This window comes from Colias eurytheme, chromosome 11, assembly GCF_061535395.1.
Source record: "Colias eurytheme isolate Ceu_HAF_F1 chromosome 11, ilColEury1 Martin Lab GWU primary, whole genome shotgun sequence".
NCBI classification, from domain to species: Eukaryota; Metazoa; Arthropoda; class Insecta; order Lepidoptera; family Pieridae; genus Colias; species Colias eurytheme.
This window is the reverse complement of record NC_142990.1, coordinates 1,236,852-2,333,386: the sequence shown is the minus strand read 5'-3', so window position 1 is coordinate 2,333,386 and position 1,096,535 is coordinate 1,236,852. Positions and strand designations below refer to the sequence as shown.

The following is a 1,096,535-nucleotide window of genomic DNA, read 5'->3' as shown; positions in this document are numbered from 1 at the left end:
AAAGTACTTATAATTAATACAAGAAAATTTCTTATATAATATTTAATATTCAAATGGAATAAACAAACTTTATTCCGATGGTAAACAAATTTAAAATTACATATTTATACTTTATTCATATATTTTTCCTTTAATAACTTATTGAACATAAAATTTACTTATGATATACTAGCGGTCCGCCCCGGCTTCGCCCGTGGTACATATATACGTTTTCTCTACGTAAAAACCATCCTCGTACTTCAAGGAATATAATAAAAAAAGAATTATCGAAATCGGTTCAGCCGTTCTTGAGTTATGCGCTTACCAACACATTTTGCGATTCATTTTTATATATAAGAAGAAGACTAGCGGTCCGCCCCGGCTTCGCCCGTGGTACATATTTACGTTTTCTCTACATAAAAACCATCCTCGTACTTCAAGAAATATAATAAAAAAAGAACTATCGAAATCGGTTCAGCCGTTCTCGAGTTATGCGCTTACCAACACATTTTGCGATTCATTTTTATATACAGGGTGTCCCAAAACTCAACGTCAAGCCAAAACGGGGCGACAGGATTGATTGTAACCATCATGAGAAAAATCTAAAAAAAAATCTATCCCATGCATTTTGAAAATTATGGGCATTTAAGAAAAACCTAAAAATTTGGTCAACCTGTAACTATTTTTCGGTTATTGTGGTTAATTTTTATTATTTTTGTTCATTTAAACCTTGGAACCGTAACCCTAAATAACATTTCTAGAATTACAGTAAAAAATAATGACACAATTGCCCCAAGTTTCCTTGAATTGAAGACTATTTGTTAAACTATGAATTTAAAATTTTCTAAATTTGTCGACTTTGACGGCCCCTCCTTTAAAAAAAATGTACTAGAGTGCCTTGGCAAGTGCCATTAAAAGTTGGCGCATTTAATCAGGATTGTAAAATAGTACAATATTTGTTAGTTTCATACAAAAAAAAATGAATAAAAAAATAAAAACCTCAAGTAACCCGATTTTTGCTAACCCATTTTACTCAATTAAAATGTTTTTTATTCGCAAAAACTCTAGGTAGGTTCTTAATTTTACGGCAAAATGATGAGAGAGATAGACAGTGGACATGTTTGCCATGAGTGAGCGAGACAGATAGTGACGCCACGCAGTGAGACGAAGATGCGTCGTTTAAACGAGTGCGAATGAAATAGATACAGACGCCATACCAAGCAAATGGCTACGCTACCAGTTTGACATCAGTTAGTACGTTTCGCTCATTCGTCTACTGCGCACCTTTCCGTATTCGCTTGTGTTGATTTAGTACTGACAACTTTGGCTTCTCTTTTTGGACTTGGATTATTGTGAATTGGACTTGTTGATTACATACCGGCAACTTTGGCTTCTTTCTTTTGGAATTGGACTTTGGTATTAGCATAATACCCTTGTTATCTACGATGCCTACTCGCTATACTTCACAAGAATATGCAAACATGCACCTCATTTATGGGGAATGCAGATGCAACGCAAGTGCCGCCGCTAGACTTTATCGTGAAAGATATCCAAATTTAGAGCGCTATCCGGATCACCGCGTGTTTGTTAATGTGCACCGTTCACTCACGGAGAGCGGCCATTTCCCGAATCAAATGCGGGCTGGAGGTAGACCTCGCATTCCTTACGAGGAAGAAGTGTTGCAAGAGGTCGCAGATGACCGAAGTATTTCAGTTCGTGGAATTGAAGAAAGAACGGGAATACCCAAAAGCACAGCACATCGTGTTTTACAAAGAGCCGAAATGCATCCGTTTCACGTACAACGAGTTCAAAGTCTTCTCCCTCGAGATTATCCTGAAAGGATTTCATTTTGTAGAACAATGCTACAGAGGCATAATGAAAATCCCCAATTCATCCAAAAAATTCTCTGGTCAGATGAATGTACATTTAAAAAAGATGGCTACATAAACTTACACAATTTTCACGAGTGGCATGTGGAGAATCCACATTTAATGCGAGAAGACAGATCCCAGTATCGCTTTAAAGTAAACCTGTGGACCGGAATTTTAAACGGCAAAATTGTTGGGCCTTTTGAGCTGCCTGAGAACTTGAATGGCACGAATTACCTACATTTTTTACGAGAAAATTTACCAACTTTGTTAGAGGACGTACCACTAGCAGATCTTCGCCACATGTGGTATCAACAAGATGGCTGCCCAGCGCATTACGCAGTGCAAGTAAAAAATTTCCTTGACCAGAAATATCCGGGAAGGTGGATTGGACGTTCAGGCACTATCTCGTGGCCAGCCCGTTCCCCAGATTTAAATCCCCTGGATTTTTTTTATTGGGGCGTTCTCAAAGAAAAAATTTATTCAAAGCCCATTGAGAGTGTAGCCGATCTGCGAGAACGAATTTCTCAAGCTGCTGAGGACATCAACACTCGAGGATATGCCCGGCAAATAAGTAGATCTTTTTTAAGAAGATGTAGGGCGTGTATTGAGGCTGATGGCAAACAATTTGAACATTTGTTGTAATAAATAATGTTATTTCCCTATCTGACTTTTATTTCAATAAACCTAAAGTAAACTAGGTCAAGATTTTTAATTATTTTTTTAATTTTACTTACTTTTGTTGACTTTGGTAAAAGTGGCGTCACTATCTGTCTCGCTCACTCATGGCAAACATGTCCACTATCCATCTCTCTCATCATTTTACCGTAAAACTAAGAACCTACCAAGAGTTTGTGCGAATAAAAAACATTTTAACTGAATAAAAAGGGTTAGCAAAAATCGGGTTACTTGAGGTTTTTATTTTTCATTCATTTTTTTTAGTATGAAACTAACAAGTATTGTACTATTTTACAATCCTGATTAAATGCGCCAACTTTTAATGGCACTTGCCAAGGCACTCTAGTACATTTTTTTTAAAGGAGGGGCCGTCAAAGTCGACAAATTTAGAAAATTTTAAATTCATAGTTTAACAAATAGTCTTCAATTCAAGGAAACTTGGGGCAATTGTGTCATTATTTTTGACTGTGATTCTAGAAATGATATTTAGGGTTACGGTTCCAAAGTTTAAATGAACAAAAATAATAAAAATTAACCACAATAACCGAAAAATAGTTACAGGTTGACCAAATTTTTAGGTTTTTCTTAAATGCCCATAATTTTCAAAATGCATGGGATAGATTTTTTTTTAGATTTTTCTCATGATGGTTACAATCAATCCTGTCGCCCCGTTTTGGCTTGACGTTGAGTTTTGGGACACCCTGTATAATAGCGGCAGTACACATGGGCCCAAGGCGTTGGGCCAACGTGTTGGGAAAAAATGAAGGATATCAAGATTCCTGTTCACACATTGGCGTACTGATCATTGTGCATTGGCGCTTCAAAGATGGACGTAGTCCGTAGAAGTTCTTGCAGCTGCGGCAATTTATTTATGTACAGTGCGTTTAATTATTACGTACATGTGCATCAATAACAATGAGTGTACTCTGCCGTCTGCGATGATACCATTTTTGAAGTAAAACTTCTTTAGGCGCGACTAGGGAGTAACTCAGATTTTTTTCTGACGGAAGTAACGCTTACTATAGTCTGTGTAGTTTCCGCCATTTAAAAATAATAATTCTGATTGGTTGTAAGTATATGTCATATACTACACGCTTCTTGACTTATACGCCAGCTAGTGGCAAATATCATAATCAATTAGGATTATTTATTTTCAAATTTTCAAACGGATCAATTGTGAATAGCAAAGTGAATGAAAAATTCAACAGTTTTAAAAACATTATTTTAAATTGCAAAATTTTTTGAAATCTCTAAAAATAAACATGTTGCGGATTATAATCAATCTATTTTAAATATTGCTGAAGACAAAGTAGTATCCATAGCAACAGATATGTATATAGGTTGTCATTCAGTTGAACAAGAAGCATATGTACGCCAACAATTTCATAAAATGTCAGTTATTGATACAGGAGGATCGCCTTATGAAATCATATTAGTTCTTAACAAATTTTACATTATTACAACCAATATTGATGTATCTGATGGCTTAGCCAACGGTTGTGTTGGAAAGTTAGTGTATATTGAACGTGATGACAGTGATAACATCATACGCTTATGGCTTGAGTTTCCTGGTAAGATAGGAGAGAAAATTAGGAAAAAAGCTGCCCATCATATTCAAACTCTAAACATTAGTAGAACAGCAGTCCCAATTTTACGAAGATCGTCATCTGTACCAATGAATAGAAATAAGACAATATTTGCAAAGAGAAATCACTTTCCATTAGTATCTGCTTGTGCGCTTACAATACATAAGTCTCAAGGTGGTACTTTTGATCAAATCGTTTATGAATACAATAAAAGTCACAGTCAGCAGCTGTTATATGTAGCATTATCACGAGTAACTGATATAAATGGATTGTTCATTGTCTCAAACACCGATGACAACAAATTTTATCATGGAAGAAAGCGTCCAGGGGGAATAGTTGATTTACAGTGTGAATTTGAAAGACTTTCAAATTCTCGCCTAATAACACAACAGGAAGAATTATATAACCTTGTAAATGAGAGTAATATTACACTATTTTCCTTCAACTGCCAAAGTTTACGTGCTCATGTTTCTGATCTGAATGATAAAGTATTAAAAAGGTCCACATTGCTGTTATTTTCCGAAACTTGGATGAAAAATGACGAACAAATTCTTATTGAAAATTTTTATTGCGTTACCCAATACAAACGACCCAACTCAACTGCTGGTGGAGTAGCTGTATATCATTCATCTACAGATACACTGAACAATGTAACACCAATTCAAAATATTTCACCAACTATATTATCACAAATTTCCGATGAGGTTTCACAAATTGGTGACATCGCCTTGGTTCGATGTGTTAATACGAATGACCAACCTGTGATTATCGTTGTTATTTATATTTCTACAAATACTAGCCTGACAAATATCATAAAATTTATTCATCAGCAATTACTTCACTTCACAATTGAAGGTTCTCGACTTTTAAATAGTAGGTAATTATCATGAATTACCGATGATTCTAACTGGAGATTTTAATGTTAATTTTCGCTCTCAGGAATCTCAGCCGTTAATTGATTTTTTAGAAGAAAAATTTGATTTATCTATGAATACTTCTCGACTTCATTCAACAACGCGTTTCGGTACAACGATAGATGCTGTATTTTCAAGAAAAGTAGCAAGAGAGTAAAATTTATGTTTCACATTATAGTTACCACAAACCTATAATTTCGTACGTAAGAAATTATGATGACATTCAATTACCTGTTTCGAATGAATAATATTAATATAACATTTAAATAATCTTTGTAAAGCACATGAATAATAAATATAATTAAATTATAATATAATATTTATTTATTTAAGTTAATATTTAATCATTTCAGTGATATATGTCGTCAACGCCAAAGAAGTTTTACTTCAATCGCGCGTAAAGGTTACACGCACACACTTTTTTTTATATCTGTATAAGTAAAACATTATTTAGATTTTTTGAAATGTTGAAAATGTGTGCATTTTACATTAATTTAATTTTAACTACCTATAAAACGAAACTTTAAAGATTAGATTTTAGATATTATTATATCAAATGATAATATTATTATGTATGTAATAAAGCACAATTTGATCAAAATCATGCTCATTGTATATTGTTATTTAATTTTTAAGAACAAGTAACTTTTTAATACTATTTTACTCATTTTATAAATATACTAGCTGTTGCCCGCGACTTCGTCCGCGATTAGGTCGTTTTTCGTCATTCGTCGTTTAAAAAAAATACGTGACACTTTATTTTTGAATGTTCTTAACTTGTTCTTAATTATTGTCTCTTATAAAATTTAACTACTTACATTAAAATTGAACACTCTGAAATCTGAAGAAAACATGAATGAATGTGATTTAAATTCTACATTACTTAGTATCAAAATATAATAATCTAAATTAAATGTAGATTAACAGTTTGAGCACACCATTATAGAATATGTACTTAAGTATTAAATTACGTTAGTTAACATAGTAACTTTACTAAAAACACGATGACTTTCTTTCGCGCTTGGTACCACAAACTAAGCATGTTTGTGGTAAGTGGCCCGCGTCACTTGACCCCCCGCAAGTTCCCCTTCGTTGCTATGCGAAAATACATTCGTTGCTCTATTTTAGGAAAAATTTGTAATACTGTGGTCTGGGCGTTATAACACGTCCAGGGAGTTCCTGAGTGCCGATATCACCATCTTGAGGAAAAGCTTCTAATGTCGATTTAAAACTGCATACATACGAATTAACCTGTTCTAAAATTGTGAAATGAGTTCAGTTTTAAATTTGAGAAATATTGATTTCTTGTATTCCACTATTCGTTGTAGTCGAATACAAAATATATTTAAACAAACTTAGGTTGGCCTACAGGCAAAAGGGATCCTATCAAATGGTAAACTTGACCTTGTATCTTAAAAGTAAGCATGAACGGACCTTCTGATAATTATTGAGCACCAAAGGATCATTTGAAACGCGCTATTATAAGAGCGAATATTGTCTAATAACAGTTTACATTGCACAGTATGTTCCTCTAAAAGTAGTGATTTCAAAGGTTCCGGTGTATCTTCAAATGAAAGCCGACTCCTTACTACACTTTAAAGCATTACAAAAAGAACATACTACGTTAATATCGCCTTTACAGAAGATGATCTGTAATCAATTGTGAGGTTATAAGCAAACCCACTTTTATATTTGTCAGACCTCACCACCGAATTCGTAGATTGTTTACCTCAAGTCATTAAGACTATGACGAAATCTGTCTGCAGTAAGATGGGCCTCTCGCTATTCGTCTGTTTCCAGAGACCGAATAGTTTCAATTCTTAATCTTTCATTAAACAAACTTATTAATCGTTCTTGTCTCATATAATTGTAATATTCGCGTCCCTACTCTAGTCATTGCTTATGCTCATGTTCATCTTCAAGAGATCGAATAATATTATGATGCACCCTATCATTTGTCAAACGGTCTTCATATTGAGTAAAGTTTCAGATTATCGAGATAAAATATGACTGTCGTGATCAGTAGTGAGGCGTAATTCCCTCTCAGTGAGGGTTTCGGTCTCACGGGATAGTACAATATGCCGTTTGCGATCAGCTGTGAGACGTCATACCCTCTCAGTGAAGGTTTCGGTCTCACGGGATAGTAGGGGAGACCGGGTTTGGTTGTCTCACGGGTTGGTTGTCACAGCGGTCTTAACACAAAACTGAACTTTCGAATAAGGGTGCACTCACACACATCAGTCACCGTCACGGCACGTCACCGGACAGGATTAAAAAAAAATATGTATCAATAGTTCTAGTATGACTCTGTTCCCACACGACAGTCGCCGGCACGAAATCTATCAGTGACGTCCCCGGTCAGGCACGTCAAATAATCTTTCCATACATGTATCATACTTTTATCCCCACTCACCCGGTGCCGTCACGTCTCAGTTCAGTCAGCGTCGTGCTACCGTCAATTGCTACATGTTCTCTAGCGTGACACACGTCTAATCACTCACTAACCTGATGTATGTGTTCAATGATTCAGTCAAACCGGCGACGTGACTGACGGACAACATGACGGTGACTGGTGTTTGTGGATACGTACACAAACCGTCACCGATCAGTCATCGGTGACTTGACGGTGACTGATGTGTGTGAGTGCACCCTAAACACACATCAGTCACCGTCAAGTCACCGATGACTGATCGGTGACGGTTTGTGTACGTATCCACAAACACCAGTCACCGTCATGTTGTCCGTCAGTCACGTCGCCGGTTTGACTGAATCATTGAACACATACATCAGGTTAGTGAGTGATTAGACGTGTGTCACGCTAGAGAACATGTAGCAATTGACGGTAGCACGACGCTGACTGAACTGAGACGTGACGGCACCGGGTGAGTGGGGATAAAAGTATGATACATGTATGGAAAGATTATTTGACGTGCCTGACCGGGGACGTCACTGATAGATTTCGTGCCGGCGACTGTCGTGTGGGAACAGAGTCATACTAGAACTATTGATACATATTTTTTTTTAATCCTGTCCGGTGACGTGCCGTGACGGTGACTGATGTGTGTGAGTGCACCCTTAGTCTGTTGAACGGCGTGGCAAGAGCGATACAGTGACAACGCTGTCCCCACTTCGCGTCAGACCGCCCCGATCTGCCGTGCGGGCCTCACACGTGTTTATTGTTTTCGCACTGATTTTTTATGATATGAGGACCGAATACGCTCCTCATAACATCACTTTTTGTGAACGAAACGACAGCGCGGTTTAATTTAATGCCAACACCATTAGAAAAAAGGATTATTATTAATTGTGAAAAAATATCATGATTTACACTATTAACACTCTTTTAACATAAAATATAAGTCTGTGAGTGTGTAAAAATAAATCCAGCTAATTACACATCAAACTTATGTTTATAATTAGGTATACGACATGAAAATATATTAATTACCAAGCAATAATAATACAGATAAATACTGAACATAAGTAGGTATAATAGATATTAAGTAGTACCTGTAAATGAAGAAGAAATAATAATTACCAACGAACTAACCTTTTCTATAATACTTAACACGGCACATTTTTCAAATTATCTTGCTCAATCCTGCTCAAAAATTTTAGGGTTTTGTTGGAACTTTAATATGTCAAAACTATGATATATCTAAACTACGATACAACTTGCTTGTGGAAATGCTCATTACAATTGTGAATCTAAAGAATAACTAACAACATACTATTCAATTTTATTGAGCTGATGAATATCTTTTGCCTGGAAGAAATCACCGTCGCCTAATAAATATACCTACTGTGTTTTCTTATAAAACCGTTACATAATTTATTTTATCTACTTAAATAATGAAAATGATATTATATTTATAAAATATAAAACATATTATGTAAAATGATTAAAAATAAATAAATGAAGCAACTACGATTCAAAGAAAACATCTTTTTCAGTGTTAAAATGCTCTTAGCAATCCTGGATGATGAACTGTATCATGTTCTCTGATCCCAGTACGGTCGGTACCTCGATAGCCATAACGATAAATATTATAATCAGATGACCGCAAAGTCAAAATAAAAACATTACTTGTACAGTTGTGAGTGCAAAATTTACGTATCATTTGGAATAACATTTTTTTCGGTACTAAAACGTAGTCGTTTGATATGTGGTTGGCTGCCCCTCCTCTCCTTCCTGAAAAATATCCTCCAAAATTTCCCGAGATACTTCCAATGATTGAACCATTGGACGTTGGACATTAACTTCAGTCAAAAATTGACGAAGCGGATGATTACTAATTTCCACTTAATCCTCGCTGCTACTATCTTTATCATCAAATCATCAATTTTCAAGTGGTGTTGTAAAAATATCAGCAGAAATCGTCTTCCAAAGGCGATATAATTTTATGAGCATTGAATCTGTAAATAAAAAAATCAAAAGTTAACTGTAAATCTATAAAAAAGCTACTTACAAATAAAATTTTATCAAAAACTACTGTTCCCAATGCACCTCAAAATAATATTAAAAGAATTCATCATTTTATTATTTCATTCTAAAAGTGTAATATAATACCTACCAACAAAAAACATGAATTATCATTATAAATAAAAATAATAGTTTAAAAAAACTAAAAAACACGCTTTTTATAGAAACCGAACTAAAAAATGGAATAATTTTATCAAATTATTGTATTGTCATTGGTCCTCAATAAATCTACAAAGTTTGAACGAAATCTGGCCGTTTAAAGTGGGTCAAAATCACGCCCAAAGAAGTCGGTTACAAACATACAAACATACAGGTGAAGCTAATATAAAGCGTGTAAAAAATAAATACTTACCTATAAGTAACAACTTACTTTTTGTGGGAACGCATGATGGTGAAAATTCACAAAACACGAAGATTGCATTAATTGATATTTTTGGTTTTATGGCATTCAATTGCTTTATAAATATCACTACATAGTATAAAAAAGTCGCTTTCTCTGTCCCTATGTCCCTTTGTATGCTTAAATCTTTAAAACTTCGCAACGGATTTTGATGCGGTTTTTTTAATAGATAGACTGATTCAAGAGGAAGGTTTTAGTATTTATAATTTATTAGGTTTTAGACAAAGCGGACGAACCCGCGGGCGGTAAGCTAGTAAATTTATAAAATACGAAGATTTTTAAAATTGTAACTAATGATCGCAATCAATATTAGATTAACTATAGATAATGGTATCTAGTTTTACTTAAAATAATAAACATCTACCCTCACTTTAAAAAAATGTAGTATATTTATTATTTACACGAAATATACCTTATAGGGAAGGGAAGATATGGGCTAAAGAGTTAAATAAATAACATAATATTAAATTATAAATTATTAATTTCCAACTGTGTATTCAGTAGCGTTAACATTTAAATTGATTTGATTTTTACGAAATCTCATAGATGGCGCTGTTACAAAATTAACATTATACAACTTACATTCTTTAAACTATGTTTCTCTTCCCAAGTTACTTAAATGGCATAATTTTTATAGTGTCAATCTAGATGTTGTCAAACAACATTTATATATGCGTCATTTAATTATTAATTTCCAATAGTTAACGTGTGTTTGATTTTTCTAACACTTCATAGATGGCGCTGTTTCAAATTTGTCTTTATACTGCTAAGATTTATTTAACTGTTTCTCTGCCCAAATTACGTAAATGACATAGTTTTTATTTTGTAAAGCTAGATAATAGCGTGGCTTACTCGAAACTAACATTTAAACATGAGTCTTTAGATTGTACGCTGTCGTAGTACACGGAATATGTAAGAAAAATAAAGGTTCACAGCTCCTCCCCCGAAGGTGATATCATGATAATATGTTTAAAGTATCCTCACCCGACCTCTTAGGAATATTCATGCAAAATTTGAAGTAAATCTATGCAGTACTTTTCGAGATTAGCTCGGTCAAACATACAGACAAACAGACAAACAGACAAACAGACAAACAGACAAAAATTCTAAAAACTATATTTTTGGCTTCTATATCGATTATAGATCATGGATTATGTATTCTTTTAAAAAAATATTCAATGTACAGTTTTGACTTTCCTACGATTTTATTATATGTATAGATTCATTTTTTCATCGCATTGTATGAAAGTGAGATAAGAAAAACATCTAGAATAATATAATAAATAGAAAATAGAACATCTAATTTATTGAGTCATATGGTTTTATTTTTGTGTAGTTCATGCCGTGGATTCCAAATTATTCCTTCATGTCGATACAATTCTACGAATTGTAAAACCTCGGCGCCGCCATCGCTATCGGAACATGGTTAAACGTAAATTTCATTGACGCGCAACGATACTGTCTCCGCTGACGAGTAACAACAAACTGAACAAGACACCAACGTGTGAACACTGTTTGCGGAGCGCGCCAAGATCCTTTGATGTGTGCACAAAAAACCGACAACATTCGGTTGGCCTGCCAATATTGGCGCCAACTAGGCTAATGAAGCCAACATACCGCCAAGTAGCTCTCTACACGTTGGCCCAACCCGTTGGCCCAACACGTTGGCCCAATGTGTACTGCCACCATAAGATTTACATAACTTATCGATAGTTCAACACGCAATTGATACCTACCCATCCCTATTTGTCACACACACATCTATATTATAGTATCTATAGCTCATCTGCCTACGATGCGCAGTATGCAATTTGTGCAATACACTCGCTCTTTACTTATTGTAATATAAACTCTAAGATTTTTACATATTAATTGTTTTAAAGAATCTATAAAGACATGAACGAATAATTTTACAACACATTCATAATTTATTATACTATTTCTTGTGGTACTGGAAAAGTCTTAGAAAAGTTATCTTCAAAGAAAGAGACATTTTAAAACATTTTAAGCCTTGAAAATATAGAAAGTATGTTCATCAATCGCCATATTATGGGGTTTGGTATTAAGGCCAACCGATATAAACAGATTTTGAACATTTTTTTACATCTATTGTCTTATTCACAGAACGTCAAGTACTCTTTTTTTGTATATTAGCAACTCGACAATTTAACTATCAAAATATGATGAACATTTTGTCTGCTGTCAAGTGTCATACTCAATTCAACTGACATATTTTGAGTGTTTATCAAATTATCAAATCGGTATTTGGTCATGCTGCCATATGAATTCGATAGTGTATATATTTAATTAGTACTATTTTTCAATTAAATTTGCTATAATAAAGCAAAATGCAGCAAGCTCATCGTCCAGGAAATTTGAAACAGAGCAATAAAGCTCATAAATCGAAACATAGATCGAAGCGTGGTATAGCTGCCGCAGTTAAAGGTTAGGTGTTTTTATGTTATTAACTTATTTAAAAAGAAGACTTTGTTTTAAAGCTAGGATTTATATCGTTGTTATTACAGGTAAAGTGAACGTGAAAGAGTTTGTACGTCGCAATCGCCACGTTCTGAAGAAAGATGAACGTCGTCACCAAGCTTTGCAAATTCGTAAGAATAAGAGAGAAGAAGTGTTAACAAAGAAACGTGCGCTTGGTGGAAACCGTAACCCGCCTTTCCTCGTCTGTGTGGTGCCACTCAATAGTCAGCTGGATGTGCAGTCAGCTCTTGTCATCTTAAAAACCTGTTCGGAAGGTGCTATTGTTACCCATGCTGATAATGGAATTGTCCATATAGGGTATGTTTTTAAATATTAAGTATTGCTTCTCTATTGTAGAAATTTTATGTTAGTTTTAAGTTAATTCCATCACATAGTGTATTATTTAATATTTTTATACATAAAAAATCCCTGGATTAGCCGTAGCTGTAGCTTGTCTTTACTTTTGTAAGTGTGTTTTCATCAGGCGTACAAAAAAAAAAATCATTATAATATATTAGTACAGGAAACTTAATTTTATGTATTTTGTGTAAATAAACTTTTAACTATTGTTTTAATTTCAGTTTACCAAACTTCAAACAGCGTTTCTCCTTTATCTGCCCTGAAATTGAAAATGATTTTAGTCTGCTTGATGCACTGAAAATAGCAGACACAGTTCTATTTGTGTGTTCTGCACTAGAGCCAATAGATGAATGGGGTGAAAAGGCTTTAGCTTTAGCAATGGCCCAAGGAATGCCAACACCAGTAGTAGTTGCTATGGATATAGAGGGTGTTCACCCTAAGAAAAGAACAACTGAAAAGCAAAATGTTCAAAAACTCATATCTAAATGGCTGCCCGATGAAAAAATAATGCAATTAGACAAAAACTCTGATGGACTCAATGTGCTTCGTAGAATTGGCAATCAAAAGCGTAACATTATACATCACAGAGAAAAGAGACCATATATGTTAGCAGAGGAGATAGAATATGTTAAGGATGCAGAAGGAGAAAGTGGGACTTTAAAACTGACTGGCTATCTTAGAGGAATGCCCCTAAATGTGAATGGCCTTATACATATAACAGGTTTAGGAGACTTCCAAATGTCTAGAATTGATGGCTTAGATGATCCACATCCCTTGAATACAGTAAAGGACAATGTTAAATCAGATGCAATGGACGCAGAAGTCACAAAAGTTACAATTTTACAAACAGCAGATCCAGCGAAACAAGAGAGCTTAGTTGCTGAAAATGTTCCAGATCCCATGGATGCAGAACAGACATGGCCAACAGAGGAAGAAATTGATGAAGCAAATAAAGATACCATGAAGAAAGTAAAAAAAGTCCCTAAAGGTTGGTCAGATTATCAGGCAGCTTGGATTGTTGAATCTGATGCTGAGGGAGATGAAGGTTCTGATGACGAAAGTGCTGATGAAGATGGCAATGAGGAGTTTATGTCCTGTGAAGAAACGGATTCTGAGCAAGAAAACGGGGAAGATAATGATTTCGAATCAGTAGCAGATTCGGAAGTTGTGCCTACAGATGAAAAATACGATGCTACAATAGACGCAGAGGAAGAACATGAAATGTTAAGAAAGTTGGCTGCAGCCAAGGAAGATAGGCAGTTCCCAGATGAAGTGGATACTCCACAAGATATACCAGCTAGAGAAAGGTTTAGTAGGTACAGAGGTTTAGAGTCATTCAGGACGTCATCATGGGATCCTAAGGAGAATTTGCCTGCGGATTTCGCGCGCATTTTCCAGTTTGAAAATTACGATCGCACAAGGAAGAGGGTTTTCAAGGAACTGGAGGAGAGTCTTGTAAATATGGTAAGAATGGAAATTTATGGATTATTTACATCAACAATTGATTAATGGATTATTATTATCAAATAGGAAAGATGATCAATAGAATGTTGTTGCATGTGCAATGTTAAATTCAGTGATAAAATGCATATAATTTCAACCTTTACAACTTGTTGATCACTTATAACATACTAGTGGTCGGCCCCGGCTTCGCTCGTGGTACATATTTCGCAATAAAAGGTAGCCTATGTCCATTCTCGGGTATCAAAATATCTCCATACCAAATTTCATGCAAATTGGTTCAGTAGTTTAGGCGTGATTGAGTAACAGACAGACAGACAGAGTTACTTTCGCATTTATAATATTAGTATGGATTACTATTTCAGTATGGTTACTACATAACAATCCATGTGAAGGATGTTCGGCAAGATCTTTGGAATATATATCGCACGGCGAATCCAACTGCACCTCTATCTGTATTTGGTCTCCTACCACATGAACACAAGATGTCTGTCATGAATGTGGTGTTGAAACGAACGGGAGCGAGTGACGAACCAATACAGAGCAAGGAGAGGCTTATATTCCAAGTGGGATATAGACGGTTTATTGTTAACCCTATATTTAGTCAGCATACAAATGGGAGTAAACACAAGGTACGTTTTTGAAATAATTTTTTCGTGAAATTTTGTTATTGTGCAATGGTTAATCTGAAAGTAATGCCTTTTTCTTAAGAATAAATATATATTTTTGCCATTATAATGTAAAATGATTGATTTTAATTTGTAACATTGATATGTTTATAATATTATGTGAATGACATGTTTTTGTTAATTTTAGTATTGTTATGTATTTTTATATTATTTTCAGTACGAAAGATTCTTCCAGCCCGCATCTACGTGCGTCGCGTCATTTTATGCTCCAATCCAATTTAGTCCATCTTCTGTTCTCTGCTTTAAGGTATACATTATACATACATATAACATTTTATAATGATTTTAATTTAAAATTAATTATATGCATTTGCATCTAATTAATGAAACATTAGTATGTCCGTTCATTACGAGACTCAAATATATTTTTATAAAAAACAAGCGGTCCGCCCCGGCTTCGCCCGTCGTACATATTTCGCAATAAAAGGTAGCCTATGTCCTTTCTCGGGTATCAAAATATCTCCATACCAAATTTCATGCAAATTGGCTCAGTAGTTTAGGCGTGATTGAGTAACAGACAGACAGACAGAGTTACTTTCGCATTTATAATATTAGTAAGGATGTCATGTCTTCAAATAATGTTATTTCATGAACATTTTATTTATCAAATTTTCAACATTTCCAGGAGAAAAGGAACACAAAGTTGCAACTTGTAGCATCTGGAGTACTTCTTTCATGCAATCCTGATAGATTGAACATTAAAAGGATTATACTGTCTGGTCATCCATACAAAGTAAGATGTCTTCTTTACCTTTATTGATTTAATAATTATATGAAAAGCTAAAAAATATAATATTATGTTTGTTTTCAGGTCAACAAAAAGTCAGCAGTTATTCGTTTTATGTTCTTTAACAGAGATGATGTGCTATACTTCAAGCCTTGTAAACTAAGGACTAAGTATGGACGAACGGGTCATATTAAGGAGCCATTAGGTATGTTAGGGGAAAAAATAATTTAAGTAAATGTTGTCACATTTGAACCATTTGGTAGCACCTATGCCGTTGTTTTAAGTTTTACAGTAAAATATGCACTCAACAAAAAAAATTTAAATACTTGGGCCATAGTTTAGAATAAATAGTAATACGAAAGTATCGAAATACGCAGTGAATGTCTAAAGCTTTTCACCTGATTGCAAAGCTGTCAAAATCACTAGTAGTATCAATCTATATCAATAATCTTTTCATACAATAATATTATATAGTTAAATATTATTTAAGTATTAATAATATTTTTTTTGTCACCAGGTACCCACGGCCATATGAAATGCGTATTTGACGGTCAACTAAAATCTCAAGACACAATATTGTTGAATCTGTATAAACGAATGTTCCCCAAATGGAATTATGAAGATTGTATCGTCACGGATAGAGACTATAAGAGTAGCGAAGCTATGACAGAATAAATGTATAAAACTAATATTGTTTTTTTATTTGTTAATCAAAAAATCACGTGCACACATACATCAACAACTTCTCTAGCAATTTGGTGAAATCTCTGTTATCCTCATTTCCCTACAATACCATATATATTTTGTCATCACTGACATTGCCGATTTTTATGAACGAAAAATCACACTGCATTATTTTGTCAATGCCTCAGAATATTGAATACTATCATTCAACATTGGACCGCGTCACTTGAAATTTTCCAGACGGCTTCGCCTTTGTTTCAACCATTATCTTTTCTAAGCTATCTTTGTATTTCATCTACCTAAGAAAAACCTTCTTGATAAACCACTATTCGTGTAATAATAAATAAATTAATAAATAAATCCATTCGGCAGTTTTTAGTATATCGCGCTAATGGATACAAAGACGTGGCGGGAAACTTCATTTAGTATGCAAGCAAGGTAAAAAAAATAAAAATGATGGAAAATAGGAAGTACGTAAAGTTAAAGCCTTATTTATCGTAAAGGTCATAAATAAATAGCAATTAAAATAAAACAAAAAAATATGCTTTCATGTTTATTGACATATGAAGCGCAAACGCCTACGCACAATGAATTAGTACAGCGGTCTCTCTCTAACCTAATATAATCTCTTCAAGGCAGTGCGGCTCCGAATCACTCAATTTTATAATAAATCGACATTGCTTTATTTTTAATACTCTAAAAAATTTGAGACAATGCAGTATTCAATCTCAATTCGAGTATTTTATAAAACTAATGAACATTTTTTTGAAATCACAACATTCAGTGTCGACTTATAATAAAAATTATATGCTTATAATGAATACCACACAAAAATAAAGTCAACCTCTCGATCACGGTAATTTTAACATTTAAATATTATGAATGCAAACGACATTGTACTATTTGGTGTAAATATAAATTGTCATAAAGAGAAGCATGATTACGTTTCAAGAGATTTTCAACGTGTCTGTGTTTTTTTTACATATAATATTATGGTGATTTTTATGATAATAATTAATAAATTGATTATTACAAAGTGATTATTTCTAGCAATAATGCTCCTCTTTATGCTACTTACATAAACATTTGAAAATATTTTAAATGAAGAATATTATAAGCATCAAAAATATGAATGTGATCTTTATGTTAACATTGTAACGTTATTCAATACACACTAACTGTTGTTATTAGAAAGAAAAAATTATAATTACAAAGATAATTAAGGAATATAAACAAAATGATATAGATTAGCAATATTCGATTGGCTTATGATATACTAAAGAAAAAAGGCCAAAAATCAACCACTTTTGATATTAGCTCTTTTCTATAAAAATTATATACGATTACATTATTGCAACTGCAGTTGAAATAAGAACTTTTCTCTATAGTTAAACACATTTAGGGCTAATTTGTATATTTCGCTCTGAGATATAGTATTAAATAGAATACAATCTATTTTCTGCAATATATATTCTTTATCAAAGGCAACTGTTCACAGATAATTTATGGGGTATGTCAGGTCTCTTTTCAAATGTATTCTAAATTTAAATTTCGCGCGTTCAAGCCAAACATTTTTTTAATTTTTTAATGTTTTTTAAGCTTTAGGTTTTTTATTGCGTCGTTTCTTCGCTTCCGCGGTGTCGGTGGGAGGTTGTTTCGGGTTGGCAGTGTTGGGAAATACTCCGGACTTGTTGTACAGGTTGTTCAAAAATTCTTCGAGATTTGGATCGTGTCTGCAAATCATAAACATCGATATATAACATATAAAATATAGTCATATTGTTAACATATTTAATTATTTTTTTATTCAATATCATCGAACACCAAAATATTTAACGGAATATATGATCATATTTGGAAGATATAAAGTCATAAGATTAAGATTTTTTTAGTGTATGAAAGACTAAAGTAATAAAAATAAGTATCAACTTACCCAGTAGAGGGCCTCTGGTTGACATCAGCGGCCGCCGCTTTGTTCCCGAGCACGATCCGATACTGCACTATGTGACAGTCCGCTCGCAGTTGCTTCAAGTTTTTCTTCTGCAAAATTATAGTATTTTTTAATTTAATATATGGCAATAATCTTATAGCATATAAAAATTTCACGTTTTGTAAATCCGTCTTTAATTCATGGGAATAGGGTTGAATTTATTTTGTTATCTATTGATTAGCTAGCTGAAAAATATTTTTTGCTACGCACTGTGAATACATTTTAAAGTAATGGTAATAAGCTTGATTTTGCTTTGGCGTGTTTTTTTGACTAGTATTTATTTATACAAACACATTTGAGGACAGTTTATAGTTCCATTTTGTATAGAATTGTTTAGTTACTTTTAATGAACTCAAAAAGTTGAGTGAGTAAATACTAAAGCTTGTTACATACCTGACAAGTGGCCCATTCTGTTATTTGGTACACGGCGCCGTCCATACACGCGTAGTACATTACGAGCAAACCCCACATACTAGACTCGGCCCAAATGTCACCCTGAAAACCAATTAAGTATATTTTTTATGATGATACCATAGTAGCAATTTAATAAAACGACAATGAACTTTTTTGACATTATTGATATTCTCGAAATATCAGTTCAGAAAACACTTAACGATTTTTCATATCAAAAATGTAATTTAAAAGTTCATGAAAAATAGAATTTTGACTTTGAGTTACCTATTCAATAGATGACTGACCATTAAAAATCACGAATTTTACTCGTATTTTAAGTTTGATTTAGGTTAAATTCATAATCATAAAATAAAAAAATTGGTTGTCTGTAAAGTCGGTTTACTGACGATAGTTGAACGTGACAACGTCCGATTGTCCGCTCGTTCCGCGCTCTCGCTTACACTTCAAGCCTTACGGAACGCCTCAGAGCGAGGTAACGCCGCATGAGTCATGTTTTTTCGTGCGTGCAGCCGGCTCTATCGAATTATAAGACGTTGTCACGTCAAAAAATAATAGATTTACAGTAACCTCTTTAGCGGAGTGTCGTATCTTGCACTGCGCGCAGTACCGCGCCGCGTAGCACGGCCGGTCCGTCGCCACGCGCTTGTGCCGACGCCCGCAGTTTGTGCATCTATAAATAGGTAATTATTAAGCTATTGCATAGCTTCTATCGCGGGCCTTGACCGCGAGGACGGAATCGAGAAATTCCGTAACGAAAAGACCTCACACTCCCCACTCCGACGGACACGGAGATGTGGCTTGAAGGCATGTTATGCAATAGCTTTACCGCGGCAGTCCCCGAGTGCCACACGTCTTTTTTTTATTATTTTGTAAAAATGGTTCGAAAAATTAGTAAGGTATTTCTAGGCTTTATAATTGAAGCGTTTTTTGAATTTATTTATGATGAGCTGTTGGACAAAAAGAAATTGTACAAGCTAGCTACATGTGCAAGTGCAACTATAACAATAATAATATTATGTACGCAGCAAGTAATAATAATTTAATTGGTTAATAAAGCTAGCCTTGAGTGTTCTTGTCAGTTGCGCTTGTACGCATTTCACGTTATTACGGAACATAATTTCATTTCATATTAGTCCTTAATATTAAGTTTTTGCAACAAAAAATAGTCTTTTTTCGGACATTGGTAATGCATCCAAGGGTAAGAAATACAGACAGTTAGATTTTCATATTCATAATATTACTATTGATAATCACCTGATAGTATTGGCGGCAAACTCCATCTTGTCGTGTAGCTGCGCGATGAGGTCACTGAACTCGCTCCACGCCGCCTCCACGTGCCGCGACTCTTGCGCTTTGCGCTCGTATTCCTCGCGACGCTCCTGTAAAGGGTAATTAATAATAAAATTAATAGGTACGTAAGAATGGGTTGTATATTTTATTGTCAAAAAAACTTAAAATTAAATCTGTAGTAAAAAATAATGCAAGCACAGAATCATAGACCATTCATTGTTATTAGTAACGCCATGATTTTTTATACAGAAATTATATCTTCCCAGTGGCCGAAATTTAAAGAAAGAGAAACGAAATAAAAAATATATGAATTGAAAAGTTGTCTGAATTTATATAATTTTGAAATTAAAAAAAAATAAAAACAATGAAATATAGGTACTTCATATTGAGCTGATTGTAATAGAATACGTTCATTCATCATTACACAATTATAGGATAATTACTCTTACCGGCTCTCCAATAAGGTCGAAAGCGTGTTGCAGAATTTTGAAGGCCTCTTCGGCACCGGGCTGCTGGTTTTTATCCGGATGCACGAGGAAAGCTTGCCGGCGGTAGTAGCGTTTGATTTCTTCATCTGTACACGTTTCGCTCACACCTAAAATGCTGAAAAAAATGATCGAGATATGCTATAGGAGTGTAAGTACTAATGTACAACCTATAATGAAACCATACAATTAGGTATTGGAAAGATGTTCAAAAATAAATCTAATTTCGGTGTCATTTATTTAGAGGGAATATGCATTTTCTTGCTTTCTGATAGTAAACAAGATAGGGGGGAAAATTATTCATAAAACTCAATGAAAACACACAATTTAAACGCCTGTCATTTTGGCGCGCATATTGTGACGTTACATCATAATAACAAAAGAAAACAAGAACACAGACAAGTTTTACATTTTGCCTGTGCAATTAGACACGGATAATTTTGCCGTGGTTTGGTCATGGTTAAGGAAATATAGTTTCCAGGTTAAATTAATACAATATAACTATTCAATACATGTTTTAAATAATTTGTTGGTCTTATAAAGTTACGAAATTTATTCAAGAGAAGTTTTACTAAGATGTTATTAAGCTATTGCATAGCTTGTATCGCGGGCCTTGAGCGCGGGGACCGAATCGAGAAATTCCGTAACGAAAAAACCTCACGCTCCCCACTCCGACGGACACGGAGGTGTGGCTTGAAGGCATAGCATGCAATAGCTTTACCGCGGCAGTCCCCGAGTGCCACACGTCTTTTTTTATTTATTTATGCATAAATAACAAACCTATATGGGTCTTTTCCTTGGCAAGCCAGTAATCTTTTCATAGCTTCTTCCCCTGTGGCTGGTAAGGGTATGTTGGAGTTAAGCTTGCTCGATTCATTGTCACTGTCCCAGTCTTTATCTGAAAATTAAACAGGTATTTTTATTTGCAGAATTTGCTTTATTATACTAGGTTTATGAAACTAAGATTTCATGTTTCATAATGGAAAATTTCATTTTGAAGTGGTACATATCATAAATATTAATAAGCATATAGGTATCATTTTCAAGTAATTGGAATTAGTAATCTTATATATAAAATTCTCGTGTCACAATGTTAGTCTGCATACTCCTCCGAAACGGGTGGATCGATTCTCATGAAATTTTCTGTGCATATCGGGTAAGTCTGAGAATCGGCCAACATCTATTTTTCATATGTACCACGGGCAAAGCCGGGGCGGACCGCTAGTTTATTTATAAAAATATGTAAAATATAATGTTTAAATTTATGTTTTTTTTCTTTATATGGGAAAATGTATACAATGATAATGTGTAAAATGAAATATGAAAGATTTAACATAAATATTTATCATCATATAAAATCAGTGTTGAATATACACAATCAAATAATTTTACACCATAGTCTGATATAAGGAAAACTAAACTAAGTGGATTTTTATAAAACTATAGGATTATTGTTAAAATACAGTGTTGTAGATTAGATAAAGGGGATTTTATTATTTTTAATCTATACTAAAATATTATAAAGCTGAAGAGTTTGTTTGTTTGTTTTAACGCGCTAATCTCGGGTACTACTGGTCCGATTTAAAAAATTCTTTCGGTGTTAGATAGCTCATTTATAGAGGAAGGCTATAGGCTATATATCATCACGCTACGACCAACAGGAGTGGAGCCACGGCCACGGGGGTGAAACCGCGCGGAGCAGCTAGTACATTATAAGCTCTTACAAATGTGTGTCAAATTGTATGAACATTATCAATGCTTATAATAAAAATTGTTCTCACATTATAATGTAATAATTTAATATTAGTATTTAGTATTTATTATTTAAGATACAATAACGATATAGTATTTCCATTATGAAGCACTTTGAAAAACATGTTTTCTATAGATTCTGTTTTAAATTTAATATGTACTAGCGGTCCATCCCGGCTTCGCCCGTGGTACATGTTTATGTTTTGTCTCCATAAGAGATCCTCATACTTGGAATATTATAAAAAATATCAACGAAATCAGTTCAGCCATTAATCGGTTAATAAAATTTGAAATTTAATTTATCCCACCTTTTCTAAACCATTTCAGTCGTCTCCAAAATGCGAATCTTGTGTGTCCGAATTTCCTGTCAATGTACATCAAATATTTGTTGTCGCGAAGTTTTGCGAGCCATTCCTTGCTACTGCGCCATACTGTTTGGCAACTCACGTATGACTGCGTAAATACCGATGTGCATCTGTAAAAAGCAAAACAAAACATAAATAAGCAAAAATATTATTTTGCTAGAATGTAAAAAATAATAAGTTTCACTTCAAAAAGTGATAATAAGTACCTATATTCAGAAAGACAATTACCCTCTATTCAAAAAAAATAATTATAGTCTTATATAGTTTTCCTTTTCTTGTATTTTGAAGAAGCTATATCATCTATACATCTATACATACAAATATTATAAAGAGGAAAGGTTTGATTTTTTGTTTGTTTGTTTGTTTGTATGAATTGAATAGGCTCCGAAACTACTTGGCAGATTTGAAAAATTCTTTCACTGTTGGAAAGCTACATCATTTCTGAGTGACATAGGCTAGGTTTTATCCCGGAAATCCCACGGGAACGGGAACTATGCGGGTTTTTTTTTGAAAACGCGGGCGAAGCCGCAGGCGGAAAGCTAGTAATAAATATGGATAAATGTGTACAGTGCATTGGCACATTGAAAAAATGAGATAAGATAGAAGTAAACATAGTTAACAGTAATTGGCTTTAAATTGGTTTTTTCATTAACTAATTATCTAGTGATTGTAATTGAAAGGATAACTAACTATTACCTCTTGTTGTTTGTTAGTAATTGGCAATTTAAGAAATTGTTTAAGACAAAGCCACTAAATTTTTTTTCCTGTTTGAGGTAAACAATTGGATTAGAATATTAGATTATTTAAATGTAGAAAAATTAGGTTAATCCATCAGTCCCCGGAATCACAGACACAATAGATAATCTATTGTGTCGCGCCCCGATCGGGGCGCTCGGTGGTCAACGGGTTAATAATTAAAATGTTAATAATTAAAATGTAAAAACAATAAAAATAAACTGGTTGCCCAAAAATAAAAAAATAGGCTATTAGAATGCATACCAGCATGTATGTAATTAAACTTAATACATTTTAATAGTTATCACCAACTCACAAGTCAAAAGATAGATGAAGGCTCATGTGGCAGACATCAGACAGCAAGTACAGGAACCACACAAGTGCTTTCCAGGTTGCGCCTCCCCAGTGCTCCAGATAGTTTTGAGCGAGTCCTATATAACCAGGCTTGTTTCTACGCACTTTTGTTTGTGTGGTTTTCTTTTTATCCTGCACGGGCTTTGTTTTATGGTAGCTACGTATTTCTTTCTTCTTTTTAGCCTTAACGTCATTCTGACCATCTTGAAGCACAAATTGCGTATTTTCATCGTCATCTTTGTCTTCTTCTTCCACATTTTTGTCGCTCATCTTTGTCTTCTCAACTTTTTTCTCCTTTTTCTGTTTCTCTGGCTGGTTTTTGATGAACACAAATTGACTCTCGTTTTCTTGGTTCGGCGTGAGCTCCTCTTCGTTAGTGACGTCGTCCATCGATGACCATTTACGAGACATATTGTTGCGTCTATTTTTGGATTTTTTATTAGTTGGTTTTTGGCACTTCTCATTATCATCAGTATTAATATCACCCGAATCGCTACCAGAGGATATAGTGTTGCTGTGTTTCTTGTCATTCCTATTTTTGTTTTCATTATTCTGTATTTTCATATTGTTCAAGGGTTTATCATTTTTAGAATGTTGTTTGTTGCTTGGTTTTGTCTCTATATTACTCTGTGGTTTAATCTTATTCATTGTTTCTGCTTGCGTTGTTTTAGTATTCTTGGATAGAACATCCGAGTAGCTTGGACGCATAGGTTTCACCTCTGCTACTATGCGTTTCTTTGTGCTTGTATCAGCTAAGGGACTGTTCTCATTTCTCTTGGGAGAATGTTCTGGTTTAATTGGTGTATTGATGTCATTGATATGGGTGTGAGGCAAAATATTTAAGGAGGGTGCATCAGGGTGATTCAAAGGATAATTTTGTCCAAATGGTGAATAAGTGCCACTTGAGTTAGGCTCCCAATTGCCTAACACTTCCTTCAAGAAGTTAGAAGTAGGTTGATTTGAGGCTTGAGTCATTCCTTCTTGATTGTAAACAGCATTTTGTATTGTGGCTGTTGATGGTTGCAAATTATTTTGACCCATAGTGAAGTCTTGGTTCAGAGTGAACATGTGAGGGGGCTGAGCAGTCTGCAATGGTACGTCGCAAGGACCCTGGTTACTACTAAACAATTCATACTGACCAGACATAGGGAAAATCAACTGTTGATTGTTTTCATCATAAAACACTCTTACTAGTTGACCATTGCCTAAATTAAGCATTGCGTTGCCGTAATTTTGCCGCTGCATTCGATTCACATTCGGCATCGAATTAAATGGAATATTTTCCTCCTTATTGGGAGCGCAGTCTGCCGCTTGCATATTGTATTGGTTCTTGTAAACATCAGGGGTGAAACTTGGGTTTGTATATAAACTCTCGTTTATAATGTTTGCGTTAGGTGTAATTGGACCTTTTATATCATTTAAGCCACATTTTTCACCGGTTTCACATTGATAGCTCCATGCAGTGTCGCTAAATCTGGGATCATCCTTCGGCGACCTTGCCATTATTATAATATTGTCACTGAATACAATCTGTATTGAAAACTGTAGCACAATATATTTTAAAATAACTCAGGGATTTAACATCGTGTCAGTTACTGTATTTCGACATAAAATAAGTTTGGAACGCGTGAATGTGTTATTTTATTACTTGACGCTTTATTTCACATTGTTCATTAGACATTGACATTTCATTCGAGTTTTGACATATCAGCAAGACTATGTAGTATGTACGTGTTGCTAGTCTAATATAATACATGATATCACGGCATGAATGATATTATTATTATACTTACTGTGGTTGCTATAACATAGGGATGCTCGATGAACATCGATGTTCGATGATCATCGATGTTGAAAGTAAAAACATCGCTGTTTTAACATCGATATTGCTATACGAAAAATATCGTAACATCGATGTTAACGGCATCTGTCATCGATGGTAACTCACGGCCTCACGCACGACACGACCAATGCAACTTACGAAGTTACGAAACAAAATATGTCTTTTATGAACGCATCCACAACACAAATCAAGTTTATTTTGAACTTTGAACGCGTATTCATTCATTCAGGGCGCACCGGTCGTTCCTTTTATCAACAAAGAAATAGATTAAAAGGTTCTTCTTTATCAAAATTACTCTTCCTGCAGTCAATTGATAAAAAATATTGGAATATGTAATCATTTGATCTCTTTCTTAATAAATTCCGAACTTTTACACTGTGTTTTATTTTTTTGTCAGTTATTATTGCATAAATCATCGATGATATCCAACATCGATGTTCAGTTTTCGATAAATATCGAATATCGATGTCGGGCTTTCCATTATAATAATAAATAAATAAATAAATAAAATCTTTATTAACCAAAATATTCAAACATTACATTGTTAATGTGATAAAAGTAGGATTAGTTTACAAGGTTGCTAGTACAGTGATATCCAAACTAGGCTATTGCCTGTATCTTGGATATCAGAAACGGAGTACAGGTCACTTTATTACGACGAATTATACAGTACATCAATAATTATGTTTAAATAATTTATAATTAATAATAATGAGTGTATTTAATACTAGAACTTACAACATTTTCCATTTAACATAGGGTGTGTGATTGTGTGTGTGTGTGTGTGTGTGTAAGTGTGTGTTGTGGGAAGGTGAGTGTGGATGAAAGTGATAGTGTAAATATGTGTGTGTTTGTGTTCATGTGTGAATGCGTTCAGGGATCCAATAATATTAATTAAAGTAGCATTTTAGCATATGTAAATTGTTCAAGTTTTATTTCTCACCAACAGATTTCTATTAAAGTTAAAGTTTATTCTTATGTTTAGACCAGATCTTCGGTATCGCTGTATGAAAGTTCATGCAGCCAAGTTTTCATTATTTTATTGCATTTATACATATTGCAGTTTTTCAGATGTTTTGTTTTACAAACATTATTGTACGTATGAATGAGTGAGTAAGCTGGGCTACGTCTAGCTATTTTTGAGTTGAAATCAGGAAGTGGGATACGGAATGTTCTTTTCTTTAGGAGATCTTTGTAATCGGGCCGCGAAACAATTGATTTATGGGTTAGGTTTACTGCTGAAAGTATGTATAATTGACGAACGCGAAGTACGTTAAACTCACGATAAAGTTCATTCGTAGGAAATCGGAAAGGCTTTTTAAGTGTCACTTTAATCAGTGCACGTTGAGCTCTCTCCAGCTGCAGGAGGTGAGTTTTGGCAGCGCAGCCCCAGACGGAGATGCTATAATTTATAATAGATTGGCATAAGGACGTGTATACTTGTCTGAGAATTTTTAGTGGGGTGCAATTGCGCAGTTTCTTCATTATGAAGATGAGTTTCCTTACTTTTGATGAAACTTCACTAATGTGTTGATGAAAGTTTAGGTTGCTGTCTAGGGTAACACCTAAATATTTTAGTGAGGGAGTGGATTCAATGTGATGGCAATTGCATGATGAATGAGTGTTGCCGGGGTTGGTACAGGAGTGAAGTTGGAGAGACTGTTTGGGGTAAAGTTTGGGGTTTGCAGATTTTGAAAATGTTAAGTACTTGGTTTTGTTGAGATTTAAAGTTAATAGGTTTTGGTTAAGTGCTTCTGTTATTTTTAATAGACCTGATTCTGCAAGTCTGTGTGTTTGGTCCCAATCTGCGCCATGAAATACCAGAGCAGTGTCGTCGGCGTATGCAATTATGTGGGAGTTTTTCAGACTCATTTTATCATCGATGTCAACATCGATGTTTTTCGAATATCGATCATCCCTACTATAACAGTGCTTTAGACTTAGATCATTAGGCGCGGGTCAAACACAAGCGGCGCGGGCGCGGGCGTGCCATAAGCGCGCCTCTTCAATCTGTTTTGCACCACGTCCTTCTTCTACATTTTGTATGAAAGAATTTTGGAAAGGCGACGAGGCGGCACGCCACGGTTGCGCCGCGGGCGTACCGCAGGCGTACCGCAGGCGCGCTTCCCCCATCGCATCCAAATAGAGGTCAATTCACGGTCATACACAATCAAAAACAAATCGGGTGGTAGGAGACGGTAGCCTGTCAGTCAAAAATGTGTTCTCTCTGTGTGGAATTATATAGAGCTGCTATTACATACCCTTCTTCGTTTTGTTTTTAAAGGTGAATTGAATTAATCGATGAAATGATTTACACAGGTGATGGCAGTAGGGAAAGTGAAAATGAAGAAGAGCATAATGAAAGTTCCCATATGTATTTACAATGCCAGAAATAAAGATAATCCTGATTTTGATTGTGTTTTTTATTTATTTGTAATTGTAATAATATTGTGGAATGATCAGTACTGTAAATACTTTTGAACTGAGATTTTAATGATAAGATTTATATGGTTTAAATGTAAACCTGTGTTTGAAAACCATATTTTATCTATACTAATATTATAAAGAGGAAAGGTTTGTATGTATGTATGTATGTATGGTTTTCACGCATAAACTACTGGACCGATTTTGATGACATTTGGCACAGATAATCTTTAGACCCTGAGAAAGAACATAGGCTACCTTTTATTGCGAAATATGTACCACGGGCGAAGCCGGGGGGACCGCTAGTACAATATAAATTTTGTGTTATTTTAACCTTCTTTTCTTCCATCATTACACCGCTATCATTACAAAGCTAGTCCATGATAATACTTATATAATACGCTAAATTCTTTCAATTCTTAGAGTGTTTCAATTTAATATATTTCTTAGTACCCTACGTATAACCTACATAATATTCTTAGGTATATACCTACTCTTGGTTGTACCTACCTATATACTTCGTCCTGGAGTAAGGCGACGATTTTGGTATCTTTGAATCCAAAGCTTGGAATTGCTAGAGATGTTTCACTTCTGACACGTGAGCTCAGTACACACGCTCTTTTTTATTTTTAAAGCTACATTATTAAGTAGTAATTTCTACTTCAATTGAAGGTTACTCGTTACTCGTATCCCTGCAGGGGGATGGGGGAACATAATTGGGAGATGATGATGATGATCTACTTTTATGTTTATCCAACTTAATATTATTATTAAGTAGATAACTAGATAGGTACTTACTTTTATCGTACACAATATGCACATGTAGTTACTTATTTATGTGTACAGCGATGTTTCTGTAACCGCGGCTGAAACATTAAATAAATGATCTGTTGACGAAAACTGCAAGCAGCTAGTTATTCGGTACTCATTAATAAGTTAATAAATAATTTGGAAAATCCAAAAGTGCACGCCTCATAATTTTTTTTTAATAAATATTTATTAATTATTATTTTTGTTTATTTAATAACAATTAAACCACATCGAATCAGACCCTGAAAAATGAAAGGGTTCTATTCCTGAGCATACTCAAGCGTAAGAGAAAAAAAAAGACTCGATTAGTAAAGTATTTCGGTCGCTATCGTGTTAACAAGAAAAAGGATCCGCACATACAGACACACGGACGTCCAAGACAGAACTTTTTTAAACTGTTTTTTAAACCGGAAGGAAGTTAGCGCGGAAAGTTTATTTTTTTTAATTATTAATATCTCAAAAAATTGCTCCTTAAATGCTCCATCAGAATCTGTAATTGCTCCACTTCTACAATTATTAGTTTATTTATAATAAATTAAAAAAAAATCCAAATACTGAAAACTTGATTTCCCTATAGAATGAAAAATATTCACTTTTCATAGAAAATTTTTTTGCAAAAAAATTGCTCCCGATTTGCTCTATCAATTACAAAAAAAAAATTATTTAATTTTGATAATTTTTACAATAATTAACTGAAAAACTATGTTTACATAGTAAACTACTGCGCTGTGACGTCATCAATTATTGCTGTTGCGACGCATAAGGGCCATATTTACATGTATCAGCACTGCAGCGATATCTGTAGACCTTAATGTTTATGTTTTCTTATTTATATTATTTACTAGATTTCTGCCCGCCGCTTCGCCCGCGTTTTCAAAGGAAAACCCGCATAGTTCCCGCAAACGATAGCAACTTGACACCGAAAGATGAAACAAGCGACTTAAACACAAATTAATTAAAAATTACTTGAAGTTTTAATAATACGAATAAACGTAATATGCGAGTTTAGGGATGGGTAGGGAAATGTTTATAAACATACCTATGATAAGAATGATTTTAAATACATAATAATATCTGTTTCTTTCAACTTTTGCTAGATGAAACTTAATAATTAATTTATGTAATAAGTAAAATTTTTATGTAAAACCTATTGTCAAAAATAATTCTTTATATAATTATAAAGAATTATTAATTATACTCTAGTGAAAAATTTTCAGGTGATTATATAAAAGTAGGGCTCAATTTTTTTCGCGAACCCTACTTCTAAATAATTACCACTCTTCAATAATTTAAAACTCCTTGACTGAATCCCTTCACACCCTGAAATAAAAAGTGCATATTAATTTTTCTTATAGTAAACAGAAATTCAAATTCAATTATTAATACCAATTCAATACTTTGATGATGATTGACAGTAGAAATATTTATTAATTGTTCATTATTATTGAATAAAATAGTACTTACACTTGTTATTCAATTGTTGACTCAATCACTATCCATACTAATATTATAAATGCGAAAGTAACTCTGTCTGTCTGTCTGTTACTCAATCACGCCTAAACTACTGAACCAATTTTCATGAAATTTGGTATGGAGATATTTTGATACCCGAGAAAGGACATAGGCTATCTCGAGAAAATGACGCAATCCCGGAAATACCACGGGAACGGGAACTATGAGGGCTTTTCTTTGACTGCGCGGGCGAAGCCGCGGGCGGAAATCTAGTAAATAATATAAATAAGAAAACATAAACATTAAGGTCTACAGATATCGCTGCAGTGCTGATACATGTAAATATGGCCCTTATGCGTCGCAACGACAATAATTGATGACGTCACAGCGCAGTAGTTTACTATGCAAACATAGTTTTTCAGTTAATTATTGTAAAAATTATCAAAATTAAATAATTTTTTTTTTGTAATTGATAGAGCAAATCGGGAGCAATTTTTTTGCAAAAAAATTTTCTATGAAAAGTGAATATTTTTCATTCTATAGGGAAATCAAGTTTTCAGTATTTGGATTTTTTTTTTAATTTATTATAAATAAACTAATAATTATAGAAGTGGAGCAATTACAGATTCTGATGGAGCATTTAAGGAGCAATTTTTTGAGATATTAATAATTAAAAAAAATAAACTTTCCGCGCTAACTTCCTTCCGGTGTTTTTTAACTAGTTTAAATAACAAAAATGACATCAAAAATATCATGAACGTTAAAAATAGTGTTTTTTCTTAATATGTGTGTGTATGTATTATCTTACAAGTGCAAGATAGAAGAAATTTTAAGTTTGAAAAATCAGATGTTTTGCGCGAAGTGACAGTAGGGTAACGGCACCAGTGGTCAGCCAGGCACCAGTGATCAGCCTATTGCGTTGTTTATTGGCCATAAATATCGCTGTAATCAAAATAACCAAATCACGCGCACTTAAATAGAAGCTCTGTTTCGTTATTGGTTCATGCATCACGCGATAGGAGCAGCAGGGGGTCAGGGGAGAGAAGTAAACACGTTCGTACAGGTGCTGTCCGCCGACAAGAGCAGAAGTGTCATGTCTGCAATATTTTTTGTTTCACGTGGTGCTCTTTTGAAAGGTGAGAAATAACATATTTTATTATGAAATGTGATTGTGTTTTATAGATAATAACTTTATAGATTACTTAGAGCATTTAATTTTATGAAATTTGATAAAAAATATTGTTTTTTTACTTAAAAATTTGAGGGGCTGACCATTGGATACTGATTTTTTATGAAAGATCCAATGGACAGCCCCTGGGGCTGATTACTGGGATTATTCCTAATTGTTAGAAAACCCAGTGGTCAGCCGCATTTCAAAATATTTTTTTCAAGCGGCTGACCACTGGGTCTCAATCTGTGGTCTCAATGATCCAGTATTCAGCCACGATGTTATTGAAATAATATTTTAAGTATAAATGCGAATGTTTGTGTTTAAATCTATAAGTAATACTTCATGTTAGTTAAGTTTTACCTGAAATAATGGTATTATGTATATTCATATCCAAAAGTTATTATTGTTCCCTTTTTTTCTAGCTAAAAATGCCGCCAAGAGAACAGTATCCTCCAGAGAAATCCTCCGAAAGAGATCCTCCTGTGGTTGATTATATATATTGTGGATTATATACATCAATAATATTATAAACTAATATCGGTGATTTTTTTAAAAAGAATTATTGCTGTTTTTATGATAAATAATAAGAAGTTCCTAGAAAATAAGAAGACACAAAGAGATTGTAATAGTATGTTTAAAATAATATTTGTATTATGTGCGATATACATTTTTTTGTGCTAAGTGAATCGTTGCTATAAAAATGTGATTAATATAGTTGATTTTGATATAACATTGTTTATTTTGATCTCATAATTAGTTATACTTACTAAAGGCTGAACACTGGGTTCAACAAGGCTGTTTATTGGTTTTTAGAGGCTGTTCACTGGGACACTGGGCCATTTTTTGTTTAAAATTAATTATATATTTTACTAAGAGAATTATTGTTTTTGATAAACGCTGATTCGAAACTACAATAAACAATAAATCCATACATGTTGTACGTTTTTTAATTCGACGATTGTTGTAGAAATGGCAATTGTCAAAACTTCAAAAAGCTGTTATGAGGCTGACCACTGGTGCCGTTACCCTAGTACCCACCTCAACGCTTCGCTTATGAGGCGTGCAAAAGAAAATTTAGCAAGAATTAAAATAGGTTAAGTATTAATAATTTGTAGTTTTGACTGAAAATTATACTTTTTTATATTGTGTTAAATGAATGTAACATTTATGTACCTACTTATTAACATTTTTTTACAAAAAATATCTAGTCTGGTGCAATCCAAGTGCAATCACAATAAGTTATTAAATAGTGAATAGGTACTATGGTGTAGGCATGTTATGCAACTTGCAAGCAACATCACTACATAGTATAAAACAAAGTCGCTTTCCCTGTCCCTATGTCCCTATGTCCCTTTGTACGCTTAAATCTTTGAAACTACGCAACGGATTTTCATGCGGTTTATTTTAATAGATAGAGTGATTCAAGAGGAAGGTTTATATGTATAATAACATCCATTAAATAGTGGAGAAGTACTGTTATTTTTGAGGTTTCTAATGTGATGTCGTAAAAAATTACATTTTTTCCGCTTACATTGCAAACGCAGGCTGAGCCCTACGAGTTTTATCAAAATAATGTACTAAGTATTATACAAATTGAAAAGGTCTACAGAAAAGTCCGCGATGGTATATGTCTATCTCTTATGGATAACCCACAATAACGTTTTTTTGTCAATTACTTTTTACGATAAATAATAGCTAATTTTCGATGCGATTTTAACCAATACAGCATTAATCCTTAACCAATGAAATACCTTGAATACATTGTTCATTTAATATATCACTACATAGTATAAAACAAAGTCGCTTTCCCTGTCCCTATGTCCCTATGTCCCTTTGTACGCTTAAATCTTTGAAACTACGCAACGGATTTTCATGCGGTTTTTTTAATAGATAGAGTGATTCAAGAGGAAGGTTTATATGTATAATAACATCCATTAAATAGTGGAGAAGTACTGTTATTTTTGAGGTTTCTAATGTGATGTCGTAAAAAATTACATTTTTTCCGCTTACATTGCAAACGCAGGCTGAACCCTACGAGTTTTATCAAAATAATGTACTAAGTATTATACAAATTGAAAAGGTCTACAGAAAAGTACGCGATGGTATATGTCTATCTCTTATGGATAACCCACAATAACGTTTTTTTGTCAATTACTTTTTACGATAAATAATAGCTAATTTTCGATGCGATTTTAACCAATACAGCATTAATCCTTAACCAATGAAATACCTTGAATACATTGTTCATTTAATATAGATCTATATGGCCCTTTACACCGTATGATTTAAGTGAATATTTTCGAAGATATTACAGATTTAAAAATTGCGGGACGTAGCGTTTGCGGCGGTACCGGCCGGCCGCCCGGCTATCTATTTTATACCCGTGCGAAGCCGGAGCGGGCCGCTATATTTTTATATACAACGTTCACAGTTTTTCTGTAGTGTATTTAGTATCAGCATTGCACCCGTGCGAAGCCGGGGCGGGTCGCTAGTTTACCTATATAATATGATGAGATACAAGCTACGGCCTACGATTTTATAAAAGTTAGGTATACTCTGTATACTATACCTAAACGCATTATAAACGTCATGAAATGTAAACATTAACAGCGTATGCATTTCACAGAAAGTGGAAACTGGAAACATACACTTTATAGTCTTTATACTAAAGAGATAAGATCTTTATATTAGACAAGCAAACAAAAAAAATCTGATCAACAATATCTTTTACATAAGTAATCAATCAAGTTTGCATTGTCCTCACACTTGTACAACTAGAACGTAATAATTGGAGAATCACTTAATTGTAGTATAAAAAAATCGTTTATACCGCCGCTAATGAACTGTTATACTTTTGCAACAAACTTGATGCTACGGAAAAACAAAAATAGCGATATTTGAAAGATTACCAATATGACAGTTCACAAGCAGTTTACTGTGTAAGGACTCGTAGCTTTCTTTCGATTGACTTTCTACGATTATAATGTTGATTTTTGTAACCGAAAAACGTTTTTTTGAAAGTTGTACATCATATTATGTAACGTGTAATAAATATACCTACATACACAAATAGTAAATACACAGTACCTATATATTTTTTTTATAATTCAGATTGTTATTAAATAATAGCGGATCTATTCAGTTAATCAGATACAATGATATAGTTAAGCATTTTTTTATTATCGTTTTACGGAGTATTTTCCAAAGTTGACATCAGGTTCGAGGAGGAAGGTTTATCTTTTGTTTTTAAATCATGTCTGTTACATTAAAGTTTGCCTGCAGCATTTCATATAATAAATAGAGTGTAGAGGTAATTATATTTAATTATTGTAATATATGATTCGGCCAATTGCGTTCTCACTTTGCAAACGATACTAAGTCAGTTGCGAGTAGGGTGTAGAGCTTACTATAGTCTGTAGTTCTTTAATATCGGCAAATACCAATTAATAATTATATATTTATTGCATCGTGCTGTAATTCTATAGTGGTTAGAATATTTACACGCGAGAAAATATTCGCTGTCAGCTGACAGCACAGCACCTAAATCCATTACTAAGGAAGATTTGGTAGAAGGATATGTTTCGACTTTTATTTTTGTTATTTTCGATTGTTGTGATAGCTTTCGATGATGACCCTGCACAACAATTACCAGCATTTAAAGAAAGGACTAAGGTAAGAACTGATACGACGTATTTGTGACAGATTTTTATTACAAGTCAATAATACAATTATTGAGCTTAATCGTAATTAACCGGGTCATAATTTTTTTTTTACTTTTACCAATTACCTTAAAAATATTTTGAGCCATTCTTGCGGTTTAAATAGTGTAACTATAAATATACCTACATATTGTTTTCAGGGGCCTATCGGACTAATGACGACGAGTAATGGTGTGCCAGTTCCTTATAGAGAGGTATCTAGTTCTTTAAATACCAAGTTCCTGTTTAATGAATACTTATTGGATTCTATCACACACATTATACGAGAACGTATCCCGGAACGTTTTGTTCACGCAAAAGGAGCTGCCGCTTTTGGTTATTTTGAAGTGACCCACGATATAACAAATATATGTAAGGCGAAACTATTCAGTGCGGTTGGGAAAAAAACTCCAATAGTTGCTCGTTTCTCTCCGATTAATCCTGAGAGAGGAGGAAGTGACCTTTACAGAGACGCAAGAGGTTTTGCTGTAAGATTCTACACGGAAGATGGAAATTTTGACATGGTTGGGTTCAATACACCCATGTTTTCTATTAAAGATCCTATCTATTTCACAACATTCACACACTCACAGAAAAGAAACCCAGCTACAAATTTATTTGACTCTAACATGCTTTGGGATTTCGTAACCGAGCGTCCTGAATCCATGCATATATTTTTAATGGTTTTCGGCGATAGAGGTATACCTTATGCGATTCGAAATTTACCAGGTTTTAATATCCATACTTATCAAGTAGTAAATGAAGCTGGTGAATATTACTTTGTAAGATTCCATTTCCTACCAAATTCTGGAATTAAACATATGGATGCGGAACAAGCTAGAATTATAAGTGGAATAGATGGCGATTATCTTATAAGAGGTTTATACCGAGATATTGCTAAAGGTGATTTTCCTTCATGGTCGGTGTCTTTGCAAATACTTACACTAGAAGATGTGAAAAATGCGGATTTCAATGTGTTTGATGTAACAAAAGTACTCCCATTAGACAAATATCCTTTACATCCGATCGGTCAAATGGTTCTTAATAAAAATTTCGATAACTATTTCGCCGAAGTTGAACAGTTAGCTTTTAGTCCTTCAAATTTGGTTCCTGGTATACTTGGAGGCGCTGACAAAATCTTCGAAGCAAGGCGATTAGCATATCGAGAAGCGCAGTATTATCGTTTAGGCGTAAACTTCAATAAGATCCGTGTAAATTGTCCATTTATGGGTAATCCATTAACATACAATCGTGACGGAACTGCTCCCGTGAGAGACAATGAGAGAGACATTCCGAATTACTATCCGAATTCTTTCAATGGGCCAATTCCCTACATGGATTATAATACCACTAAATTAATAGATATTGTAGAGGATGAACCTAATAACTTTGACCAAGCACGAGATTTATATCAGAATCAAATGTCAGCGGATGAGAAAGAAAGGTTGATTGATAATATATTATACAGCTTGGCGACAGCGACTAAATTTCTTCAAGCAAGAGCAATTACGCTGTTATCTACCATCCATCCTGATCTCGGTAGTAGAGTAGAACAAGGCTTGATATCCAATATGACTGAAAATTATATGAATTTGAAAAAATAGTGTTATGCCTAAAGAATTTTATTATTTAAATCTCATTTCATTCTTTTTGTGCTAATAAAAGTTTTTTTTTAATATATACAAAAAAGGCAAGTGTGCAAACTACTGTTTTTTTTATTTAAAATACTTAATATTAAAATTTTCTCATGTATGCTCCTCGTTTTAGATCATGATAATGATTTGTTTTTTTTTGCTCTAGCCATTTCTAGCTCTCTTAAATTTGCTGAATTGTTCTCATGTCAAGGAATAAAACAATCAACCGATATATTATTGAATAAAACTTCATTCAAGTTACATTGAAATGACCTCAGTTCTTTAGTGCTAGACACTGAGTTCGAAATAACTAATTCAAAACGTAACCAATGTAATGAAAATAATGTTATTTACATTGTAGTATTATTACGTTCAATAGATTATGCAACTGCAACATTTTTCTTGGCTGGTTTAGCTCTTTCTCCATACTTATTAGACCGAGACTCGATGTATATCATGAATTCAAATAAATTCAATAAGATTAATATTTAATTTATAGATGAATAATATTTTTACAATAAAAGTATATTTATTGTATCTATGGATAAATAGGAAACAAATACATATAGAGAATTGATAAAAGGAAAATTTTAATGTCTTCATAATGATCTATTTATCTATAAAATTTAAAAATTTTAAAAAGTTTACTAATTTTAATCCTATTGAAAGAATAAGAAAATTTTTGCATTTCGTTTGGCCTTTCCGCCTTTGTTATATTTAATTAAGAGCGTGCCGTTGATACATTTGAACGCGTAAACATTGATCAATTTTTTGGCTATTTGCGAAATAGTTGCATTACTTGTAAGTTGGTCAGTTCAAAACAAGGCCGCAGTGTTCAAAATACTATAAAGTCGGTGACTGATCTATTCGAGAGCTGTTGAGGGTTTAACAAAAATGTGATAATTGTTTTCATACGAAAAGATGTATTGGTTGATAGGAATAATGGCGATAGCCACTGTGAGTGCAAAGAGTGACCCAGGACAACAGATTATTCTATTCAAGGAAAAAACGTCGGTAAGCTAAGATTATATAAAATGAAACTTTTTTGTGCTTCATAACATTACTAAAGTTACGAAAATTTATTAATATAAGTTATTTATTTTGTTATAGGGGCCAATTGGAATTATGACAACGAGTGCCGGAGCTCCAATCGAGTATAAAGACACGAACACCCTAAATACTCGCTTAATATTTAATGAATTTTTTATGGATTCTTTAACACATCTTGTTCGCGAACGTATACCTGAACGTATAGTGCATGCAGTGGCAGGTGGTGCTTTTGGATATTTTGAAGTCACACATGATATCACACACATTTGTAAAGCCAAATTGTTCAGTAGAGTAGGTAAAAAAACACCAATTGCAGCCAGATTCTCTCCTGTAGTTGTAGAAAGAGGTGGAAGTGATACTTCAAGAGATGCACGTGGATTTGCAGTGAAATTCTATACCGAAGATGGAAACTTTGATATCGTTGGATTTAATACACCAATGTATGTTTACAATGACCCAATATTATTCCCTACATTTGTGAGATCTCAAAAGAAAAACCCAGCTACCAATTTGTACGATGCCAATACTCTTTGGGATTTCTTAACTCTGCGACCTGAAAGTTTTCATATGTTTTTATTAGTGTTTGGAGACCGCGGTATTCCAGATGGATATCATCATATGCCAGGGTTTGGTATTCATACTTTTGAAGTCGTTAATGAGCATGGAGAAAAGCATTTTATTAGATTCCACTTCATGCCTGACGCAGGAATAAAAAATTTGCGAACGGAAGAAGCAAGAAAAATAAGTGCTGAAGATGCTGATTACAATACAAGAACTTTGTATAGATCTATTGCTAATGGCGACTTTCCAAGTTGGAGTGTAAGTATTCAAGTGCTTACATTAGACGACGTTAAAAATGCAAGAATAAATGTATTCGATGTTACAAAAGTACTACCTCTAGATGAATATCCACTAAGACCTTTAGGAAAGATGGTATTGAATAAAAACGCAGTAAATTACTTCGCTGAAATTGAACAATTAGCATTTAATCCTGCTAATTTGGTGCAAGGAATTTTAGGCGGACCTGATAAAGTGTTTGAAGCAAGGAGATTAGCTTACAGAGATGCCCAGTATTATCGTTTGGGGGCTAATTTTAATAGGATACCCGTAAATTGTCCTATACAATCTAAAAATTTAGCTTACAACAGAGATGGAAAGCCGCCTGTGAAGGACAATGGCAAGGACACCCCTAATTATTATCCTAATTCTTTTAATGGACCAGTTCCGTATGAAGATCATAAAAGAGGAGAACTATTGAGAATTTATGAAGAAGATGCTAACAATTTTGAACAGGCAACTGAATTGTACGTCAATGAAATAACAACGGAGGAACGTAGCAGATTAGTAGAAAATGTATTATATAGTTTGGGGCCTGCCGCCAAGTTTCTTCAAGAAAGAGCAGTCAAAATCTTTTATATTATTCACCCAGACCTTGGCAGCAGAATAGAACAAGGATTACTTGCTAATACATCAAAGCATTATTGGAACGATTACTGAAGAAAGTCTTTGTATTTTTTAAGTATTAAGTGGAAATAGGCTAACATGTAGGTAAATATTATAGTACAAAATTTTAACGTAAGTATATCGAGATTCGAGAATATCATTTGATCTCTTTTTTAATCCCAAAAAGAATTGTGATCCATCATCCACGTAACGAATACTAATTTAATAATAATAATTACTTAATCCGCTGCTGTTTATGCAAAATTTTTTGTCAATAGATTATTACCGGTCTTGAAAATGATGTGTAAATATTCATGTACATTGATACATACAGGTCAATCGTGCAATGAAGCGTGTAATTATATCTAATTATAATATGTACTTTACTTGGCTTAATTTATTTATTTCTTTTTAATTACCAATGTTTAATGCAATATGTCTGACAATAAGGAAATAAATTAGACTTTACTTGAAAATGACTTATGATTGACTTTGAATTAGAAATGTTCTTTTATTTTATACATATTGGTTAAGTTTTCACAGTAAAAATGTGCAATGTGAATTATTATAGCGTGCCTGTCTGAATGGCTGTGACTGTAATCTTTCGTTAGGCAGGATATATGTGCACGATTTCCGTGGTACCTACATATTAAAAAAATCAGTGCTCTTTCATAGTTATAAATTTAAGAGATCTTTTTGTTCAATTTTCGAGTTGAATTTTATCAAGATAATTAAGGTCATTTAATGATTTCCAAAGAAAATTCCTCAATTTAAATTATTTTATAATGTTATGAGAGGACACTATTATATTCATTATTAAATCTTCATTAATATGTATGCCTATTCTTTTATTTCTTTCATGATTTTTACATGGTGAGAATAATAATGCAATATACGTGTATGTTATTCTTTAAGAAATTAGTTACACATTTTGATTTTAGCCTTTGCTACTCACATTTTCACTTGAAATGCGATAATAATAATTAAAGACGAACTTTATTTTTTTTCATTCCTTCATTTATTCAAATGTTGTGTATCATTAACCGTCTGTATGTGTATATTTTGCCTGAACGAGAATATTAATTTTGAAGGACGTCTGCCCTAACAGTTAGATCCAAGTTTAAATATTAGAATAACGCACGTAGAATCAAGAAAATAACATAGATAAAACAGCGCGTTGAAAATTGCAAATAATAAAACGTTATGAAAAATAAAACCAATGAAATTGTATTTAATAACCATTGCAAGATGCAATTCCCTTAGTGCTGCGGTTTATTTACGTGAGAGCGCATTATAAAAGGGTCTGTTTACTCAAATAATAAAATAAGTACAAATTATTGTAAATAATGTTAAAGTTAATAGTTTTATTTATTCCCATAACAGCTTCACAGTATGATCCTCTGGACCAAATTTTATCATTTAAGGAAAAAACTGCAGTAAGTAGTAAATTGAAGTGAATTTCTTTTTTATTAGGCACAATGTTTTGGAGATTTATTTGGACAGTTTGGTGTATTCTACAATACATTACATTCATATAAGATATTCTTGCTACATATTAGAAAACTTCTTCTTTTAACATAAATTTTTTTAACATAACATAAATTAACTATTAAATTCCAGCATTTTACATATTTTTAAAATATTTATTCCATCACTTTATATAGTTTTATTTCTACAGGGACCTATTGGCATTATGACAACAAGCAACGGTGCACCAGTGAAGTATAGTGAAGCATCAAGTTCGTTAAACACTCGATTGTTGTTTAACGAATATTTCATGGATTCTATAACGCATCTCTCTCGCGAGCGTATTCCTGAAAGATTGGTACATGCAAAGGCTGGAGGAGCATTCGGATATTTTGAAGTAACTCACGATATAACACACATTTGTAAAGCCAAGCTCTTCAGTGCAATAGGCAAGAGAACACCGATTGCAGCAAGATTTTCACCAATTATTGTCGAGAGAGGCGGTAGTGATACTTCTAGGGACGCACGCGGGTTTGCTGTTAAATTCTACACAGAAGAAGGAAATTTCGATATAGCGGGTTTTAACACTCCAATGTTTGTTATTAAAGATCCCCTCTTCTTTACTACATTTGTTCATGCTGTAAAAAAGAATCCCGCTACAAATTTATTTGACGCAAATGTTTTATGGGATTTTTTAACCCTTCGTCCAGAGAGCTGGCATATATTCTTATTAATATTTAGTGACAGGGGAATTCCTGATGGATACCGTCATATGCCTGGTTTTGGTATACATACATTTCAAGTAGTGAATGAAAATGGTGAAAGTTATTTTGTAAGGTTTCACTTTGTGCCGAATAGTGGCATAAAAAATTTAAGTGCCGAGGAAGCTAGGAAAATTGGTGCTGAAGACGCCGATTATAACACACGCGATTTGTATAAATCTATTTTAAATGGTGAATATCCATCCTGGAATTTATCTGTACAGATTTTGTCTTTAGAAGATGTAAAAAATGCAAAATTCGATGTTTTCGATGTAACAAAAATTCTTCCTTTAGACAAATATCCTTTACATTCCGTTGGGCAAATGGTATTAAATAGGAACCCAGATAACTATTTCGCTGAAATAGAGCAATTAGCATTCAATCCTGCAAATCTTGTTCCTGGAATTCTCGGTGGAGTTGATAAGTTGTTTGAAGCACGCCGGTTATCCTACCGAGATGCACAGTATTATCGTTTAGGTGCAAATTTTAATAAAATCCCAGTAAATTGTCCATTCCAAAGTAATCCTTTAACTTACAATCGTGATGGAGTACCACCGGTGAAAGCCAATGGGAAGGATACACCTAATTACTTTCCCAATTCGTTTAATGGACCAGTGCCTTACAAAGATTTAAATAGTTCTGGATTAATTGAAATAATACAACAAGACTCCGATAATGTTGAACAAATAAGAGACCTTTACCTTAATGGTATAACAGATGAGGAAAGGGATAACCTTATTGATAATATATTGTATAGTTTGGGTTCAGCTTCAAAGATTCTTCAAGATAGAGCTGTCAATATTTTTACAATAATTCATTCGGATTTTGGTAATCGAATTGAACAAGGGTTAGTGTCAAATATAACAAGCGCATCATTTTACAAATAATTTCAAATTGCAATGAATGAAGTACCCATTGAAACAAAGGACCTTACATTTACAAATACCTTAGTGTAAATATATTTTTATTTGCAAATACATGTTGATTTATTTTGAATAGTTAATTAAAAATAAAATTGAAAGGGTATATTTAACATTTAGAATTACTGAAAACGATTTTATACTTATACTATAATTTTAACTTAGTTAATAATGTCATTTATGCTCAAAAAATAAGGAATTCTTACAAATATTGATTTTTTCCGTTTTGGCTTTTCTGAAATATAATATCTGTCTTAGTACATTTTAAAACATTATTTTTGCACGATTTTTGTAAAAACTTAAACGCCTAACGGAAGAAGAGAGGTAAATACATTGTAAGAAAATGTGTAACTAACTACTCCAATAGTTTAAATCGTATTGAAATTTACTGACCATGATCTAGATTCAAGAAGAATATAATATTTATATATAGATCACGCAATATGCTTTGCCCTATATGAAAACAATTTCCTTTCTTTCAATGCCGTAAAATAAACCTGTAGAAATAATGACTCTACTAATAGAGTTAAATCAGTTTTGAGGAATTGCGTATCATCACCATCATACTAAATTCATTTGATTTCAAACTCATTTTTAAAAACTTAAGTAAATTTCAACATTAAATTTGCAATTCTGAAACCATACATATGCAGCTTTAAAATTAACAACAGGCGCTTCTTTCTTGTGCACTATCCTAATGAGTAGCAAATACGTCGAAATATTTAAGTAAGATCCATATTGTAATACCATAAATATATTGTATACTTTACTATGCTAAATATTATGTACTTTATTATGTCCTTTTGTTTGTCTTTTTTTACGCCACAACGCAGCGATTTTTTTGTCTGGAGATACATCGTTTGAAAGCTAGAGAAACAAATGGTTAAAACTTAAAGTTATTTGTACATCGTGTGGATTTAACTTAATTCGTGAGTACCAGGCTTAAATTAAAGTTTTTAAATTGTCTAAAAACTAATCAAACGTCCATTGTTACCGATAAAAACAAGTTTGCAAATTTTATAATATTTGAACACGGACCGTTCGCGAATGTGGTCGTGCTTTTTATTAAGAAAGGTAGTAATTGATTACATTTTATATAATTTTATTATTTTATTTTTATATATTGATGAAGTTACAAGTACAGATGATATGAGCAATAATTATAATAAGAGTAAAATAATTAATCATTATGATCAAAATTAATATTAATTTGCAATTGTAACAATTTTTTTTGAATGAAATTTACAGGTTTAAAGGTGTATTTACGATTTTACTGTTTATCTTTACAGTAAAAAAACTTTACAGACATTTTATTTTAAAATTTATTTAGCATAAAATATATTAAAAACAACATTTCATTTTTTTTGATCTTTCAGGTTTCATGTTGTAAGGAAATATAAGAACTTAAACCTTCAAGTAATTTACGATGAAGAAAGTATTTGGAACACATGCATTATTGATTTTATGGACATTATTTGTTATATCAATACTTTCAACGCATGGTGAAGATGAAGCTTTAGATCCCGTACGAGATCAAATGTCCATATTTAAGAATCAAACAGCTGTGAGTTTTAATTAATAATATTCCCTACTTGTTTATCTTCATTAGGATCGTAGATTTTTATTCATTTTATTGTTATCTAAATATTATAAAAGCAAATAATATAGTGAAAGAATTTTCATTGTAGGACCCTTGGACAGACCATTCCTTCCAAAAATTAGAAACATAAAGCTACTAAATACTAATTATGTTAAAATTGAATTACCGTTGGGCATTGATAATTGTACTTATAAGTATCTCCATTTTAGGGCAGAGATATTCTTCTAACTACCAGTAACGGCGCACCGGTTGAACAAAGGGATACTACAACACTAAATAAGAGATTAATGGACAACGAGTTCTTTATGGATTCCATAACGAGGTTTGCTCGAGAGCGGATACAGGAGCGAGTTGCTCACCCTAAAGGAGCAGGAGCCTTTGGATATTTTGAAGTCACACATAATGTAACTCAATATATCAAATCGGAATTTTTGGACACAGTGGGTAAACGGACTCCCGTTGCTGTAAGATTATCTGGCACTGTCCTATCAAGAGGAGGTAGTGACAGTTTTAGACAGGGCCGTGGATTTGCCGTGAAATTCTACACGAAGGAGGGAAATTTTGATATCGTTGGGGGAAGCTTGCCTGTGTTTCCTTACCGCGATCCTATTATATTTCCTGGTTTCGCCAGGTGCAGAAGAAACAATCCAGTTACAAATACTCGTGACCCTAATATGGAATGGGATTGTCTTACTCGATACTACCAGGGCTTAGGTATTCAATTATGGTTATCAGGATACGCCGGTATTTACAGGGGATATCGTTACATGCCTGGATATGGGATTCACACATATCAAGTTCAAAATAAAGAAGGTAAAATTTATTTTGTACGGTTCTATTTCACGCCAGAAGCTGGAGTGAAGTATTTAAGTTCAGAAGAAGCGAGTCAGTTGGACTCTATTGATCCCGACTCATTCACTAGAGATTTGTATGAAGCTATTTCATGTGGTAAATTAGTAAGTTATAAATTTGAGATACAGGTCATACCATTTGTAGAAGCTATGAACTCAACATTAGATATTTTCGATACTTCGCGGCGAATTCCATTTAACATTTATCCAAAAATACCAGTGGGCCGTATAGTACTAAACAAAAACCCGGAAAACTATTTTGCTGAAATTGAACAATTGGCGTTCAGTCCTGCTAATTTAGTGCCTGGAATCGATGGTGGTGTGGACAAATTGTTTGAAGCAAGGAGGTTAGCATACAGAGAAGCTCAATATAATCGACTAGGTACCAACTTTCAAAATATAAAAGTGAATTGTCCTTACAGAAGTATAGTGAACACTTATAATAAGGATGGTGAAGCACCCATTGGTGACAATGGGCAAGGTATGCCTAATTATTTACATAATTCCTTCAATGGACCGAAGGCATATGTTGATTCGAGTAAATCAGAATTAATAGAAATTGTTGAACGTAACTATGACAATTTTGACCAAACGGCAGAAATATATGAAGAAATGTCTGCAGAGGAAAAAGAACTTGTATTAAGTAATATAGTTAATAGTTTAGGAAATGCTGTACAATTTTTACAAGAACGAGCTGTAGCAATCTTTACCCGGATTCACTCAGAACTTGGACATAGAATTTCAAAAGGTTTAAAAGAATTTAAAAAGTCACCGACTTGTAATATCAAGTTCGATTAGTATGTATTTAAAATTAGAAGAAACAGTAGTCATATTAGAGACAAAATCTCTAGATTTAAACAGTTTTACTTTTTATTAAAATCTCTCCTAAATAAATAATGTTATTTTACTTTTTCTCTAGTTTTTTAATTACTGATCAACAAGCTAATTATAGCAAAGAAATGTCAATCATATGTATTGTTTTGCTGTAACGTGGTTGTAAATTTTGAACAAAGATGTGAAAACATTGTGTACATTTCAAAATAATTTGGAAAATCCAAAAGTGCACGCCTCATAATTTTTTTTAATAAATATTTATTAATTATTATTTTTGTTTATTTAATAACAATTAAACCACATCGAATCAGACCCTGAAAAATGAAAGGGTTCTATTCCTGAGCATACTCAAGCGTAAGAGAAAAAAAAAAAACTCGATTAGTAAAGTATTTCGGTCGCTATCGTGTTAACAAGAAAAGGGATCCGCACATACAGACACACGGACGTCCAAGACAGAACTTTTTTAAACTGTTTTTTAACTAGTTTAAATAACAAAAATGACATCAAAAATATCATGAACGTTAAAAATAGTGTTTTTTCTTAATATGTGTGTGTATGTATTATCTTACAAGTGCAATGTATGATACATAAAGACATTTTAAGTTTGAAAAATCAGATGTTTTGCGCGAAGTGACAGTAGTACCCACCTCAACGCTTCGCTTATGAGGCGTGCAAAACACCTACATCGCATTCAAAAACTGTTTACATAATACATTTCGTTGTATTGTAATTAAACTTAACAATATAAATTTTCAATCGGTCAACTTAATGAACATTTAAATGGGTTATATTACTTAATACATATTAGGTTTCAGTTCGCTTCGACTCAATCTGGGTAGAGCTTTTTATCTGGCATCCTTAACGTATTTATTAAAAAATCTAACAACACTTCCTTTTATTTCAGTACTTCTTTAATTGCTAGTATTTAATTGTACGATTTCATAAAATAATACTACCATTATTTACTAAACAGTAACTATAGGTGATTACATTGTTGTAATATTGAACTTTTTATGGAATCATATTATAGCCATATATATTATGTCTGTTGCTTAACCATAAATTAAGGTTTCAATTTACGAGTGTAATGCAAGTCTCAAGTGCTTAGTGCTAACACATAAAACGTGTCTAGTATTTTACTCATAAAACTATGCGTCATAGATAAATAATAATTACCTACTGGTCTAAAAGTTTCTATGACGTTAATGATAAGACCATTGAAGCTATTGCATACGAATTACGCATAATCTGAATATATGCATGTTAATTCTTGTGTCACTCAGTGTTTGTGCTCCTCTGAATTGTATTTATTCTCTTTGTTGGAAAATATGCCCTTAACTATATGTGTATTCTTGCAGATCTAGTTAATAATAATGCTATTGTAATAACAAAATAAGAGCGAAAGTTTTCCAAAAGCTTATCCTGTGCTTACTTTTTTAATTTCAGTCATTCATAATGAACCATTTTTTTGTAAAAGGTAAAAAATAATAATAAGGAAACTTGCAAAGACGGCATAGACAGAAAAAACTTAGATAAACACGATACTTAGATTACATCATTTACAGAAATACCTAAATTAAATGTCAAACTGCGTAATTGAAAAAAATAATAAATAAATAAATATTTCAGGACAATCTTCACACACGGCACGATCTGTTCCCATAATAAGCTTTTGCTTGTTTTATGGAAACCACATGTCTGATAAACATACATATATAATTTTAAATACATACTTATATAGATAACTAGCGACCCGCCCCGGCTTCGCACGGGTGCAATGCTGATACTAAATACACTACAGAAAAATTGTGAACGTTGTATAGGTATAAAAATATAGCGGCCCGCTCCGGCCTCCGGCATCGCACGGGTATAAAATACATAGCCGGGCGGCCGCAAACGCTACGTCCTGCAATTTTTAAATCTGTAATATCTTCGAAAATATTCACTTAAATCATACGGTGTAAAGGGCCATATAGATCTATATTAAATGAACAATGTATACATGGTATTTAATTGGTTAAGGATTAATGCTGTATTGGTTAAAATCGCTTCGAAAATTAGCCATTATTTGTCGTAAAAAGTAAATGACAAAAAAAAGTTATTGTGGGTTATCCATAAGAGATAGACATATACCATCGCGGACTTTTCTGTAGACCTTTTCAATGTGTATAATACTTAGTACATTATTTTGATAAAACTCGTAGGGTTCAGCCTGCGTTTGCAATGTAAGCGGAATAAATGTAATTTTTTACGACATCACATTAGAAACCTCAAAAATAACAGTACTTCTCCACTACTTAATGGATCTTATTAAACATATAAACCTTCCTCTTGAATCACTCTATCTATTAAAAAAAACCGCATCAAAATCCGTTGCGTAGTTTCAAAGATTTAAGCGTACAAAGGGACATAGGGACATAGGGACAGGGAAAGCGACTTTGTTTTATACTATGTAGTGATTAACACCCAGACACAGAGCAAACATCTACATCACACAAATATTTCCCCCGGGTGGGAAGCGAACCCACGACCTCTGGCTTGGAAGGCAGGGCCACTACCAACCAAGCCAACTGGTCAGTCAAAATAGTGTTGGGAGTTTAATTTTTTTTCCAAATATAGCCTCTACTATCAAATAGGTTCGTAGATCTTATTGTTTTGAATGTTTATTATCCTCAATCTCACAGAGGAGATGAGTTACAAGGTATCTTTCTCATCATGTAAAAAGGAATGGAATGATTTCGATCCAATATCTAGTGTTACACATATCAAATCCAGCTTTCTAGTGAAAACAGAGCGTTTGCGGTACGTTGTGCAACGCACCGGAAGACTCTGGTACAGACAGAAAAACAGATTATCCATCTATATATCAGAAAAACAGATATACTAAGAATCATTTCAATGCAATGTCAATGATCAATAAAGCTTGAGACTTTTTGTTTGAACGGAAGTGAAATACTGCAGTCCGATGATTATCTTTCATGCAATCGGAGAACCGATTTCTATACAATAATACAATAATCATATTAATATTTATTGTAGAGAAATCTAATTAATCTAACTTAAAAAATGGTGTTAGTGGTAGAGATAAGAGAACATACGTTTGCAGGTTTTAATTACCTCATGAATAAATGAATTGTAATACTTTTTTATAAGCCATTATTTTTAACGAAGCCTATCAATTGCTATGCCTAGGTGTAGTGACAATATTGCTAATCTTTACCTATTAAAAAGGTTGACTATACACAATAGGATATAACTGACAAATATATTTTTATTAATTTTCCATTAAAATATAGCATATCGTGAACCTTCTAGTTTAATAGATTTATTTAACATGCTGACGGTACACTATTTAACTCGCAATGAAGGGATCCCCATTTGTTGCATACGTAAAACAATCTATGTGAAACTGTCACGCCTTCCCCATTACAGACTGAAGATGGGTATCTTAACTTATTGTGGCATAACCACAATGCGTTATTAATATTTTTAATGTTTTCGTTAACTCAATTGTTTTGTTATCTGTGTATCAAAAATTATTTATGTCATCTCTTTTAAGCAACATTGAATTAAATGTCTGAAAATAGGCTGATTGAAATACTAATGAACAAGAAATAAATAAAATAACAATGAAAATAGATAACAATGCCATTTAGTTTCGCAAATAGCCATGTGCAAATAATTTCGTAATTATATGTATCACAAGTTACATAAGCATAGTTACAGTTATTTTCCGATCACTAATGATAATACTTAAACCAATAATGCAAAAAATGTGAACTTTGCCTTCATTACATTAAGCCATACAATCCTTTCAGATCGTTAACCGTTACCTCATTGTAAATAGCATTCGGAGTCGTGCAAGTGAATACGTAAGAAATAACAATTGATTGGTCTTACATTCCTAATGTATTGATATGGCTATGGGCCTAGTCGTTTAAAGCAGATTATGTCGAGCGAATTGCGACAACATTGGAGTGTCAATTCCATGCGTGGGCTATTTTAAGTACTATTGGAGATTTAATAGGCACTTATTTCAGTTTTGTACATAGTTTACCTATATACAATTGTCTAGTTTTGCAATTTCGTTTAACGGCGCTGAAAATATTCTATCTTTATTACAAACATTGGGACTGCTATAAAATTTATCTATCAAAGGCTATATCATCGAAAAACGAACAGATTATTTTAATGCATTTATTGACAGGATACTAAGGAAGGAAGTTCGTGATAATACTATGCAAATACTATGTAATAAAAGCCTCAATTTACTGCTGTATTTTTCCTAAAATAAAAACAACTTACGCAGGTATGCAATGAAGGTAATGCGACTAGTAAGTAATTAATGCTAATAAGGAAACTGGCACAAAACCGAATTTAGAAATTAACAACAGTTCATAGAGCGAAGAAAGTGATACAATCACACAAAAACATAAAAGAGGTATTAGCCTTAATTTAACAATAGGATTTGAGAAAAACAAAAGGCATTTAAACCATTTCACAGATGAGAGTTATCTCGTGGAAACAGCTAGGTCAAGCTGTACAATATCTTATTATTGCATGTACACTTAAAATAAAATATGCGAAAGCTTGATAAGAATATTTGTTATCCAATTACGCGCGAATTAACTGTCTTGTAAAGTTTTTTGTAAGGTGTACTAAATATGGAATATAATAAGTTTTTAGATTATTTTTTGTAAATAGAATTAAAAATTTCACTTTTTCTGCATATTAAACAATCGCATGTCACAGACCACATAGGTAGTCAATAGGTAGTGTGTAACTACCGAAACAGCTTGACCGATTTTTAAAAACTTATTTGATAGTTAATCGTAACATATTTTTTGGTATTAGTTAGTTCTTTAAAGAAACGAATCTTCAATGGCGGCGCTTATCATTCCCTCTCGCTCACACACGGCCGTACAGTATGCAAAAAAAAAAAAATGGAAAAATAAAATCACTAAAATGTATTTGATTTTCCCTATAATAGTTTTTATCATCAATTTACAATGACAATTATGCATTTGCGAAAGTAAATAATGTTTTATTGGAATTTGACAAAATATGTTCTTTGGGAAAAGTTGTTCAGTTTTATGGGCTTATTACAAGTATTATGGGGATTTTATTACATTCTGTATACGTAAATATGATAATTCATATAAATACACAAATACAATAACAAAAAAGTTTGTCAACAAACAATTTGAAATAATTAATAAAATAATTATCAATTTACGTTATTTTTATTTTCTTTTTTGATGATCCTACCATCTGTCAAAGTCAGCTTTGGCCGCCATTGAAGATTCGTTTCTTTATTGAACTGACTAATACCAATATCTGATACTGTTTTATGCAGACTAGTATTGTATATTATTATGACTTGTAAGTTGTACTATTATGTATTTAATCACATCTAAATAAGCTAGTTAGCGCTATGTGACAGGTCGTGACTCGCTGTTACCACTTCACAGATAATAAATATCATGTCACAGACTGCAATATAAGTCCCTGTTAATAGATTCATTAATATCAATCGGATAATTATCACTCTCTAATCTCATAGTAATACTGACAATATCAATTAGAATTAGGGTAGACTGGGTACGGTTGAAACAATTTCGCTTATAACGACCATAACTTTGCTCTTTATAACCCGAGCGATGAAAAATATATGTTAAATAAAAGAGCATGTATTTGTCTACTAATAGGAGCTATGATTTTAGTTCCATGTGTATTATATTTTATAGCAGATCAAATTAAAAAAATGAATCCGATTTGTTTCAACCGTCCCCATACCAGGGGCGGTTGAAACAGTGATTGGGGTCAGTTAAAAAATATGCGAATAATACAAAATATAGCATTAAAATATGTTTTATTGATTGTTTATTTTAAATCTAACAATAATTAAGTAACTCTTTTACAATAAGGTCTGCTATCTAAATATGGTGACATACAATCAAGACAGAAGTACCTACTCCTCATCTTCTGATGATATCTCCTCTTGTATTTTTTCTTTTTTGCTTCTTCGGTGTTACTTTTACATTTTCTTCCATCAAATTTCTTCCTTTTTCCTCTATCCAATCGCTTCTTCACTTACTTAGCTCTTGTTCGTTTCAATATTAATTCTTGCTCTTTTCTTATCTCTTCCTTATCTGATGTGTCAATGTAAATAGCAGACTTCCTGAGTTTTCGCCCTCTATTATTATACCTTCTATTGTTATATCCTCTATTATATCCAATTCTTTTATTTTCTTGCTCGCCAAAGTCATCTCACATTCGAATTTACCTTAGAAGCGATTAATTGTGCTTCTTTGCCGCTTTTCGCAATGATCTCCGGTTTTCACTTCCTCATATGCGTCTTTGTACTTTGATAAGTCTATTTATCTTCCCGAAATCTCTCTTACACGTACTATCGGCATCTAAAAATACAAAAAAATAATTAAAACAATGTTTCAACCGTACCCAAAAAAAATGTTTCAACCGTCCCCAGCTCCTACTTTAGGTAAAATACAGTTCTAGTAATTGTAACAACAATGATACACAAAAACTAGTCACAATGTCATATTCCACAAGATTCACTTCAAACAAAAACGCACACTTAATACTGTCACTTAAATAGAAACGCCAATAATTGGAAAAATCTCCAAGCAAAAATACTTACTTTTGGTCATAAAAACATAATAGGGTCTTATAAAATCAGCTGAAGCGCGCGGAGATCGACGCAACATTGTGGTTCGTGTTTAGAACAGTTGTGCGCTTCATTTTCCCCTTGGACCCCTAACCCCCCCACCAGCGGTTTGCGAGATATTCGTGTTGTTTCAACCGTCCTTTGTTTCAATCGTACCCAGTCTACCCTAATCAATTAATTTGCTCATTGATCGCGATGTTAATGACGTTTCCAATGTCTGTGAACTTAGCAGAGAACCATAGTTCAATAGTACCTTATAAAGGCTGAACACTTACTTGCCCCGTAAATGGAAATCAATCAGCTAAGCAAATTTAGATTTTTAGCATTTACCACTACACGCCACAAGGATACGAGATATTTTTATTGTCCCTATAATACTATTTCCCTAGACGAGCGTTTTCACAAAGGATAACTAACTCAAAGATAAGTGGCTTCGGGGATTAGTGGTTACCTTTTTCCTCAGAAGGGTTCATAGATGTTAGTTGATCACTTTGTACTGGAGGAAGAATAATAGTTTTACTGTTTTAAAATCCTATACTAAGAAAGACGAATAAATTATAAACGTCTGTACCAACCACAATACCAACTATTTGGCCCGGGATGACGCCGATGAGTCTGAGTAAAGCTTTAACTGGGTGAAGCTGTAATAATTTTCTAAACTTAAAATAATTTTTAAAATTGATAGAGTAGTTTTTGTGTATATTATTCGTTACTGTATACAAAAATGCAAAAAAAAATGTTATATGTCTAGTTCTCTTTATAATATTATCTGAAGTGAAAATATTGAAATTATTTGAACTTTAAAAGAATAAAAGAAATGGCTTAACAAAAAGCTGTGGTGCTCTAGGAAGATGAGGTTAACGTCTTTACGTACAACCCCGACATGCTACGAAGCTATCGAATGCCGTAACAATGTTACATAAGCTATAGTCTATGCTGTATGCTGTAGATGAAAGTCAGGGTTAAAATTGGCATGTAGACAACGTATTATATGTCATAGTTTTTGCAAATAGATCAATTAGATGATAGCGTGTTATTTCTGTCACAATAGGTATTGTATAATTAAGTTTATATAGGTAGTTAGGTTTAATTTGCTATATAAATAAGGCATTATCACATTCAATTTCAATTAACTGCCTAATAGTTTTCAAATTAAAAAGCATAGTACCATTGACATACAGCTGATAATGTATCAGACTATTATTTTATGGTGATAGGTCTATTTAATGTTTATTTTAACGATTATTCTAGTTTGGTCTAGACAGAGTTCGTTCATTATGCCATTATTATAAAATTTTACTAGGAAACGTGTTTAATAAAATTGAAAATATAATTTTCTTCGTAAAAAAGTTTAAACACTAGTAAATTGGAAAAAGAGCACTACTCCTAAATGGAGTGTTATCAAACAGCTTTTAAACTATTCTTGGGGACAGGCCTAGGCGCTTATCTTAAATCACCATAATTATACCAGAGCAATTACATAAACGTTTAATTTAAAACGTTCGCAAATACAATCATAAATTGAAACAATCGTTACTGTCAAAATACATCAGTAATAAGATGTAAATCAAATGTAAATAGTAAGAACGTGTCGCTCGTTAATTAATTATCTAGTTTTAATGGTCTACTTCCAAATTCTATAGTGACATAACAAAATCCAATATCTAATATATTATATTATAAAGGCGAAAGTTTGTAAGGATGTATGGATGTATGGATGTTTGTTACTCTTTCACGTAAAAACTACTGAACCGATTACAATGAAATTTAGCACACATATAGAGGGTAACTTGGATTAACTTTTTTATATTGATTATGTGAGTTTTTATCCCGGAAATCCCACGGGAACGGGAACTATGCGGGTTTTCGTTTGCAAATGCGGGCGAAGCCGCGGGCGGAAATCTAGTCGCAAATAAAGCTTTGTACACATTTGAGATTTGAAGTCAGGTAGGCTTGGTCAATCAACAAAGAAAATTAATCCTGATAATAATCAGCACTAGGTATAAATAAATAAAAAATTAATAAAAAGTTATTTAGTCTTTATATAAGTAGGTAGGTACTTATTCTGTATTCTGTAAGTTTGTTTTTTTTTCCTAGCGTTCCTGAATTATTATAATTATTATGTTTCACTTTTCAGGTAATAAAATATAGAGTTTTAATTACTATTTTCAATTTGGCTAACTTTAGTATAGCCAGTAATAGACTGGTCTAGGAGCTTCCATTGTATTAGGCATTCCATCTTTCATATTCGAAAGCGTATTAACAGTTCAATATATTATTGTGAACGTAAAAAAATGCTTCTTAATACTTTACATTAAAATAATCAAACGTGGACACACCTTTACCAAAACGCATATCAATTCTCTATGTATTTGGACTCTTTGGGTTTGGACTTTGGAGTGGTCTTTGGATCATATTTCCTTCTCACTTCCTCTTTTTAGACATGACACTGTTTTCACACATTTATTTTTATGGTCAAGTTACGGTCATTCATCGTTTGAGAAAAAAAGTGTTACATTTCTTAACAACTAACCGTCAATACTGTCAATAGAGTTTCGTAATAATATATTATTTAATTACGACAAAACCGATTAAATTGATATTATAGTATTGTTTACGTCCTAGAGTCTGGGAACGAAACTTACTAAAAATTACAGTTAGATTTATAATATACTACTATTATAAACATGTAGATGTTCTATTGCTAGTTTAAATACTAAATTTTCCCCAAAACGTTTATCGTTCTTAATTCGTAGTATATGTATATTGTCGGTCGGTCGGTTTCATAGGTCGGTTTCCTAATGGCTATTTTTATTATATGTATTTTTATTTAATAAACTTACCCATGTGTATAGAAAGTAACTAATGGGTTATGGAATTCATTTATCACTCGCTGGCCATCAAAAAATACAACTGGTTATGCTTCCCCAACTACACGAGGTTAAAAATTGGCTCCATAACTACTTAATTAAAATTAACTCATTATTTATAAACATATGAAACAAGTTTACTTTCATTATTTAATAATACCAATTTCCTCTTTAATAGAGCTACAAGTTTTTCCTAATTGATTGATTTATTATCGAGTTAGAGAAAAAGTAATCATACAAGATCTTTCACTTTTATGATGTGATTGGCTTATTATTATAATACGATTATGTTATAAAAGGTTATAATTCTATTTTGTTTAGGCGTAATTGGATCGTTATTTGTTTATAATGTTTTTATTATATGCTTTAAGCAATTAGAAAAATGAGTCCATCTCACATAATTGTTAAGCTAGCTTTATATCTATTAAAGTATTTTAAACATTCCAAACCTCTGAATGAATGTTTTAATTGCGTAAATAAAGTGTAAAGAGGGAAAAATAAACGATTTTTTATGAGGCAACGGCTAGGCTTCATTGTGCATACAAGCGAATCTGAAAACCAGTAGTATATACCATACATACCATCCAAGCAGAATGTTTTATATCTATACTAGCGGTCCGCCCCGGCTTCGCCCGTGGTACATATGAAAAATAGATGTTGGCCGATTCTCAGACTTACCCGATATGCACAGAAAATTTCATGAGAATCGGTCCACCCGTTTCGGAGGAGTATGCAGACTAACATTGTGACACGAGAATTTTATATATAAGATAACTTTATTGTGATTTCAGATCATTAAAATAAACAACATACCGAGATATAAAAATGTCCCTTGTGTTAACATCATATACAAAATAATTACTGCACAAAGATAAGTAAGTCTTTTTGTAGAGTAAATAGTTAATCTAATTCTCCGATATGAAATGTGTTTAAACGCATTAGTTTTTTGCTAGCATTATCCACGGTCATTGAATGTACAGGCGAAGGTTTGATGCGATTTCTAGCTGATACTAAGCAATTGTTTATTGAATTATTGTAGGGAAAGTATGAAAGTAGGCAAGTTCTTACTTCGGTATGTGTGTTTATAAGCAATTTTTATATGATTACATTCGGTTCCGTTCTGAATACGAAGTGTAGCGAAGATTCGAAAAAGTATCTGACGGATCGAAAAAGTGCGCTAAATGACATTGTTTGGAAGCTTCAAATTATTGTAATTGGATATTTATATATTTTAAAGGAGACGTAGAGACAGCGAACAGCGCGAATTTTATTAGAGTGGCTTAGGAGAAGCAGGACGCACAAACAGTAACAGAAACATAAGTTATTAACATAAATAAATATATCAATCCTTTGTTTTCTCGTTGTAGGTAATGAGACTCTATCCAAATCGTAAAAAATGTAGAGCTGAATTTTTGTTTTTTAATATGAGTAATAATACGCCTTTCTAAAAAATAAATTAATTAATAGTCGGTGTTATATTTATAACCTTTTAAGAAATTATCAATTTAATCAATTCATTAGGGATATATGTAGTAGATTCTGCCTTATATTTTGGGCGTCGCAAATGTTTGCGCCATTTGTAAAATATTAGCAACTTTTATGAACAGCAAAACGTTATATTGGAATTTAATTGCAATAACGAAATGGTGTGAAATATGCGGTGTACCTATCGTATTACATTATTAACACTTTGATCTTTCATCTTGTTGAGTTGTGGCGATGTAATTGATACTGTTTGCGTTTAGCATTGTGTGTTACGATATAAACTAATATTTAAATCAGAAATCAATGGGAATAAATTCTATAAATGCTTTTTTTCAGCCAAAAATTTCAAGTTTGTCGTAAATGCATGAACTATAAAAATAAATTTGTATTGCATCTATTTGTAGATCATGATAAGTTACCTATGTGTTTAAAAAAGGTTTATTTTATTCTGATATTTCGGTTCATAATTACCAATCAGGGATTATACGATTCTCTTCTTAACAAATATACGGCTAGAGTCAATACACATATAAAGTTAATGATTTGCTTGATGTCAGTCATTTATACGAAACAGAGGTTCTCGCTAGTAAAACAGTCGTTCCTAGGTTGTTTACAGTAATAGCCAACACTCATTTCATTGCTATAAATAACTTCATGCCGGCTTAATACACCTTTTAAGTTCTGTGTAACATAAATAAAGAGACAATTATGTACAGTTAATACAAAGCGTGTTTTAATTGCCTGGCATAACCGTGTATTGTGTAAGTGACATATTATTATGTAATGAGGTGTCAAAATGGTTATAAATATTTAGAAAGGAATTATCTTGTGGCATATTTTATGCGAATCATATCTAGTACCGTAGGTATGTGCGTTTGGGTAAAGTTCAACAGGAATAATCCTTGGTGAATTTTAACAAGAACGTCTCATTTTGTTAGGACACAGAATTATATCTAATCATCTTGTCGATTGCAAAGAAGGTCGATAGTGAAGCAGATCTATGAATAGAGAGGATTCACCTTTTTCATTATCTCTGTAAGAATTTATGTCACTAGACTAGTGGATATTGACAATTCAATTGGAGACGAAAACTAGCAACGATAAGATAACAAATATAGGTACTTCACTACGCACTATTAATGTTGCGCTTTCTTCCTTAGATAATAGTTCACTTTTATTTGTTCTAATGTATATTATTAGACTCACGAGGTGTTGATGTATTTGAACTTTAAATCTAAGAAGTAAATCGCGGAAAAACAGCCAGATTACTTTTTAAGTGGATATCATGGCCCCCAGGCTGTAAACTAGTACGGTCTATAACATAATGACAACCGAACACTTGTAAAACCTATTTTTAATTTTATAACAATCAGTATTAGTAAAATGAGTTATTTTCTTTAAATGTACAAACATTAGGCACGCGATTTTCATGTAAGTATAACAATAATTTATAATGTTTGGATCTTGTAGCTGTTATTTTATAATGACTTCGATGCCCGCTAGAGGCAATATATCATAATATGTTATGCAGATTAAATAACTGAATAACTAGCCGTGACATAAGTTCAATTGTTGATTATTGCTTTGTAAACATTTGAACCCTATTCGTTCGTGAAAGTTGAATTAGACACATTTTCTACTACGCTTTATAATAGAGATTATAATTGATTAAACGCTAACAAACGTAACATTGTGAGTCATTTTATAATTTATCAAAATAAATAAATGGCTTTTCTAATTATCTAATTTAAAACCATTTTAATCTGATTAAATATAGTATGTAGGTAAGATAATTAGGTACTAACTGTAACGGTAGATTTATGCAATTGCTATAACACTGTTCTTGGAAAGTAAACTAACCTAGTTTTTAATAGATATATGTAATAATAATATGTATACATGTAGGGCACGTGTTTATTTCTATTGCATTTGTCGACTATAGTAAAATTATAAGAAGATAATTATAGGTTAAGGCGTCGCTAAGGTAAAAAGAAATTGGAAAAATATCAGATAAATGTAAAATTTATTGAAAATAAGTTGTTACACTAACATAATACACGTTAAATGTATCTTACAAATATTACGTATGTGGAAAGTCATAGTAATAATGTATCTAATAATAAACTATTATATTACATTAAATAATGGGTTACAGAGGTATAGTGTTACAGTATGAGTTATAACTTATAAGTGATTGTGAGTCGATATAAAATGAAATTTGGTGCCTGAACGATTTTGCATTAAACTTAATAGGTAACGTGGTATGGTACAGTCGAGAGGTAAAGTAAATTATATTTTTTTGTACCTAAATGATCTTTATTTTTGTACAAATAAGCATTTTTTTAAAGTAAAACTAATATTATTGTCATCAAAAGTAATAAATAATGATCCTGAAATTGGGTTGAATACCACTTAGGTATTTCTACTTATTTCCAACTTATGGCCTTGAGTACCATTAACTTTAGTTTCGTACAAGGAAAAAATATTTAATAACGTACTTTAAGTAGGTATCTATCCATTTTCTACGAATTGTTTCAACAATTTATTTAACATGATTTTGCAAAATAATAATAATTTTTATTTTAAATACTTCAATAAAAATACGACAAGTCACTTATTCATTGAATATTAATTGCCATAGCTAATACAATACAATAAAATAAAATATGAAAGACGCGGCCGCGGCAGTTTGGTGCCATTATTTCTTCTCAATACAAAGAGGAGACTAAAGAAAAGCGGAATTTCCCCACAAAAGTACAAACCCTAGCTAAATAATTAACCTTGGTGTGTAAATCATTAATTTTCTTTATAAATCCGTTGAATAAAGCTATTCTCCATAACTGTACATCAATCATGTGCGATTGTAATTCGTCAATGACCAATCATTAATAAGATCTGCTTTCTATGCTCCTTCAATAGGCAATTACGTTGTAATCACACATGTGGTTTGTTTGTAACATAAGCGATTATATCTGTACCTGCTTGAATTGAGTGAGCAATTTTTAATTCGCTTGTTTTAATAAATTTGCTCGTGATAGCGGCGCTCTTTGTTTGTTTTTATTAAGCTGGATACCGGGAAACGAAATCGATTTCTTTTATCTGAATATTGATGTGATGTTTATTTGTCTTTAAAGCTTTGCTTCAGAATTGAAAATGAAAGCAAGATAATTTATAAAATTGCGAATCTGAGGTTTGTAAATTAAGTGTAGGTATGCCATACAGTTGTATTTGAATTCCTGATCTGTCCTTTGGAAGTTAGACGCGTTGTTTTAAAGAGTGTAGATGCTACCATAAGCTTCTGTTGTTCGCTGAAATTAAGAAATAATTTTAATTTATTTTTATAAATATAAAAAATGGTATTTTTATTTCATTGTTTTATATCTACACTAAAATTAGGCATTTGTATATGACATTATGTTTAATATTAGAATGAGGACAAGCGATCACCATTTAACATTCAGGGCCGCAGATAATAAAATATGTAAGTACCAACTTTCAGGACTGAAAAAAATATATGTAAAAACTAGAAAATTCTATTACTTTATTATACGTATGTACATGACTAGATAATAAAAAAAACATAAATTTCCAATGAATCTCGGATTAGGTATATAAAAATAAATTCTGTCGATAATATTTGCATTTTGAAATTTCAGAGTATCCTTTGTTAGTTATTTCATAACAAATTCGTGCCGACATTGCAGCGTTCGACTACCAATTACACTTTATCTGTTGTTTGATTGATACATTGCTAGTCTAAACGCAACGGCTGGATGTTCGTTCCGCCTTTTTGCGGTAATGTATTAATAACTAGGACACCGGTGTTTCTAGTTTACATGTTGCCGTGTTATCGTAATCGGAAAGCAGTGTTTGCATATTCTATTAAGAAAAATAAGCGATGGTAATATTTGTTAAGACTTAAGAGCCCTGTTACTTATATGATGAAGCATTAACATTGATTCATTTTTTTTTCTCATCTTTTGCGTAATTGCGTAAATACTAAATAGTACGTATTTTTCTGTATGTTTAAATAAGTTTTCAATAATTTTAATTTAATTTTCAATAATTCAATTTCAATTTCTCGAAAAATATAAGTTACGTTGTATAGTTGAATAAAAATAACAAAACAATACACAAACAACATACAAATTTGAAATTATGCTAGACACGGTTTTTAAGATGTGGTTACCACCCTTACCTGTAGCGTAGTGTGTTTTTCATATAATCTAAATAGCTATCCCTACATAAATCGTAGTGAGGCTTTCGCAATGCCCTTATCCATTGTGTAGTCCCATAATATACATATATTGCTAATATGACCAGGTCGAATGTCATACATCTGTAGACTGTACGAGCGAAAGGCGAGTGCGCAATGTGTCAATATGCCATTTTATTATCATTGGTCAACACATGCCAATGTTTTGCCAATTAGGACATGTTTCAATAATTGCGATTAAATGTTTTGATATGAGATAAGCAATTTGTAATGCCGATTATTATTCATATAATTTGAATAAACTTTAGCTCATTTTGATACGAAATGTCTCGTTTATACATGATTGTATATCGTTATAATCTTTTAGACATCTAAAATGTTTGTTACTTATTTCAAAATAGTTAGTGTCTATAGTATAAACGTCCGCGTTAGTAGTAATCTCTACATTGTGTGTGTTGGGAAATTAATAAAAAAAAAAATTGTCATGATTTGTCATTCATAATTTCTTCTGTGCATTAAAGCATGGACCAAAAAAACTATAGTTTTTTGGTCCATGATTAGGGTAATTCCGGATAATGGGTAAATGCAATAACGTTAAATTAATACGTAACTAGTGATTAATTAAACAAATATTAATAATATTGATAGCAAACCTGTAAATTTTCATGCGATGCCTTCACGATACTCACAATAAATCGATGCTCTGAGGTGGTATTCACAACTTTCTGAATTACTCGACATCCGGTATTCCCCGTATGCACTATACAGTTTTTTCAACATACCTACCTATATTTTGATAAATAATAATAGGAATAGTACACACACAAAATACGGGCGATGATTAAATCGTTGTATTTCATCCCCTCGATAAGATTTCGACCAGAAGATTGTCAAATAAAATAAAAAAAAAAAATTGCATATTGCTTATCAATTTAGGCTGTTTCTGCAATTCGGCTGGTTCTGTTTAAAGTAAATTTATCGTTGTTACTTTTACATATTACAAAAGTCCATTAAATATTAATTTTAATCGATTTACAACATTTGATTATTAATTTCTCAATGATTAACAAAATCCGAACTTTAATAGGGTGTTAAATAAGTGAATGACGTATTAACAAACCGTAAAAGTTTTATGACGGTTGCGCAAACGCATGTGTGTACTTACAAATATATTTTACATGTTAAGAGGTTTTACTTGTACTCGTAACTAAGTAATGTTGAAAAATAATTTGGGTCTACGGTAACGGTGGTAACGGTATTAACTTTTCTTTTAAAATTGCTCACTTTTATGAGACTTTTCAATAAAAGCTCCTATAAGAATTAAGAACTACTCTGCCATAACGCCAAGGATATTCGAAGTAAAGCTTATTATATCGCTACTTCTGATGTGTAGTGTTTAGATCGCTATTATATTATACATGCCTATACCTAATTCGGGCGTAGATTGATTTTTTTTAAATGGGCACGGGATTTCACTCTTTCGTAATACATATTAACAACGATGGATAAACCTAAAACAAAATACATATATGACAAACACTAAACAAAATTATAAACAATCGCCCATTAAACACTTTTTTAAAGTCAGCTGTATTTGGCTTTTTTCTGAATTTGTATGATTTTTGCGGAATTCTGTTTCCCAATAATGAAAAGAAAAAGTTCTTAAAATCTACCAAGTTGCGCAATTACGTGCAAAAGCTCACAAATTAAAGCTTCCATAATTCTTTCAACATTCAATTATTTCGTTTTCTGTCGACCCACAAGCGCTCATCAAGATCCAAATAAGGATGTGTAAAAAAACAATCATTGAAATCTTTTAAAAATGTATTTATTTACGAGATTGCGTACTCGATCGGATAAACACTTAAATAAGACTTAAATGTGTGGTGGGCGTGTGAACATATTGTTCAATAGACGTGTTAATGACGACGAACGTGTCAATTCGAAGTGCATATAAATTGCAACATGACATATCATTATACTTAGTACTTCTAATTTCATTAATATGCTGTGGGATTATTTTGCAACTTTTAATCATTATAAAACATTCGTTTTATGACATTCAGAATTTCCCCCTTTCATTTTTCCCTATAACAAATTAAACCGATGTTCTACATTGTCGTATTAATCTATTTTTTTTAAATTACGTGATTCTAAGATTGTTATTTCTGTTCCTTTTTTTCTGTCGTAGGAGTAATTAAGTTACAGAATCACACTCTGCGAAAGTATAAATTGCGAAAAGTCAAAAGATACATAATACATTACGACCTACTAACTGTGATTGATGCTAAAGTTGACATACGTATCTTAATCTCATTAACATTTAGCTTTTGCACGCGATTTGATAATTCCATTACGTACAATATGGAAAGCTATGCAAAACCCCATATAATTATTGGTTCAGAGCATTGTGGAATTAAACGAACGTAGATTTAAGTGTCATAATCGCATGTGCGGGATTTGTTAGATTAATAGAGTTGTATGATGCAAAGTAATGTAGTTTAATAACCACTTATGAAGAACTAGAGATGGGCGGTGAAGACGCTAAACCACTAAACCAGATATTGACATGTAAATGTGTCTTCCGTGTTTTCTCATTTTACTACACGGAAAAGTGTTAGGTGATTATTATTGAAGACAACATGCAATTTAAATATTTAGAAATATAGTGTACATATGCAAAAATAAACAAAGTTAATTTATGTAAAGAAGCTATCAAGTTATGGAACTTTTTATAAGTCCATAAATGTCTATTAATTGTTAATTGTATTATATATTAAGAAACAGAAATCAATATATTAAATGTGTCTCCGTTTATTAACTTAATCTTATATATTCTAAATGATACTCTGCCTACGGCACAAAAATCGAACCTTATAAAAATATCCACTCGCTTTAGAGTTTAGGGTAACCGCAGTAAAAGGTTAAGTTAGTCGCAAACTTAACAAAATCAGCAAAAATCACACACACAAAAAAGTAAACATTTTCATACTATGTTCGCATCACTAGCATCATTGGTATAATGAAAAATGTCCCATGATTAAATGTTACATTTCCTACGCCGCAGGCCGATTGTGCTGGCAATTTGTCGATCTCTCGCGATGGTAATCTATGGTACGATGTTTAATTGTCTTAAATATATAGTGTGTTATGCAACGAGTACGGGTTGAAAAGGAAGTATGTATCAATCAATGTTCATTAAGTGTATGGAAGAAAATTATGAACGAGATGGTGTTTTTGAATCTTTATTAGCTGTGTTACTCTATATGTATATCGTTATATAATTGTTTTAATGTAAATTGGAGTAGAATGTAACTCTCATGGACATCGTAATTGACAATTTGACAATATTGGATAATGTTACAAAAGTGTAAATTAATGTTGTAATGAGTTGAACGATCATTTTAGTTAAGATGTGCAATTATATTTATTATGAAATTGAAAAGTGAAGACTCATGCCTACATGCCTTATTTAAGCTTCACAAACATAGTTGTTTCACAAAATATGTAGTAACTTTTACTTTTAATACCTCTTTAATGAGGTGCTATATTGACATATTGTTTTATTAACCGACTTCAATTGTAGACTTAATAAATATTGCATAGGAAATATGTGCCTCACACACTAGGTACTTTGTTTAAACCTTACAGTTTGCGTTCTCAAGGAAATTAATACATTAAATGGTAATTACACAATCATCCTATCATAAGACAATCTCAGATTACATTGCTTTCGTTCACATTATTCAGGCATGACATATACGCATTTTCTCGACACAAACTTATATTGCCTACTTTATTAAATCATCCTGTCTCTACTGCTTGGTAATAAAGGTTATTTTTGCTTGTGATAAGTTTGTACAATCGTAAGTATAAGATGGGAAAGGTTAAAATAAAACGTTACATTAGATTTGCGCGTGCTCATGAATCTAGTATACATTCATCATAGTAATGATGGTCATTTGTGATTTTTGTTACGTCAGTGGGACCATGCGAATAAATGCAAAACTCCAGCCTAGGGCGGATGGAGGCGGCCGCTAATATATTTTTGTTACAGTTAACTAATAGCGAAGAAATGGACATACATTTGTGTATCTTCATTAGTTCCTATTTGTTTCGTAATATTCGGTTTCTTATGTGAGAACTAGTCTAATATGTAATATGTATGTTGGTATCATCGTCTTAGCTATAAATTCAAACTCAACGCAAACATTTCCTATTATATTTTTGAAATTTGGTTTGTAATTGTAACATTCATCAAACAATTTAATAGGGAAAGCTGACAAATACGCTGTTTTTGAAAGATTTAACAACCTAATCTAATAACTGGCTAAAATATGATTATCGTGGTTTAAACTAGACCCTCTCATTCTATCGATAACCCTCTGCTGCACTCATTGTTTTGGAATATAAATTAGACAGATCTGCATTGTAAGTAACACGAAATATATTCTTTGACACGATTCATGATGAAAATTCTAAAATATATGATAGAGATTTAAAGTTTCTTTTGGTAGAGCTTTTCTTTAAATATGCTTACTTTAAGATAATATGTATTAAATAAAATGTATATACTTCAATACGGTTTTGACAAGGTTTTGATCTGTTTTCTGTATAGGTACTTTGTATGCAGAAGTTGCTAATAATTTTGTCTTCGCCAAAAATAAGGGTTATACCGGTAAAAATGTTTAACATATATGAAAACAAAATAACATAGCGTTCATAATTCATTTAACTTATTTCGAATTATCAAGTCAAATAATTAACGTGTATTGGTTAAAAAATATAATGAGCGTAAAAACCTTTTAAAAAATATACATACACATACGAATAATAATGATTGTATTGTCATATAGAAAGCCACACCTAACACGAAGCCCGTAAAAGTAATTCCACTAACACGATTCGTTATCGAGAAATCGAAATGAAACTGCGTCACTCGATTGACAGTAGTCTAATTATCGATTTCCAGTTGGACAAATGTAATTATCGACTCACATTTTTATACGCCTATATTCGATACTGAAAGTCTCCTAACGAGTTCTTACTATGGTATTATATCGGTATATAGAGTAATTATAGGCGTATTAACAGATTCGAGGAAACTAGATTAAATTTTATCTGCATTATAGCTCTTTATTACCTAAGTGTTCAACATTTATTTATAACCCTATTGAACAGTATAGAATAAATTTTGTGGTACGTTTGTGAAAATAGTGAAGTTGTAAACTTGCAATAAAATTAAAATCGCAGCTTAAAATCCTATCCTCTCTAGTATAAAGTATTAGACGCTTAATATCTACTTCAGCAATGACATTTTTTTGTTTGTTTTTCGTATTGTATTGTTTTTGAGCTAAGGACGTATCTTTCATTCCATCTTCGTAAAATTTATATACAAATTACTTATTAATATTATGGCGCTGAATAACTCATAATAATGAATTAATATTAGGACACATAATTGAGTAAAAAAAAGATTTGACTTGGCCAAAATTCGCATAGAGTTAAAAATTGGCAGATACGTTAAATACACCATCCGCTGTATAAATAAAAAAATCACGTAATCTCTCAGAATTCCGGAACATTAAAACAACGAATTATGAAACGTTTATCGTAGGGTTTTACGATAGTGGCACAGCTTCTAGTTACTGATAAGAGATAGCGGTGGAACACATGTACCTGTTTACTGTCAAGTGTCACTCGATCTACTAAACCCGTAGCGTGGTGACCAAGTTGGGAGATGTTTGTGGACTTTTGAGTACGTTAAATAATAGTATGTATTTTGAATGCCATAGAACCAAAAACTAAATAATTTCAGTAAGTATTTTGTTTAATAATTTGATCCTATTAATTATTTTAAATTCGATTTCCAAACGGTCGAAAGCAATTTTTTATTTACGTTTATATAATCATAAGAATTTTTTACCTCTATTGCTGTTGCTTTTATCAATGTGTTTTATCTATCGAATTAATGATGTTAGTTGTACAAGATCAAACTGTTCTAAATTTATTACATACATATATTGAATGTACATGCATTTGACATGAGCAATGAGCATCATATACTAAATGTAGAGTCAAAACAAACCAGAGTTAAAAACTTAAGTGTAAGTATGTTAAATTAATATTTTAAGGTTTTTTAATAAAACACGACTTATCTGAAGTAATGTTTCTAAGTTATAAATAGCACCACATAAAATATAATAACTTGGTAAACGTACAGTAAGTGGTTTACCTTGCTCTATGCGTGCGCGTGCGCAGTACCTAGAATTTTGTCTTCAAGATTATTACGAATGTGGTTCGTCTTAGAAGTTTAGTTAATATATAGCTTATAAGCAAAACTTTGTAACCTCTGGTTCATTGAACTGTATCTGATGAAAAATTTATTTTAGATTACATGTTTTTTAAGAATCTTAGCTATTTTATAATAGACTACAGGCCCATGTTGAAAAAATTATGGGTCATTTGACCCACCACCTGACCTATCTAGAATGATATAAGTGCATAAAATAAAAAGATTCAGCACTATGACGTCACTTGTAAGCTGTCCACCTGAGTGCAGATGAGAATTCGAAGGTTCAGGTAGAGATTTTCTCCCCTTGTCTCCATGATTTTTGTACGGCGTTGCGGAATAATGGCTTAAAAGCAGTATAGAAATAGTATGACACAGATGCCGTACAAAAATGGTGGTCCACAAAGTCGGAATTTATTTTTATTTTTCGACAGTTGCCGGGGTAAATTTGGTCATTTGATTTTGTACGGCATCTGTGTCAAACTATTTCTATACTACTTTTAATCAATTATTCCGCAACGCCGTACAAAAATCATGGAGACAAGGGGAGAAAATCTCTACCTGAACCTTCGAATTCTCATCTGCACTGAGGTGGACAGCTTACAAGTGACGTCATAGTGCTGAATCTTATTATTTTATGCTCTTATATCATTCTAGATAGGTCAGGTGGTGGGTCAAATGACCCATAATTTTTTCAACACGGGCCTGTAGTCAAAAATATACAGCTCTATATGTACTATTTTATAATTTTTTATGCGCTTAACTTTTTTAAGCTGACATATCATAACATATTCTTCTATTGATGTAATCTTTAGTAGTAACTGAAATTTGAAAGAATATCAGTAGGTAGTAGTACTGAAAATTTATATAATCCGACTATATTGATATACCTGTCGTGAAATATACAACATATATTGTAACAAATACAGAAGCACGAACTTTCTATGTGATACCGAGTAAAACAAAATTACTCATATCGCGCCCATCTATCCAATAATCTAAATCGTAACTTTACAATGACATGTGTACCTATTGCTAACTGTGAATATAAAGTATACGGCGGCCTGGATTCTAATCGAAAGCAGTACTGAAATAACCTTGGAAAATAGGCTCGGTATATAAGATTCGGCTTATACTCTTGTTTTCAATATCTGTAGGATTCACAGCGATTTTATTTTGATGAAAAAAAAACTCATATCATTAGAATACGATGTACATAACATATGCAAATGAAAATGAGAAAATTATAAATATTATGTTTCAAATTCTCGATAAAAGAATTATATTTTGAGGAAGTAAAATTGCGGCGTAAATTTTTTAAATAATGATACCATTCTTATGAGTAACATACCTATTTGTTAACTTAGTTTTTTGAAAATCTCGTATTATCTTAAAAATTATTATTAATTAGCGTACAACTTCACGATTAACCAAAGTGTGAAATGTGCGCCGTAATCAGCTGTCCTGCATCCATCAGGTGGTCGTTGACAAAGGTCACCTCCAGTCACGACGCCGACCTGGCCTGCTTGGGAACTATCGTGGAATACCTGTTAACATGCTGTTTTGATTAAAACAATATTATTTTAGCTGGAAAATCTAGTGTTTTATTCGAGAACAATCTAAGAATGAAATTAATGTATCATATATCTGTGGCATAAAATAGTTTATTTTGAGAGAATAGTCATGTACCTAAGCATTACTTAGATTTACTGAATAATTTTTAAAATAATGCTTTAGGCCAATTTTGTTGATTTCAGTATTGAAAAGTAAAATTTTATAAGCAAAAATACTTAGTGAGTTAACAATAGGAACAATTAATAATATCGAGTGTTACCACAGATTATGGTGTTACTAATCATACCAATATTTTACTATAAGCAACCATAATATTATGACGGTATCAACTTTTCATGTTCCATGTTCCAGCAATCGTTGCTGACATGCTCTTACACTTGTATCTGTCTGGTTTGGAAAGCTTTTTTCATGTGTACAAAAGGTAAACGCCTTTTAAACACTTGTGACTGCTAAACGGTGACGCTAGACGCACAGTTTTTGTTTCCATTCATACTGATAGTTTTAAGTATGCATTTTGTATACGTATCTACGATCAGATGTAAGCAGAATTTGGATATTTTTTGGGCTTCTTGTTATTAACATATTTATTAACACGCTTATATAAGCTCTACCTACATCTAGAGGTGTTTGTAAGCTATCATTTAGACTTTGTACAATACAACAATTTAATTTCTTATTATGAATCAACACGACAATAAAAGTTAAAAACATAAGGGTGTATTTTAGTTAGTTTAAATTTTTTATTTTATTTTTATTTAAATCTTACTTTTTAGCAAGCTATAACTTCTTTGCCTCAAACCGCGTGACTACACCTTGCAATGAATACAGCTAATTTAGCAGTTCAGCACAATTTGTCTCAGGTATTTGCCATTTGAGAAGGGTGTGACGGCGCTGACCTTACTGGTGTTAGTGGAAAATGATAACGTTCGTGAAATGCAGACACAGCGAAAGTAAAGTATTTGTATTTGTGTCACTGTATGGGCGTAGGTCAGTGTGTTTATGTTCTAGATACTGTTTTCTGATAAATGACTGGTAGGGAACAACAATTCGTTGGACACAAATAGAATTAGGGACTGGTATGCCATTCATTTATATGGTCAGGGGTGGTCTAATAAATATAATTCCTAAATCACAACGCCATTTCTGGATGTTTTAAGGGATTGAACTTTAAATATGTCTCAGATAAAATTATCTCTATTTCATTTGAAATCGGATCAACCATCCTAACGATAATCTTTTGGATAGAGCGAATAAAAATAAGAATATGCACTCGAATTTTTGATACTCTAATTTTATTGATATGCAGAATTGTTGAGAATAAAATATATGGGATACTTACTCTGATGCTCTAATCTGCCAGATGCCGGCTTCAATTTTCGATGTACATATTAAATAATATAAGAAAATTATATACTTACTTAATTAAATCAGGTTTCTTAACACTAGTATTGTGAAGAGAGAATTTTAGACTCATAGGTTCATTTTGATTGAGGAAAAAATTGAAATTCGTCAAAGTTGTTTCAAATTTCTTTAGCTAACATGAAGAAAGTAAGATTAAATTGAGCACCTGCGCGGAAATAGTAATTATTTTATAAAACCTATAAGCTAATTTATGATTAAAGTAATTTCTTACTAAATTGAAGTAAATTCCATAAATTATGATAAAAAAGTAGTAAATTGCAATAAACGACGTTATAGCAATTTCTGACTTTCTCACAGACCAGAAAAACGGTAGCATAATACTATTGCTTTACATTAGTTAAACATCTCAACCAGTTATATAATAACTAGTTTATTTTCATAGAAAAACAGGAAGTAAGTAAAACCGGGGTCGAAGATATGATCAGTGGCATCTCTAACAAGATACTATCTGTTTAAGATGATGTGAACGCTTTTCTTTTATTGTTTAAACACAATAAAGAACTGGCTCTAATTGTTGTGGATGCCTACAAATATGTAACATGTACTATTAAAAATACTCGTGAACAAGAAGATTTACGCACGCTGCTGGAAAATAAACAGCTTTGTATTTTATTTTTTTTTATTTTAATGTCCCCGAAATAAACAAAATTTTAGACTAATATTTTATTGTGAAAGTTGAACAATTAGACGGCTTTTTGATGGACAAAATAATAAAGAAATAGCCAAGAACATATAAGTATCTAGGTAGTAAAAACTACGAAATATTGATGTGTGCAATCCACCCTTTAATGAATATTTAATACTAACTCAATCAGCTCACTCATATCTAAAAAAAGCTTTACAAACAACAGAGCAGTGTGTCACAGATCTCCACAATTAGCACAAGATAGCATGGGAACTGTCCAATTGTTAAACAAATCTACTAAGTTGCGACCGTTGCCACACATCGCCCATCCAAGCTGGTCGTGTGTCGCAACCTAATTAGAGACAAGTGTTTACTGAAATTACTTGGTTAGCACTTACCACGCAATGACATGTTGCGTGCTAAAAAGAAGCGAAGGGATATTGTTGCCAAAAACTTCACAATATGCTGCAAATCGCATTATCTTGAGCTAATTTAAAAATATTTGGTTTTGTGCAATGATTTGTTTTTAGTATTGTACCTAGTTGGACAACACTGAAAGGATTTCTTTAAAAAATATACCCACTTACGTTAAAATTTTAATGTAATTTGTTTGGTGTGTGGTGGAATTCCACTTCCACTGTTTAGTTTGAATTTATTAACAAAGAAGTTTTTACTTCTAGTAGTCTTTTACTTTTTAGTAAAAGACTACACAATTTGCGATAACAAAATATTGCATAAAAGAAAAATGTGAAATGTAAAAAAAGATTTCTAATGACGACATTAAATCACGACATATTGCCTAATATTAATATGTAGTCAAGTCACGTCTAACTTAATAGACATAGACAGGCTATTAGGAAGAAAGAACTAAGTATATAATATATTATTATTAGTCCTAAATACTTTGTAGATAATGACAAAAGATTAATGATTCCAAAATGTTTTACAATTTGGCTTAGCCAAGATATCAGAGCAATTGAAATCTCATTAAATATATTTCGTAAGTAATATTTGCAAATAATAATCATTAGTGATTTTAGATTATTATTCTCATTGCCATATAACTGCAAGAATAAGGATGAACACTACATTCGTTTTTAAATTATTATTTAGCCACGAAAGACGGCTAACGATGTGCAAAAAAATTAGTTACATGTAATTTTATTTTCCTTCACATGATTAATAACGGATGTTAACATATGGTTTTCAATCAAGCTATTTATTTTCATATACATTATCGCATTATAATTATATAATCTATTTCTATTTCTGATGTTCCCAAAAGAAAGGTGGTCAAAGTACATAATATTTGTCATGCTTTACGACATTTACGACAAAGCTCAGCGATCACATCGATATTCAGTCACATAACAATGAATGGGCTTCTAAAATTAAACCAATAACTCACTTTATGACAGATTATTTATTACACTAGTTTATATTTAATCTGTGCTTACTCGCTAGTTATGAATGAGAATTATTGCTATTCTATTTTACGATAGTTTCCCAATAATGTGAGCCCTAGATCAAAATATAATCTGATATACATTCAGAAAAGCGGACAGGACATTTAACGTCATAATTTATGTCGCTATTACGTTATTTACTTAAAATATCAAAAGCTTTACTATGGACAAATGGTTCTCGATAACAACTCGAAACGTTATGCAATGTGAATGTATTATGATTTTATTATTATTAATTGTATATAATTTTTGTAGTTTAATGTAGGAGCTTCTCACATTGTAAATATTGTTCTTAAAGTCTAAATAATTATAATTCAATTATTGTCTTGTCTTATCTATAATAATAGATGTATGAGTAAGCAAGATGATTCTATCTTTATATATGTAGTAACGGTCGCGGTACATCAGTTTAGGTTATATTCGATTTATAATGATTCTGAAAACGAAATAATTTATAAAAAAATCATGTATTACAGAGGTTTATTTGTGTATATTTTTCCAACAAATCAAAACTGACGTTCCAAATTCCAATATTCCATTTTTTTTTTCATTTTTACGTAATTCGAGACGAAAGTGAAAAAGGCAAACTCACCCTTTAACGCAAACGCAATCGTGGTAATCCGGGGTCCGGGTTATCAGCGGTTAAATGTTAATCGTGCGAACTGAAGAGAAGGGAGCGTGCGAATTGTGGTACGTTTCGTCACAATTGTACCGAATCACTTCTGGATATACTTTTAAATATTTACATCTGTAAACATGTTGCAAAGAAGAAAATGTTTATCATTATGTATTAAAACAGTATTATATCCAGTGTGGAAAAGTGACAAGGCTTAAGCGCATCACACACGGTGAAGATACTATCATATTTTATGTTAAGATTCTCTAATATAAAATATTACAGTATCTTAAGGTATCCGGTATCAGCGTTCTGACCATCACAAATGACGCGAAATTTTGAGTCAGTGTTTCGGGTTATTTGTAACAGGATGGCGCGCGGCGGTTCTACAGGGGTCTTAGTACGCCGCGCAATGACAAAAATAAAAATGATGGTCAGAACGCTGATACCGGATACCTTAAGATACTGTAATATTTTTTATTAGAGAATCTTAACATAAAATATTATAGTATTTTCACGGTGTGTGATGCGCTTTAGGTCGTCTAGCGCCATCACTTTTCCACTCTGGAAATAATACTTCTTTAAGCCGTCATGTAGTCCGCCAGGAAGTGTTTGCGGTTTGAAAACTCTTTCACCAACAGAAAGCATAACAATATATTATTCCTGAGTGACATAGGATAAATTTTTTGTTTTTTTTTTACAGGTCAAATAAGGCGGAGTCGTGAGCGAAGGGCATCCATATATAAACAGTTATTTTTTTAGATATAACTCTAGAGATTTGGCGGATAATGTAAATAATTATTAAGATTTATGGATATGTGAATATATGAATTGTTTTATAATTTGAATCATTAGGTGAATGGTGTATAATGGTGATGAATTATGATACCGTTTCAGGACATATTATGTACAATTCAAAAAGAAGTAAATAAGTCATTATTGACTTGTAAATGCACCGTTTTTTGAAAATCGTTTCGGTAATAAAGTTATAAGCAAGGTTTCGGAGGTCGTGACTCTAGTTTATTATAAAACGGTACATAATCTTATTGTCCACTTCGGGTAAGGTGAAACGTCTCTATGTCTCTATTTTTGTAACGGTTAAAATGTTTAAGTCAGTATATAATAATATATACCTAGTAATTTTTGAATTATCTTCGAGAACTTGTTATGATCCAAATATAAAGGTATTTTCACGGATTTAAGCAAAATATGGCGACTCTATATTTTTTGTTAAATATTCATACATGTGTACCTAATATTATATATTACCACCCATACTTGCAGAATATTTTACGAAACTTTTTAAGTTGCAATAGATAATTTATAAATTAACAAAAATAAAATAAGCATCAAGATAACGATGGTAGAGTCACCTTAATAAAGTCTGATCATAAAGTAGAGCACCCTCGGTGATTAATGATTGTAAGTAATTTATTTACAGTAGGTGGCTTTATTTATTTGACTTAAAATTATTTTAATAATATTTTAATTCCATTAGTTCCAGTTGTTGCAGTTCCAGAAAAAAAAACATTTATACAAATACATATATTTTAAATGCACATATTCCTGTTGAAAAGCTTTTTTTTTTTTTTTTTTTTTTTTTATATAGGAATAGCCAGGCATTTGACTGCACCATTACCTGATGGTAAGTAGTGATGCAGTCTATGAAGGGGCATGCCTGCCTAGATAGAGCCTATTCACTCTTGCCTTGAATGAGTTTAAGTTATATTTATCTGGGAAGACGGAAGCGGGTAGGGCGTTCCAATCCCTTGCAGTTAAGTTGATGAACGATTTCTGATAACGTTTTGTGCGGATAAATGGTACGTCAACTACGAAGGGATGGAAGCCGGCGGCACGTCTAGATGTTCGATGGTGAAACGGTGAAGATGGAATGAGAGCGTGAAGTTCAGCTGAACATTCACCAAAGTGCAAGCGGTAGAAAACTGAAAGACACGCAATCTTACGTCTGTGATCAAGACTAAGAAGTTTACTCTTGGTCAATTTCGAGTCAGCTAACAGCCTAACAGCTCGTCTTTCCATCGAATCCAATGCTCCCAGATGCGTCTTCGCAGACCCAGCCCATAAATGGCTGCAGTACTCCACACACGTTCGAACTTGTGCTTGGTATAGTCTAAGAAGCTGTTCCGGTGTGAAATACTGCCTGACCTTAGATAAAATGCCGAGCTTTTTTGCGGCCAATCGAGCTTTGGATTCGATGAAAGTACCGAAGTTAAGATTCGATGACAGAGTTACACCTAACAGGTCGATATGGTCAGCTACTTTAATCGCTACATTCTGAAATGTAGGAGTTAACTCGAAGTTGGTCTTTTTCGCAGTAAATAGGCAGGCCTGTGTTTTGGTGGCGTTGAATTTGACAAGGTTGACATCGCCCCAATCGGAGACGTCCCTGAGTGTCTTATTCATGCGCTCAACCATAGCCTCTCTTTCTACTCTGATTTGGTCCTTGGTGGCATAAGCATCAGGTAAGTACCTTTCCACTACAGTACTATCATCGGCATACCCAAAAATGTTATGCTTAAGCATATCATTTATGTGCAGCAGAAACAGCGTCGCGGATAGGACAGATCCTTGGGGAACTCCGGCATTTATATCCAATTGATCTGATACGCAGCCATCAACGACAACACGTATTGATCGTTCCCTGAGAAAATCAGCTAACCAGATGATGAGGACGGGGGGTAAACCATAAGATGGAAGCTTGTTTAGTAGACTTTCGTGCCAGACTTTGTCGAAAGCCTTAGAGATATCAAGGGAGACAGCTAGTGCCTCCCCATGATTCTCCAAGGCTTCACCCCATAGGTGAGAGGCGTGAACTAAGAGATCGCCAGTTGATCTCTTCTTACGGAAACCATACTGGCGATCACTCAGAAGGTCGTTCGCCTCTAGATACGCGAGGAGCCTATTATTCAATATTCGCTCCATAATTTTGGAAAGTATGGAGGTTATTGAGATTGGCCTGTAATTGGTGGGGTCTGCACGAGTTCCTTTTTTTGGCACAGGTTGGACGTTTGCGAGCTTCCATGCTTTTGGAACTACCCCCAGTTTGAGAGACAGGCGAAACAGGCGAGTAAGAATGGGCGCTAACTCTGGTGCGCAGGTCTTCAAGACGATGGCTGGTATACCGTCCGGCCCACTTGCTTTGGTAGTGTCCAAGTTCCGCAGTATTTTTAAGACATCTTTTTGCTTAATAGTAATTTGAGGCATTACAGAGCCACAATGGGTTAAGCTAGGTGGTATTGCATTAGTGGGATCAAGACGCGAGTTGCTGGCAAAAAGTGACGCGAATACATTAGCTTTGTCTTTTGCACTATGAGCAAGTGATCCATCTGGTTTAAGTAGTGGCGGGAATGAAGGACGAGAGAAGTTTGATTCTACAGTCTTTGCAAGCGACCAGAAAGCTTTGCTGCCAGCTGGATAGGAGGCTAGTTTATTCCCAATATGACGAATATGTTCGGAACGCGCTTCTCTTAATACCTTTTTGCAGGATTTGGCCGCCCTGTTAAAGATTTTTTTGTATTTGCTGATGTGAGGATCTTTTCGGATTCGCGCATCGGCCCAGATACGGTATGCATCCTGCTTTTTTCGTTCGGCTGTGGTGCATTTGCTGTTGAACCAGGGTCGGGTTTTACTATTGATGGAAACATCAGAGAATGGTATATAATATTCCATTGCCTGACGAATCACATCAACAATATTGTCGGCGCAGCTCGATGGGTCATTGGAAGCAAAACATACCTGATGCCAGGGGTAAGACGCAAAAAAGTGCCGCATCTCTTCCCAATCTGCCGACTTGTATCTCCAAACCCTCCTAGTTCCCTTAACCGTAAGGTCAGGAGGAGAGTAAGTTGATACAGACTGAACCAGACAGTGGTCTGAGGTACCAAGTGGAGCGGTTACTGTTACCACGTATCGGTCTGGATCAGTGGTCAGCAGAAGGTCGAGGCAGTTTGCTGAATGACCGTCAATATCCGGAATGCGGGTTGCGCTAGTTACCAGTTGGGAGAGGTTGTGAGATGTTGAGAAATTGAATGCCTCTCTCCCAGCATGATCAGTCTTACGAAACGGGAACAGCCATTCACTGTGACAGGCATTGAAATCTCCGAGAAGTACAATTTGTGCTGATGGGAATCGAACCTGAACTATATCGATGGTCTCGCTGAGATAGTTGAAGAGATTTGTTGTTTCCGAATCGCCACTATGCGAGCGGTAGACACAAGAGTATACTATTTGATCGGACGAAGTTTCAACCATAATCCAGAGTACAGAGAAATTTTGGACTTCAAGGCAACGGAGCCGCTGTGCACAAATGTCGTCATGTACATACACACAGACACCAGCTTTTGGACGAAAATTATGCTCCAATTGGTATCCTGGATATCCAAGGTAAGATGTGTCAGCTGGACATGTGATCTGTGTCTCCGTTAGAAAAAGTAAATGCGGCTTGTCAGTCTCGAGGTGGTGGTGTACTGGAAGGAGATTTGAGTGCAGTCCTCGTATGTTTGAAAGGTGCACTTTTAACGAGAGGAAGTGCCGCCGCTGTGTATACTTATTTACTTTGTGAGCTTTTTTCATATTTATTTAATAAGGCGTGAATAGGCGGGAGCATTAAGCAGTTGAACGAGGCCCGGCATCAAGAATAGAACACCGCAACGCTAACAGCATCAACACTGATGGGTGGCTGGTCTGGAGACCGCGGGGACGCCCGAAACCCCCCAAACATTGCCAACGGGTCCTCTCCTCCGGTCGCCAACCGGCACGTTGGAGCCAGTCCGGGATTATGCGCAGGCGGTGGGGCAGCCTTTCACAAGTGGCTAGCTCATTACTTGGGCCCCCTACAACCTGCGGTCGGCCAGCGGTGAACCGTTTCTTCGGATCCCGCTGCTCTCCAAAACCAGACACCCGGCGTTAGAAATACTGCTGCATTGGAACTGCTTAAACGACGCATAGCTACTGTTCAGACCAAAATGCTCCCAGAGGGCTTCACCTGGCATCAAGCCGGAACACGACGAGTCGCTTGGCGGCTAGGCTTTGCCAGGTGGGTGGTGACTAGCCGGGACAAACTGTCTCCCACCAGAATATCAGGTTACTCATTTGGCACTACCCAGGGGGCACGTGTAGGGAATCTTAGAGTTGTCACCTACGGACGCGAGTAACATTACCCCCCAAAAATACCCCCCAAAAATAAGGCTTGTTAAATAACATTAAAATAAGGCTTGTTTAAGTTCAGTGGCCTCATAAAAGGAGTGCGGATTCTTTAGGGCCCTCACCAGACGGCGAGAACAAAAAACCAATTTCATAAAACTATGCACCGACTGCATGTAGGGCCACAACAATAAATGAGCAAACCTACAGAACCTGATGCCTGGTCAAAACAATCCACTCGTTTTTATTTTTAAACTATTTTCAATTGTCCCCTATACATATTACAGCCCGAATAGAGCGCACTTAATCCTATACGTTGAAAACGCGCAATGGAACGCGCTCTACAAGCTTTCATTCATAGCGCTTTATTCATGGTAGAGGAATCTGCAAGTTCGTCACTCACACAGAAGCATGTGTGACGTCGAGGAGGCTTCGACTGCACACTTAAAATTAACTAACATCTCGCGGCAGTCTGCACTGTGCCGCCGTTCGAATAGCACGTGTCGCCCGGCGCCGCGACGCCGATCCTCCGATCGCGAAAAAAGTTTAACACACGAAACTTTCTTAAGACTTTCCTTTCAACACGAATACTGTTGAACTGGAACTGTCTGTTTTTCATCCGGCAAACGTTGAGTGACCTTACATTAAACCGGAATTCGGTACCCCAAGAACGAGTTTGGTCTCCGGTCCCGTGGCAGGACATTCGTGAAGTGAGAACTTTATTTTCAGTGCTGTGATCAGTGTCTGTGACTGGATTATCCGTTAAACAGATAGATTTAAGGAGGACTAGTCCCCGCCTCTTTAGGTCGGCTACATAAATAATAGTGCTGCCAAAATTTACAGTAAGTTAATTCACAGCTCTATGTCTCTACATTTTATTATTTATCTTAATAAATTGGTATCGGTTGTAACTGTTTGGTCAGTGTTTGCGTAATAGTCCTTGCCCTTGTCAAAATAGAACGGACACGAATGAAATAAATAAAATAAGCCGTTTTTTAACACAGCGTTTCGCATAATGATTACAGTACAGCAAATTATTATTATTGTTCTTGTTTAAAAAGAACAAAAATATATCGATGATAAGGATTGTTTTATTAAGATCCACAGATAAGATAAATATGAAAACAATTGAATAGGAATTGAAAAGACGTAAGAATTAGATCGAGATGAAGCAAAACTCTAGACAATAGAAAATAATAACGTTACGCGACGTTAAAACGATTACGTAAATATGCATACAAAAATTCATAATCTGAATATATTACCTACTTATCACTGCGATGTGCCCGTTAGCTACATAAATGCGGGTGAGATGTAAACGTGAACCGAAATGTGGAATAAACGAGACACGAAAGACATCGATGTTTTTTTAACCAATTTGCATATTTAGATGACTTAACGCGTGGCCTCGACCGTGGAACATCAATCGAAAGTGCCATGTGCACCGACGAATCAATTCTCCGAACAGATGATAAAATAGAACAACAAAAACTCTTCGCAAACCTTTTTAAATTTCCGAACGAAATTTGATCTCCGACGTAAGTTTTTTCTTCAGAGAAATTCACTTACTCGCGAACAATTGTCGTGAACTTTGCTTGATCTACTAGACCTCGACATTTTTTGTTACGTTTTTCGTTTGGCCTCGATCGCCACCTTTGTATTTCATATCGGATTTAAGTTTTCATTTCATAACTGTATTTCGTTCTGCTTCTTGCTCTCGTTTTATTAGCCTTTGCCATATTACTATTATATTATTTATAATATACGATTATATACCTGATCCGGATATTTTATGAGTTCTCTTCGACATTAAATTGAAAATCACTTATAAAATGTTTAATTGCTTTGAAAGATAGAGTTAGTTAAACTCTTTAGAATCATTAAGAAAAAGTTATAGAACTAGTCGTGCGACCCCAAAGCGGAATTCGTTACGGATTCGATATCACTTACAATACATTGATTATAAATTATATTATTAGAGTTTTTTAAAAATTGTAACATTGTTGTTTACAATTACATTATGATTGTCAAATTATTCTTCCTTAATTCGAGAGTAAGCTTAAACTTTCTCAAATTTATTTGTATACCTATAAATGTCTCTAATTATTGTAAAGTACAAAAAGTTATATATTGTAATTAATGTTTAGAAGTTGATAGACAAAAAATAAGACAACCAGCAGGTATTTGATTGCAGTGAATTTTTATTTTACTTTAAATCCCAGCTGACTGTTTCTAATCTGAAAAAATCAGTTTTTTATTCCAACGGTAAAACAGTATAACAATTGTTTAAAAATACATGTCAATCAGCAATCTGACTTGGTTATCGCGATGGTGTAACTGAGTGTAAAAGATGTCGAGATAGCGCTCAAACATGTGAATTTTTACAGTTAACCGATTCGAATATTATTTGCGGAAGTAAGATTTTACTGCTGTTATTTAACTCTTAATGATTCATATAACTGAGGTGTAGGAATTGGAGTACGCATTGCTAGTAATAGGAAGTTCAACTGTTTTTTTATCAATAAAGTCAGTAATGATTAATCGTCACGCACCATTTTCTATGATTATATTGTTAAAAAATAAACATTGTGCACCGAATTACGATAATTCAGTTAACGCAAGAAATACTTTATAATTGAAAAATAAATATTATAAGGCACTGATATAAATTCTTCTATCGTAGTCATTATTTAAAAAATAAAACGATCTTCATTTGTCTAAGAAAACATTTTAATTACAATTTTGTAAAAATCTAAATATGACCTAACACAATTCATGCAATACATCCTACCAATGAGGCTTCTTTTAAAAACTGAATGCAATGAGTTCCTAATTGAAAAGGTCATGAGCAAGAACAATGGTCCTTACAGACGCTGATATTGCCGACGAATCTGCTGGAGCTTATATTTAGCAAAATGTTAAAAAAATCTCGACATTTAACATCTTCATTCCTTGCACAATAAGGAAAATAGCATCAGTCGTGAAGAGGTGTTTCTAATACGTTGTGTAGAGATTTGTCTAAACTATTATTTTCATTGTATAAATGCTCAAACTAACTTTGTTTAGAAAGCCGTGTTAGAATGGAAGTAACGAAACTGAATGCCTTAAATTTGGGTAATTTTTGGAAAGGGAATATCTTTCTGAAATTTCCGGATTTTTTCGAAAAACAAAGGCGAGAGAGCTTTTTTCGTACACGCATTGTCTTACGCCACAAGAACCTCGGCATATTGCAGATGTGAATGACGCTCTCATCACAGTTCGTACGAAATCATGCCACGACTTCTAAAGAACTTGCTTTGTATGAGAATTTTGAAATGTTTTCGCCTGATTATCCATCTTTGGATTCCGAATTCACTTCCAAAACTAACACACATCTCTTATGGTGTCTATCTATGTAATCAATAGGCAGTAAAGGCTTATATAGATTCTCTAAATTGTTCTTAAGTTCTAAATCCAGTTCACGATTGAGCAACTCAATAATCCTTTTGTCAATCGTTACAATACCCACTTGTTTATGTCCAAATTGCTTCAACTAAACGTGTTATATCTTAATATGCCGATTTGTCATGACGCAATTGTCAAATTGTTAAAGCTTAGCATAATATTACTGGCTATTCAGTGCGATCAAATATTGATCGACCTTGTGCTTATTATTATAGCACTTGCAAGCGTTAAGAAACATGTGTCGTTTGTGACAAGTTGTTCCATCAGAGAGCATGCCTTGACATAATATGTGATATTAATGTGATTTCGGTTTCGCATTGTTTGGCGAATGTAACAATTTCGATGATTGATACTTCTGGCTTGGATGTATTTAATTACCGACTGACATGACATTGACTGTATTTGTACAGCTTTTAAGATATTTTTGTCATTCTTCGCGGCAATCTCAGTAGACAGTAAATGCAAGTAAAATAATTTTTGCCGTTCCATTCTGCTATAAAAGAGGTTCAAATACTGTTTGCATAAAGTTGTTGAGTGTGAAAGAAATATTGCAAAGGCTTATTAAAGTAAACACATTTCAAATGAAAACACGCGTATTTCCATTGAATGTCAATTGAATATTAATATTTTCATTTACAGTTTAAACGCTGAATAGAGCTCTTAAACGCGCGTAAAAATATTAATGACTTGCAAAAGAATTTCACGGTAGAATGGCCGTAACGTAGGCTTTATGCCTCATTATTGTCAAACATGTGTGGCCTTCAAATCCTAGGTTCTATTTAAATGTCGTAAATATTGACTGACCATGTGTCAAGGGGCTCCTTACTTGAGACTCGAAAACTTGGAGGTCACAGTAATGAAATGTTTGAGTTAAATATATGCTTTTAACGTTATTAAACTCATTACACAGGTCGTAATTTCGTGAGAAACCGTAGTTTTGTAATTATTTCTCTTCTAGTACATTCAGTAAATAAATTAATATTGAATAAATGATATATTGTGATAGACGGCTTTAGTCAATGATGGTGAAATTGTTTTTAATTGGTGAAAGTGTAAAGTTTCGTCCGGTTTAGCCAAAACAATGAACACAATAAGCACATTCATTTTCATCACACGATTGTCACACTTCTTAATTGTAAATAATTTAAATTTTTCTTTTAATTAATATTCACTTAAGGCTGCAGTCTAGCAAAATTGCGTTTTCAACAAGTTATTTGACAATTTTTTCCCGGCTAATGAAATGATAAACTGAATTTTTTTTTCTTGTTTATCAATTAGTGTTATATACGCAATGCGCGTGAATTTTTTCACATTTATAAAGTTACTTTATGTTACCTTAATCAGGCCTTCAAGATAAGTCTCTTTCCCCCAAAGACATTTCGAGCTAAGTTTGTGCACTCACTACGTTGCAACCGATTACAATTTACACAATCTGATCAGCACATTATTATCCTTATATAGTCGTTATTAAAAACTGCTGAATACAATTGCTGAAAAACTTATGATTTTCTTAATTAGAACGTTGTAAATTCATTAAATTTCCCATTTTTTGCCTTACAAAATCTAATGATAAATACTGCTAAAAGTTATTTTTTCCATTAATTTATTCGAGTTGGTTGAAGACCAATGAGTATTAATCCTTTAAAAAAATTTTTTTTTGAATTTTAATAATTCTTTAAATATTAAAAAAATATTTAAAATAATTAGGAAAAATCCTAGCGAATTTCTTCAGTCGCGCTCCTTGGGCCGGAGCGTTCTGACGTGTGCTCTACGCTCGATTTTCCTTCATACCGAAGTGAAAGTTGCTCTACTTCATTAAATTTAATATTTTTGTTAATTGATTATTTTTATCTTAGTTTTGTGCAAATATTCGTATTTTTAAACATTTGATTTCGATATGGAAAATAAACGAAAAAAATACGCGTGTAACTACTAGAAAAAAAATTATCTTCGAACATAAAGTTAATGAAACCAAATAGATTGCAAAGGTGATTGGCAACAATTTCTTTATTTTACGGGGTGTCAGTAAAGGGATGTATATTTCTTTAAAACTAAAGTAAGCTCATAAATTTTCTTATAATATAATTTTTTTGAAGTTCCAAAAATGTTTATTTTTCGTTTGAGAAATACGAAATATAATATAAACTTGTATTGAGAACTTGAACTTCCCAAGTTCATCCGGGGAAATCCCCATACGGGGAAAATGATTTGTTTACTCCAAAATTGATCCGAGGTGTTTTAATTTTTTCTTCTAGTCATTTTCAACGTAGCGGCATGTTGTTTGATTATTAATTTTGTAACTTAAATACAGGATGTTGGTTTTATATTCTGATCTTACAGACGCGCTGACAACTTTAGTCCGCCATTTCTAGTTTAGTCTACCAACTCTAAGTACCAATATTAAAACGAATGGATTATCATCATATCATCAAAACTCAGATGTAATGGAAGATCACAATAACATAGAAAATTCAGTGAGTGTTGAGAACTAAACAAACAGAAGTAACAGAGACGCGAAGAATAAAAAAAGAGGACGAAAACGATAATTCGTTGATGCTTTCCCTTTTCGACGTATTGTTTGGGTACATCACCAATCTGCAAAAAACAAAACTGATGATTCCCAATTGCTGATTAAAAATGAAAAACAAATAATCGACAACAGTGGTGAAAATTTGCTGATCACAATGAAACATCCTTCAGTGGTAGCAGATTTACTCATTTCAAATGTATCGGTGAACAGCGTAAAGGAGAGGAGGACAGGAAAACAGTATGAATGTGGATGGTGGATTGTATACAGGGTGTAATCGATAAGTATGTGCAGGCGATTATGACGTTATTATTGCAGGTATCAAAAAACTTAAAACTGATATCGAAATTACTTTACCTAATGAGCAAAATGACAATAATAACTTTTTAAAAGTATAACGAGAAATATCTAAAAAATTTACTTTATACACTCCCATATCAAAAAGGGGAAATGGAACTAGTAGAAGTTAAATGACTAATTCCGGCACATGAATGCGGAAGATGCGGTTAAAAAAAATTTAATATTTGAAATACAATGCAAAAAATAACACTTTTGTCATAGATAAGAATCATGACTATTTTTTCTAAATTCAGGGACAACTAAACGTTGCAGAAGCAGAAGTCTGCTTATTTGCTGTTTGGACTGGAGTGAATAATTCGTTAAAAATAGAATATATAAAAAAGTATGTAACGTTTAGGCAAAATAAAATGATGGACCATTATCAAGATTTTACATAAATTGCCTACTGTCAGAATTGATTGATTCGAGACTTCAGCATTTGATGCCCATCAAGGACCCATCCTATATCATTCAAGCGATTGAAAAAAAAGAGATAAATCCAGTGCAACCGATAAAGCATCAGAATGCTAGCAAAAGATTTATTAGGTTTATCAATATAAATCTATATATTACACATAATATAATAAATCTGTAGGAGACGCGAAGACTGACATCCGCGCGGACGGAGTCGCGGGCGGAAGCTAGTCAGAAATAAATATTCATTTGTTTTCATTTGCGTATTTTTCTATTTTATAATTTTTTAACACAAACATTACATTTTTTTATTATATACAAAATTTGTTTATCCGTTTTATTAGTTAAACTGAACAACTTTCACTAAGAAACTTAGGTCGAAAAAAATGTATAGAGTTATGCATTTTGTATGGAAAGCTTATTTTTTTTATATTTCGTCCAAATTTCTTTGTAAAAGTTGATCAGTTATATAAACATTAAGTTGAAGATATCAATAGAAAGTATTCGCAAATTTTGTGTACTGATAAAAAAAAATCACCCGGTGTAATTTTCACGAAAATTGTTTAAAATTGTCATTTTTGGTACTTATTACGAATATTAAATTAGGCATACGAATGATTTAATTTTTAAAAATTAAGTGGAGCAACTTTCCCTTAGTACATTTGTATTATTTACATATAGGATGACAGGATGCATTTTTTTGCACTACTAGACCAAGCCCTTAAGATCGAGGGTTTTTACTTCATCGAAATTTAAATGAGTCGTAGTTAATATGACTTTAGGCCACATTCTTATGATCTTGAATTTGCATTTAATTACACTTCCTTTTAAATCTGAATGTTTCATTTGGGTTCTTATTTCCCAATTTGGAATGTAACGTTGGGTATAATCTACACGTCCTTATTCATCAGCAATTTTGAAATTGTTATAAGTATTTTTATTTCCACGGAAAAACAGAACATACTTTATTAAGTAGGTACTTATTATTTCAAAGACGTTTCTTATGTAATTTTTCTCAACTTCACCTTCAATGTCCTTAATGCACGATTAGTTTCAAAGTAACCTTTATCGTTATTAAAATTTATAATTCTGGCATTACCTCTGATGCAACGTTAATGATAAAAGCAATTTGTTTTTAATCGATTTTGCATTTGCAATCATTGAAGGTCAGCACCAAGTCGTCTATTGAAGGCTGATCCGCCACAGCCTTCTTGTTTGGGGTTGAAATTCTCACGCCTCCTCCAATTTAGATCAGGGTTCGATTTGTAACCTTAATTAATGTTTTAATTTGCCGTAGTACCGCTAATTGTGAGTGCAATGGTATTGTTTTAGTTTCCTTCGTCTGTTTAATTATGTTCTGGGTAAGTTGATTAGCGCTTTCCTGCACTGGAAAGGAGGTCGTAAGGGCCAGGTCAATTTCTTGTGCATACAAAGATTGCATCATTAGTGCATACGGTAACCTTCATGCTTTCGGTGACTCAGCTTTTATTGGTGTGATGCAGACATTTTTGTAAGTATATTTGAAAATCAAACGAACTTACCAAGTGAAGTTCGATGACAATTATGTGAGCAGCTTCATTCGAAGCGATTTATATTGACATGGTGTAGTAGCGTTCCTAGCCTGAGCCTTGCACGGGTTTTTTAAAGTTATATTATTAATTTAAATTTATATTTTTATAATTTTTAAATTATACTTTTTTTTTTTTTTTTTTTGTGGCAACACTTTTTACCCCTACCATTTACCCCCATCATTTCTCAAACGGTTCGTTACGATGTGTAGGTCATTTGTTGAGAGATATTTCACATTTTGTTTTTATATAGGGCAGGGAATATATTAAAATGTTATGTAATACGTTTGTTGTCGAATTAACTGTAATCTTAGGGTGGGTATCTATAAATCGCTTCGAATGAAGCTGCTCACATAATTGTCATCGAACTTCACTTGGTAAGTTCGTTTGATTTTCAATTATGTTTCGCAGCTTCATTCTTTGCGATTTATATTGACATGGTGTAGATGTTTAGAGTAAATAAAATGTGAAATGGTGATAAAAATTGAAAACCTTTCGGTAAGTTTCATATTTTTATTTGCAATAATCAATATACTTAAATATTATTAATCACACATTATTTTCATAATTTAACCATTATTTTTCTTGCAGGTTACAATCATTATTAGATAACAATGTTTTAGCAAAGCTGGTAGGATCAGTAATTACATGTCTATTGTAAAACTTAGCAAATACTACAGAAGAATCGAATAGACATTTGGCTGGACAGATTTCCGAGCGACTATTGAAGTAAGGAATACTTGAAAGAGGCTGTAACGAGTACGGCTTAGAAGTTTTAATTAAATCTGAAATCATTATTATTATTTCACTTGTGCCTCTTATATCAAGGTCCTTTAATTTAATAAGAGCAAGTGTTTGTACTCGATGCGCTGTTACCAAAGCCAATAGAGTTGCAGTCTTTTTGGAAAGAGTTTCCAAACTGAGTTCATTATTTGGCCACTGTTGGGCTAAATATTCGAGAAGTATGCTCGGATCCCAGGTTATATGATATTTAGGATTTGTTTTACTCTATCATCTTCTAAATTAGATAGAATTAATGATAAGGCAGACTTATAGGAGGTAATGGTACCGTATTTAGCACCTTTATTAAATAAATCGGTAAGAAAATGTAAAACTAGAGGGACAGATGCCGAGATGTATCTATAGTTGTGAGTACTGAAGTAGTTTATTCATGTCTTTATGCAGCCATCGTATTGTTTGTAGGTAGAATCAGATAACGATGATAACATTATTTGTACCGTACTTGGTGACAAGCCTTTCCTTAGTAAAGCTTGCCTGAAAGCTTCGCGGCAACCAACTTCAGAGTTCTGTGTAGGTTGTGGTTGATCCTATATCTATATTACGGATCCACCAAAACATATCCGATTTTAAATTATCTGGAATTTTAATTATCTGTTCGAAGTGTTTTGCACGCCTGTGAGACGTATGTTTAGGCTTTGTGTAACTTTTAACTAAGATTAAGTGATTTTACTTTTGATTGTTATTCGTGTATTTTATATCTTTTTTAGGAATTGTTTCAGGTATAAATATGTCACGGTCCAATATATTAAATGAAGACGACATTATCGCGATTTTGAACGGAGAAGACCTCCTTCTCACGAGGATTCAAATTCCGAAGTTGTGGATGACCAGATTATCGACGACGTTCAAAGCGAGGACGAAAATAATGAGGTGTTTGAGTTCGTTGCGTCATTACAAGAATCTGGGCCCTCTGAAGAAACTAATCCAACCATGCATGTCAAAATTAGTATGCAATAAATGTAAAAAATCTGTGTGTGGCGAGCACAAGGTTGATTTATGTGTAGACTGTTCCTAAAGTTAATCTAGTCCTTTACAAGTCTGGTTAGTTGTAATGTTTGATTTAAGAATATATAATTAGCGTTAAAAAAAAAAAATTGATACTCTATAAAAATAATTTATGTTTTAGTTTATTTTGAAGAAGTTAATTTTTTGTTCCAATTTATGCATATTTTTTTTTTTTTTTTTTTTTTTTTATGTTGTAATAAACAACTGTGATTATAGTTATAATTGATAACAGTGTGGTTTTATTTTTAATTTATTTCCCAAATTCAAATTTCCGCTTTATTAAAATAATAATAATTAAACAATATACCTAAAATAAGGGCTTTTATATGTGTACGCCTCTGAGACGTATATTAAGGCTTTGTGTACGTTCTATATAGATTAGGCTTCTAGGGTTTAGCAAACACATATTTATACTGTTCGAAAATTTAAGTATATAACCAAGCATATTGAATTGCGGAACAAGCTGAAATTAATAAACCGATAAATTGAGCAAATTCTCGTAATTTGCATTTTTTACTTTTTAAGACGGTGGAAACTTTTTCTTTAATTTTTAACTTCTTATCGTCGGGTAGTTTTAAAAACATATTATTAGAGCCGAATACTTACATTGCATCTTTGGTACTAGAACGAACTTTTCTCTAAGTTAATCAAAAAACCTAGTGTTTCAAAAAGTGTTTTGGTCAAAGTTATGTTTTCTTGGCGTTCTAATAGTGTTCTACCAATACAAAAGACATCAAGATAAACGACTGATATCACACGATGAGTTTTTCTTAAAAATTCAAATATAAGTTTTAGAAGTTTTGTAAACACGAACGGTGCGGTGCATAAACCAAATGGCAAACAATTAAATTCGTAAAGGACTCCATCATACTCAATCCGTAAGTACTTTCTGTGCATTTTATTAACTGGCACTAAAAATAAGCATCCTTTAAATCGATAGTTGCCATAAAACAGTTTGGAGTTATCAACTTTGACGCAGTACGATAATCCTCCATTTTAAAATGTTTAGTTTCAATGAACTTGTTTTAAATCTTATATATAAAAATGAATCGCAAAATGTTTTGGTAAGCGTATAACTCGAGAACGGCTGAACCGATTTCGATAATTCTTTTTTTTTTTTTTTTTTTATATGTACCTAAATTTATTTACTATGGACTTCATGTGTCTGCAAATAAATGATTATTATTATTATTATATTCCTTGAAGTACGAGGATGGTTCTTATGCAGAGAGAACGTAAACATGTACCACGAGCGAAGCCGGGGCGGACCGCTAGTTAAGAATAAATCTCTTGTCACCATTTGGTTTAGACACTAGGAAAATAGAGGATAAAAACTCGCCCGGTTCATGGTTACAATGCGATATCGCATTTATAGATAATAAGTTCGACAAACACGTATCAAAATCTTGTCGTTCTTGTTCCGTTTTAGGAAACACACTAGGCTTATCGGTTCTAAACGGATAAGACTTAAAAGGTATAGAATAACCTTTAACCCACGATAAAATGATCTTATCATTAGTGATATTACGCCAGTTATTAAAATAATGCTGAAGTCTTCCAGCATATCGCACCTGGTCGATTATTGCCTCCGCTGCGGTGCTGGTGTCTTCGAAGGCGGATACGTCCGGTCGGGGGGTCGTCGTGCACTGTTGCTCGGAGGTGGACGCGACGCCATGTTGGGCACACGAGAGAAACGGTTGTCGTGGCGTTTGTTGTCCGCCTGACGCTGCTGAGGAACATAGTTCAAACGGCCCTTGTTGACTTCATTAGTCGACACAGATACACTAGGTCTATTTTAAGGTTTTTGTATATTCTTTAAAGATTCACCCGACTGTTGGATAGACTTGGCTGCTTTAAGCTTTTCCGAGATATTCTCACCGAACAGTAACGCATCTCGTTTGGTTTCTATTAGGGCGTCTTTTAATTTGGTGTTAATCACATCACTCAATCCATTAGGATATTACAAATTTTCTTCGTGTCCTCGTTTCAGCATGATGGCTGTCACACAGTATACGACACGCATCACTTAAAGGCTTTAAAATTTTTTGTTTTGACGTTTCATTCGCTATGACCATTTGGATGACTGTTGCAAGAGCAGACAGTGCAACCCCAAGTTGTTTTTGCCTGTAGCAGAGCGACGTGTCTCTTTTAATTAAAGCTTCAGGCAATGCAGCCTTTACCTCCGGGTTGAGAGCAGGCGCCAGCAACAAATCGCAATTATTGGGAACTAGATATTCTTTGTAAAGGATATCTTTTATTTCCTTAGGAAGTCCTTTGGAAAGGATGTCCTGCCACCTACTGGCGACATCCTTATGGATCGCAGGGCCCAGCGAAGTGTCGGTTTTTGGAGCGTCTCCTAACAATTGAAGGACATCTTCACCCAGCTCCAGCTCTTCATTTCGTTTATCACTGTCCACCGACGTTCCCGGTTGCGGTTCAACAAACTCATCAGGTCGTGGCGAGTCGGGACGTGGCGCGATTTCTTGAGGTGACAAAGGACATGGTGATAACGGTCGAGGTGCCTCATCAGTTTGGTGGTCCCTCAGTGGCGAAAACATTTGCAAAAACATTTCTAGCAAATGTTTTTTAAAAACAGCGACAGTATCAGCCCAAGTATAGCAGTACGCGTCGCTTTATTTGTGATAGAAGAAACCCAGGTATGGTATCCTCGCATCACTAAGCATTGATTAATGTTGATGATAGTAACAGCCCAATTTTAGCAGTACGCATCACTAATTAATCAAAACAAAAAACCGTTGTATTTTTTTAAAAATTACCAACTTACTTATCATATTTTCTTCCGACGAATCGCTTGTAGATTGATTTGCTCTTTTGGCAAGCCGATTTTCTAGTTTTTTAATCTTTCGTCTAATTTCTTCGTCCGTCTTTTCATGTTTCCTTTTCTTCCCCATATTGAGCACTAATTATTTTAATTTTTTAAAATTCAAAAATGATTTTATCGGAGACGTGCGAAGGCTTGAGCACGGAAACGCAGAATGACCTACACATCGTAACGAACCGTTTGAGAAATGATGGGGGTAAATGGTAGGGGTAAAAAGTGTTGCCACAAAAAAAAAAAAAAAAAAAGTATAATTTAAAAATTATAAAAATATAAATTTAAATTAATAATATAACTTTAAAAAACCCGTGCAAGGCTCAGGCTAGGAACGCTACTACACCATGTCAATATAAATCGCAAAGAATGAAGCTGCGAAACATAATAAGTGGAAATATGCGTCTGATTCTAGATTTAATGATTTTTCTACAACCATCAGAAATTTAATTTTTATAGCAGCTCCAAAAGACTTAAAGTGCATTAAGTTTGACCTTAAATTTTCTTCGTGGCTTATAAATTTCATCTATTTATTCCACTTCATTTATTGTGTTGATGTTTTAGTCACGATATGTGGTCTCTATGAAGATTTAAAATTAAAACAGATGATGTTCAAACACAAACTTAATTGATTTATTTCATAAGCTGCGCTGAAAATATATGATAATATCTCAATCGATAGTTTAAGAAACATATAGCATCTATATGAAATGTCTTACAAAATCCTCGGGGCTAGAACATGAAATAGCTGTTTACGAGCTAACCCATTTTGCAAGAAACATCACTGATGGCCATATTTGGACAAAATGACACTGTTAACCGAATAAAGCGAAGCATGTATATGATGATAGGAAAATATGAGACACTAATTGATGCTTTATGCATGGAAATAACAAATATTTAGTCATAGTGATACGTGAAGCAGGAATACAAGTGAATGACGAGATAGTAGGAAAGCAGTTCGTTAATCCTTAAAAACATAGGACTTTTGGAAACAAAAGTCAGGGCACTGCTGCTAGTCCAGTCTGTGGGGAAATGTAAAAGCCTCTGCTCTACAAAAGGTGGCGTAGAAAATGTTTTGAAACAATATTGTTTAGGTATGAAAGGTTAATAAAAATCCAAGTTTTCGACCTTGACGGACCCCGGCGCTAGCCGCCATCTTGAATTAAAGGTGCTAAAATTAGGTATATTTTAAATAACTTCTCAATTGTTTACTAAATCACAAAAGTGTCTATGAGGGGTTTAAAGAAGACAAAATTACCTACATTTTTTTGATACATGATTATTCTGTAAGTCTTAAAGGTAAAAAGTTACAAGCGACGGAAATAATAATATTTACAGAAGTCATATAATTTTAATTTTGTTTAAAAATTGTGCAGCAATCTTTTTTTATTCTTTTTGATGGCCCAGGCTGGTTAATGGTGGCTTTTTCATCATCGTCGCTGAAATTTTCTGTTTCATTGTCTGTATTTTTAGTTTCCAACCATGAAATTTCGTCGATTAAATTTACTTTTTATTGATAACTTTATGAATCGTTCATATCGGATATCTTCTAAGGATTCCTTATCCATGTCCCCTACGTAAAAAGTTACTAGAAAGCGTGCTCCAGCGTCTTCGATTTCTTCTGGTCATGATGACGAAATTTCATGGTTGGAAACTAAAAATACAGACAATGAAACAGAAAATTTCAGCGACGATAATGAAGAAGCCACCGTTAACCAGCCCGGGCCATCAAAGAGAATTAAAAAATGATAGCTGTACAATTTTTAAACAAAATTAAAATTATATGATTTCTGTAAATATTATTATTTCCGTCGCTTGTAACTTTTTACCTTTAAGACTTACAGAATAATCATGTATCAAAAAAATGTAGGTAATTTTGTCTTCTTTGAACCCCTCATAGACACTTTTGTGATTTAGTAAACAATTCAGAAGTTATTTAAAATATACCTAATTTTAGCACCTTTAATTCAAGATGGCGGCTAGCGCCTGGGTCCGTCAAGGTCGAAAACTTGGATTTTGATTTACCTTTCATACCTAAACAATATCATTTCAAAACATTTTCTACGCCACCTTTTGTAGAGCATAAATACCTACAGACTGGATTATGCTAGCTGACACCAGCAGTGTTCTGAGTTCTAACTGACTTATCGGAGAGAATTTTTAGACCAATTTTTATTTAGATAGAGAGACAATTGGAAATTACGAAATTGTTGATTGAACAGGGGTTGAGTCAAATTAAAATTCATTCCTTAATTTAATTGCAGTATATTCAATATTTGATCACGATTTAATAAAAATAACTTGCGAGCGATTTCTCACTCAAATTAAAATCTGCTTAACCTGTCACAGTTGGGAAACAAGTAATTAAGCTTTCAGTACATTACATCATATTTAATTTTAAGAAATGACCTAATAATATTGTAGACGTGGGCAAGGTCAGTGCTTGTACAAAATGAGTACAATGCTCATTGTTTTCACTTAGTCTTAGATTTTAACAATGACTCTATCTATAACAATCAGCTAGCTTCGATTCGTCGATATCTGATATATTATGTGCCTATATTTATTATTAAGATTATGTATTGACATTTGTGTTAATTATCAGTCAACTTAATATTATTATGTTACGGTGCTGGAGAATTGAGTATGGTAATATTTTATCTACCATAGGTTTCTCCCTATCACAGGTTTTGTATCTACCTTACTTAAATTTTTGTCAATCGTATCAAATACAATGTGTAAGTATTTCCGCTGTATACGAAATATGTTTTAATTAAAACTGTTTATTAATTTCTTAATTGACAGAACGTTTAAATGTTCGATTTTTATAATAATTAGTTAATGTTACAATGTTGCAATATAAAAAAACCCTTTCATAATATCATTATGATGGATTTTTTATCTCACTGGATTATATCAAATGTAAAATACATGTTATGTAAATCCGGAATGTGTAATATACTTGCTAAATAGTTTGCGGAATAATGCTTAAATTATTTCACATAATACATTTATTTTAAGACAATTCTCTATTATAGAACCTCACCTCTATGATAAACATAACAAAAATTTAATTTTATAACAACTGATTACAGATGACAACTTACGAGTAGGCAAATTATAAAACTAACAGTATATTCGAATAAATATTTTATCTAAAAATTTGTTTTAAAACAAGAATAGATACAAATGAAAATGTATAATACACTGACCTTATCAATGTTAAAAATAAACATTTCGAGTTAAATCTTCAATCATAAGTAAATTGGTTTTAAGAATAAAATTTCCCAATAGTACAATACACAAGAGACAACACATAGTAAAATAGTTTTTTCAACGTCTGCATGTAATTACCATTAATTTACCTATGAAACACATAAATGGTTATATTTTAAACCGTTATGGACAACAGCAAATAAAGGTAGGTAATGATGTTTGCTCATCAGGATATATTTGTTTCGAACAAACAATCCAGACAACGGGAATATAGATATGAATTGTATGAATATTTGTACCTATGTTCATAAAGGTCTAGTACATTCTCGAAAGTTCTAGTAAATTCTATCGAAACAAATCACTAGATTTCATTAGAATTAGTTAAGTCATCCACAAACGTAACCGTTAAAAGTGAAAACAGGTCTGTTACACTTTCATTTCTGATTTGAATCGTTTTCAATATCAAGGTCGTTTAGTGTTTGATGAAGATTAATAGAGGGTTCGAAATCTGTCAAATAAATCGGCTGATTTATTCTTAGTGTTCCTATTTAATTCATAAACACTTTAATGTAGGATTAAATTATTTTTTATGTACATTCTTGCATGAATTAATTTTGTTACCTATAAAGTAACTTTGGTTTGTAGAAAACATAGTAAGTATATTTCTTATGAATAATTTATCACTCCTTGGACGCGCTATGGCATACTTAAGAGAAATATCCAATTACGCTCCGAATTTAGAACCTCCATTGTTTTGGACCCGCCGGTTAATAAAAACAAGTCGGCGAAGCTTATTTTATGTCTAGAGAAATGAAGCGAAACAAATGTTATCTCTAAAGATTTATTAGTTGATATCGAATCAGTTTGACGCATTTTTATACAGTTAATTATTTCACTATTAATTATATAACTAAATAGCAAGGATCTACATATTATACATACATACTTAAATAAGGTTATAAGGAAAAAGCTTGCTGCAGTTTTCCTTAGAACATTACATAACTGGTATTTACGTGAATGCATATCGTCTATCTAAAATAAATATTTAATATATCAACCGTGGGGAAGGAAAGTTTTCCTATCTTTGTGATAACGCTATCAAAGAGGCTCCTTTGTGAAATGCACTCAGCTAATATTTGTATTGCAAGTGAAATAAGCCGCGCTTATGCAAAGAAAAGAATAAAGAACTTTTAGTTTGAACTGCCTTGCTGTGTTGGCTTTCTTATCTAGGAACTTAGGATCTAATATGTTGTGGTTTTTTCCAAGCGGAAATTGATATATCTTGTTTAGTATTGCTTTATAAAACAAACTAATATAACCGTTACAAATCTAGTCTACAAGTGATATTAGAACTGCATGTTTATATTTTATTTAATAAATACCAAAGTAGCGGCCCAAACACTATCTCGGCTCAATTAATAAATAATCTATGCAGAATCGAATACCAATTTATCAATCGAAACAAATGAATGTAGCCTTGCTGTGATTGCAACGACCAAGACTTTACATACATACGTATTTAATCTGTTAATAAAACTAAATTGATAATAATATTTACGAAGAATCTTTCCAAATATCCTGTGATTGACATTTCAGGTTTATAAGCTATTAACGCAACTATTAATTTACTTAAAATAAAGGAAAATTGCTTTTAATTCTTAGTTTTATAGCATTCAATAAAAATCTGAATTTAATTTTTATGATCATTTTAGCAAAAGCTTTTAGATACAGACTTTAAATCACAATCAATTTTTACCGTTTATTCCATTTAAAAACAATTTAAATAGCGTTCAATTATTTTACAATTTAGTTTGTAACTAATAGATAAAGTATGATAGAAAAAATCTAAGATTACAAAAATATGTTGCAACATACCTATAGAATTCGAAGCGGTTACCTCATTCTAATTGGACAATATATTTATTTTTTAAAGCAAACACAATAAATGACTAATAGTAAAATCTAAGTGATTAAGCTTCAATATCGTTTTACTTACAGTCCTAAGCGAGTTATCAAACCCAAGGTTTTCACAGTGATTCAGACATGGATCAAAATATCGAAAGTGACTCAGGGGTTAATTTCTAAGAGTAATAAATGAGGGTGTGGGGATGATGCGTGACACATCTGTTTCTCTGATCGATTTTTATTTACGAACTAGTACGTTTAGTACCTATCCCATGAAAAAAGACTTTTCTTATTAGCCTGACTACAAAACCGTAAAGCTGTGCTCTGTTGCTAATGTAAATTCGATAAGGAGTGCGTTTTTTATTATATTCGGCTTCGCCCGCGTTTTCAAAGAAAAACCCGCATAGTTCCCGTTCCCGTGGGATTTCCTGGATAAAACCTAGCCTATGTTGCTCAGTGAAGATGCAGCTTTCTAATGGTGAAAGAATTTTTGAAATCGGTCCAGTAGTTTATGCGTGAAAAACCATACATACATACATACATAATTACATAATTATAAACCTTTCCTCTTTATAATATTAAGTATAGATTTAAATATTGATTTGCGGAACTAATATTGTTATTTTTTGCGCTCATCATAGATAAGTTTTATTCATTACACTCATTAAATAATTGAAAACTATTAGTCTATTAATCAGTGCATACAAGGACAATTGTGAAGGAACAATATAACTAATAATTTTCTCATAATAAACAATATTTAGGCAATGTTCCAATTAAGTACACAAGATACAGAATTATACAATTTAGACTTATGCTCATTAATTATCTGTGCCTATTGAATTGTGATTTGCAAGTGCAATAAATTATATATGACTGGCTTTACAGGCATTTAAAATTGCAAAAGCGATTTTGAATAAAAGCAAGTCCCGGTGCCAGGACCGGATTAATATCTTTTCGCCTAAGGGTTGAATAATTATAAACAATATTATGTACATTAAATTGAAACAATTTTGAGTTAATAAGCCTTTTAAATTATGATTAGGTATTAACACAATAAATCTATTACTTCACCCATGTAAAAAATATGGAGATGTCTGAGAATGTAGAGAATAATAAATTATTAATTTAATGATAAAATCGTAATATTTTTTATACAAGAGCTTCGAACCTGGAACTCCAAGTGCGGCCCTGTCAGGTACTGGTTACTTTCTTGGTAAAGTCCGGATTTATCTGTTTATGGAGAGAGATTGTGGTGGGTAACGTTTGGATTCATAATAGTGACTATTATCAATTCATTACGAGCGAAACGATTCGAATTCCTTATAGATAATTCAGTATTTTATGGTTGTGATGTAATATCTATGTGAGTTCGGGTGTAACATTCGATGCTTAGATATTTAAGTCATCTATGACAACACGAGATATTTTCATAAATTTCATAGGAGTGTTTGGATTTATTTATTTATAAGTACCTACCTACCGTGCGCTACCAATTGCGCAATTGGATTTGCTGATCATACGCATAAATGAAAATTAGTATTTATTGCTATTGTTCTAAATTTATAAGTTAATAACTGGAATCAACACCAAAAAAATTACAATAAGAAAGGCATCGAAAGCTCAAGATTCAAGACATCTCAGTCTTACATTTTGTACCCAATATACTCGTAAACTAGATGAGTTCCGATCAATATCATTAGTAACTTGAAGATGGGACCCCTGTCTAGCTGTCAATCTCCTAACTCAATGAGACAGGACTAAACAAAAAGTTAGGGCACGCACACACTGATCCTGTAACGAACTTTGTAAAGGCACGATCTATCGAACAGACTTTAAGAATTTGGAATTGAGTTTAAGGTGAAGATTTTTCCCTTTTAAAACGCTACGTGGTTTGAAGAGATGATATTTAAATTCCACAATTTTTCTCGATTGATGAAAAAAAATTATATTAATCCTTTTGTACCTACTATTATACCGACTAATAATTTGAAGGGATTATTTGGTTCTTTGGCAGTTTTTAAATTGTATTCGGAATAACATGTTTTCCTATGTTTAATTATAGGCAAAAATAATTTATACCAATTAATGAAAAATTACGTAATTTACCCTACAAAGCTTTGAACTCCAATTTTTGCTCTACCACCTCTTTTCAAACAAATCAACTATCTCTTTACTCAATATTCTTATAGTATCAGTTACATAATCCCTTAAGCTATTCCTTAGCGTGTGTCTTCATCCCCACGATTAGCGAGTGTGGATTGGCAGCTGTCAGACCGTGGTTGCGTTTTGTGGTAATGGAATACCCACGAGGGAATATGTTGAGGGAAAAATGTTGTGAATGTCAAGACTTATTATAGAAAAGAAGGATAGAGATTTTTATTCAATGAGCTTGTAAGTAATTAAATGGTTTGCAAAATAAAAATGTAGAGTTTGAAACTAAGTTGAACATTTTAGTGACAATGTTTATTTTATAGTAAGTTAATATTATTGGTCAAATAATAAAAAAAACACATTTTGAAATTAGGTGGCGTTTGTGATAGCAGTGAGAAAAAATGCAAGATGATGATAATTGCAAATTAAATAAAGCTTTCATTACGTATAATTTGATTTGCTAAAACTTGGAAACTTTGGAATTAAACGATTCCATTATTCCCAATAAGAGACAGATTAAAAGACAAATGTTCTCCCAACATTTATAGATATTACGGTTTCTGCAAAAATGTATGAAGCCGCCATATAATTAGTTTTTGTAAACAGTAGTAAAACAACCTTCTAGATGATATCATTTCACGTAACTCAATCTCGTATACATGATATAGTAAATCAATCTTCGCTTCTTGAGTGGCAACTGGCAGTTTCTATCCGGCCAATTCCTACTTTAACCGTGACGCTTTCATTTATTTGAATAATGACCAGCTATAGAGGAAAAGAATCGCATCACGTGTTTTTAGGTTCTATACAATTGTGAAACACGGCTACTGTGTTTATTTTGGCTTTATTTCTAATGTTTGTTAGAATGTTGCATTCAACACCGGGAAAGTCAACATTTGACAATAGCGATTTCAAATCCCGTATGTAAAAGTACAAATTTGTGTAAAAGATTTTTAAAGTGAAACTTTTATTACATCTTCTCAAACTTTTTGGTCTGTGTAGCGCATGTCGCGTGTATCGCGGCTGCCGAGTAGGTATACCTACTCGGCAGCCGACCGTCACGCGACATGCGCTACACAAAGCAGTGTTCGGAACCGTTCGAACAGTTTCACTTTTACCGTGGTTTCATAAAACCACACAACATTTTTTTTTGCAAAAGCTTCTGCTCTATTTTATAAATCTTAGAAGTCAAAAAGATATAAGCCTCGACCTTTCCTAGATATAAATTTTCTTTCCACACGAAACTATACCTAAAACTTCTTTGGAATGAATAACTACAGTGATATTTAATTCGAATTCATTATAAATGCATTTAGAGTACTCCCATTATTCTAAATAAACGACAAATTAGAGAGAGCATATTAAGCTCGCCCAGCATCCCATATCTCAAAGTTAAGTGAATATTATATAACACCTTTTTGTAACAAAATAAAGTGGGACCATCTGTTTTCTAATAACGTTCATTACCGTTATCTTATAATTGATTGTGGTGATATAATGTACAATATTCATCTGCGATTTGAGACGGTCGTTCAGAAAGATAGCCTACAAAAATATCGTCCGTTCTAAAGTGCACTAGGATTCAAAGCTTTCCAGAGGCGGTAGAGCTTTTGCTTATGAATGGATTTGATTTTATAGTTCTTTTAGTATCTATGATTGATTAATTAAATATAAAAATGATTTCTCTTCGAGTACCTACGTCTTACCTATTTTATAACTAAAATATAGGTATTACATTTTCCAAAATATGTGTATGATGTTGCGTATTGCGATTATTTTTATTATGTAGGTACCTATTATAACAAGTGTGTTTAATTTATAACAATCTACTCAATTAAGCGGCAAAAAAATCTATTTCATATAAAATGGACACCACAGAAACGAACGAAATTCAACCGTTTTCCTTCCTAAATCGAAAGTATAAGCGCTAAACGAACGAATATAAACACGTCAATAAATGTATTATAAAACGGCACTAAACCTAGATCAGGTATTCACGTAACATCCATTGTCGACAGTTGGGAAACGTGTTAATGAGATCGCCGATTTGACTGATACAATGCTAGGTGAAAGCTTAAGGACAGCTCACAGCACATCAAAATAAACTATCTGAGACTTGGTGCGAGGTGCAAGGAAATAAATAAATAAATATTTCGGGACAATTTTCACATACGGCACGATCTGATCCCATACTAAGCTTTCGCTTGTGTTATTGAAACCATAATAAACGAAAGGAAAATTGTGGAGTTGTTAAGGAAATCTAATATTCTAAAGTGACGATAAATTCTAAGAACAAGACAAAGAACGGAATGTTGAAGTTAATTTTTTGAGTAACTTTTGTTATGTTAATGTACGAGAGAAAAGATTTAACTTCTTATAAAAAAATTTACATTAAAAACAACTATCCTTTATGATTGGTAACGACATCGTAATATATTACATTATTTTATAGATTTTGCAAACTTCGCTTTTAAGTTAAAATGTTCACTTAAATATTAACATTTCCCTTCAAGTTTGCATATCATAGGAAAGCAGAACTATTCTTGTTAGAAACTACGAGTAGAAATGCAATCCATTCGTTTCTTGATGACAGTTAAATCTTATGGAATAGATTCGATTTGTTTTTCTCAGTTTAATTTTACCGATTGCTATTCGAAGATTTTACTAAGGGTCTTTAGTCTTAATCTGATTTAAAAAGAAATGAAAATTTATATCCTAGGAAGTAGAAAATAAAAAGTTGCCAAAATGAAAATCTGAAAAAGTCGAGAATAAAGATATCATAGACTATTCGATTAAATCAAGAGAAGTAATAAAGTTTACAGATGTTTGAAGAAATATAACGGTAATCAAAAAGATATCTCAGTATGGCACAAAACTGATGAACTCGCATTATAGGTTTATTATCTAGCCTGAATGGTGAGATCCTCAGACGCAGTTAACGGATATTGGTTAGCACTTAAAAGTTTCCTAGACTTGAGAGTTAGTACCGTTGTTTGGCTTCCAAGCTCTTTACTGGAGAGGGAAGTTGGTTCCGTTAATAATCTTGTGGTGATATGGTGTGTTTTCAGAACTCCGCACTTGGCTTTTAGTGTTTGTGCTCATTTTACTCTTGACTTGTTCGTCGTTTTACGGTATCTGGTTATTAATTTATCCCTAAGTAAGTTTTATACATGAATGAAATGAATGAATGAATGAAACATCTTTATGGCTTAAAAAAATACAAAAACAAATGCAACAAGCAAAAGGTTAATAAACAAAACAAAAACATGGTTTTTGATAGAAGGAAAATTTGACTTTATTTTACAGAAATTGGATAGTAACTTGGACATCTAAACGATCGGTCATGGAGTACAATTTAAAACCAAAACCTTGTTGAATTCTAAGTCCCTGTATTTAAGTAATAATATGTTTAACTGTTTCAAATACTCATGTTAGTACACGACCATGTCCTTTAGAAACAGGAAATCTAGCTTCAGTCAACATTACATCACACGAACGAACCTCTTGAAGCCATCAAATTTTTAAAGGTTATAAAGTCATACTCATGACACATTTATCTACGTCCTCGCTATCGCATTGACAATTCACAAACCGGCTGTGGATCTCGCCTTTTTTAGATATAAATCTACCAAAAGTAACATCGTTTGAATTACGTCAACCTCTGACCAGAGGCGGCTCGTGACAAAATTTTATGGGTGTTCACTTGAAATAAAACACTGAAAATACATGGTGTAAATCAGTACAATTTATTAAAAAAAAAAATTACTTATAAAGGAAATGCATAGTACGTCTTTCTTTTTGGTGTGCAAAAATATCTATAACTTTTTTGTGAAAGTTAAAGCAATTTGAAATGCACCACAAAATACGACACAATCCATTATCCTTCGTAAAATATGTCTGTTTTCATCGACACGGTCATTGAACTCGCGTATTGACTTTCGGTACGCGGAATCTAGTGCTTTACGAATGTCTTGTCGTCCGATAGACGCCAATTGCAGTTCATTCAACAAATGGTACCGAGATTGTGAATGTTTTCATGTTTTTTCATCTTGATTGAAAGATGAGCTAAGTCGTCAACGCCCGTTTCAGTCCAAGCACTCTCACCTCCGCCGGCCGCGCCCGCTTTAAATAAAAGACACGGAAAACAAAATAGTTTGTTGCTTTCATCACAACCACACAACCACGGTGTTTTCACATATTGTTCAGATTTAAACTCACGCGTATATGTTTTCGTTTTTGTCGTACATTTTTGCGTAAGATCATGTAGCGGTCCCTTAGCTTTACATTCAAGCCGAATTTGTAACGTTTTATCACACTTTTTAATGAACGCCACATTATAATTATTGTTCATTTTAACACTCACAAGTAATACTGATAACTACATGCTATTTCAACACGTATTTTATAATTTTAATTAGAAAATTGCATGAATCGCGCGCGTGCATTGAAGTTGACTCGAGTGTTTGTTTATATTAAAGAAGTGGAAACTGGCAACGTCGCGCCGCGCGCGCAATCACTGTCCTGCCGGGCGGTAAAAACGAACCGGCAACGTTTGCAGGTGCGGCGCTCCGAATTTTGATACTTTTCCATAGAAAATCTTTTGTTTCACGCGCAGGGCCAGAGCAAAACCCTCTCTTTCACTCCTATTGGATTTCGTATTAGGAAATGTACTAAATCTTTTTTCATTGGAGCGCAATCGTGAGCGCACTTCTTCGCGCGTTACATAATACAGTAGGTATTATACAGGTGTATGGGATGATGGAATGATGGATATATTCATTGGTATTAACAGTAGTTTTAAAGATTACGATTGATTTTAAATTAAGGAGTATGATTTTATTATAATTATTTATGGGAGTTCACTGCACCAGCGCTCCTTAGGGCGAGCCGCCTCTGCCTCTGACATTGTGTGGCACCTTGAGAACTATTCGTGGAAACATCACGGAACTAAGATTGGGCAATGAAATAGTTATGGCGAATTAAGTAAGTGTACTAGCAGTTATAATTAGACTTGCTTTGGATGGTTTGGTATTTCTTAAATTGCATATTCTTGAAAGTTTTCTAGTAGAAGAGCTTCATATGTTGACATTAAGGTGGACTCTTCATTGTATAATACATTGTAAAAAAGTATTTGTACTTAAAAATAAAACTACCAGAACGTACGTAAGTAACTCTACACAACGTAAGCTTTCTAAAGTGTTACAGATTTTTGTCAAAAGACCCTCTATCGTTTCATTGAATGAAAGTACACTTGTATATTTATCCAATATGTACATATAATTGAGAAAGCCTAGCACAGGAACAGTAAACACGTCTGATTGGCGCCATATAACTCGCCTGCATTATGCGTTCACCTTTACCTTAAATATAACAACTCATAAACTCTATTTCCTGCTGTTAACTCAATTCTAACGTGCACAACAAATAATTTGTATTCAAAACTGCACCATAAGATTATTAGCGCAAACAATAACGGATTTCCATAGCAATGTAACTGGATAGGGCTGACAAGGCTACGCTATTTACGGGCTAGTGCACATTACGAAGATCGCTGCGTTTTATTTTGTTAGATAGATGCAAATAATGCATCAAAATGATGAAATTTCAAATGTAACAGAGTGGAAAGTTATGTTTATTTTTATACGTATCTAATAAATTGAATACAATATGAAGTAACTTTTGAGTTTTAGCTTGTTGAAAACTCGTTGGTAATAAAATACTGAACAGTCCTGTATTTATATTATTTTCACATCTAGGGATTTATTAACACAGGTAAACCTTCCTTAAAAACGTAATTTAGTTGGACACACTACATTACCTATAGCTGATTATACAAATGCAATAATTAAGAAACATATAAAATCAATTGACGCCTATTGTATCATAATTACCAGTGTGATATCTTAATGAATTTAATCGTTGCGACGCATCCTAATGTGCGATAACCTTAAGTTCCGTACAGTACCGTCAGCTTTAAATTCTGCTCTGTCATCTGTTATGGGAGATTGAATTCTTTGAATAAATTACATAATTAGCTATAGTTACGACGATTGTGTTATATTATGCGTTTAATGAGTTATCAAAATAGTTGTTTGTGTGTATTGGCGTTTTTCAATTTAAATACATGATGAAGGAGAAAATAATGCTTCGTATGCATTGTTTGGTAGCTACCTATTATTATTCACCTACGAGTATTTATTTTTAATTTGATTTAGAATTATTGTCCATACGAGTTATATCAATTCTAATATGAATATAGTAATCTATGTAATTAATCTTAAATTATATCTAATATACACGAGCGTGCAAATCTATTCAGTCGGAATTATAAAAGGAAGAGGAATCCTTTTCAATTAAGGCCTGACCACACACTGTTAATATAATTAAAGCTAGCCTTCTATTGATTTACACGTCAGGATGACGTTTCAAAAACACTAACCCCATTGTAGAGATCAAAACAATAAAGATGAGGCAACAAAGTATTAGGCAAGTCTTGTATAGAATAGCTAATTGGCGTACGTTTGCCGGGTTCGATTCTCGGGTCAATCAAGGTATCTGACTTCACCATATATAGACAAGATACCACTTGGTAATGTGAATATGCCAATTACGAACTATTGTTCACTTAAATACTAATGTTTCTGAGATTTATTGAACGCTATGGTGGAAATGTCTTGGGATAGAAATTGGAATCTATCGGTTTCTATTGCCTTATTATGAGATGACTTTGCCTTTCTGTTTGACTCTCAAGTTAAAGGGCTTGGTGTAATGATGCGAAGTTTCTAGAATTATACTGAAATAACTGATACTTAAGTATTTACAAAATGCTATATATTGCTAGGAACGTAGCTGAGATTTAAACAAAAAATTTGAATAAGAAATAAATAACAAATTCATAATAAATGCATTAGCTAATGTGATAAATATTAGGATATTTCCCAATTATTAATGTTATCTAAAGTGCATCGAGTTTTATCTATCCGTGTCCCCATTAAGTGCTTAACATATTACGATATAACTTTAATTTGTTTACAATTTATTTCAATTTGTGCGCCTCTTGAAGTTCTGATAAATGCCGACACTACTGTGGGTGCTATATGAGATAAAATTACAATAAACTTTATATTATCTATCATATTAATGTATATTATTAATGTTGAATAATAGTTAAAATATTGGAATACAGTATTATTATTTATCCATCCTCAGTATCATTTATTATTATGTAATATAGCCTGATTGATACAATAATTAATTAATTGCAATGCTAATTTAACTTTGCTGCAACCTAGGCGTGTGTGATATAACCATATACCGCGAATATGTCGAATTTAATATTAAATCTACATGATAATAATGTATAACGATCGTAACTAAATCATAGTAATGAGTTTGTTAAAATGTTTACAAAAATAATGGGAAAGTGTATAGTCATTTGTTTTTATATCTTTAGTTTTAGTTACGGAAATGAGCTTTGCAACTAACGATTAAGGCATTAAACGTAGTTTAATCCTTACAAAAATAGCCTTAAAGTTGTTATAATACTTTAAAACTTCATTTACATTAACGGTAAAGTTTTGCTTCTGGTTAAAAAGTCTTATCTACGTCTATACACACTATCATTTTGATCAAACTTTCTTTGATTAAAGTTCATTAAAATTACTTCATCGACCCTTTTCACATCTGTTTGCAAATATTTTATGGTAAATTGTAAAATTAAAAACCAATAAAATAATCAATGCACAATAAAAACATTATATTCACACAACGAAATAAACAGTATGTACCTACGTGTAATATGTATTTTAATTCAAAATGGCATATAGGTTATGGCTGACTATCAAGACCTTTAAGAGTTAATCCGGGATCCGTAAGTAAGGTAGAGTAGAGTAAGGTTCAGTTCAAGGAGGCAATCCATTTCAGATGTTTTAACAATAACTCATTAACATGCTTTTTACGGCTACAAATTAGAGATCATAAGTTTCCAGATATAGCTTAGTAACCTTATGCCCTACGTAGGAAGACACTTATTCGGTAGATTGTCATTCTATGGTGTACTTTGTACCTTGTAGATTATAGATAACCTTGCTTGCCCTAACTCAGAGCTACGCGTCAACAATTAAGCGCTATTATATAATTTTGAGCACGTACTTATCTGAATATTTGAGTTAAGATGTAGCCGTGCAAATCGTTGATACTGCTGATTTTATCTGACTTCAAGAGGATTCATGCTAATTATCGGCGTACATGTTTATGTTTTTTGTAAATAAAAGAAGCGCTTCTTTTTCACAATACGTGTAATTAAAAGATTATTACAATCTATGACCAGAATAAATATTAATGTTTGTTTGGACACGTTAACGTTTATATGGATTCTTGAATTTCGGCCTATAAATTTTGATTCGAGTAGATATATGAACCCATTATATTCCGTACATTAGCATATAATATATGCTATTATTACCTATTATTCGCAACTACAAGATAATATGTATCTGAATATTTCGATGAAAGAAATGAGTTTTATTTCCTGCTTTGCATCTCTACGTAACATGCAAACAGAATTTCATTTTCAAAGGCATATGCATTTTAAATAAATGGAAATGTGTTGCCATAATACGGAGCCGACAAAACCTACTGCAATACATCAAAATAGTCATCTAAAACCGACCTTGACAGCAAACACCCATTTTTCATTTGTACCGTCACGCCCCTACACAGGCTTTGGGAATAAAATCCATTTATACCTCACTGTAAAGAATGCGACACGATAAATCGTCACACGTTGCATGACGAATACAAAAATACAAATTATGCATTTACGCATAGATTATGCGTAAATGACATTTAATGAAAGTAATATTACGATGTATTTACATCTTCCTATAAAAGTACGCGACATGAGAGTTTTCACTTATAAAACATAATTTTATGCGCTTCAAGTTTTTCCTGAAATAACATTTGTTTATTCATCCGAGATTTATTGCAGAATCGCTATTATTATCAACGTGTTAATTAAACGAATGATTTGTCAGACTTTAAACTTTTTACGAATGATCAGATAAATTAAAAGTTAAGAGTCGACTTTAGTTAGTTTACTTTACTAACAACTATGAAAATAATGGTTAATTTATACACTGGTCTTTTTATTTTTTTTTATAAAATCTCGTGTATTGTTTTTTACAGACGGCATTGCAATCACAGTTGCATACAATAGCCGTATTTTTTATAAATATGCTCCCGTTTAAGCTTTATAAAATTAGCATATTTTAAGTAGTTTCAATGGTAATCTAACAATTGTTATTCCGAAGTTACACCAAGAGTCATAACACGTATTACGCAATTGATCAACGCTTATAGAGGTAATGAATAAATGAATAATTTATCAGTTTTGTTCAGTGAATATCAATGTTATTTATCTAAATGGCTTGAATGTAGCGCAAAATTGTCATTCACGGTTGTGTAGGTTTGGTCGTTGCACTTGTATATTTATACCCGATAAAACGAGCAGTCAACATATTTCATTCAATGCAAACTAAAAACATTCAAACATTTTGCCAAGTTGTTTATGGTAGTGTTAATATAGCATTAACAACTTAAGGTGATATGAATAAAATGTAAACTAAAAGAAACCCAAATTTATATTTCAGAGTATTTATGTATATTTCAATTTTAAATGCCCTTAGTTTTCTTCGATCTTACTTCAGCCCTATAAATAAGTACAGATAGCATTCGAAAATTCCTGCAAAACCACATTTATATAGCACATGTAATTTCCAGGAATTTCTCTGGAGACGGCAGACGGTGCCCTAAGATAAAATTTAGGTGTCTGGTAGTTTAAATTCAATACAGATGCAGAGTGCATTCGAGACTCAGTCCCTTAATACGGGGAACTTTAACGGGGCAATATCGCAGCGTCCGTGCGGTATAAATGTACCTACCGTGTGCAATAGGGCTACCACTTAAAACCTAGTAGCGGCTCTGAAAGGTTTATTTTAGTCTGAGTTGTTCTTAAAAGATCTATGAAACGTTTTGAGAGCTTTTCCTTCGTTTATTTTTTACGAGCTTTCTGCACAGTTCGTGGCAAAAGCCTAACTAGTTTACTGCGCTAATCTTTAATTGACTTCAAATGGCATTTTGTTTCTAACTAAACTAGTCAAAAACAACAGAGATTTTTCGATGACGATGATGATGCTGAACGCTTTATTTATATTTTTCTTTAAGACCTTCAAGGGGTGAACATTCAAGAGCCTTTAAAATTTTCAGTTTAACCCCATATAAAGCTTGTTGAGTGGCCGAAAAACGGCACCTTAAAGGGGAACCTGAATTGTCCTTTAATCCCGGGGGTGTTCCACAATTGTGAACCGGCGACCCTATTCCGCGGGTGTGTGCGTGCAGACGCGTGCTAGCTCGATCGATAGCTCCGTCTGCAGGCCTGCAGTGCGGCCTGACCTTGTGTATGCTCTCATTAGTTGGAGCCTTGAAATTGGACGGAAAAAGTTTGCGCGGTTCACTTTTTTGGGCGTAATAGCAATTCGATTAGGCTCGATGGTTTGTCGTTTTGATTGGGCAATCAATTTGTTTTTGGTTTGTTTTGGATATTGTTTGTGTCAAATAAACTCTTAGAGAATACATATTGCCCAGTTTAAAAAAAAATATTTAGTTACAAAAATAATGTTAAAAATACATATTATTATATTACTTTTGGTCGGAATTACATAAACATTAAAATAAATCACGCTAATTAATAAAAATAAGAAGTAGGTACATAAAGCCTAATTAGGTTATTTAATTTTTTTCCATGTGGAAAAGAATAATAATATAATAATAATATTATGATAATTATGTATAATAAAGGTCAATGGATATTCGGCGTATGATATAAAAATAAATACTTAATGTTTTCCTTCTGTTAATATGTTGTAGCTCTGACCGTGTCTTCCATTTATAATAAACTACTTTAATACGAAAACAAATGTAAATACTTAAAGAATTCAAAATCAAATAATGAAATAAGTAATTAGTATGTGATTAAATGCCTATGTAAGTTAGTAACCAAGTATAAATTACTATAATTTTAACGCATTTCCGAATGTTATTTCGGAATAAACAGAACGATCATTATTGTCAAGTAGGCTTTCACTTTTTGTTTCAAGATACCGTTGTGTGTAATATAACCCCTATATATTTATAATATAGTCTCCAAAATTGCAAATAGTTCGCTGAGAAATCAAATCTAGAAGTTTTGTCAATAAAATAAACACGTAATAAAAACAATAAATCAATGCAAAACAATTCATACATGGAAATGATCGTATATAAACAATAATATAATTACATATTCTTCCATATGTAACATGTGTAACTGTAATAATTATACTACCGCGTGTGTTATAAGTAAAAAATTCGCGAATTGTATCGTAAAACGTGCGGAAGCTTACCAAATAATTTACTTTACCAATTAAATATTGAGTAACTATATTTGTAATAAAGTGAAAATCCTAGGCATAGCAGTGATATAACAGCCTGGCTTCTTGCCAGGGACTGATGGATGACTTGAATTACTATACTTACATATTACTATATTACTATACCTACATTGACATGATGGTTTTGCTTATGAATGGAATAGTAAGAATATAAATAGATCGACCGCCCTCGATTTGCGATGGTTACAAAAAATAGATTGACTCGTTATTATGTAAGTATATTAGGCTTTAGAAATTACTTGTATAAATATGGTTTGCTCAACTTTAACACACTGTTATAAAAATTGTAAATTTTTTGCCTTTTATTAAATTAAAAGGTAGAGAATAGACGATGGACTATTTAAAAAAATAAATTCAACGGTCGATATTATTTCTTTAAACTCTAATTGTCAAAATAAACCAGATAACACTATTATAATTAAGCCAATAATTAAAAACCTAAAAATAACATGGTAAAGTTACTTTACATAATTAAAAAAATGTAGGTGAAATAATTTTGAGACATTAATTTTGGGATTGAAATGATTCGGAAGACATAAATATGTCAACGAAATAATAAAAATTTGTGTGTGTTTGTTTCCGTATATTATTTAGGCCAATATGCAAATATGTGGACATAGGCTGGTTCCACAATGGAGGCCACGTACACGGGAAATGCCATCCTAGCAGACAGGAAGTGGCTAGAAAAAACCTTATCTTAGATAGCTGTATGGTTATTGGGTCGAAAGTAATGCAGTGTTACTGAATAATAGAGTTTATTGACGAGTTTCTGAATATCATTATATACGTCTGCTACTTGCAACTTCTTGTAATTTTTGTTATGAATTCTATTATATAAGGTTATGAATTCTTGATGTCGTTTTCAGTACATGTACGGTAGAGTTGTGGATGAAATTAAATCTTTGCAATATTTTAATGCATTCGTTTAATATGGACAAATTTAAACAGGTGTTATGATATTCCTCAGCCTTTAAGAACCCACGTATTTCCTACCACTCAAGATGATAGTAAAAAACAACATTGACAAGTGTGTTTATGTAAAACAATGGATCGGTCGCGCTTCGCTGGCTTCGATTACGCGACCTTGGCGACAGTTTCCGCCGTGACTCATGCGTCATTTGAGCGCTGATCTGCGCTTAGCTTTATGTTAATTAAACAGGTTGTTAAAAATATACCGTGCTGTTCTTAGAATTTGTTTTACTTGTAATACTGGTTGGAGTTGAGAGGTTTATCGTTTTGGGATTGAAGTCGCTACATTGGATTATAAATATCTAAGCCTTCTTTGGTACTGAGTTTTTCGCACGCACGGGCAGATTTTGGAGGCCATTTTGTCTCGGTGACATCCGTAAAAATATGTTTAATTATTCGGGTACGATACAAGAATGAAAAATACGCACAGATTATTAATTACATCATCAATTATCATTATAATATAGAAACTTATCGTCAGAGATAGTCCAAGTTCAAGATACAATATTCTTAAAACCTTTTTATATTTAATATAGGATTATATATATTTTTAGCTAAAACTAGAATAAAGTCATTGTTATTGCCATGCTCTTATTATTTCAGCAGAGTCTATTGTATTAAATTGTAATCAAGTTTGATATAATTAATAAACAATATTTCAATAAATTGAGACTTTCTCATAAATACGGCTTTTATTGTTTAATCCTGAGATAGAAAATTTATTTATAATTTGGAACTTATTCTCGAGGCATTAAAATATATTTTACTGTGCGTAGGTTTATTCGTAGAGCTATTAATATAAATTAAATAAGTTATGTATTAGAGCTTACAGATATTATCTTGAATTTGGCCCAAGGGTAATTGTGAACGCATTTGTATTGCTTTTATTTGTATCATTTATTATCGTACTACTTTCAGCAGCGTAGATACAAAGTGAAATGAAACAATTTTTGCTTGTGTACATACATATTTTTAAAAGAAATTAAATTGTGTTATAAGTACCTATGTTATAGTTTAGTATTGTAATCACAAGCAGCACTATAATGATACTAAATGTTTAGCATAAGCAATCGTTCCTATTTGATGATAAAACGGACAATATTTGAGATCTTGAAATTATTTCAAGTACAACGGGCACTTGGTGATAATGAATTGATAATCTTCCTGATGTATTGCTAAAAATTATAATTACTTACTTTAAGGTTTTCTATTGGAATATAATTTTGCAACTGATTGATACCTAGTGTTTGTGTTATCTGAAATCTCATGTGTTTCTAAATAGATGTCCTAACTAAGATAGATTATGTGCATTTAATAATTAATGATCGGCACTTTATAAGTTTTCGCAATTGATTTCAATGAATCATGTGTTATTTGAATTGAATGAGGGTGTACTCATTTCTAATTAGTTGCGTATTTTCCACTAGAAGTTGCTTATATATTACCTATGTATTCAATTATAATAATACATAAGGCGTAGATGTATTATTAATTAATTTTCTGTGATACTAGTTTATTTAGACTTTTAGTAATGTCGTTGAAGGTCATAAACAAATATACTAACAACAATTTTTTCGATAGGTTTTATTTCAACAGGCTTTTAGGTTTATTACTTACTAGAGTTTAGGTTGATAACTAAGATTACTCTGATAGTAACTTTTTTTAGGTTAAAGTCTTTTTTACTCAAAAATGCAAGCTATTGTCAAACAAAAGCCACATATTTTTGGACTCTTATGACTATAACAGCATATCCCTGTGTTAACTTGTATAATATATGCACCGACCTACTTCATTTAAACTTATCTTTTTCATATATTTTCTCCTTTGTGTAGATATCTATAGTAACGCAATTCAAGTAGTTCATTTAGGTCACCCATTTCACTCTTATTGTTTTAAAAGTGGAACTTACGCTGCATAATAACAGTATTTTCTTTAAGATTAGTTTTTAACGGTTAACGGATAATTCGAGACAATTAGCGTTGTTAAGCCATAGAATAATAATCGGAATAATCGTAACCTTTAGTATACAGTAAATTTAAAAAATTCAAACTTTACAGTAATATTAATAAATCATTAGGTAGGTAATTAAATTTTATAAGGCTAGCGGTCCACCGCGGCTTCACCCTTGGTACATTTAAACTATAAGCACTGGATTACGTACATAATATGCAACTACAAAAGAATTTTTTGAAATCGCGTTCAAACAAACAAACTCTTGAGCTCTACAGAGAAGAGCTCTACTAGAAGAAGAATACGATTTATAGTACGTATATGTAGTTTATATTACAGTATATATTTAGATATGAAACTTGACACTTTCCAGACAAACTAGCCATTTGTTTTAACCAACTCTGGCCAAATTGTGCACAAAAACTGCAATAGGCAATCCGTTGAGAATTATTGTTGCCCTGAGATAGTGCCTTGCCAATTCCTAAATTGCATTGTTCCCGGGATAATCGTTTTGGTGAACGTTTATTATTATACAGATAGGAACTTATAAAAAATGTTAGTCAAAATGCTGCCAAGAACTATGTTAATAAAAAAAAAATTTTTCTTTCTTAGACTGTGTGGAAAATAAACATGACTAAGAATGATTGTTTTATTATTTAAATGGCTAAGGAATTCAGAATAAATTAATTGGTAATTAATTCATTGTTAATGCTCATAATCACTGTTTAATTGCAATTATTTTAAGGTCAATTACGTATATAATTTGGAGGTTTTTGTAAAAGCGTATTTTGTAGATCGTCTCAAATAAAGTAGGTATGTATAGAGAAGCCTATAAAGAATTTAATAAAAAGAAATGCAACGCCAGCAATGCAATAAAACTATTTCATGCATACATGCTATATGCAAACTTAATTCGTTTAATTTAAGGCTATTTTCGTATACACCATAATATGTAATATGAAGTGAGGCTGGAATTCGCTTATTGTATTGCCGAGGGGTGAAAACTGCGACGCTGTTATCACAGTCCCATATGAATATTATTTGATGCTTTAGCTCTTTCAAATATTATATTTGTTTTGAACTTAGATTTTTTCTGGAAAGAAAAACGAAAAAAATAATTGTCAGTAACGCGCGGTAATAGACTGCGTACGAAAAACTACAAAAGAGACAAAATTATAACTCTACATCAAAATTTGTCTTCTAGATACAAAGGTCATATAGCAATAAAAATAACGAATCAATTGTGATTGCACACATTACCAAAGGCCACCAACGACGCCAATTTTCATTCTACAGTTACAATGTGACCTGCTTAACCTCATGTCAGGTTACGACTTCCGAACAATATATGATTTTGCATGCAAATATCACCGTTAGTTTTTATCCAAACTAACAAGGAACTACTGTCAATATTTTAGAGCCGCCTTTATATTATGTGATAGTTTATCTTCAGTATACATTATGAATAACAATTGAATAGTAAATATATGTATAAAAAAAAATGTGTGCGTGTACTAGAGTACACACGTAAGAAGTGAAACTTCTTTATGTCCTTATTTTTCAAAAAATAATTTACTATAAACAATATTAAAGAAATACGTTAGTCACACGCTCGTCGCTACCTACTTAAATATTTACACCGGCCGCTGCTGCAACTCGCTCGCTTCGCTCGCTCGGCTCGTGCGGTAGTTCAAAAGTTAACCTAAGATGCTCGTCGCTTCGCTCCTCGCTACCTATTTACATATTTACACCGGCTGCTGCTGCAACTCGCTCGCTTCGCTCGCTCGGCTCGTGCGGTAGTTCAAAAGTTAACCTAAGATGCTCGTCGCTTCGCTCCTCGCTACCTATTTGAATATTTACGCCGGCCACTGCCGCGACTCGCTCGCTTGGCTCGTGCGGTAGTTCAAAAGTTAACCTAAGATGCTCGTCGCTTCGCTCCTCGCTACCTATTTAAATATTTACACCGGCCGCTGCTGCAACTCGCTCGCTTCGCTCGCTCGACTCGTGCGGTAGTTCAAAAGTTAACCTAAGATGCTCGTCGCTTCGCTCCTCGCTACCTATTTAAATATTTACACCGGCCGCTGCTGCAACTCGCTCGCTTCGCTCGCTCGGCTCGTGCGGTAGTTCAAAAGTTTTAACCTAAGATGCTCGTCGCTTCGCTCCTCGCTACCTATTTAAATATTTACACCGGCCGCTGCTGCAACTCGCTCGCTTCGCTCGCTCGGCTCGTGCGGTAGTTCAAAAGTTAACTTAAGATGCTCGTCGCTTCGCTCCTCGCTACCTATTTAAATATTTACACCGGCCGCTGCTGCAACTCGCTCGCTTCGCTCGCTCGGCTCGTGCGGTAGTTCAAAAGTTAACCTAAGATGCTCGTCGCTTCGCTCCTCGCTACCTATTTAAATATTTACACCGGCCGCTGCTGCAACTCGCTCGCTTCGCTCGCTCGGCTCGTGCGGTAGTTCAAAAGTTAACCTTAGATGCTCGTCGCTTCGCTCCTCGCTACCTATTTGAATATTTACGCCGGCCACTGCCGTTTTCAGCTTATAAAGGATTTCGACTTAGGCGGATTTTGTTTGGACAGAGAGTTTGAGGTTTATTCTTATAAATTTTGAATTCATAAAATTATAATTGAACACCTGACACCAATCAAGCAAACACGTGTTTACGTGAGTCATAGATTTATTATCGTATACTCCTAAAATGTTTTCTAAGAAACAATAGTGTACTTACATTGTCGGCACGTTCTTAAAGTCGGTAACTTATTTTTGTTCGAACAATAGAGGTAATAAATTCCTAATGATCAAGTTGTAAAGGTTGTAAAATAAAAAATATTCTATATTAAAACGTATATATAATATGTGCGTCATTAATTTCTGACTGTTTCGAAATTTGGTGCAAAATAAAATAGTGTGTAAATAAAATTTGTAAAAAATCAATAAAATAAAACAATTGAGTAAAGATCTATAGGCATCTTATGTATGTATTTATACAAGATATGTATATTATATAAGTATTAATACAGGGAACTTCTCAACGTGTTATCTATGAAATTATACTTTTACTCAATTGTTTAATTTTATTTACACACTGTTTTATTTTGCACCAAATCTCGAAACAGTCAGAAATTAATGACGCACATAGTACATAATATATACATATTAAGACAGAGGTTAAGCTTAAGTAACTTGAAAAATAAATAACATGATCACGCCCACGTGTTGGTGTTTTAAAAAATTCAATCAAAAACTGAGGTTAACTTCAAATACAATTTTAGAAAAATAAATACCACAATCAACATTCAAGTATTAGAAAAAATTGATACCATAATTCCACCCACGTGTTAGTGTATTGAAAAATACAATCAAAAAGTGAGGTTAATCATAAATAACTTAGAAAAATAAATACCATTATTACACCTAAGTATTAGAAAAATAGATATAATTACTTATTTACTTTTTTTAGAAATTCACTGGAATTAGAATTAAAACAAACCCTTTGATTTTGCTGATCACTTTAATATAACATGTATATAGTCACGAGTACGGCGTAACGCAAAAATGTCACGCGCGCGGCGTAACGGCAAAAATGTCTCACAAAATTTTTGTCCACCCCCGATAAAGAAGTTTCACTTCAAAAATAATTTCAAAGGCTATATGTGGTCCAGGATTACAACATAAACAAAACTAAAAAGCCAAACTAACATTCAAGTGTGGATAGCTAGTTAAATCATTCCTATTACGTATTTTAATTTTAAGTTTATAATATCATTTCATACAGGAACGTTTACACGATGTATAGGAAATGCATTCGAATGTGTGATACACTAAAACGATTAAACTGGAAGACAAAAATTAATTTATTATGGTAACCCCAATTCAGGCCGATAAAGACAAAACGCGTAACTTCCTCTTGCGTGCCTTGAGAACGGTTATTGCGTACAATGATAGGAAGTAGATCATAATATATCACGATAATTAAAAGTTCTTGAAAATTATGTTCGTTTTTGGGTTAGTTCGAATGCATCCTTTTCGGATAAAAGTAAAGGTTAATGATTTTGGTCTCGATTTAATTAAATAATTGAGCAATGACATTGTTTCTTTTAAGGCCCAGAGAGTCGGTTTTCTTATAATATTACGGAAGCAAACGGCTACAATTTCAGTTATATAAATTATATTTTATATTATAAATAAAATTTAGAAATAAACACTCTACTGCACTGTTTCGAAACCCAGCTACTGTATTTGAATATCTCAATGTTTTTACCGGAATGTGTTTGAAATCAGTGTTTTTATAACAAATTTAGTGATGCTGAGATTTTGCAATTTTCATTGTTTAAGGAACGCAACCAATATATTTAGCAACATCTGCAAGACTATTGCGATTTTTTATTTCGATACTGATAAAATCTCTCAAATAAGTTAGCGTTGTTTTTTGTGGATCACAATAGAATAGTATCCGATATATAAATATCGTTCAATTATTTTGAAACATTCATAACTGGTATTCAGAGGTTATGCTCGAATTATTATCCTTAACTTTTTATGTTTTTATATTCTTTGTAGATGTTTGCAAGATTCTTATAATTTAGTTAGTTGTTATCAGATGGATATTGACTTGAGATTTCGATACTTAATAGTCATTTTGTTTTCTATTAAAAGAAAAAGTATTAGTATTAGTTCAAACGAATATTTGTCCTGTATATTCTATGATTTTGACCTCATAATTCGTCAATGATTCTATACAATAATAACATAGCCTTAACAAATGGAGTTTCACTATGGCCTTATCTTCAATGTAGGTTCACAGCATGGTAGACTTTCGCTGACAGCCCGTAACAGATTCGCGGAAACTTTACAATCGAGTACCGTGAACTATTGTTGACTTGTGCACTATATTTATAAAGAAATGTTGTAAACTTTAAGAACACCAAGTGCTAATCAATGAAATAGTTATGAGGGATAGGTTTAACTAAGGTTTAAATAATAAATACGCGTAATAAATAAAATTTAGAGTATAAATTACTTGACCGATAAATATTATATGTATATCACATATAGATACTTCATAAATATCCTACTAATATTATAAATTTGGCGCAGACATAGAGGGTAACTTGGATTAACACATAGGATATGTTTTTCCTGGATATCCCACATCTTCATAGAATACAGCGACAATATAATATTCCTAGATGGTGAATAAAATTGGTCTTTAGTATTGAAAGTAGGAAACGTTTTATTATACGTAAGTATAACAAAAGGACGCAGGTCACACCGGCGGAGAGAAATTATGGTTGCTTCTCGGAAGATTGACTCAGCTATACCTACTTAGTGTCCCATTTCCTATGTGTGGGAAACTGGACGCTCCTATTGTAGTATTCATAACATAATGTATTAAAAGAAGACAACGATCCTTGGTCCCATTGATATATTAGGGTTTCTTTATATAAGAATGCTTAATCCCGATTTTTAGAGCTGTTAAATTTTCGCAATAAGTAGCTGATGGACTTATGTGTTACGGAGCTTGACGGGACGCTGATTTATTTCTTCATCTCGTGCTTCGTCCTGAACAAAAAGTTTCGAAAACATTTAATTAACTACACATATCCTCAGTTGCTATTGTTTTAAGTAGCGCACCTTTTTAAATGAAACCGTACGCTCAACTATTTTGTATTGTGCAAGCATCTATTATCAAGGGAATTCCATGTTTAGTAATCCCACTTGTAGGCCACACTCGTTACCTAGTTTCTAGACAAGAACTTTCCTCAGTTTTTGCCTACAACATAAAGTTATACCTATGGTGAAAGTAACCTTGAATGAAAGTTTATGAAGATTGATGCTTATACGTAATATTAGATGTTCACTTGTTAGCTGTAAAGCAAACAAAGTATGACCAATTTATTAAGGGATTAAAGATTGTAAGCACGTCATTATTGTGGAGATTAAAAGTTACGATGGACTATGTAATTATGTTTATGGATATACACTTTTATAATCTATTGTGAAGTAAAACATCCCAATAATGACCTTCACCCACCTCATCATCAGGTCAGTATACAATATATTGCGAGTGGGTTGACTAGAAATTTAATTTGTTGTAATAGGTAAGCTTATTCGTTCAGAATAAATGCAAGGTGCGCTATGTGATTTATTTAATTATATTTTTAAGCTTTCCTTTTTTCATCTTTTACGTCCATTATAATACAATCGGGCGCAGAGCACTTATTTATATTATGTACCTATTTATTGAAATAATAAATAACGTTATATCTTAGCCTACTTTGCAGTAAAAAAATATACTGTCGTTGTACATAAACAGGGTCACGGTAAAGAGCTAAATTACATAAAATAATTAAAGTTAACAGCTATTAAGTCGACAATTTATGACGATTTGACTCGATAATATGGAATAATTGATATTTTATGAAGATAATTAAGGTTTAAGCCGATTAGAAAATATTTTAACCGCGGCTTTAAATTTACCTTATTATACCGTGAATATTACATTGAAAGCCAGATTTATTTTTAAACCTGAATCAGCAAATGCTTCTTGGCTTATGTTACAGTAAAATATCAATATATTGTCTTCTTGCGTATAGTTTGATTCTATAATCATATGTTAAAGGTGCCGCTAAAATAATTTGATCTAAGATAAAAGTGTACAATGAAAGAACATAAAGCTGAATATACAATGAGAAAATTTTGCTTCCAATTATTCGTAAATTGTAGGACCTGCCAACATTATCGCACGGGTTAGTTCTACCAACGTTGAAGAGCTAATACCAACCTTTCTATAAGAATTAAACGTGAGACAAAAACACTTTCATTTTAACAAGCGTATCGGCAAACAAACAGGCGTTTCCTGTAAAGACGTTACAGATGGTGATGTAAAAACATTACATTCGTGATGGTTATACAACACCAGTTGATGCCGTTATAATGACCGACAATAGAGCTAGTGTGGCACGGCCTTAATTCCCAAAATGGTGCTGTAATTTTTGATACCCAAAAACACGCGATGGCGTGTGTGAAATTAATATAACGGGTTGTGACCATTGCCTGGCCCACTGCGGGCTTCCACTTGAGTTTTGGCAGAGTCTATGCAAATACATGATAGTTATTAATCGATTGCTTTTAATTGATGGCCAAACGAGGTTCGAGTCGAAGCTTTTCATAATTGATTTTGGAGATTTATTTTTTGGCAACTCATGTTATGCTTTTGCGATATAATATCTGATAGAGGTCAGATTAAAGCTCTATATAAGATTATAAAAATCTGAAAAGTCATCAAAGTAACTAATGTAAAATTCTGGTATGGCAGACAACATATCTGTCTATTATTCTTTGGATTGATTGTCTGTTCAAGTCTCCTGCTTTTGAGACTCGAATTTTATGGCTTTGGGATGAAACGAGATTTCTTGCCAATTTCATTGTTAGAAAATCTGTAATATCTTCTTTGTGATTTCCGATTTATTAGAATTTCATATTCATAAAAATAATTGGATATTGTTTACGTTTCTTTTGAAATCATTGTAATCGATATCAATAAAGTTAATAAGACAACTGGTGCTATAAAAAAGTATGATTTGAATAAAATGTGGTTATTGAGCTATGTAGGTAGGTACTAGGAATAATACTACAATTGATAATCCAAAACGAGTTTACAAAGTAGTTTGTTTCGTGCTTATATGCATGCACAATAATAATAAATAATTTTATATTAATACTAAGTATCAGGAAATCTTGAAAAATACCTAACATAGGCAATTTAATACTGAATAATGCAATATTAGGTATATCTAGTTAATTTGTAAGTGTTCTTCCGCATTATTTATGTATTTTGTAATTAGTTTGAAATCCCATAAAAGTATAAAATATTTCATACGTATTTTTGTGTGTCTTTTTACATGAATTCTATATAGGTATTTACCGCTAATTGAAACAGATATCGCATGGAATCGCCATTTACGCAACAGCTATATTTACTATGTGTTTACTGTTTATCAAGGTTTACAATTGCAACATGTATTTCCTTAAGTTAAATGACAAATTCTGAATATATCTCTAATTGAAGCACATTCTCTGGGAGCCGAGTAAATCAACAAACATTACATAACATCAAACGGCATTGTGCTAAGTTGGCGCGTTCACTAGTTAACCCTCTCCACTGTCTTGCATAGCTTTTGATAAAATACTGCATGCAAATGTAGGATCTATTCCAAAAAACATTAGGTGTAAATTGGATCAAATAGAAATACACAACGAAACACTAGGTGCAGTAAAGTTTCCGATTATGGAAATGAGTATAAAAGCTGTTACCAGAGACACTTGGAATTATGTCTCTTTATATAATTATTCAAGCTTCCGCTACAATTCTTAATATAAATACAATTTTATTGCCATATTTGGCATTATTGGTATTAGACATTAGTTTACGCTAAATCGTTTCCTTGTTAGGTTGCTAATTACACACAAAATATTGCTAAATATCTTTCTATGGTTATTCTGTTAACTAGATCGATCGATGCTTTGCTACTGTTTAAACAATTAGCCTTTCCATCGGTTTATATCGTTTGTAGGGGCGTAGCGAATTAATTACTAGATTTTATGATCAGTTCTGTTAACTATAACTTTTTATATGAATTGATAGAAAACTTGTTGAAACGTAAAATAACTGTTAGACTATAAATTATCTCGTAAACCTAAAACGTTTTACCATAAAACTACAATAGTAGGTGAAGCGTGGGTTTGAAATCCACATTTCTTATCACTACATAGTATAAAACAAAGTCGCTTTCCCTGTCCCTATGTCCCTATGTCCCTTTGTACGCTTAAATCTTTGAAACTACGCAACGGATTTTGATGCGGTTTTTTTTAATAGATAGAGTGATTCAAGAGGAAGGTTTATATGTATAATAACATCCATTAAATAGTGGAGAAGTACTGTTATTTTTGAGGATTCTAATGTGATGTCGTAAAAAATTACATTTTTCCCGCTTAAATTGCAAACGCAGGCTGAACCCTACGAGTTTTATCAAAATAATGTACTAAGTATTATACACATTGAAAAGGTCTACAGAAAAGGCCGCGATGGTATATGTCTATCTCTTATGGATAACCCACAATAACTTTTTTTTGTCATTTACTTTTTACGACAAATAATGGCTAATTTTCGATGCGATTTTAACCAATACAGCATTAATCCTTAACCAATTAAATACCTTGAATACATTGTTCATTTAATATAGATCTATATGTCCCTTTACACCGTATGATTTAAGTGAATATTTTCGAAGATATTACAGATTTAAAAATTGCGGGACGTAGCGTTTGCTGCAGCGCTACAGGCCGGCCGCCCGGCTATCTATTTTATACCCGTGCGAAGCCGGAGCGGGACGCTATGTTTTTAATTTTTATATACAAGTTAATACAACGTTCACAGTTTTTCTGTAGTGTATTTAGTATCAGCATTGCACCCGTGCGAAGCCGGGGCGGGTCGCTAGTTTTAGTAATAAAAAATGAAACATATTGTTGTTTGATTATTACAATTTTCATGCAATCATAAAATACACTAAATCAATTGTTGTGTAGTAATTACGATTCTAATTAAATTAAAATAATGAATACATTCTTTAAATTGTTAAAGTTAATTAATGCTCCAAATAACCGTAGAGTAAACATATTTATTTGTCACATTTATTATAATAGCATGAATTTCCTGCGCTTACTCTTATGTTAAAATATATGATTATTATATTAAAATGAACCGATAGCTTTCAAATTTATGCTCGATTTTATACGTTAACAAGATCTTACAAATTCCACAAAGTGCCGCCAGCAATCTTTATCTTTATGCAGTCAATATTTCCATGAAATTTGACTGCTCTTTATAGCCTATTATTGAGTTAAAATGTAATTTTATGCAAATTATATGCGTGAAAGGACAAAGTAAAGTTATTGATGCTTTAGAAATTTTGCAGTTCAAGGGCTTTCGATATTTGTGTTGAAGCGACTCTACTATTAACATTATATTTAAAAAAACTTTGAAAGTTTAACACATTTAATTATTTATTAGTTGGAAATAATTCGTTTGTTATTTTGAAATAAAAATACGTGTGGCACTGGAGGACTGCCGCGGTAGAACTATTGCATAGCTGTGCCGGTTGGAGAGGTGTTAGGTTTTTTCGTTACGGAATTTTTACATTCGGTCGCCGCGCTGTCTGAGATAAGAGCTATGCAATAGCTTAAAAAAACAAACACACAAGAAGAAACAGTAATTTATTAGTAGTCTTATCATTTCTCTAAAATATTCTAAAGCAAAAAAGTGTATAACATCAAATGTTTTCAACGCTCAAGTCTAAAAACACAAGACAAATAGTCGAGTGTCACGTTTGCACCTTGCGTCTTGCACTCAGACAAGTGCCTCTAGAAGCAAGAACATTGCTTGTCTTGTGGAATCATTTGTTAGCTCTATTTTCAACGCCAAAACTAGCTACGTGCTTGGTGGAGGAAATAATTTTTCAAACTTAAATTTTTTATCTTGTAAATTTTTGTGAATTCTAATATTTATATCATAGTTATTTTGACCACCTATTTTATATTATATCTACTTAAAGACATGGCTTAGACAGCCTATAGTACCTATTTTATTCGATATAGTACAATTGAACATAATTTTTATTCACTCATTAACTTTATAGTCGTTAGATTACCAACATGTACAATATTTTAATGTTAAACTATTTACCCTTCTGTTTATTTTCAATACGAAGAACACGAAAGTTGTTTTAAATATTTTCCTCTATCGGATCTATCTATTAGGATACCTATGTATGGGTACTGTATATTTGTGACAACGCATTTGATTCCTAAAATGTTTCCCCAAGGTCTCCTTAACATGAAATACGCTAATTGTCCAGAGTTCAATAGTAAAATCGTTCTATTTACAGTACCGTATCGATAGCCATGATTACAGATACGGCCCGTTTATTGCATAATACCATTATTGAATATTGTTCACTTTATGGAGTATTGTCACAGAATACATAATAGTAGCTAAACGCTACAGAACGGACACTCTCCGCCTCCCGCCAAAATTAAACTTACCTCACCCCCGCGCGATCAGACATAAAATGGGCCATATTTTTCTGCAAGGACGATACGCAACGAAGATTGACAACATTAATCAAATTGACTTAAAGTAATTTTATTATTTTGGATTTGTGATTATCGTTTTTCGTAGAAAATGGTTAGATATTGTGCTGTTTACGGATGTATTTCATCAGAAAAACGCGAATTTTTTTTTACGCTAGTCACAAATGGTTGGCAACCATAAAGCGTTAACACACACATTTGCAGTCTCTACAGTGTGACTGTCAAAACGATCATTTTGTATGGAGTGTCCGGGGTGTGGTATTGTGACAAATGAAATAATAAATATACGCCTACATGGATGTAGGGATATCGGAGTTGGAAATCAACATTAGGGTTGGTGGTAATGTCTCCTTTTTGTTATATATAATACTCGTATTTACGTATCATTAAATTTAATACAATATACAGTTAAAAATAACAGGGATAGCAATAGCAAATCCTATATATTATTACCATTCTTTTGATAATTTAACTGTTGTTTACTATGTTGGTGATATCAATCGATGTATCAATCAAATATAAATCAAACAACACTTTATAATACGCTGCAATAATTTCATAATTAATTCTTTTATTTGTTTGGCACGTGTGCACTTAGAACAACAAACTAATAAATACGAGAAACTTCACACCTCAATATAGAAGGCTTCTTTATGAATAATTGTAACTGCCACTGAAAATTAGAAGTACAATGATTTTATATTTATTAATTATAATTCAGCTAGATAATAAGTCGATCCCCTTCGTCAACGATTGAAGAAATGTTCAAAACTACACGCTTGCCCCGGTTGTATTTCATGTAGTTAATTTTTTATTCTCAGGGTATTTTATGTCATTAAAAATAAATTTCAATCATTATTAATGAAATAATCATTGTTTCAGAGCATGCCGCCGCCCGTGTAAGGCATGAGCGGGCGCGGAGCGGGCGGGCAGCGCTGCCAGCTGATCTTGCAGCGTTGCCTTGCCATCCACCTCACCAAGCCGGGCAACGCGCCAGATGACTTCTGGATGTACGACTCTGGATATCTGCTGTTCCAGGTACAGTATTCAGTAATAAGCGGAAGCGATTTTATATTTTTAATAGCTATAATTCAAGCAGCCAACATACGGCAATATAATAAGATTAATATATATATATATATATATATATATATATATATATATATATATATATATATATACTAGCGGTCCGCCCCAGCTTCGCCCGTGGTACATATGAAAAATAGATGTTGGCCGATTCTCAGACTTACCCGATATGCACAGAAAATTTCATGAGAATCGGTCCACCCGTTTCGGAGGAGTATGCAGACTAACATTGTGACACGAGAATTTTATATATAAGACTAGCGGTCCGCTCCGGCTTCGCCCGTGGTACATATGAAAAATAGATGTTGGCCGATTCTCAGACTTACCCGATATGCACAGAAAATTTCATGAGAATCGGTCCACCTGTTTCGGAGGAGTATGCAGACTAACATTGTGACACGAGAATTTTATATATAAGATTTTATCAGTTTATTTTATTTACATAATGAATAACCTTTTTTTTTGCATTGAAGCACTATTCCGAATATTATCTCATATGATAAGCACTGAAATGACGCTGGTGGGACTAATGATAGTTTACGGAAGTAGGTATCGTGTTCATAACGTCGGATAATCTTCATCTAAGTATGTCCAAAACCGAAATGATACTCTACATATCTAACGTCGCTTTGCTAGCTAGCTTTTTGCTATGGATTATCTCGAATTTAAATGCTGAATAAAAATCATATCTTAGACAAGCATTTGCGTGGTATGATATAAATTTGTACCACAGAAAGAAGAAAAAGAATTAAGATAGGATAAAAAATATACCTATCTCGGTTAAGGTGCTCACCCATGAAACCGTGACAAAATTTTCACATAGGTATCCTATCTAATATCTAATATCTTAATACTATTATAAAGGCGAAAGTTTGTATGGATGTATGGATGTATGGATGTTTGTTACTCTTTCACGTAAAAACTACTGAACCGATTACAATGAATTTTAGCACACATGTAGAGGGTAACTTGGATTAACACATAGGATAGGTTTTATCCCGGAAATCCGACGGGAACGGGAACTATGCGGGTTTATCTTTGAAAATGCGGGCGAAGCCGCGGGCGGAAAGCTAGTATCAAATAGTTTTTTTAATAAAGTCGTACAAAATCAAATGAACAATATAACAAAAAATAGATGCAAAATAACAATAAATAATAGACTTATGAAATAGCATTTACACTGATTGATGATCGCAATACATCTGAAGTGATACTTGAACTCGATTGCACTACTATTAAAATCAATTAAAATGCATGCTAATATAAGAAATACATTGCGCTAGGCCCTTATATGGGCTAAATATATCACGAGTGGATCGGCCTAGTTAATATGGAAATATACTTAAATTTACGTTGCGTAAGAGTTTTAGGTTTTAGTAATGTACATTTAAATTTATATTTTCATAAGATCTTAAAAAAATCCTTTAATTGAAAGTTTTAATAGCTGAGAAAAGTGAATCAAACATATCCAAAAACAAACTCATTACAACAAAGTATCTGAGAAAGACCTTGTTTAAAATCTACGTGTCAGTAGTTCTCATAAGAAAGTATTTATTTATTTTTGATATATCTTGCTCAGGACAAATTTTTATATTGATTTGAAATTTTCACAAGGAAAATGAAAAGTAAATAAGAGGATGAAAGTAGCAGAAATGCTTTTCCTATATCCTATTTACGCGTATTATTCAACAATTAATTTAATTTCGACCTTATTGTACATGTATTAGTAAATTAGTACATCTGTTATAAATTACACTATTAAGGCTTATACATGCGCTAATAACCTTGACCATACTTGACGGATCTCAAACCTCTCCCGCTGCACCTTCTTTTTTCCTCGCATTTTGTATTTAAAAAGATACCAATCAGTGAAACAAAAAATCCTCGTCAGGGACTGTTGTGTAACTGATAATTTATTAAACATAAAATTTTCAGAGCTCTAAGTCAGCAGGTTACGAAGTTTATAGAGTATTTGCGGAAAAATCGATGACCACGGCACATTTTTTTTCTAGAAATCTATTAACTTTGGAAAAAAGTCCTCGCGAGCAATTAAAGATCAAAGACCATCCTATTTTATATATTTTTTTCGGTATTGTGCTTTATGTTGTACCAGACTTTATAGAGGTTGAACATAGTCGAAATTGCCGGGTAACGCCTTAAATTAAGGGCATGGACGCAATTTGAGAGCGGCGCGGCGGTCAGTCGCTACAATGTTTGCACATTTCAACACCTTCAACAATTAAATCAATTTTAACTTTAACGCATGGGAATTGGATTCAATTTCGAGTGTAATTCCTTTGAGGTTATTTGACCACTGCAGAATTGTCCATTGATCGAACATTAAAGGATACTGTTTGAGTTTAACTGAGATTTAATATCGTTTGTATTTAATACGGTATTTAAGGTCATGTCGAAAGGATTACTGGCGCCATGCACGTCATTGTAAAGACAAATATACATATATAGTTGAGAGGTCTAAATGAATCTATTTTTTCCAATAGATTTACATAAATATTTAAAAATTTTAGCCTATACACAAGCAGTTTACCACTTTCACGAAAAGTTATTTAAAATAAATTATTGAAATAGCGAACACTTATCTATCATAGAATATGGCCACTTTCATTTTGAAAATAAACAATATAGAATACACGCGATTAGAAATTACATCCAGTTTGTGTTTATGAAAACCCGTATTTATTGTATTAACAAAGTGAAATATACCATTATGCTATCATTACGCGCTTATAATAAAGCTACCGCGTAGAAAGTAAAGAATCGTTGGGTTAAAGGTTTCTCGCCTTTAGCAAATCTCTATAGTATTGTTTAATTATATGATGTATGTACTGTGATGTAAGTACATGTATTGCACGTGCCTAATGGTCCAGGAACGTTAATCTTATTAATTTTAAAGGTGAGGCGAGATTTTCTACGAATGCTTGATTTATCGTATCATTGGGTTCGGAGGAGAAAGCTTAAGGGTGTATGTAATGGATTATTTCTATACAATTATTAGAATTATATATTCAGTGGAGTCGTAAATTAACTATTGTTTATGAAATGACGTATGGTAAATACTAACAACCGGTGATACTTTAATTATAAGGAATTACAATAAGTGAATGTTGGCCACTTTAGATCTGGATTAAATCTATTTGTAGGCTTTAATGTCCATTAATTCTTCCATGTTCTGTACACTAATAAGAGTAATAGTAAAATTGACACTATTACATATAAGATAGTAAAAGATGCACGATTTTTATGTACATATTTTTATAACAACACTTATTAACACTTATTAACTTAGGTACTACTAACTTACATTTTATTATTATGTTGATTGTAACAACTTATAATAATAGTGTTGCATTGTTTCGATTTAATATTGATTTTTTGCTGATTTAATATATGTTGCTCAATTTATTTTATAATTACTAACTTATTTAATTTTAGATGAATTTATTTATGTGATGATATAATTTTCGAAATTTGTTTTGGACGTGCTTTATTTGTAATTAGATACCTAGACACATTTTGTTTTTTGTTTTGCTGTATGTACTTATTTGTTATTGATTTTTTTAATAGTTTTAATTGCATGTAAATTTTTCATTTATTTTTGATTTTATTTAATTTGTCTCTGATTTTTTTCGTGTCATGTAACTGTAAATGGAAGACACAGGCTCCTGAAAAACAGTTCTTACTATCTTAGGAGCCTGGGTCGCTCTTATTTGTAAAATGTTTTAAGTGGAATAAATGATTTATTTATTTATTTATTTATTTATTTAACATTCAAAATATTATGCCTATTTTATTGTACTGACCTGCATCCACAAAACCCTCACAAAGAGAATAATTAGCGCTCACTATCAGAACACGTCGTATAAGCGTAAATTAAAGAGCCTTTACAAAAATCGTTTAAATAAATGTGAATGGTTCGTTATATTCCAACTCGCCAAACAATGGGACGCGAGCTTTTGTTTGCTGAAAGCTATCTTTGTCAGACGCTTCGTAATTTCCCCCGCAGACTGAATGAAATATCGGACTTAACTTATTTCACACTTGCGGGGATTTAGATTGAGAATATTATATTATAAATGGTAATTTAATCTTATGATACTTACAAACGCCTGTGACTTCTCTTTCTTAGAAAACTTGTTGGGCTTTCGTTACTTATTTCACTTTTTCTAAATTCAACTTGGAAAGTGTTTTGTTAACACAATTTTTTATTAAGTCTAGTCACATTTCTTCATACTTCCTATAGTTAAAAATGATACAGGAACTAAAGCTCCTAACTACCTTTTCTGCCTATCAAAAGGTAAACAATTGATCCAAACCTAGTGTTGAAATCGAAATAACATAACAGTATATCATACTCCATCCAAGTGTTAGACAATGATTCAAGTCTGAACAAAAGTCATCATTTATAGTCATATCGAAACTACGAATGAAATAGTGAGCTTTGTCGACAAACAGTCACAGTCGGCGCCCGCTGGTGACAATGAATCAGAGCTTTTGTTTCATGCTTTGCAAATTATATGCGCATTTGATAGTATCACAACATATTCTTTTCTTATAATAAATAAGAATAGAGGCTTTGACTAATCATTTTATTTCTAAACTCTATTTCTTTATTTGTGATTACATATTGAAAACCTTGACCCTTTTTAACGAATAAGATGTTTCTTTAAGCAAATTAATAATGAATGAAATTTAATGATGTTTAAAATGTTGCTACTTATTATTTCGTATAAGGTATCTTTAGGTACTTACTTACTTATAGATTTCATTGATTTGTCAACGCGTAATATCTATCACATACACATTTTCCTGATAATATCGTATCGTATCTTTAATTTATCTGTCTACAGATGACGTTGACAGCAATTTCTGCTGATATTCCATATTTATGTTAAACGATATACATATTATCTTCGATCTCTTTCATTAGAACTTCCTGATTTTATAAAAAATGAAAATAAAATCACACATTAACATCATCTTTTAATCTTGTGACTAGCTTCAATATAAAACCAACCTGTGTTAATGTTATTAAGGCCCCACAACCCCGCCCATAAAAAGCTCTGTTTTGTAAACCAAACATCACCTACATTTAGTGGTTTGTTTTTATAGCACTCAAAGACCAGAGTGGCGCGTGTTATTTTAACATTTTGTATGTTTGTTTTGCGATTGCAAAGTCGCTTTGTTCTTTTGTGCTAAAGATCTGGCAGATTATAGAATGTCTTATGATTTCGGAACGCTTTGGAACGTTTGAAGAGCCTCTTTATCAACATTGACGTGCTGGGTCAATTGGTCTTTATTATATGTTTACGGGGCACACTTTTTTGTTGATGTTCATTTGATGCAATAGTTTGTTTACTTAAACGACTGTAATATTAATTCAACTGACCTCAAAAACGTTGCTATGAGCAAAGATTTGCATAGTGGTTTTATAGTTTTTTTTTATAGTAGGTATACCTAATGAGGAAAGAGCTTTTCATTGCCAATAATAAAACTGAAAACAAGAGATTTAGAAAAAATTTGACATTATATGATGTATCATTTCTATATATAAAATTATCAAACAAAACATTCTGATAAAATGATAAATGCTATCTGTTACCTTCCTACATCATCGATCTCCTGTTATCGATAGCTAAAACAATAGATAAAATAGAAATTGATTTGTATCAGATAGTGATAAAAGATCAACACCATTCATAACCTTCCCACGTACAATTTTCTATAATTTCTTTTATCGATATATTTATTCGATTAAATGAAACGATTGTAATCGAATGAAAGCTCGATACGTTATTGTGCAGTTTAATTTGTAATAGTTTTCAATAAGTGAGCCATGTATAATATGCTATTGTGAGCGAGTCGATATCAATCGGCGACGATCTAGAAATTTTATCGCTTTCCATTCGATTTTTATGTGAGAATTTAGTGCTTGTTTTGAATTTAAATGGCATAAGGAAATACGTTTTATAATCGTTAAGAGTTTTAGACTGCCATTAGGTGCAAACTGTTCTACCAATTATAATTAGCAATTATATTTTTGCCAATTCGTTTTATTGAATTCCATTTATCTGAAAATGGATTTTTTTCAAAATGATAACTCAATTTAGTTGTTTCAATACGTAGATGCTATTAAACTAACTGCACTGAGGAACCTGAATAAAAAATAAGCCTCTATCATTTATGAGAAAATAAATAAATAAGCTTTTCCTATTACAAGTGAGGTAGGTAGTGTAAGAAGTGAGAGGATGTAAGTACGTAGGTACTTCTATTACGTGTTTATCCCGTTGATATTATAATCTCTATTAAATCCATGTTAAACTCATAATACATACATATTAAATCATTTCTAACACGTAACTTACCCGATTATGGTCATAAATAGTATCGTTTAGAATCGATTACGTAAATCGAGATATAATCGCCAATTATCAAATCGATATGCCCTAAGGACATGATGGAGACGTTAAAGGGCTTTCGATTGGGCGGGACGTAGAATTAAATCGATTGTAAAATGTTTTTATTGCAACTCTTCCGGTCCCGATTCAAACATCACTTGACGAATCCCAAATTCTGTAATGCAAATTCGACTTTAGCATAAACAGTTAGAGTTGGTTTTTACAAAGCGCGTGTCAAGTTACTGACAAGTGGCTTGAGCTCTCACACGCACCTATTATACGGGTCGTTATCGATTTAGCTTCATTTATTTCAACAACGATAATAGAAAACGTATTAACCGGTTACGTAAATAAGCCCTTTCTATAGTAATGAGGGTGTTAAATAAAACGGTCGTGTGAATCTTTTTAGTGAAACTGTAGCGAATTTGCAATGGATGAATTAAAATAAATGGTGCGATGATTTATGAGCAGTAATTCTTCTCAATACAAACTGTATTAGATAAATGAGTGGATTTTTATTGTATATGAGTTAAGTTCTTTTTAATGGTTTGAATCCGAAAGTTTATAAAACACTATATTTACGTTATGTACCTACCTTTATTTGCGAACTTCAGGAATAAGCAAATATGTGGCAATATAGTCTTGTTTTGAACATAAAAACTTAGAAAATATCTTTATGAAAAACGTGAGTAATAAAAAGTGATTTTTCATAAATACTTAGGTACTATTATAAAAATATAGGTAACCTGTGTTTGTCAACTAAAGCGCTCACTTGAAAAACTGAAACGGACAGCGGACTTTCATAATAAAATAATAAACTTACCAGTTATATATAGAATTTATTATGCAATAAAAATGCAAATCACCTTTGCCGCCTGATGCAATTTTTATTAAGCCATAAATTTTAGTACCTACTCAACTATGGACCATCAAAATGACATTTTAATCCACATTGATCCACGGTTTCAGCTGCTATTGTGTAAAAAGTTAAAAATACAAAAAATATTTATACGTACTGACACTTTTATTTTATGTTACCTGTCTGTTGCCGCGGCTTATGCTTTAAATGTAGAGGGACCTGAATACTTTTTATATCCGGTTAGTTTTGAACAGGTAAATAATTAATGAATAATCATAATTAAATTGACTTGTAAAATAAATGTAGTTGGTATTGGTTAAAAGACTAAAGTTAACAATAGCATATCGCAGAGACATGGAGAAACACGCTGCTGAAGATCCCCTGAGTGTACTCACCATGCGCCGTTCGTGTGAACACTATTAGTCGTGCGTCTGAGCTCTACCTTGAATATAATTCAGAAATTAAAGTTTAATAGGATACATAGGTACTGCAATTTGCAAAAAATACGATAATATACTTGGCTGATATCTGAAGAGATTAACCATGTATCCAAAATCCAATTAAGACTACATTTTGTATTTATATACACTTTATACATTTCTTTCCCAAGATTATAACCGCTTAATAAAGGCTTACGGGCTGCCATATAAATGTAACATTAAAATAAATAGATTACAAGATTACTTAAACATAATACGCACGCAATCATCAAGGCCTAGTTCTTACGTATCATTTAACTAAGACATTAGACACGTAACTCAATTAGCCTATAGCTTGTCTCGATATAAATCAATCAATATAATTTCCGTCCGTATCTATTAGATAACACAATAATGATGCTTATTATAAATACAAGCACCCATTTCTCTCGATTAGATTGTACTTATAACGCGTGAATGGGATGTACGCACTGTGCGGTTGAGAATGAAAGCGTTGCGAATGTTGCCTTGAATACCATCGGCTTTTTATAAAGAACCATGGTACAGAAATAGACAATGTGATGACATATATTTCAGAAAATCAATTTTTATGGTATGCTGATCAAGTTTTTGCCAATTGTTATGGAGTTTGCGAAATTGGAAGCGCGAATGAAACTTTTTTGTGATTTATTTATTGATAAAAAAAAGACGAGTACTTCGCCAGTTTTTAAGCTATACACATCACGCGTTCGCATCCGTCGATTTTAACTTTGTGTGATGTGATAGGTACCATTATTTTTATGGAATGCAGCTTATTTACTTAAAAAGGACTGTTATATAAAAAAAAGAGACAAAACAATAATTCTAATATATTTCGCAATGCGCATTCATGGTAATAAAGCTGAAATACCCAAGTTATGGCTAAACCTATATTTATAGAAAATTTACAACTAATTTAATTATCTCAATACATTAAACTTCTACCTGCAATTCGCTATTAATTTGTTAACAACATTAAGTCTCACACTTTACTGCCTAGCTTCACCATTTATTTTCCATGAAATGTTGGTACTTACAATGGCAATTAATATCCTCAAACCAGAAGTTGCGTAGTGAGTACACACTTTATTGGCAGCGTATATAAGTAATACAGTAATAAGGAGATAATGGTTGCAGAATTCGAATTAATAGACGAGAAAATGATCTGTTAGTGGAATGTAGAGATAGCAAATGAAAGCTTGCTATTTTGCGGCAATTTCTTTATAACGACCCTCGCCTTGGTTATAAAAAGTTGATGTGGACCTGGGACCACCCTGTTGTGTATACATAATGGAGCTAGAATATCTGTACTGCATCAAAGGAATGTGATTGCTAAGGACAATTTACTGTGATACGACTCAAATTGCTTACAAGAAAATTCATATATTAATGGTTAGGAAAAGGTAAAAAACTTCTCTTAAAACGTTTTTACTATTAAAAACAAATTTTTGCTATAATATCCAAATAAATCAATTATTAAGTTTTGAAATAAAGAAATAAGGAAAAGTTACTTGCGATAAAGTAAATGAAAAGAAAATTGCCTTGGTAGGTAAAGGAGATTTTAAATAATGTATATTCCTGGAAAGCTCAACAGCCAGTTTCGAAATTGTTAGGTATTCAATAAATACACTAATTTCAGTTCAGTGATTTTCACTATCCGACTTTATACTCACATTTGAAACTTCTGACTCTAGAGAAAAACTAGTTATTGACAAAATTCAAAAGTTTAATGATAATAATATAAATTGGGGACAGGCTCGTTCAACTGCCCAATCTTTACATTTTAAATCTCCCCTTATTCAAGCTATTGTCAAAAATTCGAGAAATTTAATTTATAATTGGGGACAGGCTCGTTCAACTGCCGAATAGAAAGCCTTCAGTCACGATCGGCAAGTGTAATAAATAATAAATTACTTTTATCGCACTAATTATCTCCTGATACACGTTGATGTTATTTGCAATTGTTATTTAGTATACATGCTCCTATTTGATTGGATAAAGGAGAAATGGCTTTACTTTTTGGATTTATATAACAATGTTTCTTGGAATAATGGTTACATGTTTGCTTTAATTAGTGCATTACATTATTATTTTAGAACAACTTTAATATATAAAGCTTTCCAATAGAGATAATATGCTATATTATTCAAGTTCAAACTAAAAAAAAACTGCTAAAACATCCTTAGGTCCCTAAATAATTACTTATATTACGATGTGGTTGATCATCCATAAGTCATTGATTTACAATTTATCTAATGACAGATAATACGAGTATAAAATAAACGATGACCTAACACCGTTTTGACATCATGAAGCTAGTTCTTTTTTATTCGTATGAATTCTATTTTAATACATTTGGCCGTTAAAATTTAAATTTTATAATCACATACCTGTTTAATTCATTTGTGGCAAGTTTTTATAAGCTGTTGAAAATTTTATAGATACTACTTAATTAATCGTTATCCAATCTCACATCTCAAGGACGGATAGTCCTGTTTGGAGACAAAAAATAATAAATAACTTTTAGAATTAATTTGGCAGAAAAATTAGGATACATTTAAGGGTTCGATGGCACAAAATAGATCCATAATGTATCAATAACAGAACGTAACGAGGAAGAGATGTTGTGGTCAGTAGTCACCATATTTCCGTGTCAGTTCCCTCTATAATAATAGTGTTCTGTTTCTACGCGTATTCAATTACGTACATACAATATTCCGATCTGTGTATTGAATTATTCGATGAACGCGGATTCTTTGTTTTGGTGTTTGGAAGTAATATTGTTGTGAGTTTGTTTTATTTCTGCTTGCAATTGCAGCTAAATTTCTAAATCGACGCTTTGAACCTGTGCTTTTTACGCACTCAAAAGTTGTGTTTATTTTTGTAATATTTTGAGGCATTGGATTTAAAATATGTAGCTAAAGTTAACACGTAAGTTTGTCATTTACGTTGTGTAATTTAAAAAAGAAGTGCATGTTAATTAGACTAGTAGGTAACTAAAAAGTATTTGGCACTGATAAACCGATATCCTTATGAACATACACATTGTGTTAACTTTGATCGTTTGAAACGTAGATATACTTAGTTAAAGTTAAATCGAATGAACTAAAATATAGAACATTCCACTTTTCGAAGTTTAATGTCTAGTGAACAGCAAATTCGTGTAACTTGGAAGGTTGTTTGAAACGGTTCCAATATATTTGTTACAGAGCCCAGTTAGATGCAGACAATGTATCGCCTATTTAGTTTTATTTGTTTGGAACCGTTCAATGAAGAAGTTTGATTCTGGGAGGAAATATAGTGAGATACTATTTGTGAGAACAATACTATTTGTTCTATTGATAATTGTATCGTAGTTAGGTGTACTTTTAGTATATTATGCTTTATTAATACGGCGATTATAATTATTGACACCTCACCTAGCTTTTATTTTTATTAAGGTTATGTTTACATAATAGACAGATGGTTGCCTATTTTTTAATAAGATATCAAATTAAAACAATTTTTTTTAATATTACTTTTTATACTGAACACGAAATAATTTTTGTATGAGCCGTCTGACATAATCGTTTCTATTTAAAACGTGATTCAGGAGTCGATTCTCCAATAATTTCATACCTTATGCAATAATTACTACAGTCAAAACAGTTTTTAATCGATACTTAACCTCTTACTAGGAAATTAATTAACTGAAGCGCCAGAAAGCTATATCAAAAAGTGAATCCATGCTTCTGACTGTACATGACATACGACCTCGCACCTCTTAGCCTCGCGATACGCTGTAATTACTAACCTAGGTCTATAATTATATATGGAGTTTTAAGATTGAAATAGACGATCGTAATAGACTGTAACATATATTTGTAGTCAAGTTAACTAACAAGAGATAAAACTTGATAAAATTTGTTATAACTCAGTATTCTTTAAAATAATGTTTTAATTATAATTTGGATAACAAACATTTCGTAAGGAAAAAATGATTTTTCTATCTCTTATAAGATCTAAGCTTATCTTATAAGTTAATGTGCAACGTACTATTCTCAATCAACACAATTTTTTACGCTCGAATTTTTCAAAAGTTCACGTCAAAAACCTTTTTAAACATATCACGTTTAAAATTTCACACTATCCATTGTTTGTTTCTAATTAATAGTTTCAGATATGTAATTAAAAATTAATTTACACTCTCCAACTATCCGCGCTTGAACCAAAAGCTTTCTACCTCACTAATCATATTATTAATTTTGACCTTTAATCGTTACGTGTTTTAGCGTAACAAAGAATAGCGGTATGTGAACAATAGCGAAGTTTTTGCGTCGTTTTTTACTGATATCCCCGTTATTTATAGACATTCCGTATGTTATTGTTTAAATGTGATTGTAGAGGTATTTTAATAGGGTCGTTGACTCCTATTAAAAGTTTGTTAAATATAATTTTTTCTGTTTTATAATGCAATTAGTTTTAGTACTTATTTTTTATCTTGAAAGAGATGTAAATATTTTCGTTTCCAAAAAGTTAAGTGTACCTAAAAGCAATTTTCCGTCGCCTCAATCTATAATTTCCATAATACATATGTCCTAATGGTACATGTACCTAAACAAGGAAATAATAGAAATAATTCAAGCTATTACAGCAGGGTCTATTTGATATAGATTCTGTTGTTACAGAGTCATTTTCCGTTGAAGTTTGCACGCAAATTCTGAAAGGCTGATTGATGAGTTTATTTTGATTAAAAGCACTATTACTTGGAGAAAATAGTAAATTTACTTTTATTAGTGAAACGTAAAATGAACCTTATTTCGTACATACATAAAGGCTACAATTGCAGATTGATATTATTAATACCTTGTGCAATTTCGTAACCAAAAGCTTAACATAAATCGTCAAAATTAAACTTTTTCTACGGTTTGAAATTGCTGCAATTATATAACATTATGTTTGCACATATCTTCAACGTTGTTATAAGATCGAGACATTATGGACATTTAATAAAGTAAAATAAAATAAAGTCATGTGTTCTCAAAATAGACAAATCACATTTGCGAATAAGTATCTTGTTTGTTCGAGTTAAAACTACGCAATGCAAACATTAACGTTCAGTTAATTATTTATGTAGTTTTACAAGATCTATAAAGCAATTAGTTTGTCGTTTTTATTACTGTAGATATTGTTTAATAGATTACGACACTAAACAAACAACGCTAGGTTTTTTATATTGCGAATCAGAAGCAATTGTAAATGATTAATCGTTGATACATCTATTTCAAAATATTTGGCATCTGACCTACAATATAGATAGTCATCTAGATGAAGAAATATATTAGGTCCATTCGCAAGTATTTCTTAAGTGTATTACAACGATAGGACCGTAATCAGATCTTTAAATTATTTTTTAATGAGCTGATGAGAGTAGTCCTTGTAATCTTGTTGTGTTTCGGTATCTTTACTGTTATATCTAATGTTTGGTGCGGCAATTATAGTAATTTAACTATTCCTATCCTAATAACTATTTTCTTAACACATTTGTTACAAGTAGGTACATTCTTCGCGGTAGTGTAATAGATTTCTAAATTAACAATGATTTATCTATTTGTAAATATTTCTCTCATTTGAAAAATTTAAGCAATTCAACAAGAAATATTAAAGTGTTGTTTATTTGCAGTTACAACATATCTTCCCACGGGGTTACTCAGTCCATGGGAAGGTGTAACAATGAATACTATTTCCACCTGTTTTACAATCCACTGTTTTGCGCTTGCTTAGATTATCTGTGGTCATTTAAAATGCACAGATTATCTATTGTTGTGTTGATGATATTCTCTCGTATTGAAAATAGATAAATAACGAAATATACTTCGTTTACAATAAGTAGATAATAATTAGAATAAACAATACATGGTTGAACGAAATATGCGCAAATGTAGAGAAACGAATTGTGTAGTTTTTCCTGTGCTTGAGTTTACACAAATAATATACTATACATTTATTAGACGAGTATTATGTATAATTTTGGAATTCTTCGGTCATATTGCAAGAAAGAAAGACAGAGACAACCTGAAGAAAGTCCTTCTAACTGGCAGGGTAGAAGGAAAAAGGCCCCGAGGCCGCAGCCCAATGCGCTGGTCAGACCAAATTAAAACGACGGTAGAAACCAGCGTACCTGAAGCTATCCACATCGCAGAAGATCGAGACAAATGGCGTAAAATAACTAGGAAATCACAACTCCAAAATGATCACGACCCTCAGCAGTGAGGATTTCGACTTAAGGAGGAGGACGTATAAAATACGATATCGTAACAAAACTAAACACCTTTCCAGACCGTAAACACAAAATAACAAAAAAACATTACTCACTCATCTCAATTAATAAAAAAGACATTAATAACAAACTCTACTTTATCTAACATCTAAAATTTATAGCCGAAGCTTCCAAGATCTAAAACCCTATATTTCGATATTAACAACGAATACTACAGAATTACTTTCCCTATCGGACCAAATAAGGGATAAAGATTATATTTAACTACTCGAATGCTAAGTCGTACATCATTCGATGATTTTACATTTTAGATTAACTAACTTATTTAAGAACGTGCTACACTGGTGTTCGGGTCAAGATATAGCCTCTAGCTTTTCGTGAATTCTCTTGACGTAATGAACGTAGCTGATTAATTGGTGAGAGGAAATTAAAATCTATGACTTTATTTCGTTGTCTATTGTATAATTTTAATTCCTATTGAGCTAAATATTCTTTCAAGCTGCGTTCTTATGAAGTCTTAATTTTAAAATAAATTGTATGTACGAACACCATTATTATTGCGAATATTGTCTTGATTAATCTATTATCTCGGAATTAAACATAAGTATAAAAAGTTTCGCGATTTATGTTTATAAACAAATAAACCAATTTTACGTGATGACAAAATTTTCATAACAGTTTTTTCTTTATAAGTAGTAGTAGTAGATATTATGAAGAAAAAAAATTGTGCCACAAATATTGAGACATAGTTACTTGTTAGTACTGAATTTATTGATAATCCACTAATATTATAACTACTAACTAATATTATAAATGTGAAAGTAACTCTGTCTGTCTGTCTGTTACTCAATCACGCCTGAACTACTGAACCAATTTGCATGAAATTTGGTATAGAGATATTTTGATACCCGAGAAAGGACATAGGATAGGTTTTATCCCGGAAATCCTACGGGAACGGGATTTTCTCTGAAAACGCGGGCGAAGCCGCGGGCGGAAAGCTAGTATCCAATAAATACAAACCCAGTTGCAGACCAGTGTGGCCAGTGTATCACGGTACTGCGATATCAGTGTTGTCACATAAATCAAGCATCCAATGATTCGACAACTTTTTACAGCTACTTACCGTAGATACGAACCGACGATCGATTTATTGCCTCAGACTAAGTGCTTGGTAGCTGTTATGGCTTGGTAAATCCTGCTCTGCCTATTTTTAATTAAATGGTACAGATTTTAACTAGTCAAGAATGAAAATGCTCGAAAAACTAGTTGAGAATGTTGTGGAACTTGTATGCGACTTAAAAGTTTAAATTTAGATTTTTATGGATTAGCCTAGTTTAATTATTTAATATTCTATTTATACATTCAATGTAAATTTATAGATTTAATAATATGCTTCGATATATATATAATTTTTTTAATTAACTTTTTTTTGTTTGTTTCAGGTATATTCAATGATCCGTATCTGTGACGTAGTAAAGTTTTTACAATAGAAAATATACACATAATGGAAAGCGAAAGGTATTGTTTCTTAATTGTTTACGAACTTTGCATTGATATTGTTGTACGATTCTACAACGATCTACAGGATTTCTTTTGTCATCATATCTACCCCATAAACTTTATACTTTATGCTATAAATGTTATTTTAAAGCATTACATGGTATTATATTATCTGTGGAATTACTTTCTTCAAAATGTTAATTTTATTTTTTATTTACTGCGTTTTAAACGCTATTTTTAACTGCCATGGACGTTCCCAGAATCGACGGAAGGTTCACAATTCGAAGCTTTTTTTTTGTGATAAAGTTTAAATTCGTCAACATTAAGCAAAACTCTCAACAAAGATCATTTCTTTAAGCAACTCTTCAATGTAATAAAACCAACGGCACACCCAAATAGTTTGAATATTTACATAACGTCGTGCACTAATATTATAAATGTTGTCGATGGTCAGGGCTGGGTTTTGAGGTCAGGTCCCACCGTCATGCTCCCATGCTTCGGAATGCAGTATCGAGGTCAAATTATACCTTGCTATTCAAACATGGATGAGCTGGTGTAATTTTATTAGTGCAAAAATAAGAAGTTTGTAAAATGATACTTAATTGTCACCTTTTTGTTATTTAAATTGTGTCTATCTATAATCTTCATTACTCACCTACCCATTTTTTGGTATTACTATGAAGTTGATATCTTTTGCACGCCTCATAAGCGAAGCGTTGAGGTGGGTACTACTGTCACTTCGCGCAAAACATCTGATTTTTCAAACTTAAAATGTCTTTATGTATCATACATTGCACTTGTAAGATAATACATACACACACATATTAAGAAAAAACACTATTTTTAACGTTCATGATATTTTTGATGTCATTTTTGTTATTTAAACTAGTTAAAAAACAGTTTAAAAAAGTTCTGTCTTGGACGTCCGTGTGTCTGTATGTGCGGATCCTTTTTCTTGTTAACACGATAGCGACCGAAATACTTTACTAATCGAGTCTTTTTTTTTCTCTTACGCTTGAGTATGCTCAGGAATAGAACCCTTTCATTTTTCAGGGTCTGATTCGATGTGGTTTAATTGTTATGAAATAAACAAAAATAATAATAAATAAATATTTATTAAAAAAAAATTATGAGGCGTGCACTTTTGGATTTTCCAAATTATTTATGATATTACAAAAACTATACAATAGGTAATACCTAGAAGAAAACTTAAACTTTCAGCAACATTCTAAATTCCCCGAAAATTACCAAATATTCTGTATTATGTTGAATATTTACGAATAATTGATCACGATTCTTAATCAATATTTGTTTGTAGTTTTTTATAAACATTGATGACATTCCGTCACAGAGCTGGAACAAATCCGACAATGCGGGGTTTTTGTTCAAAAATGATGAAAACTAATTATGTTTGGGTAACGAACTTTTTTGTCGATTTACTAACTCGTGATAAGCAAAACCTTATTTTTTTTCATAAACGATTTGTATGCTGATTTTTACAATGATCATCATTGCAAGTGAATTAAGAAATATTTAATTTTACGAAACATTTTGTATTTAAATTTCAATGCATAAATAACTACCTATTGTCGGTGCTAGAAAGTAATCAAATTATTTTTTTATTTATTTACAGTAGGTAACACTTTACTATTAATAAAAGATGTTATTTTTTAAGTGATGGTTTAGAATAAAAAATGTGAAATGTGTAAAGAAAATATTTCAAAATGGAATACATATATAAATTATTATAACAGTTTCTCGTAAACAGGGAAAGTAAATTTATCAACATATGAATGCAGTCCTGATATTCATATTCAAAGAACTCATCATATAAAGTTTTATTAAAGACAGAACAATGGAATAATAATTGAAAGTATTGAAAACACTTCTTGCAATAAGATTCGAAGATTGTTATCAACGAATATTACACGTGTATTACTATAATTATCTTCTCCATTTAAGACGCTCAACTTGTATTCATAAATTGTATAGCTATGGCATTCAATATTTATGGAAAACTAGCTGTGCTCCGCAGTTTTAGCCGTATTGATCCGCTCCTGTTGGTCTTAGCTTGATAGGCCTATATAGGCCTATATACGACTACATAGCCGTCCTCGATAAATGGGCTATCAATTCAAATCGGCCCAGTAGTTCCTGAGATGAGCGTGTACAAACAATGTTTATAATATTAGTATAGATAAATTGAATTTTGACAGAATAATGTATGTTGTAGGTACAACACTTTACGCGGATACCTTTCAGGGGAACAATTAATCTTTACCAAATGGGTATCCTTTTCTATTCATTAAGTTAGCTATCCAATGATTATAATTAGGTATAAGCTTTAACAAAATTCATAGTTACCTAATAACGCTGTTCAGTTAATCAGTTAATGTCTTGTGTTTTTATGGTATTATTTTTACTGTGCTTTGTCTTGTATCAAATAATATACATATTCTCAATTTCGTTTACAGACAGTGAGGAAGTGCGTAGTCAGTATTATGCATAGATTATAAGTTTAAGTACCTATGTACTATAATATATTTTACTCAAGTAGGTCATGTAGTAAAAAACTAAATTCCTTATAAAAACCTCCAAGGTGTTTGTACTATCGGACATTACCACAATATATCTGAGTTTATTTATTTCAATAAAAAATGGTATATAATAACCTTTTTATATCGTAAAATACCAATGACTTCCGTTTATTATAAGCAGGTGATATCAGCTCATTGGCCCTCATCATAACATTCAATTATAAAATTAACATAAACAATTAAAAAATAAATTCGTATTGCTATGTTCTTTGTGCCGAAAATATATATCCATGCATTACAAGTTGCAGTAAAATAAAAGTTGCGATTTCTTAAGTGCAATGTCGATGCACGCGAATAATCGATTCAATTCGTGATAACGATCTTCCGAATGCAACCGAATTTGTTATTACTCTTTATACATTCATGTTTAAATTAATGATATAAAGCCTGGAATAAAGAGGTTCGCATGCAGAGACTCGATCAAATTGCTTGCATGTTTCGTAATATATTTGTTTATCTATGTATGAATTTAAAGGCTAAAGCTATTTTGTTTCGCGTAATCGAATAATTATTCAGAATTTATATGGTTTCACGACTTCCGCATTTTTCTGTTATGTTCTGAGATATCGTGAGTTTATTGTTATAGTAAAACCATTTCAAACAATAGTATTTTCTAGTGTTTGATTTTACGCGAGCATTTACAAATTGTGTCTTCCCGTAACCACGCTCGCTGTAAAGTGTTCGAAACGTCGGGAAAATAATGTAATAAATAAATCGCGTTTAAAATCCGTTAAAAAATCTTTAATTTCTAAACATTTCAAATAATGTTTAAGGAATTTTCTGTATTGTGGTTTGAACAACTACTACGTAAGATTCTTTAAGTAGTAATTAATACTTTAAGTGCATAATGAAGAAAAGAAGACTTGTAGCCTGTAGCAAGCTGTATTACATAAATAAATCTTCCAATGACAGATCGAGAAACTACGTTTCCCCGTCATTAAAAGAATTACAGAAGCCCTGCAATCAATCCTGCAATGATTTGATTAGATTCCTAGGCTCATGAAATTACTACTCACTTAATGATGTCACAGTTCGCGCGATTGTATGCAATTATCTTGTGGCAATTTATTTTGTTATTTTCCTAGTCGTGACTTACCGCGCTTTCTAAGTTCCAACTGCTATGACGTATCGGTGATATATATGAACATAATATATATCACTATAGGTTTCCGCCCGCGGCTTCGCCCGCGCAGTCAAAGAAAAACCACCATAGTTCCCGTTCCCGTGGGATTTCCGGGATTACGTCATTTTCCCGGGATAAAAAGAGTAACAGACAGACAGACAGAGTTACTTTCGCATTTATAATATTAGTATGGATGTATAAAAAACCGTGATGTATACTAAGATGACGTATAGAGTCTTTTTTTGGTGGAGTATTTAAAAAAAGGTTTGCTACGAACTACTTACGCGAAGAAATGCAAATTAATACCTTATTTTAAGCGGGTAATATTCAAGTAAGGACTAGTGTGTCAAATAAAACAGGAATGTTGTTTGATTTTAAAATAAAGAGAGTATTGTTTACATTAATCATAATACACATTAAAAAGGTTTGCATGCATTTCAGCATTACGCGAAGCGCCCGAAGCTTTGCTAAAAGGTTAAATGAAAGTCAGTTCCGTTTTATGAACATTACGTGAGTGTAATTTTAATGGATTTTTGTATTTGCTATCATTTTAAAGGCTTCCTTATTTGTTACGATAAACTGTTTAATACTTATTTGTTTTATTGCTTGAAAGACCGTGGGAATTAAGTGTTACTCTATATTGCAAGCGCTTTAAATCAACGTACTTTACTTTGTTATAAGATTGTTATTTAAATGACTGTAATAAATGCTTTAATGAATGTAGGGCAGATTGATTTGTATGTGTTTTTATTGACGTGACACATTTTAATGTATCTGATAATACATGTAAAATCAACACATTTTATAACTATAGAAATTTGATTCAAACCTAATTTTAATGAAGAAATTATAGTATTTCCCTTGCAATTTGTAAAGAATTAGCATGATTAGTGGTTACTAAGTATACTGTAGATAAAAAGTAAAGATAATTGAAGTCCGACCACCCCGTAGCAGGCGTAAGGGGCGTCTCACCGTGAATTTATTACCACCATTACCCGCTATAGTTTCATTATCTTGTTTTACGTGTCTGGCTGCTTCGAAATACAATGTTGAGACTTTAGTTTTTATATTGAATGTACCTTTGTGTATTGGCTTAACGGGTTTCATTGTGAGTGACTTTGTTTAATTTTAAAACATTTGTCTCGGAGTTAAATTTTAATCATGTATTTTTTTATTTATTTAAATGATTGAATAATTCTGAAAAGATTTACCTACTAAATGGTGGGCTATTTTCAATTTTATTTGGATCTGTTTTCGTGAAAGATTTAATTGATTATAACGAATAACAGTATTACTGCTGCTTATTCTTTTGTGTATATTATTTTCGTTACCTCATTAATTCAGCTTTCATTCAAGTGATATCGGACATGTCATTTTTAACTCGATAATCACGTGCCATACAAATAAATAATGGAGAAATGAATTACATAATAATATAATAACAAGCAATTAAATAAAGTTCAACACTTCGTGACGGGTTTGCGTGTTACGCCTGAATCAATCATTTGCTATTTATCCAACTACTTATACCTTCATCAAGTTTATATGTTCTTATAATTTTCTATGAAGCGAGCATTTATAACTAGCTTTAGCCCGCGTCCTCGCGTGCACTTTTCACTTAAATACACGACAGCTTTGCACGTATGGAGCTCCACCCTATTTTTCACCCCCATCTAGTTTTGTTTGCGAAACATGGATCCTATAGCCTATTTTCCTATCCAAGGTCTAATCTTTAAGCTTAAATTTGGCAAGTCAATTCTATTTTGTATGAATAAAGGAAGAACATTTAAAACTTGCTGATTTCAAATATTAGTGGGTACTTTTTAATACGATGCTTGTTCATTTTTGTCAGCAGAAAATACGTGTTTTCTTTTTTTGTAAAGAATTTCATTAATGAACGAAATTTACTCTGGTAGAGCTAGTAACAAGCCAATCGCGTTATAAAAACAAATGTTAGTTTATGGATTAATACCATTTACATAGTTCCTAAGAAAATAAATAAACTCAAGTAAGAATTACTACTAAAAAATATTAGTCTAGTCTTCATAAAACTAAAACTCTACAGAGTTAAGAAAACACAATGAAACCTAAAGTTCCCTACAATAAAATATAACGGTCCGTGCTCTCAGTTCAATTAGAACTTTTCAGACGCATAATGAAGTCACGTGTTTCGATAACTGCATGCAACAGGGGTACAAGGTGTATGCCTTTGTTTTATAATGGCTACAAAGCAAGACTAATTAGTAGCTTGAATAATTTTTAGTGTGGAACTGCGATTTATGATTTAAATGCGTAAATTAAACGGAGAGCTTTAAAAGCTTTGGTTGTTTATTATTGTGTTTATTTCACTGTTTTGGTTATAAATTTTTACAAAAGCTTGGAAATTCTTCTGTCTTTATATCTGATTTAAAAGTTATTATAATATCTTTACATTGTTTTAAACGGAATAAGTTTTTGGTATATGCATTGATAGAGATAAATAAATTAAATAAATTGTACAGTGTTAACTAAGATAATTTTATAGAACGTTGGCAGCTTCTTTAGACTAGAATACTAATAGTATGTCTAGACTTTAATTGATGCCAGTTAGCGTTAAAGTTTTCGACATTAAATAAATTAACTTTTACATGATTTTTTTTAATACAATTTCCTTGTGACATTGCAAAATATTCACAAGACAGGTTAAGGGTGTAGGACTAAGTGACGTTTAGGGAAGGTTAAATAATTAACGTCAAGGGCCTGTCGGCTTAGCACCCTTCTGATGTGTAAGGGTTTATAATGAATTGCTAGCTTTTGCATTTAATAAAAATAACAAATTAATTGTACGTATAATTGTAACTTTTTAGTTACGAATCGATATATTGACTGATAATTGATTTATGATTCCGAAAGTTGAATATGCTCGCTATTTTTTTTTGCTTTGCATGATTGTTTAAATGTATTATTATTAATTGCTTTCAATAATATTACTTTTGTGCTAAGAATATTTAAATTTCTGGTAATAAAATAAAATATATCGAGTAACAGTAATATATACCACATTTCCTAACATTTTCTAGGGTCCTGTCGCCCCTGCAAAATGCTGACTTGTCAGATTTTATAATAGCCGGGGAAGCAATTTTGGGGTAATACCTTTTATCCAGAGACTTGAATAGCTCCTGATTCTGATATATCCTTTCAATTTCACTCTACTGTAAATTATTGATAATGTCGGGACATCTTAGATGCGAACAAAATATATTATTATCTTGCCTCTCTGATTAGATGGCCTATACATTTTCACTTTTTTAAAACACAAGGAATTATAGCGTTACATACCTACTTAATCTTGGCAACATGTTCAACTGAAGAAACTTTGTAATTTGTGTTTAAATTTATGCTATGTATAACCGTAATCCTTAATAGTATCGATTTAAAAAGTTTTGAATGAGGAGATATTTAAATTTGACTTTACACCAATATAAATAAGCAAGTCGAAAAATCTTATCGTCGAATTTAAATAATAACTCGAACATTGCGATTTTAATCAACAGATTGATACCAATCTCTTTAAGCCGGATAAAAGTATTACGAATTCCGGAATCTGGTCGCAAAAAAGTGAGAGAAAAGTTCCCTTTTTAACTGGCTAAAGAAAGTAAATGCTTATTTGCATCGGAGGGTCGGTTGGAACATGATTCTTGTCAGTAAAAGTTATCCAAGGCCGCATATAAAGTGATCTTATTATGGACATTCAGGGCTTAAAGTAATTTACGTGAATTTAATGATAGATAAAGTTTATCGACATTTTAAAAAGTGTTTATGAAAGTAAATTCTTTATATAATTGCGAGGAATTTCGAAACGCGATCGGAATATTGATTTTTGTAAGCTTTTTTATCGATGTTTGTCAGAAATTTTATCTTATTTATTTTATACAGTAATGATTTATTATATTACCAAAGTTTAAATGTTACTACTGAATAAAAGTGAAAATTTTTTCGAAATAAAAGTATTTCAGTCGTAACTACTTAATGCAATAATTATTACACGTTTCAAAGTTTCTATTAGACATGTACACAATTGAATTCTTCGTGATTACAGTATTTAAATGACAATGCACATGTTCGATTATTCAATTCGTCACGCTATCGAATATTATGAGCTATGTCGAATCGTATTGATTTAAATTACCACAGTATAATAATAATTATAACCGTTATTGTATCGGTGTTGCCAAAAACACTTCGCAATGCAATTAAACCTAAGATTGACATGATCTAATTTTCGACCACCAACGTAGTGAATTGATTTATTAATAAATTACAAATTATTGATTCTGCGGGGTTGCTTAACTCCCTTTCGAATTCCTTCAACTTTCCTTTTGCTATGTGTTGTGACATCTATGTTAATTTTCATAATTACTCAATTGATATGAAAAATTGTTAAGGAATTATCTTAATACCATTTAAATACAGATAATTAATATTTTACTGTTTTTAATTAATCTTATTATACGAGTAATACGTATTGTAATTTTTCTTATTTTTTTATAGGTTATTACGCTAGAATTGAATAACTCAATCATCAATACAATTAAATCATTAATAAAAAGGAAGTCGTATTTTGTTATCATAACAGTGCACCAATTATTATTTGTCTTCAATCACAAACGAGAGCGTTTAGTGTTAATATCTGACATACGCTTGACAGCTGTCATTTAGAATTCATATGAAATCTTTTTGAAAATTTAGATGGCTGATTAATTAATTATTTGATAATAAATTACAGCGGAAATAATACAAGATTACATCGTAATTTACACTGACGCTTTTTGATAAAAAAATATAAATCGAGGAATGTATAAATCTTTTAAAATATTAGAAGAAAATGAAAATAAAAACGTGTTAGTCCAAAACATAAACATATTTTCTTACTAATACGAAAACCACATTATTTGCTTGTCAAATTCTTATAAAAACTTTTATATGACATTATTTGTTATATTCAAGAGTTTTGAAGCTACATTATTTTCTTTTACACATCGTTTTGGTCTAATAGCTCTCAATACCCTGAGGGATGAGCAATGCATTACTCTCAAAGGGCTGCGTTTGACATGGGATAATATTGTTAAAGACAGGACCAAATTACATGAGCTTTGGTGATTTATAATATGTATAAGTTTTATTTATAAAGAAGTGTACATACGAAAATGACACAGTAGTTTGTGTAACCTTAGCTTTTATAAAATGAGTTACTTTAAATAGGTATAGAAATATGAATCATATATAAAGGTGTGAAAGAAACTGCTATATGCTATGAAAAATCAGGTTACTAAATGTGAATTACGAAACCTTTAATTCAGAAAAAATTAGTAGAAGTTTTCGTTTTATAATTCCTTGCTACATATACAATCACCAAATCGGGTAAAATACATGTCACATCTATTACTTAAGAGATGGATTAGCACATAACCCACAGCTTTACAGACTAAGATTTTCGATAGAGAAATAACAAGAAAACATACACTTATCGAAGCAATCAGTAACAAGACAAGTTCAGTGAGGGCCAGATAACTTCGTTATAGTCTCTGCTCTAGTGATTTCCTAATGACCGAACATGACCAATTTGTAAACGTGAAGTTAGGGTTGTAGGTACAATTGAAACATATAAATTAAACGATTCGAAAATCTATACTTAAGGTTGATGTTCCGACCGTCCCTCCATACATTTTTGATTACCTCTAAACACTTAACACAGACACTATTTCTTTAAAACTAATCATTTTATCACTTCTCTATAATGAAATGTGTGCGCGTTCGACCTTTTTAATCAATAATTTACAATATTTACTTAGAAAAACAACAGTAAAATACCGGAAAAATTTGACACTTCTACAGTAGTGTGCGTGACTTTTGCCAAGCGAAACACGACATAAAGCACGACATCTAGCGCATAGACTATATACTTATTACAGATCTAGCGCGTCAATGTCTAAACGAAAGGCGATGTTTAGACATTGACGCGCTAGATGTCGTGCATTCGCGTTCGTTATCTTATGCATAATGAGCATAATTCTAATAAATCAAAGTTCTGTGTAAAAATTGAGTAATTTCATTTCCAATCGTTCAAAGAAAATAACAATAAAATAAAATAAAACTAATGACCTTAGAAACTATGTTTTTTTTTATTTATTACTCATTATTGTTCGTCCGTCGTAGGTCTGTAAACTGTATTGTACACTGAAGGTAAATGGTACTGTAGGTACTTTAGTTCGGCGTCGTCGCTCGTCGGCTTGATATAAAATTACATTCTTGATTTCATTGACACGCGCTATGATTTGCGCGCGGAATTTCTTGTGTTGTGAATTTATTTTTGTATGCTATGCATTTTAATTGATTCAAATTGCAATGTTTCTCTAGTATGCATTTGAGACTATATTGTAAATTGTAATAATTGATCGTGGGTATAGTAATTAATTATTCTAATAACGCAATTAGTAATATATGTATTTTCGGTGGGATTCAAAACAAAAAATTGGCCCGTGATTTTTATGAAATTTCACCACATTGCAAATCACATCAATCATAGTTCATACACATGTATGACGAAAGTGATTAGTATTGTGGCTAACATTGACTCATCAGTTCATCACTGAAACCAGTGATAAATCAGTACCTATATCATATTGTGTTTGAATATTTTTAAACAATGATATAAGTATACAATTATTATAAATCGGTAAACTATCAAAGTAATCACAAACTTGCAAACATTGGTAAAATGTCCAGTAGTTTATGAGCCTATTCATTACAATTTACAATCAAACAAACAAACAAAGTTTTCCTCTTTATAATATTAGTGTAGACAAACACTATGAATACGATCACTAATGCAAATTCGGGGATTTTCTAATTATTGCTAAATAATAATTGAATTCGTTTTGAAATACTCTATAATTTTTAGTGTATAAATAGACATTTATAATGTGGTGCTCATTTTTTTTGTACTGCTAACGCTATTGTAGGTACCTATTTTCGTTGTTTTATTTCAAGTGAACACGGCCATACAATTTTGTCACGAGCCGCCTATGATTGTAGGTACTTTTGTTAGGCTCCTTCGTCGTCCGCGTCGGCTCGAAAGTTCTTGATTTCATTGTCACGCGCTATGATTTGCGCGCGGATTTTCTTGTGTTGTGAATTTATTTTTGTATTATTATTATTTTTTATTTATTTTTTTATTTTATTGATTCAAATAAAATATTTCACTAGTATGCATTTGAGACTATATTGTATTATGTATAATTTATCGTAGGTATAGTTATTCTTATAACGCAGTTATATTTTCGGTGGGACAATTTGACCCGTGATTTTTCTGAAATATCACCACGTTGCAAATCACATCAATCATACACACGTATGACGAAAGTATAGTGGCTATAATTGACTCATCAGTTCATCACTGAAACCAGTGATAAATCAGTACATATATCATATTTTATTGTGTTTGAATATTTTTTAAACAACGATATAGGTATACAATATTATTATAAATCGGTAAACTACCAAAGTACTTCCGAATTTTCAGACAGACAAACAAGTAGTTTGAACACGCAGTTTTCTTATACTAGTAGCAAAAATCAAAACCATAATATTATGTTTCCCTACTATATTTTACTAAAAGTCGAGTGCGTCGAAATCGTAAATAATAATATGTTTTTCACCTTCCTGGTTATTTTCCCATAGTAAATAGTGTTTTAGGTTTGTTGTTGTAGGTAGGAATAATAATAATTATTCTTACATGTTGGTTATGAAATGTATATTGAAATAATTTACTTTTACAAATCATTAGTGATATAAGTTTTGAGTGAAAATGCTTGGATCAGCATAATATTATATGGTACTTCAAATACATGTTTTGATAAAAAAAACAATAGTGTAATAAAATAAAACTGCGTTTTATTGTAATCAATGTTGACAATTTTAAATTCCAAAATTATTGATCAATAAAATAGTTTACACCAACAAATATAACTTTTATTTTTATAACAATCGTTCATAATATAAACCGTAGCAGGTGGCGTTTTGAAGTTCTGTCTACTCATACAGAAAAATGGAAAACTTGTTTTTTTTGTAAACAATTTATTACTCATGTTGTTTGGCAACTCGAAGCGTGGTCGTCCGTCGTAGGTACTTTTGTTCGGCGTCGCGTCGTCGTCCGCGTCGGCTTGATATAAAACATTCTTGATTTCATTGACACGCGCTATGATTTGCGCGCGGAATTTCTTGTGTTGTGAATTTATTTTTGTATGCTATGCATTTTAATTGAATCAAATTGCAATATTTCTCTAGTATGCATTTGAGACTATATTGTAATAATTGATCGTGGGTAGGTATAGTAATTAATTATTCTAATAACGCAATTATATTTTCGGTGGGATTCAAAACAAAAAATTGGCCCGTGATTTTTATGAAATTTCACCACATTGCAAATTATATATTATACAATTACAATTACAATTATTATAAATCGGTAAACTATCAAAGTAATTACAAACTTGCAAAATATGCTTTTCCGAATTTTCAGACAGACACACAATTTTATTAGTTTGTTTTAGCAAAGTAGGTACCTATACCTATACGCTTACGTCGCGCGTCGCGTCGTCGAAAACGGTGCGCCCAGAAACAAACATACCTAATTCAGTTACAATCCTTTTTTTGTTCCGTAATTTATTGTATTTATTCTAATACGATTTTTTTTATTCGTCGGCCAGTTCTACTAGGTATAAAAAGATAAAATTGAAATATAATTATTGTAGCGACAGCCATATTATGTTACTATGTTTTCGTAAATATGTTTTTCACCTTCCTGGTTATTTTCACATAATCTTATCTTCTTATATATAAAAATGAATCGCAAAATGTGTTGGTAAGCGCATAACTCGAGAACGGCTGAACCGATTTCGATCATTCTTTTTTTATTATATTCCTTGAAGTACGAGGATGGTTTTTATGTAGAGAAAACGTAAATATTATGTACCACGGGCGAAGCCGGGGCGGACCGCTAGTCTTCTTATATATAAAAATGAATCGCAAAATGTGTTGGTAAGCGCATAACTCGAGAACGGCTGAACCGATTTCGATCATTCTTTTTTTATTATATTCCTTGAAGTACGAGGATGGTTTTTATGTAGAGAAAACGTAAATATTATGTACCACGGGCGAAGCCGGGGCGGACCGCTAGTATATATATATATAAATGAATCGCAAAATGTGTTGGTAAGCGCATAACTCGAGAACGGCTGAACCGATTTCGATAATTCTTTTTTTATTATATTCCTTGAAGTACGAGGATGGTTCTTATGTAGAGAAAACGTAAACATGTACCACGGGCGAAGCCGGGGCGGACCGCTAGTCTTCTTATATATAAAAATGAATCGCAAAATGTGTTGGTAAGCGCATAACTCGAGAACGGCTGAACCGATTTCGATAATTCTTTTTTTATTATATCCCTTGAAGTACGAGGATGGTTCTTATAGCTAGAGAGCTAGTTAGTTTAGTTTTAGTGCAGTGGCAGTGTAAATGTTGTTGTTGAGGTTATGTAAATTTAACACTTTAGTTAACTACCAAGATATAAAGAAATGAGGATAGGACACAATAACTATTGGTTGAGGTATTTATAAACTCATAATATACTTTTAAAAAAATCACGTTTTAATAAATTTCTAGAATTAAATTAGAACAGCTGATTCAAAATAGCCTAAAAAATCTTAATAATAATAATTACGCTTCACAGCAAGAAGAAATGTACCATATGTACCCGCACAAAGTCGATATTGTGTTGCCTACCGTTCGACTCAATGGCTAGGGTTGTAACTACCTTTAATAATTATTACCAAACTAATAAACCGAGTGATGCGAAATAACCATAATTCTTTTAGAGTTTGATAAAATGATCAGGCAGGTATTTTCTTTAATCCTCTGAATTCTCGGTTACTAAATTGTATCGTTGAAATTATTCTTAATCGCGTAAATTTAATAAATAATCATATGGAAAACACTTTTCATTTGTTTTTTTACTTTCACGCCCAACTACTATACAATAATTACGTTGTTTCGGTATTTTGACGAGAAAACGCAGGAAACATCCGTTGTATCATTTTAGATAGATTGTATATTTTGTATCTGTAGAATTGAAATCAAAGCTATGTATATGTTGTCTCCATTCTTTTCTTATCGGATTGTTGATCCCAATGCGAATGCGTCACTTAAATTTTATAAAAGACAATTAAGAACATCAAAAATAAAGTGATACGTAAATATTTCACAGTGCAATATATTATATAATTAATAATAATTATATATTTATGAAAAAATAATTACATCAGATTTAATAATAGCAATTGTTTTGAATGTACATAATATGAATAAATGATTACATCATAATAGTAATAATTACAATTGTTTTATTTCCCATTTGTTGCAACCCTAGCATATCTTCATGTAGCAGCAGAAGTACCTACACTGGCGGCGCGGCGGCATCGTGCGACATCAAAGGCATTGCCTTACTAGGTAAGTTTATAATGACTCATTTCTTTTATTATATAATTTACGTTTTACTTTTACAGAATCCGATTCAATGGATTATGAAGACGAGTCACACAACGCCATACGATAGTGATGATGAATGAACATTTCAATAAATGCATGCGTGTTTTTTTATGTTGTTTTGTAATTGTTAATTGTTTCTTAAATAAAGAAATAAACTAAATATTTAAATGATGATTTGTTATTTGCAACACAACTTTATATTTGAGATTCTTTACAAATGTATATTTAGTTTTGTATCATCAAATTTATAAATTTTATTCCATAGTTTTCAAAATTAAATGTAAATGACCATAAAAACATTAATAAAGTAAATCATTGATGTAAGGTCAGGGAACGTAATACATATATACATCTGACCATGTAGAAGCTAAGTCTTGTTGACTGCTGAAGTCTGTAAAGTTTTGTTGTCTGCTGAAGTCTGTACGCAATGAAAATGTCTGCCGTTTCGAAAATAAGTTTTTAAGACCCTAATAAATAAAATATATGTATATATAATGGCAGATCTGGTCAAATACTTTCAAAATTGTATTTTTTTCAGCACTTTCATAAGTGTCTGCCAGAATGTTATCCGCGTGATAATGGTCTGCCATTGTTATTTTCCGATAGTAATAATAATCTATTTTCAAATATCAAAATGGCAGACGTGGTCAAATGGTTTCAAAGTTCGCCAAAAATTTCCACCTGTCTTACCTAAGCGCGCGCCCCGTCCACCACTCTGGGCTTAGTGACTCCTCATCTCATGTATAGTAGGTATAGGGGAATCAACACACAAAAATCCAGGTCTGGTCAAATACATACAGGTAGCTTTGCGCTAGCTCTCTAGCTATTACTTCTTATGGAGAGAAAACGTAAACATGTACCACGGGCGAAGCCGGGGCGGACCGCTAGTAAATAATAAAATAATAAATAGTGTATTAGATTTGTTATTGTATCTTGTATACCTACGAATAATTATTCTTACGTCTTGTTGGGAAATGTTCAAATACCTACCTATTGAAATAATTTACTGTTACAAATCATTAGTGTTATTAGTTTTGAGTGAATAGGCATGGATCAGAAATTCAGAATATAATATGCTACTAACTACTCAAATACATACATGTTTACACAACAAACACCACTGACCTCTATAACTATAAGTTATAGAGGTCAGTGACCGTCAGTGACAAACACTATGGATACCTACGCTCGCGAATGCAAATTCGGTGATTTACTAATTATTGATACCTAGTCATTGAATTCGTTTTGAAATAGCCTGTACTTTGTAATTTTTAGTGTTATAGACATTTATAAAATGTGGTGCTCATTTTTTTGTAATAAATCATCCCGAACGCTATTGTATTTTCGTTGTTTTATTTCAAGTGAACACCTAGGTATACAATTTTGTCACGAGCCGCCTCTGGCCTCTGGGTGAAATAAACAAGTCAAATGATTTTTGTTCTAATTGTATTTTGGTAGTAGTTTGTTTAGAATTTACATTACCATTGTTTAATTTTTATTTTGTATTTGCAGTAAAATAAAAAGATGAAAAACTTCATTAGGTATATTGTACGACACCTCACTCTGAATCGCGCTAGCGAAATTTTTTCGTTACAGAGCACATATACAACTTTCGGACAATCTTCATTGAGGCCGGCCGGCAAATCGAGTATGTCGAGAAACTTCACTTATTCGATGGAGGTATTCTACCTTCCTTCCTCCACAGTTGTGGGACCCCGACGTGCATTGAACACGCAGCTTTCTGATACTAGTAGCTAAAATCAAAACCACAGATATGTCTGTGATCAAAACCATAATAATATTTTTACCTATTATTTTACTAAAAGTCGAGTGCATCGAAATCGTAAATATGTTTTTCACCTTCCTGGTTTTTTTTCCATAGTAAATAGTGTTTTTGATTTGTTGTTGTATGAATAATTATTCTTACTTGTTGGTTATGAAATGTATTTTGAAATAATTTACTTTTACAAATCATTACTGATATTAGTTTTGAGTGAAAATGCTTGGATCAGCATAATATCATATTTGCTACTTCAAATACATGTTTTGATTAAAAAAAAACAATAGTGTAATGTAGGTAATAAAATAAAACTGCGTTTTATTGTAGGTAATCAATTTTGACATTATTTATTTCCCAAAATTACAATAAAATAGTTTACGCCAACAAATATAACTTTTATTTTTATAACAATCCTACTTCCTACTAATGCGAAAGTTCATACATGTTTCAAAAGAAAAACTTTTACTTTTACTATTATTTCAATTTATCCGGTTTAATTAAGACTTAATATTGATACATATGATCATTATAAATACAAATAGGAATTAACAATATAACGAATACGTGGCACAACTAAAATTTTACCGATACCACCCGTGGTCATTCTCCTTTGTGGGTCATTTGTAACAGGATGGCGGTTCTACAGCGAAAAAAGAAAAATGATGGTCAGAACGCTGATACCGGATACCTTAAGATACTGTAATATAAAATATTACTAGATTAGATAAAATATTATAGGTAGTATCTTCACCGTGTGTGACGCGCTTTACATTCACGCCATCTAGAGTTAAATCTTTATCATTTTTGTATACGTCTGTGTGTGTAAACGACCCTGTATGCAATGACAGATGTTAAAACGCATAATTTTACCGAATTGGGTGGATTTTAAGGCAATGATATAACATATTTCAATAAAATATAATATTCAGTAACCGCCATGACTATTCCTAGGTTTGATGACTATTCCAATTACGCAAAAACTCAAATAAACTAGAAATGTAGAATTCAGCGCCATCTAGCGGGATATTGGCTGGGAACAGATCGTTGCAATCACCTTAATTGTATTATAAAGCTCAAGACCGCCTCCTCGGTACAGTGGTTGACGCGTGAGCGTAACACCGAGGGGTCCTGGGTTCGATTCCCGGCGGAGACGAAGAAAAAAAAATGTCTCGGTCTGGTAGGACACAGAAGGCTGATCACCTACTTGTTCCCTAAAGAAAATCGATCAGTGAAACAGATGTATAATGCATCTGCCCCTTACCCCACTAGGGGACATATATGGGACTTCACTTCACACTTCATAAAACTCAAGAGTTTGTTTGTTTGTTTGAACGCGCTAATCTCAGGAACTATTGGTTTGATTTAAAAAAAAAAATATCGGTGTAACATAGCCCATTTATTGAGGAAGGCTAAGCTAGACATATATCATCATGCTAAGACCAACAGGAGCGGAGCACTGCGGGTAAAACCGCGGGGCACATCTAGTATAATAATAAACGTAGATGTCGTAAGTTTTTTCAATGATTGAAGTTCATTTTTTGCACCATAGACAAAAACTTAAAATAACATTTATACTTGCAAACGGTTTCGTGGAAAATTTCTCATTTTGATCATTGCTAAAATTTTCTTAATTAAAAGGTGTTTTACCTTTAATTTTCATAACAGCTATCTCTCCATAAAGTTCCACCAAAAGCATATAGTTCAATAGCCGCAATAACTTGCCCATAGACACGTACAATGAAAATAGCAAAGAGCAATATCAAACTATCGTAAACTACAGCTCTTCCACTATTCGGAAATATTCGTTTCGAGTGCAATGGCTACAAACGGTTGATTGGAGCAATAACGTTCTAACTGTGAGACGACACCTCGTAAAAGGGTAAAGCCATAACCGTATATGTACTGCTGTTATATTATTTGTGGTATATGTTAGATGTTGAACGGGAATTTGCAATAGATTTTAGATTAACTCGATTGGCGTGTACGATGTAAATTCGATACTATTGTGTATTTGTAGATCTTGTCTCTGTGTAAGTCGACGCATTTGCTTATAAGCACGTGAAAATTTGTACATATTATGTGTATTTTCACGTTCTTAATATTAGTATAAACTAAAATTTTAGAAACTGAAAACTGAAAACTAATCTAATTGTCTGCAATATTGCATATTCTTATAATTCCTAGTTAAAATTTAAATCACAAAAATCTGAGCTTTATCTATTTCTATTTTCGCTGCAAATAGCAATCAAATCGAAAACGTCTACAAAATATTTCTTAGTTCATTTGTAACTATTTGTTGGAGTAATTTAGCCGAGTCGCTGGCTGTTACTTGTGACATATAGAGCTATTGGCAGAAATTGGACAACACTCTGAATTGCCGCGAAGAATATATTGTCTATGCTCTTTTGTGGCGGGAAAATTTATTGACATTTTGTTTTTATCTGTGCACAGGGCTATGGCCTTTTTTGCGGACCGAACTCTGCATGTGTTATTATTTGTGTTTTAGAATTTGTTATTTTGACATTAAAATCTTTAAAAAATGTTTTTTTCTTACGCTCTATTAAGACTATTACCATCAAATATAATAAAAATGTTTATAAGCAAATAAATAAATGACATGCAATTGATAACGTCGGATATAGTCGTAGCCAGACAATTTTATTATGATATATGAATGTGACTGTCTAAGAAGCTATTATCGATGATACAATGCTTCACAATGAAGCTATGTAACGCTATTTCGCGGTTAATGTCCCACTTTGTAGACTTGCCTTTATGGCATGATGCATGTAAGTGAGCAATTTGCTTTATTTTATTGCCTCATTGCATATCTTACTATTTCTTCGTAATGTTCTTTTTAGATTTTATCAGAATAATTTATATTTTTAATGTTGATATTACACATTTAATACGCTAAAATACGAATTTAAAACTTATAACCGGTGCGGCAAAGTAGTACAAACGTACCTACATGATATAATACAAAAATGGTAAAATGGCATTAGGTACTGTCTAAAGCTTTTTATAGCATAAAGTGTTTCATTCTATTATTTTATGTTTAGATAATATTCTGAGCGAAATTGGAAAAATAAACATTTTTCCTCCTTACGTTTTATAAGAAATTTGTACCTCGTAGAGTTAGTATTCTAGATTCAATAATAACATCGCCAAAAAAAAAATGTGTGCGTGTATTAGTGTACACAGTTCTTTATGACCTTATTTTTCAAAAAATAATTTACTTTATGCAACTTTACAGAAATACGTCGAATCACGCGTGGTAGAGATAAGAAAAAGATGGCGCGTAACGGAAAAATGTCACGCGTAACGAAAAAATGTTACACTCAATTTTTTTCCAACCCCGATAAAGAAGTTTCACTTCAAAAAATCAGTAAATTGTTATCATAATCTCCTTACTTAGTACTAATAAAAGATCATGCCTGTTATCATTATCAAAGTCGTATGGTTCAATCAACGTCGAATATAAATTAACATACAGCATCAAATCTGAACGCTGTTGTGTCCAACTGTCGGTATAATGACATTATTCAAGAGATATGTCGTGATTCGTGATACACCGACTTTGAAAACTGAGCACTTTATTGTATTGGAAACTATCATTAATATGTTTGAACTGCTGTATTTTGATACATTTTCGTTCTATTTACTTAATAAAATCATTATAATATTATGTTAGTAATGGATGAAGTGGAAAGTAAATAGTAATGAAATGTGTCTTTTAAATTAGCAGCAATAATTTCAGAAATATTGTGATATTTCCATCAAGATGATCTTAAAATCTCTCCTAATTTTTGATCTGAAACCCTCTACATTATATATCTAATATCATAGAAGGTAATGACAACGTTTACAATTATCCCACAATATATTCTAAATCAACATGGTATTTTAAGGAATAAAGGCAAAAACTGCAATATTAAAGTTAATAAAGTGCATTTAATTCCCCAATCAAAAATGTTTTATGAACACATCAACTTCCAAGCTAAATGTCACAAGAATTAAAGATTACGTCCAAATAGTGACAGGAGCGTGAACCGTTAAAAATGCAGTCATGCTAAGTATAGATTAGTTAGGTTGGTCAGACGTAAACTGATTGAGGCACAAGTTAATTTGAATAAAAATATTGCCTAGGTATGTGAGTGCTCTATGTGCACGCAGTAATTATTGTGGTCTAGTGCTAGTGATTGTATGGCTTTATGGACCAGTGACAATAGAGATTATTAATTATAGATTGAATTAAGATATCATATTAAATGAAGACGTAGAGTATTTTTAGACTCCTTTAAATGTATTATCGTGTAGAGTCACTTAATAGTACTTTATTTATTTATTTTTTAACTACAGATCTTGTAGACATGTCTCAAACAAAACATACCTACCTAAGTAACGCAATAAAATAATTGCGGCCCATTATATCTGTCCGTATGTCACAATAGTCATTACATCTATTGATTATACAACTGGCCTATGACCCGGTATCGTATCATTTATATCAGCAGGAAATCGTTCGAAATATCAGCGAGATAGAAACGATATTGGTATCGAGATATCGATTTAACTTACGGGTACAGAACGTGATTTAGCGATGCAAATTTGCAACTTATTAGGGATCGTACAGATTAGATATTATACATTGTTTTAAAGTGTAATATGATTATATGAATAGGTATAATTTGTTTTGTATAATTGTTGTCTGAACGTTTATTATCGAGGAATAACTGATTATACAGGCTTCTCAAAAATATACATTTAAAGCATATTTACATATATCTAAAAAGTTATACGACAGCAAAAGAAAGCTGTATTTTCTAGAGCTTTTTGCTTCCCAGCCACTTGAATTCATGGCTTTTAAATACGGTATCTATTTTTTCCCAATCCTCATATCATATGATTAAGCAGATTTAAATAACTGTTATTTTTTATTATCCTTTTATTAAATAGTCTATTCATGAGAATTAGTTTTATTTTTCTACATAAAGATGCAATTAATTATACCAATTACCGTATGATTTGAATAATGTACACCGAATGTTATGAGAAAACTGAATTCAGTCCATTTTTCGTCCAATGAAAAATAAATTCAATGACAGTTCAATAACCCCTTGCTCTCACGCAACAAAATAAGTATCAATTGAGAAATTCAACCTGTTGCGTTTCTTCTGTTTTATAATAAACAATACCAGATATGAGCATACGTGAAAACATAACATCCGTTTAATTTTATAGGAATTGTGACATTCTGTATCAATCCATTGATACGTCCATTCATGGACTTTCACTTTAATTCATGATGTAAGTTGACTTATATGTAGTTCAGTGTAAGTCGTGTGATGTGAAAATGTCGTGCAGTGTCATAATAGGTTATCGAAAGAAGCGCGGTTGTTTTTTTTTTTTATTGACAGCAGGCGAAGGCGGCATGACAAGTGACATTTGTATCTAAAGTGAATCTGTCACTACATACGTGAGTATCTACTCATACGTATGTATGCATCAAAATATTTAACCACAATTATTAGCATCTGTTTTGGATGCATAATAATTAATGTTATGTAATAAATATAATTAATGTTATATAATAAATAGTCCTGCTAGCCTGACAAAAATCATTTATAAATTTTTTTGCCTTATTAATCAAACACGCATAACGCGTTGCAAAAATCCACCACACACGGGCACTAACTTCATTTCCATAGCATGCTATTTCCCACGATTTTCTGGTTCCCATAACTCAAGGAACATTTAGTCCCTGCAATGAACGTGATTGTATGCAGATCCATACGTATTGTTCAATTATTCACATGATAGGTACGGACGTGAACAATATGTTCTTGCGTGTTTCTTGTTTCGAACCGTAGACTGCGGTATACCTATATACACTATTGAGCTATTGAGTTATGTAAAGTTAGGGTTAAAATAAATCTACAATATCCTGGTTTATTGGAATTACGGTTTTACTCAAAAATTGTAGAGATAGGACCATGCAGTGACTTTGAAAACCTGTATTAGGTGTCTCATGAAAAATATTTACTTTAGCATCGAAATAGATTTTCATATATATTTAAGTAGATGAAAAATGTCAGTATTAATTTATGCTACATTACAAAATTCATATCTAAAAAATACGACAGCTTTTTCACGAATCGAAATTTTTCAATCATTTAGATTTATGCGTCCATAACACAAGTAAACTTTATCACCTATTTTATTAATATTTTTTGGGAAGCAGTTTAAAATGGTTTCTATAATAATTCGTTTATTGGCGGGGTCAGTGGTTGGACCAATTTAATAGCACGGCGTGCAAGTGGCCGCGGATCATTTTACTCAATAGAAAACGACCATAAATATCAATAGAGTGAAATTGTGCACATGGTTCATAGGTTGTGAGACTGAACAATGATTTTATGAGCTTCACTTTAAGTGGTACTGCGAAAGTTCGCGCTTTGTAATTGTTTCGTGGTGTTGTTTACTCTTGCTGTTAGTTGTGAAAATATAATAGAAGTAAGAACAAATATTTATTTTTATAGCTATTGTTAGTACTTTAGAACTATCAGAACTTTTGCTTATACTCAACTACAAACTAATTCAACATTTTCTTAGATAGTCGATGACATTGAAGGTTCAATTCACATGAAAAGTTAGGTGAACGATATTTATAAAATTTCAGATGATAAATAATCTTTCAATTCTTACAAAAATGTTTTCAATACAAGACTATATATGAAACTTACGATACTACGAACCAATAAATAAAAAGTTCAACAGTTTAGCGCATCAGTAATATTGTAAAATGGCTTGTACATAAAATATAACATTTCAACACAGTGTCATCCACATTGGGCAAGTTGAAACCGGGAAGTTAGTCGTAAACCTATTCCCATAAAAGTTTTCATCGAAGTTCCGAGTGCTTTTAAAAATAAAATGCCTCTGACGCGACATTGTATGGGTTTTTGGCGACACGTGTGCTGCCAAACTTTGTTAGACTAGTTTTTTTTATTCTCGCGCCCTTTTCGTAGATTGGTTTCGGTTTCGGTAGTATTAATGTGTTGTTAACATTTTTTAAGCTGTAGTATTGTCTTGATATCGACAATAATATACACTAGTATTTGTATACGTAGTATATTATTATTAGTCTGTGCTAGTATCGTTGATTATTATATTAAAATTGATTGAATAGAAAAAAATGACTTATTAGCTACAATCAAACACAAAATATTTAGGTACATTTTAAAAATAATTAATAGTCCGTTTTTCATGCAGTTTCTTTAAAACATAATTCAAACAATAAGATGTGAAACAAACGAACGACACATGTATTATAATTATTTATTACAACAATGCTTCATTTACCTTCCCACGTCGATCCAGGTCCTTTCTCATTACAAGTAAAACTAATTAATTCAAGCGATCAAACAACAATACGTTTCAATAATTAATTAAAACACGGAACTAAATGTGAGAACTGATGCTTATCTCTTATCTCGAGAGGTCGTTACATTTCTCTGTTCGCATACATACATAATAGATACTAAAGATAATATATAAATTGGCTTTAGCTTACATTTTCGGTTGAAGGAAGGAAGAAAATATGTTCGCATAAATCCTCCGTTAAAATATGTAGAGGTTTAGAAATTAATTGTATTGTCATATTGGGTTTTTAAGTTGATAGAAATGATTTCTGTGATATTTTTTTCGATTAGATATACATATTTAGGGCTCATGAGAGTTAGAAATCGACATAATATACATCTAATAATTAGCTTTGCTCCCGTGGCTACTCTTTCAGATTGCATTTTAGGTTGACATTCGATAGCTGTTCCCGATTTCCTATTTTACTCCCTCAAAGCTATATTATATGACAAAAACTATCCTATTTTATTCTTTGTATCGTGCATTTATTATCTCTGTACCAATTATCTTCAAAACCGCTAACATTCGCATTTATATGAAATTTTGCAAGATAATAACCACAGATTCTTTACAAATAATATACTGTTTTAATTTCATAATAAAGCTGTTAAACCTTTCTTTTGTTATAAACATATGAATGAACAGTAAATTGATACACTTAAGTAAACGATGCACATTGATATTAACAAGTAACAACGTATTTTTTCACGGTCTCTGGTCGTTCCCGTGAGACTCTGTTCCCGAGTTTATGCATTATAGACAATTATATGCGACGATGGACGAAGAAAGAGCATGTAATAAAGTGATATTCACTGTGTTATGAATAATGTCTTTTATTCCTTTTATGTTTTCGATCGCTGCAAATTGATTAAAAAGTAGCGGTCCGCCCGTGGTACATATTTACGTTTTCCGGGATAAAATATAGCCTACACGGATTCGGAAAAATCCCTCTAAGTAATGGTAAAAGAAATTTTTAAATCGGTCCAGTAGTTTTTAAGCCTATTCAATACAAACATACAAAAAAGCAAAGGTTTCCTCATTATAATATTAGTATAGATATAGATAAAAAAGTCTATTATATGACTATAAAAAATAAAATCGAATATAAATGTTATTTAAAATAACCTTACATAGCGTTTAAGAATTCCAAGGATATCGTGTTTATGAATGTATTTTTAGTATATAAAATATAAATTTGTTTTTGTACGCAATTCTTCAAATCTATAACAAAAAACATAGGTTTATTGGAACAAATATATGAAAATAATATTCAAAGTTCTATGCTCTATTTATCTAGTATCAAAACGAAACAACAAAACTGTCTACAATTTACATAAAACACCATAACAAGTTAGTAAGGGGAAACAGTAAATTCTTAAAATAAACAAAATATATTCCACATCTAATTTCATTATTCACAGAACGAAGCTATCACATACAGTTACGTATAATTTATATTTTTACCACAACGAAATAAATGTTTTCATGGGCTATTCAAGTTCGTTAGCATTTTTTGCAATACACGTTTCGTGAATTATGTGTATGTGAATGACCTTATGATATACATACCACAGATTATCCAGTATTATAAAATGGTAAACGTTATGTCTGTGTATTGGTGTACAAAAATAACTATATAAACAACTTGGTTCTTTGAGACATACTGACTATTTATATTTCATATTGAATAGTTAAAAAAAACTTTTCCAGTGTCCTGTTGCATACGTCTTGCAGCCATTTCTTAAAAGAAAATTGATCACATTTTTGAATGAAGGAATGAATGAATGAATGAATGAATGAATGAATGAATGAATGAAAGCTTTATTGTACACACCAAAATAATGAAATAACATTATACCCGGCGCGGCCTAAGATGATCCCTATGACAGTTCGTCTTAGTGATTGCTCGTATGATGGATCGTGTACTATTTTATAGGCTAAGTCGTGGTTTGCATTCAGCCACGTCGGTAAACATGTTTTTACAAATATTATAAAATGAATTTTTAACGTCTATTATGTAAACGAAACGGTAAGTAAAACGAAAGTTTTCCAAAACATAAAAATGCACCTTATCATTTTCTCGTAATCTTTAACCCGTTTAACACAGTGTATATTATTTTATCATGAAAATGGAATCCCCCATTTAATTTTTCTAAAAAACTTATATTATCATAGGTAAGTAAATTAACGCGAACGGTAATTAATTAATTAATTATGCTGCGATCTTCTGTTCCATTCAATAGAGAATGAACTATAGCTTAAGCATGGAAAAAATGTGAACTCGTTTCCATTATCGAAATTTGTTTATCGATACTTTCCGCACTAGTCGATAAATGCCAACGATGTAAGTTTTGAAGGACGTAAACGTAAAGTCAGATTGATATAATTTCTCGTAAATGTTAAGAATTGTTATAATTCCAACGGAATATCATTGTAATGGCATAAAGCTACGTAAAAATTAATAAATGCCATTTTTAGTCGCCTCGAATACGTTTCTAATTTAATGGTGACGCCATTACAAGTTTGTCTCTTGAGAATAACTGTCAGTGTCATAGGGATCATCTTAGGCCGCGCCGGGTATAAGTTAAATATACATCAAATTGCACAATAGGCGCACAACACATTTTTCGATCCATTTAACCGCATTTTTCACGATAATTGTAATCTGTAATTATTAAGAAGATCCTAGAACCTATACTTGGTTATAAGAACAACTCTATTATCCATTGAACACTAATTACAGCATAATCTCTTTGAAAGCTTTTAATATCAGCTAGAAGCTTTTTCAGAAAAATGCTATCATGCTAAGCCACATAATATCACAATTATCTCCTTGTCATTCTTCGTAAGGAAATTCTAAAACATTTATAGTAGGTATATTTTTTATGTAGGCATTTTTTTATATCCGATACACACAGGGCATTTTCATCTCATAATTTAAAAATAAGTAGTTTTCCACGCTACAATATCAGATGATTCAATATTAATCAATCCTAAATAATAAAAAAAGACAATTAAATCGTCTCCTTGTTCAGACACTAATTTTCTCTAGAGTAGGTATTTATTAGTAAAAATAAATACAGAACACAAACATAGCCGTCGCTCAAAGTTAGTTTAGATATAACATGACATCACTGAGTATAAAATATAACCTCAGATTGCGGTTATGTCATTTGGTGTTAAAAAATTCGTTCTTGTAGTAGTATTTCCTGGAACTATTTTGATGATTTTACTAGAAATAACAAAATAAAAAACATGTACAATATTTTTATGACTATAAAATGCTCCAAAAGGAGAGATAGCTGGAAAGATTTGTATCAAATTAAAAACCTAGTTTTAACTCTTTCTACGCTATTTACAAGGATCATATTTCACTTAACTATGTAGAAACAGATTTTCGATGAAATTGGATTATTATTTGGTCTGAAGAATTGGTTTAAAATTTTAAATGAACAATTTAATGTAAATTTGGTAACATTCGTTACAATATATAAACATGTCTAACGATCCATATTAATTACAAGTACAGTTAAATCTTACAAATGTTTTAACAGTTTAACAAACGTGACTCTATATACACTTGTATAAAGTGTACGTGAACATAACATAATATGCAATAAAATTTCGCGGTAAATTCGTGATGTTTTTGGTACTTTGATAAGCACGAGCAGCGAAGACTACTCTATCATAGAGAACATTAGAAGAACATTTCCTTTATAATACGTGCATATCTGAATACGATTTAGAATACGTATTATATTGTGTCTACAAAAAAGAAACCTAATGTGAATATCATCATAGTAAAACAGAAGTAAGTAATATCGTGTGAACATAAGTGGTAGGTACATTAGCGACAAGCCTTTTGATGTGTTAAAAGTCTTTGAAGTACTGACAAGTACCTGATTGTCAGCACTTGGAGGCTAGATATTATCGCAGACCTGAAACACAAAAACAAGGTTTCTTAAAATAAGTAAGACAATTGAACAATGCGGTACCTGATGATAAATTCTGCAGTGGCCGAGATATTGAAAGTGTGGAATGGATTTTTATATGGATAATTTTTAGGTTGTGGTTATACCGAATAAAATGGCCACAAAAATCTATTAAATATTTCCATTATTTTACACAGAACCAAAAAAAGCTGCACTTCGATCTGATGAACGTATTACATTAAAAAATCACTTCGCATATAATTTTTCAAGCCTCGCTATCTGCTCTGATTAAAATTTCATTATATAAATGTGCTATCGTGCGAACATTCTGCATGTACCTGCGTATTCAATTAATGAAACGTGAAATACTTTCTTGAAAAATATTTTGCGATAGTTTGAAAGTTTCATTTCTCCAAGATCTTATTCTTGTTTCACCTTGACACGTTCTTTTGGCATTTCGTGTTTCGCAATCTGCTCCTCGCCCTGTATTTAACAGATCACAATTACAACATCCGCTTACTGATTTTGTACTGAACGAGTCAATTAATACAACTGGATCTTGGAATTCACTTATATACATTCCACTGCACACGGATGCAAGACTTTCGTATGTTCTTCTGTAATGTCGACTACAGAGAAGAGCTTTTGTGAAGCTTTAAAATAATGTGATATCTCTGATTTCATATAATTTGAATCAACTTAGTGGACCCTGATACAATGCCAGCTTCATGGCGTCCTTGCATTTCTTAAATCAGTTATAGACCATACACTTAAGATTCATTCTAACTCAAAAGTTATAACATTACATATTTAAATCTTTCCAAAGCCAAACTATAAGGAACCTAAAAATGTATGCTAATGTAAAGCCTTATATTTTGTAGGTATAATTTTAGCTTATTTAAATCCAAAATATCTTTATGTCTATTGTCTATAAATCTTGTATTGATTTAATTTACCTAGCAAACAAGTATTTTATATATGCGTAATTGTAGTCAATTTAAAGACAATTGATTCAAAATTTTAATTGATGTCAAACACACACAACATCACGCACTAGCCATAGTTTCTAAGTTTTTGTATCTAGATATAGGTACTAATACGCTACAACATAGTATTAAAACCTCTCTTTCATTCCAGAGCTTCCTCGCAGCGAACGCAAAATGCTGGTGGGCGGGCGCACTCGCAGCTGCCACCGCGGAGCTCCGCTACGCGGGCTACGTGTCCCCGGGCGTGCTGCTCGTGGCCGGCGCGCCCCGGGCGCTCGAGACCGTCCGCGGGGCCTACTCCCGCTCCGTGCTGAAGCCCCCACCCACCTATTTGATCTGTGGTCTTGGTGAGTACATCTATATGGTTAGACGTGGTAGAGTTATGTTATTTCGGATGGACATGTTTTTGATAACCATAATTGAAGGCGATGTAAAGAATTTCAGTTAATTTGCAGTGCGAATAAATACTTAAAAGTATATAATAATTGAAACATAACTAATTAGAATATAACTTTTAGGACAAACTTTTTCAATTTTACATAATTTATACTTCGTTGAATGTTTTGTATAAAATTAGTTTATGATACCATTACGATAACCAGCTCGTGTATCTAATAAGTAATAACAAACCGACAGTAGCCACAGTAGCCTACGTGAGGTTCAAACGCCACTGATACTATTGAGTTATACTGAAACATCATACTTCCGTTGTCCAGTCTCACAAAAAAACATTAAGTATTGTCTTACACATGTAACGCTTGATTGGAACCGGTATTATGCCTTGTACCACCGTAATAACAAAATAATCCACCATGTAGTGACAAAAAATCGCAGACAACTTTCTCACGAGTATCTATAATGTTACCGAGAGCAAGATCCGTACAACCTGCATACCAGTTTCCACCAACGCGCGACGGCCTTGTAAGGACGTCACAACCTGCGTTGTCGTGGGTATTGCACGACCGGTAAGGCAGTGCACATATTGCTAGTAGTAGTAATGTTACGAAATGATTGCTATTAATGTTATTGAATCGATACTAAATGGTATTCTATTAATGTTTTTTTTTTCAGAACGATTGTGATAATATCAACATTTTACCTTCCTCATTACAATTTTCCTTATGTGGAAAGTTGGGGCCAGTTTTTATGTATAATCTGTGGAGCTCCTTCTTGTTCAATTCTTGTTTATATCTGACAAGCTTTCCACCCGCGGCATCGTCCGCGCAGTCAAAGAAAAACCCGCATAGTTCCCGTTCCCGTGGGATTAAACCTATCCTATGTCCCGCGGTAAAAAGTAGCCTATGTCCTTTCTCGGGTATCAAAATATCTCTATACCAAATTTCATGCAAATTGGTTCAGTAGTTAAGGCGTGATTGAGTAACAGACAGACAGACAGAGTTACTTTCGCATTTATAATATTAGTATGGATTTATAAATAACAATTTATTTAAATGGTAAGAAATTTGAATTATTTCAAGTAAATGAAACAAAGCTCACGTTTATATAACTGTATAGAGTCTACAATAAATGGTAATAATTTCATCAAAAGATGAATCGGTGCTTAAAATAATCATATTTATATCACATTTATATAAAATGTAACCGATGGCCGTAAATAAATGTAAAGTGCAAGAATTAAGTAAACATACAAACAATTAAAACAATGGGTTCAAACAGATAGTTTTGCTTTAGATAAGCGGATGCCAAGAACATTGCGATACTCACGATTGGCGCAATAAAAACTAACTGCGATTTCATTTGAGATGTTTAAAATACAGATAAAAGTTGCATGTGAATGTTCATCTTTGGCTTAAGGCCATATTAACGCAACAGCCTACAAAGTACAAGGAATACAAATAAATAACTCAAAAGCTCATGCTTTAATGGCTTTACTTATAAAAGTTTTCGGGTAATTTATAATGTAAATTATATTATTATTATATACTACATTTTTTTAAGGGTCATGTGTGGTTTACTTGTAGAGAGTAGATAGCTTATTTCATAAAAATATATACTAAAATCGGTGTATCGGTGATTACCATAACCTTTTTGTTATTAGGTTCTTATTACACGTTTCTGTTTGTATAAATAGTTTAGTCTTAGTTTGCTCAATATTTACGATTTATTATCATTACAACGACTATTATTTAAACGAAACAAACCAGTTACCTTTCGCATTATATCCAGTATAATTCGATACGTTCCGGCCTACGCAGATGTCATTCCAGTTTCGACAATGCCCGACGGCCTTGCAAGGACATGTCAGTGTGGTTGAGGCCACTGTCTTGTGTTAAGCTTGACGGTAAACCTTGGATATGTTATTTCTAAGAAAACTCAAACTCAAACTCAAACTCAAACTCAAACATTTATTCATTCAATTAGACTTCTTAAAGAAGCACTTTTGAAACGTCATTACATATTTTAAAATTTACCACCGATTCGGAAAGCAGTATCTACGGAGAAGAACCGGCAAGAAACTCCATAGTTGCTCTTTTAAATCATGTCAGTTTTACAATTTTACAAAATACATATGTAACAACATATAAGTATTGTAATAACATGCCAAAGAACTGTCCTGTGGTTTTTACGCGACAACCCTCCATGGGTTTTTATCGTCCATATATTCCTGAATACTGTAGTACGCTCTCTGAACTAGTACATTTTTTATATAAGTTTTAAATTTAGAACTACTAAACTCTTTAATATTATGAGGAATTCTATTGTAAAAGCGTATACCTTGACCCATAAATGAATTTTTAACTTTAGCTAATCGGAAAAATGGCATTTCAATTCTATTTCTGTTCCTTGTGCCATAACAGTGTCTATCTCCTACTCTTGTGTGTAAGTCGGCGTTTTTGTGTACATGCAAAATATTATTAAATATATACTGTGATGGTACAGTAAGGATACCAGTATTCTTAAAGAGATCTCTTAGTGAGTCCCGAGCACGTAAATTATATATAGAACGAATGGCTCTTTTCTGTAAGATAAATATAGTTTCTATATCTGCTGCCCTGCCCCATAGTAGAATTCCCTAGGACATAATACTATGAAAGTAGCTGAAATAAACCAATCTAGCTGTATCTTCATCGGTGAGATGCCTTACCTTTCGGACTGCATATGCTGCTGAACTGAGCTTACCTGCAGCGGTGTTGACATGGGCTCCCCACTGTAGTTTCTCGTCCAATGTTAACCCAAGAAATACAGTCGATTCTGTAGGGTGTAATACCTCCCCGTTCAAGGTAATATTTCTGCTTAACTTTTTAACGTTTGGTAGTAAAAATTCAACACAAGTTGTTTTTTTGGCATTTAATAATAAATTATTAGCAGTAAACCAGTCGGATATGTGTAAAAGAGCACTGTTCACTTCGTCAACATTTGGGTCATGCCTATCCACATTAAATATTAATGAGGTATCATCTGCAAACAGAACTATTTCACACCTATCCTGTAAATAATAAGGTAGATCATTGATATATACCAAGAACAAGAAGGGTCCTAAAATAGATCCCTGTGGAACACCAATGTTAATTGACGCACCGCTAGAACGTTCTCCATTAACAACTACAGTTTGTATCCTATCATGCAGGTATGAGGCTATGAGGTTCTGAGCTTGTCCTTTAATCCCATAGTGATTAAGTTTACGCAATAAGGTACAATGTTCAACGCAGTCAAATGCCTTGGAGAGGTCACAAAATATCCCCAAAGCATTTTTTGAGTTTTCCCATGCCTTATATATATGTGTTAGTAGTGCAACTCCAGCATCTGTGGTTGAGCGCCCCTTTGTGAAACCAAACTGTTTGGTGTGCAGCAAATTATTAGATGCAAAGTGACTAGTCAATTGGTTTAATATTAACTTTTCGAATACCTTACTTAATGTTGGTAAAATCGAGATAGGTCTATAGTTGTTACAGTCTTCTTGATCGCCTTTCTTAAATAGAGGTATAACGTCATGTATAGTCCATTAATATTTAACATTTTAAAGGAACAAGGGGTTAGTAGTAGCTAGTAGATTAAAGTTTGTTGGACCCTTAGGGTCTCACTCTTCTAAACTTCTAAAGTATTTCTTTTCGTATTCGTATTCCTACAGAAAATTTGACTAGATTGTTATTACTATTATTTAATCTCTAGTCTAAATTAACTTAGCAGTTCAGTTTATTGTATCGAATTAACGTTCATAATATCCAGCGCCAAGTTGGGTACTATGTTCAGAGCGAAATACGTACATATCTGTTTATTTTCTCAAAGATGCAAAAGCATAGTCACGGTACACAGACCACGTAGATATGCAGAAAACAAAACACTATCTTGTTATTTCTTGTGTTTGCTTTATTGTACGCTTACTTATTTTCTGCGGCATCTCAAAAGCTGATCTTAATGTGCTCCTTTGCGGTAGAGTAATGATAACCCATCAGCTTAATAAAATAGTAAAAATAGACGCGGCTTTTTCTTGCATTCATTGGCAGGTATGATAAGCGTATGTAGTTTATAGATAATCAAATTAAAAGCTTAAGTCTATTAAAATAGGGTGTAGTTATGGTTAGCAGCGATCGCTATCTTCGAAAAGAAAATATGTGAAGTAAAGATGGTTGACCGCTTGGTGTCACGTAAGTAGATTTACATTATACAAATTCATACAAATTAAAGGAAAATCTTTACTAGTTGTAGCTTTCTTATTGCAAAGAACACTTATTATTTATTCTTTTAACTTTTCAAAGAAATTGTTTTACGTTTACAGCACTGTCTTCACTCATTAAGTCATACCATATTAAAATTAAATTCACAGTTTAACAGTGCAATAAACACTTTATTATTTAAATAATTTATTTGATGTCACTTATCACATTAATAGCTGATAAATATTGTAAAATATGTTTTGTAATATTTGGCGGAGGCGTCACATAAATTACGTTCAGGTAAGCTTATGGCAGAAAATTTATTCCTTTGAAATATGAGAAGTTACAGCGAGGACGTTCAGTGTTCATATTTTTGGATTAAAGTGACTTATTACATTAACATTGATAGGAATTTTATCGACGTCGGAATTAATAGCGACGTTCAGTAACTTTATACAAAAAAATAATTTTACCCACGTTAAAATATAAATTATGACATTATTTAATTAAAGTGTAAGAACATAAAAATTTGTTTTAAAATAAATTTAATTAAATCTAAATTTAATTAACGGCTGCACTCGCGATCAACATATAAGTAGCTAATGTACAAACAAAATCAATACAGCTTAATACAATCAGAACGAACTTTTCGTAAAATAGTGCTAAAAATACTCACATTAACCTTTTGACTCATTTAAATAAACATATTCATAAGATATGTAAGTAATAAGCGTGTGCTATGTAATTATTTTGCGGATATGAAAGAAATGACACCATTATTATCTGTGAAAAAAGTTACTATGGTTTGGAATTTTGTAATCTGAGAATGAGAAAGAAGCTATTTTAAGACTGGCGCCAATAAAACGACGTTCGAAGTTCGTATTTTTATTTTAAAATATGAACCGTTAATTTGATATGCTGCTGTTATCTGTCATTTTAAATGTAGTTTTCATTAACACTAATTGATGTTTCGTTAATCAAAGTTCTACGTTAATTGGTTTAATTACACTGAGAATAAATACATTATCCTGAATATTTAGTTATAAAAAGTTATAGTGACATAGGAACAGTTGCGATGAAGCGTAAAAGCTCGTTAATTGTTTCCTATATTCAATTATTGCAGCTTTCTGAATACATTTTCTAGTCCTCGTGTGGAGAGAGTAACAATATTTTATGGGAGTATTTTTTCTATAAACACTAAAAATCACAAGAATAAATACTTCCTTTCTTTGACTGAACATGTCAGTTCCTTATTATTTATTTTTATCATAAAATTGTATATAATTTAATAACCGTTGTACGAAATAATTATTTATCTTTAAATATCTTTATTTGCCTCGTTATTGAACACCATCTTTAAAGAAGGAGACAAAACAAGGAAGTAAATAAATAATTGTACAAACGAACGACCACTATAAAACTATGAGTAAGCCGTAAATCTTTGAAACCGAGTAAACATTTGCGCAAATAAATTATTCCCGTTAAATGCACATCGCTTCACAACGCTTAAAATCACAGATAATATAATACTAGTACTTAAAACTAACAAATGTTCGTCTGTCCACTAAAGTACAGTATTGCAAACAAGTTTTCAAATAAATCCACAATTTTAACAATGAGATGATATATGACAATCTGGAATGTATGGGAAATTCTCTATTTCCGCGATGTCGCGACGTTTTACTTCTGTTTCGTAGCATTCCAAACAAGGCGGGAATTCTCCAGAATGTTTCCTGTTTCTTGTACAAATAAAACAATAAATCGTTTTGCAAGCTCGCCTAGAGAAATTAATTGGTATGTCACTTGTTAGCTACCTGCATCGGAACAATTACATTCCAAGTATTTAGACTTGTTAGTTCTGCAAAATGGAATTGAAATTGGTTAGACGTGGGCAGAATTTACCATTCCATTTTAATTTCAAATTATTGGTGCTTGATTTAATGTGTTGCGAAAAATTTTATTTCTGTTTGTTAAGTATTTATTCTGCATGAACTCTACATTATTTTTTGAATGAACTCGTACGATATAGTATATGAACACAATTTCACTTATACATAATGTCTTATCATTGAATTCCAATAATTATTCAATTATACTTACTTTTTAAAAACGGGTTTAAAAGATTTTTTTAAACTCATATGTAAATTCCTCAACTGTGTCATAATTTACAAAAAGGCGTGTACATATTATGAGCAATTAAACGAAGTAAATTAAACGAATTAAAAATATAAAATATAGGGAAATTACTTCGCTAATATGTTTGTCAACCATATTTGGGTGATACGACTAATAAAAACCACAGTCCCTGGTAACTGGTTATAAGACTTAAATATTTACAAATTTGGAACCAATTTGCATATTTTTTACATTTTACATCAAAGGGCTTTCTTGCGGTGCTGTAAAAACATTCTCCTCATTAATTAAATAACGGATTTTTAAGTACAAAGACTTAGTTTGTATCTGATATCAGTAATATTGATTGTAAATCATTTTCAAATATAGAATTATCTTTTTTTTAATTGTATTTATGTTATTAAATAGGCGCGGAAGGCCAACATATAATCATTCAACATTCCATAAAAATGCGTTTTATTCTTATGGTCTGTATCATTAAGGTGAAAACAGATTTCCACCAACGTCAACGTATGTAATTACAATTTAAATGTGTAATTGTATAAATGTAAATTTAAACTTATATTTGTATGCGGGAGGTCTTTCATAATATTTTAAACCATGTGTTCATGTGTTAATAATTGGTTATAAGGTTGTTTTTATAGTCACGGGGATTTTAAATATTTTTCCTTTAATTTTTTAGTTTTAAATATAGCCTATTCAGTATTCATGCATGGAGATAACATGATAACTGTCGCTCTATCTAAAGTCTAAAATTTAAGATATTCTGCATATTATACGCTAAGATTTAACTGAGGAAGGTCAAGAAGAATGTCCATTTAAAATTATAAACACCCTTCATAACAATAGAATCAATTCAATAATCAAATGCATATAGCAAATTTATGAATAATAAATAGTCAGCAACTAGATTACAATCACTTCATTACTATAATGAATTTTGAAGTATAATAATTGAATAACGATATCAACACTCGCGGCACCGAGCGGTCCCATTTGTCAATATATTCCCGTTTCATTTCTATTTGTCTTTAAGATGGAGTGGGATAAAGGTGGGTCTAGATTATCGTGTGCGTTAAATCCCATATTATATTGACGATGAAAAATGTGACTGAAAAACTGCTGTCTCAAAATCTGTCTAACACACCTCGACTACCAAGACATTCGATAAAAATTTAACCACGGATTTTATTTGATGACCAACATTATTTAAAGCGTAGATTGCAGTTAAATGTTCTCAAAAAGAAGCATTTTTTAATGATATATTAATTAAGAATTTAAATAGATGTCTAACTATCTATTTGAGCATTGAACGTCAGTAATGGACACTAATCTGAAATCATCTTTCAATTAGGCCTCTATACACAATCCTGCTTATTTTCTCTCTGGGAACCATGATAGACATTCCATGTTCATATGTCTGCACACGGCCTAAACAAGCATATTTCATGCTAATACACAGCAGGAAACGTGTAGCAACCGTTCGTCCTATCGCGTGCACCTCGCCTAAATAATTTGCAATTCATAACAATATCTGTCTTCGAAAGCCTTTCTATGCGAGATTAATGGCTGGATCACACGGGTACTTGATTGAGATAAATTTACGCTATTTGTAATAGATACAGGAACGCTTGCAAAAAGTTAATTAAAGCATTAATCATGAATGAAGTTGAAGTTAGGTAATATGTTGCAATGAGGGTATATTTAACTTTGATTAAACACAATAAGTTTCTATCGAAAACTTTCCCAAACCTTATTTACATATTTTGGATACATGAAAATATTATATTTGGATAAATTAATGATACCCGAAATATTAACAAAAATAATACAACTTATATTTAAATTAATTAAATAATATGATTATCTATAGCAGAAATAATAAGTGCGTCTAAGGCTACATTATGTGATGAGCTATAACAATCAAATACATGACCAGCGTTCACCAATAAAATCGGCCAACATTTGACCACACCATGAAAGCGAAACATAACACTATTAAGATACTATCTTCATATTAATGTAGATGAAACAAATAGCTTTCCTTTTGTTCGCATATTGCGTATTTACATACCAGATGTATGTTGCGATAAATGTAATCAATCTTGAGATATACAATGATTTTAAGTGACGTATCGGAAATTGATCAAGGAAGTATACACTATAGGTACAGCCTAACTTCAATATTCCTAATAACTTTCCATGGCTACTTTGATTCTGAAATTAACAAAAATGCATGATTAAGATTAACAACATCGATTATTATATCATTACTTATTTCCTGAAGATTATAATATTTAAAGACTGTTAACTTTTTGGTTTTTAAAAAGTAAGGCACGAATTGGACACGAAGTTGAAAGAGTAGCTAAGTATATAATAACATTATTACATTTTCATACCTTATAATAAATATATGAAAGTTCTTACTACGCTCAAGACTAACCTTATTTCGTTAAACTCGGAAAAGCAAAGCAAAATAATATGATAATGAGTCGTTCGACACAATCCATTTCCACAGCCCCTTGTAATTTTGAGAAACGGGATCATAATGTAAGCCGTGTCGTTAAAATGCCTGCTTCTAACTAATGCTTCCTGTATTAGAATTAAATTAAGCATATATATTAACCACTGTTATGTAGTAAATTCATGTAATTATGTGCTGTAATCTGGAACCTTGTCTTACTCTTTTTACATAACTTTCATACAAAAGTAGGGTTTATTATTTCCCAACTATTGATTCCCGTAAACACATAGAGTTGTCTGAATTATTCGATGTGCACGTTTTTTAATTATCCACTATTGAAGCAAATTGGCGATATGTCTAGGAACTACATATTTTCAAAGCTACATACAGCATCACAATTGGATTTTCTTTATTGAGTTAGCTTTCGGAATGCTCTACCTTTGTTAAAATCGAGCGACGACAAAGTCCGTCAATTGGCATGTGACAGTTGATTGAATTGTCGCCTTTGAAAAACAGTGATGAAAAACCTCGACAAGTAATATCATTCAAACATCAACATGTGCATCCACACTATTTCAACACTTCACTATTTGCCTTCATCTGTTACCATTCGAATCAGAGCTATAATTAATTGAATTATTACAATAAATTACTATGATATATGAGATTCATTACATAATTTACTAGCAAACAATGTTTATACCTATCCTCCTCAAAGCAATACCTACTCATTATATTATAGTTATTACTAGAGGTCTGCCCCGGCTTCGCCCGTGGTACATATTTCGCAATAAAAGGTAGCCTATGTCCTTTCTCGGGTATCAAAATATCTCCATACAAAATTTCATGCAAATTGGTTCAGTAGTTTAGGCGTGATTGAGTAACAGACAGACAGACAGAGTTACTTTCGCATTTATAATATTAGTATGGATAATAAATATGCTTGATAATTACCATTAAATACAAAGGATTCAGTAACTCTGACCATATCTTTAAACTACGATGATACCCTAGGTAAGGAGACGCTCGTTATATGTGCAGCGTGTATTTATTTACTTAAATAAATAGACCCATAGTTGGCATCTAATACTCTTGTAGGAAGACAACGACATCCGCGCCGTGTAGGAAACAACATAACTGCACGTAACGCCTCGTCTAGACAAGGAAAAAAACTGAAGAAAAATAATATTAAACATAGTTTTATTATAAATGCTACCCACAGCGTCCGTGTTTTGAATAGAGTTCATTATCCAATGTCTATTTACTTACTAAAATTCAAAACGATTCAACCGTTTTATAATGAAATCGTGATAATTGAGAGACGAGGTAATTTCGAGTTTTTCATAGGTGTCTGTTTTGTCGCAGCTCGTTAAAATAACAGTAATACTTTTTTCGAAAAAATGTAATCGGTATGCTAGACGATAATTACATGAAAAAATTATTAAAATTTTGCCATTTTATTTTTATAATACAATTACATATTTATGTTTGTAAACTTTTCTACCTATTTTATTATAGATGTGTTTTTACAAAGCTTTCTTTCATTAAAATAACAAAGCGTCGTCAAATTGTAAATGAACTATACCTTCAACAATCTGTTTTGTACATAAATTAATAAGATGTGCTGAATATTGGCTTCTACCAAATCTACGAACAAGTCACACCTGAAACAGGATGCAAGATTAAAGTAAACTGAACTTTTGAAAGATAAAATAAATTATTAAACATTTGTAAAATAAGCTTAAAGAAACCGTTACGTTTGGTTTAAAATCGAAGCACGTGTGCCATAACGATATATTTTTGTTGGCACTGCACCAGAACTGTGGGAAAACGAGCAACTAAGGCTCTATTGGTATGGGAATAGCCATCTTGTCACTGCTTGATTGAAAACCGCTATTACGTCTTCTGCGCAAGCATCCATATTATATTGTGTAGCTTTATCCATCGCTTTTCAATTTATTTCAAAGCTTTACTTGACTTGAGCGAAAGTCGATCTACGTTCGCATTGAGTTAATTTTTCTTCAGTTTGTGTTGTGTTTCTTTAAAAAAATCTAAAAATTATCCTTTGTCTCTAAAGGTATATCTATATTTTTAAGGAATTTCGATTCGTTTAGAGGTTGAAGTGTGAAAAAATATCATTATTACTTTACATTTTTTTAGCCTTCTCGATACCTCGTGTAAATTGTAATCAGTAGTTCAGCAAGCTTAATTGGATTAACAAGGCAGTCAATCATCTCGTTTCCTTCTAATAATAGTTCGTTTAAAAATAGCTTATTGAATTAGTAATTATAGACTCTGATCTATGCAAATTCTAATATTATATCTGCAATGTTATTTGTCTTGTTCTCTAGTATTAGTTGTATCTGAAAAAAATGCATGAATCTAACCGATGAATTATTGTATCAATGGGTCTTTTATTGAATGAATTCCTAAGGCAATATATATGTTTTTTTCCCTCATATGCCGCGGACGAAGTCACGGGTATCGATTAGATTCTTATATTTTCACTTGCGTAAAATCAAATACTACCTTATGAAATGTATATTAACTTTGCACGACTTGTACGTATATTACAAGAAAACCAGAGCATAATTAATTAAAGCAGTGCTTGCTTCTCAATCACTGTCGTTTCCGACCTTCAACCTGCGCGTGCGCATCCACTAGAAATTAATATTACATAATGTTGTTGATTCGATGTTATTAATTGTTTTTTGCTTTGCTTCTGGTGATTAATGTGAATGTTATAAGTGGTTTGTGGTTCGTCTGTTTCTCGTTGATGCGAAATAATTTAATTTGTGATCATTATTTATGATCTCGTTATAGATTTACTAATACATAATATAAATATAGGATTTAGAATGTTATATTTTACAGTAGCTAGTAGATGTTTCAGTCAGGCTGTATCCTGTAAGAAGAAAAACAGAAAAATTCACACTCTCGTCAAAGCTTTGCTACCTACTTAATAAATCACTTAACCATCAAACAAATTGCCAGATTTTGAAGTAAATTCTGATTTTAATTTGTGTACTTATATAGAAAAAAACTATAAAAAACGTAGTTAATATCACAGTATAAACCCGTAACTAAGTAAAAGAAATAAAGCCTCCCATAAAGCTCTCTTAACAGAGATGCTTTACTTCTAAACACCTCCATTAATAACATGAAAGTACTAATGTGTGGCGATTACTTTTTTATTTGCATATCATAATGCCAATGAGTTTGATTCGCCCACACGAGCAACAAGTCAAAGGCGAAAGCGTAATTATATGAAAGTGAAAATCTTATAGAATACATTGACAGCTACGATGTAATGACATCGGGATGATGTATGCGCGAATAATTAGCAATTGCTAACGTGTTTTTTATCTGTTTTGTAATGCTTCAAGTAATAGCTTTTAATAGATTTATTAGTAACGATTACAAGTTGTCGCTTTTGACAAATTAAATACGCGAATTTATCATTGAGGTTAATTTTTGTGATAGTCTTTTAAAAATACGATGTACAATAATAGTGTTTCTTGTTTAGTTAGAAGCTCGCATGTTTTCTTTGTTCCTGCATGGTCGATATGGACTATTTTACGCTAATTTACAATTTGTTATAAAAAAACCTTCGAAAATATCATTTCAATTATGAATTTCTTCATTCTTTGTGAATTCTCCCTTTTCAAGTATGGTTTTTGGAAGAAAAATTAAAATAACGTTCACAATAAGTCAAATATTTTCCATTCTAGGCAGCTGTGATGCGTGCTGCCAAAACACACGATAATATTTTCTGCATTACTCATTACTTTTTTCTTGGTTATATATCCCACGCTCTAAAATAAAGCATATTCATAACATAACATTTAAAGAGCGGGGCCTTTTCTAAGCCCATATACGACCGGTGAAGTTTTTGTGTCTGAATACCCTACATGGATCAACGGAGAAATTATTATCTCAAAATTCAACGAGTATATTCATTTAGCCTAAAAAAATATGTGTAGTATGGTTCATACTGTATATGTACATTGTAGACATAGATGTGTGATTCCGTTGAAATATTAATACGAACAATGTGTAGGTAATAGTAGTTTTTCGAAATTGACACAAAACAGTATGTAGACTAAATGTGTGAAACGAGTTCGCTTTGATTTTAAATCGATAATTTTCCTCAAACAATTTGAACCAACAATTTTACGACTGCAATACGATAAAAAAAAGCTCTATCGAGTGTGTAAATGTTTTATATAATTTGTACGGACCAAATTCAATCTAATTGTCATCTAGACTTTGGATACTTTGATGTGACCGTCTTTAACTGCTTAGCGTGCAAGAAACTCATTAGAAATCAAATTGGTTAGTAATAAGTTCTTAAGTTAGATCTATTAACTATTCTGGCGTTAGGTTATTGGACGAACGCTAGCTTCTGCTAGAAAGCGTTCAGTGTAATTTAATAATTTGATTTTTTTTACTAATTTAAGCTTTTCAATTGCTTTGCTTTAGTGTAACAACTCAATTTGTTATAGCCAGAATTTTTTCGTAGTAGATTTTAGATGTTAGTTTAGATGGTTGATTTTTTTGTTTCATCGTTTCTTACGAGAGTTCCATATATCTTTAATACATACTACAATTTTCGATACAATTCTTCCCAGATCTATAAATATAAATGATTTGAGATCTGTTTATTTTTCACTCAATAAATTAGAACATCCCATACAACATATTTAAACTATAAAGTAAATGGATAATTTATAACATGCTAACGACACCAATCATTCGGTTGTCAGTAATTATCGAATCGCACCATCAATTTAATCAGACGCCATATTTTGCAATTTCAGAATATTAATTTACTCGACGGAAATTACGAGTGATCGATTTGATGTCGTGTGAATTTGAAATCGGACACGCCGAGACTCACTGACTTTTGGGCACTCACACTCTTGTGTTATGAAATTACTTATCCATTTCACTTACTTACTTGTTACATGGTTGTTAAATTAAGAAAAATTAAAGATTAAAATAAACACAGCAGTAAAGAATGATTTATTACAAAGTTTGTTAATTACTTTCCGGGTGTCTAATTAATTATGTGACATTTTATTATGAAAATATATCCACAATGTAAATGTTTATGCACAGTACAGTACGACCTTGTCAATTGTCTGCCATATTATGACAAAAACTGAAACACTTTCATTCACGCTGTGCCTTACAATCTGATGGATTACAAAAGAACGCATAAGTGCAGCACGTCATGAGAACAGCGAAAGTATTCATAATGAGACACCTCCGGCTATCGTCGAACAAACGGCCCCTGACATCTCCACATCATTATAAAACTTATTATCTAGCCGAGAAGGTAGAAAGTCGATTGACGCTATCAAGATAACGTTGATTATTTGTACTGACAAGCAAATTAGCCGATACCTTTGTCTACTTCAGACATATTAGCAGTCATGATAGGTGATTGAATGGCCGCTGATAAGAACGTTCAATTAAGCAGTTCATTCGATCTTATGAATGAACTCACTCAGTTACTCAATGACAAATGAAACTTTCTTTAGTGTGTTACAATTGTTTTAACTTTCTCGCATGAATTGGATGAATTGGTTTTTGGTCATACGATTCTGTATAGTAACATGTAGTGAAATTACTGAAAGAAATGATTTTATTAAAGCAAAGTACAAATTAAAAATGAAGGGTGCGGTAACTACTTCCGAAAACCCATGATCAGGGCAGGAAATGATCTAATAACTGTAAATTTGTTAAATGCAAGATTGTAACTGTTCCGGATTCTACAAAATGTATTAATTTATATTAAGCTATAAGGAAATGACTAATGAATTCATTAAGCTTATCAGCAAATGCAACAAAAAATTAACATCCGACTCTATTATCTTGTTCTTTAATTGATACCATTTAAAATTTAAATATTAATAAATTTGCTTAAATTGATATTTCTAATCACTAATGTACTAATCTCCGTAATTTTAAAAATATGATACATTATTGTCCTAAATATTGCTAAGTATGAAGTAAAATTGTTTTTTGGTCAAATCGTAAATTCGATTGGTGTACTATAAAAATTAAATATTACGATAACCGTATTAAAATTAACCGTGTCACATTATGGATACCGTTGTTCGGAAACATTATATGTAAAATTATAAATTTTTATCGAAGTTCTCATAAACTTGGATACATTAACCTAGTTACCTGCTATTGTAAACGATTTAAAATCTCCATTCACTAAATGACAAGCAGCCAATAACCGTATATTCAATATTTATTTTTGAATATCTAAGGATTTTTTGAAGATATTTATTTTGCAAAAGTGGTAGCAGATCGTTTAATAAATGCTACGAGGGATTTGTTAATAAACAATAATGCTAACTAGATTGTTGGCATACGGTGACAACAGCTGGGAAGCTTAGTTAAAATCGGGCCTAGAATAAGTGAAGCAAAAACATCAAACGTCATCAATCACTCCCAAAGCTAGTAGATTTTTGTCCCTATTCGAAGTTCACTTTCCAATAAAACGGCAAAAATAGAGATTGAATTTTAAATTTATAGGTACATGCATGGCCAAGCCATAATTGTATGGTAGGTACCTTTAAACAGATGCATGGAATCTGGTAATTGCATAGTATGTCTGCTCTGCCCTGCCATGAAGACGGTATGAAATTTTATGAATATAGCCACAATACAAGAACAACACAAAGTCTTCAAATACTTCGTACGATTGTAATCTTAATTGACTTTCTTTTTAAATATTATTGCACATCAAAATATTTTAACACTCACTGACGTTTTTATTACTGTTTAAATTTTTATTTCGTACACTTAACCTTAATTAATAATTATAAGTTGTTAATAAACTGTTTTAACTCGTCATGAAGCTTTTAGCAATAGCCAATAAAAAGATCTATAAGTGGAACTAGAACTGTAAAAGCCAGTCTATTAGGAGAAATATAAAAACAGCTATACTTACTTTACATTATAGTAAACTAGATTTCCGCCCGCGGCTTCGCCCGCGTTTTCAAAGGAAAACCCGCATAGTTCCCGTTCCCGTGGGATTTCCGGGATAAAACCTATCCTATGTGTTAATCCAAGTTACCCTCTATATGTGTGCTAAATTTCATTGTAATCGGTTCAGTAGTTTTTACGTGAAAGAGTAACAAACATCCATACATCCATACATCCATACATCCATACAAACTTTCGCCTTTATAATAGTATATTAAGAAGATTAAGATTAAGATAGTAATTACTTACTTCCGTATACAATATCTACAAGTTGTTCATTAAAAATAGCGTTATGAATTAAAATAAATGTTTTTTTTTAATTCTCTTTTCACTATCCAGAAAGTTTTCCGACGAGTTTTTATAGCTTTGGGGTGCTTTTTTCAGTATTTCCAATTTGCCGCTGGCGCCAATTAATTAAACAATGTAACTCAATTCAAGCTAATCCTTAGAATATTGAATCCCATTTGAAACTTAACATGTTTGTCAAATAAATGTAGAGAGAATGTTTTCTTACTAATTTAAAATTGGTAATATTTTCTAAAATACTTTTGAATTCCAGTTACAAATTTAAATGAATAATAGAACACATTGTTTAGAATTTATTTTATTTATCAATAATTTAAAATTTAATTTGCTTATACGCTGAAAATAACATTATAATTATAATACATAATTCATTTTTATGTAATTTATTGTAAACAGACATCAATTACAATAACAAGCTTTATCCTCTTGACACGATAGCGTATCTCAATCATTGATAATCCCAACATGAATCCGAGATTATACAAATCAAAACAAGTTTTACAGCAGCCAGCGCACATCTGAATTAAATTATAACTCATTAAACTCATGTTCCCGGATATCTATCTAACATAATGGATCCAGTGACTCGCCAACTTATCGCTTTCCCTATAATACTTTTCCGTTCAACATTTAAATGTAGATGCAAATCGAGGAAGCATGTTCTCATACATTTTCACCAGTCACCGATTGTCACGATCGTTGGACAGTGATGTGACAAATCAGACATAAACAGACACATGTGACGATGTTTGTGACACAACGCATATTTCGTCCCCAACCGAAAGAGACAAATTGAATTCTATTACGCAGGCAATAAAAGCCAATCTCGATGCCGATCAAATAGGCCATACATTTAGAACAGTAGTCGATCAAATTGCTCTCGATGATTATCGCAGTGACGTTGACGCAGTAATCGATATTCAAGAAAGTGAATGTGAAATTCTAAAAGCAAAGGTTAGCCCATTACAGCCATAAGGCGCACGAGTCGCTGAATCTGTCTATAAATTGTCTGGAACATTTGCATACATCTCCTTGAACATTTAGATATGGGAGGATGAAGATATTTCTATTAAATTATGCAGCTTTCGAAATGGTGTGCTTATTCTGTTTAAAATTATAATGTTAAATGCTTTTGTCATGTTTAAATGTGAGGTTATTAGGTTATATGAGCATGTTATCGTCTTTATGGATGCTTTTAGCAAAGAAGCATTCATAATAATGCTTAAGTGGGCGAGTATCCTTGTTTCTTGAAATAACTGTTTTGGTATTATAACTACGTTTATGAAAAGACAGTTTGAATCTTGGCCGACATTTAATTTATAAAATAAAGAGCTTAAGTTTAAGAAAGAGTTTAAGAAAGTTTAAGTTTAAGAAAGAGTTTAAGCTTAAGTTGTATTTGTTTTTAGTTTTAAATTTGATCTAATACAACTAAATCTGAAATATTATTTATTTGTTTCGCATTAACTCACATATACAATACTGTTACGATATCACCAGTAGCACTAATCAATCTATGAAAAAAGTCCTGTACCATGGACATTTGCGCTCAAACTCGTTTGCTTGAGTTGACATCCGGACACCGTTAGCTCATACGTTGACCCGAAGCTTTCTTTGTGGTCACATACACAGTACAATTAAAACGAAACAATCGTATCGCATTTTCTATCTTTGTATTAAATTGCTATATGCTGCTTTCACTCGATTGTGTATTTGTGCTTCATTTTTCTCGGCCGTCAATTAAACGAATGAGAAAAAGATGATTTTTATATCCGTTTCATAAATGAATTTATATCGTTATTGACTCTAGAAATAGACAGTTGGTTGTTTAAATAAGTTTGTGTGATTCAGTATACTTAGGAATAAAGAGATGTTTCGTCTACAATCTACATAGTTATTTTTTTACACCTACCTACTTATCCGAAATTAAATTTAGTAAACATATAATATAGGTAGTTATTTAAGTATCCTGAAGTATTTTCAATCCATTTCATTTGTGAAATAATTCATTATTAGCACTTTAAATGCTTCGTTTACAAATTATGTTTCGCCAAACGAATAAAACGTCCTTACACAATTTTCATAGCATTTCGCAATTTGTTGACTAACAAAAATCCCATAGTTAAGTCGTAAAAACAGCCATTTGGTGTCCGTTTCGTTTCACTGATCATAGTCAACCAGTGTAACCTTGTATTGTGTTACAACCACAAACGATATCTTCAGATATGTACTCGAATGTAATACTATCTGATTTTGGGTCATTGCAAAAAACGCGAAGACAATAAACCTGCGGTCGTTCGCTATGAATAGTGGTGTGAAACCGTGTCTCCTAGTAATATGATGCGAGTGAATTTAACTAGCGCATGTAGGTTGCTTTTTTGAATGTGAAATAGTATGGTTAACTGTTTAACACCTTTAAAATGCACTATTATTTGATTTTATTCGGATTTTGCTTGCGGATTCGTACCTATATGTTTTATTGTTCTCGGATAAACATGAAAAAAAAAAACGATTACTAATTAATAACCTACATATGTACTTGGTAAATTATTTGACCCTTCCAATTGTTGTTATTCCTTCTGAATATAATATATTCTTAAAACTTATGATTATTAGAAGTTCAATCAGTTGCACTTACTTATACTTTTATAAAAAAAAACATCAAAAAAAAAGAAAGAGGCGCAAATGAATGCTACAAACTCATAGGTACCTACCTAACTACAATTTTTCATATAAATTTATAAAGAATAGAAAACATTCGATCACGAGTCGGGACTCTTATAAATTTATATTTATAAAGCATTTGAATGCCATAAAACCAAAAATATCAATTACAATTTTTCATTTTAATTAATGTAATAAAAAAATACAAATTTAAGAATCTACTTACGCTGAAATCTTTCACTCAAAAATCCTTAAAAATTACGGAAACATTCATGTATCTTGACACGGTTTCTAGCGAAATTGAAAAGTTTATGAGCTTGCCTTGGCAATGAACTTATATCACCCCATTCTCATGCACACTGACACACTTGTAACAATTGCAACAATTAAACATAAAACAATAGAGTTTATAATAAAAAGTAATGAAATTTGAACAATTACTTTGTAGAGTACGATACCTATAATTATTGGTTAAATCTTTTACTGTCATGGTGTTATTAATTATGTCGGAAGTAGTGCTTTGCAAATTTTAATAACAAAGTGAAATTCATACCATTGTTACCACCAGTTTTTTTATGGAATTACTACTTAGATAGTAGGTAAATCTTTTATTACTTATAGCATATTTATGTTGATTTTTTTTGTAATTGTACGAAAATTTTAATTATATTGATCTCTGTTAAATAAAATCACTTTATAATTACAATGCCTACGAATGTAAAAGACTCATATCTAATGTCTTAGTTCCACAAGCATCGCAAATAATTATTATCCAACTCAAGAATTACAATATTTGATGAAACATTTACTGACAACATTAATTTATTGTACCAAACGTATTCGCCTACGATCGCCTAGAAAACTGTCACACTCTATATTAAGAAGTTTTGCAAAATTTGTAAACAACTGCTCCCACGCACGCCCACTTGCCTTGAGAATTAACACACATACATTAGATCAATGAAAGTGTTTAATTAGTGGAAAGTTATTATTTTCTCTTTTAAAATTAGTCAATAAACCTTTAAAATGAAGTTAATAATGAGTTTTGTTGAAAAAATGTAGCTCGTTATAGAAATGATATACGATATATTCATGCAAAAGTTTAATTAGTTTTCATTAGGTATTATGAGTAGTAAAGGTAGAAGAAATGTATTGAAAAGGTTCTATGTTTTATTGTAATTCAATAAGATACTTTTACGCATAACATGATAATTTTACTTACGTTCATTAGCATATTTTTCAGCAATAATTTTATCAGTGCAAACTTGTTCGGGTTGCAACCCGATACAAAAAGTGAATGCCCGAAAAATTAAATAAAATTATATTAAATAAATACTTAATTTAAATGGCAAAGAACCCTTTTTTCATATAAATATGATTTTTTAAAGTGTACCTGCAAGTGAAAATTATTCAGATAAACTTTAGCCTTCATAGAAAAGAGAAAGACATATCGCACTTACACACTGTCAATTTCAACCTGAAAAAGTTAATTAAAATCGTTCATAGAAAGTGATAGAGAGAAAATATACACAGTTTCTATGTGTGCGAGAGAAATGCAACAACAATCTGCGTATTGTTGGTACTCCAATTCCCAGTGTCAAGCAATTTCTAATCCTAACTAATAAAGAATATAATATTCACAGCATACGATAAAAGGTAAAAATAACTGATCACGCGACGTTAGACTTTCATTTAATTACAGTTAAATTGTTATTGCTTTAGTGCTTTTTAGCCTACCTAATGATTGAATTGGTATCGAGAGATCTTATTTAGAAAGAGCAATTATAATTACAAGTAACATATTTTGTAGGTAAACAAAAAATTAAAGAACTTAATTAGAACATAACACAGTATTTTTGTATATGTTTTACAAAGCTGACCCGGCGAATTTCGTACCGCCTTATCTATACATAATATACCTAATAAAATCGTAGGAAAGTCAAAACTGTACATTGAAAATTTTTCAAAACGAATACTTGGGGCGTGATCTGCAATGGATACCGAAGCCAAGAAGATAATTTTTTTCTGTCTGTATGTCTTCTACACTAATATTATAAAGAGGAAAACTTTGTTTGCTTGTTTGTTTGTTTGTTTGATTGTAATGAATAGGCTCATAAACTACTGGACCGATTTTAAAAATACTTTCACCATTCGAAAGCTACATTATCCACGAGTAACATAGGCTAGGTTTTATCCCGGAAATCCCACGGGAACGGGAACTATGCGGGTTTTTCTTCGAAAACGCGGGCGAAGCCGCAGGCGGAAAGCTAGTAGTTTATAATTACTTTTAACGTACTAGTAACTTATTAAAGTAATTAATTACTCTACAAATAAAAATGTAAGCTTATCAAATAGCAATTACAAGTACGTAATTAAATTTCAGCCGGTTATCATTTAAGATTTTGATCGTACAACGGCTCCGAATTTCAATTTAATTGAATATTTATCTAACTACATAACTTTCGATTTTTGAACACAACAGATCGGAAATCAACACTATGTAGTGTTATACCATAACATGTAATATATTTATCTACATAAAACTGCTATATCTATTATGATGTGAGAAAGTGCTAGACAAGTAACATGGGAGAGGTCAAATATTCTTTTAAGGGCATAGTAAATGCAAATTATTGTTTTGACTCTTTCAATCTGATTCCAAGTGATGCTTTCGCGAGATAGTCATATTCTAAGTCAATCTTAGTATAACGGTGTTAGCCTTGTTGGTAGAAACGAAAGTTGAGCTTTTGTTGTTACCGACATGGGGTCAAAAATCTGTCGCCGGCCATCTTTAAGGCTGGTTATGAGAAGAAGACATGCTTCTTGTTTTGTAAAAACAGTGTCCCAAGGGGATTGGTTAGATGTTTTAAAAGAAACATACACAATACAAGTATTTTTAATAGTAATAAAGAGACACTTGACAAAACATACACGAAAGTTACATACATACACTGATTTCATACTTCAGTAGTGTTTTGGATTGAGCTTTGATTAAATAAGGAATTGAAGTATTTAGGTTAATGTTAGTTTTGATAAGGTAAGTGAATGCAATATGGAGCATTCACAGCTTATCGCAATATATAGAGCACAGTACCTTATTGTTACAATGCTAGAGAGTAAAACGGAAGCCACGATTATAACAGCTGTTCACTATGGTTAATTCAAATATAAATATACTACTCTCTCTCCACTTTAACTTTTAAGATCATTTAGCCTTTAATTCGTGCAATTTAACATACAATTAAATCTTCAAAATCGATATCATCGGTCACTCCTTCAAACTGTCGCCTGTGAGCAAACGGCTTAACTTTTATTCACGTAAGATCACGAAGAGGCATCACGATATAATTTCACGAGTTTCGCGTCACGCCGTGATCCTGATACGATACCGTCTAATTCAAATTGCCGTGAATAAATTCAGAATTGGCGTTATAAAGGTTATCGCGATTCAAGGACTTGAACGCCTAGCCAATCAAAGCGCAATCATAGAAAAAATTCCGATCTTATCCCAATCGAACAAGGTTTGAAGTTGTCTGACGGTCTAACTATGCATCTCTGCACACGTTGGATATCTGCTGCGCTTTAACGTGCCATCAATAAATGTTCAAGATATGTTTTGAACCATAAATCATCTACCCCAAAGCTCAGAATCGTCTGCATACTGATTGTTCTTTCGCACTGTTGAATTTGTCTGCATTCTGTAAATTCTAAGATGTTGAGATCGATTAGCATATTTTGACACGTATTGGATAGCAATTTGTGATTTGTTCTGCTTTGGTTCAAAGATTTCCTTATTTCCTTATTCATAACGGGTGTTAATCACGGGAAAGGTTTGGAAATCCTTATTAGTTTTGCCTGTAAATTGAAATAGATAAAATTATTTATTGGTCCAGCTGTCCGGACCAGATGTCAACCATTTTGGTTATATAAACTTAGTAATTTATATGAGCAAAATCTTTTATTTCTCAATACATTTCCAAAACTGCAATCTGCAGTCGAAAAAGGACGTAAATTTTTTTGTATATACCTAAATATAATTATGAATAATATGTAAACCAATTATGTATGAGCATAAGCTTTATTATTATAAATACATATATTATAGGACAGGAAAATAATCTCAAGATAAATATAGAGTTTATTAGCTAAGAGTAAAAGTGATGTTCACTTCCGTAGGCAAATAGTTACTTTTTATTGATTACCTTCTAACTTCTGGTCAATATACTTTCACTTATAAGAGCAATGATAGAAATGAAATTTTAAACCGTAACGTGTTATAATTTCTCACCCCCAATGATATTTACCTATTTGCTTATTCATTGCTAACTAATTTGAATTAATACGCATTAGGACCAGTATAATTAGTGTATCTAGTAAAAAATATCCACCAGAAAGATTTTCGTTGTTGTTCGTCGTTTGATTTTCTTTCTCAATTCTATTTATTCCTCACTCTAGATACCGATTTTGTAGTGAAATAAAATCTTATAATGATAATGGAACATTTTATGAATATGTATTTCTAAATTACTCGGTAGTCGGTACCTAGTGTTATCCATACTAATATTATAAATGCGAAAGTAACTCTGTCTGTCTGTCTGTTACTCAATCACGCCTTAGGTAACTACTGAACCAAATTGCATGAAATTTGGTATAGAGATATTTTGATACCCGAGAAAGGACATAGGATAGATTTTATCCCGGAACGGGTTTTTCTTTGAAAACGCGGGCGAAGCCGCGGGCGGAAAGCTAGTAAAAAATAAAAATTAAACGATCACACCATAATGCTCGCAATGAAAGAGTTTACGCCGGACATAAACGCCCCAGTTCAAGCGATAACTTCCATCCACCCACAAAAGCTCACATCCTAAAATTCGACATCAGAGATCCGTATCTATAATCTGTTCATAACATAATGCACTCAATCAGAGTGTGAGAACATCGTATTTGTTCAACTAACAAGTCGTTGACCGCAAGATGTCCGCCTCGGGTAGAGAAATTGATTCTCGTTAAGAGTTCTCATTAGACACCTAGCTGACCTTTGATTTAATTACCTGCTATAGTATTGTTTACTGAAAGTGAAATTGTTAGGTCGCATTACATAAGTGAAGGTCGTTATGACTCGTGTGACCCAAAACAGCTAATGTTTAAGTTCAAGCCAATTATTGAACCTTTCAAATTCTTAACATGTGATTTCAATTATGGAAGATCAGTTATTGTTTCGTTTTTGAATGAGACGAATGCTTCCTGTAGAAGAGCTGTTTATTTTTCTGTTATTTCCGAAATAGAATGACGTCGTACATAATAATATGATGTAGGAATTCATAAGCCAAAGTTTTTTTATAGGTTTTTATTTCGATTCATAGTAGATATTTATCCATCTCCTATTTGCCTACAATATTTGCCAAAACAGTTATGAAATACATAAGCGCCATGTTGTTAAAGTAGACAAAACTTATTTTATGTTTTCCCTGAAAATTCTTGAAATAATTGAGTCCCTAAAAATCACTATATTTCCTATAAATACAACCTAACAAAAGATAAATATGAAGCAAATTCAAGACACACATAAAGTGTCGTGATATCATTTTATAAGCTACCTGGTACAAAATGAAGAAACAATTATAAATAGTTAGCAGCAAGAAAAATAGAGTCATTAAAATCCTCCTTTACAGGATGAAATCAATTACGATTCCATGATAAGTTCTTTCATTGTTACCCAGATGAGATTATACAACTGTACAATGTTTATAATCTTCGAAGGCTAACTAGGTAATATTAACTGATGAGTCATTCTAATTGTAGTGCCGCTGGGTCACTAACTACGTACCCTAGTGACTTAATTTGCAGGATATCTATATACTATTATAAGCATTAGATGTTCTAGATAAAATGTAACTTTTTTGACTTGATATATTGTGGTTTGTTAACGTATTATTTGTTAGGCTTTTTCGTTACGGAATTTTTACATTCGGTCGCCGCGCTCAAAGTGTGAGAATAAAGCTATGCAATCCATACTAATATTATAAATGCGAAAGTAACTCTGTCTGTCTGTCTGTTACTCAATCACGCCTTAACTACTGAACCAATTTGCATGAAATTTGGTATAGAGATATTTTGATACCCGAGAAAGGACATAGGCCACTTTTTATTGCGAAATATGTACAATAATATTATGTAGTAGTTAATAATATCAAATCTTTTTTATTTCTTACTTTTCCGTTTAAGAAGTCGGTTGTTTTTAACGCAGTTATTTTAATTTAATACTTTTTAGTGTATTTTTCAACACGAATCAAACGAGCCCAAACTCGATAAAGTTGAGTCAATATATTACTGAGTTCCTATGGCCACCTTCCGATTCCTTCATCAAATCAGCTTCATGTCATGATAATGTTACATCGCTATCAAATTTACATACGTATACAAAATTTCAGCTCAATCGGTTACCGGGAAGTGAATCAAAGTTACTTGCTACATATCAACTTAGTCATCGAGTACAGACAAAAATGCTCATAAAATAAAAACTACTGGGCCTATCCGAAAAAAAAATTTATGGGACCAATTCGACACCATCCCGCATCGAACAAAAAAAGAATCACGTAAATCGATTCAGAAACCTCGGAGAAATCGGTGTACATACATAAAAAAAAAATATACCGGCCGAATTGATAACCGCATAAAATGGCATGGAGAGCTTAATTTTCATTAAAGGCTCTAATCGCACGGAAAGCTAAATTTTCACAAAAAAAGCTCTAATGGCACGGAGAGCTTAATTTTCACAAAAAACTCTCATCGCACGGAGAGCTTAATTTTCACAAAAAGCTCTAAACGCACGGAAAGCTTAATTTTCGCAAAAAGCTCTAATCGCACGGAAAGCTTAATTTTCACAAAAAGCTCTAATCGCATGGAGAGCTTAATTTTCACAAAAAAGCTCTAACCGCATGGAGAGCTTAATTTTCATAAAAAGCTCTAATCGCATGGAAAGCTTTATATTCACAAAAAGCTCTATTCGCACGGAAAGTTTAATTTTCACAAAAAAGCTCTAATCGCATGGAGAGCTTAATTTTCACAAAAAGCTCTAATCACACGGAAAGCTTAATTTTCACAAGAAGCTCTAATCACACAGAGAGCTTAATTTTCACAAGAAGCTCTAATCGCACGGAAAGCTTAATATTCACTAAAAACTAATCGCACGGAGCTTAATTTTCACAAAAAGCTCTAATCGCACGGAGAGCTTAATATTCACTAAAAACAAGTTACAAATCGTTTGACTTTCGCTATTTTTCCGACGAGTTTGACAAACGCCCACGCGACTAAGCCACCGGTACCAGCGTTCACACCATCATTTTTCTTTTTGTCATTGCGTACTAAGACCCCTGTAGAACCGCCATCCTTGTTACAAATGACTCGAAATTTTGTGTCAGTATCTCCCGGTCTATTAATATTCACTAATAAAAATAACTGCGTTAAAAACAACCGACTTCAAAAACGGAAAAGTAAGAAATAAAAAAGATTTGACATTATTATTTACTACATATTATTTATATGTGCTATTACTGCTATTTATTAAAAAGGTTTGATGTCGGTGCACGCGGGCTTAATACTAAGTGCTTAATGTTCGGCACCAACTTCAAACCTTTTTAATAAATAGCACATCCATACTATAATATTATAAATGCGAAAGTAACTCTGTCTGTCTGTCTGTTACTCAATCACGCCTTAACTACTGAACCAATTTGCATGAAATTTGGTATAGAGATATTTTGATACCCGAGAAAGGACATAGGCCACTTTTTATTGCGAAATATGTACCACGGGCGAAGCCGGGGCGGACCGCTAGTAGCTTAATAAATATAAAAAAGCTAACAACAGCAACTGTTGCATTTATAGTTTTTACACACAGTCCAAAACTGTTATTCATCCCAGATTTAATTAATTTAACTTAACAATAATCGTGTGTATAATTAATACGTGTCAGTGATCTAGCTATAATTCATTTGACGCCTCTGAATCTTCACTTATAATTAATGGTTTGTACTTGAAGACGGCGCCTAATAATGTGTTTATGACTTATTATGTACCTACGTAGTGAACCCACTTGAATTTGAACAATGTGGAATCAGTTACATGTGCATACATATACATAATTAAAAACATATGTACATGTTTATATGGATAATTATATTGCGCTTTAATAAATTTGGTAGCTGAAACGTAGACTTAATTATGTCATTCAGTACGATAGTACGATAAATTAGTAGAGATGTTATCATATTAGTTACCTTGATACAGCTTCGGCGTTACAATTAGTGGTTGTTATTAATTTCTACACCTAGAAATAGTAGTCGTTAAAATCAAACTCGATTATGAAAACTTGAACGTGATTTATTAATAACATAATAAACATATACATGTTCCTAGAAGTAAATTATAGAATCATTTTGTACGGAACGCCCTAATTTATTACGAATTCTAACCCTCATCGTGATTTCCATATTTCCATGTGAATGCTATTATTAAGTACTATTTAACTTTAACAAGACAAGTTCTAGACTTCTTAAATTAAAATTCGAAAAGTTTGATATTCTCGCGTGCACGCCAATTACGAGCGTTTTCAATTTTCTAAATAAATTTAGTTTCGTAGAAATTCCTGGAAATTGCAAATCAGGACTGTTTGTCTATGAACTTCCCTTTACTCCCTGTTAGTTAGAAATTAATTATAAATTGTTGCAAGAAAACGTACCTCTTATGTGTTCTGTATATCTCTAAGACATTGTTTTTGTATATATGTATATTGTTTCTGTACATACACTCTAAATAAAACCTACAGAAAAAGTCAGTAAGCTATTGTAATACATTAAGGAATCATCTTCCATTCTTTTATTTTGTCAGTCTGAGGGATCGTCTGTAATTCTAAATATTACAAAAACACACATAAAATTTTCACGTTTCAAGGTAATACGAATATTCTGTTAATGTTACGTTCACCAAGTTTATCGGCGACAATCAAATAAAGACGGTGTGATTCAAAGAGTTTTTGCTAAGGTCGCACATACGAAATGTTTCGCAAATATTAAGCACCCTGGGATTTTTGTCACACTCGATGGACGTGATCCGATTATTCTTGTTTTACGAAATTCAACACGATACCTGTTAAATGTAAAAAGAAACAATTGAAATCTTGCACACTCTTCTCGAAATAAACAATAAATAATGCATTGAAATATCGACACATGTCCTAGACATACAAAGTTTCGTAAACAAAGATTATTAAATTAAACATATTATTAACCGAGTATACAATTACGTTTAACGTTCTTGTATGCCACTGTCATCAAGGGTTATTTACAGAGCTTTGCGAAAAAATTAATGATGAAATCGAATCATTAATTCATTACACGATTAACACGTGAACATATTGATCGCGGGCGTATCATTAATTGTAATTAATCATTATGTGATCAAAGTGACCGACTCGTGCCTTGACTCAAATTTGCAATCATGCACTTTTGACTTTATTTACGACGCAGCAACGATATTATAAATGATTTATGAGCAATCAAACGGATTTTAGTGTTAATGTAGAGACTATTCAGTTGTAACATATATGCAATGTTTGAGCAGTAATTTCAATACTGTGTGATTGAATTGCTGTAAACTGAATACTTACTCAAGTTTTATATAGCCTATAAAATTGATTACTGAAACACTGAAGTCACTTTTGAAATAATACGCCAATAAGTACAGACAATGTATATAGTTTTAATTGTATAAATTTTAAAGTAAATAATGATACTATACTCGCAGCAAACGTTTCCAGCGAGTGTTTTTAACATTTCTGTCACACGTACAGTGACGTCACATCAACAAAAAAGTATTTGCATGACCGTACCCAGTAGTCCCATTAAACGGATTTATTATACTAAAAACATCAATACTTAACGTACCGCAGGGAAAAGTTTTAGTACTGAATTTACCATAAACGTCGAATAGTGAAATGAGTCAGGCAGGTTATAATAAATTGTTTTTTCGCAAGGTCCATAAATTGCGGCGTTTAAGCCCCCCACGTGGTTCATTATGATTTATGAATATTGGTCAAGTACATTACGCTCATTGATGTAAGCCATCATTTGATTGAGACTTTAAGAGTGCTGGTGGTGTTCATATATAACTGTTTATAGAATAATTGGATGATACACCGTATTCGAATTAATTTCAGCTCTACTACTGACAATAAAATTATTTTATTAAAGTATAAAGCGCAGGAAAGCATTACTTTACCTTAAAAACTAACAGTGTATGTCCATTTACATTATTTATTAGTAAATTAAAAAATAATCAGTATAGTATCAATTCGAAGGTGAGTTTTAATAGCTTCTATGGATTTTAATAATTTCATACCGACTCAAGGCTCAAGTTCCGCAAAAAGGTGTCAAGATGAAAAAATATTACACACGTACCCTAGGAATTTAACGTTTGATTTCGTACTGTTATTAACACAGTACAAAATCAAACACATTATAACACTCTAATTCGCACATGGACTTTTGTGCCACACTCAAACACCAATGACTCCGCTGATAATTTGAAGTCAAAGTGCTCTCTATCACTCAATAGGAGACCTTGTTGCACTTAACCCGCATTCCTTCACCCACACACACGTGGGATAACATAATCAGATATAAGCTCTATTCGGCGCCTTTACACCCACAGCGATAGTCATCTAGGTGCAAATTATGGTCCGTTTAATACATCGCAACTGTTGTACATTAGCATGGAGTTGCTATCGTTTTTTAGGGTTAGGTGCTAAATGGTGGATTACGATATTAGTGTGTTAAAATAACTGTAAATGTATAGATTTGGAAGGTGTGTTTTATGATTATTCGATAGCTATCATGCACTATTATTCATATTATGGATACTGATTATAAAAGTTTTCGATACCAAATTTTCTCACTGTATAACATTTTGCCTGTGATCATATCAAAAATGCATGGTTTTAGCACTTTTAGCATCAAAAGTGCATCAGCTTTGCATCAGTTATTTCGATTTTATGCAGTTTTAAGTTTTTATTCCTGCAAAATGGCATTGCCCAAAACATGCATTTTTCGAGCATTGCTAAGCCAGTCTAATTGAGTAATTTTATTCAAGACATGCTGTAAAAACAGTTTTAACGGTAATATTTAGATAAACATACAAAATGCAAATTTGGCGGATGTTCTCCATGACGAGGTTTACTAACGGTATAGTTGATACGAGCTCGTAAAATAACCCATGATAGTATTTATATAAAGTATTTATTTATTTATTTATTTATTTATTTATCAATCCTTTATTGCACTTAAAGAGAATAAGAAAAAAGAAACACAAACACTTAAAGATAGCTTAAACTAAGTACAAATGGCGGTCTTATCGCTTTAGAGCGATTTCTTCCAGACAACCTTTGGTACAGTAGAGGAATAAATATAAAATAAATGGGTAGTGCAATAATATATAGTGAAAGGGGAAGAGTAATACAATATACCATACAACACAATACTTAGGTAGTAATTAATAATAAATATATAATATAAATAAATATTATGTTCGGCTAAGACTAAGGAAATGAGCTTTAACCATAGTTTTAAAACTATTTAGGGATTGAGCATTTTTGATAGAATCTGGCAGGGAATTCCACAGTTTAGTAGCATGCACAGTGAAAGATTCATCATAGAAATGTGTGCGATGTGGAGGCATTATTATCCTCAACGTTTCAGTTGAGCGAACCTCAAAGTATTGTTTCAACCGATCACGTTATGGTAGTAACAATAATCAAAACAATAAGCATTATTTTGATTATTGTTACTGTTATATTGTATGTACGTAGAAGTAGAGAAATATAGGTGAAAGAAAATACATTACGAATTTGAGTGATTAGCTAGAATCTCTAAAGTAATTGATAAAACATTAATATACATTTTCAGTTCTTTTCTATTTAGGTACATATTATAAGTTACTAGCGACCCGCCCCGGCTTCGCACGGGTGCAATGCTAATACTAAATACACTACAGAAAAACTGTGAACGTTGTATATAAAAACATAGCGGCCCGCTCCGGCTTCGCATGGGTATAAAATATATTATAGCCGGGCGGCCGGCCGGTACCGCCGCAAACGCTACGTCCCGCAATTTTTAAATCTATAATATCTTCGAAAATATTCACTTAAATCATACGGTGTAACGGGCCATATAGATCTATATTAAATGAACAATGTATTCAAGGTATTTAATTGGTTAAGGATTAATGCTATATTGGTTAAAATCGCTTCGAAAATTAGCTATTATTTGTCGTAAAAAGTAATTGACAAAAAAAAGTTATTGTGGGTTATCCATAAGAGATAGATATATACCACCGCGGACTTTTCTGTAGACCTGTTCAGTGTGCATAATACTTAGTACATTATTTTGATAAAACTCGTAGGGTTCAGCCTGCGTTTGCAACGTAAGCGGAAAAAATGTAATTATTTACGACATCACATTAGAAACTTCAAAAATAACAGTACTTCTCCACTATTTAATGGATGTTATTATACATATAAACCTTCCTCTTGAATCACTCTATTTATTAAAAAAACCGCATCAAAATCCGTTGCGTAATTTCAAAGATTTAAGCGTACAAAGGGACATAGGGATATAGGGACATAGGGGCAGAGAAAGCGACTTTGTTTTATACTATGTAGTGATAACTCTTGCATAACCTATCCGGTGGAAGAGAAACACGCTTCGTAATCACTAATGAATAATCAGTTGATTGGAATCATAGTGGTAGTAGTCAACCAGCTACACTAGCAATTCAAAAGCCATCCCTTTACAAAAAAAATATCTTTACTCATTATTTTAAATTCCTTTGTCAGTTTATATGCATGACTATGAACGATTTTTTTAAACGAGTAATTAGGTGGTTTCTACAGCACTGTGACTTTTTTATACATGTCTATTGAGAGACATTTTGCAAAATAACATAGATTACTCTTCTTTTATTGAAGCAGAATCTTGTTATCATTGCACAAAATAATCTATACAACTATACTCAACCTCAGGGGTAGATCTAGATGACCAAACTGCAAAAGCAATTAGTCACACTATGTCAAGTGTTTTGGCGTGTTCTAGCCCAACCTAAATTACAATCTACCCTTAATTATTTCACAAGATCCTGAATCATCGAATATACAATATAGGTACATAGTTTTGTACTTATTTAAGCTCGTCGTTCTCTTGAATAACATTACCTTATAAAATGTCTCATGAAATTAGATATTTTATTAGGAAATGCTATTTTTATGAACCACGAGCTTAAACAAATAATATATTGCGGCTGTTAGCTCATCCTGGTCACGGCTAATTAGGTCTAGACAAGACTGAAAGCTAACACTGCTCTCAACGTAATTGCCGTGCTCATATTTCGTTTTAGTACATCCTAATAACTATTGAGTCATTTTAAACTCGATAAAAGTGGGTTTTGGAATATTTTTTACGTTTGATGTTAACTGTGATGACGTGAAATTCTTGTTTTAATTAACTTTCTGTTATTTTCAAAATCATTAAATAATTCGATCTTATGTATCAAAAAAATATCTAATTAAATTAAAATGTGCAAGCGTCCATAATGTTAGAATTACATTTGAACGCTCAGAAGTACCATCATCAAACAATTCTTATGCTACAACAATAAATTGTGTGACATTTTATTGCACACATTTTAGTGCATAAAAATATCGGCTATAAATACAAAAAATAACAGCACACATCGCGACGCGCGACGCACTAAATAATATTTCACGTCAGCCAAAAACAATGGCGGGATGTTTTCCCGCCAAATAAATTGAACGAAAATCTGCATGCAGTTGTCGAACGGAGGATAATCTCATCACTGCATACACATCTGCTTTAATCGAGTTCAATGTCCCGTTTTATCTACTATTGAACCTAATAATATCGTTAGTTCTAAGTTATAAGATATATGCGATATTTTTATTTGCAAAATTTCATTTGTTTGAAGCAGTGTTGTATGTGTTTGTGTACAGTCTATGATGAAATTAAATGTTATAATTTAAAGTCTATGTTATTTATCTTGTTCATCCTTATTATGTAAGTACATTGTCTTTATTTATCTATTTCTTGAATTCCATAGTAGTATTTGATTCCTAAGAAGTTTGTGACAAAACGAATACCAATAAAATAGCGATTAAAGAAAATCTAACAATAAAGCAACCTCGCATCAATAAAACTACATAATATAGCATAAATCTATAGCAATTCTTAAAACTTCGTTTCTCAAAGTTGTTTACTAGTTCCCATCTTAGTCAGCATTCGCTCCGCTGAATTTGACAAAACCCGAACTTAAACCGGTCCGTATTTGGCTCGATTCCAAATCCACGGGTGCATGTGCATTGTAAACGTAATTTATGGCAACAACTAATTCCAGTGACCCTTGTATATGTGGAATGAGATTAAATTGCAAGCATAATGAAACATTCAAAGCGGTTTCATTAACATTTATTGATTTTGCGAAATCTCGCCGCTAATTCTGTGGCCTTTAAGTTTTCGAGTAATTCGTGAAATAAAATTATGATTTTATGTGACTAGCGGTGTTTGGAGATGTGCCAAAAATTATAGAGAAGCTCAATTGTAGACTGTACATTATGATCACTGAGCTACAATGATATATTATGATCCTTCTTTAATAAGCTCACAAGTATGATAATAAATATGTTATGGCATGTAACAAATGATCCTTGAAATAAATAAATTGACTATGATCTTAACTATTCAATGGGTCATTTACTTAGGTATTGTTATATTTATTCTTGTAATTTTTTACTTTCGAAGTGTGTACGAGTAGTCACATAGTCGATCTGTCATCTCGGCAAAAGCTATGAGTTGGTTAAAATAATTGTTTTCTTTTGTTTCAGGTGACATCGAGGACTGTATAGTGACGCCGGCATATCAAGGGCAGTTCACTCCCTTACCTGAAGCGCTGTGTGATTGCATTATGGACTTAACCTCTCAGGTAATAAAGCCCATGTTAGATTGGTAGTTGAAAATGTGCTTAATTCGTAAACATGATAACAGTAAATATTTAAACACTGCTAATTACAACAAACATACTGTTGAATCTGACACACTTAAAATTATGGTCATACAAACTTCGACGTACTTACCATTGCGTATACGGTACCATTAGGAAATTTAATAAATTAACCATTTTATCAGATTTAATTAATCTTATGACCAATTTATAACCCTCGATGTGTTAGATTTAGCAAGTAATTCTTGCTTTCGAACATTGATATTTGGTCCTAATGTAATTCATTTATGTACAGGTCACATAGAAGTTTAATCATTTATCATGTCATATACGTATTATTTTAAATTAGTCTTTATTCTGTATTTAAGGAGCTCAGTCGATTTAATCTTCATATTTCCAACCTTAAAATGTTTTTGTCTGACAAAAGAAGAGTTGGAAACACTAAAGTACACTACTAAATCCACAGTTTCATTACGAAAAAAGCTTTTAGTGCCATTATAACGAAGGCTAGTCCTTATTGAGTAAGCCCATTCACTTCCAAACTTCCGTTTTAAAACCAATTCGCTAGACGTCCATGAACTCCACCACTTAAAAATACATTGAACATACTGAAATGGTATTTAACCATTAGCTTGGTTATTAAGGGCGGCTTGAAACCTGAATTTTGCATATCATTTCATAAGTTCCGTTGCTCGTGCCTAATACCGGACTGATGACTATTGGCCGTGAAATGTAAAGAATAATAAAAAAAACCCGTTTGCAGAATCCGTACCTGCACGCTGCATATTTTGGCGGTGGTCTAAATTGTAACAATATCATAACACAATTTATACAAAGAAGTTTTATTACATCGTGTTTATTATGTGAGGATTGTAGTATAATTTATCTACATATACTTGGGTACACCCCTTTGCTTTGAAGTGGTCGCAGAATTTTGATTTAGGTTGAAAATTGACGTTCCTTTAGTGACCAAAAGGTGACTTCTATATACAATTATATTGAAAAAAGTAATTTGATACCGTCAAGTTGTAGCTTACGAACATATTATGTTGATTAAAAAATAATACGTCATTGTTTTAATTTTAAATCCATAAATGTGGAATAATTGATTAAGCGCAAAAATTTTATTATCAATCCGCTTTCGCTTGTACTTTGTGTCCAAAAATTCCTACCTCGGTCTTTTCGCGGTCCATCTTTAAATATCTTAGCGATGATGTAAGCAAAGCTAATTCCATTTTCATTTCTTTTACAATCAAGTCTAAATGCATTTTTAAACACTCAATCTAAAAATATCATTTTGGGTAAATTATGTTAGAATTCTTTTAATTTTGAAGTGAAACTTCTTTAGGCGCGTTGAGAGTAAAATTTCAAGGTCCCGCCATGGCAATACCGTCACGTCATGGAGTAAGGCGACGATTTTGGTATCTTTGAATCTTGCCAAACGCACGCTTACGCCACACGCTCTATTTTAAACATAATAGCTAAAATATGAACTAAAAATTGCAATAATTGTATATTGCGGATTGTCGGCATTAAATCGCATACTATAAATATTCAAAGTATCCAGTATCACATAGCACGTTACAATTTGTCAATTTTGTAACATTTCGCAACTATTGTCACAATAGAATGTCGTCTATCACACTAGTTCTTATTACAATGTGGGTTTACAAGCCATTTATAGCAAACGATTTTATTTCAATACTTAATGTCTTTTTATTTGGCTTTTTGTGTTGTAGGTCAGGTGTGGGTTTTACACAGGATGGTAATAAATGTTATATAAGGAAAAAGAAATAAAATTGCCAAGTTTAGTGTTATTAATTTCGAAATAAATAAAGATTACGGGAATTTATTTTTATAAAAATAAATGTTATCAGAATTTAAAAAGCTCAGATGCCGTCGAGTTTCAAGTGTCGTCTTCTATCTTTAATAAATTATCATTTTACTCATTATCATCGTACTAAGTAAACTTTAAGTCCGATTGTTTTTTTTTGCTCTACCCACCGACTAATCCTATCTATCCGACACGATACCGACACGACTTTCGCGTCGCGTAATCTAAATACTTCAATAAATTAACACTTGCCATGCTATAATAAGTAAATCACAACCGGTATAGCGGGACACAATTTAGTTGCTGTCTCGATATCGTTACATTAAATATGCGATCTATCTACGCACCTTTCCCTGGCATTCGACGCACTTTATCATGGTTTAAAACAACACTTGAAGGCCGTTTATAAAATATGGACTTTGAGAAATCTTGTAGTCTGGTGGTCTACCTCTCTGGTGGTAAACTGCGCGCTATTTATAGAACAAGATTATGCTGACGTATTTTCTTCGTTGATTGGACGCTTATAATATAAGCTAATAATATGTATTATTATTATACCTAATAATTTGTGGGTGTCCAATTAGAATGAATGAAAAGGTGCTAGTTTAAAATTCATAATTGGTAATCTTACAGCGCTACATGCTAGAGATGTGTTAGTAAATTGATTTTTAATCTTACTGCTCTACATTCTGAAGAGTTTTTTAAGGTGTATTTTGGGGAATATTTTTGAGTAACGTAGGTACTGTAACTCGTTAAAATTAATAGAATTCGAATGTAAATATAACTCTATGTTACTTCCAAATATAAAGATATTTCTAATTATTGCGTTCATATTTTCATATTCCCGAATGAGTGGATTAACACAAATCCTTTTCTGAATCACTATTTACGAGACCAATCACTTGAAAATGTACTGAAAGGTCGTTACGACACAGTTGATAACAAGATCTGTTTCAAGCACAGGTTTCAAGTATGCAGATATATTCCGTCCTTAGCATAGAACGATTTTATTACAACGATAAAACAATCGATCCAATCTCTATTCTTGTTTCGAAGAATTCTAGGCTTGGGAACTATTTCATGTTATTGTTTAAGGCATACTTCAATTATAATGCAATAATATCGGTTTAAATTGGCTCCTTGGCCTTGTATTTATGGAGTTATGAAATTTTCTACGAGTGGAAAAATTTACTGTTAAAAATGACGTTGTCCTAATCGAACTGTAAGAAAAGAATATTCCGAATCCCATCTCTTCATCATTCTAAGGTACATTTAGCTTTGTTTCTCAATATTATAATTTCCATCAAAGGGTACATCTTTTAACAGTGTATCTTTTCTTTTTACGTATATTTCTACTGTGCGTATGTTTCCCACTAAACTATTCATAAAGGACTGCAAAAAATTATTGAATTTCAGTTCGAAATAAAATACTCGTTTCAGTTGAACTCGAAGAATAGACTTATTCGCTTCTTAATCATGTTTTTGCATGCTTATGAAATAAATGTCACGTACCTACAAACAAATTCTAGTCGCGTAACAAAATGTCTTCCAAAACTCTTAATACGGGAGAAAAACCCATATGTTGATCGAGTACGAAATAAGCCAATTGTTTTTATATACGTTAAAGAAATGCCTACCTACCTTTGATATAAAAATATAATTTTAATGTCTACCTATATGTTAAAAAGCTTAAATTATTAACGAATTATAAGGTATGCCACTCTAAGAAATACATAGGTAAGAGCCTAAAATAATATGGACCACTGAATATGAAAGATAAGCATTAATATCTGCCTGTTTATGATCGAGAATAAGATATCTAAACTACGCGTTGTTTTATTCATGCAGAAAGAATAAAATAAAATAGACATTTAAAATCCTTATCGCTGTAATTTGATATGCAAAACAAGTCTATAATCCGGGAAATACCATGGCCTAATCTTAATATTATCTCGTTTCGATACAATGTTTTAGAACATGTCTCATAAATCTCTCGAAGGTTATTTTGTTTGAGACGATATCCTTGTTCAGTTCGAAGATAAGATTTCATTGATTGATTTAAGTTACTGCGTATTTGATAGTTCCGCGATGTGAAGCAAAAACGCAACTGTCAATATCGCAAAGAAGGTAGGTACCGCTAATGATCTCAAATTTCGTATTCTTATATATTACGATGCCATGTGAAGATGTGTGGTCTTAATGTAAAGTGTTGGATGTGGTGGATTAATATAAGACAAATCAATTTCTGGATAATTTTTTTAAGCTCATCTGTTATTTAAAAGGGCAAATAATGTATGAAAATATACCTCAAGAACTGTTAAATAAGGCTATACTTTATAAGCAAGCGTTAAACCAACTGTAATTTGTTAGTCTCCTGTTTACCTTGAATACATAAAGCATAATCAAAATTTCGTTTTTTTACACAATTACTTTTAATTCAGAACAATACATCCTTTATCCTAAAAAGTATCTAATAGTAGGTAATAACGCATAAAAAATACATGAAACTTCTATCCACCTTTATTCATAAGATTCATATTGTTCAGTTTTCAAGAGTACTATTTTCCAGGGGCAGTCAGCAACACTAGAAAGCATACGAACGTCACTATCTTCAAAATTCCCGTCCATGCAGACTCCTTCCCAAGAGGTCGTGTATGACACGCTCGCACAGCTAATGCAGGAGAGGAAAATATACCAGACGTCCAGAGGATTCTTTATTGTCACTCCGGAGTAAGTATATTTATAAGCTCTTTGTGTCTTTAAGTAAGGAATAGGGCAATAATTTTTTTAATATAGCGTGTAGGTTAGGCGGGAAGAATAAAAGTATTCAAAAATAATTATGGATTAGGACCATATCTATTATGGAAAAAATATAACCGTTAGAATATCATTATTTTAAATTTCAATAAAGATTATGTATGCAAAGAAGTAACATATATTTTGCAAAAGTAGAATGTATTCACATATTCAAGGCACAGTCTTTGAAACAATCCGAAATACCTATGAGTCACCGAAACATTCACAATTTTGTACAAAAATAAGTATCCGAATCATGTAAGTAATATATCGTTACAGAAATACGGTATGAATGGGTAGAAAATGTATGTACTATTTTTTAAATAAATAAGCTTACACTGTTCGATTTTTGGTATGACAGTGTTAATGGTTTTAACTCGCTAATTATTCTTAGCGTGTTATTTAGTCAATAAATCAGTGTCCAAAGCTTAGGCGATTAAAAATAAAACAGTCTGAAACTGATGATTCATTCTACCAAATAAAGACATCGTTCAACTGGAACACGTTACACAAATTGGAACGCACTCTGTGCGAATGACAGTATGTACATGCCAATTTTGGCGCCAAACTTGACATTGCTTATCCAATATGGCGTAGCTAAATTGGTGAAATATGGAAATACATTAGTTTATAATGCATAAGTTATTACATACTTTATGACTTCTAGATTTTATTGATTTATTCACAAATAATGTTTATTTCAAACGCCTATAGACTTAACCTTTTGGGTAATTACTACAAAGGCGTTAAATGCGTTATGATAATTTAGCAGCAAATTGTTAAAAGATCTTTATGAAGAAGTTATTATTCATGTATTTGCCATACAAATCACTTTAAAGGTCAATGTATTTAATTATGCCTCAACGATATAACAAATATTATGTAACGAAGTATTGACAAGGTTAGGATTTGATCGTTAATTTACGATGAATAAGTAAGGTCGTCACAATGTGGGTTCTAATTTAAAATATTATTGTGCTAATGAATGTTTTTTTTTCTTATTTAGTCTGCGGGCCCGGGAAGGTTATATTAAGCTATCAATATTTCTTTGACTTTTAATTTATCATTAATATCGCTACCTAGTTCTTCTACCAACTTACGCCGACTAGCTACAGTAACACATTTTTAAACATTTACTATTTTACATTTAAGTAGGTATAGGATAAATCCTAAATAGTTTCATTAAATATTATAACATATCATTTAAATCATTACTTTTTCTTTACACTTGAGCAAATGTACAATGAGCACTGGACCAACAAATATGTCACTGCTATTTTTATTCCACACCGTAAGCACAGCGTCTTCAGGCGACAAAATCTGCGTAAATAAAATTGAGTTACAAAAACTAGTCCATGTTTCCTCTTTTGACCGTTAATTGGTCAGTAATCGATATGTCCTTATTACGTGTCGCCAATAATAATGAATGATAAAAACCAGTTTTAATTGTAGTTATGCAAGCTTTCAGTTCATTGTTAATAGTATGTACTATCAATACAGGTAGGTACAACATTTTTGTTGTTGCTACTAATAATGAAAAGGTTCATTGGTAAAGTAAATATTTCTGGAGACTAATTCCAAAATAAAATACAACTGAAGAATATTCCTAAACTGCTTCGTATATAGATTTATCATTTGGATTTGGTCTCAATAATATTAGTCAAGAAAATCGAACTCTCACCCTTAATCCGTCAATTACCATTTCATCCATCAGAAGGTCAAAACAGGTTATTAAACTTAATAAATAGAGAAAAAATTAAAACGACGTATTTAACACTTGACACCACTATTAATTATTGTTATTCTTGCTTGAATCAACAAAACATTTCGATCGTGCTTTTAAAAGCACCGATTTCATCCCAAAGTAAAAACTTGTATTTTAATGAGTGACAGGTGACGCTCCGCAAAAAATTTGAAGAAACATAAGACAACAGAATCCGGTTCAAGAAGACCACACATGTTCAATTGAGAATGAGTTATATGTGTTTTGTTTACGACTTAAAATTGCGCAATCCCATCACAGGTTTTCTTTTTTTTTGCACAGGAAAAACCTGCCTCTTACCATATGATTGACCCCTAATACTGAGGGCTTGATTAAAGACAATTTGATGAACAAAAAGATTGTAATTTAAACATAAAAAGCCGACAGTCATCAATCATTAGTTGTTATTCTAAAACCAACAACGGCCTTATTTCAAGAACCCTTTAAAACCCATAAGAAAGATTTAGATACTTTTAATTTAGCTTATAATGTCTTTTCGGTGATCTGTATTCTTCCAAGAAATCCAAACTCGTCGCCAAAACATGATAATTCTTTGTTCTCAATAGCTGACTATTAAATGCACATCTTTTAAGTTTATACCTACCGTTTTTCCAGCAAATTTTCTCACTTTAATAATAATATACATTACAATCGATACCTTTATTTAATGTGTAACTCTATAACATTTGTTTAAACTGTCTCCCCATTACCAGACGCCGTCGCTCCCGCTCCCGCTCGTCTTCCCGCCACCACTCCACCGAGGACGAATGCAGCTCGCCCAGAACCATCCTCATGTCCGACCAGGAAGCCCTTCATCAGCTTTACGGAGAGATAACCACAGTCCGGGACGGTGCGGTCACGCATCAATGTGTTCAAACTAATTTGGCGGATGTTATCTGTGGAGGTAAGATTATCCAAATATGATAACTGTCAATCACAACTTGTTTTTTCCGCTTTCTTTAATACACTGTAGGTAATCATAGCCTGCTACTAGAATTAAACTACTGCACTTTTTTAGTAATATTCTATTATGAATAAAGTTTAGGTTACCTAGTACCTAATCTAATCAATCTATAACAATGAAGAAAATCTTATCGAGATTAGTGAAAATACCATTACAGCAGCATAATAATATTTATTACCAATGAAATACGATTCATCAATAACTTAAATGAAACTTTTAAGCGGATCTACATCACCTGTAAGCTGTGTACATGAAATAACACCGTGTTTGAACTCCGAAATCGCATTATCGCGTTCGAAGTTGAGTGCAGTCAATTTTGCACTAGAATAATGGCTATATTCCCTTGCATTCCATCACACGTAAAGTAGGACAGTTCTGCAGTGCCCTGATTTCAACTACCGCCCAGCAATCGACTACTTTTCAGTTGTTCAGCAAAGAACAATTTGCAGTTGATTGCCAAAGCGGCCACTGCATTTCGATTCCCTTTACTACTGCTGCAATATAAATAACAGTTTCAATCACGAGAAAATCAATTGAAAATGAGGATTAATTGAAATTATGCTAATTTCGAATGCAATCAGTTGATATGGATACCTTAACCAGCAATAAAGACATGGAATTGTAATACTCAATTATAAACATTATTACAAGTCGTGGAAAGTCAAATGGATTTTAATTAAGAGACATAATAACTAATAAATTGCGTCTCAAAACATTACGGTAACTGAGCGCCTTGCCACAAACAACGTAAAATATGCGCCAATTCCTCAATTACCAATCGATAAATATCTCTTGATCCTAGAATAGTAGGGCATGTCTTCTAGGAATGCAAGATCGATATTCTTGTTCCGAACGCAAGTCTTGTAATGAGGTACCAAATATGGTAAGTGGTTCACCATCAACCCGTTACTTGAGCCTTATAAGAGATGCGGCAGTGACATTGTATATGTTTACGCCTATCAGAAGATGGGCTTAGATTTGGTCCAAGATTTGCACTGACGTTTCGTGCTCCTTTGAGTTAAGTTTATCGGTCTTTATGAGGTTCCTACATGTTGGACGAGAAATTGCTTATGAGTAGAATGTTCTTAATTGGTGGTGAACGTACACCTAATTGAAATTATTGGTTGTTTTGATGCTTTTCTTATAAAAAATAGAGTAGTATTCTTGTGTTCATAGAAGGCATATTATAGAATATGAAATATCAACAGTTATTTATAACCTTCATTGTACGATTAATTAGGCACCTTTGCGAGTCGTGTTTGTACTACAATATTTAAATAAATCGTGCATACTTACAATCACACCTATGAATAATTGGTCTGTCATATTATACAAGTCCGAATGGTGATAACTTCGCTTTGACATTGGTCTTTCCGGAACCGAAAGGTCAGATCGGTCGCACGGGTTCGTGACTCTAAATTGTTTTAAATCCTAACGGTGTGTATTGAGAAATATGCAACGGAACCAACAATGTCTAAAATCAGTTCTGTCCGTTAGGCGATTTTGTATGAACGCTGGTGGAGGAAATTTACATTATTAATTGTGTATTTACTGAATAATTCGAGTCTATCTATTAAACAATAATAGATCGATTATTTTTTACCAGTTTTTAACATAAATTATTTTATGTACTAGTTACTCTACCGACTCTCCCAAAACGTTGTAGGTATATAATTATTTATCAAGATTTTTAGATATACTTACCTAATTTTACATTTTTCTTATTTCAAATATTAAAGTACCATATGGTACAGGTTTCTCACATACATACAACTTTCAATCTAATTAATTAGCATAGGTTTTCCTCCGAGAAACAATTTCACTTCAAAGAAAAATCCCAAGCTAATTAATCAGTACCTAACAACAAAGTTAACAGTTCATTAGAAACCAACCAATCAAATTGTATAACAGTAAACAAACAGAGATCTTAATCAGTGTAATGCTTTCATAATTCCTCTTATTTACCCCCCGATAAGAGCAGCCTTCCAAGGCCACACAAGAACTGCATACAAAATCAAAATGAATCTAATGACATTGAAATAAGACCTACATTAGATGTAAAAGAAGGTATCACAAGTAAAGAGATCATTTGAAAGCTTGTTCGGTTAGCGCAGGAAACATTAATCAGTCTTACACCATATTTGCAGTAAATCACTTGTCAAGGCAATATACACTTTAAATCCTGGTAATATAGGTTATGATTGACAGGTATTGATAAGCTCTGATAGCGTCGTTAGAAAAACCTTGATATTAAAAAGATATTGATACTACCACGTTAGTTAATGTTGATCCGTTACTCCCACTTTCCAAGGGGTGATTGAAATCACATCAATCAAATGAAAAAAAGAAGGAGTGGAATAATATACGTAATTATATTTACTGGCTTTATGAATTGCTTTTCGCAACTATCGGATATATTTGTTTTCATGGATCAACTGGATAGGTTTAAAATTATTAAGTACCTAATGATTATTACATTTACATAAAATGTTATTGATCTAAAATCACACATTGGTTTAACAGCTGTGTGTAATTCGATTATACATTGTTGATACACATTTAACTTTTACTCTATTTTCCGGCTATTGGAAAAATCATTTTACGTAGCAAATCTCTGCACAGTTAGCATATTGGGTTTTAATGTGGGTTTTAATCATCGCATACCTACTACTGAGTTTTTAACTACTTATACAATATATGTACAAGCAATTTCATCACACACAAAGTTTATTACAAGCCATTTCAATGTAAAGAGTTCTTTGACAAAAAATTGTTGTACTTTACAAGATATTACATATATTGACATTTAATCGGTTACTAATGACGTAACGTTTAAACCAGTGACAGCATGGAAAGTGAAGAGGCTTCCCTGTCACTACTTTCAAGTTTCAATACACTATATAGAAAATATTGATACATAAATTGTCACCATCACTTTTACGTAGTTATTTAATACCAATAGTAGTAAATTGTACGTGGTTAACTACTATACCAAATTACCTCTGGTAACATTAAGCCATAAAACATATAATTATAATTCAGAATCAGAATAGACCTGATCTTATTTCATATAAATATCTATTTACAATTAACTGACTTGTTATGCACTAATAATAACTTATTATTAATAAGTATCTTTGTTTACGCAAGTGTATTTACTATTTATCTATGCTATAGAAGGCCTATCAAAAGCGATACAATTTGTGAAGGATTTATATAGACTGTTATGAATAATTGTCATAGATTTCAAAATTATTACAGATTTATTATTTTTCGATACGAATTTAGACTAGTTACAACTTCTACTAGCGCTAGCTACTATTAAGTATTCTATGCTACTGCTGTGTGTGCTTTAAGTACATACCTATAAGATTTTCGTTATAAAACAAAGTAACTAATGCAATTTGCTACAAACATTCGCAATAACAATACTTAAAGATTTTTTTTTGTTTTTTTTTTATTCTTACTTGAAATGTAATACATATATGAATATTTCTATTTTCGAATGCATAAAAAAAATGTTACGCTGTGCTTTTTTAAGAACTATATTTTAGTCATATTAATATTACCGTAAATTAATGAAATTGATGTAGTATTTCCTACATACTGCTATATAATATTTTTACTTTAAAGCCATTGCAAATACAGCATACGCTACCCACTATCATACTTACATTGTTATTATTTAAATGTTGTCGTCTCAAATGCTTTGCTCGCTGAAATTGATATGCAAAGAGTCTGCATAGACAGCAATGTAAACATCACGACCACGCTCGTTCAGAAATCCCAAGAAAGTTGCAAGCTGTGTCAACAAACAGACGAACTCTCAGTATAAATACTTATTAATGGTCTAACTAGTTCTTGAGAATTGTAAGTTCAACTGATTTTGAAATGTTTTATGAGAATTAGCTGGTATTTCGAGTGCAGGTACCTACTTAAGGTGATTTCTCGACTTTTGTTACGTATTTTGTTGATTTGCTTCATGTAACTTGTAATCGTAATATGCAAATTGTAAATTTGTTATTATAATTGTTTGTTAAACTTTTAATTGTCCATAAAACGTTTATTGAATGTGGCGCACCACAGATTTGTTCTAGCGCATAAAATATACAATATTCATAAATCAGTTAACGTCTGACGTGCCGGAAAACCTGGCAGTTAAACACCAGAGAAAAACCATTACTGAGCCACCTACGTTGAAACACTATCTCTTCAAATACGATTTCTATGAAATTCGGTAAGGTTTCCTGGTTGGTTTTATACAATCATATTCAAAACATACGTCTTTGATCATATACTTATTTGTCTCCAGTTTTATGTAGAAGGATGAGTACTTATCGTGATAAAGAGTATCAAAATATCACCATAAATAATAACACAAAGAGCAAAAGACAATTTGATAAAATGTAAAGCCCGTCATATTATAATAATTGAATTTATTTTTGTATCAATGGAATTCCATGCCATGAAATTACTTGCGAAAAATAAAAAACTATAGAGCTATCAAAATGATGCCTAAATGCTCAATTAAGTATAAAGACAAACTTCCATTCCCAACAATAGTAGCATCTAGTTATCCGATTATACAATAAACTGCACAAAGACATCGACTTTATAACAAAGTTTCCATACTTGCGGACAATACAATAAGTTCTATTCGATACTAAAATAAACCGATCGTTCAATGGTCAGGAATGTCGCTCCATCACGGATTAATCCTGTCTCAATCGAATAAACTTAACAATTTATTGTTCCTAGAATCTAAAACTATTTAGAATTTAATAGTCTGTAGCTTAGAAACAACACTAGGGAGATTGAATTACTTATCAGACGTTACATTGTAAGAGTGGAATTTAATTCTGACGGATTTTATCGATAGCGCAACAATTATTATACTTAGTATGATTTTATTGCTATATTAATTTTATAAATAGTTGTATCTATTTTGGTTTACTTAACAACACAGTAACATTAATTTTGAGAGAGTTAGAAATTGATAATCAGGCAGATTATTTCATGGATTACGAATGTAACTAGTCCGGCTTCACATATTCAAAGTTCTAAATAGTTTAAATGAGACAGAACTAGTTTTAATCTGCTCTGCAGAAGACCCACAAATACAATAGTAATGCATGCCGCTATGCAGTTGTCCACTGTTAAATGAAAAGCCAGATATTTTCATAGTTCCAAAAGTAGAGAAACATAACTACAATCTTGACATTTCAAACATTATACACGCAAACTACATTAACATTTTCTCCATATTCATATACCTATACTTAACACAATTGCATTATATTGAATAACAATCCAACAAAACTATATTCATAAGACATACATTACATGAACATTTAAATAATGCAAAAGTAGGTTATTCTTCGACCTCAGAATTCAGGAAGGATCTCTCTTGATAAGATACCATGGGACGGCCCAGTGGCCATTTCTGACCTTTTCTATTTAAAACTAGGCTAATTGTATTCATTTTGTGGCGCAGTATTACATAAGGTTGCGTGTTAAAACATTTACTCTATACTTTAGTGCAATATGGCAATAAGTCACCAATGGTAGGGGTGAAAAGTTGTCCCATAAAATTATGCATCGAATAGGAATGCTGAAAAGTAGATTATTAAAATATGACACGATTGTATACGAGATCAGATATTATTTAAAGACGAGATATTTTCCAATAATATATAAACCCTTTTGAAAATTTGGTTCAATAATTAGAGAGCTGCCTATCATAAGAAAAGAAGATAAAAAAAATCTTTACAGTAGAAATTAATAACGCTACATAATTATTTTCCAGAAAATATCGAAATTAGAAAATCTTACTTCGATCGTAAAATTGCCGAAAAAATATGCACTTCACAAATATCTAAAATTTATTTAATTTCAAAACAGTCTATCACCAATAGAGCATACTCATAACTCAATGCATCTAGTAGGTACATACATTATAACAAATTGCCTATTTTGCCTAAAATCGGAACTACTTCAAATAAAATCCTGCTTCAAACTCGCATTGCATAAGCCATTCGTTGGGAAGCTGCATTGCACCATTTTAGTCGTAATGCAGTGGTCCCAGTTGTTTTATTAATACTAAATTTATTCCGTGTCACAAAGTATCGTTCAGGATATTCTTTATATCCCTTATTTATATCCTGCAGGCATAACAGCATAGTGTAAGTGCAGTTTTTTGTATTATCGGAAAAAAAGTTTGGTAAAAAAATAACCAAATAGTTTCTTTTGATAAGTAACACATGGTGCAAAATAAACTACTAACTCAGCATATCTTTTTGGCGAAGAAAACAAAAAAAATCTCACTTCGATTTAAATTAACACAACAATCTGTTTTCAAAACTCATTAATTTCGGAAAAGTGCGAAAGTCGAAAGTAATCGAATCAAAGAATGATTTGGGACGATGACTTCGTAAAATAAATGTAGAACATTTTTGAGTAGCAAACATATCAAAAAATAGACAATTTGTCGCGGTGAAAACGATAATTTTTAGATAGTTACAAGCATCACGCGATTTACGCTTGTTTGAAACACAATTGTACTTATTAGAAGAATTTTTATATACGTAAGTATAGTTTTTGCCTTAAGTGAAATGTTAAAAATAATTTATTTCGTAGATAATGATTACATAAAGGTTGAAAGCCCCAAATATTATATATTACTTATTAATAACTTCGCAAAAACAACTGAACACATATTGAATGTATTGTTATGTAGCTAGACGGCAATTTAACAGCAGATCAAACATAATAAAACCGTACAGAGTCAAGTATGAACAACAAGGTGCCAATGAGAGCCCTTGTGTTTCCACTAGCCACGAGCTGAAGAACTGTTGATTGGCTTTTAAAACTGTGTTACGGGATATAGCAAAAAATATTTGCACCTTATGTCCGAAATCTTTATAATCATTTAAACCGAAAGTTTGCGTAGGTGAACTGAAAGGTTAAGATGTCTTTTAAAAGTATATGTATTATGTGTGTCAAGTGTAGTGCATTGAAATTTGAAATTATATTGATTTTATTCCGTTTACTTTTTGATCCATCAGCGTTTAATTTTGCACACAAAAACCAGCTTACCACGAAATTCTCGTACTAAATTGCCTGCCATATAAAAGATTGTTTACACAGAAACCTCATTTACATACGAGTTCGTCCACTCATTCATGGCCTGATTTCGTAGCCCTACTAGGCTAGCGCCGTGCCATAATTGGTGGTGTCTTCTAGCCTGGAATCTGTGAACCTAGTGATCTGAACTGATGACACCGTATCAATGATGTATGGATTATTCAAAAATAGTGACACCTTGGAATAGAAACTTCGTTGAGAAGGAAGGAATAAAACACGTGTACGTCCATACGTTTATATTTGATACATTCGATTTAACAGTTTATAGGTATTTGACGTTTTTTGATTGTATATTATTTTAAGGTAGGTACCACAGTAGGTACCTAACTCAAAATTAAGTCGGGTCATATAACGCCATCTAGTATCCACAAGAAGAAATTTGTGGTACGGTACCTGACTAGTTGATTTATAATGTTTTGTTTTCATAATTATTATTAGTTTAAAATGTTGGAAATTCGTGACAAATTTTTGACATAATATAATTTATTCTTTGTAAATCTCTTGAACTTTGAATTTTGACCAATCATTAAAAGGTAAGTAACTACTACCTACCTACTAATCAAACCGTCAAAAACACAGTATTACAATATTATTTCCTAATAATTGTAATACTGTGGTCAAAATTATTCTATTCTAACGTTTAAAGACCTATATGATTAAAGTTGTCTCTGGATACAAAATATTACAAACAAAACTTTTATACAATGTGAATTGCTGAGAACTCATATGATGTATAATTAGTTTGGAACCAGCCAGTCATTAGATTCCGTAATTATAAGAAATGACGACGTTTTTGCGCTAACCACATGAACAACCTTGGCCATGAAAGATGGTTCGTTATGGGCAATTTATTTAATTTTAATTCTACCTCAAATTGTGTTCGAAATGAATTCTAATTATAGAGTTATAACATTTTGTTTTATTCAGTCCGATTAGGTATAATCAGAAACCTATTATTAACCTATTATTATTATTTGTTGTATTGCGAATTATTCATAGTAGGTAGGTAGGTATGGTAATTTTATTCGATGAGGTGCCTTTGCTTTTGAGAGATACCTACCTAGGTATCCTAATGTTGTGTTTTTATATTATGTTATAACGGCTTTTTTTATTAAGATAGATAACGTTTGGAAAAATATTTTAATAGGTACTTGGGTAGGTAAATTATGAAATTTTGTTACAAATAGCTAACATACAGGTTTGAAATACATTCATGTAACAAAAGCTTTTCCAAATATATGTTCCAGGATGCAACACTAATTTATAAATCTTGTGACTCATACCCAATACTTGAAAGGCAATTCATTTAAAGATGCCCTTAAACAAAAGGAATTAAACAAATGTGAACTCGCCTTTAACTTATACCTACAGCAAATACTGTATACCTGCCTGTGATCTTATGCAAAACTTGATCAGATTGGTAGCCGCTAGCTTTCACTAGATATGTACTAAACTTTCAAACGCAAACGTAAATCTTGGACATTATGGTTGATCATTTCTTTCATCCTACAAATATCCCAAATAACATGACTTCAAACTTCAAAGGACATATTCTTATAACTAATTGATATACCTACGGGAATTCGAGAAGGTATGAACGTAACAATGCCATATATAGCCACAAATGAACTTATGTAAACTTGTGTCCAATAACAACTTTAAATACACCAATCACATAAACATTCTCGCTGTCAAGTCCAATTTCCTCAAAGATAGTGTTATTTTTAGCGTTCATATTTTTCATCTAGTTAAGCCGACTACCATATCACGGAGTTTGGACGGATATCGTATTATGCCCTTCCTGGCCTTTGATCTAACATATTAATCTTTAGCTATCCATAAAATTTGTGGCTTCATCCAAATGGATATAATTTTAACGAGCACCAGAATCTTTACAAATGAACTTTATGGGTGTCTATTTTAAAATTAAACTTTTTCATATGGTTGGCTGTCAGATAAAAAACAAAGTGCAAATGCTTATTAATATTAACATAATATTGCATGAAGATTAATTGGGTTGAACGCTAAGCGAAGGAAATACCTAGTTACCTAGTTACTGTTTTAGAAATGAAAAAGTTTAGCTGGAAAGCTTTTTCAACATTAATAAACTGAAAAATTAAATTGAGTTTCACCTCCAAAATATTTTCTGCTTATAGCTGATCTATAATTGTTTTTCCTCTGATTTGTTTATATTTTATCAGTAGTGAGGTATCTACTGGTCAGGATTAGGACATAGGTTTGGTTGGTACATCCTAAATGCCTTATACGATTACAGTTCAGTAAAAACTCTATTGAAGTATCTACTCTACCTTCTTTTCGTAAATTGTATTCAAGTTCGCTTACATAATATTATCTATATTTATTCGTCATTATGATTAAGTCCGCTAATCGGCTGATTTAAAAATCGTTTACATTATTTGCATATTTTAGTAATAAATTTATTCACAATCATCAAATTTAAATGATATCATTCAGAGCTTTCTGTATTCTAATTAATTATTTCGAACCATTCATTCGCAAATCGATACTTTGTCCACACTTTCTTCATTATTTATTCAACCTGATCAATTAACATAGCCTTCACTTTTTGCAAGAAAATACAGATAATATAACATAAATATTTATGTTGCTTTAAATAGAAAACAGCCAATCAAGTCAGTATACATATCCGTATTCCGTATACATAAGACTGTTGAGTTAAAAGAAAAACTCTTGTTCCCGGAATCCTGCTTTTACATTTGCCAAAACACAAATGGTCGACATCAATTAGACATTCATGCCATTAATCAACGTGAGAGTGTCTCGCAAATGAATATTAAGAGTTATTTTAACAAAACGGATGCGATGGGAGAGCTCATTCGAATGTGGGTCGGCGCGTGGAATGCATGGTGCATTACATAGACTAGTTGTTTCCTGTGTCTGTGCACGCATTTAAGAGGTACCCTCTCTGAGTGTACAGCTTCACTCATCTATGCCATCAGACAAATGAGTTTGTTATACGCAGGATTCAAATCTATCCTCTGTTGCTTTCAAAATTAGATCATTTAGCAATAGGAAAGTATTCGAAGATCAAGTGCGCTCAAAAGTACAGATTCCACACTTCAAGAACAAACCAGAAAGGACACGTGTTTTATGTTAGATACTAAAATTATCTTATTTACAGGTGTTTATATTAAATTCAATTCGTCATTTAAGTAGGTACTTACTTAAATGACGAATTGAATTTAATATAAACATAACTAGGTACTGGTTTTAAGAGTCGTTTCAATGCTCAGTTTATGATGCATATTCTATTTTGATCATACGTCATCGTTACATTTGCTCGAAGTTCATTTATACCAACGTAGATCCATGTTGGGGGTAAATATTCCATAATAGAGGTAATGTTTATTTTCGATTTCAATCAGCTGCAACGAGCCGGCGCCGATTTTACGAGCCGTTTATTTTAAGTTACTTACAAGTGCATCGCTCATACATATTCGCCGGTTGTTCACCTTTTTCTCTTCCTCATTCCTGTTATCAAAGGTCGCTTTAATTGCTCATTTCCAGACCCTTTAATTAGCTATAAATCTTTGTTCCGCGTGCTTATATGGGTAAACTTCCGTAGCTAAGATTTTTTTGCTCGCAAATCTTTGGCTCTAAATGGACATATAATTTTGAAGAACAAATAAGAAGCAATTATAAAACGCCTAGAGCAGATACAAACCGTTATGGTCGGTGTCCTTTATGATAATATACTTAAGTGTATGTGAGTCATCTAAACATTTTATTTTTGCTCCATTTAGGAATGCATAATGAACGAAAATAACCTTATCTACACCAGTATCAATCATTTATTGGTAGGTATTTGATTAAATAAGAGGTAGCTTTATTATAGTTACCTTAAATCTATAGTATTATATTATCTGTGCCTAAAACAATCCTTCAAACAAAATCATGTCTTATTTATTCTTAAATTGGTTGCTAAATCGCCTAAAGCCTACTATTATATAATCCAAAGCTATAATAACTACAATAATCGCAAATGTGTTTGCCTTCTCGCTAACAACGAAACGTGACTGACTTTCTTTGCAAGGACTTCCGATTTAAATTTAATCAAGATAGCGCCAGCACTTAGTAGATAGCTTTGAAAGTGAGTCTGGTATTAAATCGGAAAGGAATTAAACATAACTAAAGTGTTGTGAAGGTGGCTGTTGAACTAAATTTGCATTTTATTATAGCTAAAGCACTTTGCAAAGCAAATTTAGGTAGATTGGTAGCTCTTACCAGGATACAGAGTTACTTATTACTTATACCTATCTAACGTAGGTGTTTAATGTCTTAATCTTTATAGATTTGCATTCATAATATGAACCAAAAAGCGATGATCTTGATTTCTTTTTAAATCAGTAAACACCTACTATTTATTCTGTGGAGTGTGGATATACTTACAAAAGGATAACAAGCTTGGCAAGAAGCTTACATCTGTTGTACACTTGGATTGTGATAAACGCTTTTAGAAATCTGTGCAACCGAATGAGTCGAACTACTAGAATACAAATCCATTCCGGATACGATATTTTATAGTATTCAAAAATTCTTCATTAATTTCGGAAAAAGTGAAATCATCTTATATAATTTAATCTAAACAAGTAGATAGGTAATTGAGCAAAAAAAAAACAAATTTAACTATTTACAAACCAAACAAATATAAATTATCAGCTACATAGCTATTATTATCTGTCTACCAACTCATAACTTCAATTCATCGAATGAACTATGCGATCCGCGAAAATAAATTATGTTCACACGCTTATAGGTGTCTAAAATAGTTCATGTCACATTCCTGTTTATTTCTGTTATGTAGAGTAGCGGCTCGCAGGACACGCCGGTTGGTATGTTAATGGTTGAGATTCCATACTCGCGATGAGTCGCGAAGATAGACTTGTTTATAGTATTCATGCGAACCGCGAACGCTTGCACGAAACTTACGACGTGCAGATTGAGTTATCTGTGCCCGTGGAGCATAGATAAACTGCCACTGTCATCGGCTTGGCGCCAAAACAAAAGCCTCGTTGAAATGGCGCCAACTTAATATTATTATTTTTGTTTATCTTACATGAGTAATAATTGTGAGCAATGAAAAGCTTTGAAATAAAATTGATCTAATATATATGTCTATATCCTTGTTTTTTTTAACAAACTAATAAAAATTAAATCGAGATATGTACAAACACGCCCCTTTTATATCATTCAAGACCAATAAATGATAATTATTTACCCCAGTATGTTTACAAAACAATTGAAAGCTGTGCTTTCAAATCGGCTGTCAAACTGAACGGAGATTTACGCGTGCATCTGCGTGCTTCTTCCCTTTGTGCGTCACGTGCATCGTGCATTTACCAACCAAGTTATTACCCTGGCGAACTAATCTTTCACGTATCAAATGTGAAACTTAAATGCTTATGTTTCAGTTATTATATGGAAAGTTTATAGTTCTTAGGAATACCTTAGGTACCTACCGTCATCTCGGAAAATAATGAAATTAAAAATAATTATATTATATACCTAGTCCTTGACAATAATCTTTGCCCTATTTTTATAAATTGTTCAATCTTTTCTATAGGTATCCAAAACATAGATAAAAATATTTCTGAACTTGACGATTAGGTACACGATATTTAACTAGATACTTATTAGTGTCTATATATATTATTTGACTAACTAACTAAATTCAATTAACATGAAATTATCAAATTTCAGGCAACCCGAACGACAAAATTCTATACGGCAGGCCGAACAAGCGCCGCAGCGCGTCATTCCCCGCACCGCGCTCGCTCGACCGTCGTAATTCCCTTCGAATATTCGGTTCGTCGAGCAAATACTTGCAGCGATGCGCATCTACCCGCAGTCTTCACCACAAACATGCGAACACAACTGACAGCTCCTCATCCACCGACTATCCACCTAGCGTAGAATCTGCGTCGCCTAGTAAGCATATTTGTTTTATTTGCGCAAGCATGCTTATCGCTTACACTGATTGTGATTAAACCGCATTTTATTTATTATGATTTCTTAGAACTATTGTTTTATTAATTTTATGTGATCCTTCAAGAACCTAACGGCATTTGCAATAAATAACTAAAACTACAAAACCATGTTTATTAAAGTGCGGTTTACCTTTTTTTCTTTTATTTTGCATATCAAAGCATCGTAGCAAGCATTGTTCCCGCGTTTTTGCTTTACAATGAAACTATAAATTTTATATTGAGGGTAGTTAGTAAAGTATATTTTTTGTATATTTTCAGAAAAAGTGTCGTTGCTCTCCCGCTTATTTAGACGAAGCGGCCGCAGCAAGCAGACCCGCGCGATGAGCACATTCTCTGCTCAGTTTCCACCGACGGAGTGGTTCAACTCGAAAGCGGTTCATCTTCATTGCGTTGCAACACAAACTGACTCTAAGGTAAATAACTCTTATTAAATGGTGCATTAATGAAATATAATCTGACGTTAGTAATATAAAAGTTAATTAAATTGCGTTTCTTTTTCAGGAGTCCTTGCAGAGTCAAACATCATACATGTCATCGTATTACGACGGTTCGGAGATAAGCAATAGATCATCGACGCTACCAAGGAGGCACAAACGACACCTTTCCACTGAATCCGGCTTGGCGGGATCCGTACACTATGATCACTCACCTATACGACAATCCAGTCCCAGTTCTGGCAGCTTACCAAGATCATCGCTCAGCAGGAGTTCCACTAACAAAACAATTTTAGACCATTTTGGCTCACCACAAAGAAGCGATCCGAAGCTAAGAGACAGTCCAAGTGGAAGTTTAAGAAGAGTTGATTATTCGGACAATGTTATGTCAACTAGCGGTCCTTCCAGTTTAGAGAGCACGACGACTCATCGGACGCCCAGAAAGGATAGCAGAAATACGCACTCCGATCAAAATTCACCAATGAAAAGGAGCTACCATACGAGCGGTAGTAGCGGTCACTCCAGTCTCGAATCACATATATCTGACCGCACATTGAAACCTTCACCTAGTCATAGTAATGGAGTGCCGGGTCTTAGTAGAGCGCAATCGCTTGTGAAAGTTCAAAGCTTGCAGAGTTCTCCAAAGAGTCTCCATAAATTTCGCACAAAACCACCGATTGTTGGTGGTGAAACTGTGAAAAATGGTAAAAACACATCGCCCAATACATCTCCAAAAAACTGCCCAAATACACCCAAAAAAACCGCTACGCCTTTGCATAACAAAAACCTAGGATCTAAAATAGAAAATCCAACAACTGCAATGCTTGCAAGCTCTAATTCAAATAACTCAATAACTCTTAAAGTCACAACGAACACTATACATCAAAACGGCGGTACAAATACGAAAGTCTACGTACAAAATTCTCCTGTCCGGTCAGTTATAACTTTCGAAAATGGTAAAGTAACTGAAACGAGTAACGGAAGCAACATTTATATTATAAACGATGATAGGCAGGTGGTATCTGTGTCTCAAAATGGGATATCGAATTCGACTTCAAAAAACCCAACTGAAACATCCTTCGATGTCTCGGTAGAAAATAATAAACAAAAGTATAAGGACACAGAAGCAATGAAAATGCAAGAAAACAAATTTAACAAAAATTCGATGAACGAAGCAAACATGAATAATAACCGAAAGCTATCATTGCAAATTGGCGGTGCTACAAATAACAATAACAGTTTCATATACAAAAATCAACTTAATAACACAAATGATGTTACATCAAATCCTTCTTCTCCAGCTATTCACAATAACATACACAATGTAGAAGCAACGCCTAATAGCAATCCTTCGACACCTACCAAAAGCTATGATAATATAATTGGGTCATTAGGCAGTTTGAGGTACCAAAAAAACTCACTCTCATCGGCCAACAGTGGTATGCAAACGAACATAAATTCGAACAGCGAACTTAAAAGCGTCGACTTGTTGAAAAAAGCAGCGGCTTTACAAATGTTAAATGGTCTTCCAAATAACCGAATGAGCTCTGAATCAATCGCCAATTTATTAACAAAAGGTATCGATCCGAAACCATCGGTTCTTGGCTCAGAGCCAAATCTTGCTTTAAAAAACCAAGAGTCAATGAAGGATAACACATCGACTGAAAAGATAAATTGCTTAGAAAACAAACAGAAGAGGTACAGTTTGAGCCAAGACGGTAAAAAAGAAAATCAAGATTTTTACAACTTCCCTAGCCTTAGTGACTTGAGCTTTAACTTCACTAGTTTAGCCGCACAAAAGATTTTAAAAGGAGTCAGTATAAACAGTGTGGATACGTTAGTTGAACTAAATATGGCCGCAAACAATACGGACAAACCAAACAATCGTGACGTCACGCCTGTGTGCACAGATTTTGGCCTTGTATAGTGTCTTAATATTATAATACTGTTAAAATGTACAATAGTAGACTTACAATATCATCTAAGTTAGATATAACGTATTCGTAACAAATTTAGATTACACCCTATATAATATTTAGTTCAAACTTTGTACTCATTTGAATTTTGTACTCCCCACTTATCCTATTATTCTTTAGATACCTATTATCATTGATAAAAAAAACTTTAAGATACATAGTTACACATTCGAAGCCTTATTGATGTTTCCTTCTAGAAAATGTAGTAGGTGCATGTTATACAATCTTATTACAAACTGTTTACAGTGTTCAAATGGAGATATTCATTAACACATAATTTTATACGAGGGAATGAATCGTCTAACTATGCATCTTCAGTTTGAGATTAATTCCTATCATGTATCCCTTCTTATCTTTTAAGGTCTTTACTAACTTATTGTCAATTTAACATTATACTTGCATCATTATTCACACTATCATTATTTTAAAAATCGTGTCCAATAAAATGCGACAATAAGACTCACTAATGTGGCCTAAGAATACCCATCCAAAAGGAATGTAGTGCCTAATATAATCGAATTATTATCCTCAGTATTTGTAGTGTAATTATATGTATCTATTCCACTAACCCCTAGCACATATCTAAAAAATATCACGTAGAATGTAAAGTACCTTTCACACATCTGCACTTCTTTTCGTGCCATCACGTTTCCAGTGAAGTCGAGTACAAACTAGGATATCTATCCCCGCGAAAACAGATTCAATTTTATTGGATAGGGAGGTGTAGGGTGATTCAGACCTGATAGTGTATTGGAGTGGTTGAAGTGCACTTTGTAAAAAAATTATATACATAAATAATTACAGTCTTAAAAAAAACTTGGGACAATTTTTCATTTGTGTTGCAACGTGTCGCAACAACTGTCCATAAGTGGTTCCCTGAAGACCTTACATAATATTATTGCCATTTAGTACACAAAAAAACTTTACTACTACTTCAAAATGCACTTCCATCGCCTCCAAAATACAAATGCAAATGAGAATCATGCATAAAGTATGTCATGTTTAAGTGCCATAAACAATAATGTAAACGTGAGATGAATCAGGCATTGGGATTGGAATATTGGTATTATTTTATTTTGGTCCGTACTTAGTGCGAGACAATGGGTAATATTTATTCATTAGAAAATATAATCAAAAGTCAATGCATATTAGTGTAAGTTAAGAGTTCAGTTACGCCATTTGTAAAAATGTATTAACAATATAAGTTGATGCTTTTATGTTTGTTTCAATTCCCCTTATTTCCTAAAACACACATTACAGATCCTTAAATGAAATAAGAAAAGTGCAATAGGTCCTAGTCCCTGAGTTAGCGTGTTGGTCTTAGCGTGATGACTGATGATACATAGCCTTCCTCAATAAATCTAACACCGAAATAATTTTTCAAATCAGACGTAGTTGCTGAGATTAGCACGTTCAAACAATTTCTTCAGCTAAATAATATTACTTAGTATAAATTTTTCTACTGAATTAGAGACATTTTCCATTTCAAAAAACATAAGATCTATCCCTTTTTAATGATAGTGAAAAAATAATAATTTCTTGATATTCATGAAATATATGTGCATTTGTAAAAATTAATACATAGTACTAGAAAAAATTATGACTAATAAATTAAAAACTACAACTTTTCCTCATAATTGGATAAACTTTGAAATGAGGCGAGGAGTTGTGATTTAACTTTATGAATCAAATTCCCACAAAAAATAGGTAAGGGGCTGATGCATTATACATCTGTTTCACTGATCGATTTTCTATAGGGACAAGTAGGTAATCAGCCTTCTATGTCCTACTAGACAGAGACTAGACATTTTTCATCACCAACGGGAATCGAACCCAGGACCTCTACGTTCACGTGTCAACCACTGTACCAAGGAGGCGGTCAAGTAATCTCAGATTAAAATAATAAACACAAATTTTGGTTTACTAAATTTATCTAAATAAAATATAAAAATTTGATTTGAAGTTTGATCTGCATGATAAAAATTAAGTAAAGTGCCGTTACCATCCTATGCTAAGAGCATGTTATAGTGCTGTGTTCCATGACATCTGTTACTTGCGAAGGTTCAGTCTCTGTTTGATTTTTAATAGTATTTAGCCAATCATCCGTAGGTTCAATTTTCTTAACTTCTTCATCAACATTTTCACTTATTTCTTCCATTGGTGGATCTTCATTTTCTACCTCATTGCTACCAACCACATGCAAATTAATTTCGTCGCTACAGTTCGATTCTTTACTCGACGTCTCAGGCTCTACATCACGAAATTTCTTTGCCACATCCTCAGATCTAATATTAACAAAACATACACAGTCTTCAGTTTCAGTGATTTCCTTTAATGCAGCCTCTTCTATTGTTTCCAATTCTTTAATATCCTCTCCGTTAGTCACATCTTCGATTGTTTTATATGAATACATATGATCATCATCAGGACTCACATAATCTTCAATTATAAAAGTACTATTATCAAAATTAAGTTTATCAAATTCTACGGCGCCGTATTTTCTTATATTATCTAGTAATGTTGTTTCGTTGTCATAATTTATTTGAATGTTTTGCACACAATTCCGTGTTATATCTTGGTTTCCTTGGCATTGTTTACGAATAACATCAATTTGTCTTAAAGTTTTCAATTCCCTTGCTTTTAAAGTTGCATATATACGGGCAAAAGATTTTCTCACTAACGCCTTTAACTGTAAAATAAAAAAAAATATTATTGATCGAATACTAGAAGATTTATGTTATTTTCAAAACATAATTTACAAGCATTATTTACATTTTCTAAATCTTCGTCGATCCCATCAAACTCGTTCGCCATGTTTGTCAATGTTTGTTTATTCTTTTATTTTTTTTACTGTCACCTGAATGTCAATTAATAACAATGTAGGATACTGAGGAATTAAGTTTTTTGCTTATGTTTATTTTGATTTTGCCTTAAAATCACAGCTTAAAATAGTTTCTGAAGATATTTATTTGGTCATCAATTTAATTCAAACTTGTAACTGACTTTTTATCATCCAAATAAGTATTAAGAATAAATAAATTATGGAGTCCGTGTGATTTTAAAAATAATTTTATCCCACTTTAGTTCTATTAAAATGAAATTTGTATAAGGATACTTATATCAAAAGTTTTATAATATTATGGCTATTTAATATTTAACTGAGTTTCATTGCAAGGTTTAATTTTAAGTGAAGAAAATGAGTTTGCGTCACATTCACGCTTAGCGTGCGCTTAGCATTCACGATTGACGTTATTTTCGAGCCAACGCCATGTATTTTTAATGCTGGCAATACATTTTCTAAGTGTTATTGATTTTTCGTTTGACAATTCACAATTTGCTTCAAAAGGAAAACATCAATGATCGAAGTCGAACATTGTTTCGGCAAATAGTGTTCTCAAATATTTATCTGAAGTGATTTCTTGAATTTGAGTGACTAGATAAGTTATATTTTACAAAATGAGTGAAGTGCGACAGCGTCGTGGGGATGGCGACGGAAACGAAAAAGTGGAGACGGCAGGAGAATCTGACCATGTATTTATTCCGTAATATTTGTGTATAACCAGCATGAGCGAGGAATGTCGAAATTCTAAACTTTTGTTATTTATTAGGTTGATTCGGAGGAAGAAAAGGTTTTAGAGGAGAAATATGTAGATGAAATGGCGAAGAATTTACCACAAGGAACCGATAAAACACCTGAAATTCTAGACTCTGCGCTCTCGGGTCTATCTACGCGGTAATCTTACTTAAATTGTTTTATTATGCCAAACAAAATCATGTTTATTTCATAAATTAATTGATAAAAATCTCGCTACCTGTAGATGTATGTTTGTGTAGTCTTGATGTAGATTTAATATATTTATTTTCTAGTTGTTATTGTGTTTGATTTAAATAATTTAATGCAGATGGAGGAACTGGGTAATTCGAGGTATTTTTACTTGGTTGATGATTGGTGGGTTTTGTCTACTCATCTATGGGGGTCCTCTGGCTTTGATGATAACTGTAAGTTCTTTTGAAAATCACTAGTTCTTAAAATAAATATAAAACCTTCTTGTATTTCAAACTAAATATTTCAACCAAAATAATGTACCCAAGCATAGAATTATGTAGAAAACAGGTTCTAGATTTATTAACATAATGTGAATTTATTATTATAATACAATATACATATATACACACATACCTGCATTAAGTATGATTTATGACGAATACATAACACTTAATGTATAATGATAATGTGTGCTGTTGAATATTATTGGCCAGTACCTGTACTAGTTTTTTTAAATATTTAAATTAAGTAGATGTTAAAGTACAAATAACAATATTTTGATTGTTGTTTTCAAATGTTGAATTCTGATGTTATTTACACTATAATAATTGATTATGGTAGAATCTTTAAGTAATATAGTGAGATTCTCTTATTGATCTATAAAAATAAATACACATGTAAACTATAACACCCTGTAATTTATATTCTATGATATGTAATTGTTACATATTTCCTGTTGGTTTCATATGGGAATCAAATAACATTGTGGTCTAGGCTGTTAAAAGAATATTTTTTTATGTGGCTAAATCAGATAAGCTTTGTTATAACAATGAAGGAGACTGCCAATAAAAAAAAAACAAATAAGTACACTGTAGCATTAAACTTTATAATGAACTTAAAATATAGTCCATCTTACTTTTTAACCAACTTTTTAGCATTGAGCTTGTATTTAAATAGGTTGTCAGAAAAAAAATTGCCAGTAAAAAAATCAATCAACCAAAAACATATTTAGAGAGACAAGTACATAATATAAGAAAAAAACAAAATATAAGAGCACAACAGGGGAAAAAATCACTGAATTCATAAGTTTATTTACTTAACCAGGTACTCTGTGTGCAAGTGAAATGCTTTGAAGAAATAATCAATATTGGTTATGCTGTGTACCGAGTGCACGGCCTGCCGTGGTTCCGTTCCCTCTCCTGGTACTTCCTGCTGACGTCTAACTACTTCTTCTATGGCGAGAACCTGATCGACTACTTTGGCGTTGTTATTAATAGAACTGTGAGTATTTTTATTGTAATCTATGCTATCCTACTAATATTATAAATTTGCGAAAGTTTGTGAGGATGTGTGTGTGTGTTTGTTACTCTTTCACGCAAATACTACTGAACCCATTACAATGAAATGTAGCACACATATAGAGGGTAACTTGGATTACCACATAGGACAGGTTTCATCTCGGAAATCCCACGGGAACGGGGGGGCTTTTCTTTCAAAATGCGGGCAAAGCCGAGGGCTGAAAGCTAGTATTAATATAAGGGGATATATTTGATTGTTCATCTGTTTGTTCGCTTTTTTTGATAAATATAAAAAATATTGTTCGAAAAAAAAGAAAAGCTACTTCATGCGGCAGGTTTTGAACCCGCGTCTTTCTGCTCTGTTCTTTAAAAATTACATTCTTTTGCTTTTAATCCCTCAGTCCCGGAATCACAGACACAATAGAAAATCTATTGTGTCGCGGCCCGATCGGGCCGCTCGGTGGTCAATGGGTTAAAGCAAGTTTAAAAATGTTTTTCAACATATTTTTAATCTTTCCTTTGTCATAATATAAACAAAGCTACGGTAAAGGAAATAAATGTACACATATCTACATACTAATCCAATTTTGTAATGTGCCTCATTAATACAATGTTATTATTGATTCCCGATATTTTATTCAACACAACACTAACCTTGTGAACTTTGTTGCACCTAATGTATTTTTCTTTTGAAATGTCTTAAAAACATTATACCTAGAAGCATAAAAAAATTATTACTATAGGTTAGTAATAAATTGCTGATAAATTTAGAATGGCACAGTGATGTGCAATAGTGAATAGAAAATAATAGTAGATAATAATAATAATTAAACATATTTATTGTAATAATACTTTTTTATTGTAAAATTATGTTAATTATATTATTCATCATAAAAAATTACTGATAATATCTATTGGATTGCGCACTTATATTTATTTTATGTAACTATGTATAATAAAATTCAATGTTAATAAAATGTAGTTTGTACCTATGTAACTAACTAGTTAGTTACTTATAAAAAATTTATTACTTTTTTCAACTTTTTTGTTAGGTAATTATATAATAGTCCTAGTAACTGATGTGGTGGTAATTATTAAGCAATTATAATATTACATTTTAAACTATAACTTAGTGGGTGCAAAGTGTTAGGTTTTTAATATCGGCAAAGCGTTTTATTTAAAGGTGTAACTTATAATGTCTGAAACATTATCTCTATCTCAAATATCGTACGAATTTTATAAAAGATAAGCTTTACTTTGACCGATATCATATTCACCTAGTATCACGAAAATTATTGATAATTGTGTGCAGTCATTTTGTCTGTATGTTATCATCACCTGTCACAAATCATATTAAAAATACTAAAATAGGAGAATCGTTGCAATTTTTGATTTAAGTAATTGTTTATTTCAAATATACAATTATACGACTCATTCTAAACCCACTATGTCAAATTCTTTTTGTGTAAACAGGCGTAGAGCATTCTTTCGTCGTACCTACATAACTAGTGCGTTCGAAAAGATTCTATGCAATGTTCTAATACTGAACAACACTGAATACTTACCAGTTTTCGTTTGCACCAAAAGATCACGAAAGAATGCTCCTGATCTAGCTCTATGTTCGTTTGGTCTAAATTCACCGTAAGAAAAACAAATCCGTAATACGTTACGTACCATTTAAATCACATAAAACAAAACAATATTCAATATTACATAATTGTATTTACCTTTAAAACACATCTAGATTAATTTATCATCACTAATTAGTATCGAACCACTTTGCAAAGGTCAACAAAATTTTTAGGTCACTCACATTTGTTTGCTTTAATACGATAAAATATAATGTCATTAGTTTTATATCGATTTAATAATGCTGAAGTACCACTTTATATTTCGCTACCTGCTCATTTACGTAATGGATTTTCGTAATTATATTAGTTCTGATATACCTACTTATATTATATAGACCGTACATAAAGCTACGTAAACTTTGTGTCTGATATTTTAATGTCACTAACTGTACTGTATGAAAGTGACTCATGCTACTTGGAAAATTATTTTTATCGGCTTATTCTTGTTAATCTGTTTTAATAACTGAATATATCGCTTCACATAAATCTAATCTAAAGAAATGGGTCAGCTGAGAACGCGTAGAGTACTTACGCGATCGATTTTGACGCCCAAGTGACAAGATTAAGCACTACAAACAAGTTATCTCATTGAACTCGATTTGGAAATTTTGCGGGATTGAGAAACGTAACTTTCAGTTTAATTATTTTTAAATACGGTAGTTACATGACTTACATGGCCCTTAGAGGCCTTAAGTATGACATCATAGCTATTTTTTTATCGATATTGGCTATCGCCGATTTATATTTTTAATATTGAATAATCGATTATAAAATCTTTATTTAACTTTGACCAAAAAGTTTCAAATGCTAAATTATATGTTCGAAAGAAACCTGATACCATTCATAAACATATAAATACTATCAAAGTACATAAACTCAACTCGTAGACATTACATAATATACCTATGTTATATTATCGCAAAATAATAAAAATTACATTTCAAGTTCTAGTTTGCTATAAATAACATGCAATAAGTCGACTTGTTACAATTTACTTAGTCATTATGCCCCTATTATTATCCCATTTACCAGCATATAGGATAACGGAATATTATCTTGTTTGTGTGACATAATTAAATTCATTACTACTGGAAAAGTGTCTTACAAAACAATTAATGTTATTTTACCGATACTGATATAAAGTTTACTTATGTAAATGTTGTGTGTAGATATTTGTCAACATATTGGGTTTGTGATAATAAATTCTTAGGTTTTTTACTCACATTTTAGTCGGACCTTATGTATCCCTTTGGATGAAATACATTGTTACGTAAAAACCCATAATAGCATCAAATTGTATCTGAAAATATTGCCTAACTTTGCATCCATAGATAAGAAATAACAAGAGCTGAGATAAAAATAGGTAGCATATAAAATAAACTTGACCTATTTGTTTTTTTACATTCCAATAGCACGATCATAATGTTTTTTTAGTTTACTTCATTCAATAAACACGGAAAGGAATGTAAGTGCAGGTATTAACCACTTGAGATACTTACGTTATCTTATCAATACTCTCGCTGTAATAACAGTGAAATGTTGGTTGGGGTGGCACAAGGTTCACATCTGCGTCCACTATTATATATTTTGTATAACAATGACATTCGAATGAAAATCCATTGTTACAGGATTACCTCCGTTTTCTGGTCACCTACCATCGCTTTATCTCCTTCAGCTTGTACTGTGTTGGCTTCGTATGGTTCGTTCTGTCTCTTGTGAAGCGATACTATATGAGACAATTCTCTCTTTTCGCCTGGACTCATGTTGCGTTGCTGATCGTCGTGACTCAAAGCTACCTCATCATACAAAATATATTCGAAGGTGAGTTTATTACTCATAGATTTGTGTATGATTATTATTTTTAGAAATTATGAGCTAATAAATAGTTACGCGTTAGTTATTATCGTCAATAATCTTGATTTAAGTGACTTGACAAAATAATTTTTAAGTATGTACCTTTTTATTTTTTGTGTTGACTCTACTTTTTCGAAGAAACTGTTTTATTAAGTTTCTCGGTAAGTATTTCCACTAGCTTACAAAGTTACAAGTATAACGTAAAAATATAAATTAACTCATAATAATTACATCTGATATAAATACGAGTTCTTTTCATGGCAAAACATTAACACAGTGTCTGAAATGTATGACAATGTTCATACAAAGTGTTTCTATCGACTTTGATAATATCTAACGAACCCAGTTACGTCGCAGCGCAAATGACATGGGCGGGAAGCCTTTGTCCTATAAACTGGGCCAATGAACATTATGTTCTATATTGGAATACAACAAAGGAAACATGAATAAAGAAAAGGTTATTGAGAATTTACTTGTTTAAGAATTTTTAGCAGTTATTTTTAATTTCGACGTAATATTGCTGTGTGTTTAATAGGTGTGCCAAACATATAAACAGAATTTATATGAGTTATTTTTAAGCATTTTGCCGTCATTATTAACATCTGTTATCTAAATACTATCCTAATTACCTATGTGAATAATAATGTAGTAGGTACTTACGAATCAAAATGCTTTTAAGTAAATTATGTACTAGATTCTAACATAAAATCCGCAATGATGATAAACTTAGTAACAGTATTCACGACGACACGCTATTTTTAGTCTAATGCGATTATAACTTATCCTATTACTGTTCGCGCCTTTGAAATCCTCTTTTGTTTACATTACACGAATAAATGAAACGAAAAATCGCACGTGACGTTGGCAATATGGGCGGAAGGTGTTCGCCTTGACCTATGAACGATATTCTATAATAAGCTCTGGAAAAATTGCTAAGACAGTTATAAATTCATCAAATTATAATCCATAGTGTATCAAAGTGAAGGATTTACGAAGATTTTCTTAACATTGGTTTGGATGATTGATGTAAGTTGATTTTGAAGTAAGTTGTATCAATCATACAGATTGAGCCAGACTGACTTTTATTTTGGTATACTCAGGAGGAGTGTAGAACCTAAATCCCTCTGTTTATGTTTTGCTATTTGTGTTACTCACACACAGATGTGAGATGACTCCGGATAATATAACAGGAAAAAAATGTGTTACACTGCTTGTCGAATCTCAAACGGGAGAATAAAATCGAAAAGGCACAAATACAGTAACAATCATCGATTTTTCTCATTTCAAATGGTCTTTTTTGACGGTATTGTAACTATTCGGGTGTAAGAGAGACCTAAATTTTTTTGAAGCTTGAACGTAAATAAATAGTCATTGCGTTATAACTGAATTTTGAATATAGGAAGTCCATTAATTCCTTAATGGTTCCTTAATGAGCTTTTTCTTCATAATAAATTTATAATAAAGGATTTGTAAATCCTTTTTTGTGTAATTAACACCTAGATAAAGGAAATATTTTCTGCTAATCACAATAGCAAGCGCTATAAATAAAAAGCGTTACTAAATGAAGCTCTATGACGAAGTTAAAAGTGTGTAGTTTTTTATTATGCATTGCAATGAACATTCCACGTCTTGATTTAATTAGCGTATAAAAAATAATGTTTCTTTACATTGTATTATCATATATATCATAACAGGTTCATTCATGGCTCGTGGTCGCCGGTCGCCTTACTCTGTAACAATAGGTTATTATTAGACATTATATTATATCGCTCCGGTATAGTATGTTCCTCTTTTTATGTATTGATCGTAACAAAAGACTTTCAACTTTATGCTATTGGAAATATGGAATAGTTTTCATTGAACTACATAATATTAAGGTCGCTCAAAATGAAGTGAACTGGAATGTACAGCTGGAGTTTTCAATATTTTATGAATAGTTTTCGCCTTTGAAGATTATTTTAGCCTTTATTTTAAGACCTTATAACCAATTTTATTTAATTTAATTTAGATTGTTAGATTAAAATTGAGTATTTAATACATAATTATATGGACGTGTGTTGCCGCTTGACGTGTAAAGTGACTAATAGATTTTGATTTAATCTAAATAAGTGATAACTTATATATATTAAAAAATTATATTGATTGAGTCATAATAATAAACAGTGATAGGCAGAAATGTTCGTTTGAACGCGCTAATCTCAGGAACTACTGGTCCAATTTGAAAAATTATTTCGGTGTTAGATAGTCCATTTATCGAGGAAGGCTATATAATATCATCACGCTCTTTTGATTAGAGTTTAATTTGCTCAGATACCTATTTATAAATAATAATGATTATAATTATAATCTGCTATTTCTATTAGGTGCTATTAGTGTTTATAAATAATAAAACCTTGACAAGAACACTATCCAAAACATAATATGTAGGTAACTATGTAAGAAATGAGTATTCGATAAAAATAAGACTGCAAATAAATGTGAGTATATATTTTTAATTCTTTATCTCAATTTATTCAAATGAAGTGCAATTACCCAATTACCCGTTCATTTTCCATTTAGGTAATTACTGTAACTCGGGACGAATTATAAGTGCGTCAGTATTCAATATACATATTAGGTATATGTCTGTCTGTCTGTTCTGTCATAGGTTAGGAATACTTACCGAAAAATTGTTAGGTATATCATAATAAAGTTTTTACTTGTCTGGTGGAATTTAGCAGACTGTATCAGAATTTAGAGTGTTGGTATGTAGGTAGGTATGAATAGCGTAAACGGTTTGATTAATTTCAGTTTTACCGGTGCAGGTGTTTTAGATTTGAGTATTTACTTACTACGGTACAATAATTGTATTACGGTACAATAATGATAGGTTCTATTCCATAACTTCATAACATCGTTTCCATAACACAATCGAAAGCTTAGTATGGGATCAGATCGTGCCGTGTGTGAAAATTGTCCTGAAATATTTATATTTATTTATTATTGGTAGCATTAAAAATGTGTATTCTTAAAAACTATATTTTTGAAATGAAATAACAAAATGAAGCATTTATTACACTAAATAGAAGATACAGAATATAAAGAATAAGAAGAGGTGTTTTACGCACAGTATTGAACTGTTCATTGGCCGGCTTTGATAATCTTATTAACCTCTTGCTTTTTATTCAAACGAAGTGTAGAAATATACACAACAGGTAACCTACATTGTTTACAATCGCGATTGTATTTAAATTATGATTTTGACAGTAAGTCGGTGACGGGAAGTGACGGGAGACTTTTGACAGTTGACACTTCTACAATTAGTCTCCGTATTTTTTTAATTTAAAAATAGAATACCTAAGTTTTGTTGAAGCACAAGTGCGAAATATAGTAAAATAGTCAGCAATTAACAAGTGTAAACGTTATCTTAACGCTACGTACAGTCTATCGATCATAAAGTGATTGGAAATAATCGTCTTTAGTGTTGAACATATGTTCCGTAAACAAGTAACATAAAGAAGATTAAAGTGATTGTTGAAGTGTTTTAAGTGAATTTGGTTTCCATTGTTATAACTAGGAACCAATATTAATAATTTTTAACGTGATGAAATAGTGTTTTGTGATTAAACTTTTGATATCGTAAAGAAAAAATTATCACGGGGGTAATACAAAAACTTTGTTTCGTTACTTCGATCGATCGTCGAATAAGACTAATAATTTCGCAGAAGTGTGTAACCGTGCTCGTAGCTATTAGAAGTAACTGTGCAGTGTATTACAATAAATCGTCCAATAGATGCTGGTTCAAACCCTAGCCGTACTCGATATATTTTTTTTTTTTGTGTTTTCATTATTATATTTTTTTTTAATTAACCTATACACTTATTAGTTAATTTTCCAGACTAAGTATTACAATTAATTTTATACAAGAAATTTAAACTTCTTTTTTTTTTTTTTCAACAATGTCTAACGTTTGTGCTGGGTGTCATAATACTGTTAAGGGTACGCATTCACTGAGATGTTCTCTATGTTCCTCGGTCTACGACTTACAATGTGCAGGGACCAGTGATAAAAGGTTTATTGCTATGCTACCCGAAAAAAAGTCCTCATGGAAATGTCCTGCGTGTCTTAATCTACGACCCAAGCTTGACAATACAAATACGCCTATCAGGAATATACTAAAAGAGCCAGTTTGCGACGATTTGAGCTCACACGTAGCTGATAGCAATATAACGCTTAGAAATAAAATGGGAGGCTCAAGCCGGTCGCGACCTAACGCTAGTGATGATTCCAACCCTGTGACTGAAGCGAGCTTGCAAAAAATACTGGATTCCTTTAAAAGCGACATGACCGAAGTGATACAAAATGCTGTCACCAAAGCAGTGTGTGACAAGTTTAGTACGTTAACAAAACAAATTTCGGACTTTCATGAATCACTTACTTTTTTAAACGACCAGTACGAAGCTCTTAAACTGCACGTAAAGGAAAATGATAACATAATGACTAATCTAACGAAAGAAAATGCTACCTTGGTGATTACTGTTAAAGATCTCACAAGTCGTCTAGCCTACACTGAGCAACATCTACGTGAAAGTAATTTGGAAATTAATGGCATTCCTGAAAACCGTAGTGAAAATCTTTCGAATTGTTTGAACCAACTGGCTAAAGTAGTGAATGCCGATATTAAGGACGATGATATAATGCAAGTAACTCGCATAGCCAAAATAAATAAAGATGATGGTCGGCCGCGTGCTGTTGTTGCCAAATTAAGAAGCCCCCGCCATCGCGACATCCTACTTGCAGCTGTGCAAAAATATAATAAATGTAATAGTGATGATAAATTAAGTACACATCATCTGGGGATTGGTGGTACTAATAAGCCAGTTTATGTTGCTGAGCATTTAACTCCTGCTAACAAAATTCTTCATGCTACTGCTAGATTAAAGGCAAAAGAAACGAACTATAAATTTGTTTGGGTCCGAAATGGAAAAATATTTGTGCGCAAAAATGAAACCAGTCAGGCATTGCAGATCCGTTGCTTAGATAGTATTAAGAAAATGGTTTAACTTTGTATTAATATTATTGTTTAATGTATGAATGTGACGGTTTTTATTATCTTCATAATGGTTAACATATACTATCAAAATGTTAGAGGACTTAGGACAAAAACTAACGAAGTATTTAAGAATATAGCATTAAATTCATATGATATAATTGTTTTTTGTGAAACGTGGCTGAAATGTAATATTTCTAGCAGTGAGATATTTGATTCCCGGTACACTGTATATCGTAGAGATCGCAATTGTAATAGAAATGCTAAGTTGGATGGAGGTGGAGTTCTAATCGCTGTTTCCCGAAAATTTCAGTCTTCTAGACTATTGAAATACGAAACCGAATACGAGGATCTTTGGGTAAATGTTAAAATCGAAATTGACGGTGTTGTAAATAATGTTCCTATCTGTACTATTTACCTCCCACCTCCAACCAATCACAAAGCTCTTCAAAGATTTATTTTAAATGCTAATAATGTTATAGAGGAAATGGGAAACGTAATAATTCTTGGTGATTTTAATTTGGGTAATATAAAATGGGTCAATATCTGTACTAATCGTAAAGTAATGGTTCCAGTTGAGTATCACGGTAATGTGGAATGTGCTCTTGTTGATTTTATAAACATTAATAATCTTGATCAAAGTAATAATGTTCTTAATCACAATGGTAAAATGTTGGACTTAGCCCTGACAAATATCTCTTGTTGTAACGTATCCTCGGCGATTGATATATTGACTAAGCCAGATCCTCATCATCCTAGTCTTTTGTTGTGTGTCGAATCTAACGTACCTTCTACTTTGCGATGTAATAACTTTGTTAGCTATAACTTTTTTAAGGCTAATTATGATGATATTGTGCGAGAGCTGGAAAATATTGATTGGTACTCTAAATTCCTACATGTTAATGATATCAATAAGAAGGTGGAGCTGTTTTATGATGTTTTGCGAGGCGTAATTGATCATCATGTACCGAAAAGTTACATTAAAAAAAGCAAATATCCTCCCTGGTTTTCTCCCGCTTTAATTCGTATCATTAAAGAGAAGGATAAAATAAGGCGTAAGTATAAACAGTTCCAAAACCCCCGCGATCTGTTTGAGTTTAATGTATTGCGAGAAAGATGCAAAAAAATAAGTTCACGTTGTCATCAAAACTACAAACAAAAAATTGAAGAAGCCATCAAAAGGGATAGTAAAGCATTTTGGAAATATGTTAATAGTAAGCGAAATAATTGTCTATCATCAATACCGTCTGTTATATGTCTCAACAATCTTACCGCAGAAAGCGGTCCTGACATTGCGAACCTCTTTGCCTCTCATTTTTCATCCATATATTCTAATCCAATAATAAAAGCGCTTCCAATTTGTTCGAGTAAAATGACTTGCTATAATGATTCTTGTTCCAAATTCAATGTTACCAAAAAAGAGGTTCTTGCAAAGTTAAAACAACTCGATGTTAACAAAGGTGCTGGTCCGGATCTTATCCCACCCATTTTTCTTAAGCGTGTAGCCGTCACGATAGCTTCTCCTCTAGCTAATATTTTCAATGAGTCTCTCGAACAAGGTATATTCCCGAGCGTTGGAAGTTTTCCAAGATTGTGCCAGTATATAAAAAGGGTGACCAAACCATTGTTAGTAATTATAGACCTATCACTATTTTATCAACCTTATCAAAGGTTTTTGAATCTCTTGTTTGTCCTATAGTTACTCGTTACTTGGATAAATTTATATCACCACATCAACATGGTTTTCGTAAAGGTCATTCTATCCAAACAAATCTTGTGAAATTCTTGTCTGACATAACGAATGTACTGGATAACGGAGGCCAAGTTGACGCGATCTACACGGACTTCAGCAGCGCTTTTGATAAGGTTGATCATGAAACACTGCTCATAAAATTAAAGAATTACGGTGTATCAGGTTCCATTTTGAAATGGTTCGCATCTTACCTTTATAATAGATCGCAGGAAGTGGTTGTGAGGGGTTTTAAGTCGAGTATGTTTACTGCAACATCTGGAGTCCCACAGGGGTCCCACTTGGGTCCACTGCTATTTCTTACTTATATTAATGATATTTCTGACTGCATCAAACATTGCCACTATGCTCTCTTTGCTGACGACTTAAAAATCTATAAATCGATCGAAAATTTATCAGACGTAAATGCTATTCAGGATGATTTAGACAACATAGCAATCTGGTGTAAAGCTATATGGTCATCAACTCCAAAAAATGTTCTTACATAAGATTTACGCGAAAAAAATCACTACTGCATTCTAAATATAATATCGAAAATGTTGCACTAACTGAAAATACTCAAATTGTGGATCTTGGCGTCACTTTAGATAGCGGACTTAGGTTAACATCTCACCTAGACAATATTATCAAAAATGCAGCACGGATGTTGGGCTTTATTAAAAGACATGACTCACATTTTAGGACATCAACTAAAATAGTTCTATATAATTCTCTGGTTCGCAGTCACCTCGAGTTTGCTTGTGTGGTATGGAATCCCTACTATGCCGTACATTCGCAGCGTATTGAATCTATTCAACGTTTCTTTACGAGACACTTGGCTTTTACCTCTCGAGGTATATCACATCGCTGCCCATATGGTGAACGCTTAGATTTTTTTAAAATGATTTCGTTACGTGACCGTCGCAAATTACACGATTTACTATTTCTCCATAAATGTGTAAACGGTGCTGTTGTCTGCGAGGACATTATTTCTAACATCGCTTTTCAGATACCGTATCGCCTTCCCAGAAAACCGATAAAACACCTTTTTTGTGTTCCAGTTTGCAAAACTAACCTAGGCAAACATGCTCCATTATCGAGAATATGTGCTACTTATAACCAACAAATAATGCTCTTACCAGATCTTGATATATTTTTCGGATCCCTCGCACAGTATAAGCATCAAATTATTCACAGTTTTTCCAGTAGCGTTTAGTATATTGATTATGTTTTTCTTTCTATTATGTTTAATTGTATAAGTGTTATTAATGTGAATGTTGTGTACACCTATAATTGATAAATACATAAGATACAATTATGTAATTAGATAATGTCATCCTATATATAATGTAATGTGTATTTATTGTTGTGTGTTCCATAAATAAATAAATAAATAAATGATTTAGTTGCTATACAGTATACAAAACTCGAACATTTATTTATTCAATTAGACTTCTTTTAGAAGCACTTTCGAATTTCAATACATATTTAACAATTACCACCGATTCGGAAAGCAGTATCTATGGAGAAGAACCGGCAAGAAACTCCATAGTTGCTCCTTTAAAATCATGTCAATATTACAATTTAATTTTACATAATATGTAACTTATATTTAACTACATAATACATATATCATAACTAGCGGTCCGCCCCGGCTTCGCCCGTGGTACCTACATGTTTAAACGATCCTATCTCTCAAGTTGGATCGAACTGCACATGGTGTGCGAATTTTATTATAATCGGTTAAGTGGTTTAGGAGTCCATTGAGGACAAACATTGTGACACGAGATTTATATATATTAAGATATGCCAAAGAACTGTCCTGTGGTTCTTACGCGACAACACTCCATGGATTTTCATCTTCCATGTACAACTATACAGTATACTATATACACATGACGACGGTTATCGTTAAAGCTATAACATTAATGACTTTCGATAGTATGGTAACACAAATTACTAAAGAGATTGTTACAGATTAAAAACGTATTAAGGTGAAAGAGATAATGTGTCAAATGCCACAAGTAATACAAAACATAAACAGTTCATTGAAAAAAGTATATTTTTTCTTTACAAGTATGAAATACGTGGCATGGCATGGCATGTCGTAGGGAAATGGGGATATCAGAGATTTCACGAAATCACCGAAATGTTGAACATTCATATTATATTAAGTAATTCCCGCGTTCCATTAATTATATGTATTATATATCTATCCTCTACCTTAGGTGGCCTGGAAGAAATCGCTTTTAAGCGATAAGGTCACCTTTTGTACTTCGCATCCAAACAGATATATATTATACTGTAATATTAAATGGTGTGGTACAATAAATGATTAAATAAATAAATAAATAATTTAACAAAAGATTTTTTGAAGAAAAATATTTTTTATTAAGTTACGCCTCACCTTGTATTTAAGAAAAACATAAAGAACCATATAATTAATGTAGCTAAAATCTAAAAAGTTTATTATCACGGAACCAGTAAAATTATTATGAACATAAAAAATATTATGTGTAGCAGTGCGTTTAAAATATGTACTACATTTTATTACCGAGTATGTAATATTTTGTCCTTGATTTCAAATGCATAAGATACTTGATGTTTGAAATAATAATTAAATGTATTTCATATAAAATATTCTAGAATAGAGGTAATATATTATGCTCTTCATAAATCATTTTACTTTTTATATCGACAGAACCTACATTATATGGTTCCTACAATTTTTGAGAGCTAATGAAATTGCATGGATTAGCTTTTACAGTGGAGCTCAATGGAGAGAGCGCCATAGAGCTTAAAATATTGTGAATGTGAATGAATGTTTATTGCTTTAAAAACATGAAAAGTAAACAATACATTAAAAATAACCGAAAGGCGGCCTTATCCCTAGGTAGCAATGTCTACCAGACAATCGTTAAAGTATAATTGTAGTTGACTAACTAAATTGTCTTTTATTACAGGTCTCATCTGGTTCATAGTGCCAGTGTCGATGATTATTTGCAATGACGTCATGGCGTACATATTCGGCTTCTTCTTCGGCAAGACGCCGTTGATCAAGCTCAGCCCTAAGAAGACCTGGGAGGGATTTATTGGTGGTGGTTTCTCAACTGTTCTTTTTGGACTTGTGGTGAGTTTTATTATTACTATTTTGGTGTATAAATAATTGCTGTTATGAGCAGTTTTGTTTTTATTTCATTATTTTAAGGATTTTATTTTGGCTACAGCAATTGGAAATCGCAAGGAAATACTTTCAAAGTTAATTAAATAAAACCTTATCTATATTATTCCAACCTATTTATTTTTATTATTTATTTTATTAAAACAGTAACTATATTAAAGTTTTGTAGTCGCATTTTTATAAATGGTTATTACTATTAAATTGTAATTCGGGTAGATAAATGTATATTTTTTTCCAATTTACTTACCAATATTTGACCTAAATGTCTTTCTTAACTCATGGTATACTCAATGGTATTAATAAAAAAATCTATTTTCCAGCTAGCCTACCTGATGTCCCAATACCCGTATTTAGTGTGTCCCATCGAATACTCTGAGTCGTTAGGCCGCATGACGATGGACTGCGAACCGTCGACGTTATTCCGGTTGCAGGAATACACGCCACCCCAGTTTCTGTTGCCGCTGGTTAAGATTGTGAGTATTTTATGGGTGTTTAAGGATTTTTTCTCGTATTTTTCTAGTAAAGGGTTTTGAAGTGAAAACTTCTTTAGCGGCGTTGAGCACTTTTTCTGTAATGGGTATAAAATCGTCAGGACACGTGACCTGATCGAAAAAGCGTAAGACGGATACCATTCCAAAATATCAAACATGCTCAACGTTAATAATCAAGTTTTCACTTCTGCCGGCACTCCCCCAGTGCAACCCGTCTTTTTTTTATTAACATACTTTGGCACAAGAAAACTTAACTCATATGGACGAAAAAAAATATTCAGAGGAATATAGCGTATGAAGGAATAATTTTCTGAATCTGTATGAAGTTAAATATAATTAAGATTTTACACGCGCAAGCTACGCTACGCTAAAAACTTGTCAAGTTTCGTGCCGGCAACAATACTATGGTAAAAATTAAGTCACGTTATATTGTCAGGAAGCTTTTTTTGCAAAAAGACAATACTTATCTCCTAAAACTTTTATTTTAATAGTCAATCTTTTATTCAATATTGTACATTTTAAACGAATTTTTCATGTAAATTAAAATTATCCATATAAATTTTAGATGGGACGTGAAAAGATAACCATGTACCCGTTCATGATCCACTCGCTGGCTCTCAGCATATTCTCATCAGTGATTGGACCTTTCGGAGGCTTCTTTGCGTCTGGCTTCAAACGGGCTTTCAAGATCAAGGTATTGTGCTGATTTATTTGTTTTCTATAGAATAAAAGCAAATATGAACTCTAGTATAAGTTCAAATAGATAAAACTGCATGGTCTAGGTTTTGTTTTTTTTTCTATTGTCTATGGCCAATTTTGACAGCTGTTTATATTCGAAGTTTTGTTTATAACCATTATTTTAATGTATACTTTTGACTACGATAAAGTGGCGGGATGCTTCTTTTTGCTCCTCTAACAAAATAATAAATTAGTTCACAACACGAATTAACAACGTTTAACAAACGTTCCATAGTATCGATCACATCCAAAACCTAAATTAATATAAAAAAGAGTAAGTCGATAAATTATTATACACCGTCGCCTTACTCCATGACGTGACGGTATTGCTATGATGCGATCTTGAAATTTTTCTCTTCAAAAATACAAATATTATCTTTTGGCAGGACTTTGGCGATGTGATTCCCGGTCACGGTGGCATCATGGACCGTTTCGACTGTCAGTTCTTAATGGCCACGTTCGTGAATGTCTACATTACTTCTTTCATTCGTACGGCTACACCGCAGAAACTGCTGCAACAGGTTAGTTTGTTTTATTAATGTTTTTGTATTTTTGAGAATTTTTTTTTTTTTGTATTTAGTATGAATATAAAAGTGAGTTTTGTTTTGGTAATCGAGAGGGTTGATAAAACTAATAGAATATTATCGAACAAATTTTTTGAATTATACTTATCAAATATAAATCATAAAAAAGTGAAGTCCCATGTCCCCTAGTGGGGTAAGGGGCAGATGCATTATACATCTGTTTCAAGATCGATTTTCTTTAGGGACAAGTAGGTGATCAGCCTTCTGTGTCCTGCCAGACTGAGACATTTTTTTTTTCTTCGTCTCCACCTGGAATCGAACCCAGGACCCCTCGGCGTTACGCTCACGCGTCAACCAAGGAGGCGGTAAATCATAATTGCCATGTATAAAAATAACTGTATATTTGTTCATTTATTATAATTGTCTATACTTAATGATAAATTAAAGAAAAAGTAATTGATGTGTCGGTCCGTACTTCAAAAAGACACATTTTCTACCTTTAAGTACAATTTACGTTAAAAAATAATTGATATACCTACTTATAAATATGATAATTTAAATTGCAGGTATACAACATGAAACCGGAACAGCAGTTGCAGTTATTCTACGCGCTGAAGGAGTCGCTCGAGAATCGGAACATTCTGAACGCGATCCCATAAGTAATAATCATTTTGTGGAATATGAGAGAGTAGTTTCACATTTGGAATGACTTTTATTTTTAACCGACTTGAAAAAAGTAGGAATTCGGCTATATTTTTTTGGGTTCATCTTGGAGATTTCGACTGGTCGAACCGATTTTGAGTCTTTTTTTAGTGTGAATATTTATGTTAGTTCAATTCGTGGGCAAGATAGAATGTGTGAAGAAAATTATGGTATACTACCAGTAGAGTAGAGTAGGGAATATGTAGGAAATCGATAAGAATTAAGGTATTGTTTATTTGCGCTATAAAGAAAAATTTGCTAAAAAAATATTTTTTTATAATGGGCATATTGTTTTCCCGTCATCTTCTATTGGAAAGGTATTTTTTACCTAACTGTTAAACTTTAGTTATAATAATTATTTTTAAAATGCTCAGTAATTAAATCGAATAAATATTAATTATACAATAGATACAAACGGTTATGTGAAACTACTCTCGAGTTGGACATATCTACTACTGTTTATAAAAACAGCAAATTTTTGATCTAGTCCCCTATTGTGCAATCGTTTACTATCTATAGGCACAATAAATACTTCATATTTAGAAAAAAGAGCGTGTGTGTCGAGCACACGTGTCAGAAGTGAAACTTCTTTGGCAAGATTCATAGATACCAAAGTCGTCGACTCCATGAAGCGACCTTGACATTTTACTCTCAACGCGCCTAAAGAAGTTTCACTTCAAAAACAAGATTTTTAATATAATAACGGTAAACGAAACACAATTTACGTGTATAGATTTTACCTCCATTTTGATCTATACGTCTTAGTATTGCTATAATAGAAAAATAAAAATACCATAGACTAAAGATGCTTGCTTGTTCGTAATTGTATTTGTTATCTGTGGAATAGTTTTAGTCTATGTTTAGTTATGGGTGTCCTAGTGGTTGTTAGGAAATTTTCTCGAACTATATTTTATTGAATGTTACATTATTATTATGTAGTAATAAATAATAAAGGTCTCGTTTCTTTTTCGCTCTTTTACGCTTATTTTATTCATTATTTCTGTTTAATATGCTATAATTCTTTATTAATTTTAACAAATTATGTATCGTATCTTGTATACGTGTATAATTTATTGACGCTTATAATAATGCAGTGGCAGTTTAAATTAAATGGAAGTTTTGGAATATTCCTTACCGCGTTATTTGGTATTTTTCCTTAAGAAAAGTTCGACTTTGTATGAAATTTTGACACATTCCAAACTCAAAATTACATAAAGAAAAATTCTTTGGTTGAAATAACGGTATAAATTTGTATACGTTTTGAAATTGGCGCCAATTTTTATCCTAATGTATTATTTTGGATTTAAACAGGGATCTTTGCATTTCTTTCAATGCTGTAGACTGATATCGACTGCTTTTGTGTGCTAAATATTTTTTAATCGGATATTTGTACTATTTTTATATAATATCCTATTATTCAAATTGGAAACATGAGTAAAAATGATTGGTTAGAGCTGTATCCCGTCAAAAATTGAAATATCGTCAAATATACAAGCGTAAAAAAATTAATACCACAAATTATTTACGTTTCATAGTAGTACCGAATTAAAAATGCTCAACATTAATTTTTGGCGAATTAAAACTAACGTCATATTTATTTTTAACTAAAAATTAAACGCAAATTAACTCGTGTTTTCAAATTATTCGCTGTATCTTCCTATTTAAGGTATATTTACGGGTTTATTATATCGTATGGTATATTAATTTAATAGTCAAAAAAATCTATACATTTTGATTACCAATTTGTAATAAATCGGAAATTCTGTAGTGAAAAGTCTTACTAACATTTTTTGACATAAGATTGGGCAGTATGAATAGTTTTCCTTCGCCCAAGAGACGTTAAAAAATTGACGTGACAAAAAACCTCTATGGATTATAATATAGTCTGTTTTTATTAAAAAGTGAACGCAATCAGAATTTAAAAGTATGTAGAAGTTATATTTTCGCAATTTTGTTAAATTATTATTATTTAACAATTTTATCTTGCGTTGCGTTACGATTTTGTTATAAATTTCAATATTTTGTAACTAATTTAATATCCTAATAATTATTTTGTTAAGTTTTGTGATTGATTTAGTGATGTTACGTTAATTACGTTGTTAAGCTTCCGTGCTTTGTTTATTTTTCACAAAATATTATGTACATATTTTATTTCAAAGTAATTGTATCTGAATAAAAACAATGAAACTGCAACAAGTACATCCTCAAAACAAATAAACATATTTTATTTGTTAATCTATAAATATAATAATCGTTTTAAAACATAGTTATGTGAAATTTCTCAAGCCTTGACCAATATTTACCTCCATATGTCTTGTACTATATATAGTACATGATTGGTATTTTGTTGTTATACATATAATATTTATTATATTTGTCACCGTCCACATAAAACTATGTGTTAATAATACTCGGTATTGTATTCTAATATTTTTTCAATGTATTTTTAGAGTTTTCACTTTTCAGCACTATTCATTGGTTTGTATGTGAAAGTCAAAATCGTGATTAAAAAAAATCATAATTGATGATTTGATTTTAAAACTGATTAAATTTGTTAAAATGAAATAAAAATAAAAAAAGTCGTTCATATTATTCATATAAAAATATCATTGTGAACTCAAAATTAAATAAAAATGCTTTAACTTATATGAAACTCTCAATTTACTTTCTTTATATGATTATAATTCTAGCCAGTTTCAAATGAAACCCATGAAAAGACCAAAAATACATTGTAATCACCCGGCTTCATTTATTCTTAACTTTTATTCTATGTTATTGTGAGTATAGTTTGTGTTTGAGTAAAATGGGTATACATAAATATTTTAACATTTAAAATTTATTTCGAAGCATATTAAAGGAAATTTTTTTTTCGTACATTTTGTCATGGAATACTTGCGTAATTTTTTGTTGAACATAACATTAATATTAAATACTACTTTATCTGATTTTCATTTTTAAATACGATAATTTTTGACCCGTTTTATTCATACAAACAAAATAATATGTTGTGGTGTTAGTATTAATAGCGAATTTTTGATGTCTATTAAGTTAGCTAAATGCAATGTGCTAAGTGTTAGGTATAGCTTAAAATATGGAACAGTTTCGGTTATAATTAAAAATATTAGAACGTGCTAAACAAAATTATTACCTATGTTATTTTATGTTGAAATTTGGGCTAGATAGAGTAAACTCGGTAGTGTAGGCGAATTTGAACCTTATTGTAATGTGGTTAAGTCGATTGTATTTCTTAGTATTGGCTTTATAAATAATTAGTTTTTTTTTATTATTAATTGAATAACAAAAATATTAGAATCCAAATATTTTTAGTGTTTTTAATATTGATAACATTGGCTAAAGATGTTAACACCTAATTGTATTGCAAATGAAAAAAAAAATAACAAAAATTGCTATTCTTCGCCACATTAGTGAAATCTAATACTAAGTACCAATTGAAAATATTATGTGCAAATAAAAATCCTACTGTCACAAATTTCGATGTATATTTAAATAGGATAAAAGATCTGATGTTATCGGGAGCACTTTTAATCGAGGAAAGCAGGGTATTTGTATAAGTATAGTTTGGTTTTTCATAGGTACCTTTTAAGTTTTCGTGCGAACATTAAAGGACAAAAAATTTTTTGTTTTTTTTTTTCTGATTGCCAAAATTTCGATATAATAAGGAAAAGGTACAATGGAAGTGAAATAACTCGATCAAAAGTGCTTGCGATTGTTTTCATATAAATCATACGTGTTTTAGCCGTATATAGATGTTTAATTATTTATTTATTATGTGACTTATTGTAATGAAGTAAATAAATAAATGATTCCTTGAAAACGGTGTTTTGTTTTAACACTTTCTTGTTGTTAGTCGTTACATTTTCTGGTTTACAAAATTAACAATTAATTGGTATCAGTTTACAATGTAACTAAGTACATTATACATTCTAGTTTACGATATACTATACACATTTACATTTATTGTGACAATTGGTTCAAAAATGAACTTTGTGAATATATAAACAGTAGCATATACCATTATGTTTTCAGTTTATTTTTATGATTTTTCATGAAATTGGCATAAACTTGCTTTTACTATACAATATGAGCCATATTTTTTTTACTTAAATGTAATAAATGACACAAATAACTAGTTACTAACTTTAAAAATAAGTATATAGTGATAATGGCCTTTAGAAATTGTCCCTGAAAAAGTAAGGAACTGCTAATTCAAAACCGTGTCTGATAGAACAAAGTGTGTCCTGGCCATTGTAAAGGTCAATTTAACTATGAAGGTTAATATTGTATAGTTCTAAAGGCCATTACCTTATTTTACCTATGCTATAGTTTGAGACAATCTTGCCAAGCTTCGCGACACGCTTAGTTTGAAGTATGGTTAAACTGATTTTGTAGTTTTCTCTTCTAAACTCTTGTACAGCATTGGATTAACTTTATACTTATATTCATAGGGATGGAATTGGTATTATTAAATTGTATACAGTAGGCACTGACACGAACGAAGCTCGGGCGTCAACAGTCAACTAGCTAGGTACTTGTAATTTGAAGAACTAGATAGTTACTCAAACTGTTACATATTATATGGCTTATCATAAACTACATTACGTTTCGTAACTTACTGGCTGGATTTCCACATTTGAAAAAAAATGAAAGATGCACAGATTATAAACCGGTATCATCGTGTTATCAACTATCTAAGCTGTAACAGCTTGCACGTAATTCGGAAACGATTCCGGCAGTCTAGTAATTCTAGCATACCAAATAACCAGCATTTTGTTCCCACGCATCGCTTGCGCAACTAAATCTTGTATGAGCGTAATGCCATTTATTGGTACGGCACGTTTTATTTAAAATACAGTAGACAAGACTGAGACATTATTGAGAATGTTAGTTTAGACTTAATGTTTATGTTAGACTTCAAGAAGCAGTAACTGGTAAGCGTATAAATTTATTGCCTTTAATGCCGTGGTGCTTGAAAATTTGTTACTCATTCGTAACCGTACCTTGATAGATGCATAAGTATTAGGTAAGTATATTAAGGCATTATTAGGGGAAAACGCCACTTAAACGTTTTTTAACACGACACTAAAAGCATAATTAGCCTAGAGACATCCTTCTATGTTAAGATTTATCTATGTACCTTTCTAGTATGTATATAAATCTGTTGACTGTTTAAAAAAACCTATGCAAACAAAACATATTTAAGGATATACAAAAATATGAAAACTGAACAATGGAAACAAACAAACAAGACAGGCTATTACAAAGATATCATTATTATTCGCGAAGCGTCGAGGGATCCGCCTGCGATCCGAATACAGGGGAAAGTATAGATATAACTCCTTTTGCAGACTGTTTAATAGAACACAAAGAAATCTTGCTAGTTCAAAGAATAATAAATAGATTTTAGAAAATACTTGGATGAGGAAAACTGTAAAGCTTAGACATTATGTAAACTGGCACTTGCTTTTAAAGTGGTATCACGAGAGGCTTCTTGATTTTACAAGATTGTTTTAATATTGACATTTTACAAAAGATAAATTAACAAAATATGAACAATTTTAGTCATTTTAATTAAAAGAGGTTTATAGCTCTACTGACTACCTATTTATCTAAGTAAATATGTAATACATAATAGATACGTAGATACTATTATATGATTTTTCAATTGCTAGGTACCTACGTAAATTATTGTTATTTATTTTAAAATACAATGAAGTTGTGGACCTGCTTCACTTATACGAAAAAAAAGAAAACGTTAGTATCGTAATATGTATTAGCAATTTGGAAAGAAGCACTTTTGTGCAACCAAACGAAAACATACGTTTTGTTTCAACAATACACAGCTATTACTTAGTATGAAATGGGTAATTACATACGTGTACACTAGACATGCCTGTTTCAAAACAATGGCCAAACCTAAGGGCTTCATTTCTAAACAATTACCTAACATTTTCACTTCAACTTTCAAATTAAAACCACAGTTTATTTGTGCGTTTTCACAATTTTCCTTGTTTTACACCTCGCAGGATGTTGCATAGAGATAACGTTAGCGCAAATATTAGGTGTTAGTTTCAACGTAGATCTTAAGATTGTTTGAGGAATATGTATTGTAAAGTTTTCTGTGTGAAACCTCACCACGATTCTAGATAATAAACAATCTAAACAGAGCCAATTTAAATGTCTACTAAAGGTTAAATAGCAGACGATTTTTAGAAGACAGTAAATTCATTGTACCGTATTTTAAAGGGTAAAAACTTATCGAATTAATTTACTAACAGACTTTAAATGCAATTATGTATTTGAATATTTATTATATTGTATAATTGTACCTAACTACGTGTGTATCTAAGTAAACGTAGCTTTTTCATTATTTCTTGCATACCTTTTGATTCTTGCATAGAGAAATGAATTATTTACTTCATGTTCTATACCTAGAGACACATATTATACAATCCTAAGGCTGCCTGTCCACCGGAGCGGAGCGAGGCAGCAGAGCGGAGAAACGGAGAAATATTAACCAATAGGACTGCACAAAATCTCCGCACCTCTGAGGTGCGGAGATTTTGTGCAGTCCTATTGGTTAATATTTCTCCGTTTCTCCGCTCCTCTGCCTCGCTCCGCTCCGGTGGACAGGCAGCCTAATCCTACACTATAATCCATAATCCATATTTTGTTTATTTTATTATCCAAATTTAATTTATTGCAATAAGAAACAATAACATAATGGTCCTCAAAAAAGCAGTTCTGCTAAAGAATATCAGAATAATTGTTATCATACTTATAAATAGATAGTTATTTAACAATTAGCTCTCATTGCCTTTCATTTCTACACACAACATATTACACGTGTCAGAAAGAGATGCAACTTAGTAAAAAGACAATGACTTGCTTTCCTCGTAAGTAGGTTGCTTAGGTTATGTCAGGTGGAAGAATGACAATAATATGTGCCTTTTGCGATTTTTACAATCATCATTACCTCCTTCACATTTAAGAATTAAAACATAACGGTTTTGAAGTCGTTTGTAAGTGTTTCTCTTAAGTGATTTTTTGGATTGAGAACATACGGTCTACACTCCGATTGGAAATGTATATGATACAGTTGTAATATATATGGCTTGGGAAATATTAAGCCGTTTCAATAAAACCATAAAAGTTCAATTTATGTATAACAAAATAGAAAGAGTTACTCTACATGTTATATAAAAACATAAAAATTTTGGAATATAATATAATGAAAAACATTAAAGTAATCAAAAGGTTCAAGTATTACAGGCCGGTATAAGCTTTTGTACTGGACTCTACATTTAGCTTGAAATTTATATAACGAAAAAATATGTAAGATCTCTACATCTCTACAACACTCAAATAACTCTACTACGTCCAAGTTATAATTCTACTAACATAAAATACTATTAGGTCAACGCTAGTAGTCACTAGTAGAGTGTTTCTAGTGTGTGATCAATAAATCAATAAAATACGTTTTCGTATTCGAGGTATGCTGATCGAAAGCCGCTGTGCTGCGACTGCCTTTGATGTATTATTACTTCCGGTGATTTGCCTCAATCAAACCGTATCCCTCGACGATATATATTATATAGTAATAATATATAAGATTAGTAGGATTATAGCTGTCCGCTGATTTTAGAGATTCGGTTTAGTGACAAGATCGCATGAATAGAGAACATTAGAGAACAAATAGACCAAATTAAACAAAGGAACTGGTAAATCCCTGAAAACACTAGTGACCTAGCCTAGTGACAAGGTAGCATGAATTTATTAAATTACTGAAATTCACGATCATTACGAATCAAGAAGTGGATCAACACGACGGATCTTTAATCATACGTCACACAAATGTTATCGCCTTGATTGTAGCAGCTCCTTATATTTCCTCTCACTTGATTATGCAGCGTGGTGCGATTAGCAAACGGCCGGCCGGCCAGCTGATCGGTGCGAACACTCAGCAGTGTCGCGCCAACTGTCAGATAGTATGCACGTGTATAACCTAATACTCCCGAAGACCGTGTACGAATGTAGCTATGTACGATCTTAAACTCGCGATAAACAAATTCGATTTTGTGCGATCAGTTGTGGACGTTTTTGATTTTTAGTTATAATAAGTTTTGTGTGTGCTGTGCGCGGACTTTGAGGGTAGGTTGTGTGTAGGTTTTATTGGCCTATTGTTTGTTATTTTTGCGCGGCGTGCACTTATATGACTTGATTTTGAGTTTTAATTATGTATGACTAATGCTGTTTCTAAATTAATTCTATTCTATTATATACTATGTTCATTGATGTTTTTATATTTATCAATCGATTATTATATTAATCATTAATGCCAAAACATGAAATAATATGATAATAATTTTACGCAATATTTTACCGATTCTGATGGTTAGTGTATGATAGAATTTTCAAAAGATAAAGTTGAACATTGTCAACTAACAATATATTATTTACTTAACAACGCGACTACTTCAAAGATAAGTTCAAGCCTTGTATTATCAAAGTTTATATTTACATGACCCAAACAACCATGTCTGAATGGGTGACATTTGTCTGACTACACGCAAAAGTCATCGAACGGTTCACAGTATTATTTTGTTAATAGGTATTTATTATTTAATATTTAACGTTGAAGAAGAATAAGCAAAAGTGACATTAGCATTATCATTTTTTTAGACGTACCTATATATAATATCAGATAGCAACGTTTTCTATATTTAAAAAATAAAAATTAAAATATTTAAGAGCACATTTAAATTATTAAACGCTAAAACCACCACAAAAGTTAAATTAAGTAATTAATACTTTATATTCGTAATGGAATAAAATATTCCATTAATTAATAATATCTTAATATTATTTCGAATATTATTCAAATTATAATTCTAAAGTAAAATTATAATTCATTGAATGAATCATCTGTAAATAAGATCCGGAATAACTACGATTAGCTTGTATTTGAAAAAAGATCGCACGGTAATTAAAACGCTCTTAATTTTAAAAACGCGGTGAAGTTAATTATTAAATGCTAATAAAGTTGTAGAATATATTTTTTGCTAAGAATAAAATAACATATTTAATTATTTCTCATGTGTGCTGTAGGTAATTTGTTATCTTATAAAAATAGCTTTAGTCGCCTACTGTATTAACAACTACATATTATAATAAATACCTTATGGATACTAAACTCAATTAAAATGAAGTAACATAGCATTTATTACCGTAACATTATTCCAAAATAATTGATTAACTTTGTCAATAGAGTGCACGTAACGCGTTGATGTCTTTTATACTGCATCATAGAGTGTTACATCACTTACATAATAACATGAGTCTTAAGTGGCATGTTGCCTCCAATAATTCTAGTTTTGTCGTATTTAGTTACTCAAAAACTGCTTATACAAATTCTTGAAAAGATTTACATAATATGATTACACTTCTCGAATTTTTTCGTATAAATTTAGAAACGGGATATTAAAAATTCACATCATCGATAAAAAAGTATATCTTTATTTTCATGTTAAATATATTGATAATTTAGCAAATTTTACATTATCTTTTTTTTGATAAGAACCTTATAAGCATTAAACTATGACTTTATTACTTTTCTATTTCCCAAGTTTGTCAACTTAAAAAAAACCATGTTTTAATTCAAGTCAGGGCACATTTTCAGATCTTATCCAGTCACCAAAAATTCCATAACATAAACTTTTTCACTTTCACGTAACAAAGAGCAAAGGCTTCACACAGACGTGGTTCAGAGGTCAACCCGTTGACGATAGTTGCTTTTAAATGAGGCTTTTCGTTAACATTGCTGAAGTAATTATATTACACTAGCTTTCCGCCCGCGGCTTCACCCGCGTTTTCAAAGAAAAACCCGCATAATTCCTGTTCCGAGGTATTTCTGGGATAAAACATATCCTATGTGTTAATCCAGGTAACCCTCTATATGTGTGCTAAATTTTATTGTAATCGGTTCTGTAGTATTTGCGTGAAAGAATAACAAACATACATACACATACAACATATAATCCATCCTCACAAACTTTCGCATTTATAATGTTAGTAGCCTAGTAGGATAGGATTTGTACACTGTATTTTAAATGGTCTAATAAACACTAAATATTCTTAAAATAACGCCAAGCCACAACCTGCGAAACCTGCTTATAGCACTTGACATTTATTTTTATATCTCTTTGCTTGATTATAATTTGTTTTCACCCCAAATATTTTCAGATTTTAAAGTCTAATGAATTTATTTAATATTGTTGTATGAAAGAAGAAAGATGAGAAGCATTTAATGAAATTGTTTCAAAATTTTCCAATTACTTAGATAAGGAAAAACTTGAAAATTAAATGTATTTATGTAACTAGAGTGTTACCGGTAACTGCCATAACGAAAACGATAAACAAAAATACTTAAAGCCAATATTGCTTATTTCAATTAAATTGAAATAATAATTATTTTATATTTCAAATTTTGATTTCATTTTTAATACTTTATTTATATGCATTGCTTGCTAGAACATTTGAAAGTCACGAAAGGTACCTAAACAGAATTTTCTTATACATTTTATTGTACATTTTAACATTGAAATTTATTATTATACGGAAAATTTAATTACGAGTAGAACAGAAATAAAAAATACGTATCCCTGAAATAATTAAAATTATAAAATAGCATTAATTGTCTAGTATAAAATAATTTCGTAACAAAAATATGTTATTATTATTCTAGCCGTAATAAAACGGGAAAATACTTCGCAAATTTTACCACTCGTAACTGATAACATTTTATCACATACCCAGCGAACCTTGCAACCGCTTCTATTGTTTTAAATTTATGGACCGAGTAATTTTAGATTTTTCCAAAAGAATAATTATAATACAAATTATAATATTTTTAGGTTAAGACGATAATTGAAGTGATGAGTGAGAAAGACAAGTTTTTATAAAAACAAAATAAAATGAAAATATGGTTGATACAACTTTACTAGACTCGTATTACTATGATCAAAGGACATACGAAAGAAGATTTTTGAATATGCAAATAAATGTTAGTACTAAAGGTTAACTGAAAGATATTAAGGTATAACCTTAAAGGTATTAAGTTCGCCGTTAAATTATGTTTAATGGACAATAAATTCATACACATAATAGGTAGATAATCATTTTTGTTCTAACTACGTTGAACACGCTAATCTCAAGAACTACTAGTTATTAATCGATAATTTACAATATTTAAATTCAATTTGCCCTCAAAAAAATCCCAGTGAAATAGCAAAATTAGATCATATTTTTAACATACAACATTGAAAGCCATTTCAATATCTTTCAAAACAAGGTGTTTATGTAAATGAATGAATGATGAATAGAACGAAGAAAGCCAACATATCAATAATAGGAAAGGTATAGATGACCAGAGTTTTATCAGCCAAATTTGTCTGTCCCTGCAGATTAGAAAACGCTCATAACTTTTCATATTACCACAGATTACTAAATAGTAACTTTATAGTCTTATTTTCCTCAATAACAAGTCAATTGATGCTTCGATAACAATCTCTCTGTCTGGCACACTACACTACACGGTAATCCCATTACGCAAGTATTGCCTTCACCATGACGTCTATGAATTTCTGCTCGGTTTCGCCGAGAGGCCATGTATTTGTTATACAGAGCGTGAAAGGCTTATTAAAATTTAATAAATTCCTAATTGTGTGAGTTTAGCGACTGATATTGTTATATTTTTAAACATATGTACACTATTTTGAAAAACAATGTCTATCTGTCTCTTCTTGACGCTTAAAACACTGAACAGATTTGGATGATATTTGGTATAGAATTATCTGAGACTGAGACCTGCGAAAAGACTAAATAGAAAAGAATAATATATTGTCGCCACATTCTTATGATATTATGACATCATTCAATTATTTATCGCGATGATACTTCCGAGTTCCGAGTCTCGTTTGTGAGTTATGACTGGTTTGGAAGTCATGGCCTGTAGTGATTTATTTTGTATCGTCTATACATGTAATGCAAAATTGGTACATGACTATTAGATAAGTAAAATGTGTAATTTGCAAGGTCAATACGTAGCCAACAGTTATAATTTTCAGTGGCAAATATATTTTTAATTGGATCTAAATATTTAGTTAGATGTAAATTTTTTATTAGTTGACATAATACTGTCGGGATAAAAAATCTTTTGTTACAATGATAATATAACAATATGATTAGTGCAATTAGTGTAGATAATATAACGTCTTCTCTATATACATATAACTCCAAATATAATAAGTAAACATGTATTTCGAACACATACTACCCAGTTTCAATGTGGACTACATGTAACAAGTTACTGACCTTACCAAACGTTTTTAATTTTTATTAGGCGCAATAATGTCTTATAAGTTGTGACATTAAATAATTTATGTTGTAAAAAAACGTGTGTCGGTTACACATGGCAGTATATGGATGGGTTGCCCTTAACAGGGACGCGCTCTTCATTTATTATGGGCCTCCAAAACAACAAGTTTCAATGAATATTCAACGCTATTGTTATAATGCCAAAATGTTTTTGTTCAACCCTATTTGCGTTTTCCAAATTTGAATATCGCAAAAACGTTCCGTCTGTATAACGAATTATATTATTAAAACCAATGTTTTCTTCTTATTACATTAAAAAAAACCTTTAACTTTTATTGATATTGTTATAGATAATAAATAACCTTTTATGAAATTATTGCTGTGAAAACGTATTTATTTTAAAATAAAAAAACACAGACTGCATAAGAAATAAGTTTTACTTTACGCTAAAATTCTCCTAAATAATTATTTATTTACAGATCACGTGTAAAAATGGCAGCAAGGATAAAACGACTCAGTTTGCATCTTCGAATAGTTTTTATGGTAAGTTTTTCATTTTTGTATTATTTTATTTACAATTAAATATGTTGGTAATAAACATTATGAAAAAAATGAGTTACTTCATACAAATAACGTAACTACTTATATATAATCTTATTAACTTTCTAATCTATACTTAGGTAAATAATACAGCAATAAACACGCAACCTAAATTCTTAAAAAGCAGAACATAATTCCAGGTTGTCTGGAAGAAATCGCTATTTAGCGATAAGACCGCCGCGCCGTTTGTTATAATGTATCCTAGGTTAAGTCTCAACTTGTAAGTTATCTGGAGCAATAAATAAATAAGACATAAAAGAAGTATTCTTATTTGGAAAATATTTAAAGAGCCAATTCGATATAACACTATATAGTATAAAATCATAACTACATCAAATTGTAAGTATGCTAACAAACACCAATATTCGGTAGTCTGGTTGCGTAACTCCGCACTTGACACGCGTCGAGTGCAATGGGTCAATAGTGACCAATATGAATATTTCTGTACATATTTATTAGATATTGTTATTTAATATTTTGTATCACGTAAATCCTTACATAGTTTCAAAATTTCTATGTTTTAGGGGGGCAATTTGGAAGTATTATTCCGATCAATATTTTTTTTAATCTAATATCTATTCCATTAGATAGATAGATAGATAGATAACACGTTTATTCATAGAACACAAGAAAATATACATAATACAAACACAAAACATAAAATCAATTAAAAGACACAAAAAACACAGTATAAAAAAGAAACGGATACATTTAATGTGCACAGTGTTCTACGAACAGGCCTTGGCTCAGCATATATGTCAGGGTTGAAAAACCCCAACGCTGATATTCTGCCAATGCCTCTAGAGGGCAGAAAAATAAAAAAAAAAAAACTTAAATAAATAAACAAGTATAAATAATGTTAGATATATGGAGAGATAAAGGAAAAATAACGAAAACAATTTTAGTATATATAAAATATCAATAAATAGCAATAGACAATATTAAAAATATAATCAGTCAGATGGTACACGATACTAATGGATCACGGCAGTAACAGAACTATGCAAAAGAGGAAAATAAATAAATAAAATAAAAACTATTGAAAATTATTATTAAATAGATTTTTGGATACCTAAAAGGTACTCCCGATAAACAGTTTTAAATCTTAATTTGCTACTAATGTTGCGCATGGGTGGAGGAATGTCGTTCCAACATTTTGTTGCAAAGTATTTGAAACTGCCGCGGAAAGCCATAGTTCTATGTTTTGGTATAGAGAAAATATTGGATCCGAGTCTTACTGGGTTAGAACCACCATCTTTTCGCCACATAAGCTTCTCAAATAAGTAAGCTGGGCGTTTGGTCTTCAAGAGGTCGAATAGAAAGCTAGCCATAAATAGTTTTTGTCTACTTTTCATATTTAGAATATTTGCTGAGTTTAGGAAAGGTGTGATGTGAGATCTAGGTGGAACATTGAAACAATATCTAATGCAAGCATTCTGAATTCTTTGAATCAAATGTTGTGATCGCTGTAGAAGACATGGCCCGTAAGTATTAATACAATAATTGAGTTTGGAAAGTACAATTGACTCACATAAAAGTAGGCGAAGGTCAGTTGTTAAGAAAGGACGCAGCTTATAAATCACTTTCAGACGATAAAAACAATTACGAACAATGTCCAGCACATGGCTTTCAAAATTAAGATTATTGTTAAAAAGAAGCCCTAGATTTTTTGCCTCATCCACTTCAACGATTGGAATATTGTCTATACAAACAGATAAACCCAAATCTTAATCATTAATAAAATGCTACGCTATCAGGAGGCATAGGAGGTTTTCTTTTTCTGATTTAACTCAGGCGATGTATGTATGTCAGGACAAGCGGCTAGTTTTAACTAAATTATTAAATGTTAGACAATTTTATGAATTCTCTCCGGTGCTCTATGTTAGTTATGAATAATTTTACTAATAGCACCATAAAAAATATAGATTATGGTGATTATGGTGAGTGATAAGTATTGCCACTAGGGTTTAATAGTGTTTGGACGATGGATATTTTTTTGGCAACTTGAAAACTAAAAAAATACAGGTTCTTAATTTTTTTTGTATTACAATAATCCACGAATCTTAGTTTTTCCGAACATTAGTTAAAAATACCATAAATTGTTTTCGTATAATCAACCTTACTTAAAATTAATACGCAAAAAGTGAAATGTTGTAATTAATAGCGGGAAAGTCGTCGAGCCATCAATTCAAACACCGTTTCAACTTCTATTGCAATCAGTTGCACTTATGTAACTATCGAATGTGTCTCTATAGAACGTACAAATGTACATTGCTTGTTGTGTAGCTCAGCTTATTATTGTTATCCTTGATATGCGTCAATGTAACATATACTAAGAAATAAGATCGTGACGTATTCGCTATATTAGCGCATGGTAGCGGTCATTTGAAAGATTTCCAATTAGTGTCTGTGGATTTAATTGATGGATTTATTTATTGCTTAAATATTCAAAACAAAAATATATTTTTGTACTTTTTAAGTTTAGTTTTTAGCGGCTTTTATTGATTTTGTATAATTAGTTATATTAAAGTGCCTTTTTATCACTTGATGTTTGAGACAAATTAGTTTGAATGTAAACTTGTTTGTCTAATTTTTAATCCTGATCAATGAAAACTTTTTTAAAACATAAATAATTATTTATTCATATACTTACACTTACTTACTAGATTATTTCATTTATATACCTAACACATAGAAGCTAATAAAGATCTAATCGAAATGTCCATCTTAAATTTTTTCTACATCTGGTACCTACCCTGTCAGTTTTTTTGGTATTCCTATACTTCATTTTTAAACTTTTCACGATTATTCAAAGGACTTTCAAAGGTTTTGCACCTTTCATCAATTTTTAACTATACGAAACACATCAGTAGGATTTTTTTTTTAATAATGATATAATATGTATTTCAATTCTACGAATAATCAAATAGATTCCAGTGTAAGAGGTTATTAGTATGTGGATATGCATGAAAATGAGAATTTACCATTTAATAATGGTATCAATGGCCTTTTCCAGTTGATTTAAATCTTTTCTATTATCCTGTCGTAGCTGTCAGAAAAATATGAAAACTTTCACATTTTTGATGCGACAAAATGCTTACTGAACTATGCACTCATAATATATTATATGAGTGTATAGTTCCACACTGATATGAGAAGCTGGAGGCATTTGACATCCCTAGTATTTTATTTATATATATGTCGTGGCCATATCGTAGATTTGCTCATTTCATGAAATGGCCAATTTAGTTTATGCAAATAATAAGAATCAGTAGGTACCTGTAAATTGTAATTTGATTTCGTTTTTTATGACTACGATATTATTTGTTACCAGAAAACAAATATGTACATAAATTAATATTTTTAAGTGCCCATTTTTCCGAATTAGTGAGGATTCAGGTATCAATTTCTTGTATTTTTAATTAATGCGACATTTTAAAGATTTAAGCGGGACTATTTATTATGTAACTGGTCAAACACGTGTGCAGGTGTAATATAACAGATATAATATAGCCTTGAACGTGATATTGATATAAAAATGAGGTTAAATAGCCTTTATTTTTAGCTATGTTTAACGTAACTTTCCATACATCACGATTTTAAAAAAGCTTCTTTTGTTTTTTGAGTCTAAAAGGCTTTAAGGTAACCATTTTTATAAGTAGGTATTAAAATTATACCCTTCACTGTATTTTTTTTGTTAACCATGTAAACAATTGATATTCATATATGTGATTTGAATACTACGCTGAATGCTCATAGAGCTATTATTTCAAGCTTTAGCTGATGATTTTAATGAAATAAAATACAAAACCTGTTGATTGGAAATTTACCACATCGATTTTATATAACATTTAAATATGGCAAAGTTTGGGCGTGTTTAAAAAACAGAGTAAAGCTACTACTTCCATAATTTACCCTTTCCCAAATAATAATAAGGATCCATTGAATATACTGAAAGTAATGCATGTTTTGAACGCATTTAAGAAATTGTAGCAAAAGTAAAAGTAAATAAAGTCGTTTTACAAGGTTCACTTTCTTCGTATTAAGTAATATTGGTTGACTTAATTAAATATTTATTGTAAGCCAATTCCATAAAATTGACGAAAGCGACAAAATTTTTAAATTTAATTATTTAGGTAAGTATCTATATTATATTTACTCGAAAGTGCAAATAATGACTTCACAATTAAGTAAAAACATACGTACTTAAGTTACTTTATAAAACTACTATATAAAAATAAGACGTGTTTTCCTTCCTGACGCTATAACTCCAGAACGCACGAACCGATTTCCACGGTTTTGCATACGTTGGAATGGTCTCGGGCTCCCTGAGGTTTATAGCAAAGAAAAGGTGTCTCTGGTGGCGAAACGGAGTTCGCCCGGTTTGCTAGTAGCAGTATAATAGTTTAAGTTGGACCTAAATATTTATCTTTGTACAACTACAGACCAAATTAAAGTCTATTATTAATCTCTATTATATGTCCCGATGAAACCAATCACTATATACACTATATTCTGCAATTCGCAAACTCGCAATTCTTGGAAGACAACCTTTAACCGAAGACACAATAGAAGGAGGTCAGATGTCTCTGTTTCCGTAACAGGTCACGACTGAGACGGTCAAGATCGAACGCCAATCATTTGAACTTAGTTATGGTATCACATTTTTTGTTATCAATACTTCTATACTCATGTTATAAAGCGAAGAGAAGTAAAGAAAAGTTTATCTTTTTTTGTTGAATGTAAGAAGAATTAAGAAGAATAAGAAGATACCGATTTGGTTGAATTTGTTCTGTGTCGAATAGTCTATTTATTGAGGAAGACTATAATATTACATGCGACTAATAAAAGCGGAGCAGCAATGACAAATGTTGCAAAAGAAGAAAAAAATATTACATACTTTTTTCTTCTTTTGCAACATTTGTCCTTGCTTTCGTGCGTGCGATTATAATATGTCATAATGTGTTATATACGTAGGAACTAATAATTAGTTTATGCAAGGATCAGCTAGTTTTTCAATATTTCTTTTTTCTGGAGCATTTTATAATAAAGACTAGCTGTGCCCTGCAGTTTTACCCGCATTGCTCCGCTCTTGTTGGTCTTAGCGTGATGATGATAATATATTTGCCTATGAAGCCTTTCTCGATGAATAAAACCGAAAGAAATTTTCAAATCGGACCAGTAGTTTTTTTTATTTTATTTATTTGGTCAACCAACATTTGTTTACAATGATTCTTAAATATAAATTTTAGATAACATATAGTTCTTGCGATAAAGTAACAAATAATTAGAGGTTAACACAGCATGCGCCAATTATACAGAGCTATTTCTGAGATTAGCGCGTTCAAACAAACAAACAAACTCTTCAGCTTTAAAATATTAGCACATAATAATATTTTACATACTTATTACCTATATAGGTGTGTATACATTTCTGTATGTATAAATTAAATTTTTGGTCATAATAGTGAACAATATAGTTACATTTGGCCAATGTATTTTGTAGCTATTTACGTGTTAAACTATTTCTTAATTATGTTTCAAATTCACATCCATTCGACCTAACATAATATTTATCGAATAAAAGTTCGGCCAACTGTGCCAAAATTAAAATAAAGATGTAAATGACTTAGACATAATTAGTGTCGTAAATCTCGAATGATATATTACACAGACCTCAATTTATCGATTTCACTAGAAATTCGGCGCCACTTTCGTTATGTCATTTTATTATGTTTCAAATAATAGGTTATTATGGTTAATAATATTATGAATTTGGATTTGATGAATTAAAGTCATTATAAAGTCTATTGGGAAAAAATATTTTTGCAATTTTTATATAACCGTATACCGTAGTGTTGAACTCAAAACCCATTCGCTGAAATAGAGTGGTATGAAAAGTGTAAATTGTTAAATGTTTACAAAAACTTCTATAGGTATGTACATAATCATCGGGTAAATTTATTTTATTTCTTTACTCTTTAATTGATCACTTTATGAATCTACTAGCTTTCCGCCCGCGGCTTCGCCCGCGTTTTCAAAGAAAAACCTGTTCCCGTAGGATTTCCGGGATAAAACCTATCCTATGTCCTTTCTCGGGTATCAAAATATCTCTATACCAAATTTCATGCAAATTGGTTCAGTAGTTAAGGCGTGATTGAGTAACAGACAGACAGACAGAGTTACTTTCGCATTTATAATATTAGTATGGATATAGGGTAATTAATCTGGATTATAGATCTCTTACATTTTATTGGAATATTAGCTATCGCTTCATGAACATTAGAGTTAAGTAATGCAAAAAGCAAATTAGCAGAACAGTTGCTTTAATCGATATTTCAAAATATCTGCGGATTACCGATTTAAACATTTAAAAGCCGATCATAAAATTTAAACTCATCAATTGAATACGGAGATTATGTCGCAAAACGCGTACTTACGTTATTTATTTTATTGCATATGTAACCTCTTTTAAATTGTCATTTTACGCGCACCTTGAAATAATGAAAGTGTTGTTAGAAAATATTGGTCAATTGCTCAAACGATGACTAACGTTCGCTGTAATTTTAATATGCTTCAAAACTATTAGTAATGCCTTTTTTCTTTTGTCTTTGTGGAATGTTATATTGTGTAACGTCGTTGGAATACTGGGCGCGCCACGATGGAAATGTTGAAGCCTAAACATGCATATTTTTAGAATATATCTATACTTATAATAAATCTGTAGAGAGGCCAATTCTGTACATGAAATATATTTAAAAAAAAACTATGAAGGGGTGATAAGGGATCGCTACTGATGCCAAAAATGCAATCGGTAAAATTTTTGTCTGTCTGTCTGTCTGTCTGTCTGTCTGTCTGTATATTCGTTATAGAAACAAAAACTACCCGACGGATTTTAACTAAATTTGGCACAATTATTCTTCATACTCCTGGGCAGGTTATAGTAAAAGAATCATGTAAATCGGTGTAGAAACACCAAAGTTATACATGAAATATTGTACGTTATAAGTCATCGCGCGAGAATACAGAATCATGCCATAAGGATTATTTTTGTGTATCATTTGCCGCGTACGTCGCGCTGCGCGGCGGGAGCTATAAAAATTAAAAAGGCGGCGGGTCTGCACCCGTTTCGGTTGTCACGGCATCACGTGTGAATGGCTGAACCGATTTCGATTATTCTTTTCTATTATATTCCTTGAAGTACGAGGATGGTTCTTATGTAGAGAAAACGTAAATATGTACCACGGGCGAAGCCGGGGCGGACCGCTAGTAGAAAATAAAACTCGCCTACTCTCGTTCTAAAATTAAAGTTGGATACAAACCTCGATACCAAAAATAGCAACACTTTTTATATCTGAGATACGAAGACTTTTTGCTTTAAAGAAAATTTAGAACAAATAGCCAATTTCACATATTATAACCTGCCATTTTTATTGCACATTATAAGAATTTGTGAACATATTATGAAAACAAAACCAATATACGAATGAGTATACACTGCTTGAAATTTTTACAGAAAACCGACAATTTTACAATGTCATGTTTTGGTAGGCAGGCTATATCTCATGAACCGTGATAGTTATACTGACTTCTTTTGCTGCCATAACTACAAATAATAAAAAATAAGGTAAAGCGACTCTTGGAATAGTCATGAATTGAATGACATATTTTCTTTGCTATTACTCTTTATTTAGATTATTTGTACGGAACCCTCCGACTCGCACTTGACCGATTATTTGTGAAATTCCAAGTGTTTTACTATAGTTTATTTGGCAGCCTTGTGAGTTGTGACTAATATAGTTTTGACTTGTGAAGTTGTGACAGATGGCATAATAGAAAACCCCGGGATCCGCCTTACCCAACGTTTCTCGTTACCATACATGCCTTACATTTTATTTACCTATACATTTAATAAAGATTATTTCATACATTCTTCTGCTTTATAATTATCTTTTGACGTCTCTCTATAAACTCTATACCGTCTTAAATCTTAATTTCAAGTATTGCCTTATTTGGCAATATCAAGAGAATCTAAAACGCATCGACATCTGACTTTGTGGGAATCGTAAAATGGAGTTTTACAAGATATTAGAACATTGACACAGTTCTGCCAATAAAAAAGATAAGATGCAAAATGGTAGGCGACGGGCAGACGCCTGCACCGTGTGACGTAATAATGCTATCGTCGAGATATATTTGATTCATTAGGTTTTGCCAACGCTATGAATCATTTATGATCTAGTAATTTAGTTGCGTTATTTCAGTTACAAAATTGATGCAGACCAGAGATGCAGATTGTTATTGCCAAATTATCAATTAATATTCTTGTTGTTGTAAAGATATTGTAGAAAGCTCGTTTGGTTTGGATTATTTTATTAGACTGAGAGTTGAGACTCAACCATCACAGAAGGCTTGCAGTGGGAGCAAAACTGGCTGATCTTAATGAGATGATATCTATTAAATTAATTATAATAAAGCAAAACTTACAAACGACAAAATCTATAGGTAATTAGCACAGCCCACTTAAATATTATACAACTAAAAATTACTAGTTATGAAGATATTTCAATGCCTGTATAAATTCAGTGCCGTAATAAAGATATTCAATACACTTTCTCAACTGTTTGCTTGTGCATAATACAAAAAGGTGGACATCTCCTAACAGACACTTAATTTATTATTTAAACTAATTTTAACTGTCAAAAATCAGTACGACTGTCTGTCATTTTGGACGTATCTATTGATGGACATTTCTCTGTTACATGCTAATAACTTTTAACATATTGCAGTCGAGGTATCGATCGTATTGTACACATAATGCACAACACAATTTTTATGTTTTACATTTAGTAATGTGTTTTGTTTATGTGACAGAGGCTGACAGTTCGATTTTCTTCATTATTGTTGTCCAAATGAATATAACGTATGACATTTAATTTAAAGAAACAAATGATATTGAGTATTTGTGTCAAACTAGTTATCCAATTATTATTAACTAAATAGCGTTGTTTGAATTGTCTTTAAATATTAGTATCCCATACAATCATTAATTATTTGCTTCGATAACGATAGCCCTTTAAGCACGCAGATAAAAACCCACATTCTGACCAATATTTAAAATTTCTAAAACTCTTCGAAATTTAGATACAAAACAGAGCAAAAAATAACACACACGTTTACCAAAAACATACAAAACTCAATCCACATCTCGCGGCCTTGTAGGATGTTCGTTTCATAAAATAATTTCACGCTATTTATCAATTTGAGTATGTTTATGCAATGTCATCGGTTTGCGTGTTACGTCACACGTTTCCTAACGCATATTTGTCTGCTTATGATGATAATACAGGAGAAAGTGGCCAAGGTCAAGTTTAGTCGTGCTTTGTTTCTGTCAATGAAAATTAAAATTTAATTGTAAGATGTGAGAGTGTATTTTTGCTGTTTTACTCATGGATATAGAATACAATGTTAGTTTACGTTTTTCTATTTAATTGGTTATGGAAACTAATCAAAAAAATATTTTTTTTCTTATTCCGATCCATCTCCGAATAGTCGCATAAAAATCTCACATTATTTGCGATAAATGAAAATATATTAAAGAATTTGTGAAATGATACTTAAAAACTTATTTTTTTGCAGCAATATGATAACCTAAAGAATCAAATAATTTATTTTATATGGCCTTAATATCTACGAATGATAGTGGCGGCGCATTCATAAAATTAAGCAAGCCTTGCAGTCATTAACATTTTAAATACTTATAATAAAGAAAAACCTACTTAGAATTAGAATAAAACAAGCACTAAAAAAGTTAAAAATATAATTTGAAGGCATAATTACAAGGATTACGAAACGGTATTTCAGCAACTAATTTAAAAATGCAAAAGCAAAACATTGTACAGTTTCGAAATATGAACATGCAGTGTTAGTGTATAAGAACTAACTCATAAGTTTTATAAAAACAACTAATTATTGTAAACAGAAAATTTTTAAGGTTTAAAATTTTACGTAGTACCTACATATTACAGATTTTTAAGTTAGATGACAAAAAAAACTATTATAAGATTCATTGGTTTCCGCACTAGGCGATGCTATTCCTGCTGGACCATAATACATACCTACGATTAACAATTTAATTTTAAGATCAGCACAGATTTTTTGCTTAATATTTAAATTCGTGTTTAACTCATTACACAAAATTAATAATATATTAAAATAAATTACACCTAATTATAGATCAAACAAGGAACTAAAGGACATGCGTGTGCAAGATTACAATCAATCAGATTTTTTGCGTGATATTTTTTATCAACCGGTAGTTCAACCAGGTGCAAATTATTACATGACAATATCTAACATGTTTTTTATGCATCAAATTTTGAACACATGATTGCTGATAAGGTTTTTTATGACATAGTCTGGAAGAATAATAAGTATTATTCTTAATTAAAGTATTACATATTATGTCATTTGTGAAGGAGGCTTGTGCCGACACATAATTTGATTAGATTTTTTAAATTATGCCGGATATAAAATATATTTCATTTGATTGCGTTCGAAAAATAATATTAGCCAAACTCTTTGTCTTTTATATTTGCAAATATATTTAGTATGAAAACGTTCCTAATTATCACGTCAAATTGAAACTAATTCAGATACTTACGCCGATTAGGTTTAGAACACTCGGGTATTGGGTTAATTTGGGTAGGTACATTATCCATACTAATATTATAAATGCGAAAGTAACTCTGTCTGTCTGTTACTCAATCACGCTGAACCAATTTGCATGAAATTTGGAATAGAGATATTTCGATACCCTAAAAAGGACATAGGCTACTTTTTACCCCGGGAAATAGGATAGGTTTTATCCCGGAAATACCACGGGAACGGGAACTATGCGAGTTTTTCTTTGACTGCGCGGGCGAAGCTGCGGTTGGAAAACTATAGTACGTCAATAAAAATCCATTCTAAATAAAACAACGTATTCGAGAAAATAGAATTAATAATTAATGATTACTGAATATCAAGTGAATTATGTAGAAAATCTATTGTAATTAATATGTTTTTTTCATGATCATGTGCGTAATATATAAATTAAACATTGTAGGTAATACAGACATAATATTGAATATTCATGTTATTTTCTGAGTAAATATGCAATATAATACATTTTTATAACCTTTGTGTGGTTTAAATATAAATATTGTAAGAATTTTCCGTATTCAAGTTAATTAAGTTTTAACTTAATATTTAATTAAACACTAACTTATTTGTATAGAAGTATAAGACTTAGTTAACCTTACCGTTAATATCAGGATAAGGCGTTCGAAAATTCTGCGTAAAAAAATGCAATTCAAAAATAAAAAATTGAAGTTTTCATCTTGTCATTTTGTTATACATTTTAGAAAATGATTCGATTTCCCTTCATATGTTTGAATTCTCAATCAGATCAAACCACAAAGCCAAATCAGATACAATTATAGAACAAAGATATTTATATATCGACGATCGTTATCACATCGCCTTATATCTGACAGAACATTTAACACTTCTATGTGACCAAGTACATAGCCTCGCTCCACATGCATCTCATTTATGACAATACATTCATAATTACTAGCCTCCAATGTACGATTCTTTCTTTATTTCCATTGAAACAAGCCTGGGACAAACGCTATCCATATATGTATTATTCCGTATGTTATCTGTTTTATTTTTGAAGTGAAACTTCTTATCGGGGTTGAAAAAAAAAATTTAGTGTAACATTTTTTCGTTACGCGTGACATTTTTCCGTTACGCGCCATCTTTTTCTTATCCCTACCACGCGTGATCCGACGTATTTCTGTAAAGTTGCATCACAAGTTGCATATATGTAGTAAATTATTTTTTTGAAAAATAAGGTCATAAAGAAGTTTCACTACTTACGTGTGTACACTAGTACACGCACACATTTTTTAATATATATACAACACGACACACAACACACAGATTGTTGTTCTGCCTTTTTTTTTGTACATTCATTTATGGTATCTGATAAAATATTTATCAATTGATGCTTTATTTCTTTCTATTTAGTTACCGTACATCTTTTGAGGCAAGAGTCACATTTATTACAGTGTCACATTTTAAGTCACCATGCAGACTCGAAATGCAGCGTAAACTAATAATAAACTTTAGACATTTTCTGACTCTACATGATAAAAAAGTGAATGTTCAGGAATATTTATTTATTTATTTATTTATTTTATTTATTTATTAGAAAACAAAAATTCACATTTAAATGTAAAACAGTTAAATGTTCAATTCGACACTATCAATTGCTCCAGACTTAATAGAATATCATAAAATGTCTGTAACACGATAGAAATATTTTTTAATAACTCTGTTCAACTGTCAATTAAAGATAAACGATATTAATTGAACATAAAGTATAAATATCAAAAGGCCTTGCTCAGTTAATTATTTCAGTATTTATCAAACTATCTGTTACATTTTTCAATATATTATCGCAACCAGAAGTAATAGATAGAGTCTTCCGGTAATAGAAAATATATGGGTCTATATTCTATAGACTATATACATATATAGAATATATTTTATGGGAATTTGAATCTACTAGGATAGGAATAAAAAATTTACACCAAGTTTAATCATAAAAAATTGTAATATTTTTTATGTCAGAATTTATTATAACTATTGATAATCCATGTAGGTACCTACTCAAAACTATATTTAGAACACAGACATAGGTACATATTAAGACATTCTACACGAATTATTCCGTAAAAGAATGGCAGCTGTCAGAAGAATCGTTCTATATTTTCCGAATTATAAACAGGCTCTTTACGATTACAAAAAACTTATTTATTTACTCATAGAATGGGTTATGCAAGACAATATTTATGGGGTTATTGACCCGGACCTACTAGTTTTGCTTCACACCGCTTGCATATATTGACCACTTTGCTTACACTAATTCGAATGTAATTAGACAATCTATGAGTTCATAAAATTGATTGATCGGATTTTAAACATTTGCTTTAGCGCTTAATTTAATTATAATTGCAAATTTATTGATGGATGTGTTTAAACTATATTATGTCTCTTATCTTTGATTTCTATATAATAAGAATAACACATCATTGTTGCATCTTATTTGTAGTTTTGCAATTATTAGAAATAAAATATTGTATTCGTAATTGATCTACTATTCATAGTAATTATCCAAACTTAAAATTATGACAACATAAAATATTATTATTAAATTAAATTTAACATATTATTGCAACCTCGTTTTTAATATGCCATCAGAGCTGCTCCCAAAGTAACTTTAAATAAATACATGCAGAACATGACATGACCACAAAACCAACTATTATAAGCAAATATTATCAGAATTCAACAATTTAGCATTGACCAATTTTCTTAATAATTAATTGTCATTAGGGGATTACTTTCAAAATCGTGTGTCGATTGAGATCTATAAAATGACAAGTTTTGTTCATATCTGATAGTGTGTCTGTTTTAATTTACAACAAAAGCCTTGCAGGAAATCCGCGTGCCTTATACAAAATTTGCATAATGAATACAAATTCTTGAAACACAATAATATGTCTAGTGACATTATTTCAGATAGGCTTTTTCTTTAATTAATATGAGTCTCGTTATGTAAATTAGATTAATTATAACATTGATTTGTTTTTAATGCGTGTTAAATGTTTCTGCTATTTTAATTGCTACTTGTTTGAAGTGATATTTAAAGTAAAATATCTAAACAGTGTTAGGAGGATAGTATAACATACTACAATTATATATGGCAAATATTTTTGTGAAAGACATATTTAATATTGAAATACGAATACAACTCTATCGGTTCTGTTTTCACACCTTGGTAATTAGAACAGGCTACTTTTTGTCAAGAAAACGAAATTTGATGTAAGTGAGATAGGGAATGAAATATGGCTGTCACTTTTAATTAATGAAAAAAATCAGAAAGATCTCTTTAATTATAGATAATATTATGCCTACGATTCTATAAGAGATAAGTAAAATTGTGATCAATACCCTGTGAATTTAACATTGATAAGGAAAATTGTAAACAATTCCTCTGTTATAAAATCTTTAGTATAAAAAAAATTGTCAACCAATAAAAAGGTTATTTCGACGAATTCATAAGTGCACTGTAATGCAATGTAAGAGGCTTAACAGGCGTCAAATTGCTCAGTATTGTTGGAAGGTTTAATCGGCTTTCAGCAGGGACTTGAGGTCGAATAAGTGTAATAAATACATTCTTAATGTATTTACAATTGAACAAGGTTAATAGGAGTAATTCATTGCTATTATTAATGTAATATTAATAAAAGTACCTTAGTGACTTCAATTAGTGTTTAATTCTGTCAATAGGTTCATAAAATTAATAATTTTATGCATAGAGGTATTTATAATTCCAAGTATTGTATTTGTATGCATACGTAAATGTATTAGGCATGATAGTTTATGTACAATTCACAAAACCACAAAAGATCCTTATAAATTGTCAGACTTATGCATATAATTTTGTATGTATTTACCGCACATGTGTCTATCATATTATTGTAATGCGCTGCATCCAAATGCCATCTATTGGAAGAACAATTTGGAGCTAGACTCTATATTTCTAAGATAACATGTCTATTTATTTGTAGCACCTACGTAATAAAGTTTTTAACATTTATTATTATATACATACATATATTTTTGTATGTTAAGATAATATAATATGCTTGTATACCTTGTACACTTTGTGCACCTTAAACGGACGGATTTAATTCAAACTTTGTACACTTATTAAGGATCAGTGACAATACAATTTTATGAGCTATCTTACGTGAACGTGTTATGTAGTTTTTTTTAACCTATTATTATTTAGAACATAGGTACTGTCACCTGCGGAACCGAATATCGATCAATCGTAATCTATCCTTGAATTTAGCAATCGTTTTTACCATTGTCACGATCGACGATGTGGGCGCGGCTTATAAAGTAGACTCGTGTCCAGCGCACCTGCGTTTTGCAAATTAACTTCAATTGTCACTATAAATTAATAACTTTATTATATTATCGTTTATCAGTTGTCAACAAACTGTATCGAATTCCACGCACTGATTGAGTAAACAATGGTTATGGAATAAATTAATGTAAGACATTGTTCTAATACAATCATTGTTCATATAAACAAGAGAAAATGTGCGTTTATTTTACAGTTTTAATATACATCATTTTTACTATAGCATAGGTTCGTTTGTTAGATTGATACAAACATTATCGATTGTCTCCTCAATGCACCTACCACCTACTCCTCAGACCTCACATCTAAAAGAATCTTCTTATATTTAAACAATCTTTAAACTGCAATACCTATATTTGTTTCTAACTATATTTTTTAAAAGAGCAGCTACTAAGATTCTTATCGATTCTTCTCTAGCTCTGCTTTCCGAAGTTGTAGAAAATGTTAAGTCTATGTTGTGACGACTAAAAAGTGCTTCTAGGAGAAGTCTAATGGAAAAAATTAATATTTGGTTTGTTTGAATTTGAATATCGGAATAATATTCTTTTTTCAATGAAGAATGAGGATAATCCGATTGCATCCGCTTTCTATGTAGAGTGGTTAAAGGATCTCGTTATAATCATTTATAATTCAGTGTTTGTTTACAATATTACAGCTGATGTTATCTGGCACGTACTTCTGAATCATCGGTACACTTTCTAACACATTACTTAATTATTGTGGTTGAGAATAAACAAAAACGTTTTCCAAACTCGATATTTTCTACAACGTTTACCGTTCATAAATTTAATAATTGTAAAGAATTATGCTCATGAAGAGCTTACAAATAATTGTTCTACGGTTTTCTAGATGTTTTACTACAGTGTATGATTTGGCCAGGTAAATTAATAGTTCTAAAGAAGGTTTTAGTCAACATGAATCATTCCACGTTATTTGACATTATTATATGATAATATGGTAGTGTGTAACACAGTTTACTTTTTATTTTTATACAAAGAGTAGGTACTAGATTATAATCCACAATATAGTCAGTATAATTTAGTTCAAAATCGATATATAGACTTACCTACAAGAACTATTGTGTACTACCTACAAGAACCTACACGCCTCGCCACGACAATAAATACGCTTGCATAATTTCTCCAGCCATTGATGTCTCGATTACAGAACAATACCTCAACGTAACAAAGTAACACAAACCTACAATTCTTCCGATTTTTTTCAGCAATTAACATTATAAGTATGTTTCCTATTACATGAGGTTTCTCCCATCATCGCACTTTTTTAAAGCGTTCACATGATTTGAATATGCCAGAATCAAGAAAAAGATAGATGAGATATGATACCTGTAATAAACAAGAAACACAGAATTTTAACTCGTATTTGAACAATACAGAAAAGATAGACATCCGAAGAAATAAATGTAAGAATTTTTTTCATCTACGCAGATTGTTACATAGAATGATGTTTTATAGTAAAATTCCTGAAAATTATTCGTACTGAGACTCATAAGAAGAAATAAATATTAGTTACATAAAATAATATTCGGAATATATTGTGCAATAGGTGCTCTTTACCATTTATGTGTACAGGATATTTCCACTAGGATCTTTTCCTATGTGGTATTTATAACCTTCCTTCAAGAATCCTTTTAAAGAGTTTTAAAGCATTTTGTCACTAGTTTAGAGAGATTCACATTACCACAGAAACTTTCAATAGTAACCGCAGCCGTTATAAACTAACACTTGACACTTTGGTCGAGTCAGCACTTTACATTCCGATCACATAAAGGAAAGTGCGTTGCGCTAATCTATTCCGTCGTGCATATGATCGCCTTCTCACGGTTTCCTTGTTATTTCCCCGTGTATTTGTAAATATAATTCAAAACTTTCACTGTAAATAATGGTTTTGGAAATGACGTAATGTCTAATAAAGTTTCGGTATCAATAAAGCAGATTTTGATATCAATCATTAACTTTTAGAGAGCTAGGTAATTAAGTCGTATTCTTATTTGATTATTCACCTAATAAATTCAAAGTTCAAACTCTAAAAGCTTGTTTAATGTTTATATAACATAATAAATTAAAATTTATCAGAAATGGTTCCTTAATTAATATTCAGGTTGTCAGGGTACCTACACATTGAAATTGTTGTATTTGTCACTTAGGCACACTCTATAATCAAGGGATTATGTAGTTGAAAATAGCATAAGTGACTGAGTTACATAACCATTAACCAATATAACTGTATTTTTATGTTTAAAATAATATTATGTTGGATGACAGAAATTCCTATCGAAATAGTAACGATATACCGATCTTTTTAAAATACATACATATTATTATCTTTTGTAAATAGCAACATAATAACGATCTGTGTCTGCAATAAAACATGACCTATAAGGTAATGGTTTATTGCAAGACACAGATCTTTTATTTTAGTAGTCTAATAAGAAATTAACCGTTTTTTAAATATTAAATTTATTTACAGCAATAGGTGATACCAACAAACTTGCTATCGTTTACTGTGTCGAAACATCTAGTAAAAGTTATTAGTCACTTTAATCGGTGCATTTCAAACACAATACAATAAATAGATCAAGGTATCGTATCTGGTGACAATGACGAGTGTGATTGAAGCAATTAGCGTGAAAGGAGATCATTAGCAAGGTGTTCTTGTGTGAGGAATATTTAATTTATATGTGGGCTAAATGTTAATATTGTAATAATGGACGTGACACTGGAACCATGACTCAAAAATGTTTTATAATACGTTTGCCCTCGCATCTCTTTGATTATAGGTGTAAACGATTACCTTAGACCTTACTTCAGACCTGTATTACCAAATATAGGTCTTCTTTTTATTGTATTGGCGAATTATTATACGGATAATTATGGAGGCATTAAACCTTTTTAAAGGAAATATATCTTAATAATTCGACACTATCGACAATAATTTTGAAATGGGTTTTTATTGCCTCTATATATCGATTAATTTAAAATCTTATGTTTGTGAAACTAATAATATAATAATAAGTATTAACTTAGAACTACCGTAGTTACAGAGAAAATGCTTACGATTAGCAAATTAACGTCACGTTTAATCTATACTAATATCATAAATGCGAAAGTAACTCTGTCTGTCTGTCTGTTACTCAATCACGCCTGAACTACTGAACCAATTTGCATGAAATTTGGTATAGAGATATTTTGATACCCGAGAAAGGACATAGGATAGGTTTTATCCCGGAAATCCTACGGGAACGGGTTTTTCTCTGAAAACGCGGGCGAAGCCGCGGGCGGAAAGCTAGTAAAGTATATTTTGACTTTTACAATTTTTTTTTTAATATTGACAATATTATTTAATGTTTCCAGATAATTTGGACAGCGAGTGGGGGCGACGGGTACAACTGCCCCTACGGGCAGAACTGCGCCTTTGAGCCGGCGCCTCCGGGCAGGGCGCCGCCCTGTGCGCAGCCTGGTCTTACATACTGCCTCCATCCGGAACCTTATCCTGAGTATGACTAGTGTTATATATAAATAAATATAAATTTATGTAGTTATGTGTATTGCACGATTGCTGTTTATACTTCCTTATCAACTATCAACATTCGTCAAAATAAGTAACGCTACGTTTCTTTAATTTATGGACCTTTTTTATCATTTTAGTAAAAATGCACGTAATAGCATAAAAAAATTCTCTAAATTACTTGAAAATTCATCGAGCTCAATTCATACTTTCAATGTTCAGAGCTTGTTCAGAGGCTCTTGTTATGAAAACGTGAGACACATGTCACCTATAACATCAATAACATTGTTAACATTAAATATTAAGCGCCAGGCTGAGGCCACATTTAGCATGACTTAATTATTTATTGCAAACAAGAAAGCTTTTGTTTATAATATGTTTAAAAGTTCCCAAATAAAAAAAAAGTTTAAAAATTGAACGCAATTTATTAAGATTAAATAGGTATATGTATCAGTATCTCTTTCGAGTTAAAGAATAAAAGGTGTGTAATTATTTTCCAGGCACGTCATACGAAAGCTAGTGCAAGCGGGGCAGTACGATATCCGCACCTTATTATCCGATGAGAGTAGAGACGACTTCGATGCCGTGAAGAAAAACAGCTATCCGTACGGCTATGGACCAAACTCTCTGCCCCACGTGGACCAAATATCTCTAGTCGACGACGGACCTGACTATCACAAGGATTATAACACGAAGTTTCATGCAAGATTCAACCATGGTAAGCTATTTGTATATTCATTAGTTTATTCGGCTCGGGCTGTCGCTTGAGTTACATTAGTTTATTCATTCAGTTATGTAAGCTACACAAAGCGTAATAATACTTCATTTAAGATTTAACATAAACCGCCCATTTTACAATTGACACAAATAGAATATAGAAATTTCCTGCTTTAGGTTTATAATAATCTATTTTTAAAGGTTTATGATAGTCTATGTTTATTTTTAGTGTGACAATAAATATCGTATAAAACTAGTTTCTAATTTGTCTAATTTTAAATCGATGCCCATTTTCTTATAGCAGTATTAATGAAAACTCGTATTATGTCCACATTTATACAGACTATATCTGGTTCTTTATTACACTCTATAATTTTTTTGTATTGTATCTTTAGTTCAATGGATGCTATTGCTTTTTCAGACATTTTTGCCGACAAAACACCTCTGCAACCGCCAACATCAATCGAGCCGACTCCCTACAACATAAAGGCATTTCAAGCGACCAACTTCTCAAAATTTGGTTTCCAAGGTTACCACAGTTCCCCGGGTTACTGGGACCCGGCCAATTATGACAAGGACTTGAGGCAGAATAGCGTGACACCTAACTTGGGCATTTATAACCCGAACTATTTCAACACTCCGAACTTCTACCAGAACTATGAAGCAGATTGGCTCAAGCAGGCCGCGAGTGGTGTGACGCATTATAATCCGAGTGAATGGTGGAAGTTAGTATTTTGAATGATATTTTAAAAAGAGTCATTGTTGCTCGTTATTAGGGTTAGGGATTATAATTTGATCTCGAGTTTACACACTTTGGCATAGTGATCGTCCACTTATAGATACTTCCAAACTAAAAAGAAAATGAGAACACTTAGAAAAGTTTTGGCGCCCCTATTCCTACATAGCTCGTCTTATGTTTATACGCTATAAGGGTTTGTACCGGTATAAAAAAGTATTTTAAATTTTTTCGAAAAAAATTACCTAGTTGCTCTTGTACTGCTTTGCCTAAATTTAAATAAACATGAAATCGTCACTATAAACTAAAATACCTCGTCACTATAAACTAAATAATATGGCATTATATTAAAATAACTAGCGGTCCGCCCCGGCTTCGCCCGTGGTACATATTTACGTTTTCTCTACATAAGAACCATCCTCGTACTTCAAGGAATATAATAAAAAAAGAATTATCGAAATCGGTTCAGCCGTTCACACGTGATGCCGTGACAACGCGAAACGGGTGCGGATCCGCCGCCTTTTTATAGCTCCCGCCGCGAAGCGCGTCGAACGCGGCAACTGATACACAAAAATAATCCTTATGGCTGCATGATTCTGTATTCACGCGCGATGACTTATAGCGTATTTCATGTATAACTTTGGTGTTTCTACACCGATTTACATGATTCTTTTTTTATTGAATAGGTAATAATGTTAACTTTTTTTAATTAGGCATGAGTGAGAGTGTTGTAAACGTAAGAGTAGACAAATATAATCAGAAAGCTCCGAATTGCTAAGCTATTGAAGTTTCACGTGTTATTGTGAGTCAATTTTAAAAGATAGACATAATATGCTGTCTAGAAATTTATTTTTATATAATAATAATAATTTAAGAACATTTGTGTCGTACATGATTTCTATGTAGCTTTAACCATTAAGGCTGCACACGCGACGGAAGCTTAAAAAATGGAATAACTTCTCCCGTTTTCCCCATATTTCCCTTCACTGCTCTGCTCATATTGATCGTAGCGTAATAAAAAGTATACTATAACCTGCCCAGGAGTATAAAGAATAATTGTGCCAAATTTCGTTAAAATCCGTCGTGTAGTTTTTGTTTCTATAACGAATATACAGACAGACAGACAGACAGACAGACAGACAGACAGACAGACAAAAATTTTACTGATTGCATTTTTCGCATCAGTAGCGATCCCTTATCACCCCTTCATAGTTTTTTTTTTAATATATTTCATGTACAGAATTGGCCTCTCTACAGATTTATTATAATTTATAAGTATAGATAATAGCCTTTATTCTAATATCATATTCACATATCTCTCTTTATAATTTTTACTTATCTAATTCAGATACATATCACCATCTCGACAAACAAACTCCGACATCACGATCCAGAGGTCAATATCCTTTCCGCCCCGAACCGTGGGGCATGGGGCACGACGAAAACGCAACGCTGAGTTGGTGGAGGCAGCCGCTAAGGGGACCCTCACTGGGGCAGAGGCTTTAAGGATCGCGTTGGGGCTTGCTAGGTGTGTAATTATATAATTTTGTTACAATATAACATATAGAACGTATTCTACTAAGGTTAGTTTTTCGTAAGTTTGTAGTGCGCCCATAAGTTTCATTATAACTAATATAAACTATGTATAACATTAGCTGCTACTGAAATGCTGAAGAATGGTGGATAAGAAAATATGAATTTCATTTTGACCATTAATTATTATCATAATATGAACTCTACTTAGATACTTTTAATATTTGCCCTTTATAAAGTGCTTCAAAGCCCACTTTTAAAACTTATGAAAATACTAGCTTTCCGCCCGCGGCTTCGCCCGCGCAGTCAAAGAAAAACCCGCATACTTCCTATTCCCGTGGGATTTCCGGGATTGCGTCATTTTACCGGGATAAAAAGTAGCCTATGTCCATTCTCGGGTATCAAAATATCTCCATACCAAATTTCATGAAAATTGGTTCAGTAGTTTAGGCGTGATTGAGTAACAGACAGACAGACAGAGTTACTTTCGCATTTATAATATTAGTATGGATGTAGGTACTTAATTCATAATTTTTTAAATTGTTTTCATACAATTTACAATATACGAGTTTTGGGTTAGTTAATTAGTTTTTACCAAACTACTTCATCCGTTCTCATCCATGTACCTAATGCTCCTAACTTCTTATAAGAAAAACTATCTGTAACTTATAAGAATTTTCTCTCTGTTCATCAATTATTTTCATATCTTTATCTCATTATTTTGTACTTCCAGCGAAGACCCATCCGCCGAAAGACCGCGGCGCCAAGCCGCGAACACGGTAGAACTCTGCCAGGTCCGCACGCAGTTCATCCAGCCGCAAGCCGCACAGAACAACAAGGGCAACTGGCGATACGTCGTCAACATGCCCAATAATATGACGCAGCTGGTCCGGGTTGAGACTTGCTCGTATGTATTGTTCTTATTTGATTTTAAGTACAAGTAAATAGAATAGAATGGCAGATGTCTCCTTTTTTGTTACATACTACCATACTACCAATCAGCTTGAACGTTTGAGACTCTTGCCAATAAAACTGATGGTATGGCCACAAAGCGTGCTGGCCCAATTTATGCCGAAGCATGCTAAAACTGATTCTCATTCAAAACTGCTACTGTTTTATCGTTTCTCCTTTCGTTTAAAAACTTAAGTCGTTTTTAAATACTACGTACATGAAACCAAACATTTTTACAGCAAATAAATTCGTAAGAAAAAACTAACTTTAATAATTAAAAATATGATAGTGCTGCCATCTAGTTGAGTGTTAGAGAAAGACAAAATGTTTACAATTTTGTTTTCATTGTGTTTTATAATCTATTTTTATCTTATTAAGAGTTTTAATAATTTTTGCTTCAGATCTTCAACATGTAGTGGTTTATGCAGCGTGCCCCGCGGATACACTTCTCGTTGTGAACAGAAATATATCCAAAAGCGATTGGTTGCACTTCAGCCGAGCGGACAAACTCTGTACACAGATGTATTCTGGATTCCGAGCTGTTGCCAATGCACAATAATTAATAATAATTAAATCTTATTTTAATCTCCTTGTGATGTACTTTTAAGCTAAAATGTATTGCATGTTGTGTTTTATTGTACGCGTAGAGTTGCCGCTATTCGATGCTAGATGGCGCTATCATTTTGCTCTCTCTTGTGAATGTTTGTGACTTTTATATTATTAGATGTTTACAATATAAATGCGGTTCCTGTATTATTTAAATTTAAAATAATATCAAAATTAATATGTAAAGATTCATATAATTTACTAAATTTATTTGTATTGCAATTTAATGTAGTAATTTTTGTACGTGTAAAAACAGAGTATTATGTATATTAATAGGTACAAAGTATTTAATCTAGTATTATTCAAAATATCTAGATTTGTATATAGTAGTGCAACTGTAAGTGAACAATGTTTAATTAATGATTACTACTCAATAAATGAAATAACAGTCTTTCTCGCATGAAGCTTTTAAGCTTTTTTTACTTGTTAGTTCGTTCATAATTTAATATTGCTACAAAAGCTAAACAGCCGAACTTATTTGTAAAGACGTATTTTTAAACTTACCTATTTTCATCTTATCGTTGAATATTCATCAATATACCTATTTTCACTTCGATTCTAGAATTGTATAATAAGTAAATAAAGTAAGAAATTTTATTCCTGCGAAAGTTATTGCAATAAATGAATCAATATTCCAACATTTGTATATAGAAAAAAATATGGAAATACAACTAATCCTTTCATATAAAATCAAGCGAAAGCGTTTTTTGTCCCTTTCACTCTCATGTTATTTGAGTAGGAAGGAAAGAGTCAAAGTATTAGCTTATGCATACTTAACATTAAATATAAATACAAATTACAAAGAAAATATTATTGTCTCAAATTATAAAGTAGGTGTTAAGTTGATTTTATTTAGAACAATCTCTCAGAGACTCTTGAATAATAATAGTTTGATATTTTTTGTAAGTTTTCAGAGTCGACGCGCATTCAGATTTGTATAACTTTTGTAAATAAATAGATAAATAAAGCAGTTTGTAAATGATAATATAAAATAGAAATTTGAATAAATTTGTTTTATTTCACAGCCTTATTACTTTTTTATAACTTTACCATCCATATTTTGTAGGCGGAATGACCGAAATGGCTGGACAAATTTTTCACACATACACAGCTTTAGACAAAAAAAACTATATTAGGCTTAACTATATGTATAGGTAATTATAGAAAAATTACTTAATATTATATCTATATATTATTATTCTGAACCCCTCTTCCACCATCTTCTATCGTATTTTGTTGAAATAAAGACCATGTTTTATTTCCTACAAGTGTTAGTTTATTTTCCCGCTTCAACAATTACGATATAGTATTAGCTTGTTTATCTTAAATAACTACTGTAATTCGTAATTTAAAAATCAAGTGAAATACAATATTAATGTCGTTACGGAAAACTCAAACAAAATTTTCATTATCATCATCGGACTTTTCATTGCTTTCTATACTAATGTTATAAAGCTGAAGAGTTTGTTTGAACGCGCTAATCTCAGGAACTAATGGTCCGATTTGAAAAATTCTTTTGGCGTTAGATAGTCCATTCATCGAGGAAGGCTATAGAGTATAGGCTATATATCATCGTGCTAAGACCAACAGGAGCCACGCGGGTAAAACCACGGAGCGCAGCTAGTAGTATAATATTATGTGGTAAAAAAATTCTAATCCAATAATATACCAGTTACTGTACTTTTTCATTGTAGTAGAAGTGACTGTTTAAATATAATACAGAAAATATAAAGCTTTATTACAAATAAATTTATACAATAATTAATGTTGTATTGGAGCTTACATTTATTGAAAATGAAGACCAAAAAATTAAGTGGTAGGGTTTTTCCTTTTTTACTTGGCCGTTTTATACTCTATAGATCGTCACCTAACAAAAAATATGTGAATGGATAAAATCCAAGAATCATGTTACCTATTATATTATTATAGAACTGAAAATAAAATTATTGCTCTATTTATTTTTAAAAAGCTTCATTGTTTGAAAATTATTTAAAAAAATGATTTGAGGTTTTTTCGTTTTGTAAAAAATAATATACTCTTATTCGTTCTCCTTGGGTGACATAAACTAGTGTAAACTATAACTTGTGTCGTGTTTATTTCTATAATATTATACTGTGCATATATTTTTATGTGATATTCAAACTCACAAAGCTTACAGCTTCTCAAAAGCTAAAAGAATAAACTGAAAATGTAAATCCCGACAATATTATTCTAAATTTGGAAGGAGTGGTTGACAAAGTGGCATATTTTCCCGGGATTGAGTTAACGGCTCAATTTAAGGGGTGAAAATCGCCACATCTGCGGGATAGCACCCCGGGTTTACAGGCCTACCTTAACAAACTTCCTCTTATGCGTGACATCCTTTTATTTATATTTTTTCTTTAAAACTACATTTAAATTACTTTGGGTTAAAAAAAATATTTTTTTTTATTGACAGTTTTCATTTTTAAGTTATACAAACAAAAACAAAAACTAGGCAGAGATTAAAAGTGATGAATCCTTTACCCATATAATTACTTATGAGTACGCAAATAGTAGCCTATTGTCACAAAAACAAAAGGATTATTCACTATGGCATCTACAATGAACTTGAAAGCAGTTGCGTCAAGCGCCAAAACTCTCGCTTCAAAAATAAAAATTCAAGCAAAAAGCTCGACACGCGTAAAAGTAAAAGAGGAAGCAGGGAAAAAAATCAATGCTTGCGTTTTATGTTCTGTGCGTGTGACAGATCGGTTGTCATGGCGACCACGACGGGGGAAGCGTTTGACGGGAAATAAGGGCGTATGTCGATGGGGTGAAAACAATATAGCGTTGCGTTTCCTCTGCATAAAGTTGAAGTCGCATCGCGTTCCTTTTTACGCTGTTACGGTGTTGGATAATAAAGTGCGTTGTGCGAGAGAGAAAGAGGATAGGGTAAGGTTGGTGATCGATATTACGCACTTTTGTAGCAATGAAATTGGCACGACACGATGCAAGAACGCGGTTTGCACGCGTTGCAACCTTTTAATTTTTGATTTCGCTCCGTTTCACACTCGCACCGGCTGGTTTTTCGGATATGATACCTTTATTGATGGAGTATTTTGTAAAAGCGACGATACGTAAATTGGTCAACGATCGAAAGCAAAAGTTACGCTCAAACAACGTTGTTTATAGAGCTTTTGCAAATTGAATCGATGGCATAGGTACATTTTCGACTACAAATGTTATATTTACTGTATCTGGTTTTTAGTTAAATATTCCTCTTACGTATTTATAAAAGTAGTAGGTAATTCAATATTGATTTGATGCAATAACAAACAACCTAATTCATTTTTAAATACTTAAATGTTTCCTTTTTCTTACGAAGTAGGTATATACTATATTATTTATCAATGAGAATCATGAGTTATACAAATAATATTTTATAAATTACAATAACTATAATAGAGCCAAGTATCCATTAAATATATATTTTTATTTATATGACAGATGCTTAGCTATGACGAATATGGGAAAAATAATGGTAGTAGATGAAAAAGTGAGTGTGCGGTAAAATTTGATGAGTCATTGCGTCGGGTGTGGTACAGACGGCAAATTTGTTATTTTGGAATCAAATTATATGGCATGGAGTGAAATTGATTTACTCCCTTTGTTCTTCTAACAATAGACTATTTTTAACTAAATTGTTTCATATAAAATAAAACAAACTTATAACTATACTATGGTTAACATTTTTGGGTTATATTTGCGCGATATGTTGTTGAATTCATATTGAGTAAAATTTATAAATTTCTAAGAAATTCAGATACAAATTTGTTACAAATCAACTTACTGAATAGAGATGGAATGTCCACTCTATCCAAGTTTTTAATTTATAGTTCAGCAAACTATACATCTTGTACCTACGACCCTAATTTAATAATAATTAATTTAATATTCGCTGGCCATTCTTTTTAATTTACACATATTAACCTACAGAACGAGAAAATTCATTCTGCTCCATCATTATGAAAGCAATGGGAAAATGTTTTAGCGAAAAATCAGGTACTGGTCCGTGCTCGACCATCTCTATATACCTCCTCTTGAGGAATATGATTTTGTTAAGAAAAAAAAATAGTAAAAAATATTAAATGACGAAGAAAAAGACCCAATCTTGAACTTTATTCATTTCAGTACTAATTTAGTTTGTACTTAACTATTATGTAATCTACCAGTTATATAAATAATTAAATATTAAACGGCACATTTCATGTCAAAGTTATTTTTGAAAAATAAATATTACACGTTAGCTATTCTTTCATATTAAATTATTTGGTTATTGACTCCTAATCCGCTATGCTAAGTGAGCCAGGCCTACAGAACATCTGCCATATTTTTTACAGCGCAACATTCTTTCATTTTTTACATATGCCTTTATTGTGTGTGTTGTGTTTAAGAACGTCTTTGTAAATCCTTTTTACGTTTAACAATTCATGAGGAATCATCTTTAAATCTCACATGCTTTAATTGAACTTTGAACTTTTTATATTTAAGTTTTAAGCGTAGATAAATGAAAAAAAAAATGAATTCAAAATTTATTTATATGTGCTTAGTTAAATGTTCTGTTTATCTGTAGTTTTCTAAGCTTTCGCCAAATACAATCTAAATTATTATTTCTTATTTATAAGCGTGTGCATAATTAGTGTAAAATGAGGAAAGAGTACTCAAACTCAAACTCAAACATTTATTTATTCAATAAGACTTCTTCTAGAAGCACTTTTGAAACGTCATTACATATTTTTAACATTTACAACCGATTCGGAAAGCAGTATCTACGGAGAAGAACCGGCAAGAAACTCCATAATCTCTCTCAGTAATTTAAAAGAGATTTCATGTCTATTAGATATATTGTGTTTGTAATTATTCCTGAATAGTATATAAGTTTAATAAATATATCGTAAAGAAACATGAGAGTTTAATTATTTGATTACCATCACTACAAACCTTTGCTAAATTAGTAAAGCTGTATACTAAAAAGCAAGAAGGTAGAGCATAACTTTTTTATTCCGAAATAGTTTAAGCAACAGTACAACATACAAAATTATTTCCAATTACGATTATGAAACATAATAAGGTATACGGAAATATTTGGCATATATTACACGAACAGCCAACGTAGGTAATTAATAGAAGTAATTAATCGTTACAACAGGTAATAATCGCGCCTAATATCAGAGTTCCAGATCTACGCTTGTTACTATTTGTAGATTTTTTGATAGAGAAATAATACGTACTATGGCTTTGCGTGGCTGAATAACATGGTTTCATAACACGATATAAGAAAGTTCTGGTAGAAATAGGTTCATTGAATAATTGAAATTAAAAGGAATCAATGCTGTTATAACAGTGATTTTAAAAATGTAGTTCATTACTAAGTTTATGTGTGATCAAGTGAGCATCAAATATGTGTTAGTTGATGATAATCAATTTAATTTAGTAGTAACCATCGTCTGGAGTATTTATTTTTGTTACAATTATGTAGTAATGTTAAAATGTAATTGTAGAGCCGTTTGTATTGACTTTCTTGTTTCGCATGTACTTTCATGCAGGAAGTTTCCTGAATTATGTTCTAGTTTATTAATTAGTAGGAATAGTATGCGAAATCTCGCACGAAAATGAAGAAATCCCTTATTCCCACGTTATGAAAATGAGGGTAACTGGAGGCATTGTTTTTATTTTGTAAAATGATAGGTGAGGCGAGTGATTATTTAACGAGGAGGGTGTTAAATAGGTGACGGGGATCAGGTCAGACTGTTCGAGTGTCCCGCCTCGGTCCATGGGGCACCTCAGATCGTCGCCGATTCGAAGGGGACCACTCGAATGTAGGTGAATACCGCATGCACTGGGGTTCTAACCCTCTTTGCACCTTACAGCCTGAACGCAAAACAATCGGAAATACCAACCTGTCGCGACATGGGGATGAATGCGGAACCCTACTTGCAAAAATGACTAAATAATGTCATTATCGCACGCGAATTCAGCGAGAGATGTACTGCGGAAATGGGTTGATGAATTTATATCATTACAGCGCAAAGAACGCACACGCGTCGGCCGCTCGATAACTCGTGCGCGTTCCGGATCGATAGCGCGAAAGCTCGAAAACAGATCGAAGCGCAAGCCGGCGAATGTGCTTCGAATCCCGCCAAATGCAGCGACAGCTGTGCGTAGCTCGTAGCCAGCGTAGAGGCGGCGCCTTAGGTATTATTATTATTTGTAAACAAGAGTGTGCGGGCGCGGGGCGTCACGTGACCGGCGGCGATTGGTCGGCGCGGCAGCTGCGTCGGGTGCGATGCGAAGCGCGCGCTAGTCCTACGCCGAACGTCGCCGCGTCAAGTCGCGACGTCACTCCCGCGATTAACGTCGCGAACTAACACGATCGCATTCCCTTTTTGTTTATTTTCGCGTCGTCCGTTTTGTTGCCGCACCGAGACGAAAAGGAGGCGGATGGATCGAGCGACCAGAGAAGGTACTGGTGTAGTTTTGTGCGAGCTTTGTGGAAGTGTATTATAAAGTTGTGAGCTTTTTTGTGGATTGTTTAGTTAGCGGCAGTCAAGCGTGAAGCGAGTTCCCGTGAGCTTCCGCTGGAGCTTTCGTAGTAGCTTTCGCGAATGTATGCAAACTTTGCACAAAGTTTTAAAGTAGTGAATGATATTATATTTTAGTTAATTTTGGTCATTATTAAGGTAGCAGAATGAAGTTTTATGTACCTAGAGTTTGAATTGAATGTTAAATACATAAATTGTGAACATTGTAGTATACCAATAAGCTTTGTTAGTAATGTAGAGTCTACAGCTATGTTTGTAGCAAGATAGCGTCATGGGTACAAAACAAATATAAAAACACATTGAAATGCTTAGTGTAGGTAATTAAGATTGTTCCCATTTTGAAATATCATACTATAATTACGGGAATTATGCCAGGAAAGCTTTAAAGAATGACGCATCGGCATGTCGTTGTGTTTCTGCGCATGAGTCCTGATGTCACATAATTTAACCCTTCAATCTTCACGCATTTATAACTGCATCGTGTAGAAAATATACGTTGCATTTTTGTTTGAACTTTCCTTTTGTGTATTGGCTAAACAACATAGAGTAAATAGTACACTATGTTTGTTTTATAAGGTTCAACATGTACGACGCTGAATATAAAACTTCTTGTAAACAAATTTAGTTGTAAAAATCAACAGGCACAAATTGCGTGCTTAGTTGATTTTAAAAGAAGATTCAGAAGCGAATTAGATAAAGATATCATAAAGTTTTTACCTCCAAAAATTACTGAAGTTTTTATAACACAATAATTATTAAAGGATGGAATTGACTTGATAATTGAAACCTACACATTTTAGTGTATTGTAAAATGCTTTAACAGCTTCTTAAAATTAAATGATATAGGTAAGCAGGAAATATAGAAAGCTCTAGGTTCTTATTAGGATTCAATAAGTTGATAGAGCTGCGCTAATTCAAGCCTCATTCTTTGTTACTCCATAAAATTAAGGAATAATCATGATATCAGAATCAAAAGCGTTGTTTATTATTACATATATGTATTAATATCATATATTAGATTGCCCATAGATCTAACTTTCGTTTATCATATCGAATCCCGCTAAAACAGAAACTTCCAGAAGGGTTGATACAGAAATAGTAAGAAAAACATACACCTATTTAAGAAATACATTAATACCTAAATAATTTTATTTGTTCCATTTTGAAACAATTAGTGTAAGGACTTTTGTATGTACTGAAAATATTCGTAACATTCACGTAAATTATCAGAAAGGTATCTCATTTCCTGCACACAGCGGTATCAAAAACTAAGCCAGCTACACCCAATTGTTTACAAATTACAACGATGCCGTTCACAGCATCAATCTGAGTCAAGAATCATAAGACAATCCAGGCCGGTCCCACGGATAATCGAATAAATACGCCTTCCTCTCGTGAATGCGATAATGGCGAGTCAAGTTCATCGCGACCAATGAAAACAAATAAACAAATTGGCCAATTTCGTCCCAGTCGCCGTCGACAGCGATGGTACGGATTGTGCAATGCACGCTTCCTTTTTAGTCGCGAGTTATGTTTCCTTTTTCTAGTTTCGGAAGCTATTGGTGATAGCGATGATTGTTTTGGTTTCAGTGTTGCTCTTACTTCATCGTTAGGTGCCGTATTCTCGGGGGTCAGATTTATGAACAGTCTTTTTTTAATTAATCTATACAAATATTATAAAGAGGAAAGGTTTGATTTTTTGTTTGTTTGTTTGTTTGTATGAATTGAATAGGCTCCGAAACTACTTGGCGGATTTGAAAAATTCTTTCACTGTTGGAAAGCTACATCATTTCTGAGTGACATAGGCTAGGTTTTATCCCGGAAATCCCACGGGAACGGTAACTATGCGGGTTTTTTTTTGAAAACGCGGGCGAAGCCGCAGGCGGAATGCTAGTATAAAATAATTTAAAAGATTTCTAAAAATGTATCGCATTTTCGGAAAGCTTCCAAATATAGCATAAAATCATTTCAACACTTCAAATTTCCAAATAACTTACCTTCTAAAATTGTTAGTCGTTATATTTATACAATATTCCGCAAATAATAATTGAAATTAGATTAAAGTCCAGAGAATCCCTTTCATAAGATATAATATTCTCTATCTTTTGTATGAGAGTACATTAAAATATCTGATATCAAAATATCTGTAGTTATTACAAATTCCCAAGACCTTCTATATTAATAATCGAAAATACTCCGTCTATTTCAACTGAAGCCACTCATAAAATTCACTCACATTCATGTTTACCAAAACACCACAAATACTTTCAATACCGCATTTCGAAGATCCTAAGTCGATCCGTTCCTTGCTATAATCCCTATCTTATTGCTCTTTACTAAGGACTTGGTTTTCATAAGTATTTCTGTTCAAACACATCGTCTGAACTTGGGCAAAGTTGTGTGTGATTGTAAAGAATATTATGTAGACGCAGTCTAGCCGGTGAATGCTCGATTCGTCGCTTTCTGTGCTGTCTTGTAATTAAAAGTTAACGAAGTGAGTGTAACATGATTTTTATAAAGAAATATACAATACGGTTTATTTTAAGTATTTGAGCATTATCAATATCAAGCTCGTAATTGTGGGTAGAACTTGACTCGACGCTTCATTTAAATAGCGTTGTTCATCAGTCGTTAAAAGATAAAATAAATTTGATAATTAAAAAAACTCCATAGTGTATGTATTAGGTTTTTTAAATAGTGTTATGAAGCGTTTATAAAATTTACTTCAAAGGAAATGCAAGTGTATTAAACCATACTTTTAAAGACAATAGAAAAACATTTACAATCACACACATGTGACTTCCTTTGTACAATTCAGCTTCATAGGTGTAAGTACAAAAAATAGTCAATTTCCGATGTCGCATCCGATAGTAGATCTAACAAAAAATCTTCACAAAACTGTATCGACCAACTAAATTCATCAGTCAGCTTTTGAATTGAAACACAAATTAATCTTTATACCCTTGATTTAAGGATGAAAATGCCGTTGTTTCATCATTGTATACGTTCGATATATGGTGGTAAAAGTATTAAGGCATCAGAAAAAGTGGTAGTGTGGGAAAGATTGTTGTAAAAAACGCCACATCTGCGTCTCTATTCAACTAAGCTGGAGTGCTTGAATGGGATGGGACGGTAACTCTATATCGGGAGTCTTTCTTATCATTGTAATGTGGCTTAATCTCCGATCGGCTTTTGTTTCGGCTAAAATTATATTTGTGACGTCATCCGATCTAATTATAAAATGTTTATCCAGTTGTAAATAATCGAGTGGATGTGATGGGATGTTCATTATGTTTATATATTTAACCTATTTGTTAACATAAATACGATGTTATGATTAAATGTAATTATAAAAGTTGGCGCCAAAACACTGAAAAGGTAAAAGTTCAATAGTACACGCGGTACTACAGGCAGAAAAAACTCAACAACATTCTTGCCATGTTTTACAAGTCTATTTTGAGCGTAATTAGAGTTATCCTTTTGCAATATTAAATTCCTAAACGGTCACTAACCTTATCTATAGTCTAGCTGCAAAGGTATTTACTATTTATCCAAAGATATTAATCAAGGTACTAAATTTGCTTCTGAGAACAAATTCATAATGAGATAATGTGTAAATTATCTTTATAATCTTACTAGCGGTTCGCCCCGGCTTCGCCCGTGGTACATATTTACGTTTTCTCTACATAAAAACCATCCTCGTACTTCAAGGAATATAATAATAAAAGAATTATCGTAATCGGTTCAGCCGTTCTCGAGTTATGCGCTTACCAACACATTTTGCGATTCATTTTTATATATAAGACAAGCTTTCACATGAATGAAATCAAAAATATCCTTTGAGTTTCAAAGTAAAACTATGAAAACGGAATAATAGACTAATTCTCATTTATTCATAAAACTAGACTACTTTTAACGATTTGGAAGAGTCATATTGCAATTTGCAATATAACAATTAGGTACCACAAGTATGAATTGCAGTTTCAAAAGAGAAGAGCTCTTGTGTAAGCTCTTTTAAAATTTTTATGAGTTGTAGTAAGATAAAAATATATGTTTTGATGATGACACGTGAAGGTCTGTTTTTTAACATTTTTTAAATAAGTCAAAAATGCTTGTAATCCAATAATTTAGTAAAAGCTCTTATTTTGTTATATGAATATTAAATTGTTTCGTACATATTAAAAGTTTGTGCAGCCATTCATTTAAACACTTTGCCACAGTCATCACTAAAAAAGATGTACTTATCACTTTACAATTTTTCGTTAGCAAAGCATTTATTTTGCTAGAAAATATGACACACAATATATTTATGTGTCAAGTGAACTTACACGTAAAAGTAATGGATTAATTAGAAAGAAAAAGATCATTTATTGCGTGACAATTTACGAGTAATCAACCAATTGGCTGCAGCTTATGTGCAGCTTTAAAAATGAACTTTACCCAAATATTAAAGAAAAGTAATGGATTAAGTAGAACGAAAAAAGATCATCTATTACATGACAATTTACGAGTACCTAATCAACCTTATTTGCAATTTAAAAATGAACTTTACCTAAATATTATAGTAACGATAGCATAGACAATATGTGACAATATAGAATGCTGTCGCTATGGGCAATCACCCTGATGCACATATCCTGTATAACGTATCATTACGTTTGATGATACTCGCCTGGTGTGAGAAAAATTTATAACCTCACTTACTGTACTGAATATTTAACTGCAATACGAGACAACTCTCAGACAAGATGGATTGGTTAGAGCTAACGTTTGTTCCAAATAAAAGTGCTTCTGTATAAGAAGCGCAATGTACCTACGCTACATTTTTAATATCATGTAAAAAACCAATTACAAAAATTGTGTCTCTGTATGTGGTTCGGCTAATCACTAGGCTAGATATTATATTCTTTAAATGATGAGATAAGAGATATAGATGACTCTATGTGATTTTAATGGGACTCTTATGCAGATACATAATTATATAAAAAAAGACGTGTGGCACTCGGGGACTGCCGCGGTAAAGCTATTGCATAGCATGCCTTCAAGCCACACCTCCGTGTCCGTCGGAGTGGGGAGCGTGAGGTTTTTTCGTTACGGTATTTCTCGATTCGGTCCCCGCGCTCAAGGCCCGCGATAGAAGCTATGCAATAGCTAAAAAATTACATCTATCAAATTAGGATGACCCGTCAAGGTTCTAATATAATACATAAATATATATTCGTCCCGTTTCTAAGTAGGATCCTTGTAGGTCGTATGGCTGGTTTTCTTGAAAGCCTTTGACAGTATTTCGCACGTCTACAATTTAAGAAGATATTAATAGTATTTATAATCTCGATGATTTGTTATCATACACGTTGATGTCTGAATTTATGTAGCCTACATCGAGGATAATCATTTTTAAGTGGTGTACCTACTGATAAAAGAGGTCACGATTGCTTTACCGATACAAATATAAACATCCTACTTGAATATATTGCGTTGTTATTTAAATATAATCTAAAGAACAAGATACTATTATAAAAACAAAAAAGAACCCTATGTATTACTTTTTGGCGTATTTTTTTATTTTAATGTACCCAGTGTCACTCTCACGACTAAGACGATTCTATTGACACCACTCATATAAACATAGGACAGGCCGTTTAGACTTTAGAGCGTGCCAAAAAATAAACATTCTTACATACAGTTGAAAACATAACAATCTTTCTGTCGCAGTCGGGTAAAAGCTTATTATCTGTATGACAGTAGCTTGATGACAGATCAGTAGAAGCATAGCTACAAATGGAGAATAATATACTACTTTTTGTAACGAAAGTAAAACTTGAAAGCACCAAAAGGGGTGCACGCAAGCCAAGCCGCGGGCGTAAAGCTAGCGTGTGTGACTCAAGTTTTGTAAATAAGGTTTTTCATAAATAAGTGAATAACAGATGCATAAAACATTTTCTCTAGTAATTGTAAATATTTATTAAGAAATTTGTTTGGCGCCCAATAAGTATTTATTTCTTAAATGTTCTGTCAATGATGAATGAACTTAAAATGACTAAATACAAGAATATTGATGCTAATATAGAACAATAATTATCTAGTTAGATAGTAGTAATATATTTTTACGGTATTAAAAAATGAGAGCGACTTTATAAAAATTAACAAAAGAATGCAATAATATATTCTTTACCACGTCAGATACAAAACTACAATATTTAAAGGTATAATGTGATATAATCGATTCACTTATCACTTCATTATCAGCAATGATCATCGTAAAGGAGATATCGATTTCCGGAGAAGGTATTTATTATACGCACCGGATGTTATTCATAATTTTGTATCACAGCTGGAATAGAACGGAGTAAAAATTGTGACAATTGAATTTGATATTATTAAGGTATTAATGTATAGGATACGGGGCGGCAAATAAAGCATTTGCATAGATTATTTTTTTGAAATATAATAAAAAAACCGACTGTATTCAAATCCATCGCTTTATCATTTATTTGAATAACACTTAGTAATAGCGGATACTGTAGAAATTAAATTGTTAATATAATTTAAAAGCTTTACTAACTTCTTAAGCTGTGTAAGCTTATAATGTACACGAGTGCATACCGTAATGTTAGGTTTATAAGCATCAACGCATATCAAGGAACCGTCGTTCAAGTTCAAACGCAAGGCAAAAGCTCTAAGAATTGCGTGCATTCTCCAGTTAGCTTCCAAGATTCAAGGATTTCCGAACGTCATCTAAACATGCGTTCGCTGCACCACGCGACGCGGCACAAAAAAGCGACAACATCCGATTCTAAAAATAAGCCGTATAATTACAGCGCAGAGCTGAAAGCGCAATGCTTTCGCTGCAGCGGTTGTACGGTTGCCCTTGACAACCGAGACCCAGATACTATCGCGTTCCAAGCACACACCGACACCTCACCCGCACACTGACACCACAGACGAATCCTGGCGCACACTAACATACGTGTATTATAATAACAACACACTCACACGACATTTCGAGTTGCGTTCTGTTCCGAGCTTTTTAATCTTTTTTTTTCGTCGAGCGTTCTTTGTGCACATCTACAAAGAGTTTCGCCTTGTGATTGCTAGTCGGGACGTTTTGATCGCACGTTTGTGCCTTGATGACGCAATGATAGAATGATTTTTCGCTTTACGTACAATTTATTCAATTTGCTCACTCCAGCGTGACGCTAGATAACTTGATATTGTACCTCTTGCATTCCTTGCTAATGTACTGTATTTTATACTTTTTTCCCCACCATTGATTTTAAAATATGATACCTTCCTGTCCATTAAATATCTTAAATTCTTAACAAGTTATATTACTTACGTAAGCACGTACGTTACGCTGATAAAGTCTATCTAAGACTATCAAACAACACAATTTTCTCTTGAAATGCATTTGTAAATCAAAAAAGACTTACCTGCCCTAAAGCAAAAATCTGCCCACTATGCCAAGCAACAGTCGAAACAAGCTTGTTGCAATTTAGACTCTCTTTGAGCTAAACAAAAGACATTCCGTTTGAAGTTGAGCTTAGAAGCCCGAGATAGAGATCTTGCCAAATTAAAGGGATTTAAGACTGAATAAAATGGGGATACTTCAGATGGAATGGGTATAAAATATTAATGCGATGTAAATGTATACAATGCTTCTTTGCTGAAATTGAGGAGAAAACCACGTGATTATCATCTCACAGCAAGTTTAATGTTTACAAAAACTTCCTGCTAATTTTTTACGATCACTGTTGTTATTAAGAAAATTTTAAAAGTAAACATAAAAAAATTAAATATTGTTAAAATATGATTAGTTATAACTTGTAAATGATGTTCTCGTTAAACTATAAACATGAATGAAATCTAAATATCACGTAAAGAATTCAAAATATTTTTAGCTGGATTCGATGCGTCAAAACAATACCACAGATTAAAAATAAAAGCGGAAAAGACACAGTTTTAAATCGAAACCACACAAAAATAGTTGCCCTTTAAATAGTGTAGCCGAAATAGAGCGTGCGTACCCTTCTAATAATAGTTTGTTTACAACCTATATCACGTGTTCGAAATACTGATATTTTCCAAATATTATTGTATTGCATTATTATTGTGGTAGCCTTGAAGCATTGAGCAATTCGTTTCTGATTAAAAGCTCTTGTGACGATCTTAATCAAGTTTCCAGTATTAGATAAGAGGCACAAATGATTAAGAACAGCCTATTATAAAATATTTATTCAGAGTTTAACTAACTCAAATGATGACAATGCTCAATAATACATAGGTATATGTATTTTTTTTAAATTAAGCTCTACTCTACAAAAGCCAAAATTTTTAAATTACGGTTCAACCTGCATTTTATCTATATTTTATTCAAGGCTTTCAATGCAGATGAAAAATACGCAAGAATCTTAGACCCACAGATTAATTATATTACAATACAATTACCTATCTAAGGTCGAGGGAGCACGCATGGGGTCAGGCGGGGAGGCATGACGTCACCGGGTAAAATACTACCGCAACGATTATTGGGATATGGAGTATGCTGTAATATGGTAGATTTACAGAACATTTGAGTGTTTTCCTTAGTTGTGTGTTAATTCCTGGTATGCCAATTACATCTCCTTATCTTAAAATATATTTTTGGATGACGTATTTATTTAATGATTTGCCAACTTTATTGTTTTTATACGTAATTATTTGTTTGTTGCAGATTGGTGCAGGCCGCCTGGATAACACCAGCCTGCTGTCGGCGCCTTGCAGCTGAAACCGACAACTAAACCAAACAATAACCACGAAATCGACAAACCAAAGCCTCCAGTCATATCTTTCGTTTCAAAATTTTAATATAAGCACTATTTTTTAACCTTTTAAAATTACGCGCATAGTATACGCTAACTCCCAAACAGTACAAATTAATTTAAGTCTGAAGTGATCGGTATTTACAATAAAAAGCCTTGAAGAATTTTTAAGAGAATCTATCAACGACCAGTATTTAAACGTTCCAAAATAAAAAAATCGTTAAACGAGTGCACAAAATATTTTATCGATAGTTAAAAATTGTATCGCAACGATTCCTCGAGTGTTTTCTAAATCAGCCAAAGATTTTATAAGCCTGTAGTTATAAGACTTAAGTTAACTGCCTCTCGTTAAGGACCTTTACATTATTTATTTCCTAGTGAGAAAATCAAGATATTGTGATTAGTGTAGTGTCAACCGGTGTGCCGTATAATCGTAACGTAAGTGCTATTTAGTAGATATATTCGCGGACAAAACGAAGCCAGATCAAAAGTACAAATTATCAAGTTCCAGTGCAGTTCCGAGTGTTCATAACGTTTATAGACTTAGTAGAGCTTATTTTTGTAAGAGATTGAAGTAGCAGACGCAATGAAGTTGCGTCGAGGTAACACGTCATGAGCGAAGCGCTCAGGAGCGAGGCGGGCGCGGATAGCGCGCACCTACCGCCCTTCTCGACGTTCGGCGACATGGCGGAGAACGAGCAACGCATCCTCACCGCCGACACGCGGCTCCTCGACCCCGCGTGGGAGTACTACGAGCGGACTGGCGACACGGTGTCCGTGATCGCCAGCCAGCCGCAATACCGGCCCTGGGAGTCCATGCCCCTCTCGGTCAACTCGAAGGACGCGATACTACGAGCCGGCTTCTCCGCACCCCTGGAGTACCAATCAGTCACGCTTCAACCTATACCAAATAAGCTACCGTCCTTCCAAAGCCAGTTCCAAACATTTCCAGAGACCACAGTCATTCCTGAAACGGGGTTACCAAGCGTGACACCCGTACCCGTCACATCGAGCCCTACGCCAAGCGCGAGCCCTAGTCAGTTAACCCAGCTCACGCAGCTCACTACGCCGTCATCTCCAGCGCACTTGACCACGTTAGCGCAAGTCACGCCTTTATCTACCACGTTGACGACATTATCACCCGTGAACGCAACGACATTCCACACCCTAACAGCGGTTAACGCTAGGAGTTATCCGATCGTTCCGGCGCCTATACAAGCCAGAGAATTAGCACCCACTCAAACCTACATCGACGATCGGCACATACAGCTTTATCAACCAAATATTGCGACAATAAACGCTTTTCCAACTCAAAATGGAATTTTACATCAAAATGGGACCCTACTTCAGCAGAATGGTAGCATAATACACAACATTCAAAGTCCCACAGTAGTTCACGTGCTAAAAAATGAACCGTTTGACGTTAAATCATTACAAGACAAATATACGCCAAATGGATTGCACCACAGTAATTTCCAAAACCCAATGTTATTAGACAACGGCTATGAAAAGAAGAGCAATGGTTTTATTAGTGCATCATCGCCCACGCGATCAGACTTCAGAAAGAAGGAGAGGCGGAAAATGCGAGCAAATAGTTCCGAATCAGATGGGTCTAATATGGAAGTCGGGTCAGAAAGTAGTGGTCAAGTTGCGGCGGTATCTTCAACAGCAGGCTTTAAATCGCCAATGCATGGAGCTCCGCCAATGGCTACTGGACCAATGGATCTCGATGACATATCCAGTGAAAAACAGGTGAGTTTTTACAATTAATTTAACATTCTTAGTCTTCGTTTATTTCTTTAGCTCTTTGTCTTTATTCCCTTGATAGAATAACAATGTCTTAAATCAAAGCATCTCTCGTAAAATTCAATTTTGCTCAATCAAGCATCGCTGATGATGCTCTTTGATCTTGCACGCATACAATTAGTTATACGGAGTAAACTGTGTGAGTCATCGACAAATAAACTATGCACGATATAGAACAAGTTCAAACGCGTAGACAATAAAATCAAAAACGACAACTAATCTGTTCTCTGAGAACTGCCGAATAGCGTAAACAAGACGGGAGGGAATTGCGAAAAGCTGACTGAATATTCGACGAAAGATATGAGAATTCCCTGAATTTCATCCGACTACACGGTACCATTGTAAGTGGATATCCTACGGATCCCGAAAAAGAGAAACTTTGCCAGTAATTCCACCTTTTATTATTCGGCGAGCACTTTTTATTCTTAGTCTCGAGTTTCCAAATGGCCAAAGTCTCTGTCTTCGCGGCTATAAATTTAATAGTTAGCCGATTCGCCTGCTCCTCCAATAAATTAACTTCCTCTCTCGTTTAAAACACAAATTAAAGTCGGGCGATTTACGCGTGTCCTGCTTAGAAAATTTTATGAGTTTCATTTAAATTTAACGGCAAATGCAATTAGGCGGCCGTTTTGTGAAGCCTTGGGCACTAGTGAGTGCTAAGGTTTAATTTTATAGTCTCGGTATTGCTCGTAGAGTCCATCGTTTTTTCGCGCCGGCTAATGCTACTTCGCTGGAGGAACTTTAAATTGCCTTTAGCAATTCTTTCATAATATTCCAAGCGCATACTTTCTCGTATTTTGCAATTTTTTAGCGAGATTTTCAAGAATTTCTGTGAGCGAGCGAGCAAGGAATTCATTGGGATAAAAACTTATCTAACTACTAGAAAAGGTCCAGACTTAAATAACATTCTTTCGTCATAAATGTCAACGTATCCTAGTCTAATAACGAACACCTTGGCTCGGGCGCAGCTGCCCACAGTACGACTAATTATTTATTATTAGTTATAACATTGAATGTTTTACTCAATTCTGCTTAGAATATCTTAACATCCTCGCCCATATAAGTGTGCGCTTAAGTTTATTGCATCTTATTTATATGTAATTTGCATTGGACGTAAATAACAATATAAATATAGACAATGTATTGCTTATGAATTGTAGTATGTTAATTCAAAATGATTATCAGATATAAATTAAAGCAAAAAGCAAACATGTAGTTATCTCAAGCAGAACATAAAATGTAGTTGAAAACAATCCAATAACAGAATCGAAGGAAAAAATCTCAAATCTTGTTTTGCAAGCTTTAAAATAAATAAAAAATGCGTACGAGTATTGGAATCGATTACCTATTACTTGTAAATATAGAGCTAATAGTATAAACTAAAGGTGAACAACAACCCGTGTCAAATTAATTACTCAATCAAAGGATTCGTAGTAGTTAGAAAAAAAAACATTATTTTACGCACAAATATCAATGTTGTCAACGAAAAATTTCCAAACAATTATAACAAACAAAAAAGTACTTAGACGCGTTTATTAAAATGTACGTTATTCGCACGCGATTCAAGCAACAAAAACAGACTTAGATTATATCGCTTTTAGGAAAAAATTTACATTTAAATGTTTTCCTGTGAATCATTTTCGGTAAAGTAATTGCATGGAATTAAAACTTGTCATTTGGACATGAATATTGAGACGTTAATTTATCTAAAGTAAACTATGATGTACCTTACCTAATGTTATAAACATGCGCTTATAAAAATCCTAAAGCTAAGTAAAGCTGAAATTACTATCGTACAGAATTTCAAAAAGGAGAAACTAGTATCAATAGTAAAATTAATATTACGAATATACTATTATTCGATTCTAAAGATAAGAATGAAAACTAGATTAAAGAAGACAATAAATTGTTTAATCAATACGATCAACTAAACATATAGCAATTCCATTCCACCGTCTTCTAGCCATAATAGATCCACGCTATGATAATCTATAGTGCTCTAGAATAAAGGCCATTTTCGTGTGAAATATTTTCCAGACAAACTTACCAACTCATTATACGAATGACTCAAACAGGGGAAATCCATTCGGAAAGTTTCCTAGAAACAAAGAACGAAACAAGGAAAGCGGAAGCCTACGAAATTATTTTTACAGATTTATTGCTTGCTCTTTAAGAAAATATACACAAATAAATATAAACCTTAATGATACTGGTATGTTTTGTTGGTGAAACCTTAATGAAATTATCTTGCTGGTATGATATATTTATCTAAAAATAAAATAAATAAAATAAAATAAGCCTTTATTACTGTTAAATATTTTACAATAGTTACAACTTTCGTATCTTTTACAATAATATTTACAATTTTCTTAAACAATTACTTTTTTTCTATTAATAGGTTTCAATGATTAACAGTTTGTCTTTCGACAAAGGCCTCCTCTAAAGACTTCCATCTTTCTCTGTCTCTCGCTGTTCGCATCCACTCTGAGCCTGCCACTTTTTTCAGATCGTCCTCCCAACGTTTGATTTGACGTCCTTTACTTCTTTTACCATTCCTGGGATACCACTCTGTTATTGTTTTTGTCCATTTCCCATTTGTTTCCCTTAGCATATGCCCTGTCCAACGCCATTTTAAAATCTTACATGCTTTTTTTACGTCTTTAAATTTAGTTATTCTTTTTATTTCTTCTAGTTTAATTTTATCTTTTCTTTTGACACCTATTACACTTCTTTCTATTCCGTTCTGACATACCATCACCTTATTCATAAGTTTGTCTGTCAGCGCCCATGTTTGACAACCATATGTTAAGCATGGTAGAATGCAAGTATTGTATACTTTCCTTTTCTCTTTGATTGGCATATCTTTATTTTTCATAATTTCGCTAAGAGACCAATATCTTCTCCATGTATTTGTTATCCTTCTTTCTATTTCATTGTGCATAGTATCTTTTACCGTTATAAGCTGACCTAGGTATACATACTCTTTTACATATTCTATCTTCTCTGTATTCACTGTTATGTTATAGGCCTGTGAAGCGTTAGTCATAATTTTTGTTTTCGCTATATTCATGGTGAGCCCTGCTTTCACGCTTTCGTCTGACAGTTGTTGTAACATTTTTTCCAGTCTCTTTGGACATTCAGAGAATAAGACCAGGTCGTCTGCAAAACGTAGATGGTTCAACCTTTCACCATTAATTAAGAATCCTTCGTAGTCCCACTGCAGCTTTCTGAACACGATCTCCAGAGCCGCTGAAAACAGTTTTGGTGAAATAGGATCACCCTGCCGCACGCCTCTCTCTATCGGAAATATGTCTCCCATACTTTCAAGCCGGACTTGGGCGGTGCTTCATGAGTAAATATTCTGAAGAATTCTTATATATTTTCCATGAATGCCCTGAATATTCAAAGCTTCCCAAATGTAATCATGTTCTAAGGAGTCGAAAGCTTTATTATAATCAACAAAACCCAGATAGTAAATTTTATTGTACTCGTTGTATTTTTGCAGAACTTGCCTTAAAACATGAATATGGTCTATTGTGGAATATTTACTCCGGAAACCCGCCTGTTCTTTAGGTTGGTTTGCATCTAGCGTAGCAGTAATACGAGATAGGATTATTTTCGAGAACACTTTATAGACGTTAGACATTAAACTAATAGGTCTATAATTGCCTATGTCCCCTTTGTCCCCTTTTTTATGTAATAATGTTATTGTAGATTTTGTCCAGTCTGCTGGGATAATTTCTGAATCTATAATATTGTTGAATATATCTGTGAGTATAGGAGCAATCACTGATGTCGTCGATTTTAAAAGTTCGTTCGTTATTTGATCAGCTCCTGGTGTCTTATCCATCTTTTGCGTGTTGATTGCTCTAATCGTTTCCTTAACTAAGATTTTGGGGATGGGTTCAGAATCAGTAACACTATTATTTATTTTATTTATAATTTTATTTTTGTTTTTGCTTTGGTATAAATTTCTATAATAGTTTGTAGCCTCTTTAAGTATGATATATTTATCTAATACACTTCTAACAAAATTGATTCCAACGGAAAAGCAAAAACAACACATAAAACTCGTGTATTCAAATAATTTTAGACATTCAATTCGTTACTTTACTCTCTACCACCCTGTAAAAATCATTCAAAATATAACAACCGTAAGGTTTTTAAAGGATTTTTTAAGGTTTACCTAAACGTTCCTAAACCTTTGAATTTGACATGTTTTCAATAGTAAAAGCTTATAGAAAACTCTAATTTAGCTGTGAAAGTTAATATAAAAATTTAACATCATTATAAAATTAACATTATTTACAATTTAATAAAAAATTAACATCTGTACAATTAATGCATTTAGAAACGTACTTAATTATAAATTGAGACAATCTATTGGTTGTGAAACATCTGCCGAACCGGGTCTGCCATTAGACATAAAAAATGCTAGTCAGCCTTTATTTATCTAACTATCTATTAACATTATAGAGTTACGATAATATAATAGTTTATATTAGTATGACTATTATTTGTGAGTCTATTTATGTCTTGGTTACTTGCATTAATGCCTCCGGCTTATAGAGAGCAAGAGACTTGGATAAAAGCTCGTATGCTACCCCAGGCGATAGTTATTAGCAAAGCAAGTTTCAGTCATATAGGTACATTCGATAGGTAATGCGATAAAGATTAGATACATTCACAGTTATACATATACACAATTTAGAATATTTTTTTTTTAGAATTTATTAGCAAGTTGGTTAATATAAACATCACCTGTCTGTAAAATGCAAAATGCAATTTTAATACAGGCTGCACATAGAGAAAAAAGTATCACATTCGATTAAAAAAGAGCAAAGCCAAATATGTACTTGTAACACAACATGATTTATCTCTGGACTTCCGTTAGTAGTTACTTCTATAGAACCTTTCAAACGTAAGTTCATTATCATGTAGGAAACACTATAAATTTACAAGCATATTGTTGAACCAACACATAGCCTGTGTTGTTGCTAAACTATAAATATAAGACCTTAACGTCTGCAAGTAATACATAACACTTCAACATTCTATCGAAATTTAATGTTCGTGAAATACGTTATCAACCGTTCCACAGTTGGTTCAAACGTCAGCTGTTACAATCGACTCATCTTGATAAGGAACTGTAGCAGGCATGAATAAAATTGCACATTGTTATGTATCGCTTTCCAGATGGCGTATTTATGGTTTAATTCGGTCTTGAAACAATGGTATTATAAAATTTGTTTGTATTATGGGTATTAAGATTCTATCTTATCTTGTGATCGTTTATGAATAAGGTTTGATTCATATAAAGTGTGTAAATTTTGCGGATATAAATGCACGTATTATTAAAGAAATACTACAGCAAAAAGTTTCGATTCAATATCTTGAATACGTGGCACAACTAAAATTTTACCGATACCACCCGTGGTCATTCTCCTTTTCATTCCTGAAGTTTGGTTTTTCATGTCTAATATAACCTATTACCTCTTCAATCGGCAAGTCGTATTCTAAAAATAAATAAAGTCTAGTTTGTATTGCTTACAATAAAACATTATAAAAAAATTAAATAATACTGAGAGATTGATAAAAACGACATTTAAATGAGCATTTTGTTAATTAAATTTTTGTTTATAGTGTGACGTTAATAGTTTTAAAATGATACTTTTAAAGTAAATAAAAATACCCAAGAGACAAATTAGTATGAATAATAAGTGCTTATATTATTATCTGTTAAACTTGAGGCCATCTTTGTAAGCCGTCCACGCACTAATAGTTAACACGCGACTTCATTTAATTTATGCGCTTTGAATTCGATTTTAATGAAGATAACGTGTAATTATCAGGCGGGCGTGATGAAGTTTTAATTAAATTGACTATTAATAGAGATAACTATTTTATCCATTGATAAAAATATGCTAAACTTATCGTGAAAATTATAATGAATTTTACAGCACTAGGAGATCGTTGCATAGTTTATTTGTCGGACTTTTAAAAGAACACGAATGTATAGAATTACAAACAAATTAACTCAATTTTAGTGCTTCCCGTCACAGACTAAAAAGAAGAGGAAACGTTGCGGCGAGTGTATAGGCTGCCAAAGAAAAGACAACTGTGGCGACTGTGCGCCGTGTCGCAACGATAAATCGCATCAGATTTGCAAGCAGCGGAGATGCGAAAAATTGACCGAAAAGAAGGTGAGTGAGCATCTTTATTTTATGTTTTTTTTTTATCTGTTTTTATTTGTCACTGGCTGGTATAAAAAAAATAATAAAAGAATATATAAATACAGATTAGCATAGGTATACTCTAGATTTTTTAAAGTAGGTAAGTAGTAGGTACACGAGCTAATTTTTTTTTCACGTATGAATTTTTATAAAAGTAGAGAAAGATAAAGATCAAACGATAAAGTAAACTCAAAATATAACTCATGCTAAATAGGTATATAAAAAATATAGTTAACAGATAGACAAATGACACATTTCCAAACGTTTTCGCTCTTGTCTGAACCGCGTGCGCTCTTGAAATTCAAGTTTGAGCTCACAAAACCTTGAATTCTTGATTCATTGAAAGAAATGCTTATCAATTTACATAAGTACCTACATACTTCATATCATACGTTACGTTTTACGTGAATTTGAAAAATCGCTGAAAAAACCTTTGAATCGATTTGTGAATGACGCAAACACTTGTATGACTTATTTACGAGGCGTCATTTGCATTAATTTATTCGTCTGCATAGATTACCGCCATCTTGTCGACGCGACGGTTTCGCGGGCATTGTGAAATGGCCGCGGAAGTTATGTATCACCGTCAAAATGTTAACTAAAGAGTGTCGTATTTAAAGTCGTGAAAATGCCATTTATATGACATCAGAGTTATGTTTGATATGTATTCCATGTACTCCTTGTGATCAGTTTTGTAAACATTATATTTAAATGAGGACTACATAAAATGCGAATTGACGTGAGTGCATCAAGAAGTTATAAACATGTTTAGTGACAACTCTGAAATCCAAATTTTGAGAAATGTAATTTGAGGGCAAAGCAGGACTTAGATATAGTCTATAGAGGATAGAGAGAGAGTCTGAATAATGAATTACAACCCTTTAATATTTTATTGATCGATTGATTATGTACTTAATATCAATGAATCTAAATTATTTTTTTCTAAGATGCGATAAGTAGGTACCTAATAAAATTGCTTCAAGTACCTAATAAAATATTACTATATTTTTTATCAAAATAAAGTGTGTTCAAATTTTCGTTGTTATAACGTACTTTGTTCTAATTCAGACATATTCAAGCTTTATACAATCGCTGTATCCATAAAATGCAAATGTTCATGTTTGAAATAAATTCATGACCTTTAATGGTGGTATAAAAAAGATGTAAACAGTAAAGTAACTTATAGCGCATTACGAATGCTATTAAAGTTGTTTGTCTTTAAAAAATTGTAGAAATATGTTGCATATTCATTGTTTTAGATTCATAATATTTTATACTAGCCTATAAAATATCTATTTCTTCTTATATATTCACATAAACTTGCAAAATAATTATACGATGCATTCGGTTTAAATTAAAAAATACGAAAATTGTATTTTTAAACGGTTCACAGTTTTAATGTTTTAACTGAATTCATGAAAAATAAAGTAGCTTTTGAGTTGTTAACCTAAAAGTTCCTATTAAACAATGAAAACCAAAACGATAAAAATAGCAAAATGTAATCAATAGGAACAATTATTTATATCTAACTCGTAACAACATAAAGTTTTACAAGGAGTGAAGTGAGAACCTACTTGACTTAATTTACGATTATAAGTTAAGGGCTGCGAAGTAACTTAGCAAATTAGTTTTAAAACAACCACCGTAAAGTAACGGGAAGGGAACATTTCGGTGTTTAAACTTGATCAGTGTTAAAGCCTTACGAATCGGGCTGTAATTTTTTGCGTCGCTAATTTAGAGGCTCAGACATTCTGCTAGAAGCAAGAAATTGATTTTACTTTATTTTGTATCAATTTATTGTATAGACTACAGAGTGTACATTGATATAATTAAAATAGGGAGCTCAAAGCACTAAAATTAGTTTATGTGAGCAGTTTTATGCATAAGTTTTAGTTTTCAGTGTGTCTCTAAATCGATTAAGTATATAGATTACTAGCGGTCCGCCCCGGCTTCGCCCGTGGTACATGTTTACGTTTTCTCTACATAAGAACCATCCTCGTACTTCAAGGAATATAATAAAAAAGAATTTTCGAAATCGGTTCAGCCATTCTCGAGTTATGCGCTTACCAACACATTTTGCGATTCATTTTTATATTATTACATATTATAGAAGAAGATTAGATATAGAAAGCATTCAATCAAAAGGTAAAAAAATGAGGTGTGTAAATTACAATTTACGTTTTTTTCTGAGTTGTATTATTTACAGTTTATCGGAAACTCGTGCAGTGTAAATGTGGGTGTAGGATTTTTTAAATTTACAAAACATACGGTCCGTGCATTGGAGCTCGTAGATTCATCTCCCAAAGAATTTTCATAGATCAGCTGTTCGCGAAAAAACGCTTTTAACTGTACTCGTGTCAAACAAGGTTCTACTTTTTTGGTCTATTTCAACCTTTTGTGCTTCATATGTCGCCGGTCATATTATCTCGAGCGCACGCGCCGCGCAATGTGCGACGCAGCTGCGTAGCGCTCCAATCATAGGCGGGCACACCTCTAGCCTATCAGCTAACGTATCTGATTGTATCCATTGTCGGTTAAAGGTGTTTTTTAGGGTTCCGTACCTCAAAAGGAAAAAACGGAACCCTTATAGGATCACTTTGTTGTCCGTCTGTCCGTCCGTCCGTCCGTCCGTCTGTCAAGACCCTTTTTCTCAGGAACGCGTGGAGGTATGAAGCTGAAATTTATATCAATTACTCAGGTTTACTGTCCCTTGAAGCTGTGAAAAAATCAAACTTCTAAGCCAACGCAATCAAAAGATACAGCCGTTTATGCCGCAAATTTTCGACACTTGCAAGGGAATCAAAACCTACAGGGTGCTTCCCGTGAACTCAGAATCTTGAAATTTGGTACGAAGCAACGTCTTATAGCATAGATAAAGGAAAAATTACGAAACCCCTAAATTTTTAGTTCCATCACATAATATATATTTTTTTAATAATTTTAAACTTACTACCACGGAACCCTCGGTGCGCGAGTCCCACTCGCACTTGGCCGGTTTTTTTTATCATGTAGCAGCTGTTCGCTGATCGTCTTCGGCTTTCAGATTTTGTGGATTTTAAATTGAAGCTTTTTTATTTATTTTTTCAGGATTGTTGTCAGTAGTATATCGTTGAAATGGCTTGGATCTGTTACTGTCGTTGAAAAACGTCTAATTTTACCAATTAATTGATATAGTAATCCTAAACAACAACAAAGCTTAGAAATTAAAGACTTTTTAAAGGATTTTAAACGCGATTTATTCATTATATTATTTTCCCGACGCGGACGTTTCGAACACTTTACAGCGAGTCGAGCGTGGTCACGGGGACACCTCCCCACGCTCTCTGTAAAGCTCGTTAAAAGTCTTTAATTTTTAAATGTATAATACTCGATAATACCTACCTATACTGAATATAATTGTGTTGATTTGAATGAAAAATAAAAACACCTTTAGAAATGAGAAAGCATTTTGAATTATACAATTGTTACAAACAAAAAATATAGTCTCGTGCCAAAATACTAAAACAATTGTATTTTCACAGCGCACAATAAACATTAAAGAGAAACTTCTGATAAATCTCCATTGCTTTTATCGCGGATTTTAATGGCTTTTTTGTTTCGTGGATTATTCATACACTTGCTGTAATCGGCGAAATTTTTGCCGAATTAATATCACAGAATATCGTCGCGACGACTTCAAATTAAACACGATTTATGACAATCTGTAATTTTATTTTATATTTGCTTTTGTCCATTGTAACTACTTTAGTATTTATGGGAATAATATTGTTAGAACAATAACAAGATGATTTACGTTCGTTAATAGCGTCTATAAGAAGCTAGATTTACTACAATTTAGTACTTCTATTACATTATAAGTCTTCTCCGAATGCTTTATAACTGAAAAACAAATGCCAATTACACAAATGTTTTGTTATTACTGATTTATGCGTTTACTTTGTGTTGTAGCACAGATTAAATATGTTTATCGTGGATATAAAAGATAAAATATTATGAGATAATGTTTATGGGGATTATTAAAATATGTGTTTTTATTCCTTCATTTTAAGTTCTTAACAAAAGCATTAAATGTAAGACTAATAGTGTATTAACAGCTGAATTTTAAGAGTTATTTCAAACGTAGTTTTCATAAAATCCCTTTAACTAACAAACATGAATGAACCTAGCAATGTCACTCAAGTAAACAAACACGGAAAGCGTGCACAGATAAAAAAGGCACTTGCAAAAAAATAGCAACAAATCTGCAAAAACCTGAAGTGGGGGACGGTGCCACGTGCTGTCCACCTACGGCGATTATAACGGTGTACTTTTTTCTTTTTTCGGCACGCCCCAAGAATGATTCACAGCTCCGCAGATGTAGCTTTTTGTGCTATCAGCTGATGTAACGGACAGCTTAATGATGCATCTTGCATCGAACAAATACATGTTACACTAATCATTGCGTAATTTACTTTTTTTCTTGTAGTTAAGGCTCTTGCGGCGTACTTTGTTATGTTATTTTTCGATTACCTTTTTAAGATTTTGTACTTACTGAAGTAATGTTTTTGGTAATTATAATTTAATTTAAAAGTAATCTGTTCATTTCACTGATAAATATGTTAATATAATCAAGGTGTTTACGCACGAACGTCAGGTTGAAATTGTCTATGCCCCATTGATTTCAAAATATGATGAAAATTAACAGATACCCTCTCTCTTCATGTTGGGGTGAAATAATTATTTAACAAGGTTAAACTTACAGTAGATATCCCTTAACAATATCCCATCCCCTATAGACCAGATTTTGAGAATTAGGTACTTTTTATCTACTTAATATAAGTATACGTCATTATATTTATATTATTAAATATAATGATTAAGAATTCAGTTCCCAAATAAAAAAAAAACTCAGTATGTTTATTACAAGATTTTTAAAAACTATTAATTTAACAAAGCATGAATAGCTTTAAAAAAAGTTGCTTCAAGATGGCGGCTGTATAAACATGCATGCATAAAGGAGCTTTTGTCGCTTGATAATAAAATTCTAAATACGAGAATTAAAGCTGCGCTCAATGACGGCGGACAAAAAATCAACATTGGGCCGGTATGAACTGGTTTCAGAATAATATCATGTACCCGCATTTCACCTTTTTCAATTGCTTAAAATAATTATCAAGTTAACAATACAATAACGTCACTCTTTTGTAACTAGAGACGCTTATCAAGAAAATAATATAAAAAAATTGACTAAGTTCATCTGTATGTTCATTCTGTACCAAGGGAAATAATTTACTCGCGAAAGCTCAACTTCATCGGACAACAAATCAATACTTTTTCCTAGCAAGACCCTAACGCACGCAACTAATTCAACTGCCTAGAACTTGTATAGATGTATGTAGTCAACATCCAAACAGATACGCACACATACACGCACACCAATCGCGCTCTAGTTCCACATTACACGAGAACTTGCGCCTGTGTGCGTGAATGCGTGAGGGGTGCGTTGATGCACCCTTACCATGCATCCAACAAAATACGATGCGTTTATTTATTATATTATACTATTTAATCTGCTTATGATTTCAAGTAAACTCGTACTCACTTTTGTAATTTTAAAAATGACCGCGCCGTTATCCCTTTAATAATTTTCGAATACAAAATTTTCAAACTCAACCGTAATTATCGTTTGTGGTTTACGTCTTGTGACGTAGGGCGGTTGTTAGCAACATTTTTATTTTATTAAATTTATATGTTCGGGTAAACATGGGGTTCTCATTATGCGACGTGGTAAGTGGAACGTTCAGGAGCAATGCGGTGGTGAAATCGCACGTGCCCACGCATACGTACGCAGTTCCGCACCTCAGGCAACTATTCTAATGCCAATGTGAAGTGCTTTTAACACATATTTAAAAATGTTTTTTCTTTAAAAGGGTTGGTAGGGAATGGCGAACGCATTAACGCTTGGATTTCTTGGAGCTTACAAAGCTTGCTCGTCTTTTATTTTCCTGGTTTAATTGCGTGAATTTATAAAATTATTTTGAGTATAAAATTGCGTTAAAATAATAATACTACTTTTACTATTAAATTGTATACAACTTACAACGAAATAGCCTCATTGTCAGCATTTCTATATCAACTATGTAGTGACACTTGATAAATGGTCTGATTTAATTTGTCCCTTAATTGCGTTCCAATTTTAAAAACGGAACGCAATAGAACCTTAACCTCATTCGACACGCAAAAGCTCAGTCGATAGCTATATAGTCTATGGTATAGTTTTAACTACGCGTTGTTCATAGTTCATTAGAGACCTCCCTAGCACGCGTCAGAAGCATGCAGCGTGAACACTCCCCTACGTCACAAGAATCTAATTCCGTACTATACCTAGACTTTATATACGGATTTTTTTATTATGTACATGTGAGCACCATGTGAGCTATTATTTATGAATGGAAAAACATTTAAAACAATATTTTTTGTGTTTTAATAATGATTCAAATCGTATTGTTTAGAAACGTTTAAATCATTGACTTAAATATACTAGTTAGAATAAAAATAAATTTAAAAATTAACGAAATGAAAAATCTCCGCTATGTTCCATCCCAGTACATAAATACGCCCATCCCATGCTTAAGCATTCTGTATAATCTGTATACATTTCCCGCCAAGAAACGTCAGTTATTTTTTCTCAAAGAGTTGTACATAGTGTATATTGTGCTTCGCTCCGCCCCGGTGGGGCGCGGTGAACGCGTAACCTACAAATGAGATCTGTAGCTGACCTGAGGCTGGAAATAGTGTGGACCTGCATTTTACTTTCAGTAACGCACTTTTAGTATTGCAAAATATACCTGCCGTCGGTTTATTTACTGTTCTTACCGATTATTAATCATTATTAATCTTATCAGGTGTCTAATGGGAACTTTTAGATGTCTAAAATATATATTTTATTGGATAAACATTAAACATTATTTTAGTTACAATGACAGTAATCTTAAAATAAAAGAACTCTTATATCAATTTAAACATTGCCTTACAAGAACTGAAACATAAATTGAACGGTAACACAATTAGTAGTTTAAGTTTTCACAGACTTCACGGCAATTACGAGCTTTTAAATTTTCTTGAAAGCTTTGTAACAACTTCTACATTATTATTCTCAAATGCCAAAGTATAAAATACATGTTATTAATAAAGAAGGTACAATAATCGTAAACATACCTACACGCAGTTAATTAGATGAAAACTTAAAGAAAATATAAAACGGAATCTACACAAGGCCTACGTTTACATAGGGTACCTGAGGGGAAATCGCATAACCTACTGAACGCACTGCCTAGTTAACAAGAGGCTATGTAAATACATATTCTATGTGATAGTGCGTTATTTATATCGCACATATGTTCACTAAGAACCCTGTAAAGAAATCAAGGGAGCCTTGTCACGCCTTAGGGATGATGACAATGGTGTGTCGAGATAGAGATGTAATACTTATACAGTATGAGATACGAATGTATATCATTGTATTTGATGAAGTGATATTTTGTATTAGCAACTTTAATTACAGATTGATCGCGAAAAGATAAAGAATTGTGGGAGGATTTAGGCGCGTATATTGCTTTAAAATATCAATTCCAATTTATATTTTCGCAAATAAAACGTGGATGAACTCAAAACAAGAGTTTTATTTGCGATTAAAAAAGTAACAAGTATTTCATAATACTTTGGCACACAATATTTTTTGTTTTACATGTTTTTGTAGCAAATCGTAGTCTAAATTATATAATAAATGGTAATAATATACGAATACATCTGTTTCATAACTTACGTGTTCGTTTTACATCTATCATAACATTATGTAGATATTATTTATTCTTCAGTGTTGAAAAATTCATTCTGTTTCACTTATGGCATTGGTACATTATCATAAAACATTCGGACAATAACACATCATTTTGACGACTGAATGTACGTAGTTTATAAACTGAAAAAAAAAACAAATGAAAGTTTCAAATAAAAAAATAACAAATATTACAAAGCAGTTTCGCGAGGCTTACGTGGTAAAATGAGCTCATTATGTTATGAGGGAAATAAAAATAAACGCCGCGGTAAAGAGGTATTACAGAAAGACAACACATTAAACTGTCGCTCGAGGGTAAAAGAAGCGCGAAAACACTACAAAAACACTTGAAATATTACTCGAATTTTCACTAACGTGCTGTTAACTATTCTCTTGTATCTTTACAATATTTTCCCGTTTATTTACGTTCACGAGTGACTCATTGGCACCACTCATCGAACAATCAAAGCAAGGCTGACGACCTCCCAGCTTCATACCTTCCTACCCTTTCAGCGGTAACCATTTTCGCTTGACCCTTGCTTCTTCTCACTTGTCCCCGTGAGGCGCCTAACTCGCGAAGTGGAAGAGGGGGGTGGGAGGTCTTCATAAACTGGAAAGGGTCTATCAAGTTGGTTATTGTGTGACCCAACTGATAGGTAATTGCAGTTTTTATGCACCGATGTAGGGTAAGGGGGAAATGGGGGTGCAATTGAAGTAAATAAAATGCTTTAATGATGTATGATACAGAGTGCTAATTACTTAATGAAAGAGCGTCGTTGATCAATAGTTGCGATTTTACGCTTTGATCGTTGTTTATTTAAAGGACTAGGAATGCGTTTCGCATTTTTTTACGTTATTATGAGTATAAATTGATAACATTATTTTATTATGGTAAAAGTATAGGTACAATAGGTATAGGTAAATACAAGGATATAAACTGTCAACAATTCATACATATTCTATAAACTTGCATTTTATAAACTCTTCTTGTATGACAAAGCATGTTTATAAAATGTTTCAACCGATTTAGAATTTTTCAGTAAATAATTAAGCCTATCTAATGGTAGGTACTGACTTATCTTCAATTTTATACAAAATCAGTTCATAGTATAATTATTATACTATACAGGATGTAAGATCTCTTAGATAAGTCCATTCAATAAAATTCATTCAAATCTTCAATCCAAAGCAATAATTACGATCACTAAATAATGTAATAGGAGACGTACGGGAACAGTAAATTTATGATTTAACTCCGGTGCCTAACTTCCGTTCAAACATTGTAACGCTATACGAGACACCTTTATTTGATTTATGTCACTTTTTACTTTTTTTTCAACCATGAGAACTGCCGACAGACTTGAAATATGAGTTACTGTACAGATTAAAAAACTCTCAAGCTTTCGGCAGGCTTTATCCGGATAAGGAAATGTCATTTGACATGTAATAATCGGTTTTATATCAATTTAATTAGAAACCTTTAATTTTTCCTTTGAAATTTGCCTACCTATAATTATCTGCTCGTTAAAGAGCTTGCTTGAATAACAATCGACCAATTGACATAACAAAAAATTGGAATGATTATAAATTTCATGGAATAAGAAATTAGTATTGTAGTGCGGTACACCCACCCCATTCTGTACTATCATATCAACTTTATTCAACGTTAATTAATTACACTGTCATTTTCCATAAACCTATATTCTGCAAAAAGACCGCTTACCAAGAAGCCAGTCAACCGTCACCACAGACTATAAATAACAATGATGTTAAAATGACAGATAATATTTAGCATACTTTCACATCGGAATATGAACAGTTGCAATTAAAATAAGTATAATGGGTCAATTTGACACGCATATGTCGTCCGCTCCTAGCCTAAACAGACCGTTATTATTTTTATATTGGTTGCTACGGATAGAATTTATCAACGAATTTCTCTATAAAATTTCGCTCTATATGATTGCGATACAATACATAATTATAGTCAATTTGCTACGACGTTGTAATATTATATTGATTTCAAATTAATATTTAACTTTAATCAGTTAGAGAAAATATGAAAACGAAATGCGTTAAAAAACCTAATAACCCACTAATTTGTATGTAAAAAAAAACACATTATATTATTTTAATTTAGTTGCATATTGAATGAAAGCGGCAAGTAAATCGGTGTGTTCAATCCATCATTTGAAAACAGGCTTGCATTTATTAATTTTTTGACATAAAGTCGGCCATTTTGAATGGGAGCAGCTGTTGCATTGAGTTCGTTGACCTGTTTTTTATGGTGGTTCCAGGTAGAATATTCTATGGGTCGATAGAATTTTGGAGCAGAATTTAAATTTTCGCTTTTCGATTTCTTTATTGATTTGTTATTTAAATTACCGAGGTTGTGTTAAATTTGCCCTATGCCTTTTATATGACGTGAAAGTATTCAAAGGAGAATGGGCATTTTACTATGGAAGTTGGGCCTGAACCCTTGAGTTGGACCAATACACATGAGATATTGTTTTTATAATAGTTAATAACACATAGATAACGGGAAAATATATATATAAAAAAATAATCAACCGGGTTTTTTTACAGTCACATCAAGTTTTATTTCTTTGTGTATAATATTTTTTGCAGTAAATAACTGTTATAAGACAATGATAATATCCTTATGTTACTCCAATTCACTTTCACTTACAAATACGTACTAATCTTAAGCCTTCTTATAACCGAAATACACTAATATTATGTTTTGTAACAGGTACCTATAATACCGTGTTTATTATAATTCAACGTAGTTAGACTTTTTTGTGGTTAAACTCAGTCACTCCACTGACATTTAGATTTATATTTACTTCACTCGAATTAAAAACACCGTTATTGTGCGCAAAATAATAGCCAAATAAATAAAACTTTTTGCCTTGACTGTACAAGAACCCGGTTGATTTATTTTTTTATTTTATTTTTTTCGTAAGGTATGTGTAATGATCTAGCACAAAAACAATATTTCGTGTGTATTGGTCTTAGCCCAAGTTTCAGGCCCAATTTGCCCATTCTCCTTTGTTACGAAGTGACAAATGCATTTTATTATAAATGATTCATAAAAACGATCTTTTATATTAAAAAAATATCGAATGAAAAGAAAATGTACTACCAAGAACAATTTGACATAATTCCATCTAAACAAGTAGATAATAATAAATTATAATAATTCATAGATATTTTTTCTGTCGATGATAATTCATATTCATAGTTCGAGTGATATTTAAAGTTCAGGCTACAATTTGCTCTATGGCTCTACATACTCTACAATTTAGTAATTTACTAGAATACAGACGTTCTAAATGTCAAGAGAACAATGTACAGTTCTAATAACTAATCATACAGTAATTTTAATTAAAATAATTATGTACTTTTAACTTTTAAGCATATTCAAATGAAACAAAAATATTTTTATTCGATGTCTTTCTAGATATCTCTTATTTCTAGGTTATGTGATTTAATGAAATGAAAAGGATCTAATATATTTCCTATAAATGAAGTCGTTTTAGTTACACCACTGTTATTCAAGAACGGCTGAACAGACTTTAATGATATTTTAAGGATGGTTAGATTTGTTTCCGTATAGGATAATATCGATAAAAAAATTGAAAAACTGCAAGGAAATGACCCGGGCGGTGCCGGTGCATATAACTAGTATATACAATACAAACTGTTACATTTGACTGCACTTCCTCCATCGCAAATTCGTAACCCGCATCTCTTAACTCGGTTATCGCGATGGCAGTCGCAACGTCTATTTATTTTATTTTATCACACACAAGTACCTATTCTTGTTACAAAAGATTACCTATATCACTACGTAATTACGTATCACTACCTATAATCAAACTAAAAAGAAATCTAAATTTACACTTTCACCAAGCGCCGTTCTAAACAAAAATAAAACAAAAATAAAACTACTACGAACATAAGATCGACACCCTCCACATCCATGTCATCTTACATAAAGCGGACCCCACAACCAAGAAAAAGCCCAGGACTTAATCAAAGCAGCCTAGAATAGCAACTAATCGAAACGCCAAATACCACCGCGAACACCATCGAGCGACTCAACTATACACAAAACAATAACAATAACAAAAACCAACTTATAATAAAAAAAGATAAAACTCTCCCAACCCGGCCGGTCCCCGTGGGAGATAATGACCACAACCCTCCAAAAAAAAACATACAGATAGAGAAAAAAATAAATAAACGTTTAACACAACTTAAAATAGCAACTTATAACGTCAGAACCCTGTCGACATACGATCGCTTACTGGAACTAGAAGAAGCAATAAAGGAAATAAATTTCGATATAATAGGTATTTCAGAAGTGAGGCGACTTGGAAATAAAATAGAAGAATATGATAACCTTATACTCTGCCACATAGGACGCACACCCGGTAAATACGGAGTAGGCTTCATTATAAAAAAGCTACATAAAAACTACATAGAGAGTTTCATTGGATTAACAGATCGTGTAGCAATGTTAAACTTAAATTTTCAAGGATTCAAGCTATCTATAATACAAGTTTACGCACCGACTGACAACGCTACCGAGGAAGAGATAGAGGAATTTTACCAAACCATTGACAGGGCAATACAAGCAACATATAATACTTTTATATTAATGGGTGACTTCAACGCGAAAGTCGGTGCTCCCCAAGAAGGAGAATATCACACAGTGCAGAAACATGGTTATGGCGTAAGAAACGACAGAGGGCAGAGACTCGTGGACTATGCTCGTGAGCATAACCTAACCATCATCAACACGTGTTTCAAGAAAAAGCTTAATCGAAGATGGACTTGGCGATCTCCGAATGGGCAACACAAAAACGAGATCGACTATATGCTATCCAACCAAAGGAAATATTTTCAAAATTTTGAAGTCATGAACGTTAACTATCCGTCAGACCATAGGCTAATAAGAGCATCAGTTAATATTTCTAAACAAATGAAAAGCAGAGCTAATTTCACAAACAAGTCTGTAACCCAACTAATGAACGAAGAAGAAATAACCAGATATAAAGAAAACCTAGAGAAAATGCTACTCTACCCAACTACAAACTGGCAGAATACCTCAGTACAAAACTATTACGACAAGATAAAAGACGCTATCATCCAGAGCTTGAAAAAAGTTAGAAAAGATAGAAGAGAATCTCATAAACAACACAGAATACTAACAGATCGCACAGCTTTTTTACTAAAAAGAAGAAAAGACTTACAAAGAACAAAAAATAAAACTAGATCAATGAAAAACGAACTCTCGGCTCTCTACAAAATAACAAATAAATACATAAAAAGGGACTACGCCACATATAGACAAAATACAATAGAAAAACACTTAAAACACACAGGAAGTACAAAGAAGGCATTTAAGGATCTCAAAACAAGCAGGACTTGGATAGAAGGACTCGAGAAACTAGATAGAACTGTGTACAAACGATCTGACATTATAAATGTAGCCACAGACTTCTACAGAAAACTATACAGCGATAATAAACAAAATACAATATCAAGATCCACCAATGTAACTGATAGTAATGTGAAGCCAATTTATGAAATGGAAGTCATCGAAGCAATAAAAAGTTTGAAATTAGAAAAAAGCCCTGGTTCCGATAACATCACAAACGAATTACTGAAAATATCACACAAAATACTAGCAGTACCATTAACAAAGCTATTCAACCTAATTTTACAAACTTCTGAAACACCCTCTCAATGGTCAGAATCAAATATCGTTCTTCTTTACAAAAAAGGCGACCCGAAGGATATTGGTAACTACAGACCAATAAGCTTGTTACCTAGCCTCTACAAACTCTTTTCATCCATTATTAATAAAAGAATCAGTACTACACTGGAATTAAAACAGCCGACAGTACAAGCTGGTTTCAGGAAAGGATTCTCTACAGCTGACCATATCCACACAATTGAACTAATAATAGAAAAGTACCAAGAACAACAAAGGCCACTATATATAGCTTTTATTGACTACCGCAAGGCATTTGATATGGTAACACACAGAAGTATATGGGAAAGCTTAAAACAGCAAGGAGTAGAAGACGTGTATATAAAGGTCATCCAAAGCATATATACTAATAACAAGGGTAGAATAAAGCTAGAAACCCTCGGACCTAGCTTTCCTATAAAGAGAGGCGTCAGACAGGGCGACCCGCTATCTCCAAAAATATTTATAGCCATCCTGGAAGAGATCATCAGCAAGTTAGACTGGAGCAGGTCGGGATTGTACATAAAGGGTGACTATCTGAATCACTTAAGATTTGCAGACGACATAGTATTGTTTTCCGAAACTGGCTCTCAGCTACAGCGCATGATAGAATCATTGCATCTAGCTAGTATTAAAGTGGGATTGGAGATGAATCTTACCAAGACCATGATAATGACAAACAGCAGGAGAAGACCAATAACAATAAATGAAATGCCACTGGACTATACCGATAAATACATATACCTAGGGAAGAGAATAAGTTTTGATAGGAAAAACAACGAATCGGAAGTTGAGAGAAGAGTACAACAGACTTGGAATAAATATTGGAGCATGAAAGAAATTTTTAAAAGTAACCTTCCTACATTATTAAAAACGAAAGTTATGAACTCAAGCCTTCTACCATGTTTGACGTACGGATGCCAGACCTGGAAGTTCACCTCGAACCTAAAAAAGAAAGTCACAACATGTCAACGAGGACTAGAACGAAGCATGCTTAATATAAAGAAAATAGACAAAGTACGACATACAAAAATAAGGTCAATAACTAAAGCCACCAACGCCTTAAACTATGCACAAAAACTCAAGTGGAAATGGGCTGGACATGTTGCGAGGCTTGAGGACGAGAGATGGACCACGAAAGTAACTTTTTGGAAAGGCCCGATAGGCAAAAGGAATAGAGGAAGACCAGTGACTCGTTGGGAAGACGAGATCATACGGACTGCCGGTCCAAACTGGAAAATGATTGCACAAGACAGAGAAAGTTGGGCATCTTTGGAGGAGGCCTTTACCCAATATGGGGTTTCTACAAACAATGTATAATGAAAATATAAGTGTATAAATATGTACATAATTAATATATAACATACAGTAAAAATTTTATTTAAACAACAAATGAACGGCTATACTTACTACATAATATAATACAACAGAACTTACTTTTTTAAATGTATAAAATGAACTAAATGTAACTAGGTATATCATAGATAAAAAAAAAACTGTTTTAAATAATTGAAACTTGTAAAAATGCTAGTAGAAAATAAAAGGCTTTTTATTTTATTTATATTTATTACCTATAAGCGCGCGCTGCATTAGAAAATTATGAATATACAAATATGTAGTACGTCTATTTATTTCACCGTGTTTATCACATATAAGTAGCTTTTAGTCAAAAGGAAGAAATAAGGAAGAATAGTCACTCTTCCTTCCTTAGTTCACTCTTTATTTCTTCCTTTATTCTTGTTACAAAAGATTACCTATATCACTTAGTATCACTACCTATTAGATACAGATAAACGCGTGTCAATGTAGCACGCGCTGCATCTGTCAGACCACATGTCCGAGATCAGCTGCGCAGGAGTCACCGTTTATTGTACTTTATCGATTAACGAAATCACATTGTTTACTTTTTAACGGCTTTGGATTTTACCTGCCTGATGAGCTTTGATATCTTTCTGTATGGATAGTATAAAGTTGGTCGTTTATGCCTTAGTTTATTGAGCAGCCGTAGTGTAGATATAAGACTATTTTTGTAGATAAACACTTATACTATAAATAAATGTTTTCCTATTTACCGAGTACAGTCTTATACAAATATGAACATTACAGATAAGTAATAACAACTAACAATAAATAATAATTAATTACCGTTGTATATTATAAAATCTTTCAATAATTAATTATGACTGATATAAGACTTTCTGTGTAATTATAATACATTATCATTCAATTTTTATTTTTGGTCAAAATATAACATTGGTCGTTCCTTTGTTTCAGGTAAGTTAAGCCCATTTCAGAATCAACATGCAGTTTGCTGATCTCCAATAAGGTAAAGGTAGTTAGTTGTAATTTAATTTGCTATTATGGGTGAACGGTTGACAGATTCGGAATTAATTATTTAGATAATGAGGAAATTAATAAGTTTACACCGATAGAAACTTGGAAAATCGATTATTGTCATACTTCAGTAACACTAAATGAACTCGGAAATTCCGTTAAAAAAATTTCATAAACAATCTTAAATACAACTCCAACTAGTCGATCACTTAAATCAAGTATTCATATTTAATAAACAGGACTTTTAACATGTCAAAAGTCCAGTTATTCAAACTTCAAGGGATTAAAATTACGTGACAATACCAGTTTAAAAGTCAAAACTAGATCCAATTAAACGTGGCTACCCTTAAAATATATATCGATTCAAGGAAAGATATCAAGTAGATCTATTAATTAGAATACTGAGAAAATTTCGTAGTAAGTGCAAGAACATTGTCCAATTATAAAAAGGACTTCTACTAATCGAATCTTAAAGAAGTTCAACGGCAATATCTCACGAATACCGTCGAATAATACGTATCTGACATTTACTATCTAATAAATGAGTTTGAAAACCATAGTAATTGAAAATGTTGAATGACTCAGAGGGGGTGAGGTGACGTAAACTCGATGCCGACCCACCCCCCTCTCATTACAGCTTCTTTTTAAGCAATAATTTTCGTTTATTATAGAACACCGAGTTAATTAGGATTTGTCTTTTCGAGCAATAAATATCTTTACGCTGTTCTAATTACAACATTATGATTTAAAGGATTTTTTCGAAATTAATAAAAATGGGAAACGTATTTTATAAGAACAGTGTTTGAGCATAATAATTATACAAGCTCGCAATTTTAGCTTGTGTCAGTTGATTAAAAAAAGATGCATATCTTTATTATTAATTTATTTAAAAACTCCACACACCATTGTCAGATCACAATGAACTTAAGCAAAAGTGCATCGACCTTTATGAGATTCGCCATAAAACGCGATGGAATAAAATTGCAACTGCCCGCAAACCAGCTGCCTTTGAAATTATAGAACGATTTATCTCTTATTGTATTTCAAAATCGCGAAACGCAGCTTTGCTTGCGCAAGAGACACAAAAGAATTTCTACCTGGCGACGTCTTTGTCTGACACAATGCAAGTTGTGTCAAATGTCATCAAATATCCTTGTACGGGATAATGTCCTTCATTCTCTACGTCCTTGAGGTTAAAATTGAATAAAACCAATTTTAATACATGTTATACGCAATGGTCCAAAATAATATATTTCTCTTGAGAAAATCTTAGATAATAAATTCAGCTTAAGTGCCGATAGAATTTATTACATTGAAAGCTGCGATAACTTGTACGATTAAACCTTTTATAAGAATAATACCAATTATTTTTAAATGTGAAACTTATAGAAACATAGAATTATTTATTTTATAAAATAAAACGTGTGATCTAGAGTATTTATTTTCTGAATTACCATCCATACAAACGATCTTCACTGTAATCATTTTCCTAATAGACCTCTTCAAATAGGTCACGTCAAGCCAGACGATCACCTGCCAGATCTCAATTATGCTAAGCATTTGCTTCATTTAAATGCAGTCCTAAATAAAAATAGTGTACAATAAAGGCTCGTGCACACAAAAAACAAAAGGCGAACAGGAGCGGGCAAGATGGCGCGCGTCCGGCCGCCGCTTCCGCAACGCCATCCGCTTGAAACTCGACTCCGGCGCAGCCGCAGCCTTAAGGCTGTATGAAGCTTGGTGCTCACTATTGCAAGAAACCTTAAAGCATTATAAAGCTAGTTGCACACGTTTCCAAGAAGCCATTATAAAACCCAAGAACGCTATAAAGTTTATTACAAATGCTGCAAAATTGAAAAACCAGCATATTTAAAGTTTCGACAAAATATAGAAAAAAACATGTTGCAGAAAAAACTTTATTGCCATAGAATATGCTCTCATTTCATTGTATATGGAAACAAAAAAATCTTTCTCTGACACATAGTAACAAACTAGATGAATACAAAGAATCTAAGAGCCAATATAATAAGTTATTGTATTTTTTATCTTATTTATAAAAATGTACGTCAGCCATGTTGATGAAGGATCAATTCAAGATGACGGATATCCGCTCAAGTGTAACACAACTCCTGCGCAACCTTCAAAACTAAATTATAACTTTCGTATTAAAATGTATTATACTTTATTGTAGCAATATATATATTTTATATATACTCTATTATACTATAATTAGTACTATTAAAAATATGTCGATTAATACAATTACACATTTTAATTAGTAATCACAAGGACAAGGTTAAAAACGAGTTATATTTCTGTACATTGAACGTACATATTGTAATCACATAGTAATTTAAATACTTAACCAAAAAATCACACTTTATTAGGTTACCTCATAAATAAAAATTATATTCACGTTTTACTACAAAAGCCCCATATTTACATATTCCATTCATAAGTAATACTATTTTATTTACCATACATTAAAAAATATTTGTATAAAACGTACATTTTCAGGAAGAAACTTCTAGAATTTGATTTATATTTCACCAATCTTTTCTTGTAGAAATATTGTCTACACTCTACAGGATTTCAAACTCGTCATTAAATTTCTTTTAAAATTTTCTTATCATTATAATATTTGACTTCAAATAATGTTATTTTGCGTTATAAAAAAATCCATGAAACCATGTTTTTCGTGACCTCGGTAAACAATGAATCGTTCAATTGAATAAATTTGTTATTAGTAGCCGAAACTACTGAATCTATTAAGATAAACTCAAGGTTTACGTTAAACAAAGACATGTTTTATATTGCGTAATTTAAAAAATAATATAAATGAAGTACGCAATTAGAATAGTATTATGATTTGGATATAAAATATATGGTTAATAATACATGCATAACATAAATGCTTACATAGTTATCGTATTTTTATAATGTAAGCATTTCTTAAAAAGTATTAGATAAATCAATCGTGTTTTACTAAAATACATTTCCAAGCGATTGTCTATTTTTCTCAACCGGTATTTTCACCAAACGTTAAAACGATTTTCAGGTTAAAAATTACAAAGTCGTACATACAAGGCTTCGGCGAAAAAAACATCACTTTCAATTTTAACATTCGCGAGCGGAATTATAAAAGTCTAAAATGTACGAAAAGTATTCAACTCGCGTCCCTCGCGAGTCGATAGTGGGGGGAGCGGGACAGCGATATCTTTTATTCCCTTCGCACCTTCGAAGATGACACTTCCGAGAATCGTCTGAGCTTTCAAGTGGGCACGTAGCAAAAATACCCCACACATTGTACCGTTATTTTACTACCACTACATTTATTACTACAAAATAATAAATAGTGATCGAAGTAAGTATGAATTAGGAATATATTGTATTTTTATTGACAATCGTATCCATATTCTACGACTACATTGTTTACAGCTAGTAATGCTAAAGTACTGTAAGAAAACAGAGAGACTAAAAGTTTTCAGTTGGATAAATAAAGCATGAAAAATTCGTATTTTACAAAGGAAATTATGATTTAAAACGAATCGTTTAGAAGTCCACATTAGCATTAAAAATGAAAATGTCGGTTTCTGTACGAACTAGCCGAACACCCACCCCCTTTCAAATGTCGACGAACGGGGAGGTGCGCCGCGCGACGTTGCCAAAACGGAAAGTGAAATTTCGTCACACTCTCCCTCTCATTCACACACACTGCCACGCGCCGTATCGCCACACTGTAAGTTTCGGCTATGTGTATGTAATTCGGCAGACGGACAGCACTAGTGTGCGTTTGTTTTGATGAATACTTGTGTATGTGTGCTTTGAATTCGTAAGTGCGTTGCAGTGTACCTATGTTTGAAGCTTCCGCGTTCGATCGGCTTGAGTCCCCGACTGCGTAGGAACAATTAAAGTTATCGGAGTGAACAGAAAATGGTGGATTCTTTTCTTAGCTAACGAGAATTCTCGCGTCTAATGACTCGCCGTCTTAATCTACTGGGAATTTGCTACAAATTATATTCTTCGCTCTATCTTTTAATCAAGACGCTTTCTCGCAATGCTGATATTGAATTCAATTACATACCAACGTATTTCAATTTCAAATCCGAAAACTGTTCAGTCATAAATATATACGAATTATTTATGCGCAGATTTTCAAAATAGGTATTATTAAAGTAAAATATTAGATTCACAATAATTTAAGTTATGGCATATGGAATTATAATCATGTTTTTGTATGAATTGGATTATATTAATCAAAGTAAGAATTTGTAAGGAAAATGTTTAAAGAAATGAAAAACAGAGCTTTGTTCTTTTGTAAAACATTTCATTCAAATCGTAAAATAATTAATTGTTTCTGTTGTGAGCATTGTTTCTTATTCCCAAATCATTTAATAATCTTATATGTACTGCATTTATAAAAAATCACAGCATACGATTTTTCTTTATCTTCTTATAGGTATATCACGTAAGGAAACGTTTAACACAAGACACGAGCTATAATTGCTCCAACGATAGTGAAATAAAGCTGTTAACCTTCATACTGATTGCGTTTCAGAGCGCACGGCCGGAGGCGCGAAAATCCGATAACTTTGACCTCCCCACCCCACTCCACCCCTCCTTTAATGGCATAAAAAATCAATTTCCCGCCCAAATTACGTCGAGTCGACAAATTGTGAACGCGTCTAGTCTATAATCGAATGCTTCGGCTAAATATCTAAATTTTCATTGTTGCCTGAACACGCTTCCAAGAAGTTTCGTGTTACATGCAATTCTTATCGAAATGTGTTATTTTTAGGCGTTGATTGCTACAAGACATGCATTTTTGTACGGACACTAAATACTCAATGTTGGTAATTTAAGCATTTTAAACGAAATTGGTGTAAATAAACGGTTTTCTCATAATAAGTACAAACTACAAGCTCTCGTATAAACTCGTACAATTATTTTAATTGCAGCAACCGATGAGTAATCCTTACGATTTTGTTTAAAATCAGCATTAAATATTATTTATAACCTGTTTGATTTATTTGCTTAGTTTGGGTCTTGCTCATTACAATGTATAAATTATTTTTTACCATAATGCGAGCATATTGTACTTCTAACATACAATTTGAAGATCCACCGACTTCACAGTTATACAAATGACATTCCTTCCAAAAATTATGATTAAAAATTTAATTCCAATTAAGAATTCCATATCATTTATTTCTTTCAATGACCAGTATTTCACATTTCAAAATTAAAAACAAATTCAAATGATATTCGCTTTCCGCGCCACAAATAGCCAAAATCGCACGAACACATGCACACTGCGTCTGTCCGGGTGACCTTGGTGCGAGGGTGAAAGTCCCCCTGCGCCCCGCACGTGTCTTCCGCGCTTCAGCATTGTAACGTAGTAGCCTATTGTATTTCGTTGGTCCGTGCTGCCTGTAATTAAGAAAGGGCAGCCTTTTGTTTACGTACATTTCACATAATATAATATACTTCCCGGGAAATTTTCCATGAAACGCCGATTCATTTTCGTGTACCACTATAATATATTATATAAGTTTCAAAACGTATGAACAATTAACGATATAGTTGTGTCTCTGAACGTCTACGTGCTACGAAAGTTCATTAATACGGCATGAAGCTCAGACTAGACAGTCAAGATCAAATTCGCTTTGTTTGCTATCTTAGAGATTTCTATTTCTACTATCACTGCTTATAGAATTTACGAATAATATGTTTTCACTTCATTATGCATGTAAACGCAAGTTCACTAAAGTCACGTAGATGCCATCTAAATATTATTTAGTTAAGTTTAAGAAGAAACCCTTGTTTAATTCAAATGCATACCTATTAGTCAAATTTAGAAAAGAACGCCACAATTTAATTTCAAAAAGGCTCATTGGCATTTATAGTAAATGTTCGAAAAGCTATTTCCAAATTCAAACCCATACAAAATTTCAAAAACCGTACCGCGTTCCAATTTCAAAACGATGTCAAAATGGCACCTGCAGCCATGACCTTGAATGGCACAGATAAGCATTAATCTCGATAACGTACGGCCACAGACGCGCGCCAGACGGGTCCCCTCGGAGGGACCAGGATCTGAACCCGGAAATTCATAAACCCAAGGGACGGGAAGCCGACTGCGTATTATCTAAGGTTCTATTAACTTTAAGAATGACACAGAATTGTTCAAGTTCAAGATATTCATGGAGCTCTTTTCAATTTCGTCAATAACTGCAAGAGTTTAATTTATCAATAACTGCAAGCAAAGATTTGTAATGAAGACATTGCATTGCCGTCAATACTAACCATGTATCAGTCAGTCAGTGTATAACAAATATTTAGCTCTTAATAGCCATAACAAGGCTTCCAATTAAAAGACCCCTTACACCATTCATTCACCTAGAGAAGATAGTAGTGTTGACTGCTTAGACAGGAGCAATAACTACACCAAAATGCTATCATCAACCCAGAGCTAACAAGTTCTTTTATAGACAATTGTCACATTGTCAAGGAAATAAAACGTAACAAGACAAATCAATTGCGGGTGAAGGCGGTCCGTCTGCGTCCCGTCTGAGCCCCATAACATTTGGGTCGCCGTAATCCCGAACCCTGAGGTCAGTACAATGTTTGGGTGTTTATTTTTACTAGCTCATTGAGGTTTATGGTACTTGTACTGAATATCCAACGTTAATTCTTCGGGTTGTACGTGACAGGAGTTGGAGAGTTTGTTCGAGGGTTACGTGAAACGTTTAGGAATCTGTGTAGCTGTGTGATAATCTGTTAACTGTCAATCGGGATTTCTGTTTCAAAATAAGCACATTGTTCCTCTGTTTATTAATAGGTCTCGCAATTATTTAAGCATTTATTTAAAAAAAGTCTATGAAAAGTTATCTATTGCTTTCAGTTTGATGGAAAAGTTGGATAATTTTAATTTCTCCCTTCTAGGACACTATATACAAGATTGTACAAAGAATTCTGTCAATGACGTGGAAAAAGCTAAACATTTTTAAAAGTAAAAAAAGAACTTTATTTACTAGTTGGAAGGCACTAATATGATTTAAATAAACTTTACACGACATTCATTCCGTATTCAATAACACTTACATCTTTTTATACACATTCGCACGTTCTAATTGGCAAAAAACTGTGCACAAAAATGTAAAAAACTCACACTAAGTGCTATTGTGCAAGGTGTACATGAGTCGCAGAATCATTTGGAGCTGTGTAAAACATTTAAAGCTGTCTCCGGCATAATTCACAAAATGTGGTATTATGCGTAGTGCCAGCCTCAAATGTAGAATGCATCTCTTTTCATTTGCGATCGGAGTGCTTTCAACGGTTCGCACCTAAACGTAGACGTTTATAACAGTTAGTGTCTACGAGTTTTCGGGTTTTGTTTGTCTATGTTTTGAGTAGTTTCGCCTTTTATATATCCGTATATTTATACATGTAGACATCTAGAAAAAGTGGCTGTTTTGTGTGTGAAATTATGCATCTCTGTGTAGGAGTTTCCTTTTTCCATCCTAATTTCTGAATACCTCAACAATTTTGAATGTATGAGGTATCATTAGAATTGTCTGTGTTACATCCCTTAGAATGTGAACACCTCTTGTTGGTAGCTACAATTACTGCTCAGTCAACTTAGTGAAATACTTTGTTGCTTAGAGTTTTCATAAGCCTACTTATAACTTTAGAACATTTGCAAATGTACCTTAAATGTCTGCCCAAACATCCATTATTCTGAACTCTTCACCAATTTTTGCTTTCCTTGATACTTTATACAAAAAGCATCACATTCATTGCCACTTTATTGTATAAAAGACAAAAAGATCCGATCGACCGTCACATTTTTAGCCAGCCTGTCATCATTTGAACCTCTCCAACCGTACAGAGACCGCACGTAAATATATCGCAAGGAAAGTCCGGGTCCCAGCGGCCGAAATAAACTGCTCACAAAAATATCCAACAGACCTCGGCTATAGACCTCTTGGAAAGGTCAGTGACGCCCTTGAACTTGGGCTGAAGATTCTGTTAGGGGTTACACGCGAATATGTGAAGTACCTTAGTTCGGAAACGACATTTTTTGTAGACTTCACTTTCCCAAATTGTTACTGTACTTATAGACATTTTTTTTCCAATTTCGGATTGGATTTATACGCTTTCATCAAACATACAAATACAGTCGTATATATACTTTATACCACAAAGCTTTTTGTAACAAAGTTTAACCCGCTCGTACAAATTATGTTGCCTAAATGCCATAATAAAGACTCATTCTCAACTTAAAACAAAATACAAAATAATAAACTTTACCCAAAATGCGCCCACACAGAGTGCAGGGTGCAACAGGTAGTGGTCATCTAGCTAAGTGCAATTAGGTTGCATTTTGTTTGTTGTATGTTTCTAATTTCTATGTGAATGCACAAAATGGAGTGCTATGAGGACGGAGAGATTTTTTCATCCGTTGTAGTTGTAGGGTACATGTATTGTATGATTTTTTTTATTCAAATTTAACTGAACGTAAACTTTATAAATTGCACATATATGTAGATATTTAAAAATAACTCATATAAGTAGAGCTTATTTCTAACTGAATCAATAAAAATGCGTGTTCATTTGTTTGGTAACATTCAACCATTCACATGTAACGGAAATAAATTAATATGTCCTAACCGATTCGCATTATAACTCTAATTATTCTTTATTTGCTAAAGCACCAACAATTTACTCTGCGGATGTTGTGACTCACTGTATGGAGTTAGGACAATGTAATACTGAATCACGGTTCGCGCGAATTCCAAATTTATGCCTGATTGACATTGACATTTCATTGTGTGCCAGTTTTCACTTTCTTTTTTTTTGTATTTACATGGAAGTACGAATTTCGCGCGATTCCAGTCTTAACATGAAGCGAGTGAACTAAAATAAAACAACATCTTTTGATTTTTTATTTCTCTTTGTTTTATACGAGTTCGTTTTTAAATCTTCGTCCAGATTAATTTAGTAAGACTGATACGAATCGCTCGAAGGTCCTGAATACCTTAATCAACGATTAACATCTATTCTACAATAAAAAACAAACAGTCCTTTCCTAGTGGTAATGTGACGTGCGTCAGAGCCGCGGCATCATCGCGTATCCGGCACTTGTCAACGGAAGGCGGCACAATCTGTTGAATTAAGCGCATTTGCTCGCTGCACGGATTCACTCACGAGTGCCTGTGAAGGATGTCAATGATTTTCACGTATTGCTCCTTGGGAAACATCCGTGCGGACTGCGGACTGGATGATACTGTGATATTGACGCGTGTATCATCCGTACTGACCTAAAGATACGATTAACAGATGTTTGGTAAAAAGTTAATCGACTCTAGCACCGTTTGTGTCTAGTTCTGGCTAGTGTATCTGAATTGTAATGTGATTGATATATTACAATCACAGAACAGTAAAAACAATATATTAAATTAAAATTTACTATCGATATGAATAAAGACTAAGCAAGGAGGAAGGAGGAGGAGGGAAGGTGAAAATATCACTCGAATATAAGTCTTATTATATTATACGAAATAAAACAGAAAAATAAAAGATGCTTTTGTATTTTCTACGTGCAGCTTTTACAGCTTCGAGCTTCTTCCATTATTAGAGATTATTGAATTGCAGCAAAACAAATAAAATTTAATGGAATCCTTAATTCCATTAAATTCGTTATGTATTAACACATTATTTCTATTAATAATAAATAACGTTATATTCTCAGATGAAGGATTGGTCTCCGAGACCAATCCATAATCTAAGGTTATATTTATATTCGTTCCTGAGATTTGAATTCAACTGCGTTCCGAATATAATATCTTAATAATCTTTTAATTATGAATTGTTACAACGTTTCATGTGATTCTTTAACTTAAAGAAATGATTTAAATACAACAAACAAACATACAGATATGAACGTTTATCACTTCAATAACTTAAAATCTAAAACACGGTCCTACATAATTCCTATCATATCAAAGTTATAGCAAACAAACAAAATTACAACCATTTCATCAAAACGCAGAAAAATAAAAATAAAACAAGATACCACAGCTTATAAATATCCCAAGCCATAAAGAATAACACTGGCACAGAGTAAAAAGCATAAAGAAAAGAAAAACAACTGTATAGTCTATACCTCTAACAAGTGTAATGCGTACCACGTCAGCCAGTGATTGCTCTGAATTGGTCTTCCGTTAGAATAAAAAGCCGTGTCCTCGCCGCTCTAAACAATGGCCAATCTGTTCGCTGCCCGTCAATTTAACAGCTATATTACGATTTATAGTCTATCAATTTTAACCATACGAAGACAATGCCTTTGCACAAAAAGTAAACTTCTTAAAATTCGATAAAACAAAAAATAATACGTGTCCATTTCAATATTTCCATAACTTATTTGTAAAAGATATGGCTGTAAATAACATAAATATACGCCTGTATAGTTTAATGCAGGAATAAAAGTGTAGGTATCAGAATAAGGGATAATAAAATACACAACATCGAACGAGCTACGCAATTCACTACCCCGCTATTGATCCGATGCATTCAACACATTCTTGTCAATATTAATATATTGTGAGAGAGAGGCGTGTGTTTTTAAGTCGTATAATGACCGTTTACCACGTTTGTGTTTTTATAATAAAATAAGTGAATTAAAGATGAATTTTATAATTTCGGAGTAAGCTTGGAGACTAGGAAAATTTATTTTTTTGGTCTTTTATTTGTATCAATCAATGATTGTAGAATTTTGCCACAGAGTATATTACATATATGGTTTATAATATTAAGTTTAACATGGAATTCAGTAAATAAGTGTAGGTACGTATAAAACGTAGCAAAACCTGTTGTATCGTCAACAGATAGATCGGTTTCCCTCAAATAAATACGCAATTGCAACATAACGAGGGTTTTTCTGGCCGATTTGCGCCCCTCGCCAGTTAACCAAATAATACCTGAGTTCCACGACCTTGGCGAGGGTGGATGAGGGTTATGATATTACAATAATCAAGTTTTCATCATCACATGATTGGAGGAATCGAAATCTTTAATCGAACGTTTATTGGAAATATTTCGATTTAAATACAAATTATGTTGAATTTTTTTACCAGCATATATTATTGCATAGCGTTTAAAAAGCAATAAGTACATAGAATAGGAATTCGTTGTGAAACAACAATAACGTAAAGCTCAAACAAATCAAAAGCTTTTATCTCGTGTACGCCATCTGTCGACGAGTAGCGGCACTAATCAGAGCAACAATCCGTTGTAAATTACTAACGGTTTGCAAAATGGCGCACCGTCCAAATGAAACAAAACAAATTCCAATTAGCCTCGTTATTTTTACTGTACAGATTAACGTACGAGATTATCTTGCGGTTTCATTATCTTTTACGATATGTAGCACCTGCCGTTGTAACCGATTTTAAATAACTGCCGTTTCCATCCATCATGTTATGACAATTTCAGCAAATCATCGCTCTGCTGTTTTAAAACGGTTAATTATTTAACTTTTAACTTGTCTTGAATTAGCATCTGATAAATTAACTTTATGGAGTTTAAAATGTATGCTTTTTTACTTTTGATTTAATTATTTTTGGAAATATTGCTCACTGTTTGCATAACAATGACAAAATGTTTTTGTTATAATTTTGAAGTAATTCCAAGCGTTAGCAGTAAATCTTTCTAACCTCAATAATACAACAATCAATGATGGAAGGCTATAAATATTTAATTTAGCAATCTATTGCGTGTTTGACCTGCCCCAACAGTGGTACGGGCCCACGCATTCGATCTACTACGTCTACCCACGCTCACAATATTACAAACACTTTTTATACTTTTTATCGCATGAACAGAAGTTATATTAGAAAGCACCTTAATTAAATATACGTATACAAACTACCATATAAAAAATTACTGGAAATAATTTATTTATTTAGGCTTATTAATATGTAAAACAGACAAATTTAATATATTAATGAGTTTCAGCTCAGCAAGTAAAATAATAATAAATAATTGTAATAAAACAAGGTCATTACTAGGTGTCTTCTGATATCTATTATAATTTAGTGGCAACCGGTTATCAAACAGCTGCGAATATAACCGTCTTCAATGTTTATTCATGAAATCATTTGGATAGACGAAAAATTATTCTGTCAGGTTTACTTATAAGGATAATTACAAAACCTGCGATTTGAATGAGAATAGACAATAAAGGACAGACGCGTGAGTGAGAGAGACAGCGTATTAACAAATGTCGTTTGCGTCTAACACAAAAACAGGAGTAACGAACGCCAGGTGTGACCTGATGCCATGTGCTCGTGGTAACAGAAACTATATTTATACTAGTTTCCGACTCTTAATTTTTCTAGCTGCTTAAAAATGTTTGTAATAATAATTAATCGAGCGGTAAATACGTTATTTATTTTATGACATTTTTGAGGATAAGTTCGCGTATCGATGTCTATAATTAATATTACTATAACATGGCATGGATATGAATTATGAAGTTTGGTTTATCATATTAATTATTTTTGTTTGATCGCTCTTATTGAAGCCATTTTTAAATATAATATTAGTATAATAATAGCACTCCGTAAATAGGTAACATTTTGTTATATTGTATGTTTACATTTGATTCAACGCCATCTAACGTGACACGTTATAACTACAAAGTGACCAGCGTAAACCGCCCTCTAGCGTCAAATAGCGAAACTAACGTAACTTGGACGCAACTGTGCGTGTTACTGTTTCTTCATGACAAAAATAGGTGGCGCTGTTCTTCAAAGCGCGAAATTTACGTTTTGTGTTGCAGCACTATTTTATGAAAAACAATAAGCCAGTTGAAATTAAAAATGCATTTAAGTTTTTTTTTCATTACTAAAACACTAATCTGTCGCCATCTAACCCAATTCCATTGCATGTATGTCTATTAATTTTCCCCTTTATTTTGTGTTAACATTCTCCTTTATTTTACTTTATTTTGCTTTATGTTAAGTCTGTGGTGTGTCTGTGTTGTTGTAGCTTATTTTGGCGCCGGACGGGACGTTGCAGACGGTCAAGAGTGAGTCGCGGCGTGGTCGGGGCAGAGGGCGCGCTGCGTCAACTCCTGTGAGTACACCTTCCTTACTTTTGTTTTCTTTCTTTCTTTTATCCCTGTTTGAGTTAACATTTTAACATTACCATCACACATAATAACAACTTTAAATTTTTAACATCGCAATGGAATTCCTTAGAATTCCAAAATATATAATATATTCCTAAAAAAAACATCGATTAAAGAAGAATTAAAAACGTAATGGTATACGGTCTACGTAACTCAGGTGATGATTACCTATGTCTTACCTACAATGCAAACAGAAATTTTATATAGCTAGGTGACCTGCAAGAGAACTGATAAAAACTTTGCAACTTTGTCATAACTTTCGAACACTGCAGTGCTTCAATGAAACCTTAGATTACTATGGAGTACAGCAAAACATTGAATATGCATGGTTGTCGATTTACGCATAAACTTTCTACGAAACAGCTGGCTATTCGGGTCAGCTGACAAATCATTCAGGTCGCATCTATTAGCGGACGATATAAATCAAACAAAAAGCGGGTCACTCTCGCTTTCGCCCCAATATGGGAATAAAGTCACCTATTTTCGTAACACCGAATGTTTTCAACCGCTGCAAAACAACACGGTTCTACGAGATTGTAGATATACATTGCGGGCTTGGTACCGATCGTCACTGGGGCGGTGGGTTGTGGGCGAGTAATGTATGAGATATTTTTTCTGTTCACGTTCGCTTCCGGCGTGACACCTGTTCAATGGGTGCATTCTGAATTGCAAATTGTTATGCAATTTCCGAGCTTTGTTTTGCATTTTATGCATTCTATCAAACTTTTTTCGTACAAGTAAATTAATCGCCCTTCTTTATTTTAATTTATTACACGTAGATATTGAAATGATTACCTACCTAATTAAACAAAAATCTCGAAGCGATGCTAATAAATTTTTGGTTTGTTAAATCTTATTTTCTATTATTTTAATACGATTTATGCATAACTTTAAAAATAATTGTATACCTACAATCAATTAAAAGTAAAAATTGTTTCAGTATATATTATTATTTAATGAGATATTTTTTCAAACTTATACGTATGTGTGTTTCAGCAGTAATATTGATCGATTTTTAAGGTTTCCTTTATAACAAGGAATAATTTTCTCCAAAGGATACAAGACAAATTAGTAACGATTCGTATGTAGACACTTATCTCTACTAAGTGACATATCACACTAGCGGATTGCGAGCGGTTTCAAAGCGGAGCGGGTGCGCAACGAATACGTTGCGGGCGCGCAACGAACACGCCGCGGTTGCGCAGCGAATTCGTTGCGGACGCGTCATTTTGTATACTCTCGCACAAAAGCCAGCCCTTCCGCCTTGCCTAACTTCCATTCAATATTTCCATCGTTTCTGTAGCACTCAATTTTTTAACCGTACTGTGGAAATGCACTTACTTAACAGTTAACTAAAGATGTAATAACAACTGGAGTTGTTAAAAAAAGGTGCTATAAAATTGAATTACTAGGACTTTTAGAATGTACCATACATTCCAAAAGTATGTAACGACTGACCAGTATAATCTCTCCCATAGCAACGTATGTTATAAAGAGATTTTGTGAACCTAATTATGAGCAAAGTGATAGTGAGTTGCTGGTTGCTTGATAAAATTTTCTATTCACTGCTATTTATCTAATAATAAGATAGCCCTGTTTTAGTTAAGGAGCTTTAACATTTATTTCACTAATGAACTTTCTTAATGAGCAATTAAGTTATCTGATTGCATTTCGACCAAGATTTAATAGATAAAACAATACCCTAAACATTAACATGTTATGAAACTCGTAAAAAATAATGATCTCATAATTATTATACTATCACAAGTTATAAGTAACAACCAGCACGGATTCCATTTTGTTAATGAGTGTACATGACTGCGACGTAAACGTTGCGCATCTGCCACGCGTCCGCAACGAATTCGCTGCGCAACCGCAACGTATTCGTTGCGCACCCGCTCCGCTTTGAAACCGCTCGCAATCCGCTAGTGTGATATGTCACTTAGTATCAAGATGTATTTTATTACCTACTACGGATTTTGGTAAGCTTATAAGTTATAACGTTAATGGGTTATAACTCAATACCTTTGAAATAAAAACTTACAGTCGTTTAATTATTAATCCACTAGCTGTTGCCCGCGACTTCGTCCGCGATTACGTCGTTTTTCGTCATTCGTCGTTTAAAAAAATACGTGACACTTTATTTTTGAATGTTCTTAATTGTCTCTTATAAAATTTAACTAAATTAAAATTGAACACTGATAAGAAAATCTTAAAATCGGAGGAAATCGAAAATCTGAGGAAAACATGAATGAATGTGATTTAAATTCTACATTACTTAGTATTTCAAATAATAATCTAAATTATTTAATTTAGATTAACAGTTTGAGCGCACCGTTATAGAATATATTGTACCTAAGTATTAAATTACGTTAGATTACATAGTAACAAAACAAAAACACGATGACTTTCTTTCGCGCTCGGTACCACAAACTAAGCATGTTAATGGTACGTGGCCCGCGTCACTTGACCCCCCGCGAGTTCCCCTCCGTTGCTATGCGAAAATACATTCGTCGCCCTGCTGTAGAAAAAATTGTAATACTGTGGCCTGGGCGTTATAACACGCCCAGGAAGTTCCTGAGTGCCGATAGACGTCCGTCTATCGGCATTTATAACAATTTTATATAAACATCACCATTCACCATCTTGAGGAAAAGCTTCTAATGTCGATTTAAAACTGCATACATACGAATTAACCTGATGAAACATGTTCTAAAATTGTCCTTACTCCACTTTAAAGCATTACAAAAATAACATACTACGTTAATATCGCCTATACAGAAGATGATCTGTAATCAATTGTGAGGTTATAAGCAAAGCCATTTTTATATTTGTCGGACCCCACCACCGAATTCGTAGATTGATCTTCTATGTTTACCTCTAATCTAAGTCATTAAGACTATGTCGAAATCTGTCTGCAGTAAGAGGGGCCTCTCGCTATTCGTCCGTTTCCAGAGACCGAATAGTTTCAATTCTTAATCTTTCATTAAACAAACTTATTAATCGTTTTTGTCTCAATTAATTGTAATATTCGCGTCCTTACTCTAGTCATTGCTTATGCTCATGTTCATCTTCAAGAGATCGAATAATATTATGGTGCACCCTATCATTTGTCAAACGGTCTTCATATTGAGTAAAAGTTTCAGATTCTCGAGATAAAATATGACGGCTGTGATCAGCTGTGAGACATTATACCCTCTCAGTGAAGGTTTCGGTCTCACGGGATAGTACATGCCGTTCGCGGTCAGCTGTGAGCCGCAATTCTCGTTGTGAAGCGGTTTCAGGTTCTCGGCATAACACATGTTGTTTTCGGCCTATAGTAAGCCTCTTACCTCTAACGATTCTTGAGAACTCTTATTTCTCATTTTCTTAGCTTTGCTCGATTTTCGAGATAAAGATTTTTTAGGTGGCACTGATGCATGAAAATAAAAATTGAGTTGAAACGGACTGAGAGTGTTATAGACAAATATAATCAGAAAGCTTCGAACTCCTAAGCTATCGGAAGTTACACGTGTTATTGTGAGTCAACCATAAAAGATATACATTTATGATGTCGGGAGATATTTTTTATATAATAAGGGGAACATTTCTTTCATACAATATGATTTCTGTGTAGCTTTAACTCTACTTTTACTGCTCTGCTCAGGAATATGTAAAATAATTGTACCAAGTTTCGTTTAAATACGTCGAGTACTTTTTGTTTCTATAACGGTTATACGGACAGACAGACGGACAAAAATTTTACTGTTTGCTTCGTTGGCATCAGTGTCGATCCCTAATCACCCCGTGATAGTTATTTAGGAAATATATTTAATGTACAGATTTAATATAAGTATACATAATATATTTAGATTCCAATTTCCATGTAACGTTAAATTCGACTATACAATAACTAACAGACAACGCAGGTTACTCTCGTTTCCGTAAGTTGAGGCGGCTACATATTCGGTCCTCATAACATCACTTTTAGTGAACGAAACGACAGCGCGGTTTAATTCGATGCCAATACCATCAGAAAAAAGGAAATATTTTTAATTGTGAAAAAATATTATGATTTACACTATTAACACTATTTTAATATAAAATATATGGCTGTGAGTGTGTAAAAATAAATCCAGCTAGTTTCACATCACACTTATGTTTATAATTAGCTATACGACATGAAAATATACATATTAATTACCAAGCAATAATCATACAGGTAAATACTGAACAAAAGTATTAACAGTCAAAGTTTATTTTTACTAACATTTAACAACATGTAAATGATGAAGAAATAATAATTATCAACGAACTAACCTTTTCTATAATACTTAACACAGCACATTTTTTAAATTATCTTGCTCAACTCTGCTCAAAAATTTGAGGGTTTTGTTGGAACTTTAATGTGTCAAAACTATGATATATCTAAACTACGATACAACTTGCATGCGGAAATGCTCATTACAATCTGTGAATTTAAAGAATAACTAACAACATACTATTCAATTTTATTGAGCTGATGAATATCTTTTGCCTGGAAAATCACCGCCGCCTAATAAATATACTGTGTTTTCTTATAAAATCGTAACATAATTTATTTTATCTACTAAATTTTAATAAATGAGTTCTCTTTGTTATTTTCATCTAAAAATGAGCTTGAGCTTATATTAGGCAAAAGTATACATTAAAATTTCAGGACCGCACCTTAAATGGGGCGCTTGGAAAATATGCCTACGGGTTATTAATAGAGAAATGATACACAACAAAGTTATGTTGGTTCCATTTTATTTATAAAATATAATGAAAATGGGCAAATATAAAACATATTATGTAAAATGATTAAAAATAAATAAATGAAGCAACTACGATTCAAAGAAAACATCTTTTTCAGTGTGAAAATGCTCTATGCAATCCTGGATGATGAGTATATCATGTACTCTCATCCCAGTACGGTCGATAGCCATAACGATAAATATTATAATCAGATAACAGCAAAGTCAGAATAAAAATCATAACTTGTACAGTTGTGAGTGCAAAATTTATGTTTCATTTGGCAATAACATTTTTTTCGGTACTAAAACGTAGTACTTTGATATGTGGTTGGCTGCCCCTTCTCTCCTTCCTGAAAAATATCCTCCAAAATTACCCGAGATACTTCCAATGATTGAACCATACGTTGGACATTAACTTCAGTCAAAAATTGACGAAGCGGATGATTACTAATTTCCACTTAATCCTCGCTGCCACTATCTTCATCATCAAATCATCAATTTTCAAGTGGTGTTGTAAAATTGTCAGCAGAAATCGTCTTCCAAAGGCGATATAATTTTATGAACATTGAATCTGTAAATAAAAAATCAAAAGTTAACTGTAAATCTATAAAAAAAGCTACTTACAAATAAAATTTTATCAACAAACTACTGTTCCCAACGCACCTCAAAATCTTGTAAAAGTCAAAAAGAATTCATCATTTTATTATTTCATTCTAAAAGTGTAATATAAAACCTTTATAAAACCAATAAAAATGTTGTGTGGTTTTATGAAACCACGGTAAAAGTGAAACTTAGGCACAAAATTATCGTATTTGTACGATAATTATCGTACGGTTCGACCGTCACGCGACATGCGCTACACAGACCAAAAAGTTTGAGACGATGTAATAAAAGTTTCACTTTAAAAAACATGAATTGCTATAATTATAAATAATAAATACCTATAAAAGTAACAACTTACCTTTTGTGGGAACGCATGGTGAAAATTCACAAAACACAAAGATTGAATTTGATATTTTTGGTTTTATGACATTCAAATGCTTTATAAATATAAATTTATAAATAATAAATTTATAAATAATAAATTTATAAAGAATAGAAACATTCGATCACGAAATTATGTGGGTTCGAGTCCCGCCTCGTGATCGAATAAAACACGAAGATTTTAAAAATGTAACCAATGAACACAATCAATATTAGATTAATTGTAATATTGCTCTGAGATTGTAATGGTGTCTAGTTTGACTTAAAATAATAAACATCTACCCTCACTTTTAAAAATGTAGTATATTCACACGAAATATAAGCGCACCTTATAGGGAAGGGAAGATATGGGTTAAAGAGTTAAATAAATAACATGATTATATTTAAATTATTAATTTTCAACAGTATTTTCAGTAGTGTTAACATGTAAATTGATTTGATTTTTACGAAATCTCATAGATGGCGCTGTTTCAGATTTGTCTTTATACTACTAAATTCATTAAACTGTTTCTCTGCCCAAATTACGTAAATGACATAGTTTTTATTTTGTAAAGCTAGATAATAGCATGGCTTACTCGAAACCAACATTTAAACATGAGTCTTTAGATTGTATGCTGTCGTAGTACACGGAATATGTAAGAAAAATAAAGGTTCACAGCTCCTCGCCCGAAGGTGATATCATGATAATATGTTTAAACTATCCTCACCCGACCTCTTAGGAATATTCATGCAAAATTTGAAGTAAATCTATGCAGTACTTTTCGAGATTAGCTCGGTCAAACATACAGACAAACAGACAAACAGACAAACAGACAAAAATTCTAAAAACTATATTTTTGGCTTCTATATCGATTATAGATCATGGATTATGTATTCTTTTAAAAAAATATTCAATGTACAGTTTTGACTTTCCTACGATTTTATTATATGTATAGATACTAATATTATAAATCCGAAAGTAACTCTGTCTGTCTGTCTGTTACTCAATCACGCCTGAACTAAAGAACCAATTTGGATGAAATTTGGTATAGTTATATTTTGATACCCGAGAAAGGACATAGGATAGGTTTTATCCCAGAAATCCTACGGGAACGGGTTTTTCTCTGAAAACGCGGGCGAAGCCGCGGGCGGAAAGCTAGTTATCTATAATCAGAAACACATTTTACTCAATTAGGTACCTACTTCTCCAACCAGACATAACAAAAAGACTAGACAAGAACGAAACATATATAGTCCTTTGACTTATTGCAGTTTCAAACTTTTAAGTATGATTTAGATTGGTATAGTTGTTCATGTAGAGACATATCCTGTCTGTAAGTTAAAAATACAGGGTGCATAAGTCTCAACTAACAAGGGAAGTACACACAGTTCTAAGCCCCGGAACACAGAACTTCGACAAAGGCATTCGTTGCCAGAACCGTGAACAAATGATTTGGTTAAAGTTTGCTGTGCCGTGTTTTCTTTGTTGTTGATTGGATAATTAACTGATGAAATAATAGATGAATATTTTAATAATTAAAGGATGGACAATTTAAGATTTTGCAGTTGATCAGACCTTAGCGATTGCATGGCCCAAGATAGGGAGTTCAACAAAAATTCAGACGCAATAATTGATAGCGTTGTACTTAATATCTAATATCAATAGAAATTTTATTTTAATATTTTGAAACTAGTTTTTAAGAAGAAAATATGTAATTCGCGTCTTCCGTCTTAAATGTAAATAAAACCGAAATAATAGATATTTTTTGCATTGAGCAGTTGAGTTATGATAATTAGTTCTCCAGATTGTTAAAGATTTCATTTCCCAGTATTTTGTTAGTGTCGCGAACTCAAAGATAACTATATTAAAAATACAAAGGTACTTCCACTGAGAAAACCATCAGAAACTTAGCCTCTAATCAAAACTTTTAAAATGCAAATTTTCTAAGACACCACGTGCTGAGCGACTGAAAATAAAATTTAAATTTCTTGAAATTGCAAGAATCAAGGGTTGTTTTTGGAAATTTGTAAAATATTTAAATGATATTTTAACAAAAGAACGTCGCAGAATCTAATCAGTTTGTGCTATCTGAAAGCAAATTTGGAAATAAGTGTATAATTCTGAAATTCTGTAAAATATTTTCCCGTAAGGTAAACATGAATAATGTAATATAAGGCAAAGTAAATAACGTATTATATGCATACCTTACTTTTAGAAGGATAAAATCGTATCGGTAAAGCTTCAATCGTTAAGTAAACAAAATACTTAGAGCATTAGGTACTGATAATAAAGTAAAACGTAAACGTGTTCTCTTTAAACTTGAAATACGTATGATTTTCCTAGTGTGTAATGAACAGATAAATGCAGATAAATGCAGATTAGTATTTTTTAACCATATTAATTGGCCGCTCTACATAATACGTAGCTGTCTGAACTTTTAAGTTCCTTCCCATTGAATGCGGAAATTCCTTTCAAATATTGTAACCACCTCAATATTTTCTTTTCAATTAAAATTTGCAATCATATTGCAGCTCGAAGCTAGTATTAACATCTTGTAATTAGTTTAATAAACTAAACCAACCGACAAAACTAATACGAATTCTAATCCGAGATTTCAATTCGGAAATAAATTGAAATCCAACATAATGAAGACGGCGCATTGCTTGCAGACTTAGGTACTAATTTCGCGGCCATCTTGCGGTTGCCATGGCGACGAGACTGCGCCCCCTCACCCCCACCACTTGCAGAGCTAGACGGAACTATGTCTAGGTGTATGGCCTGAGATGTATGCACGCCTGATTAGCCAATTCCCAATTTTGGTACCTCGTTAGTTCACATTTTTGAATGAATGCATTTTACGGTTTTCATTGATTGCAGTGGGTTTTTCGTCTTGAGTAAAACTCTACTTCCTGAAGTTCAAACTACTACTTATACTCGTAGCTTCTAATATTGATTTTATTTTTTTAACAAATTACAGATAATTATGTATTGAAACTTCAATACTTGGTGGTTAATAATAACAAAATATCAGATAGGTATATTTTAAATAATGTTTTAATTCAAATTTAATTGAACAATATTTAAAATAATTGCAATTCCCGTAACAACTTCTTAGTTGCCTGAGTATAACTGTGTATCAACATGTTAAATAATATTTTTTAACTTTTAATTATAAAATAAAGTAAATAAATTATTATGGCTCAAATAAAAAAATAATTTATCGCTCTACTGCATTTACAGGGACAAAATGAGTATTGAATCAAGTACATATCTTATTTAATAAAGTTCAAATAAAAGATCTCAAAACGCAGACAACGCGAGTAATCTTGAATGATAAATAAAACGGATATTATATTTATATACTTCTTATATAGAAATAAAATTATAAAGTTCTATAAAAATTTAATGAAGAAAGTTAAAAACTTTCATATTATTAACATCTTCTATATTTTCAGCGCAAATATTTGAAATTTAATGCGAATGTTGCGCTAAAAAGGAAGCTTTTAAGCTCATAAATCGTATAAAATTGCTTTTAAAAGTTAATTGATATAAATGGACAAATTGAAATTTTATACATAAATTTAATTTGCGAAACATTATCGTACATCGTGCTATTTTTTTTTATTTAAGTAAAACATCGACTCCATATTGAAGACCGCCTTCAAAGGCCGTCTCAGAATTATAAACTCGAATTTGCTCAGTGTTGTAATTGCAAATTTCGTTGATTCACGCATGCGCCGAACGCCGATCAATACGACAAGACTTTATTGTTTTTTACTCTATAACAAAATATAATTTGCGCGCCAAAACATTAAAAGTGAACGTATGTAGTCTATGGTATGTGTAAAATTTAAATTTGGAATTTTAAAGTTATTGCGTTTGTTTCGGTATTAATTTAAAACGGGTGGTGTGGGGTCGGCGGGTGGGCCGCCCGTTTCTATTGGATAGTTACTGTAAACTATTGCTGAAACTTTCATTAATGCATTCTATTGCCTCGTTATGCATTTTCGGTGTCCCTTTGAAAATTCAATACTATTAAAGTTACCTAGATTAGTAATGAAGTAGGTACTTATTTGTTATTTGTAGATATTATAATTTATAATGCATTGATGTAACATTTTCCAATATTGGATTATGGTCATTTCTACACTATAAAACGATGATAAATATTTTTATAAAGCATGTTGTGCAGTGTGCTGTGTACAGTGTAATTAAAACTAAAAAATTAAAAGGCAGACAAAAAATTTGGTTGCTATTTTGGAAACAAATCCCATGCAAATTTTGATGCAAACTCTTTTTGACCACAGCTCGAAATAAATTATACAATGAAACGAAACGCAAAAATTAACCTAAACAAATACGTTAATAAAAAATACATTGTGTATTTTTACGTGCAGAGAGCGTAATTTCCGGGCGATATTTTAAATTTTCATAACTTTACAGACAGTTTCAATGCTATAAAGAGCCGTTAAATATTTTATTCGGCTCGCACTCCGCTGAAATTGCTTTTGATTACGGCGGAGAAACAAACGGAACAGCCTTCAATTGATTCCGTAAATATATTATGATTTTATGTAATGTGAGCGAATTTTGCAAACAATTTCGCTTTGTTTACGCGTATCCTTTTTATTGTGGATATGTTCAACATTATTATGAATTAAATGGAATCGAAAGTCGGTAGGGTACATAACGGTTTAATTAAATTTTGTAGGTTATTTAAAACGATAAAAAATTGGTTTTGTTTAATTTTACGCGATAGCTTTTGTTAAATATAACTAATTTAAAGTTTTTCAGTGGAATTACAGTGGACACGGAGGAATCTTATAGGTAATCTACAGATATTGCCTGTAAAACGTAATCATTTCACGTTAAGATTATTAAGAATTTGTTTTCATTTATCTTACATTGCTGAACGTAGGTATTATATTGTTGTACTACCAGGATTTTTGATAAATTTGTAAAGTTGTTTTGTTTAATAATAATTTACTGTGATATAAAAAGCAATTTAATAGGTAAAGGTGAAAAAAATCTACCTTTCTAAGTACTTAGGTACCTACTTATTTACGAAGATATACATCAAATATGTATAAATTGTTTTCTTTGTAAGCAAATTTAAGAGCGTTCTTGGCGATTGAATACATGTTAACTTTATAGTTTCAAGTACAACATTTATCAATAGCGCTACGTGCGTTCTCCTCGTCTTTCTTTCACTATAAGAATAACGTTCAACGCAAACTATTTGCTCGGGGTAGAGTATTGTGGATCCGCAATCCCAAAGGATACAGGGATTTGCGGCATTTTGAAGCAACAAGTGGAACGGAGTGACTTTTCAACTCGACACTAATAAGATACTGGTGACAAGATCGGCCCGATTAGAGTCATCTAGCGGGATTAGGGACGCCCCTTTTGGATCATTCGTTTACAGTTTAACCCTACGCAGCTACTTACCCTGTGTTTTATCGTCTTGGTGAGAGGAATATATGTGTTGCAAGTTCGATGGATTGTCTAGTTTAGAGGACATGGAGCAATTGCCTTAAAGTTTGTTAGTGAATACCTACACGCATTGATGGTACCTATCTAAGGTGGATTAAAGATGATGATGACCATTAATTATATTTATAGCATCTTCTTATAGTATATTTTATTTTTATAATAGAACATTGATGTAGCGTTATGGAGCGTCTATATTTAATTTCTAATCAATATAAATTTAGGAAACTCGGTTGTTTTTCATTTTCAGAACTTCCACACTTTAATGATTATACTTGAATATAAACATAAGTAAATTTGATATCAAAAGATTTAATTTTTTGAAGAAATTCTTTGTTCTTTCTTATTTTTAAACTAGAACAATGTTCATTCCGGTCATTAGATTGACCAGTGAACTTTTGGTTCGCTAATTGGTTGCTCGCATTATTCCAAACTCCCATTGGTCAATGGAACGGGTAGGATTAACGTGCCCTTTTTTAACGTTTTTTATGCATTACCAGCCTTTTACCTCCACAGTGCCTCGCTTGACTGGGAGTTACTAAATGTGATACCCGGGTTAATAATGTATTAAAAATGATAGTATTATCTTTACTCAGAGCCTCAGAGGTCTATATTGATTATTCCTATGGGGTTTTGTACTTCCGAATTGCTAATTTTGTTGTGTCTTTGGTCAAACATGTTTCAGTGCAATAAGCTATCGTTTACTTATTGTACATTTAGTAGTGTCCATACGAAAAATGACGAATTCATTATTGATTATTATTTCTTGAAAATGTTCTTAATTATTAGTGAGGCATCCTGCCAGTTGCTGCGGTTTTCTTCTTCAGTCATTTTCAATTTCCTACGCGTTGTGCAGCCCTAACATAAAATCGGTACAGTAAAAATACAGATTGAATTTTTGCATTTTCCGTTTACACCCTGAACGTTTTGTCACTTGCACAAGCAGGATTGTCACTTTCCGCCAGCTGCAAGAAGTCGCAACAAGTGGCGCCATATATCACCAATAACTGTTGCCAACTGTGTGCATTCGGTGATACTCTAAAAGCCCTCGATTGTATCACTTGAATAATATCCCGATTTAAAAACTATTCCGTTTTATTTTCAATGGAGCCAGTAAGCGTAGGATCTGTGGTTATTCCAGCAGATTTAATCCAGTATTATCCATTTATTTCGATACATTTGATTCGAACTTGGTTTTCTAATCTTCAAAAAAAGAAAGCTTAGGTATATTTTATACTAAACCTGTACTTTCTGAAATCTTCTTAATCATTTTTTTTAATAACAAAGTAACTTTTTTAAGGAAAACTGTGCTTAATATAAAAAAAACTAAAACTTTGACTTTCAATTTAGTTTATCAGCTAATTAGTCGTCCATGCTAAGTTATTCCAACTAAATAGTTACTTTAAACTTAATATAAAACCTCAACAAAACATGTAAAATACGACAAAATTACTATGTAAACAAAAATAACGGACCATTGTTGAAGATAATAAAGTATACATAATGTATTACCTCCTCATGCAATATTCATGACCGATGTCAATTCCAGAAAGTTCCCCGACGTATTTACATATTATCTAGTTCAAGAAAAAACTTATGTTTAATTTAAATACATACTGTTTTGGATATTTTAGTTATCTTTCGCTGAGTACAAAATTTAAATCGCCAATACTTACAATACTTACATTAAATTTATTATTAAATCGTATCAAGTAATTGAAATGAAATGAAATGAAATGAAATGAAATAAATTTATTTGTCCATTATATGATTTACAATTAATGTACGACAGTGGGTCCCAAACTAAGTGAAATACTTGTGTCTTGTTAAAACGTAAACAATAGTTATTACCGTTTATTTTTCTTTAATAAATATGTTGATCTTCGTATTTGTTATATTATTTTAAAGTAATTTTGTATCTTGTCTTGTCTCTATCACTAAATTCAACATTAATCGATGAACTCTTGTACCTTGTTTCAAACGTCACAAAGATCTGTAAATGCCCCAGTTTATTACAATACAGTAATTTATTCAGAGCTCATAACCTATGTACATAATTGCATTTGTATATTATGTTTCGTATGACTCTGACTATAAGGTTGTTATTGACATAATTAGATGTGAAGGTTAAAGCTAACTTTACAGTATTTAAGGTTGTAAAATATCAATGTGTTGAAAACTTTTCAAATTATTTCTCCAAATATACAACGATGTTTGTATGGAATGAAGTGGTGTACTTATAAAATAATTATAATGAGCCTCTCATCGCTCCGGTTTGTAAAAGCACACGAATTTTATATTAAGACTCATATAAATTGAAATTTTCTTGAATTAAGTTTGTTCAAGAGGCATAAAATCTTTGTAGCATGTGAACACACAAAAAAATTTATGATAAGTTTTTAAATTAAAATTGGCATTGCAATTTATTTGTAATCGAAAGTGTTAGGTAGAGGTTTATGTTAGTTCATCGGTATATTAAATTTTTTGTTTCTGCTCATTGCTTCATCTTAGCCTATTGAGTTGGACTCGCAAAATGATAATGTCAATTAATTTAGGTGTCTAAAGATTTAAAGAATTAGTCCTAATCCCGTGTGTGCCCGATAAATCGTGTATCGTATACGATATAAGAGGCTTAGCAGACGACTTTTAATATATAGCGGATTACCAAGCCCCGCACTGAAATCTGTTTTATAGCCAGATTATACTTCCGCTTAAATCCTGTGTTTTCATATTTATTGTTTTGTTGTTTAAACGAACACATCTTGTCGTTAAATGACTGGCGTCTTTACAAATGCAATTTCTTTGATTTGCTGAATGAAATTAAAGATATTAATCACCTTTAAAACAACTGCATAGATTCTAATCGCTATATACCTAGGTGGCCAATAATAATATGGTTCAATCATGAAATAACAAATCCAAATATCAATCATACAATAGACTATTTCATGTTGAAATATTTGCATTTTGTTTCATTACATTTATGCAATTGTTACATAATTTTAAAGCTACGAGAAATCTATAGCAAACTGAACGATAGAAGTTAATCTTAGAAAATCATGCAACCATAAACTTGGTTTTATTTAAACCGCAATGTCGCATCAGTTGATCGCAATTTATTGTGTAATTAATATACGGTATAACCCATTAAGTACTATTCAAGAAGGGACATCCTGTTATATGATATATATGTACAACTTACTAGAATTAATATATTTCTATTTACAGCGGTTTATCATTTAAATGCATACATCTAATAAGAAATATTAATATTCAAAAATATCCTAGCGTACCCAACCGCGTAACACGATTTATATTATAAAACTATCGAAAAGTTGAATAGTTATAAAAGTAATATAAAGTTTTAATAGTGCAATGTAACCATCACGATCTCGAACGTGAAAGCTCTCATCTTAGTTTTGAGACCTTTAACTTTTTCCGGGTGAACGGTGAATTTAATTTTCTGTGGAAATTGCTATCCCGGGGCATGGCGGCGCTGCAATAAATTCAATTTTGCTGATAAAACTCCTATAAATACGTACTAGAGATGTTTTCACTTAATGAAATTATTATTTTACCTGTTGCGTTCAATTCGATTATAAATTAATCGCTTTTTCCTTAAAATGTTTTAGCTACGAGACCTTAAGCTTTTCTTAGATTTGTTTAATAAATATACAGTTTGTCACCCAAACGGCCTCGCCTTTCCTTTGCGTTTTTAATGTGTTTAATGTTTACATACAGATCTACTAATTGCGTAATAAAATATTAATTAAATAAACAAGTGATGAAATCAATATCAACTATAAATAAACTGTTTGATCTGGTAAACCATTAACACACCAGAAGCATAAATCAAAATTGTTTGCATTAAATTGAATAGGTGTAATGAATCACATAACTATGCGCAAAACGTAAAGTTTGTCCGATAAATCAACCTTGAACCAACAATTATCGATACCGCCGTAAATCACTTAAAGATATTTTAATTAAACATCCTCTCAACAGTGACAGATCAGACGCGCAAATGTAGCGTCACTGGATGATGGGGCCCCAAATTTGGCATAACAAAACCTTAAGGAAACCATAGGTTATTGTCACAGGTTATTGTCATATTGGTGACGATCACATAATAAATAGCAACAATTGAAGTTTTTAATTAGATTCACTTACCTGTAATAAACATAACATAGACTAAACATTTGAATGTTAACTTGAATGTTATTCGAGGATGCATTTATCATATTTGCCTTTCAAAAACTGGTTAATAAACATAATCTTCAACAGTACCATACATTCAAAACTATCCTAGTAACGACTATGCAATCGTTACGAAGCCCACTTACAAGCCTTCATTCAATACCAGAAACATTGCCTCAAATATTTCGGGGCCTTATCCTTGAGCACGTGTTGTCCCTGCTCCTATATATCAGCGAAGGGGCGGCGGGCGGTGGAGGAATTAATTTAATTTTAACTTGATAATATATCGCGTCGGAGTCCTCGCTAATAATGGAATTATGTTTGTACTTTCAGAATCCATTTGCATTCTTAGTAGGAACGGCGCGTGGATCGGTTTTTGGCTATTCGTTTTTTCGAAATTACTTTAAGTATTCATTGAACTGCTCTTTCTTTTAATTATTACAAAGTATAAAGGACTTAAAAAAATTGTCTTTTATATTAAACAGTCTGAACAATTTGTCAGATTAATCATTTGTACGGTGACTAAAAACTTAATGTAGCTTTACAAATTAATAAGGATATCGATCTACAAAAAGTTCTATTATTGCCGCAAGGCCTGTGCCAGGGCACAGGTAATTTCTTGAATTTTCATGCCCGATATTAGACACTAAAATATCGGTCTAATAAGGTTATACAGCTATCTATATGTAAAACGATTATCTTCGTTGTCTTGATACTATTTCGTCTAAACTGCACAATCTACATAGCTGAATCCCGTCATTCGTAACCTCAACGCAATCTGTATTCCCATACAAATTACTTATCACAATATTCATGAAACCGAAATGGCGTCTACACATCACAGTCATTACGTACCTGAAAACTAAATTCACGTTGCATTTGCGTTGCTTCATCTAAGCTTAATGCGTTTTCGTATGCTTGATGGGCAGTCGCAGTAGATATTCCATTCAGGCGGCCAGACAATTCTCCCTATATTGCTATTCTAACCCACCCCCAGGCCCCAATCCCACCTACGTGGGCCGTGGGGGCTCCCCCGTATAGCGCTTAATTTCCGTATCGTATGGTCATTAATTTGTGAAAACGATATCTTCTACTCGGTTTATTAAATTTATGGAATTTTCAGCGTTTCTACAATAATAAGATGTGAATTTTCAGAATATTTTAATGAACATTATGTTTTCATTAATAAATAATAAAAAAAAAGGTTGATGTAGATGTTTATCTGTGCAAGTTTGGCGCCCTTTCGCGGCTGCCCTCTAGCGGGATTATGGTGGATGGTGGCTGTCACCGGGCGCATTCCCGCCAACTTTTAATTACGATCATTGTGAACAAAGTTTAACTCGACGACAAAAGGACCTTCTGTAATGAAACTTTGTACATGACGCCGTTATTTTCTAAGCGCTTGTCGGTTTGCTTATAATAGAATTTTTAATAACTTTATCTCGCTGATGATTAAAGCGATTTAATTTAAGTTAATAAGTTTTAAATTTCTCGTAAGTAACAAGTTTAAAATTCCAATAAAGAAGTTAATTCTTTGGCAAATGAAAATTACAAACAAGCGTTAAACATTTTTAATAACGCCTTGATAAATGCGTGTTTCCGAACATAAATTCAACTTGTTCGCGGTGTTTACAGAGAAAACTGAGACACCGCCGTGCATAAATTGCAGAGCTTCACATAATTAAAAATCAACATTTACATTCAATTCGATCCCTATTTCGACGTCTATATCACGTTTTAAGAGTATGATATCTCAAAATCGTGTTCTCAGAATTTGGGTGAATCTTATTATCACATATCGAGTTTTAGATTATAACTGAATTAAATATAGAATTGAAAACGTTTCAATTAAACTGCACCCAATCTTAGCCTCGAAAGTGTATTTGTTTCAAATTATAGAGTCCCTAGAAAAACACACAGGATTTAATGACAATAATCTTGGAGCCGTAGTGGGCTGTCATTCAGTACACTATTACTGCGCCTATCAGCTTAAATGGTTGCTTTACAAACCGTACAAATTGTGGCGATAATTCGTGTAAGTACACATTGTAACTAGACAATGGTGGTTTACAACAATTTGCGTAATAGCTTTAATGGTTTGTAATCACAGGGCGGCCGTGAGTCGCTCGCTATAAACTATTATACGTGTGCTTTATCTGTTCTCATTTATAAAATATTATTATTGTACGTCGCATGATTGTATTGTTAATGTATTTTTGAACAATATTTGTGTTATTGACTCCCTATGATCTATTGATATCTTATAACTGTAGATAATACGAAGTAAGCATAATTTGTTGAGTTGAGAAGTTTTTTTGATAATGATAGGCCATGCTGCTACGTAATTTTAGAATATTATGAAAGCAATATTGGAATAAAAAAGCATGTTTAATGTTATGAACAGATGGAAATGTTTGTAAAAAATCACATTCAGTAAAAACTTTTTGTTATAGGAGGATTGAGGAAACATATTCAATATCATGTTCTTTGACAATAACACGAATCGATATCGCTTATAGCAGACGCAATACGAACCATAACAAATCTTATTTAACACTTTCAAAACAAACATTACTTCCGAACGATAAAATAGAAACTTTAACAAATCTATTTGAAGCAGAAGAAACTGGAAAAGCAATAAAAGCAAAATAATAGTTATGGAAATAGTCCTTCATTTTCCACGAAAGAAAACTTCGGAACTGCCGACAATATGAATGAAACTATAATATTAGAAAAGTTTCGTCTCGAAATGAGAAAACGTTGTACGGGCTCGTTCCTCTAATACACGTAGTTATAAACTTGTTCAATATACTTCGAGTGTGTATGGCTCGTTTAATTGTGTTTTGCTTTAAGTAATGACGAGTATCATTGTATTTTCTATACGTCTTCACATTGTTACATGGTCATTTAATTAGTGCCAATACTTACCTACCTACTTTTAAAAGTTATTCTTCCATGAGGTACCAAATTTTACCTGATTATTAATTTATTTAACTTACAATTAATTTGTAATATTGTAAAAAAATGATATTGGGTTTAAATTGATCGAAACTAAAGAACGAAAAACAATTATTAACAAATCAAAATAGTGCAGTGATATAAAATATCGATAGTTTATCAATGTTTACGTGTCGGTCGCTGAACCTATATGCAGATCAGGATGTACGGTATAAACGCTTACCACATATAAGCGATTGTTATGATAATAAGGCATGCAATAGACGGAGCGGGGATGAAATATTGGCCTCTTTTGCATAAGCACCGCTTCGTAGAGCCTCTACGATGTGCTACGACAGGAACTCGTAGCTACTTAATTGTTCATTATGGAAATTTGTGAAAACAAATTTGTACCGAGTTTCGACTTATCAGGAAGTGATAACGAGAAGAAAATACATTTATTAGAAACATTGGACGCGTTGGGAAATTTATATTTTCAGTTCGCGTTTGTTTAGAAATGTTTTGTGTTTATTGAGATGCCAACTTATTTGAAATTGGCTACCTCTCTATTAAAAATTATGGTGAAATGATAATAGTAAATTAAATTGTAGAACAGTTTTATGCTACATTTCAAAAGCATGAAATATGTCGCAATCATCACAAATAAATAAAAAGTAATGTTCATAGAGATGGGTAATATTTTAACATTTAAATTTTAAACATATCAATTTGAATATATGAATAAAATATTTTTACAAAACATTTTCTTATGTTAAACTGCAAAACTTTTATTAAAAAAATCGCACAGTCACACTCCAAATATTGTTGTATAGACATGATAAACAAACAAAGCAATTTTAAAGATACTTTTTCATGAGATATTCATTAACCCTAATCATTATTCCCTTATTACAAATAAAGATATTATATTACACTAATAAAAGTTTATTCCAAGAAAATACATATACATGAAAATATTATCTTGCATAAAAAATTCTTCGAATAATGACCACCCGTCACATTAAATACTAACTTAAATAATTTATCTTGTTGTCTGAGAATTATCTTTAGACTACTTTACAGTCTAGAACAAGAAACACAAAAAGAAATAAAGAAGCGAGGTTATAATATATGCAAGATAATTTCGTATTCTCTCTTGAAATGTTGATAAGATATTTAGGAATCTAATTAAAATTCCGAGTATGATGAACATCGCAAAAGACAGCTATGTAGATATATCTGTGATATACTTATAAGAATTTATCAGACACTGTTCTTATAGATAGGTTTAAATATACGCGCCGGGCGCCAGACAAGGACGGATATACTGGAGAAGTGTGTATGAGTGATAGAGACAGACAACCGAGGCCCGAGGTGCCGATACAATGCACAATGCATACGCTTAGTCCGTTCACATTGAATATGTAAAGTATAAATAATATTTTTGATTAGTCCTTGTTTAAACCTTGAGTTTAATTTTAGACATGAATATTTTATTCTTATGTTTGTGAAATTTAAATACTGAAGTTCAAATAAAAAGTGTGTTTTATAATAAGAAAATAGCGGTTAAGCGATTTTTAAGAATTCCATTTATAAATTAAATGGAATTCTTAAAAATCGGAATAAAAATCAATATAACATGCGTTAAAATAACAAGGAAATTGTTTCGCTATTAACACACGTTTTCAATTAAATACTTAATAAAGTTCGGATGAAAAGCGCAAGAATGTATTCATAAAGCTCTCGGCATCTCAAAATTGTAATTTGTTTATCAAACGTCTGCTCGGTGTATGTGTGGCGGGGGCGGGGTGCGACGGGTCCCGGCGTTCGTTCCGTCCGTCACATTGGCACCAGTCAGTAGTCACGTGCGACGCCGCCGGCCAACCACGCGCCTTACGTAACATATCGCTGCAATCGATTATCGATACGCGATTGCACATCACTATCACTACGCTTCCCGCGCATTTTTGATTTATTTTTAGTGCTGTGTTTGTGTGGACTATTGGATTGTGCTCGCTGATTAAGGTTCGTTAGTCAATGTTAACTTTTAATTAGTTTAGAATAGTAAAGGTCAATAAACCGCGAGGCATTCAAGTAAAACAACGATGAATTGGAGCGATTCCGTGCATAAGTTAAAGATTTTTTTACTTTATAATTTGCTTTGCAACTTTAAAAATATTTTTCCTCAGTCATATTAATGAGAGAGAGTAGAGTATTTTTTACTTCCAAGATTTAGAGTTTAAAAATCTGTATTGAAAATATGTACATAGTAAAATATATTTTTTTTTTACAATTCATTTCAAAAAATAATTAAAGTAGAGATTTAAGGTAGATATTCATTAAAAATCGTAAGCTAACTCTATAATATTATAAAAAAAATCGAGAACTATTTTCCTATTAATTCTCAAAAAGTGGGCATTATAAACAACCAAAAAGATATTTTATTTTATGGGTCTTAAAATCTTAAGTCATATTAAACTTTGAATGAAATCTTCGTTCGTATGTTTTACTAAAAATTTTACTTACCTACAATTTTAATATCTTGGTAAAATAAAAAGAGGTCACGAATTACATTTTTTTAAGTTATAAAGTTTCAATAAGAACAAAGTTTATATTGCAGATTAATTCATAATAAATCTATTTTGTATTTTACCCATCCTTATCAGTAGGAAATGAAAAAAAAATACTTCCGTAATCTTAAGTACTTATAATTAACTATTTTAATTTATACTTATATGAATATCCTTATTGCATGTATATTTATTAATCATACCACAATCATACAATTTAAACATACATAAAATTACGCTAGTAATTGCATATCATTACATCTAGTTTATCTATGTCTCTAGTTATTAAATCGAGCTATATTTTCCATTGAATATAATTATAATTATGTGAGAGCAAGTTATAATTATCTACATGCCAGTCTACAATTTACTTTTCATAGATAATAACGAAAGCAGCAATTTACCACAGATAATTTTACTTTCAAAATTACTTCGTTCCTAACATCACTTATCTATAATTTCGTTCCTAGGAAATGTGTACGTACATTATTATTTGAAACAGACTATAAAATCAATTACTTAATTTTATGGACATCGCAAAATTATGTACTACTAGTGGTCCGCCCCGGCTTCGCCCGTGGTACATATTTCGCAATAAAAGATAGCCTATGTCCTTTCTCGGGTATCAATATATCTCTATACCAAATTTCATGCAAATTGGTTCAGTAGTTTAGGCGTGATTGAGTAACAGATAGACAGACAGAGTTACTTTCGCATTTATAATATTAGTAGGTATGGATTATTTAAAACATTCATTTAAACAATCTCAAAACGAATCAAATCAGTTGTAAATCTCAACTATACAGACAGTAAAAAGTTTATTTCTCATTAAAATTTGACAAGAAGTCGTTAATTAACTGCGATAAGATAAAAATAAAACAATGGAATTTATTTTCACTATCTTTGGTTAGCTATCGTTGAGTCATTTACTGCCTATTAATTATTTTAGTTGTAAGTTACTGATTCTATAATTAATTACTCAGTTTTATATCTTTATGAATGTAAGAAATAAAAATATTTTTATTCATTGCCTGAGTACAACAAAATGTCAAGGAGCTAAATAGGTAACATCAAAGCATCTAAAAATATATTTTTTTATCGAACACGATTTTTATCTGCTCTTTTATTTAATGTTTGATTGTAATCAGTCGCGCAAACTCTACAATTTATTTTTCAATATAAGGAAAAATAAATAAATAATAAATATTGATTCATGAGTCCCAATGCTTCTTAAATATTTTGGTATATTTTATCTTTTGACCTATGAATTAAAAAAGGGTTTAAATGTGTCAATTTTAATAACAACTTACATTTATTATCCTCCACCCATACTTAATATTTCAACAATAAAAGAACCTCTCAAGAAGCATCTGGCAATCAATTCATAAGGCAATATAATTGTTAATTATGTTTTAATTATAACACATCAAAGTCTAAAAAGTACATAATTTAAATAGATTTTATTTATAACCAATTTAAACGGTAACTTAATTCGGTCAATACAGTAAAACAAATAAGACTGTATCGCTTAGAAAATAAGGGAAAATTTACGTTTAACATTAAAAATATTTACTTAAATTTATCACCAAGTCTATAAAAAAATGCATCGAATGTTCCTTCGTGTTCATGGTGTTATCGCAATATAGTTGACATAACATAGTAAATAGAAATGGGTAGGACAGATAACACTATCTGTCCCAATTCCACTATCTTTGGTTTGTTATTTTTAACGTGTTTTAAATCGACCACGATTTACAAAACGATCCCTTTGTAGATTATTTGTTTTTTTTTATTTCAAAACGAGTTTTGAATCCTACTTGTATTTCAAGCAATATACGTAGCTACTTCAAATCAGATATTAAGAGTGTTAACTACAATCTGAAAAATAAGTGAGATTTCTTTTATTAGAGGAAAACGATTTTGTAATTAATTGATGACTAGGTATATGAATACTTTAGATACTAAGGTAATCTTTGTCTAAACTGAACCGATTCGCAACAAACTTTTATAGAAAAGTCTTGTAAGTTTTCCTTGAATACTAAAAGCTTAACCATCGCACACACAAGTATGAACTCATGTGTCTTCTTTGGCTTCTTAGCTAAAACTAGCTGTGCCCCGCGGTTGGTCTTAGTGTAATGATGGCCTATAGCCTTTCTCGATGGGCGATCTAACACCGAAACAATTTTTCAAATCGGACCAGTAGTTGCTGAGATTAGCGCGTTCAAACAAACAAACAAACTCTTCAGCTTTATAATATTAGTAAAGATAGGTTATAACCGCAGAAAAAAACTAGTACAAACAGTACTGAATGAATTGGAAGTTCACAATAACCATATCGGCTAACACTACAAATACTACGTAGCAATGCGTACGCTTGGCGAATAAAAATGTAGGTCACTCTCGTTGCCCTCGATTCATTCAGCCCATGCGTAACGCGAAACTGATAGTGGAGTAAATAAAAACACGTGGTTTTAGAGTCACGCACGTTGTTACAGCTTCAAAAGTGATACCAGTGTATGCGCTTTTGTAGAAACCAAAACGAGTGTATCTAGGGTTCTGGCTGTCGAAACTCAAAGGTGACTTCTTCTTCTTAGTTACTAATTAATAAACTATAGTGTTCCTGAAATGTACGATTTGCTCAATCAACTTAAACTCCTTAATTAAAGTTAGGGTTCATCAGCTGCACTCATAGGTATTTACCTATTTTACATATGCGTAGGTACATCATTTCTTAAATAAACCAATAACACAACAACTTAAACTTTAATTAAACCAAACACACGATAATATCTTGTAATTATTATTTAAATATATTTCATTCAATTCACATTAATTCAGCACAAGGAAGAAATTAACAATTCATACATTATCATTTAATGCACTGAGTCATCGAATAATAAAGGGTATTTATAAATAAAGTCTGTCTGAACGGCGAAAATCAATACAGCCACGCAGACAGGATAATTGGAAATTTCGACACGGAAAAATTCAATTTTGTGCGTTTAACATACCTTTTAAAGTACAATCGTAACTACTTCCTGCAATCTGTGCTGACAATTTTAAAACGTTGTGGATTAAACTTTTACTATTTTCATTCTGGGAATTTGGAAAATTCTTTCAAAATCAATGAAGTCTAAAATAATGTTTTCTTGTTGATTAATTTTTATTATAGCGTAATAAGGATCTAGTAAAGTCGTTAAAAATAAAGTACCGAGTTTATCACTTCGAATTTATTTTCCAAAATTCACATATTTTTTTCGTAAAAACTTTTGACCGTAAATGGAAAGCAATCCCATTTATAACTTACAACAAGCGAGCATAATATAATAAAATAAAGCATTTTCAGAGAAAAAACGTGAATTTTGGCACGGAGTGACCGGCTAATTGCAGTTGATATGACTCGTAAAGTATATTACGACTCCGACCGTGAAAATTCGAATGAAAATTTACGCGGGGCCGTAAAAGCTTCGCCGTCGTAATAGATGGCTACGGTGTTACGTTTTATTACGTTACGTTAACGCGGGGTGGAATTTTGATATTAAAGTAATGAATTTTCATTATGTATTTTGGAAAATGCAGCGGGAATTAAGTGATGGGCGTGGACGTGGGTGGATGTGACCCGTTGTGTTATTATTTATGTAAGCAGTTAGGTGTTAACTAGATTATTTTGATAGAATATATTAGATGGATATGATAATATGATATATTTTTAACCAACCGTTCCGTGGAATCACTCGCGACTTATTTAAATATTCTACGGGAATAGGTAGGTACATGTGTAGGTACTGCGATTTAGAAATAAAATTACCATCTAATCTATGTCTCTACCATATTTCATTTTTGTTATTCTGACATTTACAATTTGTATGTCTATGAAGAAATACCCTGACAATAAATAATGTGTTCATTATTTCAACGTAAAGTCTTCAAGTAGGCCTTCATATTTCGTAACCCACTTTCACCTGAGCTTTCTAAACGAAAAATGAGGAAGGAATTTATATTATGACGAAACAATGTTTCTGCTTTTCCGAATAATTATTGAAACTGTTATTAAGATAATGAGTTTATTACTAGTAACTATGATAATGTTTAGTTTTAGAAATTTATTAAAACATTAATGAACGTACAAATTCTTTACTAAGAGTCTTCTTAACTGTATATTTAAATAACAACGAACTGTAAAAAAAACATAATTTTGAACTTTTCACTTGATCTTTTTAAACATTGCATAACATGAAATAAATTTTTATGTTCTAATTTCATTCTTCATACCTTTCCCACAAGCCTTCCTTCGAACCCAATTCTCATATATAACACGTTCAACATTGAATCCGTGTCAATACAGTAAACTGTATCGTCTCGATTTTACAAGCCATTTCCCATTCAACGAAATAGTATCACATCTCAAGTGGTAGGCGTTAGACTATGTAGACTGCAGACTGCTCGACGCCACACTGAGTTCCATTCATAGCATTTATCTCTTGTAAAACATGTTTACATAAGCTTTGTAAGTTTGTTGTGGTTTTGGTCATATAAATCGGAGAATATTTTCGAAAATTGATGACACAGTACGCACTAATAGATAATAAAAAAAATTGATAATTTAGAAATAAGAAATAATATCTCTTTTAACTACTAATTCAACTTTCTCCATTTAGTTAGAAATTCATGGTTTTATCGGTTCATATTATGATGCGGAAACGTAAGCAAAGGGCTTCAGTACAAAAGCACAATTTATTTCAATAATTGTTTTCTAAATACGAAGAGAATAGGGAATGAACATTAACATACTTATTTGAATTTATTAACGGCTGGAGTTCACAAAGTAACTTTTATTATTTGATCTTTCCCAAAAGAATTACATTCAATATTTTTAATAGCTAACACATAGTATAATATAATAGTCGGTCTATAATTCCATGTATAAGTGGACAAGTCAATTATGTTTCTAGCGTATGTATCGTTAGAATCTAGACAGTAATTACGACTGTATAAAGTGATTGAATGACTGATGGTTGCACAGATTAGATAATGGATCCGGAATAAAATCGCTACAATGTTACAAATTACAATTGCTTACCTACTGCAAATTTAGTTGGAAAGGACTTTTAAAGAGGAATAATGTCGTTGTCACCCTGACTCGATCAATTTTTATCCAGTCAGCTTCTTTAAAATGTAGTGTTGAAACGTTGAAGAAAAATGTATTGTTAAATTTGAATCTGTAAATTCGAAAATGTTTTCGCAGATTACAGATTCTAATTCAACGAACATTTGAATAACCAGACCAGTCCACTAACTTCCTAACAATTACCTACAACAATCAATTTGCATTTATTTATATCGACAGTCGACACATTCACACAACGCGTGCAAAAAGTCGATCATATCAATTACAGATTTAACATGACAAAAATGGTAACAAAAGTATCAAAGTGCTTGTTTACAAACAGTAGCTTCGACCCTCATGTCGAGCCCCCGGGACTGCTCCCGGATCTGGCCTTGAACTTGCGTGACGCCGCTAGGCCGTTTACCTCTTGGAAAATACGCCAAGGGAGATCTTCGCGATAAATGACAATTGAATAGGCGGGAATTGGGTCGCAATGAGGCGAGCACCGCATTGGAAATCTATCTTTCTTTCCCGTTTAATATCAATAGTGGTGGCAAAAAAATGTGATTGTGACTAATACATGTTATTGTTGTGAATACTTGAGGTAATCTATCTTTTGTAGACAACTTAAAAAGTCAGCATAGGTTTTCAGTGTACAAAAAATTCATTAAAGCCAAATCCCGCTTCCTCTGAAAAAGTCATGTTTCAATCATGCAACTACTAAATTATGTTGATGCAATGCAAAATATATAACAACCTTAGAATAACAACACATTAATAGCTTAAGCTAAAATAAACCGTTTACATCAAAAGCTTTAGCTTGTTCATTATGAAAGTCCATAATGCAAAAAATATAAACCCGGATAATACAAAAGTCGGCTTATAGCGTACGTTAAACCGGGTAATATATACTCGTATAACCGGCGAGGATACAACCAGACACCGCTCAGACTGTCTGCTTGTGCAATTTCACTCGAAATATGTGCAGAATGTAAAATAAAAAGTGAGAGTGGATATGAGAGTTCGTGATTTAAGTGTAGAGGTTTTCATCCGAAATTTCAGGTGTACAAATGTGGCTTATTTTGTAAACTCGAAAGCGGGCGAGCATCTCTGATATTATTTTTTATTTCTCTTTAAAAGCCAGCTGTGTTAACACATTGAATCTAACAACAATATTCAGCAAATAAATAGTTGATACTATTATTCGTTAATATTATTGGTTCCGGGAAAGCTTTGGACATTCATAGATCTAGAATGTTCAAAGAATGCTCATCGTCATCATCAAACTACAAAAGCACATAATATGTATTTTACGTCACGCACAAATGCTCCTTACAATCAAACACAGTGCAGATTTGAAATCCTGCATGAACGAGGAAGAGGAGAGCATTTTCACTTACCTGTAATATTAAAAGTGGTGACAATTCTCGGTTCGCTAACAACGCGCGTTGCAACCGGCTGAGTTATACCCGGTTTCTATTATATCCGTGTTCGCGTAAAATATTCTAGCTGAAAATCTGTGCTCACCTTTGTATAAACACTGAAAATGGGTGCCATTATGTACACCAATATGTGGTTGACACGTATATTGTTTGTATTTTCTAGGACATTAATTCTAGCTGTACAGTATGATTATATTATTTTCTTTCGATTCGTGCGGGTTAGTTACCCATAATAAATTAAAAACATGTTTTAAACTTACGTTAAATATAAATTTATAGTAACATTCATCTTTTAGATTTATGAATGTAAACTACATAACTTATTTAATGAGTTTGCTTAACGACTAACCCACTCGGGTATAGGTATGAAAAGTGCTCGCTAAATATTGGATCAAAACTTTTTATTTTATCGTTATTTAATTTTAACTTCGCGCATTTATTTCATTTATTTTCCATTAGGTGAATGAACGATCTAATCTGCTAACAGATACACCAAGAACTTATATATCACGAATTGACCATTAATTCCTACTTTTCGTCTTAGTACAAGACAATTTGACGTTCAAACCAAATGAAATGAAATGAAAATTTGTTTGTTTGAATTGTGGTTACAGAGTTTTTATAATTAATTTCACGTCTGCACAATTTTCTAACAAATTGGCATACAAATAAAATACTAGCAAACGCTTCAAACATCTCCATTCGCGTCAAATTTTACAAATATCTGTTAGAGTATTGCGGTACCTCGATGAATAAGGAATTCCACCCGTTCCCGGTTTGCGGTTAACTTTGACAAATGTCACGTGTCACGCAGCCGGGCGTAGCCGGGTGAAACCCTGTTCTTGTAACCGGGTATCGTGTTACCCTATTGCAACATAGCTGCCGTTTATTTAGCGTTTTTGCCTGAAGGTACTGTTCTGTCATCGGCCCTCGACTGATGCAAAAATCTAGAGATATTTTGAGGTGTTTATCTATTATTCATAAAACATTATCTATATTCAATTATGTAGCGTTCAACTTTTAACTATCAATACATGCTTTTATTCAAAACTATTATAGTAGTTCAATTTTTAGATCAAACATTCGAGCAGTCGTTAACATACATGACGTCATCACTACATGCTATCGCAATAAAAGCGTAATAGAGGAAACTGAATCATCAATTACTATACAATAGGCAATAGCAAGTAATTACATTGATTGTTAAGTGATCGACAGTAAACAAACCTGACCTGCCTCGCTGAGATGCCGGGTCACTCCGGCCGCCGACCTCTAGAGGAAGCGATATCTCTTAGGTGTAAGATAAACTATCGTTGTTTGTAAGTGCGTACAGAATTGACCTTTTACAAGAGTCTTGGAGGCCCTGTGTGGAGCAAGGACAAGGTTTTTATGAGCGATTTTTTGAGAGATTTGATATTTGTGGAGCTTAATTTAAGGTGTTTATCGACTATCTATAAAAAAAACAATTGAATTAATAGAAAAAGAAATCAGTTAGTTTATGGGGATTATCGTAAAATTTTAGGCATAAATAATTATAAAAGTAGAACCAAAAAGGTAAAAGTAAAAGTATAAAAGTTAAGGAAAAAGGCTGGTGTGATAAAATTAAAATTCAATGAAATTAATAACTGTATTCATTGGTGGCTTTCCAGTTTTATCCACATACATAACCTTTTTTTATTTTTTTGTTTTTGTTCACCTACAAATAATTTTACTCCAGGAGACTCCAGGAAACCTTTCAGAGGAGGTTGCTGCTGTGCTGTATTAGTTCAACTACTAGGTATATCTTATTTTCCAACTGAAAAAAAGGTTTACATACTGAAATTATATTTATACTGTACAACCCGTTCACATTTGAAACAATGACTATTGATTTGATTGATTGTACTACGTCTGAAGTCTGTATTATCCAGTGACGGTTTCGTCTATAATAGCAATATTATTTATAAATTGTAATAAACTTATTCTAATATCCATCTACTTGTTTACAGGTCTTACAAGACATCAAGGTAAATATTGTAGTTGACAGTTCTGTCTTTCTGTTGCAAAGCTTGGTGTTTATTTGCCTATCTTTTATCTTTTATTTTGCACTTTTGCACTTTTCAGCACGAGTACGAATGTTTTGAAACTAACCACTTTAAAAGACGAAGAAAGTTCTCTTGAGTTATTAATTTAAAGATTTATAAATAGTCAAATGGATGTGAATTGAGGAGCTTCGGAACAAAAACCGCTAAATCCACTTTCTAAGATTTTTGACAAATCGGAAAAAACGTTTTATTTCTTTGTTTTTTTAGGCAAAAGAGAGTAAAAAATCTTAATATATCAACATTAGCAACATTGTTTGGTGACCAAATCAACAGATTCGTGTGTGAAGTAATAAACGAAAAAAAAAATAAAAAAAAATGGATATAGCGGTTTTTGCTTAGACTATCCGGATTTATCGTTTTTTGAAAAAATCAACTAAGGATTTATCGCTTTGTGAAAAAACCATTAACATTTTTGGTTAAAACTAAGTATATGAGGAATTAAATAATTAAAAATTAAAAATTGATATATCGGTTTTTGTCTCAACCTTATAAAAATCTATCAAATTTATGTAGGATTTATCGGTTTCTGTTAAGATATCAATTTTCTTTTACCTCATCAGTGGATTTATCGGTATCTGTATAGATCATTTAACTTGAAGCGCATTTTTCTACTAGATTCATCGGCTTTAGAACAGATTCAATAAGCTTATCATGTAAAATTATGCAAAAGCATCGAAATTACAAAAAAAAAGAAAAAAATACAGCATGTCGTTTATCGGTTTTTGTTCCGACCCTCCTCAATTTAAAAATCTAATTATTTGTGATGAAGGATTTTCTTCATTCAAATTAATTGAATATATACTTACCTATATGTTTTAACTTTTAACTGACATTTTATCTCGTAACTTTTTTGTTGAACAAGTTTGTTAACAAAGTTATTAATTATTTACAAACTTAAATTTAATCTATTTTTAGGCACTTATAAAATAGTGATAGATAGATAGTAACGACACATTCTTAAAGTATCAGTATAGAATTCGTAGACACATTCGTAGAATTTATGTAGAGCTACGTTCTTATTGTATTTATTCATAAATAGCCTTGATTTCAGCGTATTAATTTCATTCTGTTCTTAGTTTCTGGCACATTACTTTCTATGGCTTCTTTTAACTCTATATACATACTAATATAATACCACGGCGTTCGCGGCCTACATTTGGTGAGTAATCTATGTAGAATGTATATTTATCATGTGTAGAAAAAATATTTATGTGTAGTCCTTAGATCTAAACGTCAAATTACAGTAAAAGTTTTAACATTTCTATTGTTTGGTTATTTAAATTACTTGAGATTAATGTTATTCCTATTTCTTAGAATGAAAAATGTTTTTCTTGAATTTAATGAATAGGTAGAAATCTTTGGAAACAATTCATTTCAGAATATGTACATGAAATATCTTATTAATATCTATGAGTCTCGTTAGTGTTAGCCTTAGCAGATTATATTGCATCTCATAGTCAACAACAATGATTAATTACGCACAATAATTTTTAGAAAGAGTATTTTAAATAAAGTTTTTGAAGGTATTTCAATAAAATATGTCTGAAGGCTGTACAAATAAGACACGTCACATCCGCGAAGGTTCGATACGGTCTGGCAGGGAGGGGCGGTCGATGGGTCAATGAACCCGCCGAACCCACCCCACCTCTTATCGCAATTTTCTTCCCCAATTTATCTAATATCGTAATGAATTTTTTAATGAAAGCACTGATATTGGATGCGGAATTGCAGAAATTTCAGTAGCGCAATTTTTCCATGATTAATTTAGTTTTTATCAATATGTTTTTTGGATCTCGTATAAGTTTGAAAAAGAGCTTTTCACAAAACAGGTCATTTAAGGAAAAAGCACAAGGACTATAAATTATATACTTATATAACTATAAGCATTTGCTCGTAAATAATATTTCGACGTATGCAGTTTATTTTGTCAAGCCACATTTAGTTCAAAATTATTTGTTGCCTGTTATATATTGCAATAGGCAAGAGCTTTCCTCAAAATAGTCCATAGAACGGTTTAATTCCCTTTCAATCGACAATGCAGTATTGTCGAATGCGGGTGTAATTTAGGTTTAGTTCAGAATTCTGTACATTTAAGTAATTGATACCAAATTGTACTCTTCTATTAATAGATTAAGTACACAACTTTATCAAATTTAAGTAGAAGACAAAAGCTTGAGTAATGTTTTTCTAAGAATGAGATGTATACTTTTGATAAAATTGAATACTCTGGTCAATTTTGGGTAGCTCTAGGTTCGATCCCCGATATAAATTTAAAGTAAAAATCTAATTATCATTATTATAGTACAGAAGGTTAACTCCTTAACAAAATTCGTGTTTTTGTAAAAAATATTTTCTTTAAAAAAATCGTTTTAAAAAACTCAATTTGTCATTACGGCCACATTTTTTGTTAACCTTTATTCTGTGACTCGGTACTAAACCACGGCAATAATAAGATTTTTTCACGTTATGTTATTAAATAGAGAACTTCAATGTTAATTCAATGGAACATAATTTCACGGATCGCTTGTTCTTATCAGTCAATTAAAGCCAAAAGAGAAGCTAAGAAAGACCTCAGCTCGCGTGTGAAAGAATATTTTTACTCAACGATTTAAAAATATATCTAGGTACTTACCTATATCTTCAAAATTTATGGCCTGTTGGTTTTTCCGAAAGATTCAACTTTGCTTAAACAATATCTTGTGTTCACTATAGTTGTATTAGTTCTATATTTTCTTGTTTATAATTAAACCAAAACCCATAAAAGTTACCCATTGGGCAATTAAGTATTTTTTTTTATATTTTATTAATTTACTTATTTCCTTAATAGTATATGAAATAACATCAAATAAGGAAATAAAAACACGAATAAAACTTATTAATATAATAGCTATGTCATTCTATAGACTAAGTAGGACTCTAGTAATGACTCTACCAAACACGCTATCTATTCGATTGAAAGCTTTCAACAATATTATGTACTAGATTTCCGCCCGCGGCTTCGCCCGCGTTTTCAAAGGAAAACCCGCATAGTTCCCGTTCCCGTGGGATTTCCGGGATAAAACCTATCCTATGTGTTAATCCAAGTTACCCTCTATATGTGTGCTAAATTTCATTGTAATCGGTTCAGTAGTTTTTACGTGAAAGAGTAACAAACATCCATACATCCATACATCTATACATCCATACATCCATACATCCATACAAACTTTCGCCTTTATAATAGTATTAAGATTAAGATTGCACAATATTACCTCGCAGTTATTTTAAAACCAGTCAATAAAGTCCATTTTTCATTTATTTTTGACACATATTTCTTCCCATTCTCGCCCATAAGTTCTTCTCTCTCGCACAACAATTGCCTATTTACAAAACATTCTAGCGACGTTGCCAGGTCGGCGCATGGGCCGATGACGTCACATTATTCCTTTAATAATATACGTACGCTATGAACACGTTTGGAAGTTCTAAAAATGGCGATTTCTGAATTCTGATAAGATGATTTTCCGTCCTTGTAAATTTCTAACCCGTTTATTCAAACGCTATGTGGGCTACTAAATCCACAGTTTTCCCTACGTACGTAGATAGAGCCTAATTATTATTTGTCATTAATGCAGGTAAATTAAGCTTTAATCGATATCGTTATCACGATTGAGTAAGTAAATTCCTTGAGAAATCCTAATTTCAAACTCAAAGATACATGAAATTTTCCTCTCTACATACACAATATTTTGTATGCAAACTTACAAAATATTGTGCAGTTTCATAATAACCATGAAAGTTTATATTAAATATCAGATCAAAACCTATAAAAGGCAGCCTCATTACAATATCGATGAGTCAATAATGTCTATTATTATGACGTGTTTGGACATGAAAGGCGGATATTTTGAAAACATTGCCTCGAATTATTACCAGCGAACGATGTAATTGAATGTTATTTAATAAACAGACTATTGTTATTGAACGAAAACATAACATTAGAATGTGGAAGAATATTATTAACTGACCTTGGAGTGGGGATTAATTTAACCTAAAAATGTATGCGATAGAAGTCTACTCTTCGACTTATCATAGTTTCAACTTTGTGCTGTAAAAGCATTAATAAAATAAAAGTTTATATACCTACTCAATATATTTGAGTAGAGTTACCCAACTTTGACACGTGCGATAATATTCTCAAATAAAAATGATTCATAAAATGATATATACATGTATTAATATATTTAATTCCTCTCAATTTATTAAAATATGTAGCATTAATATAAAAAATATATTATGACGTATTTCATTTTCCGTATTTAAGTATATAAAAAATATACGTAAAAATCACATTGTTTATCCGTCACAAGGTCACAAAACCTTTGATCTTCTTGGCACAAAACCAAAACGTAAATTGCTATTCCGTACGACTTACGAATAAATTTCTGAATAATGTTCCAACATATGATATGTGGCGCTTTTTGCAATTAAATATAACGATAAACGTATTTTTGAAGGCGGTATTTTGTATAAATTTAAACGTGATTCATCAAAGAACGATTATTTTACCGTCTCCGTTTTTATTTATGAATACTTTTTTAATTTATGTGTTTTTAAATTATTTCAATTGCGTAACTAAAATATTACACGTTGTAAGAAAGACGTCAAATGCGTGCTTTGCGTACTCGACCACCCACGAGGCGAAGTTCTTTGATGGAACGAACATTTGCAGTTACATATTCTGTTTCTTTTTTAAGACAACGCGATCAGTAAGGCTTAAAAACTTATTATCATATATTTTTGAAAAAGAAAAAGCTATCAACACTACCTACCGGTACCTATTGAAACAAAATAAGATTCACAATTGAATAGCCAAGGTAATTAATACTAATACATAATTATCAAAAATCGTCCCTCAAAAAGTATTATTTGCTTAGGTACCTAATCAATCTAATAACACAAGCAGGGGACCGACCTATATAGATAATGTTATCAGCCTATATTTCCTATGTCATTAATCACTGAACACCGTCAAACGGGCCACGGCCCACGATAAATTTAACTCCAAGGAAAAACACCGAGTGTACCAAGATATCGCGTTGAAAATTTACTTTTTATAAGTGTTTTTGACACTAATTGACGTGACTATTTATAATGGCAGATTCTAGCAGGATTAGTGAACTAATGGTGCGTCTAACTTTACCTATTAATTGTTTTTTTTTACTGCATCGTTTATTAGTAATTTATTTTTAAACATAATATTGAGCTTAATGTAGGTTCTTACTTGAAAAATATTAAATTGAAGTCAACATAGAAATAAAATGAGAAGTAGAGTCATAAATTACATATCCATTTCTATTTCATTCCTCAAAAAAAATTGACGTGAGACAGAATATAAATTGAAGCGCTTCTTTGTTGTATAAATTTTTTTCTGCGAGATTTTAGCATTTTACTAATCTGATGAAACGTCACATGGAATTGGCTAATAGTACATTTTAAAAATGATTCTTTTTACCTTAGTTTATTCAACAGTAGAAAATTAATATATTTTCTAATTCTAGTCCTAATCATGCAATTAATTACTTTTAACAAGCTTTATTTAATAGCTCTACAAAAAAATATTAATTCATACAGCTGCGAATTGCTTTCAATATCTCTCTTTATATAAGTAGATACTGTTAAAGTATGTAATATGCAGAATATTATCTTGCTACGAGATTGTCGATAAAATTTTATGGCGAAATCTCGACAAAGCGAGGGTAGCCATTTCATACGAATGTTCTACTTTCAATTTTATAATAACAAAATGTGCCATCGCTAGCGGTATTCTTTATCAAAATCTATTATTTTTATATAACTGAAAGAAGAATTTTTAAAATAGAAAAACTAGTTGCATACGTGAGAATATTTATTATGACTTATTTTAAATATTATAATTTCTCTTTTGAGGCTTGTCATATTGTATTTGAAAGAAAGAGACATTTTTTGTCTTTTTACATATTTTTCATTGATTATAAGAGCATCTACAGAGTTTATTGCCGGCTCTTCTCCGTAACTGCTTTCCAAACCGATGGCAAATGGTAAAAATGTCATAGGACGATTCAAAAGTGCTTGCTAATTGAATAAATAAATGTATAAGTTTCAGGTCAATTTATGGTTATTATCTTAGACTTAGTAATAATAAAATAATATTGTATGTATTAGAAGACACACATTCATTTTACAAAAGAGACATAATCAGTATTATAGCCTAGTTAATATTTTTATTTATTTTTCCTGAAAAATTCCTTCCTTCTTGGTTACCCTATACAGGTAAATGTATGTAAATGTAAAGCAAAAGGGAGGACCAATATATTAGACAAAGTACGCCTCGAGCAATAAACGTGGCTCATTAAAGAAATATTATTCACAAATTTGCGAATGTTTGCGGAAGTTTTTAATATTATCTCATCATCCTATTACAGTCAGTTAAGCTAATAGCCAAAATGGATTTAATTACGACTTTGTAAGTATCCTCGGAATACACATAAATGATAAATAAATCAATGATATGGTTGTAAGAGACGAGATTCAATTAATTCTAGCAACATTGTAGTTATATTATTTTCACATAACTGTAATATAAATTCCGCGTAAATCAGAAACCGCAGAAACTATCAAACTTTAGATTTCTGATAACTGGATTAGCCGGAACAAATCGAATAACCAAGTCATCTGAAACGCAACCATAGTGATCTAATCTACATTAACTTTACATAAAAGCATATCGCGATTTGCATTTCAAACAGTACTTCCAGTATAAAGGAAATACGGTCAACCTGATTGTAACAATAATTGTAAAACAAAAGCTGTCGTAACTTATTTTGTGACATTTATAACTCGCGATGTTTTGTTTGGCGTCGCGGTGGAATTAGAACGAACGTCATTTGTTTAGTGTACACATTCACATTTCGATGTAACAGTTTGATTTTTATGATCTTTATTAAAGGCGTGGGATTAGTACATCTGGGAGATTTCGCAACGTCATCTGCAGTTTGGCTAGTGTGTAATGTAATTAAAATATACTAAATTTTACAACTTGTATATCGGTCGGCTGGTCGGTGGTAAATCATTTTATGATATTGATTACAACTTATAATGTACGTGTCAAATTATTTGATGATAAAAATTCAGTCAAGTATAAAATTAAGACATATCAGTCACTCTGAAGTCTGACTATACAGTATGTACTGTATACGTATATATACCATCGTATATATACATAGGTTTCAAGATATAAGATATTAGCTATTGGTGTTTAAAATATGTATTTAATGCGCTCTACCTACATTAATATGTACTTAGCATTTTCTTTATTTTACTAACTTTACTTTACTACGTTCAACGAAGAAGTCGGTACAAATCTAGTGGTTATTTTTTGTACTCTACAATTTTATTCAAGCCTTTGATGGCAACATATATGCAACGAACTGCGACTTAGAAGTCCATGATAAGAAATTTGGTCTATAGAAAATCTTATTTCAAAGAAAAATCAATAGAATAGATATACCTTTAAAGATATACAATCTCTCATACAATACTATTGTGTACAATACAATGATATCTAAACACGACGTTATCTATGAAAATTTGAGGTTATGAGCACTCCCGCGCAGCGTAAGAATAAACCACACAATGTGGTCTAGCACGTGTTGCTAAGGTTTACTATTTATAACTAAATCTAAAAGGTCATTTGAGCGTGTTCGATAATCATGTTAAGGCTGTGAATATATTGGCAGATTTTGTGTTTTAAAATATTTTAAATGTAATTATTTAGTTTGTCAACAGTAGCCTATTTGTTAATGCCATAACAAACATGAATTCGTAAATTAGATAAGTATTATCATTCAGGTAAGCTTCGTACATTGTATTAAGGGGGCGCATAAAGCAAAATAACCAATCTTCTATTAGATGATACGTGTAATATGCAAGACCAAATCTAAAAAATAAAATATATATCAAACTAGATGATATGTTCAACGATTCTGTTTAATCAAAAACATAAAATATTAAAATTTACTCGATAAAAAAAAATCACCAAGTTAGCTCTAATTTTCACACTTTTACGTTTTCTACTTGACATGGTAATACTTATTATGATTTTTTTTTCATAAACAATTATATTAAAACATTTGCAAGATATTTGTCAGAGCATTTTGTGTAATTACTTTTAGTTTTGGTTTTATCTGCGATAAACCACTTTTGGCGCTCTTTTTTTCTCGAGATAAACGTTTGATTTTGTCACGATAAAAGTGGTTTATCGCAGATAAAACCAAAACTAAAAGTACTTACACAAAATGCTCTGACAAATATCTTGCAAATGTTTTAATATAATTGTTTATGAAAAAAAAATCATAATAAGTATTACCATGTCAAGTAGAAAACGTAAAAGTGTGAAAATTAGAGCTAACTTGGTGATTTTTTTTTATCGAGTAAATTTTAATATTTTATGTTTTTGATTAAACAGAATCGTTGAACATATCATCTAGTTTGATATATATTTTATTTTTTAGATTTGGTCTTGCATATTACACGTATCATCTAATAGAAGATTGGTTATTTTGCTTTATGCGCCCCCTTAAACAATTTAATTATTTTGATAGACTTTTTTATGTTTTGAACGTTACTCGTGCTTGAAGGACAATCGTTTCCAGGAAGACATGTTTTAAACTAATTAAACAATGAGGTTATGTCCATAACATGTGGTGTAACATAATTAAATTTAATTTTAGTTTTATGTTAAACAATTTAGTTTCAATTTCACGTGTTTTTGCAATAACAAATAAACAACTAATTTTATTAACAATTCAAGATAAGCACATAGGTAGTAGTTACAATAAAAATGGTACTAGATATTTTCATATTATGAAATATTTAGGCCCACCAAGCCATATTACCTTAATGTTACAAAATCAATACAGCATGTTACCGGAAATTATCAATTCAAGATCATAATAGACACAAATGGAAGGTTACCGCTCAATCTACAATACAATGACCTTCATTTTTATTTAAAACGTTATCTCCGTATCGCTATGAAGATACCCGTTATGAACATGTTATGAATAATAATATAACATGCCGAAGATTTCATCATGTCACGCGTGGACAACTCAATACTTATTTTACTTTATATTTGTATGAATCTTTTTATACTTAAAAAGATTCTAGATGTTTTCCTAGATGTTTTTTTTTAATATTCCGTCACTGTGTGCTTTTACTTGTACACAGGTACAATTATAAATGAATAAATTATAGAACTTGGAAGTTAATTGACAATTTAATATTTGTTAATCGATTAACATTTATTTTCATACAATGTAGTTAATAGCAAACTTATTAAGATTATAGTTACATGCCCTAATAAATAATTATCTAAAATTATTAATTAGGGCATTATAGCTATTAAAATATTATGAATCACGTACTCCAACAATAATAAATCGATCAATAGATAAACAGCTACTGGATCGATTGATAAACAATTTCAAGTGCTGATATTCAGATTTGTATACTGTAGCTTTATTGTGGATAGAGCCGTTAATGATATCTTTCTAAAACCTAATAAAATAGTCATAGTCAATTAGTCATTATGAATTCACGAGATTTCGCATTATAAATGTCATAAGTAAATTATACAGCCTGGGACAGTTATATACAATATATTTAATAATTAATTATTTATGAATAAGTCTCAAGAACAGGGCTATTAAATGATACTTGGGTTGTAAGTTCAACAAAAGCCAAGTTACAGGCCAACTTGTGTCCTCCACAATGCTCCTTTGTTTTCGCGTAATGGATGGCCTTTGTCATTTGAGGCCTTCATTTTTAATTGTTTATATTACTATTTTATTAAGAAATTATATTATGTAAAATTTAGATCATTTCTTATTGATTAAATGTTAATACGTACTTCGCTCATGTGAGGCAGCATTTACATATTTTTAATGAATGAATTTTTATAAGCAAGTGGCGTTTTTTAAGAGTCAATCGTAGGATTCCACCGCTATAATATTATTTACACGTTACAGCCTCTCATAGATTACCTTCTTATCTAATAAATAATAAATTTTTAGTTCGTTTTTTCACAGTGTTATTACAAACATTAGAATTTAATACGCTTTTAAGGCTAAGGGAGGCTTAAAATATTTCATAATTTGCGCAAAAAATATGAAAAGATATTCCGTAATGGAATATATAATAACAATAAAATGATGTGCGAGTAGGTATATTTGTTCACTGTACCGGCAAAACTAAGATTAAAAGTTATAGCAGTTCAGTCAAGCGAGTCAATTTTATGATGCCTTGCAACAACTGCATCTTGGGTGAAATAACATTTTGGTAGAAATTTTTTATTCATTACAATTCAGGTTATTTTAAGGAATATCATTGGTAGTTTTATTCTATAGTAATAAGAAATTTTAATTTTTGCCTATTGCCAATTTATATTTTCGAATAAGATGGTATAATCTTATACCTAAATATAATATCTAAGTAATTTGTCATAAAAATTGTGTAATGACTATACCTAAATATTAATATAATGACTTGAATAAAATAATAAATAATAATGCAAAGCTTTATAAAATCTGAGCGTGCTGTAAGCTAATTTATTTATAATAGAGTATAATGGTTGTCTGCCTGTTATATCCAAATAATGCGATGTTTTCTGTTGTTTTCTTTACTGTAGGTACAATAAATAATTTTATTAAGTAATTAATTTCCACCAAGCTCGAAACAATTATTCATACTACAGTACATATTAAAGGCTCTATTTACAATTCGATATCACATTAACCTACCATTATAGGCGATTATTGTTAGACAATCTTAATATATTCACAACCTACCTTTATAGGCGATTATTGTTATAGACATTCTTATATTCACATAATATTTTTCAGAAGGCTGGTCATCTAATGCCTTAAAAAAATCGATCGGTGAAAGAGATTTCAAATTCCTCTAGTCATCACAAGAATTTACAGGATTTTCAGTTGATCACAGAGCTTCTCGTTTGCTCCTTTTTTCTGTCTGTCTATATATAGTCATGAATCAGCCCTCCCAAATCTGTCGCCGCTAGTCGGCCGTTTTCTGGCAGATTTATTTCTCTTTAACCTATTTGTATACCTCGAACTACCCAAAGTCCTCGCACTTGACCGATTTTTATCATTTCTATACCTATACCTTACAAGGCTATCAGTCCGGCAGAAGGGCAGAGCTTCTCCTTTCCTACTTTCTATCGTGTAACAAGGGTCTCCATCCACAGAGCTACCGCGGCCGCAAGCCGCTCGGAGGCACCGTAGTCGCGCCCGTCGGGCTCAGTCCGGGCGTCCCCGCAGCGGCGTCCCCCGGCCCCGCGCCCGCCGCGCCAAGCCCCGCGCCTGCAACCACGCCGGCCATGAAGCAGGAACACCCCAGCCAGCCGATGGTGAGTTACCATAATATGTATACTCATATTATTAGTTACTTGCTGTGCTCCGCGGTTTTCTCAGTCTTAGTGTGATGATAATATATAGCCTATTATAGCCTTCCTCGATAAATAGGCTATCTAACACCGAAATAATTTTTCAAATCGGACCAGTAGTTCCCGAGATTAGCGCGTTCAAACAACCAAACTCTTCAGCTTTATAATATTAGTATAGATTAGGCCTCGCGATAGAAGACGCATAGATCAGTGGACGGTGACAGTACGGACGTAATGACAGTACGACGCGTTAAAGCTAATTAAAATTGATTATTGCTAGCTTACCGAATATCCATAGTTTTAAGTGCACAAAATCACATATTTATAATCCTTTCTTGTGAGTGAACTTGTTATCTTTAAAAGTAAAAGTTAAAAACTATTTTGCATCAAGATTGATGTAGTGGAACATTTACTAACTGTTACTTTTTTTTTGATCTACCGTCAATTAAAAAAATAAAGTGTTGCCAGATACAGATTTTATTTTCCCCATCAAGAAATTTTAAATAAAATAAATAATTGCTATTGCACGATGTCGAAGTGTTCGGCTTGCGGTAAATTCGTATCCGCCACTGATGGAGTGAAATGTCTTGGATGCAACAGCTTATATGACAGAATTTGTCTAAAAATTTCGAAAACATCGAAGTTGCCACCGAATTGGGTTTGTCCTATGTGCATAAGCAAACAGCCAAGAAAAGACAACACTGAAACCCCTGTCAAAAGTTTGAGCGGGGTATCCTTGGAGGATCCGGCTGGAACATCTGATGTGCAGGTCAGTGTACTGCAAGAGCTCAAACTGCTACGGAGTGATTTGAAACATGAACTGTCTTGTTTTCGTCTCGAGCTTACCAATATTGGCTCGCGGGTGGACACACTGATGACTATGATTTCGGATTTGAAGCAACGATTAGATGATGTTGAAGTTAAAGTGAGTACGCTTGAAAGCCAGAACGATTCAAGAACAAATAGTGAGTTTACTCAATCCCTTTCTGATAGCATTTCTAAGCTGAAGACTGAATTGAATGACCGTGATCAGGAAATGTTGTTGACTAATATCGAGATCACCGGCCTTCCAGAAAGAGAAGGCGAAAACGTTGTCCATCTCGTATCTTTAGTCGCCGCTAAATTGGACATTCAAATAGACCAAAAAGAAATTGTCAGCGCACATAGATGTGGCACTAATAATAATAAGCGAGATATCACTGGGACGCTGTCCCGCAGACCTATATCAGTGCGTCTGTGCCGCCGCTCATTGCGTGATGAATTTCTTCGCAAAGCACGAGTCCGACGAGGAGTTGATACATCTGGAATGGAATTGCCGGGAACTCCGCAAAAATTCTATGTAAATGAGCGTCTAACTAAATTCAACCGTTATCTATTCCACAAAGCACGTGAGGAGGGTCGCAGGTGTGGTTGGAAGTATATTTGGACAAAAGAAGGTCGTATTTATGCTCGCCGTAACCCTGACTCAACTTCGAAACGGATTCGCTCTGAAGAAGACCTGCCTTTGGTTTTTGGATCTCTTTCTATTTGAATTGTATAATCTTTTGCTTTGTCGTAGATGCGAAATCTTTTATTACATCTTCAGTTATTAAATACTTTGTATTCTGCGTTATCTTTTTTGAATTTGTATACACTGATAGTGTGGGGACAGAAATGGCTTTTCCAGGCGGAGATACTACGTGCGCTGTCTTAACATTATATTTTATGAATTCTATTGTTTCTTTCAAAAACACAGTTCAATTAAAGGAACACCTCATTGCCACATTTACATACTCGATCATTTTATATCTATATGGTATATGTATATGTTTTATGTACATTATGTCTCTCACATCATTATTATCATTTAATATTGTTATTTCCTTATTTTTGATCGTATCAGAATGCCTAGTCAAATTAAGTACTTTAATCATAAACATTGCTTTAAATTCATTATTATTATTAAACAATGATTAACAAACTACTTAAAATTGGCTTCCTTAATCCAGGCTCATTATGTAATAAGCACGATGAGTTTTCATTAGCTATGGATCATCACCGAGTAGACATAATGGCAATAAATGAGACATGGCTGCACAAAGGTGAGGATAATCGAGCTCCCGTTTTGTCGAATTACCGATTAATGCACATACCTCGCCCGTCCAGTATCCGTTCGAGGGGTGGCGGAGTAGGATTCTATGTGGGTAAAAATATAAATGTTAGCAAGCTTGTTCATCCGGAGACGCCATCTGTAGAGCAGATGTGGATAAGCATCAAGGGTTTAGGCATTAAATTGGTGATCGGTACTGCGTATAGGCCACCGTGGCTGGAAATTGATACTTTTTTGGACGGTCTAGCAGACTCATTACTGTGTTTTACTGCGTTCGAAAACATAATCTTGGTTGGAGATTTTAATGTCAATTTAATTGAAAACAATTTGCAATCTCAAAAAATCAATTATTTCTTTAAATATTCAAATCTTACTCAAAGCGTGAATACTCCGACACATTTCACGAGTCATAGTCAGTCTTTAATTGACTTGGTGTGCACTAATATTAACATCTTCAACCTAAATGTTGATCATATTCCCGATTTAAGCAGTCATGCATTTATAACATTTGATTTTAAAATTAATAAGCCCTTGAAGAATAAACCGTCGTGGTATGAGTTTCGACCCTTGAATGATATTATACCTTTGGAGTTGGAAGAAATTTTGGATTTAATAGAGTGGGATAATATTAGGTCATGTGTTAACATTAATGATGCTGTGAATATTTTTAACGAGACAATTCTTCATATATTTAATTCGATTGCTCCGGTCAAGAGAGTTTTCAAAAAGAAGGATAAGTCCCTGCCTTGGGTGACATTTCCAATAAAAAAAATGATGGAACTTCGGAATGATGCATTTCACAAATATAAAGCATCTGGTTCGATTGACGATAAAATTAAATATAAAGAATTAAAAGCATTTACTAATGAATCAATTTACAATGAAAAACGTGCTTATTTTAACTTTAATATAAATTCAAAGCTTAACGACTCGCGCTCCTTATGGAAAAATATTAAGAAAACTATAGCCTATAAAGATAGAAAAGAATTAAATCTGCCAAATCTTAAAATTTTTACCGACCCAGATGCGATAAATAAATGTTTTTTAGATGTTCCAGGTAACGGCGTAGTAGATCTTTCCAAAGTAACTTATTTCCGTAGTAACTGTTTCTCCTCTTCAATTTTTGAATTAACTGCAGTCGATGAATCGTGTATTCGTAAAATAATAAATTCTCTACACTCTAATGCAATAGGCTCCGACGGAATTTCACTTAAAATGGTAAAACTCACCCTTCGTAATACATTACCAGTAATAACACATTTAATTAATAAATCTATTCAGACTTGTACTTTCCCGGACTGTTGGAAATACGCCATAATCCGCCCACTTCCTAAAAAAACGAACCCAGAAAGCGTGAAAGACTTGAGGCCAATCAGCATCTTACCCAGTCTTTCAAAAGTTTTGGAAAGGGTGGTGTGCCAGCAGATCCAATCTTATTTGGAACTGAATGACATTCTACCGATATATCAATCTGGCTTTAGAAAATCACACAGCACTACCACTGCGCTAATTGACGTTATAGACAACATTATATCGGAACAGGATAGAGGTCAAAGCTCAATCTTGGTTTTGCTTGATTTCTCTCGTGCGTTTGAAACTATTAATATAAATATGCTCTCATCCAAGTTATCCTTCTATGGCTTTAGCCCCGCGACCGTAAGTTGGTTTAAAAGTTATTTATCTAGTCGATCGCAATCTGTGGAGCTTACTACATCCTCTGGTGAGAAAAAATTATCATGTCCGCTTGAAATAATTAGAGGCGTACCACAAGGATCGATCCTAGGACCTATTTTATTTGTACTCTACACCGCAGATATCATTAATTCTATTAAATACTGTAAATATCATATATACGCGGATGACTTACAGCTATACATCTCATTTCATCCAAGCCAGACTGATTTAGTAATTGCAAAGATCAACGATGACTTAAATAGAATATCTAGTTGGGCCGACTCTAACTCTCTAGTTCTCAATCCAATGAAGTCCAAATTTATGGTGTTGGGAACAAAAACGATGATCCAGAAAGTTGTATCGTATAACCCAGTTTTGCACATTAAATCTGAACCGATTGAGAGAGTTGTGTCGACGCGTAACTTAGGAGTCATACTGGATGATGGTATGCGTTTTGAGGACCACGTTCACGAAATGGCGAGGAACTGTTTTTACAGGCTTAAAATTCTGTATCAAGTGCGTGATTTTCTAAGTGAAGATTTACGTGTGAGGCTTTGTGAAACTTTGATCTTATCAAAATTTAATTATGCAGATGCACTCTATGGGACAAGATTATTGGCAAGAACCGAACGCGTAATTAGGAGAGTCCATAATGCTTGTGCGCGTTTTTGCTATTGTATCCCTCGAAGAGCGCATATCTCTCCATTTCTTAACAAATCCAACTCGCTATTTATGACTTTCAGGAGAGAACTACATTTTAGCGTACTTTTGTTCGGTGTTGTTAAGAACGGTAAACCTGCGTACTTGCATGATAAACTTGACTGGGCCAAAAATGATTATAATACTAGGTTCGCTAATTCCGGAAGCATTAAGTTATCGCAACATTTCTCTTCGTCTTTTCGTGGTAGTTTCCGTTATGCTGCTTCAAAGTGCTGGAATAATTTACCTCCCCCTTTACGAAATCTTTCTTCAGTGCCATGTTTTAAAAAACGTCTGAGGTTTTTGTTGCTCCAGCATCAGAAGCAATTACCGATAGGAGTTCGGCCCGTCGCCACATATTTGAGCCATTGATCATTTTAAGGTATTTTATTGTGTATTTATATAATATCTAACACTCTCCCACTGTTCGCAAAATAAAATTAAGGTGCACATTATATTTTTTCTCTACCTACGCTACATAAACACACTTTCATAATTATATGTATCATTTAATACTGAATCATTGCATCTGTACAGTCACGTGGTCTCCTCTGAAAATCAGTGCAGCAATACATTTTAAGTAATGGTTGCTGCTTTGCTGACGGGGAGTCCTTTTTGCCTCCATTACTATCTTTTTTTTTTTTCTGTTTTGTGTATTAATTACTAAGAGTTACATGGTGGCAAATAAAACGCTTTCTATTTCTATTTCTATTTCTATTATTTCTATCACAACACAATATAAGATGTTACATATATGGGTCTACCATTAGACTCGTACTGGTAGATATAAAGCAAATAACATCGCTTCCCTTCTGGCTGTATAATACTCGTACAGAGAAACGCATTTCTTAAGACCTAAAATTATTTCCAAGAAATTAATTTAAGAATTAATTTTCATAACCTTTGTAAAGCTTCATTACTTCGTTTTCTAAAACATAATAGGCATTGTATAATATACGAAGATTTTCTTTGGTATAATTGTTCCAGGAATTATAAAAGCAAATTTAATCCCATTAAGTAAATACCGGCTCTAGAGCGCTGCGTCTCTACAAACAATTTAATTTATTTTGTTTTCACTAAATGAAACGTAACTACATTAACTAAATCGACATTTTCCTTGTTAATTTTATTTCTAGGCGCTTTTGCTTTTACTTAGCTAGTTTTTATTTTACATTACACTAATCAATACGGGCTATGTCAAAGGATTATCATAGAAATGGTTTTGAACAAAAAACACGTGTTCCTAACAAGGCTAGCTAATACAAAAGTTAAAAAATTTTAATTTGCACGAGTGCTGCCAACTTTTGCAATTTTTGCGCGCAGTCGGCTCAAATTTATCGCCTTCAAATGAAAAGGGACGTGTTTTATTCTCTTTCGCGCTGTTTTCAAAAGGCTTGACAGTTATAACTAAAACAATGGTTGATTACATACCGAGTAGCAACTACATATAAATAACAACGTAAAGTGGCCATTTACACTTTTCTTTGCAATAGTGAAATTTGTCGTACAATTTCTTTAACTATATCAAATTTAATCTTCAATCGTATTCATATATTTTACGTTAATGTTTTGAAAATCTATATTGGGTGTACAATATTGATATGAAGCTTAAATAAATAATATAAATATAATCTCTGAAGATAAAAGCAACCTAACACACCTTTATTCAAATTCGTTATCGTAATTATATTTCCATGAACAATTTACATTAATTAAAACCTAACAGTATATGAAAGGGAAACTTTTCGAAGAAATTAAAATTACAAAGCGCCAAAGTATACACACACAATTTGGGTATGTAATACATGTTTTCCGTCATAATGTTTTGGCTTTCATACCCTTAACATCGCGGATATTAAAAAATTCTTACCTGCTTTTGCTTTAAGTTTTCTTAATTACTTTAACTTTGAAGTGTGTAACGTAATACGTGTATTCAAAGGAAAAAATTGCTTTATAAATCACTTTAAGGCAGCTGGCGTTTTTATGAAGCTCAAACAACGCTTAGTTGTAACTTCTTTTTCAAAGCTCCACGTGTTTCAAGCGTAATTTCAACATTGTCTTTGTTTACTGTTTTTCTTTATTAATTGAAAACTCTTACAACATACAGAAAACCTTTTTTTTGTTTAGTGTTGATTTTATTTTTTTTATTTACATAAACGTTCAGTTAAATGTGTCTTTGATCCTGCTAAAATTATCTAATTAAAGAAAATTGTTTTGGATTTATTAAAAAAATAAAATATTGTACTCCAGTAGCAGTGTCATCCAGTACCTAGGTCCTATGTTCCTATATTAATAAATGTGCCCTTCTTGATTCTTGTCTAAAAATGTAAGGTTCATATTATCTGGGGGCACGGCAGTGCCCCCGCCAAGTCGAGCAAAAAAAAAGCGGCACGGCCGTACCATCCTTTTCTCGAAGCAATTCGGGCCTTTTTCGACCCCCTATAATTCGGTTGTGGATAAAGCAAGAAACCTGAATCTTCTATGTGCATGAAAACAAAATGAATATTAAAATATTATATTAGATTCTTTAGTCTCTCGCGCCTCACGCGATTGAAACTCTCGTTCCTGTTGGTCGCTGGCCCGTCGTGCTGTGTGGTGTGATACATACTAATAATCAAATCAAGCGATGTCCAAGTCGATCTATTTGTTTAAAACGTTAAAAATTTTTAATATTGGCATGATAATAACTTATGTAATAACTTAAGACAGAAGGTCCTTCAAGTAGACACTAAATAGATTAACCGACTTGGTATTACATGGATCTCACAACTTTTGACGGTAGAAAGACTGAGCTGCGAGACTTGGGTTTTTTACAGGATGTTTTTGATGGGATTTGTTTTACCGCCTTATTGGTGCAGTGGCTTACGCGTTAAAGAAGAGCTACGTTGAAATCCCGGTTATCAAATTATAATTTATAATGCACAACACATACAAGGAGGGAAACGGGAAATTCGTTAATGGACCTTTAAAACAATTTAGTTGAATACATACTTTTTCATTCAATTAATACGTACCTATACTACCTTTAGGTACATACCTATACTACCATTTCATAGAAAAAACGTAAAAACGGAATAAAATAAAACGTATTACTAATAGCCTATTATTAGCTACGGTTTCAAGGTCTCGGGACCTTGGTCAGTATATGATTATGTTGTAACGATCCACAAGCCCTACATATGTAAACGATGTCACAATTAACAAATAAACAATAGATTACGTTTTAGAAATTACTATTTGTGAGTTATTTGTCCTTAAAATAATGACCAATTTGGTTCTTGATATAGCTTTGACTATAAAATATATAAGGCTAAGAATGTAATTTCGGAAAATAGAGTAGGTACCTACATCTTATGTTTTTTTTTTCGATTACCTACCAGTAGATACCTATATGAAAAGATGTAGGTATTATAAATATTAAATATCAATTACAATTGATGATATAGCGATGTCGATTTATCAAATTAAAACTGGACTATGTAAATCAATAATCGTAAAATGTATTTACAACGTGAAAAGTTATATTTTCTTGATATGATCACTCTCCAATAGACATGAGAAACTTACGAAACCCTTCCAATTCTTGGAACATATATCTCTGTTTAAGGGTGCGTATAAAGCAAAATTACCAATCTTCTATTAGATGATACGTGTAATATTCAAGACCAAATCTAAAAAATAAAATATATATCAAACTAGATGATATGTTCAACGATTCTGTTCAATCAAAAACATAAAATATTAAAATTGACTCGATAAAAAAAAATCACCAAGTTAGCTCTAATTTTCACACTTTTACGTTTTCTACTTGACATGGTAATACTTATTATGATTTTTTTTTCATAAACAATTATATTAAAACATTTGCAAGATATTTGTCAGAGCATTTTGTGTAATTACTTTTAGTTTTGGTTTTATCTGCGATAAACCACTTTTATCGTGACAAAACCAAACGTTTATCTCGAGAAAAAAAGAGCGCCAAATCTATCATCTAATAGAAGATTGGTAATTTTGCTTTATACGCACCCTTAACTAGAAATTACAAGATAAGATGGTGTGGTTTACAGAAAATTTACATAATTTTATCATAATACAACCTAACGTATAACCCTCATAAATTAAATATTAAGAATAATTTGGAATAACGCTATTTAAAGCAGAATGGTTGTCACTATAAACAGTTGTTTTGTAATTACATTAAAAAGCTTTAGAAAATAATTCATAATCTTTTGAAGCGTGTTTCCAAGCTAACAGTACCTAAACACAACAATAGACGAAGCTGGAAGCGACCTCGTCCGCAATACTATAATGTGTTGTAATGTGTGTCGAATATTAAAATAGCTATTCCACATTCGTACTTGAAAAATTAATGTCGACTGTGTACTTGGGAAATGTACATTTTAGTGAGGAATGTTAAAATTGTTTAAAGATAACGTAAAATAAGTTAAAACATGAGGTGTCCTAAATAAATTCTTATGGAAGTTGTATTGCTAGTTTCTTACGACGTTTGTGTATTGTACAATACTTATGTAGACACTATTATTTAGTATTCAGGCTAATTTTAATTAAAGACAATTGCACTCAAGAACGCCACGTGTTCCAAATTAGTATGACAGAATAATGAACTGCGCGTCTAAAATATGAACCTATTTAACCTTTTTAGGGCTAATTTTTCAATCCTTTGGTTAAAACTTATTCATCGAAAAACGTATTAAACTACCATTTCAAAAATGTATTCTAATTGTCCGTATTTGACAGTTTACAGGTGACATTTTAAAATGTTCGTGTAATATTGGACGGATAAATTTTAACCAAGGATTGAAAAATCGGCCCTTAATTGAATTAAAATGTAAGATTAGGCAATGATTATTTTATTTAATAAAAAAAATTGAAAAGCTCTACAATTCGAAAACGTTACATAAGTTACACAATATGACCGCCGTTTATCAGGGTTTATTATATACGTACCTACATATTAAACTAAATTTAATTATAATCCTGAACAGTTGCAGTAATTCACACAACATAAAAAAATCATTACCATTTCTTTCCATTACTATAGATATGATCAGCACTTGGAAGTCGATTAAAAAGACGTGTGTTTATTTTTTTCAGGCGCCAATGCCGTTCTACGCAGGAGACCCGAACAGGTTTCCGACAACCTGGCAGACAGACCCGTCACAAGGTACGTATGAATTCTTAACATTATGATAACTGTCACTTGTGGCTATCATGGTATTGTTAATGATTATTTTTTACTCTTTTATTACAAAGAATATATTTTTAATTCGGAATTTTAAACCTCCAAAACACACAAAGTTTAAATGGTGCAATATACACTCACACTCTATCGAAATGATATATTGCAAGTGTGCAATATATCATTTCATTATTACAAGCATGAAATTCCAATTTACTGATTATATTAATCCAGACTTAGCAGTCTATGGAAACATTAACAGATTTCCGCAAGTCTATAATGAGCGTCGACAGCGGATTAGTGAACCCCGTCACTATCGTAATTAACGCTGTTGTGGCAAGAATAGAGTGTTAATTAAATTTTAATCAAAATAGGGGATGGGCTTAGGACCATGAACTAAATGAAATACATATCTATTTTCAGAATCTGTAGTTTAAACTATTAAAACAAGTCGAATTTATAAACTTTATAAATATCGTATCATTCTATTTGTGTGGGTGCTGTCACATGTACTAAAATTAGATATCCTAACTTAATTTACAGGATGGCAGAACCAATTCATCCAACAGTTGCCAACTCAAACGGGACAAACAACTTTAGACTACCAGGGTAACCACACGCCCTACGCAACGTCTCCGCATTACCAGGCCAACACTACGTACACCGTCCAGAATGTCGCTACAACATTTGACGTTACGAATAACACATACTATCAAGCAGGCGTGCAAGCAGTACCCGCTCCAAGACCACCGTCAAACAGAGGCGCCTATACTCCAGTTCCATCTCCAAGAGCTCCCCACTATACGACGGAATATCAACAGCAATACGCACAACAAGCTCCTACTACGGGAGTAACATCAGGAAATGAGTCTAGGCCGGCGTCTGCAGCGTCTTACCAAAGCGCAGTTCCAACCACCGCCGCACCTGTTTATACAGTAAGCCAACAAAATTATGAGCGCGCTGATTATACGTCAGAGCATTCAGAAGATTACAATAACGGTGACAATACAACAAGCGATTCCAATAACGACGGTGATAGGCAAGAACAAAATAGCCAGAATGGACAGCATTCGGGAAACGCCGAGCCTGGATACCTGCAGGGGAGCAACGGTCCGCGAGCTTCACTCGATTGTAGCGGGTATTCGGGCGGCTATACGAGCGGGCAACACAATGAAAACAATCAATCACAAAATCAAAACGATTGGCAACAACGGCAATGGCAACATAACCAAAGAATACAGAATCAGCAAATCCAAAACCAACAGCAAATCAGCCAAATGCAAAGTCAACAACAACAATTACAAAATCAAATAAATTATCAGAACCAACAAATGCAAAATCAACAGTTACAAAACCAACAAATACAGAATCAACAAATGCAAAATCAACAAATTCAAAATCAACAAATGCAGAGTCAGCAGATGCAAAATCAGCAAATGCAAAATCAGCAGATCCAGAATCAGCAAATGCAAAATCAACAAATGCAACAGCAAAGACAAGAGGAGTCAGAACAACAGATGTTCTCTCAATCAGACAGGGTTAATTTGAACTCGAGACTGAAAACAATGATATTGAATAAGCAAAACCACTCACGCGATGGCACCAATACGCCTCCTGACAAAGGTGACCCGGGAGAGGGGCCGCCTCGAGGGTTAGACGATAGAAAAGGCTGTGTATCCGTCGCTGATGATAGAAATACTACCGGTCATTTTTTATCGTATAGCCACCATCTCCGAGGTAATTACCGCGTAGGCGATCAGGTATATCCTGTCGCTGGTAATTATACACAAAATTCCCACACTTATAGTGCGGGTGAATTCGGAGGTGGTGGCCACCACGTATGGGAGGGGGGGACGCAAGTCTCGAGAGATTATGATAAGCACAATACATCGGAGAACGTTTCTAAAGCTCCTCAAAAGCTGCCGTCGTATTCTGATATGAGAGGTCAATATAATAGTTATACTAATGTACATTATGATGCGCATAAATATACGGAAATGTATGCTAATGATAATATAAACTATAATCAACAACAAGATAGTAAAGATTTTCAATCTAAAATGCTCATTGGACCTGTATCGGAAATGAATCAACAAAATTGCGTGCCACCGCGGGACGTAAACGCACAAAAGAGAGCTTATGAAAGGGAAGCATATGATGCAAAATTTAAACATCCATCTGCACCTTTAATACCTAAATTAGAAGCACCTGACAATTACCCATATCAAAAAGACGAAAGAATGAAATCAGAACCACAACAAAGAATGGTAGCCAAAAATTCTTATCCTAACAATATAATTGACCCTAAACGAGATTATCAAAATGGTGTCATACCAAGATCACAACCTAATGTTTTACCACCGATTTCTACTATTAAGCATGAAAGTTTTAATCAAAAACCAGTTGGCTACCAACAATTTCAAAACTATCCTTTAGAAAGGAGACCTGAAACTGTTGAGAATTACGCACAAATGCCACGGCTACATGAAAATATGGGGTTTCAGCGATATAACAGAAATTTTGAACCCAAAATAAATAAAGATGACCGAAAAATTATTCCAGGTCACGTACCGTTGGAACCAAAGCCCCCTTATTATATAGAGCAAATAAAATCGGAACATTCACCACCAGGACACAAAATATATAAAAATATGAATTTTGGTCCACCGAAGAGTGAACCGTATATGTTCGCTGGTGACGGAGGACCCGCTGCTATAACAAATGAAATTGGGTATTCATGCTGTAGACAAGGTTCGACAAAGAAGCCCCCACCTGAACACCTTAGAGACGGAGCATGTCCAGGACTTCAAACTAAAGATGAAATATTAGAAGGGGATCCTGATTCCACTGAAAAATTAGATCCAAAAGTTCAAGCCAAACGCAACACACCCACGCCCGATATTTATTCGAAAAACCCAAAAGAGAACCAGTTCAATTACTCTAAAGAATATCTTGAAAATCTTGAGAGATTGCGAAATAATTCAAGAACAGAAGTACCAGATTGCAACTGTTTTCCTGCGGATAAAAATCCGCCCGAACCCGGAAGCTATTACACACATTTAGGTACGTATTTACATTTAATAAAGAAAGCTTATTTTCTTAATTCATCATTCATTCAGTAATTTTGTTTTGTTTTTTATGAAAAGAGCAAAAAATATATAAACTAATAATCAATTTTAGGTGCAGCATCATCTCTCTCAGAATTAAGAAAAGATCTAGAAGCTAGAACTGGATTATCTGGCAAGGAATTGAGGATAGAGAAAGTCTGTTACACTGGCAAAGAGGGCAAAACAGCTCAAGGCTGTCCTATGGCCAAGTGGGTGAGTGTATGGATCCAAAAATGTTTTTACCTAATATTTCTATTTAATGTGCACTTTTATGTAAATGACTTATACCATAAATATTTACAGACTTAACTTTGCATTAACTATAAATATTTTTTTATCTTTTCAACTCAGTACTATATTCATTTAATGCATTTTGTAAAACTTATTTGTTGTCTTTTACAGGTCATCAGGCGCGCAAACTACACCGAAAAGGTTTTGGTCGTCGTAAAATTCCGTAGTGGCCATAAATGTGCAACGTCCTGGATAGTAGTGTGCCTCGTGGCTTGGGAGGGGATTCCTCAATCTGAAGCTGACTTGGACTATACGCTGCTATCACACAAACTTAATAGATATGGCCTGCCCACAACTAGGCGATGTGCTACTAACGAGAATAGGACTTGTGCATGTCAAGGTTGGTTTTGTATATTATTTTCATCGTAGTGGATAATTTTCCAATAAAAAAGAAAGCTTGTGAGAATTGATTCTATTCATATTCAGGCTGGGCGGTTCTGAATTAGACTTGACACGAAAATTGCAGAGAAATATTAAGAGACAATATTTTCTTATTACTATACGATATTCATGTTGTATTTGTATCTTCCAGGCTTGGATCCAGAAACATGCGGCGCTTCCTACAGTTTCGGCTGCTCCTGGTCCATGTATTACAATGGATGCAAGTACGCCCGTTCAAAAACTGTCCGCAAGTTCCGACTTTCGGTCAAAACAGAGGAGAGCGAGATTGAAGAGCGCATGCATGTGCTGGCGACATTACTCAGTCCCTTGTATATGAACTTGGCACCAAAATCCTTCGACAATCAGTGTCAATTCGAGAAAGAAGCGTCTGATTGTCGGTTAGGGTTCAAACCGGGACGACCTTTTTCCGGTAAGTTTTTCTACATTTCATATTAATTGATGTAATGTTTTCGTTTTACTAATATTATAAGTGACCAAGTATGATTCTTCACTTCTAGGTCAATTTTTATCACTTTTTAAATATTTAAAATAACACAGGTCACTAAAATATTATCGCTAAAGTCGCGGAAACAACTACATAACAATTATCTATATACGTAACAATCAATAAACGAGGGAGAGAAAGTTCTTAGCAATTTATTTCGAATTTCCCGTAGCATTATAATAAACCACTAGCGGTCCGCCCCGGCTTCGCCCGTGGTACCCACATGTTTAAACTATCCTATCTTTCAAGTTGGATCGAACTGCACATGGTGTGCGAATTTTATTATAATCGGTTAAGGAGTCCATCGAGGACAAACATTGTGACACGAGATTTATATATATTAAGATTACACATATTTTCTTGCAGGTGTAACAGCATGCATCGACTTCTGCGCGCACGCACACCGCGACCTGCACAACATGAACAACGGCTGCACGGCGGTAGTGACGCTGGCCCGGCACCGCGCGCTCGGCGCCGCGCCCGACGAGCAGCTCCACGTGCTACCGCTCTACGTGCTCGATACAACTGACGAGTTCGGCTCGAAGGACGCGCAGGAGGAGAAGATGAAGAGCGGCGCGCTGCAAGTACTGGACAAGTGAGTGGTGATGTACACCTTTTTTTGTGTTGATATGTTGGCTATTCTTAATATATATAAATCTCGTGTCACAATGTTTATCCTCAATGGACTCCTAAACACTAACCGATTATAATAAAATTCGCACACCATGTGCAGTTCGATCCAACTTGAGGGATAGGATAGTTTAAACATGTAGGGCGGGCGAAGCCGGGGCGGACAGCTAGTATTTTTATATGGAATGAATGTTGAATTATTTTTTATAGGGCCTAATCGATATTAAAGCTATGGAATAAACATTTGTGGTCGTCAATTGAATTATCATATAAAGTACTGTGTATTGAGATCTAGTTTATCCTATAGAACGTCATTTTATAACTTAAATTCAATTCCCGCCTTGAAATATTTTTTTACTCTAATTATTGATTATAATCGTACTTTTTCAAAAACAATTAAATTTAAATTTCAGATATCCAATGGAGGTTCGGGTTCGATCAGTACCTTTACAACCTTGCAGACGACACGGCAAAAAGCGTAAGGAGGAAGACAACTCCGATTCTAATAATTCGTCAACAAATACTCCACAAGCGTCTCCAAACCAGAAGAAGTCGCAATGTTCCACACCGGGCCCTAAAACTCCCCAACCAAATGATTGTAGGAACATTGCTAGTCCGAGAAGTCAAAACAGCGCATCACCACGAGCAACTACTCCCGCCTTACACCAGTCTAACTCTTCAGCGTTTCAACCGAACCCAAACAACCCTCATTATAATTCTGCCTTTGTAAATCCAAATATGCATAACTCTAATCCCAATCTTATAAATCCAAATATGAGTAATCCGGCTCTTCTAGATATGGCGTCAATGATTGATAACTTCACCGACGCACAGTTGCAAAGTAATCAAATATCGAGTACCGTGTTAGATTCGCCGTATAATCCTTACGATCAAAGCTATAATATTCATAACCAAAATAATTTATACAATCCGAATCACGCACCACCCATGGTAGACGCTAATTGCCAAAACACAAACCAGAACCAATTACCTAGTTTTGCATCTGGTCTTCAAAAACGTGAGCAACAGTTTAATGCTCCCAATGTTCCTGAAATAAATAATGCACAAAATCCTTGGCCCGATTTTGGTAATCCTGAAATGTTTAATAACGTTGTTAAGGAAGATCCAGATTCTACAACAGCTCATTTAAATATGACATCAAATAATTATAGTCCAGACTCCAATAGAAGTGATACAAACTCTGACCAAACTAAAAATACTCCAGAAATTGATAAGCAAAGTTTAATTCCCGATATATCACAAAAAATGCCTGAATTTGATATACCCAATTCTCCTAGAACTGAAATTTCTCATAAACCCCAAAATACGCCAGAATCCCCGGCTTCCTCGCATATATCAGAAATGAAATCACCAAATAACGATCCACCAGCTGCTGGTGATGCTCGCAAGAGTGTTTGGAGATCGCCAGAACATAGAAATTGGGATCCCTCCAAGCCAAAAGACGCTGCAATTGACAATGAAAACGCAGTATTTAGAGTACCAAAGGCGAGGCCGCCATCTAGATCGCATGTTAATATTCCAGAAGGCTTAGATCAATCCACTTTTTTGAAACCGTATCCTCCTTCTGATAGACCTCATTTAAGTCAGGGCTATGAACATAGAAGTCCCTACGATAGCCGAACAAATTCCCATCCTCAAACGCAGACCCCACCAGCTAATTACACAATTAATCATGACGAATCGAATCAAAATTCAACAATGGCACACAAGCCAGAAACAACAAGCAATAACTACCCAGTGAATCAAAATACATATGGTAATCAGTCACCTATTCAAGGTTATAGTAATTACCCCACCGTGGGAAATGCTTATGCATTTTCATCAAATCCCTATGGCCATTTTAATCCTTATGAAAATTCGTATAATGACTATAATAGCATAGCCTATTACAACGCAGAAAAATATAAAAGGGAAGAGTTAATTAGAAACTCTCATTGTTACAATTCGTATGGTTATCAATACAATCCAAATTTTGCTTCAAATTTTTATCAAAATCCATCTCCAAATTGGTGTCAATCTTCACCTAATTGGTGCATATATCCACCACCATTTTCCATACCCTATCCGCCGGAACCGCCAAAAGCTGAGCCTATTGGAGAAGTTACAGGTGTCTCCGATAACCTGGAATGTTTTAAAGATAGTCAAATGGGAGGTGTTGCGATAGCATTGGGTCACGGCAGTGTTCTTTTCGAATGCGCTAAACATGAAATGCATTCAACTACAGCAGTAAAAAATCCAAATAGAGCAAATCCTACCCGAATTTCGTTAGTATTCTATCAACATAGAAATTTAAACCGCCCCAAACACGGTCTTGAAGAATGGGAAGAAAAAATGAGGTTAAAGAAACTCGGCTTGAACCCACCAACGCCAGGTACCCCCGGCCCCAATTCTAATTCTGTTTCCCCAGCCTCAACGCCTACCCCTGATCAAAGACAAACTCCTAATCCTGAAAAGTGGAAAAATAATGAGAATTATATACCGGGTGGGTATAGCTCATTGACTGCCTTAGTAGAAGCTACCAATACGGCTAAAAAGAAAGGGCAAATCATGCTCAGGGCTGACACACAAACGACGATGTCTTGGACGACTTTGTTTCCGATGCATCCGTGTACTGTGACAGGTCCTTACCAAGAGTCGGGCACCTGACGCAAGCCGGGCCCGTCGGCCCAATGTTCTTCCAAAAGACGGAGTGAAATCGCTTCCTTAGCAATGTAAGGTATACGATGCCTTTCGATTCAGGTCTTCTAGAGCAAGCGTGCTTTCCAAACGTTTTGTAGTTCCTCGTTTTATAATATTAAAAGTAAGCTCTCGATTTTTCGATAGACTGGTCCATTGTTCCCGCGAGATTCCACTAGTGCATTTACATCGGAATTGACTACCAATTTTTATGACGTATTTTTTTTTTCAAGTTAAATCAAGTGAGCTATCAATCAAAGATATATTTTTAATTTTTAATAGTGTTTATCGCATTTCAACTAGTCTTACGTTACTACGTTAGTATCGAATCGTATTTTTTAAGACGATAATTGTAGTTTTTTGTATATTCTTGTGTTTGTATTTAGTTTAACCGGTGTCTCAAATTACGGAATTAGTTTATTTTTATACGCTCTGTATGTCATAAGATAGAATTGTCTGCATATTTTGTCGGTTTTATTATAGCGCATGATAAATGTTATGCGATGCAATGATCTCATAAACTAATAAATCTACAATTAATTCACTATTCAGAGCGAAAGTACAAACAACGTTTAATATATTTATCTGTGAGACGACGCGGCCGCGAGGAGACTAGCACGTTCGACGTAGTATTTATTTGTATTTTTGTACCTTTATCTGTGTATTAGTTACTTTAATGTTAATTTTCATTCCTCTATACATTAGCGGTTGTTTTTTGGCGTTGTTTTAGTGATTTAAATAGCATCATGTCGATACGTGTATCACAAACGTAATTGAGTGCTTTTCTATTAGCTTAAGACGTGTGTATTTTTAACTTTTTAGAATATTTAACTTATTTATATTGTATTACGTGAACCATTATGAAATCATTTTCTTTGTAATAATTTAGTGTTACTGTAGGTATTAATATTTAATATATTTGCTTTTACATCTATGACATTAAATTATTAGCAGATTTCATAAGCCTTCTTTACTTTCAACTCTAGTGCCTGTCTCTGGCTTCAACCAGAAAGTTAACTTGTATCGTATTTAGATAAAAAAATCATTTTCGAACTTTTAAAATGTGACCTTATATTTTATGGATTACATTAAATGAACATTTTCTAATTTTAGCGATGATAAAATTTTATAAATTAGCCATACAATAAAAGATGAATAAATAAAATACATAAGTTTATATAATAGTGTTTGCGAAAAATTCAGGCGCTTGGAAAGTTTATAAAGTAGGCATTATATTGAAAATGATTGAAAACATACTGATGAAAATTCAGGCGCTTGGAAAGTTTATAAAGTAGGCATTATATTGAAAATGATTGAAAACATACTGATGAATAGTTATTAATATATAATTAGGCTAAGAAAAGTTTGTTTTAAAGATTAAACTATTGATATAGTTTATATTTTTTACGTGTACGTATTTATTGAATGGTAAATTTATTGGGACGGACGTGAAATTATTTATAGGTTATAAAGTTTTGAGAGCAAAACTTTAAAAAATAAGCAATAATAGACATCGGGGTCTATGTACATTGTAAAGTAGGAGTGAAAAATAAAATTAATAAACGAATGGTGCGATATTGTCGTCGATCTTATGGATATGCTTGAAATTTTAAATTGTAATCGTTTGCCTAAAGTTATTCTGATATTATTTGTGTATGTCATTGGTAAATGCCCAATTCTTGCCACGGACGTCGTAACGTCTTCATTTTGTGAAATAAGACATATCAAAGCATTCGCAAACGTCATCATAACTCGTATCAAATCTTCTGTATTCACTCGAATGTTGTTTGTGTAAACTAATTTTAATTTAGTTACAAATTTTGAACAGCAATGTTAGACTGCATTCAATTCGTTTCTTACAATATCTATTTAATTTCTTGTCAGAAATTGTATCAGTTTTAAAAACGGATACTCAATACTCTTACAACAAACTTTTTAAATATATTTTCTGGATAACCAAAAAGCTATTTCAGTTAAGTTTGAATGCAGTCGTAAGAAGGTTGTAATACTAATAACTTAGTGTATCCTCGTGAGTTTTATAAGAAATCATTAGGTTTAGAAACCTGTGATATACGATTAGATCACGTGCGTTTGACTGCTTGTATGTCTCCAGTGTGTTTGTATGTAATCGACGGCACAACTATATTTTTGTTAAATAAATTTGCATAGGGGACGCGTGAATACGTTTCCAATTTTAATTGGTCATTTAAAGTCGTAATAAAAAAGTTAGCCAGTAACAAAAAAGGTTGTATCGTAATAGTTTTTATAGCAATAGTGTGCATGTTATGTCAAAATAATATTCACACAGGCATTCGTTTTTCAAATCATGTTCAGTATTCACGCCGCCTCTCATATAGTACCTACCGTCAATGTTGCCGCAACCAAAAATCGACCAGTATTTTAAAATTAATTTGTTTTACCCTCGGTGCGGTGAAATGGGTTTACCAATGTATTTCGTGTTACACTTGGTCGTTACGTTTCAGTTACGACGAGCCTTTGTGTAATATTTTATTATCTTCTGCCAAAACAAAAGATGTGTCATGTAAATAGAACTACCATTATTTATTAATACAATAATTTAAAAGACATTCTTGTTCGTTTTATTTGAACCCTGTGTTTTATCGATACATATTGTGTTTTATCAAAATGAAAATAACTTAACACTTTTATCGTAGAAAGTTCAAACTATTGATCAATAATCATTATGAATTCATAGTTTTCAAATACATAGCTTGAATTCCAAACACCAGTAATTACGCAAATGTACTTTAACCCATTGAGCCCCAAGCGGACCGATCGGTCCACGACACAATTGTGGTTCCGGGGCCTGAGTTTTTAAAGTAGAAATAAAATCAACTGTTTTTTTTTTCTCTTAATATCTAGTGATCACGATAGGTATCAGATGAATATAGGAAAGTGGAAAAGGTAAATGAAACAACAGGAATATAAAATTATAAAACATTTATTATTGTAGGTACACATTGAGCAATAAACCCAAATACAAATTATATTTAAAATAAGAACATATACAAATTTGAATACATTTTAACAAAACAATCCAAAAAATTTATGTCACAAATATAGAACTAGAAAAAGGTACACATTGGAATGTAGAGCAATTTCAATATAATACAATATAAATTCGGTAGGTAACAACAATTACAGTAGGTACATACATATTATGCTTTCATATATTGAATAAAAATTTATATGATCGCTACCGGTAACAAGAGTATACTTTATAATTTTTATACCTAATTAATGTAAAAATAACAATAAAGCCTCTTGCTTAATTCAAGCTTAATTCAATCATCTACATTCTAGGATGTTAATGTGATGCTGTAGAATTGAGCAACTTCTATATTCAAAATGGATTTTCATATAGGTACATAAAATTTGTAATTACAATAAAAATTAAAGCTATACATGTATGTAAAATAAAAATTATATAAACGCGACGCAAGCGCCACAAAATTTGTCATTGTACTTCTATGAAGTAAGTCTATTATGGTTTTACTTAATATTAAATTGGACGTTTTATCATTCATATTATACTAAAATACAAAGAATTCCTTACATATAGAAAATACACAAAAAATTGAGAATTGAGTAGTTACATAAGCAAATGATACAAATCAATACACAATAATGATTAATGAGGAATATGAATAATGATAGTGAAATGATTATTATGTTTGTATAATATGAGGGTCGTTAGTAATGTGATGGGTTGCTAATGATGATGTGTATATTAAACTATAAAGTAGGTAATGAATGAATGAATAGATAGGCTATGACAAAGTGAGGGTTAGAATATAAAATGTATAATGTTTGTTATGATGGTAACTGATTGTTAATAATATGATTATGTAGTACACTTTAGTAGCGCAATTTATGAGGTTTCACGCAATTTGTTATTCATAACAAATGGCAACATATTTTATTCACTGTTGATATTTTAGTGCTGCTTAGTATAATTTATTTTTGATTTATTATTGGTTAAATAAAACTAGTTTAGCTTTTATTTGTTTATTTATGTTAGTATCAAGGGTGCATAGCAACTATGATGTTGGTGAGCGCGGTCCTTGCGTCGCAGTTGGGGAACGCGTCGAGCACGTCCACCGCGCGCGAGATGTGCTCGCGCTGCACTTGCTTCGTTTGTTCTATACCGTTACCTGCTATTACTGCTTCGTAGAGCTGTAAATTTAGTTACACGTGTGAAATGGTACTATAAGTTGATCCCAATTATAGTAAAGACTAGCTTGAAACTAGACAGTATTCAGGAAATTCCAATCATAATAAAAAAAGCAGAAAATCATAATAGAAATTTCGGTCGAGAATATATTCTTCGACAACAATTACCAAAAGTAAGCGTAACTCTCCCCGTATGATAGTATATCGTACCAACTAAGTTACTTAATAGCAAAGATGGAGTAACAGTGAGCAGTTGTTATAGGTGATGTCCTGTATGCCTGTACACTATTCATCTCCCTATATCTTTTATAGCCTATATACTCACAGCATGATAATCCACATCGTGTACACTGCGTCTTCCCGCCTCTACATATTCATATAGCTCTGGTCTTGCTTCCAATGTAAAGGCTAGAGGGGCTCCAACTAGTGAGAAGCTGCTTGGTTCAGGTCCCGTGAACGACTCCAGATCGAGGAACGCTTGCCATGCTAGAGCTAGGTGGCAACCGAAGAGGTAGCCCTGTGGATTTGACTCTTGTAAAGTAAAAGGTAGAGCAAAAGGAGATAGAGCATGGATAGAGTAAAGGAAATAGATAGAGTAAAAGAAGATGTAAGGATAGAAATTAGGGGCTTGGAAATGGAAATACGATGGTGATAAGGAAGCTCACGAGATTGGAATGTGGTACAGAATAGATAGGTTTAGAATAGGTGGAACAAGTAAAAGTTAGGAAGATAATGGAACTCAAATTCATTTATTTTATAATAAATTGAACACGATATATTAAAAATAAAATTTATTAAGTTATGAAAGAACCCAAAATAAAGTTATATTTTAAAAAAAGAACAGATTTTTTACATATAGATAAAGAGGCAACCCTGAAATTGAAAAGTGAAAGTTCGCAACATTTTTCTCCAGAGGGAACTCCCTTTTGAGCAATATCTGAATTATAATTCAATACATGACACGGTACGTCGTCCCCTACGTCTACTTATGGAAAATTTCTGGAAAGTTATTCACGCAGAAAATACATGTAAAGCATGTTAAGATAACGTATTGTGATTTGTGCTAAGATATAAATACATAAAGGTTTAGAAACGTAAATGAACAGTGGGTATAAAGTGTATCAGTATATATTATAGTGTAAAGAAATAGAACTGTAAAGGTTTAGAAGACGTAGAGCCTAAATGTGTAGAGACGTAAGATGAAGGATATAAAGATGTAGACATGTAAAGATGTAAAAATGCAGAGATGTAAACATGTAGAGTTTTAAAGACATACATAGCTACAAATATGTAGAGCCACAAAACATGTAGAGTTGTACCTGAGTCTGCAGCTGCGAGTTATGTCCTGCAAGTTTTAGGGCAGCAGAACAGCTCTTGCCAAGTAGAGCGCCTGCAGCTAGTACATGCCGCGCGACCCACTCGCGACGGGCACAACCTGCTACACCCGCCATTGGTAGAGGGGATGTTATGCATTCCCATTCTGTTTGTAATAATAAAATATGTATAGAAATGCGGTTGTTTTAATTTCTTCTATATTCTTTGAAAGATTTCATATAAACATCTATACTTAATTATGAAGCTGAAGAGTTTGTTTGTTTGAACGCGTTAATCTCAGTAACTACTGGTCCGATTTGAAAAATTCTTTCGGCCCATTTATCGAGGAAGGCTATAGGATATATATTATCTCGCTAAGACCAACAGGAGCGGAGCTCTGCGGGTAAAATCGCGGAGCACAGCTAGTAAACTAAACGACAGACGCGGTCGCAGGTATACGTAAAAGCTGAGGACCAAAATAATAAAACACAGTATAGAAAAGAAAAAGCGAAATTGGTCTCTACTCAAAATTATTATATTCGAGCAATATTGTAAGATCGACAGATTGTATCAATTCCGTAGACAGAGAAATATTTTTTATTCTCACAGCAATCAATAAACCACAAACCAAATCATTATTTAAATTACTATACGCAACACTACATTCATGACCTACTAAACTTAAAAAAATCATGACTTTTTCGAGATTTCGTATTTGTATGAAAAATTGAGGGCAATATAACAGTTCAAAGACCGTTGGTTTTTACAAACCGGTTTTTATGACTAGTGAACGTGAGTCCTTATTAGTTAGCTCACTATTCGATAAACAATACGTGGTAGGTACCTTGCATCAATGATTTTTCTAGTGTAAGGTTACAATTTCGATGTAATAGTAATGTAAATTTCTTGAGAGGAATTTAATTTTATGCAGTACGTAAGATACTAAAAATAAATGCATAATGAGGCAACTGGGCAGTTTGCTTCAGAATATCTTCTCGAATAAATTTTGCTATCATTAATAAAAAGAAAAATTGTAAAATTACCCTCCAAAATATAACAGAGTTTGTTAATCAAGTGCAATTCATGTATCAAAATCGAAAAAAAAAGAACGAAAGTTGAAAAAAGAAAGTCCTTCTAACACACTCAACTCCGAAGCTTCAAAAAAATTCAACGGTAAAATCCTGCCTCTGAAGTCTGACCTCGCATCGAAACCATCGGAATGACACAAAATCAAATACTTACCACTAATTTACGAAATCAGATAGTCCGTTCGCTCAGCTTAATTCATATCGCACCAATGCACAGTATGCGCACAGCGCAATTTGCTGTTTTGTAATCATATAGCACACTGGTAATTACCAGTTACCTCCAAATTAAATGAAACATACATTGATTATAACCATATACTAAATTTCAAATGTACGCCATTAAGAAAATAAACGAAAGCTTCCAATACTTTCACGAGACAACAAAAAGTCGTCAACACCTTTTGCGATCATCAAGAAACATAGCAAGGTAAGAAACTTGCAATAAACATGTTCATGTAAGTAATGGACAACCGTAAAGTATCACATACTGCGTGCTAAACAGTGCCTAGTATTGTTCAAGTGATGACATCACATTTTAAGGTATTTTGCAATTAAATGTTGACATTAAATATGATAATTTACCTATTGGTAATGGTCAAATAGGCGTAGGTAATGTCGTATTGTATTAATTTGATATAGCTATAGCGTATTTAAAATGAATGTCTTTTTAGAAACTCATCATCATCATAGAGTAACCATGATTTGGTTGAAAAAGTAAAGTATAGGTCGTATCTTAAACTTTACTTTAGCAATAGATAAGTATCTATTGCTAAATAAAGTTTTAGAGAGCAAGACACCTTACTTATTAACATCACAAACATTGTGATCATTTTTCAATTCGCTATATATCAGTAATGTTATTTCACAGTGTTATTTCTTGTTATATATTGTATAAACTGTGGTCATTTAGCTCATATAAACCCAGGTTTACACCCACATACCACATCACAGACATCATCTATTAAGCATGCTAGTCACACGGTGCTCGTGCATTCAGGGCGCGTTGACGTGGTTCCTTATTATCGTACAATAAGGAATTGTATTAGAGAAATCGGACTCACAAGGTCGCTTATTTGTGTATTGGTAATATTTTATAATGTTTTAAATGCCACTAATGAAGACGAATAGTATAAACTACTGTAATTTGGCAAACTCTTGTCCTGTCTATAATTCAATAATATTCTCTCCTTTACAATACTGTTGAACGAATATTGCGTGAATTCGAATCTATTGCTCCTTTAATTTTTTCTTAGTTGTAATCTGCATGATAAAATACACCTTTAAGAGATACAAAGAGTGTAGAATCTTCACCAAAAGTTAAAACTACTGAGAAAGGTAAACTGCGAAGAAAGCCAACCTAGTACATTTGCTGTGACTAGAAATTTTCCACCTCTAGGCTGTATTAGTGTATTACGAATGTCAGTAATCTACTTCTAATTTAGACCACTTAGGTACCTTAAAAAGAGAAATCACCAAAAACGTCCAAACACGTGAACACTGACATATTGACACGGTTGTCGGATATAGGTGTTTGCCCATTAATTATTATGCAAATATGTTCGCTGGAGCGACTGTGTTTGCTCTTACGCTTTAAGCATATTACCATAATCGTATAACCGAGTGGTTTTGTGTCAGAACGCATATTCACTTTTCATTAGGCGATATTTAAACGATTATTCCCCATATTTAAGGAGCTTATGATAAACATAGGATAAAGATGAAAAGTTCCTGAATGAACCATTTCTGATTAAAGATCTTTTTAATTAGTCAGGAATTATTTTTAAGGCCTATTTTTCTTAGATAGAGTCTTGTAAAATAAAATAATTTAAATAGTATTGCAATTTTATTATTCAGCTGGTAGTATATTCTAATACTGTTATTATTAGGTCCAGGATACTTAACATAAGGGTACCTATCATGTTATAGGATAACAAAAAGAATCCGTAAAACAATTTTAGCATACTTATTTTAGTAACAATAATGTACACAAACTGTTTGTTATCTATGTAGTATGAATGAATCAATATATATAAAACTAGCGGTCCGCCCCGGCTTCGCCCGTGGTACAAATTTACGTTTTCTCTACATAAAAACCATCCTCGTACTTCAAGGAATATAATAAAAAAAGAATTATCGAAATCGGTTCAGCCGTTCTCGAGTTATGCGCTTACCAACACATTTTGCGATTCATTTTTATATATAAGAAGATAAACGTAACCTTACCTAAAGCAGGTTGTCTTTGGTCCTCCGGCAATGGTCTTGAAGGGAGTGGATTGTTCTGGTCATCTCTCTCTCCCAGAAATTCCGCCTCAGCGAGATCGCGAACCGCGGATGACATTAGCTCTACTAATTCTTGATTTCTATAACATAAACAATTATTCTACATTTTAATACATATATGATAGGAAGAGAGAAATTAATTATTCTATTGCCACGCAATCGTATATGCATAAGACTAAAAAAACTAAAAATGGAGCAGCGTGGTATAAAAGAGTCCTCAGCATAGGCAAAGCAGACTCATCTGTCAATTTCAGTACCTAAAGTAATAGATAGTAATAATTAATATGATAAGAAAAATAAATCCTATACTTTACCCATTCTTTATAGCAATCTAAGCTTTATTTGTAAAAAACAAGAGCGTACGAAATCACAATTTATATGTATAAATTTTAACTACGAATAAAAATATTTAATGTGTAGTAACAAATATAGTCAAACATAACATATTTCACGAACATATTTGTAATTCAATAGTTTTTCTCACATATTGCGTTGGTTTGTCCTTGTAACATGATACAGGTGAAAGTTAGGATGATTCGATGCCAGTACCTACCGGAATCATTAACCGCAATCAAGTATAACCTTTAGAAATAGGGACGCAAGTAAATAATATATCCTTGTTTTGTATACGAAACGAAATGTTCTAGACATGGTTGGAAACCTACATTTTCTTATTAAGGTGTATCTACACTGATTTAACAGGAATCGATTTAATTATTATCGTGTTAGTATAACTTTTAGTAGTTTTTTTAAATTAATTCACCATAGGAAGCTACATGAGAAAGCTACATTATTCTTTAATGGCAGAGAATTTAGTTTTTTTTTAATTTTATTATATTTCACCCAGGCCAAGGTATAGAGGCAAATAAATAAACAAGTATAATCATTAATCTTATATGAACAGCAGATAAATAAGTATCATCATAACTCTTATATCAACTATTCCATTAACACAAAGCACTTTAAAATTATACTTTTACCACAATCTTAACAACATCGGGTCACACATAATGGCAGCTAAAGTGTAGTTCCTCGGACCTCGGTAAAGGCACATGAATGAAGCCCCATACAGTTATGTGAATCACTTTCACCTCATATCGTAACCGTTACATTCTGGTACACAAAGTACCGCTGATTAATTTTATTAGGCTGAGATTTTTAAATAAAAAGTTTAGTTAGTGAAATAATTATATAAATTAATCTGTCTGTCTGCCCCGGCTTCGCCCGTGGTACATATGAAAAATAGATGTTGGCCGATTCTCAGACTTTCCCGATATGCACAGAAAATTTCATGAGAATCGGTCCACCCGTTTCGGAGGAGTATGCAGACTAACATTGTGACACGAGAATTTTATATATAAGATTTATCGTTGAACCTGTATATAAGCACACTAAAATTTTAAAACTATGGTCGATGTTCTAATCTGTTCACAAGTGAATGCTCAAATGTATACCCACCCTAATGTTCGTTTAATCACATAAAACATAGTACGATTTATATCCTGTAAAAAATAATATGCGTTTAGAGATGAAAATTTTTACCTTTCCTTAACGGTGAGACGTTAACATTCATTGAAGATGAGCTTTTTAAAATAATACCTACAAGTATTATTCATTCTTGCTTGATATTCAACACAAATATGGACTTCCTACTTAAATCAACTTGTCGCAAAAAGCTAATTGCTAAAGATTCATCTTATAGGTATGTGTACAAATTGATATTGCGAATAAATGTGACCTTTATATTTTCTTTATATATTGACCTTTTATGCTTGCTATAAGGAAATAAATTCTCCTGTAATATGACTAAGCCATAGACAATGGAGAAAAGTTTCATAATTGTACAATTTATATTTGAATTTGTTAACTTTATTGTATCTTGGGTGTAATTAATTATGTTATCATAATATGCCTTAATTAAATACTTAAATCATAAACTATTCCCTTTCTCACCACATCTGTAATGTCTATGTATAAAATTTACTTTATCGCTATTCACAAAAAATCCTACGACAATTTGTCCAAAATCTTCATTGTAAGAGAATTATCGTGTCACAGGTAGCTGTCAGTGGACAGCATTTTATTTTACACGACGAATTTGCAACTGTATTTTTTATTGCCAAAGCCTGCATTATGGCCATAAAGATATGCAATGTTTATGGCCATAAACACAGTTACTAGAAATGTGCGTAATGCGTATTCTGTTTTCGTCTCACTGGCATAGTTTGAGGAAATTGCACTAAATCCTAGTAAGAATAATATACGAATGTATGAGTAACGTATAAGTATCATCATGTCATGTCTATAATCTAATAGTAACAATACGTCAATAATAATTGGGTTTCTCGGGACCGTCTCTTATAGCTATGGTCTCTTATAGCTATGGTTTCAAAGAATTTGATGAAGGTCCTAAGTATTGGAAAGTAGTTAACAATTATTACCTATCTACCTTGCTATAAAAATAAAACACAAAATTGAACAAGATTTTCAATTCAATTACAACTTCACAAATAAAAATTAAAAAACATCAGCACCAACGCAAGATTGGTATATAAAGAATACCTATTTCTATTACATTGACAATATAATCATTTACACCGAGTTAATTACCCGCGTCATTATGCTGTTAAATGATTTAAAATTACCAAGTAATAACTGCAATCATTAAGTTTGTTTGCAAGTATTGTCCGGAGATAATAATATGTCTTGATTCCTATGTAAGGGTCCTATAAGAGATTTGGTAAAAACTTTTATATTAAAACTAGGTTTGTATCCACTTCAGTATATTTGGGCAGTTTGATCGGATTAACTCACAATCCGAATTTTTGGTTGTAGAATAGGTACTCTGAATTACAGTAATACATATGGTCCGGGAGCCAGCAGCAGATTTTATGACCAAGTTCCTCTCAAGAGATAATTCGTCAGACGCATGAGAGTATAGTATTATAAAGCCTCGTGAACGTCAGCTGGAGCTCGGTTGGGGGGAAGAGCGGTTGTAGCCTCCCGTATCAGCTGACGGTTTTTCCACCAAGATAAAGCCAGCTGACATATATATTTATCCACAGTTACATATAAGCTATCATCAGGTAAATTTTTGTTTGAGAGGAAATAACGGAAAATAAATTTTTCTTTAAATTTAACTTTCATGTTCAAGACACCAGCTGACGTATAATACACCATGTTGTAACCAGCTGACTATTTTTTTTCGTTGAGATATTGGGTTAGCTACAATTTGACAAATTTTTAGCTGAGAGGAAATGAATGAATGAATGTATTTTTTTTCCGCCGAAACGGGTGGACCGATTCTCATGAAATTTTCTGTGCATATCGGGTAAGTCTGAGAATCGGCCAACATCTATTTTTCATATGTACCACGGGCGAAGCCGGGGCGGACCGCTAGTATTATATGTATTTTTCGTATGTACAATATATTTACCAACATATTTTGTTTCAATACAAAATTTTGTCAAAACAAAATTTTGTTTTTAAACAAGATATGTGTGTACATTTTGCATTTTCATTTTCGTTTTATTATTATAAGAATTTATATTTTGACAGTAAGTATTTATTTTTTAATCAGTCATTCTTAATGTAGCCTCAGTCGTTTTAATTTGTAAAATATAAGATAAAAATGTAATAATTATATCACGTTTAATCTCTCGCATCTTTTGTATTAAAATTATATTGAGATGTTATTTAAAATTAAACTAAATTATCCACATAAAAGTTACACAGAAATAAGAGACCATTTAAAAATTAAAGGCGCAGTAATGATACATTAAAGTTAAGAAATTTAGAAAGTCATGACACTGAAGACGAGTATTCAATTATTACAGTTATTATCTTGATCATTAAATCACTTTAAAATTTAAAGAGAGTATTTTATTTTTATAGTGTTATGATAGAATTAATTTTCATTTAAATTATAAAGCTTTGTACAAGTTATCTTTACAAATTAATGTAAGTAATGTTAAATTTAAAATTAGATTTTTTGATTACATTTACGTTTCTTCCTAGCTAACATTTACTTTTTTTAATACTTTATAATTAATACAGATATCAATTATTTGGCGGTACGCGTCCACGTTCACGAGTTCCTTGTGCACGAGATGTGATGTGCAAATCGTCTCTATTTCCAGTTACTCTGTGTAAACTAATATTCTCTACTCACCGCAAGTTAGCGAGCTCTGTGCACGAGTTGGATAGCAGATAGTCGCCGCTGAGCAGCGCGATCTTGTTCCCGAACATCATGTCGTCCGGGTCTTGTACACGAGGTGTGAAGTGTGTATCATGTCTTGCCTACTCTGTGCCCCTACTACACTTACCGCAAGTTAGCGAGCTCTGTGCACGAGTTGGCCAGCAGATAGTCGCCGCTGAGCAGAGCGATCTTGTTCCCGAACATCATGTCGTCCGGGTCGCCCGCGGCGGGCCGGCGTGCGTTCATGTTCACGAGCCCCTTGTGCACGAGGTGTGATGTGCGTATCATCTCTGTTACTTCGGCTAGCGCGCGTTGGCTGTAGGATTTGTGTATTTTAAATGACTTGTATTATATTTATTATGCTGCCAAAATAACATACAATAAAACATTTGAATTTTAACTGTAACTTGAAAATCATTTTAATAAAGAATTTACAACAATGTTGAGTTTTATTTTACTCTTTTAAATTTGAATATACATTTGAAAACCAAGTCAATTATAGCGCTTTACTGAGATTGTTCCACTGTACATTTTTCCCTAAAATCATCTTAATTTCCTGTGCAAAACCTATTAGTTAAAGTAAAAATATGTCACTTACCTATGCAAAACCCCAGCTGCCTTATCCTGCTCCATGTCTGGTATCTCAGGGCTGTGGCCAGCAGCCTTCGATACCAGCAGTACGATGAGACCCCACGCTTGCATGTTATTCTTGCCATTGTAGAGCAGATTCCTGAAACAATTTTTACATTGTAATGTAAGTTCTAACTTTAAAAATGCTGGATGCTGTGGATACGGAACGCATTCTCCTAAATATTTTGGATTTGGTTTTGTCGTATCGTGATGATACATAATTGATAATATACGATGACTTATAGGTAAGTAGATAATTATTATGTCGTAAGGATATTGTACCGCAATGCGTAAAGTGAAACGCAGTTATAGACTTCGTTGTAATCATTGTTATAGATGAGAAATTTTACTTTCGATTCCCGGTCGCATGAGAGCATCGGTCAAAAAAGTCTAAATTTTATGTTGCCCGTAAATCCTTCAACGCTTAGGATACTAAGTACCTACTAATAATGTTAACAACAGCTAATCATTTCTAAAGGACATACCAATCACCGCAATTTATAATTTCGTTTTAATTTACAAGAATATCGGTATTATCATAATTTCGGTATGCTGGAAGTAATTAAAAATTAGATATGATAAATGCCGTGCACACCCAAGTCTTGGCCTTTCCACGCGGTGATGTAAAAAGAAAAAAAATGCATAGTTCATTGCACATTCAGGTAACAATGATAACGTGATGTTACGTCTTATTACGGTGCTCGGTAATAGTATTATTACGTTATAGTCATATTGATTATTCTGTAATTTTATTTCAATCTTAATTTTAGCAGATTAAAAAAATGTGTGGCAAAATTATAGAGATCGCAGTCAACAGTCACGCACAGTAAAAAAAAAATAAATAAAAATAGTTTATTTCCTTTCTAAATTTTACACAATTTGGAGTAGTAGGGCCCTCCTAGTAAGTTTAAGATAAAACCTGTGTCAGGAGGACCCGCTCTTCCTTAACTTAAAATAGGTTATCTACATGAAAAAAAATAAACTGTTAATAACTAAATACATATTAATAGTTAAGTGTGGAGTGTATGATTGTGTGTGTGTGATGTGTTTGTGTATTAATTATTATTATTTTTTAATAATATTTAGGTCGCAAAAAGCACATCACTAATGGTATACCTACTTAATTTAAAGCTAAGTCGATTCCCGCGTCTATCCTAATGTCCGTATTTATACTATACCTACGCTAAAATCTTTAAAACAACGCAACGGATTTTGATGTTCTTGGATCAGTTTCTTTTAATAGAGATTAGATTTAATACAACAAACAAGAGAAAAACATTATACCTAAATAAAGTTTTTGAAATCATCCGGGCATGTAGGTATAATAATATTAGTATATTGTATGTATGTCCTAGAGCTATTGTAATTCTTTTTATGTTCAATCATCAATGCTTCCACTTCCAGAATTTTAAGTACCTAGGTAATTACCTAGGTGATTTCAATTTTATAATTTTTTTAAAGACTTGTCTATCGATAAGTTAATTCGATATTTTTTACGACGATTTTGTAAATAAATACCTACCGACTTTGCAACGTAATTTAGTTTTAATCAGTATAGATACAAATTGTTTTTGTTCCATGACACAATTAATTTGAACTTATTTTCGACAAAATCTCCGACCACCTTCAAATTACCTGAACTACCTAGATACAATTTAATTTAATGGGACCAACCGGAAGGCAGTAAATTTTAAATAAAAAAAAAATCATCAAAATCGGTTCAACCCGTCGAAAGTTCTGCGGTAACAAACCCAAAAAAAATACAATCAAAAGGAGAACCTCCTCTTTTTTGAAAGTCGGTTGAAATAGATAATAAATAGTAAATAAACTTACTTAGCTGTTTTTAATAAAGGATGATTACTGCCGACTAATTTTCTTAAATGTAGCGCAACATTCGCAATTTCGTCGCTCAAGACCCATCTCAAGCTGAGAAAGGAGGTTGGATAGCCAACAATCTTCTCAGCCTCACTCACGGCTCTGTTCCAATCTGGTTTTGTGTTATGTTGAGAAACAGCTGCTCGTTGAGTATTGCATGTGCTCACTTCCCTTACACCACAAGGTCCCCAAACTTTCGCAACCAGCGCGCTTGATGGGGAAACTTTCACCAAATCGCATCTCAAAACATTCCTTAAGCGACTCAAACTCATTTTGAAATTCTAATTAGCACACTTATGTACCAAATTTAAATTTAAAGCACTGCAACACTTTTTAAGTAGTTCGAAATTTAAACGCCGAACATAATTCACAAAAAAATACAAACGACCACAATAAACACACTTGAAATCAATTAATGTATTGTATAAATATTTTATACGTTTAAGCTGATAAATGTAAATTTATATTTACGTTATTATAAACAAAAATCGCGTAAAATGCAAGCGGCCATCGACGTCCAATAATTTGCCGCTAAAACTATGAACTAAAGTTGAACTTAAATATTCATTCAAAAGTTAAACACGAAACGCGAATGTGAATGTAGCTAATCGCTGATTGGTTTCCCGTACTCAATGCTGATTGGTGGTGGTCGGTTTGTAAATTTAGACAGTGACGTTTGAGTTTTTGGATATGGCAATGAGAAATGACATTGTATATATTTTTCAGAGATATATTTTGCGTAGACAGAGAAAATTTTGGCCTTTTAAGATTGCGACTGAAGCACTTGTTATCCATGGTTATGAATAAATTATTAAAAAAAAAAAAATATTGTATTGGCTTCTGACATTTCCTCGAATTTCCTTTTTATTCGAAACTGTATAATTTTATCATGAACATGGTTAAATAATTTTGATTTAACAATAATAATCTACATGTTAAAGTGTGTAACTAGGTAGTTTATTACTGAAAAAAAAAACTATTAAAATATAGATATCATCATTATGACACTTAAAATATTATATTGAACGAAACCAAGAAGCTTATATCTAATAACGAAACCATATGCATCTGAAGACGTGGAAGTTGTGATTTGGCAATCACTCCTTTCATTACAAGTTCCACGGCGAAGGTAAGAACTTAATTTGACATATTGCAGAAAAAGAACATGAGTTGCCCCTTTACAATTAATGTGATTATGGGTGCTATAAAAGCATAACTGATTTAAAACCTTTCTAATATTACTACAGTAACTTTATAAATTTTACGATATTCATACAAAAAACAAATACATAAACATCCATACTCAACGCAAATAATAAAGCGGTATTTCATAAAACCCTTTTTCTAGTAAATTTTCCTCTTATTTTGGGCGATCACAGCGCCGCGGCCGCGTCTACGAGACTTCTTTCGTGGCGCGCGCTCTATGCTCAAAATCGAATTACTGTACTGTACGGTACTCAGAGGAATGTACGGTATTACTTGCTCTGTGGTAGTGTTATTCATTCTCAACTCGGAAGTCGGAGATTCTCAAGCTCCAAGTCGCCATTCAGTGATCTCCACTCATTGTGCAGCTCATTGCTCACTTCTCAATGCTCATTGCTCAATGCTCAATGCTCATCAAGTGACAAGTCATCACTCATCACTCATCAGTCATCGCTCATCAGTCAATCGCGCAACACCGGCCGTTGTAGTCGACTGTAGGGGTCACTATAACTGCTCGCCGGCTTTTTTGCGTTCTAGATAACTTGCAATTTATTGCTTCTACATTTTCATTTTTTACAGACTCGATCTGTGAAAGTGCAAACCAAACTAAGTGCCGGAACCGTGCATAGTTTTTTAAATTAATCGAACTTATTTTCGAGGTAAGATATTTAACAGTGCATCTATGAAACCTATATGAAAGCGCTGGGGCGCCGGTTTAGGTCTTTTCTCGGTATTTCGTCCACGTGTGAACTGCATACGTGGTGAAAGTGTGAAATTGTCAATATTTAATGAAAACAATAAAATAAACAATTGAATCCCAATCGTCAAGAATCGATCCCTTAAATTTTTATTGTGTAATTAACGATTCTCTTACGTCAGTCTTCAGAGATCTAATTCTCGGTCTGTGATTGTTATTTGTTAAGTATAGATTGACATGCCATTAGTTCCGCGCATTTAGCCAATATTGTGTTGCTATTTGCTGCCTAGTGTATTTAGAAAATGAAAATGGGTCAAAATTCAACTTTTCAAAACAACATTCAAAATTTATCTATCTTACCAGCTACTATTATTGTTACTAGTATTCAACTTGTTATAAAATATATTTTTTATAAATGAAATTTGAACAATTATTTAATTGCTCTTCTGATCAGATTATTTTTTTTTACATTGAAGGCAGGACAACTTTGGCAACTTGGCAGAGTCAGAGTAAATTGAAACAATATTTAAATTGTTATAAGTATAGTCCGGGATACATCGCCCATTTTTGCAAGTGATTACTATCAAGCTAATTTTTCGTGAGTAGCTTTATTTTGATGAGATGCCCAATAATTTCATGTACGAAACTCTCGATTGTGGTAGCTACCAGAGGAAACAAGGATAAAATATTTTGATTTGATGGTTCTCAAATATTAATTACTAACTGAATGTTTTTTATTGTTCAATCTCAAGATAATTATCTAAATTATTCGAAAAAATATTTGTCCTACAAAATCTATGGTTTGATCAAAGAGTCCCCCTTTCCAATGTGTATCGATAACGAAGTCATCATAAATGATTACTAACCAGCTGATTTTTTCTATTTTCACTTATTTAATACTTATTTAATTCAACAGACATATTGTCCTACAAATTGCGTAATAAATATTTGAGAACCGTCAAATCAAAAATTTTTATCCTTGTTACCTCTGTAAGCTACCACAATCGAGAGTTTCGTACATGAAATTATTGGGCATCTCATCAAAATAAAGCTACTCACGAAAAATTAGCTTGATAGTAATCACTTGCAAAAATGGGCGATGTATCCCGGACTAGTACTATGTTTAGATAATTTTGTGGTAAGGTCTTACCACAAAATAAGAGTCTTACTTTAAACCAGGGATCTGTCACTTTAATAGTTGTATATGTGAAATACGAAAACCATATTAAAGAGAACCCGCATTTAATGTTATATTTTTTAATATATGTGTCGGACTGGAGATGGCACTCATATATTACGTGCTCAGCTTGAAATATTCATTTATCAGTTCCTAGCCACTTGCAATGGTTTTTTTGGTTTTTAATTTTATAACATTTTATAATAATTATCGTAATCTAAGCACCAGAAATCCAATAAAACAAAAATCAGAAGAATCATTATCAGCTGTCCTTTAGTTTTTATTTGTTAAATTAAAAATGTTTCTTCCAATCTTAAAGTGATTGTTATTATTGATGTAACTGAAAATCAATCGGGCTATATTCTAGCAAGTTAGTATTAATTAAAAAAAAATAACGTCAATGGAATTTAATCTTTTTCTAGAGTATTGCGAATATTTTTTTACTGATAGGCCTGAATTTCTGCGAGTTGTTAAAATAATGATTTCATTCTTTTATACAGTTATGCTATTATGAATAAAAGATATAAGTGGCATAATCAATAGACACTTAAGTTGTAAACCACTCTTGATGACGAAATCAGTTAATACTTAAAAATGATAGTTTATCTAGCCGTTAAATATCCACCTCTAATTATATTATTTCCTTAATACATATTAAATGTTTTTATTTCTATGATTAAAAATTAAAAAGTATGTGAAGTCAAATTCCATAATTAACATTATAAATGGTAATAATTCCAAAATACATTCTCAAATTTAAATTCATTCAATAACAAACTATAACAAGCAAAATGCTTGCTCCTGGCTTGACATGAGATAAAATTAAAACTAGGTACAGATGTAGAGCTGCCAGAGATCACTTGTAGTGATTAGGATCTATAACTATATGAGCGCCATAAAAAACTTTTTATTCATAGGTATTTAGTTTTTGTAATAGGATCTATATGTGTACCCTGTAGAACTTTTCATTCATTTGTTCAGTTTTTTAATAATAGGTGTGATACTTATTTCATTTATTACATTATTCAAATTCTTACTGCATAGCATAGGTACAAAGCCTCAAACATTGAAATGTTTATCATTTTTACAGATGGTTTAACATTATCAGTATATTATGTCTGGGCGGCGTCTATAGTCACCAACAAATGTTGCGCAATTTGGTCTTGTTATTGAACTAACATTTCAATTCTAGGGCAAGGTGAAATATGTTCCGAGATATTTAGACGCCATACATTTTTAAACCCAAAATCCCATGTACCCAAGTTATTAGTGTCAAGAAAATTGATTTAGTACAAGTCTTCAATGATCTTTGAAGGTTGAAACAATTTGTGTTCTACATCGAAAATAAAACAATTTTTATATAATTACGTAAAATTGTTTGTAAATACCCTTGCATGTACTCCATAATTTAACAGTCACCACACTTAATAGGTACCTAATTGTTATTGGTAGCCAGATTCGTACATTGTACATTTGCGAATTAAATATCGTAATAGTCTTCTTGTAGACAAATATTTTGCGTGTGTAATCTGTTCGAGTGAGGAATTTTTATTATAAATAACTCTGAATGCTGAATAGGTACAGATATTCCCTGCGCATCTCATAATACCTATTCATGAGGTGTAAATTCCGTGGAAGTTTCGAGAAAATTTTCCATTGCTGGTGAAAACCAAACTAATCCTTATTTGGAAGTTGGAACTCGTAATACTATGTTATACAACATACTTTGGCATCTCCCCATCTCTACACGTAAATAAATTTACCAAGGTACCTAATAAATAGCAAAATGCATATTTTATGAGGAAGAAGCGTAGAACAGAATTATATCGTTATCAGTTGTTAATGGTATTAATTAGATCCTTATCTTGTTGGTTCTAGATATCGATCTTGCGTCAGCCCACGCAATTTTCAGGGAACGTATCAGGTACGTTCCAGGGGAAACTTTTGACCTTGGGAAAGAAATTCAATGAAAAGTTCAAATACCCGGTTGTTATGGCTTATTTCTCAATAACAGGAATAATATTTTCCTCATAGCATTGAGCAATAGTTTGATTAACAATTAGGTACTTTATAACCAGGATTTTGTTTATTTAGCCATTTTCGGATAAACAATTCTGTTGGAATGTGTATGTATTCGTGTGAAATTTTTATTTTTGAACTAGAATTTTCTAGAATAATTGACGAGATATCTTCCATAGGTATGGAGTGGGAAGGGCCGCCCAAGCAAGGCTTGTACGACCCTCAGAACGAGCACGAGGCCTGTGGAGTTGGTTTTGTTGTTGCTATCGACGGAAAACGTACTCATAAAGTAAGTTTTTTGCATAAACTAGGAAGATGTAAACTAACAGCATTCTAGAAAGATATCTAGTGATTGTAAATCTGTATCTATAGCACTAATGACCTGGTTCTGAAATCTGTCTTGCTAGACAATTTTAGAATCGACATACACTTTTTAAAACAACGAGAATAATCAGCTGGTTCGTTTGTGTCCTAGTTAACTCGAATGTGTTTAATTCACCTTTGGGTCTAAATATTTTATTGGTCAGTGATATTTTAAAATGGCATTCCACATCATAAAAAGTCACTTTTCTCTATTACATTTTCCGTCCATTTAATGTATTCTGAATCTACTTACCTGATTATTTTTATTGTTCATTAAGAGTTATCCTTGTATCTACAATATTTTAAGAAAAGATATGTAGGTTACGAATGAACTCATATCGCCTAGACTGATTTCAAAAATTCCTTTCCCATTAGCGATCTACTCTTCAACAAGAAACAAAGACTATCTTCTATGGATATTTGCTGTTTTTGGTATAATTTTAAATGATTTTCTTTAGATCGTCCGCGATGCCGAAGTCCTCGCGAAACGTATGGAGCACCGCGGCGCCTGCGCGTGTGATAATGACACCGGCGATGGTGCTGGTGTTCTAACTGCTATTCCGCACCAGTTCTATTGTGCTCAGTTGAGGTAAGATAGGCTATGTTAATTATATAAAACAATTAATTAAAGTTTGGCATCTTATGTATAGAGCGACGGCTATAGGCACTTGTTGGATTTCTTGCAACAGTGAACACACTTTTCACCATTTCAAACGAAGTTTTTATTGAATATGTATTAGTTTAGGATAGGTTAGTAAAGCGAATTTGATTTTAAACCGATGGAAATTGATATTTTATTTCATTATTTTCAAGAGCATATCAACGTTATGAATCACAGTCTTATCCTAAATTCAACAACGAACCATTTTAAACACAACTTCCGAGAACAGACTTTGCTGTCGTGGCGTTGAACTTGTCCAACCTTTCCTGTTAGCAAAATCAATACCAATCTTGTCACGTTACGTAACTCTACTTATAAGAGTAAAATCGAATAAAAGTTTCACTTGGCACAATGCCAGAACCGATTGGACCCTAAATTTGTTTGGCAAGTTGCCAACCCTGGCTTGACAGGAAATCTATAGCTACTCGTGTAACTGGAGCATAGCTGTGAACAATTTAGTACTTAGTACAATACCTAGATAGATTTACATCAGTTTCGAGTATATTGGCAAGGGATTAAAGTGCATTGTTAACACATTTAAAACTTTGTACATGTTTGGTTTCTTAAAAAAAAAAAAACTGAAATTTTAATAAGGTCGTAAAAATCTTAGTCGGATAATCGCATAGGAATTTTCTATTCAATTGCGTTTATCTCTTGTTATCTTATCAGTTGTTCGATAATTATAAAATTAGAAACCGGCTATGCAGCCTTAGCAAAATGCGTAGATGTTTTTAACCTAAATCCGTATGAGAATTTGAGACAACATATTTTGAAGGACGATTTTTTGTCTAAAATTTATGCCATTTTGAATGGAATTTTTTATAGTTATGGAAAGAAACAAAACAGCATTAGCTAGTAGCTAATAATCATGCGTAAAATAAACCTTCACCTTTTAATTAAAATTCATGACTACTAACCTGATGGCGCAGGTACACTTATCTATGCATATTATGTACGTAACATACAATGATATCTCCACGGAATTAAAGGAAACTGTATGCGAAAACAAATAGCATAATAAAACACTAATAATAAATAAACGGAGTCTGTCAACTGCGTAGTTGGTCGCAATCAGGGCCTATTCAGATCTATTATCTACTTGTTGCATTGGGTCACCAATTTAGCTGACTTTCATTCGCTGAAATTACAGGCTATATGGGGCATTGATTTGTTTTTTGTTCGCGTGACTATTTGTGAGACTATTTGCAGTCCGCCCTGGCTTCACCCGTGGTACCCTACATGTTTAAACTATCCTATCTCTCAAGTTGGATCGAACTGCACATGGTGTGCGAATTTTATTATAATCGGTTAAGTGGTTTAGGAGTCCATTGAGGACAAACATTGTGACACGAGATTTATATATATTATATGATATGATTTTACTAATTTCTACATAATTTTATATAATTCAAATAAATTTTAGGTTACTACAGTTAAGTCGTACAAGTTACGTCTATAATTTTGAACCAGGATAGAAAATATCAAAATCCGTAATAACATTGACCTATAATTATCCTTCCTTTTTCACACACTATTTATATAATAGTTGTACATACATGCTACGAATTTAAGATTGATCCGGATTGTAGTATATATATAATAGGATGTGATATCATTTACACAGATACAGGTATTTTTTATTGTTAGAAGTACAGTCAAAATATAAAATTCAACAAATAATTCAAGATTATATTTCATACATTCTTGTTTTAGTTTCATATTCTGTTCTCATACAGATATAGAAAATTTTAGATAAAGTCCCTGTTATGTGTTGCCTCAGCGCCTATTCATATATGTACATTGTACATCCATATTAATATTATAAATGCGAAAGTAACTTTGTCTGTTACTCAATCACGCCTAAACTACTGAACCAATTTTCATGAAATATGGTATGGAGATATTTTGATACCCGAGAAAGGACATAGGCTACTTTTTATCCCGGGAAAATGACGCAATCCCGGAAATCCCACGGGAACGGGAACTATGCGGGTTTTTCTTTGACTGCGCGGGCGAAGCCGCGGGCGGAAGCCGGAAACCTAGTAACTATATAGGTATATTTTCGTCGGTGTTTTTAATCGCATAATCACATTTGCTAGTTGCTACATAGGTACAGAACACAATTATATTTTGGCAGAGTTACCACAAAATAAGATGCGTTTAATCAGTTTAAACGATATGAATGGAAATCTTAATTGTTCACTATGACTGATTGTCGCAGGTTTATATTAATAAAATAATGCTTTAATTTTTACTGTTAACTGTACTCTATCTAAAGGATCTAGACTTGGCGTTTTTGCATACAGAAATTATCGTGTCGTGCACATGTAATTTACTTCTTCTTATTACGCTTCGTCTTTTATATAGATTTTCAAGGACAAATTTCTACTCCTATTTGCATAAGATTATTAGCTGTACTTCTTGCAAATTGCAATTTCACTATTCATTGTTATTACCTAGTATCGCAAGAAATACTTACCTATCCAATATTTTTATGGAACACCTAATTTTAATATATTTCATCCTAAAATTATCCACGAAAAGGTCAAACACCTGTATGAAAAAAAACTTATAATGTATTGCCGGTTTTTTTTAATATATCGTGTTTCCAATTGATATTCATTGTTTTGTTTAAATAATTAATTAGATTAAAAACATTTTTTTAAGCTATTGCATAGCTTCTATCGCGGCCCTTGAGCGCGGGGACCGAATCGAGAAATTCCGTAACGAAAAAACCTCACGCTCCCCACTCCGACGGGCTCGGAGGTGTGGCTTGAAGGCATGCTATGCAATATAGCTTTACCGCGGCAGTCCTCGAGTGCCACACGTCTTTTTTTCTACAAATAAACACATATTATACAAGTTTTGCGTTAATAATGTAAATGTAAATTACGATAAAGTTTGAACCAGATTGATACATTTTCGCAAGAAAACGCAACTCTCCAAGAGCGGTTTAATAATGTTATTGGAATCAACTCTAACATATAGAATTATAACGTTCAATAGAACATCTATTATTACACTGAACTTGAAAACGTTTGTAAGTAGTGAAAACCGATATTCTGTGGCTACGACGCCATGTTACTAATTACTACCGTTCAAGGTAAGCATTCATAAGATCGTGTTAAATGACACCACAGACTATGTAAAGATAATATACAATAATTTAGCGGAAAGGAATAATGTAAACGATAAGAAAAACGCCTTTTAGCAACGTTCGGTCGATCAACTGATTGTGTGCCATTTTGTAATTTGCCGTGTCTTTTTAATATGCAGAATATGTCAAGTATGAATGCAATAAATTATTTTTATATGCATTTTAGTCTCACTAGATTTACGAATTTACGTGAGAACGGCTTACTATGAAGGAATACTTTTTTAACCGAATTAAATTAGGGCACTTGACTAAGTGGTTAATTCTAATTTGATAGAATATTCCCATAACCGTGTTTCAATTCCCACTTATTGCGTCGGAACACAGCCAAGAATCGACTGTGACACATTAATTAAAATTAATTGAACATTTATCATCAATATAATAATATGTACTAAGTACCTAGTAACGTATATTTGGAAAAGGATTACAGCATTAGCTAATTATAGAATATTTGATTAGATATACAGAAAAACAACAAAATTGATAAGTATATTTAGTATTTATTGTAATCGAAAGTTTTTGTTTCATTACGAAAGTTAACATGAATTTAAAACGACTTTCAAGACTTGAAGTAGAACGAAATTTCGATCGCCCTTATGATTTCCAGTTTATGTGAAAATAATTCGGTTTTAAACTTTTGTAAAACGCAATATTGAATTAATGAATGAATAGTAGATACCTACGTAATGTACGTATAATACAACCCAGGAGCCCTTTATCACCATATGCAAAATATATTTAGCTCTATTCTATTGCATTGAACGGGATCGTGATATTGAATAATATTTCACCTACACTGAGAAAATTTTGCTTTAGCAAAGTACCAATTTAGCTCGGTTAAAAATTATTCTGCTGCATTCAATCAAGACATATTTAAAATGTGCATTAAAGCTTTGCTAGTATTATACAAGCAAGTATTGCTAAATATTCTTAGCTATTATTAAAAAAGTACTTATTTATTTCAAAATTAACGACTCGGTCAATATTACCTTTACCGAATTAGGTTCAAAATAGACAAGCTTACGTTATTATTTAATGATAAGTAAGTTATTTATTTTTAGACATAATATTATTTGGCTAAAATTAAATCACTTGCTATGAAGCATATAACCGTGTTTCTTACTTAAAAACAAACAAGTAACTTATCTATTGGTACATAAGCACAGCTCGGCAATTAACAATGGAGCGAATACTATTTTTGACCGAGTAACTTGATAAAAATTAAACAAGGAATTGGCTGCGTAGCCTGCAAAGTCGGCCATTTCTATCAAATCATAGTCGAGTGACGAACGTGTCTGTTGAAGCGCCGCCTCAGCACCTACAAGGCAGATTCAAATTTACATTAAAAACAATAATTTTTCATCATCATTTTGAATTTTAATCAAACTATTATAGAAGAGCAAGATGCAGAAGACAAACTATTATGGCTCAAAAACTCCTCTGAGCCATGGACAGCCGTAGAACTAAAGTGGCAAGAAACTACAGAGACGAGGCTAATTGCTGCAAAAGAGTTAACCATAGCTCCAATACCTCAATACAATGATTATGCTGCTCTTAAAAAACCCAAAGGATATCTTCTGGTGAGTTAAGTTTTTTAGAATTTTTTGTCTGCTTTAGTTTAATTACTTTTGTATACTTACTTACGTTTTTTTTTTATTTGTTTACAGCTAAAAAAAGATATGAAAAGCAAAGGACAATATACCGAAATCACTGAAAGCTTCCCCACAGTCAAACCAAAAATAAATTTGAATTAGTAAGTTACTTCTGATCAAGCATCATATTGTCATATACCTATTACTTTAATATGTAAATTACATAAGGTAGGTACGATATACTTAGTTCCGATATGATATCTGCATATCTACACATCAAATTTGTAACGAGGTTCAACCAGAATATTTTATAATAGAAAACGAACAATATGTAAAGAGCTTATTGTACTTAAATTTTTTTTGGTGCAAAAAATGTTTAAGTTTTAGCATTTATGAAGACGAATGTGAATTATGTTTCAATGAGAATAAATTCAAATGTTTAAAAAAATGACGGATTTACTTGTTGGGTTGTAATAAAATTACATATTAGATCAAAAAGATTACTTATTCTCCTAGCTTATTCTATGGTTTTTGCCTAAACTTTTGACTTATCAAATACATTTATAAGTACAATAATTAAGGTGTATTAACTTGCTTACATTACCATAATGGTTGTTTGTTTTTATGTAAACAAACCTAAACCACTTTCATTAGAGAACAAACACCAACATCGCGAAATAAAATCAGCTGTTCCGTAGATTTTGGCAGAGTAGATAATTCCACTTTTGTATATTATGAAACAGCTGATATTTCTTTTACGATGTTGGATTTGGTCCTATACCTAATTAAAGTTGTTCAGGTTTAGTCTGAGTCATTCCTTAAAAGTTTGCTCATGATTTATATTTCACCCTGTTATTGTGAAAATTAAAACACAGAACTCCAGTATCGTTTCTTGACATTGTGAATTGTGTACTATTTTTAAAAGTAGTAGTATTTAAGTGTAAGTAGTAGATATGTTACTTGAAATGATTGTATCATGTACTGAATAAAGCTAATTTCATTAATTTGCATAATTTTCTTTCAGTTTCTTCGAAGTTTTTGGTGTGTCGGCAAAATTAGTGTTGTTTTCCTACATGAACGTTTCATTGGCTTTTTTTCCGACATGCCAAAATTTTTCCCACTGCATTAATAATGGTACAAATGACAACATATCGAATTAGATAAATATTTTCAGTATGAGCTGACCTCACATTGTATACAGGGTGTAACAGAAAGGGGGTACACATCTAAGAAGGGCGTGATGTACTGATGAAACTGAACAGTACATCACGCCCTGTTCGGATGTGTATATCCCCTTACACCTTGTATAGGTTTTACGAACATTCACAGGTCAGCTTATACTGAAAATATATTATAGCTTAATATGTGTCGTTTGAATTATTACTTGCAACAAAGTATTTTAGCTATGGTTACCTAATAAACCCGCCTAAGAATTCAAAGTAACTTGGCTAAATATACCAATCTTAATTGACTAGAAAGAACAGAGTATATTTAGTTATAGTTACCCAATGAACACGATTGACAGTACCCAGTAACTTGGCTACGTATACAAATTTTTAATTGAGTAGAAGTAACAAAGTAGATTGGCTGTCCCTACCCAATAAATATGATTAACATTACTGTGTTACTTAGCTAGTTTTACAAAACAACATATTTGAAATCACTGAATTACTTTGCTAAAAACAACAGAGCACGTTGGGTATTGTTAACAGAGTAACACGATTGACTATAGTAAATAGGTTTGTTAAGTTTACTGAGTGAATAGGTTAAAAGCAACAAACCCTTAATACGTATTTTTTGACCACCTTAGTGGGCTTATATTACCAACATACGTTAACAAAGTTGACTTGTATAATTTTAGCAACAAACTTTGCAGGCTCCCTCCGAAGCAAGTTACTCGGTTGTAAATAGCTGCAACTTGATTATTTATAGCCGTTACGTTTTCTCAGTGTAGGGATTTATGGGTTCAATCTGCAAGTTAGGAGATGTTTTAAAACCGTTTTATTTTCAGGTATTTGATATGTGTATTTCCATACTAGAAACGTTGCTTGATCTGTAGAAGCATAAATAAAATTAGATTTATATCTACTATAGGAACATTTATTTACTTTTACGTACAAGAGTTATATTGCTTCCTTGCTAAGGTGCACATGCAACGCACATGTAACTTTATCTTATCATAATTAAATAATTGTCGTAGATCTCTTCATAAATATTTATCTATATTGTATATTGACTTGATAATGCTTTTAATGACTTGTGATTACCTCCCCCAAGGCCATCTTTGTATATTATTGTAATGTGATCATAAATACATAAAAAGTTTAAGTGCAATAAATACAGAGTAATGTATTATATATTTATTATTAGTTAAAAGTATAAGCTTTTCGGGCTTTTAAATATAAGAACATATAATTTTACATGCTCTAGGATATAGATACAAAGGTATCTTTATTCTTTTGTTTCATTCCAAATGTAAATAGACCTTATATCTTATATCTTAAAATATAAGGTCATAAGGTAAAAATAATAGCAGAAGTTCTGCTATTATTTTTGGTTCATATTTAAATTTATCAATTGCAAATATGATTGCTTTTGTACAAAGTTCTAACATGGCAATAGGCATCAGCTTCATTTAGTACATTATAGACCGGGAGATACTGACACAAAATTTCGAGTCATTTGTAACAGGATGGCGGTTCTACAGGGTTCTTAGTACGCAATGACAAAAAGAAAAATGATGGTATGAACGCTGGTACCGGCGGCTTAGTCGCGTGGGCGTTAGTCGAACTCGTCGGAAAATAGCGAAAGTCAAACGATTTGTAACAGTATGGCACTTATTTTTCCTGTAAGTTTGAGGATCAACGAATATAAATACAAAATTTCAAAGATCTAGGTGTTGGAAATCTTCACTTATATAAATTAATACTAAATTAATTTTTCAAGTATGACAGCACTTTTTCCCCCTACTAGAAGTATGGCAAATATAATAATGGTCACATTTTATCAAATACTCTCCAAAAATCCAAATGCAATACTGGTACAAAAAGTTTGGCGAAATAAAAATTTTTTGCAGATTTTCGGCGGTATGGCGACCATTTGGAATCGTCCGAAAAGTATGGCATGGCGATTTTCGTAAATGGCTGCACGACGATGGTTACCTGTGCAAAAGTTAGCCTGATACAAATGGTTGAATAATTGTTTTATTTAAATCAACACATTCGCGTCGGTATGGCGGGCTGTAAGTCACACCGGAAAAGTATGGCATGACACTACCGCCTACTTCTTTTTTATGGGCTATCGGTAAATTCTAAAATTTTTGTGTTACAAATCGTTTGACTTTCGCTATTTTTCCGACGAGTTCGACTAACGCCCACACGACTAAGCCACCGGTACCAGCGTTCACACCATCGTTTTTCTTTTTGTCATTGCGTACTAAGAACCCTGTAGAACCGCCATCCTGTTACAAATGACTCGAAATTTTGTGTCAGTATCTCCCGGTCTATTAAAGAAGGTACCACAAACGGTGTACCTACATCTAACAGTTGTCTGATGTAGGGTGTTTCTATTCCCTTGGTAATTAACAAGATTGTTGCGTTAATATGTTAAACGTGTAACACTAATCTGTTTATATTTCATATTAAATGTAGATATGCGTAAACGGTAACCGTAAGTACTTTGGTACATAAAATGGAAAATATCTGTCAATAAGACGAGAAATCATTATAATCTGTGTATGTAGATAAGGCAAATGTCGTGACCGACATGTGATGTAGGTTAATGAAACTAAAGCCTGGTTTTATTATCTCGTAAAGTGTATGTAGTCGAGGTACAGGTGTTACCTACATATGGTTTCTTGCATCCTAATTAGTAATTACATTCCAATATGGGGTATACAGACATTAGTGGTTGGGTAGTCTAATATCCATTTTTAGGTGTAAAACAACACTCTTTTAAGTTACTTATGTACCCAACGAGCTCAAAATTGAAAGGCTCATACAAACTTATCGTAAGTATAATCTCCAATACAATTATTGCAGACATTACAATACATAATATCATATATCGATTACTATCTGTTCTCACGATATTCCGAAGTCAAACTGATAAATGGATTAATGTCATATTTGTCTTTAAAATATGAATTGTTATTCGTTAGATAAGATTATTTTTGCGGGGAGGCTATTACCGTCTGTCTGCTTATTTCTACTCTAATCTTCCAATCGGAAAAATACCTAATCTAATATACCTACATGTAGGTAACATCTACAAATATCGTGTCGCGATAATTGGCGCCACTAATTAATTATACGATGTTGCTTTAATAATCCTGATGAAATTTTGTATGTTGTTATATTTGCAAAATGGATTTTTCATTTTACGCAATTGAGAAATAAATAAGAAAGATTTCCAGTATTCTGCGCAATGTTAAAATTGTAGGCTGAATTATAAAAATCACTAATTGATTTTCCATTTCAGCAGACCGTATAGAAACGTGCTTGTTTATTTTATATACTAGCTGCGCCCTACGGTTTCACCCGCATGGCTCCGCTCCAGTTGGTCTTAGCGTAATGATATACATATATTATATAGCCTATAGCCATCGTCGATAAATGGGCTATCTAACACTGAAATAATTTTTCAAATCGGACCAGTAGTTCCTGAATCCTGAGATTAGCGCGTTCAAACAAACTCTTCAGCTTTATAATATTAGTACATATAGATTTTTATTTGTGTTGCAATAGACTTTTTATTTTCCTTGTCTCTTCATCCTAAAAATAATCTTTTAAATAACAATTTATTTATCATGTCTCCGCCGGCAGAGGCGAGCCTTTCCCCATTGCGGCAGCTCAAGCTGAGATTTGAGTCTCACAGGAGAGATAGATGTCCCTTAGACCCTCTGCAACACATACCTAGATTAGCAATAGAGCTTGCCAAAAATAAGCTCTAGAAGCCCTCCTGGGCTAACAGCGATCCTACACAAAAATGAAAACATAAATGTTCTATAAATATACTGCTTCAATAAATATCTACGCATCACGTATTTTTGTCAAGAAAATAGTCAGTGAGAGTGGCTATTAACCCGTTCCGATAAGAAATATTCGAAGCACGACTTCCTCACGTGTTGTGTCTACAAAAACAATTTTTGGTGATAATTTCAATATAGATAGTGAATGTTGATTTTATTATAGGAAGCCCATGGGTTGGGAAAAATATGGGATTATGATTTAACATAATACCTACATAATATTATCTTTTAAACCCCAGACGAGGATGCAAAAAGAGGCGTGTCTGTCTGTCTATCTGCCTGTACCAACTACCAACATAGCGCCCAAAGAACTGACTGAACTGAATTGATCTGACTGAAATACAGTAAACAGATTTTGCCACAGCTCTTGTATTATGGGTTACTAGATTTCCGCCCGCGGCTTCGCCCGCGTTTGCAAAGGAAAACCCGCATAGTTCCCGTTCCCGTGGGATTTCCGGGATAAAAACTATCCTATGTGTTAATCCAAGTTACCCTCTATATGTGTGCTAAATTTCATTGTAATCGGTTCAGTAGTTTTTACGTGAAAGAGTAACAAACATCCATACAAACTTTCGCCTTTATAATATATATATTAGATATAACATTAAGACGAAATATTTATTTATTTATTTGTTAGTATTACATATAGGTATATCCAATAGCCATATTTCGTTTAATAATCACGTATAATGTAAATTGTAAATAAATAAAACAATGTTCTTCTGTTTATTATCAATTGATAAACCGCAAACCGCATAACCATCAAAGGATGATATTTCCGCCGCGTGATGGGATTATATTCTTATATTGCATAATATATATAATTATCTCGACGACGTTAAAATTTAAATCCATAAGAGATCTATCAAGCGCGAATCTATTATCACAATGGATTATTCTTATAAAATATTACAACATATTTTTCGTAAGACTCGAGCGCAAAAACACCGAAAATCAAAACAAAATTGTTTACGAATTGATTTATGATAATCTATGTGATGCAATGACTAAATTTTTGGCAACCGAGCATAAATAGTAATAAGTGCCCAATTCACGTCGCAATACATATGAAAAATATGAAGTATGTAGTATATTTTCTGCTTTTTGAAGGTCGATATTTGCGAAGATTCATAAATAATTCAGAAAACTATTGCATATTATTTTATCTTACAAGTGCCCTACTCACACAGATGCACTTTAAAATGTTGAATGTATGCGATAATCAGGTTTGAAAGAAGTCAATAATTATCCACACCACCACACGCCACAACAAAGAAAAAAAATATTGAAAGTTTCCAATGTTTAAAAATTCTTTCAAAAACTTTACACCAACAAACATTAAACCAACTTTAATGCTCTAAGTTCAAAAATTAATTGCTTACTTAATTCACATATTTATTACATTTACGTTTTTAATTAATTCGTTTTCCAATTCCATTCACATATTTATAAGTATAATTAAATATTAAGTTTTATACTTCTATTTAAATACTAGCGGTCCGCCCCGGCTTCGCCCGTGGTACTTATTTACGTTTTCTCTACATAAAAACCATCCTCGTACTTCAAGGAATATAATAAAAAAAGAATTATCGAAATCGGTTCAACCGTTCTCGAGTTATGCGCTTACCAACACATTTTGCGATTCATCTCTTATATATAAAATTCTCGTGTCACAATGTTAGTCTGCATACTCCTCCGAAACGGGTGGACCGATTCTCATGAAATTTTCTGTTCATATCGGGTAAGTCTGAGAATCGGCCAACATCTATTTTTCATATGTACCACGGGCGAAGCCGGGGCGGACCGCTAGTTTTTATATATAAGAAAGATAGACTGACTTAATATACCTACAACAATAATCCCACAATTCCACAGAATCACAGAAAATAGTTCAATTCCGTTAGTTGCTTGTTACACACAATTCACATAAATAAAAATTATAATAAGTGCACTGTGCAAGAAATCTACTACGTATATTATAATGACATCGTAAGTTCGTACTCTATGGAATAAAACTAGAGATTTCTAAGATAATGCTAAGTGCCTATGCTTAGATCTATAAAACACGCAACAGATTTTGATGCGTTTTTTCTAATAGATAGATTGGTTCTCATAGATTGTAGGTGTATAATTTGTTAAGTTTTAGTCAAGTGGCCGGTACCGCGAGCGGAAAGCTAGTCAGAAATGAAAGATGAAAATTTCGAAGATATTGCGCGCGTCACGGATGCCTTGCTTATGTAAGTAAAGGCTGTTGCTAGTTATATCAATATGAACATTGGACCCGACCAAGTTTCCCAAAAAACCTAAACATTCGTCTTATCAAATAAAAATAATGCGTCAAAGAAATTACGAATTACGTCCGACAGTTTTATCTTTACGTTTGTTGAGTCTTCCTCGGGTCATTCAACATGAACTGTCTTTTTTTTGTTTATTTATAGTAATGTCAAATTGATATTTATATCATTGGCTTTAGTTTGATCTCTGACTTTGTCAAAAATACATTGATTACTTTGAACGTTATGCAATTAGCAGTTTAAAGGCTATCAACAAATATTTTCTGAGTTAATTAGTAATCGTATTTACCATTTACTAACCGGGGGGTAAAATCTATTAGGTATCTCATATCTCATATTGCGTAAAAGGCCTTTGTACTGTTTTTTCATATCGTAGGAATACTTAAGTTTTTTTCTAACCTGTAATCTGTTTTTTTCTAACCTAACCTAACTGTTACTTAAGAAAGTCACTTATAAAATGATTTATTTTTTTCTTATACCTATGCACTCAGAATAGTGTACTAAGAACATCAAATCATACTAGTTACATAATATTCTGTATCAATTTAATAATTAAAACTGAGGCGTAAAGGATCTAATATAACACAATTTGTATAAGCATCAATAACATCAAACGTCGCAGTAGTTCATCGATGCCAAATACTTAACATAGAAGTAGACGTGAAAAATAAACATATTGTTTACGTGTGGTTTGATAGATTCAGGTCAATCGCCGGCCATCTATAGATAACCTTCTGTATATTGGAGACGTTTTGTATTGATTTATTGTATCGGACCGATGTATGAAGATTTGTGAGTGATGTATTCCTAAACTTTTATACATATATAGGGTCATTGCGCCTGTTCGCGTCCACTTAGTGCAGTTGGAAAGTTTGAAGGAGAAAATAAAAATGTTCCAGAACTAATTTCAACGCAAAATTTATGTAACGTGTTCATTACATAGTCTATTTTAAGATTTACTTTCAATTGTGTTGGAAATATCATGTGGTTTTTATTTATCTAGACAAATAGCAGAATTAGGCGTTTTACCCAGTTCGCGTCCAAAAATTCCAGTTTGCGTCCACCCGTGGACCAGTTCGCGTCCACCAGCTTAGAAAAAGAATTAAGAGTGTATTGGGTGATATTTTATCAGATAAATGCAAATAAAAATTAGATTTTAATAAATTATTTATTTACGAATATAGTTATTTAATAAAAACCGGCCAAATGCGAGTGGGACTCGCACACCGAGGGTTCCTGTATAAACTGGTTTTTTTTCATATGTTTTAACTGTAAATGATTATTTTTTTCAACGTTTCCCTTATTTGTGCTATAAGACGTTGCTTCGTACCAAACTTCAAGTGTCTGTGTTCACGTAAAGTACCCTGTAGGTTTTGATTCCCTTGCGAATGTCGAAATTTGCGAAAATTTGCAGCATAAACGGCTGTATCTTCTGATTGCTTTGGCTTATAAGTTTGATTTTTTCACTGCTTCAAGGGACCGTAGACTTGAGTATTCAATATAAATTTCAGCTTTATATCTCAACGCGTTACTGAGAAAAAGGGTTTTGACAGAAAGACAGACCGGCAGACGGACATACAGACGAACGGATATCAAAGTGATCCTACAAGGATTCCGGTTTTTCTTTTTGAGGTTCGGAACCCTAAAATCAACATTATTATTAATATAATTAATAATAATGTTGATTTAAGGAAACTGGAAAAACTTATTTATATTTATCTTCTCATCATTAATAGAACTAAAAATTAACAAAAAACAAAGTTACGTTATGTAAATAAATAATAATCAGTTCTATTAAGATTACCTACCTACCCTATTTTAGTTTCTAATGAATTAAATTTCTTTTTTGTTTATATTATTTTCTTAACCACAGACTTATTGACTCTCATTCTCAAAGATACTAGTCTCATTCTTGAAAACCCATTTTAAAATAAAAAAAATTGCATAAAAATTTGCTAATTTGAATGAAAATTTAAATTATCAACTTGTAGTCTTAGTCAAAAATTTACAATCTATTTTAAATTACATATTTTAACAAACAATTCATTGCTACTTAATGAAAAACAATGTGGACGCAATATGTTCTATTGTTATGCACTATAGGTATAGTTTGCGCCCACCGTGGACGCAAAATGGAAGTTGTACAAATTCGGTGTAGTAATTCGCGTCCACCTTATTTTAGCTATTAATTGTAAAAGAAATAAGCTGATTTATAATCCATACTATTCCATGTTTTGTTAGCAAAGTAAAGAAACAGTTACATATTCAAAAATTCACATTTAACAATAAGATACTTACCGTCAAACGCGACGCTGCGCACTATTTTTTTCTCAAAATCCCGCGCGTTTTAGCTCTCTCGTTTAATAACCAAAATTAAATATTTTTTTTTAATAGGATAGGCGGTGCGCAGGCACATTTTGAATATGTGTGCATGTCTCTTATACATTGAGGTATTATCGGAAATTTTTCTTATTACAATTTTACTTAAAGTAAACTTATTTTCGTGAATTTTCTAAAAGATATCCGCAAAATGGACGCGAATAGGCATGTGGACGCGAACAGGCGCAATGACCCTATGTAATGTCAGTTTAATTTTCTGCTAGTCTAAGGTTGCAATATTTATAGCACATTCCTTCCATGTACGACTTCTTCTACTGAGCTTCATCTTATTAAACAATATGTACCTTCTTCTTATGCTAATTTAAATGCATTTTGCAATTTATTCGAACTGCTTAATTAATCTTCCTAGGTTCAGCGTCCGACGGAAACAATTGTAAATATCCCAATATAGACGCCGCCTTGGCATTTATCCAAAATAGCATACCAGCAGAGTCACCGTAGTAAACATTAATTGTACCATGTGCTATGCCATGTGACGACCCGAATGGCGTGATTTCATACAAGGCAGTAGCATTATAACTCTTTTGGCGCACCTGACATCGCATCTGCTCAATTATTTATTCTATGACATACAAGCGTAGGATCATGTAAAGTTTGTACTGTGTCGTAGATTTATGGTGTATTGTGACATAATTTACAGATGGATTGATTATTTTATAACTATGTTTTTCTCTGATTGTTGCTTCAATTGAGTTTATTTTTAAGTAGTATTATCATGTATCAGTGACAAAAAAGAAGACGACTAGTTCCTTATCGTAAATTAATTCTTAATAGCTGCGAAAATTTTCCGTAAAATGCGTCAGCCTTTAGGTACTAATTGTGGAAATTGATTTATAGACCAAATATTTTCATATAATGTTATCCTAAGCATAAATCTAGATTTATAGATATCATCACATTTGTGCTATTTACTATTTATATTTACAAATTGAACAGAAGCGAATATAACCGAACCGATGTCACGGCTGTGGGAACTTTGATAATATTATCACCCTTATAACTTCTATGACATTCATTCATTAGCGTTATCTTACGCCTATGTGTATTTATTGATTGTTATAAACAATCGAACAAGAATGATCAGAATAGCATTATATTACAGTAAGAGAATAAGTAAATACTTACACAAAGAATAAAATATATTTTTTTCATAGATTGAATGTAATAAAATATTGTATTTTTTAGTCTCTAGTTAAAATTACAGTAAAACTTTACTTATTGTATAATATCACTTGTCATTAAGTTTTTAAAAACTGTCGCCGTTTCTGAATTCAGATAGCTGCTTAAGTATTTTCTTGTAGCTTTCCTTATCAAATCAAATTATCAATTCAGTAACCGGACAGTATTTCAAGACAATCGGTGCTTTTACATCAAATTTCAGCGAAACGATTAACAAGCAAGTATTTCCTTGAAGTGCACAATCGCTATTGCTTCAATCAAATCTACTTGGACAAAACGGAAAGAAAAAGTCCACCGACCACCAATGACTATATTTCAATATTAAATGAACAAATAATCAAATTAACGTAAAATATGTTATTTTCAGAACAAATAAATCTTTATTCCAGACGTCATGTGCCTTTGATCTTTTATCTGTTTGCAATCAAAAGCGACACCAAAAAATTCCAATGCGGTCCGAGATTAAGCTCATTTACTTATCATCAGATGACGTCAATGGGCATTTTCTATACCATAATAATTGAGATAATTCTTATTATGAGGTATATGAGGTATAATGTTAATTTAGTTTCAGTTTTCATCATACTTATTCATGTAATAAGTTGAATCTAATTTCTAAGTCTGATCACGTACAGATGTTGTGACAGTTCACAGTACCTATATTTGAAAGATGTTCAGTAGCTTTTTCAAACAATGAAGCAAATTCTACCTTTTTATTTTAATAATTACATAGATTAAAATGAATAAAATGGCTTATATTTTTTCACGTGTCCAATCCAAGGAAGGCTAAAGGTAAAAATCTTACCTTAAATTATTGAGTCGACTAATAAAATGTCTAATGTATAGATTTACAATGTCAAATTATTGTAACTTGATAATTGTGCTGACCGTGTATATTGCTAGATGTATTACATAAGCGTGCTACATGCTCTATTTAAAGTTACGTGATTCGCAATATAATAATCCGATGTCTAGACTCCACCTGCGGTTTTCCTAATAGGCAGCATAATATGTCACCTTGACACCGAGGTTTACTGTATACATATTTCGTTGTAGTTATTTTATACTAGTAAAGTAGTTTGATTCAAACTTATTTAAATAAAAAAGACATTCTGTAATTGGAAAGGCTTTATTTTCTTAAAAACTTATTAAGACGCTTTAATGAAATATATATTTGTAATTATTTCTGGCGTAAAGTACACGAGGATAAAAAATTCGAAACCTGTCTTGAGAAACGGTTGTATTCTATTGCAAGAATAAACAAAATATACCTACTTGTGAAATTGTTCCGAAAGAAAATACATGACAAAAGATCTCGAAACAAAAGAATCTTAGAAGAACAAAGTAACTGAATAAAAATAATTAAAAAAGTTGGAGCATACTTTAATTTTTTATTAAAAACAATGGAGAATTTTCCGCATGTTATTATTTAGTATTGTATGTCTGCGGTCAAAATTATATTCATAGAACTACTTATATCAATGATTATAACATAATATGTACAGGAAATATAATGATATTCATGATGTCTATTGTATATTTTCATAATTGACAATACTATTTGAACTTCTTCCTTCAGATTTTATTTAAGCCGTTACACAATATTATACGCTTGTATTACATTTATAGTTTATACTTTATACAATTGACAACAATTAGTGCACTTGTACTTATTCAATATCAACATTTGTACTAAGTATAGATACTTATTTAAGTAAGAGCTGCTTGGGTTATATTGTAGGTACTGTAAACATACTGAAGTGGCTAGTCTTCTTAATCTAATAATAAAATCTAAAATCTAAGGAAAATCTTATCAGTTTTTGATTTGCCTTTTTCTTATTTTGATTCATTTGTTAATTGTTTATATTCGGTTAAACATATACATAATTGGTGAACAATCGTTAACAATACCTTAACACATCTATTTTCAACTCATCATCTTATTTCTCAGAGGAAATATTAGCTCAGTACGTTGGTCAATAGGTTTCAGGCGTGACGTCACAGATGCGCGCGCACCCGTGTTCCTTTGACCTTTGGGCTCCTATGTTCGTATATATCACACGATATTGATCGTTAACTCGTAGGATTAGGGCATATAATTGCTTATTATATCTCTGATACCATAATGCGATGAAGCTGTCACAGTGCTCTTTAGATAAGTGTGATATGGATTCCTGTAGTTTTGTATGCAAAATTAGGACTAAGTATGGTTTTGCAGTTTTTGTATGAGGTACGGAAATGAAAAATGTACCAAATTATTTTTTGTTTTACCTAGACATCGGGAAAATTAACGAAAACATGTTTATTACTTATCTTTAATTATCAAATAATTAAAAAGTAATTGTTCTAATAATTAGGACTCATTTTTATCATTTATTATCCTCACACTTAGTCATCGACAAACAAGATATGAATGTTTACTCAGACTACATAATGTTTATGTACAAACGACACACATATTTTAATAATTGATTATTTGATCAGACATTTTATATAATCTGTATCGTGTTAATGAGGACCTCTCAGTATTATCGACTAACCAAATATGTCGGGCAAATGTTTCATTATTAAACACTCAAAGTTGTAAGAGTCTTTGTATATTATGTACATATGTATATATGAGTTTTCAGAAGTACTGTAATTTGAAACATTTCAACACAAAATACCTTATAGGTATGTAATTGCATCTTGTTGCGTAGACTATAGACTAATTTTATCAAAAACATGTTTCAAAATGTCTGCCTATTTGACGTACCTATTTGACTTATTATAAAATACGAAACATCGAGATATTAATTAATGAGGTTATGTTTAAATAACAAGTAGGTATATTATCGCAATATTATAAACAAAAGACACAAAATATTAAAAAAGTTTACATCAGTAAATTGACACCATGGTCGACAGTTCGACACCATTGATAAGGTTATATTATCATGTGTTATGAACTCTGATAGCTTTTTATCATGAGGATGTTGAATAAACATTCATCTTCTGCTTATAATTCTATATGGTGCATTTTTTTTAATTATAAATGGAGCACTTATAGAGTACTTATAAAAATCTCCATAACAGACGTCTTGGAAAGCGAGATACGTTTATACTGCGGATATAAATGAACTTCAACCTTGGCGTTTAACCATCTTTTTTGACTAAATCTGAAAAAATACAAACCTACTCTACTTTTACACTGTTCCTCTCAATGGACGAGACATAGTTAATAATGATATTAGCAAAGACGTAGACGAACACGAAGAAGACCCACTGCATATACAATAGCTTATCATTAAATAGAAATAATTTGTCAACAGAGATTCTCATCAAATCGATCTGCCGCCGTTCGGCAAATATGCCACCGGCATCTTCTTCCTGGACAAACTCCATCACCAGGACATCGAGGCTAAGTTCAAAGACCTAGCTGAGAGCCTGGGCCTCCGCGTGCTATGCTGGAGAACTGTCCCCACAAATAATACTACAATTGGTAAGAATTTAACTGTCTTTTTACCATTTAAACGCTCATTATAAATTCATAAGTAGTTCTTGACAGGAATTAGGTGTTAATTCATAAATCTTTCATTTGTTCAACTGTGTAGATAAAATATTTTATGATACATGGACAGTTTTCTCTTATATTGTTAAAGATTCACAATAAGAAGAGCAGAGTTTGAATAGTTAATGCCAAAGCAGATAAACAATATGTTTTAAATATTATTTCTGTAACTGATAAATGATTATATTTTTGACGACTTCGTTTTAAGACTTTCGTTGAGGGCTCTCTTCATTTACGATAGAAACCTTTTTGATTATATTTTTATTGACTAAGCAGATAAATGGTTTCTGTTTAAGTATGACGAGAGCCCCTAACACGAAAACTCATTAGTCATCTATACATATAATAAAATCGTAGGAAAGTCAAAACTGTACATTGAATATTTTTTTAAAAGAATACATATTCCATGATCTATAATCGATATAGAAGCCAAAAATATAGTTTTTAGAATTTTTGTCTGTTTGTCTGTTTGTCTGTTTGTCTGTTTGTCTGTTTGTCTGTATGTTTGTCCGAGCTAATCTCGAAAAGTACTGCATAGATTGACTTCAAATTTTGCATGAATATTACTAACAGGTCGAGTGAGGTTTTTTTAAACATATTATCATGCTATCACCTCCGGGGGAGGAGCTGTGAACCTTTACTTTTCTTACGTATTCCGTGTACTACGACAGCGTACAATCTAAAGACTCATGTTTAAATGTTGCTTTTGAGTAAGCCATGCTATTATCTAGCTTTACACTATAAAAACTACGTCATTTACGTAATTTGGGCAGAGAAACTGTTTAATGAATCTTAGTACTATAAAGACAAATTTGATTCAGCGCCATCTATGAGATTTCGTAAAAATCAAATCAATTTACATGTTAACACTACTGAACACAATGTTAAAAATTAATAATTTAAATATAATTATGTTAGTTATTTATTTAACTCTTTAACCCATAATAAATCTTCCCTTCCCTATAAGGTGCGCTTATAATTCGTGTGAATATACTACATTTTTAAAAGTGAGGGTAGATGTATATTATTTTAAGTCAAACTAGACACCATTACAGTTAATCTAATATTGATTGTGTTCATTGGTTACATTTTTAAAAATCTTCGTGTTTTAATAATTCGATCACGAGGCGGGACTCTAATACAAAAAGGTTAGTTCGTTGATAATTATTATTCCTTCATCATTTACATGTTGTTAGTAAAAAATAATATACTTTGACTGTTAATACTTTTGTTCAGTATTTATCTATATGATTTTTGCTTGGTAATTAATATATTTTCATGTCGTATACCTAATTATAAACATAAGTGTGATGTGAAACTAGCTGGATTTATTTTTACACACTCACAGTCTTATATTTTGTGTTAATGTTAAAATAGTATTAATAATAGTGTAAATCATAATATTTTTTCAAAGTTATAAATATTTCCTTTTTTCTGATGGTGTTGCCATCGAATTAAACCGCGCTGTCGTTTCGTTCACAAAAAGTCATGTTATTAGGACCGAATATGTAGCCGCCTCAACTTACGGAAACGAGAGTAACCTGCGTTGTCTGTTAGTTATTGTATAGTCGAATTTAACGTTACATGGAAATTGGAATCTAAATATATGTATACCTACTTATATTAAATCTGTAGAGGTCAATTCTGCACATGAAATATATTTCCTAAATAACTATTATCTATATCTATACATATAATAAAATCGTAGGAAAGTCAAAACTGTACATTGAATATTTTTTTAAAAGAATACATATTCCATGATCTATAATCGATATAGAAGCCAAAAACATAGTTTTTAGAATTTTTGTCTGTTTGTCTGTTTGTCGGTTTGTCTGTTTGTCTGTTTGTCTGTATGTACTTCAAATTTTGCATGAATATTACTAACAGGTCGGCTCAGGCTATAGGCTACATATTATCAAGCTATCACCTGCGGGGGAGGAGCTGTGAACCTTTATTATTCTTACGTATTCTCTGTACTACGATAGCGTACAATCTAAAGACTCATGTTTAAATGTTGTTTTTGAGTAAGCCATGCTATTGTCTACCTTTACACTATAAAAACTACGTCATTTAAGTAATTTTGGCAGAGAAACAGTATAATGAATCTTAGTAGTATAAAGACAAATTTAAAACAGCGCCATCTATGAGATTTCATTAAAATCAAATCAATTTACATAATATTAACGCTTCTTGGAAATTCATAATTTAAATATTATGATGTTGGTGAGGTTGTTTTTTTTTTAAAGTTAAATAAATAATTCATATCTTCCCAGAGTCCATTTCAGGTGCGCTTATATTTCATGTGAATATATGTACTAAATTTTTATAAGTGAGGGTAGATGTTTACTATTTGATGTCAAACAAGACACCATTACAGTTAATATAGGTAATAGTAGATAACAGTGATTGTGTTCATTCGTTACATTGTTATAAATCTTCAGCTTTTCTTTTAATTTTCGCCTTCTTGCGTTCCCACAAAAGATAAGTTGTAACTTTTGTATTTATTCTTTATAATTATAATTATATAGTTAGACTCATGTTTTATTAGTTAAAGTTAAGTATGACAAAATAAAAAAATGATGAAATTTTATTTGTATGTAGGTATAACTTTTACAAGACTATAAAGAAGGTCACTTTAGTTCTTGATAAAACTTTATTTGTTAGTAGCTTTTTAATAAAATAAGGTACGGTTATCTTTTGATTTTTTTTATTAACAGATTCAATGTTAATAAAAATTGGCGATTTGCGTGAGGATGTAGTGGAAATTAGTAACCTTGCGCGTGGTCAATCATCAATCATCAATCATCAATACATATAATAAAATTCTAGAAAAGTGATGTCTGTACAATGAAAATATGTAAAAAAAATTAGCAGGGGTTAAATTATTAAATCGATCCCAAACCCAAAACTGTAGTTAAAGCATATTTTCCGACGCTGGTTCTTAGATAAAGTGTATCAAAATCGGTTCATCCATTTATTATACCTTTATAGGGGTAAAAGTCGGAATGTGGGAAAAAATATTAGTTATATTTTTATCCAATTCGGTTTATCCATTACAGCTTCTATTAGATTACAGCGGTAAAAGTGGGAATGAACAATAATGGAATGTTTTCAAATAATATACTCAAGCGGTAGATATATCAAAATATGAAAGAGCAACGTGTGAATTACAATTAATAATGTTTTATCGAAATCGGTTCATCCGTTTATTACATATAGGGCACTTTAGGGGTGACAGTGGTTAGATAAATAAACCAAATGGAGCATCAAACGACAGGATATGACGTGTACATATAGGTACAATTAGATAATATGGTTTACATCAAAATCGGTTATCCCATAACCCATTTACTAGGGGTGGAAAGGGAATGGGTTGAAAGTCTATTAAAGAAGAGGGGGATATGGGAGCGAGAGGATAGCCACACACTGGAAATTTTGAACTCTACTCAAAGCCACATAGGCCTGGCCCTTGGCAATTTTTTTTTCTAAAGATACCACTTCTTTTGTCACTGTGGTCCATTACAATTTGTGCACGGTTGATGATGATGTCAAGGAGCAACAAACTTATAGATATCAATATGATATAGGAATGTAAAATGGAGGTAGGTCTCGCTTACTTGAAAATAAGAAACCGAAGTTTAAAATTTAAAAATTAAAAAAAAAAACCAACGCAACGAATGTAAAGGAATAAATAATAATTTTACAAACTTCCCGAGGATCTTTAAAATTAAGTACCATTATAAAAAAAATATAATATATGATATGATAATGATGGTATGGCAGCTCCGACGACTTTGTTTTTTTATTTTTATAAATATTTAAAATGGTATTTATTAATTTTTATTGCACGGTCTAAACGGTTTAGTTACTACAGGCGTGAGACAGGAAAGATCTGCAGGCCGAGACGGCAGAGATTAGAATAAACGCTATGGAATAGAAACTGCTATCGCTAATTATTATTGACATAAGCTCATCACATTTTAGTAATGGTTCGGTCACACTACCAAAATTACGACGACGACAACGACCAAAATTCTCATCCAGACCAAATTTGTTCAAAATAAAATATTAAAATTTCCCGTCATACTGGTACTCGGAAGAAAAAAATTTCGAGGTCAATTAATAAAAAATAGATTTTTTTCGATTTTCTAGGAGCTACCGTTTCTACGAAAAATCTATTTATTCATTCATTCAAAAAAAAATCCAAGCACCAGAACGACAGGAAATTTTAATATTTTATTCTAATTGTGTTTAGCACTATTTTGTTAAATTGCGACTGGATGAAAATTTTGTTTGTGGTCGTCGTCGTCGTTGAACAAATCCTTAGCAAAACATCATACGCTTATGTCAATTATTAGTATCGAAAGCGGATTCTATTCCTTTGCGTTTTGACGTTTGTCTCGGCGCTCAGTTGCTTCACGATTTATTAACAAAAACATCCATACAAGGAAGGAAGAAAAATAAATTTGCTCCCTTCCCCTCTGGTGCCTAAAAATTAATTTTACGTAGAAAATTAATTAGGTATTTATTTTTTTATTTTTTAGCTCAGTTTAGTAATAAATTTTACTAATAGTTCTTTGTATTATTTATGGTAGTACGTGTTTTTCCTTTAAATTCAATAAAAAAGAAGGGTTGCACTCCGGGAGTGCCGGCAGAATTGAATACTTGATTATTAACGTTGAGCATGTTTGATATTTTGGAATGGTATTCGTCTTACGCTTTTTCGATCAGGTCACGTGTCCTGACGCGAGTTTAAAAAGTTTTCACTTCAAAAATTAAGTAGTAACTACTATACAGTCACTATTCCACGCGGACGAAGTCGCGGGCACAGCTAGTTTGTAATAAATGTCGATCAAACTGTTGATCATATCATCACATGTTCGCTTCCATACGGGCAGTTGTTGCGATTTTGTTTCGCTACTCATTGCAGGTCGTACTCGTAGTAAACGATTGGGTCATTAAAGCGGCCGGCGCGGTCATGCCATGCTTGACCACACGGTTTGTTCAATTTAACAGTATGTGCTACTGTTGAAGGTAAACTCACTCGATTCTATATGTGACTTTTGGTGTTCTTCATTTGAAAGATAAAAGCTTCAATCAAATCAATCAAAAATAAAGAAGAATACAACAGCGATAATAACGATATTTAAAATCGTTTCTAAAATGAGAATAGAGTGAGTTCGTAATTCATAGTATCACTATTCATATAAATCCATTTTAGTGTTATATTTGATCAGTTGTAAATTAAGAAGTTGATAATAAAGTTGTATAGTAATCTTTGCTAGTTAGTTTTGAACTGATTTACCGTATAATATTTAAAATCATACTTTCATTTAAACGTTTAAACAATTAATAGGAATACATCCATTATTGCTTTGCAATTGAAAGTTCAAAAATTATATAGTCCAAGAACTTATGTCTTAACTATATGTTGGCTGCTAAAGCTAAATGTATGTGTTCCTAGTTTGTAGTATATTAATTATTACCCGTTACTTTGTCTGCCATGAATGTATTTTAATAATTAAAACTTATCAAGTACAATATTAGAAAAAAATAAATCAATTCAATAACCATAATTGAACATTTATGGCTCCTTTACTTAATTCTTGGTTAGCTTAACTTAAGATAATATAAGCTATATCCCAATTGGCTTCCACAATACAGTAAAGTAATGGCCAAAAAATGACTTTCAGGTCAAGTGGCTCGTAACTCGGAGCCATATATGCGCCAGGTGTTTGTTACTGGCGATATAGACGACGAGAAGCATCTCTCACGGCAGGTAAGAAATATCGGTACCAACACGACATACGACACCGAGTATGAACTTGCAACGATCTATTGCAATTTCAAACTCCCCTACATACGTATAAGGACACGGTATTCTTGAGGGACTTCTTTCAGATCGTTGTGTCGCGCGCCGGCTGCAGCTGCGGGACACGCCGTCGCAAACGTAATTCTATACACCCTTTACATTGCCCGTTCCTTTAGCGTGTGCGCAATAGGTCAGCTTGTGGAGTAGCGTTGTATCGTGTTCGCAGGTGTTCGTGCTGCGCAAGCGCGCGTCGCACGAGCTCGTGGTGCCGGGCGCCAGGTTCTATATATGCAGTCTCTCGCTGAGGACTGTCGTTTATAAAGGCCTGCTGACGTCCAATCAACTATGGGTATGCTCTTTTTGTTTATATTCAAAAGCTTTGAATCCTTTTGTCAAGGATTGATTGTGTAGTTTCCATTCAGGTTCAAATTACATATAAGACTTGTATTATTGTATGTCGCATAACCAGTCTAGATTCATCAAATTTATAAGAACTTTAATTGTTAATTGTAATTTCTGAGATAATATTATTATTTGTGTTAGAAAAATAATATTGCTAATCACATTAATTAAATTGTGACGTAACTTAAACACTATTCTCCCTTTCATAGGAATACTTCAAGGATCTGTCCAATCCAGCGTTCACAACTTACTTGGCTCTGGTGCACACCAGATTCTCTACCAACACCTTCCCGAGCTGGGAAAGAGCTCATCCTTTGAGGTATATTCATTTGAACATGTAAAATTATATATTAAATTGACTACAAGAAATATTTACGATATCCGAAAGCTTATGTAAGGTTCTGAAATTTATTGACTCTTATTTATGTATTTTCTTTAGTCTCAGTGTATTTTAAAAGTAGAAATTAATTTGTTCCTATATTTACAGAGTACTTGCTCACAATGGCGAGATAAATACGTTGCGAGGTAATGTGAACCTGATGAAGGCCCGTGAAGGTGTCATGAAAAGCGACAGCTTTGGAGATGGTAAGTTCTTGACCATTTAATTATGTATGGAATTTTACTTAGTTGTATTGAATAAACTGACTTGACTTGACTGACCGGTTGGCTTGGTTGGTAGGGACCCTGCCTTCCAAGCCACAGGTCGTGTGTTCGATTCCACCCAAAGCAAATATTTGTGTGATGAACATAAATGTTTGCTCTGTGTCTGGGTGTTAATTATCTATATAAGTATTTATTTAAAATTATATATTTATGTTTATCAGCCATCTGGTTTCCATAACACAAGCGAAAGCTTAGTATGATTGTCCTGAAATATTTATTTATTATTATTTATTTATTATAATCAATAATACAATATTGCAGATCTAAAGAAGCTATACCCGGTAGTAGAACCGAACCTCTCGGACTCCGGATCAGCAGATTGCGTCCTAGAGTTTCTCTTACACTGTGGCAACCGTTCCTTACCCGAAGCGGTCATGACAATGGTGCCTGAAGCCTGGCACAATGATCAGACCATGACGAAAGAGAAAAGGGACTATTATATGTGGGCCTCCTGCGCTATGGAGCCGTGGGATGGACCAGCTCTAGTGTCTTTTACTGATGGACGGTATATTGGTAAGTTTTGACCATATTCTTACTAAATGTTGCATTGTGGCAATTGGTCCTTACCCGAAGCAGTTTAAAGAAGCTTTATTCTCACTTAGAAATATAATTTCACTTACATTAAAACATCTATAATTCAATATGCATAAAATAAATCCGGTGTGGGTAGTTGTGAAACAATTTTCTTAAGACAATACTTTTGTAGTTATAATAATATTGAAATGTAATAATTTTGGCCATGTGATTATTTAAAGTGATGGTCTAAAGGAATGTTCACATCTCGCTGTTGTTTAATGTCTATTATGTGTTATTATTCGATATTCATTGTTTTAAATTATCATAGAAATAATGTTAATTTAATTTAATAAGCCAAAAAGGTAGTATGTAATTATTTGTATTTAACAGTTATATAATATTTTCAGGTGCCATTCTGGACAGGAACGGTCTCCGTCCGTCCCGTTTCTACGTGACGAGTGAGAACATTCTGGTGATGGCGTCTGAGGTCGGAGTCTATGATGTGGACCCTGATAAAGTGATTCTTAAGGTAATATATTATTTCTGTATAAAATTATTGTATTTTATAGTAATTATTGTATTATTTACGCCGTTATTGTCATACATCTTAGATACTATGTTCAATGAATATTCTTGTAATGTTTCGTATTATGTATGATGTGGTGTTACTCAAATAAATAAAATTTAAATAAGTACATATTATTTTATACAATAGTAATTATTCTTATGAAATTTTAATAAAAATTTAACTTTAGTATTTGCGGGTATTAATGTCGAGTGAACATCGTAGGTCAATTGTCATCTTTCTGATGACTAAAATTCATACTATTAGTCTACAAATTTCGAGTACATTTAAGACATAAGTGATTGCCAGTAACCAAGGTACTTTTAATTCCCTTGACTTTTATGTTACAAAATATAGCATGTAAAATAATTATAAAAAAAAGTTTAAAAATTGTTATTATAAATCGTATTACAGAGCCGATTGAAGCCAGGTCGTATGTTGCTAGTGGATACCGAAGAAAAAAGAATCATTCAAGATGTCGAGCTCAAGAGAGAAATAGCCAAGAGCAGACCACACTCGGATTGGCTTAAAGAACAGGTATTTGAAAATAGACTTAAATAATACAATATTAATTTAAAAAACTAAATTAATTAACAAAAAGTATAAATTCTGATGTTTTTTAATCCCTTGAAATATAAATAAATATATCTATAAAAATGTAGTGGCAGTTTTGGAAACGGATATCTATCACATGACAAGAAAAATGATTACTATGGGGCTACTACGCTTACTAATGATTACTAAGTATAGGTTATTATATTAATAGAGGATTAAAAGATAGATAATCTTATATTCACATCAGGCTTGGTGCTTTCTTGTTCTTATAAATCTTCCTTATTCTAACTTATTAATATTATATTGAATTTTTCCTGCTTACTAATTGGGCTAGATGGTAAGTATAACAATACTGCTGCAGAAAATTGAGCCAAATTTACTTCACAGATTTTTAGTTAAAATAATTAAGGGCCGATTTTTCAATGCTTGGATGAAACTTATCCGTCCAATAAAGTATTACACGATAATATTAAAATGTCACGTAAACTGTCTAAGGGCCGATTTTTCAATGCCCAGATAAACAGCTAGATAGACTTTATTCTTCAGTTAACAAAATATTCAATTTTTCAATAGACGAATAGGCCTTATCTATCCAATAACTACGTTATTTGAGAAATAAATCTATTTGCCGCTCCAACGGCCAGATAGCGCGCTATTCGACGGTTAGGCGTTTGAGTTGACAACTGACGCGTCAAATTTGGGATATTTTCGTATGTCATAACATAGAGCGTAGAATTATTAACAATTAAACCTCTTTCTATATAAGTATTATCAATTTAAATCTTATTGAAATTGATGTTTTTGATAGTACTGATGACCATGCCATTGAAAATTTGCCGAACGCTGCCTTTAAGTATGTCGTTTCTATCGTAAAATATATAAATTGAAACACAAATTTAACCAAACTCTTTACTCGAATCAAAACAACAATCAACAATCATAGAAGACAAGAGCAATACAAGACAAACCCTGACGTGAGTTATAATGACGGTTGTTGACAAATTGCAAGAGTTGACTCTATCCCGCTCTAACCTGACTAATTTAATATGTTTGTTTCGCCACTCCGAGAGCAGAGCTGCCAATATGGAAATATTTGGTCAGATAGTTATTCATCAAATAAATCACGATTGAAAAATAGGCGAGCCGTTATGAGTTAGATAAATAATTGAATAAATCTATTCGAGGGGTAGTTATTAGACTGTTTATCTCGCGATTGAAAAATCGGCCCTAATACGGGCAATTAGAATACGTTTTTAAAATGGTAGTTTTATATTATTTTATATTATTCGACAAATAAGTTTTATCCAAGCATTGAAAAATCGGCCCCTAATAACATTAAATTATCCTAATTCCAGATAACAATGGAAGACATCCACAAATCGGTTCCACAAGAGAATGGATCAAACAGTGGTGTAGAAGGAGCTATATCAGGCCTTGCTGATAAGAGATTGGGCCTCTTTGGATATACCATCGAGTCGATTAACATGTTGTTGTTGCCTATGGTTCAGAATAAGTAAGTAATATATGTTTAATATTTGTGTCTGTCTGTGTCTCTCTCTACAATTTATAATCTATATATATAAAAGAAAGTCGTGTTAGTTTCTCCACTTATAACTCAAGAACGGCTGAACCGATTAAGCTGAATATTGGCAGGGAGGTAGCTTAGAGCCAGGAGAAGGACATAGGATACTAAATATGTACCACGGGCGAAGCCGGGGCGGACCACTATTAATAATAATAAATTGTTTACAGGAAAGAAGCGCTTGGCAGTATGGGTAATGACGCCCCGCTTGCGTGTCTATCCCTGTTCCAACCGCTACCGTATGAGTATTTCAAACAACTGTTCGCGCAAGTCACCAACCCGCCTATTGATCCCTTCAGGTATGTAATCTATACTAATATTATAAAGCTGAAGAGTTTGTTTGTTTGTTTGAACGCGCTAATCTCAGAAACTACTGGTCCGATTTGAAAAATTATTTCGGTGTTATACATACATTACGATACATTATTAGAGACTTAGACATAGACAACATTTATTTCAGTCCAAAACAACACATAAAGTACAAACACAACTATACTCTGAATTGTTTGTCAACCGTAAAACGTGACTTCAGTGTAAAAGCACAAAATTTACTATAATTTGTCTATGCATATCAAACAACACTCATAAACCAATGACAATTTTAGCTATTTTCTCGGCAATATATTTAAAACGATATTTAAGAAATAACAACATAATTTAACCTTAATTTTACAGGGAGAAAATAGTAATGTCTCTCATGTGTCCGATTGGGCCCACCGCGAACATTCTAGAACCGAGCGCCGAATTCGTACACCGTATATTCTTACCGCAACCCATCCTGTCCATACCGGATTGTGAAGCTCTCAAGAAAACTAACTATAGGGGATGGAAGGTAAATATATTAATAAACTCATTCATATATAATGGAAAAAATCTAAAAACTGTATTTTTAGCTTCGATATCGATTGTAGACCACGACCCTAGGATTAATTAAAAAAAAGTGTTCACTGTACAGTTTTGACATTCCTACGATTTTATTATAGATAGAAAGAATGTAAAGAAAAGGCATAACACAAATTCAAATTTCTTTATTTGTAGAATGTAGATTTACAAAGATGTTAGGTAGGTACATATTACATAGACTCTTAAACATTCTGGCTCGTAATTGAGCATGCAAATATATTATAAATTACAATAAACAATTTTATATTACACAACACTAGATCCCATTAAAATTATATATATTAAAATTAGTTGTAGCAGCTATTATAAATTTTTACAAATTTTTGGAAACAAATATTTCGGTCGAATATTCGGTTCGGAAATTAGTGTGTAACGTAACACAAAGTGTTAGTTATGAAAAATAGCCGCTTGTGTGGTGAGTGTATGATGACGTATTCGTCCACGGGTACGCTGCGGGGCTCGGCTCGTAGTGTTTGTTGTGAATGCTAGACTTATGATTGACATTCTTTTAATTTATAAAAAACTTGAGAACGAACAAACAAACAACGAAACACTTCAAATGTCAAACGCGTTAATGCCGCGATAGATGAATAGCGACTGAATCGCCTATTACGAACGCGCGCGCACCATTAACGTATTTGGGCTTAAAAATGTCTTCCGCAGTAGTCAATTTTTATGGACCGCATTCAATCTTCTTCGAAACCAATTTGCTATATTTTTATGATATTGCATAGCTTCTATCGCGGGCCTTGAGCGCGGGGACCGAATCCAGAAATTTAGTAACGAAAAACCTCACGCTCCCCACTCCGACGGGCGCGGAGGTGTGGCTTGAAGGCATAGCATGTAATAGCTTTACAGGCAGTCCCCGAGTGCCACACGTCTTTTTTTTTCAGGAATCAACGATTCTACGGTATATTTGAAGTAGTAAACAATATATAACTCATTTTTATTACAGACAAAAGTGATAGACTGCACGTTCGAGTACACGGACGGGCCGCTGGGGCTGGAAGCGGCGCTGAGCTGCATCGCCCGCAGCGCGCACGCGGCCGCCACCGCCGGCTACCAGCTGCTCGTGCTCAGCGAGCGGGCGGCCGGCCCCACGCGCGTGCCTGTTAGCTCGCTTCTTGCATTGGGTAAAGGATCCCCACTAGAATACAATATATACTCTTCTATTTCGATCGAAAGTATCAACCGTAGCGCTGGGACAATGAAATTAGTACATTCTAATAAAAAATAGACCAACTTTCTAATTATTGATTTATCAAGTCACTTATAGGGCTCGCTTCGCTCACCCTACCTAGTGGCATTGTGAATGTGTGTGTATTTTTTGGAGTGATTAACCCATTGAGCCCCAAGCGGCCCGATCGGTCCCAGACACAATAGATTTTCTATTGTGTCTGTGGTTCCGGGGCCTGAGTTACTACATTTATATTCACAAGTCAATTAACAAATAACGACATATTACAGGCGCGGTACATCATCACCTCATTGAAACGCGTCAGCGAATGAAGGTCGGCATTATCGTGGAGACTGCTGAAGCGAGAGAGGTCCATCATATGTGTGTTTTACTTGGTAAGAAATTATTTAATATTCTCTGTAGAAAACAAACATATATACTTTTTAAATCAAATAGCCTATTATTTTTAGTTTCTTTGCCCCACCAGATCAAGTTTTCCTTCCTATTTTTTTTTACTACTCAATTGTTTTTTCACTATTACTAAAAATTAAAATACAGTTAAACGAGGATATAACAATTCTTTCATTAATGCCTATAAAATATACCGTCTACTATACCTATATCCTTTCTTCTACAGGTTATGGAGCAGACGCCATTTGTCCGTACCTAGCGTTCGAGCTCGCGTTTTCTCTGCGCAACGACAACCTAATAGACCCCAATCTGACAGATAACGATATATACACAGCTTATCAGAAGGCTATCGAGACTGGCTTGGCTAAAGTCATGGCTAAAATGGGGATTAGTACGCTCCAGTCGTACAAAAGTGCGCAAATCTTTGAAGCCGTGGGCTTAAGTGAGGAAGTCGTTGATAAGTGCTTTAGAGGCACGCAGTCGAGGATTGGTAAGGAATAAGCATTATTTAATTTATTGTTTGAATGAAATCTTTTCAATAATCGATTATTAACCCATTGAGCCTCGAACGGCCCGATCGGTCCACGACACAATAGATTTTCTATTGTGTCTGTGATTCCGGGGCCTGAGTTATTCATAAACGAGAGATAGATACAATGTTTAGAGTACTTAGTTCCATGTTAATCGTGAATTCATTTTTTTGTTATAAAAGAGAAAGTAAGTTTAATTATATGTATAAGGGAATGTCCGTTACAGGTGGTGTAACCTTTGAAATTTTGTCGAAGGAAATTTTCGACCGCCATGCATTGACTTATGGCGATTGCAAAGATATGCTTATATTGCGGTAAGTTTCAACAGTTAAAAAAATAATTTATTATGTACTTATAAGTGTTTTACTTTGTTATTATTTTTATAAAGTAGGGTAGTTATATTAACACATTGAGCCCCAAGCGGCCCGATCGGTCCCAGACACAATAGATTTTCTATTGTGTCTGTGGTTCCGGGGCCTGATTTATTTAGTATATTGTTGTTTGCTTTGAAATATTGACAAAGGTAGCGAGTAATTTACTTCTTGATATTTTTAGTTGTTATTTTCATATCAAAATATTCGATACATTTTACAGTAATCCAGGATACTACCACTGGCGTGCGGGTGGTGAGAAACACGTCAATGATCCAATGTCTATCGCCAACTTGCAAGAGGCTACAAGTAGCAACAACCATTCTGCTTATGATCGCTTCAGGTAAATCTATACTAATATTATAAAGCTGAAGAGTTTGTTTGTTTGTTTGAACGCGCTAATCTCGGGAACTACTGGTCCGATTTGAAAAATTCTTTTGGTGTTAGATAGCTCATTTATAGAGGAAGGCTATAGGTTATATATCATCACGCTACGACCAACAGGAGTGGAACCACGGGGGTGAAACCGCGCGGAGCAGCTAGTAATAAATATAGGGTATCATTTAAGCTATCACCAATTTAATTAGTTTAGTGTTTCTTAAATAATAGGGTTTGTCCTCAAAATAGTAGATCTGTCACCAAAATGTAGTCACTAGTGTTGCCGAACTATCGATAGTTTGACTATCGATAGTTGACCTTGAAAATAAGTCAGAATATCGATAGCACTATCGATAGTATCGATATTATCGATACTATCGATACTATCGATAGCGTTAATCATGGAATACTATTGATGAACTGCAATAGTATCGATAAAATCGATGGTATTGATTGCCAATAGTTGCTATACTATCGATACTGTCGATAGTATCGATACTATTGCTACTGGATATTGCAACTACAATCGATACTATCGATAGTACTGATACTATCGATAGTTTTGAGCTATCGATAGTAGTAAATTGTGCAATAGTATTGTTCACGATTTCTTGGTATAATGGGTCAGTCAGTGCCACCGACCCATATTATGATTCAGTTTAAAAGTTAAGACTAGTATTTGGTTTAATCGTTGTAATAAAGAGACATCTAGTTCTAACATCTAGTTCTCTGTCATCCACTATAATATTATTGATAAAGCAATACTATCGAGAAAAAGGTCACTATCGATGGGACGATATTATCGATAGTATCGACACTATCGATAGTATCGATAGTTCGTTCGATATTGAGCTTCGATAGTATCGACACTATCGATAGTATCGATAGTTCGTTCGATATTGAGCTTCGATAGTATCGATACTATCGATGGTATTGCTATGTGTCGATAGTATTTACGCTTATAGGACTATCGATACTATCGATAGTATCGACACTATCGATAGTATCGATAGTGCTATCGATACTATTGCTTTTCCCCAACTATCGATAGTTAATCGATAGACTATCGATAGTGGACTATCGAGCGGCAACACTAGTAGTCACCAAACAATGCAAAATCAGTTCCACAATAAATCACCTAAAATCCTGAGATATAAGGTCTAGTACCAAATAAATGTTTTTGTATGTATAATACATACAAAAACATTTATTTGGTAATAGGTGTGTCCTAATAAGTATTTAAGCAAACTAATTTAAAGAGATCACCTATAAATCATATTATGTTACTAGAAATTCAAATAAAAAATTAGGGTTGTCATCATCATTTCAACCAAAAGATTCTGCTACTTAGGTAACTAGACTCCCAAGGTTCTAAATTTCCACTGGTAGTGTACGATTACCTAATCGTACAGACAATAGGTACATGTTCCCGGAATGCAATGCGTCGATGGTGCATATTTTATTATATTGTATTAATTATTATTTTAAGTTTTAACACACAGTTCAATTCGCATTCGGACTCCGTACCGGGCGGAGCTTCACCATCTCATCCCATTACAGTTAAAAATAAATATATCTCTTTATCCCAATCTCATATCTTATCTTTTACCCCAAAACTCCCCCTAACATTGGTCCTTCGAGCAGGATTATCTAATCGATGTACGATTATCTAATCGTACAGACAATAGGTACATGTTCCCGGAATGCAATGCGTCGATGGTGCATATTTTATTATATTGTATTAATTATTATTTTAAGTTTTAACACACAGTTAGTTCGCCATCGGTCTCCGCACCGGGCGGAGCTCCACTCCGCCCGGTGCGTCATAAAACTCCATCCCAATCTCATCCCATTAAAGTTAATAATAAATATATCTCAATCCCAATCTTAAATCTTATATTTTACCCCCTTACAGGTAGTATAAATTATATTTAAATAAAATTTTTAGCAGAGTAGTAAATAAAACAATTAAAGTCAAAATAATCAATATTTATTGTTTAAAATAATTACCACTGAACAATCAGCGCTGGTTTAAAATAGCTGGCTTATGGCTAGCAGAATAGTAGATAAAACACTTAATTAAAGTTAAAATAATCAATATTTATTCTTAAAAATAATAACCACTGAATAATCAGCTTGTCGCGCCAATTTGTCTCCGTCCCTTTGATCATTTTTTCATTAAAATTATAAATTGATGTATTAAATTGGCAGCGAATAAAATAATTTAATATCTGAACGAAATAAAATGTTACTACTGTATTGGTGACAAAATATCAAATAAAAAGGAGTCGCAGTCAGGGATCGATAATCGATTTATTTGGTGACAGATCTACCATTCTGAGCACAGAGCTAATAATTAAGTAACAAAACTGTTATTATAAGAACGAAGTTTATATTCATGTAATGCAATATAATTTTATTGGTTATCGATCTCTTATTTTACACATATATTAACATTAATTTGATAATTAATACCTGGGAACAATTTTTGTTTATCTGAGAACGAAAATATTTCGTGGTGATAGATCTATTTATTAGGTGATACAACTTGATGACAAATATAAATTTTGGTGATAGAAAATATAGTTCTCATAAATATATCTCATTAAAAGCAACCTTACAAATTGATTTGCATGCGTGGTTCGAGCACATAACACACGAAGCATGTTTTATAAGCCTAAAATCTATGTACATGATTAATTTCGATGAAATAAAATGTACTTCATTTTTGCATAAAAGCAATACTTATAGAAAGGATTCCACTAAAAATACGGTAATAATCTAAAAATACTAATACATTATAAAGAGGAAAGGTTTGTAATTATGTATGTATGGTTTTCACGCATAAACTACTGGACCGATTACAATGAAATTTAGCTCACATATAGAGGGTATCTTGGATTAACACATAGGATAGGTTTTATCCCTGAAATTCCACGGGAACAGGAACTGCGGGAACTGCGGGTTTATCTTTGAAAATGCGGGCGAAGCCGCGGGCGGTAAGCTAGTTTAAAAATAAACGTGGTTACACCTTTCTAAATCAACTAAATCAATGGATGGAAAAGCGCTTTTAAAGCTTGTATTTTATACTTGTTAAATAACCAACTAAATAAAAAATCTTACTATTTTACAGAGAAAGTGCACTAGAATCAGTGCGGGCGTGTACGTTGCGAGGACAACTCGAGTTGGTGAAACTAGACGAACCCATACCGCTGAGCGAGGTTGAACCAGCCTCAGAGATAGTTAAGCGGTTTGCTACTGGTAATTTGGAATTCTATTATTGAAGTAAAACTTTTTATCGAGGTTGGAAAAAAAATTAGTGTAACATTTTTTCGTTATGCGTGACATTTTTCCGTTACGCGCCATCTTTTTCTTATACCTACCACGCGTGATTCGACGTATTTCTGTAAAGTTGCATAAAATATATCATTTTTTGAAAAATAAGGTTTAAAAGAAGTTTCACTTCTTACGTGTGTACACACATATTTTTTTTTTTGTTGAATATGTAGGAAAATATTAATTTGTAAATACCTTAGTTATTGATGATCTTGCTGAATATTTATGAGAATTCACAAGATGTAAAATTAAAGCATTTTAATATTCAGGGATGATTGCATGTTCTAAAAAATTAAAATGTAATTTAAACTATTAGGAATCTTTATTGAAATTATGAGAAATAACTTTCATAAGCGATGGTGTACTTTTCCTTTTACACTTCTTTTTACACCTTTATTCGTACCGTTCTATGTTATTAATTTGTAATATTATGTATAAAAGTTTATTATATTACTTTTAGGTGCTATGTCATTCGGTTCTATTTCACTGGAAGCGCACACAACTCTTGCTATCGCTATGAACCGTATCGGTGGGAAATCCAACACTGGAGAAGGTGGTGAAAATGCTGATAGATATCTTGATCAGGTCAGTACCATCATTAATTATTTCCTTGTTTTTTACACGAAATGTAAAATATCAAACTGCTCACTAACCACAATCGAACTTTCGCGATTTTATTTCCTAATTAAAGTTTCTGAAGACAAACAACATGACATAATTATTATTCGGAAATCTTCAATAATGGCAGGCAGTCTATTGATTTTTTTTTTCAAATTAAAAAATATTTCAGGCTATAAAAGTAATAAACAAATCAATTTAAAAATACATTTATTAAATCTAGCCAAATTATATATAACGTGTATGTTTAAGTAGATATTTTTTTAACATTTATTGTAAAATATCCAGGACCCGGAGTTCAACAAGCGCTCCGCTATCAAGCAAGTGGCATCTGGTCGTTTTGGTGTAACCGCATCATATTTGGCACATGCAGATGATTTGCAAATCAAAATGGCGCAGGGAGCCAAGCCTGGAGAGGGGGGGGAGTTGCCTGGTAAGATGGTTTAGTTATTTATTTATTGTAACATTTTTGCACATACAACGCTTATATAAATGTAATATTTTAGCGACTATAATAAGCTTATTAAAATAAGTATCAGTATTGAATTTGAGCAAAGATTATTAACTAGAATAAGCGATTAGTTACGCTTCGCGACGGTTAAACGTTGTTCAATGGACTGTCTCTAATTTAGGTTTTAAAAAGCTACTTTATTGACATAAGTAAAACTTCATTTTGTTTTAATCTATCTGGCTACTTCTACCTACTAGATAACACACCCGGAGTACCACCACAACCAGTAAATATACACTACTAGGTTTCCGCAGTTAAAGAAAAACCCGCATAGTTCCCGTTCCCGTGGGATTACCGGGATTGCGTCATTTTCCCGGGATAAAAAGTAGTCTATGTCCTTTCTCGGGTATCAGAATATCTCCATACAAAATTTCATGAAAATTGGTTCAGTAGTTTAGGCGTGATTGAGTAACAGACAGACAGAGTTACTTTCGCATTTATAATATAAGTATGGATTTATTTATTTAGAAAACTTGAATAGAAAATTCTATAATATTATATCCTTTATATTCCAGGCTACAAAGTAACAGAAGACATAGCCCGAACACGTTGTTCCGTAGCAGGAGTAGGACTGATATCCCCACCGCCTCATCACGATATCTATTCTATTGAGGATCTAGCTGAATTGATCTATGATCTAAAGTGTGCTAACCCTAAAGCTAGGATATCAGTGAAGTTAGTGTCAGAAGTCGGAGTCGGTGTTGTCGCTTCAGGAGTAGCTAAGGTAAGTTTTAATTTATTTTCAAGTGCTGTGTTCAATAATTTTAAAGAACTTTGAATAGTGAATTGAATGCCCTATCGGTGGTGAATGTTAAAAATATGAAATGACGATTCAAAAGTGCTTCTAAAAGAAGTCTAATTGAATAAATAAATGTTTGAGTTTATTTCAAAATTTAGGATTTTGTTTTATTTGCTTCTAGTCGTTTTTACTTACATTTTACTATGTATCTAGTTTGTATTCCTCAAGAGGTCTATAAAGTTAAACAAGTGTTAGTAGTTAATTTTATCTCGGCATTTCTTCTAGTGTACGATTTGCAAAATTTTATAGCTCATACTGAGAATTTCTATAATATCTCAAAAATCCCATAGCTGAAATTACTGGGGCAAAGGAGCAGTTTTTATTCAAAATAATTTTACAACAAAGCCACTATTTCCAGGGTAAAGCAGAACACATAGTAATCTCTGGTCACGACGGCGGCACTGGCGCCAGTTCGTGGACCGGCATCAAGTGCGCCGGGTTGCCATGGGAACTGGGCGTGGCTGAGACTCACCAAGTGCTGGTGCTTAATGATCTGCGATCGAGGTAAACTATTATATGTGTTTATGAGAACAATAAAAACAAAATAAAAGTTTAGTTCAAAAATTAATATGACACAATTCAGTGGCAAGACAAATTTCCTAGCTAGGAAATTTTTCTACAAAACACTATAGTGTAGCCTATCCCTTTTATTTGCTGTTGTGACATACTATTTTTGTATACATAGGTAATTTAACCCAGATACAGTTAAAATGTATGCAATATAATATATAGTTGGTTTAGTTGAAAGTAAAGAATATAAAAATTGAAAACATAAACAATTTTATTGAAGCAAGTCACATATTTCAGAGTGGTGGTACAAGCTGATGGTCAAATCCGTACCGGTTTTGACGTGATGGTAGCAGCTTTACTCGGTGCTGATGAGTTTGGCTTCAGTACTGCGCCTCTCATTGCGCTTGGTAAGTTCAATATTAAGTTATAAAATCGGAAAAACAAGTATTTTTCTTTTCAATAATCATTTTGAACACTTTATTACGTTTTGAAAAAATATTTAAAAATTCCTTGCTTTCTTTATTTGTAATGAAGCAGTTTTACCCATCCAGCTTTCTTCACATATACAAATCATATAAAAGTTATCCTCTGTATCTCAATATTTTCAAAAATCGCACTATTATATTTTGATCCTCAAGATATTGTTTTCCCATGTCGAATGTTAAAATATTTTTCCTATTTACAGGTTGCACAATGATGCGTAAATGCCACTTGAACACGTGTCCCGTGGGTATCGCTACACAGGACCCCGTGTTAAGAAAGAAATTCGCGGGAAAACCTGAACATGTGATAAATTATCTGTTCATGTTGGCTGAAGAGGTGAGTTTATTTTGTGTATGCGATAATTATTGTACCCTGAAAATAAAGTATAGTATAATAAGGACATAAATTACAACGATATCTGAAGTATTACTTACAATTTTTGTTTATTGCTGGTGTTATTTTTTGAGAAATAGATAAGATTGTTTAATCTATTTAGTAACGAAGAAAAATGCTGTAATCAATAACTATATAAGCTAAGTTTTGTTTCGTACTTTCCGTCAATTCCAATATACTAATAACTTTTATTGTTATTTTACTCGAATCTTTCCAAAGGTCCGCGAACATATGGCATCAGTAGGTGTCCGTCGGTTCCAAGAACTAATCGGTCGTACGGATCTACTAAAAGTTCGTGAAAACAACGATAATCACAAGGCACGAGCTCTTAACCTCAGCCTTATACTGAAGAATGCGTTACATATGCGGCCGGGAGTTAATATTGTAGGCGGATCTAAGAGTCAGGTGGGTTTTAAGGCTTTTTTAGCATATACTTAAGTGTTATTGAAAACATTATAGGCCAAGAGTTAGATCTATTCAAAGTACGCGAGAACGACACCCATACACGCATACGACGACCTGTCAAATACAGATAGGTTCATTATTATGATATATACATAACTTACAATGTAATAAAATGTGGGTAGAACCTAAATGTTATCATACAAGTCAAGCCAACTTATTGAGAATCGAAAATAGAAAGAAAATTACTCGTACTCGTGCGTAAGTGAACGTTCAACAATGTTCGTAAATTATGCATTGCGTTCAATTCTTAACTTGCGCATGATATTAGCTATTATAGTGATATTAGATATTATAATTATTTTCTCTTATGATCCTTTTGTACAGGACTTCCAACTAGAAAAAAGACTGGATAATCAAGTGATCCAGCAATGCGCTGGAATATTAGACGGCACTCAACAAAATATAGACATCTCTATGAAGATTACTAATGAAGACAGGGCTTTTACTTCCACACTGTCTTACCATATTGCTATGTGAGTAGAGATTTTCTTAGTCGCTTATTCTTATATGAAAAAATATATTTGACGTTTATTATCTTAGTTAATAAGTATTGGAAGGTAATAAATCAATTTCGATTTGAAACAACTGTCTTTACAGAAATAATTGAAGATAATATAATATTATGTAGATGTAGAAGTATTAAGTTTTTTAATTTGTCTACCTTTTAGATATTAATTATAAATTACTAGAGGTCCGCCCCGGCTTCGCCCGTGGTACATATTTCGCAATAAAAGGTAGCCTATGTCCTTTCTCGGGTATCAAAATATCTCCATACCAAATTTCATGCAAATTGGTTCAGTAGTTTAGGCGTGATTGCGTAACAGACAGAGTTACTTTCGCATTTATAATATTAGTATTGATGTAACTAATTTAACACAGGAATAAAATTGTAAAAAGTAAAAACATTTGTTATCCACATTTGCCATACGACATTGTTTAAGAAACAGTGCGTAATTCAATACCGTTTACTTCTCTTTATTAATTATCTTATAATTATTTCTAGGAAATATGGCGATGCGGGTCTACCAGATGGTACTACGATAAACATTTCGCTCGTCGGTTCCGCGGGACAGAGTTTCTGCGCGTTCATGTCAAAGGGCGTTACCGTCACTTTGGAGGGAGATGCTAATGATTATGTTGGTGAGTTTTTTTGTATTTTTATTTGGTTTTATTACGATCTATGTTAATTTTATTATAAATAACTCGTTTTTTTTAAGTAAGCTTTCGTTCTAACAGTAACCTTTAAAATAATATGTACTGTCCTGTAATAAAATGTAATCAATTGGTTGCTCTATATTCATTTTGTTGCTTTTAGGAGTTAAGAATTTATAAGGATAAACTTGCGAATTTTAGCGTTGTCAAATTATTCTCAATTAACAAATTAGTGTCATCAATTACTTTTATTTATTACAGGAAAAGGATTGTCCGGTGGTAAAGTGATAATCTACCCACCAAAGAGCTCACAATTTGAATCTCATTTGAATGTTATCGTCGGTAACGTTTGTCTGTACGGTGCTACTTCAGGAAGAGCTTACTTCAGGTTTGTGGATATTGTATATTCTTTTGAATATCGTGTCGCAAGTTGTAATTAGTTACTTTTTCACTTATTGTGCGATGTGCTGGTCATAAAAATTGTTATTTAAAATTCATTTTTATGGTATAGTTTCCGCCCGCATTGTCGAAAATTTTACGTCTTTCCTCTGTTTATTTTCATCAAATTTACCAGACTATTCTCTTTTTATTTCTACCCACAGGGGCATAGCATCAGAGCGTTTCTGCGTCCGTAACTCGGGTTGTGTGGCCGTAGTGGAAGGTGTGGGTGACCACGCGTGCGAGTACATGACGGGCGGTGCTGTTCTCGTGCTGGGGCTTACTGGACGCAACTTCGCTGCTGGAATGAGCGGTACGAACTTGTATAGTGGGCTGTCAACTTCAGCCCATAGTCACAGAATACATAATAGTAGCTCAACGCTACAGAACGGACACTCTCTGCCTCCCGCCAAAATTAAACACTTACCTCCCCCGCACGATCAGGCTAAAAATGGTCCGCATTTTTCTACAGGGACGATACGCAACGAAGATTGACAACATTAATCAAATTGACTTAAAGTAATTTTATTATTTTGGATTTGTGATTATCGTTTTTCGTAGAAAATGGTTAGATATTGTGCTGTTTACGGATGTATTTCATCAGAAAAACGTGAATTTTTTTTCAAAAATGTGCCAACCATAAAGCGTTAACACACACATTTGCAGTCTCTACAATGTGACTGTCAAAACGATAATTTTGTATGGAGTGTCCGGGGTGTACCATAGTGTCATAGTACTTGTGCCTAACTTCAGTCCGGATAGATTGGATAGTTGTGTATTGTATGACCGTGGTTGAGGGAGTGGGTGATCTTGTGTACATGACGGGCGGTGCTGTTCTCGTGCTAGGACTTACTGGACGCAACTTCGCTGCGGGCATGAGCGGTACGGTATACTGGGCTGAAGTTGGCGATAGTGTCATAGTACTTGTGGCTAACTTCAGTCCGGATAGATTGGATAGTTGTGTATTGTGTGACCGTGTGGTGATACCGCGTGTGAGTACAAGCGGTGCGTGCTTATAGTATAGCGGGCTGAAGTTGGCGATACTGTCGTAGTACTTGTGGCTAAACTTCAGCTCAGATAGCGTATAACGTATTAAACAGTGGTACATACTCTGCTATCCAACTTAGAATAGGGGTGATATAGAGCTACATTGTCATGTCATAGTTGTTCAGTCAATCCAATTTATTATCGAAATGAAACATTGTATAAAGCAGGAAGGTTTTCTTGGTAAATTATATTTTTCAAATGACATTTGACGATCGATCTTTTTTTACCCCAACTGCTAGCTGAAACATATTTTTACTTACATTTATGTATTTTAAACAGGTGGTATCGCATATGTATACGACATCGACGGCTCGTTCATGCAAGGCAAGTGCAACCCAGAGATGGTGGAACTATTGCCGCTCGAGAAACAAGACGATCTCGATATTGTGAAGAACCTTCTCGAAGAATTTGTGGAATATACTGGGTAAGGGATGGAGTTTATGAATATGTTTTATGTTGTTATGTAATTTTTATTGCAGGGTTTGAATACAAATCAAGGAATATTTATTTTAGTAGGAAATAAAATAAGAATTCATTGTTTTTATGACTAATATAGTATTTAAACCTGCAAGGAATAACATTAAAAGTCCTTTTTTACCAAATTTAATACTTGTCTTGGTAATTGATGTAGTGTAATAACAATATCTTACATAATATTTTACCTGTCTCAATTTGACTAATAGAGACAACATCATGTGTGTTATTTGATATTTATTCATACACACATTATAACATTTTGTGCACGACAAACCGTAAAGTACCTAATTTATTGTAAATATAACGTTAGAATCCTGAAGGCTTACGCCTGAAGGCTTATAAAGTAATTAGTATGAAAATTAATACGTATTTGTTCTAGTTATATTGAAAAGTTTATGTTTTGTAAAGCAAACTATCTAACTAGTCTAGTAAAGTAAAATAAGTGTTCAGTATAAAATCCTGAAGGCTTATGCCTGAAGGATTATCTGTATAGTAAAGAATAAGTAACAGTTCGTACGTAAAGTTATTCGTGTTATCTATTGCGTAAAGATTTATGAAGGCTTATGCCTGAAAGGTTATTATTGTTTAGTAGAATAGTAAATGTTTATATTTTGATTTGATATTGTAGATGTTTAATTGTAGATTGTAAATGTTTGTGTTTTTTAAGATAATATTATTGAATGTTTATGTCTTTCGTATATTATGTGAATTAGTGAATGTTTATATCTTTCTTTATGTTATATGAATATTTTAATTGTGTGATATTAGGATTTAATTGATATTATTGTATTTCGTCATGCGACAGCGTCACGTCCGCGACTGAGCGCACACGCCGTCCCCCGCAGTATATTTATACACCTGAAGCGGGGGACGGGGTAGTATAAAAGAAAATTTGTAAAGAATTGTGCGCGCAGTCTAAACGGGGCGCTGGCGGAGTATATTATGGATGTAATATTAAAATAATATGTTGTAATAATTACGATGAACACAATAAAATTGTAAAACAATGTAAAAATAAATGATTGAGAAATAAAGAGTGAGGTAAGGGGCGTGGCCAGCCGGAGTGGAGGGGATAACGCGTAAAATATAAATATGGACGCAAAACCGGTTGCGTCACGGCATTCCAGTTCCACCCGCGCTTCAATGAAAAGGCAAGAAGAATAACTCCGCTCCGGCTCGGCACCCTGGCCCTCTACGTATGAAGAAATAATTGTTTGTATTATTTGCAAACCCCCACACCACTACAGTCCACTAAGAGAGGGCCTTCAGCCGACATTAACATTGGTCAGCTTCGAGCCGGATAAGAAGAAAAATGAACACGAGAAGCCGGAGCGGAAGAGGAACAACACCATCAGCATCAGAAGCGACCGCCACCGCCACAGGAACGTCGTCTACGAATACGTCGGGAGAAACGAGCTACACTACGGGGACATCGGAGACCTGCACGACCGCGACGAGAACGACGAGGACAGAGGAGAAGAGCAGCTCGACGCCAGCTACGCCGAGCACCATGCCCGTCGACAAGTTGCAGCCAGCACCGTCACCCGTCGTGGGATACACAAACGCCGCTTTCGCGGCGCCAGCCGACAACACCGACGCGCCGACGACCGCCGCCTCCGCGGCGCCGACGAGCAACGTACACCTGAATACAAACGCCGCTCTCGCGGCGCCATCGAACGTCGCCGCCGGGTCGCCAGCACGCCGCTCGAAGACGCTCCGCCAGGCATCAGAGGTGCGGTCGCGGCGCTCCGTAGCCTCCCGCAAGAGACTCCTCGCGGAGTTGGAGGTGAAAGAGCGCCTAGCCGAACTGAAGCTGGAACAAGCGAAGGCCGCAGCAGAACTGGAAAAGGCGCGGCTGGAAAGAATACGCGCCGAAGAAGAATCAACAACGGAAGAGGAAGAAGAGGACTACGAACCGGAACGACGGGTCGAGTCGTGGTTGGAACAACATTTAAGCCAGCCACTGCCACCCGCCGCCAACCCGACTCGCCAGCTCTCACCGCCACGCTATACAGCGAAGAACGCCGACAACAAGGAAGATCGAGGATGGGGGGCCCGCCAGGAACAAGACGACGGGCCACGGGAACCGAAGAAATACCCGCCCACGCGGTCACCAGAAGTTGCGGCAATTGTAACCGCCTTCAATGAAGTCGCAAGAAGCCAAAGAAAAGTAATAAGATACGGCGGTGAACTGCCAACGTTCACCGGCTCCAGTCACGAGTGGCTATCATTCAAGGCATCGTATGAAGAAACTGAAGAAGGATTCACCGACGGAGAAAACGTCGCACGATTGAGAAAGGCGCTGAAAGGAGCAGCCCTAGAAGCCGTCACCGCCCTACTCATATCGCACACCGGACCCGAGAAAATCATTGAAGCCCTGCAGAGGAGGTTCGGCCGCCCAGACGCGCTGGTTCTGGGCGAAATGGAAAAAATCAAGTCGCTGCCGCGAGTAACGGACAACCCGCGGGACATCTGCATATTCGCAAATAAAATATCGAATATCGTCGCCACCGTCGAAGTTTTAAGAAAACAAGAATACCTGCACAGCCCGGAAATGCTGCGGCAGGTACTGGAAAAGCTGACGCCGATCATGAAGAATAAATGGTACGACTTCGCTGCCGACGAACGCGACAAGACACCGCTACTGAAAAAGCTCGCAGAATTCCTGAATAAAGAAGCAGACAAGTGCTCCAGCTACGCTCCATTAGATACAGAAACAAGGAAAAGGACGGAGCGAGCCTACGCAACGAACGACGCGAGCGAGCGAGAAACAAGATGCCCGATGTGCGAGCGAGAGCACAAACTCGTCGAGTGTCGACAATTTACGAACAGCGACGTAAATACACGATGGGAAATAGCGAAGAAATATCGAGTGTGCTTCCGCTGTCTTCGAAGCAAACATCAACGAGCAACATGCCGCGCTCGTCCTTGCGGCCTCAACGGGTGCACCATGAAGCACCACAAGATGCTCCACCATACCAAGACAGCGGAAAAGAAAATTGAAGAGACAGCGCAACCGCAAGCCAGTGAAGAGAAAGTCCTAGTATCAGCGATTAACATCAACAGCGCCACGTCGGAGCAACCTACGCGCCGCCGCGCGTATCTGAAGATCGCTCCCATCACCATCATGGGACCGAAAGGAAAATGCGACACGTACGCGCTGCTCGACGAGGGAAGCACGGTGACCATCATTGAAACGGCGCTTGCAGAGCAGCTGGGTCTCGACGGGCCACGCGAGTCCATCACAATTCAAGGCGTGAATGGGCACGAGAATGAGCACGAATACAGCAAGAGAGTGAAGGCACGAGTACGAGGACGACATGAAGAAAAAGAATACGCATTAGACAACGCCCGCACCGTGCACCAGCTCCACGCATTCACGCAGTCCATCCGCGAGAGTGACATCGCCCGCTGCAACCATCTGCACGACCTGCAAGAGGACCTACTGTATGAAAATGCAACACCGAAGCTGCTGATAGGGCAAGACAACTGGGAGCTCATTATAACGCGAAAACTACGGCACGGCAAGAGGAATCAGCCCGTCGCTTCGAAGACGTTATTAGGATGGGTCCTGCACGGCTGCCGCTCCTCGAACAAGCACCCAGTTTTGTTCTGTTCTCATCTCTCGGAAGCGGAGAAGTCACCTGACACACTCGAAAATATGATGAAGAAATACTTCGAATTAGAATCCATCGGCATCGAACCCAAGCGACAGCGCAGCGACCCGGAGCAGCAGGCACTCAGTATATTGGAAAAGAAAAGTCAACGCCTGCCGTCCGGCCGATATGAAACCGGACTCCTATGGAGAGACGAGTCCGCAGATACACCGAACAACTACGGCGACACATTGAAAAGATTGAAGACATTAGAAAAGAAATTGGACAAAGACGGAGAGCTGAAGAAACAATATGAAGAAAGAATAGAAAATCTACTCTCGTCCGGCTACGCAGAGAGGGCGCAGTCTCCGCCCACCGGCGGGAGAGTGTGGTACCTCCCGCACTTTCCAGTGATTAACCCGGACAAAGCGAAGATTCGTCTGGTGCACGACGCGGCCGCTAAGTCACACGGCCGCTCTCTCAACGACATGCTGCTGCCCGGGCCCGACCTGCTACAATCTCTGCCTGCCGTCATCATGAAGTTCCGTCAACATCCAATCGCCGTGTCCGCCGACATCAAGGAAATGTTCATGCAGATAAAAATTATAGAAGAAGACCGTGACGCGCTACGCTTCCTCTGGCGTGGCGATCGACGCGACGACGGGCCGCCCGATGAATATCGTATGACATCGCTCATCTTCGGCGCCTCTTCATCACCGTGCACCGCACTCTACATCAAGAATAGAAACGCGCAAGAACACGCGCACGAGAGTCCGGCAGCCGCACGCGCGATACAAGAAAATCATTACATGGACGATTATATACATAGCTACGCGACCGAAGATGAAGCAAGAGAGATAACGGCGCACGTCGATCGCATACATCGATACGCCGGCTTCGAGCTGCGTGGGTGGGCATCGAACAATGAAAACGCGATAAGACACTTTACGAACACCGGGGCGACCACCGTCGAGATCGGCGGGAGCGAGACAGAGCGAACATTGGGACTACTCTGGCACGTGAAACAAGACTACATCGGTTTTCGCGTAAACACAAAACGTGTGCCACAGGAAATAATCGAAAATAAGCGAACACCTACGAAGAGAGAAGCCCTCAGTCTCATCATGTCGGTCTTCGACCCACTCGGCCTCATCGCGCCCATCCTCACACCGGCGAAAAGAATAATGCAAGATACGTGGAAGTACAACACCGGCTGGGACGACCCCATTCCCGGCGCGCTACAACATCGCTGGGAAAACTGGGTGGCGAATATTCAGCATCTCGACGCGCTCCGCATCCCACGCTGCTATGACTACGAACCCGCGGCTGAGAGAGAAATACACACATTCGTGGACGCCAGCGAAGAAGCATACGCAGCAGTCGTGTACATAAGAGCGACGCGCGCCGACGGATCGATAAACATCGCGATCGCCGCCGCCAAAAGCAGGGTCACGCCCACGAAACCGATATCGATCCCACGTCTAGAGCTGCAAGCCGCCCTGCTCGGAGCACGCCTCACACGAACAGTCGAGGAGGGTCACGACTTCGCCTTCAAAAGAAAAGTGTATTGGAGCGACTCAAGAACAGCACTTGCATGGATACGCAGCGAGCCACGTACATATAAAACATTCGTGGCGCACCGGCTAGCCGAAATAGAAGACCTCACGAAAAAGGATGAATGGCGCTGGGTCCCTACGGCGCACAATACGGCGGACGACGCTACACGCAACACCCCCGCTGACTTCGACCCGCAACACCGTTGGTTCACCGGTCCAGACTTCCTCCGCTACGAAGAATGCGACTGGCCGGTTGAGAAGAAAGAAAACATCATCACCGACACGGGCGAAGAAAAAGAAAAATGCGGCGCGCTGAACACGTCGGACCCCGCCCCCGCATTCATCGACATCGAGCGCTTCTCACAATGGACACGGCTAGTGCGCACAACGGCCCGCGTACTGCAATTCATCGAACTCTGTCGTCGCCCCAAACAACTCGTCAATGCAACACGTCGAAAACGTACAAGAAAAAATGAAGAAAAAGACGCGACATGGAAAAGAAATGTGAAAAAGAACAATGAAAAAATCGTCTCGCGTCCGAACAATGAAGAAAGAAAATATAGAATATTAAGTGCGCGCCACCTACGCGCCGCGGAAAACACACTTGTGAAACTAGCACAGAAAGCAACGTACGGGAAAGAGATAGCGATACTACAGCAAGGACACCCGCTCACTGAAAAATATCAAGGTCCGCTAGCGGGATTAAGTGTCGCCCTAGACGAAAACGGAATACTGAAACTACGAGGAAGAGTGAATGAAGCCAGCGCGATCGAGGCAGAGGCCGCAAACCCGACAGTGCTCGACGGAAAACACAAGTATACGCAGCTCTATATACAACACATACATGAAAAACTGCATCACGGCGGCGTCGAGATTGTAGTAAACGAACTAAGACAAAGACTGTGGATAACAAGAATACGACCCGCGACAAAGGAGGTGTTAAAGAGCTGCCCGCGCTGCCGCCTGCTGCGCGCGAAGCCCGCGCGCCCATCGACCGGCAACCTGCCCGCCGCACGCCTCGCGCATCACGCGCGCCCATTCACATTCACCGGACTCGACTACTTCGGCCCGCAAGAGGTAACCGTCGGCCGCCATCGAGAGAAGCGCTACGTGGCCCTCTTCACGTGCTTAACATCGCGTGCCATACATCTGGAGGTCGTCGTGTCACTCAGCACCGATTCAGCGATCAACGCGCTGCGCCGCTTCATAGCGCGGCGCGGCTGCCCGGCCGAGATATGGAGTGACAACGCAACGTGCTTCCGCGCGGCCAACAGAGAGCTCACGGACGCGTGGGCCGCACTCGAAGAAGAAGCAGCAGCCCGCCGCATCAGCTGGCGCTTCCTTCCGCCGGCCGCCCCATTCATGGCCGGCGCGTGGGAACGCATGGTACGCACCGTGAAAGAAGCCCTACGCCACACGCTTCACGAGCAGCGCCCGAGTGACGAGACGCTCGCCACACTCCTCGCCGAAGTAGAAGCCACCGTAAACTCACGCCCACTCACTCATGTGGCCGTGACACCCGACGTGCCGCCCGCCATCACACCGAATATGATCCTGCTGGGCTCCAACTGCTACGTGCCGCCACCCTGCACCATCGAGGAAGACCAAACAACAGCGCGCACACACTGGAAGCGCGCGCAGCAGCTCGCCGACACCTTCTGGCGACGCTGGGTGCGAGAGTACCTGCCGGTACTCCAACAGCGGCGGGAGCCCCACGCAAGCGGCGCGGCCCCCAAGATCGGCGACCTGGTCATCGTGTGCGACTCCAATCAACCAAGGAACACGTGGCCCCGAGGACGAGTCGTCGCCACGTATCCCGGCAAGGACGGCGAGGTACGAGTGGTCGACGTGGAGACCAGCGGCGGCAGAATCCTCCGGCGGCCCACCAAGAAGATCGTCGTGCTACCAGTTCAAATCGCAGAGTGCGACGGCGGGAGAAATGTGCACGACAAACCGTAAAGTACCTAATTTATTGTAAATATAACGTTAGAATCCTGAAGGCTTACGCCTGAAGGCTTATAAAGTAATTAGTATGAAAATTAATACGTATTTGTTCTAGTTATATTGAAAAGTTTATGTTTTGTAAAGCAAACTATCTAACTAGTCTAGTAAAGTAAAATAAGTGTTCAGTATAAAATCCTGAAGGCTTATGCCTGAAGGATTATCTGTATAGTAAAGAATAAGTAACAGTTCGTACGTAAAGTTATTCGTGTTATCTATTGCGTAAAGATTTATGAAGGCTTATGCCTGAAAGGTTATTATTGTTTAGTAGAATAGTAAATGTTTATATTTTGATTTGATATTGTAGATGTTTAATTGTAGATTGTAAATGTTTGTGTTTTTTAAGATAATATTATTGAATGTTTATGTCTTTCGTATATTATGTGAATTAGTGAATGTTTATATCTTTCTTTATGTTATATGAATATTTTAATTGTGTGATATTAGGATTTAATTGATATTATTGTATTTCGTCATGCGACAGCGTCACGTCCGCGACTGAGCGCACACGCCGTCCCCCGCAGTATATTTATACACCTGAAGCGGGGGACGGGGTAGTATAAAAGAAAATTTGTAAAGAATTGTGCGCGCAGTCTAAACGGGGCGCTGGCGGAGTATATTATGGATGTAATATTAAAATAATATGTTGTAATAATTACGATGAACACAATAAAATTGTAAAACAATGTAAAAATAAATGATTGAGAAATAAAGAGTGAGGTAAGGGGCGTGGCCAGCCGGAGTGGAGGGGATAACGCGTAAAATATAAATATGGACGCAAAACCGGTTGCGTCACGGCATTCCAGTTCCACCCGCGCTTCAATGAAAAGGCAAGAAGAATAACTCCGCTCCGGCTCGGCACCCTGGCCCTCTACGTATGAAGAAATAATTGTTTGTATTATTTGCAAACCCCCACACCACTACAGTCCACTAAGAGAGGGCCTTCAGCCGACATTAACACATTTATTCTTGTTTATTCACAGTTCGATCATCGCTAAAGAGCTGCTCGAAACCTGGCCAGAACCAGCCAAGAAGTTCGTCAAAGTGTTCCCATACGAATATCAACGAGCACTTAAACAATTGGCACTTAAACAACCACAAGCGCCGAGGACTGAAACCAATGGAAAGGAAAATGGCGTCGTCGATATTGAAGAGGCTGTTAGGGACATTGAAAACGACAAGAAGAATCTCGAAAAGATCTTGGATAAAACAAGGTGGGTGACATGTTTATATTGAAAAAAAAAAAAAAAAACGACTGATTCTACATCTTTTATCACTTGATCATAGTTTTAATTGAAACATAATTTCTTTATGTATCCTGCAAACCTATAATGATTTTATATTTCGTATGTAGACACACACAACTAAATTCATATTTGAAATAAAGAAGAAAAAAATGACGGATAGCAAAGTTTATTCCTACTGTGGTTCGGAACCCTAAAAAGCCTATTAGTTAGGTAATGTCTGTATTATTTTCCTTAAACTTAATCAATTTCCCAGGGGTTTCATCAAATACCCGCGCGAAACATCAATGTACCGTCCCGCGGAGAAGCGTCTCCGCGACTGGGACGAGATATACAACTTCGCGCATGTTCGTCGCGGGTTGCGAGTACAAGCGGCTCGGTGTATGGACTGCGGAGTTCCCTTCTGTCAGAGCCAGCACGGATGTCCACTGGGGAACATCATACCCAAGTGGAACGATCTTATATACAGGGCGGATTGGAAACAGGCGCTTGCGCAGCTGCTGCAGACGAATAACTTCCCCGGTGAGTGTGCGTGCTTAACTTTGTACGATGAGAATTTTACCAACATAATATGCTAAACAATAATTAAAAAGGATTTTATAGAAGAAGTGTTTAAATGTAAAAAAGAGCGTGTGTGTCGAGCACACGTGTCAGATGTGAAACTTCTTTAGCAAGATTAAAAAGATACTAAAATCGTCGCCTTACTGCCTGACGTGACGCTATTGCCATGACGCGAATTGAAATTTTACTCTCAATGCGCCTAAAGAGAAATTTGTTCGCAGCTTGGATCTAAAAAATACATCTTAAATTCAATCTCCAATGCATTTAATAACATACTGAACTATTTATATATTTGATACTCTTTTATTTTTCAATCAATAAGATACAATGTAACTTGTTATTGCAGAGTTCACGGGCCGCGTATGTCCCGCGCCATGTGAGGGCGCGTGTGTGCTCGGTATATCGGAGCCGCCCGTTACAATCAAGAACATCGAGTGTGCTATCATTGACCACGCCTTTGAGAGCGGCTGGCTGCAGCCTGAGGTGATTAAAAACAACCAAACATAATACAAACAAACATACAAACATAAACAACATAATTTTATCACTTCTTCACATACAGATACACACATTCATGTACGCACACATGCCCGCAAACGCGTATGCACACGTACACTGTAGTCAATAAAAACAGCGCTCAAATAAAATAGTAAATAAGGCTTTCAATTTGGATTAAATACGATAAAAGCTCTTACATTTTTACATGATTGCTTTTGCGAATCATACTTCGTTTATGGTTTTATATAAAATAAACTTTTTAATGTGTAAAATATTTGAATTGTAGATTCCAACAAACCGCAACGGCAAAACAGTGGCCGTCGTGGGCTCCGGACCAGCGGGTCTGGCTTGTGCACACCAGTTGAATAAGGTAAGATTTTAAATTACTTTGAAATTGACAGTTAACCACCTCAAATTTGCCTAACATTTAATGAGATATTCTATTGATTTTTTTATTTGTTATTTTATTCATAAAATTCATTTTTATTAATACAAAACATCTTCACTAAGCGGACCCACATAGAGCAACTTTTTGCGAAGCAATTACTGCGCAAAGCAGTTCGTTCAATGTGGACGTAGCTCGGATGCGGAAAGCGGCCACACACGCGCTATCTTAACTGCTTCATGATGCCTTTCACTCTGTGTAGACCCGATTATTGACACAAAGACCGAGTTGCTTCGCGCAGTAATTGCTTTGCGACGTTGCTCGCTCTGTGTAGTCCCACTTAAAAAATATTTTATATTCCCAGGCGGGCTACCTAGTGAGCGTGTTCGAGCGTAACGACAGACCCGGCGGGCTGCTGCAGTACGGCATCCCCAGCATGAAGCTGGGCAAGGATGTAGTGGCTCGGCGCCTGCAACTGCTCGCCGCTGAGGGGATCGCCTTCAAGTGCAACGTGGACGTGGGCAAGGACATCTCTGCTGTGGACCTGGCTAACGAGTGAGTGTATAAATAGTATGAATATAGCATAGCACAGATACATGTGTTTCTAGCAGTACCAGTAACGAGTGAGTTGTATAGCATAGCAGAGATACACGTGCTTTTAGCAGTATCAGTAACGAGTGAGTGTATAGCATAGCACAGATAGGGCGGCCGTACACGGACCGCTTTAAGCAGTTGAGACGGCTCGAAGCCGCGACCGCGCGGTAAACTATGGACATTCGTTCACTGCCGTACACGGACTGCTCGAGCCGTCGCGACTGCTTCAAGCCGTCAACTGCGCGGTTTGTATCGACCGCTCGAGCAGTCCGTGTACGTCGCTCAGCCGTTAACTGCTCGAGCCGCCCGTGTACGGCCGCTCTTACACGTGCTTCTAGCAGTAACAGAATGTATAATTAATAATTCAAATGTATTTCGTAATATAATGATTTTTTTAAATAAGATACGAAAATAGACACATAAACGTCGACTGGTCTCATTATACCTTTTTAATAGCTAATCACAAGTATTTTATTCCTGTGAATTCACAACAAAAATATGACTTGTATTTTAAAAGGTCTTCAGATTCTTGCTAGAAGCCACTTTGACAGTTTCAAAAAGGCCCATTAAAAATTACTTGTTTACTTACTGTTCTTAATAAATACGACGCAGCGGTGGATTGTTTAAAAAAAAAAGACGTGTGGCACTCGGGGACTGCCGCGGTAAAGCTATTGCATGCTATGCCTTCAAGCCACACCTCCGTGCCCATCGGAGTGGGGAGCGTGAGGTTTTTCGTTACTAAATTTCTGGATTCGGTCCCTGCGCTCAAGGCCTGCGATAGAAGCTATGCAATAGCTTAATATTTTATTTTCTTCAGATACGACGCAGTGGTCCTCTGCACGGGTGCCACTTGGCCACGTGACCTCCCGATCAAGGGCCGGCAACTAAACGGCATACACTTCGCAATGGAGTTCCTCGAGGGCTGGCAGAAGAAGCAGGCGGGACCTGCGGGGGGACACGCTAAGGTCGCTCCACATATATCGGCTAAGGATAAGGATGTGCTCGTCATTGGGGGTGGGGATACTGGGTAAGGATGGAACATGTATAGCATTATCCACTAAACCATACACAAACATAAAAAACACGCACAAACAAAACAACAAAAAAGGCATTCATCGGCATACATTTTGCCATGGAGTTCCTCCAGGGCTGGCAGAAGAAGCAAGCGGGCCCTGCGGGGGGTCACGCTAAGGTCGCTCCACACATATCCGCTAAGGACTCGTCATTGGGGGTGGGGATACTGGGTAAGGATGGAACATCTATAGCATTATCTACAATAAACACTTACACAAACATAGAAAAAAAACACACAAACAAAAACAACAAAAACGGCATTCATACATTTAGCTTGCATTCTAAGTTATTTGTTTTGCGTGTACGTGTACGCATGCGTACGCATACATCGTATTATCCATCGCGCGGCGCGCCCTTATCTATTTACATTCGTGAAGTTATTTACGCATAAACACGCCCTTACATTTTGTCAGTTTTCACTGCTGTTAATTCTCCATTTTTCTATATTGCACTTTTTGATTTAAGTGTAGTTTCAAAATAAGTATTACTTCTAGTCTACCAGAACTATGATTACCTACAATATACAGTACACTATTTATAATAGTAGTCACATATAACGATTCCGTCGTTACACAATTTAAAGTTATGTTCTAATCATAGAAAATGATTGCAGATGTGACTGTATAGCAACTTCGCTGCGTCAAGGTGCCAAATCGATCACAACGTTTGAAATCCTCCCCGAACCAAAACCCACTAGAGGACAGGATAACCCGTGGCCGCAGTGGCCTAGAGTTTTCAGGTAATAAATTATTAAATCAGGTAATATTTATATAATTATTGTATTGTGTAATCAGTTTTTTAGTTGGCCTAGATTTCAGTATACACATACACTATATGTATACTATAGTAGTATAGTAACATAGTAATTAATTCTAATGAAATTTATAGATATATTGTTTAAAAAAATCTAAATCAGAATTACCGCTAGAAAATAAAAAGAAGTACGATAAATCAATTGTTATTTTTCTGCCAGGGTTGACTATGGACACGAAGAAGTGAAACTGAAGTTTGGCAACGATCCAAGGAAATTCTCTACGCTCACCAAAGAATTCATTGATGATGGTAAGTATTCTTCAGTATTTAAAACATTTAAGTAATACAATGTTTTAAAAATTACTTTTTTATATTTTTTTAAAAACAAAAGGAAATTGATAAGTTTATAGCTTTTTTGCCAACTATCATGCAAATAAAAATGTTTGGCTTATTTAATTTTTTCCACATATGAGCACCTAGGAACACAAAACTTCGACAGTCATTCGTTTGTGTGGCCAATATGCCGATGCACGTATACTACAGTGCATCGCGGCGACTCGTTGTCACACCCACATGACTATAGAGATAGTTAAGCTTGCATTCAGCGCGTTCCAATTGACGTCCGCGTCTTTCGTTTTATGTGAAGTGGTAGTTATGTGTGGTCATATTATATAACTAAAGAGATAGCTACTCTCGTGTCTGCGGCGTACTCCTGTCATTTGTTTTATACCAGGTGAAAGGTAAGACGTTAGACGAATTTAGACAGGATTTTCTACTCATGAAACTGAACATTTTTTGTTCTACAACTTTGCTGAATTCGTAGAAAAAAAAAATTGGACTTTGTATGGAAATCGGTCAGCTGATTAGCGAAGTTTCCTTACAAAGTCCAAATTTTTTTCTACGAATTCAGCAAAGTTGTAGAACAAAAGTTGTTCAGTTTCATGAGAAGAAGCTCCTGTCAAAATGCGTCTGACGTTTTACCAGTCACCCTGTATAGTGTTTATAATATTATGTTTTGCAGGTAACGGCAACGTGTGCGGCGTGTCGGCAGTGGAAGTGGAGTGGGAGCGCGGCGCGGGCGGGCGCTGGGAGATGCGCGAGCGGGCCGGCTCCGCGCGCCGCTACCGGGCCGACCTCGTGCTGCTCGCGCTCGGCTTCCTCGGGCCCGAGCGGCACGTCGCCACGCAGCTGGGTGAGTGCACGTGTGTATACACGCACACACGTAGCGGGGCACGCAGCTGTAGATACAGACACGCGTACTGGACACACGCACATGTAGCGAGACACTCAGCTCGCAAATATACACGCACACATGTGGCCTATAACCCGACACGCAGCTCAGTGTGCGGACACAGACACGCGCAGTGGACACGCACACATATGTAGCGTAACATGCAGCTGCGGATACAACACGCGTAGTGGACACATACACGCGTAGAAAAGTAAACCGAGAATAGAAATAGAATAGAATAGAATGAATAAAAAATAGAAAAGTATGGATACGCACACACGTATAGTGTGGCACGCAGCTCGGTAAACGGACACAGACAAAGGTTATGGATACGTGTATGCACGCACACATATGTAAACGGACCGCACGCATTGATATACAGCTCGGACAGGCCTCGAAGTCACATACCACATAACTGGATCGACATGCACCGTGTAAGCACGTTTATACATACACACATATACTCTAGCCGCCATGCGGCTCGCTCTACACACACAGACACGCCCCCTAGACGCGTATATACACGCAAGCGTGTTCACATGCAACTCGGTGAGTGCATACAGTCATACAACATGTACACACGTATATCGTCTATTGACGTGTGTACATGTTGCATATAAATCGTGGGTGTGTTAGTGAGAGGTAAAAAGAAATGCATAAACTTTGTCTATATTGATAGATTCTAAAAAGTCTAAAGTATTCTGAGTACTACGGATAAGTTGCATTATCGAACTTCAATAAAAACATCTTTCAAATACATATTACTAACAATAATGTTTTAATACGACAGAATTGCCACTGGACGCACGCAGCAACATCGAAACAGCAAAGGACAATATTTACAAGACGCCCTTTAAAAACGTCTTTGCAGCTGGTGGTATGTTTACTTTTATATATTTTATTTTTATTATTATTATATGGCTTTTAAAATAAATATCTTTTACTTTAACGAATACAATTTAAACATCTTTCCATATTGAATAAATGATATTATTTGATTCTGCAAACGCTATTCTGCCAGTATTCTTGTCAGGAAAGGGTAAGATTCTGGGGGATCTTAAGATCACGAAATATTTAATTAAGAACCAGAAAACTGTATGAAATTTTGTCTTTCAATTCATCTGAACAACCTGTTAGTTTAGATTTTCCTACCCAGATATAAACAGATTATTCTCAAATTATACAATATTAATAATAAAAATGTTTTCCAGATTGCCGCCGAGGCCAATCTCTGGTAGTATGGGCGATATCCGAAGGCCGACAAGCCGCTAGAGCAGTTGACGTTTATCTCAGCGGACATTCTTATTTACCCGGCCCTGGGGGTGTGGTCCATGATCATGAACGTGAAGCTATATACATTAAAAAGGATTAAAAATGTTAAAATATCTCGTTTTGTTATTGTGACGAGAGGTAAATAAAAAATGCTGTAGTCAGGCAATTTGAAACTACAAACTCCACACAACATACAACGCTATGTCGTAGTTTGAATTTTGATGTTTTAAATTATTATAAAATCATCATGAAATTACAATCAACAAAGTTTAATATTGTTTGATAGGTTTGACTTGCTTTGGAAGTTAGTTTGAGGTGAGATCGGTTGAAGGAAGGCCATTAAACTCTAATTTTATGGCTTTGTATGGAAAGAGAGACAATAATAGGCTAGATCTGTAATTGAAGTTAAATTTGATATTTTCTTAATAATTCCTAAAATGCCCTGACTACGGCGATGTTTAAACTATGTGCAGTTCAAAATGTTAACAAGAAATTAGAAAAAATATCATCGTTTATTGTAGCTTAAAAACAACTATTTCATTCGACAAAAAATATTAAATTTATTGTATCTATTATTATATTAATAATTTTAACTAGTCAACGCAGACAAAGTTAAAATATAACTACATTCTTTTTTATTTTAAATTAAACAAATAATAATGAAACATAATTTTCGTTATTATATTTCTATTACTTTTAGATTTGTAAAAATATTATATTTTGAATAGTGCCACATTTATAGAAAATACTATAAACATGTTTCCATAAAATACAGTACTATATAATCTAGGTCTGTTGAATTATGAATATTATTTATTACTGTTCTACATTATTTTAAAACTATTATATGAAAACAGTTTAACTTATAATGTTTGTATTAGCAAATGGTATTTTGTATGAAAGATTAACAAAATTCTGTTACGAGGCCATCCAATAAAAATAGTACTTCAAAATAGATGACTTTATTGTTACCAAAGGGTTTCAATAATATTAATACAATATAATTGAATGAATTGTTAATTATATAGATCCTGCTTTGTTAGATAGCCGTTTTGTCCTTTTCACTTACCCAAAAAAGGTATTATAATTTATAAGACATTTTATTTATTGCGCTTTAGTATCGCAATTTGTATGACTGACATCGTTTGTCGTTAGCTCACAAGATTTCGTGGTACAGGCCTTGCTATTGTTGCCAGTTGATTGAGATATATTTTTTTTATCAATTTTTTCCTCTAAAACGATAACAAAATTATTTGGAAATATTTTTTACAAATTGTTAAATTAATTCTAATATTTTTTTTCTTTTGCTGGGTAAGTGAAAGTCGGATTTCAAATGAAGTATATTATTAACATTCCGCTTGTAGGTGATTCGCAATTGAAATTTAAAAACACGATCTCTCCTGTGTCATAGATATTTGATTTCTAATAAATTAATAATATTGTCATTTGATAAAAATATTCCCATTTCGAATGCAGTATTTATTATCTACATAATATACGCTCACTAACATTTGTAAATTTTTGCCGTTTTTAAAATTTACCACATTCACTTAGTATTGCCATTTTCAATATATACTTGGTATTTCAAAGGTATTTTCATAAAAATCAGGATAAAAACTTTTTGAATAATAAAAACTAAAATTAAAGGTCTATTTACAAAAAATGATATTTCCTACGTAAGAATGTACAAAGAGATCATTTTAAACTGTGATTTAATTTGTGTTTCAGTAATGAGATTAATTTTTATTGAACATAGAGTATTATGTTTGTGTGATAGTTCCTACAAGCTGTGTCTTTTTAGGTGTGATTAATAAATAATGAAGGATATAAAATTATCCATTTGTTTATTAATCACATTCTAAAAAACTGTATCCTATTATCGCGTAAATGTTTAATTTTAGATTTAAGTTTAATAAATGCCTTTAATATGCTTGTTTAAGATCCATACCGCTATTTAATTATCTGTGAAATTTGGTTTTACGTTTTATAGTCTGCAATTGTATTTCGTTCGAAATTATGTTTTTTTGATGTCGTATTGTATACGAATATGAAATTTTGTGAATTATGTACATTTTGTTTATTGTTGCTTTATTTTTATTTAATAAAGGTTTCGTTTTATTATTTTTTTGTTTTTTATTTTAATTGGTTTTCTGTTGCATAATTTTAACCCTTACCCTAACACTTAAAAGTTTACCTACTTTTTATTTAATAATATTTTATGTTATTTACTAAGAAATTTAGTAAATATACCAATAATAATAAAATATTTTCTAAATGTCAAGCAAATATTCAATAGTACAAAGAAACAGCACCTTCGAATATATTTAGACTTATTACAATTAACGTTAATTATTCATTGTCGTCAGTTTTAAATGTTGCAATTAGTATCAATTATTGTATTTTTATTGAGAACCGTTGCATACATTTATTTTTATTACATTTGGGTTGTTTGAATCTGGAATAACACTTCGTAAATATTAATAATTTATAAATTTATAAAATATATATATTTATTCTAGATTAATTTACATTTCAAAATCGTTTTAGATTTTTTTTTTATTATTTCGCACGTTTTTGATGATAAAACGCAATAATTAAAAAAAATTGCTCTTAGCAGTGTCTTTATTTTACATGTTCTCACAATAAAATTATTTACTTATTTAAATTTTAAATTTTAAGAAACTTTAGTACATATTTTTCATCCCACTTAATTTTTCTTATATTAAAGGTACTTTAACACTTAAATTTTATATTTAATATTCATGAATGACATCAATTTTTAATTTTTTAATTACAAATTTTGCTTTACAACTAAATTAAATCATACAAATATATCTATAGTATACGGATGCAACGGTTTTGAATAAAATATTACTGTGTATTTACGCTATTTTGACAATAATGAGTGTCTACGTAGATAATTGTATCAAATGTAGTGTTGAAGAAATAAATTATTTCAGGAAAATTGTTTGTTTTATTTTTTGTACCATTTCTACTAATATTCTACCTAACTTCTAATAATATCAAAATGATAATTCTTGATGGGTTACTAAACTTCTTATGTACCTGGCAGATTCCATATCTGTTTCTCCTATTTCTTGTGAATGACTAATTAAAGAAAATTAAATTCAAGAATGAAAGACATCTATCTATGGTCTATTAATTCAGTGTTTATATATTATATCATATAAAAGTTTAGGCTTTTACAGTACGAAAGCTAATATAAACCTATAGTCTATACAAATAAATAAAAGTAGAGTGTCTTTGTGTAATTTTTTCAATAAGCGCTCTTTAACTAAATGCGTATTGATGTGTAGGTACCGGCCTACTGCCTTTATACTTCATAATAATTATTATTAGATATATAAAAGATATTTCTTATACTTACAATTTTTATCCGTCTGTCGTTTTGTATCGTTCCTTTTCTTCAAGAACTACATCGATTTTGACGGAATTTTCACTGGCAGATCCTATATTTTTTCTGCACATCATTGCAACTTATAATAAGTGTATATTTTGGAAAAAAAATACAAGGAAAATGAAAATGTAAGTACTTAATGTGTGAACGTAAGTATGCTTACAAATAATTAATTGAAAAAAATGAAATATGTAATTGTATTGTCAAAGTGTACCTACAAAGTATGAATTAAATCTATCCGTTTAAAGCTTAGTTTAAAGTTGATAAAAATCAAGTCTAAAGGAGTGGGTTACTTAAAACATACAGATGAAGCTAATAAAAGTGTGTTAAAGAGACAGATATTCAAATGCATGGGTAGTAGGTTAGGTAGGCTATTCAATAAAAATGAATTTCATAATTTTATATTTAGTTTGATTGCATTCATAAACTCTTTATAATGAGAATGGGGTGTCCTTTAGACAAATTAAACCGAAATCTATGCTAATACATATTATAAAGCTGAAGAGTTTGTTTGTTTATTTGAACGCGCGAATCTCAGGAACTACCATTTTAAGCGTAGTCTAGTATGTAGGTAGAATAAATTCCATTGCTCTGACGGGTTCACGTGTGGTCAAGAGATTTTTTTTCTATTCTTTAAAAAATTATAGGTAGGTATGTAATATGTTCAATACGTCAGAACAATATTGAAAACTCAGGTACAGTGACTTGCTAACCCTCTCCACATTTCCACATGGATGGATCATATATTATTCAGCCACAAATTTAGTTTGGCGTTTCAGCGTAATTATTCAGAGCTTAGGATTCCATTAACCGATACCTGTATGCATAATTTCACTGACATGTTCATTCCATAATGTCTACATGATTAAATGTACAATAGATGAACAAAGGTTATTTTATTTCAACGTAATAAATTTTGTATCAGTCTTGGGGTTGTCTTCAGCAGAGGCAGGAGAAAATGAAAAGATTAAAAGCTCTGTGTAAGTAAATCTATACTATCTATAATTCTATACCTCTATACTTACTTAAAACACAAAGCTGAAGAGTTTGCACGTTTGTTTGTTTAAACGCGCTAATCTCAGTAACTACTGGGCCGATCAAAAATTTTCACCGTTCGCGTTGGATCAACAATAAGGGGCGAAGCCAGAGCGGACAACTAGTTTGTTAATAATATTGCTGTAGAATGTAGATAATCGCAAACATTATTATTATTTGATTAAGTAAGTATATTAAGTGTAGAATTATTAACTATCACGAAACGCAAGGTAAAATTTAGTAGGTAACTAAGTATTAAGATATGATATTGAACAGTAATTGGGAATTCCGTAGTTATATCATAATTCGGAATCAATATGAAATTTTCTATTAAAAATATTTATCATGCCCTTTCAGATTTATGCGCTAAAAACAGCGCTATAAAGATTTATGTATGTCTAAATGAAAAGTTTTTGGAGCAATTCGGATTTCCCATACAAGATGTGACTTGCGGGAAAATTATTAATTATTTATACACCCCAAAGGATTCCTCGAGTCTGGCTATAACTAGAATATTATTTGGTAAGAAATTCGTACTCTTTTCAACTTAGAACATTATTTTACTTTTATACCTACTAGATTTCCGCCCGCGGCTTCGCCCGCGTTTTCAAAGGAAAACCCGCATAGTTCCCGTTCCCGTGGGATTTCCGGGATATAACTCTATCTTATGTGTTAATCCAAGTTACCCTCTATATGTGTGCTAAAATTTCATTGTAATCGGTTCAGTAGTTTTTACGTGAAAGAGTAACAAACATCCATACATCCATACTTACAAACTTTCGCCTTTATAGATGTCATCGTTTCGCAACTTTCGAAACTTTTTATGTTATAAATAACAATAATTAAGTATATTATGTTAATCTAAGTACATATATGATTTAATGATACATAGGTAAATAATAAAATTAACTAAAACATAATATTATTTAGGTATTTAAGACAATTGAATAGTTAGCTAGATGTTGTTTCATTTGAGATGTAAATATGCAATTTATAGAATCGTCTCTATGTACACGTACATAAAGAAGAATAAAATGCTTTACGATAGGTATTACGAGCTATAGTTTGCGTAGGTACCAAAATTCTAAGTATTGCGTTTCCAAGTCCTGACATATAAACTGCATATAGGTACAATACTATAAGTTGTAAATAGGTATTTGCATGCTCTTGGACATCCCCGATGAGAGAGGAGGAGCGGTGATGCCGACGCGCTGGGGCGACCCCAACACCTGCCACTTTCCTCTGCTGCCGTTTGTGACTGCTGTCTCCTTGCCGTACATGGCCCTGGTATATCTGATATTGTGGCTTGGTAAGTTATTGTGCTTTTTAACAAGGTTTGTATTTTATATGAAGGCTTATAGGTACTATAGCTTCAAACTTAGGAGCGGTAAGTTTGCTAAGAGAGTGGGTAATAAACTAATTTATGGCATTTTAAATAAAAATCACTACACACTACACTTTTAAATAAATCTACTCAAATGCGAATATCCCTATCTGCGCAGAAAAGGTTAATTTATGACCATTAATGGTTTAAGTGATTAATTTTATTTGAAAAAAAAAAAATTATTTAGGATAAGTAATTCAGCTTTACGTCAACGAATTATTCATATTTTAATTATTTGTGATTTTTCATTTCATTAATTCATTGAATTTGTTCACGTGTAATTGTTTTTCTAAAATTATTTTTTAACTAATGCGATTTGGAAAATCAGGTTTTTAGTTACCATTCTTTGAATCTAAATTATTTAAAAGCAAAGGCAAAATTCTTATGAGCTCATAGCATGGATTCCTACACACATTATGATCTCTACTCATCAGGCGAAATAATTTCTTAGTAATGTGCAATTTTTTAATATTTATGATTATAATAAGAATATCAACGTTCCTAGAACTTGTAGCGTATGAAAAATATTAAAAAAGGAGAAGATTTTTAACACTTTCTTTCAGGTGCACTTGGTATAACCCTCGGATACCGATTTCGCTTGAGTTCCTGGGCATTCACGATATGCTACTGGTATCTATTCCTCATAGAGAAGAGTTTTTGGAATAACCATAGCTATTTGTTCGGCCTGGTTTCGCTTCTCCTGTCGTGCACGGAGGCTGGATACTATTGGTGAGAAATTTCAATTAAAAATTACTATTATAAATGCTCAGTCTATTTTACGTAGGAAAAGATAAAGCCTTCAACAGGCAAAACCACTTACAATATTCTTACTTCATTAGATGGCCACGAATTCATAGCTATAGTTACGTGTTTAATTAGTTTCCTTTAAAACTAATTAATGCATTTTCAATGGTGCAGGTCAATAGACGTGTTTTTGAATCCATCACTGAAAAGAACAACCGTGCCATACTGGAATTATTTCATACTGAAATATCAGTTCTTCATCTTGTACTTCGTAGCAGGATTGAAGAAGGGGACAGCGGAATGGCTGACAGGTTATTCTGTACCTAACTTGAGTGAACACTGGGTATTCAGCCCGTTTAAGTAAGTTAATTTACCTACCCAGTATAAAAATAAATAATTGCCTTAGGTACTTACATTAATAAACCTTTACTGTATCATTACAAAATAACACACACATAGGTACATAATTTATATTTTCCAGATTATTCTTAACGGGCCCTCAAATAAATTACTTGATAGTGCACTGGTTTATATTTGTCTTTGACCTGACCATCGCTTTTTGGATGATGTGGTCTAAAACAAGGCACATTGCTATGATTTTCTGTGCACTGTTCCATCTTATGAATACTCGATTGTTTGCGATTGGTAAGTTTTTGAAATATCTTAAGGCAATTAAATGTATAATATTACGTTTGCTTTTATTTTTAGGTATGTTTCCTTGGGTCTGCTTAGCAACAATGCCTTTATATTATCCATTCGATTGGCCTAAAATATTATTTCGACGTGCCATTCCTTCGACTGTAGTTTTTTTTCATAGACGTATTCAGTCATTGAGAGAGATATTGGCTAAACTGTATGATAAATTTAAAACTAACAAAGAACACATTCAAGATAAAAATGAATCAAAATTATCTAAAGATTCTGATGTGGATAATATGATTGAGGATAAAAATAATGAGACAAATGAGAAAGTATGTGACGGTAATGAAAAGGAGACATCAGATAAAAAGCTTGAAAAAAGTGATGATCTAACAAAAAACTCAGAAGAATGTAAAGATAAATACGATAAAAGAAAAATGAGAACTTTTTTATTGATTCTATTACACGTCATGACTCAAGCGTTTTTGCCATATTCTCATTTTATTACAAAGGTATGTAGGGTACTCTAATAAATATTCTTCAGTATCAAGTGACTTTAATTATTTCGACCTTTAATGTAGTTAATATGAATTAAATGAATGCTAGCATTAATTTAATTTTGGTATTAATGTACTCATACTTGTTTAATGAAATATGAACACGAATTATTTTTTGGATAAAGTAAGTTCCTTAGTAATTCATCGGTATTTTATGGAAATTTTTAATAAATAAAACAAGTGCACTGACCAAAACAAAATATAAATAGAGCATGGAATCGGGCTCGGGACAAATGAAATTCATCCACTAATAAAAATAGTTAGTTATACTAATAATTGATTTCATCACTCATAATAATTATCGCATCCCAATTTTAAAAAGACATTTGCGAGACCGAGTGATAGAGCAATACAATATGCTGAAGCTCGCCTGACTTTACATTGTAGCATATTTAAATTTTAACAATGTTTGATTGAAGGGTTACAACAACTGGACAAACGGTCTATACGGATATTCCTGGGACATGATGGTTCACACGTGGGACGTTTACTCCGTCGTCGTGAAAGTAGTGAATAACGAAAACAAAGCAGAATATTTCGTAGACCCTTACATTTATTCGCCTAACGATCGATGGACACGGCATGGCGACATGGTTTACCAATATGCTCATTGTTTGAAAGACAGACTCCTTAAAACACACACAGGAAGGCAAAATTCAGCGAATTCACTTTCAGAAAACATTTCTATTTATGTTGACGTGTGGTGTTCCATGAACGGCCGTTTTATCCAGCGAATGTTTTCAAAAGCAGATATGTTAACTGTATCCTGGTCGCCGTTTAAGCAATTGTCGTACATCATGCCATTGTTGGATGAGGGGCTCAATTGGAGGAGTTATTTGCAGAATATAAAAGATGATGTTCATTCGTGGAATAATTATAGCGACGTCGTTTTTATTGCGGATTTCCCAGGTCTGTTACTATCTGCTTAACACGTTCACTGCGGCACCTAAAATGCCAAACTTACCGTTATTGCGGCATGTCTTCCATACTTCACATCGGCAAGTTCACCACTGTGCGTCATGAGCCATTTTTATCACATCGCACCTTCTGACTTTGAAGGTTAATAATTTCATGAAATTTCAAGATATTTCAAAAAAATTTTTTTTTTCAGATAATAGTATATATAGTCTAGTATATACCGCATGAATAGCTTTTAATTTGACCGAATAGTTTAAAAGATATGAGGGAAAATGTAAACCCCTGATTTTGTGAAAAATTATTTGCCATCCCGCACTGCGTTGATACGGCATGTTTACAGTAATAGCGATGGGAAACACTGTAAAATAAAACATCAATATCGATATAAATCAATTTTGTTTGTTAACAGATAACGAGATCGTCGATACAAAAAAAAACACATATAAAACAAGGTACTTGATAGAGTACTATCAGGAAATTGTTCAGTAACTTTTGTTTTAATGTTTTATATTATTTTCACAACTGTCATCACATTTTTGCATTTATGCTACGAAATAAAAGAAAGTAAAAAAACTAAAGCCTTTAAGGTATCATTGTCATTTAAAAAAACTCAAAAGAAAAGTGCTTCGGTCCTGGTGCATCACTATGCGAGACTGACACGCGGCGCGCTCGCAGTACAGTGCGGCATGAGGTGCTTGTCCATGGCAAAATATTTGACATGCCGCACACAAAAGAAACGGTTTCTTTTCTATGCGTTGGTCCAATATTTTGCCATACGATTTTTAAACGAAATTGAGTCCTACTTCAAACTGTGATCACAAAAATATATTTGTCTCTTTTCTAGTCATTGATTAACATATAAAAAACCTCGCCGCACCACGGTGAAAACTGCGATTTTGGGCGCCGCACTGTGGTGTAGTCGCTGATGGCCCGATACTGGACATGCCGCAGTGAACGTGTTAATTTAGTCCGAAAATTTTGCTCAAATTATTTTTCAAATTTGTTAATTTTTTAGGCTACGAACAAGACAAATTTATCCCACAAGAATTGGTGAACGTTTCTCTGAGAGTTCTAAAAGGAACGGTGATGTATGAACCAGAACTAACAGCTGATTTAAAGGGTCAATCACACCGACTAAATGCGGGACATCAAGTTAAACTGGACTCTGAAAAATTCCATAGGGTCATAAATATTGGTTCAATTCCAGCATTTTATATGTATACCTTTGCAAATCTTACGGAAGCAAATAATGTGGAACAATCAAAACCGCTTTTACCGATTAATAAAGAACTATTCAGACGGTATAAAAATATGTTTACGTTCGCGAACAATATTTTTTCGAATATATTTAGAATTTCACAGTGTAATCCGATTTTATAATCCCTAGGCTATTAAAAAAAATTGTTAAAAATATACCTAGTTACTAAGTTATTTTTCCGCAACGCAAACTTATTTACGAGGACAAAGTTGCGAGTTTCGTCTTATTCAATACAATTTACCTAGATAATATTTAAATATTAGAAATAAAGAAAAATATCTAAATGTCTGAATGTAGATGTGAATAGAATGTAATAAAATAAAGATACCTACTTACCTACTAAAATTATTCAGTTGTTTTATTCTTCTTCTATTATTAGAACTTAGTATCTACGTAGGTATATCCTAATCTTAAAAACCTGGAACACAGTCAGAGACAATGTCTACAAGACCTCTACTTTAAAAATAGAAAACTACCCCCTCATCAGTGGAGGAACCACACAGTGGCAGGTGTAAACTTTTGCGGATATGTGTGGGGGCCACAGTGTGGTTACTTCGTGACCAAATACAAATCGTCTCTAAAATCTTATTAAAAATCATTCTAGTTCCCTCTAACCTACCGTGGTATATACAGAATAGAAAGACCTATAGAATCACATAACTTCCCTATTTGGTCGGTTTACTAACGGTTTTTATGCTGTCAAAAACACGGCACTTCAGTCCACTAACTTTTGAACATGTTTTGTAGAAAAAATATGTACGCATGGTGTATGAGATTTTTAGCTATATTATTAGGAACATATGTAAGGTTTCATAATTAAACTAAATTTCGTTTGAAAAATGTTTCATTTTTATAAAATAATCAAAATTAGTTGACATGACAGTACTACATTTTTGACCATCAATTAAAGCTTATTTTTATAGCTCACTTCATACATGATGAATACTATATAGTCGGAAATTTAATGAGATTTAATTATTTCTTAAGTTTTCTAGTACTTTTCATATAAAAAAATAGGGAAATTGCGATTAAAATGCACTAGTGTGCTTCAAATGGATCTGTCTGTGGATGAACCACAGTGTGGCCCCACAGATGCGCACATTCCACGATGGCCGCGCCCCACAGACGAGGGGCTACCTAAGTACTTGTTATTTATTAAATATATAATATCTATCATAATTATTCATATTGTTTAAAATAATGTTAGTACTTATGACATAACTGAATGGATTTTTTCATAGTTTTTGTTTCATAGAGATTCTATAAAAGTTGAAAATTTTGATCGCTGTTCCATGCACGACGTGTACGGTAGAGCGATCGTTTAGCAGCCTCAGGAGACTAAAAACCTGGCTAAGCACTATGAGTGAAAATCGCCTCAATGGTTTGGCCATGATGAGTGTGCATCGTAAACTTATACATGGAAACTTACAAGATTTTTATAATAAAGTGGTCGAGAATTTACAATGAATCCCCGAAAATTATGTTTTAATTAACCTAATACCTATAAACGACGATTCCTATAATATTAAAATCTGGTAATTTAAAAAAAAATACGCTGTACGCTGTACATTTATTCAAATTAAAACTCCTTTTTATTCTATTTCTCTATAATAAATGTTATTATAACTTATAATTACAAGTTTTTTATTGCATAGTCAAGAGCTCGTGCTCGTGTAGCACAGGATAGAGCAAGTTTTTAAAAACCAAATGGAAAACTTATTTTATGTGATTTTATTTTTTTGCGGGCTCTGGAAATTGTGAACATACTGGGTAATTTTATCATTCTTGGCATTTCATTCTTTTTTTTTTATTCAATTCAAAGATCTAACGATAGTAAATGATACCATACTGAATTGGCCTACAGCTTAGCACACAATAAAAATAACTGCGTTAAGAACAACCGACTTCAAAAACGGAAAAGTAATAAATAAAAAAGATTTGATATTATTAATTACTACATATTATTTAGATGTGATATTTACAAAAAGGAAGTTTTGAAGTCGGTTATTTTTAACGCAGTTATATTTATTTAATACTTTTTAGTGTATTTTTCAACACGAATCAAACGAGCCCAATCTCGATAAAGTTGAGTCAATATATTACTGAGTTCCTATGGCCACCTTCCGATTCCATCATCAAATCAGCTCTATGTCATGATAATGTTTCATCGTTATCCAATTTACATACGTAGGTAGGTATACAAAATTTCAGCTCAATCGGTTACCGGGAAGTGAATCAAACTTACTTGCTACATTTCAATTAAGGCATCGAGTACAGACAAAAATGTTCATAAAATAAAAACTACTGGGCCTATCCGAATAAAATTTTTATGGGACCAATTCGACACCATCCCGCATCGAACAAAAAAAGAATCACGCAAATCGGTAATGAAACCTCGGAGTAATCGGTGTACATACATACAAAAACAAAAACGGGAACTACTTTTCCGATTTGAAAAATTCTTTCGGTGTTAGATTTGCCCATTTATCGAGGAAGGCTATATGCTATAAATATCATCATGCTAAGGCCAACAGGAGCGGAGGATGAGAAGACGCTATTCATTGCTTATTATCGTACGACGCGATCTTTACCGGGCCAAGTAAAAGCCGCAATGTATTCCGAATCATTCCGTATGATTTGGTATCCATGTTTGTCACGATCGTTTTCCACAGATATTCTTTATTTGATTTTAAAATAAATAGTGCATATTCTGATTAGAAAATTACTTACCGGTGGAAGGAAACGTCATCTCGGATAACTCGCCCACTCACAGACTCACGGTTTATTCCTCTGAGCTCACAGCTGTGGAGTTTCTACAGTTTATAACGGCGCAATTCGGCATTTTACTTTATTCAGCTTCACGTCTTTCCTTGGCGAACTGCAAGCGCGGACTGAGTGTAGGCCAGCGTCAAGTAAGTGTCATAAACTTAGTTTGGACACGGAAAGTACAAAGGTACACTCGCGTAGTTTATCTTAATATACCTATGTCTGTGTACTTACCCATATTTTTACACGTCAAAATAAAATATTTAAAATTTAGATTCATTTTAACAATTAAGGGCCGATTTTTCAATCCTTGGTTAAAATAATTTATCCGTCCAATAAAGTATTACACGAACATTTTAAAATGTCACCTGTAAACTGCCAAATACGGACAATAATTATAGTAGGTACATTTTTTAAACATTTTTTTAAATGGTAGTTTAATACGTTATTCGATGAATATTAGTTTATATATAGTAGATTCATTAGTCGCGCGGTCCCCCCGCGCAGTACGGACGTTATAAGTTGGGCTCTTTAATAAATTATCAAAAGTGTTTTAAAAGTTGTGTTTTTTCGCTTCAAAACAAGTAATCATCTTACAATTATTACTCCATTATAAAGTGTGCATAAACAATAACGCATATATCCAGTAATAACGGACTAAAACAAGAAAATAGTTTCAAAAGTTAACGTTCACAGTGATATTGTGTCAGTGATTCTCGAACAGTTGCCCGTGGCCGTGAGTACGACTCATCTACACGCTGCAGTCTATGATTGGTTGTTTCACGCCAGTAGTTCCCATCTTGTGTCGTATAAACCTTAAATTCGCACATCCTTTCAACTGCAAGTTTGGCTCGTTGCGTGAAGGCACGACCGTCGTATTAGCTGTACTCAACGTCCTGGGTTCGAATCCAGCGAGACCTCACAGAATATATATATTTTTTTTTTCTTTTTTTTTATCTTTCTTTTATAATGCCTAAACCACTCATATGGGGTTGCTGTGACCAGGAAGAATACGATAAAGATTATATAAAATGTTCAAATTGCAAAAAAGTTTTTCACATGAAATGTATCTGCCCAAGTGATCCTATTGAAGACTATCGTAACCAAGGATCTTACTGGAAATGCCCCCTATGCAGGCCTAAAAAATCTAAAGATGATAGTACTCCCGTGCGTGACAAAGCAGGGAAAGCACCTAGCATAACAAATATAACTAAACGATGTAATAAGCGTCCAGCACTGTTTTCACCGCCACAGCAATCTATGACTGCGATCTCTCATGACGATCTTCGTGAAGTTGTAAGGGAGGTACTAAAGGCGGAAAACAGTGAAATGCTTCAACAGCTAAAGTCTTCGTTATCCTCTGCCTTTAATGCTGAATTAAAAACACTTAAGGCCGAAGTTCAAGATATAAAAGATTCTATAACTTTCATGAACGCCCAATATGAAGCATTTCAAAAACTAAAGGAAGCAGAAAAAGACTCAGTGTCTAACTTAATTCTTGAAAACTCAAAATTGCAAAAGACTATATTAAATTTAAACGAACGAATTGAACAACTAGAACATCAAACAAGGGCTTGTAATTTGGAATTGCAATGCATTCCAGAGTCACGAAGTGAAAATGTATTTGATATTGTGTCAAGAATTGGTGATGCTATTGGTTGTAAGATACAGGATGAGAAAATATCTCGATGCACCCGAACTGCAAAGCAAGACCGTTCTAGTCCTCGGCCACGATCGATTATAGCCCAGTTTTCAACCGCCAAAGTGCGCGCTAGTTTTTTGGCTGCAGCTATTAATTTCAATAGGAATAAAAATATTGAAGATAAGCTTAATACTAGTCACATTGGTCTTGGTAATGAACGCAAACCCATATACATATCTGAGCACCTATCTCCTCAAACTAAAATCATCCATGCAGCGTCTAGAATAAAGGCCAAAGAAATTGGCTACAAATATGTTTGGGTCAGGAATGGGAAAGTCCTAATGAGAAAAAATGATGGTGCTGATTTAATAATTATTAAGAACTTAGCTTATCTTGATAAATTATCTTAAAATATATATATATCTTAGTGGCATGATAAAATGGCTTTCTCTATCAAAAATGCTAAGTATTTATTACCAAAATACGCGTGGTCTTCGCACAAAAACACACGAAGTATATAGAAATATTTGCATTTACAATTATGATATAATCATTTTCACTGAGACATGGTTGAATGATGCTGTGTTAAGTAGTGAGCTTTTTGGAAGTGATTATAATGTATACCGGAGGGATCGCTTCATATCTGGAGCAACAACAAAGAAAGATGGTGGTGGTGTCCTTGTAGCAGTCCATAAAAATATAATCTCTACTCGCTTGATTGAGTGGGACGGTGATGGGGAAGACCTTTGGGTAGCTATAAACGTAAGCTTCGGAAATACAATCTCTAAACTTGTTTTATGCGCTGTATACCTGCCACCACCTTTAAATAAAAATTGTTTGGCTAAATTTTTAAATAATTGTAACAGAGTCTCAGAACTACACGAGTACCCGACTCTTATCGTTGGAGATTTTAATTTGAGTTCATTTTGGTGTTTTAATTCTAATCAATTTAATGTAACATCTGGATCCATTCTGGATTCCATGTTAAGAGATTTTTGCAATGTTAATAATTTAATACAGCATAATAATATTCCCAATGTGCATAATAGAGTTCTAGATCTTGTTTTAGCTGATTTAAATAGTTGTAATGTTAGTGAATGTTTTAATTGCTTAACTAAAATTGACCCATTACATCCACCACTTTTAATCACTACTAATTTTCGCCGCTCCTCAAATTTGATGCCCAATAAAAACAGGGAAGTTTATAACTATCACAAAGGCAACTATGTTGAATTACGAGGTTATCTAGCAGACATAAACTGGCAAGCAAAATTTGAGGAGTGCGGTGATGTTACTGACATGGTTGATATTTTTAACGACATTCTTAAAAGATCCATCCAACTGTTCATACCACTTTTTAAAAGGAAGTCTAAACAACGACATCCCTGGATAAGCCAGACGTTTCTCAAGAGACTTAAAGAAAAAAATAAAATAAAACAACGCTACAATAAATATAAAAACCCCATAGATAAAATTGAATTGAAATTATTAAACAGTAGGTGTAATCGGCTTGCAAGAACTGACTATATGAATTACGTTGCTGGCGTTGAAAAAAATATCAAAACTAACTGTAAGGCTTTTTGGGGCTATATCAAAAATAAACGTAAAAATTCATTAACATATCCCGATATTATGCACGATGAAACTCAATCAGCTGATAACGGTGCAGATATATGTGACCTATTTGCAAAATATTTTCACTCAGTGTATGACGGAGCGGAGAACTCGGATCCTATTACGCAACAAGTCCCCACTAATGCTTGTGACAGCCTTGGTTCATTGTATATTGAGCGTAAAAGAATTAGGGAAGTTCTTAAATCATTGGACAGGTCAAAAGGTGCTGGGCCTGATGGATTTCCTCCTATATTATTAGTTGAATGTGCCGATTTACTTTCCTTACCTTTGTGGTTAATCTTTAACGAATCGCTTAATTCTGGAATGTTTCCTATGCAATGGAAATCCGCCAAGGTTGTTCCGATCTTTAAAAGTGGGGATAGTGGTTCAGTTCGTAACTATAGACCTATTTCTATTATATCGACATTTTCCAAGGTATTTGAAATTTGCACGTTGCCTTTTATTCAATATCATTTTAAGAAATATTTAACTGAAAGTCAACATGGGTTCACTAGAGGTCGCTCCACACTTACTAACCTAGTCCATTTTTCTCAAAATATAATTTCTGCCATAGACATCAAACAGCAAGTCGACGTCATATTCACTGATTTTAAAAAGGCGTTTGACATGGTTCCTCATAAAATTTTAATTCACAAGCTAGCAGCACTTGGTTTTTCTGGGTCACTTTTGAAATGGTTGGGTAGTTATTTGGACTCACGTTCGTTCTATGTAGTTGTAAATGGGTTCGAATCACCGTATTATAGCATCAAATCTGGCGTACCACAAGGCTCGCACTTGGGCCCTGTGTTGTTTAATATATTTATTAATGACATTGTTAGCTGCTTCCGTAACTCCACGCCATATCTGTTTGCGGACGATCTGAAATTTATGCGTGTAATAACTCACGACGAAGACACTTTTCTCCTTCAACAGGACTTGAATGGCCTTGTATTTTGGTGTGAATCAAATGGCATGAAATTGAATATTGAAAAATGCTGTTATATAACTTTTTCACGAAAACATGTTGGCATTAACTCAAAGTATTACGCCAACAATCAAGAATTAGTCAGAGTTGAAAGTATCAAAGATTTGGGCGTTACTTTTGATCAAAAATTTACTTTCTTAGCCCACATTGAAAATGTTGTAAAAAAGGCCAACCAAATGCTTGGGTTCGTAATCAGAAACGCAAGATTATTCAAATGTCCTAAGACTAAAATTATTCTTTATAATACCTTTGTACGTAATGTCTTAGAATACTGCTCAGTAGTGTGGCGCCCTCACTTTGCTACACATTCACTTAGATTAGAACGGGTTCAAAAAAGGTTTATATGGCACCTTGCCTATAGTCAAAATTTAAGTAAAAGTCTAATTTCGTACTCGAAGCGTCTGGAATATTTTAATTTGGTATCTTTAGAGAGAAGGCGCGATAATTTTGATATTTTATTTTTATACAAATTACTTAGAAATAATATTGACTGCCCTCAACTGCTTTCCTTGATTGGCTTCCGAACGCCTAGTAAATTCCCACGGAAACCAATCCCTCTGTTATCGGTACCCGTCATGAGGACCAAGTTGGGTTCCTTCTCTCCCTTACCGCGGATATGTAGAAATTACAATCGAATAATAATAAATCACACACTGGATATACATTTTGACAAATTTGGGAATTTTAAAAATACCTTACTTACGATCAACCATGTCAGTGTTTAATTAATACTACCGCATAATTTTAATATTATGATATTGTATTTTATCTAAGTTTAAAAAAATAATTTAATTCTGTGTTTTAAATGAATTTACTTGACTGTTTTAGGATGTATTTTAAAGTAACGTTTCGCTTTTTACTTATTTTAAATTATAATTATTATGTAGTTGATTATTATTTTTTACGAATTAAGATTGTGGATAATTTGAATTGAATTAATTTTTAAGTATGTACTTGTTTATAATTTATTAACTGATAATTTTGAAATGTATTGAATGTGTTGTAACGTATTTTTTATAGTGCATGCAGTGCTCATTTTTTATTGGTTGTCCATCATGTTCTATGTTTTTTGTGTATTTTTTATGTAATTTCATCGATGTACAGCTGCTAATGAGCCTTAATAAATAAATAAATAAATAAATAAATAAATAAGTTTTAACCAACGATTGAAAAATCAGCCGTAATGTAAATAAATAATTAATATTAATATGTAACTACTTAGACTCTTATTAATTATTCTACAAATGAAAAAAAATTATATAGATACCTACCATGACTAAACCTATAAACTAAACATATATATATGTATATACTTTATGTATGGCTGTTTAACCTATTTTTTTATAAAAGCAGTTTATAATTTACTAGCGACCCGCCCCGGCTTCGCACGGGTGCAATGCTGATACTAAATACACTACAGAAAAACTGTGAACGTTGTGGTCCGGGAGCCAGCAGCAAATTTTATGACCAAGTTCCTCTCAAGCGGTAATTAGTAAAATGCATCAAAGTATAGTATTATGAAGCCTCGTGAACGTCAGCTGGAGCTCGGTTGGGGGGAAGAGCGGTTGTAGCCTCCCGTATCAGCTGACGGTTTTTCCACCAAGATACAGCCAGCTGACATATATATTTATCCACAGTTACATATAAGCTATCATCAGGTAAATTTTTGTTTGAGAGGAAATAACGGAAAGTAAATTTTTCTTTAAATTTAACTTTCATGTTCGAGACACCAGCTGACGTATAATACACCATGTTGTAACCAGCTGACTATTTTTTTTCGTTGAGATATTGGGTTAGCTACAATTTGACAAATTTTTAGCTGAGAGGAAATGAATGAATGAATGTATTTTTTTTCCTATGTGCGTGGGAGGCTACAACCGCTCATCCCCCCAACCGAGCGCCAGCTGACGTTCACGAGGCTTTATAATACTATACTCTCATGCGTCTGACGAATTATCTCTTGAGAGGAAATAGTTAACCAAATTTGCACCTGGCTCCCTAACCATTGTATAATATAAAAAACATAGCGGCCCGCTCCGACTTCGTACGGGTATAAAATAGATAGCCGGGCGGCCGGCCGCGGCCGGCAAACGCTTAGTCCCGCAATTTTTAAATCTGTAATATCTTCGAAAATATTCACTTAAATCATACGGTGTAAAGGGCCATATAGATCTATATTAAATGAACAATGTATTCAAGGTATTTAATTGGTTAAGGATTAATGCTGTATTGGTTAAAATCGCATCGAAAATTAGCCATTATTTGTCGTAAAAATTAAATGACAAAAAAAAGTTATTGTGGGTTATCCATAAGAGATAGACATATACCATCGCGGACTTTTCTGTAGACCTTTTCAATGTGTATAATACTTAGTACATTATTTTCATAAAACTCGTAGGTTCAGCCTGCGTTTGCAATGTAAGCGGAAAAAATGTAATTTTTTACGACATCACATTAGAAACCTCAAAAATAACAGTTCTTCTCCACTATTTAATGGATGTTATTATACATATAAACCTTCCTCTTGAATCACTCTATCTATTAAAAAAAACCGTATCAAAATCCGTTGCGTAGTTTCAAAGATTTAAGCGTACAAAGGGACATAGGGACATAGGGACAGGGAAAGCGACTTTGTTTTATACTATGTAGTGATTACATTGATAATTAGATTTTGTACCTATTCTGTTTATTATAAGTAGCACCAATGTAACACTTAAATATAATTATACAACTTCAACCGAATTCTCTTCTCCCTTTTGAGGATAAAACTTAAAACACATTTTAGCCTTTTTTCAGACTCTCACGAAAATAATTTACTGAACTTTTCGGACTAATAATTATTATAGGCAGATTAGTTCTAATTTTGAATTTATTTGTTACTTTTTTATTAAAAGATAGCTCAAGACTATGTAATTGATCGTATAAAATTTCACTGTTGTTAAAATTAAAGGCATATTTTTATTTAAATCATTTTTGTTTGTTATTACTAATTAAATGATTTTGAATATTAGTTTTATATAATTAGCTGACTGAATCATTTTTTTTAATATGGTAACTTTCTTCCAATTATAATCTACAAAAATGATCAGTCTGTGTTATGATCTGTCAATGTCAAGTCATATCCATATGACACACATGGCACATAGATCACATCTGTCATTTCTGGCGTGACGGTGGCCTGAGGTGTGAAGGTGAAGCCGCGAGCCAATATTAAAGTTCATTCATCGTTGTCTTGTCGTTGTGACGAGTGAATAAGCTCGGATTTAAGCCGACGCCTCGTCACCGCGAATATATAATCATCGTTTAACGATTCCGCGCTCATAACTTAAATTAGTGTCGCGAAGTCGGTACGCCTCACCCGTTTCTATCGATGATTTAACCGTCTGTGATAAACGATACCGATTTCAATTAATTTAAAAACAAAGTTAACCAGCGCCGGTGATATCAGTGCCCCTTTTATTAAGAATCAAAGACTGTGCCCGTTCATTCAGTGTCCCACGAGGAGAGACCGCTAAAACATGGAGTATAAGTCTTCCATGACTTATAACCTAGACCTTTCGCCGAACTATTCATATATTTTCGAATTTGAAAATCATTTTATACATAACGATTATAGGAAATGGATGATCGAAAACTGGACGGTCGCATTCTATTATGTTGGAATTTATATGGCGTTTATTTTCGGCGGCCAATACTACATGCAGAATCGTCCGAGGTACGTATCAAATTTGATTCAAAATATAGCCTGTTTCGCTGTAACTCATTTAAACATGTTTGTGTATAGGAATGCTCTCACTTTGCGCATAAGTCACATTCATTCAGTAGAGATTAACTACGTGATGTCACGATTATGTAAAGGCACGTCAAATCGGAAGATATGATATGACTAATATCTAGTGCATACTGAATGTATCGCCGAAACGCGGTAAAAACACGCAGTAAATTTTTTATTAAAATTTATAATTAAGTTGAGATCAGAAGTTTTCTCTCCATTGAGTTTATATTTATTACCAATCAAAAATTTAGACTATAATTTTGTTAATTTTAATATTTACCTATAAAAAGTCATGAACTTGCGTTACTGTTTCAATAGTTTTTATTTATTTACCGATTAAGACACAACAATGTGTGATTGAAACCTAAAGTTTTTGTCTAAACTTATTAATAGCAATGTAATTCTATGAATAAATAATTATTGATTACATTTGTTGAGTAAGTCATGAATTAAGCAAATAAATTTTAACATGAGTTATTAGGTACTAAATTATGCTTCAATAGGTAATATAGTTATTAAAGATCTCTATGATTGAGTTTTTTAAGTTTTTGCACGATAATTTGATTATCTTATAGGTATAATCTTATTTCAAGTTTTATGAAATAAGAGATTAAAGGTTTTTAATATATTATGTGTTATAGTCCATATAGATAACTATCAACAGTGTATTAAAACATTATTTGATAAGATTGAAAATTCATAGGAAGTGATGTATCACTTTATTGCTATACTTACTTACACAAAAAAAACGGCCAAGAGCAAGTCCAACTCGCGCCTGAAGGGTTCCATACTATGGGGACCCTTAATATGTTTTTAAATATTTAGTATTTATTGTTATAGCGGAAACGGAAATACATCATTTGTGAAAATTTCAGCTCTAGATATCACAGTTTATGAGATACAGCCTGGAGACAGACATACAGACAGCGGAGCCTTAGTAATAGGGTCCCGTTTTACCCTTTTCAAACTCAAACTCAAACATTTATTTATTCAATTAGACTTCTTGGAGAAGCACTTTTGAAACGTCAATACATATTTTTACATTTACCACCGATTCGGAAAGCAGTATCTATGGAGAAGAACCGGCAAGAAACTCCATAGTTGCTCTTTTAAATCATATCAGTATTACAATTTAATTTTACAAAATATGTAACTGTATATTATCATAATATGCCAGAGAACTGTCCTGTGGTTTTTACGCGATAACCCTCCATGGGTTTTTATCTTCCATCTTGGGTATGGAACCCTAAAAATTAATCCTATTTAAATATAATTTAGGTATTTATATTGGCTTTAAATTATTATTAAAAAAAAGATTATTAATGAAGAAGATATCATATAGGTATATTAATCTTTCTTCCCATGTTTTAGATCTTTAACACATGAAAAAAATAAAAATGTTTGTGATTACAATGTACTTATCACAAGTAACATGATAAATATTAAAAAAAAATATATATTTTTACATAAAAAATTCAATGTAATCAACATTATCAATAATTGCTATTGATCTGTTTGGTAATGAGAGCATTATTTTTATTACATTCACACTGAGCAACAGAAAAATACCTAAATTTGGGTTTTATATTTTATTTGATCGATTTCTCTTGGATAGGCTTTTTAGTGACAAATTTTTTTTACCGCAATTCTTCTAGTTGAAATGGAAACAAATGCAACAAAATAATAAAAAATACTTAAAATCCATTCAATACATTAACTAAATTATGCTATTTAATTGTATAACCAACCCAATATTTTATTTTATATGTATAGGTTCGTTTATCCTACTTTTGTATCGCAATGGATCCATTTTTAGATATATTTTTTTTCTGTTTTTTGAATTATGATTGTGAGGACTTAAGAAGCTAGATAGTGACAGGCTACTTACTGCAGTGAAATATCTTATTCCCATGGGAATAACCTTTGAATATGCAAGCAAAGTGGTAGGCAGAAAGCTAGTAAAGTATAAAGCATGTTTAAAACTTTCAGGGCCGATTTTTCAATCCCGAGATAAACAGTCTAATAACTACCGCTCGAATAGATTTATTCAATTATTTATCTAACTCATTACGGCTCGCCTATTTTTCAATCGTGATTTATTTGATGAACAACTATCTGACCAAATATTTCCATATTGGCAGCTCTGCTCTCGGAGTGGCGAAACAAACATATTAAATTAGTCAGGTTAGAGCGGGATAGAGTCAACTCTTGCAATTTGTCAACAACCGTCATTATGACTCACGTCTTGTATTGCTCTTGTCTTCTATGATTGTTGATTGTTGTTTTGATTCGAGTAAAGAGTTTGGTTAAATTTGTGTTTCAATTTATATATTTTACGATGGAAACGACATATTTAAAGACAGCGTTCGGCAAATTTTCAATGGCATGGTCATCAGTACTATCAAAAACATCAATTTCAATATGATTTTAATTGATAATAATTATATAGAAAGAGGTTTAATTGTTAATAATTCTACGCTCTATGTTATGACATACGAAAATATCCCAAATTTGACGCGTCAGTTGTCAACTCTAACGCCTAACCGTCGAATAGCGCGCTATCTGGCCGTTGGAGCGGCAAATAGATTTATTCCTCAAATAACGTAGTTATTCGATAGATACGTCCTATTCGTCTGTTGAAAAATTGAATATTTTGTTAACTGAAGAATAAAGTCTATCTAGCTGTTTATCTGGGCATTGAAAAATCGGCCCTCAATGTTATAAATTTAAAAAATTAAGTTATTAATCATGTACTATTTTTCATATTTATAAGATGATCTCATAGTCATGATTAGTTAAAAAAATAAAAAGGTATGATTTTTTTTAAATAATGTATTAATGAAAAAAAAAAATCTAACCTTTTTATGTTAATAAAAAAACCTATTTTCTTTATTGATGATTTTTTTATGTACTTAATTTCAACTTACGTAAAAGAAAAATATATTTTCATATTCGCATTCGTATCGAAAAATAAAATAGTTTCAAATTACACTTCAAAAAAGTAAACATTAGATTTTTTAATCGATTTTTAATTATGTTTACTTTCGAGTCGATTCCATACTGCAATTTTAAATTAACCGGAAAACCACTTGATATAATAATTCGTGTCATTAATTTCTTTAAAACCTTTCATTTTTAAGTTTAAACCATCCAAATTATTTTTACTGCTATACTTTCATTTCAGAAGCATATTAATGATGCGTTCAAAAGGAATAGAATAAGAATTTAATGAGGTAGCGTAATAGAAATAATGTTATTCAATGAAAGTGGTCCTCACTTCTCAGTGTAGGGTCCATGGTCACCGCATCCGATCTGCAGCGTTACATAACTGGCCGTAACTTGCCAACTAATGCTTGATAACTGGATGTTACTCGTTTTACCTTTTATGTGAATGATAGCTTTTGTTTATGTTTTTGACTTTTGTACGAAACTCCCCTTTTTGTTTGCGTTTTGTTTGATAGCAGTTTTGCGGAAGTTTTGAATAAATTTGACTGGTATATATGTCAAGTTGGGTGGCTAATTTTTTTATGATTTTGAGAACTTTATGAATTTTTAAATAGCGCTGCGAATGGCTCAGTTTCTATTGCAGTTATTAAATCTAAAATTGAAACTAGATTTTTCGTTGAACGTCATAATATTATGTTTTTATCATTTATGGGCTTTTAATTTATGTTTATTTACAATTTTGTTAATTTTAGTATTTTTGTCTTATTATGACGCATTTAATTTTAACTGCACTTATTGTGGTGTTGAGAATAAGATCACAGCTAAAAATAGATAATTATCTCAAACACAAAATTACAGTCATAATTAAGTAGGTAGGTACTTAAATATCAGACGGAAAATAGATTTTTTTCTCGCATTTTTTTTATTTGACTGATCAAAGTTTTTAATATGTTCCAACTATTGCCGCTGCCCGCTGACCAACACGAAAAACGCTATAACGACGCGGACGTAGAAATAATTGTCTATTAGTATGCAAAAATTTAATAAAAACGTGTTTAGCCGTTTTGAGCTGTTCATATTTGAAATCATTCTCGATATTTTGTAATTATTTTTCTATTACAGTGTGGGGTGGTTATTTTGGCTTAATAGGTGATATGATAGATTAGTGCATTTATCCTCTAGGTATCTAATTAATGCTATGCAAAAACGGATTGAAGAAGTCCTTCATTTTGAGTCATACCATCAGAAAAAGTGGCAAAGGGTGTAATTTTTTGAAATTTCGAACATGTCCAATATCTCGAAAACCTTAGTACTTTAAGTATAAATTAATAAATAAAATAAAATTCATTTTTCTGAACCGCCATAACATCCTCTATCTCTAGCTACCAGATGCTACCAGGTTATCCATTCATTTCGCTACACCCTAAAGTGCATAACATTAAAAAGTAATAGCACTGAAGCGGTGCAGATAAATTGAAAATTTCAACTGCTGAGCCACCACCGCTTCATCCGCAAAGGTTTTAAATTTACATTCTATCAGAAAATTATACTCATAGATTCTATGAGTATAATTTTCTTGCCCGGCTAAGTAAAAAAATAAAAATATTACGATAATAAAATATACTTAAATTCTTATTTCATATATTATGTACCTAAATACGAAAAAAATGAAGCAATGTTTGTAACTTTTGAATAATTACAGTTCCGTGATTTAAAAGCCATTCACATATAGGTAAAAAGATGTGCATGTTTATGCTGTAAAAAATCATTGTAATAACGTTAATTTCAACTTTTCCTCGTTCGGCTTCGTGGAAAGATTGTTTTTTTTTACAATATTTAAAGTAATAGGTATTATTACAGCTATACCTATAAGGTTTTTATAAATAAAAGTTTTCTTACGTCAACTCGTAACATTATCTAGTAACTAACTAACTAGCTGCTCCGCGCGGTTTCATACCCGTGGCTCCACTCCTGTTGGTCTTAGCGTGATGATATAATATAGCCTATAACCTTCCTCGATAAATGAGCTATCAAACCCCAAAAGAATTTTTCAAATCGGACCAGTAGTTCCCGAGATTAGCGCGTTCAAACAAACAAACAAACAAACTCTTCAGCTTTATAATATTAGTATAGATTCATTGTACCTACAGCGGTATTGTTCCAGATAATAATATTACGATGGCAAAAAGATGTTGTAAAAAGTAATATTTTTCAAGGCTACGTTTTTGCTAGACGAATAACCTTTGGAATAGGAACTGAAGTTTTCTAGACTAGCATTAATATCATTTAGAGCATCTACGGAACCGTTAGTAATCTATTGTGATACTGGGAATAAGAGTGAAAAGTGAAGGGTGCTTTGCTTTCTCCTTTTATCGTTAATCTGGGATGTCAAGAAGAAGACAGAAAATTCAAACGATAAATCGTTATAGAAATAAGGAAGCCAAGGCGAACGTTGGCAAAAGTCTCGTGTTTTTAATCGTTATAATTAGTATAAATTCAAATATGATTCAAATTGAACATACGAATGCAAGTGTTCCAAAAAATACGCACCTTCATGATTATTAATATAGGTACATGATACATGCATATAATTATTATCATATAAGGTTCGTCTTTAGCCCAATTTATTTAAAAAATAGAGTATCTTTTATTTTTGATTTAGCTTGTATAACATCAATTTTTTTTTTCTATTTCTAATTAAAAAAAAAATATTAAGAAATACTTGAAATTACACCATAAAAAACTGTAGTTACTATATCAACAAACAATAACATTTTTAATGCAATTGTATAATTATTCCTCTGTATCATTTGAAACAATGTTAGTAGGTTGATCATATCAGGAATTAGCCATGTCAATTGATTAATTAAGTCTGTCATTGTTTTCTTTAATTAGTCTATTATTAGAATGTAGGTGAAAAACGAGACAGTCGTTTTTTTGCACTTTATAAAAATGATGTCTTATATCAATGCTGTGTAATTTGTAGTAGACATTATATTATTAATTGATAACTAACCTACCGGGGAAGTCAATTGTAAATTCTTTTCTTGTAGCTACTTTCCTCATCATTTTGTATGGATAGTCTGGTTTTAGGTCAGGTTACCTGGTTGGATACTAGTCTTTTTCTCACGTTTTTCTCTATACTTATATAATTCGCTATTCCGCGACCAATTAGGTAGTTTCATCAATTTAACTATGGTGAAGAGTGAATAGGCTCTTTCAGGACAGGCATCATTTGCGATCGACCGCATCCACGCTTACCACCAGGCGGGATCGCGGTCAAATGCCTGCTCTGTTTTGAATAAAAAAAAAAAAAAATGGTTAGGGATGTATCTATAGTAATTTAGCGGTTCAGGCGCAAAATTCTAAAAAAAGCGCATGTATATTTCTTGGTTCGAATTTATAAAATTGGAATGCAAGTATGGAATATTCTAGCACTGCAATATAATTTAGAAAGGAGGAACGTTTATAAATGTCATTGATATAATTAACGTATTTTGTTTATTACTTTGTTAAAATTTAAAGGATATTTTAGTATATTCGATACTGAAATACGTAAGTAGGAAGAGACTTGTGGAAAACTCGTTTCGAATTATTATTTATTTTATTGAACATTAAAGTTTATCAGTCATTTTTTATTTTATTTCAGCATTTCGTTATCGGTAAAGTGCTTCTTTTCTCTTATATATTTTACACAAGCAATTTTCTTATGGAATAAAAAAGCGGTCTTACTGAACTATCATCTAAGGGCCAGTATCTATTTAGGTTCCGCCAATTCGACGTCAGTTGTGATGCAGTAAGATATTATTAATTATTCTTTGCAAAATTTCCGCAAAATAATCTAGCTAAGTAGTTTTTGCACTTTTACTATTAAGGTGCCTACGTCCATTCGTTTAAGTATGGATAATGGATATTTACGATAAATAACCAAAAATAATATTTTATTATGCAATTTTCTTGAATATCATCATAATAAAATAACATTCAATTTAAATATTGAAACTTATAAAATTATTAATAATAATATTCACAAATAATAAATAATATTTATAAGTTATAACCTTGGTTTTATTTTGATTTACCTGCATTCTCATTAAATTAAATGCGAATTTAATTGTTGTTTAATTATTGCATGTTGGTTTTAAGTAAATACTAAATAGGATTATTATACTTACGTACAAAAAGTTAAAATATACGAACCAACTGTTCATTGTTTGCAATTATTCAAAAATTTTATATGAATAACTAGCGGTCCGCCCCGGCTTCGCCCATGGTACCTACATGTTCTCGTTTTTTTTTTCATTAGAACAATCCTCGTACTTCAAGGAATAGATTCCGCAGCGCACGCGATGACAGAATTTTTAAGGAATTTTTTACACCTTGGGTTACATTATTGCATTTTTGGTAAGGATCTCTAATTTTTTTGAAAATGCAATATAGCCTTTGTTGCTCAGTGAAGATGCAGCTTTCTAATGGTGAAAGAATTTTTGAAATCGGTCCAGTAGTTTATGCGTGAAAACAATACATACTTACAAACCTATCCTCTATAAAATTTTAGCATAGATTTAAGAATATAATATATGTAATACAAAATTAAGGCTTTTAAATATGAATACGTTATTTGCTATTTACGAATATATCATATTATTAACCGATATCATATTTGCAATCATATTTTCCTAAACTAATTTCCTAACTAATTTCCATGCCTGTCTCAAATCTGGTGCAAGAAACACCTGATCGGGTCTGTATTTCATATAATATTTCAATTACTTTTGGGATTCAGACATATTATTATGGAATAGCCTTGAGTAGAGTTAAATGAGGTAATAGAGTGGAAATGACAGTTCTTAATCCTACGGCTCTAATAATAGGATTTTTTTGACATAAGTACTTGGTTAAGAACCTTTTTGTAGTTGGAACGTAATATAGGAACAAAATCATCAATCAACAAGTCGTTTATTTTTAATGTAACTGTTTTCATATAAAAAGTAAACTACATATTTATATTTGGGTAACAATGGCTCAATTAACATTTACAATTATTTTAAATGTTAATAGATTTAAATAATTAAATACCATTTTTTTCTAAGCTCACCTAATTGTGATTTTTGTTAGGTAAATGTTACGGAACCGCTTTTTTGCCGCACCGTATGAATTATTAATACTACATAATTTCGTTCAATTTAAAGTAATTTGATTGCTTATTTTCTCAATTGACGGTACATTGTATAAGAAGATTTTGATAGTGTGTTTGTGTTATAATAGCAGTCATATAGGTCTACCAGAATCTGATGGCATATTTATATTTAAGAAATAAAAGATTTTCATGTGGCAACTTATTTGACAACTATCAAATTGGTTGTCAAATTATTTGTCTTTTTTGCAGTTGATAAATAAATTTTAGGATTTTGTCTAAAAAAATCTTCGAAAATGTCGAAAAAGCCGCTGCGATCACAAGCAAGAGGTGTTGTTTATAATGTGTATAGAAAAACATTCGATGAAAAAGGTTCAAACACATCACAATTTTCAATTTTTAAGATCTTATTGGTAAATTGGACTTACCCGTTTTGATACTTTAAATTAAAAATATTATAAGTAGGTAACTATAGTATTGTTTGTTGATTACAACATAATTTTATGAAAACTTATAACAGGAGTTTCCAATACGGCTATTCGTCAAGTCCAAGCTGTCCAAGTCAATTTTATAATGTGTGTATCTGTTTGTACTTACGAAAATAAACATAGTTTTATTTTATTTTATAAAAAATAATAAGCAGTCTAGTTTTCTATCGATATAACTTCGATATTTTTACATGGCATAATGATAATGAACATACAAATATAGGTATATTGTGTAAATAATAATATGTATTACCTGTATAAAAGTAATATGTATATTATACATGTAAGTATGTACGTACCCACATAATATTAAGTGGATATCTCATTATTAAGTACAGTATTGTCCACTTATGTAATGTGACTAATGATATTGAGAACAAACTAAAAAATAAGCAGTATCAAGATCGTTCAGTCCATTTTCCCTAGGGTTGCACACTCAAAATTTTGATTTCCCTAATTGCCATCAGATTCTGGTTTACCTATACTAGTGCAATTAAGAAGATTAGGGCTACCCACACAGGCATGTCAATAATGCTATCAGTATTTGAATCAAATCCAGTTAAATTTTTACTTTCTTTGCGTGTCTTGCCGGACGAGAATGACTTCCGAATAGATTGAGTTGAAAAAGAAAAATCCAAAATGTTATCGGTTTTAATAAATATGTAATAATATAACTTACCTATACATGTATAGGATGAATACTTATCTGTTTTATATTATGTGTTTTATTATCTATTCATTATTTTGTGTCGAGCGGTAAATTTTTAATTTTTGTTCGAGGTAAATAATCGTGACTTTTTTTTGAATTTAGCAATGTGCATGTTTTTTTGGATTTCGCAACGTGTATTATGTTGCTATGAATAATTGCTGTGAATTTTGGTGATCGTAGAGAAGATTATATTTATTTTTATTTTTTTATAATAACTGCAGCTGCGTTATAAATCAAAAGTTTTTCCATAATTTTTAATTTGATAGTTATTATATTCACAAATGTTATGTGTGTAATGTATGCCGGGTCCAGACTGGTGAAACGTAACATGCAATGTAACATGCAATGAAAGAATTCACCGTCCACATTGCTGCAATGTATCATGAAAGGTAACACACTTTGTAACAATTTCTCATAGTTTGGACGTCTTGCGCGCGCGAATTGTGCATTACACGCGCATGCTACGAGCATTACAAGCCGCGCGCGGAACGATCCGAAATTTGTCGGTTTTTCGACGAACACAAAGGGGCGCGTTGTGTGCGCGGAGCAGCCAATGTGGACGGTCGTTTGAGAACGCAACGAACATGGAGGACGAGACTGCGTGGAATGAGCAAAAGAAAGGGTCTTCGGCGTATTTTCATGAGTTGATGTATTATTAATAATGAAGTACTGATAATCGTCATAGCAAGAACGTGGTCTTCGGACTCCATGCTTCGTGTGATCTACCGGTTTGACGCGCACGAAAAAAAACGTGTATCGAAGGGCCGTGTTCGCGGCAGAATGGCGGAAACAGACGAACGCGGGATGTTCGTAGTGAATGCGCGTTATGAGCGCGCTATGCGTCCACACCAGCAGCGAACATGCAATGAAAGGCAGAATGTTACATTGCATGTTACGTTTCACCAGTCTGGACCCGGCATTATATGTTAATAATGTATTAAAATGGGTGAGAATGACATCTGTAACACCTTCCTAAAAAGATTAATCGTAGATATTATTTGCAGAATGTAAAGCAACAAAATTCGCGGGAATTGTACTAAGTATGTTTAGACATCTTTTTTTGATTATCTAGATAAGGGAACTGATTACAAGAATAAAATATTTTTTTTGTTTGTTCAAGTAGATGTGTGAATGAATTTGTGTATAATATTTAATATAATACAAAATATATTAACATATAAATTATTTCACATTTACTTAACAATAAAAATTATTAAATTATACATTTTATAAATATGACGTGAATTATAATATAGAACTAGAAGCTTCTAGAGGTTTTATTAATAACATTATATTTTGTAACGTAAAGTCCGTATTCTCTTCGGGGAACAGAAGTGCACGTGCATTTAAATGCATAGCAATATGAATATATGATGAGATCTATTTTGATGTGGAATCATTACTCATCTCTCATGGAGAGAATTGGTTCACTATTCCCAATAATAGCTCAGAGCCAGAATCGTGTTTCTAACGTTCGCAACTGTGCGAAATTATTGTCAATATTTCATACATTTAGAGCTCAGGCAATTAATACTTTGTCCAAAGTCATTGGTACACTGTTTAGAAAGCTTCAGTCCCAAAAATTTTAACCATTGGAAGTACTAGTGATGCTCCTTCATTAACCTTCTGAACAAAGCTATTCAAAATGTCGGTAAAATAAAATCATTCGTCATTATAAAAAAGCCATGCGTGCGCAGTGCTCTATAATGAGTTTCTATTAATTTAGTAGAACTTGCTTTTGTTTCAAAGAAAGAAATAACAATAAGTCAGAATAAAGTTCCATTTCATTTTATATTCACATTGAAGTCTTTAATTTCAAAATATATAAATTGTTTGTTTATTCAAGCATATGCTGAATTTCCTCAACCGGTAGGTTTACACATTAAATAAATTATTTTAATTCTTGATGCATAATAACAATTATTTTTTTTTGCGCTTAACATAATCGGTTTTTTTTATAAAATAATATTACAAAAACTTGCGGAAGTTTTTTTATATTGTTATCTATAAATTAAAAATTTCTTATCATTGGTTCGATTACTTTCTATAGCGTCATCTTTATACTTTATTTTTCGTATTTTTTCTTTATCCTTGGCAATATTTACAATTAATTATTAATGAGCGTATGTGCGCGGCGTGGCGGGGAGGAGTACCGACCGATCCGTTTCTTTGATCTTTCTAACTTCTACTCGTACTCTTTCTTACCCGGTCCTCGCCTCACTGCACATACCTAGGGCGCGGTACAGCGGTTGCGGTCAAGCTATAGAAAAATTACTTGCTGAATGAAAATAGATAAAGCTGTACCTGTTAGAAAAAAGATACGTTCGATAATTAGCAATTAATCTTATTAATTATTAGAAACACATAGATAATTAACAGGAAATAAATATGAAGGGTAATGACCGTCGCGTCGCGTCCTCGACCTAAAGACTACGATTATTTAATTTCGACTACGATTATCTTGGTATTATCACTTCACACCGTATCGGGTGATAAAGACGAAACTGTTCAAATTAGTTTTCTATTTTTATCAATGATATAGGTTGCCTAGAGCTGGCAATCGACTTCGATCGTAAGTCGTAACTATAAGCAACACTACATTAAATCTTAATACGCGTTTATCTCTCAGACAACTCCTACTCATCGTGACTATTGTATTCTAATATAAAAACTGCTTTACGGTATAGATGAATACAGTTCGAAGAAGCCAGTCCTCTGTGCACGATTCATTAAAAGTTCATCTACCGGGAAATTAACGCGGGACCTTCCCGCATTTTCCTTGCGACTTCTTAACGTAGGGGACGCTGCGCCAGATCCATTGTCTGCGCGTTGGTGGCGTAAGCCTTCGTTCCTGCAGCCACCAGCGAGGGGGGTTCTAGTGGTGGGCCTGGTTGGAAACGGGTATCTGCTGGGCGGGACACGCGGTAGAGTCGTAACCGTTCCCGCAGTTCCGTCCAAAGCAGCGCGATGGAACAGAGTGGGGTTTTAGTCGGTAGAAATCCGACATAACCACGGCTCCATCCCCGGGAGCCGGGGGTATCTAAGAAGATTTCCCCGCTATGAAAAAAAAGGGGACGCTGCGCCCCGCGGTTTCACCCGCGTGGTTCCGCTCATCTTCATCAGTCTTAGCGTGATGATATATATATAGCCTTCTACTCCCGTTCCTCGATAAATGGGCTATCTAACACCGAAGTAAATTTTCAAATCGGACAAACTCTTCAGCTTTATAAATTATAATGTTTGTATAGATAAGGCAAGGTTATTGGAAAGCAAGAGAGAGGTAGAACTGCCGTACATATTATGTGCTACGGCTTATGTAACACTATACAGAATCATATAGGATATTGATATTGTACTTCATAGTATCTGAATACTAAATTGTTAAGAAATTTATGTATTGTGAGTTTTCTTGAAGTATATGTGTAATTATTGCAAGTGTTATGTTTTGTAACCGGTTATATTACGATGTTGTATAATTATGAGTGTGATCGCTATATTATTCTATGAGGAAATATTATTTGATAGGGACGGATTTAAAATCATTTGAAAATTCAAAATACTAATCCGATGAATGATAGACGCATGACATTGACCATCTCTATTCCTTTCCGTACATTGCAAAGAATATGGAGATAAAATCCATTTTTTTTTAAATTTCTCTCAAACAATCTGATGTACATAAATAGTAAGATACTGTTTTTGTATCTTACTATTTATGTACATCAGATTGTTAACCAGCTCTTATTCGTATTTAACATGATAAATTTTAAACAGTATTATATAAATGCATTTTTTTACTCTCATTAAAATAGATACAAATCTGTTATTATATAAAAGCCGAGAGTAGAATCGTATTAATTGAATACACGCAATTTAGAGATCACTAGAATATATCGACGACTCGGTATTTTCCATACACGTGGAGAAAAATAGTTAAATACAAGAATGTTGTATGAAAATGAAATGATTGATGCTGTATTGCTAGAACCTAGATAATTTGTATTCCATACTTCTCAGTTTCTCATCTTTATTTGTTGTATTAGTTGTTTAAAACGAAGTAACATTTGTATCTGGGAAGACGAAAATAACAAGAGATTATAAAACTTGTGCGTTTTTAACCCTCAATACTGAATTTCTAATGGTATTGGTTATACATATACTTATAATGACCATATGTGATTGTTTTTAAGATTAATGAATTAGGTACACTTTTAGGTAGACCGTCAATTTCATATATACATCGGCGTTATATAAAATTGACGGTACAGAATTTGCTGGCACAAAAATGAAGTATAAGAGATTATAAGTAACATCTTATGATGTTTCCAATATTTTTAAGTGCCTCTCAAGTCTCAATAAAAGGACGACTAGCGATTGAACTGGCTTTCTCCGATAATTTATTAACTGATGGTTCTTATTTCACGAAATAGGTCAGTTGTATATAAAAAGTGTATATCTGAATTGCAAGTCGAATAAAGCACAAATTTTTTCGCTTGACGATACGGGCTTTGACAAACCTTCTCGTACATAAAAATTATCTCCTAGTTTGAAAATAGTAGCTTCATTATGCAATTTGATCTGCGTATAACAAAAAAGGTTTCTTATAGATGACTCTAGAATAAGTTTTTATAGGACCAAACGGAGAAATATAGGTAATAATCGTTAGATTGCGTACAAAAAACTCAATAATAAAATCTTATTTTATTCATGCATTTAATTAACCTAGGTCATTTTCAGAATTAAGGTATAATTAAAGAGAATATATGTAAGTAGGTACCTATTTATGTTTTGCATACAAATTAAAATAAATGTTATTCATTGAAATCGTATTAAAATTACACTAGAACATTAATATTCATTCTTTAGATGTTATTTAGGGCCATTATTTAATAATATGAAGATATTTGTCTGGTTATATCGAGATGTACCAGGGTGTGAATCAGTGGTCTATTCATCGTAAGTAATTTGAACTCAATTCGCACGTACAATTGTGTATCTATTACTTGTTTAGGATTGTAGGACGATGTAGCTCCTGGCTTTAAAATGTATAGATATAATAGAACTACCACTATTGTTCGCATATTATATTATGGTATGATAGTGAGAATATTTTAAAGGGAGTGGTTATTAGGCGAAAAATTGTAGGGATACACAAATATTTTATATGTAGGTAACATCATGCGTTATTATGTTCGTATAGTATGTAAACAAATGGATCACATTACGACGCGAAAAGGGTAGTAATTCAACATTGCTTTGTCTATTCAATTAGACCCAATTTGAGTTACGGATATGATACTGTACAAAACACTAAACATGCCTAATATATTAAATACACAAAGAATACCTTTACAAATGAAATAAATAAACAAAATAATTACCAATTGCGTATATCAATTTTAAATGTGACGTTGATTTGACATTTCAAATTCGACACATAGGGCCGGCGCCCACTGCCGGCACGGCGTGGCATGGCAGGGCAGAGGATTTTATTACTAATGAAGTTATTTTGAATCTTATTTCAATCAGTTTAGAATTCAAGTTACTTTATTTCGATGCCACGATGCCGCGACGTATCGCAGGATGCTGCAGCATGACGCGGCACGCCGCAGGATGCGGCGGCATGACGTGTCTTGCTGTTTCATTCCAAGGAATGCCGCGGCGCGCCATTGCATCCCGCGAGGCGTATGCGTCACTTTGGGGTCGAGGAATTATGATTGCTAGCTAGTTGAAATAAGGTTGAACCTTATGCAGCATTAGTGGGGCTTTTAGCAGGATGCCACGGCATGCCACTGAATGCCGCGGAATCACGCAGCACGCCGCGGGATGCCACTGCACGCCGCGGGATGCCATTGCACGCCGCGGGATGCTCTGCCGTGCCATGCCGTGCCGTGCCGGCAGTGGGCGCCGGCCCTAATTCTAATTGACACTTCTGTGATAATGTTACCATAAATAGAAAATTGGAATTTAATCATAAGGTAAAAGTAGCGCTACCCACTATTAAGTATTCTAAGTTCACTTAAAGTGTAAATTCTTTGGTACTATTAACTACCTATATCACAAAAAATAAAACGTATCATTTATTGTTAGGTATAAAGAATTGTTTAAAGTCGTGAGATTAATTCATTATAAAAAAAAGCTAGTTTTGTATAAAGAAATTGCAATTGATAGAGCAATTGACGTTAATTGATTCAATAAATTTATATTATCTCTTACACCTATTACTAATTAGGTTTATGTATATTACCTATAGTAGATATAACAACAATACTAAAGAGAGTATAAGAGAGTAAATATAATTGCGTCGTTTTTGTAAAGTGATAGAAAACTTGACCGTTTCATTTTAGTTATTAGTTTATTTGTAATGTATTTTTTTAGAGTCTAGAATGCATTTTGAGGAAAAGGGAAAAGGGAACGCAAAAAGGCTCTCAATATCCTAAAAAAAATAAAGGACATTCTTTCTTCTTCCAGGAGAGTCTTTCTTTATCACCCGTATATGTTTAAGTAATGTATATTTGCCTGCATTTCCATTTCATTAATGTTTAACTTCACGGGAAGTTCGGGCGTGAAATTATCGCTTAAAACGTGTGCGTTGACATAGATATAATAGCAGATAAGCAAGTCCGACATATATTGTTATTGATCGAGAGATTTACTCGGTTATCGAATATATTGAATCACAAGCGATAAACGATAGAGAAAGCTGATAAGGCACACTTTTTTGACGTGCCTGATGCAAGATATGAAATAATTTTTAATTCTTTAACGTGGATTCCGGTAGGCCGTAATATTTAATTCATTAAAATCGTAATTGAACTTCAATAATAATGCGATAATATTAATGAAAGTGCATCAATATTTCTACATTTTGCAATAAGCTTTATTACACTATTGGGCTACACCAAGTGCGGTCTATTATGAATTTATGATATGGTTCGGTACGAGTCGGAAGATTTAACTGTTCAATTTGCCAAACTGCGTACAGAGAGTTCGCTGACCTGCTTACAGTTCGACTTTCGCGAAGGTCAAATCGTTAAATTATTTTATAACTGAAACTTATGAGAGACCGCGGAGACGTTATTAAAATTGTTCGATATTCAAACTTTATGAATTTGTATTTTAAACTGGTTCAATATGCTTCAATTAATTTATTCTCATTATTTATACATTGGTCTTTTAAAAGTACCTTATTATACAGAAATAACTGTCAATATTCAATGTCTTTTTACATAACAAGACGAACGTCCCTTAAAATACTCCAAAACCTTGCCTTTCGAGCGTCTTCAAGGCAAAGCAGTTTTTTAACTCGTATCACCGAACCTTTTATAATATGTACGATAAATAAATAAATAGTAAACGTAACCATATAGTATATAATTTGTAGTAAACTTGAACCACACTCTTGACCTCGATTCCACGGTTCTTCGGAATCGTATGATCTTGTGGTTTATGTTATGTCATTATAATTATTCTAATTATTATAAATTATTAATTGTAACACATGACTATGGAATATTAACAGTAATTACCATGAATTTTCAATGTTTATCGGTTTGTAGTAGTTTGTTTGTGACAGTTTTTTCCCCGAAAGATATTAAATGGGCCAAATTCATTCCGTAGTCCGTTTATGTTGTTTATCCTCTACACTTTTGTGTCTCTAAAGTTTAGTCTTATCATACTAATTCATCACCTAAACTTATAGCATTGATAGTTAGGGAGCCAGGTGCAAATTGGGTTCATTATTTCCTCTCAAGAGATAATTCGTCAGAAGCATCACAGTATAGTATTATAAAGCCTCGTGAACGTCAGCTGGCGCTCGGTTGGGGGGGTGAGCGGTTGTAGCCTCCCACGCACGTAGGAAAAAAAAATACATTCATTCATTTCCTCTCAGCTAAAAATTTGTCAAATTGTAGCTAACCCAATATCTCAACGAAAAAAAATAATCAGCTGGTTACAGCATGGTGTATTATACGTCAGCTGGTGGCTCGAACATGAAAAAAAAAATATTATTTTCCGTGATTTCCTCTCAAACAAAAATTTACCTGATGATAGCTTATATGTAACTGTGGATAAATATATAAGTCAGCTGGCTGTATCTTGGTGGAAAAACCGTCAGCTGATACTTTGAAACTTATTACATAGGAGTTAGACAGAAGCATCTATTGCCAATTTATATGCATCAGCTGACTAGATTTTCCTCAACTTATTGCTAGCTGATTCTTTTATTTATCGCATCAATATATTTTTAACACTCTCACTCACAAATTTTCATCTGAGAGGAAATGACGATATCTTTAATTATTCGACATTACGCTTCAATATAAGAGTTGAGTTGAAATAAACATTCAGTATCAATATTTTTGAAACGAATAAGTATGTAATCAAATAATTTTATATATTTAAATAATTAAATAATCAATTAGCAATAAATGAACTAGTTACTCGATAAAAAAAAAACAATATAATAAACTCTGCTCTTTTACGCATATCCAATTGGTTCACTGCTAATAATTTATTATTAAATGCAAAAAAAAAAAACAAATTGTGTAGAATTTATCCTTCCAAATGTAAAAAAGGTGAAAAGGGATATTATTTTAAACGGGGAGGTATTATACCCTGTGGATTCCACTGTTTTTCTTGTGATTGGTTTGACACTAGATGAGAAGCTACAATGGGGGGCCCATGTTGCCACCACCGCTGCTAAGCTTAGTTCAGCTGCATATGCAGTTCGAAGAATAAGGCATCTCACCGATGAAGACACGGCTAGATTGGTTTATTTTAGCTACTTTCATAGCATTATGTCCTATGGAATTCTGCTATGGGGCAGGGCTGCAGATATAGAAACTATATTGCTAGGGACTCACTAAGAGATCTCTTTAAGATTACTGGTATCCTCACTGTACCATCACAGTATATATTTAATAATATTTTATATGTACACAAAAACGCAGACTTACACACAAGAGTAGGAGATAAGACACCGTTATGGCACAAGGAACAGAAATAAAATTGAAATGCCATTTTACCGGTTAGCTAAAGTTAAAAATTAATTTATGGGCCAAGGTATACTTTTTTACAACAGAATTCCTCATAGTATTAAAGAGTTTAGTAGTGCTAAATTTAAAAATTATGTAAAAAACGTATGAGTTCAGAGAGCCTATTACAGCATTAAGGAATATATGGAAGATAAAAACCCATGGAGGGTTGTCGCGTTACTTATATATTTTGTAAAATTAAATTGTTATAGTAAAATGATTTGAAAGAGCAACTATGGAGTTTCTTGCCGATTCTTCTCCATAGATACTGCTTTCCGAATCGGTGGTAAATGTTAAAAATATGTATTGACGTTTCAAAAGTGCTTCTCGAAGAAGTATAATTGAATAAATAAATGTTTGAGTTTGAGTTTGAATAATATTTATTATATAAGCTTGATAAAAAATAACATTATTTACATTCTTTAAATTTACCACCGATTCGGAAAGCAGTATCTATGGAGAAGAACCGGCAAGAAACTCCATAAAGATATCGTCATTTCCTCTCAGATGAAAATTTGTGAGTGAGAGTGTTAAAAATATATTGATGCGATAAATAAAAGAATCAGCTAGCAATAAGTTGAGGAAAATCTAGTCAGCTGATGCATATAAATTGGCAATAGATGCTTCTGTCTAACTCCTATGTAATAAGTTTCAAAGTATCAGCTGACGGTTTTTCCACCAAGATACAGCCAGCTGACTTATATATTTATCCACAGTTACATATAAGCTATCATCAGGTAAATTTTTGTTTGAGAGGAAATCACGGAAAATAATATTTTTTTTTCATGTTCGAGCCACCAGCTGACGTATAATACACCATGCTGTAACCAGCTGATTATTTTTTTTCGTTGAGATATTGGGTTAGCTACAATTTGACAAATTTTTAGCTGAGAGGAAATGAATGAATGTATTTTTTTTTCCTACGTGCGTGGGAGGCTACAGCCGCTCATCCCCCCAACCGAGCTCCAGCTGACGTTCACGAGGCTTTATAATACTATACTCTGATGCATTTTACTAATTACCGCTTGAGAGGAACTTGGTCATAAAATCTGCTTCTGGCTCCCTAACCATGACGCCTTATATTGTGTGCAAAAAAATATATGCATCATCATGTTATTGCACTTAAATCCATATTTTGAATGTTATAAAAACTCCCTGTGTTGTTACTTGTTATTTATACGCAAGTCTGTAATGGAATTAATTTTGCCCAGGTTCGAACTCCGGCGCACACTAATAGTATGGAACAGCTCGTTGGCTCTCTTCAGCATCATGGGCGCGTGCCGGACGCTGCCTGAATTCATCCACGTGCTCAAGAATCATGGCCTATACCACTCTATTTGTATACCGAGGTAAGTAATTATAAAATTATAAATTACATAGCAGCTATGTAGGCACAAAGGCATTGATAGGTGGGTCCACACAGCTACAAGCCCCAAGAAGTAATTCCCGCGCAGTTGCTCAATGTGAACGTGGTTCGGCCGAAGAAAGCGGCGGCACACGCGGTTTCCTCCGTTGAGTCACGTACACACTGACCGAGCTGCTTTGCGCAGTAATTTTGCTTCGTGAGGCTGCACGCTCTGTGTGGACTCGCCTAATCACGAACGTCCGAAATTGCCTTTGATTAATAGTCTGGATGTAGACGACCTAAAGTAGATTGGAAGTGGAAAATTATTGAAATGATTATTTTAATGGTCTGTCCAGTTATTCCATATGAGTTATGGATTTTTGTGTTTACGATGAAACCTGTTGATTTGTTTGCCTTTGAGCTCATCGCACGAAAGCCTTTTTATTATTATTAATCGAAATTTTCGTTTTATAACCATTTGAAAGTTTTAACTTTTACGCGTTTCAAGTGAAATTGAAGGGTCAGCCTCAATGGACGATTAGTTACCGTACTGATGTAACAGTGGAACAGTTAACAGTTTATAATTATTAAATTCATAGCTTTCAATCCAATTCCATTTCGTTTTTTCTTTCCCGCTCATAAAGTCGACCGTATAAAAAGTGTTCACAACGTCACGGTACCGAAATGTCTGTTGTACCACGTAGTCCCCACGTAGTAATTCCGCTCAGGTCCCGCGCGGTATTCAACGGCTGTCCGACGTCCGTGTCCGCAAGCGAAAGTTCACATCGTATCGCATACCGTTGACGTAACCGTCTCAATGAAATTACACTCGGAACAACGTCGAGGAAATTTTATTGTAGGTAGACGACGTTAACTTGTTTCTCCGGCTAATGTCAAATTTATGGAAATTTTTATTGCGTTCATAACATAGTACGTGTTGTGGAGGTACATAATTGTTGACTGCAACTTTTGTTGGAATGATATCGACTTCTACTACTAATTCATTTAAACTTCTGATACAATTGATGGATTTTGGTCCTTTGGAAAATAGCTCTTATCCCAATAACATATCTTTAGAAACAGATTTCCATATTCTTGCTCAAGTAAGAAAGTTTCTTCAATCATAAGAAGCAATATAGTAAAGTGATCTTGAAAAGTTTTGATCATTGGGGACTGAACCCGAGCGGTTTGTCATATTCTATTGACCGGAAAATGTTCAAATGGAGTGATCCATCACATAAGGATACGATTATTGATTTTCGTTCTAAAAGTTTATTAGGTTTCTTGACTTCAAGTCTTCAACTTTAGGCATAGTATTCATATTTCATCTCACTTCTAACTTGATACCACGATCAGCAAAATTAACTTTGACGGCACACCACAAGGTTCGTTTTTTAATGCGCCTGAAATTAAATGGTGTATGACGATATCATGCCATTCTTTCTACCAATGACATTGCGCGGACGCAGTCATCAATGAGCTTGTATTACGAAACCGGAAAAAAGTAAATTGGGAGACGATCTGACGATAACCTGTTCAGGTATGGCAATCATTTACTTTCGAGTTTTTTGCGGTAATAATGTGGTTTTTGGGTAGGCGTGATTTGGGATCAGATATGAAATTATTTCTGCGTGATAATTTTCCGTTAAGTTTATTAACCTCTTCCTTGATGTTGTCTATAAGAAAATTCGAAATAAGAAAACCATTTGCGCTTGTTAGTGCAAAATATATTACACTCTTAATATTATTTGCAAGGTTCTGGAGACCTTGGTCATAAGTGTCTTCAGACCGTGATTAAGGCAATCAATGTTTTTAACTATCGATTTTTCATGCTGAAATTAATGTCGGAATAACCTCTTGGCAAAGTAAATTATTCATCTCGAATCACCGAAGTGTTGAATTATTTAACTATAGACAAATGACGACGTACAATGTTGTTGACATGTGTTATTTTTTGTTATTGCTGTATTATTGGTTGTGTGACATCTCTATTAGCACAACTCAACGACTACAAGTACGTGTCATTTGATGCTAAATTTTTACAGTAAAAACTATATAAGTAAGAACATGTGTATCACATAATGGAATAAACCCATGCTTTGTCACGAATTGGGTCAAGTCAGGACGGAAAATGTTACTGCTTCCTGACAGAGGATAGTTCATAATTTTGGTAATAGTGTTACGACGCGTATAACGAATAAATGATACAAAGACATGTAATATTATACTCGTTTTATATCTGACATTATACAAACATATTATCATAATATAGATAACACCGATCTCATTTAAAACACTCTGCGACTAATTGTTAAGAATACTAAACTTATGAGCGTATGCCATTCTAAGTTTACCTCCCTGAAACATAAAAACAGTGATTACAGAGTTTGGAAAATTATTCGTAACTAAAGCAAGCGTTATGATCAGTGTCCTTGAGGGTATTTTTTATGATATGAAACTAGTTTTTTCACCGTACTGACTGCTGACGTAAAGAACCACGGATGTTTGTGGTTATAATTATTATAAGTACTGCAGAGCCTTCGGTGGTGGAATGTTTATTTTCTTACTTGTTTGTGTTGGATTTAATTTTAGATTTAATGGAATTCATATGTATCCTTTATTTAATCTTATATTCAACCATTCATAGATACATTTTTAGTTCTCCATGAATATAAATTTTTGTTTCCTATCTCAATTTGAAAGGAAATTGAAGAGACTGGTGCTCGGTAATTCTGTTGAAAATTGAGACTGCCCTCTTAGCTGTTATCTCCAACATTATGTACCTAATCCTGTGTCAAATCGTCTCGTACAAATTAAGGCTATTACCAGAAAAATAGCATTCACTATGTTAAACGTAGCGTGCAAAGTAAATAAACGGAATGTCCCATTTTGCTCCACTTGAAAACTCCGCTCGTTTGCTTGAATCGCAATACAGTTAACCTTTTTTCTTTCTTTCACTAAGTATTCACGGGAAAAAGAACATTCCAGTGAATAGAGTAAAACATTTTCAATTGAATGACATTGCATTATGCTGCATTGTTTTTAATGAATGTGGTCACAGTTGATGTATAATGTGCAAATTATTTTCAGCGAAACGCAGTGATTTTATGGTTATGGGCACTTTTGTGGTAGCAATTGTTTTTGCAACGTCAAGTACATATTACATACTACTTGAGAAGGCTATATTATGCGTGAAATTACTTGAGTTATTGAGTTGAATTTTGTTTTTTAAGAAATTTGAATAAGATTGTTGAATTTGTATAAAAAGTCTTCGTAATTTATTTCTTTCTATTCTTTGTCAGAAACCGTATAATGTTGATGAATTTTACGGCTGTCTATCTACTTCTATTTGTGCTCATTCCCTTTTTGCGATTTCTTTTCCATAAAATATTTTATATTACTTCTTAAATTTCGCTCAAAACAATTTGAGCTTTCCATTCTTCCAACGATAATATGCGAAACATTTTCACGACCTTGCTCGAACAAAAAGATTAAGATTCGTTCTCGAGGGTCCCCGCTCGCGGTCACAAAAGGTTTAGCACGTTTCAGCTCTCGACATCGAGATCGCAGCCACTCGCTTTGTGTACTGTATCTATTGCTGAATGCACAGATTTATATAATACAGCCTTATTATATACTATGGGTAAATGTCACGGTCGTTTAGTGGTTTATTTCAAGATGATAGGGTACTATCGCAATGCTCAGGGGATGATTTTAATGCAAGTGATTGCTGAATGGTTTTTCTAACAAAGCTTAAAAGCTTTTCATGTAAACTTTTACACATGTTTACGGATAGTATTTTTAAACTATCACCAGACATGCTAAAACCGTTAAAACGTTAATCCATCCCTCTATTTTTTTCGATTTTAGCAACATAGTTACATTATGTTTTGTTTTTAAACTGTACGTGAAGAAGAATTTTACGGTGAATAAAGGACACGTGTAAGCATTGATAAAAATAACAATAAAGCGTTTAATAGTTGGGTAGATATGTGTAACTTGGATTTGTTGTTATTTTTTGCCGCAATTTAAAAACCTGTTGGTTATTAATAAAATCATCGTAACAAAAACGCTTTGCTGTTCAACCTACCAAATTTTTTGTCGTGTCAAAGAAATTCATAATTGAAACAAAGATCACGAAAAAGTTTCTCACAAATAACTTCTGATTTTACCAAGATAAAAATTGAAGCCATAATTTACACTTTATACCTAATATTAGATTTAGTTCTCACTTCTCCAGCTTGATTTGACAGTCGGTTTCCTTTACATAATTGGAGTCTGGAATCGGTCAAATTACTTTTCCTCAGTAAATTGGCTTTGACTTCTCTTCTTTTTCTTCTTTCGACTTTGCCCTCCATTAAATAAATTTACATCTGTGTGGGTGTGCTGACGTAGTATTGAATTGCCATCGGCCTAACATTTGCGAAAAAAATACATTAATTAAAAAAACTTGTAATAAAGATTTATAGGGTCTTTAGGGGTATTTGGAAGATCAGAAGATAGCTTGTTTTTTGGATTGTGTTGACTAATTTTTTGTAGACGTATTACTCAATTTTGTAAGGGAAATTACGGTGACATTAAAAAAGACTTCCGTCGTATGAATTGGCATCATTTCCGAAACAAGCATTTAAATTCGTAAAATATATATATTTATTCCGGTATCGCGTCATCCAATAATTAATTAATTATCAACTTAATTGGTGAACGAATTGAACAATGTCAATTAGAATTAAATTATCTTGTTATGTTTATGTTTATTTACGTTAATTGACTCCAATTGGTTTTTAATAATCTATTATTCATAATGCAAATGACTGTGTGTTTCACTTGACGTAGGTCTATCTATTTTTGTCGTGATAAATAATGATTAAGTGGAGTGGATATTCATATAAATGCGTGGAAAGGCCAATTGATTAGCGCTCAGTAGTTTTGACAAACGATCGGTGGATGATTTGACTTTTCCAATTGAGATGCGAATGACGCACACAAGGCTGGTGTTTACACTGCAAACATCATAAGCATATAATTTATAATCAATATTTTTTAAGGTTGACGAACGAAAAGTGAGTGCATGTATTGTGTGCGTCAACTTGCTTAATGAAATATTAGTTATTCGGAGGCCAGTGTCCCCTTATAAGGCAGATGCATGATATGTGTCTCAATAATAAAATTTCATTTGCGTACGAGTGTACCATATTTTTTTAGTTTCCACTGGGTATCCAACCTATAACCGTGGATCTATGTTCATTCGTTAACCATTGTACTAAAGAAGCGGACAGCGGACAAGTTGAAGGAATATTTATATCAAAACTAGATTTCCGCCCGCGGCTTCGCCCGCGTTTTCAAAGGGAAACCCGCATAGTTCCCGTTCCCGTGGGATTTCCGGGATAAAACCTATCCTATGTGTTAATCCAAGTTACCCTCTATATGTGTGCTAAATTTCATTGTAATCGGTTCAGTAGTTTTTACGTGAAAGAGTAACAAACATCCATACATCCATACATCCTTACAAACTTTCGCCTTTATAATAGATATATATTAGATATTAGATATAATGGTTTCTTTGAAAAGTTATTTTTATTATTCAATTAAATGAGTAACGATAAGTAGGTACGTTCTTTATCTGAAACACTAACTGAAATTACCATAATAATAGAGGTTTTAATTTTTATGCTTCACGATCACTTTCCAATAATAAACAATAACTAATAATGTGGAAAAATCAAGAATGACTTAATAAAATAATTATATGTCCAATGATATGTGCGAGTATCGATTATATTTTTAGTCTCAGATAATAACCACATTCTTTACATAAATAGTGTTCTGTATATATTAAATAGACTTAATCTCTATAGACGCGGTCTATAATAATCAGTATGGAGTTATCTTTTTTGTCCAATATATTTTCCAACCACAAAGCCAATGCAGCAAAAAGTTCTGCGTAGCTGCAAACTGCAAACATATTATATACTTTTAATATGCAGTATTGAAGTTGTGAACGGAATGGACAGCAATACATTCTTTAGTATGTACCTACTACCTACTTATAATATTTCAAAGATTATTTTACACTAGCTGCTCCGCGCAGTTTCACCCCCGTGGCTCCACTCCTGTAGGTCGTAGCGTGATGATATAATATAGCCTATAGCCTTCCTCGATAAATGGGCTATCTAACACCGAAAGAATTTTTCAAATCGGACCGTAGTTCCTAAAATTAACGTGTTCAAACAAACAAAACTCTTCAGCTTTATAATATTAGTATAGATGTAGATAATAGGTATCTTGATTCCTTACCGATTTTTGGCGGAATCATTTACAGTAAGACAAATATTTTTCTCACATACTAAATGACTAATTGGATATCTATTAACCACATTTACATGGTTCCGTTGAGCAATTTGTAATGTTTATTATGAACTCGGTGACATATGTGTTATTTCATAGGAATTGTAAATTAAACAACAATAATTCTATGTGTTTGTTCAGCTATGTTTATGAACTTGAGATATGTATTTTTATATTTGCATTATATCTACGTAAGCGGTAATTTGTTTTATAGAGGACCTTAATATATATATATTTTTATATTTCCACCTGATGATGGCTGTTTATAAATTAATTTGTTGAAATTGACATCGTATGTACATTCTTTTTAATTAAAACTTCTCTCATAACTTATTTTCTTGGAAAGTTGGGTCCATTTCTCAATAGCAGTTTAAATTAAATGCGATATTAAATCTAACTTTTTTTAAATGATAACATTTATCTCTGAATTTCTGAAATAAACGAGAATTTCATTAGTTTAGATTGTACTTTAATAATGTCAAAAATAAGCCATGATAATAATAATAAAAGCTTCCCCTTTATGACATAATACTCCGAATGAAGGACGCATGATAATATATTATTCAGATCAAGAAACAGCTGACAAAAAATTGCAGTACATAAAAGTAATGATTTCAAGGCTATTATGTAAAAAAAAACATAATATATTTCTACGACGCTTAACATGCATTATTATAACGTTTTTGCTATAATAATTTTATTTAAGTGAAGAGATATCGCTGTTTAATAATCGTTTATTTTTGTTTTATGGTTATTAATGTAATTATGTATATTAAAAACGTGGACGGGAAAATGTAATGGTTGGTCGACAATCGTGACATGATAATATTACGTAGGTATTTCGATGTAGCTATTGTTGTTTTATATAATGACTAGCCGCTCCGCGCGGTTTCACCCCCGTGGCTCCTCTCCTGTTGGTCGTAGCGTGATGGTATATAGCCTATAGCCTTCCTCGATAAATGAGCTATCTAACACCGAAAGAATTTTTCAAATCGGACCAGTAGTTTCCGAGATGAGCGCGTTCATACAAACAAACAAACAAACTCTTCAGCTTTATAATATTAAGTATAGATTAATGAAGGCACATGCGTTTGTATTTGTAAGAATTAAACACACGAAATCTGTGGTATTATTTAAGTAATACAAATCTCTACTTTAACATTAATAAAAGCAGAAGTAACTCTGTCTGTCTTCACGCGTAAACCGCTGCAGCTCTACCGATTTGGATGAAGGTACGAAGATAGTTTGCGATCTGATAGGACATATTATCCCGGAAATTCCACGGGAATGGGAACTATGCAGAGTTTTAATTTGACGGCAAAGGAGAAGCATTGGGTAGAAATCTAGTATTTAACATAAATTCATATTCATTCTCATCAGTAAAATTAAGTACAATTTATGGAACGTTGGTTTTAAAAATACATGTTATTCGTATCCATGTACTAGTATTTGTTAATTATAATGCATATTTACTCAGTAGGGTTATAAATGTTATAATGCAATGTTAAAAACTGTCTTTTAAGATTTGTTTAAATACATGCATATTTATTTTATGCATTGACGCTTTTTGTATTCTCTAAGAAACGTATAAGGAATTATATGTATTTTAATAAAGCGTAGTTTATGAGAATAGATAGCATAGTAAATGGCATTCAATTTGTTAAAATGGTGGTCGTATATTTGGGAACTAGATGTAAAGGGCCATTGCCTTTGGGGATATGGGTGTGACGTAACATTTGTTAAACCGCACCTAACTAACACCTGTGGTGTCGTAAGCACAAAAGTTACAAGTTCCGAGATTAACTAGGTTGAACCAAATGGGGTATAGTTAGATAATGTCAAGTGTAAGTTTCGGTACTTTCAATAAAAATATATTATATGGATGTATGTTATTTTTGCATAGAAAACCAGCTGTTAGGATATGTGCAATTTGTATATGGATTATCGTCTGGATTACCACTATGGCTACCTTTTTTTATTATAATCTCTCTACGTGAATAGAATTAAAGTAAGTTGACTATAAACTCAAAAGATGGATCCACATCGTTGTGCTTAATTGTTTTTTTTTACAAAATGTCCTGAAAATTGTAAAATATTGCAGATACTACTTTATTCAGAGATAACAATTCATGAATATTCTTTTGTTAAGTATATCTAAACATGCATATCGTATGAGAGTATTTTGATAACGGGCGACCTTGCCAGTCAGCACACGTCCCAAGTTCGCGTTCTAGTTCAAACAAACCTTTTGTAGCAAAGAGCTGTATATATTTATTCTTCTAACATATTTACCAATAGTATGAAAATGTATAAGATTGTTTTATTGGCGTGTATGAAATAATTTTTTTTTCGTTATAAGTAAGGTATTTGAAATACTACTTGAAACTGTAAGATAATCGCATTCCACGAATTGAATTTGATTATATTATTTTAAACCAAGATATTTATTGAATTAGCAGTAATATTGATATTGTCACGTTCTCTGCAATATATACAGTATTGTATTTCCCGAAATTCTATTTGGGACCAAGTAGATATTGTGTTGCTAAACCGTAGGCATAACATCGTCAAGTCTTCTTCAAGCTAATACAATTTATTATATAAAATAAATTTGTTCAATATATTAATAGCTTTCAGTCCGTGGTTTCACCCGCTTTGTCTTAAACTTAACATATTATATAGGTAGGTACCTTCCTCTTGAATCACTCTCTCTATTCAAAAACCCCATCAAAATCTGTTACATAGTTTTAATAGAGACTGTTTTATACTATGTAGTGATGTAGCAATTACCCGTTTTGCGGTATCAGGTATTATTAGAATATTATTATGAATATGTGTAAGTAGGATGGCAATGAAACAAGGTGTTTATTTATAGATGACTCGTATGAACATCTGGTATGGCGATGGTGCCGGAAGTTGTAAACTCGAGTTTTGGTTACAAAATATTTTACTCCAAGATTATTCTTATCTCTCTACTCACTGTTTATGGAGATATCACTGTTTAAAGAGATTTTTCTTGTTTTGTCTTATACCCGCGGAAAGTATTCAATTACATAGATCTATACGATTCAATAAACAATAGGAATGTCAATGAACTTTTTGTAAACTTCGTGTCAAATGTAATTTGAAAAATACGATTATTTCGATTGTTTTATTTCTACAATAGTTTATTTTACCTGACACATAAAATAGAAATGTCGGTATAAACTGTATTACGTACTACCAATTTCTTAACATAGATTATTACATCTTCTAAATTACTAACTATGACGTCACAAATTAGCGAACAATCGATCCTATTCTTAGTTGAATCGCATAGCACCTAGTTGAACTAAATCTGAAAAGAACTAGTTTGTCCCTTCTATAAATCCAATTGCCCGACCCTTCGAAGGGATGCCCTGAATATTAAACAAATGTATAGCAATGCTTTTAATGTAATTGGTGTGTTCCACACGTAAATGGTACTATTTACTTGCTATGATGATAGCTTACGCAATTCGCGTAAGGCGCGGGAATTATCTTTTTTACTGCTTTCGTTGGGAAGGGAAATTGCTTCATTAGGCATATTGTAGGATTGGAAGTGAATGCAGGCGGATGATTGGGGAGTTTTTCTTCGCTAATACTTTAATGAATATAGGAACCTATGAGGCTTATTTGCTCCTCCAATTCTATTAGATGCGATTGTGCGGTACGAATAATATGTGGCAAATAAAACATTTGAAAGAAATATGTATTTACTTATTTCCCGTATCATGATAACATTTGCATAATTCACTGGTTCCTCCGACAACCTACTTATAAACAAAATATATTGAAATCCATTCTAACATATTAATCAATAAGATAAACAAACAAAGATCCAATAATTGATAGACGTGACCTTTAGCTCTCGGCTAATTCCCATTTATTCGGCTCAGATATTTGGGTTACAGCATACGGGCGGGGTGATTCTATTTGCGATCCGATCACGGCCAATGTCGGACGTCGAAGATTCTTTTATATCGGGGAATCGATACAAAGAATTCGGCCCATATCTCTACGTGAATAGAATTACAGTATTCGGATACATTTATTCATTCATCGGAAACTGTAGGTTTTTCTGGGGAATGAATTTTGCATGTGTTTTTGTTTAGTTAGGTTTAGACACTTTTTTACATATTATTATTTAATTCTTCTGTATACGGCATAATACATTTGATTATAGTATGGCATTTCTATAAGTTGTCTTTAAAATAGTGACGTTATATTTAAAATATAAGTGCTTTAAAAGAGGATAATTAAAATATTTTAGTGCGTCTGCGCCATACATATTAAACTGTTAACATATTATCATTGAATGTGATTTCAGAGTTGTTATCGACAGCGTAAATCTGTATTGTACAGAGTGCCTACTTGGTCTTTATCTTGTCTTACTGTTTTGACATAATAATGGTTTTGAGAATCGCAATCTATAGGTTTCTGTTTGAGAAAGCTTATGTCACATACAAGAATATATTTAAGTAGTATTTAAGAATGGTTTTGAGTTTGAGACGTTATTATCGTCAAATATTAAATTCAGAAACTGGTCATATGTGTAGGTATTAAATTTAGGTTGGCAGCATTGTTACATTATTAATTATTAAGTAAGACTAGATTTCCTCCCGCGACTTCGCCCGCGTCTTCAAAGGAAAACCCGCATAGTTCCCGTTCCCGTGGGATTTCCGGGATAAAACTTATCCTATGTGTTAATCCAAGTTACCCTCTAATATGTGTGCTAAATTTAATTGTAATCGATTCAGTAGTACTTGCGTGAAAGAGTAACAAACAAACACACACACCCACACATCCACACAAACTTTCGCATTTACATATAATATTAGTAGGATATTAGTAGGATTTAATTAATCACGCTTCTAAAAGTGTGTTTTAAATTTTTAATGATGAGTTTTCTTTATTGTCCGCAGATATAGTTTTATATAGATTGAAATAAGATAACGCAACACTTGTTATAATTTGGCTAATTAAATTCTACTTAGTATACTGAAACTAATAACTCGTAAATGGTAATAAAAAGTTCTAGTGTTCTCGTTATACTCAACGATTGAATTATGATGAGGGTGTTTTTCTTTATTATTTTTCTGGAATATGATCATTTATTGTTTTTCAATTCCACATTACATTTAATGGTTCATTTATGATTATTATTTTATGCAAAGATTAACTTTTATAGGTATAATATTTAAATCGAGTTGTTGTTATATGTATAACTTATATTTGATTTATTCACACCGCGTCAACCTTTGTCACGTGAATCGAGACAGATAAAAATGTGAGATTATGAAAGTTCAAACAGAAGTGATAATTTAATGTGATGCACAAGGCCGTGCCGCTTCCTCAATCTATACTAATATTATAAAGCTGAAGAGTTTTTTTGTTTGTTTGAACGCGCTAATCTCGGGAACTACTGGTCCGATTTGAAAAATTATTTCGGTGTTAGATAGTTCATTTATCGAGGAAGGCTTATAGGCTATATACCATCACGCTACGACCAACAGGAGAGGAGCCACGGGGGTGAAACCGCGCGGAGCGGCTAGTTGAATATGTTATTATTATTACGTTTTTACTTGCCACGGCAAGGCACATAGAGTTACGAATAGGTAGTTTAGTTATACGTAGAATATTTATGTTGAATTCGCATTGAAAGCGCATTCATCGAGAAATGCGCTTTCAAAAAATACTTTTTGCTCTATCCACCTTACTTGTAATTTTTATTTGCCCCACTTGGTCTCTACGAAAATTAGTGAAAACTGAAATGTACCTAAAGATAGTGTACGTATTACTTGTACCATTCAATAATTATTTGTTGTTTTTTGTGAGAAATGTTTCTGGGTGCATAAATGATTTTCTCTGTAGTATTTTTGTATTAAATAAATCATCCAGTAGTCGCAATTTAACCTTGTCATACTCACGATCCTTATCAGTTTCCACTGCACGTATCACGATGAAATAGACATTCGACAAATCTTCATTATAATATATAAAAATGAATCGCAAAATGTGTTGGTAAGCGGAAAACTCGAGAACGGCTGAACCGATTTCGATAATTCTTTTTTTATTATATTCCTTGAAGTACGAGGATGGTTCTTATGTAGAGAAAACGTAAATATGTACCACGGGCGAAGCCGGGGCGGACCGCTAGTTATAATATGAAAACAACGACATATATGTATCATTGAAACACGTGGAGTGCACACTTTAAAATTCGTGCCAGAAGACGACCCATTCATATAATATAAAATATTAGCTGTGCCAGCTGCCCCGCGGTTTTACCTGCATCGATCCACTCATATAGATCTTAGCGTGATAATATAAGCCTTATAGTATAAGGCTTCCCCGATAAATGGGCTATCTAACACTGAAATAATTTTTCTAATCGGAACCTATGGGTCCTGAGATTGGCGTGTTCTACAACACAACAAATACACACGTCAGCTTTATAAGTATAGTTTACGCATTTGCGAGAATCCGCCACTCCATAGTTGTTTATTGTTATATTCCGACTTACCTACGAAATATTTCCATATATCTTTTGTTTTTACGACGCAAACATAGGTAAGGTGTGGATAAAAAACTCGATCCGTATTTTCCGAGATGTATTACATCATGAGGGCAATTACAAACATCTCGGTGTTAATTGAGGCCGTCGTTTTTCACATTGCATAACGAACGCTTTCTAACTGGGCCCCGCCTCGGTCAGTGGGACGACAGTTTTCGCGTAGTGAATTTTTTATTACGCGTAAGTGGTGGAGGGGCTTTTTAAGTACTGTCTTGTCTGGGTATTGTTTGTTGTAGAAGGGATATATGAACACACCTCTGAATATATAGAACGTCCTCTGATAGTCGACGTAGTATGTATCAATTACAGCTACGCTTTACGTAGGTATGAATATTATGATTTGATTCCATATTGCCCACGTATAGTGCCTAGTTGGTTTTTTTCAAATAATTGTTATTATTAATTAAATATACACAAAACCTGCTGAAACGTAAAGACGTTATATCGTGAATCGTGATGCGTTCTGTTATTTGTTTACACTTTACTAAATCAAATCGTGGAAAAAGGATGTTTTTCTGACGTTGGTATATTAAATCTGTTGGGTTTCCAGCTCATAAATTGCTTAATTCAACATCTACATTGAACAAAAATACATGTTTTGGGAATATTTATCGTAAAATGTAACGGGACGATACTGAGGTCTGTATTATAATTAGACCACTATAGATGACGTCAATCGTAGGATATATTAAAATGACGTCATTTAAGAATAATAGACTTAATCGATTTTAAACTTGATTTAAATTTTATAGCCTAAACGTAACTAGGCATTCCTTAAAGTGATCGGAACATCAAGCTGATATTGTTTAATACTTTAATATTCCAGCGATATAAATAACTCAATGACGTCATTTGTATTATTTTAACGATTTAAAATTATTATAATTAAATTCTAGTCTCTATCAGCAATTATGTAGAAACTTAATAAAAGCTAATTACAGCAATACTAATTTGGCTTGTGTGTGTGTTTATAACATTTGCCAACCCTGCCCTATGCCAATATTAGGTGATGTAGGTATGGACTATTGTTTACTTCGAGTTGATAGATAGATAATAGAGATCGCTGTTTATGATAAACGGGTGTGAATTGTATAACGCTTGCGCATCACAGTGCATGAATTTTTAATTTTTCTGAAAAACTTCCACGCATAATATGTTATATTTTTATTGTTTTGTAACAATTGCATCTCTATAACTTTAACTGCATTATTATGACCTCTATTAATAAATACCTCTAAGACATAGAGTTGTAGTACGTAGTACATATTATTATCTCTATGCTCTAAGACATATTTATTTACACCTTTATAAGTGAGACACTGGGTAAGTGGACAAATTTGTAGGTCCTTCGAGTCTAATTTAACCAGGATTCGCTGTAGTTAAATTGTTCATAAATCGATCATGCAATTAATATCTTCCGTTCGATTAAAATCTACACAATGAAACAATTACGATCATATGAAGGATATCACCTTCAAAATCTAGGTCTCTTAGAAACTACATGTTCTTAACGTAAGCAGTAAACACTGTCCAGAAATATATTCGAAGGAAGTGAGTAATATAAGGCGATTGTAATATTTCGTGTAATGGAAACTCAACTCCTAGCGAGGGAATTGAATTACTGCCAATCTCAGATATGGATCGCTGGACGTGGTAAGCGATATGGTGTGTGAAGTTAGAAATAAGTTTTGAGACGGCTGTTGAAATGTAAATTTTATTCGAGCAATCGCAATATTTTAGACGTAACGTTAATGCTTACTACAGGCTGTCCCAAGAAGTAGTGATATCCTGGATCTGGGAGGTAGCCCCCTAGATCCTCTGATCTAGTTGGATATGTGAATAAGGCTGGCGTCACCTCGACCGCAAAGACCAATCCATCCTTCAGGGTATATTTGCCTTAAAGCCTGGCCTCCAAGGTCCGAATTTAACGAGATTTTAGATTACGAGAAAAACGCAAAAAATCAATCACATAATATTTTCCAGTACATAGTGGGGTTTTAAATCCACTTTAGTTCTCCTTACTTACAATATGCACAATAGCATTGACCACGGTGGCTCATATATGTGAACATCTGTATTCCAGAGATATTTATATTCAAAACCGATTTTCATTTCTAATACAAGTCCGTATTTTTTCACAAAATATGTCCTACTGAGCTAATTCACATATTATTATCTTTAGTACCTTGTTGTATTCTCTAAGCAAAAGTAGAATAAGGTATCAAAAGGTACTTTTCTTCAGAGTTATGTAATAACTAGATTTCCGCCCGCGGCTTCGCCCGCGTTTTCAAAGGAAAACCCGCATAGTTCCCGTTCCCGTGGGTTTTCCGGGATAAAACCTATCCTATGTGTTAATCCAAGTTACCCTCTATATGTGTGCTAAATTTCATTGTAATCGGTTCAGTAGTTTTTACGTGAAAGAGTAACAAACATCCATACATCCATACATCCATACATCCTTACAAACTTTCGCCTTTATAATATATATTAGATATTAGAATATAGATATTAGATATACTTTCCATTGTGAATAAATGGAATGTAATTGGCCCCTTTTTGCTATGAAGATTAATTGTATGCGTATTATTTACCACTTTCTATCTACGTATGAAGTATGTTTTAATGAGACTTATTAATCATTATTATTAATAATACTCAAGTTTATATTAATAATAATAAGGGAAATATGTAATTTTATTGCATGTGTATTGGAGATTACATTACAACCTATAGATATGGCCTAATTGGTAGTTAAATACAAGGTACTATTGGGGAAAAAAATAGATATATTTTCAATTACACAGTATTTATACCAATAATAATTGTAAATATAGTTGACTTTAAACACATATTTTCCATCTTGCATTTGAAAATTATTTCTTTAGATTGTTTATCCTAACACATGTCGTAATGATAATAAACTTTATTTGCATAAATATGAATTTCCATATTATTGACATAAATTATAGGAGTACAAAACATATTATACTATGCAAATACAAAATTACAAATATAGCACCGCATACCTAACTTATAATAATATGAATGTCATTTAAATACTAAAATTATGTTAATAGGTTTCTAATTTGAGTTTTAAATAGAATTTAAATTAATTTTAGTGAATTCAAGCTAAAAATATATAGAGTATAAACTATCACACATTTTATTAATGATCTAATATGCCATGTCTCAAAAAGGTACTAAAATATTTTTAATAGAATGCCTAGAACGAAAACTTCAAATAGAAAAAGGCCTCAAAATTCTCAGTACATTATAATTGTTATCCCCAGACGTCGCGGTCGGCTAGACAGGGTCCATTTTTGTGCCACCTTCAAAGAACCTTCATATTTATACCATTGCGATATTGCATCAATTTCTATGAACTTAGGTCAATTACGATAGTATTATTTACAATGATAACCATAAACGTTAATGTGCCTTGCGTGATTACATATGACATGCGATCTTAGAAGATTTTCGCGTATAATATGTTAAAAACACGAAGGAAAATTGCAAGGATATAAATACATATATTATCGTAAGAACTGAAACTGAAATATGTAAATTATTTTTATGTGTACTGTTTGTAAAAGATATTGTTATCTTTAAGTTTCATTCTTGAAAAACGGTTAATAAATAAAGGTATTAAACTAATAACAATGCATATAAATTACGTAATTAATTTTATTTTTCGTTATCAAATATGAGTACTTTCATTTGTTTTAATCAACTTCAATGAAAGAGGAGTTTCATGTCCCCTGTATTAAATATTTTAACCAATGATATGTTACCAATCTTATTAATTTTCTTATATTCTTTTAGCAGCATCTGCATCCATACTTAATATGATAAATGCGAAAGTAACTCTGTCTGTCTGTCTGTTACTCAATCACGCCTAATCCTAAACTACTGAACCAATTTTCATGAAATTTGGTATGGAGATATTTTGATACCCGAGAAAGGACATAGGCTACTTTTAATCCCGGGAAAATGACGCAATCCCGGAAAATGCCACGGGAACGGGAACTATGCGGGTTTTTCTTTGACTGCGCGGGCGAAGCCGCGGGCGAAAACCTAGTATTTATATAAATTTTAAAGTGAGTATACTTAAAGAAAGTTTTTAATTTGAATTTAATACTAAATAAATAACATCGAGGTTGATGAACGCGCAAAAATTAATATTCAATATTAATTTTTCAATTTTTATGCCATCGATTTACAACAATTTCCGTTTTTACACTAAACAAATATATAAAATATTTTTTAGGCCGTAATCTATAAATAACTTAAAACAAACTACTCTATCCATCAGATACAAGTTTTTAATACTCTCATGATAATAAGATGAAAACTCTTAAGAAAAAACTTCGCAGTTTCAAGGTTGAGTGGATCACTTGAAGAATTAACAAATTATAGCGATATTTCCTATTTAACCCGACGCATGCAATTTTTCTCCAGTTATATAACACGCTATCTAGTGCACTATTACTGTAATTGACGTAATGCACGCGTGTATTCTATTAACTGCAGCTGTGCGCGGTTACAACTTTTGATCTGTTCAGTTTTTGAATTTTTGCTTTTATAAGGGGATAAGGAGTTATTACCTATATTAATAAATTAATACCTATATTAATAAATTTTTTTTGAAGTGAAACTTCTTTAGGCGCGTTGAGAGTAAAATTTCAAGATCGCGTCATGGCAATACCGTCACGTCATGAATAAGGCGACGACTTTGGTGTCTTTAAATGTTGCCAAACAAGTTTTACTTCTGACACGTGTGTCCGGCACATACGCTCCTTTTGTCTATTGCTTTTGATCCATTAAGGCGCGGGTCAAACACAAGCGGCGCGGGCGCGGGCGTGCCATAAGCGCACCTCTTGAATCTGTTTTGCACCACGTCCTTCTTATACATTTTGTATGAAAGAATTTTGGAAAGGCGACGAGGCGGCACGCCACGGTTGCGCCGCGGGCGTACCGCAGGCGTACCGCAGGCGCGCTTCCCCCATCGCATCCAAATAGAGGTCAATTCACGGTCATACACAATCAAAAACAAATCGGGTGGTAGTAGACCGGGAGATACTGACACAAAATTTCGAGTCATTTGTCTGTTACAATTTTTACAAAAAAAAATTTGCAGATTTTCGGCGGTATGGCGACCATTTGGAATCGTCCGAAAAGTATGGCATGGCGATTTTCGTAATTGGCTGCACGACGATGGTTACCTGTGCAAAAGTTAGCCTGGTACAAATGGTTGAATTGTTTTTTTTAAATCAACACATTCGCGTCGGTATGGCGGGCTGTAAGTCACACCGGAAAAGTATGGCATGACACTACCGCCTACTTCTTTTTTATGGGCTATCGGTAAATTCTAAAATTTTTGTGTTACAAATCGTTTGACTTCGCTATTTTTCCGACGAGTTCGACTAACGCCCACGCGACTAAGCCGCCGGTACCAGCGTTCACACCATCGTTTTTCTTTTTGTCATTGCGTACTAAGACCCCTGTAGAACCGCCATCCTGTTACAAATGACTCGAAATTTTGTGTCAGTATCTCCCGGTCTATAGGAGACGGTAGCCTGTCAGTCAAAAATGTGTTCTCTCTGTGTGGAATTATATAGAGCTGCTATTACATACCCTTCTTCGTTTTGTTTTTAAAGGTGAATTGAATTAATCGATGAAATGATTTACACAGGTGATGGCAGTAGGGAAAGTGAAAATGAAGAAGAGCATAATGAAAGTTCCCATGTATTTACAATGTCAGAAATAAAGATAATCCTGATTTTGATTGTGTTTTTTATTTATTTGTAATTGTAATAATATTGTGGAATGATCAGTACTGTAAATACTTTTGAACTGAGATTTTAATGATAAGATTTATATGGTTTAAATGTAAACCTGTGTTTGAAAACCATATTTTATCTATACTAATATTATAAAGAGGAAAGGTTTGTATGTATGTATGTATGTATGTATGTATGTATGTATGTATGGTTTTAGACCGTGAGAAAGAACATAGGCTACCTTTTATTGCGAAATATGTACCACGGGCGAAGCCGGGGCGGACCGCTAGTACAATATAAATTTTGTGTTATTTTAACCTTCTTTTCTTCCATCATTACACCAGTACTACTTTAAAATTACTTTAAAAGTACTATAAAATTTTCCAAGTAAATTCCAACATTTTCAACAAAGATATATTTGCAATCGTGGGGTTATCCTCGCTATTTACTTACAAGGAATTATCAAAACAAAATCGTTACTTTCAAATTAATGTTAATCTCTTTTAGCACAAAAAACATAATTTTACTAAATTATGCATGAAGAAAATGCATTTAACCACTCTATATAAATATCATTTTCGGACGCCAACAGCGCGCCCGCGGCGCGCCGGCTGGCGCGCCCGCGGTGCGCCCGATGCGCGCCGCGCCGCTTGTATATGTCCCGCGCCTAATATTTCGTCATAAACCGTTTTTAGGTGTATAAAAGTATTTAAAACAATGTTATTAGTTAGTGTTTTTGGAATGGTCTCACTGTAACAAATCCCAACGATAGTCTATTTGCATGCGAAATCCGAGCTAAATCCAATAGTTTAAGTTTGAAGATCAACAAGTACCTATCCATTCAAACTTTGGGGTTTATATTTGCAGGATTTTATTATTAGATGTAGCCAACTTCACCTGGCGGCTATGGGAAACTGGCCAACGATAATTTCTGTTTGAATATCTATAAAGTTGTTTGAGCTTTTCGCGCTTGTCCTCTCAATAATTTACATATGTTTAAAAAAGGGTCTTTTAGTCGCACGTCGAGATAATGAATTTTTAATTGAAATACTTCTAAAGTATCGACGTTTTTTGTACGGCGTGCAAGTAACTCTGCTTATGTATAATTTTATATTAATATAAATACACATTTTTTTTCTTGAATAAATCGCAATACTATAAAAATGTTAAAGAAGTCGCATGAGATCGATTAAATAAAAAAATCCCTGTCTTTATTCATTGCCATGTAACGATTAATGAAGCATAATATTGGTATTTCTAATGAACTTTTTCTAAATATTATTTTTATACATATATGTAGTAGTATTTTTTGCTGACGATTAATAACAAATTGCATACATTTTCGGTTTTGATGAATAGCTTACGAGATAAACGATATATTAGTTATTATAAAACAAGGATTTTGTTGATACTTATGGATGTTACCTTGAAATGTTTAGGTATTTTATTGCTTATTCAGTTACATAGTTCATATGATTTAAGTTTCGATACGGTCCAAGAGATTTTACAATTAAATTACAGAGAAGATAGAGTAAATTGTAAATAGAGCAGGCTCCAAGGAGATGTTCGTTTGCAAAAATAGCGGACCTAAATCTGACTTCTGATTTATATTGTATAGGTCCCAGACATCCTATAGACAGATGTTGCCAACCAGTTTTGTGGTCCCCCTGCCCGCACCCCGGTAATTAAATATGGCATACAAAGAAAAAAATAAAAATTTCCAAAACATGCCGTGTGGGGTATCAAATGAAAGAGCTTATTGAGTAGATCACGAATATATAGCATACTATATACATTTCTTACACTTTCTCTAAGATTTTTTAGAAAATTTACGAAAATGGTCCATTTTTGAGTTAACTTTAAACCACTATAGATTGAAAACTCATGAATATATTTTTTAAATTATTATTTTAAATAATTAACAATAGTCCATTGTTTATGATTCAATAGTTCGTAATATAATATAAGTGAGCTATGTGGTGGATTTGATGAAAATAACTATATACTATATGAACTTGAAAATATACTCGCCATCTTTGAATGCTCTCCCCACTCCCCCATGCAACTATTTCACTGTACGAAATATTGAATCGTAAACAATGGACTATTGTTAATTATTTAAAATAATAATTTAAAAAATATATTCATGAGTTTTCAATCTATAGTGGTTTAAAGTTAACTCAAAAATGGACCATTTTCGTAAATTTTCTAAAAAATCTTAGAGAAAGTGTAAGAAATGTATATAGTATGCTATATATTCGTGATCTACTCAATAAGCTCTTTCATTTGATACCCCACACGGCATGTTTTGGAAATTTTTATTTTTTTCTTTGTATGCCATATTTAATTACCGGGGTGCGGACAGGGGGACCACAAAACTGGTTGGCAACATCTGTCTATAGGATGTCTGGGATCTATACAATATATATCAGAAGTCAGATTTAGGTCCGCGATTTTTGCAAACGAAACTCCACTGAGAGTCCGGTCTAAAATACAGAGACAGACTAAATGTTGGTTAATTACTCTATGTTGATTGTATAAATTTGTATTATAAAGATAATTTAGACGGGTCCATTTCTTGTGAATAAATGGCGTCTGTTTTAAATAAAGTTTAATAAACGATATTTTTTCTGTAAATAAACGTAAACATTATAATTAATAAAGCCTGTCGATTCTGATTTCATATTTAACAAAGATAAATAAGTATTATTAATATCAATGTACCATTCTCTTTATCTGTATATGTATTAAAATTTAATTATTTTATGAATGTCTTATTTCACTTCCTTGGTGAGCGGTGACTTCAAAAATCAACAAAAATCGATCTGTTTACTGTGATAATGTTTTGATTGAATAAACGTTAAATAAATCAAAAACACCAGCTTCCAGCTTTATAGAGTAGGACAATGTGTTCGGTTTCTAGACGACGACGTTCGTCCTCTCATAGTAAAACACTATCTTTAAATATCATGTACTTAACCTAATCTTATAGTAAATACGCCAATTTTCAACAAATCATAACTAACATAGCCATCTCTCCATTCCAGCTTCATAGAACAAGACAAAGTGTCCGGCTTCTGGACGACGATGTTCGTCCTGTCCAAAGTACCTGAGCTCGGGGACACAGTGTTCATAGTGCTGCGCAAGAAGCCGCTGATCTTCCTCCACTGGTACCACCACATCACCGTGCTGCTGTACACGTGGTTCTCGTTCACGGAGTACACGTCGTCCGCGCGCTGGTTCGTCAATATGAACTATTTTGTGCACAGGTGAGTTTTAAGACTAATTTAGATTTATAAGGTGTGAACTTAAAGCAGACAACAAATGTTGGAGGCTGTATCGCTTCGTAGCGATTTCATTGTACTTAGATTTATAATGTGTGAACTAATACCATACACAACAAATGTTGGAGGTGTCGCTTAGTACCTAGCGTTTTCTTCCACGCAATTTAGTGTATATTTAATTGATGTTAACTTAAAAGCAGACACTACCAATGTTGTAAACCGTCGCTTCGTAGCGACTTCCAGGCAATTTAAACAAATACCTTAAGTAACTAAGTAAGTATATTGGGCTACAGTTACCAGTGCTATTCTCTTCAAAATTCAAATTATACTAATTATCATTATATTTTATAGCAAAGTGTACAAATCATCGTGTGTGCAGGTATTAAAAGATGAATCGGTCATTACATCTGTTAAGTTGATTGGACTAAAATACATATTATTCTGGAACACATCAATGTTGACACTTGAAATTTGTTTTAAAAATACTGGATATGTTTGCTTTTTTATACCTGACTTATTTACGAAGGAGATGTTAGAAGTTTTCGATAACCGCTTGGGCATATGCCAAATAAGTTAAACGAATTCTTGTTCGAGCGACATGTTGGCTGAATAATATATTTGTTTTATGAATTAGGCTGGCACGTGTATTTTCTGTTGGAAATGATTTCTTTTATTTTCTGTCTTATTCAGAATGGTATAGATTTGAATTAGAACGATACAAAGTGAATATTTAGGTAAATGTAAAATATTTTTACGGAATTTGGTACTTATCACTTTATTCAACGTTTTTATTTTTAAATAACTTATTCGCTTCTTTAAAAGTCACTTCAGTTTTCATAAATAGACTTTAGAGCTTCATGAAACCGGAATTATTCAAATACTTTAGCGAACTATAAACTTAAGCGTTTAATAATTGAGAAGCTTGTTTGGATAATATTAGATAATGAACATTATAAATACAGTTTCAGTTTATTTTTAAACCAACTTTAGTTTTTTGGGATAGGACTTGGAGTTTGTCGAGTATGTAAATAAGGTACAGCTAAATCCTGTTTACATAATATGCTAGTTCGTCTTAAAATTAAAACAATTCTAATATCATTTACATACATATCGAGAATGTAAAACTTGATGTTTGGACACGACATGATATACCTAGGTAAAATACCGGATTGTATTTTTTTAAATAATTAATCCAATTTCCAAATGCATATTATATTTCTTTTAAGAAGTTATTGTATGCACGTGAAAGAAAATAATTGATTGTTTCAGAAAATTATTTTCGTTAAAATTTACGTAGGTTTTTAATTAATTCAATGTATAAAATATAGGGACATATACATATATAGGTACTTACATATTTTATGGAAATATGTTTTTAAAGACCTTGAAATGCCGATGCTCTCGGAATAATCTCAAAAGCTCAAATGAACGGTATAAAATAAATAAATAATGTACATTGACATAAAGTTGTAGGTTATTTTATTTTATCGAAATATAATAATCCAGTGGCCTTATTATTAAACAAGTGAAAAAGAAATAACTATAATACAAAAATGTATTTATTCATTATTTATTTAACCATTTATTGTACCACACCATTTAACATTACAATGTACAGTATATATATATTTGTATGTATGCGAGGTAAAGTACAAAATTGTAGCCCACTTATTACTAAATAAAATATTTCTGCATTATTGAGCTCCCTTGCACGTAAGTTCTACATAAATTTAAGATTTTTTCCCATCTTCCAACATCACGGTATTTCTTAAAGCGGATTTGTTGATTTCAATCATTTATTATTCAAAACATGCATTTGTAGAACATTTAAAAATTATACGCTGCAAAAAATGGCTGCGAAAAATTATCTCATCACATGAAAAATATAACAAAAGCCCCATTACATGTAAATTTAGTATTATTTATTATTATTAAATATTTAGACGTCCTAATTCATTTTAAATGCACATAAAATAGATTATAGTGCTAATTGTTTATCAAATTTAGTATGGGAATCATTTCAATTGTTTTTTAAAAGAAATAAAAACGTGTAACTTTATTTATTCTCACAAATTGATATCAACTCCGGGTCCGATGCAAATGCAATACAATATTTAAAAAACTTTTTTCGTTCTATTAACAAACATAATTAATAATTATATATTCTTAGTGTTAACAAAAAAGACTAAAATAAATATTACTTAAAATTTATTTTTAAGCAGGTACTTACATAGTTTAAATTTACCCTAGTCATGTTTTGCTTTGTTACAAATATAGATAATAGTTTTTGTAACTTTAATATAAGCCATTGTACTTGCATGGCGGCCAAAGAGATGTATTTTAGTACAAAATCTGGTACAGTACGATTCAAACTTAATGGCGGCTCGGAACATCGTACGATCCGATGCGCAGAAAACAATTTTAGGTATTAGCGGGACGTTATGGGACCTGTACGCTGTACGCACCCGCACTCGCACCTGCACCTAACTTCCGAACCGCCATTAAGTTTGAATCGAACTGTAGTTGAAATGTTTTAGTTCACTAAAAAAACAAATATTGGAAGTCTTATACGTAACTTGTAAATATTTTCACATATTTGATCATCGATACACGCTACTCGCAATGAAAGATAACATATGAAAACAACATCTGAAATAAACACACATCACTTTATTACTAAGGTCACACTTTCTCGAATAATTTCCCGCGTAACATCTATCGATCACGTAATTGTTTATTGGTGGCCGTAAAATAGCGATCACGCGACTCTGACTCAAGCGAGATCATCAGATGTTATTATCAGTGGCAGTCAAAGGCCGCGAGCAAACTTTCCTTCATGCCGTTATGTATCTAGATACGATGCGTTGTGATCAACAAATTTTATCGCTACACTTGCACACAATTAATTTTATTGCATTTGTTATCTAAACTAAGAGGGGAGTGAAGAAGGAACCATGCAACAAGTTGTGGTTTTAACATCCATTTTGCGGGATCTAACAGTCAGATAACAGTCTCCGGAGAGACAGACCATTATACAAACCAGACCGGACAGAACGGAAAGAACATTTATCATGTCTCTGTAAAAGGTCATTTCTTATTCAGACTATCAAATATTGGCAAGCAATAAATTCATAACCTATCATGAGCAAACATGTAATTAATAAAATGTATTTATAGATTTTCACGTGAGCACGTAGGAGATTAAAATGTTTGTCAACTTGACTTGCTTGACCCTACCGATCGCCTTTGGTTGATCATACATTAGCAAGATTGTATGTAAGTTAATTGTTTGTTTCTCTTTTCAGTGTGATGTACTCGTACTACGCGCTGGTGAGTATGGGCAAGTACCCGCCCAAGTTCCTCGCGATGACGATCACGTTCCTGCAGCTAACGCAGATGATCGTGGGGTGCGCGATCAACATCTGGGCGCACAACTACATGTCTAGCTCGCCCTCGCACACGTGCGGCATCAGCCAGATCAACATCAAGCTCTCGATGGCCATGTACTTCTCGTACTTCGTCCTGTTCGCCAGGTTCTTCTACAAAGCCTACCTCTCGCCGAAGCCCGGCAAGAAGTCGAAGGTCGAGCCCTCGATCTCGGAAGTGCCCCCCACGAAGAAGAGCGACTTCTCCGCCGAGTACAACGGCTACCCGCGACAGAGGAACGGCGTGGTCCACTAGTCGCCGTCTGTGATATTAATTGTACAGGTTATTTGGCGCCGATTGAATAATTTCAACTTTAATCGCTTCACGTGTTGTTGTGATAGCGCGCCTGCGCGTGCGGGCGCATGATAGCTACAGTTTTTTACATGTACATGAACGGTCACGCGAGAAACACGCGTGGGAATTGCAATTATCGCAGCGTTGTTTTTTAGTGTATTTATTTACTAGTTTATATGATTCGAGCAAATTAGCTGTTAATTGGATCATCTGATTGAATATGTTGCACTTAAGTAGGCCAATACTCGTTGTACCTTTGACCTACAAGTGTGTCAATTACGAAATATAATTATTCAAACTATGATTTACATCTGCTTAAACAAACGAATTAGTGATACCCTACAAAAAATAGTTAGGATTAACGTACTATCATGTTATACAATTACAGTACACCGAGGAATAAAAAATGATACTAAATATTGCCTTAGCCGCCTTATCCTGCTATTGACCTATTATACCTAAATGATTATTCCTCAAGATAGTCATATATTGTGACAGTAGCTGTTCAGGCACTGTTGTCAGGGTATCGGTGACCTTTACAGCGCTTATCTCTCAAGGGTATGCATATTCGCACGTTTTCGCTTTTATCTAAGTCTAAACCACATTAACACTAGCTTTAATGATGTGATAAATTGAAAATATGCGAAGCACTCGCAAGAATAGATTTCGTTTGAAGGTGGAAAAGGTTATTTGTGGTGGGTAAGGTTTTAAACTTGTTATAGGTATAAACTTTTTTTATCATATACCATGAATATAGACCTTTTGTTACCGTACAATAGAACAAAATAATTATAGCTTATTAAGAGAAGATATATGCAAATAATACAGATGGTTCAATTAAAAACATTTCGTGTGAAGAAATCACATCAACACTAAATAACAATTGATATGTAATAAGTCTATACAACTTATATTAAAAGTTGAAATTTTCAATCGGTGTTTGTCTAAGGGCGGCCGTTGTAACATTCCATGCTAGAATATGTGCGGGGTAATGCTTAGGTAACGCTTCAAACGACGGCGCCTCTTAGTGTAGGGATCTTTGGTTGGAGAAAAGCAATCTTATTGCGTAGGTGTTAAAGCTCAAATTATATAGCCGGGATTTGAAACAAACGAAACTTTACATGCTCAGTCACAGAAACTTTCCTTCGAGTTTACCGAATCTGTTATTCTCCAATCAAAGTTTGGAACGCTTCTACATTGGTTGAACAAAGAATACATAGTTTTTTACACGTTTCGTTTTTATTTATTTCGAAACTAAATACTATGGTACTGTAATATGTTACATAACCGTTTATACTCCAGTGTTGCATCTACTTATTTACCATATACCGCAAGCCAATGTAGGAGCATTCGACATATTGTTGTTGTTTATCGTATTTATTACTTAAATGAGTGATTATAATATGTAATTTATTTGTAAAAGGGTAGGTTTACCTGTACAGAGTAATTATTGTTTACGCCTGACACCTGCGTACACGCAACATCAGTTTGAATACGTGTTAGCGTGTACAGAGTACCTCGCACAGAGACTTCGCAAGAAAATTTTATTAGGCGAGGGTAGTTCGATACTTTGATACGCTTGTATGACAAGTGCACAAAGTATGTTGTAATTAGCGGAGTTAAGCTATAGGGGGCTGTCTATAAAATACACGAAACATAGAGGCCAAATAATAGAGAAATATTTAATATTTAAACGTTGTTATTATAATCAGATTTTTCATATTCATCAATATTTAATAACTTATTACTAAATTATTATTTAGTACGACGGTTAGTGGTATTAACAGCTCTGTATATGTATTTTATAAAAGCCCCCTGACGAGTACAGCTTGATTGAAATTTCTAAATGATTTTAAATACCGCTTGTCTAGGTACAAATTTTTGACCCTTTTATATTATGACCAGGATGATGGATAAAATTATGAAATAAAAAATGGCTCGTGGTAATTTTTTGCTTTAGCCAAACAAATGTGTACAAAGCTTAGGTTTTAGCGTTAGTTGTTCTCTCGTTGAGAAATGATAAAGAGGGAAATCGTGTCGAAATAGTTCAATTAGAAAAAATATTATAGAACAATTCCGCGTCGACAAGACTGTGTTTTCATTGGAATGTCAAAAATATTAGAAAGTTAGATGTTTGAAGTATTACAATTTACAAGTACACATACATACTTGTACGCCATAGAAACAAGTACTAATTCAATGCAATAATAATATATTGAAAAATATTTACATTAAATGAATCTAACAAAAACTTTTAGATATACTAGAAATTTACATTGTAAAGTCCGCTTAATGACCAGCGTCGGTCTCGCGATAGTTTAGAACCAAGGGACGATCGTCATGTTGTCTTGCAATAATATATGTAATTGATTAAGTAAGTATAACCTTAACAAATAAAGAAGGGAATGTATATGCGGCTGCTGGTCTATTTCCTTTTCTCTCTAACAACATGTTGTATTGTAGAGAAGTGATATGTGTGAAGGGGATAGATGTCAGCCGTTTTATAATTCCATTCTTTATTGACGCGGGTTATAACAAAATGAGTACAGTAAATTTAACGATAGAGTGATGACGATCAGTTCTTATAGTTTAGGCCAGGTCAATTTCGTATAGAAAGTTCTAGATAAACTGGTGTTAGTATGTTGTCCGTGTGGACTAATCCATAGAAATCATGATGTAGACGATATGGGTTTTTAATTTTTCATCCGAATTCTGTACGAGAATAGATTGGGTTCATAGCATCACTATGTAAAGCGCACTTTATTTCGTGGCAATCATTTCTATATGAGAGAAAAATATACCAGGTTAATAGTTGTAGTTTGCTGAATGACTCATAGCTTCTTCTTATCTCTATAAAAGTTTATAATAATAAATAATAATCTTTATAAGCCCCAAATTAATCTCCTTGTGTCAAAGTCAGAGTATTTAAATACGCGTTGAATACAGAGAAATGGTGTGTCACGAAATAAAGTGTTCCGAACGAGCTAGGCTTTAAACACCGTCGGTATTTCTTTATAATTGCGAATTGTTATTTATTGTTATAAATTTTTATACGCTTTGTAAAATAGTTTACATTGTTTTTTTTTCTATTTTATTTTTCATGCACAATGTCAAATTGTAGTATATTTTTCATTGATAAGTATTTGTTGATACAATATTGTTTTATGTTTGAATGTATTGTTCGCTATAATTACAATATTATACTACAATAATTCATTTACAATATGTTCCATTGTATTTGTATGTGTGCATATTCTATCGCACTATAAAATTCGATTGGTGCTTCTTAACACATTTCAAATATAAATCTTTGTAAAAATATGAATAAGGAAGGCTCCCATATTGTAAATATTCCCAGAATTTACGAGAGGTAATAATAAAACCATGTAAATGTCAAAATTCCTCTATAGGTAAAAATGCATTACATTGAAAACAAGACATATTTGTAAATAATGTTTTTTTTTCTTCGTAGCTACTTTCGTTTAGAAAGCTACACAAAAACATTAATATCTTAAATAATTTTAAAGTAAATACTGGATGGAAAAATGATCCATTGAATTTAAATAGTATGCGGGCATACTTTATTGTTACACTATGTGTATAAGTTAACAGTGACAATAAAGAATCGAATCATTGATGGCGTCCGATCGTATGTCGTCTCACTTGCACATTGACGTTTGTACGCTTGCTATCTTGCTTGCACGATGAGAACATTAAATGACAACGGTCGCCATTTTAATTCTATTCTTTATTGGTGCTTTTTCTCAGAAGTGACTGTATTTTACTAAAGGAATAATTATTTCAAATTAAGCATGTTGTGGCGATTTTATTTAGGTATCAGGGATATATCTAATTTGTGCTCTCTTAATTTGAAGTTTACCTTCTGTCTATCAATAAAAGCAATTTAAATATATTTATACACAGTTTCAATGCAAATTGTGTAGTCGAAACAGTACATTTCTCGGTCTTAACATAGTATAGGTATGAGGCATTTATTGATAATTTTTATTAACTTTTCTTGCATTTACATGAGAATCGTGGTTCAGCCTAGCTAGAAGATAGCAATCGCAGTCCTATATTCGAAGATATATTTTTGTGGAATGTTTTGTCACAAACTCAATGCCAATAGTCGATTGTATCATAGGTGTGTAAGAGGATTGGAAACATACAACATGCAATCATTAATTTGTATTTTGTGGGCAAATAAAGCGTTAATGCGTATTTATGAGTTTTATTTCTATATATTTTTAAATTTGTTTTTAAATATGTATTCAATAATAGGTACAATGCACATGTTCTATAACAGTTGCTCCTATTTGCACCATAATCAAAGTGCAGTGTAGTAACTTCACCCTCTAATATTTTATAATGATGATTGATGTAGGAACAGTCGTCAGTCCGTGAGGCATAAGCTGAGCTTTGCATTTGTGTGAGTGTACTGTGTACAAGAATAATGTAGATAAGATGCCGGCTAAGAGCGCGGAGCATCTTTTGATTGGCTTAGCGGATTATATACAGTTTTCTGTTAAACGCGGCGCATGCACATAAAGTCGGCCGCGGCGGCTTCTGGTAGTACTTTTGGCGGTAACTCTCACATGCAAAACCTCAATCTCACTATGACAATGTCATAACAATTATAAAGCGCCTTATACACCTTATAGTGTATGTCCCGTTATAGCACAGAACAGTAAAGTAGATAGAAGTGTGATGTGGGCGTGGCCCACGTGTCACTTGTAAGGTAAGATCACCTAACTTGCTCTCAGTTGTGCGCAGAAAAATATTCGAGTCGGTTGTCAGCTGTCAAACCTTTTTTCCGTATTTATTCATTAATTAGGACGTGTTGTTCGGTATTAGAGTGCAAAAATGATAGCAGACGAAATAATATCAGCAATGGAGGCATTTCATACCATCGGTAAGTCTTATTTTTATTTATTTTACATATAATATTTTATGTTATATCTTCGCTTGTAATTTGTCAAAATTGTATACAAATATCTAGTCAAAATGAACCTTAATCCGTAAGAAATTAGTACTATTATAGATTGAACAGCAAACAAGAATTTCTGGAATATTATTGCAATAAACAAACGAATGTCGCTTTAGTGATGCTTGTGGCGCATATCGACAGTATCGATACTTTAGAAAAGACAAACATTATAAATATTAAATTTTATTTTATTTTTCCTTAGCTTTCATTTGTCCAATTTATTTACAGATTTCCCAAAGAGGCTAATTTAAAAGAGAAATGGATAAATGCAACGTGACGAGTTAACTGAATGCCGAACAGCACTAAGCAGTCTAACAAAGGCCACCGATACAGCAAACCTACGGCAGTTCCAAGATTTAAAATAATGCATATTTTCTGTTTGTATTTTGTAAATATAGATTAATACTATTCTATTCCGTTTTTTATTTAATAATAATAATATAAAAAGACGTACTTAGTAGTAATAAACATACTCCAAAATGTGACACATTATACTATACTCGTATAATAGAAAGAAAAAAAAATACACAAAAAATATTTATTTGTGAATTATCGATATCACGATATCGATAACAAGGCTGACATCCCTCAGGGCATAGCATCAGATAAATATCAAGTTAATGTCATTAATGTTGAGTGACACAAATTTCAACCTTATCTCTATGTGTTGAGGTTCAAAGTTATATCTATTGAAAACTAACGCCCTCTGTTGTGGAGTAGCTGAATGTTTTTCGAATTTGGAATTTCTGTGCAATGAGAAACAAAACAGCTAATATACCTAGAGATGTTATACTAAAATAAACCGTAACATGGTGCGTTAGGGTACATAATGAAATGCTGAATTTATAACCTAAGTCAGTTTTTACTCAAATTAAGCAGTCCAATCAAAGGCATAGTTTACTTGTAGTGTACTGTATAACTATCGGTTTAAATGTGTGGGTTTGGCGACACTGGTTTTCATACTAATTATGACATTAAAGCACTTCTATTTGTTTTTATTGTTCTGTGCGTTATAGTCATAAACGATGCACGATGGAAAACGACAGTGAATAGTTTTGACGTACGTCAATAATTATTATTGCATAGTTGCTGGATTGGCACGACCAATTTTTCGTCCAGCGAGCACCCCCACCACTGCGAAAGTCCTGCAGATGGACAGTGGATAACGCAGGCGCTTAATTCATATATGTATAATGATTTATTATCAACTGTTATTATACCTCTTGTTTTGACCAGTGCAAACTTAGCACCCCATCAATGGAATTTTGGGTCGAAAATGACCTTGATCGTTAGGTCCTTTAAGGTCCCACAATTTTTTCGTTAGGTCCCCTTTAGTTTTTTTTTAAATAATTTTTTAAATTTTAGGTATAAAAAAAAATGCACTTTAGCACCCCATCCATAGAATTTTGGGTCAAAAATGACCTCAATCGATAGGTCTCCGTTAGGTCCTATAAGGTCCCACAATTTTTTCGTAAGGTCCCCTTTAGTTTTTTTTTTAAATAATTTTTTTTTAATTTTAGGTATAAAAAAGTTACACTTTAGCACCCCATCCATAGCAAAATTGGCAAATTTTATCAAAATCGTATTCTTTACCGTTAGGTCCGTATGGGCTCATCATTGAAATTGTTGAATTATTTATTTTATTAAAATTATAAAATAATAAAAACCTGCGCATGCGCCTTAGAGCATTAAGGCATGCGCACATCATACATAAACAGCGCGAAATTTAAAATGGTATCGTTTCATTTATTAAATAAATCTATTGTTCTGAGAGTGCTTATTTATTAAAAACCTACTTTTCAACCTAGAATTAAAATAACCTGGTATTAGTGTCAATCTATGGTGTCAATATATTTTTTGTAGCGGCCACAGGGCCACACTACGGTCGAGGTATAGATTCGGAAAGAATAACATGCAACAAATCATTAATTTGATTCGGGATGACCTTCGCGTGGACACTCGAGGGGGCGGTATTCCAGTGGAACTGCAAGTGATGGCAGTTATTCGATATTGGGGCCGGCATGAGGTAGATGTGACTTGTGCTCTAGTTTTGGATATATACAATAGAAAAGCCTGTATAACGATCTATTACATTACAGATCCAAGAAGATTGTGCTGACATTCACAGAATGAGTCAACAGACACTTTCCCGTTTGTCCCGAAATGTTGCTATTGCGTTAGCTTCTAAAAGTTCGCGTTATATTAATATGCCGTCGAACTCAACCGAGGAAGCCAAAGCAATTAGGAAATTTGAGGCCATAATATGCGGGATGAAGCGTATCATTGGTGCAATAGATTGCACTCATATTAAGATACGCAAAGTGAGTGGAGAGGCTGGACAGTACTATGTTAATAGGAAGGGACATTACTCCATTAACACTCAAGTATGAACATTGTACAATAACATTTTAGTTTGATCATAGTGTATTTAAAGTAATAAATTTTCATTGTTATGTGTGCTATTATGTGTTTCTAATTTATAATAATATTGATGACAATAATTACAGGTAGTATGTGACTCTGACCTTAAAATCTGCGATATTGTGTGTCACTGGAGAGGAAGTACACATGATTCCCGCATATATAGAGAAAGCTCAATAAAGCGGAGGTTTGAGGAGAATGAATTTCATGGGAAGCTGATTGGAGATAGCGGGTATCCTTGTACTTCGCATCTTCTAACACCAATATTAAGACCAAGGACACAGGCAGAAGAAAGGTACAACCTGAGTCACATACGAACAAGGAATACTGTAGAGCGTTGCTTTGGGGTGTGGAAGCAAAGATTCCGCATACTCAACGAAACAATGCGAGGGTCTCTGCAAGTGATCAAGACCACTATTGTTGCTTGTGCAGTTTTGCACAATTTAGCAATACTCTTTAATGAGTCTATTTTAAATCAAGGTATTTGTGCAAACTAATATGTAAACTTATATACTACTAAAACTAATATACTTTATATTTAATAATGCCAATACATAAAAAATAAGCATATTTTAATTCTTTATTTTGTATTTTTCTAGATCCTTCAGGCCTTGAAAATCAATTATTAATCGATCCAACTATCCCTGATAATATAGAAGATGAAGACGAAAATATAAACAGGGCCATTTATATTGAAACTTATTTTAATCAATAAAAACCATATTTTATTATTTTTCAAAATTTATTTTTTTTAAATATTCCTCCTCTAAAGTATTTGGAGCTTCTTCTCGTGAAGCTCCCTCTCTTGTTCTATTCTTAATAGGTGAAGCTCCCTCTCTTGCTCTATTCTTAATAGATGCAACTCTTGTTGTTGCTTCATTAATTCCTCCCTGCTTTTTTTTGCAAGGAGGAATAATTGATGCTCGTAATTGGAATTTGATTTCCCACTGTAAAAATAACATAAACATTAAACATTATTTCACATAAATCACAGCTCAACAATAAGCACAGGAAATTTCATGAAATTCTATTTTCAACATTACATACTTACGTTTTTTTTGGTTTAGCTTTGAAAATATGATGTGTAGGATTTATATGTGGCAATTCAGTGGAGAAATTTGGCAATTCAGGCTAAAAATAAAAAAATAATAATTATTTTAAAATAATATAAATTTTATTTATAATACTGATATTTTTGTATAACATAACTGATAAAAATATTATACAAATTATTATATAATATGATTACCTATGCATGTGCAGTGCTTTCATCATTTTCATTCAATTTCAATGTATCATCAGCAGACTCCTTAGTAACTTCCTATAAATATATAAAATATAATTACTCAATCTCACAATAAAAAACTATATATGCATAGCGCTATTATCCCTTAATGGATATTCCAAATTAAGGAATAATAGCAGTAGAAAATGTAAAAAATATAAACCTGTTGGCCATGTGTTGCATCGCTATCGAAAGGATTGTTATCAACCACAAACTCATTAGGAAGAGCTGCTATAAGCTCTTGATCTTCAGGCGGAGGACTTGGTGGCGGAGGTCCCCCGCCTGTCATGTTTCTTGCCGTTCTAAATTTGTGTTCCGAAGCCTTAGCTTTCTTCAAATTCCTCCACTGATTTTGTATTTGGCTTAAGTCCCTTTTATGGAGTGAAATGATATTATAACTGAAATATAAATACAATAATAATGTTATTACACTGTAACAATTTATTAAATACAAGAAACTGTTAGAATAAGTAAAACTAAAATAACCAAGACAAAACATCTTCCCATGCAAGTTTTTTTGCTGTATTTGTATTAGTCGACGTATCCTTATTCTCTAATATAATATGTGCTCGCTCGAGCACTAATTATTTTCGAAGCACTTTCTAAAGAGCAATATATATTTATTAATAAGCATTAAAACATGTAAGGAAATAAGTACATTCTATTAGATTTCTTGTGTACATTACGTACCTTATCCTCCTCACTCCAATTCGTCGAACGAGAACGTTTATTGATCATTGAACTCATTTTAAATTAAAACTGAATTTGAATTTATCAAAAATCTCAAATCTGTACAAATGTTTGAAACACAGAGTACCTACATTATTATTCTGGTTTGAAATTTGAAAGTTATCAATATCCTGTCAGTTAAACGTCATACAAAATAAAGTCTACCATTCATATTTGTCAAAAAGTACATTTTTAGTCAAGTTTTACGTGAATAGCGGGTTTTATTTCGATAATGTTACTAGAAAAAAATACATATATTGACGTAACTTAGTTGAGAGACTGCTGAGATAGGTTTATAAGTACCTAAGATTATTTTAATCATTGTTTAAGGAGTTGAGAGTTATTTAACTGAGAGGTGTTTATGCAACAGATCAGTCGGTTTTTATAAGTAAGGCTGGTAATTTTTTACGACATCACATTAGAAACCTCAAAAATAGCAGTACTTCTCCACTATTTAATGGATGTTATTATACATATAAACCTTCCTCTTGAATCACTCTATCTATTAAAAGAAACTGCATCAAAATCCGTTGCGTAGTTTCAAAGATTTAAGCGTACAAAGGGACATAGGGACAGAGAAAGCGACTTTGTTTTATACTATGTATAATATAATAATGATAGTGATAGCACAGTATTACAATATTATTTCCTACAGTAAGGAAACGCCTTTGATGTCGCGCGATGCCGCCGCCAGCGTAGGTACTTACGCTGCCACACGAAAATACGCTAGGGTTGCAACAAATGGGAAATAAAACAATTGTGATTATTAATATTATGATGAAATCATTTATTCATATGTACATTCAAAATAATTGCGATTATTAAATCTGATGTAATCATTTGTTCATAAATATATAATTACAGATATTGCACTGCTAAATATTATTTACGTGGACACTTTATTTTTGGATGTTCTTAATTGTATATTATACCATTTAAGAAGTAATGCATTCGCATTGGGATGTACAATCTGATTAGAAAATAATGAGGACAACATATACATAGCTTTGATTTTAATTCAACAGATACAATTATTAATACAATCTTTCTGAAATATTGTTTCCTTCTGGGATTTCAATGTAGATTTACATCCGTAAACGGAACAGTTTTTGCGCGCCATAATAGAATATGTAAGTACCTATGTATAATAAAATTATTACACAAAAAATACGACTGCGTCGTCCTTTCGCGATAGTTAATGCAAACTCAGCGTGATTGCATTAAGCGGCCCGCGTCGCCCGACCCCCCGCCAGTTCCCCTCCGTTTCTCTGCACAAGTACATTCGTCGCCATACTGTAGGAAATATGGTGATACTGTGGTGATAGTCCGGCTAACGAAAGATAAGACTGGAAAAGGCGGCAAATTCAAAAAATCATCATATTAAGGTAACCTAATGGTAACTTAGGTTATAGTTGGAAATAAAGTTTTGATACTTTAATTTATTATTACGAGCTTTGTTTTTTTGAGAGATTAACAACCTCTACAAACTCTTCATCTATATAATATTATATATATGTAATCTGGTACAGTTATCTGATACAGATAAAAAAAAGAACAGCTAGTGAAAGTAATAAAAAACATAATAAAATACAATTAAATTTTGTTTAATCAATATAATCATATTAAATCTAAAAGCCGCGTTCAGCCGCGAATAAAGAATAAGAATCACTATCATTATCTCTGACATCATTAACTCTTCCATTTCTGCAGTTATTCCATCTTGTTTTTTTTGTACTGCTCTTCAACATGAATAACATGGTTCGGTCATAGAAGAAATCTCGTTGAGATACTGATTTTGTGTCTTTAAACATTTTGAACGGACAGATCGTTCAATTTTATATTGTTGCTTTAATAGTTTATAACTGGATTACTGGTATCATCCATGCAAAATAATAATAATAATATTAAACAAATCATATAATGTGCAATGCAATCAAGATGAAAAGTATCAAAATATCAAGTCACACTGTGTGTTTTTCCTTGAAAACTACATCTCTTTCAAATTGTTTCTTTTTAAATTTATTAATCATAGTTTAAAGTTTTCGTCATGTTTTCAACTCAGTTTTCAATTATTAGAAATCACTAAAATCCTAAGCTAAAATCGCAGAAAATAAAATCACTTTGACAAGCTTTGACACATCAACAACTCAGGTTTTAATGACAGTTAACTGTTAAGTGTTGCCAAATAAATTTTCGAAATAAAAAGCCAGTCTCATCTTTCGAACCAGACGTGACTAGTATAGATTTATTTATTGATTTAATAAATGAAACGATACCAATTTAAATTTCGCGCTGTTTATGTATGATGTGCGCATGTCTTAATGCTCTAAGGCGCATGCGCAGGTTTCAATTATTTTATAACTAGTGCCCCGGCTTCGCCCGTGGTACATATTTAGTATCCTATATCCTTCTCCTGGCTCTAAACTACCTCCCTGCCAATTTTCAGCTAAATCGGTTCAGCCGTTCTCGAGTTATAAGTGGAGTAACTAACACGACTTTCTTATAAATATATAGATTTTAATAAAATAAATAATTTAACAATTTCAATGATGGACCTATACGGACCTAACGGTAAAGAATACGATTTTGATAAAATTCGCCAATTTTGATATGGATGAGGTGCTAAAGTGTAATTTTTTTATACCCAAAATTAAAAAAAAAATATTTAAAAAAAAACTAAAGGGGACCTAACGAAAAAATTGTGGGGCCTTATAGGACCTAACGAAGACCTATAGATTAAGGTCATTTTTGACCCAAAATTCTATGGATGGGGTGCTAAAGTGTAATTTTTTTATACCTAAAATTTAAAAAATTATTTAAAAAAAAACTAAAGGGGACCTAACGAAAAAATTGGTGGACCTTAAAGGACCTAACGGGGACCTAACGATCAAGGTCATTTTCGACCCAAAATTCCATAGATGGGGTGCTAAGTTTGCACTGGTCTTGTTTTGACCATCCAAGTACATAAGAGACGTGGGAAAGTACAATATAATATAAGGTCAGGTACTATCTATATAAATTGAGAAAATTCCGATATTTATGATCGTTCTAAGATTTGAATGAACCTAACATATAATTTATATGACAGCTGTTGACGTCAATGACAAGTTTCTGAACGTAATCACAGCTGATATTGACAATCCTGACGGAGTTTTTGTTGACATTGAAAAGTAAAAACATTCCCTTGACAGATTGCTGTGAAATATTGAACGTTGTATTTTCATATTTTCACGTTGACCAATTGATTCTAAAATGGATATTATTGACAACGATATTAGGCAGTGGGATGCGAATGATGTGAAGGAACATTTTGGCGATAGTTTAACTCTGCTACCATCAAACGACAATATCAAGGAATTGCAAACCATTTTGCGTGACAAGTAAGGTTATCCCATTTTGTAGAGATAGGATGCAAATAAATGAATTCGAGCATTTATTCATGGTTCACTTAGCTCTGTACACTATTTACATTCATATGCTATACGGCACGCTATATTTTTCATTGAATACTTACTAAATATATTTCACTTAATTTTTCATGGCATGTTTTACCCATTTTTATCAATCCTCTGCAACAACTACTCTCATTTTTATTTAAATATCTAAAGATTGCAACATAACAGTTGGAGTTTCACTTGCCCTATGTAAAGCTGTAAATAGCAAAAAGTTTTTAGTGTTGGTCAGAAAATTATAATTATTTAGTTGCTTTCATTTGAAAGGATATAAATTCAATACCAACATGTTACAATATTTCAGAAATACGACTCGTAGCGATTTTAAATTCTATGCCGATCGTTTGATACGTCTAGTCATTGAGGAAAGTCTGAACAAGCTGCCATTCACCGATTGTGAAGTGATCACACCAACAGGAGCTTTATACAAGGGTCTAAAATATGGGTCTGGAAACTGTGGGGTGTCTATTGTACGTTCCGGAGAAGCTATGGAGCAGGTAGGTTTTTATAAGCTATTTTTTTTTCCATATTTTATTCAATGGATGACAGTGAATATGAATATGAAGTTAAACACACATAATACTGGCTTATACTTAATATCCTTCTTTGTTTTTTAAATCAACAATTCATTCAATAATTAAGAATCATTAGTTTCAAAAGTTGTTCAACATAGAATAAGAAATATATCTTTTTTGTGAAAATAAAAATATAGCTTCTTCCAGAGAAGCTATATTTTTATTTTTATTTTATATTTTTGTTTTATATTTTCTTCCAGAGAACTATATTTTTTATTTTAGCATAATTAAAATACTACAAGTTCAAATATACTCAAAAGCTTGCTCCCCTTTCCAAAAAATTGCATGCCATGAAATTTAATAATAAATTATATATTTTCAGGGCCTCCGTGACTGCTGTCGCTCAATTCGCATTGGCAAGATCCTGGTAGAGAGTGACAATGATACACATGAAGCTCATGTGGTGTACGCAAAGTTCCCTGAAGACATCGCTAGACGACAAGTACTTCTTATGTATCCTATTATGTCAACTGGCAATACTGTTAAACAGGTATGAAAATAAATTCTCTTCTAAAACTTATAATTAAAGAGTCAATAATATGACCTAAAAACATTGTTATACCATTTTTATTACAAACATTTTTACCATTTATTTATTAGGTATGCTTTAGTTATTTTATTATTATTATCTTGTACCTAGCACTAATAACGTTTCATATACTACCTATGTCCTATACTAAACTTTATGTGCTAATTAAAATCCACTTATTTCAGGCGGTAAACGTCCTCACACAGCATGGTGTGAAAGAAGAAAGTATAATACTCTCAAATCTATTCTGCACCCCCGCGGCCGCACAAGCAGTGGTCGACTATGTACCAAAGATGAAGATCCTAACCTCTGAACTACACCCTGTTGCTCCAAATCATTTTGGGCAAAAGTATTTTGGGACTGACTGATGCGAGGATGAGGAGGCGTAAACTATTTACGATTAAAACCATAGTGTTTTGTTTGTTGGCAAGAAATTTTTGAATATGTGTTTGTGTATTTTTTAATTGGTTCATTTTATATTAACATGTTGTTCAGAAACATCTATCTAGTCGAAATAAATGTTTCGACTTGAGAACAAAAAAACTTTGGAGGAAAATATTATATTTGCATCAAATGTAAGTTGCTTAATTCGAATTAGCAGTTATTATATTAAATTGAGTTTGCTAAATAAAGACTTTCTCAATAATATTCGAATGAAAGCACTATGGTTATGTTTCACAAGTTTACACCTACTCCTTAAAAACAAATATATTAGGCAATTAAATTAAATAAGTATATTACCAAGTACTTAGCTTTTTGTTCTTTTGACATTGAATTGTAAAATAACATATTACTACGTGTAGCTTGCATAAACATATAAACATTGTTTATTGAAGTATATTGAGAATTAAGTGTGATGTCCATTTTTACGACTGAATTTTATCCCAAAAACAAACACTTTTCACCATAATACTTATATGAGTTATGAAAGTATTTACGCAATATATAGGCTGCTTATAATTTATTTTTCCTGTTGTGAATCAGCTATAAATAACATTTTTCTACATAATATAGATTTGTTGTGTTTTCTTTCAATTTTGAATACTAAAAGCAACTTGCTATTATGGACTTTTCACAAATAAGATGGTTGTGTGCACCAACATAACCCTAACCAATATTTTTCTATAGCAGTTGTACTATGATATATAATTAGAATACTAAAGCTACTAAATATAAAGAATAGAAAAAATTCGATCACGAGGCGGGACTCGAACCCGCATCCTTTCGCGCCATTCCGGGGCGGATGCCTGACCAACTTCAGCCACTCGTGACCCGCCAGAGCAATCGAATCTATTTTATTCTTTCAGTTTTTTATGTGTTTAAGGAACACTCCGCGCGGGTTCGAGTCCCGCCTCGTGATCGAATTTTTTCTATTTTTTATAAATTTATATTTGTAAAGCATTTGAATGCGATAAAACCAAAATATCAATCTCAAGCTTATTTATGTTTGTTATTTCCACTTTATTAACAAGCTATTATATCTTGATCTTGCATATTGCTGTACTGTATAATTTAAATGTAAACTATGTATAAGTGAAGTCATTAACTATTAAAGTATTATTTAGATCTTGAAAAATACAGAATATAAAATTTTAATAAATCCTGTTGTTTTATTTGGCGTAAGGAGGAGAGGAAAGGATAATAAATAATAACAAACAATGAAGTTACTTTTGATAATTTAATTCAGTTTCATACAATCTATGGGTAGATAAATACAAGAATATTAGATCAGATCACACAGCTAAGCAGTTTAATGTGTACACATTATAAATATAATCTTTCATCAACATTTGAATAATTTATCCCTTAACAATTAACCCTTAAAAGTGTTCCCCTGACTTGTTGTGGTCGCTTCGATACACAGATGTTATTCTCTTAAATACACTACACTAGAAAAATATCATTATCATGTAAAAATAGATATAACATTTACATTATTGTAACACAATTGATTCCTATCCGAGAACAAAAATATTTTTTTATTATATTATTATTTTATTAGTAAAAACTAGACATTATGTCAACAATTTAGTGTTAGGAAGCTACGTCGATGGTGCGTATGGCAACATTACAGCTAGAAATCTCAACGTTATAATATGGTAACACCATCGACTCCACATACTTCCGTTTTAATAAATACTTAAATATAAACATATTAAACATATGTTACTCTGTCGATAAAATCCTTACACTTAACTCTATGTTACGCATTAAACAATGAAAGCACTTATTTATGACATAATAATCTAATAATAAAAACTCGAAAACTACATTTAGCACGAGATGTATAATTGTGTTGTTGAATAGATAATAATGATTACAGGTACAACACAAAATATATACCCTCAAAATTGACTTAGATATGTTATTAAGGCATCGTGTGAATTGCACTAGGTAGATTGACAACTTAGGTCACACCTAAAGGACTAAATACAACAGCCAAAGCGAAATAATACGGCGATTAGCGATTAAATAGATGTTCGATAAATACACGATTTATGTCGATGTTTAGTAACGATTAAACAATCAAAATATATAAACACCTTAAATAAACATTCAGTAAAAAAGCGAAATTAAATACTCGTTTTGTGCATCCACATTTTTTTGTGATTTTTGTAGGGATTTTTTATATAAAAATATCGTTAAGATTTCACGACTTTCTTAGGGTTGACCTTACGGAAGCGTGTTGTGTTCGCGAGGTCGAACAGTTGGTCGCAGGGCATTTGTTTCGTTTTGTTCGCGATCCAATCTCTCGCATTAGCGACTAGGGGCAGGACGGTATTGTCGCTGCACAAGCACAAAAATACATTAGGTTTCGTTAGTACACGCATCGAAAGCAAGCTTTTTTAGCAAAAAGCTATTCGCCAATGTGTCAGATCCGTTTGTGCATAATATTAATTCCGACAGATGTATAGATGTTTTGACGCGTGGGAAGAATCGTTAACAATATTTTGGCGTTAGTAGTGCTGCCAAGATTAATTAGCTGTTTATTTAATTCAGAAACAGTCATAACATTTCACTTTTTATTTGAAAAGTAAACATAAACAAACGAATGTCACATGTCAAAATCCAAAGCACAGATAGAGAATCGAGTTTGACAGCTGACAGCACAGATTAGATATTATTTATTTATTTATTATAGCGCTCGAAGTCGTCGGTAATGCGAGAGGGCTCGGGCGAGTATTTACATGAGCTTCTGTTTGGCGCACTCCGGGCAGATGACGTCAGGCCCGTCGGTGATGAACCCTTTGCCCACGAGCGAGGTCTTGCACATTGCGCATATGAAGCAGTCGTTGTGCCAGTGGCGGTCCTCGAACGAGATGAAGCGGGTGCCGCCGATGCCTGGTGAAGTTAATTAGAATGTAATTGGAAGTTTCGGAAAATAAAAAAAAGATTTTGGTATACAGCCATTACTGAAAATTCAATACTCGTAACAATAGGGGGTAAAAGTTTTATTTAAATTAAATTATGCTATCAGTACACACATACTGTAATAATATTAAATTGATATTGAAAAAATTCCTACAATTTTCTAAAATAACAAAAGTGTCCGACTGAAACTAGGAATGCTATTATGTACGTCTCAAGCAGCTTGCATCGCTTAAAATACTAGTGATCTATGTGTCCCATATTCTTATCACATAATATAATATTTAATCAAAGTCTAAAAATACAACAATGTATTCAATACTCTATCAGTTCACACTAACCACCGTCCTACTAGGGCCCTTCTGGCCTCCTCCACTCAAGCGCCAGCCCAAGCCGAGATTCGAGATCCCCGTGGAGGGGGGGACGGCCTTGTGCATGTCACTACCAGGGTGGACCTTCAGTTCACCCACGCGTCCGCGTTCAAATGTAGAAGCCCTGGCTAACATTGAGAAACACCACACAAAAAAAAATCACACTAACCAGTGATAGGCTTGGTGCAAGACGTGCAGCGCTTCGCAAAGAGCTCGCCGAAGCAGTCCGCGCAGTACGGCTTCTCGTCGCGCGACGTGAAGCGCTGGCCGGCGAGCGACGTGTCGCAGTTCGTGCACGTGAAGCACTCGCGGTGCCACGGCTCGCTCTTGTACGTTACGCCGCCTTGCGTTATGATCTGGAAATTGGTAATTGAATATGAGATTACCAGTACTGTGTTATTATTTTGTAGTAGTTAAAATAAAGTATTAAAACGAATTGCGTATTAATTCAACCTGAACTTGAACTTAATACAGCAACGATATGGTATAAGTATGTATTTTCCATTACATAAAATATATGAAATAGTATTTAAAATTACAACTGATTATTGTTCGATATAAAAAGGAAGCAACATAGACATTAGGGGGAATCATTGCCACCCAACACTCCCACGGTTTTATCCGGTACGAATGCTCTTCGCAAAGTGTTAGTAACAAAGTTATACATCTAACTTCATTACCACAATAACAAGTTTATGAAAGCCCCAATATCTATAACATATTCCCAAAACTAAGTTCACAGAATAAACTAAGCGTTATAGAGGAGCTGGGGTGGTAAGCTCTATTTGCTATCTTATTTTCAAGCAAAATAGGAGCTTATTATCAGCCCCTCGCCAGAACATGTAATTATTTTTCCCCTTTTATATATATAGTTCTAACTTAAAAGCCTTCTAAATCCTACATTTAGCACTCACCTTGTTACACTTGACGCAGCGAGTAGCGAACTTGTCTTCATAGCACCCAGCGCAGTAGATCTCCTGCTCGCGCGGGATGAAGCTCTTGGTGCCAATCGGGTTCTTGCACACCACGCAGCAGAAGCACTTCTCGTGCCACTGCCTTGTCTTGTACTCCATCTTCTTGGTTCCTATTGGTGGAGATATGGTTTAGAAATTGTCTATAGAACTACAGATAGGTAGGTATAACGATGTAATGTGCCTTGAAAAATAGAATATGCCTTAATTGTTTTTGAGTAAAGTAAGGATATTTGATAAGGAAACATTTATCTGCTTTATGCTAAAGGGACCATGTTTAATATTTTAGTCAAATCGTTATTTCGACAGTAAAGTGTTGCTCTATATTTGATAAAGTGCTAGACGGTGTATCTTTGATGACATTATACCACAATATTCATGTCATGAAGTGACTACCTATTGCAGTTTATGGTATAAGTAGTACTAATATTTATTAGTTTGTAAATTGATCAAAAAACAGAAGAAAAATCTTCCATTTCTTGATTATACTTTAAACTTAACTTTAAATTACTTTGATGCGTAATTTTTACAGTTCAAGGCGTAAACAAAATAAACATAACCTTTGATGGGATTCGTTACAACTTAAGAATTACATCATGGCTCCGTCTGGATCGTAATTACTAATTAAACAGTCGGAGAAATACGGTAATAATGTAAAGAAATAAAATGTAATAAGAAACCTTTGTTGGACTTGGTCAAGGGCTGAATTAATGAGTATGAAATGAGCCAATTGCCTTTTAAATATAAACTGTATAGTCAATTAATTATTGTGCTTTAAATAGGAAGATAATTTAAACTTTTGTTAAACTAATGCAACTGTCACGGTCTGAGTAAAGGTGATAAACCTGTGATTTTTGTTTAGATATATTTTAGTTATACAGGGTGTAATCGTTAAGTGTGCACAGGCGATTTTTCCGTAAGTATTACAGATAACAAAAAACTTTAAACTGATATCGAAAGTACTTAACCTAATGAGTAAAATGGCGGTAATAAATTTTTAAATATAAATCGAGAAATATCAAAAAAATTATCTTTAAACCCTCCCATACATTAAGTATGAAATATGAATATCCCATATGTAACATTTAATATGAAAGATTTTAGCTTTCTTTTTCTTTTTTCGTTTTCTGCTTTAATTACTTCGCAAATTTGAAGTGGCATTTTCCACGCTTTTTCCGGAATTTTCACGCATTTTCCGGATATTTTCCAGGGATTTTCCAGGCATTTTCCACGGTTTTTCCAAAATTTTCCACGCATTTTCCGGATATTTTCCAGACAATTTCCAGGCATTTTCCGGATATTTTCCGGACATTTTCACGCATTTTCCGGATATTTTCACGCATTTTCCGGATATTTTCCGGACATTTTCACGCATTTTCCGGATATTTTCCAGGCATTTTCCACGGTTTTTACGGAATTTTCCACGCATTTTCCGGATATATTCTAGACATTTTCCAGGTATTTTCCGGGAATCTCCCAGGCAATTTCCGGGGATTTTCCGAGCATTTTCCACGCTTCTCCCGGATATTTTCACGCATTTTCCGGATATTTTCCGGACATTTTCTCGCATTTTCCAGGGATTTTCCAGGCAGTTTCCACGGGTTTTCCGGAAATTTCCACGCTTTTTCCGGATATTTTCCAGACATTTCCCAGGCATTATCCGGTTATTTTCCGGGAATTTCCACGCATTTTCCGGATATTTTCCAGACATTTCCCAGGCATTTTCCGGTTATTTCCCGGGGATTTTTCAGACATTTTCCAGACATTTACAGGCTATGTCAGGGAAATGTCCGGAAAATGCCTGGTAAATATCTGGAAAATACCCGGAAAATGCGTGAAAATGTACGGAAAATGCGTGGAAATGTCCGGAAAAACGTGGAAAATGTCACTTCAAATTTGCGAAGTAATTAAAGCAGAAAACCAAAAAAAGAAAAAGAAAGCTAAAATCTTTCATATTAAATGTATATGGGATATTCATATTTCATACTTAATGTATGGGAGGGTTTAAAGATAATTTTTTTGATATTTCTCGATTTATTTTCAAAAATTTATTACCGCCATTTTACTCATTAGGTTAAGTACTTTCGATATCAGTTTAAAGTTTTTTGTTATCTGTAATACTTACGGAAAAATCGCCTGTGCACACTTAACGATTACACCCTGTATATCGCATACGTTAGATGTGTTTCACATCAGAGTATTCTATTACCATGTCATATTTTTATGAGCATGGCATAATTGACCTTGTCTAGACGATTTAGGTCACCAACGTCTTCCAACAGAAAATATAATTATACATATATATTATTTTAAAAAATGTGGTTCCAAGACTCCAAGTATTGATATTGGTGTTGCCTTGTTTCTTATTATTTAGATAGAAAAATACTTAAAGCTTTTGACAAAACATAAGTTTCTCAGAGAACTTATATAACCGCATTCTTTCATTTTTTCCTGAATATCACAATAGGCAATATGAAACAAAAAGTTCAACCATTCCGTCGTTTTTATATCACACTAAATCGCAGCTTTATTCCGTGAATGTCAAGGAACCGATTGGTGCTAAACAATTTGGCGCTCGTAAATTGCATTGATGGCATGTCGATGGTACGTCGTCCTTGATCGTGGGCTTGCATGTAACGACGAGGATATTTGATTGATGCACGCGACATGCATAATATTCAAGGTTCATCGAACTATTTTTGTACTTTGATAACTACCGTAGTCGTTGTCGGGTTAAGTGACGTGCCATAGGTGAGACCTTCGTCCAACAGTGGACTAATATGTATAGGTAAAAAGGGAGAGATATAACTATCGGCACTATATGATGCAATATGAACTGAACTTAGAAAGCCAGGTTTTCTTGGAAAGGGTAACCGGCAATTTCACACCGTCGTTAATTGCTTAGGAACGGATGTACAAATAAGAGCTTTTTGTCTAGCCAAGTTTAATAGTCGGAATTACTGTACCAATTGACGATTTTAAACTAATTGAAAAATATTTTTTCTCAGTATCGAGTATATATGTAGTTATTATAACTGTTTTTACATCACACTTGCTGTAGTTATTTCCCAATTGAGTTTTTGTTCGAATTTTTTAAATATAATATGTACCTACTAAATCAAATAAGAATGATCTCATGAAGCCTTCTTAGACGCAGTTCTCGTAGATGAAAATGGCACACAAAATTTTTTTTTTTATCAATTCCAAGTACAAATAACAATAACAATTTTAAAGTACCACATTGTACACATACGATCATATTTTATTAATTGTTAAAGCTTCAAAAGTTTTGATCGTTTATAGAGAGTAAATGGATTCCATTAAAAAGTTATACGTACGTCTACTAAAAGTTGCGCATTCAATCAATGTTACAGGCAACCAATTGGAACTTCGTACAAATATTTGATAGAAAAGTTATATCGGATTAAGCGTTTCGTGTCTGTTGTGTTCTGAGTATAAATTGTCTGGTGTGTCCAACTTTTCGGTAATCTATGTTGCTTTACATGCATTGTGTGAAAGTTACATATAAACAACGAGTTTCGTAAATCCCGGTAGACTTTTTAAACTGCTATTTTGTTCGTTACAATTGACGATTACTTAACACTCGTATGTCACGATAAGGTGAATTATTAAACATTCAACCTAAACTTTTAATATTTAAAGCTTAATAGATAAATTATTAATGTGAGATGTTTCAATAGAATTCATTTCGTCGCTTACAGTTCGAATAATGTCAAATGAATGTGATCAATAAAAATGTTGGCAACGACTGACAAAATAGAATTCAGATTTTCCATGTTTCGCGAACTTTCAGCAGAGGTTATTGCCTTTCCGATGTGTACCTAGAAGCTACCTCTATTTATTGCAAATAAAATCCACAAAACCAATTTCACATTGATTTAGATCTAGCCCCATGAAACATCGAAGGGTGTTCAAAGAGACAAATTTCCGGTCGATCACGGTCTACCTTTTATAAAAGTTCACTACACTTGTATATGAAAGAGCTAATACGGCACCCTCATTTGGTTTGCAAATTTGGTGAGGTCGAATGCTCCCACACTCTTTTTTTAAGTTGAACATAAATATTAACTGTTTTGTTTTAATTTATTTGAGACACAGTTACAATTGAAACTCTATATAAAAGGTACAAGTACGTTGAATCGATTCTAATTGATGAATGCGAAATCGTTACGCTCAGCTATAAATCTAATATTGCATATATCATTGAATAGAAAGCAATTGTAAATAGAATATGTTTCTATAAAGGAAGAGAAAGTTGCTGCGGCTATCTAGCTTTTGTAGTTTACTGGGGCATTTACTGTAACCAAGGAAATTTAATACCTTTTGTAGTCATGTTAGACATGTCTGCGAAAACAGCTTATTTATCAAACGATTTCAAAAAGGAAATTTTTATTCAATCGTAAGTCTTCTATTATTTGAATTTTAACGAAATAATCATTATGCACTTATGATGAATGGATAGCGATATTCTTTTTGAGATACTTCAGTATATATACATATTGGTTCCATATAAATTTAACGAAAAAAAAAATCGAATAACGTTTTGGTTTTAAAGTAGGTAACGTGATCAAATACCTACCCTAAAATAGGTCCTTTTATAAAAGATCTATATTATGTTTATATTGTACAGTACCTACCTACCTTATTTAACGTTTGTATTTCGATATGACACTAACTAATCGTATAAAATTAGAATTGCCATTGCATCTGACATACCTAATGGAAACATATTTCTGTGGGATGTTGTTTTCGCCAATAAATACCGCATACTTCATTAATCATTACATGTATTAATGTGTTAATTCGTTCAATTAATCATAGAATAACCTGTTCACTAGAATATAGTTGCTTTCATACATCTTACACCTACATAATAAACTAATCAATTCCAAGTATGCAGAGCGAATTAGCCCGAGTACCGATATTTTGAAGGCCATTCACGTGGGATGAATGATGTCAGGGCGTGAGTGGGCAGCCTTACAATACTTGCCACGGATAAAGCATCTTATTAATTCTTTACAACTTCGCTTACAACTTTTTACCGCGTAAATGTCATGCCAAAGATGTAAAAAATAAATTTAAGGATGTTTCATAAATGAAGATAATTAAAGGAAATTGTGTATTTATGCTATATTGACGGACCAACGTGACTAATGTTATTTTAAATTATTGTTGGTACTTGGTTCGATTTGTTTAATTATCCAATGTATGCTTTTTTGAGTAAACTTTACGTTAAAATTAAACAAGACCAAGGATATTTTTATGGAGGAAGATTCCGAAAGCTGAGCACACATATGTTGAATAATTTGTCAAAAAATATTTGAATGAGTTTTTCGTATTAATTTTGGTTGTTATTCACGAGTATTCATGTACTAAGTACACAGTTTTAACGAAATTGTTTTAACTACTGTATACTTCTAAAGATGCATATTATAAACCTTAAAACTTCAGTAAGTCTAAAAGTATATTATTTCACTCTGTAGTATTGTAATTATTGTACGTTTAATCGCATTGCATGTCCTAGCTTAAAATGCATAAAGCTGACGGGCGGAAAAATCCTTATCAGTATTTTTATGCTTATTATGATTATGAATTGCATGAGAAAATTTTAATGTGTATTTGCGCAGTTTTCTTATCGGGTTTAGATAATTAAGAATTCGAATAGTGCTATTATAATTTTCATTTTTCATTTTACAGGTTATATTTTACAAGACTTTTGAGACAAAGAATTTTGATTAATAAAATAAAAGTTCTTTTTACACAGCTTTTATCGTAACCATTTGAAACTAAGCAGCTAGAAACTAATATTAAAAATGTATACTTACATTATGCAAAATGCTAAAAGGGACAAGTTGTCCTAATTATTATTAGAATATGTATTAGAAAGTCTATTCCGCATAAGGGCATTAGAGAAAGGCAAGCCGGTTGCTAGGTTCAATTGCATTAAATTATAAATGTAAATATAATTACTGTATCTGCTATTACTCTAAAATAGCATTTATTTAAGATACTAGTAGGGCACCAGTTATCATAAATTCCCTTTTATACGTCTTTTCTTTCTGTTGAGCTTGGCTTTACAACACTAACTATACGGACATGAAAAAAAATTTGTTTGACCTTTTTGGCACGCGCGTCCACTTAACTTAAACTCAAGTTTCCAGTTATTGACAAAACAATCTGACAGACTCAATAAATAACGATGCAGGAAGGAACGTGTCAGTATTATGACCAATTGCAAGCAGGCCAAGGGTCGCGCTAATCGAGTGATATTTCTTGAGGTAGAGGCAAACTGCCATATGGCATACCATTTACAGATATAACATAAATTATACCATTCGATTGTCCACTTTACTTGGTAGGCTTCTGCCTTGTATGGTAAATGTGGCATTTACGAAAAGTATTCTTAGAAATAAAAATTTCTCGCTCGCTTATTGCTATCGTGCAGAATGAGGATCGAATTTCTTTCATCAGTTTGAGCAAATTCATCAGTATATTCAAAAGAAGGTTTCAATTTCTATTTAAATTCTTTCCAATAACTGTATTCTATCTATTGTAGATTAATTTATTCTAGCAATTTAATTTTCTATATGATGTTTTGCAATGTTTTCAAACGCCACTTACGTTATGTCCATAAAATAATATTATAAAGACTAAACGAGGTGTAGATATTGACATAGCATTAAATAGTTGTAGATAAATACTATTTGCTAAAGTAAATACTAAATACTACCTAAACGACGCGACTCAATAATGGTCAATTTCATAAACAATGTTGTCATATTAAGTTTCAATGTAATATTGCGATTGAAACCGTACAACATTTGTCAAATTGTAGGGTTAGATTTCCTTAAAATTAATCCTAACCAGAATTTCTACGGAAGATAAATTATACAGTTTGAATAAGATTGTATTTATGTAGTTAAATAAACTAAGGGACGGGTTGTGTGGTGCCTTAATAGAAATTTTTCCGTTGCCGACCCTTCGTAAGGATGGGAATAAAAACAGAGTAACTTTGCCAAGAAAGCTTATTCCTGTGCCAAAAAAAATGTTGTTTTTGTATTTAAATTTATACAAAACTAATTATACCGTGTTGTTATTAAGTTTTGAGCTTTTAGAGATAGATAATTAGATTGTCGACGGAACGTTTTAGAATTACCAACGCTATACAGATGTTAGGTACCCGATGTTACCCTTTTCAGGCATTGAGTTAATTAAATTTTAACATTATCTGTGGCACCTTCACCTCTTGCGAGGTAAATTCGGAATGAAGGCAATGAAGTGAGTAATGCAGTTCTGATGAACTAAAAGGCGGCAATTTATACTGTCCAATATGGAAACGTGTTTTTTGGTATGTCAAGATAAAGTGACATTTCAGTGTTTACGAAGGTTTTATTCACTTCCAGTATATTGCCTACTTCCACGTTTGGGTAAATTATGCTTTTGGAGCCTTTTTTAATAATTTATTAACAGGCACTTTTTGTTTTGACGTGATTTACTCGGTTGCTTTTAATACGAACGAAACCTACTTTTTGCTATAAAATTACGTGAATTTTTATATGATTTGTCAAACTAAATTATAACTACAAATAATAACGTGTATTATAACAATAAAAATCAAATGAATTCGATAAAACACGCAAACTGGATATAAAACCAAAACCATTTTCTGATTTTATTTTATTATAAAGCATTTTTGGACATGTTTGTTATTCTAGTTTTTAAATTATTAGTATTAAGAATTTGAGGAAAATGTATCTAACTTTAACTATCATAACTATATTTATTTTATAGAGTTGGTAATCGAATTTTGTTAATTATTATGTTAATACTATGATTCTTTAATTAATAAAATCTAATTACACAGTTGGTGGTATTGACGTAAGATGTATATTAATTAGCTACCTATAGGTATAAAAATCTTTACCTCTATTTTTACAGTTTTCGAGAAAATAGGATAAAAAATATCCGCAAGTTTAGGTCAACTAGTTTACTTTTCCGTTTGTATTATAAACAACCTTCAATCTACATACAACTAAATAAATCATAATATACATTTATGTAGTTTATCATGCAGCTAAAGCATAATATTAATAATTCTCAAACAGCTCTTTGTTACATAATTGAAAAGAACTTCACCAGTAATATTCAAATCACGACTAACATTAATTTAAGCGCAAAAACAAAAGGTCCATTATCATAATTCTCTTCACAATTTGAATACATTATTTGTTTTATCACGTTATTATACAAAAAATGCACTAATTTCTGAGCTGTTTAACTTAATGTGTTCATTCGTGCTGCCTTTTATTTGAATGCTCTGTTTATTATAATTTTTCAATTGATATAAATATTATGATGGAAAGAAAGTGATCCTTTTACCGCGATTTTGTCTGCGAATGATTTAATATTGTCTTGGTTTAATACTCACGAAAAAGACGAAATAAATAGAATTATATTTGTAGGAAAACGTTTCCAATATAGAACTTTTATCGTATTGATAACGCGCGTCGCGGTTGGTTGAAAAATAAAATAAAATTTTCAAAACTAGCCTAATATTAATTTTGTAGGAGCATAGGCATGTGTAGGAACTAACTTTTAATTATAATGTAAGACATAACGTAATTTAAAAGGTTAGGCTATTTCCGGAGACCAAACCTTAAATGAAAATTTTACGAGCGTAATTTATTACTCTTTACTTGAGGTTATTTTAAAGAGGCAGTTAAATTTATTATCGCTATAGACAATATTTATTTAGTTAATTGATTTACATTGCAAATTGCAATTTGCAATATTATGTCTCGTTAGAGTAAGAGTATCTACCTATAATAATATTATAGAGAATGCATTTAATATTTATGTACCGTTTCCCGTTTCGTATACGTACCTATAAATATCCCTGTAGACTGCAGAGTGTAGATAATATAATAACATCCTTACAAAATGATAATTGAAATCATCACCGAATATTATCTATAGGTACTACTAATATAATAAAGCTGAAGTGTTTGTTTGTTTGTTTGAACGCGCTAATCTTAGGAACTACTGGTCGGATTTGAAAAATTCTTTCAGTGTTAGACAGCCCATTTAACGAGGAAGGCTATAGGCTATATGTCATTAGTCATTACGCTAAGACCAACAGGATCAGAGCCTCGCGGGTGAAACCGCGGCACGCAGCTAGTATTTTATAAAGTACCTCTTACCTTCAAGTCAGGTACGTTATTAAAACAAAATAGCTAAAATAGGTACTTCAAATTTGTCAATAACTCTTCACACCTATCGAATTGAGGTTAAGGCAATAATACGAATTAGCATACAGCGTATAAAGCTATATAAATATTTACATTGGATGATGATGAGCTAATATTTATTTGAAAATGTAAAACTTAGTATGAAGATTTAAAATTTACACACACCTTTATATTTAACTAAATATCGGTTTCGTAAATAACTTTAAAAGGCGTCACGTGTTTCACGAGTTTATTAAATATTACTGAAAATACATACCTATGTATATTTATGTTCATATATAAATATACATAGGCATGTCCTAATTTGCATTTACTTAAGCATTGCTTGATTAAATTAAATTATTATAAATTCATTCAAATATAAATAATGGTAGAAAAGCCCGACTATTAATATTTTTTGAATGTTTCCTTATAATTAAAACTGTACTGTATAAGTGCGTATAATCAAGTTGGCAGGAAGTGTATAGATTTGCAGCAATATTTAGAAAACAGTTAATCGAGTTTTATAAATTTGTATTTTACTGTATGTTTATTTACATTATGTTAACTGAAAAATTGTTGCAACGTAAGTTTTAGAAAGTCCCCCTTTTCAACTTCCCGCCTTTTGAAATAAAAGCATAAAAAATCACCTGCGATAGTTTTTCGCGGATCGCCCAAAAAGCATTGATCCTTCATAGCACAACAGAACTTTTTGTTTTCCCGCTCAGCCGTCGCATTTGGGAGGAACATTGATAAAATGGCGACATCTTCCTTATTTTCCCTCGCTCTCCGTATTCTTTCCTGCCCTACTGTTTTTGTTGTGAAATGCAGGCGGGTTTTAAAATCTTCACTTAGCACATCAGCTGACATTTTTTTCGATTAATAAAAACGCACAATTGACGATACAGATAAAAAATATTTTGTTAATAATTTTCCCGCGTAAAGTTTGACAGATTGTTTTTTTTTTCGCGGTTATTTCTCGTATGGGGCCGTGCAGGCTTCTCGGCTTACGGTGCGGTACTGATGTAGCGGCCGACAGAGTACAGACACACCGTAGGATGTAGGCTGTTGATTGAACTTAATTGATCGGATACGATAAGACAATTTGAATTCGCTTACAGGATAATACAATGAGGAAGTAATGATTCAATATTTTTTATTACTCTTCCCGAAGTCCCGATCGCGCTTCATTGTTTTGATAATTATAACGATTTATCACTTTGATGCTAATAAATTTAGGTGGTTGTATTGTAATTTATTTAAATGATATATATTGTCATGTCATCATTTTAAGAATTAATAATATAGCAATGATATTTAATTCAAATTTACACTTCATAATTTTCTTTATTGACCGAATATAATAAAGTTTAAATATTAGAGGGAATTATATTATAATAGTTATTAATAGACTGGGGTAGAAGCCTTTAAAAATAATGAAAAGATAAAAAAAATCGCAGTCGGATGAAACCCATTAGAAAAGGAGGGGAATATGATGAAAATAAAAGGAAAAATAAATTACGGTCAATCCGAGTTCGGGAAGTGGGAGGGGGGAGCTTTTAAGAGAAAAAAATGGTTTCTCCTGATTTCCGACAAAACTACAAGTCCTATAGAAAAAAGTTCAATGGCAAAGTTGTAGGTAATTAAAAGTTCTACAACTTTTGTATTCACAATTTTTTCACATAACCTAAAAATTTAGGTGAAAAATTCAAAAAACCAAGTTTTTGGTCTTTTATTTTTATCTAAGTACTTCAAAATTTATTTTTTTTCTACGAAATTTGGTGGAAACTTACTTTATTATGTCCCAAATACACTGTAATTTATTTGATTGAAAATATTTATTTTTGCGCCTTATTTTGAATTAATACCAAAAAAACAACCTAATTTTCAATCGAAAAGTCACCCGTCAAAATATCAGCTTTTTTCAAAAACTTGGGGTGCCTTTTATTCACTGAAATCTCTACTTTCATATGGTGTAAAAAAAAATAAACACTACCATAGTAAATGTTCTCAGGAAATGCATACAAACACTGTGAAAATTAGCTTTTACTAAATCAGGCACACTTCTCGAACTACCTGAAATGTTTTTATCGACATCATTTTGCTTTTGAATATGCTGTAAAATATTAAACTTAGAACAGATAATTATTATTCCTTTGAAATATTACCGAAAAGCCGATACAAGAGAAGATATAGAGTTCGAGAAGTGTGCCTGATTTAGTAAAAGCTCATTATTACACTGTTTGTATGCATTTCCTGAGAACATTTACTATGGTGATGTTTATTTTTTTTACACCATATGAAAGTAGAGATTTTAATGAATAAAAGGCACCCCAAGTTTTTGAAAAAAGCTGATATTTTGACGGGTGACTTTTCGATTGAAAATTAGGTTGTTTTTTTGGTATTAATTCAAAATAAGGCGAAAAAATAACTATTTTCAATCAAATAAATTACAGTGTATTTGGGACATAATAAAGAAAGTTTCCACCAAATTTCGTAGAAAAAAAAATAAATTTTGAAGTAGATAAAAGTAAAAGACCAAAAACTTGGTTTTTTGAATTTTTCACCTAAATTTTGAGGTTATGTGAAAAAATTGTGAATATAAAAGTTGTAGAACTTTTAATTACCTACAACTTTGCCATTGAACTTTTTTCTATAGGACTTGTAGTTTTGTCGGAAATCGAGAGAAACCATTTTTTTCTCTTAAAAGCTCCCCCCTCCCGCTTCCCGAATTTGAATTGACCGTAATTTATTTTTCCTTGCATTTTTATCATATTCCCCTCCTTTTCTAATGGGTTTCATCCGACTGCGATTTTTTTGTTTCAAAAATTATCTACTCTAGTCTATGCCTAGCCGTTGATTAATGTCGAGATGTCACGTTATCTTAAATCGCCTGCTAAATTAATGACACAGATGCTCTTGAGATGAGATAAATAATGACGTTATAACCATTTGTTATAACCCACTGTGCGAAAGAATACATTGTTATATTTTTATGATCTAGTCCTTTTGTGTGTGAATCATTTATAGAAAATAGAACACACTCGTTTAACTAATAATAACATAAAATACTTGTATTTATCGCTGACACAAATAAAAATAAAAAATTCTTCTCCCCTCCTGTACAGTTGTTCTGATTATTATGTACGACATCCATTGCTAATAATTTAAATTGACATTTGAATGCAACAGACTATAAAAAGATATTTAACGAAACTGTTTATAACCTAAAAAGAAGACGCTGGTTTGTATTCCGCATCATATTTTCTACTCTTAAAAAAAAATTGTTTATAAGTTATAACCTTTCAAGGTTTTTGCAAAATCCGGTAAGGGATCGATGAGAACAAGTAAAATACAGATTTATTTATATCCCACCTACGCGATGAGTCAGTCCACTTAAGTTAAGCATTAGTGTCATTTAATAGTGATGAGTCTTACCTACTACAAATTAGGTGTGGTCAGAATATGTAATTTCTATTATCGTGCCATGTTTAAAAATAAACTCTATTAATATTATGTAATAAAACAGTTCCTGGAAAGGAAATGGGCCTAATCGATAGATATTTAAATAGGTTTCAAAGGTGGATATTGCGATTAAATTATACCTAATACTAAATAATTAAATATACTAAAGCTATAATTAAATATAAAACTGAGGGAAAAAACATTGATTACTGAAATCGTATCACGTTGGGAATGACGTTAATTCAGATGTGCTTTATCTGCATTACAAATAACTTGAACAATATATTTTTCACAATGATTATAAAATTTATTACGAATATTTCTACATTAGTATAATAATAAGGGATTCGCATTGATCGTCAAGAAATTGTGTAAGTTTTTAATATTTGGAAGTTAAAAATAGTAAAATAGTATCTGTACCTATAAAATATAAATAAAAATATTATGTAAATATAAAAAAAATGAAATAATAAATAATTGTGCTACTTTTTTCAAAAGCAGGAACATCATTGTTCTTATTGAATACTAGCGGTCCGCCCCGGCTTCGCCCGTGGTACATATTTCGCAATAAAAGGTAGCCTATGTTCTTCCTCAGGGTCTAAAGATTATCTGTGCCAAATTTCATCAAAATTGGTCCAGTAGTTTATGCGTGAAAACCATACATACATACAAACCTTTCCTCTATAAAATATTAGTATAGATGAGTTCAACTTGAATCATATTTGCAAATCATAAGTTCACTGTTCATTGAAGTACAATTACAACGATTAAATCACCCACACTCGGATTTTCATATTATAAAATTATAATCTAAGTATATTTAAATTAAAATGCAACTACGTTTAAGTCAGTAAATCATCTCATATTCAAAGTATTTTTATCAGTAGATATGTAAAAGTTTTCAGCGACACGAAACCTAAATTGTGCCAAAAAACACTCATAAATTACAATAGTAATACAATGTGTTTGTATTCAATGAATAGTTGTACATATACATATATACCTATGTACATCGATATATTGTATCGATGCGTAATAACGAGGCAGCCCCAAACTAACCAATTACGCATCCAATTTATTCTTGCAATCGTATTCGCCTTTATTTGGCTTCCTATTGATTATTAGTCGTATATTCTCTTACACTAATTTAATTCTGTCCATATAGAGGTTTAAGAAATATACGGATTCATTTTATAAGATTTAATTGACGCGTTTTATTCTAATGTATTAATGAATTAATTAATTGTCATTCTTTAGCAATACATATATGTAATTATATATTGGAGATGTTAATTGTATCATAGACTAGAGAGGGTTACGGATATTCACATTCAATACATTTTGATCCATAATTCTCTGTTTTATGTAAATAATTTCTAAAATCACTAATTGATTTTAAACACACGCATTTAATAGGTATGTTAAAAACATGTAATAATTAATTTATAAAAATCTGCTCATATCGGAAGAACAATTTAAGGAATGTTTAAAAATTAAAATGTTAAAATCGTATAACGCGCATGCGCCGGCAAGGCTCTGGCAATGACAATCAGTTTTTTTTTATGAAATCACCTTAAGAACTCCTTAACTAGTCTAGCCAGGGTAACTAAGAGCCCTTATATGGGCACAGTCAGCAGAAATGGAACGCATGGCTTTCATGATTGACGAGCACAGTTTTAAGATATATTGCATTTTATAAAGGTCGCTTTAAACAGTGCAAAAGTTTAAATGAATGATTCATTGGATGATTTTTTGTGATATAAATGTCTTTATGCATATTGACTATTTTAACATTAACAAATATACTTATTGCAAAGGGAGCTTAATATTTCAGCTATTGTACAGTCATAAATATGGAAATCGTGAGATGCATATTATATGAGATGCATATTATATCAAATTATGCAACTATGAAGATCCATCTATCTAGATTCTATATAAATGTTAATATGCAGATTATATATATGTACAACTAATACGAAATTAAAATTTTGTCATTTTTTATTATCTTGCATACCATTAACTAAATAAAATTTATAAATATTTTTCAAATATTTTTTTCTACATTTCATAAAATACATAATTTAAATAGATGTTTTGCAATCTCTTAGACCGTATGTAGCATCGTGAGTCAAGCTTTATCGCATATGTTACAAATCCGCAATAATGTATATTCAATACACACCATATTTAGGTGTGAAACGATTAAAAATAACATTTACGTCGGTCTATATCAAACTACTACCTACTCAACTATTTGCTTGAGCTTCGATAATCAATTTATGGATTGACTTTATATCTACTTATACCTTGTTATTGTTGCTAAATATTTTTTCTTTAAAGCCAGTCACAACTCACAACTATATTCTGTAGATATACACACTAGTCTACTTGATGTGTAGTCTAACCTTTATGAAAGTGTAATCTCTGCTATTAAACATGAAAAGGCGCATCAAAATGTAATAACGACTGATTTTATGAACGTAATAGAACTAAAAGCAGATCAATGTACTAACATGTTATTGGTAAGCCCTGAATATGACTTATCGTTTGTGAGATAATCGAAAATCCAATATCAAAATATTTCCATACTAATACACTATGGTACCTATTTAATAATATTGAATTTTCGTAAATATCTAACTTGCTCTGATACGTTTTTATATCTGAACTTAGAATGGATTTGGATATATTGCATGGATGTCGCATATTGCTTTTTGAAAGTATGTAGGATATACTTTATTGGAAAAGGCAGTTTTTTAATTTTACACATGAGTAAAATTGTTAAAAAATCTATCGATAGATAAGTTTATATTGAAGACGATGTTTATTTTTAGAACTACTGTCCAACAAAAACAACATAAATTTTCTTAAAATGTTATTCTACATGAGCTGCATCTAAAAGCCCGCATCTATCTGCATCTATCTTAAAATCCTCGAATTATATTAACTTGATTTAATATCAAAACCAGTTTACACATCACACAAAACAGTTTGCTAGTATTTCGAAAAGGCCGTCCCGATCGTTTATAACTTGTTTAAGCTCCTCGTTATTTCGCTCCACGTTCGTTATAATTACAGGCTCTCAAATAGTTTCAAGCTCCCCTTTCATGGCTGTACTCAAAGCTTGAACAACTGAAAACTGTATGAATACAACGCAGGCTCGTTTAAAACCTGTGTACACTCGCTGAGTAGAAAAATGTAATTTTTGTTTTGCTAGTCTGTATTTTTTAAACTCTATTGTTTTGGTGTTTTGAATTCCATATATTTATGGTACCGACGGTTTCCATAGCAACGTAGAAGATTTACGATCGGTTTCATAACTGATAATAACCTCCTCTATAATCTACATAATTATATATTATAACTGACAGTCGAAAGAAAAGTTAGACAATATCCAGGCGTAGAGAAACCGGCCAGTAGTCTTGAAAAACTATTGAAATACTCATATAAGTATGGTAACCACGATTACCATGGCATCGCAGCATCGACTCAGCATTATGGAACACGCGACACTTGGCGCAGAGAAAGCACGCCTCATCCTCATTCTAATGCAGTTTGTCTTATTAGAATGGTAACCACGGTTACCATGGCAACGAATCTGTTCAAAATTCCACTCACCAGCACGGAACACCTGACCGCAGCCATCGCAGCGGCTCGCAAACTGCGCGTCATAGCAGTTGCCGCAGTAGATCTTGTCGTGCTTCGAGCCGAACTGCTTGTCGACGAGCGACACGCGGCACTTGGCGCAGAGGAAGCAGGCCTCGTGCCAGTGCTTGTCCTTGTACGACAGATCCTGGAGGAAAGCATAGATTATAGAGCTTATATAAAATGATAAGTAAAGAAGTGATACGAATGTCAGTATTTGTCCGAACAAGTCCTATTGGATAGCAGTCATATGTTCCGCTGTCCAGTCAAAGGTTATCTTGATGAAAAGTATTATATTTGTAATATATTCAACGGAAAATGAATAATTAATTCAAGTGATGTTATAAAGCTTCTATTGTATAATATGTGAAATTGTTGAGGAAGATACAGAAAATATTTGTTGAAATTGGAACAAATTTACTCAAATAATAATTAACGATCAAGTCAAAAAATTGGATAACTTTTATCTCTGTTTAATATCAGCGAAGCCAAATCGTGCGATAATGATTGTTACAAAAACAGTGAACAATCACAACATTATATTAATTCTATCGTCATTATTATAAATGACTTTTTCAAACTAATAGACGAAGTTTACAAATGGGGACGCAAACGTGATCGCTCTATGGAAATCCCAACGCAAAGCAAAACAAAAAACAATCGGCGTGTGGGCGAATTAATGAATCCTTAGTACGATTGGTCTCCACCTATCGTATTTATGCTTGGCAAGGATCATTTAGTTCAATGATTATTGGACGCCTACGTACACTGATAGCTTTTTAAGCTCGCATTGATTAGCAATTTTTGTTAATAGTTGCGAATCATCCAGTAGAAACAAATTAATTATACACGTTCTACCTACTTATAATATTTCCCAATATTTTTTAACTTTACAGCTATTTTGCAAAATGTTTAAGATATTCTCTTAAAAATATTCAGTCATCCTTAGGCCATTAATCAATCTACGAGCGTTAAAGTTAATACTTTACGATATCAAAATAAACTTGTTGACATTACTGAAATTGAAACATATCTAAGTGAAAGTGTAGAGTATGTTGACGAATGTGCTCACATTCAGAATTAAACTCCCCTCATTCTATTCTATATTTAGTGCAAACGGTTCTGAACTCACGTTCAAAACTAAATGTCGTAATGTCAATAAAATATAGATGTTTATTTTGGACGCTTACGAAATACTTAGTTAAAATTGAATCATGTATAAATCTTAAAGAACCGCCTGATGGATCCACCCATGGCTTGTCAAGGTTGAAACAAAACGAAACACTAATATAATACTGTTTCCGACCCAGAAATAGATGTTCGCGCGGTAGATTTGCTTCCAAAAATTTAACTATTTGTTATGAGTTTTGTTGAAAATAGTATCGCAATCCCTAACAATGTTACCAGTATTTATGTTTGTACAATTTACTGCCTTTCTCAAAACTAATTCGACGGTGCACTTAATATGTACAGTCGTGTTCTAAGATTGTATTACTTTTTCTTTCTTGCGACCCGTAATGGGTTTTTAAATTTAGATGGTCTGGAAATGATCCCAACTAATAACAATGTGTTAGTTATGATTGTTTGGTATGACAGGAAAAGTCATTCGTCCGGCTTTAGATAAATGTAGTGTTTGGCGTAGCTGTACCTATTCTTTATGTTGGCAGCGTTCAGTCTGGGGCCGTGTGCAGAGGTACGCTTGAAGAATCTGGGCCGACTGGAGTGACAAACTAAATTTGATCGTAACAAAGCTAAGCAATGCCACTGACTCCATAGCTATTCTGATCGCGATACACTGATCTTAATACCGTTCGCGCCACGTCCACTATTTATGAGAAAGGATCTATTGCATAATGTTTTAGATTTACGCATTAACACGATAAACAAGATTCTGGCCCAAACTACGCCAATAATGTCAGTAATTCACGATTTGTGTAAATTTTGTGTAAATGTATTTGATAATTGAAAATTTAGCACAGCAATGACACATTTCAATTTGAGACTGGATATGACAGGTGGTTTGTTGATAACTTGAATTGCGTATCTACCAAATTAGTTTAAAATTCTAATTCGTTTTGAGTTAAGGCCCTTCGCTCATGGAGCTACTCAAAAAGAACTAGTCACAAACTCAAATTACTAACGAGTTGCCTGAGCGTCACAGCCCATACATGTTCTATGGAGATTCGCACACGACGCGACTAGTTACTAACTGGTGAGTAACGCGTTAGCAACAAATCACGCGCGACGCGTCGTGTCGGTCTCCACGCTACTGGTTTCCCGAGTTTCTTTGTTTTTTATGATAAAAATGAACGAGCAAACATTGACAAGTGACTGAAACCTTATAACTTGAGTAGCGTTGTATGCGAGATAAAATTTGTATCTGGTTTGTAATCGTAATTACTGATTAGTTCAGTCATTTTTGAGTAGCTCCATGAGCGAAGGGCCTATAACTTGAGTAGCGTTGTATGCGAGATACAATTTGTAACTGGTTTGTAATCGTAATTACTGATTAGTTCAGTCATTTTTGAGTAGCTCCATGAGCGAAGGGCCTTAAGTTTAAAAAATATTAGGATTTCAAACATGAATTTTTTTCTTAGATTGGTATAGTCTGTTCCGAACAAATTTCTCACCTTGGAGTCGATACCGATGGTCTTGTTGCATTCTTCGCAGCCGTTAGCGAAGGCGTTCTCGTAGCACTTGATGCAGAAAGGGTGCTCGTCCCTGAGCACATAGCGCTGTCCTGTCAGCGACTCATCGCACTGCCAGCAGCAGAAGTGACCGCTATGCCAGTCCTTGTTCATCGCCTTGGTGTACTCGTCACTAAAAATAAGCTGAAAAAAAGAAAATCAATGTAAACTACGCAATGGACGATTTAATGCAGGGAACAAAAATAGACGACATGTTCTGTTTCAATCTCAAGTTCAGGGGCATTGTTGTTTGCATTATTTATTTTTGATAGCACATTTACATATAATTCGTATTTTATAACGTAGTTTCCTTTATTTGTTGATTAGTTGTTATATTTGTTTTTTATAACAATTTCACGTAACATTAAATTTTTTAGATATGAAATTAATTGAATTCTCATATACCTTAAATAAGTTTGGGTATGTGAGGGTGGCCAAAAGGGTACGATAAAGCTGTGCATTTTTTATAAAATCACTAAAAGCGGAACGAGAAAGACACTAGACTGCAACACACTGTCACATCGCACTATGCACGGGGTCAAGGGGATTGGCCACCACTACACATACCCATCGTCGTTGGTGGTGGTGGTGTTTGTCTGCTCGAGTTCTGTGACTGAGACCTCGCCATCCTTAGATTCCCTACGCTTGGAGGTCTTCTTGACCTTCCTGGTCTTGCGTTCCGTGGTGGTATACTGGACTTGAACGTCTACGTCAGCCATGGCTGAAGTCTATCAGATAATTTCTTAGGATATCACTGAACGCGGTTGCGACCCGAAATCGAATGGCGAGTACCGGTGCCTGAATCGCAGGAATTATTCCAGAATGTTTAGCGAACGCGACGGTGGGGAGAGTTTGGGATTTAAATTTGGATGAGTGACGGAGAGGGCAGGTGCGCGGGCGGGCGTTTCCAAACGTCCGGAGATTTGAGCGTGTACGTTTCCTTCGCTAACCGGCCGCGATCGGTTTCCTCGCAGCTTCAAGATCTCCTATGTCCGTGTTGCTCACACGATCCCCTGCACTTGTGATATGTAGGGCGAACCGATTCAAAGCTTTGCTCATTGAAATGTAGTCGCCTTATCGTTTTGGCCCAGATTCAACTAATGCTGATCGGTAATTGGATAACGATTAATGATTTACAATCGACAACCGGACTTAAATAATTTCACCCTCAAAAGTGGTGAATTAAAAGGTTGAAAAGCGACGTATTGATTGATTTTTGGCAATAATCGAAGGTTTTATGTATTTCCTGAAATGTTGTCTAGGAAATTTATGAGGCGTGATTGACGTAGACGATTTACTGAATTAATCTTTTAATCCTTTGTATCAATCAGATTGGATCCGTGTGAAACGACGTAAGATTAATGTTTGTGAGCGATCAAAGCTAACTTTATTTATTGATAGATTAAATTCGTAAACTTTTTACGGTTACCGATCTTGGCTAAATTCATATTGCAAATACTATAGATTTTCTCTATTTATACGTGGATTCAGTTAGCGGAGTTGAAGTGCAGAAGCAGACTGGAATAATAAACAGTTTCTTTTATAAATAGTGTACTGTTTGCCTAAATTTTAAGTGCAAATGAATGATTTGTTGTTGCATCCATTAAACCCCAATTCATTGGAAGATATGAATGAGAGTTCAATTACGGTGTGTTTAGTATAACATGGCCATGTGTAAGCTATCAGTTCTCGCTTGCAATATCTATTACGTAAGATTCAATGAATTCAAAATTTTCACTTGAAGGTAAACTTACTATTACAGGCATGCACAGAATGTTCTGAAACATATGAGGTTTCAAATTGCCGCATTTTAATCGGTCAATACGCTTATCTCTGTTATTACTTATATACGCAAAAAAAGGTAGCAGGTTCTAATATTAATATTTTATGTTTATTCAATTATCTAGACAAGCATAATAATTATGTGTCCATTTCCTTGCATGTATATTTATACTCTGTACTTCATAAACTATGTGTCTATTGACAGCACGTTTAAAATACAGCCTTCAAGCGGTCAGTTAGACTTCGCAAGGTCTTGGTCACTCCATTCATTCGTTATTTTTATGTTCGCGTTTTTCTTGGATGCTAAACATCTGGACGTAGGATGTGTTATGTGATAATGTAAGGCAAAGTGGTCGTAGAGCTCGTTGCTACGTGTTTGAATGTAGGAGGTTAGAATCATATAATTATTAGGAAAGATGAATGACGTTTATCTTAAGGAATTGGTGAATAATCTTTGAGAACAATTTGCGATGTTACTGTTCGTTTATTTATAACATTAGCCCACATTAGTTAGACGTATGATTACTTTTTCTATAGTTACATGCATCATGATTGTATTTTTATTTCATAGTGGTTCATACGGTGGTTCATATTTAGATTTCCTTGTTTGTATTGCCTTGTTTTTGCTCACTTTTTGTTTTGTTTCTTTCCTATACTTTAAAGGTTGCCTGGTAGATATCGTTACCTGGCGATAATGCCGCCTTTTGCTTATTAAATGTATTGTATGATTTTATATTTTATTTCTATAGCAATAAAGGATTTTAATTCATTCATTCATTCATAGGGTGCCAACTAGATAAGTAGGTACCTAAGTAAATGAATTTGATGAAACTAAAATTACACTTACTTAAAATTTTACGAAAAAGTGGACCTGTAAACGTAGAGTAAAAGTATACTGGTACTTGATAGGTAGATATTTACGAATTATAGAATATTTTACTAGATACGACAGCAATATAAAATTCATATAGTAGTCTTGATTAATATGTATAACAGATGGAAACAGGTTGATGAGAATATTATGCGACTTGCGACACAATAAGATTAAAGTACTTGGCAATAAATCATAATCATGAAAATTTTATTTTAGTCATATTATATCAAGAAAGAGATTCTGAGAATTAAACATTGTTTACGAGGCAAGACGTTGGCTTTCGTTATTGTGTATCTATAATAAGATGTTTCAAAATTACGTACCTACGTCATTTTTAAAACGAGATCTTGTTTTTTCTTTTTCTGAATAAAGGGCCAGTCTCTATGTAATATTAGACAACGCATTTTCTATAGAGCTAGTTAACATAAATAAAATATCTTCGTTTCTTAAAATAAGACTCGGAGTTTGTAATTTTAATAAAAACAATCTCGTATTAAGTAGTAAGTATTTGTTGTATTAAAGCTCTAACTGAAGTAAGTAATCATCACCATTTTTTGTTTAGTGTCCCTTTCGTATTGCGAATAAATGCAATATTTTGAAATCCTTAATAGTTCAAAACACCAGGCAAAATAATTGCAGTTAAAATTCCGAATACATATTTCTGCATGCCAATTAGTGCAGTTCAATAAACTTGAAAAGCTTTAACAGTTTCGAAAAAATTTCACGCAAATTTAAATATTATTTAGCATTTTGTTCATAGCGTATTTTATAAATAAGTTTATAACGTGCGTTTTAGGGGAGGATAAGTGTGAATGGACATTGATTGAACGATCAATTATAGGGACAGAAAATGGGTATTTTTTTATAAAACTCCCTCGATTTAGTTCTCGTGTGTACGGAGATTGATGCGCTAAATGAGATTTTGCGACACTTTTACTAATTTTTCTGTACCATTACAGGAATCTAAAAAAAATCTGTGACAAAACGTATGTTCGGGACTCGGAATAGAGATTATTTTACAAGTTTTTTTTATATAATTATATTAGGTAATTATTATTACCGGTGATATCGAAAATAATAAATGTTTAGTGAAACATAACAATTAACCTCGATGCATTTTTCATTTAGTATCGATCTACTTATAATATATAATATTTACCTAGCAAGTACTTTAATTTATATAACGATAAATTTTTCTTTATATTTACTACTATCAAATTACGTAATATGACATACTCCTACTTCATTTACACGTTTATTATTTTTTTTTACCAAAAGAACGACGCGTCGCTTTGGTTTCCCGTCGTAAAATTATTTCGCTTTCAGCGATGCGGTTTTGAGATGATTCCTCAGTCTGTCTGTTACCGCAGTAACACAATATTTTAGTGCAACTAACCGCGCAACTAAACAGGTTATAAAGCCAAGGTTGAAATAGCTGAATAACTATATTTTCATGTGTTTATTTGAAGGAAATTTAATTTTGTTCTTATCATTGATGCGGAATAAACACGTTTAATTTTTGTTTATATGATAGGTGCAGTTATTGATAGATAGTTCATATAAATTACATAATAGAGTGCTTTTCTAATGTATTTTAAATTTTTACAGGTGTAAGATAATTTAGTACAGATTTTTCCATTATTGGATTTTCAATTTTTTCTTTTGAAACCTTTTTTTTAATTCATAATAATATAAATGTGTAGTTACTTTTCTTCAATAATAAAATTTTGCATTTTAAATAATATGATAAATAATTTTAATACATACATACTAGCGGTCCGTCCCGGCTTCGCCCGTGGTACATGTTTACGTTTTCTCTACATAAGAACCATCCTCGTACTTCAAGGAATATAATAAAAAAAGAATTATCGAAATCGGTTCAGCCGTTCTCGAGTTATGCGCTTACCAACACATTTTGCGATTCATTTTTATATATAAGAGAAGATATAAGAACCTTACTCCTAGACTGTAACATAAAAGATCTTTGCTAATCAAGTTTTTTGATGGGATTTCTTTGAATATGTTAAAAATGTCACTGAACTATGGGATATAATGGGCTGAAGGTTAGCCCGGTTTCACGAGCCGAAGTAGGTCGAGGTTCATCATAGTGAATATTTTTGGATCAATTGTGCAACTGTTTTGCTTTCGTGACATACTTAAGTTTGTCCTAATAGCGATAATAATAATTTATAGTACTTAACGTTGGCAAGTGTACAAGCGAACATTTATAATTTTTGATTTATGTACTTTTTAATGCAAAGGTGTACACTGTACCTATATGTCTGACTAGATATCTCAATCCTATTATGTATTTGAAATTAAGATAGGAGATTGGTCTGAATATAAAGTAATTTTGTGTGTATACCGAAGCCAAACATTATACGCCTAATTATACCACATTCCTGTCCTATTGGAAGGTATCTACGTAGGATTTATAAAACAAACACAAGGATAAAAAATATAACTGTTTAATCTCTCAATCAATCATGCGCAATAAGGTTAACATATTACAGCGTGCTTCGATAAAGCGTCACTAATCTGCGATATTAGACCAGAAATCAACATCTTCCGATTCTTGCTCGGTTACCTCATTTTTTTCAGCGGTTTCTTTGATTTCTTCGTTCTCCTCGAACGAACCTAATCTTGACAGACTCCGCTGCCTTACTTCAAGCCTTTCTTCGCTGACTGGGCTTGTTTCGTCATTAAAACTACGGGTTTTTCTATCTTTCGATCGTTCCCTGGAGCGACTTCTGGAATAAGAACGTGTCACTAAATTAGGTGCACTCCCAAAACCGGAGTAGTTATTCTCTTTATTCATGCTTTTGAACTCTTCCTCCTCGAGTGACGTGAACATTTTTAATTCCTCCTCGCGCGAGGCACGCGATTCCTTTGAAGAATTCGACGATGAAGATCTACGCATCCGAAAAGTCCGCCGTCGGCCACTCGGGTCATTTCGTTGTAATGGTGTGATTTTAATTCCATCTAGTGATCTTAAACAGATTTATAAAACATGAATCGGTTTGTAGTAATAGTGAAATAGTTCCATGCGTGAAAATACGTATGTGTGGTGCATATGGTGACACACAATGAAAGGGAAGCTAGGTCACTACAGAGCGTGCAGCTGACGTAATGAATGTGGCATGATGAGAGAATACAGATAATATTAACCTTAAAAAGCTTTCGCTGTAAGTGGTGTCTCCAATTTTGTCGTCATCATATGACTGAAAATTTATTTCGGGCAGTGGTGTAGGCGACGGGCTTTTAGGAACATATTCCCATGATAATTTTTCTCGATTTTGGACACCAACGAGCTCATCTTCTTCCCGAGAATTATCTAAAGGTCCGTTCGAATCTGAAATAGTTTCAGAGGTAGTGGGTGATCGTTTTTTATATCCAACACTGAACGACTCTGATGATTCCGATATGATTGTTTTCGTCTTTGTTGGTATGTACCTTTCCAATCTATAATCACCGTTCGCTTGTGAATCTTCTACGGAATCTTGACCGAAGCTACTTATTTTAGTCGAGAAAAGTAGAGCAATAGTTTTGTCTCCATAAAACTTAATGGCTGCTGACTTTATGCGTCCATCCTTATCTTCAGTTAAATGGAGATATCCTTGACCGCTTTCCACAGTCCAGACTGGAGGTGTCGACGGATTGGGTGATTTTTGAAGAAGACTCGTATAATATTCGACTATATCTTGAAAGTTTGGCTCGGTATCGGGAATGACGCCGCTGAGGATATGCTTGATGCACTCTAAGGCTTCGTTGAATCCAGCGTAGGATAATACAACTGATAACATAAGTCCCATTGTCACTGGTCACTACAGAGGGAGAGGGCAGTAGGTGAAGATTGATAGGGCAGGGATCGGATGCAGCGAACTCCGGGGCAAGATATGAACTGAAATTAAAATATAGCACTTGCCAAAGTTTGTGTCCACTTTTAGAATTGCGTTTGGCATTGTGACTAGACATAGCATCGATTGTCTTTAGTTAAATTTTTGCTCAAGGTTTTTGAGTTATCACAGATGGACGTTTAATATTTTATAACCCCTTAAATCCTAAAACAGTATAAAAATATGCAAGTATCAAAATATTTCATATCTGTTACTTGACATTGGAATATTTTGTCTGGAAATAGCATTTATAATCGTTTAAAGCGATCATGAGTCATCGACCTCAAGAGGATAAAAATTGAATGTTTTGCACGCGCGCAAATCTCTCATGTATAACATTAAAAAAATGCGATCCAAACGTTACTCAGTAAACACTGGTAGTTGTCACAATGCCAGGAAATTTTATTATTACCATCAAAGTATTAGATGTACTACTCGAAGATTCATGATCGTATGTTTCAATTCCAGTTACCTATTAGCTTTAATGTTTGTTTATTTTTTATTCATGCTCTTATTATTTATTGCCACTGAAAATACTATCAAACTCAAAAATGGATTTATAAAGTTGCTGAGTTCTCATTAATTGTACCTAATATGTAAGTAATTATATGCGCCCTGTTTAATTTAAAGTTCTATAAATGTTTTTTAAAGACGCTTTCATTAAAAAAAAAATAAAACGATATACATTTTCAGTTATCACTATCAGCTTATTGAAAATAGTAGCATTTAATACCATTTACGATATTCGAGTCGTTCCATTAAATCAGGATAATGAGTAAAGTATAGCACTCGAGTAATGAGCGTAACCAAATAAAATTAGCAGACAATGTGCACTCAGTACGTTCTAATCATGGAGTATGACGTCACAATGACGGAGAAAGGCCCGCGTGAATTATAACGGTGTGCGTCGGCGCCGGCTATGGCGGGATTCTTCTGTGATATTCAATATTTTATGATTGATTTTAATTCACGATATATTGTATCTATTTTTTTGCATTCCTAACTAAGATAATATGGAGAGAACTAATATTGATTTTGAGAGAAAAAGAAAAATAATATTATCAAACTCCGTAAATATGATTTGGCTGAAACATATTGATATCTAAATAATTATTTTGTATATGAATTAATAAATATTTCAGGGCAATTATCACACATAGCACGATCTGATCCCATACTAAGCTTTCGCTTGTAGGTATGTAAATTAATGCGTATATATGTATGTATAAAAAAAAATTGGCAAAAATGTGGTGAAATATGGACTACTCGCATAAGAGCTCTAGACAGCATAGACGCCGGTCTACCTGCAGAAAACCTAAGATAAGATATTGTTTAGAAAGAAATTTCAAATAATTTTTTAAAGTAACATGTAACACCGAGATCGGGCTGTGATCTTCAAACTAGTAAAACGAAATAGACCTGGCTTAGTATCTAATACATTTCAAAGGATCCTTTATGAATTAAAGAAGCTCCTTTATAAACGACGTGCATCGGAAGCGACCTTGCCTTCAAGTGAAAGTAGTCCGCGTACGGAGATGGGCGCGCACGTAACTCGATACGCGGTGACGTCACGCGGGCCGTGCGCACTGGATCGCAAAACATCACACTGAACCAACAGCTAGAAGGGCGATTAACTAACCAATTTTAAATAGAATTCAGTTTAAAAATTTTCGTTTTCTATTTTCAAAATTCGAAACGCATCAGATTCGAACACGATTGCTCGAATTTTCGAAAAAGGAGTCGTGTTCTTTTATTTTTCGAAAACGTCGAAATTGCATAAAAAAAAGAAATTCGCGCGTTTGCAAATCTGTTTGAATGTCACGGAAACGCAGAAATAGATAAGAAGGTTATTGTACGACGGCTTTCAAGGAGACTATTACTAAGTTACGTAGCAAAACAAACTGTAGAGGTTGTATGTGCCAAGAAACGCACGTTTTCGTAGTAAAGCTGTCTACTTAAGAAAATGCTCGTTATTTTTTTTTCATTCATACTTATGTGTGAGTCAGTCTAAAACTTATCGTGAATGAATGAACAAAGACGTGGGTATCAGGAAGTCGTTAACAGCTTATAAAAATCTCTATGTAAATATTTTAAAACAAAGAATGCAATTTTCTTCTATTAGAATTTGACTAAAATGTTCAATGAATGTTATAAAATAAAATTGAAAACTTCTGTGATATAATTTGATGTTTCTTTTCATTCTGCAGGCTTACTCTCGAGTTTAATTCCAATGTCGATACATCGGAATTTTAACATTTCGTACTCTTGAGATCGACGCTAGCGCCACATTGGTTTCAAATTGCGTATTTCTTATGAGAACTAAGTGGGATTGGGATCGGGCTATGCCGTGCGCTAAATGCTACTCTTGAGTTTATTTGACAGCGGTCTATTGAGTTGATATTGCGTTCGGATTGCTTGTCAATTGTGATTTTTCCAATAGCAAAAGTGTAACTTTTTAGGAATTGTTTTACTATTTTAATTGATTTTAATAAGTTATTGGTGTATAATATGGCACGGTTAGCAGTTATTTATAGTATTTTGAGTAATTCCCATAGAAAACAATTAAAACAACGACGAGATGAGCGTCGTATGATGCGATATACGGATAAAGCGTTTACCATGAATGATGAAGAATTTAGAGCGAATTATAGAGTAAGTAAGGTTTTATTTGGGGAAATTTATGAAGAAATCAAACCTTTTATGCCAACTGATAAAAGAAGAAGTGATATAGCACCAAAATATAAGGTACGTATATTGTCTTTAATAATTGACTTTTTTGATGTTGATAATATTATATAGATTATATAATATGATAATATTATACATAAGAAAAGCTTTAGACTTGTATAATTTTTGCAGGTTTTAGTAGCATTGTCTTTTTATGCGACTGGGAGTTACCAAAAATTAGTTGGAGGCACGTATGGTACTCTCATGTCACAACAATCTGTTAGTCGCAGTATAAGGGATGTGACGGCAGCTCTTAACAATGCAGTTATTCAAAAAAAATGGATTAAGTTTCCTCAAAATCGTCCGGAAAGAGATGCTATAAAACGAAGGTAATGCAAAAGACAAATACCTAATTTTTATCTACCTTTTATCTTGGATCATAAAACTGTTTTTTTTTGTGTTTTCTATAAAGCATTGTTTCATTAAGTTGCACTTATTTTCTAGATTTTATGAAAAATTTAACATTCCCTGTATTATTGGATGTATTGATGGCACTCATGTAGCCATGATAAGACCTAAAGATAATGAAGAAAGGTTTTTTAATCGCAAACATTTTCATTCAAGAAATGTTATGATTGTAAGTAATAATTCACTTAATAATCAATTTGTTATAAGTCCATGTTTTAAATATAATATGTATTTTTAGATTAGTGATGCAGATTTAAGAATCTTGTCAGTAGATGCTTCATTTGGAGGAGCATCGCATGATAGTTTCGTGTGGAATCAGCACCCCGTTAAACAACATTTAATTACTTTAAATAATAATGGAGAAAATGTGTATTTACTAGGCAAGTAAATTATTTAAATAAGTTTATAGTAGAATTTTTGTATTTTTGAATCTATTTTGATAAATAGTTTTACATTTCAGGTGATTCTGGATATGCACAGAGGGAGTACATGATGACACCTATATTAGATGCTCCTGATGGCTCCCCAGAACATCACTACACTAAGTTGCACTGCTCTGCAAGGAATACCGTGGAACGTACCATTGGTATATTAAAAAATAGGTGGCGTTGCTTACACAAACATAGAGTGCTGCATTACCATCCAGATACAGTAGCTAAAATTATCAACGCATGTTGTGTGTTACATAACATATGTATTAATAGAGTAGGTGTTGATCTTGTAGAGAATACAGCAGAGTGTGGTAATGAATGCCCTGATGTCTCTTCTCAAGAATCAACTAGCAGCACAGCTGCAGCTGCTGAACTAAGACGAGGAATCGAAAAACGAAATATTTTAGTTCAGCAGTTGTGGGCAAGTAGGAGGTAGGTTAAAAGCAAGGGAAGTTTTATATTATTTGTTATAAATTTTCTAGTTATGTTTAGTTATTTGGTATAAAATTGTATTTTTTCAGCTTTGGTAGTTATAAGTTACCTACTCAACTTATTTTTAAATGATTAATCTACTAAGTTGTTAATCTAAGTTTTGACATGTGATGATGAATGAAATGAATAAACTTTTTTTATTTAATCATAGTATTTATTTCTATACTTTCTACTAATATAACACAAATTAACAATTAAAATAGAATGATACATTACCTAACAAATAAAAAAAGAATAATAAAAAAAATTATTTCAACACATAAGTACATAATAATATAATCTTGAAAAGTTATTGACTGGGCATTTTTCTTGCAACTTCTGAAATTGCATTAGCAATAGATAACAAAGCATTTTCAATATTGCTAACGCTCTCTGACAATTTGGTTAATGCTTGCGCTGTAATTAATTCGGCTTCAACCCGCCGCGCTTCGATATCCGTCATCTGCTGCATGTCAATATCCACCGTTCTCTGTATCGAGGACCGGCGTCGGCGGGGTCGTTGTGGAAGGGTACTTTGAAGTGGCGTCGCAGGCGCAGGTACTGAAATATAATCATAAAAAATGTAAAATCAGCACTTGAAACATCATGTTACAAATTGTTTATGTTTAGAAAAAAGTCAATAAAATAAAATAGTGAAGTGTTACATGTTCGAGCTGTAACAAAAAATCCCAATTGTGGTTGAGTGACTATGGGTTTATGGAGCATATTTAAAATAATTTAAAATTCCTAAACTACAAATATTTACTCGTGGGTAATTCTTGTACTGCCTCATTGTGTGACGTTATAATTGTGGAACTATCCATTTCCGCACTTTCTGCAGGTATTAAAATGTTTTCCACTACTGTTGCAAACTGAAACAATGAAAAGAATATTATAAAATTTATTAAATATTGAGAATTCTAAATGTAATGTAATGTAAATTTATATTACAAAATTGTACGTTTATTTAAATATATTACCGATTGAGGAAATGGGTCGACTGTCAATATTGTATCACGCGTCGCAAATTCTTGTCCCCCCATTACTGCCACTAATCTAATGTCTAGGGCAGACAACCCTGCTAGGTTGTCTGTCCCTCCCCCAGTACGTGTCATTGAAGCCGAGAGAACTGCACAATGTTTTTTTAGAGCACATTTCTTCTCAGCCCAATACTGAAAACAAATGAATTTTTATCTTATTGTTAATGATTTAAATGCAGTTTATATAAATTGTTAAAAATATCTGAGGCTCGACTTTGAGACTTGCTTTCATGTTTGAATTTTAATGAAATTATTCAATTTAATATTTAACCTTTTGACCGCCAGAGCAAAAACGCATCGCCGTGCCCTCCACGCCAAGCCACAAATTCAATGAGATAACCTTGAAAATAGTAGGGATTCCAAAATGTTATCGATAAACATAATAATTCACGTCTGAATATTTGAATAAACAGCTTATAACACAAAAATAATATTTATTTAACCTCATCTCCTACTGTAAAAACTTAAGACCACATTAAATAGCAACTATCAACAAAAAAATCAACCTTTTGAGATACAAAAATACATATAAAATTGCAGCAAGTTACAGCACTATTCTCTATCAGTTACGCCCCATTGGCATGTATACATGCCAATGGCGCGGGCAACCATCCTTTTTTTTATAATCTCTCGCTTCTGATTAGGGATGTGTAGCTGTATATTATTATAACTTATCGAGTTTATTTATTAAGTTTATATGAATTATGAACTATAGGTATTATTGTGGAGTGTTTATTTGTAAATATCAAAACAACAAAGGGAATTGCATTATGAGCTATTACGCACTGTCGACCAGTCGCCGGCGACTCAGTCGCCGGCGACTGGACTTACTCCTGGACGACTGACGACTATGTGCGCAAGCCCCTATTTAAACTATAGTAAGTCACAGGCGACTGGTCGACAGTGCGTAATAGCTCTAAAACTACATATTATATTTATTTTCCAATCATTTAGTTTAATACTTGAGTTATTACAAATACTAATTATATGTAGGTACCTATTTAGGTCAATTACCATATTTTGATATGACATAGCGACAATTTGTATCATAAGAATATTCTAATAAAGGCACTCACACTCTCGGCAATACTCGATAAAATATTTTTACAACTTTCCGCACTTAACAACACGGCACGCGCTTACGACGTCACCAGTCCGACATCTATTCATGTCAATGGCGCAGAAGGGATTGCATATCGATACTGTGCTAGGGATGCGCATGATTGGCGAAAAGGATAATATTCAAATCAACAATATCCACAATATAGACAATATGGTATTATACCAAAGAATGTAGTATTTACCTTTTTTCTCAGTGACTAAGCTTATATATTTTTTTTGTAGTTATTACAAAAATTAAGCGAATTAGAGTAATTTCGCTGAAATTTTAATGAAGTTACTTGAATATTACACTACATCACTAGTAGGCACGTATACATGTCATTGGCGCGAGAGAACATGCTTTTTTAGCCATTAATTAAGTTATTTTTTGTCATCAAATATTTGAATAACTACTTGGCAATTTTGTTTACTGTGTACAATTATGTAATAACTGGGGATTCAGTTCATAAACTGTATAAATAAAACACGTAAAAGTAAAGGTTTAATATGTTTATTTTGTATTTATCTATGATCTGTTTCTTGGCATGTATAGGTGTCGTTGGCGCACAGGGCACGATTGCGCATGACATCTATAGATGTCATTGGCGTTCAAAAGGTTAAAGTAACAAGTATTACCTTAGCCCAGCCTTGTCCATTTTTAATTGCTCCTCCAAGACAATTCAATGTATTCGCTAACGTTTCCCATTTTCTCTTTGTTTCCAATTTACCGTGTGCTGTCCGAAGCACTCCTCTAGCTATGCCCGGGTTTTCTTCGAGAAACTCCACCAAACCTTCTAACTGAGCATAACTTGGCCGATTGGACATATTTACTGAAATTGAAAAACTTTTATAATTATTCGCAACAAAATACAAATATTGTATTTTATTCATATTTAATAAATTAATTTAACTACACTAGTATAATAAAGGTTTGTGTGTAACACACATTTATTTACAAACGTAAATAATAACAAATGTAATTGTGCATAATTATCTACAAAATACGTAAAATCAAAAATTTCTTCATCGTTTTTATAAGTCAATATCATCTTTATAAAGTAACCTAGGATAGTAATTATATACAGCGACAAAACAAAAATAGTTGGTTCTCATTATTTAGTTAAGTAAAACCATAATAAAACATTACTTACTTATAATATAGCTAGTATATTTTTTTACTTACCCCTTATGTAAATCTCTCGTATTAGTTGAGTAACTAATTAAATATGAATTCAAAATTATAAATAACTCTCGCAACTAAAATAAGGTTCACTCTTCTCAACCACTTGAATATGTTTAGAATATTTGAAATTGGAGCGCGTCTGCGTTGGGTTGCAGAAAAGGCAACGATCCTCCCGCATACAGCCAACGTCAAACGTGATTTTATGATTTTGACCATTTTCTATCGCTCAAATAGATGGAATATGTTAACAAGAATAAAATTAAATATTTATTTAACTCAGAAATATTTATTAGCCTTGTTTTTTAAAGGATAAAGCATTTAAAAGTCCTATTACCGATTAATCGTAAAGAGTTAGACGACACTATTGCGGCCCGTCTCATAGCTAACTTCACGTGTAACAAATAATCGCGGGGCAATCCCAATTTCAATCCAATGTTGTCAGATTGTTTTCAAGAGTACGAAATCACGTGACTGCAAAATTAACATTGGGATCGGATTGGTCTTAGATTGGAATTGAAATTAGGTTGAAGAGTAAGCCAGCTGGTCTCGTCTGAAAAACCGAATACATTCGCATTTTACGCGCCGAAAGGAAAATTAACGGATTACTTTTAAAATCTTATTTAAAATAGTTAATGCTATACGAGTATTTCAATTTTATTTGAAGACCGTAGGAGAATTATTCTAAAACATAAAAAACTAGAAACAAATGTTTGACGACCGATTAGGTAATTACTTAATTTAAAATTACAATGTTTTATAAAATGTCTAACATAACATTTAATCCCAAATATTTCGTGCCAATAACTTGGTAGTTGGCATCCAAGATGACAAATTAATTTTGTAAGAATCCATGTTGAATGTGACGTGATGTATTTCTGGACATTCTTGTTGACTCTTGCTTGAAATCATCACAGTTTTTATAGTCCTGAGATCTCGCATTTTGGCGCGCGTTTTCAATCTATACTAATATTATAAAGCTGAAGAGTTTGTTTGTTTGAACGCGCTAATCTCAGGAACTACTGGTCTGTACGGATCTCAGGTCCGGGTTCCTATATACATAGTAGGCTTTATAATTATTATCATAGCGCTAACCCCACAGACATGTTGTCTGTGGCTAACCCCAACAGGAGCGGAGCACTGCGAGTAAAACCGTGGGGTACAGCTAGTATACTATAATATTGAATTGTTTAATTTAATTTGATCGGTCGGGGAATGTAAATGACCAGTATAATTGATGCTGTATACATTTATTTGGATGTTTAGCACTTTAGTGATTTGTTTCGACTTGTGTAATAAATTTATCAACTGTATGGAATCGAATTAAAGTTTTATTTTAAGCCAACGTGATTGTTATCATTGCAGAGCTTATCTTTATTTAAATATTTTGGTTTTCAATGAAAGATGACAAAATAATTGCGCAGTGTAAAATTTTCAATATCAAACCTAATGAAACAGTTTTGTAACTACGTTACATACCTATCTAATTTTAAATGATTTTTGGATTTACTGATAGTTTTCTATCCCCTTTGAGTATATAGTTACTTATACTGTTTCCTATACTAGCTAGTTTTTAATTAGGAATTTGATATAAGGTCAAGAATACATATAATATTATGTTAGTATAAAGGTATTTACACTGGACTTGGAAGGCTTGGAAGCATAAAATACTTGAATGTATTCTGCATGTTTGAGTTGTCCAGTATTTTGTGCCAAAAGTCACGTTGTCGAAAGTATTGTAGACATAAATTTTATATTTTAAGTAAGTACATATAAGTATTCCTTATGGAGAATTTTTTGAAGTGAGAACGTCTTATAATTCGATAGAGCCGGTTGCACGCACGAAAAAACATGTCTTATGCGGCGTTACCTCGCTCTGAAGCGTTCCATGTAAGCCTTGAAGCACAATCGGACGTTGTCACGTTCAACTATCGTCAGTAAACCGACTTTACAGATAACCAATTTTTTTTTAAGATCATAGGCCAAAAAAGGCATAAAGCAAGAAGGTTTTGCTCTATCCTCAAAATCATGATTGATGACAAAGCTTTAGAAATAATTCAAGTATTTTTAAAGCGAAAACATTTACTTTAAAAGAGATTCAAATTTCAATTAAAAATAGGTGAGTATAAATTATATAATTCCGGTGGGAAAATAATTATTATGTATCAAAATTATTTGTCAAGAGTATAAAATTTTCTGGAAAAAGTTGTTTAAAAGCCGTCCGTATTTCTTATTTATTCAAAACAGCCTTCCCTCAAAATATAAAATATAATGTAAAAACTTGATAATAATATTTTGAGTCAACTTCCTTTGTCCTCAAACACATAAATCTGTTTATCCACGCCAGTCACCGGAAGAAGAACATTATTTTAAATATATTTTCATACATTTGAATTACCGCATCTTATTGTGTTTAGTTACAATTGAGCAAGTATTTTTAGAAATTATAAAGGGTTTACAAATATTACAATATTTATCTAAGTTAAAAAATTGTGACCAAGAAATTTGAGAATTTTAATCTGAATTATTTTTCATCAGAATAGTTTATCCCCATGATTTGTTTCATGAATTGATTTGATTCTCAAAATGATATTATAACATAATAGTAAATTATATTATAACGTAGTTCCAAATTATATTTTTCATTTAAATCACTTTATTTTAAAGACTTCTTCATTTTCTTTTAAAAATACAAAGTCAATCTGTTACATTTTAAATAAGAAATGTTATTATTATTTTCATGTTTTTCAGTATAACTGAAGTCAATGACTATTAGACTAGTGCCAAGACAACGGTCTTCCTGTGTGCAGATTGACAGACATATTGCTAATCTGCCAATCGGTTCATCATTGATCAAGTTCGGGGTTATTTGAACAGCTAATCGATACAAAATTTATTTAAAATGTGTTAAAAAACGGAAAACTCTAAAAACGGTTAATGGCTGAAAAGTTTTTGTTACATCTGTTATATTTTTTACCTGTAGGTATTTTCTATTTCTAATTTTTAAGTTAGGTACATGGTTTATTTCTTATTCTTAATTCGTTTTTTATGTATTTTATATCAATGGAATGGAAATTTCAATTAAATATAACTGTTCAGTTGAGAAATCAAAAAGACAGGTCGCGCCATCTGTCAGCGAGTAGACGAACTAAACTGCGTCACTTTTATTAGCCACTAATTAAAAGTTTTATGATTATGTTAAAAATGGAATGGGCCATAACATCATTAAATTTTAAGTTCGTAATTTTTTCACGCCTGATTGGATTAAATACAATATGTCACATTTACCTAAAAGAATAACGTTTGAATACCATGCATTATATTTCTCTTCATTTTATATTTTTACTAGCGGTCCGCCCCGGCTTCGCCCGTGGTATCTACACGTTTAAACTATCCTATCTCTCAAGTTGGATCGAACTGCACATGGTGTGCGAATTTTATTATAATCGGTTAAGTGGTTTAGGAGTCCATTGAGGACAAACATTGTGACACGAGATTTATATATATTAAGATATTAAGATAATTATTTCCGGTAATATTTATAATAATCTTAGTTAAAATTTGGATAAAATAAGTTTTATCACGTTTTACATAGAACGCAAAAAAATCCACCACACAAATAGTCACAAGTACAACAGAATCCTTGACGAACCCGACACCAAAACAAAAGTAACATTACCTGTGTACTCACACACTATTATATTACCGCACTATCAATCCAATACATTTTTACAATAAAGATATCAACACACTCACAATTCCACGAGGAAAACTCGCGCGCAACCCTTCACCGGTTTCTAAATCAGCTGGAGACACGTTCTGTCTTGTCGTCCGAAGTGTATTGAGCCAACGGACGGTGAGATGTGCGTTAATTATATTTATTGCAACGACAGACTTCAAAGCGATCGATGGCTATTTGGAGATCGATCGCTTCCGCGCCGCGGAAAACTGTCAGGTATGAAGGACCTTTCGGAAAATGTTTAACATGTGTTGCCGTGTGAACTGTATGGGAGATGAGACTGTTCTTTTTTAAAACCTTATGTAATAGATTTGAATAATAGGTACATAATACACTCTATAATTAATTATTAATCTCATGGTATATATATGCCTACGATGGAAGAAAATGCCTAAGAAGGTCTTGAATTTAATAAAATCTGTAGTTAAATGCTACGAATATCGGCAGTAAATATAACGGCACTCGGCAGTTATTAAATAAGATAGCATTGGTTGTGTATGGCCAAAATACAGGGTCCAACAAGGCATCGAATTCGTTTAGATTCTACATGGATTCTACTATAGATAGATATGTTTATTAATTATTATATTTCCAATAACTATTATAGGGTCTAATATAAAACTGGCAAGGCAAGGCAAGTAAAGTAGAAGACAGTAAAAGTAGCATTAACGACGATTATCTACAACTCTATCAGTTCAACATTAATTGTTCTGTAAACACGAGTAAGACAAGTAATTTAGCCTTTACAAATTACAATCCATAAAAACCGCAGCGCCGATAAATCAACAATGTTATTCGAAACTGAAAGCTAACCCAAATTCGATTATTAGGAGAGCATAATTTATTATACAATCGTAACTAAGACGATGCGGTAATGTAGCCAATAATTCCAGAATGTAGGCCAGTGCTACCGACAGCGTTTCGTAGGAAATTTATATTTAACAAATAGGTTTGTATCGATGATTGCGACCCGGGCTGCGGCTCTTAATGTTACAAAGTAGTCCTTTAATGAATTAATACTAAAGAAATAAAAAAAAAATCCCGTAGTTTATATTTACGGCGATAGGTACGCTATTGTAAATCCTTTTTTTTCTTTTACTGCATTTGCTATTCTCTCTATTTTGTATGTTATATAATATTGTGTCCTATATTATGACGAAATTTTCATTGCTATTTAACCGAATTAAAATATGGATTCCTCAAAATTAAATTCCTTAAAACTAAAGTAAGTATAGTTTTATACTTTTACAAAATTATCAGATTTCTATTTTAATTCAGCTTTAATATCATACATTATTAATATTTATTCATTTATATAGGAAACATGGACGACCCATAATTTAATATATAAAATAATATCCCTTGATCACGATAGCATGGGTAACAATTGAACCAATTCTTAACTAAAATAATAACTTATAAATAAAGAACTTTGTTAAGATCCTGTTATGAAGAAAGATCTAGAAATATATTATGAACATGATTTGATACCATAAAAAGACTTGCGAAAATTTGCGGGAAACTTAAGCGTTTGTTTATGTCAGAGAAATGTCAAATGACCGGTAACAGTGAGCTTTGTAGGTAGGTACTTCAATTTGTAAATATTGTAACAAAACTCTTTTGTACTTACCAAAAGACAAAAAGTGCAAAATTTATTGCAATACAGATTCACAGGACACTAGCCTATACTTAAAAAAAAATAATAAAACAAGATGGCGTCGAAAAAGGCGCGCAAATATGCCGCTGTATGTAAAGCAACTGACTCAATGGTTCAATGATGAGGTGTGAACAATTCTGCACAGTACTGTTAGTGTGTAAGAGTTTATTTTTGGTCTTAACCGCATACCGTTTGTGGAATAATTAATGGAGAAGCGAAGTTTCGCCGAGATTTGTTGCTAGACGAGGAAATATGTAAACAAATTTCGTTCAATGGTCCATTTAAGAATTCTTTCATGACTATACAATTTTAAAGTTGCGTCATTCAAATCAAAACCCCGATTCCTAGTTTATTCAAGTAAAATAATATAATGTTTAGTCCAAATCTAAGCTGAAGGAAATGAAAAGTATACACGGTTTTAGAAGAAAATTTTTATCCTTAATAACGCCATCTAGTGTATACCTTGGTTGGAAAGAGTTTACAATTCATATGCAAGAGACAAACATCTGTTTTTCTTTTCACTCTTTTTGAGATTAGACTTGAAATGAAAAGTGTGTATTATGGTGTAGTATTATGTTATACCCAAGAATACATAATATGTAGTAGCTAAACGCTACAGAAGTCAGAACGGACACTATCCGCCTCCCACCAAAATTAAACACTTACCTCACCCCGCACGATCAGTCTAAAAATGGTCCACATTTTTCTACAGGGACGATACGCAACGAAGATTGACAACATTAATCAAATTGACTTAAAGTAATTTTATTATTTTGGATTTGTGACTATCGTTTTTCGTAGAAAATGGTTAGATATTGTGCGGTTTACGGATGTATTTCATCAGAAAAACGCGAATTTTTTTTACGCTAGTCAAAAATGTGCCAACCATAAAGCATTAACACACACATTTGCAGTCTCTACAGTGTGATTGTCAAAACGATAATTTTATATGGAGTGTCCGGGGTGTGGTTATACTTTACACTTACATCAGAACGAATTTTTAGGTTAACATAATATACATTATACATAGTAGATACTAAATTACTTGAAAAAGATCCCAATTTTTGTACGTAATAAAATAACAAATAGATATTATATACGTAAAACACATTAGTAAATATTAAAGTAATATGAACTTATGTTAGCAAGAATAATTAGTCATACTGGCACCAATCCGCAGGCACTTAACCGTGCTCACTCTAATTAGACATAACAATTACTGAATAATTTAAATAACATTTTAAGACTCAGTTCAAGATATAACGGTACATTAATCTAGATTATATGACGTGTTTTACAGTTAGTGAGTAGGTATGTATTTAATTTGTATGCCGAGAAGTTTTTGTGAAGTGAAGTTGAGTTGGCAAATTCTCGTAGATTCTGTTGAGGTATGGGGAAAATAATTAACATAATGTAACGTGAATTTAAAACAACACTGAATATTAAAAAAAATATGTTTATTTATACTACATAATATTGATTTTCTTTCAAAGTAATAAAAGCACTCAGAAGAGATTTTTGTTGCCTTGAAGCTCAATATAATGAGGCATGCTTGTTACTAGCTGTTCCCCGCGGTTTCACCCGCATTTCTCCGCTCCTGTTGGTCTTAGCGTGATGATATATAGCCAATAGCCTTCCTCGATAATAGGGCTATCTAACACCGAAAGAATTTTTCAAATCGGGCCAGTAGTTCCTGAGATTAGCGCATTCAAACAAACAAACAAAGCTTCAGCTTTATAATATTAAAATAGTATAGATTACTAGCGGTCCGCCCCGGCTTCGCCCGTGGTACATATGAAAAATAGATGTTGGCCGATTCTCAGACTTACCCGATATGCACAGAAAATTTCATGAGAATCGGTCCACCCGTTTCGGAGGAGTATGCAGACTAACACTGTGACACGAGAATTTTATATATAAGATTTGTCAATTATTTACGTAATAAGACTCTATTTAAATATCTCTGTGTCTGCACCCATGGTAATCGCACACATAGCCAGCCAAAAACACCCACAGTTTTCAGAATGGATTATAAATTAGCCAACTAGTGATGAAATTAAATACTATATTGGTTATTAAATTAACACATGAGCCAAACACACATCGAAATGGTCAAAATTTAAGCTTAATTACTTAAGTTCAATCTAATTATTTCCTAAAACATTGATGAGAACATGAACAAATCTAAAACCAAATCACAAATTGTAATATTTTTAAGCATTGAAATTATATTCCATATAAAATATATGGATAGTAAAAAATTGTAAGGTATGTTTCCTGGGGTCGCGGAAGAATGCCAACCAATACCCGCGGCTCCATCATTAAAGCGGCTCGACGGAACACAGTGGGGTTTTAGTCGGTAATAATCCGACATATTATACATATAGGCTCCTTCCCCGGGAGCCGTTGGTATCTTTGGAAGATTTCCCCACTTAAAAAAAAGGTATGTTTCCTGTTTTATTCAGTTGTGTTTTATTTAGTGTTGTTAGAGTTTTAAATGGATAGCAACAGAAATCTACATAGTTGTATAATTTGAGATGTTTTTGACTTTGCCTTGGCTGTTAAATGTCCATCTGTCGATTAAACTTCAATAGAGCTGGACAAGATAAACTATGCTAGGTAGTGGTTTATTTTAGTGAAGAAAATTATATAACACAACATGTTTTTCAGTATTTAATTTGAGTATGTGAACAGTGGAATATACAATTATTTTAAAAGTAAAGATGGAATTTTTTGATAAACATTTCCTACGAAATACGATGTAACTTAGTAACACTATGATAACGGTATTTATATAGATCAAACAACAAATACTAAATCAGAATTATTATAATATCAGAAAGCATAATTTTGAAATTTTTATACTTTCACTTTAAGTTAATTTACTGGTATCTACAAACATGTTTTAAGATCTACATAAGTGGTTGTTTTAAATTAAAAAAAAAAGTTAACAATTATAAAGCCACTTATGCACCATTTATGTAAAAAAATGATCCAATAGCTATCCTTAAAATACTTCCAAACTTAATACTTATAATAGTGCATTATAACTACGTAAGTATTAATAGAGATTACAAGTTGGCATGCACCCGCGTCTGTTTTTAGTTCCTTTATAGAGACAGTACTAAAATACATCTGTACTTTGCATAATTATGAATCACTGGATGCAATCGTGCTTGTTAAATTTTAGTGCTACATGAATTGATAAAGATATCAATAAGTGCCGATATTATGTAAGTAATTATGTTCCTGTACCTACAGAACATAAAATGTATTTAAAATATGCAAATATTTACCTACTCCGAATTCCTAAAACTACCTTTAATGTTATTTCTATTCAAAGCTTTACATTATTGGAAGTTAAGAGCCGAAGCCTTCGGAGACAAAAGGCACCAATAACTCGATGGTATTCTACAACCATTATCGTTTTCAAACAAACATTGTACTGTATTTCTGAATATAACATAAGAAAACTTTACTGTAACGTGGTAGTCAAAAGCCTTAACCTAAATTTAAACTAACGTTGTCACCAATTTAAAGAACAAATAAGATGCAAATAAACAAGACTTCTATCATATCCGCTATGCACTTCCCATAGAATAAAACATGCGTGGAATTGTAGATGTGTGTGTGTGTAGATAATAATATATATTCTAATTAACATTAACATCACGCTCTGTGATTCATTAGTTTTTGCACGCTTTTCCCTGAAGAATTAGATCATGCCACTCATTTGTTCTAATAATTATGTACTTACATGCTCAATTGTCATTATAGAAATATTGATCGGAAATAGAATCATTTTTATGGTTTATTTTATCTATATATTATTGCTTTCTTTTTTTAGTTAAAAAATTATAGGTATTATAAAAGTCTATCTTTACAAATGCATATTTTAAGTAAGTCATTTTGACCGATGTTTAAAGAAGAAAGAACCTTTGCAAGTAAGTTTTTAAACGTGATTTTGAATCTGGGTAAACTCACAAAATAAACTTATTTTGAAAGTCCTTACACCGATAGGATGATTCCTACTATTATACTACATACTAGATAGTAGTATCGCTTATTTCCTTTTTAAGATTTATATCCAATCGGCTTGTATAATACACTGATAATACAAATACAAACCTCATCACAGCCATGGCACCTAGGCTTCAGTCGGTCGTCATAATGTCGCACGCAGTACAGCCTGCCATCTAGCGCGCAGTAGGCGAGCTCCACGAGCAACTCGTCACATTCGGAGCACGTGAAACACGCGGGATGGAAAAAACCCTGTACAAATTGTTAACATTTATAAAATATACTATAATATTCCAATATAATATACAGTAATAAATTTCAAATGAAAAAGTTAAGAAAAAATATAACAAATTGATAAATCAGTATGTAAATTATTTTTTGAAAAAAAGCGCCATCTAGCGTGAAGTAGCAACATTGATAATGTTTTTAAGATTACCAAGTTATAGACTTAAACGTATAGATGGCGCTAAAATCAATCAGCTTAAGTTTTGTATGTTAATAATTTTTACTTAAATTTATTATTAGTATCATAAAATAAACTACCTCTTCGCCCAATAGCGGTGCTTGAATAATAATACTTCCACTATGTATTGGCTTAAGGCACCCATAACAAGTTTCTTTCACACTTCCATGATGTTGACTAGCAATTCCTGAAAAGAAAACATTAAATAATGAACATTTTACTTAGTATTTATCTTGTGTATATTAATTATTTCATTTATATTTAAAAACATGTAAATCTTCAAACTCAAACTTAAATCAGGTATTAAAACATAATATTCACTTTCGTATAAAGTAATAGATGGCCCTATACTGTAATGTTTGTAGTATAGGAATTATACATATACCATCTTGCATATTTGAAAAACTTTGCAAAACCATTTCTTTTAACTATTTACTTTCTCTTTACACATCACATCTCAACAAGACGATTTGTATAACAACTCATATTTCATTATATACTTGTATTTATCATACTCGAATTAACCCATTGAGCCCCGAACGGCCCGATCGGTCCACGACACAATAGATTTTCTATTGTGTCTGTGGTTCCGGGGCCTGAGTTATTAAAAACAATAACCGACCTATATCTAAAGAGATTTCATTCCGATCAGCCACGAAGTCTTCAAACTGTTTGCGGTGGGCCTCATCAATGTTCGTACAGTGGGCCAGCGACAGGTCTTGCTTCGGCAGCTGTGTTGCGAGTGCTCTGGTCCGCCAGGCGCGCCAGGCCGCCGAGCCCGTGGTGCCACCTATAGTTGGTGCGCGCTCAGCTAATGATGACCAGTATAATTCTGTCTGGAATATTATTTTATTTATTTATTTAACCATTTATTGTACCACACCATTTAACATTTCAATGTACAGTACATATAGTTGTACTTTTAGGTAGTTTTATGTATGGTACATCAGGTAACTGAGAATGTTATGTGACTACATAAACGTAATAGGGTAGAAAAATTAGAATTCAAAAAATAGGGCTCTAGTACAATGCTTAATATAAGGGAGTCAACTGTTTCAATCAGCCGTTTTATTAATAGCCTAAGCAATTAATTTAAGCCTCTTAAATATATTAAGTATAAATAACCTACCAAATAAGGTCTATGTATTAAAATTGTTAACTCTAGCTTCTAAAGGATATATAAAGAAAAAGCCACAAATATGTAAATTAAAAAATCATTAGATATCATATTTAACAACAGATTTATTGCATACCATATTGTTGAATCGTTAGAATAATATTTACAAAGTAAATATCGGAAAATAATATCATATCAATTAATCTATAAAGTAAATTCAACATAATATAACAGCTATTACCTGCTTAGCTGTAAGACCAGGGGGGCTATTATCATAGTTATGGTGGCTGCGTGTCTCTCGCAGGCCGAGCCGGTCCCGCACGGATCCCAGTTCCTCGTGGTACACAGAGTGCTTGAGCCTGTCGCAGCCGCATGACTTGCACGTTTTTCTGGAAGAGGTTTGAGAATAAGTACCCTTGTTCTGTTTTGCGTAGGCATGTTTGCCTTTACAGTTTAGGTAATCTCAGCAAATGAAATCGCCTATTTACATAAAACATAATGCAAGTACATTTTATCTTAAAGTATGTGTAGATTGCAATCAATTATATATTAGTACACATAAAAATACAGTCTGCGTTGATCACATAACTCATAAATACCGTGTCGCGTCGCGAAGTACACAAATAGACCGCTTTAACCGAACCCCATTTGCATACAAATCTCTCCAGTCTAAATATAACGAACTTATTCCTTGTGGGAACGTATTTGTGCGTACATTTAGTATGGCAACATTTATTAGAATAACGAAGAAAAGATAGGTACAATAAAACTTTTTGATAGTTTGAAAATATCGTAATACGTAGTTATATAAAGAGATGAGACCCGGCTGCTCTCGTTTCGTTTTGAAGAAGTAAATAAAATGACAATAAGAGAAGTCGAAACAAAACAGTTCCATCTTTCAGCAAGGCACTTTCTTCTAACATAAATACTTGCCGAAAAGAAACTTAAACATGCAAGACATCAACACAAGGACAAGTCGTCAATTAATTCCTAATTATTCAGTAAACACATATAAAGTTAAACAATGGTAATAGACCATTCCCTTTGATAATGTGGATGACAAAGTAGCACTTAATAATTTGTCGAGCCGGCGGAAGTCTTGATATGATATGGGTCAGTAGTTTCAATTGTGCGCTGGAATTGTCTGATACATTACATTAAGACCTTTGCCCTCTTGGAGGACATGTTTTCTCTTTATAGTGAGATATTTCATAGTACATAATTTTCAAATTGTACAGAGGTTGATAATGTAGGTACCTTTCTTGATTTTATTTTCTTCATCGTCATTTCACGCATCATTATCACACGTCTAGTTTTTTACAGTACTTACTTAACTCTGGTTGTTTTAAAAATGATTTTGTGTTTATATTAGCTAACGAATATATAATAATAATAATGGTAAAATTTGCGTTTTTTTTTTTAATAATATTAGTCATGGACATTTTTATTTACACTAAGTGGCAATAAACTCATGTTTATTGCTACATTTATATACCATGATTCACGACTACATGTCTTCCTTGTGTTATATATAGGAAGTGATAAGACCCGCAGGAAACTACGTAAAAATTGATAAGTTTGTGTTGATGTTGCCACAGCAATGCATTAGTATTTTGGTTAGTTTATTGATCTAAATATATAAGTATATATATTGTAAAGAGTTGCTATTTACTCTTGGAAAGGATTCGTCTTTGTTAAATTTCAAAACGGCGAGGTATTTTTGACTAACAATATTTTCGAATTATACTTCTTTCTAAAATTATAGGTAGGTACTCCGTACTATAAAGTATTTAGTAAACTTAAGTCAGATACTTGTTTTCTGAATTTTTCTTAATATATTGTACTGACTTTTTACGTAACGAGTCAGTCACAAGTCATGACACATCATTAAAAAGAGTAAGAGGAGTCTCGTCCTCATCCATTCCATCTCCATTTTGTTTTGGATAAATGTTTCATGTTAAGCCAATGCAAAATAATGTAAAGTTCCAATTCAATCCAATTCCTGACGTCAAAACAGACACGTTTATACTTATAGGTACACTATTAGAAGGAAAATATATTTTCCTCAATAAATATACATAAATAAACAATATAATATATCCCGGCTATTATTTTCATTCCCCAAACATTGGTCGTCGAAAATTCGGTCAAGAGGACTCTTTCACGTTTCACGTCACACCTTCGTCATACTATTACTTCACAGAGTAACAATAGCTCATAAAGTCAGGTGTATAAATTAAAAATAGCAAAATATGCGGATAAAAGTGTAAAAGTGGAATGGTCGTAGGCGAAATTAGTCATGTAAAGGCTGGCACAAACTCAGCAGCCACGAATAACTCATTTAATTCGAAAGCCTGTTTATTACGTTGTTCCAACGAAATCAAATTTAATACAAGGCCAGGTATAACATTTTTAAATCATTGTTTTAATTACCTGGTAAATTGTTTCTTACCTTCTTAGGTGATATGAAATTAATATGAATGATAGAGGGCTGTAATAATTATCAATGTCAAGTAGTTTTAACTTTTAAGTAGAGGCCAAGGATATTGAATAAATTGATTACACTTTACGCAGTAAGTACTAGAAAAAATCTATTTTTATGTCTGTATGTATTGATGCGAATTAAGAATTCTCCAATAGGCTACAACATGAATACAATTCATGAATTAGCAATCAGGGATACATTGGATTAGGCCAAACTGTCATAAAAAGAATACAAGAGAATTTTTTTTTTCATAAAATATTGTGTAAATAATCGCCTATTTTTCATTTTTCTCGTCTGAGACCTGAGTCCTGTACCTGCACTGCTCTTAATATATCTGTTATGGACCAGACGAGAGATGGACACGTTTCAACGTCTTTATGAATCACCTATATTTTAAGAACTTTATATAATTATCTATTTTATCCATACACATAATATTTATAAATAACAAATATACACTACGCATAAAATTAAAGGCGTTCCAATATTTGATGCAATATTTATTATCGCGAGATTGACGTTTAGCTAAACTTCTTCAAGCTTTATTTTCGCGACAAAAAGTGTCCTGATCTTATCTTATTCGTAGTCTTTTTTATCTCCATTCAAAAAGGTATTAAATAATTTGTAACAATATCCACATATGATCTTTCATATGATCTCTCGAGATCTTTTAGCCTTTTTCACTCTTTACGTTATTTTTACTAAAATACACCGGGAACCGAACCTAAGACTCTTCAGTTAACACATTAACCACTAAACCAATATAGCCAAATCTATTATTAGATACCCCGAGCGTGGGCGGAAAAATGTAAACATGCAAACATGCGAAGGAATGGAAAATCTGTCAACGATGTTCCTCCAAACCATGGCCTGGTTCATGTTGGATCAATTTACGCGCTACAATATCCAAATTCTAATATAAATACGTAAAGAATTATTATGTTTACCTTATGAAGTACATGTGTTATAACTGAGCTAGAAAATCTTGATAATATGCAGATTTTCAGGGTATTAAATATAAAATATCTGCAACTAATTCAAGATAACGAAAATTTAAACATAAAATTGCAGAATAGTTATAAATAGTTGTCGGTCTTATGTTCTCTTTCTCATTTTTCTTAACATAAGGAAGCTGTACGCTTGTACAAAAGTAATCCCTAATCAATTTCTGTTAGTTACAATTAAACTTTAATAAAAATAAATGATGTATATTGAGAGCTTCAAAGAAGACGAGATACATCACACCCTCCTTGTTACCTTAAGGTAGACGAACTATTAATACTGCCGATAAAAACTGCTCTAAATTTCAATATCACGATCATCTTAATTCCGCAGACATCTATTAATAGCTAAGATAATCGTCACACCAGTGATGTACGTGATTGGTATGCGCAATGTCGTTTAGCAGGTCAAAGACCTTAGCTTAACATAAACTCATATATCGTAGTGCATCGTAAACATGAATGAAAGATTAAATGCTTTATGCATTTAAATCTCCTGCACGTAAGCGAGCGAAGCGGGAGGCATTCAGCGTTACCCTTATGCATTTGACATATCCGAGAAACAAAGGCGGTGAGGAATCGTTCTTGGTATCAAATGGTGAATTGTTGACTAGAATAAGTTGTCTTGGTCAACCGACATGCGAAGAGTTTAAATGCTTTAAGCTTCCTTAGCTTACTGTGTAGATTACGACAATTCTCTTATAAAATTGAGCCGATATTGTTTAAATGTAACGTTGCTAAAAGGTCTATTCATATTTTTTATTATGAATGCCGTTTATTTGATACGTTTAGGTTACTTATAGATGTTAAAATCATATTAATAACATTCTGCCTGTGTCTGGTACATTAAGGCTTATACATGCGCTAATAACCTTGACCATACTTGACGGATCTCAAACCTCTCCCGCTGCACCTTCTTTTTTCCTCGCATTTTGTATTTAAAAAGATACTAATCAGTGAAACAAAATATCCTCGTCAGGGACTGTTGTGTAACTGATAATTTATTAAACATAAAATTTTCAGAGCTCGAAGTCAGCAGGTTACGAAGTTTATAGAGTATTTGCGGAAAAATCGATGACCACGGCACATTTTTTTTCTAGAAATCTATTAACTTTGGAAAAAAGTCCTCGCGAGCAATTAAAGATCAAAGACCATCCTATTTTATATATTTTTTTCGGTATTGTGCTTTATGTTGTACCAGACTTTATAGAGGTTGAACATAGTCGAAATTGCCGGGTAACGCCTTAAGCAATAAAAGCAGCACAAGTATATACTAACTCTGAAGTTTCTTCTTTCGTTGACTCGATTTAATAATAGCCTAATTAAAAACTACCTAATCATACATTTACCAGTACAACTAAAAGTCCCTTCAATATCACACTATCGGTATGTTTAGTAATTATTAATTACTCCCTAATTTATTCAATATACCATCGGATAACAACGCTACATCCAAGCTGATACATCTTGTTCATACAGCGGTATGTACAAGCTAGGTCCCAGACCTCAGCCAGCAGTCACTGACCAACTCGTTATCTCAACATCTAGATTGATTTGAGTAATTAACACGACACACTCGTTCAGCATTCGAGTTATAATTGCGAGCAGCGGACCGTGTTCTTGTATTATTTATAAGATAAATGCGCTATGTGTGAGAGTTAGCGAATGCACTTATAGTTAGAGATTCTTGCCGCTTGAAATTTTTGTGTTCTATTTATTTCGATATAGATTCATTATCTAGTTGTATAGTAGCTTGTTCTATGTTATGTGACTGTGTTCTGCAGATTCCACTATGAATCTTTGACTATACTCAACACGGGCTGTCTCGTATCACACCTTTTGATTTTAGTTCATTCTTTTATGGTTCATGATATTTTATTTTCATCGAGTTATTAACAAATATTTCATTATAAATAACAATAAAACGAAAATATTCTCATCCAAAGCAAACCAAGATTAGATCTTTTAACTATGCCATTAATATACGCCAATATAACAAGCATAAAGTGACATTAGTATTAATAGCCTTAACAATACCACGATACATTTATTTCAGTATCGCATTGTTTGAACAAATAGTTGAAAATCGTACATTTAGTTCCAATTATTCGTCTCGCTCCTGACATCCCATTACTCAGTTTATGTGAATATTTCGAGTCTTTGTTCTTATATCAGCTATTTTGCAATGTAAATTGTTTACTCACAACTAGTAGAAACGTGTATCGAACACACATTATAATTCGTTTCTTAATGTAAGGGCTACAAACAGAAAAGACTAATGTTTCTAATTTCAACACATAAATATTGACAAATACAACTTCTGTTTAATTAACAAATGTGTGAATAAAGAGACAGTTACTTACACTAGTTGCTGATAGTGCCTCTGAGGCACTAATAGAATATTTTACACTTATTAACACCCAGCTAATCAGGACATATTAAATAGCTGCTGACTAAACCGGCCAGTAATGTTTTAATCTTATACAATTATTTATTAATAGAATATTCATTTACGAGTCAATTGCATCAATTCTTCCCATGTGTTTGTTCTTAGTCCTTACATATTTTGCATAGTCAGTAAACAGCCGCGTATTTACGTAGCGACATTGTCATAAAACATATTTTAAAGCTTTTGAGCTCTCCAAGGCAAACAACGAAACTATCGTTAAACTAAAATAATGAAGAACACATATTTTATTGTTTCTATTTCAAAGAATAGTCTGTAAACAAATATATTTATAAAGCTAAAATTGTCAAAGTGAATTGACAAAAATTGTAATAAATTACATTTTCAAAATTTTCAACGTCTCACTAAATCGTTCAAATTGTTTCACTAAATAAGAAGCTAAATACCTATGGTATGTCCATCGTAGATTATTACCATGGACATACCATATTTAGCTAGTAATTCCGCAAATAAGATCGGCATTCTGAGTCCTTGCAGACAGATTCAAACACCTAACCAACGCATGCTGATTAGGAACTATTCTAAGAAAACGAAAGAATAGACAAGCAAATTATATGCATTTTGCTGCTCCGTTCGCATATTTAGAAGAAGTCAAAGTCCCCATTTGACTTAAGCGTTTTAATGTCTGGAAAATAACATTTAAGTTTGGCATTATTTTGGCAAATTGACATCACAATCGGCCCGAAATAAGCTTAAAATCCAACAATAGTTGGGTCCAAGAGAAACATTGTAAATCTATTCACAATATACAATAGCGTTGGTCACGGAACCAAACTGTTTGGAAAACAAATCTCCGTTATTTATTTATTTAAGTCATTAGAGCGCGCTGATTAATTCAGATGGGTAATATTGTTGGATAGTATCCAATCTAGCCAGCTATATGCGAATTAACTGCACTAGCCGCAGCTCTTGACTTTGTCCAAAACGGTTTAACGCATCAAACAAGTATTGCTACTTCGATAATATGTAAATGCCGAATTAAATCAATGCATGATGTCCAAGATATTGGTAATATTAAGCTTTTTAGGTTTAGGTGAACACTCTTAGTTTTCTTATTGGTTAATACATCTTGTCCATGGCACATATTTTAATACATTCTAGTATCCATCCATGTTAAAGGATGTTGCATTTACATTTCGAATTACATACAGAATACAGCAGGACGTGCGCAATCCTTCTTCTTTGGTCAATAATTGTTACGACAAAGATAGCCTAACCAAAAATAGATGACCGTAAGGGCCGGCGCCCACTGCCGGCACGGCATGGCATGGCAGGGCAGAGGTTTTTATTACTAATGAAGTTATTTTGAATCTTATTTCAATCAGTTTAGAATTCAAGTTACTTTATTTCGATGCCACGATGCCGCGACGTGTTGTAGGATGCTGCAGCATGACGCGGCACGCCGCGGGATGCGGTGGCATGACGTGTCTTGCTGTTTTATTCCAAGGGATGCCGCGGCGCACCATTGCATCCCGCGAGGCGTATGCGTCACTTTGGGGTCGAGTAATTATGATTACTAGCTAGTTGAAATAAGGTTGAAACTTATGCAGCATTAGCGCGGAGCAAAACTGATGGATGCCAGAGTGGCTGGGCTTTTAGCAGGATGCTACGGCATGCCACTGAATGCCACGGGATGCCACTGCACGCCGCGGGATGCCATTGCACGCCGCGGGATGCTCTGCCGTGCCATGCCGTGCCGTGCCGGCAGTAGGCGCCGGCCCTTAGCGTGGATTATAACCAGGTTGTCTGTTTGACAGCTCATTGCCTGGTTTAAGGTCGCACTAAATTTAGGCGCCATAAATATTGGGTTATGAGTTATAGCTGTGTCTTGTGAGTGTGATTTATTCAGTCATTTTATCGCATGAGTGTGTTCTTTTATTTGCAAGAGTTGGTTTAATATGTGTAAATTTATTCGATGTAATACATACTCAAAGTTTTATAGGTTATCAAATAGAGTTTTTGTTAAATTATCAGAATTTTGATTATTTTATTGAAGATTTCGTTCCCTAAATCAGAAATCTCATCCAAATATTTTTCCAAGTGCCACACTGATTACATGAAAAGAACAAAATAATACTTACGTTTGTTTTATCACTACTTTCGATTTGGTGCTATTTATTATGAACTATAAAAATAGCATAAGTAGGTACCTACCTATCTATAAATTGAAATAACAACTAAAACCTAACCCAAAATAATTGAAACAGAACACAAAGTCTCTGTTAATACTTTTATGGTTATTATAATTCGGAAGTATAAATATTTTATGATTGCAATTTGCGGCTGCATAACATTTTCATTGCCAATTAAACTATTTACAAACATGAAACACGCTTCGTGGGTTTGGTACAAAACTGTCATGTACACTCATATTTTCTTCGTACATACATGTACGAGTATATCTACTTATATTCATTCGAAGCTAGCGATTTCCCTACTGTCATTTTGATTTCACTGCTTACCCTCTTGTTTGTTTTTCTCTACAGAGCTGTCCCCTAACATGGGTAATTCTAGAGGGAATGATATCATAGGGCAGAATTACTATAGGCCTTTAGGGTTGCTTCGAGGATATGCTCGAATGACACTTATGAAGTATCGAGCATTTAGGTATACATATTATGAAGGATGTATGTGTGTCGTACATCGAACCTATCTAGCCTAACAGCTAAATTGGAATTAAATATTATTAAGAAGGTGACAGACTTCTTTCATCCCGAAAAATGTGAGTTAAATAATGAGTCCAATTGTAAATTATGGGATATTTATGTGTCAATAAATATTACATTGTACCAAACCAATACCTTGTGTGTTTTAGAAAATATACTTACTCCGAAAATAATTATATGTTATTATAGAAAGACCGCTGGCGCTCCGCCAGACAACCCATGTATGTCTTGTTCATGTAAAATAGACTGATTTCCTTAATATATCATTTAAATGTTCGTACTACGTGTACAAAGTATCGTCATAATTTTGTTGGTATAATGAACTTTTTTTATAAATCGGTTTTCTTGACGTACTTTATTGGTTGGCCATTGCCATATATTTAGGCAGTTTATTATAATAGGTAGGTATCATAGCTTTCGCCTTTTTATTAAATTTTCCGGTTTGAACTGGTGAACTTGTTTGGATGATTACGAAAATTTCGGCGGGAGAAATGCTGTATGAAATAAGAGTTATGAATTAAATGAAAAAAAAAAAATTGCCTAAGCCTATTTGAGAGTCACCATCCTATTGAAATATTTAACTATTTCGATTTAAGAGCAAACTGTAAGAACGTATATCTAGGTATTATGAAGATATATTTGCAATTATATTATTAAGAGTTAGATATTTTAAAGAGGAATGCAAATTGCAAACCCATAATATAAAATATTATTTTAAGGTCCCAGTATGTTTACACCAGGAACATGTTTTTGTATTTTAAATTAATTGTTATGGATTAACAAATTCCTCCACTTTTATTATAAAATTTATATACACCATGACTTGGACAAAAATTCTTGGCACCCAATAAAATTGTCAGAAAATTGTCATTTGTTGAATCTCGATGACATCTTCAATGTTATGCATGGTCCACAGACATATTTATTGCTTTCAAACATTTTTATATCACATTCAAGTATTTAGTTTTAGTAATAATCTAAAACCAATGGCAGATTATAGAAAATGAACGCTTGTTCTCATAGAATTTATAGAAAACAAATGAAAGAGAAATGTGATAAAATACCCCATACGGAGTTTTACAAGAATAGACCAAAGTATTCAAATCTAGAAATGAAAATATGAACTTAAATTGAATGCTCATTTTCACAATTTAGTATCACACACGGCAAAAAAATCAACCTTGAATCAAGATGATTAAATAAAAATAACATCGGTACAAGTCAAAGATTTATAAGCTTGCTACTTCCTGTGTAAATTTTATTGGTACTAAAGTGGTGGATATTATGGAAGCTATAACAATTTGCCACAAATTGCCCTAAGCGGGCACTTTATGTAATAGACGTGGTGAGGAAAATCTATTCAATCTATACGTGTTTTATTAAAAACTAGCTGACCCGACAAACGATATCCTGTTTTCGCGTAATTAATGATTGATGAAAGAAAGTAATCCTATGAAATCTGAGAACTTAAAATGTCCAATGGCCAAACTTCTGTAACACTTTGGTTTACGTCAATATTAACTTTAGATCATCGATCATAATAGCGTAATAGCATCACGAGTAATAACATATTTTTTATAGCCAGCCTTGTGAGTTGTGCGTAAGTGCAGGTTATCTTCATTGCGTCTAAAAATTGGCATCCTTTAGATTACCTCTGGTTTTTGCTAATGGCGCCTTCTAAAAAATAATTATGCATGAAAATATGTTGATTGATTAGTCTATTACTTTAAAAGCTCGTAAGACTTAAACAATTTGGTTAATTTTACTGTTTTATATTTATTATATACCTTATTGATCTTTCAAAGAAGCAACAATTCAGAAAGGTCTTTTATCACTAAACTACATAGAAAAATTTGGATATTTGATTCAGTAATTAGTAATTACTGTAAGTTTTATGCTTTTCAATCAATCAATACATCTAAAATGCTCTTGAATTAAATTAGTCTATTAGTCAAAAGCTAAGGTTACCGATATAATTAGTTATAAGCTCCAAGTAGAGTTGGACAAAGGGTAAATGCCACGGCACACCTTCGTATTGGACCTCGACCTTCTTTAATCTATACGAAGTTATGTCACTGTCTATTGTTATGCACTTGTGTGAGATCGTTCTTACAATTTATAGAATCTATTTGATGACGATGGAATTAAAAAAAAACTACGTTAGAAATGTATTATGAAGATGTGCACTGGTTTTAAAATGGATTGGAAAATTTACTAGAAAACTTAAAAAGTAAAAGATTGAAAAATGTAGATGTAGAAATGTAGAAAATGTAGAGATACAACCAAAAAATATTTTTAAGCTATTGCATAGCTTCTATCGCGGGCCTTGAGCGCGGGGACCGAATCCAGAAATTCCGTAACGAAAAAACCTCTCGCTTCCCACTCCGACGGGCACGGAGGTGTGGCTTGAAGGCATAGCATGCAATAGCTTTACCGCGGCAGTCCCCGAGTGGCACACGTCTTTTTTATTTAGTAGGTAGCATTTAATTTCCACCAATTTAAAGGATACAAATAATTATAATTCTACAATAACAATACATTTTTAATCTAATTGGAATCTTGTCAACTTTCTAAGATTATTAGTTTTATACTAGGGTCTCCAAAGGTCTATAATCTATCTGTCCATTTTTTTCATAACTTAAGGGTCGTTCCAGAACTCATTAATCATTTTAGATCTAGAACGTGTTTCTGAGATATTGTGACTAAACCTGTCTTCTATTTATAATGCCCTTTGATATGTGTCTATCCACAATCCAGTGTCCACTGATGTCAGCTTAACGAATTATCGGCCTTATCTGTCAATCAATTGTTTTTATTTTTAGAGCGAGTTCATTTTTAAAATGTTTGTATCGAATTTTTGTCAACAATGAAAGGGATCTGTAGCAAAGATTACTAAATAGTTACTGCTGTAGTTTTATCGTCAATGGTTTTAGAAACATTTTTCCCAAATGTCTTTCTCCCAAATTTTGTTAAAATCGAGCCCAGTCTCATTTATACGACAATTACCTTGCCGAATCATGTGAACTTAATATTTCAATCCATCAAGCATGATTCAAATCGTACGATACGATAAAAATGATTACATTCTTCAAAAATATTCAATGATTCGTAGGTATCGCGATTTATCATGTTTTACAAACATCCACTATTTGTAAAACACGCTTCATTAAAGTCAACAGGTATTTCATTGTTTATTTTGTTTTGTTTCAGACAATTATTACATCGCACAACATTCTATTGTGTGCATGTGACTTCCCATCATGTTTTGCAATGTTTAATAAAACAATTAGGTATAAGTACACGACTACGCCTATTATTTTATTGTAATGGGATCTTGCAAGCTAGTGTCTATTGCCTTATTAACATATAGTGGTATATATTTTCTCTCCTTCTTCATCTATATATTTCAAATGGTATATTATACCTAAAGTATGAGTTATATTTAATTACATCAACGCTTTCTGATTGCTAATGTTAATGTTATTGTCATCTATCCAAAATTAAAATCGTTAACATTCACATTTTACTCGTGTATTCAAGGAGCTCAACATTCGAAAATGCAGATGTGTTAGAAAGCACTCAATAATGTATCTGTTGTTAGTCTTTGATCCGCCTGCTCCCAGTCTTTATTCCCAATAATTCAGGCAAACCGCCAGAGCATTAGCTTTGATTATCCATAGGAAATGCTTCACTTTTGAAGTAGCAGGTGGCAGAATTGAATGTTATGAATGAAAATTATTTGCGATCGCCTCCGCTTCCGAATGCAATAATATCGCAGGTGGTCTTGGAGATGGAGAGAGCTGTCTAGAATTTATAATATGAGAAAATATTCCAACTTCGTTGTATGTAGATATGGAAAATAAATGAATAAATTTTTTGCTTTCGCGAAAAGGGTATGTAAAGCGGGTCTCAGTCGGTCGCGAACAATTTTCTTGTCTAATATATTATGTTACTACAGATGGTAAATATGAGTCTTTAGTTAGATAGTCTAGATTAGATTAGATCTTTAGTTAGTCTTCTGTTTCTGTTTCTTAAATAGTCGAAACATTTTTGTGATTCTTTAAAAATCATTAGGTGTTCGAAATAAAAGGGACTGCTTTATATTGCTAAACATCAAAGATATTGATAGCTGAAGTAAGTAATAATTCTCATAAGAGCTTTGGCACGTCTAATGGAACGAATGGCCGAGCCCCTGACGCCATTTACTTTGCAAAGCAAGCTATTAAAATCAGTCCTGAGGTGTATTGTGGCATTCAAAATATTTACATTAGCTGATACGCGTTTAATGTAACGTCTACTTTGATGTTGCATTATTAGTTAACTATTAGTCATCTATTAGACGATACAATAATTGTCTAAATATGTTTAATATTGCCACTGCCTTATATCTTTAACAGTTCAGACTCACTTTAATAACACGTATCTAGTATTGCTAATTATTACTGTGAACAATGTGTCTTACCGATGGTACATCAAATAGAATACATCCACAACAATCAAACGTCGATCTAGTAAGAAGCTACAACAGGAGCAGGTTTTAGATTCTGGATAGAATGCTACGTGCGTAGGTACATTTATGACTAAAACTTCATAAATAATATTGATATTGGAATAAAGTCATCTTGCCAAATGTATCAAATCAATCATCAAACAAAATGCAATGAGGAGCAAAAACATCGCTGATACATTTTATAACTCATAAAATAGAATTTAATTTGCGAAAACGTACGAAACTTGTACCAATAAAAAGGCGGTTAAAATCACGATTTATAAACGACATGACAGAAATACACGCCAGACCCTCATTACACTGGAGAAATTTTTATGTTCACCAATTGTTTTTCGTTCGGTCACTATTGTGGGTTGTGAGTTACATTGCGCACGTAAAGCTATGCACTGCATGTAGCTGTTTACATCTGTTTTAGTGGAATCTGATTCAAAGGAACAGTTTATTGATGACTCTTCTTTAAGAAATTGTTGGTGATAATAACTTCTTTCTATATTTCGCTCATAAGCACTTCTAAAAGAAGCCTAGATGTACTTATGAATGAAAAAAATTAAATAATTTGATAATCACTTAAAAAATATTGATTGGGTTGGGATAAAATATTTATTTTTATTTAATCAATAAAAAAGAGCGAAAAAGTTCGTGTAGAATGATGTAGGTACATCCAAAGAAAAAGAGGAGTACCCTATGGGAGTACCTAAATCTTCACATTCCCTACTTTAAAGATTTTCTTGAATACTTATCTACTTTGATTCTGTTTGCAATTTGTAACATGCATAGGAGATCAAAGATCCTCGAACTTCACAAAAATCGAATAAGAACTAAAGCTTTGAATACAATTTAGGTGAAGGTGATAAAACCTGCAATTTCGGAAGTAATTAAGCATTACTAGAACATTCTACTATTCGAATACATGAGGTCAGAGCACCGCAAACATTGTTCTATTCCTAGCTTTCAAAAGATGTCTGGCTACATGAAATAACGGAGTATTTTAATTTACTTCAGAATTCAAATATAGCGACTTGACAAAAAAATACAAATTATACTTTATCAAAATCAATACGAACATTAATTCACAGCTGGTGTTTTTATTTCTTAATAACAAGAAAAAATGGCATGAGTGAATCAATATCTAAGTTTTCCTATACTTTTTCACATTTTTTACACTATCAGCTACACTTACGTGCTATAAAAGAAAAAAAAATGCGTAATTTTCTCACTTTAGATGTTACCAACGCTTAAAAGTTTTATTACCATTAAACTGGATGACTGCTCGTAACCTTAATAATGACACAAGAAATGGCCGACGTAGCATTCGATTATTTAGGGTCGTCGTTCGTGAGAGGAACATACACCTTTGCTATGTTTTAATTATTTTTTTTAGGTCGGCTTAATTTGTAAGCAGAAGATTCTAGGAGCTACATAAAAAGACTATAAGAACTTAGTTACATGGAAAATCTAATTTTCAGATAAAATTTTGTTTTTTCTTTCAGTAGGCTCAAACCTTCGAAAATTATATGGCCAGAACAAATAATATTTTTCGTGGGCTTGTAAGCGTTGATTTGGATATTTCTATATGGCTTTTTAAAATAACTTTACGATCCAACTATAATATGACATCCCATTTATCCATAAATCCCTTAAAAGCACGTCTTCTATTCGTTTATATTTGGAAAAAAAACAACTAATAATCTCATCATCATCATCATCTTTAGCACAAAAGGGAAAATTAAACAGGACCGATATTTTATGTCTCCAATGACCATACGCAATTAATAGTACATATTACATTTGTTCGTTGCAAATAAAATTTGCAAATTTGCAAATACATACAGGCAACAGCGCGACATATATCATGACGCTTAGGACAAAATGACTCCTTTTAACTAGATAAATCATTTATAATGTAATTAAATGTCCTAGGTGCAATAAACCTTGGAAATATATTGGTGATATCTGCTAATAGTCTACGCTTAACTGTGCTGATGTCAAGGTAAATGGCATATAATTTTATTGTGCAATATATTTCATACTGAATTATGGCAATTGCTTTCCTGTATGATGTAGTCTGGACAACATATTTTGGGTGTAATCATATCATTGCTATAATTCAATCGTTACAATGTTATTTGCTGATACCACTCATATTAAAATTTATTTCTACATCAATAATTTGTTATGTCGGTGATATTTACCAGGAACCTTCTGTACTATTTTCTCACACATGAAAATAGCAAAGTATGTTCAAATATGTGATTAGAAGTAAAAAAACTACGTATATCAATTAATATCAATATGCATCGGCTAAGGAACTCATCACACTTACCGTATAACCATCTCCAGAACATCTTCCCGTTCGAACACCTTGCAATACAGATGGAGAATCTTAAGGCAGGTGTACTGGAGCCCTGTCCAGGTGACGTCAGCAGACTTGAGGGCCTGATCCCAGGGGCAGTTTTCATGTCTCGACAGGCACAACATGCCGTCGCGTTCCGTTTCCGTTGGAGGCATTTAATCTTTGGTCAACGTTGATTCTTTGGTAGTTTTAATCTATGAGAATGAAGAAATTGCTATACCGTTTGTAAGTAGAAGAGAACTTGAGCCAATGTTACGTGTTCATAATAAGCTTTTGCTCATAATAATTATTAATTCAAAGAGTATTGCTCAGTGAATAGTGTTAACTGCGCAGTTATCTCAAATGGTCCGTTAATCGTGAAGTAATATTACCACGCGATTTTATTAATTATTATCGTGTTTTAATATTATGCAGATAATGCTTTTTTAGAAAATTACAATATTAATAACTTTTCTTTTTGTAATAATGCGGAAAAATGCATATGATATTTTGTTTGATGTTTGACTTTTATGGTGCTTCATTGTAATTAATTATATATATCCGCAATTTGAAACCTGAAAAACCTTCAATGAAAGAACCGATGTGATTGCAATACCAGTTAGGTGCTTAGAATAAATATTATGTAGGCCTTTATCCAGTTTACATGAAAGTCATACCGCAGTATAAAACTAGTTTTATATTAAGTTTGCAGATAATATGTTAGACTCAATAATAGAAGTGGTAAAAACCCAATAAATACTGAGCTTAAAGTGTGATCATTGAACTTGTTCCCTTCCATAAAAGGCATGCAATACCGCCATGAATGTATGTTGAACTTCAAACAAAATTGAACCTTATTAGGACAAGATTAAATAGTTTTTATTTTCGTACATTCAGCAGATGTTGAGTAACTAGAAAAACTGATTAAATTACGAACTTGAATGAGTATATTCTTGTATAAGTTTGTATGTAATATAATTTTAGTTAAATTATCTTTTAATAGGAGAATACAGAATATTAATACATATTTTAAAAACCTATATCGTTATTAATAATAGTTTAATTAATTAATTATATCCTGGTTTTCTGGCACTCAGTCACGGCTTATTCATTCGAAGATATTTTTTCACAAGGTCTCTAAGGAAAACATTTTTATCCGGACAAAATAAGAACTCTGGAGTCAACAATGAAGAAGTTTTTATAACATCTCAAACATACCGAGACGTTTTATTTTCCCATTGCATTGAACCAAAAATTCAATAACAGGAAGCATATCGTTACAAATTGTCCAATAAGAAAACTGAGCGCTCGTAGGAAGTTGTAATTTAAACAATTCATTGTTTGAGACACGTAGCGCGTACCGCAGTATCTTCGACTGCGTGAGGGAAAAATATTTGTCATATCTGAAACTGTAAATGTATTGCAATTCATTTCTTAAAGTCCCCTAATTACCTAATCGTATTTTATAAAGATTATCTAATTATTTCAAACTGACTGCACAGTAAATACTATGACCAAGTTTTAGTTACTATTTAAACAATGTCGTTAAATTTAATTTATAGTATCTTCAAAAATTATGCTTTATTTAAGCAATACCATGACGAAAAACTCAAAGAACTACGTAATCCTATTACGTTAATTAAATCTATAAATATTAATTTTATTCGTGTTTATCCATCATAAACAGCACTAACCTTATTAACTGGGTAAAGTGACACACTTGTCACATTTAAAATGAACATGAAATAAACATTATTCGTTTATTTGGTCAACATGACGTCCTTTGTTGGATTTATCATTTCTTTATCTTAAACTAGCTTTCCGCCTGCGGCTTCGCCCGCGTTTTCAAAGAAAAACCCGCATAGTTCCCGTTCCCATGGGATTTCCGGGATAAAACCTATGTTACTCGTGGATAATGTAGCTTTCGAATGGTGAAAGAATTTTTAAAATCGGTCCAGTAGTTTATGAGCCTATTCATTACAATCAAACAAACAAACAAACAAAGTTTTCCTCTTTATAATATTAGTGTAGATAGTAAAACGTATTTGGATTAACTCGTAATGATTTACAAAAAAGCAGTTTACTTCAATGTTAATTTTTTATGGTTTACACGTGTATTACAAGATTTTTCATAATAACGAAAGTTTGTGGTTTAGGCACACATTTTAATTAAATAGTTACGATGTTTTAGGTATTTGGTTTGAACTTTTGTTGGATCTTTGATTGAATTTTACAATTGAATTGATTTCATTGCATTATTAATAATCAATAAAAAATAACACATAACCTAATATTTATAAACTAAATTATGTACACAGTAAACGAAGTCATATGATATAAATACTGAATCTTAATTACTATTTTTCTATGAAGAAGATAAAATACTAAAATAGTGCGCAAGCGCTCTATAATTTATTTAAAGACTCTCTAGCAATTATTAAACGTCTGGAAAATATTTTCTCATAAAAACCACACGATGACAAATATTTCCTTTTAATCCCTCCCGACAGATATTTATAAAGGCGTCGTCAGATAACGCAGTGAAAAACGCACCGCACTCTATCACAGTTCATTACTTTCAAATCTAATGGAAAAGAGTATATTTGTGATTTATTACACTTCGTATATGATATTAATGATATTAATATTTTTTTTGAATATATGCTTGTATTTTTTGAGTTGTTATTTTTAAATTTATATGAAAAACTTCAACTGACTACGCTTTCACGTTAAATTATGTTTTGAATTTGTCTTTTAGGTAAGTTAAACGAATGTTTCGCTGTATACTACATGCCCTCTAATTTTATTTCGGAATGTGTGACGAAGCGTGATTGAGTTATTCACACAAAGCGTACAACATAAATTATTTTGCAGTTAAAAGCGTACTTATTTATGCACCCATAATGAGAACTCTATTATAAGATCATGAAATTGTTATTTTTAAGAATTTACCGTTGTACGTTTCCAAACATAATCTTATGAACATTTAGTAAATTTTTCCAAGTATTGACAAAATATTCCTTATTATCTATCTCTTTATATCTTCAACACCTTATAAGTTACATTCGGTTATTCTTGCTACAATAATTCTAAAAATAACAAACAAAATGTTTGTATGAAGAGCCGTTGTGTGTTTCGATTTATCGCTTGTATCTCATTAAAATAAATGGCGTGTAAAATTTAATGCGCATCATTATTGCTTTGACTTCTTTATTATGGGTTCGATGTAGATATAAAATTATTAATGGTAGTAAAAATTCCAAACTTGAGTTTTACATGCGAAGAACAAGTGCGTTTTAGGTACACTTTTCTATATGGCTCTCTGAAATAAATTGAAAAAGAATCTAAGGTTTTAAGATAGGTAATTATTCTAATAAAATTATTCCCCTGTAATGATATACCCGTGGACCTAATTAAGGTAAGCCGGAACAAAGAAATATGACTTGAAGCGATTATTACATTTCTATTTACGAGACAATGCAAATTAGATTATATGCAGTCTTTGAGATGTAAGGTTTCGAATGTATATAGGTCGAGAACCGTTTAGCAGGTTGGAGCTAAGTATCGACTTGGATTTATTTATGTATTATATATTATATAATTTTCACATGTGTTGCGTAGTGCGTAGGTACACACACAAGCAAGATCCGATGGAAGTTCAATGATCCGAGTGCTTTTAGCAAATAAATCACAAAAGTGATATAAATCATATTTTGGTAATGAGGTAAATTTACATGACGTATGAATTTATGTAATGTAAAAATGTATGTAAGCTGTGTAAACTTCAATCTTTCAAATGTTTATTCTTTCATTGTTTTTTTATTCATATTTCAGAAACTATTTTCTTGTTTTTAAATTTATAGGTGACCGTAGCCACGCGCTTTTTCCGGGAAATATAAAAAACAAACATATCGTTTATTTATATTTTAATCAACCTACGTACAGGGCATTTTCTCAAGAAATAGCTTCAATTGTATCGCTAAACAATCTGTATAATATACAGATGAAACACTGTGTATTGTATTGTATACCTATTTTTTTATTTTCTTTAATCTCAATTGATGACTAACGAACCTTGGATAACTATTTTTTTATCCTTCAAGTCGTGTGATGGTAATGTAAACGTATTAGACATGTTTCAAACAACGCTTTGCTTTGCAATAAGGGTGCACTCACACACATCAGTCACCGTCAAGTCACCGATGACTGATCGGTGACGGTTTGTGTACGTATCCACAAACACCAGTCACCGTCATGTTGTCCGTCAGTCACGTCGCCGGTTTGACTGAATCATTGAACACATACATCAGGTTAGTCAGTGATTAGACGTGTGTCACGCTAGAGAACATGTAGCAATTGACGGTAGCACGACGCTGACTGAACTGAGACGTGACGGCACCGGGTGAGTGGGGATAAAAGTATGATACATGTATGGAAAGATTATTTGACGTGCCTGACCGGTGACGTCACTGATAGATTTCGTGCCGGCGACTGTCGTGTGGGAACAGAGTCATACTAGAACTATTGATACATATTTTTTTTTAATCCTGTCCGGTGACGTGCCGTGACGGTGACTGATGTGTGTGAGTGCACCCTTAGTTTAGTTTCTTTACAGGATGCAAACATGATGTCATATGGTGAATAGTTTTTTATTTGTGGTAAGTGACAGATTATGTGACAAATACAAAAATATAATCTGTGCAACTTTGACAGTTGGTGTTTGTAAATATGATATAGATTCTAGAGGATGTTCAAAAGTAAATACCAACAGTAACAAGTTCCGATTACGATAAAACCTCTTGTAAATAGGTACTAAAAAAAATTATTCGCGCCTTTTTAATAATTATATCACAAAAACTGACCTTAAGTGCTTTATATGATTTGTTTCTTAACCTTCCGCAGGCAAGACTTTTTTTACATACATAAATGGCAACAGGGGTGACGCATCACCCCTTTATTTTTAAACTCAAATAAAACAGCAATTTGTAAGAAAACGAAAGTTATTTATTATGAGATCAATCACTTATACAATTATTAATGACATGAAAAAAGTATTAATTATGGCAACCTTAATTTGGTTTTTTTTTTTTGGGTTAAATGCAGTTCAAGCAAACATCCTTACGGTGTTCAGTGCAAGCGGGCTGAAGACATTTTGTGCAAAAAGTTTTTACTTTTTTGTCCCTTTTTCTTGGACATAGTGCACATCTTGCTTGTTTTTACAATTTTACAGGGGGCTCACATTCAGGAGTTTCCTGGTTTATATTTAGAATATCACGTAAAGTGACTCCTAATTCTCGCTGAATAGTTACTATATTTCGCCGCAGTGTTCTACTCGAAGATGGTGGAATAGACGTCCAAACATGTCTATTCTTACCTCTCAACACTTTAGTGCGTAATTGTGCCAGCGGCACATCCTCGTCATCACTACCTTCATAATTTGAAATAATGTCCTCCTCCTCCGAGTGCACCGAAACGTGATCATCATTTTCACTCGCATCCCCATCTTCGTAACGGCGCTCATCATCCTAGCTAGCATCAACAATATTTTGCAAGTAGTATTGAATCTGCATATCCGAAATCGAAACCAATTTTACCTAAAAAAATCCAACAATTATTACAGTATTACAAAAAGAAATAATTACGTAAACAGCAATGGGGGTTATGAGTCACCCCAGCAATGTCATTATACCAAAAATAAAAACTTACCGCGACACGTTGACGTGTGCGACTGATTGCATCCACGCCAATTAGAGAATAGATTGAGCATTAGAAAGATACAGAAACAATACCAACTAAATATTGACACTTTTATTAAGTAGTGGGGTGACGGGTCACCCCTGTTGCCATCCTAAGGTTAAATGGAGAGTAGACTAACCAACTGACAAGGTTTATTTAAAGATTAAATATAAGATAAACGCTGCATCTTACTACATCGTGACATAATAACAAACAATGCGGTATATTTCGTGAAGGTCGGTCTCTTATGTAAATATAGGAAATTGCGAACATTAAAACAAAATGATAAAGTTAATAATTTTGTGTTCAACTTCGGAATGAGTTGAATAAGTAAGTCTTTAGATTTTTATAAAACAATATTTTTGAAAAAGACTCAATAATTCCTTGAGACGTCTTCCCTTTGCAAAAAAGCTTAGTGTCATGCGTATTTTTTACAATAGAAAACTTTTGTTTTAGATTTTGATTATAATTAAATATACCTGCACCTACGCATGATACATTTAATAAAAGCACAGCAAATACAACTACAATAATAAACAGTCTGAATTTCAAAGTCGTGTTCACAAGTTTAGCATCCGACAGCATCCGACTAGACCAAAGAAGTTGTCCATTGAAGGAATACCTAGGAATACCTAATACATAACTTTTTGCAACATTTATATGAAACACATCCGCTTACTTTGAGCGGTTGGATATATTTAAATTATACCCGGCTAAAACAAACACACTACAGCTGGGTATCATCAGCGTTGAAGTACATCGTCGATTAATATTTTCATTTCATTGTGCGAAATTAAAACAGTTCAAAGGAATGGTCCGGAATCGATGTTTGTATTAACCTTCGCCTTCCTAATGTTTGCGGGCATTTATTTAGATTGTATAAATATTATCCATTCAGTTACATGACTGGATGTTCTTTATGTTATAAATGCATGGAGGATACTGATTTATGTAATTATATTTTTTCCCCTAGTCTGATAATGTTACAGCGTATAAGAAACTTAGTTGGTTGAAAGTTCGGACCTTTATTTTGATAAATGTATCTGCCCTTCTGTATATCTAGTAATTCCACACTTTATCTACTTTAAATTGTTCAATAGTAATCAATAGCATTTTCACATAATATTTATGTCTGTTTTAAATAAGCCATTAAATTTTTATTAAAAAAATACCGAAAGTACTATCTTTCACTTACGTCACAATACTTTGGGCACTCATATAATATTTGACCGGCTTATCCGTTAACACGGAAAAACGTTAATTTAATTAAACCATATTTATGGTGACTGTCACGTTATATGAGAGCTATCAAAGCTACGGGAGCGGCAGCCTTGGCCAGCGATAAAATAAAATACTGCAGATATTACGCGAAAGCGCAATTTTACCCGAACGATGAGCTTGGCGTAGGCAACTTCCAAAATATGATAAAAAATCGTTCATGCGCAAAGGGGACAACAGCAGCAGCAAAATAGGTTGCATTTATTTATGTAGATGTGTGACTCTAATATGCAATTAAGTTTATATTGAACCAATTTTACCTATAGGTAGGTACTTACTACTTACAATATGTTTTCGTTGCGAATGCTATACCTAATTAATTAATTGAATAATAAATAATTATTTTTACTTCAAACACCCTATATGGCGCGTGCGCATTTTTGTCAAAGTTCGTGAAAGCAAAAATGAAATGTGGATTTTCAATTTAGGAAAAAATAATTTAGGTCAAAATTATATTCGACTACAAAATAAATCAATCTGTTGTATCAGTTTAAACGTGTGTTATTTGTGAATAAAATTAAAACAAAATATTGGTTTTACGAACATGATCTCAAACAATAGCGAGATGTCATATTGACATGTGAAGTTGCAACACAAGATGGCGGACAATGACAGATGACAGCACAATAGATGTTTTGACACAGATACATTTCTATTTGCATTACAGATACAGTGAAAGGACATCGAAAACAACGGAGATTTAACGGCAACAATATCGTATAATTTATCTTTTCGACATTAGCAGTAAATTCTCTTTGTAGAGACATTTGCTAAGAATAAAATTCGTTTGGAATTGAGTTATTTGCTTTGGTAATGTGTTCTGTATTTTCATATTTCTTTAGTACTTACTTGTTCATGATGAATATTATTAAATCGTGGTAAATGTTCAGGAAATATATTTCACCCAACAAAATTATTTTCTACCTAAGTAATCATCGTAATAGGTATCTTTTGTCCGTCTGAACAGATCATAACATTATCATGAATGACGTTTGTATTACCTATATGAATGAACGTACGTACGTACGTACGAACCTTATTCCGGTTCAAAAATATACATACCTTCGGATGTGTTCAATAATAAACAACAGCGCTGATTGACAACACGTATAGGTTTTTACAGCTTATTACATAACGCCTTCAGGCTTCACTTATACGGCGAATATTTATTTAATTACTTATAATCATCTTTATTTCAATCGGATGTATCTGAAGTTGGATTAGTTGAACGTAAACTACATAAATTATGCAGTGGACTACATAATTTATAGTATTGATTATTGAATTTGTTTACGTGACGTTTCATGTACTTATTTATTAAACAAAATATTTCTCCAGAGGTAAGCTAAAATTTACTTTTCCTCGTCCCGACTCCCGAACCATTTCACTCAGTCATTAGTCGCGAATATGTTTTAATTTAATAAACTCAAACTCAAAACTCAAACATTTATTTAGGTATTCAATTAGACTTCTTATAGAAGCACTTTTGAAACGTCATTAATACTTCTTTTCTTTTTACCAATACCACAGATAATACAATACTAGCCAATTTAATATTATTTACTCTTGCAAGCAAGCATTAAGTTCTATTTTTGAAATTACTATTACTATTAATTATATTTTTCTTTGTTACTTCAACTCTGATAAATAGACAATAGAAAGAAAGTATACAGAACATGTAAATTTTTCAAGAAATATTGATGGACAGAGCTGATGTGAAAGCAACATTTGCTTAACAAATGAATTACGCCCCACATCGGTTTGTTCTACGCCAATTACTGGATAAACTGTTTACATTTTTAATTAAATATTGACTAGGTTATGTGGCACGAACGTCATACGTTTCTGCTTAGGGTAAGCTTGTCTTGGTGGTTTTATAGGTCATCTGTATGTAGATATAATATAGTTATGTCAGGATTAATAATGACGTCATTACATACCTACCTATTATTATTTATTTTAAATTTGAGACTATAAGAAAGAAAATTTCCTTAATTTTCCTAGGATTTTTTTTTGTGATCTTGTGGGTTATCCTCCGTAGTTACTCCTATTAAAAATAAAAACATCACCGCAGTATTACGCAGGTCTGCTAAAAAAAAGTAAAAAATAAAATAAATATCTAGCGCATTGAGAACCACCTTGAAAATTGAAATCGAATACAAATGACAACACTTTTCCTCTTCACATAAAAACGTGAAATTTTCAGAATTAGTGTATGACGTTTGGTTATAAACTATATCAAACGTAGACTAAACTAACCTGACATGCGTCTACAATAAAACGCGTTGAGTGCAAATACTGCCATGAAATAATCGCATCGTATAATGAGAGTTCAATTAACGGTGTTCCAATATTCTAATTTTAAATTTATCTTTACAGAAAGAAACATTGTATCCCTACATTCATCATTTGAAGATCGAACGATATTCAAGATTGTTTTTTTTAATCTGTCACAAATTTGACAATGCTGTTATTATAATATATTTATTCTGTGGAACACGGGTTCATAAAAAATTAAAAATCTCATATGAATCATGGTTTGGAATGCCGTCCCGTAATGCTAAAGAGGAAGTAGAGTAAGGCTTTAAAAGATTTGTTTCCAAATTGTGTAATTGACATTTATTTGATTGTGTGAGTTGATTTATTTTAATCACAAAGGAGAAATTGATAGCTGAATTAGTCGTAAGTTTAACTTTCCAAATTTTTTTAGAAATAAATTCGAAACATCAGTAAAGTGAACCAGTTAGAAAAGGTAATAAAATAGGTACCTATACGAAAAATCTATTCATAAAATAACAATTTATTCATGTTCCTATTAGGTATTCCACGATGTCAATTTATAAAATAAATTGGATAGATAGAGTATGATACAGTACTTGTGGGGAAAATATAATTTTGATACACTTTTTTTTGTTTGGCAACTTACCAAGTAGGTATCATATTCTATGATTAATGTTACAACAAATAAACAAGTCTCTTTTATTAATTTATCGTCACATATACGGCTTGTCATAATATTTTTTAATCCCAGTGCATAACATGCTTTTCATGCACCATAGGTAGGATAGACGAATCCTAATTTTACATTAGATAAAATATCGGATTTACAACTCTCTCGTTCTTGCCTATTTTATTCAGTATTTCGTTACTAATAGATAACAGAGATAATATAATCAGTAAATTCTAAGCAAATAGGTATGATTGAATAGAAAATATTTATTCGAGTAAATTAAAAGATAATTTGGAAAATCCAAAAGTGCACGCCTCATAATTTTTTTTTAATAAATATATTTAATTATTATTTTTGTTTATTTAATAACAATTAAACCACATCGAATCAGACCCTGAAAAATGAAAGGGTTCTATTCCTGAGCATACTCAAGCGTAAGAGAAAAAAATAATTTGGAAAATCCAAAAGTGCACGCCTCGTAATTTTTTTTTAATAAATATTTATTAATTATTATTTTTGTTTATTTAATAACAATTAAACCACATTGAATCAGACCCTGAAAAATGAAAGGGTTCTATTCCTGAGCATACTCAAGCGTAAGAGAAAAAAAAAGACTCGATTAGTAAAGTATGTCGGTCGCTATCGTGTTAACAAGAAAAAGGATCCGCACATACAGACACACGGACGTCCAAGACAGAACTTTTTTAAACTGTTTTTTAACTAGTTTAAATAACAAAAATGACATCAAAAATATCATGAACGTTAAAAATAGTGTTTTTTCTTAATATGTGTGTGTATGTATTATCTTACAAGTGCAATGTATGATACATAAAGACATTTTAAGTTTGAAAAATCAGATGTTTTGCGCGAAGTGACAGTAGTACCCACCTCAACGCTTCGCTTATGAGGCGTGCAAAAGACTCGATTAGTAAAGTATTTCGGTCGCTATCGTGTTAACAAGAAAAAGGATCCGCACATACAGACACACGGACGTCCAAGACAGAACTTTTTTAAACTGTTTTTTAACTAGTTTAAATAACAAAAATGACATCAAAAATATCATGAACGTTAAAAATAGTGTTTTTTCTTAATATGTGTGTGTATGTATTATCTTACAAGTGCAATGTATGATACATAAAGACATTTTAAGTTTGAAAAATCAGATGTTTTGCGCGAAGTGACAGTAGTACCCACCTCAACGCTTCGCTTATGAGGCGTGCAATATTCGATGCTGATTTTAATGCCGTCTCTGTTCAAGGGACTCCTATACCGTCAAAGCTTGCTATTAGCCGCTACAATAGTAGTTATAATAATTATTGAAATGAGTGAAGGCAGGTTTATTTTAAAGTATCTGATACTATGTACCTATGCATGTACGTAGTAACTATTTAGTACGTAATGTCTTGTTATGATCAATGCAATTTAGATTGACTTCCAATAGACAGACAGGCAGACTTTCAATACATACCTACCTACGTATACCTAAATAGAATGCTGAAGAGATTGTTTGAATTACTACCTAATCTTTGTTTACGATTTTTATCAGATTGGGTGGATCGTTTCAGGAAACGTGCTTCGACAGTCAATTTAGTTGAAAGGTACTCTCCCAATAGCCCTTTTGAGAACTGTATTGACTTTTTAACAATTCAATTTTATGGGAATGTTCCCAAACTACCTAGTAGGTATAAAAATTTAAATCAAATGGAATTGTCACGTTCTGGTAGTGTTAGTATGGTACCTAGGTAAGTGGTAACATAATAAAATTGTTTTCTTTAATAAGTAAATGCAAACAGTAGGTAGCAGCCAGGGTTGTTCATTAGGTCTACTTTCTTTATTTGACTTCCGGACAAAGACTCGGGCTTCTACGGGCACAAAAGTCTAAATCTAAGAAATATGAGTAGGTACCTACCTAGTACCTAGTAACCTATGACGTATAGTAAACATTTAGTACCCAATCTGTGGTATGACGTTTACTTTATACGGCCTACTTAGTTTACTGATTTGAAAACTTTTTGAGTTTTATCACATTCTCGGTAGGTACTCGATGACGAACTCACCGCCGCCGTGAGGATAATTTATTGGAAAACAATTACGGACCATTTGCATGACATTGTTTCACGACAACCGTGAATAAAGTACGATGTATGAAACGAAGAAAAAATACTGAGTCAGTTTCGTATTGAGACACGATAGGTGTAATTAAAAGTAAGGTTAATCTAAAAACTTTAAAGATCTTATAAATATTTGTAACTAATTGCTATAGTTTATTGATAAAAACTATACCTATTGATTGATTCCTTCAGTTTAATATTTCAAGTCTTATGACTCTTATGTCAGACCAATACCAAGCTGATCTCAAGTCTAACCATAATATATTTGATATTAATACCTATGTGTACCTATTACTTATGTACCTATATTTTTATTTTTAATTGGCTTGAAAATACACGTAATATTGGCTAATTAATATTTATAAAAAATGTACAAACTGCAAAATTACTCACATACTTGTTATATGCAACGGTTGTTAAATATTTTCATGTAAAAAACCATTACGATTAAAAACTTCTAAATTATCTATGGAATTATCTTCTTATCGGTCACTTGCAATTCCTTCACGAACTATCTAGTTATCTACTATACACTAATTAAAAAAAACAAAACACTATTATCACTGGCTATCACAATAAAAAGAAAAAACTATTCTATTTTCGAATTTGACATCGCGTACGGCGAATCCTTCCGGAGCGCATATGTAGCAACGCGCAATAACAGCGCCTTTACGTTCCGACTCGCAAATGACAAATGCGCGTCAACGGGTTCGACGTTTGTTTACCTCCAGCCGCGGCGTTTCGCTCGCTCGCGGCTCAAGTTCAAGGGATTGTGAAAAGGAACGTGCGAAGTAACCAGCGGCGCATGACCTGTGATTATACATCTATCTAGTAGCAAGTCTCGGCTAATTGACAGGTTGGGAGGGTCAATATAGGTTGGTGTGATTTATTTTTTCTGTAAGCCGTTCGTTGCGATAATCTAATGGAGGGAGCGGTGATGTCATTCGGAATACATTGTGATTTAAAAGAATTGTTGATAGTGAAACTAAGTAGTTTAAGTAAATGTAGAATCAAATATTTAATGACATTTTAGAATGTAAACCTGACCTATAATAATATAAAACGTCTTAAAATTTAATAGGTAAGTACCTAGTTATTTTATAATATCACTAGCGGTCCGCCCCGGCTTCGCCCGTGGTACATAATTACGTTTTCTCTACATAAGAACCATCCTCGTACTTCAAGGAATATAATAAAAAAAGAATTATCGAAATCGGTTCAGCCGTTCTCGAGTTATGCGCTTACCAACACATTTTGCGATTCATTTTTATATATAAAATAATATTTAAGTAATTAGTTTCACAGCTCGTATCGTTTTTATATTTGTATGATAATGTGGTAATCGTTTAGCCGTTAATCACTTATTAATAATACCGTAGTAAGGGCTCGAGTAGCGAATTTAGGCCGTGACTATCTTATCTGAGATTGTGTCATCGGAAATTAAATATAACTCAATTTTGTATACCTAGGTATGTATCCCCGCAAGGTTAACATTTCAAAGTGTAAAAGGGGTGACAGACGTAGGAACTTTAAAATCGCGGTTTTAAAGTTCGCGTACTTACTCGGCTCGACGTCGGTGACACACGTAGAGCTTGGTCAGTAGCTTCTCGCGTGTCACCGATATCGAATGTCTCTATGTCATCAACAGAGGGAATTTTATGTTATTCAGGAATTAAATATAGACATTTTTAATTTAATAACCAGCACTTATTTTTAAGTAAATAGCATTCTAACAAAATAAATGTTCAAAAATTGAAGGATATATTTTCGTTTTTACTATTATATTTTGAGGGTACTTTACAAAAAAAGAGCGTGTGCGCCGAGCCCACGCGTCAGGAGTGAAACTTCCTTGGCGTGATTCAAAGATACCTTCGCCAATATTCAATTATGTATATTATATTCATTCATATTAATTATATTAAATTATTTTCATAAAACTAAAAGAAGAAGACGAAATTAAATTGAACTTTTGCACTTAGTAACACCTATTATAGCTAGACAGGCTAGGCTCGCGGCTCGCGGCAGTGACAGACGTGCGAGCGATGGCGGGCTTCGAGTAAAATTTCAAACATGTTGGATCGTCAACGAACTTACTCGACGGTTTTTAAGTACGCGTACTTGGGGTGACACACGAGCGAAAAAGGTCGTCGAGCCACAAGTTCGCGTACTTACTCGTACGTCTGTCAGGGGTGTAAGGAATGGATAGAGCATTGTATAAGAATATTTAATGTATGAGTGTAACGTAAAAATGATAACGGACACCGGACAGTGGAAACTTTACTTTCTTTCACAGAAATCAACATAAAACCATCGAGATAGTATGTACTCTAAATTAAAAACTAGGGTCGTTTAAATCTGAGGGATCAATATCACTATTATAATATTTCAATAAAAAAACCTACTTATAAGAAAACTAGTTTGCCAGTCGCTTTCTTAATTTGCTGTGAACAATTCCAAATGTAGAAAACACTCTTTCTACAGCAGCGGAAGAAGCTATCGCTCCAAACAATTGCTTCACCACTGGAAAAAGTTTGTTAGACAATTGACATTCAATAGCACGTTATACCAAAGGGAAATCCCCGTACTGTCTATTGAAGCACGCGGCACGTTCCGTTTCGCACAAAAATACAGTTACATAAATAATAAAATCAAAAAATCAAAAAAGTAATGATTAATTAGGATTTTTTCAATAAATCGTGCTTTATTCGATTTTTTCACAAAATCATGTTTTTTTCCAACCCTATATTTAGTAATAATAATAAAAAAAAAAATTATGAATAATTTTTCATTCAACATCCTGATTGGATTGATAATAAAACTTTAAAGTTTAAGATAAAGATTTTAAATTCGGTAATGTTTCATCTTTTAATAAAATAATTTCATAGTTCTGCAGCTAATGTTTTTTGTGAGTAACTAAGTAGGTATACAAAACATAATTATGTTATATCAATAATCATTATGTTTTGTAGTTATGTGCCGGTGTTACAGTCAAGACTCGACTCAAGCCTACTGTAGCAAAGATTTACCTACATAAATAACAAACATAATATTTTGGAATCTGAGATTCAGAAACAATGAAATGGAATGTCTGATAAGTCTTAATTTACATACAAAATAATTAGCTTACTACAGTTACAGGATAAAAAAAGAAAAAACAAAAATCACTAATTGAGATTGAAACAGACATATCACATAATACCGATATAAAAACACATAAATTATTTAGTTCTTTAAAATCAAATTCATATTGTACTATGTATATTTTTTCTAGAAATAATATATACTTTTGATTCAATTTGTTCGATTTCCATAATTTACAATTTACGATATTATGAGATATATAACGTAATTGTAGGTTTTACGTGTTACTCCGCTAGATGTCGTCGGTATGCCGTTATAAGTGTGAATATTTATTTTAATCAATATTTACTCTACTCAACAATAGATGGCAGCATGGACGTATTTTATAAAATTGACATAATATAAATAATATTAAAATACGCTATAATTATTTTAAATATTTTTAAATCTGTACAATGATTTGAATATTTCTTACAAAATTAACTACCTACCTACTTTAATGTCACTATTGAAGAACTCGTATATGTATTACTTTACTCTTTGGAAGAACTTTACATGTTAAACAAAAAATGTTTCATTGAGGAATTCTAGTTACCTAATTAATTAATAATAAATAATAATATAACGTTAAAACTTATTCATTAACTTTTTCTACATGAAAATTTCAGGTTTCTGGAATAAGGGAACAAAGAAACACAATCAGTCACTCTTTGTTTCATTATGAGTGACTCACAAAGCTTATTGTGTTTAATTTTGCGAAAACATTTGACTAATACCTATGCATAAATTAAAATTCTTCCTAATTTTAACCTTATCACTATAAAATACAGTGAATATTTATTTTCTGTAAATTGTCATTGGCTGAGCTGTAACAAAATTGATAAGTTTCAAATTATATCCGGGTTTTATCTTGAAATCTACTCTAATATGGGGCATTTTGATAACTTATCGGAAACATTATTCTTACAGTGAATGAAACTAGTAACAGTTGATTGGAAAATACAATCAATTTCCTTGAAACCATTGATAATGGCTACGAGGTTTAGTGAAAAAATGTTGTGTGGTTTTATGAAACTTAGGCACAAAATTATCGTATTTGTACGATAATTATCGTACGGTTCGACCGTCACGCGACATGCGCTACACAGACCAAAAAGTTTGAGACGATGTAATAAAAGTTTCGCTTTAAAAACTACCAAGATTAATATATTTTTTTTTTTAGTAGAAAATTTAAACAACATAAAACGTTGCCAGTAAGTACCTACTACCTACTAAATAAATAATATTTAGTTTTTTTTCTATAACATAATCTAATCTAATATCTAATATATATTATAAAGGCGAAAGTTTGTAAGGATGTATGGATGTATGGATGTTTGTTACTCTTTCACGTAAAAACTACTTAACCGATTACAATGAAATTTAGCACACATATAGAGGGTAACTTGGATTAACACATAGGATAGTTTTTATCCCGGAAATCCCACGGGAACGGGAACTATGCGGGTTTTCCTTTGCAAACGCGGGCGAAGCCGCGGGCGGAAATCTAGTATTATAATAATATCCATCTTATACGATTATTTACGTTAAAAAATGATCCTAAGTTTCTATATTTTTTTTTCAGACTATGCCCTGCACCCTCTTAAGCACGCGCCTCTTAATCGTCACAATCCAAGAGTTCATTAACCCCATGATATTAAAAGGGCTTTATTTTGGATTTACAAGACCACAGTTACAAGTTAAAACTGACCTGGTGACTTACCCCCACTTAATTTTAGTGAAGAAAAATAAAGCACAGAGCACGAGCGAAGCCGCGGCCGAAAGCTATTGTAGCTAAATCAATACTTACTAATATTGTAAAGCTGAAGAATTTGTTTGGTTATAACCCAAGGAAGGCTATAATATAACATCACGCTTCGACCAAGAGGAACGGACAATGAAAAATGTTGTAAAAATATTCCTTAGGGGTGCAGACAAAGTTGCGTGGGTCAAATAAATATAATCAAATCTCATACCACAGACTTGCTTATTGCTACATGCACTCAACTATCCCACCGTCTATTGTAATTAAAACAATTAAAATGCAAGGCCGCATTTATTAACCCCAATAATAAACGAATGACATATTGCATTTCTTTTGATATACAACGCAAAAAGGACGACAAAATTAATTGATTTCTGATAAAAGTTAATTTCCGATATATTTTTTGTTTGCGTTAATATAACAAAAACACTTAAAAGAAATTAAGAGCCATCAAGTGTTTTAGTTTTATAATAGGTACTTTCACTGCATCAGTTAAGGGGTTGAAAATAATAATTCATTTTTATTTTTTATGCTTTTATAAAAAATCTAAACGTCTCTTTTAGCCAGAGCATCCGCCATTTGAGTAGTAACTAGTAGTGCAGATAATAATAAAGTAGTAGGTACTTTATATACATAGGTTATAGGCACAGTATTAATATTGTAATACTGTGTTATAGGTACAATACGCACATTTCTATGCAGTTAGTGTTGTCTAATAAAGACTTCTTAGATCGACAATTGCTATTATCATCCATATTGAAGAATATAACACGCTCTTGAAAAGTGTTGCGAACCTTGAATAAGTCGTGACGAGTCAATAACGTATTTAGCGACATGCAATTTGCAACACACGAAACGGTTTCTTTTCCTAATATTGTTTATAAAAAATATTGTGATTGACTAGCTATGTCCTGCGGTTTCACTCGCGAACAAAACCTTGAGAGAACTTTAAAAAAAAAGGTCTAACCTAACCTATCTTTATCCAACTATTTTCATATCATATTTGAAAATTCCAAGTAACAGACACACAGACAGTAAGATTTTAGCAATAAATATGTGAGTAATAACTAGTAAGTCAGTTCATATAAAATACATGTATTAGATTTAAAATGGTCATATCAGAATAGATTTATCGTGTTACATTACAATAACAAACGACTGCACAGTGCAGTATCTATGGCAGTATACACACTAATGAAATCATCGTTCATATAAAGTTTAGTGTGTAGGTCTAACACAATGTTTAAATTTAAACGAAATTTGTTGTATGATGAAATTTAATGGTTTTACTTACGAAGTAACTATTCTCTAATCTGTGGTTTTACTCACAAGAATAAAATAATTATATTTAAATGATTGTTTTAAACTTTAAAGTAAAGGTTAAAGACGAAGAAAATAATTAAGTGACACTCAATTAAAAGTTAGTTACTCATAAAACGTCTTTAAAATAACTTTAAGTTACACATGGAAAAAAGTTAATAGCTTTTTTTATCAATTACCATTATCTCACTATACCCATGGTAGGTACAATATTATTGAACTGTCACCTAGTTAACGAAGCGTACCAAATTTGGGGCCAACCGCCAATTTACCGCCAGGAAGCGGTCCTAAATTAGCTTCACATATTCAATACATACGTACAAGCAGACAAGCAAACTAAAAAAATCTTGTAAGGTATTGAATATTAGTGATTACGTCTACATAAAAATATTTATGATCTAAAAACGAATGTAATATGTACCGAGTAGTAAAACGGAGCAAGTACCAAATAAGTGATACTTGATAGTGCTACATAATTATTTTAATTAGGTAGGTAAATATACTGTAGACATATTGTCTTGTTTATTATATTTTGCATAAACAATCGCATTTAACCTAACAGATGATAGTGGATATCAATTAAAATGAACGTTGTTTTTATAAACAAAATACTTAATAGGATGTGTCATGATATAAATGTGATTTTTAAATTAGTATATTATTATGGACATAGGTCATGCATGATATATTATATACATTATTTTATGCTTTAGTTTAATCATTATAATATAATTATAATAATGTGCAGTTGTAACGCAGTGAAAAACGAATATTTCAAAAACTATTAAATGCATTTTAGAGAACGGTACGTTCTCAATCTTACAAACACTCTCAGGGATAATTATTATTGTAATTCCTTAATTTTTGTTTATCGAGCACAATGGGTTTTCAATGAAAACGAAATTGAGATCATACGTTTATTCGGAATTATAAGTCATACATACAGTAAATATTCAACCGTCAATAAAAACAATACACGATTGACAACAATATTGGGGCCGCAGTCGTGATACGAGTCTATTTATATCGTAAATTCTAGTAACTCGATAACATTATGATTCCGCTAAGTATTTAAAATAAACACTAATTGAACTTGCGTAAATCGTTAGTTATATAACTCTTAAATTCAAATGAGTTTCTTGCCCATTTAAGATATTGTGCGAAGTGGCAATAACTCAGTAATATAGTTCCTACTGGATCCAATACAGATTAGCAATTAATTCACTGTCAATTAATTGAGCATTATTAACAATTCGAGAAACTAAATGTACACCAGTCTTAAGCAAATGAGGAGAAACACTGTCACGCAATCACCTTTCTTCTTCAGCCACTCTCGCGCACGCTTCGCAGTTCACATGTGATCGCATGCTGTTGTTATTGTACTTTCTTCTGACCGCATAGTTCCGCTCCCTCGAGGGGAACTTCTGTATCTTTTTCTCAGTCAGCGTACTATCCTTGTTCCTTATACGCCGGCATATTTCTGCCCACTCCAATTGTTTCAACGACAGGCACATTATAAATTGTAACGTGCACACACTGCGACTTCGCAATTGACAATGACAGTTATGCGCCTGCGACCTCAGGCGATCAAGGCTCAATTTTTTCCTTCTTATTGATAATTTACGACGCGTTCGAGTGGTATTATATTTGAGAAATGAATGAATCGAGATAAGCTATCGGCCGGACAGTTTAAACATACACGATAAACATTGTTTTGATTCCCTTTGTTCCTGTTAAGTGATTACGTGATGCCACTATCTAAACGAGTCGATTTAATTAGTTTAACAGTCATTAATATTTTGTCATTTCTATCAGAACGTGGCAAACGTTATTCATTGTTATTGAAAAATTAATCAACAATCACTTACCTCCAAGGATGTGATATGAATCCTGGGCACAGCTCTGGACAGTTGTCGCAAGGTCTTCCTTCTGACACTTCTTTTATTCTAGCACCCTGGAACAACGAAACAAGTTTAAAAAAATTGTACATTTATGATTTTTGTCCTGTAATTACACTAACATGGACCCAATACATTGATTTTGGTTAATCAGAAGTGTCAATAATTTAAATATAAAAAAGTAAATCTGAAGTTATTGTTTGTATGTATTAAATTATACAATTATAGTAAGGTATATTCGTAATGACATATCTATCCAAATATTCAATTAAGAAATATAACAACCTCTAATAGCAGATCGTCATAGCTATCAAACATCTTTAGCCGATTGAACTGCTTGGAGATATCCCTCACAGTTTCCTCGTCTGCTGAATCACATTCGCTGTAGCTATCTGAAGTAGAGTCACTTTCACGTTTATTCCCGAATATTTTAAAAATGCCCCGTTTTTCACACCACGATTCTGCCACCCCTTCGCGTAAACTATGCGCTTTCTTATCCCTTTTCTTATGAATCTTAAATGGAACTTGCTTAAATCTAGGTTGTATAACGTGAGAGGGCTTCGCTATAGTCTTCTTATAAAATCTCTCATAGTCTTCTTCACTCACGCCGCAATGGTATAGCAGATAGTCTTTTCTGATTTGTTCCTTGCCTATGGGATCTCTCCAATATGTTTCTTTCTTCCTCACACCAAGGTAATAATCCAATTCTCTATCGCCATTATCACTATTGCTGTCTTCTTCTGATCGGCGATCTTCAAACTTATTCCTTCTCTCATTTTCTTGGCATTCATCAACGATTTTAGCTAGAAGGCAATATTTTTTTGTATTAGGCATCTTCTTTAAAAGGTTAACAGTGTTTATTGTTAGAAATTTTGTTGTTTTCTTATACACAGTCGCGACGGATTCCCGCCTTCTTTTCAAATTGTACATCTTTCTTCTTCTTTCAAAGCGGTGGACGAAGAAACTTTGTATAAATACTAATAGTCTTATCCACAAACTCATTCCAGGAACAAAATCATTTTTATATCAATTTATTGTACGAATAAAACTTTTTATAAGAAATTACCGTTATACAACAAAGTTAAGGGAAAGTTTCACGGAGCAGTGTTAGCAAAGAACTAGCCCAGGTTTTTACTGTTACAATTCAATCGTGAGGGTGACGTGATAGGGATCACCTGTCAAAGGTATAACGTAATCCATATCCAGTCAACGTTGAGCCCTGTGTTGAAATTAGCGGTTCTTTAATTGGTAGACGCGCGAGCTCAAGATACGCTGGTGGCTTGTTGTAGGTGGTAAGGGTGTGACTCTTTACGATCATGCAAACAGTGCTAAATGGGTCCATCGCAAATGACTCGACAAATTGCAACACCCTTGGAATTGCTTGTTATATTGCCGGTCTTGTTAGTAATCTCACTAAATGAAGGGTCAGTGAAAGAAATAGTACAATTTATTACTACAATATCGATTGATAGTACCTAATTCTAATTTAGTTCAGTGTAATTGTATTTAATTAATTTAATTATAACTTATAAATATGGAATATTATAATCTTATATATTATTAGCAGAAATATAATCAATAAACTAACATTGAGATATTATTGCATGTAGGCAATAGCTACCTTTAAAAAATACTTCGAATTTTAATAAATCGTATATAACATGTTTTATGAAAAATATACCAGCAGCGCCATCTAGGTTTCATTTAGGGATTCCTAACTTATTATTTTGCGGCACCTGCAAAGTGCAGATACTATGGTATCCTAAGTAAATAAACAAAAAATTCATTATTCTATGCTGGGTATAATTATTTTTAAGTAATATGAATGGGCCTCGTATAGTTAATATTATTTCAATTTTTAAAATTAGGCGAAATTACTAAAATATAAGAGGAAGAGTATTCATCTTATTGCGAACAAATTTGCTGTACATAATTAAAAAAAAAGTAAGAATAAACAGCACGATGAATAAATGTAGTAAACTGTAAAAGTCATAAATTTTTTAATGTAATTAATAATATTTGTTATTATAATAATGATTAAGAACAGCGCCATCTACATTTTTTATCAAATACTTCCCGCGCTACACATTGTGCATGACCTGACAGCATAGTAGCGACATGATGATGCGCCATCTATCGTGGAATAGCGAAACTCATTCAATGTTATGAAATGAATTAACAGTCATAACAACGCAAATAATTTCAGTGAAATATGTAGTTTTTTATGTAAAACAGATTAATCAACGACAGAATCGAATCTAAGTACATATAAACACGTTTCTGTTGCTTTTAACTCACTAAAAGAAAAAATACTTAAAAATCTTAGTGTACATATTTTATTTTTATGTTTTAGTTTGATCATAATAGTCACTAGTTGTGCCTACTACAGGCATCGTTAGTGAGAAGTGAGAGTGCCTACTCGTGTGATGTTTAAAATCAAGTGTAATTTGCCACTACTCCAACTAGGTACCACGAATAAGAATAGCAGCACTAGCTCTGAATATCTGAAACCGATACAAATTGTTCTTTTTTTATTTATTTTATAAATTGAGAAAAATTAAAAAAAATTGATCTAGTGTCGGGATTCGAACCCGCGACCTTCGTCTTATTCTGGCAATATCTTACTACTAGTTGTATACGTAGTATATTATTATTAGTCTGTGCTACTAGGTATTGGGCATTCATGCCACTTTTCAAATATTTATAAATTGCATTTACGAAAAATTATGACATAAGTACATAAATGTTTTATGTGTGATTAAAAAAAACTACCGAAAGAATTTTAAAGGTTTTATATGCAGATTATCTACATTGTTTTATAATTAAATGTTATTACTTATTAGTTATTAGCTTTAGCAAGTGTCCCATGTGGTTTAAAATTTTCGACAAACAGTTTCGGTATTTGATTTTAGAAATAAAAATGTTTTTAATTAATGACGAAAATGAAATCGTATATTTAAGGTAATTGATTTTATTAGTCTATGTCGTTTAATTCCTAAAGGCTTATTTAAATAACAACCTCATACCACAGACTAATAATACTACGTATCTCATACTAAGGAGATAGTACACGAGGTTCCTATAAGAATAAACTTTCGACGATTTGGTTATTAAATATAAACAATGAGTCACATTATTTAAGGTCATTTCCTTTCAAGACAAACATGTGTTTTTCTACACTTTTACAAACAAAAATTATTCATAATGATGCATGAAATTTGATCGGTTTGGCTCAAGTTAGAAGCGGATGCCGTGAAATGTTTTTCAATAAATAGGACAGGTATTTCATACGATTATATTTAATATTTATAATTATTATACATACATATTACATACGATACGGATTGTAATAAATTAAAATAAACGAATAACAAAACAATTTCATTCAACTTTCGTGTAAGAAAAAAAAATCTTGAAAATTGTAATCGTAACGTTTAAATATGCTTTTTAACTACGCTCATATTAAATTTTTATATAGTACTTAAACTAAAACTACTGTTGCGTTTCGATATAGGACAGATGACCGATTTCCAACGAATTTTTTTACGAATAAGTAGGTTTTCAGCCGTCTATAACATCATATTATGAACTGAAATATGAAAACGCTGTCAACTCATACCACATCCATCGTTTTACCCGATTTGGCATTCAGGGTCAATGAGATTGCGTAACAGCAACATATTGGGCAGTGATCTAAAGACGATGACGAACTATCATACATTCCTATTTGTTTAAGAATCGTAATTGGTAGGTGGTATTGTTATGTTTGGATTATTCCATGTTTGCTCTGTACAGTTTTGAAATATGATGGTAAATATTTAGAAATTAGTATTAATTAGTTAATTGGTGAGGAGATGAGTTAAAATGAATTTAGTCAAACAATATGAGTCAGTTACAAGATTTTTTATTTAATGAGAAACTTATGGAAATAAATACATAAAAATGATATTTTCATTGACAAATCTGAACAATGATTATTATACTTTCATTTATTCTAGATTTATGTTTATCAAAATGTAGGCTATACTTTTCGTGAAGTTTATTTTCGTACTTTTACTTACATAAAAGAAAGACAGTACCTAATAATATCTCCTAGGACAGTATGGTTTAAATAAAATAATATACGAAATAATTCCTCTTAATTATTCCAACTGAAAGTCCATCTGGTTAAGGGCGGCTTTGTTTCTTAACCAAGTTATCCAATTATTATGTAGGCTTTATTAGAAAGGATGTATTATGCGGGCTCGTAAACTTCTAAGGACTTGAATTTCGCAATTTATCTTGAATTATTAAAGTTCAAGTATAAATTGAAATTTTAAAAATACACCAGGGCAAAAATAAACTTCCTATACATTACATATTATGTAACATTTTGATATCCTGTTTATAACTTATTGTATATCTATGTATAATCAATAATCTTATATATAAAATTCTCGTGTCACAATGTTAGTCTGCATACTCCTCCGAAACGGGTGGACCGATTCTCATGAAATTTTCTGTGCATATCGGGTAAGTCTGAGAATCGGCCAACATCTATTTTTCATATACGTACCACGGGCGAAGCCGGGGCGGACCGCTAGTCTTATATATAAAATTCTCGTGTCACAATGTTAGTCTGCATACTCCTCCGAAACGGGTGGACCGATTCTCATGAAATTTTCTGTGCATATCGGGTAGGTCTGAGAATCGGCCAACATCTATTTTTCATATGTACCACGGGCGAAGCCGGGGCGGACCGCTAGTAACTATGTAAAAATAACATATTATTTATTATCAAATTCTGATACAAGAGAGCAGTATACTCTGAAAGTGCTGATTCTATTTTCACCATACATAACTTAAATCATTAAAATCTGCACTTATTGATTTTTCAAAACGTTAAGAAATGCGATTGATTGAAGAAACAAATAAGTTACTGTGGTCTAAGTACCTAAGCATTGCATACATTTGTATATCTTTCATAATGTTTGATACGTTGTTGAGTTTTTGTTTAGTTTCAATAGAAAATATTATCTATTGTAAGTTCATGAACGCTTGTAAAGTTATAGCATGTTAAACCACACAAGTTTTCTTAAGAAATGGAAACATATGCTGATACGTCTTCCACGTGGAGCTTCTTAAAAGAAAATATACTTTAAAAATAATATTAAAGTCCTGCTTTACATTGTAATTCAAACACTTTGCAAAAGTCATTTTGTTTAATATTCTCAGATATCACGTGTTCATATTATAATCTTCGTGCGGTCAACCCCGACTTCGCCTGTAGTACATAGCCTATAAGCAGTAAGCACACTAGGATCATGTACACAAGTAGTTCCTGAGATTAGCGCGTTCTAGCAAACAAATTCTTCAGCTTTATATTGCTCTATATAGAGGGACTTAAAACACACTAACAATGGAAAAACGATACAACCTACACGTCAACCTATTTACGTATTCAATTCGTAAATAGCCATTCAAAAGGCTAATTACAGGCGCCAGTGTATTGTAACTTATAACTATGCTACTCTATTATCACTCGGACGTACTTATACGTACCACAGATTATAATTATAACACTAGCTTCCTGCCCGCGGCTTTGCCCGCGTTTTCAAAGAAAAACCCGCATTGTTCCCGTTCCCGTGGGATTTGCGGGATAAAACCTATTCTATGTGTTAATCCAAGTTACCTTCTATATTTTTGCTTATCTCTTGAAAAAAGCTGACTCGCCCAACTGCGAATTTTGTCATAAATATGACGATATCCAACACTTCCTCATGGAATGTGTTCGGAATGATGTTAAAAGAAAAGACTTGTTGACAAATTTTAAAATATTTGTTTTGAGTGTTGGTGGATATCATAGCATTCTAGCTGCACCACACTCTGTGGCAGTTAGAATGCTATTCAACTTTAAATTTAAAATATAGTTAAGATAGTTTGTGAAGTGTTTAATATTTGTATATAAGGTACGACGGGATTGTCATCGTCCTTTAGGACAAAAATCCCTTAATAAAAAAGATTAAAAAAAGTTACTTTCTTTATTCTATATGTGTGCTAAATATCATTGTAATCGGGTAGAAAACTTTCGCATTTATATATTAGTAGGATAGGACTATACTAGTTGTAGTACTTCGTGAATCGTGATGTGAGGAATTAGCCTCGCCTAGCAGTAATTAAACAAAGCGAATTTGTCACGCCAGTCCGCTCGCGTGATACTATGCTCTACAATTTGCGGAAATTTTAGGGTTGATCTAATTAATGGTTTTAATATTTGAAATAAGGTTGTGTGGCACGTGTATAGTATTTGGTGTAAGGTATCCGTATATTTTAATTGATTTTATTCAATTTGCTTTGTGAATCAAATCATATACATATAGAGTAGATAGTGTGTTATATCTATAGGTGTAGAAGAAGAAATGATATAGTTTATGTTGAATAAACCCTTTTATACGTAACTATAGATTGGTACTTGTAAATTTTACAGACGCTTATATAGAGATGTCATAGATTTAATAGATCGCTACTAAATATTATATTAAAATATAATTGGCAATGAAGTTGTTATAAATAAAAAATAGAGCTCCGTCACGCTGGAACCCGCTTTAAAAAAAACCTTACTTTTTTTCAGCCTATTTTACCTACAAACGATGCTAATAAATGTAGTATAGGTCAATTTTTTGTAGTCTTATTAGTTACTTAGAAAACATCATTGATATCGTTCGAAGTAAAAAATATAAATAATAGCGTGTTGATTAGTTTTGGAATGGGTTCCAAATTGATTGTAGTTTATTGTAGTGGCAAGAAAATTCTTTATTTGCGTTGTTTTATCTCAAATTATTGCAAGAAGGACACAATAACAAGATTTAAAAAAAAAAAAACACTTGTTCAAAAACTACAAACGATGCCAATAAATGTAGTATAGGTCAATTTTTTGTAGTCTTATTAGTTACTTAGAAAACATCATTGATATCGTTCGAAGTAAAAAATATAAATAATAGGGTGTTGATTAGTTTTGGAATGGGTTCCAAATTGATTGTAGTTTATTGTAGTGGCAAGAAAATTCTTTATTTGCGTTGTTTTATCTCAAATTATTGCAAGAAGGTCACAATAACAAGATTTTAAAAAATAAATAACACTTGTTCAAAAACTACAAACGATGCCAATAAATGTAGTATAAGTCAATTTTTTGTAGTCTTATTAGTTACTTAGAAAACATCATTGATATCGTTCGAAGTAAAAAATATAAATAATAGCGTGTTGATTAGTTTTGGAATGGGTTCCAAATTGATTGTAGTTTATTGTAGTGGCAAGAAAATTCTTTACTTGCGTTGTTTTATCTCAAATTATTGCAAGAAGGTCACAATAACAAGATTTTAAAAAATAAATAACACTTGTTCAAAAACTACAAACGATGCCAATAAATGTAGTATAGGTCAATTTTTTGCAGCTCAAGTTTTCAATACTTACGAAAGTCCGTGTATAGTTGGCTGTCATTATTTTTTAATACGAAAAACAGCACATACTTGTAAGTCCAACGATTTTGAATTTATATTTTGAGGTATAATCGATGCTACATTTACTATAGGCACTATAGTAACTGTAAACTTGTGTACGCACGCTTATATTTAATCGGTAATGTCCATATACATATAAAGGTATGCTGTCGGAAGACAAACTTTGAAACTACGAACGATTTCCTTTTCTATTTTCTAACGTCTTAAAATGTATCACTCTATCAAACACTAAGTAGATTTATTCATTCGCACTTATAATCAGTAATAAGCAAGACATACAAATATAAAGGTACTGTGACAATTGTTCATATCGTTTGTAGTTTTTATGCCAGTTTCATTTTATTATACCACTACAATTTGGCTAGTTTTATCTGATTTTTCTTGAAGTTATTTTAGAGGATAAATTATTTTACCAGTACTACAATAAACGATAAATGACAATATTAATTCCAATTTTTTATATTGCACTATTTTGAGTTTTTTTTCGTTTCGGATGGAATTTATCCATTATTTCATTTTAATTACTTTTGTCGTCTCAGCAGTTTCGGATTATTAAGTGACTTTGTAACATTGAACAGCAAACTACTGAACATTAAAGATATCCAACTCTTTTTGTTTTTTTTTTTAACATATATCATGTGCAATTTAATGTACACTAAATTACGAAACTCCCACACGCATACACAAACACGCACGTGTGCGAAGATGTATGTATGAGCATGAATATTTTTTTTTCTAAAACTACAAACGACACGAAATCCAAGGCTCATAATTGTTTTGAATATATTAACTTATTGAACACTAAATTTTTTGTTTTTTATTGCTTACAGGGGTTCAGCAGCCACTACAAACATATGAGTTTAGCTACAATCAACTACATTGTTTGTAGTTTTTGAACAAGTGTTAATTAATTTTTTAAAATCTCGTTATTGTGACCTTCTTGCAATAATTTGAGATGAAACAACGCAAATAAAAAATTTTCTTGCCACTACAATAAACTACAATCAATTTGGAACCCATTCCAAAACTAATCAACACGCTATTATTTATATTTTTTACTTCGAACGATATCAATGATGTTTTCTAAGTAACTAATAAGACTACAAAAAATTGACCTATACTACATTTATTGGCATCGTTTGTAGTTTTTGAACAAGTGTTATTTATTTTTTTAAATCTTGTTATTGTGACCTTCTTGCAATAATTTGAGATAAAACAACGCAAATAAAGAATTTTCTTGCCACTACAATAAACTACAATCAATTTGGAACCCATTCCAAAACTAATCAACACGCTATTATTTATATTTTTTACTTCGAACGATATCAATGATGTTTTCTAAGTAACTAATAAGACTACAAAAAATTGACCTATACTACATTTATTGGCATCGTTTGTAGTTTTTGAACAAGTGTTATTTATTTTTTAAAATCTTGTTATTGTGACCTTCTTGCAATAATTTGAGATAAAACAACGCAAATAAAGAATTTTCTTGCCACTACAATAAACTACAATCAATTTGGAAGTTGGAACCCATTCCAAAACTAATCAACACTCTATTATTTATATTTTTTACTTCGAACGATATCAATGATGTTTTCTAAGTAACTAATAAGACTACAAAAAATTGACCTATACTACATTTATTGGCATCGTTTGTAGTTTTTGAACAAGTGTTATTTATTTTTTAAAATCTTGTTATTGTGACCTTCTTGCAATAATTTGAGATAAAACAACGCAAATAAAGAATTTTCTTGCCACTACAATAAACTACAATCAATTTGGAACCCATTCCAAAACTAATCAACACGCTATTATTTATATTTTTTACTTCGAACGATATCAATGATGTTTTCTAAGTAACTAATAAGACTACAAAAAATTGACCTATACTACATTTATTGGCATCGTTTGTAGTTTTTGAACAAGTGTTATTTATTTTTTAAAATCTTGTTATTGTGACCTTCTTGCAATAATTTGAGATGAAACAACGCAAATAAAAAATTTTCTTGCCACTACAATAAACTACAATCAATTTGGAACCCATTCCAAAACTAATCAACACGCTTTTATTTATATTTTTTACTTCGAACGATATCAATGATGTTTTCTAAGTAACTAATAAGACTACAAAAAATTGACCTATACTACATTTATTGGCATCGTTTGTAGTTTTGGAACAAGTGTTATTTATTTTTTAAAATCTTGTAATTGTGACCTTCTTGCAATAATTTGAGATAAAACAACGCAAATAAAGAACAACGCAAATAAAGAAAACTTGAGCTGCAAAAAATTGACCTATACTACATTTATTGGCATCGTTTGTAGTTTTTGAACAAGTGTTATTTATTTTTTAAAATCTTGTTATTGTGACCTTCTTGCAATAATTTGAGATGAAACAACGCAAATAAAAAATTTTCTTGCCATTACAATAAACTACAATCAATTTGGAACCCATTTATATTTTTTACTTGGAACGATATCAATGATGTTTTCTAAGTAACTAATAAGACTACAAAAAATTGACCTATACTTCATTTATTGGCATCGTTTGTAGTTTTTGAACAAGTGTTATTTATTTTTATAAATCTTGTTATTGTGACCTTCTTGCAATAATTTGAGATAAAACAACGCAAATAAAGAATTTTCTTGCCACTACAATAAACTACAATCAATTTGGAACCCATTCCAAAACTAATCAACACGCTATTATTTATATTTTTTACTTCGAACGATATCAATGATGTTTTCTAAGTAACTAAGAAGACTACAAAAAATTGACCTATACTACATTTATTGGCATCGTTTGTAGTTTTTGAACAAGTGTTATTTATTTTTTAAAATCTTGTTATTGTGACCTTCTTGCAATAATTTGAGATGAAACAACGCAAATAAAAAATTTTCTTGCCACTACAAATTACAATAAACTACAATCAATTTGGAACCCATTCCAAAACTAATCAACACGCTATTATTTATATTTTTTACTTCGAACGATATCAATGATGTTTTCTAAGTAACTAATAAGACTACAAAAAATTGACCTATACTACATTTATTGGCATCGTTTGTAGTTTTTGAACAAGTGTTATTTATTTTTTAAAATCTTGTTATTGTGACCTTCTTGCAATAATTTGAGATAAAACAACGCAAATAAAGAATTTTCTTGCCACTACAATAAACTACAATCAATTTGGAAGTTGGAACCCATTCCAAAACTAATCAACACTCTATTATTTATATTTTTTACTTCGAACGATATCAATGATGTTTTCTAAGTAACTAATAAGACTACAAAAAATTGACCTATACTACATTTATTGGCATCGTTTGTAGTTTTTGAACAAGTGTTATTTATTTTTTAAAATCTTGTTATTGTGACCTTCTTGCAATAATTTGAGATGAAACAACGCAAATAAAAAATTTTCTTGCCACTACAATAAACTACAATCAATTTGGAACCCATTTATATTTTTTACTTGGAACGATATCAATGATGTTTTCTAAGTAACTAATAAGACTACAAAAAATTGACCTATACTACATTTATTGGCATCGTTTGTAGTTTTTGAACAAGTGTTATTAATTTTTTTAAATCTTGTTATTGTGACCTTCTTGCAATAATTTGAGATAAAACAACGCAAATAAAGAATTTTCTTGCCACTACAATAAACTACAATCAATTTGGAACCCATTCCAAAACTAATCAACACGCTATTATTTATATTTTTTACTTCGAACGATATCAATGATGTTTTCTAAGTAACTAAGAAGACTACAAAAAATTGACCTATACTACATTTATTGGCATCGTTTGTAGTTTTTGAACAAGTGTTATTTATTTTTTAAAATCTTGTTATTGTGACCTTCTTGCAATAATTTGAGATGAAACAACGCAAATAAAAAATTTTCTTGCCACTACAATAAACTACAATCAATTTGGAACCCATTCCAAAACTAATCAACACGCTATTATTTATATTTTTTACTTCGAACGATATCAATGATGTTTTCTAAGTAACTAATAAGACTACAAAAAATTGACCTATACTACATTCATTGACATCGTTTGTAGTTTTTGAACAAGTGTTATTTATTTTTTAAAATCTTGTTATTGTGACCTTCTTGCAATAATTTGAGATAAAACAACGCAAATAAAGAATTTTCTTGCCACTACAATAAACTACAATCAATTTGGAACCCATTCCAAAACTAATCAACACGCTATTATTTATATTTTTTACTTCGAACGATATCAATGATGTTTTCTAAGTAACTAATAAGACTACAAAAAATTGACCTATACTACATTTATTGGCATCGTTTGTAGTTTTTGAACAAGTGTTATTTATTTTTTAAAATCTTGTTATTGTGACCTTCTTGCAATAATTTGAGATAAAACAACGCAAATAAAAAATTTTCTTGCCACTACAAATTACAATAAACTACAATCAATTTGGAACCCATTCCAAAACTAATCAACACGCTATTATTTATATTTTTTACTTCGAACGATATCAATGATGTTTTCTGAGTAACTAATAAGACTACAAAAAATTGACCTATACTACATTTATTGGCATCGTTTGTAGTTTTTGAACAAGTGTTATTTATTTTTTAAAATCTTGTTATTGTGACCTTCTTGCAATAATTTGAGATAAAACAACGCAAATAAAGAATTTTCTTGCCACAACAATAAACTACAATCAATTTGGAAGTTGGAACCCATTCCAAAACTAATCAACACTCCATTATTTATATTTTTTACTTCGAACGATATCAATGATGTTTTCTAAGTAACTAAGAAGACTACAAAAAATTGACCTATACTACATTTATTGGCATCGTTTGTAGTTTTTGAACAAGTGTTATTTATTTTTTAAAATCTTGTTATTGTGACCTTCTTGCAATAATTTGAGATGAAACAACGCAAATAAAAAATTTTCTTGCCACTACAATAAACTACAATCAATTTGGAACCCATTCCAAAACTAATCAACACGCTATTATTTATATTTTTTACTTCGAACGATATCAATGATGTTTTCTAAGTAACTAATAAGACTACAAAAAATTGACCTATACTACATTCATTGACATCGTTTGTAGTTTTTGAACAAGTGTTATTTATTTTTTAAAATCTTGTTATTGTGACCTTCTTGCAATAATTTGAGATAAAACAACGCAAATAAAGAATTTTCTTGCCACTACAATAAACTACAATCAATTTGGAACCCATTCCAAAACTAATCAACACGCTATTATTTATATTTTTTACTTCGAACGATATCAATGATGTTTTCTAAGTAACTAATAAGACTACAAAAAATTGACCTATACTACATTTATTGGCATCGTTTGTAGTTTTTGAACAAGTGTTATTTATTTTTTAAAATCTTGTTATTGTGACCTTCTTGCAATAATTTGAGATGAAACAACGCAAATAAAAAATTTTCTTGCCATTACAATAAACTACAATCAATTTGGAACCCATTTATATTTTTTACTTGGAACGATATCAATGATGTTTTCTAAGTAACTAATAAGACTACAAAAAATTGACCTATACTTCATTTATTGGCATCGTTTGTAGTTTTTGAACAAGTGTTATTTATTTTTATAAATCTTGTTATTGTGACCTTCTTGCAATAATTTGAGATAAAACAACGCAAATAAAGAATTTTCTTGCCACTACAATAAACTACAATCAATTTGGAACCCATTCCAAAACTAATCAACACGCTATTATTTATATTTTTTACTTCGAACGATATCAATGATGTTTTCTAAGTAACTAAGAAGACTACAAAAAATTGACCTATACTACATTTATTGGCATCGTTTGTAGTTTTTGAACAAGTGTTATTTATTTTTTAAAATCTTGTTATTGTGACCTTCTTGCAATAATTTGAGATGAAACAACGCAAATAAAAAAATTTTCTTGCCACTACAAATTACAATAAACTACAATCAATTTGGAACCCATTCCAAAACTAATCAACACGCTATTATTTATATTTTTTACTTCGAACGATATCAATGATGTTTTCTAAGTAACTAATAAGACTACAAAAAATTGACCTATACTACATTTATTGGCATCGTTTGTAGTTTTTGAACAAGTGTTATTTATTTTTTAAAATCTTGTTATTGTGACCTTCTTGCAATAATTTGAGATAAAACAACGCAAATAAAGAATTTTCTTGCCACTACAATAAACTACAATCAATTTGGAAGTTGGAACCCATTCCAAAACTAATCAACACTCTATTATTTATATTTTTTACTTCGAACGATATCAATGATGTTTTCTAAGTAACTAATAAGACTACAAAAAATTGACCTATACTACATTTATTGGCATCGTTTGTAGTTTTTGAACAAGTGTTATTTGTTTTTTAAAATCTTGTTATTGTGACCTTCTTGCAATAATTTGAGATGAAACAACGCAAATAAAAAATTTTCTTGCCACTACAATAAACTACAATCAATTTGGAACCCATTTATATTTTTTACTTGGAACGATATCAATGATGTTTTCTAAGTAACTAATAAGACTACAAAAAATTGACCTATACTACATTTATTGGCATCGTTTGTAGTTTTTGAACAAGTGTTATTTATTTTTTTAAATCTTGTTATTGTGACCTTCTTGCAATAATTTGAGATAAAACAACGCAAATAAAGAATTTTCTTGCCACTACAATAAACTACAATCAATTTGGAACCCATTCCAAAACTAATCAACACGCTATTATTTATATTTTTTACTTCGAACGATATCAATGATGTTTTCTAAGTAACTAAGAAGACTACAAAAAATTGACCTATACTACATTTATTGGCATCGTTTGTAGTTTTTGAACAAGTGTTATTTATTTTTTAAAATCTTGTTATTGTGACCTTCTTGCAATAATTTGAGATGAAACAACGCAAATAAAAAATTTTCTTGCCACTACAATAAACTACAATCAATTTGGAACCCATTCCAAAACTAATCAACACGCTATTATTTATATTTTTTACTTCGAACGATATCAATGATGTTTTCTAAGTAACTAATAAGACTACAAAAAATTGACCTATACTACATTCATTGACATCGTTTGTAGTTTTTGAACAAGTGTTATTTATTTTTTAAAATCTTGTTATTGTGACCTTCTTGCAATAATTTGAGATAAAACAACGCAAATAAAGAATTTTCTTGCCACTACAATAAACTACAATCAATTTGGAACCCATTCCAAAACTAATCAACACGCTATTATTTATATTTTTTACTTCGAACGATATCAATGATGTTTTCTAAGTAACTAATAAGACTACAAAAAATTGACCTATACTACATTTATTGGCATCGTTTGTAGTTTTTGAACAAGTGTTATTTATTTTTTAAAATCTTGTTATTGTGACCTTCTTGCAATAATTTGAGATAAAACAACGCAAATAAAAAATTTTCTTGCCACTACAAATTACAATAAACTACAATCAATTTGGAACCCATTCCAAAACTAATCAACACGCTATTATTTATATTTTTTACTTCGAACGATATCAATGATGTTTTCTAAGTAACTAATAAGACTACAAAAAATTGACCTATACTACATTTATTGGCATCGTTTGTAGTTTTTGAACAAGTGTTATTTATTTTTTAAAATCTTGTTATTGTGACCTTCTTGCAATAATTTGAGATAAAACAACGCAAATAAAGAATTTTCTTGCCACTACAATAAACTACAATCAATTTGGAAGTTGGAACCCATTCCAAAACTAATCAACACTCTATTATTTATATTTTTTACTTCGAACGATATCAATGATGTTTTCTAAGTAACTAAGAAGACTACAAAAAATTGACCTATACTACATTTATTGGCATCGTTTGTAGTTTTTGAACAAGTGTTATTTATTTTTTAAAATCTTGTTATTGTGACCTTCTTGCAATAATTTGAGATGAAACAACGCAAATAAAAAATTTTCTTGCCACTACAATAAACTACAATCAATTTGGAACCCATTCCAAAACTAATCAACACGCTATTATTTATATTTTTTACTTCGAACGATATCAATGATGTTTTCTAAGTAACTAATAAGACTACAAAAAATTGACCTATACTACATTCATTGACATCGTTTGTAGTTTTTGAACAAGTGTTATTTATTTTTTAAAATCTTGTTATTGTGACCTTCTTGCAATAATTTGAGATAAAACAACGCAAATAAAGAATTTTCTTGCCACTACAATAAACTACAATCAATTTGGAACCCATTCCAAAACTAATCAACACGCTATTATTTATATTTTTTACTTCGAACGATATCAATGATGTTTTCTAAGTAACTAATAAGACTACAAAAAATTGACCTATACTACATTTATTGGCATCGTTTGTAGTTTTTGAACAAGTGTTATTTATTTTTTAAAATCTTGTTATTGTGACCTTCTTGCAATAATTTGAGATGAAACAACGCAAATAAAAAATTTTCTTGCCACTACAAATTACAATAAACTACAATCAATTTGGAACCCATTCCAAAACTAATCAACACGCTATTATTTATATTTTTTACTTCGAACGATATCAATGATGTTTTCTAAGTAACTAATAAGACTACAAAAAATTGACCTATACTACATTTATTGGCATCGTTTGTAGTTTTTGAACAAGTGTTATTTATTTTTTTAAATCTTGTTATTGTGACCTTCTTGCAATAATTTGAGATAAAACAACGCAAATAAAGAATTTTCTTGCCACTACAATAAACTACAATCAATTTGGAACCCATTCCAAAACTAATCAACACGCTATTATTTATATTTTTTACTTCGAACGATATCAATGATGTTTTCTAAGTAACTAAGAAGACTACAAAAAATTGACCTATACTACATTTATTGGCATCGTTTGTAGTTTTTGAACAAGTGTTATTTATTTTTTAAAATCTTGTTATTGTGACCTTCTTGCAATAATTTGAGATGAAACAACGCAAATAAAAAATTTTCTTGCCACTACAAATTACAATAAACTACAATCAATTTGGAACCCATTCCAAAACTAATCAACACGCTATTATTTATATTTTTTACTTCGAACGATATCAATGATGTTTTCTAAGTAACTAATAAGACTACAAAAAATTGACCTATACTACATTCATTGACATCGTTTGTAGTTTTTGAACAAGTGTTATTTATTTTTTAAAATCTTGTTATTGTGACCTTCTTGCAATAATTTGAGATAAAACAACGCAAATAAAGAATTTTCTTGCCACTACAATAAACTACAATCAATTTGGAACCCATTCCAAAACTAATCAACACGCTATTATTTATATTTTTTACTTCGAACGATATCAATGATGTTTTCTAAGTAACTAATAAGACTACAAAAAATTGACCTATACTACATTTATTGGCATCGTTTGTAGTTTTTGAACAAGTGTTATTTATTTTTTAAAATCTTGTTATTGTGACCTTCTTGCAATAATTTGAGATAAAACAACGCAAATAAAGAATTTTCTTGCCACTACAATAAACTACAATCAATTTGGAACCCATTCCAAAACTAATCAACACGCTATTATTTATATTTTTTACTTCGAACGATATCAATGATGTTTTCTAAGTAACTAATAAGACTACAAAAAATTGACCTATACTACATTTATTGGCATCGTTTGTAGTTTTTGAACAAGTGTTATTTATTTTTTAAAATCTTGTTATTGTGACCTTCTTGCAATAATTTGAGATAAAACAACGCAAATAAAGAACAACGCAAATAAAGAAAACTTGAGCTGCAAAAAATTGACCTATACTACATTTATTGGCATCGTTTGTAGTTTTTGAACAAGTGTTATTTATTTTTTAAAATCTTGTTATTGTGACCTTCTTGCAATAATTTGAGATGAAACAACGCAAATAAAAATTTTTCTTGCCATTACAATAAACTACAATCAATTTGGAACCCATTTATATTTTTTACTTGGAACGATATCAATGATGTTTTCTAAGTAACTAATAAGACTACAAAAAATTGACCTATACTACATTTATTGGCATCGTTTGTAGTTTTTGAACAAGTGTTATTTATTTTTATAAATCTTGTTATTGTGACCTTCTTGCAATAATTTGAGATAAAACAACGCAAATAAAGAATTTTCTTGCCACTACAATAAACTACAATCAATTTGGAACCCATTCCAAAACTAATCAACACGTTATTATTTATATTTTTTACTTCGAACGATATCAATGATGTTTTCTAAGTAACTAAGAAGACTACAAAAAATTGACCTATACTACATTTATTGGCATCGTTTGTAGTTTTTGAACAAGTGTTATTTATTTTTTAAATCTTGTTATTGTGACCTTCTTGCAATAATTTGAGATAAAACAACGCAAATAAAAAATTTTCTTGCCACTACAAATTACAATAAACTACAATCAATTTGGAACCCATTCCAAAACTAATCAACACGCTATTATTTATATTTTTTACTTCGAACGATATCAATGATGTTTTCTAAGTAACTAATAAGACTACAAAAAATTGACCTATACTACATTTATTGGCATCGTTTGTAGTTTTTGAACAAGTGTTATTTATTTTTTAAAATCTTGTTATTGTGATTTTCTTGCAATAATTTGAGATGAAACAACGCAAATAAAAAATTTTCTTGCCACTACAATAAACTACAATCAATTTGGAACCCATTCCAAAACTAATCAACACGCTATTATTTATATTTTTTACTTCGAACGATATCAATGATGTTTTCTATGTAACTAATAAGACTACAAAAAATTGACCTATACTACATTTATTGGCATCGTTTGTAGTTTTTGAACAAGTGTTATTTATTTTTTAAAATCTTGTTATTGTGACCTTCTTGCAATAATTTGAGATGAAACAACGCAAATAAAAAATTTTCTTGCCACTACAATAAACTACAATCAATTTGGAACCCATTTATATTTTTTACTTGGAACGATATCAATGATGTTTTCTAAGTAACTAATAAGACTACAAAAAATTGACCTATACTACATTTATTGGCATCGTTTGTAGTTTTTGAACAAGTGTTATTTATTTTTTCAAATCTTGTTATTGTGACCTTCTTGCAATAATTTGAGATAAAACAACGCAAATAAAGAATTTTCTTGCCACTACAATAAACTACAATCAATTTGGAACCCATTCCAAAACTAATCAACACGCTATTATTTATATTTTTTACTTCGAACGATATCAATGATGTTTTCTAAGTAACTAAGAAGACTACAAAAAATTGACACATACTACATTTATTGGCATCGTTTGTAGTTTTTGAACAAGTGTTATTTATTTTTTAAAATCTTGTTATTGTGATTTTCTTGCAATAATTTGAGATGAAACAACGCAAATAAAAAATTTTCTTGCCACTACAATAAACTATAATCAATTTGGAACCCATTCCAAAACTAATCAACACGCTATTATTTATATTTTTTACTTCGAACGATATCAATGATGTTTTCTAAGTAACTAATAAGACTACAAAAAATTGACCTATACTACATTTATTGGCATCGTTTGTAGTTTTTGAACAAGTGTTATTTATTTTTTAAAATCTTGTTATTGTGACCTTCTTGCAATAATTTGAGATAAAACAACGCAAATAAAAAATTTTCTTGCCACTACAAATTACAATAAACTACAATCAATTTGGAACCCATTCCAAAACTAATCAACACGCTATTATTTATATTTTTTACTTCGAACGATATCAATGATGTTTTCTAAGTAACTAATAAGACTACAAAAAATTGACCTATACTACATTTATTAGCATCGTTTGTAGGTAAAATAGGCTGAAAAAAAGTAAGGTTTTTTTAAAGCGGGTTCCAGCGTGACGGAGCTAAAAAATAGGCCATAGAAAAATATTGATGGAAAAGTCATCTAATACCGGAAATGCAATAGATAGACAAGCATTCAGGGCTTACGCTACAACCGTTTCGGAAGAAAGGACCTATAAATCACACGTCACTTCCGGTCTAGAATGTCACAGGAAACAGCCAACCGGAAGTGCTAGTTTACGAGTTACGAGTTACTTGTCGTGTAAGTGATGGGATGCGAATTAAGTATGCTACAGTTAAGTTACTAAGTTATTGTATGGACAGCTAAGTCTGAACTAAGTAACTTATATTAGGCATCTACTTCTGTGTCCAATTGTAATCACTACTGTCTGTGTTAATATTCCTGCTAAAGCTATTTGTTGCATTTACCTGCGATATTATACTGCAGCCGTTTTATTTTGTACTTGACGGTGTAGTAAAAAACAAAAAAGAGCGTGTGTGCCGAGCACACGTGTCAGATGTGAAATTTCTTTGGCAAGATTCAAAGATATCAAAATCGTCGCCTTACTCCATAACGTGACGGTTTTGCCATGACGCGACCTTTTACTCTCAACACGCCTAAAGAAGTTGAACTTAAAAAAAAATTAAACACGAAAATAATGTAACATACATACATACAAAACTTTAGAAGAAGATTAATTATATTATTTGATACAGGATCATAAATTAGTTTTTGGTTAGGTACTCCCAGATGAAATAACTTTTCAACTTTGCGAAACATGGTGTATTAATATTTGAGAATATTTTATTTACATTATTTCATTATTCCTTTAATATAAGTGTGGACTGTAGGCAGTTAAATTAAAAAATATCACTTGTAATCGTGATTAATTAATATTAAATACAAACTCAAAATCGTGATTAATTAATAATAAAACTGATAATTCAGTTTTCGCTTTTGATTTGTAAAATCTTATTGCTGTGCTAATGCAGCATCTTATAGTTTTCTCCTTGTATTATTAAAATGAAATTGAGATCGGTTATAATAGTTCGAATAAGCACATAGACTACTTATTACCCCGGTGCCACAAGTGAAACCGCGGGCTACAACTAGTTACAACCGAGTATTATTTTCATAAATTCGCTACAGACAACTTGACTCAAAGTTCGCGTTGAAACATAACACGGAGCGATCGGAATTATCGCTTTAAAACATAATCCGCATCTCGATAACTTTTAACAATATTCTAATGATGTAACATTATATCGTAGTAATAAAGCTAAACCCGTTTCGGTGTTCATTTCAAAGTGGAACTTTGACTTCTAGTCTGCTAAATGTTGACCGTGACATTCGCAGTGACGACAGGGACGTATTGTATCGCGCATTTTTATTTTATAAACACAATAAATTAGTAATGTTAACAATGCAATGAAGAACAGACCCATTGAATGGTTGAATGGGTACAAGTAGGAGTGATATTTTCAGTAAAGACAGGGACGTATTAAAGGTTTGTTATACATTGATTTACTCAATACGTAAAATAAATATTATTAATAAATTAATTATAAGTTGCATGGCGTGGAACGACTTAAATATTGGTAACTTTATAGCCTTCACTTCAATAAAAAAAGGTGTTAAATAATTTAGAAGACTACGACACATTTTAGCAATAGTATATTAATTATTCCATTTATTTATATCTATTTATAAATAAATATTAGTATAAAGCACTTAATTGATGATATTAAATGAGCTAAATGCTTGAAAATATGTGTTTAAACTTTTTTCTTCTACTTCTTTTATAGAAACCACATTTATCTCAAATACGGGTCAACCAATCTATTTAAACTTAACATCAAGAACTGTAAAAACTTTAATTAGATTCGCTCAAGTAAAATATTCAGAAGTAATATTTTAAAAACTGACGCTAAAATCTCAGTTGCATAAGCCACTTGGCAACTGATCCAGCCCTGTCAACCCTTCACGCGCTTTTAACTATTTCTACTGAAAGACTGATTTAACTGTGGTCGTCGAATAAAAAGCCACTGTGAAAACGACTCTAATTAAAAATCTCAACTTTACTGATTTAAATTTTACGTTGAATCGTGTGATATAGGCACTGGAGTGGCGTGGAATTAGATTGCATTTTCACACTATAAATGGCTAGCCAGGAATTTTTCTTTTATAAAAGCTGCGTTTGCCAACGGAGAGTAAACGGTTATGTGAATATATTCTATGGTTATGAGCTCATAGTTGCATTTGTTTTAATAATATTATGACGGAACTGCAGACGATATCGTAAGGAAACTATTTACACTGCTACTCCGTATTTAAAACTTTTGTACCGTATTTCTGTCGTTTAGTATTATTCCTGTATTTAAATACTCAATGAAACGGAAATCTGATGCAACTGGGAAGAGATTAAATGCAGGATTGATAGTTCAGTGTGCTCTTCGTGGAGGTTTATCAACGCCAACTTTTTGATAGCATGCGATTTTCATTCGCCTGCTCTGGGATTTTATGATCTATGCCGAAATAAGTAAAAAAAACGTTTGTAACAGTACTTAAAAACAGTAATTAAAAAAATAATTGCTTGATGCTTACCTTAAAGATATAAATGTAAAATATAATTCATGAAGGTGTAAATTATTTATACAATGAATGAAAGATGTTTATGATTTTGAGATTGCGTAAAATGAAAAACGATCCATTATGAAAATAATTGAAGTTTTCTGTACAATTGTCACTATTATATACATTCTCAATTTTAATGTAATTCCTTTGTAAAATAACTCTTTTTATATTAGAAATGTTGACATAAAATTGCGAATTTTAAACCACAAATCAATTCACTTTTAACATCACCTGTATAAAGAACTTGTTCACACAATGCTTCGCAATGAATCCATAAGCATGGGTACACATTGTTCCGATAATCATTAAATCAATGCATGCCGTGAATACTGAATCCATCAATTTATTTATCGGACAAGCAGCCATTGCTCATCTCGATACGAGAGTGTAGACGATACATTATCACGATGTATTTGTAGTAAGAGAGCCCGCTGTGGGTTATGAAAGTTTTGTATTTTTTATTTACCCATAATATTTAATTAATGATAGATAGATTATATGATAAATACTGTGAATAGTAAAAACAAATGAGTGCTATGTACACAAAATATGTTATTTTTAACATAGGTATTATAATTATAAACTTAGAAACGATTAATGTACAACGAATTTTTTACTTGCATAGTAATTGATAGATACTAGATAATGCGTTATCTCATTATTTTCAACTTTCAGTACTTATTATTCATTAAACACTCAATAGTTAATAGGTTTAATATTTAGTTTCGTAGCATGCAAATGCTTTGTAAATGAGAAATTAAAAATTTCCTCGTGTTCGATTTTTTTTCTATTCTAAGAATTTTTCACTCAAAAAGTTTTTATAAAATAGCTAAGATTGCCATTTAATTAGCTAGCTCTCGGTCTATATTTTACTAAGCTCATATTTCCTGGCAGTAAGCTCTTGGCTTGCTTTGTACACGGTAGCTTTTATTTCGTGTCAAGCAATTATGTGCCTAATTGACCTATCGTTTTTTCAGAGACTCCTCTTTTATTTTGTGAAAGATTTTCTTTCAAAAAGGAATACTTTTACAGTTCATTTTAAAGTATATTTTGTAAATATTATAGTCTCTTATCTTTACTTGTTAATTTTCCAGTTAAACAATACATAAAGCATCTAATAATATGCCTTTACCAAAATGAGATTGTTTGAATGATTGTGTTTAAATTTTGCTTAAAATTTATTATTTTAGCGGTTTTTATTAAAATAATTAGTATCATTATTAACGACTAAACAGTCAAATTAGGCGTCATTACATTTCATTCGTTGGAACTTGGAAGTAAAAATGTACTTAAGTGCCGTCAATCCAGTTAAGGCTTTTTCAAACTGAAGTGTACTTATTTAACAGCTTGACCGTTCAAAAGCTTTTCTAGCTTTCTTGAGTGAAGTTTAACCGATTATGATTCAGAATAAAATCCGTTTTATATCCTGGTAAACGATATATTTCTCTAATATATATTTTTTAATGTATTTTGCTTATTGTCAGGAGAGGGCTTATATGAAAGAAAAAATAAGAATCTCAACTACCAAGCAATAAAGGTAAATATAAACATGACCTTTCCAATGTTACAAGATACGAATTTTATAAACATATCACATATGTAATAGGTGGAACTAAGAACAATCTTCATACCTTTTTATGTTACACGAATTCAATAATATCAGAATTCCAAGAACAATGCATAAGGAAGGCATAAACATTATAAAACCAGTACGTGTTCGCAATTGTTATCGAATAGTATCGCAATTGTAGTCTTCTGTAAGAAAAATATAAATGGAAATGGTATAGGTGAGATTGCCTATTCAAAATGTGGTGTTATGATTGGATTATGAGATTGATTTTACAATTGAAAGATTATCTAGAAAGTAGGCTTATAGCACTTATCCTTTTTTAATCTTAAGTTTACTAATGTTATATCAAAATATAGTAATAAGGTTTATGAAGTGTTGTAACAAATATTAAAATTAATTTACATTGAAAGGTTTTCACAATTTGCATATTTTTACATTTGCTTCACTCTACTCTATATTATGTTATTAAAATTTAATGTAGTAATATATAATAATTATGGATGCAATGATTTTAACCGTTCATATTTTTTTCTGTTTCAGTATTCAAGGAAGACGTCTCGTCGTTTATGAGTTAAATAAAATTTGAGAAGTGAGCAATACTGGTTCTAACCAGACAGAACGGGCACTATACATCATGAAGAATAAACTCGAAACAATTGCAAATAAAAAGTTTAACGAATGTCACCTACGAGTAGTAATTTAGCAAATGTACTTCAATTGTTACGTGGGTTTGTCTCCTTATTGTAAAAAATATGATATGTATTGCATCATTGTTGTATTCTTAATTTTGTGACTACAAGATCTTCAGGCACGGCCGACCATGATTTTCTCTAAGCAATTCAGGCCGTTTTCGTTCCCTCTATAACTTTGTTGTGAATAAAGTGAGCAGCCTGAATAAATATTATTGCAGTTTATAGTAAAACTTCAGTCAGCTAAGGCACATTTTATGAGTATGTTGTTGGCAACAGTAATTTTTTCTGTTAGTATAGCAGAGTTAAATATTTAACGATCGTAAGCATTATGTGAATTTGCGGAGGTCTTTGTTTGTATTGCAGTTCAAATTCTAGTTGAAAACAATATGTAAAGAACAAAAGCTTCAGAAATATTTCCAAAAATGCCTTTACCAAAATATGAATAGTGTCAAATTTTAGGCTGCTGTGTATCGTATCTGACCTTGAGAGTTCCGAATTGAAATTCTCCATTTTGCCTGACTGCACAGTGCACACACTGACTGATATTTCGCTTGCTCTATATTTCTCTAGTCTATTTATAGCAGAAACATTATAATATAGGCTTTCGTTGTTTATTGACATACGAGAGATGTAGATCTTCTAAAATAACCATCCATTTCCGATGTCATATGTTTCTGAGTTTAGTATGTATTGTGAGTGAATAAAGATCGTTAGCTTAATTTGTGGGTAAGTATTGATAAATAGTTTTCTTTAGGATTTAGACGTTAAATACACTTTTTACTCGCAAATTACAATGGAATTGACTTGTCAAATCTACCAAATAATCGTGTATTTTAGGTTCCCATACTATATATTATATTGTCAAACATTTCCTTCCGTTCCAACATAAAAGCTATTGTAACACACGTGTACATTCTACACCGTATCATGATTATGTTAGGGCGGGTATAGACGGACGTTTGTGAATAAAAATTTATTAACATTTTTAAGACCTTCAAAGACAGGAATGGAGAGTAAAAGTTCGTTGTGAGAAAAAGTGTAATTTATTTTATTAAGGCACTTTTTGGATTATTCATTAAAGTCAGGAATGAAGAGAGATACATTATTTCCTACGGGAAGACAATAATGCACCAACATAGAATTCATTCTGCGAAATGTTATAAAAATCTTTAATTTGATTAACTTGAATGTGTATAACGATAGTCGGATAGAACATGGTTAAATAAACTTATCGATTGTCAATTTTCTGTATTTGTGCAATGTGTATCTTATCAATAATTAAACGTCTTTCTTCTTGATAGGTTTTACATTTTATTATCAACACAAACTGAATGGTAAGTATTGAAAAAGACACGAAAGTTCCATACACCAAATACTCAAAATAACCAAAGTCGTAGCGTCTCAAACCCAATGTGTAAAATACCTTATCGTTTGCCTTTCATGGAACAAGTGGTACGAGAAACTGCGATTACTTGAAGCGTTGCGGCTGGAATGCACTTTTTATGCCATAGATAGTGACGAATACGAATTTTTCTTTGATGAACAATGTTTTTGAAAACGATTGACATAGATTTGTATTGGAAATAGGTCAGTAGGTTAAAATGCTACTCGCGATAGTTCTGACACCTTTGCCTGAAAAATAAGGACAATATTTTTACAGTACATTCCTATTTATATATTAAAGTAAGAAAGATAATATCTAGTAGAAAAACGTGTTTTTTGTGCATACTACATGATGATAATATAATACATGATAATCTTATTTTGACTCTGTTTTTGGTATACAAAAGCAGGTTACTAATATGCTTCAATTATTTCTATCTAGATTGTTAAAAGTCAAATCATTTCTTTCATAAGTGATAAGATATACTTACTAAAGAGAAATAAAAAAAATTAAAAGGTAGTAATTAAAAGGTAAAGAGTAAAGACATAAAGTGTACGTACAAGCGTGTACAATTTATTGCAGTAGGTACCTAGTTAGGTCCAGCATTAGGTCACACGTCTAATAAGTTATTCGACCTCAGGCCTCCAAATATGGTGCGCGGAAAGACATTGTCCAACAACATTCCGTAAGCAGCTACAAGCTTATCTATAGGGCTGCGCACTGTTAGTTTTAATCGACTTCTAACAATAAATTTGATCGATTAAGAGGAATCGATAAACAAAAAATATTCACGTGTTTTGTGAATTTTTGAACTAATATTAGTCTAATATTATATATGCGATAGTTGTGCGATAGTAACTTCTAAGTTCTTGTGAAGTCTATATTCCAGTACTCTGGCCATGTGCGGGTTGATAGGTGACAAATTTCATTGAAATTTTGGTTCTTGAACTATTAAATAAGAAGCAGAAGATGAAGCAATTGCATTTATATGAATTGTAATAAATAATACCGGAATTTAGTCTAACTTTTGTTTTTAATCCATAAAATTAACTTTACTTCACAGTAGCAATACTATGACTATTTGCTAATTCTTAAAGATTAATTCCAAACTAATCGTAATATAAATTACATACATACATTATACAATTTCAATAAAATGAAATAAGAATTCACCAATCTGTATATTCTTTAACCCATTGAGCCCCGAACGGCCCGATCGGTCCACGACACAATAGATTTTCTATTGTGTCTGTGATTCCGGGGCCTGAGTTAATAATTCTTAATAATACCAGTTTCTCTCGCCTATCAGCCCTTATTCAATTCCTTACTGTAAATATTTGAGCGGTATTTTACAATATTTATGTCGGTGACTTAACTTGTTTTAGCGTTTACCTCTGCATGTTTTTAACGTTTATTATACATACTATGTAATACATTTCATCTGTCCTAACCTACAATATATTACGATAAACAATGCACATATATAATTACTAGATTTCCGCCCGCGTTTTCAATGGAAAACCCGCATAGTTCCAGTTCCCGTGGGATTTCCGGGATAAAACCTATCATATGTGTTACCTAATCCAAGTTACCCTCTATATGTGTGCTAAAATTCATTGTAATCGGTTCAGTAGTTTTTGCGTGAAAGAGTAACAAACATCCATACATCCATACAAACTTTCACATTTATAATATTAATAGGATTATTAGTAGGATTTAATTTGAACCCGCAAATTATTCTATAGTATAAATAATTATTAATATTCAAAAAGTGAGAAGTTTTAAAAGTGAAGAATTAAAGAACCTATCACAAGATCTCAACTGTTTAATAAAAGATCTTAAATGAAATTAAGTCGCTCAAATAGAAAATAACAGAAAATTTTTCCGCAAAACATTTTAAATATGTAGTAAAAATTTATAAAATAATAAAAACGTTTAGCTAACGGAGTTGGAAACTACATTTGAATAAAACCGCCAAAAAGTTTGCTAGCGCTTTAATAGCAAATCTGTGCAGAGCGAATGCAGAAATATAAAATAAACGGATAGACAAAACCCGTAAAAGGATTTGATGAAATAGTTTATCTGAGTTGAATTTATGAAAAATCTCGCATATATAGTCATGAAATAGGTACCTACTCTGTTTTATTAATAAATTCAAGAGTAACAAATTATGGTAACAAATAAATTATGTTTATTTATTGCTTCTCAATTTACCTTCATCTACTATATAGACATTTCATCATCTGCGTGTGATATCGACATAAGATTTGCGACACTCCTTTCATGTAAAAATTCTAAATTATTAAGTAAAAATGCAGTAAAGTCTTGTTTGTATTAACACAACTAAACAACTGCACAAAAATATTATACATTGCCGTGTTGCACGAGGACGAATGTCTTCGCACAATAATGCAACATAATATTCCAGCCAATTAAAAATAAAACGTTAAAAGCATTGTTTCTCCGATTGCCACGTGCTTTCCGCCTCACAGGAGTGTTCCAAGTGCTTCCATTGAAGAAATGTGCAATGAAATATTCAAGATCAATGCATTCGGTCCTTGAATATTCAATTATTTCTTACGTTTGATATGAAATACAGTTTCTCGATAAAATTATGTTACATTTTATATTTGTACTTACTTCAAGTTCTATTTAATATGCTGGATAGAAAGCAAAGACTCGATATGTTAAATATTTATGTATGTACCGTGTACGGTGCACGGGATGTACGTTAGTACGTTAGTTACTTAGCTCTTATAATATCGTTATAAAAAATATTAAAAATCCTTCATCAAACATTTCAAAGACTCTATACATGAAGGCCCATATCTATACTAATATTATAAAGAGGAAAGGTTTGTAATTATGTATGTATGTATGGTTTTCACGCATAAACTACTGGACCGATTTCAAAAATTCTTTCACCATTAGAAAGCTGCATCTTCACTGAGCATAGGCTATATTGCATTTTCAAAAAAATTAGAGATCTTTATCAAAAATTCAATAATACATTATTGCGGTATTTAGGTGTAAAAAATTCCTTAATAAAAATTCTGTCATCGCGTGCGCTGCGGAATCTATTCCTTGAAGTACGAGGATGGTTCTCATGAAAAAAAAACGTAAACATGTAGGTACCACGGGCGAAGCCGAGGCGGACCGCTAGTATTCTATATATTGACTTATTCCCAGTATCACTTGTTTTAACAAAATTGTTTCAAGATAGAAAGACATAAGAATCCTTCTACTTGATTAAAAGCATAAACCTCGGCAGTATTCGCTTACTTTCACATTCTCTACATTTCCCACTTTTTATAGTATATTTTATTTAAACAGCAATTCCTTAAATATTCAAGGAGTCAAGGTTGAAAAAGCTTAGTTAAAGTTTTATTATCTCTGAAGCTTTAGATGTAAAGCCTTTTACACTGATTGCATTTTCATGCACTTTAACTGAAGGCTCTGTCTCGTAAATTGAAAACATAAGAAACTTGAAGTCCGGCTAATGTGATTTTATGAACGATATATCTTATAATTTTATTTGCTGCCAGTATTAAGAATGGTTGTACTTGCGTTTGTAATATTTATTTTGATAAAACGTTGCTTTTTGATCCAAGATAAAAACAAAATTATTTCTTGCCATTCTTACAAATTACTTTAAGTTTTTTATATGTTTCAAAGATGCAGGAAATCTATATCTATTTGTTTTCTAGAATTTCAAGCTCATATGATATGTATATGGCTATACATAATGTTAAAAGATAAATAGGAATTTTACAGTTTAAAAATAAATCCCCGTTTTTCCCCGTTCCCGCAAGAATTTCGGGAAATCCTTTCTTAGCGGATGCCTACGTCCTAACATCTACCTGCATGCCAAATTTCAGCCCGATACGTCCAGTGGTTTGGGCTGTGCGTTGGATCACTATATCAGTCACCTTTGAGTTTTATATATATAGACAAACGATATTATATATAAAAGGCTGTCTACTGAATTTAAAAAGCGATTTATTACATAATTATCTCCATTTCTACAAAACCCTTATAAACCATTTATGTTGCAACTTCAAAATTGACGAACCTTGAACGTTACTATTGCACTTTATAAATTAATTTATTCCTGCAGCATGGCGTCTATGCTACAAAATTGCACTCCTATTTTTTATTAAAAATACAATTCACGCGAAGAAAATAATTTTTCCCTAAGGAAAAGTACGGGTACGTGTTTAAAACGCAACACTCGTAAAAAATAATCGACGCTTAATGCAATTCTTGTATAAGGGTGCATTCTTTCTATTGTATCGACTTTATTGGATTTTATGACGAAGTCGTGCGAACCAAGGGACGATACTCGTTTCAAATATTGTAGTGTTTGGAATTCCTTGATTGTATTGGATTGAATGTTATTCTTTTAATACGTATCTACAGTATAACACATAAGACAGAATAATATAATGATAGCTTTAGTAGATTTCTTAAGAATTAGGTTTCAAATACGTCTTTCAATTGTAATTCATTCAAGGAATTCATAGGATTGATATTCTGAATTAAACTTACGAAGGTATCTACGTTTTCAAAACCGGATTAAAATACAAAAGTGTCGTTTATTTTAGTAAAACTTTACTAAAATGGCGGATTGAGTTTTTGCAAGAGTTTTTGATTTTATTTGTTTTTAATTAACATGCAATTCTTTCAACCGTAAAAAAAGTTATTATTTTATACTGTACGAGTTTAGTGCTCGTTTAACGTAAAAGTCACGTTTATTTCTTTATTAAAAATATTGGTCGTGCCGTATTTTTACAGTCATACGCTTTTATAAAAAGATTTCCTAGTATTTAAAGTCTTACATAGTAATTAAATTACAAATAATGTAATTAAATTAATAATGAGAAATATTCATATTAGTATGTAATTTATCAAAACATTTGCTAGCCAAAGGGCGAACATTTAATTCAATTTAAACGTTCTGTACCTCTATTCTGCTATCAATTTGTAAGATAACTAGAGACTTATAGGTATTAATTACATCATTATAGCTGACCTAATTAGATAAGATACTTACGAGTATTTTACAAAAGGACACCTAATAATAATTTCAGACTATTCAGTACATAATTTTAAATACATACACTTTTGCATGTAAACAGAAATCCGTATTCCTTATTCTTTATCCTTAGATAATATTATAAATACAAGTGTGTTTGTTTGTTCGTCTTCGCTATATGATATGATTTTTGTGTCTGGGGATAGTAAGGGGGGCCAGAGAGTGACATCATTTTCTTTGACTATACGGGGGATGCCGCAGGCGGTAAGCTAGCTTATCATAAAAGTAAATGAAACGGAGTCAGCCTAAGCTTTAACAAATAATTAGTAAAGGTAGAGTAAGGTAAAGTATTAAAAAAATACTTTATTAGGTATGTTTTTGAATTACGATATTTATTACTTGCGGTCAGTATCAGGGATGTGGTGACTCCAATTTGCTAAAGTAAATTGTTTTGAAATTGAGTCTGATCGGAGTAGTCTCGAGCCTCTCGAGGCTCAAGCACCAACAGGATTTTCTAAAAAATAAAGTATATTTATAATTTAATTCTTTAATTATTTTATAGCAGAAAGTGTAATTCTCATATTATCTTAAAATTGCCGCAAACTAAGGCAATACACCGTTATATTACACTAAAATGAAATGTTTAATCTTTACTACTGATTTCTTTATTATATTAGTTTAATAAAGTTCGCTTAAAGCTTAAATGTTTTTTAAATGATCAAACACGCTATTGTAGGGTATACCTATATAGGATTTGTTTGACCCATTGTAGAATATTTAAAATGCTATTGAAAAGCCAAGTCAAACTCGGCCTCTAAATCTGAATTTTTCATCATGTAAAATGTGAAACAAAACCCATTTTATTTTCAACAAAGTGAAGTACGCGGATCCCTCTGTCCTTTATTGCTCAATATCAATAGTAAATGCATTTTATACATTTAATATTGACCCGTTGTTTCAAACATAAAAATTTCATCTATCTAGTTAATCCATTCTTTACTAATACAAAGGAGAAGAATGAAATATGTTTTTTTTTTCATCTTTGAGTCCCAACTTATACGTGCTTATACCACAGCTTATACTATGAAGCGAATGAAAAATGCAAAAGTTAATCTGTCTGCTTTTCTCTTCTTCACTCTCTGTAATAGGTATATAGTCTATGTTCTTCACGCCTAAACCACTGAACCTATCTGGAAAAAATATGGTAGATTTTTGACTCAAGAAAAGACACAGGATAGTGTTTATCCGGGACGGGAACTATGCGGGTTTTCCTTTACGCGGGAAGAAAGCAAGTTCATAATAAAATAACGATGAAACTGTTATTAAAATGTAGTAAATGCAATAATTAAACTGTTATTCCTCGTAATTTAAAGCAGGTGGCGATACTTGAGCGCTTCTTTATGTTCCTACTTCAATCTCTTTCAACTAATTGACTTGTATTTATCTGGGACGGTTTAATTGCTTAATTATTTCTCGACTGCAATTCCTAGTTGGACTTATTTAGAGTTCATTCATCATTAGAGGGGATTTAAACTCATTGCTTGTGTTTTGTTAATGATACCTACTTGTATTTTGTTATTGATAGAATGATCTTAAGATGGCCATAATATACATAGATTTCCACCCTCGGCTTATCCTGCGTTTTCAAAGAAAAACCCGCAAAGTTCACGTTCCTGTGTGATTTCCGGGATAAAACCTATCCTATGTGTTAATCCAAGTTACCTTCTATACGTGTGCTAAATTTAATTGTAATCGGTTCAGTAGAATTTGCGTGAAAGAGTAACAAACACACACACATCCTCACAAACATTCGCATTTATAATATTAGTGGGAAGTAAACTCATTTATTTATTAAATTTTAACGAAGAAGTATAATATTATGTTATCTTAAAAGCTTATTAATAATATCTTGTAGTAAATTATAGATCATAGAACTTGCAATATTAGTTTTAAGTACACAATTTTAAAGTTATATCTCTAAAACATGTCAAGGCTTAAAATGTTATTAATTCAAGTCTAATTGTAAATCTGGGCTATGAATAACTTTGGTTTTGCAAATTTGGTGTTTCGTATTCACTATTTTACATAGTTACATTAAACATTAGGAAATTAAAAGTGTTCGACGTAATCCCAATTTGATTTGTTAACTCTACATTACAAGCTTTATACAGCGAACTTTTTCTCTATATTTTTGCAATAAACATCTATATGTTGTACATAATAATATAATTGTTGTGCAAAAAGTAACCGAACTCCTCCAAAACGATATGACAGATTTTTTTATTGTTAACTATTATTTACCTACACGTCTAATTGTTAATAAACACCTAACACAAATAATAATGTTTGCCGGACAACTAGTAGTATTTTTTCATTTCGCACTTTTATTAAAAATGAATTTAGATGACGTTTTATTTCTGTAACAGTAACACAAAGATGATTCATACATTGTTTGCAGACAGGTCGGCTGTCGCTAGGGACTCCACGATCCGCCGATGAAATTAGATTCCGATTAATATTAGTATATAATTCACGTATAAAATTACAGTACATCTCGGGGGAAGGAAAGTGCATCGATTTTGCTAGTGACATAGTAACCATCGCCTTCACTACTTATTTCCGTCAAAGCATATTGCATTTGATTTATAAATGTTTGTCATCTTAGAAATAAAAGGGCAATAACTTATCATCTTTACATATACGTAACAATAAATAGTAGATATAACAATAAATGGAAGGAAAAATCAAAATTATTATTGCTTTAAAATGTTGCCCATTTAAATAATTTTCCCGCCCACTCAACAAGTACACACCGCAAGCACTATACAGAATGAAAAATAAATAAACTCGAAACACAATTGCAAATAAAACATTTAACGAGTGTCACCTACGAGAGGGTAATTCAGCAAATGTGTTTCAATTGTAAGATTGGGCTTGTCTCTTACTGTAAACAATATAATATTACGTCATTGTTTTATTGATATATCTTGTACATTTGGACGCTAAAAGTTTGATGGGTCCTCTTCACATTGTGCAGCGTTGGGCGAATAGAGGCAATCACGATAGTATAGAGGGCCTAATTGTAGATGTTTATACATAATCGCCGTAAACACGGCAAACATTAACAACCATTTCTTGGGCCAACTCTGCCCATATTGTAAAGAGGCCCCATGAAGTTTGGTTAAAAAACCGACCGAATTGAAAATACATGAGCACCACAACTAACTACGAGGCATAATAATATTATCTAAGGAAGGGAGTTCATTTTCTTGTGCAAACTCTTACTGAGAACCTATAAAAAGCGACCAAATTTAAAAATCCTCAGCACCACTGTCCAATAACGACACATTATCTTACGAAATAAGTTCCTATTATATTCCTCTTATTTTAAGAAGAATAACCTTTAAATAATTCTAATTCAGTCAATAGCAGCTACGACGTCACTTCCGTAATGCATTTACGCTATCGCCTGCAATGTGGTTAAAATACGATTATCTTGACAAACTACTTTGTGGTCGGAAACTCGTCGGGAACTTATAATTATTAATATTGTTGCCTATTTGTTCTTACTTCTTAGCGTTATACAAATTTAGAACAGATTGTACACATCTTTAAAATACTAAAATAACCTACACTTGATGATGAAGTACATAGTTCATTTTCAACTGAGTTTTAATTCTCAATTAAGAGAATATCAGTTTTTTGAAGTGGAATACCAAAAACCGCAACTATACCTTATTAAAGGCAGATAATATAATTCCAGGAATAATAAATCATCAACAAATTGATCATCGAATTTTAAAAACATTGTTTGGCACGTGGATAAAATATTAACTGACCGCTGACGTAATGACTATTCGATATTAATGTTTATAATGGCAAATGACCTAAAGCCTTGTCCAATAGTCCATTGAATGAGTCCCTCCAAGGGGGGCCTAGAGTGCGTGAGTTAGTAACGTAAGATGTTTCTTCGGAAACATGTCAAGAGTCCCTAGGTAATAAACATACTAAAACCCCGGGCCACTAGGAGGAGCCCCGGAGTGGGGGGAGGGGGGAAATGGGTCCATTTTTTCATTTTTCGCTTAAATCTCAAAAACGGTACATGTTAGAGAAAAACTTTCAAGGAAAAGTTGAAAGGCCATAAAATTATCTACAAGTTGTACCTAAATCATTTTTTCCTATATCCTACAGTTTCTGAGTTATACGCAGTAAAACATGATTTTGGCTCAAACAATTTCCACATCAATCGATCAAAAAATATTTCTTTCTTCCAAAAAACTCAAATGTGCAACTTGTGACCGGTACTGATAGATTGCTCTTAATTTGGTCTATAATTGGTAAAATAAACACATTCCTCCATGGAAGCCTTTAGGAGGAATCGATTGTCAAAATATTATATTAGGGTAGTTTGAGTTACTGAACTTGATCTTTTTATTTTTTTCTTCCAAAAAACTCAAAAGTGCAACTTGTGACCGGTACAGATAGATTGCTCATAATTGGGTCTATCATTGCTAAAAATACCAGATTCCACCACGGAGGCGTATACGGGGAATTGAATTTTATTAGGGTAGTTACGATACTTGAACTTTTTATTTTTTTTCTTCCAAAAAACTCAAAAGTGCAACCTGTGACCGGTACAGATAGATTGCTCATAATTAGGTCTATCATTGATAAAAATACCAGATTCCACTATGGAGGCGTTTACGGGGAATTTGAGTTTTATTAGGGTAGTTACGATACTTGAACTTTTTAACTAACTACCCTAATAAAATTCAATTCCCCGTAAACGCCTCCATGGTGGAATCTGGTATTTTTATCAATGATAGACCTAATTATGAGCAATCTATCTGTACCGGTCACAGGTTGCACTTTTGAGTTTTTTGGAAGAAAAAAAATAAAAAGTTCAAGTATCGTAACTACCCTAATAAAATTCAATTCCCCGTAAACGCCTCCGTGGTGGAATCTAGTATTTTTATCAATGATAGACCTAATTATGAGCAATCTATCTGTACCGGTCACAAGTTGCACTTTTGAGTTTTTTGGAAGAAAAAAATAAAAAGATCAAGTTCAGTAACTCAAACTACCCTAATATAATATTTTGACAATCGATTCCCCCTAAAGGCTTCCATGGAGGAATGTGTTTATTTTACCAATTATAGACCTAATTAAGAGCAATCTATCAGTACCGGTCACAAGTTGCACTTTTGAGTTTATTGGAAGAAAAAAATAAAAAGATCAAGTTCAGTAACTCAAACTACCCTAATATAATATTTTGACAATCGATTCCTCCTAAAGGCTTCCATGGAGGAATGTGTTTATTTTACCAATCATAGAACTAATTAAGAGCAATCTATCAGTACCGGTCACAAGTTGCACTTTTGAGTTTTTTTGGAGAAAAAAAATAAAAAGTTCAAGTATCGTAACTACCCTAATAAAATTCAATTCCCCGTAAACGCCTCCGTGGTGGAATCTGGTATTTTTATCAATGATAGACCCAATTATGAGCAATCTATCTGTACCAGTCACAAGTTGCACTTTTGAGTTTTTTGGAAAAAAAAAAATAAAAAGATCAAGTTCAGTAACTCAAACTACCCTAATATAATATTTTGACAATCGATTCCTCCTAAAGGCTTCCATGGAGGAATGTGTTTATTTTACCAATTATAGACCTAATTAAGAGCAATCTATCAGTACCGGTCACAAGTTGCACTTTTGAGTTTTTTGGAAGAAAGAAATATTTTTTGATCGATTGATGTGGAAATTGTTTGAGCCAAAATCATGTTTTACTGCGTATAACTCAGAAACGGTAGGATATAGGAAAAAATGATTCAGGTACAACTTGTAGATAATTTTATGGCCTTTCAACTTTTTCTTGAAAGTTTTTCTCTAACATGTACCGTTTTTGAGATTTAAGCGAAAAATGAAAAAATGGACCCATTTCCCCCCTCCCCCCACTCCGGGGCTCCTCCTAGTGGCCCGGGGTTTTAGTATGTTTATTACCTAGGGACTCTTGACATGTTTCCGAAGAAACATCTTACGTTACTAACTCACGCACTCTAGAACTTTTTATTCAATGGACTACAAGGCCGAAAAAGTATTTTGTTAGGGGATAATTCAGGCCACGTGTGACCCGCCCTAGCTAAACTTAATCTTGTAATGCTGTAGCGTGTTATTGTTAATTAGAAGTGTAATTTGATATGAATTGACACTAGGATTTGGGAAATAGGTCTGCAATACATCTTAAGTCGCTGGAAGGTCGTTTTTGTCAATGTTTTTACAGAGCGTAGACTGCTTAGCGATTTTTAGTACCCAAGAGTACATTGTGTTGCCATCTCATATATTTCTAAACAAAATAGAGGGATGGATAATTGTCGGATCGTTTTCACTTAACTATACCTTAAAATTTTATTACCTATTTGATCACATTCGTGTGAATTAAATGTGAAATGTTCGAAATATCTGGTGAACATGGACATAGACACGTTATCCAACTAACAATGGTATCATTTTTCTACGCAAAATAAATTTAGCAGATATTCATTCACACACGCTAAAAGGATTATCTACTGCTAGAAATACAGTAATATTATTTTGCACAAAGGTAAATGGTGACTATAAAACAATAGTTTTCTCTAGAGACCAATTATACCCATTGCCGAAATTTAGTATTGACATAAACCTTTTAAATATCTTGTATTGCATAATAATACTATTGGTTCAAGCATATTATTATTATTTTCATGCTGTCATGATTTAACAGATTATTTTTCCGACCCAAATATCGACCAATAGAATTGCACCATTCGACGTCACGTGGTACAACCTACATGGTATTTGTGGTATTATACTGATAATTTTTTGAAAATTTTCTCTGGTCGTTGACGTCAAACTGGCAGGTTCAATTCAATTGTGAAATTATTGGCCGACATTTGGGACGGAAAAATAATCTCCCGAATACCACACGAGCTTCAAAATTATCTGGCATTTCCCTCAAGGTTCCCTGCAAACAAATAAAGTCGTCAAGTTTTTCAGGAAAAATCACTCGCGCTTCGCGCTCGTGATTTTTTAACCTTGACTAAAAACTTGACTCCTTCATTTGTTTGCAACGAACCTATCGGAAAATACCCGATAATTTTGAAGCTCTTGTGGTATTATAAGTGATTATTACTACATATTGTATGTCATTATTTGATTTTTATATTGTTTATGGTGGTGACCAACTAACATCTGGTGGGTACCTACCTGCCCCTTTGCTTGCCCTGACATAAAAAAAATAACAACAATTTTTTTGTATTAATTTTAATTCTCAAATTTACATTTTACTTCTTAATAATTACTACCAGATTTACATTTCTATTATTAAATTCAATTCCATATTATTAAATAACTTTACTCCTCAATAATTATATTAATGTAAATAGATACAGGTATCCAATTTTGGTAGATGTTGTACCAAAGAACAGTTGCTATTCATAACAATATCATTATTCTAATGCTTTCTGATATCTTTACATAGCCATTTCTTCTATTAAGAATGTTCAATATGAGTAATGGACGTATGCAAACTTAAGAATGTACATTGAAATCATATTCCAAGCCATTTTCTGATTATATTACGTCATACGTTTGAGGCTTGTGATTTGAGAATTCTCGGAAATCTACGATATATTTACATTTATAAAAATTTAGACATAATATGCAAACACCGACGTATTACAACACACAATCATGATTATTGTTAATAATTATAATAAATAATTATTATTACGAAATTCGATAGAATCTCTATATTTTAAAGAAGTATTAACAGCTTTTTAGATAATAATTCAACAATATTAATTTAGACGTTTATCTTAATAGTCTTTCAAGTGATTACTTATCATAAAACATATTTGCATATTAAATACTATATTTAAAGGTAATGTATAAAAATGTTTTACGGTTAATCATTGTTATATTGAAACGAAAGCCTGAATTTTCCCAGCGATTACGTGAAGCTTAGACTGCGGTGCATTTGTTAGATAGACTGCAGTGTTACATTTGAAGTGATCAAGAATGAAATTGTGAGAGTTCAATGGGACAATAATATCTTTAATACCAAACCAGTTCGACATATTCTGTATTTGCTGTAGAATTTTTATAATATGTACTTGTAAACAAAAATGTTTTGTTTTTTTTAATATATCGTAAAAAGGTCTCTCTATTCTACTTCTATTTGGTTATGGCCTTTTGAAAATTAAAACTCAAACTAAACTCTTTTGAAAATTAGCTACACTTTGAATAGCTACTTTTGTTTTATTACTAATTTACTACAAAGGATGTTATTTTGACATTACATACAGAAAATAATATAACTGTAAAGTTTGAATTAAATTTTTTTATAAAATAATATTATAAGTCATAAGTACCTACTTTGACAAGGGTACGCAACCTTGGTGACGTCACATATCAAAAAAGCTTCAGAAGCTTTAAAGTTTCTCCATGTTCACTATAAATAAACTTCTAACTTTCAAATGTGACAAGGCGTTTAAAGACAATCATAAAATTGAAAATTCATGTATTTACTACAACTACGTTTATTTGAAATTATGCACGCACTTTGTACAGAATTTACCGCTATAAGAAATCGATGGTGTGTTATTGCCGATAGGATTGTATTGTTGTGAGTGTACCGATATTTTATTTCCCCAAAAACTTTCCTTTTTGTATGCACCTGGTTTATCAAAAGATATATCTTTATTCTTTACTAATATAATAAATGAACAAATTTGAAGAAGAATGCAATGTAACTTGAAGATGATTGAAATGTCCATTCGAGTCGAGTCATTTGGTCTAGTTTCCCAGAAACGTATGATAGGTTATACATATAGTTTGATAGTCCTAGTAGATAGAATATAATAAATTAAAGAATATATTGTTGTCCCAATAATTCTTAACTCAAAAAACATTACCTCCAGCCTTCGATTTCGATAAAAGCAAAGCTTAATCATAAAGCAATACATGTAGCTTACACAGGACAAAACTTGTAAGCAACATACACTGGCCTTCATGTGCCCACGCGGTCTTTTTGCTTGTGGTCGTGAAGTCATCGTCCACCTACACCGGTTTGGTGACATAACGTGGAATATAACCCATTATTTATATTAATCTTGGATTCTTGCAAGGTTAAAACCAGATTTTCATTCGTTTATCTAGACAATCTTCGTACGTTCGCGTGTTTTGGCGTAAAACGTAACTGCTCTTATGTAGTATCATTGCGCGATGTTTATTGAATACTAGCTGCTCCGCGCGGTTTCACCCCCGTGGCTCCACTCCTGTTGGTCGTAGCGTAATGATATATTATAGCCTATAACCTTCCTCGATAAATGGGCTATCTAACACCGAAAGAATTTTTCAAATCGGACCAGTAGTTCCCGAGATTAGCGCGTTCAAACAAACAAACAAACAAACAAACTTTTCAGCTTTATAATATTATAGTATAGATTAATACATGTATAATACCTATAAAAGTTGTGCAAGAATGTGTATAACTGTGGTTTACAAAACTAAATAGATTTAGCACCAAAGAGGACGGCTACTTCATTCAGTATTCATTACTAAAGTTATAAAGCGGTCGATAGCATTGGAAGTGACAATATAATCGGTGCCTCCTTTTTTTACGTTGACAAACCTTACAAATTTTTTGCTATGTTTATAGCCAAGTTTAAAAAGTCTATTTTTATCTGTGTACGGATTTGCCCCGGGACATATCAGCGTTTAACCGTGAAAACGTTTCAACCGAACTGGATTACTTTTTACATTTCGGTTTAGATTGTCCGGAAATAACTGGAATTGAAGTTTTAACGGGGTTTAGAGTTTACTCTCTTTAAGTGTATGTATTTAGTTAAGTTGTATGTAAAACAACACATAAATATTAAAATAACCAAGAAGTTAAAAAAAATCGAGCATAAACAACATTCATTCGATTTTTGATATTTTTATGATCTTTTACTTATTTATATACGTAGGTCCTGCAGAATTCCTTGCGGGCTCTACTATGTAAAGACTTTCCGAACCTATAGTTAAATGTAACCTGTATTTGTATACCTATTATGACGATTCAAAAGCGCTTCCAAAGAAGTTCAATTGAATAAATAAATGTATGAGTAACATATACTTTCCAAGAAATTCAGCATTTCCTTCGGGAAATAAGGAAGGTCATGATAACGCATCCAGTGAGAGAAAAGCGAGCCGATACCTTTTTCTTTTCACTTTTAACTGAAATACTCATTAAGTTCCAAGAAATGTAAGAACTTGCGTCAGTTGATGGGTATTGGAAAATTGTGTTAATACGTGCAATTCTTTTTAAACATTTTCTGGCAAAAAGCACAATAAGTACAATAAGATATTATTTATTAGATATATATATTTCTCATTGGTAGTATGTATCTAATCAATTAACAGATTAGACTTTTATATAATCAATTGTAGAAAAAAAAAACAAAATCTGAATTGACTTTTTCCTTTTATAACCTGCAATAGTTCATAGGCATTAATCTTACAAAAAGTTCTAAAGCGAAATATGTCTTTAATTAAGAATGACGGAACAAATTGATCTAATGTAACTCCGTGTCACTGTACATTTTACAACTCGCTTATTACCTAATTTATTTGTTCATCAGCTTGTTATAAAAATAGAAGCACAGAATCTATACACATTTTTTTTAATCTCAACAGAAGGGCAGGTGCAAATGTCCTCAATACAACAATGAACCAAAATAATAATTTTCTTTACAATAAAATTAACTTTTATGCCTGGAATGATCTCGTTAAATTATCCACTATACTAGTAAAATTTCAATTTAAAATGAACAATATCAATGGATGATTAAAAGGCAAAAACATTCATATTGTTTAGAGAGTTTTATAACCAATACAAAATATAGAAAGATCAGTTATCATTTTAGCAAACTTTCTATTTATGTTGTTTCTTTTCAAGACACGAGGAACACGTCATTAGTACACACATAGTATATCATTAACGCGTCGCCCTTAGAGCAATTAATCCGATCTCTATATTTAGTAGAACGAGACTGCATTTTGTATTTGTTTGAAACGCTTCAAATTCTAACGATACTATTTCAACCGATTGAAATAGAAACTCGTGCGATGTTAAAATTTTAATTGGTTGGTAATACTGTTGGAAGCTTCTGGTAGTTTTTTATGTAAAATGTTATTTGATTTATGCTGTTTTTCAATCTTTATTGGCCGTTTATTTGAAAAAATGTTGAAAGGAAGGCTTTTAATACTATATGAATAGGTATTAGTATATATGACGAGATTTTACATACCTACGTGTAGATAATCTAGAGTTAAATTCCAAAACATTTACATACACCAAACAGTATATAAAATATACAGCTAATTAATTTCTATGGCTTTCCATAGTGCTAATAAATAATAATGAATATAGAGAAGGTATTGTGTGCACTCGTGAATTATTCACGAGTGTGAATATCGCTTAACAAATTATTTTTATAACAATTGCCTGCAATACATAGAGATATAGGATTTTCGTAACCAAAATGCAACTTTGTGAGTGTAATTTACGTTTTGTTGGCGATTGATTTTTATAAAATAATAAAAAGCTATAAACGTAACTTTTTAATTGATTTATATATTCATTACTAGAGTTTATGCTGCAGTGATATAGGGCTTTTAGTGAAGTTCCGCTAGTTGAAATGTGAAGAAAACTTTATCGATAAATTGCGGCTGAAGGTTTTAAAGCGTGAAAACACAGACATAGACTATTTTTATCTCTCACCATCTAAAACACGTGGTTAAAAGTTAGTCTTGGTAACTAATATCTTGTTAATCAGGTCTTCACTAGAATACACTTCAGCGTTACAATTAATTTTATTTATTTATTAGCCATAAGTTCAGTTTCGCCCGATTAAGTCAAGTTATAATACACAAATGTCGACATTTCAGAATAATGTATATTTCTGCAATGTTTTTTTTGTAAGACGAGGCAACAGAGCAGACGCGTCACCTGTACCCCTACCATGAGTTGACATAGTTAAATCGTCTGACGTAACTACAATAGTAAACGTGAATAGTTTACGAGATTATTTTCCGTGAATGACGTATCTATCATCGAATAGTTATAAACTATGACATATGTCGAAATTAGAACTCATGGTGCAAAAATTGTATGGTTACTACAGCGAGTGTAGTATAGTTTACTATACGTTATCTACTGTAGTATACTATAATGCACCTCATGGTAGGCTTTTTAGTTCTAATACGGCACATTAGGGGGCGCTGTACCAAATTTCATACAAACCGCTTACTACAATCGCTAGCGAGTATCGTGTGCGTAAACTCATGGTAGACCTACTGATGGTAAGTGCTCCACGTGGCCAATATGTTTGTAATCGGTCCATAGCTTTTACATGTTTTCCTCAAAAATATAAGAGGATACGAATCTTGTCTCTATATTTTATATTAGTATTGATTTAAGTATTTAACATTTATATAATACTTGTAATTGTTACTTACCACCTTTATAAATGACTGGCCTTAAAGTAAAATAAAACTGAGAGTAAATAACATATTCAACTAAGGGCCGATTTTTCAATGCTTGGATAAAACTTATCCGTTCAGTAAAGTATTACACGATAATATTAAAATGTCACGTAAACTGTCAAATACGGGCAATTAGAATACGTTTTAAAAATGATAGTTTTATATATATTATTCGACGAATAAGTTTTAACCAAGGATTGAAAAATCAGCCCTAAGGGAATATCTAGTGGTCTCTATATCAATGCAGTGCACATATCAACTGTCAAGTAGCTTTCAAGCAGTTGTTTTGTTTGTTTACAGAACTTCCCGAGCTTTGAGTGACAAAGAAAAAATCCCATTACTAACACTGGAGCTACATTGTCTATGGAAAATAAAAAAAAACATGCACGAAATACATTATTTATTAAACGGTAAGTACACTACATAAACAACGATTATTCTCTCCATTAATTTTTAATCATGGACTCATTAACTAGGTAGATGTCATCAGAAAACAACCCGACTGAGATCAAAAACAAAAGAATGAGTAAAATAAAGACGAGTTGAGGAAAGTTCATATAAAATCCACTTCAAATTAAACATCTGAAAAGTTGCAGAGACTCGGAACAAAGGTTATTTCTAGTTGAAGTTTTGCTTCAAAATTTCACGGACTTTTCTAACTATTTCTCACATTCGTATTGAAGTGTGTTCCTCTAAATTATCGAAAGGTGGTAAAAACAGTAACTCAGTAGAAACAAGATAAGGAGTGTAAACAATAAGTCAACGACAATTATTGTGAAATTGTGAACAATATAAATTATACTGTTTTATTAAAAGATGACCTTAGAGGTCTCGCTGCTTATTGTTATAATGTTATCGCGTTTGTATTGACTATAATTTGTATTCAATTCGCAAAAGGTCCTTCGATGTATTGATGAACTAAAATTCATGCAAATTTAAATTGATATTTAAATCAGATCGACAGGAGCGTGACAGGCTAAATTCATTGTTTCAAACGATATTGATAGTTATTTATGTTTAAAACGATATTGATAGTATTATGAAACAAACAAGAAAGTCAGTAAAAATGGATAATAAATAAAACATCAGAAGCATATTAATAAGTAATTTGAAGATGGTGAGATGCACTCTTTTAGTTATGTAATAAAAACATCAATCTGGCAGACAAATCTAATGCGGATGAGTAGCACCTTGAGTAGCACCAATACATTGAGGGTATTATATAATTTATAACAATATTTCAACGCTAGAACGCCAAATAAGTTATGACAGAAGCCAAATAAAACTAAAAATTTCATTCTGCACCAAGATTTTTGGATAACGGCCAATTTCAATTACACCCCGTCAGTTATGCTTAAACTTAATACTTTTACGTTCATTGTTGTGTTAAAAGTTACAATTGTGGCTTCTTTTATTTCAACTGTAATTGTCTGACCATCTATTGGCAGATTTCAAGGATTTAAAGTGAACTAAATTGATAGTTGAGCTCCATTGTTAGACTTCAATCGATCTTAATACGGAAACGAATTGAAATGGTTTTTATTTAATTATCTATTTAATTCAAAAATCTAAATGAAAGAGAAATTTAACTACATGAGCCTTAAATAAGTTTATGGGTTATAAGGATCTTCTAAGTACTAGAAAGGTAGTTGAAATTCTCGAAGTTTCTTAGGTTCATAGATTCTTATGGCATCGGATGGAAAGCGTCAGAAATGTTTATCATTAGATGTGTGAAGACTGACGTGGGGTTGAAATACATAATCAATGCGGAAGGACATCTTTAGAAAGCTGAAGAGTACGTTTGTTTGTTTGAACGCGCTAATCTCAGGAAATACTGGTCTGATTTGAGTAATTCTTTCAGTGTTAGATAGTCCATTTATTGAGGAAGACTATTATACTCTTTAGGCTCTATTATATCGTCACGCTAAGACTAACAGGAGCGGAGACTGTGGGAAAAACCGCGGGGCACTAACTAATATAGGTAGTGTAATGACTATCAAGCATATTTAATCTTGGATCTACAATACAAGAACGACGTGACTTATGATGCTATATGGACAAACTTCTAAATGCATTAAGGCTAACCGAAGAAAATAGGAAAAACACACCTCACTACAATTTATATTCCTGCATTTACCTAATGTTCTGGATAAGCGTTGCTTTACCTTCCTTTCTGTTACAAATTACAACGAATACATTACGCCGCACGTCTGATCTCCATGACGGCATAATTGCAACTGATGAATACGAAAGATATTTTAGCATTTGGAGCATTTTCGAAGGTAAGTCATTGAGGATTTTTTTTTTACTTCAGTATTAGAAGCCGTTTATTGTTCATTATCTAGATGTTAAGTATAGCATTGTGCTAGGAGTTTAAAGTAAATAGTTAAATTTTTATGTTTATGTTGAAGAAATTATTCCATATATCAGAGTTTAGAAATTGTTGGAAAGTACGGAATGGTACACTCAAGTGTTTTAATAGCGCTGCATTTTTTGTTACGCTCTGATTACGTCATCAATTGATACTTGAGAAAAAATATTTAACTGAAATAAAGTTTTATTATCCGTTATATTTTGAGAAATATAAATTCACTTGAAATCCACTTTCGTTTGAAAAAGGAAGGTAAAATAGGCCAATTCTTATGTTAGTTGAAGCGTCAATTAAACATCTAAGATTTATAACAATCAAAATAAAGTTATAATGGTTTTTCGTGCAACAACTCAATAGTTCATTTGTACTTACTTTCTTTTGAGATGAAAACAAACATAATTTTCATCATAGAATTATACCTACTTTTTTATCGGTAGAGCAACCTGATAAGTAGACATCATATACGCAAACTAACGCTCTATCTTAACATACAACACTTCTTTACAACTATACAATCATATTATAGTGGCATAGTTTTCTCTTACTTTACGCTCAGGTTAAACACCTCGTATGTAAGAGCCCTAAACATCCGATCTTCACATAAATTTATTTAAATCGTGTTATATTATGTTAGTATCAAGAATACCGTTAGAGATCCCGATGCAGTCACGTTGCTTATGTAACTAACGAGCCGAGGAGATTTCGCATCACTTACACATAGAATGGACTTTTGCTCGAATATTCCTATTCATTGAGTTGAAAGGATTTAAGTGCATTCAGAATTGTATATTCGAATGATGGCCTATAGTTGGCTAATAGTTGCCTATAGTTAGAATTTTCGAGAAGTTGTATCTCGATTTTCCTTGCTATTAGGCACACCGCACATTGTAATAGAGCATAAAATTTAATACTGTCCTTATTTTTTAGAAGCATATCGAAACAAAGAAGAAGTATGTAATGCAGCAGCATACAGTATTATTATACTGTAATATGTAATATCGGAGTATTTTCAAGATAAAGAAGATCGTGTAAAGAAAATACAAGAAACAACATAATATTACATTATAATTCCATCCACATCAATAAGAAGTAATGGAAGAAATAATTTACGGAAGCCTAGCAGTACCTAGCCTCGAAGCAATTTTGTTTAGAAAGTAATCTGCATAGACCAGGAAGTTCCTGGTCTATGCAGATTACGTTCCTGGCAGGAACCCATTACTTAACGACCTGCAATTTGTGTTTAAATTAATATAACGGTATAAAAGCAATATTATGCTAACGAGTCTAGGCTTATACTACGACAGAGATTGATCTAGCCAGATTGATCACATCTGTGATTAACTTGACCTAAAGATGTTGCAACTTTGGCTCAATGCGGCCGGTACCACAGAATCTTCTGTTTAATGAACGCTTTGTGTGAAGTGAAATTACTTTAATAGTACGTGCTCTGTGGTCTATTTTTGTATATTCTAACTATATACTAATAACTAGACGTAGTCTTAATTTTATCCAATTATTCTATAATAGCTTTGTTATCCCTATTATAATTAATGTTTTACAAAAAACACATTTATAATAATATTATATCTTACTGCTAATATTTATTTTCTGCTAGTCCTGAATTCTAGCCTAATTGCAAAATATTTAGAGGTAGAGTGGTATTGTAAATATTAATTTTGCATATCAATACAATATTATGTAGGCTGCGTACAGAAATAATCAATTTATACAAAAGGATGAGTGGAATTACAAGAACAGCTTTTTGATAAATGAACATTATTAAAGTCTGCATGATCATTATTTCGGATAAATCCAGCTCATATTAGTCGTCATTATGAACATGATTGCCTTTGATTGTATGCGAAATTTGCAATTATACGTCGAATGTTTTGTCGAATTAAACATTATATTTATTGGAGAGATATTTCAACCAATTTTAACGTGAATTGTATGGTATTTAATTAAGTGTAAAAAGCCTTGGAACCTTATTTTGTGACTCAATTGAGGATAATTATGAGTTCCATTTGGCATTTATTATATTGAATCATTTCAATAAAATACAAATGAATGCATTCTTTGCTTAATAGATACAAAGCTTCGGTGACAAATCATAAACTAATGAGAAATAAATCTCAATTGTTCATCATTGTTTTGTGAAAACGCTTAATCTCTGGACGAGATAAAAGCGAGTCAACTCGTCACAGATAAAATAACCATCAACAGATTAAAACATGAAGTTTTTGCACAGATAATGAAGCACTCATCGTAAACAAAACATTCTCGACTATGATACTTAGTTCCCAGAAGCGCGATCACTTTTTAATCTATTCTGTCGTAGTGAGGATAGAAAATGCAATCATAGGGCGAAAAAAATCCAGCTAAGTAATGTTAATTGGAAGTTCTTCGAAATCTTGACGATATTACTCAATTTAAAAATACCTTGCAATTTTTTTATGATAAAGGTTTTAATTTATTTTGTTTCGTCAATTAGCTTTGTAGAAAATGATAAGTATTTGCACTACATACACTATTGATTTTTTATCGTGAATTTAATGAAAGGTAATGTAATTGAAGTAAACAAAGAGTGTATTAATATTATGTTCTGTCATTTTAATGGAATTGCAATTATAATTAAGAAATGTAAATGATTTAGTTAAATAGGTAGGTATAGTTAAATTCTAAGGCAGTTATACCAATAAAATTCCTTACCAATAACGTGGCGATAAAGGACTCCATTTCCATATTTATCAAATTCTTCAGCTATAAAATGAAATAAAAATCAATCTTAATATCGTTCATTGGTCCTTGATGTGCGTAATGATCCTAAAAAGGTTATCGGTTAGACGTTCGCATAATGGCTCTATTGTCTTTGATTTACGATTGTTGACTGACACAGTAAATGTAAGAAGCAGTTCATGCACTTAGTGCTCTTTTACACATATCTGAATGGTTTACTGCCAATAATTTATTATTAAATGCCAAAAAAACCACTTGTGTTGAATTTTTACTTCCTAATGTAAAAAAGTTGAACAGAGATATTACCTTGAACGGGGAGGTATTGCATCCTACTGAGTCTACTGTATTTCTAGGGTTAACATTGGACGAGAAACTACAGTGGGGAGCCCATGTCAACACCGCTGCAGGTAAGCTCAGTTCTGCTGCATATGCAGTCCGAAAAATAAGGCATCTCACCGATGAAGATACGGCCAGATTGGTTTATTTCAGCTACTTTCATAGCATTATGTCCTATGGAATTCTACTGTGGGGCAGGGCTGCAGATATAGAAACTATATTTATCTTACAGAAAAGAGCCATTCGCTCTATATATAATTTACGTGCTCGGGACTCACTAAGAGATCATTTTAAGAATACTGGTATCCTTACTGTACCATCACAGTATATATTTAATAATATTTTGCATGTACACAAAAGCTCTGACTTACACACAAGAGTAGGAGATAGACACGATTATGGCACAAGGAACAAGAATAGAATTGAAATGCCATTTTTCCGATTAGCTAAAGTTAAAAATTCATTTATGGGTCAAGGTATACGCTTATACAATAGAATTCCTCATAATATTAAAGAGTTTAGTAGTACTAAATTTAAAACTTACATAAAAAATGTACTAGTTCAGAGAGCGTACTACAGTATTCAGGAATATATGGACGATAAAGACCCATGGAGGGTTGTCGCGTAAAAACCACAGGACAGTTCTTTGGCATATTATGTAGTTAGGTAGATATAAGTTACATATTATGTAAATTTATTGACATTATTTAAAAGAGCAACTATGGAGTTTCTTGCCGATTCTTCTCCATAGATACTGCTTTCCGAATCGGTGGTAAATGTTAAAATACTATGTAATGACGATTCGAAAGTGCTACTAAATAGTAGTCTAATTGAATAAATGAATGTTTGAGTTTGAGTTTGAGTTTGAGTATGAAGAAAACATTGTCATATATACAATATTGTATAACGTATGGAAGGTTTAGATCTACGACATTTTTGGCAATAAAATATTATCTGTGCTAAGTCATTGATATTTCTCACATGTGTATCGGTTAAGTATAGAAGCGAAATTTTTTAATAAAGGAGATCACTTCATTCCTTATAGCATTAATTTAATGCTTTAAGCTTCCCTTACGAAGTTTGAATATTTTATTACCAATGTTGTTTTATGCTTTTATGTGTCAAATTCGTCGATTTTTTTTATTTCATACCAGTTTATGCGCACCATTCAGCAAAATTAACGCATAAAACCTTCAAACAGTCACATCAAAATTACAATAAAATCCCATGGAACTAAGAAATAAAGCAAATGATAGCCATCATGATCGTAAAAAGTTATCGAGGCAATTTACTATAACACTAATCAAGCGGATGCATTGCGAATGTCACATTTTTGCCATCAAATATCTTGAGCCCTCTTCACAACACACTCTTGATTTAAGAAAAATAAATAGGCAACTTTAAAAAATCCAATATTAGTTCGTAGTTTACGTTTTATACATTCCATTGTAATTTTAAACAGACCTTTAGTGAAAGTGAAGAAAAGTTTGACTTCGCGTCCCGAGTTCTTTTAAAGGGATGAAAGAACTTTGAAAATTAAGTTATTACATAAGTTTAATAGCTTGTATGTTGTAAATATAGCTTTATATTAAGATCATGTTTTTCTCCGTCTAAAGATTTAGTAGATATCATATTATAAAATAATAAATATGACACGACATTATTTTTTTTTCAAACTTATTCTAATAAGACTTGAAACCACGAGCTTGTATATAAAGCTTTCTCTATCTTTTTTTTTTGCTCTATAAAAGCTTTATCGGTGTCTTTATTTCCATTTCACAACAAATATATGTGATATTCATTATGCCGAGAACGTGTCAGAAGTGAAACTTCTTTGGCAAGATACATAGACACCAAAATCGTCGCCTTACTCCATGACGTGACGGTGTTGCCATGACGCGATCTTGAAATTTTACTCTCAATGCGCCTAAAGAAGTTTCACTTCAATAACAAAAATATTACTGGTTCCAAGATTTAGTTTAAAAACTACGAAACAGATGAATCCGAAACTTCTAAGATTTAAATAGGTATGGTATTTCCATTTCCTTTATAAGAAGTACAGTGTACAATATAATGTCCAGTACTTCACCTAACAACTGTTACCTGTATATTTCGAAATTCACCCACGCTCACGCTTCATTAAGCACATTTTCGCTTGAACGCTCCCGACCGAACCAGCGTGTTTACATGGATAAATGCTAATTATGAAATGCTAAAATCGACTTAAAAGGTCAGCCTTTGAGGGTTTTATATCACGCTATTAATAACTTATATCCTAGCCTGTACCACTATGTGCTATATATTTTTTTAAAGCGTGCTTAGAAAAACTTTTCATAAATTTTTATGTAATTTTTCCACATTTGACATTTTATAAGAACATAAATGTATAGCTTATATTTAGAACATTTTAGGATTTTAGTAAAAAAGTATAGGACGGAACTGAGTTTTTTTTCGCAAATTTGTTAAAACTTATCCATCGTAGTTAAGCACCATGTTTGCCTCCAACTGGGTCAAACCTGAATATTGATTTGTAGTTTCTATTGTCACAACTTCTAAAGGACTATAACTTCTAAAGTAATTTATAGAGTACTAGGTAATATGTTTTTATAAGTATCCGGGTAAAGAGTTATTTAATTAATGCATTTTACACTAATAAACCATAAACCACTTTTATTCCCCATGTCCTGGCGTTTGTAACATGTATTCAAATAAATAATCACAATTTCCTCATATAAGCCCTCCATAAGTTTATGATACGAATAAAATTCAACCTTTTTCCTGGGTGTTAAGTTTCAAACTCCCTAATATTCATCTATCCCATCGTTTTCCTGAATACCGATGACCAATGTATCTGACACCACAGGAAAATGATGTAAATACAGTAAAGATTCTGGGAACTTAACTCCAGATAACTTAAAATTAAAGAACATTAAATACAATCTATTTACGAACCATTGGTTTTTTAACGAGTCTCATCAAAAAATGATTTAAATTTGCTAATGCTGATGTGTGATCAATCTATTTCTGCCAATACAGTAAATCTCTATAATTCTTAATATTACTTCGAACACATTCAGTACTTCTTTACAATGTCAATTCGATTATAACTACAACTTCCTGAACTAAATTGGATTACCATACCTATTAGATTAAAGACACACATTACTCATATTATAGTCTACAAAATAAGGCTCAAACGATTCCGCGACTATTCATACATCGATTTTGTCGCTAATGAAACGTAATTAATCCATAATAATAAATTCATTGAATATAAACCGTAAGCAAATTAACTTTGAATTTAGATTCTGTAATTAGTAGGATAATTGGGGTTGCAAAATTATGTAATCATAATATGTACTACCTTGAAATCCTCGTGAATTTTGTTGTTATATACTATCGTTTGTTACGTTCTGATTTTATTATTTAAAATTTTATTAATTTCACTCCTTTATCATAATACAACATAAACAATATTATTACATATATTAAAAAGCTACTTAGAAGTTAGAACTTTCAACAAAAGTTACGCATTCATACAAAGAGAATTTTACTTCAAATACATTTTTTGAAAATTAAATTACAGGCAGTTTTCATACACGTGTGAACTAAAATGTTTAAAATTGGATTAAGTCATCGTCATTGATTTTGACCAAAAGCGCTATTTCCTCTGGAGCACTGAGTGATAACATAGGATCTACATTTCAAACAGATATCTATAACTGGAAAGTCACTTGTATCATAGAATATTATATGTACATTAGAGTATAAAATTTGTATGCACGTGTAGGTTACATACCGGAAATCATTTTTATTTTTCGATGCAATTTATTAAAATATTATTAAATAGTTTCATAGTCCACGTTCTAGTTTTTAATTTCCTCATTTAATGTATAACATTACTTATTTGCTATCATCCAGTGACAATTTCCTCAGAATCGATCTAAGAATGAAATCTCAAATAATACCTAGAACAAATAGACCTGTAATTTATGGATTGATTTTTATAGAATTGACATTGGTACCAAAACTACTTAGGACAACTACAACAGTTGACATTTTTTTAAATATCTGGTGAAAACGTAACTAACGTTTCGTTACATGTTTATATAAGAAATGGTATATATAATTGCATGGTTCAAAGGTCGGGGTTAATAAGTGACCTCATTCCGGCATCCCTTGAACCTTCCAAGGCTAAGGACGAAGTTAATTAGGCCGCAGTTCGCTCGCCAGATGGGAATATACGTTCTCTAGTTGGACTTCTGAATTAAAAATAATTAAAAGTTATATAAACTTTTTGTTTGATGCTAAATTAAAAGCTTATTATACATTTTTTATTAAGTAAATTAGTTTTTAAGTGGATAATCCTTACTATTGCATTCTGAGATTCTTTATAATATGACTCTCTCTAACATTTCTCTAGATAAATTTATTCAGACTTCGACTACTATGAAAAGTTAGTTTGATCCCCGTAGGAAACACAAGTCATCATCTTGTAGCATACAAACATAAGCATTTGGGTACCTGTGAACTCACTTCACGCAAAGCAAAGCAATAATACCTATACCTAATAAGAATTATTTAAGCAAGTTTAAATTCTCTAAAAATCTATAACCTGTTGCACACAAAAATAATATACCTAATAAGAATTATTTAAGCAAGTTTTAATTCTCTAAAAATCTATAACACAAATCCTTTTAAACACAGGAGAGAAGCGTCGATGTTCTTTTTTTATCTATCTTATATTAAATTCACATTACAATTTAAATTATACTCAAATGTAACGCATCATCAATTAAATGTTATATTACTATACACAAGGCGTATTGCCTATCACTGTTTAGCCAGAATCAATTTGTTTGTGCAACGTCGAGCGGTTCATGTAAATATTTTGCTAACGCTACCGGTGTTGACAAAGCGACTAAACTTTCCGGTTGACATTTTTGCTGACGTCGCAATATAAACTAATTCGTTTCATATTTGAATGTAACGTGTATTTATTATTCCGTGAATGCAGAATTTTTATAAATTCATAGCTAACAGATATTTCTGGAATATGCATCGCTTATTCATTGCTTTCAAGACTTGATAGAATTTTTGTTTGTCCAAGATCTACAGAAAGCTGCAGCTGCAGAAACTCATACGTAGCTTAGAACTTATATCTAATTTAGTGTATAAATCTGAGAGTAGATATATATGGCGCTTAAATTATATAGATAAATGTTAAAAAAACCTTATAATAACTTTTACTCTATTTCTATAGTTCAGTAGGTATGTATTTTTCATTAATAATGTGTAAAGGTGGTAAATTTTCAATTGCGCACGTATTTTTTGTTCGCCAAGGTAATTATTAGATCCGTTACTTGTGTCCTCTCCATTAAAACATTATTTAATTTATGACTCTACATCCATATTATAATAAAACCATTTATTTATTTTATTTTATTTTATTATTATTTATTATATTCATCTCAATAAAATATACGTTCTTAAAAACATAACTACACATCTAGGATAAAACCTGTTAAACACTAAATAAACCCAGTTAAGTGAATATAAATATTAAATATTAAAAGCTAAAGCAAATAGCGCAATGTTTGGTTACTAATTTAAATGTATAACAACTTCAATGTATGCAACATTCTAGATAAATAAATGAATTATTTACTTTATCGATCCTTCATTATGCTCGTTGTTCTACATAGTTGTAAAGATGTAAGTTTTATATTAAAGAGATTTTATATATTATTTCCGATGAATAACTCATTAGAGGAGCATAGTCACGGTTTTATTGAGTAAGTATCTAGTTGATTAGTTTTTATTGTTTTTAAATTCATTTCATACTAGTTAGACTGGGGTAGAAGCCTTTAAAAATAATGAAAAGATAAAAAAAATCGCAGTCGGATGAAACCCATTAGAAAAGGAGGGGAACATGATGAAAATAAAAGGAAAAATAAATTACGGTCAATCCGAGTTCGGGAAGTGGGAGGGGGGAGCTTTTAAGAGAAAAAAATGGTTTCTCTCGATTTCCGACAAAACTACAAGTCCTACAGAAAAAAGTTCAATGGCAAAGTTGTAGGTAATTAAAAGTTCTACAACTTTTGTATTGACAATTTTTTCACATAACCTCAAACTTTAGGTGAAAAATTCAAAAAACCAAGTTTTTGGTTTTTTATTTTTATCTACTTCAAAAATTTTTTTTTTCTACGAAATTTGGTGGAAACTTACTTTATTATGTCCCAAATACACTGTAATTTATTTGATTGAAAATATTTATTTTTTCGCCTTATTTTGTATTAATACCAAAAAAACAACCTAATTTTCAATCGAAAAGTCACCCGTCAAAATATCATCCTTTTTTCAAAAACTGGGAGTGCTTTTTATTCATTGAAATCTCTACTTTCATATGGTGTAAAAAAAAATAAACACCACCATAGTAAATGTTCTCAGGAAATGCATACAAACAGTGTGATAATGAGCTTTTACTAAATCAGGCACACTTCTCGAACTCTATATCTTCTCTTGTATCGGCTTTTCGGTAATATTTCAAAAGAAAAATAATTATCTGTTTTAAGTTTAATATTTTAAAGCATATTCAAAAGCAAAATGATGTCGATAAAAACATTTCAGGTAGTTCGAGAAGTGTGCCTGATTTAGTAAAAGCTAATTTTCACACTGTTTGTATGCATTTCCTGAGAACATTTACTATGGTGGTGTTCATTTTTTTTTACACCATATGAAAGTAGAGATTTCAATGAATAAAAGGCACCCCAAGTTTTTGAAAAAAGCTGATATTTTGACGGGTGACTTTTCGATTGAAAATTAGGTTGTTTTTTTGGTATTAATTCAAAATAAGGCGAAAAAATAAATATTTTCAATCAAATAAATTACAGTGTATTTGGGACATAATAAAGTAAGTTTTCACCAAATTTCGTAGAAAAACAATAAATTTTGAAGTAGATAAAAATAAAAAACCAAAAACTTGGTTTTTTGAATTTTTCACCTAAATTTTGAGGTTATGTGAAAAAATTGCGAATACAAGAGTTGTAGATCTTTTTATTATCTACAACTTTGCCATTGAACTTTTTTCCGTAGGACTTGTAGTTTTGTCGGAAATCGAGAGAAACCATTTTTTTCTCTTAAAAGCTCCCCCCTCCCACTTCCCGAACTCGGATTGACCGTAATTTATTATTCCTTTTATTTTCATCATATTCCCCTCCTTTTCTAATGGGTTTCATCCGACTGCGATTTTTTTTTGTTTCAAAAATTATCTACTCTAGTCTAAGTGGTATGCTGGTACTTATACTCGTATATCACACAGAGATCGTATCCATATCAAACGATGAAATATTTTTTGAAATCGGTCCAGACGTTCCTTTTATTAGCGCGTTTCTAACAAACAAATTTTCCAGCTTTATACATTTATTAAAGATATAGATAGCAAGGATGCTATAGCTCATAGGATGTAGCACGTGCCTACATTTAGAAGCTACTCTCCAATAAATTCCATCTGCAGTTGTTACACAATACTTACCGAAACAATTCAAATTACAGCTCACAGAGTGATTAGCAAATCCCCAATAATTAAACGATATCCGAAAGACTGGCTCTAATTAATAAACTTGAGAACCCGCTGCATACGAGTCAAGTTCCAACTTTACAAGACAGAGCAATTAAGCTCGAAACGCTTTGGGCTATCGAATGCTGTCCTTTATTATAGTTTATAGTAAACTAGTCGATGTCTTTGGCATCACTCGTAATCGGAATATAGGTGACCTTCCTTCATCTTATTTCTTAAAAAATGTTAATGCGATGACGATTAATAAAAATAATGATTGGAAAGTTAAGCTCTACATGTAACTTTCAGTGTTAAACACATTTCAGACGGCAAACTTATAAAGGAATAGTAATGTATACTATCTATACTAATATTATAAAGCTGAAGAATTTATTTGTTTGTTTGTCGAGGAAGGCTATAGGCTATCTAAATCTAATATATCATTACGCTAAGACCAACAGGAGCTTTGCAATGCGGGTGAAACCGCGCAGCACAGCTAGGAATTTAAATTAATTAAACTATATAGGGCTTGTATCACTTAAGCTAAAATACAATTTGATAAAAATTGAATAAAAATGCAATTAGGACTTATGTAGATGTTTTTAAAACTGCCGAGACACTCAAAGTACCTCCTTTGAGTATCTCTCCATTTTACAAAGACGATACATGCTACAAGGACTTATAAATTATACTGAACACTTATAAATTCATATATTGTGTACTTTCAATAAGTATGGTACGATAATATTTGCTATAAATTAAATAAGCCCTCTCATTTTTCAGAAACGTTACTTGAATATTGATACTTAAACGATTTATCGTATAAGAGCCAATTATTTCGTTTTCGTTCAAAAATATTAATGAAGAGAATTGGGGCATGATAACGACACTTACGCATGAAATATTATATGCATCAGAAAGCAAGTGTATTAAATATTTTATAAAAGTATACTTACAGATTACGGTAATATTTTAATGTTGACGCTCAATTAGCAAGTATGATACTTTTCCCTGAACTAGGTACTTTCTAGTTTTACATATTTCATTAATATGTCGTTGGTAAATTAACTTTCAAGTTAAAACACGTATAATATCACTACATAGTATAAAACAAAGTCGCTTTCTCTGTCCCTATGTCCCTATGTCCCTTTGTATGCTTAAATCTTTGAAACTACGTAACGGATTTTGATGCGGTTTTTTTTAATAGATAGAGTGATTCAAGAAGAAGGTTTTAGTATATAATTTATTAGGTTTTAGTCAAAGCGGGCGAAGCCGTGGGCGGTAAGCTAGTTAAATTATAAATCATATAATTTTGATATTGAATCTACGAACTTTAATATAATTTGAACTATAAATATCTAATTTCTTTGGTAGAGATAGCGTCCCTATCTATAAGTTTTCTTGGTGAAGACTATGAACAAAAGTTCGTAATATGTGGGCATAGAAAGTCAATCACTTTAAAGAGAAGATCAGAGAAATATGTCCTTTATAACGTCAAAAGTTTGTGTTAAGGTTTATGTAGAGCAAGTGAAGTCCTTGAACGGAATTAATTTATGGTGTGAAATGTACATCCTATAAAAAGTATTGGAAATTATACTAGGTACGTGTGATTATAAATAATGCAATATAACACACTTTAGGTTTATAACATTGGCTGGAAAAACCTATTAGCCATCAAACATTAATGATTATATTTAAACTAGCGGTCCGCCCCGGCTTCGCCCGTGGTACATATGAAAAATAGATGTTGGCCGATTCTCAGACTTACCCAATATGCACAGAAAATTTCATGAGAATCGGTCCACCCGTTTCGGAGGAGTATGCAGACTAACATTGTGACACGAGAATTTTATATATAAGATTATAAGGACCCTGTTAAATGCCAAACCGCCTCTTTGTTCTTTGTCCTGAGGTCCAATTTCGATACCCTGTGAAGTGTTTCAAAATAATCACTTGATGAACTAGCCGCTTACATTCGGGTAGACCTGGAGTGAAAAATACCCTATGTTAAGTGATAAAGATTTTGCTTTCTAATGGAAAAATATTTCTTAAATCAATCCAATAAATCCAGAGATAACCCCTTACATGCTTACGAACTCATGATCATTACCTATTTATAATATTAATGTAGATAATTGACGTATATTAAATGATCAATACCCAAAGATAGACTTCACCCAAAGACAATCTTCATTTAATCTAACACATAGAGGTTTAAATTGTAACTTTTTCAACGGAAGTCAACATCCCAAGAGGATATGAGAAACCTACATAGCAAATTACATGTTCTCGATAGTTCCTGGCAATTTCCTACCAGTCTATATATTTTCTTCGACAGACTGAAGCTAAGTCAAGATAAGATTAAATAGAATTTTTTAAATTTATTTTTACATTATCCTCACTGTAATAAACTCATGTAATCATTATAATTTATAATCAAAAACCATATAATTTCTCAACCTAAATTTCGCCAGCGTGGCAAATGCTTTAAACTCTATAATAGATAGGAAAAAAGTTATATTTTTTCTTTTTATTTAGCCATGCAGTCATAATGTTGTGACTAATGAAAATAGTATCACATTTATGTAACATACTATTATCTATACTAATATTATAAAGCTGAAGAGTTTGTTTGTTTGTTTGTTTGTTTGTTTGAACGCACTAATCTCGGGAACTACTGGTCCGATTTCAAAAATTCTTTCGGTGTAGATAGCCCATTTATCGAGGAAGGTTATAGGCTATATTTCATCACGCTACGGGCAACAGGAGTGGAGCCACGGGGGTGAAACCGCGCGGATCAGCTAGTTATAAATAAAAGTTATTATGCTACATTTGAATTATCTCGCTATATCTACATTACGTGATATCTATTATTATGATTGAAGATAAGATAGGCTTGATAAAAAGTAATAATCACACTTAAAAAAGTCTATCGAAATACAAGGATCCACAGTAAATTTAATTTGCGATCTAATAAATTATATTACATAATATTAAATATCTACCAGCATATGAAATCTATACATAAAGCTGAAGAGTTTGTTTGAACGCGCTAATCTCAGGAGCTACTGGTCCGATTTGAAAAATCTTTCGGTGTTAGATAGCCCATTTATCTGGCTAAGGCTGTAGGCTTTATATAATCACGCTAAGACCAACAGGAGCGGAGCACTGCGGGTAAAACCGCGGGACTAGCTGTGCCCCGCGGTCTAAGATATGGTTCAGTAGTCTATTGGCGATAGAGCAACAATCGTCACAACTCATACCTATTCAAATCTCTAGAATTTATAGATACCATAAATTATATCACTTGTCTATATAATAATTAATTATGAATAACATTAAAAAGTGCTTTTGCAACATTTTTATCTTTTACGATAAGAAATATGTGTTTACCGTTGTTATTAATTATTAAAACACTTTTGATACAGTTAAAAGGTTATTCGCATTGCTTCCAGTTATATATAAATTCATATATCAAGTAATTTATTTTACATGAAATAGTTTTTCATTAATTCTATGAGTCACGAAACACTAGTTTTTGCATATTTTTTAAGACTCTACATTCATAAATTACGACATAACGATTTGTTTCTAAAACTTAAAATTAGCATTTATTTTTTACAACACTTAATATTAATCTGTGTGATTAATATTAATATTAATCACATAGATTAGTCATTAAATGTTTTGTATATGGTTTTAAAACAAAAAAAATCTTACTAAAGATTTTTTCTAATTAGCAGCGACCTTTCAATCATAAAACGGAACATAACACCACTGGACGTAACATCATATCAATATTATGTTTGTACAAGTCATAGTCTGCACATATGCATTTACAAAGGATAAAGTTACATTATCACTATGGAAATCTTAACAATGAATGATAACATTATATAACAATCAAAGAACTACAAAACTTAATGACATGTAACACAAAGATCAATTTTGTAAATGCCGTAATGCACGTTAACAATAACAATAAAAATACGTCTCTCATAACACACGTGCTCTAAACAAATGTACCATTATAGTCACTTACCGTATCTAGAGATAAAATAGTTAGTAGGTAATATTTGCTTGTTGCTAGCAAACGACAATTCACGCGGTCAAAACTCCATTTCCTGTCCTTTTCACACACTCACCTTTAGTTTTATTACCTTACAGTGGCATTCAAAGTTTTTGTTTGCCATTTTATCATTCAAATAACTTTACTCCTTTTCCATTCAATGTAAACTATTTGCATAATCCATTAATTTTTTATGGCTAACGTTGTGTTGTCAATAGATAAGTTTTGGCGTTTTTGTTACTTTTATAACGCTCATAAAACACTTACCGCTTCAGAAAAGGCGCTTTTCGGCCGTCTAGCTGGAGTCCCATTCATCCTTGACACGACAAAACAAAATCAGCCAATGAGATCGCACCAAACTTTTCACGGACACTTGTAGAGTTCACTGTCAAACACATGGGCTTCGCACACGCGAGGTCGTTACATTTGACTCCGAGTCGGGAATGTGCACTTAATTCGATCGATGACTTCATGCAATTATTTGTTGATAAGTTATCGAGAGCGGAGAGAAATGTGGAACCGGTTGCGGCGTGAGTCGACGAGAGGTCCAAGCCGCGGTCGGAGTATGACTGGCTCGTAGGTATCGCAGGCCGCAGCCGGTCCGGCCGCGTTTTAAACTCACGCCATACATTTTTTGTAGAGAATCTTTTAGAGGTTAGTTACCGGCTCACCCTAACTTTTTAACATCGGATCTAACTTATGAATTTAATTGCACGTCAGCCACTTCTCTATATTTAGATCAGCCGGTGCGTATGAGCGGTGACGTCACGCTATTACCTTCGAGATAAAGAATGGAGTTACGGAGACGGTATCGGCTCTTGAATAAACATTACGGTTGCACTGTGTTATCGAAAAGGTGGATTAATGGAATGAAAATAAAATGTCACGACGCGATTGTTGACATTGTGCGAAACGTGTTTCATTTTTTCTTAAAATATCTTGCGTTTTTAACGCATTCTTTTACATTGTTGGTGCATACTATAATATGTTGGAACAAAATTTTATTAATTTTGTTATAATTACTATTCATAAAAACATTTGACAATCACTGACAAATCCTAGTTTTAAAAACATAATTATGTATAATGTATGTTATTTTCTCTCCCTCTCTCTGTCTCACAGGTAGTTTTAACATATAAAAAAACTTTTATATTCCCTAAATGTTGGCAAACGAAATAAAATCCAATAAACGTTACACTCATCTTGGATAAATACATAACTTTAAATCTCGCTAGAAGTTGGGAAAGGCTTGGATTTATAGGATGGTGAAAGTTGCATCCAAATTGGGTCGGCAGTACTTGTATATATTGTATATATTGTGTACTTGTTATAAATAGATTCTTGTATAAATATGGTTTGGTCTGTTTAGTAGTGTTAGAGTGAGTTTTACATATGGTGATTGATTTACGTTAGACTAAACTGTAACTTAAGCTTGTATGTAAATATCCCTAATTGGAATAGGCGTTATAAATATTTTAATCTACATATAGTAGAGCATCTTCTGAAAACTGTGTAAACTTTCTCGTCGTGGATACCAGTTTATATTTTTATTGAGATCAGTGATTGTGATAGGTACTTTGATCATGTTTTTGTGATGGAAATTGGTAGGTAATAATGTAGATGCTACTAATATAGCTAGCTAGAGTTTAATCTCAGGAACCATGGGCCCAATTTAAAAAAAAATATCATTGTTAGATAATTGCTTTCAACAGCAGAAGCTAAGAGCGGAGAATGCGGGTAAAAACGCGGGGAACAGCTAGTTTCTTAAATGAGTATTCACTATTCACATCATGTAGTCGTAGATTTACATTTTAAATAACATTGGGAGTATAACAAGGATCATTTTAACAGCTTTCAAACAGATTAGGAGTGCTCGAAAGAAAAAAACATATAACAAAAAGTTTCGCTTCATGCGTTTGGTTTATGTGAATTCCGAAAATCGATATTATCTTCTTACAATATGATTTGAATTTAGAATTTGAATTTGAAATACAATTTCTTACTAATCGATTGAACCGATCGAGATCTTACTTCACTGCGATACATCACATCACATATATTATATCTCGATATACATATGTATATGAATTTGGGGACTTTTTGTATAAAACAGCTACTAGTTATGATTCTGTGACATAATGCATTTATCGGAATATATTCACCTTACTCCATTTGATATTATCCGTGATATCATTTGATAAGGAATATAATATATAGTGTTTGCAGATAATAATTATTGACACCCATTATTTTTTATCTGTAGATTAATTTTATTAAGTAGAAGAAGTATCGATACAAGCTGCGCTGAAATATTTCAATGCATATACCTACCTAGCAACAACTATAAACATCCAACTATACAAAGGTAGCCTGTGTAAGGTGGTTCTATTATGTATTTGATAAAGAATATTTAAATAATATACTAGTTGTAGTATGTTCCTATTCCCACCGCCTGTCTTTGTCTGTCACATAAGCTATATAACTGCCAAGCATCATGAAATTCCGTTCAGTGGCTTTCGAATGAAAGATTAACAAGCTTAAATACGGATTTACATTTACGCTACAATGTCTAAAAATGGATCGTCATTCTTTAATTGCAACAATTGATAAATAATAATTGTAGAATCGAAAGAGCGATTAAGATATCCATAATTATACATATCTAAATATAAAAATGACAGATTCTTCTTAAAAATATGTAGAGTTTGTGGTTTATCTTTCATTAAGGTTGGAAGAGAGAAGCTAAAAGCTATGTCACATTTCCCTCCTAGTAGAAATAATATATTTTCCCATATGACATTTCCAAACGAAGGAAAAGTACCTCACAATTTGCTCAAAGAGAATTTCGTATAGCAACCCTTTTCATTGACCTCCGTTGCAATATTAATTATAGTAAAGTCCTAAGTAAACTGTAGGTATTCATTTGAATTAAATATACAACCCGGAAAAGGTACTGTATGAACAGAGGAGATTAACTTTACAGAAATATGTGAATGTATACGTATAAGCCACATAATGTATTTTTATTTATTCAATGATTTTAATAAAAAATTAACAAGATTAGATAGTTTGAAAGAACAACGAATAACTTACCTATAACCAATTAATAACTGAAAATAAATGATTTAAATTATGTAAAAAACATTAGTAAATTCGAATCAAATTCAATACAATTATGTGTTTAAGGACTATGTCAAAATTTAGACGACCACAAAAACTAATAAAAAGAAAAAAAAACATTTATTGAACAATTTGTGGGTGAGGTACAAACATGTCACATTTGGACCCCAAACTAGGACAGCCTGTATTTTGGGGTCCACCTTCCTTAATGACACAATAATAACAGAACTAGTCTGTGACAGAACTATAGCATAATATTAACTTAAATAATGATTTAGGTAATTTAGCTATTTTTTATACATTTGTAAAATACTTTGAAATCATCGTAATTTATTAGTATATCATAAAATTATTAAAAATATAGTATAATGCTTGTTTTTATCATAAAAGGCACTGAAACTTATCTAGATCATAGAAAGCCTAGTCGTAGCTCTTACGAAGCCGGTTAAGCTTCAACTAGGTGCGGTGAAAGTTGCGCTTTCTTACCGCCTTATTAAACTTTAAAGGATGCTTTAACCTCCTGAGACCCAGGATTTTTTTCTCTTTCTTTTTTAATAAAAATTAGCTGTCTCTGTTCTAATGCAATTATAGATATTAAAAAAAATGGTAAAAAAAATCTTTCGTGGAAAACTTGGATTTTCTTTATGTCATGTATATATTACAGGGGGTCCCAGTTCCAAGTGTAATAAGTTTATGAAAATGAAGAAAAACTACATGTTTTTTTAGTTATTATATATTTTTAAACTTGAATCTAAATATTTATTATTCTATACATTGTTCTGTGTCTATTTTTTGTACCTTGGTTCAAAGATAGGTATTTATAAGGGTGAGAAATGACCAGTTCAAGTATTTTGCACCGGCGCGGCGGTGTATTTATATTGTCACGTCCACCCCTAGGTCTTATTTCTTTTCCATCCTCTCGGTCAGCCTCCTCTTATGCTTGGTCCACGTCATTGCGTCCCCGAGATAGTCTGCCAACAACTAAAGATGGCATACATAGTGACGATTCTGTTCTGAAATGACTCATACTCATTGGACGAATGGAAGAAGAATCATTTTCTGGTATTTGGGCGGCTTCATCTGTATCATTTGGGGGATTATCTTCATCTCAAACATTTATTAATTCAATTAGACTTCTTCTAAAAGCAATTTGGAATCGTCACGACAGTATTAACATTTACCACCGATTCGGAAAGCAGTATCTATGGAGAAGAACCGGCAAGAAACTCCATAGGTCCATCATATAGGTCAATATTTGACTCATCCAGGTGTTGGTAGATCTCAGTATCTTATAATCCTTGGAAATTATAATAAAATCTGTAACATAAACTAAAGAATGTCATATAGGTAATACATGGGGCCCTTGTAACCAATACCAATTTGGCAAGAATTGAGACCAAATGTCTTACCAGTATGACATAGAAGAAAACATTCATATTTTTCACAAGTTTTAGATTTATCTTACAAAATAACTATTGCGGTTGCAGAAATAATATCTATTATCATTAGATATACAAAGATATACTGCAATATACGAATGGTTCCACTAGAAATGTAAGATTACTGACCACGTGTTTGCCGTCGCACAGCCACCGTCAACTTCGAAATGAGAATACTTCAAATCACTGTCGATTATAAAACCAAAAACCGTTTAGTATAGTGGATGACATACCACTACATCGATTCGAGGTATTATTCCCGCATATACGCAAAAGATGGCGTTGAAATATTTTTTTATTGTTTATGTAATATATATATGACCGCAGGCCCCAGGAGGTTAAGTAATGTACAAATATGAAAAAAAAGAATTATGAAATTACATCATCATTCCTTTAACAGATCCTAAAAAACAAAGTCAAGTTAGTACATGATATTATGTAATTAGTTGTAGTTTTTGTAGTTGTTGTATTAAATTGTGTTGTTGTAATTATTGGCGCACAAATTCTAGGCATCGCCATATGGTGGACGTTCCAATTTCCATGTACCCGGAATAAGCGGTTCGGTTCCACTTTCTTTATCCGAACCGCGAGGGTCTGGAACATGCTTCCTGAGTCTGTGTTCCCCGACGAGAACAATATGGGTGTCTTCAAGCGTAGAGTGAACAGGTACCTTCTAGGGAAGCGCGTTCCATCTTAGACCACATCTCAGCTTAACATCAGGTGAGATTGTGGTCAAGCGCTTCCCTATTACCAAAAAAAAAGACTTCAAATATAATGCAGAAATGGTAAAAGCTTTCTTCAAATAAACTACAACTGAACTCCTTATCCTTATATGCTTTAATTATATAAGCATAAGTAGAATGTTTAGTGTATCGATATCAATAAACTCGGCTCTATAATTTAAATGGACGCGTAGATTTTAGTTTGTAATTAATAAATTTTCGTGTGTGGAGCTGTTTAAATTAAAGTTAAATATTACATTTTTTTTTGAATTCTATCCCAATTATATGGAATTATATATTCGAGATGACATCTGCTCGATATGTTTTTCGTTAATTGGGTTCGAATTTATTCTGTAATTGACTGAATTTTTTTAATTATAGTAGAGCGATCCAGCAAACGTTTTTTTCTATTTCAAATGAATATTTGAGAATGATTATTAAAATAACAATAAGTTTCAATAATTATTAAAATTCCAATTACCACCATTAACAACCTAACAGTAACAAATAATATTGTATAATTTTATTAGACATGTTTCTATAACTATTCCGTTTCTTGCCTACATTTGATTTTTTTTTAAATTTAATAGAAATGTTATAAAATAATGATCGCCAACAATACCAGTACAACATGACACAGAGAAATCAAAGTAATTTCATATAAAACATTAAATGGCATTATAAATTGTATATAATGGCTATTATTTGCTCCCATGTTCTGTGGCACGGTCAAACTAACGGAGCTAACAGTACTGTGATAATGTACATGTAATAAACAGCTTATCACGGATCTGGCCAAGTATTTAATCAATTTCAGACGTGATACACTTTCTTAATACGCAACGCGAAAGTTATTTCATTTGTTTATTTAGTATGGTAAAGGAGGACGCAAATTAAAGTTATTTTAATAAATTGCGTTTATAAAAAGGAAATATATTTTGTTAATATGTATTGAATATGCTAAAAAAGTACTGAACCGATTTTAATGAGCATGTCACTAATAGAAAGCTAAATTATTATTGTTAGAAGTAATGGACTAAGTATATTTTATTTCGCTTTTATCCTGGATCAGCCTGGGTGGAGTCATGACGCTAAATATAAATACATAATATATTATTAACATTTCTCATACATAAAATTTTATATCCTCAACGGTAAGACTAAAAACTTGGGTATTCTTAAACAAACTCCTTTTTAGCTTATGGCGCTATCAAATGTTTTATTTGTTTTTATGATGTGTTAAGTGTCGTTATTGATAAATAAAACAGGTATTTGTTTGGCAAAATCTTTTAAAGATAATATAGTCCATTTATGTTTTCATTAACCTGTGTACCTACCGGAGCTGACCTTTCTGTTTATACGTAAAATTTTGTAGATATATATTTTACTAGCTGTGCTCCGCGGTTTTACCCGCAGTGCTCCGCTCGTGTTGGTCTTAGCGAGATGATATAATATAGCCTATAGCCCTCCTCGATAAATGGGCTATCTAACACCGCAATAATTTTTCAAATCGTTCCTGAGATTAGCGCGTTCAAACAAACAAACAAACTCTTCAGCTTTATAATATTAGTATAGATTCTCTAAAAAATTTTCCACGACGATCTAAAACATTATAACTAATGTAGGAGATGTATGCTCTCACGATTGACTCACAAGTTCTTAGAATATTTTAGAGGCGCCGCAGCAATGCAACCCGCATGATAAGAACCTTCTAGAATCGAAGCGAATACTAATCGAACACGTACTTGTGTAAGAATTTTTGCAGAATTAAATTATCTGTTATTGCCTGAACGTGTTGCAGAGACTGCATACCCGGATTTCATATGTAGTTTTGGCCCGCGATTGAAGAACCAGTATGTGTTGACCTCTCAATTGTATGATAGTTTGAAGGTTTGAAGGACCAATTTAACTGGGTACTATAAACCAGTATGTGATGACCTTCCAATTGTATATAAGATCGTAGGTTGGACAGACCAAGTTGATTTGGCACTTGTTTACCGTTTCGCAGTGTAAACATTTGTTCTAGGTTCTCGATGGCGATTGGCGGTCTAATAGAAATAGATACAAAGTTAGAATTAAATGGAGGAACTTTAAACTGAAGAAATGGTTTCAAATTTTATTTTGACCTAACCCTGGCTCGTACTATTCTCATTTAGAAAATACGTAATAAATAAGACTGCATTTAAGAAAAATAATTCAAACGTTGTTTGATAGAAATTTAAAACACAGAGTCACGAAACCAATTTTTACCGTCACTCAAAAAAAAACTCATTTTCAATTTCAAATTGCAGTAGCGTTATTTACAACACATGATACCTGCCCTTCTTAATAACCATACCACAAAAACTTCCGAACTATTTCAGAAAAAAATCTTCCAAACATCTGGTTTTCGCGGATCCTTGCACCTTGCATTTATTTGGCGCCTGGTGACGGAACATTTCTCAGAACTTGTTTCAAGTTAAATGACTCAAACAGCGATGACGTCGTTATTTTGCATTGCTTAATAAATGGATGCGCTCTCGTTATAATGACGAGATGTATTCAAAACAACCAGAGAAAAGGCTGCTTATTACCATGCTATACCTGCAATTCGCGTCGTCTGCATATAATACGTAAATACTAAATTGTACCTTTGCTTGTTAGTGAATAAGTCGATATTATATCTCTCAATGTTATAGTAGGAGTCCTGAAACATAAATAATACTAGTGGTCCGCCCCGGCTTCACCCGTGGTACCTACATATTTAAACTATCCTATCTCTCAAGTTGCATCGAACTGCACATGGTGTGCAAATTTTATTATAATCGGTTAAGTGGTTTAGGAGTCCATTGAGGACAAACATTGTGACACGAGATTTATATTATAAATAATATGTATTTACTAATTCTATACTAATTATTCTATCTAATATCTAAATATTCTATCCTAACTAAAAGCGCTACTCTATTGTGACATCTAAATTGAAAGAACAACTTTAAAGATTCTTCACTATTTCTTACATTGCATAACTTACCGTCTCATCTTGTTCTAAATTTAACAAAGATATTGTAAATGACTAATTCCTTATTTGTGTATGTGTAATTTTCAAAGGAAAAATGCAAATTTTTAAACAAACATCATGACTAAAGCCATTGACCTTTGCACAATTATTTTAGTCAGATGATGAATTCAATAAAGTATAGGTTAATCATTATGTAAATATACTTACAGATGATTATGTTTGTATGGTTTATTATTAATTTAGAACTCTTTGTCACTAAAAGTTCAAGAAGGCCTCACAAGAATTTGTTTTGTCACATTTTTCAATAATGCTGCGATCCTATTCATCGTAATACAATAAAAATGTTAATATCTGTAATAGTGATATATAAATGGTTCAGAAGTAAAATTCTCAAGGCTTTCAAGAAATTATATTATGTTTTGATTTCTTTGACGTATCCGAAATTACAATTTGTAGGTACTAAATTTACCTAGCATCTGCTGTTACCTTAACTAAATAAGCAAGCTTTGCTTTATTTTTCCAGCATATATTCTTGTCCTTTGCGTAGAGAAAATTCAGGGAAAATATATTAAGAGACAGGATCAAATGTAAGACGGGTCTTCGCAATTGCTTCTCACAGAACATTCTGGTTTACGAAGAATATATAATATTAAGATCAGCCCACGATAACGCAAGCTTTGAAGCAATTACTTGATGCACTCTTGTAGAGAAAGTAAAACCTTACTGAGAGTCGTTTGCATTGCAGGAAATAAAATAGGGAAAGACGACTATTATCGTAATTTTATCAATCTCTAAAATTTTGTAACTGGAATAAGTTTTTGAAATATTATATTCCCTAAATATTTCAGTAAGCTATTGAAATCGTATAAAATGAAACCATATTTACAGGTAATGTATGTATAATTGATATCTGTTATCATTTTTTTTTGAGTTTAAGAGTTAAATTTATATACCATCAAAATATCTACACAGAATTAGATTACCGCATACGACTTTAGTATGATAGCCTGAAATTTGCAATGCTTATTCAACACGATTTAATGCAGATTGCTGCGGCACACGGGAACCGAATCACATTCCACGCAACCATCATATTGTGCTTTAATTCATTCTATTTAATACTAGCTAACTTGTCCCGGCTTTGCCCGAGATGAAATGGAAATACCGCATTTATAGGCTCCACCTCTGCAAATGTTCATGAGTATCAGTGATCGCTTACCAGACGAGCCAGCTTGCTTGGTATTACATAAAACATAAAAAACCCTAATTATAAAGCTTATTGCACTCGAAAATACGATAGTTAGGCATTCTTCTGGTGCAAGAATTTTTAAAGGTATTTCGTATTTTCAGACATTATTAGTTTAGTACATGTTTAACGTAAGTACTTTAAACATGTGCTAAACAAACTAACGTACACACATAATTACGAACTTTGCCTCTTTATAATATTATTAGGTACATACCTATATGTTGTATTATAAAACTTCTGTAAATAAATCAAAACAGCTTTCAGCTAATTGCTTGCCGCACATCGATCAAATGACCGGTCGCGGTTCGGTACACAACCCACAAATGATTTAGTTATAAATTATAATGCTTAGCAATAACAAGATGAGGATGAAGTAAATGTGGTTTAGTTGGTATTTATAAATATAAAATATAATACATATAAATATACTGTATACAATTCCATATATTATTCGTACAGGATTCAATAAGTTTAAATTTCCAGGTATTTGGACGAGTGAAGCATTGATACAAACACTATATGTTCTGTGGATACAAATAAATGGGCAGGAAAATACCAACAGTACATTCTACACATAACTGTACACCTATTTGATTTTATATTAAATTATTATTTATAGGCATCAGGCATGAAGTTGGAGTATGCTCCCAAATTGTATATGAGTAAATAAACAAATTCTATCATTAAAATTTTGTGAGAAATATAATAGCAAATCTTAAAGAAATTCTGTTTTCCATCGGGACAACGATCATATTATTTGATTATTTAAATAACTATTAATTTATTATTATATAGAAGCCTTTCTGATTTCATTAACATAGATTGTTTAAGAGTATCTCTATTACATCTTTCTATTAGTCAATATTGCCACTTAGAATGATATTATGAAGGTATGAAGACGAATAAAGATTATTTTATTTTATTATTGTTTTATTTACTCCTAAAATAACAATGACATATTCCCAATACATTAACTGGTGGCCGGGGGCAGGAGTCAGGACGAAGGACGCGTTGCATAACCAAATGAATTTGCGTCCAACAATGAATCAGCTGACTCATTGACACTGAGGTCAATTCCATTTTCCATTCCTGCTGCTGAACCTGTTTTGGTTGAGGATACTTTGTTTATAGTATGTGTAAACAAGATTTTAAATTTTATTTTTACTCAAATTCTGTTGTGATGTAGTTCTCATACAAATATGAAAATTTCTAATGTAATTATTGAATCCTGGATCTCATAGTAAATTTAAATTCATTCAAATAGTCTCAAAATAATCTCTGAAATATTGGTAATTTTTACTGCATGTGTTATGAAATTATAATTACGTATTATAAGCAGAACCACAGACTAATAATAATATACAACGCAGAACGAATAAAACAACAAAATAAAACACCATTTGTTTAGTATCTATAATAATATGACGTACGTACAAGTATTTTTTTTTAAATAAACCTATACTGCCATCTTAATGTATAAAAATAAACTAAACAGTTTCAGCATAGATGGCGCTGAAAACAATAAAGAGCGCCATCTATTGACGAATGGCACAACCATTACGGTATGAATTAATTATATCTACTCACCAATAGATGGCGCTACTCACGTTTTAATAGATAATATTTTTACGCAAATTCAAATTTGCAACTAGGCACTTAAATTTATTTTTAGGGATTGACAGTTAAGGTTCTCGACTTAGGTTTTTAATAAAAAATTTATTTATCTATAAAATCAGAATATATTCTTATAATTCATAAAAGTGTATAGCCTAATGCAAATCTAAATCCGACGCAAGTTCATCTGCTCTCACAGATTTTTTTTTCAAATCAAAATAATTTGTCACTGATAATATTATTTTCCTCGATATTTTATTTAAATTCAAACATTAGTTTCTTAATTTATTCAAACAATTTAAATTGCTTTAAAACATTTGTCATTCGGACGCCTAGATAGCTAGCTCTCTCTAGGAAATGTCATTAAATTTTTAAATTATGCCTTTTGTAAATAAGTATAAGTTGCAGCAGGTACCTAAATAATAAATATTGTTATGTGAATCTTAACATTTTTGTATGTCAATTTGGGTTTCGGAATTTCATATAATTTAATAGTGTAAGTAATTTCCATATTGTGTAAGCGTCAAAAGAATGTTTTCTTTCTTGAGATCGCCTTCAATGCATTAGGCATCTATAACAATACTAGCGGTCCGCCCCGGCTTCGCCCGTGGTACATATGAAAAATAGATGTTGGCCGATTCTCAGACTTACCCGATATGCACAGAAAATTTCATGAGAATCGGTCCACCCGTTTCGGAGGAGTATGCAGACTAACATTGTGACACGAGAATTTTATATATAAGACTAGCGGTCCGCCCCGGCTTCGCCCGTGGTACATATGAAAAATAGATGTTGGCCGATTCTCAGACTTACCCGATATGCACAGAAAATGTCATGAGAATCGTTCCACCCGTTTCGGAGGAGTATGCAGACTAACATTTTGACACGAGAATTTTATATATAAGAAGATAACAATATTATAACGCTGAATAGTTTGATTGTTTGTTTGAACGCGCTAATCTTAGGAACTACTGCTCCGAATTGAAAAATGATGTCGGTGTTAGATAGTCCACTTATTGAGGAAGGCAGGCTTTATTATATCGTCATGCTTAAGACCAATGGAGCGGAGCAATGCGGGTAAAACTGCGGGGCACAGCTAGTATCTAATATGATATCTTAAAGTAAAGCTTTATGTAATCAATGGCAAGTTTGGTATACTTACACGTTGTAATTACATTTTCTCGCATAACGTAAAAATAGTCAACAAAGACCAAAAGCTACGTAGAAAAATCTTATTACGCTAAATATTTACAGGACAGTTCTTTGGCATACCTATTATGATATGTTGTTACATCTGACGCATATTTTGTAAAAATAAAATTGTAATACTAACATGATTTAAAAAAGCAACTATGGAGTTTCTTGTCGGTTCTTCTCCGTGGATACTGTTTTCCGAATCAGAGGTAAATGTTAAAATATGTAATGACGATTCAAAACTCCTTCTAGAAGAAGTCTAATTGAATAAATAAATGTTTGAGTTTGAGTTTGATTACATAAATCTTAAAATCTTAAATCATCCGCCGCGTCTGTCAGTCTACTCGCGATGTCCTGAAATACTATAACTGCAGCGATTCTGCTCCTTCATCTGAACAGCAATGGTTACCGTGGTTCTTGAGGAAGGGATAGTATACAATTATTTGTTAACTTTAGATAACGCGAGCGAAGCCGCGGATAGAGAGTTAGTGACTTAAAATGTTATAAGATCCAAGTTTAGTAAGCTTGTAATAAGAGCCAAGTGTGTGCATTGTAATGCTCTCAAGTACCTTCTGATTAACGTCATTGTTGATATTGGTCAAGTGACAAGGTTCGTTCTCTAAGATTGCCTTAGTTATTTTGTTTATGCGTAATTTATCGTAAATCGTATAAACACCACAATACCAAATGTTTATTTAAATACTTGCGGTATTTGTGCGTAATTTCGTTGAGTTATTAATGACGCTATATAAATATTTATACTTGGCCAAATAATCGATTATTCAATCTTCAAATGATTTTTTAATATATATTTCTTTCAATATAAGAAAATGTTTATAAAACCCTTTCATAGAATTGAATTAAATAGCATTTTTATAATAAAAAAAAACTAGCTGTGCCGCGCGGTTTCAGCCGCTACCGAACCCGCGTATTTCTTATGTTATTCTCGTTCCTACGCTTCACTGCCGAGTATTATCAAAATCTGTTCAGTGGTTTTCCCGAAAAATAAGAAAAAAACATCCTACTAACCTACTAATATTATACATACTAAGCTATTAAATGCAAAAGTTTGTGAGGATGGATGGATGTTTGTGGATGTTTGTTTTTCACGAAATACTACTGAACCGATTACAATGAAATTTGGTATGTATGTAGCTGAAGAGCCAGAATAAGACATAGATTAAGTTATTATTTATTATTTAAAGAAAATATTTATTATTTATTCCCACAGGAACGGGAACTATGCAGATTTTTCTTTGAAAATCGGGCGGAAATCTATGTAGTACATACTACATACGTATATATCCTCACGAACTTTCCCGTTTATTATATAATATATTATTAATATAAGATCATAAGAGCCACGGACTTTTAATTGATAGTAATATGGATGAAACATTTACATAATATTTTTTACAATTTGTTTGAAATATACTTATTCAAATTCAAATTCAAATTATATTTATTTGCAAGAATGTAGTTACAAATTATACTTAGATGTTTTAATTACAGTATTATGTGGCTAATACATTCTACCCATTGATTGGGTGTGCAAATATTGAAAAAGAAAGTTGATTAGTCTAATTATTCAAATGTACACACAATTCAATTTTCACAATTACGCGATCGCACTACGATATACGGTATATGTCTATCTCTTATGGATAACCCACAATAACTTTTTTTTGTCATTTACTTTTTACGACAAATAATGGCTAATTTTCGATGCGATTTTAACCAATACAGCATTAATCCTTAACCAAATAAATACCTTGAATACAATGTTCATTTAATATTGATCTATATGGCCCTTTACACCGTATGATTTAAGTGAATATTTTCGAAGATATTACAGATTTAAAAATTGCGGCACGTAGCGTTTGCGACGGTACCGGCAGGCCGCCTGGCTATCTATTTTATACCCGTGCGAAGCCGGGACGGGTCGCTAGTCTTCTATTATTTAAAAAATATGTATTGTCAATTACATATTTTTCCTTCCTCTGATTTTACGCCCAAAATCGCAATTTATGCACACGAATATAGGTTGACGAGCAAAATAAGTTTTTTCCTGCACAATTTATTTTATTTCCTTCATAAATTTATAAATAGCGACTAATCCGGTATTACAGTGTAAACTCTATATAACGACACTCCATTTAACGTCAAACTCCGTATAACGTCAAGATTTCTCGACTTTGGTTGGTTTATATTGTTGTCTATACAATAATACACTCCATGCTATAGCATCACGCTCACTCTAATTAACGACCACAATAAGACATTACCACTAGGAACTAGGACTAGGTTGTACTGACTAAGTTGCCGAAATCAATGAAAATGTAGTTGTGTACATTCTTTTTTACTGACATACCGAAGATTCTCAGAAATGCAGTCGTAGAAAAATAAAGAAAAAATTCTGCATGCCGAAGAAGATGGACGATCTGCCAAAAAATTGAAGAAACCTCAATATGAAGACCTTGATCAAGCGATGATAACATGGTTTCATAGGCAATGTCAAAATAATATTCCTGTCTCGGGACCAATCATGCAATTTTCCCTGTCTCTCCATTTAACGACAACTCTCTATAACGTCGAAAAATGCACGGTCCCTTAAGTGACGTTATATAGAGTTTACACTGTATATTTAAATGTGATGGAGCTATATCTATTGTGAATCAAATTCTTAAGGTATTTAAGTTTATAGATTATACAGGTTTTATTAAAATATAATATTAAGTACATATATAGAAAAAATTGTATTTAAATCTCTGCCGAATTTTCATCTAAACTAATATAATAAAGCTACAGAGTTTGTTTGCTTGAAAGTGCTTATCTCAGGAACCACGGTACGATTTGATAAAATATTTCACTCGTAGATGTTCCATTTATCGAGGAAGGCTATAAGCTGTGGCTATAAGTATACCATTACGCTAAGACCAATGGGAGCGGACTGCGGAGCAATGCGGGTAAAACCACGGGACACCGTTCTGTTATATAATTATGAAATAGTAATTATTAACATTTTTGAATTATTTAGTAATTTGAACAATATGACGCTATTAGTGATTTAAGGAAAACAAGACAAGACTTTTCCGTTATAAAATTACATTTTACACAGTGGTTATTTTTTATTGAATTATTATCCTTTGAATATATTTATATCCCTGTATTTAATAATATGATTAATATATTCTCGTCTTCATAAATACTAAAGTTTTTGAGTTTGAGTTTGATATGTAAACTTACGCATATTTTGAACAAGTACAGTACAGTGGTACAAGTGTCAAAGCTTAATGTAAATATAAATAAAATGTAGAAAACTGGCCTTCAAACTTGTTTGAAAAATGTTTGTGAACGAGTTTTCAAATTTTTGTTACATCACATTGTCACTGTTATTACCTACCTTGTATGGAGTCTTAATGCATATTTATTTTGCAGTAGAAGCAAAAACCATAATCGAAGATCATGATTATTTTCGTAATAATAATTAATAAAAAAATCCAAAACGTTTATAAAAGAAAAATTCCAACATTTCGGTACATTCTTTGATAAAATAACAATGATTAAAAACGAACGTTTTAACTTACATAATTGATTTAATAGAGAACACGTAAAATAGAAATCATTTTGATCTTCAGAGTAACTCCTGTGAATTTATGGGCCTTAAACATGCATACTTTAATCATGAAAAATAAATGAATAATATAAGCTTTTATGACCAAAAAGTCTCCACGGTATTTAAAAAAAAATCGTCTTCAGCGCTAAACGAAGAAAGTTTTTCATTTCTTCAGTTATTTTGATACCACATTGATGCCTTATTTCATAGCTGATTTTAACTACTTCTGACTCCATAGTCAATGATTTCTAAAGTAGACGACTATCAATGCGTAGGCATTGATAGCCTACTGTTTAATAATAACAAGGATTAAAAATAAAAAAAATAAAGAAGATAGTAACGACCTTCGCAAAAAGATATTGAACATCGTCTGATAAGTCATTTATCAGTCGTGCTCTATATATAGCGTTATGTAACGAGATTAACGCAGGTAATTCTATTTTTGCAGATTTTATTTTGTTTTGATTCAATTTTTTAATCGTCTGATAAATTTATCAAATTAATATTTTATTAGTTTTTAACACGAAATGTATTTCGCTGATAAGAATTTTTTATTTGACAGAAACATGTATGAAATAACACAATAGGTATGTGTTTTGGTAACTGTAAAATATGCAGTATGTACTCAGAGTCATTAATTGTAAAGCCTGAACTGAACTGAAACTTAACTTATTTAATATAACTTAAAAGATATAGTTTGTAAAAAACAACTTAACACCAACGATTAGAATTTAGAACCATTAATTATAACGCGTGGTAAATTGAAACCACAGCTGTTCTCCATAGCCGCTGTAATTCAAAGGAAAACCGCTAAGGCTGTTATGAAAAACGCTTACGTCATACATGACACGGTGGCTGAAGAGCTTATCTTTACATTTTACATTATAATCAACCAGTTGTATTCTAGCTTTCGGAGGGAGAGCACGTGCGTCGCCACGGTAACTTCGCGAGGTTTACGAGAGTTCGAATCGAAATCGCGCAATAAAAATTAAGCATATACTCTCATTTGAATATATTTGCTGTGTGTTTGTGAAGTGATACGTGCAAATATTTCAAGGTAAATATACCGGCATTTTATGATTACGAGATTGTGTACGGTTTGTAGAACCATAAAGTATAATGCGAATTAAAACTTTTTGCTAGCATTGTAGAGTAATTAGATTTTAATTAAATGGATGTTTCTGTAACGTATTGTTTAATTACTAAGAATGAAGACCAATAAATTTTAAAATAAAAATGTAGAGTCAGTGGGTCGGCGAATTAATTAATTGAATTAAATTATAATAATCATCAAATCTAAAAGAGTAAAAGGTTAAATTGATCTTGCATATTTGAATAAGTATTGTATCTTGTATATTTTATTATTTATTCGACTGTAATATTGTCTCGCAAAATAATCTTGGAACAATTTTTTCAGTAGCATAAACAATTATTTTGGGATGTAAGAAGTTACTGGTTTATGAATTCCTGCAAGGAATGATGGCTGACCTACTTGTAATAAATACAATAAAAATAAAATAAGTACGTCTTTACCTCAAAAGACGACATTGAACTTTCTGGATGTTATAGTTAAAGGAATTCCAGGCACTTGTGCAAAATAAAATGAGAAAATTACAATGTATGTAGACATCTCCCGCGTCGCGCAAATCATGATAAAACCAGTATATCCAGAAATTCAGGGACTTGCGAACTTCGGACTTTGAAGGTCCGAACCTTTATCAAGTACATTTTTCTCTTTTAAATTTATAGGTAGAGATAAACATAAAAATATCGAAAAAATATACAATTTGTAAAACTTAACTCACTAACCATTGATTAAATACAATGAAATTAGATTCTTTATTCTTCAAGAATATAGTAAGTCAATTGACTCTATTTATTTTTGTCTTTTCTTTTATTATAAGAACTGTTGGGCTAATTTGACCTTGCTCTTTATATCAAACTCGATCTTAGTTTATAAAAATAGCTAGATTTGCAAAAATGTTATCTAGATATACGATTGTATTAATAAAACATGCAAAAGTGTAAATTAATATTAATTTTGTCTGTTTTGCTTCGGACAACTTGAAATACTTCCGAATTTTCTTTTAATTGTAGAGCCGAGAAATTTATGTAGAGAAATTTTATGTATTCTATTACACAATATATATTACACAAATAGAATACAAAATCTCTCAACTTTTCGATTGGCAATTAAATTATATAAAGAAAAAACAATATGGCTATGTATAAAGCAATAAGCTAAATACATTTAGCTTATTGCTCTATGAACTCGTTACACGAATAACAATGTATTATAAAAGAATGAATGAAGAATGCAATTAAAATAAACAATAAAAGACCAACTTTACGATCATATTATAATCATGTTTGTTTCTAAGAATCGGCATTCTAATGGTAAGTTATTTGAGAACCGCCCATAACTCTCGATGGTTGCTTTGGTTTCCGTTCAAATTAAACCTTTGTTTTCTTAATTAATTTCTTTCTACGAAAACATACAGAGGTATTTCATGAATATAATTTACATAACAGAAGGAATATAAGGTATGCGAAAAAGTTGATAGATGTACTTATTAATTTATTTTCGAACTAACCACTCGTCCTATCTCCGGCCGGACTCACGCAGGATTTACTAATAATGTAAGCTACATCTCTTAGAGAAAAATCATTTAAATCAGTCTAGACGTACTATTTGAGCCTACAAGCAAACAAATAAAAAAACTTCCCTCTTTATAATGGGTAGATGATTTATTAGTTGTCACCACCAGATCTGAAAACCAGAAAATCAGATTAACGGCTTCAGTCGTATACAGTCAGCATACACGAAAATATCAAATAGATTCTGAATTGTATTGTAATTATAAGAAAGATAGAGAGAGAGTCAGAATACAGAATGCTTCATAGAGAATGGGGGAAGAATCTTCGTCGTGTTTTAGAACGTCGATAAAAATATCCGTGAATGCTCTAGCAGTCTGGAGTGAGAGTACCTATAGGAGATTAGAAAATTAACTAGAGTTCTTTTTTATATAACATCTATCTGGGTATAATGTAGGAAAAACATATTAAATTATTCATGACTTTATACGAGAACAAAAATAATAATCTAGCAGAGGTCACAATCTTTTATTTATACGTAAATAGATTCGTATACCTATTCAATATTCATCCATTTTATACTGATTGAATTAATTATGTTAATAGATTATTAAAATCGTTGTCATTCATATAATCGTGTCTGGTGGCTTTAAATAATATAAAGATTTTATCAATTTATGTATATTTGTATGTTATATCTTCTTCAATATTGTGAGAAAAACTCAGCCCTCAAAAGTTCATTCAGTTGATGGTAATCAAGAAATCATAACAGCGAAAGATAATTTAAGAATTATTAAGAACAATTCTAAAGTTTTTAATAGATTATTTTTGAGTAAATCAATATTATTCCAAAATAAAATCCATAATCATTACTAAAAAAATTGGTTATTTTACAGCACTTTTACTCATTGGTACTACTCATTCATCTCTGCTTATTGAATCTTTCCAACCGCTCCTACAATCAGATACAATTGTGCAAGTACGTAGTATTATACGATAGAAATTACAGTTCCTTGTACGGATAGAATATAAATCTGTAAGTCTGTTCAACTGTACACCGTTATTTATTTCACAAACGAAACGTAGGCGTGTAACAAAACGCCAAGCAAAATATGACATCCGATAGAAATGATTTTCGCGATTCAATTGTGTTGTGAGTTGTGACTGACAATGATTTATTCGGTTACAAGTATGATATATTAGTGTATAATTCACTCAATAACATCTGTTTAACGGTAGATGATGTCAGCAGTTTTTAAATAGGCTAAATTAGTTTTAATGGCGATTTGTTTAAAGTAGGTGCTGACCTATTTTAACGTAACAATCTCTACTTATTAAATTTAACATGCTAGTGACAAGATAATTTAAATCAGTATTTATCTCGGCAGAGTAAATTTTCATAAGAATTGCGGTGGCTGACGATGATATTAAAATAAATAAATGTGTACTTTTATTTCAACGAAGGTTCAGATAAAAAAAAGCTTCACAAAGATCCGTTATACTCAGAAACATAATAAGAACTAAATATTTATAAATGCAGCCATGACATGACACAGAATATATTTCTATATTATTTATTACTAATTTATAAAAAGAAGAAATCTATAAATAAGCTATTGTAATCGTCAAACTTTATAACTTTTTGCATATTTCACAAGGTCTACTAATCAGGCTATTCCTGAACATGTCCACATCAATATAAAATAAAAAATATCCATAAATTATCTACATTTATAGCTTTGACACCAATAAATTAAATATTTATATAATCTCATTTGACTAGAAATTGATGCATTTTTAATTTAAAATGTTCTAGAATATCTAATTTCGTTTCGTCGCGGTTCAGAAATCTCATGCTTTCCCATTTCAAACTCCATTGGTTCGTGAAATGACCAAAATAAAAGTTGGTCAAGTGCGAGTCGGACTTGTGACACTAGAGTTCCGTACAGGCTAAAGAGTAAGTGTAAAAAATTTGGTCACCTCGCCAATTTATCACCCTCGATTTTTTTTTATAGCGACAACCTAAGGCGATAACAGAAACACCATCTCTGAAAATTCCAACTTTCTATCTATGTATATATGGCATATGATACCAGCCTGGTGCCTGACGGACGGCCAGACAGTAAAGTCCGAATCCCGTTTTACTTTTCGGGTACGGAACCCCAAAAACGGTCAATTAGATTGAACAGAGCTGTCGCAGTAATTGATTTATGGCAATGATTTATTTCACATTTACGAAGCTGACAGTGAGACTTAAATGTCGGATATTGTGGGAATGTGTTCGGGGAACAGCGGAATGAACTACTTTTTGTCGTTCAAAATTGTTGAAGAAATTGAGTTCAAAATGCTAAGTTATTTAGCATTTTCTGTATTATTTTTAGGATACGTCTTACTTTTTGGAACAAGGATGTAATGGAAATGATTAGAGCTTTAGCGGTAATGTGCGCTTTATTTATCAAAACAATTTGTATTTATTTTATGTTAGTAGGTGAGACCTTGTTACGACAAATGCCTAAAATTAGCACTCCTAAAAGTTTTAAATTATTCCTCGCAGCTAAGGTGCAAAAACTTACTCAAATACCCAAAATATACATGCACACATTCTTGCACACACACGCAAATCGTATAATTATTATAGTCAGGGATTTTAATTGGAACAATAATAAAATGCTCATAATAGTCACACATGTGTTATAATCCACTATTTAGATGGAAAAATTCGCTAAATTGAACCAAACAAAAACTTTAATATATCAAAGACACAACACGTCAGTCGTCACCCCAGCGCATGCGCATCTGACAGATGCTCGTTTTTTCTATCACCTCGTAAATCTCGTTCATTGATCATCGTGATTGTGGCTTTGTGAATGGATACCACGTGCGCACAGATATGGACTTTGGATCTGGGGCTCTGGACGTTATTTATTTCTTTTAATTTAATAAAATAACTACTTTAGGTTTACTTTATTATATTATGTAGTTAGCTCGTAAATGCTCATACTTAGGAGTGTTCGGTTCAGTTGTTGATGTTGGGATTAATTTTACTTTTGATTCTTAAATTTTCAGATAAGTATTCATAAATGCAATTGAAGTTGTGATGAAATCATGCCAATCGGTAAATGTATCTAGTAGTTAAAAATCACAGGATTTGTATAGATTTATGTGCGAAAACTCCGATCCACTTAACAAATTTTACAGTGTCGTAAAATTTGCGCAACTAGTTTTTATGAAGCTTTTAGTTTTATTGATGGTTTAACTGGTTTATTTAATTAGCAATCCAATAACAAAAGCACGTTATATGTAGTACATAGCAACTTTGTTTTTTAGTACATAGTAAGTAGTAACTGTTAGTATAAAAAATCGAGTTACTCTATTAAATCCGGCCCTGTAACACATGAAAACATACCGTGTGATATTGTTAATGACACAAAATATCACTTTTCGACACTTTTGTCACCGACATCCGCTGTGGCCCTTTTCTACCCTGATATATGATATAACAGTTTATCAAGACCAAAATTGGACGCACATGTTTGTCGAATAAATTTTGTGGGCGACGATGTGTTTACGCGTTATTGTAACCAACGTGGCCTTTGTAGTTGCCGAAGAATTACTGAAAATATTTAGACGAGAATGTTTACATAGTGTAATAGCTGTGGTACTCGGTATTAGTCGCGAGTCAAATAGTTTCTTTCGATCTTGTATAGTGCTTTGTCTCTGGAGCTATGATAGGTATATTTAATATTAATTTATAATTAAAGTGATTGTGATAAAAAAAAATTGAAACAACATATTATTTTACCTTATATATCCGATGTATTAACTGCAATTTTAACTGCCCTTTAAAATCTAGGTTTAAATAAATAAAATCGACTGAAAACTAGCACATTACAGGTTTAATTAATTTCATACTTTGACAAGAAGAAATTAAAAAAGTACATCTTTCTAGCTTTACTTACCCTAACCAGTTTAACTCAAGTATACCCCAATCGATGCGGCATTCATAATTGCAAAATGGGTCAGCCAATTACGTCTCTGGGTCTGGGATCTCACAATGCGATCTGTAAATCAATTGCTGGCGTCTGCGGAGTAATTCTCTTAACACCACCTATGTGCAGGCCAATTAGCTTTATGCACATACATCAGATACAATCCAATTTGATCCTTAAATCCACACGATAAAGCTCAAATTGTTACGTCACATTGGTTAAGGAGGTGGACAATATGATCTGATCTCTATAATACTGTGATAAGGTCCAAAGAAAAGGCGTCGGTGCAGAACAATAAGAGTTTGTTTGAAAATAATAAAATGTAAATACCCTTCATTGGTTTATTGATACTCGTACGGCCTTTGAACTTTTGAAACAATGTCTCCGGAGACGCTACAAGTGGTATGTTGAAAGGAATTTACGCTCTGTGTGGCTTCAATAGCACTTCCACGAATTGGCCTTAATATAAAGTGCTTATAAGAGTATTAATATTAAATTTTTTCGAAAACTTCCATTACGTTTGCTCAGAATAAGACTATTATAAATTAGTAAGGATGTGTATTAAAATGATTAAAAATTTTCACATAAATGCATGTATTTAAATTTCCAATCGACCAAATCGGCTATTTCATGTCCAAACGCATAAACTTTACGAATCTTTAAAAACCGCACAGACAAAACACACAAGCTATGTAAATTGTGACTGAAAGGAAATAAAAGCCAGGATGTAATCTGTGACCGCATACCTCAGATTTCGGTCAACTTACCTCCATAAATAGCGAGTTTAAGACCACAGAACAATACCGACTGGCTGGTCACGACTTCCCATTGTTATTTGGCAATAAAACTTCAAAGGACACGTATATTTCTTCTATGCTTCTTTTTGGGACTCCGGGTTCGTCGTTTTAGCTGAATTCTTGACCTATAACTTAAAGGATTTGCATATTCTGCTCTATCTATTATAGAATAGATAGCAGAAACAATTAATGGTGTCAGAAAAATAATATTTATGGTAATGTCGAAAAAAATTTATTTTAGGGAATCTCAAAGATTCGCGAAAACAATAAAAAACAGCGATATTAATAAATGATAGTTGATAATAAGTCAATAACACATAATTTAACGTTAAGAATTGGTAAACATCTTCTACACAATATCACTGATCTTGTAACAAAATAATTCAGACGGGAAGCGGTATCAATTTCATCGCAAACATATTGTAGCCACGTCAACACGTGTTTACATATAAAATTCACAATGTGGATTGTGTTCACAGGTGTACACAGCTTCGCTATCACCAGTTTTATATCGCGGATTCTAAAGAGTTATATTACCTTCTTGATATGATATGGTATATGCAGATGTAGTATCGTTACTACGTTAACGTTTTAATGTTTATCTTAGAATTACTTAGATATATCTCCAACTGTTTAAATATTGGTCTGCAAGTAGCTGTATAATTTTTTAGTAGGTATTCCATTGGTACTTAGGTTAAAGATAGGTCAAATGTATCTGCCTTTTTAACATCGCAATTCGCAACAAAGGAGTGGGCTGAAAATATTTAAGATCAAAGGCAAAAATAACGCTACCTTTATACCAAATTAAAAAAGCTTTTAAAAATTTGAACGCCAATGGATAAAAATATAACTGAAGATGATATTATACATACCTAAAGCAATTACATACTAGATAGTAACTATAGTCTCTATTTGAACTTTAAATACAGTTGCCTAATAGAAAGAAAGAAAGAAAGAAAGAAAGAAAATACATTTATTTGTACCGATGCACATTAATACATAAAAAATAAATAAAATTAACTTATAACTAGTTACAACGGCACAAAATGGATAATATCCACTCAGTGCTTTGAGAATCTAAGGACATATACGACACTTAGATTCTCCACTGATTTTCAGTGGACACCACATTGACCACATTGAATCTTATTAAAGTTACAAAGGATACTCCAAAATACGAAAATAAATAAACCACTTTTCCCGTTTCCGTGAATTAGGAAATTCCCTTTAAAGACGTCGTTAGACCACATCTGGTTTACGGGCAGAATGAAACTTTTGATCTTGTCAGTCTCTTCACTTTATTGACGTGTTATTTCGTATCAACCTGAAAATAAACAGACATGAGAGTTATAAATACGACATCAAGCCAATATAAATGTATAGCCTTATAAGTAGATAATAGTTTATCTTTCTCCAGCATATTTCCGACATTTCTAATTTAAATTTCGGTGCCATATTCATGTATTTAATCTACCTATATCTAATACATAAGTGCAGAAAATACGTAATTCATAACTTTCGGGGACTTTACTTTTTAGTTAAGTATTACATATAAGGAATATATCGTATGCACTTATCGTTTATCGTATCGTTTCTACGCTATAAATCTATAAACGGCCCTTTAACCATGAATAAACTCTGTTTTAAATCCCTTAAATCCGCCGTCTTAAAGCTTATTTCATACGAAATAATGTCACGGTGAAGATGAGGTCAAGACTATGCACACATAGTTGACACGGGAAACGGAAACTGGCCGGATTATCTTAAATGCTCACCTTAATCGTCACACGTTAATATGCATTTCATATGAATTGATAATATTATCAATATTTATAACCAAAATGTGGTATTTATCTTAATTTGGATCGTCAATAATCATAGACCTATTTTAAGAGAGAAAATAAGGTTAAATTCAATATTTATATACAATGCTGCGATAAAAATTAAGGTGAAATGAGGGTGAAATACTAGTTTCACTTTTACCTATAGATTCTGTAATTTATTCAATAAATTTTTGATAATCAAAGCTTTATCTAACGGCATTTACTACAGTTGAACATAAATACCTCTATAATTATTAATAACAAAATTTTTGAGAAACCATATTCATAAAACACACCGCAATTAAAACCGTCTGGTATAAAATTCGCTCCAGTACCAATCTTTAAATAACTCTCATTGAACATTACAGTCACCTGACTCCCAACTATGCAGACGATTTGTAAAGACCGTTGTTCGCGTACTGATTTCAAGACCGATTAATTTTGACCTAATTTCCATTAAGCCAACGTTTTAAAGATCAAGAATATTCAGGCATATATAAAGTTACTTTTTTAATGCTCGTGTGAAAACTTCTTTGGTAATTTATTTTTCCATTTGTCTACCAATATTATAAAGAGGTAAAGTTTGTGAATTTGTGAGTTCATAACGTAGGGGTAATTTCTGAATCTACTTAACCGATTGTAACAATTCGTTTACCAATAAAAAACCACGTTATCTGTAAGTGCCATAGACTATATTTTATATTTAAAAATAGTAGAGATCTCCACAAAGCATAGAGCATTAAAGTTAGTTTAATGCTCTAAGCCACAAAGGTTCTACGAATTATTTAAGTAAAACTATAATTGTATAAGGAACCATATTTCCAATACTATCTTATCCTTCTATTTGTATCGGCTGATATCTTACTAATCCGATAGCAACGTCGTAAAATAGATCATATCTATAGGCCATTGTTACTGGCATTTTTATGTTTCGCGGCTCCTGTTTCAAGACAACACGATAAGGATGGAATTTGATTTCCTAGAAAATGTTTTGCATATCTCTTCCTGGTTTGTTTATAGTTCAAATAAATACCTGGTTTATGAAGGATGTTCTACTTTAAACTCACAAAAAGTTGAATCAAATTTTTTAAGACATGATGTGCCTACATGCCCCGGGTTTTGGTGTTTACAGCTTTCTGACGAAAATCGCCTTAAAACTGTTTGTAGAGTCGGAAAAATTATTCCTATGTTGCTAATTGTAAATTTTATCTTATCATATATCAAGTATTCTAGGATTTGTGTATCATGTGAAGAATACTATTTCTTATCTCGAGGCTATAACATATCCTTGTTTCGGCGTCATAATAACTATGTCTCATTTTATTAAGACATTACGTCACAAATTTTAAAATTGCTATACTTTATATGAATTTACTACACTTTTACTTTAAATGAAAATTATTATTATGTCATTAGAATACAATTTTCGATACTATCCACCAACATGAACTTTCTCGCTATGCTTTCTAAAGGTACATCAGTAACGTCACAATGATTAGCTTCGAATTCCAAATTATAACCGCTGCCATCTTATCAATACTACAATGCTACCGTAACAGTTTTATTTAACTGCAAGCCAACTGAGTTAACAAGACTAACCTCGAAACAAAAGAGTTCTAGCCAACAGTAAAACGGTTGATTATAGCGTAGTGCATTACGAATTACTGCTCAATGTTCACGTAATGTCAATATTGTGTTTAAAGAAAACTTACATTAGGATTTTAAACCGTTGGCTATTCTAAGAAGTCGGTTTAACGTATTTTAGAACGTGTAGAATGATAATAAGTTTGTATTATGTACCCTACAAGCGGAGAGTTGAAAATTACATGAGTACAAAAATTGTTCAATTATGTTGCTATTTTTCACAGGAACAGTAAACGTATAAAAAAAGATACTAGGTTAAATTTTATAATATTTATATTGTGTGAACGGACCATGTGCGATGAGCAGGCAGCATTTCAGTTATAACTTTCATGCCATTAGAACTTTCTACGTCAAATAGGATAGTAACCACTATCACGCGAACGTGAACAAGCTAAAGGTTGCGTATAAATAATAATTAAAATCTCTTTCCATATCAAAACATATGTCGGAAGAAACCAAAAAGATACTTTGACAAAAACGGACATATTCTATTATCCGTTAATTAAAGAAATACCACACAATACGATTAAGTAAATAGCTTGGCCATAGCTTGGCCATTATGATATTGGCCGTGAAATTCGCGATCGCCTACGCATCTTTTGTTTCAAGCCCACGCATGCGCCAGGCTGAATACATCACGTTGACATAATAAATGTCTTTTTACACGTTTGAAGGATTTTATTAGATTCATGCGAAGGTCGATAGAAACGTCAATAAATAATATGCGGCTTTATTCACAAATTTGTTTGTTTAATTGATCACGTATGGTTGAAGGTAAGGTAAGATAATTGAATATTGAGAAGCAATAAATTTTATTTATACTTTTAAATAAGTTCGTATTACCAGTATGTTGATACAGTTTTGCAATTGAACATTATTCCATTATCATTAAACAATCTTCAAAACACGACTAACTGTAAATACCTACTGTAATATAGCTTATAATAAAATCTCGTATTTACTCAGTTGATATACAGAAATAATATTTATTCAAGCTCCCAATACTGATAAAAACTGTAGCGCTAAAGCCACAGATACTGCCTTAGCCTTTCCACATATTAAAAAAAAACAGCTAAATGTGAATCGGACTCGCGCACGAAGGTGTCCGTACTGTCATCTATAATAGAAAATATATAGCAGCAAGGAAAATACATCATTACTGAAAATGTCAGCTTTCTAGTTATCACGGTTTATGAAATACAGCCTGGAGACAGACAGACAGACAGCGGAGGCTTAGTGATAGGGTCCTGTTTTACTCTTTGGGTACGGAACCCTAAAAAACATCGACAACAAATCATAATAACTTCAAGTTGTTTATGACTGTCCCTGATCGTGACGATCTTCAAACATTGACAGATCATTAGCAATTCTCGCGTTAATTAGCTTCTGTTTCGTGTTAAATCGTAATTTGATTGTGCAAATGTGAAAAATAGTATCCGAGCGTTGTTTTTAACATCTGTCATCGTCACTTATGTCACATGCTTACATCATCAATGCATTAATTACATACATGTTTCCAAAAAACAGTTCTCGAATTTTTAATTTGACAAGTCGTATAATTATAGCATTGGCGCCATTTTGACCATGGCCTCTGGTACGTGACCAAAATAACATGATCAAGATGAACTCTTAATTTATTATTCCGATTTTTCGTATAATTTAAGTTGCGAGATCTTGATAAGATTAGAGCAAACACAGTTAGCGATAAATAATATTGTTTTTGTTGAGTTTTGTTTTAATCTTTTTTATGCTTGAAGAGATAAAGTAAAATGGTTGCCTTGATGATGAATGATAGTTGTCATGTTACATACTTGAAAGAAATTTATTTAATTAGTTAGAAGAAAAATACACACACCACGTGGAACATATTTTCATTCTTTATACCATGTGAATTCAGAATAAAAGAAATCATACCCTCTTGAGTAAAGGATATCCATATAATAAATAATAACTATATACAGTCTATGTTAAAAATATAGACCTGCAATAATTATTGAAATATGGGATCCTCATCCATAAAACAAAGTTCTAGAAATATCGATATATCCTGCCCACGTCCATGAAATCGTAATCACCGTATTAATATTATATTAAAGAGATTATCGTAAATTATTTAAAGCGTAAATTACTTCTGACCTGCATATAAATACACTATACTCAATCCAACGATATTTCCATGAACATATAACTCACAAACATACATAAGTAATGTATTTAGTTTTGCGGTATAGTTTCATAATTCAGACAAGTGACTATTTTGGCCGTGACCGATCTACAAGCGTGACTCCGACGTTTGTACTGTAAATAGTCTTTAAACATGAGTTTATTTTAATACATTGTTTTGTGTTTTATGGCAACTGCCGCTAATTGGTGACATAATAGATGATTTTATCAGTTCTTCGTATTACTTCTCTTTATGAATGGTTTAAAGTTGTCTGAGGAAGTTTTCAATCTCTAACTCGTATGCATAAATGAAATATGCCAAAAGTATCATCGAAGTTACATGAACATACATGAACGGCGGTCGTAAAAACACGTACACGTACACGTAACAACGTATTAAGTTTGTTTTAAAAATGGATTCTCTTTAATGTTCTTTTAAGCTGTTTATCGTGTTATTTGTGTTTAAATACCTGGATTGTTTTAGTTCTATCATTTTGATTTTTGATCCAATATATCTCTCGAACTTACTCGAAGCTTACCCTAAGATACAGGTAGTTATAATACCTGTAATCTAGTATTTAATATTTTCTTGTAGATAGATATAGGATGTGGTCATTCGTGTGACTACTAGGTTTATACCGTGACATACATATGTTTGATGAGGAATTAATTATAGTTAAGATTTATTCGTGCCATATATGGGTATAATTGAATTGCAATGCTCAATGCTTATCCTTGTGGAAAACATCGCTTTAATTCATGAGCTCAGGTTTTATCGACTTAATCTATACCTGTAATAGTCCAGTAGAATACTGATATTGTAAAAGAACCTATAGGTACGTCATATGTTCTGACCAATAGATTATAGAACCCTATACATTTATATAAAGTTTTTTTTGCAGTTTTCATCGCTATAGACTAAATCATGTAAAATATTGAATACATAATATTGTACCTAAACATTCCGAGTTTCACTTCAATGATACAAAAGCTTTTCTACCAAAGTGTTCAATGAAACATACCCTTTTATTTTACCGTACTCTTATGGCATATGCTTTGCAAGCCACTTGACGTACTCGATTTTATCTTAAAAGTATTTGAACCCAGTACTTGAGGGGCATCTGCTACTATCATAACCAAATTGTCATTGAGATGAAGTTACCTGTGGTAAGATAACAGTTTTCTTTTCAATATTGTGAAACGGTTCCAATTGAATAATATATAATAGTTCATGCAATAACTTGTATTTAATTGGAATGTATAATTTCTTTTAATTATTGTCTATTTATATGCAAATTTCATTCATATTCAATTTAAAAATAAACATTATTACGACAATTTCTTACCATCGTTGTACTATTTTGACTACCTAATCTCAGTTTCTAACTGACAATCTGGTTATGATAACAATTTACATTATTCATTTTAAAATTATAATAAAATGCAGTGAACAATTTAATACACTCGTTCTTCAATTAAATTAAAAGCATGCATAATATTCTAAACTTTTTATTCTACGAAAAAGATGATGTTTTAAAACGTCTAGTTTTAGGCTAAAGAATGAGCCAAAATCAAAATATTTAACCCAACTATAGCTTATCTTATCTAATTATAAATTTATTAAACTATTTGTTAAAATTGTTACTAATTTATTAAAATAAATAAAATACCCAAGTCTGAGTTATGTATTTGAACTATACTATTATTATCTAATTAAGGACACAATAATAAGTATCCTATTACCTATATACATACCTTTAATCTTACGTGCTTTACGGTTAAATGTTAAATATGTATTTAACATTTGCCGGCGTAAAATTATGATCATTTACATATTAATTTGTAATGGCAGCTGTACATTGGTGATATCATAAAGTTATATTAGCCTAGCTGTACCCGTGACTTCGTTCGTGATCGTGTGGATATTTCAAGACGCGGGTTTCCCGAGATTGTAATTTGAAACAATTTCCTTGATTTGAACATAGATTTTAGTCGTGTACCTATGTATGTATTATATTCCTTTTTAGTTTCTCGTTACACGTACGTTACACCTAAATCTTTTTTATTGGGAACAAAAGATATATAAGAGGATAAGTAAGAGTATAAGCTTGGTATGTCTTATAAGTCCATAAATTGCAATATGCAATACAAAATCACATAAATGGGCTGCATTACAAACGGTAAAAAAACAAATGGGAATCGCTAAATCACGTAAGTTTTCCGATCACACACGACTATAACAAGGGCATTACAAGCCCTGAATACGACTTTATCGCAAAAGCTACAAACAATTAATTCAATATGAAGACCTACATGTAATAAAAACTCGTGTTCTGAATAACACTATGAGTGTGAATTGGCCGCTGTTACACCGACGCGTAATTATCGCAAAAAGTTTAAAATTATGTAGAGCTCAATGAATTGCTAATTTGGATGCATTAATTTATGCGGTGTATTTAAATGCTGGCTTTTAAAAGTGAAGCTTTGTATATTTTATTCATATTTTTAATCAAGCTTTTTGCTCGCAGATTCGCTAACATTGCCTGACTCGTTATAAAGAGTAAATTTAACACCGAAATGAAAAAAAAAACTTTTTACGTTTTTATAACTTCAGACTGGCAGATTTACTTTCGAATTTATGTGCAATTGCGAAATATTTACGACCAGTATATATTTATGGAAGCAATTTTCTAGAATTTATTACTCAACAATTAGTATAAATAGTTATAATATAATATGCTAATCTAAGTAGTAGAGGTAAATATGAAATAAGTATTATTATGTATAATTGAATGTTAATTTCTTGTGCTATTTTTCGCCTTTACTACTATTGATTTTCTTGTTCTGTTAATAACATAGTAGTTTAGTATTTATATTATTTCATTTGATTTTTCTTATTACGTATATGTTGTATTCAACCGAGATGAAGTTATTTATTTAACGGAATCTTTCAAAGTTATACGACTTTCAAGACGTCCTCCTGTATACTTTAAAAATTTACGCACGTTTCAAGGACGTATAAAATATGTAAAAATATCATATGTAAGCTTGGTCGAATTATTTCCCACAATAAATAAATATATGCTATTATATCGTGACTAGTTTTCCAGCAGGTACAAACAATCTCTTGTTTAAAAAAATCCGTTACGGTGTCACTAAGACCCAATCGATATAAAGCGTGCCTGGAATGTATTATTAATAGATTTTTCCTGTAAAACCCCTTAATACGTTACTAATATTTGGAAACAAAAGACAAACATTTTCAATAGTGTTTAATGTTATTTCTTCGTATTATTAATGATGTTTAACGCATACAAATGCGATTTGGTTTAATCTGGCGAATACGAATTACTTAATAAATACAATTTATAGCTAACAAGCTATTACGTAATCTGACATTTAAAAACAACGTATCATATTCTTAAAAAAATCTGAGCTGGAGCTATATGAATAGAAGTGATAACGTGCAACTTTGTATAAATACATATAAATATTAAATTATTGTATTACCTCTTGCTATAGAAACGGTGTAAAAACTTTATTACGACAGTAAAAATAATTTTCAAAAATAGGATACACACTTTTTTCTATTTAACAAATAAAAAAAGTATATGTTTATATATATACGATGGTAATATTATGTATCAGTCGTCAAAGTGGCAGAGCACGTAATACACATCACATTTGAGTGGCGCCAAAGCCTATAAAACTACGCCAACCCTGGCTTTGACCTAAACTTGCCCGAGACTTACAGAAAAAACAAAACACCCTAAAAACTTAGGTAGTTTTAACTTAAATTAGAAAATATTAGGTACCTAAATATGAACAATATTATATGTAATAAATAAAAATACTACAAAAAGGGAGCTACGAAATATTTTCATAGAAAATGTAGAGCCAGGTTGGGCTTATAGCTAGATCTGCCTTAACTTATTAACTCTTACTTAAATGGTTCTACTCTGTAGAAATTTTTCATGTAAGCACTTATTTTTTATCACGTAAGTATTTATTATTTTCTGGTACTAAAATACAACTATTTTAATTCGCAGGAAAACTAGTACTACATCATCGCATTTTAAAAGCATGTCACGTCCCGGCTTAGTCATTTAGTGTGCCTAGGTGATATACAAGCTGAGTAACTCTTGTACAATATATTCGAGAATGACGATATTGTGCAAATTTGTTGGGCTATTTGTATGGAAATTGGGTTATAGTGTAGGAGATGCATTTTGGTTTAGCTACCTCGAAATTTATTCGTTTGATTCGGTTGTAGTTGAGTTGTAGTACGATACTCTGAATTGAGTATTTGAATAAAAAAAAATTATTGATTTTTTTTATGTATTTTGAAACTTTATTATTAATAATATTGATATTTAATACAAATAACTTCAAAAATTTTTTTTTCCGTTAATTATAAGCAATTAAAAATTGATGAAATTTAAATTAGAATCACGTGACTACAAACGCGCCATGACTGGTCACCACAGTTGTGACATCATAATGTTATAGCTATTAATTACTGCAGTACATAGCGTTTACGGCTATTACACGTGACTATAGACAATAATATTGAAAGTTTATTGCTAAAATACGATTTGTTAGTTGGTTCCGAATTAGTTAGTTAGTTATGATGTTGATAATAGTCTTGATGTTGATATATTTATGATCACCGATTTTTGTCAGGAGTTGCCTTTGTAGTATTCGTACATAATGGTACAAAACGATAACTTTTGAGGTTCGCCATTTTTAATATAAATTTAAGTAATATAATTAACAATTAATATAATTAATATGTAATTTAATAATGACAACAAAATTAAATAGATCAAAACACTGTATTTATTATTAACATGCTTTTATTAGCTTCACCTGCATGTTTGTATGTAACCGACTCCTTTCGAAGTTTCGGCTCGATTTTGACCCACGGATTTTGTTCAAATTTTGAACACTTATCAAGGTCCGATGACAATACAATAATATCATAAATTTATCCTGATAAGGATCGCCAGGATCAGCTTAAAACATATGTTTGTATGTAACCAATTCTCCTTTCGATTCGATTTAGACCCACTATAAACAGACGGATTTAATTTAAATTTTGTATACTTATAAAAACCCGGTAACAATACAATAATTTCATGAATTTATCTTATTATCCTGTTTAGTTTTTCAAACTATATTTATTTTTCTATCAACTGCAATGAGTGAAAAGTGAAAACTAACATTATGACGTCACAAGCGGTCAGGTGACGCTTCGGGAGTTGTCGGCGTGTCTTCGGTACTGGATTCAAAGACTAATTTTTATTTTGAAATAACTTTTGAATTATTGCAAAAAAATAAAAATAAAAACAGTTTTGTTATAAAACTAATATATAATCTTTCCATTTATCACAAAAAAAATTTTAATTCAAATACTCAATTGTCTGTCCAAATTTTTCACTAATATACAGAGTTAATGCGGGAATTATAAAGATACAAAGACACTTTGAAATTAATCACATAAATAGTAGTTTGCCTATTTCGTTGGTTGGTGTGAAATTAAAGGCAATTTGAAGATTTCCCAGACAATTTTTATGACATAAACTTAACATAATATAAGTAGGCACACTAGTATACTTCGTGGCTGACTCTTTGCCTACATAATGTTTTTAAATGCTTCACATTTATTATGAAAACATTAAATATGTTTATTTTCATTAGCGTATGAATCATGTGATCGTTTAAAATTGATTGCCTAACATTTACAAAATTACAGTTCAAATACCGACACACTTTATTTATTAACAAAATAACAATAACAATTAAGCAAATTAACAATTTACGACAAGCGAAAAAAAAATTACAACATCTAAAACGCTTTCAAATGTGTCTATGTAAAAATGTAAGTATTAGCATTGTTTGATTTTTCGCCAACATTTACATATAGAAATTCCACTCTGCACGTGATCACGCTCGAAAATCGAAACGTCGAATTAAATAATAAAACGAATAAAACGACTTATAAATCCGTTAATGTAGTTTATTTTCTAACTAACCACAATAAAGTTTCCCCTTCTCATGAAATATGTATCTACCTATCTCCTATATATCACAAATCCCATGTTAGAGAAAAGTGAAAACAGACCTTATGTCCCTTTATAAAAAATTCCCTTCCTACATCTCAACATAAGCCAGGTTTCATCTATGTTCTATAACACCAGAAATTATTGAATCCTAGCATTAACCTGATCATCATTCAGATTAAACTCTCCAATAAATTCAAGCTCAAAGCACAATATGATGGGATAATATACCATTAATACAATTTCCTGTAGGTGAAGTGTTTTATAAATAAATTTGTTCGGCCCAGATCTCCAACGCGTAATGTTCATGCAATTTAGCATTGTTGATATCCTATTCTTGAGAGCTAAGTGCTAATGCTCTAAATTTTAAGAATAACGTTAACAATTATAATGATACTTTTTATAACTCTTGAAGTCCATATGATTGAAATTTGCACTATTACGGTGAACAAAAAATGCGCGCAAACAGTTGTATACTCTCTATTCCATTACTTGCATTAATGGGTTGGAAACTGAATCCGCTATTTTTTTACAATCAATATCAAAAAAGAAAAAAAAACAACATTTGCACACTTGACACAATTATTTCGAACTGTGAATTGTTACCAATTTTCCCAAACTAGAGAAATTTAGACATTCATCTTATAATAAAATCAATACCTTAGGAACTAAATTACTATCTAATATTTAAATATAATATAACAAAGCTACAGTATTCGTCCTCAAACCAAATCATCTTGGAACTTCCATTCTGTCAGCTGAAATGTTGAAATATGACCAGGATATTCGCTATCTCATAACGATAGCGGCTGAGCCTAGCCCATCGGTTCAGTAAAACCCATTCTCTAAAATAATTTATTGTCTTCATTTTATCATTATTTATTGCTTTGGACATTTGCGAAGACGTGAATAGTATGATCTAGTCGAATCCATTAATGGCGATGGATTTGAATGAATTGTTATGACGCCTACGAGTATATAGTTTCGTTATTATTTTGTTGTTATATTCCAACCTTTATTTTAGGGTTCTGTCATTTGTGAATTATTATTTGATATTAATTCTGTCCCATTTATCACCAAAGTATATCAAGGAAAAGCGTTAACGTACTTCCTTCAATATTATTGTGAATTTTTACATATTAAAAACCACATTTTATAAATATAACCATATTTTACTAAGCTATTTTTATCATAGTAATTCCAAGTATTTACCGCATGGTACGAATAATGTGCCTACGACTAATCACTAAACTAATTCAATGTTCAACGTTCATAAAAAATTCCAATATCAATTATTTTGCACTCAATAAGCAATTCACTTCAAAGCCTGTAACGTTCATCCAATCAAACTGTTACAGTAATTTGTACTAAATCTGCCATTCTTCATCACCCCCATTCAAACGATAACGTCCATGCAATTTATTCGCTTGAAAGAATTATAGGGTGAGAAATAGGGTTCCCTAATCACTTGAGAACTCTTTGTGTTATAATCCAATGACTCTAATTATAGTCCGTGGATTAAGGGAATCGATTTGTAGAGAGCATGCGTATGCGCACATTTTGGGAGCTTATAAAGTTATTACTGAGGGTGAAATAGAATAAATTTGCGATAGGCGTAGGGCTGCGAATCTCATTAGTAACGCAGTTATAATTATTATAGTCTCTTCACATCACTATATAGTATAAATGTATGCTTAAATCTTTATAATTACGCAACGTACGTGATTTTGATGCGGTTTTTTTTTAAATAAATAGAGTGATTCGCGAGGAAGGTTCTATATATAATTTATTAGGTTTAAGACAAAGCGGGCGGAAAGCTTATTGACTATAATACATTGTCTTTCTGAGCAATCGGTTAAAAACAAATCGCTTACATTTACAGAGATATATTATCCGATATCACAATACATTAATTGTGACAACGGGTGAGACCATTATTCATCTTCCATAAAGTACCGTAAAACAGCAATTTAGTCATTTTCGCAACATCAAGTCACCATCAATCATCACTATCTACATCTTAATGCTGACAATAATGGTGTCTACACACGATCTGGAAGTACAAATTGCATGATGCCAGCGGCTTGATCCAATTTACCTACATATACTATTATACATTGTATCGTATGATAACCATAAATTTAAATTCGCTTGACATGCAAATTCGAAATTACATAGATTATTTTTCCGACCCAAATATCGACCAATAGAATTGCACCATTCGACGTCACGTGGTACAACCTACATGGTATTATCCTGATAATTTTTTGAAAATTTTCTCTGGTCGTTGACGTCAAACTGACAGGTTCAATTCAATTGTGAAATTATTGGCCGACATTTGGGACGGAAAAATAATCTCCCGAATACCACACGAGCTTCAAAATTATCTGGCATTTCCCTCAAGGTTCCCTGCAAACAAATAAAGTCGTCAAGTTTTTCAGGAATAATCACTCGCGCTTCGCGCTCGTGATTTTTTAACCATGACTAAAAACTTGACTCCTTCATTTGTTTGCAACGAACCTATCGGAAAATACCCGATAATTTTGAAGCTCTTGTGGTATTATAAGTGAACATTTTTAAGGTTATTCATAATACAATTGATTTACGGTGGTAAAATAAAGACTTAAAGATCAATTTCTAGATATTCTACATATTTCTACTTTCAGAACTGCGAGAAAAAATGAATAATTAATAATTACCATTACAAGATTTTATTCATCATTTTTAAACAGTTATAGGTACAAAGCTTATTTCGTATTTCTACTAAGAAAATTGCTTCATTTTGCTCGGCACCTAAATATTCTATGCATGTAGAGGTTACATATACTTTCAAATAAGAACATATTTTCACAATTTTTGTTTTATTTTTTCATCAAGCAACAAACACTGTTGACGCCTTGTGTGCAAAATTGTTTGTTGCACACACACGCAGGCTCGCGAGTGCTCATCGGCCGATCGCCCCCCCCGGCCCCGCGCGCCTGATTCCGCAGTCCGCACTCTCAGCTCCGCGGCTCGTGCGAACGGTCGACACACGCATTAACTATTGTAATAATTGTTTGTACTTATAAAGACTTCTGTATGTAAATTGCCGAGCATAATTATAAACCTTGAACTACCATTACGACTTATTATTTCATTATTTCACCGGCGACGAAGCCCTAAAGCCGCAACCAGCCTCTTCATTTTGGGCCTTACGAACCGGATCAAAATCAGCAACTACAGAGGAAGGAATCGCGCACGTGGACGTGGCAGCCATTTTGCGCCGGTGAAGACATACCTGCGGTCTGCGGAGCTGAGAGTCACCAGATTTGGAAGCATCGAACTCGCACCTACTTCAATTGGATATTTGTGAGAACCGGGGAAGTGGCGTTATTGTGAGTTCGTTCCAATTTTTTCCATTAGGAATTTAATATTGAATCTTTCCGATTCATTTCAATTGAAACTCATTAAATATATCTCATTTTGCTTTTTACTTTCGCCTTTAGTGCGGATCTAAAAGCCTTACCAATTATTATCTATTGTTTGTTTCGTGCATTGATATATGCGGAAACCTCATTAAATCATTATCTACCAATTACATCGAGATTTAACTGCGGTTAATCTCATTTGAATAACATTAAATTAAAAACATTACCTAAAGATTATTTCTTTTCTTTCTCATTAATTTATAAAATTAATTGCAGCATTTTATTGCTATACAATCTCATAAAATCATTTTCTAGTTCTCAGGTTGTGTCGTCTGTACATAAACTGTTAAAAAACATATTTCATTAGAAACGTATTATAATTCATTGCTTTCGTTTTACAGTTGATCCATTGCGAATCACGCGCAGCGCAACGTGACTTGCATTCAGGTGGTAACGCGGCGGTAACCGATCGGTATAATTATACCGAATCACCCTCACTTCATATTCATAAATATAAGTATTTTCGTTTATTCATTTCATAATTATTTTTGCTGTTCTGTGTTTTTTTGTGATTGAATAGTATCAGAGTTGTGTAATTTATTAATAGTTCAGGTAAATTAATACATTTTGTATCGTAAGTAGGTCAACTAAAATTATTAAATACAAAATGGATATTTCGGTTTTAAAAAAGCAACGTGGTACATGTAAACAGAAATTAACAAATTTTAAAAAATTCTTAGATCCTCTCGATGAGTGTAAATCATTAACTAGACTTCAAGCAAGTGAACTTAGTGTTCGTTTGTCAAGATTCGAAGAACTTTATACCGAATTTGATAACATTCAAACTAATATAGAACAATTATGTGATTCTTCAGACGAGGAACGCGAGGAGTTCGAGAGCAAGTATTTTAGTACTTTCGCGGTTGCCAAGGAGGCGCTGGCGCGGAGCGGCGAGAGCGCCCCAGGCGACGTCGACTTATCGGTCTCAGGTTCTAATTCTGTGCACGGAGGTAGGCCAAACCTTAAACTTCCTACTATCCACTTACCTAGCTTTTCGGGTCGGTATCAGGACTGGCTTGAATTTCATGACACATTTAGTTCACTCATACACTCAGATGAATCAATTAACGAAATTACAAAATTTCATTACCTACGCGCATCTCTAAAAGATAGTGCAGCTTTGATTATTCGAGCGCTAGATTTTTCAGCTGATAATTATAGTATTGCTTGGGATCTACTCTGTGATCGCTACAACAATAAGCGACTTCTTGTCAATAATCACATTCAGTCAATTTTTAATATCGAAATATTAACTAAAGAGTCATCCAAGGGTATGCGTAATATTATCGATAATGTAAATAGAAATCTTAGAGCACTAAAGACACTGAATTTACCTACTGAACACTGGGATGCACTTATCATCTATATTTTGTCGAATAAATTAGATTCAGTTACAAGTCGCGAATGGGAAACGTACCGCAACACATTTAAAGACTTACCTACGCTTGAGAATCTCCTTACATTTCTTAAAAACCGGTCTGATTTACTAGAAACAATGGAGGAAGCCAGCGCTAAACGCCGGCACAGCGACGTCACACATTATCGTCAGAAATCATTAGTTGTCAATTCTTTATCTCCTCCTACTACTAATAATAAACCACAATATGTTTGTTCGCTGTGCAAGCACAATCATCCAATATACCGTTGTCAGAAATTCAAGTCACTTTCATTAGAACACAGAATGCAAAAAGCTAAAGGCTTAAAATTATGTTTAAATTGTTTGCGTCAAGGGCACAATGCCAACGCATGTAAATTCGAATCTTGCCGTTTTTGTAACAATAGACTGAACAGCTTATTACATAGACACTTACCTTCGGATGCGACATCCTCAGCTCCCGATCAAAATGTTGTTCTATGCGCAGCGCCGCCGCTGGCGCAGCCCACACAGATGCAACCTGAAACAGAAACACCTAAAAATTATAATACAGAAGACAATATCGTCTTATCAGCAATTCATAATAATTGTGTCTTACTGTCCACTGCTTTAATCCAAGTGCAGGATAAGCATGGCCACAAACACACAGTGCGAGCCTTATTAGACAATGGTAGCACATCAAGCTTTATTACCGAGAATTTATTAACTAAACTTAACTTACCGACCGCTTCGACTTCGTCATTGGTTGAAGGGTTGAATTCTCAATCATCACAATTAACTAAACGATGTGAAGTTGTCATATCGTCGCTTATCAACTCATACACGCAGAATATTAATTGTTTTGTAGTGCCGCGAATTACTCAAAACTTACCCACTGCGTATATTAACTATAAATTATTAAATATACCAAAAAACATTACTTTAGCTGATCCTACATTCAATGTGCCGTCTCAAGTAGACATGCTGCTTGGAGCGGACATATTTTGGAGTGTTTTATGCTCAAAAAATATATATTTAGGCAAAAATATGCCCACATTAAGCCAGACCACGCTTGGTTGGTTAATATCAGGTCTAGTTCAGATACCTAATAATTTAAATACAGTCCACTGCAATCATATTACTTTGTCTCATGATAATCAACTTCACGATCTTGTTTCACAATTTTTTGAACATGAAACTGTACCAACTCATAAAAAAATAATCAGATGAAATTAGAATGGACACTACTATAATATTAAACTATTAAGCAGCTTAAAGAATTTAAAAATTATAAGATACAATACCATAAAATTAGATAAGTATGATTTTTTCTTATCTATCTACATAATAATATCATTTATTTTTAATTTTATAACATAGCGACCAAGCAAAAGAAAATAAGGGTCACCATATTTTAACTTAGAATAATTATTGTTGTTTGGAGTTTAAAATCAATTAACTTATGTAATTTTTGAGATAAAACGAACAAAAATATAATAATAAACATTTTTTTTTTAATTTTGGTGACAAAGTGTCAATTTTAACCAATTACATATAAGGATTTCTCAAGTGGCTCTTATTTCTATTGAGAACTTAATATTTAGTTTGCCGCTAATTTAGGTTGTGATAAGTAAAGTACAAAGAAGTCAAATAAACAAAATAAAATATTATAGTCTCTAGTATTCTAGCCAAGTTCTATACACTTCAAAAAAAAAAAAAACTACCTATGTATAAAAATTCAACAACAAAATCTATGTAGGAAAATATTACACACTACTACTATGTTGCGAGTTTGAAGAAAAGGCTAAAAGTTTCATTATTACTTCAGTTTAATTAAGTTCAATATAAAGGTATATGATAAAATAGACTGTAATTGTCAAGATAAAATAGGATAGACAATGTTTGTAGATGAGTAAAGTATGCGTATTTTATTTAAAATAATATATCTGCAGATTGTTGTTGTGCCAAGTTATATAAACCTTTTTAGATACTATTTTGATATATATATATAAAAGTCTATTTGTTCTAGATATTATATTTTGTTGTTAAGTGATTGACGACCAGTCAATGTTATAAAGATTTATGTATTAATAAAAAATGTTGTCGTTTCTCGGGAAGGATTATACAACCAATCATGGGCAATCTTCCCGAACAGCGCTTGCATGCTGAGTTTCCGTTCACCAACACTGCTGTTGACTACGCCGGGCCGGTCATGATGCTGAACCGTAAGGGAAGAGGAAGTAGAACCATGAAATCCTATCTGTGCATATTTGTGTGTTTAGCCGTCAAGGCCGTGCACATAGAACTTGTGACCGATCTGAGTAGTGAGTCATATTTAGCTGCATTAAATAGATTTATTGCTCGTAGGGGCAAACCAACAAACATTTTTTCTGATAATGGAACAAATTTTGTGGGCGCATGTAATGAATTATCCAAATTCCTTAAACAAAATTCTGATACTATTAAATCACAAACATCGAACATGTCAATTAACTTTAGATTTTCACCAGCTTATAGTCCACATTTTAACGGATTAGCTGAGGGTTCGGTTAAGTCATTTAAACACCACTTGAAGCGAGTAGTACGAATTTAACTTATGAAGAAATGAATACGGTTCTTGTACAGATTGAGGCGATCTTGAACTCAAGACCCCTCACCCCTATTTCTTCAGATCCATCGGATCTTACAGCTCTCACACCATCGCATTTTTTAATTGGACGAACAATAACATTTCTGCCTACTCCCCAGGTCAAGGAAACTACTGCTGTGCACACTCTTTCACGATATATGAGAACACAGCAACTGAAAACCCATTTCTGGAATAGATTTCATAAAGAATACATTACAGAACTTCAAAAACGACAGAAATGGCGCAAAGATGGAGGACAGCTCAAACTTGGAGAAATGGTCGTAGTAAAAGATGAGCGACTGCATCCCAACCAGTGGCTTCTGGGACGAGTGACTCGCCTCCACCCCGGCTCCGACGGCGTGACCCGCGTAGCTGACGTCCTCACCTCTTCAGGGATACAACGACGGGCCTTTAACCGACTGTGTCCCCTACCCATCGAAGATCAGAACTCCGTTCCTGGGCCGGCAACATGTTGACGCCTTGTGTGCAAAATTGTTTGTTGCACACACACGCAGGCTCGCGAGTGCTCATCGGCCGATCGCCCCCCCCGGCCCCGCGCGCCTGATTCCGCAGTCCGCACTCTCAGCTCCGCGGCTCGTGCGAACGGTCGACACACGCATTAACTATTGTAATAATTGTTTGTACTTATAAAGACTTCTGTATGTAAATTGCCGAGCATAATTATAAACCTTGAACTACCATTACGACTTATTATTTCATTATTTCACCGGCGACGAAGCCCTAAAGCCGCAACCAGCCTCTTCAAACACCATCACGTACTGATCACAATGGTGACAAACGCAGTGCAATTTGCAATTCTTCATATTGTTCACTTAAACAATGATTAACATTTCATGTGATCTTATCGTGTCATTAAAGTGGATAACGTTGAATAAATTCAGCTTTAAAAGGAAAGATTACAATGCATTTTAGGTACATATCTTAAAGTGGGATCTTTTATATCCTTTATATATGTGGGTTGATACAATTATTTATATTATTATGCCTCGTTTAACACCAGTTATTACATTATTTACTTTTATTTACTTTTTTTGCTTTGTTATATAGGTATTATCCTAAACTGTTTATTTCTCTACTATCTATTAACCTTTGTGCCACCCACTTATGTTATTATAGAACATCCAAAATAACTACATAATCAGAACAGAAAATAAAACATATAAATCATATTTTTATGCTCTTTAGGGTACAATATTTTCTCGAAGTGACATGATTTATGGTATGAGTTAACAACTTCCAAATAAAAGAAGATATCATGGTCATAAAATTGACAGAATCGGCAAACGTAAGCAGAATCGGCAACCTCGCGAGAATAAAAATATGAACCATTAAATTGTTTATTATTGAATAAAACTTTTCTATTTCATTTCACACAGAAAAAATGTAGTTACTAATGATTACTGATGCACTAGATTTAAAATTATTCGTTACAAACATTCTTCAAATCTTTCCTCTTTATTTTCTCTCTTTTTTTAATACCCTGAGGTATTAAAAAAAGGAACATTTAGAAATTTCAAAGAAACTTATTACTTACATTCACAATACCATAATTACCACTCATCTACTTATAAATGAATGCACGTACTATTAATTGATATAGCAATTACCGCGTAGTTAGACTCCATACCACTTAGCACTAGATGGCATTCCTTGCTACTAATACGGAATGGTATTTGCATTTCCAGGGGCTAGTAGTTTTTATAGCTTGAGAATTGCTTGATAGACATTCATTCAAAGTGACAATTAATATCGCTTGATGAATGGCGCCGTCTTGTGGGTATAGCAATCTACTATTAGATGATACGTGTAATATTCAAGACCAAATCTATAAAATAAAAATATATATCAAACTAGATGATACTTTCGAGGGTTCGAGGACGTATATTCCGTAGTTTAACATCATTTATCACAAAAATCTAACACTAATTCTTTTCTTCGTATTGAAATATTCTTCTGTCTTGCAATCATCAGCAAACGAAATTGACGAACCTGCATATTATGTTCATTATAAAGCTCGGCATTTACTTCACGCTTATTAAGCTTAAAAATTTCTCTACAATAAACACTCAGAAAATGCTCTCAGAATAAAGTAAGTACAATAAGTAACACGAAGAAGAAATAACGCAACAACACATGAACTATACAAAAACAATATTTGCATTGCAATTATGTAATCATCGTAACCATAGTAACGGCTCTAATAATTGACGCCTTGCAAATAACATCCTTTGAGGATCAAAGACCTCAAATTTAGCTATTTAGTACCGTTAAAATTTACGTAATCAACGTGCATAACTTCGTTTATTTATAGGCATTTAAAGCCATAAAGCTGGAGTTTTATTTCATATACATTATAAATATTTTATTTCATATTTGTCTTTACTTGTCTGTGGTTCACTCTTTATTAACAATTATTTTTTAATCATCATAAATTTATCTTTAAATTGAACTGTATTTATACGTGCAGTGAATTTCTCTACAAACATTTTTTGGATAGTCCAAAACCTTAAAGTTTTAAATTACAACTATTCTCTCAATTTCCATGAGCGTGCCTGAGTTAATTAAAACTGCTTGGTAATAATAATTAATACAATATGTAGTTCACTTTTAATTTGATTCTTACTAGGTACCTATTATTTAATTATTCGCGTACGGGTGTCCGAGCTATTAGAGAATTTAACATGATGGTTTCGTAAATCATTACATCTCTAAGATCTTGGTTAATTATTATGATGGTTTAATAGGGGTCAGTTCCAATAAAAAAGGTATATGTTTTTTTTTTGTAGAAAACTCTTAGAGAAGCTTCATTCTAATTATTAAACTGTTCGTAAAAACTTGCAAGATATTTCAAAAATGTTGCTTTCAAGCATTGAGATAATATTACTACGTATGGAGTAGACACCACGAACAAAATCTGTGCGCCATTTTTTTGCTCTAACTAAGTTTTAAAAATTATTATCTAGTTAGGTACTTAACGATGAAAGTTATTCCTTTGCACTTTTCCGTATTATTTGTATTATTTGTGCAATATCGTAACACACACGAAGGCATGTTTGATGCGTTTCACTTTAAAACCATTAAAAAATACCGCTCAACATACGTCACATGACGTATGTTGAGTGGAACATAAGTGATGTAGGCGGTGTCGTCTCCATATTAATATTATCTCAATGCTTTCAAGTAGCATTTTACACGTGTTTCATAGAACAATCGCAGAGGAATTTTAACTAAGAAATTCCGCGCTTTACTGCTTCTGTACTTTAATGAAAGATCGTTCTTTACCTACATCCGTGGGAGGTGGTCGTTTATATTGCAATCTGTGAATTTATGAGCCAATTAATTAATATTCATTTGCTGTCCTTTCCAGGTAAGCGGAGACACACGTAAAACGGCGTAAGTCCTAAAATTTGCATAACATAACTTGCATTGTATGAGACTTGGTGACATCATGGTGACGTCATGAGGTATGACAGATTTATGTCAAGGGCGTAATTTGGTATTTTGAATATGTTAGTTAATCTCTACTTAACATTATTGTTAAAGATATTTATTTTTAATCTGCTTGTATCATCTATCTTAATGTCCTTCAATAAGGTTTTAAATAAACTGTGCATAGGGCGGTTGTTGAGGCATGCATATTACTTAATTTTTTCTTAAATACATTAAAATTTATTGAAACCATAGTCATCATGAGCTTATCAATAAATTTAAATGTCATATCAACCGTAGCACGTCCACTGCTGCATGTTTCTGCAACACTTCCATAATGGCCGATCACCATTCACCAGCGACGTAAAGCAGCCATTGCGATCATAATATGAATTTGCCAATCAGTTCAATTAACGGCGTAAACTGTCTGGAAATAAAATACGGCCCCTGCTTCCTGAAAATTAAATTCTTTATTACACAACATACTGTAAAGTCTAATCCACGTAAGATATAATTTACAAAGACGCAATCCGCATCCAAATATTTATCTCACTAAGTGGGTCACTCACAGTTGCACCTGCGCACGAGCTAATTGCCGTCTAATTAGAGACATGGATTGTAAACAATACTACTATTCTCGTAAATTGTTCATTTACCAATTTCAAAAAAAGGAGGAATGCAGTCTTTTATCATATTAGCCCCTAGTTAGAAAATTCTATGTTTGTTAAACAGTTATAATTTCAAAATAGAAAGATTGTCTCTATCTGACTGGGTATTTTTCGAATAATATTTACCTCCACCTAGAGCACAGCGTAAAATTTCAAGATAAGTGAGTTCATTTTTAACAGATAAAGTCCAAAATATTATACGGTTATACCCTACCTACAGATTTCATCAAATCATGAAGATTTGCTGAAGTACCTATTAATATAGTAAATATTATATTATATTTTGTTGATAAGATGGAATGTTGAGACACAGCTATAAGTAGAATAGAGGATCATTGACTTAAATCAACTAATAATTACTACAGAAAGCAGTATTTTACGATGATTAGTTATTCATATTGACATCTTATATTCATAAACATAGCGATTTTATGGAAGCGAAAGTAATGATTACTACAAATACAATAAAATATTATATATTCCAGTATTAAATTGCGTTTAGTTGGCAAAATGTTAAATTATTCGCATAAAGTGTAGTGGGGATCTCGTTAGTATTTACTAATTTGTGGTCTCCTAAGTTATCCTCTAAGTTTTAATAAAAATAATATTGCTGTAGCATTAGCATAAATTACCAAAATTACCAACCTTCTTTGGACAAAAATTTTAATAAAGAAGCTTGGAAATACTACATAAATTTTATTTTGTAGCCTATATAGAGTCAATTTAATTTGTACCATGACTAAATTCAGTATTCAATGCACATTAGCTCTTAATATATGCGTTTTGTTCCGTCTCATATCTCTAGCATTTGGCACATGTGTTTTATCGGAAAATCTAATCAGCCGCGGTGTCTTTTATCAAAGCGGTCTATTTTTAACAAACGGCGGTATTCCTTTGATATAAAGCGGTTTATCGCGTGGCAATTGTTAATCATATTTCGGGAACGAAAAGAAACTCGTTTGCAATGTTATTTTAATGCAATGTTATTCTAGTTAGTGATGTGGACTTTAAAAATATGTTGTTTTGGTTACTCTGTGTCTGGTGTGCCGCATTCGTCATGTCGTTGTCGATAAAAATAATATTTGTAAAAATATTTGTTCTGCCTGGTCAATCTGACTTCATGCAGGGTTTACCCCGTTTTTTGTAAAAACGTTATGTTTTTATTTTCAGTAAAAATCTTGTAAACCCGTATAGTTTACAAGATTTTTACTGAAAATAATAAATTCGCGCTCTATTTGCTAGATAAAGTGACTAAAAATAAGCTAAAAAATAGAATTATGTCACTTTCGCCGTTCTCAAATAGAAATCTATTTGATAATTTCTACAACCCCGCCCACTATTTGACTGTCCCCCAAAAAACTCATTATACCAATCAAACGCCCACTTATTATGCGTGTCTCGTAATATCTAGTAACGGTACAGACCTATAATTCTTCGGCGACGTAAGATTGACTCACAGTGACACATCTGTTCGGTTTTATCTCAAATTCACAACACGTAGGTTCGCGTCACATTTGTAATCCGGGTTCGAGATTAGTCGCCTTTCTTTTAAGACGATACACAAAAAAAAATCTACTGCTTGGCGGGCGGAGTCTAATAGCTCGCTATCGCGAACGCGGCCCGTGTGCGCGAAGTCATTCTTGCAAACTCGCCGCGCTGCCGCTGGCCGACTCGGGACAAACATGTATGGAGTCGTCATACAGTTATAATATTCTTATACATATATTTAATTGTTGATTTATTGGTTTTATTTTCTTGCTTATAAACAAATAATCTTCTTTTTAACAACTACTTAGACATTATTAATAATTATTATTATTTCGTAATGTTTACTTTATTAAAAAATAATACAGGTTATAAATAATCTTTAAAATAACAAAAAATATTGTTACTCTGAAAAAATGAAATGGTACTCAATAACGCGGACTACTGAATGGATTTAGATAGAATTTGATGCTGACGTAGATATTACGTCATGCCCAGAAATGAAAGGTAATATTTCTGAAAGAAGTTATAAACCCTAATTCTTCTCAGTCAAAGTCAAGAGTGGAAGATATCGCTAATACAGTAAAACTGATGCGAAACTTTGGATGTTAATTGTATATTTTTTTGTTGGTAACCTATTAAAAACTCGAATTTCTATTACCCGAATCTTAAAACCCCGAAAACGGTTGTTAGAACTTTTAAAAGACAGATGTAATGAATGACAAATTTTTAAAATTCCTTTTTTAATTTCCCAGATGAATCAATTTCCAGATGCACCAAAACCAGATTTTTAAAAAGTATTTTTTTGTTTCCCGTATTCTCATAATACAGATCTCATTATACCAGATTCTCAGAATACTTTTTTTTGTTTCCCATCGTACCATTTTCCAAATAAACTATTGCCAAATTTTCATAATCTTTTTATTTGGTTCCCATATAATCGTATAACAGATAAACTATTGCCAGATTTTCATAATCTTTTTATTTGATTTCCATACAATCGTGATTATACCTTTACTATCGACTGAAAATAAACATTGTCAGTAAGTAAATTTATTGTTTTACTTGTCCATTACAGACCGGTTTTAGTGTCAAAGTCGACTCAGTAGGTTAGGTTAGGTTTGAACTGTGACCCCCCATGCACGAGCCGAGCGAGCGAAGCGAGCGTGCCGCGGCAGCGGCCGGCGAGTGCCAGAACCAACTCGCTATTGTTTTACTTGCCCATTACAGAAAGGTTTAAGTGTCAAATTCGACTCAGTAGGTTAGGTTAGGTTTGAACTGTGACCCCCACGCACGAGCCGAGCGAGCGAAGCGAGCGTGCCGCGGCAGCGGCCGGCGAGTGCCAGAACCGACTCGCTATTGTTTTACTTGCCCATTACAGAAAGGTTAAAGTGTTAAAATCTATTCAGAAGGTTAGGTTAGGTTCGTGCTGCGTCCCCCTGGAAGGATTACGTTTTGCTGGATATCGTTTATTTGAATTTCAAAAATCTGGACATTGTTTGTCTGGAAATCAATTAACTGTATTTCAAAAATTTGTGTTTTAAAAATCTGGCTTTCGTGCATATGGATTACGGTCATCTGGATTTTGTGCATTTAGATTTCGTATGTCTGGAATTCATTCGTCTGGATTGTAAAACGTCGTACAAATAAAGAAATGGGCAAATGAAATTCGGAGTTGCGATGATATGGCAAACAAAACTTCGAAATTTTAAAATTCGGGGTTATGAAAAAATGTCCAAACGTTTTCTGGATTATGATATTCGGAATTTTATTGTTTAAAAAAAACACAAAATATATTGACGCATGTATTTATTTTTTGCACTCTATTATAATTGTAATTATTCATTACAAATAATCAAAATAAAATAGCCAGAACAAAGTTAGGCCCTGGTAGGGTAGGTAGGCAGGTACAGCAATGTGAGACGAACACTGGCTTATTTATACCAATAATAATGTATTATAAACATTAAATTAAGTTTACTTTCTAACAACAAAAATACATAATATTAGCTAATGTGAAAGCGAATCAACCAATCATCCCACAAAAATGAAATGTGCACACAAATATTCATCCAAATCGGTTCATGTCATTAGGAGGAGTGACTGCAGCGCCATCTTCCGGGCCCAATTGTGTTTCCAGATCACCCAGGAACTCAATTTAATATACTTACACAAAATTTTTCGAAATGAAAACTCACATTACTATGTAAATATGAATATAAACCTGTTTTATTACTAAGCAATTTCCCGCACAGGTGTAGTAAGTATAAATGAAATAAATATCAACATCAAATTCTTTATACAACATACTTATCTACCACCTTCTAAGAAATGTAATTCTTGAAATTATTTCGTATTTTTTTTAAATATAATACTACTCCAATGAGCTCCTGTTCCATATTATGTCCACCATACTTCCACTAAGTTCACCATGATTTTTTATTTCTTTGCACTTTGTTGCTTTTTGCTAAAAATGGAATCATGCGATAAAACCAGTAGAGCTTTGATAACATAAATTTTTGACTGAATAAAGGTACTTACGAAGGAGTGGATTCACATTGTGAACAATCAGTGGGTTTATTTTCCTTCTGGATTCCGGATTTCTGAACAGATTATTTATGCTATAAATGAAAAAATCTTACACATTCGTTATGTACTTAAAATATATAACATATCAAACATCGTCTATAATACAATTATCATCAAATTTAAAATAAAACCAACTTACTTCATTAATTTGTTCCAATGAAGAATGTTACTAGGTATGCCAAATCCCTTGAAATTGTGTCTCAGTAAAGCCTGTATGTATACAAATACACTAGTTTTTGTCGTAGTCAAAAATACCAAGTAGTTTTGATTTTATACGCATTCAAAGTTTCGAAAATATCGAGTCCCGCTAATAGTCACGTGACCGCTTGTGACGTCACGTCACAACGCACCGCGCGGCCGCGTCCCCGCGCGGTGTGTATAAAGCAAAATTACCAATCTTCTATTGGATGATACGTGTAATATTCAAGACTAAATCTAAAAAATAAAATATATATCAAACTAGATGATATGTTCAACGATTCTGTTTAATCAAAAACATAAAATATTAAAATTTACTCGATAAAAAAAAATCACCAAGTTAGCTCTAATTTTCACACTTTTACGTTTTCTACTTGACATGGTAATAGGTACTTATTATGATTTTTTTTTCATAAACAATTATATTAAAACATTTGCAAGATATTTGTCAGAGCATTTTGTGTAATTACTTTTAGTTTTGGTTTTATCTGCGATAATAGTAAGTAATATATATAAATATATATACCCTGTTTTTGTTTAATTCTTCCCCCGACCAACTTATATTTTAGTATAGTTCTCCATATCATTCTCAACTTAAAACAAGAAAAAATCTTACTAGCCATCTACCTATACTTAGCCCATACGAGCAGAGCAGAAGCACAGTCTAGTATACAAGTAAATAAAAACAAAACAATATATACAAGTAAATATAAACTGTATATTAAAACTTGTATAGAAAACAAAGGATAACGCAAAACAGCTGCAATGTTCTCAAAATATTATAATATGTATGTAGCTTACGTCCTTTGCAACTATAAAAAACAACTTATCCGGCGAATTGGTAGTTGTATTTTTACATTTAGGAACAACACATGATTTTCTGGTATTTGGATTGGACATTTTTAAAAGTATTTAATTATAATTTCGACGGCACGGGCGCGCGATCGCTAGCGGACTGAGTGAGCCAGATTGAGCGTGTTGTAGTGTGACGTCACACCATCACCGGGCGTTTACAACTTGTTTTACTTCTAAATCGGAAACTAATTGACGTATCGAAGTAATTTTTTCACTAGTATTATATATTTTTGACAGAGAATATGGAGTGCTAATAATCAAAATTAGTGAACATTCTCCATTGTAAGCATTCTTTTTCCTCCAACCTTTATGTTTCTTCTTCTTATTTTCTTTATTGTCCCCATTTGTCTCATTTTGTCTTATCGTGTTGTCACCCTTTTTAACGATTGCGCGAGCGACACAAGTTCCCCGTGTGACGGCCGTAGCGGGAATGACTCGTGCAGCGATCGGGGTAGGAAGGTACAGGGCGGCTCTCGCTATATTGGCTGGTCGCGCGCTAATTTCAAGTATTTCTTGTTTATTTCAAAACCATCGCATATTTCAAAATTCTAACACGGTAGACGTATAGGTTGTATATTTTATAGTTAATATCCAAAAAGTCGTAACTTTACGTTTGTTATTTTGAAGATGCCAGAGATTAAAAAAAAATAACAATGATAACTTTGTATTTTTTTTCTATCGAGAAAATATCATGGAATCATGTTTCTAAAACGGTAGACGTATTGTGTTACTATTGAACTTTCTTGTCAAGAATTTTCATCACGACAACTTTAATAATATAAAAATTACGAAGGTTTGAAAAGGGCCGTAAATGTTAGAAAAATTAATTCATCACCTTAAGCTGTGTGTATACTCATGGGGAAAACTGTCTGCTTCACAGCTGACGTAGTTGTACACCTAGCCTTAACAATCCTTCTACTCTACAATAATATCTATTGTGTGCTTCTACGTCGTAGCATACGTGGCTTTAGAAGGGAGAAGAGTTCCTTGTAATAGTGATTAGAGGCAAATATAACTTGATGGTTCTGTACTTCTGTCGTATAATGACATTCCAAGGGGTTTGTTTGCAGATCTAAATTTAGCAATGATTCAGCATCTTAAACCTTAATATCTGGAGCTCAATCAGAAGTTCTAATCATCTTTATCATTTATCATTTACAGTATGTTGCTCTTGTGATTCTCATCTGTTAGTATATGAAAAATAGTACCTGAGCTAAAGTGAATACTCAGCTTTGTATTTGCTTTGTTTTCTAAATGTTACTCCAATTGCTCGTCTGGTTTCTCCCAGAATACAGATAACCTAGTATCCTTTCGTTCATTCTATATCAGATACTAACATGAAAGATTTATATCCTTTACTGGTTTTTATTTCAACAATCGTAGTGAAAGAAATTTTAATGTTATTTGCTTTAATGGATTTTATAAAACAAGCAATATTTACGAAATCGAATATGAGAGTTAATTTTCTCCGAGTAAATCATGATTATAATAGAACAATAAACTGTTTTCAATGAAAATGTAAAACTTTTCATTATAGATAATAATAAACAATCGTATTTTTAATCGTTATTAGTCGAAGTTATTAGTCAATGTTTAGCTTCTACTGATAATAATTGATGGTCTTTTTTGCAAACATTTTCAGTGGTTATGTAAAATTCGTAATTGAATAGTCTCTTCATATTTATTTTTATCGTTATATCTTTACCCAGTATCTTGATTGCAAAAAAAATTGTCAGTATTATCGCTTATCGAAATCATTCTGAAGAACCTAAATGTTATTTTTCTTTATAAAAATTAGGTCAAAAGTGCATTCTTTCCGCATCGATGCGTCGATAGTGATTATAACTGATCGTATCTTAATTAAATATCGATTTACTAAAATAAATTCGACAAGCTCAAATCGTACTGATCAGATGCCTATAATTGATTGCTGATAAGATTTTGCGATAAATAATGTACCGGGTATCGAAACAAATGATAAATGAGTATGAAGTTTGTCTTTTTAGGGTTCCGTACCAAAACGGGGAAAGCAAATTAAATGTCAAAAAGTTTAGATACGTCACATAACAGATCACAGCGGATCACCTTCATCATATAATAATGTATCTCATCCCTTATAACCTGCGTGTGTGTAAATCACAATAAATAATTTTGAATTTGAATTTGTATACTATAATATATTAAGCAAAGTTATATGCAAAAATACTGCGGTAGTACTGTTTAAGGTTTGATGAAATGATGATTGCCGTTTTTCCTTCTTGTGAAGGCCACAAAAATACAAAAATACATTCAGTATATTACATAAGTATCAATAAATAATAAGATTTCAAATCCCACAACTAGGTAAGTAGTAACAAAGTCAGTGAATATATGTCAGTAACGTAACGAAAAATAGCAAAAGTAGGGCTTATGATATCTTATCATATACGTGATAACAGATAAGCGGCTTACACAATTAACAGGCATTAGGAAACATGTAAACAATCTCTCTGCTTCTTCCTCGTACTTTCTTAACGTTTCATTTTAACACAACTTATAATTGGAAAATTTTGCATGAAGATGCGTTTCTCTATAATGAAAAGTCTTATAGGAGTTTTACTACTACTGCATTTGTTAACTATTAACTGCAAACTTTGCAAACTGTTAACTGTCTGAAAATTTTTATAAATAAATGTAAAAAATAACAACTTCAATTCACGGCTTCGTATTTTAATTACTGCAACCGGAGGACCTATTTCCAGTCGGTTGAAAAGATTATTGGAATATGAGTTGAGTGTTCTGAATATGATATTTCAAATCATAATATTATTGATTTCGTAAATGTCCCTAGACAAGGCTATTGAAAGGTGAATAACCTCACAACGCCCTCAAGCAAGAGCATATTTCGTAATATTAATAAAATACATATGAATATAATATTTGACCTCGTTATCAATGCAAATGCGAAACTAGAGCATGACTCAATGCAGGCTTTCTTTACTCAGATAAGAGAGAGCATTTACTACCTGTTTATTTTAATTTACCAAATAAATTTCATTACATTCTCGAAAATTTATTAGCGTACATTTTGCATAGAAACTACTTAATCTGAATTTAAAAATGGTGCCAGAATGGATATAATAATAATCTAAAATAATATTTCTTTTCATAATTTCTTTTATCTGAAATATTATAAAAATAATACGGGCCGATGAAAATAAAATCGAGAAATCTCATAAGCCGGTGAAAAGTAGGTTGCAATATATCAACTGTCTCAAAAATAATTCAATATAATATAAACAAACCTTTCAACGTACACCTATTCAAGTGACAAAACATAACGGTCAAGGGAATCAGCGATGCCCCGTTTTCAGAAAAATGTTCGACATACAATCGCTTATTCATGCCATGGCATTTTAGTCACAAAGCAATTAAGATATGAATCAAATTGGTTTGAATTTTTTTTTTTTTTTTTTTTTTTTATTAACAATAGCCAGGCATTTGACTGCATCCTACCTGATGGTAAGTAGTAATGCAGTCTATGAATGAGCATGCCTGCCTAGAAAGAGCCTATTCACTTTTACCCTGAACAGATCCGGATTATAGGTTTCTGGAAAGACAGACGCGGGCAAGGCGTTCCAGTCCCTCGCTGTTCGGTTTATAAAAGAGTTCTGAAACCGTTTTGTGCGCAAAAAAGGTACATCAACTACGAAGGGATGGAAGCCAAGCGCGCGTCGAGATGTTCTGTGGTGGAAAGGGGAGGGTGGAATGAGATTATGCAGCTCCGTTGCACATTCCCCGAATTGCAAGCGGTAAAAAACTGATAGGCATGCGACTTTACGTCTATGTTCAAGACTAAGCAGTCTACTCTTGGTCAGATTCTGGTCATCTATAATCCTTACAGCACGTCTCTCAATCGAATCCAATGCTCCTAGATGTGTTTTTGCAGCTCCAGCCCATAAATGGCTGCAGTACTCCACACACGAACGAATTTGTGCTTGATATATATTTAGAAGCTGTTTTGGTGTGAAGTACTGCCTGACCTTCGATAATATGCCAAGTTTTTTGGCAGCCATTCGAGCCTTGGATTCGATGAAAGCACCGAAGTTAAGATCAGATGAGAGAGTTACTCCTAGTAGCTCAAGGTGGTCAGCTACTGTAATCGCTACATTCTGAAAAGAAGGCGTCAGCTCAAAACTACACTTTTTGGCAGTGAAAAGGCAGGCCTGAGTTTTATTGGCATTGAATTGGACAAGATTGGAGTCGCCCCAATCGGAGACCTCTCTGAGTGTCCTATTCACGCGTTCGACCATGGCCTCTCTTTCCATTTTAATTTTGTCCTTTGTTGCAGTAGCATCAGATAAGTACCGTTCTACAACGGTGCTGTCATCTGCATACCCAAAAATGTTATGCTTAAGCATATCATTTATGTGCAGCAGAAACAGCGTTGCAGACAGGACAGATCCTTGGGGAACTCCGGCATTAATTGCCAATTGATCAGAAGCGCAGCCATCGACGACGACACGCACTGATCGTTCCCGTAGGAAATCAGCTATCCAGATGCTAAGGGTGGAGGGCACTCCATAGGAAGGAAGCTTGTTTATTAAACTGTCGTGCCAAACTTTATCAAAAGCCTTGGAGATGTCAAGGGACACAGCAAGGGCCTCCCCATGATTCTCCAAGGCTTCTCCCCATAGATGTGAAGCGTGAACCAGAAGGTCACCAGTAGATCTCTTCTTACGGAAACCGTACTGGCGATCATTTAGAATGTCGTTGGATTCAAGATGCGTGAGGAGCCTATAGTTCAATATTCGCTCCATAATTTTGCAAATTATGGATGTTATTGAGATCGGGCGATAATTAGATGGGTCAGCGCGACTTCCTTTCTTAGGCACTGGTTGGATGTTAGCGAGCTTCCATGCTTTAGGCACCACCCCCATTTTGAAAGACAGGCGAAACAGGCGAGTGAGAATTGGTGATAGCTCAGGTGCGCAGGTCTTCAAGACGATCGCTGGTATACCATCGGGCCCACTTGCTTTATTTACGTCTAGGTTGCGCATTTCATTCAACACTTCTTTTTGTTTTATACGAATTTCTGGCATTAGGGAACCACAATGTGGTATGCTAGGTGGAATTACATTCGTAGGATCTAGACGAGAGTTGGTGGAGAAATGAAATGCGAACACATCTGCTTTCTCTTTCGCACTATGGGCAAGGGATCCGTCAGGTTTAAACAGTGGAGGAAAAGAGGGTCGAGAAAAGTTGGTTTCCACAGCTTTCGCAAGAGACCAAAAGGCTTTGCTACCGGCTGGGTAAGATGATAGCCTGTTCCCTATATGGCGGATATGGTCGCTATGTGCTTCTTTCATCACCTTCTTGCAAAACTTAGATGCCCTGTTAAATATTTTCTTGAGCTTACTAATGTCAGGATCTTTACGGAGACGCGCGTCTGCCCAGTTCCGGTATGCAACTTGCTTGTTCCGTTCAGCTGCGGCGCATTTACTATTGAACCAAGGGCGGGTTTTGCTACTGATGGAGACATCAGAGAACGGTATGTAATATTCCATTCCCTGACGAATAACATCTGCGACATTTTCAGCACAGAGCGACGGGTCATTGGAGCCAAAACAAACCTGTTGCCAGGGGTAAGACGCAAAAAAGTGCCGCATTTCGTCCCAATCTGCTGAATTGTATCTCCATACTCTCCTCTTTCCTTTAGTCGAGAGATCAGGAGGAGAGTATGTTGACACAGACTTCACCAGACAATGGTCTGAAGTACCTAAAGGTGCGGTTACCATTACCATGTATCGGTCTGGATCAGTAGTCATCAGAAGGTCGAGACAGTTTGCAGAATGGCCTTCAACGTCAGGGATGCGGGTTGCGTCAGTTACTAGTTGGGTGAGGTTATGTGAAGTTGCAAAATTAAATACTTCCTTCCCAGCATGATCGGTTTTTCGAAACGGAAACAACCATTGACTGTGACAGGCATTAAAGTCACCGAGAAGCACAATTTGCGCGCTAGGGAATCTTAGTTGTACTGTATCGACGGTCTCACTCAGATAATTGAAGAGCCTTGTTGTATCTGAGTCCCCACTGTTATGAATTATTAACACTGTTGTGAATTATTTAACATTGTTGACATAACAATGTCACAGTACATTCTGGTGTATCTACATACTACATATTATATAACATTCAAGTGAACGTTATGTGTTGGAGATAAGGTATATTTTACAATACCATACTGCATTTTATGAACTAGACGAGATGAATTTTGCATATATATTACTAATTCGTGTACCAAGAATTCTTACACAGAATAATAAATGGCCGTAAACCTATATTATAAGGCTAGAACTACTAACAATTTATTCGTTTATGCGAGATAAATACGAAACGGCGAAGCATGCATAGGATACAATCAGATTCATTCGATACATATTACTTTATTGAATACAATTTTAAATGCATCTACAAAATAATTCCTTGATATGATAGGATCTTAATTTTTAACGCACTCGCATATACTCGCTTGCATAGGCTCTACCTAAGCAAATGTAACAAGTTTTCCTTCTACACTAAAATTTGATATGAGAAGGTTACGATTAATTAATCAAAAATGTGACAAAATGTAGCCTCATGAAGTTCATTCAACGCATCCTTTTTTCTCTTTTAAATGTGTAACCACACATCACTAAGAGCAATAAACCACCGTTTAAATTATTTATTACTAAGGTAAGGTTATTCCTTACCTTATTCAGCCAAACCTAAAGTTTAAACAGACTTCGCACAAACCTCTAATTCCTAGGTACAGGGAACGGTATGAATGCCTTGTTCAGTCCCAGTGAAAGGTCCAGAGATTTATAGCACAAGTGTAACAGATTGTACGATAGCACAACGGGCCCTTTGTCTTGATACAGGACCGCTTACCTACTTTCCTTCCTGCGAACAGAATTACTGTTAAGCTTGGTGAAAATTTCTTGGAGGTTATCGTGTGGAATTTATAAGATCAAACAATCTTATATTGCTATAAATATAATTTAATATAAATATTTACTTACTGATGATAATAAATTATCACATTTGGAAAAAGCTTTTCGTAAATACTTCTTGAGATTAATCTCCGATACTATGTAATAATTAGCACAAATGATATCTTATTGTGTGTGTATCAAATGTGTATATATTTCAGATATTCTGTGAAAGTATTCTGTTTTATCTAAACTTCGTAAAAATACTTTAAAAACATTTTAAATAAATGTACCTACGAAGCAATTGTAAATAATTTAGGTGAATTTGTGTCCTTCGATAAAACAGACCAGACTTTACAAGAAATACGATATCTGTACAAACACACTATTATTAAAAATGCATTAACATACACAAACACCGAATATCAAACAATTTATACAGATGCATTTGTGAAAGAGTAATCGTCAGACAGCCTTGAATTTTATGGGTCATGTAATGAAAATATATATATGATCGCAAGGTATAACGTGCCTTATACTTATATTAGTATTCCTATATTTTTACCTATATAATATGTATATGCCTATATAACCGTTTATACAGTCTAACTTAATAAGGAATAAGGAAGAAGCGATTGGGGCATTATATCAATTCATTAAAATACTATAAAAAATACAAATTAATTCTCACTTAACTGGTAGCAATAAATCGTTGACAACATAAAAAGTAGTCTATTTGTTTCAGTAACAGGATAGCCTAAAGCTTCTTCATGCTTTAATAAATCTTCGTTACCAATAATTCAACTTGTAAGTGACAGTGTTAACAGGGAGAGATCAATATAAAGCAATTCTTTAATTTACAAGCCACAAAAAGTATTGCGTCACAAATTATCTCCAAAACTGCCTTTGATTCGCCATACGACATAATTCATCTCTCTTTTCAAGATGATGATAGAGTAGAGACATATTATTGTTAATGAATTTAGTCACTATCTTATTTACAAAAACGCTATATCTGGCATGTAATATTCGACAACATAAGGAGGTTTATGTTCGTAATCGTAACATAATCGTGCCACCTGGATCTTGAGAAAAACACAAATTAAAAATAAGTTCATAAATTGAAACGCGTTAACAGATCTGAAATCTGAACATTTACCAACCAGTTCTATAACGGTTAACGCATACCTTCAGTTATAGATTCAGTTATCCAGATTCCAGTTATATATTTCGTGGTATTGTTTATTTTCCATTACTTACGTATCCACTTTCAAAATACTTTTAAACCGACCTTTATGTGACATTTAGCGAGCATACCGATTAATTACCTGGTTAAACTTGTAATAAATAAACTATTATTCCATAACCAGTCTCGTTCTAGAATACAGTTCCATTGACCTAATTATTTTTTAATTTTAACAAAACGCCATCTTGCAACGTAGGTCAGTTTTTATTTTAATTAACATTCGTGTGTTATTAAACCGGTAACAAACGAGCTGATTGATCACTCGAATTTAAACATTATAAAACTTTTAAGTAAGTACATAAAAAGGTTTCCGCCCGCGGCTTTGCCCCCTCTGTATTAAACTAAGAAATTATATACCTACTACTAACTAACCTTCCTCGAGTACAAGTTACAACTCTATCTATTTAAAAAAATTGAATCAAAGTCCGTTGCGTGATTTTGAAGTCCTAAACATACGGGACAAACAGCTAGAAATAACATTGTAATTCTATGTAGAGATGAAACACTTTCTTCGTGGATTTGATTCCCGGTAAGATATTTCAGTTGAATATTATTGAAATCGTGAAATCGATTAGCGGAAGGGATATTAAATGTATTGGGAATTAGTGGGTGTGAAATATAGGTTGGATGGTAATAGAAATGATCCTACTGTGATTCTTTTAGATGTTGCGTGTGGGAAAGCTATGCTGTTATAAATTTTGTTTCTTTTTCATTTCTTGATATTTATATAGAAATAGATATACACAAAAGATAAGAAAATTACAAAAGCTATTCTAAAATTAATGATTCAGCTTATTATTGCAAGAAAGAATGCTGTTATGATTAATGAAAAATTTTCACGAACGCACGAGATCGCACGATTATAACAATGACTTGGGAATAAGAAGACACAATATAAGATTAGGTACAAAAAAAATGCTGCTATTCTATAAAATCTGCTAGCTGTGTAAAATAATATATTTAAACAAAATAAACAAACACCATGTGGTATTCACGATATCGCAATGGCGGAAAATCGATTGAATTATATCACCGGATGTAATCTGAAATAGGGCGAACGGTAATAATCAGTTATTATTGATAATGATGAAAAACACAGATCTTGTTTATCTTCGTTTTTATAGAATTATCTTTAAATAAGTATTATATACATTTGTTTAAATATACGGTTTCTTAATTTTGACTCTACTTTGGATAAGGTTCTTAAAGATAAAATAAATAAATAAATAAATCCGGATCAACCATAACCATCGACAACACAAGTTGTCGATGACCATAACACAATAGCTATTTTAAACTATCATTGTAAATTTTAGTGGAATTCATAAAATATATTCCTAAGATAGAGTCATGAAATCTATGACTCTGAATGACTGTTTTTCATTCATGGTAAATAAATAATATATTACTATATAAAACTATTATCAAGTATATTATTAAGATATCATAAACTTTGACCATATCGGAGACACCATAACGCTTCATCGTGTGGGTGTAATGACTTCCATCTATGGGTCAATAGATCTTGAATTCAGTTGTAAATATTTGTAAAAGGTTACGTTCATTTCGTCAAATATTTACGTTGTTTAAATTACATTTACATGCGTACATAAATCAATATGTAAATCCTTAATAATGAGTTATTTTTATAATATATAGAAATATAACGTAACCATAGATCAATAATAGTTACTGACAGGACGTAACAGACTCAGTGAAAATTATTTCACATTAAATTGATATTTTTATAAACATTTATTAAATAACAATTATTGCATACAATAAGTATGTGCTTCGTTAGCTAAAATAAAATTATTTCGGGATATAAAAATAAAATTATGAGGGTGAGTCAACAAAACTGGGACAAACAAAATTAATTTAAATAGGTTTACTGAAAAAAAACTATTTTGCACCTTATACACTTATACATAAGGTTTATTTTGATGATATAGTTCTATACTTCTAACATTAAATATTCTACATATTTATATTTTATCAGATCGTTCATAGCCAGGTGAAGATAGATGACTTAATAGCTACACGTGTTCATAAATCAATTTGCTCTAACATTATTTTTTACAACAAATTAATCATTTATTTAAATTATACTACTACTATTGAATAATAGTGACCCATTTACTTTACATAATAATAGTTTTTATACAATGTTGCCCTAGTTTAAATATTTTACAAGAGGTTAAACAAATGCACACACGTAACAGATTACCTATATTATTTAAAAAAATTACAATTATAGTTATTTTACATTCTTTGTTTACAGAAATACGGCACATAATCGTTATATACCGTTAAAAAGATCCTTTAATTGCAATTGATATATTTAAAAGAACGGTTTAATATAAAAGGCTCTTCATTATAGTCTATGAAAGAACTAAAGCTAGTTAAAATTTAGTATAGCTTTCAAGTTCAATGTACGATTAATCTAGTGCACATTTAAATAGATTAGAGTCGTGTTCATTACAATAACATAACACTATTTTAGACTAGCCTATACATTGTACGTACAAGAATAACAATTAAATTGTTTTGAAATTAAAACACGAAAATTTTGAACCAATCAAAATCGTTGAATTTTTCAAATGGATGACGGTAGTTTTTGTTAAGTGTTTGTAAGATATTTATGGGTAGGTACCTGTTAAGCTATTTTTATTATCATGTAAGATGGTGAATTCCATTACCTAGGTAACTAATACTGACAACTTACAAACTGAAACGAATCTAGAGATACTTCGTATATCGAAAAATTATGTTGGAGCTATAGATATCACACCCATGCTGGTTCTCTTTATATACTATGCTGATAACAAGAAAACATTACGCTCCATATTGAGTAGTCGGATAAAATACCATTGAAAACTTACCTCAGTCAATGCCAATTAACTTATCGTAATATGCAAATATCGGATGACAAAGTTATAGTTTACACACATTGCCTAGGGCTCTATAATCAGTTATGCAAATAACTATTGTAATCAAAATGCTAAATAAAACATGCTTTAATCAATTTTTACTCGATGATTTATGTTTAAAAATGTTGTATAATTAAAAGGCAATCAGTCTATAAAAGGACACTAAAAGGCCGTTATTTTAATCTACATTGAATGAGTCAGTAAAATTAAAAACATTTTCAACAACAACAAGTTACCTCTTTCTCTTCAATAAAAAAATGAAATACCTATTTCAATCACTATAAAAAAAAGAAAAAAAATATGGGAATATGAACTTAGGCACCTTTGATTGGTTGGATAATTTCAACCAATCGCTCAACTCGAAAAATGACATCTAACGCGGCACAAGCACAAACTCTGTTCTCCCATTGGCGGAACAAATACACGTGCCATGTATCTGTCAAATTCGCTGAAAACAACATAAATCGTTCTAAACATTGCGGGAACTTAAGAACACAAGTCCATTCAATACAATTTATAACCCACTGCCACAATTACAGGGCAAACTTTCCCCGAAACCGATTCCTCGTATGCACAATAAATTAGAGTTCCCTGAACAGCATACGAGAGCTTTTAATGCCGCTAATTACTTTTATTGTTCTCTATTCGTTGCTCGTAAAAATGTTTTAACGTCGGCGACTTAAATTAATTTACGAGAACCGTTCAGACGAGGTTACTAGGTTTCAAGGTTCTTTTGGGTATCTTTATCGCGAAATATGCTAGTGTTATGTGATCGAGGAAATTAAAATTCAATCTCGTAAATGGACTGTCATATTACGAGCACAGATAAAAATAAATATATTTTTTGCGCATATATAACGACTTTTTTATTAATCAATGTATTGTCAATGGAATTTGTACATTTATGTATATCACAATATAGTTAGTGAATTGAATAATGAATTAAGCCTCGTTTTGCGAGTTTATCAAAACTTTGATACTTTTGTTTATGGATATTTAAAATGTGGAAGTGGAACAAGGTATTTATTTCATTATGGCTTAGTTAGAGCAGAAATGAAACTACAATGGGCGAAGATGGAGCTGGATGTCCACAGATTATTCAAGTCAATTAATTCAATTTATTTATTTTTGTATCATTTGTAATCCGGGCTTGAAGGCTTGACAGTTGAACTTATTCCCTGACAAGACTTTCAGACAGTTACTTTGTAATTGGCCCACAAGGCATAAACATCTGACATGTACGATATATTATAATCAGACCCTGACCATATGCATTTTACATGTGACGATAAATCGAATACGTTGGAATGTCGTATATCTTAAAATTATTTACATTTCAAATGAGATGCCGTTCTTCACCTTGACTTTAGCAAAACCGATGTATACATAATATACTAGCGGTCCGCCCCGGCTTCGCCCGTGGTACATATTTACGTTTTCTCTACATAAGAACCATCCTCGTACTTCAAGGAATATAATAAAAAAAGAATTATCGAAATCGGTTCAGCCGTTCTCAAGTTATGCGCTTACCAACACATTTTGGGATTCATTTTTATATTATAGATTTGTGGGACCTGTCTATTTATCGCTAATTATCATGTATTATTTAAATTGGTGGCGCTGTGTGTGACATAATTAAAAGCGAGTGCGTGATAAAAAAAATACTTGTCTATTTCTGAATTGATTGAACATCTATTTACGTTTTGTTAACATTACGTGTGAACGTGTCGAATCTCGGAAGCTAATTTTAATTGAAAATCGTTAAGTTACAATACACACGACATTAGAATAAATTATTTCCTAAAAAAAACGTGCACTTCAATATAATATATTTATTATTATTATTATAATGAAGAAAATTATTTTTAGCATAAAAAATACTCGTAAAACATAAATGCCAAGGTAGTTATTAGTTATTTCTAGTTTAAAAAGATGTATATGAGATCAAAATCAGCTCATTTCATAGCTTTTACTTCACTTTTACTACAAATTCTGCAACACAGAAAAGTAACTTAATAACTTAATTAATTAAGTAACTAAATTAGACATTGCAAAATTAAAAATGGTATTATTAAACCCATCGCTCTTTAATAATGTTATTTAATATGATGTCACGGCCACAGTATTAATATTTTTGTTGCAACAGAGCGTCCCAGTATGCCGACCTGTATACAATAATATATGATGCATCGTAAACTATGAAAGCGTGGATTCATTGCGAAATGTGATTGTTATCATGTCCAGTTAATTTGAATAAATTTGCGATTGTGCAATGATTTATTTTATGACAGATTGGCAAATAGTGCATTGGTACATATGAATCAGAACTAAGTAAGTATGCATATATTATTTGATGATTTAACAATGGTAATTCTGTGGTTTTGGTTAGGGATTAAGTCATCTGAGTCTCATTTATATGTATTATTTTGTATTCATTTAATTCTGTATATTTACGTAACTATTATTCAATCAATTATAAGAAAGCTATAATTAAAACATTGTTTTAGATTCTATTCAACATATGATTTATTCAATAACGAGATATAGTCATAACATTGTATTATGAGATTACAGATTATAAACGGATTCCTATCTAAACAGTCTGCATTCAGTAAGCGATCACCAATTAACATTCCACAGTCATTTGAGAGATGTTTGATTCACGTGTCAGTTTTGCCGCCAAATTTGCTGTCATGTGTGTTAACTTTTTGTTAGGTAAGATTATGAATGAAATGGAAAACTATTATTTTAATTAATATGTTTTTTTTTTTAATTTTATAATGTTAGTAAAAATTATATTTCATTTAATATTACTATTAGTCCATTGAATAAAAAGTTCTAGAGTGCGTGAGTTAGTAACGTAAGATGTTTCTTCGGAAACATGTCAAGAGTCCCTAGGTAATAAACATACTAAAACCCCGGGCCACTAGGAGGAGCCCCGGAGTGGGGGGAGGGGGGAAATGGGTCCATTTTTTCATTTTTCGCTTAAATCTAAAAAACGGTACATGTTAGAGAAAAACTTTCAAGGAAAAGTTGAAAGGCCATAAAATTATCTACAAGTTGTACCTGAATCATTTTTTCCCATATCCTACCGTTTCTGAGTTATACGCAGTAAAACATGATTTTGGCTCAAACAATTTCCACATCAATCGATCAAAAAATATTTCTTTCTTCCAAAAAACTCAAATGTGCAACTTGTGACCGATACTGATAGATTGCTCTTAATTAGGTCTATAATTGGTAAAATAAACACATTCCTCCATGGAAGCCTTTAGGAGGAATCGATTGTCAAAATATTATATTATGGTAGTTTGAGTTACTGAACTTGATCTTTATATTTTTTTCTTCCAAAAAACTCAAAAGTGCAACTTGTGACCGGTACAGATAGATTGCTCATAATTGGGTCTATCATTGATAAAAATACCAGATTCCACCACGGAGGCGTTTACGGGGAATTGAATTTTATTAGGGTAGTTACGATACTTGAACTTTTTATTTTTTTTCTCCAAAAAAACTCAAAAGTGCAACTTGTGACCGATACTGATAGATTGCTCTTAATTAGGTCTATAATTGGTAAAATAAACACATTCCTCCATGGAAGCCTTTAGGAGGAATCGATTGTCAAAATACTATATTAGGGTAGTTTGAGTTACTGAACTTTATCTTTTTATTTTTTTCTTCCAAAAAACTCAAAAGTGCAACTTGTGACCGGTACTGATAGATTGCTCTTAATTAGGTCTATAATTGGTAAAATAAACACATTCCTCCATGGAAGCCTTTAGGAGGAATCGATTGTCAAAATATTATATTAGGGTAGTTTGAGTTACTGAACTTGATCTTTTTATTTTTTTCTTCCAAAAAACTCAAAAGTGCAACTTGTGACCGGTACAGATAGATTGCTCATAATAAGGTCTATCGTTGATAAAAATACTAGATTCCACCACGGAGGCGTTTACGGGGAATTGAATTTTATTAGGGTAGTTGCGATACTTGAACTTTTTATTTTTTTTCTCCAAAAAAACTCAAAAGTGCAACTTGTGACCGGTACCGATAGATTGCTCATAATTAGGTCTATCATTGATAAAAAAACCAGATTCCACCATGGAGGCGTTTAGGAGGTATAGAATTTTATTAGGGTAGTTAAGATACATGAACTTTTTAACTAACTACCCTAATAAAATTCAATTCCCCGTAAACGCCTCCATGGTGGAATCTGGTATTTTTATCAATGATAGACCTAATTATGAGCAATCTATTTGTACCGGTCACAAGTTGCACTTTTGAGCTTTTTGGAAGAAAAAAAAATAAAAAGTTCATGTATCGTAACTACCCTGATAAAATTTAATTCCCCGTAAACGCCTCCGTGGTAGAATCTGGTATTTTTTAGCAATGATAGACCTAATTATGAGCAATCTATCTGTACCGGTCACAAGTTGCACTTTTGAGTTTTTTGGAAGAAAAAAATAAAAAGATCAAGTTCAGTAACTCAAACTGCCCTAATATAATATTTCGACAATCGATTCTGCCTAAAGGCTTCCATGGAGGAATGTGTTTATTTTACCAATTATAGAACTAATTAAGAGCAATCTATCAGTACTGGTCACAAGTTGCACATTTGAGTTTTTTGGAAGAAAGAAATATTTTTTGATCGATTGATGTGGAAATTGTTTGAGCCAACATCATGTTTTACTGCGTATAACTCAGAAACGGTAGGATATAGGAAAAAATGACTTAGGTACAACTTGTAGATAATTTTATGGCCTTTCAACTTTTCCTTGAAAGTTTTTCTCTAACATGTACTGTTTTTGAGATTTAAGCGAAAAATGAAAAAATGGACCCATTTCCCCCCTCCCCCCACTCCGGGGCTCCTCCTAGTGGCCCGGGGTTTTAGTATGTTTATTACCTAGGGACTCTTGACATGTTTCCGAAGAAACATCTTACGTTACTAACTCACGCACTCTAGACCCCCTTTGGAGGGACTCATTCAATGGACTATATGTGGAGATGAATAAGTTAAGCAAGACTCAGAAATAGGAGTTATAAAGCATGTATTGAAAAGTTTACATTTGTTTGTAACTTTTAAATACATAACATATTGATCATAAATAATAATCAATCCAAGTCGCAAATTGGCCTCTGTCTATCAAACAGTTCTACTTTTAATAAAACAAAGTAGGTAGGCGTTAGTTTAAACACAGGAATAGGTATAAACTTTTCTAATTGAATCTCGTATCCGTAAAACCCGGAACTCTACTGTTAGCACATTGATTGTTTTCACAATTTAAAGTCTATCGAGTGGGATGCACTGTTCCAATTACCTTCCAAAATAACAAATTAGTGTTTACCAAAGTCCAAGGCTGGATCTATTCGCGATGGTATGTAAGTCTATAATGTTTTGCATCTGCATTTTAGCAGACGACGCGATGTTTATCAGTTGCAAATTATTAACTAGGAAGTTTTTCATGGTTAACTATTTAAGTAACTATTTGTAAGGCGCTTTCGAGTTGCGTGTTTTTGCTCAGGAATGTCTCGTCTCGAATCTTAATGGATGTTGCCAACTTGACACTGACCCTGAAGCGGTGCCGGTTCTTAATGTATAATGTAATGTTCACAGCTGCAGGAGCGTCCCTTATCTTTAAATTAAAATAGTTTTACATTCAGAGACTGATATATATGACAAAGATTTTTTGACGAACTATATTTCACTTCTGCATTTCCATTCAACTTTGGATCCAAGTTTACGCTTAGTTTACTTTGGGCGTCTATGTTTTAGTTTTTCCTGATACTTCCAATCCTGTCATAGTATCCCTTACCAACAAGTTTCATATAAGTTATCCTACATGTATCAAATTTTGTATACAACATGTTTTACACATGTCTATGAGAAACGAAAACATTGCATCAAATTTGTAAAATACATGTATTATACTTTGGTGAAAACGAGGGGTTATAAGTGATACTAGTGATGATAAAGGTCATTTCAGATTACTACAATAATATCTAATTTGCAATAAAATATTTGTTAACATATTATTAATTATACCGATCATAAAGCTGCAGATGCTCTCAAATATTATCAGGGACGAAAATCTCTTTCCCCTCGTTTTCACCAAAGTATAATACATGTATTTTACAAATTTGATGCAATGTTTTCGTTTCTCATAGACATGTGTAAAACATGTTGTATACAAAATTTGATACATGTAGGATAACTTATATGAAACTTGTTGGTTGAAAACTTCTAGTTGCCTGATCTAAGTTGCCTACATGTTTATGATCTCTTGTTTTTGTTGTAGCAATACTTGTAGAATTCGAGACAAATTCAGTCGTACCTACTTTTATAATTTCTAAAAAAAAAAACTTGTGATATGTATGTATGTTGAAAACTTTATCCAACAAACATGGATAAAGTTTAAAACTTGTTTGTTACTAGTATTATACAGAAATTGCAATAAAATAAACAATACTTATCTAAACCACGACTGTGTTTTGTAGGTGAGAACGCTATCAATGGATCAGACAAGTTCTACCATGTCACAGACTTCAGTGTAAACGCAAATGTGTTTTATACTTGTATAAATACTTGTTGGCTACAAAGTGTGAACGAAAGAATGTTTGCGACAATCTCAATACATGTGTAAAATAAATAATTATGTTTTGAAAAGTATTCTACAAGTTTTGTATCAAACTAGTATTTAACTTGTTTCTTGGTGAAAACGAGGGGTTTGAATCCTACATTATTTTGAAAATTAAGTAGTTGTTAGAAATATTTATTCTTTGTAGGATCTTTATTTGAAGAGCTTTTAGCTAGTTTATCTATTGTGTGTTTACTTCGTTTCCACTAGTAATATAGTTAAGTCTATTCAGTGATGTATTTGTATCTAGGAAGCTCTTCAAGGTCAGCTATTTGTGTTTTTAATTTAAAGAAATGTACGAGTGCTTCGATGTTTATTGAATAGGGTAACCAACTCATTAACATTAATGTAAGAATTTTAAAAATTGGTTTTTGTTGATTTTATTTCTTCTTTATAAGCATCTAGTGAAACATGGATTGTCGGCTGTATAACATTTTATTTGCGTATCTGTTGTTTATTATGAAATCATTAAACATTTAATCCATACTAATATTATAAATGCGAAAGTAACTCTGTCTGTCTGTCTGTTACTCAATCACGCCTAAACTACTGAACCAATTTTCATGAAATTTGATATGGAAATATTTTGATACCCGAGAAAGGACATAGGCTACTTTTTATCCCGGGAAAATGACGCAATCCCGGAAATCCCACGGGAACGGGAACTATGGTTTTTTCTTTGACTGCGCGGGCGAAGCCGCGGGCGGAAACCTAGTTTATAATATGTACATAAAAATGAAATGCAATATTTAATTACTTATCTTTTATAATTGTAAATATATTTGGAAAATTTGTTCGTGAAGCCTTAGGCCTAGAAGTTTATATTTAATACGTCCATTTCTCTACATCTATCCTATATATTCCTATCCCCAAATTTTATATCCCATACAAAATGTATCCCATAATATCAAACAAATGGTAGTACTACATGAACATTCAGCCGGTAGCAATACGCGGCGCCAGTGCGTATTAATTTACTTTTATTCACGTTCCATTCTTATCGGTGTGAGTGATTGCGTCAGCGTTCGTTACGGTGTAATTGATGTCTTGGTACAAAATTACAGAGAAAGCCTGCGCCCTATTATGAGTTCTAAAATGCTTGAAAATAAACAAAAAGGTAGTCAAGTTTTCTTGTAAATGAAGGTCTTGAAATGTCTGAATGGAATTCTTTCAATTTATTTATAAATGTAGGTAGCTCGCTACTTTAGAAGCAAGGCTCTCAATAATTAACCTTTTCTAATTTCTTATTTGAAAATATTAATTCATAATATAGATTTTTAATTATTTTAAAAAGTGGACAAAATACTTACACTTACTTACTTACAGAAGAAAAATATCAAGATACAAAATTTTCATTCCGAATCTCGAGAGACTCATTTTTACCGCTTTAAGTCGTTTCTCTCCTCATGTAGATTTACATCCAAAATAGATGGACAATAAACATATGTAGTTCAAAATACTATATCCCAAAAGTGAAATTGATTTTACATTTTTTTTTCCATAAAAAATTCTAACCCGTAGGTAATGTTATCAGATATAGGTAAAAATATTCTCTTCATTATATCATTTGTTTTGTCGCAATACATTCATCCCGAAACATTCCCCAAGTTCAAAAAATCAGTTCAAGGTTCTCATTTTGCAGTCTTGTGTAATCTTGAAACAAAGCTTCTTCATTCAGACCTAATAATATGTAATCGAAAATGATCCGTATTGTAAACAAAACACGTCGCGGGTTATAATATTTCGCTTGCAAATGTAATTTTGTCAAGAGTGGGTGTGCGCCCATTAAACACTGCTGATTTATATCATGCGCTCAGAAATGTAATCGGAAAAATATTTTAATGTTGCCGTTTAAATGGGTTAAAAGACATTTATGCAACGTAACCTTTATACTTTAACTATTTTATTAGAAGTATATTACGGTATATTTATTCATAATCGTTTTTAAATATTTGAACTGTAGGTCAAATTACAAAATAAATTTTAACTATTTAATGTCATTTTATAAAAATTATATATTTTTATTGCTTCATTGGTTTTTTCCTGATATTCAATTTAGGACTTGGAAGTGGTTATAAAATAAACTTTTTTTTTTTCAATTATTTATAGTAGGAAATATTCACTTTCAGTTCTTTGTTTATCCTATAAACATGACATTTACTTCTTACGGAATAAATTGAGCAAAAAGCATGCCAAGACATCGAATATTCCGATCCTAAATTCCCGACTCTCCATACTAGGAGAACATAAATATGTACATGTAAATAATAAATATGTACATGTAAATAATAAATATGTACATGTAAATAATAAATATGTACATGTTAACACTGAAGGAAAACAGGTTACTGTAATACAGAGTTCATTTGGTCCATAGTTCCGTTACAATGCAATTTATCTCTACGTTCACTATTTGCATTAAAACTCATCCTGAACTAGCGTATAGTTATTCTTGAAGATAGTTTCTCTATGCATTTCTTTAGCTGTAATCTTTTCTATCCTTTAAAAAAAACCTTGAAATTTTGGCTATCTGACTTAGTAAAGTTAGCATCGAGGTAATGACCTAAATTCTGAAAATGAAGAGGTTTTATTTACACCTAAATATTTGATTAAAATGCATTTTCTAGTCATAAATGCAGAATTATACGAGCAATATAACCTCATAAGAAACTAGTTCCAGGAATCGATATCGCTAAACAAACATCACTAAGCAAATGCAATAAGCTAAGCTAAGTCTAGTTTGAATCGTTTGCGAATTGTCGCAAAACACCTTATCTTGAGGCAACGACCTTTGATTATACCTACGTAGGTTATAGCATTACCTACTGGCTGTGTTTCTATTAAATCTTTTATGTTTTTTTTATGAGTACACACATATGACACGAAAGAAGACATTTGAATTTACTTTTCATTCAGGCATGAGATTAGGTACATAAAATGTATGCTATGCCGAATACTTTAAAATACTTACAACGTATAATTTTTTCACTCGAATTTTCTTTAAATGCTTTATACTATTATACTTTATACTTTATGCTTTATACTGCCTGGCAGAGATTGCTGTGTAGCAATAAGGCCGCCTATTGTGCAAAATTTTTGTACCTCACTAATTTGTACCAAATTTCCTATATTGTTTTGTACAATGAAGTGTTATAAATAAATAAATAAAATAAAATACTAATCACCTTAAAAGTAGATATTACTTTCTTTTTAATATAAAAAAAAATAAAAATATTTTAAATTTATGTTCATGACAGATGCATTCGATCTAATAAGGTAGCAGCTTAAGCAGTCAATCCTAAACTTAGTAATACAATATATGTATTAATATTGTGAATGGCGACAGATTAAAGGCCAAACAGATTTGGGCTTTGAATTGTCCGGCTAGCATCAGAGTACACCCACTGCAAGTAAACTTTAGCTAAGCAATTATGTTAGGTGATTCATTCTTACCATTTAATATTAACTCTTTATGATTTTTCATAACATCATGGTCGCTTGATTGGCTTTAACTCCGCAGGCATTGCAATTTTAGGCATTATTTATAGTCCACAATTTACTTTTAAGTTTGTTTTCAGTTTATTTCAATTAACTACTTCTTGCTACTAGATTTTTTTCTTCATTCATCGTGTAATTCTGCCTTTTTAAGAACGAATATCCTGTAAGTTATCTAAGCAATCATCGTCTTTTCTATAAGTAAATCTAAGTTCTTAAAACTTTTCTTAAAATAGCCACCGTTAAAAAAGATTATACGATTATACGCACATACCTCTTAAAATAAATTGAATAATGATTTGCTCGAGAAAATTATATGGCAAGAATTTAAGGACATTGCCCAAAGGCACTCTGCCAAATCTAGGGTTATATGTACCGTATTTATAACTTGATATAAATGACTGCGTATAAAATATTGACTTAACGGGATTAGATCATAATAGCTTGTGCAAAATTAGTTTTTATTATGGTTTACTCATAGTTTTATTATGATGTACAACATTCATCTTCATAACGGGCGAAATATGTGCGATAAAAGATACTATAGTGACGTTTTAATAAAATTACTTAAATTATGGTAATACTAGCTAGCTTTCCGCCCGCAGCTTCGCCCGCGTTTTCAAAGAAAAGCCGCATAGTTCCCGTTCCCGTGGGATTTCCGGGATAAAACCTATCCTATGTGTTAATACAAGTTACCCTCTATGTGTGTGCTTAATTTCATTGTAATCGGTTCAGTAATATTTGCGTGAAAGAGTAACAAGCACACACACATCCTCACAAACTTTCGCATATAGTAGGATTTTTCAATACATGTTATAGCGCTATCTAGATTTTAAATTACATAGACAACAGAAGTTCTAATCGTCTAGAGAATTATGCTCTTAACCATAGGAGCATTACCAGACATATAAATGTCCTTCTTTGGCTTTAAAAATCTCATTAGCTTTATTCAAATACTAAAGATATCACTGCGGTAGAAATGAAAATGCATCCATTATTTTATTTTTGAATAAATTAATTGTTTATATTTTTTTAATATAAACCTTTAAGCGGCTTCGCCTTATATAATATTATCTAATCAATGCAGCTGTTATTAAACTCAATATTTGCCTGTGGTAGACAATCTGGCGTCAATTATCGACCACACCGAGATCATAAGCAAATGGTTTTAACCCAATTAATATGAACGGTTAATTTCGATTAACGGTCGGCAATAATTGCAATGTGTTTCATTCATAACAACCGATTGTAGATTCACATCGCTATCTATAGTCAATTTGAATATGAATCTTTGCAGTCTCGAAGGATCACTTTAGAAAATAGAAATGTTTTTTATTTCCAAAAACGTTGGTACTAAATTAAAATAGGACAATTTTAAGATATAATTGAGAATAGTAGACAACTCGATAAAGTCAGAACCTACTATTTTTGTAGGTAACTACAAAATTATTAATAATATTTTTTAAGCACTCTTGTGTAATGGAAATGCGAATAAAAACAAATTCAAATGCTTCCAATTTCGAAATTTTGTCTATTTTAAAATAATGCAACCGTTTGTACTCGAAAGTAATATAAATCGTTTACTTATTGCGCCGGCGCAGCTTTTGGTACCGTTTGAGACATTGCAATGTAAAACTGGCTCAGCTTGTGACTGCTAAAGAAACATTTATGCGTGAATCATTTTGCTTATTTAAGCTGATGAATTATTTATGGAAACTGGTTTCTTATTCCGGTACAATATGCTACGCTCTCGATATTTTTGTTGGGCGAATTAATATGGATAAATTAATTTTTAATTGAGGTAATTATGCTTCTGTTAATTTAAAAAGTGAAAGGTGTAGCCTCTATAAGTACCCAATAGTTAGCAGCATAGCGACTAGGAAACCCTTGCTATTTAAAACAACAAAGACGATTATTCAAAACCCTATTTATGTATTTCGAAAAAAAGATATCAAAAGCGTTAAGTTAGAAAAACATCGAGACACAAATAATGAATCTTATCCGTGACAATAGAAAGCACAAAATCTTAATAATCTGTACCAACTCTAAAATTAGCTGCACAAACGTATTCATGCTTCACAAACGCATCCAGCTGCTTAATGAATGCGAAATTGAACCAGGTGAAGCCTCGTATCTTATTAAAGCGGTACATGAGGCACATTCACCAACGTTTTGGAGTCACGACGCGAAAATTTCACTTCCTTTGCTTTGGTCCAAGTTTTTATTTGAACAAAAAGGGCTGGAATGTTCGATGATATTATGTGGATTGTTTAATTTTCTTAATGGTATAAAACTGCAATAAGAAATGATACGAAAAATAGTAAAAAGGAAGAGGACGGTCTTACCGCTTCAGGCATGTGGGATACATTTTATTACTTTCTTACATACGTTGATGCGAGCGATGGTTCATAGTTGCTATAGTTCTAAATAAACATCATTCATGGTATAGTGAAGATTTACACCTTTCAGTGTACATTGTTCGTTCTTGCGTATCTGTAATTAAAATAGGCAGTAAGTACGTTTAAATTGTACACATTTGTGTAATAATGTCCTATAATATTTATTTATTATTTATTTATTTATTTATAAATTCATAACATATTCTCTCAAATGTATTTAATATGATCAGTATATAACTCCGTACAAGATATTATGTATTTGCGAAAGTCATAACTGCAACAAATTGCTTCAACAGATGCCCTAGAGCCTATTCAGTATTCATATTAAATGCTTTACTTCTAAAGATGTGGGTGTTACTCAATTGTTAATACGGCTAGACTTCTTATTAGCATTTATAGGTACTTACTAAAGAGGATTTACTCTCTATATATTATTGTTTTCCAACAGGAAGACGATAAAGTTTTATCTCAATCATTAAACTTGTTTCTGTCAACCAGTTGCGCGAAAGATTTCGGATAAAAAAGAATTTATGATGATTTGAGATGGAATTCACCTTCGTGGTAATAAATAATTGAGAAACTCGAGAAGCAAACTTAAGACATATGTGCAATTTTATTCGTATATAAATTTCTACGTAATAAAATGGTTACCTACCACAAATTTTAATATTAATATCTTAAGTTCCCGTTAAATAAATTTTAGATTTTACACGAAATTCGCAATTCCTAGTCGGTAAGTGTTGTAAGTATCTCATTGTTTTCAATTATATTTTTCGTTGAATAATGAATACAATAAAGCATTACATAACTTGAATCCTATAAGGAGTTTTATTGTGAAACGTTACTTATATTTGAGTTTAAATTAAATTGACCAACACGTTATCCCATAATCGCGATACAGTTTCAGCTGTTTCGGTACATTTAAAGAAAGCGTGTTTCTCTTGACGTGCAATTAAAATTCTTGTCTCAAAATGTTTTAAGGCTTGTTAATTTTCAGTAAGTAAATTTATATAAACAGCCAATTTATCGCTTGTCATTAAGTAACATGAAACAACTTTCGTATGCGGGTAATGCCTATTTATACTTTTCTTGAAAGTGACGTCATTAACAAAAGTGTTAATGTGTGTATTAATTGTATAAATAATTTAGACAAAATAATAAAGAAGGGAAAAGACTGAAATATACTTTAGTCACAGATAATAAATTAACGTTTGTTAACACATTTGATAGATTTACTGTAAATATGTCTAAAATCAATTTAATGCTCTTTATCAACCTGCTAGTATAAATAGCTTGTTCCTTAATAAAAATGCCTTAGAAACAAGATTCTTCAACATTGAATAAATACACGTGACTCAAACACATGCCTTGAATGAACGTATCTCACGTAGTAAAAAACATAAAATGCTAATAAATTAGTCTGAAACGACTCGGGTTCAACAATGTTACAGGACCATGATGTAATCGTGTGGTAAAAATGTCGATATTACGTAATGCGTTAAATAATATAATCTTTTGCCCCTGTAGTCGTAGGTATATTTTGGTATACAATATTGTGGGCAAATAAAGACAAAGATTCCGCTCTCGTTTAGCCTACTGAATTAATAGTCTAAGAAGCTAGATTCTAGAAGGAGTGATTCCTCAATCTTATAATTATTTATCATAAGAAAGTCTCTTATATTCACAGAATATTATGAAAAGACCGTAACGCTACACCATTATCTACGGACCACGACAGAACTAAGAGTCCAATATTTTCCCAATATAAATTTCGATCGATAAAAAAAGAATCTTAGAATCCCGAACGGTTAAGCTTTGATGAGGCAATGGTGATGCCATGATCCCTTCCTAAAAATAATTTATGAAAGACATTTTATTTTACAGCTAACATCAAATAACATTTGGCCCTTGAAGGTCGGCTAATATCCGCTTTGTGTTATGATAAAACTGTAACGGTTTAACCTTTGAAACATTATTTGAAAAGCTGTAAGGTTTCTGAAATATCCGCTTCTGATGAAAAATAAAGTGTTGTAAGAAATGTTTCGTTTGAGCGAGAAAATTGCGACCAAGATATCGTATTAATAATTCTCTATCATACTATTTTTAAATATCTAACAGCACACCTAGGTGCCGATCAGATGTCTAGCTTAGTCCAAGCATTTCTAGTTTAAGATAAGGTAGCGTTGCGTAAAATAACTAAAATTACGTATTTATATAATGACACAATACAATCCAACACTTTAAGGCAGTGCTCAATAACTTAGTGGTATAGCTGTTAACAAGACAACCACCTTACATAAAAATCATAATTTAATTATAGTTAAATATGAACTTAACCACGAACTAATCACTCAACGAGTCAAGAATAACACTAAGGTTTATGAACCCATGAAATCAATACGATCCAACCGCTCATCGATCATCTATTTATAATCTATTTGACTATTTCATTTTATACGACTAGCTCGTGCCCGCGACTTTCCTATTTTTATAATTTAGAAGCAGAGTTGATAAATAAAATAGTTTTACTTACTCTTGAGAAGGTCGGCATGGGTTGTAGCTGTTTTTATGTTACGCAAACAAAGACGGACGGTGGATAAATTTGATACGCATGGTTTCTACTCGATATTGGAAACGTTTGTCCCTTTTTCAAATATCTGTCATATTTTAATAACTATCGAAGTGAGGCCATTGCAATTGCGTTATCTAACATTAAATTTTTCATTCATTGACGATGTTTGCTGATCCGTTCATATTTATAAAATATGGAATAATTTTTGAGATAATTTATTCCAGAAGAGACTTGAAGCTAACTTGCAATAATATTATTAAAGATAAGATAGACAAACTCCTAGTCTAGCCGGCTCATAACAAGAACCGTGATCATTCAACTACACGAGAGATGCTCGAGTGGCCTTTAAAGATGCTTTTCAAGTGCAACCAAACATCTGCATCTAATAATACTCAGGAAAAATGATCCTTATAATCTATAACATTAGATATTTATTGCTGAAGCTTTATTTAATAGGAAATTTTAGTTGCATTGATTGCAGCTTTTGATGCTACGCGGATTTGTATTTTAAACTGAAATATAGAAGAGCTATATTCGGTCGATGAGAAAGCAGATAATGGTTAAGCTTCAGTTCAAGTTTGTTAATATTTCGATGCATATTGTTTACATCATCTTCTCTTTGTACGCTTCAAGTATTTATATATTTTGAAATGTTTACCTTACACAATACATTATACACGTCACGTATATAATGAACATTTCGATGAGTAATGGTGGGTTATGAAAATATATGTATTTTTCATTAATTGTCATTTTTAACCCTTGTGAGAGAGCCAAATAAAGGTTTTATTTATTTATTTATATTTATATATTCTAGGAAGTTTTCATTTTCCTTAGATTGATTTCAGTCAGATATTCTTATGAGCTTCACACCTACAAAACATCTATAAATAAGGAGATAAATTGATTATTGAAAATTCTACCCTAATCGTTCCTCCAAAGAATATTTGACTACACTTGATGACTATATAGCTAGTCCACACCTAATTAAACCAACCACGAACGCTACGTTTAACGTTTATACTATAGAAACAAACCATCTTGCTAGGTATTAAATTCTACTTACTTTTCCAATCATCAACTACGCCAGAAATTTTAATAGTTGTTGATAAAGAATCTTTAAGAGCTTTATTAATAACTATTCCGATTTCTGTATGCTGTATGCAGTCGCAAAACCATAATATATTGACAAGATCACTCCAATTAAAAACACTCATAACACATGAGTCAAATCAAATGGCTAAAATTACCTATAACAAACTCGCTAGGTAAGATATCAATATTTCTAGCAACTTCTCCAATGATCAAAGCATCATACCAGGATACCAGAAATAATAATAGCTATCGATAAAGCCATCGAACTTGTGCAGTCGCGCATGGCCGCCTGCGGTCGCGCATTCTTGATGCATCTCTATCATTAGATGCGATTGTGTAGTAATCATGGTACGTATAAGTAAATATCTATATTAAGAAACCATACACCTGATGCAGTACCAATGTGTGCATTATTTGAAAAGGAATATCTACGAACTGAAATATGTACTTCAAGTCAATTCAGTTTGTATACGCGAACGCGAACGATAGGAAATGAAAGATTTTTTCTCTATAAATTAGATTTTAGTCTTAACAAACTTATAAAGCAATGTTACTGTTAAATATATATAGATTAAGAAACCCATTAAATTACAAAATAACTAGAGAATCTCAACTGATGTCTTGGAAGTCTAAACTACATTACAATATATGTTCTTGAATCGAATAACTCTTAAAATCAATTTCTACAGACATTCTATTGAACTATAATTTTAATAGAAAATCAATTTGCCACATGAAAAAACCCATTCTTGCAATTCTTATACACGCCATTGTAAAACGCGTCTAATTTAGCTACGCTATTCCTTCACGGTCAGGCTAAGCGTGTCTCAGGGTGTTGGAATGTGGACAAACATACATACACTATAAGTACTCTATAGAGGTATATGAGCTTGATGGTATGTACATGATTGTACTTCAAGTTTGTTTATGCCAGCATGGGTAGCTATGGGAATTACGTGTAAGTACATACGTGTCATAAATACATTACAAACCTGAATAATATATCTATTTATATTCAGCATGGCATTTTATAATAAAAATCCCAAAAACTAAATATTTGTACCATGTTTTATAAACTTAATTACCTAGTTTATCAATTACACATTCCTTAGCAGGCGCATAAACCTAAAAAATATCTGTAGATGTTGATTAACCTTTTGAACGCCAATGACATCTATAGATGTCATGCGCAATCGTGCCCTGTGCGCCAACGACACCTATACATGCCAAGAAACAGATCATAGATAAATACAAAATAAACATATTAAACCTTTACTTTTACGTGTTTTATTTATACAGTTTATGAACTGAATCCCCAGTTATTACATAATTGTACACAGTAAACAAAATTGCCAAGTAGTTATTCAAATATTTGATGACAAAAAATAACTTAATTAATGGCTAAAAAAGCATGTTCTCTCGCGCCAATGACATGTATACGTGCCTACTAGTGATGTAGTGTAATATTCAAGTAACTTTATTAAAATTTCAGCGAAATTACTCTAATTCGCTTAATTTTTGTAATAACTACAAAAAAAATATATAAGCTTAGTCACTGAGAAAAAAGGTAAATACTACATTCTTTGGTATAATACCATATTGTCTATATTGTGGATATTGTTGATTTGAATATTTTCCTTTTCGCCAATCATGCGCATCCCTAGCACAGTATCGATATGCAATCCCTTCTGCGCCATTGACATGAATAGATGTCGGACTGGTGACGTCGTAAGCGCGTGCCGTGTTGTTAAGTGCGGAAAGTTGTAAAAATATTTTATCGAGTAGCGGGCGAGTGAGCGAGCAGTTTTCAAAATTTATTACCTAACTAGCGGTCCGCCCCGGCTTCGCCCGTGGTACATATTTACGTTTTCTCTACATAAGAACCATCCTCGTATTTCAAGGAATATAATAAAAAAAGAATTATCGAAATCGGTTCAGCCGTTCTCGAGTTATGCGCTTACCAACACATTTTGCGATTCATTTTTATATATAAGACTAGCGGTCCGCCCCGGCTTCGCCCGTGGTACATATTTACGTTTTCTCTACATAAAAACCATCCTCGTACTTCAAGGAATATAATAAAAAAAGAATTATCGAAATCGGTTCAGCCGTTCTCGAGTTATGCGCTTACCAACACATTTTGCGATTCATTTTTATATATAAGACTAGCGGTCCGCCCCGGCTTCGCCCGTGGTACATATTTACGTTTTCTCTACATAAAAACCATCCTCGTACTTCAAGGAATATAATAAAAAAAGAATTATCGAAATCGGTTCAGCCGTTCTCGAGTTATGCGCTTACCAACACATTTTGCGATTCATTTTTATATATAAGAAGATAAGTCTAATCAGTGCCTTTATTAGAATATTCTTATGATACAAATTGTCGCTATGTCATATCAAAATATGGTAATTGACCTAAATAGGTACCTACATATAATTAGTATTTGTAATAACTCAAGTATTAAACTAAATGATTGGAAAATAAATATGTAGTTTTAATGCAATTCCCTTTATTTAAAGGTAATAGTTGTTTTGATATTTATAAATAAACACTCCACAATAATACCTATAGTTCATATAAACTTAATAAATAAACTCGATAAGTTATAATAATATACAGCTACACATCCCTAATCAGAAGCGAGAGATTATAAAAAAAAGGATGGTTGCCCGCGCCATTGGCATGTATACATGCCAATGGGGCGTAACTGATAGAGAATAGTGCTGTAACTTGCTGCAATTTTATATGTATTTTTGTATCTCAAAAGGTTGATTTTTTTTGTTGATAGTTGCTATAAATGTGGTCTTAAGTTTTTACAGTAGGAGATGAGGTTAAATAAATATTATTTTTGTGTTATAAGCTGTTTATTCAAATATTCAGACGTGAATTATTATGTTTATCGATAACATTTTGGACTCCCTACTATTTTCAAGGTTATCTCATTGAATTTGTGGCTTGGCGTGGAGGGCACGGCGATGCGTTTTTGCTCTGGCGGTCAAAAGGTTAAACCTATTTCCGAATTCCCCCAATAGAATTACATAAACTGCATAATTGTGCTACCTTATACCTAGACGTTAAATGTAAAGCTTAAATCTAGATTTCTCTACATAGCTAGACTTTCTAACTTAACCTAAATACTGTATTATTTATTATTGTTGCTTTCAAATTATGTTTTCCCGTATGAGTATGTACGTTTTTGTTGAGAGAGATTATAACATTGTTTCATTTTTTTATGAAAAGTCTATGTTACTTGTGTGTTATGTAAATAAGAAACAAACTGAACATGTTTCATATATCTTGGATAATGTTATTATTACCATATTATTACGTATTTATTTAGTCAACTGTTAATGTTTATAATTATCATTTGAAAAGTGAGCAAAACAACCTCATTGTATCAGCATAGTCCATTTCTAATTCGAATCATAATCAATCCTAAAAACTAAATAATATAAGATACTAGTAAATTAATAATCTAACAATACTACATTGAGATAATATACGTATGGAGGAGACACCACGAACAAAATCTGTGCGCCATTTTTTTGCTCTAACTAAGTTTTAAAAATTATTATCTAGTTAGGTACTTAACGATGAAAGTTATTCCTTTGCACTTTTCCGTATTATTTGTATTATTTGTGCAATATCGTAACACACACGAAGGCATGTTTGATGCGTTTCACTTTAAAACCATTAAAAAATACCGCTCAACATACGTCACATGACGTATGTTGAGTGGAACATAAGTGATGTAGGCGGTGTCGTCTCCATATTAATATTATCTCAATGCAATACTACGCCTATGTTTGACCTTTTTCTGAACCAGTTTGATACTATACAAAATTTATATACAACAAAGAATGGAAAAGCCATTTAATTATTATCGCATAATTATAATATTAGACTAATCGTTCTATAGAAAATACCGGTTTAATTTAGAATTACATTATTACTTACCTAAAATGTTTTATCCAATCTTCTCGTTGTGTGAAAATCGTCATCTTCATAATATGCGCATATTCGCACCTTTTTGGCGGTAATGTTTTTCAATTCCACAGAGTATCCAATGTAGACCATAGATAAAAATTAACTTTTTTTTTTCTTTGTTTCAGGTTACCAGCCAGTGAAAAGTTTAATATAGTCTTTTTGCAGTTTTTGTATAGCAATATGACTTGACGTAGTTCCTATTATAAATATCGAAAGTTCGTGTTTGTCGTTGTTAATAAAGTGCAAAAGGACTATTATAATAATAAAATGGAGGCTCTTGAAAGGAGAGGGAAGATTATTGCCGTGGCGGCCATCATGTACATAGTATTTTTGTCACAATGTAAGTATACCATAATATTATGATTTACACTACTTACATTAAGATTAGTTATGAACATTAATAATTGTAGCCGAATTTCTATAGCAAAATACTATCGCCATAAGAATTTTCCAACTAAATAATTGTATAATGTTTTTATCTAATAAGACTACTAAACGGAGCTTAATCTGTATCGCCCACTCAAATAAAATTATTCGCTAAAGTAGCATTTCATCCTTCCACAACATTTAGAAATAGCCATATTAATTATAAGCTTAAACCGATACAACATTTAAGAACACCTACGCGTAACACAAAATTGCTAAATAACGCTAAGCTGTCAAGTCCTACTAAACTAGTGAATACTAAACACCTAATAAAAAAATCAAAACACTTAAGTCGCTAATAGACAGAAAAAATATCATAAAACGAATTTACATACAACGAATATTTCAACAAAAGCTTTTTGCTAAATTTAAATACTTCAGATTATAATAATAAATTTCAAACAACGCAACGGTTCGCTTCCGATATCTTTAGAGGTTAAGTGATATTTGTTATTAACAAATTTATATTTTTTTTATCTCAAAACCTGTCACAGTATTGTTATATCACTGAATAATTCCATATCACTTTACCCATTTACTGTGGTTTTTTTTAATAAGAATAATATTCGCATACCTTAGTAAAATTAAGATTTAAATAAAGTATGCGAATATCCGAATATCCTAACAAAATTTTTTTAATAATTGTAAGAGTAATTTACCTATGCAATAAAGTATATTTAATACTCGGATTTAATAGTTGAAAAAAGCTATGTGGAGTTCTTTATTTTTATTTTCACTTTTTTTGAATGTTTTATATCAAACCATAGACTATTTCAGAATGTCAATCACGCGTCATCGTAACCAGGCCATTAAATCTTCAAAAAAAAAAACACGCGTTAAAATATTCAAATGTCGAATCCCGCCTATTTTGTTTCATATTGTTTTATTTCACCATTTATGTTATAAAAGTAACAAAATATAATACACGTGATTAGTGTTGAGTGTTTTGATATGATTTACAGTTTTTGACTGATTGTCAGGAATACGGAGGTTAGTTTATTTTGATTTCATACAGATTGTTTAAATTAAACATAATCTTTATCCTTACTAAAGCTTTTCCATACCAAAATTTGCCTGATAGTGTGTATTGTTTAAGCGAATTTCTTTGCATTTGATTTTAAGATGATTTCTATCAACAATAACAATAAATTTAGAAATTTCAGTTGCAAACCATAAATAAAATTTACGTATCACACGCGTAGGCATGAGGTCAGTAATTCAGATTGGTTGATGAATCATCTGAGTGCAATAAAATATATTTCGTTGCGGACGCATTTATGGCTATCAGCTATCACTTTCACACGCAATAACAGTCACGAGTGTGCGTGCAAAAATCCTTTTCGATTTCGACCATACATCATATTTTAATTAGTGTGTGCAAAATTATATAATTTTATATCGTACTAGCTGCGCCCCGCGGTTTCACCCGCATGGTTTCGCGCCTGTTGGTCTTAGCGTGATGATATATAACCTATAGCCTTCCTCGATAAATGGGCTATCTAACAGCGAAAGAATTTTTCAAATCAGACCAGTAGTTCCTGAAATTAGCGCGTTCAAAGAAACAAACAAACTCTTCAGCTTTATATTATAAATAGTTGGTATAGATTGAACGAATCTAAGAACTAAATAATTATACTGTCACAATGTTCGTGTAATCGTGTTTATATTGCTTACATTTAACTTACTCACTGTCGGAACTACAACAAAGCTGATTATTAATTATGCTAAAACGTATTTCCAATTCAATTACCATAGTAATTAAATGCGTGGGGTAACATGTTACCATCTTGGAAAAAAAAAAAAAAAAAAAAAATCTTGGAATGGATAAACAATCATTTTAATTGGAAATTTTATATGTAGTATGTATATAAAAATGGAAACACCGTCAAAAATTACATGTATTTTAAAGAAGACAATAACATATTCGTACATTTTTTGTACAATGTCAGCACTTCAAATTATTCACGTAAGAAAAAAAACAAAGAACATTTACGTTTACGTACGTAACATTAGGTATGTTACGTAGGTGCATACAATTTAAGGCTCTACCTAAATATAAATACGAAAATAATAGTTATGACTAGAAAATATAATGTAATATGATTTTAGATACCAACAAATAATATATCTAATGGATAATTTCATTTGATTGCTTCATAAAATTGCAGGTAAAGGAGTAGAAGCACACAAGAATTCCACAAAGATGTCGTACGTTTGTCCGCCGAAGTTCATCCGACTGGGGCACAGCTGTTACTTCTTCAGTGAAAACAAAGCCACGTGGCAGAGCGCTCTCTTCTCTTGCAAGGTATTTATTTATTGAATGAATTAACTGTATTAATTTTAGAAATAAGACAATTTCTAGTAAATTTTACTTGTTCAGAAAAGTTTCCACAAAGGAAAAATCCAAACAAGGAGTTTTTATACCAGCCAAAGTCACATAAATATGTACTTACCTCTTTTACAAAATAATGTTTAATGTAAGGAAAGATGTGGGTACCATAACTAAATCATAGGAAAAGCCTATTTCCAAACTAAATAAATAAGTATGTTATACCTAAATATAAAATTACAAAAGATCGAATCTTGTGCAAAATTTTCCTCAAAAAATATTAAAATGGTAAATACAACGTCACAACAAGTGAATTTTACGTCATCAGTTGAATTAAAACCTATAATAATATGTTATGACTCACAATTTTTACGTCATATGAACATTTTTGGAAGAAAATTCCACGAGCACATCCTACACATTCCATCATAATAATCCATTACGCATTAATTATAAATCACAGGAAGTAGTATTTCAAATTTACGTAATTGCTACGATAATTAGCCGTAAACAATATGATTCTCCAAGGCCAATATTTTTAATTTGGTCAGTCAAGTTGATTTAAATTTATGACTCTGCGAAGGATACTTTACTTGCCCAATGTGCACATATTTTTGTGTAAAGAGATGGTCACATAAATAGCTATATTTTTTAGTGAATACAAATGAACAGGCGCTTGAATGTTATTAGATAAAACATATGAATATACTGCTCATTCGTTTGTTGAAAGATGAACAAAAATTGACACAACAATCTCCAAAATTTTCATGTTTGGAAAGGCGTAGTCACACGTTACATATATCTTCTGTGCTATCTACCGTAGCACTTTGACCACGTGTGACTGCGCTTTTCCAAACATGAAAATTTATCTCTACATAGTGAAATATTGCATACTTCAGAATAGTATTGTATGACATTATTGTCAATTTACAACGAAGGCATCTTGGTAGAGTCTACTATGTCCATTTACTTGCAACTACATTAACAACTTTGTTCAGTTCAGTATTCTGAAAATCTTGTTTTATACTTTTTCAGCTTCGTTTATTGTCGTAGTTGGGTTTTAGTTTTTTTTTTTACTTTTTATTATTTATGTTCTACGTTTATTTTGCTACTTGTTAATTTGATCGTATATGGATCGTACCTCTAATTCAATCAATTTAGAATAGGGACCATTCTAAATGACTTATTTGGCAGGCATACTCATAGTTTTATTTATCTGATCTTGATACATGTAACGTTCGTTCACAATTGGCCATTGATTTTAAATAATATGATGTTAACGAGTTGAATCATCGCCAATATTACGTAAGTCAGCGTAAATTGAATTAAAACTTCAACGGTTTTTTAAATGTGACTTCGTTATTGTAAATAAAGACGTCGATTCTTTCGACACATTCAGAGCTTGTAAAAATTCAAGTCTTTTACTTTTATATTAGGATTTAGGAGTAGAGATATGGTGATGATAATATATTAAACATAAACTACACGGTAATAGCCTATATTGCAAATACAATCTCAGTAATTAGGGGTTTGTTATTCCAGATTAATAAAAGCCATCTATATGTCAAATATTAAAGCTTATTCATCTTATGAGAATTAAAACTAATAAGAAATTTGAAAAAAAAAACCAGATATTAACTAAAAATTTCCACATTTGAGCATAGGCGTGTTAATTGTTTAGCAACAAATTTAAAACTCGCAAAATACTTGAAAACGTTCAATTGGCCGTGGGAACGAAACAATTACAGGAAGCCAATAAATTACTAGACGTGTAAAACAAAAGTGATGTATTCAATACAAACAAAATGTTATAAAAGCCTGTCCTTCCTTTGCTTATACATTTGTTACGGTTCTCTTATAGTTATATATTTTGCTGAAATATCGAAATTTGAGGTAAAATACTGAGTTCAAACTTTAAACAATTGATAGTTTTCTACTAGCGCCAAATCGGCTCAGTAAATTGGACAGGTTCCATAATGTTACTTTTCTTTTTTATCGTAAATATCGGAAAAATGCCAGTAGATACTATTGATAGTCTATTTAATTACTTTTGTTTAAAATTCGTTAATTTAAAGTACTTACCCTAAATTCCATTTTAACTACTAACAGTCCATTTCATTCCACTTGTATCATATTACACTATTATCTAAAAAAACAGTTTGGCTAGGGCAAGGAATATAAGAAATCAATGCGTATACATATTCCATATCCTTACCACAATACTCATACATAATACTTACGGAATTGAAAATTACGATACCCGCGAGTTTATTCAGTCATTGACACTCAAAATTGATTTCGTGCATGCAAAACAAATCGATTTTCTCGAGCAGAACTACTCTACGTCACGGCTATATATAGAATGTTTAATATGTTAGTATGTGTATGTACTATGTGTTCTGAGAAACGCAAAACGGATTTGCATTCGGATTCGTACGTGTCGCAAACCGGCTATTACTAATCTAATGCATCGTCGGGACATGTCTACTAAAATTTGTATGTTAATATAAATGTGAGGTCAAACAAATTATAAAACTCGTTAGAGAAGCAGTACATCCATACTAATATTATAAATGCGAAAGTAACTCTGTCTGTCTGTCTGTTACTCAATCACGCCTAAACTACTGAACCAATATTCATGAAATTTGGTATAGAGATATTTTGATACCCGAGAAAGGACATAGGCAACTTTTTATCCTGGAAAAATGACGCAATCCCGGAAATCCCACGGGAACGGGAACTATGCGGGTTTTTCTTAACTGCGCGGGCGAAGCCGCGGGCGGAAACCTAGTATATTATAAATGATCGTATTATTACAATAGTCTTTTTAATAATGTGTGGCTTCATAAAAAATAAGTGTCATATAAAACTACTTTTTTTTCCTGTTTCTTACGAAAAATATTGAAATCATAATGGGTTCAAATAACGCCTACCTTGTTAATGGAACAAAAAGCAATCCCAACAAAGAATTCAATATAGGTCGATTAAATTGTTACAATCAGCAATCGTGCGTATCTTTGAAATGGTTTGAAATAACAGGCCACCGGGCGGGCGCGTGGGCAGCTCAATACATGTAACTAGGGTGTTTATTTAATCTCAATATTTATATTGCGCTGAATAGTGGAATGAGAACCCTGACAATGATCTTAGCACTTCACTATTGGTAGAAGTATTTTTGATACAATCTAGATTCTAGATGAGTTGTTTTAGCCGTAAAAGATTCGTTGGCCACAGTGGATACGACTGGTAATGACCGTCTAGACTTGTCTACATCGGACACCCTGGTCATAAAAATGCTATTAGATATAAAAAATGTTAATTAGTGTAACATAGAAACTTGATCTATGATCTAAAATACAAAGAAATTTGATAATGAAAGCTATATGTGTTATTTAGGGCAATTATAAATTAGGCTGACAGTGACTTCTGGACATTCTTTATTAGGTCAAAACTGATTAATAGGACTTAAGACTTTGGGTGTCGTATTCATAGCCATCGCTTGTACCTAGTTGTAAAGAACTGACCTTATTACATTTTGTTGATAAGTCACGTAAGATGTTAGCATAATTTTGACACGCTGATAAATTCTTGTACCTACTTAAATAATGAGGATGAAATAAGACTTGAAATTATTTCAAAGGATAATAACTTGAATAGAGTTTCATCGTAAATGTTTTTTCAAAAGTAATAAGTAGATACGCATTTGTTTTTATTTATCCCATCTTAGATAATATATATATAAATCTCGTGTCACAATGTTTGTCCTCAATGGACTCCTAAACCACTTAACCGATTATAATAAAATTCGCACACAATGTGCAGTTCGATCCAACTTGAGAGATAGGATAGTTTAAACATGTAGGTACCACGGGCGAAGCCGGGTCGGACCGCTAGTTGCATATAAATTTATGAGAAAGATTACTTAATTCCCTACGTCTGTCACTGTCCCTAAAATCATATACAGTATAATGAACACGATGACATATAGCTCAGAGATAAACATTTCTATTATATTAGAGATTATTCCATCTGAAACTTTGTTATTTCAGCTTCAATACGTGGATGGAAATTAATCTTACAATGTTACCGGACCATATGTTTCACGTTGTTCAAATGTAAATCACAAGTGGCCTATTTAAATATTTTCTAATTATAGACATTCCTTGGGCTCATAAAGATATCTTTGTTACCGAAAATTTATATTTCATGTATTCCAATATTTTTTGCATTTATTGATCCTTAAATCCTACAGCAATGTCGACATATCTCAACACAACGTGACTAACATGCATTACTACAACAATTGATCAAGGAGCAACTCGAATAAAACATGTAATTCCTTCGAATCCAAAATAAAATTAACTAATATGTCTAAAAGAAGTTACTTAGGTAATAAGTTAGACAATGCACTGAGCACGTTGTGCATGCTGATGGAGTCTGACCTTCTCAACCAGTTAGTTTCTTGGAGAACATTTATTAAACCTTTGTACCATCTATACATATAATAAAATCGTAGGAAAGTCAAAACTGTACATTGAATATTTTTTTAAAAGAATACATAATCCATGTTCTATAATCGATATAGAAGCCAAAAATATAGTTTTTAGAATTTTTGTCTGTTTGTCTGTTTGTCTGTATGTTTGACCGAGCTAATCTCGAAAAGTACTGCATAGATTTACTTCAAATTTTGCATGAATATTCCTAAGAGGTCGGGTGAGGATAGTTTAAACATATTATCATGATATCACCTTCGGGGGAGGAGCTGTGAGCCTTTATTTTTCTTACATATTCCGTGTACTACGACAGCGTACAATCTAAAGACTCATGTTTAAATGTTGGTTTCGAGTAAGCCACGCTATTATCTAGCTTTACAAAATAAAAACTATGTCATTTACGTAATTTGGGCAGAGAAACAGTTAAATGAATCTTAGCAGTATAAAGACAAATTTGAAACAGCGCCATCTATGAAGTGTTAGAAAAATCAAACACCCGTTAACTATTGGAAATTAATAATTAAATGACGCATATATAAATGTTGTTTGACAATATCTAGATTGACACTATAAAAATTTAAGTAACTTGGGAAGAGAAACATAGTTTAAAGAATGTAAGTTGTATAATGTTAATTTTGTAACAGCGCCATCTATGAGATTTCGTAAAAATCAAATCAATTTAGATGTTAACGCTACTGAATACACAGTTGGAAATTAATAATTTATAATTTAATATTATGTTATTTATTTAACTTTTTAGCCCATATCTTCCCTTCCCTATAAGGTATATTTCGTGTAAATAATAAATATACTACATTTTTTTAAAGTGAGGGTAGATGTTTATTATTTTAAGTAAAACTAGACACCATTATCTATAGTTAATCTAATATTGATTGCGATCATGATCATTAGTTACAATTTTAAAAATCTTCGTATTATTTTATAAATTTACTAGCTTACCGCCCGCGGGTTCGTCCGCTTTGTCTAAAACCTAATAAATTATATACTAAAACCTTCCTCTTGAATCAGTCTATCTATTAAAAAAACCGCATCAAAATCCGTTTCGAAGTTTTAAAGATTTAAGCATACAAAGGGACATAGGGACAGAGAAAGCGACTTTTTTATACTATGTAGTGATATTTCTAAAGCAATTGAATGCCATAAAACCAAAAATATCAATTAATGCAATCTTCGTGTTTTGTGAATTTTCACCATCATGCGTTCCCACAAAAAGTAAGTTGTTACTTATAGGTAAGTATTTATTTTTTATAATGATAGCAATTCATGTTTTTTGTTGGTAGGTATTATATTACACTTTTAGAATGAAATAATAAAATGATGAATTCTTTTATTATTTTGAGGTGCATTGGGAACAGTAGTTTTTGATAAAATTTTATTTGTAAGTAGCTTTTTTATAGATTTACAGTTAACTTTTTCAATGCTCATAAAATTATATCGCCTTTGGAAGACGATTTCTGCTGATATTTTTACAACACCACTTGAAAATTGATGATTTGACGATAAAGATGCGAGGATTAAGTGGAAATTAGTCATCATCCGCTTCGTCAATTTTTGACTGAAGTTAATGTCCAACGTCCAATGGTTCAATCATTGGAAGTATCTCGGGAAATTTTGGAGGATATTTTTCAGGAAGGAGAGGAGGGGCAGCCAACCACATATCAAACGACTACGTTTTAGTACCGAAAAAAATGTTATTCCAAATGAAACGTAAATTTTGCACTCACAACTGTACAAGTAATGTTTTTATTTTGACTTTGCGGTTATCTGATTATAATATTTATCGTTATGGCTATCGAGGTACCGACCGTACTGGGATCAGAGTACATGATACAGTTCATCATCCAGGATTGCTAAGAGCATTTTAACACTGAAAAAGATGTTTTCTTTGAATCGTAGTTGCTTCATTTATTTTTTTTTAATCATTTTACATAATATGTTTTATAATTTATAAATATAATGTCATTTTCATTATTTAAGTAGATAAAATAAATTATGTAACGGTTTTATAAGAAAACACAGTATATTTATTAGGCGACGGTGATTTCTTCCAGGCAAAAGATATTCATCAGCTCAATAAAATTGAATAGTATGTTGTTAGTTATTCTTCAGATTCACAATTGTAATGAGCATTTCCACAAGCAAGTTGTATCGTAGTTTAGATATATCAAAGTTTTGACATATTAAAGTTCCAACAAAACTCTCAAATTTTTGAGCAGGGTTGAGCAAGATAATTTGAAAAATGTGCCGTGTTAAGTATTATAGAAAAGGTTAGTTCGTTGGTAATTATTATTTCTTCATTTACATGTTGTTAGTAACTATTTATGTTCAGTATTTATCTGTATTATTATTGCTTGGTAATTAATATATTTTCATGTCGTATACCTAATTATAAACATAAGTTTGATGTGTAATTAGCTGGATTTATTTTTACACACTCACAGACTTATATTTTATGTTAAAAGAGTGTTAATAGTGTAAATCATGATATTTTTTCACAATTAATAATAATCCTTTTTTCTAATGGTGTTGGCATTAAATTAAACCGCGCTGTCGTTTCGTTCACAAAAAGTGATGTTATGAGGAGCGTATTCGGTCCTCATATCATAAAAAATCAGTGCGAAAACAATAAACACGTGTGAGGCCCTCACGGCAGATCGGCGGCCTTATTACGGATCTTGCAGACGATCAGCAACAACCAAAAATTGCGCAATAGTTGTTGTCAAACGTCTATTTCTTATTACGTAAAAGCAGACAACAAGCAGACAATCTGCCGTCAACAGTGCTGCCTCTGTCGAGCAACTGAAAAACTAAAAATGCAGTTGTCGCTAATAAAAACTCAAAGGTTGCTTTGCAAATGGTATTAGCTATGACTTGCGACAGCCACACGACAGCAACTACCAAGCAATTGATTTGTCAAATATGCGACAGCTCTAATGCTTGTTGTTGACTTGTTGCTGGTTGTAATAGGAACAATAAAGTATATAAAAATCTCAAAATAAAATAAAAATTATAGTTTAGAAGATTGATTCTTAACTGAGATCATCGAATACTTAAAAAAAAACTTATTAAAATATATTACGGTAAGTGTGCAAAATATTTTCATCGGTCTAGAAAAGGTGTTCGACAAGTTTTCGAATATAATTTTACTAATAATTACATATTAAATTTACTTTCGGGAATATTAATCATACCTTCTTATATAAAATGGCACGAGCATTCTTATTAATTGAGGCACTCGAGGCCGAAGTTAGAAGACAAGAAGCTCATGATGTGGCTCAGTTACGGCGAAGTCTTCGTAACCAAGCAAGGACTTTGAGCATGACAGATGTTGAGTTCAAGGCACACTACAGAATCTCCCAAGATTCATTTGAAGAGTTGTGTTATGGACTAGCTCCACTAATGGCTAGATCAAAGAGGCAAACAAAGGTTTCTGTAGAGTGTAAGGTAAGAAATTGTTATAAATTCTTGACTTGAATACATTCATAATATTGTTAGCAGCATTGCAAGACCATGTTTGTAGTATGCCCATTTATTAAATTATAATAATCACTTTTCAGGTCTTAACAGCTCTGTCTTTCTATGCAACGGGTTCATACCAAAAGCCAGTAGGAATGAGCTTTTTGCATGGTTTAAGCCAGCCTAGTGTGTCAAATGCTGTGAGAGAAGTGACAACAGCACTAAACAATATTAATATACTGAATAAGTATATTAAATTTCCACAAACACAGCAAGAAAGAAATATCATCATTAACAAGTAAATTTCTATACCTATTTGATATGTACCATGAAAGTTTCACATATTTCTAATTTTGTCTATAATTCCAGATTTTATAATAAATTTGGAATTCCTGGTGTCCTGGGCTGTGTTGATGGTACACATGTGGCATTAGTGAAGCCTTCAGAGCATGAAGAACGTTTTTTTAACAGAAAACATTATCATTCTAGAAATGTTCAAATAGTAAGTACTCACTTACTTAACTAAGCTTTAATTTATTTATTACCTATATTTAGTTTGTACGAACCTTTTATTACTACAATTATTAAAAAACTGACTTGCACAATGTTTCTAATACTGTGAGAATATAAGAATTAATTTCTTGTAAATAATGTTTTTTTTAGATATGTGACAGTGATCTTAATATTTTAAATGTGGATGCTACTTTTGGCGGAGCTACTCATGATGCATATATTTGGCGCAATTCGGAAATAAATAATCATTTGCAGCAGCTTCATAATAATGGTGAAAGCATTTGGTTATTAGGTAATTATTTTTTGTATTATTAATGTAGTGTGTGTGTTAAGTGTAACAGAATTAATGTTCAAAAATACCTGTTTACTAAATATTTTAATTTTATTATTTATTTTATTTCATTTTTAGATATCAATTTTGTAGTAATTTATACATTATAAAACACTGACTATGCATTTGCAGGCGACTCTGGATATCCACTGCGGCCATGGCTTCTGACTCCTATTGTTAACGCTGTTCCTGGGACTGCAGAAGAGCATTACACAAATGTCCACTGCAGTGCTAGGAATACTGTTGAACGTTGCATAGGAGTTTTGAAAACTCGTTGGCGATGTTTGTTGGCACATAGAGTACTGCATTATGACCATCACACTGTAGCAAAAATCATAAATGCATGCTGTGTTTTACACAACATCGCTAACCAACAAGGAACAGAAGTCATAGAGCTATCAGATGAATATACTAGACATGATTCTGACCGCCAAATATCTGACACCATCAGCATTGATGATGAAACACACCAATTAGAACGTGGTCGTTTACAGCGATCACTTATTATGCAGCGTCTATGGAGGGAGAGGAGACCATAGCCTTTATTTAGCGTTGTACAAACTTTTTCTAGTATTTAAACCTAAGAATATTTATATTTATATAGCAAAAACCAATGATGATATCATTGTTAATATTTGTGTGTGGTTAATAAATATACTGAAATAAAGGCACTAACTCACCACCTGTAATGTAACGTTACAAAGTCGAGCATTACATAGGCAAGCTAGGAAAAACTGTCATCACAAAATCGAACCTGAAATGTTAGATTATAGATTGTGAGGAAGCACCTTATTCAAAAAGAATGTACTTGAACTATCTGTAGGTACTTACTAATAATTGTGTAAAGATAAAAATATTATACATAGCAAAAGTAGTTTATGATAATAAGTAGTTAATTTAATACTGTTCACTGATGATATTATTTTAAATTTAAGGGTTTAGTTTGGGCATATAATATGTAATTGTAATAATTATTTAAATTTTTTCTGGTTATTATTGTATCGTTATTATTTGGTTACTTATTTTTAGTTTTACAATTTTTAGATTATTAGAAGATTTAGATTATGTTTAGATTATAAATATAATGATTATCTTGTGTACTGAACCTTTCTATTTTTGTGGTGTGATTGTGTGATGCAATAAACATGTCTATGTATGAGTCAATGTGTACTGAAACCTTAGGTATGTACCTTCTACCTTCATATTTCACTTGTGTAAATTAATTCAATTTTTTATATCAGATATTTCAAATATTAATAACTATGTTAGTAAAAAAAATGAAATATTTTCAAATAAAACAATTTTAAAAATGTGAATGAGAAAAATGTCACAATATAGAATGTATAACGAATAATAATTAATCAGATTTTGAATACTTAATGTCAAAAATAATGAATTTGGAATTAAAATAATGATAACACAAACAATAAAATAAAATAAATGTTATTTATTTTCTAAACAATTTTTTAATACATTGGTTAGTTCGCGCAGCGCCTGAGCCAGAGTCTCTGTAAGGGCTAGTTGTCTGCGCGATATATCTAACTCGTCCCTCCTAGCCTCTGCAATTATCATCATTGCATCTACCAGCTTCTGCTCCGCGTCGATCCGTCTATTTTCCATATCAACGATCCAAGACGGGTCAACTCTTTGACGAGTCCTGAGATCAGATATATTGCGGCTCCTAACAGAGCTCCTGGGTAGTCGCCGTGACACTGGACTATCTGTAAAGAAAAAAATATTATAATTACAACTAAATAATTTAAAGCATTCGTATTTCAACTTTCAGTTCATAGGAAGCACCACCAGCTTTCAAGTAAAAAAAAGAAAAATTAAAATTTGTTCAACCAGTCAATAGTTCTGACTTCTGAGTTCTGACATCAAAAATATTAAAAAATAAAAGTGACAATTAGAACTATATCTGACCAGCATTTGATCTAGGACCCCGCGTCCTGTTAGGGTCAGCAGAAGCCGGTGCCTGCACTCTATCTGAAACTAATAAGATAGGATATTTTGAAGCAACAGTATGTTTGCAATTTTGAAATATTTGAATCATTTGTCAGGTTTAAAACAATATAGATAATCGCACGTATAATAAATATTATACATGCGAAAGTAACTCTGTCTGTCTGTCTGTTACGCAATTAACTACTAAACCAATTTGCATTAAATTAATGGTATAGAGATATTTTGATACCCGAGAAAGGACATAGGCTACTTTTTACCCCGGGACATAGGATAGGTTTTATTCCGGAAATCCCACGGGAACAGGAACTATGCGGGTTTTTCTTTGACTGCGCGGGCGATGCCGCGGGTGGAAAGCTAGTTCAATATAAATCTCTATGTAAATACCAAATTTTACCTAAATTGTTAAGAGTTACATATAATAACTGATTGTTTATGTAGGTATGTTTTTCTTATATTATTTATGTAATGTAGATGTATAAGCTCAACTAACAAACTTTACCAGTATTTCCTCTCGTTGATGGTGATATTGGCGTTGTGGTCTGCCCAATATCTATGAGCCGTTCACTGGCTGGTGGTGGTGGAGAAGACTCTAAAATTGAAAGGGTTTTGGATAAATTATATACTTAAGTAACAGATTTTTTTTCACTCCGAAGTTGGTTAAAATAAATGTCTGTTTACCTATGGTTATCTCTACACATTCAGTTGCTATATCCTCATAGATGGCCGAGGAGGTACTTGGTGTTGGTATAGGCTGCAATGCAAAAATATGATTAGAATCATTACATATTAATTTCAAGGATAAAAGACTATTTTTTTTCTCTTACAAATGCTGGCACTCTATGCTGAGTATCTCCATATGCAGCACCCTCTCCAATAATGGCCAACACCTTTTTATCAATTTCTGATAAGTCGTCTTTACAAGCCGGCCCACCACCAGTGCCAGAAGCTGCCCGTCTTTGGGCTGATGCCCTCGCCTTTACCTTATGCTTCAGGTCAGCCCAATACTGTAAGCATAATGCATGCAAGCTTATTTAAATTTATTTGTTTGAAACCCACAGCTCTTAATATATATATATAGTTATATATATATATATATATTATATATAGTTTATATAAACTTTTTTTTAACCTTTTATAAACTATAATTTTATGCATCAATATGGAATTGATGTACTAAAAATGCAAGTAGGTAGGTATAGACAGCTATTTAGTATTTCTATTTTCTGTGGTGTAAAAATACACACATGGCAGTGTGAAATCAAGTGATGTGTTAGAAATATGAGGAAAAAAAGATTCAAATTGTATAGAAATAGCAAATAAATAATTATTTATCAAATATACTTACACGTTTCCAGCGATATCCAGATTTTGAGGCACCACTGCCATGGGCGTTTAATTTGGAAGCTAGTTCTTCCCACTGGCGATCGACTGTTTCTTTCGATCGTGGACCCAAACCAACGCCTTTGGCCAGAGCCTGATGCTCCATTAAATAATTAAGGAGGTCCTCTAATTGAGACTTGGAAACTCGGTGTTCCATTTTTTTCAACTGAAAAATTCACAATATTTTGTGAGTAAATAAGTAACGTTTAATGCATATATTGTAACTAGCGCCTTCATAAACAAAGAGTTAGACTTACCTACTTGTGCAAAATTACGAAAATTGTAACACTAATATTCACCGCTGAGCACAAACCACGACAAATCACATTCACGAACTGATTACTGAATACCTTTCCCATATCCCAGTAATAATATATTACGTTGTTTATGTGACAAGACCCACTTACAAGGGTTATCGCAAAAAAAATCCCTGGAGTGGTCATGCTGGGATCCATCCACTTCACAAGTTTCTTAATCTTAACTTTCATATTAGTTTTTTGCTAACGCAGATCACAGATGTGACGCAGTTATGATTTATGAATATGAGAGCGAGTATTGTTTAACAAACATACGTAGTACCACCAGTTGCCACCTGATTGTGAGTGGCGCTGCTTTCCATACAAAATCAAGTGCATCGGTCGCAGGAAGCAGATGTTGTGCGACAGCGGCGCAACAGCTTACATAATACGAAATTTTTTGACGTTTCGCGACCAGTCGCAAACCTGTCGCGTTGCTGTTGCGCGTCGCTTGCTATCTGCTAATTTTTAGCTAATAAGGCTGCGGGGCGGTCTGAAGCGAAGTGGGGACAGCGTTGTCACTGTATCGCTCTTGCCACGCTGTTCAACAGACTTATTCGATAGTTCAGTTTTGTGTTAAGACCGCTATTCGATAGTTCAGTTTTGTGTTAAGACCGCTATGACAATCAACCCGTGAGACAACCAAACCCGGTCTCCCCTACTATCCCGTGAGACCGAAACCTTCACTGAGAGGGTATGACGTCTCACAGCTGATCGCAAACGGCATATTGTACTATCCCGTGAGACCGAAACCCTCACTGAGAGGGAATTACGCCTCACTACTTATCACGACAGTCATATTTTATCTCGAGAATCTGAAACTTTACTCAATATGAAGACCGTATGACAAATGATAGGGTGCATCATAATATTATTCGATCTCTTGAAGATGAACATGAGCATAAGCAATGACTAGAGTAGGGACGCGAATATTACAATTACTAGCTGTTGCCCGCGACTTCGTCCGCGATTATGCGTTTTTCGTAATTCGTCGTTTAAAAAAAATACGTGACACTTTATTTTTGTATGTTCTTAATTATTGTCTCTTATAAAATTTAACTACTTACATTAAAATTGAACACTCTGATAAGAAAATCTTAAAATCTGAAGAAAACATGAATGAATGTGATTTAAATTCTACATTACTTAGTATCAAAATATAATAATCTAAATTAAATGTAGATTAACAGTTTGAGCACACCATTATAGAATATGTACTTAAGTATTAAATTACGTTAGTTAACATAGTAACTTTACTAAAAACACGATGACTTTCTTTCGCGCTCGGTACCACAAACTAAGCATGTTTGTGGTAAGTGGCCCGCGTGACGCGTCACTTGACCCCCCGCGAGTTCCCCTCCGTTGCTATGCGAAAATACATTCGTTGCTCTATTTTAGGAAAAATTTGTAATACTGTGGCCTGGGCGTTATAACACGTCCAGGGAGTTCCTGAGTGCCGATATCACCATCTTGAGGAAAAGCTTCTAATGTCGATTTAAAACTGCATACATACGAATTAACCTGTTCTAAAATTGTGAAATGAGTTCAGTTTTAAATTTGAGAAATACTGATTTCTTGTATTCCACTATTCGTTGTAGTCGAATACAAAATATAGGTATTTAAACAGACTTAGGTTGGCCTACAGGCAAAAGGGATCCTATCAAATGGTAAACTTGACCTTGTATCTTAAAAGTAAGCATGAACGGACCTTCTGATAATTATTGAGCACCAAAGGATCATTTGAAACGCGCTACTATAAGAGCGAATATTGTCTAATAACAGTTTACATTGCACAGTATGTTCCTCTAAAAGTAGTGATTTCAAAGGTTCCGGTGTATCTTCAAATGAAAGCCGACTCCTTACTACACTTTAAAGCATTACAAAAAGAACATACTACGCCTTTACAGAAGATGATCTGTAATCAATTGTGAGGTTATAAGCAAACCCACTTTTATATTTGTCAGACCACACCACCGAATTCGTAGATTGTTTACCTCAAGTCATTAAGACTATGACGAAATCTGTCTGCAGTAAGACGGGCCTCTCGCTATTCGTCCGTTTCCAGAGACCGAATAGTTTCAATTCTTAATCTTTCATTTAACAAACTTATTAATCGTTCTTGTCTCATATAATTGTAATATTCGCGTCCCTACTCTAGTCATTGCTTATACTCATGTTCATCTCCAAGAGATCGAATAATATTATGATGCACCCTATCATTTGTCAAACGGTCTTCATATTGAGTAAAGTTTCAGATTCTCGAGATAAAATATGACTGTCGTGATCAGTAGTGAGACGTAATTCCCTCTCAGTGAGGGTTTCGGTCTCACGGGATAGTACAATATGCCGTTTGCGATCAGCTGTGAGACGTCATACCCTCTCAGTGAAGGTCTCGGTCTCACGGGATTGTAGGGGAGACCGGGTTTGGTTGTCTCACGGGTTGGTTGTCACAGCGGTCTTAACACAAAACTGAACTATCGAATAAGTCTGTTGAACAGCGTGGCAAGAGCGATACAATGACAACGCTGTCCCCACTTCGCGTCAGACCGCCCCGATCTGCCGTGAGGGCCTCACACGTGTTTATTATTGTTTTCGCACAGATTTTTTATGATATGAGGACCGAATATGCTCCTCATAACATCACTTTTTGTGAACGAAACGACAGCGCGGTTTAATTGAATGCCAACACCATTAGAAAAAAGGATTATTATTAATTGTGAAAAAATATCATGATTTACACTATTAACACTCTTTTAACATAAAATATAAGTCTGTGAGTGTGTAAAAATAAATCCAGCTAATTACACATCAAACTTATGTTTATAATTAGGTATACGACATGAAAATATATTAATTACCAAGCAATAATAATACAGATAAGCAGTGGTGGCTCAGTGGTGAGACCTCGGACTTCGAATCGATAAGTCCGGGGTTCGAGACCAGGCGAGCGCGCAGGAAATAAATTGATTTTTCAATTTATCTGTGCATGTTGTAACATCACCACTGCTCGAACGGTGAAGGAAAACATCGTGAGGAAACCGACATGTCGAAGAATTAAAAAGTTCGATGACATGTGTCATCCGCCAACACGCACTTGGCCAGCGTGGTGGATTATGGCCTGTACCCTCATAGGAGGCCCGTGTCCCAGCAGTGGGAACGTATATGGGCTGATGATGATGAATAATACAGATAAATACTGAACATAAGTAGGTATAATAGATATTAAGTAGTATTAGTTAAAATATACTTTGACTGTTAGTCAAAGTTTATTTTTACTAACAACATGTAAATGAAGAAGAAATAATAATTACCAACGAACTAACCTTTTCTATAATACTTAACACGGCACATTTTTCAAATTATCTTGCTCAACCCTGCTCAAAAATTTGAGGGTTTTGTTGGAACTTTAATATGTCAAAACTATGATATATCTAAACTACGATACAACTTGCTTGCGGAAATGCTCATTACAATTGTGAATCTAAAGAATAACTAACAACATACTATTCAATTTTATTGAGCTGATGAATATCTTTTGCCTGGAAGAAATCACCGTCGCCTAATAAATATACTGTGTTTTCTTATAAAACCGTTACATAATTTATTTTATCTACTTAAATAATGAAAATGATATTATATTTATAAAATATAAAACATATTATGTAAAATGATTAAAAATAAATAAATGAAGCAACTACGATTCAAAGAAAACATCTTTTTCAGTGTTAAAATGCTCTTAGCAATCCTGGATGATGAACGGTATCATGTACTCTGATCCCAGTACGGTCGGTACCTCGATAGCCATAACGATAAATATTATAATCAGATAACCGCAAAGTCAAAATAAAAACATTACTTGTACAGTTGTGAGTGCAAAATTTACGTTTCATTTGGAATAACATTTTTTTCGGTACTAAAACGTAGTCGTTTGAAAAATTGACGAATCTTTACCATCAAATCATCAATTTTCAAGTGGTGTTGTAAAAATATCAGCAGAAATCGTCTTCCAAAGGCGATATAATTTTATGAGCATTGAATCAGTAAATAATTAAAAGTTAACTGTAAATCTATAAAAAAAACTACTTACAAATAAAATTTTATCAAAAACTACTGTTCCCTATGCACCTCAAAATAATAAAAGAATTCATCATTTTATTATTTCATTCTAAAAGTGTAATATAATACCTACCAACAAAAACATGAATTGCTATCATTATAAAAAATAAATACCTATAAGTAACAACTTACTTTTTGTGGGAACGCATGATGGTGAAAATTCACAAAACACGAAGATTGCATTTTATTTGATATTTTTGGTTTTATGGCATTCAATTGCTTTATAAACATCACTACATAGTATAAAAAAGTCGCTTTCTCTGTCCCTATGTCCCTTTGTATGCTTAAATCTTTAAAACTTCGCAACGGATTTTGATGCGGTTTTTTTAATAGATAGACTGATTCAAGAGGAAGGTTTTAGTATATAATTTATTAGGTTTTAGACAAAGCGGACGAACCCGCGGGCGGTAAGCTAGTAAATTTATAAAATACGAAGATTTTTAAAATTGTTACTAATGAACGCAATCAATATTAGATTAACTGTAGATAATGGTGTCTAGTTTTACTTAAAATAATAAACATCTACCCTCACTTTAAAAAAATGTAGTATATTTATTATTTACACGAAATATACCTTATAGGGAAGGGAAGATATGGGCTAAAGAGTTAAATAAATAACATAATTATATTTAAATTATTAATTTCCAACTGTGTATTCAGTAGTGTTAACATCTAAATTGATTTGATTTTTACGAAATCTCATAAATGGCGCTGTTACAATATTAACATTATATAACTTACATTCTTTAAACTATGTTTCTCTTCCCAAGTTACTTAAATGGCATAATTTTTATAGTGTCAATCTAGATATTGTCAAACAACATTTATATAATATGCGTTATTTGATTATTAATTTCCAATAGTTAACGTGTGTTTGATTTTTCTAACACTTCATAGATGGCGCTGTTTCAAATTTGTCTTTATACTGCTAAGATTCATTTAACTGTTTCTCTGCCCAAATTACGTAAATGACATAGTTTTTATTTTGTAAAGCTAGATAATAGCATGGCTTACTCGAAACCAACATTTAAACATGAGTCTTTAGATTGTACGCTGTCGTAGTACACAGAATATGTAAGAAAAATAAAGGCTCACAGCTCCTCCCCCGAAGGTGATATCATGATAATATGTTTAAACTATCCTCACCCGACCTCTTAGGAATATTCATGCAAAATTTGAAGTAAATCTATGCAGTACTTTTCGAGATTAGCTCGGTCAAACATACAGACAAACAGACAAACAGACAAACAGACAAACAGACAAACAGACAAAAATTCTAAAAACTATATTTTTGGCTTCTATATCGATTATAGATCATGGATTATGTATTCTTTTAAAAAAATATTCAATGTACAGTTTTGACTTTCCTACGATTTTATTATATGTATAGATATGAGACAAGAACGATTAATAAGTTTGTTTAATGAAAGATTAAGAATTGAAACTATTCGGTCTCTGGAAACGGACGAATAGCGAGAGGCCCATCTTACTGCAGACAGATTTCGTCATAGTCTTAATGACTTGAGGTAAACAATCTACGAATTCGGTGGTGTGGTCTGACAAATATAAAAGTGGGTTTGCTTATAACCTCACAATTGATTACAGATCATCTTCTGTAAAGGCGATATTAACGTAGTATGTTCTTTTTGTAATGCTTTAAAGTGTAGTAAGGAGTCGGCTTTCATTTGAAGATACACCGGAACCTTTGAAATCACTACTTTTAGAGGAACATACTGTGCAATGTAAACTGTTATTAGACAATATTCGCTCTTATAGTAGCGCGTTTCAAATGATCCTTTGGTGCTCAATAATTATCAGAAGGTCCGTTCATGCTTACTTTTAAGATACAAGGTCAAGTTTACCATTTGATAGGATCCCTTTTGCCTGTAGGCCAACCTAAGTTTGTTTAAATATATTTTGTATTCGACTACAACGAATAGTGGAATACAAGAAATCAATAATTCTCAAATTTAAAACTGAACTCATTTCACAATTTTAGAACAGGTTAATTCGTGTGTATGCAGTTTTAAATCGACATTAGAAGCTTTTCCTCAAGATGGTGATATCGGCACTCAGGAACTCCCTGGACGTGTTATAACGCCCAGGCCACAGTATTACAAATTTTTCCTAAAATAGAGCAATAAAATAGAGAATGTATTTTCGCATAGCAACGGAGGGGAACTCGAGGGGGGTCAAGTGACGCGGGCCACTTACCACAAACATGCTTAGTTTGTGGTACCGAGCGCGAAAGAAAGTCATCGTGTTTTTAGTAAAGTTACTATGTTAACTAACGTAATTTAATAGTACATATTCTATAATGGTGTGCTCAAACTGTTAATCTACATTTAATTTAGATTATTATATTTTGATACTAAGTAATGTAGAATTTAAATCACATTCATTCATGTTTTCTTCAGATTTTAAGATTTTCTTATCAGAGTGTTCATTAATGTAAGTAGTTAAATTTTATAAGAGACAATAATTAAGAACTTAAGAACATTCAAAAATAAAGTGTCACGTATTTTTTTAAACGACGAATGACGAAAAACGACCTAATCGCGAACGAAGTCGCGGGCAACAGCTAGTAATATAAATAAGCAGCGACGCTGTGCAATTTTGATTATCTTATTTGTGTACGTTGAAACTTTTGTTTTGAATATTATACAAAATGAAGAATAAATGTCGAATGTCGAAACTTAAAACAATTTTAATTAACACATACGTTACATATTAAACAAGCTAGATATATAAAGCAGTCCGAAACTTAAAATTATAAGTAGCTTACAACTTTAAATATTAATGCAAAAAGATACGGAGTTGTGTCAAGTGCGTATGTTAGTAAAAATAAATAATATTTGCATCTTATTATCAACTTAAAACTTTATCATATTGAAAGAAATTTCAATAAATTTTCCATTCATTGATACCAATCATGAATGAATACAAAAATGTGACATCATTATACTCTCAACGTCGACCTTAATAAACCCTTTTTATGAAGCGCCCCACATTCGGCTGAAGCGATCTGGTTCACCAGAACAGGAAGGCTCGTAAAACTTTATCGATATTCTGAATATACCTCAACACTGGGCGTGTTGACGTTTCCAGGTAATTTTATTGTTTTATAGGGCTGCTACCGGCACAATTTTTATTTTAATGTTATTATTAGTGTGAAGAGGTCTAATGAATAAAAATATTCGCGAAAAAGAAACTCGTGGGAAATTATTGTAATTTATTTAAAGAATAAATAACTTATTGTTATAGGAATAATGCGTTCACACAAATGAGCACAATACTAGTCTTGTCCCTATTTATGTGAGATATCCTACAACTAAAGAGATAAAAGCATAATCTGTATTAAATATTCTTATCAACAAAAAACAAATTAAAACAGCTTTTCAGTATAAGTTGTACATGTACAACCCTATCGACGTCACTAAAATCGATTCAGGATTAACGAGACTGAAATCGATATTCGATCAGCATGGTGTATTTAGAACTACGTGGGTAAAAGCATGTGACTACAAATGTTATTTAGGGCTATAATTTGACGTCACTTTATGACATCACCGTTTGCGTACACATGATACATTAGATCTTAGCGGGTCATAAATTATATTTTTAATCTTCGCGCTGTTTCTACGAAATTCGCGTGATTAAGCCGTATTTTCAGCGGTTTTATTGTGAATGATATTGATTAGACAACTAGGTCAGATTCCTAGAGCTGAAATTTATTATAATTTAACATTCCCCAATTTCAATGATCATGAAAATTGTATAATGACCGCTTCTCCGCAATTAAAGTTATAGTCCTACAATCCTTATAAAATCTGCATAGACAGTAGACACCTACTGCGTTTACTGATTTACATTTATTTACCTGGGAAAATTTCAAAACCTGAACATATTATTAACAGGATTTCCTTACCTACCAACGAATTCATAAACATCATAGATAACGAGAAAGTTTATCAGAAACCAACTCGCGAAACTTTAGTCGTCCAATTACACAATAATAATTCGCAAGCCTTTGCTCACCAGCTTTTATAGGACGAAATATAGAAAGCGATGACTCATCCCCAAGGAGAAACTTAATCACACATAAACGGATTATGCACCGAGCTAAATACTCAATACTTTTACAGATTGGTGACAAGTTAATCCCCCTCCTTGAGTCACGGCCAACCTGTCACTTGTTGGTAAAATTAACTTTCGCCACGGATCGCGGCGAGCCGCTTTGTGCAGCGAAATTAGAAACGGGTGCATACCTAATTAGGGTGAGAACTGAGAGTAAATATAGTGCACCAAAAAGAATTGGATTTGTGAGTCACTACTGTATTTGCGACCGTAGCGATCGTCGGTACATTCGTTTTAAGCTTGTTAACTGTAGCTTGTTCTAACAATAGTTTAGTTCCAAATCTATCAATGTGGGCACGAAGGGCATGCGTTCAACCCTTCTGAGGTTGATAGCACAGACGTTCAATAAATCTTAGACGGTGTATTGTGTTATGCTACTACACTTAATCTTGACCGACTTACGGTTTACTATAACTTAAGAAAAGACCTATTCTAAATGTTGAATTCGAGACTGACCATAGGAATATCTAAACATTTACGGATAAAATAATTTTTATATAATCTACTATCCCCTTTATTAGGGGAAATGCAGTGCTGTATAAACTATCACAAATCTTGAAGATTTTTTAAAAAATTATTTTATTTTTAAATACGTTTAATTAAAGAAGGTCTTCTTAAATTCTAATCCATCCAACTTTCGTCAAAGTACAATCTATTGACATGAGTTCATGCTTATCTGTTCCATACATGCCACCTCATGCATATAAATATCCTTTAACTTTGTTTGTTCGTGGCTAAATCAATAACGTCTCCATGGAAACCATCGATATTCCTGCAGATTACTCACACGACCTTCAGATGCAACTGGCGCATAGAAATCATAACATTCTCGGTTTAGAACAAAACTCTGCTACTTACTCAATGATATATTTATAGAGCGCATGCGCTGATTGAAAAAGTGAGTCATGCACTTCTTATTTATAATGAGAAATTACTTGGAAAAGTTGACATTAACGGTTGTAATCAATGATATTATATATAGAAACAAGAGGTAGATACGTCATCAACGCACCAAAACTGATTCCGTGAATTGGTCCTATTTGGGACCAATGCAATCAGTCAAATTGTCACCGGTCCCAGTGAGCGCATGTGCCGATAGGTACATTAAAGTTGTCGAAAATGCCTTCCTGTGTGTTCAGAAAGTGCACGTATTCGTGCAAAAAATAAAGAAAGATAAAGGAATATCATATCACAGCAAAATATATTAAATTATTACAGTTTAAGAGCAAAAATAACAATTTACAATTCTTTATGAATGACACTTGCTTGACACGTGTATTGAAATAATGAAAGGGATAAAACATTGCTTCAATCACTAGTGTGACAAAGCTAGCGTACACTGTGTTCAAAGATTATCATGTAGATACGATTATTGAAAATAGAACGGTTATTTTATTAATTTCGATTTGGGTAAATACTTCATTATTTTTATATTTAAATCCACACAGTGCATATAATTAACAAATATATCTATTTATTATATATACAATGAAATCGTGATGGCAAAAATGTTTGTTTGCAAAAATGATGTTGAATATACGTATATACATTAAAGAAAAGATTATCGCTACTGACGAAAAATGCTATTTGCTTTTCTGTAAATAGCTATTGAACATAAATTTTATTTGTGTTTTAGATAAAAAAGGCTTATATGTACTTCATCCTTTCTTTTATTTCATCCTTTTTTTTTCATCTAGGCACCACTATTATTAAAATTATCCTACAAGTTGGAATGATGACCTTGTACGGGTTTCGGGAACTGCCTTGAAACGAATAGCGTAAGATCGGTCCTTATGGAGTTCTATAAGGAGGACTATGCAGTATGCTCAGCAGTGGGTGTTTATCGGGTGAAATGATGATGACCGAAAACGAACACCACAGCTAGTAATAAATACTTAATACAGTTATATCTCCAAAAAAGTTTTTTTTTTTCATTTTAATACGACATCATATTAATCAAAAAAGTAAATGAAATGAAATGAAATGTCACATTTATTTAAGCAGGAAACCTAACATCTATAACATTGAACCTTCTGTGTCGTTAGTCTATGCCAATTACCATGGCAACTATTTGTTTATTTATATTTAATTGCCTAATTGGTGAATTCTTATGACTTTTGCTTACACCTGCGCGGAAGTGACAAACTATCTTTGTCTTTTTTGTTTATATCATTTTATTAGAGCCATCTCTCTTTTACAGTCTGTCAATGTAATAAATTAAGTAAAACGAAAATTGTATTTGTGTGTGCCTGACACTGCATATGAAGCATTTTTTTTGGATATATTGTGAGTATATAACGTATCTATACATAAAATATCATTGGTTGTAATAACACGGCTGAAATTTCATAGACTTTTGAGCATAATTTATTGTAAAAATATCATGGTTACTAAGGAATATTATCCGAAACGGACGAAAAAAGCACAGTAATTCGTCTTAAACCTTCACGATAAATACAATATTTATCGATACGTATCTACTAAAAATACGCTGTGTATGTACATATAAACAAAACGGTTAATTATCCGCTCTGCTCAACATGTTAAACACAAAATTGCCGCGTGTCTATCATCGCTTCAATCAAATTACACCTCAGTATAAATACAGACCCTTTACACGTTAATCGTAATCGCTTAACCGCTTAGGAATAATACTAATAAAATTTTATTATAGCACTTAAATTGTTTAATTGTAACTAGTATTGCTGTAATTAATGTATGTGGTTAGTGGTTACTAGTTAGATTAACTTTGTACTTACAATAGTGTTTATTATGTACAGGTCATACCAGGTATAAAATAATTTCCAATTTTATTAGCATCTTATGCGATGATTATCGACATACAAAATCTCTTTGCTTTTAAAGTGCTGGCAGAATTCTGACTGATGTCGTCGCTACATTATGGTTATGACAGCTCGCTAAGGCTTTCGTAACGGGAGGGAATACAAAACTAAAAATAAAAAGCCAATGGGCAATATCCTCAATAGCATTTAATGAAGGTAAGGACTTTCGTAATTGCTTGTTTTATGATGTCTCTTTAGTACGTATATTCGCGGAGGGTCCATTGGCAGTAACACAATTGAAGCTATAAACTCGATTACACTGGAAGGTTGAACTTGAGGTAGATTGGGATCAATTCACTGATGATGGTTGATGTCATCTAGCCCTTACTGACACTTTTAATTAAAACTATTTTTCCGTACAATGATGTCATGCAGTTTTATGACATGCGTGTATAAATGCCAATAAAAACAGTATCAGTGTTTATTGTTGCGTTTGCAATGACTTCGTCGTCAGTGTATGTTCTTTGTGAATTGGTGGTAGAGCAAGAAAGAACTTTTGTGGTACTGAAGAATTAAATAGTTTACACATGTAAAAAAAAATTCACGGTCTAGATATGCGTTCTAGACCCTGATTTTTTAAAATATACGGCAGCTTATTCCCACTATTGTTTATCTTTCCCGATTTTTAGGGATCATCTACTAAATTAAATATGCAATTATTCAAATAACGATAAGATAGTGTCGCATATATGAATAGGCTTTATCAAGATACTGTTAAATAGATATTAAATATTCTCAGCATACAATTTTCTTAGCAGTTAACAAGAATATCACGCGTCAGTCTGTCGCGATTATGTACTGAGTGATGCAGTACGCAAATAAACGTTATAGACCGGGAGATACTGACACAAAATTTCGAGTCATTTGTAACAGGATGGCGGTTCTACAGGGGTCTTAGTACGCAATGACAAAAAGAAAAACGATGGTGTGAACACTGGTACCGGCGGCTTAGTCGCGTGGGCGTTAGTCGAACTCGTCGTAAAAATAGCGAAAGTCAAACGATTTGTAACACAAAAATTTTAGAATTTACCGATAGCCCATAAAAAAGAAGTAGGCGGTACTGTCATGCCATACTTTTCCGGTGTGACTTACAGCCCGCCATACCGACGCAAATGTGTTGATATTAAAAAAAACAATTCAACCATTTGTACCAGGCTAACTTTTGCACAGGTAACCATCGTCGTGTAGCCATTTACGAAAATCACCATACCATACTTTTCGGACGATTCCAAATGGTCGCCATACCGCCGAAAATCTGCAAAAAATTTTTTTTTTCGCCAAACTTTTTGTACCAGTATTGCATTTGTATTTTTGGAGAGTATTTGATAAAATGTGACCATTATTATATTTGCCATACTTCTAGTAGGGGGAAAAAGTGCTGCCATACTTCATAAATAAATTTATTATTAATTTATAGAAGTGAAGATTTCTACCACCTAGATCTTTGAAATTTTGTATTTATATTTGTTGAACCTCAAACTTATAGGAAAGATTAATGCCATACTGTTACAAATCGTTCAAAATACGAATAAAATCATACAATAAAAAACAATCTTATACACATTCGCCACCTCCCACAGGTATGGCATTATCACACTTCTATTTATAATCATTCAGGAGTTGTTGAAAAAAAAATTTAGGGTGTTACAAATGGTTCGGCGAAAAAAAAAATTTGCAGATTTTCGGCGGTATGGCGACCATTTGGAATCGTCCGAAAAGTATGGCATGGCGATTTTCGTAAATGGCTGCACGACGATGGTTACCTGTGCAAAAGTTAGCCTGGTACAAATGGTTGAATTGTTTTTTTTAAATCAACACATTCGCGTCGGTATGGCGGGCTGTAAGTCACACCGGAAAAGTATGGCATGACACTACCGCCTACTTCTTTTTTATGGGCTATCGGTAAATTCTAAAATTTTTGTGTTACAAATCGTTTGACTTCGCTATTTTTCCGACGAGTTCGACTAACGCCCACGCGACTAAGCCGCCGGTACCAGTGTTCACACCATCGTTTTTCTTTTTGTCATTGCGTACTAAGACGCCTGTAGAACCGCCATCCTGTTACAAATGACTCGAAATTTTGTGTCAGTATCTCCCGGTCTATTATATTTTATTGTTATTATAAATTGATGTTGTTATACTATTTGGTACTTAGAATCACAGAATAATATAGTGAATTTTTTCAAACTTTTAAATATTCCAAACGATTTTTCATATAATATGTCAATCAGTCTTCAATCAGTATTCTTCTTTTTCTAAAGAGACAATTCTCGAGACTCGATTCCAGCGGGGACAGGTTCTGCCAATGTCAAGTTTTGAACAGATGATTATCATTTTGTTTAGTAATTTTAAGGTAATTTTATTAAGAATATTCTGTGCTGAAAAAAAAATCAGGGATAAGATATAGGTAAACCAGAATCTGATGGCAATTAGGGAAATCAAAATTTTGAGTGTGCAACCCTAGGGAAAATGGACTGAACGATCTTGATACTGCTTATTTTTTTTTATTTTGTCCTCAATATCATTAGTCACATTACATAAGTGGACAATACTGTACTTAATAATGAGATATCCACTTAATATTATGTAAGTACATACTTACATGTATAATATACATTTTACTTTTATAGAGGTAATACATATTATTATTTACACATACCTATATTTGTATATTCATAATCAGTATGCCATGTGAAAATATCGATATAATGATAATGTAGATCAAAACTAGACTGCTTATAATTTTTTTATAAAATAAAATAAAACTATCTTTATTTTCGTAAGTATTAACAGATACACACATTATAAAATTGACTTGGACAGCTTGGACTTGACAAATAGCCGTATTGGAAACTCCTGTAATAAGTTTTCATAAAATTATATTATAATCAACAAACCACAACAAACAATATTATAGTTACCTACATATAATATTTATTAATTTAAAGTATCAAAACGGGTAAGTCCAATTTACCAATAAAATCTTCAAAATTGAAAATTGTGATGTGTTTGACCCTTCTTCATCGAATATTTTTCTATACACATTATAAACAACACCTCTTGCTTGTGATCGCAGCGGCTTTTTCGACATTTTCGAAGATTTTTTAGATAAAATCCTAAAAATTATTCATCAACTGCAAAAAAGACAAATAATTTGACAACCAATTTGATAGTTGTCAAATAAGTTGCCACATGAAAATCTTTTATTTCTTAAATATAAATATGCCATCAGATTCTGGTAGACCTATAATTAGTTCAACTCACTTTCATATTTCAGTTAATTAACTTTGTTCCTTACGAACCACTTAATATTTGCTAGTAATAAGTAGCCAATATTAGCCATAAGCAGAAGTAATTACTAGTAAATGATAAATTGAAATTTTTGTCTGAGAGGTCAAGTGCTCCAATAATTGTAGGAGACGAGACTTGTAACGATTGATTCTTATTGAATCGTCCTTCTATTCTGCCATATAACTATTGATTTTAGCAGTGGCGGGGCAAGACCTAAATTTGATGTGGGCAAGACAGATTTCGCGAGGCCCTGTTCTATGGCGACCTGAAGACGGATTTTATAAAATAATGAAAACAAACAAAACAATTAACACTGCCAAGTTTTTATTGCGTTAAGTTTTGACTTCTTCCTAGTAAAGAAAGTAAACAAATAAAACCAGGGATTCCCCTCACTCTGGTTGGTTTTTTTTTTATATTAAGGCATTGGAACTCTGGTCGGTCGGCAGCAAATGTTGCCAGACTAAGAAAACATGTTTCACAACAAAATAGATTTATACCGTGAAATATGCCAACATTGCCCACAAGGGTATCTTTGCCCGAAGATCAATTCATAAGAAAATTTTTAAATTGCAAAAATACCTTCATACTTTGGCAACATTAATAGATAGTACTTGGTGTAAAATAGGTTATAAACTTATAACTTATATGTCTGACAACACTGCCTATTGTGTGTGTCGCTTACTTAAATCAGCAACTTGTTGTAACTCGTCGAATATCATGTGTGATTTCGTGGGCAAAAAATAGTGAAAATTCAAGTGATAGTTTGTGCATGATGGCTAAAACACAGGCTATTTTTACTCATAATCTATAATATAAAAATGAATCCCAAAATGTGTTGGTAAGCGCATAACTTGAGAACGGCTGAACCGATTTTGTTAATTCTTTTTTTATTATATTCCTTGAAGTACGAGGATGGTTTTTATGTAGAGAAAACGTAAACATGTACCATGGGCGAAGCCGGGGCGGACCGCTAGTTTGTTATAAAATAACGTTTGAAGAATATTTTAATGCTAATAATACCACTGAAGGTTGTTTTAAACAAAAGTTACAATGGTGAGCAAAATTACCCAATAATGTAGCGATTTATATTTGACAACATTGCCCACATCAAAAAAGCTTAGGGTTGGCACATTTCATATTACCAAAAATTTGATACTTAATAATTTTACTTCTATTCGGTTGATTTCGGAAAAATAATTGAAATTTAAAAGCTTAATTTGGTATCCCGGAAAGAATCATGATAAATAAAGTTAAATCGCTGAATTTTAAGCACAACTTAAATGTAAAAATATGTTTATTTTTATTAAATAGTCACTGAACAATATTCTGTTTTGTTTTTTTTTTTATCTTTTTTATTGTCTACAACTTAATCCTACTACGAAATCTTTGCAGTAAATGAAATCGAAAGTCATGCTAATTTTACTGAGATGTACCAACCCTAGGCTTTATGGAAAAGCGAAATGCGATTTGTATGAAAAAGAGAAAAAATACCTGGGTAACTTTGCCCAGCCACTTAAGTCGGGAACCTTTCATGATACTGCTTTTATTTTAAAAGTAAACGACATCTTTACCAATATTAATTATGAATTGGACTTAAATGTAATCTGGCTAGAGGTCATATTTACACCAAAAACCGACGCGACGTGGGCAATGTTGGCAATAAGTGCTGATAACTTTGCCCGCCCTCAAAAACAGACAAAAAATGAATTAAATGTTGAAAAATAATGAAATTTGCTACAAAAATATATGCATATTATGATCTAAGAAAAACATATTATGCTAACAGAAAATAAGTTAACGTTTCCATAGAAATTTTTTGCGGAAATTGAAATTATTCAAAAAAGTGGGCAATGTTGGCATATTTCACGGTATCTTTTATTTTATTTTATTCTCGCTTTAAAAAATTTTGAGGCGCGAGGCCCCTTGTACCGCGAGGCCGTAGGCGATGGCCCACGTCGCCCACGCCTTACGCCGCCTCTGGATTTTAGCATAGTTTAAATCTTATTTTTGCGTAGAATAAAGACTAACATGAAAACCAGTTAAAGAAAATTATTTTTTATTAGAAACGGTCACTAAAACGATGCGATCGCTCCTTTAATTGATACGCATAAAAGGTTTCAACAAATAAACAGGGTGCCATCGCACATAGGTATCCCATTAATACATTATTAATCAAATAATCAACATGTCCTTTATTTTTATATTTTACAGCAGCTATAATAATAATTAAAAACACGTTCCGAATTAAGAACCAGCGGTTTTGGTAAAAATGCAAGGGAAAAAATACATAATCATCTTCATTTTTATATTTCCTCAAAATGTTTACGCGGTAGAGTGAATGATTAACGTTAATATTTCATTTACAACACAAAATCTTAACGTGCTGTATAATAGTAATTAGTATGTTATTAGTTATTACCATGTCATCAATCTTAATATTATTAATCCTCTAAAGACATCTGCTGCTATATTTCAATGAATAAATCTTGCAGTCACTTAAAGTAACAGCTATTTATTTGCATAAGAATTAAACTCGAACGGCAATAATGCTATTTATTATTATACTAATATTGGAACTCGGCCATTTTAACTTATTATTGTTAACCATCTGCTGCAGCTTCACAAGGGTTCAATAAAAGACAGTGCATGCTAATTCAGGTTAGAAAAGTTTGTGTATTTCAGTCAATATAGCTCTTAATAAATCGTTCGTGGAAAACTGTAGCTTTGATTTTATTTATCGCCTCCCTTACGTTTGCATGCTTTTTTTCTTATTTTATATTTTATAACCAGTATGACCATGCCCTTATCTTTTCCGTGCTCAAACCTATAGCAATGATTCATGATTGCATATAAGTAACGAAGCGTGTGGTGAAATTTTACGATACATAAAATAATACAGCTCTGGCTCATTACTCAATATCACAAGATGCAAATATTAGCCCGCGAGAAACATCGTGGACATTGTTTGGGAGTTAAGTCATAGGATATAAAGACGTTTTTACATTACCTTCTGAAATATTTAAAAGAATTACCAACGACTTTATGAGCAATAACTTTATCCAAAAGCTAACGCACTGTATGTGTTAAAAATTAAAATTATGAATCATATTAATAGCTGATGGATGTGTGACCCGAGCTTTGAATTTAATAGAACTATTATGTTACGTGGTACATTTAGATTAATACTATTTATCTAGGTGGAATGATAGTGTGCCAGATTATATTACAAACGACCTTTACGAACTTTTTCAATAAACCGCAAATTCCTATACCTTGGTCGATACAAACCACCGTTCTTAGAAGACGCCCTCATCGTGCCAGCACGCGGAATGAATTATAGCATTGGCAATGTTTGAGATGTCAGAATTCCCAGCACTCGTAACGTATCACCCACTGCGCATGCACGACACATGCACCACAGCTTGTACTACAATTTCTTCTACATCTCCTTTTATACATATACGCCGCGCATGCACTTTTCGCACAGTGTGTAAGAAAAACTAGATTCCTGTGTAAATTTGCGCGCGCTTGGCACTCGGAACATGTATGAAAGTTAAAACTATTAGGTCAAGTGTATTGTTGGAATGAGCCCTAGTGTTCTTATTATTTCCAATATTCAAGGTAGCTTTTGTTTTTTTTAATTGAGAGATTTTTTTTTAAGTTTTAATTTTTTATTAAAAAACTCACTCAAACATAAAAAGAACTAAGTTTTTTTATTCTGGACAACTTAATTAAAATATCTGCTCTCAATTAATGGATACAAAATTATTGCAAATCTCTAAGATCTGTTACTACAAGAGCCTTGCCTTTTAAACCCGTAAGTAATTATCTTCTTTCTTTCTCATCTTCCATTATTCAATGCGTACATTATTAATTAAAAAGAACAAAACCTTAAATAAAATTTATCGACTTTAACCAATTGAAGGCGTTTTTTACTTTTACACCAATTAATCAGAAGGGCATTCCCAAGTAGCAACAAATTAAGATGGTATTGAGACTCATAACGCATATTATTCCAATTTACATGACAGTTGACGGGCGCCATAAATTAATTAGCGATCAAATTGCTCTTCAAGTGATGTTTTTAAATTGAGGCGTGTCGCTTCTGTCAACGGTGGTTTAACTTTCGACAAATTAAGATGAATCTTGATGTAACTCGTAATTAGTAAATTCTTTAAGAACAGCGGATTAATGGGTCGTTAATGAATGACAGTATAACAAAAAACACGTCTTTAACAAGACGTGGTTAAGCTTTTTGCGCCAGCTGGATAACTTTGTTAATTAACTCAAGCTCAATTATTTTTGAGTAGTTAAACGTATCGTCTGTCAATAGCATTATACATAAATTGTCTTACCTATAGATGCTAAGAAATAGGAATAAAATTAAACGAGTAATTTTATTTCTATTTCCTAACATTCCATAACAGTACTTGGCTGACTTCCTATAAATTAATTTACAATTTACCACATTAGCCAATGGGGTTTAGTTAATAGTTTATAATAATCGCTTTAAATGCAATATTAAAGCTGTATCTAATGCATTGCTACTAATATATGAGGGAAATCACGCTTGTTTCCTTCATAAAGATGCTAATGCGAACTGTCCTTAAATATCGCCAGTAATAATTATAAAAAGACACTTCCTTCAATGCATGGTGTAGGTAAATAGCTATAGTAGTATATAGGCACAGATTAGAGAATACTTACTTCGTAAGTATAGGTTGTGCATATAAATCTTGGTTTCACAATTTCAGTAAAGCCCAATTATTTTTAATCCGCTATAAACGAAAGTAAAAGAATTTCACCTTATCCATCAAGGGTGGCGAGTCAATTATAAGCTGAAGTTCCCATTAAAAAAACGTCCATAAATATTCAATATACCGAATAAATAACATAAGCGGAGCCATTTAAGGTTACCGTGAAAACCTTTTAAGTGTTGTTAATCTTGTTTCACGGCCATGAGAATACTGAATGATTTCTTCATATTATTATCTGCGATCGATTTTCGATCGTGTGTTATAATTTGGCAAGTCCCAGGCGCCAGATCGATGAATATTTCATTAGTTCTTTTATGCTCAATTTGGCCGAACCCTCATGATTATCATAATCATCATCACGGTATTAAGTAGGCTTATTTAAGATACTTTTTAAGTGGTAGGTATTTTTGTCGAAAATTTATTAAATCTGGTTCCATCAGGTTTGTGAATCAATAGTATGTAAATTATATTGATATTTTGAACACCTCAATAATTGGCAGCGATTCTAAATTATGATAAATTATCTAAAACAGTGCTCTACATTGATCATCTCAATCTTAAATAAATAAACGTTTAAAAAGTACCTTTCTTAAGTTTCTATACTTATTTAAAGTATAAAAAGTGCAGACAAAAAAAATTAGGTAAGTTTCGCACTGACGAAACTCATATGATATACATATCTGATGAAACTATAAATGATTGAGCAAAAGTCTTAATTGAAACCTATAATTAGAATGGTAATGAAGTTGCAAAGGCGTAAAGCGCAAAAAGCTTTTACCACAGATAAGATAATTACTAATTTACTTACACTATAAAAACTGATACACGAAGTCAAACTATACTGCAACAATAATATAAAATAATTATCAAATACATACACAATGTATTAATTAATTCAAAAGATTATGAAGTAACCTTTACAAGAATGCAATTAATCTATAATTTCAAGGTCTCATATAAAATAATGACGTCATATTCCTCGTCACCGCGCGAAGTGTTGGTGTTAAGTAACCATTCGTTCAATGGGCAGCCAGCGAGAGCAATGTCAAGTGACGATGTAAGTTACAAACTCATAGATTTCAAATACTTCCAAAAATTTGTAGGGAATAAATAGTAATTTAAATTAAGTTGTGAATTAGTTCCACTCTTGTTCGACTCTACAGACTACATAACATAGATGATATTATCCAAGGACTTCCATAGAGTGGCAAGTACATTAGGGAAAAGCATCACTCCTGACTGACCTGACTTAACGTCTAACGATATCCCATTTTTGTAATATAGCTATAAGCATAATTATCTTAAAAGTGAGTAAATACCAAAAAATATTCTAAACGTGTTAGCCATAACCATTAGTCATACCCAACAATTATCCAGAATCTTATCCCTCATTGGAAATCATAAACTGTGATGTGTATCACACACATGTCTACGACAGTGATTACGTCTTACACAATACACTACTGTTTTACCATAAGTTCATTACTTGACCCAGTACAGTTTAGCGGCGATTAGGCGCCGAAGTTGACGCCATCGTTTGTATACTCAAACTATTTGTAATAATAAATAGGGCGTGTCACGTAAGGTTATAACGTGACAGGTCTAGGCCACCTAATAAAATATGACGGGAACATTCCCGATTGACCCAATTGAGACCGCGATTATATTTATTCATAGGTTAATTGACGGAATATTAAGGTCCAATCAATATATTATGCTAATATAAATGGTCGTGGGAGAAAAAAACTCTTAAATACGTACCTACCTTCAATTGACAATTTAACATCTTTGTTAAAATCATTTTATTCGTAAGTTGTCAATGAGTTGGGTCATTTTGGTTCACCTGCATATTTTATTTCCCTTTTTTTATGTGGAATAGTAGAATGCAAAATATATTAATTAATATGTAGCAAAGTAAATGGCTATCACCATTTAATTATGATAATGTATTATTAATTAGTTGAAATAAAACAATATTTATGTTTAACATTCAAAAAACAAGAGATTTGTAGTTTTAATTGACGGTTGAATATTTATAACATAGCAAATAACAGTTATTTAAATTACAATATTTAGCTTGTTCTTATCAGTTATTAAGCTTAATAGGCGAAGGTTAAAACAAAAACTTCAGACGCGATGCAAATAAGTTTGAAACCGGTTGATTGAACGAAGTAATTATGATTTTTTGTTTATAACCAAGCGGGTTATTGACCCGTTAGACTATTATTACGGTCATTATATAATACTATGATTGATTGACTTTGACGTGCATATAGGTGTTAAATGGTGGATTACATTAAATTTGCTGATAAGGAGGTCAGTAGCTTTTAGGGTAGTAGATTAATCTGTACTTTATAATTAAGTAATCAATAATTTATAAATGCTCTTTAAAATAAACTACTGGAGTTCTCTTCCATCACCGTTTGAATTAATAAAAGAATTAGTTTCAATTAAAACTCAGATAACCTAAAGAAATAAAGTTATTTTACGACACACCGGAAAATTTTCATCCTATTAAGTACAATACATCGATCGTATCGTGTATCTAAGATCTAGCGTTAACTCTGTTAAGCCTTTATTTTTACCTCTGTTAAGTTTAAGAAGCAGTATTTAATTCTGTTAAAAATAGTTAAGAAAACTTCTTAGTCACGTGTGTAATATAGATATGGAAAATCGCAAAATTCCGATACAAGCGTCGTCCAATAATAGCTAAATATATTTACAATGATACACCCGTCTACCGCTGAAAGAAAAGCTCCAACTGAATAACCTAGTTGGCACGGAATATTTAGCACAAAAATTATAATCGTATAATTTAAAATTTCCCACGCTCGATGTAATGTAAACAGTGTGGAGATATATCCGCTTCATATTTTTACAATGATTCGATGGAAAGAGTTGGTATTTTCACAACTATATCTTAGATGTTCACTTCCTATTTTAAGACGATACGTAATTTTTTTATTTAGGATTTCTATAAATTTTGTGATTAGTATGAGGAATAATTTGCAATAGAAATCTCAAGTTCAATCTCAAGTTCAATCCATATAGGTGAGCGTTGAACTTTGGCGGGCATGTAGAAATTTATTTATCTGTCTGGTCTCTGCTGCTCCAATCAGCGAAACAAGAAAACTGGGAACATATTATTATTGTTAGTGTTGTTTATCTATTATCTATAAGCGTGACATGGAATCACATATAATTTTATTCGTAATATTTAGCGTAATAACTAATAAACTACATATTCTAAGCCCCATGGGAGACCTGTTTCTGTAATCCCTTTTGGTCTATTTGTATTTATAGAACAATCTTTATGGACTACGTTATCCGATTCAATAGTACATAGGCCTAAAACAAATGGAATATTTCCATTTACGAGAATAGCATATCGATAAATTCATCAATAGGAAACGTAATTCATTCAACGTCGTTCGCATAAACATGAATGCCGGAACAGAGCTAAGGAATGAAAATATTTGTACCACTGAAAATGTCACCACGATAAACATTGGTTACTTCCAGATTAGGTAAAATAATAATTTCTCTCATATTCTCCGTTGTACACTTGTATTTGGTGTTTTAGAAAATCTTGATTTTGTCAATAAGTACAAACTAAAATGTTCTTTACTACTCGTCTTTTAAATAAACTTATAATAATTTAAGTGACTCCCATTCTCTTTACTTTCATACTATTTGCAAATTGATTTTGGAAGTAATTAGCAGTTAATTAAATTGAATATTTAGGATTATTTTCAGTAAAATAAAATCTGATAGATAAAAGGAGCTTTTATTTTATCGAAAGCGTAACTTATCAACAAAATGACACTCAAAGATATCCAATGAGTGAGGATGCTAAGGCTTATAAAAGCCACTATCTCCTACGCCTACGGTTTTGATAACCCGAAACCCTTCCATTATCAGAGCTAATTTACTGATTTGATACTGGCAAAAATAACATTTGATTTGCATTTTCTGTTTTTTTTTCTTTGAGTGAACGTAACTAGTAATTTCAGGAATAAAAAAATTGTTGGATAGTCGTTAATCGAGGAGATAGGACTTAGGAGAGGGGCATCAAATAAAAACGTTGCAATGTTTTTAATATACAATTTGGCATATCAGCCAGTCTTATACGTTCTTATTCTGTTCGAGTAATTTAAAGTAACTAAACAATCTCAACGGCGCGGCGTCGCAAACACAATTTTATTCGCTATAAATACACGGCCATCTTCGCCATTATAAATTATTTGGAACCACTACCGTGACGTTAATGTAGCCATCTGTCCTAAGGGCTATGTTAGGGTTTTATAAACGCGTTAATAGATTTTCAGTCCATTCATCACTTTACACTTCGCGGAATTGCACGGTTTCCAGAAATTCTTTATATTATGCAGCTTGTTGCTCATAAGTCATAACGCTGCAGGTTTGGAATGAAACTGAAACTTGAACTTTAATGTTGAAAATGGTCGGAGTTTTGACCTTACATTAATGTTAGTAATACTGTTACAGCTTTAAAGGTGGCTTATGCCTTTAATAAAATACTTAACTTATTATAATATTAACTTAGATTTTTAAATAATAATATTATTTTATTTTGAACTTTTAAATAACATTACAATGTTACAAACTACATCTATCTACATAGAATTTTGCTTAACTAATATTTGAACATCATTGTTACATAATATTAAAAACAGGTACGTACAAAAAAATAACACATGCAATCCAAATTTACCCACAGGTTATATTTACACAATATTGTTTTTACAGATGTAACGTAGTTATATTTTCTCTCTGGCGATAGATTCCTAATAAAAATAGACGCGCTGGAGAATTTATATCATGTTTAATGTTCCAAACGATAAAACTACACAAATCTATTTAAAACTAATTTATTGATACACGCTGTATTTTATAACTTAAACATTTGAGAGTTCGGTGAATATACGACGTTATAAACATAAAAAGTGGCGAAAAGAATTAAGAAAATGATCTCCTTTGGTCCAAGGATCCCACAAGTGATATATGGCGAACATATTGCTAATGTTAGGAAAATCAAAGAGAATTATCAACGGGAAGACTTTGTGAAAAGCTTTGTTCGCGTAACAACGAAAGTGATGCAAAACATCTTGAATTATTATCACTTCAAAGAAGTGTAATTGTAAAAATTGTAACATTGCGAATCTGTTTTGCTCTGATATATTTTTATCTGCATAGTGCACTATGAATAATGATGTTTTTTTGTGCGCATGAGTTGCATGTATGACGTGTAAATGTGAATATTATATTTTTATTAATTTCGATGAATGATTGATTACAATTGTTTTATTGGCGAGGCTCCAATCACGTTTTTATATTAAAGGAAACTAACAGATGTATGATGGTTACTGGTTAGCAACAAAAACCACTATGTATGTATTCGTATCGATGTGTGAAATTTATTGCTACAATATCGTGATGTATTTCAGATTCTTTGTCACAGTTTTTAATATACCTAATTAAAAAATTTCATGTCAACTGTTATCTGCAATTTATATGAAAATTATTTGATTTATTTGTAATAATCGCCATCAACCAATTTCATGCGGTTGGGACCGCAGGATTTATACATAATATAAGTGTGTGTAGCAAATTCAAATGTGACTATTTTAATAGATAATTTATGTATATAAATGTATGCCTTGATCGTCGAAAATCTTATATATAAAATTCTCGTGTCACAATGTTAGTCTGCATACTCCTCCGAAACGGGTGGACCGATTCTCATCAAATTTTCTGTGCATATCGGGTAAGTCTGAGAATCGGCCAACATCTATTTTTCATATGTACCACGGGCGAAGCCGGGGCGGACCGCTAGTATTCATATAAAAGTAAAATTTGCCATATCTATGAAAATACTAAAATATGTTATATATATATTTAATTTTTTATTGTTATGATATCGGTCAAATTGCTAATAAAATAGCGTTAAAATCTAGTTTTAAACTTTAGATATAAAACAGATAATACGCATATCTTTGCACACAGAGAAGGTGCAGACTTTTTTCACAGACATGTTTTAAAAATAATCAGAAATTTTATCCATCAAATACTTGAGTCTATTAACAAATTACAGTGCTCAACAATATAATAAACACTGACAAGTTCAATTTAAATTGCCTCTTTTCATATATCAAAACCTAGTTAAGTACTAAAAAATGAAATATTTTTTTAATAATTAACTACCTATATCTAAGTAAAGTGATTATTATATCACTTTAGATATAGGTAATTACCTACTGCAGAGTTTGTGTGTTTGTTTGTTTGCTCGAACGCGCTTATCTCGGGAACCACGGGTCCGATTTGAAAAATTATTTCACTGTTAGATGGTCCATTTATTGAAGAAGGCACTCTAAGACCAATAGGAGCGGAGCAATGCGGGTCAAACTTCGGAGCACTGCTATTTAATTATAATGTATATTTTATATGCTTATTTATATGTACGTATTTTTATTAATTAATTAAATTGACAATCTTAAACAATCAAGATTTAATTATAATACAAAAATATCATATAATTCTTCGTTAACCTTGCGTTCCAAGATTGTTATCAACTGTGATCATAAGGGATCATAAACCATTCGCAATGATAAGCCTTCCCAGAATATCTTAGTACGATTTACTATACAGATTTATATGAAAACCTCCGCGTAATCATTATATAAAAGTTATGACTCTCATACATTAATAAAATATGTAGTAGTCCATTTGTTATTAGCTTTATCATGAATAGGAACTCGGAATCTCAGAGGTGATGTGTTTTTATGCATTAACATACAAATATCTTGTACAGTTAACACCAGTTCGTTCCTAGGACATAAAATCGAATCGAGGCTACCTAGGTGCTTAACCTTTTTAAATTAATTTAGTGCAATAGTTTTCTAAAATTCTAGAACAAACGACCACAATAGATGTGTCAGTTATGATTCACGGTCGTAAGCCTCAGAATGCTTTGTAAGTTGAAAAGTGGGTTAATAACATAATTTCCTGTATTTTACGGCTCAATAAAATTATATATAGTTTGTTTAATGATATCATTCTAATGAAGCATTAATCATTATCTATTGATCTATGTTATGTGAGCTAATCTTTATCCATATACGGTATGATTGCGCGAGTTAAATAGTTGTTTTATTTCTATTCGTATTTCGTACAAAAGCTCTGAGAAAAGTTGATTGTTTACAAACAGTTAGAAACTTGTAAACAGTAAAAATGTAGATAAGTCGTAAAGCGTTGGCCTGGGAAAAACTTGTGATGAATGATTAAGACACATACAATCATCGAAACGTCCAAACATTTATACACCCACGATTATAGTTACGTAGGAAGTGTCAAATTAAAATAGCTGGCGAGTTTCTAAGAAAAATAAAATACTCCGTCTACGAACTGTATTTTCTTTGAAAAACTATCATATAAATAATTCTGGAATCGCGTGTTCCAACCAATATCGGTTATTGGTTTCTAAGAAGCAAATTGGGACAATTGCTAATGAAACCCAGCTTGATGACGTCACAAGTGTACTTGTGAATGTTAATGACATTTGAGATGTCGTGATAGGCTTCCAATGATATTGAGTGAACGGAAAACGGCAAAATGATATAGGCATTGTGTAAAAGGCTACAATAGATACTAACTTTAGTATTTCTGGAAACACTAACAGAAAGCTGAAAGATTCGTCAAGGTTAACTATTTATTTATGTTATAGGTATTTGTTAATGCTAATTGATTTATCATTAAATAGAAATATAATCGAGGTGTTTTTAATAAAAGTATTTTTTTGCGTTTTAATACAAACCCTTGAAAACGCTAGGAGCGTGGAGCGACCTACAACCTTCGCTCATAACATCTGCACAGTTCTTTTGAAAATTAAATACAGTGAATTAAATACAAGATTTTTGCTTATAACTGAATGAGCAATCTTAAAAATGTTTATTAACAGTTTTTTTTGTTTCTCAAAAAGCATTTAGCAACATCAAAGGCAATCGAATGAAACACTTCAATTCAGGACGTTTAAATCAAAACGATAGATACAAAAATGTTACTCTTTCATCATTCAATCAAGTCTTTTAATAATTTATTGGTTATTTCCATGACGGAATCAGAGCTAAATGCTTTTAAATGATTGTATTGTATGAGCTTTCATTATGAGCTATACATTGTATTATATGGATTCTTAAAATATTTATGTGTCGTTAAAAACACCGACACTGATTTCTCTGGTACATTGTTGTAACTGTTTTTACTGTTTAAACACACAAATAAATCAACTATGCGCTTTCACTGGTAATAACTCATTTGTTAATAGTTTAAAAAAGAGGTCGAAAAGCTATTAAGTTTTTTAAATGTAATGTTAAGCTTATTTAGTTGCATTTGAGGACTCGCTTTTTGCAATTTGTATTAACACTTTTATTTAGATCCGAAATACTTAGTTACAGTTTGTCGATGAAAACGGAATATTATTTAATATTCAAATCATTTTACCATATCACCTATAAGTGTACAATTGTTAGATGTTCCCTGAATCGATATCTAGGCACATCCCTTGATAAAATAGAGTGATCCCTTGATAAATTGATGTTCATATCAAATTAAATATTTTCTTAAATTATGGGTGAAGAGTGGTCATAGTAAAGTTTACTAATCTCTTTTATATTCGTTTAATGAACGAGTTTCTCTATTCAATTTCTTTATTCGATAAATTGACGTTTAATTCAATGAATTTTCCATTCGTTTTTTTTTCTGTTCATCTGTACCGAAATATTTTCTCAATGAGTAACGCAATATTGAACTTGATGACAACAAACAAATATTTGTTATAGTAACCTATTAAAAGATAACTAGGCCGCCGGCTATACGTCAGTCTGATCAAACACCCTGACACCTCAAGGTATCTTACTTTTTAGCTAAAAATAAATAAATCTTAACTTTTTGCTATATAAACAAATGGAATAATAAACTAACGTAAATAAGCTAACGTAGTAAACATACTTATTTTGATTCAAACTGTAAAAACTAAAAACCCATTTCATATTTTGTGCAGACAAAATATTTTAATTAAGTCTGCTTACCTGAATGGTGTAAATTTTAAATGATACACATAAAATCTTAGAAAGTTAGAATGAATTGACTTATGTTTGAAGCAAAAATATATTGATAGGCCAGTAGTCGTGTACCTAAATCCAAGAAGAGAGAGGCACCAATTGATTATGAAATTGGTTGCAAGTATAAAAAATAGAATATCCTTTTTCAGATCATTGTTAGACAGACATTATGAACGTTTCTCAAATAACTATAATAAAAACACACATCTATAATTAAATCTTCTTTTATTTAAAACCATATTTTCTTTACAGGATCGTGACAGCAATCTCTCAGTGCCAGCTCGATGGGAGGACAGGAATCTGCGAAACTACCTCAATAGGCCTGCAGTTGGTAAGTTATTTTATTCACAAATATATTTTACTAGCTACGCTCCGCGATTTCACCCGCGTGGCTCCGCTCCTGTGGGTCTTAGCGTGGTGATATATATTTAGTTTATTTTAGCTTCCTCGATGACTGGGCTGTGACTGGGCTATCTAACACTGAAAGAATTTTCAAATCGGATCAGTATTTCCTGAGATTAGCGCGTTCAAACAAACAAACTAACTCTTTATAATATTAGTATAGATTTAATTCTTCTTTAACAGTGCTGTAACACAAACCGATAATTTTACATTAACTAGATCTTTAAAAGTCTTTACTATCTTTAAGTATAGACTGAATAGTTGACTTTTATTTTTCGACCTACTCGTGTCAAATCTTATATGGGTCATAGTTATCAATAACGATAGATAACGTGGTGACGTGACATGAGCTTGGAAATTATGCATAAACCTAAGATCTAGTCATAGTTGCGCTAGACATAAACACACATAAATCATGTCTCGGACATTAACGATTTAATCTGCAACATGCACCCCTGTATCCATAAGATTTATACATATTGCTTCTTAAAGCCCAAATCAAGTCTACTCCAACTTCACGAGGTTCCATAATATAAAGATCAGAGATTGATATACTATTGTATATACTTCCTTAAGTGAGATGACCTACACCCAACTCAATCATTATAAATATGAGCCTCTAATTTAGGGTTGTTGAGGATTCCTCTTCCGCTTCCTCATAATGCGGAAGTTCCGCAATATTTTGGGTTCCTCTACCGTTACCGCATCCTCAAAAATGAAAATAAAAAAATCCTCTTCCGCTATCGCTTCCTCAAAATTTAGAGGAAATTTATGAGGATGCTGATCCGATCGGGCGGCGAATTTACAAAGCCTATTTAAACTATGTACATATTTGAGTTACGAGTCGGACTCTACTAACGAACAAGAGTAGAGTCTTACCGCCATATTTATATCTGCGCCTAATCTCTAAACATAATAATATAACATTTTCTCTCATACTCAGAAGAAACATATTTTACCAAATAATGTTTGTCAAAAGTCATTTTGAATTAAAAAACAAACAAGTTGTTTAAGTTTACATAATAATTAAACACACTTTTTGACTTACCTCATTTGATTTAAATGACCAAAATAATTTCAACACCTTTTTTCCACCCAAATCGTGGTATCACAACAATTTATTAGTCGAAAATATTTGTTATTTTTTCATTTCGATATTTTTTCACCAATATACGGCCTAAACATCAATGCCCACAAAGTTGTGGACGCTAGTTGGCGCTGTAATCGTGCACAGTCCCAATAGATTAGGTTTTTTCTGTGGGTTTTTTCGAGTAATATGCATAAACATAAGATCATCTGAGTCCGGCTCGTGACTCAAATAGTATAGTACTTACAGGCTTTGTAAATTCGCGATCGGGCGAGCTAACCTCCCCTGACCTTAAACATCAATATGTAAAGACAGGAGAATGGCTTTTGTTTTAATTTTTAATTTTAAAAGTTTTTGTTTTTTAATTTTGATTATAATTTCCTATCATCCTCATCCTCATCCGCTTCCTCTTCCGCTTCCTCATCCGCATCCTCTTCCTCAAAAAAATATCCTCTTCCTCATCCGCATCCTCTAAATTTGTGTGTGAAAATTCCTCTTCCTCCTCCTCTTCCTCATAATCACTTCCTCAACAACCCAAGCCTCTATTCATAGTCAACTAAAATTTCCAGAGAAGGCCAGTAGATGGATCGGCGGTATATACGACTACAGTACTCGCGCGTGGAAGTGGGGTGGCGAGTTACGGGACATGCACTACCAGTCCTTCAGCAAGATGAAGAAGATGACTCCCGATGAGCTGAAGTGGCACTGCATTGCTATGTCGCCGGAACTCATGTACAGGTGAGAAACAAATTGAATTAGACTGCCTAGTTTATTTTATTTCAAGTCTTCTCGTAACAAAGGTGTAGCCTGTTGAATTAGGTCCATTTCCAGCATGAGCTATTTACGAATTCTTTAGATTTATCCTTTCGCGCGCGTCAGAAGTACCTCTAGCCATTGACAGATTAATAGCGAATATTATTGTTAAAGGATTTCATTAGGCCACATATGGTTTGTGGTAAGTTTGTCATATTTCAAGCAAAATGTAAGCTTTATTTTTTGAGCTATTTTGATGCCTGGCCTACCTACACTTGGCCAATTCAAAACAAAAACTGTAACGGTTTTCAATTTTAAACACTATTTGTGGGGGAGAATGTTCACAGCTATAATCAAATGTCCCCTCATAACATTAGCTCTATTTAACTTACATTCACATGGTAAGTAAACAGTAATTGTGCGGTCTGACCGGGTGTGCAAGACAAATGTGCGTGTTAGAAACGTACTGGGGAACCAAGGTCGGAGGGGAGCGAATGACACACGCACATGAAACTGAACAATTTTAGAAATTCCTGGAATTTGATTTACGCGAGTGAGATTTTTGAACTGAAGTAAGCGTAGAATTACCAAAACATTGTGAACATTATTTTGTGTATTGTGTTGTTATGTTTATTCCGTCGTTGCCGTGAAAAATATAAACTAGTAGTAAAGAAAAATATTTAGATTTTTTATAAAATATGCTTATAAACAGAACGTACCTACTTATAGAAATTACATGTAATTATAAATGAACTTGATATTATTGTTGTTTATGAAAGTGTCAGTAATAAAATAATAAAAAATGTTAATCCCATGTAACCGTTATATACGGAATATCTCCTTCATTTAGATTCTAAATGAAAGAAAGAAAGAAAGAAACGTTTATTCAATGGCACATACAAACTTAAATGAAAATATAACGTAAAGTAACTGACATGTCCCTTCTCCCTACGATATAGGCTCATTATTAACCGGAAAAAATAATAGACTTAATTAAGAAAATAACGTAAACGATTAATGGAGGCCGCTGGAGTGTAGCCAAGCGCACCGGATCGTGCCAAGAATATTTTTAATTGAAACATTAGGTTCTGACAAAAAAATTAAAAACATATGAAGGGAGTCAATAAGCATTTAACTGGAAACATATATATGTCAAGGGCGATTTTCATTTATGAATGTGGGATGAAGGTTAAATTTCGTATCAATTTCAATTTACTTGGGTTTTATAAGCGTTCCCACAATCTAATATCTAATATATATTATAAAGGCGAAAGTTTGTGAGGATGTATGGATGTATGGATGTATGGATGTTTGTTACTCTTTCACGAAAAAACTACTGAACCGATTACAATGAAATTTAGCACACATATAGAGGGTAACTTGGATTAACACAAAGGATATGTGTTAATCCAAGTTAACCCTCTATATGTTTTTATCCCGGAAATCCCACGGGAACGGGAACTATGTGGGTTTTCCTTTGCAAACGCGGGCGAAGCCGCGGGCGGAAATCTAGTTGGAGAATAATTCAATTATGATACTACTACTACATGATACTACGTAGGTAATTAGACTTCAAAAACAAAATCACTTCTTTACCAATTGCTCTAACTGAAAACTCCTTGCCTTGGCATATCGCGCCGGTAAAAACTATACACTGCCTAAAAAGAACAGGCAGATCTGGTCACTTATTTCCCTTAAAACACCAATTATAGTCAAATATTGAGTGGAACTATGTATATATATTTTTCTACTTATGTTTATATAGTTACTTAAAACAAAATAACATGCGACACGTCTGTTATTGAGCTAAATTGATTCGCGGGTCAATCAGATACATTCCATTAACACCAGCACAATTCCATCGCCATTCATCTGCGCAAACGTTTCCTCTCATTATTCTTCATTGTTCACTTCAGAGATAGCGAAGTAGATTGCAAATTTGAATACGTAGTAGTTTTAGAACTAATCTTGTTACTTAACAATGTATACTTATATATAAGTATACATTGTATACTTATATAAGTATACATTGTAAGTATACTTATACAGGGGGTTACAGAACTACCATATTGAAAGATTTAATAATGTTGCAGTCAATGTAATTTATAACTGTAAATTAAATAGTCTATAAAATTGTATAAATAAAAAATGGATATCTATTTGGTGGAATACATATCTATAACAGCTGGTGGCTTAAATCCACGCATTTGTGTGTGATCCAATAATAAATGTTTCGTGATAATATGTAGAAAAAAGTGTATCATAAATTATTCCTGGTAACAAAATGTATTTCCATATTTACCGAATAAAGTAATAAGTAATTGTACATATTAAATGGTTGAAATTGTCCTTCTTTATAACACATGCTTTGTACATAACAATATGTTTCTTTCTATGAAAAACCATCCCGTATAAACTTATATTACTTATGCTGTTTAAAGCAGAAGCTGATTTAGGACACAATATGATTAAAGATAGCACTAAATTGCTACTTACTTTCGCTTTTCAAATGGGCTGACATCACCGATATATGAAACTATGTATTTATAACAGAGCACTGTAAATACTTATACTAATACCAGCAATAAATCAGCTTGTAGGTGAAGGGTGTGTGAGATTTTATCATCAAATTCAAGGGCGTTTATTAGTGTATCTTTTTTATTTTTTTATAAAAGTAAATTTTTGGTGAATATAAGAATATCGATAGTAAATGTTGCTTTGCAGAATAGTTTTGTGAGGATAGCAATATATCTAGCGATAGCGTCTGTATCTAGTCCTAAAGTCACCAGAACCACAGATACTACTTTCTCACAAACCAAATTAAGACCTCAAAATCGAAACCACCGTTACGACGCTCCGCAAAATATCCGAATTTCCCAGCATGCACGACATTTGCATAAACAATGCAGCATCTACCATTTTAATCGGTGGTCGGTACTTTGAATGCAACCACTCGTGTGGTCCTTGCGAGTTGCGATGCGCTACGTGCGTTTATAATGAACGTTTAATGCGACGTGACGACAATAAAAATGCAATTTTGTACTTGAAAGTTGGAGTAGACGCTGTCGGAGACAGATACGATTAACAGGGTTATATATAAATGGTATATTTTGCTCATTTCATACGTAGTCAGTAAGGAGTAAGGACTAACTTAAATGGCGATTTCCAAACTACACATAGAGATTAACACCACTACTCTTCCATCCTTTGATTTCAATCATCTGATTAGTCCTTTTAATTTATTTAACTTAAACTTAATTTATTTAGTCTTCTAATAAAATCATTAATTTTCCAGATGGGCTGCACGCAACTGTTTTGAACCGCGTCAATACATCTGTCAGACGAAACTCAAGAAGGTCCCAAAGTCGAAACTCAAAGACCTGCGTCGTAGATACTCGAGGATGGGCAAGATTAACGAGATAACAGCTCCGAGCGTCAGCAGAGAGGTCGATGACCCGCGTATCAATGACGTCACCAGCAATCCTATTCAGAACCCGAAGTCTTATGATCTGCGACCAAGTCCTTTACAGCGAATGCCCAAAGAAAAGAGGAACCAACAGAGAAACGATGTGAGGCCGAATGAGTTGAGGAAGCGATCTAGGCCTAACGCGCAAAGACGCTTGACAAGACCATTCCCAGGGTACGTATTTTCAAGTTAATTTTAATAATTTAATCATCGCATAGAAACTATCCTTTCACAGGTTTCAAAATATCTTCGTACCAAATTTCAGCCAAATCGGTTCAGTTCAGAAGAAGAAGTCTATCGTCTTATCGACAGACGGATAGACAGATATATACATTTGCATTTATAATATTACTAGCTGCGCTTCGCGGTTTCTCTCGCATGGATCCACTCTTGTTAGACTTAGCGTAATGATATATAGCCTTCCTCGATAAATGGGCATTGATCGATATCTAACACTGAAATAATTTTTCAAATCGGACCAGTAGTTCTTGAGATTAGTGCGTTCAAACAAACAAACAAACTCTTCAGCTTTATAATATTAGTATATATATGGGGATTAAATCATTTATGAATTCGTTAATAAAACAACCCATGTTCCAAAAGTTGAATACTATTTGATTTTCAACTATCATCAAATATTGGTCCAGTTACCGCTGGAACCGGCGCGACCCCGAAGGCTCGTACCAACGCAACGCGGAGCTGCTCCGCTCGGGCCGCACGGGGCTCACCCCGCAGCAGGTAAGCTCGCACCTCACGCGCCTGCAGCACGTGCGCGACCGCCAGCTCGCGCGCCGCAAGCGGCTCCGCAGCGACTGGCTTGTTAACGAGCCGCACACACACACTGATGTACTTAACGAACAACCAACACACGCTAGAAACGAGCCGCACGCACACACACACAGAGACAATATACTTAACGAACAACCAACACACGCTAGAACATATGATAACGAACAACCAGCTATCATACATACGCACGCTAGAACGTATACGGTGGACAATAACATAAGCGCGTTGCACCCAAAGACGATTGTGGAGGAGTTCGATATGATGCCCCCGCCTCCGCCGGTAGTGCTGCCCCGGCCGGTCAGGAATATCTGGTGATTTTGATCTGTGCCGTCCTGAGTTTTTATATGATTGTGTCTGTATTCCATTGATACTGTCGAAATATTTTTGATAGAAAACATTTTAGCGTTGTAAAATAATGTCCAATGGACCTTCTTCACAATGGACAGTGTTGGCCCAACAAATGATCGTCAATGTTTCCCGCCATTACGGCGATTATGATTAAACATGATGAAACGATCAAAGTAGGTATTTAGGCCTTACACTATCGTGATTGCTTCTACTTGTCCAACGCTGCCCACTGTGAAGAGGACCCACAATATTATAAACATAATATGTGCCTAGTGATTGCACAAAATATTGAATTATTTTTGTATACGTATAATTTACACGTTTAACCAAGATTTGATATTCGTAAAATATTATAACATTAATAAGCCTCAGGATGGCAATTCCTCTTATTTCTTAACGCTTAATAAATCTAATTTAAGTGCTTCTAATTACGAGATTACTATCGCTATACGCTTCAAAGTCTAATCTTATTAGGGCTTTTGCAAGCGGCTCTTTATACTCCTTAGGTTAAAAAATATCTTCGAAAATATACCTACCTTTTTAATTTCGTCACGCTTTATCTTCCCTTTCCGATTTGATTTCACTTTTATATAATGCACAGTTTTTGTAGTATCTGTAACTTATTAAGATAATAATTTTACTCCGATTTTAATTACTAAGGAGTTTTCGCTTATGCTTAGTTCTTCTCCTCTTTATATGCTAGAGCAGTCAGAACGACGAACCTTTATATAAAACGATCCAGTGTATGCTTTTCAAATATCGTGTGTGCTAAGTCTTAGGCTGTTGAATTATATAAAATATAAGTATTTATTACACATATTATACGCTAAGAAAATTATTTGAAATTTGTGTTGCTCTGACAACATTTAAACCACCTTTATTGTATCCGTTATCTGATATTGATAAACTGTATTAGTTTTAAGTATTCTTATATTTTTCTAGATTTAGACAACTAGTCAGTAAGCTAACATCAATATTTAGCGTTAACATTATTTTCATAATATAATATTCAACTAACATTTCCCGCTTAGTGTATTTAATAAACAAAATGAGTCGTACATTATATTGGCATTTTATTAAAAGTATAAAATAAGTATTAATTCTAATTATACGTTCCAATTTTTATGATAAGCATAAAAATGTTATTTTAGTGCCAATATTTTAGTCCTCGCATTTACTAAACGAAACATTAGTTAAGTAATAGTTACATGTTCGAACTTTGACATCCCATTTGATTCTTCGTTTAACCAATTTTAATAATACCTAGTAATAAAATTAAATGTGTCACTGTTTATAATTTCGATCTGAATGTGATTTTTGTGCTATTTTCTGAGGAATGTGAGGAAGATGGCTTTTTGTAACAGAGTTAAGAAAATTTTATAAAAAAAAAACAAGTGAACAGTATTTTTAGTGTTTTACTATTTTCAAACTTTTAATATAAAAAACATTAATTAACTCTGTTACAAGAAGTCAATTCTACAGGCTATTTTTTCTGTAATATACTCGGCTGCATTTTTATCCCTAGAATAAGTTTTATTTTAATCCATTAGTTTTTGGCGTGAAGTCAAAAGACCGTAAGAATCAAATATTCAATACTGCCTTCTTCGTTATTGTCTGTTAATTCTAAATACCTAGTCTATCATAATTAAGAAAATATTAAAGTATTATTACATAGTAAAAACCCCAACGTCTTTCTTTTTTATAAAGGCCTTTTAAGTGTATAACATTTGAATATATTCATAGCACATCAACTGTATAAATTGGTTTTATGACATTTTACAACAGGATTAAGAACAGGATTTTGTTACGCTGTATTTGGATATACTTGAAATTAATAAATCATCTGAACTATAACCTTTGTTTTATTTCATTGTATCAGCGCCATCTGTTGTCGAGTAGCAGTATCAAATGTGTACAATAATTTTACCAATAAACTATTAATAGCAAGCAAGCAATAAATACCAACTATACTTTTTTCAAAACCTGATAGTGTTTCGAGCATTCAAGTATTTATATCACTTTTGTCCGTCTCGAACACATTTTATTACTTGATCGAAATAATATTCACTTAAAGGGTGCCTACCTAGTTTATATGGGTATCTATTGATATATTTTTTTATCTTTAAAAACAGACACACTGTCATAACAACATAAGCTTCACTTATCCTTGCTTTTATCATCAGGTAAAATGGCAACATAGTCGCCCAAAGCTATCTAGGACTGCAATTGGAATTAAATAAAAAAAAATAAAAATAAAAGTAAAGCACAAACTACCATAAGCACGGGTACTGTGAGCACCCTGTGCCTGGCTTTAAGATATGAACTATGATAGAGTCAAATTAATTCAATGATAATTTTATATTTTTTGTATAAAATTTGTAGACTTTAGTTAAATTGAGAGCATATACCTTCTTAAAAATATTTTTTTTTACTTTGAAATGTCGTATGCGTGAAGAAGATTCATGTTTTCCGTCGAGTATGTAAGTATCGGTATGACATAATTGATATTAGATAGAAAACCTTAGATTGAAGGACCTTAAATTAAGAAATAAGAAGTATCATGTCTAAGTATCATGTTATCATTTTAATGGTCGTTTTAACACTTTTGCATTTCTATTTGTTGGTTTCAATTAACATTAGCTTGGGACAAAAACAATTGTTTTTTATAAAAGAAAATACAAAAAAGATGTAAAGGTCATCGACCGATACTTGAATCAATGAAGCCACGCGAAAATGCCGAGATGCGGCGATACGGTTGCCATGGAAACAGCGTACAAACAACCTGACCTAGCGTAATAATGTTTGTTTAGGGAAAATCGGCTCAACGGCTGTTATAATAAAGATTCAATTGAAGGGATATTATTTAAGTTTTTCTATAAATTTTTCAAAAATCTATATTAAAATATGTGGTAATTCTTTTGCTTGAGGATAAAAATACATTCGAATGAAGTTACTGTTCATTAGTATCTATAGTTTAACGTAGGTAAAACAAAGAAAAAAAAATGAAAAGAAAAGCTTTTGTCTCCCTTTTTTTAGGCACCTTGTAACGTTTTTGTAAACGTAGATAGTATAAATTAACCACAATACCTAATTTTCTTGAACGACATCTTCTTATAACACTTTTCATAAGACATATATAGGTAATAAACGCTTAACTGAGTCATAAAATGTGACCTGAATTGTTGTAATAACCTGAAATATTCTCATTTAACATTTTGTTCTCTGTTTCTTACAGCTTATGGAAACGAACTAAAAAAAACGAAGATTATTATGCACACATTTTCAACTTTTAAACTGACGCTGTTAAAAGTAATTATTGATATTTTCACCTATAGGAAAAAAATATAAAAGAAAAGCGCTATAATCACTTACTTATCTTAGTAATGGAATCGTGTTTTGTTACGTTATATTTTTTTCTTTGTCATAAATGCTACAAAGATTAGGTATAGTAACAATGTAGATGAATTTTTGTAAATAATTTCATAATCAAGCATTCAATTCTTAATTTAGTTCATAACATATACAGGTTAAATTAGTATAATATTTGTTTACACTACTACCCCAATTAAACAAGTATAATTAAGAAACTATTCTATATTATTCATGTGAAAATTTTATCCGGAATTAAAAGCTTCATATGTGAAGATTCAAAACTAGGTAGATATATTAATAAAAGTGGGTAAGTAAGTAGTTATTGGTAAACTTATTCTATCTTAGACATGCCTTTATTTGAAAACAACTAAAGAGAAGACAAAACGACGCATTGCCGTGACCTTAAGCAATCTAGGTTAGAACGATATTGTCAAGCAATTACTGAACCGATTAGCTTTCATCCGGTAAACAAAAGCTCCATATGTGATGCTTTTGTTTTAAACTAAAAACCGAGGTTTTTATATTTGTTTATGTTTTTCGAGTGAAACTTCTTTAGGTGCGTTGAGAGTAAAATTTCATGGCCACGTTATGGAGTAAGGCGATTTTGGTATCTTTAAATCTTGCCAAAGAAGTTTCACTTCTGATACGTGTGTTCGGCACACACGCTATTTTTATTTGTATGTTCATCATAATTAGACATCGGATTATATGCATTTGCATATTTGCATATGCAAATGCATAAAACTCGCTAATTACGGCGTTAGTGCATATTTTAGCCTTTTTTCCCAATAGTGCATATTTCGTTAAGTAACGGGTGTTTTGATTGGTCGACTAACCTTTATTAGCCAAACAGAAAGCTCAGCGAGTAAACAAACCCTATTTTGGCATGGTAAAATGGCGAAAAATTACAAAATGGGCTCCATTTTAAGTAAATTTTGAGCTATTCAAAATAGGGCTAGATTACCCTAAAACTTAAAACATGGGTTGAATTCCAAAAAAGGGCTAGATTTAGCCCGGAAAGGTCTAAGGTGGCAACACTGGGCTCGCGGGTGACAAACGTCACAAATTTGCGCTCGAAAATTAGGTAAAAATGCCTGATTGTATATTGGCACAAAAACTATACTAAATTCCATGAAATTTTCACTGTATTTGTACAATTTTTGATTTAAATATATAAAATAATAAAGGTTTTTTTATTTTGTATTGTGCATATTTTAGGCATATCAGTCGTTTTTAGTGCATATTTTGGCCTTTTTTAGTGCATATTTGCATGCATATTTTGGCATTTTGTTAGTGCATATAATCCGATGTCTAATCATAATGTATGGTAAGGTAGAAATACAATATATGTATCACATATTTGTGTATAATTTATTAGTTTAACAACAAGATTCAGTTTATTAGAAAGTAGGTCTATTTCCCATAGGTATTGATAAAAGCAGGACTTTGATTTAAAAATCAACTAATTATAGGTACAATTAAACGACTCAACAAAAACTGAATTATTTTAAAGTTACTTAGCAACGGTATGTATTATAGCATTTTTATGGTATCAGAATACCCGAGATAAGAATCTCGCGTGATGTCCTGCAACGCTATAGATACCTTTCCATTCTATGAATATCGATCAATACATGATACATTATATTGCATCATATAACTCATAACAGTAACTTATAATAATTGTAATGTCCAATACAAATAATAGTAATATACAACATAGACGCAATATAAACGTTATAGTTTGTCACGAATTTTACTCTACATCTCGTTCGTATATTCTCTATCTGGATGGAAATATGGACATGATTTTAAGACCAAAAGTAGAACATTTATTTTTCAACTAGATGGCTAGAAAAACTTTTCTTAAGAAATACTTTTAAATATTATGTAGTACACATTCATTTTCACCAATTCGGAAAGTACTCTCTTCAACCTGACAAGAAAAACTACAGTCGCTACGAGTACTTAGAAACACAGAAAATGCTGTTAAAACTTTGTTGATACTATATTCAGTATTAGTTCTCATTAGATGTCAATAACAACTAACACTATTAACTACAAAGCTTTTTAAACATTCAGCTTCAGCGGATATTTTGAGAGTTGAGACATGGAAAATTCATCGCAGTAACCATTGAAAAACCACTGCAGAATTTTCTTGTATTAAGATAATACTGAACCCAATGTTCGGATAAGAATATTTATTAATTAAAAGGCATAATTATTAAAACCTACTATCGTTTTTGCTGCAAATTCATGCGTGGAAGTAAATCTACCTAAAGTAGTTTTCTTTCCCCATATATTTTGATACTACATACCCAATTATACAAAATGCTTTCTCTAAATCAAAGCAACATAGCTTATCGTTACCGCCGGTCATTGACATTCGCTCCTATACCACGCAATTCAATTATGCAGAGGTCGTTCTTACCAGTATCCTCTGACGGGGAAAATGTTTTATAGCCTTCACCTTATGGTAATGAACTTGGAAAATTATTACAATAAAAAAATCACGAACGACATCTAGATGTTAAGTAATGATTACTTTTAGAGCCCTACAATATACGATTAAGTATGACTTTGTAATTTTTTTGTTTGATTTTCCTTGCTATTCTCGTAGATATTAGATATGTACCTATTTGTACCTATGTATTAAATTTTTATCGCTCTTCTATCGAGCTTAAGGTATCTCGCTGTCATGAACATCATACAAACCTTATAGACTGAATAAAACAACAACAAATATCCTTATTTTGAAAAAAAAGGGCGTTTCGAGATATTGAGTGGATCCTACTATTAACCTTCGAAAAAAGGAGTGTTACAATGAAATACTGCAATCACGATATTGACGGTTCAAGGCGCATTACGTAATCTTAATAAATAGCTAGTTATTGCAATCGCATTTTTCTAAATTTAAACTTTTATTTTCTCTAATCTTACGTTTTACAACACACGTACCCCAGATCATGTTGTATTACAGATAAATAGCTAGAACCTTAGGAGTAACTAAGTTTCATAGGTACCTATGTGCCTTAATAAGTGACGTTCTACAACCGACTTTTCAAATTCGAAAGGGCTTAATATAATTGAAAAAAAAAACAAATATAATTTAATTATACGTGGAATATAATTTAACATCACCTTCATTCGGAATGGTGTTATATTTGCGCTATTACCTACTCCATGAGCTTTTTATGTCCTTTTTGATCTTAGGAACAACGTAATATACCACGAATACATATATAAGCTTTTTTAAACAATTATTTGAAGAAATAACTGAAGTATTATTGTTGTGAACGAAAAAATAAACTTCATTCAACATTTTCATTAACATAGGTACGATAAAAAGCAAAAATATAGGTTCAGAATAATCTACAACCAGGCTACGGAAAACTGTAGCCTCTCATAAAACCGTATGTTATATGACACACAGCAATATTTCGTATTCTAATGGCAATCGTTATGGCCATGCTGACCAATTTGGAGAGAGCCTCAACAACCATTAATAATTCTGTAATGTTGGAAATAAACTGAATATTCATTTCAAGGGGCAGGTCATGTGTCACTGGTTGACTTGAGCACGATATTAAGGGAATATCGTTTTAAGGATCAAAGAAATAAAGTTTTGGATTATAACTTGGGAAGAAAATTCAAAGTTTTCATTGTGGATTTGTTAAATTCAATTATTTTATTTATACTTTTTCTGCTTGACCATTGGCTTCAAATAGATTGTAACTCAGATAAAGTTGAATTTAAAATATATATTCAAGGAACTATAGAGCAACAAATGTACTGTAGATAGAATTACAATACTACAAGACGCGAGCCAGCTGTTATAATTGCAGATACTGCTGTTATTTCAAATTAACATCAATCATAACATCTATCTAGTTTTTTTTTTATTAGAATTTTTACATAATTTACAAAATAACTTTAAGAAAAGCTTTATTAAATATCCCCTTATCCAAGCCATTTCCAGTGACTCTATAGCCCACACAAAGTTAATCGCACGGTGGTAGCAAGGGTGGCCTAGCCAGCGGTCAGTTAGCGCCCCGCAGCCGACCGACCAGTCGCGGGTCAGACATGGCCGCATAGTTTGCCGCCATGATTGACGATATCCCAGGTCTGTTCCATTTTCAAACGCACCATAGATTTGCTTTTTTTCACATGTTGACACAGATTAAAAAGTTATTTCGTAACTACCAGGATTTTAAATTATAGATTTTTTAATTTCTAGAATGAGCACCAATCATGGTGATGTAGGTAAATAAACTCGATAACAATCGTCACGATGTTGAGTTACTACATTTATATATTGTGTTACTTGTACTTTATATTATAATTATCCTCTTAAGCGATAATTCTAAATTTTTAAAATTCTTTTACAGTCGATCATGCAGGTCGTGTAAAATTATTTCGATTTTTTATATTCATTTAACAGAATAAATGCAAATGAAAATTAATTAAAAATACCAAAACACATATTTGTAAATTTTAATTAAAACATTTATAAAATAATCGGTACCAACAACGTATTTTTTTTTCAATGTAAAGGAAGCTCTACTATTTTCAAACTTCATCTAGAACTAGATACCTACCAATATACATTTGAACATAACAAACAGCGCATACTGTATTCATTTCGTTGAATGGTTATAAAAACCCAGTTTCGAGTGTAGTTTACAAACAAATTACTATTGATTTTCTTTCAGCCAAATGTTACACACGTGTAACCGTCGTAGCATTTCATATTGAGTTTCTTTTATAGGCATCGATGAAACCCTACAAGTAATATTATAAGCGCGAATTTTTTGAGAATCTATGAATGATCCACGTTAGTTTTTCTTTCAGTTTCACGCAAATCTATCTATGATAATATGTGTGGTACAGAGATAGATATCTAAGCACACATAGGCTACTTTTTTCAGAGTACCTCGAGTTTCAGCGCACAAAATAGAAACACAAGCTTACATTTTTCTTTAAATGTGTTTTGTATGCACCTACTCTATTTCTGTTAGCTTTTGCTGCTTTGACCGGCTAAAGTATTTAGGGCATTTTCCCAGCGTAAAACATTTAAATGTAGTATTTATTTATTATAACGAGTAAATCATTTAGAAATGTTACAGAAACTATCATTAATAAGGCTTTGTAAACTTTTTTTGAATTATGACACAATAATTTAATTAAAACAGCTTTACAGCTCAAGGGAATATGAAAAACTTCATTAAATTAGTAAATAATTTGTATTTAAAACATATCGTCAATTTAAAGGTATATTATTGAAATTATATTATGTAGATATGTAGTTTCATTTATTTGATTTGTACTTCTTTATCGCTATCAATAAAAAACTTTAGTACATAATATCATAGAATAACTTTCAAGATTTTGTTGGTATTTTTGTGCACTATTCACATAAATATTAACAAATAGATATTTTTTCAGAAATAAGTAGGTCCAAGAAAAAATATTTCACGCTTTTTACAAATTGTATTTATGATTTAATTTAATATGTAACTTTATCCATTATTTTGTCCTAAAGTTCTTTAGTCCTCTATAAAGTAGCTAAAAGGTTCTATTTTTAAATCCATTACACGACAAATAAATTAGAAAGTACAATAGAACCAAAATTAAGATATTAATCTCCAGGGAGATTATAGCCAGATTAAAGGGTGAACTTGACAAGGTCAAATGTAATTACCCGTGCCCCTGATATAGCACCTTAAAGCTTTTGCTTTTGCTTCTTTTATTACAAGAACAACACTTTCTTTGGCGTCACATGTTTAAAGTTTCTTTATGCCTTTTAGTATGCGGCATGCACTGTGTGACATTTGTGTACATGATTTATAACCCACTACTGTTAACAATGTTGTAGACAATATGCTGATTTTACGCAATACCGCTACTGTCTAGCGTGCAAATATGATAAATGGATCTTCAACCATTGAAATTATACTATTAGCAGCTTCGGGTTTGGCCTGCGTTAAAAAACATAGTCTATATTATTCGTTACGAATGTAGCTTTAGATTATAGACGCATCGATGCTATAAATAAGTCGAGTAATTTTTGAGAAAAATCAAATATTTCAGGACATTTTTCAAACCTTCACCTAGATTTATTTTTGTTTTTAACAAAAAAAATCCTTGTCACTACATACATATAAATCAGCTAGGTAGGTACTACTAATAGCTAGGTTCAATAATTTTTTTCTGATACATTTATCACAATTTCGTCAGCTTAATATTATTTTCTACATTCGTGCGGAACAATAGTTAAGAGTCCGTCCAACAATTTGCCACTACGTCCGTTCCAAGTCAAGGGCAGGCGAAATTCGTAAATCTGTAATTACGAGTTACGACCACTACAATAAATCTGAAGCTCTATACTACTATAAAAAGCTTTTCCATGGTAATTTCTAAGTAACATTTTAAGGAATGACGTCAGTGGTTAAACTAATAAAAATTCATGTTTCCGTAGACCGGCGTGTTATTAATTTCTAGAATCTATGCGTAGGTAGTAACGTTTTAATCTGTGGAGTAGGTTTAGATTTAACTGATATTAAAAAAGCTAGAAATGACGCATTACTTGAACCTAGGTACTGGTTTATCGCAATCATTAATCATAAGTAATATAAGGTAACTCATTTACTGTATCGTTTTAAAACTTTGTTGGAAACCTAAAGCCTTGAAGTAAAACCACAGTAAAACTTTAGTATTTTTTGTTGAACTGAAAGTTGTATGGACTACCATTTCCACATCTTGCTCTTCGTGAAGCTTAAAATATTGAAGGGTGGTGATTCCAATTTCAAAGTTTGTATTTATATATTTATCTTCGCATATTTACGTATTCTTTTTATAGAAACCGGCGCTGTCTTCACGTTCGGCAAATCTCACTTTGCCGACAATGAACCTAGTCACTTCTTTATCAAGAACGATCCAATCGTAGCTATATCCTGTGGCGACGAGCATAGCGCTGTTATATGCCGTAAGTACCTATTTAAAATTAACAGGATCTTAACAAAAAAATACACTACTAAAACTGAAGACTAAGTTGCATAATGCACATACTTATTACTTAATAATTTAATTTTTGTCCCTTTTTACTAACAAAAGATTTTACTACAGTTTACAGTACGATAGCTCAATTTATTGATAGCTAGATGACTATATCAGTGGCCGACCTACTGCTTTATAAAATAAATTTGTATAGAAACCATGGGACTCTACCATTCTTTTCATTCTCTACATTTTATTTAACTCTCAATTTCAGAGAACGGTCGTGTGTTCGTCTTCGGCACAAACGCATGGGGTCAGCTCGGCTTGGGACATAAGGACGAAGTGACAAGACCGAGTTGTGTGAAATGGCTGAAACCGCACCGCACCATGTTCGTAGCGTGTGGGCGGGCGCATACTATTTTTGTTACCGGTCAGTTTTAGTCACAGAACATATAAAAGAGGTTTTAGTCATGTTTTAGTAGATTATAGGTAAACCAGAATCTGATGGCAATTAGGGAAATCAAAATTTTGAGTTTGCAACCCTAGGGAAAATGGACTGAACGATCTTGATACTTCTTATTTTTTATTTTGGCCTCAATATCATTAGTCACATAACATAAGTGGACAATACTGTACTTAATAATAAGATATCCACTAATATTATGTATGTACTTACCTACTTACATGTATAATATACACATTAGTTTTATATGTATATTAGACATATTATTATTTACACATACTTATATATTTTGTTTAAATCATTATCATTATGCCATGTCAAAATATGGATATAATGATAATGGAGATCAAAACTAGATTGCTTATATTTATATTTTTAATTAAAAGTATCAAAACGGGTAAGTCAAATTTACCAATAAAATCTTCAAAATTGAAAATTGTTATGTTTCTGACCCTTCTTCATCGAATATTTTTCTATACACATTGTAAACAACACCTCTTGCTTGTGATATCAGCCGCTTTTTCGACATGTTAGAAGATTTTTTAGACAAAATCCTAAAATTATTCATCAACTGCGAAGAAAACAAATAATTTGACGACCAATTTGATAGTTGTCAAATAAAGTTGCCACATGAAAATCTTTTATTTTATAAATATAAAAATGCCATCAGATTCTGGTAGACCTATAGACATTTTTTACTTGGATAACAAAAGTATGAAATATAGCTAGAGCCTAGATGTAGAGTAGGTATAATTCTTATGACACAACATGAAAACTATCTAAAACAGTTCAGTAGCTTATGAGCTTTAATTTAAGTTTAAATAAAATACTAATAGAATACGGTTAGGACAATAAAGTCAGGCATCATCTTTTGTATAACACTTACTTGTGACCTTCTGTCGACAAATTATATCTATTACCTACCTATCCCTTCATAGAACGATATACACCTACAGTGGTGGACGTTTAATTAGAAACACGTAACTCGATGAAGTAGTCATCAAATTCATTTAACATTTATGTATTAACGTATTAGAGATTAAGTATTATTTCATATGTAATAGAACACCCGTTTATCTAGTTTTATAAGAAATTGCTTAATTTTAATCAAACGTTAGCTTAAATTAATAAAATTGAACAACTTTAAGTGAAGTCTGATTTCCGAGTATTTTCAGTCTGGACAACAAATTAGAAACAGCATGATTCGAGTGTTCCAAAGTCAAAACCTGTTGAAATGCCGCCAATATTTTTTTCTTCTACAAATATTTGCACCGTTTTTTAAACATTCCATCTAAAAGTTTCTGAAAATTAATTTGCTTTGCAGTATAAATGGGTAAAAGTAAGTTTTGTGACCCATCAACAAGAAAAATAATTTTAAGTTTACTTTTTGACAAAAACTGGAGTTACAGGAAAATTGCAAATCATTTAGAGTGTTCGATAAAAATATATTCAATGCTATAGTTTATTTAAAAGAGCATGGTACTTCCGATCAAGTGCCTAGAAAAGCTCGACCATGAAAAACCACTGCTCGCGAGGATAGGCAAATGATTCTTTTGGCAAAGATGGATCCATTTAAAAGTTCAAATTCTATTATAAAATTAGTTTTTTCCGAAGATGAACCTCGCAATGAGTCGATGAGATCGGTTTGCAGGCGGTAAGTCGAGGCAAAATTTTTTGGGAGAGACGCCAGGAAAGTACAGCTTCTTACTAGGCAGTACAGCGACAACAACGATTTTCATTTACTAAGAAATATTGCTCGTGGACAGTCTGCCAGTGTAAAAGTTTTATTTTGGGACGAAACTAAAATTAATTTAATCAATTCTGATGGCAAAGGATACGCGCGTCGCTCTGTTAACCAGGCCTTAGATAATAAATAACAGTTCAGCATGGCGGAGGAAACATTATAGTATGGGCACGTATGGGGTTGTTTTTAGATTGTTATCTTTATCTTTATAGACAACAAGGACTTTACAACGTCGTGGCTTAGTTTGTATGAGATTTTAACACGTTTGCAAAATTTCCTAATATAATTAGAACCTTTAAATGGATCCATCTTTGCGAAAAGAATTGCCTATGCTTGCGAGCAGTGGTTTTTCATGGTCGAGCTTTTTTAGGAACTTAATCACATGCTCTTTTAAATAAACTGTAGCATTGAATATCATTTTATCGAACACTCTAAATGATTTGCAATTTTCCTGTAACTCCAGTTTTTGTCAAAATGTAAACTTAAAATTATTTTTCTTGTTGATGGGTCACAAATCTTACTTTTACCCATTTATACTGCAAAGCAAATTAATTTTAAGAAACTTTTAGATGGAATGTTTAAAAAACGGTGCAAATATTTGTAGAAGAAAAAAATATTGGCGGCATTTCAACAGGTTTTGACTTTGGAACACTGGAACCATGCTGTTTCTAATTTGTTGTCCAGACTGAAAATACTCGGAAATCAGACTTCACTCAAAGTTGTTTAATTTTATTAATTTAAGCTAGCGTTTGATTAAAATTAAGCAATTTCTCATAAAACTAGATAAACGGGTGTTCTATTACATATGAAATAATGCTTAATCTCTAATACGTTAATACACAAATGTAAATAAATTTGTAGACTACTTCATTGTGTTACGTGTTTCTAATTAAACGTCCACCACTGTATGTATATATGTATGTAGTTTCTTACCTTGACGAAATTAGTTAAACATACGCATACCTATTATGTAACAATCGGGTACCTATCGTAAAAAACTGTCCGTTGACTATTTAAATTGAAATAATATGTAGGTAGTACATACCTATACCCATCATTCCATATTGTCATCATATATTAAACTTATAATTCCAGACACAAACGCGATCTACGCAGTGGGCTGCAACGAAGAAGGCCAGCTGGGTACAGGCGATGTGGAGAGCCACTCGGTACCGCAGTATGTCGAGCTGGATGCTGACCAGCCGATACGGCAGGTCTCCGCTGGTAGTAACCATACTGCGGTGCTAACTGGTCAGTTGCCAGTTGGATTTTAATTTCCGTAGTTTTGCACGCGTTAATTGCAGAGTTTAAAATGTGTTGATAAATAATTGTAATAAGTAGTACTTGTTAAAATGATGCTGGCTTTCACTGCATTTAATTTATAGTAAGAATGATAAAATTAGCTCTACATATTACAGAAAATAAGGCATTTCTTGTGTTTCTTTTTTATCCATTTCATTTAAACTCATATTGTTATTAAATCGATGGGTCTACGAGCAATTTATAGTTACTACAAGTTACTAACTCTAAAGGGCCAATTTATAACTATAAAATTCCACCCCCTTAATGAAACCACTTCAAATTATAGATACCTACTTCTTTTAACCCATTGAGCCCCGAACGGCCCGATCGGTCCACGACACAATAGATTTTCTATTGTGTCTGTGATTCTGGGGCCTGAGTTATTAATATAAAACTTACCTTACTCACTAGTCTGCTTTCTATCTTTTCAAGTAAGGCTACATAAAATAAACTTTATATATATTATTGGCGTAATAAATTAACCAAGATACATAATATTATGTACATTGATAATATATGTAAAAATATTCCACCAGACGATGGGCGCGTGTTCATGTGTGGCTCGAACACGGAAGGGCAGCTCGGGCTCGGCGAAGACACTAGGACCTGCGTCAAACTCACTGAGCTCAAATTTATGGAGAAAATAGCCTTTGTGGAGTGCGGTTACTATCACACAGTGTTTATTACTGGTAATTTATTTATTCTTTCTAATTGTATGTACCTATTCATTATTAAATATTACCTTCCTATGTCATTTACAATAACTTTTATTTGATATAAATATTATTGCTCTGATTAATTATTTATAGATACAAGTAGCATTTTCGTAAAAACAGAAATTAGAGTGATAAACTTACCTAACTATTACATATGAAAAAAATCTTATTAATCATCATTTCCTTACAATATTTCTATAAATAACTAATTATAACACCCACAGCAAAAGGAGCCGTATTCGTAACAGGTGACAATGAGAACCAAAAGCTTGGCATATCAGATACAGCAAATATTATATACGTACCTCAAGTTCTACCAACGAATGTACAAATAAAGAGTGCATGTTGCGGCGCAAACCACACATTTCTTTTGTCTATGGACGAAAGCAAAATATTGGCTTTCGGTTCCAATGAAAAAGGACAATTAGGCATGCCGAACACAATAGAAATAGTGAAAGAGCCAACGGAAATTAATATGGACAAAATGTTCGACGGCTATCAATTGAAATTGGTTGCTTGTGGGGCGATGCACACTGCTTTTGTTACTGGTAATTTTAAACTTTTTTGAATTAATCCTATACCTAGATATCGTTTAAAATTATTTTTTATCGACAGATACTTTATATTTCTGCAAAATGTGATTCGAATATCCTCGGTCATTGTTCCACCAATCGTTAAAAAATTGTTGTTACATACTTCCAAATATCAATGTTGATTGTTGAGTCATCATATGACTGTTCCATAATAATATTTATAATATTTATTTTTCAGACAATGGATTGCTTTACACCTGTGGCGAGTCAAGGCACGATAAATTGTGCTTGGACGAAATCGACGCCGACAACTCGACCGACTTCCCCAATCAATATACGCCTAAGCGGGTCACCGCCATGAATGGTTTCATTGTAGACAATGTGGCTTGCGGCGGCTGCCACACTCTACTCACCGCTACCAAAGGCTCCAACGCAGACTTCACGAATAACGATTTCATAGTCAACCAAGAGAATAAACAAATATCGATTACCGAACTACCTCCCTTGCAAAAAGTACCAATCATGAACAAAGAAGATCCTCCGATGGATACACCAAAGCCTAGCGTTAATGAGCACGTAATTGAAAACTCCAACAATCGAAACGAAGAAAGCGGGTCGATCGATTCATTAGAAGCTAATGTAAGTGGATCTCATATCGTTCATATTAACGATCTCGAAACAGACACAGCTAGCATACATAATATACCAGATCTAAACAATGATACCAGTATGATTATTGACAACATGCCTAAAATGGATATATCAACGTCTATAGAAAAGGGAATGACAGAAATATCAGAAAAACTTGAAAAAGCAAAGGATAAAGTCACAGAGGACATCGAGGAAATACAAAACAAAGCCGAAGACAAAATACAAGAAATTGTACACACTGTTAAAGAAGAAGCAAATGAGAAAATAGAAGTCGTAGAGGATATTTTGAAAAAATCCGTCGCAAAAATTGACCCCGGGTTTCACTGTGATGAAAAGATATCATTGGGAATTCCAGATAAAATAGCAGAGACTAACAATTCACCACCTCCAAAGAGTCCTATAATTCAAGACCTTTTGCACATACCCGACATTTCCCACATGAGTCCAAACCTGAGCAAACATAGCGATGATGGTCAACGAAGTGACGAAGGGCAATCGGAAAATGAAACTATACCTTGTGGCTCTGATAAATCGAGTCCACAAGCTGGTAAAACGAAAACTCAAGCAGTTTTACCAATTGTAAGAAGTGAAGATCATATTGACCAAGTCCCAACGAATTGCGAAGATTCGGAAGTGGTTGTTAATAAACTGGAGGATAAAGGTCGATTCGCGCGCATTTTTCAATCTATACGAGATAAAGAAAACTCTTGCATGGGTAAAGGAAAGGTAATAGAAGAAAAGGTTACAGGTAAATCACTCCATTCTCAATTTAATAATTAAATATGAACTGGTGCAAACAAATAAAAATATTGCCTAAACTTAACAAATGTTGATTTGTAAATGATAAATAGTAACATATTACAAACAGTTCAAATAATAGCATTCTTAACAACTAAAAAATTCTTATAATTCTTGTAAGTACAGGATTAGGAGTCTTAAAAGATATATTTCCGCTCGCTCGACTCTATGTTCAAACTCAAACTTTCTTGTCAAAAATGCTTAGATTGTTAGTATCCACATACTAGACTACTTCTACTTACTAACACTTTCGAATTTCAGAAAATATTCACAAAGGCATTGAAACTGCGGAGGAAAAAGTCCACAAAATAGAAGAGACAGTAGAAACAGAAATCAGAAACCAAACAAACTCAAGAACCTGCACCATTTTATAAAATTCTAAACTTGTATTGTCTTAGATGTTTACATAAATTAATAAATTTTTATCATTTCTATCGTTAAAAATGTGTGTATTATTTATAATCTTAGCTTATATGGAGTGCCATTGGGGAGGGTCTTTAAATTCAAATATCTCGGACACATATTGACCCCTAGACTCAGAGACGATGATGATATTGAAAGGGAACGACGGGCACTGGCAGTGAGGGCAAATATGATAGCTCGTAGGTTTGCACGTTGTTCTAATGAAGTTAAAAAAACCCTATTTCGTGCGTATTGTACATCTTTTTACACGTGCAGCCTATGGGCTAGTCATACTCAACATTCTTACAGCTCGCTCCGTGTTCAATATAATAATGCGTTCCGGGTGTTAATGGGGCTGCCCCGTTATTGCAGCGCATCAGGGATGTTTGCAGAAGCTCATATAGACTGTTTTTACGCTACAATGCGAAAGAGATGCACATCCCTGGTGCGCCGTGTGCGGGACAGCCCCAATGAAATCATGCGCTGTATAGCGAGTCGGCTCGACTGCTGGTATGTGAACCACTGCTGCAAACTATCTGCTTCCTTGATAGCTTTGTAGCGGTGGAGTACATTTCTAGCAGTCATAATAAATTTTATTTTTACTAACATAATTTTTAAGATAATAATTGTTACTAACAAAATGAGTCCTGGTTACTTGAATAAATAAATAAATGAATTATAACTAACAATATGATTTGGTAATGGTTCAAAATTCGGGCATGAATGAATGAATGAATGGTTCAAAAGACAAACGTTCAAAAACCGTTAATTTAAATATTTAACTGCATATCATACAAATGACTAATAAATAATAATCTATAAATAATATAGGTTAAAAAGTATTATCAAAGCAATATGAACTGAAAAAACCTACACTAGAGTGCGTTTCACGAAAGAGTTCCCCTGCCGTTATGTTGGCTTACCTGACTGTCAAAAACGAAAATATTTTTTTTAATCAAAAATGACAGAGAAAATATTCTCCTTTCTTCCTAGCCTTATCCCGTATCTTGGTCGGCTGCCTAGAAAGGAGAATATTTTCTCTGTCATTTTTGATTAAAAAAAAATATTTTCGTTTTTGACAGTCAGGTATGCCAACATAACGGCAGGGGAACTCTATCGTGAAACGCACTCTACACAGAGTTTTGACATTCACAATATATTTATAATATTACTGAATTTACAAAGATTTCGTTTATTCGGTTGGGTATATTTCACATTTTAATGATACGGCTGGATATCATTCAGAAAGTTAATTAAATGGGATAATTTTATAAAGAGCCTAGGCAATGAAATGGCCCATTTTACCAGTTAGTCGAAACATGTATTATATGTTGAACTGTAAAATATGTAGATGGTTATTGATGCAGAGGAATAGAATAAAAAAACATTTTTAGTTCAGTATTTTATATGAAATACCAAAATATAGTCTATCGGACACAAAACAATTTTAAACTATGCAGGGCGACAGATTCCTTAGTACCAAGAGTTAATAACAAAATGGCGAGTGCGTGAAATGAAACTTACGTGTACATAAATCGTATAAATATTGAAAATCTTCTTGCAACATGCTAATTTGGCGTTAGCCCTTAATGAGTAAATACAAACTTATATCTATTATGCAGTCACTCCGGTATTAGACAATGTTATTATAAAGACAATATTTACTTCTATTGTAGTAACATAATATTTTTATCAAAGCCTTAGGAATTACAAAAATTTGCACAACAAACACATCAATAACGCATATTCGTTAGTCACGCGATAAAAACATGTTTCATATTGCATGACTGACCTATACTTTAAATTATCATACAACCGACAGCTACCTGTTTATTTTCAATACGAAAATCCTTTATAAACGAAAATGTTAACTATTATTGCCCATCTTTATCTATTAGGTGAATTCATGTACTTTTAACACCTTAAGGTTAACTTTATCCCTAACCATTGATAAATACCAGTGTAAACTTTGACAACAACCACACCAAACAGTTTAGTACAAACATCAGCCTTCACTCTGACGGCGAGTCATCAAATAAACTCTCTTAATGAGAAACGCGAAACTTCAACGTAAATACTACTTCTGTTGAGAAATGTTTTATTTCCAACACAGCATTGGTACGATTACCCCGTTTTGTTCCACATATACTATGTAACTGTTCTGCACACCGAGGGAGTGATTGACCAACGCTGGGTTATGGAAAAGTATTGGATGCTAGACTGTGTAAAGGTTCTTGGTTGATGAGGAGTGTTTGACCATGGTGTCTCTGTGCACTTGGAAGCCGATCTTGCCGTGAATACCGAGCTGCTCCTTTAATTTCCTTCCGATATCTATCACGGCATGTTGTTTTGTCGTATCTGCGGTCCAGACAGCTGTAAATAATTGATCAAGTATAATAAAAGTGTAAGCCTATGACCTCTTGTATGGTGTAGCCGTAGGTAATATTTGTTTTATATCTGTTTCATTGATAAATTTTCTTTTCAGCCAGGTTGAAACTTTTTATTGCTGTTAACCATCTTACCAATAAAGCAGTCAATCATTGTGGAAGGATGGCATTATGTATTTTATGGAACAATAATTGTGTATTTTGTTTTAATCCATCAGTCCTCGGAATCACAGACACAATAGAAAATCTATTGTGTCGCGCCCCGATCGGGCCTTACGGTGGTCAATGGGTTAAAATAAGATAATTTAAATTCATATCAATACATAAATGTATCATTTTCACTGCTGGTATTAATGCTACATTGATTATTATTAACAGGAAATAACTTACCAATTTTATCTAATTTTGCTCTTACATTCACAACAGCACCACAGATTTCTTCAGGATGCTCAAAATTCTCACCAATTAGTAGCAATACCTAAAATGTAAGATTTTTAAATAAGAATTTTCCTTATGCCATATGAAAGACAGGCAGTGGAAATTGTATATTTTTTACACATCTTTTTTCAATAATCCAATTGAGACATATATTGAGCTTAATACTTAAATGCAGACTTAGGTAAGTTAGTAGCCTTATGTTAATAAAGCGAAAACATTAATGTTAGGAACAAAGTATAGTTAAATCATAGCTGTTCCTATAGATATATAATATTTCAACTTTATTCCATCCTGAATCATGTGATAGTAGATGACAAAAAAATATACACAAGCACTGATTAAAAAAAACACCTTTTAAGATTTTATCTACAAAATGTAATGAATACTCACAACATCTAACCAAAATCGGTCAAGGTCGGAGTTGCGCTGTCTCTTCTCAAGACTGATAAGCCACCGGCCGCCCATTTTGTTAGCATCGTCTTCCCACATGGGGCGAATCCCCTTCTTGAACACGGCATAGTCATGGCCTTGTCTGATCTCAGATGGCGCTTTAATATGATGGTAGAGCCTGGAATATTATGAATGTTTAGGGCACAAAATATATGGAAAATATTCAAATTATATTTAAATCTTTGTTTTAATTCGTTATCGAGATATGTAGCTTGAGTTCTAACATGTTAACTTACCTCCAGAAATCTTCAACTGTGTCAAAAGTAGTCAATTCAATCTGGTTTTCTTCCCATGTTTTTGTTCTGTCGTTATCGTAAAACCAAAGGCTCCACGTGTTTTGCAATGGATGCTTGATCAAGAACTCCGGGGGAACCTCTGCATTGTTGACATTTTTGGTCTCGGTACCCGCTGATCCCTTGAATACACAAGTCATTTTCAAAAATCTAACCTAAGTTTCTAATAAAAAATTATAATAAATAACAAGGATAACGTTTTATTTGAAAAATAAGGTCTAAAATTCTAATATTTCAAAGGTAAAGACGTAAATATATCCTTTAAAATCGATAAACATGAAACAAATGCTGTAGTGAAAGTGGCTCCAGCCACATCAGCAGGGAATGTAAAAAACTACGACTGTACCCCATCGAAAATGTATATATTTACGGGTATTATAAAAAAATTAGCAACGGATATTGATTATAACTACCTCCACTTCTTCAGCAGTATTTCCAGCCATGTCACAGAAATTCTTTGCGACCTCAGTTTTTTGCAAAAAGACAGAAACCCGGTCTGTGTTGCAAGTTAAACCATTCAATGTAATCATAGATAATATATATCATAAATGTATAATTAAATTATTGTTAATTTAATTAAAAATAACCAAAAAAAGGTTATAAATAAATACCTGGCAATAAAAAGAATACAATAATTGAATTTTACAAATTTATACATACGAATACAGAATAAGCATTCCTTGAAAAATTATAATTCAACAAATTACAAAATAGCAAAGATAAAATAAAGTTGCCAGTTAAACTTTATACAGATTACAGATCTGTATTGTATTCTGTAGTGTCTGTACTCTGTAATGCAGTCTGCAGACATTATTGACATTTCTAATATCAATCACAATCTTTTGCGCTTAGAAATTTGCATTTTGCCGGTTCTTCCGTCCAAAGGCTAAAATTAATTTTGAAATAAAATTATTATAGTAAAATGTCCGTGCAAACAGTATTACTAGATTTTTCTTTAGATCCTGCTCGAGTAGCTGATGAAAGTGGACAGAAAACAGTGTTCGACCAATTGGAAGAGGTACTGAAAGAATATCTTCCTAATCTGATTTTAGCTGCAGATATTAAAGTTGATGGTGGTTCTCTGAAAATTCTGACTGGCAAGAAAGGTGTGACTGTATCCACAAGATTGTTCGACCGTGGTCTTGTTACCGTAAATATTGAATATTACAAGGAGGACAACGAAGATCCATTAATCAATTTCAAGGTTAGTTCAATTCACGAAAATAGAACCAATGCACTTAAATTAATGCCTTTTAATTTATATGTCAGACTGCATTTATATATTCTAATGTGGTGTCATATAAATGTATATTTAGTTTAGAACCTAATTAAATTAATTTATTCATGCAATACAGCAATGTATATTATGTATATTGTTCTAGTGAGACAATGTATTTTACCATTTGATTATGTAATGTAATTTGTAGAGGTAAATTAAAGGAATATGAAAAAAGGGCATAATTTAAGATATTTGTGTGAAATTATGAACAAACATTAATAGCTAATATGCCATGGAAATGTGTTCTAAGTAATAAGAAACACATCTAAATAATTAAATGTGTGGGCTTAACATTATTTTGAAGAGCATACAAGAATTTATAGAAATGTAATATAATCACAATCCCATAGAAAAAAACCTCAACATGAAAATGAAGTAGCTAATCTCACTTCCATACATATAAGTATAAAATAATATTTAGATCAGTAGTATCATCATTGAATTCTTATATTTTACTTGACAATAATAGGTTCTGTTCTTTAGGAACTTGAAAAAAGTATATCTAATTTATTAAGAACATAATTGTGTATAAATTTTAGAAAAATTAATAATACTGTTAATATTAAGAATCATTTAAAACTTTTGTATTAAATTAATATTATTTTTTCAAACATTGATCGAATTAAATGATGCCATATTTTAAGTTAATTTCAACAAATTCAAAACATTTTTCATAATAATAACATGGAAATAAAGTACTGTTTAGTCACATAACAGAATAAGGTTGAGCGTCTCATCTTGTTTTAGTGCTCTAAACAACTGGAAGATTCCATCCGACAGTCTTTGGAGTGTCTTAGACTCAAACTGTTACCATCAATTAAACGGGGGTATAAATATGATATCTACTTGACTAGCTCAGGTCAGCTTTGGTCATAATATCCCTTTGGTTGTGTTTGATCTTTCAGTTTTATTTATAAACACCTTAAACACTTTATACTAGATATAAGGCACCGTTTTCATGCTGTTTTAAAGCACTATAGCATATATTTTTTCACTTATCAATTTTTAAATGATTTTCATAATTAAATCATTCATTAAATGTATTATTTGTAAATTAATTTCTGATCTATAGAGATTTTTTGCATTCTATTTTTTATCTGACTGAGAAAGAAGGGGAGATTATTTTATACTTTTTGAAAAGATGCCTTAAGCTAAGCTTGTTAGTATTATATTTTGTTTAAAATTGGCAAAGAGCTGTTTTATCTTATTCCTATTTTTTTATACCTGTGTCTAAATATTATATTCTGTTATATGCATGTCTTTTTTTTTCCAATGTAAAGAAATTGTGCCTTACATAGATCTGATAAGACGCTCAACCTTCAATGTTACTATTAGAGTGCATGTCTAACAGTCCCGCATTGTCACAATTTATTTATCATTCCTTTTTTATTCGTATTTCAATAGTCGGCGAAAGAATTGGAAAGTCAACTGAAAAAACATATCACTGTTCTAAAATCTCAAGCTTATCCACCATTAAAACGATGCCTATTCGGCAGATATTTCCCATCATCCGGTAAGTTTTTTTTTTTACTTTATTTTTTTTCATCTTAGCATTTTTGGCTTTTTTATGAAATTTTGTACTTTTTTTTTAATTTAAGTTGTTACGTAACTTTGTTGCTATGTTTCAGACGAAAGACTTCTTGAATATGATATTGACAATGTGCTGTTTGACGAACAATCTCCCTTCCAACGAGTACAAATTGTACACTCCAAGAGTCTTGGAAATATGTTGGTGCTAGATGATCTTCAGAGTAAGTGAAATTATTTTCAAATTAATATTAAAACTAACAAATGAGGTATTAAGAACAAGAAAAATACAAAAATATGTATCTAATTCAGCTAAATAAATTCATATCTAATAATTATAACTGCTTGATTCCTTAGCGTCTGCAAATATCAATGAGTTTTAATAATAAGTAATAACCATAAGTATTGTTTACACAAGATAAAAACCTTATCTTTTATTGTTAGAAAATGTAAATGCAAATTAAATTTATACTGTCAGTCTGTAACTAGTACACATTTGTTTGCAGATATATCTGAAGCAGATCTCATTTACACAGAAACTTTAATGCAAAGGGGCAAAGAGAACTATGAGGGCAAGGAAATTGTTATTCTTGGTAAGTTTTATTGAAGTGAGCTACTTTAATAGCTTATATTTGCTAATGCAACAAGTTTTAAAGGATTCGTTTTTTTAATGACAATTGAAATCTGGACCTTTTTTAAACAAAAAATTCCTATACAAAATTTTTATTTTTAGTGCTGTGTGAAATGGAGACTTAAACACATTTATTGTCAGATTAGATTGTTAAATAAATATTTGCATCAGGTATTTCCAATTTAACTTCAAATGCAATGTAATGATGACATGGGATACAAATTTTCTTACATTAAAAAAGGATGGGTTGCACTCCGGGAGTGCCGGTAGAAGTGAAAACTTGATTATTAACGTTCAGCATGTTTGATATTTTGGAATGGTATCCGTCTTACGCATGGAATATAAGGGCTAAAAAAAAACAAATCCGTCTTACGCTTTTTCGATCAGGCCATGTGTCCTGACGCGAGTTTAAGACTTTATACCCAACGCCGCTAAAGAAGTTTTCACTTCAAAATACAGGTGGCGGCGACGGTGCCTTATTATACGAGCTGCTAAAGGAGAAGCCAAACTACGTGTGGATGCTGGAGATAGACGAGCTGGTGATGAAGGCGTGCAACAAGCATCTCAACACTATCTGTGGGGACGTGCTTGAGAGGCGGAAAGGTGCTAATTATGAGGTAAAACCGAAACTAAAAGGAAACGAAAATATTTGAAAAATGGAAAGTCTTTTTTACCCTGCATATCAGTAAGCCTGTCGATCCCAATGTATATGTGACTAGTCGTCATTCTTCATGATTTATGTGTACAAAAATATATTATTTATCTATTATACAAATAGGTAATGTTTTATTTTGAAAGTATGTTCGCAAAAACGCATGTTGTTATGGTCTTTAATTGTCTACGTAATACGCACGTGGCCATGCGCACGCTTTCTTCAATCACAGTTGATTGTAAGAAGAATGCTTGCGGAGCGGCAACTTTGCGAAATCCGCTCCTTAATCGCTCTTCGTGCGGACTGGCAACGTCGCGTCAACCGCTCGTTATGCGTTCATCGCGCGGAGCGACAACGTCGCGTCAACCGCTTGCCATGCGTTCATAGAGCGGCGCGGCAACGTCGCTAAAACAGCTCCTTATGCACTCTTCATGCGGAGCGGCAACGTTGCAACATAATTCCGTTTCTACAATATGCAAGCGTCGTACCGTACATTATTATTTCTGTATCTACAAATTTTTTGTTTGATACAGTTATGTATCACTCTGTGATATTAATTTTTCTCATTGTCTATGTTGCCTGGTAGGTTGCTAATTCATAAATATGTTTTGCAGTAAATAATTTTTCATTGCAGATAATAGTCGAAGACTGCATGCTGACCGTCAAGAAATTCATGAACGAAAATAAAAAGGTCGATTATATATTCGGCGATCTCACGGATATACCAATATCGGACGCGCCGTGCGGCGAGCTCTGGGAATTTATGATCAATATACTAAACTCGGCGTTCAAAATATTGAAGCCGACTGGCAAGTTTATGACGCATGTAAGTTTTGTTTTTTAGAGTAGAACGCTTTTGCAAGTTTTTTTATGTGATAAGTAAGTTAGATGTGCCACTTTTGTTTAGTATTGCTTAGCGAGATTTAACTTTTTGGATGAGGCCGATATTTTAAACAGATTTTATGCAATTTTTGAGGGATTTTTAGTTTTTACATTATTAAATACAGAGGGGATGTAACGATACCGATACCGATACCGTTACCGATATATCGGCCAATTAATCGGCAAGCCGATATATTGAGTCTCTGTTAAATGTTGGTAACCTTTATGCATAATTCACTATTTATTTTTCTACCAAGCCATCGATATCGGTATCAGTATCGCCGATATTTTACTACAAATATCGGTATCGTATCGGCAAACTCATGTATCGTTACATCACTAGTTTTTTTTTATAATTAAATTGTTATTTTATTTACAGGGCAATGGAGCAACGTCAGCTGAATCGCTAGAAATGTACGAACAGGTGCTCATGAAGATGAAGCCAGCAGTGACATTCTCAAAGACTAAAGCGTTTGTGCCTTCGTTCTTCGAGGAGTGGATTTTCTACCAGATAGCGTTCAACCAGAAGGACGAGTAACCAAAGTTACATATTAGTTGTATTATTAGTTTGACCTCTAATTGTGATTTACATTTTAATATTCTTACGTAAGTATAAGTATTTTGTACTAAAATGGTACTAAAATGTTGCATTCAAAATGTTTCCCGTTAATAATAAAAATAGAGACCAACTTTATTATATTCTATACATAAGAGTTCCACCTAAATACTACATAATTTTTCAATATTTTGAATAGTATTATAAAAATTACATAAAACAAAATGTTAAAATGTATGTCATAATACATTGTTAGTTCCTCATCTATTTGAAATCACAAAATCAATACAATTTTATTTTGTTAAGTCATTAATATTAAGAGCACAGACAAATCACTTCTTATTATTAATAGTAATTAGTAAACAATCTAAACATTTAAAATGCTAAACAATGGGTTTACTTTAACTGAAAATATAATTTCGATTTCGACCCACATACTGTAAGAGTTGTTGGTTACATCCACAGGTTACATCCCAATTTTAATAATACTTACTTAAAATCAAACACTAGTAATACTTAATGTATATTTTGATCCCATATCCAAGAGAAAGGTTATTCTTACAATTTTATAAACGAATTTGTGTTCAATTTTTTATCGTATCCTCTGTATAACACTGCCAATATTACCAGGAACAAAAATAAAATATAAAACTATGATAATAACACGTGATTTGTAACTAAAGTCGGTCCAAAACTATCAATAGTATCCTATTAACTTCAGCTGGTTTATGTCAACTACCTTTATATTATAAGCTTTAAGTATGACTTGTAACACAATATACAGCCTCTATGTATTATTAAGCTAGTACAATGATGTGTCCACACGATCATAGGCTGAAGAAAAAATGTCTAGACAATTCGTAAATAAAAAACTCGAACATCGAAATCATTACAATAATTAAAAATAAACATTCAAATCCTGCCAGAACTTTTAAATTAATAATATTATACATACAAGTCACATGTCGTGTAATGTGTTCAAAAATCAACAATCATATTGGAAAAGATAGCTGTACAATATTTTACTAAATTAAATAACTTTCGTATAAAACATCATTGAGATACTATAACTACGTATATAGAAAACACCGCCTACATCACTTATGTTCCGCTCAACAGAGGTCAACCGGCCACACTGCACTTAGTCACTTTAGCGCGATGGTCGCGTTCATGTCTTGTAAGCAAAAAACCATGAAACTCATCAAATATAAACTCGAGTGTTTTAAGATATTGCACTAATAATTCAAGTAATGCGGCAAAGTGCAAAGGAATAACTTTTCATCGGTAATTAACATTTTGGCAAGGCATTTTGGCATTTTCATCAAGGCATTGGGTATGAAATAATATCTTATCTTATACATATATAAAATTCTCGTGTCACAATGTTAGTCTGCATACTCCTCCGAAACGGGTGGACCGATTCTCATGAAATTTTCTGTGCATATCGGGTAAGTCTGAGAATCGGCCAACATCTATTTTTCATAAGTACCACGGGCGAAGCTGGGGCGGACCGCTAGTGTTTATATAATAATATGGCATGACGTAAATTTTTATAGTGGAAAATAATAATTTTACACCTTTAGAAAATAATGTACTTTCCTACTGTGGATATTACTAAAAAAAAGGTTAAATCATGAAAGATGAAAATCAATTACTTACCTACGTATCAATTCTTTTTTTTTTGTTACATTGATTGGTTTTAATTGATAAGTTTATTAATAATTTCTTTAGAAGAATAATTATATTATATATAAGTATATTTTTTTTGTAACGATTGTTTTTAATTGATAAGTAATAAGCAGAATATTTACGAAGTGTCGCCTCTTTAACGGTGAGTCGGTGACGTCGCTTAATCTATGACTCACTAGCCGCTCCCCGCGCACCGCGTTTGTCGCACAGATTTTGTTTGTGGTGTCTTCTCTATACGCAGTAATAATAAGCTCAATGTAAAACATACACGATCTAATTTTATACTTAAAATCTTGAAATAATGTTAATTATTTAAAAACAATCAATGAAGCACACCACAAAAAAAATTGGAAAATAATATTTTCATTACTTATACTTATAAATTTCTGACCGCAGTGATTTTACCCAGTCATTTTGACAATACCAAAGAATAATTATTTTAGTAGTTTTAGATGATATGTGACGGCTATTAGTATAAGAATGATTAGTTCCTCCCCACTGCGTAGGTATGATACTGCCACTAACAATCAGCTGTGCTGAAACACCGTGATTTATTTGTTTATTCATATTATATTGTGTTAATATAATTATTTCATTCAACCTGTGTTTTATTGTTGAAACATAACTTTAGATTTTTTTTGTATTGATGGTATTACGAAAATTATACCATTTTAAATTTTAATAACTCAGGCCCCAGAACCACAGACACAATAGAAAATCTATTGTGTCGTGGACCGATCGGGCCGTTCAGGGCTCAATGGGTTAAGCCGGGTCCACATTTGTATCAAGTAATCCTATCCGTATCAGGCGTATCGTATCGAGTATGCGTATCCTAAGTGTGGACGTCCATTTTGACCATACCGTACCTACCTTTTATCTTGAAAATAGCGGTTGGAATGGTTTTTACGATATATCTCTTAAACTATTTATTTGATAAAAAAATATCGTTAACATTATTTGTTGCAAATTAAATTCTCTACAACTTTGGTCCAGTAACTTTTTGTCGTAGAACTATAAATAAAAAAAGTTATTAGCGAAAATGTTCAGAAATTAGAGATGTTTAAATTTTTCTATAAAACTTTTTTTTATAATTTTACGAAGAAATGATATCAGACCATTTTTGTAGGTTGTTTTTCGAGGAACAACTTTTATATACAACATTTTTTCATTACGTCAATAGCTAAGGTTTTACAGCGCTCAGAAGTGAGTACTAATTTTCAGTACTCTGTACAGTATACTTATATTATGTGTGTAAATAATAATTTTTATAATTTATATCACGATCACGATATATATATACACGATATATCACGATATATATAATATCACGATTGCGATCATTTTGCGTCCACACTAGCAAACATGATACGCGTCGATGCTACGCGACAGAGATGTGATACGCGAAAATGATCAAGACGTGTGGACCCACCTTTAGAAGACACTTGACAAAAGTTAGAACTTAGACCCATAGCTCAGAAGAGTTTCGTACAGAGAGTGTTACTATGTTGTGCATGTGTTATTGCAGCTGCAAAAGTAAAAATTTCACTCAGGAATATTAATTTTAAGTGGATTTTATGCGAAATGACTAAGTTAATCTTGTTCATATTACGAAAAAAATTTTAACCAATGTTTAAGTATCTGCATGGCTTAGGTAAAAACTTAGGTAGATAATAATTGGTAACTACCTACTAACTATTCTTAATTATTGATAATGGGGAATACCCCATACCAATAGGTAAAACAACACAAAGGTGTACTATAATAATAAAACAAATTTTACAACTTATAAAGCATTTAATTAATTACAAAAACACCTTTCATATAATACAATTGGTGAATCCACATTTAGAACATAGTAAAAATAAAATCTTTTATCCTAGGTACATATTTATAAATTAAGTCTGCACTTGGCTATGACTCATGCTCATATTCATTACAAGAGATTTACAATTCTTAACAAAATATATTGAATATCTAAATAACTTATAATGAAGTCTGAATTTTAAATCATAATTTTGGAATTTCCCAACATTGTAATTATTTAAAGCCCTCCACTTTTATTACAAGTTTATAAAAAAGGACATAGACCATAGATTGAACTAGAGTCTAGTTACTAGACTCTAGAGAATGTTTTAATGCAATCCTAATAACGGTACATTCACATGGTGTCAAATGTTTCTCAACCCTATGGTTTTTTACAAGATTCAGTTTAGTGGTATCAGTATTTCAATGACATTCACATATGTATTCAGTTTTAAGACGACAAAGAACCAAATCTTGCTGAAGTTAACATCCAATTTATCAGTATAATACAATGTGATGTCAAAGTTCCTTCTATGTGCCAATAAAATATTTGAAACTGGATGAGTAAACTTGAATAACAAATAAACACAATAATCATGTACACATATTAACATTAAAACCAAATATATTATAATTCATTTGCATTATTGCCAGTATCACATGTAAAAAGAGGGAAAGTTATATAAAACATACATCAAATATTATTCAGCCTGTCTTAACCTGGCGAGTCGCTGCGTGAGCTCGTCTTGTTCCTGTGACACCACTGTAGCTGTGCCTATAGATGTACTGGGAACACCTGACGGTAACTCCATGTTGAGTTCCAATCTGGAAAATATAATTGAAATAGATTATTGCATACACATAAAAAAATGTAACAATAATAACACACAAACAAAATTACATGAAAAAATAGGCTGTGATAATGCATCACTAAAAAACGATAACTTATAGTTGTTATAATAGTTGAATTGTAACTCTCCATAACTTTTCATAATTGATTGAAAATATTAAATAACTATAAAATAAACTATACATATCCAGAACACATACCCAGCCTCATCAGCCACTTGCTGCAGCAGCGTATCCACATCACCCTGCGGTACTGAAGTTGTTGTTGTTTGTGACATTGCATTTTCCATATACGAAGATTGTACATCCAGATCTTCAAATTGGCTCTCAAATTTGTCCATTAGAGTTGATATCTTCTCTAGATTCATTGATTTCATCGCTGCGTCCATCGCTTTAACTACACCTGCCATGGAGGTTGTGACCTAAAAAAGACGTAATTTAATTTAATTCTGTGAGTTAGAAGAGCATTATTTTAATTGAATCCCGGTGTTCTTTGAGTGAGAAGAACCTATCTACAGTGAAATAATTTGTTTGCTAATAAATGGTGGTTGGGTTGAATCTTTCAAAAACTATTAAAATTAATTGACTATATTTATCCATATTGAAGTAAAGGCTCTTTACTTCTAGGTTTTGTTTTACAACAAACGTATTTATAACCCTAATATTCACAATTTTTCTTCATGTATTTAAAATAACATACCTTTCTGGTTGTTAATGCTGTTTGCACTCTGCTAGAAACTGCATCAACCCTAGCAGACATTCGTAAATAATTCAACGCCTGATTCTTCTGTCGTATTGCATTCTCAGCGTGTATCCTTGCCCCCTCCATGTTACCTTTCTGAATAGCTTTTTTCGCCTTTTCTTTCTCCATTTTTTCTTCCTTTTCGCATTTTTTTGAATTTCGTTCCAACTCTTTTACAGCGAACTTTAAATTAAATAGATGCTCTGATGATGACGACATGAGTTAAGGAATATTGTGAAATTTATATGACTAATGTAAAATGTAAATAAAATATAATAAATTAGGCAGATGCTTTACAGACATACAATAGACGTAAAAGATAGGTGGTCGATGACAAATTTGACTTTGACTAAAATGCTAGATTTTGACGTATTATCTCAAATAATTAGGTATATAAAACAAAGAAAAAGTTTATGTATTTGTAGTATGAGGTAAAATTTAAAAAAGGATACTCTCCATAGCAGACGAAGACATTTCGTTTCCCATTTTGACGGCTTTATAGAAACTTTTTACACGAAATAGTAGATCTTCGACCTGTATAATAAGTAGAGAGGGTGTGAAAATCTGAAAGTCTTACAATATGATCAAAAATTAGAAAAAAAATAGTTATTTTAATTAATACATAGAGCCAGATGAGTCACAATTCTACAAACAAAATATTTAAATGTCAAGTACATCAGCTGTCAGCTGTCAACCATAGATTAACAATATCGCTACAGATTTTCGCTTTTGGAAATCACAGGGCTACCAACAATCGTAATTAATAATTTTTAAGCAAAAAACATAGATAAAAATAGTAATAATTACTACTCTATTTTTCAAAACCCCATCATTCAAATACCTACCGTGTTCAAATAGTAAGCAAAAAAAGGAATTGACTCGGCACACGGCGGAAATATATAATTTACATACTTAAAATATTATATTTTATACTTTATTATACATTTGAATATATTACAGTAAGTAGAATAAATACTCTAAGGATTTTATACAAACTTTAAGATAACTAATTTGAAATCAATTAGCCTTGTATCATGTATGTAGAAACCAAATTAAAAAGAAGTATTATCTTGTCAATGGAATTAGTCGTAGAGTGAGAATGAACCATAGAGGAGGCACTAAAATGACAAGTAATGCGTGAGAGAAATACACTTATGACTATAAAGCTAAGAGCAAGCGAGACAGAAACATTGTTTTTTGTTTCTCTCATGTTATGCGATTTCTTTTGTTGGGGACAAAGGCAGTTTGTCCCAAACAAGCGGCTACAGTCCATTGTTTTGCTAGTTTTCTGTTTTTTCTCGCTGTTAAGTGACTTCAAAGTTTAATAAACGTTGACAGTGATCTGTTTTAATCCGACTTTAAGTGAAAATATGGTGCGTTGTAGTGTGATTGGTTGTAAAAATCGGCCGGAACGAAGATTACCAAATATTACCTTTCACACGTAAGTAAACTTATTTGAAGTATATTGTTTTATAGAACTGGATATAGTTGATACATTTTCATTAACTCTAATGTGAAATTATCTACAAATATATAATATTTTCATCGAAATAGACGTAAACATTTTTTTGTGTTATCCGACTAAATTACGAAGTGTTCTTGTTGTTCAGGACGCCATTTGTTTTTACGTAGTTTCAAATTTATGGTATAATCATGTGATTAACATTAGGGATACCAGTACAGGGTAAAATTTTCCCCAAAATCGTGAAATGTTTTTTTAATATTAAATATGTTTTTTAGGTTTCCAAAAGAAACAAGTACATTAAACAGATGGATTCGAGCTACCGGAAGGAAGAACTGGTTACCAGGAAAAAGTCACAGAATATGTTCTATACATTTTGAGTCGCGTTATTTTCGAAAAACGAAAAAAAAAACCTATTTGATGCCCAATGCAATTCCAACACTTTTTACAACAGTGAGTAATTTTTGTGATGCATTTAGTTTGGATTTAAATGTTGTAGTTTAAATATTCATAGACCGATTTTGTTGCTACGTCTACATAATAAACAAAACAAGTTATTAATTTATTTTTATAGGGGTATATTTTCTATTTATACTAAATCAAATTTTATTTTTTTAGGATATTATTGTTGAGCGACTGAGTACTGCCCAACAATCAAAAGTCCATGGACCAGGTCTTAAGGTAAATTAATAATTCCATTGCACTTTCCCACGAGCAACAACACTGCACTATTTTAGAACTGCACGACATACCGTGGAGAGGAAGTTTATGAGGTGTTGTTGTGTATGTACACGGCTCATATGAATGTGTGAAGCCTGGATTAGTCACCGGTTTTTTTACACCTTTTATTTTGTACATGGATGTTCTTAGTATTATCTGATTCAACTAACTTAATCTTTTCAGGATGTTGTTGAGCTACCTAATACAAGAGAACAGGCGAAAACCCCTGAACCAAGTCTTGAGGTAAATTGATTATATTATAAAATTATGGTGAAATATATATCTATACTAATATTATAAAGCTGAAGAGTTTGTTTGTTTGTTTCAACGCACTAATCTCAGGAACTACTGGTCCAATTTGAGAATTTCTTTCGGTGTTAGATAGCCCATTTATCGAGGAAGGCTTTAGGCTATATATTATCTCAACAGACCAACAGGAGCGGAGCAATGCGGGTGAAACCGCGGGACATAGCTAGTTAGTAATAATTTCATTTGGGTACATTTTGTACATTTATGTTATTTGAATTTTCTGGTTTACCGAAGTTAAACTTTATCTTTACAGGATATTATTGAGCTACCTAGTACTAGCAAACAGTCGAAAGCCCCTGAACCAAGTTTTGAGGTATATCATTATTTCATATACAACAATAAATTAATGAATGAATACATTTATTTCTGAAACAATGAAGTAGAGTATAGTAATAATTTCATCACGCCGGTGCCAGCGCATGGTGACAGCGCTTGTGGCCGATCACGGGGCCAGGAGCAGGAGCCGCCGTTGTGAAACTATATAGTGCTCGCGCAATAACTAAAACCGTAGCAAATGTTAAAGAACAGCCGAAGTGATATCTTTAATGGCGTATAGGAAATGTTGCCACAGCGTGGTTTTATAGCGTGACCAAAAAATATATTTTGAAGAGTTACCGTGGGAGCACTGTAACTGTTTAGAGTTATTTGTATAAGTAGTATATTTTGTCTTATTTAGGTACATCTGTGTGGTCTTATATTTTTTAAAATTGTAAAATTATTTAAGTTGGAAAAGGAATCAAATCTACTATAATTGTGAGGGGAATCTAAAGCCTGTAACATAGTTTTGAAGTTTAAACTAATACATGCTTTAATTTCCCCAAATATATAAACTGTATTATTATAATACTTTTTAATTAAAGATTTTTTTTCTATTATATATTTCTGTTTCAAGTTTGCAAAAAATAACTTAATATTTTTTTTTCCAGGTGGAAACACCGAGAAAAATCAAATTAAGAAAAAAATTAATAAATAAAGAACGTGTAGCCGAGCAAAGAAAAAAGAAAATTGCAGTATTGAGGACAAGGGCGTGGCGGTTAAAGAAAAAGAATGCAGAACTGTGCAGCATATTAGAAGATTTAAAAGCCCGATGTTTAATAAATCAAGAATCTGCTGATGTTTAGTCATCTATAGAAACGGCAAATAAGGACTTTTTAAAAAGATATATTTGTAAAGAATCCGCACCTAGGAAGTATTCTGTAGAGTTAAGAAAATTTGCATTAACTCTCCACTTTATAAGTCCAAGAGCCTACGATCATGTTCGAAAATATTTCAATACATGCCTTCCTCACCCACGAACTCTTTCACGGTGGTACCAGTGTATAGACGGTAGTCCAGGGATCAGTAAAGAATCTTTAGAAGCAATAAAACTACTCAAATTAGCTAATAGTATAGTGAATCCATTTCGCAAATTATTTTGCGCCCTATGTTTCGATGAAATGGCTATTAGAAAGCATGTAGATTTTGATGGTCAAAACTGTATAGGGTTTGTAGATTGTGGCAATAATATAAGTAGTGGTCAATTAGCTAAGGAAGCCCTTGTCTTTATGCTAACTGCTATAAATGGTAGTTGGAAAATACCTTTAGGGTACTTTTTAATAGATGGTATTTCGGCATACCAAAAAGCCAATTTAGTTCAGACCTGTATTAAAACCGTTCATGATGAATGTGGAGTAGAAATTTTATCACTTACATTCGATGGCTGTCCAACAAACTTTGCAATGGCTAAATTATTAGGGTGTTGTTTACAAGATACTCAAATAGATCCTACTTTCCAAGTAGGTGACAAAAAAATTATTATATACCCAGATCCATCACATATGCTTAAATTAGTACGGAATACTTTGGCTCAGAAAGGACCCATCATTGATAGGCAGGGACGCACTATTTCCTGGGAATACATCAAACATTTAATTGACTTGCAGGAAAATGAAGGACTTCACCTAGCTAATAAACTGAAAAGATCTCATATGAATTTTAGGCAACAGATCATGAAAGTAAAGTTGGCTGCTCAGACTTTCAGTAATTCTGTTGCTGATGCCATAGAATTTTGTAACGAAGAACTTAAAATAGATAATTTCTCAAATTCGGAGGCTACAGTAGAATTTATTAAAAATATAAATGACTTGTTTGACATATTAAATTCAAGAAATATGAATGCATATACACATAAAAAACCTCTATTCGAGGGAAACTTTTTAAATACTAAATTGATTCTTGAACAAATATATCAATATTTAATGAAGTTACATTTAGGTGGCATGCCCATCCTTAATACAAACCGAAAGACTGGATTTTTGGGCTTTATGATTTGTATACGAGGGATAATTTTTCTATACGAAAATTATGCCAGAAGTGAATCCTTACAATTTCTGTGTACGTATAAGCTTAGCCAAAATCACTTGGAGTATTTCTTTAGCGCGATTAGGGCTAAAGGTGGATTTAACAATAACCCTACAGCCAAACAATTTAAATCCGCTTTCAAACGGATGCTAGTCCATGGTGAACTTAAACACATCACTACAGGTAATTGCATTCCTCTACAGGAAATAAATATACTAACATATACCAAACCGGAAATTGCAATAAATAAAACCACAGAAAGAATTAAACTAATAGATGAAACTGATGATTCTGAGATACGTGACATTGATTTTATCCGCACTATGGATGACCACGACTATTTAAGTGATCCTAGTAAACTGACCGAATTTTCGAAACAAATTATTATTTATATCGCAGGGTTTGTTGTAAGTCAACTGAAAAAAGAACTTAAGTGTCCTGATTGTACGTCAGTTTTGACTGCGGATAAATTTAAAAGTTTCTTGTATAAAAAAGACAAGGGGGGACTGCAATATCCTAGTAAAGATGTAGTTGCCATTTGTACATTTAGTGAGAAAATTTTCCGTCAAAATAGAGATATGAGTAAGAAAAATTATTTTCATACTATTTCTCAAGAATGTCTCAAAAGATGCCTTAATGAAAATCTTTTTTCAAGAATAAGTGATCATTTTAAAAATCAATTATTTTTAGACTGTCACTATTCACTTTTAATTAAATCCATCTGCGGAAAATATATAAAAGTTAGGATGCACTATGCAACAAAAAAAATGTCTGAGGTGGATGACAAGGTACGCAACTTTTATAACAAGTTAATTTTATTTAAAGGTCAATAATTTTGAAGGTCAAGGATTCAACACCATCCTTAACTCTTAATTATAAGATTTTTTTTATGTTTGTATTAGTCATCACTACATAGTATAAAACAAAGTCGCTTTCTCTGTCCCTATGTCCCTTTGTACGCTTAAATCTTTGAAACTACGCAACGGATTTTGATGCGGTTTTTTTTAATAGATAGAGTAATTCAAGAGGAAGGTTTATATGTATAATAACACCCATTAAATAGTGGAGAAGTACTGTTATTTTTGAGGTTTCTAATGTGATGTCGTAAAAATTTACATTTTTTCCGCTTACATTGCAAACGCTGGCTGAACCCTACGAGTTTTATCAAAATAATGTACTAAGTATTATACACATTGAAAAGGTCTACAGAAAAGTCCGCGATGGTATATGTCTATCTCTTATGGACAATAACTTTTTTTGTCATTTACTTTTTACGACAAATAATGGCTAATTTTCGAAGCGATTTTAACCAATACAGCATTAATACTTAACCAATTAAATACCTTGAATACATTGTTCATTTGATATAGATATACAAGGTGAAAGGTAAGACATTTGAAAAATTTAGACAGGAGCTTCTACTCATGAAACTGAACAACTTTTGTTCTACAACTTTGCTGAATTTGTAAAAAAAAATTGGACTTTGTAAGGAAACTTCGCTAATCAGCTGACAGATTTCCATACAAAGTCCAAATTTTTTTCTATATAATATAAATAGATATTATAATTATATATAATAATTATATAATAAGATATAATATAAACTACCTTATGTCCGATTTATTCCAGATATTGATGCATGCCAAAAAGGAGGACTAGGCCTACTGGGGATACCTCTTTAAAAAAAACGCACCTAAGGTTCTTACCTCACAGGTGGTGTGGAAAAAGAACCAATACAATACAACAGTGAATATATATATATATACTAGCGGTCCGCCCCGGCTTCGCCCGTGGTACATATTTCGCAATAAAAGGTTGTGCCAAATTTCATCAAAATCGGCCCAGTAGTTTATGCGTGAAAACCATACATACATACATACATACAAACCTTTCCTCTTTATAATATTAGTATAGATTTAAAAATTGCGGGACGTAGCGTTTGCCGCGGTACCGGCCAGCCGCCCGGCTATATATTTTATACCCGTGCGAAGCCGGAGCGGGCCGCTATGTTTTTATATACAACGTTCATAATTTTTCTGTAGTGTATTTAGTATCAGCATTGCACCCGTGCGAAGCCGGGGCGGGTCGCTAGTTAAGTTAATAAATAACAAAATCTTTTCAAATCTGTCTTTTTCTTCATAAACCTATCTTACAAAAAAATACCCAAACATTTATAGATATTTTGCCAGTTTTTCGGATAAAAAGTTTTTGTAATAGTTGGCAACATTGACGTAAGGATTCGCCATCTCGTTCGGGTATACGCCGATGTGATCTCTAGTACATTCTCCCTCTACGGAATTAGTAGTTTTCGGAATGTTGGTAGACTGGTAAAACAATAAAATTGTCAAAATTGCACAGCAATCGAAAAGTCACCGACTGACTTCAAGTCGGGTTTGGGATTTGGAAGTAAGAGAGCGGAGATACGATAAATAATCTCAAATATTTAGTAAAATCCTCCATGATATTGTATTAGTACTAATTATTTTAAATTTTTGGTGTTGTTTTTTGTTAGTATATAACCATATTTTTGTAGATTTCTTTGTTTTGTGACAAAAATAGTTTAGTCGTATCAAGTCTCTAAAGGACGTTTGCTGGGCGTAAAAAGAAAATGGCGTGTGCTACTCTGAAAAGAAATTTAGATTGGGAGGCGCAGATGCCTGCTAAGAGGCGTAGATGTGCTCCATTTGCTGCAAGTTCGAGTACAAGCCCTGGTATTAAAGTTGAACCCAGAAGTTCTTTATTTGGGGAGACCGTTAGTGCACCTGTAAAATTGACTCCAGGTTTGTTTATTTTTGTTTAACGTTATACTTTATAAAGCTAGCAATTTCATAACTCAAGTCTTATCCTAAATATCTTATGAATATCGGTAATAAATGAACAAAGTATGATTGTGTTAATTGTTAGCTATATAATTTATCGACTTTGTTTTATATCATGAATATTTTTATCGTGCTAGAGAGAGAAAGAAGATGTGCGATGACCGTTGGGCGTATTGACTTTGTTGTTTTTTTACATTATTGAATGCCTTTTGTTGAAAACGAGTGTTAATACGAAAAACCAACTTTCAAGGAACCCTCTAACATGCATACTTGCAAGTTTTTTTGTGATGCTTTAAAATGTATTGCTTAATTGGGACTGCAGACAATGTTTTCGATGTGTCGTAAGCGATAAAACATAAATAAGCATTATTTGTTTTACTACTGTAAGCATTAGTTGCAAAAGCCTCATTTTGTGTTCTATATTTCATATTACTTTTCTTAAATATGATTATTTTCTCTTTCATCAATGTATTACTTCCAATATTGTTTAATTACAAGTTTAATTTGAGGCAAACACTATAATAATCAAGAAAATAATAATAAAAGTCAAGGGTGTGACATTTTCTTATAAATTAAACATAGAATGCAGATTTTTCAATGGAAATAATTGATTACTGATTATTTTCCTCTTTTATTGATGCAAAATAGTTAATCTTGACATCTGAGGAGCATCATTGAGATATAATTTGCTTTGATTTACATGATAAGGTAATCCTCAATGACCACCGAGCGCCCCGATCGGGCCACGACACAATAGATTTTCTATTGTGTCTGTGATTCCGGGGACTGATGGATTAATTACACGACCTTAAATTTAAATATTTTATGTGGAGATTTTTTCAAGGAACATCAATAACATGAATTATTTAATAACAAATATAAGATGGTGGTTACAGCCATATGGTATTTAATACAAACATGACGCTTAACTATGTGGTTATTTGAATACCAACTAGATTATACAATTTTGACAGTAATTTAGCTTCCTCTTTAATTTAGAGTTTAAATAGCTGAAAGTCTATCATACAAAATTATGAATATTAATACAGTCAAAATCTGTTATAACAACATCGAAGGGACTACTCATATTGAGTCGTAAAAACCGATAGTTGTAACAACCGGATTTGAATTTTCTCCCTTTCTTTCCAAACGGTTAAAATTGTCGAGTGTGATACACTATATTCTTTTGCCAGGTCTTCGTTTGGAAATCCTTTCTCTAGCTTTGAAATAATACGCTATTTTTCTTCGATATTGATTTGTTTTCTTTTTTGCAACATGTTACAATTTTCACAGTTAACTCAACAATATGTTTTGGTGTGCCTTGTGTAAAGATAAGTAACAAACTGACTTAAGAGTTAAGAGATATGATGAAGCGGGCCTTCAGGCTACTGCATGCATGTGCTTTGTTTCTAAGAATTACAAAAGACCCTAAACTTTGATTACTTTTACGATAATAGCCATTGACTATTATACCGTGCCAGATGTGGATACAGTTACCTATTCAAATTGTTTACAATACAGCTGAGCCGGTCGTTCTACAGATATAATACCCCGAAAATATTAACCAAATGTGGTCACTTAATGCAGTATGTTGTAGTAAACAATGTCGTAAAAACCAATGTTTTCGATAAGGCGGTCATATAACATTCAGCCAGGACCTTTGATTTTGGTCAATTTATCCGGTATGTTGTTCTAAACGATGTCGCCATAAACGGTTTTGACTGTAGTTTATTTTTTTTCACCCATAATGGGATGAAAAGGGACACCATATAAATAAATTAGCTGCTGAACTGAAGGGAGGGGGCACTGTGAGATTTTCTCGCCTGAAGAGAAATAGCATACCCGATCTTGCGATAAGATTCGCAGACAAATGATGAGATTTGCGTCACTGGATGCAAATCTCATTCTATAAACATATTTACAGATGAAAATCAGAGACCATATTAGATTATTGTTTACATAAACAGATGGCTAAGTTGCAGTATAGAAAGAAAAAAAAAAAAAAAAAAAGTTTATTTTGAAATAGTGTCTTGTCTTTGTGCTTTTTTATTGTTTGTCACACATAATTAAAGCTTGAAAAGAATACTATATGTATTATATCTGAACATTGCTTGTTTTGGTATAAATCTTCCAATTATATCAATCATAATGAAACCATGGAAGTATGTACTTTGTTATTACAATTACTTTATTTCATAAACATATACTTTTAATGTTAATAATATTGAGATTGCTTTCATACTTCATGGGTACCCAAGCATAAAATTGAAAGGTTCTTGTTTTCATACCTGGCAAAGATGACAAAAAATATCATTCTAAACTCTGATTGTCATAAAGATAAATCTTTGAAATATATTTGAAACATGTCTATTATTAATGTTTTAGATGAAATAACTATATCTTTAAAGTTATTAGGAACTGGAATGGAATAACCACTATATAAATCTTGAACTCATTGCAGATTTACTTGTTTATAGTTTATTTTATCTATTAATTTAGTGTTCTAAATATCTAATCATTAGTATTTCACAGTTTCTAAATGATTGGTTGTCTTAAATTGATAACATCAATGAAGTAACTTAAGTTCTTAAACTGATATGATCTAGTGTATTTAAAATATAATTAACTAGCTTTCCGCCCGCGGCTTCGCCCGCTTTGTCTAAAACATAATAAATTACATATTTATACTAAAACCTTCCTCTTGAATCACTTTATCTTTAAAAAAAACCGTATCAAAATCCGTTGCGTAGTTTTAAAGATTAAAGCATACATAGGGACAGAGAAAGCGACTTTGTTTTATACTATGTAGTGAAGTTAAATTGGTGATAATAATTATTGAGAACTATTTTAATATGTATTTGGATCTAATTGTCAATGAATGAGGATTGTCCATTCATCACTTTATATTATTTACAATTAGGTACATGTCTAATTTTTTATTTTTAATATATTTAGTTCTATGCCCTAAAAATCATGAATATTTTACATTAAAATAAACATTTTGTTGCTCTAGCTATTTTTTAAACATGCACATATAATTATTAATTTGTTATCTCTTCTGTAAGAAATAAGAGCATAATATTATGTACAGGTCAAAGATTTTGATAATAGCATTATTTGATAAAGCATTTGTGTGCAATTCAATGCATTTATTCATGTTTATAACAAACTGAATTTACTGTTTAGCCACCCACTTGCTTTGTGTTGTAAATGAAAGCAAATATGGATATTATTAACCCAAATATGTAACTTTCCATACAATTTTTCCTTGACCTTGGAATAATTGCAAACAAGGAAAGTGAATGATAGAAATAGATGCATCTCCTATAAAATGCTGCATTTTGATATTTAGATTTTTTTTCACAAACTTTAATACTATGTTACATGCTTCAAAAGTTGACCCAAGTTGAAACAATTTCGTCGACAAATAGTGATAAAAGAAGTGAATATCCTTCAAGATTTATTGAATCAATGCTATAACTATTCCATATCAGCCATCCAACTTTTTAAATGGTTTTAGCAAAATATATTATAGACACACTTTGTTAGGAATTTTTTTGATCAATGAAACTGAAAACATTGGAAATGTGTTAAGTATTTTGTACAATTTATTTCATTTTAACTTTCTAGTCTCTACTACATACATACCATAAACACTTAAAAAAATATGAATGAAATTGGTTAAATCTTTGTCTAGTAAATTGGTCTAGTAACTTGTTATCCTAATCCTAATACTATTATAAAGACGAAAGTTTGTATGTATGGATGTTTGTTACTCTTTCACGCAAATACTACTGAACCGATTACAATGAAATTAAGCACACATATAGAGGGTAACTTGGATTTACACATAGGATAGGTTTTATCCCGGAAATCCCACGGGAACGGGTTTTTCTTTGAAAACGCGGGCGAAGCCGCAGGCGGAAAGCTAGTATTGAATCAATCCATCAGGCCCTGGAATCACAGACACAATAGAAAATCTATTGTGTCGCGGCCCGATCGGGCCATTCGGGGCTCAATGGGTTAAAATACAAATTTATTTTTATATACAATGTCAACTATTAAAATTGAAACCCAGCAAACATTTTTTTTTATTAAATCAGTAGATTGACTTAATTAAAGAGATTGATTTCTATTTTGGAGTAGTTTTAAGTTTCGGAGTTTAAAATTTTTGTAACACCTGATAAAATTACATAAACAACAAAACTTATTATAAATTTTTAATGTGTAAATATGTATAATAAAGAATGTCTGTGAATAGGTTAGTTGAAACTTTAAATGCAATTTGCAAACAAACTCAATTGTGCACACTGCTACTTCATAACAGTTAATCGTTAAACTCAGTTTACATTGTCCTACTAATATTATGATGTGTGTGTGTTTGTTACTCTTTCACGCAAAAACTACTGAACCGATTACAATGATATTTAGCACACATATATAGGGTAACTTCCAAGTTAAATCCATTAACATATAGATTTTATCCCGGAAATCCCACGGGAACGGGAATGGGAATTAGGTTTTACTCTGAAAACGCGGGCGGAAATCTAGTATGTATTTACATAAAAGTTGCTAACATGTGTGTGGCCGCGGTCCGCAGAGCGCATGGCACAAGAGATCTGCGACGAGATCAAGCGGCTGCAGCGGCGCAAGCAGCTGCGCGTGGCGACGGGCGGCCCGTGCTCGTCGTCCAGCGGCAGCGAGGGGGACGCGTCGCCGCCGCACCGCGACCAAGCGCAGAGGGCGCACCACCGCGCGCTATTCACTTTCAAACAGGTGGGTGGATTTAGAAAGAGACAGACAGTCTCCCCGTGACCACGCTCGCTGTAAAGTGTTCGAAACGTCGGGAAAATAATGAATGAATAAATCGCGTTTAAAATCCGTTAAAAAGTCTTTAATTTCTAAATGTATAATACTCGCGTAAAATCAAACATAAGAAAATACTAGGTGTGTGGATGATATGCCTTCTTGGGGTTCGGTAAACTTGGGACCCTTTTACTGAGACTTCGTTGTCTGTCTGTCTGCTATCGTAAACTTGATAGCTAGGAAGCTGAAATTTTCACAAAAGATGTATTTCCATTGCCGCTATAACAACAAATACTAAAAATTAAAAAGTATATATTAAGGAAGGGTCCCCATAGTACGAAACCCTTCGTGCGCGAGTCCGACTCGCACTTGGCCGGTTTTTTTGTTTATTTTGCAATTAGGATGCACTTGACCACAATCTCGCCTATTGATGGCCTCTAAGATGTGTCCGAAGATGAAGTGCTCTTCTATAGATGGTGCCTTTTAGAACTTGTCATGTTACTAGCAGACTGAAGCCTACCAAGAACTGTAGGATATCGGAAACTGTTTGCACAACTAAAATAAATGAAAGTATTTCAGCATCAACAGCGTTATGGGTCAGCTGATATATGACATATGCTGAGTCTGGATCATTTCACAGCCATTGCACATAATAGCAACTTTATTTTTTATTAATTGATACCTGAAATTATTTACGCATCTTTGGTTATAGTTTTACTTATTGCAATGTTGGAATGTTCTGTGTTTTTCATATTTTTTTTTGTGTGTGAGTTATTGTTTGTGAATAATTAATGAATAAATGTATAAATATAAATAAGTGAATAAATGTCTATACCAAATAAATATATAATATGTACTTCGTCTTTTTCTTCAAATTGTAATTTATTAATTAACACTCAAACAGACTAACAGACTATCAACATTACATTGATTTTAACATTCGAATTTTGAAGTGAAAACTTCTTTAGTGGCGTTGAGCACTTTTTAGTGAGTTTTTCTGTAATGGGTATAAAATCTTAAACTCGCGTCAGGACACGTGACCTGATCGAAAAAGCGTAAGACGGATACCATTCCAAAATATCAAACATGCTCAACGTTAATAATCAAGTTTTCACTTCTGCCGGCACTCCCGGAGTGCAACCCGTCTTTTTTTATTTAAATTGTTTGTACAATTGGTGTAGGTGCGTCTGATCTGCGAGCGCATGCTCCGCGAGCAGGAGGCGGCTCTCCGCGCGGAGTACGAGTCGGCGCTCAGCAACAAGCTCGCCGAGCAGTACGAGGCGTTCGTGCGTTTCAACATTGACCAGGTACGCATTATTATATACATTACATATTATTATATACATTTCCCCGTCCGATTAGGGCCCTTCCGGCCTCCTCCACTCAAGCGACAGCTCAAGCCGAGGTTCGAGATCCCCGTGGGGGGGGACGCCCGCCCGCATGTCGCTACCACCGTGAACCTTCAGTTCACCCCCGCGTCCGCCTTCAAATGTAGAAGCCCTTCTGGCTAACATTGAGAAACACCACACAAACAAGCATTACATTTTACTAGCTTCGTGGTTTCACCCGCGTGGCTCCGCTCCTGTTGGTCTTGACGTAATGATATATAGTCTAGAGCCTTCCTCGATAAATGGGCTATCGAACACTGAAAGAAATTTTCAAATCGGAACAACTGTTTCTGTGAACAGAAGAGAGTGAAGAGTTTGTACTCTTCGCTCTCTTCTCTCGCTTTATAATATTAGTATAGATACTAGGAGTCGACTTGAAAAATATAAGCACTCGATTTTATTTTTTTTCAAATATTTATACACTTTTTTACATAAAACTCATTAAAATGTTGCAGGTGCAACGCCGGCCGCCGCCCGCCACGTGCATGCCGCTCGGGATGGACGCCGAGCACCACATGCACCAGGACCTCGTGCCTAGCTGTCAGTATACAAATAGAACACGTTTTATTTGCCAACATGTTAAATATAATTCTTAACTAGATTTCCGCCCGCGGCTTCAAAGAAAAACTCGCATAGTTCCCGTTCCCGTGGTATTTCCGGGATAAAACCTATCCTATGTGTTAATCCAAGTTACCCTCTATATGTGTGCTAAATTTCATTGTAATCGGTTCAGTAGTTTTTACGTGAAAGAGTAACAAACATCCATACTTACAAACATTCGCCTTTATAATAGTAGTAGGATAATCTAACACACAGAACAGAAAAAAAAGATAGCCATGGTGGCTAAAAGGATTCCCTGTCAGCAAAGCAACTATTTACCTGTGGTGTGTACACGCGCACATACCTTTATATTTATTCCTTTGAAAAAATATTGCAAAAACAAGTGCTACACGCAACAGCGTAGTCCGTGCGACGTTGCCACACTGCGATCTTTTGATTCTCGGTTGCACTGTGTGTGTGGTGTTGTTGCTATCTCTTTCATTCTGGTCTTGCATTTTTGCTCTTATTACATCAACCAATAAATATCCATTGAGGCCTTCAGAGGATGGATAATGGATATGTGATAGTTAATAATAGTTGTTATGAAATATTTTTTGGCCATTGCTCAAAAAATTCATTCTCTCTATTTATGAGATAATTAAAGCTTACCAAAATGTATGTAGCTTACATAAAATAATAAAAACATGATTTGTTCCAGATCTCTCCTAATAGAAACAAAGGGTCAGCACATGGCGCGGATCTGCAGATATATCAAGACAAACATATTTTGGTATATGTGAATATTATATGCGGGATTATCCTAATGATTCAAGACATTGATTGTGATTGCGAGCGGAACTTTACTGTGATCACAACACTAGCCATTAATATACAGTATTACAATAAACTTACTCCCTTTTCGTTTGTACAAGCTCCTTTCCGTTCCGACCTCACTCAGCTAAGTTCCGCCGCTAAATTCATGCCACATAAACATAAATTAGCTTATAATGCTTTAGGTAAGATTTGCTGCATAATTGTGTTCATAGACTGACGAACTCGTGGATATTTGGATTGTTTAAAACAGGGGTAGACGGAGATTTCTTTAATTAATAATGCGAAAATAGACTTACACAAAATTCACACAGAGTGCCTAATAAATTCATCTTATTCATACACTGAAATGTTTAATTAGTTAGCCATAATTTTGATTTGTATAATTACTTTTAATTTACTCTTTAGTGTTGTCGAAATATAGTTGTAGTTATAAATTATAATGTCTTTTTTTTTAATCAAGCATATGATTGTATTATTCACCATCTCACCCAGTCGGGTGTCAAATGCATTCGAATTATTAAAGTTCTAAAATAATGCGTTATTTTTAACTTTTCCTTGATACAAAGGCTTATAGATTATTTGAATTTAGCTTTATTTATATAAGTTATTTCTCGATAATGTAATTTACGTGACGATGCTGGTAAGAAACGCACTACAAAGTAACATTATTGGGGTTCTTTTATATTATTGTTTAGTTAGTAACATTTTATTGAATACGAGCAGGATTTAATTTGTTACCACGCATATTCAATAAAAAATTAGGATAGGTCTTTTTTAAATTGTATTATCCGCTCATTATTAGTAGGTTATTGGCGTTTAAGAACTGAAAAATAAACTAGCTAAACACCAATAAATAGTTTTTCATTTCTTTTCCCCACTTTCCTTACATTTTATCAATAATAAATTGCTTCAGAGTTCAAACCATGAAAGACAAATTATACATACACACTATATTTTCTGCAATCATAATATGATATAGAAAGCATATTTTATGAACATCAAATAAAAAATATTTTGTATAATACTTTTTGTTATTTTATAAATAATAGTCAAGAAATAACAATGAATCTGTCACGGCTAAAGGTAGGTGAGAACATAAACTTAAGATTAGCCGGCTAAACTTAGGTTTATTTTCGACGAGGTGTTAATGTTAGTTTGTTCTATCTTTAGCCGGCTAAACTTAAGTGTAACCGCAGGCCCGTGGCTAAAAATGTCGGGGTGGGTAGATTTGGTTAGCGCCGGGCCGGTGGAGGGCTTGAGGGGCCCGCACAGTGCCAGAAAACACTCGCCCTGTTCCTTACATGTATTATAGTAACCAAATCTACCCACCCCGACTCAGGGCAGAAAGCTGGTGGCTAGGTTAGGTTAGGTTAGAACTCTTAAGACCCGCACGAGCCGAGCGAGCGCAGCGAGCGTGCTGCGGCAGCAGCCGGCGAAGTGCCAGAAAACACTCGCCCTGTTCCTTACATGTATTATAGTAACCATGGACGTATAAAAAAAGACGGACGCCGTATTACGAACAAACAACGTGAAGCCACCATAGTAAGCTAGCGATCGTGTAAAGACAATAAACACGCACACACTCTCACCATAGTAAGCTAGTCGGCCGCCATTACGTCGTGAACTACTGACTGATTAACTGCGTCACTGTTTCACAAAAAATATTTAAAATGCCGTCTTGCGTGGTTAAATGGTGTCGCAACAGTACAATTTTAAATAACAAAACACAAGGGATTACATTCCACAGGGAAGCAAGTTATTTATTTTATGTTTTAATGACAAAATTATTACGGCAAAATTTATAGAAAAAAATACAGCCGCCATTGTCATCAGGACAGCTGTTGCCATGGCAACATGGCACACACACATGGATGTTTCGCCGCCATTACTAGGCTTCACTCAATGTTTAGGCGATATACCGTCCGTCTTTTTTTATACGTCCATGATAGTAACCAAATCTACCCACCCCGACATTTTTAGCCACGGGCCTGCGGTTACACTTAAGTTTAGCCGGCTAAAGATAGAACAAACTAACATTAACACCTCGTCGAAAATAAACCTAAGTTTAGCCGGCTAATCTTAAGTTTATGTTCTCACCTACCTTTAGCCGTAACAAATCTACTGATAGATTCATTGTTATTTTTAGTGAAAAAAATAATATTTGAGATGAGATATAACAATATAATATAGCAGACAAGGACTCTTTCACTAATATTATAAACGTAAAAGTTTAGGCCTGATGAAAACTACTTGGCAGTGACTTGCTATGTAACAGGTTAACACAGAAACAATGGAAATACTTGCTATGCTCGCGGCATAGCTATTATTATAAAGATAGTGTGTAATGCGCTTCACACACGGTGAAGATACTATAATATTTTATGTTAAGATTCTCTAATATAAAATATTACAGTATCTTAAGGTATCCGGTATCAGCGTTCTGACCATCATTTTTCTTTTTGTCTTTGCGGACCCCTGTAGAACCGCCATCCTGTTACAAATGACCCAAAATTTTGTGTCAGTATCTCCCGGCCTATAGATGGCTTATCGCTTGGTATCATAAGATATTTAAGGTAAAATATATATTATTTTCATCGTGTGTTATGGCTCATAGGATTTGTATGGCGAGCGATAATCGGAAATATGCTCTGATAATGCAACGTAGTGATTGTTAAATAAAAGGTCCGAGAAAATATGATGAGCGGTTTTATTGGACAACGAACAATGAATAATGGCGCAATCGTACAAGTGTCAAAGAATCAAAGTGACAACAGATAATATATGAAATGAAAACTATTTATTATCTATGTTTATACTTCACATCTCCCTTTCTTTGTAAACAAACTAAACAACCATAACAAACCAAACTTTTTTTTTTTTTTTTTTTTTTTTTTAAATATATGTATACACTATGAATGAACATTTTTATTTAAAGTATTAAATTTCTTTATTTTTACTTATCCAGTAATTAAAAAATTATATCTATCATATGATTATATAACAAGATACATGGCAAAGCATTCAGTTCTAATTAACAATGTTAATGTAAATGATTACTGAACAAGTTCTTATAAAATTATAGTAAACAAGTTATAATTAACTGATACTTAATGTTAATGATTAAGATACATGAAATAGTACTACAGTACTTATTGTTTTTTAACAATATTAGAGATTGAGTTTATTAATAGGTTTTATAGGTCTACCATATCTTGAGACTTGTGGTGCAGTCGCTGGTTGTGTCACCATATTAGAACTCTGTGTATTATTAGAGCTAAGCATCTCTCGCATCTCTGATGGATGTGTAGTTGTTGGGGTTGTTGCAGGAACACCCGGTGATTGAGTTTGAGCTGGCATCTGTTGTACTACTGGTTCTTCTGTGTATTTAGTTTCAGGTACAGCTATTCTGTTGCTGGGAATATCAGCTTGTGTCTTGTGCAAATGACTTAAGTTTCTTCGTAAAATTTGTCCTTTATCTGTTTGTATAATAACAGATCTTGGTAGATTTTTGGGCTTCTCTATTACTCTCGCCCCTTCCCAGTGTTGGTGAGCTACCTTGTGTCTGATTTTATCATTAATTTCCAAATTTACTGGTCTTGTAGTATGTTTATTACTGTAATTGGCCTGTTTCTCTCTTAATGTCTGTAGTTCAGTTGTGACTCCTTGTATGATTTTTGGTTTTAAATATTTGTCACTTACAGGTATTGGTGATCTTGTAATTCTGCTGAAAAGTCGTTGGTTAGGTGAGCCTAATAGGTCATTTCTAGGTGTATTTCTCCAGTTCAGTAACGCAAGCTGCACGTCTGACTTGTCAATGCTGCATTTTTTTAGTATGTTTTTTGCTGTTTGAACTGCTCTTTCAGCAAGTCCATTACCTTGATGGTGATGTGGACTAGATGTGACATGGTTAAATCTCCATTCTTTTTGAAAGGTCTTAAATTCTCTAGACATATATTGTGTTCCATTGTCAGTTTGTAACTCTTCTGGTATACCATGGGTAGAAAACCATCTTTTAAGTTGTTCAATCACTTCATATGACGACTGGCTTTTTAGCTCTTGAAAATCAATATATCCAGAGTAGCTGTCACATATAACAAGGTAAGTTTTTCCTTTTAATTCAAATAAATCTGAAGCAATTATTTGCCATGGAAGTGTAGGAAGCTTTTTAACTAAGACTGTGTCTTTAATGTTATCTCTTTGTGTTTGTTCGCAGACGGTGCACCCTTTAACTAGCTTTATGATATCATTATATTGTCCTTTCCAATAAAGAAATTGTCGAGCTCTTCTCAAACAGCTGTGTATACCAAGATGTCCTTGATGAATATTTTTTAACATTTTAGGGATTTGTGATGCCGGAACAACAATCTTATCACCTTTGAATATAATTCCTTTCAGATAGCTCAATTCTTCTTTAAAGTTAAAATAGTGTTGTAGTTCTGTAGGTAGTTCTTTCATGGTTTCAGGAAATCCTTGCTTTATAGTCTTCATTAGTAACTGTAAATGTTGATCTTCTTTAGTAGCCTTAATTAATTCTTCTTTAGCATCTAGAGACATAGGTAGTATAACTGCGATTTTTAAGTTTTCTTCTGGATCATATCTCAAGTTAGACGCATCACAGTCTCGACTAAGGAAGTCTGCTAATGGAATTTCAGTTCCCTTTTTGAATAATACCTTGGGTGAGTATGGTGCTAAGTTAAACATTATTCGTTGAAGTCTTGCGGGGGCTGATTGTATGTTTTTCTTAAATATTGTCTCTAGTGGTTTATGGTCGGATTCTACTGTCAGTTGTTTACCATAAACATATTCATGAAATTTCTTACATCCAAACAGTATGGCGAGCGCTTCTTTTTCTATCTGTGGATAATTCTGTTCAGATTTGGTCAATGCTCTTGCTCCATAGGCTACTGGTTGTCCTTCTTGGAGAAGTGCAGCTCCGAGATTTTTTGAGCTTGCATCTACAGACAATGTTACAGGTTTGTTGACATCATATAGTCTCAATACTGGGGGATTTTGAAGCACTTGTTTTATTTTATCAAGAGCTTTTTCATGATGAATTTCCCATGTAAAGCTTGTATTCTTGTGTAACAGGTCTCTAAGTGGATTTGTCAAATCCGACATGTTAGGGATAAATTTATTGAGATATGTAATCATTCCTAACAGTCTCTGTAACTCGGTTTTATTTGTAGGTTTTTTCATTGCCTGAATAGCTTCTACTTTGCCTGGGTCTGCTTCTAAACCTTTAGCTGAAATAATGTGTCCCAGAAATTTTATCTTGGTTGCTTCAAAGATGCACTTGTCTTTGTTAAGTTTGAAGCCAGATTTCTTTAATATTTCAATGACTTTGTCAACAGTTTTGCGTAGTTCTTCTTTAGTTTTTGCATGTATAAAAATATCATCGATCGATACTCTCACATTTTTTATATTACTGAGTAGATTTGTTAATATTTCTTGGAATATTTCTGGTGCTGATGAAACTCCAAATGGAAGTCTCTTGAAAGAATATCTTCCCCATGGGGTAGCGAATGTTAATATTTTTTGTGTTCTTTCTGATAGTCTAATTTGCCAGAACCCCTTTGTGCAGTCTAATAATGCAAAGAATTTAGAACCTTGAATATCAGCTGAAATTTCTTCTATAGTTGTGAGTGGAAAATGACGTCTGAGGATATTTTTATTGACATCTGATGGATCTATACAGATTCTTATTTTGTCCTTTTGTCTGACAACTACCATAGGACTCACAGCAGGAGTTGGCTCCGTTTCTGGTTTTATGACATCTAACTTTACCATCCTGTCAAGTTCTTGCTTAACTTCGGCTCTTATAGCATGGGGTACTCTTCTTGACGGTTTAATCTCAAGCTTTGGGTTCTCAATTAGGTCAATATCATACACATAATCTTTATAACAGCCTAATCCTTCAAATATATTATCAGTATATTGGCTCACCTTCAATGTTTTGACTCTTGCGACAAGTCCTAATTTTTCACAGGTCTCAAGTCCTAGGATTGGAGAAACTTTTTCTTCAACTACTTTGAATATTATTTTTGTTTCTTCATTCTTTAATTTACATAGTAGCTCTGTTTCACCTAGAACTGCCATCTTGTCTTCTGTGTAGCTTATTAAATTTTTTGTTCGGCTTGGTTTCAAAATTGCCTTTGTTTTGTTCATCAAGTGTCTTGGTAACACATTGCACTCTGCTCCTGTGTCTAGTTTGACTGTAATCCTTAAATTGCCAACTTGTAATTTTTCTGTCCAGTTTTTCTTTTCTCCAGACCTTATAGCGGATATGTACACTTCATCTTCGGATTGAGAGCTTTCTTCTACTGCGTTTACTCTATTTTTCTGTTTGTAATTATTATGTTTCATTTTTGTGCGACACATATTAGCAAAATGACCCTGTTTGGAACATTTGGTACAAGATTTGTTAAAAGCTGGGCACTCTCTACTTTTATGGTTAGTACCACATCTTCGGCAGTCAAAAGTCTTGTTTTCGTTAGATCTTTTATTTTTCACAGCAAAAACTTTATTTTTACTATCAAATTCATCTAATTGTTTAGATGCTTGTTCACTAGTTTTGCAGATCGTTATTGCTTTTGTCAAGTCCAAATTTTCTTCCGTTAGTAATTTTTCTCTAACCTGATTTGATCTAATTCCAAAAACGATTTTATCCTTTATCATTTCATCCAGTAAGTTGTTAAATTCGCATTTACTTGCTTGAGTTTTTATTTTGATTAAAAATTCATTAAATACTTCGTCCTCGTTTTGTTCGATCTTAAAGAATACATATCGTTCAAAAGATATGTTCTTTTTCGGCGCGAAATATTCTTTGAATTTATTTTTAATGATTTCAATATCATTTTTTTCCGCGTCGACAAGGTTAAAACTGTTAAATATTTCGATGGCGTCTGGGCCTATGACCGCCATAAAAGTTGCTGCCTGGATTGCGGCTGGTTTTTTGTCTAATTGTATTGCTGTGGCATACCAGTCAAATTGTTGCACCCACCTTGTCCAACACGTTGACTTGTCGGCGTCAATTAATTGTAGGTTAGCTGGCGGCTTTATTCCAGCCACTGCGTCGGATGTCGTCATTTCACAGCTTTCTCATATATTTTCTTATTACATACTTTACAACCGCTTCTGACACCATGCAACGTAGTGATTGTTAAATAAAAGGTCCGAGAAAATATGATGAGCGGTTTTATTGGACAACGAACAATGAATAATGGCGCAATCGTACAAGTGTCAAAGAATCAAAGTGACAACAGATAATATATGAAATGAAAACTATTTATTATCTATGTTTATACTTCACAGATAATATATATTTTACATTATCTTCACCGTGTGTGATGCGCTTAAGAATCGGCATTTCATTGATATGAAATCTGGTAACAGAGATAGATTATAGTCCGGATTAGCACAAGACAACAAAAATAACCCGACAGTCTCATTAATTTTATGAACGTGAAAATTTGTGAGGATAAAGATGTATGTTTTTCTTGCTTTTGGACAACGAAAACCACTGAACGGATTTGTAACATGGCAGTTACATAGCTTATATGTATTTGTATACATAGTATATTATTATTAGTCTGTGCTTATATTCTGTAAGTACATAAGCTGTAAATACAAATACCGATGGTTCAACGGCCGGGGAAACCACGTAAGACAGCTAGTTTTCTATAAAAATGGCAAAAATACACTGTAGTGTTAGTGTAGTCACTCAGTAGTGTTCTGTACCTGTCATGTTTTTGATACCTATTTCTTGTTTATGCGGAAAATCATCTATAAGCATTTCAAATAGATTATTTATTAAGATAGCTGAAATACAATAATTATTCCTAACCCACAGACATCCAAAATGTTTATATATCTGTGTCCTAAGTCCTAACCCGTGGCAGTCAGCAGAATCAGCAATAGATAGCGCAGTAATAGGGTTCTATTTTGTACCCTTTAGAGTTTGGGTACGGAACCCAAATAAAATAAACCTTACTAAACAACTTTATTTGAATCTGCAAATTATTATATTAATTAAATATGATGTCGGCGTTGTAGTTAGTTGGTTTAGAACAAATATATTCAAAATCAGTCAGGATCAAGATTTTGATTTTGAAACGAATCGTTTGCTATGCCTAGTATTACCCCGGTCAAATAAAGCCAAACAAGAAGAGTGAAGTTTTATTAATTACTAGCTTTCCGCCCGCGGCTTCGCCCGCGTTTTCAAAGGAAAACCCACATGGTTCCCGTTCCCGTGGGATTTCCGGGATAAAACCTATCCTATGTGTTAATCCAAGTTACCCTCTATATGTGTGCTAAATTTCATTGTAATCGGTTCAGTAGTTTTTACGTGAAAGAGTAACAAACATCCATACATCCATACATCCAAACAAACTTTCGCCTTTATAATAGTATAAAGATAAGATTAAGATTAAGATTTTTATTATTATAGATCTCAAACTTATCTCAAAATTCTCTTTAAAAAAGGTATCAGTGGGTAGCTCTAAGAAAAAAAAGTATTGATACAACAGGAGCTACCGTTTTTGAGATGTAACCGATTTCAAAAATTCTTTCACCATTAGAAAGCTGCATCTTTACTGAGCAACATAGGCTATATTGCATTTTCAAACAAAATTAGAGATCTTTACCAAAAATGCAATAAAGTAACTCAAGGTGTAAAAAATTCCATAACCTCGTAACGCCCAGATACCTATTAAAAGGCATGCAGCTCGATAGTGGTACCGGCCCAAGCTGTTATCCAACTTTATGACATAAACGCCCACGGTACCTTTTTAAAGGTATCTGACAGTATCTGATTTGAAAACGCCGTAACATTTTAAATTACGCGCCAAATCTAATTACTGTTTTTTATCCGGCTACTGGAAAGTATGTTTTTGTCTATGGTTAAGCAATAGTGCCAATAGAAAAATAAAATATATGTAATTTCCGGCGAAAAGTCTGGCCATCTTGACTGACTAGAGGACGTGGTAAGTTCAATCCATGATTATTGATGCAATCTTAGGTTTTTAACTGAGAGTATCTTACTCTGCTTGTTGACAAATAAGTAAATATTATAATTACATTTAGATTTACGCGAAAATAAAGAATATGCGTGTAAAATAACCTCGTAAAATCTGGATACCTTTTAGAAGGTATAAGAGTATTAACATATTATTGGATTTTAAAAGGTATAAGGGAATAAACCACTAATCAATTTGATTTGCCTTTGAAACTTATGATTTAGACCGTTTTCTCATTCATAATATAAAGTAAATTATTTAGTCTGTTACAGAATATTTTAGTACCTATCCTTTTCAGGTAACCCAATGAGAGATGAGCAAATCGAAGAAGCTTTAGAAGTATTAAATCAGTCAGATATAGAAGAGTATGAACTATTTGGAGATGAGGATTACAACATATAAACCAAAACCAAGAAAGCTCTTCCAGTTCTGAAGAATCTGAAAATAATATTTTTTTATTAAAAACCAACTCTTATTTGCGAAATTATTTTAAATTTCTATAGAAATATATCAATTTACCTACTATCATTCTGATTTTAAAAGGTATATGGGTTGCTATTATATAGTGTTTTTGGGTCCAATTTAGAAACTTGCTAATTTTTGCTTCTGTCATCTGTTGGAAGTGGATTTCTTCTGATAGAAATCCTAAAACACGTGATAAACTAGCCTTTAAAAATAATAAGTACAGAAAATAATGATCATATTGTTCAAAAATTGATATTTTTTTCTCAGATTGTTAGTGTGAGATATCTTTTTGGTCATTAAAATTTTGGAAGACATGTATTAATCCAAATATTTATGTTCATTGTTTTTTGTAATATAAAATAAACCCTATATTGTCTACCGCTAATCAATAATTTAAAAAATACGAATTTTGCGAAATCGGGTTTTGTAATACATTAAAGCCCATATGCCTAAATAAAGAATAACGAATTTGGGGTTATTTAGTGTCTCAAAACCTTCCACTGACATACATTTACATGCAGAAAAAATCCCACGCTCATACGGAAATAATAAGGCACATTTTTTAGATTTCATCACCTCCGGGTCCGCACCATGTGAACCTTTTAAAAGGTACTTGGGCTGCAAGCCAATGTTTGGTAAAAATAGCCTGGGCGTTACGAGGATAATAAAAATTCTGTCATCGCGTGCGCTGCGGAATCTATTTCTTGAAGTAAGAGGATGGTTCTTATGAAAAAAACGTAAACATGTAGGTACCACGGGCGAAGCCGGGGCGGACCGCTAGTGTGGTAATAATTTAGTACATAACAACATTTGTAACGTGTGATGGAACGTAGCGTAAAATAATCTGACATTAACAAAATGACAGCGACATTTTGAATACTAATGTCATTGTTGTGTTTTCTTTCGAAATACGTCAATATTTTACTCAATTCTTTATTGTTATTCATTGATCACTTAATTTCGATTTGGTTTTATTCGGGCTATTTCAACCTTGTCTCTATAAATTACATTATGAGTTTTGAAACTGCTGCAACCAATGGGAACGATAAACCTGAACGCAAATACTACGATCGTACAAAATCCGACGACTTGCAAATATCGAGAACGGATATGAATATGTTGATTATGAATTATTTAGTTACAGGTAACATCCACTTAATGTATATTCGACTGTGATTATTATCAAGAACATCCTGAATATAATCAGATTAAGTAACGCACCTTTGTTATGCTATAATTTTAATACGTTTTCATTCTATTGTTCAGAGGGTTTCAAAGAAGCTGCCCTAAAATTTCAACAAGAGGCAGGTTTACAGGAGCCTGCACTATGCAGCTCTCTAGATGAAAGAATAATGATAAGGGAAGCAGTACAAGGTGGGCGTATTTCTGAAGCCATCGCCATGGTCAATGCTTTACATCCAGAGCTACTGGATAACGATCGATATCTTTATTTTCACCTACAGGTTTGTGTTAGAATCCACAGCTTTTTTTATATAATATTATATTTAAAAGGAATCCATGAAAATGTGTGATAACAAAGAAAAATTCAAATATTATGAATTCATTGAATGTCATAAACTTTCTTTTATCATATGGAATAACTGATAAAGTTGTAGTGTTAAGTTTATCGCTAGTAATAGCTTTTTTTAATTACAGCAAAAGCTCCTTATTCGCGCTACCTTCATTCGCGGTTTCACTATTTGCGGATTGAAAAAATGCGACCTAAATCCTGTATTCGCGGCCTAATCGGTACATCGGTACATACATATAAGTATTTACCTAAATAAAAACCATTCGTTATTCTTGGTAAACGCTTGAACTACAACTACGTATTTATAATGTAGACTAAAAAAAATGAAAAACGAGTAAAAAGTGACAAGCCATTGCCTAAACCTGAAGATAATAACCTAATTAAATGGTAATTAATAAATATGTTTGGTCAAAAACTTAAATTAAACTGGTTTCTTTTCTTCATGTATTTGCTTTTTTATTTCGTCACCTAAGAACGTATTCCCTATAACCCCATACAAATTACCATTCCTTATTCACGGTTTCTCTATTCGCGGCACATTTACGGAACCTATTACCCGCGAATAAGGAACTTTTACTGTATATAAGTACACAATTACCAAGGTCAAAATTGTATTTCATAACTTTTCTAGTTTCATGTTAACATTTTTTCAGCAACTGCAATTATTAGAACTAATAAGAGCTGGTCGGGCTGAAGAAGCATTAGCCTTTGCTAGTGCAACACTTGCGGAGGCTGGAGCAAATGACCGCAATGCCCTCACTGAGTTAGAGAGGTCACTGGCTCTATTGGCCTTCCCTGATCCACACGCATCTCCCTTTGCTGACCTTCTGCTTCCTTCTCATAGTCAAAAAGTAAGATTCTTTGTGTTACTGATTATTATTTTCAAGGAGACTGAGGTACTATTAATGTAACAAGCTCACCTTACATCACCCAAAATGTTTAATCATTAAAAGTTGATAAGATGTATTTTCTGGATGTTAATAATTTGTGTTGTATCAAATATTATGATGCAAAATTAAGTTATTTGAAATTAAAGTGCTAAAATTGCAATTAAGGTTTTGCCATATTTTACACACTGAAAATTTTAACTGAATTAAAACATTGTATTTACTTGTTTTTTTAATACTTCCACAGATTGCCAGTGAACTAAATGCAGCAATACTAAAAATGGAAAATCAAGAGTACACAAACCCCAAACTGTGCAGTCTCTTAAGAATGATTCTTTGGTCTCAAAGCGAACTTGACAAGCACAATGTTAAATACCCAAAAATGACAGATCTGGCTAATGCAACTATAGAGCAGCCAAAATGAGACTCTATAGAATAAGTTTGGGGTATAGCTAATAAGATTTTAATAGTAAGATCACCGAGAATAAACTTATACAAGTTGTATGTCGTAACATTTAATATAATAAAGAGATCACAATAATTATGAATGAGTTTTTTATTTGTGCCCACATTTTTTTTCCTTTTTGAGTTAAAAATATTATAGGAATTCATAATACTAATTATTATTTCTATAGCTTATGTATGATGAAGTATTTTCAAAACTGTTGAGTGGTTTTCGCATGAAAGAGTATCCATTAATCCTCACAAACTATTAAGTTTTTTTTTTTCGATATTCAAGATTTACACATTATAACGTCATGTCATAGGAATACACTGGGCTATCCAAATAAAAAACTTTGTTTTTATGAAAATGCTCTTTATTTTATTTAAAAGTATTGTGTATTGGAAAAAATGCACTGGATTACAACTATATACAACAATTTGTAATTTTCTTCATGAGAAAACAAACAAGTAAAAATTTCGATCATGAAAAACCACTAGATATACAATCTAACAAAAAACAATCAAGCTTATGAAAATTACTTAATATATGTGTATTCACACGTCGTACCAAAAGCAATAAATTTTTCAACATAAGTTAGCTGGTAAGGACTGTATTCACAAAATAAATTCAACCTTATTCAGATGAATTAGGTCAGATTTACAACGTTTTTTGTCACTGATTGTTTATCTAGTAATTATTAATAATTGAAAAGTAAAAACTAAATGTCTTATATTACAAAGTAGTTCATATTATACAGAAAACATAATAAATGCATGCATCTATGTCTTACATCCGTTTATATTTAACCATAAAGAAGTCCTGCCTCATTCAGAACCTATTCAACAGTATTAATCCATACAAAATGAAATGAATGTCAAAAAAAAGGATTGGCACATAATTTTATTCCCTTAAAATGATTTTAATATTTCCTATTTTAGAACTAGGTATGAAGCATGTGTCACCAACTTAATACATAATCTAATGCTTTGGATATAAGTCCACTAGATCTTTGAGGAACCGGCGCCTGCGCGACTGGAGTCGGGCAGAGAGACCGCGCTTGTGATGTTGGTCTGTGAAAATAATCAAAATGTTATATGAAGTAAATAGTAGTTTTCAGATTATAGACAGAAAAAATAATTATTATAGTAGTCATTTTAATAGGCAACATTTAACAGTTCAACAAAATTCAACAACATAACCTAGTAACAACAGCATAGATTAATATGTTATTTCATTTTGTTAGAACTGCACATTTGTTTAGCTTTTTTATGTAGTTACTTGTTTTATTTTTCTCCTTGAATTTACGAAAGAAAATATATTATACAAATTGCCATATGTTTCAAGTCCGATTGATATAATATGTTTCAACTTTCAAGTCCATATCAATTAATTCACTTTAATCAATGTTTTTAGGCAGGTTACCTCCCTACGAAGATAAAATTGATAGACGTCCAATTTTGCCTATTAAATTGGCTCCACTATAAGTTTATATTGTCACTGTTATTAGCTTATAACTAGTCAAATGAAATGTTAATATAAACTAGTTGTGGTAATTTCAAGAAACAGAGCATCAGTTTTTGAAACAAAAAATATTTATAATCATTTTTGATATTTTTAAGCTATTGCATAGCTTCTATCGCGGGCCTTGACCACGGGGACCGAATCGAGAAATTCCGTAACGAAAAATCCTCACGCTCCCCACTCCGACACGCTCGGAGGTGTGGCTTGAAGGCGTGCCACAAGTCTTTTGTTATTGTCTTTACAATGTGACTTTGGCATCTTTGTGAGAAGCCAATGTCACATTGTAAAGATATATTCAGTAAGTTTTCATTCAATAAGTTTCTTTCAAAAAAATCCTCCTTTCTGAAGTCAGTTTATAAAATAGAATGAATCCTTTACTCACCTCTCAGGATAAGCCCCCGGGCTTGCGGCACTTCCCCTCGGCGGGTCTCTACATTGGACCACTCCTACCATAGTGCCAGGCAGTACTTGTCTACCGTTGAGGGCCAACGCTCGCTCCTTCTCTGCTCGAGTCGCGTATCTTATGTGCGCCCAGTTCCCTTGTGTGGGGTATTGTTTGTCTAAAATATCACAAAATGAATTAATATTATATTTGGGGAATTATATAAAGGTCATTTTTTATAAACATCTCTAACTTATGTTTAAGGGCCGATTTTTGAATGATTTGTTAAAACTTATCCCTCCAATAAAGTATTACACGATAATAATAAAATGTCACGTAAACTGTCAAATACGGGGCAATTAGAATACGTTTTTAAAGTGGTAGTTTTATACATTATTCGACGAATAAGTTTTATCCAAGCATTGAAAAATCGGCCCTTAAAGAATTAAAATTAACTACGGTATAATATACTTTTTGTTGTTAACAGTACCTTATTCATCATCAAATTAATCAATCTGCGTTGAGTAAATAAAAAAGGATTGAATATACCTTCAAAAATATAACATACTCATGTGAATTTTAAAGAGCTAATAAATAAATACTCCATGACATATGTTATATGTTTATTTAAAGAGATAGAATATTACGAATAAACTGTACTGTGTGTGATTTACTGATGATTGTGATTACTTAGTAGTGATTTACTTATGTATTAACATCTCATGATTTTTATAGAAAAGTTGTAATGTAAACTACAACGTTTTGTATTCTTACCTAAAATAGCTCCACAATTACTGAATCTTGCTAAAACTGTATTGGCTGCGTTCGGTGGAAAACCAAACACGGTCACCCAATATTCATCATGATCCTGGCATCCATCTTGCCACTGATTTGACAACGATTGATTGTTTACAGATACATTATTATTCACATACGAGTTTTGCATGAATGAGTTATTATTGCCGTAACCCAAAAAACTGTTATCTTGGAAAAGTGATTTGTTTACAGACGGTTCGTTACTTTTTATTGTGTCAAATAAGTCTTCAATAGGAGGTCCACTGGGCTTCGCTGAATATGAAACATTGGGTGACGTGGGCATGTTTGCAAACACATTTTGGTGATTGTATATAGCTTGTTGGTGCATTGATATGCTCTGTCGATACAGCTTTTGGTCAGGTGTAGAAGTTTGGGTTGGACTTGTTGGGGAACCTGAAAAATGCATAAGCAAATGAAATGAAAATAAACAATAAACACACACATATTCTATTTAACACCTATTACCCTGTTCAATAAATTTTTATATTTATATTCTGTTTCTGTATTGTAATTTATTTGAATAAATTAATACTTATGTGAAAACTTGTTAAACACAGTTTACCCATATTAAAATTGACTTACCAAATGCTAAATTTCTTGCTTTGGTCGGTGAAAGACTATTTGTTCTAGGAGTTGTAGGTGGATTTATTTCACCCAACAGAAAAGGTGGCAAATATCCCACGTTCGGACTACCTGAAGGAGAGTGAGTAGGACTGCCTAATGCCATTGGCTCCATTTTATATTTAACAATGATATCACCTCTTTATATTTTAATAAGTACCTAGGATAGGTTTCAGCTGTTTTTGCAGTTTTTTATAGATAAAATTTAAAAAACTACAACTAGTTTACCGGCCAACTCTGACAACTGACATTATATTTTTTAATTTGACAGTTTTTTTTATTTTTTTTTTGCATACAGATATAAACAAATCCTGTAGAAGATAAATGTGAGTAGCACAGAGCAAGTAATTTATGCGAATAGTTTTTTCTAAGGTTTTTTACAAGGTGTTTACAAGCAAAACATAGACCGTAACAAGGCACATTCACATGCTGTGTTCACATGGTTCGCATATTCGTACTCGGCATGTGAGTGAGCGGCATTTATATATATATTTTTTTTATTATATGGTAGGGAAGCGCTTGACCACGATCTCGCCTGATGGTAAGCTGAGGCCTGGTGCCTGACATCGAAAGTTTTAAGTTTATATAATATATTTAATTGCTTGTCCGATTTCATGAAAAAAGAACTTACTCTATGCCTTTTATTGTCCGAAAATTAAATTAGAATATCTGTTAAAATCAAAGCTTCGGTTCTATGTACATTTTATTTAAATAATATTTACAATGGATATTTCACAGGATATTTACTGTGGATATTTAGAAAAAAAAACACGCTACACATTTTTTCTCTGGCAAACTGCTAACTATTTTAATTTATTGTTAATGGCTGCACTGATTTGTTGTGCTAGACGTAGAGTGAGAATGAACCATTCTCCCTCTACGGTGCTAGATGTCTTTGTCTAATGTCAAAACAGCAGTCAAACAAACGAAAATGGATTCTAGCTCATCAGAGGAAGAGAATTTTAAATCTTTTAGAAAAAATGATTGTGATAAACGAAATTTCAGTACTCAAATGAACATCTCAAATAGTAGAAGTAATATAATTCATAAGCTTTTTAATAGGGAGGTAAGTTAACATTTCAGTTTTTTCAAACAAACATTTGTTCGAGTTTTTGTTTTCATATTAATTAATTTTATTTAGAGTTTTTCTGTTAAAAAAGCAGTGTTATCCTTTTATTTTTGTCGTGAATGTGCCAAATAACCTTATTGTTATGAGTTTTACAAGTATAGAACAGGTTATTGCATTAAATTTATTTCAGATTTTTGGAAGTACATCTAGACAGCCAAATGAAAGAGGACGAAAGGTCTTCGATAAAATCCCACCTCGGCTGCGATTTTGCCTTATGGATATTGTTCCTATTCAGTATTTACGTCAACATATTTTCATGGGATTCTCACAGTGTGGGCAATTCCTTCTTAGTTTTACATTTAGTAGTAATCATCAAGCTTACTTTAGGGAAAGCTCTAAATTCACGTGAGTATTGAATTTTGTTTTTATAGAAAGAATACAGCATCTTAATCAACAGCTAAGTTTTTGTATTCATAATAAAAACCACAATTCATTCTAAAAATACATTATCCATGACCTTTTAAAATATGTATAATGTAGGCGTTAGTGTTTCCTTTACTACCACTCTTCTAATCCTAGCTTATAAATATATATTATTATTCCACAGATTGCATTTCCTATCATGGATACCAGGTAATGTGGTGAAGCCAGTTCACAGTGTGCCGCTGTTTGGAGATGAGGGTGTGGACAGTAAGGTCACAATATCTATGGCACAGTGGAAGCACAACCCTGGTGTTCTGGTTGTTTATGGCATTGCGTAAGTTATCTGTTAATTTTATTTGTGATCTTGTATTGTTTGATCACATTATTTGTACACTACTAGGGTTTGGGTCCCGGGACGTCTTGTGTCTCGAAGTCCCGGGACTTTTTGTAAATTTCGTTGTCTCGTGTCCCGGGACTTTTGGGTCGAGACTCGAGACGAGACACGATAGTCGTATGTATTGTATTAATTTTTATTTTCAAAGCATTGCATGAGCCTAGCTAGCGCCATCTGTTACTGTAATGAATAATTACTTGGTCTACATACTTCATACATAAAATTTAGAACTACTTTATAAAGCCTTAAACTCAATTAAACCGACTTCTGTTGAAAATGAGAGAGTGTTTTCCTTGTCCGGTGGCGTTATTACAAAAATCAGAAGCAGATTGTCGGACAAAGCTGTTAATGCTCTGATTTTTTAAAAGCCTATTTTATAAAATCAAAGTAATTTTATTTTTTTAACTGATTAATAATTTGAAAGACTGATTCAAAAGTCTGTTTTACAGATAAGGAAACAAATCTGTGATTATAAAAATTACCAAATTATGATTAATATGATTATGACATGATATTAAAGTTAGTATGATTGTTACTAAGTTTCTTTTATTATAATAATATTTAATAATTGTTTTATAAAAGTTAATCTGTGATTATAGGAATAAACATACCAATTATTTGACATAATATTAAAGTTATAACTATTGTGATTATATTTTATGTTTAATAAATGTTGATTTAAGCGATAATTAATGTTGATTTAAAAAAAAACCCTTTTTAGGGTTCCGTAGCCAAAATGGCAAAAACGGAACCCTTATAGTTTCGTCATGTCCGTCTGTCCGTCTGTCCGTCTGTCCGTCTGTCACAGCCGATTTACTCGGAAACTATAAGTACTACAGTGATGAAATTTGATGGGAATATGTGTTGTATGAACCGCTACAAAAATATGACACTAAATAGTAAAAAAAAGAATTGGGGGTGGGGCCCCCCATACATGTAACTGAGGGATGAAATTTTTTTTTTCGATGTACATACCCGTGTGGGGTATCAATGGAAAGGTCTTTTAAAATGATATAAAGTTTTCTAAAAAACATTTTTCTTAAAGTGAACGGTTTTTGAGATATCAGCTCTCAAAGTCGTAAAAAGTATGTCCCCCCCCCTCTATTTTTATAACTACGGGGTATAAAATTCTAAAAAAAATAGAGGTGATGCATGCTAATTAACTCTTTCAACGATTTTTGGTTTGATCAAAGTATCTCTTATAGTTTTTGAGATAGGTTGATTTAACTGTAATTTATTATATTTGCTGCTACGGAACCCTTTGTGCGCGAGCCCGACTCGCACTTGGCCGGTTTTATTATTAATACGTTTCACCAGAAATCAAAGTTCAAATTTTATAATTAAAAAAAGTCTCGAAGTCCCGGGAAGTCCCAGGACTTTGATCGTAGCCTGTCTCGTGTCCCGGGACGTTGAAATTGTCGAGAATTCCCAAACCCTATACACTACATACTTAAGGGTTGAATATTAAATTTTATTTGTGAATTAAACTATTAAAATTTTGATAGGAATTTTTTGTATTTTCCTGATTGCTTAATAGGCTTATTTATCAATATATGAATTTTTCAAAAAAAGAAATTTAAAATTAAATCAATGTCATTTCAATTTGAGAGAAAAGTACTAGGATACTTACTGTTTGCACTGTTAAGATACTACATATTTTTTGTCATCAACTTTTTAAACATACTCCATCAGAATATTTCATTGTTCATTTCTATTATGAATAAAAGCAATCAACTTGAACAACATGAATAAATGGTATTTTTACTACCAAGAGGTTAATACACAAAGCCTAGTTGCGAAATTATTTATAATAATATAATGTAATAAAAGTTACTATTTTAAGATTTTATATTTCATTACAATAGTTATGCAATGTGACAAATTTGCTTCAAATACAAACATCCTCAAGATCAACATTAATTATTTATTACATTCTTGGTTCATTGCCAATTTTTTTTGCAATACAAATTTCATGCATAACTTTCAGGCCACTTTAATTATTTGCATGCATTCAAATATTCAATAGAATGTGATCCATTAAATTTTAAAAGTTGAGTATTTTTTATGAACTTTTAAATGTTTTTAGGGATTCATGTTCGGAGAGATCCTACCTCAGTGTTATTGGAGTACCTCGTTTAGGTTGTAGAAAATGTTCAGCTATTTCAAGAGAAGAAGGTAGTGTATTCATTTTCTTTACAAAAAAATTTCCATTAAAAAAAGAATGATTTGTATTTATGAACCATCATGTTATTCACAGATGATCTCAATTGGGGAAAGCGTTGTTTAGAACACAATTTCGCTATTCACACGAAATTCTTTTGCACATCAGACAGTAGCATGTATGAACCAGTTGTACAACTAGCATATTCAAATCAAATTATTATTTATACGGATTTTATACACATACTCGAAATAGATTTTGTGAAGCCAGATCAAGATAGAAATGATATTGAAGATAACAAATTCTTAATAGATAAGGAAGAAGTGAGCTCGGTAGATATGAATCCGAGTACACCAGCATCAGACTTCTCGGCGCCCTTCCAGTCGCCGAAATATCAGAATAATGTTGTTCAGAACATTCTAGCTGATTTCTCTGACTTGGAAATGGACCCTAATCAAATTTCCCGTCCAGTACATATGCCTGATATGATGGGACAGGAATTGTGCATTCAGGCATCCTCGATTTCGCATAATTTAATGGAAGAATGGGAAGGCCCGTCCCCATCTATTAGGACTCTTATAAGCCCACCTCTAAGGTCGCCAAGGAGACGACCGGCAGAAAGTATGTCTAGATTTAATGAATCACACAGAGTTATTGCAGAAAAAGCTTACGAATTTGTGGAAGAAGCTGAGACAAAGTGTGAAAAACTAAGCATGTTCAGAAAACGACGACTAGCAGATAAGAAATATGAATTCTCAGAAGATAATAATGAAAATATTATACCGTTTAGAGTTTTAAGAAGTAATAGGAAATATTTTACCGGATCGACGAGTAAAAGCCCGCGAACGCCCAAATCTCCGTCAGTTGAAAGCGTTGTTTTAAGGGCTCATAATCAAATAAGTAGACCACCGTCACCGACCACCAGTTCGGATTTAAAAAATCCTGGACTTTCGTCACTCGAATCGGATAGAAATAGTGAATCGGAATACAGGGTGATGGAAATGTTGGACGATGGCTCTCTAAAAACCGTGTCTGTACACGATAATACCTCAAAAACCCTATCGGATTGTCCGGTCAGTGCCCAAGATCCGTATTTAGTGCATTCGGAGAATTCGAAGTGCAGTAAATTCTTCACAAGGTACTTTGTTGAAAGTGATGATGAAATAACGTCTATAATAACGGATTCCGAGGGTAAGTTATTCCTGTACCAAATCCAGTTTAGCTTGTATAACTATGTTTTAATTTTTAAGAAATGCTTATTATTTTGCTTATATGTATGGAATATCATATAACACCAATTGATATTTAAGAACAACAATTTAGATAAAAAAAAATATTAGTAGTGATACCTTAAATTATGCATTACCATAAAAAAGTTGAAAAATATAACCCACACACGATGAAAAATAGTGTGAGCTGTAAGAAAAGTTTCAAAATTAATTTCAGATGACTGTATATCGGGTTACCACGTGGCTTTGCCCCTCGCCGGTAACGGGGCAGGCTACGCCCCGCTCCAAGCGATTGGTTCAGGCGCTTGGGACAGACTCAGGGCCAATTCCCCCCCTTCTTTACCCCCCCTCACTGTTAGAGCACAACAGAGATCATTAGACACTGAATTGCTATGTAACGAAGTGTGTGGCAGATTGTGCAAGATAAATGGCAAGAAATTCGTGTATTGTTTCGACTGGGGTTGCCATGTGATTGACGTTTGCCAGTCGAGCGGCTGCTTGTCTGGGGTAAGTCGTATTTAGAAATGTTGTGTTGCTATGCGATTTGAAAAAAATATTGGTATATTTAAAACAATGGTATGTTGACATTTTTTGTACATAAAGTTTACCTTATTTACCTTTAATTTTCTCTACTTTATATCTCAACTTGAATCAAATATATTTGATCACTGTGTTATAAATTTATGCGAAGCGTAATGAGAGAAAAATTATATGGCAAAAAGAGAAATGTAATTTTTAGCTTTCTTGTGGAAATGACCTTTCTCCTTTCTTCATTGCATAATATTATGTACGTATTATATTTCTCGACATTCTTCAAATAATTAAAAAAAACTGTCATTTTATTAATATTTCCGCAATTAATTCCAAATATTATTATTATATAATTTTAGTCAAATATTGAGAATTTTTATTCTAAAACTTCTATAAATCAAATTGCCATACAGCTCTGGCGGGATCACGGGTGGCTGAGTTGGTCAGGCGTCCGCCCCGGATTGGCTTGAAAGGATGCGGGTTTGAGTCCCGCCCCGTGATCGAATTTTTTCTATTCTTTATAAATTTATATTAATTAAGCATTTAAATGCTATAAAACTAAAAATATCAAATTAAATCATTGAGATAATATTACTACGTATGGAGGAGACACCACGAACAAAATCTGTGCGCCATTTTTCTCTAGTTAGGTACTTACCGATGAAAGTTATTCCTTTGCACTTTTCCGTATTATTTGTGCAATATCGTAACACACACGAAGGCATATTTGATGCGTTTCACTTTAAAACAAATAAAAAATGAGCGTGCAGTTACGCCATATGGCGTATGTTGAGCGGAACATAAGTGATGTAGGCGGTGTCGTCTCCATAATATGTATATCTCAATGAATTAAATTCCCATACAGTTATGCGCAATGTGGCTCTGGGCCAGCGACGAAAAGGAGCGCGAGGGGGGTGAGAGCGAGGTGGGGGAGGGGAGCTGTGAAGCGTGCAAGGACGTGGCGTGCGGGTGCGTGCAGCACCGCCGGCAGTATGCGGCCGAGGTGAGATATGGAATTAGATTTCCGCCCGCGGCCCGCGTTTTCAGAGAAAAACCCGTTCCCGTAGGATTTCCGGGATAAAACCTATCCTATGTCCTTTCTCGGGTATCAAAATATATCTATACCAAATTTCATGCAAATTGGTTCAGTAGTTCAGGCGTAATTCAGTAACAGACAGACAGACAGAGTTACTTTCGCATTTATAATATTAGTATGGATTATAGTCTAAGATCCGACATTAGATAAGTATACCATCATCTGTTATTCAGATGAAACAATTTTTTATAAGCTGATTTCAATATCATGAACTTATAAAAAGAACCTCTACCATCATAAGCCTGCTATTAATAGTAATTACATAATTAATTAACAACTAATTTATTTTTAATTTTTACTTTCTCATATTAGTTACATGTAGTAAGTTAAAACCATCAATATTTTATATTATACTAGCTTTCTGCCTGCGGCTTCGCCCGCGTTTTCAAAGAAGTTCCCGCATAGTTCCCGTTCCCGTGGGATTTCCGGGATAAAACCTAGCCTATGTTACTCGTGGATAATGTAGCTTTCGAATGGTGAAAGAATTTTTAAAATCGGTCCAGTAGTTTATGAGCCTATTCATTACAATCAAACAAACAAACAAACAAACAAACAAAGTTTTCCTCTTTATAATATTAGTGTAGATTATATACCTCACTTGCACCTTAACATGTAAGGGAAATAAGCTACATTCTTACAACCTTTCCTCGCCTGGCTGCAGGTAAGTATAGCAATCATAGAGATGGGAACCCTTTTTTTTTTTTTTTGGTAACGGGGAGGAAATCTTCAAAAGATACTCTCTTTTGGGGGAAAAAGAGAGCATGTGGGATTCTTACCCACTAAAACCTCCTCGACGGCCAAACCCAAAGCATGGTAGCGGGGACTCCGGGATCTCTTGTAGAACGCACCAGAGTTCCCGCAGCTATATGCCAGACTATGTGGCTTCCCTGCCTCATTATCGATTACCCAAAGTGGGCAGGACAGACACAGGACCGGAAAGATGTTATAAGCGGCTCAGTAGAGATGGGAACCTACTACCTACTACAGTAATTTACATTCATAAATTTATGTAGAAATTTAATCTTCTTTAGAAAATAAGTATTATGTAGTACATTTTTATCCTTATTTTGCTATCAAATTGATTTGCAGCTTTTGTACTAGCATCTCTTCATTAATGATTGAATATTTCAGTGTTTATTCGTTTGGGACCTTGTTAGTGGTGTGTACCGAACAGAAAGGGTTGCCATGACTGAAGATTCGAGCCAAGAGGGTTCCAGAGGTATGTTACTTATATTTCTTTGAGTTTTTTTTAGAGCAAAGTAAAAAAAAAACGAATAGTCCTAAAAGCTTTAAATACAGGGATAGCTTTATAAATTGAGACCTTAATTTTAATGATAACATGATTTTTACCCGAATGACAATAAACGATATTTCTTTAAAGTTGTTTTTTATAATTTTTTATAATATTTTATGTAACATAATATACTTTTTAATAGTGCCTGGTGCGGAGCGTGCTCGCGAGTTGGCGAAGAAACTTGGCGCAATAAATATGCCGCCCCATGACAATAGGCTACTCACTACACTTACTGGTATATTTTATATTTATTATTATTACCAAGTTGAGAAATGTATTTTTCTAGCTAAGCAAACTATACCATCAAATAAATTTTACTCTTTTGCAAGCTAAGTCTTCATAAATAAAAGATGAAAAAGCAATTTAACCTTGCATAATTTGAAGTATTTGCAGATAATTCACATGAAAATTGTAAATTTCTTTAAATTAAAAATCTTTTTTTTTTCAGGAAAATCACTCAAAAGACTGACAGACGTAGACAACTGCGTAGAAATAACGAAAAACCACCCGGACAGCTCCGAGTCGGAATCTGAAGAAGACAGTGACTACAACTGATTGTATACTCTCTGTGCTATAGCCATCCTGCTCAGATGATATAGTGTGACAAGGACAAAATATAATCGCGATTTGTAGCACAACCATTTATTGAATAAAAAAAAGACGGGTTGCACTCCGGGAGTGCCGGCAGAAGTGAAAACTTGATTATTAACGTTGAGCATGTTTGATATTTTGGAATGATATCCGTCTTATGCTTTTTCGATCAGGTCACGTGTCCTGACGCGAGTTTAAGATTTTATACCCAACGCCGCTAAAGAAGTTTTCACTTCAAAATTGTATGTATTAACTAATTATGATTATGTATGTTATTGCGATTCTAAATTTGCATGTGTTTAAAAGGAGCCAGATATGTTTTTATAGCTCCATATTTTACAGTGACAAAATGACTGTTTTGGTGCAATTGCATGAGACGGTGCGATAAATTTATTTCTTATGTATTTCCAATCCAACGAGCACTTGCGAATGAAATTTAATAAAAAAAGTATTTGACTCGCTTTTCGTAAGCTGTATATATCGACCGATTTTCATTGGTCGATATCACAATTGATATAAAGCAAGAAATACAATAAATAAATACATACAATATGTATTGCAATTACACATTGTATTGTATGTATGTATTGTACTATATTCACTTGTTATATACTTTTTAGAATGACTAGTCAGTCTGTTTAGTTGTCAAGGGTTAATTATTTATGTGATATTTTTAAACTCTTGATAATAACGCATATTTCTTGGGTATTGAGTAGGTTGTGAATGTAGTGAGTTGTATAATTACTTGTATCATTTTAAAATAAAAAAAATATGTGCGTGTACTAGTGTACACACGTAAGAAGTGAAACTTCTTTTTCAAAAAATTATTTACTATATGCAGAAATACGTCGAACCACGCGTGTTGGGATAAGAAAAAGATGGCGCGTAACGGAAAAATGTCACGCGTAACGAAAAAATGTTACACTAAATTTTTTTCCAACCCCGATAAAGAAGTTTCACTTCAATAATAATAAAAAACTTAAAATTTATAAATTTACCAGTAATTTTTATAAACAACGAAATGTTTAAAGTATCGGCAGTGGCGTAGCGTGAGTATCGGCTGCCCGGGGCGGAAGACAATTTTGCCGCCCTCTTAATTAGGTATTTCAATTTAATGTATACTAGCGACCCGCCCCGGCTTCGCACGGGTGCAATGCTGATACTAAATACACTACAGAAAAATTGTGAACGTTGTATAGGTATAAAAATATAGCGGCCCGCTCCGGCCTCCGGCATCGCACGGGTATAAAATACATAGCCGGGCGGCCGCAAACGCTACGTCCTGCAATTTTTAAATCTGTAATATCTTCGAAAATATTCACTTAAATCATATGGTGTAAAGGGCCATATAGATCTATATTAAATGAACAATGTATCCATGGTATTTAATTGGTTAAGGATTAATGCTGTATTGGTTAAAATCGCTTCGAAAATTAGCCATTATTTGTCGTAAAAAGTAAATGACAAAAAAAAGTTATTGTGGGTTATCCATAAGAGATAGACATATACCATCGCGGACTTTTCTGTAGACCTTTTCAATGTGTATAATACTTAGTACATTATTTTGATAAAACTCGTAGGGTTCAGCCTGCGTTTGCAATGTAAGCGGAATAAATGTAATTTTTTACGACATCACATTAGAAACCTCAAAAATAACAGTACTTCTCCACTACTTAATGGATCTTATTATACATATAAACCTTCCTCTTGAATCACTCTATCTATTAAAAAAAACCGCATCAAAATCCGTTGCGTAGTTTCAAAGATTTAAGCGTACAAAGGGACATAGGGACATAGGGACAGGGAAAGCGACTTTGTTTTATACTATGTAGTGACTATACATTCTATACATTAATTCTAGAGAACTTTCCGGCAAGAATAGTCATCATTATTTTATTATACAGGTTAGATTTTAAATAAAAAAGTTTATTTGTTTTATAATCACGTTTATTAATACAAAAATTCTTACTTCAACCATTGATATAACAGGTACATAGGTATTATTTAATCATGTCGATCGTCGAGGTGAACCCTAATTTTAAGTTTGAATTGAATATAAAACGAAAATCAATTTTTAACTAGAACTAGGATAATACTATTAAGTAATATTTATATCTTTATTGAAAAATAATATTAGTATGTACTTGTTAGAGTTAAAAACAAAACTTCCGGCTTTAATTAAAAATTTATACGTCTACTTTTTTTAATAGCAAAGTCTTATTGCACCATCAATGTCTACCTATACTATGACACACACCTCTTGTTCAATGATACAATAACATTGAACTACAATATTGATAATAAATGCAAATAGCAAAAAACCCATAGGAAATGAGATATTTACGAAGAAAGCGCATACAACCGATTTTTGTGACCTTTGACCTTGAAATTTAATAGTTGCTTACACCCTACAATATGTAGGTTTGGAGACAACTTTTAGGGTGTCAATCATCGAGATAGTATGTACTACATATATCTCGATGGTGTCAATATACAAGTATTTACAGACTTACAGCTGGGTATCTCGAATTCCGAGATTCTTACCTATTTTAACCTTAAATGACTGGGCCAAGTTGCGTTAAAAATATGAATTAATGGTTCAAATATTTACAAAATATATTTTATTATTTACTGTGAAATTTTGCCGCCCTCTAAAAAGTGCCGCCCGGGGCGGGCCGCCCCCCGCGCCCCCGCTACGCTACGCCACTGAGTATCGGTGTCAAAATTTTATATAGACGACATTACAATGTTATTTATTATATAGTGTTACTGCCATGTTAGAAAGCACTGCTTGTGTCTTATAGATAAGTTTTACAACATATGGTAACTATACATTGTCCCCGTTTTCCAATTACAGCATTAGAGCGCATTATGCGGCATAATGCTTAACGTTGAATGTTCCAACTACAGCAACGCTTCGCACAATCGAGCACTAGAAAAAGTAATGCGCGTGAATTGATGCATGCAATCGATTTATCGTTAGTAATTATTAATTGTTGGAAAAAAAATTAAAGCTTTCGTTTCATTGTAGTTTTTTCGAAATAATCAAAGTTAATTCAAATTGTGTTAAAAAAATAAATATAAGTATGGATGAAGGTACAAACATTGAAAAAAATGTTAATGAAAAAATCAAAATCCAAATTACTTAAAATAACCATAAATATTTTTCAACCAATTATTATGTATACCACTTTTTTTACACATAAAATGAGGTTATTGCTAACTCTACGAATATTTTTTTTTCAACACTGAACTTGGCGCAACCTGCTGGTGCGTTTCACGTTCCAATTAAGCATCAGCATAATTCAGCATTGTGCGGCACTGAGTCGCATTATGCTTTGTAATTGGAAAACGGGGTGTGTCACGTTTTATAAAATTCATATTCAAGTCAATATTACTAAACTGTTACGGTTTAATTGTAAATTCAGGGCATATAGACATAGACAATCCGCTATTGTCTATGCCTAAATGTTCTGAATTTTTTTAGGCGTTCTCAAAGTATAGGTACTTATAAATTATACTGATTATTTTATATATCTTACGCTCAAAGACAAAACGCAAAAAATATATCACAACCGTTGAGGCCACAATAAAAGCGTCCAACCGCGGAATTTTTGTGTCTCTAATGAAAACGCTCACAACGCGTATTGGCAATTGAAGAAATGCCAGGACCGTTCTGTGCATTACACAACACATTGTGAACTATTTTTTCGTTATGATTGTTTTCGGTCTCTGATCGTAACATAAAATAATATTAACACTATATACATATAACCTCTTAAATAATGTGTAGTTACCATAAAGGAAAACGGATGCACAATAAATTAAGCTGTTCTTAAACATATCTGAGTGTTTAGTATAAGATTGTAAACCATGTCCTTGCACTATATATCTGAGGGGGAAATACGTAAAATATCAATACAGTATGTTCTATGAATGTTTCGCATAGGAAAAAATGGTTGTGTGTTTTGATACTGGTTATCTGTGTTAAATAGTTGATTTATTGCTTTCAATACAGCAATAGTTTCTGGTCTTTGTATATAGATTATTTTAAGTTCTCGACGATTATCTATTATAATGCATAATCTACAAATCAAATGTGTGATATCTATTGTATAATGTTCATAATTTTAATTTAAGTATGATATGATGGATGCATGTGTTTCAACAGTTTTATGTAGTCATTGTAGTATGTTTAATAATTTTATCTTGAAGATTAATTCTAAACCCTTCTAATTAAGTACATACTCAAAGTTGATTTGTAAAATTGGCGTCAGGAAAATAAGTATTACTTAACATAGAACATGGAATTATAAACAGAATTAATTAAATTCCTGAAAATTAATTTGATTCATGAAATGATTTTATGTCCTAATTATTCATTTTAAAAATAACTCAAATATTCACTATGAATTTAAAATGATATTGCATTTATATTGAATTAATTTATATTGTAAGTCACTATGGAGTTAACTGGACTTGCCATTGAATTGTATAAATAGTAGTTATTATATCAATAAAAAATGGAAACTTTACAGAATTGTTTTATTTGATATCCTGATTGTTAGAACTTAGATGTAGAACAATATTAAAGAAACTAGCTGCACTTCTGGTGGTGGCTCTGCTCCTGTTGGTCTTAGCGTAATGATATATAACTTATAGCCTTCCTTGATAAATGGGCTATCTAGCTATGATTCGCGTGTTTAAACAAACAAACAAACTCTTCAGCTTTATAATATTAGTATAGATGAGCCTGGTGCTTAGCCTGCTTGCTGTGTCATGGAATACCTAGTTCTTTTTAGATGAAATGACACCAGAGTCCAGAGATGAGTTATGTATGTTTTAGATTACCAAGATACCAATTGCAATATCCAATTTTAAGCAAATTGTGTCAATTTGCTCACACAGCAGAAGGAAATCAAAGCAGAAGGATTTAGATTTGCCTTATTTTTATTATACACAGTCATAGGACAAGTTTTTCTTGAAATACTATTTAACTTACATATTTTAATACACAGATCAATTATTCTCTTTTATTGTACTGTGAATTAATAACAGCACCACTATAACTCACTAAATTGTTTAACCCATTGACCACCGTAAGGCCCGATCGGGGCGCGACACAATAGATTTTCTATTGTGTCTGTGATTCCGAGGACTGATGGATTAATTGTGAAATGGATAAAAAATAAAACAAAATAATTACTTACTAAGACATTTATTTCCAAATAATTTACACAAAATTACATCAAGATATTATTGAATTATTGTATAGTAAGAAAGATGGAATATTATCTAAATAACTGAGATCAATTAATATATATTTACAAGCCAATGCCATCATCACACTCCATTTCTGCATCGCTTGGTGGTCGACTTTGCCCTGTTTCATACATAATACAATCCCAAGCTAGCCTTTCAACATCATCCCAAGACATTCTAAAGAACTTCTCTTTGACAACACGAACAAGCCGTAGAGCAGTATTTTTAGCTTCTGCATCAGACATTCCTTTCTCTTTGAAGTATTTTATAGAACCTTCCAATAAAGTTTCAGGCTTTCGTATGATGAGGTGCAACTTCGTACCATCTTTTATGGCAGGATACGAACTGATAGTATGGTCATCTATCAAGGCTCTTCCCATATACAACAACTTTTGTAATGTAACGGATATTTTATACTTAATAGCAATATGTTTCTTTATTTCTAGTATTTTTGTGTCGGGTTCAACCTATAAAATACATTGTTTTTATGATTGTAATTGACTCTTGAAAGGAATGAATAAAATAATATTTACCTCAATGTTGAACTCTTCTCCCTGAAGTTTCTTAACGGTAAGTTTCATGTTTCTAGTTTTTTTAACTTGTTTTAAATTTGGATTAATGTTCTCGAACCAGAAAATATGTTCACAAGTACTTTATATTTATTTTCACTAATCGATATTTCAAATTCAGATAGCGACCTGACAATATGTTGACAGTTGACATATGTCATTGATGACAATTTTTTTTTTATATTTTTTGACTCATGCACGAAGCCATGCCTTTGTGTCCAATAAAGTTTTTATTGTTAAAAAATCTACTGCATTTGCTAGTAAAAACTAATAAGGCCAAGTCGAGCAAAATTAAGCGGCACGGCCGTACCGTACTCTATTTGCTGATGGTTTATGTAGTCACATCTTTTGTCTTCCTTGCGAATAACAAACGGTGTTTATGCGACCGTGAGCGTTGCTACAAACCTCGTAAGGTTTCGCATCGCAAAATTGTGTTTTAAATAAATGTGAATTTTTTGTTTTCTAATAAATAAATAAAAAATGAAATTTTTATTAAAGTGAAACTTTTATTACATCGTCTCAAACTTTTTGGTCTGTGTAGCGCATGTCGCGTGTATCGCGGCTGCCGAGTAGGTATACCTACTCGGCAGCCGACCGTCACGCGACATGCGCTACACAAAGCAGTGTTCGGAACCGTTCGAACAGTTTCACTTTTACCGTGGTTTCATAAAACCACACAACATTTTTTTCAAAAATATAATTTTATTTGTACTACAGGAATACTGATGAACCCGTTTTTATTCCAGTGTGAGCAAGTTCGTGGCTAGACAAACTTCTAGGTCGATTAAGACGTGCCAGTACCCTCCATAATGATTATTTGATTTAGTTTCTTGTATAATATATTTATATAAGTATCGATATATTAGATAGAATTTCTATATTGATATCGAATTTTTCCTTTATTTTTAGCTGCTGGTGAAAGAATTTTTCATATCGGTTCAGTAGTTTTTGAGTAAGATTGTTTCAAACAAAGAGGGAATAAATGAACATAATATGTACGTTTATTCCCTCTTTGTCTTTATTTTGTAGGAACGATGTCAGACAAGCGGTAAAATATTCATAACTATCATAGAAGAAGCACAGTATTACCATTAGGAAATAATGGTAATACTGTGGAAGAAGCTTAAAGTCTACTAGGTATCTAGGGGGCCATTCATAAAATACGTTCGCATACAAGTGGGGAGGGGTTTTCGAGAGTGTGACAAGATGTGACAAGGGGGGACAGGGGGACTACGGCAACGTGACGTTCGCCGTTCATTAAAAATTTTTACTGAGTATTCGTTCTCTCAGCTTTTTAATTTCAATTTTGTAATGATAGAAGTCATTTATTTCGTATTAGTAAATATACAGATATTTGAATGTATACAGGGTGTCCCACTATTGGTATACTAAGCGCGAAGGAACTTGTAGTTTTGCATACACTGATCACGTAAAAAATACTTTAAAAAAAAATTACGTCCAAAATTTTTTGCTAAATTTTTCCTGAAAATCCATGTTTTCTTCTCTAGCTTCGCGCAGCCGGCATATACCGCTTCTCTTATATGAGCATTTTATCTATGAAAACATAATCTTAAACGATAGCTCACGTGCTGGGGGCAAAGTTGGGCGGCTCGCTTGTTATGGGTGTACACATAGAGTTTTAAGAATTCATCTATTTGAAAAAAAAATGCGTCTGGAATTTTTTAATTATTTTTTACGTACTCAGCGTATGCAAAACTATAACCTCCTTTGAGCTTAGTATACCAACAGTGGGACACCCTGTATACAGTGTGTCCGGACATGACATACCGATATTTGAAGGGGCTATTCTCCAGGTATTTTTATCGACAATTCAACCCCTCTACAGTCCCCTACCTCACCCCCCTCAAAATGGCAAACCTATCAATTCGGATAGTGAATTTATAAAAATTGTAATAAATTCGAAAGTGAGTGTCACAAAATACTAAATTTGGTTTTATTTGAACAATAACAAGTTATTCTTGGGACCACTAAACAAATTTAATTGATAAGAGTGATGAAACATACTTTAAAAAATTCGAAAACCATTTTGAGGGGGGTGAGGTAGGGGGCTGTAGAGGGGTTGAATTGTCGATAAAAATACCTGGAGAATAGCCCCTTCAAATATCGGTATGTCATGTCCGGACACACTGTATATTTATTACAATAAATTGTAACTTGATAATTTTTTTTGAATTATCAATCAAAATTTATCATGTTTAGGGGGGGAGGGGTCTTAGTTTTTGTGACAAAATATTTCCAGGGGGGTCACAGAAAGTGTGACACAGCGTGACAACCAGGGGGGAGGGGGTCAAAAAAAGTTAATTTTAGTGTGACGTATTATATGAACGGCCCATAAGCTGTTTAGGATTCTTGTAGAAGATTTTCAATTTAGACGCAAACATTTTATCACAGCATTTTAAATATTATGATCTTGTAGGAAAAAACGTCTCGAAACTATGTACCTAACGCGTGCTAACGCGAAAAATAATAAGTAACAATGTCATGAAAATTTTAGATACCTATAGAATACTTGAACTCTTTTGATAAAATTTCGAAACCATATTTTTGACATCGAATGAAAATAAAAAAAAATACTGTCATATTAATTGATTTCTTCTGAAGATCTCGAATAAATAAAATTAATTACCAAGGAGATAAAGGACACAATATTAAATTTTAACAATATGAATTATAAAACTGAAATACACTCAACATCTCAAAAGAAGAACATAGATCATAAAATAAAAGCAGAAATAATCACGGAGTTAGATTCAGATACTGTTTATTATTTCGATGAAAATGTGGAAGGTATACTTAAACAGTTATTTAATTTGTATTTCGTTAATGCTTTGTATCGGATGACTTAAGTATACAATTTTAATCAATGGACAGTCAAATCCAGTCAAATCTTTAAGTGCATAATTGAGGTGCTTACAAAACTACTATGTATAGGATCATTAGAGGATAATGAATAGTAATGAATGAATGAATGAATTTAATTAGTTATTAATTTTTTATTGAAATGGAAATTGTGCTAGAAATAAAGAAAATAATATAATAATTAACACCATACGTATAAGAAATAGCGAGGAATTTAATTTGGTTACCTAGTTTCAAAAATTTTACATTTTGCAATATTCTACGCAAGTAAAAATATTTTTTCACTTGTTAGATGAACGAAGCTACGGTATGAGTTACTATTTATAGAAATTTACAATTTTCCACCGAACCTATGAGCCCGCTATCGTTAGCTTATTTCACAATCGTGAATCGATCAATAATCACTCGAGTATATTCGAAACCCACACTAATTTAGTAACAGCGCCATCTTTTATCACTAATGATAGTTTTTTTTTATTCCCCGGATGAAAGATACCGTGCTCCGTAGCCTAGGAAACGGGTGTAGCTACAACAACATAGTTCCAGTTACATAAAAAAAGTATTTATCATATTTTTCTTCATAATTTCGTCACATAATTGAGGTTTTACTATAAGAGTATTTTGTAAATTGTTATAAAATATTAACAGTGATGAAAATTGGCTGAATAGTATGGCTGGCAGGTTGGTTTTATTTCTATATTATTTTCCAGTCTTGGGATGTTAAGTCGGATGTTAATAACACGAGTTTCCCAAATGACGACCGTGTTGATAATGATGCCTTTGTCTCCCCGTTTATTATCCCTAAAAAAGCAAGAAACCGATTACGTATCAACTTATCAATGCTATCGGGATAGGGGTGCGATATAGTGCCTGGCACCGACTTTATCACGCACACATTTAAAGACAATATATTGATATTCGACAACAGGGAGTTTCGTCATGTATAGAGATAACATAGGATTAGCCCAAAATATCAAAATAAAAGCATATTCAGCAAACAATCAATATCTACAAAAGCTCTTCTCAAATTTTATCACTAAGAAATTAAAAAACAGTTGAATAACACTGACAATAGTTAAAACAGTAAGAACCAACTGTTACAATAAAAGCTATAAGCATATGCACATTCACCCATGCATGTAACACATAGACAGGTGGTGTCACCGGAGCGTGACACACCTGCACAACCCCACTATCACACCGACACATAACTCAGACAAAATAAGCTCCAGCAATCAACAGTGGCATAGAAACCGTTGTTTGATCAATACTAGATAGTATTGTTACTGTGACTCACAATAATGCAGACTTGCCTTTGAAAATTTCACTTACATGTGATATAATAATCGTGAAATATGTCTGAAATGGGCTTTGAGAATGTGTTTTATCTCGAGAGTGAGTGTTGTATTATTTGTGTAAAGGTGCGGAGGGATGGTGTTGCCTGGAAACACACCTCGGATACTTCTCTCTCAGTCGGAGACAGATCAATAACATCTCTATCCGATGGGATGATGTTATGCCACAGCTATAATCCTATAATGTTTTATGTTTTAATATAAATGTGTAATTCTAAATGTTTCTTAATGAGATTAATCATAGGTTTCTTCTTAGATAGAATATATAATTTTTCTTCAAACATAATGCTGATATACATTTTTGCATTGTTTCCATTTTGCTTTAGTACTCAATATTTAAATTGTATTGATGCTTATATATTTTTTTATTTCAATATAATATTCATAATGCATTGATAATTTAAATATTTTAATTGGGGATTGATTAAGTTATGTATGAATTAAAAAAAGTTATTCATGTAAAATTTAAATCTCCTTCACATTTTATTTTAATATTATAAATCAAGGTACAGGTAGTCAATTAGTTAAGAGGAGGGTTATAATCCCTCTCAAATTAATGAGTTGCAAGCGGTAGGGTATTAAATTGCAACTATAATGACTGGTCTAGTTTTTCATTTATAAAACAAGAATGTATTTGATTACAAACATGTGCATTGAATATACAGCTTAACATACAATGGGTTACAATTTTATTACCTTGTACATATTTTAATTATAAATTGTAAACTGGTCAAAGTTCATTTTTTTTATTTAAAATTGGCTGATGTGTGTTTGAATACATTTATTTTTATTTTATTAAATATTCAATCTATTTTTAATTATATTATTCATCAGACAAAACAGTGTAATTGATTTTCGATTATATGTTGCTGTTGTTTATGTGCATCATTTGTTTTTGAAATTAATTTGTTTGATTGTTCAATTTAATTTTGGAATTTCTGTTCTAATATTTTTATTTTAACTAATATGTGAAACTCACATTCAAGAGTTATAACTACAGTCACAGTTCTTTTTTAATTTTTTGAATATTTTTTTTTTGGGATCAATAATCAAGTCTGAAAAAAATCAACCTTTTTTTTGATCAAATTTGCAGGTTTTGATTGTGCGGGCGACGAGGTGCTTGTGGAGTCTTCGCCGCCCGCCTCCCCCGATATGGCGGCCCAACTGGCTGCGCCCACACAGGTTTTATATGATATTTAACTTTCAGCTAATAATAATCTCGCGATACATGGATGAAATGAATTTATTATTTACTAGCTGTGCTCCGCGGTTTCACCCGCATTGCTGCGCTCCTGTTGGTCTTAGCGTGATGATATATCATAGCCTATAGGCTATAGCCTTCCTCGATAAATGGGCTATCTAACAGCGAAAGAATTCAAATCGGCCCAGTAGTTCCTGAGATTAGCGCGTTCAAACAAACAAACAAACCTTTCAAATTTGTATAGATTTAAAAATAACGGAAAAAACAGTGCTCACACCAATCTGTCTTTTTGGAAAATTTCAAATAGGGTTAAAGTGAGCAGTTCTTGCGTGTAAGATTTACAAACATTTATCCTTTTAAACTATCGGATTTGTAATAGTAGGATGATGGTTATGGTAACTGTGAATGTGCTTGGCAGCTTGGCAGATTGTCCGCGATCATCGGATCGATCGGTCTAGGTTGAGATAGCATTGCTGATCTATTTCAACAATGTTATCTCAATAGAGAATAGGGATAGGTGTATTTTGGTATAGGTACATTCATAGCTGTATTGACGGAAGGTATCCTTAATTATTATGGAAAACTTGTTGATATTATATTATACAATCGAGCAGATAACAGCGATATTGCATCCGAAAAGAAAATGATTTCAGAGGATTTTGTGCAATTATCATATAAGATAAATATAAATAAGCACTCTGCATTTAACTTGAAGTAAATTAATGAAATTAAACTCTTTAACTTGGCTATAAAAATTTCTCCATCACGCTGAGTTACCGACTGAAAAAGGTGCGAGGGCGAATTCTAGAGACAATCGTCATTAATTGTTTGAAGAGATACTACAGCTTTTGAACTACTAATAGCATCCCGAATATTTTTTGTGGTTGATTTCATCATTTTAATTCATAGATATTTTTGAAGACCTAAAAAAAGCTTATTATGGCGATACTTAATATTTTTCCTAGCTTGATTGTCAAATGGTAGCGATAACTTTATTTCTTTCTCTTGACCTTCTCTTGATATTGTATAAAAATAAAACTATTGATATTCAGCACGAAATGTAGTCTGCATAATCTACCTTATTACGCAATAGAGTAAGATCCGAGAGCCGTAAGACACAACTTATTTTCTAAAGCATATAAGTTTCTGTTCACGGTAGTCTCTAGTGTACTTTTTAATATCTGAATGTTTGTGGAGCTCTACCAGTGACACCTGCGCCACCTGAGCCAAAACTTTTATCAGACGCTTTAAAGCTCAAATAAATGAACTTAATTTATTTTTAAATGTCTGATTTTTTGATATGTTATCATATTAGACACAACCTACACAGTTAATTACTGGTATAGTTAATACACCGATTTATGAATTTGTTGAACATTGGAAAGAGCGGATCCAAATCTTTTTTGTAGATACCCTAATTTATTACATCTTTTAGTTTAGTAGTTTAGAATTATTCAAGTTCTTAATATTACAGGGCACAAGCGCTGGGAACGCGTCGCCGAACACTGTAAGAGATCTTATCGTGATACCGGAGATACCTAACACGATACATCTGTCTCATGCTATACAGCAGGTACCTATCATATCTTTTTCTATTTTTCAGACTGCGTCACATGAGTTTGAAAGCTTTTAAATGGAAAACAGCAGGATAAAAGTAGCAATTGTCACCGTTGCTATAATCCAAATGATTGTTGTCAATACAAATACTGGGCTGGATCAAAGTTTCTTCTTCAAGTGGAAATAACTCAAATTACTAGCTGGCCCGGCAAAAATAGTTCCTTATTCTTATCATTTAGGGAGAAGAAAAATGTTGATCGATTTGCAGTTCTAACTTACCTTCAATAACCAAACAAAATTTCACGAAAATCGGTCTAACCGTTTCGGAGGAATATGGTAACTAACATTGTGATACGAGAATTTTATAATCTTGAAATATGTCTTGCAAAAAATACTGTTTTTAAATTTTATTTAGAGCCTATCCAACTCAAGCAAGTTATTGTAGACAGTACGAAGGGGTCTTTTGAATACGTTATATCATATTTAAAGGAAATGCAGAGTTTTTCAAAAATCTGAATATTTTCCGAAAGCAAAGTTTTCTTTAAAAATACCTACAATATCTATAATTGTTTGCAGGTATCAACATCGGTGGTGGAAGTGAACGGCGATAGTTCTGGTCATTCTAGTCCCAACAATGAAACGCAGCACACGTATATTGTCGCAAGTAAGTTTTGGTTCTTGAATGATTGTAGTATTTAGTTAGAAATATGTAGATTTTTTATGTAATTTGTCTTAAGTGGTAGATATTTAAGTGTTATTTTAGTTTTTGAATATGTATGCACACCCGAATTTGTTTTTATAGAATTGCAGATATTAATACTTTGATTACATCTCTGTTCTACGAACCTACCTATGTTTTATACTTAGTTCTACAAATACATTCAATATCGAAATTTTTTATTGTTGATTTGAACTTTGAAGGCAAATTACAATATGAATGTAATAAAATAAAAACATTAATTATAACTCGAAACCTAGGAATAGCATATGCCTATTGACTATCTATTTTAGCAGAAAAATATCTACTGATGATTATGATGGCCCTAAGATCAGTTTTAATTTCAAATTTTCCGTTATTTTAAATCAAAGTTATCTGTAGATATATATTATTTTATATAAGCATGTGTCCGCTTGTATATCTATAAAGCACCGACTAGCACATGTTTTATTGACGCACAGTGCGAGATGTGTTGACGCCGGGATCTGTGGAGGCTGTCTACGTTAAGGCTGAGAGCAGCAGTGGTGATGAATGCAAGTTTTTTTTTCTTTTTTTTTCTTTTTTGAAGTGAAACTTCTTTAGAGTTGAGAGTAAAATTTCAAGGTCGCGTCATGGAGTAAGGCGACGATTTTGGTATCTTTGGATCTTGCCAAAGAAGTTTCACTTCTGAGACGTGTGCTCGGCATACAAGTCCTTTTTTTGGTTTGGTTTTGTGACGTCGCTTTGCACTCGCTTTTGGTGGCTTGATATGGAATGATTGTATAATGGTTTTTATATAAATTTAGGTGGGGATAAGGTGGTGAGTTTACAAAAGACGGTGACTAATACTTTTAATTTGTTTTGTATGGATTTGTAATAATAACGTGATTAATTGAAAGAAATAGAAACAAGGTTGCGCTTCTAACCATAAGATTATTAATTAGTACTTATGGGCTTTGCTTGCGTTACCACGGCTGCGCTTGCGTTTCTGAAAGGAAATGAATTTGTATCCGAGAACGGGAAGTTTCCTTTTAAGACACTGTAATTACGAACATTGTAATATTTCAGGAAAATTTTACGAGCAAGCAAATAAATTCGCTTTCTTCTTTCTTTTAATATATATTATGTACATTGCATATGATACAACACGAGGTCGCGGTGTTTGTATTTTAGTAAACGGTACTCAAATATTTTCATTTTTCTGTAACATCTGAATATTGATTTCATCTGATAAAATTGGCCCTAATAATGTTCATCTTCATATGGCCCTAATATTTATTTAAATAATAAGAAATCCATATTTTTTTCTATGGATTCGCTACTCTTTCAAGTCAAAACAACATGTAAACAGAAGTCGTAGATGGACCAAACATCCGTCCCCTCTGATATTTAATATATCTGATTATCTTCTACCTGTCAAACTGATACCTATTAAACGGTCTACATCAAACTATCAGTGCGAACTCGTTATCACTTTAAAACATACCCTTTCTGTATAGTTATAAGGTGCAAAATGGTTTAACAGGTCGAATTGGGGTGTGGATTTCAATAAAAGTTGTTAATAATAGATAATTGTGTATGCCCCTTCGGATTATCTACCTGAATGATTATTATCAATGTACCCATCGGATATGCAGTAACGATTGCCCACCTGCTTCACTTTGATGTTACGCGGTCCACGCTCTTTGATATTTCTTTTATGTTCGCGATTTTTGCGAATTTATTTTATTATATGAGAAATGTCATGTGCTCTGATTGTGATATTGAATTTATTGATTTCCATTCGGATAAATATACCCACAAATATACCTAATTTATTTTTTAACAATTTTTTTTTAATCAATGAATTGAAAAATTAGCTATAGGTACTTATGTTTTCTGAGTAACGAGCTTTATGTTAGTAAATCGTGGCATCGATATTTAGAGGTCAGTTTGTACCCGTATCTGTATCTGCTCCAATAAAAATTGTCGGATTGAAGTTGAATCGAAATCTTCCTGTTTCTTAAAATTAGATAGAATATCAAACAAAGACTAAATATTATTTCATTATTGCACGCCTCATAAGCGAAGCGTTGAGGTGGGTACTACTGTCACTTCGCGCAAAACATCTGATTTTTCAAACTTAAAATGTCTTTATGTATCATACATTGCACTTGTAAGATAATACATACACACACATATAAAGAAAAAACACTATTTTTAACGTTCATGATATTTTTGGTGTCATTTTTGTTATTTAAACTAGTTAAAAAACAGTTTAAAAAAGTTCTGTCTTGGACGTCCGTGTGTCTGTATGTGCGGATCCTTTTTCTTGTTAACACGATAGCGACCGAAATACTTTACTAATCGAGTCTTTTTTTTTCTCTTACGCTTGAGTATGCTCAGGAATAGAACCCTTTCATTTTTCAGAGTCTGATTCGATGTGGTTTAATTGTTATTAAATAAACAAAAATAATAAATATTTATTAAAAAAAAATTATGAGGCGTGCACTTTTGGATTTTCCAAATTATTATAACTTGCGATTAAAAAAAGAGGCTTTGTTATAATTTTGAAATGATAATGGTCTTGCAAATCTATATTAAAAGTGTGTTTGTAAAATGTTTAAATCGATACCATTTAAACTTCTAAAGTATTGTGTTTTATGAAGAAGAAAAATTGATTTATATTCGTATTTTTTTAACCACTCATTGCCGTTTCGACGTTGAACGATATTTTTCCACATTTTACAATTAAGTAAGTATATTGCGATACAATGCGAAAAAATAATAAAATGATCGTTATGTAAATATATAAAAATCTATTAAACTTTTTTTGGAACAAACCCTTACATTAAACATTAAAAAAGCCATAATAATCTGACTGATTAATTTTTAGTTCTGCACACTATTACCTAAAGCAAATTAATTGGTCTATATCACCCCTCAAAACTTGTTAATAATCCACCTGTGATGAGGTGATTGAAAATAAAGCAATAAACTTACAAAGGGGTAGTTACGTAGGCTGTCTCGCGGTGGGCGTGGCGACGGCTGGGGGGAGACTGTGCGACGGAGACGGATATAGTGCATAAAGTTCGTGCGGTAGTGAAAGCGATGCGAAAGTGTTTTATTAGTCTGGTACATATATGAATTTGCATTGGATGTTAAATACAATGAGTATCAGTCAAATCATTTTACATATTTACATTTTTAGTTTATTGACTTAAATTAAAAAGAAGATTAATAGAAAATACGGTTAAAATCCCTGAAAATATTAATCCGAACAGGTTGAGAATACTTTTATAAGAATAATTTGCATGCACTTACTTAATTTATATATTAAAATACAATGTAATGCTATAAAATATACCATAAATAGGTACTAATGCTCTCGAGATTAGCCCAAAAATCGCGGTTTGTCAAAATCACAGAAATAAAAATAAAAATTTCTCAAGTAATATTTCGTAACTATTGAAATTGAAACATATAAAATCCTTCACCTCGATCTATTTTAATCCCCCTAACGTAATTGGTGTAAAACCCACCTAAAGAGGGGCGGAGGGACGTCCCTCTCGTGCCGGGACGCTGGCTCCGAGATGAGTTGCCTGGGAGACCTCCTACAGAATGGAGGTGCCTCGATACCGCGCTTATTATCCTTGTGAGTACCGTTGTCAAGGACTCAAATTACCTAGAGGCTAGATGCCCTATAAGGGTGCACTCACACACATCAGTCACCGTCAAGTCACCGATGACTGATCGGTGACGGTTTGTGTACGTATCCACAAACACCAGTCACCGTCATGTTGTCCGTCAGTCACGTCGCCGGTTTGACTGAATCATTGAACACATACATCAGGTTAGTCAGTGATTAGACGTGTGTCACGCTAGAGAACATGTAGCAATTGACGGTAGCACGACGCTGACTGAACTGAGACGTGACGGCACCGGGTGAGTGGGGATAAAAGTATGATACATGTATGGAAAGATTATTTGACGTGCCTGACCGGGGACGTCACTGATAGATTTCGTGCCGGCGACTGTCGTGTGGGAACAGAGTCATACTAGAACTATTGATACATATTTTTTTTTAATCCTGTCCGGTGACGTGCCGTGACGGTGACTGATGTGTGTGAGTGCACCCTAAATGTAAATTTAAAATTTTCAATGTTCGGACAGACAGGTCGCGCCTTGTTCCATTCAAATCGCGTTTCATTTCAATTTTTGTTGAGCAATGTCTAGCACGTGAATGGGAATGGAAATTTCCAGAACATTTACTATTTTTAGATTATAGAAAAATAATTCGTTAATCGTCTCAAAATGTGCGTGTATTAACAATACTAATTTGCTAATTTTAACTGCGCTGCAATATTGGACATTCTTTGTTAATATTAACAGAACTAACGCCTAATTAAATAGACTACTAATATAATAAAACTACTAATAGATTATGGATTTATTAAATTAAATACATATATTAATGTTGCCTTCTGTTTCAGGCGAGGGTGGGAATGGCGTCAACTACCATCTTCAATATGTGGAGCCTCAAGAGATCTATACTCAGGGGCCGCAAGCACATATGTGAGTAATAGACTAATCCAAAACATTTCTATTGTCAATTGTTAGTTATTCAGCTATATTTTTCATAGGCCTTGAGTTTTCCTAGATTTTTAGTTAGTCGTCGCCGATATAAGTTATCCGTCGGACGAATAAATCGGACACCCAGTTTATATTTAATTTGAAAAGGAAATTTTTATACGCACATTATTATAGAACTCACAAAGTTAAGGTTTCGTGGCTTTATATGATTGGATCTTGACACCGTTTAATATTTATACTTGTTCTGCGCCTCAGTTACGCAAAACCGACGGAAAAATTTTTGATTACGATTAGATTTATAACTTTTTTCATTCAAATTAGTGTCGTGGTTTAACTGCGAAAGCGGCACATGGACAGACAGGCATTATATAGGAATGGTCATGGATGAATACTGCTAGTATTTTATGAGGCGCATTTTTTCGGAAAAATCATAACCAGATAATATCTTGTGATATGAAATTCTTCAAGTTATAAAAAAAAAACATTTTCCATCAGTGTCGCTTAATCTATCAGCTAGCCTCCTAACTATCTTCAAACACAAAATCGCTCCGTTACGACATGAAAGAAAGACAAATAAACACTCTTTCGCATTTCTAATATTTGTACGGATTGTCTAACCAATAAAACATACTGATATGCGAAATGATCTATCAACTCGCAATATCTTTGGTCTACCGCGATGACAGAGTTGTATATGATTTCCACAATGTGTTTTTCTGGCATTCGACACATTTCCATTTCCAGCAAAGCGACGTTTCAAGTAAAATCACCAATATAAGTTTTGAAGCGAAGCTCGATGTTTCTAATCCGATCTGTTATTTTATAATCACTTGGCGAAATTTAGTATACCGTTTTTGCATTTGAACATTTGGTCATTCAGTTACAAAGGTCGTCATGCGTCAAGTAACTATCTTAATATAACAAAAAAAAAAATGTTAAAATATAAAAAAAAAGTTAAACAATGCCTGTGCAAGAAATGTAATCTGGACATCTATCCAGACTATATGCATTGAATAGCAGATGGTGGCTCAAAATATTTGTTGATTGTACCAAAATGACATTAGTCTACCGCTCTCTTCTTAATTATCGATTAATATCGGAAAATATTTATTCCTTTCTTTCTTCTTCTTTCAAAATAAATTAATTTTTATGTTCGACTTTCCGTTTGATTACGATACGTTTGATTAACGCCTACGAGGTTCGGCCGCCGTAGCCGGTACCAGCATGCAGCGGTATAACCATCCTTTTCCTTTCGGTCATTACCTACGTAATTAGACTCCTCAAGAATCTGGTACATATCAGCAAATATTTTGTGTCATCATCTTCAGGCCTATTAGTACAAAAATCTATCATGGCAAAACTTTATTTATTTCATCTTCTGTCGTTGTAACATAAGAAATTTTGTGTGAAAACCATTCAAGTCGAAAATTGATTTTAAAAATAATTTGTTTAAATATGTTTTATCACGAGACATTTTAATTGTGTTTGCTGGAAATGTATTCATTTCAATAGCTGCAAAACTACTGGTCTGGTTTAAAATTATTTCTCCAAAAGGGAGCTACATAGCACGAGCTAATTAAATTTAATTTATTTGCTATATAACAACAAATTAACCATTCGTGGAATACTTATAAGTAATCTTTCACTAAATAAAATATCTATGAACACGAATAAACTGCTGAAAATACTGAACGATCTTTTTCTTAACGTGGTTAGAAAGATTTCCACCTTATATGAGTATTGTGTAAGTGGATGGGATAAGGTATTACACAATTCTACCTGTATATAACCGGAAACCGTGAAAAAACGCAGTTTTTTCAGTTTTAACCAGTTTTCGATCGGAATTTTCATCAAAAGGCAAAATGCTCGAGAGTCAAAACCAACGGCCACAACTCACAACTGTTCACCCTCTTTCAACAATTAATAAAAAAGCAAATAGACTTTTTAAAATAGTTTGGAAAATCCAAAAGTGCACGCCTCATAATTTTTTTTTAATTATTATTTTTGTTTATTTAATAACAATTAAACCACATCGAATCAGACCCTGAAAAATGAAAGGGTTCTATTCCTGAGCATACTCAAGCGTAACAGAAAAAAAAAGATTCGATTAGTAAAGTATTTCGGTCGCTATCGTGTTAACAAGAAAATCCTCCGCACATACAGACACACGGACGTCCAAGACAGAACTTTTTTAAACTGTTTTTTAACTAGTTTAAATAACAAAAATGACATCAAAAATATCATGAATGTTAAAAATAGTGTTTTTTCTTAATATGTGTGTGTATGTATTATCTTACAAGTGCAATGTATGATACATAAAGACATTTTAAGTTTGAAAAATCTGATGTTTTGCGCGAAGTGACAGTAGTACCCACCTCAACGCTTCGCTTATGAGGCGTGCAATATGCATAATTTTGTAGTGTTTTTGATATCGTCACTTATGATAGATGATGTAGGTATAAATTTTGGTGAATTTATACCACTGCGCTCGCTCGTGACGTCCGCTCGGCGCCCGTCGCGTGGTTGTGGAGTGGACGGTGGACCTATACATTTTTATTATTTATGTATTTTAAAATTGCATATTTATTTTAAGTAACCTATTATTTCTGTAAATGTTATTTTTGTGTGCATTGTACAATAAGGTGTTTTCTATTCTATATTTTATAATAATTTGCTTAGCTGTTTAATTAAATGGCCGAATGTCTTTCAGACTGTAAATTAAATGCCGACTCAATTATTTTCGTCCTTGTTATTTTGCTTTTCGGTTAACATTGCGGCTTAGAGACAAATGTTCCATAACCTATATCTACTGAGTAAGAAACCTACTGACTATCCGAGTTTTGTGAGCCCGTCGTAGAGTTTGACCTCTAAATGGCTTCTCTGTCTATGTTGTATAGGTATGTACTATATTTATAGCCTATAAAAATTTTACTCTAATATTAAAAAGATTTGTATTTTTGTATGCAATGAAAACAGCTGTACCGATTTCATAAATTCATATAATAGAAAGCTACATCTTTACTCTAACATAAGCTATATTTCCCTCTTAACTCCGGGCAAAGCTTATACCAGCCAGTATACAACAAAAAACAAAAAATTGGTTGTTTGTAAAGTAGGTTTACGATCGAGATGTTTACGTGATAACGTCTTATTGGTGGCAGCGCTCGAGATGAGACGGGAGATCGGTCCGTCTCTCTCTCGTTATACCTGCGATCGCGCTCGTGAGGTTTTGGTGTGACACAAGTTTCTGAACATGTCACCCGACTAAAACGATTTTAAAAACGTTATCACGTCAAAAACAGGGAAACGCTCCGCGCGTACCCCGTGTTCGGCGTCGCGAACGTGGAGCCGGTGAGCGCGGAGGCGGGCGCGGGCGCGGACGGCGAGTGGAGCGGCGAGTTCACGTTCACCGCGGAGGCCACGGGGGGTGCGGGGGCGGGCGGTGCGGGGGCGGGCGGTGCGGGAGGGGGGGAGCAGCCCGCCTCCCCCGCGCCGTCGCCCCGCATGCCGCCCGCCACCGTGCAGTGGCTGCTCGATCATTATGAGACGGCGGAAGGTGAGTGGTTTTCAGGTGGCGTGGGCGGAAAACGTGTTAGTCGAAATGAATTGGCCAAAAAATTTGTCCTTTGTTTATATTTGGTTAGCATTGACGTTATTATAAGTCTAGAAAGGATTTAAAGTTCTTCAGATTGAAGAACGTATAACTTTAACATTGAGCTAATTAAAATGATCTACTTTTAATTCTTACACATTTGTTGAAAAATATAACGGTTATACATTTTTTTTATTTACAATTTACTGTTCAAACTGTATCTGTACCTTGCCTATAACTACAGTACTACTATTAGATATTCTGTGCTAATGCTATAACATCGTTAGCTAGTTCTTTAAATCCAGCCAGTCATTTTTAGGTACATCATCGTCACTAAGTTAATGTGTGAACCAGTTAACTTTACAAGAAAATTTTCTTCAAATTCAGTGTATTGTCTCATGTTTAGTTGCGGTCAATTATACGAATTTGTCAAATAACATTATCTACATATTATTTAAAATAACTTTTAGGTGTATCCCTCCCCCGATCTACTCTATACGCACACTACCTACGCCACTGCGCTACACACCGCCTCGAACCAGTCAACGCGGCATCCTTTGGCAAACTCATTCGTTCCGTGTTCGTCGGATTGAGAACTCGTCGTCTCGGCACTAGAGGCAACTCGAAGTACCACTACTATGGGATACGCGCTAAACCGACCGCGCCACGCGATTCGCCGACTTTCAATAAATTGGACCTGGATGAACAGCAGGTCGGTTATTAGAATTGTTCTTTATAACACCACTCTTTTTATTGTCGCCCTAAATTCATATTAATACCTCTTATAGTTTTGTAAGAAAAATGTTGCGGAAGGAATAATTAATGTTTTTAAATAAAATTTCAGAATTTTTAAGTGCGAACAGGACAAAATACTTTAAACATTACAAACTTTAGGATTATTCTTTCAATTTTTACCAGGAGTCTCGTGAACGTGAACCGGAACAAAATGCAGTGGGACTCAACGGCGTGGCACATCGTCAGTTCTTAGGCACGGTGGTGCCACCAGATCCTCCAGAACTTTTCATAGATGATATGCCCGAAGATGTACCACCGAATGCGCTGCAACTGCTTAAGAACCATCATCGGTGAGATTTAAAATCGTAAAAGCTTATGTTTGCAGCATATTAACGTAGCGTAGCGTAGCCTCTTGCCGTTTTGTAACATGTCATACTAATCTGAACCGTATTCCACAGGGATCACGGCGTAGAGTTCCTCGAAGCGGTCGCGGCACTGGACACGGCGGCGGTGGAGCGCGCGCGGCGCAGCTTCTGGAAGCGGCCGCCCGCCGAGCTGTGCCGCCGCGCGCTGCACAAGCTGGCCGCGCGGCGGGACGTGGCCGTGTGGCTGCGCCGCGCCGAGCTGCGGCTGCACCAGCGCGCTGTGGAGCTGCTGCTGCCCGACGTGCTGCGGCCCATACCCTCGCAGCTCACACAGGTACACTCTCTTGTATCAGCGCGCCGCCGAGCTGTGCCGCCGCGCGCTGCACAAGCTGGCCGCGCGGCGGGACGTGGCCGTGTGGCTGCGCCGCGCCGAGCTGCGGCTGCACCAGCGCGCTGTGGAGCTGCTGCTGCCCGACGTGCTGCGGCCCATACCCTCGCAGCTCACACAGGTACACTCTCTTGTATCAGCGCGCCGCCGAGCTGTGCCGCCGCGCGCTGCACAAGCTGGCCGCGCGGCGGGACGTGGCCGTGTGGCTGCGCCGCGCCGAGCTGCGGCTGCACCAGCGCGCTGTGGAGCTGCTGCTGCCCGACGTGCTGCGGCCCATACCCTCGCAGCTCACACAGGTACACTCTCTTGTATCAGCGCGCCGCCGAGCTGTGCCGCCGCGCGCTGCACAAGCTGGCCGCGCGGCGGGACGTGGCCGTGTGGCTGCGCCGCGCCGAGCTGCGGCTGCACCAGCGCGCTGTGGAGCTGCTGCTGCCCGACGTGCTGCGGCCCATACCCTCGCAGCTCACACAGGTATGCGGGGATGTTGACTACAACTTCACTTGATTAAATTGATAGATATTAAAAAAAAATTATGGAGGTCTCTCAGTAGTATCTTCGCTACTTGGGTTGTAAGAGGTGTGAATTTTTTGTTTTTAACATTTAAAATAAGACAATTTTATTTTATTTATTTAGATTATGAGGGACTTTTAGCATCTTTCTACCACTATGTTTTAAATGGATAGTCCCATTAACAGCAATAACAACAGAGAGATATTGATTTTTTTTTCGGACGAGACTTCTAAGACACTAATAATAAACGCACACTTTCAGGCGATCCGCAACTTCGCGAAGACGCTCGAGTCAGCCCTATCCGCCGGTTCATGCGGCGCGCCAGCCCTGGCGGTGCGGGCGCAGGCCTCCGCCGCGGCCGCACTAGCGGGGGCCCTGCGCCGGTACACCTCTCTCAACCACCTGGCGCAGGCCGCGCGTGCCGTGCTGACCAACCAGCATCAGATACAGCAGGTATGCACACACACACTCACACACGTGACTATGGCACTTGGTATCGCAATCAAACTTATTGTGTCAAGATGAAATATAGCTCAATTTAAAGATTGATGTTTGATTTGATTTTTAGATATTATTAAAATTTTTATGTAAATAAGCCGCAGTTCACAATAAAAATAATACAATAGTTTTATTCCACACTTCAAAAATATACTTTATTGAGTTTAAACTAACGATGAACGTTAAATTTATTACATAGGTAGGTAATATTTATAAATAAGTATTTTTTTTTATAAATAAAAAACGTCGAACAATTTCATTTCAAATAGAAACTATAACTTTAACGCTTCATATTGTCAATGTTATGATTATAGTCGAGCTTATTTAAGGGTGCGTATAAAGCAAAATTACCAATCTTCTATTAGATGATACGTGTAATATTCAAGACCAAATCTAAAAAATAAAATATATTATATCAAACTAGATGATATGTTCAACGATTCTGTTCAATCAAAAACATAAAATATTAAAATTGACTCGATAAAAAAAAATCACCAAGTTAGCTCTAATTTTCACACTTTTACGTTTTCTACTTGACATGGTAATACTTATTATGATTTTTTTTTCATAAACAATTATATTAAAACATTTGCAAGATATTTGTCAGAGCATTTTGTGTAATTACTTTTAGTTTTGGTTTTATCTGCGATAAACCACTTTTATCGTGACAAAACCAAACGTTTATCTCGAGAAAAAAAGAGCGCCAAAAGTGGTTTATCGCAGATAAAACCAAAACTGTCAAATGTTGCCTATTAAATTGGCTCTACTATAAAAATACTCAACTTGGTATCGATTTTTATGTCAATTTGTCAAGTATTTATTCTATTTTTTTACATAACCAATTATTAAAAAATCCGCAATTCGGTAATTACAGATATAAATTAACAATATCACGAACACGCGACACAACTAAAATTTTACCGATACCACCCGTGGTCATTCTCCTTTAATTACTTTTATAAGTATCAGAAGTGGGAAGGCGTTCAACAATACTTGATTTCAAAGACATTTCCATTGCAGATGGTATCGGACCTGAGTCGCGTGGACTTCCGCGTGGTCCGCGAGCAGGCGGCGTGGGCCTGCGCGTGCGGGAACGCGCCCACTGCGCACAAGCTGGAGGCCGACTTCAAGGTATTAAATCTGGGGGGACACTTATTGTAATAGTGTGGGGTTTACGAACATTTTAATTTAAATTTTTTGTATTTTTGTATTTTATATAATACTAGATTTCCATCCGCGGCTTCGCCCGCGCAGTCAAAGAAATACCCGCATAGTTGTCGTTCCCGTGGGATTTCCGGGATTGCATCATTTTCCCGGGATAAAAAGTAGCCTATGTCCTTTCTGGGATATCAAAATATCTCCATACCAAATTTCATGAAATTTGGTTCAGTAGTTTAGGCGTGATTGAGTAACAGACAGACAGACAGAGTTACTTTCGCATTTATAATATTAGTATGGATGGTATAATTTTGGAAGAAAGTTCCTTATCGCGCGTCGTGAAAGGGGGCTAGACGGAAAAAATTCTTACGAAAAGTTGTCACGGCACTTTTTGCTATAGTTGTAAGCAGTGCGGCGCGGTGCGCGTGGTTCTCTGTCTATCTCTCTCTAACTTAACACTTCGTTCCATCCGGATGTCCCTTGACATCGCTCAAGTTTTTTTTTTCTTGTTAAGCTTATTTATTGGAATTCAATTAAAAATGTAATTTTATTAAATACACTGATGTGTATGTGTGGTTTATCCGGTAATCGCCTGTGTGGTATTTTCGATAGTTGGGTGACATAAAATAAACTTACGTGGTATGTTTGGTGATTGAAAGTTTAGTGTTTATTTAATTGTTTATGGAAGACGTGTGTTATATCTGTAAGACGTGTCGGTGTAGAAAACTATTATATCTGGTATATTTTGTAAAGTCGTTTTATGTATTGTGGTCGCATAAACATAAAAGTATGTCTGGTAAAGAATAAACGTGACGTCTGTATGCTATTTCTAATAGCCGCTGGCACCGGCGCGGTGCTTGTTTATGTGGTAGCCGTATTTGTACGCATATCTAGCTGCGTTCATATACGTATGGAATTGGTATCTATCTACCACACGCGCACCGACACCTGCTAGGTACATTGTCGCAATGCTCGTCCATTTGTGCGTGCTTTCCAGTTTCACCCGCATCGCTCCGCTCTATATACTCTATATCATTCCTCGATAAATGGGCTATCGAACACCGAAAAAAATTTTAAAATCGGACCTGTAGTTCCCGAGATTAGCTCGTTCAAACAAATAAACGAACTTCAGCTTTATAATATTAGTATAGATTATGTCGTAAGCGCGGAACTAGCGTCCGATGCCGTTCTTTTGGCTTCGTAGTCTGGTCAGCCAAAGCTGAACCCAGAGTTTTTTGTAGCGGCCACATTATGGAATGTCATCATGGCGTTTCTGCGTAGTTAGTTGTCAGTTTTGTTGAAAACGGTTCAAATAATTTGCTTTAATAATGTTTAAATCCTGCTGTGTTGTGTTCCTAATGTACCTATATACATACTATGATCACTTTTATGAATATCAAAAGTATCAAAATGTTTTTTTCCAAATAAAGCCGATGTTACCAGGTCCATATTTTTTAAATTTGCCGCCCTTTACTGGGTTCAGCTTTGGCTGGCCAGACTATAAGTTAGCTGGCACGGGGGTACCCAGTCGGTACACACTCGCAGTGCTCGTTCCAGGCGACGCTGGGGCGCGGCGCGTCGCTGGAGCAGTGGGCGGGCTGGCTCGACGCGTGCGTGCGGGCCGCGCTCGCGCCGCACCAAGCGCGCCCGGACTTCACCGCGCGGGCCAGGAGACTGCTGCTCGACTGGTCCTTCTACTCCTCGCTGGTGATACGCGAGCTGACCTTGAGGTTAGTGGGCGGGTGGCTCGACGCGTGCGTGCGGGCCGCGCTCGCGCCGCACCAAGCGCGCCCGGACTTCACCGCGCGGGCCAGGAGACTGCTGCTCGACTGGTCCTTCTACTCCTCGCTGGTGATACGCGAGCTGACCTTGAGGTTAGTGGGCGGGTGGCTCGACGCGTGCGTGCGGGCCGCGCTCGCGCCGCACCAGGCGCGCCCGGACTTCACCGCGCGGGCCAGGAGACTGCTGCTCGACTGGTCCTTCTACTCCTCGCTGGTGATACGCGAGCTGACCTTGAGGTTAGTGGGCGGTCCGAGTTGTCAAGTGTGGAAGAAGACTTTTTTATAAATATAAATTTTATAAATTTCACACCAACTTGCCAAGTTAGGTGTGAAAGGGATAAAAAAACATACAGGCGTCATTCAAGGTCATATTTTCTTGTTACACGTTAATGTTCATACTGAAATCTCCAGTGTATTAGATATAAGCTTATTGGCCGTTAGGCTATGACTATGTACCGTACACAAAGGTTCACAGCAGGTCGGTCCTCAGGTCGGCGGCGTCGTTCGGCTCGTTCCACCTGATCCGTCTGCTGTACGACGAGTACGTGGCGTTCCTCATCGAGCGCCGCGTGGCCGCGCACCGCCACGAGCCGCCCATCGCCGTCATGCAGCGCGCGCTCGTGAGTACATACATACACACACGCACATATACACACACACACACACACAGCCATACACATTCACACACATATACATGTATACATGAACATACGTGCCCTACAGCATGAATTCGTGGATACACACGCGAACAAACACAGACACTTCACACCGCCCCATTTACAATACATCCCAAAATATGAACATGCACAATCATAAACATATTGCCGTGTTGCACGCGAGGCATGTTCAGTACACAAAAACATGCACACGCATGTACAAGCATACATACACACATTTAACTTTTTATAGAAACACTTTTTCACATTATTATAAGTAAACTATCTTGCTTTATTGTATAGTTTTTCTTTGTGAAACTCATTCAATATCTATTCCAGGATGAAGACGACGAGTTGCCCGAAGAGCCAGCCCGCGCTGAAGAGGAGGAGGGCGAGGGCGGGGAGGGTGGGGATGGGGAGGGGGGAGACGGGGGAGACGCTGGGGATGGCGGGGATGGCGAGTGGGAGTGGGGGGAGGACGACGACGATGACGACGACGAGCTCGACTGCAAGAAGGCGCGCCTCTCTGAATAGCGTCGGTAGGTTGAGATCCTTTTTCTGCAAATATATTTAAGAAAAAAAGACGGGTTGCACTGGGGGAGTGCCGGCAGAAGTGAAAACTTGATTATTAACGTTGAGCATGTTTGATATTTTGGAATGGTATCCGTCTTACGATTTTTCGATCAGGTCACGTGTCCTGACGCGAGTTTAAGATTTTATACCCATTACAGAAAAGTGCTCAACGCCGCTAAAAAAGTTTTCACTTCAAAATTTTATCTTGAGGAAAAAAAACGTTTTGTATTGACGTCATACTACAAATTTTAAATTTATGACGATGATCTTTGTAATGAAAAAGTTTAAAAGGTTTTTTTATTTGTCTGTTGTGCAATATGTTTGCTGGAAGTTTCAGGTTCAGTGTTTTGACACTTGGCACTGGTTTTACCATTTAATGATTTCAGCTAGACAAATTGTTAGATACTTTTTAATAATAATAAATAACACAATAGTCAAATAATGCGATACAAGAGTGCATTATGAAGATTCAAATAGATCTCATTCAATGTAATCATGAAAATTATAGCTACCATTTGCGTTCTGTTTCACGACACTTGAGCTAAAGAAAACATAATATCTATGTTTGATGAAACTACCCATGGGTCAATTTAAACGCTATATTATGTAAGGTCCGATTGTTCAATGCTTGGATAAAACTTATTCGTCGAATAATGTGTAAAACTACCATTTTAAAAACGTATTCTAATTGCCCGTATTTGACAGTTTACGTAACATTTTAATATTATTGTGTAATACTTTATTGGACGGATAAGTTTTATCCAAGCATTGAAAAATCGGCCCTAAGTTAAAGATAATCATTACATGTTTCTTATTTCAGGTTTCCCGATTGGGATTTTCTGAACCTGCCGCTTTAGTGAGCATTTACACCAAAGCTTCAAAAGGCAAACTTATTAGACTGTAAATGTGATTCTGTGCACATGTGCGTTATTTTGCATGTGAATAATTATTTTGCTTACTGAAAATTTCTCAGTTGCCACAAAAGTTACTATTATTCTTAAAAGTGACAAGTGATTGAAGTGTCAAAATTGACGGATTCCTTTTTACCGGTTTTTCTGGGTGTTGTAGATTTAAACCAAATTAATTTGTTTATTCGTACGTGGATTCAAGCAAAGAAATCTAGTCACATTCATAATGTTACATAACTATCTATGTCTTATTGGAATACAAGTTTATATTCAACTATGTGTTAGGAATTAATTATTATTTAAGTAATTTGAGTGGAAGGTTTCCATTCAGGGTTTACTATAGGTGGAGACAACGGTGTCGCCTTAATATTTTAATTACCTACCATATTGTTGTGAATATAAAAATTATAAGTAGAGTAGCCTTTTTAAAGACAATTCTTAAAATTTGTCCATCAATTTCTTTCTATAGATTAAAGGCGATATCGTAAAACTTAAAAAAATCAGTTGTGTTAGGATTTCCAGCACTTTGTAGAAATCAAAATATGTACTGCTATTTGGATATCGTAAATTAATACGATGTATCAATTTAAAATAAATACTATTGTAAATATACTTCCATGTTTCAAATAGGTCTAAGTAAAATTATTTTTGGAAGCACGGTTTATAATTATAATTTTAGAAACCAAAGATTATCTTTATTTTTATGTGAAGCACAAATTTCAGTTATATGTTATTCGCGGGTTTATTTTGGGATAAGAGACAACAGAGTTGTCTGAGACGCCATTTTGTCGTTTCATGTATGTAGACATTAAGAATCATTATTGGATGTTTTTGAACTTTATCAAAATTAAATATATTATTCGTAGCATAAGAAAGAATAAATGTTAATAGCTTTTTCGATAAAAATATGAAAATTTCACACTAAATATTTTGGAAACAAGATACAGCTACATTAGAATTTTGACATTTTAATTGTAGTTTTAAAGCGATGTATTTATCATAGAGTATGCGGGTTTAAAAATTATTTGTGTATTTTTAAGTATTGCACTGTATAAATTATGCACGGTAGTTGAATGAACCGTCTCGTCGTTACCTGAAGGAGGCCTAAGTCATTAATTGTAGGTATCTATTATGTTATCTATATGTAAATCAACAAAAAAAGTAGAAGATACACAATTCAAATTAATAAAGAGCGAAAAAGGAATCATTGTAACGTAGATATTTTTCAGGCAAATTTATTAAATTATAACTTTTTGTTCAAACGTTAAATTATCAACGGTATATTTTCACAAATTAATTTCATAATAGTTAGGCTTTCAGTTTGTACATACAATTTTAACAGGTGATTATAAATTATTTTGCTATGTAATCTAGATTTTTGGTCATTCGACCGTGACCATAAATACTATTTTGTTTATAGATTCAGGAAAATAGAGCATGCGTTGTCTATGGATATCCATATAATATTTTTGTACACAGTAATTATTAATGCCTTTGTTGTTGCCTTACATACACTTTACCTCAAATAAAATGCGTTAATAATAATTTTGACGGTTGTGTTTCAAGCAAATAAGCGTCGTTGTGAATTACCATTTGCGTCTTACGAGGAATCTGTATACGTAGTGAAGTGTAATCGATGTCACGTCTGTCCATAAGTAGTTAAATGTTTTCTGCTAAGCGTATAGGAGAATAAGCCTTATTTCTGTGTATTTATGTCTATTATACTATGACAATATTTAATATTTATCAGAAACTAGAAATTCGTACACGGCTCACCGGTGCCTACAGATTTATGAAATAGAAATCGGTATATTGCCTTACGTCGCATTGTGGAATTATTTTCGTCGATATATCAATAAAGAATGTTTAATATTTTTGCATTGATGTCTAAATTGCACTAGGCGTAGATCGATGTTGTGTAAATGTGAACTTCACTTAGTCCATGTATTTTTCAAGATAATATTTGATATTAATATCAAATAGACATTATTAAGTTTGTGGAAATTAAAATTTTCATAAAAATTAAATTTTTGAAATTAAATTTTTCCTAGCCGATGCGATTAATGGAAAGTTTTTCCTGCGTCTGTAAATGCCTTTTTCTTAATTTTGAAAATAACGAAGACCGAGTGAAGTTCTCATAATAAATGTACTTATATTCAGATCCAGTTTAAATGTAACCATAAGTGTAACGGTATGTAATGAGTGTCTCAAAAAGCGGGTGGAGCTTGAAGCTTTATCGAAAATTTGTTAGAAAGTTTATCAGCATTATATAAGACTAGAATTTGTGGAGGTAGAAAGGTGGAATACTTCTCCAGAATTTTTTAGGGTACTTCCCCTATAGCTATCAAAAATTCTAGCAAAAAGTCTCACAAGAAAGATTAAAAAAATATAAAGGGACATATTTCGTGAACGTTAAGCTTCAAGCTGCACGCGTGAGATGCACGAGCTTATTTTGTATGGAGCTAGATAAGGACTATGTCTGTTAAATGTTTTGAGCAACGAATTAAATGACTGCATTCCAGTAGTTTTAAATTTTGTTTCGCTAGTTTATTGTGAGCCTTGAAAGTAAAACTGGCAAAAAATTGGATTCTTTTAGGAATTGATGTATAATTGTGAATATAATTTTCCTTTGAAATGAATTACACGCAGTGTTATACATAAAGATCTAGTAATATAAAACAAAAGAAAGGCGATCTGTTTGACAAATTTATTATAACCCAAAAGTACCTAGATTATAGAAGAATAATTCAAGTTTTTAAATCCCTTTACATGATCCAGATTATTTAAAAATGTTGTACGTGTATTCTACACTAAATAAGTATTTTATTATACTTTTGTCAAGGAATGCAGTCTCAAATAAAAGTATGATTGTTACTTAAGTGACAAAATGTGTTTGGATAGCTTATGTTAGATATGGTTAAGCGCACGTCGAACGGATATGTATACATTATGTATGTATTATTATCAGAAATAAAGCTAGTCATGTGTTGAAAATATTGTCTTTTACTTCTGCCCTTTCAAACCTATTTCCTTGTCCTGCTAGTTCCGTCTTTACCTCTCGAATCGAAAAAAATAATAATAAAAATCTTCATTCACATTTTCGCTTTATTTGGCCCAATTCAAAATTGTTTATATTCCTATGTAGTGTAAACACACACCTCTATAGCTTAAATTCCTGTTTATATTATAGACTCCTAGAGCGATAGAAAGTAGAATACATTCGATCCGCTAAAACGTTTGCCATAGATCAATCATCATATTATTTTTTTTACTTTTAACTCAAAACCACTTGGCATTTCTAGTATCAATTTAACTTATCGTTTAGAATTTATTACAGGGAGTTATAAGCATATTTTTTTTCAGAATAGAAATTTCGATCACGGGGCGGGACTCGAATCCGCGTCTTTCCACTAATCCGGGGAGGGCGAATGACCAATTCGGCTTCCCGTGATCCCGTCAGAGCGAATTAATTCATTCTACTCTTTCTGATTTATGTATGCGTCTAAGGTACACACCGCGTATAATCTATGATTGTATTCTCAAAAAAATTATATTAAATATAATTTTTATTTTTAAATATATTTTTTTTATTCAATAAGAAATAATTATCAACGTAATTATAGTTTAACTGCTTTAATTTTTTTAATTTAATTTCGCTTTAAGGTTGTTCTTAGGTTTGCAGGGACAAGGGGATAGATAGTAAATAAATAAAGGAAATATTATTACTCTAAAAAAAAGATTATAATATCATAACTTAACAATTTTATTATCTACAATAAATTAAATCAAATCCAACACATGGAATAATTAGGGCTACTGAAATATTAAATGTCAAAATTGAGCAATTTTTAATAATTACAAAACCATGTAAAATCTTGCTAGACTTCATTTTCTGTGTTTTATATATTTTTAACCAACTATAGAATATTGACTTGGTAATCATGACTTTGTAGAATTTAACCTTCCTTTCTCAGCTTCATAAATAAGTTTATGTAATTTAAATTTGATATCTGCTTGATCAGATACAGGGAGTTTTTTTAGTTGCATACTCATGGATAAAAAGAAATAATCATTTTCATCCATGTCATGCTTTCTCTTTCTATTTATTTCATGAAAACTATTAAGTACCCTTCCTGAGCTTCTCTCAATATGTTCATCACTTTCATTCTGTCTGTTGGGAGTTGGGGACTCGTAGACATTACACTCAATGGGATCAGATATATGACTAGAAGTTCTCGATAAAGGCCTTTCATCATCTGCACAATGTTCCTCTTTCATTGAATCAAAATCAAACAATATTACATTATTATCTACATCCAATGAATTCTCACTCTTTCTTGAAATCGTAAATGGTAATAAAAATTTCATTGTCTGCTCATACTTCCAAGGTGTGGACAGTGCCAAGCTGGACTTTTTTCTTCGTCTTTTTATGGCGTTTGTGTAACAATTTCTAAGTTTACTCCATTTTATTTTCATTTCTTCAACTGAAAGAATAGTTTTGGTATTGTATTAAGTATTATGATAAAATGTAATTATTTAGAATGTTTTATTAATTTCATAACATTCAATTTAAAATGAAATGCAAGCGAAATTTAGAAGCTCTAATGATCACATCTGCTTTTATAATATGTTCAGGAACACCTCTCAATTCTCATTGTGAATTTTTTAAATGTTAACAGGAATGTGTAAGCTCACCCTAAGTTTCTATGGTGATGAAGAATTTACTACATGTATTGTTTTGTATCATATTATGTACATATAACTACCTACATTTAGTATTACAAAATCGTACCTGGCATATCTAACTGTTTTGATATTTCTTCCCATGCATTATTTCTCAGGTTTTGATCTCTATACGAAGGCAGTGTCGAGTTGTACAGAACAGGATGTTGTTTAATTTGAGTTATTAACATTTCTTCATCAAACATATTTAATATTGTGTTACTTTATCGTGATAAATGAAAATTTAATCGTGATTTAAACTGTAACACACCCAAACAAATGGATAAACATAACACGCTACGTGATGCTACGCCATCATCCTTGATTTGACGCGTCACGCGATTCACATGTGACATGACTGACGTGAGTCACATCACATGACATCAGAAATGAAATTGAAGTCAAATTTTGACAGATGCCAGGTAATATTGTGCAAACCACAGTGCAAACTTACCCTTGAACTTACCTAAATCATTTTATTGATAATGGTAACATTATTAATTATTGACTATATTATCTTAAGCGTTTACTATTTTGTGCAAAAAATTCTGCACAAATCTCATCGTGTATATATTAGACTAGCTTTCCGCCTGCGGCTTCGCCCGCGTTTTAAAAAAAAACCCGCATAGTTCCCGTTCCCGTGGGATTTCCGGGATAAAACCTAGCCTATGTCACTCAGAAATGATGTAGCTTTCCAACAGTGAAAGAATTTTTCAAATCTGCCAAGTAGTTTCGGAGCCTATTCAATTCATACAAACAAACAAACAAACAAACAAAAAATCAAACCTTTCCTCTTTATAATATTTGTATAGACAAGAAGATCGCGTCACAGTGCATCACCGTATTGAATCTATATTTTGCTGTCGCGTTGTGTCGTTACGCTGTCGCGCAGTTACGCCTAGTGGGGTCGGACCTTAACTCAGTAGCCAAATGACTCGGCCCTGTATAATCTAAGCTCGGCCCAGTCTGTTTTTTTTATCTTCAAAATCGGTTCACCTAGTTGAAAGTTCTGAGCAATGGCAACAATATCATCGAACTTGAAACTTAACTAACGGCAGGGGCTATGAGTGTCCTAGAATAAATAATATGTGAATGTAGGATATTTTGGGAGATTATAGGGTTAAGAAATAAAAGACTAAAACATTCTCTTGATAAATATTATTTCAACACCTTGATAGCGTTATGTAGAGCGACGGCCGATCACAACACAAATTAAAATAATATTTACAGAGATTTTTTATTATATTGCACTGTAAATAGCAGTTACCGTAAGTACAGCACACTTTGAAACAAAACATGATTGTGTGAAAATAGAACCAACATTGCTAGCGATTCTATGAGCTGTTTATAAAATATTACAAAGTATTCCCACCATTTTTAACATTCCCTAGATTAGGCCCCTTGTAAAAGAACTTATCTAATTCTAAAAACAACTCGAACTAAGCTAAAAATAACAAATATTAAAATAGCAACACATAACGGCAGTATTAATTTATTACAGTGCAATTAACTAATTATTACAAATTATGCTAACGTAAATATAATGACCACGGTCAGTGTATAATTGAATTAATGAGTCGATATAATATATATTTTACAAATTAATTTTACGTAAGTCATCCTAAGGAAAAATATTATAGATTAATGTAATTTTATACGCAGTTATATGTATAATTTTATTAAAAAATAAATAAATTGAAACAATTTGATTCAAGAAAATCGTTAATCGTATTCAAGAAAATTGTTTAAGAAAAACTTAGAACAATAGTTTTTTTACTTTTTTTATCAGTTTTATTAAGAATTATTAAAATATTATTCCTTAGGACAACAGATATGTAGTCAATAAAGGCGGTTCAACGAGACAAAAGGGAATTTCTTTGGTAACTAATGTCACTAGCTCACTATGTGACTACAGCCAAAGGGAATTTCGATGAGAACCAATTATATTTACATATCTCATAAAACTAACAACTTAGTCTATACTAAAAAGGGGAAATCGTTAATTATGAAATATATTGTCAGAAAAACTATAACCAAACCTTTTTTTTTCGTTTTCCATACAGTGTTTTTAAATATTACTCAATACTCGAATATCTAATTAAATTAAAATATAAGAAACATTTTCATTTGAACTTTTGGGGTATTTCATAGTTTGTCTCATCTCAGAAGCACAAGAAAAATCACATATAAAACAACATTAATAAAATAAGTTTTTTTACACTATTATTAGGCTTTTCTAATGTGATAAATAACAAAATCACTAGGTGATAAATATGTTTACTGAATCAAAGTTCTTAATAATGTGATAGTATCGCCACTACTATTCAATCTTCAGTCTTAAGTACAAATAGATCAATATAAAACAATGAATCCAAATCCATTATTATTATTTGAATTTTATTTTGACACAATTAAAACTGAAATAAGTTAAAATTAATAAAATTAAACATCAACAATACAGTTTGTACATTCGAAAAAAATATGACCACATAAATTTTATTCAATATACAAAAATAAATAGTACTAATAAGACAGAACTGTGATTATTAAAGTGACGAGTAAATAAGTGTTTTCATATAGCGAGGGCCGCTGATCGCTTGTCTCTGTTCTTGTTCCGCGCTACGGTTCTAGCCTTGCATGCCGCGTTATTTTGCAGGTGCTGAAATACGAAATTAATTTTTAATTTTTTAGATATTATTCTGCATATTACAAGTAACATGTTCAAAATATATTATACGCTCATTATTACGTGATAAAATGCAGATAAAAAAAGACGGGTTGCACTCCGGGAGTGCCGGCAGAAGTGAAAACTTGATTATTAACGTTGAGCATGTTTGATATCCATCCGTCTTACGCTTTTTCGATCAGGTCACGTGTCATGACGCGAGTTTAAGATTTTATACCCATTACAGAAAAAGTGCTCAACGCCGCTAAAGAAGTTTTCACTTCAAAAATACACAATACGTAGCGCAAGCGCACGCGTGTAACCAGTCCAGCTTACTAGCGCGTTGTGTTTTCGGCATCTCTAGTAGCAAGTCGGCCACGTATGTGTATAAATTCCACAGGCAATATACAGGCACAGAACCTGCCGCCAATCACACACACTTACCCGCTGTAGGTTATTAGCACAAGTGACCTCAGCAAGTCCAGCAGTGGGTTAGGTAGACAGTAATAATTAATCAATCGTCGCCGTCGTCGTAATCAAACGTCAATCTCATACATTCATAATCTATTCTATTGAACTTTACGCTAATAGAAAGCCACTTGTCTAGGGGGGCTGTAGTCACTATATCCATACACGTACACTTACTGCAGCTGGTCGCGCTGTTTGTAACAATACCACTCGCACACTTGCGCAGAGCTGTTTGACGCCGCAGCAGGCAGTCGTATTAACTCCACACACACGCTAACTGCACGTATACACGTACGTACGCACGCACACACATAAACGCATGCAACCGCTGTAGCTGGTCACAGAGCCTGCTGACGTTAGCTGCATACACGCACGCACACATTCCCTTGCAGCAGTTAATCGTAATTGTAAGAGCTCGATACGCACACAGGCGCAGAATCTTACGCTTGCCACTCGTACACACGCACACATTCACCCGCAGCAGCTAGTTGTAAGAACTCCACACACACGCTAACTGCACGCACACACACGCACTCACCCGCTGCAGCTTGTTGGCGCGCGCGGGCGGCAGGCCGGGCAGCGGGTCGGGCAGGCGCAGCGCGGCCCGCAGCGCGGCGCAGTGCGGCGCGAGCGGCTGCAGCCCGGCGCCGAGAGCACCCGCCAGCGCGCCGTACGCGCCGCGCGCCGCCCAGCTGCCGCACGTCACGCACTCGCTGCCGATGCGCACGCGCAGCTCCGGCACCGAGCCCTCCTGCACAACACGACGCATGGTTCAAAACAGAGTACTCGCGATGCGAGTGCATTCAATTGGTCCTTCGAGTCGGATCGAATACAAAATCAACAAGATTAACAACATAGTGCACGCGGGCAAACAATGCATTCAATTGGTCCTTAGAGCCGGATCGAATACAAAATTTGCAAAATACAAGATAACTGAAATTTATAATAAACTAGCTTACCGCCCGCGGCTTCGCCCGCTTTGTCTAAAACCTAATAAATTATATTATACTAAAACCTTCCTCTTGAATCATTTTATCTATTAAAAAAACCGCATCAAAATCCGTTGCGTAATTTCAAAGATTTAAGCGTACAAAGGGACATAGGGACAGAGAAAGCGACTTTGTTTTATACTTTTCAATTTTTTAATCACACACCTCGAAGTACTTGAGTATATCGCGGAAGGTGGCGCGCTGCAGCTTGCGGTCCCGCTTGGCGCGGAACTTGTGCGAGTCGCAGGCCAGCTCGTGCAGGCGCGGCGCCAGCTCCTCGCCCACACTCCACTCCTCGCCGTCGTCCGTCGCACGCTCGTGGGCCACGGCCAACGCACCGCCCGCTGCCATGCGCACCTGGACACAATTAACACAGTTTTTTACAGGATCGATATATTATATTATGTTAAGATTATGTGGTGGCTGATTTTTCAATCCTTGGTTAAAACTTATTCATCGAAAAAATAAAATTGTACTGTAGCGTCCTGCGCACAATTGCTGTGCCTAACGCGGCGGCGTGACATTGAAGGTCATCTGTAGTGACTTACAAGTGAATTTTTCGAGTATAAAAAATATTTCTCTATGCCTTAAACAATTATAATGCGAATCGACACTACTCCGACACAGGCAATACAGACTAAAACCACAAAATAAAACAAATAAAAGTGAATCATACTTGAGTTGCGTCATCGGGCCTAGTTTGTAACGTTTGTCTTGTGAAACGAAACGAACTACCATTTCAAAAATGTATTATAATTATTGTCCGTATATGACAGTTTACAGGTGACATTTTAAAATGTTCGTGTAATACTTTATTGGACGGATAAATTTTAACCAAGGATTGAAAAATCGGCCCTTAGTATAAAAATGAATTTACACTTTATCTGCACTAAAGTAGAGCACATTTATTTTATATTTGGTAGGATTTTAATTATGTAAAAAAACAACAGAAGCTCATAAAACGGACAATACAGATTCAAGAATAAAGTTGATGAATACAAAAATTGCATTAAAGTAAAACGCCAAACATAATAGAGATTGTCTAATCTAAAAATGAACGCCCCTCCACTAAACTTAATTGTTTCAATGTGTGAGGACAAATAATTATTGAACCACTTTATATGTGTGCGCGCGTCGATTCTACTGCAAACTTTGACACTCGCGCACTGATTTGTCAACTAATCGGGCGATCAGTTCAGGTGCCTAGCATTGTATGGCGGGGAGAGCGCGCTATGTACGGAATGACACGTCCGTCTTGTCGTGCATCGCGTCATTTATGCACTAGTTGGCCAACTGGTCCTGTCGTTCGGGCATGGACGGGACTGGAGGACTGAACGACCAATGAGGCAGACCAATTTGTGTGTATTGCGTCTATACACGTACTTTGAATGTGAGCGTAAACACAGTGGAGGGGCGTTCATTTTTAGATTAGACAATCTATACATAAGTTAGTTTTAAAACAACCGCTACCCACCTCCAAGCTACAAGCGGACAGCAAATCGGCGAGCTTATCAAACGACGGCGCGTGGTCCTTCAGCAGCGAGCGGGCGTGGTCCGGTGAGATCAGAGCGAATAACAACGCCCACCCGTCCAAGGCTGCTGCGTGCCAACCGCCCTCTTCTATCACTGCACCTGACACTTTCACGCTGCCGTCACCCTGGGAAATTGATAAATTAAAACAAATTGTGAAAAATAAAAAAAAATCTTTTTGGTTTCAAATTATAATAAGAACGTTTGACTTGAAAAACACAATTTGATTTATAGGCAGCAGCATATTGGTTTATTGAAGTGAAACTTCTTTATCGGGGTTGGACAAAAATTTAGTGTAACATTTTTGCGTTACGCCGTACGCATGACATTTTTGCGTTACGCCGTACGCGTGACATTTTTGCGTTACGCCATACTCGTGACATTTTTAAGGTCATAAAGAAGTTTCACTTCTTACGTGTGTACTCTAGTACACGCATACATTTTTTTATTTATAGGCAAGTATTATAGTTTCAACCTCTAATTTTTTTGCCATTATATGCCAAAACTAAACAGACTTCGAGAAATATTTTATAAATAATCACATGTCAGAACTGTTTTGTTTAGATATCAAAATCGTCACCTTACTCCATGACGTACCGGTATTGCCATGACCGTCCATGAAAGTTTACTCTTAACGCGCCTATAGAAGTTTCACTTCAAAAAAAATGTATTGTATGTATTATTTAAGCATTTATTATGTAAGCATGTATTTTTCATTGGAATTTCAAGTAATATTAGGTATTACAATGAATGAATCGTGTTTAAAGACGCAAAAAGCAAAGCAAAGTTCCTAAAAAAATGTATTTTAACAGGCGACAAAAAGACTGTCCGCATAGAACAATAGTTTTAAGAATATTACTTAATATCACACTAAACTGTGAAAACACACAGCAAACAATTTTACAACCAAAAAAATCGAGCCATAACACAAAGCAATATCGCAATGTTAATGAACCTCTAACCTTGAATTGTCTCGATCGCCAAATTTATACGCGGAAAAGTTTCAAGTTTTTATGTAAGCTAATTTGATATACAGCGATAAACTGTGTAATTTTCTGATACAATATTTCATGTGTTTTGAATTAAGCCTTATTTGTGTCGCATTGCGTAACAAATTGATTATTTATATTTGTTAGTTTAGTTTTTACTTGACAAAAAATAACTTGATTAGAAAATATACAGAATTTCCACAGATAATTATGCAAGTTTCAGAAAATCAGTATATGATAAAAATTTAAACATACACAAATTTAAAAAATCTAAATCTACATAAAAATATTATTACATACCTTGAGATAACTACCACTGAAGATCGTTTCATAGACTCGCATAACTTCCAATATCTCAGCAAGGTCATCATCCATTAAATAGCAGAGTATGGCAAGAGATGAACAACACTGAAATAATTGTAAAATTATAAAAAATACAAGGAAACAGAAAAAAAATATTTTCTGCCGTGGATAAATTAATAAGTCATTCAATTTAAATTTTTAAAGCATAGAAAATTTATGATCATGGAAGTCGCGGGTTCAAACCCCGCTTCGTGATCAAATCGTTTCTATTTTTTAAATGTTTATATTTATAAAGCATTTGAATGCTATAAAGCTGAATATTGTCTAATAATCGGGTAAAAATAAAAAGAGTTTTCATAAAAAGGTGAAATACACACTTCAGTGCGTGTATCAAGCGATGCGCTTTTGTCTGTGGCCGCTGCGATAAGCGCGGGGCGGATTTCACTCATGAATTCTTCTACTCCTTCATCACCAATCTGTAAGAAACAAAAGGAAGTTAGCATTATAAAACCACACAGGAAACACATAGGTATATAGAATAAAACAAAGAATACAGAATAGCAATTTGTATAATAGAACATATGTAATTAATATTAAGTTTTGTTTAAAATTTGACATAAAAAAAATCACAATATGGACATGGATCAATCGCAGGTGAAGCCACGTGATTGTACTAGTTTTTAGTTATTACATTTCAACTAGAAGCATATCTAGCATCACATACTTGTAAAGCCAGAATTGGCGCAACAGCTGCAGCTGCCTTCTTCTCTCCATCTTTACCGCGCCGCAGCGCTTTAGTAACATGGTCGGCTAACGTCTCCCGCTGTCCGCTCAGCAGAGCAGCCAAGTAGCGCCGCTGTAAAGCGTTCCGCAGCGCTACGAGCGCTGAAGCGCGGGCCGCGTTCGATCTAGCGCTCAGCGCATCGATTATTTCTAGAACTTTCTCTTCGAATTTCTCTTGCAATTCATTCTCTGAAAAATTATTTATTAAATTAACTGATGAACGTAGCAAATTTTTCAAGTAGTTGCGAGATAGTTGCATTTATGGGAAAAATGTGACTGATTTATTATTTTTCTGTGCTATCCAAATACTCAGCTACTTAAATTTGATTAAAAATGTTTACTCTTGCTAATTATTGTTGTTTATAATATATTAAAATTTATCATATAATGGTTTAATGAGGGTGATATTTATTGTAATTAGGATTAATTATCTATATAAATTAATGTAATAAGCTCATGAAAGTTATTCGACTCATTCTGGAAGTTAATTATGATGTTCAACTATTATCAAATAACAGAACAACATAAATACTAATAGACTTAAAATAAATGGTTACAATGAAAATGTAAAATTGGTACCTACTGTAACATTTATTTAATTTCCAGTACTTAGATATAAAAATATTAAATAATAATGATTAGCCATATCATGTGATGTAAAGAAACTGTCACTGTTTGATATTGAAATACATTTTTATCAGTAATTAAGTTTGATAAGATGTGTCTGGTAAACAATTTTGAATATATAGCATATCACTATTTTATATTTATCTATTGATGTTAGTGTTTTATGTCTAAGGTCAATATCATTTTTTGCACAATAATACTGCAATACATACAAAATAATCAACGATTAAACAATGAGTGAATACGGTCAAATATTAATATTGCAAAACATAATATGTAAAAAGGTGGTTTGAATAATATTTTAAAGTACATATAGAACCCACACAGGCAAAGCTGCTAGCACTAGCTAGTATATCTATAAATAAACTATGACTCAAAAATTGTATCAGGCCTGTTAACCATTTATAGATCATCAAATGTATTCATGGAAGGATCAAATTCAATAACAGTGTCATTACTAGACATCGGATTATATGCATTTGCATATTTGCATATGCAAATGCATAAAACTCTCCAATTACGGCGTTAGTGCATATTTTAGCCTTTTTCCCCAATCGTGCATATTTCGTTAAGTAGCGGGAGTTTTGATTGGTCGACTAACCTTTATTAGCCAATCAGAACGCTCAGCGAGTAAAAAAAACCTATTTTGGCATGGTAAAATGGCAAAAAATTACAAAATGGGCTCCATTTTAAGTAAATTATGAGCCATTCAAAATAGGGCTAGATTACCCTTTTGGGGCTAAAAACTTAAAACACGGGTTGAATTCCAAAAAAGGGCTAGATTTAGCCCGGAAAAGTCTAAAGTGGCAACACTGGGCTCGCGGGTGATTCACAAATTTGCGCTCGAAAATTTGGTAAAAATGCTTAATTGTATATTGGCACAAAAACTATACTTAATTTCAAGAAAATTTCACTGTTTTTGATTTTCATTTAAATATATACAATCTTTGATTTAAATATATAAAAATAATAAAGGTTTTTTGATTTTGTATTGTGCATATTTTAGGCATATCAGTCGTTTTTAGTGCATATTTCGGCCTTTTTTAGTGCATATTTGCATGCATATTTTGGCATTTTGTTAGTGCATATAATCCGATGTCTAGTCATTACCAATCTTATTATGTAACAATTGTTACAATAATAGCTTGACGAAAGTTGTGTAGCATTGTATACATCTTTGCACAATTATTGTGAAAGAATTTTCTAATTCATTTAGCTATATTCCAAGACTAGTTAAAAAAAGCATTGAAAATAATACAATGCAGGTTTTGCTGTATTAAACATATTTAAAAGACGTTATTTATTATATTTAAAACAAAGCAAAAAAGACTAACAGTATAATAATATTACACTTTGTATTTGCATTTGTATAAAATAATGAAAATGTTTGTTTTGTTTACCAGTTAAAGCATACATTATTCATATTTTGCTACCTTTTTACAAGAATGATAAGTGCAAACATAATTAATTTCACAATGTTTTTCTTTTACGGTATTGTTAACTGATGAATCATTTACAAACACAATATTTCACCACAACAAAGCTTAAATGATTACAAAAAAGACGGGTTGCACTCCGGGAGTGCCGGCAGAAGTCAAAACTTGATTATTAACGTTGAGCATGTTTGATATCCATCCGTCTTACGCTTTTTCGATCAGGTCACGTGTCCTGACGCGAGTTTAAGATTTTAAACCCAACGCTGCTAAAGAAGTTTTCACTTCAAAAACATTTATGTATTGTATTTCATATAATCAATATTATGAATTTACCTGCTTCATCGTGATTGCTTCTGAGATCAGACTGTCCTGACGTTTCTGAACAGTTGTCATTTGTCATGTCGATTCCTGCATCTTCATCTGAAGAGTATGGAAGCTCTGTTCTCCTGTGCTCTGAAAAATTATAATATCTTATAATAAGAATAGCGGTCCGCCCCGGCTTCGCCCGTGCTACCTACGTGTTTAAACTATCCTATCTCTCAAGTTGGATCGAACTGCACATGGTGTGCGAATTTTATTATAATTGGTTAAGTGGTTTAGGAGTCCATTGAGGACAAACATTGTGACACGAGATTTATATATATTATTACTAGCGACCCGCCCCGGCTTCGCACGGGTGCAATGCTGATACTAAATACACTACAGAAAAATTGTGAACGTTGTATAGGTATAAAAATATAGCGGCCCGCTCCGGCCTCCGGCATCGCACGGGTATAAAATACATAGCCGGGCGGCCGCAAACGCTACGTCCTGCAATTTTTAAATCTGTAATATCTTCGAAAATATTCACTTAAATCATACGGTGTAAAGTGCCATATAGATCTATATTAAATGAACAATGTATCCATGGTATTTAATTGGTTAAGGATTAATGCTGTATTGGTTAAAATCGCTTCGAAAATTAGCCATTATTTGTCGTAAAAAGTAAATGACAAAAAAAAGTTATTGTGGGTTATCCATAAGAGATAGACATATACCATCGCGGACTTTTCTGTAGACCTTTTCAATGTGTATAATACTTAGTACATTATTTTGATAAAACTCGTAGGGTTCAGCCTGCGTTTGCAATGTAAGCGGAATAAATGTAATTTTTTACGACATCACATTAGAAACCTCAAAAATAACAGTACTTCTCCACTACTTAATGGATCTTATTATACATATAAACCTTCCTCTTGAATCACTCTATCTATTAAAAAAAACCGCATCAAAATCCGTTGCGTAGTTTCAAAGATTTAAGCGTACAAAGGGACATAGGGACATAGGGACATAGGGACAGGGAAAGCGACTTTGTTTTATACTATGTAGTGAAGAAGATGATCAACTCTTCTATGTAGTAACTGCATTCCGAACAGGTGGTAAATATTAAATGATGTATATTTTATAATTCAATAGTGCTTCTATTAGAACTTAGAAGTAGTTGAAGAAAAGACTTTTTTACTATTGACATTAATTCTCTTAGTAAGGTTGTTGATTATCGTAAAATCAGTCACATCTAGGTCCTTGTGAAACACCCTTATTTATATTTGTTAAAGAAAGGAGAAAATTAATAGATTATTGTTTGTTTAACATTATATTCATATACATTTTGATTCCCTTTATTGGGATGGAGATACATACAATTCCTTATCTTTGTTTACTAGATTGTGATGGTGGTTTGAACAAAATTTGTTTTATTATTAGTATGAACATTGAACATTCTCTATATATTATATAATATACATAATATATATATGAGCAAATCTATGCAGCAGCGCAATAGATAAATCTTAAGAAATGAAATATACACAGACATAGTAAATAATAGTTCCATATGTGTTTGGTATTGTTTTTTTTCACATTCTCTACAAGGCTGTTAGGTAAGGATTTACAACATACAAAATTCAAAGTCATGTTTGTACACAACAAATTATATAATAATGCTACATAACAATCTTCTTAGCAACAAGGTCGTCATTGTAAAAAACGCTTAGGAATATAAATAACTCCCAATATGTCAAGCTGGTAAGGTTACTTGCATGCTTATGTTATGAAATAGTGATTGTAGTGTTACAAGGTACTTGTGAAATACGGAAATGACCCTATTCTATTGAGTGTTTGGTTCCATATGTGTTGCTTAGACATTTTTATTGCACTTCTTCTTCTGATAAATACGTGGACAGTAATTTACGCGAACGAGTATCTCGACCACAAGGTCGCCGCGTGATCTCATTCTTTGCAAATTCCAGCACGCTCCACAATCCTAATTTCATAGAAAGCTCCTGACTAACGTTTCTTAATAAAAACTCACCGAATTTCCCCTTTTTCTTTCCTTTAGGCATGGTGATTGTTGTTTTTGGAACTATCACTACTAACAATAAAAATCAAAATATTCACTATTTATTTTACTAATATTCACACTTAATCAAGACGGAGAAAAGTTTAATATATCAGTTCTTATAAAACAATTTGGAAACCGAATAGAACATAAAACTAAAATTTCAGAAAAGCTTTTTAACATGTTTAACCGTGTAACATGCACACACAACTCCGCTGATTTGCGCAATGCGCCATCAATGCGCTCTGTCAGCTTGTTCCTGACGTCAAAAAGGAGCATTGTTGCCATTATTACATATCATTATGAAATAGTTGCCAGTTCACAGCCTGGAAAATGAGTCATACACACAGTCATACAATCTATCTATACCACATCTATACTTATAATAAATCTGTAGAGAGGCCAATTCTGTACATGAAATATATTTAAAAAAAAACTTTGAAGGGGTGATAAGGGATCGCTACTGATGCCAAAAATGCAATCAGTAAAATTTTTGTCTGTCTGTCTGTCTGTTTGTCTGTCTGTATATTCGCTATAGAAACAGAAACTACACGACGGATTTTAACCAAATTTGGCACAATTATTCTTCATACTCCTGGGCAGGTTATAGTAAAAGAATCTTTCTATTATTATCTTTTCTATTATATTCCTTGAAGTACGAGGATGGTTCTTATGTAGAGAAAACGTAAATATGTTCCACGGGCGAAGCCGGGGCGGACCGCTAGTTCTATAATAAATATTGTGACATGATTGTGACTTGCCCTCACTATTTATCTAAACTTAAACTAGTACAGTAGGTACATGTGGCTAAACTATTAACTAACTAACTTACAGTTACGATGTATAAGACGAGTATAAAATATTATAACATCAATACTTTATAGGTAATTATAATGTATTGCTTGAGCGATAAAGTTACGATTCAAAAATGGATTCAAATTGCTTTATTCAATCAAAGTTAACCTAACCTTGGAGCTAAATTGATTTTTGCGAATTTTATTATTAATTTATATGCATAATATATTACAATATGATAGATGTGGATAGATGATATAAATATATATTTTGTAAAATTATTGAAAAAAGGGGAAAATTTATAATCGCATCATACAACACACTCAAGGATCTGACATCAAAGGACGTATATGAAGTGTTTATGAAGAACTTGCATTAGTTCCGAATTTCGCCACATGCCGAAAGATCCGGGTACTACCTACTGAAAGACTAGTATTTTCACAGAACAGTAGTTTTTACTGTTCTCTGAGTATTTTTTAAAATCATATCGTGCGCCGTTTTCAACGGTGTATCAAAGGCACAGTTAGCTACTGTTTTTTTTTCTTTTTTAACCGACTTCAAAAAAAAGGAGGAGGTTATCAATTCGGCCGGTATATTTTTTTATGTAAGTATACAGTACACCGATTACGCTGAACCGATTTACGTGATTCTTTTTTTTTTGTTTTATGCGGAATGGTTTCGAATTGGTCCCATAAAAATTTGATTTGGGTAGGCCCAGTAGTTTTTTTATTTTATGAGTATTTTTGTCATCTAACAAGTATAGTACGACATAAAAGAGATGAAATTAATTATTTTGGAACTAATTCGTTTTTCATTACCTGGCAACCCTGAATTGGCGATGTAGCTGTCAGTGTCAAGTTGAATAAAAATTTGTTGTTTTTTTCGTGAAGTGGAGAATTATTGAGATAAAATTGTTATTTAGAACAAGAAATTTAAATAAAAAAGGAGACATCATGAAAAAGGTTAAACGTAGCGGTGTCCGTGATGTGGTGTATAAAGTTTTTATTCGGTGTTTGTCCGAATTTCAAGCTGGAAATTTATTGACTGATTTGGAAAACGTTTACAAACGTACAGCAGAATATACCGGTGAGATTCCATTTATTTTTGCTCAGTACTACGTAAAATAGAATATTCCATTAGTGACGAGTGTTTAATGTATGTATGTATGGCGATTATTACGTTTTCGCAATTTTATTTGAGGTTATTTGTATGTAAACAAAAACTAGTTTTTATAGTGCGACCAGCACAATTTGAGTCAAGAAGTTATATCCAATCCAACCAGCCTCAAATAAAGTACCTAGTTTAGATTTTACTACATAGTATAGTGATAACTGTTTTCATACAGGTATTAATCAATCAAACCATAAGAAAAAAAATCATATTTACTGTATCATATTTACAGATACTGAAGATGCCCCGTACCCTCTTGCCAGTACTTCGAAACAGAGTGATGATCAGTCCTTTGAAGGAGTAGAATATTTAGATTATGATGAATTACATTAATGTACAAAATTTATCTACAAAAAAAATAAAAATATGTGGTTTTCAAATCGCCTTGTTTTTTTCTACCCGACGGACCCAGAAAGAGGGTAATGTGTTTGAGCTGCATGTATGCTTGTTTGTTTGTATGTTTGATTCTATGTGCGCCTCTGCAGTCTAAAAACTTGACCGATTTTTATAAAATAACTAATACCAAATACATTTAAGTAAAATTTGACCTAGGTCAATTAAAATACTAATGTATTTTTGTCTTAAATTTACACTATTGCTACAATGAAACAATTATAACGGTTTAAATCGCGGTATTTATTTAAGATTATATTATATAGATTTTTGGATTTTTATTCTATAGTATCAAGATCGCTTGCGTCGCAGTATCAGTGTTGCTACATGAGCGACGGTGGCGCCCTCATTTATTCTCATCTCTTTTGTGTCGCACTGTAACTTTGATTCACTTCCCGGTTACCGATTGAGCTGAAATTTTGTGTACGTATGTAAATATGTATTATCATGACATAGAGCCGATTTGCTGATGGAATCTGAAGGTGGCCATAGGAACTCCGTAAATTTTAATTGACTGAACTTTATCGTGTTTGGGCTCGTTTGATTCGTGTTGAAAAATACTTTCTACGTTAAAAACAACCGACTTCAAAAACGGAAAAGTAAAAAATAAAAAAGATTTGATATTACGTATTAATTACTACATATTATTTAGATGAGCTATTTAGGTCTGAAGTCGGTGACAAGCACTTAGTATAAAAGCCGATAAGTTTTATGGTCTAAGATCCTAATATAGGTCGACTATCACCGGCGTGATAATAGAATGAGACCAATTTTATAATAAATTTAGCGTATTCAAAAATGTATTAAAAATGGGTTTACTGGGAAAATCCTGGATATTTTTTAATTAATTATTGAAAAATCTTTTATTTTCATTTTTATTAATTGCAGTTTCGAGTCTATAATTAACAAACTTTTTAACTTTTACTTAAATTAATAAACTTTTTCTAAGATAAAATGTTAAGTATATAATGTTTAAAAACAGTTTTTTATACTTGAGACACACATTTTCTTAAGAAAAGCATTAAAAAGTGATTTATGATGAATGATAAGAATACCACGATTTAGAAACAATTCAAGAACAACTCATGTCTTCAAATAGATACATATAATAATTAGTAGGTACCTAACCTTATATAATACCTACCTATAATAGTAGGATATTATATCACGTCTTATTTCCTACCTATGTTTAGTTTCAACTTAGAGGAATAATTTTGAAATAAAAATACACATAAAATAAATATTTATAATTATATATCAATTATACACATCTCGATTTAAACGCTATCATAAAACAATATGAAAATATAAAGGAACACAACTTTGGTTATAATTACGTTTCTTGAAAATCTACAACTAATCACAACTAGAATAACTTGAGGAGCATTGTATAAAATATGCAAATAACACTTAAATGCAATGTTGCACCCGAGTTGTCGGTGTCCCTTTGTTCTGCAGGTTTCTCCTCATTCCTCATTTCTTTCCATTTAGCTTTCTGTTGTTTGGAACCAGTTAATTTCCCATACCTATATTCTGCACATTGGAGTGTTACAGTTGGCGGTATGCCAGGGAAGATTAAACGGGAACTTTTCCTTTTAAATGCTGCTGATCCTCTCATCGTTTCTTCTTCGTGTCCATTTACGTACCAACGAATTTCAGACTCAGGAGCGCCGCGGCAATACGCCTGCATGTCATCACCTTCACCGAACTCTTCACTTAACCCTTCGATTGTCGGTTGCCTATGTTTATGTCCGTGCACTTCCATGTATGAGGTGCGTGACTCAAACTTATACTCAGGTACATCTCTTTCAATATCACACCTGTACAGACCGGTAGCTTCTTCAGTCAATGCTCCAAGTTTTAGCTTACAAGCTGTCGGTCCACATTCCACTAGCTCTATTCTGCCAACTCCTAGAATGGGGAAGGATCTCGTACTCGGGGTGGAACCTGGTTTGTAACGGAAGAATTCGATGGGACCTTTAAACCAGCTGAGGAGGGTGAAGTTGGCGTCGTAGCGGCACTCTATTTCTACTTCATCCTGTCCTGGTGGAACAACTTGAGGTATGATCAGGTCGGTAATATTAAATGGTCGAGCTTCGATAACCACACTAGCCAATAAGACTAATGCGAACGTTAGCATGGTGCCGGGACGCGCGCGCGCACGACACTGCTCCCTCTGACTCTGACGCGGTCTTAATTAAACAGTTTATTAAACTCCAACACTTAACCGTTGAACTGATCACAGTGAATGCGACGAATTTTTTGTCAGTACTAATTGATAGACAAATGTATAATTGCTTATTGCCAGGGGTAGCTATTAATTTGGGGGTTCCCTTTGAATTAGTTACGCTGTGGTCACATAGTTGTAGATAGTAGATTTATGTAAGTTTTATTATTTTTAAATGATTGCATGAAAATTACTTCGCAGCTATATCGAAACAGATGTTTGTTAACCAGTTCATGGTGCAATTTATTTTTCCACGCTTCACATATTGTTGACAATAAAACCATGGGATGTCTTTTACTGCGCTTACGCAGCGAAAGGGTTTAAGGTGGCGGCTTATTGTCCAAATTACATAAAATGTGTCATCCATTTCGCGAGATTAGTACATCTTATGAAGACATTCAGATTTGGTGAGTATATATGGGAGTAGTAAATGCGGGTTATAAGTATGAAGGTTAGTACAACGACTGTTTCTTGAACTGTCGGAAGCATAAATCATCTTAAGTAAAAGTGCCGAAACCCCTCCGTGTAGAGCAATTGCGAACAATCATTGTGTTTTAGGGTTCTTTATGTAAACGGTACAAAGCACCCTGTTAAGCACTTTTTATTTCTATTATATTTTTTAGTTTTTACACAATTCAAGATTTATTTTATTTTCTTTTTGATTAATTTTTCTTTTCCAAACTCAAAAATAATCTAATCAAATAAAAAATAAGTTACGAACAGTTCTATTTGCTATTCTCATTAGTGTTTTACCGAACCTATATTATTTCCATATCTAACTTAATCAGATAAATGCTTCTAACTGGTGCTAACATCTGTAAAAGCAGCCATAAACAATCATTTAGGATTAAGACACTGAATCTTAAATAAATAATCGAATAGAATCTTACAGAAAACCAACCTTTCGGTCATTGTAATTATGATATTGATGGTCTACTTCCCGCAACTAAGTATTAACGCTGTTAAAATTCGATTAAGGTAATAATGTTATTTGTGATAACAATGTCATTCAGTATCTGAGTCATAATTTTAATGCGATATTCATTGGGGTATAAAATTTTCCACCTACGTTTTTGAATCACAGCTTCATAAGCATAGACATTTCATAGAAGAACATATTATGCAGCGCACTTTACCTACGGGTAGATTATTTGTATATCTACCTTGTCGTGTTTTTAAAAAGGAAATATTATGTTTTTTAATTAATAAAAGTCATATACCATTTTTCGTTTATTGGAACGAATTGGAACGAAGTTCCCTATTGCGCGTTGTGAAAGGGGGCTAGACGGAAAAAATTCTCACAAAACGTTACGACGACGTAACGACTTTTTGCTATAGTAAGCTATTGTTAGCTATGCGCATGTTTTACTTTGGGTGTCCCTTGACACCTCTCAGCTTTTTATTCAGGTATAACTAAAGAAAAACGAGAGAGAGAAATATTTCGAAGCAAATCCGTAGTCCATTCGAGTTAATCTTTCTGTATAGCCTTGCATAGATCATGTGCGGTGTAATTTTTACAGAAAACAATTTTTACAGAAAACACTTACTAGACAGCAGACGCCTTAACATTCACTCCTACTTTCTTAGTATGCCATAATCTATTGTGTTTGCCTATGATCTAAGTTATTGATGGAAATAAATAGAGTTACAAATCGAATCGCTTATCGCAATTTAGAAGTTCGAATGAGATTGGCTGATTATTATACTAAGAATTAGGTTCATTTACATCGGGATTCGAAAAATCATTGACATTTTAGGGGTCGCATGGATCTGGCGTGCGCCCACGCGTCGGAAGCAAGACATTACAATTTTATTAGCGGTAATCTTCTTAAGTGTTATCAGCCTAATTGAATAATGCATCGCCATAGCTACCGGACTTTGTTTTAATATTTCCATACAAGCTGGATTGCCGGGTTTTGTATACCAAGGATTTTAACATACGAAATAGAGATGTATGTTCTCTTAACAATACAAATCTAATGTAACTTGGCGTAATATAACTAAGAAATGTTAAATTTGCTGGTAATTGTTCAGTCAGAAATGAATGCCTTTATTGTTAAATCAATAAAATTCAATTTATCCGAAAAAAATAGTTAGATGAGATGCGACTCAAAATAAAATCAAAGAAATAGTTACGAATTTATTTTAACACTAGGCACCTACTGTAAATTTTTCCCAAGAAATTCTTAGAACAAATTGAACTAATAAAAGTATATACATCGAATATAGTAAAAAATATTCCCTAGTAGGTAATTTTTTAATTTTATAGTGACTTCAATAAACGTACAGACAGGCTCATCACGATCGATATGAACGTCTAATAGCTTTTGTCACCGGATATGGGCAAGTTACGAGAGCTTATTGAGTGGATGATGCGTTTTCATAGAGAACAACACTTATCTATGATCTTGTAAATCGTTCAATGAATAGGTAGGTAGGTACGTAATATTGATGACGCTTTTAATATGTTTGATATTATTGTAGTGTACTTATAAATACCTATTTGGTCCCAAATTCCATTACAAATAGATACACACAAATATTTTGGCAGGTTAGTTATTTTCATATATGTACTTACAGATTTTTATTTAAAATCGAGTTCAATTTCAATGAATAGTTTTAGTTATTAGATAAGCATGAGTTTGAGTTTGATATTTACAACAGATACCTAATAGAATACTGCAATAGGTACATATTAACTACCTAATTATTATGTATTTAGGATAATGACTTAACTACCTACCTATGTTTTAGCTTTCAACACGATAAATAAAGAAAAAAAATCATAAACTTATCTATGAATTTGTTTCACTGTACTACATTTAATCGTTAATTAACAAACTGTCACTTAATTTTAAGTGGATGTGGGACATAAGTGGTAAAATTACATTAATAGTGATAATAAATTTGATTTGTCACGCTGGATGATTTATTACACCTCAAAAAAAAAATGGAAATAGAATTTTCTCTCCTCGACATTTATTAAATAAAGCGCCCCCTATGCATTGGAAGACGAACTTGTTGAAACATGTAATCTTGGATATCGTGTTTAAAAAACTTCATAATAAGTTGGAGCTATTCTGTAAAGATGGTGCTAAAACAAATGCCACGAAACTTGAAGATATATTTATTGAAGGAGATAAATAAGAAGTAATAAATATGCTTATAATATGTCGTTTTGAAATATTTTATTGTAAAAAGCAGTTGATAGCCCTACGAATAAAACTTTTAAACAATTCAAAGACAGACTAAATCAACAAGGAATTTATGAGAAACTTAAAACTATTATTTTGTTCTCTACATTCTGTGCTTAGAAAGCTTCGTCATTAATTTTGAAGTATCTGATATTTAATCCATGAATTATAAATTCGTTATCTATTTTTTGACAGTTTAAATCATGTGTCTGATAGCTGTAAGCGTTCCATTTGTTTAAATCGCACAAATATTTCAACATTATGTAAAACTTGGCTTAGTTTCGAAGCAGTTTAATAAAAGCTGCCCAAAATACGAGTGGGTGCGAATGTAACAATACCAATTTTTCATCTTTGCTAAGTGCACGTGTGGTCTCTGCATTTTATCCTCGTTAGAAGCAAAGTGTCAATTTACTGGATTTATGTCGCGTACTGCGCCCCACTTCAGCGTGTTTCCTTTGAGATTTATGTTGCTGGAACTTCTTGAAGTTTGCACTAGTTTATTAGTTTTTGAAGTACATTTTATATTTTTAATACGTACCCGTTTATAGTAAACATGATGTGAGGTTAGTTGTATCAGGGATAAAAAAGTATTTAATTTTTATGATCGGATTTGTTAGTTGAACTTACGGTTACTCTTACGAAAGTTATAGAATAACTGGGATTTAGAATACCTACCTACTTGGTATTTGTTACTACAATTTTTTTATTTTATTTAAATTCGAGCAGTTTGAAAAAAGACAAAATGAAACAAATATATTATCATAAAAACTAACTTCAGTACAATAATTCTACAGATTATGAAGTAGGTACCATTGATTGCTGCTGATTCCACAATTCCTATTATCAATAGCATAAAAGAGTAATTACTGTTGAAACCTCTTTTCATCTAATCTCCAGTGAAATTAGAGGAAGGTATTCAATTCTAAATTGCGAATGGCCATTGGACAGAAGCGAGTTCCTCTAAAATTCTAGCTTCAGGCAGGAATGTTGTGAGCTTCGGCTTACAGGAGCGTATTTTGAAATTGACTTATTTTGAATATATTTTATTTTCAAATACCTACATTAAAAAGAAGAAACTTGATCGTTTGCAATTTTGACTATTCCAAAAAATCTATCACTATTTCATAAGTCTTGCGTAAACAGAACACGTTTTTAATGAAGTGCATTTAGTACCTAAAATTTAACTTGAGATTAGATTTTTTTTGGCCCATTTCCACGAGATAAGTTTGGTAAGCCTTATTTACTAATAATGCATAAATTACTGTAAAACTCCAAATAGCAATGATATATAAAAAACTATTCATTACTAAATTAAACGGTGAGAAAACTCTTCAAGAGCAACGATCTTAAAGGATAGGTCCTCAATATTTGGCCGTGTCAATCCGACCCTGTAGATATCTAAGTGATTGGGGATGTCTGCCGTCAAACTTGGCCATTCCAAAATTGCAGTTGCTGTGAAGTCGGCCGAAGCAATTGTAAATAGTTTTGTAACAAACCTGCATCTTCAAACTGCAGCTCCCAGATAGTTCATGATTTTGATTCAAGTCCATAAGTCATTGAGAAGTTGGTTTTGTTATCAAAGGACTATGAAAATCCAATGTTATTTTAGTACAAAATACAAAGTTATACAGTTCTATAGATAAAGTTTTAATTGCTGGTTAAATAAATTAATACAAGTCAGCTGATTTGTGACAAATGAAACCTATTAGAAATTAACGCAAGAAAGTTAAAATTGTAATATTAGGATGTATAGTATTTATTTGATGAGTTCATTAAAAATACTTTCTTTCTGTAGATGTACCTGATGCGAAACAAAACAAATTAAAGCTCAATAATATTAAAACAGAAATAAAACCCACCAGTCAAAAGTTCATAGATAACAAATACATAGGTACATTTTTCCCTCTTGGACCATTTCGAACAAAAACAATATCCAACAGTGTTGCCACTAACAAAGGCTTAATAAACCATAAATAATAGACAAAAGGCTTACAAAAGGATTGTACAAGAATAGGCCAATCGGTGCTACCATTCATCTGTATCTATGGCAGAGTCACGCGAAGTTGCGTGTGTCACGCGACTCGAATAGAGACACTACGATCGGATCATAGGAATGCACATTTGGCTGTGATTAACAAATTCTTTATAAACCTTGAACTTGACTCTGTTCCTCATGTGTCGTTAAAAATGATGCCCAGAGGTTTTCCATCGGTACTTATAAAAGAAAAAAGGTGCTGCAAATTGAGAACCTCTTTCGTTTTTTGAAACGTCGATTAATAAAATTTCAGCATTTAGAAATAGATGATGTCGTCCTATATGTACAAGGTATTACATAACATACATTTAATAAAAATATCAGTAGATACTTTCTACAAAACAAGCTTTTTTAGATAAATACGGAATATAAGGAAAAGCTTGCCAGACCTTCCATAGTTACTTTGAGTTTATTTATCGACGGTTTGGCACAAAGTGACCAAATAAACAACCGAACCCAAAGTTAGGTTATATTAATGAAAATATTTTTTTTCTTCATAGGGAATGAATAAAACTCAAACTCTAAATTAAACATTTATTTATTCAATTAGACGTCTTCTAGAATCACTTCTGAATCTCGAAAACATTTGCCGATTACCAAATAAAAATGTTAGAGAAGAATGTTATTAATTAAGAAACAAATTAAATTAATGTATAGTAAAACATAATTATACAAAATATAGTATGATAAGATAAAATACTTCTTAATATCAGATGAACTACTTACAAATTTCTAACTCATAAAACACTCTGTTATAAGATTTTCCGTTGACATAACACGATTTCTTCGAAGGAATTTTCATATAATTTTCTTTACAAACTCATTATAGTAGCCAAGTCACCAATTGTAAACTTTTTAATTCTTTTACTGGGGCTATGAAGCAGGCGGTTTATATGGACACATAATATACTATAATTCTGATGAATCTTATAGCTTAAAATATGAATGGAAAATTGAAATAAAATAATAACAAGGTACATACTAATTATTATCAAGTACATTCCTATGACCGAAAGCAATATTTTACTCGGTAGTTGGAGCTTACAATGCTGTACTTTTTTATTTTCTTGGCTGCATTGTGACAGAAGAATATTTTTTTTTGTTTTAAATAATGGGCCTATAAATATAATCCAATCATTGTGATGCGTAAATGATAATTTTCAACTATTATTGAATTATTTTTATTTTTTTAAAGTGTTTAGGTACCTAATGATTTAAATAGGTAATGTTCTATCTATCGCTTGCGCGTAAGCTTAGCGAATAGCGAAGCTCGGGGCCTCTTTCCAATCTATGCATTATAAGTTTGTGTACGCGGTCGCCAAGTTACTCCATATAAATGATAATGGCACAGAATCCAGTTTTTATGGAATGTTTTTCAATTTAGCTTTGATAGCCGAAGTATAACCCGCGCTCATGTTTTTTCAACGTTTCGTTGTAGTTAGAAACAATTGCTTGTTCAATTTTAAATGTGAGTTCGTAGTTTAGTTTTGAATAAAACAGTTTGAAATTGCATTTTAACTGTATGTCTGGAGTTTGTTGCGGCTGGTTCGCGTTGTGTATGTTTTAGAATTCAGATGGTTATCAAATACTAACTGGGTTTCATGTTTGTGAAATGTTCGTGAGTGTTGTCTTAATAATAGGTACGTGTGGTATAAATAGATTTGTACTAAAACTCCGTAATGGAAAATCGTCATTTAAAAAATATTTAAAACGTATTTAACTTTACAAAAAAATTGAGTGTTATGACGATTATAGTTATTAGTCGATACGATTATATAAGAGACTAGCTGTTGCCCGCGACTTCGTCCGCGATAACGTCGTTTTTCGTCATTCGTCGTTTAAAAAAAATACATGACACTTTATTTTTGAATGTTCTTAATTGTCTCTTATAAAAATAAACTACATTAAAATTGAATACTCTGATAAGAAAATCTTAAAATCGGAGGACATCGAAAATCTGAGGAAAACATGAATTTGATTTAAATTCTACATTACTTAGTAATTCAAATAATAATCTAAATTAAATGTAGACAGTTTGAGCGCATCATTATACAGGGTGTAATCGTTAAGTGTGCACAGGCGATTTTTCCGTAAGTATCACAGATAACAAAAAACTTTAAACTGATATCGAAAGTACTTAACCTAATGAGTAAAATGGCGGTAATAAATTTTTAAAAATAAATCGAGAAATATCAAAAAAAATATCTTTAAACCCTCCCATAAATTAAGTATGAAATATGAATATCCCATATACCTACATTTAATATGAAAGATTTTAGCTTTCTTTTTCTTTTTTTGTAAATGTCTGGAAAATCCCCGGGAAATGCTCGGAAAATCCCTGGAAAAGCCTGGGAAATTCCCGGAAAATAACCGGAAAATGCGTGGAAATTTCCAGAAAAACCGTGGGAAAATCCCCGGAAAATGTCTGGAAAATCCCCGGAAAATGCCAGAGAAATGTCCGGAAAATTTCTGGAAAACATCCGGAAAATCCCCGGGAAATGCTCGGAAAATCCCCGGAAAATGTCTGGAAAATCCCCGGAAAATGCCAGGGAAATGTCCGGAAATTGTCTGAAAAACATCCGGAAAATCCCCGGGAAATGCTCGGAAAATCCCCGGAAAAGCCTGGGAAATTCCCGGAAAATGCCTGGGAAATGCTTGGAAAATGCGTGGAAATTTCCGGAAAAACCGTGGGAAAATCCCCGGAAAATGTCTGGAAAATATCCGGAAAACGCGTGGAAATGTCCGGAAAAAGCGTGGAAAATGCCTGGAAAATGCCCGGAAAATGCTCGGAAAATCCCCGGAAAATATCCGGAAAATGCGTGAAAATGTCCGGAAAAAGTGTGGAAAATGCCACTTCAAATTTGCGAAGTAATTAAAGCAGAAAACCAAAAAAGAAAAATAAAGCTAAAATCTTTCATATTAAATGTATATGGGATATTCATATTTCATACTTAATGTATGTGAGGGTTTAAAGAAAATCTTTTTGATATTTCTCGATTTATTTTTAAAAATTTATTACGGCCATTTTACTCATTAGGTTAAGTACTTTCGATATCAGTTTAAAGTTTTTTTGTTATCTGTAATACTTACGGAAAAATCGCCTGTGCACACTTAACGATTACACCCTGTATAATATGTACCTAAGTATTAAATTACGTTAATTTACATAGTAATTTTACTAAAAACACGATGACTTTCTTTCGCGCTCGGTACAACAAACTAAGCATGTTTGTGGTACGTGGCCCGCATCACTTGACCCCCCGCGAGTTCCCCTCCGTTACTATGCGAAAATACATTCGTCGCCCTACTGTAGGAAAAATTGTAATATTTTAAATTCGAGAAATATTGATTTCTTGTATTCGACTATTCGTTGTAGTCGAATACAAAATATATTTGAAGAAACTTAGGTTGGCCTTCAGGCAAAAGGGATCCTATCAAATGATAAACTTGACTTTGTATCTTAAAAGTAAGCATGAAAGGATCCTCTGATAATTGTTGAGCACCAAAGGATCATTTAAAACGCACTACTATAAGAGCGAATATTGTCTAAGAACTGTTTAGATTGCACATGTTCCTCTAAAAGTAGTGATTTCAAAGGTTCTGGTGTATCTTCAAACGAAAGCCGACTCCTTACTCCTCTTTAAAGCATTACAAAAAGAACATACTACGTTAATATCGCCTATACAGAAGATGATCTGTAATCAATTGTGAGGTTATAAGCAAACCCACTTTTATATTTGTCGGACCACACCACCGAATTCGTAGATTGATCTTCTATGTTTACCTCTTAAGTCATTAAGACTGTCGAAATCTGTCTACAGTATGACGGGCCTCTCGCTATTCGTCCGTTTCAAGAGACCAAATAGTTTCAATTCTTAATCTTTCATTAAACAAACTTATTAATCGTACTTGTCTCAAATAATCTTGTCTCAATTAATGGTAATATTCGCGTCCCTACTCTAGTCATTGCTTATGCTCATGTTCATCTTCAAGAGATCGAATAATATTATGGTGCACCCTATCATTTGTCAATCGGTCTTCATATTGAATAAAAGTTTCAGATTATCGAGATAAAATATGCCATTTGCGATCAGCTGTGAGACGTTATACCCTCTCAGTGAAGGTTTCGGTCTCACAGGATAGTACATGCCGTTCGCGGTCAGCTGTGAGCCGCAATTCTCGTTGTGAAGCGGTTTCAGGTTCTCGGCATAACACAATATGTTGTTTTCGGTCAATAGTAAGCCTCTTACCTCTAACGATCCTTGAGAACTCTTATTTCTCATTTTCTTAGCTTTGCTCGAATTTCGATATAAAGATTTTTTAGGTGGCACTGATGCGAGTAAATAAAAATTAAGTTAAAACGGACTGAGAGTGTTATAATCATCAATCATCATCATCATCAATACATATAATAAAATTGTGGAAAAGCGATGTCTGTACAATGAAAATATGTAGAAAAAAATTAGCAGGTGTTATTATTAAATCGATCTTGAACCCAAAACTGTAGTTAAAAATTTTTTTGTCTGTTTGTCTGTATGTTTGTGCACGCTAATCTCAGAAACGGCTTATCCGATTTAGATGCGGTTTTCACTAATGTATTGTGGTAATCTTCATTTAACAGTTAGTGTTTATTTCATGTCAATCGGTTCATAAATAAAAAAGTTATGACAATTTATAAGTAATCACGGCGAACATTTGCTAAGGCATTCTATTGTACACTGTAAAGTGTACGATCTACAGTTATTCCTTTACATGTCCAGATAATCATATCAAAATTCCCCAAGGGTTTGGGGGTAAGCTGAGGTAGTAGGGGGGGGCGGGGTCAAATTAACATTATGGTTACTTCTAATAGGTAAATTTTCCACACAAAATGTCCTTTAAATTATGTCGTATTATATTTTTAACCCCCGACGCAAAAAGACGGGTGTTATGTGTTTGACTGCTATGTATTTCTGTGTGTGTGTGTGTGTCTGTCTATGGCACCGTAGCTGGCTAACAGGTAAACCGAATTAGATGCGGCTTTTTTTTGTTAGGCAGCATATTTTCCGACGCTGGTTCTTAGATAAATTGTATCGAAATCGGTTCATCCACTTATTATACCTACATAGGGGTAAAAGTGGGAATGAAAAAAATGATATAATAATTTAATTTTAAAGATCGTTGGGAAGTTTATGAAATTATTTATTCCTTTTTCTATACACTTTTCTTCGTCTAAACGGTTAAGTTACGTGCTCCCTCTCTTTCTCTTCAGCCTTTAGTTACGTGCGTGAGACAGGAAACATCTAATTTGGATTTGTTGCTGGATTTGATAAAAATTGAGTATCGATTAAGCTGATCAGTGGCTACACCATACATTATTAAAAACATCCATTTAAGAAAGGAAGGAAATAGAATTTGCTCCTCTCCCCCCCTGGTTCCTAAAAAATAATATGACATAATTTAAAAGAAATTTTACGTAGAATTAGTTAGGCATTTCTTTTTTGATTTTCGATATAATATACTAATCATAATTTTTAATTACAATATTATGTAGTAACTATTTGGTATAGGTTAGGCATTTCATTTCTTGATTTTCTTTAATAAGTTGGTACGTAAGTTTTTTAGCTCAGTTTAGTAAGAAATTTTAATAACAATTCTTTTAATTATTTATGGTAGTACGTATTTACTCAATAATTGTATGTTAAGTAGTAATTCAGCATGGGCGTAGCCACGGTGGGGCTGGGTGGGGCGCTTACCCTGGCTTTGATCTGGTAGGTACCAATTGTGAAGGGGAGTGGGCGTGGGCGTTGGCGTGGGCCTGGGAGTGGGCGTGGGAATGGAAGCATGAAAATAAAAACAATTATTGTTGCCCCACCCTGAGCCCATGGTCATAGGTCCCATAGTCACTATTCCACGCGGACGAAGTCGCGGGCACAGCTAGTAGACAAATATAATCAGAAAGCTTTGAACTCCTAAGCTCAACCATAAAAGATAGACATTAATTATGATGTCGGGAGATATTTTTTATATAATATGGAGAACATTTCTTTCATACTAATAATTGTACCAAGTTTCGTTTAAATCCGTCGAGTAGTTTTTGTTTCTATAACGGTTATACAGACAGACAGACGGACAAAAATTTTTGGCGTCAGTGTCGATCCCTAATCACCTCGTGATAGTTATTTAGGAAATATATTTCATGTACAGAATTGACCTCTACAGATTTAATATAAGTATTATTCATATAATTAGATGCCAATTTCCATGTAACGTTAAATTCGACTATACAATAACTAACAGACAACGCAGGTTACTCTCGTTTCCGTAAGTTGAGGCGGCTACATATTCGGTCCTCATAACTTCACCTTTTGTGAACGAAACGACAGCGCGGTTTAATTCGATGCCAACACCATCAAAAAAAGGAAATATTTTTAATTGTGAAAAAATATTATGATTTACACTATAAATACTATTTTAACATTAACACAAAATATAAGACTGTGAGTGTGTAAAAATAAATCCAGCTAGTTTCACATCAAACTTATGTTTTTAATTAGGTATACGACATGAAAATATATTAATTACCAAGCAATAATCATACAGGTAAATACTGAACAAAAGTATTAACAGTCAAAGTAAATTTTTACTTACAACATGTAAATGATGAAGGAATAATAATTATCAACGAACTAACCTTTTTGTATTATTGTTTATAAATATAAATTCATAAACAATATATTTATAAAGAATAGAAAAAATTCGACCACTAAAGAATGCTGGTTCGAGTCCCGCCTCGTTATCGAATTTTTAAAACACGAAGATTTTTAAAAATGTAACCAATGAACACAATCAATATTAGATTAACTGTAATGATGTCTAGTTTGACTTAAAATAATAAACATCTACCCTCACTTTTAAAAATGTAGTATATTCACACGAATTATAAGCGCACCTTATAGGGAAGGGAAGATATGGGTTAAAGAGTTAAATAAATAAATAACATAATTATTATATTTAAATTATTAATTTTTAACATTGTGTTCAGTAGTGTTAACATGTAAATTGATTTGATTTTTACGAAATCTCATAGATGGCGCTGTTTCAAATTTGTATACTAATAAATTCATTAAACTGATTCTCTGCCCAAATTACGTAAATGACATAGTTTTTATTGTGTAAAGCTAGATAATAGCATGGCTTACCCGAAACCAACATTTAAACATGAGTCTTTAGATTGTACGCTGTCGTAATACACGGAATACGTAAGAAAAAAAAAGGTTCACAGCTCCTCCCCCGGAGGTGATAGCATGATAATATGTTTAAAAAAGCCTCACCCGACCTGTTAGTAATATTCATGCAAAATTTGAAGTCAATCTATGCAGTACTTTTCGAGATTAGCCTGGACAAACATACAGACAAACAGACAAACAGACAAACAGACAAACAGACAAACAGACAAAAATTCTAAAAACTATGTTTTTGGCTTCTATATCGATTATAGATCATGGATTATGTATTCTTTTAAAAAAATATTCAATGTACAGTTTTGACTTTCCTACGATTTTATTATATGTATAGAATAGATATAGGTAAATTGAGCTTTTCTTTCTTATTCTTTAAATACAAAGTAGGCACCTATAGTAGAGAGTAAATGAAGGTATGGTTGTGTGATTTGACTCAGAAAAATAATATTCCATCGCATAATTGTAGCCACATAAAAATCTCGTAGAACTTTATTGGCGCAATCTCAATGGTAAATCACAATAGTTCCTTCAATACCTAAAGCCATACAAACCCGCGTTAAAAGTAAATTATTCGAACGTGGAAAGTTCTTTTATCAGAAGCCTAAAGCTAGAAAGCTCATTTCTGTGCACGGCGGAACGAAAGCGACGCGTTATAAAGGGTACTTTTCACTGTTCATACAAGTTCATCTTCTATCGCACTAACTTTCCCTCATATGAGGGTTCTGCTAAATTATCATGGGGATAGAATACTGGAATGGAAGCGTTGTGGTGGTGTGCTTTTTTCATACAGGGTATGGCTTTGTAGCTTTAGTATTGTGTGTTGAATTAGTACATAACATCATATTATTATGTATCACAACATTTATTATATGAAAATTTATTTGTTCGTCAATATCAGTTCTTTTTGAAGTCAATATATGTTTGAAATGCGATTGATTTAGCCGTTTGTTTTAACTTTTAATAAATATAAAAAATAACTTAATATTGTTTTTGTTGTTGTTTTTAACTTAGATTTGTAACATCTTAAGGGCCTTCCATATTGATCGATATATTTCCAGTATTTCAAGCCAGCTAGAACATGGGAATGCCTAAGTACATGCTCTTCTCCGAAGGTTCGATTGGTCATTTTATTTCCGGCCGGAAAACAGGACATCTGGAGCCCTTCCTATGATAAATTTGATAAAAGCATTAATCAACAGTAGTTGATTTACAGTTAAGTTAGGGTGAGTTACACATTATAAAAGCGATAGTCTGAATATTATATAATGTTATTAAAACCTAATCTATGGCGGTCAGTAAAATATGATGGACCGACCTTCTAAAATTATCTTACTTGTGATGTTGAATAATCTTCAAGATAAGGGTAGAATAGAATTTCCTCAAAGTTTTGAAATACAAGAATCGAAACACCAAATATTTTATGATGCTCATGGAAAGCTCTGTCAGACTGCACACGACAACAAACTAATGTAGTAAAACGGAAAAAAAAATTTTTTTTCTTCTTTTTTTTCGTGAAAAATTACTTCCAGACATACCGTATCCAGTCGACATAAGTTATTACATCTGTAAGCTTTTACACGTAGGTATCAGTTGATCAAAACTTGGCCGACTGTTTGTAATTTTAAAGTAGAGTTTCACGTAGCTTTTATGAGTTTTGTTGGCTTCACTGCGCAGACTGAACACGTGCTAATTCTGTGTTGTCATTATTCCAATTTTATCCATTAACCCTTATGAATATTTAATAAAATATAACGTTTGATGTGTGTGTTTTTCAATGCTTTTATAGATAAAAACGCATGGTGTTATATTATTTCAATACTTGATACTTAATCATGCGTGATAAAGGAAATAAGATTTTGTTACTATGGATAGTTTATAAGCGGGAATGAATGTACGAAAAATTAGAAAAACTACTCGTTTTTCTAATTAATTTCAAAGGCAAACAAGTAACTACAAATTACAATCTTAAAAAGTAAGTGAAGTGAAGTGTTCTATAGAAATAAGGGAAAATAAGAAAGATATATAAAAAGAAGAGATTAAACAGTTCTAAAATATCATACAAAACAACGCTTTACATTAAATAAAAAGGAAAAGGAAGGAACATGTACATCCGAGCTACCCTGGTAGAATGGGCTTCAAACCAATGCTACATGTGGGGAGACCACAAAGGCAAGCTACCCTATCGCCGGACGTCCGGTCTGGTCCCTGCGATATAAATGAGTGACGTCACTATTAATCTTGCAAACTTACAATGTAAGTGGATGATTGCGTCTTTTTCGGGATAGTTGATCGTTTTTGCCGCTTTTCTTATGTTAAGCTGTGGGATACATCGATTTTTCATTAGAGCACGAGATCGTGAAACGCGGGAAATTTAAAAAACTTCATCCTTTAGTTCATTTTTTGTTGAAATTTGGCTCTAGTCTTGTGTAATTTGTTAGTAGATTGTTTTTCCACATTAAAATCAATGTCTATCTGCGCATCTGACAAGTCCACCCCTCCTAATTTCCCATCATTAATTTTTTGCCCGAGCTCCATCTCAAACAATTCCTCCTTCGGATTGATTGCGTCCAATCAATTGGGATGGGACTCATTTATATTTTAGATATAAGTAGACAGAGTACATATTGAGGGCCTGTAATATATTTCGGATATTAATGGTGCGGAAATATAAATAAAAAAGTGAAATATTACTGTCGGAAGTATTACCAAATGGTTGTCTTAGTTGTGGCCAAATAAAAAGAAATAAATATACTTAAATAATATAAAAATTATCTCTGTATGCTTCAAGTTCTTTTTACTTCGACATATTTAACAAAATTCAATACATATTTAATTGCTTAACAAAAGAACCTATTAATAAAAATCGCTTATTGAATCTACCAATCTTTGGTTGAATAAAGTCACACGTTTGTTAGGTAGGGACAGTTTGGCAGCTCAGTCTAGATGCTAGAAAAATATAGTCTGCAGTCAGGCTGTCGCGTACACGACACGCTTCAAACAATGTACACACGGCCTTATTGCTTCGTGGACACTGGGTGTGCCAAAGTGATAAAGGTTAATTATTTAGGGTATGTATCTAATATAATCATTCAAAATTTAAGTAAGAAACGCCTGAGATTAAATTATATTATGTGCTTTATGATCATAAAAGACTTTATATTTTCAATGACTTGATCTGAAAACAATTATGTGGTTATGACACGAGTATCTAAATAAGCAAATTCTAATAATAAAGATTATTTTATGTGAACAATTATAGCTATTAGTTAGCTTGACTTAAGTAGAGCAAAAAATTCTTCAATTGATTTTACTCTTAGTTCGATATGTATTTAGTTGTTGTTGTTATTACGTGTATTTAGTTCACAATCCTTACCGTCCGTGTGTGATGTCATGTTTCAGCCATCGGTCCAGTAGACAGCTTGACGAGGCGCTTTTTCAAAGCCAACGCCAGGTGAATATAACTACATATTTTACAGCGCCAGATATTGAAGATACGACGCTGAATTTATCTCACCTACTTTTTGTTTTCCAGTCTATCGAAACCATTTATTACTTCACACATGATGTAATTTAGTGCATTATTTATCAATGATAATATTATTCTTTAGTACGATAATTCTGACCTCCTGAAAACTAAATTTCAAAGCAATTTTTCTGATGTAAAATTTATTTTCCGTTCATTGGTACTTAAATTCCATTGCAAGTTTTATCGTATCAAACAAAAGCATTGGAAACGGAGGAAAATTCAACAAATCGCGATCATATATCACTAAATCTTTATACTTTAAAGATTTACCTTTTCAATTTTAGTTGAACACAGGGTTGCAGATTTAATTTATTTTGAAATCGAATAATATTTTATTGTTGTTTGTCTGTTATCATGAATTAGAACATATGAATATTAACTAGTTTTTGTTTCTATTTGCTTCTTAACAGTAAAATGGTGTCTTAAAATACTTGTCACAACTTAGTTACTTAATAATATACTTAACATTACAAACAAAGATGAAGTAGGTACTCCAAATTTGTATTTTAAAAGGTTTCCCTTTAGATGAAAATGGTCGAGGCAATTTGGATTATTGGCAACCCTGGCCCATAGATCCAGACTCTAGAAACGCTGGTTCTCTAAGAATTTACGATATTGCAGTGCTTTTAACCTCCTTCAAGTTTATGAACACGTTAAGATCTCATTTCTATTGGACCGTCCACTTTCAAAATAAAACCGATTCTATAAAATATTAACCTTAGTGAAATTCCTTGCCCGCCGTTCGATTTTATATTTCGTACCCTTGCTTCTTGAGATTTTACTTGGTACTTACAATCCTGATTTTTTTCAGGAAGTTTGAAGCGAACATTTGTTATTATATGTTTGTGTAAAAAGAGAAAATGCTAGGAAGGTAAATCAAGAAAAACCAACATTGTTTTCGCCATAAGACAATTATTCATTTCGAATAATTTGCATCACAATCGTAAATTTGTATTAAATTATAAATTTTTGTAATTGACTTCGTTAATCTCTTTACAGTTTCAATTCTTTAACAGTCACATAATTTTTTATATGTTTAATGTTATGAGAATTGCGAAACTATTAAAACCTATTATAAATGAATATCATTCATACTCAGTAGAATTTCCTCATTTAACGAGCCTCACAATACCGGTATAAATGGATTCCTAACAAACCACTTCTTATACGTCACAGTATTCAAAGATAGTTACGTTTCATTACATGTAGTGCAAGTTTCAAACGGAGTATTTACTGTTAATAACAGTTAGCGTCGAGTCTTTATCCTCTCTACACTAGTTTGTTTGCTCGTAATTGTTCGTTCGAGTTAAATGTGCATTGTTAAGTTCTGCTATGTTGTTTATATGTCTTCTGCGCGTCTTCTACCTTGTTTAAACGACAAATGTATTTAGGTATTATATTATATTTCTTTGTGAGAAAATTGTGCTCTATAATTTGTGCTCATAATGTATTCATTCTTTTCAGTATTTACTAAATTGAAAGTGATTAGAATGTCATTTGTTTAATAATAGAACAGTAGAGATACTATATTAAAACAACAGTATTTCGGACAAAATTCGAATGCAGTTGAATTTATTCCTGATGAAAATAAATTGAAATCAGTCCAAAAGCCAATGAACGTTACGTTATACTTTTAATTACATCGGTTCGTATATGAATTCTCCGCTATCCACGATAGGTATATCCAACTTCATGAAATATGGGCTGTGATATATTAATATTTAATTTAAAGAAGATAAGCCCAGTAAAGTTAGTCGCGTGCGAGTGTTATCAACGCTCGCTTACTCACGTAAGTGCGATTTATGTGGGAACTTGCACTGCGTCTGTTTTATCATGCGCACTATGCAGTTGTGTAGCCACTAGCCTAGCCTGAGCCCGCGGCTTCGCGTGGTATCCGTGTATATAACTGTATAGCGTATGTTCAACTTTAATTTTTGTAATTTTGCAAAAGTAGTTTGCATTAGCAGGTTTATTCTAGTACCTAGATATTCATATTATGGTCGTGATAAAGTTGATTTAATACATCTTCAATTACAAACGATGCAAGTAATCAGAAGTCGATGGCTAAAAGTTTACCGAAGAACACTTATTTTCAACTAATTAAAAAAAAAGAAGGAATACCTCTATTCATCTGCATTTTTGGTTTTTAGTCCCAGAACTTTCAAGAGGGTGATACGATTTTGATATTTTTTTTATTTGGTCCTTTACCTTGGCTCCATTTCAATTTCCGTTTCTGACCATTGAAAGGCGGTTAAGTTTTTTTGTAAAAAATAATTATTTAATCAGCCAACGAATTTGGTACTTAGTCTTGTCAACAAAGAACATGAAATATCAAACACCTTTCTACAAGGATAATATTTTAAATCCACACCACGTTAACAGTAGAACATTCTAGAATGTCCAATAAGTCATAGCTCACGCGAGCCGCGAGCGCCGCCGCGGCGTTATGATAAATGCAAACACCAAACACGCGACCAGAGATAATGTAGATGTCGTACATGAAATGCTTCTGGTTAAATAGCTTCTTGTATAGCCTAGAGGTAAGTAAGAACTATTTATAATTTATGGGTCGTTTTCTGGCATCGTTAGGATGTTTATTTGGCTGTTATGTAGTTTTAGAGCCGGATTGTATATTTAACTAGCCTACCACCCGCGGCTTCGCCCGCTTTGTCTAAAACCTAATAAATTATATACTAAAACCTTCCTCTTGAATCAATCTATCTATTAAAAAAAACGCACCAAAATCGGTTGTGTAGTTTTAAAGATTTAAGCATACAAAGGGACATAGGGACAGAGAAAGCGACTTTGTTTTATACTATGTAGTGATAGTGATAGTGAAGCGTAAGTTATTGGTGATAAACAATTATTAATTTAAAAGATTTGCCTATATTATCTTCAAGATAGAGTAAGGAGGAACAAAGAAGTGTTTACGTGTACACGTTAAAGTTTTGAACGTACGTCGTGAAAAGGGAAAATATCTAAATAGTGGTTGTAGTTATTGTTGAATATTTTTATTTACCTCATCTCATAGCGTATATTTAACCAGCTTCCTTCTGGCTACGTGGCATTCTAATTTCCCGTGGGAGCTTCAAAAATCCTTGCTTAGTGACTCCCTGCGACAGCGTTACATGTCTTTAATATTTCCGCTTTTTTATGGGGTTTGATGAAAAGTTTTATCCAGTAAAGGCTTAAATATACTTGGAAGGTGTAAAATGTTAGACTGCTCTAAAGAATGTTATGGTGCAAAAAATATACAGCAATATTTTTTACGCTTTTTATCTGAAATATTTTTTCTTTTTAAAACTATACACGCTGCTGGAATGCTTTTTAGATGAAAGTTATTGTTAACTTCCCGGGTTGTTGATATTAACAGAAAAAAAAAATCTTTAAATTCATAAAGATCATATAGATCAAACATTATAAAAGCGAAATCATATAAAATTCATTATCTTCGACCAACATCTGATTTTCAAAATGGCGACTAAGTCGTATGAAAAGATTTAACTTCTTGTATTAGCTTATTCCTCCATCAAAAGATTCAGCATATAAATATTGTTAAAATAATAAACTCCTCTTCATCTTTAATTACATGTGAACAAACATTGAAGCTGCTAAACTTTCATTCTGTACACACAACGCTTCCAAAAACTTGAAGTATTTACCAATTTATGAAACATTAAGTTTGTTGCTGCAAAGATTGGAACTTTCCGAGCAAACAACCGTACGAGCGATGTTTGTGTTATTATTAAGATTTTAATATGAAATTCGTTTTGATGTTTTATAAATTTCTGCAAGATTTGTTTGTGTTTTTAAGTAATTAGTTGATGTTTACTAGATTTAATAAACATCAGCTCATTACTTCTAAATAACTGAATACTAAATGATGTTAGTGAACTTAGCAGATCATTTTTAGCAGATCAAAAAAAAAATGTGAGTTCTTATCGCGTGCAGTTGAGTTCTACAGTTCCTGATACTTTTTAGAAATAGTTCTGGCGTTTTTACCTTAAAAAACGACATTTGAAAAAATTATCTGCCAACTTCCCGTAGCAGATCATTTTTAGCAGATCAAAAAAAAATGTGAGTTCTTATCGCGTGCAGTTGAATTCTACAGTTCCTGATACTTTTTAGAAATAGTTCTGGCGTTTTTACCTTAACAAACGACATTTGAAAAAACCCGACCTGGACCCGGCTTAACGTGATGCTAAGACGTAATGCTACGACGTGATGCTACGACGTGATGCTACGACGTGATGCTACGAAGTGATGCTACGGCGTGATGCTACGCTGTGATGCTACGCTGTGATGCTACGGCGTGATGCTACGGCGTAATGCTACGGCATGTGTTACGGCGTGATGCTACGGCGTGATGCTACGGTGTGATGCTACGATGTGATGCTACGGCGTGATGCTACGGCATGATACTACGGCGTGATGCTACGGCATGATGCTACGGCGTGATGCTACGGCGTAATGCTACGGCGCGATGCTACGGCATGATGCTACGGCATGATGCTACGGCATGATGCTACGGCATGATGCTACGGCATGATGCTACGGCATGAAGCTACGGCATGATGCTACGGCATGATACTACGGCGTGATGCTACGGCGTGATGCTACGGCATGGTGCTACGGCATGATGCTACGGCATGATGCTACGGCATGGTGCTACGGCGTGATGAAATATGACATAAATAAATTTTCTAGTGTTTCATTTTACGCGAGTATTTCTAAAAAGTATCAGGAACTGTAGAACTCAACTGCACGCGATAAGAACTCACATTTTTTTTTGATTTGCTAAAAATGATCTGCTACGGGAAGTTGGCAGATTATTTTTTCAAATGTCGTTTTTTAAGGTAAAAACGCAAGAACTATTTCTAAAAAGTATCAGGAACTGTAGAACTCAACTGCACGCGATAAGAACTCACATTTTTTTTTGATCTGCTAAAAATGATCTGCTAAGTTCACTAACATTACTAAATGATTATTATTAGAACTTCGAAAGAAGGTTCAAAAAGTATGAATGAATGAAATACTCTTTATTGTACAAACACAGTAATAAATTTTGTTACCTAGTTAAGATAGCTTATATAATAGAGATGTACAAAGAGCGGCTTTATCGCTCGTGAGCGATTTCTTGCAAGCAACTCGATGTAGATATACATAGATATAGTGAGCAAGAATTAAAGAGTAGAGTAAGACAAGGAAAGAAGAGAGAGTAAACATAATGAAGGACAAATAAGTTGATACATTAATATTACAATAAGATTAATATTATATAAAAGGAAAACTTAAATTTAGATTTATTTTAACGATTTGTCGGTGATCGAGCGAAGGTAGTAGTTCTTCAATTGACTCTTAAAGGAGTGAAGGGTCTGTGCTTTTCTTATCGTGACTGGTAAGGAGTTCCACAACCGGATTGCTTGAACGGAAAAGGAAGAAGGGAAGTAATTGGAAAAATGGGAAGGTATATGTAGGGTAAGAAAGTATATAATTATATTCTAGATTAAAATAAAATTTAATGTCAAACAAAATTGGCAACTCTTATCTTGCGATTTTATCGTTTATTATTATGCCCTTATGTATCCAGTACGTTATCATTCACATTAGTTTCTAATATCACTTTTAAATTCATATCCATTGCCCCAGTATAAAAGTAATATAAGCGGGTAAAGTATTAGGTACGAAAGATTTGCAAATATTGGCATGTTTGTAATGTCTTAGCGAAGTTCGCGCATACGTAAACTCCACGAACAAACAATCTCGAATGTTCGACAACTTCAGAAATTTTCAACTTCCCTGATTTATAACTGACAACACTTGAGTAATTTATGACTGTTCGTGTCATTATTTTGAGTTTATTTTGATTGAATGGTTGCGATATTGAAAGGGTTTTAGAGCGTTTATTATGTACCTACACTAGCGTTTAGCTACTATTATGTATTCTGTGCCTACACTGTAAAGTTGTATAGTAGCGTTTATACATCACCAACTAATATTGTTCCCTCCAATTGGTTTTGTACATTATTCAGTACATACTATTTAATTTTGAGATACAAACGAGTATTTGTATGTGGTATGTGTTATGTATGTCGGGTTGTATGATAATAGAAAGTAATAATTCTCTCGTATGTACTTTATTAATGTAACAATTGTAAAATAGTAATTAACAGAAAGGATTGTATAGAATGCCGTGTAAAATGTAAAATCAAAGATGTCTTCCCGAATAACAGTGTTGCCAGGTGGCTCTGTCAGTTGCACAGATTATAAATGTCCAAATTATGTCGCCAACACTCTCCCTCGTTATAAATTTAAAGGTTCAATCTATTGGGAGGTTTTCTCATCCTAGTACTACGACGGATTTCAATTCTGGATGGTGTAGGTTCATGTGTATCTGGAATTGTTTCTGGTACAAGGTTTTCTGGTTGGTAATTTCCTGGACTTGCTACTGGCTGTATAGATGATCTTCTTGGTGTATGTGTTATTACTGTAGGGCTAGGTTGTATGCATTCTTTTTCAGGTGAAGCTGGTGTGGGTGAACTCTCTTGCAGGTAAGTTGGTCGGTAAGTATCTGGTGTATTAATATTCTCACTCAAGCATGATGTCTTTATTATCTGATCAGTATGTCTATGATGTATCTTTCCATCTACTTCCACCTTGTAATGTCTGATCCATGTATCTTTGCCAAACATTTGGTGCTATTTTCACACCGAACATCAGTCTTCTTACTTTGTATGTACCCTTACATGTATACATACGTAAAACAGTAAGGTCAGGGAAGGCCCAAACCGCTGAATAATAAACGATGCAATCAGAAGCCGCAAACCCTTTGAGAAAAACTACACGCTGTATACGAAACAAAGATATAGAATTTTATGTGATGCAGGCTTTTGAATTTTGTTCACAACAATAAGGTTTAGAAAAAGTTTATTCACTTATTTATTTGATGAAAATGTACACAGATGGACTGTATTACGTAGTGTGGTAAAGCGTGTGGTCATTATTAAATTAGGTATTTTAACGATTCAAAAGCGCTTCTAAAGGAAGTCTATTTGAATGAATAAATTTTTGATTTTAAGGTTACTTTTTCTTGAATTATGTCCATTTACTGTTCGTCGTAAAACTCATTACATCCATATTATGGGCTATTTAATTTTGTGTGAAACAATTGAACGTCTACATGAACGGTATTGACTCCCTTCGAATGATACCAGAAAATAGTCAGTCTTATACAATTTCACATTATAAAAGTAACATCCCAGTGAACACGACGGAACCACGTTCTAAATGGAGTGTCATAGCAAAGAGCCTATTGTATCGCTGTCACTCACACGTATGATATACCAAATATAATGGCTACAGAATGAAATATGTACAGAGACATTTTTGTTATCGTCCTGGGAGACTATACTAATGTATGTGAAAGTTGTGCTGTCTATCTGTCTGTAACTCTGTTCTTGCGCCTAGACTGTTTTGAATATAGACTAACTTTTATTTATGTGAATGTTGGAACTTGGAGAAGGTTTAAAGTAGATTTTGAGTACTCTTTATTTTACAACTCAAACTGACCAGCATTTACTTAAAAGGGAAAGAGTATAGTTTATATTGTTCGAGCTCGAATCGATCGATCTATGGGATAGTTAATGTCTAAAACTTTGCTACAATATAGAAAATCTTAAGTCTAAAACTTTTATACACTATATAAAATCAAGTGGCAATAGTCTCTTTTCTATTCTATTTCAAAACCAAGTTAAATTATATCTGTCAATCATAATGCTTCTGCACGTAAGTACTTTCCTGCTCTCTTTTACCTTCATTTTTCATAGACACAATCGCATCTTTCAACGAACCTTACCAGCAAATACACTGAAAAATCCCTTCACAGTAAAACTTTTAAACGATCGCAAACAATCAGGCAATCCTGCAACCGCATATGTACATTTCTTTGTACGGTAAAAGCACTTGTGTGAGGAACTGAGGACAATGAGAGGGGAGTCACAAAGCTCACTTCCGACCTACGGGTGGAATTACCTTTTATAGTCGATCGATTTGCTCTTCGTTGAGGATATTTTATACGGCTTATTATGCTTTTGTTTTAAGGATGTTTGTAAGTACTTAGTGTAATGCTCGTGTGACCAAATCAGATGAATTTCATAACATCTTTCACGTCCCCTTCATGTGCAAGAACTTTTACACTTTACTATATGTCTATAGTTATTACACAAACTTACAGATATTATTTTAGCCCTTACCCATCATCAAGGTTTTGCGTACCAAAAGCATTCAACGGATGAAGCGCACAAAAGAAAGACCACTACATTTAAAAAACAAGAAATTGGCGCCACTCTAAAATAAATGCGTTCATAAAAACTTGGAAAACTGTGCATACGGCTGTTTTTTTGTATGGAAAATAAAAAAACACACTATTCCAAAGAAATGAATAATAGAGATCGTGTCGAAAAGACACTTAAAATGTATCATTCTCATTTAACTTCCACTTACTTTTGTATAAAAAAATCAACAGCTAAATTAGCCCTCTTTATTATAAATCATTGAACTTGAGCACAAGAACAATTTAGACTCTAGGTACTAAGAAATAGAAACTCTTTTCGTCCGTTTCTCAAATAAGGCAAGAACGATTAGCAAGTATATCTATATTTGCAAGCTTACTGAGGATGAACAGAGTAGGGATATAGAAAGGGATGTTCCACACCCCTTATGTTTCATTAACTATAGCTTACCATAGAGTTATGAATGTATAGAACTGCTTTCACAAAAAAAATTGTAACTTCTGCCTGCCATCTTATCCGTATAAAAATGCAAATGCTGTTTTTCAGTGTGTATATAATATGTACATCACCAATATAATGAATTTACATCCCCGTTTTTATTTTTTCATTCTGAAAGACAGATAGACCGGGAGATACTGACACAAAATTTCGAGTCATTTGGAACAGGATGGCGGTTCTACAGGGGTCTTAGTACGCAATGACAAAAAGAAAAACGATGGCGTGAACGCTGGTACCGGCGGCTTAGTCGCGTGGGCGTTGGTCGAACTCGTCGGAAAATAGCGAAAGTCAAACGATTTGTAACAGTATGGCACTTATTTTTCCTGTAAGTTTGAGGATCAACGAATATAAATACAAAATTTCAAAGATCTAGGTGTTGGAAATCTTCACTTATATAAATTAATACTAAATTAATTTTTCAAGTATGACAGCACTTTTTCCCCCTACTAGAAGTATGGCAAATATAATAATGGTCACATTTTATCAAATACTCTCCAAAAATCCAAATGCAATACTGGTACAAAAAGTTTGGCGAAATAAAAATTTTTTGCAGATTTTCGGCGGTATGGCGACCATTTGGAATCGTCCGAAAAGTATGGCATGGCGATTTTCGTAAATGGCTGTACGACGATAGTTACCTGTGCAAAAGTTAGCCTGGTACAAATGGTTGAATGATTGTTTTATTTAAATCAAGACATTCGCGTCGGTATGGCGGGCTGTAAGTCACACCGGAAAAGTATGGCATGACACTACCGCCTACTACTTTTTTATGGGCTATCGGTAAATTCTAAAATTTTTGTGTTACAAATCGTTTGACTTTCGCTATTTTTCCGACGAGTTCGACAAACGCCCACGCGACTAAGCCACCAGTACCAGCGTTCACACCATCATTTTTCTTTTTGTCATTGCGTACTAAGACCCCTGTAGAACCGCCATCCTTGTTACAAATGACTCGAAATTTTGTGTCAGTATCTCCCGGTCTAAGACAGGCCATTGCCAACGGGCGTAATCAGAACATACGGAAAAATTCAAATACAAAAATATATATATAATTCGAATTTAATTTCATCGTTTCAGAACTCGAAATATTCCATACTTACATCCCACATCAAGGACCAAATACAAAGAAATTATCAAATGTGATGAATAATACAACACAAATATATCCCACGTCAAGATACAAACACACGAAGGAAAATTTATACAAAGAAAGTACAAAAAGAACAAAAATTCAGAAAAAATGACCTTTTAAAGGTGTCTACGGTTCGCTAAGTCTAAGACAGAGACCGACACAATGACCCCGCGTAAATCTCCCCAGCCTAGCCCGGACAGCGGAATTCATAAATTATGATTCACTCGCTCACTGAAAACCTTTTTTATGGTAACGCTTATTCGACAAAATACAACCGTTTTTATTTCACTTGTTTGGCATTTGACGGGATGCTGTGTGTTGGTCAAATACGCTGATTTTCATAGGTTCATGAGTGATACATACATGAATTTCATCGAGTTTGTCCGTTTAAAACTTTACAATGAAAGAAGGATGTTTTCGTCTGTTAGTTTATTTATATTTTATTGATAAGTTTTAGGAGTGTTTGTTTGCTTGTATCAGAGAAAGAAAGTTCGAATCGTTTTTAGGATCGATTTTGCTGAAAACTGACTGAACATTATAAACTGTATGTAGCCGTTTCTATATAGTTGATATAGGGTTTGCCAAATTAATGAAATATGAGACGTAGATGGATTATAACTTGGAATATAATCTAGGTCTTATCCCAGTATCTAACTAGCAAAGCCCCGGGCTCACTTGTAAGGTTATATCTCCATAAAGGATTACATTTCAATGTAGTTAGATCAGTATGCTATGATTTTTTTTTAATATTTCTTTAGAACTATTTTTACAATGTCCTCCTTTTTCCAAGATGTATGCAAATGCAAATTGCAAAGGCTTCGTCACCAAAGGCCTCATATTTCATACTTGCTGTGCCCTGCGGTTTTACCCGCAGTGCTCCACTCCTGTTGGTCTTAGCGTAATGATATATAGATTTTTCAAATCGGACCAGTAGTTCCCGAGATAAGCACGTTCCAAGAAACAAACAAACCCTCAGCTTTATAATATTAGTATAGATTCAGTTTTAAGAATACCTCAAACTATTACTATACAATGTAAACAAACAATAATGAAATTATATTTTAACAAACGAAGTCACACGCATCATGTAGTTGTTATTATAACAGAGGGTTGAACTGAGATAAACATTATATCCTTTATGCATGTGTTATAAGCGAAGATCGTAAAGTTTACGAACTGTATGTACATTCACACTTTTTATGCTCTAGTTTACGACAATTTGTCCCTCGTATCATAATATTTTAAGTGAGGAAAAGCGACTTTAAAATTCATCCCTTTTACAGTGAAACTTTGTTTTCATGAGACTTCCCAAATTTTATTCTTGTTATTTTTGGTCAGTTAGTTACTTGCATAAAATAAAATTTTATTAATGAACACATATTAAAATACAAAATTGGTTTATAAGAACCTTCTTCCATAAATTATGTATTATTCTTCGTCATCCATTACTAATTAATAAAGAAAATCTATACATATAATAAATCTGTAGAAGGGTCAATTCTGTACATTGAAAATATCGAAAAAAAAATAGCAGGGGGTGTTACTGGATCGATACCAAACCCAAATATGTGATTAAAAAAATTTTTGTCTGTCTGTCTGTCTGTCTGTATGTGAAGACATCACGTGAAAACTAACGGTTCGATTTCGATGAAACTTGGTATAATTATACCTTATTATCCTGGGCGTAAAATAGGATACTTTTTATCCTGGAAAAATACGTAGAAAAAAAATAATCTTAATTTTTCAGTTTTATCCATAGACGTTGTTCTGTAGAACCGCGAACACACGTTGGGTATTATTATAGGCCTAGCCGTATTTGGGTCCAATAGATATTTATAAGATGTTATTGTCAGAGTTACTCAAAATGGAGAAATAAACCATCCACGCGAAGACCGACATCCGCGCGGACGGAGTCGCGGGCGGAAGCTAGTCTTATATATAAAAATGAATCGCAAAATGTGTTGGTAAGCGCATAACTCGAGAACGGCTGAACCGATTTCGATAGTTCTTTTTTTATTATATTCCTTGAAGTACGAGGATGGTTCTTATGTAGAGAAAACGTAAACATGTACCACGGGCGAAGCCGGGGCGGACCGCTAGTTTATAATAAATGGATATTTGGGAGTAGTGTACGCAAGTTTTTTTAAACGGTGCTGGACAATATCTGTGATAACAGATAACATACAATTATTTCAGCAGCGACATTCCGAAGCTTATTATACTACCTATTTCCTACAAAATAATTCTATACACTGGTCGTAGCATTTCCCGCAATTTTATTATGGACCTATTTAAAACATGGCGGGTTAAACCGGCCCGATTTGCCGAATTAAATTATCCATTTATCCTTAAAACTCTTGTTTTCCTCCTCTCGCCTTTCCCAACAATTAAATAGAGATCAGAAATGAGCTTCGCTTTTATTTTTTCAACAACGGAAGAGAGGACGATAAAAATAAATTATGGTTTTTAATTTCGTTGTGAGTGTAACGTTACCCTTCTTAATAGCAAGGAGGTTTTATAGGTTTGTTTTGATTTCTTTTCATTTAGGGCCGATTTTTCAATGCCCAGATAAACAGCTAGATAGACTTTATTCTTCAGTTAACAAAATATTCAATTTTTCAATAGACGAATAGGACTTATCTATCGAATAACTACGTTATTTGAGGAATAAATCTATTTGCCGCTCCAACGGCCAGATAGCGCGCTATTCGACGGTTAGGCGTTTGAGTTGACAACTGACGCGTCAAATTTGGGATATTTTCGTATGTCATAACATAGAGCGTAGAATTATTAACAATTAAACCTCTTTCTATATAATTATTATCAATTAAAATCATATTGAAATTGATGTTTTTGATAGTACTGATGACCATGCCATTGAAAATTTGCCGAACGCTGCCTTTAAGTGTCGTTTCCATCGTAAAATATATAAATTGAAACACAAATTTAACCAAACTCTTTACTCGAATCAAAACAACAATCAACAATCATAGAAGACAAGAGCAATACAAGACAAACTTAAAATGCACTCCTGATGTGAGTCATAATGACGGTTGTTGACAAATTGCAAGAGTTGACTCTATCCCGCTCTAATCTGACTAATTTAATATGTTTGTTTCGCTACTCCGAAAGCAGAGCTGCCAATATGGAAATATTTGGTCAGATAGTTATTCATCAAATAAATCACGATTGAAAAATAGGCGAGCCGTTATGAGTTAGATAAATAATTGAATAAGGGCCGATTTTTCAATCCCGAGATAAACAGTCTAATAACTACCCCTCGAATAGATTTATTCAATTATTTATCTAACTCATAACGGCTCGCCTATTTTTCAATCGTGATTTATTTGATGAATAACTATCTGACCAAATATTTCCATATTGGCTGCTCTGCTTTCGGAGTAGCGAAACAAACATATTAAATTAGTCAGATTAGAGTGGGATAGAGTCAACTCTTGCAATTTGTCAACAACCGTCATTATGACTCACATCAGGAGTGCATTTTAATCCATCAGTCCTCGGAATCACAGACACAATAGAAAATCTATTGTGTCGCGCCCCGATCGGGCCTTACGGTGGTCAATGGGTTAAGTTTGTCTTGTATTGCTCTTGTCTTCTATGATTGTTGATTGTTGTTTTGATTCGAGTAAAGAGTTTGGTTAAATTTGTGTTTCAATTTATATATTTTACGATGGAAACGACACTTAAAGGCAGCGTTCGGCAAATTTTCAATGGCATGGTCATCAGTACTATCAAAAACATCAATTTCAATATGATTTTAATTGATAATAATTATATAGAAAGAGGTTTAATTGTTAATAATTCTACGCTCTATGTTATGACATACGAAAATATCCCAAATTTGACGCGTCAGTTGTCAACTCAAACGCCTAACCGTCGAATAGCGCGCTATCTGGCCGTTGGAGCGGCAAATAGATTTATTCCTCAAATAACGTAGTTATTCGATAGATAAGTCCTATTCGTCTATTGAAAAATTGAATATTTTGTTAACTGAAGAATAAAGTCTATCTAGCTGTTTATCTGGGCATTGAAAAATCGGCCCTAAATCTATTCGAGGGGTAGTTATTAGACTGTTTATCTCGGGATTGAAAAATCGGCCCTAAATGTTATATTTTAGCAGTATTAATTTATAGAACCAAGCATATTATAATATGTAGCTTTTTAAGTAGATATTGATAAATTGTAATGTGTTTGAAGTTTACAAAAAAACGTAAAATGAAACATGTTTTTCACCATTTCCTCCTTGTATATCTATGTAATATCTGTAAAAATAAACGTATTATTAGAACTTCTCTTCACCATTATCTTCAAAATTATAGAATTCACAATTGCTCAAGCTACAATAGTAGAATTTATAGCAAGTGAAAACATAAAAGACAACGCATTCATATTTCAGCGAGTTTTATGAACGACCCGCTGTCACGATATGAATTTCACTCCTGTATCCTGTTCCTTATTCTTTTATATTTCAATATGTGCCTTCTGGGCTAGCTGCTTGAAATTTTCATTTTAGAATTGAATGTATATTTATTTAATTTTTTAATAGGTAATAAAATAACAATCGAAATGTAACGTTATTTATTTATTGTAATAATGGTTTGAAGACATAATATGTTCCCCTGTTCTCTTTCCCTTTTTCTGATAAACCACTTTTTGAATGATTGGCCTTCCTTTCCATCTGACTGTGATAGAAAGGGCACTTAAACTAGGGCGCATTTTTGCGAACTACTACTAAATTACGCAGTTACTCCTGTTTCGACTTTTTTAGAGAAAACACTTTTGGAATTGTTGGCTTTCCACACAATCGGACTATATTTTGTGAAAAAAATGGGCTTAAATTTGGGCACATTAACTACTTTACTTCTTCTCCTACGCAGTTAGCTGCTCCATTCGATATTGACTACCGGTAAGCTAACTTCGGGATACTTCTTACAACAAAGTTAATAACAACAAGTGATGCATATTCATCCAGTGAAATCCCACTCGAAGCCTGTAATTCAGGCACTACAATTAGATATGTACAATTTATGATAATTGTGGCGGTGGCCTGAATTTGCATAACTTTGTGAGCGTCGTAACTTAACTTGATTTATGTACGTATAAATCATTGTATGCTAGCATTTATTAGGACATCGTGAATTAAACACAATATGTGTGAGTAATTGTGGAATGTATAGTTCGGAAGAAACGTTTGTGGATGGTACAATCACAGTACAATGCATTGTTTCAGGTGTGATTTATAAGACTGGCTTGCTGCCCGCGACGTTTGGGTTCGAAACTGACGCAGTTTCATACAAAACCCTTAACTTGACTTTATAGAGGGAATCATGGTGCAAATTTTTATATTTTTTTTAATAAAAGTAGGCTATCAGACAATCTGTTTAAGTCTCATAAAAATCGGATAAGCTTTTATGTGATTAGAACATAAAAAAATAGATTTAGAGATATTATGTTTTGTAATTTATATTCATTGATTGATAGAACTAGTTGTCACTTGTTTTGTTTGTCATTTTTCATATAAAAAAAATATTATGCGTAGGTACATCAAAAACATAAGTACTTACCAAAGTATATTCAAGATATCGTAAGAATAACTCTTAAAATAAAGACCATCCGATTTTAGTACCTATACAATAAAATGTCCGTATTGGAGGAATAAATATAACAATGAAATGTGAATATTGAGCACTCAATAAGCGCATTTACTGACATTATGTGGAACATGACTCTGTATTCAATTTATTTGCTGGACTAGGGTGACCTTGTTTCGTATATTTTGTAAGAAACTAGCCTTCTCTTCTTTCTTCCTTTCTGCACTTGGAAAGTCGCTTTTATTTTAATTTTCCAAATTTTTACGCAGTTATTATGTGTGACAAAAGTACCATATCAAAAAATATATTACATCCGTTTTCTATACTAATAATATAAAGAGGAAAAGTTTGTAAGTATGTATGTATGTATGTATGTATGTATGTATGGTTTTCACGCAAAAACTACTGGACCGATTTCAAAAATTCTTTCACCATTAGAAAGCTGTATCTTTACTGAGCAACATAGGCTATATTGCATTTTCAAAAAAATTAGAGATCCTTACCAAAAATGCAATAATGTAACCCAAGGTGTAAAAAAATCCTCAATAAAACTTCTGTCATCGCGTGCGCTGCGGAATCTATTGAAGATAGAACAAAAAAATGTTCTACGGTATTATAGAATGGATCAATATCTACAAGAAAGTCCGCGATACCATATGTCCATCTTCAGTAGTTATGTTACTACAACAACTTTTTTACGTTTTCAAAGTAAATAGAAGTGCCGACAGTAATCAAACCATGTTATCCATACACATATATTAATCCTTATCCCATTAAATGATGTTTTATTGTAGACTGTTTCAATACCAGCAAAATACTTTTTAAATGAAAAGAATTGGATATTCCATTCAAAAGATATAACGAATTTTTAAAAGTGTCAATCTACAGAAAATAGTAGGTATACTGTTCGAGCAGGCCGTAGTGCGGACTGCGGGGGTCACGGAGGAATTCTACCAATATGCGTCTTGACGGAACACAGTGGGGTTTTGGTCGGTGGGAATCCGACATAACCCACGGCCCCTCGCCTGGAGGCCGTGGGTATCTATGAAAGATTTCCCCACTAAAACAAAAAAAAATAAAGGCCGTAGTGCGGGACGGGGTAAAGGTGATTTTCATGTGATTAAAAATTAAACCTATAGTCCGACCTATAGTAGACTTTTCACTGTAACGATATCGCTATCTATGCGGGTGAAACCGCAGGGCATTGCTAGTTTATTTATAAACAGTATGTATAAAAAAGCAGCGCTTTAAATATTCCTCTGATTTACACAATACATAGTTGCATATTTTCATTTAAAACTTCAGATAAAAAAGTTGGTTCATATTAACATTACTTTCATATTAACAACAACTTTTGTAACATCGTCTTGTCACAATTTTTTTTTTATGTAATTAAATTCTGAATTTCACTTTTATGCTCTCTCTGAAAATGTACGAATTTATACTCACTATAGCTACAATATATTATATTGAAATTATTACAGAAACTATTCGTGTATTTACGCATAATAAAATAACATTTTATGCTTTGTGGCTCTAACAATGCGAATGGCTTTCTATTTACTAACAATCCATATTTATTGAGTTTTATTGGTTTCTTGCAGTAAAATGTTAGAGTGAAGCACTTCTTAGAAATGTTTTCCTTGCTCTTAACAATAAATTATATTCATATTATCAAAATGAGAATTATTTGAATCTAAAATTAGCAATAAATAGATGCACGCTCTTAATTTTTGTTAAAAATGTAGTATTAGTTTATAGACATAACTTACATGTAATAAAATTTAGCAGTAAATGGGTATAGTACCTACTCGTATATTATGTAATTATAGTCGTATATCGATACGTGGCAAAAGCTCTTCTTTATAAATAGCAACTCAGTATTGTGCCAGTAAGCCTCTGAAATGTTTATTAAAATGCAATAAAAAGAACAATTTAATCGGGTAGATCTTGTTAAAACTTCGCAAACGAAAAATTTGCATTTTCTCCGTATAAAAAATATTCAATAACGCCCGCCACCCAATTACGTAGCGCGATAGCATCAAAATAAAATCATCGAAGTTTTTCAAAGTTAATCTACGCGAGAATTCAATTTATAAACAAGTTAACGTCTCGTTAAAATTCTTCGGGTGTAATAAGGCTGAGGTATTTGTTGTATTTGGTCCGGGTTGGCTTGAAGTTTGCAACCCCTAAGTGCAGATTTCAACGGTATGACTTGCTCTTTTACTTGTACTCAACTGGTTAATGACTTCGATGGCTTTAACTGGTTAGTTGGGAGATCGACGTATTTAGAGCTATTTAGTTGGTAGATTCCGCTAGTTACTTGTGTGCATACAAGATACATTGAATGAAGGCTAAATACCTGATATAGTTTTTCTGAAAGAACAACTTTTGGATTGAAACTATAAGGATTCGAATTATTTATTATTAATTATTTATTATTATTAAGACTACATGATATACAAAGAATCATGCAAGCATACATATTTGCAAGGAAATTTTCAAATTATTTTCTTTCAAAAGAACCCTTCTGTATAATACGACGATGTGTAACCCTCAAGACGAACCAATCCCTATTAATAAAAATACATATTTGTAACGTGTTTTACAACGCCCTAACATGTAATCATGACCAAAATGAATACAAATTACATGAATTACACTCAATCACGGCGCTATTGATAATTTTGTATCCATTACGATTTGTGAAAGTTCGTACACCCTATATGGAGAAAGTACTGGGGATAATTTTGATTGCTTGGTCCGTTGCAGTTCAGTATAGGAATGTGTTACAATGGAATCATCTGGTTTGTGTGACAATTAAGGTACAAAATTATTTTATTGTAACTAGTTATCGCAATATTTACTGAGTGAGAAAAGAAGACAGTATCTGATTTTGATTAGTCATTAATAGACAATATTATGGTCGTTACGTTTTCTTAAATTTTTGTTTAACCGCAGCTTTCTGATTTTTCTTAAGGTTTTTGAAAGTTTCAAACACGAAACAGAATTATTGAAATCGGTTCAGCCCATGTGTGATGTCATGACAGCATATAACTAAGTATGCAGCTGCACAAGTTGTAAATTAATTCAAAAGTATTTATTCAAAAAATCAAGCATACAATCTCGTTGAACTTATTACAATAAGGCTATTAACACAGTAAATATGTAGTATACTCTATACATCATTTGAACCAAGATGCCCACACTAGACTCGTGGCCTGTATTGTGGGCATCAGTACAAAATATAAAGAAACAAACAAAACTAGACAAGGATGTAAATGAAATGTCGATTTATTAATGTTTTAAGAATAAATTGCAATTCATATTTTATTCCTTATGCTTTATTTCATTAGATAAAACTTACTTAAATGAACAAAAAATAAAAAAAAAGAATAAAAAATAAATATCAAAATAAAATATAAATAAATAGATACTTTTTATATGTGTGTGTGCTGAATAAGAGATGCATGGGGTAAAACTTGTGAGTAAGAGCGTTAGATTAAAGACCTAATCAAATTTTCCGTTTGTTGAAAAGACAAAGAGAGTAACCATTTTTTAATAATTTTCTTGGCCTTTGCGACACCACTCTGCCTAATAGAATGCAATGCCTGGTTGACGCGGTTATATATAAGCGGGTGTAGGAATTGACTAAATCGTTTGGCAAAGGAGGTATTAACCTGAGGTAAAGGAATTTTATATATTCTATTGTTGAGTAAGTTAGCGTGATCACTTGAAGAGAGAATATTTTTATGGGTTAGTAAAGCTACATTGAGAATAAATAATTTTCTGACGCTCAACAATCCAATCTCCTTATAAAGCAAGTCAGTTGGGTAGCGGATAGGGAGATGCAGCATAACCTTTAACACGGCTCTTTGTGCTCTTTCCAGAACCAATAATTTGGAGGATCCACAACCACCCCAAATACAGATACAATAACTAATTATAGGTTCACATAAAGCTATATATATTCTCCTGAGTAACTCGTACTTAGCGACAGAGCGTAGGTGTTTCATGGGGTATATTAGTTTACGAACTCTTGCAGTTGTTGCATGTATGTGGCCTTCAAAGTTTAACTTATCATCCAATATTACGCCCAAATATTTAATGGAATGCGCGTTACTGATTGTGTTTTTACAATGGCATGGAGGAACTGGATGAGACAAGGAGGAAATATTGCACGAATGAAAAGACAGATCCGGAAGTGATGAAGGTTGTGAGGCTGCAGTTTTGTGAAAACATAGATATTTTGTTTTAGCGGCATTGAGAGTAAGTAAATTGTTGTTTAACCAGTAAGCAATCTTTGACATTCCTTCTTTTGTTACGTCAAAGACTTTGTCCCAAGAAGTATCTTGAAAAATAATAGCTGTGTCATCCGCGTAGCAGATAATATCAGCATTTCTCAACCCAACGTTGGCGATATTATTAAGATATACTAAGAAGAGGGAAGGACCTAAAATACTCCCCTGTGGCACGCCGAAAATTACTGGTGAAAGAGAGCTAAAAGTATCGCGATATTTGGTACATTGCTTTCTGTTCGAAAGATAACTTCTAAACCACTCCAAAGCTATACCTCTGATGCCATACCTCTCCAATTTCTTCAAAAGAATTGGTATTGACACTGTGTCAAAGGCCTTGGCTAAATCCAAAAATACTCCGACACAGGCCAAGCCCTTATCTAGAGAAGAGGACACAATATGAATAAGTTCAGATACGGCATCAACGGTAGATCTACCTGCACGAAATCCATATTGACGATTTGTTAAGATATTGTTTTTTTCCAGGAAATCAACCATTCTGCTATTCATAATTTTTTCTAAGACTTTCGAGATTGCACTGAGAAGAGAGATAGGTCTATAATTATTTAAAACTTTTTTATCACCGCTTTTATGTATAGGAGATACGGCAGCTACCTTCCACCTATCCGGAAATACACCATGTGATATACTTAAATTACAAATATAAGCAAGAGGAGCTGAGATGTACGGCTTAATGTATTTTAATAGGCGGTTAGAAATACCATCTATACCCGTAGCACTATTTGTTTTGAGATCAGTAATTATTTTCTCGATTTCAGTTTTGTCCGTAGGTACTATGAAGAATGAGTCTGGAAAGTTCTCAATGGAAACGTTGGAAGCCAGAGATTCTTGAGTTTCTCCAATACCGGTTAGAATATCATTAGCCAAGTTTTGACCTATTGCGCAAAAGTGATTATTGAAGTAATTCAAAGAATCCTGGATATTACCTTTAATAGCAGATATGGATGGGTTCTCTTTAGGGGACTGTAAATATGCGATATCTTTTATAGTATTCCAAAGCTTACTTGGGTTATTTTGATTTTCTGTGAGCATTTTCTCATTGTAACTATCTCGCAATCTCTTAATTAGATTATGATAAAAATTCCTATAGCGTTTAAATGTAAATTGAGCTATTTCGCTATTAGGGTTACGTTTAGCTTCTAGATGTAGCATATCTCTTACCATTGAACATCTAACGAGACCGGGGGACATCCAAGGTTTCAGAATGGTTTTAGAGCGATTTATTCTTAAGCGTTGTGAATTGCTTGTGATAATATTAGACAGCATATTGGAATAATCATCAACTGCTACATTTACGTCTACATTCATTAGCAACTTAGTCCAATCAGTGTTTTTAACTTCCTCAACAATGGCAGGGAAATCCAACTTGGTCATAAACTTGTCAACCCTTAAGCGATTGGGTTTATTTGTTGTGTTTATACCAGCCATAACGATGTAATGATCAGTTATAGTAGTCCTACAAACCACAGTGTTCACGCGAGTATTGGCGGACACCATAATATGATCTAAACACGCTGTTTCTCGGGTGGGAATATTAATTGTTGGACTTAGTCCTTGCTCTGCGATTAAGCAAAGGTATTCGTTACAGTCGTTGTTTATATTAGACATCAACGTATTAATATTTATATCACCCGCCAGAATTGTACAAGAAGAAATCAAGTTAATATTTTGTAGAAGACTTTCTAAGGATTGTAAAAAATTTGTGCAGTTTCTAAATGAAGGTGAACGGTATATTCCGATGAGATTAAATAAGTTGTCCACTTTGGCCAAAAGGCAATTCGCGTCGTGTAGTGTTGGTTCCGAAACTTCGTGATTCAGGGTTCTTTTTATATATAGGACTACACCACACGATTGGTTGATATATTTTGTTGTCTTATACGAGATGTACCCATCGATTGGATAAATAACAGAATTTTCGTTCAACCAACATTCCGTAAGGATAATGACATCAAATTCTATGTTAAAACGAGATAAGGTTATTAAAAAGCTGTTAAAATTACGTTGTAAACTGCGAATATTAAGAGTAACGATTTTAATATTGTGTGCTTTAGTGATATGTTTTTGGCATTCCTCGGGTGTGTCAGTATAGTAGCAACTTGATAAATCTGGACCATCTATATCACGAATCAGAGACAAGTCAATCATGATAAAGTTTTTTGTATAAGTTGTGTAGTGTGTAGGGTAATCGATTGAAGATAATAAATAATTAAATGCAAAATCAACGCCATCAATACAGATATATATTCAACAGTAAAATGTGTAAGAAGACTGACAATTTCATTTACATCACAAGCACAGGTAATTCTATCACTAAAAATAATTGATTCACAGACAATTAACGAAAACGCAGACCAGATGAATGTGATTATTATGGATAAACAATAACAAATAAATATGGAAGTTTTACATAATAATAAAAGTAAGATCTTGCAACAATTTGTCAAGATTACTAGAAACAATTGGTAAAATTGGTAAAGATAAAAAAAAGAAATAAGAGTTATAACTAAAAGTGGTTGGGTTGTACAGCACGCCAAGTTAATATGAACTTTTTTATGAAACATTAATTATTCGTTAAGATTTTTAAGAACGTGAGTATCCTTAACTAATATGGCGTTTGAATTAGGAGCCTTTCTCATGAAAATCTTACCTACTATTATATAATTATAATATAATTTCTACTAGATAAGTAGACACTTTTAGAATGTCCTAACTTCTCTACATCATCTGCAACATACCAATCCTTCCGTATTTGGCGAATCATTATTTTCTATCGATTATAATACAAATCAAATGTTTCAAAAGGAAGTGAACCAAATAAGGTACCTAAATATATATTTAGAAAACTTATAAACTATTTTATCCGATTGTAAGAAGCATGTTCCGTTATAATGTGATTTAATGATGATTGTTTTTAGTTTTTTATTCTATGTAACAAGCAAAATGTATTCATACCAAATGAAAATTTACGTATAAATTGAAAATTATTGTCTCCCAATTATTAAAATTATTTTCCCTGATATTTTGGTTTCAGGCCCTTTCATCCTCACCGCTACTATATTACGATACCTTCTTGTTAATTTTAATGAATGAGTTTTCGGTCTCCGTACATATTATAAATTAATGTCTGTGTTATGGTTTGAAGAAAATGAATGAAAATGATGATATTTAAACATTTTCCTTTTATTAAAATTGTCTTTTCATTAAGTTACAATAAATAAAAAATTAACTGTATGTACATTGCAAACTAAAATATCACATTTTAAGTTATGTGTTTAAGAACCACATTTATTTTTATAATCAACCTTTGTCCGTGACTAGCCTCATTTTGTTGAGCCCACTTTCTCTTACAAAAATTCCCGACTGAGGAAGATTTATCCCCATTAAATATAAACCTTAACTTACATTTCCTAATCCCGCCGTTAAAATCAATACCAAAAGGTGTTCTATATCAGTATATTTTACAGAACCCTCGGCTAATTTATTTTTATTGGTCAGCAAAGAGCGTGTTTATTACCTCTATAACTGCAGTGCCTTTCTTTGCTCGGATTTATTTGGTACTGCTCCACCTTTGCTTGCCATAAATAAGATAGCTACTTAGGTGTTTCTATATGTGTTATTCAGTACGTACAAACCTATAGAGATACTATAGAATTAAAAACCTTGCCGTTTATTGCCTGTAGAATCATCCTGCTTTGGGAGGCTTTATTGTTGTAGTATCTAATCCAATTACAATAGAGATATATGGATTCTGCTATTTTGACATTATACAGATCAAAGTTGCCTGGTGGAGATTGCTATTCAGCAATAAGGCCGCTATTTGTACAAATGATGCCTTTTTGTAATATTGTTCTTGTGGTTTTTTTTTGCTTTGTACAATGAAGTCCATTGTCCATTCATGTTTGTACAATGAAGTGTAATAAAAAGATAAATAAATCAAGATTAGTAGGCTATTTCATCATATTTAGTTAGATAATAATTATATTAGACTTACATAGCTACTTAGTAGATACTTTGATATATGAAAAAATTAGGCAAAAAACGCAATTTAACGAAACATTGAATACTCATTCAGACTCAAGTGCGTGCACTCTTGTGCAGTGTGAACCACGGATTTAGCCTCTTCAGAACCCCCACCGTTTACAACAGATGTTCGAGGACGCTCGTGTGAAAGGGCTCTTAGAGTTGCTGACATTCGCGACACACGTCTGATTGCAGCTTTACAAGTGCCCCTGCGTTTTATGTGAATGACGATGCTAATATTCAAGGTATAAACTTTAGAACAAGATTTATTCGTTCGAAGTTTTGAGGTAGAGAATGGAATGTCATTTTAAAATAGCACTAGAGCGAGCGGTGTGAAGATTTTGTTGGTATTAGATGTTGCCGTTTGACGCACTTTTGTAAAATTAAATAATAAATGGAAACGGGAACGGTTACGGAATTGTTTTTTTTTTTTTGTAATAAGTATGTAAAACAATATTGGGAATGACTTTCATCAATTTCCTGGCGAACATATTATGATTACTAATGACGTTGCAATGCTTACTGAAATAGCAGCACCATTCGCCTGTAAACAATTTCAGTAAAAAGATTTACTGGTAGCCTAAATGTAACTAGACTGAGTCCTGTTCCTATTGATGAAAGAATTTTTCAAATCGGTCCAGTAGTTCACCGCCTATACATATATGTATATACTACATGAAATAGATTATACAGTAATCTATATACTTATGTACGTATGTACATATAACATAAGTATATAGAGCCATAGAGCTTTTTGCCAAACAAAATAAAATGCTCCTAAACTTCGTCCTTATGCGAAATTCAAATACAAAATTATATTTACATATCTGATTACAACAGCTTAAATGGTATTTAACGGGAGTTATCATTATAACCATCTTAATGGGGACACAGCACGTATACATAAAGGTAAAGGGTAGCTTTGATACACACAAATTAATTCAAGTTTAAGTACTTATACCTCCATACGTTTACCAGAAAGTTATGCTATGTAGTATTATAATATTATCTGTGGCTATGTTATCTGCAATATACTATTATATAACCAACTAGCGGTCCGCCCCGGCTTCGCCCGTGGTACATATTTACGTTTTCTCTACATAAGAACCATCGTACTTCAAGGAATATAATAAAAGAATTATCGAAATCGGTTCAGCCGTTCTCGAGTTATGCGCTTACCAACACATTTTGCGATTCATTTTTATATATAAGAAGATTACCAGCAATTTCATAGAGAAAACTAGTAAAGAAACGCATCAGGGGCTGTATTATGACATCTTATTTCCAGACAGTTTACGCCGTGAATTGAACTGACTGGAAAAATCACATTATGATTGAAATAACCATGGCTGGTTGTTGCGATCATAATATGAATTAAGAGGAAATAAGAGGTCATAATACGGCCCCAGAACATTACTAAAGACATTAACGGTATCATACCTTTTATTACTACCTACTACTACTTAATCTAGGTGAGGTCAAAGGGCATAAAAATGAAGAAATTATCTGCTCAATTTACTAGCCCTTCGTATAATCATGTTGTTATAATAATTGAAGTGTGAGAATAAAGAACAATGATGCTCGTTTACCAAACATAAACATTTAACTGTATGTCGGTTTAAACTCGGTCTTATCATTATTTAAATCAGCGTAAAGTTTTAATCATAACTCAATTAATCAAATTTAAATGAAGAAATAGTTTATGCCTGCATCTCTGTTAATTATTAGATTTATTTAGTTTCCCAAAAGATTGCTTCTTCTTTTCCCTTGACACAGCTTTTTGTATAACTATTTTTTATTACGATAAACGCCTTTCACACAGCTTATTCCACTACATTAAGTAATTTATATATGTTTCCATATTATATTACATTCAATGTGCCATGACTGTGCCTTTGCTTTGACAATAATTACCATTGAGTTTACACTTCAAACAGCATTAGATTAAGGCACTTTCTAACAGTTAAGGGCGAAACGCACATAACAATGCATTAGCCCGTCGAATAACCGACTAGCACTAAACACGTCCTGTCAATTAGGCGACAAGTTCACACAATGAAAAACATAAAACCGTCCAACAATGCGGCGCGTGAATTAGCCTCGTTTGTACGGGCCCTTATATGGCGAGTACTTGCCTTATTAACGAATACAATGGCATCTAATAGTGTACCTCAAATGGTCGTGGAGTCACACCGTCGTGACACTTGATTAGTGGTACATGCTCGTAATGAATTCGTACATGGTAGGATTTTGTGGGTCATGAACTGGGAAAAGCGAGGATCAAACTATTCTTGTATAGAACGTCATACTTCAGCAGAAGATAAAACTTACTCTGCATTGATAAATAAACAGCTTTTAGTATAAATGGAAAACAAAGCTAAATTTTAAATTAATTTTACAGTAAGAAACGCATAAAATATCTATATAATTTGCTTCAAAGAAAGAAAACAAACAAATAATAGATAAGTATCGTGTCGTACCTATCCATGACATTTTCAGAAAGTTTTAAAAATCTAAAGTAGCATTACATTTATTTAAAAATTTCACTCTATTCATTCTTTATTCAAGAAATGTGAGCTCAGAAAAGCTGCATTATTTGCACAAAAGCTATTTTTAATACTTGGAGATAAATGAGACGTCCTCTGCGAAGTGTGATTAAATTATTGCCATCAGATTTTTACATTAAATAGAGTGAATGTTTTCTTAATAAAACCTGCGATTTTCAAATGCATCAGAATATTTAAGATGTTGTAATAGTGGCGTCATAGAAGTGTGGTGGGAAAATATGACGTCGTCAGCTAGAAGTGCAAGATAATATGACGTAACTCCATAATATGAAATATAAATTACCAGATCAGCAAAATATTCAAGGAGAATATGTTCTGTGTTGTCACAGAAGTTTAGCGGGAAAATATGACGTCGTCAGTTAATTCAGACGATTGGTATATGCGATGGCGAGACGAATTCTACCATATAAAATTTTAAAGAGCCTTGCGTAGCACCAGGTCAGCAGAATATTCCAAGAGATCTTATGATAGTAACGTCACAGAAATGGGCGGGAAAATATAGCGCCATTCGCTGGTGCAGATCATGAAAAAATATAAAAACTCTTTGGAATGTAATTGTATATCAACGTATAATATACGCACAAATAAAATAAATCAAAAATCTCTCAATCAATAAATCAATAATACTTCATAATCAAAGTCGAGTGTAACATTATTTTTTATTAATATTGCATCCTCTTTTCATCTCCTTATCGCATTAAAAAAAATACAAACATTAGCGCGCCAAGTCGTCTATCAAGTCCCCCAAGAAAATCGATTACATTTCTTAAAACGATTAACATTCGAATCGTTACAATCGCCCGGCACTATTCATCTTATTTAATTCACTTAGCTCCCCAAGTTAAATCGAAATTATTCTCGAATCATTCGAAATGAGGCGAGCGGTAATCGAGTTACGACCCTCGGGTAAACAGTTTTGAGTTGTGGCCGAGATTTTGACGTAATGGAAAACCTACTCGGTGTCGGTACAAACTTGATTAGCTGAAGTTTACAAAGGGATGTTTTAAAAGAAATTTGTATTAACTCTGTTGGGGACTTTGAAATGTTATTGTTTGATGAATTTTTGTTTATTTATAGCCGATATTTATCAAGATTTATTCAGGAATCTATAAATAGGCTATGCAATAAATGCAATGCAAACGAATATCGATTCGTAGATATCGTAGATGTAAACAATAAATAAAAGACGTCGTTAACATAAAATATAATAATATTTATTTGCTAAAAACATGGTACACAGAGATATCAAAAAATTTGTAATTGTTCATCATGTTTCGCTTAGACAGAGCATGCAAATATTACGTAAAATTAAATTAATTATCTACAATCAATATTGAAATTAAATCCCATTAACTTTTTTACAATAAAGGAAAATTATAAGCTATTTGACAATATAGAAGCAGTAGTTCTACTAAATGACCAAACAAGTAGGTACATTATTTAATATTATATTGCGCAAGCTCGTTACTGCTATGATACATAAAATAACATAACCGTTTATCAAACGAAATACGCACAAGACAGCCGTCTACACAATGAGCAATAAAATACAATATACACGTTATAAATTTCACTAGCACATATTCAAAATTGCAAAAAATATAAAATGTCATACGCTCATAGTTTATAGCGCCGTAAAGTGCAAGTCTACGCGCGACGCGTTCCAGCGCTTACCGTGACAAATGCTTCTAGAACATTCGGTTCTAGTGCTGGCGGGAATACAATATTTTGAGAATAAAATAATGTGAAATAATTCTGGGTACATGGTAAGTAGAGTCAGCGATGTATTATGCATTTACTACAATTATGGTTAACTAGATTTCCGCCCGCGGCTTCGCCCGCGTTTTCAAAGGAAAACCCGCATAGTTCCCGTTCCCGTGGGATTTCCGGGATAAAACCTATCCTATGTGTTAATCCAAGTTACCCTCTATATGTGTACTAAATTTCATTGTAATCGGTTCAGTAGTTTTTACGTGAAAGAGTAACAAACATCCATACATCCATACATCCATACATCCATACATCCTTACAAACTTTCGCCTTTATAATAGTATTAAGATTATTATTATGCGATAAGTATCCTTAGTAATCAACTACAAAATATAAGTAAGAAAAAAAAACGTTTTACTCAAATAGTTTTAAAAAAATTACCCGCATTTAAACTATGCAATCTTACACCGTTCGATTCCTTGCCCAAGAAGCAAAATCAGCAATATACATTTTTAATCGTTGTTTTTTGTTTATCTTCTCTGCAACTATTGCACTTCACGGAGGGAAAAAGATCGCGTGGTCGTTCACCAACACGATGGACAGACCAAGTCAAAAATTCATCTGCCACTAATTTTTACACGGTCGTAAGAGACGCCATGGACAGAGACCGGTGGAGGCAAATCATCCGCTCCAGATGCAACACTGATACTGACCACGATCCTCAGACATGAGGGACCGACAAGAGAGAGAAATTGCACTTCACAAATTCTTCTTACAAACTGTCGAGCCTAGGCCGTAAGATAAAATTAAATAGGTAATAATCATTGAGGTATTATTATTACGTCTATGTACTTCGTACGTAGTACATAGTAACTCGATGGCAATAATACAATTATATTTGAATTACGCTATCACTACAAACGTACAACAACACAAAACATAAGTCTGCTTTTGACTGCAACGTTTTGATATACGCGTTTCAGTTCAATACTTGAAATAGTTTTATACGTCCATTTTATGGCTCTACGTATATTTATAAGTAATTATAACTAAACTGATTGTTTTTAAAATGAGCTTAAAGTCACGTTTCGTGCATTTTTTTGTTTTGTTGAAGTTTTGTCAACAGGAAAGGCGAAACGAATTCTCTTAGCTCCAGTATGTTTAATGGTTCGAAATCATTAACAAAATAGAGAATTAACATTTTAGAGACGTATAGAAATTAGTTTAATAATAATGACGTAAATAATTAAATTAAAATAAAGTTTGCCGGTATATTTCTTCAGACTTGTTTGACGACAAAAGCAAAATTAATATTCTGTTGTAAGTTAAAGATATTTGTAATTACTTGACAACTTTAACATACAATATTGCATTATGTATCAATTTTTTTTTTTATTGACATAACATTACATAATCTGCATTCCGCTCCAATATTACACTCTATTCAATAAACTTGGCACCTACAAGCGGAACTATATTCACAAAAGTGCTACCAACACTCACTAAAAGACATGATCTTTCACCATTTGTCGCCAAGCCGTTTGACATCGGAGCGCCGACATAAATCAGCGTTCGAAACAATGCCGGTGACAATTACCGTTTGTGAGTACGCGCTTTGTTCGCGGGCTTATAATCTGTGCACTACGATTGGGTGCGAATTCGAAATTTAAAAATTTGAAATCAGAAAGACTTAAATTTCGAAGATTTGGTGACACATTGAAAGAATTTGATGGATTAATTAGAATTTTTAAATTTCGAACACATTAATTGTATTTGGTTAACTTGGTTGAAAAATATTTGCATTCTTATATGTATTATGTAGAGCCACTACAGGATTCTACTATAATGAGGCTAGTTGTATTATAATTTTAGTCATAATCTCGTCTGGAAAATGATTTACATTATTAATTTAAAATAGTAAATTAGTTTATCATGTAGTTTCAGTTCCTATTAGTTTACATGCCTTGCAATATTAAATCGAATCCATTTTGCAATACAGTTACAAACTATTACAACTAATGCTTAGAATATTCTATTACCGCATGTCTTATTTTAATACCTTCATTCTCTTTGAAAGCCGCATATAGCACTCTAATTCGTCGTACAAGCAATACCGAAGATGATTAACGAGGCCCATGACAGTTGAGTCTTCTGAGTTGTTTCCAAGAAACCCAATACTATTGATTGGGTTCAAATTCAAAGGGCTCACTTGCAAATGGCTGAGTCAAACGTTTGACTGCCGAGTATCGAGTTACTTCTCATTTCATAAATAATATTCAACAAAGTTCGATATCGCTGTAATTTAATCGCTATCGAGCTAGATTTAGAAGTTAAATTCGCATTTTCAGTGACAGTACAGATGTAGGTATTATTTCTAATAGTAAGTGACTTATAAATACTAACACATGACGCATTTATAAGATAGTGTTTGTGTTTCATGATATAGTTAACGGACATTATAGACTTTGAAATGAGATAGTTTTGCGAGTAAATGGCTGATGCACGAATTATTAAGACACCATCAACATTGAACAAATACGTTAAATTTGTAAGAATATAAAATACGGAATAACTAATTATACTACGACCTTTCCTTTATTCTAGTCCTCTGCAGAAGCTTCAACCACAACCCGTCCTCTCTTTGAGTCATACATAGGGTTTCTAAAAGCAGTACTAATTCCAGACCGCGTACTGATAACTGAGTCCCGCCGGGTAAGAGACACGACGCTATCTGTTCTCCGCTGATACCTTGAAAACATCCCAGGTCTTTCGCCAAACGGTAATCTTATCTCAGGCAACTTATAATAATACGCATATACTGCACCAACCACAAGAGCTACAGCGAAAAACATTGAAACGAATATCTTCCCTCCCAATCCATATTTGTATAAAGGCGTGCCGCTGATAACAGCTTCTTTTACACCCTGTACCCAATGTCTTTGCATTCGATGGTCCACGTCATTGACAACTTGAGCGCTTGTTCCAGTGTATTCACCTTTATCGACCACGACCAACTGAATTTTACTTTTAATTTTTCCGATATGGTACACTAAATCTTCTTTTCCGTATCCATTAATAACTAATTCTACAAGTTCCTTAAATGTCATTAGATCAAAACTTTGATCAACATCGAAAGAAATTACTCCTCCACATATCTTGCAACAATGACCTATGGGTTGGACGGGATCAACACAAGTCGGCACTGAACAAATTTTTGCACTACAATCGATTTTCATTACGTTCACTTGACATGGACAACCGCTTCGAGACTTACATTGCCTATTAGTAGTATATATACCAGTTTCTTGGTACTGATTCAAAATAAATTGCTGAGATTGATCTCGTTGATGCAGTACATAATCACTGAACCTATTTGTGTCGTAGCTCACACCATTCATCTTAATATCTCGAACAACTTGCTGTTGATCTGGAAGCGAAATTGTAAATACGGACCCAGCAGGAAATTCCACGGTATCATCAAAACAAGGCACTCTTTCTGCATCTGGGGTAGCATCGTTGAATTTCGGTGAGCTCCACACATCTGGTTGTGCCCATGAAGAGACGGAGTTCTCCAAGAAATAAATATTACCAGTATTTGTACAATTGGAATTCTCTGTTGGTCCAAATTGTAGTTCTCCGTTACCAATTACTAATTCACCATCTTGAGGTAACACAAATCCATTGATGTCTGTTTTCGTCTCAATACTAACAATACCACTGAGGCTTTCTGGAAAGACAACTGTTTGTCGTGGACAAGGAAGTTTTCCATCTTTGAAATTGAGTTTTAGATTGAAATCAGTATTCGGTATCCATTTGACTTTAGCAGTTAATGAAACGGATATCAGACACAAAAATGCAACGAGTCCAGAACACATAATTGCTAGTGTTGTAATTCAATGGATGCAGTGTAACAAATGGGCAATTGGAGGACAGATTGTAATTTGATACTAAATAATGTCTGGTCGTTTATCACTGTTGTTTATATCGATGACGCATGCTATCAATTTTGTGTAAAGTGGGTGGATGTCTAACCAATTAGAATTTGAGTTAAAACGTGATATATTGAGATTAAAGGTTAATTAAGAGTGTGCTGCGCGTTCAGGCCAATTTTGTTTAAAATTAATAATTATTACTCATAAACCTGCTAATATATAAGCTAAGGATTAATGACGATATAGGTAAATAGAAAAGTACTTTTATCGCAAATAAGACTAAATATAAAGCCTAATTGATTATATTAAAAAAAATAATGAAAATAAAATGAAGTGAAATGAAATGGCAACAAAAGGCAACGGCGATGTAGTCCACAGGTAATTAACATACCTATAGAAATACTATGAGCGACTCTCTCCGTGAGCTAAATGATAATTGTTTGCGACTTAACCTAGATTTTCAATTTAATTATTTTATCTTATATCTTAAGCTTAATGAAATCTTCTTGAAACTTAAGTGAATTTTGATGTTTCCTTCCTCTTAATTGGACCTTTCAAATTAAGCTCTAATTTAAGTTGTTTAAAACAACGATGTTTTTAAAAATGTTTTTATAATAAAATATAATATTTCTATCTGAAACTTTGTAAGAGTAAAAATTAATATGTAAAGTCTAAATTTAATTAAACTTTTAATTACTAAATAACAAATTATAAGTACAAAATAATAGTTCTCTCGGTATTTATCACTATCAACATTTCATTTTAATACTATACGAATATAAACATTAAACACTTCAAACAACAAAAACCACCTCATGAAACAGAAAAATTACATCATAATCCTTATCAATTACACGTAATCTGACATTAATAACTAAATTACGTAACACAAGTGCTATAAACAAAAGCTTATCCATAAGCCCTGTTATCGAATCCCGGATTACCAACGTCTTGAGCACGCTATAAAAGTCAGCGGGCATTCCTTGATACCTTATGATTTATGATTATATGTATAAGGTTAAGAACAAACCGTTAATGACTGGGGTGGAAATTTAATAAGACTGCATTGTGGAACGGCGCGTAGTTATGCAAATTTTATTGCAGACAGAACCTTTTGGAATGTACAGTTGTGTGTTCGGTTTTGAATCGCTACGAGTTACGGTACGTGTAGCTAAAAATTACATGGACTTGTTACGAAAACTCACTCGCTTGAGAAAGCGTTTATGATTTTTATTCCATGTTTAAGTGAATAATTATTGATCGTTTCTAAAAATATAGTAAGAACTGTTTTGAAAACATAAAAACGAAATAGTGCAACCACATAGAATGATTACTTTGATTATCCCCAATATAACTATTATGTGCAAAATGATATAACTATTCCAAACCTGCAAGTATGTATCCTTAAAATTACACGAAAGATCAATGTTATGATGGTGAAGACTGTATTTATTATTGTATCCTTAATTTTCAAGGTACTAGATCGTTCAAATGTATTTTTTCTGTCATTATTAGAAATTTGCTTAATTATACTAGCAGAATTTTCGTTTATCATTATCTTATTTACTCTTCTGCAGGGCATTCTATTTATAAGTTAATCCACATACCAGCGGTACATTCCCAACCTCTTCACAGTATACCTTCTTACCATGTAACCAGCTGAAACGCACAATATGCTAGATGGGTAGATAATAAGTGTTCAGCTTACGGGGCTATGAAGCGGGGACGAAGGGTTCGAATTATTGGAGCCGCGGTTCGCCGCGTGTGCCGTGATTTCAGACCTTTATTGAGGGGGATTTTTCAATGCCACGGTATGACAGCGCGTTTAAAGGAGGATCAAAATTTCATGCCATGAAAGAACTGTAATGCCTCTTTTTCATATGAATTTAAAAATGTGACAAAGGCCGAAGAAACTCGGATTTGCTTCGCTTAAGTCAAATTGATTTTAAGATTCAACATAGATTTTAATTACTATTGTCTTAAATATAATTTGAACCTGATCTGTAGAATATGTTTTAAAATGATATCATGCTTGTTCATGAATAGGCCACAAACAGAACATGTTCTTCATAATAGAATAATAACATAAGTACAAGAGTAATTCCTAAGCCGCACTGTAACACAACCCTTCGTTACTTCTATTCCATACTCTAAAACAACTACAAGCATTTTACGATGCGATGAAAATTGTATAAGCCCAGCAAGGATTGTAAAACGGCTGAATGTAGGCTGTTACATTGATATCGCTGGCGAGGAGCCAACTCGGCCACCACTGAATTATTTCAACAGAAGCAACTGCAATACGACAAACTGGCTGCTGGGGAAACACGTCCTTATTTATTTGCGGATGCAAGTGCATTGCGGTGACTTTTGAATGGCAGCGACGCAAATTGGGCCACGCTACGGGGTAAATCAATTCGCCGTATAATAAAACCGGCCAAGTGCGAGTCGGGCTCGCGCACAAAGGGTTCCGTAGCAGCAAATATAATAAATTACAGTTAAATCAACCTATCTCAAAAACTATAAGAGATACTTTGATCAAACCAAAAATCGTTGAAAGAGTTAATTAGCATGCATCACCTCTATTTTTTTTAGAATTTTATACCCCGTAGTTATAAAAATAGAGGGGGGGGGACATACTTTTTACGACTTTGAGAGCTGATATCTCAAAAACCGTTCACTTTAAGAAAAATGTTTTTTAGAAAACTTTATATCATTTTAAAAGACCTTTCCATTGATACCCCACACGGGTATGTACATCGAAAAAAAAAATTTCATCCCTCAGTTACATGTATGGGGGGCCCCACCCCCAATTCTTTTTTTTACTATTTAGTGTCATATTTTTGTAGCGGTTCATACAACACATATTCCCATCAAATTTCATCACTGTAGTACTTATAGTTTCCGAGTAAATCGGCTGTGACAGACGGACAGACGGACAGACGGACAGACGGACATGACGAAACTATAAGGGTTCCGTTTTTGCCATTTTGGCTACGGAACCCTAAAAATTGACGAGGATTCATTTAGTTCTATCTCTTTCACTTTCAACTTAGTTGCAAGAAAAAAATAAACTCAGTCAATTAGTAGGTAGCTTAGATAGTTTGTTAAAAGCCATCGTGTGTGATAATTTGAAATTCTAACAAAGATTTAAACATAATATGATCATCTAGGGCTATATGAGCCTTATCGTAAAGACTAAAGAGTATTACCATTTACCACGTATTTCTAATAAAATGAATCGTATAATTGCATTAAATACGTCCACCAGTTTCTAATAACAATTATAGTATTCATTTCTAAGCACAGTGTAACGAAATTACGTTATAAATTTTATATTCCCGCTAAAAGCTCCCACACTGGTGCTAGGTGCGAAATGTTTGTGTATCATAAACATACACACTGCATGAGTCGATATCGAGATTTGTGGTTAGAACCATCCTCCAATAGAATAAAACAAAATATAGAGACTTAAATGATATTAATGACGTCAATTCGATTGACAAATATTCGTTGTTTTTACTTTTTAAGTATTTATACAATATTTAATTAATATCATCTTAATATTTTGAATGCTGTAAATAACATTTGCCGCAGAATTCTTATTGATTTAATTAAAACTGTACTATTGCAGTTCATAATTTCATGAAAATTAAAGGCAATATTGTTTATTTTGTTGTTTACATTACATATGATATTATTGACATTGTTTCCTAAAATAATAGATTCAAATACAAAGCAAGCATTCGTAAATTAACAATTGTTTTTTATATAAACGAAAAATATTCTTTTATTTAGTAAAATAGATATACTATCTAAAAGAAGTGATAAAACAGTGATATTTGTTGCACAGTGGGTAAACCTACTCATAAAAAGTTAAATCCTTATCGTTAACTCTGTAATTGGCCATTGGGCTGGAATTAGAGCTTTTACTTTATTAGATAAATTGATTCGTTTATTAATGAAACCATTTCTATTGCTAAAAGGATTTTTATGAATAGACGTTATTAGAACTATAGTTCGATACCTATACATATAAATGTGATAATATAAATTAATTATCTTATATCGCGATATATTATGTAGTTTAGCATTCTGTTTTTTAATTAAATAATAAACCTATTATTGATCTTTCTTTCTATACAGATGAAGAATGTTAAAGTTTTAAAGCTTTCATAAATTCTATTGAGGCATTCTCGAAGCTTGAACTTAAATATCGCCGTCCATATTTCAGTTAAGACCGATATTTATATTACACTAGATGATAATAGTAAACTTTACATATTATAAACAGTGCTCATTATTTTCCAGAAAGGCTCCCAAGCACCGCTTCATTATTTCCCTCTAATAAGAGAAAACAAGATAAACAAGAAAACTAAATTGAGCGTACAATAAAAAATACAGGGCGTAGCTTAATCTCATCAAAACACGCCAAAGGAAGAATTTAATTTCCGCCCATAATGCTCGCAATACTTGATGGTCCTCGAAAAGAGTAAAGCGATTGAACGTATGAAAAAGCAATTAGAATAATGAACTTGAAGGACCTTCAAGTGTCGGGGGACGGGACCAGCGTAAGTGAATCATTTGATTTGTCTCGTGTACGGGGCGGCGGGTCAGGATAGACTGGTCGCTGCCCCCACGCCTGACACTTTGGGCGCCAAGACCGCCGCGTGCCCAATCTCTGCAATACGTTCGAGTATTGTTATCAGAACACGTTTTTTCGACAGGTGTTTCACGCTTGAATACTATCGGCTCGAAAGGTAAACAGGGAAAGCGCCCGAGGTCTGTGTAATTCACTTACGAGGTTTTGCTCTTGTGTACGTTTCAATGGGTTCCAATCTTTGATAAGCCCTGAATTGTAGCGCTTGGAAATGTAATTTAAAAGTAGCTGCCAGTTAAAACTTGGTGCCCGTTCGTTGAACACTTTGTGGATTTCAGTTTGGTTTCTTAACGTTCATCCAGATAGTACGTAATGGAAAGGGGATTTATTGTATTTTTTTAACCAGGTTCAGCACTTCATAAAATCTTTTTCCATCTAATCGGTAAACCTGAATATGACTTCAAGACTGTATAAATTATTTTTTACCTCTGTTTCTATTCTATATTATTCAACGAAATTTCGAATACTAGGTACAGCAAATAAAGTCACAGGCAGAATGTTTGAGTATTTGTTGGAAATCTTAATGGATTAAAGTACTACTCAGAATATAGAAAAATACTTTATTCTTTATAGTGGAAATGGTCTAACGCGACTTTACATATACTTAAAAACTTACTTAACGTACGAGAGCCTTATTAAAAATAAGTAAGTGCAATAAGCCAATATCTATCCATATCTCGAACTAATTAATCGGACCGTGCTCTCTCTGGACTCCGAGAAATCGCAACAAATCTTGACTTGAAATGAATTGAAAAATTCATACTAGCTCAATTAACTGGAGGATGCTTGAATGCAAACATTCCTTGCTTTCATTCAGATTGCCTTCCAGTTATCAGTAGCTATAACGTGGATTCTTTTGCTAATTGCTTGAATTCAATGAGAATTGATTGAATGTTGGTATTTCATTTTTTCATATATTTATGTGAATAGAGAAGATATTTAATTATTTTCACGATACATTAAAATACTATAAAATATAAATTATACACGTAACACACTACATACATTGTACATATATTACAATTTATACAAAGATTTAAAATCTTTAGGGTACAATGGAAAATAAGTGACCACGGTAAGGGTCGATATACTTAAAACGATATCATTGTTTAGTTATAAATATACATATAAAAGTCACTTTTCCTTTTTGTATCTATGGGTAAAGTATCCAATAATACAGCATTCAAAAATTTTCTGATACCATGCGTACTATACCCGAAATTTTTAAGTAACAATTAAATAATACAATACCTAACATATTCTTAATCTAAAAACACTAAACCTACATCCAAACACCATAACCAACCGTTAATACGGACTTTGCTAGCAACAACAGCACTCGACCATAATTACAAAATAGCGTACCATCACCTGCAAGACGCCCCAAATCTAATTAAGACCACAAACAAACAGGGGGCTCTAGTGATGTGCTTCTTGCTCACTTTTGTAAGGAAAATCCTTTGTTGAAACATAATACTTTACGACTAGGATGCTCGTAAAATCTGGATGTAAACGTTAAGTTTTTCATATCGTACTCATCTCCAAAATGTAAGAAGAACCTCATATTATAATATGAAGAGCTCTTTAAACACGCTTAAAAGATATATTTGTATTTCCTATAAATATATAACAAAAAAGATCGAAGAATTATTGTAACTAAGTACTATAAATAGATTCGTAAAATCATTTCATAATATGTATTATGGATTCCTGCACGACGATTTGACGTCGTATTCCAAGGATTAACATCGACACATGCTTTTTGAATTTTATAATGATAATAAACTGTTTCACTGTCAACTGTTGTCTGTTAAGCTAATACCAGAACATTTGTATTTTCATCGTCAGAACTCACTAGTTAAAACGCCTATACATAATTTTTTCTCTCTTCTCTCAACTCGATTTCATCATAACCTTTAATACGTCTTTAAAACAAATTTCATCGAACCAGCACATCACTAAAGGGCCTAATCACGGTAAAACCCTTCAGTTAAGCAGCCAGGTCATAAATTGACTGAATGAATCTCAAAGGGAACGCGCTATTAGCATAAACACCCGCTTAGTAAGATAACGATACAATGTCTTTGGAAAACGCTGCAATACTTGAAAAACGAATTCGCAGTCAAACGTGTTTTGAATATAAATAGAATTTAAATGGAATAAACTTTTAACGGAATTTTTAAGCGTCTGTCTGTTTGAATTTAAAATCATCACTTGAATTGTAATTTTTCTATGTTTTTAACTTCACCGTTCTAAGCATTTACTTAGGAAATATTTGTTTCAATCTAAAAAATGCGGATTTCTAAATTATTCATGAGAATTATAGAATTGCAGTGTATTATTATTTTATGCTCGTGCATAACATTTACTTTGTTATTGTTTTCTTATTTACAGCAGCGAGTCCGTTAATGTGGTAAGAATTGTTAGAGACATGTATGCAATCTCACACTATCCTCAGATTTACAAAGCTTTGAGCTATGCAACGCATACAAGAAAATCTTCACAAGGACTTTTAAGCAGATTAAAGGCATCGTAAAAATCTGGTTTTCTTCGTATCATAAACTTGAACAAGAAACCCGAAGGTAAAACACCTTCATCACGCTGCCTCATTTGCCAACATATTTACACGCGACACCCATATTTTCATACTTAAAGATAAATGGTTTTAATTCAAAGTGAGCTTTATTATGAGGGTAGTAAGTGTGGGTTTTGTATGTGGTGTATTCGCGAAATTTGAGCACGCGTGTTACAAATGGGCGGTAGTAAGGAACGTTGAAAATAACCGTCGCTCTTGGGTAGTTTTTCATGAGAGCTTACTCGTAAACACCGAGCAGGGTATTCGAGGAACGTTTATACTTATAGCCAAGAGTTTACAAGTTTGTTAAGAATTTAATGAAACTATTTTTTGGGATCGCAAATAAAGTGTGTTGAATGTCAAGGTCCATTTTATTGCTATCGGTTTACGACACGAATTTGAAGTTTATGGCTATTTGATACGAGGATAAAAGATACCCATCAATTTTATGGAAACTATACATTAGGAATTAGGAACAAAATTGAATTCGACGCATTTGAGTAGGAACGTTTTAGGGATGCCTTTTTATAATACATATAACAAAAGGGTAGTTCACTGTGGTAGTTCACCAACCTTATATGTAAAGAGCAATACATTTTCACATTTATAATATTATTCAATACATAGAATATTTAAATGGAATGTTATATAATACTGCAACTGAAGTGACGCAATACGCAGTCTATGCAGTAATTGAAATTATTTGGACGTATAATTACAACTATTTCCAGGAATTGCTTGCAGTCGCTTGATGGTGCGAATTACAGTTTTGCATACGAAAGTAGCTAGGTGCAGGGGTAAATAACAATTTCTAATATGACGTTAAAAAAAATATATATTTTTTTTAATGGATCAAATAAGATTACATTCTGACCAGTGGAACATCTCATAAAATATGCTTGCCTATTGTTATTTAATTTTAAAAATTTTGGCTATTGAAAATAAAAATAAAATGAAAAGCTTATACATATTATGCATTAAGCATTAATACCAATTCGTACAAAAAAGTTCTCTACCACTGAATATCGTTTACATCATTTGAAGGAATACTTAATGGAAAAAAAATATATAATGAGGCGTGTTTTTCAGTACTCTTGTTTTACATTACAGTCTTTATACGGTAGTGGTGTGGATGTTTGTTTTAGTAACACAATAATGCACATACTAATATTAATCTGATACAAACTTCAGCAGGGTTATAAAAATATATGTTAAAGCATATTCTTCAATAACATACCACTGTTCACTACCCCTGACTAAAAGCAGTGATGTCTAGAATTCACATTGGACGTGGATAGAGCGCGGACATTAGTAACATTCAGCAGTTAGAGGCGAAAATAGCTTGCAAAAAGCCGCTGTAACGCGTTCACTTTATATTTGGGAGCTATTTTTTGGTATGGGAATCTGGTTCTTATAAAATAATTTTTAGTTTTGAAAGTGCTAACTGTGGCTACGTGTTAATAAGATTGTAGGGCAAATGTAGGTTATATCGCAATTACCCATTTGAGATTGAATTCAACAATTATTTTTAACCGAAATTTCCTGGCACACAATTCGTAGTTATATTTTTATAACGCTTTTTTATTATTACATTCACCTATATGTTTGTATGAAACCGACCCCTTTAGACTCACTTTGAACGAACAGATTTAATTCAAACTTTGTATTTTATTATGGATCGTAGTCAATGCATTAATTTAGTGTGTTTATCTTTTTTTAAAGCGTGTTGTTATTATTATGTTTATTATCAATTAGCTTAAAATTTGTGACTCTACTAACTAATTCATTGTACTTTTTGCTATTTAAAAAAACTATAAAATTCACAATTCTCAGTCATTACGTAAAATTCGCAGCAAAAGCAGGCATCCTTTCCATAAGGGCACAGCTACAATACAGCCTCGCTACGTCACAGATATGTCACGTAGTGACGTCATTAGTCACTGCTACTCGACCACTCGCAAGCAATCGTTCTGCTGAAGGACTCACTTAGCGTTTCTTTTAAGGTCTTTTTTGAGTCCTGTAGTCTAATACTTCCATATACATACATTGTTTTCGATTTGTGGAAGAATAGTTTGAGCTGTAGCGTTTAATGATAAAAATATGCTTTTATCGGAATATTTTCATGTTATTTGGTGGTTGATTTATTTTGTATTTATTGAGAAGAAAGTTGTTATTCATGACAGAACTCAACAAGCATAAAATCAATTGACTTGAGATAACATTAAATACAATTAACGCATTGGTAGAGAACCTCTCTATTTGCTTTATTATTGTTTGTAGGTAGGTATTCCGTATTATGTAATGTAAAAGGGTTTATCAAACGATAAGATGAAAACAATCCACGGTAAATAAAACATATTTTGTCTAACAATTTGTCATACTTTTCTACCTTTACACAAAATTGTCCAAAGATTTTTAAGTGAACAGTATTTGAATATTATTACCTATCGATATGATAATCCATACCCGTATTTCCAACCCATAAATAAGTGTAATGTTAAAAATGATGATATCTCTTCCACCATAAGCATGACTCAAGCACAAGCTCATTGCAACATGAACTCCAAAGAAAAATAACTCTTCGCATCCTTAACGATTTCCAAAAGCGACAATAATCCGAAGACAATGCGTTCACGGTGCGATCAATAATGGACTTTATTACATCTGTGTATGATTGGTTTCAAGTTTTCACGGTTTAATCGGATTTCATTCGGTATTTCCAATTAAGAGTACGGACATCTTATCAGATGGATCTCTCGTCACGCAAGGATGTTGGGTGGGCCGGTGGTTATAAAGACGTATATTTATTGACGTTTTCAATATCGAAAATTATGGTTCTATAGAACCTGGTGTTCGTGGAAAATTTTCATTAGATATCAATTAGGAATGAACAGAACATTGCTTTGAAAGAAGCTTTTTTAATGAAGTTATATCTTATTGAATTGGTTATTTCATTTAGAATATTAATAAGAGCAAGCAAACATTCAAAAATTATTATCTTTTGCTAAATTTTTAATCGTATGATGATGGGTTTACCAAATCCTACAAAACTGGCACATACACAAAACTATGAAATTTAACAAAAAATCGTAATTTGATAAATCTACGAATAACTTCTAGAATGCAATGCATTTAAGGACTTCACTGCACAAAAACCTACGAAAGAACGCGCTTTTTCAATCAATCATAATATTAGCAAAACTAAAAAAACTACTTCAGTATATTATCATTTCTACGATTCTCACAGTCCAATGGGACCGAAAATCCAACATGTCCGGAGAAAAAATCACTTGCAAGAGCTCTACGTCACGAAGCAGAGGGGTTCCTATTCCACCCACTTCCTTCTTCCATGATACTATTGAGAATTTCTTCCGAATATAGACATGGTATTCAATTTAACTATTTTTTTGTATTATAAACATCTAATCTTACATTTATATGTAACATGGAATCTGTACTATTTATAGGTGCCTGTTTTCATTACTTACCTACTACAATTATCTAATGTTTGTCGATATTACTTGTATACGTAGTATATTATTATTAGTCTGTGATATTACTGACTATGATATACTTAACTCTATCGTATTTGGTTTAACACATAATATGTATATATTTACACTGACTACAGATAACCTGTAAGAATGAAATTGTGTTTAAAATCCGTTGTAAAAACTTACAAACTTACATTTCTATTGCTAACATTCATTATTTATTCATAATAAATTGGTAAAGTTTCGTAGCGTCGGTGTCAAAACAAGTGTTGGTCGGAACGCCCAGGGCCAGGATTTGTATCTCAAAGAATTTCCTTGTAAAACATCTTGTACTTTGTTTTTTCGGAATAAATTTACATCTCTATAAAATAAGGGTCCTTATAGCGAGCCCGCGAAGTCCATTTATGAACGCTGTTACATTTTTGAGCTGGCTAGGAATATTTATCTAAATTGCAAAGACGGATTCTTCTGTCAAAGGTTGTCTTTGAACTTTCAACCATAATACTGCAATCTCTGCTACGTGTTGTCTTGTGAAATTAATTAATCTGCTGCACAAAAATTTCACCGCATCCAGGTGACTTTTCTATTGCTATAAAACAGTAAGTACTAAATGGATACTGTGATAGAATGCTCATAACTTCATAAGTCATAGACCAATTTATCTATTTTTAATAGGTACTATAAACATCTTATCATTTATATTTTTATGGAACACAGAATTTGTCCAATTAAGGTACCTATTATCAATATTACGAATTTAAGAGACACTTCTAGATACAAAAAAGTACTATAGAAATAAAATTTCTACCTTACCATGCAATGTCGTCTAGTCATCCTTTCAAACTCAAACTCAAACTCAAACATTTATTTATTCAATTAGACTTCTTCTAGAAGCACTTTTGAAACGTCATTAAGTACATATTTTTAACATTTACCATCGATTCGGAAAGCAGTATCTACGGAGAAGAATCGGCAAGAAACTCCATAGTTGCTCTTTTTAATCATGTCAGATTTACAATTTTACAAATTACATATGTAATATCGTAATATATTATCATAATATGCCAAAGAACCACTTTTACCACAAATTATCATCATCCCTGCGCAATATGTCTACAATAACAATATCTCTTAATAATTTTAGATATCATCGTAAACACAAGCAACGCAAAAGCTTATTAAAAGTTTGTTATAGAAGTGAGGTAAACCATCACTTTTAGCAACTAACTAGTAAACTTAGTGTATTAGGGTGATTTGATAGCCAAAGTTTTGCTGAACAATTCTTAGGACATTTGTATACGAATAGATTTTCTCTGAAGCTATGAGAAGCCTTTTACCAGTATTTGAATGTTTGTGAGGCATAAATGCCTGAATGGCATGGATTGGTATTTAATTAACCTAATCATTATCTACCTACACAGTACACTGTTATAAACTGATAACGTTTCTCAGTTTCTAGGGGGAAATTTTCATTTATTACTTAACTTAAATTCAATAGATATATTATGATGAAAACATGACAAAGAAATTAGCTTTTTTTTCCTGTCAAATGTATACAACATATTAGTCCTAATTGTATAATAATTAATAACTTTACTATTGTACCACTTCCAATACGATTGTTATCAATTCAAGAAACCATTAACAATTCTTACCTTTACCCCAAACTGACGTCACGATACATCATTAGGCATTCAAAAATGTCGTGCTTCGAGCAAAAACCGTTCGTGTACAAACACCTTAAATCAATCTCATACAACATAATAACGCGATTACACATCGCAATACGGAAATGTTGGCAAACACACTGTTTGTTCGGATTAATTAACTGTAATAGCTTAATCCTGTCACGCGACTTTACCTGTCGACGTTTTCATTAACGGGTTAGCGGGAATGACGTATGTATTGACGTGAATTTATGTTAATCATGATTAATCTGTATTCAATTAGGTATTAGATGTGATAGCTTGAATTTGTGTTGTTATTAGACGGGTCACCACATAGCGAGAGGCGACGAAATTGACATAATATGCTGTCATTTTCCTCAGCTGATTCCATACTGGTCGATCTACTTCGCACAGCAATTGCTTCGCAGGCTGCTCGCTTTGTGGGGACCCACAAATGTGTGGCTACTGGGTGATTGATTTATAAGATTGAATGAAATTTATTAAATTTTCTTAAATTCAGGTTATTTCAATTGAAGTTCAAGGTTCTTAAATTTAATGATCATTTATTTTCTTATTCAACTTAACCCAGGAGATTGGTTAGGTACTATTTCCCCTATTCTCCAATATATATTGGCATATTACTGGTCTTTTACTAGTGACGTAAAAATACGCCTAGAAATAAAAATACAATATTTATTAAAATCTTTAATATTCTTCACTATATTCTTTACCGCATCTCTTTGCCTCACTCCTAAACTACACTACCGTCCTTTCAAGTCGACTTAAATAAATATTAATATCCTCCTATAAAAGCACAATAAATATAAGCCATAGCACACGGTAAAAACTAGCGTTAAATCAGTCGGTCTGTCCGGGAGCATTAATATTCCAATTACAGAAGAGCTATTATATTTTATCTTTATTTATCCCCAAACCCGGCGGGGGCTGTTCCATTACTCGCAAATCATTTACGCGTATAGCTTAGGAGCTGCTGAATTTTTTTTCGTTTTATTCTCTGTCGAATTTTGCATTAAAATTGGTTTAAAGCACTTGACTAAGCGCGTAAATAATTAAATAAATATTGTGAAGCCTAGCATTTTCCCTGTTACATAATAATGTGTTTTGCGTGGTTAAATGTAGAGCATGTTTTATATGAATATTAATTAAAACAAATGTCTTGTATATTACATCTCTAATTTTTTCGCCGATCAAAAAACGTCAAAACCTTTGAAATAATTTCCATTTCACTGTTTGATAAGTACTCGTTACCTTTAAATTTTAATACGCCTTTAAAACAATACTAAACTTATTTATTAAAAATATTTTATTTTCTACTCACACAGTACTTTTTTAAATATACCCCATCATAGTCATCATGATGAAGTTTTAACCAATTACACACTGTAAACTTTTAACTATCTCCTAGACTACATGTCAGAGACAAAAATAATAAAATTGGTTATGGATGTCAAAGTATTGTCGCGGGGGACATTTGTTGGTACGGACGCGTTCCCTGATTTATCCCGCGTATAATGTTTTAGTTTAACGGCCTCAAACTGTTTTCCGAGACAAATTTAAAATTGAAATATTATGAAAGATAGTACCGATTTACGGAAAGAAGTTGCCGCGTGAAGGCGTTATAATATCATAATTTTATAATAATTATACGCTCAGTCACTAGTCAGAGTCACAGATGTGAAGATTTTTTTCAAATAAATAATTATAATTATGGGAATATCTATGGTTTATAAAAGGACAAATGGTTGTTTTTAAATTTATGTGAGTAACATATACGGTAAAGCCTTCACTACGACAAGAATTTTTTAAAGATTTTAAGCAGAAGATGAATTGGTTTAGCAAAATTCTAAGCAATATAAATCTCTACATGTGCGTAAGCATTATATTGACCTAGATACGCATCCTTAGCATCTATTTTTATACATTTTAATCAACATAATATCCGTATAATGATGTTAAAATTACGCTCGTAATAAGGCAAAATCTTAAATTCCCCACTCGTAATTCTATAAACTTTTTTCCTTAGAAAGTAAAGAATAATTAGATTGGTTAATAGCATTAATGAGTCCATTGTAGGACCGTCTCATCTTATTTGATTCTCTTTGAATTAATACGGAGTCACCGCCGCGGAAAAATGACAAGATCTCTGTAGAATCCGCTTTATAATTGTGGGAAAATTGTTATTTTATTAACTGCAGTATTGTTTGAAATTTCACGAATATCTTGTCACAGAACCTAATTTTATAATACTAGATTTATAAATGTATCATAATTATTGTCAACTAGCTTTCCGCCCGCGGCTTCACCCGCGTTTTCAGAGAAAAACCCGTTCCCGTAGGATTTCCGGGATAAAACCTATCCTATGTCCTTTCTCGGGTATCAAAATATATATATACCAAATTTCATGCAAATTGGTTCAGTAGTTCAGGCGTGATTGAGTAGCAGACAGACAGACAGAGTTACTTTCGCATTTATAATATTAAGTATGGATTGGTTTTAAGTTATAACCTTGTTTTAGGCTAAAATGCAACGAATAATTATATCGTTGGGCTAATTAATCAAAGACATATTGCTATTAATTATAAGTGAAAAAACTTAAAAATACAACAAACTCTATGTTTGTTTTAGTGTCTAATGTAACATGTTTTAGTCGGTATTTTACAAGTTCGTAAGAGACACCATGGACAGAGACCGGTGGAGGCAAATCATCCGCTCCAGATCCAACCCTGGTGCTGACCACGATCCTCAGACAGGAGCGACCGACAATGGAGAGAAGTAAAATGATTAAAGACAAAAATTTAGTTATGTTTTTCTAAAGTCTAGACGTTCAAATATTATATCAAAATATAGAGCAAATGTGTAATTTATACAGTCATTTTTATTAATACAATATCAGTTTTAACTATGTATATCTAATTCTTCGTGAATATATCCCAAATTATTTAACAGTTACATAACGTATTTTTCCATACCACATGCGTTACTCTATAACATTAATGTCCTTACACATATAATATTATATCTACGACATAAAATAACAACGCATTACGCCATGAAAAATTATATTGCGAAAATATCGCCTACACTTTGCGGCAAAAAATATATCCTTCCATTGTATTTCGTCCCGTAATATTTCTTTCGACGACCCCGTTTTGTCTTTTGCTTTTTTCCTGTCACGCTTACCCTGTATTAAGCGTTTGTTTAAAATATATTACCGCATTTTGGAACAAATTAATGTTGTATTTTAGAAATGAATAAAATAGAAAAATAATTTGGGCCACAGGGAACATGGACAAGATTGAAAAGTGATTAAAATATTATAATTATAATACAGCTTCAATAAATATTTGTCTTGTGAGGGACTTAAGAATAGTAAATCTTACTTAGACTTAATCAGTTTAAAAAATTAGTTTTAGAAAGATTGAACTGCAGAATGCCATATTACACATAAGTCGTTTAGAAAAAAAAAGACGGGTTGCACTCCGGGAGTGCCGGCAGAAGTGAAAACTTGATTATTAACGTTCAGCATGTTTGATATTTTGGAATGGTATCCGTCTTACGCTTTTTCGATCAGGCCACGTGTCTTGACGCGAGTTTAAGATTTTATACCCAACGCCGCTAAAGAAGTTTTCACTTCAAAAATTCCGTACATTAGCATCATCGTGAAAACGAAACCTGAAACAGGAGCTAGAAATTGGTACCAATTTGCAAAAGTATGTATATCTTTTACAATAGATAGGTAACAAATTAAATAATATTGGTAGTTACCACATTATATTTATCTCTAACTCCAGACCCCACTAACCTATTTACGATGATCAAGTGCCATAATATATTCATCACAACAAATACCACAAATGCAGGTACAGCCTACAGCTCAAGCTTTCATTAAATCAGGGCTCGAACAGGAGCGGATTCGATTACTGGAGACGACTCACTCATTTGCATCATTAATGCCGACCCACAATATTAAGAGTAACATGGATGTACGAATCTCAAATAATACTGCGATATTTAGATTAATAGAATCATATATTATACTAGGTACTCGTTTATTTATGGTGTTTGGTTAATTTTATTGCGATAACAAGGTTAGAAGGATATGCTTGTTCGAAAAGACAGATCACGTCGTATTACGTTTTTCTACCTTTTGTTTCAATGTTATGTGGTGCTATAATAAAGTTAGTTTCATTCATTGATCTTTTCTTCTTTGCTTGAACTTTTCAAAGGAGTATTAAGTAGATTTTAATGTTCTATTAAAATTAGAGAAGTGTGCAAAGCTATAAACTTAGGAGATTCACAGGTTAGCCTTTCAACAGAACCTCAATATTCAAAAGTTATATCTTTGTAATCCTATTGAGCAAATTTTTAAGACAGAAACATAAAATTCTTTTCAATGTCTGCAACACTTCAATCATATCGTGCCATGCCTTATTATCTAACCCAATCCAACTTCTCTTATTCTTTTCTACCTTTGTCGTAAACAGTATTCACCTCCATCCATACAATTTAGTTACATTCCTACATCCACGGTATATACATATTTAGTGTGTATTTTCCTTCGCTATCCGCCGCGTAGACTTAATACGCCAAAATGTATATTTGATGATGTCCCCTTACCCCGGTCGTGTGAAAGGCTTCTAAGGAGACGTTAAGGGCTCTTTGTATGCTGTATGAACTGGGAGGCTTGAAAGGAATGTGCAATTTACTTGTAAACGATTTTGGTAGAGTTTCGGTTGGGTAAAATAATAGAAGCGTTGTAGGTGTGAATAGCAAAATCGTAGCACATTTTGGGATAATATGACTTTGGGTTTAATACAGAAGACGATAGATTTCAAAAAAAAGTTCCCGTTTAATCGAACTATACATAAATATAAAACTATGAAATAGATTCAGTTCCACTACGTTAAAATGTTAAAGCGAAATAATAGAAGCACATAAAAATATAGCGACCTCAATTCATAATCTCATACGCAATTCACAACAGAAGTTCCCAACAAAGATAATAATTTTTCAAGTTTCTCCCTCAACTTTCCAGAAATTTCCAGAAGGAAGATGTCGATGAAAGTAATTATAAAACTCCACGACAGTTAAATAAAGTTCCGTGCAAGTCAAACATATCTGGGTCATGCGGGCGTTTTTTCTCGAAACTTCCAAAGGAAAAGAAATACTAAACAAATATTTTTACTGAGCTCGATTTCCCTCAAAGTTTGAACAGCTTTTATATAATCTGCACACTTTTACTATTGTTTATTTTACTTGTCAAACAATGGGAACTCGAAAAAAGATAATACTTGATTGCTATTCCATTGGCGTAGGAGACCTCATCCTCATCATCCTTATATATCAGTGTTTTAGATCCAATAATATTGTAAGAATTTTATGTTTAAATGATTACATTTAGTTTCATTTACGTTTAGGAACATTTAACTTCCTATTATATTTTGTCTTTACTGCGTAAGGTTTAAAACAAGTTTATCTTAAAACTCCCCCTAAATCAACATAAAATAAAATTTCAATTGGTAATCCTTCTGAAAAACGATTTAATTCCGTAATAGCACACACGGTGGACACTTTAAACATCGTTTAAGCAGCTACAATGAATTCAATTAACAATGTAAACAGAGGGCTTTTTGTGCCGTCCCTTTATACTCGCAGTTTTGTTTACAAGCTCCTGGTTTAAAGATATATGTACGTGCGACGAATACATTATGTAATATGTACTCATACGTTTTACTGATTAAGTTTTAAATTTGTTTTCCCTAACTCTTCTTTTACTTCTTCTTTTACATGTGACTTGTGAGATATTCACCATTACATCTTCATCGTGTGGGCCGTGGCGTAGGTACTTACGACGTAATATAATATTTTCTTTACATACTGTTGGCGACATAATTTGGACATTTATAATCTGTGCAACTGACAGAGCCACCTGGCAACACTGTTATTCGGGAAGACATCTTTGATTTTACATTTTACACGGCATTCTATACAATCCTTTCTGTTAATTACTATTTTACAATTGTTACATTAATAAAGTACATACGAGAGAATTATTACTTTCTATTATCATACCTACAACCCGACATACATAACAGATTGGCGACGAGTAAGTGGAAATTCAACATAAATTATCAAGTGAAGAACATCGTGCGTACATTGACCCATGTGCTCCTAACACCTTTTCCTTTGTTCCAAGGGTTCCACATCCCGTGATGATAACCCGCTTCACAACCTCCTTTTTCCTTCATAATAATATACAATACATTACAATTACGCAAAATGGAACAGCAATTGGGGCAAGTATTATCTCAAATGTTAGAAACTATTCGAGGAATTCAAGTACAACAAGCGCAATTACAACAACAATTACAAAATACGGATAAATCGGTGAGTGGAATTACATTACAACCATACGACGAAAACAATGAAAGTTTCGCATCGTATTTACAGAGGTTAGAAAATTACATTAACCTAAAAGGCGTTACAAATGATAAAACAAAATCACAGATTTTTCTGAACTGCATTGGTCCTAAATACTATCAAGTTTTACAAAATATTACAGCACCTGATTCTCCGAAAACCAAATCATATTATGAACTGATACAATTATTGAAAAACCATATTGCACCTGAACCTGGTGAAGTAGCCCAACAGCACAAATTTTGTTTACGACAACAATACGAATGTGAAAGTATTGCAAATTATGTTGCTGGTTTAAAAGAACTAGGGGGAAAATGTAACTTTAAATGCGCAAGCTGCGAACACAGCACATTTGAAACTCATCTGCGAGTACAATTCATACGAGGTCTCCAGAATTCAGAAATAAAAGAAAGATTATTACAAGAAAGCTCATCTACAAAGGTTGATGATTTAATTAAAATTGCAATGGCGATTGAGACATCTAAAGCTGAAACAAAAGAAATGTGTTCTGGTCAAGTAAACATTAACAAAATTTCAACTAAATCAAATCATTTCAAAATTAATACAAACATACATAAACCTAAAAATATAAATACATACAAAGATAAAAATATAAATAAATCATACAGTTCATATAACGAGAAGAAGAGAGAAATAAAATGTTTTCGATGTGGCAAAGAAAACCATACAGCAAGGCAATGTCGTTTGAAACATAAACTATTTTGCAAGAAATGTAAGACAAAGGGACACATACAATCGGTATGTTTCAGAGAACAAAAACAAATTGAGTTAGTTCAGGATCAATTCACCGAGGAAGATGAAATATATGAAATACATAAGATATTTAACAATAACATACAGAGTGATAAATTTAACATAACCTTACAATTAAATGGAAAAATACATACCTTAGAACTGGATACAGGCGCTGCAGTTACTACATGCTCGACAAATTTTTATGAAAAATATTTTAATAATCTGAAACTTAAAGATACATCAGTAAAGCTAAGAACATACACAGGAGAAATAATACACCCATTAGGAACTTGTAATTTAAATATTCAGTATAAGAACACAGTTATTGAAGGAAGAATCTTTGTAATTGACCGCAAAGTAGACACCGTAGTTGGAAGAGAATGGCTTAGAAAATTGAACTTAAATTTTGAAGTAAATTCAATATACAAGGAAGAACAAGACATAACAGAAAAAGAATTCAGAAATAAATTACAAACATTACTAGAAGAATATAAAGAATTATTTACAGAAGAAATAGGTGAAATTAAAGATTATCAAGTCGCATTTAAATTGAAAGAAGATGCAGTTCCAGTTTATTTAAAGCCACGTCCAGTACCATTTGCATTGAAAAATCAAGTAGAGGCAGAAATTGACAGATTAGAAAAAGAAGGCATATTAGAAAAGGTTACATACTCACAGTGGGGTACACCAATTGTTCCTGTGATGAAACATAATGGAAAGGTACGCCTATGTGCCGACTACAGAGCTACATTAAATAAAAACCTAGAAAATGACAACTATCCAATCCCTCGAGTTGAAGAGATATTTTCAAAGCTCAGCGGTGGTAAATATTTTTGTACATTGGACATTAACCAAGCGTATTTACATATGAAGACAAATGATGATACAGCAGAGATGCAAGCCATAAGTACAGTCACGAGCAATAATATATGCCTAGGGGGCGATGTGCAAAAATATCTGTCACTAGAACTAATTCAATAATATCTATCTGCCCGTATACAGCAAAAATATCTGACATTAGTAGGCAGCATAATAAAGTGGCATCAAAATTATGTGACGAAAATGTTACAGCAAATAATTGTGACAACCTCTCACGGCGTAAATATGTGACATCAACTAGGAAGCAATAATATCTGACACAATTTCATATTTCTGTATTTTGTAGATTCCTCATACAAATCAAAAATATGTGACATCAACTAGGTGGCAATAATATCTGACACAATTTCATATTTCTATATTTTGCATAGTTTCCTCACAAAAAGCATAAATATGTGACATCAACTATGAAGCAATAATATCTGATACAATTTCATATTTCTATATTTTGCATCGATTCCTCACAAAAAGCATAAATATGTGACATCAACTAGGAAGCAATAATATCTGACACAATTTCATATTTCTGTATTTTGCATCGATACCTCACACAAAGCATAAATATGTGACACCGACTAGGGGGCAATAATATCTGACACAATTTTATATTTCAGTATTTTGCGTTGATTCCACACTAAAAGCATAAATAATTGACATCAACTAGGAAGCAATAATATCTGACACAATTTTATTTTCAATTTAATATTGAATTAATACAAAATAAATAAATTTTATTTTAACTACGTTGTTTTAAAACATTATTACCATATTAATTAATATGTGCCGTCGTTGTATACTACATATTATATGTTTAGATATTATATCCTACTAGCTTAACACCCGCGGCTTCGCCCGCGTTTTCAAAGATACGCATAGTTTCCGTTCCTGTGAGATTTCCAGGATCATAAGCGTTAATCCAAGTTACCTTCTATGTGTGTGCTAAATACCATTTTCTCTTTTATTTGTGTGAAAGAGTAACAAACATCCTTACATGATACTCACGAACTTTCGCATTTATAATATTAGAAGGATATCATATCATGACAAAATTAAAGTATTCATATACTTATATGAATGCCCACTTGGGTAGATCTATTTTATTTGAAGGTTCAGTGTAACCTTCGTGTATTATTTAGAAATTGTTTTGTCACATGTTTTGTTATATTTGACGTTAGTGGCTTTTGACACGATTGCTCCGTTATTCATTTTGATTTACCTATTATTAGCCTATAATATTGCTATTATTTTATTGAGTATCGAATATTATGGCAAATTATCATATTATCGTAATTTTATTAAAAAAAAATATTTACAAAATATAATGTGTCTTTTATAATGTGTCATATTCTTCCCAGCAAAATACATAACACTAATTCAATAAATAACGTTTTGCCTTTTTAAAATCCTATCCTATCTTATCCTACTAGTCCTACTATAATCCTACTTCCTATCCTACTAATCTATTATTAATGCGAAAGTTTGTGAGGATGTGTATGTGTGTGTTTGTTACTCTTTCACGCAAATACTACTGAACCGATTACAATAAAATTTAGCAGACATATAAAGGGTAACTTGGGTTAACACTTAGGATAGGTTTTATTCCAAAATTCCCACGGGATAGGGAACTATGCGGTATTTCTGTGAAAACGCAGGCGAAGCCGCGGGCGGAAAGCTAGTGTCACATATTTATGCTTTTTGTGAGGAATCAATTATATTTTACAATACAGAAATATAAGATTGTGTCAGATATTATTGCCGCCTAGGTGACGTCACATATTTATGCTTCGAGAGGTTGTCACAATTATTTGTTGTAACATTTTCGTCACATAATTTTGATGCCACTTTATTATGCTGCCTACTAATGTCAGATATTTTTGCTGTATACGGGCAGACAGATATTATTGAACCCGTTCTTATGACAGATATTATTGCTAATCTGCAAATAGTAATATATAGACATCGGATTATATGCATTTGCATATTTGCATATGCAAATGCATAAATCTCTCATAATTACGGCGTTAGTGCATATTTTAGCCTTTTTCCCCAATCGTGCATATTTCGTTAAGTAGCGGGAATTTTTTACTGGTCGACTAACCTTTATTAGCCAATCAGAACGCTCAGCGAGTAAACAAACCCTATTTTAGCATGGTAAAATGGCAAAAAATTACAAAATGGGCTCCATTTTAAGTAAATTTTGAACCAATCAAAATAGGGCTAGATTACCCTTTTGGGGCTAAAAACTTAAAACACGGGTTGAATACCAAAAAAGGGCTTAGTTTAGCTCGAAATGGTCTAAGGTGGCAACACTAGGATTGCGGGTGACAAACGTCACAAATTTGCGCTCGAAAATTTGGTAAAAATGCTTAATTGTATATATTGGCAAAAAAACTTTAGATACTTAATTAATAATAAATAAATATTATAGGACATTATTACACAAATCGATCTAGTCCCACAGTAAGCTCAATTAAGGCTTGTGTTGTGGGTACTAGGCGACGATAAATATAATATTTAATAAATACATATATAGATAATAACACCCAGACCCAAGAACAAATAATTGAGTTCATCACACAAATATTTGCCCTGACCGGGGATCGAACCCGGGACCGTCGGCTCAGTAGGCAGTTGCTTTACCACTGCGCCAACCGCGTCGTCAAAATTTCACTGTTTTTGTACAATCTATAATTTAAATACCTATATAAAAATAATGAAGGTTTTTTGATTTTGTATTGTGCATATTTTAGGCATATCAGTCGTTTTTAGTGCATATTTCGGCCTTTTTTAGTGCATATTTGCATGCATATTTTGGCATTTTGTTAGTGCATATAATCCGATGTCTAGTAATATATTTATGCTTCTGACTGTACAGGTAATGGTTTACGTATTATAGATAATTGATGATTTAATTTGAAACTTCTTTTTTCTGGTAATGACCAGATGAGGATAAAAATATATAAGATATCTAATAATTTAAACGAATAAAAAACCATTGATGACTGTGCCTTGATTGAGCATTTATAAATGGAGCTAGGGATAGGTTATTGACCCTGTCAACTGAAAAATACTTTTAATACTATCACACACATGTAACAAAGCAGATACTTTCGAATATTTCTATGTATTCGAAACGATGTTTTTAGGTACCTATTGCTATTTTTACAGCTTTTCTTTCATATAAATTTATACTCATGTTTATAGAATCGTATGTATTTCATTAATTTGATGATATACTTAGTGAAAAAGCTCTAATATTAATCACCTAGTTCCATGTATTACGCAAATAAATAAAGTGCAAACTAGGTTTTAAGGGTGCATTTATACCAAAGACGGTAACATGCCCGCGAAAATACATGAAACCTTTAATTAATGTCCTGTAAAATAACAAACACCTAATCCTTACAAAGTTCCGCATTAGTGCTCCTAACCACTACAAGCTCTAACTAGTTTACGACTTGGCCTGGCTTAATCTAGGTCTCATAGAATTAATCTAAACTTGGCTAAGTACTAGGCGTAGTAAGCGGTAAGTCTTACAGGTGACGTGTACTAGGAATTTCACTAAGGGCCGATTAGAATACATTTTTTAAATGGTAGTATAATACGTTATTCGATGAATAAGTCTGAACCAAGGATTGAAAAATCAACCCTTAGTACAATATTCTATAACATATTCTAATATTACTAAATTCTATAATATCTTCTCCATTTCCTATGGAAAAACTCTCTACCACATTTGAAGAGGAAATTTTGCATACGTACATTTTTTGAATACGACATGAAAATTCTTATCAAACATAAAATGGTTTAAATAAGACAGTAACAAATTTTTGATGCCAATTTTTTTGTAAAAAACAAAGTATTAAAATAACTTTATTCATTTTCATAAAAAACTAGCGGTCCGCCCCGGCTTCGCCTGTGGTACATATTTACGTTTTCTCTACATAAAAACCATCCTCGTACTTCAAGGAATATAATAAAAAAAAAATTATCGAAATCGGTTCAGCCGTTCTCGAGTTATGCGCTTACCAACACATTTTGCGATTCATTTTTATATATAAGACTAGCGGTCCGCCCCGGCTTCGCCCGTGGTACATATTTACGTTTTCTCTACATAAAAACCATCCTCGTACTTCAAGGAATATAATAAAAAAAGAATTATCGAAATCGGTTCAGCCGTTCTCGAGTTATGCGCTTACCAACACATTTTGCGATTCATTTTTATATATTAGACTAGCGGTCCGCCCCGGCTTCGCCCGTGGTACATGTTTACGTTTTCTCTACATAAAAACCATCCTCGTACTTCAAGGAATATAATAAAAAAAGAATTATCGAAATCGGTTCAGCCGTTCTCGAGTTATGCGCTTACCAACACATTTTGCGATTCATTTTTATATATAAGACTAGCGGTCCGCCCCGGCTTCGCCCGTGGTACATGTTTACGTTTTCTCTACATAAAAACCATCCTCGTACTTCAAGGAATATAATAAAAAAAGAATTATCGAAATCGGTTCAGCCGTTCTCGAGTTATGCGCTTACCAACACATTTTGCGATTCATTTTTATATATAAGACTAGCGGTCCGCCCCGGCTTCGCCCGTGGTACATGTTTACGTTTTCTCTACATAAAAACCATCCTCGTACTTCAAGGAATATAATAAAAAAAGAATTATCGAAATCGGTTCAGCCATTCTCGAGTTATGCGCTTACCAACACATTTTGCGATTCATTTTTATATATAAAGATAAGATATAGTTGACTGTACAGTATAAAGTATAGATGAAACATCGAAATATATTATCTAGCATTTATATTCGAAGCAAACTTTCTCACGGCAATAAACAATTTTCTTCGTAGAACAAAATGGCGGGTGACCTCACGTACACTTTTTATTTGGTACAAGTGGGGACCTGCTTAAATATGAACCGACTTGAATACTGAATGATTGAAAGATTTCATGAAAGCAAAATGTACAGATGTTTTTTGTTTATGGTAATGAGTTATTTGAATGTTATTAATATGTAATTGTTGGTGAAGTTTGCGAAGCGATTGAAAATGAAATAGTATTATCAGATTAACAATCTGAACAAGTTTTATTCATACCATAATAATTTTTGACAAAAATTAAGTATAACGTATACGAATAGTCAGAACTAAACCAATTTAAATTGGAGGAACCAACTTTCAAAATAAAAAAGAATCATCACAATCGATTCGCCCCAGTCGAAAATTCGGAAGTAACGAAGTGACAAACAAAATCGGGAATAGAAATTAATTTAAATATCTTATTAGTTATTACTATCGTGATGAAGTTTTTGTTAAAAAATAATAAGTGGAAATACTTAGGTACTTGATTTTTAAACTCTACATTTTGAAGTAGGTATATGCTCTAATAATTATTATTTTCACTAAATTTATTTGCCTAAAAATCGTGATATTTATTTTCTATTTTTGTAGCTCCATATTTGATATTCATATATCGAATAAGGATGTAATTAATCTAATATTCAACGTTATACTTATTAGTTATTATATTAACGCAAAGGGGATACTTAAATTGCTTCATCATATTTTAATCTTTTGGAAATGCTTCACATTTTAATCTCTTACCTGTAAAGTGTATTCATAATTTTCTAATTAGCAACACCTCTTGCATCATAAAGGAAATCAGAAATCGCACATTAATCTGAAGAACAATAACTCCTTCATCTTTATTAGAACAGTAATTAAATACAACCCGACACACAAGTTTACTAGCAACTTAATAGTTCACAGCATAATGAGCAATGAATTAATGGTATAAGGGCGAAACTTGCTTGAGTTAATTACGAAGGGATATTGTACACTTAGCAGTAATAAATGTTTAAATTTGAAACTTGGGCTTAAGTACGGTAATGAGTTTGTTAGCTATAATTAAGATGTTGCTTTGATCCTTACTAGCTGTTGCCCGCGACTTCGTCCACGATTCGGTCGTTTTTCGTCATTCGTCGTTTAAAAAAAATACGTGACACTTTATTTTTGAATGTTCTTAATTGTCTCTTATAAAATTTAACTACATTAAAATTGAATACTCTGATAAGAAAATCTTAAAATCATCGAAAATCATAGACATCGAATATCTGAGGAAAACATGAATGAATGTGATTTAAATTCTACATTTCTTAGTAATTAAAATAATAATCTAAATTAAATGTAGATTAACAGTTTGAGCGCACCATTATAGAATATGTACCTAAGTAATAAATTACGTTAGTTTACATTGTAACTTTACTAAAAACACGATGACTTTCTTTCGCGCTCGGTACCACAAACTAAACATGTTTGTGGTACGTGGCCCGCGTCACTTTACCCCCCACGAGTTCCCCTCCGTTGCTATGCGAAAATACATTCGTCGCCCTACTGTAGGAAAAATTGTAATACTGCGGCCTGGGCGTTATAACACGCTCAGGGAATTCCTGAGTGCTGATAGACTTCCGTCTATCGGCATTTATACCAATTTTATATTAATATCACCATCTTGAGGAAAAGCTTCTAATGTCGATTTAAAACGCATATATACGGATTAACCTGATGAATTAACATGTTCTAAAATTGTGAAATGAGTTCAGTTTTAAATTCGAGAAATATTGATTTCTTGTATTCGATTATTCATCGTAGTCGAATACAAAATATATTTAAAGAAACTTAGGTTGGCCTTCAGGCAAAAGGGATCCTATCAAATGATAAACTTGACCGTGTATCTTAAAAGTAAGAATGAAAGGAGCATCTAATAATTGTTGAGCACCAAAGGATCATTTAAAACGCAATACTATAAGAGCTAATATTGTCTAAGAACTGTTTAGATTGCACATGTTCCTCTAAAACTTAAAAGTAGTGATTTCAAAGGTTCCGGCGTATCTTCAAACGAAAGCCGACTCCTTACTCCACTTTAAAGCATTACAAAAAGAACATACTACGTTAATATCGCCTATACAGAAGATGATCTGTAATCAATTGTGAGGTTATAAGCAAACCCACTTTTATATTATTTTGTCGGACCACACCACCGAATTTGTAGATTGATCTTCTATGTTTACCTCTAAGTCATTAAGACTATGTCGAAATCTGTTTGCAATAAGACGGGCCTCTCGCTATTCGTCCGTTTAAAGAGACCAATAGTTTCAATTCTTAATCTTTCATTAAACAAACTTATTAATCGTTCTTGTCTCAAATAATGGTAATATTCGCGTCCCTACTCTAGTCATTGCTTATGCTCATGTTCATCTTCGAGAGATCGAATAATATTATGGTGCACCCTATTATTTGTCAAACGGTCTTCATATTGAGTAAAAGTTTCAGAATTCTCGAGATAAAATATGACGATCGTGATCAGCTGTGAGAGGTAATTCCCTCTCAGTGAGGGTTTCGGTCTCACAGGATAGTACAATATGCCATTTGCGATCAGCTGTGAGACGTTATATATACCCTCAGTGAAGGTTTCGGTCTCACAGGATAGTACATGCCGTTCGCGGTCAGCTGTGAGCCGCAATTCTCGTTGTGAAGCGGTTTCAGGTTCGGCATAACACATGTTGTTTTCGGTCAATAGTAAGCCTCTTATCTCTAACGATCCTTGAGAACTCTTATTTCTCATTTTCTTAACTTTGCTCGAATTTCGATATATAAAGATTTTTTAGGTGGCACTGATGCGGGTGAATAAAAATTAAAACGGACTAAGAGTGTTATAATCTCAATCATCATCATCAATACATATAATAAAATTGTGGAAAAGTGATGTCTGTACAATTAAAATATGTAGAAAAAAATTAGCAGGTGTATTATTATTATCGAGAAATCGAGAGAAACCATTTTTTTCTCTTAAAAGCTCCCCCCCTCCCACTTCCCGAACTCCGATTGACCGTAATTTATTTTTCCTTACATTTTTATCATATCCTTTTCTAATGGGTTTCATCCTACTGCGATTTTTTTTTGTTTCAAAAATTATCTACCCTGGTGTATAGGTAAATTTTCCACATAAAATGTCCTTTAAATTATGTCGTATTATATATTTTTTAACCCCCGACGCAAAAAGACTGGTGTTATGTGTTTGACCGCTATGTATTTCTGTGTGTGTGTGTGTGTCTGTCTATGGCACCGTAGCTGGCTAACAGGTAAACCGAATTAGATGCGGTTTTTTTTGTTAGGCAGAATATTTTCCGACGCTGGTTCTTAGATAAAGTGTATCAAAATTGGTTCATCCACTTATTATACCTACATAGGGGTAAAAGTGGGAATGAAAAAAATGAAAGTTGTAATTTATTTTTAAAGATCGTCGAGAAGTTTATGAAATTATTTATTCCTTTTTCTATACACTTTTCTTCGTCTAAACGGTTTAGTTACGTGCTCTCTCTCTCTTCAGCCTTTAGTTACGTGCGTGAGACAGGAAAGATCTAATTTGGATTTGTTTCTGGATTTGATAAAAACTGAGTATCGATTAAGCTGATCAGTGGCTACTGGCTACACCATAGATTATTAAAAACATCCGTTTAAGAAAGGAAGGAAATAGAATTTGCTCCTCTCCCCCCCCCCCCTGGTTCCTAAAAAATAATATTATGACATAATTTAAAAGAAATTTTACGTAGAATTAGTTAGGCATTTCTTTTTTGATTTTCGATATTATATACTAATCATAATTTTTAATTACAATATGTAGTAACTATTTGGTATAGGTTAGGCATTTCATTTCTTGATTTTCTTTAATAATTTGGTACGTAAGTTTTTTAGCTCAGTTTAGTAAGAAATTTTAATAACAATTCTTTTAATTATTTATACAACAGTACAGTATGGTTGTACGTATTTACTCAATAATTGTATGTTAAGTAGTAATTCAGCATGGGCGTAGCCACGGTGGGGCTGGGTGGGGCGCTTACCCTGGCTTTGATCTGGTAGGTACTAATTGTGAAGGGGAGTGGGCGTGGGCGTGGGATTGGGACTGAACGTGGCATATGGCGTGGGAGTGCGAGTGGGCGCGGGAGTGGGAGCATGAAAATAAAAATGATTTTTTATTGTTGCCCCACCCTGAGCCCATGGTCATAGGTCCCATAGTCACTATTCCACGCGAACGAAGTCGCGGGGACAGCTAGTAGACAAATATAATCAGAAAGCTTTGAACTCCTAAGCTCAACCATAAAAGATAGACATTTATGATGTCGGGAGATATTTTTTATATAATATGGAGAACATTTCTTTCATACTTGATTTCTGTGTAGCTTTAACCATTAAGATACACGCATTAAGAACGCACACGCGACGAAAGCTTAAAAATGGAGTTGCTGCTCTGCTCACGAATATGAAAAATAATTGTACCAAGTTTCGTTTAAATCCGTCGAGTAGTTTTTGTTTCTATAACGGTTATACAGACAGACAGACGGACAAACATTTTTGACGTCGATGTCGATCTCTAATCACCTCGTGATAGTTATTTAGGAAATATATTTCATGTGCAGAATTGACCTCTACAGATTTAATATAAGTAGGTATACATATATTTAGATTCCAATTTCCATGTAACGTTAAATTCGACTATATAATAACTAACAGACAACGCAGATTACTCTCGTTTCCGTAAGTTGAGGCGGCTACATATTCGGTCCTAATAACATGACTTTTTGTGAACGAAACGACAGCGAGGTTTAATTCGATGGCAACACCATCAGAAAAAAGGAAATATTTTTAACTTTGAAAAAATATTATGATTTACACTATTAATACTATTTTAACATTAACACAAAATATAAGACTGTGAGTGTGTAAAAATAAATCCAGCTAGTTTCACATCACACTTATGTTTATAATTAGGTATACGACATGAAAATATATTAATTACCAAGCAATAATCATACAGATAAATACTGAACAAAAGTATTAACAGTCAAAGTATATTTTTACTAACAACATGTAAATGATGAAGGAATAATAATTATCAACGAACTAACCTTTTTGTATTAGAGTCCCGCCTCGTGATCGAATTATTAAAACACGAAGATTTTTAAAAATGTAACCAATGAACACAATCAATATTAGATTAACTGTAATGGTGTCTAGTTTGACTTAAAATAATATACATCTACCCTCACTTTTAAAAATGTAGTATATTCACACGAATTATATAAGCGCACCTTATAGGGAAGGGAAGATTTATTATGGGTTAAAGAGTTAAATAAATAAATAACATAATTATATTTAAATTATTAATTTTTAACATTGTGTTCAGTAGTGTTAACATGTAAATTGATTTGATTTTTACGAAATCTCATAGATGGCGCTGAATCAAATTTGTCTTTATAGTACTAAGATTCATTAAACAGTTTCTCTGCCCAAATAACGTAAATGACGTAGTTTTTATAGTGTAAAGCTAGATAATAGCATGGCTTACTCAAAAACAACATTTAAACATGAGTCTTTAGATTGTACGCTGTCGTAGTTCACGGAATACGTAAGAAAAGTAAAGGTTCACAGCTCCTCCCCCGGAGTTGATAGCATGATAATATGTTTAAAAAAACCTCACACGACCTGTTAGTAATATTCATGCAAAATTTGAAGTCAATCTATGCAGTACTTTTCGAGATTAGCTCGGACAAACATACAGACAAACAGACAAACAGACAAACAGACAAACAGACAAAAATTCTAAAAACTATATTTTTGGCTTCTATATCGATTATAGATCATGGATTATGTATTCTTTTAAAAAAATATTCAATGTACAGTTTTGACTTTCCTACGATTTTATTATTCAATGTACAGTTTTGACTTTCCTACGATTTTATTATATGTATAGATTACTCATACGAAAGAGCTATAAGTTGGGAACAGTTGGAGTAAACGTGATTTATATTAAAGTGTTTGAAACAAAAAATAAGATGTTTGTAATAAATCCTTGACTTATCTTATTTTATCTTATATAACAAGTAGATTTTGTCTTTAATATTAAAAATTATATGACTTTAATATAGTTAATGTAATAATATGTGGCAATTTTTTTATAACAAATAATTTAATTTAAACGACACTAAGAGTGCAATTAATAAGTAAATTTTATATTCATCATTTTCCCCACTCTTTAAATCGGTGGGTAGGGGACAATGTGAAATAATTTAAATATTGTTGCTCAGTATTTCAAATTAGATAAAACTGCACGTGTAGTTAATATGTTTTAGTTTTATTTACGCAAGAGTACGCAATTTATAACGAAAGCTAAGCAAAAGAACAAAATAAAGTGACCAAAGGTCGCATTCAATCCCTGTCCCCGTGCTTCCCCAGTGCAGGGTGCATTTCATGCGACAATATAAAACTTAGGAACAAGCGCGCCGCAGAAATCACGAACTTTCTCCTTAAAATCAGTAGAGTAACTGCCCAAGGCAATTCTCGAAGCGATAAAGTAAAACTCCCAAACGATATTACGAACCAATGCGGCGAGTTTTAAAATCCAACATTTTCACGCGACTTCCTTTGTCCAAGTTGCTAGTACGGACGTTAGATTCCTACTTTTAAATTGTTAAGAACTTTGCGCTCTCGTTCCAAACTTGTACGGGTTCGAGAATGTTCTAAATTTTCATTTTATGTTATTAGCTTTAGTGCTGTTGTGTGGACTGTGGAGTGCTAGTTCTAGTTGTTGTTTGTTGGATATTTCTGTATTACGTTTTGATAGACCGGTGTCGAGTATGTTTGTGCCTTACGTATGCCTAATATCAATAATCCATACTAATATTATAAATGCGAAAGTCTGTCTGTCTGTCTGTTACTCAATCACGCCTAAACTACTGAACCAATTTGCATGAAATTTAGTATGGAGATATTTTGATACCCGAGAAAGGACATAGGCTACCTTTTATTGCGAAATATGTACCACGGGCGAAGCCAGGCGGACCACTAGTAGTTTATAAACTAGGAACTTGTGTTTTAAATATAAGTATACTTCCCAATAAAATTGTCTCTACTTTTTATTATTTCGGTGACATAAGAATCGACGCATTGTTCGATGGATAAAAATCACTGCATCCGAAAATAGTTGTGGGTTCTTGGAAAATATTTTAATGTCTTTTCTATTCCATGAAAGTTGTAAAAATTTATTTCCTCTTCTAAATAAATTAATATTATAGTGAAATAAGAATTAATACTACAGTTTATTAGTTATTTTTACAATCAGTAATAATTTCAAATTAGTAGATAACAAAATCGATAGTTTTGTTATGAAACTAAAATTGTAATCTATTTCTTATTTACTAAAAATATTATTTTAAATATTCACTGAAGTAATTAAAAAGTTTCCTCTCACAAATAGTAACATCAAAACTTATATCTTGTTTTATTAGAGAACACATAAATGTGCTACACTTTTCCAAGCGTGAAGCGCTTTGACCGTAGACCAAGTAACTTCAACTTTACAAGTGGCGGAAAATTGCTTGATAGTTGCTTAGTGCTTACTCCAACTTAGTACTTAGTACTTACAGTCATGGAGAGATTGAGACTTGTAATTGAACCTGTAGTAAGAAATATGTACTTTTTATGAAGTTGTACTTGTAGATAGGATTTATAAACAGCTTTATAATTTTTAAGGTATCTATTAGAATAGTGATTGTTTCTCGAAAATATTAATTTTGAAAATAACGAATAAAATTCATTTTAAATTCATTAAAGCCTATTTTCTTGTGATATTGTAATGTAATGAAGGTAAGGGCTTTAAACTTTCATCTGATTCAGATAATTGTATGTAATTTTAAACCTAGATACGTTTTATAAAAATGTATTCTATAACTCTTTCATAAACAATTAAACTTTAGTATAAGTTAAAATGAGAGGAACACACTACAAAGAGTTCAATAATTATTCCAATTTTAATATATATTAAAGCAAACTATTAAATCTTTTTAGAAAAATTTCCAGGATCTATCTGAAAATACATCCTGCAACATAAAATTAAAACTACATCAATTCCTATGATATTTATAAACAAACATACTCATTTGAAGTTATTACTATATAAATTAAGATAAACGTTAGTTTAACTTATGAAACTAACGTCTCGTAGATCTCAAACTCAAGAGCAAACTGAAGTGTGAACTTAGTTTAATCGCATTGTCTTAATGAAACTCTGACCAAGAACTGATTTATAAGCATTTAGCATTCATATTTTATAACTGGTGTGTTCTTGTAATAATGTAGGTATCTTCATAAATGAATATTATATAAATAAATAATAAAATGTTATTATTACAACTCATCGATCAAATACTCTAGGGTCAATACAATACTCATTTTGCACGCCTCATAAGCGAAGCGTTGAGGTGGGTACTACTGTCACTTCGCGCAAAACATCTGATTTTTCAAACTTAAAATGTCTTTATGTATCATACATTGCACTTGTAAGATAATACATACACACACATATTAAGAAAAAACACTATTTTTAACGTTCATGATATTTTTGATGTCATTTTTGTTATTTAAACTAGTTAAAAAACAGTTTAAAAAAGTTCTGTCTTGGACGTCCGTGTGTCTGTATGTGCGGATCCTTTTTCTTGTTAACACGATAGCGACCGAAATACTTTACTAATCGAGTCTTTTTTTTTCTCTTACGCTTGAGTATGCTCAGGAATAGAACCCTTTCATTTTTCAGGGTCTGATTCGATGTGGTTTAATTGTTATTAAATAAACAAAAATAATAATTAATAAATATTTATTAAAAAAAAAATTATGAGGCGTGCACTTTTGGATTTTCCAAATTATTTTTTTAATATTAACGAAATATTACCAAAAGACATTAAAAGGCCTTACAATGTCAGAACGTCTTAGATAATTCATAATACCATGCAAAAGTATTATCTTTCGCATTACGAGCTTACAGAGATCCCGCATACGTTTCTCAATACTATTTACGAAGCGGGATTGCGCTGGTCAACCCGAAATGGGATGAAGTAGAATAAGCCTTTAAAGGGTTCTTATTCTAAATACGTCAAAGGCAAAAGAATTCCAGCCCAGGGCGGTCAATGAGACCTTGGAATGTACGGACGGATTTACGGTTTGGAGTCGCTACTTTTTGTACAAGATTTATGTTTTCATCGCACGCAAAATATAATTTAAATACAGTCAATGTGAAATTAAAAAAAATAAACAAACAAACAATTTGTTTTTTGTTCTACAATCTTTATAAAAAAATGTAAAATATAATATATATGGTTAAAGTGCCGTACCAATTTAATTCAGAACCGTACTAATAAAAAAAAATCAATAAAAAAAAATCTATTCCAGCCAGTGTAGGTATGATAAATAATTCCATTGTCGACATGCAGGGTCCAGTTATATTTTGTGGTTCTGAAACATGCCGCTTTGCACTAACTAAAACACAATTATACATTCGTATGTTTTCAATGTAATGGACTTTAAGATATCTGAGGCATTCTTTAACGAAATGTCCTTTTGGCACTTTTATTCTATGAATATTTAATCCTTAGATATTTTGTGTAAATAAAACGCGAGGTTCTTTACAAATAAACTTTGTTAATGTTTTCTATTCCAAAATTCGTTATATTTTAAGTAATAATATAACATTTTTATTAGGTACCTATTATATCAAGTCAACATAATATTTACTTACAAGTTGCATGCACTTATAAACCGATAACTGCTATTTTAACGGTATCCCTTTTATTTATTTTTTTCTTAAATCAAACGACTGAAAACTGGGAGAGAAAGCTCTACTAAAATTTTTATACTTGGAAATTATTTTTGCAAGTATGAGCCCGAATATTTGCGCATATATTATATACCTACACTATATTGCAACAAGGAGGTTAGACTACATACATAATTATTCTATACACATATGTATATAGCATTTGTACATACATAGCATCTGATTCCTCGCTCATAACATGGTTCAGACTATGAGGGTAGTCGATGTTTATGCGTCTACCCTCATGACGTCACTACCGGTTCCCTCGCAATTTACGACGTCACGGACTATTAGCGCGACGAAGCGAATTTACTGCCAAATATATTAGTATCTATTTTCTTATGCGAATAACGGATAAAGTGAAGGAATATAAATTATCCGTTGCGGCTCGCTCGCGAAGAAAATTCTTTTATTAATAGCGTTATGAATGTGATTTATGTTTCTAACGTGTTTATAGAAATTATTGCTTTGGAGTGGAGTTTATTGCAATTAGCTCTTTTCCTTCTAAAAGCAAAGAAGCTTACGAAATTTAAAAGTGTTATTTTAGTTCAAAACTTGTTGTTTACTTCAAACTTTAATGATAATTACCAGGCGTAGTAGAAAGTGTTAAGAAATAAATAAACGTTACTTTTCTTTAATAAATAAAAAAAAATCGAGTCACTCTACAACTAACATCCCTTTACCAATTCACAGAAATATTTTACGACTTTAACTTAACTGTTTATAGCCTATGTATATTTTTATTTTTCCTTATTGATATCTATAAAGGGCAGGAGATAGGAGATCCCCTCCCTATATACATTTCAAGACCTACCGCAAGCTCTCAAGAGAATCTTTAAAAGTACCATCAATCACTATCAATTTTTACCATGTCTCCTTGCACCACATTCCTCCACAGAGGGATAGTTTTCACCCTTGTTTTTAAATCCCAGTTCTGACTCGTAATTTATGACGTCACGGGCGATTAGGGCATTGGACGATAATATGTTTATAACTGAATACAGCTTGGATAATCTGAAATTAAGAATAAAAGGGTGTACGTAATTGTTTTCGGACGATTAATATGTGAAATGGGCTTGCGAAAATAAAAATAAGGATAAACAACGCTGAGAGGGTACTTACAGTTATAATATTTTGGAACTCTGCGAATATACATGAAGCTAAATATTTTTTTTTTCATACTCGAAAGATATTTTAATGTAATTGTGATAAAAGGCGTCACCTTCCCCTTGTCCCCATATAAAAACGTTTCATGATGCAGCATTGGCCATTGATTTTTTTGTTACATTTTAAAAATACATAGAACATTGAGATAGAGAAAAATTATTTAGGAACCAAAATTAGGACCCTTATGACGTGGCTTCCAAACGAATAGCAAAAATCACTTGATCCTTTACTTAAAATGCGGTAAGAATTGGTACAATATGACTTCGATTGAGAAGAATTTGCTTTACCCAAAACACTTATATAATATCAAACGCTTTAAAATGTCATCGTCTATATATCCTTCTTTTATATTTAAAACCTTTTATATCAGACACCCTGATTGATTCACTATATATAGAAATACCTATACCTTAGCTTCCCCTACAGTTCCACCCTATTGTCGTCCCTTCGTCTTTCGCATGCCATTTCCTAAAAGAATGCACTCAAAAGAGATATTAAACTCGAATCATATGAGGGTACTTAGAGGAAAGGGACGTACAATGTATATTTTTGACAATTTTCGAGATTGTACAGGATTTTGGGACACATTTGTGTGTTAGTCTCTAGTTATTTTATTAATTTTGTTTTGTTCAGTAATGATTTAAAAATATTGAATTTTTTTATCGACATCGAATAATATTAATTATTAGAATTAGATAGATTTAATAATTATTAAGTTTTGTATATTAATTGTTATCATCATGATTACCGATAGTATTGTACTGAAATATCTATTTTTATTGTAAATTTCGATTTATCCAAATTTCAAGAGAAGTCAATACTTTGCCTAGAAAAAATCACATTCACATAGCATTTACAACATAAGTAGAAAGGCAGAAAATATAATTTATTTTCCTGCTTTCTCCTTGTCAAATTAACACATTGGTAGATAAGCCACCATAGATGCAGATAACGCCGAAAGAAATTAGGGTAAACATAAAAATATTTAACAGTGTCCGAAGCCCCCTGTCCACGCCTGGCTAATGGTCGAGGGTTGTAGACAGCTTCTGTCATCAAAACTTGGGGTTCGTTATAGACGAGCTACTGGTTTCTTTTAAATGTTTCTATTTGTTGTGATAAAAAAACAATACATGTTTGAAAATTGCAAAGAAAGTATATTTTAAAGCTTGATATGCATACAAAAAAATGGCTGATATTTTTAATCGAATTTTAAAGCAAAACTTTTGTATTTTGTAATCATAAGTAACTATGCAAAAAATCTGTCTATCCACAGTTATTATACTTAACGTTAAAACTAAATAAAAACTAGTTTCTAACTGTTTTAAAATGCTCGCATGCAGCAGCTCGCCCGTTAAAAATAAACGGAAAATATCATAAATCTTAAACAACTTATAAGTAAACGCCGTCGAAGGCTGTATATCATCGTGGAGCCTTTGAATCGGCTACAATACCCTTTGTTCTTTCAGTTTCAGCCAACTTTAAACTATTGTTTAAATAAACAATGCGACCGCATAATTAAAATTTGCACTTTTAGTTCTTTAGCCATTGTTTTAATTAGTTTTATGAAGTTCCAGATTGACTGAAATTCATTATGCAATGACTGGATTTGCTTAATGATAGCCGTCGTTTGTTCAATTTAATAATGTTAATTCGATGCAATTACGAGTACCTATTTTACAATTCATACAATGTATACAACATAATTTTAAATTCAGATTTATTTGTGTAAAGATTAACATTGAACAACCGATAAATCGATGTTTATGACTTACTAAAGCAAGGTTTATTTGTTCCAGATAATTTTAAATTCATCATGACCGGTTTTGAAGGGGTAGAAAAAAAAGATGATGATACTGGAGGAAGATTTTTGGAGGAGCAAACTTCTTTTATGAGAGGCTTCTTTTATTTGGAAAGAAGCTTTGAATTGTCCGCTTAACAATCTCATTCTAGACTCCGATCTTTTACCACAGCTTATTAAAACTTTTTCAAACAATATTATTGACTCATTTATTTTCCTCGTCTTTTCTGGGTTGCCTGGTAGAGATCGTTGCCAGCGATAAGGCCGCCTACTACACATTGTTATATTATATTGTTAATTTTGTGAAATGTATTATATAATCTGTACAATAAAGTATTTTTTTATTCTTTCATTAAAAAATCACAGAAATTCAATGTTATAAATAATAAAAAGTCCATATTACCTATAAACCTATATATAACCAATAATACCAATAATAACACGAAATACGTAAACAATCAAGGTATCAAATACAGCCATACAATCTATTACAACCGAGTGTAGTCTAGTCGTGAGGCTGCATCAAATTGCATCCACGTTCACACAGATATACTAAATACTAGATGAATAAGAATATGTATTATTTATGCCGAAATAAAAGCCGGCTTTATATCAAAAGCGCTTATGTAATCCGCTATAGCTGTAAGTATTCTGCAGTCGTAATACCTGATCAAATTGCATCCACTATCGTTTACATGGACGTAAGTATACTAGATGGTTTGTATTTGAAATAAATATTTGAAACAAAAATGTTGTACACACATAACTTGTTAATAGTATGCCGTTAAGTGGAAATAAGGATTTTGTGAAGTTAAACGAGACTTTACCATACTTACGTTTGAAAATTTTAATAAAACAGATGCTTTTTCTTCGAAATATACGCGTTGCATTTTTATGCAACTATCTATTTTTATTTCAATTTATTTTTTACAAGATAATTAAGAGAATAAAAAATAGGCTAATTGATAATAAACAAAATCGTAACCAAAAAATGTACAGTACATTTACAGAATCGCAGTATCTAGGATGGCGTTCATCGTAGTATATATCCTCTGTTTAAATATGTGTCGATAATCAAGCACGCCTCAGTTTCGAGCCTTCCATTTTATTATTCATCACATCTAGCAAACCTATCTCCACAACTACACAAGAGTTTGTACGTACAAGCTACCTGACCCAGATTTTTTATTTTGCTATAGAGAATGAAATTGCTCGTAGTAGGTATTTTTTATTTCTACAAGAAAACACTTTTTATTTTCATATTACGGCGCTTTTACAGCGCCCGCCGTTCGCTGAATGATATGCGCCTACGAAATGTATTTATGCTGATGTAATAGGTTCTTTGCGTGAAATATCTTGCAGAAAAATTATTTGTTTCAGAGAAAATTCTGGAATGTTCCATTCGGAGTTGAATTGGTAAAGAATATAGCTTTCGGGAAGTTTGATTGTTTTCTATATTGGGTCTTTGGAGATAGAAGGACACTTCTTAATATTAAGAAACGGCGTAAAACTAAATAACGAAGTGAGGGTCGAATGTAAGGAGGTATTCGTACTGGCGCTAATAAATGCGGCTGTGTGTAATATTATTTAGGAAAAGACGCACACGTAGGTACACCCGATAGGTTGTATTAAAATTGTTCAAATCTATAAATTTATTTATTGCATTGTGTATTCGACCCAACATTGAAAATAATAAGTACCTATTTTTTGAAAAGTTTTACAAATGCATGAATTTTTTGTTAATCAAACTAGTTGTTAGGTACAGTTTCTATTTTGGAGATGGGCAGCGCAAATACCATTCAGTCAGTACATGATAGTATGTACTAGTATGATCATATATATGATGTACACCTTTATACCTACAGTACATAATTTTACGCGCATAAATCACGTTATAAACGTTTAAACGCTGGAAAAACGCGGCGTTTTTCTCCACCACTGCAAATTCAGCCCGCTATTGATCCGACACTAATTCCCCTAATCCACTTAGACGCCTTCCGCAATAAGTATGAGTGACACCGGATTATAAACGCTAGCAATCCGGTTATTGTAATGTTATGTTATGGGTGAAGTTTTGTAGCCCGTTCCGGAATATGTACAAACTATTGGTAAAAGAAAACAACAAAAAATAAGGATACTTATGTGATATAGCCACCATGTAGTTTCTATTTGTAGGTCTAAACAGGATAGCTAAAGAACGGTACTAACAATTAACATGACTAAGAAATGATAAATTGAAGATATGACATAGAACCCAATAAGCCTATATTAAAAACTTCGGGATGCCTGAAAAATATTAAAAACTTCGAAAATTATTTGTTAAAATATTCTATAATTTATAATAAGTAATATTTTTACACTTAATTAAAAAAAGACAGAATTTAGTATTTATAAAATAAGTTTAGGTTAATTGCCACTGTATCTTAAGATAAATTATAATAGAAAAAATAAACAAATGATAGCTCCGTACGAACTATCATTTGTCAATTTGTATTCAAATTTTACACAATACCCAGAACTGATGAATTCCAATGGTGTTTAAATCAGACTTCTCCTGTGGTTGAAGTTAAAACACATTTATCACTCGATCAGTAATTAGCAAATGGATGTATCCGACATCGCTGACGAGTCGACATGATTAAAGATCGTGGCTGATATGTTTTGGTTTGCATTGTGTCAATGTTTCAGGCTATTGTATGAATGAGAGGTTAAGCTGAAAATATTAAAGGGAAACCGATAATGTATCACTGGTAAAGCTGAATTTTAAACGCTAACTGATCATGTACCGTTTGAATGATAAACGATGTTGTCAATTGGGAACTCATGTGAGGAGGTTGGTAAAGGACTAGGTTAGGCATTTTTTACTATTTTAAACTATTTCAGATGTTGAAGAAGCATCGAATTATATTTATAACGATTAACCTTATTTCGCAAGAATAAAAAAGGTGTTTTATTTGTAGATTTATTTATTCTCAATAAGTATATGTTATTATTTGGAATAAAGAGAATTCAATTAGGTTGGGACTATCAACTGCATATGGTAAGAGATATAATGCTTATTAGATATCTTCATATAATGTGCTGTTATGCGCAAAAGTTGATTCAGCTGCACCCAACAAAAGTGACTAACATTTACCACAATGCATTGCATTTCCGTTAACAAAAATATCGCAATATTTTTAATATCCAATACAGAAATAGCAGTACCAAGTATAGCAACAATCAATCAGACGGACAAAAATAGAGCATGATATAAAGCCGACTTCAGATGTCTAGACGCATTGAGGTTTGACGAATGCTCGCAGTTTCATAACAATGCCTGTATCTACGGCTTGAGAATCGAACTGAAAATATTTTATCGTACACGAAATGTCTGCGGAAATTGTCATATAATTTATGTTCGGTTGGCAATCGATTCTGCTTTTGTGCTTTATGTTTTGAAGAAGCAGTCTAAAATTTCCTTAATAGGAATTCAATAATAGAAAACATAGTCATAGTCATAATCATAGTCCATAATGGACGCATATTTAACACAGCTGCCTACATGTCCATTATTTGGAGAATATTTTATTATTTTCAGTCCACAAACATCTACAAAATTACCATCCTTGGCCTCTTCTCAAGCGTATTCCGTATCAGTTTATACGCTACCAGCATAAAGACACTTAAAGGATTCTCCACGAGACCCTTTAGCTCAAATTTCATATAAGCGTCTATCCCTCCCATTCTTAGACGTCAGGCATACCGTTTATTTATCGCGTAATATCCCGCACCCAGTATTGTTGCGGCCATCAATAATTCATGCTGGCTGTGAGTTATAGCGGCGACGATCTTCGCGGATTTCCTCTCAATTTCTGATCTCCTGGTAGATTGTGTTATATTGCTAAGGAGAAAATCGTTTGATTCCGTTTTTAGACGACTCATTAGTATTTAAGTACTTTTCTTAATGTATACTTTGCTTAGAGAGCATTATGGTAGTTTTCCAAGATAGATCAAAAATTTCATACTTCTCATTAATTTATAAAAATTGTCTCATGTTATAATCACAAATTGGTACCTTGATGAAAACATAATTATATATTACATAATGTATTAGTATAGTTCACCTTTAATTTTATTTTAGTTAATGACACCAAATTACGTACAGTTTGCTTTCATGAATAAAACAAAATGATCAAAAAATTTATTAAAAATATCCCAATAATCTTCTTACGTATTTCCCATTGACTTTCATCAGACCTCTAACTGGTATACTCTTTTTCGTAGTTTCTTCTTCTCTTGTCAGGTCCAATGAGTCATATTCTAAATTGTCTCCATCTGGTGAAGGTTTCTGCAAGAGAGCAAATGCCTTGTCTTCATCTAGAACTGCTTTTTGAACCTTTTCGTGATTGCGATGACTGTGGATAATTATGAATGAATTACTTTAAAATTTCAAAAAATATATGATTAAGCCTATCGAATTATAATGTAGTACATCATTAATGTATTGCTTTTACATTAGCCAATTTTTTAAAGGAACTCATTGAACAACCTTTTAGAGTAATCATGGTTAGTGATACTGATTGATTGGTCATAGTCATTGTGGTGTTAGTTGTTTGGTTAAAACAACGTAACTAGAAATATAAAAATATGTTTCTTTCAATACTCACTCATTATTTAAATATTCGTACTCCTTATTCTTGATTTCGTCCACGAATTTTTCTGCAGCCTTTTTAGCGAAAACATCAGCCAACTTCTGCAGGTATTTCATAGAGGATTCCGAAGCTAGAGTCTTTATTATTTCTCCTGGATCAAGTTTCACTATTATTTGGTGATCGTCACTCAAACTTTGCGTCACGAATAGTAGAAATAGCAATTGAATTTTTAATAACATCCTCGAATGAATGTGCGTGCGTGTAATAAAAATTTATCGTTTGGAATTCTGGATTTTATAACTTTCTGCAGTTTGATGTGTTTAAATCTATTTATTCGATTGTATGTCTTATTTTTATTTTAAGAACATGAAAATATAGCTAAAGTTGGTATGCGTCTATCAAAAATTGTCCTTTATCTTTAATTTTAGATAAATTGAGTGTAAAATTAAATATAGAAAGTATAAAAACACACACTTCTTCTGACCTATTTGTCTGTTCATTAATATCAAGAAAAATAACCACCTCAGGATTTTTCAAATTATTTATATAGTAAAAATCGAAGCAGTATGCAAACAACCAAGTCTTCCAAAAGGTATTCAAGTGTGCATGTTTACAAAAGGTCGAATTCTATGCATAGTAAGCAACTCTATGGCCATCCTATAAATATTAAAGTGACACCATGTGGCGTCGAAGTTAAAGATGTGTCCACACCTTCAGGGTATTGCAGTGATTATGAAATGTATTGACAGGATAGCGCTAGACTATTCTTTTTTTAATCATTAGGTGGTGAATACCGATTACTCTTTCACTGCTGAACTCAATCCTCAATTCTGCACCAGTATATGATTTGTTTGTGTCAGGGATGGGAATGATAGGTGAAGAATGTAAGAGGTACCTAGAACATGCCGTAAATAAATAAATAAATAAATAAATAAATAAATACTCTAAGCTTTTATAATTCATAATGTACATAATATGGAAACAAGAAGGTTTAAGGGAGACACAAAAACAATCATTGTGGTTGATGAATAAATCGTGATAACTTTAGAATGAATTGCATTGCAATATAGTGCATACAAATACAAAATATTTAATGGATACATACATTTAATTATGTATAATAAACATTGTTTATAAATGCAGGTTCAGATTCATGATGGCAACAACAGATTCTGGGAATGTTTTATCATCCTTGTTTACTTAATTAATCATAATTGTATCACGTTTTATTTTTTTATACATACCATTTATTATGAAACATTAAAACAGACCATTTTAAAAGACATAACCCTACCAATATAAAAAGACCGTAATAACCAACATTCTTAATTAAAAAATTGTCATTTTAATCTTGCAGAATAATAGCTATACAAACCACAAACAAGCACTTATAATTACACTAACAGCAATATAATCAATACTGTCAGCAAACTCAATTGTATCGAAGCAGTTTCAATATCGCCTATAACTGGATGCCTCTCGTCAATTATTGACAGAGTTGGCTACTCAATAGCTCGTGATGGGCTGTACTAGGGCGGATATAGTTAGGGCCCCGAATGGTTTGAGGCCCTAGCTTTTATTACTAGTGAACTTATTTTTATACTCGGCATATTATAACCCATTTACTTGAATTTGCTTCGTTAGGTACTTTAATAACTATTTATTAACAAATATTAGTGTTGAGTTATATTTAAGTATTGCTCTTTCCCGGATTGGCAGAGAAAATCAAGATATTAAATACTATTAATATATTGTATCTTACCTTCTAAATAAAGTACTTCATTATTTTCTATGTAACTATTAACTTCATACCACCTACAATTACTTTGATTGCATTTACCAATATTCTTGTATTCCCAGTTATTTCTTCTATTTCAAGTTTTTATATATTTCATCATAAAAATTTTCAACACCAGATTTTGATTCCCGTAGTGATTGTTATTTCGCTATACCACCCTGCTGTTTTTAACCCCAATATCAACACGTTACTTTACCGTAGATACAGTGCCCTAACAGTACACATTGTGAATAAGTTATAACCAAACTGGGATTGAGGCCCGCTAACAAAGTACACCACTGCATTGTGAATTAATAATATCGGATAGCCCTTGCTATGCCCGATATCCAATGCAAACAGATTTCATATCATGCTCGCTTATTATATATTTAATAGCACTATATGAATAAGATGTTAAGTGATTGGGTATTGTTTTCGAATAATTATTGCAGTTATTGGACTTTATTAATCGATATTCGAAACACGAATTCTATTGGTCACAAATAATAGATATATATGCCGTATTTAATAACAAAGCTTAAGTCGTGTAAACTAATTTATTTCCTGTTTTAGTTGTTTCTTTTCATGACATATCATTTTTTAAGTACTGATATTAATAAATTAATAGCGATACCTGTAAAAATATTTGCTTCTCATGAAATATGTGAAAATCATTGTTGTGTACGTCACTGCAAATACAATCAATTTCCTTTGAATTGCTCTTATGTTATATTATTGATCATCTTTTTAAGGTCTTCTTTTGTTACTATATTTTAGGTAGTTATGTATCTATTCAATAACACTTTTTATCGAAATAATAGTTTTTTTTCAAAGTACTATTTTGTAAGGCTAGTTATGGTCTTATTTTTAGTAAATGTCAATACTTTCCAATCTATACATTAGCTGAAATAACTCAATAAAATAATAGTTGTTTCTAGAACAATAACGATAAAAAGCCTCCGCTCACATTATCTTCAAATGCTATCATATACCAAGAAGCCAATAAATATTTATTAGAGCGTCCATTGACGGTGGAGTGTGAACAAAAACAGCAATAAAATAAAACAAAGCATTCGCTTCGTATTGAATAAGAGTATCATAAACGGGCTCTTAGATAGCTCAGATTTGATTTGGCTATCGTAGAAGTTAGGGTTTGTACATATTAGAGCTGCCATTCTATGGGGAACTAAAATAAAAAAATAAAAAGAAATAAAACTTTGTTCTTTTTATATAGTATCTAATGGCTCTATTTTGACCGCCAGCTTGCATGTTAGCATTAGCAATACATATTTATAGATTTCGCTTTTCTGTCTCGATAAATAATCAGAAACATAATTAGATATTTTATTATACCTTAGCAAGACGGCGTTGCAAATTGTAATTTTTTATGATTGGGAACGAAATATGGATAATTTTCATAATTCAATGTCACGGAAAAGAACTTACCATAAGTTCTTTTTCGTGACATTGATCGTGTGATTAGTTTACAGGTATATAAATATATATGTTTTACAATTATACAATACTGTGTGTATAAAGTTTTGGCCACCGGATGAAAATGAATTGTGTTATAATTATAGTTGTTTACAACAAACAGTTTTCTTAGCCTTGTCAAGGCAAAACATATTGAGAATTTTAACCAAAGAATTTCCACATATTGCTCAGAAATGCTGCCGAATCTTCCGCGAATGTGCCCCAAGCATGTCACGTCATAAAACGTTATGCGTTAGTAACATGGCCGCCGTAATTCGATCCAATGCGTGCTAATGCGTGTCCATTGTAACACGACAAGTGATTGGCTGTTAGCGACATACTCTGAATGTTTCATTGTATGAGCAAAATCTGGAGAATGGACGGATCTTGTTACGCTCATAAGAGGATCATAGAACGAAGTAGGTGAAAGGTACCTTGGTAGATACGTTAATACATCGGTGCAACACACACAAATGCTCATAACTCATGTGTGATTGGGTCAGTTATATTTGTAACTAGTATTCCGCCCGCGGCTTCACCCGCGTAACAAATTATGTACCTACCTATGTACTAAAATCTTCCTCTTGAACCTCTCTATTAAAATGTATTAAAATTAGTCGTGTAGTTTTAAAGATCTAAGCATAGAGATAGACAGACGGAAAGCGACTTTGTTACATACGATGTACTGGAGAAATAGCATATAAAATCTGTTTCAATACATTTCGTTCTTTTTAGTCGGACTCTCAAAATTCCGTACAACGATATATTTTGTGGAAATAAAAGAAAAACAAAAGGGATCCTAGAAGGCACATTCCGTGCGATTTATTATTAATTTCGACTGGTGTAACTATAGTCCTTTTCACCTATGATGATTCCTGTGACACTTCATCGTGTTCCGAATTACTTATTTTATGTTTAAAACGCCAAAATAATTTTAGTGTATAATTTAAATTTAATATTATTAAAATAATAATTAAATTTTTATTTTATGGTGGAATTATTGCCAAAAATATAAAAATAAAACATCTTAAACTTATAAATCAAAAACAGTATTGTTTAGTTTTAATATAATGAAAAATAAAATAAAATAACACAAAAATATAATACCTACGCAATTTGTGTACATGAAATGGATCGTTGAAAAATCATAGAGTTGGAAAATCATATAATCGGCGCCCATCTTGTGATCGTTTGTCATTCGAGTCAATCGTCTGTACAAGTGCGTCAGCCTTGTATACAAGTTGCATTTTTATAATGATACTTTACGTGGTATTCTGTTATTGTTACTAATTGTTATTGTTGACTTTTTGTTGCTGTTGTTTGCTAAGTTTCCTTAGTTAATTGTTGGCGAAATGCCGAAAACTAATTTTGGTACTTTATTCAAATCGATTTAATTTCTATATAAAATATTATCGATTATCGAAAACAATCGATATGTTTTCAGTAAAGACATCTCTACACGTGTCAAAAATCCATGTGTCACAGAAATCATCTTAGGTGGAAAGGACTATAGTAAACGTATGACACAGGAATAGGGGATGTCAGATGACTGACAAGCGGTGCGCGTCGACATCGGCCTGTGATTAAACATAGCGTAAGAATGGATGCGGCAATTGTATTTCTATGAACTTGCAACATGCTGTATATTACTTTATGAACGTGTAACATTTTGTATGTAATTAAGTATATAGTACTATTTATATTATTTTGAAAAAAAAAATCTTATATCAATTCTAATTAATAACATTACTAGAATTATGCGGTTTGGTTACAATCAGTACGGTCGGTCTAAAAAGAAAATAACAGGCTTTTTCCAACTATGGAAACTTTTTATGAATGTGTAATAATTAATACTAAAATTAATTATAAAATACACGTTTATTAGTTAGGTACTACTAGTTTCTAGTACCATATCCAACACACCCTCCCGTTAAACATCCTGGAGCCCGCATACCTACGTCAGAGGGACGCCTCGTCGCCTCTCGTCCGAATCAAACGGTTGACGTTCCGAATTCCAATTGTTTTCCATTTTTGAATCGTTAAACGAGGGTTGTGTGCGGCCAGTGATTTAACCAAAAAGTTTCATTATCGCTATCGACTTCTTTAGCTGTCGTCTATTGTTACAGATTAACAAAAGCGCGGGAACATATTTTTTTTCTTTTTAATGAAATGTCAGATAGGTACCTACAGATTTTTTTTGATTAAACTTAACATTGTTTGTACATTATGATCTTTAGTTTATCTAAAGAAATACTAAATTAGCTTGAACTACACGAATTAAAATACAAGTCGAATCCTGAAACATACAAGACGACATAAAACAAACCAATTAACTTCGACTCCCGGATAACAATAAAATATTCAAAATCGTTCGAAATTCAAAACGCAAACAACAGATTGCAAATCAAACATTACAACATAAATTCAATTTTGGCCAAATATTTCGCTACACGGAATGTTGTTAGATATTTAATTTTAAATGAGCGTTTCGGTTGTAATTCGGCAAAATTGTCTGGCGTCACCAAAAAACACCTTTCTTGCATTCGAATGACGAAATTAAATTCCAAATTTAATTTTATAACGCTTTCATTGAGTACTAAACGTACACCGCGGTGACTCGTTTGATCGCTATTACTTCATATATTCATGTGCAAATTACTAAACTTATTGTTTATAGAAAAAAATCTAAAAATTTCTAAAAAAAAATATGAACGTAGAGTTCTGTTAGATTTGCTTTTCTGATTCTTTTTGATGCTAATACACGCAATAAGCTATTGTTAATATTATGTGTATTATATTTGAGGAAACAAACTGATTTTGTTATTAAATAATTGTAAATATTCTTCATAATTGCTAGAACGCAGTTTCTTTTAAAACGTTGAAATAAGAACTTTCATCTTTATTCTATCTCATGACTTGTAAATGCAACCATATCTTACTGGCTTGTCAGAGTGAGTCACTATCCCAAACAAAGGGAGCATTGCTTCCAAAGGAATGTTTAGGAAGTGCGTATATTACGTTGCCATTACTCGGCTAACGTCACGGGCGCCATTTTCCAAAATCGTAAACCTCTATTTAGATGTTAATGTCATTTTAAATACATCTGAAACGTGATGAGGTTTTTAATAGCTTTAATACTCGTATAGATTAAGAGATGAATGGAATGTAAAGAATTTTTACAATTTGATAGAAATACGTTGAATGTTTGAAGATATTTTGAGTTTAAGTGTTAATTAAAAACTAAATGGTCTAAGCTCCATTGAAGAGAAATGAGTCTAGTGAATTAAGGCGAGACGTATTCTATAGTAATTTATTTATAGTGACATTGAGGAAATTCCTTTCGTCTCCTTTAGTTTCATTCAATGTATTAGTGGTTATATTAAAATGTTTTCAGTTACTATTCACATCATAAAGTGTTCTATAATAACTATAATATGTAATAGAATATGACTTTCCTGGAGATTATAGTTCACAAGAATGCGCAAATGCGCACGGATTATTTTCCATTCCAACTACTTATAACCTTATTAGTTGGATGCAATCAGGAAGAGATTAAAAGCGAGACCAACAGCTTTATGACCTCTCTGAAAATCTATGTTATATTACCATTTACCAACTTAAAACTTTTTAATAATAATAGTTTTTTTAGTTTTGAAGTGAAACTTCTTTAGGCGCGTTGAGAGCAAAATACCGTCACGTTCTGTAGTAACGCGACGATTTTGGTATCTTTGAATCTTGCCAAAGAAATTTCACTTCTGGCACGTGTGCTAGGCACACACGCTCTTTTTTATTAAGAAACTTAAAACCGCCTTGAAATTGCCAGAATTAATTTAAATGGTCATGACATTGCAGGCATCAGCTTTAAAATAAAAAAAATATATATATCAAATTCATTCAAACAGTCGAAAGCATCGAATCGTCGTCGTCGAAGAACTTCCTCCTTTTTGAAGTAGGTTAATAAAACCGTTTGACGTCAATACTATTCAGAAAAATCTTTAATAATAACAAGTTCTTTATGTTCACATCATCATAGATCCATGGGATTCCAATTTTTCGCACCACTTTGCTACATTCTACAGGTTAGCGGATAGCGGGCTTATTGGAGCTTCGTCGACAAGCAATTTGCAAGCCGAGTGCACAGGGTAGGTATTAGTTGATAACACAAATGCCAAGTGGAAAGAAAATTGACTTATTGATCCGTGATAAAATATGCACACTTTCATTGTATGTTGCTTTTGCTGATCTTTTATGTTGATTGTGTTCTTTGTTCCTTCGTATGTGTGAACTATTTGACGAGGTAGAACTACTCTTTGTTTCACTTCAGAGATCCTTAGAGGATTTTTAATTAATCTACTACACCGGCGAATTGCGGAATGGTAGGCTAAAAATTGCATGCAAGTAATTGCAAGGGTATCAGATCTCGGTTATTACTAACAAGATTTTACTTGTATACGTAGTATATTATTATTAGTCTGTGCTAATACTACTTAAATAGGTTACATACATATTGTATTCACTTATAATTCAGTACCTAAATGTAATTTGCTCGGTCTCCATAAAAATGAAATATTAAAATTCCTATCACCAATACTTTTTTAACTAAAGAAAAGAATAACTCAATGTAAGGGTACCTACCAAAGCATGACACTTAGGTATATTATTAAAGAATCATAAGTTATACTTAATTATATACTTCTGTTAGGTATGTATATCTATATAAGTAGGTTCCTACTTCTATAGATATATACCATTATCACAGCCACACTAGACTTCCACTCAATAGATCTTGATACATTTTTCAATAAAGCACGTGTAAACCACATAAAAAATATACATTCTCCACGTGTAATTACGAACTCCGAAGCATGTCCCTTTCACGCATGTGTTAACTTCTCTCATTAAGAGGCCCCTTCCCAGTGGCACTATCGTCAACGCGAGCGTGATCGAAAAGCTTGTTGTTTCATCCAGCGCAATGTCAGATAAAGAGGTAATGCGAAAAGACAGAGAAAGAGCGCCTGAGCGCTAGGTTAGCATTCGGTAACTTACGCCGCGGCCGCGGCTGGTCACTCGCGGTCGCGTACGAGCACGGTCTGCCGCTTATGATTCATTCATGAAAATGATCCATCGATCGTGAGTAAACAGTAAAACGAGACTCAATAGATCTATTGTTCTATCGGTCGCTGTTTCATGTTTGGGCTCTTTGGACCGGTTGTTTGGGCGCTTAGTGGATATCGTACCGCGGTCCGCGCGCTATATAATATAGTTATTTAGCTATCTATATTTTCGTAGGTACATTACTCTGAAATGCTGGAGCTTATCAACATAATTTGTTGTTATGTGGCTTCACTCCTGTGGGTCGTAGCGTGATGATATATAGCCTATAACCTTCCTCGATAAATGGGCTATCTAACACCGAAATAATTTTTCAAATCGGACCAGTAGTTCCCGAGATTAGCGCGTTCAAACAAACAAACAAACTCTTCAGCTTTATAATATTAGTATAGATAAAAATGAAACCCGTTTCGCGTTGTCACGGCATCACGCGTGAACGGGTGGACCAATTTCGATAATTCTTTTTTTATTATATTCTTTGAAGTACGAGGATGGTTCTTATGTAGAGAAAACGTAAATATGTTGTATGCCACGGGCGAAGCCGGGGCGGACCGCTAGTAGGTAATAAGTTAACTCGCCGTCTATTTCCTTATCACAAGAAAATCGGTGTCCGTATTCACTAGTGCCAGGTTCGTTTCAGAATATAAATCAATTATCCTTTCGAAAGCAAAATCAGTGTCCGGTGTGCAAAATAAAATCGTTCGTACCTAGTAAGTAAAACAGAATTCACTAAAAATAACACGCAACTGCACAATTTACGTACCAATGCACATTTAACAAACTCAATACCTACTAACAATTCCCGAAGAACGAACCGAACGCCTTTCAACTCCTGCGTCTCACCCTGCACGGCTCGTCCCCCGCATACTTCTTACCGCTACGCAACAAGCAGTTGAGAGCGCGATAACATTGAATGATAAATAGTGTGCGGAAATTTTATAAAACTTGTTTCAAGAAAAACGTGATTATTAGTAAGCCTTACAAGTTTGTTAAAAAAATGTTTGACATTTAGAATCTCCATTACATTTGCAAGGTTTAAAACCAAATAATTTTTTTACTGGTACAATTAATAAGTACAATAAAAACGCCTGAAATTCAGATAAAATTCGTGCAAAAAGCAGATTTTTGGAGGCTTATACTGCATCTGTTTTTCCAAATTTTGAGTTCGCGTTTTATTATAAACCTAGGTATAGTTCAGAGGATACCATTTAGTGAAAAAAAATCAAAGAAAGATCCTAAACAACGCCATAATCACGTAAGAGCGTTTGTATGGAGAGATGGACGGGTTGGCCGCTCTTAAGAGGCCCCTTCCCAGTGGCACTATCGTCAACGCGAGCGTGATCGAAAAGCTTGTTGTTTCATCCAGCGCAATGTCAGATAAAGAGGTAATGCGAAAAGACAGAGAAAGAGCGCCTGAGCGCTAGGTTAGCATTCGGTAACTTACGCCGCGGCCGCGGCTGGTCACTCGCGGTCGCGTACGAGCACGGTCTGCCGCTTATGATTCATTCATGAAAATGATCCATCGATCGTGAGTAAACAGTAAAACGAGACTCAATAGATCTATTGTTCTATCGGTCGCTGTTTCATGTTTGGGCTCTTTGGACCGGTTGTTTGGGCGCTTAGTGGATATCGTACCGCGGTCCGCGCGCTATATAATATAGTTATTTAGCTATCTATATTTTCGTAGGTACATTACTCTGAAATGCTGGAGCTTATCAACATAATTTGTTGTTATGTGGCTTCACTCCTGTGGGTCGTAGCGTGATGATATATAGCCTATAACCTTCCTCGATAAATGGGCTATCTAACACCGAAATAATTTTTCAAATCGGACCAGTAGTTCCCGAGATTAGCGCGTTCAAACAAACAAACAAACTCTTCAGCTTTATAATATTAGTATAGATAAAAATGAAACCCGTTTCGCGTTGTCACGGCATCACGCGTGAACGGGTGGACCAATTTCGATAATTCTTTTTTTATTATATTCTTTGAAGTACGAGGATGGTTCTTATGTAGAGAAAACGTAAATATGTTGTATGCCACGGGCGAAGCCGGGGCGGACCGCTAGTAGGTAATAAGTTAACTCGCCGTCTATTTCCTTATCACAAGAAAATCGGTGTCCGTATTCACTAGTGCCAGGTTCGTTTCAGAATATAAATCAATTATCCTTTCGAAAGCAAAATCAGTGTCCGGTGTGCAAAATAAAATCGTTCGTACCTAGTAAGTAAAACAGAATTCACTAAAAATAACACGCAACTGCACAATTTACGTACCAATGCACATTTAACAAACTCAATACCTACTAACAATTCCCGAAGAACGAACCGAACGCCTTTCAACTCCTGCGTCTCACCCTGCACGGCTCGTCCCCCGCATACTTCTTACCGCTACGCAACAAGCAGTTGAGAGCGCGATAACATTGAATGATAAATAGTGTGCGGAAATTTTATAAAACTTGTTTCAAGAAAAACGTGATTATTAGTAAGCCTTACAAGTTTGTTAAAAAAATGTTTGACATTTAGAATCTCCATTACATTTGCAAGGTTTAAAACCAAATAATTTTTTTACTGGTACAATTAATAAGTACAATAAAAACGCCTGAAATTCAGATAAAATTCGTGCAAAAAGCAGATTTTTGGAGGCTTATACTGCATCTGTTTTTCCAAATTTTGAGTTCGCGTTTTATTATAAACCTAGGTATAGTTCAGAGGATACCATTTAGTGAAAAAAAATCAAAGAAAGATCCTAAACAACGCCATAATCACGTAAGAGCGTTTGTATGGAGAGATGGACGGGTTGGCCGCTCTTAAGTCGACTTACTCATGAATCGCACAAACTTGAGCATTTCTTGAGCCTGTAAACCGATTAGCATATTATTCTAACTTTTAATGTTTTGTTGCATTTTACTCGTGCACCGAGTTTAATACTTTAATGGTTTTTCTTGTACTGTTTCTAATTGCAGACTGGAGTTTTGAGTTGTGTTGTTGGGGAGCATTATAATTTCATTTGATTGAAGTAAATTATAAAACTGTTACCTAATTTTACAAATAATAATTTCGCCTTAAGAATAAAAATTTTTAACAACAAACACTATTTTAATCTCTAAATTGATATAAGAATTTTTTCATTCAGTTTGAGTGAAAATCATAATTAAAAATAAAAATAATAGTTTTCTTTGTTGATTCTAGGGCAGAGTTTGAAGTCTGTAAACACTGTAGGAAAGCGTGTCTTGATAAGCCGAAAAACAAGGAAGAAAATATTTATTAATTTTTATTTATGAAAACAAATTATTTCCTTAATTCAATAAGACTTCCCAGAGGCATTGAAGGACCTCATCACCTTCTAATTATTGTTTAAGTCCCGATTTACGATTTTATTCCGACGCCCTTACCCTTTCGAGTGCTCCTTGTTCTAATTGCTTTGCCTAAAAATAAAAGGAAATATCCAAAGCATTGATACGCACCTCGTATTATAGCGTGTATAAATATATGACTAAACAATAATCAACAAAGAATAACATGGTGTAAATACAGTGGTAACACAATTTTTTTTTAAATCACTAAACGTTGTAGTAACGCTAGAGGGCGCCATTTTGAATTGTGATTTGTGACGTCATATTCCTTAATCCTTCTTATAATAAGTAAACGAGTAGTTTAAATTTATCCTGCATTAGAGGTAAACCTTCATAAGTCTATTGTGAAATCCTAAGTTTTCTTCACTACTTATAGTTAGCAAATGCGAAATTGATTACCTACTAAGTAAAACATCTATTTCTATCCTAATACATATATATATATATTATTATGTGTAGTGAATTATACAGTAGGAAGCTATTTTGCAACGCTATGAAACATTAAATAAAAAGATTCCAATATAATAATAAAAATATTGAAATATAAGTATTTCTCTATATTAAATCTTAATTAATAAATATAACAAAACGCTGTAACTACAACCGAACATGGGATCTGTAGATAATGACGGCTTGAGTGCATCCGTCCCTAACGATCTTGTGTTAGATGCGCGTCTTCTTTCAATTAATTTATTAATTAATTCGGCTTTTTTTATTTAAATTTTGAGTTTTGGTAATGGGTTAAAATATATTATTTACTAGAATCTTCTACTTACGCAGATAGAAAAATGCGGTGTTGCCGTATAAAATTTTATATTTACATGGGACAACATACACATACAAAACATATTATGTTGATTTACACAGTTAAAATATTTCTTGTCTCTATGAATGAAGAGTCGATCCTCAACCAAATTTATTTTATTTACCCAATAAATAAGTACACTGAGTGGATTTTTCAGTCACCATTCGAGAAACTTCGAAAACTGTCCGTCCGGGTTTAAAAAAAAGAAGCGGGTTTAAAAAGGTAACTAGGTATTTCGAATCTGTATAAAATGGGATTATAATGAAATAGGGTTTAAGGGCCCTGGCATGTCCGGTATGCGGTCCAAAGGCTAGTTTAAGTGACATGGAGATTCTTAGCGATACATACATAATTTCCATACCTACATCCAGCTTTGTTATTGTAACCGGCCTTTTTACTTTAGAAGTAGTTTGGTAAGTGAATCGAGAACTGCTACGAAATGTGTTTGTATATTATGTGCTACGAAATGTGTTTATATAATATTATGTGATACGAAATGTGTTTGCATATTATGTGCTACGAAATGTGTGTTTGTACATTATGTGCTACGAAAAAATCGTAGATATTTGAGGTCAAGCGTAGGCTGTCTTTTGAATATTTTAATCTTATATTCAGCATTTTATATAACTTACTATAGCATAAACATAACTATACTGAACATAATTATTTAGAATACAATTTCAAACACATTGAAATATAACGGCTACGGCGGCACGGCTTCACTTACGTAGTACCTAATAGATAAAAATCTTGTGTCGTAATCAAGACTAATCAATCAACCTTTTTGCATGCATCTTTCACAACAACATCTGATGAAAGATGTTATTGTCCTTTAACAAGCAAGAAAGCCAAACAAAATTATACAAAGGCAAATAAAAAACGCGAGTACATTCACAAATTTCGCTAGTGACAGGAAATATAGCGAATCTTCAAAAACTACGCAATACGAGAACTACACTACTTTTACCATATTACGTAGATGCACATGCACAATTCTAAATAGTTTTACGGTATGTACATGCAGATCATGCCCGGGGCGTGCTCTCGCATGCGAGGATGGAATTGTGAAGGATACAGACATTTTGTTGCATAAAATGTGGGGAGCACTTAAATTTTCACCACCTTTCTAAGGTACTTTGGTAGTTTGGAGTTTTTGTTGAGGAATGCAGTAACGGGGTAATGTGTGACAATACAACTTTACAAATAGGTTCGTAAATAAATAAATAATGTGTCTATTTTTTATTGTGTATTTAATCAGCAAATCTACGCTTATTTTTTTTTTGTCGAATTGAAATTATATAAATAGTAGTCAATTAGGTATTACAATGGGAAACCTGCACCTTTTTATATCTAAATACTAATATTATAAAGCTGAAGAGTTTGTTTGAACGGGCTAATCTCAGGAATTACTGGTCCGATTTGAAAAATTCTTTCAGTGTTAGATAGCCCATTTATCGAGGAAGGTTATAGGCTATATATCATCACCCTAAGACCAACAGGAGCCGACTCTAAGAGCCTAAAGCCTAACCTAAGACCCTTAGATTATCTGAATAGCTAAAAAAAATTAATTCTAATCATGTGTTGTTTACTAAACCTTTATATACTAATATGATAATATCTATCTATATTCCAATATATTTGGAATATAGATAAAAAATATACGGGAAGGAAATCCTATATCCTTCATAAGCAGGAGTTTGAACAACCTTGGGGGATTCATTTCAGCCATGCATCAATATTGGCAATATGAGACGATTGGAAGCCATATTGCTTTTGAACTATATAATAGCGCACCTTGTATGGAAACGAATATTGTGGCTTACAAGAAATTGTATCGTGTAGTGGTATAGCTGTGTAAAAGTTTGAAATTAAACTGATATTTTTTAGTACATTGTACAGAAAGTCCGCCTCCTTGGTACAGTGGTTGACGCGTGAGCGTAGAACCGAGGGGTCCTGGGTTCGATTCCCGGTGGAGACGAAGAAAAAAAAATGTCTCGGTCTGGTAGGACACAGAAGGCTGATCACCAACTTGTCCCTAAAGAAAATCGATCAGTGAAACAGATGTATACATAATACATCTGCCCCTTACCCCACTACGGGGATACGGGACTTCACTTTACAGAAGGTCAGTTGTAATTACAATGACTTTTGTTTATTATTTGAGTTCATGCAGTTATATTATAATCTATTCTAATGTATTGTATCGGGAAGGCACAGACTCCTGAAACACAGCGAAAGCTATATTGGGAGTCTGGGGTCTATATTTTGATGTAAGGAACCTTGTTCAGTAAATGATTTTTTTTTATTATACTCGTTAAAATACCTAGGTATAATATAATTTAAGTAATTTCTAAGTATTTACATATTTTTATATTCCAATATTAAATTAATTAAATTCCAAAAAATTAGGTACGTAATTAAATCACGTTAAAATAGTCAAAAATAAAAAATAAATGTGTAAACTAAAAAATCTTTAATCAAATGTCTCCCACCTTTCAAAAGCTGACTTAGTACATTTTTATAAGTTAGTTAAATTGAACAAGAAAAACTAATCTCATCCACGGCAAGTTCATTAAAATCAAATACGATGAAGGTGCAGGAACAAAAATAGAGTTGAAGAAATACGGAAAAGTGTTCGGAAATCTGAGGAAGATAAGCGGAATGGAAACGCGAAGCTGCTCCAGGAACATCGAATTGGTGGATGTGGTATTGTGTTATTTAGACATGTATTCTTGGAATAAATATGCCTCATCTTTTAATGTTTACGTACGTTATGGGAAAATTAAGAAACTAATAACTTCTAAATAAACAAAGACTCCAAAGGATATGTAGATGTCTTAAAAGCTGTATTAACTTTTTTATTTTTGTCAATTTGGCTGCAGATTAATTAATACGGGAAAACATAACATATAAACCAAATAGCCTTTCAGATGGTTAACGATGTACAAAAACATTTCCTTTATAATCTCAAACAAGCTAAACATAAAAAAGGAAAATTTTTCATAATTCTTAATCTTAAAATATAACTTTCTTCAACCAATTAATCCGCATCCACACAAGCACAAGACTTATCTAAAATTATCACATCCATGTATCGCGGCGGGCGACTGAAACTTTAGTAATACGACCTATTTTAAATTTCCCTCTAGAACCCATAGCCGTGTTTACAAACGCTCACATTTCCAATATTGTGGCAACGGGCTTACATCCTACTGGGTTAAGTTTTCGTATCGGGAAATATCGGATGGCTTGAAATGACGTTCGCTGTTCATCCAATTGCTTGTTGATAGGAATTCTGTTAGAACGTTTTAACTTGGAGACTTTATGGAATTTTGTATGATGATTTGCTCTATACAGATAGTTTCAAGCGTAATTAAAAGTAAGTGAGATGTAAACTATGAGTGCTAGGTATAGAAGAAATTAATAAATATGAATACGTAGTACCTAAAGTTTAGTAGATAGTTTCAGTTTTAATGATACCTAATTAAAACTGATTTAAAAAAGCTTCTTAAATGCATTACTTAATGATTTGGTAAAAATAAAGATATTATTAAAATGGTTAAAAAATAAATGTATATTTGAAGTCTAAAATAAGACATTACTAGAGATACTGTGTATTCTAAACACAAATTGTGAATACGACTGCAAAGTTTTGATTGAAATGTTGAACGCATTATTCAATCAAGCCTTTGCTGTTTCCTAGCCTTTCATTATTTAGTCGTACGTTATCAGATATTTCAGGCCAAATCTCGAAATCAAAACCAATTGATTTCGGATACATAGAACAATCGACGGCCACAGTTCCCGTCACCATTCCACAATCACAACAATTACGCAGCCAGGCTTTAGCTTTAATCCTAGATAGCCTAATTCCGATTCCGAAATGGCCGCCGACGTGACACGAATACAATTGCCTTTTATTGTGTTACCGGTCGGAAGCGGTTCAGTCCGGTTGTAACCGGTTATACGCGGAACGGACATTCTATTGGCTTGGAATGTTTGTAATATTGATTAGGGATACTTCTTCGTGCTAAGTGAATTTGTAGACAATTTGTAGATGAGATTTTTATATGGAATTAAGTTAATTAAGATCTTCAATTAGACTGGAGGATATGGTAGGGACTACAGTGCGTATGAATGAATTTTATGTACTAGGAGGAAATAATATTTGAGGTATAATGTACATAATTATATAATTGAAGCTTTAGATTATTATTGAGCAATTTTAGGTACCTACTGGTTTAAATAATATGTAGTTCAAAAATAATTATTTAAACTCAGGATAACTATTGTATTACATAATATTATGTATTATAAATAGCGCAATACATTTGATAACCAGAAATGTACAAAAGTCTGAAAGTTGAAACGCACGTCGAAAAACAAAACAGTCGTATCCATTTCGCAGAATCCACATACAACTTAAATTAAATCAGAGGGAAAATAATATCATTTTATTCATAAAAACACTTTCAGTCGAAGTCAAATACAATTGCGCTCGTTAGTTATGTAGCTTTGTACGGTTTAAAATTACAAGGGTTTTCCTTTTCTACTTTCTTTTAATTTAATCCCTTTGTACAGCTGGTTCTTAATAAGGTTTGTTTGTACTACGCTGTCACGTTTACCAGTTATTGTTGGAACGTGTTGGAACATTTTAGCATATAGTTTGCAGAGTTGGTGTATGATGTCTTTAGTAAATTGACGTGTAATGCTTCGATGTTGTGTTGTATATGTGATGGGTTAGTAACCAATGCTGATAATATGTGTAAGCTACACCTTATAAGGTCATCATTAGGAGCAAGATTGCTTACTAACATATAGGTGGATAATTTAAACTAAAAACTTTGAAATGTAGCAGAAGTGCGTTTTAAAGTTATGGGGTAGAGTTTTTCTTCGCATTTCCCTATTCAAGTACAATTTTATTTATTGACTTGAATGAAGATGCGTATCGAATTTGGAGTGAACCGGGTTTTTGAAAATACCTACCTAGTTCCTGGACGTAGGTTCACTAAGGATTGTCTAGACGTTTTCGCATATACTAAAATAGTTCGAATACATATTTACCCACCTGTCACTGACCTTGCATCCATTATATAAAAGCAAATAATGCGCGAACAAAAATACGTCACAGCAGAACATTGAATTTGACACATTTCCATTTATTTTTACACATGTACGGCACCTTATCAACCAATCAACATGCAGTCGCGCGTGTGATGAAATGTACGCTAAATAAATGTGACACCCTGTACCATGTTAGTTTTAGGTTATAGTTTGCGATAATAACGCATATAAAGATTTTCTGGGAAATGGTAAGGAATAGTGCGGTTATTTACGTGGAAATGGTAAACAATAGCCGGTTTATTTGTTAAGAGGCTTTAAGAAGAAACATGGTTAGAGAAATTGTTATATTTTTTTGAATTGGTAAGATTTTCATTTGGACCGAGATTAATAATATAAAATAAATTAAGATTCGAATCTATACATAACACTTTTATTCGAAAAAAGCTCTCAAAAAAGGCTCCAGACTGATGCAGCACTTGCGTCGTATCCAGGTAAAAAGTATGCTTGTCTAGATTTCATTACCTGTTTAGTGTCCCAAATGTTCTCAATGTAAACTGTGTATTGCATTCTTCTTCAAAAACCATCGTGTTTATAAATGTTACAGGCCTTAGCTAACAATTATTTCTATGACGAACTATTTGAACGTTTACATAACAATTGGTTTCAACACGAAATGACCATCAGCGCGCATCATTCGCTTTACTGTCGCACATAAAAATTGTAAGAAGACAAAGGAAAATGTCTCAAATTGTCCCATGTGATCATCTCTGCTACGTTAAGGACCACTAGAGTGCTGTGAATAGCTTTCCGAGCGAAACAAAGTAAGAGAGCATCTACCTCTGGTCGATTGGCAGTATTAATTTATTCAACTCTTTAGCGAGTAAACAAAACTGAAAAACACGCTTTTATGATAAATAAGAATCAACTGAGAATCAAAAGTGTTTTTAAACAATATTTATTTTTTATTTTTACTATTCAGAATAATAAGATCTTTTCATGAAATTTTTATATTGTCAGCGGTCCTTGATAAGTGTACAAAGTTTGAATTATCTGTCCGTTAAAAGTGGATCTAATTCGAGTCTAAAGGAGTCGGTGACGGGTAACATACAAACATACACACATACAGGTTAAAATCTAACAGTGTCATAGTACAGGCCGCGATGTAATACCATAGTTAGTGAATGTTGGAAACTATTAAACTTGCAACGGACGTGTTTCACGTTTGCAATAGTAATTTAAAGTTGAATAAACAAAAATGGACGACAGACCTGGAGCTGATGAAAACGGGCCGATGTAACAATTTTTCCGCTTTAAAATTGAGTTGAGTTTTTCACACTGTATCGTAACTTTGGATAGATAAATTTTGGCGATCTTTTTTTTCAAGAGATATATTCGTTGTTTGGTTTATTTTTAGGTGTGAGTGCTGCGCAGATATTCTGCTTTCGTAAATTTTGGTAGAGCGAGATGATAGATAGGGTCCTAGTTAATGTCTTTATTTCAAATAAATAAACATTGCATCAAATAGATATCATGTTATTTAAAAAATGTATAATATAGGGTTTTCATAAACAGATACGTATTCTAAAAATACCTTTTCTAAAGAATATCAATCAGAAGCGAAAGTTCAGCATGTTTGGAAATAAGCGACCGATAAATAAAAACCGTAGATACAAAGGGCTGTATCTTTTGATGTAAGGGATATTCAATTTACATGATATTGCCTTGCTTGAAGTTTGACCTTTAGTATGGTGTTTGTAAAACATATGTATGTTAAGTCGCAATATTTCAATAGTGAGATTGAGATATTGAAAAGGAATCATTTTTGGGAAAATTGGTAATTCTTCAATGTTATTTTATTTACTAATGTGATTGAAAAAAACAATTATGTTTGTTTTCACAAATTGCGTCGTTTCACAAAAACAGTTAATAAGAATATAATCAATAAAACTATTGCAATAGGTAATCTATTTTGTCTTTATTTAAAACTTTATCATCTCAATTATATCTATTTTAAGAATAACGATACGAGTGTATCTTTTTACAGCAAATAGTTTCAGTAAATATTCTCCGATAATACCATTGAAGTTATCAATAATACCACTAAATCCTACTCTAATTGCTGTATCATTGAGTTTAAATTTGATTGTAACCATCAAATTGTGTTGCGATTAATTCATACGACATTCGGATTTCCCAAAGCCTTCCATATATAGATAATATAGTATAGATATAGAAAATCAATAAAGGAAAAGCATGCGGGATTGAACATTTGTCATTATCTCACAATAGAGGAGCCAGTGTATTGTTAGGTAATGTATGGACTGCTTTGTTTGGTATTACGCTGCCAATGAATAACTATTTATTGATTGTATATACACGCGGCTCTGCTTATTATATGAAAGTACTGTACACGTAGGTTTGACTATGGTAGTGTACTTTCAGCTTTTTGTATGGAGGTACGAAATTGATTGCATTTCAATGATTTACTATGTGGTCATTAAAATTTTGACTCTTGCGCAAATGGGGGTTGTGGAAACTCCTAATGGATTCGGATGTTTTTAAATCGAAATTCTTATAAATGTCAACTTGCAAGTTAACATGAAAAATAAAAGTTTTAGTTTGAGTTGGTTTTCGAAAGAAGGAATTGTTTGAAAGATGTTTTATTATTGGATAGCATTACAATCTATTCTATACTAGCTTCCGCCCGCGACTCCGTCCGCGCGGATGTCGGTCTTCGCGTGGATGGTTTATTTCTCCATTTTGAGTAACTCTGACAATGACATCTTATAAATATCTATTGGACCCAAATACGGCTAGGCCTATAATAATACGCAACGTGTGTTCGCGGTTCTACAGAACAACGTCTATGGATAAAACTGAAAAATTAAGATTAATTTTTTTTTACGTATTTTTCCAGGATAAAAAGTATCCTATTTTACGCCCAGGATAATAAGGTATAATTATACCAAGTTTCATCGAAATCGAACCGTTAGTTTTTACGTGATGCCTGAACATACAGACAGACAGACAGACAGACAGACAGACAGACAGACAAAAATTTTTTTAATCACATATTTGGGTTTGGTATCGATCCAGTAACACCCCCTGCTATTTATTTTTTCAATATTTTCAATGTACAGAATTGACCCTTCTACAGATTTATTATATGTATAGATTGTTTTACGATAGAGTTAGTTACGTAGTCTTTATTTTACGAGATTATTTTTCTTCTATAATTATTGAAATGTATCTACAAAATTCTCTAGCGCCAATTCAGTCAGAAAATCTAAAATAAATAATTTAATTCATTTACGAAAATTGTGGAATTGACAAATCTGAAAGCTTTTTGAAGGAAAATTATATTTATGAAAAAAATAGGGAAATATTTCGTTATTCAAGAGTAAAGAAAAGTAATTAACTCTACATTGATTGTTTTTTCTTTTCATTAGATGCTAATTAATGTATTTGCCAAGATTAAAATTATTTTATTTTAAATGTGACAACATAAATTAGCATTAGTTACCATCACCAAAATATTTTTAATTAAACAATGTAAGATAGTGTGTACGATTGTTACTTCCTATTTTTTATACATTATGTTAAAATAACATCAGTTTTTTATTAATTCATCTACTCCATTTTTTGTATTCTATAATATAGAGTAATGAAAGCCAATTTTTATCAATTTAGGGAACAAATGCCACTATATTAATTTAGATGGACGTTTCTCGAAGATTAATGGTAATTTCATTCGGTCAACAGGGTATCGTATTGTTATTGTATCATTTAGTTACTGTTCATTTGGAACTAATTGTATCATTTTCATTAATTAATTTTGATAAATAGCTCTACTATTGATTTATTGTTTATTTATTCGGATTCACTGTCATGGTAGCGTAATTTGGCTCTTTAAGTTTTATAGGATAGTAATTTTTATTTCCGGATTCGATTGTTTATCAAAGATAGTACACAAGTGTGTTTTTTGTTATTTTGTTATGTCGTTATTAATTGCACATTGAACACGATTAAAAAAAGTAAAAAATATAGTGTCTTTTTAAAAATAAACTTTACGTATATGATGAGCAAGTATTACATTTAGGTAACTAATAAATTCTGTTTTCATACATCTTGAAGGTTTTGAGGAATGTTTTTAAAATTTGCATTGAATCAACACCTTTTCATAACATTAGTGTAGAATATTAAACTACAGTTTGCGAGCATTCTCTGCAATTTCCAGAACTATGCAAGGGATTCACAAAGCATTACTTATTAAAACGGAAACCTACCGTTCTAAGTTTCTTTGAGAAATAAAAAGCGTGAGGGTGCATAAAATAAACATCTATCCCATATTCAAGTGAATCAGGTGTATTGAAACTCTAAGGTATTTACCTTCAAATGTGATGATAAATTCTTATCACTATGTTTATTGTTCAATTGTTCACCATTCCGTTTGATTCCCGTAATAACATTCTTGATAATGGACTTTGTAATAAGGGAAGTTTTCCGAGAAACAAACATCTTTGCATAATAATTTATTGAAAATACTACTATTACTTTGTAAATGAAAATAATTAAGATTTTGTCATATCGTATTTGAAGACAAGTTACTATATAATATACATCCCGTATGCAAGAAGTTTCTAGGAAAAACAAAATAAAGCACTAGTTACTAATAAAAAAGCTTGCGGAAAGGCGATGGCTCAAACTCTAACATGAAATCGATTAAAATAATATGTAGTGTAATTCTCCAGTTTGAACATAACTAAAACTTTGTGAAGTCTTAATATTCCTCCATAAAAAAAATTGAGTTATGGTCCTACGACATGACCAATGGATTTCTTCGTTTCTATATACTCCATTATAGAAGGTATAAGTACTTAAACTTGTTTTTTATCTTTCAACAGTATATACTAGGGTAATTAATGAGTCGTAAGGTTTGGATTATCCATTTAATATTGATAGTATAAGCCGATAATTAAGTCATAATTATTCCCGAACACGGCCTGCAATTATATTCTTACATATATACCTACGTATCTATTTAACCAAACTGCAATAAATAAACCATGCGGTTTTGCTCAATTTGAAAATTGAATTGTAATGTTATGCATTGTGGTAATTTAATTTGTATACAATAGAACAATTTTATCGCTAAGCCTTCGATGTGGTTGTTGGCATTAACTATTTTAATTCTGCTCTTATTTTCGGTAATAGCATTATGAGAGTGGTTTTTACGTTATTGAAAGTAAATTAATATAATTGTGAATGTGAATGTGATGTAGGTTTAATTTGATGAATCGCGGATGGATATCAAATGGTCTTTTTTTTTCATTTTCCGGTCATTTCTACGATTCTTGGATTCTAGCCCAATCTTTCCGTATTATACATATAATATAGGATATGATGAGATGAAAGACTATGTTTTCAGTACAAAATGGAACCCATCTTTTTAAAGAAATATATTCCAATATATTTCAATAGATATTTACGGTCTCTATCAAGCATTTAGTTTTTTGTACATATAATGTTGCAAAAAATCCCTTTCAGGACGTCATTACATACCATCTGGTAAGACTGCCAAGTGCATGCATCGCTTTGAAGACGTTATCGAAAATTTAATATCGACGGGTCCAATTCGATTGTGAGGTAATCTTGTTGCGATGCATCTGTGTGCCCCGCTGCATTCAATTACTTCTTTGTGCGTCTTTGGGACCTGAAATTTTACTATTGTAACTATTGAGTAGAGAAAGATTGCTTTTGTTTATTAGACCCTGTGCACCACGGCTTCATTGTCTAACCATTCATGTGCGTGTCATAATTTTCATGAATATTACCAACTCAGAAACCTTTTTCGGATCATACCCCACACTTTTGAAGACCGTGTATATGAAACTGTAGATGATTTTTAGTCAACCTTTTTATGTTATATTAGAGCGAGCAACTTACCTGGTGGTTCGTCTGATGGTAAGCGATTAACATCGCCCATGATCAAATGTTCATTAGCGGTGTCCATGGGCGGGCAACACATTTACCACTCTGCAACATATATAGGTAGGCAAAATGCGCTTGCTTTGGCTGCTTAATTGGCCGTTTTTATAGGATAAAGAATGGAACGAGCTTCTAATTATTCTATTAAATCAAAAAGTTTATTGGTATTATAATAAAAAAAATATTAAGCTTGCAATATAAATTATTATTAATGATTTAATTATGTAAAACATATTTCACGAAATCAGCAATACTATCTATACCTGTTAAAATTATGCATAATCCTGGTAAACCACAACATTTGGTTAATTGATTTATTTAAGTGTTACAGGCCAGTTGTAAGTGTTTTCGAATAAATTCGTACTGAGTACATAAGTGTCTCGGTAAAGATTTGCAATGTAAATGCACTCTGCGATCCATTAGCGTAATGGACAGAGCCGTAAAAGGCTTGGAAGTTAATCGAATTGTTGACAAAAATCATCGCGAGAAGAAATTATTAATTGGTATTCTTTGCTGTCCGGTAGGGCTGTAGTAGCCTTTGAAAGAAAGCTTCATGCAGCCTTTTCAAATTATCGTAGAAATGTTAATAGAGTTTTCTATGAATAAAAAATGATACCTAATAGTTTCTAAAATACTTTTCGAAATCGGTATTTAGGACTGCCTGACTACCTACCGTCTTTAAGAATGCCACAGAATAAGTAGGTATAAACCTGATTGGAAGTAGTAAAAAAATATTACTAAGTAGCATAAGCATCTTTAAAATTTAATATTTATAAATAGGAGTTTTACCGTACTGACTATTTAGTAACCTGTGGTTTTATGTTTCTAGGAATATACAAAACTATTATCTCCGTTACAAGTGTAGATTACAAGGCTACATAGCTAAAAAGCTAATACAGCCATAATACCATAAGCTGCTTAATATTTTCACCACTGTGCTTCTAAGAAATGTATGAATCATAGGAAATGTATCCTTTTATGAATGCTTTATAAATCCGTCTCGATTCAGTCGCAGTCCTTCGGGAAATCCGATGTATCGATTTCCGGTTCCATCAATATACTCGATTGTAGACATATCGATTTCGCAATCGAAACAGTAGGTATTAGTTGCTTTGCTGTGACTACAATGGGATTATACAGGATGTAGCCAATGAGGGAAACTGAATGTCAATAAAAATAATATTATTTTTTTTTATTTTCACTGGTTTGCTTATAGTAGAGTTTTCGCCCTTAACAAGCTCAGATAAATTCTTCCTAAATATTTTCCAAAAAGTTTAGTGATATTTGCGTTATCACTAAAATTTAAGAGCAGTACCTACGTATTAGAAATATATGCTCTTAAAAATAACATGGTGAAATAAAATTTAAATAAAAAACCACGACTTAAACGAATAATAACAAAATATTCTCGACTTTATCATCAAGGTTCGTCCCTTTGAAAACTTTTACATATTTTCTAGATAATTCATTAGTCTGCACTATATCTAGACTGAATTTTATCTAGGCCACACGCTTCGAGGTAAAAATAATCCGATTTACGTTCTAGTAGGTATACTGCATAGTTACTGTCTGCCTTTGAGCTTTCACTCTCATCAATTATTTTATATGGCTCTGATCTATTTTAATGATTTTGCATACGAAGTCTTTGTATTGAGGTTATACGATTTTAAAAATATTTATATACCTACCTACATTATATGTAAATATACGTTGATCATGCCTCGTGACTTTATATCGTTTAAAATTTTCAAATAGATAAAATACAATATTATTAATTTGATAAATAATGATTTTAATAATGAGTAAAATTAACCGCTCATAAATTTTTGTTATTTATCAAATTATTGTTTAATACATTCAAGCACACATTCAAGCACTTAGATATGTGTTATTGAATTAATATCTACATATCCAAAGGAAATTATTATTGGAAATATAATGCCAAATATTTTTTTTAATATAAACACGAAAATTAACTTTAAGTTATTATTTAATAGATACAAAGTAAACTTTAAAGTCCTTATCTTCATAATGAACTAAAATATAAGTTCATAATGAAATCAACACGAGACATTTAATTAAAGTATATTTATTAGAAAACTTCGCGAACCTATAAATACTGGGGGATAAGGTTGTCGTGAAGGCTTATGTGCTGGAATCTTGTGCGGTGTTATGTAAGCTTTGGGAGATTTCTAATTAAATTATTTCTTTTATGTTAGAGAAACGAATACAAGCTTATTTTTCTTTTCCTATTTTGAAATGTTTTAGCATATATAATGATGATAAATCAGCCCATTTTTTCATAAATAAAACTTAAAGTACGATGTTGAATCAGTTTTAAATACCAATTGATAAACATGGTCAAATGTTCTACCTATATGCAGTTGAATCTAGGCCTTCTTTGAAATCGGAAACAGGCAAAACTTAAAAAGACAATCGTTTAAATTTGACATGCCAAACATGGAAACAGAAAATATATTCAAATTAGAGCAAAAAAGTAACCACTTTCCCATTCATAATTTTAATAGGCTTACCAAACATTGACACTGTAGAACATACATGCATTGGCACTGCCTTTTTCTTGAAGAGAGTACTCTACGGATACTTCAACAAGGACTATCCACTATATTTACCTCTTACCCTATTATAATTATGGATACACATTACAGCTCCATAAAAATCTAATTATTGACGCGTTTGCGCGTACCGTAGTAAAGGGAGTCATAATCCGCTCATTATACAACGTATTACCATAATAATGTCTTGTAATAGCAGCGACATGGAAACTGGATCGTTTATATACACTTACTCAATCTGATATCAAGTATATAAAACGATGTAATGTAAACTGCTTTATTATCATTAAAATTATCAGTTAAGCTTATAATGCTATACAGAGATACTCTAATTATAGTCATAATTTTATGTAAATGGTGTCACTGGTTTTAATGTACACTTTTCTGAAGTAAGGTTTCTGAAAAGTTGGACACGTACGATACTATAATACCTTTTTATAATATTTATATTAATATCATAGCCTATTATTCTTATTTTGCTAAAGCATAAAAAGTCCAGGTTATAGAAACCAAAACAGAAATTTATTTCACCTGAGAATGAGAGAACAGCAAGGATTTTTAGCAACTACATAATTGATCAATGAACGAGATTAAAATATTGAAATTATACAAAAACAGCAATAAGCAAAATAATAAATTGGACATCTGTTGATCTAAAAAGCGCCAATACTCGTTCCTGAAAAATTAATTAATCTTAATGTATACGAAAATTAAAATGAAACCTCTGACCTAAAAAGTCAGCGAAGTAAAACAAAAGCTGTTATTGATTTTGTCACATCTGGCGTATTTTTCGAGGCTTTTGTTCTTCCTTTATTTACACCCATTAAATTGATTTGTTTTCATCATAAATCTGAAATATGGGTTGGCTTTAAAGCCTATAAAAATAACGATTATTATCTTATGGTAATGAATTTAGCCTTTATATTTACAGGTATCTGGTATACTTACAATAAAATACATCTTATATTCCGTAGAATTCTATATCCAAAACTGTCCATTTTGGTTAAATTATTTGCAGATCAAAGAAGTCACTATACGCAGAACTCTATATATTATTTACACTCACATTTTCGACTCTCAATAGACCGATACTACAAAAGTTTTGACAAAATTTTGTCAAACAATATTCCAAACAAAAACCCCTTACGAATTCATCCGAAACAGTGGACAGGCCATGCAACGAACCGCGAACCAAATTTTATTTGCCAATACACGTTACTTCATGTTTGTTTTTCGACATAATTGGCGCTCGTAGTCATGATTATTTAATTGACGTCCGTTGTTATTGATTGGACTTCCAGTAATTAGCTGATTGTATCGTTTTATTCTGAGGATTTATGCGTAATTATATTCCGCATGGACTGGGTGGTGTCACCCGAAATGTATGGAATATGGATATACTTTTATTTCAAAATAATGAATCGCTCGCTTGTATGTAATTAGTTAGTAATAAATGTAATTAGTATATCAATTTGAATTATACGTCGTGGTATATATATGGTAAAAGTACCAATGAATTTTAAATATGGGCAATTTTGAATTTAATTTATATTTGTCAGATAAATTATCCGTTTATGGCTAAGTTCAAATTAAACAAACACAAATATTATCTATCAGTTTGCAACATAATTATATAAACTTATTTTCATTCCAGATAAATTGAATAGTAGCACAAAGAAAGCTTAAGAAACGTCAGCGACTGCAAACTTGATAATCTTTCATTGTAAGGAGATTTACGACGCCTCTCCATTCCTTTCGAGGAATAGTTTAATTCTGAATCAACTAAGATTAATAAGCGATAAGAAATGCTAACATTGAAGAGGTAATGGTTGGTGGATGTGTTTATTGCATTTAAAATGTTTCACAAGTATTGCCTTTTTGTATTACTATATCAATAACTAATATAGTTCTATAGGTACTGATTTTATATAAAGTTCTTGTAGGATGTACCTTCGGAAGTACTGATCCGATCTTGATTTGTTTTCCCTAACAGGAAGCTACACTATTCAGACATAGCTTATTTTTATGCTGGTCCAAGCTGGGGAAAGCGGCTAGTTGATACAACATAATTTATAGAGTAAATTCGATATAATTATCATACTTTTCTTCAATATTATTTCATTCGTGTCGATTACACTCTTAACAGTGTTACGTGTATCATTAAACGTGTAATTATATTAATTTTACTTGATTTAAGCGTGCTTTAACAAAATCTGTTTTCCTCGAAAATTTGTAAAATTCATAATTTCGTATTGTATCATCCAATAACAGAGTATTAAGCGTTTCCAATAAAAAATATGATGAACTGTAATTATTGGTAGGATTTTCGCATACATTTGTTAGCATTTAAAACAAAAAAAGCTTTATTTAAAATTCGAAAGAACAAACATTATTAGCCAATATTGTAGCGGTACATACACATATATTATAGCCCGTAGAACTCGTAGATAACACGAGACAATTATTGTATAAATTCTATTATTGGTATAAATTCTGAAATTGGCGCAGTAGTTCCTCAAATCAGCGCGTTCAAATAAATTCATCAGCTTTATATTTGTATAATTGTGGTAATTGTTAAAAATTTGTAATGACAATTCGAAAGTGCTTCTAAAAGAAGTCGAATTGAATAAATAAATGTTTGAGTTTGAGTTGTAGATCTTAATACTATTATAAAGGCGAAAGTTTGTATGGATGTTTGTTACTCTTTCACGTAAAAACTACTGAACCGATTACAATGAAATTTAGCACACATATAGTGGGTAACTTGGATTAACACATAGGATAGGTTTTATCCCGGAAATCCCACGGGAACGGGAACTATGCGGGTTTTCCTTTGAAAACGCGGGCGAAGCCGCGGGCGGAAATCTAGTAAAAGATATACCACATCTAGTTTTCCTAGCTCCAGCTGAACTAAATCTAGTAAATTAGGTTCATTATCACCGTCTCGCAGGTGAGTTCAGATGCAATTGTTTAAGCGCCGGCATCGTAACTACTTTCTAGATGTTTATGTTAAACTCATTTATTTAGTACAATTGGATGCTTTAGGTAGTTAACCATTTAACTAATAGAGGAAAAGAATTGATGTAGTCAATTTGTATAAGACAGAAAATTGTAATGAATGCAAAGGTTCATGGTTCTTGTTAAAAGAAGGTACCTATTATATAAAAGACTAGCTTTCCGCCCGCAGCTTCGCCCGCTTTGTCTAAAACAATAAATTTTATACTAAAACCTTCCTCTTGAATCACTCTATCTATTAAAAAAAACCGCATCAAAATCCGTTGCGTAGTTTTAAAGATTTAAGCATACATAGGGACATGGGGACAGAGAAAGCGACTTTGTTTTATACTATGTAGTGATGAAGATATTTGAATGCTTGTTACTCAATCACGCCAATACGAAAATATAGTGAATATAATGTAAATTTAGTGCTGAGATATATTTTAGTTTGGTATAGCATAGCATGTAGACTTTCATGTACATGAAAGAGCTTTTGTTATTGCCGGTAGAAAATATATATACTCTACTGTTTGTTATTCCAAATAAAGCCTACATGCATTTGAAATTAATGCAATGCCTGATTACGCATTCAAAAATCTAAATGGATGGAAACATTGACTTTTTCTTGTAATAAAAGTACCATAACATTTATTGCAAGAAAATGTATAACATTGTAAACACAGCAAATGTTAAACGTAGCGAACGAGCCGCTATATCTCTACATCAAACGATCTTAACATTTAAAATAAAAACCATAAAGATAAATATATCAAAACACCTTGTAATTATCACGAAAGTTAGACCGCAGCCAAGTGGGAGCTCACATAAACACGGTGCGTAATTAACTGACAATAACAGGGGTGTTTTAAATTAATTTTTGGCTACGAACAATATTATCAGGTAGAGAGGGATAAATTATCAGCACACACTTCAATGCCCTCATATAATTAAATGACATTTGATGTTTGGGACATGTTACAGCGGACCGCTTTTCTGTGACGATTAATTATTGTTGATAAAATACAAATTTTGTATTCTGTGGGAATTTTCATTCGCCCGTGGTACATATTTCGCAATAAAAAGTGGCCTATGTCCTTTCTCGGGTATCAAAATATCTCTATACCAAATTTCATGCAAATTGGTTCAGTAGTTAAGGCGTGATTGAGTAACAGACAGACAGACAGAGTTACTTTCGCATTTATAATATTAGTATGGATTTTTATACAGTTTTGAAGCTGCTGCTTAGGTTTGACCAAGTGCTTTGTTATTTTATTTTTAATGTATCAAAACACATGGAACAAGTGAAATAAAAATTACCTACATCTTTAAATTTTTTTTTCAGTAAAAGAAAAAATTCACACTCAAGCAATCTCGAAGCATAATATTATTTTCATGAATTTGAATGAAAGCTAGGTATTTATATATTCGTCTCGTTAAGTGACCTTGCAACGAAGATTATTTTGTCAACGTTCTTACAGCTCTTGATTCCTGGTTGCAGTTGATAAGTAGGTATAGCACCATATAAGGCAAAAACTTATAGAGAAAGTCGATAAAATTAATGAACATCTCAAAAAAGAAGTTATAAATAAAACAGGGCCATCTTTTTAGAAAAGTTTGTAACATAAAGCTTTGTAACTAAAAGCTCCTGATTTTTATTCTCTCTACGAAACAAACACTTCAGATATCAAAACACATGTACCTACATCAACTCATAATTACAAAATTATTCAATACAAATCTATGTCCTAATATATGTAGATTTTGTAAGAAACTGACAACTGAGGGAAAAATGTGTCCCACGTTTCAATATTCCTCTCCCTTATCCCACATCCCACGCGTATCGTAAGTACAAACAAATTTAAATGCACCGACGAAATTCAACAATGGCTGTATAATTAGACGTCATAATTTACTGAAATGAAATAAGGGTACTCACTCCCTTTACCTGACTCTGAAGATTTCGGCTTTGTTCTGTGTAATGTAGGAGACGGGTAATCTACGCATTTTTATTTTCAATTTAAATTTTTAGGAGCTAGGTGACTTTATACTGTATAATTCTCTCTGATTCTAATTTTTCACCATATGTAAAGACTACAGTTAAAAATATGTTTAAAGATTCAACAGATTTTCTCATTTTCATATAAACGCCTTGAAATAGATATAGCTTAAATTTGAGTTGCTAATAAATCTGAGAATAACGGAGAAAACATTGTATGATGTAGATTGTAGAGCCTTAAAGGAATTCCATGTCACGAACCTAGACCACATGTTTAAGAGTGCAATCTATTTATTCGGTACTAACACGTTCACGATTTTATTAAGTGTTCTTGATAAGAGTATCATATTAATTTTCGTTTCTTAATTAAAGCTATGATATTTGTATTACATTATCTCAACATTCGTAAACTATAATAACTTTGAATGTAGTTTCTGTTTGGAATTGTCGTACTGAAAATTATAGGCATTTACCTAAAAAGAGCTTTTCATAAAAATATAACTAATATAACATAGATGTCATATCCTATTTCAACCTCAGCGCACTATTTTGTTAACATTTCATAAAGGTTCAGTGTAAACTATCCTTTAAAATGCCCCTTTCGATCCAACATAATAGCTGTATCATTTTCTTACCATATCCTTCAGCCAAGCTCATAAGGCGGGAAACGTGACAAGTGTGCCAACATTACGACGTGACATCGTTAATATGACGTATCTTGACATGTTTTTTATCATAGGTATCTTGTTCTAGACTTTTTTATGCCGTCGTTGTTTTTTGTGTGGATTTAGGCATTTCTGATGAGGTTTTTAATATGTTTTGAGCTATTCTTGCTTGTAGACTCTTCCGTTGATTTCAGACTTGATAAACTAAAATACACCAGATTTAAGAGAACAGCATCTATTGGACGATATATTTTCGAATTGCTGTTTTTTTTTAATAAATTTAAAACATTTATTAAAAAAAATAATATATAGGTAATACAATCGATCTTAAATACTTTCTTTAATTAATTAGTATCATAAATCCAAGATGGCAGCCAACAGGGGCAGGAACTAGTAAATAATAAAGTCAAGCTGTGACTTGTCACTTTCTTGTCTCATTTACAACGCCAGGACCATAATTACAGACAGTGGCTCTATTAATATGCAAATTAAAAAGCAGCCACGATGCCTTGAAAATTATACGTCTTGAGTCGCACGATAAATTACAACGAAAGCTGAAATGCGAAATAATTGCATATCATAAATTGTTTGATGTTATAATTATGTACACCCTGTATACAGGTTTGTTTTATATCGATAATAATAGTGATAAGAAATGAGAGTAGATCTTCAATAGATATTAATCGTATTGTTGCTACTGTTCTGAACATAACTACTACAATTATAAATATAGTTAACTGATTGGAAGAAGTATCAGTCTATGCAAAACGTGATCCTATAATTATTATTAAAGCTACGATTTTATGATATAAGGCTTTTATTGAAAATGGTTCGACGAAAATTAGTAGAATAGTACCTACCTACTCTCCCTCTCCCATATTTAACAGATCAACAAGAAACGTATAACAACAAACAATAAAAATTATATATCAAATTGCGCATGTAAGAAAACATATTAAACACTAATTATGCACTTAAATACATGTAAGTATATTTATCATTTTTATTAGAACTACATAAAAACATGAACAAATAACCATTTTACATTTTAAAATATGCCAACACAATAACGTGACACTTTTAATATCTGACGTTAGCTGACGTCGCGTCACGGCAGTGTTCAGATTTTACGGGACATTTTATATTCAACAATATTACTTTATTTTTCATCTTAGACACAAAGGTGCAAAGGTTCTTAAACTTATTTCATGTTCCTGGTGTCACTATTTTAACAACATCTGTTAGCGTAATTTGTTGCTATTTGCTATGTTAACTAACAAAATGTATTTTTTTTTGTTTAAATCCTTATTTAAGAAACAGAGAAGTTTAGTAATGAACTGAATTGTTTCTTTTCCTATTTACGCACTTTAAGAAAATCGTAATAATGCATAGATGATTTTATTTATGCTCAAAATTAACGTGAGTACATAGAACGTAGTTGAGATAACATTTATAAGCGGTTCTTGCTTTTGCTAACGTTTCTGTCTCCATTAACATAATATCTATAGGGCTGTATGTTGTTCATTCCCACCTACTCTTTTATACAAACGTCACCAAATTCCAGCATAAAGTATCATATTGTCACACCGTAGCCGCGAGACAATCTTTCACGCGACACGTCATCCCTGCTGTCAGTGCGACATGCGACGTGACGTGACGTGACGTGACAGGATAAATGGATCCGTCTGTTTTACTTAATTGTTTGTTTTTCTGTGTGGTGTTTGATACAGATGAACGGTGTATTGTTTGAATGTTGATCGCGAAGTGAGATTTGTATGTTTTTTACTTGAAAGATGCGAGTGGTGATATTTTTGTGTTTGAACATTTCTACTTTGTATAACGTATTACCCACTCTCAAACTTATTCAATCTTATTATCTTATCCGAAATTTAAACATAAAAAAGTATACGAAAGTCAAACATAACATTATATAAGTATACATACATAACCATCATAATTATTGATATTTATATGTCTTAGTCAATAGACAGATTTCACTTGTACTGTGAAAATAATAATATGCACACAATACGAGTATTTTCACAACGCTATCTTCGCAATAACTATTAGATCTTGTACCAATAAATATATCTTCTATCGCTCAGGAATTCATCACTCTAATGGTGAAAAACGATAAAAATTTCTCTCTTTATATAAATGTAGTTATGAACATAATTATAATGGCTTGCTCCTTCACCACTCTATGTTTTATTCGATTTAATTGAAATAAAAAAGTACTGAAGGAATATCGAACTGCAGTTACGATTAACCACAATCATAAACTTAGAATGGCCAGCATTAAACTGGGGATGAAACCTCGTTCATTTTAAACAGTGATCAAAGTTTACGTCCTTTTTATGCGAGACCAATTCATTATACATCTTATAACTTTATACTTTTTTCCATAAAAAGTCTTGGCAAGTTTGCACTTATATTATCTTTATAAAGAAATGCTCTTTTTCTTTGTTTAAGAAAATAAATTTATTAATAGGACGTAATCTTTGTCGTTTGTTAAAATAACATGCTACTAAACCTTTGCTTACTTCAGCGGTTTTTGCGTGACTATTTTATACCGAACAATATACGAACTTTCAAATTATAAAACGTACCTGTTATAAGTAGGATTTTATTTCTATTAATTTATAAAATGTACCGTACTTTAAAACTAAGGAATAAGTAATTTTTAAAGCATCCACGTTCCCCGAGGAGTAAAATTTAAGGCATCCTAATAAATTGGAAGCAATTTTACGTAAATGAGATTCGGTCGGAATCGGTAAAATGCCTAGAGCCTCTAATTTGTATTGGGCCATGTTTATAAAGCAGATTCCCGGGATTACGAATATTTGTCTTCTTTTATTGTCTATTTTGTAGGTCGTTCTTGTATTGGGATAATTATCGGCAATATTGAGAAGCAATTGTATTAATCATAAGAACTGCGTATGATATGTTGGTTTATTTGCCTTTCATAGAAATAACAGTTATTTATTAGATAAAATATAATACATAACTTGTTATTTTCTAGATTGTATCTCTACATATTATATTGCGTATAAAATTAAAGTCAGTAACGAAAAATCTATCTTGTAACCTATCTATCAGTTATTGCGAATATAGCATAACCCAAGAGATCTAGTATTAACAAAAAGGAAAATTAAATAGTAATCTCATAACTATACCTACTATAAAGAGAGAGAGAGAGAGAAGATTTAATCGTTTAATTATGTAATAGAGGATGTTTATGTTTACAGTATAGGTAATCGGGCATAACCGGGGCAAAGTCTAATATTAATTTAAAGAAAAATTAAATATGAGCCACAGATTTACTTATAACTTATCGTACAAGATAATGTAGTATTTATCATAATATTCACTGTCTATAGGAATTCATTATTATTAACTAACCTCTCAATGTATCTCTAAAACAAAAACACTATTACAATTTCCTTTCATACAATTAAAGCGAACGTTTAGTAAGTTTGTTGATTTTTAAATGTCTCGTATCCATGGAACGTGTAAGTTGCTCAAACAAAAATATGTAATAAAACCTTTTATTTAACCGTTAATGAGTTTCTGGACCGACCTGCGCAGCAGGATTAAAATACTATTACCATTTGTTCTCGATACTGTCTCATTTTTCTGAATTTGTTTTGTTAAGCTTCGTTTCTTATTTCTCATTTTCATTTCTTATTTATTTTTAAATGCATTTTATAGCTTTTTTGCTATAATAATAATATTACCTATCTATGGAGTTGGTTTTCTATAATATGATTTAAATTTTATTGAGTATCTAATAAATAGATACAATAAAAGTATAAATTGATGCTTTTTAAGAACTTAAAAGTATTATCATTCATTTTTCCACTTCTAAATCTATTCTTCCTAGCTCACTCAAACCACAATAAAATTTAAAATACTCAGACTTCCTTAAATTGATGAATTATAATGCACATTTAATTAATTTGTAGCATGATTTAATATTATTTCTGAAAAGAGGAGACAATGTCCTTAACAGATACCCAACTGGACAATGTTATTTTCACAAAAAAACTCTAATCGCATGGAGAGCTTAATTTTCACAAAAAGTTCTAATCACACGGAAAGCTTAATTTTCACAAGAAGCTCTAATCACACGGAGAGCTTAATTTTCATAAAAAGCTCTAATCGCACGGAAAGCTTAATATTCACAAAAAGCTCTAATCGCATGGAGAGATTAATTTTCACAAAAAGCTCTAATCGCACGGAGAGCTTAATTTTCACAAAAAGCTCTATTCGCACGGAAAGCTAAATTTTCACAAAAAAGCTCTAATCCCACGGAGAGCTTAATTTTCATAAAAAAACTAATCGCACGGAGAGCTTAATTTTCACAAAAAGCTCTAATCGCATGGAGAGCTTAATTTTCACAAAAAGCTCTAATCGCACGGAGAGCTTAATTTTCACAAAAAGCTCTGTTCGCACGGAAAGCTAAATTTTCACAAAAAAGCTCTAATCGCACGGAGAGCTTAATTTTCACAAAAAACTAATCGCACGGAGAGCTTAATTTTCACAAAAAGCTCTAATCGCACGGAGAGCTTAATTTTCACAAAAAGCTCTAATCGCATGGAGAGCTTAATTTTCACAAAAAACTAATCGCACGGAGAGCTTAATTTTCACAAAAAGCTCTAATCGCATGGAGAGCTTAATTTTCACAAAAAGCTCTAATCGCACGGAGAGCTTAATTTTCACAAAAAGCTCTATTCGCACGGAAAGCTTAATTTTCACAAAAAAGCTCTAATCGCAAGGAGAGCTTAATTTTCACAAAAAGTTCTAATCACACGGAAAGCTTAATTTTCACAAGAAGCTCTAATCACACGGAGAGCTTAATTTTCACAAAAAACTAATCGCACGGAGAGCTTAATTTTCACAAAAAGCTCTAATCGCACGGAGAGCTTAATTTTCACAAAAAGCTCTAATCGCATGGAGAGCTTAATTTTCACAAAAAGCTCTAATCGCACGGAGGCTTAATTTTCAAAAAAGCTATAATCGCACGGAATATTAATATTCACTAATAAAAATAACTGCGTTAAAAACAACCGACTTCAAAAACGGAAAAGTAAGAAATAAAAAAGATTTGACATTATTATTTACTACATAATATTATTTATATATGCTATTTATTAAAAAGGTTTGATGTCGGTGCACGGGCTTAATATTAAGTGCTTAATGTTCGGCACCAACTTCAAACCTATTTAATAAATAGCACATCCATACTAATATTATAAATGCGAAAGTAACTCTGTCTGTCTGTCTGTTACTCAATCACGCCTTAACTACCAGAACCAATTTGCATGAAATTTGGTATAGAGATATTTTGATACCCGAGAAAGGACATAGGCCACTTTTTATTGCGAAATATGTACCACGGGCGAAGCCGGGGCGGACCGCTAGTATATATTATAATTTGAAAAGACACATAGTAGGGGCAAGCAAAAACTGCAGCGTTGCTTGATGGGCTAAATCTTTTTGCTTCCGTTAGAGAGGTGATTTTGTGGAGGTATTAATAAGAAACAGACTGGGACTGATTAGAAGAGAAATTTGTTACTTTGAAACTCCGATGCTTATTGAACATTAATTAAAACCCCATCTTGTTTTATCTCAAGATGAATTGCAATCTGCCAAAGAAAGATGTTTTGTTTTTCATGTTTTTGAAAGATGGTGAGTGTAATGACGATTGCAAATTAAAATTTATTGATGTGTGACGAGGAGTGAAAAAGGATTTCCTAAAATTCCAGGATACTTGTAATAAATGAACCAAAACATTACTTTATTGCTATTTTTAATGTGACATTGTTTTTGTCTATCTTCTGCGTCGCATTGGATCAAAAGATACAGGGAGACCTTAAGGAACTTTCTGTTTCGTGATAGGTAAGGCTTAGTAAATGGTTTGCGTATCTCCCATAAACTACGAAACAAAGCATAGTAAAACCTGTATCATTAACGAAAACAATTAAACAACTCTTAAACAGATAACATAGTAATATAACTGTTTGTTTAACACTCAAAGGGTCAAAACACAAAGTAGCCAAAACAGAAAAGCTTTATGGCTTATAAATTTCAAAGGCGTCTCAATGAGAAAGGAAACAAAGTGAGCTATAAATTTCCAATAACTCCACCTTTCATTGTACCGCAGTGGCTTCTCTGTTATTTAAATTGAATTTTCACGTCTCTTGTTTTGTTTTAATGTTGTTTTAAATGTAAATGCGCTGACCTGGAAAATTTATTTTTATTTGGACTGTGGACACTAAACTGTTTTCTACACGTTTAGGATGTACATTTGTGAACACATCTTAGAGTAAGAATAGTATTAGTAACACATGCAAACTTGATGTCTTGATCCCAGATAACATTATATGACTAAGTAGTACCTAAGTATTAGTGTAGTATTATCTATACTAATATTATAAAGCTGAAGGGTTTGTTTGTTTGTTTGAACGCGCTAATCTCAAGAACTACTGGTCCGATTTGAAAAATTATTTCGGTGTTGGATAGCCCATTTATCGAGAAAGGCTATTATATATCATCACGCTAAGATAAACAGAAGCGGAGCCACGCGGGTGAAACCGCGGAGCGCAGCTAGTATTAAATGTGTCGTTAGTATACTCAGTATGTAATTCAGCATTTACATTTTACTTTTAGAGTAGAATAAATAATATAAAGTGAAAATGTTCTCGATATAAAATTTCCCTCATTTTGATAAAAGACCTGCTATTATTCACGGCATTCAGACAGACTTGATAATTAGTATCGATCGTCTTCAATCGGACTTTTTGTTCTTATATAGCAATAAATGATGGTAATATTTTAGCTTTACCACAATATGAGCCATGTTGCTTCAATACATATTATATAGTTTTCTAATTATCTCTTCAAAATGTTCCAACAAAGATGCCTTTATACATTAATCTTACGATACGACGATCTCAGGATCTGTGTTTGTTAAGACATTTAAAGTATTAGTTACAAGAAAATAACAGAATAATCAAAAGATGTATTCTACAAGCCATTAGAATGTTTCTCAACATAAGGAATTGGTGTTTTCGTAGTTTCGGGACGTGACCTAGAGGAAGGGACGAGTTACGACAAAACTTGCAGAAACCGTACCAAATATGGTCTGGTCTGGGACAAACTTGGGATATTAAGCAATGAAAAAGGCGATATGATGCAGTGATCTGTTTTGTTGGGCAAGTTAGAACTTCATAGACGTCTAGTAATATACAGATTATTACAAGGATATTCTTTGTATTAGTCTTTACTAATATTATAAAGCTGAAGTGTTTGTTTGTTTGCTTGAACGCGCTAATCTCAGGAAATACGGGTCCGATTTGAAAATTATTTCACTGTTAGATAGTTCATTTATCGAGGAAGGCAGGCTATATCATATCATCTCTACAAGTATTAATAGCAAACAATATCAATTTTATTAATACAATTTTTATATCTATAAAGATAACAATTTGATCAAACGACTAATCTTGTTCTAAAAATAAGAAAATTCTCTTTATAATGCAATCAATATATTTATCTACTTTTGAATATACTTTCAAAAGTAGATAAATATATTGATTTTTGATTGCTGACCAAAAATACAGTACATTTCAATTTCAATTATTGTAAACTTTTGATGACCGAGACAAACAGACTAAAGTCAAAATGATTGAAAATACCCTGTTGGTTGACTTTCGGACAAGAACAGTATATCATGAGGCTAAAAAGATAACACCAAGCCCCCAGGTGGTGCTTATTGACTCATAAATTTCGATGATTTATACATAACAATATGCCATAATGGCATGACATAGTTTACCTTATCTTTTTGCTGTGTATTAAATGCAGTATGTAGTTCTGTGAAGTTGTTTTTGTTTGGTGTAAACTGTAGACTATTTGTACCAACATTGAGATTTTTACGTTGCTATGCATACGTAAGAAAAAAACAGATTGAAGAAAATTTGGTCTCCTAGTATGATTTTTCTACATTAATTTACTGACCAATTTACAACTATCTTAACTGGTTATCTTTTATTACAGCAATTTATGAATGACTTTGATATTAATTGATTATGTATACTTTTAAACACATTTTCACGCGTTTTAAGTCCGTTACACAGCGCTTTTTATGCTTTCTTCTGTGTAGTTTTTCTGATAAATGTATAATATCTTCTCTCTATAAGTTTATCATCTCACATCATACAGTTTAAATATAATTATAATTTATCGCTCGTTTCACAGCTTCCACAATCGCTGCGTAATAGAAACGTGTATGGGACATGGGTCCAACTTGGGTAACTCGTTTCACCATTTGCTTGTGATTTGCGGCCAAATATTTTACTTACACTGATTATGCTTTTAATAAGTGTGGTGCTTATGAAATTTATTTATAAGGTTTCTTTCATGCAAGAACCGTAAAATGGAAGGTGAGATACTTTCTAATGATCAGTTAAGGGATCAGGTATGTATAGACTGTAGAGAGATATAGAAAAAGCACGCACAGGAGAAAAGTTGATGGTAGTTATCTATACTAATATTATAAAGCTGAAGAGTTTGTTTGTTTGAACGCGCTAATCTCAGGAATAACTGGTCCGATTTGAAAAATTCTTTCGTTGTATGATAGCCCATCTCTCAAAGAAGGCTATAGGCTATATATCATCACGGTAAGACCAACAGGAGCGGAGCTACGCGGGTGAAATCGCGGAGCACAGCTAGTATTAAGATAAGGTTTGCGTCCTGTAAATGGGTATAATATATTTCAAACTTAGCAGATAGTCTAAATAACGTTTAAAATCGTATCGCCGGTGATCAACAGATAGATATAATGTAGGATTCTCTGGTATTTTTTTAACCTGTCCTATAGTATCGGAGCCTATGCAATTCAAGCAAAAAAATTATCTTTTCTCATAATATTTGTGTAGCCTATGAAAATTGAAAAACTCATATGAGAATATGAGCTTTATTATGTACTAGCTTTCCGCCCGCGGCTTCGCCCGCTTTGTCTAAAACCTAATAAATTATATACTAAAGCCTTCCTCTTGAATCACTCTATCTATTACAAAAAACCGCATCAAAATCCGTTGCGTAGTTTTAAAGATTTAAGCATACTATACATACATAGGATATAGGGAAATAGGGACAGAAAAAGCGACTTTGTTTTATACTATGTGGTGATTATGAGCACCATAGACAAGTTAAAGCCGTACTCATGTTTCCTTAGCGGAATATTCTGCATTCTGAAATATGAACTTGCAAGAGTTATGTCGGGTTTAATGGCGCGAAAATAATATATTAACGTTTCGCTTTATCTAAATGTCCTTTGTTATTTTGTGTTTGTTTTCGTAAATTATTCGAAATGGATTTATTTTAATGCAAAAACTAATCGATTTACTTTTTTTGTTGTTTTTGATTTTGGCAAAAAACTTTGATAGCCACAGGAATATTGTTGGGTTAGCCAACCAGCCAGAATATTGTTATAACCATACCTAATTAAAAAAAAATATATATTTTGACGGTATTTTTATAAATCCATACTAATATTATAAATGCGAAAGTAACTCTGTCTGTCTGTCTGTTACTCAATCACGCCTTAACTACTGAACCAATTTGCATGGGTAAAGAGATATTTTGATACCCGAGAAAGGACATAGGATAGGTTTTATCCCGGAAATCCTACGGGAACGGGTTTTTCTTTGAAAACGCGGGCGAAGCCGCGGGCGGAAAGCTAGTTCTAGAATAAGTAACATTAATGTGTATAAAAAAGTATGCTATTGGTAAATAGACTTGTTAAATATAATTCAACTATTAAAGACAGAATTTTAATAATTAGAACATTAATTAAGGCGCTTTTAAAATAAATACTTAGTACCTATACAAGTATTATTTTCTATTATTGTTGTGTAAATGAAAGTTAAACAAATTTTATATTTTAAGGTTATATTGTAAGTATAATGAAAGAACATTCTTAGTGTTTTGTAACTACATTCTTGCAAAAAATATACATATATTTTGAATTTGAAACATAGCTTTTGCACCAAAATTTCATAGAAATTTCGTCTCAAAACCACGATACTTCAAATATATTTTACATTTTCGTCCATAATACCTTAAAACCGTGGCTTATTAAGCAGAGATGTTGTTTTCGCCTCCCGTGGAGTAACAGCGTTTTGCTTTCAGCTCATAATCTATTATGGAAGTAGGCTTCGTAGGAGGCTGGTGTATGTATTTGTTAAGGAATTTTTTGTCGTATTGTTGGGTTGCCTGAATCTTTGCTTAAATTTAGTTTATAGATTCTACAATCTACATTATATTTTTAATGTGTACTTACTTACGCGACGTAGCTTATAACAAAACGTGTTTTGAAAATAGAGGATGAGTAAAGGGAAATTAAACTTTGGAATAATCTATTTAATCTTACTAATATTATAATGCTGAAAAGTTTGTTTGTTTGAATGCGCTAACCTCAGGAACCAAGGATTCGATTAGAAAAATTATTTCACTGTTAGATACTCCATTTATCAAGGAAGGCTTTAAGGCTGTATAATATCATCACGCTTAAAGAGCGGAGCTATGCGGGTGGAACCGCGGGGCACAGCTAGGTGTATATATAAAATGAAATAAGTAATTAAAATCATCGTCAATTATTCATCAATGGTTAATGAACTAAATATTATTACAATAAATAGGTACTAATTATTAGCTACAGAGATTTTTAAATCAAAAATAATTTGAATAAACTAATTTAAATTATTCCCGGTTCACTAATTTTAAAAGGAATTTCGCGAAAACGTTGAAGCGAGCTATTATCAATCACTTTGTTTAAATTCGAGAAGTTTCTATCATAATGAATTTAAGCGGCTTCACCTTTACTTTGAAGAATATATTTTAGGGATGTGTTAATTATAACAGTGACATAACATTATTTTCTCTTTCAAATCACAGTGATTTTTGGTACCAGTTATTTCAAATTTGTCATTAAAAATATATTGTCCTTTTCTTATGTTGTTTTTTACATGCTTCAAATAAAAAATGAACACAATTTTATGGCTTTTCCATATAATAATAGGATACATCACCGCTATAATATAGGCCTCTTCTGAAGAAAAACGTTAATTACCTAATATTTGAAAAAAGTTGTAGTTCTTTCTAAATTCGAGAAAAGTAGGTATTATCCATAGCATATGGTAATATCTAAATATTTCAAAGTAACGCACCGTAACCGCACCTGCTATTAATAATCACAGTTATTTATCACTGTGATTTAACACCCTGATTGTTGTTAAAAGCTGTCCATCAATCACTTAACGAAGTTCCAAGTTACACCAAAGAAACTGTTAATTCCTCTTCTAACTTGTTTTATTCAACAATTGAGTGTGCTTAGACGAAATTAGCCAAGTTTCCAGCTCCAAATATTTAACTAAGTACCTACTGTTAATTTGGTTTGAAATTCAAATAGATAATAAACAGTTAAATTGTGTATTGACCAGTGACTTCATTTGAGTTAAATGGCTAATTCATAATGTTTATTCTTTCTGAAGAGTTTTACGTTGGTAAAAATCGTTATAATTAATTACTACTTGATCAGGCTTTACCTTGTTGCAACTGTGATTGAAATGTAGGGATGTTTATTGTTTATCAAATTTTATCAAAAATCGGCCCAGGCGTTTAGTGATATTTAACATAACAACCATCTACTGTTATAGAGTTGTTTCATTAATCATTTTAATTAACCTATTTTTTTTGAGTGCCGTAATTTCATAGTAGGGGTAACATAATCATTAATTTGGATAGCCCGGAACTAACTTTTATCGAGGAAGGCATATATCGTATGAGCAAAGTTTTAATGAAATAAGCATACATTTTCCTTTATTAATTTAATCCTTGAGTTGTGTTTCCATTTATTATTTGTTAATTACTAAGCGCAAACAAAAACCAATTCACAAAATATACTATGCATGTAGGTACTATTTCAAGATGAACATTTAATAATTTTAATAATTAGCCTTCATTTAAACTGAATAAGGTACAAACCGATTTCTACTTCATAATTATCAACATATTAATAATTTATAAATCTCAGCTTTATTCCAATGGAATAGAGTATAAAATCGGTCTGTATCTGGTAATTATCGATAGGGATTTAATAATTCATCGAGTTCCCGAGAGATGTTAATTGACAACATTTTCACGGGAATTTTATTATGCTAAATTAAATTGAAATGGAATCGATTTGTTTTATTCGATAGTAATGGCATTCGATTATTCGATGGTCGCCTTGATAATGAGGTGCGGAAAGATGCTTTAACCGACTTTCAAAGAAGTTATAGATTCGTATATATCTACTTGTATTGGTACGTATGAAATATAGAACACAAATAATAATTTAAATAATTAATATTAATTGGAGTTGGTTGACATTTGTCTACTTTCGTAGCTTTTAATTCATTATTTCACTTTTTTAATTAAAAATGTTTTTATTGTTAAACTCTAATTAACGGTTCTTGGTATTATTTAATTCAGTTTTAGAACAAAATCAAAATTATCCTTATTTAAGTTCTTTAATATATTCCATATTGCATATAATATCTGGGGGCACGGTAGTGCCCCCGCCAAGACGAGCCAAGCGACTACGCGCACGGGCACTACCTACCTTTTCTCGAAGCGCTTCGACGTTTTTTTGAACCCTCATAACTTGGGTTTGGATTATGCTAGATCAACAAAATTTTCGGGATATATTGTCAATAGCGGACTTATTGAACATATTAAGTTTTAATTACATTAGCTTTTATACTTCAGATTTTATTTATATCTAAAAAACGCTAATTTCGTCACTGACTCACTGATGATCATCAAAATTCTTAAGGTATTTCCTAATGTCCTAGAAAGCTGAAATTTTGTATGTAAGCTAGTATTAGCACACAAACAACAAAAAAATTATAAAACTTGTAACTTTCATCCCCCAACCCCTTAAACTAGGGGATGGGAGTTCGTATGAGACCTGTAATTTTAAATTAAATTTTGATGACGCTAGAGGTCTAATCTAATAATTTAAAACTTGGTTCCCCTAGATATATATATGTATACTGTATAGGTACTCCTTGTTAAAAAAAAATTGTTACAAACAACCTACAAAAAGAAATGAAATCTCACCAAAAACATTTTCATGTAAAATGTTGCCAAGACGAGCCCATATGACTCACACTGTCAAAAAGTTATCAGATCTCATGTAGAGCCAAGCTTCTAACACTACACGCCCTAACTCTACAAGGCCTAACTTCACAAATCCTACACCTTAGTAAAAATATGTGGCTTGGCCGTTCGTTACTACAAGAACTATTGTATAACACAAAAGTAATGAACAGTGAATTAATTTTTCACCTTACGCCGATGTGAATGTAGCGAAATGGCCAAGCCACATATTTTGACTAAGGTGTAGAGTTTGTGAAGTTAGGCCTTGTAGAGTTAGGGCGTGTAGTGTTAGAAGCTTGGCTCTACATGAGATCTGATAACTTTTTGACAGTGTGAGTCATATGGGCTCGTCTTGGCAACATTTTACATGAAAATGTTTTTGGTGAGATGTATTATATCTAAAGCTGAAGAGTTTGTTTGTTTATTTGTTTGAACGTGCTAATCTCAGGAACTACTGGTCCCATTTGAAAAATTCTTTCTTTAGGAAGGCTATAATATTATACGCTAAGACCAACAGGAAGGGGGCCACGCGGGTGAAACCGCGGAGCGCAGCTAGTATTCCATATATTGCCTTTTAACTACAGCATTCATTAGCTATAACGTTTTGTAATAAAATATTTAATTATTCAAATATATAAAGTTTAATAGTAACAAGGAACCGGATCTCCGCCAAACTGTCGGAACGGCCCAAGAGGATCTTTTAATTAATTTTTAATTGATTCTGAAACTTGGCGTTCAAATCTTCGTTCTTATTACTGCTAACGAAGTTGTTACGATATGAAAACGATAATATTGGAATGTTATTTTGGAGTTATCTTTATAATACTGTAATAAATCCTTTTTATATAATTATCAGTATTTTAAGCTTTCGTAAACTGATAGATTTCTGTAACTGCAGCAGTATGTAAATTGCACTTAAATATTTATGATAATATATGTGTATTTCTTTTACTATAGATACTAGGTATGCTCTATCCTAAATTTTACGTGTATTTTTCTTACGTGTGTCGTGTTGTTCGTGTCTACGCCCGCGGCTCAATCACTATAGTACAATTAATTAAAATATTAATGACAAATATTAATTACACTACGCAACCCATAATTCTCACAAAATATTGAAAATTGCTCAATTATTTCATAATAGTGATATAGTAAACTGCAATACTGGACTCAGAATAACCCCCACAGGTACTATTTTGGCAGCATCCCAACTAGGTTATAATGTTCCTCATGACAATCAGGAGCGCCGCATTGCATCTATTTGTTAGCTGTTGCACGCCACATTGTCCGTGCTTAGCCCAGTTCTTAATAATATAAAATATATTCTTTGAGATATCAAGCCAAAAAAGTTCTGGGAATAATAATTTTTCGTAATATTCACTGACAACTTTTGGGAGAATTTACTTAAGTTGATTTTGAAGCGTACAATACTTATAAAATTTATCTATATATCGAACTGTGCTGCTGCGAATTATGCGCTGCCGTCCCGTACTTAGATATGTATATGTCGCAGACAAATTATTGTATAATCTCGCCGTTTACAAAAGCTCGGCATTTTGTCATTTTCCAAAATTCTACAAAAAGACGGTCGCGAGCCGACGGAGCCCCACTTCGGGGGCTCCTATTACTGTGTAGTTTTAAAAACACGAACCTAACCGAACCCACGGGTCCTTATCCAAACGAAAAATTTCTGATTACGAATTCTCGACACAAAATGCCGAGCTTTTGTAAACGGCGAAATAATACAATTTGCCTGCGACATAATATATACCTTAATTAGATTTAAAAAAGCTTTTTGGATGAATAGTTTATATGACTGTTTGAATATACTTATCGTGACTACAAATGATTTTGCAAGAAATACTTCCAGTCGACTTCTTAGCTCGTTTACTGCACAATTAAGCATATAAGCTAAGAAATATAAGACAATTGGCTAGCATTAGCACATTGAACTTATAATTATATTCTAACGTCTCGGGTGTTCAGGGATTTGTCCGCACCCAGGTACAGCGCGCAGCCATTCCTTGCATATTTGTCTACGGCGCAAGATATGAGCGAATTGAGGTTATGACGTTACCAAAACGATAGAAGATTATTTCGAAGCGTATCTTTTTGTGATCATTAATACCGTATTTAAATACCGTACAACGATGACATTTTCTACAGAAATTTCTTCCCTGTTTTTCATTTAATCTTTCAAGGTTGTTGCTGGATCTATTCAATATCTATGTAAATAGATTCAGGAGTACAAACAGCGTAATTTGTAAGAAGCTGTAATTTCTGCTTTCCTTCACCCTGTTAATTGTTATATACGAAGTAGTTATACGAAAATTATTTTGTCTTAATTTGACATTTAAAAAACCTATTTATTTTAAATCTGCTATTTATGCTGTAGTTTTTAATGATTTTTTATCACCCTGAAATTCATTATTGTCTGATATAATAATTTATTTATTTTACTGTCATACTATGCGCTAATTTAGGTGTGCTAAAGTAATTAATAAATTAAGAAATTCGCAATGACATTGACGCTCTATCATCGCTACATCGCATACCTTGCGCCACGCGCTAAAACAAGAACTTTTCCAATAAAGGTTAGCTAGCCAACAGTCGATGTGGTCACGGTAGCTATTGTTGTCCCCTTTGTTTAAGTCACTTTTAATCTTTTAACCCTTGGCTTTGAAATGCAATGTAATCCGCGGTTTTTGTAACCCTTTGAAGGAAATATATGGGATTCAATTACGGATTTGGGGGCACGGTAGTGCCCCCGCCAAGACGAGCCAAGCGAAACGCACGGGCACTACCTACCTTTTCTCGAAGCGTTTCGACGTTTTTTTGAACCCTCATAACTTGGGTTTGGATTATGCTAGATCAACAAAATTTTCGGGATATATTGTCAATAGCGGACTTATTGAACATATTAAGTTTTAATTACATTAGCTTTTATACTTCAGATTTTATTTATATCTAAAAAACGCTAATTTCGTCACTGACTCACTGATGATCATCAAAATTCTTAAGGTATTTCCTAATGTCCTAGAAAGCTGAAATTTTGTATATAAGCTAGTATTAGCACACAAACAACAAAAAAATTATAAAACTTGTAACTTTCATCCCCCAACCCCTTAAACTAGGGGACGGGAGTTTGTATGAGACCTGTAATTTTAAATTAAATTTTGATGACGCTAGAGGTCTAATCTTATAATCAAAAACTTGGTTCCCCTAGATATATATATGTATAGGTACTCCTTGTTAAAAAAAAAAATTTAATCGACATATATTGAGACATATACTTCAGATCAGATCATATAATAATTATGATGAATAGAAGTGTTGCGAACGTCTCCTGCCTCTTACGTCCACACAGTAGCTAAAAATAAAAAAAAAAATTGTTACAAACAACTTACAAAAAGAAATGAAATCCCATCAAAAACATTTTCATGTAAAATGCTGCCAAGACGAGCCCATATGACTCGCACTGTCAAAAAGTTATCAGATCTCATGTAGAGCCAAGCTTCTAACACTACACGCCCTAACTCTACAAGGCCTAACTTCACAAACTCTACACCTTAGTCAAAATATGTGGCTTGGCCGTTCGTTACTACAAGAACTATTGTATAACACAAAAACAGTGAATTAATTTTTCACCTTACGCCGATGTGAATGTAGCGAAATGGCCAAGCCACATATTTTGACTAAGGTGTAGAGTTTGTGAAGTTAGGCCTTGTAGAGTTAGGGCGTGTAGTGTTAGAAGCTTGGCTCTACATGAGATCTGATAACTTTTTGACAGTGCGAGTCATATGGGCTCGTCTTGGCAGCATTTTACATGAAAATGTTTTTGATGGGATTAATGTTTCTATGTTTTAATTATTTACTTATTTTTATTTAACTAATTTAGTGTCATTTTTCCGATTTAGTAGGTAAATAATAGAGAAAGAATGTCCAAAATTACATAAATAAAACAAATATGTACATTAAACTTCCATACCAAGTTCTACATTTAAATTATGAGTTTAACAAAAGATATTTCTTTTTTTCCGCAGAAGCAAAGGCTGTTAGAATTTATACTCCATCTTCACAAACAGACTGAATTTGATGAGGTAACTACCTATTTATTATATCCCTACATAACATTTTTACGATAAGTAACAGATTAATACTCGTTTATAAAAACAAGTTGATACTTCTTCCTTGAACATGCCTTCGTAATTTTAGGAAGCCTTACTATTAATTCCTTTGCCCATAATCCGTCAACATTCATTAATAACAAACCAAAACATTAAACATCATAATGTACCTTATAACACTAGCAATAAGATTGAATTTCCCTCATGTAATAATCACTAATCTATGTGACACCTGCGATGGATATCATTTTCGTAGCCACGTGTTTGCAACTCGATACTAATAATCGAAATATCGATTTCGGAAACCTTAATATATCAACAACTAGTGATGTATTATTTGACAGCTGTCATGTTTTGACAATGATTATGTTTTTTAGGTTATGTGATTAATGATGATGTGTATAAGTTAAAAATAATGGAAGCTCATTTAAAATCTCGTTTGGAAAGTATAAAGTACTAGCGGTCCGCCCAGGCTTCGCCCGTGGTACATGTTTACGTTTTCTCTACATAAGAACCATCCTCGTACTTCAAGGAATACAGGGTGGAAGGTTAAGATGGGGCATGAAGGGCAGGTACCATAACCGTTGTAGCTACATGAAAACGTTCTTAGGAGACTATCCTTAAATTCTTGAGAAATTTTAATCTGCATTCACAGATTTTTGAAAAAATGTACGGTCAGCAAGGAAATCGGCAGTTTTCAAAAAAATTTTTTTTGATGCCAATCGATCCAGTTTCTCATGGGGATCAAAACACTCTAAAAGACCAACTGAGGTATGAGTACTAGAAAAGTCAGAAATCGCGAAAAACTATTTCCACACATTCACTAAGAAAATAAGTGATTCAACAAAAGATGCGCTAATAGAAAACTCATAAAATCATTATCTCTACTAAATTTGCCCCGTAACCATCTGCAAAATGCAACTCTGCAACTCTGTGTGCATAGTCCCCAGATTGCAATGCTTGGACTAATCGCCCATGGCGGTAGCATTTGTAGCCGTATTTCTTCCATGTTTTTAAAACTATCCAGTGCGAACAACCAACTTCGACGGCAACTTGTTTTGAAGAAATTTCGGGATATGCTTCCACAATTAGTGCTAAAATTGCTATCACCGTATTCTCATTCAATACGCGTGAACGACGCGGACGTGTCAAGCTTTTCTTAAATGAGCCACTTTCTGCTAGATTTTTTACAAGATTCGCAATTACCTTTCGCGTCGGTACATGTCGCATTGGGTATTTATTCCTGTACCATTCCAATGCAACTGTTGGGTTTTTATTATTTAAAAAGTAAGCCTCTAACAGATCTAAACGTTCTAAATTATTTAAGGACATTTTTAGTGAAGACAGATAGTTCTAGGTAACTTTTGTTTTCTATGTGTTATTGTTTACATAAGCCATAAAAATGTGACGTGTTCGTTCGATATTCAAATTTACATAATTTTTCATCTCGTGCACGAGCTGCCAGCCACCGCCCGCTCACGCCCCGCGTCGCTGGCATGTTAAGTTGCTATGCCTTTGTCTTTTTACTTGTTCATGAATGAAAATAGTTTTTCGCGATTTCTGACTTTTCTAGTACTCATACCTCAGTTGGTCTTTTAGAGTGTTTTGATCCCCATGAGAAACTGGATCGATTGGCATCAAAAAATTTTTTTTTGAAAACTGCCGATTTCCTTGCTGACCGTACATTTTTTCAAAAATCTGTGAATGTAGATTAAAATTTCTCAAGAATTTAAGGATAGTCTCCTAAGAACGTTTTCATGTAGCTACAACGGTTAAGGTACCTGCCCTTCATGCCCCATCTTAACCTTCCACCCGTATAATAAAAAAAGAATTATCGAAATCGGTTCAGCCGTTCACACGTGATGACGTGACAACGCGAAATGGGTTTCATTTTTATAAATATAGATTAACCAAAGTGTTACAAGTGTTTAATAATCTAATGAAATTAAACTGACACTTATTACGATTATGAAAATTATTAAGATCTTTAATGAGTTTCTTATGTAGATTCAGAAGTATTAACGCCTATCACTATTATACATTTTGCTAATAATAATATATTATGTATATCAACGTGTAATTAGAGTTATCGTAACACCAAATCTCTATTTTTTCTGTTTCAGGCTGTTTCTTGGAGCATTTATGAAACGTAATGAACTCGACTCTTTTTCTAAAAAGAATAAAAAATATATGAACGATAGTATAGAAAGAGAGCAGACTTTTTAAAGCGTATCGTATTCCAACTACGTTGATAGCGAATTGAATTTTTCATTTCCCATGAAAAATTCAAGCCTACTGTCCAGAATAATTAATAAGTGGTCAATGCCCAAAAAGGCTCGTCTACTATCAGAATTATAGATACCCATAGAACAGTGTACCCAAAGTTCCTTAGATATGCAAAATCCATACATTAAAGTCTCTCTTGCGGCGGTTATGCTATTCTCGGAACAATCAGGGAAGTTCTAAAACTAGTATTATGTAAATATTATCGCTAAGACCGCAACTTCACTCACTTCCTATTAATTTCATGGCTATGTTATAATCGTTTTACGGTTTAGCTTGTATTATTATATTATGAGTTAGCAGAATGAGTTGTAACATGAGCTTCAGAGAATATTGTTTAAGAGCACTTCGAGTGCATTAGTAACGTTATTTTCTTTCATTTGATTTTTATTCTATGAAACGAATAATTTAGAAGTGTTTATTCCTTATTAAAAGTTACTTATATATAGTTTTTAGCGGCTAAATTTTTTTATATTTGTTTATTGTCTTTTATTAGGTAAGTGTTGTATGGAGAATGGAGACCTTGACCAAACTAATCAGCTTTTTATAGGTAACATTTTCAAGAGTATTTATTTAGATAAAGGATTGAAAATATCATTAAATAAATTTTTCCTAATTTCAAAATCTTCTAACGAAGTGATTAGCCATTTATTCAAACAATCTGTTTACGAAACCCTCAATAATTCTAATTTCTACGAAACCCAAATATAATATTAATACAGCGGAGTAATCGGGATCAAAATTGAAATTTCCAGAAAGTTCTACAACGTTTTTTTTATATTTGTAATTTGTATTAAGTAATTTGTTAATGTTTTTTCTTTATTACTTATCTACATTGTTAATATTGTTTTCAAATGAATGGGCTAGAAAATAAACAGTTACTAATGACTAGACAAAACAAAACGTAACAATACCTTAGTTACTTAAGTATCTACTCTCTAGTATTTTAATGATCACAATTGCAATGCAATGAAAA

General features: G+C 32.8%; 39 protein-coding genes and 6 long non-coding RNA genes across 65 annotated transcripts; 27 read left to right on the top strand and 18 right to left on the bottom strand.

Moving 5' to 3' along the window:
• Positions 1-12,164: 12,164 nt before the first annotated feature.
• Positions 12,165-16,312, top strand: Tsr1 (Tsr1 ribosome assembly factor). The gene is made up of 8 exons (XM_090107272.1): positions 12,165-12,353; positions 12,434-12,704; positions 12,968-14,210; positions 14,573-14,839; positions 15,054-15,143; positions 15,522-15,629; positions 15,708-15,828; positions 16,141-16,312. The coding sequence occupies exons 1-8, from the start codon at positions 12,257-12,259 to the stop codon at positions 16,296-16,298; spliced, it is 2,355 nt and encodes a 784-aa protein (XP_089963398.1). The 5' UTR covers positions 12,165-12,256; the 3' UTR covers positions 16,299-16,312.
• Positions 16,313-16,847: 535 nt separating this feature from the next.
• On the bottom strand, positions 16,848-25,388 carry LOC149904373 (uncharacterized). Its single transcript, XM_090106991.1, has 9 exons — positions 23,655-25,388; positions 22,547-22,713; positions 21,267-21,384; positions 20,451-20,604; positions 19,966-20,090; positions 19,279-19,381; positions 18,691-18,792; positions 18,241-18,347; positions 16,848-18,040 (listed from the first exon to the last, which is right to left on the bottom strand). Exons 1-9 carry the CDS (start codon positions 25,193-25,195, stop codon positions 17,902-17,904), a joined length of 2,556 nt encoding a protein of 851 aa, XP_089963117.1. The 5' UTR covers positions 25,196-25,388; the 3' UTR covers positions 16,848-17,901.
• Positions 25,389-31,094: 5,706 nt separating this feature from the next.
• On the top strand, positions 31,095-32,323 carry LOC149904372 (uncharacterized). Its single transcript, XR_016457249.1, has 2 exons — positions 31,095-31,357; positions 31,815-32,323. It is a non-coding gene; the product is annotated as an uncharacterized LOC149904372 (long non-coding RNA).
• Positions 32,324-34,719: 2,396 nt separating this feature from the next.
• On the top strand, positions 34,720-36,794 carry LOC149904371 (catalase-like). The gene is made up of 2 exons (XM_090107607.1): positions 34,720-35,064; positions 35,252-36,794. Exons 1-2 carry the CDS (start codon positions 34,969-34,971, stop codon positions 36,692-36,694), a joined length of 1,539 nt encoding a protein of 512 aa, XP_089963733.1. The 5' UTR covers positions 34,720-34,968; the 3' UTR covers positions 36,695-36,794.
• A 153-nt stretch (positions 36,795-36,947) lies between these two features.
• Positions 36,948-39,358, top strand: LOC149904370 (catalase-like). Its single transcript, XM_090107608.1, has 2 exons — positions 36,948-37,738; positions 37,835-39,358. Exons 1-2 carry the CDS (start codon positions 37,646-37,648, stop codon positions 39,269-39,271), a joined length of 1,530 nt encoding a protein of 509 aa, XP_089963734.1. The 5' UTR covers positions 36,948-37,645; the 3' UTR covers positions 39,272-39,358.
• Positions 39,359-39,373: 15 nt separating this feature from the next.
• Positions 39,374-42,517, top strand: LOC149904369 (catalase-like). The gene is made up of 2 exons (XM_090107606.1): positions 39,374-40,653; positions 40,896-42,517. Exons 1-2 carry the CDS (start codon positions 40,564-40,566, stop codon positions 42,330-42,332), a joined length of 1,527 nt encoding a protein of 508 aa, XP_089963732.1. The 5' UTR covers positions 39,374-40,563; the 3' UTR covers positions 42,333-42,517.
• Positions 42,518-43,405: 888 nt separating this feature from the next.
• LOC149904368 (catalase-like) lies at positions 43,406-45,729 on the top strand. 2 transcript variants are annotated; one of them, XM_090107605.1, is made up of 3 exons: positions 43,406-43,439; positions 43,742-43,929; positions 44,175-45,729. In XM_090107605.1, exons 2-3 carry the CDS (start codon positions 43,792-43,794, stop codon positions 45,612-45,614), a joined length of 1,578 nt encoding a protein of 525 aa, XP_089963731.1. In that variant the 5' UTR covers positions 43,406-43,439; positions 43,742-43,791; the 3' UTR covers positions 45,615-45,729. The 2 variants fall into 2 exon arrangements, with proteins under 2 accessions (XP_089963731.1, XP_089963730.1); XM_090107604.1 differs by lacking the exon at positions 43,406-43,439 and having other exon boundaries at positions 43,595-43,929.
• A 6,258-nt stretch (positions 45,730-51,987) lies between these two features.
• Positions 51,988-52,421, bottom strand: LOC149904367 (uncharacterized). The gene is made up of 2 exons (XR_016457214.1): positions 52,312-52,421; positions 51,988-52,069 (listed from the first exon to the last, which is right to left on the bottom strand). It is a non-coding gene; the product is annotated as an uncharacterized LOC149904367 (long non-coding RNA).
• Positions 52,422-78,541: 26,120 nt separating this feature from the next.
• ko (Stork-head domain-containing protein knockout) lies at positions 78,542-226,841 on the top strand. Of its 2 annotated transcripts, none has more exons than XM_090106895.1 (9): positions 78,542-78,910; positions 124,721-124,876; positions 168,995-169,190; positions 202,979-203,076; positions 207,504-207,658; positions 210,200-210,390; positions 223,336-223,563; positions 223,881-224,035; positions 224,124-226,841. In XM_090106895.1, exons 2-9 carry the CDS (start codon positions 124,745-124,747, stop codon positions 225,981-225,983), a joined length of 3,015 nt encoding a protein of 1,004 aa, XP_089963021.1. In that variant the 5' UTR covers positions 78,542-78,910; positions 124,721-124,744; the 3' UTR covers positions 225,984-226,841. The 2 variants fall into 2 exon arrangements, with proteins under 2 accessions (XP_089963021.1, XP_089963020.1); XM_090106894.1 differs by having other exon boundaries at positions 207,498-207,658.
• A 1,104-nt stretch (positions 226,842-227,945) lies between these two features.
• Positions 227,946-228,870, bottom strand: LOC149904365 (uncharacterized). The gene is made up of 2 exons (XM_090106884.1): positions 228,805-228,870; positions 227,946-228,721 (listed from the first exon to the last, which is right to left on the bottom strand). The coding sequence occupies exons 1-2, from the start codon at positions 228,844-228,846 to the stop codon at positions 228,044-228,046; spliced, it is 720 nt and encodes a 239-aa protein (XP_089963010.1). The 5' UTR covers positions 228,847-228,870; the 3' UTR covers positions 227,946-228,043.
• A 488-nt stretch (positions 228,871-229,358) lies between these two features.
• Cds (CDP-diacylglycerol synthase) lies at positions 229,359-247,236 on the top strand. Its single transcript, XM_090106883.1, has 10 exons — positions 229,359-229,563; positions 229,641-229,765; positions 229,935-230,031; positions 230,903-231,079; positions 234,356-234,548; positions 244,303-244,469; positions 244,841-244,993; positions 245,577-245,705; positions 246,136-246,270; positions 246,840-247,236. Exons 1-10 carry the CDS (start codon positions 229,489-229,491, stop codon positions 246,930-246,932), a joined length of 1,344 nt encoding a protein of 447 aa, XP_089963009.1. The 5' UTR covers positions 229,359-229,488; the 3' UTR covers positions 246,933-247,236.
• Positions 247,237-254,944: 7,708 nt separating this feature from the next.
• On the top strand, positions 254,945-284,101 carry LOC149904363 (protein spaetzle 5-like). Its single transcript, XM_090107173.1, has 8 exons — positions 254,945-255,144; positions 259,848-259,911; positions 278,389-278,531; positions 279,043-279,260; positions 279,681-279,984; positions 281,344-281,523; positions 282,262-282,435; positions 282,881-284,101. The coding sequence occupies exons 2-8, from the start codon at positions 259,861-259,863 to the stop codon at positions 283,050-283,052; spliced, it is 1,242 nt and encodes a 413-aa protein (XP_089963299.1). The 5' UTR covers positions 254,945-255,144; positions 259,848-259,860; the 3' UTR covers positions 283,053-284,101.
• Positions 284,102-355,819: 71,718 nt separating this feature from the next.
• Tet (Ten-Eleven Translocation (TET) family protein) lies at positions 355,820-396,485 on the top strand. Its single transcript, XM_090107167.1, has 11 exons — positions 355,820-355,964; positions 365,047-365,064; positions 376,427-376,588; positions 386,202-386,271; positions 386,830-389,349; positions 389,467-389,606; positions 389,796-390,024; positions 390,217-390,495; positions 390,937-391,165; positions 391,614-395,124; positions 395,193-396,485. The coding sequence occupies exons 3-10, from the start codon at positions 376,559-376,561 to the stop codon at positions 393,865-393,867; spliced, it is 5,751 nt and encodes a 1,916-aa protein (XP_089963293.1). The 5' UTR covers positions 355,820-355,964; positions 365,047-365,064; positions 376,427-376,558; the 3' UTR covers positions 393,868-395,124; positions 395,193-396,485.
• Positions 396,486-397,582: 1,097 nt separating this feature from the next.
• Positions 397,583-410,056, bottom strand: Pdss2 (Decaprenyl diphosphate synthase subunit 2). Its single transcript, XM_090106958.1, has 7 exons — positions 409,435-410,056; positions 407,570-407,701; positions 407,099-407,287; positions 402,717-402,853; positions 399,411-399,571; positions 398,417-398,608; positions 397,583-398,094 (listed from the first exon to the last, which is right to left on the bottom strand). The coding sequence occupies exons 1-7, from the start codon at positions 409,746-409,748 to the stop codon at positions 397,942-397,944; spliced, it is 1,278 nt and encodes a 425-aa protein (XP_089963084.1). The 5' UTR covers positions 409,749-410,056; the 3' UTR covers positions 397,583-397,941.
• Positions 410,057-411,140: 1,084 nt separating this feature from the next.
• LOC149904360 (uncharacterized) lies at positions 411,141-454,434 on the top strand. Its single transcript, XM_090107525.1, has 24 exons — positions 411,141-411,338; positions 414,752-414,861; positions 415,394-415,524; positions 434,559-434,728; positions 440,491-440,576; positions 440,836-440,958; positions 441,221-441,330; positions 441,499-441,596; positions 441,936-442,187; positions 442,598-442,719; positions 443,170-443,292; positions 444,666-444,823; positions 445,063-445,191; positions 445,568-445,724; positions 446,751-446,928; positions 447,263-447,367; positions 447,610-447,873; positions 448,140-448,227; positions 448,508-448,627; positions 451,796-451,923; positions 452,459-452,583; positions 452,905-453,049; positions 453,643-453,851; positions 454,285-454,434. Exons 2-24 carry the CDS (start codon positions 414,754-414,756, stop codon positions 454,432-454,434), a joined length of 3,279 nt encoding a protein of 1,092 aa, XP_089963651.1. The 5' UTR covers positions 411,141-411,338; positions 414,752-414,753.
• A 345-nt stretch (positions 454,435-454,779) lies between these two features.
• Positions 454,780-470,357, top strand: LOC149904359 (uncharacterized). The gene is made up of 15 exons (XM_090107037.1): positions 454,780-454,843; positions 455,122-455,255; positions 455,532-455,717; positions 456,102-456,250; positions 456,781-456,917; positions 457,191-457,317; positions 457,532-457,680; positions 458,121-458,249; positions 458,694-458,838; positions 467,028-467,258; positions 467,545-467,810; positions 468,196-468,332; positions 468,634-468,717; positions 469,097-469,287; positions 470,144-470,357. Exons 1-15 carry the CDS (start codon positions 454,780-454,782, stop codon positions 470,355-470,357), a joined length of 2,343 nt encoding a protein of 780 aa, XP_089963163.1.
• Positions 470,358-470,458: 101 nt separating this feature from the next.
• On the top strand, positions 470,459-475,779 carry LOC149904358 (uncharacterized). The gene is made up of 7 exons (XM_090107036.1): positions 470,459-470,495; positions 470,543-470,570; positions 471,014-471,139; positions 471,374-471,462; positions 472,175-472,345; positions 473,175-473,261; positions 473,596-475,779. Exons 1-7 carry the CDS (start codon positions 470,459-470,461, stop codon positions 473,754-473,756), a joined length of 699 nt encoding a protein of 232 aa, XP_089963162.1. The 3' UTR covers positions 473,757-475,779.
• Positions 475,780-479,262: 3,483 nt separating this feature from the next.
• Positions 479,263-483,731, top strand: GC (gamma-glutamyl carboxylase). Its single transcript, XM_090107035.1, has 7 exons — positions 479,263-479,418; positions 480,057-480,222; positions 480,412-480,597; positions 480,719-480,882; positions 480,946-481,388; positions 481,853-482,342; positions 483,367-483,731. The coding sequence occupies exons 1-7, from the start codon at positions 479,271-479,273 to the stop codon at positions 483,729-483,731; spliced, it is 1,962 nt and encodes a 653-aa protein (XP_089963161.1). The 5' UTR covers positions 479,263-479,270.
• Positions 483,732-493,777: 10,046 nt separating this feature from the next.
• On the top strand, positions 493,778-543,999 carry Baldspot (elongation of very long chain fatty acids protein baldspot). The gene is made up of 4 exons (XM_090107614.1): positions 493,778-494,331; positions 513,918-514,055; positions 535,822-536,043; positions 539,364-543,999. Exons 1-4 carry the CDS (start codon positions 494,135-494,137, stop codon positions 539,737-539,739), a joined length of 933 nt encoding a protein of 310 aa, XP_089963740.1. The 5' UTR covers positions 493,778-494,134; the 3' UTR covers positions 539,740-543,999.
• Positions 544,000-547,962: 3,963 nt separating this feature from the next.
• LOC149904355 (uncharacterized) lies at positions 547,963-549,287 on the bottom strand. Of its 2 annotated transcripts, none has more exons than XR_016457216.1 (5): positions 549,162-549,287; positions 548,635-548,869; positions 548,436-548,507; positions 548,238-548,317; positions 547,963-548,133 (listed from the first exon to the last, which is right to left on the bottom strand). It is a non-coding gene; the product is annotated as an uncharacterized LOC149904355 (long non-coding RNA). The 2 variants fall into 2 exon arrangements; XR_016457217.1 differs by lacking the exon at positions 549,162-549,287 and adding an exon at positions 548,958-549,140.
• Positions 549,288-552,370: 3,083 nt separating this feature from the next.
• On the top strand, positions 552,371-554,924 carry kri (uracil phosphoribosyltransferase krishah). Its single transcript, XM_090107001.1, has 4 exons — positions 552,371-552,580; positions 552,957-553,149; positions 553,550-553,717; positions 553,942-554,924. The coding sequence occupies exons 1-4, from the start codon at positions 552,453-552,455 to the stop codon at positions 554,122-554,124; spliced, it is 672 nt and encodes a 223-aa protein (XP_089963127.1). The 5' UTR covers positions 552,371-552,452; the 3' UTR covers positions 554,125-554,924.
• Positions 554,925-555,415: 491 nt separating this feature from the next.
• Positions 555,416-698,920, bottom strand: Lmpt (four and a half LIM domains protein limpet). Of its 6 annotated transcripts, none has more exons than XM_090106997.1 (11): positions 698,619-698,920; positions 638,031-638,116; positions 602,663-602,810; positions 601,927-602,140; positions 601,385-601,491; positions 600,950-601,093; positions 577,459-577,659; positions 574,802-574,976; positions 558,411-558,580; positions 557,666-557,852; positions 555,416-557,098 (listed from the first exon to the last, which is right to left on the bottom strand). In XM_090106997.1, exons 1-11 carry the CDS (start codon positions 698,664-698,666, stop codon positions 556,941-556,943), a joined length of 1,638 nt encoding a protein of 545 aa, XP_089963123.1. In that variant the 5' UTR covers positions 698,667-698,920; the 3' UTR covers positions 555,416-556,940. The 6 variants fall into 6 exon arrangements, with proteins under 6 accessions (XP_089963123.1, XP_089963121.1, XP_089963122.1 ...); XM_090106995.1 differs by lacking the exons at positions 638,031-638,116; positions 698,619-698,920 and adding exons at positions 617,874-618,097; positions 630,351-630,639; XM_090106996.1 differs by lacking the exons at positions 638,031-638,116; positions 698,619-698,920 and adding exons at positions 617,874-618,097; positions 630,355-630,639.
• Positions 588,298-591,136, bottom strand: LOC149904353 (uncharacterized). The gene is made up of 4 exons (XM_090107194.1): positions 590,882-591,136; positions 589,085-589,276; positions 588,871-588,976; positions 588,298-588,665 (listed from the first exon to the last, which is right to left on the bottom strand). The coding sequence occupies exons 1-4, from the start codon at positions 591,134-591,136 to the stop codon at positions 588,415-588,417; spliced, it is 804 nt and encodes a 267-aa protein (XP_089963320.1). The 3' UTR covers positions 588,298-588,414.
• A 16,299-nt stretch (positions 698,921-715,219) lies between the features above and the next one.
• Positions 715,220-832,340, top strand: LOC149904348 (uncharacterized). The gene is made up of 7 exons (XM_090107311.1): positions 715,220-715,363; positions 781,512-781,726; positions 783,981-784,117; positions 825,130-825,208; positions 826,936-827,104; positions 830,415-830,759; positions 831,233-832,340. Exons 2-7 carry the CDS (start codon positions 781,654-781,656, stop codon positions 831,687-831,689), a joined length of 1,260 nt encoding a protein of 419 aa, XP_089963437.1. The 5' UTR covers positions 715,220-715,363; positions 781,512-781,653; the 3' UTR covers positions 831,690-832,340.
• Positions 736,273-741,530, top strand: LOC149904351 (uncharacterized). Of its 3 annotated transcripts, none has more exons than XR_016457203.1 (2): positions 736,273-736,753; positions 740,949-741,530. XR_016457203.1 is itself a non-coding variant. In XM_090106770.1 (2 exons), the coding sequence occupies exons 1-2, from the start codon at positions 737,454-737,456 to the stop codon at positions 741,023-741,025; spliced, it is 399 nt and encodes a 132-aa protein (XP_089962896.1). In that variant the 5' UTR covers positions 736,776-737,453; the 3' UTR covers positions 741,026-741,530. The 3 variants fall into 3 exon arrangements, 2 of the variants coding, with proteins under 2 accessions (XP_089962896.1, XP_089962895.1); XM_090106770.1 differs by lacking the exon at positions 736,273-736,753 and adding an exon at positions 736,776-737,775; XM_090106769.1 differs by lacking the exon at positions 736,273-736,753 and adding an exon at positions 736,778-737,796.
• On the bottom strand, positions 748,240-749,179 carry LOC149904350 (uncharacterized). Of its 2 annotated transcripts, none has more exons than XR_016457237.1 (3): positions 749,161-749,179; positions 748,974-749,035; positions 748,240-748,899 (listed from the first exon to the last, which is right to left on the bottom strand). It is a non-coding gene; the product is annotated as an uncharacterized LOC149904350 (long non-coding RNA). The 2 variants fall into 2 exon arrangements; XR_016457236.1 differs by having other exon boundaries at positions 748,974-749,053; positions 749,161-749,177.
• On the bottom strand, positions 794,383-797,081 carry LOC149904349 (uncharacterized). Of its 5 annotated transcripts, none has more exons than XM_090107102.1 (7): positions 796,558-797,081; positions 796,266-796,466; positions 795,745-795,924; positions 795,599-795,671; positions 795,411-795,509; positions 794,879-794,947; positions 794,383-794,676 (listed from the first exon to the last, which is right to left on the bottom strand). In XM_090107102.1, exons 2-7 carry the CDS (start codon positions 796,455-796,457, stop codon positions 794,399-794,401), a joined length of 891 nt encoding a protein of 296 aa, XP_089963228.1. In that variant the 5' UTR covers positions 796,458-796,466; positions 796,558-797,081; the 3' UTR covers positions 794,383-794,398. The 5 variants fall into 5 exon arrangements, with proteins under 5 accessions (XP_089963228.1, XP_089963229.1, XP_089963226.1 ...); XM_090107103.1 differs by having other exon boundaries at positions 796,562-797,081; XM_090107100.1 differs by having other exon boundaries at positions 796,708-797,081.
• Positions 832,341-841,668: 9,328 nt separating the features above from the next.
• LOC149904347 (uncharacterized) lies at positions 841,669-848,741 on the top strand. Its single transcript, XM_090107034.1, has 8 exons — positions 841,669-841,690; positions 841,954-842,079; positions 842,365-842,520; positions 845,393-845,548; positions 846,136-846,288; positions 846,540-846,863; positions 847,087-848,247; positions 848,559-848,741. The coding sequence occupies exons 1-8, from the start codon at positions 841,669-841,671 to the stop codon at positions 848,669-848,671; spliced, it is 2,211 nt and encodes a 736-aa protein (XP_089963160.1). The 3' UTR covers positions 848,672-848,741.
• Positions 848,742-850,086: 1,345 nt separating this feature from the next.
• Positions 850,087-852,831, bottom strand: LOC149904346 (eukaryotic translation initiation factor 4E-like). The gene is made up of 5 exons (XM_090107160.1): positions 852,681-852,831; positions 852,211-852,389; positions 851,915-852,092; positions 851,477-851,564; positions 850,087-851,072 (listed from the first exon to the last, which is right to left on the bottom strand). The coding sequence occupies exons 1-5, from the start codon at positions 852,795-852,797 to the stop codon at positions 850,915-850,917; spliced, it is 720 nt and encodes a 239-aa protein (XP_089963286.1). The 5' UTR covers positions 852,798-852,831; the 3' UTR covers positions 850,087-850,914.
• A 294-nt stretch (positions 852,832-853,125) lies between these two features.
• Sms (spermine synthase) lies at positions 853,126-859,082 on the top strand. 2 transcript variants are annotated; one of them, XM_090107414.1, is made up of 7 exons: positions 853,126-853,471; positions 854,951-855,059; positions 855,175-855,297; positions 855,580-855,666; positions 856,164-856,321; positions 856,991-857,182; positions 857,618-859,082. In XM_090107414.1, exons 1-7 carry the CDS (start codon positions 853,190-853,192, stop codon positions 857,774-857,776), a joined length of 1,110 nt encoding a protein of 369 aa, XP_089963540.1. In that variant the 5' UTR covers positions 853,126-853,189; the 3' UTR covers positions 857,777-859,082. The 2 variants fall into 2 exon arrangements, with proteins under 2 accessions (XP_089963540.1, XP_089963541.1); XM_090107415.1 differs by lacking the exon at positions 854,951-855,059 and adding an exon at positions 854,294-854,405.
• A 2,175-nt stretch (positions 859,083-861,257) lies between these two features.
• Chmp1 (charged multivesicular body protein 1) lies at positions 861,258-863,550 on the bottom strand. Its single transcript, XM_090107329.1, has 4 exons — positions 863,330-863,550; positions 862,836-863,080; positions 862,337-862,557; positions 861,258-862,111 (listed from the first exon to the last, which is right to left on the bottom strand). The coding sequence occupies exons 1-4, from the start codon at positions 863,361-863,363 to the stop codon at positions 861,988-861,990; spliced, it is 624 nt and encodes a 207-aa protein (XP_089963455.1). The 5' UTR covers positions 863,364-863,550; the 3' UTR covers positions 861,258-861,987.
• Positions 863,551-863,971: 421 nt separating this feature from the next.
• On the top strand, positions 863,972-866,898 carry LOC149904343 (THAP domain-containing protein 1 B-like). The gene is made up of 6 exons (XM_090107266.1): positions 863,972-864,318; positions 864,618-864,792; positions 864,958-865,020; positions 865,243-865,302; positions 865,622-865,681; positions 866,295-866,898. Exons 1-6 carry the CDS (start codon positions 864,248-864,250, stop codon positions 866,487-866,489), a joined length of 624 nt encoding a protein of 207 aa, XP_089963392.1. The 5' UTR covers positions 863,972-864,247; the 3' UTR covers positions 866,490-866,898.
• Positions 866,899-870,041: 3,143 nt separating this feature from the next.
• Positions 870,042-878,949, top strand: LOC149904342 (akirin-like). Its single transcript, XM_090106774.1, has 5 exons — positions 870,042-870,488; positions 875,128-875,303; positions 876,515-876,640; positions 877,177-877,261; positions 877,980-878,949. Exons 1-5 carry the CDS (start codon positions 870,317-870,319, stop codon positions 877,988-877,990), a joined length of 570 nt encoding a protein of 189 aa, XP_089962900.1. The 5' UTR covers positions 870,042-870,316; the 3' UTR covers positions 877,991-878,949.
• A 7,833-nt stretch (positions 878,950-886,782) lies between these two features.
• On the top strand, positions 886,783-887,634 carry LOC149904341 (uncharacterized). The gene is made up of 2 exons (XR_016457227.1): positions 886,783-887,076; positions 887,408-887,634. It is a non-coding gene; the product is annotated as an uncharacterized LOC149904341 (long non-coding RNA).
• Positions 887,635-888,456: 822 nt separating this feature from the next.
• Hou (GID complex subunit 8 homolog protein Houki) lies at positions 888,457-890,540 on the top strand. The gene is made up of 4 exons (XM_090107159.1): positions 888,457-888,718; positions 888,841-889,037; positions 889,759-889,956; positions 890,240-890,540. Exons 1-4 carry the CDS (start codon positions 888,457-888,459, stop codon positions 890,414-890,416), a joined length of 834 nt encoding a protein of 277 aa, XP_089963285.1. The 3' UTR covers positions 890,417-890,540.
• Positions 890,541-890,809: 269 nt separating this feature from the next.
• Positions 890,810-894,029, bottom strand: Nup35 (nucleoporin 35). The gene is made up of 4 exons (XM_090107180.1): positions 893,739-894,029; positions 893,115-893,549; positions 892,341-892,518; positions 890,810-891,507 (listed from the first exon to the last, which is right to left on the bottom strand). Exons 1-4 carry the CDS (start codon positions 893,890-893,892, stop codon positions 891,396-891,398), a joined length of 879 nt encoding a protein of 292 aa, XP_089963306.1. The 5' UTR covers positions 893,893-894,029; the 3' UTR covers positions 890,810-891,395.
• A 670-nt stretch (positions 894,030-894,699) lies between these two features.
• Positions 894,700-903,151, top strand: LOC149904338 (uncharacterized). The gene is made up of 10 exons (XM_090107609.1): positions 894,700-894,843; positions 895,037-895,251; positions 895,454-895,603; positions 897,750-897,838; positions 897,921-899,015; positions 899,271-899,560; positions 900,450-900,587; positions 901,812-901,899; positions 902,117-902,209; positions 902,423-903,151. The coding sequence occupies exons 1-10, from the start codon at positions 894,709-894,711 to the stop codon at positions 902,527-902,529; spliced, it is 2,400 nt and encodes a 799-aa protein (XP_089963735.1). The 5' UTR covers positions 894,700-894,708; the 3' UTR covers positions 902,530-903,151.
• A 4,621-nt stretch (positions 903,152-907,772) lies between these two features.
• LOC149904337 (ubiquitin-like protein 4A) lies at positions 907,773-908,508 on the bottom strand. The gene is made up of 2 exons (XM_090107274.1): positions 908,361-908,508; positions 907,773-908,294 (listed from the first exon to the last, which is right to left on the bottom strand). The coding sequence occupies exons 1-2, from the start codon at positions 908,406-908,408 to the stop codon at positions 907,890-907,892; spliced, it is 453 nt and encodes a 150-aa protein (XP_089963400.1). The 5' UTR covers positions 908,409-908,508; the 3' UTR covers positions 907,773-907,889.
• Positions 908,509-911,694: 3,186 nt separating this feature from the next.
• On the top strand, positions 911,695-933,840 carry Rfx (regulatory transcription factor Rfx). 5 transcript variants are annotated; one of them, XM_090106966.1, is made up of 16 exons: positions 911,695-911,835; positions 913,725-913,813; positions 915,307-915,405; positions 915,966-916,053; positions 916,569-916,640; positions 920,559-920,640; positions 923,961-924,214; positions 924,721-924,962; positions 925,169-925,335; positions 925,444-926,209; positions 926,510-926,701; positions 927,767-927,877; positions 929,450-929,922; positions 930,176-930,305; positions 930,681-930,880; positions 931,735-933,840. In XM_090106966.1, the coding sequence occupies exons 2-15, from the start codon at positions 913,784-913,786 to the stop codon at positions 930,873-930,875; spliced, it is 2,901 nt and encodes a 966-aa protein (XP_089963092.1). In that variant the 5' UTR covers positions 911,695-911,835; positions 913,725-913,783; the 3' UTR covers positions 930,876-930,880; positions 931,735-933,840. The 5 variants fall into 5 exon arrangements, with proteins under 5 accessions (XP_089963092.1, XP_089963091.1, XP_089963088.1 ...); XM_090106965.1 differs by having other exon boundaries at positions 911,695-911,957; XM_090106962.1 differs by lacking the exon at positions 911,695-911,835 and adding an exon at positions 911,972-912,671 and having other exon boundaries at positions 929,462-929,922.
• Positions 933,841-935,567: 1,727 nt separating this feature from the next.
• LOC149904335 (uncharacterized) lies at positions 935,568-936,890 on the bottom strand. Its single transcript, XM_090107315.1, has 2 exons — positions 936,615-936,890; positions 935,568-936,306 (listed from the first exon to the last, which is right to left on the bottom strand). Exons 1-2 carry the CDS (start codon positions 936,748-936,750, stop codon positions 935,762-935,764), a joined length of 681 nt encoding a protein of 226 aa, XP_089963441.1. The 5' UTR covers positions 936,751-936,890; the 3' UTR covers positions 935,568-935,761.
• Positions 936,891-937,687: 797 nt separating this feature from the next.
• Positions 937,688-948,943, bottom strand: Ifrd1 (Interferon-related developmental regulator 1). The gene is made up of 9 exons (XM_090106812.1): positions 948,685-948,943; positions 946,668-946,787; positions 944,213-944,460; positions 943,866-943,964; positions 943,486-943,593; positions 942,141-942,323; positions 940,832-941,023; positions 940,216-940,428; positions 937,688-939,203 (listed from the first exon to the last, which is right to left on the bottom strand). The coding sequence occupies exons 1-9, from the start codon at positions 948,713-948,715 to the stop codon at positions 939,117-939,119; spliced, it is 1,281 nt and encodes a 426-aa protein (XP_089962938.1). The 5' UTR covers positions 948,716-948,943; the 3' UTR covers positions 937,688-939,116.
• Positions 948,944-950,363: 1,420 nt separating this feature from the next.
• On the top strand, positions 950,364-951,141 carry LOC149904333 (uncharacterized). Its single transcript, XR_016457206.1, has 2 exons — positions 950,364-950,592; positions 950,909-951,141. It is a non-coding gene; the product is annotated as an uncharacterized LOC149904333 (long non-coding RNA).
• Positions 951,142-952,328: 1,187 nt separating this feature from the next.
• On the bottom strand, positions 952,329-953,270 carry LOC149904332 (uncharacterized). Its single transcript, XM_090107351.1, has one exon. It carries the CDS (start codon positions 953,207-953,209, stop codon positions 952,436-952,438), a length of 774 nt encoding a protein of 257 aa, XP_089963477.1. The 5' UTR covers positions 953,210-953,270; the 3' UTR covers positions 952,329-952,435.
• A 46,676-nt stretch (positions 953,271-999,946) lies between these two features.
• Positions 999,947-1,001,306, bottom strand: Amnionless (amnion associated transmembrane protein). The gene has a single exon (XM_090107363.1). The coding sequence runs from the start codon at positions 1,001,296-1,001,298 to the stop codon at positions 1,000,024-1,000,026; it is 1,275 nt and encodes a 424-aa protein (XP_089963489.1). The 5' UTR covers positions 1,001,299-1,001,306; the 3' UTR covers positions 999,947-1,000,023.
• Positions 1,001,307-1,043,687: 42,381 nt separating this feature from the next.
• Positions 1,043,688-1,044,374, bottom strand: LOC149904330 (uncharacterized). The gene is made up of 2 exons (XM_090107005.1): positions 1,044,151-1,044,374; positions 1,043,688-1,043,922 (listed from the first exon to the last, which is right to left on the bottom strand). The coding sequence occupies exons 1-2, from the start codon at positions 1,044,372-1,044,374 to the stop codon at positions 1,043,688-1,043,690; spliced, it is 459 nt and encodes a 152-aa protein (XP_089963131.1).
• Between the last annotated feature and the right edge of the window lie 52,161 nt (positions 1,044,375-1,096,535).

Excerpts from the sequence above, each read along its gene's own strand:
- Tsr1 (XM_090107272.1), top strand. The coding sequence starts at position 12,257 with ATGCAGCAAGCTCATCGTCCAGGAAATTTGAAACAGAGCAATAAAGCT. Across the intron at positions 14,211-14,572 it reads AGGAGAGTCTTGTAAATATG|TATGGTTACTACATAACAAT; the intron begins GTAAGAATGGAA and ends TTACTATTTCAG. Across the intron at positions 14,840-15,053 it reads CAAATGGGAGTAAACACAAG|TACGAAAGATTCTTCCAGCC; the intron begins GTACGTTTTTGA and ends TATTATTTTCAG.
- LOC149904373 (XM_090106991.1), bottom strand. The coding sequence starts at position 25,195 with ATGGCAAGGTCGCCGAAGGATGATCCCAGATTTAGCGACACTGCATGG. Across the intron at positions 22,714-23,654 it reads CTTCATCTATCTTTTGACTT|ATGCACATCGGTATTTACGC; the intron begins GTGAGTTGGTGA and ends TGCTTTTTACAG. Across the intron at positions 18,041-18,240 it reads AACCAGAGGCCCTCTACTGG|ACACGATCCAAATCTCGAAG; the intron begins GTAAGTTGATAC and ends TATGATTTGCAG.
- LOC149904371 (XM_090107607.1), top strand. The coding sequence starts at position 34,969 with ATGTTTCGACTTTTATTTTTGTTATTTTCGATTGTTGTGATAGCTTTC. Across the intron at positions 35,065-35,251 it reads CATTTAAAGAAAGGACTAAG|GGGCCTATCGGACTAATGAC; the intron begins GTAAGAACTGAT and ends TATTGTTTTCAG.
- LOC149904370 (XM_090107608.1), top strand. The coding sequence starts at position 37,646 with ATGTATTGGTTGATAGGAATAATGGCGATAGCCACTGTGAGTGCAAAG. Across the intron at positions 37,739-37,834 it reads TATTCAAGGAAAAAACGTCG|GGGCCAATTGGAATTATGAC; the intron begins GTAAGCTAAGAT and ends ATTTTGTTATAG.
- LOC149904369 (XM_090107606.1), top strand. The coding sequence starts at position 40,564 with ATGTTAAAGTTAATAGTTTTATTTATTCCCATAACAGCTTCACAGTAT. Across the intron at positions 40,654-40,895 it reads CATTTAAGGAAAAAACTGCA|GGACCTATTGGCATTATGAC; the intron begins GTAAGTAGTAAA and ends TTATTTCTACAG.
- LOC149904368 (XM_090107605.1), top strand. The coding sequence starts at position 43,792 with ATGAAGAAAGTATTTGGAACACATGCATTATTGATTTTATGGACATTA. Across the intron at positions 43,930-44,174 it reads TATTTAAGAATCAAACAGCT|GGCAGAGATATTCTTCTAAC; the intron begins GTGAGTTTTAAT and ends TCTCCATTTTAG.
- ko (XM_090106894.1), top strand. The coding sequence starts at position 124,745 with ATGAGCGGGCGCGGAGCGGGCGGGCAGCGCTGCCAGCTGATCTTGCAG. Across the intron at positions 169,191-202,978 it reads CTATTTGATCTGTGGTCTTG|GTGACATCGAGGACTGTATA; the intron begins GTGAGTACATCT and ends CTTTTGTTTCAG. Across the intron at positions 210,391-223,335 it reads GGCGGATGTTATCTGTGGAG|GCAACCCGAACGACAAAATT; the intron begins GTAAGATTATCC and ends ATCAAATTTCAG.
- LOC149904365 (XM_090106884.1), bottom strand. The coding sequence starts at position 228,846 with ATGGCGAACGAGTTTGATGGGATCGACGAAGATTTAGAAAAT. Across the intron at positions 228,722-228,804 it reads TCGACGAAGATTTAGAAAAT|TTAAAGGCGTTAGTGAGAAA; the intron begins GTAAATAATGCT and ends TTTATTTTACAG.
- Cds (XM_090106883.1), top strand. The coding sequence starts at position 229,489 with ATGAGTGAAGTGCGACAGCGTCGTGGGGATGGCGACGGAAACGAAAAA. Across the intron at positions 229,564-229,640 it reads CGGCAGGAGAATCTGACCAT|GTTGATTCGGAGGAAGAAAA; the intron begins GTATTTATTCCG and ends GTTATTTATTAG. Across the intron at positions 244,470-244,840 it reads CTGTTCTTTTTGGACTTGTG|CTAGCCTACCTGATGTCCCA; the intron begins GTGAGTTTTATT and ends TCTATTTTCCAG.
- LOC149904363 (XM_090107173.1), top strand. The coding sequence starts at position 259,861 with ATGGCAGCAAGGATAAAACGACTCAGTTTGCATCTTCGAATAGTTTTT. Across the intron at positions 259,912-278,388 it reads ATCTTCGAATAGTTTTTATG|ATAATTTGGACAGCGAGTGG; the intron begins GTAAGTTTTTCA and ends TAATGTTTCCAG. Across the intron at positions 279,261-279,680 it reads TCATGCAAGATTCAACCATG|ACATTTTTGCCGACAAAACA; the intron begins GTAAGCTATTTG and ends TTGCTTTTTCAG.
- Tet (XM_090107167.1), top strand. The coding sequence starts at position 376,559 with ATGAAGCAGGAACACCCCAGCCAGCCGATG. Across the intron at positions 376,589-386,201 it reads AACACCCCAGCCAGCCGATG|GCGCCAATGCCGTTCTACGC; the intron begins GTGAGTTACCAT and ends TATTTTTTTCAG. Across the intron at positions 389,350-389,466 it reads AAGCTATTACACACATTTAG|GTGCAGCATCATCTCTCTCA; the intron begins GTACGTATTTAC and ends AATCAATTTTAG.
- Pdss2 (XM_090106958.1), bottom strand. The coding sequence starts at position 409,748 with ATGAGTTTGAGTCGCTTAAGGAATGTTTTGAGATGCGATTTGGTGAAA. Across the intron at positions 398,609-399,410 it reads ACTCGCAGCTGCAGACTCAG|GGCTACCTCTTCGGTTGCCA; the intron begins GTACAACTCTAC and ends TCAAATCCACAG. Across the intron at positions 398,095-398,416 it reads ACGATGTGGATTATCATGCT|CTCTACGAAGCAGTAATAGC; the intron begins GTGAGTATATAG and ends CTAAATTTACAG.
- LOC149904360 (XM_090107525.1), top strand. The coding sequence starts at position 414,754 with ATGGAGTGGGAAGGGCCGCCCAAGCAAGGCTTGTACGACCCTCAGAAC. Across the intron at positions 444,824-445,062 it reads TTGCCTATGGTTCAGAATAA|GAAAGAAGCGCTTGGCAGTA; the intron begins GTAAGTAATATA and ends AATTGTTTACAG. Across the intron at positions 446,929-447,262 it reads TAGCTCGCTTCTTGCATTGG|GCGCGGTACATCATCACCTC; the intron begins GTAAAGGATCCC and ends GACATATTACAG.
- LOC149904359 (XM_090107037.1), top strand. The coding sequence starts at position 454,780 with ATGGTAGCAGCTTTACTCGGTGCTGATGAGTTTGGCTTCAGTACTGCG. Across the intron at positions 458,839-467,027 it reads GAATTTGTGGAATATACTGG|TTCGATCATCGCTAAAGAGC; the intron begins GTAAGGGATGGA and ends GTTTATTCACAG. Across the intron at positions 467,259-467,544 it reads AAGATCTTGGATAAAACAAG|GGGTTTCATCAAATACCCGC; the intron begins GTGGGTGACATG and ends TCAATTTCCCAG.
- LOC149904358 (XM_090107036.1), top strand. The coding sequence starts at position 470,459 with ATGGAGTTCCTCCAGGGCTGGCAGAAGAAGCAAGCGG. Across the intron at positions 471,140-471,373 it reads CAGTGGCCTAGAGTTTTCAG|GGTTGACTATGGACACGAAG; the intron begins GTAATAAATTAT and ends TTTTTCTGCCAG. Across the intron at positions 472,346-473,174 it reads GCACGTCGCCACGCAGCTGG|AATTGCCACTGGACGCACGC; the intron begins GTGAGTGCACGT and ends TTAATACGACAG.
- GC (XM_090107035.1), top strand. The coding sequence starts at position 479,271 with ATGCTCTTGGACATCCCCGATGAGAGAGGAGGAGCGGTGATGCCGACG. Across the intron at positions 481,389-481,852 it reads ATTCTCATTTTATTACAAAG|GGTTACAACAACTGGACAAA; the intron begins GTATGTAGGGTA and ends GTTTGATTGAAG. Across the intron at positions 482,343-483,366 it reads TTTTATTGCGGATTTCCCAG|GCTACGAACAAGACAAATTT; the intron begins GTCTGTTACTAT and ends TTAATTTTTTAG.
- Baldspot (XM_090107614.1), top strand. The coding sequence starts at position 494,135 with ATGGAGTATAAGTCTTCCATGACTTATAACCTAGACCTTTCGCCGAAC. Across the intron at positions 494,332-513,917 it reads TACATGCAGAATCGTCCGAG|GTTCGAACTCCGGCGCACAC; the intron begins GTACGTATCAAA and ends AATTTTGCCCAG. Across the intron at positions 536,044-539,363 it reads ATGAACTATTTTGTGCACAG|TGTGATGTACTCGTACTACG; the intron begins GTGAGTTTTAAG and ends TTCTCTTTTCAG.
- kri (XM_090107001.1), top strand. The coding sequence starts at position 552,453 with ATGGATATTATTGACAACGATATTAGGCAGTGGGATGCGAATGATGTG. Across the intron at positions 553,150-553,549 it reads CCGGAGAAGCTATGGAGCAG|GGCCTCCGTGACTGCTGTCG; the intron begins GTAGGTTTTTAT and ends ATATATTTTCAG. Across the intron at positions 553,718-553,941 it reads CTGGCAATACTGTTAAACAG|GCGGTAAACGTCCTCACACA; the intron begins GTATGAAAATAA and ends CACTTATTTCAG.
- Lmpt (XM_090106994.1), bottom strand. The coding sequence starts at position 583,983 with ATGGGACTTATGTTATCAGTTGTATTATCCTACGCTGGATTCAACGAA. Across the intron at positions 557,853-558,410 it reads GCTGCGTCAAGTGTAACAAG|ATCATAACGCAAGGCGGCGT; the intron begins GTGAGTGCTAAA and ends ACCAATTTCCAG. Across the intron at positions 557,099-557,665 it reads TTGCACCAAGCCTATCACTG|GCATCGGCGGCACCCGCTTC; the intron begins GTTAGTGTGATT and ends TAACTTCACCAG.
- LOC149904353 (XM_090107194.1), bottom strand. The coding sequence starts at position 591,136 with ATGAATAAAATACAATATTTGTATTTTGTTGCGAATAATTATAAAAGT. Across the intron at positions 589,277-590,881 it reads ATGGACAAGGCTGGGCTAAG|TATTGGGCTGAGAAGAAATG; the intron begins GTAATACTTGTT and ends ATTTGTTTTCAG. Across the intron at positions 588,666-588,870 it reads AGTACAAGAATTACCCACGA|TACCTGCGCCTGCGACGCCA; the intron begins GTAAATATTTGT and ends ATTATATTTCAG.
- LOC149904351 (XM_090106769.1), top strand. The coding sequence starts at position 737,454 with ATGGATATTTCGGTTTTAAAAAAGCAACGTGGTACATGTAAACAGAAA. Across the intron at positions 737,797-740,948 it reads TTCTAATTCTGTGCACGGAG|GTCAAGGAAACTACTGCTGT; the intron begins GTAGGCCAAACC and ends CCTACTCCCCAG.
- LOC149904348 (XM_090107311.1), top strand. The coding sequence starts at position 781,654 with ATGGAGGCTCTTGAAAGGAGAGGGAAGATTATTGCCGTGGCGGCCATC. Across the intron at positions 781,727-783,980 it reads CATAGTATTTTTGTCACAAT|GTAAAGGAGTAGAAGCACAC; the intron begins GTAAGTATACCA and ends ATAAAATTGCAG. Across the intron at positions 784,118-825,129 it reads GCGCTCTCTTCTCTTGCAAG|GATCGTGACAGCAATCTCTC; the intron begins GTATTTATTTAT and ends TTTTCTTTACAG.
- LOC149904349 (XM_090107100.1), bottom strand. The coding sequence starts at position 796,788 with ATGAAAGTTAAGATTAAGAAACTTGTGAAGTGGATGGATCCCAGCATG. Across the intron at positions 795,510-795,598 it reads ATGTGTAGAGATAACCATAG|AGTCTTCTCCACCACCACCA; the intron begins GTAAACAGACAT and ends TTTCAATTTTAG. Across the intron at positions 794,677-794,878 it reads GGGTCCTAGATCAAATGCTG|ATAGTCCAGTGTCACGGCGA; the intron begins GTCAGATATAGT and ends TTTTCTTTACAG.
- LOC149904347 (XM_090107034.1), top strand. The coding sequence starts at position 841,669 with ATGACGCATTACTTGAACCTAG. Across the intron at positions 845,549-846,135 it reads CCATACTGCGGTGCTAACTG|ACGATGGGCGCGTGTTCATG; the intron begins GTCAGTTGCCAG and ends ATATTCCACCAG. Across the intron at positions 846,864-847,086 it reads GCACACTGCTTTTGTTACTG|ACAATGGATTGCTTTACACC; the intron begins GTAATTTTAAAC and ends TTTATTTTTCAG.
- LOC149904346 (XM_090107160.1), bottom strand. The coding sequence starts at position 852,797 with ATGATTACATTGAATGGTTTAACTTGCAACACAGACCGGGTTTCTGTC. Across the intron at positions 852,390-852,680 it reads ATACTGCTGAAGAAGTGGAG|GGATCAGCGGGTACCGAGAC; the intron begins GTAGTTATAATC and ends TGTGTATTCAAG. Across the intron at positions 852,093-852,210 it reads ACAGTTGAAGATTTCTGGAG|GCTCTACCATCATATTAAAG; the intron begins GTAAGTTAACAT and ends ATAATATTCCAG.
- Sms (XM_090107415.1), top strand. The coding sequence starts at position 853,190 with ATGTCCGTGCAAACAGTATTACTAGATTTTTCTTTAGATCCTGCTCGA. Across the intron at positions 854,406-855,174 it reads TATCTACTTGACTAGCTCAG|ACGAAAGACTTCTTGAATAT; the intron begins GTCAGCTTTGGT and ends GCTATGTTTCAG. Across the intron at positions 857,183-857,617 it reads CTGGCAAGTTTATGACGCAT|GGCAATGGAGCAACGTCAGC; the intron begins GTAAGTTTTGTT and ends TTTTATTTACAG.
- Chmp1 (XM_090107329.1), bottom strand. The coding sequence starts at position 863,363 with ATGGGAAACGAAATGTCTTCGTCTGCTATGGAGA. Across the intron at positions 863,081-863,329 it reads GTCTTCGTCTGCTATGGAGA|AGCATCTATTTAATTTAAAG; the intron begins GTATCCTTTTTT and ends CGTCATCATCAG. Across the intron at positions 862,558-862,835 it reads CAGCATTAACAACCAGAAAG|GTCACAACCTCCATGGCAGG; the intron begins GTATGTTATTTT and ends CGTCTTTTTTAG.
- LOC149904343 (XM_090107266.1), top strand. The coding sequence starts at position 864,248 with ATGGTGCGTTGTAGTGTGATTGGTTGTAAAAATCGGCCGGAACGAAGA. Across the intron at positions 864,793-864,957 it reads TTCCAACACTTTTTACAACA|GATATTATTGTTGAGCGACT; the intron begins GTGAGTAATTTT and ends TTATTTTTTTAG. Across the intron at positions 865,682-866,294 it reads CCCCTGAACCAAGTTTTGAG|GTGGAAACACCGAGAAAAAT; the intron begins GTATATCATTAT and ends TTTTTTTTCCAG.
- LOC149904342 (XM_090106774.1), top strand. The coding sequence starts at position 870,317 with ATGGCGTGTGCTACTCTGAAAAGAAATTTAGATTGGGAGGCGCAGATG. Across the intron at positions 870,489-875,127 it reads ACCTGTAAAATTGACTCCAG|AGCGCATGGCACAAGAGATC; the intron begins GTTTGTTTATTT and ends CGCGGTCCGCAG. Across the intron at positions 875,304-876,514 it reads CGCTATTCACTTTCAAACAG|GTGCGTCTGATCTGCGAGCG; the intron begins GTGGGTGGATTT and ends CAATTGGTGTAG.
- Hou (XM_090107159.1), top strand. The coding sequence starts at position 888,457 with ATGTCATTGTTGTGTTTTCTTTCGAAATACGTCAATATTTTACTCAAT. Across the intron at positions 888,719-888,840 it reads TATGAATTATTTAGTTACAG|AGGGTTTCAAAGAAGCTGCC; the intron begins GTAACATCCACT and ends TCTATTGTTCAG. Across the intron at positions 889,957-890,239 it reads TTCCTTCTCATAGTCAAAAA|ATTGCCAGTGAACTAAATGC; the intron begins GTAAGATTCTTT and ends ATACTTCCACAG.
- Nup35 (XM_090107180.1), bottom strand. The coding sequence starts at position 893,892 with ATGGAGCCAATGGCATTAGGCAGTCCTACTCACTCTCCTTCAGGTAGT. Across the intron at positions 893,550-893,738 it reads AGCAAGAAATTTAGCATTTG|GTTCCCCAACAAGTCCAACC; the intron begins GTAAGTCAATTT and ends TGCATTTTTCAG. Across the intron at positions 892,519-893,114 it reads TAATTGTGGAGCTATTTTAG|ACAAACAATACCCCACACAA; the intron begins GTAAGAATACAA and ends GTGATATTTTAG.
- LOC149904338 (XM_090107609.1), top strand. The coding sequence starts at position 894,709 with ATGGATTCTAGCTCATCAGAGGAAGAGAATTTTAAATCTTTTAGAAAA. Across the intron at positions 895,252-895,453 it reads AGGGAAAGCTCTAAATTCAC|ATTGCATTTCCTATCATGGA; the intron begins GTGAGTATTGAA and ends ATTATTCCACAG. Across the intron at positions 902,210-902,422 it reads GCTACTCACTACACTTACTG|GAAAATCACTCAAAAGACTG; the intron begins GTATATTTTATA and ends TTTTTTTTTCAG.
- LOC149904337 (XM_090107274.1), bottom strand. The coding sequence starts at position 908,408 with ATGAAACTTACCGTTAAGAAACTTCAGGGAGAAGAGTTCAACATTGAG. Across the intron at positions 908,295-908,360 it reads GAGAAGAGTTCAACATTGAG|GTTGAACCCGACACAAAAAT; the intron begins GTAAATATTATT and ends TGTATTTTATAG.
- Rfx (XM_090106961.1), top strand. The coding sequence starts at position 912,632 with ATGTCTGAAATGGGCTTTGAGAATGTGTTTTATCTCGAGA. Across the intron at positions 925,336-925,443 it reads CTGCTTAAGAACCATCATCG|GGATCACGGCGTAGAGTTCC; the intron begins GTGAGATTTAAA and ends CGTATTCCACAG. Across the intron at positions 926,702-927,766 it reads ACCAGCATCAGATACAGCAG|ATGGTATCGGACCTGAGTCG; the intron begins GTATGCACACAC and ends TTTCCATTGCAG.
- LOC149904335 (XM_090107315.1), bottom strand. The coding sequence starts at position 936,750 with ATGTTTGATGAAGAAATGTTAATAACTCAAATTAAACAACATCCTGTT. Across the intron at positions 936,307-936,614 it reads AAAACAGTTAGATATGCCAG|TTGAAGAAATGAAAATAAAA; the intron begins GTACGATTTTGT and ends CTATTCTTTCAG.
- Ifrd1 (XM_090106812.1), bottom strand. The coding sequence starts at position 948,715 with ATGCCTAAAGGAAAGAAAAAGGGGAAATTCG. Across the intron at positions 944,461-946,667 it reads AAGCAATCACGATGAAGCAG|AGAATGAATTGCAAGAGAAA; the intron begins GTAAATTCATAA and ends ATAATTTTTCAG. Across the intron at positions 942,324-943,485 it reads TCAGTGGTAGTTATCTCAAG|GGTGACGGCAGCGTGAAAGT; the intron begins GTATGTAATAAT and ends TCAATTTCCCAG.
- LOC149904332 (XM_090107351.1), bottom strand. The coding sequence starts at position 953,209 with ATGCTAACGTTCGCATTAGTCTTATTGGCTAGTGTGGTTATCGAAGCT.
- Amnionless (XM_090107363.1), bottom strand. The coding sequence starts at position 1,001,298 with ATGTGTTCTGGACTCGTTGCATTTTTGTGTCTGATATCCGTTTCATTA.
- LOC149904330 (XM_090107005.1), bottom strand. The coding sequence starts at position 1,044,374 with ATGTTATTAAAAATTCAATTGCTATTTCTACTATTCGTGACGCAAAGT. Across the intron at positions 1,043,923-1,044,150 it reads TACGAATATTTAAATAATGA|TAATTCATTCATAATTATCC; the intron begins GTGAGTATTGAA and ends GAAATTTTAAAG.